Below are 1116659 nucleotides of genomic sequence, written 5' to 3'. Positions count from 1 at the left end.
AAGACTTTTAGGGCATCTAATAAAAGGCTGTTATGAGTTATTATGACTAGAATTATTGCATCCGAGTTGTGTTTAAGATTTTTTCTACTTTGCGTTAACAATACTTTCATTGTGAAACGCAAACGCGCACGCAAAACAGTATTTTTTTTTTGGTTATGTTATTATGCCGACACTTGAATGTTGAATCAAAATCTCAATGATGATCATCACCATGATCACGAAAATGTGAAATTAGGAATAATGAACCAGAAGAAAAGCAAACGTTGTAATACCTAATTTTGCAAAATTAAACAGAAAACGTCGGTAATTATTTGAATTGAAATTTTGTTAGACAAATGACATTACCTCTTTTGTCACCAACCTAACTTGTCAAAAATCCCTAATCGAAAATAATTTCTTTCAAATGCAATTTTTAAATTTATTTACAATGCAAAGTAGAAAAAATAGTATATTACACCCATTTCATAAGACGACTTGTAGCACTCATTCTATTTGACCACTCCTCGCTGTGCTCGTCGTGGTCAAAACTCATTCGTGCTACAATACTCGCCTTATGAAATACGTGTAATAATGTACTATTTTCTATTTCACGTTCATAATGAAGATATTTCGATACGCGTTTGAGCGAATATATTTCGGTATCGTAATGGACCAATCCCGTGCCAATATTTCCAGGAGCATTTATTTTTCTTAGGTTTGCAGCAGACAAACCGTCAACCTACCGTCAACCTGCCGTCAACGTTGACAATTTAGATTTTGGTTTTGATAAACCATGATAAATCGATCAATACACTATTATTTCTTTTTGTACTTGGCTTAATAATTCATCGGAGAAAAACTCTTTGGATGTAAGAGAAGCATCATGATCATAATCATGATCAAAATCTTCGCTCTCTTGGCTCCCTTGCGCTCCGGTAACCTCAAAACGTCACACTTGTCAAACTGACTGAAATTGGATTTGGCTACTTCGAATTTTTTTCCCGAACATTTTGCAAATGCCAACTACCCCAAAATTCCCTAGATTTCGAAATCAAGTTTTTTCGTTTAAAATAACGCGAAATAGAAAAATAGCGTATGATACTTGTTCATAATGCATTTTGCCGCACTTACTACTTTATAAAAACGTGCGTGCGGCAAAATGTTCATTATGAAACGCGTTTCATAATATACTATTTTATTTGTACATGAAGAGGTGCCCCAGAACCATCTAGCGTTTCATTAACTGGCTAAATTAAAATGTTGTGCGATACAAGAATCATCTGTGGTTTTGACGGAAATTTTCCAAGAAAGTGCGAGTGTTCTGAGACACCTGTATAGCGTAACAGCTTTTGGGCTTTGAAATTTGAGTTATGTTGCCAACACTCCCTTCTAGTCTGTCCTTTTGAGTTCTATATGGCAATTACAAAATACGAAACAAATGTCATGCTTGTTTAGAAGGAAATGTCGTCAATTTCCTTTCCACAAACCTCAAATACTGGAAATAATGACGTCAAGTTGTCTTATGTGGGTGCTCTACTCCTTTTGTGTGTAAATAAATTTCACTTATGGGGCGGTGATTGTTGCATAATGCAAGAATGTAAATGCAGATTTAACCTTTAGCGCCGGTTACAAGATCTGTTATTTTATTACAGTTGCTAGTCATGGCCACCCATACCAAATTGATTACTTGGTAACGCTACTCCACATGCATGACGTCACGCTATTTCTTCCTTTTTTTGCAAAATTATAGGATTTAAAGCAGCCGACCTCCACTGGAACAAATAGAAGCAAAAGTGTGACAGAAATCAAAACATTGAAAAAACCAAAGAAGTGAGTCAACGCAAGTTGTTCAGAAATTATCTACCATTAGTGTGATGGCTAAATTTAAAGTATAATCATAAGTACAAATAAATCAATAACTTCGATTCCTTACTTAAATATTTACAGTGGATTTACTGACACAATAATACAGTAAGAACTCGTTTTCAAGGTTGCATACTCCCTAGTATTAAATGAATCAGGAGGTAGTTTCTGGAATACAAATCAATATGTGCCAACACGATTAGTTTTTAGAATGATCCATTTGAGTTTTAATGGAATAACGAAGTTTCAAAGTGTAAACACATTAATATTATACCTTACTTACTTACCTGCATTGCAACACTCGTCAGTTTGAAGTATTTGAAGTATCGATTTCGGAACCAAATGGAACGTACGCGTAGTCCCTAAATTTCGTATCATTACATATCAATTTTTACAAACTTAATTGTTTTTTTAAATAGGTTATTTAATAAAAATACATATCTTTTATGACCAACTTTTTTGTGCTTCTATACACAAAAAAATAATACATTTGGCGACTGTATAGTCGGTAAAACAATCAGAAGCAGCTTATTGCGAAAGAAGGACTACATTTTTGTTATTTTACGTTATATTTTTTTTAAATGAGCACACGACGAAGCAAGTAGATTCATTTTTCTTATGATCTTAAGAATACTAAGAATACACCATTTTTAATAAAGAAACGAGTCTGAATAAGCAAGGAATGCAGTTATACTCTGAGTAAAGAATGTACTGATACCAACCGGCAGTAAAATATCAAGACAAAATTGCAGTTAACGGACGTTGCGGTGTTGAACTTTTACCGCAATCAAGATGCTGGTTTTTATGAATGCCATGAAGATGGCTATCTGTAAGAATACAGTTATGTTATAATAATGCTTTGGCATCACTTCAAAATGAAGCCTGTAATGAAAGGATCTAATTCGCACGAAATTTCCCACATTAAAATTCTATGAAAAAAAAAGGGAAATGAGCGCTTGGTAAACCCCTGCAATGTCAATGACGTCATTGCATATTAATTAACCTCGAACTGTCAAAGCGACAATTCAAGAACGCGCTACCAACACACTTGGAAACTTCAAAGTCGGCTGACCGCCGTTTTTAATGTTTAAGCGCGCCATTACTTCAATCTGGTGAAAGGATGTGGGATTAGAAATAAATCTCAACGATTGTGGATCAGTCACAAATCAAACAGCGCCGATAAAAAGTGTGCGTATCGAGATGACATAATACATTTTTAACCGCCAAAAATGTCGTCTAACGGTTTTCACGTTCTTATCTGACTAAAGCAGGAAGTAAAATTCGCAGCAAGCCATGGTGCGTAACAAGTCTGTTGCCATGGAAAAGTTGGCCCGAGTTTGGGAGTGCCAAGCGCCGAATACTTGTCCCTCATTGGTCCGACCGGGCCACGAACATTATAGGGAGCCTAAAATGAGCACGAACTAACTACGTGGCATGCTAGATAGAATATGCTATTCTAGCAGAAATTCAACCTTGGGATGTATAATCCACCGTGAAAACATCAGTTCAGACGGAACTAGCGAATATTTTTTTCGGTTAGCACCAAAATCACGTTCATTCTTATGCAAATTACGCAAAATTTTAACAAACCCGAAATTGCAAGTTTGTCTGGGGTCGCGATGTAACAAAAGAGCCCTTTGTTGGGGCGTCTTGGTCAAGGTCGACGAGGGGCTGAACCAAACAAGAGGGGAACGTGACTTGTCCAACCCCCAGACACGCCAGTTCCGCCATTCCATAAAAACGAGGGAATATGGATCATATCGGAACGTTACGTTACGTAACATTTCAGCGAATGTTACACTTACAGCACCCGGCAGAACTAAAAATAAATCTGCCGTAAACAGGATGAAATTCTAATGGATTAATAGGAGAGAGAAAAAGACTGACTGTTTGTAAAAAAGTAAGTCCAATCCGCTCCCCTGTTCGCCCATTGGAGTCTTCTTCGATTTGAACTAGTAACACAAAGTCAATGACGTCATTAATTAATCACATCACGAGTACCACGGCTTCGTCCCATTGAACGGCCGTCACTAGTCTTACAACACAAAGAAATACATTTTTAGCAGAAACTTGGTTATGTCAACCTCAGAACACAAAGAAAAAAGATTCGAGAAACTTGGTTATGTCAGCAGTCGTAGAAACTAAACAAAATGGCGGCGCGGTTCGCAATGCGGAAGTCGCAAAGTAGGTCGCGGAAATTTCCATTATCCAAATCATCCAAAGCCAACTCGGATCTACACTACTGATGCTTTCTTCCACTGAAGAAAAATGAGACAGTAGCACAATTTCGCGACGGATTGGAAAAGCGAAGCACACACAACAACAGTTTCTGCAAGATTAAGAAGCGCGGGGTTTTTACACATCACACTAGGGCTCCGGGAGGAGTGGGGTAGCGGCTTTCGCTATCGTATTGGTCTGATGCGACCCCCACCCCGCCCGCGCGTACTATTAGACTGTGACGCAATGCGCACCATGCTACCACTTCCTAGGACATGAGAAAGTTTCCCCCCCGTTTTTCAACAGCGGGGAAAGAGCGGGTTACTGAACTGCTGCTATCTCTCTCCCACCGACACACGTGGCAGTTCGATGACCTCGACACACGTGTACTTTGTGCTGCAGTATTGCGCAATGCAATTTGTGCCGGAATGCGGACGACGTAGATTATAATTTTCTCACTACTATCTTTCTAGACTTCTCCACAGTTCGCGAAAAAAAAAACGCGAAACGGGCAAACATTTTCCCAGTGCCAAAAACGCGCGATTATTTACTACTTGAATAGAACTTTCACTGAACACTTGAAATTTCATTACGCTTTTAAATAAATAAAAAACTTTCACGAGTTACATCAACTAGCGTCGAACAAAAGACGGAGAAGAGTACGCTCGCTTTCAAGTATTGATCAGCCCAGTTCGGTGCAAGTCGGATAACGTCGGCGCTTCAAACTAGGTCACCAGGCGCATACACGTGCCAAGCTTTCGGCCTTGGCTTACATGATAGGCGATAATCCAGAGTTTGAGCTATGCGTAAAGCCGCATTTAGACTAGCACTGAACGTTCGTGAGATAATTTCACTTCGAAACAAAAAACGCTCAGGTTTTTAAAATACAGTCGAACTTCCGTGACTCGGGTCCAAGGTCTCGACAAAGAGAAACTTTCGATCGGTGGAGAGGCCTCGAGTTACGGAAGTTCCACTGCAGAAAACAAAGTGATTTGCTATTTAACAATGTCAACATAAACATTTATACATACAGGTGGATACAAATACAGAGTGTTCTTAAATACCACACACCAAAGTTATAACATTCTGAAGAAGTTCAAAGCACTGTTGCATCCGGGCTACAAAGCGAGGTACAAAAAAGGTCACTTTAAGCCCAGTTACACAGATTTTTTTAGGAATCTACAGAAACTGAAAGGGAAAGAAAGTCCGTGGAGGGAGCGGAAGCGGTCGTGGCAACGAAAAACAGTTGATTTGTTGTTATTGTACAATAAAATTAAATATGTAACAGATAAGACATGAATAAACAATCTCAACGTTGTTATAACGTCATCAACATGATGTGCTAGCATCGACAAAAAAACTTTCATAAAAACAGAGGCGTGGAAATGTTTGAAATTAGTTATTTCTGCTATAGCAGGAAATGAGTTTGTTGAATTAACGTCAGAGCTGATTAAATGATACAAAAAGATGTTTTGAAATTTTTACTCAGAAGGCCATTTTGGATAAAATTTAGTGGTACTGAAATAATTCCTGAAATAATCACATTAATTTAGACGCATTGTAATGAATAATAAAGTACTGTCCCATTTTGTTTTGAGTACCAATAGACCTAGTTTTTTTAAACAAAAGGTACACATTATCTTGAGTTTGATTTGGGAACCAGCAATTCAAAAAGTTTATGTTTATTCACTTACCTGAAAAAGTCCTCTTCAAAATCTTTTTAAAAAAACCTCAAAATAAAATACATGTACATACAACAAAAAATTTTGAAAAACCGCTTAAAATAATTCGTAATTTTATAATTAAAAAAAACTAAAACAAAAGTTCTTTCATGGTCTGGAATAAGTATAAAAGAATTGTCATTTGTCTAACAAACGCTAACCAAGTTCACTTCAAACGACGCTAATCATCAAAAACATAAGCCTTAGGCTGAACACACACTGACAATCTAATTCGCGTCCTGAAATAACTTAACCCAATCAACGTTTGTTGGCGCAGTGTGCTCCAGCCCTAATGAAAGTGAAACAATGATAGCTCAACACTGAAAGCAACAAACTTTCATTACATGCAATTATTTTATTTTGTAGCGGTGCAGGGTACACGCAGCCTTAGCTAAATTAAATTGAAGGTTGAGAAATTGATAATTCAGCAGAAAGCAATGTAAGGTCGTCCTAGTACCATATAATTAAAAAAAAGCGTTTTCCCTGAAACGTTCAATTGCGAATTAATTAAGGAAGCGTTAGTTACGCAACACCACTTTTTTTTGCTGCAAATCAGAACAAATATTACCTGTAGTCCAAACACTTTCTAAAAATGTTGCAATAAGCCCACGCAAAAACCGGAAACCTTAAAAACCCACTGTTAATCCACAATGGACTTGGAGTCACAACGCTACCAACGCTGGCACTTTTACAACTGTAAAACGCGGCCAACACGAACACGTAAAATTCGTGGATTATCATCGATCCTTGTGACTCCAGCAGCGCCTATTGGCACGCAACTTGCAGCGCAGAGGTCCGCGCAGTAATTTACCATGGCACATAATTCGCGCGTAGTGTCACAGTCTCATTTGAAAAACCTTATAACGTTCTAGGATAGTGAGATGTTAGACTGTTCGTTATTTGCGTTAAATCAATAGAAAGGAACGTTCACATTCTAATACGAATCTAGTTCAAGGGATAGAGAGAAATATGTCAGTTGAATTTTGTTTTTATTGTAGACTGTGAGAGGTTTACGATGGTTTGATTAATGCTGATAATTATTTTGGATGGACTTTCTTTTACTGCATTTTTCACTTTTTTACTTTCGTTGTTTACATTTGTGCCATGTCACAGTAGGCTGTATCGCATCAAGCATTAAGTGAAAACTTGTATAATTATCGTTGTCCTTGGTAAATAAAATATCGTGTATTGGGTTTTGTCGTTTATAAAACAATAAAGCAAGGATAGTGTTATTAACATTACATAAGGCAGGAACTCGAAAGGTCGGGGGAAAGTTGTGTTTAACCGCGGCATTTTTACTTTTTTTTTCTTAAATTAATAGTTCTAATAATATGTTTTATAAAATGATTACCTTACAACTGAGCATGATCAATATAACCAATACTAATGACTAATGATCTATAGTGTGGCAATGTAAATTACATAATCTGACTACATATTAAGCTTATTGTTTATTTGAGAAATGTTTTAAAGGAAGCAAAAATTTTTGTTTGGCAACCATAAATAAATCTAACCTACTTCAGTTCTTATAAGTCATTGTATACAGGGTCCGGCAACACTTGTGTCTACCCTCAAAATCGTCTTTTAAAGATAAAATTTTGAAAATTTGCATACGCTTACAGTTGACAAAGCTCTAGAAGCTAATGGAAAAATTTGTTTTCTATCACTGATAGTTTTGTTTGTAATATCAACCCTTAATTTAAATTTTTTTCAATATAAATGTGTTAAACATATCTCAGTTGTTATTTTAGATTCAATGCAAATTGTCTTCAAAATTTGAGAAAAAATGCTGTTTTATCAAGTTAGTTTCCAATTTCATTACGTCAAAATTGGGAACTACGTTTACACCCATCTGTCAACATCTTGTGTCACAAATGACATATATCCTTTGGTTCGCTTTAGATTGTAACATAAGTCTTACTTGGTGAAATTGTCACTTTGTCGATGTTAATTAACGATTTCTGGTGTCCATAAAGTGCAACATGCCCGTGTTAATCAAAATTAACCTTTATAAGAGTGAATGAAGTGACTTGTGAAATTTTGGTGTAAACGTAGTTTGCCGCTGCACTGTCATAATTTTGAAAACTAACTTGATAAAACAACGTTTTTTTCGCAAATTTTAAACACAACTTGCATTAGGTTTAAAATAAAAACTCACATATTTGTATCACAGTTATGTTGAAAAAAAATTGAATTCGTGAATATTTCCGCAAAAACTCAAAAATCGCTAAAAATTATACTTCTTAGGCGTCGCGACGCCAACCAAACCGTGATAAAAAACAAATTTTTGCGTCAGCTTCTAGAGCTTTATCAACTATGAGCGTATGCAACTTTTCAAAATTGTAACTTTAATATTAAAGACGATTTTGGGGGTGGACACAAGTGTTGCCGGACCCTGTACAGTCTAATGCATCTTAAAAAATGGCATTTAGTTGCTTTTGCAATATGTATTACATTTTGTCATTTCAATATCAATAAAGTCAACGGACAGTACTACTATATCTACCAACTTATGTAGGTAAATCTAAAATTTTAATTTTTTAACACTCGTTGATTTAAAGACAATAGCGTTTTTAATAAGACAGCAATGACAGCAAATGTTGGCTCATAATCGTGATATTTCTCTGAATAGACAACGTCATGCTTCCAAACATTAAGTTCCACCTCCGCGACAAATTGTTGAACGGATCATTAATTTTTTTATTCACTCATGCCGAAGTTATTTAAGACTACAAAACTCCACTTTATCGTTATTTAGTATAACCAAATTTGTTTTGTTCTAAAGACAAAGTAGAAAACTCTAAAATTTAAACTTTGCGGCAGCGGCTTATGACATCATCATTAGTAGATGACAGTCAAGACATGTGAATCTGACCTATCAAAGTGACTTATAATTTACCTCAAACTGTCATATATGTTAGTGACAGTTTTATTGAAACTTTTCTAAAAATTAAAGGCGCAAAATTTAATAATTCAGCATTTAGGGCGGTATGGTAAAACAATAGGTACCGCCCGTGGTTTTTACTACGTTTTTTGCAAATATTTAAAATTTAAAATGATATAAAATACTGCTGCGGACACAAAACCTTAGACGTCATTTTTCTGACGTTTCAAAAATTTGAGTGTAGTCTGTGCGTTACTGTCATTGTCATTACATAATATAGTATGTTGTCAATTAAGAATTATCATGTCTAAAGGAATTAAAACCGATAAAATTAGAATAATTTCTTTAATACAGAGCGATATGATCTACAGTCAAGTTCTGCAATATTAGAAATACCGAAAATTTTATCTACATATTTTGAAATTAAAAAATTGAAACTGTCAAAATTGACAATTCAAAAAAGTAAGGTACTACAAATTCTAAGTGGGGTTTTCTACCATGCGAAAATTAGATGACATTGACGTCTAAAATGTTTTGTCTCTGACTATAGTTGTCCTTGATTTAGTTGATATGCATATTTGTTCCTGTCAACCTCTGTCAACGTATTGCCAGCATATCTAGTCATGTTGGGTGTAATAAAGCAGTTAATCTTGAGTTTATAAGCAAAAATTCAGATGGCGAAAGATATGATACCGTAATTTGTACAATCTTTTGTTACCAAAGTCAAGAAAACGTTGCATGTTGCATGAATTTGTGATCCCCAAAGAGATCAGAGTCTTGACAACCAAGTGTCCTGGCTGTAAATTTGACAAATCGCCCGAAAAATATTCTTGGTAAATTGACGCAAATGACTGATCGTGTAAAAATATTATTTTGTTTATAAAAATCTGAATTATACCGTATGAGCAACAAAATTTTAGATAATAGGATGCCATGAAAAACAAATAAATTTGTCGTTGATTGTCTAAACTAAGGCGTCAAAATTGGTGATTATTTTATTATGGTATGGATTGGTGTGCAGTTATTTGAAGAAATCGGAAGCGTGCATCGTAGCAATGGTTCTGGCAGAACAAGAAGGTCAAAGAGCCGAAGACATCAAAGATTCAAGCACATATGATTGGGTATGACAACAAAAGCCGACATACGTTTCCAAAACAAAAGTTTGTAGACAGCCACCCTTTATCTAAAGTTTTTTTGCTCATATAGTATTTAAAATGAAATACGTTATAATGCTTCCTCACAATTATAAAATTGGAGGAGATTTGTCTAGTCATACTGCGGAATAATAGTGACTAACTAATGAATCATAATTTGCACAGGATAATGATTCTGACATTTGGTCGTACATTTATGATTTCTTGGTAATTTTGAGCTATTAACATACCCAAGGATGTATGAACTATACACTTACCGACAAAAGTAAGTGGTACACTTTTGGTTATTGAAATTTAGACAATATCAACCGCTAAATGTGAAATGACTTTTATGTTCATCATAAAAGATCAACTTTGTAGTTTTGAAACATTAATCACGATGCTATTAAAGTATGATTTACATTACCTAGTTATTTTTGGCAATTATTAATACTAAACACGGTGTGACAAAATCTGGACATCTGTCATTAAATGTCTCTATGTAAATTTAATTTTACTGTCATAAAGGCTGACAATTTCCAAAAAATGAAACTGATTTTTTTGACATTTTGTTTAACTTGTCAATGTGATAATTTCTTTTCTCCGAAGAGAAATGTCTCAGTTTATAACTTTGATTTTAACACTGTCAAAATGATAAATATGGCAACAATCAAAAGCTGGTTCAAGAGTATGTAAGGTTTGGTTTAGAAATTATGACAACTGAAAGATAGTTTTGTCTAGGATTCTGTATGTCATAACCGCCGCCGCTATCAGTTTGAAATCTGAGCAAAGAGATGATTATAAGGCATCCGAGATATGCGCAACATTTTACCGATTTCTGTTGGTTTTCGACAAATGGATACGTAAAGTTGACATTTCGGTATTACCTATATAAAATTTTTACTGCTACAGGTCTGCCATTGTAAAGCTAGAGTTTAATTTTTAACAAAAACATCAAATTATTATTATCAGTTATTATTAAATGAAGAGAGAGGCTTGCTTTCAATGAGAATTTAATTAGTCAATTAATTTTAATCTCCCGGTAGATACTGTACTGTAGTTATATTTTGGAATCTAATTAATTCGTAATTTTATTGACTATCGTGCAGATAATAATTAGTTTGCAATTAGTATCTATTGAGTCGACACTACATTCATAAATATTTATTAAAAGTGTAGAATTTTAAACGTATCTACAACCATAAAAGTGTAACTTCAGCCAATGCGGGTTCCACTTTCACTGCTCCACAAATTCCTTTTATAGCTTTTTCTTAATAACCCTTCACAGATTTCTTAAATTTTCCACTACTAATAAAATTAAATAAATTCCAAGGACCCGAACTAAAGTGAAATTGGTAAGGAATAGACTTTTCAAGGGTTCTCTGTTGAGTTATACTTACAGGGCACTGAACTTTTTATGGAGGTTCGTTCCCAACGATTGCTCGTCACACTTTCACTCATCTCGACTTTTTCCAAGCCTCTTTTCTAATTTATTATTTTATACATGAGCATAATTATATTGTGTAAAGTAGGTAAGTGGCTCTATGACGATCAACTCATAAATTTTGTCATCCTGTTTTTAAACCTATCATCGGTTAATTGGTCGTAAATTATAACCGAAGATGAAATTAATTACGTAAATGAGATAATATAAAGTCCATCTGTGTTAGAGCCAGTATAAAATGTGGATTTAAATCAGCCTGAGTTGGGTGTATAGGAGACTTGTTCTTTCATAATCATCTTTTTTGTTGTAATTAATTCTGATCTAAATCTTCATTAATGTTTTTGGTTTAATGAAAGAGTAAACATATTGTCTTCACTTCTAATTTATTTTATTTTCGTTAAATTTACTTTGAATTTCCATAATTTATAATTGTAAAACCCAAATTAATTTGCGTTAAAAATGCACAATTATCAAAATAGTATTGAAAGTTAATTTGTTTTATGGACACTTTACTTGTGTCAATGTGAAGTTATTCCATGGGAAAATAGTATTATGTATTTAATTAAATAAAAAAAAATATGAAATACCTCTAGTTTCAAGGAGAAAAATGTAGTTCATCAATAAATATTTATTTAAATATTAAAAATTATTCTAAATATTGTAACGCCACGGGTGAACCTTAATCCTGACGACTTTCCTTCAAAATCATAATAATTATTCCTTGCCGACTTTCATTCGATCAATATCGTCCCAAACTTTTACCAATCTGTTGCCAACTTGTTTCCTGGGGATTTAAGACTTGCAAGCGTTTTTCTGGAATGTCCGGTAGGTGTTTAATAACATGTAAGTCTGCATTTCCAGGTAGAAGGTGAACGAAGGAAAAAAACAAATTTTTGTGAAATATCATTGCTGACAAAGACGTCATGTCACTACTATACCTACTTATTATTGTTATTATGTTCACATGCAATGATTTTTTACGAGGAGGAGGAAATCTTCATGGACTCCCGACTCGATATCTTTCGTGCCAGGTAATGCTGGAATTTTACCAGTTTTTCCAGAATTGTCCTGCTAATATAATTATTAGATCAACTTCTTTTTTATCAAGAAGTTCCAGTATGTTAGATCATTATACAGATCTTCTACCAAAAAGTGCTGAAGTAGTTGAGAGTAAACAAAATAGAGCTCCAAGAGGCGATCGATATTCTCCCTACTCCCTAGAATCTGCAGGAAATTTTCTTATAGCGACCCGGAGTCACAAGAGATCTGGTTTCCCGATTCATTCGCGCGTTATATGTTTCTAAAAAGCAAGTTTGTTGAATGGCACTGGTGACAACTTTTATTTTAAAAGATTGCAGCAAAATATCTAGTAATTGTTTAACGCTATGGGCGCTCTTCTATAACGCAATGACTTATTATCTATTCACTCTTATTAGTTCTATAACAACTTAGGGACCAGCGCTTCCGTTTTAAATCTTCCACCTTTCTCTTTTTTTAGTCTGATAGATGAAACCATCCGAAATCAATCAATTACCAGATATATTTTATGTTTTAGTTTATGGTTACTGACATGCGTATTCATATTTATATGTATTATGCTTGTGGGAAGCTTAAGCGATAATAATCCATAAAAATTTTGTGCTTCTAATTAAAAATCCCGACGTCAACTAAGTAAGTAAATGCCAAAGCAACTGATGCCTATCTTCTTTGCTTTGTTACGAAACCGTCTAAATCAAATTCCCTTTCCTTGTCTCTAAAAGAATTAGTTCTCTTTGTTGAGCAAACAAATCTATTATTTATAACAAAACAATATAGAACCAACAGAGATCTGACATATATTGAATACTGATGATAAAATGATGTAAAGCGATCTATTGTCCATGTCACTACCACCAGATATAGTTTATATGTTATTGTTTGTACAACCCACTCTCGTAAGAGAAAAGCTATTAATAGTTTGGTAAATGAGGTCACTGGGTCAATCAATGCTCTCGGCGTCCCGGCGCCTGCAATGGGCGCGTCCGACGCCAATTGGGCCACCTATTGATCCTCAACAGCCCCACGTGCCGCCAAGTTCTTAGTAGAACACCGCACCAACAACACTGCGCTCCTGAACTCTGCAGGTCTAATGCGATAATCCGTAGAGATACTGCAGGATGTCAGGATCAATTCGTTTTGCTTGTTTTTTTGGAAACTTTGAAAATAAGGAAGAAATATGAAAGTATTGCGGTGGAAAACAAATCTAACGAAGATGAAAAAAATGTGTTCAGTTCCATAAACATGACAAAAATAATTAATTGAAAATAAACAAGAAAACTTTTAATGGACTGGTTTAGTTGAAGTAGTGGTTTTGTTAAATAGAAAAAGCAATGCAAAAAATTAACAGAACACTTCGAAAATAGTCTTTTAAGACTTTTAAGAAGACGGGCCAATTTCCCTTTAAAAGTAATAAGATAATAACCATTACATTTAATTTGTTGCTAATATCTAAAGTCTAAACAACTACGAAGGAAAATCAGTTTAAACATGTATGTTATGACCTTTAATCTCTGTGTACATTTTTGTGGAAAATACGTATATCTTCCATCTCTATACCTTTGCAGCAACATTTTTTTACCTTATGCGCAATATCAACTTGGAAGGGATTCCAAGGAAAAAGGGGTAGGATTTGGCACTATTCTATGCTGCCGATGATGCAACGTAACTATGGTTTGACCTACTTTCTTGACACGTGTAGCTCTTCTACACTCCAGCAACTCCAGCTAGTGTTTTTGTCCGGTTTTCCCGTCCCACGAGTTTCCAACAAAGAGCTGCGATCGACCTCGCGGTCTTACTTGTTCCGGTTGCATCTAAATGGCCTATAACCGCTCATAGGCAATGAAGAATTATGCGTTGTAGCAAAAAAGCAAAGCAAAATAATAAATCAATTTTATAGTTATTTTTTGTATTTTGTTTTATACTGTATTATTCTTTTTACAATACATACTTCTAATATCAGGGGATTTTAAAATTAAAAAAGCAACTTTTATTAGAAGTGGTTTATCACCCATAAAAATTTCTAAAAATATATACCGATTTTATGGTTTTCAGTTTTTCAGAGAGTCAATGGTTCTAATGGTTGCTTGTAAACCCAAAACCGCTATATCCTTAAATGAGATAAAATCCAGTAAAAAGATGGGGACCTCCAGTGCGGCCTTGTAATAAACAAACCTCTACTTCTTGTGAGGTTGATGTTTTTGCAATGTTGCCTGACTCCCGAAACCAAAAAAATAAAAAATATTTTTGAAGCTAATTACTCTACTACCAAAAATCGGAATATCTTTTTAGAAACTTCACCCATATACGTAGGTGTAATTCACTTATTAGAATTTGTATAGTTAAAAATTTGTTGAATGCAAAAGGAGTTTAATCAAAAAAATCAAATTAAATAAGGTTGAGGGTTGCAAATGTCTTAAAATTGTCATTATAGTCATTTTAGAGCAGTTTTTATGAGTAACAGCAGTAAAAAAGCATTGGAATTAAAAGAAATAGATTTAATACATATTTTAAAACTAAACGTTAAGATAGGTGACCAGTAATACACACAGTTTATTCCTAACTTCATTTCATATTTTCTCTGCAATTGTATTTAACGGAAAATTTGGTTCTTATACAGAACCATACCGTTTTTCATAGGGTAGAAAAAAGTAAAAAACTTTCAGCCAAATCGAAATGGGCCAGGTTTGGTATGGAAATACCTCATATGTAGTACAGATTTCATTCTAAATTGTTATTACAAAAGTATAAAAATGTGAAAATTTTATGTTTCGAGATGTTTTTTAAGTCTCTAATGCGAACTAGTCAGTTAGTTATTTTGTAGCTGTGCAAATTAGATTAATTCTATTTTCTCTTGTAAAAATTTGAATTATGAAAATTATTTGGTTTGATTGGTCTCCTTCGACACTAAATGTGAAGTTGGCAACGCATCATATGTAGAGTAAAAAAAAACTGTTTGAAGTATTAATTGCCTATAAATATTGAATTTATGAATCGTTTTTAAATTTATTATCAAACTATTTTTGAATGGACTTTGCGTAATATTTTAATACTGTCTTCGGAATTTTAACTGCCAAGTTACGTATTGTATTGTTGGTTGCCTAGCAAGAACAAATTGCATTGGAGTTTTCATAATAATATTAATAAATTAATACATACTTCATACTTTACATAATAACATATTTACTGCACTAATTTAAATTTACTAATGCATTTTTTATTTTAACTAAAATACTTAAATGTTTGCTAATTCCCAAAGAAAAATGTTTTTTTTTTGTTGAGTCTGTATAAAATGCAATAAACTTTAAACCTGTCAGTCTTATTAATTCACCACAACGAGAGCATTACATAAATCGATCTAGTCAAAATATTCCTGCAGAGGAAGCAAAAGGCTTTGATAATGCTGCAATAGAAGCAAGCGGAGCATCCGGAGTACTTAAGAAAAATAAGCAACTAATTTTAATTACATTGTTTATTTACAGTTACTCTACAGTCTCAAGCAGGCACAATTCATTTTAAATTAATAAGCAATTCTATATCCATGCTGTTCCACTGGTTCTGCATGTACGGTAATTTCAGCACCATGGTACGCAACAGGGGCTGGGATGGCTACTGGAGCAGCAACTCTAGCAATTGGGGCTGAAACAGCAAGAGGGGCAGCAGCAATCCTAGCTACTGGAGCAGCAACAGGGGCTACAACTCCATGTGATAAAATAGGGGCAGAATAGGCTAGAGGGGAAGCAAGGTAGCCTGGTTCGGCGACAGCGATGGCCAAAACGGCAGCAAGAACGATCTGTAACCATTAAACAAATTAATAATAATTCAGATTTTTACTTTTGTTTCAGCTCACCAGTTTGAACATTTTAGATTAATTGAGCAAAATATGCAACTATGCCGTTGTGGGAAGTGCGTAATATTTATATGTGTTCTCCCTCCTTTGGATTAAATTTTAAGTAACAAAGCGTGGTAAAGTTTATATTTAAATGTATCATTTAAAATGTTGGGGCCGGTTATGGCGGCCCGCCCATTTCAATGTCAACAGGAAACCTTCTTGCTTTTTTGCTGTTCTTAAAACTGTGCATTGTAAAAAGTTTATATATTTTTTTGTGTCAACACAAGGCGATATCCTGTTTTAATTAAAGATGGGTTTTACTACTTCGATTCTATAGTCTTACTTGTTAATTAGGAAAATTAAAATTTACTAATGTTTATCTAAGTTTTGCATGGAATGATTTGATAAAAAATCAGCCGTTATATGGCGTCTATTTTAATTGGGATATCGAAAAAATGTTATTACCGGGTTCAGAGCAACCAAAATGTCAAACCATTCACGACCTTGCCGGATTTGGCGTCTGACTCCACCCAGACGGATGAATTATTTTGATTACGCACAAGTATTTCACCTCCAGATTTCCATAAAATTATAATGTTTCTAATATTTTAGAGCAAATCAACTTTAAATACGTTCTTATAATTTTTTTTGTATTTTTTGGTTTGTTTTTGTTGTTTTCTGCTTATGAACAAATTTGTAATTTAATAAATAAAAATATTATTAATAATGTAAGCAGAGGCGTAACAAACTATGCCCCAATCCGGCTTCCACAGGTTTGTCGGGGGTCTAAAGTGAGCATTGAATTGTGCAAACATTTAAAACCAAGTTTTTACTAAAACTTTGAACTCTTTAATTCAAAATTTTGTATTTAAAAAATTATTTAGAAAAGTTTCATAAGCATTTTAACAATAGAATTTTAAATGTTGAAAGCAGTTTAAATTATAAATTCTATCAGACTTATTGCATACACGTAATAATTTATTATTTAGTAAAAAAGTATGTCGTCGACTTAAGTCGTTAAGTTGATAAGTCCATTTTAAATTTTTTAACTAGGGTCAAGAAATTTTAATTTTTCACATATTGTCAAATCTGGAATTTGAAAATTTTGGGAATAAAAATAATGCTGAAGTAACAACACATAAAAGGATCCAACGTTGTACCTTTCTGTTATGCTTTTTATAAAATTGAAAACACATTTTGTTCAAAAATGGACTTAGTAACTTAACAACTTAAGCCGACGATGTTACTTTTATTTATTCCTTTAATTGTTTTAAAATTTATTCTTAGTTGATTTTTCAGTTTTCTTACTTATAATTGTTTTTATTGCAAAAAAATTTATTTCTAGAATTCTTTCTTATTACTGTCTGTGAAACTACTATTCTTTAAAATTAAAAATTTTAACCTACACTTTTGTTTCTTCTTTTTGCATTGACTTAAATGTCACTAAATTAAGCAACCGTTACAAAGAAAATATAAAATTTCAAGTTTTCATAAATACGGAAGCAAAAATTCTAAATAGTAGGTTCTCGAGTTGTGTGCAGGCACGGTTAATCGATCAAACATTTTAGCATGGATAATCCGTACTCGGGTAATCGAAATTCTACTTTATTTATTGCAAAGTTGCTGACGTAATGTTGTAAGGTTTTTACATTGTTTAATACATTACAGAAAACGACGTTTTGCAATTGAGAAGAAATAATAATAGTTTATTGTATCTTTTGTATTTACAAAATACAGTAGTTCTTAAATAAATTTACAAGTTACATTTCTCTCGAATTTACCATTGATTTACAGTCGATTGTTGTACGTGAGAAGTCGAATAAGCTGCTGGTACGGCAACAGTTCTGGAAGCTACAAGAGGTACACCAGCAGAATAAGCGTATCTAGCTGGGGCGACAGCAGCGATTCTTGAGCTGACAACAGGAGCAACAGCTGCGACTTGTTCAGCAGCAGAATAAGAATAGCCGGATACAGCAGGAGCGGCAGCAGCAACGGTGGCAACAGGGGCGGCAGCAACAGCTGGAGCAGCTACAGAATAGGAGTAGCTGTTAACAGCGGGAGCGGCAGCAGCAACGGTAGCAACGGGAGCGGCAGCAACAGCTGGAGCAGCTACAGAATATGAGTAGCTGGAGACGGCAGGAGCGGCAGCAGCGACAGTAGCAACTGGAGCAGCAGCTACGGCAGCTGGTGCAGCTACAGAATATGAGTAGCTGGATACAGCGGGGGCGGCAGCAGCGACTCTAGCGACAGGAGCGGCTGCTACGGCAGCTGGTGCAGCTACAGAATATGAGTAGCTGGATACAGCAGGGGCGGCAGCAGCGACTCTGGCGACAGGAGCGGCAGCTACAACAGGAGTGTGTACTTCGACTTCGCTGACGACTGGAGTTCTGACTGGGACATCGACTTCAACTCTTCTGACTGAAACTTCAGGTTGTACGTGAGTTACAGTAGGAGTGATGGTTTGGACAGCACGAGCTGGAGCAAGAACTTGTTGATGGGACACAGTTTCAATTGGGGTGGCCAAAGCTCCCAAGTTAGGTTTGTAGATGTGAGAGTTGTAGCCAGTTACTACATCTCGTTCGGCGTAATGAACATTTTGCGAGTAAGCAGTACCGGTGACTGGTACAGAAGCGTAGTGGGTGACTGGAGCTCCGGCAGTGAGGGTGGTCTTGACGACGGGGGCGGTTCCGACGACTTCGGATGTTTGAACAGCAGCTACAGCGGGAGCAGCAGCAACTACAGGGGCGGCATGGGCTACGACTGGGGCAGCGTATGATGTTACAACGGGGCTGTTTACAATATCGGTTCTGCTTTGGTGGCTTACAGCTGCTGATACGGCCGGTACCGCCGCCGTGTAATGATGGCCAAAGCCACTAGGTTTGCCGTAGGCAACTGCAAGAGCAGCGAACAACACCACCAGCTTGAACATGATGAAGGAGGTCTGTGCTGTTTAAAGACTGATTATCAATTCTGGTATATCTGCGTTTTTATAGAAGCTTGGGTGTGGTGTGAAGGACGGTGAAGCTGTCTTGATGAGAAAAGTCCAACGTGCAAAGCGTGGTGACATTAACCATTTAATTGGTAGATACATATATCCAGGTTTAAGAACTAGTTTTTGGTAATCTTTGCCTACGTTGTCATTGTGAACAATTATTTTTTTGGGGAAGTAGACGTTATTTTGGAATTTATTCTGATGCATACCTAATCTAATTCTGAATTTAAATTAGTCAGGTAGTCGCACCTATAAATTATTATTGATATTTAATTAGACAGAAATAAATATGAAAAGTGCAAAAGGTAAATATTTGAGAGATATCTGAAAAAATTACATTTTTACGGAACTAGTTTTTATACGTCAGGCAAATTAATCACTATTTCAAACAGAAGCTAAATAAACAATGGCTCGTATGAATAAAGTCGAAGTAAATGCTAATGCTTCAAGTATGTAGTATATACTTGGCGAATTGAAGTATAAACTTAGTTCCGGTAGAATCTACTACAAGCCCATACTTCGACTGAAGCAAGATGCTAAACGGACCAAGCATCTGTTTCTCCATGAAATATATACTTTTTAAAATTACCAATAAAAAATGTATTAGAATAGAATATCGTTAATTCAGTTTCACTAGATTGAGCATTAAATACGAATTAACGGAATATTGGAATGTGTTAGGGGGCTACCTACATTATCGAAAATAAAGGGTAAAAAAATACTAAATAGCAAAATTTTGTGAATACTACACTTATACATTGGATTCTGCTTTAATGATCTGCTTTAATCTTTAATCTGCTTTAATGCTTTAATCATTTTAAGTTATTAGACAATTAAATCTCACTTCTTTTTCTCTTATTTTTCTTAACCTTCTTTCGTTTCACATTTAAAAAGTAAAAAAGGAACTATAGATTCTTTTTTAACAAGAAATACTAACAAATTTGCTTATTCAGAGTGCGTAAAGTAGTATATGTATATGCAGCTTCTGCCCCATAAATGAAATAAAAAATCCTAATAATATTTTTAACAAAACCGAAAAATATAATTGGAATTTGAATTAAAAACTTGTTACAGATATCTGGCAAAGCCGAAAATTTAAAAAACCAAAGATGATCACTAATTTTGGATTTTTTAAGCTCTCTGTTAATTATCAAGACGCAAAGAATGTCAAATGCAATGAATGCTGTACTAAAACTATTTTCAAAACGCTTTTTTGTAAAAACTAAACAGTTGAGAAAAAAATGGCATTTGAAATTTCGATTCCATTTGTTAAGACCAATACATTCTGATGGTCATATATTCTTTTTAGCATATTATATACATAGAAAATGTTGTAGCATTTGCCTCGAAGTTGCTTGCTTACCAACTTCAGAGAATGCTTCATTTATCGGCCGTAAGTGTAGTAGATACTCCTACTTCGTCAAAAAGTAAGTACTAAAGGAAAGCGTAGTAGATGTTAGACGAAAAGTAAGTTCCGGTAGTACATACTTCATCGTCAAGCATATTCTTCGCGGGTGTAGTATTACCTACACTTTCAGCGAATGCTTGAAGCATTAGCATTTACTTCGACTTTATTCATACCAGCCAATATGCTTCAAAATAAAATTTAAAGCATTAAATTGAACTTAACTGTTGTTATTAAATTAACTTAAAGTTAAATGTACTTAATAAACTATGCATATGAAAATTAGTTTTAATAAATGATTAAAATACATATTTCTAAATCTAATTGTCGCATGCATCAAAAATGTTTTACTAGAGAAAACTAATTTGTTGCCAAGAAAATTCATTTTTGTCTCATATTTTACTAAAATGTAGGAATACATATTTTTCAAAGTTGACTACACAATCATGGATTAAAACTTATAACTGAAAAAATGTATAGGCCATATGAGAGTAATCTATTTTTGATATTCCCTCTATATCGTGCCCTACTTAAAACAACCAATTGCTTCTTAGAAATAAAAATTTCTTATTACTTTAAAATACCGATTTATCTTAATTAATTGCGGTTTAATTTTTTTAATTAATAAGTCCAGTGTTATATTATATATATTTTAAATTTAGAATTATCAATTCAGTTTGTCATCTTTTTTAGCAAAAAGAAGAAAAAAAGTAATATTATTTATTAATTCATTAATCAATCATAATAAAATAAATAAAATATATTTTTTAACCATCGAGTACATTCACCTTCAGTAGATTTGAATCTTATTTTATTAATAAAACATAGTATTGGTGATATGTATGTTAATTTAGATAACAAATTTTTAAATAAAACCAGTTATCTGTATCGATGTGGCTTTTATATTTAAATTTTCGTAATTTTCTCAGAAGATCGTTGGTTGATACATTTTTTATTAAACAGGTGATCTATCTAAAAAGGCTAGGAAATTTTCTAGAATCCTGTTTTGTTGCTAACCGCCCTAAACTATTAGAAGATTTACTTAAAGTTTGCTTTAAATCAAAAATTGTTTAAAAAAAATAATAAATTTAGAATTTAATGAAAAACTAGAATTTCGGAATGCATAATCTTCTCACGGGCATTTAAAACTCTCACTGCATATGCTCTTTTGATTTTTGATCATTGATACATTTTACATAAAACTGAATACCAATCATACTTACCTTATTTTTAATGCTCATCTTAAAAAAGGGAAAAATACTGGATGTTAGGAATGGATTCCGACAAACTTTTAGCAGAGCATATTATTCAACGCAAAAGAAATTAAACTTTTATGAAAAATATGTATTAGAACTTAGAAAATTAGAAACCATTATTGTATGTATTATTGGTTGCATATCATGTTAATGTTTCTGCTGAATATTTTGTAAAATTTGAAATATCTGCTTGTTGCAAAACCGGTTGAATTTTAAATATAAATAACTTGTGCATTAAAAGTTGTGTGTAATTTTTAATTTATATTTTTTGTTTCATACAGTATGCAACAACTCATTATTACTTTTTAAATTGTTAAGTAGTTTAATACACTCTTTTCTACTCTAATTGCCAAAAAATGAGTAGCTAGCAATAGCAAAAGAGTAATAGAATGTTAGGGAAATAACGTTTTTTAATTGTTAGTATTAACAGAATAAAAAGTTTTTGAAAATTAAAAAAAAATACATTTTTTTATTCTACATGGTGTTTTTGAAATATACTATCAAAAATTAAACACGGTCTTTGGCAGCCTTAAGGAATCAAATTGATTATTTTTTATTTTTTCTAACGATGCACCTTTTACCACTAACTTATTTGGAACAGAACTGATGAAAATGTTTACCTAAAACAACAAACTTTGGATTGTTCCTAAGCAATCAAGATTATAATCTTTAAGCTAGTGGCGAACTGGAAATTTTGACCAAATATTCGATTAATTTTATATCGAAAACGAAAAGATTTGATTCTACTGTTTTCACCAATTATCGTGTTTTGTTTGGTAGTGTATTTTAAAAACACTAATATGTATGTAAATTTTTAGTTTTTTTAGTGGTGCTAAGATCGAATTTGCAATTTCTTTTCACTTTCGCGTCAACTAACTATAAAGTAAGCAACTCAACATACAACTAATTTAATTGTATGGCCTATGTGATAGCCCATTCGTATATTAATGTAAACCATTCGGTTTTATTCATTTAATGTGCGAAATACATGAAGAATACACAGGGTTATTTACATAAAATGACAATTCTGACAAGATCAAAATGCAACCTAAAACACATTTTAAGCAGCTGTCTGGATACATGAATTGATTAACGATCAAAGTTAATTGAAATTGTTTTGACAATCAGTATAAACTGAAGGATTTTATAGTACGCGTTTTCTTTAAGGACGCTTAAAACAAAAGTTAAAGATCAAAGTCAGGGTAGAATCTTTGTTAATCTAATGTCCTGGGCGTTGGTATCCGTTGTCAACGTGATAAATTAATTTTTGTCGTTAAACTTTTCAATGCACACAAATGGATTTCTTTTTATTGAAAACAAAAGATGTTGTAAAATTATCCGTGGAATATGTATTTTGTGTTGTCTTTGATTGTTGTTAGACTAGTCATCTTATATGAATAACCATGTATAACAAATAAAATTGAACTGTGGAATAGATTACGCTAGTGTTTTGAAAACTATAAAAAGAAAAAATACAACTCGAGTGATTGTAATACCATTTTAGGGATTTTGTTTTACCAATACAATTTTATTTGTAAGTATTGTTTTTATAATCTGTATGGGTTTGAATAAACAAAAATTTGACGAGGAAAAAATACTTTATTTATTTCTTTGAGAAAAAGTCATAAATATGGCAGAACTTTTCAGATCAGTTCGACTATTGCTTCTTAGGCTTCTTGACTATTGCTGCACTATTGTTAACCATCCTTTTTACCAAAGATGAGCAGAGTAGGCGGAGATAACTGGAGCGGCGTGAGCAGCAACAAAAGGCGCGGCATGAGCGGTAACAATAGGAGCAGCATGAACAACAGGGGCGGCATGGACTACAGGGGTAGCAATAGCAGCACTGTGTACGATGGAGCTGCTATGATGACTGATGGAAGTTGGTACATGGCCAACGACGGCACTGCTGTAAACAGTTGGGGCCAAATAGCCAGGGCGAGCGGCGGCAAGAGCCAAAAGAGCAGACAACACCACCAATTTGAACATTTTTGCAAGAGGTCTGTGTTGTACTGTAGACAAACTGAACTGAAGAAGACGATGGATATCAAAGCTTTTATACATGGACAAGGTGAATGTGCTACGCCCAATGTGAACCTTGTGTGGTTTACGATATCACGGATATGATACCTTAACATGGGTAGGAAAAAATCGACCTTCAGGGGTTTGGCAGGAAGAGGGGATCCCGATTGCTAAGTATTTACGCAATTGATGAAATTATGGTATGAAGAGTGATACGCAACTGTGTGTCAACATAAGAGAATGAAACGAATTAAGAATAATAATAGGGTTTTAATTTATTTATGGGATTGCAGTGGATTCTAAAATTAGTTCCTTGATTGAAGAAATTTTACCGAAGGACTGGCCTTGCTATGAAATGATAATTGGGAAATATCCGCTTGTTAGTAAAAATGTATATTTTATTGTTTTTTATAAGTAGTGGTCATTATGAATTCCTTTTCTTCCTTTTAAATGCAGCTATTTCACATTGGACTGATTTATGATATAAGTATACATATTAATAAATTGTTAAACATTGAGCATTTAGTTTATTGCAATAAATTTCAACAAAACATGAACGATTGTCAATCTAAATTAATGAAAATTAATTCCACATAAAAGTGGTAACTTCTTTTAAGAGAATTATTTAAACTTAACACTTTATAAATTTCAAATTAAAAAGTCAGTTGATACAGAGAAAAATGTTAATTTTAATTCTATTCAAAGTTGTTTAACTATTATTTAAATTTCTCGTTCCGTTCAAATTTTTACAATACGAGTATATTTCATAATGACAAACGATTTCATGGAACTCGTTCATCAAATGTTAATATAATTTTGTTTTTTGAACAAACCCTTTGGAAATCATTACTTTCCGCTTAAAAATTTTAGAAACCCAAGCTAAGGTCAATTACTGCTTTAGGCGTCATGAACAACACGCTACTCTACAAATAAAGCTGCTAGTTTTACTATGCCTGTCCTTCCAAGGCCGACAGTTCAATGAAAAGGCGATTTAGGTGAACATAGGTGGGACAGACAACTGTTTAATTACTAAAAAAATAATTATATAATTTGTACTTAAGAATTTTTGTTGCTAATTGAGCAAATGAGTAGGTACAGTGTACCACAGAATTATTATTTCAATTATAATAATCTAAGACAGAAAGAATGATACCATAAAACATATCTAATAGAAATAATTAATTAATTTAACAATTTTTTTGTAAGACTAGACAGCAGACAAGATCAATGTTACTTTTTGTACTAACTGAAGCATCAAATATTTCTACTCTTGGTTTAGTAACACTTTGTAACGCATGACTGGTAGTGTGTATCATTTTGGTTTAATTTAAATTTACTTCTCTAAACACAATTTCATGCAATAACGATTATTATTTGAAAAAATACATTTTCAAGCTCATCAAAGGAAATCCCACTGATTCAAGTTGAAGGTGAAGGTTGCCTCCGAGAATACTGTGATAGTGAAAGGTTATTGACTTGGTCGTTGCAATTTTATATTTCTATTATAAATAGCAAAGCAAAGCAAAATTTATAATGAGCTCCAAAAGGCAAAACAGCTTTTTATCTCAAACTAGCACTTACTTCAAAAATTTAAATTTAAGATTTTGTCAATTTCAGGTATATTTGTGACATCTAGCAACATTTTAGTTTTTATCTAAAATACCAAAAAAGCAAAATTTATGAATTTATGAAAATCAGTTTTAGCACAAAGGTCAAGGTTTCGATTTTCTCCCAACTTATATTTTATCATTCCAACATTTAAATATCCAAGCTGTTACATACCTCTGCGTTTAGATTTTAAATGATTGTCTTATTATCCTCAAGGTTCCACATTACTTTATCTCTTTAAACTTATGAACCCAGATTTTTAGTGGTTGAACAATGTCGAAATTCTGCAAGGTTGGTTGCTAAACGCTTAAGAATTTCATGAAGTAGAAAATTTTTACTCAGCACGCAATTGTCCTCGAATATCGTATAACTTCTTTGTATGTACGGAATGTGTCTCACTCTGTAACCAGACATGTTATGTGTTTATGCTTTCACCCATTTCTGTTCAATTGCATAACATGTCCATTGTCATATTTGTGTAGTTGCATGATTTTTATGCTAATTTATTACAGTTGAGCTCTATTTTTTTTTTTTTTTGATAAATTTTATCTTTTGCCGAAAGCACAGGTTTTATAGCAGCGATACAAATCTCTTAATTTTCGACAGAAAAATGAAGCAATGAACTTATGTATGATTTTTGCTTTAATTTTGATTTATATTTCTCATAATTTTTAAATTTAGAATGTGGTTATTGACGTAGGTGATTATGTAATATTTATTTAGTTTTATTTATATGACAAGATCTGTTATTGTCTAGGATCTAATAAGAAAAGTTCAAGTTCGTGTTGCGTTGTTTCAGTCAAGGATAAATACTTTCTGGTTATATTGTCACCGTTAGATTTTATGGGCTTTGAATTTTTGTTTATTTTACGTTATTTAATTTTTGGCAGACATAAAATTTTAAACAAATAGTAGAATATTGTCTAAAAAAATATAAATTTTGTTTGCACAAGCTGAAAAATTGAATACGCCGGAAATATTAGTAGTGATTGATTCAACAAATCAATTAATAAAAAGTCAGAAATATTTAAAAAATAATTTATTTATTTGGCCACAATAAAACAGATCTTCTTTATCTTCTCGCATCAGTCCTCTTTTTACCAAGCGTGAGCATATGGAGCAGCATGAGCAAAGTGGGCGGTGTGAGCAATAGGGGCGGCATAAGCAAGAGGAGCGGCGGCGGCGTATACAGCTGGGGCAGCAGCTACCACAGGAGCAGCAGCATAAGTAGCAACCACAGGCTTGCTGATGACGTCGGTTCTGTATTGATGACTGACGGCAGAAGGTAGAGCCACCGCTGGGGCGGCGTATACAGCTGGGGCAGCAATAGCAGAATAGCCCAACAAACCGCTAGGTTTGGCGGCCACGATGGCAACGAGAGCAGACAACACCACCAACTTGAACATTTTGTTTGAGGTCTGTGTTGACGAGTCTTAAGACTGACTGATACCGATTTGATTTTCCGCAACGTTTTTATAGCGACGAAAATGGTGTGAGACTTTTAATTCGATTTAGTGCGGCGAATTTGGTTCGGATCCTTGATAGACCCAGACCTTGAATACTTTATTAAAACTTTTACCGTGATGGGGAGGACTAAGGGGAATTTAAATCCAATGTAAGATTTGGTGAACTAGGCAATTTCCTTGTAGGCGCAATATTGCGCCATGATATAGCTATTATTACCGTCACGGTGTTATTAATGATTGGTTTGTGATTGGAAATTTGAGTGCTTACATGCTTTGGGCTCATTTCCTTATTTGTAGTTCTCAGAATCTGAAATATTTTAATGCAATGCAACACAATGATTCCATCAAATTAATCATTATTTTGATAATTTATTTTGTAAGATGGACATCTGTAAAACTCCATTGAAAAAATTAAGTATGATGTTAAAATTAGCAAGAATTTAGTTTGTTGACATTTGAGCGTTCATTAAAGTAACAACATTTCAAGATCTATCAGTCCATTAGTCGTTAAATAATTATAGAGATAAATCCTTCAAATACATATAAATCATTTTTTTTCTGCGGACCATACTTGAAGCTACAATAAAGTTATAAATTTTGAATCGTTCTTTTCCGATTTTCTCGATACCATTGTTGTCTGGTCAGTTGTTAAAACAAGCGACCTTGCTAGGTTATTAAATATAACCCTTTAGCCGCGCCCATTCTTTCAAAACATTACGTTGGTAACCTCACTACAAAAAAATTCAATTGTAGTTATAAAAAATCTTAGCCAAAATAAACATTTTGTTACGTAAATAACAATGTTTGCTTGGTTCCTATTGAAACCTATCAATTATATAATGTAACGATTTCACTGTGTAGTCTGCAATGCCTCATTTTATTATCGAAGCCGTTCGATACTTAAATATAAATTAGGTGTTGAAATGTGTTTTAACAGTGACACATTGTAAAATCAGTGATTTGATCAAATGAGTATTAAATATTTTGAAGCAAAAACGAAAATGACGTGTTTTTCTCGGATATCAAATTACGTCATTAAAAAAATCGGAACCCTTTAATTATAATTTTTAGATACGCCTACTGGCCAAAGATAACTGACTAAAAATGTGTATTAGTAATCACAGATTAAAATTAGAAAATCTACATAAATGCCTAAACTATTTGAATAATTTATGAATACGTGTAAAAAATCCGAATATACAAGTTTAATAATGGAATATGATTAGGAAGGAATTTACTACTACTACTACTACTACAAACACTGGTGCGTTTGAGATAATGGCACCGTTACTTTATTTACCATACAGGATGTGCCATAAAAACATCGGCGACGTAAGCATTATTGTTATAGACAGTTAAGGTTATATTTAATGTAATAATTGTAAACATTTTAACACCTGATCTAATCTCTATAATTGGGCAGATAGTTAGATTTCTTTGTTGCTTCAGAACTTAATAATTGTAGACATTTCTTATTAAATCTATTGCAGTTTAGTAAGCCGACAGTTTTACTTATAAGCACTTGTCAATGTTACATTGTGAGACATGGCATTAAAATGACCATTACATTTAAAAATCAGATCATTATAACAAGATTACCATGAAATTTGAATCATATGATTATACCGAACGAGCGCATTTGGGATTAATATCTGATTTTATCGTTCATCTCCCATCCAATTTCACAATCTCGACATTAAAAAATGCGAAGAATTCTTTTAATTAATCGTTGTTGCTGATTAGATATTGGTAGGTGTATCCGAGCTCATAATCAAGGTTTCCGGAGTTAATATTGAAAGTATAACCAAATAAAACAACACGTACTTTCATTGGTAGCCCCTAGAATTAACTTCCTCAAGTTAGCGTACGTCATCTCAATGTCAACCCTATAAAAACTCCATCAGACACTCCACCCAGCATCATTTGTTTTCAGTCACAAGACAAGACAACACAGACCTAAATCAACATGTTCAAATTGGTGGTGTTGTCCGCTCTCGTTGCCATCGTGGCCGCCAAGCCTAGTGGTTTGTTGGGTTACTCAGCTGTTGTTGCCGCTCCTGCTATTGCTGTACCAGCTGCTGTTAGCCACCAATACAGATCTGATGTCATCAGCAAGCCCGTTGTTGCCACCTATGCTGCTCCTATTGTGCAAAAAGCTGTAGTTGCCGCTCCTGTTGTTGCTGCTGCTCCTGCTATTGTTGCTGCTCCCGTCGCTTATTCTGCTGCTGTTTCTCATCAGTCTCGTGTGGATTACCATCATCAACCAGCTCTTCTTGCTGCTGCTCCTGTAGCTTATGCTGCTCATCATGTTCCAGCCGTCCATGCTTGGTGAAGAGAGGACTGAAAATTGTTGTAACTTATGATCAATTAAATTATTTAAAAAATTAATTTGATTTTTTTACCATAAAGAAGTATTATTTGTTGGACTTACTGATTCAAAACATGAGATATTTGAGAAACAAACAGATTATGCGAAGATCACTTCAGTATTAAAAAGGAAGATAACGGTTTTAATTATCACAAAAAAATAAAATATAATTGTTAATTCATTAACAACGGAAGTGCCTATTTAGAAACTCATTAGCACTTTCAGGGCTAGCCCTAGGACTTAATTTCATCAAGCCAACAACATTTTCCGCCTTATAAAAACTCGAATTCACACTTCACTTGCCATCATTTGTTTCCCTCATTTTCAAAACACCACAACAAAGACCTACAACACCAAAATGTTCAAGTTTGTAGTATTGTGTGCTCTCTTTGCCATTGTAGCCGCCAAGCCTAGCGGATATGAATACGAATATTCCGCTCCCGCTGCTGTAAGCCACCAATACAGAACCGACGTCATCAGCGAACCAGTTGTCGCCACCTACGCTGCCCCCATTGTGGAAAAAACCGTAGTTGCTGCTCCAATTGTTAAAGAAGTGGTCGCCGCTCCCGTCGTTGAACAAGTAGTTGCAGCTCCAATCACCTACTCAGCTGGTGTTACTCACCAATCTAGAGTTGATTACCATCATCCTACTGTTGCTGTAGCTCCTGTAACGTATGCTGCCCATCCTGCTCCTCTAACTTATGCCGCTCATCCTGCTCCTTTAACTTATGCTGCTCATGCCGCTCCTTTAACTTATGCTGCTCATGCCGCTCCTTTATCTTATACTGCTCATTCTGCTCCTTTGGCTTATGCTGCCCATGCCACTCCTTTAACTTATGCTGCCCATGCTGCTCCTTTCACTTATGCTGCTCATCCTGCGCCTTTAACTTATGCTGCTCCGTTCGAAGCAGCTGAACAAAGTTGGTAAATAAAATTGTAAAAATGTATTGACAAAAAAATAAAATTATTTAAGAGTTAGTTGTGGTTTCCTTTTTTTACACGTTGTTAATAACACTAATTAAATAATTAAGTAGGTAACGATGAACAATATTGCAACCTGTTGTCAACTTCAATTATTGTTTCTCATGTAGCTTATGCTGCTCAGGCTGTTATAGTTTTGCGTATGACTAATCAATTTATAGTAAACAGAACTAACGATTAGTAGTTTTATTAAAAAGATGGGTCCTAATATAGAATACTTTTATTTTGTCGTGGGTTCTTGTAGGGACCAAGCAGAATTAGTAAGAGGAATAGCTGGTCATGGTATTTTTACATTTTTCATCGTTCATCAAGCATAAAATGTTGTTTCAGGACAGTGAAATTAATGGTTTTATTTCAAGTTCAGTCTACAAGAAAATGGATACATTTTATAGAATTCAAGCTTTTAGTATAAATCAATTTTTTTGCGTCGTTCATTTAGCGCATTCACCAGATCTGCAGTTATTTGGGAAATGTATTGCATTCGCCATTCTCGTAAAACCCTGTTTTTTTTAATTAGATTTTTTGGTAAGTTTTATTTTTCTTGATTTACTTCAAATACGAGTATGTCCACATACTTTTTACAATATTGAAAATTTTGCAGTTTTGCAGGATGTAGATATTCGAGAAACTGCTTGTATAAAATTCGTAATTTTAAATCAATTTATGACATTTCGTCGTAACTCATCAATGATTAAAAGATTGATATTTCCTTTTGGTTGTTTAAGAAAACATTCTGAATGCTAATCTGACAGTTATTATTACACTATATTGCTCCAAAATTATTGCAAAATTTAAAAATTTTATATTTTGAAATACATATTTTTTTAATAAAACTGTTGGTTCTAAAAGGATTGCAGAATCCTGCTGCATTTCCTTATTTTGCATTTTCGTATTGTCTTATAGTATACATAAACACCCCCAAATTAAATTTTTATTAAGTTTTTATTAACCGTCAATAAATTTTTAATCCATTTTTAAAATAAGTAAATCGATTTTGCGTTAATTTTGTGGGGGAGTGATTATCATTCTTTTAATACAGCCGGGGACACAAAATCTTAGATGTCATTTTTCTGACGTTTCAAAAATTTGATTGTAGTCTGGGCATTACTGTGCTCGTTATTACTGACGTTTAAAACATCAAAGTACTGACAAGTTGTCAGTAATGAATTATGATAACTGATGCATTTAAAGCCGATAAAATTAGAAATGTCTGTTTTTTATACAGAACGGTACGATTCACAGCCCTAAGGTTCTTGCAATACTGCAATTACCGAAAATTCTATCTATATTATTTTAACATTGACACAAATAATGCGGACTATTAATGTCAGTGAGTAATGAATGACAAGAAGTATCAATTAATGCTGTCTGTCAAATCTGTCTGTACAAAGTTAAAGTAATGACAAAAGAAGAGAATGAGGCTTACAGAGATTACCTATCTGTGGGAAAATTAATGCATAACTCAAAATGTTTTACCTCGTTGTTTAAAATCTGTAACAACCGTTAAAAAACATTAAACAAGTGACATAATTATAATTATAATTAATTTACTTTCAGTATAAATTCGTTTGATGACTTTAATAAATAAAAATCATTTTTTGATGGCTAAAGTTTGTTAGAATAAAAATGTACGCTGCAATCGCTGCATTCTTCTAGATTGATACTTCGTTCAAGACATTCAAATTTTGATCCACGTGCACCGGCCAAAATTGTCCAAACCAGTCTTCATGCATGTACATCCACATCTAATGTGCAGCGTAATAATTACTTTTAAATGTATCGTCTAAGTGAGAATTTCATAAACCACAATAAAAGTCATTAAGTAAACCTGATAAGACCACACTTTCATTTCCAGTCCCAAAACTGCAATCAGTCAATCAGCCCTATAAAAACTCAAAAACACTCTCCACCCAATATCATTTGTTTCAGACATTTACCAAAACAAACATCAAAATGTTCAAATTAGTAGTGTTATCTGCTCTCTTCGCCATCGCTGCCGCCAAACCCAGCGGATTTGAATATTCCGCTCCTGCTTTGAGCCATCAATACAGAACCGGCGTCATCAGCGAACCAGTTGTGTCCACCTACACTGCCCCCATTGTCCAAAAAGCTGTGGTTGCTGCTCCAATTGTCAAGAAAGTGGTTGCTACCCCAATTTATAGAAAAGTTGTGGCTACTCCAATCGTCAAAGAGGTTGTTGCTCCTGCTCCTGCTGTGATCAGCGCTCCTGCTTCTTACTCGGCTTATGAAATTAATCAGTCTCAAGTTGAAGTGCGCCAACCTATTGTTAGTCTTGCTTACTCTGCTCCTGTAAGCTACGAGTATGCTGCTCATGCTCCGGTGTCTTGGGCTCCTTATGAAGCTGTGGAGCACAGCTGGTAATTTTTTTATTGAAAATGTATTGTAGATAGACTATAAAAATAAAATTATCAAAAAAAATATTATTTTATTTTAATTTCAACTACAGAGGAAACTAACAACGTTGAAAACAACTTTTTTGTTTATTAAAATTATAACTGAAACCATGCAAGATTATAGTCTTTAAACCAAGTTTTATAAAATATCGTAAAATATAAAATGTGGCTTCTGAAAAATAAAAATGTGTCGTTTAAAGTTAATTAAAAGACGAAAATTGGCATGCTGAAACCAGTATGAAAATTTGCTTATACCTAAGTAATGATCAACTTTAATTTACATCTAGGTAAAGAATAAATTAAGGCGCCGACTTACGGTGCGAATTTTTCAAGAAATTTTTGTGTTACAAGAAAAAAAAAATACTACAATAGCCATGTAAAGTTGACATTTCTATTGTCATTTTAATTTTAAAATTCTTTTATATCTAGTTCATAACAGTGACATAAGATTTTCGTGATGGAACCGCATCCAAAACAAGTCAAAAATTTAGTCAAAAGTGTTTTTAAAATTATTATTATTAGAACTGTCACTTAAAATATTTATCGTTAAATTTTGCTTATCTTGTTTTCTACTCGGCTTACGACTCGTTCATTTTGCAACATGTTGCAAAAATAGATACTTCTAGGTATTATTTATTTTACTTTGTATTCAATATGAAATAATAAAATTTGCTTATTACTGAGATTTATTTATAGCAAGATAAAAGTCTCATTAAAACATTTCATCGAAAATCTACATTGTACTAAACAAATTTGATTGTGGAAATTAATGTTTCCACAAGCCACAATGAAATTTGTTTAAATATTGAAAATTTTCTCTCGCAACACAGAATTTTGATAAACATGCAGATCTACTTTATTGTGTACATAAACGTTTACTTTGAAACTTAGTTTTCAGAATTTTTTTTTGTTATTATGTATTAGTTAATTAAATAAACAAAATTAAATTTATTTTGTCTCATATTTGATGATGAAGCTCAAAACTTACTTAAAGTTAAGATTAAAAATAAATATAAACTATGTTATCAAATATAAACGCAAATTTAGTAAGAATCTAATAAACTAATACAGTAGAATCTCGATTATCTGAGAGCGGATTACCCGTGTTGTGGATTAACCGTGTTCGATCGATTTATCCGTGCCTCGATTACCCGTGAGTACAAAAAACACGCAAATTAAAGATCAATTACAACTACTAATTCTCTAAAGAGAATTTAAAATCAAATTATGGTTTCTAACCTACTTGCACTTCTCTTTTCGCAAATGTTGTTCAATGCTAAAAAACAAATGCTATTTACTAAAAATAATTGATAATATTACATATGCTGCAAATTAGTTCCACAACGTTATTTTCGACCTAGCTACAAATCTGTTGAAAAATAAATCATTGCAAATATGGCCATGTCAGTCAGATAGATAAAATATAGTAGATGCAACATCTTATCATTTAATAAAACCAGAAATTTTAAATTGTATTTGCAGTACGAGTATCCTTGTAATTACATTTGATTTTTTTGCTAGTCTAATTTGTAAGATATCGATCAGTACTCAAATAAACTTGAAAGTAAACAGTGAATGTTCCGTTCAAAAATATCATTAAAAAAAACTTATGGCGATAATTGAATAATAATCACATTGATTAAACTTATTGAAGGACTTCTATCTGATTTTCTCTTCTAAATCTTTTCTTCGTACATTTTATTTATGTATGTATTTCCCATGTGATATTATAAAGTGGACGCGTAAGAATTTACTAGAAAATTTTATTAGTATCTATATCGAGGATTTATTAAAACTGGAAACACAACACTCACTTCGAAATTTTTTTAGGTAATGATAAAACAATTAAAGAAACCCAACTTCGTTTTTAGCCCTAAGACACAATTTCCCCCAGTCACTTTAACATTTGTCCTATAAAAACTCAAATTTACACCTCAACCAGCATTCTTTTGTCATTTTGAAGACAGAACAACACAAGTCTAAATCACCATGTTCAAGTTCGTAGTTTTGTCTGCCGTTTTCGCCATCGCTGCTGCTAAACCCAGTGGTTTTGAATACACCGCTCCTGCTGCTGTAAGCCACCAATTCAGAACCGACGTTATCAGCAAACCTCTTATTGCCACCTACACTGCCCCAATCGTCAAGAAAGTGATTGCCACCCCAATTGTTAAGAAAGTTGTAGCCGCTCCCATTGTACACAAAGTAGTAGCCGCTCCTCTTACTTATTCTGCTGCTGTTACTCACCAATCTCGTGTTGATTTCCATCATCCTACTGTTGCTGTTGCTCCAGTAGCTTATGCTCATCATGCTCCTTTGACTTATGCTGCACATCATGTTCCTTTGACTTACTCTGCTCCTTACGCAGCAGCTGAACATAGTTGGTAAATAAATTACAAATTGTATTAACTTGATGACAAATAAAATTATTTAATAATTAATTTTGATTTTGTACTTTTTTACAAGCACTTAGCCACAATAATTACTTGTTAATATAACATATAAACTTGTGAATCTTATCGCTCATCGTAACCGGAAATTTAGCAGTAACGATGGACATTAACACAACCTGTTGCCTACTCTAATTATTTCCGTTCTCAACTTGCCTTGATAAGGTTACAAAATTAACAATGTCGTAATTCAATAATGGTTCATTAAGTGTAAGTTATACAAAGACTAAATGAAATTAAATTCTTCCAAGTTACAACATAACAAGACGTTTTTCTGGTCGCAGTATTGTTGAATTAACCTTGAATGAATCAAAGAAAAGACGCTTTGCCACAGAAGTCTTAACAGGGTCAACACTGTTTTTCTTTCTCTCAGTTGAGAATGAAGCAAATATTTCTTTACTATTTTTTCAATAAGGCAAAATGTAAGGTACGTGAACTGTCACTGCAACAAAAAAGTAGAGTAAAACTATAAAGTTTTCTGAAAAATACACATTTGTACCTACACCAATAATTTCCATAACTTTACACCATTTGTGCATATTTCAAACTTGCTAATTAATTTTTATAACGTGTGATTTTCAAGTCGAATCATGTAACAGTTACACAGTGTATTTATGTTTATAATATTTAAACAAAGCAGTTACAAAACGTTAATAATCTCATAATTAGAAATTTCGTTCCATATACTTATATTTTGGCGGTCACCAGCGACGCGTGACCATATTTTACTTATTTTCTCACAATAAAGGTCTTTGTATTGCAATAGCACAATCCAAGAGGGGATGGATTTCGTACTTTTTCTTCTATATAAACGTGGATTTTTCGTGGATTTGTTATTCTGTCATCCAAGTTGACTTCACAGACCTAAAAATGTTCAAGTTGGTGGTGTTGTCTGCAGTGTTAGCGGTTGCTGTTTCTGCCCCCGCTCCTGGATACCTTGGAGGATATGCTCTGCCTGCAGCCACCAGTTACTCATCCAGGATTGACGTGCATAGCAAACCACTTCTTACCGCATATCATGCTCCTATTGTCGCGAAAACTGTCGTAGCCAGTCCTCTTTCTTACGCTTATCCTGCTCATGTCGAATATGGTGGATTACACTCACCTCTTGTGTCGGGATATTCGGTGGGACATGAGCATGATTATGGACTGGGATATGGATATGGGCTTGGACATTATGGATATGGACATGGATGGTAAACTATGGTAAAGAAGCAGAATGTGTAAATAGATATTTATAATGATACAAAATGTATTTTCACTGTTGTAATCATACTAAGCATCCGACTCATGTGTTTCATTTTTGCATAAGCCAATAAAGGTACAAACTATGCAAGAGTTTTTTTTATACATACTTTCCTTTCTCTTTTAGATCTTGATGAAGGGGTTATTCACGGTAAGTTAATGTGGGTATAAACACTAATTAAGACTCCAGTGCAGATAAAAACATCTCATTCTATTTGGTAACAATTTTTAGTTTACCTTGATGTGATATTTTAGTAAATTATTATTAACATACCAGAATATTTGACTGTAATAAAAATAGTATCCACCTATGTACATATCTAAAATATCTTCATTTTTGAATATACGCACTAATTTAAATCTGAATAATATGTCAGGACAAGAAGTTCACCTTCGAATTTAATGTAAGTACATTTTTTTTTAATTCGCAAGAATAATAATTTCAATTTTGTGGAAAAGAAGACAAAAAAAAAAGTTTTTTCCATATTTTTTTTACAATTAGTGACATTCTGTTAACAATTTTAAAGCAGTGCTAAAGAAAGAGAAATACAAAAAAAATATTGTGGAAAATTTAATCGTTGTAAGAAAAATAGGTACTTCAAAATCTCTTTACAAATTCATCAATTCATTATTTTCCGTATCCATGACCTCCAAGTCCCACTAATCCAACTCCTCCGAGTTCTGCACCTCCGTATCCTACTCCTCCCAATCCTGCACCTCCATATCCTACTCCTCCCAATCCTGCACCTCCATATCCTACTCCTCCTCCAAGTCCTATTCCTCCCAATCCTGCCCCGCCGAGACCCAATCCTAATCCAACTCCTCCACCCAAACCGTGACCTACGAGTCCTGTAGCCACTACTGGTTGACGTACATCAAGTCTGGAAGTTGCAGCACTTGCGATTCTTACAGCTGGCGCAGCAGCTACAACAGGAGCAGCAGCAACTACAGGAGCTGCATGAACTGTACTGACTGTGATAGCTCCAGGGTGAATAATGTCGTGTCTTGTTTGGTGACTGACGGCCGTTGGGGCGATGACAGCGGGAGCTGCGACAGCGACAGGGGCTGCAACGGCGCCGTGGAGAAGACCTGGCTTGGCTACGGCACAGGCGATTGAAGAAAACAATACTACGATTTTCAACATATTAGAAGCTGTGGTGGTTGTTGACTGATAATGGTAGGTGCGAATTGGGCGGTTTTATATACTGAATGATATGAGAAATGGTGTGGATTAGATGAAAGATGATATTGGGATTAATTTTCATGTGTGTATCGAAATAGGTCAATGATTACATTTCAGTCCTTTCACATATTTTAATTTTAAGAATAAGTTTAGTTTGTGAAACTCTTGTAATTTTTTGAAACCAGTGAACCAAAATTTATTAAAGTCACTGTCAAGGAATACATTTATAAATATGTAGTTATACCTACAGGTGTCTCAGAACGCTTGCACTTGTATTAAAGAAAAAGATCTGGCTATAATTGTATTGTAATCATTTTTTTTTAAATTGAGTCATTGATAACATTTTTGTTTTTATCTTTTATTGTTAATTTTAGAAATGTATATTTATTTTTATCTGTACAATTAGTAATTATATTCCAAGACGTATATCATAGTTATTTGAAATGTACTTAAAGATAAATGCTAGAATATGAATAATTTTGCATCAATAGTTATTTACTTAAAAGTTAGGAAAATGCAACAATTCTGGATAGGAGATTGTTTAAAATACTCGGCACAGTAAGACATTTAACCTACGAGTTTTATATGGAATTTTTGTGAAATTTTTTACACTTAAAGTTGAGAGTTAGGACGGTCTTTACAGTAAATTCAATTTTACTGCGGATAACTTGATGAAGACGATTTTTGAAAAAATATTGTAGTTAACTTTCATTAACATATTATTTCAGTTTTTGACAATAATTCTCTAATAAAAAATCTATCTTATAAGGTCTTTAAAATATTCAATTTTTGAACATCTTCAAAATGGTATAAATAAAAATAGGAACTTACACACAATTTTGATTCGCAATTCGCTAAGATTGAACTGAAATATTTTTGTCGTAGACCAGTAAAAAATGCAAAAGGCTTGCACCTATTAATTGCAATTAAATTAATAAAACTCTTTTTTATTTCTGTGATTTATTTCGAGGTATCAAAATAAATATGTACAAAGTTTCATTGGAAAGAAGGAAGGAATAAATTAATTTAAATTACATTTAGGGAACTTCTTAGAAATGGGCAAGACCGCCATAACCCAAAGCAGGGCCGGCATGAGCATAACCCAAAGCTGGAGCGGCATGAGCGTAACCCAAAGCTGGGGCGGCATGAGCGTAACCCAAAGCTGGGGCAGCGGCGTAACCCAAAGCGGGAGCGGCGTGAGCGTATCCCAAAGCGGGAGCGGCGTGAGCGTAGCCGAAAGCTGGAGCGGCGGCGTAGGACAAAGCTGGGGCGGCAGCTACGGTTTTAACGACGGGGGCAGCAGCAACAACGGGTACGGCAGTTCTAGAGATCTGTAACAATAATTGAGAGCATTGGTTTAGTTGACAACTTTCGCTCATAGATGGAAGCAATTTAAAATTCAGTTTAAAAAACTCACTTTGAGGGTGTTTTGGTAGGAGGTGGCGACTGGGACGGCGGTTTTGACGGCGACGGGGGCGGCGACGTGGGCAACGTGGGCAATGGGGGCGGCGGCTACAATTGGGGAAGAATAGGCCAAACCGAGGTTACCGGCTTTAGCGACGGCCAAGAGGGAAAGAGCGACGACCTGTAGGAAAAGAATTGAAATCACTGTTACACTTTTTTTTTCACTTTACACTTACGAATTTGAACATTTTGATTGTTTTTGTGTTCGGTGTATGAAATCGAATGATGATTGGGGCTGCTGGAACTGCTTTTATAGTGAATCTTGGGAGGACTAGACCCTAAGTTGCAGAATGTTCTGGGTCAGGGTTATGATGTAACAAGGACCCCGTTTCACTTTCATTCGATTGTTGCTAGGTTAGCGATGATTTAGTGGACTTTATGGTCACTTTAGTATCGAAAATTTAATTAGGGGCGTTCCTCTAGTAATTTATTAAAATTTAATCAAAAATACCAAGTTCGTTCGAATATTTTGATTGAGAATTGATTCTACGCTAAGAGAAGAACAAATATAACATAAAATCGGAATTTTTACATTTAGTTTATTACTAATTAAATAAGTTTTTTATTCAAATATTTTCATTTAATTGAATTTAAAGCTAATTTATTATATAATAAAACACTTTGGCTGTAAATTTAACATTACTTCATTTTAATTAATGGATTTCAATGGTCAGAAGACAAATATCTTGTTCTAGTTTAGTTACGCCTACGACAGTTTCAAGTTGTTTTGCACAGAATTAATCTCCTTATTGACAACTAGGCATGTAAAAAAATATTATATTATAAAAAATCGTACTAAATTTCTCAATTGAACAAATGTTTTACTTAAAAATAAACTCAGATTGATTATAAAATACTTGCATAATAACTCTCACTAAAGAACACCTAAATAATTCCTATGTTTTTAAGTAATTATAATTACTAGTTACAATTACCATAATTTTGTTATTATTAGTTATACATTAGAAAGTTCAAATGAATTTTCCGTCATAATATAATATTTCAATGTAAAGTGATCATGGTCAAGATTATGAATATGAGATAAGAGAGATATTTACCGTTCGGAAAGACTCATTTATAACGTTTTTTCTTAATAGTTTAGCGACAAGGTAAGTGTTGTTAGATGCATATCTTCAATTGTTCTTTTAATAAAATGCGGTAATTTCTGTTGCGGTAAATTGCGAAAAATTCTCACCTGTCTAGCAAATGTGTTATTTAAAATATTTTTTTACATAAATGGGAAATCCATTGTAGGTGTAATTTTATGAAAATTGTTGCAAATTACAATATGATGGTACGTGATAATATTTTAATAAAAAACTAAAATTGACAATCAGTTTGTTTATACATATGTATGTATTTTCAAAGCAATAAATCATCTGATACCATCTGTTCTACTAATTATAAATGTTAAATAATAAACATATCAGAATGTTTAGAATGTGGCGTATGTTAGGAATTGCGTGCAGTCTTATTATTTCACAAAGATCATAAAGATCACCTTCAAATTACACAAACAATTACTTACCTCAAAAACAATAGATATTTTTTTCATATTTAAGTGGGTACCTAAATGAAAAAAACAGATATTTTTGCATATTTATTTTGATAAAACCAACAGAATAAATAATTTTATCGCTTAAAACTACGTTGTTCGTTCATTCTTCAGTCAAGTGATGACTTTAGATGCCTTTATAACCAAGGCCTAAGCCTCCAATTCTTCCGTATCCTCCATATCCTCCAATTCCTCCGTATCCTCCAAGACCTCCAAGTCCCCCAAGACCTCCAAGACCTCCAAGACCTCCAAGACTTCCAACACCAACACCGACCGCAACAGGAGCATGGGCTACAGCAATTGGAGCATGAGCTACAGCAATGGGAGCATGGGCTACAGCAACAGGGGCGTGAGCAACAACAGCAGTTGGATGCAAACTAATTTGGTTGTTGTTTTGATAAGAAGTAGCAAGAGGAGCATGAGCCACGGCGACACCTCCAACTCCAAGACCTGTAGAGATGATTCCGGCGTTGGCCACGCAGACCACAGCGGCGAGAAGGGCCTAAAATTGATAACAGTGGTAAATGTTTTGGGAAAATAGGAGATTTTCTACTTACAAGTTTAAACATTTTGATTTTAGTTTGTTTGAACAAGGCAAACTGAATAATTTCCAAGAATCATGAAGCGGTTATATACTAGTCAAATCCCACTATTCACCCTAATCCAGTTTAATTATTTTCTTGTAATTACCATATGAGCATGACTTTGTTTCAATAAACACCAAGCGCTAGTAAACCTGATGAAAATTTTAATTAATAATGAATTATAAACTCTATGGTAGATACCAATAGATACTACCATGTAAGAAAATAAAGAGTCATTATTTAAAATTTGCAATGGTAACAAGATATTTACTTGACCGAGATTATTAATTTTTGTTGTTATTCAAGTTAACAGTGTTTCATATTTGAAATAGTTGCTATGTAAAAGGACAGTGGTGGATTGATCCTTGTTATAAATTGTATCTAATTTCATTGGCTCGTATTTTTTTATAGATCACAACAGTTTTCTTGTTTTGTTTTAAGAAAACAGTGACAATGAATAAACTGTAATTTTATATACATGAAAATTCATTAAACACTTATTTTATCTCAGTATGGATAGTAAAGTAAAAAAATTAAAACTTATACGATCACCTGTTGAAGTCAATACGTTCAAATATCGATAAAGTTGTAATATTACATTTAGTTAAAAATGTTCATTTTGGTTTTGCCTTTTTGTAACTTCGAAACACTGCGTCTGCAGAAAAAGAAGTTAATGAAGAAATTATTGTGAAATCAAAGAACAATAAGGTATAAGTTAATAAAACTGGAGCACAGACTTCATTGAAGCCCTTTAGAACATTTTATTACTAAGCGGCAAAAAGATTTCCATAGCTCAACTTTGTATCTTACAAACATACAGAGTTATACCTACTTAAAAAAAAAAGTTTGTTACTTAGTTGGAAAAATCAATTCTAGGTTTATTTAAAACGTGCTGCCTGTAAAAAAACAGGTTCTGATTCAGAGCGCAAAATAAGACAAAGAACAGAAACTGGCCGTGGTAAATCAGAAATTTTCGGACGAGTTTCGCTTTATGATTGATAACTGGTTTCCGTTACATTACCTTCAAACTTGCAGAAGCGGACAACAAAGTTTAACAGCTGATTTACTTTGAATTTAGCAGTTTCAATTAGAGACTAAAACGTAATCTAATTTAAAAGTACTGAAATATTTTGCGAAACAAGGAACCTCTTCGAGTGGCAATTCTGAAGATACTTCTAATGTCTTGCGAACAATTTTTTTGGCACCGGAAGAAGAACCACATTTTTGGGTATGTTTTTTATGCTACTAGACCAAGTGTATGAAATATGTATTTTGCTTCGTTTTACTGCTGCTTTCAACACTATGTTAAACAAGTCTCAGCCTTTTTTAATTGTAGATAAGTACCTGAATTTTTCCGATAAGCATCCATCACGTCGAAATTTTTAAAATTTTGTTTATTTCTTTAGGTACACGTTTGTCTGTTGTTATGTTGGGGTATTTGTCTTCGTTTATGTTAGAACTTTATATCACAATTTTCATTTTTTGTTTCTACTAGATATACAGGGTCCGGCAACACTTGTGTCCACCCCTAAAATCGTCTTTAATTATAAAGATAAAGTTTTGAAAATTTGTATACGCTCATAGTTGTCAAAGCTCTAGAAGCTGACGCAAAAATTTGTTTTTTATCACTAATAGTTGTGGCGTTGCGACGCCTCAAAAATGTAATTTTTAATTAATTGTGAGGGTTTGTGATATCAATCCCTAATTTAATTTTTTTTCAATATAAATGTGTTAAAAATATCTCAGTTGTTATTTTAGATTCAATGCAAATTGTCTTCAAAATTTGAGAAAAAAATGCTGTTTTATCAAGTTAGTTTCCAATTTCATTACGTCAAAGTTGGGAACTACGTTCACATCCATCTGTCAGCATCTTGTGTCACAAATGACATCTATCCTTTGGCTCGCTTTAGATTGTAACAAAAGTCTTGCATGGTGAAATTGTCGCTTTGTCGATGTTAATTAACGATTTCTGGTGTCCATAAAGTGCAACATGCCCGTGTTAATCAAAATTAACCTTTATAAGATAGAATGAAGTGACTTGTGAAATTTTGGTGTGAACGTAGTTTGCCACTGCGCTGTCAGAATTTTGAAAACTAACTTGATGAAACAACGTTTTTTTCGCAAATTTTAAACACAATTTGCATTTGATTTAAAATAAAAACTGAGATATTTCTTTCACAGTTATATTGAAAAAAAATTGAATTCGCGAATATTTCCGCAAAAACTCAAAAATCGCTAAAAATTATACTTCTTAGGCGTCGCGACGCCAACAAATCCGTGATAAAAAAACAAATTTTTGCGTCAGCTTCTAGAGCTCTGTCAACTATGAACGTATGCACATTTTCAAAATTGTAACTTTAAAATTAAAGACGATTTTGGGGGTGGACACAAGTGTTGCAGGACCCTGTATATTATATCGTTGTCTCCAGTCATTTGATTTTTCTATTCGATTTTCTATCTAATCTTTTAAAATATGTAGCTGCTTATTTTATTATAACACATAATATGATGATGACTGGAAAAATGTTTGCTGGTTACATCTACAAGGAAATACCAGAACATTTCCGATTTAAATATTATGCAGTTATGGAAAATTATGCAATGAGGAGGTGTTGCATTCGTATCTAACAGTGGTTAATATTCTAGTTGCATCGTTGATGTGAAGAAAGTATTTTCTACATGTGCAATAAAACTGCAAAATGTTTTTACTAATGGAGTCATTCGTCTACATAAAGATCAAGTTTTGCATTGTTCTAATATAATGTTATAGTATCGATAGAGTTATAACACACTATTTCTTCACTTTTGTTTTAAATTAAATTAAAGAGCAAATAGACTAATAAATAAATTTATTCAGATGCTGACTCAAAATAATAAATAAATTTGCATAACGCTGCTCATCTCTTCACTATGTAGGGCCTAATGAAGGTATCCATGTCCAAGACCAAGTCCAAGAACTGGACCATGAGCAACAGCAACAGGAGCATGAGCAACGGCTACTGGAGCAGCAACAGCATGAGTAGCTACAACAGCAGTAGGGTGAAGACTGATTTGGTTAGAATTTTGGTAAGAAGTAGCAAGAGGAGCATGAGCCACGGCGACGGGGGCAGCTACGACGGCACCATGGCCGTATCCACCAATAATTCCAGCGCTGGCAGCGCAGACGAGCATAGCAAGAACGACCTGAAAAAAAAAAGTTAGTTGTTGTTAACTTCAATAGTCATCACTCACTAATTTGAACATTTTGATATTGGTTTATTCGTTGTGATTGTGAACTTCGAATGGTTAGCTAGTTGCTTTGTGCAGATTTTATAGTCTGTATCTGCCCCACTGTACCCCTAAACTAGAGCAAGGGCTCCTTTCAATTATTTGAAAACCAAAAATATATGATTATATCTCTACTCCAATAGCAGTTACGTATTTATATCATTGTTGGTTGACTATGGATTTGTTACACAAGAGTGAACAAACGATATTGAACGGGTCGATAAAGTGGACATATAAAATTACAGAAAAGTACCACTATAACCCCATTCCAACTACTCGGTATTGTTTGAATTTATTATGTGGGAAGAAATTGTGCCAGGAATGTGTAGACGTAGTCTTTTAATGGCAATTATGCGTGTCTTTTCCAAATTCTGGTAATCGCATGCAATTGGAACATTTTCTTACATGAAGGTCCTTTTTTAGGCGCAATTTTATTTCAACACAAAATGTAAAAAAAGAGTCTAACGCAATTCCCTACATAATTTCAACATGATATATTTTGATCTGAATTGAGTAATTGTACTCTGTTACCCATGTAATAGTGTGATTATCAGGGTTGAGGAAAAAATATGACAGAGCGCTTTCTATGCATATCTTTTACGAACTAGTTTGGGAATTTTTCAGCGAGTACGGTATTACAGCGGTGTAACGCTTCAGTGAGTTTTAGAAGCGACATTTCGTTAGTGGGTATCTAACTTATGTACTCATTATCGACGATTTATTCAAAATACCATTCAACAACATCATTTTTTTATGTTGTACACGTGTATATATTCACACTTTTTAAATGTAAGAGCTTTCAAATATCCACATTCGTATGAAGCCTTCGAGTTTATGTAACTATTGTCTATTAATTTAATGTCGATACGCCACCAAGAAGTGATTCAGAGGCACGTGCACATGGTTTTAATTATCGTTTTGTCTCTAGGTATGTTATTAAAGTACAAATTTCTATGCTAATTTTAGGGTTACGCTGAAATTTCACTTTGAGTATTTGGTATCTCATTACGGACTAATTATGCGTATCTACATGCAATATTTTGTTTTGTTAAGATTTTGCTTGAATGAAATGCAACGTTATTAACGAGCTCTCATTTTGTGTTTCTGAGTCATGGCAATAGTAATGAGCAACCTCCGGTAATAAGTGCATTTTTTTATTTGATTGGAACTTTACTCATAAATAATTGTAGCAAGGACAACGTCTCTTACAATTAGAATAGTATTTAGTCTTTTGCTGTAAAAATCATTGTAGTAGTATTAGTTATAGTATTCGCAGTTCTTAAGAAATCTCTAGTGTAAAATTTTTAAAATCTACTAAAATAATAATTAATCTAATTATACGTACACATCTTCTAGCAATTGATAATCTTTTAGAATAGTCTAGAATTTTGGAGTTGTTTTAAGAAGTACATCAACACTTTCATCTGTCTTATAGCGTTTATGTTTTTTGGCTTTTTTTTTACTAATATTCTTCGGTAAGGTTTTTCTTTCACTGTTTGCTCATTACATTTCTTATTAAATTGATGATTTCTTGTTTTTTCTTTTCTGACTGATATGTTTGAAAGTTAAATACCCTCAGTGGATTCCCTTGCAAGGTTTTCTTCTGTCAGAAAAGGGATGAAGCGCTCTTTTTTTAATAACAATTTTTTTTATTTTTCTTAAATATTTTCCCTCTATTTCTCAATTCTTAATTTAAAGTTCTTATATCAAACGACTGAACGTTGTTTTTTTTGTCCGAAGGAATTTCTGTTTTTTTTTCATTAAAAAAAATTATTTTTAATAAAACTGAAGTCATGAAACAAATTAATTTTTTTCTTAAAATTTGTCTGTATCCATTGAGGCGACATAATTTCTAAAATAAAATATTCAAGCCTATGTGGTAGGCCTTTATATAACAACTTTGTAATCAATTGTATTACAAACGTGCTGTTAAATCATATGGTAGAATTAATTTAAAAGAACGTTGGGGAAATAGTTACAAAATGTCCTAAATCCAAGTAAACATTTAAGAAATCGTATTCAGTATCAAGTTAATTCGGAATGAAATATTTGAATATGTGCTTCTTCAAAATAATAAAAAAAAACTAAAACATTGTCTGGGATCCTCCTAAGAATGAACATACATTTTTCAACCGATTCGAATCTTCTGTGGTACAGCTGCTTTGAATTTTTTATTTCTTTAGGTGTTCCACTGCAAGCGACATGCATTATAAATTGTTATCCATGTACCGGTAATACCTAATGTTACGTCACTTCAGATATATCACCTACAAATACAGATTTGGTATATTTAATTCTAAGTGCACTTGTTCTACTTTCACGAAGTGCACCAGCTGACCGTGACGGACACACCTATCGGTACTGAAAAGTAAGCTCTTATAAGAATCGCTAAATATACGTGAAAAGAATAGTGTCCAAAATATTGCATAATTCTATTACAGTTATGTTCAATTGTGTGAAAAGAATAGTAACTAACTTCACACTTCCATACTTATGTACAGATCTTAAAGCATTCTTATTTTTCGCAACAACTTTATCTGGACAAATTTAGTCAGTCACATTAATTTTTTATCAATTCATAAATTTAAAAGGCCGTGTTACCTGCTAATTAAAAATAATTTAATAACGAGCTAACTGAAGTGAAACGATTTTCATTGTTAAAAATAAGTGGTCCCATTATAAAAAAATCGCTGCATCATATCCGAATTGTTATTTCAGCTAAAGCAGCTATGACCATCTGGTTGTAATATTGCAATATCGAATTTATTGTATGGTCAGGTTTTTTACATATTTAGCAAAAATAACACTTAACTTGATGTCTTTAACTTTTACTCCAAACTATTTTATTTTGTTCTAAAAACAAGCATGTAAACTTGAAATTCCGGTTTTGTAGGTGTACTATTTGTGCTTGCACTACTTTGGATTGTAAAATACTCTAAATTAACATAAAAAACTATTTAGTGAACGTAAGTAAAAATGTGCAGCTATTTTTACTTTTTTTTCTTTTTTCTTCAATTGGCAATGATAGCACTTCTAAAGAATTTTGTCAAATCTTTAGCTCACTCACTCACCAATTCAAATCCAAATGATCTTATTTTGCCTATAAATTAAGGTGGAATAAATTTAATCAAGGTTCAGGTTTTGTACCAATTAATAAAAATGTGAACTAGTGAGTTGGTTTTTAAAGTGGTTTGTAATGAAGAGAAGGTCAGTTTACGGTCAGTTATAAAATCGAAACTTGTGGTTTTGGTTTTCGCAAATGTGTCTCCTTTAGATATCACGTTCAAAATTGTTTATAATTAAAAATTGCATATGGGAGAGCGATAGATAATTTCTTTAAATAATTATAATCAACAAGTACTTCGTTTTGAAGATGATACTCAGTGCTGGTTTTAATCTTCACTGCCATGGCTAACTTCGGTAGAATCAAGGTTTCAGTGTTAATGTCACAAGTTGCTCAATTTCTTCAATGAAAAGTTCATTGTAATTTGAGAAGATCCCACATATCTTCTTTTATAAGAAAATTGCATTCTCAAAATACGAAAATAATAATATTTTTGTTTATTAATAAAATTAGAAGTATGTCACACTTTCACTTGTATAAAAAAATAATGTGGATATTTTATCACTACAACCTAACATCGATACTTTTAGAATTTAACATCATCTTGCCACGGCTATTGGTACTGGCGGTACAGCAGCGACCGCATGGATTGAGCGAGCTTGAAGTCCAAACGGAGCTGGAAGCAGTGGCGAAGGAGCTGCGTAACCTGTTGGTACAAAAGGTCCTGCAAATGGTTGAATTGGAGCTGGTGCCACCACTGGAGCTTCAGGTAAAAATCGCGGTACCAAAGGAGCTACAGCTGGTGCATAATTTGGTACCACTGCAGGCGAGTATAGAGATCTTGGTAAGAATCCAAATCCTGCGTAACTTGTTACAGGAACTGATGGAGGTAACGCTGGTGCTATGAAATTTGATCCTGAAGTAACGGCGAGTTTGGCTGTCAGCAATAGTAAAGATATCTAGAAACAAATTTTAATTAAACGTTAGGCGAGTTGGAAAATATGATAACGTACTTGGAGGCACTTCATTTTGTTGTTGTTTATTTCGTATAGATTATCTAGATACTGATCGATTTGTTATGGCCGCTGGCTATTTATACACATAAGAATATCCTTAAATATTTCGTAAGTATAGGAAGTCAAGTGAAATCAAATCGATCCATTGGCTGGACGTGACATGATGATACAATTAAATATTTGTCCAAATCGATTGTAATCGTGATCGAAAAAAAAGTGTTGCTGTAGTAATCACTCTGACTTTGTTCGTTTAATTTATTTTATAAAACTTTGTATTTTTAATAATGCCTTAAATTAACTAACAAAACACTCGGTTAACATCGGTGACTATAAAAATGAGTTGACACCAAAAATGTAAAAAAAATCGTTTCTTGACTTATCCCGTTTGAAAAAAATATTCGCAAATTAGATTAGCTCAGAAAACGTTGGTTGTATGTTTGGACAGTGAAAATTTATACAATTTTCATCCACTTTTTGCAGCACAATTTACAACGGCAAATTTTAGTTTATCGTATTATTTTTTTGACCACGTTCGTACCCTCGGACAGTGAATTTTGTCTATCATTTTAGATTTTACCGACAATTCACAAATATTCAATGTGTGCTCATATGTAATTTGAATTATTTTTTAATTATTTTATCAATGCATTAATTATGTTGGATCTAAAAATAATTAAAATGTTTATAAAATTTGTTTTTGTTCAACAAGATATGTAATAAAAATAACGTTGTAGAATTGTTTAATTGTATACTTTTTAAAAATTACAACAATTAATAATATGTAATTGAAGAGTATAACTTCTAAAGATGTCAAATTTAACAAAAAAAAATCAAATAAAACAATATGTGTGCGATATTAACAACTATGAACGAAAATTGCATATTTATTACATGAATACAGTAACATTTAAATATGAATTTAGCAAAAGCATTCTATAAAACTTGAATTCCTACTTTCCAAAAAAAAGAATTTATTTCTGTGAAACGATACTCATAATTTTTGGCTTTAGACTCTTTAAAAGTTATATTCTTCAATTGTATTATGCTCTCAATTTTTAAATTTTGCTTGATTAAAAACAAAAACTTCTTTATTATCGCATTTTCATATTTCTGCATTTTTTAAATTATTATTAAAAAATAGAATATTGATTTAATTTTGTTCGTTTGTGGCGACCTCTACGGAAGCAAGCAGTTAATATTTAGTTCAATGCTTTTACTTTAGTAGAATCCTGCAGCTTAATTCAATGTATTATTGGTTGCATATCTTAAACTCTTGCTGATTAATAAAATTCTTACCTATTACATATTTCAAATTTTATCATTTATCTGATATAGGTATTTTGCTTAATTAAGAAGTTGGACAATTTTTTAAATCTTTTGAGTTGGTAACAAATCATTTTTTAATTTTTGTAATTCGACAAATAGTAAGACTACACAGATAGTGGCGACTTCAAATTTCATGCCAGCATTAAAACTACTTGAGTTGGAAATTTGTCTAATACAATATGATGTGTTTTAAAATTCCTCTTATTCTAAAATGTTGTATAATTTAGTACAATCAATAAGAGCATTGCAAACAGTAACGCGTTTGACCGGGCATCAAGTTTTAATTACGCAGTACATAGTTTGATTTTGCGAAAATTATTAGTTTTCCTTTGAAATAATTTTTAAAAAAGGTCGGATTAAAAAAAAATCAAATATAAGCACAGTTAAATAATAAGTTAAAACGATTCGTCGACTAGTCATGGCAAAATACAACAAGAATTTTTTACTGCTTGGAATTATAGAGCCGTGAAAAGTTTCTGTTCGAATTATCGTCACTCTCTTTGTTCTCGTCTCAAAAAAATATCGTTTTAACGAGTATACCTAATATAGTAATGTGTCAAAGTTACAGCATTTAAAACAAAGGGTGGAATTTCCCAGATAGTGCTAAAGATAAAAATTTGTAATATATGTATATTTTTTTAAATTTAGCATTTTAATGTAGTAATATCAACAGATTCCAGTCTCATAACATTTTGTCTTCGAATTTAAATTTGTATTCTCCGAATGTATTAGGTAATTTTTTTATTTTGTTCAGTTGTTGAACACAGGAGCCTATTTTAAAATTTAGCAAATCGGCATCAATCTTTTAATAGTAGATAATTACTTTATTGTTAACATCCTACAGCTAAAAGTAAAGGGTGTGGTAGTTCAAGATCCTACAAGGACTCCAAAACACGTTTTGACGAGGAAGTACGAAAATCAAGTGCAAGGTTAAACTCTCGATTAATATGCGTGAAAAATGTTATTGTATTTCAGCATAAATAAAACAATAAAATAAAACCTGTTTCTAGGTCGATTTTATTGATAATAGTTTTTCCATAAAATAAGAAGTATATACAAGTTTTTATCGTATTTATAATTACTCAAAATAAACAATAACTCTCCATTTTCATGTTGTAGAAATCTCTTTTGTTAATATTATGAGATTCATACACAATCGTTATGTAATTAGTGCGTCATTGACATTCTTAACAATGCTTGAATATTGACAACAAGGTAACAATGCTTATGGCATTTTAATTTTCCGTACCATCCAAGAATATTTTTAAATCTTTAGTCGGAAGCATGCACAATATGTGTATTATTCTTGCAGAACACGATGATATAAAATCAATTCTAAAGACTGAATCATTTTCTCCTATTTTCCTTTTGTGTTCTTTTGTTGTGAATTTGAGATTACGCTAGATTCATTATTTCAGTTCAGAATAGACTTACGCAATGAGTGTGATAATCGATTGAAAAGGGAGCTATTAAATTAAACATTGCTTTAACTTTTAACTTTTTTTTTGTATTTCAATGTTAACAGCAGGATCTTGTAATAGGACAACTCAAAAGTAAGTTACAGCACCATAAGCGGGATATCCAACCCAACTAGCAGCAGGATAAGATACTACAGGAGAGTAAATTTGAGGCTCTGGAGCAGGAGCCGCAATGGCAAGGGCCAAGAGAGCAGCCAAGACAAGAAGTACCTGAAAACAATTTTATTTAAAATTCGGCCGATAGTTTTAGTACAACTTTTTATAATAACAAAATGCACTTACCACCTTGAACATTTTGATATCAGTTTGACTATTTCTAATCAAATAATGAGGACAAGACAACGTCTTGCATCTTTTATACAAAAATTGTTTTATAAAAAATTTAGGTGTAACCCAATTGTAATGCAAATGGTATTGTTACAATTAATTATGTATGCAATGCAAAAATATAAAAAGTTGAAGTTGTAATGATTTAGTTATGACGTTATGACAAATAAAAGCATTGTTTACTTACTTAAGAATCTAATCTAAAAAAATTAAATCTAAAAATTAAAAATCTTATCTTAACACTAAATTTTTTATTATAAATTACTTCTAATAAGTAAGTTAAGACCAACTTTAAAAATTTTGTTTCTCAGTAATATAAGTAACTAACACGACCAGGCTGGTCATAACAAACACATTTTGTATAATAAGGTGTATAATGAGCAAAACACTTGAGCCCACGAATAATCGATTTTGCACAATTTAAATCAGTTCAAGTATCGTACTTAAAATTCAACCCACCTCCAATTGTCGACCACACCATAATGGCGAAATTCTTAGGTATAAATACACTCAAATACTTTTTCAAATCAGTTACTTGAAAACTTTTAGCTCAAGAAACAATTACCAAGATGTTCAAACTTGTAAGTTCGTATTATTAATTTCCTAGTTACAAGACGAATAATGAAATTTTTTGTTTAGATTGTTTGCTTTGCTTTAATCGCCGCCGCTTTGGCCGCCCCGGAAGCTAATCCTAAAGCCAAAGCTGAACCCGGAGTTGTTGCTGCAGCTTACACCGCTCCGGTTGTGGCCGCACCTGCCGTCACCTACTCTGCAGCTTACGCCGCACCTTTGGCCTATTCTGCCGGATATGTTGCTCCATCAGTCTATTCTGCATACCCCGCTTATTCTGCTTATTCCGCTCCTCTTGTCGTTGTCTAGAAATCATATTGTAGAACAATAGAAAAAATAAAGAAATAATTGTTATTAGACTATTTTATTACATTCAAACAAGCACAAATGTTAAAGGTAAACAAATATCGATTTTTCCTAAACGCAGCTTTATAATTGGTGTTCAGCTGAAGTAAGAAACTCTAAGAGGATCATTAGTGATTTTTATATTGGTTAGTAAAATATCAAATTCAAATTGAATTTAATGAGTGTTGCGTAAATCTGCTTGATATTATACAAAATGTCTTCAAGTTATTTAAGAAGATCATATTTAGATATCTATTTTTAAACAGATTGTGAAACTGAAAATCTATTTATAATTTTTTTTTTTTGTAAAATTTATGTCAGATCCGTCTTAAACTTAATTAATTAACTTGCCATAGCAATTGAAAAAAAAATTATTTGAGCAGATAAATATTTCTTTTGATTTGAAATTTGTAAATCAAAAACGATATCTGTATTTTACATATTTAATAACTTTGATACAGCATAACATTAATAGATTTTATTAATTTTAACATGTTCATTTTTGCTACCAATAAACAAGAGGTGCCGAGTAAGCGCTGTACACAACTTCCGGTTCATAATATTCATCAGCATAAACAACAGGAGCGTCTACATCACTGTAAGTTACAACTGGGGCTGAAACAACTGGAACTGTGTAAGCTGTAGTCAAAAATGTAGGTTTTGCTTTGGGCTTAGGAGCAGGTGCAGCAAAGGCAACAGCAACAAGCAAAAATGCAGCAAAGAACTGAAATATCACTCTTAATTACACAGAACTAATCAAATTAATAAACTTACAACTTTGAACATTGTGTTGGTGTTCACTGGAGACGTTTTGAAAACAACTGTCGATAGTTAAAATCATTTTTCTTTTATACTATACCCTGTTGTGTTGGGGAAGCAAAATTGATATTACAATCATTACTGCTTAATTTGGCTTTGAGCACTATAATTACTGATTAATATTCTTATACTGTTTGTAATAAACCTTCTAATAAGAACATATTTGTGCGTTTAACATTGACCTAGTCATTACAGCCAATTTGGGGGACTAATGTCTAAGAATTTTTGCGTCTTTTCTTGGGTAAGGAAACTAAAAGAATACGTTGACTTTGTAATTACGCTACACGATAAATGCGAACAATCAAAATAATTATTGCCGCAGCTGAGGTTATTGTTCGTTGGTACGATTTTATATGTGCAATTTTGGGGTAAACAATTTTGCGTAAACAATTATAATTTGTACTCATTGTTTGGTTTTGGAACAACGGCGGCGTTGATGGTAAATTCTGCTCTAATAACAGCAAATTTTGTTATCTTTAGCTCAAATTGAGTTGACCCCAAATTATCAAAACCTTGTAGAGTATTCTGAAGGCAATGTTTTTGTGATTTTGAAGTTGCCATATATTCTTAATTGTGTACAAACGACAGACGAATTCTTTTTAGTAGTTTGGCATCAAACCATATCCATCGTACGTGCTAGGACAAACATGATGCGACTTTTAATTACCTCACTAATGAAATTGAAAACAAACTTGCACTCACCCCACTATATAATTTTGTATAAAAACCAAACCAACTGGACACACAACATCAGTTTGTAAAAGAACAATCAAATCAAAATGTTCAAGACTGTAAGTATATTAATCTTAAAGATGTTTTTTTATTTCATTATTTTTTTGCATTTTCAGCTTGTATTCGTTGCTATCCTCAGCGTAGCTTTTGCTGCACCTGAGCCTAAAGCTGATCCTGAAGCCAAGCCTGGACTTGTTGCCGCCGCATACACAGCACCAGTGGTTGCTGCCCCGGCCGCTGTAGCCTACACATCTGCCTATTCTGCTCCTCTTGCCTACTCTGCTGGATACGTTTCTCCTTATGCTGCGTACCCTGCATACTCTGCATACTCTGCCTACTCTCCATATTCAGCACCTTTAGTGGTTGTTTAAATAATTGTATAGAAAACTGAAAGGATAATAAACGTGTATATTGATCAAACAAAGTTTATGATTTTTTTTCTCAATATTTAATAATGAGAAGCAGAGGATAAGTTAATTTCACGATATTACACAACAATATAAAGTACTTGCCAAAAATTACAGTTTCATTGAGCACCAATATATTTTTAAAATTTATGCTTGTAAAAAATCTTGCACTCTTTTTACAATAATTTTATTGTTGTTCCACTTTTTTAGTACCTGCAATTAGTCAAAATATTTTATTGATGTTCACTACTCCATATACAGGGTGTTTTTTAATAATAAAAGTACACTCCCAAACAAAACACGATAATTGGTCAAGATAAGTAGAATCAATTGAAAAAAAATGCTTTACTATTAGTCGAGAGCAGTGCCGACTATTGCCAAAAAAGGTGCTCATAATTAGTTGTGTCTTGTGAATTTTGACGATTTACGAGTTTTTAACATTATGTGGAGGTTTACAACTATTTTTACAACAAATTAAAGTTTTTTTGAAAAAATCATACAGGAGTAGAACAAAAATTCAATGTTATACAGCGTTTTGAAGTTGAGAAATCTGTTTTACCCTAAAAGTATGTAGAGATTTTTCCAACCCCCCCTCTTCCTCGGGACCCTTACGCAATTAATGAATGTCCCCAATCCTAATTAGCACATAAAAATCATAAAAATCGTTAAAAAAACAAAAATTTAGAATTATAAAAAATATAAAAAAAAATTTTGACAAAAAATTCAAAATTTGTCTACATACAAATGTAAAGTCTACAATTTTTTAGCCTTTATTTTGTTGAAATTAAAAAATATTGTAAAAAACCTAATTAATTTTTAAATATGTTTTCACCATAAGAAGGTAGCCGCCCGATAAAATGTCATTATTGTTTCTTTATTGGTCCAGTTATTAATTTACCTAATTTATTTTAAACAATTTTCTTACGTTTATGAGACAAATTAAGATAATTGAGTCATTACTTTATCTAGGTTGATACGAAAGTCTATTTTTTATTTTTATAATTTTGATTTTGCCAAAAAAAAACAATTTAAAATCAATTATATTTTTATTTCATTTTCCAGATTAGTAGGTGCTTTGAAAAAATTCTCAGTATTCGAAATGTAACCACAAATTTGAATATCAATAAATCAAAAAATTTCACAACCCATTGCAATCAGTTGCACAAAATTGAAATTAGTTTTTGCTCACATAAGCACCTCCAATACGGTACAATTGAATCATTGCATGCAATTGGAAATTTCGTCAATACGTATACGTAAGTAAATAACAAACTGAATATAAATGCATCCACTTTCTTGACTAACTTTTTTTTAATTAACCATCTCAGTGCGAATTAGATGAATTAGTTTGCAATTTCTTCTTTGCACAAGCCTGGACACTACCCAGATTTGTCACGTATTGCTTACCTTTCCTGAATGAAAATTAGAACTAATCGATAATGATTTCAACATTGTGCTATTTTTCCACTTAAGCACAGCGACCTTAACTTCTTATCGAACCAAAAATAAAAGTATAAAAGACAATCCAACTCTTCAGCAGTCATCAGTTCATCGTTCAACTGCACTCAACAACCATGTTCAAAGCTGTAATAGTGTGTTTTTCAAAAAACGACATGTTATTATAATTGTTTTTTTAGGTCATTCTTTTCGCTATTGTTGCTGTGGCTATTGCTGCTCCAGCTCCTGAACCAGAAGCAAAAGCCGATCCTGGACTAGTTGCCGCCGCTTATACCGCTCCAATCGTTTCTGCTCCTTTCGCTGCCGCCCCAATTGCCTACTCTGCTGCTTATACTGCTCCCCTTGGTTATGTAGCACCCCGTGTATTTAATGCAGGATATACTGCTTACTCGCCTTACACAGGATCGCTTGTTGTAGTGTAAATTATGTCTGAAAATGTAGGTTTTAGCTAATAAAAAAGAGCAATGTCGAATTTGAGTTTTATTAGGATCGTTTTTTATGAGCACGAATCTTATAGACTTGTATTATCTAACCTACAAAGTTCTTCAAACATATTGAAAAAAAATTTACGAGTCTGAAGGAACATTTGATTGGTTTCACGTTGACGTTTAAAAAAATAAATTGGTGGAAATTTACGGGAACTTTTAATGAGAAGCGTTAGTAAGTCATCCCCTCCATCAACTGCAACGAGAGCAACGTACTGCTTGCATTCTGAATGCAGTTTTGTCAACAATGGAGTATTGATCATTCAGAATGAGAATTTAAGGGAATAATGGAGCAAATTATTTGTAAACAGCGAATAAATCGGGAATATGTGAGTAGTAAGTTAATTGTGTGGAGAAAAATATTGTTAAATTTCGCAGTTTTGTTTGCACAATTTTATTAAATTTTATTTGAAAATTGGAAAAAAGATGCGGCGCATTCACCAATTTTACAACAAATTTAAATCGTTGACTAAATTGAAAACTTTTCTTAAGCCAATACTGTTTTTTATACAGATGTGTTTTAGTTGAGGAAAACAAACTTTTCATTACAATTACAAAACCTTAATTTTTTCAGATGCTAAGTACAGACAAGTCTTACTGGTCACCTTCATCAACATAATATTTTTTTAATCATTAGGAGAATAATTGTTTTATTTTTATTTGCATCCATTTCCCTACTCAAAAACTTTCCATTATCAACAAGCAGTTTTAGCTAATTTCATGGGTGTTCTATGATTGTCTGTCTTATTGTCATTAAATTTCCTTTTATTCAAATTTTCTAATTTATTTTGTGAGTTTTAATGAGATCTTGAAAACTGGGAGGTTGCAAATAATCTCACGCTCTAGAGAACTTTAAAAACACACCAAGAAATGTCCAAAAAAAGTAATTTTAACATCGTTTTGTACACACCGAAGTCAAAGATCTCCAGGGTTTCAGTAACAACAACCAAAATATAAAAGATCCAGTTTATTTTACTATTGCAGAATTTATCAAAACATGCCCAATGTGATTATTTATAGAAGAATTTCCCAGCTCTAATAGTAAGCGACGGGAACTCCTCCATATCCACCATATCCATAGGAAGAATAGCCCACAGGATGAACTCCATAGCTGGCAACAACAGGGGAAGCGGCAGCATAGGTGGACACGGCGGGGTAGGCATAAGAAGCAACGCTAGGAACACCAGCGACTACTCCGGTGTAGACACCTGGAGCAGGGGCAGGGGCTGGGGCGGCAACAGCCAAGGCCAAGACGGCAGCAATGATGATCTGCAAGTAGAAAAAAAATAACAACTGTTGTACAAAAACGAGTTATTTTACTTACGGCTTTGAACATTTTGATATTTGTAGATATTTGATTGACTTTGAATCAAATGATGCAGATCTGAAGATTTACTGGGCTTTTATAGTAAAAATTAGTGGTTTTAGGGTGGGGGATCAAAATTAGACTTTAGACAACAAAAAGGCAAATGGTGATGTCCGGGAACTCGACCATGAACCTATCTTTGATACACAAGCCTACCCACTGATACATTTACATTTTAATCTTTATTTTATGTGCTGTTGACAAAAGGCCGTTACATAATGCTAACAGACCTGTTAAAACGGTTTCTAATTATGAACGAATTAGATTTTACGTTTGTAAGAGTAATTTTTTCATGGAAATTAGACCAGAATTTTTGTAAATATTCAAATTGATTAAATAAACGCATCGCTGTCAAGATATTTGATTGCATAACACATGCCTTTCGGATGTTACCGTTTCGAGTAATGTTATTGACTTTGATCTACGAGAAGGTATTTCAGATAATTATATGAAATAAAGTAACCGTGGTGTAGGCCATTGGCAGGTTCACGGTCGGTTTTTGACGCGGACTTTCTCCCTCTAAAGTTCTTTTTTGTTGGCCTAGGTTCCATCTGGTTCATAAATTGTAGCGATTTAATTAGTTTAACCATTTTAACCATATTAAAAAGTTTGGTAATTGGAATCAATAGTGCCTAAAACTTAAAAATATCTCCGTTTTATATCAAATTGTGCGACTTAAAATGTAGGTATTACGATGGTTCAAAAAGAGGCGTTTTTTTTTAACAGATTTTGGTTCAAAAAGTTGCTGACTGGTAAACTCTGTTTAGTGCTTTTTGCTTAGATACGACATATCAGCTGTCAAAATGTGATTTATTATACTTTGATATTTTATAACAGTTAATTTTAAATTAACTTTTTGAATAAATTAAAAATTAAGAACAATTGTAGATGAAACGTTGTAAGTTACACGTTTAAGAAGTCTTTTCATGGCATTCGTGGCTTTTAAAACATTCGTAACTGGTAAACTTTCCAATCTTATATTTCCAAATTAAATCAGCTATATTAAAATTCCAGGTATCATTTTCATGAAGTGATAGATCGTATTGACACCACTAATAATATTTACGCAAAATGCACTAATAAAGTGATCATTATTCACTCATTTGAGATAGATAAAGTACTCTATTACTTTCTTGAGGCCATAAAGAAAATTATGCTACAGTTCCTTGACAATAACGCAGGCATAGCTTTCTCAATCCTAAAAATTTGTCACTACTTCACATCTGTCAATTCTTTTAATATTTATTTTAATTGCAACCAACTTGGGATAAAAACCAGTAATACGTTCAAGTGTAAAGGTAAATTAATCACTCCAAAAATCCTATTCTTTCGATCTACAGTTTGGGACAGAATTTCAAACATCAATTTTCTGACAATTAAAAAAATTAATTGTAGTTTATACCCCTTTGTCATTATGATTGACACTTTTAAAACTTCCAAAGCTGTCACCGTGAAATTTCAAGCAATTCTTAAAGTTATTAAAATGCCGGCAGTCTGTAATCAACAAATCAAGGTTTAAATCGCAATTTCATCAATCTGCAATGAGAAAAATTTAAAAGTTCGGAATGAGTGAGTAAAGACTGTTTTAGAGTAACGAAATTTGATTGACAGTTCGTTTGAAATTCTGTGTTCCAGACTATACGATCTCAAAAATAACTGTTAATTGTTGTGAATATTTTGCTTCCTTACACTCTTAGGTACATAATAAATATCTATTATAAACTTTATTTCTTCATATTCTTTATATTCGTTCGAATTCGTTATTATTTTTTATTATCTTTTTCAAATAAACTTATAATATTCATTCACAAAACATAAAAGTTACTGGTGAGGTTGGCCAAAACAACATTTTAAACGTAAGGGTTGGCAAGAGTAGTAATAGGCAATTGACGTTTCAAACGTCAAAAGTTCAATTTGAAAGTTTTAAATTATAATTAAATTTTACTTTGTGCTGAAAAAAAAAATCTATAAGAGGTATCAATTGGTTTTATTTATTAAGTACTTTATAAGGTTTTTGAAACTTTATTACCTAATTTGTGTTTGCTTTATTTCATCAAATTTTCAAAAATTTAAGAACGGACAGTTTAAAATGCTGTTTCCAAAATATTAACAGTAGATTAATAAATTTATTAACCATTGGCTGGAGCAATATTTTGTCAGTTACAAAAAGACATAAGTAAGCAATTTAAACATTTCTGTTGTCAAAACATTATTTGTTTTTTTTTTGTAATTTAACAGTACGTTTACACTGAAGACGAAGAGTTCGATGCATTTTTGCGTATCTACATTTTGAATCCAGCCAACCACAACTGTAAATAAACCATTGAATAAAAACTTCATTTACTTATTATATTATTTAATGAGCAATTTCGTGTTGTCAGAACAATTCAAATCATTTTAAATCCAAATCCATATCCTTGAAACCTGTTCCATCCTAGATGTAAAGATTTCTGTAAGCAAGAGGAAGTCCATATCCATAGTTGCCATAGTAGCCTGAAGCATAAGGAGACAATCCATAGCCATAATCAGTAATCAAAGGGCTAGAATAGCTGTACGTCAAAGGAGTTCCAGCTGTGTAAGTCAATGGAATGATGGGGTCAGCTTTTGGCGCGGCCAAAGCGACGGCGAAGAGAGCAAGGAAGCAGATCTATCAATAAAACATTTTTTTTATAAATTAACAAACACAGTAATAAATTCTTACCAATTTGAACATGTTGCTGATGTACTTGTCTGTAGCAAAGTCACAAAGGAACGTGGTGAAGCGCAGGTTTATATATCCAAGATGTTCCCTTTGTGAGAAGACATGGGAGTGGTCAATCGTTTTCTTGGCTTATAAGCAAAAATGTAACTTGTTTTTAAACAAGTTATCCAGGTTCTTCAACATTTCCACGATGGGATTTTAGTGTTAACACGAGAATCAAAAAGCGATTTGTTTTAGATTGTGGTTAGAACATAATAATGAAGGCGAATAAACTAGTTTTTGAAAGATTTCACTTAGAACGTGTATTTTTACGTTGAGGGAATGAAAAACAAATAAACTTTATGAAGATGATTATTAGTGGCGTCATTATCATGTCGACTACAATTTACTGATTCAATTATCTTTCATAAATTGCCATAACATAAAAGTAAATTATTTCCATTTAATTCTAGCAAATATTTATTATATTATTATAATATTTCCAGTTTCAATCTAGAGAGACGGAAAGAACTATCAATAAATGAGATTCCTAATGTGCTGATTATTTTATGGCAACTTCATTATAGTCAATTTAGTATTTTTATTCTTAATTGAACATTTAAAAGAAGATATCTATTATATTATCAGTGCAATTACTATAAGACTTCGTACATAACGTTCAGATTATTTTTATTACAAACCAAAAAGGATAGAAGTGGTAGAATACAAATTACTCAATTTTTTGAAGTCCAGTTAGAATCTTAATTTGCAATTCTATAACGAATGTTATAATCAGGCCCAGGAGGGGAGACATTCGACTAGAATGTTCTTCAGTTCCCTTCAAACTCGAGATTGCTCCTGCTGCTAGTAACTCTTCAATCAAAAGTCTAAAAATAGAGCCATGATCATGTTCATATTAATTTTGTAATAATAAATCTTTTATTTTAAAATAGTGTAGTTCTACGAAATTACAAGACTATTTTTATTTATTTTTATGGTCGTAATGCTTTATCACAATTCAACATTTGTAGCGTTGTAAAACTAGTTGTACGTAATGGACCAAATTAAAAATTTTAATTTTTGTTTTAGCAGCATTCCAGGACACAAAAAACTGAACTTGTTTAAAATGCGAAGGTTCTTTATTAACGAACGTCTTGTAGGCTGGTAATGTAAATTACACCACACTAATGGTAGGCTCGTCACAGCACACCCAAATCAGTCAAACAATGAGTGATACACATTTTGTTAATTTGTTAGAGTAATTAATGAATGTTGAACTAAAGGGATTAGAGGTGTCGCTTCTTTACAGAGTGAACAAAGAAATTATACTAATCCAAATTCGCCCACATTTTTTAACAATTTCTTGTATGCCAGCAGTGCTCATATAATGTGGTGATAATTTTAGAAACAACATAAAAGAATTGAATGAGTGGTAATTCCAATAATGTATTTTTAACCCAATTACCTTTCCTTTTAATAGATCAAGCTGGCTTTTAACGATTTGCAGAAAATAACTTTAAATAAAACAATTAGGTAATAATTTTTTTTCTGTAAAAAAGTAGGTATATGAGGAGTTGTCAAAACATTAAAAATCGCTTTACCTATATTTTGGTTATTTTTTGTAACATCGTTTTTTAAGTACCCATTAGTGATACTTATAATTATTATTAATAGTGATATGTTCTCACTTTTGGAGCTTTACAAGGCCAAGGTCATCGGGTTGATAAATACGTGAATAATCTCAGACCTCATGTCATCTTAATTAATTTTGTAACAAAATTTACGCATCTTAATAAATACTGGGGCAGTAAATATGCACCAAAATTCCAAATGTTTTCGGGAATTATTATTTTCTTTAAATTCTTGAAATGTTTGAATATTTTTGAGGATACAAACATTTGAACATTTTGAAAATAAAAGCAAAGTTGTAGATTTTCTGATTTTCAAATCTTAATACAAAAATAAATAAATTAATTATGTATTATACAGTCACAATCTTTATTATTTTTATATTACAAAGTAGATATTGCTCTTAAAACTAACGCACTAGGTATTCAAATAACACGGCCGTCTTCAAGTACCATTTTAGTAAACCACTGAGCCCCATCCGTAGGTGTAGGGATAAGCGTAAGAATAAACTGGCGCTCCAATAGTGTAGAACTGAGGGTTTGGCCCAGGATTTGGCCCAGGTCTAGGAAGAGCCAAAGCAATGGCCAACAAGGCAAAGAAGAACAACTGCACAAAATCAAACTTACAAATTTACCAAAAAATCAAAGTGTGTACTTACCAATTTGAACATGTTGAGAGTGAACTGTAGCACTGGTTTTGCAAACCTATGATGTCCTATTGTGGCGATCTTCTTTATATATTGTAAAGAATCCGCTGTTTGGTCATATGACTAATCGTTGCGATTACCTACTAGTTTACATTGGCTTTTTGCAAGAAGACAAGGATGTCTATATTAAACCACAACTAGCTCATGTAAATAAAAACAAAAACTTGAATACCTACTAAAGGAACGTCGTTAGAATAATTACTGTTCTAGACGAAGGAACTAATAATAGTAATTACTATGCGGGGACAAAAAGGGCTGTTTATGTATATGTATGACTGTTTACTTTCGAGGGTAACTTACGCAGGAAACTTGCGAAGCTCACGAGACCACTGAGTGATTTCTCAATGTTTTATTCATCGAGTTATAAAGATCAGTTACACAGTTGTAATTACATAATTGTTGTTTACATACACTACATTTTTGAATTATTTTGTAAAAAAAGAGAATTGTATGTAAATTAATGATCATGTAATTACGCAGTAGAGAAGGGCGTAAATTGAGATAATAAAAATTGAAAATATTACAGGACGAAAAACTTAGTCTCTAAAAATTCTACTTGAAAATTGGGCACTTTTTTTTATTTCTGTTACAACAATTACTTGAAAATTTGAAATTTGGGTCTCATAAGATTTAAACTATTAACAGGAGTGATGCGCCATCTTCATCAACAAAGGTAAACTGTCACTGAGTTAAAGAAAACTTTTTATGGCAACAGACTGAATAGATACTTACCATTTTTTATTTCAAAAAATCTGAAAATTGGTTGAAATATTATAGAATCCTAAGAACTGGTAGTTAATTAAAGTTAATCTAAAACTACCACAACAGATAAGAAAAGGGAACATTTTTGGACGAGTATAGAAATGTTATTGTCATTTTTATAGACCCCGGAAAATCCGTAACAATAATTAAAACCACATTTCAGATGAACACATTTTAATTGCACTACAACCTCACATCCTGTCTCTACTAACACGTTAAATAAATAGATTCACATAAATAATCCATAGTTCTGTCAAAAATGTTCTCCAAACGAATTCGGCGACCCAAACGTCCCCCAAGATTTCACATCATAACTCGCAACTCCCGCATCTCCAAAATATGGGCGATGGTTATAAATGGCAAAGAACGTTTTGACTTGAGGAAAAGCCGCAACGATCCCCATACAAACAACAACGAAAATCTGAATGAAAAATCAATTAATAACGTAAAAATAATCCACCGTTATACTCACCACTGCTTTTTTCAACATGCTGAACTGCACAACTTAGCAAACAAGAATGGTCAGGGCTGCGACCAAAGCAGGAAATTTAAACTGATTTGAATTTTGTTGTCCTGTTTGGAATGTTAAATGCAAAATACATGTTCCAGGATATAGCTATATTCATAAAGAGCAAGATATCTCGTTCATTGCCTGTTATTGTTATTGCAAGTGACTCAGGGGTCAATTTCAAATTATTTAGCGACGTCGCTAAACGTGTTTGCGACGTAGCAACGTCAATCACATCACAGCTACCTTAGCAACGTCGCTAAATAGCGACGTCGCAAACGACTTGAAATTGACCCCTCAGTGGGATTACAAAAAAATAATTTAATTCCAATTAAAAATTTAATTCAAATGACACGTTATGATCTGTATTTATGACTTCAACGTTCGTGTATTTTTCTATTTTAATGATTTAATAGGTTTTGCGACCAGGAAGATACGACACTGAAGGATAAGATTGCGTCAATATCATGATCAAGGTGAATTGTGCGTACGTTTAAGCGGTTATTAAAGATAATGATCTAATAACTTTTCAAGTTTTCGCCTGATGCGTAATGCTAAAAATGGACAAAGAAAACTAGGCGACTGACGTCAGAGCAATAATTTGTGATGTTCTTTCATCAACACCGATGCTAATAATTAAAAGTATTTATTGATTTTAATTGATATCATGAATTTTTATCGTCGTTTTATCACTCATCAAGAAATGAAAAATTCATGAACCGGTTTTATAGTAAGAAATAGTTCACTTCCTAGTGTTAATTTTGCAAAATTATGTGATATTTAACTACTGTAAAGTGACTTCTTTAATAATCATTAGAGACAAAATCAGACTTTTTTTTATATTATTTTATTTAACCAAAACAATCACAAAAGCCATAAGATGGAATTTTGACTCCCATTTGCTATTTTTCTAGAAGTAATATCCAGCACCATATCCCAAACCATATCCACCATAGGCAACAGGGGCAGCATATCCATATCCCAAACCTCCATACAAGACTTGTGGGGCTGGTTTAGGGGCAGCCAAAGCCAAGGCAAAGAGGGCGGCGAGAAGAACGAACTGAAAAATAAAGTTAGTAAACAAACTCTTTTTTTTTAAACTATGTACTTACAAGTTTGAACATTTTGATTGTTGTGATGTCTGGAGCAAACACTGACAATCTCTGGTTTGTCGATAATATTTATACTACCATATGGGGGTGTGTCGCAAACATAGAACTCTATGAACAGGAAATTAGCGCACCAGTCCTCCAAAATATGAAGTGGGTCAGCATTGCCAATTAACAGGTTAGTTGATTATTTATTAGAAGAAATTTAAATATCAAGTTCTAAGAAAAAACGATAATAACTTACTTTTTTGCAAAAGTATCTACCTCCTTCCGACCTTCTAGAAGTAACATACGTCTATTGTCATATGGGTAATCTTTCACAATAAAATTTGAAGGTCTTCATCTCCACACACCTACAAAATTTTGTATAAAAAGGCTAGCACAGAGAGATATGATTAATTTGTTTTAGACAAGTTAACTACACAACAAGCAACATGTTCAAACTCGTGAGTTCATCGCTAATTTATTATGTTTATTGATTTTTAACACTTCTTTTGTCATTTTAGTTCGTCTTCTTGGCTGCCCTTTTGGCTGTAGCTTTGGCTGCTCCTCAACCTGTGCCACAATTTTTGTACAGTGGAGTCTATGGAACTGGCTTGGGATACGGATATGGAGCTGTTGCTGCCCCCGTCGCCTATGGTGGACTGTATTATTAATGACAATTGATAAAATAAATTTTTGAGTAGCCTACATATGCATTTTTAATTATTATTCTTACAATTAAAACTTCAAGGGTAAAAACTAAAGAAAAAAAAAACACGAATATTTATTTAACAGGAATTCCATCAATTTGAATCATTTTTGTCCTTAGTTTTTATTTCTTTGATTTTAAAAATTACTTATTTAATTCTATTCCAGTCATTGGATGATTATTTGCCTGAAGCGTATTTTTGTTCATTTTTCCTGCAAATAAAATTAGTCAAATTTACAAAAACAACTAGCAGAGCAAAATCATTGTGACAAAAATTTTAAATTTTAAATACTAAAAAGTTGACACAGGACAAACAAATGAATGATGTATTTGTTACGTTTATTTATTGTTAAATTGAAGAAAAAGTAATAAATTTAAAATGTTTTACATAGAATTGAAAATTAAAATATGCAATAAATTTGATATCTCTACTGTGTGTGCATAAAGTTCGTTGTACTTAATTTTAAGTAAACCAAATATTTTTTATAGTAAACATTTTTATCAATTTCTATAAATTTCTATCAGTTTTCCTCTTTTTCATGAAAAAATAATTACAAAAATTGTTTTTTAGTTTTCAAATATTTGCAAAGAAGAAAATTCATTGTGGACTTAAAACCTCTAGGGTGTTTGAAGCTTAATTTTTCAAAAAATATGAAATGGAACAATAATAGTTCTAAAAAAATTCAAATAAATTCTTCATTTAAATATAAATTGGCACTACCACTGATTATGAAAATCTCTAATTGAGGAATCAAAATCAAATAGATAAATAAATATGTATCCACTTCATTTATAAAACTATTGTGGTGACGCATTTTGGAGTATCATAAAAATATACAAAAAAATTGGTTTTATGAAACTATTTTATTTAATCAAAACAAAAACATCGAGTCATAAGATGGCATTTTGACTTTCAATTTTTCTTTATCTAGATGTAATATCCACCATAGCCCAAGCCATATCCTCCATATCCTCCATAAGCAACAGGGGCAGCATATCCACCATATCCCAATCCTCCATACAAGAGTTGGGGAGCGGCTTTAGGGGCAGCAAAAGCGAAAGCCAAAAGGGCAGCCAAGAAAACGAACTGAAAACAAAAACAATAAAATATAATAAAATTGATTATTTTGTACAATGTGTACTTACAAGTTTGAACATTTTGATGATTGTTGTGTGACTTGTTTGTAGCAAATACTGAAGAGCTTAGATTTTGCGTGTGCTATTTATACTAACTCTTGGGGGTGTGTCATAAATTTTCAGAGCAGGAAATTCGCAATTAGACCTCCAAATCACGAACTGAGTCCGCATTGCTATTTAATAGGTAAGCTGATTATTTATTAAAGAAATTTAAATATCGATTTGGATCTTATCATGTAAAAATCGTGTGATGATTAAAGAAGGTGACAGGAACCTTATTTAGTCAAGGAAGCAAACCAATAATGTCACATGAAACTAAAACGCATTAAAAAGTATGCTAATCTATGCGATCTTTCACAATTAAAATTTGAAGGCCTTCACCTCACACTCCTACGAAAATTTGTATAAAATGGCTAGCAAATCCTGGTGTGACTATAATTTGTTTTTGACAAGTTAACTAATCAACCATCAACATGTTCAAACTTGTAAGTAAAGTAATGCAATCAATTTAGTAAAGTTTTGTTATAACAAATTTAATTATTTCAGTTGGTTCTTTTCGTTGCCCTTTTCGCTCTTGCTTTGGCCGATCCTAAACCAGTACCACAGGTTCTGTACGGTGGTGCTTATGGAGTCGGTTTGGGTTACGGATATGGAGGAATTGCTGCCCCCATTGGATACGGTGGATTTTATTATTGAAGAAAGACTTTAATTTAGATGTTTTGATTATAGAATAAATTTTGAAACACAATACCTGTTTACTGCTTTGATTTAAACCTAAAAGTACATTTTGGGTGTATGTAGTATATTCGTTTAATATCCAGCGCATCCACCAATTTGCTTCAACGCTGAGTTATTTAAGATACAAGTTTAAAAAGTCATTGTATGAGTGGCTGGTTTAAAACACGAGTTTACAAGAGTTTTAAAAGATGTAAATTCCATAAAATAATATTTAAACGTGTGTCTTACAAAGTTTTATCTACGATTGGATTCGATCTCTAAATAATTAAAAAGTTAATCATCTGTCATCAAATGTTAAAATAAATAAAATTTGATCTGTGGTCATATAAAGGATGGCCTTCGGGCCTAATATGTTTGTTATTTGTGAACGGATTTTAATCAAATTTAAAACCTAGATAACTGAAAAGGTCAAATTGATTTCGCGACACCCTTTTCTTTAAAAGGAAAATTTTCTCTGTCTTAATTTAAACTGAAATTGATTAAAAGTAATAACCGTCTAGCAGGTCCAGCTTCGAAAAAAAAAGCTAAAACGATGCCAACTTTTACCAAAACTACAAAAACTTCTTCGACAATAAATTTAAGGTCAATTTTAGACTTTTCTGACATTTCCAAACTGTCGTTTATGACGTTTTTAGTTTAAGTTTAATATCGACTAATAATTCTCTTAAATGGAAAAGATCCAGCCAATTTTTGGTAAATAAATTTAATTTTTTATACTCGACGTGATGAGATGGTAAACATTCTGATTAAATTTACCCTTCAAAAAGGTAGCTTAAATTGCATTTTTACGGTGAAGTAGTTTAATTACGGTTGAATTAAGCTTACGAATTCAGTAATCTTTGTTTTAATTTTTATTAAATCTTGGGCTTAAATGTCTCAGGTGGGCCATCGTGTATAAGCGAAAAATGTGCAATATGCATTAAACGTTTTCTTTTTAAACCAAAATCTACTTTTTTCACAATCGTATTTTGTATTTCGATTTTTTTTGTATCCTTCTGTCTTCACCATTTTCTACCTCTAAAGCTTTCTCTTTCTTGCTTATTGCCACTATTTTTTTCACACTTTTCTAAACCGCTACTAATTGCAATGCAGATTAACTATAAATTTAATATAAAACTAATGTTTTGAAAAAAGCAGAAAATTAGAAGTCTAAAAGAATCTAAGACAAAACATTTTTTTAAATTTTATAACAGTTGTTTGACTTTTTTACTAAAAGAAGCAATTGTGCATTTCTTTGTTTGTATTGCATTGTTTATAGCCGGAGTCATTGCATCATTATTCATTAGCCGTTTCATCTTTGTTTTGTATTATTTATAAGCGAAGAAGTTTATTTAACTACTTTTTTTTTCGTACTTCTTTTTGCTTTTTCTGGCGATCTGCAACTGTGTGTCCTTGCAGACGATTTACTTTTACTTGCGTTGTTATACCGGTTGATTTAAATCGTTTATTTCTTTTACTTGTTCAATGTAGATTCACGTTTGCCCATTAAGTGTAAGCATATTTGTATGTAACTATATCTTCGTTTCTCATTGTCTTGAAACTTTTATCACTTCACTTTATTAGGTACTACTTATAACCACTTTATAGATTTTTTTTTCTTTCCATTTCTTACTTTTAACTTGACTGTCTTCTACCGCTGATTAATTCTTGCATCTTTGATCTCTTATTAAAGTGTTAATGATTCTATTGTTTTGATTTATAATTATTAATATTTCAGTTTCTTCTTTTTTTCAAATTTACTTTTTTCTTAATATCCTAAATTCGATTCCTTAAGACTGTGTTTAGTGTATTTCAAAAACACGCTGTATGTGTATGAAGTAAAAATATATGCACTTAGTCCGGTTCAACTTATGTTTTTTAATCTTTCGATTCTAATGCGGATACGCATGTGAGAATAAAAACAAAAAAATATTTTTATATTGTATATTTAAAAAAAAAGTCAGAAGATGGTATTTTGACTAATAAACTGTCTACTTATTTAATAAACCAATCCACCGTATCCCAATCCATATCCTCCATAAGCATAAGGGGCGGCATATCCACCATATCCATAGCCCAAACCTCCATATCCTCCATACAAGAGTTGAGGCACTGGTTTAGGATCAGCTAAGGCGAGGGCGAAAAGAGCGGCGATGAAAACGAACTGAAAGTAACAAAAATGATAAATAAAAACAAAATTATTTTGTACAATTACACTTACAAGTTTGAACATTTTGATTGTTGTATTAGCTTGTCTGGAACGAATACTGACTAACATTCATTTTCGTCATGTATTTATACTAAAATTTTGGGGGTGTGTCTTATCAACATAGAGAGCAGGAAATTCGCAATCAGACCTCTAAAATTTGAAGTAGGTCAACATTAACATTTAGCAAATTAGTTGGTTGGTTATTTATTAAAGGAAATTGAAAAATCCAGTTGTGTATAGATAAAGTTTAAGCACTGTAGCTTCGATTTAAAATTTGTTAGAAAATAGAGGGTGAATAAACAATGAAACGTTAATTACAATGTCGGTAAAATAACAGATTTAAAGAACTAACTATGGAAATTTTAATGTTTGTTTACATGTTTTTCTTTCTTAATTTTAGTTCGTATTTTTAACCTTCATCTTTACTAATTATCTCGATAGTGTGGGTCTGATTTTGTAATAAATTTTACGCTCTGATGTTAATATTCATTATTTTAATTCAATGTTAAGGATTACGTGCTTTTAATATTCTATCTATATGTAAATATCACATATAACAAGTTCCACTTATGATAATTTCGTTTGTACCTACAAATTAAGTTTTTGTAATTTGGCTTTGTACAAATGTTATTTCTGAAAGACGAGATTTTATAGATTATTAATGAGAGCAGCTGATCGAAAACATAACCCAAAAAGGTTAAAGAAACATTATCATTTTTCAGACCATAGAAACAGCGGTACTTATTTAAGTGGACAACTCCATTTTTGGATGAAATACGTTTTCAATTTTATAAAAAGAAAAACTGAGCAAAAAAAAAGGCATATGTTATGCTCATGTTATTATTTCAGAATTAAGAAACATTCAATTTTTTTCTAAATGTTCAAATTCAAATTAGACGACCAATAAGTAAAAATAGATACTTGGCAACGACAAAATGAGCAATTCCAACTATTAAAAGGAAGTTCGCAGTTGTAATTCATCCCCCGCTTAACTCCTCTTAGTGTTAATTATTGTAACAATAATTTTAAATATTGATATTTTTTAATTAAAATTAATTAATATACTTAAGACGAAACTGTCGAGGACGAACGGTCCGCAAATCTTCCCAGCTGGTTATGTAATTTAAAAACAGTAAAAGCTTTCACAGAGAAATATTTCCGTTATTTTAGTAAAGTCTCACATTTTTAAACTTGGTAGTGATATAATTAATTTTTTCCGCTTCATCAGTAAGATCATTGAGTATCTTTTTGAAAAACAGTTTTAAAAATAATCGAACTTTTTTCAGTTAATTTGAAGCAGCGTAATAACAAAGGATAAAAAAAAAATTGAGCAAAAATAATATTTTACATTTTTTATTAAGCTAGACCAAAGACAAATAGTCATAAGATTCAATTTTGACTAAAACATGATTGCCTAGTTTTAGTAGTAGTATCCTCCATATCCTCCATATCCCAAACCGTATCCTCCTCCATAAGCGTAGGGAGCAGCATATCCACCATATCCATAACCCAAACCTCCGTACAAGTATTGAGGAGCTGGCTTAGGATCAGCCAAAGCAAGGGCGAAAAGGGCAGCAATGAAAACGAGCTGAAAAAAAAACAAAAAAACTATGCACTTTTTTTTCTTTTGATCGATGGTACTTACAAGTTTGAACATTTTGATTGTTGTTGTTGTGACTTGTCTGTGCAACACTGGCGAAATTATATTTGTACATCCTATTTATACTGATGTTTGGGGGTGTGTCCTTCCTTCAGAGCAGGAAATTCGCAAAAACAATTAAAACAAGTGGGCTAGAATTAACATGTAACCGGTTATTTGTTTGCAAGAAAATTACAATATAAACTTGTTTATGGGGGATTGTAACAGGAATAAATGGACACTAGGCAGAAAATAATTACAATTTTAACAAAAAATTTAATGGCGAGATACTTTGACATTTACTTCTGTTTTGTACAAATTACATTAAATATAAAAAAACTGAAATAAGAAAAAGTCAACCTAAAAATGAAGCTACTTGTTCTTATTTTCTCGAAGATTGATGACTGCAACTTTATTTAATCAAGCGTTAATTCAAGATTACAATTTTTTCGGAGTGCATCTCAAAGTGAAAAAAATAAAGTTGCTGGCCCTGCATTTACTTTCCAATATCACCAATTTTTGCTTGTTTATTACGTTGTCTGATCCATTTTAATTGGATGTTTAAGTTTACCGTCGTTTATAAACTAAAACCTGTTAAAACACAATTTCCTGATCAGTGCATTTACTGTGACGCATTTCCATATAATAAATAAGTATAAATAAGACATATAAATGTGAATTCGTCAGTGTTTGCTATAGATAAGTCACCACAACAATCAAAATGTTTAAACTTGTAAGTAGAGATGAAAATATAAACCAATTTTTATTTCATTTTTAATTTTGCTTTTACAGTTGTTCGTTTTCTTCGCCGCCCTTTTGGCCTTTGCCTTGGCTGCTCCAAAAGCTGCTCCACAATATTTCTACAATGGACTAGGATATGGATATGGTGGATATGCTGCCCCTTACTCTTATGGAAGTTATGGTTTAGGATATGGCGGATACTATTTCTAAGTGATTTCGAAAAAAAATAGTCAAAACATCATCTAATGACTACTTGGTTGAGTTTATTTTAATAAATGATAAAAACGTATACTTTGACTAATTTATTTGTTTTTCTGACAAATTATATTTTATACCTACCTACCTAATCAATAGATAGAATTAAATTTGATCAACAAAATTTATTACGTAATACTCGAGGGATAACACTGCTCATTAGTACGAAGCCTCTGTTTAACAAGTCAAAAGAAATAGTGAAATAGGGAGTCATTTTTTGTTTTAGACACCGGACGACAAAATGTCTAGCGCCGGTCTTGAATTAAACTATTGGTAACATAGGTGACATGGGAGATTTTCTAATTTGACAGACAGCAAAGTTACCAATATCGTTGGCTTAAGTTGTTAAGTTGCTAAGTCCATTTTTAAACATAATGTGTTTTCAATTTTGTAAAAAGGATAACAGAATAGTACAGCATTGAATCCTTTGATGTGTTATTAATTTAGAATTAAGAAACAATCTATTTTCATTCCTCAAATTTTCAATTCCCAGATTTGACGACATATATGTAAAAAAATAAGATGTCTCGACCTGGATTACAAAAATTCGAAATATACTTAGCAACTCAACGAACTAAGCCTAGGCTACTGCGATTTGGAAATATTTTTGAAATACTTTATCTTTTTCCTGCTATAAGATTGTATTAAATTATACAGAATGTCCCAAAACTCGCAAATGACCCGTTGGTCACAAATTCTGTCTTGCATTCAAATAGTAAATTTACAAAAAAGAAATTTAAAGTGATTGGATTTTAAACGTTTTATTATTGTCGACATTTTGTAATTTGTATACACAGACCCCATTTACTCAACTCATCACAAATTTGACAGTTCTACAACCACACATGTTAGAAAGGTTTGCAATTTTTAAAAGCCCAATTAACCGTGAGATTTTTGTCTATTTTTATAATGTTTCGTCTTCTAGTGTGTAGACTTTTCTAGCCTGAGTTCTGACAAATAACAAACAGAATAGAAAAATTGCAAAGTGAATCAGACTTTCAACTAAAACTCTATTGGCCCAAAAGATGGGTGGAGTTAAACCAAGATACGAAATTTCGATAATAATCAATATTTGAAGATACATTATTAGTTACTAACATCATAACTAGTTTTGTCCAAATAAGAAACGTTTGTAATTAGTAAATTTTAAATTTTGACATTTGTAATTGGTAAAGTTTGAATTGCTCAAATTCAATTAGTGGTTAACAAGTCCTTCTCAAATTCTAAAATACTCGTTTATCTTCTTTACCATTGGCTTTTATTTCAAAATTGAGGACTGATGTTTGAAGTTTGGTTTATTATAATACATAATAATTGTGAAGAACAATTTCTTTTGATAAAAATAATCATCGATGGAGACAATAAAATTCGAAAAAATGGTTTTCAAATATTTTATTAAGTTAAACTAACGCCAGTAGTCATAAGATGATGTTTTGACTATTTTTCCAAACTGATTTAATAGTATCCGCCATATCCCAATCCATATCCTCCATAGGAGTAAGGAGAAGCATATCCACCATATCCAGCATATCCACCATATCCTCCGTAGAAGTATTGTGGGACGGCTTTAGGGGCAGCCAAGGCAAAAGCCAAGAGAGCGGCGAAAAGAACGATCTGTAAAAATAATCACAATTAATAAAAAAATCAATAATGTTTTTTAATATTATGTTTAGCAAATTTTAATTTTACTTACAAGCTTGAACATGTTGTTTGTTGTGGTGACTTGTTGTGACACTGACAAATTCGAGGTGGTGTGCATTATTTATACCACATTTTGGGGGTGTGTCTAATTACTTATACAGAATAGAAAATTTATAACCAGATCTTAAAAACGCTGAGTGGGTCAAGATATTAATTTAACAGGTTTGTGTTAATTTATTTTTATTATAAAAAATTAAATATACATACAATTGAACAAGATATGTAGTAGTTAAATAGAGATTATTAGAATTAAAATATTTAATGATTTAATGCTAAAAAAACAGAAAGATCCTCCTGTTAGTTTAGCAATTATTTATTAGACAATTACTTTTGATTACTTCTCAACAGACAAGAAATATAAATTATACAAATTTAAATTATAAGTGTAGCTGCTAATAATTTGACCTTATTTTAATTAAGATTACAACTTGTTCAGAAAGTGCATTTCCGTTTAAAAAAAATCAAGGTAGTGACCCTTCTTTTATTAAAGTTTACTTATTTTATTACGTTGTTTCGCTAATTTAACAGGATATTTAAATTTCGGTAATTTAAAAACCAAAACTTGTTAAAGGTAAACACTGACCCATTTGGAAATCTGGTTGTAAATTTTCTGCTGTATATTTAATATGACACACCCCCCAAAAATCAGTATAAATAAGACACATAAATGTGAATTCGTCAGTGTTTGCTACAGACAAGTCACCACAACAATCAAAATGTTCAAACTGGTAAGTAAAAATGAAAATTAAAATTGTATTTAGAAAGCGTAATTTTTATTATTGCTTTTACAGATCGTTCTTTTCGCCGCTCTTTTGGCCTTTGCCTTGGCTGCCCCCAAAGCCGCCCCACAGTACTTCTACGGTGGATTGGGATACGGCTATGGTGGATATGGTGGATATGCTGCTCCTTACTCCTATGGAGGTTATGGTTTGGGATATGGCGGATACTATTAAATCGGTTGGGGAAAAACTAGTCAAAACACCATCTTCTGACTACCTGGTTTAGTTTAGTTTAATAAATATTATAAAAGCATTTTGTCTTATCTGTTTGTCTCTTTCAAAATTTACCTAATATAAAAAAATTGATATTATATTTTCAAAAGAAAAAGTTAACAAACTTCAGGCTGTGACATTAAAAATTAGTAGAAAGACTTCACTGGAGCTTGGAAAAGTTTTTGCGCAACATGTTTTCTTAAGATCACTGGAGTAAAAGCAATGACGCAGAAAGCTTGGTTATACAAAGTTGTATATTATCTAACATTACATTTAATTTTTTGTAGAAATGTTTTAGACAGTTTGCTAGTTTTGAAACGTCAACGTTGAGAGATAGCGAAGCTCCCAACATATACAAAATTCTAAGGCCTTTTGGACGATTGTTGCTTCAGTTTGCCATGAGCGATACTTTTATAATAGAATAAGAAGATAAACAAACTTTAAACATTTTATAAATTAAAACAAATCTTCCTAAATTATGATCTTAATTTCCTGAAGAAGAATAATTGTAGTCTTAAATTACTTGTCAACAAAAACTTGACAGAGGCATATCAATCTAGCATGATCTTCACTAGACTAAAATTTTTATGTCAAGTTTTTATCTGCTTTTCTTGTTTTGAAATTAAGCACCGAGGCATTCTTCGTCGATGTAATTTTTTTCATGTACAGTAGAACTTCGGTAATTCGAATTAATTAGGAGCAAAGTGTGTTTGAATTATTGTGATTTGTTTGGATTATTGAGAATTTGTTCTAAAGGGTAGATAACTTAACTTTTGTTTTAGTTTATTAACATCCTTTATCCAAAATGCACTAATAAAGTAGTACTTTATTTACTCATTTTAGACAAATAAAGTACTCTTTTACTCTCTAAGAATGGCTTTCTAAACGCTAAAAATTTGTAACTGCTGTCACTTCTGTCAATTTTTTAAATGCCTTAATTGCAATCAACAGAGGGTTTAGATAAAATCTAGTATTATATTTGAGTGTAAGAACAAATTATTCACTCCAAAAAGCTTATTCTCAAGATCTTCACGATGTCGAGAATAACTGATATTTTTGTCGTGAATAATTTGCATCCTTACACTCTTATATTATAAATATCTATTATTCATTAAGGAAATAAACTTATTAACCCCAAAATTGTAAGTGATCCTACATCTTACATCTTCAATCAAGAAATTTGGAATATTTATTTCAGAAATGAATACAAAATTTTCTCCCAAATTTATTTTTTTGTGAAAGGGCAACGTCAACAACAAGTTCAAATGTAAATTAATCAAGTAATTTGAACATATTATGTTGTTCTAGCAACAATGAGGGCATAAAGTCCGTATGGGGATTAAAGAAATACTTATTCCTTAAGGCATTACAGAACTATACACATTATATTTTGAAAAATGAGTAAATAAATCGATTTATATTCCCGGTCGGAAGAAATTAACTACTTACAAGTATGCCTATACTCGTACATACACAACGAATAAAAATTATTAACAATTTTTGCTGTTTTTAAAAATAAACATTAAACAAATAAAATTTGTTTGAATTAATGAAAAATACATTCCTTGTTTATATTAAAAAGGTAAAAACAAATTATACTCTGTTCGGTTTACTGAAATTTCGGATAAACTGGGAGTTGGAATAAAAAGGAGCTACTGTACTTTTAATCGTTTATCCTTTTTGTCTATTTTTTATTTTTGGTTAATATTCCCAAATCGTGCAGTTTTTGATGTAACTTTAGACTTAAAAACCACACATTTTAACAAAAAATCTTTTTCTGAGAAAGTCAAAAAAATACAAATAAATGCTTTTCTAAAATTTTTATTGAACTAAACTAGGTACATGGTCATTTAGAAGTAGTATCCGCCATATCCCAAGCCATATCCTCCATAGGCGTAAGGAGCAGCATATCCACCATATCCGTATCCCAAACCACTGTAGAAGTATTGTGGGGCGGCTTTAGGGGCAGCAAAGGCGACGGCCAAGAGGGCGGCGAGAAATACGAACTGTAAAAATTAATACAATTAAACTTTTTGTTACTTGTTTTATGGTTTTTTATTTTAATTACTATTAATTTTACTTTTACTTACAAGCTTGAACATGTTGATTGTGTGGTGACTTGTCTGTAGCAAATACTGATGAATCCCTGTTTATGTGTATTATTTATACCAATTTTTGGGGGGTGTGTCTCATTAATTAATACAGAAATTTATAACCAGATTTTAAAAACACTGAGTGGGTCAGGATTGTAATTTAACAGGTTTGTGTTTATTTAATTTACATATTACAGAAATACATATGAAAATTAAGTATTTGGCTATGAAATACTAAGTGTAAGTATATAATCATAAACAATTTTTTGGATTCTTCTTAAAACATTAAAATGTTCTTTCCTAAATAAATAAAAAAGCAGAAACTGGCTTGATGAGAAGTTCGAAATGTTGAAAATTTCCTGCTCTGTGCAGTTTATTGAAAACTTATTGAAAACGATAAATTCATCAGTGTTTACTACAAACAATTCACCAATCAACAATCAAGATGTTCAAACTTGTAAGTATAATTATTATAAAAAACTACTCCAACTGTTTGGAATTGATTGCAAGTTCTAAACGTATGTGTTTTCACAGTTTGTTTTCTTCACTGCTCTTTTGGCTTTCGCCTTGGCTGCCCCTAAAGCCGCCCCACAATACTTCTACAGTGGTTTGGAATATGGTTATGGCAGATATGCTTCTCCTTATTCCTATGAATCTTATTGACTGGATATGGCGGATACTATTTCTAAATGAATTAAATAAAAATGTAATCGAACCACCATCATATGACTGATTGCTTTTTCAGTTTATTAAATATGTAGTACAATTAAAACCATGTATTTCGTTATTTTCTAAACGCTTTTATGAAAGATAAAATGGGGGTAAAGAGGGGTTGACATTATTTAGTTTTTACAGAATTTTGAAGATACAGATCATCAAATTTATTAGATGTATTTAAATTTCCTAGTTGGTTTTGTTTATCAAAACCTCATAATAATTCAAAAAACATCTCAAGAAACTAAAAAAAAGGTGGATATGTAAGTGGAAGAGTTTGTTTTAATATTTTCATGGACAACGACAATTTGACCCTGCGAAAATAATTTAACTTGAATAACTAGTTCGTTGAACTAATAAAACTTTAAATAAAAAAAATCACAAAAGCATAGATAAAATTAAGAAGTACTGAGCTTCAGAAAAAATTGGATAGACATAATACAGAGTGACTGATCAAAAGTGCCTTTGCATTTTTACACGTAGGTCCAGCGAAAAATAATTTAATTATTATTTGTGTGTCGTTAAAAGAAAACATAGAATAAGTGCTATTTTCATTTGCATCATTAATAAAGACTTGAAATGGACAAGCAACATAAATTAAAGCCAGATTTTACACAATTAAAACGAATTGTTACGACGTGGTACGTCAATGCCTCTAAAAAAAAATCACCCTGTAGTTATTTATATTATAAGTAAAAGAAATGCTAAATTAAAAGCGAGTGAGATTATTTTGAATCAAGATACAAATTTTACGAGCTAAAAATTGCAAAACTTTGACAGATGCGCAAAAATTTTTGATGTCACCAATATGAGTTGTGTAATAAAAATTGTACAATAGCTTCATTATATGACTTGTTGTAAGATGAGTATATTATAGGTATAGCGCATTTTGTCATTACAGAACAAGAATACAATAGAAGTCATTAGACAACTTAAATGAGTGACAGAAATAATCCATTACAACACGTAGGGTCTTTGATAAAATGTCTTCAAATAGTTTGATAATCAGGATCACTAATGTTTCTTATATCGAGTGATCAATATAATTTGTTATCAATTTTGCACGGTATATAAATGGTTGCCAAAGTGACAGTTCTAAAACAAAAAATGGCAAAGTTGTCGTAAAATATTAAATAATGCAATAAAGTAGTAATTATAGTTAAACGGCTGTTGCATTTTTTTTTAAACGAAGGTTTTACTTTTGAGATGTCGCTTTGACATTCAATAGGTACGGTTTAATAACACAACGTACGTACTAGAAGCAGGTAGTTTTGCAAATTACAAATTTTTTAAGAAAACAGAATAAACTATAATGCGTTTTTAAAAATATTTATTTAAAATAGGAAAAGGAGACAGTCAGTCATAAAGTGGAGTTTTGACTAAAATATTATTCGTTTAGAAATAGTATCCTCCATATCCCAAGCCGTAAGTTCCATAAGAGTAAGGAGCAGCGTATCCTCCATAACCATATCCTAGACCACTGTAAAAGAATTGAGGAGCTGGTTTAGGAGCAGCTAAGGCGAAGGCCAAAAGGGCGGCGAAAAAAACGAACTGTAAAAATACACAAAGTTAATAATATTAATAATAGATAAATAGATATCCAATCTATTGCTATTTTTTTATGTGTTCTATTTAGATACTTACAAGCTTAAACATTTTGGTTGTTGTGTGGTGAATTGTCTGTAGCAAACACTGATGAGTTGAGAATTCCGTGTATTATTTATACTCGTTTTCAAGTGTGTCATACAGTAATTTCAAGACTTGTACCGAGCAGGAAATTTACAACCCGATCTTGAAATTGTTATCTAGCAGGTTTTAGTTTATTTCGTTTATTTATTGAAAAAAAGTTAACCGTGTAATAAAATGTAGTAGGAAGTTTTATAAATAAGCATACAAGGTAAAAAATTCTAATTTTTACTCATATTTGAAACATCAGAAGCATAATTAATCAAAAAACATTCTTTAAAATCAGATAGTCACATTTAAAAAAATATGAATATTTTAATATTCAAAATCTTCTTTAAACTGAAATCTGCATGTTTTATTAAAACCTTCAGGAATTAAAATTAAACAAAAAATTAAAATGCAAATACATATGTAAAACGTAGGCGTATATAATTTTAAAGTGGTATACCTAATTGCTTTTATTTATTGCATCCAATTGAGAAGTCCCGCAAATATTTTACCGTAATAAGTAAAATACTTGTTACTCTGTTCTAAAAAACTCAAGTCTAAAATAATTTTACCATTTCAATAGTCAAGAGTGGAAATAAAACCTACTCGGTGCAGAATTACAACGGAAACTTAAGAGTTGCGATAATGAACACTGAATTTTTACCACACTGTCATCACAACTAATTTAGAATGCAAGATTAGCCACAAGATTCTCAGCATCATCTTAACTGGATATTTAAATTTTCTTTAATAATGAACACAAAACCTGTTAAATTACAATACTGAATCGTTCCGTATTTTTAAGATCTGGTTGTAAACTTCCTGCTTTGTTTACGTTACACTGACACACCCCCAAAAGTATAAAATAATACGTTAAACCAAATATTCGTCAGTGTTTGCTACAGACAATTCATAAAATCAACCAAAATGTTTAAGCTTGTAAGTGTTTATAGAAAAAGTTTCAATTTTTTGTCATATTTGCTTGTAATAACGATTTTATTGCAAATAATTATTTATTGTTGATAGTTTGTTTTCTTCGCCGCCCTTGTGGCTGTCGCCTTTGCTGCCCCTAAAGCCGCCCCACAATACTTCTACGGTGGATTGGGATACGGATATGGTGGATATGGCGGATATGCTGCTCCTTATTCTTACGGAACTTATGGATTGGGATATGGCGGATATTACTTCTAAACGGATTAAAGAATAACAGTGATCGAAATTCCATCTGAAGACTGCTTTTTTGGTTGTAGTTTAATAAATAATTTTATAAAAATATTCTGTCTAATTTATACCTGCCTCCCCAATATTAAAGAAAAGAAATTTTATTTAAAATAGTTTTTGAAGATGTAAAATTAGAGAAAAGTAAAAAATTCTTTTGAAGCCGATTTGAAAAATTTAAACTGTTTGGAAAATAAGTCTACAAACGAACGTTACACCTATTTCAAATTTTAATTCTTACTTCTCTTTATTTTATTAATCTACATAATTTATAAATGTTAAAAAGGTACATATGTTTTGTTTTTTAGTTTTTTCAATTTTTTCTAATAATCTTTGGAACAATCTTGTATCGACGCTTACAAGCTAGATAATTGAATAAACTTACGATACAACTCATTGGGGGTTTAAATACAACCACATTTTCTTACTTTTTTACTTTACTTCTTGAAGTTAAAGATTTCGATGTTTTCGTTGGTCGTACATAAAGGTGAATGTGAATAAAGGTAAATAAGTAGAAGCAGAGAATTTTTATTGTATATTTGGCATCCTAAACCTAACTGACGTATTCACAAGATCCAGCATCAATGTTATCAATAATATCCAACACCATAAGCATAGGGGACAGCAGCATAGCCTCCGTAGTAGGAGCCATATCCTCCTACTCCACCATAATACAATTGGGGTTGAGGTCCAGGAGCGGCCTTAGGGAGGGCGAAAGCGAAAGCCACAAGAGCCAAGAACAACAACTGAAAAATAACAACAATTAGACTACAGACAAGTAATAAAAATGTTAACTTACGATTTTGAACATGATGAAAGTATGTTTTCGACTTGTAAATCAAATCTGATTGTTCATCCGATTCTGAGAAGATTTTATAGTTGTTAGATTAGAGGGGGTGTGTCGGTTTGGAGGTAAAACAAAACGTATGACACACACCCATTATTCAAAGATGTTAATTGGGTTAGTTTTTTGTTGTATTAAGATATGTTAAAATAGTTTTTGCTACCATGTACCGCGAACTTGCTTTTTAATTTTAATTATGATATGGTGTCTTTTGTCAGATGTTGTAAACAATTTTCGTAAAAAGACAACACCAACTGCTCTTTAATGTTGTTAAATGTTAAAGGTTAGGAGCGCAGAGTTAAAAGATTTTCAAAGGATAAGATAACAATAGAATCCGCAATGTGAGCTTTTTACACAGCTCGTTAGGAAGTCGTAATATAGAAATATGACTACAAATCGATGTGAAAATTGTAAAGAATCTTAAAATAATGATAATGGAGCAAAGGAGGCAAACGTTTATTTGGATTCAACTCAAAAGTGCCTATTCAGACTTTCTGTATTTTTGGAAAACAAAAATAAAGTCACGTTGTCCAGGTAGATTAATTAGATGAGAACGTACCTACCCAATTCTGCTTAATCCTGAGAATATGAACAGAATTTCAGATGCCAGATTTGATACAATAAACGTTATATGTAGTAGTAAACTTTTACTTACCGCCCAAGGGCAGTAAAGAGATTTTCCGTTTTGACAATAAGTCCGGGCAGTAAATTTCACATAATCCCGGAAAATACCATCGGTAAGTTGATGAAAATGTGAATGTCAAAAGCATTTTTTCACATTATAATTTTAAATTTTCGAAATTTTGATTATTTAGTAAAATTAAACTCACTTAATCGAGTCATGTGTAATTGGGTTAGTTATTATTTTATGCTAATTTATGGATCGTGTTTCGACATGTTGACAAACAAAACTTAATATACAAAATTTGCGTACTTGTTAATAAATTAACTGTGTTAATACAGAGAAAGATACATTAAAAAAATGGAATTTAAAGACCTATTGCTATTTCTAAAAGTTCGTTGTTACGTTTGCTGTAATGTTTTGTTATAAAACCCGTTATACAGATGTCCAAAAATTGCCGCAGCCAAAACATACCGTACAATAGAATTCAATAGTATGAACAATAATTTTCCCAAAAAAAAATGCGAATACAACTGGGCCCAATAGTTATTTAAGCGTCCAGGGTGGTATGGTCGTTTTACAAGTTGAGGCCAAAATTTGGAGCCTAAAACTCGTTAAACGATACCGCCCGTGATGGTTATTACTTAACCGCCCATGGTTCTCAAAGAGATTTACCGATTTGACAACCAAATGTCCTGCAGTAAGTCTGACATACTGCCCGAAAAACACTCTTGGTAAATTGATGAAAATGACTGATTGTGCAAAAAGTACGTTTAATTACACATAGATAACACAACAAGCAAATTTCATTAATAAAAATCTTCCGTTTCCTTTTTAAATAATATTATTGGGGATTTTTGATTGAATTAGATCTGGCAACGTATTGCCATCTGTATCAGTGGTTACACTTTACACTTATAGAGTGATTTCCATGATTGGGATTCTGTCCATTTTTTTTTGTCTTTTGATTTCATGTGCGTAATGTTGCCAAATTAACACTGATAAATGCTCTTATATCCAAAAATATCAAAAATGGTTGATTAAAATTTACTAAAATCTACTGCCAAGTAGCTAGCTAAAATAATAAATTAATTGAGCTCTTGCTATAACAATTATTCGGAACAATTTATAATAATTTATTATCCCTAGGATCCCCATCCTATTCATGAACAGAAACATTTTTTAAATTTTTAGAACATTTTTTTTTGCATATTGCGTAGTTAAAAACCAACCAGGATGTTTGGACACTTTTTATTTAATAAGAAACTTCTGTGAAATTTGAGATTACATCATTACAGATATATAGATCAAGAAACGTTTGATGTCATGGTGTAATTATTTTATTTTTTTCGGCATGATTATTAGTGGTCCAGATTTACATAGATCGGTTATAAGAAAACAGGATGCGTTTTTTAAGAAAGTTACATAACTTGGAAAATTATAGTAGCTCCACCCGCAAGAAGTGACACATGGTAACATAAATCAAAACAACAATAGATGTGGATGTTGAATATTTATGACAATATACCACATTTTAACTAATTTAACGTAGGTAAACCACATTCTACATACAAAATAGGATCTTATTAAATTGTAAAGAGAATAATATTCCGGGTTTATTTATAGCAATTTGTTTTGAATTTTACACATTTTACGTTCTGTTTATATAAGTCCACAAAATTAATAATTAAGTATGCAAGAAGCAACTCGTGACACAATTTGTCAACACAGCCTTGTATTATGCACGAAGTCCGTTTAAGCATACAAAATCCCAGTTTATACATTTCAAAATTGACCATCTCAACAATCTAAAGAATGTTCCGGAATAATTTGATTGCCATTACAAAAAATAATATTTAAAACTGGCCATCATACATTTTTAACAACCAGAAACATGAAATTGACATTTAAAGCGTCAGGTTTATAAAGTATCACCTTTTTTTACACATTTTTGTAAACAACTTCGTCACAATATTGTGACATTTTTTAAACAAACTATAAATTTTACAATCCTTTGTTTCTATGTTAAAATTCATCAAAAGTTGAAATAGATTCGACGATAGTTGGTCTCAATTCGCCGCGGGTTACTATTGAACTTCAAAAAATGTTTGAATGCCAAGGCCTCTAATTATACGAAATATTTAGAATTTATGTAACAATTAGTGTGGCCATTTGTTAGAATTTTTATGACGGTAGTGCACTCAGCTCATCACTATTTAAATACACCAAAAAAGTTATATTAATATTAAATACTACAACTTGTCACATTTACGGTTTTGGGACCGTTTCAAAATAGGATAGCTCACAATACCAGAACAAAACTAGTTCAGTAGCGAAGGTCGGTTTTTAAAAAAAACCGTTCGCGGTGACAATGTGGTCGCTTAATCACCTACACGTTTCGCAGGCGTCATCAGTAGATATATCCTGATTAAAGATACAAAGGATGTTAATGCCCTACCAGATGGGAACCACGCCCGTCGTTTTTACAGACTCCATGGTCGACCGCTTTTTTCAGATAATTCACGGTTCAGTTGAAAAATATTCCATAAAGAATTTTAAGTAGTTTTATAAAAATATGAAAACGAGTTACCCCTTATTATCATACATATCCTATAATCTAGAAGGATCCGCTGTTTTAAATCCTCAAAGAGTTGATTGTTGTCCAAGGCAAACAGGGACACTTTTTCATTTTTATTTGTTTATTCTCTTCTTTTTTAATTTTGAACTTCCTGTATTTAAGTGACGAGGACTGTGTGTAATGCTAATGTTTCTAATTCCTAAACACTTTCAAATCAAAATTATTGGCGGTTGGTAAAATTTTTCAATAAATATTTTTTAAATTTAGCTTTAACAAATCGTTACGTTGATTTATTCAAAAAGTTTTTAAAATTTGTAATAAACTTGCTTTGGAGATTTATAAAATTTGTTAAATTGATTTTCAGATGACTCAAATACTAGAACTTGTATTTGAATTAATATTTCTTCTTGTAGATGATCAAACAGTTATATCACAATGAATGTTAATTTTAATGCAAACATGTATAAGGTGTTGCCTATACACAAAAAACTAAATATGATCGGTGGTCGATACGAGTTTCCTTTTCATCTTCAAAAAGTATGTGTAGTAAGTACATACATCATACACTTCGTTATTATAAATAAAGTAAGAAAATAAGTTAAACTCGTAATTTAATTGTCATATGATTGGCGGAAAAACTATCACATGTCACTTTAACTTGATGTTAAATCTTTTATTTAACTAGATTTAAATTACTTTCTGTAAACCAGCCCTTATTGTATCGTAAAAAACAAATTGTAGAAAAACGTTTACTGGAAAAGTGGAAAATCACTTCTAAAGCGGAATGATCTCCTGAGTCCGAATCTGAATATTCTGCAGTTTTTCTTAAAAACTTGCAAAGTTATGGAATTGCTCGACAGTGTTTTGGAAAGCCGATTTAATAAGTTTTCCAACGACCTACTAAGGTTGGTTATTCCTATTGAGATTTTTGCAAAACTGAGTCTATGTACAAAAAAAAATTCTTTTATTTTCATATGCAACTTGAATATAACTCAAAAATTATTTATTACATGGATTTTTCATTGTTATATGCATCATTGAAATCTTGCCTTTTTGACGCACTGACTTATCGTTTAGGAGTTACAGAACAAAAAAAAAAGTTTTCAAAAAAATTAAAACTTTTGTCTGTTTTTGGCGATTTTATTATGAAACCAATGTAATCGCTTACAAAATCGTAATTTCTAGACACATTAAAGTTTAAAGAGTCTTTAATGCTAACGCAGACTAAAATGATGCATGTTAAGAAAAGTCTTAATAAAATGTTAAAAAAAAATTGTTCAAAATTTTCTGAGAAACACAATCGGTCGCTGTTAAACATAAACACTCGCCAATCTGTTGAAAATGTCGCACAAAATGAAAAGGTGGATGTCACTAAAAATGTATTTTTTCCAATTTTACTTTTTTCGGGCAAATATATTATTAATTTCACGAAAATTTTAGCTGAGGTAAAAAAAATTATTAATAAGAATTAATACGAAAACCTTTTCAAACTTAATTCATTAAAAAATTCCAGCAGTAAAACTACAATTTTGTAAACATTCAAAGTCAAATTTTTTGCAAAACCTTTGAATGTTAACAAAACGTAATTTTTTAATATTACATTTAAAATCGAAGTACGAGTATGTACATACCAAATTAGGAGTTTTATACAAAAGTGGATCAAACAATTTTTTATTTTAAATTTATTACATTTATTAATTTATTAATATTTAAGTTTTCTAAACTTTTATTAATTTCTCGTAAATATCGCAAAAACAAACTCCTCCGGCAACTTGTATAGGTAAACTTAGTTCGTTGGAAAGCTTTTTTAATTACTTTTCATTGCTTGAGTAAAAATATCGTTAAAAATTTGAAGACAAGTGTAAATAAAACTACATATTAAATTATTTGGTGTCCATCTTCAACAAACAAATTATCCACTTCTTTATTAAAGAAAAAAATACCTGATATTCTATCATTTATTTTTTGTGACGCTTGTAATGAAGAACGCAATACCTTCAAGCGACAGTAACTTATACAGATGGTCTTTGACCTCTTATTTTTATGACAAAATACAAGTCGTAAAAAAAATAGGTTGATTTTTGTATTCCACAAAAAAGGACAATAGCGAGGAGCATATTATCGCGTCGAGACTCAAACATATAAGGTTTCTGTCGATGTCCTCATACATTGATTTAAATTTTAATTCAAAACGAATAAAGAGAGAATCCTTAATTTCACCTTCATGTACATGTTTTATTACAATTCTTTTTGTGTTATTTTTAGAGGTCGATGCATATCATGATATCAAATAAATAGGAACTAATAAAATATAAAGATAAACGTAGGTGTTCATTAGATATAAAGTTCCTTATTTTGAAGATTAATAATACACTACTAATAATTTTTATAAATATTTTTCTTAATTTAGTAGCTATTTCTGAAACATTTTTCTTGTTTATCCATAACCTGCGACAACCATTTGGTAAATCACCCGTAGTGAACTAAACGAGTTCATTACAATTACGTTTTCTCTGAACAGCAAATCAACCTTTATTCAGTTTATATTGCGACTCTTGCCTCGTTATTCAATATTTGTTTCGTTGACCAAGGACAAGATCATTACAATTATTACAATCTATTTTTTACTAAATTTCTCTAATTGAACATTGAATATCCCTGTACTTTAGAGTCGGCCATTAACTTCCCTTCAAGACTATTTCCAAAATATCAAGTTTTTATCCGTTTTCTTTACGATATAAATTGGTTAAACATCCACCAGATTATTAAACTTAGTTTTTTATCACTGTGGGTTGATTAGCTTCTCTAAAAACAGCAAAACTTTGAAAAATCGTTTTCTTTGTAAATTGAATAAACGAGGTCGACGAAAGTTATATCCGTTTCGTGGAATTGAACCTTTACTACTTTAAGGTAAACATTAAAAATGTTTGAAATTCGAATTGTTTTTTCATAGACATATTTTCATTTTAATTCAAAGCCAAATAATAAAAAAACACTGGGAAATTTCTGGGAATAAAATTGAAATAATTAGTAGTAATTTTATTAATTAATTAAATAAAACTAGATCATAATTTAATCTGCTTTAAATGTAACTTTAAAATATCTATAAATGTTAAAAAAATTATTTTTGTGTACCTTTTTAAACGTTTTCTATCTGTTTCACCTCGCGGTGAGATGTTGGAGTTCCAATAATTCAGTTTTTATCTTTATCAAAATAAAACTGAAAAGTTGATGATTACGAGAGCCTCTTTGGCATCTCATCGGTATAATAATTTTACAAGAAATGATATGAATACAACACGTTTTGCTTTGACTGTTTAAAATGATTGAGTTACTCAGAAACATTCTCTCCCTACCAAACAATCCTCGGTATGTAAACTGGGGTGAAAAAAGGTGGTGGCTTGAACACTATCAACAAAGTAATTATTCAATATTTAATCAAGAAGGAAATATAGCTTGTCCAAAAATGTATATCAACTTTCCCATTTCAGATATTAATTACAACGTAAAGCTGGTAATTAAAGACAAACTATTAATTTTAAAGTCAGGAAGAATTTGTTTATGACATTCAATCAGCACGTGCTGCGGTTAACTCTATTTCAGTGAAGCAAAATACTGTAAAATAAATTATATATTTACTATTTCCAATACTGTAATTTGTTTAGAATTATAATAATTATTATTTAACAAAGAATTCAACTTAAAACAAAAAGGGCCGGTTTACATAATAATTTAATTAAAATTGAGTTAATTTCCAAGTAATTTAACAATAGCTGGCATTTGATTGACAGAAAAACCTTCACATGCAAGTTTAAAACGATGTTGAGTATTAATTTAATCGAAATTAAAAGATTTAACTTCGTTTTTGTAAACCAGCCCTTAATCAATGTGAATATAATTGGAGAAATTCACCATTTGTTAAAAACATTTAAAAATTGTAAAAGATTAAAAAACCCGGAAACAGCTCACTTGTAGAGATTCGACAATTTTTATTTAACCCGGCGCCTCCGCCAGAGTTTAACCCAACACCTAAAAATATCGATTCCATAAACGTGACGTTCCTAAAATGAAATGAAGCCGCATGTTTCGGGATTAGTAAACACAAAAAATATAAAGAAAAGAAATATAAATTAGGTATAGAAAAATATCGAAAGCACTGTTTACTATTGAACCTAGAAGTACGTCCACGTGAAGTGGCAATATTACGTAGGCATAAAATTAATTAATAATTTGGTTGAGTAACGTGATCATAGAAAGGAAATACAACGTGAAATATCACGTTATTCGCAGGAAAATGTTACAGGTGCGTAAGGAACTTCACGTGAACAATAATACTCAGTACACAATAATTGCATCATACAGTGTGGTTTTTTAAATGGCCACAGAAATTATCATGTTAAATTATCAACCTAATGTTAACTTTTGTTCGGATGAAGAATTAGATTTAAAAATTTTACATAATATAATTTAAAATCTCTTTTTTCAATTGCACTAAGAAAACGTTTGTAATAAAAATTAGTATTTCAAAAATTTTAATTGTTTACAGATTTTGTTGCCATTGTTTGAGTGGCAATTAAAAGATTATAAAAATGTTTCTTATTTTAAAAATGTCTTGTAAACTCGTATTCTAAACTGGTCATCATGCAGTAAAGAATACCAAACTTTTTAAACTTGTTTCTTAAATAACAAATTTTTTTAGAGATAACTTTTAAAATCATGATTTTTGATAATGAAGAAGGAAATGTGATTTTGTGTAAATATTTCTAGCCCCGTTCTTCCTCTTAACAAAAGTTAACATGCGATGGAAAATTTAACACGCAAATTCCTATAGATAGTGCTAGTAGAACGTATATGCGTTTATAAACAAATTTCAAAACTTGTGTAAACTGCAACACCACCGGCGATAGATATTTACGTTAAAACAACAGTAAAGTCATAAACTGCGTAATACAGCACCTGTCAGACAAATATTCCGTGTTATCGCATTGAACATCTCGTCTCATCATCATTTATTAGCTGCACGTCGATATTCCTTCGTCTAGTCCACGTGCTTTTTCCCCCCCCACCACTCCAAGGCGTGCGCCCAGATTCAACCCCACATGTCGGAGTTATAAAACTCGACGTAAACACCACAGCCACAGTTTCATCTACCCTTCGCTAGTGTAAAGTACGATGAATTCCGTGATTACCTCTGAAGACAACGCTATGATCATGATGATTAATTCAACAGACACTAGAAGTGTTTCTTCGATGACTCCGTCGCCTTCGAGAGAAATTAAAGGCATAAGATTATTCCGAGCCATCAGCAAAAGACTTGCTCGTCGTTCCCATGAAGATTTGAATTCTAATGCGGACAGTGAAAGCAGATCTTCTAGCTCAGATTCTTGCTCATCAACGAAAAAGGAGGGACATCTATCTGTAGATTCGGGGTTTCGATCATTTTCTCCAAATCACCTGTCCAGCAGCTCCAGTGATGCAGGAAGCGATATCCAGGTGAGACCTAGACACCATCATTCCACTTCGGCCGACAGCATTAGAAAAGTTTTCCAAAATTTGAATCTGAATACGCGCTCGCAGAGTTGTACCAATACCAAAGAAGCCAAGAGAAAAAACAGCAAGAAATCTACTCCGAAGAGGATATTAAGATCTCCAGTGACTTACACTTATGTGAAAGGATTATCTGGGCTTCCAACGCAAAGGATCCCCAAACATCAAGCTAGAATGTACATGAATAATTCTTGCGGTTGCACCATACAATACATGGCTGGGTTAAACCGGTAATTGAAAAAAAGATAGACAGTTTTGAGTGACTGCAGCAATATGTGCTTCTTTTATCCTAATAAGTAAGACTGTAAATGGAACTTGTTCCAATCTCTTATTTTATAAGAGTTGTAAATAAATCAACCGTTTTATAATGTTAAGGTTTTGTTGTAGTTCACTATACCTACTTAAACTCATGTATACTATAATAAGGGACTCAAATTAACAATTGTCATAGCATTCAACTAAATTATATTATTGCACCAATGTCGTTTTATAATGGTACAAAATTATGTATGCCTACTATTATAAGGATATAAGGTTCAGTATATTTAAACCATAATTTTATAGTTTCCTATTGAAGCACTGACTATTGAAATTATGCATCTCCCCCCACTTAGTGCCTTGTAGCTGTCAATCCTAATAAACAATTAAGATTAACTGACTTTTATTCCCTTCTCTGCAGATTAAGTTTCATCAAAACCTGATTTTTAATCTTAAAGTTCAATGAAATGAAAATAAAGGTCGTTTAAAATATTGTTACAACAATCTGTTTCTGTGGTAAAAATTCGTTTAAAATTTTAAAGGAACTTTAGAAACTAGTCCTAAAAAAGCAAAAAAATCTTAATATTATTTTAGTTTAATTTTAATACATAAAAAACAACAACTTTATTAAAAGCAACTGATTTATTCGTTGACCCGGCGCATCCACCATTTTTTAAATTGTTTGATATTTTTAGAAACTTTACATTATTTGCAGTAAATACATTAGAAATTTATTTGTAATTAACGACTCTGCCACTTTAAATTTATTAGAGACCAAAAAGTAAATAATTCCACAATTACTATTTTAATAAAAAAGAATTATCTACGTATTTTATAGAATCGGTTTCATGGTTTTCGAAAATTTTAATATTTACACAATATCAATTATATTAATACTTAGTACTAAAAACTTGCTAAATGAACTGTATTTATAATTAATTTATTACATTTGAAGACTTGACATAAATAACGGGCTAAGCGCCATTTGAAAAATCACACTCACGCATGACTTTTTTAATCATTTTCTTTTATACTAAACATTGCCATATTAACCTGAGGGCAAAAATTGTATTATTAGACTTTGGGTAATAGGCTTGCAATACAATTTTTGCCGTCAGGTTAATAGGACAATGCCTAGTTTAAACGAAAATGTTTAATAATTTCAAAATTTGAAATGGCGCTTTATGTCAAGTTTTTATTTATTATATTTATGCAGCTATTAACAGTACGAAATAATCCTATTTATTTAAACAAACAGTGTTATAATGTCAACTAATTTCAATAGATAGGTCTTTTGACAAAACGTAACAAAACTAAATATAAATTCATTCGTGTTTATTCGCTCAGATCTCAAATAGACATCCCAATTACTTTATGACGACGAAATTATTTCTTTGAATGTAAATTCCTGTAAGTGTTCATCCAGGAATAAAATTTCTTCTTTATGTCGTACCGAGTTTAACGACCTCTAGCCTAATTCAATTGGGGGTTTTCATATTACAATTTTATTTGTGGAACCTAAAAATAATTCAATTCTTTTTTACGACGAAATAATTGAATTCTTTGTTGCAGATTCACGTGTAGAAAAATGTGAAAAAACTCGATTAAAGTATAAATGAAGAATCTTTATTAGTTTCATTATAAAGAATATTTATAGAATTAATACATAGGTATCAAAGACAAATCTGAATCAAAATTTATAACCATTAATTAATGCGATAAAAAATCAATTTCTTTGTTCTTTGATTTTTTTTTAACATTTTTTTGGTACTATGAGGGACAGCTGTAGATTAGTTCCAGACAGCTGTAGATAGGAAGGCCGTAATTTCTCTAAACACCAAATCGATCTTTCGGTTTTTAAAATTTTGACATAAAAATTAAAATTTTCGCAAAAAGCAATTGTAATTTAATAGTTTTTATACAGCGTTTTTTTTTTGTTCTACTGCCAACCTTTAGTAGTTCTCCGGCCCGCTGAGCTATTTTTTCTTAAGAGTCCGTAGGTGTAAAGTCTAATGTTCAACAACTGTATAAAGTGTCAATTTCGATGTCGTCGTGCATAAGCGTTTTGTACATTTAGCGCCACGCTATTTTACTACCAAACCATTCTGCTTTATGGGATAAATTTATAACAATGATTTCTGCTTATTGTCTCATCTAAATGTAGGTGTTTTATTCGCCAATGCATTGAACATATCTTATCTTAGACTATTGTTTTATGCTCCATTATGTTCATTGAATATTGAGATCGTTATGAATGAAGTCGATACATGTCATTTCATGCAGAACACAGCAAAAACGATTTACTGAAAGCAACTTTGTTTGATAAACATAAAAGTATATATAGGTAGACAGTTATAAATTTTTCACCTAAACAATTTTTTACCACAAAATCCAGAGGTCTATAATAATACTTTCAATCAGTTTATTAAACTCTTACAAAGACTGATTAATAACGTTGAGAAAAACATATTTCTTCAAGTTTCATTAATCATTTACATCTTCTAAAATACATTCTACAAACAAAATATCATCGACCTCGCCCCGGTCACCGACCTACTTTCTACAAGGGATGACCTACTTTGACTTGCAGCTTACACCTCCCATGACGTCATTACTTCCCCTTCTGACGTCATTTAACTCATCCAGGTCACCCAGACAACCAATCAAATTCAAATTTTTTAAATCAATTGACTAATTTATGGTTGCAAGTAGGGTGACATCTGGAAAAGAAAATCAAATTAGAATACCATTATTGCTTAAAGGATTTTAAATTTAATTGTAAGTGTAGTTTCTGTATAAGGTTGTAACTAACCTTGTTACACATGCTTTGTAGCAAAATTTAGCGTACATCTTGCAAAAGTTTCTCAGTCAATTTTCATTTTAAACAATCTACTCAATTTGCGTTTATAAATCTGTTCCGTTATAATTTTTCTTAATTAACTAATTCCTTTATTCTATTTTTGCACCCTTTAAATAACGCGTTAATAAAACGCGTTAAATTTTGCATACATTCTCCACGGTAATTAAGTTACTAGGCCAAATTGCAAATAAACCCTCCCTCTGCTCCTTAAAACAGGTGCGTTTATTCTTAGCCCCAAGCAGAATTTCGCGTTTTAACGATCTGTGCAGCTATGACGTAAAAGATCATTCAGTATCCCAACGCTGGAATGACCCAGTGACCCCAAATTTCATCCCCACCAAATTCATTCAGGTCCCGTAGTTTACCGCTCCCGACTTTTCCCGGCCTAAATATAGCTCAAGAGTCAACGAACTTCCAATCTAGGTTGTCGATTCTGCTGGCTCCTGCTTTCCTCCCCGCTTAGCTCTATTCGGGTTAGAGAATTGTCTACTGCATCACAATCAGCTCATTACTTCCAGGGAGTAACTCCTTTACGTTAGTGGATAATGAAAAAGGGTCAGGAAGTTATTTATAGAAAGTAACAATTTCATGTTGGAAATTAGGGCGAAGCTAGAGATTGTACAGGTGAAATTTTCGGTTGTTATTATTGTTTAAAACTGAAAGAAATATTAGGCTTAATTGAACGAGCTCAGTATTTTATTTGAAATTATTTATATAGATCCTCACTTAAAAAATATTTTTTATTTCCAGTTTAACTTTATTTTTGCCGATTTATATTTAAAATTTAAAAGTGCTGGAGGCGCTGGGTGCTCAGATCAACTTTTGGCTTAAATTTTAAAATACTTGTTTGTATTTTGCCAACCAGTTTTCGACGAATAAATTAACAAAAGTTCAGCAACTATCCCAATTTTTAAAACTGTTTTTTAATAAATTTAGCATATTTATGTGTGCTTTTTGACTGATTCCAATTAAACTTTTTCGAACGTGATTTTCAACGAAATGACGAAATAGTTACAATGTGAATTTCAGGAGCTTTGAACCGAAAGGTGTAATAGACCGTGCGCGTTGTGCTCATAACGCTTGTGGTGTTTTTAACATTTTTGACATTTTCTGTGACACGCGAGCATAAGGGTATCCAACACGACCTCGACGGTAAAAGGGAAAATTAAGATGTATTCATGTGATTCTCGTTAGTTGACGTTTGTTGAATTGTTATCATAGTAATTTTATAACTTCTTTAAGATACAATTATTACTCTATTTCATAATACAGGGTGTCTCAAAATTAGCGAATTCCGAATTCAGTGGTGCCCATAAATACTTAAAAAAAAATTAATGCGACAACATTGCAAAACTCACATCCTGAGCTACCTTATGATTTCTATTTGTATTGCTATAGTGGCACGGGTCCACCTTTTTCTACCTACTTGAAGATGTCGTAATTTTTAATTTTCGGATACAATAGCCTGTTTACACCCTCCACATTATGAGTGCAATAAGATAATATTCGACTCTAAAAGTCAGGTACGCCATGGTAAAAGCTGTCTACTATACCACAGGTCTGTTATCTGATGCCTCCAAAACCCAATACATGCCTGTGTATTCATTATTTGAATACAAATCCATCATTTGAATTAAATTTTTAGCGGGGTCACAGATTTTGACAAAATTTATAATTGCCTGCATCCATAGTAACAGACTAATTTCTAGCAAATTCTTTAAGAAATAGTTTTGCATTATTATTATCCACAATCATCTATATCATAAATAACAATAAATACTGAAATTTTTACCCTGCATTTGAAGAAAATGCAGTTCAAGAGTGCACATTCAAATCTATTAACTTTTAACATTTAACTGAAGATAAATTTTTATTTAATCTCTTGACAATATGATATGAACTGATTAACGATCTAACAATAAGTATCTATTTTTTATTAAATACATGTGCTGACAGTGTCAACTGAACGATTTTGGTTTAAGAGCACTTCACAAAAGTGATCTAATGAATGTAGTGAAACCTTAGCCAATGCAATCATTGTAAAAAACCGTATCCAATTGTGATCTGTTCTTTCGTCGTTGGTATCCGTTGTCAAAACTTAACTTAATTTTTGACGTTAAACTTTACAGGGCACACACAAAATTAAAATTAACTTACATTTTACGTCTTTGATGTTGAAAATTGGACTTTACATCTACCCGGGTTTGCTAAGATAGAAAAAACAGCTCAGCGAGTCCTAAAAACCTACGAATGCCAATTATGTTTCAGGTTGTTTTTTAATGAATTGCGCTGCCTATAAAATGTTTAAGTACGCATCTCTGGCCAAAAAATCAATTAGGCTTTTAGAAGAATTAAGACTGTCTTTCGTTGGGTCTCAACTTTCGCTTACAAGTCTTTCGGCTTTTTGCACTTACGTAAACAACTAATGTAGATACATGTATTAAATGTATTATGTATTATCTAATAAAACCGAGACAGAACAAACAACCGTCTCATCTTTACATATCAAAAATCAATCTTCAATTTAATTAACAATAATAAGAAAATTGATCTAATAAAAAAGCGAGTTTAAAGAGCTTTCTGTATTGCTTCCGCTGATAAAAGCGCAAATGTGGACGAGCACGTGACAAAGACAATTCACGTTGATTCAACACCTTTATACAACAATTCATTAAAAAGAAAAATAAATACCCTTGGCTCTACTTCTAAGGATGAAATAACGAGAATTCGTCCAGAAATTTACAAATGCTTTTATATTAAAAAACGTGGTTGTCAATCTAAATCGCATCCTTAAAATTGCCACAAATAAATTTCATTAATTATTATTATTCTTATTTTTTGCGTATAATACAACTTTCAATATTTGTAACTTAAAAAGCAATGACATGAAATTGGTAATGACATCTCGGCACAAGTGTTTGCGTGTTGTCATGTGCAAATCAACATCTAGCGTCATAAACACCACTGTCGGGAATACACGAAATTCATTAAACTTGTGATAATCAAAAAATATGGATTAGTTAAATATTTATATATATATATTTTATTTATTTATTTTATATTTTATTGTCCAGAGAGCCGTGCATCGCCGTGATACTGTATTATCAAACAATGCCACAGATCACCGGAAAAATGTTAAAAAAATCCATGTCTTCAATTTTTCGAGATATGATGGATTAAAGAGTAAAAGTTTAATGCCAAAATTAAGGATTTCTGGAAAATAATTTCACGTTCAAATGAATTTGTTACCTAAAGTACATTTTGCGCAAAAGCAAGCTGCAAAAAAAAACGGCAAATCTTGTGAAAAATGGCTGAAAACTGTTTTTTGAAGCAACAATGTCGATCAGTGTGGCTTTCTTCACATGAAACCATTACTCGTTTATAAGTCGACCTGACTAACGTCAACAATACAACAGCAATGTTACTATGGCTTTGAATACTGGAAATTAAAATTATTGGGGAAACAATTTCGCAATGTTGCCATTTTCCTAATTTTAAGTTGGTCCAACTGCCAAAACAAAGACTATGGATTTTTTTAACATTATTTTGGTACTCTGGGGGACCCAATTACCCCCTTTCAAGGTGGTGCACCACTTTCCGGGCACCTGTATAATAATTTTATTCTTATTCTGCCGATTCCCAGGAGATTAAACAATTTATATTTTCATCAGAAAAAAAATCGTATTCATAATAAATACACGGAAGTTACATTTTGATGAACTTTATATTTTATTTTTATCGGCGTAAGAGTTCAACGACCCAAATGGCACCCTCAAACCTCAAAGTTTTAATGTTTAAATTAACCGATCTACACATCAAAAGATCCTCATTATATTCATAAAAAGCTCTGCTCTTTCAAAGCGTATTCTGTAGCCATAACTTTCCCTTTTAATTTTATTGTTTTAATATTCTCTTAATTACTCAAATGTCGCATATTTTGAAAACTGAATAGTTACCTCGTTAACTCCTTTCAGACCTCCATTTTCCTTCAAGAAATTATAGTAAAGACCGTCTCGCTAATTCGTATGCCATCACTGTTGATTAATTAATCCTTCAATAACGTGATCAAAGATCACGTGTACGATACCATATACTGCAAAGCACCGACTTTCGGACACTTTTTAATCCTAACAAACGTGACGCGTTTTCCTCTTTCGTTGTGGTTAAATGTTGCTTCTTTGTTCGCAGGTCGTCATCTAAGTAGTGTTCTATTAATATCTAATGGTTTTTCCTAACGGTAATTTTCACGTGTTCTCGTAACGTGCGGAAATATCCGTTCAATTAAAATATCGGGGTAATTTCCAAAACTGTTGAACTGCAATATACATCTTTAAGTTATTAATAATAATCAAGAAGTAATCAGTACTGAAATTTAAGCACATGTAATTATACCATGCCACGTGTCCTCCGTATCGTCACGAGAACCGGTGGGTGCTTGGGGAATCTGTATGAGACATATTCGAGATCTGCTTGTTTTTGATATTTTTAAAGTGCAGAAATTATGTAATAAACGCAAAAACGATCTGCTACCTAGAGTTAAAAGTGCACAATTTTATGATTAGTTGATTATGACAAATGAGGATCGGCAGGATATAAAGATCGATTATTTCAACAGACTCGAGATCAGATTCGAGATCTGCTTGTTTTTGATATTTTTAAAGTGCAGAAATTATGTAATAAACGCAAAAACGATCTGCTACCTAGAGCTAAAAGTGCACAATTTTATGATTAGTTGATTATGACAAATGAGGATCGGCAGGATATAAAGATCGATTATTTCAACAGACGCACATAATAACCCCCGACCAGGGTCAACTAAATGTATAATGTCTACTATAATGTCTACGTAAACAACTTCTTATAAACACCAAAGCAATCGTTGAGGCTATTTTAGCTTGCTAAATTAACCACTAATTAGCAATGATCATGTTGAAGTAAACAATTTTAATGTATTCGTAATTCCATCACAACTTAAGAAAAAAAATAAATGTCCAGTTTTAAAATGATGTTTTATTAATAAAAGCTTTTCTTCCAGATTCCACATTTAAAAAGAATTTCAACAGTTCATTTATAATCTATATTTTGCACTCCAATTTTAGTAATAGAAAGAATCGTACCCTCCAAGACCATAGCCATATCCCAAACGTCCAGAATAACCTCCATACAAACCGTAGTCATAAAATTGTGGTATTGGAACCGGTGATGGTCTAGGAGCCGCTATGGTCATAGCTACAAGAGCTAATAGAATCAACTGAAACAAAGAGATTAGACATAAGGAAACACTAGACTTGAATAAATCACAATCTTGAACATTGTTAGAATGATAGTAAAATACGCACTGATACAATTCACACTTGTGCATCATTTATATGCAGTTATTGCGCAGAATTCAAGATCAAAAACTAGGCAGTAGTCAAGCTTTTTGCACAGGCAAATTATGTGCACTTCCTTTTCGCTGCATTATTGAGCAATATCACGGTCAACAAGAAAAATAAAATGTCTGTACAATGATTTGACGTTGAGTTTTATACGTGATCAAACAACAAGAATAATATTGATAATAATATTCCAATTAAAGTAGCGGTTTTGAATAGATCATCGTTTACTCATCTTGGAAACAAAATTTCACTTTTAGCCCACAATTTACACCAGTCAATAAATTTTTGAAGAAGTGGAAAGTCATTTCTAAAGCGGAAGAGCCTCCTGATTCCGAATCTAAAATTCATTTTACTCCGAATTTAGGATATATCATTGACTGAGATTTTTTTGACGCGCTGACAAATGCATTGGATCTTCTATCGTTTATAAAAACCACAGAACAAAAACATTAAAAAGCTTTTCAAAAAATTAAATTGTTTTGTTATTTTTTTGTCATTTTATTAAAAAAATCGTAATTTTTAAACACATAATAATATGGATGTAGAATCCAAAAATGTAATATTTAAAGGGTACAATTTAAAGTAGCCAAGTTGACAATTACTTCCAGTAAAACCGGTAGTATCACAAAATCAGAATTTCCGCTTACTTTTGTTCCCAAGATTTCGAATTTCCAACATTTGCAATTTTTTAAAATAATGTGTAATAAGCTCACCGTGAACCATTCTGTAGAAAAAACAAATTTTATACAGGTGTCCCAGAACGCAAGACCCATAGAGCAAGGGAGGGTGTCGACTGCAATACAGATGGTAAATTTCAAAACAAAAATTGATTTAATCAATAGTATTTGAAAAAAGATAAAAAATTAATAACAATTCCGAAAGCTTATCCTAGAAATAGAGTAAAGCGCCATCCCAATTTCTTAGGCAACGAGAGTATAACGCTCATCTGAGATAGTTTGTGTCCATAACTACCCATTTTCAAATTCTGAATTCTGTTGTGCTTTAGCTAAAAATTTTTGTTTCAAAATTTTGATTCAGAATTGTTACCTCCATAAGCCATTTTTTAAATTAAATCACGAGTGATGGCACACCTGTATTCTCGAAACAGGAATGAAGATTATTTTTGCAATTATATTAACAATAAGAGGAAAATATTTAAAACATATTTGCATTTTAGACTATTTATTTTGACAAGCATTACTGACATCAATTAATAGTATCCATATCCATAAGCATAGGGAGAAGCATAACCGTAGCCCAAAGAAGAGTATCCTAATCCTGAGTATCCATATCCAAGACCGTATCCTCCATATCCAAAGATCTGTGGGGCTGGTTTAGGAGCAGCAAGAGCCAAAGCTACGAGAGCCAAGAAAACAAACTATAAAAAAAACAATTAAAAATAATAACTGAACACTCTAACCACATACAATCTTGAACATTGTTGATAAGTTTGCTGTAACTGATTACTGACAATTCCACAAAGTGGTGGTGTTTTATATTTGAAACCGAAAACAGGAAATTTAAAATAAATATTGTTGTTCGCCGTGGTCAAATTTTAAAAACTCTCGTTGATCTTGGGTTGTTAACCACACAACTTTCATTTTTTATTCAAAACATTGCAGTCATTGCACTGCATATATAGAAACTTAATTTTTATATTACCAGTTACCTACCACCCAACGCGTCTTTCGGTAAACAAGTTTATTCTTCCAATAGTTGGTGCCCTGTTGAATTGAATTGCCTTGTGAATTTCATGACGTTCGTGGGAATCTTCTACGTTGTTTTGCAAATGTCGATTTCGACGAAGACGTCACAATCAACGTGATAAACCAAACTCAGGTTTCTTCCAAGTTTCCTGTTCATCTTATAACTTGTGATATGTTTAGATTCTTCTAACTTAAATCTTAAACTTAACTAATCTAATTGAATGGTGTCATTGCTCCGATTGTTAGAAAATTTAAAGTTCCATTTAAATTTAAATTACGTAAATGGAACGAACTCGTTAAAGTCGTCTAAATAAACAGAATGCTAACTGATTGCTAATGGTTTAAAGTCAAACTTTTGAGATTGAATTAGTATTAAAATGACTAAAATTTCAAAATTTCAGCGTTTTGAGAATATTTCACCGCCTGTAGCTAATCTTGAAAAGTTCTTTTTTTTGCGTATACTGGTTTAGTGTTAATTACTACATAAATCGCTACACGTTCGCGGTTTTCCTGCAAATGTTTACGCAATTCGTACCCGAAAATTTTCTAGAAAATAAGAAAGGTCCAGACTATTGAACTCATAGCTTGGATTATGTTACATTTATTTATTTAGGAAGGTAGATTAATTATTTATTATTCAGGCTAGAAAACCTAATAAAATTATTTTCATAACTTTACTTATTGTTTATGTCAAATAATTGCCATTTTTAGATTCGTCTTTATAAGTTTTACTAAAATCCACCAAAAAAAACACTTAAACAAAAAAAAACGTGAAATTTTGTCGCTAATAAGTCAGTTTAATCTCTAGCGACGTAGAAGAAGCAAGTTCTTAAGCGACTTCTAGCCATAACCCATGAGTTTCATATAAAATTTTATCCAACACATCTGCAAATATCTTCTAGAAGTGAGAATAATTTGAATTTCTAAATCAACTCCAAAAACGCATTCTATTTAAAAAAGCTTTAGCGTGGTTGACAAAAAACGTAATCATTATCGCTTATAAAAATGTTCACATTCATAAACCATTTCAAATTTTATTTTGATAAAATGTTAATTGTTAATTGTATTACTGTATCAAAATGCAATAAAAGTTAGTTCTTCTTAATTAATTATTACGCCAAAAGCTTCAATTAATTTGAAAGGGAGTTATTCTTATAACTTACTAGTGAGTTACAAATAAAACTTCAGGTAAAGTTTGGTTTATTGGTTAACATTATTGCACATTAGTAAATATTTTTTCATATTTTTTTTATATAGTCTTCACTATTAAACAAATAAAGCTGTTCGTAGGACGTGTTGCTAGCACTGTAGACCGGATTAAAATTATAAATCAGTGTATCATCTTCCAGGAGCGTAGAAGGAAAAGTGTGGTTGTTTCTTCTACATTCGTTGACGAAGAAATTCCCTAAATATTGAGCAAACTCCACTGCTTCCGATCCATGAGGAATCTCAGACTTCTTCTTGAATTCAAAAGGATTCTTTTCAGGGTGGTACTGAGTCCCATAAAAAGGGTATTTTAGATGTTCCATGGTGGAGACAAATTCAACACCATTCACATCCTTGTTTTTAGAAATTATTCTCCAGTTATCTAATATGTCATTGTCTTTCAAGTCTTTCTCAAACAAGCAGTATCGGTGGTAATTATAAGTCAGATTTTTCGATTTTAGGTTTTCAAGAAGCTGAGAGGGGGCTTGAGAGAAGAGTTTGCTCTGCTGATAATCTATAAAAAAAGTTTATAATTTATTATTTATTTAGCTATACTGCGTAAACAACGATGCAATTAGCCGCAAATCTCGGTGTTTTTAACGTTTTTTTTTTTACTAATTACACAGTAGGAATGGAACCTCCGTTCAACGCGCAATATCAACCAATTTGGTAAATAAGCAAACACACGTGTTATCGAGTGTCTTTCCTTCAGCAAACTTGCATTAACTGAATTGAAAACAACAACACCAACACAAAAAGTTATAAGATGTCAGTTACTAGAAGTATTTTGCTTTAAAAGACGACATCTAATATTTCCAGCACTTTCCGGATTATGAAATGTTCTTGGATTCAATATTTTTCATAAAAATCACTAATCTGCGTCAAAAATGAAAAGGACGTCACACGTATCGATTTTTTTTGTGCTCATGTCGTACAAATTTGTATTACGCCCACAGTGAAATTATTGTTCTACGTGATGAACCAAATGCCACTGTAGGAAGAAGACGCGAAAAAATTATGAGTTTTTGTTTCTTGGTTTCCAAATCTCCAAGTTACTGCTAATTACTAATTAAAGATTATAAGGTCATGTCTCAATTTCACGGGTTGATAAATTATTACTCCTATATTACAAGAAATTACAAAATTCAAGGACACGCTTTAAAATGAATCGACAGTTATCGTTATCACGCAAATCATAAAAATCGTATAAGTTAATTGACTTGTTTTTAATTATTACAACATACCGGCGACAAACTCCAAAGGTAAAGCAACATCTTTAGATTGACAATTCCCTCTAATATCCTTGCCTAAAGCACCAAACATCAACACTTGCATTCCCAGACAAATCCCCCAAAGAGGATAATGAACTCCATTTTCATTAGCCTTTACAGCAAATTCATACAGTTGTTTAGCTGCTTCTCCATAACCACCAGTTTCGTTAAAGTAAGTTCCTCCTCCGGGAAATAGAATACTGTTTAATTATGCAGTTAGAATAATTGATCAAAATTATCCACTCACCCATTTGTAAAATTGACAACCCTTTCATAATAAGCCTCATCTTGGCCAATCCTGCAAATAATTTGAATAAAATTACGTACAAATTACACTGATTTGTTACCATATTGGTAAGACTCTGGCACCACTACTTTCGAGGAGTTTCACGTACGAAGCTGCGATGAAACTATGAGCATCAGGATATGCATTTTTTATTAAGTATGCTTCTTGGGATAGAACTCCTATGATGGGAGTTTCTGCAGCATTTAGACAGGTTATAAATGAGAGAACAAGAAAGAATCTAAACATCATCGATATTTATGGAAACTGAATAGATTTATCAAGGAAGTCCTATCGCGGTGTTATCTCTCATGGACAAGTGGTACTCGCATTCAAATTTTCCAGACATTTTTTGATAACAATGCAAAAGTGTGTACTGAGACGATACAAAAAAGGTAGAAACTGACTAATCAAGTTATGTCGTTTTGGACACATAAATTAAAATAAAATTATAATAATAGTTTGATTTATTATTTAATGTGTAATTTAACGTTTATGTTCAGTTTCAAGGTAATAAACATCACTACACTCAATGTGATCAAGTATTTTTGGACAATAATTACAATCTAAACAGGTTTTGAGTAACACACGCAATGCCTTGTTTACATTTCCAAGATGCTTGAAAAAGTGTTATTTGTTCTATTTATTACATCCACGTTCAAGAATGCTAAATCATACTCATAATGAAAATCATTATAATTAATTGTTTTGTTGACAGAGAAAGTATAAAACTTGAAAAATCGCATTCTGTATGTTATAATTAGACCATTATGGTTAAAAAATTTAAACAAATACATATACATAGATTTTACTCCAAATTTCTGTCCTATTTATTTCAAGCAACTTTACTGAAAAAAGCAAAAAGTAAAATGTAACAAAATATGGAATAGAAGAAATAATAAACTTTTGTTCAGTTTCAGGACAATGGTCCTTCTAGAAATATTTAAAAACAGAGTTAACAACTTTATTGGTGCTATTAGTCCTTAGTCTACCCCAACTGGAGTTTAACCACCATAAAAATACCTTAAACAATCGTTTAAGTTTATCCTACATATACTGAAGTACAGAATTTCTACTAATTTATGTCCAACTGCAAGAAAAAAAGATCAATTCTGTTTACAAATATTTCTAAAAGACCTCTATAAAGGTAAAGACAGTCAATGAAATTTGGTATTAAACACTTCCAAATTTTTATTTTTCCTTTATTATGTTTTTGTTTCTAAAAAGTTTTCAGATGAGCACAATGCTATTATTTCTGACGACAATTTTCGATGGCACATATTTTCTTATGGCTTGCCCTTCTAAAAATGATAAACATGACTATTATTAGACAAAATTGTCATGGAAAAATGAAATAACTGAGATCAAAAGATAATGCGAAATTACACACAACACAAGACGTTATGTCACTTTTCCCCATCATAAATATTAACTTCACAATTACCATGCATAGTCTATCGTTACTTAATGCCTTTGGAATTCTATCAAAAGGATCAAGCGGCAATAATAGCATAATTTAGCATGCTAATCCTCGATTTATCATCTATAATTAAAATTAACAAATTTCGCACGTACTCTTGAACAAAAATAATTCTGTTTCATAACACCAATTAACTACTAAAAACCATAACAAACCACAGACATCTACTAGAAAAATCGACGCCCCACGACGTCCAGCGCCGCAGGTCCGCCAACCCAAACAAAATACAGTTGGTACTAAGGTAAGTTACCATTACGTTGTCAATTTTGGTCAATTTGACGTTTTAGTTTGAGGTTAGTAACTTTCAAAACAAAGTTTAAAATGTTTCGATCAAAATTGATAGCCCATTTAACGAAGACAGCATCACAGGTTCATTTATTACCAATATGTGCAAGGTGTAATCATCAACGTTACGTACAATTTAAATCAACACGAATTTCTTATCGGAACCTAACCTATAACGCGAAGTTACTTTCACATGCTGCCCCACAAACGGAACAAGAATTTTTAATTCGTTTGAAGAACGACCCAGATACGTTTGGTGATGCAGGAACTGAAGAAACGTTCGATGAATCGGATCTACGAGAAGAAAAACATTTTGAGGAACAGGCGTTGCCATCGCAAAAATTATCCACCAAGCGGTATGCAGACATTATTAAGGAGTTTATTCGCAAAAGGAAGATAAAGGAAGCCATTGATGTGGTGGAAGTGAAAATGCTAAAAGAGGACCAAGTAAAACCTGAGGCTTATATTTATAATTTATTACTTGGAGCTTGTGGGCGCGTTGGTTATACAAAGAAAGCGTTTTCATTATATAATCAAATGAAAAAAAGGGGTTTAACAGCAACCGGTGGTACTTATACTGCTTTGTTTAATGCCTGCGCGAATAGTCCTTGGCCTGAAGATGGTTTATCAAGAGCTAAGCACCTTCATAACATTATGATTGAAAAAATGTATGAACCAAATGAAACCAATTATAACGCGATGATAAAAGCGTTTGGTCGCTGCGGGGATCTTTCAACTGCCTTTAGTTTAGTAGATGAAATGATGACGAAGAAAATTTCAATTAAAGAAAGCATAAATTTCCTTTTACAAGCATGCATTCAGGATAAAAACGCAGGTTTCAGACATGCGTTGTTAGTTTGGAGAAAAATTGTTCACATGAATATAACTCCAAGTTTTTATACCTACAATCTCATGCTAAGATGCATAAGAGACTGTGGAATTGGTGATATACAAGTCATGAATGACACCCTCTCAAAGATATTGTCAACTAATAAAGCACAGATAGAAGCGGGTGGGCAACTGCTTCTTGAGGGTAGATATGACAGCAGCCATGAAGATAATAAAAGACTTGCAACTGTGGATAAATCAGGTAACTCTTTAATTACCGATGTTAGTGTGGATCTTTGCCGACCCAATCTTATGGCAAAAGTGCCTCACTTGGGAGGTATTATTTCAATGTCTGAAGTGACAAAATCTGAAGACCGATTATTGCTAGTTGGGGGTTATAAAGAGTTCCTTAATAACATGGCCGAGCACAATTGTGCACCGGATATTAAAACATTTACGCAACTTTTGGATTGTTTACCTGGAAGCATAGCAGTGGAGCAAGAACTACAAAAAGCTATGAAAAATTTCAACGTAAAACCTGATATAGATTTCTTTAACATGTTAATCAAAAAGAGAAGCATGCGATTTGATTACAGTGGCGGAAAGGTAACACGCGAAATCTTACCCTAACTTTATAATAATCATTTTCTCATTCTAGGATGTCTTACATGAAATGAAGAAATTTAATTATTTACCCAACTTGATTACTTTTGGTGTTCTAGCTCTAGGATGTAAAACCAAAGAAGAAGCGCTGGAGTTACTAGGAGAAATGAAAGCGCACTCTTATAGGTTGTTTACCGAGTCAATGATGGCCATAAATAATTCTTTATTTTCAGATTAAATACAGAGATCCTGGGAGCGATGCTGCATCAGGCTTGTTGCCATAACAATTTCCCATACGTCCTAGAAATGATGGATCTATGTAAAAGAGAAAACGTGAAACCTAACAAAAAGTTCATGGAGCATTTACAAGAGTTTAAAAAGAAGTCTAAGAAAATCTCAAATGATAAGGTGATTGTTTACAGATGCGTTAGACGAGTGCTTAAAGTTGATCTTTTAGGAACATAAATTATACCATAACACTTCATTTCAAAAAGGATATAAAGTGTTTCAAATGAAGTACAAAACATGGGTGGAGGAAATAGAAGTTGACGACACTGAAGACACTCATCCTTGGGCTCAATATAGACAAACAACCAATACCGACGTGAGGCATTACAAAGATAAAGAAGACAGATTTAAAGCAAAGCATACATCATTATTCAAAGTCAAAACCTCTACAAAACGTAAATATGTAAAATAAAGACTATTAGGATTAATACCTTGTTTCTTTGCACACATTGGAGATTCTTCTCGAATTTTTAAAAATGTCTGAATTCACATTCAAGTGCGGTCAACACCCGTCACACTAAGCACTGATTTGCAGATAAGTTTTACCATGATTCTAAAATAAATATTTAATATACTTGAGTTTAACGTCAAATTTATTGCACAGGGTAACTTAATACATTGTTTGAAAATTCAGAGTGCAAAGGAAATTGTGATATTTTATTGCTTAATTTTATAATATAAACACTTTAGTTAATGTTCTGAATCAATAAACAGATTAACTCATAGTGAAGTAGACGATAAGTGCAATGAAAAAATGAACTGGAAATTAGCCTCTGAACCATTCACGTTTGTAATTACTTGAAAACAGTTTATTTCGAACTGGAGCTTTTGTCAAATTTGCGCAAATAAACATGTTGGGCACATTCACAAACACTTACAGCTTTACCGCAAAGTGGGAGAAACTGTACCTTCTAAACGTCTGATAAAAGTTAGAAAATGCTTCATTTAAGAGGATCCGAATAATTACTATTGTAGGCGATTAATTTCACTGTCGGTACATTACTTTTATCAAGCTTATCATATTTCTCCAATCGTTATCATTTTTAGTTCAAAGCAAAATCGATCTCAATTTTCTCGGACGCCTTGGAATCTTTTCCAAAGTACTATTTCTTGTTATTTTCACCTATAAAATTATTTTCATACTGTATATTTTCCTTTATTAAACAAGTAAATTATTCAGACTGTTGTTGAGTGAGGTGCATTTTATCAAAAATCGAATTTATACTAATGGTAAGACCAAAGACCTATCAGTTTTGAATGTTTAATGTGGACATAAAACTCGTACAAATATTGAAATATGCATTATAATTTGAGATTATGAAGTTTACGATTCAAATCTTCAAACTTCAAAATTTTCCTTATGAAGAAATCTCCATATCTGTGGGCAACCTTCGTATCAGCGATGTGGATCATGTCATTATCAATATAGAAATCCAGCTGAAAACACAAATTACCGTTTTTGTTCCAATTAAATAAAAATTTACCTCTGAGCCACTCTCTAGTTTTCCTTCCAATCCTGATAGCCCCTTGGTCCACACAACATTCTTCATTTTATGTTTGAAGCAAAGCAAATGTATCAAAAGACTTTGCGTTTCTTTCCCTACATCAATGGGAGCAGGTTTATTATTAGTAGTATTAGCATTGCTGCCCCGTTCAACAGGTCGCTCAGAAATCTTATTCTGTGCCATAAACGTGGCTAATTTCGCAATGGGCAAAGTGGTATACAGTTTCAAATAGCTTCTGATAGTTGGAAGCATCTTCTGTTGCTTCACTTCATCCATGAATACTTGAGTTTGATGGCGTATCGCTTCTTTCGAGTAATCGTCGGGTTGTGAATCCACAGGTTGAGGACACGGAAACAAGAATTTCGGACAAGCGAAAATGAAGCAGTTTTCGAATTCTTGAAGATCCCCATACTGCATCTTGTACATTTTCTCGTGGTAGCTTTTCTCCCTCAAAGTCTGTTGAATTGATTCGTCGATACATTGCGGGTGTAAAACCAAACAGATTGCCAACAAGTGGTACATTTGATCGGTTTGTTTGTTGATTTGGTCGTGTTGATAACTCTTGGAAGCAAACAGTTGTTTGGTCCTCTGGATGTACAAAAGAATCGAGGAGAAAGTACGAATGGCGTCAGAATATCTTCTCATCATCATATAACCGAATCCCACATAGTACGATGTTGAAATCAAACATGCTGGAATATGAGCGTATTGAGACTTCTTATGGAGCTCAATATTTTCCAAGACTTTGATTGATTGATAGTAGTCACCAAGTAGAGAGTGCAGTCTCAACAATCCAATCAAAGAAAAGTATCCCAACATTTTATAAAGAGAGTGACTACCAAACTCTCCAGCAACAGAATCAGGATCGCCACCGCTGGCAGAAACCTCCAATTGCTGCTTAATGTTGCTTTTATCCACCAATGAATGCAGCACATTCAAAACGCAAAGTACGTTCCATACTTTATTACTACCGTTTATTGTTTCTAGTTCTTCTTTAGTTTTCTTTTGAAGACGAGCTCTATATTGGGCGAAAGATTGGAATTGATAGACAAACTCGTCAATCAGTTCCCACAACCACAAATCGGGGAGTTCCAATGGGACTGGAACATCTGCGCTCAAGATGTAGTTGAAAAGGTCGCAATAATTATAAAATGAGTTGAAACGTTGCTCCAGGGTCGGGCCGCCTTGAATGCGAGCGTAGATATGACGGAAATACAGTTCTTTGTACAGGATCATGAAAACCTGAAAGGAAATTCAACATTAATGCCTTCTTAAGAATCGGCTGTTGCTGTAAAATTTGAGCCTCAAAGTGTCCGCTGACGTCTTGAAGATGCATAATAGATGAAAATGTGAAATCAATACAACATAATACATAATGATAATCGACTAGGTCAAACTGACGTGTCCCATTCTAAATAAAACTAGAACGGACGACAGAGTTAATCATTTAGCAACATCGTGCGGCCACAGAATGGACCAGTACAAGAAGCAAATAAGCAGCTTGCTTGCCTCCAAAAGTGAAGAACTGAAAGAAAAAATCTCTGAAGAACTCAAAGATAAAGGGGACCAGGTCAAAGACAAAATTAAGGACGTCCAGGAAATTGGCACTGAAGGTAAAATCTTACTTTCCGAACTAAAACAAAAAGGTGATGACCTAAAAGAAAAAATTAAGGATGTAGAGGACATTGGGAGTGAAGGTAAAGCTTTACTCACTGATCTAAAAGATAAAGGGGATCAAATTAAGGAAGACATTGTGAATGAAGGTAAAAATTTACTCACCGGATCGCTGTCGACCAAAGCGGCAACTTCTGATTCTTCTGGCCATGGCCTTTTCTCAAAATAATCTTCAGTTAGTTTAGGCCAAGAAGTTTCATACAAAGTTTGAAGTTCAAAAACTAGTCCTTCATTAACACAATTGCGGAAATAAATCAGAAAATTCTTCACGATTTCTGGTATTTTCAAGTGTTGCTTGTTGTATTCATTATCTAAATTTGGGTCTCCAGTATGAGCCCCATATTCATCAAAGCCGTTGTAATCATAACCCTTAAAATAAATGAAAGTCAGTGTATTTCAATTTGTCAGTTTTTTTCCGAAAATTATTATGGGAATGGTGCATGCCAAACATGTAGGTCGGTAAATATTAATTTTTATGGTTAACCTCCCACAAACACATGGCAGACATTTTCATTACGTTTCACCGATCGGAACACAAAGTTACATACCGAATTTTACTGATTTCTTAAGGTACGACATAGACGCAAACAAATATTGGTACTTTAGAGTCTTTACCTGATCGAATTCTTCTGAAAACATCTTGGAGCTAGATTTTTCGTCAGCGTTCCGGGCAACCATAATAACCTCTATAACGCGTTTGACATTTGCGAAACGTCAAAATTACAGGTCCCTGTTGTGGTTGATCCGAAATGAGATAAAATGTGATCGAATTATTCCCAGAATTGCTTCGAAATAAAAGAAACCAGGAGCACGGGCAGAATCTTTCGGGTGTTTAAAAGTGCTGCATAATAGTGTGACTCAATAACCATATTTAACCAAGTAATTACACCGGTGCTTTGTAGTTTGAATGATCAAACCTTGAACTATGGAATTCAAATTTTCTCAATGATTTAAGAACTGTACCTCTTCAAATCCTCGCGTGAATGTCGTACTTTAAGTTTTCAAAATACGTTTAATAATTGTAACACCGACATGATGTTTACTCAAGGGTTCAATGGTAATTATTCTTCTAATAAGCTAATTTGTCAATACAGAGACTCAACAATCTTTTTTTTTAGTATTACGTAGCTTCCTTAGTTCAGAACCTCCCCCAAACAAAGTTACTGAGACAAGATCCGATGCCTTTAGTGACCGCGCCATTCATTTGCGTGAAGATGCGATGGTTCTGTATCAACCCCCAACTAGTGCCAGCAAAAAGGGCGCATCATTTGAAATAGTGCTCCATCGTCCGTATACGGAAACTTTACACCAAACATTCAGGTTTGAAAATAAGTGTTTGGTAACAGCAGTCTTATAATAGAAACTTCCAGTTTGTTCAGGACCTCCAGTATGGATGAAGCTGAAATAAAATTCTGTGTCCTAAAGGATAAGTTACCAGCTTTTATTGACGTTACTAAAGAAGTAATATTGTTACACGTCTAGTCCGTCTTTTTAATTTTTTTATTATAGATGTGTAATGTTCATGGTTTACAGAAAATCTGTGATGTCTTGGCTGATCATCCTGCATGGAATTTAGCTCATTTAGCAGCGTATTTCAATCTGTATGACTCTTTCAAGGACCCTAAAATTAACAGTTATTTGAACAGTACTGATGATGAAACTGGGATATCTCCACTTCAAGTGGCCATCACTACCAAACATTTAAAAACAATTCAAGTACTGGTGGCTGCAAATGGCTCTCTAGAACATTTGGATTATAATTCAGACTCTGTTTTTCATTATGCAGCCAGCACCACCAAAGAAATAATCTCTGTAAGTATCTACAGTACAATGGACATTTGTGTGCTTTTAAAAGTGATTCATTTTGCCAAATGAATTTAGTTGGATGTAATGAAAGCAATCTACGGACGTTTTATTATCAGCGTCTGATAAGAAGGTCAACATCCTTTTCATTCAATTTCATGCACAAAATTACACAATACACATGATTCATTTTGTTGATTATGGTTTTTATACCAAGAAAGTAAATAGTTTTAAATTAAAAAAAAAAAATTACTGGTAAACTATTAGATTTCATTTCGTGGTTATATTTCTTGATATCATTGTTTTATCGTACCACATTTCTTTTTTTCAAATACAAACATGTAATAAGATACAAATTTTGTTTTCTGAAGGCAAAATTGCTGGTTTTTAAGTAAGCTCATTACCAAATAAAAGAAAGAAGCCGAACAACAACTTATAAACAAATCCTCGGATAAACATAAATACAGCAAAATGTACCCGGCGCATCCACCATATTTATTATTTCCCTATATTTATAACTTTCATTAGAAATCACTGGCAATATCGGTTTTTATAAAATTCGTTGTTGTTTCCTGCAGGCGTTGACCCAAGGCACCCCCCCAAATTGTCTAAACGCACGCAACAAAAATGGCTATACCCCTCTGCACATCGCTTGTCAAGCCGACAAACCCGATTGTGTCAGAGCTCTTCTTCTCGCTGGTGCTGACGTCAACAAAACTTCAGGTCTTGCAGACGATAACATGCAGCCTGGTTACGTTGGCGATTACCTGCAAAGTCACCCCAATAGTCTACACAAAGAAGACATGAAAATGGGTGGTACCCCTCTACATTGGGCATGTTCCCGACAAGTCATAGAAGCGCTAGTCGACATGAACTGCCACATAGATGCTCTCAATTTTGATAAGAAAACGGCTCTCCACATTATGGTGACACGAAATCGTTTAGAATGTGTTGTTGCTCTCTTAAGCAGACAAGCTGATGCTAATATAGGAGATGCAGAAGGCAATCGCCCTATTCATCTAGCGGTGAAGCAAGGCAACGTGTCTATTATACAATGCCTTATTATTTTTGGGGTTGATTTGAACGTTTTGAACCATGCGGGGCATTCGCCGCGACATTTGGTTACGAAAGATCAAGCACCGAAGATTTTATACTATCTGCATGCTGTTGATGCGGAGAGGTGCCCTCCTGGAACTCCTCATTGTACCGATGGATGTATGCATGGGGGTAACTATGATGGTATCCCTCCACCTCCGGTTATTGGACCAACTAACCGCTCTGTTTTAAACGAAATGTTGGATGTAGCCGCCATGGAAATTGCTTCTCAAAAGTACGAAGACGGAATTATACCTCAGAAAGGTCGACTTTTGTGTATGGATGGAGGTGGAATTCGAGGCTTGGTTCTTGTGGAAATGCTTCTAGAGCTAGAAAGAATCATTCAGAAACCCATCAACCACTGTTTTGATTGGTTGGCTGGAACCAGTACTGGTGGTATTTTGGCCCTGGGAATTGCAAGTGGCAAAACTATGAAAGAATGCCTCTGTCTGTATTTCCGTATAAAAGAGCACACTTTCGTTGGAATGAGACCATATCCTAGTGAACCTTTAGAAAACGTTTTGAAGGAAACTTTTGGGGCCGGCACTGTGATGGCTGATATAACTCACCCAAAAGTAATGGTGACTGGTGTTCTTGCCGATAGAAAACCAGTCGAATTGCATTTATTTAGAAATTACCAAAGTCCCAGTGATATTTTGAAGGTGGACCATAATTCACCTTATGAGTTACCGTTGCCTCCTGAGGAGCAGTATGTGTGGCAGGTTGGGCGTGCCACAGGGGCAGCCCCCACATATTTTCGGTAAGTTTAAGTGAATAAAGATCCAGATTACGATACATGACCCATCTTGTAGAGCTTTCGAGAATTTCCTAGACGGTGGGCTAATTGCAAACAACCCCACTTTAGATGCTTTATCGGAAATCCACGAACACCACTTGGCACTCAAAGCTGTTGGAAAAGAAGATGAAGCAGCTCCAGTTTCAGTCGTAGTGAGTCTAGGAACGGGACTAATTCCCGTCAGTCCCGTAAAAGAAATAGATGTCTTCCTTCCTGGAAGCATTTTAGATGGAATGAAACTTTACAGTGGAATCTCAACTTTGGGAACACTGCTAGTAGATCAGGTAAGTGACTTAAGTGAATTTAAACCTTGATTTTGTGCGCTAAACTTCAGGCTACTGCGAGTGATGGAAGAGTTGTGGACAGAGCTCGTGCGTGGTGCTCCACAATTGGTGTGCCATATTTCAGATTTTCACCTCAAATGTCTGAAGAAATAGCCATGAATGAGACCTCTGACGAAAAGTTATGTAAGATGCTTTGGGAGACCAAAGCTTTTATGCATGCAAATGTCCGCACAGTTAGACAAGTCGCCGATATTCTAAATAGAGGTTCAGATTGAGGTTTTTATCTTCACTTTGAAACTATTAAGGATTCAGTCACCACTCTAGCAAATTGTCGTATTGTGCAACTATAATTAGATAAATTAATTAATTATTCAATAATAAATGTTTTAGAAAAAAGTTTCCAGTGTTTATAATTATAAATTTTATTCTTTTAAGGAAGTACGTTTAACATTAACTACTTTTATCTACAAAAAAATACAAATTCTAAGAATTTTCATAGCCGTAATAAAATCCCTCATTGTAGGCTTTGAACATGTCATCAGAATTCCGTCTAATTCTCCTTCCAACAGGCTCCAGATCATTATAGCACTTTGGAAAGACTCTTTCTATTGCTTCTATTGCCTCAGAAGTGGTGACATTCCGCGTAGCCAAAATGGAACTCAACGCTTTACTTTTGACACAGTCCCCATGAGACTTCTTAATATGAAAAGCTGACACGTCTCCTTGAGTCCAAGCAGATAGAAAACTACAATGCGCCAGATTGGCAGCTCTAATTTCAGTACAAGCTAGATGGTCCAAATTTTTAAAATCCAAATTATGGCGACAATAATCAAACATGTGGATCATTTCATGTAAAAGAACGCCCTGTACATGTCCCACCTTCTTTACAGCATTCTGGCATATTACCACTTGATTGAGAATAGGATCGTAACCGCCACAAACTGTAGGTGCACACTCCTCACAGGAAAAGTGTCTTCTAATATCAATCGGACAACCAGAACTTCTTAGCGCCCCCATCATTAATTTAATGATTGGGCTCTGTTGGATGCACTTGTATATAGTACGTTCGCATTTAATTTTTTCAATGTTTTGAATTCCTTTAGAGTCGAGAAGGTTCATTAAGTTGGGAGATTCTTGAGTCGATTTTCGGCGTTCAGGGTAGAGATCATAACCCCATTGTTGACCTCCATTTGATGGTTTAGGCTCTTCTGAGGGGACAGCTGGGTCTATGAAAGTCATGGTTTATGGTTTATTTCAGCGATGTTATACGTTCTGAGGTAAAAATTGTAAAAGTCGACGAAATTTTAGGTTAGAAACTCACTCATGACACTTGACACATGACAGATAGAGGTTAGGAGTAATCAGTTTTGAGTTGTGAATATAGAGTGCTCTGCATTCAACGATTCATAGAAATGGCGCTAAATTTGAATTTAAAAATAATATTTACTTCGTAATAGTTTAATTGAATGTACAAAAAACACGTTAAATAAAAATACAATAAAATATGCTATAAAGTGTTTAAATTTTATAATACAAATATTTATTATCAATACTCATTTTTTACAGTTTTAAAAATTGATTCATCATGATCTAAAAAATTCTTCCGTTTCTTAAAAAAATTTCCGGATAAAAGGCGTGAAACGAGCGACCCTAATATCTCCTTAAAACTGCGTTTTCTCACGGCTTGTTGAGAAATCCATTGTAAACATGAAAAGCTTTTTCTCAATTGTTGATTTTAAGGCATGTATAAACGCAATTTTCGAACAGACACGTAGAGCTAAAAACTTGGAATCTAATCGATGAAGTGTACACAATGTACAGGGGTCCCTAGAAATGAATAAAGTTTGAACATTCCTGTTGATTTTTTAATCCTTCAAATAGTTTTGCTGAATAAACTGTGTTGAAATTAAAAGCAACGCGGAAGAGGAGAAAATGTTTTTAACAGGCAACCTGAGCTATCGATTTTATGATATTTCATTTTGAGCAGTTTGAATCACATGTTTACCTCGTCCCAAAAAATGATGCTTTAATGAAAAAAAACTCGAAGCACATAACACACTATTTTTAAGCGAAATGCCGAATAGGTAATTTTTCAATTATTTTTTATTGAGGGTAGTAAATCTAAATGAACATAATACGTCTCTCTATTGAACTATTTTATTACTCAATAAAGTTGTGATAAGCAATATCCCGATTTTTATAAACTTTATATAATTTAAACTCCTTTGAAGTTAAATGTGTATTTATTTTAATAATATTTTAAATAGACTCATAGTCTTTTATTACGATTTAGGATAGGAACAAACTACTATGATCGAAGTAAAAACCAGTAAAAGCAGGAACGAAAAAGAAAAACCAAACGAGACACGTTAAACTCAGAAGGTGTGGATGTGAGCTCACATTGGCAATCGCTGTAATTGCTCTTCGATCGCTGTCCTCCAGTCAAGGAACTATTAGTTCGGTCTTTAAAACGTTTTCATGGAACTTAAAGTGTACTACAATTTCCCTTTTTTTAAATCATTCTTTGATAACATAATTGCTATTTTGATGGTAATGCAAATCTAATCTAACTCACAGCCTCAGCTATTGTCTCTTGTTCGACATTGTCGTATGGACGTATAGTTTAAAAGTTGTTACAATTAATTTGATTGTCGTTTGCATAATCAGTTTTAGTCGACATTAGCTAATACATGCCAACAAAGTTTGTTTGAGGACAGCTTATAAACGTCTTCTTGTTTATCAGAAACCGCCGAAAGCGTGTGCAACAGACTCCCAATTACTGTACAGAGATTTGTTATGCAACATACGTTTAATTAAAAGCGGATCTCTGCTTTTGCAAGCTCAAAAAAGTGTCTCCCAGGATTTGAACAAATGTATCTCCAATTTTTTTCTTGAATCCACTTCAGATTGGAGGACTTTTTATTGACCATGTTTTGTATTAATTACCCTGAATTCCTCTGGCAAGTCTAATTAAGCAATGACTGCTTATAAATTGGTTGTCAGACATTAAATATGCAATAAAACTGAAAGAACTTTATCCGGTATCTTTCATGCACATGTATGACGCATAAACCACCAACGCAACCAAAATGTAACTGAATACGACAACCTTTTCTAATTAATGTCCATTTAGAGAGAAACCACAAAATGGTGTCGTATTTCAGTGCTAACGGCTTTTTAAACAATGCAATGCACCTACTATAAAATACCCTCCACATCGATCACAAAAAGGTTCCCTGCACATACAATACACCTCTTTTATAAATACTTTCCGGACTGTATATGAGAAGACACCTGGGCAAAAATAAAAAATTAACGAAGAAAATTACGAAAACGACACGAAATAGGTGAGCTTTTAGGAGAAGTTGGGATGTAGTGAAGTTTTAAAATCCAATCAAACTTGCGGTTTTATCTCATAAAACCTTCACGGTAATAAAAGTGCACGATAAAGTAATCTTTATTAGCATGTAACTCTGGGTCAAAGGGTTACTAAAAGTGGAATACTCGCTCTCATTTTTCATGTTATTGAAATCATTCACATTTATATAAATCAGAAAACATCTCTTATTGTGTACCTGTGGGAACATTAACATATTTCTCCACTGTCTCAACTTCTCAAGACACAAAGCATCTTTAGTTTGAGTTCTATTTATGCCTTCAACTTGAAAAATGATGACTTACCTCTATTTTTATAGTGCACATGTTTGTGAAGTTTTTCTTCTGAACACCTGGCACCAGAAGTGTTTCATACTGCACTGGTGTTTTCTTTCAAACCGAAGAGAAACAACGATCGTACGGTAGACAAAAGGAATTTTTGTTTTTATTGTTTAAATGAATTTTACTTCAATACTCAACTTCCACAGCTTAGAATCTATTATTTTCGCGAATTAAAAAAAGTATACTATAGTCGTTGCAGTTATTTATACAGTGCCGGCCAAAAGTGACCAGACGCTATTTTCTCAAAAATTAAGTTGTGTAAATCCGGATGGAAGCTGAAATTAGATGTTTTAGGAGTTCAGGCGAGTTTGTCTATTGATTTTCTTTTACTTTTGAATGTACCGGCACCTTTCATTATTGCCTTCTACTAGTATTAGTAGTTCCGATGACGTCCTATTGGTAGTTCAATAGATTAGTTTTTAACTCGTTCTACAATGACAAAAAAAGTGTACCAGTGGCCGCCGTGGATTTAAAAAGAGCAAATTTTGAAATCATATACTTTTCGACAGGTGTCGGGTACAAAATCGACTGTACTTTGTCAGCCCGATTTTTATTTAATTAAACGCCTGTTATGTTATGACTGCATTGCATGCTACAAAGAGTAAATCCACATTTTGAAAACAATTTACTTAATTAAGTTGTTTAAAAACATTAAATGATAGTCATTTAGCTGTATTTAAAATTTCAGGTATTAAACAGTAATTTACATAGACCAAATAAAATAAAGAGCAACCTAAATTTAAGTAAAAAAATTAAAATGCATCGGAAAATTTAAAATTGGCCCACAAATTCAGAAGTGCAAAAAATTTGTTTTGTTACTTTTTACACCTTATCTGGAGCGGTTTAGCTAAAACAAACAAACTGACTTTCAACAATGTTTTATAAGAGAAATAGCCAAGAGGTGATGGGTTATATAGCTAAAAAATAAGCACAAAAAGAAGTGGTCAGATTTACCGGATTCTTTCTGAAATTGTTGCGTGCAAGGGATGTGGAACTTTTATTTCTCAATTATCGTATCTTAATGGTGTTTGCACAAAAAAAAATGATAAAACAATGTATACTCAATATTAATGACCTAAATATAGACCGTCAAAAAAACAGGAAAATGTATAATTTGCCCTAATGGGAATCATAATCATCAATCAATCCGCAAATGCAGTTTTATCCGTGAGCACGACATTTCTACAACACAAGTTACAAATAGATCTGCTGTCTTTCACACCATCAATTATCTCTTTAAGATAGTTGCTGTTTCTGATATTATCTATTTGCCGCCTGCCAAGACTTCTTTAGAATCGTGAAATTCTAAATTGTAGCAGCAGAGTCCGCTATTAAAATTAACGAGATGCTCTTTAGACTTCTGTTTGTTTCTTGATGCAAGTTGTTTCACTTCTTTAACTCCAATTTAATGATAGTCTCATTACGTGTTAGTTTTAGTTGCCGCTGTAAGTGTGCTTACATAATTCATAATCGTTAATTTTGTTCATAACTCTTGGTAAAAAGGGTGTTAAATTCAAACAATAGTGTCAGTACAATAGGAAGTTATAGCGGGGCAAATGGGATATATTATAACATTCGTAATCGTTGGTGCTTATTGTTTAGGACAGATAATTCGCGATTATCTGCGGGCGAGGGCTTTTGGTAATGACCGTTTATATTCCGCGGACTTCTATCCTTCTATCCTATTACAGCCTGGATACTTTGAAGGATATCCACTCATCTATAGACGACAGGTGTAGAGATAAGCCCGCTTATTAAAGTTTATCTCGAGTAAATTAACAATTTTTTTCTTGTTAACTGAGCTTAATTAATTTACCAATAAGTAAATTTCAATTAACCGAGTGTTAACGTTGAAGATTAAGAGGGTGGTTACATGTAGCGTGTCGAAGTGCTCATCCGAAAAGCGTTAAAAGAAAATGTAGCAGACGGTTTTAAAAGGGTCTGGCAGGTGAAATATGAACCGGGCTAAACCCAACTAAAGCACAATGTAGAGGATTTTACTATTTTACCATGGTTCGACAACAAGCTAATGTATGGACGACGGGTCACTTAGAACAAGAATTCTCGATTCTTTGACTTCGGTTATAAATAACAAAATCAAGCTGTACATTTTAGTATGCAGTAGCAAGAAGTTTTTATACCAAAATTAATTAACTCCTGACTCCGTGCGTGTTAATGAAACTGTGGTTGTATTGAAACGCTCCTTAATGTTAATTATTATTGGAAATTACACATGCAAACTACCTAATTTCGATCCGTCCACAATTTAATTTAGGTCGCTACTTACCAAGGCACTTTATAGTAGAAGTCTTGCGGCAATAAAGGTGTCTAGGTAGGATTTAAGGGGATGAGATAGTTGTTTCTAACAAAATAAAGTAAAACCCGCAGGTATATCTCGAAGTCGTTGAAACTGTACTCCGACTCTCAATAAACGTTTATTAATCAATATCGAGAAATCCACAACTTTTTGCATCGGAATATACCGGTTGTAGCGTCTTGCTTCTTAAGGTGAAGACCCGCTGCACCTCACTCTCCACTCTGCTATAAATCTACGTGATCACAATTTGTTATGATAAGAGATCATCAAATTGATCACGGAATTTGGTCTTGTTTAAGCGGTTGGCCTCACAAGACGTGTCTTGAAAGTGTTTGACAAAATGAAGTCAATTCGATCCATATGTGCCAGACTACCCGCTTTGTCTCACAGATGCAGATGTTAACTATAGCTTTCAACCATTCATCTGGTGACAAAATGTGGGGACAGCTCCAATCCTCTTAAGTGGTTAAAGGACGTTGTTTTGTCATGTAAGCCAGCAGTTGCATTAACGTGGTTCAATTGTGACACCAGTTCATATTTTAGAGGGGTTTAGTATGCGAGGGTTGAGCAAAAATCGAGGATTAATTTTTTTTACTTGGGAAAACCAGAAATCTCGATGTATTACTCCACTTCACTCAAATTTTGGCTTAAAAAAATATAGAAAATTCATGTATATTCGTATTGCAGATGACAACTGGGTTACTGCAATTTTCAGTACATGCAGTTGTGTAGGTACTTAACATTATTTTCCTATCTGAACTCCACTTGAGCACCTCTTGAATTTTTATCATGTGGGGTAACATCCACTGTGAGAATTAAAATAAAACGAACATTGCTGAAGACTTGTTTTATGCTCTAGTGTAAATTTCATTTCAAAAACGCCAAAAAGGTATAACCCATCAATTAATTTAATGATTATTGTCACCCTCAGAGGGTGATATTTCTCGCCTCCTTCTTCCAACTCCACACCATAAAATCTCCGAAAAACCGAAATACCGAAAAAACTTTTATTGAAACCATAAATCTTCCGAAATGCGTGCATATGTGGGAATAATAATACTGATAAGCCGTTCCAGGCAGCAAAAATGAACACCAAGACTGCTTACAGCTGAAAGCTCGCATTAGCAATCAGGGTCCGCGAACATAAAGCTCGGATAGCCTCAAAACAATAGTGAATGTCGACAAGATCTTCGGTTTGATCGGAGCTGTTAAAAACATTTTGATGGTGCACGGAAAGGAAGCTGCTTCAGTCGGTCCTGGGGCCCTGTCGCGCGCAGAGGGACGGGCGGCGGTGGCGGCGGTATATCCTGGATCCCCGCCCGCTGTTCTCGCCTGTACAGTGATCAATAGACGTCTCTTCTGTGCTCTGCTCTCTCAACAAGATCGCGGAACGCCACAGTACTCTACTACACTATCATCTCATCTTGGTTTGCTTCGGTCGTCGCTGCTGTGGAGTTGCGGTGTTTCTTCCACATTTGTCTGATTTAACGTTGTCTTCCAGTTAACGAGGTAAGTGCTCTCCGAGTTTAATTCATTGTAAAATTTATTATTGTCTAGCCAGTAATTAATTGCTGGAATTACACTCTAATTACAAAATTAAAACCAACACTAAAAAAAATAAATAAAAACAAGCATGCCTACATGTTTATATTTTAATAGGGTACGCCATTTTATGAGATTTCGCATTTTATGGAGCTTCAATCTTCAAAAAGATCATTTATTTTTAAACAGATGTGAAAATGCTTTGTTTTGATAAATTTCTTATTGTCCGAATGAAACAATCATATCATTGGGGGGTGAATAACCGATAACCACATCCTTTATATTTGTTTATATCTACACAAAAATATCGCACGCTCGATTAATTATTCATCTTCCCGAGGTTGTGTGGTTACAACAATTCAAAAAATCAAATAAAGGTGGCGATTTCATTGAAGCTCTGCAGCATGTCTAGAAGCTATAAAAATTGGTTGAACAGAAGCAACAAATGAATGAGATGATTGGAACGTTTTAATGTTTCCAGAGCAATAATTGTTAACTTAAATTAACTAGAAATATGTTATTAATATAACCATCCTGTTCAAACTTCGATTAAGTAATTGATTTTTAATTTGACGTAGGAAATTTGAAATTTATCAAATTAAGAAGTTGATTACACAAGCTAAAAGGGAATTGAAGTTAAATGTTTGAAGGAAGAATCTCGCTAATCAATATTGAAGCATCAAATTATGTATATGTTGTAATTACGCAATTTACATTAATTGTTAACTTAAAGTATCTAATTTTGAACAACAAAATTTTGTTTTTTCTAACAAACTTCAACTCTACAATTTATAATTTATAACGAGTTGAAGTTATCTAGAACTATAGGCCGGATTATTATAATTACCGACTTTTATATAGCTGTTATTATTTGTAATTGAATTATCTGTTTTTCGGGATTATAAACAAACCGGTTTTTATGATTTAAAAATGACGGAAGTTATTTAAATTGTTTTGGTCATGAAGTGTTGATAAGTTCTTATAAAAAGAGATAATCATATATGACGTAAAGACTAGTGTTCAAACTGACAAGGTTACATTGGAGCAAATTTAAAAATTTACGACAAACACTAAACTGGAAAAGTGTGTTTCTTCTATATAAACTTTTCCAGTTAGCAATATGTACTCATCAGTCATACTTAATATAGTCACTGCAGATAAATTAAAATAAAAAATGTAATGCAAATTTCTCCTTTACAGTTTTGAAAACTAAGCACACGGAAAATAGCAAGCTCGACCTTCTTTACTTGCTGAACTATCCACTACCAGTTTAATCCGTCTACTTTAATTAGAGAATAAACTGTTCAAGTATGTACTAACCCCAAAGCTTACATTTAAAATTCGGTGGTCTACATCTGATTTAATTTAGTTACTTTCCGCACCTCATATCTTATCGATTTGTACCAACCATTTTACAGTTTCTTTCACATTTAAATTTGATACTTTTTCAGATGAGGCTCCTACAGTTAATTTCATTTAATTTCCAATTAGTGAAATCTGTACTAAACTTTATATCCTCTTAGTTTTGTTGCAAGACGAAGAAATAAATATATAAACACGCAATAAAAAGCACTGTGAAATCTTCCAAACAAAAATTAAAAAAACGGTACATCTGTTTTTTATACCATCGTAAAGTTCTGTCTATATTAGCAGATCATAGCTTATTACAAGTTTTCATCTTAATACTTTTTATGTCCGGGCAGTTTAACGAAAAATAGTTCCAGGTGCATTTATATGTATTTAGTTTTTGCCTCAAACTTTATCCATTATTTTCCACGCAACCAAATGTATTCAACTTTCGGAAAAACAGAACTTTTAGAGCTAGGATAAGCGCCATATATTTAGATCTGTTTGCTTGTTAAATCCTCCATTTAACCTTGTTGCAACCAAATTTAATAAGAGGATTTTATCACCCTGTTACGAGCGCAGTGTTATTGATGATCGATAAGAAAAGCAAGTCAAGCTTCATTGTCAAATCTCATACATGCAGCATGTAGGGTTTCCATATTAATTTTCATAGTTGCAGACTTATGCTTAATACGTTTATGAACAATAGACCAAGTGATGCATTATGCATTCATAGTGCAGTTTAATTTTCTATATCTATGATGAAGGAATACGATATTGATATCAAAAATTCAATATTTTGTTACATTACGTCGGTAATAACACCGATAGTTTGTGATTTACGATGCTGTATAAATTTTGTTTTACAAAATTAGGACAGTTTCTGTTCACGATTTAATATTATGCAAACTCATATCAACCCGGCGCAGTATATAGTTGATTACCTTTTATGTTACCATGTATGACTTCAAATGAAAATATAATATGGACGTGAATATGTGAAATGTTTTGCTCAAGGCGTACCAACATCCCGAGTACAAAATATTGCATATCAAATATAAAGTAATCGTATTACAAGTAACTGATTTTTACTAGAGCTGAAACTGAAAAGTTTTATGAATTTTCAGGTAATGAGGCTACAGCTACTTCTAATGATTTCAGCATTGTTCATTTTAGTTAAATAAGTTCAACATCTGAGAACTCGTGAAATTAAATCTGTAGAGTTGATTAATAACTTGTGAGATAGGTACACCTAAAAATTTGCATTGAAATTGAAATTGAATTGAAAGTAGTTCGTCCGAAAAATTGTCTGGTTTACAAAAATTGATTTTTTGATTTTGGTCTAGGGAAAGAAAACTGAAAGCACATTAATTTTTGTGTTCTCTGAATTAGAATGAATCCCAGAAATTTGGAAACTTTCACGGTAATGTCGCCAAACTTCTCATAAAATTATGCGCAAAATTCGTGCCATTTGTGCTTACATTATGGTGACCCTGTTTTGGACACGTATTCAAAGACACTTTTGATATGAAATCGATTGGGTTGCGATCAACCGAAATAGCACGTCAAAACCTATATCTCGGTTGTTGCAGCAATATTTTAGAAGACAAACGATAATTAAACATGAAAGTTTTTTGTTCACTGATTTCAGCCGAAAGAATGGTTCGAAATCTACATAAATAAACCTAACTTATAGATGAAAAGCAGCAAACTCAAAATTAAGAAAAAATTAAAAGACGGAGGCATCACATTATATTTTCTAGTTCAATATAGTTCAATATAAACACCTAAAAATTGCCATATATTTTTAAACCTGTTAAATAATCTAATACAAATATTTCTGCTCGCACAGTACATAGTCTGCCTGATATTTTATAATTGTGAAACAACGAACTAAAAGAAGGCTTTTAGCACATCAAAACTTTATCGCGTTTTATCAATCTCATTTAAAATATCAAACAGTTGAAAAATTCTATTTATCTAGACGGATCACTTATAAAGGATTACAGAGAAACTTTGTCGACCTTTAATGTTCTACTCAAATTTCCAAACAAAGCTAACAACTTTAATATTTGTCTCAAAATTGCAAATAAAAATATTTTTGTTGAAAACATGTCATTATATTGTCTGCTTTCGAACTGTGCAATTAAATTTCTTTCTAACAAGTAGATAAAAAGCGTATTTTGGGTTGTCTATATTAAGCTAAATATCTAGATGTTAGAAATTTTTATTCAACCATGTATAGCAAAAACGATACTTTCTCTATTCATTAAAAAGTTTTATATGCAGATTCATAATAAAAATAAACAAAATTTACAATATTACTACGTTACAATATTTGCTCTGATGAAAACTCATTTAAATATGTACACTTCAAGAAAACTTTATCCAAAAGCGAAATGCTAATATAAACTTCGACACCATAATACCCACATTTTGCTGCTCTTTAAAATTAATTTTCGCAATAAAATTGTTGCCTGGAAGCATTCTTTTAATTTTAAAAAGCAATTTAGGGAAATTCGGATGAAGTGACAAATACAAGAGTCATAAATTTATATTGCTTTTCATTTCGTTCCAAATACGATATTGCAATAATTTATGCCAAATTTTTCTTAAACACAACTTCTGCTATTAAATTTCGTCTCTAATAACCTTTTTATCAGTCAAATGAAAACCACATTGTTTTAGTCTTCTTTAGACTTTTATTTATAGCTTCGCTAGATACTTTAATTATGCACCAAAAAGATCCAACTCTATTGTTCCAGGTCTCAGTATTAAGGTGACTGAACTTTCCAACAAAAATAAACTTTCATATTTTAAGCAAGCAACTGCAAAAATCTTTCAGCAACTACCTATAATTACCGTAGTTACAAACTCGTGAAGTTACGAACGTTGCTACTTTTATAATAGTATGTTAGGAGTTGAGATACTCATTAGTACTTGAGCGAAACTTGAGCGCAATACTTAACAAGATTTTCTTCCAAAATTATAAAGAAGAATACAGCGAAATTATGTAAAGAATTTGTCTTAATTCCAGAGGCACATCTAGTAAAATTGAAATATGAGAAAAAACAACGTTGAACTTTCCCCACTCCATAAATGCGACGGTGTTATCCCAAACCTTTTTTCCCGTTAAGTTTGATAAAATATACCTTGAAACATGTACCCTCATAAATCCATCGAAACTTTTAATAAATAGCTCGATTTTGAGCGCTCATAATTCTCTGTTCCGTAATTGGCAATCATCTAACATTTGTGCTGGGAATATAAAAAACACACGTAAAGTGATAAAAATTTCAACCATTTGTTATCAGCCTCATCCGTGCTATTTTTTATGGAACACGTTGATTTACGAAAGGTCATAGGTCTTAACTAAAATCCCCCAGTCAGTTAACAAGAGCCGGTAGTTATAATCAGTTCCTGAAATTTACCCAACAGTGTTAATATTATTACTGGCGTTAGATACCCGGCTATAACGTAATATGTTGAATTTCCAAGCTATTACAGAGCAAGAATTGTAACTATGAAATGTCACACCAATGTATTTATTACCAACTCCAATATGATTTTATTAATTCTGATTATTATAGTAAATGGTACTGAAATTTATTACAGTCGATTTCCACATCGTACTCTAATTTAACATCGTAAATTTCCGGCCATTGGACCTGTTCTATAGATCTTAAGCTATTTTAGTGCCTTCCAATCTTGTGTGGAAAATTTTGTCTCTACATACACATTAACGATATTTCCTGATGAAATTTTACTTCGTAATGAGAAATTATGAGGCAAGCTTAATTTAAAATGGAAATGGATTCTGCTTGAGCGCCGTTGAAGGCATAAAACAGCGTCAGCGTAATGTTCACAATAATTAAAATTGATTTACTAGTATACCGATATTTTTTCGCGAAAACTCATATTAAGTTAAATATTTGCCGATATTAAGACTCGTATGTGTAAAGCAATAAGTTCATAATATTTACCGATAATATTTATAAAATATTCTATTTTTGTACGATTGTTGTTGTAGTGCTGAAGAAATTGATTAAATTTTACTGTCTCGTTGTTTACACCAAGTTTGAGATAACGTTTTTGCCACATGAGATGAGCATTTCCATCACCACAAAAGTAGTTTGCATTCTTTGTTATGAATACAATGCACCCGCTTCGTACCTACTTTTGCAGCATTTAGAAACGTATTTAACTAGCTACTTATTATCCCTGTTGTTATATTTACATTGTAGACTAGTAAACATAAAGGAAATCCAAATCCAAATCCAAATTAATAACGCTGTTTTAAATTAAAATACAGTGGGTAGAATCGTCTTCGGGTGCTTACTAATTCAAATAATTCCAACGCAGTTATGTAATGTGAGCAAATTGCTTGGAAGTAAAATATACTAAAACAAGGCATATTTATTACCTTACATGGCTGAACTCTTCTAAGTACTTGTGAGATATACCGCATTCGCAAATGAACTGTTTTACATGCTGTTCCAGTCGTATTCCGGTGAAATAAATTAGGGCGTTCGTAGATATGGCCGTAATTGGGTAGCAGCTGAGTTATTGATGAAACAAAAAACGCGAACACTAATTTATACGAAATATACTGGGCGTTCAGGTGGAGATATTTCACTTACACAATGATTAATGGGTGAAAAAAACTGCAGCATTTGGATTTAATGACAGGTTTAAATTTATTGCGAGTAACTGAAATAGACGAGATTTTAATCTCGTTAATGAAGTAAAACACTTATGATTCATTCCCCATGCATTAATTTCATTTTGAAACGAATCGATTAGTCTGAAGATTAATTAAACCCTGCTGCAACGACGAGAAAAACCGCTTTCAAATGCACAACCTCAGAATGTTAATTAACGTGTATCTTTTGATTTTCCAGATGAAGTGGTTAGCATTATGCGTGCTAGCTGTTGTACTGATAACTCTAGCCGTAGCAGACGGAGAGATATGGGAGGAAGACGACCATGAAGTGCTTATCAGAAGTGAACGAGGAGCCAAGAATCGTGGTAAGATAACATTTTTACCCCCAATTTTACTAATCTTATCAAAAATTGTTAACACAAACATATTATGAAATTAACACAGAAATAAGTAAAGCTGCATCTATTTATTAGTGCGTCGTAGTCGATAAACTGCTGGGAAGCTATTTTTGAAACCGTTATCGCTAAATACTGTGACTTCAGCGCGGTAATTAACGCGCGGAAATATTAACCAAAGGTGCGATTACATAAATTAAACCCGGCGCATCCACCATTTGTCGCGATGGCAATTTTGATTAAAAAAGCTGCAGATTTTAGAAGAATGTGCCTACCGTTATTAAAAATTATCCAAATATGTAATATAAAAACTAATTACATATTCAAAACAGGTCTACATCATCTACAATTTTATTTTAATGTAATTTAAATAACAATAATTATTATGTTCATAGTGTGTAATATTAATGATTAGTAAACATTAGCTGCAATAAAATATAAACTCAACTATTAAATGTAAATACCATTAAGCGATGCTGGCAGTGTAATCCTCACAAATGCGTTTAATACAATCCATAAAACTCCGCAATAAAATTTTCATGCTAAATGGTATTACAACCAGACATTCTTCAAAATTATAATTTAATTAGGAATTATAAAAAGTTAAAAATATTCTTTAATACTTGCTTCATAAACCTGAAGAGATTGGCACTACCGGGACTAGCTTTTAACGTGAAAACATTAAAAAGCTCGCTCGTTGCATCACTATTTTCCAGTTACACTAATTCGCAAAGTAACTCTCATAGACAGAAAATTTACGAGTAAAAGATTTGAGAAGAGCGTTGACAGCATGTTTTTCACGTTGATTCAATTTTTTATTTCCTTCAAGTTTGTGTAGTCTTTTTCTCGTTTTAAAACGGTCACAGATGCCAAAAGTTTTTTGATTGATCGCGAGTTTTGTTAAAAAATGTCAGGTCACGCCGTTTCATCATGAGGAAGTAACGTTTAGTTTTTATTATTAATGAGATAATAAATACACGCGTGGAGTGCTCTCTGAAAAATGTATTAAAATGTAATGCAGAAGCTATAATTCAAAATTTATTTTTATTATAGGATACAGAAGCAGTGAAACGAAAGAATGATAACTGTTGTGAATAAAAGCGTTGTTATTCTCAATTTATGGTATTGATTAAAGCGACTTCTTTGCTCTTGTTGCTTCTGGAAGAACTCACTGGTTAGAGTTCGTATTTATAGACCACAGAAGTAATTACAAACGATCAAAATAATTTCTATTTCTGGAATGAAAATTGCGCAACACAGCGCTTTTTTCAATCTCATGGACTTTACTATTTGCGTACAAGATAATAAAAAATGGAAATTTCCTAAAATTTAAATAAAAACAAGTTTTAACGGTTTGTGCGACTAATTAAATTAAATAATAAAATTTGTAATGTTCACGTTGAAACCACTCGCGCAAAAATTGCAAAACTGCCACATACCTCATAATTTAATTACCTAAACAAATTAATTTATTAAAAGGGCGAAGTTAAAGGCTTTTGTAAAATTTAAGTGCCTCGCCACTGCCCCATAGTTCATTTTTTCGTAAAGGTGTCCGTAACTTTATAAGCCAGCAAACTTCTGCACTATTGCATTTTACATTTAAAAAGTGTGTCCTTCTGAATTATAAATGGCTCATTACCGGCCTGAAATTGGCCACTTTCAAAGTTTTCTCGGGATAAAATATTGTTAAAATATACATGGTCGTAATGGTGTAGGACTCTGTAGAATTTATGTGCGCCTAACGATTTGTATTCAAAAAGTTTGTTATCTTTTTCGTTGATAAATGATAATAGGATATGAAAGATGGAATTGAAAGAGTGAGAATCCGATAAAGAATTACGAACAGAAACGCTGAATACAAATGAAACAAATATATTCTCCCTGGCTATTTATCAGTAGCGAATTTGTTTCCACCTTTTTATCAATTCTGATTGCGCACTTGCATTAATCTGAAATTTTTCGTTTTGGCGCAAGAAAGGGAAATACTAATGGTAGCAAACCATTGCTCGTAGATATAAAAGTTGTTACTATGCAAATTGGGATGAGACGCTTTGTGTTTCCTTCGCTTCCCATGTGGTTTGTCACAGTCACAGAGAATAATTTCACTGTAATTAAAATGTGCTTTGTTGTTTTCTCATCCTGGTTTCAAATGTCACTGAATAGCTTAAGTTTACAACAAATTGTTCAACTGCTGAAAATTTCACTTGTGCAAATAAAATACCTAAATTCAATATTCCACAACACGTTCGGCTAAATTAAGTTTGTAATTAAAACGGGAATTTTATACCTTTTCTCTAAACATTCCTGTCGATTGGATTTAATTAAATGTGACAATTAAATTCCCAGAAGACCCAGTGCTGGGATTATGAAATGAATTTCACGCTTGCTGTTTCGAGATATTAGTTCTTAATCTGAAGATTTACGTTGCACTATATTTTGATAATAAAGAACCTCCTACTGGCTACACTTTGACACGTATTTAATTTATATTTTTTATTACAGTTTTTTGCTGCGGTGCACAAAATTGCTACAGTGTGTTCAAATAATAAATCAAACAACTAAAGCAAATTTACACGGAAAAACAAAGTGAATTTTAATGAACGTACACACAATTTCAGTTCCATGTAATTAATTATTTTGTACTAGGGCACATCCTGAAAGTTGCTCTGTAATAATTCGTCTTTCGTGCACGCTGCAGATTGTAATCTATTTTGCTAAACGTGGGATCATACTATAAATCTTTACCCAACTTGGCCAACCTACGAGATCTATTTGCAAATGTCTTAATAAAACTTGCCCGAGGAATAATTGAAATGTATAGTTTTACACAAAAAAGAGTTTGCAGACAAGATTTGTCTTTAAATTTAACCGCTCAACAGTATGGAATGTGATTAAACCTTTGTTAAATAAATTAATTTGCGTTTTAATAAGGTTGACTTCATTTCAACCCACCATTACATTAAAAATTCTATTTTTGTTGAAGCTGAAGTATGTTGTGAACATGTACGGCGAAACATAGTAGTACAGATTAGAATTTTCGTCGGCAGAAATGAAATGAACTTGTACTTACTTTTATAGTTATTTGCACAATGCACAATTATGAAATCATTTTGTGTGAATCTCTTGTGTAATTTCACGAATTTAGCGATATTATTGCGTGTAATACAATCTACTGCAAATATTAACCGTTTTTTAAATAACATGTTGACACACAGAATAATTTATATTCAAACAATTCGAATTTATGGCATTAAAAACTGCATATTATCAAATAAACATTTCTGTGTAAATTAAATCGATTGATCTGGTAACGCCAACGTTTCTAATTTTATTCTTTCACTTATATGAAATGTGTGATGTTCTTATTGATCTCATCTCACTCAAGAAAGAAACAAAGAATTCTCGAAGGATCTCCAGAATTGAAAGGAATACAAATTTTCAAGACTGTTGCAAAAATGGTGGATGCGCCAAGCATATAAAATTATCACAATCAGTACACAATTTAACAACTTTTCTTTTATTTTTTTGGTATGTAGAAACGAAAACAAACACACATCACCGATTGTGTACATATTTGATTAGATTATTTCCAAACATGGCTTTACTGGAAACTAGTACTACCAAGGGAATATGGTAAAAAAATGACAATAAAACGTGTATTGCCGCATGAATAACGTTATCAGTTCACCCAAATCCAAATTTTATTGTAAAACTAGCACTTTGATGCATTAAAAGATCACCGCTAACACTGCGAATTGCAATTAAAACTTTATTTCGTTAAAAAACAAGTTAGTTGATTTTGCAGGGAGTTTATTCCAATTGGCTTCATGGATTTTCACACGCTGCCTCTCCGTGTATTTATGTACAACCAAACTGAATGATTGGAAATTCTTCTTATGCACTTGCAGTTTTTACTTGGAAACTTTTACATCGCATAGAAGAATTTAGTTCTTTGACTCTAATATTAAATTTATCCAGTGTTCCGAAAATATTGCAATAATTTGAATGGATACTAAGAACTTCATTTAGTTACTTTCCACTTTAATTCCTCTTTGAAAAGATGACTTACTTTTCTTTGAATTCTCTTTTCTCTTCAACCGCCAGCTGAGATGTTTCCAGGCCTAAAATATATTTAGATATTTAGAAACGTATTAATAAAAGTAATTACTTGTGCAGCTGTGCCTGAAGTGAATCCATTTTTGCTCATCACTCTGATCCATTATTTTATGTCTGTTCCAGAAGAATGCAGATACGGAAAAGGAGCTTGGTCGGAATGTGACTCCAAGACCAACATGCGCTCAAGAACGTTGACTCTGAAGAAAGGCAACCAGACAACGTGTGAATCCACGAAAACCATTCAGAAAAAATGCAAGAAAGGTAACTCCCATTTTTGGTATGTCGCCCAAGTCGTGTCAGAATGTGACTTGGGTAAAATCCATTTGCAATAATTGAGGTAGAGTTTTACGGGGATTACGGTTTAGCTTTAAGCAGAATTTCGTTTACAAGGAAAGAAACCAATTAAAAAAAGGTTGAAGTACTTAAATCGGATTTTCATCGACATCCATTTTCCGTTATTGAAAATCTTGGATATTATCTTATTATAGGTAACAAGTTTTCTTGGGTAGACATCTATTTCCTTATAAAGCCGTCTAATGTACAATCTTATTGCTTATATTACAGGAAATTGCTTTTATATTAAATATGCATGTAATATATTACACATACGAGGGTAACAACCTTCAGATGTGGTCTAGAAGAGTGTCAGAGTGATTATTTATAAATCGATTTTATTTTCTAAGATGTTCAAATTCACGTTAGTTGTAAGTCACGTTTAAAAATCCGAGCAAATCTCATCTTGACGTTCCCTAGAGTTGGAATCACTCTTTAAAACCTTTTTATAAAGTCCCCTTAAGTTTTTTAGGGCGAAAATTGCCATCGATCCCGTAATACTTTCGTAACTCCTATAAATCTTATTTTCTACCTTAGGTCTCATCGATAATAATATTTAAGTGTTGAATCTTTTTTAGCGTGTCGATATGAAAAAGGGACTTGGGGTGACTGTAATGCTCAAAGTTTGATGACGCGAAACGACAAGTTGAAGCCTAATAGCGACGCGAGCTGCGAACAGAACAGGCAAATCACAAAAAAATGTAAACCTAAGAGCGCCAAACCAACGAAAGGTAAAGGTAACAGTATCGACCATCATTTTATTTAGTTTGAGATTTGCGTTAAGTTGTGCCTCTCATACATTATTCACGTTATTTTTAAAAGTTTTTCATGTAGTTTTCATGTCGTTCACAAGCACATGATCGATCACGAATGCTGTTTTACTTAACAGTAAAGTTTCCACCGTCTTGAATTTATTGCGAAAGTTTGTTTATCTTTGCGCCCGGAACACTCTTTAATTACTTAATTTTGCTTTTGCAGCTACTCGTCGCAACAGGCAGTAGAAGATACGAGGAATTTAGGATAAATCATTTTCGATATTATATACCATCTAAGTAATTCATTCATCTCAATTATAGTTCTTCGTTTCTCTCTAGTTATGGGTGTAGATTATATATGAAGTAGTTTGTAATTCAGATCTACCCTTGTATAGGGACTTAATTATTAAATTAAGTTAAAGTAAATGGGTTGGTCTGGAATAGCTTTCTCGTTATTTCCTGTGACTGAAGCTAATATCACCTAATAGTCTACACCTATAAAGACCACTCTTCGCCATTATCCCTGTACGGCCCACTGCCAACAAAATCGTAAAACGGATCCTTCTCATCCCTTCAACTGACCACCCTCATTAAGTAAACAATGCAAATGCCACCGCTAAATGAACTGCGATGGAATTTACGTTCATTTGAAATGTATAGATGTTTGTTGTAGGGTTGTACAATAGTATAATCATCGAAATATGTGTGTAATAATAAATATTGTTTAATATTATATTTTCATTTATTGTTTTTGGTATGTAATATTTTTTACTTAACTATAAATGTGGATGTGGACTTAATCTAACATAATATTATATCATTGTATTTGACACATTCAGACAAGAAAATAAAATGTTTAACATTTGGGTTTTTTTTACTTAACTTTCGTCCAATACAACACAGTTTTATAATCCAACAATGTTTAATAAAAGATTTTCTACTTTTATTAAAGACGTAACTTTGAATTACATAATATAAAGATGTTCTGTCTTCTTATGCGCAATTTACTTGGGTGAGAGTTTTATTACTATGTACTTGGGAATGTTGTTAAAACTTGAAAGTTTGGCAGTTTATAAAGCACAGAGAACTGGCTTTAAGTTTTATTGATTTTTTAGTACGAAATTACACGAAATTTTGCATGTTATGTTTCGTAATAAATGAATTTAGAGCTTATAGTTACACTCTGGTTTTTAAATATAAATGTGTTTTGAACAAAATTATAAAAAGTTTTTTAAGTTTTCTTATCAATGCAACAAATTTTGGTTTAAACAAACTGTATCAAAGACAGTATTGGCACAAATTATTACTTCTGTCGGATTTGAGACTGGCTTCGACAATAGTAATTTGTGTACCAAGGCCAAAAAGTTTTTTTTTTTGGCCGAGCCTTTTTTTAATGGCCGAGGCCAGAAAGAAGGCAAGGGCAAAATGGCACTTTTTGGCCATGATATACACAAGATTTTTTAGGCAACATCATTAAATTTACAAGTTAATTAATTTTTATTTAGGATTTATTAATCTAATCATTTATAACAACTGCATAATTGTATATATTTATGAATCCTTTAGAAAAGTTTATATTTTCTTTATTTACATTTGCAATTTCAGCATGTGTAGCTTCACAATTTGTATGAATTAGGTTTGATGAGCTTTTTGAAGTTGTTGCAGCAGAACTGCTAGACATGTTAATTTGCAATAATTCAACACGTCTTTGTTGCACTATACAGCAGTTTATCGATTTGACTTTACCCAAATAATTACTATAAAATTGGGGGTAATGTCAGAAAACGGTAATTTTTCGTCTGCATTTAAGAACTGAATTCAGTTTTTAGTTAAGGTCGCTTAAAAAATTTTATTTTGTTGCAGTATTATATAATTTTTACTTTGTTTTATGTTTAACACATTTCTGTATACAGTTTGTTAGAAATTGCGTCTCCACCATTATTATAACACCATTAATTTTCTGAGTGTATCTTATTCAGAGTATACATACAATAAACACCAACTGATGTAGTTATGTAACGTTACGCTACAAACATATAACACACAAAATGAGGGATTTTTAAAAATAAATAGGCACGATGACAATCCTTAAAAAATGCTCAATAATTTCCAAACAAAAATTTTATTTTCCATGAAATGCGGCAGACTTGGTATTTCTCCGATATATTTTAATGTTCCAAATTTTGTTTGCGCAGGAACAGAAAGTCAATCAGTATCAGCTGTAGCTCTGTAATTAAGAAATAAATAGGGCATCATTTCCAAATGCAAAACAGAAACCGATTAATTAAACACTCTCGGCGAGAAGCAAGAAGTCCAAGGGACTGCACGCCAGACAGAATATCCACGATTGAAAGCCATCTAAAATTTCCATTGTAATTTGAAACTACACAAATAATTCAGATTTCAGGTTGAGGGAACAATAAATTGAATTGAATAGTTATTTAAAAAAAATATTTTACTATTTAGTTCGTTTCAAAAACGCTTCTTTTTATTTGACCACTTTGCTCTGGAACCATCTTCTTATACCTGGCCTTCCGCTACAGCATCAAATAGATTAAAAACTTCCAAGCAAATTCATGAAACAAAGAGAAACAAAGCATTCCACAAGTCGTCAAAAAGTCCCTGAAACAAAGAGAAATTAATAAATAGAAACACGAAATAATTGTGGACGATGGCGTTGAATTGTAGTACCCACTGCTTAAAGTCACAATCGTGTGATACCCACTTCAAAATCTGTTATAATAATCTGCAACATGAAAAAAATTACAAACTTTCAAACCAATTCCTGAAATGAACATAAATTGATTAAAAAAACAACATAAAATTGTTGTGGTTGCTTCAAGTATTGTACCTCTAAATTGAACTCAGCTGAACAATCGTTAGAAACCACCGCTCCGCACGCCACGAAACCCGACACATAACTGGCTGGAGGGTGCATAATATGTAGATACTAGTAAATTGCCAATTTTTTTTAATTTAGCAAAAAATTAATCGTTTGTCGGTAACAGAAGAACAATGCCGAAAACTAATAAACTAATTAAGTAATTCCAACACTTTTTAGCAATAAAAAATTTGACGAACCACATGTTGATTTCGATTGTTATAAACTAAAAGTACCTAAATGTTGTTATTGTAATAGAATAGCGTAATAAAATACAAGTTTTATAAGGTATGGATTTTGGAGCATCCGTGACGATATTAGAAAACGAACCACTAAGAACAAGTGTCTTATAAAACTGTGCTTCAGTTGGTGGTCATCAAAATGAATTATGTCCATTATTGGATTATACTTATAGTTTTAACAAGCAATTGACAAGAATAGTAGCACTGCAGCTCACAAAACTATACTTTAAGAAGTTTCTGAAGATATCGGTAACAACTGAAAAACAATGCAATAATGTAACCTTTAAAGTATCGAATTATAAAATTTTAATTTTGTTTATTTGACGTTGCTGAAATTCATATACCACAAGTCAAGGTTGTCAAAAATATGCAAGCGCCAAAACAAAATGTCGCAAAATCAAAAAAAAAAGCTAGTAATAAACAGATCTCAATTCTTGTATTTACACTCATGATACTCCTGTTTCTGTTGCTGAATGTTTAAGACCGAAAAACTTAGATAAAGATAGTCTTTTCTTAAATTTTCTTATGTCAATTGTCAAATCTGGCCACAAACAGTCACCGGTTATATTTTGGATAAAAATACGACTTTGGTGGTTTTTAATTTTGCCAACTTGTAAAATGTGAGACACGAATCGAGATTCGACTGTAACTCGTATGATACACAAGTGAAATGTTGGTTGCCTACCTCACACATGTGACATGCGCACAATTTCAAAGCTGACATATGACAGATCAGTTTAAAACAAGGTTATGTTTGTTTGTGATTGTGTTTTCATCCAAGAAAGAAAATTAAGCAAAAATGCTCTTTTTATTTAGTTGAAGCTGTGAAGTTGCGTTATTTACTTACCATTTTGCTTCGACTTAATTTATTTTACGAAACAGGTTATGCAAAACAGTACTCACACGCAATCTTCAGCCATGAATATGCGTGAAAAAGAAAAATACATCGAAACCTTTAATTTCCCATTCTGTGATGAGTCTGATAAATATGAAAAAATTGCAAAAATTGGCCAGGGAACTTTCGGGTAAGTAAACCGCTTTGTAAGATGAATTTAATAATTTCAACATCTTACACAATATACAGGGAAGTTTTTAAAGCCAGAGACAAAAGCAACCCCAAGAAGTTCGTAGCAATGAAAAAAGTTCTGATGGACAATGAAAAAGAAGGGGTGAGTAAGCCTCACTCCTCCACATGTGTAGTATAAGAATCTGTTGCAGTTTCCCATCACAGCTCTCCGAGAAATCAGAATCCTTCAGTTACTAAAACATGAAAACGTCGTTAATCTTATTGAGATCTGCCAGACGAAAGCGTCTCAACGTAATAGATACCGCTCAACATTCTACTTGGTTTTTGATTTTTGTGAACATGACTTGGCAGGTCTTTTATCAAATGTGCATGTAAAATTTAGTTTAGGAGAAATAAAAAAAGTTGTCCAACAGTTGTTCAATGGATTATATTACATTCACAGTAATAAGATTTTACATCGTGATATGAAAGCTGCCAATGTTCTAATAACTAAGAACGGCGTGTTAAAACTGGCCGATTTTGGATTAGCTCGGGCATTTAGTACTACAAAAAATGGATTACCTAATAGGTATGATTTGCTAGTGTTTTGAATGTTTGTAATGAATTTATTGAAGGTTTACTAATCGCGTCGTGACATTGTGGTACCGTCCACCTGAACTATTACTTGGTGAAAGAAATTATGGACCACCAGTTGACCTTTGGGGCGCTGGCTGCATTATGGCGGAAATGTGGACTCGTTCGCCAATAATGCAGGGGAACAGTGAACAACAACAATTGACATTAATATCACAACTGTGTGGAACCATCTCTCCACAAGTTTGGCCAGGGGTTGAAAGTCTAGAACTGTATAAAAAAATGGAATTGCCAGTTCAGAAAAGAAAAGTGAGTGGCTTTCTATTAGAACTGTCACTAAATTTATGCATTCTGTTTCTAGGTAAAAGAGCGTCTAAAGCACTACATGAAAGACCCCTACGCCTGTGATCTCCTAGACAAACTTCTAGTTCTCGACCCTGCCAAACGAGCGGACGCCGACACTGCTCTAAATCACGACTTCTTTTGGACAGATCCCATGCCGTGTGATTTAGGGAAAATGTTGGCAAACCACACTCAAAGTATGTTTGAGTTTTTGGCTCCGCCGAGAAGACCCACACAAATGAGACATCATTCTTTACCAAGACCAACAACATCAGCGGTGCAAGACAGCGGATATCAGGATAGAGTTTTTTAGTTTTAAATAAAATCCCGCAAAGACATTCCTAGTTATGACTATAAATCTAACAGAACAATGTTTACAGGACCATAACTGAAAAGTTACACCAATGTTTGAGGTCGGTAGTGGATAACTGCGCCAGAAATCAAGGAATTAGGGACATGCTAATTTTTATTTTATAATTGTTTATGTATGGGATAGCTGATTACATAATAATTTTGGTAATTTATTTATTTGTAAAAATGTGATATTAAAAGTGTCTCACATACAACTAGTTTTATTTCATTCTACAACAAAAATATGTACTTTCAGTTACCTAAAAACACCAATAGACTTATTCTGTTTTTTTTAATACACACATGCAAGACTCAATATGTAGTTTGAACGAGCTGATTGGTCTGAACTTATCACGTCATAGCAATTTTACCCGGTTTTGTGTGAATTCAGTAATGAAAAAGTACGACTTTATTTTTTTTTTATTTGTGAACAATAACGAAAGTTATTGTCGTCAAAAATGTAAGTTTTATCGATAACATACATTAAATTCAAATTTCCTTTTAGATGAAAGAACCTTATTGTAGTGAGTTTTTTCTCGTTTCTCTAAAAAATCGATGAACTAACAAAAAGTCATCATCATTTTCATGTAATTATTTACTAATTATCTAAAATGGATATTTACGTAAGAAATATGTAAAAAAGTGAAACTTCTCTATACGCTTAGATATTGAAAGAATAGAACTTCTTATTATCCGATAGTATGGCAAATGAAAATTTCCTGTAATAAAAAAATAAACATTGTTTAGTACATATCATATTTTATTGGTTTGACTGCACTGCCATCCGGCCTTACAATTCAACAACATGGCACACTGTACATGTATCTGTAAAATAATATATATGTATCTGTACATTTCTGTTAGCTTGTTTCATAGATCCTCTACATAGGTAAATAACATTCTTGAAGGACAAACCTTCATTCAAGGCACTTCATTTATCATTGTCTTCTCTTTTCACATTATATGCGCGCTTTCTAACCACTGAATTTCTTCCAAGTTAATACATTAACAATAAAACTCTGTTGCTGATTTTCTTGAGCTTACCAAATTTTACAAATGATTCTATTTTGGCAAAAAGAATTGGTACTGAACAAAATGGATCCAACAATTATTGTAGAATACTGATTATATGAAATCGTAGTAAAAATTTTGAAGGCAAATATCACAGAATGCCCAACGAATTACACATTACATCACATTTACTTAATTATTACATATATTGCGTAAGGACGCCGAACATAATAAACTAAATGATTTTATTTAGAGCATTAAATTCAACGTCCTGTTTTAAAATAACTTAAGTTAAAATCAATCTAAGACATTCTGTTTACGACAATAAATAACATAACAATTCTTGTTACCAAATACAACGTAATTCCTTGAATGTGACATTCAAGAAATTGAATGGAAAAGCACAGAGTGAGGTATATGTTACAATAATCTAATAATAAACGTACAATTCACAATTGTAATAATAATTACGCTCTTTAAGATAAAGACATGGAGGGAAGTGTCGTTCATTCCACATACTTTACTGTATCACAGCCAAGAATTCACATGGAAATCAATATAAACAACATTAAAAAGCAATAAGGTTTGATTCCTCTCACTCAAGATAATCAATAATTGTTATTTCAATACTCTAGAATAAAAATTTACATAAGTAACGAACGCTAGGTATACAATAATATAAGCAAGAGCGGCGATTTTTCATCTGGCGCTTTTGCTTGGCATCAGTTCGTGCATGACGATGAAATTTATAGTAAATAAAATACAGATCTTTGTGAACAACATTAAAAGCATTTCTATCACACAACTCTTTTGAGATCGACAGTAGCAGTTTCCATACTACCATAGTCCTCTACGTATTCAAAACTTCCTTTAAATCGACTGTTCTTGTCAGTATATATATCACTCTTTATAATACTCCAGTTCATAATCAGCACAGTGACGTATGTTACATCCTGCCCTGTCTTATATTGTCATGAGAAATCTAAATTATATTTCTGATAATTCCATTGCACTAGCACAAAGGACTTATGTTGTTTACATACTTTGCGTCTGAAAGATTAAGTGCAAAACAACAATAACCCCTAACTTGCTAATTTTGAAAGAACCCTTTTACCCACTGTTATTTACAAATGTACATTGCTTTATAAGTGCTTACTTAATATCAGGCCCTTTAGGCGACAACAAATGCTTTGGCAAGTTCGACATTTGTTGCCGATCTAATTAGAGAGCTGAGTTTTGGAAAACAACTTCTTAACCCAATTACACAATGCAAGGAACAAATTAACCGATTTCTCACTACTAAACTGAAAACGAATTGTGAACAATTTTACATTTAACACCGTGTTAAATTTGCACATGGTAATTGGGGCTGTGTCGGGTTATTTCAACATGAGCTAACAAGGCGGGATAATATCATTTCAGAAGCTAGAAATAGATCAGTATGACCTACAATAAAAAACAGTCTATTCCGCGATTAATTAATTTATCAGTTCTTTTTCACAATCACCTTGCAATACCTAAGAATTATTATATTTCATTCTATTCTATGCCTTCTCATCGAATGCTGTTCTTCTTCATCACAGATTTGATCAGGGGCGGACCTTTTTCTTACTGATACACCGTTATCAGGCGACATCGTGTGAGGTGGATGGCTTGTGTGTAAATTTATTGGCTGCATTTGACTAACAGATTGGTCGGTTTCAAGATGGATTTTGGGCACTGCATCCAGAGGCAACTGTCGAACTGTCATTGCTGTGCTTGTTGCTGTCGTCATAATCGTCGTACTGCGAGTTGTCTGAAGGAGCACCGGTTCCCTTGGCGTCAAGGAAATTAGAACGTCACCCACTTGCAGACGATGGACTTTCAACCGATAACACTGTTGTGTCCTTTCAGGGTTACACGAAGCCCATCCCTGGCCGTAGACGAAAAAGGGGTGTTCTATCGTCGATTCGAATTCAACCTACAAAAGAACGAAATATTAATCAACAAATCGAACACTAACAATACTAAAACAACTACAATAGGAAGTAGAAAAATCCAATTAACACATTCCTGCATTAGATTTGATTTATATCGTTTCAATTGTAGTATAATATTTATCGCCAAAGCAACCACTGCTATTATTAATTAATATTTTACATATTACGGAAATGGAAAACCATGATGCGTCAACTTATTGCATAAGAATATGGAATTTACCTTCGTAACAAATGAAAAAACTGAACTTTAGAAATAGATAATTCAAGTAATTAGGCACCCACTTTCTAGATCATTTATTTATTAAAATCCTTTCTGTCTTTAATAATCGTGCTAATGAGTTGTAATCAGCTCGTGATCTCCCCATAATAAAATCATTAAAAAATAATGAATTTGCATCTATCACTGAGCATTCCATTGAGTCGAATAACATGCTGAGGCAGCCCCCGGCAAGGTCGGTGATCCTTCTGAACGCATCTGAACTCCGACAACTTTCCGTTTATGAACTCGACAGTACCAGTATAAAAGTAGTAATAGTCCAAAAATTCAAAGAATTACATGGTGTAGCAACCGCCTAACAAACAACTATCACAAATTCCAAATTTCCAAGCGCATTGCTGCAGGAAATGTGAAACAAAGATGAGAAAAGAGAGAACGATGACGCTGTATTGTGTTCCAATAGTAGGCCTGGGTCGTTCAAGGACATCAAGCCCCGGAACACAACCACTTCTTTTCTGCTTAGACTGGGCGTGGAGTACTACGAGATTTGTACTCGAAACATTCCACTTGCACGATCAAAGAACTTGTCTGGTGACAAGCTGAGTCAATGTACCAAACGCAGTCCATATGATCAGGTTTTGATCGGAATTTTGAAATGGTACCATGAAAATGATTTGCCAGCGCACAGGACAGGCCTCAATTGTTGTGCCCACTTTCATACAAATGATTTCAAGGTGTGACAGTGCGACCTTTTTTTGTTAGTTTTCATTTATAAAAAAAGCAAATATCTAGTAAACTTTTCCATGCGTGCGTGTGTAGAACTGCAAATCTGACCGTCACGATTTGCGTCAGACCATAAAGTGAACAGACAAAAATTGTGGAAAATAATTATTACTGAGTCTTCCTTCTCATGCAGAGTGGATAAGCAACACTCATTCAATTCCGGTGAAAATTTAAAGAGTATTTGAAATTTAGCAGTTTTCCTACGAGGGCAATAATCCCGGAATGAAAACACCAAAGACATTCAAGGAAATATCAGTGGTAAAAATAACACCAGGTTTCAGCCGATGAAACTAGTATTTACTTTTTTTTCTCCGGTTGAGCTTCCACTCTGCTACACTGGTACTATTTTTGATTCACAAGTCTAGTCTCAAACTATTTTAATCCGTATTTACAAATTTTAGATATCAGAGTTCTGCCAAAAATGTTACGACATTACTACAGTTCCTACTACTGGCAAGGATTAATGTTCTAAAATTAGAAGTCATTCTGGATTATGTTTTTCCACTAACTGAACAAACCTTTGTAGTTAAAAAAAATTAAAGTTAAATATGATGATTAGATCATACCATCAGTTGAGTAAACAGTAGTACGTGACTCATCTCACTCGTTCTTTTAATACAGTTGATATTGTCGTAAACACATTTTACGGTTCATGACATTGTCTGGTTGGACTTTTTTAAGCACATGCTTTTTCTTTGTGTGCTGTGCAATATGTAATTCTCCTTTCTTTAACACTAGTTATTAAAGTGGTCACATAGTCATTTGGTTGATGACATCAGCAAACCATAAAAATATATACCTACTCCTCTATTTATATTTGCACGCGTCTAATGAACACCTGTGGTTAGACACGAAACTTTTTCTTGGTAAAGTTTAAGGTCACGTAATTGCAACAATTGAAGATGTGCTGTACGTATGTTTCATACAAGTTGACTGAACTAGGTCTATCTAAAGTACCTTGAATTTTAATTTACCTGTGTGCGTCTCTGGTTGTAACTAAGCGTAATGGTGGCAGTTCCGTTTACTGGATTTTCCTCTATTCTAACAACAGTACTTTCCGCCAGCCGTAATTCAGGACTGTGCTCTGCCGACGAAACGAAATCTTCAGTACGCATATCCTCAATTTTCCTCAACTCGCCACTAGCGAGCTGTATAAGAGATCCTTTCGTGAAATTACTGGGCACCGTATTATTATTATTGATGGGTTTCTTGGGAGACCTAGGAGGCGACATCGTCGCATTGAGCCTCCTTCTAGTCAACTCCGCCGGTTTTTGTAAATCCAAAGGTGCAAGAATCCTGCCACCATCTTCAGGTCTGGTTAGTATCCGGTGCTTCAAAGATCCTTCTTTACCAGTAGGTACTTTGAAAGCGACAGATTGATGGTTTGCCTGAACTTGAAGCGGTTGTGTAGTTTGTGTGGTAACCCTCTTATCTCGTAAAATGCTTTGGCCTGATTTGACGGGCGACGGAGGACTGAAAGTGGACGGGGGTGACAGGAACGTTGCAGAAGTGATAGCAGTGGGAGTCGTCGGAGAAAAAGGTTCCATACTTTGCAAAGAGGTAGTAGGAAAAGTTGATCGGATCATTGGGGGGTAATGATTTTGGTACATCGTGAATTGGGGAAAATGCGAGAGATGGTGTGGTGCTGTGTACAGCCGGTAATATGGAAGCTCCTCAACGATTTCATCCTTGTGTTGGGTGAGATTTACTGGGGCTGATATTGACGGAGGCGACGGGTATTTGCTGATTGTGTGTTGGGATGGTGGTAGGCGCATCCCGTTCGGCGATGTGTTCACCCCATTGTAGCGACTAGAAAATACAAAAAGATAATTACTAATTGTGACAACTCATGCAGATAATCAAACAATTAGATACATATCAAAGATCATGGGTTCAAATAGTCAAGGAAATGTTTCTCATTCTTTAATTAAAGAAATCAATTTAAATTAGTCACAGTTGAACTTCCGTAAATGGTTCATCAATTGAATTTCAGCCTGCCTTTGAGGAGCCGAGATGTGGAAGTTCAACTGCATTTGAAATGAGCTGAATGCAAAATAACCAGAATAGTAGAGGGGTCATAATATCTAGTTTTATCTGGCGTTTATTTTACATAAAAATATTACATAAACCGTCAAACAAAACGAAAATTATTATTAGATAACGTTAATTTATTTCAAGGATTTCTTAAAATACTGAATAAGATTATAAATTGAACCAACCTTGAAGGAGGTACAGGCTTTGGGGCAGGTCTAAGAAATTCAGGCGGCTGCTTCGGCGGCCCACGCCAAGGTTCAGGGTAGGTCATGTAGGGCACTCTTCCCTCCAAACCTGCGGAAATCATCGGCACCGAGTCTCCTCGCCGCCCTTCTGAAACAAAAATATCGAGGAATTAAAATAGGGCCTCCACACTATCCTGCTTGAGAATTATGCGAGAATACTTGAACATCTCATCTAAAAGCACCCTACTTGTGAGTGAACGTGAATCATGACCTAGTAACCTAATCCACGAAAGCTTACATACGATCAATTTCTAGCAGGGGCTTGAGACGGTTTTCATGAATTAAGTGTAACAGACGCCTACGCCACAGGGTAATGGTGTAGGAATGTTACTAGACGGTTATGCATTTCTTATTGTTTGGACATAATAGAATTATACCAAAAACTAGAAAAACAGTTTTGATTTATTCAATTCATTAGAACAGGGTCCTCAAACGTTTAATTTCACCAGTACAGGTGTTTAAACAGGATGCAATTTGAATATGCATTATGCTTGTAACGTGGCGTTCAACTATTATTATTCATTAGTACCTAAATTATCAATTTTATACACATCTAACGATTGCTCATTTGTTACCTAAGTTTCCAGTTGCATCTTTTTAGTAGTTATTTGCTACCACAGCTCCTCATAACTCTATTTATTAAAATATCTACATACCCGGCATTATAACAACTCTGCTGGTTTCACTCAAAGAATTCGTGTTGTAAATTTCGTAATCGCGTCAATCGAAACTTGAAAAACACGCAGTTTACAAAATATTCTCATGGAAATAGGTGCAACCTCAACATAAAAAGTAATGGTATAACATTCGATTAAAACCGATTATTTTCTATTGTTAATGAATAAATAATCTGTGATTAAAAGTGCCGATGGTGACGCTGGCAAGGTCGGCTAGTCATCATTAACAGTGGACCGACGAGTGCAAGGCGAAGGTTGGCGTACACCTAACCTTCCTCAACCGAAATGAATCGTGAACCGCGACTCAACATTTGATTCCCAAACAACAAATCTAAATCCTAACATAAATTCCAATATTAATTACTAGAAACGTAAAACAGATCTTCTTGTTATGCTAGCTTGACCAATGATCCTCCTGAAGATAAAACGTGCAGACAGACCCACAGTTGTCCACGTGCTTCTGTAGGTCAATTATTTATTGACTTCAATATGCTGGCAGCAACAGTTAATTACTTTAAAACCGCTCTTTTCATTTGTCTTAAATTACCAAGTTCAATCTTAACGCAGAGTCTCATTTACAACAGCAGTGATGGGACGACCATGATATTGCTTTAATTAATATTCCATTACTAGAGTTAATTTTCTCTTTCATTCTATAAAAATTAAGAGTTGTCACGCTCTAGTACGCGCAATGAAATTACGTAATCACTAAGATAATTGTTTATAGTGAATGAGTAATCGTTTAAATAGATCGTCTAACTGAAAACAAATTTTATTCCGCGCATGAGTTACACTTACTACGCTTGTTACTTATAAGACCTAAATTACTATAAGCTGTTGTTGTATTTACTCAAAATGCTCTGATTTTTGAAATTATGACCAAGCTTAATCTAACCCCTCACTAAAACTAAGAGAAGTTTCAGCTTAAATTCAACCCTTCCCCCGCTTAAGCATTCAGTGAGCACGGGATCTTAGTTTAGATAGTTTCGAATATACACTATCTAGACTGTTCTGGGACTCCCAATTCTGCTAGAATATTTTATTTTTAGTCAACTTTGTAGTATTGATCTACCAAGCATTCTCAGGTCATACCAAGAATGCATCTCACATGTTTAACACTGAAAATGTCAAATACACCAACCACTGCAGGTGCAATAATATTATGTGGTTTTATCATAGAAAACAGCCACGAAATATTAAAGTTGCTGGTTGTACTGTCATGCAGTTCATTCCAGAGAAGAAGTCTTTTTACAAATTCATGAATTCTATTTTAGAGTTAGTAGGTATAAAATATAATTATTACAACTTTTATACGCGACGTATAACTAACTATACATATTTATAGCGGCCAGTGTGGGAAGCCTCCTTACCTATATGCGCCCGTTGACATGTGCCACCACTCTGTTGAATTTATCGACGTGGTTTTGTGTCTATATTAAGTTTTGCAATCAATACAAAATTACAACGAAGACTAAGTGAGATGTTTATTTATGACAAAGTAATGACTTCAAATAATGGTGGTTTTGAGTTGCACGCCAGTGAATTAATCATTTTCAAGATGATTTTGCCGGTTCTAGACAGAAATTAAATGCTTTAAATCATAATTAAATAATGCCACATGATATCTAGATAGGAGTTTGTAGTGACAAATGGGCAGTAGAGTAGTGCGACTGGAAATTCTACATAGTCATCGCCTCAAAGCACAATGACATTTTGCTGGAAATGTGTTAGCTAAAATTAAACAATCGACTTCATGGGTTTTCCTGGTTTAATGTGTTAAAAGCAGACTCTTGAAGGTGCTTAAGTAAGCCACACTTCAAGCAATGAAAGTTATAGTTGACGCCACTGTAGTTTAAAAGCTCATCATTCATCCTCCACGTTCCCCTTCTTCCTTCACCTCACTGTGAATGAAACTAAAAAGCTCCCCCTTGTTGGGTCAGGTCATATAATAAGGTCACATTTCTTAGCCACCCTTCCGTTGTCATTCCTTGATCACGACCCTTCAAACAGACAAAATCCACCGAGAACTATCACCTCCCTAAATCTTTGATTAAACAAATCACCCACCTCCTTCGTTTATGAAACTCCCCCACGCCTACCACCCTCGCAATACTCCAGCAATCAAGCCCCCATACAACAAATTACGAGCACTTACATCCTAATAATTGATGAACTGATGAATGATCCTTTCTGTATGTTCGGCAGTTTTACCCCGACCTGAATTCAACCTTGTAGTAAAAATCAATGCAGCCTTGGCGTGTTGTGGTTACCGTGGAGACGGCGCCCATTCATCCCGCTCGCGCCGCCCCCAAAGCTGTGATTGCAAAGCTCAAGCTCGTCGCTACCAAATTCGCACACGCCCCCGACGTACTACCGCCACGGGACAAAGTCTTTCCTTTGTCTACACAACCATGTCGAACTATATGTCAACGTTGCGAGGTAGTGAAGTCGGTCCTTCATGGCGGCGTTGGCGGCGACGGCTCATTCATAATTTAGGACCAGACTCGAATAAATCGAGCAATCATAAAGCCTTTAATAAATTATAGAGGGCATTTTATTGCGAGGTTCATGAATGGATTTTCGAGCTCTGGGCTGCAATAACAATACGGAACTGTTTGCTCGGTGGATTTTTTTTAGAACAAATAATAAAAAGAGTTCCCGTTTTATACGTTTCGTCGGGTTTGTTCTTACTTCCTGTTTTTCGTGTTGAAGAAATTGTTTTGGTAAATGTGTGCGCCAGAAGGATCTCCGTGGGCCATTTTTACACAACTGAGCGTTTAATTTATAAAGACATTGTCCATTTAGAGGGGCACAAATAGTCGCCGCCCACAGGTTCTCTAAAATATATCCGGATAATGACGTCAATGCAGAATTCGAGTGCAAATTACCCTTTATTATCAATATAAAATTGATGTTTCGATGTGGCTAAATATGGGAATGCATCGATTTGTTTTAATAAATTATCTGAACGACAAAGTCAATAACAATTAATTCTTTAGCTGATTTAAAATAAAGTTAGACGACAATATTATCGAAGTGTAGATGTGGCTCACACCAGTAATGTTATCTCGAAAGATTATACATTATCTCAACTTCGCGCGCTTCTCTGCTTTCAGTTATCACAAGTTATTGATTTAGCAGAGCGTTGATATTTATTTATAGAAGCAAAGCTTTCGCCAGTATATACTCCCACTCAACAGAAGACAATTTGCAGGTAGACATTTTAAAAATTAGAAAATTATGACTCAACTAAAACAACAAACTGATGAACTGCTCTCGTAGAATCATTGGAGAAAACACCTCCAGTAGTTGGTTTATTTGCAGAATGATATTGAAAGCTGATATTGCCGGATAAAAATTACCACTTGACACCTCTGATAACACCGAATTTATTTACCTATCTCGCATTTAAACGAGCATGCTCACGTTCTGTACCTAGTTCTAGAAATTGATTTACAACTACGAGTAATGTATTCAGAATGCTGCAAAAATTTACCAGACTACTACGAATAATTTCCCTAGCATAGCGTTAAAATACGAAGCATTGTACCGTATAGCGTGACTTAGCGTACTCGATCAAGTCGCTATCTGACATGGTCGAACTTGAAATCACCATTTAGCACACGCCGGATCAATAAGACTGGAAAAGTTCATTCAGCCAGTAAGAAATCGAAACCAGCAATAACCACCAACTTCAAGATTGTGTCTACGATATTCATCGTTTTCTAATTGGAAGTAATATATCATCAGTGTGAAATCTAACATATTCTTAGTCAAGAGCTGTAGCATGTTTAAACTGTTTCTAATGGCCTGTAATTATGTTTCACGAATCACGTTACAAAATATTTCTGGACGTTGTTTTGAAGAGTCAGTCATTAATAAGATGAATTTGTTTTTATACAAGCTTGTACCTGCAAGTTTTATCAACAGAAAGTAGACTAAACACGCCATAATTACAGTGTTTTGTTTAAACTTCTTTACAAGCCCAACGGGTCAATAGTGCATAGACTGCATGACACCGCGCTGTACTTAGACCAGTGTTGGAATGATGTAATATAACAGCAACAGCACACTTCCAACAAGAAAAGTGCAACCTTCTTCGTATCACATTTTAACCTTAACCTCGCTATTGAATTTCATTCCACAATGTCGTGATGGAGATTTTATGATAGAATCCATATGGAACTAAACAGAGGTTCTCCCATGTTTGCAGATTTGCTATTATAAAATTTAAACTAAACACGTTACAACGTCCAACATTAACAATTCATTACTACTACGTATTTTTCGCCGTATTATATAACAATGAATAATTCACGACATGAGTCATCCACCACAGTCTAGTGAAAAAAATCACAATTTGTAAACTGTTGTGCAACTACCGTTTGAGTCTGATATATGGTCAAGTCACTAAAAAATTAAAATTTATATAAAAGCAGTCGCGAGATTGATGTAGATGTGAATGTATAAATAACAAGCAAAAACCGTCATTTTCAGTTCTTGTAACAATGCTTTACCTACTCCATCATTTTCTTTTTATCAAGAAGATGTGATGGAATCTCTTGACTAAGTCAAGTAAATTTATTTGTCTGATCCCTGTCCGCCCATCGATTACGAATTCCACTCGCTTCTCAACAAGCACGGCCTTTTTCAGTAATGACTGTAAAGTAGACATTGCCATATAGCAATTCTAATAGGTGTGTATGCCATGAATATCAATCGTCTGCAATTTTGACATCCCTGACATTCCCAGAATGCACGCGCATCACTACAACTACCATTGTTCCTTCTGTGGCAAGGACGAGATAGCTCTTGAGATTTTTAAGCTTCGAGTCAAAGAGAATGGGTAGTAAAGGTGAGTTATGAAAAGTTTCTGTCAGAAATTATATCTATCATAAAAGGTACTTGAATAATTTCTAACAACTGTGTTATCACCAGCAGTTTTCAATTTTTTTAAATTCCATAAGTCCTAATCAATAGTAAAATACTAAAAGTAATTTTTATTTTTGCAACTTGATAATTGTGATTAGAAAGCAATTCCGTCATTTTACGCGGTATAAACCCAATGGGATTTTTATTTGGACTAGCCCAAAATGATATTTGTCACATTTTTATTGAGTATTTAAAAATTGATTTTTCATACTGCATCAACAAAAGCTAGAATTTTTTTACCCGCTAAGCAAGGTAAAAATGGTACTTTCCACACTTAGGGCCGAAAATGTTTTTTTCACTTCACCCCCAGGTGGAGCACAATCCGCAAAAGTCCTTTAAACGTAAAAATTACATTTAAACTTAAGAATTATCAACAATTTCAAGTGTTCTAACATCACTACATAATTTCATTCGGAATATGAAATGAATTATTTTTTTCTAAAAACGTGACAAAAAATCATTATTTTTAGTCGTTTTTCGACAATAAAGTAGGCACATATTTGTTTGTATTTCTCGGTCGATCCATATCTTTTTTTCAGCCCTGAAAACAAAGATTTTTGCATCTCGGTGTACAAACTATTATTTTTTAAACTGATAAATAATGATGATAATAATGAAGGGACTGAACAAAATTGTATTCGTATTCATTTGATTGATTGTAACTGACTTCTTAAAAATGCAAAATTAACAGCTCTGAATCATTGCAATAAATAATGCTATAATTGCATGCAATTATTAAAACGTTGTAAAATACCAACCACTCAGTAACTAACAATTAATTTTAAGTTGCAATCAATATTTCATTTTACTTCTTTCAAAAATAGAAATGGAAAACAGGTTCATTTAAGAACGAAAATATTGTTTACAAGAGATCAACTCTAATAAAAATGTATACATTCTAAACCAAAGAATTTCAATTTTAAATGGGGACCCACTCCAAATTTACACATATGTACTACATTTCCGTTTCCGTCAACTTTCCCAAAGTTGTAAATCGTGCGTAGAAGAGTGATCGATCAAGAATTGAACTATTTTATTTGTATTCAATCAAATGGAAGCCAACAGAACAATGGAGTATGGTTTCTGCAGTAAATTAGCCCTTAATTTTAAATCCGACGCCCATTCGGGATACATTTAAACAAGATTTTCCTTGGAATTATTGATTTCATTGAAAAGATAATTAATTAATTAATTCCCTAACCAGAAAACGAAAAACTTTTTTCGCTTTTTTAATGGTTGAAAGTATGGATAAATTAATTTTCTAAAATTTAAAGCAACACGCCTAGATATCTCTCAATTTCCAACATTAAAAGGCAAGTCGGGGAGGAAAAAAGGTTTCAAAATTTGCACTCATAGAAAAAGTATTTTCTCTTTTATATACAGGGCGTTATGTAAGTAAAACATCTACAATAAGTAAAAACTTTTTCTTTTTCTTGTAAAAGATATACCTGAGGTTGTAAATTAACCAATCAGTCCTGAAAAAATGATTAAAAATCTGACCGGTAGTAAGGTACCTAATGACAAAAACAACAGTGACAAACATCTGTCACATTTGACATGTTTAGTCAATGGCGGCACACATATATTTAATACTTAAAACTGAATATTTCATTCAAACAATAAATGATATCGGGAATTATAAAAACAATCAAATTGTCCATTGTTCCGATCTGGGCAAAGATATCAACGCCACAACAAAGAATGATTTACTGTTATCTCAGAACCATTGCTGTTCAGCACTGTTCAGCACATCTAACACATACAGATACTGTCAGGTGAGACATATGTGACATTTTGTTCCACAAAATTTCTTGTTTTCTTAAATGTTACAAATATCCTCATTTTGACATGATGCGTTACTTTTATGTTCTTCCATTGCTTACAAAAAGTGCTGGATAATTTCAATTACTATTGTAGCACCTTCCCATTACTGCTGCTACAGTATGGTGCTTTACTTTCATAAATCCTGTATACAGGGTGATAAATAAAAGGCGCCCATGTTTGGAAGTACCATGTCCTTTTCTATTTAAACCATCTCAGAAATCAAAGCAAAATTAATCTAAACCTATTTATTTTTACAAAACGGATTTTTTTCAAAAGAAAAAATTGGCAATGCTATTTAACACTTTCTAATAAAATTTTACAATCGTCTCCGAAACTAAGCAACTTAAATTTTTAATACAGAATATCATCAACTGTAAAAATCTAATCTATAAACAATAAAACTGATAAAAAAAAATAACCAAATAGAGTTTGATCGTTTAAAAAATAAAGCTTCTATCTTATTTAAAAAAGCACAAATTTCGTTTTGGTTTTCAATTTTCGACTCGGGAAAGAACTAGCTGCAACATAGATGGCTTTTTTTAACACCCTTAATGTTTTGATTAGTTTCACTGAGGACACTAACGACTATTGTAAAAATTATATCGAGGAATTATTATTCTGTTTTTTATGAATCTGGGCAAAATTGGATGTTTCTGAAAAAACACTCAATGTTCTTTGTGATACAGCTTTTAAAACTAGAAGAGCAAGACTCAGAAGATAAAATCTCAACCTTATTAATGATAGATTACAATGAAAAACCGCTTTCAATGTTACGTTTTGGAAAGATGCAATGAGCATTATATTTCTTTAGAAGGAAAATTTAATTCTCTTTTCAGTAAAAGACCAATTTACGTGGTCATCCCACAGAAAATGTTTTGAAACTGTCTGAAACCTTTTCGAGCAAAAGGAGCTTCGGATGTGGGATCAGGGATTAATTTTTTTGTTGACCAGTTTTATTTTCGTCAAAGTTCTAAATTGTGAGTCAGAAACTAACAGTAGAAATTGAATGTGCCGACCACTTTTTCTGCCAAATGTACTTTTGTACTACCAAATCTGCGTGCAAGCAATCATATTAAAAAAATCTTATGTATTTAAATGCAAAGGTCCCCCATTTTGTAAAAGTTGATTGTGAAGTGTCCAAACAAGAAAACTGGAATTTAGTTTTATCTACATACTTTATTTTTCATAGTGATATCAAATTCTCCAATGAAGCAACAAAAAATTTACATGAACTAGAAACTAACAAGATGTTCGGTTAAAACTAGTCAAAACTTGTCTCCACAATTGTATGCCAACGTATCAGTGGAACGTAACCGTTGATATGGAGGCGCTACTGAATTGAAAAGTAAAATAATACTCAAAGTTCAAAAAATATAAAGATAAAATATTCAATTGATTGGTTTCGGAGAACCACTCGTTTGTTAAAACGTTATCAGCGTTAAATAATTTCGGTTACCTGTTTGTGTGTTGATTAGCTTTAGTAATGACGATAACTCGTGAGTATGTGCTCATTGTACAAAAACTTGAATGAAAATTTTATTGTCACTGCGTAGATAAATTCAGTGCAATATTGATAATTTAATACCTTAATAATCACATGGTTAAAACAATATTGTGGTTTAATTATTTAACGGTGTACATACACGTATATCACGAATCAAGGACGATGGTTAGCAAAAAAGTGTGGTTGAAATTACAAGTCAAAAGTAAATATGCCTGGCAACGTTGAAACAGTCGAAACAATGGCGTATAGTAACAGCGGTAGTAAAGACTGAAATTTACTACAAGAGCATTCCTGCAGCTCAATCGTTACACGGACCCAGCTACTGTGCAACAATCCAACCACGCAGTCGCTAGAAACAACAACGTGTTCTGTTATGTAAGTCTCAACCTTCAACTGGTCGATTGTAGAGTTTAACTCGAAATAGAACTGCGAGGAAGGAATATGCAAATTGGTTTAATTTTTTAGACACGTTTCGGCAACACTTTGCTGCTTCAATATTGTCAAAGGAAAAAGCTCGGAAAGCTGGATTATCTAAAAGGTCCGAACTGATAGAAAAAACCTTTTTCTGTCGTGTGGTATTTCTTTCCAATGATCTAAAGCTCGAGTGGGAGTTAGCATGTTTATAAACAAGTTGTATAAATTGTGAATCCTGCGAGAGCGAAAGAGATCGTGCGACAAACGACAAGAACAACCAATAAGAGAGCGCTTGGCAACAAGGCTTTTAGACTGCACTTTTCGATACTTTTGGTCCGCGGTCCATACAAACCGGCTCCACTAGGCCTACATTCTTTAGGTGCGTTCCTGCACACATTCGTGACCGATGACGCCACGACTTTTTTCCGATGACTCCCCTATTTTCCTGCTGAAGAAGCAAACAGGTGGATCTAATGCTAACCTTATGGTTTGCTGAACTTATTTGAAAAAAGATGAGAAGATGCTCCATGTGCGACCAAATTCTCAAGAATGCCACTTAATCAGAACTGTCGATCATTGCAGGAGGGCACTGATCACAACCAACACTGCAAATGTAACCAGCTGATTGCGTAGCTCAGCAGGAACGAGCTAGGTCTAACCTTCTCACGCGATACCGAGAAACTGAACCGAACCAAAGTGAAATGAAACGTTGAGGCTGGCGGCCGACGGTGACGGTGGTGGTGGCAGAGAATGAAACGTTCCAGTTCCAGCGTCCTTTTCCTGCTCAAACGGACACTGATGGCGTCCACTCTCTCAATAATTAGATGATCAAAGCGCCAAATTTTCTTTTTTATAAAAACACCGAGATTATCGATAAGTAGACTCGTCTAACCTAAAATATGCAAATTTGCAATAACAATTGTAATAACTAATGTTCCAAGGTTGTGCGTGGTTAAAACTGTGAGCAATATTTAATGCAGGATAGCATCAGTGCTATTGAACGTACACGCTTTTTACATGGTCATAAAACCTCGGTAACACGTAGCAAAATGACCTTTAGCAGAGGAAAATTAGGGAAAATAGAAGAAGTAAATTAATAAAGTTTCGTCCTTTCGGGATTTGATGGGCGGAAATAAAAGTTCTAACTTTTTAATGCCACCCCGAACTTCAAAAAATCACCGCACGGAAAAGGTGATGCGACAGCTTGTATAAGATCCTTAATTTACAATTTGACATTCTGTTCCTGTTGATTCTTTTTTTAATTTTAAGCTGTCTCATTGTATATTTTTTAGATTAAACAGTATTTCACCACAATAGTTCTAATAAAACTTTTTCTGATTCGAAGCTTTTAGAGTTACGTTAAGAGTAGCATTGTTGTTCAATTGTTTGTTGTTTTGTATGTTGGTACTCCTGTCAATTGTTTGTCGCAACTTTAGATTCATCCAATAAAAAAACGTCAGTAACTTAACCGTTTTAGGATAAAAGGAAATAAAAATTTCAAATTGCTTTTCGAAAAAAACATTAAACTACCGTCCCAACAGAAAACTGTTTTTAAGCTTTTAGAAAATAAGCGTTGGGCGAACTTCGGAAAGCGTCCGCCAAAACCCTTGTCTTCTAAAAATTGTATTTTAATAATGCAATATATTGTACTTATGAAAATAAACTATAAACTAGAATTAAACTTAAGGTTTAACAAATCTTAAGAGTGTGCACATAAATCCTAAATATTTTGCAAAAATAAATTTTCGAAACTATGAAAACCTGAATTCACCTTGAACTTTTTCGTGTATACTCCTACAAAATACATATGTAAAATAAAAATAAAATGTAAAAATAGTTGCTGTAATTCCATCATCAGCCAAAAGCCCGTTTTATCGAAAATTTCACTAAAAATTGACAGTGGTATTAACACAAATTAAACAAGAATCACTCAATCAGAATTTCAATTAATTTACTGGAAAATGGGCCACATATCAATAAAATCCACGATTTTAAACTTGCTAAAAATAGCTTCTGATGATGTCGCTTTAAAATCATCATCCAATTTCCGATTTTTGTTATGCTAAAATTATAAAACCACGACATTTTAATCATTTAAAAAAATCTCTGGTCTTTGGAGGCAGCTCATCCAATCTGCTTCCGAGTAAAGTAAAAACACAATAATCCCACCGTTTAATTATTAATTTTTACATGAAATTTTCATCGTGTGACCTTTTGTAGACACAAGCCAACAACCAAACCGATTGAAACACAAAAATCAATATAAAAAATGGTAATAAACTTGTTTTCATACTCTTGATTTCTGCGCTGCTTTGGCAGAATTTCAAAACAATAGCATTTTGGTTGTCACAATATTTGAATTATAAGCTGAAAAGAGGAATTAAATTTATCGAACAAAGAAGGTTCGTACTCTCTTCAATATAATAACCTCGTTATAAAATGTTTAACTCGATTCAAACAAATAATAAGGGGATGGAAAGCACCTGTTAGGATTCCAACTGGAATAATTGTGAAGGAAAGTTGTTAACAACGTAGTTATACAGAACTATTCACTGTTACATCTAAAGCTTACTGAGAACCCCTCTCATTTTTACTTAAACAGGTTTAATTGATGTTGTTAAAGTAACGAGATACTAAAAACAATAAACAGCAAGGTCGAATAATTTACGAGGACAAGTTGTTATCTGAAAAAGAAGAAATTGATGAAAAATTGATAACAGTCTCCATTAACGTTTCAGATTATATCTGTGAATATTTCCACTCACTATCTTAAAAACAACAATTGTTGAAAACAAACTATACATAATTACCACAGAACTTCTTGAAATGATTATAATTTTATCTATTTAATTAATGAGAGTTCATGACATCGTGAACTGCTTGCATGTAACTAAGGGAATGCGTTAGTTTAAACGTTGCTAGTACTAGTTCAAAAAATTGTGAAAATTTACCTTGAATACGAAGAAAAATTGATTTTCCTTGGTTGAAGTGGCACCTGTAACAACAACGATAATGGTAACTACGACTTTCATTTAACTTTGGCAATTTATTTATAAAATACAGATAATACCTTGCGAGTATGTTATGGTTATTGTTAATAGTACTACTATTGTTGAGAATATTTATTTGGCACATTTATCACTGATTTGAAATGCAATAACGCCGTCGATTCTGTTATCCAAATTCAACGCAAATGACGGTCATTACTCATTCATGTTGTTTAATAATGGATGGGGAGTAAATATTGTCTTTCACAGAACAGACTTTATAAAAACTTTACGAATGTCATTTACTATGAGTTATCTTATCACCGTGTTCAAACGAGTTTTGTAAGGTTCTAATTTTAGCTGCTTCCGCACAGATGCATTATGCTTTATCTCATGATAAAAGTCAAAGATTTCGATGTTATTTGCGAAATCGCAGGATGTAGAACAAAAGAGAATTTTGTCTCTCATGAGTCTCCACGTGAACATGTGTAATGATTTCCATGTTAAGGGTCTAAATCACAGTGCAAATAGAAGATAACAACTTCGTGACACTCGATAGCTCCTTTGCGCTTAATGAGAGTCTATTCCTGGGCAAGGAATAGATAGACCGGTAGCGCGTCCCTGCGGTCGTCCTGGCAACTCACTACGAGCTCGTTGACGTCCGCAGGATCTACGACCTTCACCTCGCTTGTCTCGGTTCTACCATTTCACCTTACATACCTGCTCTGGGAGGCGGCTCCATTTTACACTGGTAGGTGCTCGTGGATTGCATTATTATTGATTCATTTTCGCAACCTTGGCGAAAAACTAACATCTAATTAGGCTGCAAAGGACGGCGGTTAATGCGTTCCAGGTAGACTTTTAATTTATTCAGATGCACCACTAAATATTTCTAATTTAATAAGAAACGAAATGGCAAAAGAGATCAAATCTAAACGATGAGGTTATTCGACATTTTTCTCAAAAATTACAAACGATGATAATTTGGGGACAAAAATAAGCAGATAAGACGAGTTAAATGAAAATATTCACATTTTCGTGACACTTCTAGTTATATCGAAAGTAGTAGTCAACTTGCTTATTTAAAAATATAATTAGGTATTATTAAATTTTTGGATTTTACATAAGGGTGACTTCGTAAATAATTTGCTTGTATCTAATAACTTTACCAGTTCAGACATAGAAAGATATTTCAGGGTGTGATTTGTAGACAGTTAATTTGCGGTAGAATAACTTTTTATATTTTGCCCTAGTCTCACCTACTAATTTATTATTTGGAAATCTCTTCAAATTAGAAAATTACTAAGCATAAAAATGTATTGTAGAAATCAACATTATTGTTCCTGACACGATAACAATAATAACAATAATAATAATAATAATAATAATAATAATAATAATAATAATAATAGTCAGACAATTCCAACATTTGTATTAAAACCTGTAAAACAGGTGGTTTTGATGATATATTATTAAAACTTGAAAAGATTACTGTTTTTAACTTTCTTAAAAGCTGTACATAATTACAAAATTACCTATACCTACGAATGTGTGTCAATTATTATATGAAAATGTTCATTTTAGGACAATCTAAAAGTTTTATGAAAACTTGACCGTTTTAATGTCTTTGTAATGAAATTGAAGGCAAACTATCCTAAAACTGTTTATCTTTAACAGAAATGTTTAAATTACGAACAAAAGCCATAACATTTTAACCAACACTTTTATTAAGTACAAGTATTTAGATTTTTCTAATGTTCTTACCATAATCTTTGTTGTCCTTGGAGTATTTATCTTCAAATTTTAAATTTCAGAATTCTTTGAATTATTCTAAATCTCAATGATTTTTATAAACAATTAGAATTATGTTCTTAAAATTCTTATTCTTAATAAAAAGCGAATTCTGAAAAACGATTGATGATGGCAAATATTATTATTAGGTTTCCATATATCGACAAATTCCAAAAATAACAAAACGTCAAATTAATTTTTAAATTAATTTATTGGCTTGATAGAATAAACTCTCTTTGATCAGATTATCAAGTTATTCATGAAAATTGTATTTTTGGTTGCATTCGAGAGTGGGCAGGGTCGTCAAGTTAGGTGAATCAGTCTGTATTTTCCGAACCCCATGACCATTATAATTGGAAGGTCTTCAAAATTTGATAAAAATGGCATCTAGAGAATTTTGTTCTCTATCAAATACCCCAAAAACGAATTAAATCGATTAAAAAATAAAAAAAAAACAGAGGAATGGTTCAAAAATTAAATTTTTAAACCGCCCCCAAATACGTAATTTTGAAAATACGACGTCGACGTCAGCATATTTGGAATCAGGAGTTTATACATAGGTAACTATATTATTGCAAATTTTCAAGAAATTCGAACATATAAGTTTAGACTTTCGTGATTTGCTCACCAGGAGGTAAAGAGAAAATTTTTGGCGTAAATTTTTAAATTCAATTTCTTTACGTTGTTTATTTAATCAAACCATAATTAAATCTTCCACCATTACGTAAACTACCAGATAATATGATCTGCCAAAGAACAGAAACTTTTATGGGCTCAAATGTGTCGCGTCAACACTAAATGCTCTAAATAACTGCTGGAAAATGTAATAGAGTTTATGTATTGTTTATTTATAATTTTAAGTGATCCCAGTAACTATAGGTACGCACATTGCATGTGAAAATATGTCACGGGAGAGAAAAAAATATAAAACAAATGTGAGGGACAAAAATGAATTCAAAAATATTTATTAATAAACTATTTTCTGGGTGGTAAGACTTATATACAGGGTCTATCAGAACTAGCGGACCAAAATGAAACGATGTATTCACAATCTTCTGGGAATAATTGGAAAAATGTTTAAAAAAATCCATCTTTAATAGTGATCAGAAAATGAACAATTTAAACTAACCAATCGTGTTGCTGATGTTAAGTTACCTGAAAATTAGCTTTTCCTGCTTTATTTGTAACTATGGATGCATCTTAAATATTTTTGCATTGTTGTTACACTGACGTAATTTTTTAGGTGACGTCTTCTCATAAAAATTGACAAGTTTATTTTAAGACCAACAAAATGAAATAATAAACTCAAACTTTAAAATTAACAGAATCCGAAAAACAGATTAGTAAATGAATACAGAAATAACAAAAATGAATGAATTAGCGGTATAAATTTGAAAAAATAGGTAAATAGTTTTTAAAGTAAATGTTCAAAATTTCTTCCTTCCACTTGAATGCACAGAGCAGCTCTTCTCAGTAGACTTGCCCTAGCATTACTGACCATTTCAGCTGTTATTGAAGCAAATGCTTCTTGAATGCGGTTTCTTAACACGTTAATATTTTCAGGCATATTTCGGTACACCAAATTCTTGACGTGTCCCCAAAGGAAAAAATCTAAGGGCGTAAGGTCTGGCGACCTGGGGGGCCAACGTCTTGGGCCTCCGCGGCCTATCCATGCATTAGGAAATCTAACATCTAAATGGTTCCTAGTTACATTTGCAAAATGTGCTGGGCATCCATCATGTTGGAACCAAATATTGTTAATGTCAACATTTCTTAATCTTTGTAGAGGAATATTGTCTAGCAGCATGTCCAAATCATCAACTAAAAAATTTGTATAAATTTGGCCGTTGAGTCTGGCGGGAAATTCGTACGGGCCAACCTGAAAGAATGTGATGTTTTATAATTGCGTATAACTTGTTCTCAAAACAATTTACTATGGCGTTCCCAAAAATTCCAGCCCAAAGATTGACAGAAAATCTTTGCTGGGGATTACTCTGCCTGAAGACGTGCGGATTATCTCGCCCCCAAACATGAAAATTTCTTTGATTGAAAAATCCATCTTTTTGAAAGCAAGATTCGTCTGTAAACAATATGCTTTTGACGAAGTTCTCATTTGCTTCATGTTCCCGCAGAAGCCAAGTACAAAACTCCACTCTTAGAGGATAATCTTCCGGCGTAAGACATTGCACTTTAGTATAATGAAATGGGTGCATTCGTTCGTCTTTAAGAATACGTTGAACAGTAGAGGTGGACATTTCAAGATTTCTGGCCACAATACTAATGCTCGTTTCAGGTTCCTCTTCAAAAATCTCAATAACCGCTTCCTCGTTGTCCACGGTTCTCGCAGTTCTTGGGGCACCCCCAACCTCCCTTCTGCATACTTTTAAATTACCAGATTCTCTTCCTCTCTGTACTAATCTTAAAATAACATTTCGGCTAGGCTGTTCCCTATTTGGAAAACGAAGTGCGTATTGCTGGATAGTAGCTGTTGCACTGCGATTACACTCTCCATACAACAAGACCATATCAAAATATTCTTCCGGGGTAAACATAATTAATTATTAAATACAATGAAACCACAAATCAACGTTTGGAATGACTGTCTAATTGTCAGAAATACTTTGTTATGACATAACAGTCAATTATTTTTTGCAACAATTAAATAGGTTTCTATGGTAAAAAATATATGTTTTAAGGTAATTTTACATCTACAACACGATTGGTCAATTAAAACCGTTCTTATTTTAAAAGCCAACAAGAATGGATTTTTTTAAACAATTTTCTCTTTATCTGCAGAAGATCATTTATCCATGGGATGATTTTGGTCCGCCAGTTCTGATAGACCCTGTATAATAGCTTATTTATTTAATAAAGTATAAGTAAAGAATATTGCAATACGTATTATGTGTTTGGATGTAATTTGGCTAATTGTCAATTCCAGAACACGTGTGGGGGCAGGGAAGAGAAAATTTGTACACTCAAACTTCATTTTAAAAAGTGTTATTTAAGTGATTTGCATACATTATAGTGGTCCTTGCAGGATTTAAAATCTACTTAATACTTATGTGTGTGCAAATCAATAACATTTTTTACTTATTTATTATAAAAAATTCGAATGCTCAAGTTTTAGTAATTGACTTATGTCAATATTGTTGTCACAAAGTTATAACTTATTACCTGTAAAACAATAAAATTATAACTTCGATAATATACTAGAGTTCATTACACTTTCGCACTTTTTAAACAGCACTAACATCGGAAATTCCAAATAAACAAAATTTATTTTTGATACTCACTCTAATTCTATTTCGTGAATTCTTAAGGATCGCTTGTAAAACATTCTCCATGTAACAAGTTGTTCCAATAAATTACTTCTTGCGCTTTCATTACCTTCAAATTTGAACATAACTTTTTCAAACGTTAATTACGTGCCCACATAAGCTCGTGCTCTTTAGCTGCTGCAATTCCGGTGCTCAAGTCTAGACTTCGTTGTAAACTTAAATGAAAATAGAATTCGCTAACCCGTAGGTCAAACAATTTTTTCGTTTATAGATAAAACCAAGAACTTACAATATTAAATAAACGAGCGTCGTAAATAAGTACCATTTTTCTTTAATAAGATTTCTTAAATTTTCTTGCATTTCTTTAATTATAAAACACTAAATTCTCAACATCCTCGTATCGTAATCATATAAATTCCGTTTCATTTAGCACTCTTCCTTTGATTATGAAATATGTTGAAGGAAATTACAAACGTTTCAAGTATTTGCTTTACTATAAAGCAATATAAACAATTCTTAAATACCTAGAACTTTACCGAAATAACTCCATCAACTTTGCCGAACGTAAATAAACTTTTCAGATAGCACAAACTTTACTTACAAGAAGAGTTGTTATTCATTACAAAAATAAATGTTTAACAACAGTGTTAAATGTTACGCAGATGTTTATTGTCGTACGGAGACACTTTGATAAAAAATTTGATAAATCAGCGAATTGTGCAAATTGATTTCACTTAAATAAAGTAATTTTTTAATTTGCTAATTCCACTTCAAATTTATTTCCCTCAGTGTCGGGTTCATGTAATTTTTCTAATTTTATGATATGCACATCAATTATAGTAATAACTTTCTGGCAATTGTATTAAAAAAAATGTCCCAGATACATTAAATTGCCACCTTTTAATTATACAAGAGGGTCCAGCCGTGGGTCGTTTCATTTTTAATTAATTAAATTTATCCAAAGTAATTAAATATTACTAAAATATAAGACAAACGTTCTTGGTAAAAATGACTGCTTCCATTTCAGAGAGGAATTTATTCATGTTCGTTATTAGAAAAAAATATCCGGTTTGTACATTAGGTAAATAATTTCTCGTTGTTTTGAAATCGGAATTATGTACCTATTTATAAAATACAAAATACTACATTACTCCTAATGGATTTTATATAACCAAGGCTCAGTTCAACGAAGGCGCTTTGCATTTATTTGTAAACGTTGTGATGTAAGCTAAACCTGGATTTAATAAGGTAATTGTTTTGTTTACCTAATTCATTCATAAATCTTTGATTATGTTATACCGTTAAAATTAGACTCGCTACTAAAGTTACATGAATTTTAATAAAGCTTTCGTTCTTTCCACAGCCGGAACAAAGAAACAGCTCCTTTAAAATATTTTGTCCCGATAACAATGCCAATTTATTTTACAAACCTCCACATTTTTACCTCTAAAGTAAAGTTCATAGTACGAATTAAAATTAATTCCTCATTAAAAATGTACATAACAGGCAATTAAATTAAACTTACAACAGGCAGTGTCTGCATAAATTAAGCATTTCAGCAGACGGCTGTATTAATTAATATGTTGACTGCGTTCCGCCACCAAATTTTTGCACATCCGTTGAATGAAGGTCATTTCAAATAATTTATTGTCTTTATTTTCACTAACAATAAAATTTAATAGGCACAAACATGGTAAATTCCGGTTCAACATACTATATGCAGATACAGAGTGTTACGGCTAGTAGTTTAGATAATAACTTTGTAACTCTGACAATATTTCTCTGGAAAGATTCACAGCCGGATGTGTTAATCTAAAAAGGCTTGGCTCTAATTTAAATGTTTTTGAGTGGTGGAAACAATAGTGGTCTTAAGTGACAATGCACTAGTTTCTGATCGCTTGTGAAGATATAAATACGACGAATTTAAAGAGATCACACGTCAAGCTTCTTCGCGTTGGTCAGTTTAATTCTGATCGATCAAAATAGGCGACCTCGTTTGTAAACTAAAATGGTTTAAATTCTTTCTTAATCTGAATTTAATAGCTTGGACCTAAGAACGAATATTGCTGTCTTAACATTTGTATTTTTTTTTGAACAATCAAGCGATAAATTTCTAGTCCAGCTGGTGATACATTCTTAAACGATGGTGTAATATTTATTGTTCAACGTCTCCATATCGATGTTCTGACGTGTTTGGTAAAACATCGTAACATTCAATTTTATACCACATGAATGTCAACAAAAGGTCAACGACCGTTCTGTAAATCGTAATTCCAGCGAATTATAATTTCCGAATTGTTGACTGATTTCTACAAAGTGGGACGGTTTTATAAAGCAGATCTACTGTTCAATGCATGAATGCAAATGGCTGATCGGCAATTTTAATTTATAATTAAGAGGTCTTCATTTTATTTAGGTGATAAAACTGAAACCTGAGCGTAGCTATACATATAACAATTTTTCAGATATTTTTTTGTTTACAGGCGGACCAGAACTTGCATATCCTGTTTAATGAGAAAAAGTTGATTTAATGAAAAAATCAGTAGGTAGTTGCTTTCGTTTTTTGTGACAGAACAAGATCGCAAATAATTCAAATATTTGCAACAATGTAATCAGCGATAAACTTAATTTTTTTACAAACTCCAAATACAGCGTTGTACCAATAAGACGAATATAGCAAACATTTTATTTAACTTAAATCTAACATTAGTGCAATATTTCTGGTTTCAAAAGCTCATTTTACAAGAGATAAAAAGATAAAAAAATTGGACAAAAATGATGCAAAATCAAAAAATTCGATTTTTAATTTAAAATTCTGCGATCTTATAATAAATATGTTCCCAGAATTTTAATTCAAAACTCCTATATCTAAGACTGAAATAATCGCTCTGTTCTTTGATTAAATATTTTTGGTCCCCAAAGTTAAAAAAAATTGCAGTGCAAATGTCAAGAACCACTCAGTCTCTGTACCGTATAAAATTAATTTAAAAAAATATTTTATATTCAAAACATCGCCCGTATGTCATGTAATTCGTCACTAATAAGGCAAGTTAAAGAATGAAAAGGGTTCATTAATTCATTACGATTTAATTGATTCATTTTATAACAGAAGTAACTTCAGTTAAAACTGAAGAGTTATTATCATTCAAACAGTAGCCGTCTATTTAATTTATTTATTTTATGTTTATTCATCACTTGAAAAAACAACTTAATCCAACTTTTCTACAACTATCAGCACAAATCGGTTGAATAACATTAATCATTGAACGCACTAGTGATTTTCTGGTTGCAGATGCTTACCAGTGTTAATTTTCATGCTTTTTATTACAGTAACACAATTTCATTGTTACTGATTGCGGCAGGAGAAGTTGTATGCGATAAAACGAATATTAAAATTTATAATCTAAATTAGCATTTACTTACTAAATAATTAATCCTTACTTAATTTTTTTTGTACTCATTACATTAATGGAAATTTTACATTTTTTTAACCTTATCGATCTACTTATCCCCATGTTACAACATTAATTACTCTCTTATTCAATTATTGAAATTATAATTACCTGTCTTTAAATAGATTTAAAGTTGTCGGAATTATTTTAAAATCAACGTAATTATTATTAATGAAATCTACAAATATTACGAATTCACAATGAAGTCACTTATGTATTCTACGAATTATTGTTTATGCATTAACGTATCGTTTCTTAGATATATTATTTTATATTTTAATTTAGTATTACAGTGAAGTAATCATTATTTGATAAAAAGTTTAAATAAGAAAAGAGTTGGATATATTTAGAAAATACAAGCAGAATAAGTGAAGTCTAAACAGATGAATATTTTAAAGTAACCTATATTTTCAATATTTTTACTATTTATGTCTCAGTTCTAAGTTTATTAAGGACACTCTTTGTTCTATTATGGTATCACAGTTATCGATCTTGAACGTAAAAATGGTGGCAGAAGATTTAATTATTTACGCAATTAAGTAAAAGTTTTGTATAAAGGTTAAAAAATATTGATTAAAAACAGAGGCATATAATGTATCAAAATAATTGAAATTTTCTATATCTGGATTTAGTTACATACTTATTTACATTATGGAGTAACTTTCATTCTTTTAACGCGGTTGCTTAATTTTCCTATTAGCATGTAATTATGTATTTTAAACATTTTCCGGTGAATTATTTCATCATTCGGAGCTCAGATATGAAAATTAATCGAATAACTTTTCGATGTTTCAGAAATATTTTATTCTGTCTTAGTAATGGAAGTGCTGAGGCTGGAGCACTCTGCTTTCAATCAAATTCAATTCAATTTCGACAAAAAATATTGTGATTAGCTGTTCGAGTTGAAAAGAAATAAATTATTGTACTCGTACGTAATTTAGTTCGCAGTGAATAAAAGCCGACTTCAACATAAATGGAAATGACAGATCCATGCTGGGGATCATTAGCGTTAGCCCTTTTAATATCCAAACTAATTGTAATGTAATAAGCGTCCAACATAACGCAAACAACGTCTCTGAATCTTAACAAAAACGTAACAACATGTGTAATTGCTTTGATCTCTTTACGATCATTAAATTGCTTTTTCTTAAAGCTCGACATACTGGTAAGAATTTTTCCTCATTAAAGGTACATAAATACATAAAATGAGGCAAAAGTGGCTACTTTTAATGGGCGATACGCGCAAGTAAATTGGTTGTCCATTCCATAAATTTCTTTGCGGACAAGTGACCAATTGATTCAAATCACGGACGACAAACAAAACATTATAAAATATACGGACTAATACGGGCACCATTGTCCAGTGCTTATAATATGAAGACTGAATACAAATAGAGTTCTTGACGCAGAATCATAACATTGCCGTGGATTATTAACTTAGTCATCAAAACATTAATAATTATTATGATGAAAGATACAGAACAAAAAAAACTGTCGAGGTAATTGTTTCAGATTTTCAGATGACTGCGTCGCACATTTGTAAACACGATCTGAGTCATGGTTCGTGGTTGTGCTGGTGCTCGGAGTGCACTGAGTAATAATACATCAGCATCAGGACAGGAAACCTCAAAGCCACCAACGTTTGAATTCTACAGGGTGTTCGTTTTATTAAAATACAAAAAAGAAACAGTTTGAATCTTACGAAAGTGTGAACGGAAAGAACTGAGACGAAATCTCACAAAATTTTGTGCCTTTCGGTCGATTCCAGGGTCTCTCATATCCGGAACTGGGGCAGAAAAAAAGGTAAACGTGACAGGATTCCTCAAGTCTTATATATGTACTAAGAATACGGTCTTTCATCTTGAGAATTCCACCGAAAGAAACAACGAATCATCATTCTAGCGTCGTCTTTTGCATATCTCTGTGGATTTTTGGAAACTTCCTAGTTTCTGTGTTTAAAAAAGAAGTCATCTAGAAGAGATAGTTTTACTTGAAAATGTTACCGTTCAGTCGAAACTAGAAATTTTGTATCGGCGCATCCACCATTTTTAAAGTAGCCTTTTATTCTATTTTACGATGTTCTAGAATATTCTAGGATATTTTAAATTCTTGTCTACGTGCCGGATGAAATCTAACAGAAATCTAATCTTCACATATTTTATGAAATCGTAGAAATTATATGTATTGCTTAAGCCTAAGCTTCAAAATGATTAGCAAAACCTTTAGTGGTATATGTGGCGACAAACTCCATTTAAGTTCAGTTGCTAGAAACTTAAATAGAATTTACCTAAAAAATCTATTGTGCACTCAAATTTATCCTACTTCTACAAAAATTCGTGAAAAAACTAACTAAATGTGAAGATGTTCTTGATAAACTTAGGGGTAAAAGATTTGAGTTTTGTAAGATATATTACATGTAAAATTTCTAGATTATGAAACCAAGGAAGTCGTTTGGAATGTTTTAAGTTCATTGTAAATGTCTCAAATTAAAACTTTTCAGCTTGAATAAACACATTTGCATTAGCTGAAGGTAAAAGAGTTATTTTGTAAAACAATTGTGTAGACAAGGAAATTAGCTTTTTAAAATCCTAAAGAAGATCCTAAATTAAAATACGAGAAAATAAAATCCTTTTTATTTATTATGCCATCCAATCAAAAAAAAACTTTTCATGATTTAATGATCTTGAAGTGTTTGAATCTGATGGTGACCACATGAAAGGAAGTTGTTGTTTTCGATGAAACAACATTTTGTGTTTTGTTTATTATTTAGCAAAGTGTGCAGCATCTGGGTCCATATCAACCGCTAAAGTAGTTTGTCATCAACTAGAAGCTCGTGTTGGCTAATTACATTGTTTATACGAGTTTTACGAGAAACACTAATGGGTCAATTTCTGGCTTGTATCCTACAACGTGGGTTTAATTATCTAGTATCGAGGGGGCAAGTCTATTTCCACATACTCAGCCGAATAGTGAACAAGCATGCAAATGAAAAACACAGGCGCTTGCATAAATACAGGAGAGGTCATTGGCGCCACCGTAAATACCTTCACCAAGCTCTGCCACTTCTTCTTGCCAACACGGTCGTAATTTATTTGCGTGATTTTTATTAAACAGCGCATTTGCATAGTTTACTTGTCTCATTCAGTTTTATTTTTGTGCTTAACTTGTCGTCCAACAGCCGTTATGTCAGAAACAGGTTACTTCCCGGGTTAAAAATACCTGCAATATGTAATGAAACCCACGCTGTAGGCTAACCCGACGATGTATATTTTAACCCGAGGTTCGAATCTTGATCTCAAACCACAACGGATAATTACGACTGAAACAGGCAAAGGGACCTTATACCTCCACTTCTCAGAAACGCGGCGGTACCACTAAGGTGCTCTCAGAAGTGCTTCAAATTGTTATTTACCTGAGTATTGGTTCGATACAGGTACAGCCAGGTGCACTGTTTGGCGCTAGAAACCAATAAAACGTGGATTTTTCTGAATGAAAATGCGCTTCGATTGCTGCCTAACAAGGTGGAACTATATTTACATCGAAATTTAATAATTTAAAGATAGAACGAGCCGTAATAAGAGTTCTGTTGGAATATAACCCAGAACGCAGAATTGTGAATTTGTACTGAAAAAAAAAATACAAAGTTACTATAAAATTAGCAATCGATTTGGTTCGATTGACTGAAAGAAAAAACTAACTACTTATAGATTGAATTACTTATATCTAGCTTTTTTAGAGTGTAAAATACAGTCGTTTTTGCGCCAGAACTGAAAGCTTTGTCTTTAGATCTTTTTCCTGGTCTTTATTTTCACACTTTCATACTAATTTTAATGAATTTTGTAACAAAAACCCTTGACCGTGAAATTATGTTTTTTTATGTAGTACAGGATTTGAGTTTTTGGAGTAAAACCAGAAGGACAGACTTAATTAAATTAATAAGCCACGTTTAGATCTGTTTAGATTTGGGTTTTTCAAGCTTTTTGGTAAATCCCGAAACCTCGAGCGCAAACGTAACGTGGCAATTAATGTTTAGATTCCTACTCTTAAATTGATTTATTTTTGCTATATTATCCTCATTACTTAAGCCAACCCTGGCACACACTTGTACTAGGTACGAGAAAACCTATTGTGGTCATCTAAACTTGTTAGAAAATTACTTTACAAGAATGTGGAGAAATATTTAATAATAAATAGTACATACCACTTTTATAATCACCACTTTGAACTTACAGACTTTAGAGTTTTTATCTTTTGGATAATATCAGAGGAATCTACGTTTTTGAACAAGAGGTGATAATATAACAATCTAAACAATTTGTATTCTTTTGTGGACCAACAATCGACACTTTTAGAACACATAGATCTTCTCAAACTTTTTATCTTATCGTTGACGCATCTGTCTAAACCACATGTTCAACTTTTGCAGTTTTCAAAGTTTTCAAGCGAATTGTGGTATTTGGCCATGCTAAAACGTTGCGTTGGTTCGTTTCACACTGTGGCAAAAATAGAAGGCATAAATTTGGCTTTTAAAGCAACATGAAAATTGTACTTTGCATCAGTATCTAATGCCAGAATAGATAATGAGCCAAAATCGTAAAGATTATGCCAAAAAGGAGAACTTTAGTACTGGTAGTGATCCGTAAAGTACGACTTTCTATTATGTAGAAAAATATCCTTTGTTGAGAGTACTCCTTTAGTTTCTGTACTAGATCTAGATCTAAAGAAATATAACCGATGAGTAATTATTACATTAATCAGCAGCGCTTATAAATCATAAAATGTGCCCATATTGTAAAACACGAGTATCATTGTAAATTGCAATACAAACAGATAAGTGTATCCGATACACTGCTGACGTATTTTTGAATGGTTATTATTAAACAAAATTATCTCAAACCGTGGTAAATTTCAGTTTCTGCCTCTTCCAAATTCGAGCCAGAATTCCGATCGGTGCAAAACAAAGAATCACTTACTTGGAATCGTCTGCTGAGTCTCCTTGGACGATTTCCCAAGCTGAAGACAGCGTTTGTCTTGTGACCACACAGTTCACTCAACCACCATCACCGATTCTGGTCAAATGTAATTAGTTTGCATTTTTTCCAACGCCGGCACTTGTAATGGTCTTGTGTATGGAACGAATTACGTATCAACTGTTGCTAGTGCTCGATTTTACTGAGTGCGTACGCAAACACTTTACTACTACGCTACTACAGGAATGTAGCGGGGATACTACGAGAAGTGGACCTGCGAGAAGCTTCTGCATGAAAACCACTCTCTGAAGAGAAAACTTGGACGAGCAACTACGGTAAGAAAGTTCAGGGCGTGTGGATGTTTTGAAGATGAGTGGATGAGATACGCGGACGCTAACGCAAGACGAGACCGAGCTTGAGCTGGACAAGAGAACGTGGAACTATTTTGGGTACGGCTATGGACACGTCTGAGGTCGGTAGACCATTACTATGCCAGAGAATCGTTTATCTTGCGCTGCCTAGGCAACAACAGAATTTCAGACAAAATATCGATCCAAATCGATGCAGTATCAATGTGAAGCTGTGTCTTACTGATTTTCTCTAGTTAGAGGGACAATGGGAGCATAACTCATTTCCTTTTACATGAAAAGTCTGATAAATTTTCTCACAACTATCGTAATAAAAAAAACAACTTTGCTATTGAAAGTGAAGAATGCAAGAGGTGTTTTTGTTCTCTCTAATACTTTATTTCTAAAATTCTTGAATAAACGTCCAATGTTGTGCCTCAAAATTTGCTTCTATTTATTTCACATTTGTCCTAAAAACTTGTAATCAGACCCCAAATTAGGTACTGGAGGAAATACCCAAAATATTTATTTTAACACTTCCACAAAAACAAATAAAAATATACAAAACTGAACATAAACTAGAACAGTTATAAAACATGCATTTTTTATTTATATAAATCAAAAAATATAGTACTTATATCCATCATGACCCACTTCTAATATCTATTGATTACTATGCAATAATTAATTGCAGTTTCTTTAACTTTTGTATTTGCCCCAACTACAGCAACTCTAAACCAAAGCGTCTAAATTCTATCTAAAATAACTGTCCTGTACTGGTTTTAAAAATTAGTTTAATGTAAAAAAGTTTCAGAATATCGTTATAAATAAGCGGAATCAAAATAACTGTAGAATCAATAGGTACGTTCTAAAGATATCATCGATGAATTATTAACAATATTGATTGCCGATTATAATAATGGCGTAATTGAACTTTTTCATTTATTTATAGTGCCTCTTCATAAAAAAAAATCGATAGGCTATCAATGCAGTTTGATAACCATATCATAATTATTCCTGACCATGACCATGACGAACTTAATTTACATGATGGAATTCACAATTTATATAACATTGAAATTCATTTTTAATATTCATTTAGACTACTGTAAACAAAATAATGAATCCATTTCTCACTTGGAACGATTTTCACTTTATTTAGTGACGCCACACGCCGCGTTGGCCCTTCGTAATGAAAGAGAAGAGACCAAACCTATTCGTTAAAAATCCATCTACCTGTGTTGCTTTGTAGATCGTTTTGTCCTACACACCTACGTCGAGTGGCTTCCCATCGTGCTATTGTGATTTTTGCTGAGCTCTATTATTTAACAATGTCTTTTTACAGTCGACTTGGTTATATCCTTCATTGTTTATTTCGTTTCAGTGTTGCTTTGTTCGAAGAAGGCGCCGTGGTCGAACCGATAGAAAATAGGTATTTTTCGAAGGTCGAGTGGATTCTTGTCTCATGACTTTTGAGCCAATTTTCTCAGAATTTGGTGTGGTTAGGAGAGACAGGAGCGCAAACAGATTGTGAGCATTCTTTAGGAAGTCTGACTTGTTTTTACATACCTAAATATAAATAACAGAATTAAAATTATCACTGTGTGCTTCAAGCAATAAGGTTTGTTGCAAAAAGTAAAGTTCATGGCTCTGAAACAACTGATCGTTCCATTTTAACATGATAATAACTTGTAGTCACAACAAAATTATGAAATATTAATTGGAGTGTTATCAGAACGTTTTCGAACATATGTAGGAAAACACGTTGTCAACTGCTTATTTTATCTAATGTATTGTAATGTATAGACTGCCTAACTTATTTATTACGTGTCTTTTGGGATCAATATCATTTTATTCCCGTAGAAATTCCTAAATTTTATAAACACTTATCAGCCAGTCACCCCATTCGGTCTTATCTCCTTGTGGATATTTTCCATCAAGTTCTACGTGGAATTCAATGAATTTTATATTAGAACTATCAACTTTTTAATTGATTTCTGTTTTTTAATTTCCAGTTTTTGCATCATAAAACTACCTGTCTCTTTCAGAGTTTAAAAATGTATAGGTAGTTTATTATTCTACCTGTTTCAAAACGTATCACCATAAACTCCCCAAAATTTAATGTCGCTTTTATGAAGTGTCACCTCTCGAACAATGCAACAAAGTGTATCCCGAATTTTTGACTACAAATGCAGTAACTAAACCGTAATATAAAAAATGTTTGACAACGTTTGGACATTGTTTGTAAGTTGCACAATTTAAGCGTCAAGATAATCAATCGAATTTGTTGGGTTGATACAATTTCCGAGAAAAGGAGCGTCCTGACGTGCTCATATTTGCTGTTACTCTATTAAATTCCTGAACAAATACGTGCAAAAAAGATTTGTTGTGACATCCGCCAAAACTTGCAAAAATAAATTCATTAAAAACGTATTAGTTGTGCGCGGCTGATTTTATGCAGACTGGAATGATAGGTCTGGTTACGTATTGGTTTATTAAAAATGTCTGTTTATTTTTATAAAGTTAACGACATCGACAAATCTTATGCAATTACGGGTCGTTGATGATTCTACGCCAAGTACAGACAATTACTGATAATCCTTGAGTTAAAATCATTTTGAGTGGAAATTAGTTTCCCCACTTTCACTAAAAGTCATTTTGCGCTTGGATATATCGTGTTTCAGGGCTGATGATAAATCAATATTTCTTTATAGGTAAGTAAATGGGAAACTTGCGAGTTTTAACTTTTTTTATTAGACAGACTGTTTAGTCGAAATCCTTTATTTATCAGTGGAATTTTTGATTTTCAAGTCGCAGCTTCAAAGCTTCTAGATTTTTACTCATTACATTTTAGGTCTGGAGATTCTTAATACATATCTATTTTAATTCTATATTCTATTTACCATCTAAAATGTTTGAAAGTCTAATTAATGAAGTATTTTATATTTCCAATTTCCAAGCCGATAAATGTTGGTACATTTTTCAAAAATAGAGCAATGGTTTATAAAACTTTTGTTCTGCCGTTTGGTTGATTGTTGGTAAAATGTCACCATCCATTTATTTGATTTTTTAAAAATTTGTAGGAACTAAACTTAATTTTTCCTGCAAAGAATTTTTGTAGGCGCCAAATTTAAAATGCGGCTTTGCAATTGGTCGTTTAGTCAAGCAAATTACACAATGTGCATAATTATCTAAACTCCTGCCGTTTCTGCAGGATGTCAAACACCAATTATCACAAATTGTCACTAAATTATACGAAAATTAACAATAAACTTGTTTTTGTTGTTTTATGTGCAAATTAGCTAGTATTTTGTTACAACTTTATGTTTCTCATCATATTTTACGATTATTGTAGAAATTTTGTAACTTTGATTTGACTCCGCTCTCATTTACTCAATACATCATAAATTTGAAGGTTCTATTGTAACACTTATTTAGAAAATTTGCAATGTGCGAGAGTTTAATTAATCGTGAGATTTTAGTCAAGTTTTGTCTTCTAATATGTGGACATTTCTAGCCTGACTTCCAAAAATTTTTAACAAAATATCTATTACAGATAACCAACTTATCCTTTTTAAATCCTGCTGTTTTTTAAAACTACTCCTTTCGGTAAATTCTCTGCAGGAAAAATGATATATAATGTAGGTATGTAGTTACAAAATGCATGTTTTTTGTGTCTTTTGGTTATTATTGGTAAAACTGTGTCCACTGAATTTAAAGATGGTGCTGGTTTTGTTACATATTCACTTTCTTCTAGGAAAAAACTTTCAACACATGCAACTTGCTATATTAAGTGAAGTGATATAAAGCGCTTCAATAATACCAACAATGTGTCATCGCATCACGAAGAGGATTAAATTATCGTAAACACTTTTGGATTGTTGTAACTCATTAAAAATAGTGCAAATGCAAATTGGACAAGTGGATAAATGGCTTGGAAAGTAAAATAAAACGGAAGGGGTCATACAAAATCTTCGTGGTAACAGTAGCATGTGGAAATGAGTCACGATGAATCATAAAATAGATTGGACACCACCAAACATTGAGATACTAACATAAGATTGAAATAATCAGTTGCTATTGAACAGTATCAATTTTTATTAATTTTTGTATTGTGGAAGATGGTCGATACTTATCTTAACATAAAATATACTAAAACAAAAAACATCGTCTGTTAGTCTGTTTATTTATAACCTAGTGAAGTGTATGATTTTCTATAAATACGTAGGTACTTATAGTTTATCAATTCTATATTTTTTACAGACATAATATTAATCGCACGTTATTACGTATTTTTAACAGCAGACAGTTGACTGACGTATTATCAATTATTTGCTAAAAATACAAAATATTTGTGGAGGAGTTCCAAAAAACATTATTTATATCGAATACGATTTAAGAACCGATTGTTTAACAGCCACTATACATGAACTGTTTGTTATCTACTTCAATAAATTTACACGTTTGCAGAGAACTGTGTTTAATTTCAACTTGTGGGTTCCACATACATTACTATTTTAATAGTTAATTATTTAGTGACAATCATAATAATTCTCTTCTCACATGTTGGATTGACAGTTTGATAGCATGTGTACTTAATTAGCATATAAAAGCCTGCCCGGCTTAAATTTTACCATGAGTTGTAACAGAATAATGAGGTTAATTAAACCCAGTTTGCTGCTAGTATCTCTGTAATTTTTTTCACTGCAGACATTATGCGTATTTTCAAACGGATGTGACTCACAACATAGTGTCAAGTTTTAGATCATTTTCAAGTACAGCTCAAATTGTGCTTTTTTCAATTTTATTTCGTTCAAAACATTCTTATTTATTACGACTATTTAATTCCTAACTATTATAGGTAATACAGTAAAATCCATAAGGGTCACAAATTATAACGTATGTAAACTGAGTATAATTAACATTAATAAAAGACAATAACAGACTACATCGTGTAATTTTATTACTACAGCTACAACACAACTGAGCAATTTAAAATGTTGTTTTTTTGCTGCTTTCTTAGATAAAATATCCATATCTCCTTCATGAACTTAATTACAAAACTTCTTGCTTAATTACTATGCACTAGTACAAAAAATGAATTTAAAATACGCGAAATGAACTCTGATAACACCAATAAAGTGTTGCAGGTAACTACTACATTACTTAAAATTCTGTTAAACAAAGGATTGTTTTTGTGTTGCAAAAAATAAGATCTTGATAAAGTTCGTGAGCCTTCTCAGCTTGGCATGCACTTTTCAGTGTAAAGATTATCGTTAAAAGAACTTCGTAAAAATACTGTAAGTAATTACAACACGAACAAAAAATTAACTGCATTATGTAAATGCGAGTCCTTTTGTTCTTGAATTTGCTTTGTGAGGACTGCATCAAGATAATATAAGTATAGATTTTTCTTTGTCATGTTATAGCTTTTAATTTTAATTTGTGGGTTAATACTTTAATAAAAGTGTTTAAAATTGATTTATTATGTTGTACCCATGTTCGCATATTTTAAATGGACAATGTTCTACATGCATATTCTGCATACTTCTAAGAAACAATTTAATTTGTAATTGATACTTAATATAATAAATAATGTATGTGTGAAACATATTTCCGTAAATTTTGTTGCATACTTTTCGTTCTTTACGCATTACTGTTAGTTTAGTCTATTTTGTAGTTATAAGTGTATGATATTATTTATACCTCATTAACACCGACTTAAGTGCACTTTTATAAACAAACTTTTATTTCCTCTACATAAAATTCATTCCATTCTTTGTAAAGACCGAATAGTTTACAGTCATAAAATCATAACTCATAAATCATAAAAATGTAATTTTTATGTTGTAACGCTAAAGCTAATATACAGGCGTCCCAGAACTCGCGAAGAATTCGTAAATTCTATCTAGCATTTTAAGAGTAAAATTGCAAAAATATTTATGCACTCATTAGATTTTAAATTAGAGCAATTTTATGTTATCCAATAACAATTGTCACAATTTAAAGTTGAATTATGAGTTTTTTGCAAATTTAGTTTCAGCGCGAGTTCTGGGACACGTTGTATTATTTGTATTATCAGTAAGAATCTAGGTCTTATTAAATCGGATTTCATAGCATAATATTCGAGGACTTTAACTTTTTTATTCTGTAGCCTAAATGAGCAATTATTACTATAAAAATGATTCTTTACGTAGAGTTAAGTACAATTACCTACAAAATTTTTCTTTTTTAATACTGAGCAAATAATACATACAGGGTCCGGCAACACTTGTGTCCACCCCTAAAATCGTCTTTAATTTTAAAGTTAAAATTTTGAAAATTTGCATACGCTCATAGTTGACAAAGCTCTAGAAGCTGACGCAAAAATTTGTTTTTTATCACGATTTGGTTGGCGTCGCGACGTCTAAGAAATATAATTTTTAGCGATTTTCGATTTTTTGCGGAAATATTCGCGAATTCAATTTTTTTCCAACATAACTGTGATACAAATATCGGAGTTTTTATTTTAAATCTACTGCAAATTGTGTTTAAAATTTGCGAAAAAAACGCTGTTTTATCAAGTTAGGGCCCGATTTCATGTTGACTTGCGGAATTGCAAATCAGAGTTGCGCCTTAGCAACCCCAATCAAACTGATGCTACCTTAGCAACTGCGTCAACGCAATTTTGCGCCACTGACTTGAAATCGGGCCCTTAGTTTTCAAAATTCTGTCAGCGCAGCGGCAAACTACGTTTACACCAAAATTTCACAAGTCACATTATTCTCTCTTATAAAGGTTAATTTTGATTATCACGGGTATGTTGCACTTTATGGACACCAGAAATCGTTAATTAACATCGACAAATCGACAATTTCACCAATTAAGACTTTTGTTACAATCTAAAGCGAACCAAGAGATAGATGTCATTTGGACACAAGATGTTGACAGATGGTTGTAAACGTAGTTCCCAATTTTGACGTAATAAAATTGGAAACTAACTTGATAAAACAGCATTTTTTTTTCAAATTTTGAAGACAATTTGCATTGAATCTAAAACGACAACTGAGATATTTTTAACACATTTATATTGAAAAAAAATTAAATTAGACGTTGATATCACAAATCCTCACAATTAACTAAAAATTACATTTTTAAGGCGTCGCGACGCCAAAATTATTAGTGATAAAAAACAAATCTTTGCGTCAGCTTCTAGAGCTTTGTCAACTATGAGCGTATGCAAATTTTCAAAATTTTATTTTTAAAATTAAAGACGATTTTGGGGGTGGACACAAGTGTTGCCGGACCCTGTATACATATTCAGGAACTATATAAAAATGTTAATTTAAAATTAGGAAAATATATGTAGTTATCATACATAATACAGTAGAACCTCGATTACCCGGGTGCGGATTATCCATGCAAGGGTGTTCGTTCGATTATCCGTTCCTCGATTATCCGTGCATTACAAAATACACACAAATCTAATACTAACTACTTTGAACTTATTTGCGTAACCCAAAAATTAGAATTTGGAAAAACAAAATTATCAGTGAATATTTTTGTTTTTGAATACTAGAGTTTGCAAACATTAACAAAAATGCTTGAAATACATTCTTTTGCAATGAAAATCTTCATAATTAAAGAAGCTGAAAACTCAAGTGGCAGAGAAAATTTGAGACCAAGAAAGAAATAAATGAAAGAATAAAAAACATATTTTAAAACCTTGCAAAATGCCAATTGCATACATACATATTATGATAATGCCTCTAAAGAAACATCAGTCAGAGTTTGATTTGTTGAAATTTTCTGAAAGGAATTAAAAAAACGAGTTTAGATACATCAATTATTCTTTGCAGATAATATTTTTTTAATTTTCAACTTGATCTTAGTTAAATAAAAAATTTCAAAAATTCCAATAATTATTCTACATAGTACATAATTCTAAAAAATGAATATGTTAGTGCTTCATGACTTCTTTTTGTAAATTTCTTAAATATTTTGTATATGTATAATGCCGAGTTAGCACAAAACTTCTATTGTTCATTTCTAAATTATTATTATTAATTTTAGTTTTAGGAGCGCCATCTATATTTACATTGTCCAAAGCTTACAGTATTCGGCGTCAGATGGCGCCCCCAACAAAAATTAAATAAGGTCACTAGATCAAAGTGTCTGTTTTATAAGGTACCGCTGTTAGTTTTCAGTGCGCAATTCAAGAGAGACAGACATAGTCCATAAATCAATGGGTTAGAACGAGACGCAAGATTCTAGGGAATTGTCATAAAATTGTTGACGTAAAATTTGTCATTGACAAAATTTAAGGTTATCTTAAAATTATTTGTTTAAAATACACTTAAATAAACCGTGGGTACAAAAAGAAAATAGGTTCCAACATTATAACAAACTATGTGAATACGTAAGAGGTGAGCGAACCGACATTAGAACCGATTCCATTTTAGCACGTTAAGGAGGTGCAACACTCAGAAACGGTCTCGGACTTCAAGCACTGTCTTTTCTAATCTCCAACGATTCGACTTGTATGCAGTAACGCCCTAATTAGAATATGCTATTAGCACTTATTATATTGTAGCTTCTCCCGACGATGTAGTAACAATGATGAGATGTTAAAGTAACTGAGAGAAAGCATTGCACAAATGGAAGTAGCAAATACATGAGCAGAAAATGAAGTACATGAGATATTTTAAAGAAAGAATTTACAAGTTTGAAGAAGTAGACATGTTTAAGATCTTGAATGAGTTTATGCAAAACAACTGCAACAAAATGAATATCAAGAACAAATATTAAGGTTATGGTAAAATCATTTACTTAAATCACCCTGAAATACAAAATTACATCTATTTTTAACACTACAGGAGACCATTTGAATACGTAAGGAGTAAACTAACATTTCGATCAATTCCATTGAAGTGCGAATAATGTATTTTAGTGCTTTGTTCGAGTTCTTGAGCCTCCAGCGTTGTATTTGGCAGTGTTTCAACGATTCGACGTGTATTCAGTAAGAGCATAAATGTAATTTGTTATAAATACTTTATATATTGTGTACTTTAGCGAAAATGTAGAATTATCATATCTAAAAAAAAACTGAGAGCAATGGAACATGGAAAATAGAAGGGGCACATATAGTGAGGAAATAAATGAGCAGTATATGAAAAGAAGAATTCTGAAACAACAACCACAAATGCAATCAAGAAGAAGTAAAGAATGTGGAAAGAAATTTGAGAACTTAAGATGAACAACACTGTATGCAGATTGTTGCAATGAAACCTTGAAATTTTCATATAAAGTAACAAGAACCAAGTGCAAGTTTATAAATGAATAATGAGACTGATATTAGTCATAATTGTGAGTAAAACAATAAGATGGTGTAGAGGAACTGCTAAGTAGGTGAGAAATATATGTATTCACTAAGAACTGGGGTAGCAGTAGTTAAGAGACATCAAAGTTTAAGGACCTTCGTACGTCACATTAAACTATAGAACCAGTTTTGCATATCTTATGTATATTTCATGTCCCATTGCATTTTCAGTTTTCACATTCATTATGAGGAAGTAGCAGCGGCTTCAAACCAACCATCTTCTGCCGCTGATGTTGAAAGCGATGGTGTGTCTTCCTCATGAGACTGTGTATCTGCACTGTTCAAGTGATGAGTGCAATGACTGTGTCTTGTCCACCTGCTAGTTTATGAGGCCCCGCTGTTACATTAAGGATAGCAGTCAGTTGGTCCTACAACACATTTTGAGAACGTTTACCGTTGAGGCCGATATACTTACACTTTACAATATCATTGCTTGTGTTTTAGGCATTTGAAATAATATTTCTGTCCATAACGCAGGTTTTGTGATGTACCACATGTGAGTGGTCTTCCTTCTTCCATTTTCTTGCCCATAGATTTGATTTTCAACTCATATTAACAATAAGATGAACGAGTTATTCGCCTGAATGCAAGAAGTTCATGTTGGTATTGGGGCTATTGAAACACAAAAGCGATTGAAGACAAATTGGGGGAACATTATTTAAATTTAGTTCACGGAATTCGTAAACTAACAGGTACAAAATTCCATAACCTTATAAGAAGTACTCAAGGGTTCATATACAAAAACCAACTTTAGTATTCCCCCAATACGTACTGCTTAACCAATGTCACAATGATTGTCGGCTTTGATAGGGCTTCCATCTACCTTCTATTTGGAGTTTTCTGAAATTAGTGGAAAGTCGTCGTACATAAAACGTCAAATAGTATTTACTTACGGCGGAGGAAACAAATACACCATAACGATTCGTGTTGAGAAATCGCACATTCAAACATTTTATTACAAACGATATTTGACAAGAATTGACAGTTCATAAAGCAATGTGTCCACACAAACAACACAAAATTTAGTGCGCATGTAGAGATAGACAGAAGATATCGTTGTCTTTCTTTTTGTCACTAATAGCCATACCTTATAAAACAGACACTTTGATCTAGTGACCTTAAAATTAAAGCTTTTTCATAACAAAAATATTTCTACATCCATAGCTACAATGTATGCTCTATTTATAAAATTGTTTATAAGGAGATTTTTTTTTAATATTAGAATACAATGAAACAGATATAGCCATAGATTTTGTTTTTTTTTAAATGAGCGATTGTAAAAATGATACTCCTATTAAATAAAAGATTATACATTATATATGTTTTTAAAACTCTATCTAGAATAAAAGAAAGAAGCTGCTTTATCACATGATTTATTTGTTTTGACAGTCAGTATACAGAAATACGTGTATTATGCAAGAAAAATATGGCAATCAAATTGACTTAAATTTACCATTACAACTAATAAAACTGGCCTACCAATCAACATCATCCATCTATCGCGATGGTAACAACACTTCTATTTTCTAAAGCATCTCATCCTTAGCCTACCGTTTGACTTTTTTTTATCATAAAATACATTTATTATAGTAATTGATTTAAATTCCAACAGTGATAGAACCTTTATATAAAACAAGCCTAGGCCCAGCCTAAAATCTTCATAAACAGGGATTTTTTAAAAATATATAAAAAGAACGTAACTTGAATATCTACAACTAGAACACATCACAGACTTAAAACAACGAACTAAAAACTGAACACAACAAATGTCTCTAAGTACTATATCGAGCGTCAACTAAACCTAATGAAGAAATCACATAAATATCTTAGTACAGTATTCGATAGTTATCCGTCGTTTAAATAATGATTATTATTTAAATTTAATATAATACATGGTAATCACAAAACATGGCTAGTGGTTTTCGAAATAGTTACGAATAAGTGCTCGATAGTACTTAGTCGAAAATGGCAGACCAACAGGTTAAAAAGTTCAAAAGAAACCGGTCACAAGTCGTGCTGCTGCTGCAGCGAGTATTTTTCTTTTTTACTGGACAATCCATGGCTCTGATACTACTTTGTGAGCTGAGAAGTTTAGGTTTTTCGGTTCCTGGAACTCTTGGTTGTGACATTTTATGAGGCAGTTCTTCCACTGGTCGGTTCTTGCTCTTTTCTTTAATGTAGAACTGAATCTTTCTCCATTCTTTTTCTTCAAGTATGTCGCTTCTAGTAGGCCCTTTTTCACCATAAATAGTTCGACTACAGAACTCTTTCTTTGACATCAACCCATATCTTGGAGCATACCTCAAGTCTCGAACCACCGCCTTGAGATTTAGCAAGTGTGGTTGAAGTGTTCTTCTATGACACTCCTTGGTCGACCATTTCAAGACAGTAGCATAAACTAAACATTCGCTCTTTACTTCTAACGTGTCTCTTATAATTATAGCAAGAAGATCATTGTACGACAGATCAAGAATTTCGTTCTGTTTCAAGACATAATCCGCATTCTTATCAATTTCCAGAAGACAGTTGTGTCGCAAATTGTCTGTGAGTTCCTGAACCCAGTCTTTGTCTCTTAGATTTTCATTCTCCACGATAGGAGGAGCTGAAGGCTCGAAGTCATTGGGATTTGAACATGGCATCTTACATTGTGAAAGATGCGCGAATATCGACAAGACGTTGCTTTTGTCCAACTTCCTGTCGAGAATCTCAATGCACTGTTTCACTAGTGGCATATTCTTCAGATTCACGGCCGTGGAGAGCAATTGGCATGCGAGATTTGGGTCCTCTATCTGCAGTTGGTCCGCTTTCATCGAGCTAAAAACAGACAAAATCACTAAAATTTATCATTACATTAATTCAAGTTCAAACAAAAAAGGTTCCACCAACCTGGTTATGTTTTTATAAGCTTCCGCGTATGAGTTGCTTCTGGATTTTCTTTCCGCGGCGGTTTCGTCCGAAGTCGTAACGCTCAGCATTGGTTCTGTTTCTGCGTATGGTTCGTTCGCTACTATCACCATCTTTGGTAAAATCTGTAATAGAGTGAAGTGTCATAAATTGAGCATTAAAGGAAAAAAGTACGAACTTTTCCAAAGTACGAGAGTTCTGTTAATATGGTTAAAAGTTAAAGCGCCAATATTTATAGTTCATACAGCGGAGAGGGAGTGCTAATAGACGATAACAATTGATAAAAAGATAAGAGTGTAGCCCCAACATCATTTAAATTAATATCTTTTATTTATGGTTCATAATCGTTTCGGTATCAGACCCGTTTCCAATTTGATGAAATTATTACAATTCAATGTAAACATAATCACGTAATCGCATTCAACTTGATTAAGTTCCGCTTCGACTGCAAAAGCTGATCAATTGAAGAATTCGGCAATGACCACAAGACAAGTATTATTAATATAAATGAAATTTAAATATGTACATTTTACTCAAACTTTAACGGATGCTCTTTTTCGTAACATATGTATTTAGATATTGTTTTTACTCTTCAAGAGTTGCAAGATTGCATTTTCTTCAGATTTGTTTGTAATTTTTAAGAAACTTAATGTTTAATACGCAATCTAATTCTTTGGGATCTGTTCTCAAGTAGGATATCTGATTTTTCCGAACAGTAGGTATTATCGTTATTACATTAGTCAACAAGTTTTAAACAAAATTTGTACTGCTGAAGTAGTGAAAAGTAATTTTTTCCTGTCTGTACCTATGTATAGTAACCTTAGCAACCTTAGATTGGCGTAGCATGAACGCTGGAATCAATTTCTTTTACCTTTTCTTAAAACTGAGACAGCCATTTAAAAAACGAAACCTGCCAACTTTCCTTATTTACAATAAACTGTAATGGATTTTTTTCCGCCACTATTTCAAAATCACCCTGTATAGCCTCATTTCCATTTCGAAGACCGTTTTTCTCCATTAGTTTAGAAATCAGAGATTTTTTTTAGTACACTTTCGTTTCTTTTCATTTTTGTTTATCAACTTGCAAAATCATGAAACTCTCTAATACATCATTGAAAAGGTACGGTAAAAAGTTTATAAAATAATAGTGTTAGTATTTGGTGTGGCCAGTATTAGATAAAATCTAACTCATTTTTCTATAGTCGGCATAGGAGTGCCCACCATTGGATAACGATATTTTTCGATTTGTTTTGAAGTTTTTAGTTTTCTTTTAGATAACTTTTCTTTACTTAATCACTTGCAAAATCTATTTTGTTTTCCCGTGTTCTTCCACATTTCGGCACACCACATCTAAGTGTATCTAATTTTAAAATGGTGAAATGTACTTCTCAAAAAAAAGAATGATAAAAAGATAAGTAACATCCTGTCAAAGTCCATTTCCCCTCAGTAATGTGTTCATATTTCATACCAAAAGTAAGGTTACTATCACAGAATATAAAAAAATCCATTTGGAAAAAAAAGCGAAAAAGAAAATTGTCTAAGAGTTAAAAAAGACAAAGGAAATTGAGAGAGAAAAAAAGCAGAAAGCAAATGTGCTATTCAAGCCAAAAAGAAAAAACTAAGACAAAAGACTTTTACAATAAATAATTTTTGTTAGCATAATAACTATTATTATACCAATTTACAATTTTGCAACTTGGGTAATCCCCTAATGTGTTTCGAAATGGTGCCCACTATTAGTCGAGAGCGGTGTCGACTATTGGCAAAAAAGGTGGCCATAATTAGCTTAATGCTGTGTCTTGTGAATTTTGAAGATTGACGAGTTTTTAACATTATCTGAAGGTTTACAACTATTTTTACAACAAATTAATGTCATCATACAGGCGTAGAACAAAAATTCAATTTTATACAGCGTTTTGAAGTTGAGAAATCTGCTAATGGTGCCGATTATTGGTAGTTTTAACTTAATTAAACAAGCTTTCCAACGAACTATAGAGTAAGTTTTTGCCAAGATATTTGAAAAAACAAAAATTTCGAAAAACGAACGGTTTTTAAAAACTTTTTGATAGATTTTTGCATAGAACTCCTAAATTAGTACTTTGATTTTTTAAAGTAATACATCATTATAAAGTTGAGATCTCTAGTTTCCAACGCGGTGTAAAACACGTTATTATCTCCTCGTCATTTAGAAGTTACATAACAACGGATATAGAGTACTTGAAAAAATCATGTTTTGTTAACTTTCAAAGATTTTGTTAACATTTTAACTTGAATGTTCGCAAAGTTAAAGTTTTTGATAAACCTCGCGTTACTAAATGACCGTTTCGTATCAATCCAAATATTTTTTCGCCTCAGATGAAATTTTCGTAAAATTGACATCCTCCTTTAAGTAAAGATGCAAAAAAGAAATTTCCAATGAAATCTACCTTCCCATTTTGTGCTAATTATCCAACAGAATGCCAAGTACATAGGTATAGTTTACCCATTGTAATAAATTTTATTTTAACTTATATGAAAATTTTGTGGGACATGAGACCAATTTTGTAAAAATATCATGGGAAATACTAGCCTTAGCGATGAGCTTTATAGGCCGTTAAAAAGCTTGTACCTACATTTGTACCTAAAATAACCATATTCCAAGAATATCTTTGAATCCGGACCTGAAGGTGCAAAACGAACTTCAGATTCAGAATAAGGAGCCTATTCCACTTTAGAAACAATTTTCCACTTCAGAAGTCAAAATTTTTTCAAAATTTGTTGACTAGTGTTATTGTACTGACGAACTTTATTTAATTCCAATTTTTTTCCAAATTAATTTTTTACAATCATTAAGTCAGCAAAGAATATTTCTAGTACAAAAAAAAACAATTTAGGCAAAACGAAATTATTTATGTTGTATTTACCCTTTTTAATTATTACTAGTAAACAGCACGTTATCTATTACTTGTAATGTACCTATTTCCTGTAGAATAAAGTACCAGACACACTTCACTAGATTAAAAAGCTGATGAAAACTGTAAAGGATTGAATTGAGAGCTTACGTTTTAGCGCTAGCGAAACCGTGGCGAAAATTACCGAGCTAAATTGATAATTGCGAAAGATACCGTGTAGCTGCAATTCTAGCTGTCAAATCCTCAAAGAATTTCTAAGTTGAAAAATCAAATTCTTTGTAGAGACCAATTTTTTTTTTCAATAGTCGCTGATTTTCTCGTGTCATATTTTAAACTTTCAACTTCAACTTTTGAATAAACCCTTTATACAAAGACAAGCAAACAATAAACTTTTCTGTATTTTGTATAAATTAAAATCATCTTGGTGATCTCATCAATCAATTCTTGTTGGCGTTTGATAAGTATGCAAACGTTGTCAGGTTGAGATATCTGCTTGAATGAAGACACCCTTCTCTTTCTTTAGATACAATAGACAGACATTAAATCATATGAAATGAAGAAGATATTAATAAAATTGATTATAATTAGATCCATTTTTGCTGCTCTTAAAAACATATTCAAAAGGCACAAGACGTTTGAAAACGTAGATATTGGTAAAAACATAAATATAAACATTTTTGCATTATGATTAATCAAACGTAGATAAACTGAATGTTTTGTTGGAAATGAATCAGAGCAAATGATGGGTTGGGTAGCACAATGAAAACAGATAAGACAACTCAACAAATTTTTATATAATAACATTGCACAATATCTTTTAATCGATCAATGGCATCAATGATACATAATTTTTAAAAATGTGTACTTTTTTAAAAACTGTCATATTCGGTAAATTCGTAAAATGATCAATGAATGACATTGACCGGAAAGATGAAACAAAATCATACGACGTAAAATGAGGATATTCCTGTATAAATCAGAATGTATCTATGAAAAATGATTTTATTTCAATAAGAAAAGAAGGTAAGTGCAAGCAATTCTTATTCTTATTTGGTGTAATTTTACGCACGGCAAAATAAATTCAATTAACAGGATGTCAAAAGTGTTAATGTCTTCACTGCATGATCAACAGGAAAAACGTGTTAATTCAGTTAAACTATAACTTATATCAAATCAAATAACATATATTAGGCTTATTTAGTTTATCGAATATAATATTTACAGATTTGTAAATTTTCCCACTGCAAAGAAACTTTATTATCTCATATTTATTATCTTCTCCATTCAAACAAACACAATAATTGTAAAAACGTACAAACGAAACATTTGTGTGCGAAAAGAAGTAAAATTGTGTTAATTAAGGAAGTATACAACATGTTTATTTACGTATTTTAAACGTCGTGACCACGCGCCACATTCAATAGCCAGTTAACACTACAACTTTGAAAAACTGTCTCACGTGATCATTTGCAAATAATTTTCCAGTCTACCATTGTCCCAATATTACTGTTGGTATTATCTTTGTCGGCTTGCCAAAACTAAATATTTACGAAGGAATGGTTTTTAGAATTAATTTGTTTAATCTCTATAAAAAGACAATTGTGTCAACGTCGTCATAAAACGATAAGATAATTAATTGTATCGCAATGTTTTAATTCGATTAAAGAACTACTGTTAACACAGCGGAAATGATGTAAAATATTTCAAATTATGCGAAGCGCATTACAAAATTTAAGTATTGCGGAGGTCAAAAACCGATTTTTAACGGAATAAAAAATCGTTATATTCGGTAATGTTTATGTAAAGAAGTTGTTATAAACATAACTTTAGTGTTGTCTGTATTTGGGATGACAAATAAAATGTTTCCGTTCACAAATGTAGCAACATATTATGCGGGTCTGGTTCAAAAGCTCTTGGAATGTACCTACAACCAAATGATCCCTTTCCTGACCTTAATGACTCATTTATAAATAAACCACTTTGCGGTTTGTGTTTGAGTGCTTAATGATGAAAGAGGAATATAATAATTAAGATCTTCTGTATTTTTGTTATTCGGATATTGTTGTTATTAATTACCCATTTAGGGTGTCACTCATCTCGTAAAATAAATAAATAAATAAATAAATAAATAAGAAGTGTCTAAATATTTAGATTTGGTTATCCATAGACTTTATATCTTTAGATATGCATTAATGAATAATATTATTTATTATTTGAGGTCTTAAAAAAGTGGGCATAATAATAAATCGTTGCATTTGTATAAATATAAAGTTTATGAATTATTATCATTTAATCTTGAACACTAACAAATAAAATACCACTTTTCGCCTCATCAGCGAACCACTTTGTCTTTCCCACACAGCAAGTGCATTTTTCTTCGTAAGGATATACTCGCACAGAATCTTTAATGAGAAATATCTACATTACGGAAAATGCCAAAGTGATTAACGAAATGAGCGCACTCTGAATATAAGTAAGCCTGTTAATCAAGTATTTCTGTACTTAAATTTATAATTAGTTTTGAACAGTGTTGTGTTCGCAACCTTGCATTGGACTCATCAAAAAGGGTCTTCTCTCTTTCTCAAGGACTTAATCTCGTAATACTCAACTGAGGTGTGCCTATTCAAATGGTAAACGTCTTTTATTGCAGACCAGACCCTAACTTGCGCACCAAACATTTTCAGGTCAATAATCATACCCAACCTACTTTAATAATAAAGGTGTCTTGGAATTGCATTCAGTCGGATCACAGCTACTGGTTTATTTAGACAGCAAAGCTCTAAAATTTTTGGTTTTACTACTCACGTTTATTGATAAAGAAAAAAGGTTTCGTCTTTTTTGGTCTTTTTGGAAATAGTTTTGCCTATTCAGTTCCTTCGATTCGGTTTGTAATTTTATTGTCACTAAACATTCAACAGAAGTTATACAATTATAACTCGAGATAAATTATTATATGACTAATAAAACAACTAACACTGTACTTGTACTAATCCCGAACTTGTTTGTGCTTCGGCAATCTCCTTTGAAAAGTAAATATTCGTGGTATTCAAGTTTAATATAGGTTTTATAGTGCACATCGTTTACAGAACAAAAAACTCAATTATGGTTTATAAATAGATGTATCAATGTTATGCATGCAATTACTAAAGCAGTTTAGTCTTATGACTTAGAATGAAAATTGTCTTACATAAGTGTATTATTAGAAATGAAGAAATAAAACGGGAGCTAAGGATATATATTTAGATAAAAAAAAGTGGAAACAGAGTGTAAATAAAAATTTACCGAAAACAAAGGCGGCGAAGGAATATTTAGATGACAAGAAAGAAAGCTCATCTGAAGAACCAAATTTAAATATTTTTATAAACATTCATAATGACAAATCTGCTTGAGATATTGTCAGAATTTCGACGCCAATAGAAGAAAAAACTTATTACTTAAAATCCCATTTATATACCACATATTTTAAATGGAAGGCGAAACGCAACGCAACGCCAATATCAGTTATTTATCGAACTCTGCTATCAATTCTTCAGGATATCAAGATGGGCATTTACTGTCATTATTTAACCAAAAACTACTTTTACGAGTGCTAATTTAACTACTAGAAAATTAAAATTCAAATCTGTCTCGTCAAATCCGCGACTTTGAGTGGTCATTGAAACATCAAAGCAAAGAATAGCATCTCTGCACTTCTAGAATAATTTAACTCTTTGACTACCAAATTAAATGGAACGGACTCTCCATGTTTTCGTCAACTCTGACCATAAATCATCAATTTCACATACGCAAATTATCACACCAACCGAAGTGCTAATTGCTCAGTAATCATGATAACTCACCTCTTTCACTTTTTAATTATTGTAACTTTTTACCCACAATAAGTGCAACTGTTCTGCAAACAACCCTTTCGACTAAAGTGAATTCTTAATTTCTTAATTTTAAAATAGTAGAGGTCACTTTCACACCCTCTCAAGTGTTTTGTCCCAGACACATAACTTAAATTAGTCACGGTAATGATTAGATTTAAGGGAAACTCACCGTAAACTCGTGAGAAACTACAAACAATAATTATCACTATTGAGTAAAATGTCTTTGTTTTAATTATTTGCCAAAATCTCACAAGCAAATCAAATGTTATTCAATGAAAAATCTTCTTCACTTTTTTGAAGCTATTGATTTCATTAAAAAAGTGCAGTAAAAATAAAATTAAGACTAAAGATAACAAAATAAAACTATGATAGATACCAATATTAATATAAAGTCCTTTCAGAATTATTTTAAAACAGAATTAATCACTTAATTATAGCCATTAGTCTTTGGTCAACCCCAAGTGCCCTGCCACCAATTTTAATAAAAGTACCCTATACATGTCGAATTTCAACATGTACCTACTTGTGTTGAATTTTGAAATTATGCATTTGTTACAAGAATAATAAAAGTGACCATAATCTAATCTGCTATAAATGTAACTTTAAAATATCTATAAATGTTTAAAAAATGTATTTGTACGTTATTTTATTACTATATTAACATCTTATAGTCAATTGATTTTGAAAACATCTTTGCACCGTCAAATAATAAATAAGTATAGCCAAGTGATATTTTAAAGCAAAAGTCTGCATACGTTTAAAGTAAAATAAAAGCAAAATTGTAACCAAATAGAATTAAATTAAATTAGAAGAGGTTCAAAAAGTTGTTACTTGACGTGAAATGCCCCAGTAATGTTTTTTTTAATTGCATATTTATCGAATTTCTTTGTTTATTACTCCAATATCATAAACGTAAATTGAGTATTTTTTTAAATTGCGGTTTCTATCATACAGATATTATCATTATTATTGTCACATTCTCACAATAAAAACAGTAAATAAATAAATGGATACAGATAGGTACATTTAATGTCAATGTCTGCATTGTTTTTTGTAATTAGGTTCCTGATTTACGTTGCAAAATTTTCCATAGAAAAACAAAAATTGTTTTCCTCGTTTTATCCCTTTCTGTTGAAAGCGCACACATATCTACCTAACTGGAACATTGGCCTCGAATCCAATTTAACGATATTTAGCTTTTCGTCTGCAAATAATTTTAGTTTATTTGAACTGGACTGCAAAACCTTGCAACACTTTTCAGATTTTGTTCTGTAAACAAGCAAACCTTACTCAGAAGTTACAAAAAACCAATCAAGAAGTTTGCTAAAATTAGATGGACATTCAACAACTCTGCAATCTGCCAACGCAAATAAAAATAGATCTGAACCATTTTCCTGCGTTCCGTTGCGCATAGTATAAATTCCGGTTAGGTTTATTCAATAATAAACCCATCTTACAAGAGAATCATATCAATATCGTCATATCAATATTTTGTTTTATAAAAGATAAAATACGCGATGAGTAATTCACTGTACGGTTTAAAAAAGAATCTACAATGTTGTGAAATGACCAAAGTTGATCATTGATCACCGAAACATTTTTTTCGTTTATTCTTGGCAACAATGACCGGTCCGAGCTAAAATCGAGGAAAATAAAAAAAATCACACTATTTTTAGTTCTTTGGTATCAACAAGCTGCGAATAGCATTCCGGCGGTTATCATCTCAACCGTCTTTTCCGTTTTATCCCAGATTTTTCCTCGTTAATAAAATACTACAAGGTGAGCTCGACCTACCCCGCTAAGTTATCGCGTAGTACGCAGGGGTGCACAAAAACACAGGTGGAAATCGATACTGACTCGAGTTCAAACCTTTCAAACAATTCTAATTCCAAATTCTCAAACGTTGCATTGTTCAGCAGTTTATTTTTCAGATTAAGCCATTTCAAGAGCATGCGGGTTCTTTCAATTTTCAAGAGCAAAAAATTTTGCATGGGGTTACCAGACGGTGAAGAGTAATAATAATAACATAATTTGTAGAAGGACGTTTTAGTTGAAATTTGGCGGGTTTGCTAATTAAAATTATTAATGTGTAAGTTTCGTAGTTCTATATGCACGCACTTGCAATTTAATGAAAATTAAAAGTTTTATCAGTTCTTTTCAAGGATATTGATAGTTATTGTCATTTATATATTTACGTATCTATATTTCTATGTCTACGTACTTTGTTAAATTGCTGTAGTAGTAGTTATTTTAGTAATAATAAGCGAGGACTCCACTACTTGACACCCCTTATAAAATATGCACAGGAATGAAATTTTAATGCTTTTTTTCTATTTAAAACTTCGGTTTGCCTTAGTAAGATTACAAAAATAAACAATCAAGGGAACATTAAAAATGTTGGAACAGTCAATGACACCTTAAGAAACATCCGAAATTTCCTTATCGCTTGAGTAAGATCAATTAGTAATTGTGAATCTTTTTATTTTAAGGTCAGCTACCCAATACTCCTCGAGATTGCTGAACGATATGCCGACATGACCTAGATACTATTAACATAAAAAATTTATGTTCGAGCCACTAAAATTATTAATTATTGGAAATTTTTACCAGCAGTTCGAAGTTCTTAAAATTAGAAAATTAAAAGATCAATAAAACAGAAACGATCAATTTTCACGTAGATGTGACCATAAACACTTGGGATAAACCATGAGCAATTTTTAATGGCAACCACTTTTAATAAACAAAGTTGATAATAAACTCTTTGTATAATAAACTAGTCTTAGTAAATTCGCAACCACTGTCAAATTAGCGTTGATGTTTTTATGCCTTCCTGTGTCATGTTAAAGGTATGAATGCGTCAGTTTGTGATTTTTACAACTAAAATCAGGCTAATATTAGAAAGATGTTGGAACACCCTTGACAACTGATTTGTTTACTTTGTCATAGGCAAATATGGATTCATGAAGATAATTTTACAGGATTTTAATGAAGAAACTTAATGTCAAGATGAAACTCACCTATGAACATCTAATTAGTGAGTCACCAATTAAAAGGCACTGAAAACTGATTATATCAATAGTTATGTTTAGGTCGCCCAAGCGACACACTTCGTCTATGTAGCAGGATTGGACTGAGCTTGCGGAGTCCACGCGAAGCTTTGCCAGGACAATAACTCGCGCAGGCTCGGTTTCAGACGGAAGCTCATAAACAGTTGATTTGGTTCGAACCGTGAAAATATCATGATATAAAACCAAATTTTTCGATCTATGAAAAGCAAAATTGTTTTCTTGACAAAATTCATAAATGTAGAATCGACAATATTCCATAAAATTCACGAAGAAAACATTATCAATGGTCTAAATAAAACCATGAAAAGGGTTGTCGATTTGGATAGTTTGACCCTTCATACAAGGACATACTGAATTAATTGAGCAAACAGGTATGGAGGTAAGGGAACGTAGCCTAAAGGAAAGACAGATTATTTTTATTCATAGCAAAATTCGTAGCAGGTTTTATTTGTTTTTTTTCTTTTTCCCTCACTTTTTCTCCAAATGATTTTGTCCAAAACACAATAGTTTTTAATATACTAAGTGCTAAAATTTCTGATTTTTTAGCTACGCGAGCCATAAAAAAAATAAAATTATAGAAATTCATTAATAAACCAAATGAAGGGATTTGAACTGATATTAGTTTCTCCAATATTTTAGACTGTCTTACACGAAAAGATATGCTATAATCTCACCTGAAACAATATAAAAATGTTTTAAGAGCGTATTAAACTGTAAGAATGTAGTACATATTTATATCACTTTTTTTAGAAGGTCCAACTAACTGGAGTTTATAATTTTCTTATGTTATCCTTGTGAAAAGTCTCTATTATTGACATCTCTTATAGGTCACTTTCTTATGGCGTCACGTTGCTTTGTATCAAAAATCCATCCAAAGCCAGAATTAGCTTCTGAATCGCTAATTGTCATGCAGGCTTTTACGAATTTGAAAATCTAATATTTACCAATACCTCACACAATTTGGTCACAATGAAAATGAGTTTATTTCTTCCTACAACCACCCTCCAGTTCTCGCTCTAGTTCTTTTCAACGCTCCAGCTTCATCTCTGACGTCGTAAAATTTTAAGTACCGTGACATTCCTGGAACCCTTGAAGTGTCAACGTGCCACTACCCCGAGTTCGTGTCTTTGAGGACTCGGTATTTTATTTTTAATTCAATTCTTTTTTGTTATGCAATTTTTTTTGTTTGATTCAATTCTTCAAGTTTTCCAAATTTTTCGTAATTTTTAAAATTACAAGGTTAGGTATATAAAGTGTATTAAAAATAACGTCGCTAACTGTATACGGTTTAACAACTTTTAACATTTTAGATTAATAAGGAGTTAAATGTAAGGAAATGCGGCATCTCTGTTTGTAACAAATAGAAAAAATAGTGGAAACTAATAATAAGAAGATTAATTAATATCACGATATTGCCGTTATAAATTTCCATGTAATTTGAAAAACTTAATAATAATATATATATATATATATATTATATATTATATATAATAAGCCAGTAAGTTTGTTAATTTTTAAAAACCAGACTTTTTATTATGGGATTTTGTTTTCAGCAACATTATGCATAATTTTAAGTTATTTTAAAATAAATTAAATGGCCAGATATATATTCAATTGACTTCTTACGTAACATTTTCACACTCATAACTTAAATAATATTTGAAATACATTTTTTTAAACATTTTTCTGGGATTTAGGGTGGCTTACCTCTATTGTGTACAGAGTGCGCCGGTTTTGATACTCCTGTAGGTATATTTTTTTACACCTACGTTGTACTCATTTTTGATATGATTCTGTTGGTTTGTAGCACCTACATTAATTTTTATTTATCCCAAAAAAACTACAAGAATCAAAACTGAATTTCTGCACCTACATAACATACAGGCTGTCCAGAAAGTGACGCACCACCTTGAAAGAGGGTAATTGGGTACCAGAGTACCAAAAAATGTTAAAAAAAACTCCAGACTCTATGTTTTCGCAGGAAGACCAAAAAAAAATTAGGAAAATGGCAACATTGCAGAACTCTACCCCCCATAATTTAAATTTCTCGTATTCAAAGCCATAGTAACGTTGCTGTTGTACTGTTGGCGTTAGTCAGGTCGGCTCATGAACGAGTAATGTAACTATGGTTTCACGAGAATGATGCCACACTGATCGAGATTGTTGACTCAAAAATCTTGTTAACAGTTTTCAGCCATTTTTTACAAGATTTTTCCGATTTTCTTTGCACCATGCCTTTGCGCAAAATGTCCTTTAGGTAACAAATTCATTTGAACGTAAAATTATTGCACAGAAATCGCTAATTTTTGCATCAAACTTTGTCTATTCAATCTATCATATCTCGAAAGATTGAAGACATGGATTTTTTTTACATTTTTCCGGTGATTTATGGCATTGACCGATGATACAGTTTTACGGTGGTGCGCGACTTTCCGGACACTCTGTTTGAAACATACATGTATATCGTCGTCTAAGCGGCAACAACCGCAATCTCAACTTTTACAAAGTCATACGGGAGCCCAAATAAACTGATTTTTGGCAGTGTAAGCAATTTTTTTCCATGATTAATTGGTATCAATAGCCTAAAGTTAAATCTATTAAAAAATACAAAAAAATAATTTCTACCAGTACGTTTCCTGTAAAAAAATCATCTGAAAAAAAAAGTAGTAACAACATATTTTCACGAGTTTACGGATGTTGCTGCTTAGACGACGATATGAAAAATTCCCGCGGTTTATTTCCAGTTTTTATTTTATTAATACCATGGCTTGGGTTATCCACGACGCACAGTGGACCCAATGGCAAATCTAGCTGGCTGTACTTATAATTTACACTGTTACAAGTGTTATTAACAAATTCGCCTTAAAAAGTTTGATGAATGTGGTAAATTTCAAAATTCATCTTTGAAAATTGACCAAATTTTGTTGAGTAATGAGCTAGATTTGCGATCGGAACCACTATGCGACGGACACGTTTATTAATATTTATTATATTATGCTATTTTTTGCAATTTGTTATGTTTTTAAATACATATTTAAATTTTTCAAGAATCCGGTCAATTTAATTAAGATTCTTGTAAAACTAGCTCGTGACTCAGTTAATGTTTTGTCTTGTAGAAGAACAGATCTTGACATGTCATGCAGTATTAATTAATTTTCTTTAATTAGCTAAGTAGACACTTCTTTGGTGCCTTAAGTGAATTTAATTATTATTTGAGATTGCTTTGTTATCGGTGAACTATTTTTAACTGATAATAATAAATCAAAAATTAATTGAAGTTGGTATAACATTTACCATTTAAAGATTAAAATAGCATTGGTTCGACATTATTTCATTACATAATTTGATGAAGCACGCTATTTTTCACTTTAATCTGAATCGTGAATTTTTTTAAGTCTTGACATATCGGAAGAATTGATTTATTTTTTTTAATAAAAAACCAAATAAATGAGATAAATGAGTGTAAAAAATTAAAATACTAAATCAACGTAATTTATAAAATTGAAGTTTACTGTTAATAATAATTAACAGTAAATAATAAATAAATTCAGCAAATTCGCCAAAAAACTTAAGTGTTGGATGAATAATAATAAAAAAAGTTCGAACTAGATTTAATTTACAGCTTAAATAAGTCGATCCGTTTGTTAGTTCAGCTTTTGTTGATCGTTTTGGATACTGTGGGTAACTGTTTATTTTACGATAATCGAATTCTTTGTACCTAAGAGTGTATTATGAAATACGGAAGTACTACATTCATCAATAGAGGTTTTCCTTAGCAACCAATTAATTTTTCTTTTCCAATTTGTATTTTAAACATTCCTACATTGCTATAGAAATAAAGCTATCGTAGTATTCTGTGTCGAAATGAGATATTAAAGCATTCAAAACGAATGCTGAACTAGCGGAAATAGCTCTGTTACAACAGCAAATTGGAAAAAACAGTATACAAATCTCGCTCATAAGTCTATTAGAGCACTCATCGCAGCCTTGTCGCTCGTTTTAACAAACTTGGATTCGTGTCTTAAAATTTGCCTTATGAAACTCGATGTTTTATATACTATTTCCTAATTTGTATTTTAAAGATTCCCATGTTGCTATGGAAACAAAGCTATTATAGCAACGCGTATCGAAATGGGACATTATAGCACTGCAAACGAATGAGGAAATAGCGAAAATAGCTCTGTTGCAAGAACAAATTAGGAAAAATATTGTAAAAACCTCGTTCATAAGGCCATTAAAGCACTCATCCATAATAAAACTCGGGGCTTTGCCGCTCGTTTTATAAACTTGGATTCGTGCCTTAAAATTTGCCTTATGAAACTCGATGTTTTAATATACTAAATTTCATGGTTCTAAAATCATTATTTTGAAATGGTCTAAAATGTGTTTGATCTAAATTCGAATAAAACCGGTCCATTCCTACAAGTGTTGCATTTTATTCTAGATAAAATGCTAAATGTAACCGCAAAGCGTTGTTTTTATACATATAAGAATATCTTCTCATGTTATATTTTCCATATGTTAATTTTTGTACGGATGAAAATTGAGTTTTTACACAATATAATTGAAAACTAATTTTTTCACTACACCAAAAATTGGGTCATTTTGGTCATTATAATAAAAAACTAATTGTTTCCCGATTTTTTTTGAGAATTATTCACACGGCATTGAAAGTTGAATTTTATCATAACAGATTAACAGATAATACATGGAATACATGCATACATATTAGGTACTCGTATACATTCATTTAATTGATATTTTTAAATTTTAGGAAGAAATTCTCAAAATAGGAACCATTTTAATAAAATTTTCAATGTCCACGTAAATTGTGACAACAAAAATCTGTAAATAATTAATTTTTTTGAAGCATTATTTTTTATTTTGTAAATTTTGTGTATTTTGCAAATTTCAATAAACGATCACAATTGATACACTTATTTAATCGCTTTTGAAAACGTGACCTAAAAATCACAAATAGAAAAACAAACATTTATTTAATGACAAACATATGCATTTACATCACAAAATCTTGCTTAAGTTGAATAAAACAACTCCCATTACTTCCTTCGCTCCCAGCAAAGAGAACCACGACAAGTCCACTTGTAGGTACTTTCTCATAAATTTCTTTCACCCACTTATCTACATTCTTAAAAACCTTTGTTCCATCTAACTGATCATTTTGTACTTTAATATGCCCGATAGACAACGAAGCATCGTTTAAACACTCACTTAATTTTTTTACAACATCTTTACAACTTCTCTCTGCAAAGAATTTTACTTTTTCATTGTTCGTCTGTTGTTTTACACCTTTATCCACATAGAATTTATATCTGGTTGTTACATCATTCAAAGCAATAACTTGCGCTGTTTTCTCAACCTTAGTTATCTGTTTTAACATGCTTGTTGCGTAGTTGTATGTACCTAAATCGGGACATACTCTAAAGTCGTTATGGATGTTGCCCATTACAGCATCACCAAAGTGGAGACTTTTGGTGAGTTTAAGTTGGGCGAGTTTTAGAGACGCAGTACTGTCTTCAGTAGAACAATGGCCTGCTCTGCCTTCTTGGATTTTTTCGGAGAGGAATTCTTGAACGAGGGTCTTTAGCTTCGTTTTTCGCAGACGGTCGCCAGTTATATTAAAAATTACACTGAAAGAAAAAGAAGAGTAAAAAACCAAGGATGTTATATTATCTTAGTATGTACCTAGTATCTATCACATATGGATGCATCATCTTCAAAGCATGAAGATCATTTCCCAGGGATTGGCCAACCAAAATAGCGTCTTCAGGCAGCAGCCTTCTGATATCATCTTGAACATCTTGCAATGTAGTCTGTATGTTCTTCATCATTTTGTGCGTAATACCAGAAAATCTCGTTAAATAGTCAGTAATTTTGTTGTGTGGTTTAACCAAAGTATCATAGAAAGTATTCAAGTCTTCATCTACTATTGATATCCTTGTCAACTCTAGATCTCCTATTGTGGTTTTGCACATTTCACAATCAATGCCAAACATCTTACTAAAAGGAGTAACTTCTTTATATCTGTCTTTTGTTAGAACATAGCCTGCATATTTATTTTCCATTAAACCCTTGACTGGCAGGGGAAAATTTTCTTCAACCATTTGCCAGCCTGATAGCAACAACTGAGTTCTTGGGAACTTGTCAGTAGATGGTAAGTCTCCATAGTATATCCCTACTGTGTCCACATTTCTGTTTATGGGGAAAAGATTGCGTACAGTATCAAAAACTTCTGTGCTTTTTAACACAGCCTTCTGGAGACAACCAAATTTGTCAGTAAACTTCCTCACTTGTGTTCCTGTTAGTGGAACCATAGAAAGTTCTTTAACCACATCAGTATTTTCTGAATTTAAGGCAAAGATTTCTAATTTGTGCTCGAATGTAGAGCTAATAAATGGAAACATGCTCTCATGAGCAGAGAAGTGGTACAAAGTTGCGTTTTCAATTATTAAAACACATGTGCTCACCAATCTGTTAAATTTTTCTAAAGAGCACCATCTAGCTGGGGAATATGGGGAGTGGTGGCCAAGTTGTGAATACATAATCAAATGTTGCATGTCTGACAAGAATAAAGGAACCCGATTTTCTAAGTCTGTTGTCAAAGAAGCACTGATTCCCATGTCTCTCAGCTTAAAGACGGGTTGTTGTCGTGATTTTAAAGTCTTTTCCCTCAACATTTTTTTCAGCTCTTGAAATTCTAAACCTGATAATTTTGGTTTTCCTGTGGGCCCCAATTCTATTGATTGACATTCAGCGTCATCACTAAAAGAAATAATGAGAAAAAAACTCAAATTTGTTAAACCTATACTTCTGAGATTCAGTCCTTGGTTTTTTTACACTTGGCTCCAAGTCAGAAGTTTTAGAACTATCTTCATTTAGTTGCTGCTTCTTAATGTTTCGGTCATATTCATTCAACTGAGAAATTTCCAACAACGCAGCCATTTTCTTCTTCTTACTCTCAATTCGTTTAAGAGACTTGTTCTTCATCATGGTCAGATTTCCAATGAGTTGCTTGGGTAAACTGAAAAATAACGAGAATTAAAAGGCGGCGTAAACTGCCGTATTACCAAAATTTTGTAAGGTCAAAATAAATCTTTTGAACAGTGTCTGAGAATCTAAGCCATAGAAATTTTAAAGTTGATGGCAACATTTGAGGTTACCAAACAAAATAAAACAAACGAGAAAACTGTTCTCACCTGACACATTGATGTTACACAGTTTTGCACGCAATTTTAAAGTTAATCAGCCGAAAATTACGCAATTCACGGACGCGAAACTGACCTTAGAAAGCCTTTTCAAATTCGAAATTAAATTTGGACTGGAAAATGTTTCCGCAGTAAAACCACATGGTGTCAATGTCAACTGTCATTTTCACGTCACGGTAGATAATCAGTAGATAATGTTGTGACTTTTGTTTACTTAATGTTGGCACCAATCATCTCACATTTTCGGTTTTATTCAATATGTTTAATTATCATTTTTATTAAGTAGGGTTTTTTAATAACAATTAATAGTAGCCAAGTACGTTAAAATATGGATTATGTTGTTAAAGTCTTTCTTGGGTGCTGGACGTCTTGCCGGATGGGAATTTTAGTTTCTACTGTTGGTGACATTGAAACAATATCATAAATGACATGAAGTGTCAAAATAATCAACATTAGATATTTTCTCAAAATGGTCTTAAATCACAGTAAATCCGAGGGGTGCGAGCCCAGCAAACCATTCACGCTACGAAACTCGAACAAAGAGTTCACCCAACGTCAGAAAAATGTCTTTGATCAACTCAACACCCTTCAATGTAATCTTCACACTGAAACAGAAATGGAAGTAGAACCTGGTGAACCAGGCCCCAGTAGAGCTGCGAAGTCTACTAGAACTATAACTAAACACTTCAGAGGTAAAGAAAGCATTTTCAAGGTACCTCAAGATCCATCTACATATCTGAAAAAAATTCCTGACTTTAAAAAGAACCCTCATAAATGGAAGAAGTACTCTCTTGCTGACGTGAAAGATGACGATATGTCGGAGTCAAGTAATACAAAAGCAGCTCTTTCGTTTTTGAATGATTTGAAAAAGAGGAACAGTACAGAGGCAAATCTTGATGACGAGCCTCCAAAGAAAATTATGTTTAAAAAGATTGAGAAAACCAACAAGGAGGTGAATGAAGAGGAGAAACCAAGTTTTAGAAGTTCTAAAGTTGTAATGCCAGAGTATGTTGTGGGACAGAAAATGAAAAAAGAGAAGAAAAGTCGAGCTCCTAAAGATAAAAGTAGTGCACAGTTGAAACTTGATCATTTATATGAAGATGAATAAATTTTGGAAAGAGAACATAATATAATTTAAGAAAACCCTCTTATATTTGTTTTTGTAGTTATTATAATAGATATTAATATAAGTTGAGAGTTGCTTGTTGTTTAGAATTCAAAAAAAATCTAATTTTCAGAAGAAAATTACCAATTTGATAACCAAAACAAAAAGTTCCATGACAAAATGTTATAAGTTGAATATACAATATTGTATCTATACATATGATATTTCCTTGATATATTCTTCCTTGTGGAATTCCAGAGAAGAACTACTAAGGTCGTTGGTTGTCACAACTAATCAGCGTTAGAAACATAAAGACAATTAATATGTCTGCCTAGATCTGAAAAAACAATTCTTCTTCGTACTTTCTTCTTTCACTGTAATTTCTATTGCTTACTTCATTTCATATTACTTGCATGTATGTACACGACATGTCCATCAGAAGCATTTTCTGTAAATATGCATAAATTATATCTACAAATAGTTTTATTACGGAACAATAAATCGATTTATACTCCTACGCTAAACACTATTAGTGATTTGTGTTCAATAATGAAAAAATGTTACACTTCGCCTGAGCCAACGGATTTGTATTTTGCTCTGGTGGGTATGTGACATAAACCTGTTTTTTATTGGACCTTTATTCTTTTGGCGTGGATTTTATAATGAATTTGTGTGTTAGCACCTACGATAATGTCTAGGCTTATGCAACTTTTTCGAGATGTGCGAAATATAACAGTTGGTAATTGATTTTTTTTTCCATTTTAGAATTGAATTTTTATGTAAATATGTTTATCACAGCAGTTTTGTTATTCATCGTTAAAAAACCTTCTTTACAGACTGATCTGATCTTTTTATCATATTTGACATTTAATTTGTTCTAAGAAATTGAGTTTATTCAAAATTTGTTTGTAAAAATTTGTGCATTCAGTAGAATCTCGCTAATTCGTACAAATTGGTTGGTCCCTAGGAAAAAATTTGTTAATTAGCAAAGAAACGCTTTTTTCGGTAATACGTATTAATTTTTTTTCGTCTTTTTGTCAACTAAAAGGTGTTATTATATAATTCACATCTCTTGTAAAAAATTCGTATTAAATGCTCTGGCTCTTGAAATACAAATTAATGAAATTCTACAGTAATTAATTTTTGATTGATTTTGTTAAAAATGGTGGATGCGCCGGGTGTTATTTAATTTTAGTTACTGAAACTTATGAATTTTAAAATAGGTTAAACCGCTTGAGATTTTATCTTTAGCATTAGAATTTTATGATTGATGAAAAACATTCTTGTTCGAACTACAAGTTTGTAAAGTTGCGATTTTCAAGGCAAAATTGTTAGGTTTAAGTCAACAAAGAATCAATTTTTATTTTGATTTATTTTTTTGAACCTAAATAATTTTCGCGTCTCGAACATCGTATGAATTAAATATTATAAAGATTCTCAAACATTTAGTATGAATAAAAGTTAGAATACGTAATGACAAAAAAGAGCGACTTCAGTTGAACTCACTTAAGATGATGTAAACTTAAATGCCACCAAACGTTCATTGGAGGTGAAAAATTTGTTTGTGTAAGAAATTCTCTTAATTTGCTTCATTTACACTTATATTAACTCCCCCCGCCGAAGCGTGTCATCTTTTAAATTTTATCGTCATCACTCATCATCCAAAAGATGTAAATATTTGCAGTTCTAAATAAAATTTTAAAAACGGCATTTTGTTATATCTAGTTTGAAAATGACAAACGTATACAAACGTGTACTTACATACCTATTATATTAGACAGAATAATAGAATCATTAAAATCATTTCAACAGTAATAAGAAATTTTCCTTTATTTAAAGTTAGATAACGATTTTTTTCTAATTCGAAGTTGCATTTACTCTCTGATAACAATGTTCTTTGTTTTGTACTCAGGTGAAATCTCAATGGTCAATGAATCTTTTTATAATTTCAATGTTTATTTCTACAATAAACGCCAGTGAGCATTTCGAAATAAGCTAACGGTGTCATGTAAAACAAATTTTCGTGGAGCTTCGTCAGTCTGTCGGTGTTTTGTTCGCTAGTAAGTTGGTTTCGATTCCTGTCGTTGCCTTCGCGTCGTGCGCGCCATTCTCCTCAACTTTAAAATTAGTCGTAATCGTGTATTATCACACTGTTGTGTCAACAAAATCCATCTTTATATTATTCTCAACGTTACTGTTATTTTTTTCTACATGTCTAGAGTCAAGTGAGAATTCCAAACATCTTCCGAACCGGAATATGAAGAACACCAATATACTTTTAGTTTGTGGTATTTTAATTAGTGCAAAACACGAAAATGGTAGGCATTCTAATTCAGTTTAGTAGATAACTGCTATATGAATCAAGCCACAGACAAACTAGTGATTATTTTATAAGTGGCTAATTCGCCACAAGAGGAGAACGCCTTCAAATTGTTTCTTTACGTCATCGTACTTCCGGTGGAGGGTAAGCCTTCTTAAGTATTAAATTGAACTTATTATTTATAATAGATACAATTTTGTCTGGGACCAATTGCTTTTAAATATCTCCGCTCACGTATGCTTAAATCTTGTTGCGTCTGCTTTTATAGCAGGTCAAATCAAAGATTATGATAAGGAATAGTAAAAATCAGAACGGAGCCAATTTGTTTATCTGCTTACATAAGAGGGGGCATCAATGAAGAAACAGTATCAATGATGATCGATGTGTTTTATCTCAATAGCTTTTTCATCAAACTTCTGTTTTTTAAATTCATATGTTATGCTTGTTCCAAATTCAGAATGTGTATTTTCTTTTTTGTAAGAAGGGTAAATAATACGGTCTTGTAAATTCTACCGGTAAACATGCTGTCTTCTCTTATCTGTCGGTAATTTATTAACAAAATTATTCGGAGTTTTTCTAACGTGAATACGAGTTCACTTGGTTGAAATTTGATTTAAAAGAGGTATGAAATGTTTCTTATTGTGTTCTCTAAGTTTTTTTAATTTTCCATTTGCTTATCTTAGTTTTGATGGAAAATTACACATCATTTATATCAAAATTGAATCGCAACCTATCTGAGAATATTTTTGCGACATCCAGGGTCGAATTAATTTGATTCTAAGCAGTGATCTTTATGTAATCATAACGTTCATAATCATAAAGCTGCAACTAATTTTGTTAATTTGAATTTTATACATTAGTTGCAACAACTTTGTGTTGATAGTGATTAATAGGTGAGAGTGATATTATTGTTTAGCAAATTATGACGTAAGCAAGTATGCAAATGCATCTTCTTTTGAAAGTTACCTTGTCGGATTATTCTAATTAAGATATCATACTTAAATTTCATTTCAAACAGAGAAAACCGACCAGTTTTTCCACAATGTCATATCAGATGCATGACCACTTAATCCAAATAGTAAAAATCATGCAATTTAATCTTTGGCGTGGAGGTGTGTGAATGCTAATATGCTTTTAATTAATGTAGTCACAAGGAACACTTTTAAGCGTATAATTTTTTTGTTGACTAACAACCTTGAATTACTTCTATTACATCTCATAACAGAAAAATATCTGGAAATAAGGAAATGAGTAACACTATAAATAGCCTCTAAATTCTGCAAAGTATAAATGAACAAAGTAATTGTGAATCAGTGTGGTCCAAATTTAATACCCCATTAAAAATTAACGCAGAATTCTCCGTTTCCTTTCACAGCTACGAATTTTTTGAAATGCAATTATCAAAGTTAGGCGTGTGAATACTTTCCCAAACAGCAGCACTTCTTTTTAGATTCCGCGCTTAAATTATTTACATTCACCCGACATTATGCACAAAGGTGGTTCGAATTTAACCCGAACTTTTGGTCTGCAACAAGTGGAAATTGAACAATGAACAAATAGCTTTTCTTCATATTATGCCGGAATATCCTGAAGCCGTACACTTCCAGAGATGGTGCGATAGTTGTCTTTCAGTTATTGTTACCATTAAAGAACAATCAGTTCGGACAAATTTCTTTGGACCGAAAATGGTAAACCGGCAGAAAAGACTTTGTCAACAGTTCGGTGAAGAAGCTCTATACATGTTCTATTACCATAATCATAAAAAAATTCTTGTCACACGGTGTCCACATTGTGATTTCAATTTATGTGCTTTTTACCTGTCTTTAATCACCCAAAGACACGTTGAAAAATTTCTACTTAACAACGCGATGGCAAATTTTGCGCAGAACGGAGAAGAATATTTTAATTTAGGCAGTATTTTGTAAAATTGTCAAATAGATACATTTTTACAACAATTTGAGCTAAATTTAAACCACCCTTGTAGTTTAAAAACCGTACACCAGTCTATTCTGTTTTTCAGAAAAATGTGGCTGTTTATATTCAACCTAAGTATTACCTTAACAGTAGTCCTAAGTAGTTCAGACCGTGATGTCGGACATCCATGCCCAGGTCCTCCCGATAAAGGGCCCTGCAATAGAGTTTTATACAAATGGGCTTTTGATCACGATAAAAACAAGTGTGTAATATTCGCTTGGGGAGGCTGTGCAGGCAACGACAAAAACAGATTTAACACCGAAATTCAATGCATAAGAACATGCATGTCTTTAAAGTGTAAGTTGACTAGCTTACTTTCCACGATTCTATGGTTCAATTTTAAGATCGTTCCTTCAAATCCGGAAACTTAACGGTGCCACGAGAAAAGCGTGGGCCACAATTAACATTCCAGGAGACAGGAAATCAAAATACGTTTATGTTTGCTCAGTCGAATACTTTTATTCAAATTGATGGTGATATCATCCAGACGTTTCAATTGAGGTAATGTTGAAATAGAGTCAAAATAATATAAGAAATTCATGTTTCTGCAGACTATGTCGGCAAATTTCCTTCCAGTTCAGAACACGACTTCCTCACGGTCTTTTAGTTTATCATAACGTGAAAGTTCCCACAGGAGTCTCTTTGCAGCCCTATGCTTTGTATATTATCGTTGAACAAGGACAGTTAAAGGTGGTCCATGTTTACGGCAAACACTCAACAGCGCTCACAGTTGGACGTGGTCTTAACCGAGACGAATGGCACTCAGTCACTGTAATAGCTTCTTCTTCTCTCGACTTGGACTAGCTCTGTTATTGTAGGTCCGAATTGACGTCCACGGAGGTCGACTGATGGCAACAGTTGATGACCAAAAGGAAGAGAAAGGACTTGATGGTTTAGATAAAGAGAACAACTACGGAGTTTCAGCCAACGTCACCTCAGTTATTCTAATAGGTGGTCTGAGCTCTGAAGAACGTCTCCATGGTGTTAAATACATCATAGAGTCCTTTGTTGGTTGTATACGAGACGTGATTCTCAGCACTGGTAAATCAGCGTCTGATCTTTTACCCATTAGTCCTTTGATAGCAACCAAGCACGAGAATGTGCAAGAAGGCTGTATTGATAAGTGTGAAACCTCCGAAAATCTTTGCTTTCGGGGGTCTAGGTGTATCAACCATTACAACTCGCTAACCTGTGATTGTTTCGGTACTTTTTATGAAGGGGAGTTTTGCGATATATACAGTAAGTCCAAAAAAATCCAATCAAACTCTTCCATTGTCGTTCTAGCTGCCACTATGTTAACTCTGCGTGGTTCTTCGTACGTTTCGTACCGCGTGTACGATTGGAAAGATCGAGTACATTCTTCAATAAACCGGTTTTCTATGTTGTTCAAGACGAGATTCGACGATTCTGCCTTGTTTTACGCAGCAGGAGGAGAACACGGTATTGACCATTACATCGCAGCTTCGATTTACAATAACTCGGTCTACATAGAAGTAGACTTTGATAATAACCCCATGAACACAACTCTCGGGCAAACGAAAGACTTCAGTTTAAACCAATGGAACAATTTAACAATTTTCCACAACCAAGATAAAATCCTCCTGATTTTAAATGACGATATTGTCGAGTTAAATCTTAACACTTCAAGAATGTTGTGTATTGATCCTGAGATCTATATTGGAGGAGGACCTGAACTGCAGAAAAAGCGAGGACTGAAATCTAGAAATAATTTCGCGGGATCACTTAAATACGTGTTTTTTAACGATATCAGTATTATCTACGAACTCAATAAAAATAATCCCAAAGTTCATTACATTGGGATCTTAAGACCTGAATTCTACGAAGCTGATGTTAACGAAATACCAATTACTTTTCCATTTGCTTCTTCACACATCTGGTGGCTCAACAACCACGTTAATACTCTGTCAATCACTTTTAACTTCAAGAGTAGTAGTAATTTGAGCGTTTTGGCTTCGTGCGAATCAAAGACAAAAGTTTACTGGGAGGTGCGTGTTGTCAACGATGAAGTCCGATTCGAACTATTGGATATGGTAAAAAATGTCACTCATCTCATAAGTGTGAAGAAGACACCACGAATTTGGCATTTTTTGAATTTAACATATTCCGATCATGAGGTTATTTTAAGAGTTGATAATAGAGAGAAACAAGAAAGAATTGACGACTTGAAGTTTGCCGTGGGTGACAAGATAAAAGCAGGAAGTGGATCTAGATCTAATTCTGGATTAGTTGGATGCATGAGGGACATCACAGTCAATGGAGAGAGTTTAGAGCCCAGATCTGTGCTTCAAAGCGAAAGAGTTGTCGGTGAAGTTACTTTAGATGACTGTAAATTTGTCGATCCTTGTTTAAGACCAAACACTTGCGAACATGGAGGCAAGTGCTCTGTAAAAGAAGACAAACTTATCTGTGATTGTACCGACAGTGGTTACACTGGGAAAAACTGTCATTTTACCAAGTACAGAAAGACTTGCGAAGAACTCGCTTTACTAGGTATGCTAATTTTTCTTTCGTTTTTTCTTAAATTGAAACATTGTAGGTTACACCAAACCCGACGTCTATTTAATTGATATCGATGGAAACGGGAGATTCCCTCCTGCTCACGTCCGATGCGAATTTCAAAGCATTGAAGATTCAACTAAAACGATCGTCGAACACAACTTACCTAGTCAAATCGACGTTAGATCTCCTTCTGAGAAAGATTTCAGCTTCACTATAAAGTACAGAGAGTTCACTGCAGATATGCTGCAAGAATTAGTCTCACATTCCTTGAACTGCAGTCAGTACATCAAGTACGACTGCTATAAAGCCCCATTAGGACTACACTCAGCGACTTGGTTCATTAGTTCTGCTAACGAAACAGTAGACTTTATCGGAGATGTGAAAAGGTGTGTTCAGTAGAAAGAGTTCTTTAATTCGCAACTGTGACTTTAGGGGTACGTGTCCTTGTTCCGTCGGAAAAAAATGTGAAAATCCTTCTCAATGGTGCAATTGCGACGACTCGGCTGATGATAAGTGGAACGCAGATGATGGTTACTACACCACTGGGATTAGTTTAGGCATCACCAAAATGATTTTTTTACAAAAAATTGATCTGCCTGAAGATGCGTTAGGAAGAATAACGTTGGGCCCGTTGGAGTGTGTTGAAACTAGTTCGTTGATAACCAAAGTAGATTCGACGAAACTTTACAATTACAGCTTGTTCTAGATACTCAAAGATACGTGGTCACTTTTACCACCAGTCAGTCGTACATTGAAGTTCCTGGATGGAGGAAAGGAGATTTGGCGTTTTCTTTTAGAACCACTGGAAAACAGGCGATTTTGTTGTACCAACCACCGATTAGGCCGTATTATCCCAGTTTTATGATCGCTTTGACTAGCGGTAAAAATCCGTTTCTACTTTTCGATTTATCTTACAAATATTTTTAGATAATCATCTGACTTTCAACTTTACATTAAACACTGGAGTTTCTAAGGAATTGGTGATAAAATCTGGCCGCAAGCTGAACGGTGGCGAGTGGCATAAACTTTGGATCGATTACAATAAGTATCACGTACGACTTATGATAAACGAAGAACAAAAAATGGATGATCTAAAGCCGGACGAGGAGTTTGGACCGTTTGAGGGGTCTATGTTCATTGGTGGAGCCCCAAGGTAAGAATTGGAGCAAATTTCAAACTTTAAATAACAAAATTCGTTACAGTGATCTGCTCGATCCTAAGGCTTCAGTTCATCAAGGACTGATTGGTTGTTTTCGAGGTTTAGTCGTAAACGAAGAGATTTTGGATATTTATAGTTATATGAGTGTCCATTTAAGTGAAATCATCAAAGATTGCAAACCTTCCTGTGTCCCAAACCCGTGTCAAAACGGGGCTCAGTGTAAAGAGCTGTGGAGTACCTTTGAGTGTATTTGTCCGAACCCATGGGCTTATACAGGAGAGCATTGCGAAACAAGTAAGTGTTTTTTTTTCTCTGCATAGTTGTCACTTTTATGTATCTCTTAGATATTAATATAAATGCGCTAACATTTACAACGCCCGAATCTTTCCTGCATCGGAACTACTTAAGTACCGATGATGAAAAAGATAAAAACGCCTTAAAGAAGATATTCGAAGAACAGATTTTGATAAATCTACGCACTTACGATGAGCTGGCTCTAATTTTTTATGCAAATGACAATTTAAACAATTTTGTGCACTTGTACATCTGCAACGGTACTCAAGTTGTCTTCTTATTTAATTATGGTAATGAGATCTTCGATGTGACGGTTGACTATCCCGAACTAAATTCTAGTCAGTCAGTTCAAATAGCTATAGAACGTGATGAAAATAAAACAACAATGCACGTTAATGATAAAAATAACAGTATTCCAATTGGTGTTCTTCTTCTGGATGTTTACATGAGTAAACCTTGGAGTAACGTGGAAAAGGGTGAGAATCAGTTCGAACCACTCTTTACTTTAGTAATAGTGATTTTTCAGAGGTTTTAGCTCCTCAAAGACCGCCAGCGCCTCCCACTGAATATTTTCAATTAAATTTAGGCGGGTATGACCCTGAAACTTTGTTAAAAGTGGCGGAGGATCCTCCTGTTTTGCCCGGATACGTGGGATGCATGAGAGGATTCCAAATTGGAAAAACACTTATAGATCTTCCGCCTAAAGTTAAGGATGTTGATGAAGGTCAGTTTTATTGCAAATCGGGTCCAGTCATTTCCAGTTTTATTAACAGGAGTTAAAGCCAATTGTAATATGAAATGTGATGCCTTTCCTTGCAAGCATGGAGGTATTTGTATTGAAAACTTCCGGAATCAAGATCATTCATGTGATTGCGAACATACGAGCTATTATGGAGAGTCGTGCTCGGATGAAAAAGGAGCTGACTTCAGCGGCGAATCGATCTTATGGAGAGAATACTTCTTGAACGGCTCAGTGGACCACGTAAAAGTACAACTTGCGTTCTCTAGTATCGATGAAAGACAGAAAAAAACTGCGTTGCTGCTTTTACAAACGGAAAACAAGTATGTTTACATATTTATCAATGCGTGAAATAATTTAAATTGATTGTTATTTCTAGCCGCAGCTATTACTTGCTCGTCGGTCTGAGTCTTGAAGGCCACTTAATTATCCAAGAAGACAGAGAAGGGGCAGTTTTCTCCGCAACTGTGAATACTAAAAGCTTCATTAATAGCGCGCGCCACTCTGTATATTACAGAAGAGATCATAACGACTCTGAATTACTAGTGGATCGAGAAATCATCGAAATGAAGCAAATCCCAGCCGAAACATTTACTAATATTCCGGAACTGGGGGCGAATGAAGTGCAGATTGGAGGCCACAACACCAACGATCCAAGATTTGCTTTGTACAAAGGTTATAGCGGTTGTCTGTCTAGTAAGAGATCATTAAATTATAACGTCCAATATTTTATTAAATCATTTCAGACATACTAATTGAAGTGAATGAGCATATTATGAAGCCGCTGGAAGAATACATGTTGTTTACCAAAAGCGGAGCTGAAAAAGTAAACGTTTCAAATCCTCAAGGCGTTCGTAGCGCTCAGTGCAGCTCTCATTTTGATGATCTTCACGAGAAAGCTCTAGGAACTCCAAACCTCAATATCAGTCAAGTATTTTCTCTCAACATTTCTGTTAATTTTACTAAAACGTGCTTCTTAGGGGAAGGACAAAACGTGGGTAGAAGATGCTCCTCAAAGAATTTTGTACATATCGGATTATCTTACTACGACTGAACAAGAAGAAGGAGTCGATCAAATTGTAGTTATTGCTCTTTCTGTATTTTTCGTTTTAATTATAATTTGTTGTGTATATGAGTTATATCGTACCGACAAGCAGTATAAAAGACGAAAAGAAATGGAAACGGATGCTAATATACTGTGGTCTAAAGAGCAAGCAGCTAAGATGCAAGAAACGCCGTTTATCCAAGTGAGAATTTTAAATTAGTAAATAGTGGAAAAAATGTTAAAAATTCTTCATTTAGGGGGCACCAGAACCTATAAAACCGTCCACACAGAACGGCAAGCTGCCAAATCAAAGTGTGAATGGGAAGAGCGTTAAAGAAGATCCAGTCACAACAGTAGAGGTTGCTCCCGTTTTGGAAGAGGTTCCACCGAAGAGTTTGAAGAGAACCGACAGTAAAAGAGAGAAAAGGATTAGTTTTAGAGGTAAAATTACTTTACTTGTCACTAGTCCTTGCAACTTTTTTTGTAGACAGCGCTAGTGAGCTGGCTTGGGATACTCCTGAAGAAAACTCAGAGCTTTTAAGCACAATGCCAGAAGAAGACGAAGAAAATGAAAAATCCGACGAAGAGTTGTCATACAATCCTGTAAGTAATCTCGAAGGAATGGCTCCTTTCAGCTCCATCAGCGAAGTTACTTTAAATCTGGAGTAAAGCCTGATTTTTACGTTTCACGAATGGATCATAAACATTGGCATCTTTGTAAATAAAATACTACAACTTATTCAGCTTCTTCATTCGACACGCTCTTTACTGTTTGCATTGTCTATGCTTTGCGACGCATGACTTTCTTCATAGATTGCATGGAATGTTAAATGTGATGTGCTATCCGTTAAAATGTGCAATAATCATTGTCAGGTTCCTCTGACTCCAACAGTCAGGGCGCGTATAAGAAGTCCACCACCACACAACAATCCATTAGCTACTCAATTACCTTACATGATCGATGAAGTGGCAAGTTTGGATTCCGTTGGCACATCTTCACCGGTATTGGGCTAACTCTCACCTAAATAATCACGTTGTTCACCAATAATAGTTTCGTCTAATTTTGTGTTATTCACTTTTGACTTAATCATCAAAAATATACATTTTATTTTATGTGTCGTGTTTTTTTGACGACAGATTTGTATCGAAAATAATTCCTCAAGTGAGAATAACAAAGAAGACAATCATATACAAGGTATGCTTTATAGTGTTTTAGTTCTTATTTACTTTTGCAAAATTTGTTTTAGATAAGGCTGAACTTGAAAGACTTTTTAAGTTTGGGAATGTCCCTAAACCAGTGTTTTTGAATGATCATCAGCGGAAGTTTGGAAATCCTGTAAGTTATTTAGGGGGACCCCGACTGCCTGCAAGAAATCGATGGAGTGTGGAAAGTGTGTTGTCTTTAGACTGATTCGTTGCTAATAAATGGTTTTAAAAAACAACTCTTTATTTAATTATTTTGATTGAATAGTTTAAAAAAAAGGCTAAAAACCTTCATAAAAGTAAAGATGGTGCTACATCTAAAAATTTTAACATTCAATGATTGTTTTATTAATGCAATATTGGGATTTACGTAATGTTCAGGTGACCCAGAAAAATTAGCCTAGGAAATTGGGAAGGCCTTTTACTCCACCTCTCGGAATTGGTTTTATCATTTCTCGAATACTATTAAACTTAGTCAATTTTTGTTTTGACATTTACCATCTGTATTGCTGTCGGCACCCTCCATTGGTTTATGAGTAGGACCGTTTACGTCTTTAGCATAGATACCGGCAACTGTTAACTTATTATTTAACTTACCGGTACTTAGACTATAGCCACAGGAATTTTCAGCTAATAAACGTCAAAGATGTCAAATTTTGACGTTTTGAGGTTATATTGTCATTTAACTTCACGTGTGTTAACAATACCATTTAAAGTAATTTAATCTAACATAATAAACGTGCAATATGGCTCAAGGAAAATTAAAAGCGAAAGCTAAACTCCCTAAAAACGTGAATGTCAAAAAGACGGCGAAGAAAGGAAGTGCTATCACAAAGAGAGCAAGTAAGTACCACATAATATGACTTTATAGAAGTTTAAAATAACTTATTATGTGTATAAATAGATCGACCTGTGCAGCCAAAGAAGAAAGATATTACAGAAGTGAAGAAGCTAAAACAAGCAGTTCATAAAACTGTGAATAAAGCTGTGGAAGATGAAATACGATCAAGAGCTGCTGAGAGCAGTAAAAAAAATTTGTCTAAGGCTCAACAAGCTGTAGCTGACTTTCACAAAAAGGCTGTCAGTTCATCATCAAGTTAAGCTATTGTTATATTTATTTCTGGTGAATTATTAAACACACAAGTCCTCATTATGGAATTTATTAAAATGTACATAGTAGTTTATACACTTAAAAGGCAAATCAAAATAAATAAATCAAGGTGGTCAAATAGGGTATTCCTTTTTTGTACAAGATTTGGCAATAGGACATAACAACTTTATGCATGTTTCTGTACCCAAAAGAGTATTTCCAGGGGAAAGTTCAAAATAATTTGTTAATATCTAATTACAATTAAATGTTCAGACGTCACAACATGTGGAATACGTCCTTCATGACCACTTCATATGTTAAAAACGAAATTTTAATGGCACTTATCTTATACGATGTAAATTAAGGCTTTTAAAACAACAAATAAGGCACTAAGATTAAAAAATACGGGTTGATTTCACTCAATTAGCAGCCACCTGAAACATAACGTTCAATAAAAAATCTCGAGAATAAAAAAGCATATTACAATCAACAAATGGCCGCTTTTATCTTTATGAATACTTTCAGGATTTCCCACAACGACATCGATGGTTCCTCGTTTACCTTTCATGGAGTGTTCAATTCTAGGAGTAAAAATTAGTCTTATCTTCATAATAAATACGACCAAACTTACGGTGTTTTATCCACTATTGTTAGTACTTCTCGCTTATTCAGAGCGCCAATAATTTGGGTCACCGCCTCTATAATGTTAGGCACTTCCAAAATTAAGTCTCCTTTGTCCTTTTTCATAAACTCCTCAGGAATTCTCACCAACAACATTTTATCATTATTGGGTGTAACCAAAAAAGATAGTTTGGATAAAGGCAAACAGTGCTTTACTTTCCCTTTTTTCTCTTCAAGGAGGTAAAAGTCCTTTTTGGTTATTAGGACTATTCGTTCGCGAGGCTTGTATCCATGTCTATCGTATTTCATTACACTCGTAGCGTACTAAAAACGTTTAGTAAAATGACTGATTCGATTTTTGTATAATGTTACTTACCACTTCTTTTTCTCCGTTCAAACACGCTGTATATGCCTCTTTTGGTAGTCCGTTAACTCTGTCAGTTTGGAACAAGTGTGGAACACTAGCTTTGTAGCTGTACTTCTTGTCTTTAAACAAATCCTCCGCCAAAACCTTCAATTTCATATGAGCTTCACGTTCTGGTGTCAATTTAAGACGGTAAACTCGAGACAGGTGTGCCCCATGAAGACGTTCCACGTGTTTCATCGCTTCATTACAAACGTATGGACATGGAGGGTACGTTCGTTTCAGTAGCTCAGTTGGTAAGTTCTTAGACAAGCGAATTAGCCATTGTCCTTTGGCTAGTTCTAAGAACGCTTTATTTTCAGCCGTCTCAGGACCATTTCGTGTTATGAATCCTTTAATGAAGTTTCGTATTACATCAGCGGCGTTTCGTCGCTTTTTAGTTTCACATTTGGCCAAAAATCTGCGAATGTATTTTTGCAAGACCACGGAAGCCTCTTTCATTTTTTTGTAGCGCCGCCTTTGTAGGATACCTTTCCATTTGGCTTGGATTATAGCCGCAATGTCATGTTTTTTGGCCTGAAAAGCATCTTCGGTATGGAAGAGAGTTTTCGGGTACCTTATAAAAATTTTGGTTTTTCCCATTTTGTACTCATCGGCTTCATAGCCAAGAGCACAGGCTAGGATCTGAACACCGTCTTTAGCACTGCCGTGATAGTTAGGCCATGTTTGATGAGACAAACTCTTGTATCTTTGCAAGAAGAGATTGTATTCGCGGCGGTAGGCAAATCCAGCGCGACGCACTCTCAAGTTCTCCATAAGACCCAGATATGTTACTTGGTGAGCAACAAGTTCATCATCGAACACACCTAAAATTGTGTTACCACAAGTCTGAATTTATGGGAAATGGTTTACCTGATTGCTTCTCATTGTTCGGTTTAATGCATCGAATATACGACGGCTCTTTGTCCATCAAGATGTGCATCAATCCATTGAGTGAGTTCTTGAACTGTGTAATGGCAGTGTCTGGACGTTTCTTGTTTTCTTGTTCTTCTTTCAAGAATACAGATTGGACTATTTTTTTTGATGATTTTGACATTGTGTCTCTTAGATCGCGGAAAAGCAAATCGTTGTTCTTTTCCAGAAAGCCTTTTACGTTGTACGTTACCGCCCCTGCGTAGTGGATCAGGCGAAATTCCTGAAAGAATCGTTGAATCAAACGTTATAACTTTCTAAACTGTTTACATCTCGGCCCATGATTTTCTGCAACTTTATATCAGCTTTTTTGTGGCTAATGAAGTGATCATGGTGACTCAAGTTACTGTCAAGCTTTGTTAACATCGTCAAGTCTGTTGAGTCTCCAGGTCGCAGACACTCCTCATCCATAAAAGCAATAAGTCCTAAAACGGCAGTCATAATTTTATGTACTGAAAAAAGTAGCCTCTTACCTTTATGTTTCTCTTCAATGAGGTCGCAGATAATTTTGTTATCAAAGTACTCAATATTTTGCCACTCGATTCCTTCCTTCAGGTATTCTTCTTGCTCTGATTTAAGAGTGAGTTCAATAAAGAGCTGCTGCAGCTTCTCGTTACAAAAATTGATGCACAGCTGCTCAAAACTACAGAGAAATTAACTCATCTTTGTGATTAACTCTTCTTACCTGTTCTTCTCGAAAATCTCGAAACCATAGATATCCAAAATTCCCATGACATTGTATGACCTCATATCTTTGATTTTAAGGGAGGTATTAAGCCTGTAAACCAACCAAGAGAAAAGACGATCATACACCGCTTTTGCCAAAGCGTCTCGCGCATAAATCGCCAATTCACGGCTCAAGGGAGTAGTCACCACATCTTTGATTGTCTCAATTGTACGATTGGTCAAAGCGTCTTTGAGTTTGTCGGCGTCGCAACCCAGAAGCTACAACAAACGATGAATTTGGTGAACGTAAAGTGGCGTTTTCTACCTTGCTGATAGTTTCCACTAGTTCGGGCTTGACGATGTGTGAAATTCCTTCTTCTTCCGAAAATCCAATGTTACCCAGAAGCAAAACAGCCGCCGTGATTTCAAACATCTCATTCTGCTCTTCTTTATCAAATTCAATGACGTTAAGAGCGTTAACAACATCTTGGAATCCCCGTTTATCGTCTATAATATTTCCACCTTCTTTGCTCTAAAAATTGAAAATCAGGTGGTTTAAAAATTTATGAAATTCTGTAGTACCCCGTTGGAAATATAGTAGTAAGTATTGAGATCTCTCTTCAAGCCGAGACGATCCAACTCTTGGTCGCTGGCGCCTTCAAGGAGTTGATAGAAAATGTGGAAGTTTCGTTCTCCCGGAACCTGACTAATAACGCGCGACTTTTCTAGGAGATAATTTAGTATGTTTCCTCCAGAAGGATTTCCTTCGAAGTTGAACTGGATGTCCATGTACTTTCCAAAACGACTAGAGTTGTCGTTACGGTTTGTTTTGGCATTTCCGAAAGCTTCCAGGACTGGGTTCGATTGAAGAAGTTTATCTTTAACCTTTTCAACGTCTCCTCTACGGTCGGTGACTTCGGCGATATAATGGAGGACTTTTTTGGAAGCTTCGGTTTTCCCAGACCCGGACTCGCCTGAAATATGGGGAAATTAATTTTCAGGCCTGAGTAAGGTTTCCTTTGCTCACCGGAAATCAAGATACATTGCTCTCTGTTTTCATTTTTAAGTGATCGAAAGGCAGTATCAGTAACAGCGTATCTGAAATCAATATTATAAAAATGCCAATCTAGTCGAGACATTTTAACTTACACGTGTGGTGGAATTTCAAAGAAATGTTTGTTATGATAAGCTTGGACATCCTTGGGCCCGTAAATGTCTAATTGTTTGTAAGGATTGACGGAAATTAACACCTGGCCAATGTACGTCTACAAACCGAGAAATGTTACTTTCATTATGTAAGAAATGAATAAATAGTAATTAAAGATTTGTGGATTATAGAAAGTCGACACTTTTAATTATCACCTACTTACATAAATTATATTTTCTTTAAATCGCTTTTTTAAATTGTCGATGAAAGCTGCTTCGCTGGTGTAGTCTTCTAAAAGAACTGCGTCTTCAACCCCAACTCTATCTCGGTCTTGGAGACTGATCTCCATGTTTCTAAAACAAAAATATGTTGTTTAAACTATTATATTATATTTATGTGCACTTGTTAGTGTTATCGCCAATATTTGAAGTCATTAGTTAACATTTCCGAGTCATAAAAAAACGATTGTACAACAATATTTCTTTTCTTTACGATTAATTTATTAGTCTTAACTATTAGTCAAACTTGTGTACAAAAGATGTGCTAATCATGTACAATTTCACGCAAACTTTCGAAATTGTTCTTCATGAGAGCCCCTTTTACTATTAAGCTGGAAAGTATTGTATCTAGTTAAACATTTATTGACGATATTTCAGTGTTCTCAAGAAACCAATAGGCAATAAAGCGAAAGTATACAAGACTGCAAAGTGCAGTTATAAAAAGTAGGACGTGTAAAAATACGTGCATATGGGAACAAAATCAATTCTTCTTAATAAATCCATGGCAAAGGTCAATGCAGCCACGATGTATCTGTTTTAAGCCATTTACATTAGTGCCATTGTCATTATTTATCTTTAAAAATAAAAACTGAATAGCTGATCTGAATATTAAATAATATCGATTGGTTTCTCATTTGAATAATCCATTGAATAATACTTATAATGTTCCATAAACTGTAAAAATTCGATTTACCCATGACCTTATTGAACTGATGGAATCGCGGTCATTGCTTTAAAGCAGAGCAGAAAAAACAAGAAGTTGTGTTTTATGATCAATTTTAACCCAGTTATTGTGGATATAATAAATCTGCAGACGAAGAGAAACGAAAGCTTTCTTTATTGGTCTGATCGCACCAGATCATAAGATTTTATCTCAAAATTTTCAAGGAATTCTCTTCTGACACAGGTTATAAAACCCTACAATAAGATAATAATGATAAGAGACATTTTATCGGAGTGGAAATGCAAACCAAATCTTGTGTCATAACAATTGTTGAATTGTCTCTAATCCTTTTATGGTGCTTGTATTATAGAATTTTGAAGTCATCGATTATTTTATGTTTGTTAAAATTTTGTACCACATAGGTACTCAGTTATAAATTACTTGACCTTGCGGCTTTACTAATTATTTCATCAGTCACGGTTTCATATTTAGAAACATGCAAATCAATGTTTAATTAAAATCAATAAAGTTCTTTAGTCATGTGAAGCACAGCTTAAAAAACAATACCCTCCCATATCGAACTCTTACATAAAATCACTGATATCGGCGTGAATTACGAAACAATGTTATCAAATTATTGTGTTAACATGATTCAATATTGCAAAAAATTCCACCAACGAACTGCACTATAAGTTAGACAACGGATATTTATTACATATTGCACACTGTGTGTTCAAAGCCTTTGGCAATTTTTTGACAAGGTTACCACGAGAAGATAGAACTCACATTTATGTTTAAACATAATTTTGGCAAAACTTACCTGTCTTAAGCTAAATTTTATAACATGAATTAGACCGCACTGGTGGTATTTCGCCCAGAGACAATTTTACCGACTGTTTAACGGGCACCAGTATTATTTGTGATAAGCTGTTATCAAAGTTTATCAAGATAAGCGATGACACAATATGGATATGTTGATTGGTTTAACATCATTTCTTTACATGATGCAGTTAATCAATAATAAGAAATTCCTCTAGTTTTCCTACGCTTTCAGCGAACATAAATATCGTATTATTTATCTAATTAGTTTGTGAGTGGATGAATTAAGTGCATTATAGTCGCAAAATGTTACTTAAGTAATTGTCACTTATCAAAGAGAGGTGATGGCTTAATCCAAGATTATGTAACCTTCTTAAAATAATGAATCTTTTTTACATCGTTTCTCGCGGAAAGTGTTCTGAAAATTTGAACTCAATTAAATGTACACAAATTTTTGGATTGATCCGATATTTAATCACTTCCGAAACATTGCCGGATATATCAACCCATCAAAATTGCCATTTATAATATATTAACCCACGATTAACAGTAATATGGTAATGAGCCCAATTGAGTACATTCAATTCAGTTCAAACAAATGTTTCTTGAACTTTTCGTTTGTCCTTTCGATTAACGCCAAAGTACAAATCAAATGAAAAGTGGATAGAAAACAATGATTTCGCGACAAAAAAAGTATTTGATTTACTTCCAGGAATCATCGGTCTTTAATCTACTCGTTTAGGTTTGATAACAAAGATAACTTTACCATATAAAGTTTTACTTACTCATCGAACATTCTTAAGACACTTTAAACGAATTTAATCTACTAAATGGAATCTGCAGCTTTAGACTGCATGATCTTCTCGTCATTACGAGTATTAACTATCAATTAAAACGTCAGTTGTTCTTAAGACTTATACAAATAAAATAAAGATGTTTGTTATGCTGCTAAATGAGATTTGTAATGACTTCATTCTGTTTAAAGATGAAGATAATTTAAGATTGTGTTTCAAATGAATCAGCAGAAGCCTGTTTACTTTTCAAAATTTTTGTTCTGGTGCTAGCATAAATTTTATTTCCAGCCACTCTTATCTCGAACCAAATTAAGCGTGAAGATGTAATCAATGATTTTTTATCAATATTTTGAGGAACAAACGTAATTCACATTTTACCTACCATTTTTTATTATTATACAGATCAGGACTAAGAGATATTTGAAAAATAAGGTTTTTTTACCGCGTTTACTTGTTTTTTCAATTTAGCTTAGCAAGTTGCAAAATCATGAAGCTTTATAGTAGATCATTGAAAAGGTACCTAATTAAATAAATAAAATTAAATTTTTAATGAAACAAAAAATAACAAACAGTTTTATTGTTTTTTTAAATTTTTCAATGTTTTTTGTTCGTACCTTCTAAACAATAAGAGATCGCAATGCATTTGTCAGCGCATTAAAAAGGCAAGATCTCGATCTTTTCAATGATGCATTACAATGAAAAATCGAGTTTTTAAATTATATACAAAATTGCATATAAAAACCACTAAAAACAGCGGAGGAAATACTGGAAAATACTGATTATAGATAGGAATTTTATAGGAAAATACTGATTATAGATAGGAATTTTATAGGTCGTTAGAAAACTCATTAAAATAATTTTTTAAGAATGTTCGGACTTGTTGGAGGAAAACGGACTTTTCATTTATCCTCAAAAATGAAAAAAAATTGTGACACACACTTTATAATGTTTCATCACAAATCTTGGAAAACCCTAAAGGTTTGATATGATGAAATTGCTTCTATGATTTACGAACTTTTCAAGTACTTCAACGGAATATAAAATTTCTACAGTCAAATGATGAAACACCAAAGAAATAGCTCAAGCATTGTGCATTAATTTGCGGTTAATAAATTAGCTACTCCTATGACTTGAATATTTTTGGCAATTAAAATGGTGTAGTGTCAAAACTTTGATTGCATCTGTCGGTCCCATTTATGTTGCTTTTGAAAAATGAATTAAGATAATGCTGTAATCATGTAATGTGCAGATTAGATTTTCGGATAAAAATAAAATACTGTCTTTATTATTATCAACTGAGTATTGTATAAAATGTAATAATGAAAGAATTTAAAAAAAACGACTTAACATTTTCTCAGTGTTTTCTAAGAGAAATTTGAAAGGAAGCATAATAAGGAAGCAATTATTCTTCCGCGTTTATCCTGAATTAAAGTTAGTTGGAAGTAATGAATTAATAACTGATTAAGTTTTTTATATTAATGACGGGAAAACTTTATACCAACGTGTCTAAACCAACATAGTGGGACTTTTGCTCCATTGTGATTCCCCATTAAGGCGTATCTAGATTGAATTATCAGTTTTCTAGAAAAAATCAGTTTGAGAGTATCCACACTACATCTTCACATTTGAACAAATTTATTTGAAATTTTGCGATAACCACATGTTAATACAAGAAAACACATGTACAACAGTTTACATAAACTCAATTGCGGAATTATTATTTGCGTAATAGACCTGTTACTGCATTATGTTTGTCATCTAAGATTTAAATTTCGTAATTATAAAACAGTTATTAATCAGACTTACCGTAAACTTAGCCACATTTGCCGCGTTGTTATTTTTAATTAAGTAAGGAACGAACAATGTGCTGTTTACAGAAAAAAGACCTTTTAAACAATAAAATGAAAGATAAGTGTATCGATGTAATATTTTAATGCACTTTATGATGGGCAAGAATTAATGTTTTTTAAGATAATAATCTGCAATTAATATTTTTAGATATGACGGAATGTTTATAGTTTACGCGGTATTATTTTAAACTTTTAATTCGATGAACTTCAAGAAGAATTTATGCTCGATGGAGAAATTAATCTGATATGATCAGGTTAATAAAGCGAAATTGTTAATTTCTATAATTGTAGTATACTATCTTTCGCTATTACGCGATAATACGAGTAAATGTTACATCATTCAACGTCGGCGAAACATTTTTTTTAAGAATACAATTTTCGAGTTAACAAAGGCTGCAGTGTGCAGTAATTTTCCAGTGAACAATAGAGAATTTTAAGTACAACAAAGCCATTATGAAAGTAAAAATCGTTGCACCTTGTCATACGTTGACCTAATAAAATGTTTCACCGGGTAACAATTTGAATGTGTCATCGTGACCAGTATTGTTTGTTCCTGATAAAATCTGACACCCACATGGTTTTATATCGTACCTAAATACTGTACCTAACTGTTATTTCTGAACCATTTCATTGTCAAAACGATGTAACATTACAACAAAAGTACATGTGCTCTTACCAGTTTGCATTGAAATCCAGATCAAGTGTATCCGATAACACAAAAATACACAGCAAGGAAACGATTCATAATACAAATAAATGAAGTTCAGTAAGAAATGAATAAGAAGAAACACATTTATGAAACGAGCGTCGATGCCGGCGCGTGTCACGCTATTTTACGCACGTGTAGTTGAAAATGTCGCGAGCCTATGTTTAAAACTCGGGCATTGACAGGCAGACTGCATGCATGTTCTTTCGTATATGGAGATCCGACCACGACCAGCTTGTGGCCCCCGTAATGAACTCTCCTGTCTGCGATGAACGGTGAAAGGTTGCCAGTGGCGTTACCGGATAAAAGTTAACAATGACATTTCTGATGAACAAAACGGGAATATAGAAGGCGAAGAAGAAATTCCAAGATGAACTCTATATATATCTATATGCACGTTGGATGTTAAATATTTATGTTACTGGACTGGTTGTGGATGTGAAGCTGCAGGTTTTGCTGCAGGATTCCACGTTCAAGTAGTTTCGAAGCACCATAAATTGGTATTTTTTAAGAGCTCAAAAATAGAACAAAAAGCGTGCATACCTAATTGTGGGTAATTTAGTATCTGTTTCTGTAACGTTTCCTTATCTGTGACATTTTCCATTTTTGTAGTTCGACTTTTTACATTATACATAGTATAGCCAATTCATCAATCGTGTCTTTTTAAATATTTACGAATACAATTTGTAGTAAACGAATCGTTATTCAGATAGACCCCAGACAATCTATTCAAATAAAATATTAATAACGAACGAAATTGAGTTGATTAGACATTTATTTGCATTATTACAAGCTTTCTACAGGAAAAAACACTATTTGTCTTCTATTTGGTATCATAAGTTAAGTAAACACTTACGGTGTAGGTAGTAAAGAATATGATGCCAGGTCAATTATTAGCAATCAACATAAATATGCATATGAGCATGTAGACAGGTGTAAATAAAAGTTTGTTATACACAACATATTAATTAAATCGCGTGCAGAATTCCATTTCACTTAACCAATATAAAAATCTAAAGAAAGTGACAGGTACTGTAGAAAATCAAGAAAGAAGATATTAATTGATCAAATTGTAATGACAAAATTTTAATGTATTATTATTATATTTTTTCACGTGTCTAGTTGCTTAAAGTTTCTACCACATTTACATTTTTGACGTTAAAATACAAGGTTGATTATTATTTCTTTCAACATTATTGAATACTTTACATAATAACCTCTTTGTTTATTTTGAAAAATGATTGAAGGGCTTACAAGTTAATTATTTTTAGAATTAATAAAATACTTAAAACGTATCGATCCCGATGTGCTACGCTCTTAACAAAATTAATGATCTAATTCTAAGCAGTTTTAATTAAAAAGCTCAATCTTAATGATTGCATGTCAGCGATAAAAGTGTTAAGACTAAGACAACAATCGTAGAGTTTGAAATGTTATTATAAGTAAACGTAAACGAGGGAAATGTGGCCTATAACATCTCATAAAAGTAGATACAATTTTATCTACAAATGAGACTTGTAAAAGGATTTATAAAAAATGTGATGTAGATCTAAAAAGTGCCAATCAAAATCCACTTGTGTTCGTAATAACAGGTTCATAATTTGATCATCAACCTTGATTTGGTATTGAATTGCTATCAGAAATAAATTTTTATATCGTTTTGTTTAAAAAAACACGCGGTTTTATTAGTCACTTATTTTTTGTTACCTTATTTTTCTCTTCATTTAGTTTTTATTGATTTTATGTAAATGTATTGTTACCGAGAAAATGTGTGTGTAGAAATTACTCACAATTCTCTTTAGAAGATGAAAATCGATTAATCATAAGAAAAACTTTGCAAAAATGAATAAAATGACATTATATCAATATAAAACTGTATTGTTATTTACGACTTTTTACGATAACAGTAATTTAAGCCATCATTTCGATGATCAATAGTAACTGCAACCAGGTAAACGTTTCAGTACACCAACTATAGTTGTAATGAAGAAGCAAACAAAACATTTTTTTCATACTTTTATTAGAAAATTATAAAATAATAACTTTAATAAAAAATAGATTTCTGGAAAAATTCTAATTAAGCGTACCACAAAAAATGTTTGACGTCATTACCACACTCAATAACAATAAAAACTTGATTCCTACAGTAATGAAACCGAACGAAATCAAAAGTTTTTTACATTGATTGAAAAGGTACTTACAACAAAATGTTGAGTTAATTGGACCAGTGGAATAAAATCGATTTTGAGGAAAATTGAATGCTTAGTGTATGAAAGACAAAAATTGTGCAAAATCTTTACAAGCATGTTATCTATAGGCTTTATTTTGCAAATACTTTCAAATAAATTAATGATTTCTCTTTAATTAACATTTTGGGAAATAAAAATGGTGGCGCATCCACCATTTTTGAAAAAAAAAATAGATAAACTGGCATTCGGATTAAATAGCTTCATCAATTGTGAACAGATTTTAACAAAATATAAATCGCAGATTATTGAATACGTGAGGCTTAATTTGACAATAATGAAATTATTTTAACGTTACCTAATGACTACTTTTTAATGGAGAAATTGACTCAGAATGTTTACTATCATGTTAAGTACCAAAAATTGGCTGGATCCTTCATTCCGTTTAAGAGAGTCGATTTTGCCGTTCAAAATAGTTATTTTCTTGGCACCTAATGGTGTCAATTAATTAATATTTAGTAATGATATCTTCAAAATAACAAATAAAAGCGCTTTCATTTTGTGCACCCCTGCTGAGCCTGCGTTTTGACAAGTTTGAAGTTCTACACGTTCTAACGGTTTCTGTATCAATGCATTGCAATAATGGGATCAGAACAAGCCTCTGTGCATAAAATTTAATCATAATCAGACTTTAATCTTAATTAAAAAATGTCAAAAACGACAGATTGAAGCAAATGTCAGGGTTGTTCAAAACTGTTCTCTATTTCAAGCCGTAGATGATTTTGTAGCTTTTGGAAACGCTTAGTTTTTGCTCTTTATCTTGGAAACTAGACCTTCTAGACAGTTGATTTTCAGCGATTGCAGCTCTATAAGATAAATTGGTTTTCAAAGATTTAAATTTAAATTAAGACAAATATGTAATATAAACTTTTTTAAAAACAAGGTGTCGGCTGCAATGCCGAATCAATCTTACGTCTTTGGTTATCTTGGCTTTAAATTTTAATATAATTTCTTTATAACTAACCAAGACAGGTGAACCACTCTCTATATTTAAATTTAAATTTGTCTTAAGTTTGTAGATCATTAAATATTTTTTTGATTTAACTATATGTTCTAAGTCAATTCATTGAAAATTATTCAATCTAGTATAGATTAGAATTTAAAATTATGTATTAGAAGTACTACATGACTGGGCTAGCTTCGTTATTTTTGTAAATTTTATTGTTTCATTTTATCATTATTACGCTTCATATTTCTCGTGAAAAAAATTAATTGCTGATAAAAGAACCATTGATTTTAACTAACTAGTTACGTTGCGTGTGGATTTAGTTGTAAAATTACAAAAAAGCCATTAGATTTTTTCTAAAATAAATATGACATTTGGTATTAAAGCAAGGTTATTCTAAAAAATATAGTTTGACCCTGAAACTACGAAGTTGGTACTTTATGGATATTTAAATATATTTTTTATAGTTTGTAAAATCAATATTAATATGGCATTACATATCCAATAGGTTATCAAACTTGATGTGACAGTCTCGCTGTCTCGTTAACATATTTATTAATCTTGCATATTTAATAAACTACATATCTATTATTGTGGGGGATAAGTCTAAAATATTGAAAAATTAAAAGAAAAATAATAGAAAGGGTACCTACTCTTTTAAACATATTTAAACGGGTAATATAAAGTAATTTAATTAATTTTGATTAGATAATAATTTATTGCTACAGTTTCTTTACAGGTAAGTATTAATTTACATTGCAGGAGAAAAATTGGTCAAATATAATATCTAAACTACTTGAAAACAACCTCACCCTTTGAACACTGAATATTTATGAAGTTTCTGTGAAACTCCAGTGATTCATTTTTCGCAAAACTGATTTTTTATCCCTACCGACACCCCTTAAATCTTACATAACATTTCAGTCGATACGGCAAAATAATTCCCACTTACCCTTGGCTTAGATATACCTACGTTCGATTTCTACTGGCGATTACCAATAATGTAAACTATAGTGCATTGATATAATATCTAACAATTTCAAGAGCCAATGGTATGACGTTGTTTGTATTAATTGGACGACGCGTAGCGACGGAAGCGTCCAATGTCAATTTGTTCGCGTGCTTTCAGGCGTCTCGTAGCGTCAGTAGTCACGCGTTGCACGTGTTAGAAACACTTAGCACTATACTTGTGGCATTATCTTTAAAAGTCGTGTATATTCAGTATCTGTGGTGTATAATGATAAAAGTTGTTTTTAAAATTTATGTTTTTCGTTTTGGAAAAGAAAATTAAACAACAAATGAATTTTATGGTAAGGAACGTGTGTTGTATGATAATAACAAATTGATAAGATAACTTTTTTTGCACTTGTGGTTGTATGGAAATTGAGTTTCTAAATGAAAGGTTGTTTAATTTCAAAGTTGCAATAGTTGCATTTAGGGATAAAGCTTTTATTGTAGGTATTCAAAAGTTTTGTGCCTCACAACAATGAATTATTATCGATTTGCCAAACCATTATATTTATTATACATACCATAATAATTGTTCAAATTTAACACGTTGCTGTGCCAAACCGCGTTATAAAAAATATAAAAAAATTCGATTTGTATTTATTTGAATTTCTCTTGTTTCACGGTATTTGATTACAAGACACGTATCTTTACCTAGAGATAACAGGAATAGCCCTCACTGACATTGGTGGTTATAATTTAATATTTATCTCCAAATCGCTTTATAATCAAGAAAGTAGATCTGTCCCTCTAAATTTCTAAATCATTGTGCCAGTATCCTACTTTTTTTTTGTCAACACTGTTCAATTCAATAATAATTTCTAAATCATTGCTCATGTTTCATTCAGATCAATTGATCACAATGGTGACACGACCAGCAAACTTATACAAAACTCCTCCAAGATCTCGTGGCTCAAGTCCAGCAAGAAACTTAAACAAGAGCACAAGATCTACACCTTCACAGTCTCCTAATAGAAAAGGTCGAAGTCCGGCCAGAACTCCTAAAAAAGTTTTGGATAGTCCAGATCTACCAAGGACTCAAACTCCTGAGAAGATTTTGGTGAGATCAAGGGGGAGTAGTCCTGCGAAAAGTCGAGAGGACTTACCACGGTCGAGAGGAAGCGAGTAAGTTTATTATGAGTCTAAATCTCCTGCGTGGGGCCACTTATGCTCATTGTGAAAGTTTTTAAAAAAAAGGCCGTCGAGAAAGAAAAAGAAGTTCACCACATTAAGTGCGTTTATGACTTTGACTTTTTAAATGATTTACAGCAACTTTTACCTTCAAATGGTTGCAATAAAATTTCTTGGACTGACCAAAAAAGTAGAAATATCTTGAGAGTGATTACGTTTATGGGACATAAAATTTTAGGAAGTATAACGTAAATGAAAACAGTATGAACCATCTAAAGAGTCAAAATCATAAATGCACTAAAAATTTGAGTCGGCTTCACCTCTGAATGATTTTAGACCATTCTTGGTCTAGGCGAGGTTGCGGTAGATTGTGTGCTTTTCATGTTCATGCTACAATGATCCAAGCTATTTTATAATTTATAGTAAGAAAATTGGAAGCGGTGAATCTGTTTTTGCGCTCTTCCTACCATTCTGGGCTCAATTTTTTTTTTGACTTTTTGGATGTCAGTGGGGTTTTTTTATTGCATAATTGCAGCTAGGATTTTTGAAACTTAATTATTATTCACTTTAAATGAAATCTATAAAGTTATTTTCTGGCAATATCTTTTACAATAATCTCCAACTAATAGCATATTATTATACGAGCAGGTTATGAGATCTCATATTTACGAGGTTGAGTTTGCAACACGAGCGAGTGGAGTAAATCAACCGAGTGAATAAGGGCCATGACATGCGAGTGTATTACGATGCTTTATTTAGGCCACAAAAAGAAGACACAAACCTACCATTTCTTTGCTTTATGGAAAAATTTTTAATGTTGCAACAAAGCTCTTAATCTAGATTAGATATGGAGACTGACAAATGTAAAATTTTATTAGAAAGTGCATGTTGAGCAGCATTTCCAATTTTTTCATTTAAAAAAAAATTGGATTGTAAAAAAGAATAGGTTTAGATTAATTTTGCTTTGATTTCTGAGATGGAACTTCTACTCATGGGTGCTTTTTATTCATCACCCTATATATTTACTTTTTACACGATATCGGGTTTTTATCGTTGGTTAATTTTTAATTACAGATAGGAAAAACACTTTTTTTATCTGTAATTAGCACTAACCAAGTATGAAAAAACACGCTGTATGTAATTAGAGGTGTAATTATTATTGGAACTAATGTTAAAAATCTCCTGGGATCATAATCGCCAAATGAGTCGCTTGAATGCAATGCAAACTCCGACATCGGCATCGAACCGATGTCGGTTTTTTCATTTGATCGACTGAAATATTATCCACATTTAAGTTGTATAAATTTGTGACAGTGACATATCCAGAGACATATCCATATTATAATAAGGTACCATTAAAATAAATAGAATTCCAAGTAGCCAAATAAGCCCTCTACTACAGTTACACCCTTAAAAATATTACAAATAACTTACAAACAATTTTTCTCGGTGTGGAAACATCTATTATTTTTATACTTCAACTGTTTAATAAATGACCTCATTTCCGCGATTATTGTCGCGACATAAACTAATGGATAATTCACATGACAGATTCAACGTCAATGCAACTCGACATAAATCCATTTTTACCAACCCCTGTTATAATGATATGTAATTGTACGTTTACATACATATATCGTACTATTTTTATGAAAATAAATGTGTTTACCTATGCATAACTTACACAATTTAAGTTTTAATACTTTGTTTGTTTAATACGTACATACAGGTGTCCTGAAAGTCGCGTATAGTAACCTCAGTGGACATATACCTAGTAAACATTTTATGGCTTAAGTCAAACCACCCATAGAAATAAAACTGGGTGTTGTAAACTGCAGCCGACAAAGTTCTAGGTAGAGAGTTGACCGATGGTTGAATAGGCCCGCACTCATTTCGTGCTCATTTATGGTCTCCAATCGCAAAGATTAGTACTGCCCGGCCCTCTCATAATGTGGCCATAAAATTTACTAGGTATATGTCAACTGAGTTTACTATACCATTGTGATACTGTATCATCGGGCAATGCCATAGATCACCGAAAAAATATTAAAAAAAAATCTATCCACTTCAATTTTTCGAGATATGAAATGAATTTGTTATATACCTAAAAAACATTTTGCGCAAAGGCATGGTGCAAAAAAATCGGAAAAATGATTTTTGAATCAACAATGTTGATAAGTATGGCAAAACCATAGTTACATTACTCGTTTATGAGCCGACCTGACTATTTTGCTATTTTTTTAATTTTATTTTGGTTCTACTGCAAAAATAAAAAGTGTGGAATTTTTTTAACATTTTTTTGGTACTCTGGGGGTTCACTGAATTACCCCCTTTCAAGGTGCGCCACTTTCAGAACTCTCTGTATATGAACATAACCGGAATTTTACTTTATTGTTGCAGTTGGAAAATGTATTAATAGATTCAGATATTATTTTACTAGCCGGAAAGAGAATTAGATGTTGCAATTAATTTATTATTTATTAAACGCCAAGTCGTAAGTAGTAAAAACTTTCCTGACTGAATTTGTTGATTATTTACTCTGAACTTCAATAAAATAGAAAGCAATAAACACTAATAAAAATTATCGATGACATTTTCATTGTACAATTCTTTTATAAAAATTGTTCATTTCCGTAAGCAATTTCAAAAACAAAAAAATGTTGATGTTCTTTTAATTTTATTAATTCCTTGTTTCCATAGAGTCATTTTTACATTTATTTTAATCAACCGAAGTGTTATTATTTTCTATTATTCTTTTTTCAAAAATACTGCCATTTTAACTTGTTTTCTCATCAGTACGATGTTTGTACACATTGCCTATACCATTAATCATAATAATGAATGTTCCAAACTTCTGCGGGTAATTTTTTACAATGTTTGTATTTTTTTGTACCGGCGCATTCATAAACTTACTCGTACTTATCACAATAATGTAGGTAATTTTGATATAGAGCATTAATGAAAGTTATTTTTGTTTTACTTTGTAGGTCAACGAGTTGATATTTATAATGAGTCGGACAAAAAAAAATAAAGTGCAATGTAAATGTTATTAAATGGAGACATCTCACTTTTTGTTTTGTGATGAATGACAACATTAACACATTAAAAATATTACACTTATTAGAATGGCGTAATGTGATTGGTATCGAATTACTGGATCATAATTTAACCATTAACTTAATTAACCAATCATTTTTATGTTGTCTAGCACATATACGAAGAGAATTTTTTGTACAAGAATAAGGAAATACAAAATTACAACAAAAATTGGGGTAACCCGGCGCATCCACCATTCTTTTCGTAGATTTACCCACAGACCAAAATATAATAAATTCAACAACTTGGTCATTTTGCTAAAATAACTTGTACACAACCTGAGCACCGTTTACACGTGCGAATGTATTGACGCGATGAGCAAAGTTTTAAATATTTATTATTCACCCATTCATAAAATTCTATTTATCGATGGAGTTCACACCACAACTGTGAAACTTGACACGTGTTTAGCACTCCACGTGCTTTTATTCCACTTTCAGATCAAAGATCATATTATGTTTTATTCATTAATAATGTATTTTGTCGAAGTGTCAATCGAGTATATTGCATTTTTTATGCGAAAGCTGCAATTATGTTTAATTATTCTTTTTGTTTGGTCGCCATTCGCGCACCTTATAATTCAGAAACTTTTGCATTTTTTATACATTAATTTTTATAATTTAGATCTATATACTTAAACAAAATATTTTGTACTGTACAAATTCAGGACTTGTTTTTCAGTTGTAGGTTCAACTATATATTAGTAATTAACTTTAACGACGATTGCAACAATAATAAAATAACACTTCAGGCGGATTTTTCAATTTTTTGTTAGCACTAACAATGATAATTGAGGTCATAATAATTAAAATTACTAATCGTTAATCTGAACAATAATTTGAGGGTCTTTAAAATTAGAAATTCTCTTTTCTTTTTTTAATTTTTTTCACACGATGCAATTTACCTCTTGGTTAAAATTTCAGATTTTGGATATCACTCGTTTTAACTCTATGTAGAAATGAAACAAATCGCTTCTAATTAGGTCTAATTAGCGCCAAACATTAAAAACCAGCATTCATTATTATATATTTATCGAAAAATCGAAATATTCTGGTACCTCAGAAGCAAAAGTGTGTGTCCTCAATCAAAAATTTTGAAAATATGTATTAACAAAATAAGAGCTCTAAAAAAACAATATTTTTTTTATTTATTTATTTTAATATGCAATATAAAAGTACATTGAGAGTTAATAGTAACGTAACGCAAAACATGCGTTTATAGATAGTTAATCAACTTTCTCAATTTGACGCATTATTAGTATAGCGTGCGTCGCAACGCCTAAGAAGCGTAATTTTTAGCAATTTTTGGGGGTAGACACAAGTGTCGCATAAATTATAAAAGTAAATAGTAGGATTATTCTAGCGAATAAATTTAAATAATAATAAGTATAAAAAGTAACAATTTTTTACTAATTTGCTGATGAGATACCAATTTTTAAATTATTAGAAAAATAAAAAATACTTATTTTGTTTTAGACAATCATATTACTATTCAAAGGACAATTTATATGTATTCTTAAAAAATGCAATTACGAATTATTAAGTACCACCTTAAAAATCCAATGAAATAAACTACACTGATCTTCAAATCTAATTAACGTTCGAAATTTCAATCTTGATAAAAGCTAACAACTATGCAGAATTGTAGCTTTATCTGTCTGGCGTTTTGTAAAGTTATGTGTTTAAACGAACTTATCAATAAAGAATGAATCAAATTATACTCCACAATCGATAAAGAACGTCCTAGTTCGGATAAATCATTCGTAGTATGAATATTAGCATTACATGACGTCTTTAAAACGCTTAGAGATATGTTTATTTATTTTTTTATATTTTTTTTAAAAATAGTGGAAGTGTCGGATTATTTCGTAAACTACATAAATATTGTTAATAAAACGTTATTATTTTTTATGTTGTTATCAATTTTAGATGGGGAAACAGTAAGTCAAAACTAGACCAATGAACTACACTTCCAGTCAATTGTTTTTGGCTAAAAATAAAAACACAGCGATATTAATTTATCGTTTAGATCTAATACCAGTATTTTACTTTTATCGATAAAGATTAAGCAATTTATCAGAAATGGCTACATGAACAAATTCACGAATTCTCGTTTTTTTGATATAAATGCTCAACCTAGTACATGCATAACTTCTGTGAACTCTAACAACCCCTGAACTACGACCTTCAACTTTAAATAATAATTATACCTTGAATCCAATCAGACGAGTTTGTTATAACAACCAATAATGGGCTCTATTATAATATAGATTCCAACAACACGTTTGATGTTCGCGATCCAAACGCGAATTGAATTTTAAAAAAATATGATTAATTAGATTTTCGGGTGAAGTATTGTGAGACCAAATCGAATCGTTGTTTTATTGGAAGTGGATCTATTGTTAACAAGAATTCGATTACTGCAAATATTGGTAAAGAAAGGAGGAAAATCAACACAAAATGGTGCGTCTAAGTTTGCAAAAAATTTTAAGTAATCACTAATGATAGTCTACACTATCATGAATTTAAGTAGAAAATTGGTTACTTTAATTATACCACAGTGACGAAAATTCACATCGTTTATCAATGTACTCTATTCTGTAGACTATGACGTGATTGATTTGTTTTCAGTTGTGGCAGTATAGAACGACTCGATGACGATAACCATCTCCAAAGAATAATTACAAGCTACAACCAAACAGAAGATAATATTAATGTAGTCGTCAGGTAAGCCCCATTCTAAATACAGGTTCTATCATTTGTTTAGTCAGAAACATTAAAAGTGTTTTTCTACCATTTACGTTAAGTCCACCTGTCAGTTCAGGTCATTCATATTTAATAAATTACAAAAATAACACTTTCCATGATATTTTAACTTGATTCATTGTTTTCAGGGTCCGACCTTTAAATAATCGAGAAAAAAAACATGGAGATACATCTGTGATACAGTTCCCGGGAAATGGGCAAATTTTGGTAAAAATACAAAACTGCACGATACTAATCTGTAAATTGTAAACCTTATAGGTTGATGGAATTCCTGGCGGACCCAGCGGCGGTCAGAAACCAAAACTATTTTCATATAACGTGGCCTTCGAGCCTGCTGCCACTCAGGATGATGTCTTAGAATTTTCTGGTATGAAAAGATTAATAGAAATGGCGTTGGAAGGGTTCCGGTGTACATGTTTCTGTTATGGGCAAACCGGAAGCGGGAAAACGCACACTTTAACAGGACCGCCGGGTTTAGTAAGTTTGTAGAAATTTGTCGGATTTATCATAATTAGATTTTTTAGTTTGGTGTTAAACCGGCTCCTTTTAGTGATAAGCATGGATTAATTTTACGTTCGTTTTTGTATCTTTTTCAACTTATTCAAGAGAAGACAGATGTGCACTTTATTCTAAAAGCAAGTTATTTAGAAATATACAACGAAAAGGTAAGTTCTATTGATTTATTATTGGTTTTAAAAGAAAATTACATAAAAAATGCTCTTAAATATTGGATTAAAAACTTTCTAACAAACAAAACGTAAATGAGTTTAGATTTTTTTCGCAAATTTACTCTGCGAGTTCTGAGACAGCCTGTATCATGTATAAAAAAATCTCATTTTTGTGCCACTTTCGGATTAATCGGAAGCACATGTCTTTTACATTGAGTAGTGTTACTTCAAGGTCATAATTTATCAAAATTTTGTGACCTGTTGGTGATACAATTCAACACATAAATTATCGCAAAAATTCATCGCAAATCTCTACAGTTTTGACGAAATATGACCTAGAAGTGAGGAATGGCAACTTGTTTATTTTAAATGTGACACTTTTTACATACAATACATAGATATTATTTATTTTTGCATTTCTGGCTTCTACATTTAAATTGAAGGTATTTTTGTGAATAATAATGTGATTAAATTGCACCACATTTCCCCAAATATTTCTTAAAATTAAATTTGTACCACAAATACATGAAAATTATTTCTAGTTTTCGTAAGCAAATAAGGTGAATTTTTGTTTTGCAAGATAAGAATTATGAATTATTTAAACCCACTATTTTATTTAAAAAACATTGTAGGTAATGGGTGTGATTTGTAGGCAGTTAGTTTTCGGTTATTTCAAAGTAAAATAACATTTTTATTTCAAATAGAACAAATATTTTTTTATCGGAGATTTACGTATAATTAAATTTTGAAATGACTTCATGTATTGACACTTTTCCTCCGCTTAGAAAATTTGTAAGTAAAGATTAAATTAATTATAACATCAACGCAAAAATAGAAAAATAAAAAAAATCTCTGAAATGGTACAATTTAGGTATAGCACATTAGACAAAAAGTGATTGTTAATCTCAATTTAGATGTAGAATCAAAATAATGGAAGTTGACTACTTTTTTCGGTATAACCGGAAGTTTTATAAAAACTTGCAAATGTCTTTTTTTTAAGTTATTGTAAAATAAAAAAATCTTTCAAAATGTAGATACATGTTTTTCATGAATGTTAAAATTTTTATTCAACAAATTAATTTAATTTTGTAAAAAAAATTGTTCAAAATGTGACCTTTTTGTGGCACGATACTACTACAAATCACCGTGTTGTGCAAGCATCGGTGGTTCAGTGGTAGAATGCTCGCCTGCCACGCGGGCGGCCCGGGTTCGATTCCCGGCCGATGCATACTTTTTATTTTTTTTCCAGGTAATCGATCTTTTAAATCCTGGAAGTGCCCGGAAACCCCTAGCAGTACGATGGAGTAAAAAAGCCCGTGGATTTTTTGTCGAAAATCTCTTTACTGTAGACTGCGAAGAACTGGATGACTTAATTGCAGTTCTTGAAGAAGGACTAAGAAACAGAGCTGTTGGAAAACACAACATGAATGATTTCTCAAGGTTCAATTCCTTATTAACATGAACCAAAACTTTGCAATGTTTTGTAGTCGAAGTCACACGATACTTACAGTTTATATCACATCAGAAGAACCAGCTGAAAATGGGGTTTTCCTGTCTAGATCTGGAAAAATAAATTTTGTGGATTTGGCAGGGAGCGAGATGACAAAGAAGACGCAGAGTGAAGGGAAAACGTTAGAAGAGGCGAATAATATCAATAAAAGTTTAATGGTTCTTGGTAGGTTGACTTGACTAAAATCAGGTGTTAATAATTTATTCATGGACCATGAAAAGAATCCAATTACTGGTTCTCGTGAAACAAATATCAGTTTCAATAGGAGATGCATTATAAATGCACGACCTTTTCACTTATAAAAGTCAATATCGGGACGAAGTCAATAATAGTTTAATAACTAATTTTCTCAACAGTTTGATGATATACTGTGCGCCTATTAGTTCGAAAGATTTGTTTACCAACTTGTATATTTGTGTTAATAATTCAATGAGTAAAACTAATGAAATAACTAATTAAAGTTAAATAATCAATAAGTTTAAAGCAAAGTTATGAAAGATTTATTAAAAATTGAAAACTAATAAAAATAAGTGTCCTTCATCGTTGTGACTAAACGCAAAAATATTGGTCAACATTATTAATTCAGTGATAATTTTTTAAATCAGTGTATAAATGAATGACAGTTATTTATAGAACGAGTGCCAAAATTAGTTTTAACTATGTGTTTTTACATTTAATAGGCTACTGCATTTCTTCGCTTAGTGACTCAAAACGAAAGAGCTCCCACATTCCATACAGAGACTCAAAACTAACAAAACTACTCGCAGACTCTTTGGCCGGAAATGGAGTAACATTAATGGTAAAATAAGTAAAAATAAATTCTTCAATTAACAAAATATCTTCATCTAGATCGCGTGCATATCTCCAGCTAGGTCCAACATTAGTGAAACTCTCAACACGCTTCGCTATGCGGCTCGGGCGAAGAAAATTAGAACCAAGCCCATCGTTTTAATGGTAAAAACTTATTTTCTTGAAATTAACACCTATTTAACTTTTTAAAAAATTCTAGGACCCTAGGGAGGCTCTAATCCTAAGTTTGAAACGAGAAGTCACAGTTCTACAAAGTGAAAACGAACATTTACGCTCTGCTTTGAATGTTTATTCTGGGTCAACAGCGGATTTACCAACAGGTTGGTTCTTAATTTAAAATTAAAACTATTGTGGGTTTTTCTAATGTATTTAATTTAAACTGCGAGCCTCTGTGGCCCAATGGATAAGGCATCGGCCTCCTAAGCCGAGGATTGTGGGTTCGAGTCCCACCAGAGGTATCGGCGTTTTTTGGTTGTGATATTCTTATCTTTGACGTCATTTGCAATAATTTGCGTTATAAAGAGACGAAAAGTGTTATTATCTCCACACCAAGTTTTGCTTAAAGTACCAGTTTGTCAATAATGAATTCTTTATACTTATTGGAAATAAGTAGACTAAAATCTGATCAATCGATAAGTCAAATGTGGTTAATTCACCATTTACGTTAAGCATCAATTTGTTAATATCTGGTCGGTAAAATTCCAAAGAGCAAAACAGGAAACATGAGCAGAATGTATACAACCCCTTGTTTTGCAAGCAATTACCTTGAAAGCTTTAGATATCGATTGAAAAGAGTTTCCTTAGAAAATGAGATCTATTCAGAACATTACTTGTCAATCAGTAGCGGTTTTGTTTTCTAATTTTTGTCAGAGTACAACTTTTCTTGTTATCCTCTTCCAGAGAGACGCCTTGTATTATCTCCACCTAAAGTCGACTTAGAAAAACTAGCTGAACTTGAAGGTCCCCAATTAGCAGAACTCGTCCGTTTATATATGACGGAAAACGAAACTCTTCGTCGTGAAAACTCCGAGCTTTTCTCTTCTCGAGAAATGCTTCAAAGAGACCACGAGCTTGTGTGTCGCGAAAACGAGCGTCTACTTAAAAAACTAGAAGAAGTTAATTCGTAAGTGTTAACAAAAGCACCTCTTTAAAAGATATTTTAATTTGAACTTGTAGGGTGTGTTGCAGTTCACCACTCATCCCAGCGCGACCTGCATTTTCCGCAGAAATTCTCAACACTAGTGATTTAGATTCTAGTTCGATTTGGTCACCCTCAGATGATAAGAGTTCAAAGTCGCCATTACCGATACCTCAATCGATTCAGAAAGAATTAGACAAGAGACAAATTAGAACAGAGTGAGTAGTGGTGGATAACATGAGGAATATACTAATGAAGTTTCAGTATTCAAACTCCTAGACGAACGCACCGAAGAAATAAGTCCATGGAAGAAGAAAATGGCCGAATTAAAAGTTCTGATTCTGATGGACCGATAAAAGCAAATCATTCGGGGTAATTTTCATAGCTAATTTTTATAGTGTCACTAGTTTGCATGTTTGCATTGTCATTTTTGTTTACATCTTTTAACGTGCAATAATCTACAGTTCCCCTACGGAACAGCGACAAGAAATGTCAAATAGGCGCTTTTCTATAGCAAAAGTACCCTCTGAAGACAACACAGAACCCGACAATGCCACTAATCGTAAAAAAAAGTTAGAGAGAAACTCAAATATTTTTGGAAGTATTATTTCCTTAACAGACGAGGAGGATATTTAAAGAAAATTTTATTTAGAAATAGGTATTATCTATATTTAGATTAAGTGAGATTTTGGTAGCAATATTTAGCGTGTAGATAGAGTTGTACGAATTAATCCTTAGGCTTTAGAGAATTAACTTTGAAGAGTTTAAGCTATATTTTCCTAGAAAATAGACTTTATTTATAAATTAAATATATTTTGTTACAAACAAGTGTTTTGTGTTGAATTTAACAACTACCATGCGATAATTTTAAATCGTTCTGAGAGGTAAGTTCAAAATTTTTAAACTCTACACTGCAGGCACACTTTAAATTGCACTTTTTATGTACTATTTCCGAATGAATAAACAGGAAATTTTATTCAAGATTTCGCGTGTCACATGATTTGCCGATATCGATCGAAATAATGACAAAATCAATACACATTTTTCTAGACTTTGCTACTTGCGCCACGATGCGTCATACTTTATTATCTGATATCTGATAATAAGTTTAATTTTCACAAGTGTTCATTGTGTACCTAAAAATGGAGGTAAAAAATCAGTTTTATAATTTTCGTGTTTTTTGTGAGTAAATATTTTTTAACTAGTTGTTGGTAAGTTATTGTGGAGTGTTAACAAGTAATTAGTTAAATAACATTTCAACAAGTACCGACCATAACTAATTGTTTTTGTTTGTTGTGGTTTTGTTGCTTTTAGTCTTTATTTTAAAACATTTGTTATGTCTAAAGTTTGTATAATACTTCTGTAAGATAAAACTGAGAAGAATTAGGAACTAAAAATTCCTAAGATAACAGCGACTTTAATTCAATCATATACTAACTCAATTTTCACTAAAAACGTTTCACAATAATTCAAAATCACGGATAAACTCAGGGAAGGAAGAAACTTTGACTTAGCAGTACATATATAAAAATGCAGAGTTTTAGTTTTTTAGGTAGTAATGAACACTCAAAGGGCCATTGGAGCAATTAACAATTTATTTTGTAATTTTTTATATTCTATTCGACTTTGACTTGAGTGGGTGCATAAGATTTCTTTCAACTAACTTAAACTTATTTTATATCACACAACACACGAGGTGTGTACTGTGGGTTTAGACTTACTGCATTCGGGAAAAACCCAGGTGAACTTTGGTCATATAATTTTCTTGTCTTTGTCTTACATCCTAAAAAAAGTGACAGCAAATTAGAATTAGATTGAGCTAAAAATAAACTTTACAATATTCCAAAAAGGAGAGATAACATTTGCAGGTATGTTAAAAATAAATTTTATTTAGTTTCCCTAATTTCGCGATTAGAAAGAAATAGAAAGAAAAGAAACAACCAAAAACGATCGCTAAAAATTTACTCTCATCTAACAAAGTAATTTCACGTACTGAGAAATAAATAATTGGGCGCCTTCGCCATTTTGCTTCATGTTTCACAATTTAAATTATCGAAAAATTTAGTCTAATACATTCCATTGGCGTTGCTTGACCACTATGAAATAGCTTTTACTTTCATCAGTTTAACAACGTCTAGGAGAAATAATAGCTTTTTATTTGAAATTTGGCTCATTCTCCGAATTCCACAGCATCTTCAGAAATCGAATTATAGGACACATTTTCAACATATTGTTCCTGAGCTCTGCTAGTTTTATTAATGCCACGTTTTCTTAAATATTAAAATGTAAACATTCTATTCTATTTAATGCCAATTTATTAAAATAAATATTTTCTTTTGCAAACAAAAATGTCTCAAATTTTTTAAATGCCACGAATTGCTCTTTTATATTCTCGTCAATGAAAATAACAGAATAGCATAAAAAGCACAAAAAGAAGAAATGAGTTTTGTTAAAAAATATATGACGTGGTGCTGACAATGCGTTTACCCACGTTGTGCAATCAAAATGAGTTTGTATTTTTGATTTAAAAATATAGTGGGGAATATCATTTTTAGATCTGACTGTATTGAAGGTGACAAGCCGATTTTCTATCATAGTTACCCATTTTGATTTGAAACCTTTCAAAATTACTGTAAGCGTTGTCACAATAAGCATTTTTCAGCATGCAGGATCAGTGATATTTTGAAAACCTCAATAATTTTTTGCTTGCAATGGAAAGATTCGCATTTTCGCGCTGAAATTTTGACAAATCGGAGCAACGCGCAGTGATGCAGCGCGCAATGTGTCATGCGCATTAGAGCCCGGTTCTCTTTGTCCGTTCTGTGTGATTTTTGTCAGCGTTGTGTACGTCTGATTTGTGAAAAACCGGGCAAATTGACTTTAATATATGAATATATGCGCGTAATTTCTCTGATTGAAACGCAACTAATCAAACTGTGTTCTTGTGTGTCCGATGTCTAGTGCTGAAATCGCAGAAAGCTCCGTCGATCCCCCAGCTAAGAAACGGAAGCTTGATTCGTTGCCGATTTCATCAGACATGGCGAACAATGGAGCTTCTGGATCGTCTCAACCGGCTCAAGACATTGATGAAGGTCTTTATTCGCGCCAACTTTATGTCTTGGGACACGACGCCATGCGCCGCATGGCCACCAGTGATGTCCTTATATCTGGCCTTGGAGGCTTAGGAGTTGAAATCGCCAAGAATGTCATCCTCGGAGGGGTCAAATCCGTCACATTGCATGACGAAGCCGTTTGCACCATCACTGATTTGTCATCGCAGTTCTACTGTAGTGAAACCGATGTGGGGAAAAATCGTGCGGAAGTTAGCTGCAAACAGCTCTCCGAACTCAATACTTATGTACCCACTAAGGCATATACTGGACCTCTTACTCCAGACTTTATTCTCAAATTTAGAGTGGTCGTCTTGACCAATAGTTCTTTAACGGAACAACTACAGATTAGCGAAATCACGCATGAAAATAATATTGCTTTAATTATCGCAGATACTAAAGGAGTTTTTGCTCAAGTTTTTTGCGATTTTGGAGAGTCTTTTACTGTCGTGGACACCAATGGGGAGCCCAACGTATCTGCGATGATTGCTGATATTTCAACTGATAAAGAAGGTAAGTTTCTCGACCTACCAACATTTTAGTTCATAGATATACGTCTTGATAGTAGAGTTCCTTGAACTTTGTAATTATATTGTCAGAATAAAACAATCATTAAATAATATATTCATTAGGTTGTGGACATCAAACAATGAACCTCTGTTTTACATTTTATGCAAATACAGTAACGGCCAAAAGTAACTGGTGCCATTTTCTCAAAAATTTAGTTGGGTAAATCTGGTTTTCACATAAACGAAGTAGGCATAGTGATTTTTACAGTACATATTAATAAAACAAATGAAACAATTAACAATACTTTGGCCATTTATTTTCTTTTACTTTTGAAGGTATCGGCACCTTTACTAAATTGGCTTCTTAATAACAGTACTAGTTCGGATGACGTCCTATTAGTGGTTCAATAGATTAGGTTTTAACCCGTTTTACAATAACAAAAGAATGTACTACTTTGTTACTTTTGGCCGCTAGTGTACATATATCCAAAATTTGTCAGATTTGCCATGAAACCCAATCAACTTTGTCAAAAGTGAATCTGAAATTCTGAATTAGATAAAGTAATCTGTAAAAAGAAATCATCAACTTGGAATACGAACAGTTTTATTAACAACAATTAATTAACAGAATTTCTAAAGTTGCCTGTATTTTCCATTTAAGTTCATAAATATCAGTGAAAATAATAATAGTTTTCATTTTTTTTTTTGTTTGGCAGTGTACTAGTAATGGAGCTGCCATTTAGTATTGTCATTGTCATTATGAGTTACGAGTAGTGTTAATGACAGCAGATCTAAGCTAAAACTTGATGTCAAACAATTAAGTTTTTTCAAAGCTTTTTAGATATGTTTATTGTAAGAAGACAAAACATGTTTTCTTCAAATGGGACTCTTGCTGTTGCTGTACAATTATTTAAAACTTTGTTTGCCAAAAACATTAGTTATTCTATTATGTTCCCACAACAATAATAAATTACTTCTATTTATCATTGATTGACATAGTGATTTAAATTGTCACTTTTTTGCTTCCAAAATAATAAAAATGACAGATATACTATGGTCAGAATTTTCTTAAAGTTTATAGTTTTTATCGGTAAAAAGAGAGTGGAGTCAGTTCAATGGTAGCAGCTGTATTATTTTCAATTATTGAATCCAGGCCCACACTTGGAATTTTCCTTCGCCATCCATTTTCCTAATATTTACTCAAAATAACACTTTGATATAAAATGACATTAACCTTCAAGTTTAAATTATATGATTGGTGCTTTCGCCCAACCCTAATGAACTACTGACGTTTTTAGCTGAGACGTGACTTCACGTTTCCAAGGTCAATTGTAATAATTTCTCATGATTGTAACTACATACCTTGCAATATTATATTTTGATTACATTATAATTAATACTGCAATTACTACTAACTTACGCAGTATGTATTAATAATTAATAAACAATTTATTGCAGGTATTGTAACCTGCATCGATGACACGCGCCACGGCATGGAAGACGGTGACCACGTCACTTTCTCCGAAGTTCTCGGAATGACTGAATTAAACAATTGCAAACCTGTTAAAATTAAAGTCTTGGGTCCATACACATTTAGCATCGGCGACACAACTAGCTATACGAAATATGAAAGAGGTGGTATCGCCACTCAAGTGAAAATGCCCAAAATCGTCAACTTCAAGTCGTTGAAAGAATCTATAAAGAATCCCGAGTTTATTATGACTGATTTTGCTAAATTCGACCACCCACAACAATTGCATCTTGCATTTACTGCCCTACACAAATATATCGAGAAACACGGTAAAACTCCCAAACCATGGTGCAACGAAGACGCTTCAGAATTCCTTTCTTTGGCCAAATCATTGGCTGTCGATGGTGCAAATGATACTGAAGTTAACATTAATTTGTTGGAAACGTTCGCTAAAGTTTGCGCAGGTGATCTGAATCCTATTAACGCAACAATTGGTGGAATCGTAGCGCAAGAAGTGATGAAAGCTTGCTCCGGGAAATTTCATCCCATTTATCAGTGGTTGTACTTTGACGCGATTGAATGTTTGCCTACGGAAACTGGGGAGATTACTGAAGAATCTGCGGCACCAAAAGGGAATCGATATGATGGACAAACTGCCGTTTTTGGAAGCGAGTTTCAGAAGAAAATTGGTAGTCTGAAATACTTCGTTGTTGGTGCTGGCGCCATTGGATGTGAACTACTTAAAAACTTTGCTATGATGGGAGTGGGGGCACAAGGTGGTCAGATTTTTGTGACTGACATGGATTTAATCGAAAAGTCTAACTTGAACCGACAGTTTTTGTTTAGACCTTATGATGTTCAGAGGGCCAAGTCGGCAACTGCGGCAAAGGTAAAGTGAAAATAATGGTAACAGTAAGTTAGAATGCATTTTATTTTTACTAGGTAATCAAGAAAATGAACCCGAATATAAATGTCATCGCACACGAAAACCGGGTTGGTCCCGAAACCGAAAATGTCTATGATGATGTATTCTTTGAAGCCTTAGACGGTGTAGCCAATGCTTTAGACAACGTGGATGCCCGCATATACATGGACAGACGTTGTGTATATTATAGAAAACCTCTTCTAGAATCTGGAACCTTGGGTACAAAAGGCAACACCCAAGTTGTAGTGCCTTTCCTAACTGAATCGTACAGTTCATCACAGGACCCTCCTGAAAAGAGTATTCCCATTTGTACCCTCAAGAATTTTCCCAACGCTATCGAACATACCCTACAATGGGCTCGGGATAGCTTTGAAGGTCTCTTTAAACAGAGCGCTGAAAATGCATGCCAATATTTAACAGACCCCGACTTCTTGGATCGTACTATAAAACTACCAGGAGTCCAACCCATAGAAGTATTGGAATCTGTAAAAGTAGCTTTGGTTGATGAAAGACCAAAGCACTTTGAGGACTGTGTAACGTGGGCACGTGTCCACTGGGAAGAACAATACGCGAATCAGATCAAACAGTTGCTTTTTAATTTCCCTCCGGATCAGTTGACTAGTACAGGACAACTGTTTTGGTCAGGGCCCAAGAGATGTCCAGAACCGCTGAAGTTCGATGTAAATGAACCGCTACATTTGGACTACGTCTTCGCCGCTGCTAACCTAAAGGCGGAGGTTTACGGAGTGCCACAGAACAGGGATCGGGCGTATGTTGCCGAAGTGGTACAGAAAGTGCAGGTTAGTCTATAAAAACATCGAAATCAATTAAACATACTGCTTCTTTTTTCTAAAATAACAATTTTTCTAGGTGCCTGAGTTTGTGCCCAAATCCGGCGTGAAGATCGCCGTCACCGACTCCCAAATGGCGATGACCAACGGTGCAAACGTGGACTTGGACCGCGTTAGTCAACTTCGCGACGAATTGCCCACTGTGACTGATTTAGAAAGTCTTGTTCTCACACCTCTTGAATTCGAGAAGGATGATGATACAAATTTGCACATGGACTTCATAGTAGCAGCTTCAAACTTACGTGCTGCCAACTACAAGATTCCTGCTGCTGATAGACACAAATCCAAGTTGATTGCCGGTAAAATTATTCCAGCAATAGCCACCACCACGTCTGTCGTCGCAGGACTTGTTTGTTTAGAATTATATAAGTTAGCTAGAAGCTTGAAATCGTTGACTCCGTTCAAAAACGGCTTCGTCAATTTGGCTTTGCCGTTCTTTGGGTTCTCAGAACCAATAGCCGCTCCAAAGTTGGAATACTGTGGAAAGGAATGGACTTTATGGGACAGATTTGAAGTAGATGGAGAAATGACTCTTAATGAATTTTTGGAATATTTTAAAGAGAAACATGGTTTGGAGATTACGATGTTATCGCAAGGAGTTTGCATGCTGTACTCTTTCTTCATGGCCAAAGCAAAAGCACAAGAACGATTGGGATTGCCCATGTCGGAGATCGTGAAGAGAGTTTCAAAGAAGAAATTGGAACCCCACGTCAAAGCTTTAGTGTTTGAATTGTGTTGTAATGATGCCGATGGTAACGATGTGGAAGTTCCATATGTTAAGTATAATTTACCTTGAAGGGTTGCGTGTTAAGGCTGCATTCTTATTAGGGCATTTAATGACAGTTATTAGGTGTGCACTAAATTGAACTATTCTGGGTATTTATCAAATTGTGATCTTGTAATAAATTATTTATATTTTTTGCAAGCATAATACTAGAACATGTGTTCTATAGTAATTTGTTATTACTTGCCCAGTGATTCTCTCACATAAATATTATTTGTGTTACGGCGAGTGAACTTTAATGAGCTAATGCAATATAACCGTATGTATGCTGATAATGAATACTATGTAGGTTCAGGATAGTGTTTATTTTCTTAAATATTTTGATGTGTGAAATTTAATAAACATGTTTTTAACATGATGTTTTATGTTATTTGTTATCTAACTGTTACAACTTATTTAATCTCACCTTATTTTTTCTATGGAGTTCTCGTGCTCAAAGTTCGTTTTTTCGCAGAAATACACATTAAATAGATTAAATACCAATTGTTATATTACTTGTACAAATAAATTAAAGCAAATCTGTTGTATACACTAAAATCCTTCCATTTCCAAAATGTCGGCATTTTCTAAATGGTTAGAACGTGAATTTTAGTTTTATTAAGAATTATTTGTGATCAACTAACAAATAACTTTAATTCGGTACAATACGGATATAAAAAAGTATAAACACAGCACAAAAATCTGATACAAATGAATAAAAGTTGATTTTTTGATCTCCAAATTATTAGAAGTGCAATCTTGGAATTATCCAGACACAGAGGCAATGAAAGTTATGGTAATGAGCAGTAGAGTTTGTTTTAATTGGCCACGATTTAAGTACTGTTAGAATCAAAAACAAAATTTTTGTCCCAGATTTTTTTAAAATTGGTCACGTTACATAGGGACATTCAATGCTGTCAACAGTAATGTTGGCACTTCTAGAACAAGAAAATGGTGGTATATTTACTTTTTCTGAATCTGGAAAAATTGAACGTTAACGTTAATGGCATGAAATATCCATAAGTGAGACATCCACGAAGCATCCCCTATAGTTTTCCTTACAAAATTATCAACGGAAAATGAGTGGTACGCCCTTCATCTTGTACATTCCAGATATTGCTCTGGAAAAGATCTTTTCGTTCTTGACATACGACGAAATTGCCAAAAATCGTCTGGTAAGTCGCCATCATCACTTTTTATTCAATTTTCTTAATAAAATACAATGTTAAGCGTAAAAATTACAGTCATTTCTTTGTTATGTTGTCCTTATTCTGTCCTTTTAATGAATAGTTCTTTTCTCGTTGTTGCGTTGGTAGTTATACGTCACCGTACGTCAAAAGAGGCGCGATTCTTGTTCCACAGATGACTGCGACTTGTAGAAACATGTTTCAATAACACTCTAAAGTGAAATTTAGATTATGTGAAATGTAGAAAGTGAAATTAACAATGTCAGAAAACTTGCTGGACGAATTTCTAGCGCTGGCTTCCAAAGCAACTACTTCAACACGACAACTAAAAGAAACGGATATCTTTAGCAAAGACAATGATCAACCAAAGACTTCAACTTCAAATCTGATTCACACTGGCGATACCGACTCTTCAGATGACGAAGATAACAAATATTATGAAGAACGAAACTACAATGAATGTGGTAGAGAAATAAAACACCTACTAAAATCTGTGGAAACATCAGAGCCAGAGCCAGACAGGACTAAAAGCTCTGAAGACACATGGAAAAGTAAGCCAAAAGTCCAACAACTCGCTGTTAAATCTCCTCCACCGGCCCCTAAAAAACTTGATGTTTACACGGATCCTATTTTTGGTTTACGCATTGTTAATCCTTTGGTTTCTTTTACAACGCTCCAGGAAAAGATGCAGGGGCGTGAGGCAGTTAATTTTCTAACCATTAAGAAGTTTGTTACTGGAAATATTGCTGAGAAAAATTGGGTCCTTGCTGGAGTTGTCGTCGGTAAGAGCCCAGTAAGGACGTCGCAGAAGGGTAGCCAGTTTTTGATTTGGACCCTCAGTGATTTGAAAGCTGATATAAAAACAGTTTCTGTGTTCTTATTTGGCAATTCCTACAAGCAACTGTGGAAAACGCCAATAGGCACAGTTGTAGGTATCCTGAATCCAAATGTGATGCCCAAGTCTAGTAGTATAAAAGATGAAGTAAGATTTGATGCGATAACATGATCAATATGTTTGATTGATTGATTGATTTTAGGCAACATTAAGTGTTGATAATCCCCAGAAAGTCCTGACTTTGGGTCAGTCAAGAGATTTAGGAAAATGCAAAAGCACGAGGAAGGATGGACAACCGTGTACTGCAATTGTCAATATAAACAATTGCGAATACTGTATTTACCATATTAAACAAGAATACCAGAAATGTAGTAAAAGATCCGAGCTCCAAGCGAATTTTGCAGGCCGTGGTCTGACCGCACTAAGAAACAAAGTTTTGGGAAAAAATGAAGTTTTTTACGCTGGAAAGAGTTTCACGGCTATTCCTGCAAAACGGAGCAAGAAATTGGAGGAAAGAGATGGTAATCTTCTCCAGGCTCTATCAGGAAGAAATCCTTGCGGAAACGGAAAATTGGCAAAGAAACGCCAACCTAAGGGAGTGAAAAGTGCCGCAAACATGGAGGTTACCCACCGGCAAAGACTAAAGGACCTAACTCTTTTAGAAAAATTGGGAAGTGTTAAAACCCCCTTCACTGCTTTACACTCATCTGAAACCACATTAGAATCCTCAAAGAAACTTGTCACTGATGTTCTGACAAAACTGAGGGAAAGTAAATCGGATTTATCCAAGGCAGAGAACAAGAATCCAGTTGCTACTAGTGGAAACGAGACCTCTGAGAATGTATCCAAGACTGATAAAACAAATCCAGTTGCGTCTGGTGGAAACAAGACCTCTGAGAATTTGTCCAAGACTGAATGTATGAATATTGGAAGTAAGACGAATGGGAATTTATCTCAAGTTGATAGAAAAATAGTGGAAACTGGCTCAAAAGTTGTACCATCAGGAAGCTCAGGAGGTACTAAAGTGACGCTGACGAAAAGTCAGGACTCTCGTCTAGATACTTTGTTAGCCATGGACTTTCCCCTTCTCTCAGGTGGCGAAAAAGAAGTAATCGACTTAGATTCTAAAGTAACCACAAAACAAGTTGATAGAGCAAAACTAAACGCCCTTAAATACATACAGAGAAACGGTCCATTAAAGAAGGCGGATCCCAACGCTGTTAAAAAACCAGAAAACAAAAAACGCGCTCTTGAAGCTATAGAAAACCAAGAGCAACCATCAAAGAAGACAAAAGTAGAAAATGGGTTTCTTTCTGATCGCTTCAAGAAAATAATGGAAGCTACTTCCAAACACACGGATTTGCTCGATGTTAAAGACAATGAAGAACAAGAGAAATACTTCCACAAACTTGAACTAAAAGAGCAGATGGAAGAAAAAATGATACATACTTACAAAGTACCGTGTAAAGCCGTTCGATGTCTACAATGTAAATACACTAATTTCTCGGCTTCGCAGTTTTGCAAAGACAACAAACACCCGTTAAAAGTGTTTGATGCCGTGAAGAGATTCTTCAAATGTGGAGATTGTGGAAACAGAACACAAGCATTAGAAGTGGTGCCCACAGTAGCTTGCACGAATTGTGGATCTGGAAAATGGGAGAGAACTGGAATGATGAAAGAGAAGACAGTGGGAGTTGGGGTGCCATTATCCATTCGTGGAGGGGAACAGAAGTTTACTAATTCTGTGGTAACGGACGCTAACTTGGATTTATTGGTACCTGATGCCTAAAGAGTATTATTTAATCTGTTATTATCATGATGTGTACTTTCGAAAAAAATTTAAGTGGGAATACTTACGTTAATTTGTGTTGAAATAAATAGTTTACAAGAATTACCTGTTTTTTAAATAACCTCCATCTGAAATTCTAACAAATTCACGATTGTTTCAAAAATCTTTGTCATTTTTTTATACAGGTGTGCAGAAAGTTCAACGAATTCGGAAGTCGTCTGTTATCTAGAGGATTTGTCCAACTCGAAAAAAAACATGCATCCATTTATAAGCGCGTCAAGTCTTTACTGCCTCGAAGAGAATCTGAACGAAGAGTGCATCCTCTCTCTCGACACTGCGACATTCTCCAAGCTGTGGAGACAAGAATAAGCATGTTGAACATGACGTACATGAAATATATTGAAAGTAATTTACTTTGTTTTATACCAGGAAAAGTAAGTAGATGTTGCTTTAACAATGTTAAATTATCACCATTACTTGCAGGTTTTGGACGAAATGAAAAACGTTTTAAGCTTCGTCGAAAGCGACTGCACACCTCCACGAACCCATCAACTTCTGCAAGAATTACGTGATCTCAGTAGTATGGCGATGGAGCATTTCGACGAGCATATTTTACCTCGGGTTAAAGAGCACAAGGAGCAAATGGATGAAAAACGCCATACTTTGATTGCTTCATTTTCGGGAAGTCCCATCAATATAAAACAGACCAAACCTTTCATTGTTCAGCAAGTTAACGATTTACAGAAAATCAGAAAGCAATACAAAACGTACAAACACCACATTGCGTACCTAAATCAGAATACTCAAAAACTTATCCAAAAGGTGAGATTAATCTTTTTAACGAAACAGTCTAACTTTGTTTTCCAGATGAAGAAACAGAATAAGCGATTAAAAGCACAGTCTGTGAAAATTAGAGAACAAGAACGTAAGATTCAAGAGCAGTCCGTAAAAATTCAGGAACAAGAATCTGCCTTGGCTGAAATCAAAAAGCACATGGACGAATGGGATCAGAAAAATAAAGACTTGACCACGGAGTTGGTGCGCGCCCGAGATTATATTCTTCTGAAGACTACCTCTTTGCCAAAATCAAGTTCTTCGAGCTTGTCACATTCATCTTCCCCGAAAATATTCAAATCTAGTGTTAAACCACCAGTACCGCGATTCTTACTGAAAAGTTACGCTCCGCTGCATTTGGACGTGGAACGGAAAAGGAAATCAAACTTGCTGCCGGATATTCCTGTTAAGATGTCCAGGAATCACGACGAAAAAGAAGATAAAGGGTTGGATCAGCGTTTACCGATAAAGGAGCCAGATAAGGGAAATGACGACGGAAAGGGAGGCAACTTCAGTTTTCTTTTTGAAACTCTTATAAAGACACCTCTCACGGGCATTAAATCAAGAAAAAGAAAGATTGCTGAAGAAATTGATTTAAAATAATTAATATTCATAACATGTCACGTTTTTTCACGTATTTTTGGCGTTCGCGAATGGATTTTAATTTTTAAAAGGTGTTTTAAGTTCAATTTATTTAGAACTATTGTAATTAGTTAGCTTTCACACAATATATTGTTGTTATAATTTTGTTAATTTACTGACAATGAATACACCTAACATGACTTCACTTTTAAGCATTTTGTATTTGAGTAATAAAATTTAAAATTCAGACTGAATTGTTCTTCAGCAGGACCCACCAAAACAACAATTATATTAAAACTTTTTATTACAGCAAGAAATAAATACAATAGAAAGGTAATTCGAGTTAGAAATGGAAGTTAAAAGAAATACATGTTTAAACAAAATATTGGCGTAATAAAATAGATAAAACAAGTTCTCAACACAGTTTCTGTTAATGTGTTTAGTAATATAATACTATACGCTTCTTATTATTGTTACTGTTAATATAAATTACTCTATTAATAAAATAAATATGTCATCTAATATGTTACATAACGCCCTTCTCGTATTGTTATGGAAACAAGTTAATTATAGTATTGAATATTGATTCCATCACAAATTAAAGGCAAATTTTAGTGCACCAATATAAATGTCTGTCCTATCATGTAACACAAATATAAAAACAACTATTATGACTATATGAAACGCAAATTTTTAATTCACAGTACAAAATCTAGAAATATAAATATGAATATTGGCTTGCCACCTGTTTTAAAAAACCCATATTGTCTTGCCGTGTGTTGAAAACTAATATAAAATTGTACTAAACGTCGGATATACAGCAATAAATATATCTATATGAATATTGAAATACCTTTGACTTATTTTACTATTAAATATCACTAGTACAAGATAATTGTTATTGATATAAAAAATAAAACAAAGCAATAAATAAGTATAAATATAGAACATATATCGATTAAAATTTCGGCAGTATTACACAATTCTGCAGTAATAAAGCCAAATTTATAAATAATAACATCAAATTTGCATATAAAATTAATCTTACAACAGTTAATTAATTGACTCGAATTATTTTACAGAGTGTAATATAATACACTGTTTAAAATAGGAAAACAATACGAAAAAAATACACAAAATTTACAAAATAAAGATTAAGTACAGTGCCACCCTAAATAAATAAATACAATAAAATGTCATTACCAGTTTTAAAATGTTAATTTATTTTTGTCACTATGATAAAATGAACTGAGGTAACTAAAAGTCAAATACATGAACATACAAAGTGTTCAAATAAAAAATAGATTCACAAACTCTCAATTCCCTAACGATTTGGTAATTTTGATACAAATACGTTCATTGGACACTTTGTATGTGAGGTATTTTCGCATATCGTCAACTGTTGATCGGTTAAATTGCTCTAGCAATTTCTACTGAACTAATCAATTGATAATTAGTCTTCAAATCGATGCTTAGCTATCGTAACTTGAACTATTATGATGATCTGCTTGTGGAGACGGTGGGGTGGAAAGATTTGAGCTGTTGTTGCTTGCAATAGAATGTCGCGGACTTCCCTTTTCAGTACTTGCCTGTAAAATACGAAACTTATTCAATATTTTCCAAAATTAATAGCACGGATGATTATTTAAAACCACTGGAGGTTTCTTAAACAAATCATGCAATTTCTTTTTATGGGATTTTAATTGCAATTAGTTTATGTAATCAAAAAAAAAATGGTGTTACAAAAATCACGCTGTGCTCTCTATGTTACATTTTTATGAGTTTTAGAAAGACTACAGCAAAGTTAGTTCAAATCTGACACTTCCTTACATATGGACACAGTAGCCATGAAATTCATTTTCACGTTTATTTCTTATGAAGAATTCCAGACCATGTACATTTCACGCCTGCATATTTCAATTTACATTAACATCTTCTTCGTTCATAATAAAAAACAAAAAGTTTTAAATTTCGACGTAGATTTTAAAGTCTATTGTAAAGCAATGAAAATTGCCGAATTACCTACCTTTATCATATCATGCAATGACGACATACTTCCAATACTTGCGGGATCTGGGGAAGGTGACGTGTCAGAGGGTCTTGGTAAAGCAGGTGGAAGATCTCGTGGTCTCGGAGGTGCCGCTCTTTTCGCACCATTATACGCCGGAAATTGGGGGCGAATTGGAGTCGGGTTTGATATCTCCAAACGTTTGCGTTCGCCGTGTTTAGGTGGCAAAGGAGCCATCTTGGTGGGCTGCTAACATAACACCAATAAATGCACATTCATTACAATTTGTTAACTTACTCGTGGTTGCGCTTGAGAAACGTACGACTGATCCGGACTATCTACTAAATTGGTGGAAAGATCGATAAGTCTTTGCCTTTGAATACCTTCACCTGGACCCATGTGACTTATATGATTGAAATTTGTTGGTGCTGATATAAGTTTTGATCGCCGATCTGTATTCCTGTAATTAAAAGGTTAAAGAAATTGAAATCGAGTCTTTCATACGCACATTCGTTGTGATTTGTTTCCTTCTCGGAGTGAAAACCGCCTTCGAGGTCTCTGAAGGGTTCGTCCTTCTCTATCTAAAGTGACTACGTTATCTAAATTGATTAGTTCACCTAAAAATCACTACATATAGTAAAATAGACACTAAAACTACACAAACTCACGTTGATGAATATTGGACAAGTATAATAAATGTGTCAAATCATTTAAAATACATAAAGAGAGAGCCCCGCTGTCGTTGAGAGGTTTAGCTTTTTTGATATTAACAGTTTGGACCCACTCTCCTGTAGCGCAGTTGAAAATATCAATGTGTGTCTCACTGTAAACTACAAGATGACCATCCCTGTAACCTACACAACAACGTTAAATAAAAACCTAAAACTAGTCAAACATCTTACAAATGGCAGTAGGAACTGCAGGATACATAATCTCTCGGTCTCTTGACTTGCGACCATGGCGATCAACATAAGCCGCTAATGTTCCGAAAACTAATAAATATTCGTGTCGCGGTAACTCAATGACCCTTAATGCTTCAACAGCGTTGCAAGCCAATGTTGAATGTAACGGATTCTCAGAACTGAGCAAAGCTACAAAATATCGTGTCAATTTCAACTCTATGAAGTTTACAACTTACAAAATAAGGGTTGCTCTACTTGAAGATTGTAGATTGTGAAATTTGAGGGAGAACCGATACACAATCTTCCGTCTGACATCAACTGCAGCGATTGCACGTGAACTGGTAAATTAATTTCACGAATCCTGTGATGTCTAGTTCGCGTCCTCGTTATCTCATAAATAATAACAGTGGAAGAGTTCTATAAAACGAAGCGTCATTAATGAATTCTCGGGTAGTTAAAAACGTACCTGTTTTTTGATTGATATACACAGACAAAACGTTAGAGGTGCCCTTACTAGAGGTCCCACAGACAGGACACAACATCCTTTACTTTCAGCGACTTTAATCCATTCTGTTTCATCACCATCCAGGGCACGAATTGGCACTAATCTTACATACTTTTGTTTACCACTAACAACAACTAGGAGATGTTCTTCGCTTATGTATTCTAACTGAAAGATTTTTTTGCCTTCGCCGATTCTAGCGATTTCGGTTCTATCTAAGTCGACGCAATAGAGTCCATCTTCAGCACCCAGAACAATGCGATCTGGATCTATTATAGTGGCGCTCAGCGCATTTCGCAACAATGTCAAAGAATTGTCGATCAATTCGCGCGCTAGTAGAACTGTCGTGTTTGGTAAATTGTTCCGTTTCATGATCCGGTGGAGTTCTGATAACGCCACTACCCATTTGTTCTTTTCGGCCTCGCTATCTGCTAGCATAAGAGTTGAATTGCGTGGCCCGGGGGGCTCCATAAATGACGTGGTTATCTAAAAAAGACAAATGAAGACACCCGAATAGACTTATGAGAAAACTTACCCTAAAAATGCAAGGAATGTCCTTTTTATTCGCGTGTATTACGTCAGAATCTTTTACGCTAGAAACACTAAACTGCGGATCTCTCATATCTAAAACTTGAGCTACATGAACACTTGGTAAGGCATTTCGATCTGCTGATATGTCGTATAAAAACAGCTTGAAGTCACAAACAACAACAAATTGTCGGACCCAACCTAAAAAAGACCTTAAATTTTCAACCCTATTTCATTTTAAACTTTACCTTTTTTAACACCCCCTTGCTTGGGTACTTTCACATAGCCTTCATAAGCAGTCCCTATGCCTCTCGTAGGATCGATTCCCAACGGTCGTTTCGCTAAAGCAACCATTTAATAACCGGAACTAACAACCAAATAACTTACTTTGATCTGAAGGCAACGGACATATCGCAGGAACGTGTGGACAACACGCTGTATGACAAGTAAAACCACAGATTTCACAAACCATCCCTTGACGCATTAAACCAACCATTAGTGATGTACAATGGTTACATTTTGTAGGACTAGAAAACGTGCGCACCAAGAATTGATGGTTCTTGTGTTTCATGGGAGACTGGGAATCATGCTGAGAAGATACAAATTACTTATTATAAAAGCCAAAAAAAAAGTCTTACCATGCTTAGTTCTGATAAGTTACTCTTTGAGCTTGTAATGCTCAAAGCTCTATTGTCTTCGATGTCACCTTCCTCAGACTCGATGGATCCTCCTTGATACAACAAAGTCTGAACTGGAACATTGTCGTAGGTCTGACTTTGAGCTTGTTGCAAGGAGTTGTTTTCTTTGAGGAATTGCTCGAGGTAAGACATCTGGGATGACGGCCTCTCCAAAACTACACAAACAAATGTGATGTTAAAATGTGAAGAAAATTGTTTGTAAAAGGTCACAACACATCAAACTATTAGGGCTCACAAAACATGAAAATTCATTCTGAAACTAAGGTTCGAAAACGGCAACCAACAAACAAAAAATAAACACAAATAGTGCAAGTTTTACATTGTTAAACGAATTAGAGGCAAGACAAAAATAATTATTGGAAACATGATATTAGCACTCCAAGCAGTAATCAACAAGGATAATAATAAAGCAACGCACTGGGTAGAGCGGATAAGCACCATAAACTTTCTAGAAAATGATAAGAAAACCATGACCAAATCGGAGGAATAAGTAAAATGTTATGGAAAGATAATTTTTACTTAAATTTCATTTAGAGGGGCATATTCAGCTCTACTATACGAAGCGATGACGACCGCTTACTTTCTCCTTATTCCTCGGAATTTTTTCAAATACCTGATACATTGCGCTTCTTATCATAAACCGAAAAAATTAAGAATATCGACCGAGAAATGAGAAGTCTTAATTATCTTCAGTACGAAATTCATCGGAATATTACAGAATCACTATGCATCAGATGCAGTAGGAAATTTCATATTTCAAAACTGAAATCCTGCCAAATCAAGTCCATCATAAAAAATCTATTCAATATACTTTAAATCTTCAATTTTAAGTAATATGACTAGTTTTTGTATGCGTATTTTAACGAAATTAATAAATAATAATAGTCAAGTGCGAATATCCGCTCTCCTAAAAGTTATAAAACAGGCTTTTAGCAAAAACTTTTCAGAAAACTAACCCTTCGTCTGACGCTTGAGGAAAGATGAAATTCCAACACTCGCTGCTTGTAATAATTGGATATCACTTTTAGTGTATATTTTAAACTTTAAAACCGAAAAATCAATGACAAGAATACAAAAAAAACAACACTACAGGAGAACACGTTACTAATAACTCACTTTTTTCTTCTACTGCATAAAAAATATTTAATAATACACCATCTGAAAGGTCGTTTATTAAATAATGGCATACAAATTGTAAAAAAAAGAGTATTAAACTGTATTATTAAATATTTTCATACAAAAAATTCTCCGCATTTCTACTGGCGCTGTAAAATTCGTATTAAAAAAACTCCCTTTATTTCACACGTTATATACAATTATTTATCACCTCATTCCATCACACTACTTTTTTGTATTAATTTTGGCAATACGTAAAAAATGTTCTTGTCGTATTTAAATATTCGAGTAAAGTTCGTTTCAACTGTAGAGACGCATGAAGAATAACAATATGCCCCAGAAGCATGACGTAATCCCAATGACCAGGGGGAGATGTTTCAACCACGAACTGACTGTACATACATAGACAATTACCACCCGCCTAGGAGTGCTAATATACACTGCAGCCAATATTATCAACACAAACTTTGGCTACAGTGTGTATGTTCAAAACTGTTTGACTAAATAAATCAAACAGTTTAAACAAAAATGCATTAAGCAAGCATTACGTGAATAATTGAAGAGAAAAAAACTAACGCTTCTAGCAAAATAATTTATATTGTGAAAAAACTTACATCCGTCAGAATCCAAGCGGTTTTGAAGATCTTTGATTTGTTTTTCTTTTCTTTTGACGTCTACAGCAAGAACGTCGTTTCGTTGTCTGGAATCTCTCAACTCTCTGCAAGTAAACATATAATTGAATAATATCAAAAGAAGAAGAGACACTCACTTTTGAGCTTCAAGTAAGGCCTCTCTTGTTTTACTCAATTCTTCATTCACAGCTTGTTTCGCTTGTATTTCAGACTGTAGAGAACTCTGAAGATTCAACAATTCCATTTTATCCAATTTCTGTGATCTTCTGTTTCTCCAGTTTTTATCAGTGGCGCCCATGACATTTGATACACCTAGCATCAAAATTAACACAACCCTAATAACTTGAACACAAAACTAACCTGCATGCTTGAGATAGTCTAATTCTTCAGTCATTTTCGTAGCAAGTGCTTGCAAGTACGCCCGCGCATCTTTCTCATCGCTAACCCACTGAATTATTTCAGCCAATTGTGATTCCCACTGACCCAAAGCTTCTTGTTTGTTTCGCAGTTGTTCATACTCTGCCTCCAAGTTAGCCCTTTCTGTTTGTAAACGATCCACAGATTCGGTTAGCTAAACACAAGAAAGATATTAAAATAAAAGCCAAAGAAAGTCGTGTTAAAAATAAATCAAACAAAATAAAAACAAAACAAAGACTCACACACTCAACATTTGACGTTAGTTTTTGATTGTCTTCCGACCAAATCTGTTTATCACGTTCATATCTACGATTTAATTCTGCAATCATTTGCTCAGAATCGGAAATAGCTTCAACCCTATGCTTTTCTTGTTTTTCTTTAAGGTTTTGAACCTAGGCGTACAAAAAAATCATAAAAAACGAAACATAAAAGGTAAAATAAAAAATCAAAAGCGCACGTTCGTACTTCTCTTTCCAAGAGTTCTCGATGGGATTCGGCCTCATGGAGTTGTTCTCTTAAAGAGGAGATCTCCAGGTTGTACCTGGCCTGTTGCTGCGTTAGGCTTTCGTTGTACTGGACCTAGAAAATAAGTTGTAACATAGTTTTGTCGCTAGATATCCGTACCTCTAGTTTTTCCAGCTCCGCCTTAAGCCTCAAAGAGTCTTGTTGTTCGCGTGGACCCAACTCACTCCTCACTCTCAGCCTATCGGACTCAGCCTGCATCTGACGGCAGTACTCTTCAGAGCGTTCACGAAGTTTTCTTTCTTTAGACGCTTCAGCTAAGGCTTCTTCAACACGTGATTCCAACTCCCTTCTCAACTTTTCGGCCCTTCTGATATCATTTCTTAAAGAATCGACTTTTTGCATCACCGTTTCTAACTCTTCTTCTTTGTCTCGGACTTGGCGACTGAATTTCTGCTTCTGCTGTCTTAACTCTGAGAGTTTATCAGACACTTCCGTATACTCAGCCATCGCAAGTTTCTTCTGCGCTAACGCATCTTTTAGTTCTTTGTCTTGGAACTTAAGTTTTTCATACAGATCCATTTTTTCTTTCTGTGCTTCTTCTTTTTCTTGTTTTAATACTCGGGTTAATTTTTCCAGTTCCTTGAGTCGTGCTGTGAATGTATAATGAGAATGAAGATGGAGAAGGATGACAATATTTACCACTATCAGCACCATCTAAGGTGTCTATGAACATGTCTTTCGAGTGTCCCGCCTCAAAACTCTTTAACTGTGATTCTAGTTCACAGTTTCGCTTCGTTAACACGTTGATTTCGTCTTGTAGTTTCCTCGTGCCGTCTGGAGACATCCTCTTCTCGATGTCTTTTTCTTGGTTCAAGTTTAGGCTCAAAATTTCGCCATTATTGCGTTTGTTCTGTTTATCAGTTAAATTATTCGTCACGTTTGAATAAAGATTACTTAAATCTGATATACAACTGGAAAGTACGACTGTTAATACAGACACAATTTTTAGAAGAGTCAGTACCTTCCTTGCGTGAACGTAAACCCAACAAATGGCAAATGAAGTCCCGTGAAGGCATTATTGGCAGTTGGAGGCATCGCATCCGACAAACGAATGTCGGCGTCGTCAACATCGAAATTTGAGGTATCCGTGGGACTGGAAACTTCGGGAATATAAGGCGCATTACTGTCTCTGATACCTTCCCAATCCACGCCTTCGAACCAAGCATGATTCTGCAAAACTTATCTTAATAAAAACAATCTTTCACAGATTTAATCTGAAAATGCGTCGATATTTTGCCTCAGATTACTAAAGAAATATCATTGCGAGATACATCATTGTCCTTAATTTGTGTCTGTGCCATCATAGTGATGATAAATGTGTAGAACCTTCTCCACATCAACCCGTCTATTGATGGCTTTATGAAATCGCAAAATCAACCAAGATAGGGACTCATGCTAATTTCGTATAATTTACCTTTGGCTTTACAGTTTCAAATTATGAAACACTTGAAACCAAGATTACAAAGGCGGAATGATGTAACTTGACATCTCATGTCGCGATTATCATCACAGGCAAAATTAAAAGTAAGAAAAGAAGAAAAGTTGCCTTGAAGAAATGAATCCTTCCAGTTTTGCATAATATTATAGCACAAAGTGATTGTAAAAACAGGAAAAGCTTTATTTTACGTAACTTTGTTTATTTTTAGGTACAAATGACGTGGTATTACGTAATATGGCAGCTTTGTGACCTCAAAAAATGCAAAGTAAAAAATTCCTTATCAAATGGTTTGAATGTGATAATTAATTTATCTTTTTTTTGGAATCATTTTACTGGCCCTAAAAAAATGTGACGGTTCCCACAATTTTTGTAGATAACCGTGATGCAAGAAACTCAAGTAAATCAGGTATAAATTACACAAAATATATTCTTGTTCTAAAGCACAAAGCTTGAAATTAATTTGATAAAAAATTAATGGAGCATTTATATCAATAATTCCATAAAAATTATGACGTCACTTAATTTTGTTGAGGAACGAATTACGAATATGATCTGTAACGACTTGAAAAGCGTTGCTAAATTTTAGTGGGAAGTTAATTTTACGGCAATAAATTGAAAAACACGCCTTGAAGCGTAAAATTTTGTGGGATTGGCAACAAAAGGACCATTACCGGTTAATAAAGCTATGAATAGTGAAAGTAATCAATAAATAGAACGTGCAAAAGTTTAAGCGACATCTGTTGCAACCAGAAGAAAATCATGAAAGGGGTACATTTAAAGCGCCCTCTGAAGCACGATGTTAACTGACCTTAAAATCCTGTATGCCATTTTGTCCTAATCGAAATTCTTGACTACAAATCAGTTGCTTAATTAAATCTTTGGCGGCGTCAGAAATATCAACGTCGGTGGCAAAATCAAAACAATTTTTGTGATTCATTATTTTCCCGTAAGTCTCCACTAAACTCTCCGCGTAGAAAGGTGTCTCTCCAAATAACATTTCGTACATGCAGACCCCTAAAAATCATCTTAGATTCGGTTTATAATTTGTCATTAGTTACCTAAAGACCACCAGTCGCATTCAGGTCCATATCTGCCTTGTCCATCCTCCATTGCCTGTGACAAATAATTAAGAATCGTACTACAATGTAAACATACGTACTCTAAGAATTTCTGGGGATATATAGTCAGGTGTTCCAACAGCTACGTTGGATTGGACAGTACCATCGTCATTTAATTTTAAACAACTACCAAAATCTGCTAGTCTAATATGTCCATTCGCGTCGAGTAAAACATTGTCAGGCTTAATGTCTCTATGTACATACTGAAGTTTATGTATTGAATCTATTGCCAGGACCATTTCTGCTATGTAGAAACGTGCCATATCTTCAGGAAGACGGTCTTCAAACTTGCTCAACAAAGTTAATAAATCTCCACCACAATAGTAGTCCATTACTAAGTATAAATTGGATTCGTCCTAGAACAGACACTTTAGACTAAGATTGAGGGGATAATTTTCAAGTTACTTGAAATGCATAATGTAGATGGGTGATCCACCTTCTGTCCCCAAAAACCAAAACATCTCTTTCTTCCTTAAAACACGCCGTTTCCGCCCTTTTCAACATTTCCCATTTATTCAATATTTTCATAGCAAACACTTTTTCGGATCCTTTAAACTTCACGACACAAACTTCTCCAAAAGCACCCCTACCAATCACCTTAATTATTTCAAAGTCTTCTCTAGTTAGTCGCAGAGTCTTCACAGAGCTAGCCACAGGTTTCACTACAAATAATCAATAAAAATCACTGCATCAAAGTAAAGAAGTCTCACCATATTCAATGAAATCTGAGACTGTTTTCTCTTTACGTAAACTAGAGTTGCTGCATTCATCATAGAGGACTATAAGGATGTCAATCAGAGTTTCTATGCTAAAGCTGTGTCCTTTTGCTACTATAGGACCCCCAAGGAAAAGGGCTTCTAATTGGCGAAGACGCCTTTCCCCGGCCGCGGCCACGCCCGGCATGGCCCCCACGGTGCTTTCACTCATTTGTCTTGTGCATTAGTACCATCTGAAAAGATACAATTTCAAGGTAGAATTGATCACCAATCATAAAACACAATTAGCACCTCTTGTTTAACAAGTTAGAAAAATAAGTGGCCGTTTGACGAAAGTCAGACTCAAACTTTTGTTCAAATTTGACACGGAAGAATGACTGATGTCAACTCTGACATTGTACGTATTTTTAACGTGAATGAACACGCTGAAAAACGACGAAAAGGAAACAATAATAAGTATGTCATAAACAACAATCACTTGGTAAAAATAAATCACTGCTGGATTTTAATGAGAACGTCAATTTAACAAAAACCAATGCCCAAATTTTCTCCAAAAAATAAAGCAGTGTTTACTTAATCACCGTTAAAAATAGAATAGTTGTAGCAGATTCTATTAAACTATCCCAACTATCCCAAACTCCCATTCTGCTCATGCTTATTATTTTGGACGTGAAGCTACAATGAAAACATGTCAATAATTCCACGAAAACTTAAATGATCGAGTTGAAAAACAGGAAAATCTAATTGCAAACTGAAGTTTATAAGAACGAAGTTTAACCTATATAAAAACACTTATGTCTTATCACTAGAATTTCACTACAATCGGGTTGTAAAAAACGTAAACAACACTATCAAAACAATATTGAGATGAATCACCTTTTGTCAAACAGATCAACAGTAAATTATCATCGTTATTTGGCATTTAAAATTCACTTCATTGATAACTTTAGGTAGCCATTTTTACAACTCCCCCACTGAGGCCAATCAGTTGCAGTTGCACCTTACATCCTCCGATTTATGTAAACAGGAAGTAAATTGTTTTGGAAGCGTTAACACATTCGATTTTATCTAATTAAAATTGATATAAAATTTATCAATTTGATTACTTTATTTACTTTTCTGATACAAAATATTTGATATTTTTTGACGCCATCTATTGGTAGGGTTTGATTCTTGTTTAGAAAATTGTCGAATTGAAAGAAAATCTGTTCATTTCTACTGTAAAAAGACAGCACTGTATTAGTACCTATTCTATTAGGTCATCGTAGTGCCGACTTAGATATGTTTCTGTTTTCGGTGCGTGTTTTTTTAAATTTTTATAACCGGTGCCCAAGAGTGTTCTGTATTACCAACACTTGCGCGCCAAATATGAAACATCAACATATATTTTTTTAAAGATGAGTCAAATGTTATGTTATAACATTTACATTGAATCGCTTGCTTCAAAATCATTGTAAGATTTTGAGACAAATTTCCAAGTATTTAAGCATTACAAAGACGTTCGTGGTTACTATTCAATACATAAATCCTCTTAAATTTGTTGCAAAGCCCCAAAATTTTGAAAATTAATAACTTGAAAAAGAAAACGATTCAAATTAAATACGTATTTTAAGAATGTATTCTTTATTTGCGTGTTAGATGAAATTGTATAATAAAAACTGATAATTTAAATCTGTGTCACTTACAAAAAGTGTTTTCTTTACGCCCTGTGTACATATTTTAAGCTTAAGCCATTTGCTCAAATCAGTTTGCAAACCTTTTACACGCTCATATCAATTGCACAAATTTTATTTGAAAAAAAATAAAAAGATTTTGTCGAAAGCATTATAATATTTTGTGTATTCGCATCTGCTGGAACCACCAACATTATCAATAATAAAGTGTACGAGTGAGTCTAATAAAAGTGAATGTAGGAATAAGTGGTTATGAATATTGGAATCTAAAAAATGCTTGACGCTGGAGAAACACAAAAAATAGAAAAAAAAAACATTGAAATTACTGAAAAATCTGATAACAATAATTGAATTTTATAAACAAATCTTGTTAATTAAATCAAATTTTACCTGCAAGATTCAATTTTCAACAATCAGACTTGCAAATTGCACTTGACAAATTAAAAGAAATAACACAACGCTTTTTTTTTCCATTCGTAATTCCAATCCAATTAACATTTTTTATGCATACTTTAAATGCCGCAGACCATTCTCTAATTACCTCCACTTCCTCCCTATTAGCCTAATAAATTTAACAAATGCCCCATTCAAATTCCCAACTGAGTAATTATAACACCACAAATATTTTTTTTAACAAGCCCAATAATTATTTATTGAATATTTTTGATCATAAGTTTTTGATCCCTTTAAAAAAATGTAAAGGTAAAAGGTGTTCCCAAAACCCAATTAATGAGATACGATCAGAACAAGAATGAATAAAATTAATAAAGTTGTCTATCCATCTTCCGTGTTACGCACTGCATGAATGGATTCCGTAATTTTAGGCCGCTTTGTTGTCTTTTTATCCCCAAAAACCTCGAAAAATGTTAAAATTATATCACCACAACTAAAATTGATGTAAAATCACCCCAATTAGAGTAGCTCCCCTTAAATTAAAGATCTAATTTGATTAAAAATTATTATTATTATGAATGGTAGTCAACGAGTTGGCAACGTCGCACATTCTTCACCTAAGCAAACCAAAAGTAAGACTAAGGTGAAATTACAAAATTGAGCTAAAAATTAATAAAAATAACCATGCAATTTGGGATAACAAAATTATGAGGTCATCTATTCCACTTTTTGCCTATTCGTTGTGAATTGAACTCCGCGTCTTTTTTTCTGTCGTCATGAACACGGGAGGTTGCATGACTACCGCAGCATATTGTACGCAATGGAGTTGTGTGTGTATAAATTTAGTGTTTTTTAAAAACATTTATTTATTTTAGTAAATTTAGTCGAGAATTTGGGGTGTAATTATGTTATTTGGATTCGACTATAAACGAATTTCCCAATGAAGTCGTCGGAAGAGTCTCTCAGAGTGTACAAATCCCACACTCAAAGTAACTACTGGATAAAATTGTTACACACAAAAATCATCCAAGTGAGTTTTCTTGTTAATAACACAACGAACTCGAAATTCCGCCTAGAAATATTCCAAAACGAAGTTCTAAACTGTAATTCTGCACGTCCGCGAACGTTTTCTTTCCAATTTTGCCCTATTTTAAAAAAAAGCTTTTTGCAGGTACTTGGTTAGAACGCACAGTAAAACTTAGCATTTCTCGCCCTATTGTCTCTACTGACTTGCTCTAATGGTTCAGAGACAGCAGAAGAATAAAATGGCCTCAGAACAGCCTTTAAAAAAGAAGTTGCGACGAGGTAACAACTCTGACTCTTCAGATGAACCAGATTTTATCCACCTGACGGAAAACGGAGTTTCTGAGTTCCACTATCACGCCAACGTGAATGAGGACGATTTAAATTCCGTCAACTCACAATTCCATACCAAATCTGTGTTTCGGACTAGTGAAAGTGATCAAAAGTGCATTGAAGAGGAGAAACAAGATGACAAGGAGGACTATCCTACCACGCAAATTACGTCTTGTGACTCACTTCAGCCCGCTCCTGACATGGTCATCTGCCCAGATTTTACCAGTGAGCGACTTGAAGAGACTCCCAGACAAATGGTGGTGGATGAAGAAAATGAAACTTTTCATAGTTACTTGGTAAAACAGTGCCTTTGTGGTATTCCTGATCATGTGCTGAGGAAACCATTTGAAGTCCATCAAATTATTGATGAAAACGGCAGTCGGTTAGCTATGTTAAGTGAATGGTCCACGCCTCAGGTATTACAGTTTTTATCAAATGTACAACTTCTCTTTGACGTTTATTTGAAGCAGAACAATAACGGGCATATTTGCTCACAGATTGTAAATATTTGCAATATTTTTGTACATAATGAGCATAATTTAGTTGAGCAGATTCTATCTCTCTGTGAGACCAGAGATAAATATGTAAATTACTTGGCAGCTAAGGTTTTTAGCAGTTTCCTGATAATTGCAAAAACGTACATAAATAATGAGTGGCTGGAAACGATAGTTAGTTTTTTAACAGTTGAGGCTGCAGATTATGTAAAAATGAATTTTGCTCTAGAAATTATAAAGCGAGTGGTTGAATGGAAAAATGTAGACGCTCACGTTTTAGAAGAACCACAGAGTCAAGATGTAGCAGGCAGCAGTAGTCAAAATGTAGATATCAACGTAAATTGCGTGACTGTTCCTTACAGTGATGCTGAAAGCTATGACACTTCAGGGATCAAAGGTTTAATCATCAAAAGTTTAGAATCAAAATGGCCAGAATTAATTAGTAAGATCCAGTTCTTAATAACGCAAAATACTTCAATTGAAGCTCAAACTTGTGTTCTAACATTCTTAGCTTTATGGGAAAGTACCATTTCTGTTAAAGCAAATTTGAGTGTGATAGACACGAAACCTTTCTATGCTCATTTAGAAAATTTCGTTGGCATGTTGAATAGCAATCTACCCCCAATCATATGGAAACAACTGCTATCTCTGTTCAATGAAGTTCTTTGCTATGGGAGTACTTTAGCTCTACAAGACATGCTTCCTGAAGACACGTGTCAGTTAGCCCATCTCATAGTCCGCTACGTTAAAGACTTTAGATTGTTAGATAGTCTTCCCTACAGAAGATCAGAAGGCTACACCGTTAATAGTTTCGTTGGAACTATTCCAAGTACCCAACCTACACAATCAAACATAGACAAGACTCTTCTCCAGAAGATGATCCTTCTGGTGTTAAAAAGTGTAGCAATAACTATCAAAGAAACACGATCAGACAGTTCAGATTCAAGTGTGGGATCAGAAGACTACGATTTTTCCCATGACATGCAATTGATTGCTCGTTCTATACGAGATGTTCTTAAAAAAGTCGACGCTTTCATCAAGTCAAGTCTAGAATTCCACCCAGAAACTCCCTTCTCTAAAATACTCATCCACTTGTTTAGTGACCAAGATGACTATATGATTGAAGCTATGGTTTGTACTTTGGATATAAAAACAGGAATCTCGTATCAGAACGCATTGGCTCCGGATTTTATCGCCATGCTAAATCCAGTCCACTCGTTTATAGAGTTTTTGAAAATTGTGAGCCACGATGCTGAAGTACTTTTAGATTATTTAGTAAGCAATGAAACTTGCTTCTTATTATATTTGTTACGGTTTTTGAAGTATACGAGACGGAATTGGGATGTTTTTGTTAGTAGTTGTTACGAGGGTGGAGCTTCTAGGACTAATGAGCTTGACAATACCATGACAGTTTTAATAAGACTAAAGATACAAATTGATCGTCTTGTCTCCAAGAATCTGTTTCCGTATAATATTAATCCCGTTTTAAGACTGCTTGAAATTTGTGAGAATCTTTATGAAGGCAATGAATTTAGCTGATAGCTTTAATTTTCGAACGAATTTTGTATATAATGATAAGATATAGTACAAAATCTTCCCGTTCTTCTAATTTATTCGTGTTTATTTAAAACTTACTTCGACTATACTCACCCATGGTAGATATGTGATAGATTTTTCACTATTTTTCTAGTGTAAGAAAAGAGAACTTGTCACTAAGAGGACAATAAAAAGATTTTAATTTTCATTGTTATTCAATAAGGTTTCAAGCATTTCCTTTATCTTGTTCACATTTAGAAACTGAAGGACAAGAACTCGCAGTACTACTAATTTTGATGTCTTCTTTAGTTACCTCCTTTGTATGGCTAATTATGACGTGGACGTTTGTAAGAATTCGCAAAAAAAAATTGTTAGGACCGTCTTCATGACGCAAAATTTTATTATTTCGATTTTAAAGCTTTATATTTAGATAATAATATAAACGATTTCGTCGGCTTAAGTCGTTAAGTTGCTAAGTCCACTTTGAATTTTTTCTACAGAGGTCAAATCTGAGATTTGAAAACTTAGAAATTGAAAAAAGAATAGTTCTTAATGCTAAAATAACAACACATAAAAGAGTCCAGCTTTTAGTTTTCATTTTTACAAAATTGAAAACGCATCTCATTCATAAATGGATTCAGAAACTTAACAACTTACGTCGATGGTACATTATATTTTGATTCGACTTTGATTTAGATTTTAATCAACGCTTAATTTAAATGGCACAATTCATTTAATGTGTTCATAATGCGATTTATTTGTTTACATTTTTACAAATCGTTACGTCCTACGTCAATAACGAGTAAATGCGAGCGAGAAAAAATATAAAATATCTAAATGTAAAGTGTAATATCTTTTACGATTATTAACTTTAAATGTTATCTTAAGATTACGAACTTGAACTATTGTATTTTACCTCATTAGAAACAGTGATAAAATCTTTGTGTCTACTAAAGTGGGGAATGTATAGCAAACATATTATTTCAGACGTACTTTCTGGTGTAAAAATTGTATTTATTTCATTTCAACGATGTTCTTGAAGTGTCGAATATTTAAATTAGGGAAACAGTTATTGTCGGTTTCTTAACAGAGATTGTGAAATTGAACTGCCTTTTATGACTTAGCTAATGATAGTAATTAAATTACGACTTAAAAGCTTATATTAATCACTTTCTCTTGTACTCATTGTTGATCTATTAGAAAATTAAATAGACCGTCCTGCATCGACAATGATTTGTCTTACAAGAAAAAAAATTGTAATTAAATTTAAATAAGTCTGTATTAACTTATTTTTATTATTTATTCTCTATTATAGTTTTTGTAACAAATTGTAAATTAATTATTGTAGTTACCTTAACGAAGATTAATTATGTAAGTATTTAATTTGACTCATTGTGTAATATTAAGGTACGTTTTCTGTTGTAAACAACAGCAGGTTGTAAAAAGGAGCCATGATGCAAAGCTGTGTCCATGTTCTGAGTAGTTTTTAATGAATTCGACTTGATTAGTTAGTTAATTCATTAAAGACTATTCGCAGTGAAGTTCAAAAGGAATTATTTTTTAAATTACTTACGATAATTTAATATTTAAAATTGTACATACTGTACTAATGTATTTTTTTATCCAATATAAAACATTTTAGTAACTATAATAATTTTTCGTAAACATTTTATTGTAATCACTAGTAAGAACAGCAATGGAACAAGGGGGCAGGTAGGTACAAATTACGTTTCAGTGACACAGAAAATCAATTTTTAAAAATACTTAATTATCGTAATCTTCATCAATACATAAATTGTCTTCAGTGTTCTGGTTATAGAAGTGATGTGAGATGGGTATCAAAGGAGGGATGTTGTCACATGTAACAGGGCTCGTACTTTCATTCACACTATTAGACGACGAGCCTCTAGTCGGTACTAAAGGAGGTACAGGTACGGTTACAGGTTCAGCTACAGTTATTTGCAGTTTTGACTCTTCTTTCTGGTCCATCAAACTGTTGACTGAAAAATTCACCTTTTTTGATTCAATTTGCGCCACTTTAGGTCCATATTGTATAACAGGTGTTCTACCTGTGGATGTGCTTTGCTCTGTAGACACATCAGGTTTGGGTAAATCTTCTGGTTTTGGCTCATCCAGTTTGTGTAAATTTGCTTCAAAGAGCGCATTGTTTTCGTTATCTTCTTGTGCACTTGCGTCTGGTATGTTTTTCACTAAGTCTTTTAAAAAGTCAAAACGACTTTCTGATAATATGCATTGCTTCATATGGGACGGAGTTAACGTTTTTGCGTTTCTTGACTGTGTTATTTGCATTGATTTGGTCAGCAGGGACTCCACAAACAGCTCTAATGTTCGAGGTAATTAGCGTTAAGGAAATTACACAATATTTTATTTTGAGACTTGGACATAATTACCAACACGTTGCAAATCATACGCGCGTTGTGTTAAAATGTTTGAAACAACAAAGCAAAAGGAGCCTTGCACATGATTTACAAATGTTCTGTTATTATTCTAGTCCAAGAAAAATAACAATAGAGACAAATCAACAGAGTTATGTGCGACTAAATTTACGTTTTTAAAAGGATATAAATTATAACTGGTACAGCTTGTGCCACTTTTCCTACTTCTTCATCTGTTTGCATAATTTTTTTTATGCGTCCCTAAAAGTAAACAAAAAAAATTGGGGATTATCATTACGTAATTCCACTCACTGCGGGAAACCTGGCATTGTATTTTTTCTTTTTTGATGGCATATTGGTAAATCACTAATTTCGTTTCAATTTGTCTGTCAACAATCACTTTCTGTAAATGACAGTTTAACTTCTGAGGTTATGTTGTCTCCATCTAGGGGATTCAGTTTTTAATTGCACTGTTTACAAACATAAAAAAGAAAAAGTCTCTAATGTCACGGCGCTAAACTGTCAAAGTCAAACCCAAATAACCTAACAAAACAAGTTTTTTTCTTGACTTTTTCACATTGTAAATTATTTTATTGTATTTTAATTGCTAACTATAAGTCTCTTAAGGTAAAATTATTATATAAACGAAAACACTATTACCCTTTTTTGTTCCAGATTTAAGACTTTACTTTGCTATCAATAAATAACACAATGGATCCAACTTATAGAGTCGTAGTTTTAATTGATATGGACTGTTTTTATTGTCAAGTGGAGGAAAAGCTAAATCCACATTTAAAAGATAAACCAATTGCTGTTGTACAATATAATGCTTGGCGTGGTGGAGGGTAAGAGGAGCAATACTGTAATCTTTAAGCTTTTTCTTATTTCATTTTAAGAATAATAGCTGTAAATTATCCAGCGCGAGACGAAGGAGTTACAAGACACATGAGAGGAAATGAGGCTAAGAAGAAATGTCCTAGCATTAGGTTAGTGCAAGTACCAGAAGTTCGTGGGAAAGCTGACCTAACAAAGTAAATAATTTAAACCAAAAAGATCATTTATTACTTATATGTGGTTTAGGTACAGAGATGCAGGCAAAGAAGTCGCAGATGTTTTGGCAACATTTACACCACTACTCCAAAGAGCCTCTGTGGATGAAGCATATCTTGATATCACAGAATCAGTAGAAAAAAGAATGTCAACAATTTTTGATGACCTTGGTGTTGAAAAGCTCGCCAATACGTTTGTTGTTGGATCTGAATTAACAGACTTCCTTCACAATGTTAAAGCTAATAAAGAATTTTCGCGCAGTGATTTAAAATTAGCAGTTGGGGGTTTGATAACTGAAGAAATTCGTCAAGAAGTTTTTCTAAAAACAGGTTGGTTTCAAATTGTGCATTTATGTGTAATTTACGTTGAAACATTTAGGATACAAATGCTCTGCTGGTATAGCCCACAACAAGATTTTAGCCAAGTTAGTGTGTAGTTTTCACAAGCCAAACAAACAAACAATTCTCCCACAATCTGCAGTTGCAAAATTGTTTGAAACGTTTCCAATTAAAAAGATTACAGGATTAGGTGGAAAGTTTGGCGAAACGCTAACGGAAGATTTTAACATTAAATTTATGAGCGAGTTAGGTAAAATCCCAGAGAAGCTCCTAGCGCAGAAGTTTGACGAAAAATCAGCGTAAGGGAATTTTCACTCATATGATAGGTGTTACCAGTGTTTTTCTAGGTCTTGGTTGTGCAACTTGGCAAAAGGCATTGATACAGAACCAGTTACAACAAAAATATTGTCAAAATCTATCGCTTGTTGCAAAAATTTTTCAGGTGTAACGTCGTTGAAAACCGCAGAGGACATAGAACACTGGTTGTACAAATTATCAGAAGAAATATGGGAGAGACTGGAGAAAGATTTGAAAGAAAACAATAGGAAAGCTAAACAAATTATTGTAAGCTATACTCAAGAAATAAATAAGAAAGATGTAAGCAGTACAAGAACAATCCCGCTGGTGTCTTATGATCCTAAAAAAATTTGTCAGTCTGCTTTTGACATCATAAAGAAAAACTGTTTAAGAAATGACGGGACCTACCATGTGAAATTTATGGGTGTAAATGCAAGCCAGTTTCAAGATGTGAAAAAAGTGAGAGAAATTACTAGTTTTTTTCAACGTGGACAAGGCAAAAGCAATCAGAAAAATACAGAAGAAGCCTCTAAAGTTGAGGTTTTTAGAATCTCTGAAGATGAACCTGTTATTGATGATGATGATGAGGTTGTAGACAAAAATATTTTTCGCCAGCTCACTCAAGAACTGGATGAAAAAACTGATGAGTTAATGTTCTATGACGATGCATTTAGAGTTCAAAATAATAACAATAGCCCCTCAGAGCTTAATAATCCACCAGGCACATCTAGTACTGAAGTTGGCCTTGATCACAGCTCCAAATCGGAAGAAGATAAGTTTAATCAGTCATCATTTTTCGCAAAATATTTCGTTAAAGATGTACCCACTGAAGAAACAACACGAGAAAATGATAATTTTGAACCACCCGAAGAAAACAGTGCTACAGAGCCTCAAGAAGTGACTACTGAAGCTTGTAGCAAATGCCAAAAGATGATACCAGTCGCTGAAATGATGTCTCATCAAGATTATCACTTTGCACTGGATTTGTCGCGAAGCGAACGAATCCCCAGGAAATGCACTGAAGGAACTAGTTCACAAAAACCCGCTGATAAAAGTGGTTCCAGCCAGAAACGCGGAAGACCAAAAGGGTTAAAAAGAAAAGTCGACAACAATAGTTCGTTAATTACATTTTTAAAGAAAGAAGAAGAAACCAGTGATTTTACAGAAACTTGCTCTGAATGCAATAAAAAAATTAAAGTTGAAGAAATGAGTAGCCACATGGACTATCATACAGCCAAGAAGATTCACATGGAGATTAACGCAACTGTGAGACCTGCCCCGTCAACTACGGTCAAGAGCAGTAAAAATCAGAAATCAAGAAGTGTCGTTTCGTTTTTTAGGCCGGGATAACTTTCTGAAAATCGAATTTTGTATTGAAAATATCTCATAATTTTTACAATATATTTATTTTATAGGAGTAAGTTTCATTGCTTCAAATTACAAGCTCACGAAGTCGCTTCATGTGATAAACCTGATAAATTAAGCGTTAAACAGTACACTTTTAATTACAAGGAAATTAGCACACGTTCAGTAGTTGTTTCTGCCCCCTCTGTTATAGTTTGAGCGGCCTCTGCCTCGACCTCGACCTCTACCTCCGCCTTGGTACTGCCTGTTATGCTGTTCCTCTTGAACATACTGATCGGCGTAAGTCGTTCGATTTGACTGGTACGAGTCGTAAGTTTTGGGTCTCTTTGAATTATGTTCATAGTCCTTTCCATAACTACCTGCGCTATCAAAATTTCTATTATCATAACTACTTTTGTTATCATAGTTGCTTCTACCGCCACTATTATAGCTAGGAGTACTATAATTAGAACCGTAACTTCCAGCGCTATCGAAATTACGCCCCTGGTTGTAGTTAGTACTCGAACCGTAATTACTCCCGCTATAGTCAGACGTATTGCTATAATTGTCATATCCATCCTGATTACTTGAGTAATTCCCTTGATTACCGGAATAATTTCCTTGATTACTGGAATAATTCCCTTGATTACTGGAATAATTCCCTTGATTACTGGAGTAACTTCCTTGATTGCTTGAATAGTTTCCACTATAACTCGCTGAGCCGCTATCTCTTGAATAGTTAGTTTTGTTAAAGTCATTGCGAGAAAAGTTTCCACCGCCTCGGCCTCTTCCACCACGTCCGCCTCCAGGTGGTCCAGCAGTGCGTTGTTGCCACGAGGGCATTTCAGGAGGTGGTGGAGCCTGCTCTGAAGTTCTACCACCTCTATCAGGAACCTGAAACCACTTCATAACTTAATGTAACGTTATAAATCAATTAGTAACCTGTCCAATTATGAATTTATTGAGAGATGATTGAGTATTCTTCCTGACCGAGGAACTGCTGGTTTTTTCAATAATTGCAATGTCGTCTCTTGCCGCTAATAAATCGGAAAGTTCTACATCGGGCTCGGTTTTTAAGCGTTTCCGCTTTTCTGAGTAGATTTTTTCGACTATTTCGTCCTTGCCTTTAGTTTTATCTGACCACTAAAAGCAAAAATTACAATATAATAGGCAGAATTTTATTATTTATTGATCAAATTTACCTGAAAAGATTGAATGGTAACATCCAATCTTGTAAGAAGCATCTCTCTCCTGATTTTATATTCATTTTTCAAGTCGTTCTGGACCCCCTTCAGAGTGTCCCATTGTTTATCACTCAAAGATCCATTGAAAGCAGGTTTACCAACTAACTCCTTTTCCACTTTGTCAATGGTTGTCTGAAGAGTAGGTCCAACTTTTTGAAATAATTGTGGAATTGTGATGTTTGCCGGCGGTTTAGGGAACCTAAGTGTCATTAATATCTTTCTCAAATTAGCAGCCTCATCTGTCTCTTGCTACAAAGTAAATTTTAGTACATAATCACTGTTAATTAGAGACATACTAATTTTAGTTCAATTTGTTTGGTTGGCTTTTTCTCTTGTAAAATTCTTGCAGCCATTAACTCAGTACTTAAATAGTCTAAAAGCAGGAGTCTGTCTTCTACATTTTGTAAACGGTCAGATATATGGCCTTGAATTAATACAGAGTAGGTACAATCTAAAATTCAAGCATTAATATACTTGAACCAAAAACAAATAGACGTACTTAGTTCCTTTAAGAAAGAACTGACTTCCATGATAAACGCCACAGCATCTTCAGAAGTGGAAATGGGGTTCACTTGTTCATCAATATTAAGAAGAGTTCTTAATTCATTTGTCAAGAAATTAACTAAATTCGTGTATTCTACGCTTTTAGGACCCTCCTGGAGAGCTGCTTCCAAACTATTTTTATCTAATAAGGGTCCTGAATACCTACAAGTCATAGATGTTTAGCTAGGAAGCAAAACTTTGTTATATTTGCATACCCTAAGATATTTAAACCATCCAACAACTTCTGAGACATGTTGAACACCACAAATAAACGTTATAAATACACCGTAAAGGTAAGAAATGCTTTAAAATCAGATACCGGCTAATAAATTGTTGCAAAATTCACTTGTGGTTTCCGGGAATGACAGCTTGAGTGACAGCTCAGAAAATGACACATGACAGGTCAGAGAGGTTATGTTGTAAAAAGACCAACATTAATGTCATAGAAAGTTATTATTACTTTAAATTACTGAAAACTAAACAATTAAACTAAAAGTGCATATTTGCGCTGGTTTGAATAATAATTGCAGTACTAGATTTCGTGATATCAGTGATCATAATGACTATATGAGGAAATTTTTGTTGGATTTTCCCGGTGCGATTATAATCAAATAAAGATACCGAAATTGAGACAATAAACTGTAACATTTGTGTTTGTACTCATCGCTGGCCTTAAATCCCTAGCTGACGACAACAAAATGGTGTTCAAGTGCCAAGAAAACAGTTTCTTGAAAGAGGTAAAATGTGCATAATTCTGCTCCTGTCTTACATTAATTTTATAACATTACAGTTCAGTTCAACAGTGGTGTCATGCGAGAAAAGCCAGTTTGCCATCGCATCTAACGGTAAAAATGACACCATAGATGGATATGAGGTGATTCTAAAAGATACAATTCTGTTTCCTGAAGGAGGTGGACAGGTGACTATTCCATTTTTTTGCTATAACAGTATAACCATTTTTGTAGCCTTGTGATTATGGGTTTCTTAATGATAAAGCGGTATATCAAGTAACTCGACGTGGAGATCAAGCTGTTCATTTTCTCAAAGAACCTGTAACTGTTGGTGAAGATGTCCAACAAAAAATTGACTGGAATCGCAGATTAGACCACATGCAACAACATTCTGGACAGCATTTGATAACAGCAGTGATTGATAGAGATTTTAAGTTTACTACAATTTCATGGTATTTAGGAGAAGAGGTGGCTTATATTGAATTAGGTCTATTATACATCGTCAATAGGAATATTTTCATTTTTCTACTTTACAGAAACTCCTTCAGTCACTCAAGAACAAATGAATCAAGTGGAGGACTCCTGCAATGAACTCATTAGAGAAAACAGACGCGTGGTTGTGAACTTATATGATGAAAACACTCCTGAAGATGAGCTAGACAATGTAAAAATAGAACTTTTATCCCCTTGAAATCTCAAGTCATTTGTATTTCAGTTTAGGAGTGCCAGAGGGTTACCAGCAGACCACAAAGGTGCCATAAGAGTGGTAACAATTGAAGGCATTGAAAGCAACATGTGTTGTGGTACACATGTAACAAATCTAAGTCAGCTACAAGTTGTAAAACTTCTATACACTGAAAAGAGTAAAAGAAAAGATAAAACATTACTGTATTTTCTCATTGGGAATAGAGTGATCAATCGTTTAGATGCCTGCTTAAAACGTGAACAGAAATTAACAGGATGCTTAAAGTGAGTTCATTTTCGTCAGAAGTTTATCTGTAACAAATATTGTAGAACTAATCCAGTTCAACATCCTGAGTTTGTGGAGAAGTTGATTCAGAACACTAAAACTTTAAACAAGAATTTACAAACTGTACTTAAAGATTTAGCAGTTTATGAAGGCAGAAGATTGAAAGAATGTAAAGAAAAGTATTTTATTCTTCACAGAAAAGAGGCTGATCCTACATTTATTAACATTCTTCTAAAAGAAGGTGGTCGGGTTGATATCTTTCAATTTTTATCAGTAGGTGATGAAAAAGGCGCCGGCAATATCGTTCTTTACGGCGATGAAAAAGCAATTGCTGATTTATCAGATAAGTAAGTATCTTATCATAAAGTATCACAGTTATTTGAGTTGTATGTTTTTTAGAATTTGTGAGTTCCTTGGTGGGAAAGGTGCAGGCAAGGGCAACAAGTTCCAGGCAAAAGTTACTAATCTGGCTAATCACAAATTGGCTGAAAAGCTTATAAAGGAGTACTTTAAGTAAAAGACTTGTAAAGTTTTGTTGTTTATTAAAAGCAAATAAAGAATTTCAACAAATATAACATTTCTCACATTGGAATACAAAATAACAGGGTAATATTCATGGAAGAAATTTATTTTAAACCACACTGTACAAGTAGCATGTTAATGCTCATTGGTGTTCTTAACGATTTTAAAAAATCACAAAGTATATAGACCAGTTTGGTATTTATGTACAATATAAAAATTGGCGTCTTTGGTTGAGATGCCGTTGCTAATAAATAAAATATAGGCAAATATACACAGAAAACAACTGTATTGAGGAAATAAATTAACATAACACGGATTCATAAAATTGTAAAAGAGCTGATTCACTGTCAGTTTGGATCAAAGCCTAATAAATTAATAAAGTTCTTGTAGTACTAACCGTTTTCGTTTTCGCAAAATGAAGCCCAAAATAAACAGTCTCCCATTCCGCTGTAGCAAATTAGGAATACTGTGGCTAGGAACACTAAACTGCATATTGTGCAAGGTTTCCTTTCCAGAAAAAATCCAATTAAATACAGGACCATAAACATAACATGAGTTTGAACCAGGGCTGGGTTTGATGGTTTTGGCATCAGTAACACAGGAATAAGCCACTGGAGGCAGTACATAATTTAGATGTTCGTCACAGCTGAATCACATGTTTTTAACGAATTTGTGCACTGTTAAAAACACATCTTCGTTACTTTTTGTGTGGTTAACAGGTTAGCAACTAATAAAAACGCCATTTATTCTTATCGCTAACCACGATTGCAGGGCTCGGCCGGTAACACAACTGTCAAACGAGAAATCTCGTATTTTTCCTAACTGAAATGACTAATTTTACCAGTTAATAAGTCTAATTCTTGAATATGTAACACTTAATTGTTGGACTCTAAAGAAATATATTTTAGGTGAGCAACAGTTAAAAAATTGACATTTGAAAATATTATTTGAATTTCCCTCCAGCAATTACAGGCATTGATCATACCGATATCTGTCAAACTGGAGTTTGCGCAAAAGACCAAATTGCGTTCTTTCTGCCGACAACTGTCAAGACGTGAAGTGCACGTGTTTAAAATCTACCAAAAATCCGTAAAAAATGGATAAACCCGTAGTTTTGGCTCGCGTTATGAAAATCTTGGGTCGTACTGGTTCCCAGGGACAATGTACACAGGTCAAAGTGGAGTTTATTGGCGAGCAAAATCGTCAAATCATCAGGAACGTCAAGGGACCTGTCCGAGAGGGAGATATTCTAACGCTTCTGGAGTCTGAACGTGAAGCCAGGAGATTGAGATAAATATTTAAGGTATGTAGACAGAAGATAGGATGGTAATAGTACAAATACAGTGCACAAAACGTCTTTATTTTCCGCAAGTAAGTCGAGGAATGTTTCATTTCTGTACTAGAAATAGGGTATAATAGGGACTAGTCCAGTTAAATAAAATTATTGCTGTCCATTTTTAACATTTCTTTAAATTTTGACGGGTTTTAAACCCTTTCGTAAGAAATCTGTTACAGTAGGACCTCAATTATCCGACTATTTTGGATTCGATCTTGATACGAATTATCTCCAGCCAGATAATCAGGGCCCTACTGTATGTGTGTAATTCTTTCCACATGTTATTTTTATTTCATACTCACAATTTTAGTCTTTTTAACCGCAAAGTACATTACAAGATTTGTTATAGGTATGTGTTTTTATATCATAATGAACTTACTGAATTTGTGACATCGCAAAATTCTTCAGAGAAAATATCTTAAACATTTTTGTGACATTTGTTTTTGTTTCAGGATCCTAAGAGGACGAATTATGGGAAACGTTTGAATTTCTCTTTTACTTTAAAATATGTAACTTACATTTTGTAATAAATCATTTCAGACTCCAAAGTGTGGTACAAATGAAACCTTTCCAGTTCAAATGAGATAAAAAGGCATTGGATTTCTAGATTATTTTTTTCCAATTTTGTGGAATTTCTAGATGAAGGCTCAAAAATTGAGAAAATTATTTACTCCTGTTTCCAACTAAGAACCAAGACTTGCTAGCTATTTCACTATGATCTGTTCATAAGGGTGGTTTTACTGTTTCCCTGATAAGCTTCCAGCTTATACCATTATTATAAATAAGATTCCTATTATTCTAACATCTTTATTTCATTCAACATAATTCATTTTTCAAAAAATAATAAATCATGCAATTTCACATTAGGCACATAAGATTTTCAGGTGACATCCCTGAAAACTGTAATATCCTTTTTCAGATTTACAACTATGTATATCTGCGCTACAACTGAATTAAGCACAGTTCCTATTTTAGATAATCTAGTGATTTATTATTTAGTGAACCAATCATTTCCCAGGTTTTCAATAGGCCTTTGTTTACCAGAGGTGAGAGGATCATTCCAAATGGAAGGTAGTTCAACTTTACCTGCAATTTATCTTTATATAGAACGATAGTAAATTTTAAAAACTCACCTTGTCTAGTACTAAATAGTCCACTATCTTTTCTTTTTGTTGAAAGAGCGGAAATAATATTCGAATCTCTTCTCACACCAGAAGGTTGGCCTGCTACGTATCTCGACACACTTAAATATTGGGTCCTTGCCGTTCCAGCGCTCGCTTTAGCTAAAGGCTCAAGAATATCTTGGAGATTATACTGGCTCAGCGTAATTTTACTTTCATTATCAGTAGCGTTGGTTTTAATTTTACTTCTTACGGAAATGGAAAATATTTTAGCAGTCTCACTAATTAAATATTTAACATACCCTAAAATGTCTGCGAAATCGTCTTCTTTATAGTCTATTGTATCGTCCAGACCCCAGGTGATTTTCTTCTTAGGAACAGACTTATTGGACTGATTGTTTCCAGTGAAGAAATTGTTAGTAAAGTCGGGTTGCCCGAAGCTGTAAACAATTGGAGGATTTGGTTGCTTCTCTGGTTGTTGCATGGGTTTTATAAGAGACTGTATGTTAATTTGAACAGAAGGTTGCAACGATGGCGGTATTAACTGTTGGTTGTACTGATTTCGGGTGCTTCTAGCACTTGGCTTGGGTGGATATATCTGATCGGTTTTCGTTTGGGTCGATTGTTGGTATTGAAGATTAGATTGATTTTGGTTTTGGCGTACCCCAGAATGGACGTATTGTTGTTGACCCACCTAAAAATCCATTAGTGTCTTAAAAACACTATTAAAATTCACCTGAAAATAATGATGTTTCAGAGCTGATTGAGCAGTCGGTCGTAAGCTAGGATTCCAACTTAAAAGAACGTCTATTAAATCTATCGCCACAGCATTAGCTTGAGGCACAACATCTCCAAGAGGTGTCTTCTTAAAGTACGGAAATTTAAATCCAACAGCCCCTGCTAATTGATAACACTCTGGCCATTGTTTCTAAAAATTTATAACATTAAACGTTTCTTTTCTATCTAGTCTACCTTATCAGGTGTTCCAAGAATGGCACATATTTTATAAAGCTGATCAGTTTCTGTGGTCCCAGGAAACAGTGGTCGATAAGTATAGATTTCAGCGGCTATGCAGCCAACAGCCCAAAGATCTATAGGGCTGCTATAAGTGGTTGAATGAAGCAAAACTTCAGGCGCTCGATACCACCTCGTGGAAACGTAGTCCGTGTATGGAGGACGTGAGCGAATTTCTCTAACTAGTCCAAAATCAGCGATTTTTATGAGGTCAGGGCCGGAGCAGAGGATATTTTCGGGTTTAAGATCACGATGGAAAAAGCCATGTCTATGGATAAATGCCAGTCCTTGTAAAATCTGTAAAAGACAAAAAATTTGAAACCGGCGCATCCACCAAAATTTTAAAATTCTTAATTTAATACGGCTTATTTTTTTTATTATATCAATATTGCTATGTGTATTTTCCAATTTGCATTTTACTTCATGCATCACGAAAGGTTGAATGAATGAATATTAATACGCATTTTTAAGTCTGACTCATACTTATTTGCATTTTCGTTTTTTGTAAAAAAGATTTTAATATTGTTACTACGTCAAGTATTTTTTTATTAATGCATCATAACTAGGTTGTATTTATAATCAATCGTGTAATAAGAACACGGATCGATTTGTATCTGGATCGAGGATGCATTATAAATTAAAAGAAAAAATATATCCGACATGTGTCGTAACCTTCTCAATATTTCTGTGTCAAAGCATCTTCAAAAAAACATTTTTAACTTACTTGGTATAGCATGTTTCGTATAGTTGCTTCAGGTAATGGCACCCGTCGATCTTTTATCAACTGATACAAATTTTCCTGCATGTATTCAAAAACAAAATACAGAACATCATTCTCTCTTATCACTTCTTTGAGTTTCACAACATTTGAGTGGTGTAATTTCTTCAACGACTGAAAGCGTCCATTGTAAAAGTTGAGAAAGCATAAAGAAATAAAATCTACCTTGACTTCCCTTAAGTTCATTGCTTCATCCCACGAGTAGTACTTTCGCTTCATTCTTTTGATAGCCACTTTCTCTCCTGTGTCCTTTCGTTGTCCCAGAACGACCGAGCCGTATGTTCCATCTCCAAGTTGATGAAGAGTTATGTATCGATTCATTCTAATGAAAAGTGATCAAAATTGCCAGAGGACCATAATTATGAGATAAAGTAAGAGTTCGCATTATTTTGAACTGTTGTTTTAACCTTACACGCCACCATTTAGCACACAGGGAGGTGTTTATACGACTAACAACTGTACTGTTTTGTCCTTCTAAATATTGATTATTTCACAACTTTATAGTTTTACCTGCCCCTATCACAGACCACCGTCATGAAACGCAAGTGTCTGTTGTTTAGTTATTCATGAGTTTCTTTTTATACGTGTGTTTTGTATGGACTATTTTATTGTACCTGACCATTTGACTGTAATTATAGATTATGGTTTGATTTGAAGATATCTGGTTTTACCATTAATCACTTATTGATTTTAACTGTTATATGGGTCTGTTTAGTACACAACACACTTTTCAAGGTATTTTAACTTCTTTTTGAAACTATAGTTTTAAAAAAAGCAAATTGTTTCAAGGTTTTATACCTGTTTTCCTTCTTAACATCAAAATCATCAGGTTAAATAGTTATTTATTGTATAAGTGTCTTATTAGGCTTATCAAACACGAAAGAAAAGGGTAGACACGAGAGCTTCAGCTCGAGTTGTTTACACTTTTCTTGAATGTGTTTAGATAATAAGACACGAATGCAATACAAAGTTTTATCAACAACCGCGACAGTAAACTTAACTATTACTTTTTTTATGAGTTACTTGTATTTATCAAATGTGACAAGAAGATATCACTTGCTGGGATAAATAGTCAATTAGTAGGTCATGGACGGTTACTAGGGATGCTCTATGGGTTGCTATTTTAGAATCTGAGAAAGCAACTTAAGATAATATTGCCGAAGAAGTCTAAGGACGCTCACCAGAAGGAGTATCCCGAGTTCAATAATAACACTGCGTGACAAGGTTTTGGTACCCTCAAAACTGTTAGGTGCAATAAGACAAATGCCGTTTACCGCAAATCTCTATCACGTCGCGTTTAGAAGTTATGGGGATGTCTTTTTAAGAATATCAATTTTTAAATTTAATTTTTAAATCAAGTCGGTTACGAGAATATTGTAAGTATTAAACCTTTTTGTTTTCAAAATAAAAGTCATTACACAGCTCAAGTACAATTCATTTAAAATTAGTGTAAAAAGCACTAATTTTTGTGAGTGTAAAAATTCGCGTCAAAGTAGGCGATCCAAACCAATTATGATTTGCATAAATTTTCATCATTTTTTTTTTAATTTATATTGTTTCTGATATATTTTGGATCTTTATAACCATAACTACGTTAATTACATACTACATTAGCGTATATCCATCTATGTAGATGTCATGTTACCAAGTTTATAGAGGCTAAAGTACGAAGTTTCAGTTTTTTACAGTTTAACACTATTTTTCGTACGTCAGTTCTAATTTTTCTTAATCTGAGGATGTTATAAAAATCAAAATTTTTCTGTTTATTGAAGTTCAGAAAATCATCGACTGCTTCTATTGCTTGACATGTCATTTTTTTTTTTTAGCGTCAAACATTTTATCGCAACAGTCATTGTCCAGGTTGGATTTATGGGTTTGTTGAGTACAAAGTGATTTTTAGTGTAAAATCTGTCAATTTCGTAATTGTTTAAATTGTAAAGACTTTGCCCTGCTTCAAAGTGTGTATTAAGAGTTTAAATTTTCTTTCAGCTTATGAGGCTGCTGAATTTTAAGAGATTTCGGCCTGTTTGTGTTAAAAATTATCTAACTAAATAACGAACATTTATTGTGCTTATAATTCATTAACAAATTAAGGAATCAATAAGTAAGTAATAGATTAAATCTGAAAAGTGAAGAAGTTGAGGTGAAATTCAACCGGTCAAAACTTCGGCAACCGTTATCGACACTTTTGACACTACTGCATATGCGCATGCGGAAATGACTTGTCACTACCGAAAAACGGATGATTGCGTGCCGCACCGCCATTCTTTCTTTTCGATCATGATGCCAAGAAGACATGTTGTCGTTTTTGCTCTTCATTCACGTGGTTTTTCATAATGTAAGTTTTATTTATTATCGTCGTTTGGAAGCGTTTTTAAATTAAGCTTAGATAATAATCGAAATTCAGTATAAGAAACTGGTTTTTATTATAGATAACACGGTTCAGACGTTATAATGATGATACTCTGTCTCGTTCGTATGAAATATTTTATGATTTTAAATTCATGAAGAACTGAATAATGAATTTTACAATTATTATGTGCTTTGTTTTAGCACGGTTTGTAATGTTTTGTAATTGTTATAGAGTTCGTTAAAATGCAATCAGAGCAGAGCATTTTTTCTAGTCTACAGCCACATAAATTTGGGAGGTGTGTATTAATGTTTTAATATTTGTTTGAGTCAACTTCCACTGTGATGATTTTTTTAATAGACAAGCATATGACAGAATTATTTTGTTGATACTTTTCTCTGAAAGACCATAACACAAAACCATGAAAGTGATTTTTAAGCAACATTCTAAGGCTTGTTTAATATTTGCAGATCGGTGAAACGTTGTCCAGTCCAACCAAGGCTTTGAAAGGAGTAAGTATCTAAACATCGTAGAAAATATTGAAAAATTTGTTGCGGCACTTTCAAATGATGAATCCATACGTTACGCCCTAGTCAAAATGAATGAATGTGATTAGATAACGTCCTGAAAGTCCCTAAGTTCCTCTTTGTCCAATGTAAATATTACACCCAAATCCTAAACTTAGTTTTCATGTTCTAGATTTCATGCCTCTAAAACATGGAAAATAATAGGAATTTCCTCTGGAATAGACTCCAATCCAAGGTATTTTTCTATGTTCCTGTAGAAAAATTAGTGTGCTTAATATGATGATAAAAATTACCGTCTGATCTCCATGATTAGACTTTTGGCTGCATTTTTTTGCCTGACTTGAACGGAACCGTCTATTATGTTTCATTTTAGTTTGATCACTACCTAATTCCTAATTATTCTTACAGATACTCAGAGATGAAGAATAATATGAGATCGATGGGAGGATAAAAGGTAAGTTTTGATTAATTACATTATTTTGTGCTATTTGTTTTAATGATGATCAATAGTTATCCCTGTCATACATATTCTGGTGAAACTGTAACCGCTGATTTATTAAATTTATGCGTTCATGTTTGTTGAAAGAGTTTGTTCTGATTATTTGAATTTTCAGACTTCAAATGGCATGAGCGCAGAGATGGGAGTGCCCACGCTCTTTCCAGGTGAGAAAACTTTGATTAATTCATCCTAACTTTGTGATTTATGATGAGCACAATATATACGCTATAATGAATAAACTTTTGATTAGTTCTTGCCCTCACTGATCAATTTTTAACTTTTTAAAACAGTTCTTCAAAAGTTCGTTCTCTTAAATATGAATTTTTGTTTCAGATCGCCCACCGCAAACGGAATGTGAGTTTTAGTTGCTTAACGTAATAAATGCAAATTTCGTCAATTGTTTAGTTTTATGTAATTAAAACAAGCTTTTGGCACGTTTGTTTTTCTTCTCATTTTATAATGATGGCTTTAATATACGCTATGAATGTTTTGATTATTACATAGTTTGTCTGAAACTTTGTGTAAAATTGATATTTTTTTGTGTTTATTTCTCATGTAACCATAATAATTTTTTATAGGTACCTGGATGAGTACAATCAAGAATTATGAAATAAAATTTTGAATCAAACAATTCTTTTGCTCTTACCTAACCTTAATAATTAATAATTGAAAGTGTCTCTCTAACAGACTTGTATAATAAAGTAAAACAGGTCTTGGCAGGAATTATATGAATATAAAAACTAATATCTTTGAAAAACGTATATTTAGTTGCTGTATAACTTTAATTCCTCAAAAATAGTGTAAAATAAAAAATTAACATTACTTAACTTCAATTTTAAATGCAGCATGGCCTTTTTGCATCTTTTCTATAATAAGTTCAAGTTGCGTGGAGACTTCTAAGATTTGTGCTGATGTCTCTTCCCAATTGTGTTTCTTTACCGCTGCTAAGGCTGCTGACAGATTCAATTTAACAGAACTTATGATGGTATTAGTCGGATCGATTTCATCATCCAGTACAATCTCCCCTAATTTACTACAAACATTCAAGACACGTACACAAGTTTTTGGTTCTCTGTCCCACGTCCCTTGGGTGTATCCCCTGTAAGCTCTTTGCAAACGCTGCGCTTTAAGTAACACAACTGGGGCTAAACTCGCATATAACTCCCACACAGCCCCGCTGTTGGGATAGAGCGCTGTAACTCGTCCAACCAACTCCCTCGTTTTCTGCAACAAAGTTCTCTCGCAGTTTCCTCTAAAATCCGAGTTGTTTGTAACATGGTAAACAAGAACATTCAAGATATCAATATTCAGATATTTGTCTCTCAGTTCTATCAGGCGATGATAAGCACGGATCACATCAGAGAATTTAGAAATGTCGGTGCTAATTACAAGGAGATTCTCCCAGACTTTCCAGTTGTCATAATTGCATCTTAGGGCTTCTAAAATGGCTTGATGGGCGCCTCGTTTGTTTCCGATTTTTATATAGGCTTGAGCCAAGTTATTCCATGCAACAAAACTATCAGGTTCTAAACTTGTGTGGCGTCGGTAAGCCGTTGCTGCTGTTTGCCAATTTTCAACTTCAAGGGCTGCGAAACCGAGATTTAGCCAAATTGGGGGTTGGAGAGGGTTGATACTGAGGGATTTTTCAAAATGTGGAATGCACTCTTCGTATTTTTTGCGAGCGAATAGAAATTGACCCCAGTGTCTTTGGACGCGGTGGCTGCGGCGGCGGGACATTTCCCACGCTTTTTCATAACAGGTTATATCGTCCGTCGCATCACCTAGGGGGCGAAAAATTACATTCAAATTAAAATATGTAATTTCTGGTCCATGAACTTACCCAGTAAGCACAACATTTTCACAGTGGGCTTCTGTTCTAACTGCTGTTTAATAACTTCCGTCGCCTTTTCTCTCATTCTCAAAATAGTGTAGCAAACAATCACTTCCTCCCATCTCTGAATTTGTATATTAACTTCCAAACTATTCTTCACCAGTCCATAATTCAGCAAGACATCAGCATAATAAGCTTTGATCTTCCATAACGGTAAAGAAACTGCTCCAAACATATCAGTAATTCTGTTAAAAGCCAGAGGACTCTCTTTATGAAAATACGCAATTGTGTCTTCACACTGCTTCAAACATCTTTCAATAGCCCTCCTGTCTTTACTTTCATATTTGCACCTCAATAATAAAGCCGCAACGCGGACAGCGTACGTATTCTGTTGACTGAGAACCAATTCAAGAAATGGGAAAATTTCTTCAGCTTGAAGCTCATCAGGGGGACTAGAGAAAATTTTTTGTTGAAGAATTGTCAGTATCAGTTTTTGCTCAGCATTTGGTAACTTTATGGATTCAGATCCATCAGAATATGCGACGTGTTCTAGACGTACTTCATCATTAATGTTGAAGTTTTGGGGGACAACGCTATTTTCAACTTGAGGTCTTGAAATACCTTCTCTCTCCGCTAGAGTGACTTGGAGCGATAATTGCGCGATTTCTTCATTTTGAAATTTAGTGCGCTTCCCCAATTTCCCTATTAAACTATATTCAAGTCCTAGAATCTCACTGGCGGATGTTATGTAGCTCTTGGACTTGTTAACGCTGCGAAATCGGTGATAAAGTTGCGCCAACTCAATCTCAAGTTCAGCTTTCACAAAACCTGAAAAATTAAACAGTGAGTTGGAAAAATTTAAGTTGGAGATACTGACCTTCTAAAGGGAGCCCTTGAACGGCTTTACTGAGACGATCTGCATTGATAAGTAAAGTAGGACTTGGCTCATCCATAATATCTTGATGAACCATCACAGCACGACAACACCACCACGTATTAACAACACTGTTAATTTCACAGCAATCAAATATGATTTCTGATACAACTAATAGCATTGCATGTTTTGTGTTAATATTGATTTCTTCATTACTCATGGATAAACGATTAGCAAAATTAACATTCTTGAATCTATCTTCTGTAAGGAAGCTTTCTACATGTTTAGGAAGTGGAGGCCCAGTAAAATTACATTGAATAAAAGACGTAAAACATACAATTCCGAATATGAAATATTCTTCCCTTTCTTCGGTAGTTTGGCCACTAAAGAACTCTTTCAAGAGTAGATTATTAAATGATGCATCCAAGATACTATCCCAGAATCTTCCTTGCAAAATTAACTCATACCAGTCTTCGTTTATAATTGTCTGTTGCGGTTTCACTCGGAGTAAGTATTTTTTAACGAGTTGTTCAATTTCTGCCATCGCGGTGGAGTATTTCAAGAAAAACACCGAAAAAACGCGTGTACATTTACCACATTTTTCGAGATAGTTAACCTCAAAAACAATTAAAACACAGAGGAACTGGGGAATTTCAATTTCCACTAATTTTATTCAAATTCAAGCCTGCTATTGGTTGTTTCTTAGTGGCTTTTAGGCGCTAAGTTTGAAGCACTAAACTCACTTTATTAAAAATATAAAGAAATAAAGAAATCTTTATTTAGTAAGTAAGGCTCAATTGTGGCAGTATGTATTCTAATTTTATGTCAGTTATTTTTGTCACACATTATTATTATTCTAATAAATTATTTAGACTTTCCACAAATGACGTGGGATTTGAACGAATTAGTTACTTTCCTACCTCAATGTTGTTCCCCCTGTCTGTCAATTTCATTTCCATCTACCGGTTGTCAAATCAAGGGACGGTGTATAAAAATAGTATTAATATTCTGGCTTTAACGTAATTATTCTACATCCGAATGAGATGGCATCCGTTTTAGAACAATTTGTGACAAACGTTAGAACACTCTCTTCTCACGGTTCGTTATAATCATACAAGTTTCCTTGGTTGCACTAACGAGTGAGGTTATGTTTTTAGGCAACTACAAAGTTCTTTGTGAATATTTAAGTAAATCATCGGATATCCTCTTGAAAAATACTCAACATTTGGATAACGTACTGGAAACATTGGATTTGCAGCAACATTCTCTCGGTTATTTGGTAGTTTTACTGACTAAATTCAACCCCTCAGTTCCTGTCAGCAATCCAGACAATCGGTTTAGTCAAGTGCAGGAATTTATTCAGGGCTGTAATGGAGAACAAATTCGGTTGGCACCGGACACATGTAACATAGTCGTGAGGAAATGTAAACCCAAACTTAATCATATCTATTGCAGTTGCTGAATTGTGTCACTCCTTAACAAATTATTTAGTTGAGCAAAAAACGCCTCTAAAAGGGATTATATTATTACGAAAAGCCATCTCAAAGCTAAGGTTTTTTGACTCTCAATTGACATCGATCCATGCAGACTTATGCCAGCTTTGTTTGTTAGCTAAATGCTTTAAGCCTGCTTTAGAAGTTTTAGATATGGATATTACTGGAATTTGCCAAGAGGTAAAGCGGTGTTGTTACTTAACTGGCATTATTTTAAATTGTTCCAGATTGTGCATAATCCAAGCGGGGCCCAATTTGACGCGAAATATTTCTTATTGTATTATTATTATGGAGGAATGATTTATTTAGCTGTAAGGAATTTAGATCGAGCTCTTTACTTCTTTGAGGTTGCTATCACAACTCCAGCACATGCTGTATCTCACATTATGCTTGAAGCTTATAAAAAGTACATTTTAGTATCACTATTATTACATGGAAAAGTAAGTTTTTGAATTGTGGGAGCTCCTCTCATGACTTTCTTACAGATTCAACCAGTGCCTAAATATGCTTCTCAAGTGGTAACTCGTTTTATTAAACCTTTGTCTCAGCCTTACAATGATTTAGCAAATTCTTTTACCTCAAATAACACAGCAGATTTAAATTCTGTACTTAATAAACATAGAGAGGTAAGTAAACTTATTGTGTTGACCCTTTTTACCGTTGTTTTTCTAGGCATTCACCAGGGATCACAATTTAGGTCTTGTGAAACAAGTATCCTCAGTGCTTTATAAAAAGAATATTCAAAGGCTGACAAAAACATTTTTAACTTTGAGTCTGTCTGATGTGGCGAGTAGAGTAGGGCTGCCAGGACCGTCAGATGCCGAGCGCTACATACTGCACATGGTAATTTTTCTCTCTTATATTGTTGGTATTAATGAAATTTTAGATTGAAGATCAACAAATTTATGCTACCATCAACCAAAAGGATGGAATGGTTGTGTTTAGAGATGAGCCTGATAAATATGGGGGTCCAGACGTTCTGAAAAGCTTAGAAGCTCAATTAGCTCTATGTATGGAACTTGATAAGCAGATTCTCGCAATGGATGAGGATATACAAGTCAATCCCGTTTATGTTAAAAAATCTAGTGGTGTACAGGATGAAGAACAACCCAGTAAGAGCACATATGCTATGTAAATTTTTGTTGGTTTGTTGCTCAGTGTTTTCTTCTTTTGTATACTTATTAAGCTTTGATGATAAGGAAAGCTCATGAACTTGTTAACCTAAATTGTCATCTTATGAACACTGTGTGTTTTTTGTAGTTTAATATTTTGTCAGAACATTGTACATTATTTATTTTTGTGTTTCAATTAAGGAATTCAAATTATATTGTACTGAGGTTATTTACAATAAAATACTGATATACTTGCTACTTTTTTATTTAAACACTATCCAAAATGTCTAAAAGAACTTCATGCAAAGAGTTATTTAGCATTCCATCAAAAAAAGTCACGCCTTTCACATCGCTACGTACCTCTTCTAGTTGCTTCACATGCTCAGGCCAAGCGCACAATTCAAAATATCCAGGGCAATCTGGAGGCTCATACACGCGTTGTTCGCGTCTTTCAAAACACACATCTTTTGGTAAAGTAAAAAAGTACTTTAAATGAAACTTGTCTTGTAAAGGTTTATAGTTAAAAATGGAAAATCCTTCAATTATCAAAACTTGTAAACCCGACCATTTCAGTTTTTCATACAGTACAACCTTCAAGTCCTCGAGATTCTGAAAGCAAGTCTGCTTTTTCTTCTTGGCGGAAATATCGACTAACTTTTTAGTCCCAATAAAGTCTTCTATATCATTGTTCATTTTTTCCATATCTAAACTGGACAGAATATCAAAATTGATATGATTCAACTCAGGGATCCAAACGTGTCGCGGGTCATCAACTTCGAGGAAATAATCGTCTTGTGAGATTAGTTTGCTTTTGGGAAGAATTTCTTTGAGATGACAAGCCAAAGTGGTTTTTCCTCCACATGTTACTCCGCTGATTCCAATTATCAAAAGATTATCAACCGACATTTTGATAAGATTTTGATAAGATGACGCGTGGTGCGCGTTTGATACTGTCAAACCTGTTCATGCATGGTATTACACAATTAGAAAAAAAAACAGTCATAAAATATACTTACTTGAAGGAACTACTAAATGCACAAAAGGTCAATGTGACCCAATATATCAAAAGTAAGGTTATATTATCGATTCTCTAGATTGTAAAATCTCCGAATACTCTGGAAAGTAATTATTTTTCAATTTGTTTTAAACGCGCAATAACAGTTTTAGATCGTTATGTAATTGCATCATTACGAAAGTCGTCAATCTTGTTTTTTTATTACTGATTGTTAGTTTTGGGTTTCATATCTTGGGGCTTCATCTTTTTATTTATCTTATCAGTATTTTAGATATTTTGGGAGTGCATGAATTACGTAGGTGCTAATTAAAACTAGATGAAATAAGTTTCAAGTTAAATAACAAACAAATGATGTCATGGTAAACATTTGGTGTTCAATCCAAATCAAAATTAGAACACAAATTTGGTCGAAGTTCGCGTGATTTTCCGCGTACAGAAATGTTTTTGCGGTACACTGGAGAATTATTAGATAAATGCTTTTTGTGGCTTTAACTTATTGGTACATTGGTATAATATTAAAAAACGAGTTTTATAAAACGCATATTAAAACACGAGTTCAGGCTTCATGTATACGAGTGTTTTTAAGTTTAATAAAACGAGTTGTTTATGCTATTTTTTCCTAATTTGCTAATTAAATTCAATTTTTTTTACAAAATTTTTCGACGTTGCTGTGGTAACGAAACATTAACACCTATGCGGAAACAGTCAAAACGAATGCGGAAATAACTCTGTTACCACAGCAAATTAGAAAATAGCTATTTTTGCAATAAGTTTGCGAAATGGTAACACCCGTTGTGTGTGCAACATCCATTTCGCACAAGTAGGAAACAAAATTTTTTCTACAATCGCCGCAAAATGCTAAATTTAACGAAAAATATGTACTTCAAGTAATAGTTTCAAATATTTTAAAATTTCCGCATTGTTTTGGGGTGGGGATTCAATCACAAAAATATATACATATAGTTCTCACGCAGATTCAACGGTTGGAATTTAAGAAATCGGCGCGAATATGCGTGAAATCTAACAAAAGTCGATACATCTTCTATAAATGGGAGAGTACAAAACCATTGGTTACTCCCAATTTCAATTTCTGTTAAAGTCACATTTTTACGCACTTTATGCACTCTGACACTTTTACGCATTGGGTCTAAATTAATGTCCTAGAAGACAATAAAATGAAGAATGACAATAAAAATGTCGACTTAATAGTGATAATCGAAAATAGCTATTTTCATTACCTAAAATACTGTTTTTGCATACTAACGTAGCGGCAAAGCGCAGCCAAGTTTGAAGTAGCAGATGAGATTAATTATTTCTCTAAAATAGTGCACTTTGAATTTTGGTTACCTTTGACCAATCAGATTGTTCAAGATCAACACAAAAAAATTACTTTTTTTGCGTTAAATGCAGAATCCTGAATAAATTACCGAAAACGCGAAGAAAATTTACTTACAAACCAATTTTGTGCTTTGTCATACCAACTTTTGGGATTATGTCCGAAAAACTCATTTCAGGGACTTATGAGTCCGTAAAATAGCAACTTTGGGGAACGTATTCTAAAAACTTTCACGCCGCTTTAGTAATAATAAAATAAATAATAATAAAATAATAACCGGATAAGCCAGAGATTTTAGACATAATTTCGAAAAGCCAAACAATTAGAAATATTCAAAGTATTTAAAGAGTTTAAAGGTACTAATGAGTGTTTGACATTTTAGAGTGTATCCAAAAGATTCAACAAATTAGAAGATTTATAAAAATATGAGTGCAAGAGAATGTGAAAAAAAAACGAATTTTGTAATTTCAAAAAAACCCAGAGAATTTTATAGAAGACCCAAAGGGCTGGAGAATCCGGGATTTGGAAAAAAGAAAGAATCCAAATTCTAAATTATAAAATAATAAAAAGTAGAAATGGCAAAGATCACGAATTCGTGCAAAGCAAAGAGCCCAAATTAGAAACAACTTTTGATCTTTTAACCATTACTCGGAATGAACGCATTAAAATTCTTGCGAGTAAATACGATGTGCATAATGAATGTTAGAATATTTACCATATTAGAGCATGGTATACATAAAAACCTTTTTCTGTTTGAAAGAACTGAAGTCGGAAAACCATTTTTATGCAGCAAAGGCAAATTTTCTCAAATTTAAAGTTTTTAAATTGGAAGAGGAAATAATGGGAATAATGTGAAAATGGCATTTATTATTTATCGCTACAAGGCTACATCTTATTATATTAATTATTACAATATTCTAAATAAATGTTTAATAAACCTAACAAAACGGATTACAAAAGAGAATCATCAGTTTAACCAAATAATCAGTCACTCATCTGCTGCTATTCAAATCGGTCTGGTAGAACACAAAACGTCCTCAATGACACTTATTAACTTAAGAACATGGCACTTCTCTTTCGGAAATGACCAGATATTTTTATTTGTTATTATAAAATTGATCCCAGACCATCGCCGTTGTATTCACACTCACACAGGTAACAATTAAAATGTATTTTGCTTAATTATAGCACCTTATATTAAATCACTTTAACAAAAAGTCTTTGGTTGATTTCACATTCATATTGGCTAGAATAAAAAATAGGTTGTTTATATCACTACCAGCCTGTTTTGGTACTGAACTAACATGACCAAGGCTTTAATCTTAATTAAAAAAATACTTATATACAATGATAGCTTTACGTGTTAACACTTTATAGGAGAAAAACGATTTTCAAATTTCTGCTTAAAAAGTGTTTTCAGAACAAGTGGTTTTATTCGTTTGTGTCATTTGAAAAGTGTTTATTGTTAAGGTGATAAAACACGTCTAGTAACCAAAACTTGGAAGAATGATGAATACTTTGTCTGTTTAAATTAATGTGATGATCGTCTTAAGCTTAGCAAATAGTTTATTAAAGCGTTTTTATTGGTACACAAAGTAATCTGATATTTGGGTAAATCTAATTAATAAGCATTAAATTTAGCCCTTTACATAACCAATCGGAAAAATTAGAATTTCGCAGTCATATCAAAGTATCAAAAATATTTCTTTTCACAAAATAAAATTTTATATGGTCGACATCTTCAGCTGCCATATCAAATCAATTCATTTCGCAGAGGGTTTACAAAAACTATTTTTTCTATTAAAAGAAATTGATATGTAAACACTGTAACTGTTGTCGAATGCCTTGGTACTGATCATAACATTAAAAACTACTGTATAGAAAGTCGTAAAAAATGACAAAACAATAACAATGTGGTACTTAACTAATTAGAATAGGTAACTATATTTTTTCCTTCACTTGAAGACTTCTATTATATCGTAACTACTGCATTATTTAAGATTGTTTCTCACAATTCACTTTAGCATGTTATTTACATATATACAGACCCTAATATACTTCAATGTTTTGCTAGTCGCCAGGATGTTCGGGACAAGATCGGTTTACTTCAAACCACTGATCTATGCACCTGAAAGAAATTGCTTTACTAAATCGATAATTATCAACAAATGAACGTACATTTTATGATATATACAAAGACAAGGAAGACGAGCTATAACATCTCCTTGACTTAATTCTTCTAGGCATATCACACACTCTCCTTTATCGTCAGTCAAAATGTCTTCTGCAAAACAAAGACAGTTAGATTCATATCATTGAAATCTTAAAAGTTACCGTTGTAGGAAAGCCGTGGTTTAGTGAGGCACATGACTAGGTGACATTCAATGTCATCAGGAATAACAAATTTGCTGCATACTGGGCATTTAATACCTGGAACAAAAAAGACCCCAAATTAAAAATTACAACAATCGTAAGTTGACTTTTCAAATAAATATCAATCATGTACTTATTTTATGTACATATACAGGTGTCCCAGAACTCGCGAGGAACCCGTTTATGTCAGATTCTATCTTGCATTCTGAGAGTAAATTTGCAAAAAAAATTCTAAACTCGTTACATTGTAAAGTAGAGCAATTTAAAGTTAACTAATCACAAACGTTTTATTAATTTATATTCGCAAATGCATTATTAGTGACTTAGGAACATACGTTTGTGATTGGTGAACTTATATGTAGTTGGTTAATTTAAAATCTAATTAATTTAGAAATAGATTATATGAGAATATGAGAAATATGAGAAATGTGGGAGAATCTGTATTATACAGGTGCTCCACGATGCGCTTATTCGACATTTTTTTCAAAAACCACAAGGGAGGAATTTTGGGAACACAGCAAGCGCCTAAGACGAATCAAATGAAAGTGTTTTTTATATTTTTTTTTCGTGACACCACCGTGATGCATACCGGAAGTCGTCGTCAACTTATCGTTATCTTTAAATCAAAATTTCATTATTTTGCTGACATGTTTCCGAAAATTATAAACAATATTTCTTTTTGAACAAATTTAATTTGTTTCAGAAATAAAGTTAGTTTCGATGTAAAATCCACTTAGTAGTAAATCGACTATTACTTAGAGAAATACGTTTTGTCAGGGTTCCTAATATGTGTTAGTAATCAATCATCACAATATAAAACTCTTTTTACTTTATTACCCCGTTTTTTTAATGCAGTATTATATAACTGGGAGGGATCACAATGAGCCTTCAATTTTGAGCCACTGCAATTTTTTATTATTCATAATCGTGAGAATCAGAATCGCGTGCTTACATTATTCTTTAAAAATCAATGCCTGTTATCCATTGTTGTTTAGTACTTGATCTGTCAGGAATTCTGTGACGAAAGTTAGCCTTACCTCATTACGTTTCCGTGGCGATTTGGTAGTTGCAACAATGATTAGATTATACATACAAATTTGAATATAAAAGTAATAGGATTTAGACAAAATAAAGTAAATTGATAAATTCTGTTCTTGAACCTTTCATGAAGTTTCAGAGCATGATTGCTTACAAACAATTAAATTGTAAGATTTTGATTGAAAAAAGTAGAAATAATTGTAGATTTTTGTCTCTGGTAAATGACATTGAAAAAATCTACGAACATTCCGTGCCAACACGAAATGGTTTCGAGGAAATCAGAACCACTCGTTACCATGCTGAAAATAATTTACACAGTTATCAGAAGTAATCTTGGATTTTTTTTCTGTTTAAAACCGCGTCAAAATTTAATTAAAAATTATTGTTTGAATAAATTGGCAGTAGCAGCAACTTTTTTTTATTTAGTCGTTTAATATTCGCCGCAAGTATGGGGTTAAATAAGCTTTTTAATGAAATCTGCTACGCGGATTACCGTTAATTTTGTTTCAAGCAAAATTTACATCCGAAATTTCATAAGTCGAGTTGAATTTATTATAAAACAGTATGTACATTAAAATACAAGTTTAATAAAACATGGGTTTGGCACACGCGTCTCGAAATTAGAAAACGAGTGTCTTGACGAATGTTTTGTACACTAGCAGCCCAAAGTAACTGGCACACTTTTTTTTGATATTGTAAAACGGACTAAAAACTAATCTATTGAACTTCTTTTCTCATACCAAGTATGCAATAATAAATTAATTGAAGGTGCCGGTGCATTGCAAAGTTAACTAAAATTAATAGCCAAAATATGTTTTCTGAGACATGTTATTTCACCTTCCAGAAAAAAGCATTGTCAATAAATATCAAGCACCGTAAAAATACATTGCGTCCAAAACTTGTACCAGTTGTTTTGGCCGCCATTGTATAATTTTTTAAAGTTTCTTGTATAAAAAAAATCAAGTTTCGGTTAAGTTAAGATTAAGCGTCAACTGTCAACAAATGAAGTTTATTATTAGATCAATCTTAGGACAGGAGTACCAACTGACTAAACTGTACTTTAAGTAGTCTCTTAAAGCATCGGAAATAATTGAAAAACAATGCTTTAATGAGGTTCTTAAAGCACTGAAATAGAAAAAATAATAAACTGCAGTCATGAATTTTGAGAGGTACTTGGCCAAGCGATAATGATAATAATTTTAGAAACCGTCGGCTGAAGTTAAGCCTACCAAATTTATTTTGATAACATTAAATCTTTTACCCAATTATACTGGTTATATTTAAATAAATTCGTTTCTTGTTCCAAATATGGACCCACAAACATTCAAATTTAAGAATATAAAACTAACAGTTCACATGTTCATAAAAACGCATTAAAAATTTTCAGGGGGAACGACAGTAAATAATTCGAGAAAAATACTTCGAAGAAACTTTGAGTGGCACAATATTTACAAAACATTAAGACGCGATTAGATTTTAATCACTTGCATTTGGTGTTGTGACACATGAAAAAAAACGACCATTACTGTGCAATTAAATATTAACAACGCATTATAAAAACCAAATTAAAAATTACTTGATTACGAAGATATAGCAATTTTGGACTGTTATACATATTTAATTAAAATACACCCGGTCGACACGTGCTCAAATTGATGGACAAGTAATGTAATGAGATAAAGATAACATTTTCAGGGTTTTTGTAACTAAAAATATATCATCGACGGCACGTTGAAATATCAAAAAATTTATCGAAATTGTAGGTACGAAAGATTGCAGTTGAATTTGTAACTAAGCTCTGCCAGTCAAAAATTGATATAACTTTAATCTTAATTACTTACATCTAACCTACATTATTGATAGCCCAAAATAATGACAACTTATCTGAAATTCCTGATTATACATATTCCGATAAAACGAATGAAATTTTGATGTAAGTATAGAATAACATACATTACGAACTGAATTTTAGTCATTTACTCAACAATATGAATAGACAACATCTCTAAAGCAATAAAGTCAATATTAATACCATTAGTGGTCTGAACATCAATACATAATTAATTACTCTACCTTGACACTGTACCCACGAATACGACGTCATTTTGATGTGTTAGTTTAATTTAATGCACGTCATGATGTTTGCATTTTTATCATTTTCTAATGGGTTTTCCGCGACGAAAAAAAGATTCTGGTTAAAAATGGAAGACAACCTCCAACTAAAAATAAAATAAAGCAAATAAAGAAAAAACGAAACATAATTTATTTAATACGTTTTACCGATAAGCTTAAAAATTTATCAATTTTATAAATAAGTAATGAAGATAGATTTTTCTCTTCTTGTTGTTATACAAACACTATATTTTTAGTTATTATAAAAGTTGCCTTCACACAAAATTTGTCATTTCAATGGTTTTGGTAACATTCATTGCTTACTACCAATTTGTACAAAACAAAATACAGTACAATAAATTTTCCTAATTCAATCCGAAGCAATTTTTGGAAGTTCGACTGTATTGAAAAGAACGAAAACTATGAAATACTACCTAATGCTTATTCCATCGATACACCAACACGTTTGCACTCTCAACTTTTGAAACTTTTTCAATTTTTCACGCCCCCACAAAAACTTAACAGCTGTTGCCACCCCGAAAACTGCACATTGAAAACATCTATGTGATATCTATAATTACCGTAAACAACTCGATGAAATCGATTGTTGGTGTCTGGTTCTTCGTCAGGAACACAGGATCCTATCACAATACCCATAGCAAGCAAAGGATGAAATGTCAAAGGTCGTTCCCGGATCGCAGCATCACGAAAAAATCAAAAGCTTCTGCGTGTTCACGAAATTCATTATTGTGTCGATGTACTTATTTCATTTGGTAAACACGTGTTTTGAGCGGGTGGTATTTTATCAGATGTCGTCTGATGTGGTTAGAAATGTTTTTAGTTGATTTTGACGTCGGCGTCAGGCGCATACACGACGCCCGACTCCGTAATTGCACGCGGGAGCCGAAGACGCTGCGAATTTGTTCCGAGTTCGTCACATTTACAAAATACAAATGATTATTTTCGATTATCATACGTATTGTCAAAATAACATGCGCAAATGGATCGACTGTTCTTTTGTTGCGTATATTAAGGATTGTCATAGCGACACCGTTCCATTCCGGTATTATAAGTTAGAAAATGATGATCACGATTTTATTGATTTGCAGGATCGATTTCGATTTAATATTTATGACTTTTTGTTGATTGACATTGACATTACGTACATTAGAAATTCAAAAAAACATGCAATGAGTGGGAAAGTGAATAAATTGAATTGTATTAGTAGTACACCTTCGTATGCACGATATTTACAAGAGCACTTAATTCTTACACGTCAATTTTCATATTTTGGTACCATAGATGTAAGGGCACCACATTTGATCGTTATTTTTACAATGTTGTAGTGCTATTTAAGTAGGAAAAAAAGTGGAATGAAAATTAATTTGTTTTAATTTAAGAAATGCCGTTGTCAAAAGCTATAATAAATGTGACCTTCTTACACACCAAAGCCTTAAAATAATTGTTGCACATATCACCCTGAGATTGTTTTTAATCGATATAACAAATATGTAGATAAAAATTGAATCATATTTATCGAAACTGAAAAAAGGTCTAAAAAATTCACATTACTCAACAACAAAAGCAAACATTTTTTCCATAACTCACTGATCAATCAATGGAAAAAAACTATCAAATTAAGCTCCTATAACAGAAGGTAAAATAAAAGTAAATACGCAATTTACCTATAATCTAAATGTGGCTATAATAATCAAATCAATGCGGATTTTGTGAAAACTGCATATGTGGTACGGTTGGATATTAATTTGTCTTTATTTTTGGTTTGTAGGTCAATTACTTTTACTAAAAATGTTTCAGACTAATTTATTTTGAGCGAAAAGAAAAGCGCATAGGTATCTATACAATTAAATTGAATTAAAGTCGACCCAAAATTTAATTCTGAACAACTTGTCTTGTAGATTTTGACATATTTAACCATAACACTGGCCAACAATTCAAAAACAATTTTTTGTGGCATTAATAATTTGTATCATTTCTGAGTTTCCTTAATGCAGTTATGATAACAAAAATGCCAAATTGGTAACGGTCTTCGAAAAAATAAAAAAATATATATATTTATCAGTGGTAAATGTATGCCACCAAAAAAGTTTTTATAGGCAATTGGTCTTTTTTTTGACTTTGTTGCTTATGATTATGATGAATGTAATCTGCTAGTAATCTGCTCAATCTCAATGGGTCAATCTTAACATTTTTATTTTCGGGGTTTATTTCCTTTCGCCTAAGCTAAAATTTTGTATTGTAACACTCTTAATTCATAGAATTAAAATTGAAAATCAATTGATAGTTTAATGTAAAATATTAGTTTTCTATGGTTTTAAGATTTAGAAAAAACAACTTCGCTAACTTGAAGTGCAGTTTTATTTTTCTCAAAAACTGTAACCAATAAAAACTGACAAATTAAAATGTACTTTATGTACTGACGTTGCACCTGAAGACTTTAGTTAGACCCTAAACTATTTTATATTGCGCATTTATTAATTTGGAACACATATTTCTTACTGTTTGACCTTATTTGAGACAAATTTTTACCACATACATAGTAAGTGAAATAACGGTCTCTGCGATGTCGCCTTGTAGACGTTCGATACAGTATAACTTTTGTCTACATGCTTCAATGTGACGTGTCCAACCCTTAAATTAAAGGTAGAAGGTTTGGTTACATATGCAAAAGGGCATTGCGTATTCAGTGGAAAGATGTTTCTGTTAACTTATGGACTACACTGCTCATTATTATGGCCCATTAAAATTATTTTCTATTTGCTTCAGTTCGTATAGTTTTATTGCACCTAAGAATTTTTAATGCTTTGACCTTTATTTGAGAGCAATTACCCACAAATTGCTTGTCCTCGAAGCCGTTTATTTTTAGCATAATATTTCCTGTCGTAAGTTTTCTTTCGTAAATTTTGAGCAAGCACGAAATACACTTCATTGATTTTAAAAGTTGGGCGTAATGAGATCACAATTTTTTCACTTGAAATGAACAAAATGTTTATCTTTAATATAGGCGAATATTTTATTATTATTTTATCTAATTTTGTGTGCCATTTTCACCCATCATTTTTTTATTTATGTTAATTTACAACAATTGATGCTAATTTTTCTTAATTAATCAAAATCCCAGTTGTATCCAAAAGAGTTTATGATAAAATTGATAAAGCAACTGAATTTGGTTTCTAATATTAAAAATATTTGTTTTAATAAACTGGAATATATCTAATTGTAAACAACCGATAACCGATAAGCCAATCGTAAAGCACGAGGTCGTATTGATAGGTCCTTGTTTAGAGGTGCATTCACACAAATTTTTGTTCATGGAGATCGAACTTGCATTTACGCCGCATTTTGAGCGCACTCAACGATTTGGTTATTATCCTCCTATTTATTAAAGAAACCAATATTTGCCAGTAATTTATTCCAATAAGATGCAGGATTCGAATTTCCACAAAAAGGTATTTGTATGTTCTGATTAAATTTTTAGCTCCCTTGGTGCTACTGTTTGTTTTTTCATCTTAAATCGTATGACGAATAAAGTTAACACATAATTTTCGTCAAACATGTGTCATAGTATGACCACAATTTCTTCAAACTCCACACAAATTAACTTCAAATTTCACTCAATTATAATAAAATCCTGAGTCAGAACGTACCTTACAAAATACTTTAATTTATATTATTTCATAAACCTAGAAACAGTTTCCTCAACGCGGACATCCTATTTCAACAATAAAAGCAAACAAATAATTTAGCAAAGAACTACATCACGATAAGTTATCTCTATTATGCATCACTCACATTCAACACGAATAAATTTTAAAATGGAAAGTTTCCTCTTGTGGAAAAATATTGAATCTCAATCGCTAATTACCATAATTACTGTTTACCAAATACACAATTGTGAATTGAAGTCACTATCTCCTAATCTGCTAAAAATACCTTTGTCCTTGTATGTTACTGAAGATATATTTGGCTGTGGCGAAGACAAACTTTGACCCATTGTTACGTCTTGTAAATCACTCACTTAATAACAATCTTGAATTTAATTTACATCTTCCAACAAAGAGTGGATTCAAAACCGCAATGAGAGACAACGACGTTGTTATCGTTAGTACTAAACCTGACATACAAAAAAAACAAAACATTGTTAGGAGCTCTAAAGATAGAGACTTGGAGTAGGTCCGAAATAACTGGGAGGGGGTAATAGTGTAAATCATTTTATTTACTGTGGGATAATTCAGTTGATAGAACAAACTTCTAATCATTACAAACAAGACAAAAGATATAGATTTGAGATAAGAAGCTATCATAAATAACGAATTTTCAATGAAAAGATATTTTTACAATTTTTTTTTAAATGTTTTGTAAGCTTGAGAAATATCGAAATAATCAATTGATTAGTCAACCGTTGTGACCTGTTATATCTTCTAATCTTACACTTGCTGACTATTTCCTCTCCAGTTACCTCAAAATACGTAACATAAAACAAAAGAGGTGGAAATTAATTGAAGAGGTTACTCTCAGAATCTAGAACTTGTTCTTGTTAGTTTGTCAAAATTTTACAGTCTCGTTTATTGGCAAAACGATCTTCAATATGGTTCACCACAAATTTACACAAAAGACGTAAAAAAGCAGTAAAGTCATTAACATCTGCACACTTTCTGTGGTCTATAAATATAAATATTTTATTAACATTTTTGGATTCTTCACATGTTTCAACCTAAAATTAATAAACATTTACTTTTGATAGGAAAAACACCAAACAATTTAACCACTATTTATAAACTGAACGAACATTTCAAACTACAAAGGATATTGTTGGGAACGGAATAAAATCGCTGTTGTATGACTAGTCCCGTTGAGTTAGAAATTTTTGTTTGTAATTTCCATCCAAAAGCAGTGGAAAGTTTTTGTTTTTTTCCAGGTTTTTTTTTTAAATAATAATAATCAATAGTATGTACGAACCATAAGTTACAAGTTAAAAGATATGAATAACAGACACTTTGACGCCCACCATTAAATTTAATGCCTCTTTATAACTAAATGCCACCTCTACTAGGTCTGTTCGAAAATTTTTCTTACGATTTTATTATTTTCAATGCATACGACAATTACAAAAACTCATCCTGAGTCACCATTGCATTCCGAAACGTCTCTTTAATTAAAAAGTCTTTTGTTTCAGTAATAAGTTTCTAAATTTATTAAATATCGAAGATGACTGGTGTCCGCAGCTCATAATTTTCACAAAATTAAATTAAATTTATTAATTTATTTATTAATTAAGTTAAATAAAAGTTCTTTTCTTTACTGAAAGATGAGTTTTCATTGACATCTTGTTTTGATTTCCACCGTCAACTGAACTAAATTGTAGGTTTCAACTTCAACCGTTAAATGATTAACTATCCAGTTCAATTACTATTGCCACAGAAGATAAATATTAGAAAAAACGCTTTAAAAATGAAACAACCTGTGGTTTTACCAATTACGTTTAGAGTTGATCGAAGTGAATAAAAGTTCTTTGTTAGAATACAATTGCGTTCTCCAATCAATTAATTATAAAACTTTCAATTGAAAACAAGCCAAAATTGTTAGCTTTGTTTTCTTGAGATTACAAAGTGATGTCACAAGGACTGTAGCCAAGCTACGACGTGTGTTTTGTGACCTAGAGCCTCCTTGACAATAAATTCTTTAAAACAAAACGACTTCCTGGTTATCTATAGGCGCTTTGACGATATTCATAAAATTATGTAAACAGTACGAAGAATTTCAAAACATTTACAGAATCTTGATGAAGTATCTATGAGTTCATTCTTATAATTATATTTCCGGAAAAGTAGTAATCATCTGTAATTTAAGGTTTACAATCAAAGTTTTACTTCACTAGCTTTTGATTGAATTCATGTGGAACTGAACTGTTAGCCAAGGTTACTGCCTTGGTACAACACATAAACCTTGACAAGTTGTTGAGACTGAACAAAGTCATCTTGCCAGAATAAGAAAATTGAACGACGGCTGAAAAAGAGAGATACACACCATTTAGCGACCATATATGCGAGGGTAGTGAGTGAGCAGCATACACCCGTCCCAGGGCAATGCTGGAGGCAGCAGAACCCAGGGCACCCGCTGTCTCCTCCGCTGAACTGCTGTCTGTTTCTGGACTGGCACCGGTAGACACGTCAAAACTGGCGCCTGTCGCCGGTATGGCAATAGTTTCATGACTAGTATGTAAATCGGGAACACTAGATAACGACCGTGCTCTTTGCCGATCGTTGGACATGTCCATCCCCAAGGATCTCATGAACCGAAATCCAGGAGCTGTAACAACTTCCGAACTGCTGCTGGTTGAAAATGCCCTGGTACGGGGGCTTTGGGTCCCATTAGCTGTGCTCGGCTTAGCACCCATTTTTCTTTTTGCTCTACGCGAACACTACACTATTTACATGTTTACGGCGTGGAACACTCTGCACTTGTCATAAATTTCTTGCAGAAAAATCACCTGATTTGACGAATGACATGGCCTTTGTTTATGAATTTATTCGTGCAAAAAAACAACGACAACTACTGCAAAATTGCACGCACGACAATTTACACTTTTCTAACTAATTTAAACACCGATCATCGAGTAGAAATGACGCATTGGCGATGGCCAACACGAGATTTTACGTCCAAAAAACATGTTATTTTGCACCATTTTCTTACAGTTTGACAACGACAAATACGTGAAGTTATCAACAGATGTCAGATGCTACTTAGCGCGGATTGGTCAACGACCCGAAACGAAGATTTACGAGCTGCCGCCACAATGAATTAAATTCAATTTGAAAAAAAAAACAATTAATTAGCATTTTTATATCAAATTTTTATCAAAATCCAAAAAGAACATTACAAAATAAATAAATAAATAAATAAGAATATTGATTAATGTAACAATAAAAAAAATCGTAACCAGATGAATTACTGGTTGCCCACACAAATTTAACAATAGGCGCGTTCATAAAATTTGAATTGTTTAATTCCAGTTTTTACAACTAATCATGTAAATTAAGTCGCCGGTAGTATTTAAACAAAATCTTGTCCCATGGGTTGCTCGCAAGCGCAATTTTCGAATCAATATATTCAGAATCATGCGCAAGATGTCCCTCGTGAAAAAATGTAACGTGAAATAATTTAAAATATTTATTTTCTCTCGGCTAAACCACTTAACAATAAATAAAAAGACGTGTTAGTGAACCCTTTCGCCATGCATAAATAATCTCGTTAATTTCGAAGTTTTAAAATGGAAGAAACTAACGATGCACACGGCTATGCCAAGCTTGGAAAATCACGGCGAAGAAATGATTTTCACAACAGTAACGGATTCACCAATATTTCACCTCCTATAGATGCTTATAATGCTGTCTACTTATCATTTGTACTCGGTGGTGCTGGTTTTCTTCTGCCTTATAACAGGTAACATGCTGAACCATGACCTTTTCCTATGATTTTAACATTCGCCTTGCAGTTTTATAATGGCTATGGATTACTTTAAAGTCAGATATCCAGATACTGCGGTCGTTTTTGATATGTCTTTGGTGTACATTGCTGTTGCTTTCTTCACTGTACTTGGGAATAACTTGTTAGTGGAAACATTTACTCTTAATTCGAGAATTAATTTTGGTATAATTGTGTTTTTATCTAGCAAAAGTTATTGGTTTTGTTTTAGGATATTTTATGTCTTTTATCACACTTATATTTGTTGTTGTTTGTGAAGTTTGGTGGGAGGCTTTTGGAACTGCTACCTCTTATGGTGTAAACTTAGCAGCTGTAGCTGTCGTAGCTGTTGGTTGCACAGGTAAACATGAAATTAATTCTTAAACAATATTTTTGAATATTGTTTTACTTTTAGTACAACAATCGAGTTTTTATGGATACACCAGTATGCTCCCTGCTCGTTATACCCAAGCGGTAATGGTAGGGGAAAGTAAGTTTCACTATTTACAACTTCAACTTCTTTAATTTTCACTTATTTCAGGTGCATCTGGAGTTTTCACATCATCAGTCAGAGTTCTTACCAGATTTCTTATTCCAGAAATACGGGGAAGTACAATCTACTTCTTTACTGTATCAGTTTCAGCAGTAGCAACATGTTTTGCTATGTATCATCTCATCAGAAGAACTGATTTTATACAATTTTACATAGCTTTATGTGAGAGGGCAAAGACTAGGATCACGCTTGAACCAACTGAAGATGCAGGATTGGTACTTTGTTTAATTGAACTTACATAAATCTTACATAGTGTAACTTCCAGATAGAAACTAATGAAGCACAGTACGGAGTGTTAAAAATCCAAAATAGTCCACCAGCTGGGAATACTCTAAGTTTTGCAAATCCAGCATATGAGCCTACGGCTCCAGTTCCCGCCCCCACTTACAAAGTGGAGGACGTGGTGATTAGAGGAAGACAAAGTTTGAGTACCGCTGGGGGACTTGGAGGGATTAAAAGTTTGTACCTTTCTAAAAACAGTGTGGAAATTATTCTTTCTTTTCTTTAGGAGGGTTGCTAGCTCGCTGGGAAATCACTAAAGCAATTCATCCCTACATGATATCTATATGTTTAGTGTACTTTGCAACGTTGTGTTTGTACCCCGGAATAGCTTCAGAAATAATCAGTTGTCGCTTGGGCTCCTGGATGCCCATTTTAATGATGGCACTCTTCAACGGCGCCGACTTGTTTGGGAAAATGTTAGCATCTTCCTCCAAATACTGGACCGGTGGTCGCTTAGTTCGCTGTTCTGTAGCACGACTTATCATGATTCCATTGATGATTATGTGTGTAGCACCAAGATCAAGTCCGATTTTCTCAGCTGAAGTAACCGCATTCACTTTTGCTCTAATCTTGGGTTGCAGTAATGGGATTCTTGGAAGTGTTCCGATGATTCAAGCGCCAAGTAAAGTGGATGACCGTTATAGAGAACTCACTGGTAGAAATCTTCACACTTTCTTTACTTAATTTAATTTGTATTTGCTGCAGGTAATATCATGACGTTGCTGTATAATTTCGGGTTAACAGCTGGATCGTTAATGGCGTACTTTTTGGAATCCATTGTAAATCCTATTGATAATCATCCGTGTGGTGCTAACAATGCACATGTGAAAATATCAGATACACCGGCCATTAATATCAGTTTTACGACTGGGACTGTTCGTAGTACTTCTGTTACAATCATTACTTTAGCATCTACTTTATCAACTGGTGCTGAGAATTCTACAGATTTGAGTCAATAGAACTGAAGTCTATATATTCATTTATCCAAGCTTTGTTAGTGTTTATTGGTTAAAAGATTAATAAAAAACAAAAAGTCAATTCTTTCTGCTATAAAAATGACTCTTGAGCTCTAACTGATAGTGAAAAGAAAACTTACATCATCAATTTGATGATTGCTGTTGATCTGACGCAATTGCAATATCGTGAATCGTAAGTAAAACAGAACTAAATGTAAATGGTTAGCAAACATTCTAGCAAGAAAAATTAAGAACAACGAAATGTATTTTTCTTATGTCCTTGGCTAAAAATATTCCTTTGTTAAATACATGGGTAGGTATAATAGTAAGTTTCAAAATACATTCGCGGATTTCGACTTTCGTCCTCAATGTTCCACATTGATATGTTATGTAATTTAGTAAAAAATTTCTAAGTAAAATTAAACATAAATTAAAAATTTTTGCGATTTCACCAATTTCGCGGCGTTATAATTCTGTGGACTTTTTGAAAACTGCTTTTGTCGCTGTGATCAGAAATTAAACTCTATAACAAAGCCAGAGGTTGAAATTTTATTATGAAACTGGAAAAACAAGCATTTGTGTTTATTTTCATGTGAAAGTTTTTACCGAGGATTTTACGATGAAATAGGCGCATCCACCATTTTTGTAACATCTTTAAAAATTCGGTTTCTTTCACAATTCTACTATAATTAGAAATCTACAAGAAAATACCATCAATTCTATAAGCTCTTTAATGTGTAGATCTAATAAAATTATAAGAAGCAACCGCATATTATAAAATTGAAGCAGCAATTAAAAACAGAAAATAAAAATTAAACCGCATTCACCATTTTTGGAAGGTTTTAATATTCGGTTTTATATTTACTACTGTCTATAATAGTATACATGTTGATGGTAACCTTCACACAAGATAAGAGTGTGCAAACAGTCTAAAGTTCCATCAGTTTACTTACAATAATTTGTGCAACATAAGAAACATTTTAACAAAAGATTATATTTGTTGCACATTTTGTACTTAATAATTATTATGATTACTTAAGTATAGCTGCAGATATCATATTTCTAATTGCAAACTACACCATTATTTAACGTAAAATAAAACTTTTTAAGATCAATAGCGTTTTAAAAGATATGTTTTAAAATAACATTTCTATTATTTTCATTAAATAAGTCCTTTGAAATTTACACCCGTTACTAAGTTACCATCAGTTTCTATGATGCTCAGGTATAAACGTATTGATCTAACATAATAAAATTAGTGAAACAAGCGAACCAAAAAAGTGAAACCCGCAAAAGTAATAATATAAAGTAATTTGTAATTTTAATAAAACCAAAGTATGTCCCACAAAACTTACGACTCCGAATGGAAAAAAGTCCAGCAACTCTTAGCTGAAACATTGCAAACTGAAGCTGTACAAGTTGACCGAAGAGAACAACGCCACTTATTAGCAACTTTGTACGTAAAATACACAATAATAGCAAATCAGCTTTCAGAATGTGTCGATCAAATGGTCCAGCCACAAAAACGACTCTTAATTCGAAAAGTCTTGGAAGCAACTCTCGGAAGAATTTTAGAACTAAAATTCGACTTGGTAGAGTCGGATTTAAGCGAATGGACTCACTGTGGCGACGTTCTGGAAAACTTGAAAATAACACCAAATCATAGCGAATTAATAGTACCGTCCTGTTATCGAAACGAACGTAAAAAGGAGTTGGAATATCAACGAAGATTAATCGATAGTGTGTTAGGAAAATTGGGGTTTTTAGATAAACCGGAAGCGAAGCCACCGTTAACAGAACAACAGGCTATTTTGATTATTCAGGTTCATGAAAGAGCAAGACAGGGGCGGTTAAGAGCGCAGTTTATGCGGGAGATTAGAAATATGAAAGACAAGACTAAACCATTAGCTACTGAAGGTGATGAGGACGAACAAAGAGGAGGAATTAGTTTGCCGGCGGCTTTGAGAATACAGAAAATTTGGAGAGGGTACGTTGCGCGGAGAGCAACGAGAAGAAGGAAATTGCAAGAGATGCTTCTCATTGGGATGATACCACCCCCGAAAACTCAGAACGCGGATTTAATCACAGATGAAGAAACGAAGAAATACCGGCGACGTCTACAAGAAGAGCGTCAAGAAGTTTACGAAGACGAAGTAAAGAAATGTCGAGAGAATCTAGAGAAGAATCAACGCGGTGTTGTCCTAGAACAACTAAGCGATCAAGTTAGAGGGTGGCTGCATGAATATAGAGCACAGACTGGTAAAATTCCGGAGTATACCGGGTCTGAAAGAGCCGCTTCTAGATTGATGTTTAGTCGCCAAGGTACGTAACTTTAACTCAAATCGCTTCTCAATCCATCTTTTCAGGAACTGACAGTGAAATGAGCAAGTCAACTCAAATTTCTTCAAAAGACTCCAAAGTAAAGAAAGATAAAACCGCGAAACAAAAAGAATCTAAACCCGGAGGCGAAGAAGATGAAGAAGCGTCAACAAAAGCGATGGTGTCTTCATTTCTCCCTGAGTTGAATGCGCGCAAGGAAGAGTATGATGAAATTTGGAAAAACAAAATTGAGAGTGAAAATCCCAGGCAGTTTCATTACACTGAGATTATAGAGCACGAACAAATGACGGATATGGAAAATGGGTTAAGGAAAATTGTCGATGAAATGATGAAAGGAGAGCTTCTGTTACTGCAGGTAAAAAGCAAGAAATCACTTTTTACAATTCACAAAATTATTGTAATTTTAGGAAGCAATGGATAAGGATCGGGGTCACAAAGGTAAGAAGAAAGCAAGTAAGAAAACAAGAAAGGGCGGTAAAAAAGGTAAGAAGAAAAAAGAAAAAGATCTGACTCCTGACAGAACCACAGAATCTCTCTTTGAAGAATTGGTTGCCAATGGTATAATAAAAAAGTGAGTGTTATTCTTCAAACAGCAAGCAATTCTTAAATTTGTTAAAGATGTCCAGAAGTTTACCTCACCGACTTCAAAGGAGAACGTTCTTACAGTTACCCGGTTCCACACAACAAAGGAAATGAAAGACCACCAGTTTTAGGTGACATTCGGCAAGTTTTAACAGAATACTGCATTCTTCCTTTACTTTCGTCTCAACTTCATGAATCCACTTCCCATATTAAATCCCTCATGATTGCCGGACCAAAAGGAAGTGGAAAAGACATGTTAGTCCATGCAATCTGTAATGAAGCAGGTGCCGTACTTTTTGATTTGACACCATCCAATATTGTGGGAAAATATCCAGGAAAGTCTGGTTTGACCATGTTAATTCATTTGGTGGTAAAAGTTTCGAGACTGTTGCAACCAGCTATAGTTTATATGGATTGTGCAGAAAGACCATTTGTTAAAAAAATTCCAAAAACGGACAAATCTGACCCTAAACGACTCAAAAAAGATTTGCCAAAAATTGTAAAAAGTCTGTTTTTTGTATTATTAATAGTTAGTACGTTTTTTAAAGAAATGAGTTTTAGATTTCTGTCCAGAAGATCGAGTTATGTTGATTGGAGTTTCAAACTGCCCTTGGGAAAGCGACCAAAAGTTGTTACAGCAAGTTTATCAAAAATTTATTCTCATACCGAAACCGGACTATAGTTCAAGATACTGCATTTGGAGTTACCTCCTTGGGAAATACAGCGCAATAAGTTGGCAATTTGATACCAGTGTAGTCAGCAAGATTTCCGATGGTTTCACCATAGGTAATAGTTTAAATTTTAGTACAATTTTTGTAGTAAAAAAAATACAGGTTCCATTGTGAGTAGTTTTGACGAAGTAATGACTATTAAAAGAATGTTGCAACTTAGAGTTCATCCCTTAAGTCCTCTGGAGCTTGTAAATGTGTTGTGCACGAAAACACCAATTTATAAAGAAGAAGAAGAAGCTGTCGAAACATGGTGGCTGAAAACGCCAATGTGCAGAAGACGCTTGAGAGCTGTCGAAATGTTGTTAGAAGAAGAAGCGGAATTACAAGCAAAACAAGCCAGTTCAAATTAAGATTATAAACTTATTTTAAAACTATAAAATAAAAATACTTCCCATATAAAGATTGTTTTCTTTTTTTACCTTCATTTCAATCCACTTACAATGATTTTCATAAAGAATTCGAAATTAAATGAATTTTAAAACCGCTTCTGGATTTTTTTAGATACAGCGCATCCACCATATTTAAAACATTTTCAAAATTGAAATTTTTTTAATTTTAATTTTAACTGAACAATCGTTCTTGCATTAAATTAGAAAATACCTATTTGGCAAATAGTCAAGAGTGCTTACAATAGTAAACAACTTATTGATAGAGTAAACAACCTACCTAGAGTATCACAAAAAGTAAAAGAGTAAGTGTGTACCATTACTTGTGGGATTTCCCTAATAAATTTTTATTGACATCGAATGGAAGAGTACCAACATTTAGGAACTTACCACCCATAAAATTGTCTTTAATTCATATCATGGTAAAATAAGATGTTTAACTAAATTATCAGAAATTTAGAGAAAACAAATTTAGAGTCAATAACAATAACGGAAAATTTTAATCTCACAACTAAAGAAAACAATGTTTTGAAATAATAGAAAAGAGTTAAATTGTTTTTTCATGTAGAATAATCACTTTGTATTACGTTCGTTACATCCTTGTCTTTCTTGTTGTAAATTGTACAAAATACAGAGTGTTTTATAAATCGACGGTAATCCGTATGCTAGGTGGGGAGTTTGGAGACTTGAGTAGTTTTTTGTTATAACGTTTAAGAACTAGACCAAAAAGCGAGCAATAGCGCATGATTTTAAAAATATTTAAACATATTATTTGCAGTTATTCTAAAACGTATTGTGAAAACAGTGCAGTTTCTTGTAATTTTTGTCTAAGTCTAATTAAACCATTTATCATAAAAAATGGAGAATTAAATTTCCGACTTGCATTTAGTAGCTAGATAGTGAAGGAATGAAAATTGTTTTTAGTAATAGTTCGACGATTAGAAATACTTTAGGACAAAATCTCGCTCAAGTCCAAAGACTTACCAGTTCATGAATTGCCGTAGATTTGTGAAACACCTGTGTACTAATATTTCAATTTATTTTAATAGACCACGTGTAATAAACTGATTTTACATGCACCATGGACATTGCTCTAATACGAAACCTTAAAATAAAGATAAAATTAACTCGTGTCGTGACTATAAACTGAGAACAGTCTACACGTCTCGTGTGAATGCCTCATCTAGATTGTGTAAAAATGATTTGATCTGTTATGGAAATCCAGATTAAAGTTCATCACAGCATCACCAACCAACATTAATGACATTGCGGAATGACCTTACTAGTATTTGACCGGGCATTTAGGTACATGTAATACTGTTGTAAGACAAATATAGATTACGTGATAAATTTGTAAAAAGCAGAAAACAAATTACTTCATGTAGCAATGGCAATGTTTGTAAAAATAATTGATAAATTGATGGGTTTCGAAAAAATTAATCTCCAAAACAAAGAATCGCGCATAGCAATAAAGATGGTCAGCTTACTTGTACGTAACCTCGAACTTGCCAATCTTTAGGTGAGTAGGTGTTACAAATAACTTGACCGGAAGCTTTGTAATTATGTCATGATCCTGAGTGGCTTCTCCAACCTTGAGGGAATGAATAAAATAGTTCAGCTTACAAACAGACATACAGGAGAAAAAATGAAAAACTACTCAAGTGGGTGCAATTTTCATGTAGCAGTTTTTATTTAGTACAATACCTACAGTAAAAAGGTAGGTTGTTAACACAAATTTAATCAGAAGTTTATATTGCAGTTCGTTGTAAACTTGAATAAATGCAAGGTAGAAACAATTAAAATACAAATGTTAGTAAACTGCCTTTAACTTTAATTGAAAGATTCATTGTTCAGTCCAAGTCATGCGGAATAAATTTAATAATTTCACTTTCTGACGTATTTCTTGAATTTATATTTTGATGACATCTCTACCAAGTTTGTAAGCATAAGAAAAGTATCTATAAAATCTATAAAATTTAGGGCTGTTTTTTATAGTTTAACCTGTAAGTAATGTTCCATTTATACCAATAGATAGTAAAACATTTACATAAAAAATTAAATACCTGTAAATGTAAACTAAAGTTTAAATACATTTACATTTAAAAAACAGCTATATTTTCTCATTTTATTTTAAGTATGTTCAAATCTATAAAATTTAGGGCTGCTTTTTTAATGTTTAACCTGTTCGTAAGGTCACATTTATATTAATAGATAGTAAAACATTTACATAAAAAATGAAATACCTGTAAATAAATGTACACTAAAGTTTGAATACATTTACATTCAAAAAACAGCAATATTTTCTTATTTTATTTTAAGTATATTCAAATCTATAAAACTTAGGGTTGTTTTTTATAGTTGAACCTGTACGTAATGTAATAGATAGTAAAATAAAAAATGAAATACCTGTAAATGTAAACTAAAGTTTAAATACATTTACATTTAAAAAAACAGCAATATTTTCTCATTTACTTATCCTTGGTAAAATGTTCGTGCGTAATGGAATAATGATTCTAAAAACTGCGTTTCTACAAAAATTTTGTGAACATTTCCTGTTTCACAAATGATTTTCAGAATGGAAACATAAAACTCCAGATTACATCGAGTTGCTACGACAGATTAATTATATCTCTACGATTGTGGTCAAGTACCTGCAATGAATTATCGTCAATATTAATTTTACATTCATTATGTAATTTAACAAATAATAGACAAATAATAGAAGCAATTTCGTTTTAGGCAACGTTTTCCAACTATCCTTGACAAGTTCAAACAATAAGAAACTTAAAAAAAATATATTCAAATCACAACACGTACGTTAAAACCCACTTTTTTCTTGAGAATCCTCTTCCCAATAACAACAACGTACTCAAAACATAATAATAATTTAAGATATCGCGCATGTTTACGTCATAACTTTCTGTTCTAGTTTTACCAGGTGCGAACAGGTGCTTCTCTCATCAAAGGATCACGCCACTGTATTCATCTACATTTGTGGTCTATGCTATTATCATGAATTTGTAATGAAATGATTTACCATTATCAAAATCACGTTGTTATCGTTGGTGGCGTGATAAGGAATGTAATAATAATTCCACGTTGTTCTGCAAACTGATGCTGATGCAAATGTTACCTTGTGCATGAAAATAAACATTTTCATATTTCCATTGTACTAAAATTTATTTAAGATTTACGCAGATTAAGCCAAATGTAAAAATTTACTGTGAAATTGCAATAAAACTGTTTCAAAGAGTGTGTAAATTTATTAATATAAGTAATAACAAATTCCCAGAGAAAAATCTGATGAGAAAGTATGTTAAAATGGTGGTTTGATTCCTATTACTTAGTGAAGTGTCCCAATTTTTTTAACAATTGCTCATAAAATGTAATTCATTTTTTGATGCAAATGCATGTTTGACCATCATCAAAAACCATTTATTTCTTCCTCCTGCATAACTACAAATTTTTGCAGGGTGTGTATAGCCTATCCTAAATCAAAATTTCCATTTTTTGAGTATTTATAGTTAGTTGTTCAAGTGACGTCCATTTACTCTAATAAAATAAAAAGATCGTAAAATACAAAAAAAGGAAATGATTTATTTATTACGTGACGACACTTAAAATGAATGACGTAAAATGAATGAATTATAAGTACATTTAAAGATTAAGAAAATAGTAAAACTAATATTTAGTGATAAATATATGAAAGTTTTTAATTATTAGTAATAAGTAGATATTCAAGATATCCAAAACTGTTTTATTTTTGATAAAAAATGTATTGACGTCATTCGGTTTTCAAACATGCATTTTCTATAAAAAGCTTTTGTATGTATGGCAGGGAAAGAATTTTATAAATGTTAAAAGTTAAACACATACATATTCGAAACGAAAATGTTTTTACGTGCAAATGCAACGATAAGTCTTACAACTATTACATACATTCATGAGAGAGTAGCTTCCTAAAGCAGTCAAATGTAATGAGTTTAAGCAAAACCTTCAACCATTTTTGCAAATTTTAATATCCGCTCGTTTAAAAAATAAATAGCACCAGCGATTTATTGAAATCAATTCCTAAAAATATCTGATACATAATGAGAATTCACATTACATAATAATAAAAACCTACGGTAATCAATTTTAATCAGCTGTAATCATGTTAATAACGTCATAAAACAATAAATTTTGATAATTTTCCTGTAGAATTCGTTGTCGTGTAAAGAAACAAATTTTAACGTTCCTCATTTGCTTTTCTACCATAAATAAATAGACGTGATGTAAATGACCTGTCATAACAATTTGTCACAATGGTACATTCTGCAAGTGCAATAAAACTGCTAAACTAGCATATACTCTAGCACACACAAAGAAAATGTTACATTTATAGGTGCAAACATTTAAAGAAAGTCGATAAAATCAAAGCAAAGACATTCATTTCCAAAGGTACTTACAATCTTCCTATTCAAAAATTATAATTTGTGACTAATGGGCTGATTTGCGTCAAGGCAACTTCACTACCAACTTAAAATCGACCTGTAAGCGGAAAAAGTTAATTAATTTCCAACAAAAGGAATATAGTGTACTAGGTCAGCTAGCCACATTTAAATTACAGTTGAACTTCAGTGGCTCGAACATGAAGATTATTGTTGTTCTTTTCTCTTCCTATTTTATTAAACAAATTGTCGTTTAATTTTCTAATCCGAAATCTTTTTCATAAATGTTCCAAATTTCTGACTTACATAATTACTTAATCATAATTATGTATTAAATATGAAAGATACTTATAGTAATTCTATGACCCATAAAAATAGCAGATATTTGCCACAATGATCCAGCACATATTTCTGTATTAATACCCTTGGCTTTATTTTATTGTGTCCCTAATTTTATTATCGTAATAAAACTAATTTTACTTTTGATACAGAAGGTAGAAAGTCAGCTTTTAACGCAAACGTTTTTCTTAACCAGAAGTGAATCATCTAAATTTTCAATCTCCAAATAAAAAGTTTGGTAAAAGTTTGTGACCCATGGAAAGTAATGATTCAGGTCTTCGTCGGTTGCTTCAAAGAATACGTGTATCGACCAGACTTCGTTTTTCAACGGCACTCACGGGGCACGAGCAAACCACGCAAACACACCATTGGCTGTGGCGCATGGTCTGACATAGGACCACATCCCGCGGCAGATAAATGGCAAGCGCAGACTTGGAAAATTCATTTTGCGGTGTGTTTCGTCGCACGCGAATTTGTTATTAAATAAATAACAGGTAGTGCTGTGGAAAAGTGATTGTGATATTTCTGGATTATTTAGACTTACTTAGGTATGGAAATTTTTAATTATTAAATTAACACCAAAAACCAGTAAATAGTTATATTATGTTATATTTAAAGCATGGGTCAGTAGTTCTTTTGTATTTGCATTTTCTATTAGTGATTAGTAATTTAGTACAGGTAAAAATTAAATTACCTCCATTCATAATTGCGGATTTTTCATTGGTTGGTGGTACTGTTTTCCCACTGACTACGCCACTGTGGGAAATAAACAAAAGTGCACCGACAAACATTTACAACAGTTTTAGAAATTCCAGTCGAAATGTTACTTTTATTAATATAAATATTAGGTGCTCGAGTCTGTTACAATTTTATTGTTTGTGTACTTTTTTTATTTACACATAAAATACTTAAAATTAGTTTGGTATAAACATTTTTTTTTCAAAGAAAACTTCAAAATATTAGACTGTTTGTCTCTATTTTTAAAATACTTCTACAATTATTATAATTATTAGTGTGTGAACGTGAACATACTAATTTTCTCTTTTTCATTCATAGTTTTCTTGTTTGTACGTGTTAGTAATGAATTTATTGATTTGCGGAGACCGAACACAATAAGATCGCGCATTTTTCTTTTACGTCTTATCCATCGTCTTTAAATGAAAATGCGTCTATGCTAAGTAAATTTGTTAAAATGACACCCAACTTTCATGTTTGAAATGGAAGAATTACAAACAATACCTGGAAGAAACTTTATTTATGTTTTACCAATATTGTTAAGTGTTGGCTCTATATTGACTCATCGGTTATTATCAATATCAATATATCAATCAAATGATATATTTTTAACAGGTACTTAAATAAAGTGGCAGCATTTCGTCAAAAACTGTAAACGGAGATGCAACGGTTTATCAGAAAAAAATCGTCATGCACCAGTTATTAGATTAATAGCACCGAAACAGTACCGACATGCACGAATCTGGGGATTTATTACCGATTGGTTTAGTTCTCATGGAAATTTAGACAGGGTGTTTAAATTTGAAATTGTTTAATAAGTCAATAAAATCAGCATTCGGCGAAATGGCTGGATTTATGATGATTTTTATAGTTCCTTATCTATACGGTATTAAGTAAATAAACGTGTGTAATGTTTTACCATAATGACACATTTTCAGGTAAACTAGGACCGGAAACTCGGTACTTTATACAACAAAAACAAACATTTTTCAAATAAAAAATGTGTTTTTAAAATGTGGCACCATAAAGCGACTAATTAATTCTTGAATTTTTATGTGAAGTTACGCTTTTATTTGTAATGGCCCTAATAAGTCATACTTAAACAACAAAATGGAAATGCTACGAGTCAACAGTAGAGGTGCGATTCCTCTTCGATTTTCATATTTTTCCTTCAAAATGTAACCTTACGCAATGTCGGTATAATGTCATTGATGAATAATCAATGTCAAAAAAGCCTCATTATCTAATCACTAATGTTATTGTTGTTACGATTATTGCATAAAGTATAGAAGAAATTACATAACGCAATTTGCCTAAATTGATAATGATACTTTTGTTTTCGTCAATTTTTGATGAAATGTCCTGGTGCGTGTTCAACCCAAAAATAGCTCTTCCATTGGTGAACTATACAAGTCCTTTGTAAACCAATTGTGTTAAAACGATCCATTATTTAATGTCTATTTTAACACGTCTATTTTTTTCAGAATTTAATTTATTTATCAAAATGCCTGCGCGAGTACCCGATACACAAAACGGCCAATTGAATGGAGTATCCGAAGATATCGTCATTACTGGTATTTCCGGACGTTTACCAGAAAGCGAAAACATCGAAGAATTCAAGCAACAGTTGTTCGATGGTGTCGATTTGGTAACTGACGATGCACGAAGATGGCCCTCTGGTCTTTACACATTACCTACGCGAACTGGAAAAATCAAAGATTTGTCCAGATTTGATGCCACCTTTTTTGGTGTTCATGCCAAGCAGGCTCATGTTATGGATCCTCAGTTGAGATTGCTTCTGGAATTGACATACGAAGCGATAATTGATGCTGGCATCAACCCAAATGACATTAGAGGATCTAGGACGGGAGTATACATTGGAGTTTCAGAGAGTGAATCTTCAGAATTTTGGACCAAAGACCCAGATCAAGTCAATGGTTATGGATTGACGGGTTGCTGCAGAGCTATGTTTGCCAACAGACTGTCGTACACTTTTGACTTCAATGGACCTAGCTATGCTTTAGACACTGCTTGTTCTAGTAGTTTAGTGGCTTTTCAACAGGCTATTCTCGCAATGAAAACTGGACAATGCGATGCTGCTATTGTTGGCGGAGTTAATTTACTTTTAAAACCTACATCCTCGTTGCAGTTCCATCGATTGAGTATGTTAAGTCCGCAAGGAATGTGCAAAGCGTTTGACTCGTCAGGAAACGGATATGTGAGATCAGAGGCCGCTGTAGTACTATTATTACAAAAAGCAAGTGTAGCTAATCGCGTTTACGCCACAGTTCTCGGAGCTAAAGTAAATACAGATGGATACAAAGAACAAGGTATCACTTTCCCAGCAGGAGGAATGCAGAATAGACTTATCCGCGAAACCTACGCTGAATCTGGTGTTGATCCTTTGGATGTTTCGTACGTGGAAGCTCACGGTACTGGTACCAAAGTCGGGGATCCACAAGAAGTTAACTCTATCGCTGACTTCTTCTGCAAGAATCGCAAAGAACCTCTACTTATCGGTTCAGTGAAGAGTAACATGGGTCACTCCGAACCGGCGTCTGGTATGTGCTCTCTGGCTAAAATTTTGATCGCAATGGAATCGGGGAAAATCCCGGCGAATTTACACTTCCAAAATCCTAATCAAGACATTCCCGCTTTGAACGATGGAAGACTGAAAGTAGTCGCGAAAAACGAACCATGGAAAGGTGGAATCATTGCTGTCAACTCGTTTGGATTCGGAGGAGCCAATGCGCATATCATTCTGAAATCCAATCCAAAACCGAAAACATCTTGGCCGGTGGATCCTCTGCCTCGAGTCATTGGAGTTTCTGGTCGCACTGAGGAAGCTGTGAATACTTTCCTTGACCATATCGAAACCCACAAAGAAGATGAAGAATTCTTAGCTCTAGTGGATCAGATTCACAGAAGCAACGTCACCGGTCATGCATACCGTGGATATTCTGTTCTGAGCGACAAACCAATTCGTGAAGTCTCAGAAGTACCCGGAGCAAAAAGACCTATATGGTACATTTTCAGCGGCATGGGCTCACAATGGGCAGGTATGGCTAAAGAACTGATGCAGATTGAAGTCTTTAGAAACTCGATCAGGAAGAGCGCCGAAGTCTTGAAACCACACGGAATCAATTTGGAAGACATTCTAGTCAACAGCACAGAGACTGCTTTCGACAATGTTTTAAACTCGTTTATTTCAATCGCCAGTATGCAAGTAGCTTTAACAGACATTCTTAAAACTTTGAACATTGAACCTGATGGTATCGTCGGACACTCTGTTGGAGAAGTGGGTTGCGCCTATGCTGACGGAACCTTTACCGCCGAACAGGCAGTTCTTGCCGCCTACAGTAGAGGAAAAGCGATCCTTGAAAGTAATCTCATTGAAGGAGCTATGGCAGCTGTTGGTTTAACCTGGGATGAAGCGAAACAGAGATGTCCCTCTGACGTATTTCCAGCTTGCCACAACAGCGAAGACAATGTAACTATATCTGGTCCTTCTGCCGCCGTTGATAAGTTCGTCGGACAACTAACAGCTGAAGATGTCTTCGCCAGAAAAGTAAAGAGTTCCAACATTGCCTTCCACAGCAAATATATAGCGGAAGCTGGACCCAAGCTACGTAAAGCTTTAGAGGCTATAATTCCCAACCCAAAACCTCGCACGTCCAGATGGATTTCTTCGTCTATTCCAGAATCGGCGTGGGGAACTCCACTAGCCCAACAAAGCTCTGCAGCTTATCACGTTAACAATCTTCTGTCACCCGTGTTGTTCCACGAAGCCCTCAAACACGTTCCAGAAGATGCTATTGCTATTGAAATCGCTCCTACTGGACTTCTGCAAGCTATCTTGAAACGAGCTCTGGGACCCAAAGCCACCAACATTAGCCTCGTCAAACGAGGACACAGCAACAATATCGAGTTCTTGACATCCGCGTTGGGAAAGTAAGTTAATTCATGTTCAAAAAAAGACATGTTAACATCGGTCTCTTACAGAATATACAGCGCCGGCGCCCAACCCAGACTTGGAAATCTTTATCACTCAGTTAGTTTCCCAGTGGGTAAAGGTACTCCGATGATCGCATCCATGGTTAAATGGGATCACTCCATTGAATGGGCGGTTCCTAATTTTGGTGACAAAAGTAGCAGATCCGGTGAATTAGTTGTAGAAGTCGACTTAAGCAAAGAAAGTGACCAGTACTTGGGCGGACACGCTATTGATGGTCGAGTATTATTCCCAGCAACTGGATATTTGGTAAGAAAACACAAATGACGATACAATTCAATACTAATTATTCTTTTGCAGACATTAGTGTGGAAGACATTCGCAAAATTACGTAACGCCGATTACGAGCAACTCCCTGTGGTAATTGAGAACGTACAGTTCCACAGAGCCACCATCTTGCCAAAAGAAGGATCCGTCCGATTTTTGATTAACATCTTCGAAGGAACTGGTGATTTTGAGCTCTGTGAAAGTGGCTCAGTCGCTGTTTCGGGAAGAATTTACGTTCCAGAGGACGCTTCTAAAGAAGTTTTGAGCTTAAACAAGCCCACTGCTCCCGTGGCCAAAGAACTGCTACCCTTAAACAATCAAGATATTTACAAGGAACTACGACTAAGAGGCTATGACTACGAGGGTATTTTCCGAGGTATCATGGAATCTGACAATAGAGGTGTAACCGGCTCACTGAAATGGAACAACGACTGGATCAGCTACATCGACACCATGTTACAATTTTCGATTCTTGGACAAACTACTCGTGAATTGTACCTTCCTACAAGACTGCAAAGAGCAGTGATAAATCCTAAGGAGCATCTTGAGTACCTTAAGCAGCTCTCAGATCAAGAAAATCTGCCAGTTTACATGTATCGCAATATTGGTGTCATCAAATCTGGAGGAATCGAACTTAGAGGGATGAAAGCAAGTTTGGCGCCTCGTCGTCAACAGACACAGTCTGCACCGAAACTTGAAAAGTACCAGTTTGTGCCTTTCGAGAACACAGTATCTCTCAGTGAGAATGACGACAGAGCTAGAACCCAAGCATTGACGGTTCTCTTACAAACCGTACTGGAAAACAGCTCCGGCGCTCTTAAACTCAAAGTAACAGAAGTTGGAAGCGGTCGTTCAGTCGAATCCTTCTTGGCACCTAACATTAAAAACATTCTTGAAAAAGAACCCATGCTTTCTACCGACACAACTGTGATAACCTCTGAATCAATCGATGGTACCATTCTTGAAAGCAGTGGAGTTAAACACGTTCAGAAAGACGTGAATTCTAGCACAATCGACCAAAATGTACACTTAGTTGTATTAGTGGATGCTTTAGCTCAAAGAAGAAACAATTTATTGGAAAACGCCGCAGGTTCCTTAAAAGAAGGCGGCTTTGTTTTGTTGGAAGAACCGAAAGGTGCCATAGACACCAGTAAGTTGTCCTCGTCAGGACTTATCATTATAAGCACCCAAGTCACCGCCACAAAAATTTACGCGTTACTTAGAAAGCCAGTGGAAGTTCCTGTTAATGCAGAGGTTTTGAAAATCACTGAAGATAACTTCGCCTGGCTTGAGCCGTTAAAAGATGCCATGAAGAAGAGTGAAGTCGAAGGTAATAAAATTTATTTGTACGTCCAAGGAGAGGAGTTGGCTGGATTGGTTGGAATGGTAAACTGTCTGAAACAAGAACCAGGTGGTGCGGGTATCAGAGCTGTGTTTATTCAAGACAAGAATGCTCCTGCGTTTTCTTTGGCTGGTTACAATAAGCAACTGAGAAAAGATCTTGTGCAAAACGTTTTAAAGAAGAAAGTATGGGGAAGTTTCAAACATATTCTTCTCGATCATGACAGCGATAGTGGAAAATTGCAAGTTGAGCATGCTTACATTAACACGCTAACACGAGGCGATTTGTCAAGTCTCCGATGGATCGAAGGCCCATTAACTTATTACAAGTGAGTTTTCAACTTTCCTTGGGCAAAACACCAATTATATTCTATTGTTTAGGGGCAGTGACGCTTCTACTGAATTGTGCAACGTTTACTACGCTCCACTCAACTTCCGTGATATTATGCTGGCTACTGGAAAACTTCCTCCAGACGCGCTCCCAGGAGACTTAGCTGGACAAGACTGTATCCTCGGGTTGGAGTTTTCTGGACGTGACAACAAGGGTAAACGCGTGATGGGAATGGTTGCTGCAAGAAGTCTCGCAACTACTGTCTTAGCTGATGGTGGTTTCTTATGGGAAGTCCCCGAAAAGTGGAGTTTAGAAGAAGCCGCAACAGTTCCTGTAGTCTATGGAACCGTAAGTGGTGTTATTTGGTATCTTTGCGTTTTACTAAATTTATTTAATTCAGAGTTATTACGCTTTGGTGGTCCGAGGACGCATGAAGCCCGGCGAGTCTATTCTCGTCCACGCTGGTACTGGAGGTGTAGGTCAAGCTTCCATCGCTATCGCCCTTCACATGGGTTGTAAAGTCTTCACGACTGTTGGTAGTCAAGCCAAACGTGACTTCTTGAAGAAAACTTTCCCTCAACTTACCGACGATTGTATTGGAAACTCGCGTGATACTAGTTTTGAACAGTTGATCCTCAACCAGACAAATGGACGAGGTGTTGATTTGGTTCTTAACTCCCTGGCTAATGAGCAACTCCAAGCTTCAGTTCGTTGTCTTGCAAATGGAGGTCGTTTCTTGGAGATTGGAAAAGTCGATCTCTCTAACAATTCACCACTTGGAATGAGTGTATTCTTGAAAAACACGACGTTCCACGGAATTCTGCTGGATGCTTTGTTCGATAGTGAAAGTCCTGATAAGAAAGAAGTGTGGCGTTTGGTCAGTGAAGGTATCACAAACGGAGCAGTTAAACCTCTTCCAAATACTGTCTTCAACGAGAATCAGATCGAACAAGCCTTCAGATTTATGGCTTCTGGTAAACATATCGGCAAAGTAGTCCTCAAAGTTCGAGATGAAGAAAGCCGCAAAGCACAACGTCCTAAGCTAAAAACCGTAAGTGCCATTCCACGTACTTACATGGATCCCGATAAGAGTTATATTCTTGTTGGCGGTTTGGGCGGTTTTGGTCTAGAGTTGGCAAACTGGCTCATTTTAAGAGGAGCAACAAAAATCATTTTAACTTCAAGAAGCGGAGTTAAAACCGGATACCAATCTCTGTGTGTTCGTCGGTGGAGAGAATCTGGAGTTAACGTATTAATCTCAACAGCTGATGCCACCACAGATAAAGGTGCCAGGAGACTCCTAGAAGAAGCCAACAGTCTTGGACCTATCGGTGGAATCTTCAATTTGGCTGTCGTCCTCCGTGACGCCATGATGGAAAATCAAAGCGAAGCCGACTTCAAAACTGTCTGCAGACCCAAAGTAGATGGCAGTAAACAACTGGATGCAGCTTCAAGAACTCTAGCCCCTCATTTAGACTACTTCGTCAACTTCTCTTCAGTATCATGCGGTCGTGGTAACGCAGGTCAATCCAACTATGGTTTGGCCAATTCAACAATGGAACGCATCTGCGAAGCTCGCCAAGAAGCCGGCTTGCCAGGAGTTGCCATCCAGTGGGGAGCTATCGGCGATGTTGGTTTAATTTTGGAAACAATGGGCGGTAACGACACTGAAGTTGGTGGTACTTTACCACAAAGAATGGCTTCGTGTCTTTCCACAATGGACATCTTCCTCCAACAACCAAACGCAGTTGTCGCCAGCATGGTTTTAGCAGAAAAACAAAAAGGAAGTGGAGACGCTAATCAAGTCAGTTTGATTGACGCGGTGGCTAACATCTTAGGTATTAAAGATCCTGCAACAGTCGCGGGTTCTTCATCTCTGGCTGACCTCGGAATGGACTCTTTAATGGGTGCTGAAATTAAACAAACCTTGGAACGGAATTACGATGTGGTCCTCAGTGCTCAGGATATCCGTGCGCTAACTTTTGCACAATTGAATGAGCTTGGAAGTGGTGGTTCTCCTGCAGTTGAGGCACCTACTGCACCTTCCAAAGATGTTCAAGTACAATTTGACAAAAGTGTTGAAATTATGCCGTCCAAATGCTTGATTCCAATGCAAAGTAAGAACGCTGAGGCTAAGAAACCTCCAGTTTTCGTATTACATCCGATCGAAGGAGTGGTAAACGCTCTGCAAACCTTGGCTAAGAACATCGATGCACCTGTTTATGGACTACAATGTACGAAAAACACTCCGTTGACCAGCATTGGCGATTTGGCTCAATACTACAACACTCAGATTAAAACAGTGCAGCCTAAAGGCCCATACACATTAATTGGATATTCCTTCGGTGCTTGCGTAGCATTTGAAATGGGCGTTCAATTGGAGAATCGCGGAGAACAAGTTAATCTTTTATTGATTGACGGATCTCCATCGTACGTCGCTACACATACTGGTAAAGCAAGAAACACAAAGAGTCTTCAAGGAAACGTAGCCGCTGAGCAAAGCGAAGCTTTGGTTTATTTCATAATGCAATTCAAAGATGTGGATCAACAGAAGGTAAGACTCTAAACTTGAAATTTAAAAATAGAAACTAATCATTGTTCATAGGCGGTTGCTGAATTAATGGCATTGAAGACATGGGAAGAAAGAGTTGCTAGAGCGACTCAAATAGTTTCCGGTTCAGCGCCATATCCAAATGATCAACTTGCAGCGGCTGCTGCAAGTTTCTATTACAAGTTAGTGGCAGCTGACAAGTACAAACCAAACTCTTATTTCAAAGGTCCTGTTACTCTCGTAAGAGCAATAGATAATTATGTACAAATGGGTGACGATTATGGACTCTCAGAGGTAAGATTCTTTACTTGCATTGAGAGTGAAAATCATAATGTACTTTACAGGTCTGCAAAGGCAACGTCAAGGTGCAACCACTAGAGGGTAACCACAGGTCTATTTTGGCAGGAACCAGTGTACAGAAAATCGCAAATATTTTACACAGTGACGTTGTAAAAGCGTAATTTTCATCCATGACGTACGTTAAGTGTAGTTTTCTAAGTTTTGAGCACAGATTGTAGATATGATTTGTAATTTAATGTTTGTAAATATTGATTTTAGTCGCGTTTAGGTTTTTATAGATATACTGTTAAATTAGTAATTTATTTTTGATTAATGATAATGGTTTTGTAATTTATTTTATACAAAAAAGCATTTATTTTTGTATTGTCGGGGAAACCAAAGACTAAATGTCAGACTTTGAAATTTGAAGGTCCTGCTAATGGTACAGAGTTTGTTGCTTAACTTTTGTACCATTGACACAACCTTATAGGTCATACTATATCAAAATAAAAAAAATATGAAAATCCTGTTTTTTTTACTACGTTTAATATTCACATTTAAGTACAGATAATCACTCGTTTCACAAGTAAAATTGCGGTAATTTAAATACCTTTTATAATTATTGGAATGGTTCAAACATCAAAACTACCAAAACGCAATTATTGCGCAGTTGGATCACTAATCGCTTTTAAAGGATCACATGTAAATGACACAGTTATTGCAAACCTTACTCCACTAGTCACCCTTTCTACTAAATGGGGATTCTCAGCACCTGAAGTAAACATTGAGACCCTTCCTTTTCTTGGTTCTAATGTGACATTCTTATATGGATTATCTACGTCATCGACGAACACAAATCGTCCTCCTTTGAAATCTACATTGAAGTCTGTAAGGTACAACAGTGAAGTATAATGGAAGGATTCATAAGTCTCCTAAAATTGAACATTTTAGATTTATTTTATATTGATTTGACTTGAATTTACTTTGTCAACATGAATGTGCCAATACTCATCATGTGGCGTCTTTGGTTCTAGATTAGTTAACTTTGAAAAAAATGTAGGATGAGTTAAGTACAAGCTATCACTGTCAATTCCAAAGTTCTCAGCAATTGCATGGTGAATTTTATTTTTCACCATTTTGTAAATAGTGAGATCAGCTGGAGTGATGAAATTTTTAGCACCTTCAAGGGTGTAGATGTTTACAAATTTTTCTCCAAGAGAAACAGCTCCTGAATGTAAGTCTAGAATTGAGGCACCTCCAGAAGAACCTCCAAGACTGATCCCTGCAAGATCTCATTATTAAATTGACTTTCAAAAAGAACAAACACCTTTTTTGGCCACATTTAACAAAGCTTCAACTTCATTTATTGTCACCAGCTTGTCTGAGACAAATCTGCCACATTTAGTGGGAACACATCCTGGGAACTGTTTGATTTCATTTAAGTAATTAGGATCACATTCTACTGTTTGCCCTCTCGTGGGTATAACATCCTTTTGTTTAGCTAAAGCAATTTCTTTACCGTCTTTTGAAGTGTACCAGACATAAATCAAAATTCCTAAAATTATAATACCGCGACTCCAAATTCTTTGGTTTGTGAGTCTCGGCAGAGGACCATATCTCCTTAAATGGCCAAACAAATTTAGGACTTCAATATAAACAAAATGAAATATACGTACAAAGCAGGGACCTCCTTGTCTTCGCTCTTTTTCTCGATGGGAGTTTTACGTTTTTGAGCTTTTGTTAAACCTGTCATTTCTATTGCTTACCATGAAATCAGAACAACATTTTCACTAGGAAGTTACTGGATTCGTTTTGTAATGCTCTAATGTCTTATAATCGTATCAGGAGCACTCAGTTTTTGAAAATTCGATTTTTTCCAAACGTCAAAAACCTGTCACTGGCTATCACATCTGTCACTGTCATTTTTAGAAAAGAGGTTATTAAAATCTAACCTAAAACGGTGGAGTCTCGTGGCTTGTATTTATTAATTCTCGTGAAAAGGAACAATTCTAGCCAACAAAATCCAGTAAATTTAGGGAAGCTTTAAGGTCGGTGGAAAATCTGATACATTTTTTTTGGGATCTGTTACAAGAGACATGTGGCAAAATCTTTGATGGTCTCTTTAGAAGATCAAGATGAATGTGACAAACAGGTAACTTCAAGACAAATTAGTATGAACAGAATCATTTGTTGTCTTTATTTCAGAGTTTCTGACACCACTACTCCCTGCTATGAAATCATTGATGACATAGAAGACCTAATTTCCGCTCAGGATATAACACCAAAAGAAAGATACAGTTCTCGGAAAAGTGTAAAAGTCAAAGCCAAGAAAAGGGTAACACAAATCCCAGTAATAGTACGAAAATTTGATTTGTGCTTTCAGGAACAGAATGTTAATGCTGAACCTATTTCTGGGGATAACATTCCTGGAACTCAGACCATCTACATAAAGACATGGGGTTGCGCGCATAACAGCTCTGATACAGAATACATGGCAGGTCAACTCGCTGCTTATGGCTACAAATTAACAGATAACAAATCAGAAGCTAATCTTTGGCTGTTGAACAGTTGTACTGTTAAAAATCCCGCTGAAGATCATTTTAGGTAATCTCCCAATTGTGATTCACTAATCTTCATTTGGAATTTCAGAAATCAAATTGAAGAAGCTAAAAAGCAAGGGAAACACATTGTTGTAGCAGGTTGTGTCCCTCAAGGTGCTCCTAAAGCTCCTTTTATACAAGGTCTCAGTATCATTGGGGTCCAGCAAATTGACCGTGTGGTTGAAGTTGTCGAGGAAACCTTGAAAGGGAACACTGTTAAGTTGCTTGGGACTAAAAAAGAACAAGGGAAGAAAATTGGGGGTGCTTCCTTACTTTTGCCCAAAGTTAGAAGAAATCCACTCATTGAAATTATAGCAATAAATACAGGCTGTTTAAATCAGTGTACTTATTGTAAAACTAAACACGCCAGAGGGGAGTTGGGAAGTTACCCACCTGAAGAAATTGTAGAAAGAGCAAAACAAGCTTTTGAGGAAGGAGTGGTGGAGATCTGGTTAACATCTGAAGACACTGGTAAGACTTGATAACCACTAAACCTATAACTCACCAATTTTTGTCTAGGAACGTATGGCCGAGACATCGGAACTTCATTACCTGAATTATTATGGCAGCTTGTGGAAGTGATTCCAGAAGGTTGCCGGTTACGACTGGGCATGACCAACCCTCCATACATTCTGGAGCATTTGTCGGAAGTAGCAAAAATTATGAGCCATCCTAGAGTCTACAGTTTTCTTCACGTCCCTGTGCAGTCAGGGAGTGACCAAGTTCTCTCTGACATGAAACGAGAATACTTTAGAAAAGACTTTGAACACGTAGTAGATTTCCTTCAATCTAAAATTCCCGGTATGACGATCGCTACAGATATAATTTGCGGATTCCCCACAGAAACTGAAAAGGACTTTGACGAAACAATGACGCTCTGTGAAAAATACAAGTTTCCTAGTTTATTTATAAATCAGTTTTTCCCAAGACCTGGAACTCCTGCTGCATTAATGCCGAGGATACCAGCACAAGAAGTTAAACAGAGAACAAAAAAACTGACTGATCTGTTCTATACTTATCAACCATATAAAGAAAAAATTGGAGAAGTGCAAGAAGTGTTAGTAACGGAAGTATCACACGATAAGAATTACTTTGTCGGTCATAATAAATTTTATGAGCAAGTATTAGTTCCAAAGGAACAGAAATTCATGGGGCAACTTGTTACAGTGAGAATCGTGAGCGCTACAAAATTTTCCATGGTCGGCGAACCGATAAATAAAATTATGCCTGGGTTAACTAAACCTTTGGAAAAAGGACAAGTTTCTGGGATCAAGGCGGAAAAATCTGTAGATCTAAAAGTTCTGATACCTTTGATGATTTTAGGAATTTCTGTTTTAATCAGATTCTTATGGATTATCTTGTAAGAAAAGTAAATTTTAATTTATTATAAATAAACTTTTATTTGACTGGCGAGTTTTTTGTCCAAAATAGATTACAGATATGGAACTTGAGTGTTATTCGAATTTGATAACGTAACATGAGCGGGCAAATAAATAAATTGACCCTGAATTTATCCTTTTTTTATATCAGCAACTGATGAAATGTGATTGATTTATAGATACTTAATTGCATAAAAACAACTTCTTAAAAAATTCCCGGTTGGTGCTGGTAGTCTGGTTAGTCTAGTGGTGACGTCACAATCGTTAATAATCGGCCTAATAAATTGTCAAAGAAGTGACATTTGACAGTTTAAAAGAAAAGTTGACGTTTATTTATTTTGAGCGTAGATGATAATGGCTGATGCAAATGAAATACCGGATAATACTCGAGAAAGGTCTCAAGCTGGTGTAAGTAATGACGAATCAGATTCCGAAGATTCCGTTCAACCTGTCCTTTTGGATTTGGGTGACGAATTAAGTCATTTAAAAGACTCGAATAGGTTAGGATTTCAAAGTGCAGGATCTTCAGGTATTTTTAATTTTTTCTTTAGCCACAAAGACACAGAGGATTGTAATTTGTAGGTGTTAATGACGCCCCAAAACGTGAAGACAACCCATTTTCTTTTAAACATTTTATAAGAAGCGACGTACATTGTTATCAAAACAAAGGTGCTCGCCCGAAAGTATACTGCGAAGGACGCCCGGTCACCTCAGTTTCCGATTTGGATTTTCCGTCTATGCAAGAATCTAAACAAACACGAGTCGTTCCTGAATATTCATCTGCCTTACCTGATTTCGTTCAAGACCACTTAGTAGTAGAACAGTGTTATTTAGGCAATTCTACTAATAGTAATTTTAATTTGGATATAAATTTGCCGGATTTTACACCCAGTAGAGATACAGTCAATATCAATAGAATAAATATTGAGTCTAGTCATAGTGTTAACCGAAGATGTGATAGTAATAGTGATTTGTCAATACCACTCGATTTGCCTGTAAGACCACCTGCTGGGTTTCCACTTGACTTGCCTATAGCCAACCCTCAGAGTAACGCTCGCAGTTGTATAAACAGTGAAGTAAGTTTTCAGTCATGTAAATCAACAAAAATTAATTACAACTTTTCAGGTTGGAGTCTCTAAAAGTCTACCAGACTTTTTAACTGATGGCGCAGTGCGCACTCAGGACCCAGACGGGCTCCCTGCAGAAAGCCCAGAAAGAGAATGCGAGAGGTTACAGAGAGACTTAGATATTGTTAGAGGGCAGTTAGCTGAACAGACCTCGCGAGTTGACACACTCACAAGAGAACTAGAAATCGCCAGAAATAAAGAACATGATTATACCCAAAACTTGGCAAAAGCTCTAGAACAGGTTGAAAGGAATTTGGAACAGAGCAATGTATGTTTCCAGGTGCCTTTATTTTGTGTAATGACTTTATTTTATAGATGAGAACTGCTAGTGCAGAAAATACAGTAATCAAGCTCAAGCAGGAAATTAAATCTCTTGTGGTAATTAGACGTTTAACTTTCTTTGGCCTTTACTTTTACATTAATTTTTAGAGTCAGCTCAACAGTTTGAAGTCAGAAAATTTGGTGCTCAGAGGAGAGGAAGGTGCCACTGGTGGGCATGACTATTTTACTCCCAATGAATTACATTCACACAGGTTAGCTCAAGAACTGAAAGCTGCAGCGAGTACTGCAGAACACTCACTAAGGTATGGTTTAATTTTGTTGAGTACTTTAATCAGAGATTTGTTGGATTTATTCCTTTTTAAATTACATACTTTTAGGCAATTACTGACAGGCGTCGACAATCTGAGAATAATGGCAGCAACTCTAGAAAATATGCATCGCATTGAAGAGAAACAAGAATCTTTTTTGGATTTAGATGAAGACACTGGCCCAGCGTTGTAATATTTTTAAATGTATAAACTGAATTTTTGATATTGTAAATATTTAGATCGATGTAGTTTAATTTATTATATACAGGTAGGTTTTAGTTTTTTCATCCATGTGATTTGTTTATTGGTAGTTATTTTGATATTAACACCAAACTGATTAAATAATATGTCATTTATCATCAATGTGGTGTCTTTTTACATCACACATAACAACGATGTATACTGGAAATTGTAATCTGCGTCCAACTACAATCCAAATAAATTTTTTATGCTATAGTCAAAACTTTTAGTTTGGTATCGTAGAAATTAAGCTACAATTTAAACGCAATGTTGAGTAGAAAGTTTTAATTTTTTACATAGACACTGAATTTTAGCAACCAACTTACAAAACGTACAATTTCAAACATTACACCTTGAAAACAATGAAACTTGTAGCTTAACTTCTATAGTCAGGCATTTATTTCTTCAAGCATGTGTTTGAAGAGAGCATCAGTCTGAGTTTCCATATGAGTCATGTCTTTGCAATTTAAACCAACCATTCTGGACTGTGACATGACTGTCTGGCTTTCAACAGACTTGAGAACGTCGTCAAAGACAGTCTGAGTATGAATATCATTGAGTCCTATTTCTCCCAACAGCAAATCCTCGCATGTTTGGGTACACATATTTGTATGTATGTATGTATAATCATCGCAGTATTTAAAGAGTTCGTCGTTGGAAATTAAGTCTGTTTGAGTCTCTATGTTACAGTTGAAAAAGTTTGTATCCAAAGTTTCTTTCAAAAGGTCTGAAGTATCAGTGTGAATGGTAGCGTACATCTGCTCCGTGTCTTTGGCGAAAGTTGTCTGAGTACTGGAAGAGCTTCTTTCAACTTCAATCAAATTCAAGTCAAAGTCGTCTAGAGTCATTGAAGTGTTGCAAGCCGCAGTTTTCTTTGGATCTGCAACTACAGTTTGAGTCTTCACAGTCTTTAAATTGACACTTTCAGGTTTTCTTGTGCAGAAATCACCAATCGTTTGTGTCTCCACAGTGAAATGCGGCATTTTGTACCCTAGAAGAGTTTGAGTTTCTCGACTGTTTTGATTGGATTTTTCAGTTTGACAACTTTGGTCTGAGGTGTCTGTGATTATGATCATTCCAGTGCTGTTTGAAGGTTTTGGAAGGAGAAACCGAAATTTGGATGATACGAGATATTCTTCACTCTGACTTTTCACAACAGGACTTGAACCCGACGTTTTATAAGCAATTTTGTCCAAAATCTTGTGTTTCTTGCGACGACTGTGTGTTTTCAGGGTCTCATAATGCTCATAAAATACATCACAATCACAGCATTTGAATACCACGTTGCAGAACTCTGAGTGACGGTTACAAGACGCTACTGTAGGGAAGCCCTTTTTGCACAAAGTGCACAGATGTTTTTTTTCAGAGTGCACTTTTAAATAGTGCTGTTTCAAGAGCTTCATTTGTTTAAAATAAGACGCACTGTTGTAGGTGCATGTCTCTATAGGACAATGGAAAATCTTATTAGTGCTAGATGACTGTAGAAGATGAGTTTTCTTATGAGTTTTGGCCAAGTGTAGGTTCAGATTTGATTCTGAGAGGAAAGTGGCTGAGCATTCAGGGCATGTCAGATTTTTGTTTACATCACATAACTCTTCAATTGTGGGATACACTTTTTCAAGTTCCATTTTTCTAAAAATTCAGAAAAAATTTATCATAACCCCACTTTTGATAGTATACTTGCCTGTTTTCAAAGGCAAATAATTTTGTAAACTTCGTGGAAAGATAACGAAAGATTTTCACTCTCAATGACAGAAGACAGTTATCATATCATTTACGCAGCCCACTTCGACAATTTTAGTAAAATTTTAGAAAAACGTCATTACTGCAACGTCAGTCATTGTATTCATGATTTGTTCAACTTTACAAAATTGGATCAGTATGAAGAAAAACTTGATCTCTGTGGTTTCGGCATAGTGGGGCTATCAATTAAAAAACAACAAAATTCCTGAGCAAATAAATGTCAATCAAATTTGAATAAAGCTACTGAAACTACAAAACTACTGAAACTAGATTGCACGGTAAGCCTCCAAACTTCCAACTCCAACTTTATTCATTATTTTTCTTCCTTCCAACTAAATTTTTTTATTAATTTTTAGCAAATTTAAATCGTTGACAGATAATTTCCGCTAGATGGCATGCTACAAACTTGCTGTCAACTTGACAGATCACGTCCTTGCATTAGCGTATTGCAGGTGACAGTTGTCGTTTTTGACAGATGATGTCGATTATTGTTCGATTATGATTGTGCGGCCGAAGTTATTACATTCGTGTCGTTATCTCGATTTTGAATAAAAATGAAGCGAGTTTTAATAAATACCTGCAAAAGTTTAAGTTTAAATTATAAGTGAAACACTTTGCCGAAGCATGAAAAAGTCTCTGTCGAATACGAAATATGAAAAGCTCTCACAGAATCTCAGTAAAGATTTAGATGAAAAATTTGTGCACCTATCGAACAGGGTAAGGATTCAAAATTAATTTATTCATGAAATTAGAGGTTGAATAAGTGGATTAGTAATTGGCCTACATTGTCTGAGTGTATGACAAAATTTGGAAGTATTGGTCGATCGATACCATACCGCATTATGTAGCTATTTACTCTGTTTTAATATTATACATTAATAGTTTAATTTGTTACGGAAACATTACACCAGTAGGTGCGAATTTTATCAATTATGATGGAAGTCATGCGAATTTGATTAAAACCAAACTGTTTTACATAAATTCTTATTTTTACGGCGCGTCTCGCTCTATTTTTATTTACGGGAAATTGGTTAAAACAAACATCTAACTGTTTTTTAAATTGATTCGAAAGGTCATTTTTAATAGTTTATGTATTGAAGAGATCCTTTGATGAGAGGATCAATAAATCTATTACAATTCCTGTTAAAGTTGTGTTGCTTTTTTTTTGTATTTGTTGGTATGTGTCTAGCCAGTAAACAAAATACCAATCCATTTCTGTTTATTGTGCAATTTTTGATGCAAGATTAGCAGAAAAATGATGTTTCACGGTAATATGAATAACATAATAAATAAGACGGATAACATGACGTCAACGCAGGTATTTTTTATGACATAAATGAAGAAAAAACTGTACAAGGAATTATATTTTGTCGTAGAGTTTATTAGAATGACGTAAATCCCTTCACTATAACTCCCGTTAAACTTATCGATCTACATTCATAAAGATAAAAGAAATTTTACATAAGTATGTAATACACTTTTATATCAGAGAATTATTTGCGAGTTATCTTATCAATTTATTTCCACTTCAAACATTTTGAAAATCTGCGATTTCCAACAGTTTCTTTTTATGTGTAAAAGATAGAACATGCTCAGGTAGTTTGTGGCAAAAACGTCGTAGGTATAAAAGACTTTTTGAATTTAAGAGTTTAAAGAAATATTCAATTTTGTGCTAATTTGAGTAATTTTTTTGAATATTCTTATAGAGTACTAAGTAAGTACATTATTTAAACTGTAACTGTTAACTACTCATAAATGGTTATAAATAAATGAATAAAAATGTAATTCATACTGCATTACATATTCATTATTACTCAGGTCTGTGATAGTATACTATTCTATCAATGTGCTTGTTTTGTCTTACGTCATACGTGTAGCTAGAACTTAAATAAGTGTTAGATAAAGGCTTTTGTGTTTAAAGTTTAGATAAAAGTGGATATACATATCTTTAAAAGTTGACATTTTCATGGTAGTACTTACATTATATGCAAATAAAATTGATATAAACACATTTCTAGAGTTAAAAATAATAATTATGTTCCATTTGTTTTTCATTACACAAACATAAATCTGTTATAAATATCTCTCTTTTTATTTTGATTTTATGCAAATTATTGTGTTTAAGATTTGGAAGAAAATGCTATTTTATCAAGTTAGATTCCAAATTCATGACGTCAAAGTTGGAAACCTCGTTTACCCCAAACTGTCAACAACTTGTGTCACAAATTTCGTTTAGTTCCCTTTAAATTGCAACAAAAGTGAAACTGCGTTGTAAATTAACGATTTTTAGAGTTTAAAAAATAAAACACGACCACGTAAATCAAAATTGACCTTCATAAGAATGAGTCTAAATGAGTGAAGTGACTTGTGACAATTTAGTGTAAATGTAGTTTACTGTTATGTTAAAAAAATGGTAATTTTTTCACAAAAACAAAAAAAAAACACTGAAAATGACCTTTCTTAGGCGTCGCGATGCTAAACAATCGGTGGTAAAACACAAAATATTTGCGTCAAATTCTATAGTTTGATCAGTCATAAGCAAATTAGTAAATTTCGATGATCTTTAGAAAATTAAAGACGATGTGGAGGTGGCCACAAAATAATTTCCGGTTTTACAGATTATATTTTTATTGTTTTAACCTTGTTTATATTTTACCTAATACATACCTACTCAAATTTATCGTTTACAGATAATAACTTCCTGGAGATTATGCGTGTTACCGTGTTGTGGTGCTTGCTGATTGTTAGAATTGCTAGATAGAGTTTAAGTATGATTTTATACGTGTCAATATTTTTTGAAAACATTTAGGTACCGAATAAAATATCAAAAGATGCAACTGGTTTTACATAAACCGAATAGAATAATAGAAAAATGGTAGAAAAAAGACCCTATTTCTATGAAAATTATAATGTAAGTTCTTAACACTGCATAAGATTCTTATTGTTAAACATACCGTAAATTTGCAAATTATACTCTATAAGATATGGCATAATATTAACTACCGGAACCAATTGCCATTTTCCTAAGCTAGTTATTCGAGATTGAGGTTATTAGGTTATCAGTTAGGTTTTTTCCTGTAAAATTTTGCGTATTTAACTGAACTCGCCTTATACCTAGAATATTGTCAATATTAATACTATTATATTTAACAAAATCTAGTTTTTAAACAACTAGTTGCATAATGGCGTGCTATAGAGGATTATTTGCACCTTACAATTTTTTCATAATCGATTTTTTTTCCTATGCAGTTCACTTGTGCCGTTGTCGCTTACGTTTGATAGTTATTTGTATACTATTTTCGTGAACATTTTTTTAATTATACTATTAAATTATTATAATATATTAATATCATAAATGAGTTATTTATTACAATAAATCAAAGTTTAATGGTGTGTGAAGTTAATTAAGTTGTTGGGTGTTATTGTTAATAATATTGTACCTATTTATCGTGAGTGTCATTTACAACATTTTTAATAATAGTAAAATTGAATACCATAAAATTCAAATGGAAAGACATAAAAATTGTATGTATTGATTCATCATCGGAAATGAACACACTTTCAATTTAATTAAAAATAAGTAGGTGTTATTTGTGGCGATAGCGGTTTACAGTGTTTCGAGTGTGTATTTTGATAAAACTAGACACATTTGCTCGTAATATAATTTTCACTATTTATAATAAATCATAAATTTGCATGCAATCTTCAAAAAAACGTGTGAAATGACTTTCAACTGAACTGATGAGGGCACAGACGCTCCGGAAGGACTGCAGGTCTAACTGACAGTTACCACACGCCCCGGAATTCGTAAAAGCCAGGTCTCTGCACAGTTTTTCCTCGGATTTCCTGAACGTGTTCCCTGTTTTTTTTTACAAATACAAATACAAAGTTTGATTAGTAAACAGTTATTGTACGAGAATAATGTTTTTCCATTTCAAACTTCCAAAAAAAAAACTTGTACCTTGTCGTAACCTTTGTTCTTGCTTATTGAATTACTTTTTTGTACCAACAGAATAAGGTCAATGGCACATAAATAACAACGAAAACGTTATTTCTATAATTGTTTATTACTATACCAATTCATTTGCTTATTGATTGAGTAGCGGAACCTATTTTTGTATACCTTTTGGTAAAACATAGTTCGAGTAGTTAAGTTTAAGTAGTTTCATAATGGTTCAGACCACAACTTGTTGATTAACACGTGTACTATTCATTGTACCTACGGTTGGTATAGCAGAATTACAAGTCCGTTATGACTTTATAACAGACTCTATCCTTATACATGGAATAGGAAAATCCACTGTCACCGCTTTGCTTTCTTATAAATAAATCAGATTCATTTGTTTGACTATTGTATTGTGTATTGATTGTTGTTATACGATTGGAAAACCGAAGAGAACAAAGTAAATTTACATTATGAACATTTTTTTACTTTCTAGTACATAATATTAATTATGAAATAAATTATCCAATCACCTTAAACCAACCATAATGGGTTGAGTTCACATTGCGAATTAATAAGGTTTTCAATTCAAAACATTGATTACCATTACTATAAATCAATTAATTTTTTCTAAAATACTTAATTGCGATTTGAAAAATTGTACCTTCCCCACCTACCAGTTGCCGGTTAATAAGTAGAGATGTGGGCGCTTCGCCATTATACTATTGATAAAATTTTAATTGTAAGACGAAATGTTAGACTGTTTCAAGAAGTGTAAATGTGAGTCTAATGAAGAAGGACCTAAAGATGTGAGTTCGATTTACGTTTGCATTTGTATCATACGTTTTTAGCTCGAATGAAAAACCAAACTTTTTTTGCAAAGATGTAGGAAATGAGCTGTTCAATCTGGTTATTATCATTTGACTACTTTTTTATACATTGTTAACGATTTCATTGTTATGTCTTAATGGTGTATTGTTAAGAGCTATTTAACTCATCATTAACTGACTTCAAGTTAAATTCTGAGTCTTCGTTTTTTCAGGAACAGGGCGAGACTCCTCCAATGTGGATATCAGTAGGAGAAGCCAGTAGCCTACGCCACGAAGATGTGGCAGAACGGTTACGCGTGGATGTTAGGCAAGGTCTAAGTTGGCAAGAAGCTACCCACAGAAGACAGATAGCTGGGTTTGTATTTTACCCTACAAGTATAAAAACTACTGAAAAATTTGCAGGTACAATGAATTCTCCGTTAAAGACGAGGATCCTCCTTGGAAAAAATACCTAGAACAATTCAAAAACCCTCTAATTTTACTACTCTTAGCTTCAGCTCTTGTGTCAGTGTGTATGAAACAGTTTGATGATGCAATCAGTATTACTGTAGCCATAGTTATCGTTGTGACGGTGGCTTTTGTACAAGAATATCGGTCAGAAAAGTCCTTGCAAGAACTGACGAAACTTGTGCCTCCCTCGTGTCATTGGTAAGTTGGAAAATGTTCATTTCGACTTTTGGTATCTACAAATGTAGTTCTATGAATATATTATGATGATATTGATCTAAAAATGTAACAAAATCCAAGTTCAAATCAGAATTTAAGTTGATTTGGAACCAGTTATTTTTGCAACATTTGCAAATTTTATTTATCATTTACCCAATGTAGTACGACAGTTTTTTATCTCCATTAATTTATAACAATAAATTTGTTTAAACAAAAAAATCAATCTCGAAACGGAATTGTATTTTTGTATTCGCCGACAAAATGCTATTGAATTCTCTCTTATTTTAGCTTGAGAGAAGGCTCGCCGGATTCTTTCCTAGCTCGCGAATTGGTCCCCGGAGACATCGTCTTTTTAAACGTCGGCGATCGAGTTCCTGCCGATTTACGCCTCTTTGAAGCGACAGATTTATCCATAGACGAAAGTAGTTTCACTGGTGAAACCGAACCGGCAAGAAAAATTGTTGCATCAGTTTTGCGTCCAAACGCAGCTCATTCCTCGAATACTAATATTGCATTTATGGGAACTCTGGTTCGTTGTGGGAATGGAAAGGTACTTTTTTTATTCTTAAACGACAATATTTTTTACTTTTCTTGTCGACAGGGTATTGTTGTCAGTACAGGAGCAAATAGCGAATTTGGATCTGTTTTTAAAATGATGTTAGAAGAAGAAGCTCCCAAGACACCTCTTCAGAAATCTATGGACAGTTTAGGAACTCAGTTATCGATGTATTCTTTTGGAATTATAGGATTGATCATGTTAGTTGGGTGGTTGCAAGGGAAAGCAATAATGGAGATGTTTACTATAGGAGTGAGTTTAGCTGTTGCTGCAATTCCTGAAGGTGAGTAAATTGCAAAAATATTTGCGAGTCCCCCTGTATAATAAAGAGGTAATCTAACGTTTAACTAAATTGACGCAAAGCAAATGCGTTTGTTATCAGAAACGTGAGATACCGCATATAAAAGTCGCTGGTACAGATTGGGAATCACGTACTTCATAAATAGAAGCTCGTAAAATATCTATAAAAAACTCCAACAGACAATTGATAATGATCGTTTATTTGCTGTTATCAGTGTAATTTTAAAACGATTTATGACAACCGTTCAAGCGTTGGAAAATTTCAGATAAAATTTGGAAATGTAAAAAAAATAAAAATATTATGTAAAAGGGGTAGTTTATGAGTTTAACTTAAATTTGTTTTTGATCCACTGCCAATACCAAACTTTTTGCAGGTTTGCCCATCGTGGTGACAGTAACATTAGCACTAGGAGTAATGCGAATGGCCAAACGAAACGCAATTGTGAAGAAATTGCCAACGGTGGAAACCTTAGGTTGTGTGAATGTGATATGTTCCGACAAAACTGGCACCATTACTCGAAATGAGATGACCGTAACAGTGTTGGTAACAGCTGACGGATACATTGCAGAATTAACAGGCGCTGGCTATAACGACCACGGTCAAGTGTTACTACATAAATGTGATTCTTCTGACAGAGCTAGGGAGAGTGTATATAAATTATTAGAGGTTTGTTAAGGTAACTTGTGATTTTTCTTTGACTCTTTGATTAGGTAGGGGCTGTATGCAATAACGCCGTGATAAATAATGAAATTTTGTTGGGCCAACCGACTGAAGGTGCTCTAATAGCTGCCGCGATGAAGCACGGGATGTATAATGTTCAAGATCGCTACGTGCGTCTGCAAGAATATCCTTTCAGTTCTGAACAAAAAATGATGGCAGTTAAATGTATATCAAAGTATGATAATTCTAAAAGTGAGATTTTCTTCGTGAAAGGGGCTCTCGATAAGGTTTTGCCGAAGTGCACGAAGTTTAGTTGGAATGGTGCAACTCAGAATATGACGAGTAAAAAGGAACAAGATTTTCTTGCTGAAGCTCACGAAATTGGAAGAAAAGGGCTAAGAGTTGTAGCGATGGCTAGAGGGCCAGCGTTACATGAATTGACGTACATGGGGATAGTGGGAATTTGTGATCCTCCGAGACCTTTGGTACGAGAAGCAATCACTACACTTACTCAGTCAGGTGTACAAGTGAAGATGGTCACTGGAGATGCTGAAGATACAGCGGTTGCTATTGGTTTGTCTCACACTTTCGCATGTAATTTAGTATTTATTTTGAAAATTTTTAGCACAAACTATAGGTTTAGAGACGTTACCGTCACAAGTGTTATCAGGCGAGCAGCTAGATAATTTTACTGAAACAGAACTCGATGCTGCTATACCTCATGCTACAGTTTTCTGTAGAGTGTCACCGAAAAACAAACTATCTATTGTAAAATCTCTTCAAAGAACGGGACACATTGTAGGAATGACAGGTGATGGTGTTAATGACGGAGTAGCTCTCAAGAAGGCCGATATTGGCATAGCCATGGGCAAAAATGGAACAGACGTCTGTAAAGAAGCAGCAGATATGATTCTAGTTGACGATGATTTCTACACTATTATGTAAGTTTCGGTTTTTACAGCAGTAATCCACTGAAACCTTTCTTACAGCGCTGCTATTGAAGAAGGAAAAAGCATATTTTATAACATCAGGAACTTTGTCAGATTCCAGTTGTCCACGTCAATTGCAGCTTTGTCTTTAATAGCGTTGGCAACCTTGATGGGGATTCCTAATCCTTTAAATGCCATGCAGGTAATAGATTGCTATTCAAATTACACGCCCAAGTATTGATCGTTTTTTTTAGATTCTATGGATAAATATTATAATGGACGGACCACCGGCGCAAAGTTTAGGTGTGGAACCTGTAGAAAAAGATGTCGTAAAACAGAAACCAAGAAATACGAAAGAGCCGATGATAACCAAAAAATTGATTGGCAATGTTCTCTTATCGGCGCTGTTTATTATCGCTGGTACTTTGTGGGTTTTCAAGAAAGAGGTAATTGTTTAGAACAGTAGTATATCGTGATTAAAAATGAAAAAATATTTGTGCTTAGAATAACTTTAACGATTTAAAACTGCTCTCTTGTTGCAGATGGTTTCTGAAGGAATAACTGCCAGAGACACAACAATGACATTCACTTGCTTCGTATTCTTCGACATGTGGAACGCTTTATCTTGCCGCTCTCAAACCAAGAGCGTTTTCCAAATTGGATTTTTCGCAAACAAAATGTTCCTGGTGGCAGTCACCTTGTCAGTAGTCGGACAACTCTTGGTGGTGTATTTCCCACCTTTACAGCGCATTTTTCAGACAGAAGCTCTCACGCTATGGGGTATTAAAGCGATTTTGTATATAAATGGTTTTAAATTGTCACATTTTCAGATATGATTTTCCTAACAACGTTGACATCATCGGTATGGATAATGTCTGAGATTAAAAAGTTGGTGGAGCGATGTCTTGAACAACGCGGCAAAGGTAAAAGATCTCCGTTGGAATATGTATGACATAAGGGGGGGCCTGGGGCGAAGTCCCGCTGCTATTAGCTGCTTCTTCAACTTTTCCCCCTTTAGGTCGGCCCCCTTAGAATGTGCAAAAGGTTTTTTCAGACATAAGTAACATAATACTTGAAATACACATCATTCGTTTATTAAAAGAAAAATCTGACGATTTTATCAAAATTTGTAACTCAAAAATACTTTATGTAATGGTATTGCAGGGTTTCTTACTAATTAAACTAATTAAATTAGTTCACTACGTTAGTTAGAAATTCAAAAAAAAAAAATTTGGAAAGAGCAACGCCCAGCGCGCATTACTATAAAATGCAATCGTTAAAACTCAGAAAGGAGTATCATATTAAGGTAGAGTAGTCTGTGTGTTAGCTTTTGTGAACTGTGTATGTGTATTAATGTAAGTTACTTCAATGATTAGCACGAAATTTTTTCAAGTAATGATTTGCACATTTTAATGGACCAATTTTTGATTTACTGCAGCTAATTCGGTCAGTCATTAAAAATTTTATTTATTTGCCTCACCACCATGAAATTTAAGCACCATACTTAATATAGTTATAAACCCCAACCAGTGGAGGGAACAAGTAGCGTTATTGTTCTTGTTTTTATACTTTACATGTGTTATAATTTTACATTAGCGATGTGACTTTTAAATTGTTTGTAACAGCAGGTTGTGCTACATGTACTAAGAAACTAGTTTTGTTTCATTTATAAAAATAATATAATAATGTTACATTAGACTCAGAGTTACGTGTTAGTGTGTGAATTTATATCTACACTTTTATACTCTCAAACTTTGCGCCATTCCTCTGTATTTTGTGGCTTTAGAAATCACAATTTATTGGAGTAGTTATTGTAACTATACACATTTGTAGAAAAATTGTTATGATTGAGTTTTTTATTTATGTTGTGCTATATGTAACAGTAGAATGTGTGTAATTAATTAGCACTTGCAAGTGCCCATGTACTTTCACATTTTAAGTGTTATAACATCTGCAAGTACTTTTTGATAGTTCTGTGATACACTATAAATACAGTTAGGTAATTTTTTAACGTATTGCTGCTTTCATATTTTATTTCTGAAATGTAAAAACCAATTGTAGGAATTGTACATTTTTTATAATGATGTAATTTACTGTTATCATCAAAATTACCATTTTTATTATTTATTCTATTTCACGCTCACAAATTGGTAAGTCATTGTATTTTATTTTATTTGGTTGTATATAAATTTGATTTGTCTACACTGTTTGATATTAAATTTCTATAAAAAAGGTTCCTTAAACTTTGTAAAAAATATCATTGGGAAATTAGCTGGTTTTTTTTCTAGACCCCACTCGCCGGGCGATATACAGAGCTGTTCTGCAATTGATGTTAATTTTAAAGGTAAAAGTACGCAACCGACAGCTTAAACAACAAATATAATACGTATACAATATGTACCCCCAAATGCAAATATTTTAACCCCAATATCAGACAACGCAGTTTGACATAATGGCCAAATTTCGCGTTCCGAAACGTTACCGTTTCCGAGAAAAAAATGTTTAAAGTTTTCTGCAGAAACTGTTGCGCGCCACTGAAGTCTTATTAGTATTATAAGGGTAGGCCAGTTCAAAGTCAAGTTCAGTCCAGGCCATGAAAAAGTTGGGAATAAAAACGGTAATAAACAAGTGGCAAAATGTCTTTATCGAAGTTCCAGTCAGTTTAAGATTAATCGTAGTAGAGAAATGTGGGTTCTACAGTGCTAAATTGTTCAAATTTGGATTATTTTGATTAAATTTTTTTTTCTTTGTCAGTGGTTTCTTCAAAAGTGTTGTGATGGACCTAAAGTTTTAAAACAGAATTGGATCGTCCAATGGAGGACATTTGATCAATGTTCATCTTTAGTTCATGTAACTTTTTCATTGTTTCGTTTCTAATTAAAATCTCAGTTTGATCGACAAAGCGAATCGGAAAAAGTTAAACAAGTATGATAAGAGCGAGCGTAAACGTTTTTTGTTCGAACGGTTTTACAGCCTTTGGGAACAGTTGCTGAATTCGGTGCCATAAACGTCGAATAACGAATAATCCTAGGGTATTTTGCCCCATTTGAATTTCGATTTTTTGGCAGAATCATTATCTACATCGGTGTCTGATATTGGGTTTAAAATCTTTGCACTTTATTCAGGTACACCTGTATAATATTAACAATTCAGTTCTAGTTTATAAAAAAATATCTGTTGCATTTTTTGATTTTATATTCGGAAGTGTCACGAATATCTTTACACATTTTCTCACAATTCCATCATTTATAGTTTTTGAGAAAATAATTTGTGCATGTCCTGATCATTCAAAATTTCTACACATTTATCAAATTCAGAATAAGTGTTTTGTCAGAAGAAGTGGTAACATTACTATTTTAGGAGCAGCTGAGAATCCATGGGTTAATATTTATAATGGCATTACATGATATCCTGCTAGCATGGTGATCAAAAAGTTCTAAGTAGTTTACGTATGTAATATACATATGCCAAATACATAAAGATATAAGAATATTTGTAATTTATTTCTGTATTCGTTTTTCACAAACCTATGAAATGAGTAAAGAGGAGTTAAAATCCGTGTAGTTTCACCTTTATTTGATCTCACGTGATAAATCTTTTTTACCCCATTGATAAACTAGATGAAGACCGCAGACATAAGATTGGTAAGGTCACTAGACCTATAGACAAAAGCAAAATTGTTTAAACTAATAAACAAAATGTCCGGAGAAACTAATGCGAAATGTTTAATTTAAAACAACTCTAAGAAAACAGACTACTAGTACCCAGCCCGTAACTATTTAATTCTAAAAGCGCGATCCGATTGACACCCCGACCGCCTAATTAAATACGATCGTAAAAGAATACTGTACATTACTAAATATTTTTAAATTTTTAAGCCAAGGAATTAAAAAAAAACAACCTATATTTCATATAAATTACTGTATCTATTCCAATAGAAAAGTTAACATGTGAATGTTCCCAAATGAACTCATTTAGCACATACCTTTTAATTCAAATCCAAAAACGGCACTATTTTACTTCACATTCAAAAACACATCTGCCTCCTTCAAGTCGCAGTGCTCAACTGATGAAATAAAACGATAAAGTAATTATGAAACCTCGTTACAAACTGTCCTTTGCCTTTATTCGTCCGTGGATTAAGACCGCGATATTATCGTTATTATTTGCGCACAAAAAAAACAACAAATGTGCGAAACCATTGCTCTCGGAGAAATTTTAACTCGTAAAAGTTCTAATGTGAGACGACGAATCGAAATTTGACTGTAATTTGTATGATAAACAACTGTATTGTTGGTTGCCTATTTTATACGTCACTTTTGTGGAGATAAATATTTGAATTAACACTAAAAGCCTCAACTTTTTATTGTACTGTTAAATATCTTATTCTCTTCATAATTTACAGCTAGCAAAAGAATGCATTCAGCGATATTACTTGCTGTTACTAGCTTTTTTTTCATATGCAACCAGTAATTCATTCTAGACTTGATAGCTGACATTGACAGTTCACACCGTGGTGTTTAGGTTATGTTCCAATTTGCGGTGCAAATTCTCAAAAATAACAAGTTAGTACCATGTCTGAGGGTGAGCGAATGCCAAAAATTGATCTAAGTAAACTCAAACAAACAGATATTGATTTTATTAAACTGGTTGAACGTCAAAACTTGGAAAGAGTTAGAAAATTACAAATCCTTCGAAGAAGAAATTTAATCACTGTTAGTCTTTTGGGAACGGCGGTGTTGGGAATTTATGGTTATTCCATTTATTCTGTAAAACAGGAGAATTTCTTGGATGATTTCGACGTTCCTGCTACAACAACAGAATAGTTAAAATGGCAGCAGCAGCTCTTAGGTTACCTCCTTTGCCTACTGTTAGAGATTTAATTAAATTATATAAGTTAAGAGCGTTACGGCAGTTGTCCCAAAACTTTTTACTGGATGAACGCATCACTGATAAGATTGTTAAAGCCGCCGGAAAATTACAGAATCATTATGTTTGTGAGGTGGGCCCAGGACCTGGAAGTATAACAAGATCCATTCTTAAAAAACAACCAAAAAAGTTAATTGTTGTCGAAAAAGACCCAAGATTCCTCCCAACTTTAGAACTACTGAAAGAAGCTAGTGAGAGTCATGTAGATATGATTGTGGAAATTAACGATATTCGTGCTTATAACTTTGAAGATGGTTTTGCCGGAGCCCCCTGTAGAGACTGGAATGACGCTCCGCCTCCTATCCATTTAATAGGAAACCTTCCATTTTCTGTTTCCACCAACCTTATAATTCGTTGGCTCCACGCCATTTCCGAGAAATCTTCTGCCTGGAGTTTTGGAAGAACCTCTATGACTTTAACTTTCCAAAAAGAAGTAGCTGAGAGAATAGTTGCGCCCGTCACGGATGAGCAACGTTGTCGTTTATCGGTGATGTGCCAACTTTGGTGCGACGTCGAACACAAATTCACAATACCTGGAAAAGCGTTTCTCCCAAAACCAGACGTTGACGTTGGAGTCGTCACTCTAACCCCGAAGAAGTTCCCGTTAGTAAAATTAGACTTTAAAATGGTAGAGAAAGTTCTTAGAACGTTTTTTAATATGAGGCAAAAGTATGGCATCAAAGGCGGGGGGCGACTGTTTCCGGAAGACATGCGAGAGGAACTAGGTAATGTTGGTTTTGACTGGAATTAAACTAATTATTTTTTAAAGGTTTGAAGTTATTTTCTTTGGCTGACATCGACCACAGAACGCGTCCGTTTCAAATAAGTAATGAAGAATTTGCGCGCATTTGTTACGCCTACAAACTCATTTGTGACGAACATCCTGAGGTGGAAAAGTTTGATTTTAGGGCTCCTAAAGTTGCTGCAATGTAATCTTATTTTAGTAGTTATTGTTTTAAAATCGTTAAGAAACACTGGTTTATTTTAATTGATTTCTTTAGTTCTAAAAACTTAGAATACATTTTTGGTTCCTTATATAACTGGCCTCAGTTTAAAACCTTACAAACTATAAAGGTGTCCCCATTGGTAACTATAAAAAAAAAAATCGTCTTGTACAATTATTTTAACACAGCCTTGTAAGCATTAAGTACTTTGAATGGCAATCAATACTGAAACGTGTAAGTAGCAGAGAAATACGTGGTTCTTTACAAGTCAATATTGTAATGAAAGGTTTTGTTTTGTTATAACAAATGAAGTGAACAACGTATTGGTTTGTTTTTTTTATTTCAAGGAACTCATTGTCCACACAAAAGAATAAATAGAACCACATATTTTAATGCTACTTACAACAGCAATTAAGGTACAAGGTACATAACATCATGTACCTGACTCATAACAATATTAAGAATTAAAGAAGAATGGACATATTCGAGACGCTTTTTCTATTATAACTCTTCTGATGGCTCCGTGCCAAAATAGCGATCGCCAAAGTTTCCCATGCCTGGTAAGACATAAAACTTGTCGTTTATTTCAGGATCAATGGCAGTTGTAACTATCTGAACTTTCGGGAAAGCGTATGCTATTGAATGGACTCCAGATTCCGCCATTAGCAACGACACAATAAGTATGTTACTCTCGGGTACATCATGATCTAAGAGTACTCGAATTGCCATCATTGCAGCCGCTCCTGTGGCCACAGTAGCGTCCATTAAAATGACTTTGTAGTCTTTTATGTCTTTTGGCAGCCTTAGATAATAGAGCTGAAATTAAATGATAAGTGGCGCGTGATTGCTTAGGAGATTTACCTCAGGTTCTCCTGTTTGCAGATTAGTTTGGATTAAGATTTTGCCGATGCGAATATCTTTGCAGACGTCACAGACTGCTTGCTCCATGGTCTCACCAGCTCGGAGTATCGACACGCCGCAGATTTTGTCGGTTGCCATTCGCTTTCCTGTAATCAAAATGAACGTAAAGAGCAATTTTATTAATATTGCTACAATTTGTGGTCACATGAATTTGTAGGAACTAACGTTTCATTAATTTTAGAAAATTAAAAAAGTACGTTTCCTAGATCCAAGAATCATCAGTAAAACAGTTACAGTGCAAAACAAACTTCTTCAAACTATTTTTCGTCGTTTTGAATGCGTTAACAGACTGTTTCCTCATCGGATGCGTTAATAGCTTTGTTACCAAAGCAACGTCGGAGAATTTTGTACAAAAATTTGATTTAATAGGCATATTACGAAATATATTGTAAAACTTGCTTGCTTGCTGAAAACTTAGACTCGGGTCGCAAAAAAAATAGTATTGTACTGTTACTAGTTTTCCTTGTCGATGTCGAAAATTGTATTTAAATTTATTGCAACCTTCAACATGGTTTCATTATCATTTTAATTATTGCAAATATTACGCACACACAAACCATCAAGATAAGAATAAGATTATAGAAACAATATTTTTTCTTTGTCTTTTTATAGTCGTAGAAAAAATCACGCGTCATTTATAAGAAATTTCAATTCCAGTATTTACTTTGAACCGGGACTTTAGAACAAATTTAAGAAGATTGATGGATTGGATTGTATAGGCAAAGGTATTTTAACATACAAAGCCCCTTTTGTCGTACAATTCAATAGATAAATTCTTTCAAATTTGTCGCAAAGTCCCAAAATTTTGTTGAATTACGACTTGTGCCCATTCAAAATAAATAGCAATTAAAGACTTAGCGAATTTTCCGTTTTTATGATCTGAATAACAATTTGACCTAGTTATAGGAAAAGTCAAATAAAATTAAATACTTTATCGTTAAATTGTTATTCTCCACCCAAAATAATTATTTAATTATATGGGAAAAATCATAGTTTAAAAGAACTACTTGTGGCAATGTTAAAATATTTTCGTAAACAAAATTGTCGTCCAAATCAAAAAGCAAAATTAAAAATTTACGAGTATTGTTCATTTGTTACTATGAAATCACTTTTATGAACGGAAAAATTCCAAACTCATTACAGCATGATTAATGGTTTGAACACTAAACAATTCCTTCTACAATTCATTGTAAAATTTTACCACTTCCAGGAAATCTATTTTAAACTTTATGAGAAGCGTAAATTCTCACAAAACCATGGTTGCCAACTCTATATATAAACAGATTTTCTCATGAATTCAAAGAACTCATACAGACAAAGTATTTATATTTGGACACATACCTTTGTACTGAACTCCCTGAGGTGTCTCCACATTTTTTTCGTTGAATCTCATAAGCGACAATGTATATTCAATAACAAGCCGAATGAGGCGTTTACTGTAGAAGATGAATTCATCTCTAGGAGTATCTTTATTTCTAATGAAAGTATGAAGTCCTCTGATTTGTGGAGTTGTAGGAAGGAGCTTCACAGTATCTGGCCTAGGTTGACCAGAATGAGCGTGTTGTTGCGCTAGCTCTTCTCTTAGTTTAAATCCCCGCAGTAGTAATTGAGTGTGAACATGTTGGACAATTAGTTGAATGGCAACTTCATTTTCTCCTCCTCTGGGGACTATAATATCTGCATGTACTTTCAGAGGTGCAATGTAGTGGTTGAATGAAGGTTGGACCATCCCACAGTATTGTTTCAAGACACCATCTAACTCCCGACCTCTTTGACTGATATCTCTTCTCAATCTGCGCACAAGGCGCACATCTGCGTCGGTGTCCACGAATAACTTCATATCAAGCATGTCAAGAACAGTGGGATCATAAAAGGCAAAGATTCCTTCAAATATTATAACATTGGCTCCATACATGGTTTTCTAAAAATCTACAGTTGTTGCGAATTTAAATTACAAGTGAAACTTACAGTTCTGCTTTCTCTGGCATGTGTTACAAAATTGTAGATTGGAACTTCAACTTTTCTCCCTTCCTTAAGTCTCTGTAGAGTTGTTTTAAGAAGTTCAAAATCAAAAGCGTCAGGATGGTCAAAATTGTATTCATTTTTATTAGCTATCTGTTTCTGTTTCTCATTCAAAACCTTATAGAAAGAGTCCATACTAAGGAGAGTCACCCATGGGACACCCAGAGATTCAATGATTTTCTCTGCGACTGTTGTCTTCCCTGAAGCGCTACCACCGCAGATTCCTAACAAAACAGTTTAACTTTGCTTTGAATACTTTGAACTCCATAGCTATACCTATAACTAAGGGCTCGACTTTCTGCCCTTCACTATTATACCACGGTGGACGTCCGGCTGTATAAATAGTGCGATGTTGAGTCCGAATCATAGACTCAGCGGCTGATTTCTTTGACGACTGATTCAGAGAAGTTGTTCTTTGGCGTCGAGATCTCGGGGATTTCTGCGAGCCTGGAGAGCAAAACTTAGCCGAAATTTTTATTGTAAAAGACTTCTTACCAGTTGAAGGTGGTCTTGGGCAGTAAGGTACAGTGATTGGAGAAGCAGGAGTGTTGTAAAAGTCTCCACTTCTTTCTTCATCACCTTCACCTTCTGGGAAGACTTCAGAAAAGTCTCCTTGGGTTTCAGCGACATCGCTTTTTATCAAAAAAATACATTTATTAATGTATTAAATCTGTTTATTGTGCAAAAATGCTATTTCATGTTTGATGGAGAGGTTATTCCGCCACGTGAACAACCTAATACAATGTATTGGGATTTTTACACTAAAAGGAAATATGAGAGATGTGTGTCTGGTTTAATTTTTTAAACAAATATTATTGACAAACATTAAATTAATTAGCACCTCTTGATGTCTTAACTTACCTCTCAGAACTCGCCGATGACGGTGGATCGTAGATGCTAATTATTTTTCCAGCCATTGTCACACACAAATAACACAGGAGTTTGGTCGAAAAATTGATTAATTTAATTATTCAGTAGAAAACACTCTAATGTACAAAACCACATTGAATCTAGTTCAAATGTAGTTCCGTTTCCTCTTCAAGCACATTCACAACTGTCAAGTGTCAGCTGTCAAAATGACAAGCCGAAAAATCGCAATTTTACTAAGAATAGTTATGCAACCAGTAAAACACTAAAATTCAAATATCTATTTCCGAATTTTCAGAGTTTTTAAAATCAAATCTGAGAATTCTGTGTATTTGAAAATGATTGGTTATTACATTATTGCAAACATTTTATAAAAAATTGTATTAGCTTTAAAATTGTCAAAATAAGCGCATCCACCATTTTTGCATATTCTAAAGCACCTACTTCCTCTAAACGGGTTAAAAAATTATTAATTTTTTATTAATAACGTGATTTACTTCGTTTTATTTAAATTGTTTGTCAGTCAATTTACATTTTCTTTGAATAGTTCCACATGCATATGATAATACGGAGTTGTATGGTAATAAAGAATTTAAACTAGCGTAGTTAACATACACCTTCATCATTCTGTTTTGTACTCGCACGGTGAATTAATTTTTATAAAAATGTTTCAAATATCACAAAAAAATCTAATCAAATTGCTAAACAAAGTAAATAGAGGGTATACTTCCAAGGCTCCGCAGTTACCCCCATGTAGTTTTGTTGCAGAAAAATATTCAGTAAGTTTATGTAAAAAAAAGTACCTAACGATCAATAATTCTTATTTTTTAGGGTATATCATTAGAAAAAATGTCCAAAATTAGAAAGGCAAGGTTAAATCCCGCTCTAACTACTTATTATGGATCTCCACTTGCATTTAACCAAGGCTATAAGCAATGGTTGTTCGATTTAAACGGAAGAAGATATCTTGATATGTTTGGAGGGATTTGTACAGTTTCCGTTGGACATAGTCACCCGTTAGTATTTTTCTAACAAAAAAATTGTAAAAGAAACTGAAATTTATTTTAGAAAAATTACCGAAGCTATTAGTCAACAAATAAAAAAATTAGGGCACGTGTCCAACGTGTTCTTTCATCCAAAGATTCATGAATACGCACTCCGTTTAACAGAAAAATTCCCCGGTGACTTGAAGGTCCTTACAATATTTATATTTATAGTAATCGAAATTACGATTCCTTGTTCTAGGTGGTTTACTTTGTAAATAGTGGATCCGAAGCAAACGATTTAGCGGTGCTTATGGCTAGAGCATACACTCAAAATTTTGATATAATAACACTAAAGAATTCTTACCATGGAATGACGTACCAAACGATGGCTCTAACTTCCAACGTTTCTTACAAATATGGAGTTCCTCAAGCACCTGGCGTCCACCATGTAAATTCTGTACAATGATGCAGAATCCTTACATTTGTTAAACTTCCAGATAATGAATCCAGATGTTTATAAAGGGCACTGGGGAGGCAAACAGTGCCGCGACAGTCCCGTGCAGACATCTAGAAATTGTTCTTGTTTACCAAATAACTGCGACGCAAAAAATCACTACCTCACGCAATTGCAGGAAATTTTTAAGTACAGTTTAAGGCCTGGAAAACTAGCTGCCTTTTTTGCTGAGTCCATCCAAGGCGTTGGTGGTACAGTGCAGTTTCCAAAAGGCTACATTAAGGAAGCTTATGAAATTGTTAAACAAAATGGAGGAGTTTTCGTCTCTGATGAGGTACTTCCACATTTTCTTATTTTCTTCTTATTACTTCTTTAAGGTTCAAACTGGATTCGGTCGTACCGGAGAGCATTTCTGGGGCTTCGAAATGCATGATTTCCAGCCTGATATCGTAACAATGGCTAAAGGAATAGGAAACGGTTTTCCATTAGCTGCAGTTGTAACGCGTCCGGAAATAGCACAAGCTTTAACGAAATCAGCTCATTTTAACACTTATGGAGGAAATCCTTTGGCGTGTACTGCTGGAATTGCTGTCTTAGACGTATGGTAACTCTTTAAGAGGAAAAGTTAGATTTAGCGTTGTAGATTATTGAGGAGGAGAAATTGCAAGAGAATTGTGTACAAACTGGAACTTATTTAATGAAAGAGTTGGAGAAATTAAAAAAGAAACATTCTATCATAGGAGATGTACGCGGAAAGGGTTTGCTAATCGGCGTGGAATTAGTGAACGATGAAAGTACGTCACCATTGAAAGCTGATACGTTTTTAAAACTTTGGGACCGTTCTAGAGATTTGGGTTTAATTGTAGGAAGAGGAGGAGTTTCTGGAAATGTAAGTACTTGTTTTTAACGTGGATATGAATAAATGGATGATTATTGAAGGTATTGAGAATAAAACCACCGATGTGTATTACAAAGGAAGACGCAGATTTTACTGTTCAAGTGTTAGACACAGTGTTTGGAGAAATAAATTGATCAAACATGGCGAAGATATTTTAACGCATGAAATAAGGTAAAGTTCTTTTATGAGTAAACATTTGGTAATGATTAATTAATGAATCTATTAATAGACATGATAATAATGAGTCTCTCTTTGTATGAAAATAAACTTGTCATGTATAAACTGGAACTGTTTTCGTTACGTAACATTGTGAATGTTTAAAAAACCAGTTTCAGCAAAAGAAATATGTTTACAGCTCTGGTTTAACTTTTTTTGCTTTAACATTCACCTTCATTTTGATAACACCACCTAGGAATGACAGCCTCAGCGTGAATCCCTCTCGAAATCAAACGTTCACGATGTCTATAAAACCTTCGTTCAACTTGGCTAGCGTACATTCTTGGATTAGACCACAGTCTTTCAGCTGCTGCTGCTGCTCTAGGCCAAACTCTTGACTGCACGGAACTGTCGTCAACGTATTCACCCCACATGCACACCTAAAATTCGCACTGTTAACTGAAAACTACCTACATCTCCAGTTTACCTCTCCTCCTAGAGTTTTATCATGTAAAGGCAACTGATTGTTGTAAACAACCCTCCAGTTATGATAAACTGTAGTTGACCAGAATCCATGGTCCAAGTACCACGCATCTTTAGTCGATACAATTATTTGGTACCCTAAATTTAATAAGTCTCGAGGTAGAGAGTCGAATGCAGGAACCCAAGTTTGGATAACATATCTAAAACAGTTCGTTTACAAGCGTTACAGTAGTTTTGCACTTCACCTGTCTTTAGAAAGATATTTTTGAATAACATCAGCGTCTGTGAGGTGACTCGTCCAAAGTATAATTGGTGTGTTACTGTTGCCTACTACAGTATCAAAAACAGATCGAGCTCGATCTTGATACTCTGCCCACAAATCCAAGAATGTTTCAGTAGTTCTTGTTTTTTTTCCCAAAGCTCTTATTATCTCTGGTGTTGAGTTCCAACAAGGAATGAAGACTTCATCACCACCCATATGAAAAACTTCACCTTCAGGTAGCATTCTCATGATGTCAGTGTACAAATCTTTCAATACTGTGTATAGAGCAGGATTGATGGGGTTTAGTTGACCGCATGGAGGTTGAATACAATAAGACCTCCACGGCTCTTGATTAATACAAACAGAGAGGTTACCAAGGCCAGCCTCAGGGCCCCATTGCCAACCATTTCCAGAATGCGAAGGAGCGTCTAATTCTATCAACACTCTAATTCCTCTCTGTTTAGCATAAGATATTATCTCCGCGACATGTTCAGGATGGTAAATTTTATCATCCGAGTAGGCTCCAAACCTAAAATATCTTGTTACTTCAGTGTTAACGCAACTAAAGGTATTACTTAGTCATATTTGGACGAGTTGGAAGCTCTAAAGGAAAACTCTGAGAATCGGTGACATGCCAGTGAAGAATGTTAAGTTTAGAATAACTCATTCCATCAATGTGTCTTTTTATAGTATCAATTGTTTGGAAATTTCTTGCGGTGTCGATCAATAAACCTCTGTGGCGAAACACAGGACCATCTCTTATTCTTACTTGGTCTAAAATAACGTAGCATTTTCCATCATTTTCAATCAATTGAGACAAAGTTTCTAGAGCGTGTCTAGCTCCGAAGATCGTTCCGGCTGAAATTTTGACGGTATTTTCATTCCCATTAGTCACAATTTCTAAGTTGTAACGTTCATCTGTGTCCCAGTTTAGTACTGCATCAGTTGACAAAATGGCGAAAGAAACACTGACTGTATTTTGAGAGTTGGAGCAGTTTAAACTTCCGCCGGAAATTGAGTTTGTAAATATGTCGACCGCGTTTTGGAGAAAATTTTGTGTTGAATCGGATGGAATGTAAAACTTAAGAGAACTAAAAATTAGGAAACAGACTGATTAGATCAAATGCGATTAAGTTAGTTAAGTAAATAAGTAATTTTTCAGATCATTTGTATAAAAAATTTAATTGTAAGATATGAAAGTACCTCAGAGAAAACTGAAACAGTGTCTCACTTATTTCAGTACTAACCGTTGGTCGTGGCCATAACGCTCCATATTGACCACACACTAGCCTACAGATTTCTAACGAATCATACATTTTTTCATCTGGTGCTAAACCTTCGGCGGAAACTCGAGTACAAGCTTCTTTTGCAGCATTACATTTCCACTTCCATCTACAAGGCATAAAAATAATTATTTATTACTTAAAAATAAGTATAAAAAGGATAAGTCGAAATCCCTATAATGCATTTTACGTATAAAACATTTTTTTTAAACGCAAGCTTTAAAATCCAATAGCCAAAAGGAGAAAGAAAGCATAAGGTCAAATTACTTTTTGTTTTAGGTTGATTATTTTTTAATGAACGCAAAAAAAACTTGTTTAAATTACAGATGTTCGTCTTCGCGATAGAAAATTTGGGTCAATAAATTTGAAATTTTAATTCTACCAAAACACTGCGATAATTCAAACTTCAACTTGCATTACTTACGTGGAATAATTGTCACGTTTTGTAGAACTACAAGATATTAAACACATAATTGCTCCGAGAAAGATTATTCCATTTCTTGTAGCTAAAACTGAAATACAATTTTAAAATAATATTTGAAGGCACTTAACAAAATCATAAAAATTGCTTTTACCAACACCAGTAATCAATTATTTTTGTGTTTAATCTAATCAAATTTAATGAAGCATTTATCAAAACATTCAAGTTATTTTTAAAAGAAAAATTAATTGCGTTTGGTCGCCGGAAGTAGGTACAATTAACTTAATTTGTATTAACGTTAACATTTTGATTATTTTTTATGTGTTTGGATGATTTAATAGATAAGCTTCTAATAAGTTATAAAATCAATAGCAGTACCCCCTTTATGCACTACTTTTATTAAAAAATAACATTTTGTTTTTTAAAAAACTTACCTGCCATGACAAATCTTCTTTAATTGAAAATATCTCTGAGCGTGTTGTTTGCCTAAAAACGGGCAACTAAATGGTCAACGTTGTCTGACATTAACAACGCTGATTATGAGGAACAGCGAGGAATATAATCAAACATTTGTGATAGCTCTTTGCGCGCGCAGTTTTATAGCTAACGGAAGGCAAGTAGCAATTAATTGCAGTCATTAGTATTCAGATAACATTATCTTTGATTTAAATATCAATTTGTTTCCATTTATTATAAATGTATTTATTCAGAGACAAAAATGGTGACCGGATCTTCAAGGGAACAAACTGGAAATTTATTATTTCTACAAGGAAAATCACTTCCCGTCTAGGTAATACAGCTTGATCACAAACATTCACCCTCATTTTGATAACACCACCCTGGAAGCACAGCTTCAGCAGCGATACCTCTGGACACCAGTCGTTCTCTGTGTCGGTAAAATCTTGGTCCAACTTCAGTGGCAGAAGTTTTAGGATTTGACCAGAGTCGTTCCGCTGCTGCTGCAGCTCTGGGCCAAACTCTTGACTCCACAGAAATACCGTCAACGTATTCACCCCACATGCACACCTTAAATTTTTGTTTTTAATACGCTAGTACAGAATACTGAATATTTTACTTCTCCTCCTAGAACTTTTGTATCTGTCGGAATGATATTGTTGTAAACAACTTTCCAGTCGTGGTACGCAGTTGTTCCCCAAAAGCCGTGGTCTAAGTACCACGCATCTTTCGTTGAGACTATTATTTGGTACCCTAGCTTCAGTAAGTCGGTAGGTAATGTATCCTTTGCCGGAACCCATGTTTGGATTACGTATCTAAAAAAACGGTTTACCAGAGGCATTGCAGTCATCGTAACTTACCTTTCTTTAGAAAGATATTTTTCGATAATTTTGGAACCCGTTAGACTACTAGTCCATAAAATAATGGGGGTGTTGTTATTACCTACTACAGAATCAAAAACCGCTCGAGCGTGGTCTTGATAATCCGCCCACAGATCTAGAAATGTCTCTTCGTTTCTAGGACTATTCCCCAAAGCCGTAATGATCTCAGGAGTTGAATTCCAACAAGCAATGAAGACTTCATCACCGCCCATGTGGAAAACTTCCCCTTCTGGTAAAAAGTTCATAATGTCACTGTACAAATCTCTCAAAACTGTGTAAAGTAGAGAATTGACAGGATTCAGTTGACCACAAGGTGGTTCAATGCAATTAGACCTCCATGGTTGCTTTTCAATACAAACAGCGAGGTTGCCAAGACCAGCGTCTGGACCCCATTGCCAACCATTCCCAGCATGTGAAGGAGCATCAATTTCAATAATAATTCTAACTCCTCGTAATTTCGCGTATGCTACTAACTCCACAATCTGTTCAGACGAGTAGATTTTCTCATCCGAATACGCCCCAAACCTGAAATATCTTTATTTTTTTTGTCAACATAAACAACGAATTTACTTGGTCATATTTGGAAGAGAAGGGAGTTCTAAAGGGAAACTCTGGGAATCTGTCGCGTGCCAGTGAAGAACGTTGAGCTTAGAATAACTCATAGCATCAATGTTCTTTTTAATTGTAGAAATCGAATGGAAATTTCTACCAGTGTCAAGAAGCAAACCTCTATGTGGATATACAGGAGCATCACTTAATTTAGCGTTGTCAACAATCATATGGCAGCTTCCATCGTTATCAATCAACTGAGATAATGTTTCCAAACCGTGTCTCACTCCAAAAACTGTTTCAGCAGTAATTTTAACCGAGTTTTTTGTCTCTTCTGTCGTAATTTCTAAGTTGTAACTTTCATCAGTGTCCCAGTTCAATGTTGTATCATCTGAAACACAGCTGAGGGAAACAGTGACTGTATTTTCTGAGTTTAGACAGTCTGGTGCTCCTTCATAAGAAATGGAGTTTTTAAATATGTCAGCAATATCTTGGAGGAATGTTTTGATTTCATCCACATCTGATTGGATGTCGAAGACAAGAGAACTAAAACAGTTTGTAATGAAAATTGGTTGCAAAAAAAATCATTCTATACCTTATGGAAAAATCAAACAGGATCTCACTTAATTCTGTAGTAACAGTGGGTTGTGGCCATAACGCCCCATATTTGCCACACACCAGTCTACAGATTTCTACAGAGGGGTATAAAGTATCATCTGCTTCAACAGATTCGCTAGAAACGCGTGTACAAGTTTCCTTCGAGTTGTCACATTTCCATTTCCATCTTAAAGCAATTTGTTAAAGAAGTTTTAATGTTAGATTGACAGTAAAAGTAAATATAGTCACTTACACTGAGTGATTTTCATCTGTAATAGAATCACAGGATGCTAAACTTAGAATAGCACCCAAAAAGACAAACAATAAACGCTGCATCCTAGGAGTCGACAGGCGAAATGTGTTTGTTGATAACAATTTCAAGTGAGTATAAAAACAATTTAATCTGTGTTACAAATACTTATATTTGTCTTATCAATATACAAGGTCCAGCAACACTTGGCCACCCCTAAAATCGCTTTTATATTATCTATTAATTTTTTAGATTTTAATTAATTTCAAATTTGATTGTCCTAAATTCGCTTCCATTAATTTCATATTAGCCATCAAATTTAGTGTTGAAAATATAGAAAAAAGTGTTTAATCGCATTAAACAGATTAATTGTTGGCCAAAATCCAATAAGTGCATTTTTTTTGTACTCAGCAAATTCATTACATGGTCAGTTCGATCCAAGATTTGTGTCTACTTTTTTTGTAGTTGCAGATAAAACATTGTGTTACATTTGCATGACCCTATTCATTCGGTTGATTTACTCCATTCACTCGCAAACTCGCTCGTTTTGCAAACTCAAGTTCGTAAATAAGAGACCTATATTATATTAACTATATTAATCATTCGGAGTACAATTTTTTATGAAAAAAAGTCAGGATTGAACCAACAGTCGTTCTAATTCAAAGTCCCCATTCTAACAACAAGAAATACCGATAATTTATAAATAATCTTGCAATATTTATTCCCTTAAACTATACAATACTGTTGAAGTTGAATAAATACTATGACAAAACTAAAATTTTTGTAATAAAAATTTTCACTGATTTATCTCATATTTACCTTAAGAAAACCTGGATAACTCAAAACTCCAAAATATGGAACAGTCATACAAATCGGTTTAATAGCGTGCATTCTGAAGAAGAGTAACATTTTTTGGTTCTTCAGATTCCAATTGTACCATGGTAATCCGATGGTGGTATCAAAAATCTGACTTGTCTAAAATTTTCTTTTAATACCATGACTGCTTTTACTAGTGAATTACCATGTCAGGGATCAGCTGCAAAATAGATACCAATAAAATTGTGGTCATGAAACAAGTTAAAGTCACGTGGAATGAACGTAAATTGGTTTGCCAGTGATTTTCCGTAAACATCTAAAATGGAGTACAAAGTTAATCGTTTCAATTTGTGTAAAAAAAACTCACGTTAATTAGAAAAAATATCATACAAATATTAAGAATAAAGAAAATAAATATGTTAATACGAATTATGATTATAAATGTTTTGATAAGTTCTCTGAGAAAGCTGAAACAGAATTTCAAAACCAACATTGCAACTTGTACTTACTCCATTAAACTAACGTGACGTTGGATTACAAACTGAAGTTTTTTAAAAATAGAATTTTGATAATCTTCGGACTGATGGAAATTAGTAAGTTCACAGATATGTCTGTTAAGAACAAACAGTTGAACTTTTAAGCTGACAATAGCATAATAAAGAATTCCAATGTTTGTCACTGCGGCCGTGGCAAAAATAGGTACTGCAGTCCAAAAAACAAAAGTTGTAACTTTTCCCAAGATCTCACAATATCCTTGGAAAAGCTTGTTTATTAAAAAAATCTCTTCTTCGTATTGAAACAGTGGTGATACAAATAATACTGAAAAGAAATATTGTGTTAAAACCACAGCTGTGAAAACAAATACTGGTTTTAATTCTCGAAGAACAAGTTGTCGATCCACTTGCTTAAAAGGCCACACCAGCTCTTGTAGTTTTTTATCAAAACGTTTAAATTGTTTTTCGTAAATAATTGTGGTCCACAATTCAAAAAGCATCTGAAAGAATTATAATGTTACCGTGAAGGTTTTTTCCTTTATGAGTTACGAAAAAAGTTATGCCCATCGTGGGTGCATAATTGGATAGAAGAGTTCGCTTGTCATCACTCTTAACAATGTAGGAAATTTGTATTGAAAAAAGAATTGTGTTGAAAATGAGTACAAAAAAATTAATTTTCTTTATAAAAGTCCTAAAAGCGAAGTCAACGAAGATTTTTTCTAACAACCAGAAAACATCTAGAGATAAGATGTGTAGTTTTAAATAACTGTTGCAAGTTTGTATTTACCAATTTTAGGGAGACTTCTCCATTTTGTTGCTTCTGAAAAAACACATTTGATATATGAAACGAACAGCACCATTTTAGTGTGACAAATTCTGGAAGCAACCAGCATTTTGAGGTAAAACTTGAAGCAGAATTCAACATCGATCGCATCAATTATTCGTGATATATCTACCTACTCGTTTGATTAATTGGGAAAATTGCTAAAATTAGATACATTTTCTTGTTTTAAGAATAAAGTAGACACGCAGCTTTGGGCCTTTCTTTTCTAAACCTTTTAATCATAATTAGATTCTTTACATTGTTTTTATAACAATAAGTAGACAAAACTGATTCGCACATAATAAGTAACGTAGGACTCTACAACATAAAACTGGTTACATTTTCTTTCTTATTGTTGACTACCACAGTTGTACAACCCTATAAATAACAAAAAAACTACTTAATTAGTATTTAGAAGTTGACCACTATCTGACTGTTCTATACGAGAATTTTTACACATTGAAAGATCATCTGGACCACCTGGAGAAAGAGGCCCTGGACTATTCGAACTTCGAAGACTTGTAGGACTTGTACTTGCTGTTTCAGGAGAACATGGACACGGAGGATGAAGAGCGGGTGTTATAATAGGATATGTTTCTTGTAATTTTTCTTGGAGTGCAGAGTCGCTGGGCAAAGGTGGAGCATTTGGTCGACCTTGTTTAAAAACATTAAAATAATGGTTTGTTCGTTATTTTAATTGACCATTTTACCTGGCAATATTAGAGGTGAAGGTGTTATACCTAGACATCTCATTCTCCAAGCATCTTGCAATAATTGCAAACGAGCTTGTTTTCTCCATTTTGCTCTTCTGTTTTGAAACCATACCTTAGAAAAAAACAAAGTACTTAAGATAGCATTATAATTTAAGTTATGGCGGGATAAAGTGGGGTTTATCAAAAAATAATCTTGATTGATTTTGGTTATATGTACTATTATTGTGTTTAATTTGCTGTTATTATTAAGAGATGTAATAGTTATTAATTTAAAAGTCATTTTATATTACACGAGTTTAATTTTGACATCATATCTTGAAAAGTAAAACACACATGTTTTTACATTTTTCCTGTGTGTAGTCTATGACATCGCTGAATAATACGTCACGCTGGTGGTTTAGAAAATAGAATTGAAATGGAATTCAATTCCAAAAAATAACACAGTGCAACAAAAATTTGTTCCTCTTTATTTGAACTTATTTTCCGATTAAATACATTAGTTTAAACATGTTTTAAGAGTTCATTCATCAAAACTATCAATTTTGGAAAAAATATTTAAGAAAATGTATGCAAAATTTGTTGTTTTTATCATTTTTGGCAGCTTTTTTTGTGTTATTAAGACTGATAATTAAAACAATATGTTTTACGGATAGCAACAAGCTTCTATAGGTGCATCCAGCAAATGGGACATCAACATGATGGGAGACCTAGGTATGGAATCTAACGGCGCAACACTTCTTCTACACATCGGCGAAAATTTAGAAAAATCCTCCAGTTTTTAAGAAATTGAGTTTATTTCTATTTTATTTTCTATTTTCTTTAAAATAAATCATAATTTGACAATACAGTATGATTCAAATTATAACAAAGCTCTTTTATATAAATATTATCTTCTACACCAGAATAGGTAAAACAGGAAAAAAGAAGTTGAACTCTGAACTTTGTAAATTTTTGTTACATTGTGTAATTAATCAATCAACTAGATTGTCATTGTTGTTCATTGGATAAATTCAGTTTTGGATTTGTTGCTTAACTTTTTTATTGCCTATTTAATTTAAGTGAATATAAAAAAATTTCTAGTTTTTATCGTCAATTTATTCATAAAATTATGATTTTTTTTGTGACATAACACTCAACAAACTTACGTATACAGTGGTCTGTACTTTCAGTAGAGTGATAAAACCCAATTTTGCAATAATTTTCCAACGTTAAAAACTCATAAACTTGACGTGCTACACTTTTATAGAAGATCTAAATTCAGGAGTAAGGAGATATGCACATACATCAAAAGTTAGTATTTTGGAATCTAGTCCTAGTGCGATTACAAAAGTCAAAATTAGCAAGTTCTAAAGATTTCAATTCTATAAGTAAATATAAATATGATTAAAAAAATTGGTGGTAACTGAATTAATATTTGTATTTGTTATAAATAAAGTAAAATTATTTTTTTATTTCAAATGAAACATCCTGTATTTTTTATCATAAAACCCCGTAAAATTAAATTTTTTTGTAATTTTATAAAGCATTTTTCCAAAGCATGCTGAAAAATTTGCAAAAATAAAAATGTTTCTGGTTTGGTCGCAGCCGAAAATTAAATGCTAATAAATCATTGTTACCCAGTATATTATGATTTTCCAATTAAAAAGGCTGGTTTAAAAAGACCACAATTTACTTATATTACTCACATTTTATATTACACTCATTTTTATTATTGTGCAATTTTTTTTACAAAAATCATAATACAATTTGTCTATGAAATAATAAAATTTGGTTTATACACAGAATGATCTTAAATTTGGGTGTAGCAACAAAAAATGAAATTGAGTGTTCCACTTATAAGCAAGTTGGCTTATGTCGCAAAAATGTTCATATTATTACCCTATTCAAGTTATCCACTTATTTTAATTCTCAAAATTTTAAACCCCCAAAACTTGTAGTTTTTGAAAAAATATCAAATAAGCTCATGGACTACCCTGCATAAATTATTCAATTTAATACTTATATGTCTAATAAGGTCAAAATTAAAACGCGCTTACTCAAACAACCGTACTTCGATTGTTAGGTATGTAAGTTGTAACAATAAATTATTCATAAGAACACTATAAAAACAATAATTGTATTAACATTATAACCGTTCATTTCAACGATTGATTAATTTACCAGTTCAATAAAGAAGCAAAAAAACTGGAGGTCTTTTGTTTAAGCGGAACGTCTCAATGTCATTTAATTGAACCAAAATTGCATGCATTCTTAGGAAACACTTGCATGCGATTATTTCGCAAAAGGAAAAGTATTATAGTATAGAATCTAATATTTTCTCATAAATTTACAAAATATTGATATCCAGAAACCACAATTTTTAAGTTTTATTGAGAGATCAATTGTTGTGAAAAAAAACTAACCTGTACTCGTGCTTCCGACAAACTGATTCTCAGCGCCACTTCCTCCCTAAGGAAAACATCAGGATAATGTGTTTTCTGGAAAAGAGCTTCAAGTTCTTGTAATTGTTGCGGACTGAACGTAGTGCGATTTCGTCTCTGTCGTCTTCTACCAAACATATATTCCGTGAGTAAATCACCAGGTAAAGGAGATAAATATGGTCCTGCCATTTGAACTTTTTGTACCTTTATGAGTTTACTTTAACGCCGTTAAGTTCATACTGTGAATCTGAATTGCATGTTGTTATAGAAATTAAATGATGCTCCACCCCGATTTATTTTCATTGGTCCTATAGGGACGCCTAAAAGGCGTTGGGACGCTCGCGCAGACGTATCTGTTTAATGAAATAATGCTTTTATTGGCTGCTACCTGGAATGTGTCTGTGCAAAAAAATGATTGTTGGGGGCTAGATGATTCAAGCAAAAAAATGATTGAATTTTGTGTTTTGATTTTCATTTGAGTTTTAATTAAATTAAATTATTTTAAACAAATACAAGTTTTTGATGGAAACATTATATTCATATTTAGTTGAAATTAGAACGAGGTGCAACTTTATTAATATTTTTGCACCAAATGTTTTTTAACAAAAAATTATTTTATATTTGATTGTGAAATTTAAATAAAAATCTCCATATTCAACTATAACTGCGCGCTTTTCCTTAATTTGTGTATTGTATTCATCATCAAAAGTTGGCACAGATGTGCAATGTCAACGAGCTTGCTGATGTGATATGACAATCAGATTCCCGACAATGGTCTGCGTCACAACATCAAGTTCAGTAATTAATAAAGTCGGGGTAGAAGCTCACAATACAAAATTGAATGCTCGTCATGTCGAAATAGAAAAGGGGGCAGGTTAGTTCTACCAACAGTTTAATTAAGCTATGGTCGGTGGTGTTGTATTCAAATAATTGTATGTCTTGTGCTAAGTTTTGAATATGCGCTGGCATAATTATTATTCTTTCGGCTACTGCAATCTGTGATTTTAATTAATCAAGGCTGTCCGAGAAATTTGAAAATATGAACATACAGGATGTTTTAAAATTCGCTAATTCCGAGTTCAGAGCGTTGTAGAGAATCACTTCAGTAATGCAAATACGAAAAAAAAATAAAGATACATTGATCTGAATGTGCACTCTTTGAACTGCATTTTCTTCAAATGCAGGCTAAAAATTTCAGTGTTTAATTTTATTTATGGTGTAGATGATTGTGGTTAATAATAATGTAAAACAATTTCTTGAAGAATTTGATTTATTTTGTAGTAAAAAATTTTTAAATTTTTGTAATTTTTTTTCGACTACACTTAAATGTCTAGGCATGTGTAATTAACTACTGTCATTAATTGTCATAACTGACAAATAGAAGTACGCCTATGATTAAAAGTGAAAATTACGCAAGAGAATTTTGCCGTACACATTTCGTTTAAAATTTAATATTAGAAATAAACATTAAACGGGCTGTTTTACCCTTTCCAGTAATAATAATAATCAACGGTCGACACGATTTTTGTCTTTGGCTTCTGAATGTCAAATTTTGGTTGCTTCTACGTTACTAATAAAGAGGAAATAATTTTTTTCATCAAAGTTTGCTTTTGTAGAAACTAGAGCAATTTTTCAAAATTTAAAAGAAAAATATTGATTTTTCAAAATTTTATTAAAATACAATCAAAATTTTTTTTGCTGAACATCGGAGTCTTTTTAATTCAAGAATAATGATTAGTTGATTAGTAATAGCATACAAATGTGAAATAATAAAAAATAAAGTTCAAAAACGAATATTTTTAGTGATTTCCTTATGCTTGTATGGATTTTTCGTATTAACCACAAATGTATTCTCCCATCATATGTATATTGTTAATTTTAAAAAATATGAGAATTAAGATCAATTGGGGTTAATTCTGATAATTTTTCCGTATAATAATACAGTAATCCCTCGATAATCCAAACCAATTAAAACCGACCCTATTCAGATTATCGAAAAGTTCGGACAATTGGAACCATTGAATTACATAAAATATACAATAGATATGAACGTATAAATCAATTTATTAACAAAAAAACAAGCTTATTTAACTGGTATTAAAAAAACGATAAAACACATAGACACACTAGGTATTTGAAAAAATTGTAATTTTTGTTTGGACAAGTTTTTCATTTTTTATTTTTTTTTTTGGGCACTACATCATCTTCGTGATTATTACACTGACTTTCGGTATCATCTAATGGTAAAAGTTTGTCGTCAACCAATCCAGTTGTTTACCTCTGCTTCCGTCAATCTTTCATTGCCAATTTCATTATGAATTCTATGAAAATTCGGACTACAAGATACCTAATGTAACTGAAGAGGTGGTTTGATGTACTGGACAATTTGGATTATAGGGTGTTCGGATTAGCGAGGGATTACTGTAACAGTTGTAGAGCATTCAAGTATTAATAGGTATGTTCTAAAGTAGGTATTTTTGCAATTAACACATGCAAAATGAGGTACCAATTTTTTATCTTGATTTCGGATTCACAAATTTAAATAGACTTCACAAGCTCCACAAAGCTTTAAAGTTGTTTCCAAAAAAATTGTTTGCTTCTTACTTTAAGAAAATCACTGCAAAAAAAAACAACAGAATGACTCAATATCTTGTTTACACTGTTTTGGCGTCATTTTTTAACTCAGTAATACACAAGAACGGTTGTTACAGCTGTGCCAGACAAGTAAACACTCACTTCAGTAATGCAAATATGAAGAAACGTCGATTTTTTATTTCCGATATTATAGGTTTTTCAGAAGATTTTTGCTTAGGTACCTAAGGGCGTGGTATTACTGCCTACTAGAGGCAATAAACCGAAACAATATCTATCTACTCCTCATTTGTTTTGATTAGCTAACTTTAAGGTCATAACATTTTTGAGCTTTACGGCAAATTTAAAAGAATTTATGTATTAAATTGTACCAGAAATGGGTTCTGGGGTGTTACAATACCCTTTTTTGTACAATCCAATGCTTAAAAATTCTTCTCAGATCTGTCCTAAAGTTTTAAAATTTTAACGAATTATGACTTTGAAGTGAGCGGTTCAAAGTAAATGACATGTACCTCTTTTAGATAAATCTATAAAATAACACACTTATACCATAAATAGCTATTATTCGTAAAAAAATCGAATTATATGCTATGTCATTGTATTTACTTTGAACTTCAAAATGATGAGACTTGGGACAAATTTGAGAGAATTGATGCATTGGGTTGTACACATGAAATAGCCGGTTATGTTACAATTCAATAATTATCTTCTCAAATTTGTCGGAACGTCAAAACATTCTGACCCGTCTCAAAATAAATAGCATTGTAAAAAAGTAAAGAAAAAAAGGTTTTGCATTAATACCGAGGTCCAAATCATCAAAAATCGATGACTTTAAAAATAAGAGTACACTTTACAAATTGCAGAAGTTTAGAGTATGAAACGTTTCGTAATTTCTATATATCGCCTAATATCTCTCAATTATCTAGTTAATTCACCCAATAACAAACATGATTCGGCATTATCTCCCACTTACAACTACTAATGCTCGGCAACTATTTATTGCACCTTCGTTAAAATTTTCTGCTAGTCATCAGTTTTAGATTCGACAATGGTTATATCAATGGACCGCTGGAAAGGCAAAGTAGCCATCGTCACGGGTGCAAGTGCTGGAATTGGTGCAGCTATCGTTGAACAATTTGCAGAGGCCGGATTACAGGTAACTAAGTTTAATTATGGTTATGTATTAACACTGTTTTACAGGTGGTTGGTTTTGCTCGCCGCGTTGAAAAAATTCAAGAACTAGCTAAAAAATGTGAGGGAAAAAAAGGAAAAGTTCACGCTGTAAAAGTCGACATCTCTAAAGAAGACGAGATTCAGAAAGGTTTCAAATGGGTAACAGACAACGTGGGACCAGTTAGCATTTTAATTAACAACGCTGGTGTAGCTCAAATAACAGGACTCACTGACGGAACAACCGAGAAATGGAAAAAAGTTCTCGACACCAACGTTCTAGGGCTCTGTATTGCAACGCGAGAGGCGGTAAAAATTATGAAAGCAAATAAAATCGACGGGCATATTATTCACATTAATAGTATTGCCGGTCACATCGTTCCAAATTTTCCTAATCTCAACGTTTATCCAGCGTCTAAGCATGCAGTTACAGCTTTGACGGAAACTCTTCGTCAAGAATTCAATCATCTTGGACTTAAAATTAAAATCACGGTAAATATTATATTTTGTTTAAGTTTTTTTATTTAACAAGTTTTTCATTTTAGAGTGTTAGTCCTGGGACAGTTGCCACAGAAATTTTTGAAGCTAGTGGTTTGACAAGTGATCCGGCATTATCTGAAGCAATAAAGACGATGCCATTTTTGAATTCAGAAGACATTGCCGATTCTGTGATGTACGTTTTAGCGACGCCTTCTCATGTTCAAGTGCACGAGTTAACTATTAAACCCGTGAGCGAGCCTTTATAAAAGTAAAAAAATACTGTGTTTTTTGTTTGTTTTAACGAGTTGTTAGAGAATTTGAGGCAACTTTAATTTTATTTTTTAAGTTCCACGTGATAATAAAATAAAAGTAACAGTTTACAACGAGTTTGAAGCGGTTGTTTTATTAATGTCATTGCGATCATAATAATAATCGAAATTTTTGACGTGTCTATTTAAAAACTACATATAAATTACTCTTAAAATTTAGATAGGCCTATTCTGGAAGTCGTGACAGCGACACCAAAAACAGCGAGGAGACTAAACCATGTGTGTTTTTTACTGCAACGCCCTGTCTAATACGGGTCTATCTAATTCGTAATAGATATGTTTGGATTAAAGAAGTTGTACTGTAATTAAAATTAACATTTCAATGTTGTTTTATTTTTTTTATCTTCTTAGACATAATTCCTTTCTTCTTCAAAATTCATTAGTTTTGGAAGCATGTAGACGCTCTAAAATTCTATTTGTCTTTGTTACCACATCCTTGTCGTCATACAAGTATATCATATCTGTTGCCAATATCTTAAGAGCTTTACCGATAATCTTTCTACTACACATGTGAAAGTCAGGAGGGTAGATAACAGCACAAAATGCAAATGCTATTAACTAAACGGATTTCAATTGACTTCTAAAGATTCTCGACCCTAATTTGTTCCATATACGGAAGGGGAACACAAGAGGATGTTGTAAAGAGGGTCGCTGCTAAATCATTTGATCAGAGTATAATTAGACTACTTTACAAGGTTGTTCTTTGTAAACGAACAGTCAAAAAAGCGTCATGCAGTTTCAGACAATTTTCACCTCTTTTTGATACAAACTTCGTCCAGAATATATCATTTCCGTACAAATTTCTTAAAGTGCGCGAAATGTGTTTTAAAAATTCTTATATTTAAAACGAACAAAGCCGTAAAAATATACTTCAGCAAACAATGTCTGTATTTGTAATGTAAACTTGGTTGAATAGTGGCAAGACAAAAGCAGGAATATGTAGATCATCACCTTGGTCTTGTTTGCTGCCTAAAGCGCACAGAGCGCTGTTGCGGATCTGATTCCGGATTCCGGGTATCATTATCCACGCCGCACTGGTTTGCTATACGAGACAACACGTTCATGAAAATGAATGCATTTTCATTATTTTTGTCTACGTTTCACGTTAATAATAAACACGTCACATTGTTACGACTTTCCACTCTATCATAACTTTACGTTGCTGCGGATAATAATCAAAAACGTCATCTGCGTTTTAAGCTGAAAGATTACGTAATATTTAGTAAATTCTTGATTATCAACGCATAATAACTCGGATTTGTTTCCAATGCAGCATACTGCAAGTCCATTTATATATTAATCCGGTAGAGCTTTAACAAAGCATTGTATTTTTTTAATTTGCACAGTGATTTTCTAGAACATGGTTGGATCATATCGGGGAGAGGGAACAACGCGCAATGAATAAAATCATATATTCTTCTGTTGGCTGCACGCTTCCATCGAACAAAGAGTCCGAAACTCGAAATTAAAAATCATTCACTTCATGCTTAAAATAAATCATTGCATTCTGCTATTGTTGGAGGATTGTAAGAGAATTTTTGTAAACAAAAACTGATTTAAAATTTGGTTTAAAATGTATAAACTGACTCTTTTGCCAATCAAATGTAAAATGTAATCGTAAAAATAGTTACAAAATTAACTAAATTTTAATCAAAGAATTGTTTAAACCTCAATACTCAATATTTACGTATTACATAAGTAGAATCTTATATTTGATATTTTTACATCGGTAATTATTTTAATTGCACTGAATTTTCTAGCTTTGAGGTTTCCAGTCACATTTTGAATAAATTCTCTGATCCTAAATGAACTTTTTAAGATTGTTTTTCTTACAGAACAATTTTAAAATAACCATAACTTTGCTTATGATAACAGAATTGGGGGGAGGAGAAAGCGCACAAATATGGTGGATGCGCCGGGACAATATTGCTAAATCATAAAATTAATAAATTATAGAACAACATGATTTTTATAACTCTTAACCTAACACAGTAGTCTAATTTGTGTAACTTTTTATCTCAGATGCCTAGTTTTCTTAGTCATTTTCCTATTTTCTATGCATTTTTTTAACAAAAACTCGTGTTTCTACTAAAACATCAAAAAACACAGTTGAATTACTTTTTACCTAGATTCTTAACCCCTTTTTTAACTCATATTTTCCAAAAACATACATTTTTTAGAAAAATGAATCGTTTTTCAATTTTATTCGTTGAAGTTTGTTGACTTTGAAACACCCCCCACTAAGGTCTTTTCAAAAACACAAAAAATTGAGAAAATGACCTGTTTTGCTCACGTAAATTTCATTTTTGATTGGTGCTTTTGCTTTGTTGTAATATTTGATGGTAAACGGTTGATATCTTACGGAAAAATATGTTTAAAGTTCTGAGCTCAGTGCGTTTTAGTAATTCCTTAGTTTTTAAATTTCGTATGATGGAAACTTTTGGCGGATAAATACAAATATAAAAATGCTTTCTACATTTTTGTCGCAGGATTTATTATATGTTTTACTTGTTTAATTTTAACACCTCTAGACGTAGCAAAATAAGTAATCAAACAACTTACACTGTCGCCTTGTGCTCACTTTTAAATCCGCAGTAAGAAAATAGCGAAAACAGCAAATTTTTGAAAATTCCTCTTAAAATAACAGTTTGTCTTAACTAACAATGACTTCGCCAGGTAATTGCCACTAACAAATACATAAAATGTAATTACAAGTTTGTTTTTTGCCTTGAAACTGGCTCATTTTACCCCAATAATAATCGTGCAGTACACAGTCTGCAAAACCGAGAGCAACATAATAATACCCCTTGAAACTTGTGGGGTTGATGAAATTAGAATAGACGCGCAATCGGTTAGAGAAAGGATGCAGGTTTTGATCTCGTCTGCGGTTGGCTGTGTGAATACACCAATGATCAATGCTGTTAATAAACCAAGCAAGCAGCTCCGAGTTGATTAATTAAACATCGGTGTGTGGCGAGGCTTTCTCCTGTCAGCTTTGGATTAGATTCATCTGTGCTTTCGTAACAGAGGAACTTTTAAATGAAACTTTAACGTTAATTAATTCCACAAAAAAGAATATTTCTGAAGCAGAAATGTTAAATAAGAATTTATTAATTAATCAGATGATGTATAAACGAGGTTTCAGGTACTTTAATAAGTAGTGTTTTTTGCACTACTTCGTTTTTTGCTAATTTTACAAATTAAGTAGGTTGGATGAAAAGGCTTTTAGACTGATTAGAGAATTAGGTGTTCAAATTCTTTCAAGCGTCTTAAAGCTTTGGCTCATCGGGCTTTTCTGTACCTTAATTCAGCACTATTCGTCTTGGGTAACCACTCAATTAGTTTGAATTGATGAACCAACAGAAAAGTTCTCTTTTATTTAATTTAGTTTAAATCTACGGAACGTTCAGGGCATTTTAATTGTGAATATGAAAAATATCTGTGCTCGTAATCCGCCATGGATAGAAATAAAAATAATTTCATCCTGCAGTATTCGCAGATAGAGAGGGGTTGTATTCTCATTCAATCATATCCTCTCTTTTAGAAGCGTTTTGTGTTTTGTGAAATTTTTCAATCAGTGTTGTCGTCCATTAGTTATATTATACACTCGCTGTTTGGCTAATGCATTCTGCCTGAATGAGACAACAAGGAATTTTACATAATGCTATTTGGGTCCTGTTTAAATAAGGGCGCGTTTTGCTTGTCTTAATCAGACTAGTTTATAATATAGCCTCGTGAAAAAAGCCTTTGTTATTTTTTGACGACTTTAAACAAAGGAAATGCGTACCTACCTAATTTCACAATGCGAGTTGCATTTTCATTAATTGGTTCAATTAGGACAGATCTGTATTGATTCATTTCTTTTCATTCTTCAAAATAATATTTCCTCAAACATCAAACCGGTCTTTCAAAGAATTTAATTTTCTCAAACGTTACACGGAACAAAGGATTGTAAAAAATTCCATTCTCGAAATTAGAATAAGAGAAAAACTTCAACACATAAAGGATCTGAATAATAAGACTTCAATTTTAGAATAAATTTAATTTTTCTCAGCGTTTTACTGGATATGTATGTTTTCAGTTCAGTTTTTCAAATACACGTTTATTATATTTTCCTCGAACCACGACCATTCAAATTTCAGATGATTTCCTGGAACTTCTAGAAACTGAAGCTTGGAATTGTCGTCAAGTTGTCGGAGACCCAGACGATCCTGCGAAAAAAATCCAGTTAAATTGTACAAAATTCAATCAGAAACCTACTTCGGTGAAAAGAGGTGACTCCTTCAAAGGTTGTATTTCCTCACTTTGCCCTGGTTTATAAAAACCAAACCACTCGGTCTCGACAGGATCCACTATGGTATCATTTTCAAACTTTACCAACACGAAATTGTCCAAACTTTGTAATCGATCGACGTAATCTTGATTAATCGCCAATTCGTTATTAATATCGGACAAAAACGAGCTGTAATTTTGGTACTCTTGTTCGTGGAGGGGATCGTGCCAATAAGTAGCTTGCACTAGACTCTTCTGAACCCAACTAAAACGCGAAATTAGTTTTAGACTCCCTATAAAACTAATCTAACCCTAAATAAGCAGCGTGGTTTAACAACCGTCGAATATAATCGCACACGGTATTTGATAGAGACCCACAATTTGGTAAACCATAAACGCCTTGGTGTTGACCTCCTAGGGAAATTAAATTTCTTATTTTAGCTGAAGGGCAACGCTGAACTAAAGCTCGTCTAAAATAATAATAAATAAGAATTTGTCTGGAATTATAATTTCATTCTTACAGGAATTGTGCCCCTTGAGAGAAACCGACTGCGTTAAATCCGTCTGCTAAGAGTGGATCGAGTTTTATTAAATCACAAGCCATTTGGATTTGTTTGTCTGGATGAAGAAAATATCCGTTCTCGACATCAGTGACTTCGGAGTCTCCAATTTTTAAAGAAAGGACATGAACGCCGGGGAGAGTTTGTTGCAATTTTTCTACAATAGCTCCTAAGCTGAACGAAAAGCAGCAACTGTCGCCTAGAAAAAAATACGAAAAATGAATGTATTGACACGTGTTCATATTAGTTTACAAATTATTAAATTGAGTATGCTGCAATATACATATAATTTTGTAATTTTATTTTTTGTGAATGTCCGGTCTCAATACATGTCAGTAAGAGGAGATACGTCATGATTTACTTAAAATGAATCAGAGCAAATATGAAAAGTATTTGTAAAAACGAAATATTATTTTTATTAGGGCTTTGTTATGTAATTGATGAGTGTCAAGTTCTTTAAATTTTTGCCTATTTTGAATTGGTTTGAGTAGATTTGTTACGAATTCAGTTTTATAAATAAATTATATTGTCTTTCTAAGTTTCTTAATTTCTTCATATTCATAAATTGTTATGAGTTTATCAGATTATATTTTTATATTTTTTGATTAAACCTTATTTGTTCACTGTAAATTTAAATTTAGTGTGATCGCGACCGTAAAAAATATTTTATTAATATTGCGACCAAACCTGAAGAAGAAGAAGAAGAAGAATAAAAGTGTTCAATTTGCTACAGAAATGAAGCAAAATCCCACAGAAAATTAAAAAAGGCAGCTAAAAATAACATACGTACCTACAGTAATATAAATAAAAAGAAAATAGAATTATATTCTGGTAGAAAGTTTATGATAGTGTGTTTTGGATCCGTTTCGTCAAGAACTTTGAACACTTTTTTTAACAACTTCTAAATATACAGTATATGTTTCAAAATTTCCACAAAAACATACATCCAGATAGAACTCATTAATATGAACAATAATTTCCTCTTAAAAAAGTTTTTCTTTGTCTACTTTAAAAAATTATAACACCCTAAAATTAGTACCATTCAGCCAATTTATTTAAGAAATTGTTAGATAAAACTATAGGAACAAATTATGGTAAATTACACATTAAGCTTCATACACATTTTCCTTCTTCTCTTGGTTTTTAGACTTAATTATTTTTATTAAATTTCAATTTTGGAACAATTTCTACAGGAATTGAAAAGTTCAGATGAGTTGAAAATCAATGATGACCCCCTAGATGAATGCAAGGCACACGGCTCTTTTTGTTTATAATAAATTACACACTTATACTTGGAAGACTTAACCAAAAAATAAATAAGAAAACTGTAAAAGTAGGTAAATTAAGGTCAGCCGCCCTGCCCGAGCATGTCTTATGGGCTATCTAATGAACCTTTTTAATCCGAACATTCAGTAATTAAACTAATTTGATTTTTACCTTCTTTATTTAAATAAAATAATGTAATTTTCATTAAACCGGACGTATTTAAGTTCGGATCACGGATTTGAGAGCGGATTAAAAAACGAAAATTTGATATCATTTCCTGCTCGTAACTGTGTTATTTCCTAACCGATTTAATTAATATTTTTAAATTTTTGTTAGAGAAAAAAATGTTTGAAGCACATTCTGATTTAATTTTGGTGTATTTTACAGGACGTTACAGTAAAGAGCCTATACAGTAAACCCTCATCAACATTCGCGAGGGTTCCGTCTTCCGCGAAAAATTTCTAGCCAACAATTTGAAGCTTTGAAATTTTGATGTTCAAAACGTTCAGCGATAAATTTAGCTTGCGATTGAAAAAGTAAACCTGATGCTTATGCACTAGTTTCTTTACTTCTTGGTTCTTGGTACCGCGAATTGTCCGTTTACAACTTAGATTTTCTATCCATTAACCAATTTTTCGTTAATCCGATTCTTATTTTTTAATAGATCATAAACTTGGGTTGCTCCATGATTAAATTGAGCTATTAATTTTTTCACACTTAAATTATGACATTCTTGTACTCGGTTTAACTCCTTTTATTCTTTTAAAGTCAATGTGATTTTCCTTCAATAAAACCATAAATAAATCTATAAATCATTTAATGGCAAACTTGTTTGTTGTGTGTTTTATAAATGGGTTATGATTGCTTATTTATCTATAAGAAAGTGTAACTAACAATATTGCAAGATTTCATGTGTTTGAATGTAGCAGTCTTGTTAGTTATTGTGGAATTTTAAACTTAATTTTTCAAAAATGTTGTCAAAGTGATTTGTATAAATAATAATTATAAAGATCATGGTAGTGTCCAAAATCTACTTAAAAGTCCTTAACTAAAATGAAGTCAAAAAAAATTATCTACTTTTATGTAATGTGGACCCTTAACATTCGCGAGGGTTTCGTTCCAATTTTAAGACACGAATGTTGAGTCTATTATCTGTGGAACTTCATACATGTTAAGTCAACAAAAAATACTAGAGAAATGACAGAAAACAGAAACGCATTTTGGCCAATATTTCATATAATTGTTCTGAAAACACTTAAAAGCGGCTGTCATTTCCGATTCAGAATTTTATTTATCATTTCAAAGGGGCCGCGAATGTTGAATTTGCGAATGTCAAACCCGCGAATGTTGAGGGTCTACTGTACAATAATAAGTACATCGTACATTGAGAATAGAAAATTGAACTCTATAGTGGTGAGGAATTTAAATAGAATGAATGAAGCAAGACTTATAAAGCTTTTGGGATACGAACAATAAATTTAAAGAGTGCCATACAAAATCAAAAAAGTGACAACCAAAAATTTTGAACACTGGTAGGAAAGTACATAAATAAGATTTACTGTAAATAAAAAATAAAATCTTAGGTCTCATTTGTAATAAAAAATTAGGACATTTTGAGACTTGTGAAATTTTCGGAATCAATACAATTTTTAAAAAACTTTGCAAGCTAATCCAATAACCATGCGAACATTTCAATATTAGAAATTATTATTTTAATTGTTTTGTAATTGAATTCTTATCGGCTGGTAGGCTTTAAAATAGCCCATTTTTTGTATATTTTACTATTTATGAATAAAAATTATACTTATATTTCTAATTTTCTATAATGACATATTTACAAACAGGACAAGAGTACCGATGTAATTAATAAATGATTTTAATTAGATAATTATAGTAGGTATTTACAAGCGAAATTAGAAATTTCCTTCCATTTTTTAATTTTGTAATATCAATGCTATACAGGGTGTTATTTAAGTAATCTGCCAGCACAATGTCTAACAGCAAATAGAGTGTATTATTATAACAAACAAATTTGTTATTGATTCTCACTTTTTGTAATGAATAAAACAGTGGGTACTTCATTTTCTTGGCTCTAAATGATTTGGCAATTACATATTTGTGCTTAGATTACAATAAAACTGATATACCTATATAACTTTGTCGAAATTTAAAAAAATCTGTCTTAGATGAAGGAAATGGATAAAAATTCTCTTATCAGTGAGCCAAAAAGAGTAGATGCCTATCAGTTAAAATTGTCTGGTCAATTATTTATTGTTAAATACTTGAGATAATTGATTAAGTGTTTTACATGAGTATTTGTTTGAAAAGCAATACATGTTATTTAAGAAAAGCATATCATATTTTACTATGAATTCTTCGTTTAGCCATAAATAGCTTATTGTTACTAACAAAGAGAATTTAAATTTTCAAACTACATGTTTATATTTATATACATGTTCATGACTAATTAGCACAACATTGCATATTCCTAACTTTTTTTAAATTTTTTATGTAACTCTTGATACATTTGAATACATATCCATAAATTGAGTTCAGAAAAAAAGAAAAGAAAGTAAGATTGATTTCACGCCGCCACTGGCGAGACTAATAAACAACATTATCAACATAACCTACACCTCTGTTTTAAACATCTTACCCATTCCATGCCACAAAACGATGGGTGTAAAATTTCCCTCATTTTTCTCTGCACTTAGAATATTAACCAAAATGGTCAAAACTAAAAACTTAAAATTTTTCCCGTTCATTTTCTTAATAAAAGCACTGCAAGATGACTATAAATAAATTAAAAGATTACTCTGATCTACATAGCTTTTATATAAAGTGCTTAGTTTTGCTTGACGCTTGCGCATTCTTCTAACTGGAAATGAAATTCAGTACATAGTCGCGACGAATAATTTAAGAATTTAACGGTGAATAAAAATTTATTATTTGTTATAACGTCACATTCTTTATAGTTAGTTAAATTAAATAACTAAAGAAAACGATTCCATCCACGCATTTGTAAATGCTGCTCTTGATATTCTTCCATCAGGTAAAACGTTTTTTTTATTATCGTAGTTCATGTGTGTTTTCATGGCTGAAGCACCTTTCGCACAGACACATCGAAGCATTTCTTCTTCGTGTGGTGTGAGAATTTCACAGACGTGCATATAACAAACTGGTCTTCCATTGTGGTCGTCTGGCTTCGTACATAGATGAATTAGATGCCGCCTTTCATTTTCTAATTGGTGATTCGACGGTGTGGTATTCAGGTTTTCAGCGGTGACATTCTTTCTGAAAAAGAGGGACACTAAATATTTGTCTTCAATTCCTACTAATAAAATGCTCATTTGATATGTATATTAAATCATCCTATTAATATAATACTTTAATTAAATGGAGGAATAAAATGTTTACAGCAACACATTATTCACACTGCTATTGACAACGCGAATACAGGAAAAAAAATTCAAGTGCGCAAAAGTAAAATACGAGTGCGTAAAGTAAACGTAAGAGTGCGTACAAGTATTTGTCACTTTGGACAGTCATTGAATTTATTGTACCTCCATTTATAGACGATTTAAAATAACTATCAGAACTGTTACTGTTACAAGTATATTTCTTTATATTTTGGTCGATTTTACTGAAATTGTAGAAAAAAAACTTACTTGTGCGACGTGTCTAATGTGTAAAACGTTACCACTTGTCAGTTTGTTGCAAAAATAACTATTAACTTATACCTTTTGATTTAAATTAGTAATCATAAAACTTTATTTTTTTATTATAATTAATTAGTCATCGTAATTAATACGCGGCTAGTTCCTACTACTAATTTTAGATCAGCAATTAAACATTCAATTTAGAATTATCTGAGATATTTTGAATAACTTACATTAATTTTTATGTGTTATCAAAAGAATAGTGCATATGAACTTGGTGGAAATACTTTTGGACTTAAATTTCATTCATTTTAATATTTGATTATCAAAATTGAGATTTTTTTATTTAAATTGTTTTTTAATTTGCTTCAATGAGGAATGTTGTTCGAACGGAACTAACCGGCGCATCCACCAATTTTATATTTTTAACCATTTTGTTCCCAATGGTTTTACGCAACTGCTATAGCGTTCCAAGCAAAATCCATGTCTTTAGTTTATTCTTGGAATGAGATTTTACGTCTTCTGACAGGTGTACTCAAACATTTTTATGACCACCCGAATGTCCTCGGGATATCTCCTTATTGATAATTCAGTCAATACATTCAAGATTGAATTAATCATTAAATTTTGATTGATACTTATCAGAATTCTTTAATTAATTTAAGTGTGGCAATAATAAATCAGACATTAAATAATACGCAAATATGATAAATCTTTTTTCTTTTATTATTTGCTTATTACTTCTTACACCTGCCACAAAATTGAGATAGAAATCTGTTGTTAATGTAGAAAGTGCAAGAAAATTCAGACAGATGACGCCGAGATAAATAAAGTTTTCGTTTGTAGCCACCTTGTAATTTAAAGTGTCTCATATAACTCAAGACGTTAATGGAAAACAAATTTATTTTATAAATTATCGATGACGTCCTTATTTATTTATCTAGCTTTCCATCACTAAAGATAGTAGAAACCATTTTTTATGTAAATAATGTTATAACTGTATGTTATGAAATTTATAGTTTCCACGTGATACAAATTTTTATTTTTATCTTTCTCGCCAGTTTTTTCTAATTATTTTCATTATCTTTTTTTGAGTGAAACAATTTTTTAGATTCAGGTTCACGAGCGCAATAAAATAAGAATAAATTAACCTTGGATTAAACCTTTGTTAATGCGTACATCATGAGATCAAGTAAAAATTATTTTTAGAAAAAAGAAACATTGGAAAAAAACAAATTTAAATGATTATACGATTAAATGCCAATTTGTGAAAAATGTGTTTTTCAGCATTAATTAAACGATCTCAATGAAGTTCATAACTTATTTTTTTTAGTTTCCGAGTAATTTAAAGTTTAGCAGAAAGCGCCTATCAACAAATTTTGATAATGTTATCGCCAAATAAATATTCTCATCAATATGCATGTATTATGTATTTACAATATGTATCTATATAATCGCTATTGTTAATTTAATGACGTTATTTCAAAGTAAATAATTTGAATTAGAACATGAGGGTCTATGATAAACTCTGAAACGTCTTTCTTGTGTACTTACCTAGAGTTATTGTCTATCAGTCACAGAGAGATATCACGTGTGATTACCTTATAAACTTGGTTCTTTCTTAGCTATTTGCTGTTTCCATGTAAGAGTTTATGAAGTGTGTACATTGTTAATGAAACAAAAGACGTAAAATAGTAAAACTATAGATAAATAAAAGAATTGTTTGATAAAATCAATGAAGAAATGTTGTCGTTTGCAACATGAACAATGGTTACTTACGTTTTCTTCTCAGGTATCACCGTTTCATACAACAACCGAAAAATCCACAGAATTTGTAAAATAATTAGATACAAGACACTAACAGCAGACCTCATCGCCACTGACCAGCATGACTGTCCACACACCAATATCAATGAGAGCTCTAAATAATCTGAACCATTTAAAATTTTAAGCCAATTTAAGCATACTATAAAGAACGCTGGTGTATATATTATCATAAACAATTATTTACTTTAGTGTGTTAGTTAAACAAGTTTATTAAAGAGAGTTTTGTTGGGAAATTCTGCTCATTGACAACTACAAAACAAAATGACTAATAGCATTGGACATATTTTTCAGCATTCAGCTAATAAGATTAGAACAAGCGTCATCGGTATAATTTTTTTCAGTGCATGTGCACTCATTCGGTAATTGTTCTGACCTTGGCAATATATTTAAATCTCTGAATTTGCAAATCATTCTGATCTCGGTTTATTGGTTTTATGAAATTACATTGGTTTAATTTACATTATGTAACAATAAACAGGAGGCCATTCACTCATTTAAGTCGGGAAGAAGTGGACCATTTTCATTATATTTCGGAGTTCCATTGATGTTCAACGAAACTAGTAAAGTGACATTGTCCATCTCGTCGTAATTTGGCTCGGGTTGTTCTCTATCGAGACCTGCAATGAGAGGATCGTCTTCCGCGATGTTATTAAACGTTGATTCTATATTTGCTAATAGATTCTCTTCGTGAACTTCCTCGCCGTTTTCTATTTCCAGATCGTCTTCTTCTTGCTGCAAAATTTCTATTAATTTTCGCAATATTAGAATGGTAATATAATACTTGAACTACAGGAGTCGTTGATTTGTACTGAAAGGCACTGTTTGAGAGGTCGACTTCCACCGGAAATAGAGGAGGCCCAGACAGGAGTTCTAACGTGTTTGTGTGCACTTCTGATAGGCCCTTAATCAGTTTGGTCAAATGACCACCTAGAGATTGAACGTGCTTGTTGTCCAGGAGTTCCATTTTCACAAGAACGTCCGACCGGAGTTTTGCAAATCTTGCTCGGGCCAATTGCCGACAACGCAGAATTAATCTAAAAAAATATAAATATTTTAAATAAATTTGTGTAGTTTTTATTATCTATATTTCTTCCGCTCGGATTGAAAAAAAATCATTTGTGTAATCGTCTGATTGTTATTAAAAAGGTGCAAAATCATTTGGTAAAACAAGATTAGACAAAACTAAACTTAAATAAACAAAAAAGTCACTAAAACTAAGATAATAATACAACAGTGAAATTGTCATAATTTCATTTGTTCGATCTTACAATGAGTTCGCACATTTTGAAGAAAAATGATTAGGGATCCCAAGTAAACATGCATTTTTTTTAATTTGTTTGGTAGCAAAAATTTTAACGAATCATTTTATGAAAAAAAAAAATTATACCGCTGAAAATATTATGTTTAGTAAACCATTAAAATATAATTATGCATACACAAACATGAAATACTAAATGCGTATTTTTTTTTCCTAGGCTCATTTAAATTTCAATTATCGTAAGTTATAGTATTGATCATCATAAAGTTATAGAAACTGAAACTAAAGTGAGCTCAATTTAAATCGTAATATAAAAATAAATTAATTACTTAAAAATAAAAATACCTGTATTCGTAATTTCCTGTTTCAACCCTGTACAAAGGCTCCTGCAAAGCCGCATAACTGCACTCTTCATCATCCATTTCCTTAACTTTCAAACAATAAGCCAAATATTCAAATTTGGCATCAGCGTATTTTTTTACAGTCAAGCGTGTATCTGGAATGGCTTTATACAAATAAGTTCCCATATCTGCCATAACCTGTAAAATACCCATCAAATAAAAATTGCCTTTGCAAAAAGAGACATTTACCGGTTTCACTTTTTTAACCATGTCTTGTCCAAATTTCTCCATATTTCTGTGTTGTTCGCCAAACAACCTAAAGGCTTCACTGGCTCTAGGTTGAGGTTCTCTGACTGCTAAACCTGCAAAGACATCGCCCATGGCTTTAACAGCTTGTTGAAGTTCGACATGGGCCTGAAAATTAAAAAATTCCGGTACTTTTTTGATTTTGTCCCATTGGTACGTACTTGTAGAACTCGTTTGCAATGATCCACTAAACCCCTGTACATCACTTCCGTGTGCTGCAATTCTTGTAACTTCTTCACTAATGTGTCGTTGCACAAAATAGCCCTTGAGAGGCCCAACGCATCAGCAGTGGAAGAACTCATATTTTCGACCAAACGATGCTTCATTTTCTTCAAAACTATATCCAGACTTTTCCCTTGTCGAGGATCTGCATGCAGCTTGTTATAATTGATCACTACTTCGTCCTGTAGATAAAAGTAACAACAATGTTGTTTTTGAAAGAAATTTCGTTACTTTAGCAGCTTGGATCATCTTAGCAACTTCAACTTTAGTTTTTCCTTTCACCGATTGTCCGTTAACTGAAACTAATTCGTCTCCAGATTGTAAGGTTCCATCTCGACTAGCAGCGGTGTTGTCGAAAATTTGTACAATATACAAACAGGGACAAAGAGGTGCTCCACCTCCAATACTAATACCAATTAGATTATTAGTATCTTTTTTTATAGCAACGCTTCCAGAGGTGACAGTCATTCCCCTAAAAAAACTTGGTAAAATAAAAATGTCAATTTTAATATCAGCTAAACATTAATAGCTTCTAAATAACGATCTATATTGCTCTACATGTTTTATTGGCGCTTTTATTAAGTACATTTTAGGTGCTCAAATTATAATATCTTAAGATCGTGTAAGGTGAATCGTCTAATCTACATCTACCGGTGTGAGATTTTCTAGTGTGCGACACACGGTGTTCCTGAAAAAAGGAAAAATTAGCATTTGGAAAAAGCGATTGATGGTTTGCATGAAAAAAGTTACATAAGCACATTTTATGCATCAAGATGCACTCTAATGGAAGAGAAAAATGGAACGGACTGCATTGCAAAATATGTAACTATAAGATAAGAAACCAACGAGTTGTTAGTACCAAAAATGCGTAAACTAGGAAAAACTGTTAGTAGAAAACATTCCGTTTAAAAATTACAAATGTTTACGTTTGTCGACTTTAAAAGTGTCAGTCTTGTTTCAATAAAACGTTTCTAATATAAGCAAACAAACGTGTTTACGTGATTATTTTCCTACTGTTTGTACGAGTTTTCCAGAAGTTGCGACGACAATTCCTTGGTAATTTTTTAATAATTTCGTACCGATTTACCAATAAACTACCGTTCTGGAACACTAGGTATAGTTTGGGGACTGAAATACCGTGTTTATGACTTAACTGGGGTACTCACTGCATAAAGAGACGAAACCACCACCGTTGTTGATTCCTTTATCTTGTGGTTTTGCCTTTTTGTGCAGTGAGTACCCCAATTAAGTCATAAACACGGTATTTCAGTCCCCAAACTATACGTAGTTGATCCTACATCTAACTCTACAGTCCTGTCATTCTGGCTATATATTTTGCCATACAGTTCCTGTGAAAACTTTTAATCCACACTAAATACTTACAAAGTATTTTCTCTTTGATTTTTTTCCTTCGGAGTCATGTCAAAAAGCAACACTTCCAAATCAGTCTTACGACTATCTTTCACGTCATTTTTATCAGACATTTCTTCTTCCATCTTCTTCGCTTCTTTATTTTGTCTAATTTCAAAATGATATCGGAATACACGGCAGAACCGAAAAGATGATTAAACATGAGTGAAACTCAGTTTTTGGTCAGTAAAAAAATTAGGGTTCCTACTGATTAAAGTTTTAGGAGCAAATGTCAACAAAACTCCGCGATTTTATACATGTCACGTCTTAAGAATACTCACTTTTTATCTTCTTTAAAATCATATTTTTGGTAAATTTCGGAACGACTCATCACGCTCATGGTTAAAGGTACAAGCGAACAAAACGTTCAACAATGCAATAAAACCGGAAGTGTTATCATTATCAGCTTTAGATTACTAGTCCAGTGTTAAAAGTAAGGTACTAATAAAGTGAAAACGTTGGCCGAAAATCCATGCAAAAATCATGCAAAATTTCTATAAATTGATTATGGCTATCAGTTATCATGTTTTATGACATTTGACTTGAGTCGTTATCATTCGTAGGTTAAATAATTCATTTAAAACGCGACTTACAATCTCAGGCGTACGCTACACTTCAAATCAATAAAGTAGTGGAACATTGGGTAACTCACATTTTGTCTTCTTCCAGAAAATAGTCATATTCTAAGTCGAGCATTTTGGTGGCACAAACTGGCAACTTTTTGGTTTTTTATTTATAAATATGTTAATAAAGAGTTGTTATTGTGTTGGGTTTACAACATGGTCTAGCGTCGTGACGCCTGATAACGACGGCGCCGAATCCGACTGATAGGGAGAACGGAGGGAAAATTGAATCAATAATAGCATGTCAAAAAAAACACATTTTTACCTTAATATTCGAAACATTTGCGATTTTTGATACCTTCACCATTTTCACAGTTTAAAAAGTTTAAAAAAATATATTTTACTCCTATTTAATTTTGTGACTGTCGGAAAATGTAGAAGAAAAGACTGTCAAAAAATGATATATTAAACCCAATGAAAATGATAATTTTATTTTAATTTAAATATTAAATCTGAATTAAAGTAGCAAAAATATCATCCAAAGGTCATTTCTTGGAAACAATTTTTTTAATCTATGGAAATTTTACAGAACACTTTATTTCTGTTGACCTCCACTGTTGCTACAAAGCAAAACTAATTTCCATGATTTCCTTACGCAGCAAATTGTTTCTACAGTGCATTTAATAATTTTCATTTAATGTTATTGAACTTCAGTGGCGTAGATGTGGTAACGGAACCAGTTTGATTACAAGGTCAAAATATGGAGAATCCCAGATTGTAACAGTTATCTCAATATGTCTTCACTATAAATAATGTATTATTAAACAATCTGAAGATGGTGGTGAAAGAAGTGATTGTGGTGCTTCTAGTGATTACAAAATGTTCCATACAATTTACAATGCCAGATGTGACGCTGGAAGCTTATGAACCAAAAGGATTTAGAGCATCTATTCCAGGTGAGTTACTAAGAAAAAAATTATATGGCTGTTTTATACCGTGCGACAGTTTAGCTAGTCAGTTTAATATGTTAAGTATTTTGTAACAATGTGATTTGGAGTACATTTTTTAAAAGGAGGGCTTTCGGTAATCAGTAATCGCTGCAGACCTTTGAAATGCAAAATAAACATGATATTGATAAGGTTTTAATGGAGAAAATGTGGTTCAATTCTTGTAAAACTACCATTAAAAGAATCGGAATTGAACATTTAGTAAGTAGATACACAACTACATCGTACACCTTAAAAAAAGTATGAAATTATGACTTATGAGGAACTTCACAACGCCGACGCTGACGTCAGAGAAGCGACTCCTAAATCTTCTTTATATCAATACTATCGTCATGTTTACAACGGCTCTATAATTTTGGTGAAAACATTTAAAATATATTCAAGCGTTGTTAAATATGTAATTATTGTATTCTTTATTTACACTTTATAGCAATAAATGGAATCCAATTGTTTGCTTTCCATGCCAATATAAACAAAGAGATTAATCAAGTAGAACCAGGAGATTATTACCAAGACTTCACATCACCAACTGACAAACACGTTTGGTCTTACTATAATTCAGATTTGAGCCTAAAAGTTGGAGACGTGGTCAATTATTGGATTTTTATCCAACACGAAAAACTTGGATACAGGAAAGATGGCCAAACATGGACAGTCTCAGGTAAAAAAATTTTTGCGAAGATACAACTCTAAACTGTTTTTTAGAACTAGTAAAAGTAGGAAATACACCTTGCGAAGAGAGCATAACTTCAGTAATAGGAAAAACGTTGATCTGCAAAAACAATTTAGTATTTGAGGAAAAGTTTAACAAAGCTCAGATAGACTCTAAGAAGTGGACCATCGAACAGTACATTCCTACTTATAAGAGTCAGGTAGGTAAATAAGAATTGAGCTTTTGTACAAGTTTATAGAAACCTTATTGTAGGATTATGAATTTAACTCTTATCAAAACAGACCTGAAGTATGCTATATCAATGATGATAAACTTTACATAAAACCTAAAATTGGTGATGACAATGAAGTTACCGGTGAGCTAGATCTAAGAGGAAGGTGATATCTTCAATTCGTAACTTCTAAATTCTAATAAGCGGTTTTAGTTGTACACGACCTTCCGAAGACGAGTGTTTTTTCAAACGAGAAATTTATTTAATTGTTCCTCCTGTCACTTCCGGTAGGATTGTGTCAACATTCAAGTTTCGGTACGGTAAAATAGAGATCAGAGCGAAGCTACCGGCAGGAGACTGGATATATCCACGTAAATTTTAAGAACTTTTAATCAGTCAAATGACAGAATCACATTTTTTTAGAAATATATCTCGAACAAATTAGTGACCCTAGAAAAAAGTTGTGGATTGCTTACTCCAGAGGAAACGAGAAACTCCTGGGAGCCAACAAGGAGGACATCGGGGCAAGTATGCTTTTCGGTGGGCCAGTAGTTAACCCCGAGGAACCTGATAGAAGCCAGTATTTAAAAACGACCGTTAATAAAAGACTCTTTACTAGTAAAGTTCACACGTACACAGCTGTATGGACTAAAGGTAAAAAATTAGCACTTCATCATCTTAATTTAAGGTGAATATTGCAGATAATATCACTCTAGAACTAGATGGACAAGAGTATGGTAGTCTGGATAAGAAGACCGTTGACGAAATCGGCTTTGCAGAAAATGACATGGTGCGGATAGTTTTGGGAGTTGGTGTAGGTGGAGTTAATGACTTCCCAGATGATTTCCGCTCAGGAAACTACGTGAAACCTTGGCTTAACAGGGATAATAAACAAGTTAAAAATTTCTATTCTGCCAGGAATGTTTGGGACAGCACCTGGAGATTGTCTACAGATAGTAGAGCGTTACAAGTTGAATCTGTAAAAGTGTGGGCTGTATAACCGATCTTAATATGTATGATGTAGTGGTGCCATAACTGTGCTATGCATGTGATTTGAAGAAATAAAAATGTTGAACTTTATACGCTTTAATTGAAAACATTGGATACAATACAAGATAATCAGAAGCAACAAATCAAGACAAAAACAATTTTAATTGCTTAGAGCTAATAGGACAAAAATCTGCTGAAATCAGGATATTATAAACAGGTCCTCGTCAACTAAAAAATTAAGTGTTTTAGGGTATTCTTTTAGCGTAGATGCAACAAGCAAGCTTTGGAATTTATGTTGGGTTGGTGGCCTTTTTGTGTGTTGATTTTGACACAACTGGCAGAACTGCGGATTTCAAATCCCAAAGCTCACTCGTATTGCGATCAAGTGCGTAGAATTAATTTTTAGTATTCTGCCTACTCAATTAAGACAAAGGAAACAAATATACTTACGAGAAGTACCCTGCTCATTTACAGTTGCATCTATGTCCACAATAGTTGTTGAATATTGTTCAGTTTGAAAACATAAAGCATCATTCTGAATACTTTTGTCTTCATTTGTAGAAGTTAAAATATAACTATCAAGCGACTGGCCATTCGGCTGTTTAATTGCTTCATCATTCGGTCCAGGACTAACCACCGACATAGATAAATGTCCTCCTTCGCCACTTTGCTGAATAACTGTTGCAACAACTGGAATTTTAATCTGGACAGTACTCCCTACCAAATTTTCTTTCTCATCTGATCAGTTACAGTAAATAAAAGAACCAATTGAACCGATCTCACCTTCAGATATAGTTTCCGAAGTCTGTTTCGGAGTAACCGAAATCTGTCCATGCTTTTTTAGATCTTCAGCACTTGCTGGTACCAACATTTGCTTGTCGTCTCCTGCTGGTAAAACACGCACCAAAACAGGAATACCAGTCAAAGGTCTGAGCAAGGCAAAAGGTATTTGTTTTGATTCAATAGCCAGTTGCATGGCTTTGGTTTTGATAGATTCCACGAAAATTGCATTAGCTATTCTGTGCCTAAAATTAGTCTTTATTTAATAATCCGAGATACTTACTTTTGTTCATCGAGTAAAAATGATGAGTCTGCTGGTGGAGCGGTGCCTTTATGTTCGTATTGCTCATGGTTTCTCAATGCTATACGCTTCGTGAAAGTCTTTCCACAAATCTGACAAGAGTGTTTAGGTTTGTCTAGGCACTGATGAGACTAAAATTTTTGTAATTTTAAGAAACAACACAATACTTTTACCTTTAGTTTGTGACACATCAAATTAGACATTTGGTTGAAACCTTTACCGCAATCATCACATTTGTATGGTCTTTCATTGGTGTGCGTAAAAATATGGTTCCGAAGATTTCCTACAAAAGAAGAACTAAAATAAGGAAATGGTAAGACAATGAACAAACCCTTTTGATGGAATGCTTTATTGCATAAATGACACTGATGCGGTTTAACCCCAGTGTGGGTTTTCCGATGAGAAATCAATGTGGATACTCTATTAAAATTTTTCTTGCATATTTCACAGATATAGGGTCTTTCATGCGAATGTATAGCTCGATGTTGAGATAGAGTAGACATCTGTCTAAAAGCTATTAAAGAAAAAAGTTTTTTCCTGTATCAGCGGTACCACTTAACTTACCTTTACCACAAGTATTACACTGAAATTTTCTTTCATCGGTGTGAGTTGGTAAGTGTCTTTGCAGTGTATATTGATGACCAAATTCTTTTAAACCTAAAAACTGAAATGTTGAAGATATTTAATACCAACTAAAGGACTTGTTACATGTTTTGCATTGCCATATTTTCACATGTTTTCCTTCTTGAAGCTTGTATTTCACCAAGTATGGTATTTCATTTTTCATCACTTCCACTTTACACAAATTATCAAAATCCTTTAAACTAGTCAAATCTAATGGCAATCGGTGAGTCAGAGTTTCATTAACTCCAACGGAATTTTGAAAGGTAAAAGAGGAACTGGATGGCTCATTCGTGTTGAAACGATTAAATTGAAACAAATTAGACTCATTTTTAATGGGCCTGCAAATATAAAATAATATTTTTACTTGAAATGTATGTTGGTAGGTAGTTCTGGACATCTGTTAATTCAATAATACATAGTACCTAATTCTTCAAGTACGATAAGAACTGGTTATGCGTTTTTTAATAGCTGGAGATGATTTACTTTGCTTCATTTTTGGTCATAACATAACAATGGAAAGAACAAAAATTGCGAATGTTTAACAAAATAATACTAATAAATTTACTCAAATTTATACCGTGATGGCCAAAATTAACTGGTACAATATATGAAATGATATTTTCTCACAAATTTAGTTGTGTAAATCTAGAAATAATAATTATAATTAAGCTGAAATTACTCTTTATTTATTTTAAATCGCTAATTTTAAGTCACTTTTTGTCAAAATTTTGGAGATTTACGGCAAATTTGATAGGTTTTATGTTTCGAGTTGTACCATGAACGTGTTAAAATATTCTTTCATGTAGAATCTAATGCATATATCCCTCTCAGATTGTTACAAAAATCCAAAATTTTGACGAATTATGACCTTGAAGTTAGCGGTAGAAAGTATATGCCATGTTGTAGGCAGGGCCAGTTTACACAATAATTAGTTGCAATTAATTTAATCTCGTAATTAAATTTGACAATTGCTGACATTCTATTGACATGTCTATTCACATGTCACTTTAATATGATAGTAAGTATTGGATCAAAGTTAAAGATTTAATTTAGCTTCTCTAAAGCGGGCTCTACAGTGGCGATGGCGTAGTTTGTATACTGATTTTTTGTGGAACCTTTAATTGGTGCCTACTTATTATAAGTGTATTATTATTGTTCTATTACTACCTAAGTAGTGCAATTGATTAGTGTACCAGTTATTTATGGCCGCCTTAATAATTTCCAAAAACCAAATTAACTGTAAGTGTAAAATTTTACCTATAGTAAATAAACATAAATATTTATAAGACTGAAAAATGGCTAGAGCAACATTAAAGTGAAATAGAATTATTACATTATCATATATCCAAAAGCAAGCAAACTATAAAATTTGTAAAACGTGCACTTACCCTCTATTTTCTTTATCGTAATGCAAAAACTCCGAATTCAAATGCATTTGTTCCATTTTGTTAAAGAAGTTTTGGAAATTTGTCTCCACCGTGAGAAACCACGATAAAATTTTTCGTTGTAAATACTTCCCTAGTCAAAAACTGTTCATCAAGTAATTTTTGAAAAACAAACCACTGCAATATGAACAAAAACAGTTTAAAGTGAAGTTTGAGAAATTTTGAAATCTTTTCTCAAAACAGCATTGGCCTTTTGTATTTTGTTTTAACTCAAATTGCAAAAAGTTGAAAGTGACAATTAGATTTTCATTTGACTAATTTTTTTACAACTATCATAGCCTCCTATTTTAAAAATTATACACATTTATTAAGAAATGCAACTATAAAAAATACTCTAACACATTATCAGAATCGAAACTGGTTTTCAAAAACTGCGTTTAATTTCAAATAGCTTCAGATATGCGCAATAGTTCGAAATGCTGCTGCGCCGGTCTAGCACGTTCAGTGCACTGACAGTCCGAGAGAGATATTGATTGAGGTTATGTTTGAAAATTTCATGATCTCACATGATAACAAAATAAGTTAAGTTTGTGTTAAAATGTCGTTTCAAGAAACGGAAAATGACACCCTTCCGGGTGGCAGAGAACTGCCTTCTACCCTAAGCATGGCAAAATTTGCAGCGTTCCGAAGTCAAGAAATCCAAATCATGAAAAACTCTTTGCTGACTCAATCAGGCAATAAACTTGCCTTTCAAACTTTACCTAAACACATGAGAAGGCGAGCAATGTCTCATAACGTGAAACGGTTACCTCGTCGTTTACGACAAATCCATTTGAACCAAATGAAGAAGTCTGGAATGCCTACAAAATCAAAACGGCCATCAAGGAAGTATCGGCGGCGACCGAGGAATTTACTTGAAGAGTACACTAAGAGAAGTACCAAGAAGTTCAGGTGGCTACAGACCCATATCTGGCATGCGAAAAGATTTCATATGATTGAGAAATGGGGGTACAAATTGCCGAACAGACCATGCGATAAGGCTTTTAGGGCTTGTTACAGAGCCATGTCACAACATTGTCTTTTGCAAGATTTGTCTTATATGAATTGTATAGAATTAGAAGGGGTGAAAGATGTGATTATTAAGAAGTTAAAAGATTTGTCAAGACCAAATGGAGGGTTGAGCATTGGAGCTAAGGCGTTTATCAATGGTAATCGTGAAGGAGAATTTGCACTATATGAATCACAAGAGGCACAAATACCAATTGGTGATGTTAGTTTTCACTGGCAGCCCCATCAGGATGAAGTATCCAAATTGTGGTTGTGGGTACATCCAGCGTTTTATAATACCGTAAAGAATATTTTAACATCCTTTTTTGACTCTTCTCCAAACATTAAACTGAGAGAACTTAGTAATGACCTCAGTAGATTCAGATTGACTGGACCATTATCAAACTCAGTTCTTCAAGATGCTTTTGTTACAATCGATATTAACGGGACTGACTCGTACCTAAACAAATATGTCAACTCCAAAAAAAATCAAATAAAGGATCAGATCGACTACTGGAATCAAATCAAGAATAGTTCAACTTCAAACATTTCCCCTCATTCTATTCTTGCGTTGATAGTTGATGATCCTAGATTTAGTCTCCCTAAAAAAAGGACAAAAAGCGTGCCAGATTGTCTCAGTACCACTTTCTATGACATGCCCGCCACATGCGCCGACAGTCCTCTTTGGGACGAGAAACTTCGATCCCAAGTCGGTTCCAATAAAATTTCTGATGCAGAAATTGCGAAATTACGTGGGCAGTTACTAGTACCTGGATCTGATCTAACTGAAAATAGACCTCACGTTCCCATTATTTTGATACAGAGACCTGGAAACAAGTCGGAGAATATAGGTATGTCTTGAGTTGGTACCATTTATGTGTAACTCATTTTTTCCAGGCTTAGGTGGTGGTTGGGACGTTGTTCTTCCAAGTACATGGGCTAAAACGTTTTGGATTGCGATGGTCATGAGAGGAGCTAGAGCTGGAGGGCTCAGAGAGACAAGCTCAATCCTATTTGAAATGGGACAGTCGCAATTCTTGTCGCCAGACACCCAAGCAGGCTTGGATGAAGATCTGCAAGTTTCAAAGGAACAAGTCCAACAGTATTTCAGGAAACCACCTAATAAAAGGACAAACTATAACAAGTTTAAGATAGTCAGCCCATTTTCGTGTAACTGGAAATTGTTAATGGAAGAGTGGAATAACGGGGGCGGCTTTGGTGAATTTTACGTTCTGAAAGACAAGAAAATGTTACAAGTCATCGAGGTGATGTTCGGACAATGTTATAATCACGACTTATTGTATGTTATAGACTTTTATTAACTCTAAAAGGGCACTTTTACCTGAATATCCACGGAACTGTCTTATCCCAGTCAGACTTGAATGTGTAAAAAGAGGTTGTCCTTCACAGTATGCTATTATTTGTTTACCAAAGTCAAGCGTCGATCTTAAAGAGCCTGGTGTTGAACAGATCTGTGAAGATAAACTTCAAATTGCGCGCAAAGAATTGAGGAAGGCCCACCATACCTTGTTAAAAAAACTAAGAAAAGAACGCAAAACGAAATCAAATGATGTAAGTTAACACAATATTGCTTATCTCTGTATCGACATTTTCTTTTAGGACCCTGAAAAACACCAAGAGATTCTAGCCGATTTCACGCAAAAAATAAGAGCATTGTGGTTACCCCAACCAACAACCATAAGAAATTCTTGCTCTAGACAAGTCATCGGTTTTGTAACAAAAGGAGGCTTCAGTTTTTCACTGGCGAAAAGTTGTGCAACTGGATACATAACCAGTGATTGCCTACCATTTTTGAGAGAATTTAAAAACAAAATTCTAGTTAGGAACACAAATTCGAGGCAGTACAAAGTAGCGAAAATATCTGTGATTTTTTAATAAATAGACAAGTTTGTGGCTATATGTTTATTTACTTACACATGAACCTGAATTCTTTCTATAGTAAAATAGAAACGAGTTGAACTGAATTTCCGATATCTGATAAGGCGGAATCAATTCAACAAAATGGGTTGATCATTGCAAGGACTGCTGTATACTTTTTGTACTCCACGTTAGTTACCACGTACGCACAAACGACAGTTATAACTACAAGACACGTTTAATTTCGATATTTTGTGACCACTAAAGACTGCAGTGAAGTGTGTATTAATTTTGATTTTACCAAAAACTGCATCTTTAGTCAGTACCAAAATATAGAACCTGCAAAAATTGGAGTACAAAATCTACAAAACTTAGTGCAGTAACCTATTTTGCCCTAACTTTCAAGACAGACTTATCTAAAACAACAAACAATTTAACTAAGTACACTAAAATGACATTTTATTTACAACGAATTATTCAATTTTTGATCATCGTAAACGGAATGTTCACTATAGCGTTCAGGAAAATTATATACAATTTTATAGTCCAATTATTGTGATGGAAGAATCTTTTCAATAAAGTGTTTGACGTCTCGCAATTCTTCATCTGAAGAGGTATGCATTAGTCCTTTGTATGATTTGAATTCAGGCTCTTTGAGAAACGTTTTGAGGACAGAAGCCGTCATTTGACCCCATTTGAAAGGAACTACAGGATCACAGTCTCCATGGCATTGTAAAATCTTTAATTAATTCAATTAAAAATATATTTTTTTTGATACCATATACTTACTGGTAATTCTTTTGTAGATTTCATTGCACCAGGGAAACTTTTATGCAAAGGTAACCAACCAGATAAGGAGACGACTCCAGCTAGTTGCTGGGGGAAGACAAGCGCTGAATACAGCGCTAGGGCACCCCCTTGCGAAAAACCCCCCAAAACGATCCTATTGGCGGGGATGCCTTCCTTTATTTCGTTATCTATCATTGAATGAATAGTTTTTGTCGCTTGTTTAATACCTGGAAATGCGACAATTCAGTAAAGAACTAGATTGGAAGTTTAATAATATATTCAATATTCATTAGCAAAGTTAATCGTCGTAATTAAACATTTATTTGCTGTACTTTGAGCGAATTTACCAAGCTAATATTCCAACAAACTAACGTTACATGCACATGTTTCCTTTTCTATGAATAAAAACTTGATCCAAACTAAACAGATGGTGTCATAAAATCAATAATCTACTGGCACAACGTGACTAAACCTGTGCTAATTTTAAGCTGCATTGTTGCGGTCACAATTTAATGATATGCTCCATTCATTATAAAATTTACCTTCTTCATCTTCAGGCCCTGAGGCATCAAGTGTCCTCAAATCAAACCAACTGGGCATTCGGAAACCTGCATTTAAAGTCACAGGCATCGTGGGGGCTGTCGGACATATGACTTTAACATAAGGGGACCTCAGTGCACCCATAGCACTAGCCCATCCTTGACTATAGAAAATTTTAATTTGCAATCTAAAAAAGAACATACTGACTTACCCCGTGTCGCCTAATCCGTGCAAAAATATGAGCTAAAATTACTTTTGGTTTAGATTTTGAATATTATTTGCAAATTTACTAACCGTAGCTGTGTGTTTGGCCGTTGCGGCAATAACAATCGGAGCTGCCATTATTTTCTAATTTACTAACAACAATGTAAGATTGTCTTTTGATCACCTCAATCCTTGGAATTTCTTGAAATTTAGTACTCAATGGTTTTAGTGAAAATCTGTAACAGTGCGAAGCCAGAGAACTTTCAATCCGGCGGATAACACTTATTGCTTGACTTGACAGTTGAGGTTGACGTTTGATAGAAAGAGATAACTTTACTGGAGTTGTAAGGCGCAAACTCGGGAATGCTGCAAAGATCGTGTGCAAAGACAGTGGCGGCGATATCAAATGGTAAAAACATTTATTTTTTTTGTAGTGGTAAAATAAACCTGTAATACAACCAACTCTTCTTATTATATTGTAGTCCAATTTTTGAAGACTTTTTATTAAAAATCCACCAACACTGTACTCTTCATCTACTGCACAAACTCCAAGACGCGTCTTGGTAATTTTCTAGTGATTAAACAAATGTCAAATCAGTAACATTTTCGATATACCTACATACATAGGTACATAGGTATACCCAGTTTTCGTATTTTACTTTGTTGGATTGTAAATCAATAGTTTGATAATGAGAAGGCTTAGCCTGGCTGACTAGGAAGGTCGTTATGTGTAATGTAATGCAATTGTCAATTAGACAACTTATTTCTGTTTATCACCAGGAAATCACTCTAGAGTTGTAAGTTGTAATCTGAAGGTAGGTGTTGTATCTTATGTGCAACACACTGAATAATAATTTGGAACATGCAAAACAAAAATCATCGTAGTTTTTGACAAAGAATTTATTTTTAAAATTGAATGCGAAAATTGTGAAACACCTTAGTATTTAGACGATGAATTGCAAAAGTCTAAATAAAAGTTAATTTCTTACAAAAAAATATAGTATAGAAGAAGTAAGACAAAGAAAGGAGAGAGTTTTTTTGAAAAACGCAACCAATGAAAAAGCAGACTATTGTTCTCGATACTTACCTACGATTTTCTTTTTTGAAGACTATACTTTTCTAATTCCAAAGATTAGAAAATCACAAAAAAATTGCAAAAACTTTATTTTGTGGCTCAATTGTGAAGAAATCACACATAACATTGTAACCATTAAAACTTATTACATGTCTGAAAACGCTCGCACTTCTTTTTAATGGGAAATTCTCCGTCAAAATTTGAGATAATTTTTGTATGGCACATTTAGGCATCTCTTCAATCCCTTGAAAAATGTTTTCTTCTATTGCACATAGATTTGTGGCCAACATAAAGTACCTGGAATTTAAAACTTAAAACATTGTGCGATTCAAAAATATTCTCAGATTTATATGGAAAAATTCTCATTACCAAAGAAAGCGAACGTATATGTAGTAAGAAGCAAAAATAAATAAAAGTAATTCATACAAATAATTTATTTTTAGTGGCGCACAAACGGTATTATTAAGTACAGACAGATTATTTGTAGTATAGATACAACATTTACGTATTAAACACATCTATCTTGACTATTTTTAAAAAACAAACAACAAATAAATATTTACATGTTAAGTTTATCTTTTTTTATAGATTAAATAGAGTAATTGTTGTAATTATTAATAAGTTTAAATTAAAAAATGGAACGCGCTCTGAGGCTTTGAGGTATACATTTTTCTCTCTTAAGATGTCTCACTTTTGTCTTATTCTTTTGATAAGTGTATTGCATATGATTTTTGATTGTTGGGAATTATTTAAAATAAATTGTCATTGTTACCTTTCAGGCTAAATACCATTAGGAGGAACTTGAAAAGGCCAATATCATTGATGTGTGAAGTTTTATTGATTTTTTTGATAGATATTACCACACGACATAAACAATTTAAAAAGAGTATATAATTTAAAATTAAAATTAAAAAAAAAGCGGCAAATTTTATACACTTAACCCTGTACATGCTTTTATGAGGTAAAATTTTATTTTATTGTATTCGCTTTACAATTTAAATTTTTATGGTGTTCTTTGTTATTAGCTTTGTTTTATTTATTAGGTGCAATAGAATTTAATTTACTGATATTGAGCTTATTTCCACAAGTAAGCAAGTCACGATATCTTTTATGGATTTACTAACATTATTTATGTTGGCAAACAAATAGCTAATACACTTTATTTTTACTATTAAATTTGTTATTATCTTACAATTATTATAACTAATTGTAAGTAAATAATTTGTACATAACAAGTTTTAAGGTTTTATAGCACCTTATGAAAAGAGGCACTTCAATATTATTCTAGTACTCCTAATTAAGGAAAATATATAATATGGTGTATTTAATAACGTTTTTTTGATAACAAGTTTTTGATATAAAAATATAATATTTTTGTACGTCAAAGTAAACTTGAAGTACAGTGAACCGAATAAATAAAATTTCTTCAAAATTAGCAACTTTTTGTATTAATTTTAGTAAGCGATTCGTTTTGCAAAAATTCATTTTGCACTTTTTCACTAACTTCTTTACCTACATCACGCATATCTTCATTGATAGATTCTAATATATTATCTGTAGATACATTTTCTTTATCGTCGTTTAGATCCATTGATGAGCTAAAGGATTTCTGTTCTACGATGGCATCAGCAGCAGCTTCCCAACATGTTGGTGGAGGCCTAAAATTAAAATGAGATAATTTTGTGGCACCAATTATTATTAACAGAATTTACAAAGTGATGTTGTTGAAAGAAGAATGTCGGCGACAATGGATGATGACGAATGGCATGTGAAAAATATTACCATGTAAACAACCATCACTCTAATAAATTACAAAATGAAATATTAATTAGTAGGTACATATTGGAATTTATATTAAACTCATTTTTATTTATACCTACCTCACTTTTATAAATACTGATGGACCTATATGAAGTATGGAAATGGTGTATGAATTTTATGTTTGAAGATGTATTTGATAATTGCACACTGCAATTATTATTTCAAGGCATTGGATAAACCAACCAAAACTACCTAAAATGTCTAAAATCTAAATTTTAAGTTTGTGGTACTACGTTTTGGCAAAAATGGTTTGTACTTATCATAAATTGTAACTAGGTCTATTTTAATCTATTAGTGCAACTAGTAAAAGTATTTTTATTTTATTGCCAAAAGAATGACTTAAATTGAGTAATTATTGTTATTTTCTAGACAATAAAATTACAACGTGATAAAATTTATAGCTGTTGTGTTCTAAAGTGAACTAAACATATTTGACCCTTTGAAAGTGGTGTTTGAACTTTCCCAACAGAATCGTAAAGCAGTTCTTGAAATCTGATTAAATCTCAAGCAAGGCAATGACCAGGGTCAGTAAAAGAATGCCCAAATTTATGTGGCGCCAATTTCCATGCAAATGTAAAATTTTAGTTTAAATATCTGTAGAAAATCATTATCAGTCACGAAATCTACAGAAGCGGTAATAATGCGAAGCAAGGAAAATTTCTACGAATATGCAAATTCTGTTCTACTTTCTTAACAAATTGCTACTTACGTAGTTTTTTATGTATCGAATTTTCATAATAAAAACTCAATTTCTACCACCTGTCTCTTTGGTATTTATGCTTAATGAAACAATTCGAGTCTATTTTTAAACCACTACAATGAAGCTTAGAAATAACCTAACCGGAAACTGGAATAATAAAAAATAATCTTTAAGTATATAATGTTTATTCCTTAAATTGTATGTAGTTTAAAATAGAAAACTTTTAATGTTAACTCTTCCTATTTACAATCTCGTGCAAACATTCTTTTAGAATTTTTACACGTTTCTCTTAACACTCACATCAGACCACTTACTCCTCCTTCTGCGGCTCCTTGACTGGTGATGCTGCAGGGGTTGATAATTTTGCTACAATTTCTTCAGTTTTTTTCTCAACGTTATTCACACTGTCTCCTAACACATCTTGATGTTCCATGTCTTCTATATGTAAAGCGTCTTCAATTTTTTCTTGCATTTCATGCGCTTTGTCTTCCATGGCCTCTTTGGTTTCTTCTGCTTTGTCAAATGCTTCCGATGCTTTCGTTGATATCATTTCTTTCGCATTTTCTGCTTCGGACGCTAAGACGGTTTCTGCTTCTGAAACGGCCTCGTTGGCTGAATCTGATACTGCATTTAGGGCGTCTTCTGCTTCCTCTTCCATGTTATTTACAGTTTCTTTAACGTCAGAAGCTGTGGAATTGACATTGTTGGTAACTTGACCCATCACTGAACCTATGCTGTTTTCGGCGGTAGTGAAGGCTGATTTCATGGCGCCTTTCACATTGTCCATTTCTGTTGTGATTTTATCCCCGACATCTGAAAAAATATTGTAGTAAAGTAATAAGAATAACATATTTTTTTAGGGCCCACGCATAACGACTGGCGTCAAAACAGTGTACTTTTCCTTATTTGATTTTTTATGTTCGATCAGATACAGTATGGCGTGCTCACGCAAATTTAACAGTCTCCAATACTGCTACACGCGATTGCCTTCAAGCCGTCAAGGGGAAACAATAAAGAAAAACTCGACATTTTAAGTCAACGACACTCGACCTTTACTATTTTCTGGAATCTAAAAAAACATAAAAACCCATGCTTAAAATAAATCTTATCAAGCACAGAAATGCATAGATTTTTTTAGTATCTGCAAAGGTAAACTTTTTTACACCGTGTCCACTTACGAACTGATTTTATCAAATTTTGTGGAATTTAATTTTCGTGAAATTAATCACTGTCAAGAATTCGGAGTGAGGTCACTTTTCGGCTAAAATTACTTTGATACCATTAAAATTTGATGGAATGCATGAAACAGGAAGTGGTTTTTTTTTTGAAAAATAATGTTGGATTTTGTCTGTTATTGTTAAATTCCAATATTGTTCTACGGGTTTTGTTATCTAGCTCGTCTAGAGTCACGCTCTATTCATTATAATTATTATTATCGTTATTGCGTTCGCATGGATCGAACTGAAAAAATCAAAATCATTTGTTGACCTTCTACTTATATTAGATAAGAAAATTGGACTTTATTCCAAATTTTAGAAGTTAGATGATAAAGAATATGGAGTGATTTTTAGAAAAAAAACACGTTTTGTTAACACTGCAAGGATTCCTAAAATTTTTATTTTAATGCCCACAAAATCTCGCATTTCTAAATGATTTCACTAATCAGAATAGAAGATCATAGATGAAAATAGTGCAGCAACTATTAAAAAGTTGTTGGTTGTTTTTTTATGTTTTAAATAAATTTGAAGACATTTTCGTATCAATCTAAATAATTTTTGCTTCAGATAAAATGTTCATTAAATTAGTGATACTTTTATCCGTTAGTGCTACCAGATTGTCCAGAAAAACAGTTCAAGTGAATATGCAAAAAAAAGTCTACTTTTTAGTGACATTCACTTTCCCTTTTGGGCTAACTTTCGAACTGATTGGCAAGTATGTATTTGTGTTTAGTAGTCACTAGAACCCACTGTGTTTACCAAATATTCTGAATTTCATTCAATGGTTTCCACTATCTAATTTTGTTGGTCTATATGTCAGACTAAGTGTAATTTTCTGGGTTAGGTTAGCATTAACGTAAAATTTTAAAACTTATTTTGTGCCTAGAAATAACTATTTTGTAAAATAAGTGGCCTGGTGCATTCGCTATTTTTTTATTTTTCTTTTGTTTGCCATGTTTTTGTAGTTTGTATTATTTTTTTCTGACATAATTAAAGATAAATTTGAATTGGTATCTCTAAATTCCCGGAACAACACAAAGGTGCACTGTTAAACAATCCTACAACGATGCTAAAAAAATGGATTTTAACTTTAATAGCCATGGAGAGCCACTTTTGAAAATCCAGTAAAATGAAATCATAAGATGATGCGATCTACATACAGAAAGTGTTTTTGGTCAAAGGTCAATTTTTGTGACGCTTATTTTGCCTATAATCTGATAATAAAGGCAATGTTTATTTATTATTCTCTGTCTTTTATCTAATCTAATGCGAATTTGCACATTCTCGATTTTCTTAGACTTAAGAGACTGGCAGAATTCTACTTCAAAATTAAATTATGTATTTACAAGTAATTTTGTGTAAATGAAATACTATTTGCTACAATTGCTTGCGATGAGGACACTATCTTTTCAGACCGTTACTAAAAATTCTATACTATCGTGACCACCAAGAGAGTAGCAATCAATAAACACCATATCAGTACATAATTCAGTAAAGCCATTTCATCCAGGTCCCATTAAATAAACATTTCTTTTTACATACAACTTGTAGATTCGTGTATCTAGTTTTTTGAACTGCAACTTTTGGAGTAATCGAAGAGTCAAATCTTGGTCTAGTATTGTTTTTCTGTGGTTTGTCTTAATCAGTTATCTTTTCGGTTCTGTAATTTACCAGAAGCTTAACTAACACATCAATAATAAATTCTACTAAATTTTAAGCAAAACTGTACATACACACGGAAAAATACGATTACGATATCGTCGGCTAATAATGAAAATGCTTAACAATAAACTTCCACTTATTTGTTGACCATATCATTGACATTATCACCTGTGCGTATCAGATGTATGTGTTCATTTATCAAATTAATTGTAAAGATTTCTTTAACCAAAATACACGTAATCAAATATCTATTACTTTGTTGATTGCCGGACTTTTTAAATTTATAACATCTTGTAAGAGGTTAGAAATCAGTTTTTAATTAACAACAAATGTTTTATTACCAGATTGTAATTTAGTAATCAAAGATTTTATTTCATCAAATTTATATGCGAATACATAATCAGTTTCAGGATCGATTTTCATTAACCTCGGCAGCCCACCAATTGACCAACACATTCAAGGAGAATAAAAAAACGAGAATGAGTAGTTTTAACAATTTTAACAAATAAATATTGCAAACAACAGAAGGATCAATTTGACGAACAAATACCTATCTCTATGCAATAAATAAATCGTCAAATCGCCATTAGCTTATAATAAGCTTTCTTTTTTTATTGTTAAATAATTCCTAAAAAAAGTTGATGGATTGGGAAACCTTTAAACATTACCTTATGTTAAATAAACCGCATCGTCCTGTAAAACAGAATTTAGAAAATTAACCCGGCGCATCCACCAATTCTGACTACTTAAAATGTTCTTTAAAAGAACTTTTTATTTGTATAATTATAAGATCTTTTTATAACATGTTATAAGCCACAATTTGTTTTAAGAGTAGACCCCGAGGCCATGAACGAGAGAGACAGAAGCAACAGTCATGTCTAAGTGCAGTTCATTCTAACTAGTCAACAGTGTCATTTTTAATTTTTGACAGGTAGTAAAGCGTTAAGTAAAATAGCTTGTTTTAAAGATGGTTACACTTTTTTCATTAATAAAAATGATTCCACAATGGCTACTTAACATGAAAACTGTAGTCATTTAAATTGTTTTCACTATAATATTTATATGAACCTAACGACGATAGAATTGTCACCGCCTATTCAAAAAAATATATTTCTCACACTATGTAAAAAATAAAGTATACATTTGTTTAAATAGTAAATCAATATAAAATTGCCTTATGTGTTTATCGTTCTTGGTAGTTTAAATGTCACATTAATATAAAAAACAAAAATTTATTGTAATAGCTGTTTCATGTGTTAGAACATTTTGCCTGTCCAGTGACCATTCAAACAATTCTGAGAACATACCATGTTCCATATAGTTTTGTTAGAAGTTTTAGGTACACAATTGGGTCAGAAATAGTTCAGTTTGTCACAAAGAATACAAGTCTTATAAATATTCGATTTAAGTAAGTACTTCTAACTATTTTTCATTTATTTAAGATTCTCTACTTAAATATGTTTTTACAACTGACGACATGTGTTGACAACTCAAGAAATTATTGTCTACTGAAGGGACTAAAAAATGAGCTTTTAGTAGTTGGATTCGTTAAAATAAATTATGTGCCTACATATTTAATAACGAAAGTACGTGTTTGTTAAGTGGATATTGATTTTAATAATGTGCCATATACTTGTACCTACTTCTATAATAAAATTTATCTAACTGCAGGTGATTTATTTTCTCCTTTAGAATGCATAAACATGAAATCTGAAAATTCTTTACTTGTTTCGCCATTTATTACATTAGTTCAAGGCTAAAGACAAGGTTACACAATTCAAGTTTTTTAAACTTTTGAGCAATCAAGGATAATTATTATTTGTTTGTATACACGACTGATTAATGACTGAAGTAAGGTATTTTTAGACCGTTAAGGTTTTGAAAATAGCATCTACAATTTGTAATTTAAATGAACAACACCATGTACTTGAATAGAGTCATAATTATAGATTTAAATGAATTCTCAAACTGTACAACAACATGCAAAAAGGCTATTCAAGTATCGGAAGGCTGAGAAAATAAATCAATTATTCCAGGTTTTAGCTGTTCTAGCCAAACTTGTTGATGCTTACACGTATACATTAGAGAAGGTTGTTGATTTAAATCAGCTATTTTGGCGCCTCTGCGTCGACAAAATGATTTCACTTATTTCTTTGTGTTTCCCACAATGAAATCACATATTGCTGTCTTTTTCATTCTTATAATAAAATCATTCACAAACAATCCACCTCAACACAAACTAGGCACATTTATAATTAATAATTTTTCATTGATTGAACAGTCTACGTCTACGTGTATATTTATAGAGAGAAAATAATAAAACGATTCTCATTTAAATCTTAAAATAATCGCTTTTTACTCACCATGTAAAGTTTTTTCTCCTTTATTCACCACATCACCAGCTTGATCTTTAGCAGTATCCACAAGATTTTTACCACTTTCCATAAGTGGACTGCTACTAGCACACCCCATTTTACTACTGTCTGTAACGAACGTGCCGGTAAAACTGACCATCGGTCATTGCGTCCAGAACCTTTACCATGGACTTCAGTGGAAACACCCACGCACACAAGCATTTAAACTGTATCGAACGGAATAGTTACTCGATGGTAGACTGTAGAAAGTGAAGAGTTTAGACGTAATGTCTTTATTTTATTTATTAGTTATTATTACAGATACTAAATCGATAAACGTATAAAATGGGCTCGATTACTATAAGATGTAGGTCAGAAATCTTAGTTTAAGTCTCGGTACAACAATACTCTTTTTGCTCGTAAAAAATGCATGAATTTTCATGGAAGCAAATTTATTAATCCATCGATAGAGTAAACCATGACCTGATATTACTTTTAAGAATTCAGGTAGGTTTTTACAATTTCATTACTTATAAATCTGGTGGCGGCGCCGGGTCAGACTGAAAACATTTTTAGTAAAAAACGATTAATTGTTATAGAAACAACATTTATTACATACTAACATACAAAATATACAAGACATTAATATACACATATAAAAATACAATACTTCGGGGCACTTTAGACTTCAATATAGAGTGCAGTTGATTTTTTTCATTTGTGTCGCTAAGTCATCATATCAAAGAATACACGAGATAATTAGTCACAACATGCATAAATTACTAACAAAATCGTTTTGGAAAAATGATATGGTCAAAAATATGGTCGATTTAAAATCTAGAGCTGATTTGACTAAACCATCGTCGTCGGCAAAAAAACTAGTCTAGTCTAAATTTCTAAATTACTTAATATTAAATTAGTGTTACCATATAAAATTTGCTTAATGAAATAACATGAAATAATTTGAATTTAAATTTCCATTCCACATTTATGTTTTTTCTTGATCCAGATTGTATCCTAATGATGCTAGTCAACAAATTTTGGACGAAATTTGACTGGAGCAGTAAAAAGTTATTTTTAAAATAGAATTGGCTTCTAAATCTGAATCCGAAACCCGTTTTGCTCCAGAAAGTCAGATTTGGAATCAAGAGACCATTCCACTTTAGAAATGTCTTTCTATTTCTTCAATACAATTTTTATCCAAAATTTATTGACTAGTGTAAATAGAAACTACTTTATAAAAGATTCATATACTGATAAAATATTGTTTACAATGATATTTTGAAAGCGAAAAATAATTCATTTTAACATCTGATTGAAGTTGAGTTTATTAAGTAGTTTTTGTGTTCATGTAATCGTTATACATTTGTTTTCATTCTTTGGTTATTTTTGGCAGTTACCAACAAACCTTTTTGATCAAATACCTATTTTTTTTGTTTACCTGCCTCGCTCATTGTTAATAATTACGTATAGGTATAAGAGAATACACGTAAAGTTGCAAAAATTAATAAAGAAATAGTATAGGTCGATACAAAATAAATATGTATATAGAAATAGTGCTAATAAAATAACTCTCTACAATACATACACAATTCAGAGAAATATTTAGACAGCCTCGTTTAAAAATTACTCAAAAAATCGTTAATTTCTTCGAAGTAAGAAGTCAACTCGATGTCAAATTTGGTGTTTAAAATAAACGTTTAATTCAACAATTAATTTTTATAAATTTTAATTCGAGCTGAGAAATATGTTTTTAAAAACTTTTAAAAACAGTATTGCCTTACTTTCAGTAAATCAAGAGTAAGAAATTCAGTACAGCCCTGCAAGAATAAGACAATACGCATTAGTTTCCTACAGGTTATTATTATTATTAATTATTTCTAAAGCAAAAGTGAACAAACCGAGCTTTAGGAGTCAATTTGGCTTTAGAAATGACTACCCATCGAATTCTCCATTATAAAACTTTCTTGATTGGTAAAATTACCCGACAATTTTGCTTTAGTTTATTGAAAATGAGACACACCGTCTACGTAAAAATCTGAACACATCCAATAACAATATTTAATTTGTTTTCTTATTATTTTAACATTCAGTCGCGATATTTATATTTGCTAACATTTTATTATAACAATATTTAACGCAATTTGCGAATTTGAGCGATAACAAGATGATTATTTTTGTACCTGTTTTTATGTTTTTTTTTTAATTGTAACAGTTTTAAACACGCTATTATAATATAATTTGTGATTTCTATGATTGAATATTTTAGGTATTTTTAATTGTCAATATTTTTTAAATTAGCAATGTTTGTTTTTGTTTTTTTTCATTTTCCAATCTTCTGACCTCTACGGCCGTGCAGGGACGGCATCAAAATTACGCCCAACAAAATAATTTTAATTTCATACCAATCACTGTACAATATAGTACAAAATTTTGTAATAAATTGCAATTAGTATGTTAGGCGTCTGTCTGTAAATCCCATTGATGTTCTATAAACTTTAAAACAAAGTGAATACCTACAGTTCCGCGTCAAGTTTCGTTTTTACGTTTTTGTTCAGTCATTACTATATACTTTTTATGAATACATATATAAAATAGCTCTTCAAAAATATTAACGACAGAAGTGTGTAAAACATCGGTATTTAAGTATGTTTATAAAAATGAACAACACCGTGCGCCTTACGAATATCAGTATCAGAACTGGAGCCTCCAGGTTCCTGTTCCATAGAACCTTGAGTAGGTGAATAATGACGATGAGTCCTTGGTACAGCACCCATCAATCTTGAATCTGAACTTATTGCTCTTTCAAGTTTTCCGCGATGATGAGGATGATCTCTTCTTTTAGCCCTAGATCTATGAGTAGAATCAGAGGCGTTAGAACTTCGTCTACGTGATACAGGGTAAGGTACGTGAAGAGGTAACTGATGAGCGGATCCTCCGCTACCTATTAATAAGCTCATGATTTATTGTAAATTACTATCTTCACTCACCACATTTAAAATCTTTGAAATGACCAGGTATTCTGGGTGAACACGAATGCGAACTTCTTCTAGAGCTGTCATCGTAAGCGTGACGTTCATCTTCATCGACACGTTTTTGTCTCATTAATGGGTTTCTGCGCCGATCATGGATCCTTAGGGTTACTGGACATTCTAAGTGAAGATCTAATGCTAGAGAACCTTGACTTCCACTTCCTTGGAGGGACTCACGACTTAATCTGATTAGAAAAATATTCGGAATGGATAATTTTCTTAAGTAATTTACCTATAATTCGCAGCAGCTGACTCATCAACTGATAACGCGTGTCTATGTAAAAGCCTCGGATTCAACAAAGCACAATTAGCAAAGGTTCTCCTCGAAGATTTAGAACTTGTTTTATCTGTCCCATATCTGTGTAATACCGGCGAAGCCCGCTCTTGACTATCGACCCGGTGTTCTAAAACTAAGTTTGGCGCTGACGGACTTTTGTTAATAGAACCCTGAAATGAGAAAAGTAACAGACTGTTTCTTATGGTTTTTACAATCAACCTGTGGCACTTTGAGCGTATTTCTGTCTTGAGTTTTTAAAGAAAGGCCTCGAGAAAAATTTAAAAAGGATTCTGTCAGTGCTCTTCTGTCTGTGGTTGTTCTGCCACGAGTCAGAGAAGACGATTGATGAACACTACCAGTTTGAGATCCTGAAGTTCGTAAAGAACCATGGGTACTGTAACCACCATGGGCGTGGGTACTAAAACCTCCATAAGACCCTCCACTTGGAGGACCATTTGTACTCAATTTTAGTCGCGCAGGGACCACTTTTGCAGCCGAATCTCGGGCTTCAAAAGTCATCACACATGCAGCAACGACTATAAAGCCTGAAATCGAGTATCGAAATTATTTGTTAACTAGATGAACCATCATTTCCAATTCTTATATGTTTACAAAAACGTCGGTACATAGTATACATATTTGGAAAATTGCTTTTTGTGTGCTAGATTATGCTCTTTACACATTAGCGTTTACTTTGAAATGTTATATAAAAATTAATATTAAAAACATAATTGTTTTTTATTTACAGACTTATTAGGTATGTGTATATAATACAGTGACTTTTTAACTTTTATTAAACTCGTATTCGTTCAAGCAAAGTTGCGCTTTTACACACTGGTAGGTAATGTGTCAACACAACTAAAAATCAGTTGTTTTGACATGAAAACTTATGCGGGAATCTTATACATTTTTTAATCAATAAAAACGCTAGCCGGCAACACGGATTGCAGTTTTTAGTTGCCGCTTTCGAATACTTAGACACTTTCGGCACTTCTACTGCGATTTAACCTAGTGTCCTTGAAAAACGTGCATGAAAAACGAATTGAACGGTAAGCCTCCATAGCTCAGGGGTTAGAGCACTGGTCTTGTAAACCAGGGGTCGAGAGTTCAAATCTCTCTGGGGGCATTTTTTTTGTCAATCCGCATCATCAATTCGAAGCAAAACACGTGAAAACCGTATTTTATCTTCCATTAAAACCACAATATTGATTAGGTGCCTTAAAATACTTTGCATGTCGTGCTTTTGCTTACCTCCCACTCCCATCACAATAGGCCCAGCGTATGAAAGATTATTTAAATGGAAACCTCTTGATTCATTTTTAATGCGTACTGTGTGGTTTCCTCTTACTTCTTGAGCAATTGAAAGATGATCTGCGTAATACCCTAGAAGAATTAGTGTTAAATATCAATATTTGATGGTCCTGTAAATCGCAATTGTTAAACACATTGCTGCTAACTAATGTAAGACGATAAAAATGTGGTATTTGTAATAATGGTGATGACGTAACTGGGAGTCATTAATGTTGTAATTAAGAGCCCTTGGACTGGCTCAGTAACTTGTGCGCACCCCGGGTTGGGGTGAACGACGCCAGAATGTGTGGCTTAAGTCAGTAAGGATTGGGCGGTGAAAGTGAAGAGTAGAATGAGTGTCGTGCGTGAAGGTGTTCTGGATGGGAACAATTTCCAGAACACCGGTGTGTTTACCTGGATGGGCGTGATTTCCAGGTAGCGTTCTGGATGGGCATAATTTCCAGAACGCTGGTGTGATAACTTGGATGGGCACAATTTCCAAGTGGCGCTCTGGATGGGCATAATTTCCAGAGCGTCGGTGTATTGACTTGGATGGGCATAATTTCCAAGTAGCGTTCTAGATGGGCATAATTTCTAGGACGCTGGTATAATGACTTGGATGGGGATAATTTCCAAGTTGCGTTCTGGATGGGGATAATTTCCAGAGCGCGGGTTTGATTGCTTGGATGGGAATAATTTCCAAGTGGCGTCTGGATGGGAATAATTTCCAGTACGCGGGTGGGTACGGTGATGGTAGATTTCACCGTACTCGAAGAAAGAAAAAGATGCCGAGATGCTGCCAAGACGTGGGTGTCGACCAGCCGTTCGAGTAACTCTCCAGGGTCGGAGTAAGGACATGGGTGTCCTGCCGTTGCAGAAATGGGGTCAGTGCCAGCAGTCCGAGCCGCTATCCAGCGATGGGGCAGGGGGCGGAGCTCCCCCGGTAAGTTAATCCATTATAAATGATTAAGGCCGATAAGGCAGGTGGCAATATGTTTTGTTGAGAGAATTCCGTGACTTCCCAGTTGAGCTAAGCCCGGACCTGACTAAACAAGGGTGTTCCGGAAGGGGTGAGTCAAGTAGCATTGTGTTGGTAGTTAGAAGTACCCTTTCAAGGAAGGAAAATGAGTACAACCCTGTAATGAGGGTTGGTTTCGTAAATTCAGCATTTAAGCGTAAAAAATCGATTTACACTAATAGAAAAAAATTAAGGCCTTCTAGACCCCAGCCAGCGATTTCGATACACCCTTTTCCGACGGTTAAATAAAACAACATGTGATTCAATTAGGTTTTCCCTGGAATTAACAAATATTTTTTGTATGTTTACCTATAGTAGCCATCGCCGCTCCTAAAACCATTAAAAGTAATCCGAGACTGAGAGCTTTGCAAGCGTTCCACAAACATTTCCCGTTCACTTTTCCTCTAACTACTTGAACGTTCCATTGTGCTCCGGATGCAGGATGTGCTCTACGGACTACTTCAGATGCACCACCTCGAGTCCAACCTGCTCCTAAAAAGGCTCTTTGATGCATCTCCGGCTCTTTGACACTTGACCTGATTTGGCTCTGTAATAATGTTACTCGTAAGATCTCGATTAGGAAAGATCGGAAATTGAAGTTTGTTTCCTGATTCTTATTAGATTATTGAATTAATTACCTTCTGCCTTTTGTATGTCACTTTATGTTAGTTTATACTGTTATATCAAATATTATTTGTCTCTTTATTACTTTTATCTACGATTGTACAAAAAGTAAACGTTTAATAATTTTGCCCAATTGCATGCTTTTTGCGACAAATCAACTGTCAAATTTTATTTAATTTGTCATTCTTTATAAATTATATATGAAGAACAATCGTAGATAAAACATTGTAAGATACTCGTTTAAAAACTCTATTCTTTGCATTCGAATGGCTTTTTAAACGCGTATTGTAAAGAACAACATATCTTGAAAATCCAGAAAAAGCTTTTCTTTCTTTTCTTTCTCTTTACAGATTTTTATGTTAATCTAAAAGTTTTTGATTAATTTTTTATAAACTAAGAGGTTTATTAGAGCCTCTTGTCTTATTAAATGTATAAATGTTTACCACAGGATAATAAACAAACTTCATCAATAGAGTAGAATTATTCCTGAGATTAGTGCTTTTCAATTTAACAATGTCGTCATTTAAAATATCAGCTGCGCACGGTTTTATAAGAGGAGTTATTGAATAGGCAATTATTTTTAATAAACCAGAAGAGTCGACTTCCCACGGTTTCATTGTGAAATATTCTAGATTTTAGATTGAATAACTTGAGGATGATGTTAATGGTAATAAGACGAAAAATATGTTATGATTTGTGTGTCATAAATGTGTATCCATCATGAAATGGCCACATTTTTAACCTACGTCGAACCGGATCTCATAAACATTAAAAATGCCATTTACCTTGAGTGGCGAACCGGACAAAGTTTATACCAGTCCACAATCTCCCACCCTTCTCTCGCACCACATCACTACACTAATTACCCCCTAATCGCTACGTATGTATACGATAATGAGGTCGGTATCCGTTCAGCATCCCCGTGGACCACGGGCAACAGGTACAATCATGCGCGAGTCCAACATGCGACCTTATCGACCGCACCTTTAGGCCAAACAATCCAAGCCTTCAAAGGCTTAAGACAGCATTCATCCAACAGCCAATTTTCCAACACAATCACGGCATCTAAAGTATTTATGAGCGTAATTTCGCCTTTTGATGACGCGCACCACCGGAAAGATCCCCTCAGTCACATCACCGGATCTACCGGAGTTTCCGGTCAACGGTGATCGAGAAGCGTCTGTTGTGTGGCAACGGCGTTATTTGAGCACCTGGACCACAATGCACGACGCGCAAACGACGCCAATCTGGTACATCGCTTGCGCCGCGATGCTACCATGGTAACAGGAACAGCATCTCCAGGCACTCCACAGTCGGTGCAGGTAGCACGAGGTGATCAATGCAGCCGTGATGCGACGGCCCCATGGTCAACACAGGCCACGGGACCCAGCCGGACCCGTGGATGCTGGACCCCGAGTTGCGATACCACATCCAGCACTGCCCCTGTCCATGTAACCACATGGGATACGGAAATTTCTTAGATTACCAGGTAAATTACTGTAAACATCGTCCATCTCAAAGTTATTATGCATCACTTTTTTTTATTCAAATGAAATATTTTATCAGAAAAACTTTTACAAAAAGTTGGAACTTTATGAAACGGTTATGGGTAATGAAATTCTAACAGCTGTCGCATGAGTAAAGATAAATCCGTTTTCAGCCTTGTAGTGTTATATTTCACAATTAAATTTAATTCAAGATTTGTATATTAAAAATTCTTTACTATAGGCTTAATTTAATTTTTATTATTTTTTTTTATCTTTATAAATAAATGGTCTCCATCAAATCAAATAAATGATCTTCTATTATCTTATTTCCTGCATAAATTTTAAACAATAATTGTAAATCTTTTCAAATTTCTAGATTTGTCGAGATTTTCTTACTTACACGCAATTTGTTTTTATGTAATACAGTGCAATCTCCATAATTTAAATCAAGTAGTTCTCCGGGTTACCGATTCAGTGTAATTGTCATAAGTAATATAAGAAGAGATCTTGAAATTGTCGGATTTTTTTCCGACAGACGAGTAGTTTGTTTCGACGATCAATTGCCACAAGTGGGCAAAGTAAAAAAATTGAAAAAAGAAATGTTTCTAGATTGGTCGAATCTATGGTGACTTGAATTCTCAGTACAATGTAATTACTTACCAAGAAATATAAAAACGGATCGAATTTTTGGAGATGTAAACAAATTTAAATAACTAAAAATATGTTAAAAATTGCAACATTATTCCAAACACACTTTTCTGATTATTTCAGGACTTTGATCTTTGAATTTATAAACACGCATTCACTTCTAAAACAGATACATATTTTATACCTAATTAAGCTTGCCTGCGACTAGAAATCTCAAAACTTTCCGATGGATTTAATTTCAAATTTTTTCTAATATTTTTGCCAGTTCTTACATTGCTTCAATATAATAATTAAATTATTACAAAATTTAATAGGTGCTCTCAAACAGTTATTTATTGTATTAGTGCTTAAGACAACGTTTTATACACACACGAATGTTTAAACCCGAGAACGTCGTTAAAGAAATAAGTAACATTCAAATGCCAAACAAACTGTGTCTTCCTTAATGTCGATCAAATGTTTTTTTTTGTAACAGTAGAATATACTAATTTTTTTTTTAAACTTTTAACCTGGCGCATCCACCATTTTTTTAAATCTAAAATATTTACGTTTTTAAAAACAAGTAATGAATCTAAGTAAAAATAATAGTAAATTGAATTTTGTCACGATTTTATCTTCGTTTTAAATAAATGATCCAATCCATTTAAAACTTCCAAATTCATATCCAAACTCTTAACTTTTGAAACATATTACCTACTAAATTAAAAAACTTGGCCATACTAACTGGCTGCGATGATCAAACGAATAATATAACTTGACACAGACCCATATCAGTAGATCGTATTGATATAGATTTACAGATCCCAACAGCGGTATCTTTAATCTCCGTTGGTGCCGTTAGGGTGAACTACTGAGCTTTTAAATCTTTTGGGAGAACTTCAATACTACCCACACTATAATAAATTGTGTGGCCAATTGAGAACGACTCTTGTTATTGGCAAAATTGAATTAAATTGTTGTTTATGAAACGTTAATATTTAATATATTGCATAAATAACCGCAGCGTCCAATAAATGATGTATAGAAATAATGGAATGAAAATGTTCGTGTTCAAATATACTCAATAGTACTTGTAATTTGATGAAGTCTATTCAGAGGGCTGATGATAACACATAGCTGCTTTACATCGTGACAGTGTTAAAAATCAAAGTAAATGAGTATGTTGGAGGCTTTTACACATAATACGTGAATATGACTAGATAAATGTACTCACAGTTATCATTTTGTTCCTCGTCACAAAGGTGATTTTGTAAAGTCTAAAACTGAAACTGTCTAAACCTATTTTCATAGGAAAATTTAAAGGGAGTTTGTCTAATTAAACCCAAACGTTTTTCAATGTTTTTGCTCAAAAAATAGCCTCATTCAAACACAAACTAGATCCTTTTGACATTTTATTTTAGATTTATAAGTTTGGCTATAACTTTTATGCGACAACTCTCTAGAGCGTTTCCTACGCTCTAACATATGTGTACATAAACCTTGTTTTCCTGCTCGTTATTCTAAGTTTATTAAGGAATATCTTTACCATAAAGTAGCTACATAATATTTACGTAATAATTATTTACGTAGGACCGCAAAACTGACGGTTTTATGACGGGGTACCTGGATCAGTGACAAATTCATGTTATAAAAACTGGAAATGAAACCTAACATAATCCAGCATATACAAAAAAATAAAAATTGTATCTACAAAAACTTTATTTATCCAAATTGAGAGCAAGATGCAGCCAATTAAAAGTTTAAACTTTGCGTTTAGAAACATTGTTTTATTAGACTGCGGAAAATTAAAGAAAAATATTAAAGGAAAACATTGAGTTACTCCGTCACAAGTTATCTGTGTATTTGGGTTGGAAAGTCGTAGACGAAGCGATACTTGCTAACTTTTTAAACTCTGTCAAGTTTTTGCTAACTAGAGCAAAAAGACTTACAATATTTTGATTTCAGGTTAGTTATGCAACGTTTCTAGATTAGCATCAATTTTATTAGTACTGGTATGCGAGATTTTTATTTTAATGGTATTACCAACTAAAAACAAGTAAAAACTTAGCCCGGCGCATTCACCAAAGTCAAATAAGAACAATCATAGAGTTAAACAAAAAAACTAACTTTTATTTAAATAAATCACAAGAAATATATGTTAAATTAGATCTCAAATGTTACAGTAGATACTGAAAATTTGTTGAACCTAAAAGTGTTTAATATTTCAGATTCCTCCATGTCCGCGTCAACTGGCAGTTCATCAAGAAACTTCTTTTAGTGGAGTGCCTAATTACGTTCAAAATAATTTGTACTACGACTATGATTACGGAGCATCCTTAGATTCCTGTTCGTGCAGTACCGACAGTGATTCGTCCAGAAGTTCAGTTTGTGGTCCCTGGTGCATTTGCCTCGTCGTATGTGTTATAGTCGCAACCGTTGCGGTTGGTTTAAGCCTTCCTTTTGCCTTAAATCCTGAAATGAAACCCCAAACGTTAGAAGAACGTCTAGAGATAGTCCATCGTTTATTGAAAAATGTTCCCTTAATCGACGGACACAATGATCTGCCCTGGAACTTGCGCAAGTTTGTTCACAACAAACTGTCCAAACTAAATCTTAGTGCCATTGAAGAGCAAGAACCGTGGTCCAAAAGCCATTGGTCTCATACGGACATCCCGCGTCTAAAGCGGGGGCTTCTTGGGGCCCAGTTCTGGTCAGCCTACGTGCCTTGCAAAGCCCAGTATCTCGATGCGGTGCAAATTACATTAGAACAAATAGACGTCGTCAAACGTCTTGTCGATATCAATTCGCAACATTTTGCGCTGGTGCGCAGCTCCAACGAGCTGTTAAAGGTACATAAAGGAGGTCGTATAGCCTCTTTAATTGGGGTAGAAGGAGGTCACGCCCTTGGCAACTCCTTGGCAGTGTTAAGAACCTTTTATAACCTGGGGGCTCGATACCTCACCATCACCCATTCATGCGACACTCCATGGGCGTGGGGCGCTAATTCTTTACAATCAGCTGGCTTGACGGATTTCGGGAGGAGCGTGATCAAAGAAATGAACCGTCTCGGAATGATCGTAGACTTATCCCATACTTCCATCAACACCGCCAAAGCTGCTATTAATGCCTCGCACGCCCCAGTTATCTTCTCCCATTCCGGCGCCTATTCCTTGTGCAACTCCTCGCGTAATGTCCCAGACGATGTTCTCAAGTTGGTGGCACACAATGGGGGCATCGTCATGGTTAATTTTTACACGTACTTAGTCACCTGCAACGAGAATGCTTCGATTCACGACGTTATTAAACACATTAACCACATCAGGAATGTGGCGGGAATTAATCATGTCGGAATCGGGGCTGGTTATGATGGCATTAATATGACTCCAGCAGGACTGGAAGACGTATCAAGATATCCTCATCTGCTGGCAGAACTTCTTGCAGATCCAGTTTGGAGCGAAGAGGACATATCGCTGCTAGCTGGACTTAATTTCCTAAGGGTTTTCGAAAAAGTGGAACAAATAAGAAATAAATGGAAGTTGGCACAAGTACAACCCATCGAAGATTCTCCACCCTTCTTGCCATCGCAATGTACCTCCATTTATTCCTGACCTTTGTACCAAACGATAGTATCATTTAACTCATAATACTTTATTACAAAAATTGAAGATCCCAATCTGGTTACATAGTTGCAATTAACACAATTTTCTCATGCCATCCAGAAGCGCGTATATAGTGATTTGCTTGCATAAGCTCCTAAAAGATTTTGTACCAAATGTTACATAAAAGAAACGCACATATTTTTAATAGTTTCTTCTTTTTCAATCATTTTCTGAAGCTCCAAGCAAAATCTGTGTTGACAATAAAATATCCGTGTTTCATTTTTTGCTACAAGTATATTATATTTTTAACGCCAATACTACGCAACTTCGTTTTGTACAAATTATCGTAATTTTATGAAGCAGAATAAAAATCGAATTGGGCGAACAAATTCTTGTAACCTAGTATTAAGTTAACCAAATAATATATTGCGAAATGAAATTTATATTATACCTACGTGCGTCGCGCAGAACAAGGAGATCTCCCATAATTTCCAGAGTGTCAAATTTTAATAAACTCAAAATTATGATAAATCACCGAATTCTGCGCGTTATTTTGTTACATCCGTTATTTACCAAAAATTGATACTGCGTATTTTAATATGAATGTACACTGTATGACAAAATTAATGACACGGTGCAGTTTGAAAAGAATTGTTTCCAGACAGTTCGTCCTATTTTGAAAGGGACTATAAATAGTTAATCAATATGGAAACGGTTGCGAAACACGCTTGATAAACCACAAGGATTGTGTTCAAGTGCCCTGGTCTAAATCAAAATACTATTTCACACACCTGTCGTTAGTATTATTGTACACAAAGTACAGATTTTGATCTATATTTTGTAAGAAATTATTATTACAACTCGCAACACTGCCATTAAATTATCATTGCATATAATTATTATATAAAATTTACAATGTTTTTTAAAACTTGTTTAACAAATATGGCAGAAAAATAACAATAGTGAGTAAAAATAGACATTCATTGTACCTATCAAAATTAATAAGTACTTAAAGCACAAACTTTAAAATAAAATATTTCATAAACTAGAAGTTTACGTACGTTAGAATTGCCATGCATGCCATAAATAATAGAGTTTCTAGATATATCAAATTATTACATAATAGACAAGTTTAATATATTTTAACTAAATGACTTTATAAATGGGGGCAGTCAGATTACACCACTGTGGTCAAATTCACCATTAACCGCTGTAACCCCATGAAAAAATTAGCAAATTGTTAAAATATTTAAAAACCTCCAAGAAAAGAGCAAAATATTTACATTTGATGTCACTCGTTCATAATTTTCTAGTTAGAGTTTTATAGTTGTACTTAAGAAAGTAGTCTTTATTTTGCAAATAGAGATTTACATTTAAACTAAGATTATCTTTTTGATATTTTACATTGTAATCTTACTATTTACAAAAGCACTATTTTGTTGTATGTACTTTAAATTTTCATAGTTTAGTTATTAAATAAATTTACCGCTAGGTTACTTGTTGGTATTATTTTCGCATTTATTTCATCCATTACACAACACCTGCTTAAGATAAATTAATAGCTCCCGGGAAAATTAATAGAGTTTACAGACACCACCTGTTAGTTACATTATAATGGCTACTTAGTGCGATCCTTTGTGAATATTTTAAGACTCCACGGTTCGTTTTATAGCTACAAAGCTGCAGAAATTTTATTACATAATGTACCCATTATAGAAGACCCAAGAAATAAAAAAACGATGTATCTTTATGTACTTGTATAGTATAAAAATTTTTAGTGGCAAATTTCGTTCCAATTATTTTTGGGATGTTTTTAGAGAAAACTGTTAGATGCGCCCGCACAAACGCAGAATTTAAAATTTAGTGCCACCAACAACAAGGCATTCAATTTAAAAAAGAAAGCAGAAATGGCGCAATTTTATGATCATAACATTTCTTTGGGGTGTCTCGTATATTTTAAATTTCCCACCAAAACATCTGAACTACTCACAACAGGTAATGGCGCTGTTGTCAAACATCGAAAACTGAAGACGGACATTCGAACTACGGAGCGCTCATCTTTGTTTTCACAAGCCGTAAAGCCGGATAAACTGATTAAAACTGGTAGAAGTACATCTCTCTAAACCCAGACTGCAGAAATAAGCACAAAGTGGTAATAATTTTTACTACGATATTTTAATAATTTTGTCCTAACTATACTTTAAACAACTTTTTCATTGAACAATGTTTAGATCTTCAAGAGGTGATGGTTTGGTTATGTTTAGAAAATTGTAGTTTTGACTCATGTTTAATGAATTTACAGTTGATTTTATTGTTTTCAGCTAAAAAATGGCTCCGCAAACGTTGTTAACTGGAGGACCAAATGAAAATCTCAATTCTTTGATTTTGAAATCAAAAATTCTAGTGGTTGGTGCAGGAGGGATTGGGTGTGAAATACTCAAAAATTTGTGCCTTTCTGGATTCCAAGACATTGAAATCGTATGTTTTTATTCATGTTTAATATTAGTTGATTAACACTTTCATTTTAGATCGATTTAGACACAATTGATGTTAGTAACTTGAACCGACAATTTTTGTTCAGAAAGGAGCATGTTGGAAAATCTAAAGCAGTGGTTGCAAAGGAGAGCATAACATCATTTATTTCAAATGTGAAAATTGAGGCATATCATGACAGCATTTTCAAGTAAAAAGTTAGATTTTTATAATATTATTAACTATTTGATTTTATTTACAGCCAAGATTATGGAGTTAACTTTTTTAAAAGATTTAATTTAGTGTTGAATGCATTAGATAATCGTGCAGCTAGAAATCACGTTAACAGAATGTGTTTGGCAGCAGACATTCCTCTTCTAGAGTCAGGAACTGCTGGATATTCTGGTCAAGTTGAGTTAATCAAGAAGGGAATCACACAATGTTATGAATGCCAGCCAAAACCACAGCAGAGAAGCTTTCCTGGATGCACCATCAGAAATACTCCTTCAGAGCCAGTTCATTGCATTGTTTGGGCTAAGCATTTATTTAAGTAAGTTCCTTTCCATTTTAAACAGGAATTTCAAAAGATGTTTGTATTTTCTAGTCAACTATTTGGCGAAGAAGATCCAGATCAAGACGTTTCTCCCGATACAGAAGATCCAGAATTGCGTCAAGACGGTAAATTTTCCGAAACAAAATCGGGTGATGTTCAAAGAAAATCCACAAGACAATGGGCACAAGAAATAAACTATGACCCCCAAAAACTTTTTGATAAATTCTTTAGAGATGATATTAACTATTTGCTATCAATGGGTTTGTACATTTCTGAATGTTTATTCTGTTTCTAATTTTCTACCTCAGAAAACTTGTGGAAAAATCGCAAGCGCCCAACACCACTGTCGTGGGAAAAAGCACAGACTTGTGTTTCCAACATTGTTTTGGAAGAAGAAGCATCCAAATCTTCTGAAATGCAACTTTTGTCAATAAGCAAGTGTACTGAACTCTTTGCCGACACAATAGCAGTTTTAAAGCAGCAGATTGAAAGCCGATCTTTTCTCATATGGGATAAAGACGATAAGCCTGCAATGGATTTTGTCACTGCGTGTGCCAACATTCGCGCAAATATATTTTCAATACCGCAGAAATCAAGATTCGCTGTAAAATGTGAGTTTGATTTGTCGTTTTTTCTTTGATTAATTATTTATTTATTTTAGCGATTGCGGGTAACATCATTCCAGCAATTGCGACCGCAAACGCTCTGATTGCTGGTCTCGTCGTTCTTTACGCATTTAGAGTATTAAAAAGCGAGTTTGAAAAATGCACAACCATTTATTTGAGACAGAAGTCAGTCCACTCGAAAATTCTTCTAGCCGCTGATAATGCTTTACAAATGGCAAATCCTAACTGTTACGTCTGCTCGCCAAAACCAGTGGTCAATGTGTTTGTAAATGTGAATAAAATGACCCTCAAAGAATTTGAAACTGAAGTTCTGAAAAATACACTCAACATGATAGCTCCAGATGCAATCCTAGATGGGAAAGGCGTGGTAGTCATTTCTTCAGAAGAAGGAGAAACACAGGTTTGAATCGCACATCATAATTCACAAAATCCTATTTTATTTTTTTTTAGATGAATCACGATAAAACATTGACCGAATTAGGAGTTGTGGACGGAAGCATTCTAAAAGTCGATGATTTTCTGCAAAATTACGAGTTGACGGTCAATATAAATCAGTATGAAGCCAAGGAAAAGGACGATCCACTTTTCAAATTTGTTGCCAACCCATCAGACCTGAAAGAGAAACAAGATGGTGTGGCTGCAGTCAAAAATGGAACAACGGTGACGAATGATGTAGCCGGACCTCCAGAAGACAGTGACGATGATGTAACTTGTACTGATGATGGTAATGATGTAGAAGCGTCTTCTAGTAAGCGTCGTAAATTAAATCCTCCTGAGGATGACGATGATCTTATCGTACTTGACGATGTCCTTTAATTGTATCAATGTTTCTGCATATGTTTTTGTCGTTCAGTTTCTTTAAATATGTACCTTCTTTTAATTTCGTTCAATTTGTAATAGTATGCAAGGAATATATCAAATGTAAATTAAGAAATGTTTGTATAACCCACTTCTTTTTTTCCCAAATACAAATAAAAAATGAAATATGCAGTTGTTTTACTTTTCATTCAAAATTTTCATTTATTTGTTCTTGATTTTAAAAAAATAGACTACGGATACCATGATACATAAAACAGCGAAAGTTCAAATTAAGTCTCATCCCGACGCATCCGCCAAGCTTTGAAGTCATTATCAAAAAGCTTAAGTTTTAACATGACAGACTAAATCTAAAGTGGAAAATATGAGCCCGGTATATGGATATTTTTTTTTCAAATTTTATTTATTTTCAATATAAAAAGTAAGACACTATTTGGTAAATCAATTTTCTTAAATTCTTAATGTCTATAAAATTAATTCCTGAAAGGAAAACAAATTAAGATTCACGTTTCTCTATGGCCAACTTTTCAAGTTTAGATATAATTAAACTCAAATCAGCGTTCTTAACCAATTTGACAAACACCGAATTTCTGAGTTTGTGAAAAACGAGCCACTTTGGCACTTCTTTCGATATTGTTCTCAAGTGCTCTTCCAATTCAACCTTGCTCAGAGAAGTACGATAACTGTTGCTTAGTTTTTCCATGACAACATCTAATTCCAACACACTTTTCTTTTCAGTTACAAACAAATTTCTCGTTAGTCGAGCTAATTCAGGTAATCTAGCATACAACTTCATCTCTTTTTCTTTGTCTGCTGTTCTGGTCATTGAAATTAAAGCTTTGGCGGCCTGCTTCTGGCGCACTTTTTCGAGTAAAGCTTTCGGGATGCCTTTCAATTGCGGAGCTGCTTCTACAACAGGCTGAGGTGGTCCTTCCGATGGAGTTTTTTCTTGGTGTTCTTTCAACCGTTGCAACGCCTGGTTCATTCGTGTGTTACAGTTGAATAGTTTTCGGGCTGTCTCCAAAACTTCCTTCGCTGAGGTAGCTTGTTGTGTAATTGGGGCTTGTGGTAACGCAGCAAATTCTATTTCAGGAACTTTCTCTATATCGAATTCAGGATGCCAACGCGTAATTTGGCTCTTTGGAATGACCATGGGTGGTGTCAACGACAACAAGAACTCATTATGATAGTCTTTAGTCTTATCTATCAACATCTGATGAAACTCTCTCCTTCTATTAAGCAAAATCTCCGTTGTCATAACTTCCGAGTTCATTACAGGTGTTAAAACAAGATCCCATTGTCCCTGTCGCACTCCTCCAAAACCCTTCTCTTTTACCTGAGTGTAGTTATACGCATTTGGATAAAGAAATTTAATTTGCGACAAATGCTTCTCGAGAAAAGTACGTTTCACCATTTCTTCCACGGCAGGCTTTAATTTTCTAAATGTTATCTGCTCCTTGCGATTAAACATTATTTGCATCACCGTGTCGATGGATCTAAAGATTTCGCTTAAAGTTCTGTATTTAAACGGAAGCTGTAAACTTGGTTTAGCTGAATCTCCAGAATTAGTAGCGTCGCTAATCAAATCGATGCTAGTTTTTGTAGGACTTGAAGTACTAAATAAGTTCCTTTGAACGCTGGCGGTTTTCTTAGGACTTAGAACGTTGAACAAATTTGTTTTAGCACTGGAAAGTGGCTTTTTGGGACTGAGATATGGTTTCTCTGGAGATGATACCTTCTGTGGGCTGGAAAGAAACGGTATGTTAAAATTACATTGCAACAAATCGTCAAAAATGGTGATTTTAATAAACAATAATCTGTTCAGTTCCATTCTTAAAATAGTTTCCTCTATGAACGATTTCAAGTGAGCATTACAAAAGTGATTTAATTATCAAAATGAAATGTACGTTTTCAGTAAACTTACCTAACAACTTCAAATTCAATGGAATTAAATGCCTTAAGTTTGGGTGACTCTGGAATCTGTTTAGTTTTCTGTTCAATATTTTTGAGTTGTTGTTCAGATTTCTTGAATCTCGCCAGTGACTCCTTCAACTTGCTAAGCTTATCACTCTTTGTTATAACACTTTTAATCCTATCCAATTCATTGCTACCACTAGTTTGTGGTGTAGGTGTGAGACATCTTTCTTCATTCTTTGTGTTTTTCAAACAAGTTGTAATTTTAGGAGTAGACTCACTTGCTTTAGCCTCCTCTGTTGGTTTCTTGGTTGCATTTATTCTGGTAGCAACAGTCTTTTTAGTAACCTCTTTCTTAAGCTGGACTGCTTCTTTCAATGGTGGCAACACACTGGAGACATTCTTTAAATGTGTAACTTCCTGGTCTAGTTTTAGAAGTTTATTGTTATTCTCAAGTTTGTAGTCATCCACTGCTGGTCGTTTTCTGCTGTTGAAATAGTGGATGATTGAAGGTTGAGCCATTTTTTCATAACACAATCTAAAGAGTACACCATGAAACACTTATACGTAAAATGTTTAGAAGTATGCTTACGATTACAAGTTGATGTGGCAATTATAACAAAAACAAACTGCACTGGTGGTGTTTTGTTGCAATTAGAATCTTCCCTCTTTTCGTTGGAAATTAAATGAACTGCACACATGCGTGGAAGCGAGAAGGAAAGTTGACAGGTACAACGGAACTACTCTTCCAAACATAAAAGCCCAACCGTTAAAATTTTGGCGCGATATTCGAAACAGAAACACACCATCGTTCCACTGTTTGGTTTATCTCAAGAAATTCAAAGGGGTAATGAACATATTGTCTGTTAGCAGTGATTTAATTAACTGAATTGTTTTACACAGTTAGAAAACATATTTTTGATTTGGAAATAATCAAGTAAAATTTGGTTTATAATTATGTAACTAGTTTACAAGATTTTTTCCATCAGTACTTGCATACAATTTAATTATATTTATCGAAACATGAACATTAAGATGTATCTAATACCTTTGTATGCTTACGTGTAAAGTACATCATAATAGTGATGATACAAATAATTCATAATAACATAGTTACTGTTTCATAATAGCATAGTTACCGTCTCATAATAGCACAGTTGCCATTCATCCATAATATTCAACGTTTTTATGCAAACGAAAGTAACTCCAAAGACCAAAATTAAAAACATTCTGAAGATCTGCATTTATTTATATTAATTCTAACATAAAATATCTCGGAAAATGCTTTTCTCGCTGTTTCATCGCGTTCAAAACTTCCGTCAAAAATTGGAAATTTGCAGAACTGTTGAGTGGTAACATTGCCAACTTCGTCCATGTTTCGATAAAGCTTTGTATTTACTACGGATATTAAGTAATTCATAAAAAACTCGGACGTTAACAAGTAACGTCCTCGTTCATTATGAATTACTTAATATCCTTCTCAAATAAATAGCTATTATGCAAACATAAAAACCGTCGACTGTATTCGAACTTTGCGTAACAAATGCGTTTTTGTAGTTGGCAAAAGATTCTTGTTTATTTTCCTGATTGTCTCCGTTCCAAAATGATTAATAAACGTAATGATTGTTAAAATGAGTATGTAAGTACTTAGAAAGAACTTAAACGGCACTAAACACATTTTAAGTTGTTTTGGGGTGCTTAGCACAAACTGATGATACAAATATGCAAATATGGAAACTATTTTATTATAAGAATGTGTAGTAGAATATGACTTTAGTACGACAAATTTGCTGTTGGTAAGAAAAACTAGGTAACGTAAATATTTATTTAGATTTGCGGTAAATCGGCAATCTTCGTTTTAAAATTTCCCGCTGTATCAATAAACCTACCAAGTAGTTCTAAAGTTAGTAACCAAAAAAAAGACACAAAACACGCCTCTTGTCCTTTTTGTTCCATCTTGCTGCCCCACCGGTGTCCTTCGTGTGTCGCAGTCTTTTTCATCGATCGTGTTAACTTACTGAATTATCTTAATTACTTTTCTTTTACCGTTGAACGTTAAACATTGGTAACAACTTCAGCATTGTATGATTTGCACAATTCTCTCGATATTTTCATTATTTTCAACAGCAATGGCGGCAACACGTGAAAGAACTTTCATCATGGTTAAACCCGATGGAGTACAAAGAGGCCTTGTTGGAAAAATCATTAAAAAATTTGAACAAAAAGGTTTCAAGTTAGTAGCTCTAAAGTTTACATGGGTAAGTTTGAATGGATTAAACTGATTGGCTGTTTTTTAAACTACAATTTTTTTACAGCCGACTGAGGATCTTCTTAAAAAACATTACGCCGATTTGTCCACAAAACCGTTCTTCCCTGGTCTAGTAAAATACATGAGCAGTGGCCCTGTTGTACCAATGGTATGGGAAGGTTTGAATGTTGTGAAGACTGGACGTGTTTTATTGGGGGCTACCAATCCCGCTGACAGTGCTCCAGGAACCATTCGTGGCGATTTGTGTATACAAGTTGGACGCAATATTATTCATGGTTCTGATGCTGTTGAGTCTGCTAACAAAGAAATCAGCTTGTGGTTTAGTGAGAAAGAGTTGGTCAACTGGCAACCAGCCACTCAAGCGTGGGTTTATGAAGATTAAGCTTTATTAAAGTGTAATTATAATCAATAAAACCATTTCCAAGTTCGTTGTTATATTTAATTGAAGTGTCTTCTTTTGGAGACTTGCAAATTTGTTACTCCTATTTATTAATAGTTAAACAAATAAAAACCTTGGCAACAAATTGGCGATTTTTTGTGCTTGTTCGCTTTTATGTTTTTGAAATATTTGACTACTAGCTATGCTACTAGTAAGGCCCCTTCATAACACAACACGTTTTTAATGATTTTAGCCTGGTTTTCAAGGCAACTTTTATAAAGTTCATTTTTTTTTAAGAATTTGACCGGTTTTTCGAAGTCCCCCTTTTTAAAAAAGCTAAAATTTTAAGAAATATATCCTGCTTTATCAAACGTTAATATGGTTTTGGCCAAGAAAAGTTACCATTTAAAAACACTTAAAATTTGTCTTTTTACCCTGTTTTCTCTGTTGGGCCATTTCAGAATACTTTGTTTTTTAAGCACTTTTTAAGGACATTAAAGATTACAGAAATCTACACCTCGCGACATGCGCGTCATCTACTGGATTTTCCCTGTTTGGCGAAACTTCAAATTTGATCCACAATTTCCAAAGTTAATTCAACAGATTTCAACCTTAATTCAAGAAATAACAGTCAATGTGGACACTTGCTACTTAAACCGACTTTACTCTCTACTGTTTTGTAGGTTAGAATTTTCATCATCTTGTTGCCTGTTAAGGCGCTTTAGCCACTTCCACTTCTGTCAAAAAAACGAACTACCAACATGGTAAAATTGAATTGATATCACTAAAAAATTAAAACTAAATAAGCAGAAAATCCTCAATGGTGGTGTTTTGGTTTATCACCAAAATAATCTGTGTATTTGGTTGTATTTGATTTGGTTTTATTTCGTATGATCCAGTTTTTAAGTGTGAGTGAAAAATCCGTTAAATGTTATTGGTTCTCAAAGTAAATAACTCCAAGCAGTATTGTTATGATAATGGACTCCAGAAACTCCAGTAAGAACGGCAATGTAGACACCGAAAATCTCAACTTGGACTTGGACATGGGAGATGATATGAAATTAGATGAAGTAAACTACGAAAGTGATGTGTCTTCCAGTAGTTCAGATAGCTCTAGCGCCCCTAGTATTAGCTCTGTTAGTACGAAATCATCAGCACAAGGGCACATAGCAAGACACAAAAGAGGTCGTAGTAGAGACAAAAGCTCTTCACCAGTTATAAAACGAGCACGACCCAAAGAAGTCAAAGGTAAATCATATGATTACATGACCAAATTGAATTATTTATTTCGTGACGCCCGCTTCTTTGTCATCAAATCAAACAACGCAGAAAATATCACATTATCAAAAGCCAAAGGTGTATGGTCAACGCTTCCTCAAAATGAAGCAAATCTTAACAAGGCCTACAGAGAGTCTCGCAATGTTTTGCTGATATTTTCCGTGAAGGAAAGTGGAAAATTCGCAGGGTTTGCAAGGTTACACAGTGAATCTCGCCACGATGTACCTGCTATCTCGTGGGTTTTACCCCCTGGACTATCAGCTAAAGCTTTAGGCGGAGTTTTTAAAGTGGACTGGATTTGTCGTAAGGAACTGCCATTTTCAAGTACCATGCATTTGTATAATCCATGGAATGATGGTAAACCTGTGAAAATAGGCCGCGATGGCCAAGAAATTGAACCCAGAGTGGCTCAGGAACTGTGCCGTTTATTTCCTGAAGACGATGGTATTGAAGTCACACCGATTCTACGCTTATCTAAAGAAGCTGCACGAAAAAATAATTTAAGAGGTCACCGTCATCCCAAAACCAGAATGCCAATCGCTGCAAGAAATAACTTTAATTATCGCAGTCGAGGATCGTCGTATTCTAGGAGGAAGTATTTTCTATCAACTCGTGTATTGACGTCAGCTTCATATAGACGTTCTTCATCGCCATCAAGAGCCAGAGATCGCTTTTCGTTGTTCTACGATCGTGATTCTTCACGTCCTTACACAGCGGCAGCTGCAGAGGCTTATGTTGCAGACTACATGCGGACAATGCAACATCAACTACCTCCATTACCGTATGCTCCACCACCAGGACTTTATTCCAATTCTTCATATGATACTTTACCTCCACCCAGGTACTACGATGGAATACCATTACCAGATTATTCCTCAACACGAGTAAATTCATATTCAGACAAAAGATCGTATGATCGTTCAGTAGATGAATTTCTGTGGAGGACTAGTGAACGTTCAAGAGATAGAGAACGAGAGAATCGTCATCGTTATAGAGATAGACGGTGAATATTGTATTTGACTGCTGCAAATATTAAATAAATGTTATTTTCGAGTATTCAGTTTTTAGTTTAGGTCTTTTATGTTTAATTTGCGTACTTTTTTTATAAATTGTTGTGAATACTTTTGTTGTATTGTAATTTAAGTTGTAGGGTTATTTGAAAAAAAAATCAGTTTGTATATTATTCTATAAATATAAAGATACGGATGAAATTCCGTTTTTGTTGTTTCAGTGTTGCTCCTGTTTCTTTAAATTGTATGTTCTTTGTAGTTTTTAATTAAATGTATCTAACAAGATTTTACTGCGAATCGCAAATTACTATTCTTGAACACGTGATTCCTTAATCAATAGAACATATTTACTATGAGTTTAAAACGTTTAGTCCTATTAAATTTATTCTCAAAAGAAAAAGAAAATTATTTTTGGTGACCTACTTTCTTACGCGAAATGATTTGAACTTTTTACATTTTCACGTTTTTTTCATTTCTTAATATTTTTAAAACGATTTCTTTTATTATTTTATTCGGGATTTTTAAAATTGGGTAGCTACCTCGTTGCAATGACCCTTTATAACCTTCACAAACGAAGAATTTAAATTTTCCGCTAAAAAGTAACTTTTGGTGACAAGACAGAGGTCGCTTTCTGCGCTTGCGCTTTACAAATATCGATAAAGTTGGAAATCGACTTATCATCCATTCTTGAATACGAGAATTCAGAAATAACGACCTATTGCATAGTTGTTTTAAAGCTTAAAGTTCCGGGTCAGTGAAAAATTACTTGTTCGTAAAGTGTAGAGGCAGAAGTTCTGCCATTTATGCTTTTTTCTCGTAAATCTAAGAAGTTTAATAAACTATAGTGTCTAATGTTTCCTGAAGCAACCGTGTCTGGTGTAAGTTTCCAATATTAGTTGTAAATGTAAATATTCTTTGCTTGACAAGCGTAATTTTCCATCCTTTCTAACGTAAGCAGCTTGTCATGGGACAAACAAGCAAGATGCGTCTCATTTTTGTTGATGAGCACGTAAAATTGGGGACATCGCGTTAGAATGGCCAATTATGCAGAATAAGTTATTTATAGATTAAAAATGGTTTCCTAGGTCCACCAAAAATCGAGAGAAATGTTTGTTTGGAAATCTCATTTTGATTGAATTGATTTTACAGAAACGGAAATTAGCACTGTCCTTAAACTATGTAGATATCAATCTAAAATTAGCAATTCCTGTTGGAAACATAAGCCATCGTGAAGGACACTGTCAAAATCAATGAACATTATTAGATGGTTATTTACGCATAAAGGGCTAAAGATATAGATTACACGCGTAGACAAAAGTTGAAATCCGACGAAGGAGGGTCTTACAATATATACATTGTAATTCATTAAAAAACCCTGACAAATAATTATCTACTCGCAGAGGGTTTTGATTTAATCGTTATCAAGCGCTTTTTATTATTATTTTTCTGCCAAACGGGCTTTCGGTAGTTTTTACGGGTCAGCTATTTTTTTCTTTGTTTACAACCTGTAGGGTTTTAACAACGGTAACAAATGCGTAAAGTATAAATTGTGATAGCGTTGTGTATAAATAGTATTTATCCTAAATTCACTAATAAAGTGGTTTTTTCACACTCATTTGATGCGGATAAAGTACCATGCTCTTGAAATATACAGTAAACCCCCGTTAACACGAACTCGGATAACACGAACACAGTCCGGACAAGAACTGTTTTTTCGGTCGTACCTCATATACTTTCCATATAAAATTGCTCGAACAGAAATTTGGAACTGTAATAGCAATTTTTAATTAAATCTACTAGGTTAACACGAACGACATCTGGCATCCGACGATGGTTTTTTTGAATGGAGAATAAAAAAGTTCTTAGATGCGAGCCCTCTATACTTGCGATTGAAAAGACTGAACGAAATTACAAAAATATTTTTAAATACAAGATTCACACTTTGATTTCTCAGACGATGCTAGTTACTTAGGGGTCAATTTCAAGTCTGTTGCGACGTCGCTATTTAGCGACGTTGCTAAGGTAGTCGTGATGTGATTGGCGTTGCTACGTCGCAAACACCTTTAGCGACGTCGCTAAATAAGTTGAAATTGACCCCATAGCCTCGGTAATAAAAAGTCGAACAGTAAAGTTTTATTTTTTTATTTTTGTTTTTGTGTTCATAATGACAACAAAAATGTAGTTTTCAAATTTAACTTTTTCATACATACAATGTGGAACTGACGAATACCGATCCTTTGGAGTTCGTGTTAACGAGGGTTTACTGTAAAGGAATGTCATGTCATATTTTTATGTCAACAACGCAGGCATGGTTTTTTAAATGTTAATAAATATCTCTTCTGTAAATTCGTTTAATGCTAAACGATAAAATTTTGTGTTATACATATTCGAGTATGACATTTTATTTATTTAACAAAATTATCTAACAAGGGCGATAAGTAAGTGATGACTAAATAGTGTTATTATTTCAAAGGTTACTCGCATAGGTCAGTTTTAATAAGCATAATCCAACAGTATAAATTACTTTTGTATAATTAATAAATTTTCACATTTGTTTTTTCACGCGGAATTATTTTAGCGCTAAAAATGTAATTTGACTATCATAAGTGTAGAGTAAGTACCCTTTACAAATACAGAAGATATAAAATAAGTAGGCTCAATTGCAGTCATGGGGGTTGTCCACAAATTATTATTATCTGACCAAAAGCGCATATTTTTCACATTTAATCTGACAATCTGAGCAATTGAATTTGATCCAACTTTGTGTGAAGTGAAATTTTAAAAACAATCATAATATTTAATTGCAACGTATGACAATGGCAGAACTTACACGATCGTCTTTTGTACCCCAAAACAACACTGCCATTGCAACATTTGCAATAAGAACGAATTACACGATGAAAATTTTAAAATTGGTGTCCTTTAGTGGACATTGCAACCTAAACTAACGGTAGCGGAAAATTTCCAATCTCCATTTTTTTACTAGTATGAATTTCGCCTTCGCCTCGTACACATATAATCATACTCGTGGGAAATGAGTAAAATTTTAAGCTATTTGTATAATGCATTTACTATTTTCTATTTTGAGTTTAGAATACTGGGATTGTGACGTAAAAACCAGTTTCACAATGTATGCTGTGTTCTATTGTGAATATGTTGGTTGTGATTTTTTAAATTTATTGTTATGTAATCAACGATTTTATGCAACCAACATTACATTGCTGTGCTGACCTTCTGAGATCGCTGATCCTAACCATAGAATGAATTTCCACGTGATTAAATTGTCGATTTTCTCAAATTCAACTAATGAAAAATTGGTACAAAATTGGACTAACTGGTTAATGATTAATTTTTCCACTATAAAAAAACAGTTAACATAAAAAAATATCAATAAATATTTACGATGTGATTGATGATAACCCGCTCAAGCACTTCAATATGGTGTTGTCATCTTACATGACTTTCACACTCTTAAGTTCACTTCTTACGCATAAATTGCTCATAATTTAGATTTATTATAGAAACTATACTTAACTATAAATAATATTCTTCTTGAAACATAAATCCGATAAATCTGAAGTAATGAGATTGCAGTCTTAACACTTACTTGGGCACCTTATCACTAGAAGGGTTTCATTGCATTTTTAAAGCAACTTGATCTAATTAGGCAAAGTACAATTCGATATGGATTTACGTACTTACTGTTATCTCGTTTGAGATAAATGAAGTGTTTGATAAAATTTATCTTCTAAGAGTCTGGTTCCGTTTGATTTATAATTTTTCTTTTCTTGCAGGAGGAAAGGAGTACAACGGATTCAGATCATATACTTTCTGAATCGTTTCCTAGTAATAATTCGATAATCTTAAAAATGAATGATATCCCGCAGTTGTCGTCAGTAGGTAGGAAAACATCTTTTATCACCTTTTTATGTGTACTAATCGATTGATTGAAGGTTTGCTTGAGCTTGCTCATCGGGAATATCAAGCTGGTGATTATGAAAATGCAGAAAGGCATTGTATGCAGTTGTGGAGACAAGATCAGACGAATACCGGTGTATTGTTACTTCTCTCAAGCATACATTTTCAATGCAGACGTCTTGATAAATCAGCTCATTTCAGTACTTTGGCAATCAAACAAAATCCGCTTCTGGCGGAAGCTTACAGGTAACTTTTACTTTATTCTGGAAGAATGTCTTCTAAAGTCTTTGGTATTGCAGTAACCTGGGGAATGTCTATAAAGAAAGAGGTCAGTTACAAGAAGCTCTCGATAATTATCGACATGCAGTGCGACTAAAGCCTGATTTTATTGATGGATACATAAACTTAGCCGCAGCGCTGGTAGCTGCCGGAGATATGGAACAGGCAGTTCAAGCGTATATCACAGCTTTACAATACAACCCAGTAAGTTTCAAGTTCGTTGTCTGAAACACTTGTTACACACAAAACAATGACAAGAATACTAAATCAGATTTGTGTTATTTTTTTCAGGATCTCTACTGTGTACGTAGTGATTTGGGAAATCTCCTAAAAGCGTTAGGTCGGTTAGATGAGGCTAAGGTATGTTAACAATTATTCTCTCTTTTTTAGTAGTAATTTGCAACTGTGTTTTACAAGTGCTCGTATAATACGGTTTTATGACATAAATGGTTTAATATACATGTTTGTTCAGCTAAAATTTACGAACTGATGTCCTTATGTTATTTAACTATGTGTAAAGTGCGACTTTGATAAGCGTATTTGTAAAAATGTTCTTGATTAGTTACTTGAACGGAGCTAATTTTAAAGTTTTGATGTACACGTTTTCCGACAATTTTTGTTGTCAAGTAGTTTGGTTTGCATAAGTAAATAACAGGGGTATGAAAAAGGATCAGCTTTAGCTGAAACAAGTTGTATATAAAAGTATGGCGCGTAGATTCTGACTAACTTTTTCTCTTATTCTGTATTTATTGAATTCCGACATTATTTTTCTCACCAATAATTTGTTCCATGAATCAGAAATAAAGTCGCCTTTAAATTCTAGCTTAATGAAGTCGACTTTTTCGATTATGGAATTTGAACTCTCTTCGGTTTCAATAAATGCATTTGTTGCTATATGTTAAGTTACATCATATAAATATGTTTCTTACCGTATTGATCTTTCATGGTTATTCAGTGGCTGATGTTTCTGTATGAGAGCGCATTGCGTAGAATCCTTCATTTTTATGCGTATTTTCATGTGTTAAATTTTTATCGTAGCATAAAAAATTAACACATACGACATTTGCGTAAGTTTCATCAATAGTAACTCATATTAACAAATTTCGTGCCGACATGTAATTGTCTGTAAAACTAACTTTTCTAGCTCGGTGCGAAATAGGTTAAGCAACTTCCATTCTTTGTATTAATTTTTCCAGCAAAAAGAAACCGAATTTAGGACGAATATATATTTAGAATTTGTTGCTATACTTTTCTTGCGAAACAATTTTTGCTTATTCTCATTTCAAATGAAAAAAGGACAGATAACTGAAACGAAGCACATGTTGGGTGTCATGGGGTAAGTTTGTTGTTAAAATTGTAAAATAATGTGCCATGCGTCGTAGCAGAATTTTCTTTTTTCATTATACGAAATATCAGCCATAAATGAATTTAAAATGTGACATTGAAATATTCTCAGTAGTTGGTACTTTTGACTTTAACACCATTAGCTGTCCATCCTGGCAGTAAAAGAGTTAAAAATATGTTTATAGTCTTTCTCGTTAAACAGCAGTAGCAGTGGAGTAAATTTCATGTACTCAAATTCTCTAGAAATATCGACATTTAGTAATTCCATAGCGATTGTAATGAAAGTTGACTAACGAGGAACACTGTATTTTATATTTGAAAAGAAAAACGTTCAGAAATATAATTAATTTCGTAATTTAACGAAACTCTTATTGTCTAAGGGGCCACAATTATTACATAAAAATTTCCAGTTTCTTTAGAATTTCTTGTTCCGTCACGTTGAAAACAATGTAATGTCGATTTTTTACGCGATTTAAAACAGGAAAAAGTTCATTAAACATAGCAAATGAAATATATTTACGTAAGTCATTTTACCATGATGATTGTATATTTTCTTTTTCATACTTTGGTTTCTTCAGTTTATTTTTCTACATGGGGAGATCAAGGTTGGATCAAACCGTTAGTTAAAAAAAATTTGATATGAGACATAATGCCGTCTTGTTTTACATTATTTGTCCAATTATTTACATTTACCTTTTTCCTTTTTAATGAGTCATAAAATTTTTGGCTTGATTCATGGGGCTAAAATCCTTGAAAAGTTTCCTGTAACGTTTAAATTTTATTGGAGTAGTTTGATGAAATCCATTTAAATGTTTACTTGCAAATACAAGTTTCTAATGTGAGGAGTAGGTTTTGTTGATAATTTCCTGCAAGGATCAAAAGTTATCGTATTTAAAGTTTGTTGTTACACTAATGTAAATTACGTAATTTAATTTGTATGCATTTAAACTAAGTGAAGGATTACCTAACTCTCGACATTGAGAATTTTTAGAATGATTAGTTCCCTCGGCATTTCGACAATGTGACATTAACGATCTTAATTTTTGCTTTTAATAGAATATACGTATATTTTTTAAGTCTGGCGCTGCGAAATAAAGATTAATCTTAGATTTTATGCAGGGCCAGCCAAATACACAAACTATGTGATAGATCATTTTGTAGTGCTGTGGACAATATTCCAAATATTTTGGTGATTTTCTATGTGTGGTCGTCTCATTTCAAACTGAGAATGTTGACTAATGGTATTACTGTTGCTGTACAAAAATACAGGTATATGGATGATCTCCCAAGCTTCTACGTGGAATCGCATTGGTAAACTTTGGGCCTTTAGACAGGTAAAGTCCGCAAGCGAACCAGAGATTTCTTTGTTTTTAGGTATTGGAGTGAGGCCTCTCTGCATAAGCGCACGCGTAAATTCTTTCATACTGTTTTGCGTAGATATTGCAGCTTGGCGTCAGCTTATTATACAGCGTAAAAATGCACTTTTCTTGCGTGTTTAGGGCGTTTTGCGATTTTATTTGTTTATCCGTATCTTTTTGAGAGGCCTCGACAGTTCGGATGCTAGCGTTGCAAAACATTTGTACTGAATATAATGATTTTTTCTACTTTAGGCGTGTTATTTGAAAGCTATTGAAACAAGGCCTGATTTTGCTGTGGCATGGAGTAATCTGGGATGTGTTTTCAATGCCCAAGGCGAAATCTGGCTTGCTATTCATCATTTTGAAAAGGCAGTTGGATTGGATCCTAATTTCTTGGATGCCTACATCAATCTTGGAAATGTTTTGAAGGAAGCGAGGATTTTTGATAGGCAAGTGTTTTTATAAATGCATGCATTATATTTTAACTAAAGGTACACTTGCGGTCACGGAATTTTAGGCAATGTCAAATGTGAACTTTCTTTTATGTCCCACCTGGAAAATCAATTTCTCCTTGTCCAAAATTTTATGACCGCAAGTATGACTTAAAACAACGTTTTTAGAAAAACGATTAGAAAACAAAACTTTTAGTATAGTACTTATGCATTAAATTTTAAATTATCCCTATAAAAGTTAATCTCTTTAATATACATAGTTTTACTATTATTATGCATCATAAAAGAAATAGGTTCTAATATCCGGACTGGATTTTAGTTGAGGTTTTTATGTTGGTCCAAGGGCATAGTGTATTGCAATTTTCTAAGGTAATCAAAAATTCAGTATAGTGTGTATTTGAAAATCTAACGATTGAATATTCATGTAAGTATACATAATTCCAAGAAACTATCTAAACGTAAATTAGCAACAGATTTCACCGTATTGGAAATATCAAGTTATTAATATCTGAATATAAAGGAAGACATAGCAGAAACAAATAACTCACAGTGTAATGACTCGAAGTTTTATAGCTCATAAGTTCTGAATTTCATTGCAATATGTAATTTCATTGATTATTATTAAAGCTGCGTTTTCCAATATCTTTTTTGGTTTCACTAAACGCTAACCACAAAAAATAACATTTGCAATTCAATTTAAGGGAGCATATTGTTCCGTTTTAACTATCTTCGTGTATTTCTGGAAGTCCGTGTTTAACTGAGCTTTTGAATTCATATTGATGCAATCTGCAACTTTTTGCTATGACGCACTTCCGTGTTTACCATATTCAAATATCAAGTTTTGTGAGTTTAATCGATAGCTAAGAACAATGTTTATTAGCTGAAATACTTTTGCTTTTTGATGTCACAGCATTGACCTGAAAAGAAGTTTATTTGTATCAACATTTATCTTTGTTTATAATTTATTGTATTTAAACTGGAAACTGCACCGTAATTTAATGTGCTACTTATTTTTATGGAAAAGGTTCGTACTTCTCGCCCAGAAAATTATGAGCCATTATCAAACCTACTCTTGGAAGTATCGTAATAACCGCTTTGTTAAAAATAGGTCGTAAAACGCGAATTGCGTAAATAATTGATCGTTACTTTGTAGTTTATTTTAAATTAAGGATGTCTGTTCGTGCCTAAAATGTTTAAAAATAATATCCAAAGTGACAAAAATATATTCACAGTCAAGGGTAGTGACGCGTCATTCACAGCGCAGCCTCCGAGTTGCATAGCAACGACGGATTTTGTCCGGTCCTCGAGTTTTCCGGGCTGAAAATCGGTAGTCTCAGTTGCTTACTTTTTACTGCTTTGGTGCCTATATTATTGCCGAGTGCCTCGTTTTCCTGCCTGCTTTTGTAAAAATTTCGTAAAGTCCATACCAGAGGATTTAAGCATTCGCCGTCGTGAGCTAAAGCAATTTGGAGGATTTTTTTTCAAGAGACCAGAGTAATGGTTTCGACCGCGTGTATACGAATCGACAATAAAAGCTATCAAAGCTTAAAATTACCAGTACCGTCATGACAATTCGTCCGAACTTTGGGTGATGGCAGTATTGTGTAATGATTTTTTATTTGCGCAAATTTATCGAATTATCCGGATCGCTTATTTTCCCAGCAGATCCTGCCGTCCGTTACCACTTGGAAAACTTACTGGAAATAAACTACAAAGCGGTAAAATCTAGTAAATGCGACGTATTTATCGTGGTCGTGTCGCGAATGAAATAGTTGTAGAACTCGCGGCGATGTGTGTGCTATGGAGCTTCAGTGCGTGGTTGTGTATACCGTCATCGATATTCCGGAGTATAAGCCGTCACCGGAGCCCTGTTCAGAGACATCTAATGGCTGCCTTTCCTGGATTACAGGACAAATTAAAAGGTGCCAACATCGATGCATTTTATTATCCCCTAGCGTAAACACTTGTGTTTTGACTGGGTCAATACCTGTTGCTTTACCCTAAATAGTTAGGGTAGAATCTTTGCTTTGTACTTAATACAACAGTTTATCCTAAAACTGACGTCGTCCAAGGTGATTAAAATACATTATAAATATTATTTTTACATTATTTTTAATTTTTAATAGAACATCTGATGTTAATCAAAATTCTGCCACTTGGTCGACTTGGATGCATTCCAAAGACTAAAGGTCAAAATGATTTGATGAAGGCATTTTTTTTAAATAGTTACAATGCCTCTGCTGTCATAAATTAACCATATCGCGGCGATAATAATAAACCTACAGTGAAAATAAATTCAGGATATTATGATAATTAGTTAAGAAACTTATACAATGTTTAATTACTTCAATATAAATAGAACTAGCGAAAATTACAGAAGAAACGTACAGAGTTAGGAGGTACTTAAATCGCTTGTATTTGTTTATTGGGGATGTTTATTACTCTATTGAAGATTTATAGGAACTACTAACAAGCTACGGAACATTTTTAATGGGCTTTCTAAAATAACAACAGTCTTTATAGATAGTGTAAAGATCCCTCCTTTTGATTGGCGAAAAGAAAACCCTTCAGGCTGAAGGTTGCAGATAACTGTCCCTCCATTTTGTGATAAGATTGCTCTTCTCAATTTAACATAAGCGACAATTTTCCAGCAGCGATGGTTTTCATTCCCAAGTGTTTTATATTAAACCTTTTTTACAGCACGCGTGTCGGGATGTTAAATGGAATTCACATGCTTCGCCAGATTTTTAAATTAGAAAATATCAAAGGCCTTGTGCAAGCAAATCATTGTATATTTTATTATACCCACGCAAAACGGATGAATAAATCATTTTTCCTTTTAAACTCTCAGTAAATGTTAAAATCTTGTTTGTATGCACCCTCATTTGGCACAACCAACGCAGAAAGTATTGATCCTGTAGTATGATATGCGAATGGCAGGATCAATTAATTTGATCTGTCATGGCGTTTTTGTAGAACGTTAAAAAATCGAATTTAGGTCGCTATAAAAGTTTAGATGTCGTAGAAAATTAATGAGGCGCTGATTAACCTTAAACGTTGCTTGCTATTATTATTTTTCTATGGGAAAAGTGCCATGTATCTTTCAGATTTTAAATACGCACAATTTAAAAATATACCGCAGAGGAGGATTGCTCTGAATCCTGAGTAACAAGCTCATATTTTTACATTTGTAAATCCATTTGGTGATTTGGCTTGTTAAAGCTGTTGCTCGCTCACAGTAGGGGCATTCCTCGCTCGACTGTATTTAATTCAAATTAATAATGTCAAATCCTTGTTCCAGGGCGGTAGCGGCGTATTTGCGAGCTTTGAATCTATCTCCTAACAATGCCGTTGTTCATGGTAATTTGGCTTGTGTGTACTATGAACAAGGGCTTATCGATCTGGCCATCGACACGTATAGACGAGCAATTGAGTTGCAACCCAACTTTCCAGATGCCTATTGTAACCTGGCAAATGCTCTCAAAGAGAAAGGTCAGGTGGCGGAAGCCGAAGAATGCTACAATACAGCTTTACGTTTGTGTCCATCCCATGCAGATTCACTTAATAACTTAGCAAATATTAAAAGAGAGCAAGGTTACATTGAAGAAGCAACACGGCTTTACCTCAAAGCTCTGGAAGTCTTTCCGGAATTTGCTGCAGCACACAGCAATCTTGCGTCAGTATTACAACAGCAGGGAAAATTGAACGAAGCTCTAATGCATTACAAAGAAGCCATACGCATTCAGCCAACCTTCGCTGATGCTTATTCCAACATGGGAAACACTTTGAAGGAGATGCAGGATGTTTCAGGAGCCTTACAATGTTACACAAGAGCCATCCAAATAAACCCAGCTTTTGCTGACGCCCATAGCAATTTAGCTAGTATTCACAAAGATTCTGGCAACATTCCGGAAGCTATTCAATCGTACAGAACCGCTTTGAAGTTGAAGCCTGATTTTCCTGATGCTTACTGTAATTTAGCTCATTGTTTACAAATTGTCTGCGATTGGACAGATTATGAGACACGGATGAAGAAGTTGGTTAACATTGTTGCAGATCAATTAGAAAAGAATCGTCTGCCATCAGTTCATCCTCATCATTCTATGCTCTACCCTCTTTCACATGAATTCCGCAAAGCTATCGCTGCTAGACACGCGAATTTATGTTTGGAGAAAATTCACGTCTTACACAAGCACCCCTACAAATTTTCAACTGAAATAAAGGGACGTTTGAGAGTCGGCTACGTTAGTAGCGATTTCGGAAATCACCCCACTTCGCACTTAATGCAGTCTGTCCCAGGTCTTCACGATCGCAATCATGTCGAAATCTTCTGTTATGCGTTGAGTCAAGATGATGGCACAACATTTAGAAGTAAAATTTCGCGTGAAACTGAACACTTTATTGATCTCTCACAGATTCCTTGCAATGGTAAAGCAGCCGACAGAATCCACGCTGACGGTATACACATTTTGGTAAACATGAACGGATACACAAAAGGTGCTAGAAACGAAATTTTTGCACTTAAACCAGCACCTATCCAAGTTATGTGGTTGGGTTATCCAGGCACAAGCGGTGCAAGTTTTATGGATTATTTGGTAACAGATGTTGTTACATCGCCTGTAGAGTTGGCCAGCCAATACAGCGAAAAATTGGCGTACATGCCTTACACATACTTCGTCGGTGATCACAAACAAATGTTCCCACATTTAAAAGAAAGATTGATTGTGAGCGATAGGAGCAATAGCATCAACTCAAACTTAGCAGATAATGTGGCTATCATTAACGCAACAGATTTGTCGCCGCTAGTAGAAAACACTGACGTAAAAGAAATCAAAGAAGTAGTGAAAGCAGCTAAACTGGTAGAAATAAGTTTGAAAGTTGCCGAATTACCCACGACAACTCCAATTGAGAATATGATTGCGTCTGGACAAGTCCAAACCTCGCTGAATGGTGTAGTAGTTCAGAATGGCCTTGCTACGACACAAACAAATAACAAAGCAGCCACCGGTGAAGAAGTACCTCAAAATATTGTAATAACCACCAGACAACAATACGGTCTTCCAGATGATGCGGTTGTTTACTGTAACTTTAATCAATTGTACAAAATCGATCCTTTGACCCTCCACATGTGGGTGAATATCCTCAAGGCGGTGCCTAATTCCGTTCTTTGGTTATTGAGGTTCCCAGCTGTGGGAGAACCTAACTTACAAGCAACAGCTCAACAACTTGGACTTCCGCCAGGTAAAATATTATTTAGTAATGTTGCTGCAAAAGAAGAACACGTAAGGAGAGGACAATTGGCCGATGTTTGTCTGGACACGCCATTGTGTAACGGACACACGACTAGCATGGATGTCTTGTGGACAGGAACTCCAGTTGTGACTTTACCTGGAGAAACTTTAGCCTCTCGTGTAGCTGCAAGCCAGTTGGCCACTCTTGGATGCCCTGATCTTATCGCCCGGTCCAGGCAAGAGTATCAAGAAATAGCTATTAAGTTAGGAACAGATAAAGAATAGTAAGTCGAAAAAAAGTGTTTTTATTAAGTTAACTTCTTTTTTTTGCAGTTTGAAAGCGATGCGGCATAAGGTTTGGGCGGCTCGCTCCAACTCCCCGTTATTTGATTGCAAGCAGTATGCACAAGGCTTGGAGTTGTTATATACTAAAATGTGGGAACGATTTGCAGCAGGTCTAAAACCAGACCATATAACTGAAACAACAGCAAAAAAGTAAACTGCAGTATATCTTTTTGTGACTGATCTTACATGTTGTTAATATTGTTTTTAAGTTATATTATTTGTAAAAAACTTTTTTGACTAGAGAAGTAGCTGTTGAAAGCTCTTGATGGTGTATTTTAGTTATATGTTCCATTCGTGACAATGAAGTGTTTGTGTCGGATTTATTGGCAACAAATTAGAATTATGTTTACCTACTTACTAAGTGGAGACGAAATACATTTTCTGTATTTTTAACTTGATTTTATTTTCCCTGAAAGTCCCTAGTTTTTATTTTGAATTATATATAATACTAATATAATACAAATATTGTATACTAAAAACATTAAAGAATACGAAAAAAGAAAACATGAAAACTCACATTTTTATGGTTAAGAACAAAAAAATTAACATTCTGAGACAACACTACTTCACATGAGATCTGGCGTGCAAATCTTTTTCTATCATTTTCAATGTGAATTTTTGAGGTAAATTATTTAACATTGCCATTCTCTTATAAAAAAATTAGAGACAAACTTTTTCGATGAGTATAAGCGAAATTGTAAAAAGCATTTCATAAGTCTTGCATAATGATTTTTTTTTAGTTACTTTTTTTAAGTATCGTGAAGATTAGGCTTAATTCGCCCTACTACATTATATCTGTTGTGGCAATCTGACCATTTTTAGCAAATCTGTCGCCTCAATGCAAAACCCGACATCTGCATCTCATCGAAATTTGACAAGGCAATATAAATTTCGTAATTGTGACTAGTTCTTTCTATACAGATTTTGAAAAAGTTCACCTTCGTAATTTATAAGCTTTTTACTTTTTACTACAAACTGACAAAATTTTATCTTCCTACATTTAAAAGTAAAAGCGCTAGTAGAAATTTTTGTATTGCTCGAAAAAGTAGTGTTAATTGCCGATGTCGGGTTTTGCATTTAAGCGACTCAAATATTTTTTAAACAAAAAGAGCCAATGTAATTATTTTTTTTAAATTTTTTGGAGTTCATTTGTTCAATATGTAGTATAAATAAATGTGAATAAAAAAAGTAGAAAAAAAAAGGATTTCACAGATATTATGGTTTACCTAGAGTTAGGTTTAGTGCAAAATAAGCCTAGAAATGGTTGTTCAAGTATCACAATCGGCTAAAAGAAACTTTCAACGAACGAAGGATTTTGATTTCTACCGTCCGAAAAAGACTTCTTTCGGCCGATTTAAAGTGAAGAATTTTTTAAAGACTCTTAGACCGCCTTGCGTCAGAAGAATGCGTCTCTAGTGGGCACAGGAATATTCCCTGGTCTTGACATGAATCCATATATGAGGAGAGCATCTGTAGGATCACCTAGGAAGATCAAATCAACCTATCGAAATGAGAGAAGTTTGAGAAAATAAACCGTAAGATGTAATTATTCCTTACATTTTAGAGTTGCCCAGAGTAGTCAGTTCTTATTTAAAAACCAAAAAGTTATTAGTTCTGATCTACGTATTTGTATTGTTAGAGAACATAATCATTTTTGCCGTGTTAGCAATTTGTTTTTTTTTAATGCTTTCTTTGGAACTTTTGTTTTTAATGAATCCTGTTTCAAATTTTAATATTTATCATGGCTTTGGATATGAGTGTATTATTAAGCCTATGTGTATTGTGTGCTCGAACGCTCTTAAGCAAGCAAGGCTCTTACAACAAACACCGAAGAAAAACGAGTAGAATGACCCGTTTGAAGTCTAATGTCGCCAGGAAGCCAGGGAAATCCCCCAATAAAAATGCGCAGTATTCTAGCACATTTATTTTGATCATATCTTTTATTGAAATTTATATGTATATGTAGGTATTTCAAAATTGCTGAAATCATAAAGTAAATGTTCAGTAAAAAGTTTAACAACTTTTGAAACAAAGTACACTTTGCTGTAATAAGTTACATCCTCGGTTTTTGCGTGATTTTAGTAGAAGTTTAAAAAAATAAATTTTCTCATCATTTAGGCCATCAGTAATATAAATAGAAATAATCAAAGTTCAAACCAACCATGGGCAAAGTCACGATTTGACGACATGGACTTAAAAGTTTTCGGATCGGATTCGATAGTACGGGATTTCCCCCAAAGTACTAATATTAACAAAAGTTTTATTTTATCAGAATATAAGATGGATAAATGTTATCACCTGGATATTTGAATGCTTTGAAAGCACAAACGAATCTAATTAATTATATGAATAATTAAATACACCAAATGAAAAGCAAAAATTAATTACTCAATCCAGTAATAACCAACATTTGACCTCGCTGTGTCCGCAACCCAGGTTTATAAATAGCCGCAACAAATATTTTAATCATTTAAACTCTTAACAGACGCGGCGATGTTCAGTTCGGTTCTAGAATAAATTACAGATAAAGTGATAAAGCTTAGTTGTAAATCCCATAAATGAGATCAAAATGTTCTCCTTCAATTCAGTTGTTGAAATATTGTGCAACATGGTTCGAAGCTTAGGTGATGATAAAGACAACCGAGAATATGTCGGTATAGAAAAGGGCTTACAAAAAGCAAATCGGCTTTACATCTCCATTAACCAACATGAAATGGACAAGAAAAAAAGCATTGTGGAGGCGGTATGAAACTCACTCGCACGGAACAATCAATAACTTCATTCATTCGTTCATTCGTAGATTGTGACATATTTGGTTGACCTCATGCGGCAGGAATCCGACACTTTCGATTACTTGTACGATCATGTTTTTAAGGGAGGAAGCGGCTATGAAGGGCTGAAAATTACCAAACCTGACGAATATGACCTGGATATTCTCATGCGAATGCCAGACTTTCTACGGCCAGTTTTGTTGACTAATAATATTCCTGGCTACGTCAATCTCAGGTTGGATAATTTGGCGAAACTACAAAGACGGAAGCCCGAGATTTATTCGTGAGTATTTGCGATTCCAAGGTTTCTTTCAGTGAGTCATTACTTACAGAGAGATGAAAACTTTCGTCGATGAAAAAAATTACCTCTTGACGGACGAACTGAAAGGCAGTTTCATGCAAAGCATCTTCGACCGTGTTATGCAATGTGTTCCTCATAGCACGTTCTATGTGAACGATCGTCCTTTCGTTGTTAGTTTGGTTTTTGGTATCTTATTTTCCTAAATGATTCCTTTGATTTAGATCACTCGTGTTCGAAGTTCGGGGCCAGCTTTTACTTTAACGATTCAAGGGTCGGTGAAATTTAATGTTTCCGTTGATATAGTACCATGCATCTTATTGAGTAAACGACATTGGCCAGGGGAAGGGTTCGAAAGTAATCCCTATTCGACACCCAACGTTAGTTCTATGACTTTTGGATTAAAATCGAATCTTATTTTTTATTTTAGGACTTCTTTATTGTTCCGAAAAGTCCTAACAGAGATACTCCGCACGTTCACCGCTATTGGAGGTTGTCCTTCCAACAACAGGAACGCGAAATCATTTTTGATGCGCAGTGGCTGAAACCAACTATCAGGGTGTTGAAGGTAGCACAGCTTCACCTTCAATTTAGTTCTCATGTTTGTGTTTATTTAGCGAGTTCGGGATAAGTTTGGGCACAAAGTATCAAGCTATGCCATCAAAACATTGTTTTTGGGAGAGCTTAGAAAAGATAATCCTGATTTTCCAAAGGAACTCCCGGAGATGTGGTGTTTATCATTTAGTTATTGTGTCGTTTATGTAAGTTGCTTCATTGTTTTGTCGCTTTTACCGAGTACTTTCTCAAGATGCTGGAGATATATTCCCAATGTCTGGGCGAGGGAAAAATTCCCTACTTCTGGAACAGGAAAATGAACCTGATTGAAGACCTAACCGCCCAACAAACAGGAGCATACAAAATCGACATCGATCGAATGCTTCAGGACATAAAAATGAACACTGATCCTGAAACAATCCTTCGATATTTAAGGTTGGTTGCAGATTTTCAGCATTTCTCCTTCATTGCTTTGAATTTTTTCAGATAATTCCACTTTTGAAAGTACAACTGGGTGGAAAAACTCTAGCGCCCAAACCTTTTTCTTTTGATTGTTGTAACTGGTGCGACTTAGGAGTTGAAAAAAGGTCTCAACCGCATTCTTCTTTTGGTTTCTTTAGGAGAACAATTTCAGCACTTTCACCTGAGTTTGATAATAGTCAAACTCAGTTCAAAGTGCAGAAATCGTCCTCCTAACTCGTGCAAAAGAAGAATGCGTTTCCTGAGACCCATTTTCAACTCATAATTCACAAGAATTAGAAAAATCGAAAAAAGGGGGTTTCGGCGCGGGAATTTTTTGATCTACATCGATATAAGCTGCGATAGAAGAGAATAATTTCGTACGGAAACCGCTCAGATTTAATATTTTGAGCCATGACTGAATTTTGCCGGGTGTAAGACTCATGTAACACTGACGAACTTTGATCAGAAGAGCTTAAAACTTAATCAAGTCGAGGCGTGTCAGAGTTCTTCAGTTTGGTGTTAGTCCTTAATATTAAATCTGGACGGTTTCAGTGCAAGACTGTTTTAAACTAGTCATGTTTATATTTTTTAATAAAACAATTACAGACCTCAAAACACCAAAAATGCACTTACTTGAGGGGTGTTTCGGTCACGGTAGCTTTGTCACCCAAACACCCCTCAAAAGTCCATTTTTGGTTTTGAGGTGTGTCATTGTGTTGTTAGTGTAGTGAATACCTCTGGACCAATTGTGTTCATTTATGCTTGTACATATTTAAAATAAAATGGAATGACAGTTTTTGAAACAACTTATTTTTCCTTACACTTTTTATCCAAAATCGGGATCTTACGCAATGTTAATACAACATCAACGAAATTTGTACTAGACCAGTGCAAAGACATTTTTAAACCTGATTCTGAATCCGAATCCCGTTTTGTTCCATTAGGTTAGGACTCGGAGATAATTGAAAAATAAATTTACTTTTGTTTTTTTTTTCGTTTTGCTTAACTTTACAAAATTATGAAATTCGATAATATCTCATTGAAATGTACTAATTAAACTTGCCAATGAACCATAGAAGTCGCCAGGAGAGTTGGTTTTCGCCAAGATATTTGAAAAAAACTTTCTTAATTGGCACTTTGATTTTTTAATGTAATAAGAATAAGTAATAACTCATAACAAAGGTTGAGATCTCTAGAAATTACGATTTTGTGAGCAATGACATTGATTTTTTTCTGAAATCGCTAAAAAATGACAAACATTTTAAATTTTTGAAAAACTTAATGTTTTTTATCCTGTAATTTCTAAACGATAAGATATAGCAATGCATTTGTCAGAGCGTCAAAAAGGCAAAATCTCAGTGTTTATGCATTACAATGAAAAATCAATGTAATAATACTAATAATTCTTTAGTTACATGGAAAAGAAATTGTAATTCCAAAACTTTTGAAATTTTTCTGCCGATTAATAAGAATGCATTGTTTTCTGATGTCAAGGCCACAAAGAAAAGCTTTGTTGTTGTGACCAATTACAAACTTCTGCAGCAAAAGAGAACATTTTAGAAGTTTTTATATAAAGACTCGAGCTTTCTTCATTACAAAATGGAAAATGCGATTGAAAACGAATAAAAACGCAAAAAGGAATCCAGTCATTGGTTAGCATCCTCTTTATCTGAACAGTTTTTACAACAAAAAATAGGCACTCAAACAACCAAACGCGATCGCAACTTCTCATTTATTGGCAGATATTTTAAACTATTGTTTATTGGATACATTTCTTAGCCAATTAATTCATGTACAAAAAAGAGTCAATTCACTGGATGTTCATAATAAAAAACACGCAAATGAAAAAAACACCAGGATCTGTAGTCCAACAACAACAACAATCACCTAATACGGTTCCGATCCGTCACCCTTGGTAATTTTTTTGCATTGTGGCCATATTTTGGTGAATTTTCCATAGTACACAACTTTTTGCATTAAAATTTTAATAAATGAAAATGGAAAAAAGCGCAATTAGAATCTAGACTTAGTTATACCAATCAAATTATAATTCTCTATCCCATATCTCAAATACTTTACGTGCCACAATTTTGTGAATTGCAGATCTTGGTTTTCAACTTGTAAACTATTGTAATAATAAAATTTAAGACAGAAACTTGAACCTCGATACACTTCGCAATCCCCACGATTTATCATTGAGTGATTCCCTCAGAGCAACAATGGTTTGGATTAACAGGTTCATTTACCGATTTCTACAAAACTGGGTAATTTATTCTCTGTAATATCCACGGCTCAAAAATTGGTGTATTTACGTAAAATTCTAGGGCTTCCCCGGCACAATTGATATTATTATGAAACTATCGATGGTATCCAAACATATTTCAGCAGAACTTTCTGTACTTCCTTGGCTTATAAAAAAGTTATCGATTTAAATATAAATGAATGTTGACATGTGCACAGTTTAGTCGAAGTTGTACATACAAGATGAAAATAAAATCAGTAGTACAGACAAGAAAAAATTATAACGAATTAAATAAAGTTCTTGAATCGGTGAATAAAGCTCATCTGACTTCTTGTGACAAAAAGTTATTGCATGATGTTCGGGTCCAAGTCGAACAGGTACTTTATTTTTCAATTTTCGTTTATTTTTTAAGAGTAGTTTTAGATTGTAAGAAAAATCGCGTCAGCTATGTTAAAAGAATCTTTAACTTTCTCTAAACTGTACTATAAAATCTTCGGTGTGGGAAGTGCATATGAACAGACCAAAATCGGAAAACCAAACGAGTTCGATATCGACATCGTACTGCAGCTCCCAAAGAGCCTCAATCCAGTTATGCAAGAAGTGGAAGAATTTCCGGGATTTACACAAATAAAATTCAAAGATTTTCACGAATTGGCAAGGATCGATCCCGAAACTCACAGAATATTTAGTGACTTTATCGACAATGAGGATTATCTTTCATCCACTAAAATACAACTTTTTGCTCAGGAACTTTTCTACGTCACCAAATCAAAGCATTTTCCTGAAGACACAATTATTGTTGGAACGAAAGAATATAAAGTGAGTTTAAAATTTTGATTCCAACGAATCTAATTTTTATATAGATTTCTAAAATTGAATGCATCGAACCTGCGTTGACTCTGACTCTACAAGGTCTTGAATTTAATGTTAGTGTTGACTTGGTCACATCTTTTTGCCTCAGTGAAGAGTTTTGGCCCCGCAATAGTCGCAAAAATCCATGTTCTTTTCAAAGGGTAAGTTGAAACATCAAACTACTATCAATAATGAAAATTAGAGGTTTTTTCTGGCGCCCGCAACACCGCAAGATCATACTCACAGAGAAAGATTTTGGAGGCCGTCCTTTCATGATCAAGAAAAGAAAATCCTTTTTAACCGCCATCAGCTAAAGCCTGCGTTGCGTGTTCTTAAAGTAATTTCTAACTTCTAATAAGTTGTCCTTCTATAACCGTCATTTTACAGAGAATTCGTGATCACTTCAATCAAGCAGTTCACAGTTACGCCATCAAGACTCTCTTTCTCTGGGAACTTGACAAAGACAACTCAATTCTTTGGAAATCGTCGTTGAGTTTTGTTGTGATCTATGTAAGTGACGAAAGAAATTCAACTTGTGACTGATCCAGACTTTCAGATGTTGGAAAAGTATATGAATTGTTTGATGCAAAGAAATATTCCGTGCTTCTGGAACAGTGATCTAAATCTCTTATCTTATTTGTCTTGCCATGAACTTGAACGATGTAAGAAGGAAATAACTGGAGCTCTTGACGAGATACAGAAGAATCCCCAGCCTGCCGTGCTTTTGAAATATCTTGATTGATGTTGTAATTTATTATCTAAAGTAACAAAATAATTTTAATCGAGTCACGCATGTTACAAATAAAGTAGAATAGTTTTAGTATTTGGCTCGGCTTTGATATGTAGAAGCATATTTCGTATGTCCTTTCTGTAACTTTCGATCTGCTCCTTAGACAAATTGTCTAAAAGGTTTCGTTCTTCTCCTTTGTACCAAAAATACTGGATTGAATAGTTTTCTAAACATTCCAAGTACTTTTCTAGCATCTGTTAAAAATATTAAATAATATTAAAAGTCCCTCTAAGATGAGTCTCTTACAGAAATTAAACAGTAGCTAAATGGTCCTTTTAAAAATGAAGAAAACTTCAACACACGATTGTTTCTTTCATCGATTAGTTCTTCCATGAAAAGGGTTTTAAAAGCATAGCTGGAAACGTGGTGACCAAAACGACGAGTTATCAGCTGTGCATACACATTTATACATAAATTAATTGAAATAACGGACTGCAGTTACCTTCATTATTCTTATTGTAGGTTTCATCCAAAATCGATGCCTTAAAATTTGTCTTTCTTGCATTTGAAATGATAGTTCAAAGCATGTGCTCAAGTTAGGATGACCAGCGGGTGGAGTTGGAACAATAAAAAAATCCTAAAATAGGAAAAAAGGATATGTATAATAAATTTTACCACAGGGTAAATCATTGCTTATTAATTTGTTTCTTACACTTGTATTTTTGTAAGGATTTTTCCTAAAAGGAAATTCCGGCCAATATTTCTTCGTCAGAAGAATACAAGGAACCAAATCGATTTCAACCGAAAAATCCAATTCTTGACATGCTATAGTTAAGGTAAAAGCAGGAGTTAAATCGCCATGTTGCACTTTACAGATCTAAATTAAAATCGCATTAAAAAAATTAAAATTAAATAGTCGCTAGCTTACTTTGAATTTGTAACCGTCTAAACGGATATTTTTAGGAAAATATTCTGTGCGAGCTTTGTCAAAAATACTTTGTAAAACAGTGGACTTGAAACGATTAATCGAAATATAGTTATTATGCTCTAAAAACTTGCTAACAGTACTGCAAAATTTATAATCATTTTAATAAACCAGTTTAATCAAACCTCACCTGTGTAATTCCGGTTCTGAGATTATCGCATCCAACTTTCGTAGTCGCATTTGGACGTAACCAGGAATATGAGCCTCATTTAATTCGGGCTTTGTTTCTTCGGGTATTTGAAGCAGAATGTCGATGTCAAAATCACTTTGTGCATCAGCTCGTAAGCCTTCGTAACTACTGCCGGCCCCAAAGGGCTTGACGTAGAGTCTTCTAAAGACGTTCGATATTTGTTTCATATCGTTCATTATTTTTTTAACTATCTATAATTTTAGTTCTTGTTTCGGACAGTTAACATAATGGTTTACATACCCTTTCAACTGTTGTTTTCTTCCAGTGGTTATCCTCTCGGTTCCACTTAATTTTTTCTCTATTTGTTAAGGATAGTCCAGGCTCTATCCCGGCATAAGGGCACTTACTTTTGCCCATTATCTTAATTCTCAAAGAAAATTCACTGTTCACAACAATTGTTATTATTGAGTGACTCACTAATCATAAACTTTATCAAGCATTTGTTATTGATATGATGCAATTTATCCACTTATTACAAGTAAACAAACACCATCACACCATCAATACACTCATCGTGAATTTAAAGAAATTACCTATGCAATGCTAATCTTTGAGATGCTAACAGGTCGGCTTATTGCGTCGCAGATTATTTTCACACTTGAACTTTGTTAAATTGCAGACCTGCAAGATTGTTGTAGGAGTAGCCATAATGTTGGTTGCATTTTTGAACGAAAGGCGCGACCAGATCGAGAGAATGAGTCATAATATATTTCTCCTATTAATTATCAGTCTTATTTTGATTTAAATTCGATTACGTAATCCAGATTTACCTGTTATTTAATAAATTTACTACACACTACAAAAAATTGAGAGTATTATTTACAATCAAACAAATCTTTTATCTCTATGATCTTTTCACCACATAATAAAAATTTATCTTTTCATTGTTTCGACAATCTACTAAGTAATCAGGGGAAGTACACATACAGCTGCTTGTAGAAAAACAATTAACCAATTCCCTAATTAAACAAAAAATCGAGACGGAAAATTTTTGAATTACTTTACATTACATTACATCAAACCAGTGGCGGCTCCTGGAGTTCAGAAATAAGGCGGCGAGAGTTTTTAAAAAAAATTAAATAAAATAAAATAATACACTACTTTGCGACTGTAATATTAATATTGATTTTAGAGATATGCGGACCTCTAAAAACCAAATTTAATTTTAATGAGTGTTATCGATGAAGTAACCATTTTGAGGGTAATAACTTTTGTTATTATTCGCAAATGATAATTAAAAAAAATCTAAAGTCGTACTTTAATGAATTCAATGAAAACCCGATGATGAAATGGCTATGACGTGATAAGTCCAGAACAATCAGCTCCTTCAAACAACTGAGAAGGATGTGGTCTACGCAAGTCAGGAATTATGACATTGTTAGTTTAAAATCATAAACTTTAAACACATTTTTGGCATAAATTTGATTTTTTTAAGCTAAGCAAATAATTATGAATATAATAGAGCTCATTGCTATCAGCCCACTATCCCTTCTAAATTTTCGAAAATTTTTAGGTGTAAATCAGGAAAATTGAATGTTGCGATTTTAAATGTTCACACTTTTTCAAAGTTGGGTGTATCAACGTTTCAAATTAATTAAGAATTAATTGAAAATTGGTTCTAAAAGAGGTTTAACAAGTTTTGGCAAATTTGCGCGGGTCGATTACCTTTTACGCATGCTATAGTGGCGTCAAGGTAAAACGCATTGGCTGCCAACTCGTACCGATAAGATTAAGCAAATCACCTCGTATATGTATTTTGTTTACTAAAAATGCTCTACAAGTCAATTCTTGAAATTGACCTCTCTGCCGTAACTTTCACCCAGATTATGGTTCTACGTTTCGTGCTTTTGTTACCAAATCTTCGATTTCGTAGTTCCGCTTCTTTTTTGATCTATACCATATGTACCTACAGGAAATTTTGTCCACTTCGAAAAAACATAAGTCTAGAATTTTATCACAAATATCTACTTTGATAGTATGATACTAATACCTAGGCCTCATTAAATGAGTTCAGTATCAAATACCACCGATAAAAATAAGATAGTATCTTTATACGCACTTCTATAAATTGAAAATCATCCGTTAAAATTCCACAATTATCGTGTGAACCACCGATAATTAAAATGGCAGAAACAAAGAAGTATAACTATATGGAACCCGTTCTGCAAGAAATCAACAAAAAATTTATATACCTTCCAGATGAAGCAGTGAAACGAAACAACAAGATTTTGGAATCAGTGAGTATTTTTTAATATGAGTTACGGCTACAGTTTAATACTTCAGATATTGACAACGATCGTTAATAAAATGAAGGAAAAGGATCCTCTTTTTAAAGTCATGTTCCAACGAGTGTTCTATGGAGGTAGCTTCTATGATGGCTTGCGTGTGGGCAAACCTGAGGAATTTGATTTAGATTTGTTACTAACCCTGCCTAAATACGCTGAACCCGTGTTGACCACCAGCAACTTACCAGGTTTTGTTAACTTGGAAATAAAAAAATTTGAAGCATTTATGAAGCAACCAGAAGCTATACCTTCATATAGAACGTTTCGTAATTTGTTTGATGATAAGTTCTTTTTGGATACAAGCAAGGTGTTGTCTTGGATGGAAGGAGTTGTTCAAAAAACCCTCAATGAATTCCCACAAAGAGGTAGTAAAAGAATTGTGGCCAACGCTAATGGTACCTTTGAGGTAAGCTTAAATTACAAACTAGAGTAATATTGTAGGTATAATGAATATCCTGAAATGTAGATCATTGTGCAAAAAGGAGGACCTGCACTGACGCTAAAAATTCAGGGTTCTGGTGTAAAAATGGACGTTGATTTAGTCACCTGCTTTCTTTTTAATGCTAAAGACTGGCCCGCATCAGGTTTTAGATCAAACCCAGTATCATCAAAGGTAAAAAGGAAGGAATAATTATGAAAGTTTGACTATTTTCTGTAGCCCCAATTCTTCATTGTTCCCAAAAAGCCTAAAACTGCTAGTGGGTGCGTTCCAAGATACTGGCGTCTCTCTTTTCAAGAACAAGAAAGGGTCTTAATGGATAACAAAAGAACCCTTAAACCTACGATTAAACTTCTTAAAGTAAATAAAAGGAGGCGTGAGTAACACATATTTAATTATGGTTTTTAGAAATTGAGAGATAATTTGAACCACGTTTGCATTGCTAGCTATTATATTAAAACGGCGGTTTTGCACATAGCTGACACCAAACCCGATGAGTTTTGGAGGAACTCTTTGAGTTATGTGTTCATGACAGTGTTAAAGGAGTACTTTCAATTACTTGAAAGAGGAAAAATTCCGTATTATTGGAATAAAAATCATAATCTGATAGGCGGAATCAATTCTGCTACTCAAAGCAACATGACGTCGAGGCTAAGGTCCATTATTAACGATATTGAGAAGAAAACCACTGAACCGCTAACTGTGGCCAAGTATTTATGTAAGTATTCAAATACATACTTATTTTATGAATTAAAAACCGAAAATAATAGAATAAATTTAGGACTAACCGTTTTTTTTTTTAGTGGATAACCAAGATTTTGTTTCGATTTCGATGGCCCGAATGGTTATAAGCTAAATTCTGTTTATTGACAAATGTAGTGAATTCAATCAATATTCTGTAGTAAAAAATAAAATAAATCAACTTTTGGAGTCATTAACAGTGTTACTTTCAATAGTAATACCATGAGTAGGTGAATATTCGTGATAATTTAGACGATTTATTAGCTAAACGAAATTTATGTTGCTATGAAAATACCACGAGTTGCGTAGCAACGAGTGGTATTTTCTAAGAGCAACATAAATTGAGTTTGCTAATAAAAGTCTAAATTATCACAGAATATTCATCCTACGAATTGTATTTTGCACGACTATTCCATGCATACAGTAGTAATAATAATAATAATTTCGTCAGCGGAATTATTAGCAAAACGACTCATTTTTAAACGTCAAAAAATTAATTTGCTTATGTAACCATGGTTGACAACACCAGCACCGTGCTAAGGCTTGCCGCGATAATACCATGGTAGATCTCAAATCTGATTGGATGTTAACTTATAAGCATGGAATAGTCATGCAAATTTACGTCAATATCCAAAGCCACTTTAAGCACAATTTAACAAATTTGCAAAACTTTTGCAATTTTTTTCTCTGAGTTATTAATAGAAACATTAATTTTTACTAAATCATCAAGTTTCGGATGTCAAAAATAGCTGCAAATTTAATACAAGATACAAACAATACTGTTTTTCATTGTATTAAGTTTGCAAGACTTTTGTAATTTTGTTCGCATAGTTAAAGAAAATAACGCGTTTCAATTTTTTTAAGTAACTTCCGGACCTCCTACGATGCTGCAAATTGAGATTTATCATTCTTCTTACTTAATACACATTTGACGAAAATTTCAAAACTTTTGGAATTTTGTTTATTTTTCACGTATACCCGATGTTCTTGTTGACTGGCCTACATAGGAGTAAAAATTGATTATGAAAATTTTCGGATTTTATGGTATTTATTGAAATATTACACATGCATAAGCACCTCCATATTAGAACAATGAACTATTGATTTTTCAGATTACAAATGTTACCGAATTTAAAGAATATGTTTAATTTAATGAATCAGTTAAGTTACAGAGTGCAAAACTGCGTACCACATTTAAATTACCCATTACCAACACGTATGTACTACTCCTCCTTAAACTAACGGACTTATTTAGTACTGACTCTAACTTGATTACAAATTGGAACGCGATAAAATCGGCCAAATGGTAACAAGGCCACACACACACATTAAAAATAAAATAACATAAATAGGAAAACCAAAAATGAATTACACTGACCTTTCCTACGATCCCTACTAACCTAACACCCAAAACTTTTAATTGGCAGAAACTCCAACCGTTATCTTCTAAAAACAATAACACTGAACAATAAAAACTCAAATGTAATGTCCAGTTAAAATCTGTTTATTTTGCGTCAGTGTTCTCGCTATTTATAACGTATGATTTGGGCACCCTTGAATCGTCAAAAGTTTTCATCAGTGCCAAATCAGCACGACTTGGTGTAGTCCCACTTGTTCTTTCTTGTAACATGTGCGTTTATTGTTTTCCTTATCAGTGTGTTACGAATTCGGAAATAGTGTGGAGTGATTTGCCATGATCTTTTACTGGTGGAGTGTTTAATCATGTTTTGTGGACAATGCTCGGAAGAAACTGCGGATGTCTTCAATGTGCTCTCGAAGATTAGAGGGATTTATAAATATTCCTATGAGGTAAGGAGATATATTTAAATGAATGGAACAACGTGGGAATATTTTAAACACTATTAAGATAATTTTCAAGGGGTAAACTTAATTATGGGGTATTTTAAATGGTCGAATTTTATAACTGGGTAATCTTATGTGGGTTTGTTTTTCCTCGCTACACCTACATCTCTATTGCACTTTTATTTGGTTTTGAATTGTATTTTTTAATTGTAGCGTGATAGCAGCGCAACCAAGGTAGATTTTTTGCCAAGATTAGTTTAAAGAGCTGTATAAGTTATTATTCAGGGTTGCTATTAATAACAATTTCCGTATAATTTTTCACCAAAGAAATGTTTAGTGCTTATTTTATTAGGTACTTATTATAAATATTTTTTGATAAACTGCATTACTTGTAGGTGCATACAATTATGTTCTTATTGACGTAATCACTACAAACACAACACACACGTTTTAGCAATGACTGAATAGTTAAAATGTTTCTCCGACAGGCTTAATGATCAGCTCATGAACCTATAAATAATCATAACATCACTCTAGAAATATAAGTTTATTTTATGTTTTACCTGAACATGCGGAGGAGTAGACAGAATGTAAAATACAGCATCAGCAACGTCTTTCGCTTCTAACATGGCCATGGTTCTTAGAATTTCCGTGAATTTCGAATTTAAGCAGTTAGTCATGGATGCTTTGACAATTTCTGTAAAAACAGCCCCTGGACTAACACTCTAAAAATAATAAACAATACACTCTGCACCGAAAAATACAAACTTACCGAAATTTTAATCTTGAAATTAAGTCGATTTAGTTCTTGCCGCAACGTTTCCGCTAGAGCTCTCACAGCAAATTTCGAAGCTGGAAACAGATTAACGTTTGGAACATTTGGTACTTTATGGCCACAAACACTATTTATATGAACAATATGCCCATCAATGTTGTTGGATTTCATAATGTTTACTGCCTCTCGTGTTGCGATGCAGACCCCAAGGACATTAGTATCAAGCACTTGTTTCCATTTCAATGTATCACCTTCAATTAGACTGGTGTCTTGGATTATTCCGGCGTTGTTAATCAGAATGTGGACTGGTCCTAGATTTTCTGTAACCCAGTTAAAACCGCGAATAATGTCTTCTTCTTTCGTCATATCAACTTTGACACAGTGGAGCTTCCCTTTTTGGTCTTCAAGCTTACTTGAAAGTTCGTCGAGGCGTTCGGAGCGTCTGGCGAAGCCTACCACCTATTTACACCTATTATTTGGTTTAGAAGTTGGATGGGATTAAATTACCTGCAAGCCTTCTTCAACAAGGCGTTCTGTAATAGCTGCTCCTATTCCGGCACTTGCTCCGGTTATTATGGCAACTTTGCCGACCCAGCGGTCCATTGCTGACGAGGAAATTATTGTTGTAAATGAAAGTAATGATTTTATTATAAAGATTGTATTCGTATTGCATGTTATATATGCAAGTAATTATCATACATTTACAAATTGATAAGAGTTATCGGATACTTCATAAAAATCAATGGAAAAATAACAAAATTTTGAACGTAGTGTGGGAACGGCGAATCTGTTAATTACAAACACATTTCATTGTACATGCTTAATTCATTATAGTTCTTTGTAAATGCTTATTTAGAAACCGGTAATCTGCTAAAGAACATTTTTTTATAGTTTATCGATATAAAGAATGTGCAGATACTCCGGACATTTAGTTTAAAAAATATTCCAAATTAATTGACTTTGAATGTGACTCAAGACACTTGTAAAATGTCTTGTACATAAGTACAGAAGAAAGCCCTTTTGGTCGCAAATACGTAGGTTTTACAGCAAAAAGTTTAGAATGAGCCTTGCAAGAAATAACTAATAAAAAAATTACTTTGACTGGTTTTGACCGTACCATGTTTTGAAGTGGTGTATTAAAAAATAAGTTTTATAAAACGCTTATTAAAACACGAGTTCTTGCTATGGTGACGAAGGTATTAACACATCCGATGCGGATACTTTTTTCGTTTTTTATGAGTTGTTTTTTAAACTGTGTGTCTGTCCCAAATCATCTACTATTTAGATTATCTTCATATATTATTAAAAAAAAATAATTGGTGAATGTTAATTACACTAAACAATAACGGTTTCTTGTCGCTCTTTCTTTTGCTGTCATTACAACAATATGATTTAAAATATTAGAAACATAATATTATCGTTCATTGGCTCTCCGGTAAAGTATTTATATTTTTTAGATAATCCTTAAACGACGATTGACAGATTGTCGGTATCGTTGGTACTTAAAAAAAATAGAGTTCCTGGAATGGTCTAACAATTTATTAAAACAAACAACAAATACATTATCTTTTACTTTTAGGCAGTCTCGCCAATAGGTTTAATAGTTAACTCATGCACTTGAACCTGAGGAGGCGTCGCCAAAACGTACATCACAGAATCGGCAATATCTTCGGATTTCAAAAATGGTATCATCTTCATTGCTTCAACTAAAGTTGGATTACTTGTCATACCACCAGCTTCAAAAATTTCTGTAGTAACAGCACCAGGACTAATACTCTAAAAGAAAACTTTCTTAATAAAAAGAGATTAAATAAAATCAACGAAATATATTTACCGTAATTTTAATTTTAAGTCCAAGATGATTGAATTCCTGACGAAGAGTTTCTGTCAAAGCTGTAACTGCATGCTTAGACGCTGGATAAACATTGAGATTAGGAAAATTTGGAACGCTGTGACCAGCAATACTGTTGATATGTATAATATGTCCGTCGATTTTATTTTCTTTCATAATTTTCACCGCCTCTCTTGTTGCAATACAAAGACCCAGAACGTTGGTGTCGAGAATTTTTTTCCATTGCTCGGTTGCTCCATCTGTGAGTCCTGTGTTTTGAATAACTCCAGCGTTGTTAATTAAAATGCTAACTGGTCCCACATTGTCTGTTACCCATTTAAAGCCTTTCTGGATCTCGTCTTCTTTAGAGATGTCGACTTTCACTGCGTGGACTTTTCCTTTTTTTCCTCCACATTTTTTACCTAGTTCTTGAATTCTTTCAACGCGGCGAGCAAAACCAACTACCTGGAAAACAGTGTGAGCGCAGAATCAAAATTTGACTTAGTTACCTGTAATCCGGCCTCTGCAAGCTGTTCAACTATAGCTGCACCAATTCCAGCACTTGCCCCTGTGACGATGGCTACTTTGCCCTTCCAGCGGTCCATTGATACAACCATTGTCGAATCTAAAACTGATGACTAGCAGAAAATTTTAACGAAGGTGCAATAAATAGTAGCCAACCATCAGTGCTTAGAAGTGGGAGATTATGCCGAATCATGTAGTGTCCTTGAGTGAATCAATTAGATAATTGAGAGTTATTAGGTGATATTACGAAATGTTTTATAAACTATAAACTTCTAAAATACGTAAAACGTATTTTTTAATTATTAAAATGGACTTGCGATAGTTTGAATCTCAGTAACCTTGATTGCTGTTAGGTTTAATTTCTTTATCAAATTATACTTAATTAAATTATATACTGAAAAACATTATTATAGTGCAGGCAAAATAAAAATCGAAAATTGGTATGATTTCTACGTGGCTCATTTCATTTGTGTGAACCTTAATTTTATTCTAAATAAAATGTCAAATATTTTATCAGCGGTGATTGTTACGACTAAAATACTTATTAGTATGGTATTAATGCTTGCCATTAAAAATGTTTCAGAATTTTTCTTTATAGGGGGAACCGTTTTTGCAATACAATAATGTTTAACAAATTTTCAAAGCTTTTCGGACAGTTCGCCCCTGACAGTTTGCCCCCGATAGTTCGTCCCCGTTAATTGGCCCTCAAACCTTTTAGTCCCCGGTTAATTCGGCTCCTTGAAAATTCATCCCCTGCAAATTTGTTCCGGCAAGTTTTGTTTACATGCGCTGTAATAATAAGAGCATCAACTGCACGTTACGAAGAATATGTACGTAGAAAATTGAACTACCCTCGTATATCATTAAATAAAAAATTAAATTGTGAACTACATGTGTCTCAGAACTCGTGACCCAGAGAAAAAAGACTTATGGAAGCAACAATTTTGAATCAAAATGTTGAAACAAATATTTTTAAGCTTAAAAAATAATAGAGTTAAAACGAAAAAACGGTAGTCAATTCCAAAACAGAACAGTATTTGAAAACCGGTAACTATTGGTCAGATGAACATTCCACTCTCGTTATTACATAGAATATTTTACTCCATCTCTAGAATAAGCTTCCGGGATTGGTTGTTATTTTTTTATTCTTTCTCGGATTCTGTTGAACTTAATCAATTTTAGTTTTGAAATTTACCACCTCTATTGCTGTCGGCACTCTCCCTTGCTCTATGGGTCATGAGTTCTGGAACACCTGTATATCGAATAATATTAACATTTTTTGACGATTTTTCTTTTGCATTGTCTTGTGATAACCTCATAATAACGAAGTGATTTAACATATTAAAAATGTAGACAAGGTCATTGGCTCTCCAGTGCAGAATTTATATTTTTCAGATGGACACTTGAAGAATTTGGAGTGTTTATTATGATTGCTTGTAGCCAAGGGCCTACATAGTCTGTAGAGTTGCCATATTATACAGTGTGGCTCAGAACTCGTGACCCACAGAAAACAGCCACATGCAAACTGTCATACGAATCCAAAATTTCAAAAGGAAAATTGTTTAATGCAAAAGATAATAGCCAATCACGATCGCTGAACCGACGATGGCCAGAGATATTGCGAAGGGTTTTTATAATTGCTAGGATACACAAAATAGGAGTACTGTTGTCCATTTGTCAGGCTGACATAACGCTTCTGTAATATTGTAATCTATTACATTTTCTTTAATTGTACATTTTTCAGATTAACAATATAGACAATGATCAATAGTCGGTATCAGTTGGTAATAAAAATAATAAGTTCAAGTTGCCTGTAATTCTCCAACAATTTATTAAAACAAACAGCAAATACATTTTTTTTTCTTTTATGCAGGCTCGCCAACGGGTTTAATAGTCAACTCATGCACTTGAACATGAGGAGGCGTAGCCAAAACGTACATCACAGAATTGGCAACATCTTCTGCTTGCAAAAATGGTATTGCCTTTATTGCGTCCATTAAAGTTGCATCCCCTGTCAAACCACTAGCTTCAAAAATTTCCGTGGCAACTGCTCCAGGACTAACACTCTAAAATGAAATTTTTTTCTTAAAAAACAATACTAAAACAAAATATATTTACCGTGACTTTAATTTTAAGTCCAAGATGATTGAATTCCAGACGAAGAGTTTCCGTTAAAGCCGTAACTGCATGCTTAGACGCTGGATAAATATTGAGATTAGGAAAGTTTGGAACGATGTGGCCGGAAATGCTGTTAATATGAACAATATGTCCGTCGATTTTATTTTCTTTCATAATTTTCACCGCCTCTCTTGTTGCAATACAAAGACCCAGAACGTTGATATCGAGAATTTTTTTCCATTGCTCGGTTGTACCACTTGTAAGATTTGTGTTTTGGTTAACACCAGCGTTATTGATTAAAATGCTTACTGGTCCAACGTTGTCTGTTACCCATTTGAAGCCTTTCAGGATGTCGTCTTCCTTAGAGATATCTACTTTCACAGCATGGATTTTTCCTTTTTTTCCTGCACATTTTTTAGCTAGTTCTTGAATTCTTTCAGCGCGGCGGGCAAAACCAACCACCTGAAAAAAAGTGTTAATACAGAACCAAAATTTAACTTAGTTACCTGTAATCCGGCTTCAGCAAGCTGTTCAGCTATAGCTGCACCAATTCCAGCACTTGCACCCGTGACGATGGCCACTTTGCCCTTCCAGCGGTCCATTGAGATAACCATTGTAGAATCTAAAGCTGATCAATTGATGACTAACAGAAAATTTGAACGAAGGTGCAATAAATAGTAGCCGACTATCAGTGCTTAGAGGTGGGAGATAATGCATAATCATGGTTTATCATTGCGTCAATCAACTAGATGATTGAGAGATATAGGTGATTTGGTAGAATTTGCCTAAAGATTCCTACTAGAAACTTCTGCAATATGAAAGGGTATTGCAATTTTTAGAGTCATCCACTTGCGATAATAATAATTGTTATAATGCTTTTTATTTTGAACATCAAGGTCATAATTCGTAAAAGTGCGACTAATTTGAAAGAATTTATATCCTATTGAATTATTATTTACAAAAGGAGTTTTATGTGTGAAAATACTCTTTCGTGAATACACAATTAAATGTATCAATTCTCTCAAGTTTATCGCAATATCCCAAAACGATGAACAGGTATCCGAAAACTCGCGCACTACCGTGACACTGTATTAGCGGGAGATACCAGAAACAATAATAGGTAAAATGGTAAAAAATCCATGTTTTTTTATTTCGCAAGATATTATAAATTTTAGAGTAAAAATGTAGTGGCAAAGAATCTCTGAAAATTGTTAACAATTTTTTTACCAACAAAGTCGATCAGTGTGGTATTGTTCACATGAAACTACAGTATGTTAACGCTATTACCTTTAAAAATATACAAGGTTTTTAAATCGTCCAATTAAATTTATTCTAATCAATTTTGCGAAAATTCAAGTAGTCTTTCGACCAAATGAATAATAGTTATTTGTCGTTGAAATCAGTGGCGTGAATAAGAAGAAGAAAAAGTACCTACTGTCATTTTGTTTAACGAACAAAGTGAAACCAATTTTTTTAAATTTTTTTAACTATAATGAAAGAGCAAAAATTGACACCTTTAAACCAAAAAACTAAAATAAATAAATGTTTAAAACGAATGTAATTTTAATCAATACAAACGTGTAATTGTCGCAATAACAATAGTCTAAATTTGTAAATTTTATAATAAAGTCACTTAAAAAATCGGCTCGGCCAGAAAAGAACACGTTTTGGCCTTGGTACACAAATAAATATTCTTAACTATAGGTTATTTTTCCTGCAGAGAATTTACCAAATTACAAAGGAACAATTTTGGAAATTAGCAGGATTTGAAATGGATAAGTTAAAACTTGTAGTTGATACATGTCAAATTTGATTAATAGATAGCTCCACAACTAAACGTCAATTTTATTAGTAATCGCAAAATAATGATGAAAGACGTAATATTATAATGAAATTGCAATAAAAAATCTAAGACAACGTATTGTTCTAAACACTTCCAAAACTTAAATGTTCAAGTAGACACTATTATTGCAGGTTGAACCTGACTTTCCGGTATGTCACTGTGACACATGTGTTAGATATGAATTTAATACAATAATTCTTTCTCGAGACAAGAATACTGCCTTTTGGTCAACATTTGTTTCTTTATCACCTAACCATAGCCTTGTTAGAAATAGGTTGCTGCAACTGATTTTTGTATTCCATTATGGGGAGATTTTACACCTGCCATTTTGACAAATAATTTGCATAGTTTACTTAAAAAGTTATCACACGACTTGAAACCAAGATTAATCAACTAAAATTTTAATGTCTTACGGGTCGATTCCAAGTCACTGCGTTAACGCAAATTTGCAACCCTTGCCAAGGTATGAGCAATGTGATTGGCGTTGCTATGTTGCAAATGGGATTTGCAGTAACGCAAGTCACACTTGAAATCGACCCCCTAGATTTTGTCTTAGTTTGATAATACTTGCTAATCTATAGAGAAAATGACAAAAACAAGTTTATTGCTGATGCTCCCACAAATTGGTGACAATTTGACAAATGTGACAGTTTTTGTTTGACATTCCACAGGAATTGCAAGAGTTTAGAAACTCAGCTTGGTGTAACTCGGTCTGCTGAACGACCAATCACAGAGTCGTATTTTAAATTTCGCGCCTACAAAAAATTTTCTTCTGTTTTAATATCGCTTTTTCTATTGTCTTTTGTTGTCAAAGTAACGAAATGACTTAAGTTATTAAAAACGTAATTTTGTTATCGCAAGGTCTTCGGCTCTCGAGTACAGAGTTTATATTTTTCAGATCAACACTTGAAGAATTTTGAATAATTAGGTAGCTATTACAATCGTAGTGACATATTAATAAAGCAATCGCTTAAAATTTTGTTGTTTGTTTTTTTTTATTTTTTTTTATTGTAGGTACATTTTTCATCTTTACAATATAGGCCAAGGTTTATCGATTTACTGATAGTCGGTATCAGTTAGTATTTAAAAACAAAAATTAAGTTGCTTGTAATTTCCTAAACAATTTATTAAAACAAACGGCAAATACAGATTTTTTTACTTTTATGCAGGCTCGCCAACGGGTTTAATAGTCAACTCATGCACTTGAACATGAGGAGGCGTCGCCAAAACGTACATCACAGAATTAGCAACATCTTCTGCTTGCAAAAATGGTATTGCTTTTATTGCGTCCATTAAAGTTGCATCACCTGTCAAACCACTAGCTTCAAAAATTTCTGTGGCAACTGCTCCAGGACTAACACTCTAGAATGAAATTTTTTCTTAAAAAACAATACTAAAACGAAATATATTTACCGTGATTTTAATTTTAAGTCCAAGATGATTGAATTCTAGACGAAGAGTTTCTGTTAAAGCCGTAACTGCATGCTTAGACGCTGGATAAATATTAAGATTAGGAAAGTTGGGAACGATGTGGCCGGAAATGCTGTTAATATGAACAATATGTCCGTCGATTTTATTTTCTTTCATAATTTTCACCGCCTCTCTTGTTGCAATACAAAGACCCAGAACGTTGATATCGAGAATTTTTTTCCATTGCTCGGTTGTTCCACTTGTAAGATTTGTGTTTTGGTTAACACCAGCGTTATTGATTAAAATGCTTACTGGTCCAACGTTGTCTGTTACCCATTTGAAGCCTTTCAGGATGTCGTCTTCCTTAGAGATATCTACTTTCACAGCATGGATTTTTCCTTTTTTCCCTGCACATTTTTTAGCTAGTTCTTGAATTCTTTCAGCGCGGCGGGCAAAACCAACCACCTGAAAAATAGTGTTAATACAAAACTGAAATTTAACTTAGTTACCTGTAATCCGGCTTCTGCAAGCTGTTCAGCGATAGCTGCACCAATTCCAGCACTTGCACCCGTGACGATGGCTACTTTGCCCTTCCAGCGGTCCATTGAGATAACCATTGTCGAATCTAAAGCTGATCAACTGATGACTAACAGAAAATTTTAACGAAGGTGCAATAAATAGTAGCCGACCATCAGTGCTTAGAGGTGGGAGATAATGCCCAATCATGGTTTGTCATTGCGTGAATCAACTAGATAATAAGATTAATATTAGGTGATATGGTAGAAATTGCAAATCGATTCGTACTAGAAATTTCTGTAATATGTGTGTTTTGCATCATCAACTTGCTATACTTTAGGACTTGATAATAAAGCGAATTTTTGAGTGTTCGCAGATTTTTTGAATGAATCTAAAAAAACTTGCAAGCACTTTAAGTTGAGCAATTACAGATCACTAGATAGCATTCTGTTTTTACGTTACCTGCGAAAAGTTTTCCTTAAATTGCACGAAGATGTGCTGTGAATAGTCAACTTTAAATGCTTGTAACTTGAATACTATAAATGCCCGAACATTGTGCGATACGGCAATCAATTCAAGGTTCTGATGGAAAATTTCCCATTAAGAGGAAGTGCGAGCGTTTTGGGACACCTGTATATTGAATTATACCACAAAAAGAGCTTTGTGTGTTAAAAGACTCGACAATAAGCAAAGCACTGTATAAGTAGTCTACAACTGTAAACATGCATGTCTTTTTTTTCTTTTGTTTTATTAATGGCATTGTATCTTGTGTCTACTTTAAAAGCTTGTTTTACATAGCTCAATTAAAAAAAATGTTTCAGGACTTGTACTACTTTATTTTGATCACCTCTGTATAAAACTATGGTGATTTGAACAAGTAAAGTTAAAAACTTGCTAGTGAGTGAGTTAGAATTCTAATTCGTTAGTAATTTATAACTTTCGTTACCCTAAGTAACGAGGGTTATGACATGACCGAAATGACACACATAATCCACTGCTGTGCCTTTTGAACAACAACCATCTCAATGACATTGTCAAATTTCTTTTCGCATCTGTCATCAGTGTTATTAGGTGAAAATTGCGACGTAGTGAATAAAATGTTGTATGGCATATGTGGGTTAATACCTACAAGAGGTAGATATAGTTAACCTACAAAACTTGCAGAATAGGTTTAATACCTTGAAAAGGTAATATGTAATCTAATAATAACACACATAATGCACAGTTAATCTAATATGTCGCTTATAACATAAATAACTATAAATAGGTACCTCGAGTAGGTAATATCTAATAACCCAATATTCCGCAATCTTCACCTAAATAACAACACAGATTACATTAGTGATAACATATCCAAAAAGAAATTTGACAACGTCATTGGCGAGGTTGTCATTCAATGACATAACGTTAATTTATAAGTGCCATTTCTGTTATAATCCTCAATACTAAGGGTAACGTAAGTTATACTTACTAATTACTAACGAATTAGAATTCTAACTCACTAGAAAGATATTAACAATTTTACTTTCTCAAATCACCATAGGTATATTGCATTTATAAACTTTTATTATACTTTTTACTTGACAGTTTTAAGCGAGATAAGTAGTCCGTTATAGCGTTGGTTAAAACGACAAATAACCCACGTAACTTTTAACATTTTATATCGTCAAATTTCTTTTCGCATCTGTTATCAGGTGAAATTTGTGAGATATTGGATAAACCTTACATACATGGGTTGCTACATTATAAGGTGTCCCAGAACTCTAAACAAAAATTGTTTAACTCAAAAAATAATCGAGTTAAGACGAAAAAACGGTTGTCAATCCTGAAGCTGAATGAGTTCGGGGACACATTTTCATTAACTACTCGGCAAGTTTGGTATGTGAACTACATCGTTCGTAAGTAATATTTAATTAACCAAGTTGTACTATAAATAACTATTCTCTTGTAATTTGACGTAAATATTACGAAAATCGTTTTACAATAAAACTCACAACATACCTAATTTGAAGTTTATTTTGTTGATAGTTCGAATTTTTAATAAATCAAACTACTCGTTAATTCGAACTTGTTTACCTTTTATTTTTTAACAAACTAATTACCTAATGTCGTTTACATATTTCTTTCTCACAGCTCATTCAACGAAAATGTAAAAAGTGAATTTTAATGTGGTTATTAAACTGGTATCTTTGGATTGACTGGTCAATGAAAAGATATATTTGAACAAGAACCGTCAAGTTCATTCACGCTCGCCAATGGGTTTAATAGTTAATTCATGGACTTGAACATGCGGGGGTGTCGCCAGCACGTACATCACAGAGTCAGCAACATCTTCAGCATTCAAAAATGGAATTGCCTTCAATAACTCCGTATCCATATTAATACCGGCTACTTCAATAAATTCTGTAGTAACTGCTCCAGGACTAACACTCTACAATTGAAAATTTTACTTGCACATAATTTTAAGGAAACACTTTACTAGAAACTTTACCGTAATTTTAATTTTAAGCCCAAGATGATTGAACTCTTGGCGAAGAGTCTCCGTCAGAGCGTAACGGCGTACTTGGACGCTGGATAAAGGTTTGTATTCGGAAAACTCGGAACTCTATGTCCAAGAACACTGTTAATGTGTACAATATGACCATCGATTTTGTTTGCTTTCATAATTTTTACCGCTTCTCTTGTCGCGATGCAAAGACCGAGAACGTTCGTGTCAAGAACTTTTTTCCACTTCTCGGTTTCACCATCTACCAGACTTGCAGTTTGCATAAGACCAGCATTGTTGATTAATACACTGACTGGACCTACGTTATCTGACACCCATTTGAAACCTTTTAGTATATCGTCTTCATTCGTCATGTCGACTTTCACGGCATGAAGCTTTCCTTTCTTGTTTTGGAGCTTTTTGGCGAGTTCTTCGATTCTCTCGACGCGTCGGGCAAATCCTACAACCTAAATTAATTGAATTCAAAAGTTGAACAGTCAAAAAAGAAGTGTAAGTACCTGAAGTCCAGCTTCTACGAGTTGCTGGACGATGGCTGCGCCAATTCCTGCACTTGCGCCAGTAACGATGGCCACTTTGCCGCTCCAGCGTTCCATTGTGATAACCATTGTGGAAACTAAAGTTAATTACTAGAAGAAACTTTTAACGAAGTTGTAATAAATAGTAGCAGAGCATTACTGTTATAAGTGGGAGATAATGCCGAATTATGTCCTTCGGAATCAACTGATTAGTTGTAAGATAGTAGGCGATATTATACGTATCGTACTCTGTCTAGTGTACTGATCCGGTCAAGGTTGATATTTGAACAATACATAAATGGAAGTTGCAGTTATCTAAAAAATATGTTTTTAATGGTATAACTATTTCGCAAATTTTTGGTTTTTATGGGAGGTTTAAATTTAGTACAACTAAATAAATTGAAGCAACATGACACAATGAGTAATGATAATGTAAAGAGGAGAATATTGTTGAATCATCTCCTTAAACAAGTACTATTTACGATATAAATGACATGCTACTTTAATTCAAACAAATATAGTTTATAGTGTGTACGTACCGGTAGATACATTTTTGTTCTTCTCTCCTTTAAAAAAATATGCGAAGAGACGACTTCATTTACATACAAACTTATTGTGTTTTCTATTTTTAAGATTATTAGATCATACTCTTATCTTTGTTGTTATCACGACACTAATGGGAGTAATTACATTTACTTGTTACTAGAAAAATTGACTTAGAAACTGATAAAAATGACACAGCAATTATGTAGTTATATGTATATCATTAATATCATGACAGTAAAAGGAATTCCAAAAAATCCCCATTTTTTTTGTAATTTACATCTTACAGTCTTTGAAAAGTTTTAGCTAGCATACATATGATAATGTAATTTTGGTATACATGTAGATATTAAAAATCTGTCTACTTCAAAAACAAAAACTTTTTATTTATTGAGTACATGTTTTGTATGAAAACAATGGGAAAAAAAGAAGTTCCAATGTAGGTTCTATATTTACCTATATATTTTCTCCAAGTGCTCTGATAGTCAATTCATGGACCTAGAACCAATCAGGAATGTAATTAATATACAAGAAGTTTTAAAATTGGCTCTGTGTACTTATGTTGTGTACGGTTTTTACAAGGTGGTAGTGATCTATCATTTTTGAGACATTCGTTATAATAATAAATGATTATAATATATTACCTGAACATGAGGGGGTGTTGACAACGCATAAAGTACGGAATGAGCGACGTCGTCAGCTTGTATAGTCGGCAAAGTCTTTATTTGCTCTAGAATTTTTGGATCAGTAACAATTTTATTACCTTCTACAATGTCAGTCGCAACTCTTTCTGGACTAACGCTCTAAAACATACAATAAATTAATAAAGTTTCAATGATAACATTAAAGAAAACTCACCGTTATTTTCGTTTTTAGCCCAAGATGATTAAACTCTTGTCGTAACGTCTCAGTCAACGCTGTTACTGCATACTTTGATGCTGCATAGACGTTAATATCAGGGAAGTTTGGCACATAATGTCCAGCAATGCTATTAATATGTACAATATGACCATCGATTTTATTAGCTTTCATTATTTTAACAGCTTCTCGTGTTGCCACGCACAAACCAAGAACATTTGTATCAAGTATTTTTTTCCATTTTTCTGTTTCACCTTCAGTTAAGTTTGTTGGTTGAACAATTCCGGCATTGTTTACAAGAATGCTGACAGGTCCTACATTTTCGGATGTCCATTTAAAAGCTTTTACGATGTCTTCTTCTTTGGAGATGTCAGCTCTGACTGCGTACAATCTTCCTCTTTTTCCTGCAACTTTTTTAGCCAGAGCTTGTACTCGTTCAGAGCGACGGGCAAGACCGACAACCTGAGAAAAACGTGAAGATCGATTTTGATGGTTCTGGTACTAACCTTTAAACCTTCTTCAACAAGTTTCTCAGCGACTGCTGCACCAATTCCTGCACTGGCTCCTGTGACAATGCTACTTTGCCTTTCCAACGTTCCATTGATAGTACCATGATTACGAACAATAAATGCACTTTTTTAACGAATCGCTGTAGTAGAATTGTGCAGATTTTTGTTTTTATATGTAATTTCTAGCAATATCTGTTATCTTCTCTAGACAGTTGGGAAGAGTAGGTTTTATGAGAATTGTTTATTATGACTAAATAAGGTAAAGCATTGTAGCTAGGCTTAATAAATGCCACGCGATAGGTACGTAAATCTATGTTTTTGAAGTGGGAGATATTGGCAAATCATGTTCTCAAATGGATGAGCAAATGAGCAAACTCAAAGATAATATTTTGCCATATACAGGTTGTTCCAGAACTCGCCCCTCAGAGAGCCAGGAAGGTGCTGAAAGTAATACAGACGGTAAATTTCAAAACAAAAATTAAGTAACTTTAATAGTAAATGAGAAATGATAAAAAAATAACAACCAACCCCGGAAGCTTATTCTAGAAGTGGAGTAAAAGGCCATCAAAATTTCCTAGGCAACGAGAGTGTAAAGTTCATATGACTCATGGGTGTCCATAGTTACCAATTTTCAAATTCTGTTCAGCTTCGGGATTGACCAATTGACCAATGAAAAATTGTTTTACTTTATAATTAAGTATATTGAAATACATATGTGGAAACTCGGTGGATTGTCAGAATGGTTGCAATCGTTTTCCTTTAGTATTTACTACGATAAGAAACAACCAATTTACATTATTTTATGTTGCGCAACTCGACCTTGTCAAATTTCTTTGGAAACAAAATGGTAAACTGACTGACATTTTCACAGAATTTTGCCAACAGTTTATTGAAGAAACTCTATTTAAACGTATAAACGATCTATTGATGCAATGATTCAAAAAATAAATAAAACTTGTGGCGCGCAAGGTGTCGGCAAACTGCAGTTGCTTAAACCAATTTTCAAAAACTTGAACGGCTATTATTAGATGGTATTTTGTAATAATGTCAACTAGGAAACTTTTTATAGCAAACGTTTGGGTTAAATTTGAGCTACTTTTGAAATACATAATATACATTTACGGCCACATTTGAGAGGTCTTTTTTTGACATTTTTTAAATTTGCGAGGTTTATCGATTAGTGTCACTATAAGAAAAACAATAATTTGACAACAACAGACTATAAATGAACATAAAAAAGAACTTAATTGACAAGTCTTATCTTATTTATCATTACATTTGAAACTCTTGTAGTTTTGGTTCTAAACGAACTGTGACATAATTTTTATTGAAGTACTTATGTAGATAAATCGGTATAAAAAGCGCAGTTAAGTTATCAGTTGTTATCAGGCAACAATTAACAAGAAAGTTTGATTCTCCCCGATGTGTTACGTGGCAAAACAGTAATAAGTAGTTTTCATATCTTTTGTACGATCTGTCAGAGACGTTTAATAAATCTCATCTTCGAAATAATGTCTATTTTAAGAAAACACTTTTTTTCTTTATTTCAAAATTAAAAGTGTATGTATAAGAAAACTGTTACATTATGAATTTTTGTATCGATCCCTCCATGTTCGTTGATCACATATTATTGGCAATGAACATGACAGAAGTATCAGAAATAGATTTACATTTTTTCACCGAAGTGGCTTAATAGTCAACTCATGAATCTGGAAAAAAAACATTTTCAAAAAACTATTCTTTCAAGTTCATAAGTATATTAATTACCTGAACATGAGGAGGTGTTGATAATACGTACAAAACGGAATCAGCTATATCTTCGGATTGTAAAAACGGAATACTTTTCATTGCTTCCATGAAAGCAGCATCAAGTTTAAAATTATTGGTTTGTGCAATTTCAGTTTCAACTCCTCCAGGACTAACACTCTAAAACCCAACGATAATAAAACTCTATTTAACAGAATTAAATATGTACATACCGTAATCTTTATTTTCAAGTTTAGATGGTTAAACTCTTGTCGGAGAGTTTCAGTTAAAGCTGTTACTGCATGTTTTGATGCTGGATAGACATTCTGTCCTGGATAGTTGGGCACTTCGTGTCCAACAATACTGTTAATGTGAATAATGTGACCATCGATTTTATTAGCTTTCATTACTTTAACAGCTTCACGTGTTGCGATACACAGACCAAGAACATTTGTATCAAGAACTTTTTTTCATATTTCTGTGTCGCCTTCGCCTAAGGTAGTTTGCTGCATAATGCCGGCATTGTTTACAAGAATACTGACAGGTCCTACATTGTCGGATGTCCATTTAAAAGCTTTCAAGATGTCTTCTTCTTTGGAGACGTCAGCTTTGACTGCGTACAATTTTCCTTTCTTTCCTGCAAGTTTTTTAGCGAGTTCTTCTACTCGTTCAGAACGACGAGCAAGACCGACAACCTGAGAAAAAGTCTTCGTGAACATTATTTTTGATAGTTTTGGCACCAACCTTTAAGCCTTCTTCAACAAGTTTTTCAGCGATTGCCGCACCAATTCCTGCACTCGCTCCTGTGACAATGGCCACTTTGCCGGTCCAGCGTTCCATAGATAATACCATGATTAATTATATTAATACACAAAGTTGTTGTTTTAACAAGTCACTCTTTACTGTGTTATAATTGAGCACTTTTTTGTTTTTATATGTAGTTTCCAGCAATATTTGTTATCGTTGGGAAGAGTACGTATTTATGATAAGAACTATTGACTATTGATCATAATGACTAGGCACAATAAACTTCACGTGATGATTATTACCTATGTTTTTGAAGTGGGAGATACTGGTGAATCATGTTCTCGAATATTCTTCATTGAATGTAAAATTTTGATCATGTAAAGGTATGTATAGTTAGCCAAGTTGGTCTGAGCCACCATAAAATCATAAAAATTAGACGGCAACCGCAACCGGACAGTTTGGGGTATTTTGTCATTTATGACTAGACATCTGACCTGTTTAGGGATACTGTTCTTATCGCAGGGTGCAAACTTTAGCAAATAAACCCTCAATTATGTGCACTTGAGAATCTTTTGAACCTGTCCCGTTGTGGTAGCCCGCAAATTTTTATGCTTTTATGGTAGCTCAGACCAACTTGGCTGAACTATACCTACCACATACACATATAGAAATGTAAGTCGCAGATAAACTTTGCACGACGAAAGGCAGCTAAATAAAACCATTTTTGGAGATTTACATTTTTACCACATATTTTTTTATTTTGAGGAGTTATTTTAAGCGAATAAGTTTCCCTGTTTCTTTATTTTTAATGTGTACGCGATTTTTTTTTGAAGCCATTGTGCGGATCATTTTAAAACATGATTTATTTATATTTTTTTATCATTAAATTTAATATAATCGCAATAATAAAAGTTCAGACTTCAAACTAATTGAATTACCCTTTAGCGTAAAGCACTCTTTTCGCATTTTTCATGTTATTTTTTCTACGACTGTTTTGCAAGTGTTCAACGCCATGCTAACATGACAAATACACACAAACAGTTGAGATTAGTTCAGTGTTTTTTTTATACGCATAAATGAAGATGTACAGTCGTAGAAAAAGCATAGTGTAAACTCGTATGAGATGTTCATTTCCCAGTCGTATGAATTGAATGTTTATTCTTTTTATATTAGGAAATGAGTACTATGTGATGCTAGTTGAAAAATATACTATTTTAGGACTGTCAATTTGACCAGTCACTTGAGATTTATCGTAGCATGCCGATGTTTTATCTTGCCATCAAATTAAAAACTCTTGTAGTTTTGGTTCCACACTAAATAATAGCTCTGTAAAATGCGCAATTAAGTACTAATCATTATGCAATATGGAACAATGAAGTTTAACTCTATTATTTATGTTCAGTACCTGTTAGGTACTGTCATATTTTTTTTGGTTTAACTCTCTGAAATTTTTAGGTACACTTTTGGTCATAGAATTTCCATGAAAGTCAACTTTGAAGTTTTAAAACAGCAATCATAATGACATGAAAGTATGGTTCATATTAATATTCCTTGACTTCACGTCAACATCCTGTCCAAAATTTTGTGACCAAAAGTGATATAATTATCGTCGGCTTAGGTTGTTAAGTTGCTAAGTCCAGTTTTGAAGCTGGATATACATTAAAACGAGAAACGTTTGACACAGTATGCCTACCAAACGCTATTAATATGAATAATATGATCATCGACTTTATTAACTTTCATGATTTTAAGAGCTTTTTTCCAAATGTTGGTGTCTCCCTCAACCAAGTTTGTTGGTTGAATAATTTCTGCATTGTTCACAAGAATGTGGACAGGTCCTACATTGTCAGAAATTCATTTAAAAGCTGCCAAAATGTCTTCTTCTTTGGAAATATCAGCGTACAATTTTCTTTTTTGTCCCTTTTTTACCCAGTTCTTCTACTCGTTCAGAGCGACGGGCAAGACCGACAACCTGAGAAAAAGTTCGTGAAGATCGTTTTTGATAGTTTTGGTACTAACCTTTAAACCGTTTTTAACAAATTGTTTAGCTATAGCTGCACCAATACCAACACTAGCGCCAGTAGTAATGGCTACTTTTCTAACCCAACGTTCCATGGTTAGTATGATTTTTTTTGAGGATGAAGTCTTTTTTTAGTACATGACTGTCCAATTATGTGCTTATCATGCATATATGGTTTTGTTCAGACAACTCTTATCTAATCTATGATGTTTATAAACGTTACTCTTAGCAACGAGGGTTATGACATGACCAAAATGACACACATAATTCACTGTTGTGCCTTTTGAACAACAAGCATGTCAATGACATTGTCAAATTTTTTTTCGCATCTGTCATCAGTGTTATTAGGTGAAAATTGCGACGTATTGAATAAAATGTTGTATGGCATATGTGGGTTAATACCTACAAGAGGTGGATATAGTTAACCTACAAGGCTTGCAGACTAGGTTTAATACCTTGAGAAGGTAATATGTAATCTAATAATAACACACGGTTAATCCAATATGTCGCAACCCACTTATAACATAAATAACTATAAATAGGTATCTCGAGTAGGTAATATCTAATAACCCAAAAGTGCCTTATAACGTTTTATCCAATATTCCGCAATTTTCACATAATTAATAACATAGATAACATTAGTGATAACATATCCAAAAAGAAATTTGACAAAGTCATTGGCGAGGTTGTCATGCAAATGGCATAACGTTGATTTATAAATGCCACTTCTGTTATAATCCTCGTTACTAAGGGTAATGTAAGTTATACTTACTAATTACTAACGAATTAGAATTCTAACTCACTAGTAAGATATTAACAATTTTACTTCTTCAAATTACCATAGGTATATTGCAATTATAAACTTTTATTATACTTTTTACTTGACAGTTTTAAGCGAGATAATTGGTCCGTCATAGCATTCTTAAAACGACAAATAAACCACGTAACTTTTAACATTTTATATCGTCAAATTTCTTTTCGCATCTGTTATCGGGTGAAATTTGCGAGATATTGGATAAACCTTGCATACGTGGGTTGCTACATTATACAGGTGTCCCAGAACTCTAAACAAAAATTGTTTAGCTTAAAAAATAATCGAGTTAAGACGAAAAAACGGTCCTCAATCCTGAAGCTGGACATAATTTGAAAATCAGTAACTATGAACACATACTATCATCCATTGGTCAAATGAACATTACACTCTCGTTGCCTAGGAAATTGGGATGGGCTTTTACTGGGATACGACTAGTTTGTACCCGACAGTTTGCACCCGTCAATTGGCACCCGACAATTCGTCCCTCTCTGGTTCATCCCCTGGACAATTCGTCCCCGGCTTTTTCGTGCGCTGGTCAATTTGTCCCCAATGCAGTTTGTCTCCAGTTCAATTTGTCAAAGTGTGACATTTGATAATAATTGAAGAATGTGAATTAATTAATTTTACTTAAAATTGATATCTGCAACGCTAAGAAAATTCGTTTTATTTCAATTTAAAAAATCAAATACAATAAAATTGTCACTAGTAGATAAATAGTATATTATAATACAAGTTTATAAGCAAGCCTTTAAAACACGCACGAAGAGTTTAAGAGCACGACGCGTCAGCGCTTATAAACAAGTGTTGTACGCTATTTTTTATTATACCTATCCATTTACAATCCTTTAAGAGCATTAAAAAAATGGGAATTTACACAATAAAATTATCAAAGGTTGATTGTGAATCCGTTCAGAAAATGAGTGAAGATATTAAAAGGCTAGCAGAACATGCAGAACTGCGATTAATTCTGAATCTACCCAACGCTGAGAAATATACTGGTCATGCTTTCCGACGAACTTCATACGATTATGGCAAACAGTGGTATGAGCATCGATGAGTTGAAACGTCAGGTGGGATGGAAATCTTCGAGTGTGGCTAGTGGCGATATTGAAAAATCCACTTCAAACAAATAGATATTTACATAACAAATACGGAAAGTGACCAATTTCGTACGAGTGTAAAAGTAAATGCACGAGGCGCCAGCCGAGTGCAGATATTACACGAGTGCAAGAAAGACACTTTCCGACGAGTTATGTACACTATTTTTCCTACGACCTTTCATCATCAGGAAGAAACCATAAGTTTCGACAATAGTTCATTTCTTATCTATTCTAAATGTCTACATTTTTCTACAACCTTATAAAAAAGTGACGTATGCCACATATTTAGATGGTTCATGTTTTGGTATATCCATTTCCAAAAGTAAAAGTCACTAGTGTGAGTGATATGAATATATCCGCACAGACCTGTCAAAACTGATTTGTCAAAAACGACCTAACCAATTAATTTTTATCATTATGCATGTTGTTTTACAGTGAATCGTCTAGATATTTGAGACAAAAATTCAGGAGTTACATTTGTATTTGAAAATAACTATCAATTTTGACAGGTCTGTGCGGATATATTCATATCACACTAGTGACTTTTACTTTCGGAAATGGATGTACAAAAACATCAACTTTCGGAGTCATTTAACCGTGTGGAAAATGTCACTTTCATATGGGGTCGTAGGAAAAAGTTGTTTCCAAACGCATTGCTGGTGTTCTGAACACATCGGTTGCTAAATCAACTTCCTTAAGAGCTATGGACTTCCAACAGAAGAATGAAAATGAAAAAGCTTCTGCTAGTTATAAATTAGAAGCAACAAACAACAGTAACCAGCTTAAAGCGGCAGGCTTTGAAAGTTCAAACAATAGTAATGATGCAGGTATAATAAAAAACATTTTTTTGATAGTTCGAATTTTTAATAAATCAAACTACTCGTTAACTCAAACTTGTTAACCTTTTCTTTTTTAACAAACTAATTACCTAATGTCGTTTACTTATTTCTCTGTCGCAACTCATTCAACGAAAATGTAAAAAGTGAATTTTATGTGGTGAACAAACTGGTATCTTTTGATTGACTGGTCAGGGAAAAGATATATTTGAACAAGAACAGTAATGAAAAATTATTGGAATAAATAGGAGTGATTTATTAACGACACATTTTAACTTTCACTTTTATTTTATTCACGCTCGCCAATGGGTTTAACAGTTAATTCATGGACTTGAACATGCGGGGGTGTCGCCAGCACGTACATCACAGAATCAGCAACATATTCAGCATTCAAAAATGGAATTGGCTTCAAAAATTCCGTATCCATATTAATACCGGCAACTTCAATAAATTCTGTAGTAACTGCTCCAGGACTAACACTCTACAATTGAAAATTTTACTTTACATAATTTTAAGGAAACTTTACCGTAATTTTAATTTTAAGCCCAAGATGATTGAACTCTTGGCGAAGAGTTTCCGTCAGAGCCGTAACGGCGTACTTGGACGCTGGATAAAGGTTTGTATTAGGAAAACTCGGAATTTTATGCCCAAGAACACTGTTAATGTGTACAATATGCCCATCGATTTTGTTTGCTTTCATGATTTTTACCGCTTCTCTTGTCGCGATGCAAAGACCGAGAACGTTCGTGTCAAGAACTTTTTTCCACTTCTCGGTTTCACCATCTACCAGACTAGCAGTTTGCATAAGACCAGCATTGTTGATTAATACACTGACTGGACCTACGTTATCTGACACCCATTTGAAACCTTTTAGTATATCGTTTTCTTTCGTCATGTCGACTTTCACGGCATGAAGCTTTCCTTTCTTGTTTTGGAGCTTTTTATTTTAGCAAGTTCTTCGATTTTCTAGACCCGTCGGGCAAATCCTACAACCTAAATTAAATAGAATTAAAATGTTGAACAGTCAAAAAAGAAGTATAAGTTCTTGAAGTCCAGCTTCTTCGAGTTGCTAGACGATGGCTGCGCAAATTCCTGCACTTGCACCAGTAACGATGGCCACTTTGCTGCTCCAGCGTTCCATTGAGATAACCATTGTGGAAACTAAAGGGAATTTCTAGAAGAAACTTTCAACGAAGTTGTAATAAATAGTAGCAGAGCATTACTGTTATAAGTGGGAGATATTGCCGAATCATGTCCTTCGAGAATCAACTGATTAATTGTAAGATAGTAGGCGACATTATACAACGTTTCGTACTCTGCATGTTTACAATAATGTTACGTGCACTGGTCCGCTCAATGTTGATATTTGAACAATACAAGTTAAATGGAAGTTGCAGTTATCGAAAAATTTTTGGTTTAAATTTAGTACAACTAAATAAATTGAAGCAACATGACACAATGAGTAATGATAATGTAAAGAGGAAAATATTGTTAAATCATCTTCTTGAACAAGTACTATTTACGATATACATGACATGCTACTTTAATTCAAACAAATACAGTTTATATATACGCACCGGTAGATACATTTGTGTTCTTCTCTCCTTTAAAAAAATATGCGAAGAGAGGACTTCATTTACAAACAAGCTTATTGTGTTTTCTATTTTTAAAATTATTAGATCATACTCTTATCTTTAACTGATAAAAATGACACAGCAATTATGTATTTATATATCGTTAATATCATGACACTGAAAGGAATTCCAAAAAATTTCCATTTTTTTTGTAATTTACATCTTACAGCCTTTGCAAAGTTTTAGCTAGCATAACATAATGATAATGTAATTTTGGTATACATGTTGATAACAATAGTTATTTGTTTCACTAGGCCAAAAAAAGGTCTTTCGGAAATGCAAGGAAAGTATTGAAATTTCAATTTCCGAGCATTTTTAAAACATTTTCTAACCGTGTCAAACACGAAATTTTGTGCCTGAAAATTATTAATAGTTATTTATTTTGACTTTTGGTTTCAATATGAAACGTCATTCCCTCATTTAGGGGAATTTCATCAGCTGGGAAATAGGTTGGTAGTACCCCATTCAAATCAAACGATTGCAGATTAATTTAAATTCAAATGTGTTTCAGCAAATTTTTGTGGTATCTTTGCTTAATTAATCTACCTTTACTATTTTCGAAAGTCATTGGCCTTCAAATTGACACAATTGACATTTATGCAGCGATGCCAACTTGCAAAATAAAACCAACTAACTATGTCATGTTTGACTGCCTAGACATGCAAAAAGTGATTTTCTTGCCGCCAATGAGTATCGCGGAAGCGCATAAAAGTCTGTTTACTTCAAAATCAAAAATTTTTTATTTATTGGGTTATTTATTATACAAGGTGTTTATAAATGTTTCTAGCATCAAGCGTGGCTTTGAAATTCATGTCGTACATTATTTTGCCGCTTTGTTTTCATAGTGACTATAACTATCAGGAAAATTATTTATAATGTTACTTACTTCAATGACGTTTTAGTTACGGTTTTATGCCCAACTTTTCGATTTTCAGGTTTTAAACTACAACTGGAACAGTTTATTTCTCAAAACTTACTTTGCTTCATGTTTGAGGTTAAGTGCAAATGTCAGTTGACAAATCGAAATCCACATTTGTAATGAGCGGCCAATTTCTTTGACATTTCATAGCCACCCTTGATGCTAGAAACATTTATAAACACGTTGTACATGTTTTGTATGAAAACAATGGGAAAAAAAAGAAGTTCCAATGTAGGTCCTGTATTTACCTATATATTTTCTCCAAGTGCTCTGATAGTCAATTCATGAACCTAAAACCAAAGCATCACGAATGTAATTAATGTAATTAATATACAAGTAATTTTAAAATTGCCTCTGTGTACTTATATTGTGTACGGAGGAGTCCAAACTTTTAATTTCAATTGGGCTACACGCATAATTACGTCACCCGATGAGAAAATTTTTACAAGGTGGTAGTGATCCATCATTTTTGAGACATTCGTTATAATAATAAAAAATTATAATATATTACCTGAACATGAGGGGGTGTTGACAACGCATACAGCACGGAATAAGCGACGTCGTCAGCTTGTATCGTCGGCAAAGTCTTTATTTGTTCAAGAATTTTTGGATCAGTAACAATTTTGTTAGCTTCTACAATGTCAGTCGCAACTCTTCCTGGACTAACGCTCTAAAACATACAATAAATTAATAAAGTTTCAATGACAACATTAAAGAAAACTCACCGTTATTTTCGTTTTTAGTCCAAGATGATTAAACTCTTGTCGTAACGTCTCAGTCAACGCTGTTACTGCATACTTTGATGCTGCATAGACGTTAATATCAGGGAAGTTTGGCACATAATGTCCAGCAATGCTATTAATATGTACAATATGACCATCGATTTTATTAGCTTTCATTATTTTAACAGCTTCTCGTGTTGCCACGCACAAACCAAGAACATTTGTATCAAGTATTTTTTTCCATTTTTCTGTTTCACCTTCAGTTAAGTTTGTTGGTTGAACAATTCCGGCATTGTTTACAAGAATGCTGACAGGTCCTACATTTTCGGATGTCCATTTAAAAGCTTTTACGATGTCTTCTTCTTTGGAGATGTCAGCTCTGACTGCGTACAATCTTCCTCTTTTTCCTGCAACTTTTTTAGCCAGAGCTTGTACTCGTTCAGAGCGACGGGCAAGACCGACAACCTGAGAAAAACGTGAAGATCGATTTTGATGGTTCTGGTACTAACCTTTAAACCTTCTTCAACAAGTTTCTCAGCGACTGCTGCACCAATTCCTGCACTGGCTCCTGTGACAATGGCTACTTTGCCTTTCCAACGTTCCATTGATAGTACCATGATTATGAACAATAAATGCACTTTTTTTAACGAATTGCTGTAGTAGAATTGGGGAGATTTTTGTTTTTATATGTAATTTCTAGCAATATCTGTTATCTTCTCTTGATAGTTGGGAAGAGTGGGTTTTATGAGAAATGTTTATTATGACTAAACAAGGTAAAGCATTGTAGCTAGGCGTAATAAATGCCAAGCGATAGGTACGTAAATCTATGTTTTTGAAGTGGGAAATATTGGCAAATCATGATCTTAAATGGAATGAGCAAACTCAAAGATAATATTTTTCCATATATAGGTTGTTCCAGAACTCGCGCCCCAGAGAGCAAGGAAGGTGCTGAGAGTAATTTAGACGGTAAATTTAAAAACAAAAATTCATTAACTTTAATAGTATTTGAGAAATGATAAAAAATTAACAACCAACTCCGGAAGCTTATTCTAGAAGTGGAGTAAAAGGCCATTAAAATTTCCTAGACAACGAGAGTGTAATGTTCATATGGTCCATGGGTGATAGTATGTGTCCATAGTTACCAATTTTCAAATTCTGTTCAGCTTCGGGATTGACCAATTGACCAATGAAAATTTGTTTTACTTCATAATTAAGTATATTGAAATATGTGGAAACTCAGTGCATCATCAGAATGGTTGCAATCGTTTCCCTTTAGTAATTACTACGATAAGAAACAACCAATTTACATTATTTTATGTTGCGCAACTCGACCTTGCCAAATTTCTTTGAAACAAAATGGTAAACTGATTGAAATTTTCACAGAATTTTGCCAACAGTTTATTAAAGAAACTGTACTAAAAGTATAAACGATCTATTGATGCAATGATTCAAAAATAAAAAAAAACTTGTGACGCGCAAGGTGTCGGCAAACTGCAGTTGCTCAAATCACTTTTCAAAATCTTGAACGGCTATTATTAGATGGTATTTTGTAAAAATGTCAACTAGGAAACTTTTTATAGGTTAAATTTGAGCTACTCTCGAAATACAGTTACGGCCACTAATTTGAGAGGTCTTTTTTTGACTTTTTTTAAATTTGCGAGGTTTATCGATTAGTGTCATTATAAGAAAAATAATAATTTGACAACAACAGACTATAAATGAACATGAAAAAGAACTTATTTTTACAAGTCTTATCTTATTTATCACCATTACATTAGAAACTCTCGTAGTTTTGGTTCTAAACGTACTGTGACATAATTTTTATTGAAGTATGTAGATAAATCGGTATAAAATGCGCAGTGAAGTTATCAGTTGTTATCAGGCAACATGTAACAAGAAAGTTTGATTATCCGCGATTTGTTACGTGGTAAAACAGATTAAGTAGTTTTCATATATTTAGTACGATCCATCATCTCTAATTCAAAATAATGCCTATTTTAAGAAAACACTTTTTCGTTTATTTTAAAATAAAAGTGTATGTATTAGAAAACTGTTACATTATGAATTTTTGTAATGATCCCTCATTGTTTGTTATCTACATATTATTGGCAATGAACATGACAGAAGTATCAGAAATAGATTTACATTTTTTCACCGACTGGCTTAATAATCAACTCATGAACCTGCAAAGAAACATTTTCAAGAAACTATTCTTTTAAGATGATAAGTATATTAATTACCTGAACATGAGGAGGTGTTGATAATACATACAAAACGGAATCAGCTATATCTTCGGATTGCAAAAAAGGAATAGTTTTCAGTGCTTCCACGAAAGCAGAATCAAGTTTAAAATTATTGGTTTGTGCAATTTCAGTTTCAACTCCTCCAGGACTAACACTCTAAAACTCAACGATAATAAAACTCTATTTAACAGAATTAAATATGTACATACCGTAATCTTTATTTTCAAGTTTAGATGGTTAAACTCTTGTCGGAGAGTTTCAGTTAAAGCTGTTACTGCATGTTTTGATGCTGGGTAGATATTCAATCCTGGATAATTGGGCACTCCGTGTCCAGCAATACTGTTAATGTGAATAATGTGGCCATCGATTTGATTAGCTTTCATTACTTTAACAGCTTCACGTGTTGCGATACACAGACCAAGGACATTTGTATCAAGTACTTTTTTCCATTTTTCTGTGTCGCCTTCGACTAACGTAGTTTGCTGAATAATTCCGGCATTGTTTACAAGAATACTGACAGGTCCTACATTGTCGGATGTCCATTTAAAAGCTTTCAAGATGTCTTCTTCTTTGGAGACGTCAGCTTTGACTGCGTACAATTTTCCTTTCTTTCCTGCAAGTTTTTTAGCGAGTTCTTCTACTCGTTCAGAACGACGAGCAAGACCGACAACCTGTGAAAAAGTCTTCGTGAACATTGTTTTTGATAGTTTTGGTACCAACCTTTAAGCCTTCTTCAACGAGTTTCTCAACGATTGCCGCACCAATTCCTGCACTCGCTCCTGTGACAATGGCCACTTTGCCGGTCCAGCGTTCCATAGATAATACCATGATTAATTATATTAATACACAAAGTTGTTGTTTTAACAAATCACTATTTACTGTGTTATAATGGAGCACCTTTTTGTTTTTATATGTAGTTTCCAGCAATACTTGTTATCGGTGGGAAGAGCAGGTAGTTATGATGAGAACTGTTGCGTGTTGATTTGTTATAAAAACCATAATGACTAAGCAAAATAAACTCCACGTGATAATTATTATCTATGTTTTTGAGGTAGGAGATACTGTGAATCATGTTCGCGAACATTCCTTCATTGAATATAAAATTTTGACCACATAAAGGTGTGTATGTACATATACTATAGATGGTTTTGGAAGATTGGCTCTGATTTTTTTTCAATCTTGATTTTCATATTTTTTACTAAAAATCGGTAAAATTGAGACAGAAATAACAAGTATATTCTTAAATATCTTTCTTTTTTTTGGAAATTATTATAAATTGTTTCGTTTGAGTGGTTAATTAATGTACATAGAAGTTGAAATAGAAAAAAAAATTATATAACTTATGTTAAACTTTAATAAAAGGGATTTTATAAGCGCGTTTTATATATTTTTTTAATCTGCCATTAAGTGACGATTCCATCTACCCTGATACCATTCTTTCATCAGTTTTAGAATGGTGGAAGCTCTTTCCCTGTTCATCACTATAGTTTCCTAGATTCTCAGTAAATCTATCTAGATGATGAGACTTTATGCCCATATTTACTGAAAATTTTGAATCATTACAACTTTTGTTGGTCACGTGTCGTGCTCAAAGCGAATTTAAACATGATAATAAACACTATTATAATTCGTGTTCGGAAGAGCCAACTCAAAGTCTAAATTATTAAAAATATTAAATACGCCAAAATCATAAAAACCAGAGCCAATTCAATACTTTCAAGAATATATTCAAAAACTGGTCTTGAATACATAGAAATCCACAGAGATATTCAGGGCAACAAAAAAAAAAAATTTTTTGTTGAGCTGTGTTACCTATGTTTTTAAAGTGGCCGATACTGGTGAATCATGTTCTCGAATATTCATTCATTGAATATAAAATTTCGACCATTATAAAGGTTAGTACCACATACATATCGAAGTAGAAGTCGCAAATAAACTTTGCACTACAAACCGCTAAATAATACCATTTTTAGAAAATTACATTTTTATTTTTTGATCATTAAATTTAATATAATAGCAGTCATAAAAGTTCAGACTTCAAACCAATTTAATTACCCTTTAGTGTAAAGCACCCTTTACGCATTTTTAATGTTATTTTTTCTACGACTGTTTTGAAAAGTGTTCAACGTCATACCAACATGACAAATACACACAAACAGTTGACATTAGTTCAGTGTTTTTTTTTATACGCATAAATGAAGATGTACAGTCGTAGAAAAAGCACAGGGTAAGACTCGTATGAGATGTTCATTTCCCACTCGTATGAATTGCCGCACTCGCTTTCAGCTCGTGCATAAATGTTTAGACTCTTATTAGGAAATGAATGCTATTCGATGCTCGTTGAAAAATATACTATTTTAGGACTGTCAATTTGACCAGTCGCTTGAGTTTTATCGTAGCATGCCGATGTTCTAAAATTTATGACATAAGATAATAACTGTAATTAAGTAGGTATAGACTAGAACTCATCGAATAATATTAATAATACGGTCACGGACACAAATTGGAACATTTTTTGACATTTTTAAAATTCGAGTGGTATATGTATCAACGCCATTATGATAAATATAAGATAAATTTGACAACATATGATAAGAAAAACTTGAAATTGACATGAAAAACATTTTATTTGACACGTTTTATCTTGCCATCAAATTAAAAACTCTTGTAGTTTTGGTTCTACACTCAATAACCGCTCTGTAAAAAGCGCAATTCCTAAGTACTAATCATTACGCAATATGGAACAATGAAGTTTAACTCTATTATTTATGTTTAGTTGTAAAGTAGACTAGCAGTAGGTACTTTCATATTTACCAATGGCAGCACTAGCTAAGTTGAGACTTTTGTCAATAAGATTTAGGAATTTAAGACTCATTTAAGGCAAAAATAAAAGACTGTTTATTTTAAACTAAAAACATGAATAAGTTTTTATTACACTCAGATATTTATGTAGGTTCATTCAGAAATTATGAAACACTTTTATATCGTTTCTCCAATTGCTTTAAGGGTCAATTCGTGAACCTATAAGCAAAAATAATAAAAAAACTATGTAAACCAACAAAAACATGTCACCTGAACGTGAGGAGGTGTGGATAAAGCGAACACTATACCATCAGCTATATCTTCAGGTTTCAATAACGGTGTAGTTTTAAGGCCTTCAAGCAGTTCGGAATCTTCCATAAAATTGTTATTTTGAAAAATTTTAGTGTCCACTAAACCTGGACTAACGCTCTAAAATACGACACTTCTACAAATCTAAACTAAACAAATATTTTGTCGCCTAAGCGGCAACCTCTGCTATCTCGGTTTGGTACATTTTATTTATTTTTCAAATTAAATTCTTTACTGGTGGGCTTTATTTCCTATATTTTTGAATAAAATAACCCTAAATTTAAATTAAAATATCGAGTTCGCGGCTTAGGGGACGAAATCAGACTTACTGTAATCTTGATTTTTAACTGAAGACTGTTTAACTCTTGTCTCAAAGTCTCAGTGAGTGCTGTTATTGCATGTTTTGAAGCAGGATAGACATTAATTTCTGGTATGTTTGGTATAGTATGTCCAACAATGCTATTAATGTGAACAATATGACCATCAATTTTATGTGTTTTCATGATTTTCACGGCTTCTCGTGTTGTAACACACGACGCAAGAACATTTGTGTACAGAGTCTTTTTCCATTTGCTAGTATCTCCATCAGTAAGATTGGTCGGTTGGATGACTCCCGCTGCATTTACAAGAATGTGAACAGGACCTAAATGGTCTGAAACCCATTTGAAAACTTTTAAAACATCTTCTTCGTTGGTTATATCAGCTTTCAATGCACACAATTGGCCGTCATGTTCTTGCAGTTTTGCAGCAAGGTCTTCCACGAGTTTAACATGGATATCTACTCCGACAACCTAAACAGTTTAAACATTTTAATTTTAAAGGGGTTGTATGTACTGACCTGTAAACCATGTTTCACTAGTTCTTCAGCTGTCGTTGCTCCAATCCCTGAACCTGCACCGGTTACGACGGCCACTTTGCCTTTCCAGCGTTTCATTGACAGTACCATGACTGTTAATTCAAACAAATCAAATAATTGAAGTAATTTCATCCCAATGAAATATAATCTTTTATCTTATCTTTTAATTGGAAACTTTGTATTGAATTTTTTTGTTAGTACATCTAGTAAATGTATCTAAATTTTGGACTACAAGCTTTACGATAATGAAGTATGGCAATTTGATATTACTTTGATAAATTTTATAATTATTTGGGTAAAATCAAATCGATAATGTGCTGTAAAGTGCAACAAAGACGTGTTGAATTATTACAAATGAACATGTCTAACAGTGCTGCTGCAACATCAGAAAGCACATCAAACCTAATTCATACAAATTGTGAAGCTACAGGCCGAAATTGCAAATGCAAATAAAAAAAATATGAACTTTTTTGAAGGATTCATAAAATATTTACAATTATTCAGTTGTTATAACTGATTAGATCAATAAATCATAAACAAAAATTAATTAGCTTGTAAATTTAATGATGCCTAAAAAATCTCGTGTGTGTCACGGCCAAAAAGTGCCACTTTGCCGTCGTTTTTTGGCTTTGATACACAAATAACTATTGTAGTGGAATAAAAAAAATGTTATATTATTACAAAGTTATTAGTGTGTGCTCTTTGTTAATTTCTTGTCAGACTTGTCGCCGACGAAAGAAAAACGAGTTGAAAATAACACCAAATTTTTTACTGGAAAGTCATTTCTAAAGCGGAATGGTCTCCTGATTCCAAATCTGAAATCTGTTTTGGTCTATCATATTCTTGAAAAATTTGCTTAGGTTCTATCGTGCAAACATTTATTTTCACTAGTTTTTCTTGAAAAGATATGGAATTGCTTGATAGTGGGTTAGAAAGCCAATTTAATCAGCTTCTCACTGACCTCTAAAACTTATCGCTATTGTTAATAGTTCCCAGGATATTTACTGCTGCAAAATCAGTACATACAAAGTGGGGAAGGTGGATGTTACTGAAAATTTATATATTTTGCATCTTCACTTGAAATTTTTCTCTGTAAAAATTTTATTTATAATCTTCTATTCTGACTTATCAAAAAATTACATTTTTGAGAACATTTCATTTTAATTTTTACAATTTTTTTTAATTAACAATTTTTTTTATTCTTTTTTATGTAGGTAACTTCTAAACGACAAGAGATAATAACGGGTTTAATATTGGGTTAAAAAGCAGAGATCTCAACTTTTGTTATGACATATTACATTAAAAAACAGTACCAAAAGCTCTATGCAAAAAATGTATGAAAAAGTTTTTAAAAACCGTTCGTTTTTTGAAATTTTTATTAGCTTTTCTGGAATATGCTGGTAAAAATTAACTTTTTCAAACTAAAAAAACTTGGTGACTAAAAAAAATTTACAAATATGTATTTTGGAATTCTGACCTGATACTTTTTTAGAAATTACTTTTTACTGTTCCAGTACAGTTGAATTGTGATTTTTTATTTTTCACTTTCTTCACCTCTTTCCAGAAATTGCATCAATACAATAATTATTACGAATAAACAATAATAATTACCGGAAATATTATTAATTACCTGGTAACCTCAGTAATTAACGAGTTATCACAACAAAAATAACACTCAAAACACGTAATTGTAAAGACAATTTGGAAAAGGGTGATTGAGAACTGCGTAAGAATAACAACTATGAATGTGCAAAGTAAAATAAAACTGATAACAAAGTTGATGGGTTTACCCGATATCGTTTAGTTATATTTTCAATTATTTTAAATTGAAATAATAATAAATTATCTTAGATCATGGTAGACAACTTTACTTACACACGAGCAGTGCATTTCACCGAGCATTCAACACTGTAAAGTTCAAGTTAAAACTCTGCAATATTTGATTATTTTGACACCCGCTTATATTCGCATTTTTATACGATTACCCTACCTAACAATAAAAATGAAAATCCAGTTTTTTATTATAATTAAAATTGTTTCCCAAATCGGAACAAAAACAATAAAAGCACAGACGTACTTTGTGACGTTTTTGGTACATCAAAACAAAGAGCAGACAGTGTATGAATTCTTGTTTACGTTTAGTTGTAAACATTATCTAAAAATATAATTTGTGTTAGTTCTGAACTTGATTTTCAGACATTTCAATCTGCATAGCGCCACCGCAGATTTGGTAAACAATCTGCACCAATTCACCTAAATATGAATCCAACATAATGGATATCAATTTAGAGACGCATCTAAATTTGTATTAAAACGTGAAGCAAAACAAACAAAGAGTTTTAATAACAAAACAAACACTTCAGAGATACCTAATTTAATTAATATCGGTCCGATAGAAGTAGGTTGATATAAAAAGAGACCAAATATTGTCTCAGTATCATTGTTGCAGTAAACAAACAGGTAAACCCACTCTTTTTATTACCCCTTAATTGACTTTTATCTTTCAGTAAAATGAAAGTCTTCGCTCTTCTTCTACTTTTCGCCGCTATCTTCGCCACTGTTTTTGGCAAATATTACCAGCCAAACATCTTTGTCGAACATCACCAACGTAGTTTGGATGAACAAATGTCCACCACTGAGCTTTTTAAAGCCTTGGGCGACTACTTTGACAAATTGAGCGCTGCAAATTTGGGTTAAACAACTTTATTAATAAATTTCAGAAGAAAAGGTCATGTCAGGTGTCCACCTACTATCCCGGAAGTAATAACATATTATATTCATATTCAAAAGAAATAAATTTCATCCCTGTCAGTGTGATTAACCGTGGTATGATTTATTACATTTTCCCCAACATTTGTAATCTGTGGTGTCCGGTAATGGACAATCCCATTCACGATACCTTTAACCTCTAGCGGTGTAAATGTCAGTTACGAATTTAAAAGAATAAGAGACCATGTAAGGTTGGTAACGGCTGTTTGCCACACCCACGAGGATTTTTGTTTAAATCATTCCGGTAGTTTAATTGTTTAAAAGACAAGAAATGGTGGAAAAGGATCGTAACCGATTGAATTGCTTCACTCCAAGAGACTCGCTCTTCTTCAGGTACTTACCTATTCTATACTTTACTTTCTTTTCAATTACGACCTCTTCGCCTCCTCCACTCTTCTATGAATCGCCTTCATCTTAATTGATAGTCTGATATAACAAACGAGGACATCTTCCTGGGAATCATGTCAATCTGATTTTTATTGAAATGACAAAAGATATTTAAAAGACCACCCTCTGCGGTATAACAAGTGTTCAAACCAACAATGATAAAGATCTTAAATTAACCCAAAGCCCCAGTTCAGCACAAAATGATATAATCGTTGACTTCGTGTCTGGATTTCTAAAGCGGATGGAAGTTTGCGCACGAACGACTGATTTTGACATTTAGGAACAAAAGATCGGTACCGTTAATGACTAAGCTCTGGGTTCACCGCTTTTCTTTAGCAAAAATTCAGAGATGCATTCCTGCGAGGGTGACGAATTTGAGGCAAAATCGTGGACCAAGTGACACATATTGTTTCAATGACCCAGTTGGTAACAATGAGTTGAGAGCAATTAAGACAGGTCACGAAATATGGAGTCTGATTTTGACGGGTTTTTGAAATGGAAGTGATACTTGTAGCAATTTGTTCAGTTGTCCAATTTTCAGACTTAATAATCACTCATTTAGATACGGTAAATGATGAAGGTCTAAACGATACATTAAATTATTTTGACAAGTTGTGCAGAAGAGAGATTAAATGTGGACGACGCCCCAAATCAAAAGAACAAAAATTGATGAATTTCTTCTGTTCGCTGTCTTTTAATCTACTTTCACTGTACTAATAGCTTTACACGCAGTTATGGTAATCTGTTTTCCTTGTAAATCGATAAGCAAACAGTTACAGTTAAACTAAAAAAACTTTGAGAAAGTTCAAATAATATCCATTTTTTCATCTTGATACAATCCGATACGCAACACTATACACTTTTATAATGATCAAGTTGCAGACTAAAGAAATTACACAATTCATTACAAACTAATTCAATATGTAGCCCAGACGGCGCTCCTCTAATCCATCGATTCTTTTTTCCTCCCGGTAGTGCGTGTTACCTGGAGTACATGAACTCTGTTCAAGAAATAATTAAACAGAGTTTAAACCTCACGTGTTCTCGCCACCGCCGCCATAAAAGTGACCTATTGTCATCTATTGTTATTTCGAGATACCAATTTGTCTTTGTTGATATTCGCGTAGGTTATTATCCTACTTTTTTCTCCTACGACTTAATACCAAGATTAACGGTCTTAAATACCGCTTAATTAGGACGTGTGGTTCTAATATGCACACTAATTTATTTATTTTGACCGAATACAATGGATAAATAAATAAATGCGCCTCAAAGTCGTGTATTCTGGTTCCCGCTTTATCTTTTTGTCAGATTTTTTGTGCTTTGTGAAAAGACTTTTACTTTCCCCTTTGTTTGAGGTTGGAGTAAATTTTTTAAATTGATGAAGCCGAAGAAAGTGTCGACGCTTTGTTTTACCCATTGGAAAAATTGTAAATCTTAGTCAAATTCACGTTTGCCGAATCTCGTTGCTATTGGTCGACTTGCTATAAAAAATTTCTCCGTGATAAAATTTGACATGTTGATGGATGTGTGAAACCCTGGATTTCGACTTTTCTGAAAAATGCGCCAAATAAGTTTCTTGTTTCACAAGCGCCGCCTCGTGAGAGAAGCCCATAATGTAATGTAAACTATCGTCGTTTCGACATGTGTAGTCGAGCGCAAATCTTGACAAAACAATCGTCTAACATTTCAATACACAAATCAGCTGTCCAAGCTTTCACAGATAACGAAGTCGATGACAAGAATTGCCCATGATGGAGATGGAATCATTGATCAGTCGGAAACCTAGGCACACCCACTCACTGACAAACATTGTGTGCATTTTGTTGGACAACTAGCAAACATTGTAAATTTGCATATTTTTTTGTGGAAAAGGACAAGACGGTGTCAATTCTATTTTTAGTTCCACAAAAATAAACATTGCATGATAGTGTTTGTGTTTCACAGAATACCGTTGCTGGTGAAGTGTCGATTAGAATTGTATTATCATTTTAATGAATTTTCGAGAATCTGTGAGAAGAACGATTCTTTGTTTCATGATCCTCATTGTTTTGATCACAGATCTTCAACACCACGGGACGAAAAATAGTGAGAAACAAATTTAATTTAAAAAAAACACCAACTTTTTCTGAGATTACCATAATTTTTCAATTCAAAGAAAATTAGCTAGAAAATTAAAATTTAACGTATCCGCCCACTTCCCAGACGAACAGTAAAGATAAGCAAAGGAGCTAAATGAGCATACATGAAATTTTTAAATAAGCATGAGCGGTATTATCAGGTTAATTTTCAATGATTTGGTCTTGGTTATGAGTCAATGTAAACAATTTCTAAAAATTAAATCGTTACACACACGTACCAAAAATATTAAATTGTTTAAATTTCAGATAATGAGATTCGTGCTGCATACAGTACATTATACACCTTACGTAATTTAATCAAATACTGAATTTATTTACATTTAATTTTAAATTGTAATTAAAGTTTTTATGATGTTTATGTCACGAAAATGTTACTGCAGTAAAAATAAATAAATGTTTAATCAGCACATGTTTATTAATAAAGACACTAACGAAGTCTTTGTTGAAAACGTAACGGTGTTGTCAAAATCAGTTTTACATTAACCAACATAACTGTAAGCATGTGTTAATAAAGTAACATCAAATTTACAAATTTCGGAAAACAATATGTAATCATTTGGGGGTCATGAGACCAAAGGAAGATGAAATAAGCCCAGATTGTGTGTTCGCATATAAATTTTTCAATACCATGTTAATTAAATAATTTTTAATGAAGATGTAAAATATAACAGCTCATTGTGTTGTAGCGATTCTAGTGTCATTAATGAGACTTAAAACATGCAAAATGGTGGGTATTATAACAGTATGTTTATAATTAAACGTGGATTAATATGATTTTGTCACGATTATTCCACCCACTTGTTCTTAACTGTTTTGTTAGAATATGTAGATATGTCATGCATTAATTGACTTTTTATTATAGCTATCAGTAGTGCTCATCCTGTTTTTGTTATTTGTTTAACGTGATTAATCATTAATGTCGTCAGAGGAAGAAGGATATTTAAGAAGTTTTTTAATGGAATTAGATAACAATAAAAAATCTTGACGCGCTGGCTGTGTTGATCAATTTAGTATTTAGAATTTAGCTCTCAATTTTTTTTCTGTTTTGGTGCTTTAAAAATTACATTATCGCATTGTTTTTTTATTGTTACCAATGGTTTAAGAAACTCCAACTTTCGTGAGTTGGTTTTTCTGTCAATTGCTTGTCAAAACTACGATCATAGATATACGCAATTTTATGACAAATGACACTTAAAAGACGCTTCCTCGTTTTTGAATTTAAGGACGCGTGCGCTAAAATTCATGTCTTATGCAACTTGTATTTTAATGTACAGGAAGGTACTATTCTTTCATAGGTCGCATTGCAAAATGTTTTGAATATGAATCACCAAAATCCTCTAATAAAACACTAATTTATAATGCATGGACACGTTGAAAAATTAGTTTTGTGCTTGTTACATTTGAAAACATCTAGTAGATACGATCTAACAACATTGCGAGCATGCGTTAGAAAGTTAACACAAGAAGAGAACCAAGAAAATATGCCAATAATGGCCAAGATTACATTAATCGCATTGTTGTTGAAACGACTCGAAACCAAATGCTCTCAAAAATTTATTTTTGTTTTTTTTTTATTGTTGGTTTTTATTTTATTTCTCTAGATTTTCTAAATTCTTTCAAGGTACAAATACTTTTCATTGTCTTTTTAATCCGTAGAATAAGCAGTCCTTTGATTCCGTCTCAACTGATCCCATGACATGCATTTTGTCAAAAACCACTTTAGCTAAATTTGTACTTTAATGCCCATTTATTATGCATTAAACTTTGCTTATCTCTTCCACTTATCGATAGTTGCAACAATTTTTCTCTCTGTTGCATAACCCGTTTCCCATATTTGCCGTCTTCAGTATGAATGAAACAAAATTCTGAATTTGGATGCACCGTTGTTGAATATTTAATGCTACCAATCAATGGGTATTGTGTTCTGTCGCCAAAGCATTAAATTACATAATCCAATGTAAAAATGCAAATGTTGTAACAGAGGTAACATCACATCGCATTTTAATTGAATGAAATGAAAATGACGAAGCATATGCTTCTAGAAATGTCACCAATGTTCGGATTTTTAAAAGCGAGAACTGGTAATGAAGCTCGTTTAAACCTGAAAAGATTTGTTTCGTAATTCATTAATGAATGATAATTGCAATGTAATTTTATAGGTGACGACATTGTATGAATTTTAACATTGAAGGAAACAGTTGGGGACGGGAAACTGGCAATAAATGAAAGGAAATGCGGGCCATTGACGCCGTTTGGTTCAACCAAATTACGTTGATAATTAATTTTAACAAATTTGAAATTGAAAGATTAATCGACTCCAATAAAATAGTCGAAACGAATACTGTCCCATTTCCAGATATTTGTAAATATTTACCCACAGTTTCTCAATTTTCTTCCTTTGGGCTCTGTTCTAGTAACGATTCAACAATTAGCACTTACAAAATGAAGAATTCAATTAACATAACATCAAGCCCACGATGATCATTTCTAATGTGCAAGATAAAACGACAAGACATTGTTGTAGCAATAGCAATATTGCCATATTTGTGAAAATGTGGGCGTTTTTTCCACTCCGCTCTTTAAATATTTATTTTATTTTCTCCGCACGTACTTGTCTCAGATTACTCTTTGAAAGTTTTGTGAAACATTAAAAATAAACTTCTTCCTCTTTACATAGTTTTCCAGGATATCATTTCCTGTACACGCGGTTACAATTTTAAACTTTCAGCTGATTGCACATCGCTGGGTTTCTTTAGCTCGCAACTGCGCGGATCTGTTTCATTTTTTTCATGGTAATGTATGCAGCTTCCAAAAATGGATTTGCTGTGTTGTTTCACTGTCTTCAACTTGTACACATTTGTTATAAAATTTTACAACAACCGGAGAATTATCTTGATACGGTTTATTCCATGGACAAAACTTACCTCACCTTTGACTTTCCATATGCTGCTATGGAACGTTTGGGGAGAGTAATGAAAATTACGACGAACGGAATGTTTTGACTGGTTTTTCAAGAGGGAAAACAAAAGCACCGTAGTTAACAATATGCTTGTGTAATGTACAATGTTTGTTTAAAATTTTACTGACCTTATTATGAGTTCAGTGGTCGATTGTATGCATGTTTTTACAACATGTTATTGCAACTTGATCCGTCTTCTTCGGTTGGTTAGCTTGGCTGCAGCGACTACAGTGGACCGACATGAGATTTGCTGTTCTTGAGAGAACCTATTCCTTTTTTTCGCAGTCCTGACTGTTCCCATGATAAAAAATGTTACAATTTTTTACGTACTTTTCAAAGAAATATTTGGACAACACCAGATGAGGTCAATAATGTCACATGAGACTGCGTTCATAAAGTTTCATTAGCGTTCACTTAGCGCATATTTATGCAAAATGTTATTTAAAGCGTCAACATTTAAATTGACGTTGTTGGACATTGTAACAATCTTTCTTACCTATGATGTAAAATATGAAGGTTATTTTTAAACAATTTCAAGAATTTTGTAACAAAGATTCTTTGTCTTACTTATTTGTTTGTGGAAATTTTATTTAATTGTGAAAATTAATTTGATTTGGTTTATTATACAAACAATAAGGTTTCCGTTGTTTCGTTTTGTCAATTTTTGATAATAAACGTGAAAATTAGTAAATAAAATGGTCGAATTTACTTTTACATTACATACATTCTTAATTGGTTCTAAATCGAAAAGCTTAAAAAAATGTGCACTAAAATTTCATCACACATAAAGTGAAAAACTTAATAGGAGTTTGAAATTTATGTTTAAAACGAAGACCGTTATAGAGGTAAAACGTGGAAACTAATTTGTTCAAATCGGGAAATATTCTCGTAATAGCTAATGTAGTGTTCTAAAAACATCACAACTAAATTGTAATTAACTTTTTCATTATGCTTACATTAATAAAAAATTAATGTCTACAATCGTAATAAACAACTGTAAAAGCTACTGTTCAGAAAATCAACCAACTTTCAGTTACAGTTAGTGTGATTTCATTTTATTATTGTAATTTTTATTACAATTTCTACCAAAAAACAAGAAATCCACACTTTTACATTCCAACTGTTGTTTTTATGTTTGACGGTCCAAGTTCTTTAACCTTACACTTCTCTATGAATTATTTTATACGAATTTTTATTTGATTTATGACCTATATCTTCGATAGTCACAAAAGGTCTGCAAAAATAAGCAATCTCAGATTACTATTGACCAAACCACCCACATATCTGACCTCCCAAAATTCACAGGTCTGTGTGAAAAAACGAAAATGTTCTTCTATTATTGTTATAAATAGCTACAGGCTGTTTTCACGTCAACAAAAAATCCACTCAAGCCAAAAATTCGCACCTACCTAGAATTTCAAGAGTTTTAGTACCACCCACGAGGTATCTGCTCGTACTCAGCGCCTGAATAAAAAATTAAGTTTATTTTAGCAAAGTTAAACTAAAAACAATGTTTTATTTATGTACCCTTGTTGATTAATTTGTGTAAAACAGTTTCCGGAATTTAAATCCAAGGGCGCGTTCGCTTATTCGTTCAGTGCGCACGTTAGAGCAGTGACTTCACGTGTTCGCTCCACTCTGGAGCTCACCCCAAATGAAGACAAAACAAACTCCGGAAAATTCTTGTTCCTTTCGATATCGAAAATCGATGCCCGGTATAATCGTGGAAATTATACACAACATGTCGACACACCTCCAGACAGCGATCCTCAAATAATTAATGACAAAATTGTTTCGTCTCTCCCTCTCCTTCTTCTGTCTCTTTCCAACTCTTCGATTTTCGCATATTTGCTGTCTCACATTCTTCGCCGAAATCGGCCGGAACACAACGAAGAAGCACGTGTGTCGGTCGCAGTCGTTTGTTTCGCGCACGGTTAACTGGATGCAACTTTACCTTTGCTACTGCTGGCATAGTCCGGGCAAAATGTGTCCGTTTTCGCGCTTTTCGCGGGAAAACAAAAGACAGATGCGTCAGTTCCGGAAATTCCGGGAGTCGCGATGCATTTAGTGCCGCTGTAAATTTCGAACTAGATTAAAATTTTTATGATGAACAAACAAGAATTTGTGTTAGGCAAATATAATTATCATCGTAATCATTTTTAATGCTTTGGTGTTCAGTGCATGATATTAAAACAGTGAAGTTCTTGTTGTGAATGCAAATAGGTGGTCACGTGCGAGTAAAACGTCATTTACCTGTGCTATCACGATTGAAAAAATAAATATGTTGGTTAAAAACGAATAGACTGTGGAAATCGCGAGTCGTCGGGAAAATCTGGAAAAGTGTTGAGTTTCTAGTGATTTGGTTCAAATGTGTGCTTGTAACAATGGCTTACGTGATTTGGAGAGTAGTCATGAAGAAATATTCCAGGATCAGATTAGGATTAAATGGATCAGTGGTACGTGTAAAATTCAACTTTTCAGGGCTAATACTGAAGCCGCAGTATAAATTAAAATAGTTAATTAGGAGCGTTTTCGATTTTTAGTTTCTTTGTCGTTATGTTTCGTTGTTGCGCATCATCAGATATCGAGAACACTTGCATCATTCAAGGCCGTTACGACAACTGTCACTTCTTGTCAGTTCGTGTCAAATGTAACGAAAATTTTACATAACTCCCCACAATAGTGCAATAATGGTACCGTTCTTGTTTTCTAATCGGAAACAAATCAAAAATCCGACACGTTTGAGAAATTGCATTGTCAAATTAATGTTTTGATTTCAATACGAATGACGAGGCAGTTTTTCAATCGAATATGCATATTTACGCAACTTTTCGATTTGCTTGTAGCGGGACATTTGCCATCTTCCTTTTCCTGCCGAACTAATTGGGTTTTTGCCAGATACAATCAGTGAGACGTACGCCATATGTGGTCTTCACAGCTTTATTATTAATAATTATTATTAAATGTTTTTAGTTTCGTATACATCAATTTGAATTTTTCCTGTGCTCTACTGATTTGCTCCAGATAAGGTAAAGTGAAGAAAGCGATATATTTAGCACGGTTAATGAATAAAACACCATTAAATAGGTAGTTATCTAAAAATCTCATTAGTTCGCTTGTTTTCTAAAATTAATTCGATTTTTCTTGATTTCCTGTTTTTAATTATTCTTGCACAAAGTATAAGAATGCGAGTTTTTAATTTTAATCATAAAAAGGAGGAAATTGAAGCGATGTGCCAGCTCTTCTCGCCACTTTGTTGGTTCTCATCATTTACCCAACACTTTCTATCTCCGTTCCTCTTTTTGTCCGTTATCAATTAATTATTCCGGCTTACACAATTTTTACATCGTTTCTAAATAATCAACGTTCACTGCTTTCTTATCGATTTTATTCCATTTAGACCCACAATTATGAGTTTACTGCTACACAAACCGAGCAACGAGTACATCTCTAATTAACATTTGAACGGGTTTTGTATTACATTTTATGATCATTATTCAATTACGGATCGGTTTTCATTCAATAAAACCGCAAACGAGGGAAAGTTTGAAGCTGCAGTTTCTGCAAAGCGAGGAAAATTAATTCATTAACGTGAGGTATACCAAAGTCATTGTACAAATAATTACCACAAATGTTACGAGATTTTATTTCATCCAACCTTTTCTTTCTTAATGGAAATAATCGAGGTAGGGTGATGACCGTGACACTGTAGGTGAACACGATACCGAAAAGGAAAAGGAAGAACCACCCTGTGAAATGGTATTTGCGTGATCTGAGACGTCCGCTACGATGTAGGGGGATACTTATTTTAATTAAGGGTTTTACTGGGGGGATATATTTTAATATTTTCTTAGTGCTGTGCCAAAATCAAAAGGTTTTTTCGGGCGTGGTGCATAAATCTTTACCTACTAATTAGTAATTCAGTGATTTTCTCTTTCTGTTGTCTTTGTTGAGAGTCTCTACTTCCAGGTACATACATACTTTGGGACACCTAGAATTTAGTTGTTGCGAAATGTTTAGTTGCCAGTTAATTTTGATGTCAAGTAAAAAACAAGATTTGAAATTTGTTGTTAAAAATTGGGCAATTATCTACCTGACTAAATTATAGTTCAGGATTTTGCAGCGTCTGCAAAATATTTTTATTGCATAAACAAGAAATCAATTTGTTTCACAGATGGGGACTAAGTAACATTAAATTTTTTGTTGTCTAAAAATACACTTTATGTTAACAGATGCATATTACTTCTTCCGTTTATTGCACCTGTTTATTGTACACTTTACGTCGCAGTTAATTTATTATTTATTTTTATGACATCTTGAACCACTTTGTAAAGTTTTCTAAAGTAATTTTACCATGTCAATTCGCTGTTATTGAAAGTACAACAGTGTTATGGTTAATAACAACAGAAATGTATAGCGCCATCGAGTTGCTATCAGTTAATTTCCCAAGGTTATCATTGCCGTACAAAGGACATGAACCTCTTTTATTAAATAATTTACCATTACGTCTGGTGAATGAATTTAGCGTCAAAATGTCAACCAGACCACCGGATTAGGTAAGGTCAACATACAAAAATAAACCCGAATAATGAAGTGTCGCGGCCCTGAACTGCGTGCACCTTTATTGGAGTTTAACAGCTCGAAAATGCAGTAAAACTGCACATAAAACGAAGAGAATAGAGTCTAGGACAGTTGTGTTGTGAACAGTTAATCAGTGTCTTTAGGCAACGAAAAATGGATTAAGTAACATAATAGCGGTTAATGTTACGTTATCATCACGATATTAGAACCGGGAAAAATTACTTTGTGAGCGGTGTTGCACGTTTAACCTATTTATTTATCGTAACGCAATAAATCAAAAGACAATTAAACACCAATTGGTTCCCATAGCTTTTTCTTTGAGTGTAAAGATAGTCCAGTGTCAAAAATACTCACCTTTTTCGTTTCTTTGATTCGTGCTTTGAAACCAAATGATAGAACTACGCTTTCGATTTCTTTCTTTGATTCTGTTCCCATGATTTCCTGGCTGTTTCGTAGACAAAGTATTCCAAGCCTGTGGCTAAATTGGTATCTTTTCTTCCGTCCTTCGTTACCCAGTAATTTGCAGTTTGATTGATACCATACCTTTAAATCAATTGTATTCACGGTGTTGTTATAATGTCACTAAAAATCAAACACATGTAGAACGGATGCAATCCGAAATGTCGTGAGAAGCATATGGGAGGTGTAAATGTGAAGGGAAAAATTCAAGAAAGCCAAGTTCCTGCTTCCTTCTAGTACTAGTAACGTTTTCTATACAAGTCATTTTAAGGCTATCAATAATGATCGAAAGTGTTTTTATTTTATGTGAATATCGGTTTTTCACTTTCTCTGGAAGCCGGCAATTTACACGAATTAAGCATTATTTCCACAGTTATTGAAAGATGTGGATAAGTGTGTTGATTTTTTGAAAGTTTCTTTAAGCAACATGTAATTTGGCGTTAATATTTATAATCTTGGTTTTTGTGTAGGATTCTTCCGCACGTAGGCTTTCTTTAAAATCCTACAAAAGTTTATTAAGCAATTATTAAAATGTTTTAAAGAATAAATGAACTACCTACAATAGAAACCTGTAGGTGCTATTTTATTCAAAAATAAATTGGCACAGTTTAAAAAAGTGGCGCAAATGTCACTAGTTTTAAGGAAATGTGAGTCATTGTGCAATATATCGTTGATAAATTGTAATAAATCACAATTATAATGTTTACTGTGTATTTATTGCTTCGCAGGTATGTGTATAAATTACGAGTATTTTCTGCAAGTCTTGCCTTAAACACGGGCTCGCAATAAGTATTGGTTATTAAGCTCTCTACTTGTATTTATTTTAATGAATAATTGAAGCATAAATTACATTCTTGTTTTATTCCATATTAATTAAATCCATGAAAATGACTAATGTGAATATAATTCACATTATACTCGGAATCGAGATGTTGACAGATTATAGACTATTGTATGTAAGTGTGATATTCATAGTGCAATATTTTCTCTTGTGTTTTACACAAATGTATGTCATTTTTTACGGAGGCGTGTGTCTTTACAGTTAATTGTTGTACTTCAAGGCATGAGTTTAAATTTGACTTTATTAAAATCTTGTTTTTTTGGACTGTCTCGTTTATATCATGATATTTCTATGTATTTTAATGATTGAGTTTGTCTGTCACAAGTCATTGAAGTCAATTAAGTATTGATTGTTATGCAAGGTGCACGAGCAATCATTCTGCAAGGTAAATTTCATTCATTCACAATGATGAGAGTAATTTTCTTTCGTACCTGTACTTTGCAATTTTTTTTGGATAAAGATGGTGATTTTGAAATATGATAGTTAATAGTTGGAAGGGTAAAAATCTCAAACTTTAGACTTCATTCAGGGCCTATTTTTAGTGCCGATTGCGTGCAATTGATGTAAAAAAATTTCACATAGAGAGAAAAATCGGCACAGACGGAGCACTGAAATTAGCTGCCAAATCTTCTGAATAGGCTACCGGACTGTTTTTTTTTTATTTCAAAAAATAAATCTGTCCAGTCTGAAAACATTAAAAATCAGTGTCCTTTTTTTTTGCGCACTTTATTTATACCAAAAAAAAATATTTAAAAAATGGATAGTTTCAAACACGCGCCTTGGTGACGTAACAACTTCTTAGTCGACGCCTATTGGCTGTACAGGTAATGCCGAGGTCATTGGTGAAAACGATGAAGTTGAGTTTGAATTGAGGTTATGAATGCATAAAATGTGTGTGCAGAACGCGAATTGCTGTAGTTTTTGTATCTTTCTTACTTTAGTGCTGCAATAATCGAAAAGCGAAAATAGACAGATGACGTTCGGTGCAGATGATTCCTGAGCTGACTTATGAAAACAAAACTTCTGATTGGTTGACGCAAGTGTGCTATAAATCGGAAACCAGTTAGGAATTATAACGATTACTCTATCTCACTCTCACCAATGCAACATTCCGTTGACGTATGCGTTTTCTCAATTCATATGCATAGAAAGGAGTTATGACGTAGTCATTGAAGACTTATTTAAACTAACAGCGCGAAGCTGGATTTCAAACGAATATTTAGCTAATAATTCCGACCTTTGGAGAACAAAAAATCTGTTTGGTAATTGATTCATGCGTATACGTAACTCATAAACATAATAAAATGCATGGATTTTTCTGGTGTCCGGTAGCCTATTGATGACATTTTTATTAATTTGTTTTAAACCAAACGAAGTTAAAATTTGATGCTGCGTAAATTTGAGTAGCACTGAAAGGCAAAGAAAGACCTCTAGTGATAAGAAAATTACAAAACCCTCATTGTTTCAGATTTCAGATTTGTTTGATTTTCCCATTGATGGTGACTGTGTAAAGAAGAAAGTATGTAATGTAACACTCAAGCGTTTGCACTTCTGTTAAATAAAACACCATCATACCTAGTCCATGCAGTAAAATAAACTCGAAGTTTTAAATAATTTCAATAATGTGACTAATTTTTTGTGGGGAATTTCATTTTATTGTTCTAAACAAAATGTGAAAAGCTTTTGTCGACAGTTACGTAGTGGTAAAATTAACAAAATTTTGCTTGTCTCAGTTTTTTATGATCAGCAAGAATACATTACAGAAGTCAATAATCTGCGTGATTTTCTACGACGTATGAAATTAATCTTCTGCAGACTGAATTTTTTATGTATATTTTCCTCAAAGAAACTCAATGTAGAAATGTATATCTTTATTGAAGTGTCACACTTAAGCGTCATATTCATCAGATTTGTACAAGGTAAACTTAGCAGTTATCACATGTTGTTGATTAAAAAAGTTAACTATCCAACGACCATTTCAAAATAAAATTTCCAGTTTTAAAATTATTGAAGGGACAATTTTGATTGTCTCCAAAATGTTATACAGATGTAGTATTTTAGTCTCCATCACCTTTTGAGACAACAATATTAAAGATCTACAGTCCATAGTCTAACATACTGATTTAATTATTTCGAAGGTTAATTTGCAAAATTTAGGTAATTCTTTGTGCATATAATGACAGTGTGCTTCAAGTGTAGGAAGTCGTAGGAAGTGTAATTGACTAAAGGTATAATTAATGTAAAAGAAATTTTCGTGGATTCGATGCTCCCTTGATATAAAAAAATATTACGAGATCTTTTTTGTGGCAAATTAGATAAGCAAGGTATATTTGTAATTTTCCATTTTCAGACAGAAATTTTTGCCACTCCAATCACGACTTATATTCGATAATTGCAAAGAATGTTTTTTTGACGTTTATCATCGCGTTACTTTTTTAACAGCACACTTATCGATGGGACATTTTATGTAGAGCAACTATAGAAGGTGTACAGAAAAAATCAGCCACATCGAAATTATTCCGAATTTTTGGTATTTTTGTGTCTATTTTGTCTAGACTATCGACTAATTGATGTCCATTTGAGGAATCTACCTAAATGTTGCAACATAAAAATTGACCTAGACGTTTAACAGTGAACCAATAAACGTTGCTAGTGTGGTCAAAATAAAAAGATAAATAGAAGTGATCTCCAGTACTCGTGAATAATAATACTCTTATAATAATTATTATTAGGGTATTAATAGTCTACTCAAATAGGTATTTAGGTTGATACAAACTTATAAGTGAGTATATTGACAATCGGCATTTTACTTCAAAGTTAATGGAGTTCATTTTTACCGGTAGTTTTGTCAGTGGGTTTATTTATAAGTTTTAGCGATAACGTGTAATAGGTAGTTTGGTAGGCTTAATTCGATGAAAAATCTACAACATACAAGTGTACACAACGGTTTCGTAGATAATTTATTCCTAACAAATATTTAACTAATGTATAAATATTTACTTTGTTTTTGTAAGCTATGCAGAATTTTACAAATCGAATCCTTTATAATTTGATACTCCAACTACGCACCCGCTGTTGGCAAATAACAGACTACAGGTAGATGTTAAAGAAATAATTACAGGTAAAAGTCACTAGTTAACTAATTGAGTGTCTGAAAACATTTACAACTGGTAATCATTATAATTCTTCGCGTGGCCAATTTTTACCAGTAAATCATTTAAAAAATATAAAGCAATAATTTTCTTTTAGTCAAATGGGAAGAAGTAAGTTGCCATAAACATGTTTGCATTAATTGCACAATTTGCAAAAAATTCATTTTCTTTAATTAATTGTTGGCCAGTCTAGGTAAACTGACTAATTCAGATACTGGTCAATGTTGAAATGTAGGTCACCGTTGACCAACTTTTTCTGTTTACTATTTTTCCATTTTGTCAATTTTATTTCTTATTTTTCTCACTGAAATGCTTGGACTTCAGTATCAGACAATGATTGCTTTAGTGATTTTGTCATGATAAGCAAGTAAAATAATTGCCGACTCAAGCACAGCTTACGGTTTAATTGCATTAACACTAACAGCTCCAACGGTGTATGCATTTATTTAATCGGTAATTATATTTTTTCTCTTCCACCATAAGCTGCGTATTTCCTTATCTTGATTTCAAGTTCCACGTCGTGGTCGTTTGTTCAACCCGAAAATTGTTAAGACCTTGTAATCCCGCCTTAACCCAATAAATCGCGGTTGCATCCATTCATGACGAAGACCCTCGAGGTCAGTGGCTCAGTGCGATTGCACTCTTGTGTCAATTTCATCCGCAAGACATATGTCACCAAGTCATTCGTTCATATAAAAGTTTTCTCTAGATATCATTCGCACGTCTCTATTAATTACATCGTCCCATCTGACCCCTAGCGGTGCAGACTTGAACCCTATTGTTGTAGAAACTTTATTATTATATGGACGATCATAATTAGCGGGTCATTCTACATTAACATATCCATCTCTCACGCTCGCTTCCTGCCGGATTGACTTTTCGCACGTGACCTAAATTCGTGTGAGGGGTGGGCGCTTTGAAAAAGCGGTGGAGTCTCCCCATAATTTGTTAAATAAATTGGTTTCCAGTAACAGAAGGCAAATTGATTGCGAATGACTTTGAAACCGCTCCTTTATTTAGTTGATAAAAGCACCGCCGCAAGCGTAGGCGCTTTGGTTGTTCTTCGAAACAAGCTCCACTCCTTTTTTTGGGATTATGATGTCTGAATTTTTTAGACACGTGATTTGTGAAAATTGTTTTTCAAGCACGTTTTATATGTCACGTGGGTGTGGAAATAGCGTTGGAAGTTATAAAATCGGAGGATTATTTGCACACGATTATTGTTTTGGGTAGGCTTTATATGGAGTTTGTGGGGATTTCCGGCACGCACCTTTCAAAGTGGTGGCTAATGCAGAAGAATTGAGTTGGGGGCGATAAACTCTGCTTTCATTTTTTAAGAACACCAATTTTGTACAAAACTAAAATTGTTATGACTGCATTACATGACAAAACCGATCAACCCAGTTTCAGTGGACAAAAACCAATTAAAATCTTAATTGCAAACGGCCCTGTACAACATTGAGCAGGAAAACTGTTATAGGGGTAGTCCATATTGATTGCGTTTATGTTCGTTTTAATGACGTAATAACACCTTGACCTAATTTGGCTGAAGAACTCTACTTTTCACCTGAGTATAATTCATTTTCATCATGGAGGTACAGGATTTTGACCTTTGGTACTATGAAATAGGTGTGCACTTCCCCAGGGAGGAGTAAAATGAAGACTCTGAGGAATCTCATGCAGACAATATTTAAATCACCTGTGTGAAAATATTTAACGACTTTACTTTATCTTTCCAAAAATGTGCAAAATACATTTTAAAAATTTCCTGTTTCCAAATTTTGCAGTTTGTTCGGAATTCCCATCGATTATGTGGGTTTAATGGGGCCATTGCCACATGGTTGGCGTTGACAAAATATTAAATATTATACCCATGTTAGGTGAATCCTGCTGTTCTTCAGTGATTCATTTTGCTTTTTATCATGTCGCTACCTTCGTATTCCAAGTATAGAACGATTGTCATTTCGCGCGATGGAATTGTCTATTGACACATTATTGGGGGCATTGTTCGAATAAGCGGAGCCTTTGAACTACCGAGTTATTAATAATTGCTGCGTGTTGGGGTTGAGGATTATCGAAATCCGTCTATGAAGTCCTATAGGAAAGTTAATGGATTTTTTTTATTACTTCGTGGCGAGCGAGTTTCGGTGTTTGGGAACGTTTTTAAAAATATTGGTAATCATGTTTTGAATTAAGTACAATAAAGCAATTAAAAAAGCTTTGTGGAAGTTGTGAAGGTACTAAATTTAAGACTTGACATTGGACTGTGCCACTAAATTTAGATAGAAAAGTAACCAAGCAGTAAACATGTAGAATGCCTTAGTGAATTTGTATCGATGATATGCTCGAGGACAGGAAAACATTTTTCCAAAAATCTTTATGTAAACAACGTTTCCATGCCAATTTATGCGCAAAAAAATTGAATTTTTTTGCCATTAAACTGTCCGCCAACACTAGTGTTCCGGCCCAAAATCGCTATTAATTATGATGCCATACAAATTATTTTTTTTTTGTACATGTAGAGGAAACGGATTGCTTCAAATTAAGGTAATCAGTTTTAATCTAGTGCTAACCATACGTGATTTAAACGCGAAAAACTACGTTTTTTAAAAATCAAAATCGAGAAATCGGTGGCAAACTATGTTTCTTTTATTGCCAAAAGTATGAAAATGATATAAAAATGTGAATTAAAAAATGTGGTAACGAGATATTTAATAATTCTTAAAAATAATTTTTATTTACAATTGCTTCCGAACTGCAATAATTATAATTATTGTGTTTTTAGAAAGCAAATGTTCTAGTAATGTCATCAAAAAGCATGTTGGTATTACCTTTGTCACTAAGCGCTAAATGTCAAAACTATTTCAAAAACCAAAAAGAATCAATTGAACCGCCCCAGATGAAATATCTACTTTATTGTGGGGAAAGAATTTACTACATTTGCATCGATTTGCGATAAATTTTAAAAGTGAAAACTTTACGAAAGGCACAAGGACGCATCAAAGCCCGAAAACTTAAAAAATCAAACTAAATTTTACTTCATGTACTTTTGATAGAAAACAAACCCTCTCAGTTTCATGCAAAAACCAATTATTCCACACCAAATACTCACAAAGATTTCTTTATTTGTACTTCCCGGTATCATTTGTCAGCATTTCTAATTGCTTTCAATTTAGAAGGCTTTCTCAATGTTTACAGTACATTCAGACGTTGGATTAAACAAACGAAAAATAGACATTTGCAAACCAACAAATAAATTACGTAAGTGCCTTTTGCTCAAGCCGATTTCGATTAAATCATTGGTGCACTGAAATAGTGTTCAATAGTGTAAACCTACACAAACCGATTGTCTCTCTTCCAATTAATTTCTATTCAAGTTCAAGAACAGTGTTACCGCACCATGGAACCATTCAAACAATCAACCCACCGACCCATTGGTGACAACTGTATATTTACTAATCAAATTTGCAAACCAACATGAATCATGGGCTTATTACACAAGTAAATAAATTGAATTTCGACATGGGAGAGCAACATCCATCCCACTTTTATTCCTAAATGACTCAGTTGGGCATTATATAATCAGATTTGAATTATTAAACGGAAACATCGTACGTTGAAGGTTTTTTACGATGAAATTACCGTAATAGTAGCGAAGAACATGTTATTATCTCAACGTGAACATCTCCACTGTTTTCAGATCAGAGATGGTTTAATTACTCGGCGAATTTCACTTTAATGGTTCGAATTAACCGGCACGAAATTCGGAGGTTTGATAATTAGGGAATTTCTCCGGATTGTGTTTGAATTAATTCGATTTAACACGACAATTAAAGTACGCAACTGAAGAAAGTCATGTGAGAGAATTTGGAGGTATGCAATTGTTTGGTTGTTTTGCTTCCGTAAAGGTAGCATTGACCATGAAATAGTCTTTCCGTTCGTAGGCTGGCGGTGGAGGCTGAGTGATAGGCGGATTCTTAATTAAAATGAAAGAGAAATTATCCCATAAGTGTTTACGGAACAATAGTGACGTGATTTACCTATATCATATGTCTTTTCCCACGGTTGTTGATCTCTCTGATATTTAGAGAAAATCTGCAGTTTTGAAAAATTTTTAACGATGTGGTGATAACTCGGCCTAGTTCTGGAAGCGACAATATTGAAACCTGATCTCTTGGTGGGATTTCTGCGCAATCAGTTGCATCCTCACGTTATGACGCTATGAGAACTATAATTTGCATCTAAATTACCAAGTTATTCCTATGCAATATCAAAGTAATCATCAGAAATCCCGATCTGGATTATCTTAATCAACTTTCACGAATTCCTCATTTTTATGTTTTTTTTTTCTCAGTAGCCAATGGAGCGAAACAAGGGAAACGCACTTATTTTTTAATTAGTGACAGGTGGGTCTGTTTAAAAAGTAAAGAATCAAATACTTTGTTTGGGAATTTTATAGCGATATTGTAATGGAGAATCTGAGAACGCCTTGGGCGACGCAGTTCTTATGCATAACATTAAAAGATGTATTTCAGAAGAGACATAGTAACCTACTAAAGGAAAACCCACGAAAAAATACGAATTTCTTTTGTGTTTATGAGATAATATAGCGATGTTCTGGTTTGGGAACTAATTGCCTAAAATTAAATTTTTTAGGACTTTAAGAAAGGTTTCGATATTTGTTGCCAGATAATTAAACTTGAATTACTTGTTTAATAGCTATTTATTTGAGAAGGATATTCATAATGAACGAGGACGTTACTTGTTAACGTCCGAGTTTTTTATGAATTAGTTAATATCCGTAGTAAATACAAAGCTTTATCGAAACATGTACGAATGAGGCAATGCTACCACCCAACAGTTCTGCAAATTTCCAATTTTTGACTTAATTTTTGAACGCGTTGAACAGCGAGAAAAGCATTTCCCAAGATATTTTATGTTACAGTTAATATAATTAAATGGAAATCTTCGGATTTTGGTCTTCGATGTTGCTTTAATTTTCGAAAATACATTGAATATTATGAATTAAGGGCCACTATGCTATTATGAAACGGTAACTATGCTATTATGAAGCAGTAACTATGTTATTATGAATTATTTCTATCATCTCTATTATGAAGTTCTTTACATGTAAGCATAGAAACGTATTAGATACATCTTAATGTTCATGTTTCGATAAATAAATTTTAAACAATAATTTGTGGGAATTAATTTAGAAACCTTTACTCAAAAATTTTTATAAAGCAAAAATTTTGACATTGTATTAGATATAAATGCATACCGATACCTTTATTATTAATACTGTATAATTTATCAAAATATTTAGATTTTTAGGTGCTTCATGCTCCCAGTATTTAATTGAACGTAATTTAATTACTAATTAATAAGTAATTACGTAATTACATAGAACTAAGATAGGTACCCTTGCTGATTATAAAAAACTGAGACAATTTCTTAATGTAAATCAGACTACAGAACTGTCATTTAAAATGACAATGTCAAACTTTGAACCAAATGCCAATTTACGCAGCATAAATTACTAGTTCAGATTTATACGCTATTTAAATTTGTCTCAGCTTTTTTGAGCAGCAATGGTAATTAACAATAAATTGACTCGAGCTGGTGCAATTTGGCATTTTAGATTTTGCCGAAGAATATATCATAAAGTGCGGTAATTCTGGGACAGGCTGTATATAGGGTCATGACACATCAATACCTATATCTCACTACAGGTTGGTGGGGTGAGTTCCGCATATATACAGCTCGCGTCACCCTTGCAAATGTACTCGCTTCGGCGGTACATATACTAAAATTGGAACGATACAGAGAAGATTAGCATGGCCCCTGCGCAAGGATGACACGCAAAATCGTGAAGCGTTCCACATTTTTTGGAAAATTAAAAATCAAAATTTGTCTCTGAAATGGAAGAAACAACGTTGTTAATGTTCTAATTAGATAACCATTATTTATTATTTTGTAAAACAAAACACGCGTTAATTAGAGAGTTTATTAACCACCGTAGAGTATTAAAATAAGAAAACCTTTAGAAAAATCGATTTTGGGCCCTCATTGTTAGTTTTGCTTCAAACCTAAACACTGCAGCGCTCTAACTTTCACTTGACCGCTTTACGCTCTGAATACTAGATGTTAGCAGCACACTCTTTTCTATCCGGCTCCAACTTCTAAGCATTTCTTTCAGATGGCGCCGCCTCTTGTGAAATCAATTTGCCGGCCCCAGTTTAAATTGTCCGTAATTGTGAACAAATTTTTTATGAGTCATCACAATTCCGAACAATAGCGTATATGATATCAATAAAGCAAATGCCAAAATGGTTACTTCTTGGAGGTCTGTCTGCCGCCAGTCATGTCGCAATTTAATGCCGCACTATGTCAAAGGGTATCTATTTATTTGTGTGATGTAAAGGTGTGGTTGGACACCACTACACCCAGCATATTATTGCAAAACCGACGTTCTCTATCTAGTTATTACAATAGTGTTCTCATGGATTGTCACTAACGAACATGGCGCTTTTGGTTTATGGGTGTTGCGATAGTTTGCAACAATTAATTGTCTTGTATGCAATTATGCAGATGAATGTTATAATGGAGAGTTGTATACATCCGGTACTAATAAGGTTACAGAGAATACAGGACTAAATTTTCTGTGGAAATTGATGCTTGATGGAATCTAGAGGCTCTCGAGGGAGGCGAAATAGTTAATTGGGGATTTTATGGGGGTGGGACCTATCTAATAGATATGGTGTTTAGAGGGTTGTGCATAAATGAACTAATTAACGTTCATATTATCCATCTTTAGAAATCTCTAAGTGACTTGTTGATGAAGTTTTGTTCTGTGTAAATTAGAAATATAATTTTATGGGTTGCTTCTGTTATAGTCCCTCATTTTATAACAAAAGGAAAAAGGGAGCTTCAATAATAATTTATAGGCATATTAGAAGGTAATATTATAATACAGTGTTTTGAAAATAGACGGCACTCCGGAACTGCTAGCTTTGGGGACTAGTGCACGAGTTGAAAAATAATCAATAATCTATAAGCCGTATTAATAGTTTAATAATTAAAATGGTAAATTGGACAATACACAATCTGAAAACTTTTCGATCACTCGTTATAAGTTTTTGATTTCTTACACATTTTTAAATTCTCATTGTTTTCTTTTTTTTGCACTTACCTATGACATTAAACCAATTTCTTCAATTTTGTAAATGCTTTTACAAATGTGTGATTTTGTAATGGCTATTAGTGCCGACAATGAATTATTATTATTATTATTATTATTATTAGACAAATAAAATCTTTCTTTAGGAAGTCGACAGACTGGCCAGTTTACGCATTACCGTCTATTTGTGAAACATTCTGTTATGTAGGCTCATATTTTTCACTAATTTAATTGAATCTACACTTAATAATTTTGTCCTTTCTGCTGCCACAAAGACTTTTTAGTTATGTGTTTGTAACGACAGGCAGTTATAATTTTCAAGGTATAAGCAATTAACACTACATCAAATGTATAGCCGTATGAAAAAGAACGACCTGTTTGTTTTGTAGTTAATATTAGCACTAACAAACAAATCAACAGAAATTTCCAAATTTGCTAAAACACTGTATTTTTCATGTTTAATGGCTTGTTATTGTGATGTTTTACATGACAAGTAAGTCCTCGTTTTTTGTTTTGTTTAATAATAATGTCAAGATGTTTTCCTTGTTGGTAGAATAAAAATAACACTTGTAGTAGGTATATTTTTATTTTGTCTCTTTGGGTATTTGTATTTAGGTCAGCAGATTACAATATTATTTTTGATCCTACTTGCTACTCAGAATAAGAATGTAAAATAAATACATTTAGTCAAAACGCCGTGTATGGGTTTGAAATTAAAAATATGTGGGTGGCCCAAACTGCTTGTCAGACAAATTTTGATTGATTGATTGGCACAGCTACCAACTGCAAAAAAATTACCGAAAGGCATTTTAGTACTTTTGAAGTAGGTACCGTTTCACCGATTTGAAACTCTATTATCACTATTTTGTTTAGTTTGTAATTTCGCCTTAGGGTATATTTTTAAGTGAAATCAATATTACGCTATTCCATTCATGTATGTGAGTAAATTTTATAAATCTTATGCTACAAGAACAATGACCTACCTAACAAATTTCTCCTTAATTTTAGTGCTACATTGTAATGAATAATTGTCCACTTAATGGATATTAGGTAATTAAAAAGAAGAGTTACAACATGCATTATGTGCCCATCTATAAGAAGCACACACATGACGGTGTTTTATGACATCGGATTACAGTTTGTGGGTAATATTTGAGAGTTTAATAATAATGACACCATAATTGATTCTATACGCGCTTCTACACCATAAAATTATGTAGATGTGTCTAACGGGAGTATTGAAAATCGACTCTTGGTAGCTGAAGTTCATCAACTTTTAATTAATTCTGTCCCCATCTGTGCAAACTCGGCTCTTGGTGGTCTGTTTTCCATACACAAACAAGGGTGGCGGGAAATGAAAATACGTAAGGTCGGGGGAGAAGTTTATTCAATTTTAGGAAAGCCCACTTGTGAAAATGCAGAATTAGGGTGCAGTGGACTCGATTTAGATCGAGGTGATATGCAGCGAGCTGTGGAATCGTTAGTGGAATTTGAATTAATATTCACTCTTTACTTCTTGGTTTTCGGATCAGTGAGAAAGTTTACGAGAATTCACTGAGAATATTATAAATTTTAAAATACTGGAAAAATGAACTTTTTTTCGATTATTACTAAATAAGATTTAATACATAAAATATTTTTTTCGTGTTTCAATTTATTCTAATACAGAACCATCACTAAAAACTAACATTTTCGGTGACTGTTTTATTTTTAGATGCCATTCGTGTGATAAACACTCGTTTTTTGAACGTAGTAAAAGGGTTGCTATAAAACAATAGACAGTAACATCCAGTTAGAAAACAAAATACTCGAACCTTAGACAGGAGTGACAACTTACGTCATATAGTGAACAATAATTCTACAGTGTCAAATTTTGTGTTTAAGTATGATATTTTGCACGTATTTAAAGCCAGTAAAGTGAGAATTTCTGAGTTCAAATTAACAGGATTTAATCTGCTTAGAAGTTATAATCATGCCACGAGAATGAAAATAAGATAACTGTCAACAGTGTCAAATTTTTAAAGTTGACGTTTTTTAACATTAGTAGGGTTTACGTTCACCAAAAGGCGGCACATTTTCATTCGTTTTCATCGACCAGCTTCGATTTATATTCAGAAACACGGTATATCAGATTCTAGTGTTATAAAACTGTGTCGTAAAGAAAAAGCTTTCAGAAAGGTTTTAGTAGAAATAGAGCTTCTTTAGTGAATAACCCTTAATCATAAAGGTCTAAAAAGACTGTAAAATGACCGAAAGCCGGTTTAATTTTCGTTTAATGCCAAAGTCTGCAACATAAACCAGCTTTTTCTTTTTAGCAAGTCTGATGACGTTGAACACCTTAAAACTTTTAACATCTTCTTTTGCCAGCGGGCAGCGCAAGTAATCAAAGTCAAACTCCTTTTCTGCTTTTGAAACGAAGCCGTTTCCCATCAATAATCCTCCTGTTAGACCGGAACTTCCTTTTTTGCCCCAAACAGCCGCGTCCCCCAAGGCCGCGATTTTTCGTCTGTTTACACCAGTTCATTCATAGAAGTTCCTTGAGGGAGCGCAGGCTCTCTCCATAAACGTTTCCGACGCTTGCTCATAACGTCGCGGCGCCCGCCGTCGTCGAGTCTACTATCTTTCGTTCCTGTTCTAGTGCTTGAAAAATTCCGGGCAAAATTCGTACCCTCCGGAGAATGGCATGACCGAGACGTATTTAGGACGTTCAGGGTAGTTCACCCCTGTAGATAGCCTAGGGTATCTTCGCGTGTTGGGTAATGGGCGTGTTTCATTTGTGCAAAGTTGAATTGTGGTGTATGTGTCATGATGTGTTGCGTTTATTTGTGGATTCGAATTAGTGGACACATGGAATAGAAGAATCATTGATTTTACATTTTACATGATTATTTAAACTATGGTTGCATAGCAGTGGCCTAGATTTGTTTAACGAACAGGGGTCAATCAATTTCGTCTGGCCTATATCAAAGGGTCATCTGACTTTTGGATTAAGGGCGGAATTTTCGGGAGGGGAATAAAATTTATGTTAATTGTTCTTGGCGTCTTATTGTTGCGCAGTTTGCGTGAATGTTGGGACGGGAAGAAGTAAGGTTAGAATCCGGGATGTTTTACAAATGATTTATGGACCGCTTTACTCGTACGTACAAAGTTTGGTGCTGCAGCAGTTGTAATATATTGATAAAAAAAATGGAAAAAATCTAGCACTAAAAAGTGGCGGCATTTTGTGAAACTATGACCCCATATAGGGCAAATTCTTTACTATCTAACTGCCGTGTATAATACATGTTTGGTAAACTAAATTTTTTCAAATCGTTCCAGTTTCTGGCACAAAAGCAACTGAAATCATTGCATCCTTTGTGGAGGGCCGATTTCGTAGTCACAGCACATACCCAGTATTGTGAAAATTCGTATCTTTACCTACCCATAATTATGAATAAATTATTGAACTTTTTCGAATCGTGCACTTCTTATGCAAGTCTGTCAACATTTGGTGCTCCATACACTAACGCGTGTAATTAAAGCTTTCCCACATCGTCGGTAAAAACCATAATTAAAGTTATTGATTATCTCTAAACTTTATGATAGATATATGGGTCAATGAAAATTTTATGAACGCGTCAAAAGCACGTAAACATCTTGAATATTTCATAAAGAACGTACGCTAGCAAGATGCCATAAATAACGAAAAAGTATTTAAGTCGGTAAAATTAATCGAGGATTTCCTAATGACGCCTTGCTTACGAGACTTACTCATGTGGTAATAATTCACCAGCTATTGATATCCCTTAATTGCTCCGCCCCTTTGTAATCGACCCTAAACCGGCGTCCCAGCTGCGTTATTTTCCATTTAATGCACGATAGTCGATCCGTGTAATTGAGGAAAGACATTGAGGTCAAAGATGAGGACTTCTTTTGATATATTTGTTGTCGAACTTGGTGCGAAATTTATGTAATTTTTCCCCAGACAAAGCAATCCCCGTCACGCCATTAAGTCAGGTTACTCAACCACGTGTCCGGATTAGGTCACGTGAAGTATGCGAACCCGGGGGTTGTATAATTTATTCGGAATTGTTGAAACATTGTATCGAGCGACCTACCTTTGTACAAGTGTGAGTAATGCGGTCAAAAGTGCGCGTGTTAGATCAATATAGTCGGTAAAGGCGATCGCGGCCACTGATGATGCAATTAATTGCACGTTTTTTTCGGTAGAATGTTATTCATTGGAGCGGAAATAAAAAGGAGAGTGTGCCATTTGGCGTCGGGACGCTGCAGACACGTGGGATTTGTTTACGCTGATGCGTCCCTATCATGATCAGGAGGAACAGAAAGGTAAATGCATGACATCTGGTTTTTAATGTTGTTTTCTTTTTCATAACGGAATGACGCTAGGCCGGACGCTGAATAAATAATATTTTTGATGGGATTATTTTGGGAACGCGGAGGAAGGGGTACCTATTAACCCATTCTTCCTCTTCCGAACGTTTCGTCAAAAGAGAGAGGAATCGGATTATTTCTAATAATTTTTTAAGTTTATCGCACTGCTTTTACCTACTCAGAGAAACACCTGTCCAATCTTAAATTATTCTTGTGGATATGACTATCACTGCATTATTGTGATTTCACACTTTTTCCTTACATGTATGAAACTATTATTATGAATATGAAATTGCCAATGAAAAACTGCAGTCCAATTTGCTAGTCCTCAGTAAATGAAATCGTAAAGAAAATTGTCATATGATCACCACCAGTTTAGCGGTGTGTATTTTCCTATTAATAAATTAATGAATAAATTAAGTGGTGTAAAATAACTAATTATTACAATTTCCAATAATGGTAAAAGTTAGAAATTCTAAGAAAATTTAACATGTGTTTAGTTGATTAGTTATTTACCTACCAATTTGAGTAAAAGTCGTTTAAACAACTATCAGAAATGTAAGGTTGGTTCATTTAATTCCCAACAGACTGCTTGAAAAATAGGCTCGTTGTACGCCACTGCGTCCCCATCAAAAGCTCAGACGGTTCCCATCCGTCATATTTCCATGTGTGCTTTTAGCTCGATTACATTTACCAACTTGCGAAAATCAGATAAATGGAGTCGCACGCTTTCAGTACTGAAAAGCACACACCACAACTTTGCAGGTTGTAAAAGAACGATCGTTTCTACCTCTAATAATACACATGAAGCCTTGCATGGAATACATAATCAAAGTCCAAGGTTAACACTAGCTCAAGGGTTGATGGGAAGTTTAGATACTATTCCATCGACCGCTCTTGCTGGTGAAAACTGGAGATGTCACCGAATCTTTAAAACATTATGAACCATGACAAAGACTGCAATATTCATTTAAAGTCTTAGGTGATTGGTAATGGGTTTGACACCGTAAACACTACGTAAACACTTCCATTAGCATATCGCAAGACTCTTGGAGGGAATTTATGGAAAGTCATCACACGATCGATGCCCAACCCTTATCAGGTTATGAAGGGCCGGAATTTACTCGTTGTTGCGAGATTCCTCCCTTAATTTCTGTTAAGCGAAGCTTTCATCGATTTTAGATTATAACCGTGTATTGTAATTTGCATAATACGGATGCAAAGAAAATTGAAGAGAATGCACCGCAATTGCTGCAGGCGGAACATTTCTGCGGAGGGAATGACAAAAGCCTTTGTCACTGAGGTTATTTCTAGAGATACTGTTATTTTTTGCTGCAAGCCAAATGTATTCTAAACAAAGAAATTTAATACAAGCAGCAGAAGTCTGAATGTCTATTTTTCTTTTTATCTGTTTTGTTTAGATTTTTCTTTCTTCTCTGGATCATCAAAAATATTGATGATTTTTTTTGCAAAAATGTAGATGGAATACAATCAAAAAGAAGAAAAAAGAAGTCTTGAAAATTTAGTAGTAGAGTATCGAAACTCCAAACCAATTTGCCATGTGGTAGAAATGCCTCCTTAATTCTAAAATTTCTCTTTTAAAGATGAGCCAATATTAAAAAAACATGATAAAATCTTTATCTCTTCACATAAATCATATTTATTATTGTTTTCTCTAACAATAGAGAAATCATTCATAACTACAGCCAAAATAATATACGTATACAGTATTATGTAGGTCTTATTTTCCTTGTTTAATAACACGTCTGTTGTTGTAGACGTGTGTTTTATGCTCTTTTTCTCTTCGCGTAATCCGGACAGCTTTACAATGAAATTCACGATGAGACTACTTTTGATGAAGCAACTCACAATGAAGCTGTTGTAAGTTGTACTTACATAATGAATTTTTAAATATTTGTTAAATAACAATAATTATAGGTTTTAAAAACTAATTCATTGTGCGGAGCTGCCGGCTATATTACAATTTTTAAGTCCATGATATATCATGTTCTTTCCATTTGGTGGGATGTCAGTCAAAACGACGAACTCTCATCAGCCAACGATCACTCCTCTCTGAGAAAATCCACGTGTGGAATCGATATCTATTTTATATAATTTTCTGTTGTTTTGAAAGAATTGCGCTAGCCCAATCATCTCGATTTCCAAAGCCCATCCCAGCTGGAGGTGTTTTTGGAAAGTGTACCAAATCCGAAATTAACGATTGTGCAATTGTAATCGTCTGAAAAATGACCAGAATGCACAATAAACAATCAAAAGTCCACGTGTTGGTCGAAAGACCGAATCAAGACTTTCTTTTTATCTTCAATCGGCTTGTCGTTAATTTGTTGCCTGCCAAGGTTACAATTAGTGGAACCATTATAATTCCAGAGACCAGTGCTTTTACTCAACTCCGTGTCATGTAATTTTCATAATCATTTCGATGGGTTATTACCTGATTAGATTCATGGGCACTGGTTAGAATATGAAATTATCATCTCTGATGGTAATCGGAGATGGGTGCTGCGCTGGGATCAACACAGATTGGAGATGAGATTTTTTCGTCGGATTTCCGGAGATTTTGCTACCCCTAGATCGTTGGTAATTGTTATTTATGACATGCATCCCCTTTAGAATTGTGAATGTGATGCATGGATGCATTCGTGTTTGTGGGGTTTGAGCCTAATTCGATTCTGGGGAAACCAATATGCAACATATTGGGGATCCCAACGATATGCTTGGAGTTTTAAGCGAAGTTATTTGGAACCACAGTGGCGTGGCATTTGCGGAAATGGGTTCCGTCCTGAGTTTAATATAAACAAATGACAGTCGCTGGTTTTAGAAGAAGGGGCCCAAGACAAATAAATAATTATAGACATTCACGATTTATGATCTGCTGAAATGTCGCTAATCTCTGTAATAACATTAATATTTTCTTTAATAACTAGCGATGTCTTGTAATTTGCAATTCGATAAACAGTGTTGCGGCGAATACAAAACGATCTTGAAGAAAAATGCTAATTGCATAAACACAGAAAGCCGAGTTACGTTTTCTAATGTTTCTCACTTCCAATCATAATTGTATAATTTGTTACCTCGAGGGGAGTACACCTCGCCATCATGCAACATTATAATAAGAAAGTTAGCGTAATGATATGTACAAGTTTTAAGTGACTTCAAGACCATTACTATTGAGAGCTCACGCACGATTCTGTTCCGGAAGTTTACAATTCCGTTACGGAATGTTTGCACATTACCATAAAACACCTCTTCTGGCAATGATAAATTCACAAATTTGGCAAACTAAATAATTGGGTTTTTTTTATTTTGGTCTCTGGAGAAAAACGGCCACCGCAAACTCATTTGGAAGTCGTCAAAACTTCACAAAAATTATTCATTACCGTGTCTGGGAAGTGCCAATATTTTTCAATTTATGGTTGGTTCTCAAACATGACTTAATACTTCTCGAAACTATCGCGCGCCATTTAACGATTTTCGTTAATTGCGAAAGCAGATGAAGTTCCTTTCAAACGGTTAGATTTATGACAGTGGTGGAGTGCTGTAAAACATGCTGACATTTCGCGATTTTTCCAAGACAAATTCTGAAAGTCATCGATTGAAATAATGACAATTTAACCTTCGCATCGTAAATTTGTGGGATTTATGATGTATTTTATGACGATTTATTGTGGCGATTCATAGTAAATTATCAAATAGAAAAATATGAATGTGATGTGATGTGCATGTAGATACCTGACCTTCCATGCTCATAAATTGTTAGGAGTTCTAATGAACACATTGTAATTAAAAATATTCCCTAATATGACCTCTCGCCTTCGGACCGAATCTATCAGTTCATCTGATGCAATTCTTTTTAAATCTTTCCCGGAATTAAAATAAAACTTGCTACTGAGCTTGTCATTCTCACGTCTGTCTCAACATTGTCTTTTTTACAAATTCGTTCGATACTTCTTCAGTGCTTTCACTTGTAATCATATTAGTACATGGTCCCATCAATCAACGATTTTTTTTTCAACAACTAACACCATCAATTACTTGTGTTCAAAGAGACCATTATACTTCTATCGTTTGGACAATCTTAATAGACCTTTTGTGAAGTTATTAAAGATCATTTATTTACATGTTATTGTTCACGTCGACGAAGAAAAAAAAAGAAATTTGTTTTCACAGTGTTTGCTAATGATGAATTTGATAGAATAATAAAACTGTCAGTAACAGAAATTAAATTGATTTGTTGGTAAAACTTTCAAATTTAATTATCGTTGAGTTGCTGATGTGACATCCATCGTACAATTATTTCCGCGAAAGCTTTCAAAAATTTGTGTTTTCAATTTGACGCCGGTCACTGTAAACTAACCTTCATTCTGTTTTAATTTGTATATTTTTCCCTTCATTTGATTTATGCTTGATGTGAGCTATCAAATAAACTACCAGCTCGTTCTCCATTATTTGCAAAGATTCTTTAGATATTTATGGTGTATTTAGTTCAACAGAGCGTAACAATTTTTATCTTTTGGTAAAAGCAAGCACCTATCCTTTGACAGTCTATTGAATCGTGTGAACAAATTATATCAACAAATCACTTTGTATTGTTTTCTGTGGTGGATTTATCTAGATAATTGGTCATGGTAGATAAATTTTCCGTCAACTCTTTATGTTTAGTAGATGGCTCTTGATTAGGCAATCATATTTTCTAGTGTCGTGCTTCTGTTTTCGATGACTGGACCACACTGTTGTGTTGCCTGAGGCTGTTGCTTAAAAATATGATTAAATAATTAATTTATAAAATTAAACCAGCGGCTTCTATTTACATAATTGCCAAATTCAATTTATTATCTTTCGTGAAATATTTTAATGTGCGCATATTTTAAATTTATAGTCGGTTAATTACCATCATGATTTATTAAATAGGCTCATGATACGTATAGATAAAAGAGTTTGTTTTGATCGACATAAAAAATTCAATAAAAAACAGAAGGAGAAAGAGTGTTAGTAAATCAAGTAGAACAAGAAGAAATAGAAGATGAATAAAATAAAATTTTACTGTCATCAAAAAATAACATGTGATTATTTTATTTTGCGATCTAGGCATCGATGAGATTTTGCTTCAAGTCATGTCTGAGAATTACTTTAACAAATTGGACATAATCTCAAATTTACGCTTTATGGAAAAAACTTTCTGCTGTTCTAAACTGCTGCTCAAAGTGTTTTAATGACTGACTGGATGTAACAATGGCTATTTCATGACGATTTATTAGAGTATCACCACTTTCAAAGTTTGTCGCCTTTTCCAAGTTCTAACCCGAAACTGTCAAAACTGTAAGCAGGAGACCTACGTTAATTTGGGTAAAAGCCGCCTGAATAACTAAATAAAATGATCACTCCATATTTACTTACTAAAATGTTGGAAAAATCAAGTTTATCATTATTTCTTAAAAAAAGTCGTGCTTCGTACTCTGATGCAGATCATTAACATCCGAAAATTCTGGTCTGGAATTATAGAAATGTCAAAAAAAGTTATGTGAAGACTACGAAATTTAATTGTTGTGAGAAAGGAGATGAAAAAGAAATTATTGTTCTTAAAAAATCTCTAAAATTTGCCGGGAACTTGCTCGCGATAGGACCAAGGAAATTGGCAAGAAATACATAGAGGAAAAGGTCCAAATATCAATTATGGTCTAAAATCCGACTAGCAAAGTTGGAGGTACAAAAAAAAGCTGTCACGGTAGGCCGACAAATTATTAAATATATATATATATATATATATTTATAGTATAAACTTTCGTTAAAGCTTATAATCTTGTTGGAAACTAGAGAGCAGAAACAAGTAATTTGTCGACTATCCTAAATTTTCCAAAAGTAAATTAACAATTCATAACAGATGAACATACTTAATTCATTCTGTTACGGGAAGCGGTTTGATAAATTGATTATTATTTGTTCATGTCTACCGACATGTAACTTGCAATCTAGTTTCTCTAAATGTTTGTTACAATAAAAGATTAAATAGACTACATTAAACTTCCAGAACTTTTCTCTTTGATTCTTATTATTTACACGATCGCAATCAAATTTCCTTGCAGTTGCTGAAACAAAACGAAACAAAACGTAAGAGGACATGAATAGTTGCGCATAATAAACACGCAACCAGTTCCTGCATTTTCCAGAACGAAATGCGAATCAACACTCGTAATATTCATGTAAACGACGTAAGATATCTTGCTAGGCTATTAATTCCACGTAGGTGTTGTGTACAGGTACTCAAAATATTCGAAATCAATCTGGAACTTTTGAATTTTTTCGACCAACTGCCATTACTGTGTTCATTGTCACGTTTTACGACGTCTAACCAGTAGGTGTGTGTTATTTCCAAGAAATATCGCAAGCATTGTTATAACCCAAGCATTTTGCTTCATTAATTTCAAAACTACCTGGTTTTAAGACCGAAGCGAATCGAGCAAGGCTTTTTGGAAAAAGTTCTTGAGAAATAATGCGCCTTGCAAACATTTGATCTGGACTAGAGATAGCGGTATTTCTTTCATTCTAGGAGCAAATGAAAGCGAAGTCGAGGAAGTTTTTCTACTCGCACTTACTGACAGTAATAGGATAAATGTCAGTCACTGCTGTTTCGTTTCGTTTGGCAAACAGATAAAACGCGTTTAACACAATTTCCGTGGAATTGTTTATTTTTCGATTGTTACGCATTATAATGTGTGTGCAGATTTCTAAGTGAGAGTTGGAGTAAGTTAGCTTCGAAAGAACTTAATTGTGAAAAAAAAAGACTGCGGGAGGCGGTATTATGAGAATTATGAAATGATTAGGTTGTAAATATCAATGTTTATATTAACGCGAACGCTAATTAGCGATTAAGACGTTTTTGTCGGCACACCAAAGAGAACTTCATTATTTATTGCAATTTCAAGCTTTTCAAGAAAGACATGTCACATAAGCTTTAAAACCACAAAAAAACCTCTTCGGCTTCCGGTGAAAATATAATTTATTCACAATATGTTGATAGCAGATTAATGGATTTTCAGCACTAAATAGCTAGATCTACAGCATTTTGCTTTATTTAAGGAATGAATTATTTAGTTCTTTGTATGTTTTGTACTTTTCTTGTCAGAACTAATAAAAATGTAAGCAGTTAATTACTCTCCAAGCTCTACCTAACAGCAACTGAAGCTTAATAGATTGGATTTAACCTTGCTGCCTAACGATATCCACTTCTTCCTTTTGGTTGCTGGAAAATCGGTACACCGATGATTTATTACATTGCAAAGAAATTTATTACTTATACTACACTCATAAGAACTAAAATAAACCGTGTTTATCATCATCACGTGATAAAAACACTATAAAATATTACAGGATCTCGTCTATAGCGAGATTAGGTACGTGGGTGGTACTGTTTACGTTGCAAACGATCAAACGACATTCCAATCGACATAAATCGACAACGATGCCTCACAAACATATATTGACAATCTGAAATATGATGCGCCATTGTTTCTCTCCACTTTAATACAAGAAGTCGATTTCTATTTATAACGTTTCTATTAGTAGGACGTGGGATTCACTTCTTCTGTTCCGGATCAGCACCCGGTATTGACTTGCACCACAACCGGACATTATTATAGGAACATAAACAATAAGGTTTTGTACACACAGCTGAACGGAAAATTATCGGTTTGGATTCAGTGAAACTGATAATTTTCATGGCTTTGCTTGGCACGATTGTTTTGTTATTTACATGTGGAAGTTATCGCGGAATTATTAATGGTCAGGAACTTTACAAAAGAACGATGTGGAGGCTATGGCGTGGCTAAAAGGCGAGAGTTGCCTAATGCAAACGACCTAGCTAAACTAGTTGTAAAAATATTTTTTTCAGTACCACCACGTCGTTTTTTAGGTCTTGGTCGGAAGCATAGCTACAATCTGCTGATTAGCAGTTGTTCCAGTTGTTGTGGTCAGAACTGTGATCTCCCCAATATTACTACATAATTGAATCAATTCTGAGCCATGAACTTAATGTAACGTTAATCTGAGGTTCCAACGGTAAATTCGCAAGTTCAAGAAAAAATATCAAAACCATCTTATATAAGATCCAATTTGAGTTTGCGGTTACAAAATTACACACTCATATAGTGACTTAGTGTGAGTGGAGGAGCTAAAATGTTAATTGTTTCAGTTATTATCTTAAAAACCATAATTGGTTAATAACCATAAACGTATATCTTCAAAGGTTATCATATACATACTTTGAAAGTAAAACCTAAGTCCTTAACGAGTCTTTGTTTTTTTTTAGGTGACCCCCACCGGTCGCCACGTCCGTACCTACGACGAGGAGTCGTGGAAGCCAACCCCTGACGACTCCAAATCCGAAGACCTTTCCCGAGCCAGCGAAACGCGCCAAAGCACAACCAAACGTGTCAAAAAGTACCTAAAAAAGTGCAAAAATGCCCTCAGAAGTACCACCACCGGTGATAGTCACACCGAAGAAGCGTCTTCCACTTCTTCGTGGTACTTGGACGAGTTCGTCAATGAAAGTGAGATCCATGAACTTGATGATATCTACGAAGACGCACAAGTTGGAATTATTAACAATGGTGAAGTCTATCAAGTGGCCAACCTTGTGGACGTTAAAAAAAATGAGAAAGAAGTGGTGGTTGACATCGCCGATTCCTCTCCTCCTTTGACACCAGAGCAAGAGAAGGTTGACGGAAATGAGGGCGATGTTAATAACGCGGAGGGGGAGAAGCCACAGGCGATGGTGAGTGATTTAATTGGTTTAGGGTTGAGCTTTGTTCTCGTCGTTTCCTCTTAATATTAAAGGGTAAAGGTGACCTAAATACCTTTTCGGAATTCAAATTCGTTGCTACGGAACTAACTGAGTGATAAAGTTTGGAGACAGATGGAGAGTTAATAGAATTTGATCCAAGTTTCGAGTTAGAAGTGTTTGTATTTGTTTATATTCATAGCTTCATTAGACTAAGGATAAATATTACGTGATGGGAGCCACAGGCGATAATCTGACACCTCATTTTATAGTTTAACCACAGAAAAGTATGGATCAAGATAATAAAGAAATGAAGCTATAAATTAATTGAATGTGATGTTATCGTGTTCTTCACATTTCTAAACTAAACGTACACAGCTTATAAGTGACTAATAGCTATTTATTTTATTGTCGTTGCTATCTCTACGAGAAACAAACATAATTAAAAAGATCTTTTTCTTACACGCTATAAAGAAATATGAGCGGTTATTACCCGTATACAGAAAGTTTTTGATCGTATTTAAACATAATAATGTTATAATAATATATTCAGTTTCACTCTTGCACTGCCTTATTATTTTATTACTCTGCTTTAGCGTTGGTTACACATATTTTATTACCGACTCATGAACATCTCTTACACATATTTTATTGCTCTTTTACGTATGCAAGCTTGCAAATATTTGCAAATTCTAATTTTATTTTCTTTATTTTGGTTGGAAACTGTATACTTTATATTGTACATACAATTTATAGTGCTTTTTAATAATGGGTTAAATCTTTATACAGATTTGCAATAAATATGAACGGAAAATTTTACAAATTTCCGTAATTAAATCAAAATTTGCTAAAATGTTCTGAAGGAAAAGCGTTTTATCTTATGCTTGTTGTCCTTGATCTAATGATTTTCTTCCTCTTCTATGTTTTAGATTCTCTTCCAAAAGAAAAGTCATAATAATAACTTAAAGTTTATTATTTTCTTTCTTTCTGACTGGTAATAAAAACACTAATAAACAATAGGCTGCTTTTCAATGTAATTTTATCACGTCTGACATTTTTGCAAAAAGTATTAAAAAAAAAGAAAAACAAAATGACGTTATTTTACTATACTCGTGAAAAAAGACTTATGGAGGCAACAATTCTAAACCAAAATTTTGAAACAAAAATTTTCTAGCTCAAAAAATTATCGGATTACGACAAAAAAACGGTAGCCAATTCGGAACCTAAACAGAATTTGAAAATCGGTAACTATGGTAACTATTGTTCATTGGTCAGGAGAACATTACACTCTCGTTGCCTAGGAAATTGGGATGCCGTTTATTTCATCTCGAGAATAAGCTTTCAGGATTGCTTATTAATTTTTTATCCATTTTATCTGAAATATTATTAAACTTAATCAATTTTTACTTTCAAATTAACCATCTGTATTGCTGTCGGCACCCTCCCTTGCTTTTTGGGTCATGAGTTCTGAGACACCCTGTATATTCAGAATTAAAAAATATGTTTTTTAAATACAGAAATATTTTTTTTTTTTAAATTATATTGTTTCTGGCGCCATCTATGGCATTTTAATTTTAATATTTATATCAAAATGGAGTTCAAATAAAAGAGTCTTACCAAAGAAAGAACTTAAAATAATGAACACTGTGTAATTATTGGCACTGAGATAATACTATCGCGGAATCAAAATTTCGAACATCACTTTTTGACATGACAATGTGAAGCAAGCTTAATTGTCATTGTGACTGACATAAAAAGTAAATTTCTGACAATTGCTGTGCCGTTTATAAATTTTAAGGTTATAAAGACAAAGGACAGTTTACAATTTTTAAACATCAATCAATTTGATGTTCGAAATTTTGATTCCGCGATAGTAAACTTTTTTTTTCAAACGTTATAAAAGTGACACATTATCTAGTTTGATTGTCAGGGTAAAAGTTTCACTTATGTGCTTAAGCAGAACACATGCTTGGGCTCTGATTCTGCATGAATTTAATGTTTTTAAAGTAAAATAGACTAATTTTCTACCGTTTTGCAAAAAAATTGTATATGCCATTCAGAGCAAAAAAGGGTTTTGTGTGCTTCGCCTGTTAATGTCTGCCTCACTACGTTTGTACACAAAGTTTCATTTTTGCTCTTAAAGATATAATGTACTATTGCTGTTTTCTGATTTGAATTTCTTGAAAAAAAAGTTTTTCGGATTTAAGTAGTTTCATGATGGAACATGAAACCTTGTAAACTAGTGAAATTGATTGATTTGCTTAATAAGCTCTGGCCCTTTGGGCATCAGGTTTCTGACGTAATTCGGCTGGTTAGATCCAAAAATGTAACCGTCGCGAGGCCGCCCGGATCGTTCGTGTCGCCGTTTCTTTCCGGGAGCGTGACAGAGGTAACAACAAGTAAGCGAGGACAAAGAGAAATTCTTGAAATATACGATACATCGTCGGTAATAAAGTGAAGTTGCAAAACGAAATTTGAAATTCGCAACGTTAGCAGGAAGAGTATTCGCCATTATGCGGGCATTTAGGAAGCGGTCGTGCAGTGGCGTTGTAATAATATTTACATATACGCGTTAATTCCTATCGCTTCCAACGAACCATCCAACATGTGTTTGCTGAAAAGGTTTTCAGTTTGTTTTCAGGTCGTTGTCGTCCGGTTGAACGGCTTCATGAAAGGTCTTTACGAAATCAATTACGTTCAACGACGCCTTTCGGCGCGTTTATCTTCTTGTTGGATTGGTGATTGAGGCAACTTGTGAAATGTGACAGCGCTGACAACGTTCCAACACTCGGATGAAATAACGAGGTTACCTCTTCCCGATGACAAAAATTATGTGTACCTTACAGGTTCGTTAGTACAGCTGTTGCTGACGGGTTCAGCTTGTATGAATCGGTTTATCTTATCAGCGTGCGAACTTTTCAATGGAGACGTGCTGTGGTCATTTTGCGAAACGTTCAATGTGAAAGGATGTCGATGTTGTGGAGGTAAAATTTTAATCTGACACTGAGCAAACAGGGAACGATCGATCGATTTCATTAAGGTTGGTCTGTATTAAAGAGCACAAAAGCCGACACTTTGATGATATCTACTAGGAAGTTTTGACATGTGTTTCCATTTACCTGGTTTTTATACGTCAAGACACGCTTTTTCCAGACTAAAGAACTTGTCAGCTGTAACTTCTTTACTACGCTTTTATCTTTCCTCGGCAACGGGATAGCTTTCATGAAAATTTTGTTAATGGTCAAGATGGAATAAGCACTAACTTGTAGAATAAAGTATCTTCAAAGCCATAACACCAGTCTGGTAAAACAGTATTGGTAATTGGCCCTTTTCATTCAAAGGAACAGAGTTATTAGTCAGTTTCATCTTTGTGTTCATTTTTATGTGGTAAGATCACCATAACCAAAGGTCGTAATTTTTTGCAAACTCACATATCATGTTTTTATGTTCTCGGTGTGTAATAGAAGTCTTACTTTTTTTATTTAGCACTGCAACTTGCAGATGCCGATACCAGTTATAGTTCAGCCACGTTCGTCTGAGCCACCATAAAATCATAAACATTTGCGGGCGACCGCAACGGGACAGCTCGTGGTATTTTCAGATTTACGATGACGACCAGACAGCTGGCCTGTTTGGGGATGATTCTTATACTGCAGGGTGCTTTGTTAAATAAAGATCAGGTAGATATTTTAAATATTTGCAGATTGGGTTGTAATAAAAATTCTGTATTACTCAAATGAAAATTTAATCCTCCACCTCGCTTTCGCTATCATCACTTTCATCGTTTACATGTACAATAATTTCAGGAAATTGTGCTTCTGACAGATAACTATTTTCTATATTAACAACATGGTTGCATTACCTTGAATAAATTTGGAGCAGTTGAGTAAAAAAACTCCAAAGAGTTGGCTTTAAGCTTCTAACATGATGCGGTAGCTTAGTTCCTTTATTATAGAAACCTAAAATCGTTTGTTTTTTATCTAATGGGGATTATTTTTCTCTGTCTTAAAGAAAAAGTAAAGAGTAATAAATAACGTTATTTAACTCATTTTTGACAAAAATTTGAGATTGACTCTTATGCTCATAAGGTACCGAGATGTTCAGGTACATTCATAAACCCAAAGAAGATAATTAGGGATCGTTAAATGTCATTTAAAAAAATATTAGGGAGTGAAAGTTAAATCAGTGGTGGAAATGCTCGTTACATTCAAATTACTTCGGGGTGCTACCCCCCACTAAACTTTTACATTTTCGTATCTTTGCGTTACAACTTTACTTAGTTCGTTGATTTGTTCTTGAACCGATCAGAGTTTAGTTTTTCTTGAACACAGCTATCTTGACTAACTTTAAATACAAAATGTGGCGTCCATGGGGTGAAGTCAGTGTTTCTGCAAATATGCAGAATAATGAAATTGACGAAAATTTACCAGGTTAGTACTGTTAAAAATGTTAAATTCAAGTTATACTAATTTTACTTTTTGTTTCACTACAGAACGTGCGTCCACTAATAAGCGTTATTGCCTAAATTGCAAAGTAATGCTTCGCAATTTCCACCAAAAGTTAATAGAAAAGGAATGTCCCACTCCCTTAAAGGTTGTAGCCGAAATGACGGGTACTCCATATTCGACTCTTAAAAGGATTATTGGAACTCCAGAAGAAGAGCTGTCCAGGAGGCTGGCTCAGAAGAGAAACTCCGTTGTCGCTTCGTTAGACGAACCAACGAAAGACCAACTGAGAGCAATTGTTTACAGTTTCTACAAAAAAAAACAAGTGCCTACGTTAGATGAAATCTTGCGAAAGGTCCAACAAGAAGACTGTTATCCTGCTATGAAGAAGGAGACACTTAGGAAGTGTTTAAAACTCATTGGTTTTAAACATAAAATCATCAACAAAAGGACAGCAATTATGGAGTCTCCAAGGCTTGTACCATGGCGAACGGAATTTATTTCAAAAATCCGGAAATATCGTGAGGAAGGTCGGAATATCGTTTATTTAGACGAAACGTGGTTCGACACTCACGATGTTTTAAAAAAAGGATGGGTTGACGATTCCAGAAGTTGTTGTCTGGATACACCGGTTGCGAGGGGAAAGCGAATAATAATCTTACACGCAGGAGGAAGTGACGGATGGGTACCTAACTGCTTACTACTTTCGGCAAAAAATATTCAAAACTGTTCTGCCGATTATCATCAAGATATGGAGCATGGGATGTTCGAAGAGTGGTTTGAAAACAAACTTTTAGCCAACATTCCGCTCAATTCCGTCATTGTGATGGATAATGCGTCCTACCACTCGAAGCAGGACAAGAAAATTCCCACAAAAAGTTCCAGAAAAGCCGAGATTTTGGATTTTTTGCGGGAAAATAATCTGGAAATACCTGTAAAGAACACAAAGAAAATCCTGCTGCAAATAATCGCAGATAGCTCAAGCATCGACAAGAGTAAGCAGTATAATGTAGATCTTATTGCCAAGGATCGTGGTCATGACGTTTTGCGATTACCGCCTTATTATTGCGTTCTAAATCCCATAGAGCTAATATGGAGTCAGCTTAAACATGGTGTACGTAAAGGGAATGCAACACCCAGTTTAGGTGCAAGTGTTGTGGACCTCATTAGGGCCAAATGTAAAACAATAGATAGTTTACTTTGGAAAAGTTGCGTCAACCATGTTGTTAATATAGAAAATAGTTATCTGTCAGAAGCACAATTTCCTGAAATTATTGTACATGTAAACGATGAAAGTGATGATAGCGAAAGCGAGGTGGAGGATTAAATTTTCATTTGAGTAATACAGAATTTTTATTACAACCCAATCTGCAAATATTTAAAATATCTACCTGATCTTTATTTAACAAAGCACCCTGCAATATAAGAATCATCCCCAAACAGGCCAGCTGTCTGGTCGTCATCGTAAATCTGAAAATACCACGAGCTGTCCCGTTGCGGTCGCCCGCAAATGTTTATGATTTTATGGTGGCTCAGACGAACGTGGCTGAACTATACAAGTCCCTACTTTGTTGCACAAAGATATAAAACGTCAATAATGCATTTTACGACCGGAAATCACCCCGTAATTCAAATCTTGTACAAGTTAACCAATCGTTGATCGCCTACATGCACCTACAGTGCCCCAAAACAAAAAACTTTGAAGATCTTCAAACTAAGTTATAATTACTAACATCTCTACACTTCAGTCTGTAGGAGGCGTGGTCCAAATTGACATTTTGAGGCTTGTATTGGAATGCACCCAATTTGCGTAATAACTCGAATTATTAATGTTTTATTCATGAGGTAATAAATTTCGTGCGGATGGCATAAATAAAACCGAAACGGGACCCCTTATTTCGGGTCAGAGCATTCTCAATTATTGGCGATAGAGATCGTCATTTGCACCTTATTATGGCGGCTTGAGGGCTTCCATGCCTTGTCGAGATGCGTGTTTGCATGTAGGTGGACCAATAATCAGCTGTCAGATATGAACATGTATTTCGGTTGTATTTTACATACCCTGCCAGGTGGTAATTTTCGTAACTTTTGACTTGGACAAGCAAAAAAAGAGGGTTTTACATAATTTATGGGCGACGATGTCGTAGGGGTTAAACACGCCCAGGTGATGAGGTACAGCTGTGACTCAAGGCTAGGTGGTGCGAGTCTGGGAATAATGAAATAAGTGAAAAATTGAATCTAGTTGCACTCCGGGCGACTGCTTATACATAGTTGTAGAACAAAGGAACTGTAAAACTTCATTTTTAGCTCAATGCACAGTAAATGTGTCAATAGAGAGAATTTTTATGATTAATTCCCCTCGTTAGCGGATTTCTAATCTCGCATTTTATTTATATTCGTTATAGTTGCACCGCTGAAGGGCGAAAGGAATTCGATCGTATTTTATAATCAAAGATTTGCAAACTGTGATTATCAAAAGTTCCTTTAATGGTAAAACATAATTAAGAGGCAGTTCAGTTTGATCAAGTCGACGATCAGGTGCGACCACCCGTAGAATAACGGTTTTAATTATATATTTTATTGAATCTCTAAAGACTCCAACTCCGCCTTAACACCTCGATTTTGAATATTTCGGTCTTTGCGGTTCACACCTTGTCCCAAATTTCAGGAACGATACGCTATTAATTTCGTTATTATTGAAGATCAAACAAGTCGTTTGTTTTGTGATGGGAAATTTTCAATTACGTACCCCGTACAGAGGCTTTCATGACTTTTCAATCATTCTGTTGCAGTTAAAAGACACTAAAATGGCGAGGTGCGGTCTCTTCTATAAATATAAATAAATGAATTACAATTTAATTGACTTTGACCATTGATTTACAACACTTATTGCATTATGCAAAGTGAACGCTTTGAAAACCATTGAAGGGAAATTGAGTGTTTATGTATCGGTTTTATTGTCCAGACAGATTCTTATCGACAGAGAAAGCCTCACATATTGGGGATTTATAGACTATTATTGGTGCGAAACGTTGATTGGACGTGCGATTGTCGTGATGAGTGGTGTCAGGTGAAAAGAATGCTATTTAAGGACATACATTTACTCCATTCATGAAAGAGAGACATGGAGACAATGACGAGTGTTTTGTTGCGGAAATTCGGAGCTAAAAGTCGTGAAGAGGAATAATAGCTCTATCCTTAATTTGGATGTTTCTTCTCGTCTAAAAAGTACAGCAACTTCAGTATCATGTTTCCACCATTAGGAGTTGAGTAATTGGAGGATGAATTCAGCAATTTTACCTCCGGCAATTTGCCTTCTTGGCCTCCGGTGCAATTTTTAGTTCCGGCAAAGTGATTAATGTTTTCATTCAATCGTTACATAGTGAACAGACTCTGATTTTATCAGCCATGAATAGCGAATGTCATACATCTCATACGCCACACTAATTTCACCGATCCCACGGGACAAATGATATGTGCAAAAATGACCGGAAATATCTCTCGTCACGTTCCGGTAGAAAACAAGGAAAAGACCGATTTGCTTGTAAGTTTCCTTATTGGACGTCCTAATAGGGTAGCGACATGATTAAACTTTGAAAAAACATTGGCGGCGTGATTGGTGCGAGTAACCCAGTGAGCGAGGTCGGAGGTCGGACGCGGTGAGCCCGGAAGCCACACCGGAGTTGTGTGAGCACGAGTATTGTGCACTTTCACCTCCCGGAGCCATCAACCACCAGTGTCTTGCTTGTTATGCCATATGTGCCTCACCCCGTGATGGCGCAACGGAGACGCCCGAGCACAAATCAAAAAGGAAAATAATCGACTACATTCACAGGCAGAATTGTCCTTTCGGAAAGTGAAATACTTGAAAACTAGAACTGCGGGGAAAAGTACGCTGAAAACGGCAATTGTAATAAATTCCAAGACGGAAGACAACTTCAGTGGTACTTAATGACATCATAAAATCAGACGAAAATGCGCAGACCTGCTGAACAGTGACTTGGAGTAATAACACAAATGTGTGCACAATAAATGTCTGTGTATTATGTATATTGCTTATTTATGGTATCCACACCTTTGAGAGAAACTGTCCCGTTCCAATCATCAGTTATCTTTGTGGAGACAAAAGAAAACGAAGTTTTGGCGACCCGCCCCTGTTTTCCCATCGAAAGATAACAAATAGAAAACACCGCCACAAACAGGCCGTAAAAAACGTGCGTACATAAAATTTGAGCACCCCCATAATTACCACGACAATGGTCCCTCATGGCCTTCTCAATTTCCCCCATCCCTTATTACTCCCTCTAATAAGCGTAACCGATCTTGATGGGTTACGTAACAGTGCAACAACATTGCATTTCTAACAATGTAAATACATAAATCAGAATAGAACCGTCCCTGGAGTACCGCGAACAATGAATAAAATTAAATATGTCTCTCTGAAACGATTATGGGAAGCCGTTCTTGTTTGATCTTTAACCATAAATTCACTGAATGTCTTAGGGAAAGAAAGGGTTGTTTCATTTTCTATGCGTGCACGCTTACTATTTATGTATTATGGGGATTTTCATTTCATAATTTAATATAGTGGACTATTAAAGTGATATAGAAGGGGGGAACCGCCTTGTGAGTGTAATATTAAAATAAATATGTAAAGTAAGGTGAGTCTTGCATTTTTTGACTGTTGTTACGATTGTAACACGCAATATTCGCTACAATTTCTCTCTAAATCAATCAGATGTCTGAGCTGATTTGTCAATACTCGTTGCAGTCATATCATGTTGCGGAATCATTTTATTACCAACTTTACCAATTCATTGCACCAAAATGTCGTCATATCAACAACAGTCAAGTCGTGTATTCTGATTGATTGATAGAACCGGGATTATAACGAGTTGGGGGAATTTTAAAAATGGGGTAAACTCAACAATGACAATTTATGATTGGACTGGCGTTATTACGGCGATCCACGACTGGTTATACCTTCAAAGTGAAGATTGATAACCGATAAGTGATGAGTTGTTCAGAAATGATGCGAAGATACTTTGTAATTAATTCAACGTGGATGATGACGAGAAGAATAATATCATCTGTAAGTTTTGAAACTGAGATTGATAAATTGATAAGCGAGGTTAAATTTATTAGTGTTATTACTATCTATCAAGTGATGGAAAAATTACAACCTTACCAAATAGAGGCAGTTATTATATCCATTTACGGTAACACTTCTTGTGTGTAATTAACCTTAGCCGGAGCACTAATATTTATAATTAAAATTTCTGGACTATTACGGACTAAGCGCTAACGAAACTCCAGAATTATTTTTTTAACTTTATGTCATTGATTATGTAGCAACCACAACACGAAGAGCTTAGTAATTTTCAGAGCGGTTGTAATTTGTTGTAGTGAGATGTATTCATTCTTATTAACTATTGTTTGTGGCATCTTAGAACCAATTTTTATTCCAGTAGCAAAACAATGGATCTATTCTTCATCTTAAGATATTGTTAAGACATGTTGCAACAGGAGCTTAATAACAGCTTTCTTTAAACATCCAACGCCTTGCTTTTCTCTACCTTGGAATGTGTACATAATGCATAATAGATGATCTTTGGTTTGCTATTAGGGCTGAAAAATGTATGCAGACGTTATTATATCACAATTGTCTAATTTTGCCTTTTTTTTTCTTTTAAATCGACTCTGGACACCAGTATTTTTTTTTAATTGTTGCCGATTGTCCTCGTTCTATTTGTAACATTTGACATTTTCCACAAACGACAATAAAATTATATCCAGATATGTAATAGTTTTCTTTTATGTTACCACGATCTTGACGACTGAAGTAATGTTTGTCTCGTGAATTTCAGACAATACAATATAAAACTAATAAAATTCCCACAACTGAGTTTATTTATGTGTATTAGCACTGAAATTAATGTAGCGTTTCACTTAAAACTATTCATGAATTAACCATGGAGCAAATGCTACAGATTAAACATTTCATTACTTTTGTGGATTTATAGCATCTGGAGATTACCATAATAAATTTCGCGTTTTCTACACCACAAACTTCCCTGGAGCAAATCCACCCCGTCTATTTTGGATGGCCCACCTAAATAAACGCACAGATGGGCCTGTATTAAAGTATGTGGGGACACAATAATATAAATGGTATATTGTACAATGTGCATGGAATGGACATACCATGCGAGTTTTACACTATACTTTTTCTACGACTGGGCGTTTTCGGCTATTCGGGCAAAAGAAACACCGGACGATGTTTGATGTCAACGGTTTGTTTGTTTTTGCACGTTGCGTTGCTAGAGATTGCCGCACAGTCAACTTGCATTTTATTGGTACAGCAGCGAGTGTGGAATGAAAAAGTTCTGTACAGTGTATACAGGGTTTTTATAAAAGACAATAACAATTCAATAGACTTTTATACCATATTGAACTTTCTGAATTTATCACATAGCAAATTTTTTTTCAAAAAATTTCGCACTGAGAAGTACTTGAGCGTACAATATTTTAATAGATTATCTAGAAAGCCACATAATAAGTACAGTAGACTTGCGATAGTGTGAACTAATTAAGGCAAACCTTCACATTTACGAATTGTTCATAGTAGTGAGGGTATGTGAAAATATGTGTTACTAAGAAATTTTATTAAACAAAGTACGTAAACCAAGATATGAATTTATTTTGAAAAATAACTCGTAAATATTGTCTGTTTTAGCTTTTTTTGAGACTTTTTAAATGCGAGTAATGAGTAATTTTCTCCATTTTTGTCGAAATAATTTACAGTTCCTTTTTTTAAACCACAATCTTTCCAACCGGCAATGTCGCCTAGAGAAGTTCTCTGGTGAAAAAACAAGTGCCAAATTAGTGAGTTTTCTGAAAATTACGCGTTTTTCCGTTAGAAACGTCTCTTTTACAGTCTGTTGAATTGTAAATTAAAGGATTAATAGTGAAAAGACTTGACACAGCCTGAAAGGCCGTTATGTGTTGTAATCAAATGTCATTTAGATAACTAGCCTATATTTTATAACCAGAAAATCACCATCGACAACGTTGCTGGTTGAAAAATGGGAGGAGAGTGAGGCTTGGTAGTTTAAAAAAAACGGACTTTAGGTTTACTAGCCTTAAGTGTTTTTTATTTTGCAGGACCACCGATTGTATAAACAACGTTTTTGAGAATTTCAGCTCTCAGCTGTTTAATCTTACAAACTGTAGCAACATTATACTTGCGCATTTACACTAAAACTTGAAAATTTTGCTTTTGTGAATAACATAATAAATTGTACACGCATCTTTGACTAAATCTTTGCTGTTTACGTTATGAGGTAAAGTTGTTCAAGTTGCCGAGGTTTTGCACTAAAATTATGGTGTTCACGTTAGCCGGTATTCACGGTATGGCGAGTCTACTGTACTTCACTGTACGAAATTGAGATTATTTAGTAAACAAAAAACAATGCAAGTTGCTAGAATTTTTTGAAAACCGGCATTTAATTCATCTGGGCGACGCCACGCTCGGTCCGGGCCTGTCTGGATAATCAAGGTCGTAATGTAGTGATATTTCAATACTAGCCTAGAAAAGCGCAAATTTGTGATAAATTTAAGAAAAAAACTCACAATTCCATGTTTTAACAGATAGAAATTAATTTTATGTAAGAAATATACTTCAAACATATATAGGGTGTCCCAGAGCTTATATATGACCTATAGAGCAAGGGAGATGGTAAATTTCAAAACAAAAATTGATTAAACTTAATAGTAGGTATTCGAGAAAATATAAAAAATTAACAACCAATCCCGAAAGCTTATTCTAGAGGTGGAGTAAAAGTCAATCAGAATTTCCTAGGCAACGAGAGTGTAATGTTCACCTGACCATGGATGATAGTATGTGTCCATAGTTACCAATTTTAAAATTCTATTCAGCTTCTGGATTGGCTACCGTGTTTTCGTCGGGTAGGTAGGGTAGGTATAACAAAAACAACTAATATAAAGATTTCTACCTTAATTTTCATTTCAAATTCAACTTGTTTCTAATAACAACCCATGGGGTGATATCAGTTATCAAGTTTCAATCGTGCCAAAGACAATAATTCTCTTTGTTCGAAACCCCGAGATGTCAAAAGTAAAAGGTCCAATTCACCGCTCTCGTTCTCTTTATCTCAGCCGTGCACCTTAACCACCTTAACAGGTTGATATGGAATTATGAAATGCACCAATATTTATTACTAGTAATTTAGATAAAGCATACAGTCATTAGACGGCTATTGTTCTCATTTCATCTGAAAAAATATCCATCGTGCTCAAGTTACACAATCGCCGCCACTTATCGTCCGTCCATTAATAGCAATAATTTGTTTCATAATTAACAGGAAAAAGGACCAAAGTTCCGAAGAGAGGAATGACTCCCTCGTCTTCGTACATGACCCTTTTAGCCTACCGGAAATAGATTGTCATCTGGACCGTGGATGATCATTAATATGATACAATCTGGCTGCTGAAGGGCGAAAAACGATTAGTTGTAATGTTAGTGAGCAAAGAAGCTTGTAATTTCATTTTACAGGCAAATTGCGTAATTAAACGCTACAACTCGCGATAAATGCTATGAACGAGTGTGGATTTATTGTCTAGCAAGAACAAAAATTATATGGTGTGTAATCAAGACCAGAATTGGTATGTGCTCTTGATACTGTCCTTTAACATTTGTCGTTTCTGTTGAAATAGTGCGCAATAATACAATGAAAAAAGTAACGCTGATAGTAGACAAGCAATGCAAAGAGTGAACAGAAGGTTGAGATAGGATCAAGAAGTATGTATTCAGTTTTTATCTTTCATGCTTTTTCTAATGTCAATAAAGATTATGCGTGAGTGTTGCCTTTGATGGTAATCGTTAGTTAACTGCGATCATTTAATTATCTTTTTCCTGCACCTACGTACTGTCACTGGTGATGAAATTTAATCATAAATTAGCTCCGATCAGATACTCTTCTACCAATTTATTTTTGAGTAAATTAAACCTTCGGTTTAACATACCGAGTTTAACATGTGTAATCGTTACGACATTCTCCGACTAGTTCCATTATAGCTTTATAATAATAATTAGTCCGTCTCTGAGGCTGCGACTATCCTCAGAAGCTCATGATAGAAATAATGGGCAACATTTGTTAAAGTTATGCCCGTGTTTTTCTTGGTAGGAATTCAACTTGACACAATTTCACATAATGCGCCCATTACCTGTCTAACTAATCCGCGTAATGGGAAATGACATTGTTTCAAAACGGTTTTTACAACCATCACACAATTTCAACGCTTGATTTGTGCAATTCTTCAAATTGAATGGTGATTTTATGACCCATTTTGTTAGAGACGGTACTCACAAGCTTAAACAATAAAATAGAGTTAACCTCATTCAAGCGATTCAAATTGGACGGAAATTGTAAACGGGTCGCCAAAATTATTGGTTCCTTCCTTCCAAGAACGATACAGTTCTTGTCGTATCTATCGTTAACTCAAAAAAACTCATTCGTAGTTGGTTTTCAAGTCATGTCTTTGATTAAAAAAAGCAATTCTTTGTGTCAAATAATTTAATATTGTCAAACTGAGATCTATGGAATTCCAAAGGTAATTGAGGATGCGTTTTTATTTGTTCGTTCGATATTTTAATTCAATTCTTGCTGCTTGTTTACAGAGTGATCTGTCATTCCACCTGAACATGAACTTTCAAAACCCATAACTCTTGAAATTTAAGCAGCATCGGCATCCCTAATTACAGCTCTCAATTTTACTCGTTGGGCAGGTTCTGCGTGCTCCCACCGCACCGGTTCTTGATGAAATCTTCACTTTGATACAATGCACCACACCATAGACCGTAATCACAACGTTAAATTAAAAACGTCAGTCATTTCAGAAACAATTAAGTCCTCTAAATTTTTCTCTTGTTATGCATTTTTATTTCTGTTTTTCTTAAAGCCGTCAGTTCAAAGATCACGGCCTTTTGACGCTCAAAGAACAAAGACTCTTTAACTACTTTTTCTGTGCAGTCATCGTCCAGGTTAATCAACAATTTCTAATTTTGATTCACCTGCTCATACTCTCACTCTCTGGCTACTATGTTTATGACAATTTTGCCGAGTTGGCATCCGCTTCTTAATTTGTTGAGTCGCAAATTGATAATACATAATAACGGAGGCAGTGTTATTACATCACTTGTGGAAGTAGGATTAGGACGATTATGGTAACGTGTTATTATTTGGGTTAACATATTGGTAGTCTGAACTTGTTCGCGGTAATTTTGTCCATTTCTGACCGTAATGTTATTCATCTGACAGAGTGAACGATGCTGGGTAAATAAATTAAGGTTAATGTAAAGTTGACGGTATTGGTCAATTGAGAGCGACAAAGTGACACAATTAAGGGATGAGCTGGACGTTCTAGTCTAAAAGTAAATACAGGTTTATACAGGTGTTTCACAAATAGACGGGAATCCTTGAACTGATTAGTCTTTGGACTTCCTAAAGAGAGATTCTGAAGCTTTTTTGTTCTAAAACATGCTGTTTAGAAACTAAAGCCCTTTAAGATGACCAATGAAATCCGTTAGAAAAAAAAAACTATAAAACACAAGTATCTTGTTATGCTGCCGATTAATTTGACGATTGCTGACATTTGATTGGCGGAAAAACGATCACATGTCACTTTAACATGATGTTAATTAAGGTAAGGTTAAGATAAATAATCGAAATGAAAGATTTAATAACTTAGCTTCTGTAAACATGCTTTTATAGTTCTTAAATGAAATACGTGAGGATAAAAACTACTGCACATTCTCAATCCCTAAAGTCTTATCAGTTCACGGATTGCTGTCTATATACGAAACACTCTGTATAGAACGACGTTACATAAAAGTTGGGATCTCTCTTGAAGATTTCACTCTTATCTGATTTCAATAAGTACACAATTTTAATTGAATTTCGACGATTAAATATTTGATTTTCAATCTCATCTTTAAATTAGATTTAAACAAACTTAAAGGCGCAAATCTCATCACTAACAGGTTCGTGATGTGTGATTTGATGAATTTCACTTTGTGTTAAAAGCATATTGACTATTATTAAATTTCCTACTTGTGTTGAATATTATGTCTTAATTTGTAAACCTTAGCGTTATCTACATTTTTAATCTAAGCTAGTTCCACCTTCGTTGCATTTCCCAGCGACCAACTCACGGACTACCATGTGAATTAGCATTTGTAAACAAATCGTGTGACAATGTGAATTGGTAAGCGGCCAACACAGTTGGAGATAAGCGTTATTATAAATAAAAGTGACCTAGATCCATTCAGTCAAACAAAAATCGCCGCGACTTCGGTAATTTAGCGTTGAATACTTCCTGCTCATTTCAATTGATCATCGTTTTTGATTCTTTTCTCTTTAAAGACGCTACAATTGATGTTGTAATAGCTTTATTGTTTTAATTTATTAGCTTAGTGAACGTTACGTGAGCGGAATAGTTGTTGTCTTGAGGGAATAGTTGTCTTGAGATAATGGAGTAGTTTGTTTAAGATATTATATAAGAAATTTTTTTGAAAGAAAAACCTAAATGACTGCTCATTAGTATCGTTAAAGGAGCGCTGCCTACCACACCTGCGCATGTTGAGCTCCTTACTGTGTTTATCCGGCATGAATGCCATACAGTTCCCATATTAATAAATAATCGAATGCAGGCAGAGACAAATCGGCTTTCCACAACGTATTAAAGCAACCATTTTATAAGACTTTTTCGTATTAAGGGGACACGAGAGCAAAATTTACAGTATTTTTTATTACTTCTAATCTCCCATCAATTCTCCTGCGGTGGCTTTGAAGTTTCCCTTTTCAGATTTATAGCCAGATTTTTTCGCAATGCATTTGTTGCCATGAGCCTATTGCAAAAACTCATTTCCCCAATAAAAATAAATCAAAGGCCACGAAAATCTCACTTTTCTTTGATTACATTAGTCATCGACGATCAATGAGTTCGCGCCCGTCAAAAACTTTCAATCTCTTTCTTTTGATAAACCGCCTCACGTTCTTTCAACCATACCGCGATCTCTATCATGAATAAAATGATAATGAAACCAACAATAACCCTAATTGTATACAGTCCATGGTTGTCTTGGTACTTTACGACCATCAGACCAAACAACAATGAATTTTGTCTAGCCGGAAACGGTTCATCACGTTTAGGATATCCGGCGCGACGAAATACTATCCATATGGATTATGGTCGCGTGGCCTACTCACAAATCTGGGAACATAAGGGTTGACGCGTCCATCAGAGTGTTTAGGCGAGCGGAAGAAACTAAAATGAGGTAATTGTGCGTGCGAGAGGACCCCTGTGCGTAAATTGGAGGAAGGAAGTTAGTTTAGTTACCTAGGGTAGTTTAGTTGCGTTCGCAGTGTCGCTTTTTAGGGGTCGCGTTTAATTTTATCTTGTACTTGGAAAATTAACAGCGCATCCACCATTTTTCACTTTCAAACTTCATCGACTAAGAATCTGTTTTTTGTTTCAGATTAAAAGCGATGTCGCCACTTTGGTCGACAAGTATTTTGGGACGTTATATGAAAACTACCAGCAGTCCAAGAAGTGTTTGGTCAGACAAGCCAGGGATTTGCTCGTCTGTGAATATCACGGGTGTTTACACAGATTTGAGAATGAATTCTGCCTACAGGCCGCAAAGCTTCTGCAACGTGTTAAGGTGAGTGGATTCGGGGTTAACGCCCGTGATAAATGTGGGGTGGTCTCGACTTAAAGGAGGGTTTCCGCCCTTGATTACTTTATACTTTATTAATTTACCCACAAAGATGGATTCAAATAGCTACTTAAAGGGTGCAAATAGAACTCGAGGGTTAGCAGGATGAATGAAGAGAATTTCAAACACTCTAAGAGCTCATTACCAAAAGTAACCCAGAAGCCGCCTATTAATAAGTGAAAATCTTATTTTTGACTATAAATCGTGATGAAAGTCCGAATCATCAATCTCTTCCTTAATTATGTTGAATTTACATCATTTAACGCGGCACGTTTTCGTCTAATAAAATTGTGACGAATTATGGGAGACCTAGTTGTACTCTTGCCCAATTACAGAATTCAAATTGTCTGTTTTATGTCAATTATAAAGTTATGGCGAAGGAAAAAGTCGAAAAATTTCAGCCGCGGAAGCATTTCTTTATAAATAACTGGGGCCGGACCCATTCCTTCGAATTTATCACCGGTCTAAATGCATTCGTTATAAAATTGGTTAATGGGTCTGACACACGCCATAATGCAAACACACTTCATCATGGGAAAAAACCACCAAAAGCTTGTAGGTTATTTAACACGTAGGAAATGGACGTTTGTAATTAATTCTTCTACTTTCATATCTCCCATTTTTAAAATGCCGCGTTTTATACGCTACTTAGCTCGTTTGTCTTAAGCGTATATTTACTAAAATTCCATGGGAATTTTCTTTTGATTAATCGCTACATGGATTGGTTCCGATTAGGGACGTTTCCTCCAGTGATAAATGGAGAGAATAAATACAGAATGTATAAATAATAATAAGGTACATACAGAGTGGTCAGTACCGTAATTGTTTCTAATGTTTCCGTAAAGTACTCGAGCTTAATTGTGGAACTTGTTTCATTTATACCATTTGAGGTTTATTACACGAGTGTTTCCAGGTTAGATGATACTGTACCGCATACATTTTCAACGATCTGTTATGATTTGACTTGGAACGAGCACAAAGCAAACCCGCAGAAAAAAGACATTTGAAAATGTTATTGGCGTCTGTTGTTCTATTCTTGCGCCCAGAAATAATGGATAATTAAGCTAATTAAATATACAAAAATCTTAACTAATTGGGCTATAAAACTCTTGGAGGTAATTATAGTTTTTTGAAAAATTAGCTTTTCAAAGACAGTAACGGTCAACTGTGTGGTTTTAACTAATGTCACTGAAAATTATAGTAGAGAAAGCAGAAACTTATTTAAATATTCATACCACTAATGATAATAATTATGGTATTCTGGAATGAGTTATAAATTTTGAAATTAACAAAAAGTTGACGAGTTATTAGATTTACTACCTTTGCTGAAACTTTCTTTCGGTCAGTAATCCCAATTATGGTTCTACAGTGGCGTAAAATATTTTCATCAAAGTCATCAAAGCTATTTAGAACTTTCCGCGTTAGAGAAGACACCCAGTTGAAGTAATTTTATTGTTATGAAAACGAAAACAGGAACGAAATTAAAAGTTTCTTCTCATGAAACTAGTTAAAACTTAGAAACAAAACAATGGACCTAAAGCAGTAAAAAGGAGCATTGAAATAATGACTAACAATTACATTTATCGCAAAATTATAACAGTACTACTAATAATCGAGCATTGTTGTTTTTAGCCTTGATCTTTAGCAGTTTCGGCGTTGAATTACAAACAGTTCCGCGTTAAAATTTAAAATTTTGATTATTTTTCGACCTTCTTTATATGCTGCTGTTTTCCTGCATGTAAGGCCATTCGGACTTTTTTTTAACTAAAAAGTCTAAATGACGCAAACTTTCAAGATCTCCGACAAGACAACTTTGACACTGAAAAAAGTGATAAACTAGAATGATAATGAAACGACCATCGGGACACAATCTGCAACCCATTGTTAAAAGCCCATCTCCACACCCACCATCACCTCTTATTACACATTTAAACGTTTTTTACCTTCTGCATCCGCGCCTTCCTTTGTGGTACCTGTGCCTATCTCAGTATCCCTTTACGGCTCATAAATAAAACTGAATATTTTGACAGGACCTAATGTAAATGCCGCGATATAACTCAGCATCTCATATCTAGTAACAGGTTGAAAAAAAATCTTTTTTTTGTGTTTGTTTTATTTATGTCTTTTCACGTGTGTATACGCACCAGGGTTGTTAGTATAGTACGTATCTTGTGTTTGCCGCTTGTCTACTAAAATTAAACAATAAACTCTTTAGAAGACTTTACGTGTCGTAAAAAGAGCTCAAAGTGCCATTATTACCGGTTTTTGTTATCTTTCCCACTGCAATCACCGGATTAAGTTCGGTTTTCGAGGACACGATTTTGGAAATTGGAACGGTGGAGATATGTGAGAATGTTAATAACGAGCGGAAACGACTCAATTAAAAATTTGCAAAAAATCCATCGATTTTGAAGTGGGAAAGATTCCGATACTTTGTTAGATCAATTAGCGTGCTTGTTCGGAAAATCAATCCCGCCTTGGAACTTTTACCAAAATATGTCCTTTACTCCCAGTAGAAAAATTCCATCTCTCGTCAGTTTTCTCTTGCAGTGAAGGGTCTTTACAAGCTGTCAATCAAGAACAGAGTTGAGTTTAATTAAATTTATATTAAATCTGGCTCTAAATACCTCAAGCAAGCGTGCGTTACATAAATAATATTGTTATAACCAGAGTATTTAATATCAATCAAATTGATCCTAATTAAAATAATGGTTATGTCTGTATGTATATTTGTGGAATAATTGACACAGTTCCCATTGCTCCGAAAGGTCATTTCCTCGGGTTAACGATAATTCGAACTAATGGCGGGATTTTTTCGAATTCGAAAATGCCCACTTTTGTTCCACTTTTATGGCGAAATGTCAAGAACGTAACAATTGCGGCATTTAAACAATACGATCGTTTGTTTTAGGTTTTTTGTTTTTGCAGTAATAACTCAACTTCTCATTAGGGTATTACTCCCATAACCTCGATATGGCGGCGACCAAAAAGGGAAAATTGTAAATGTGCTGGAAAAATTATACGAAGGAAGGCGAGCTGAGGTCATAGTGTTGCGGTGGGATTTATTGAGTTGATATTGTTCTAATTTTCAGCGGTACCAATATTGTTATAAATTTTTTTTCACCTTGTACAATAGTTGAAATGACCAACTCACAGGCACGTTTGAGAATTGAGACTAAATTCTTTGAATTTTGACATAACTCCATCCAGTATTTTTACTTTTGATTATATGATCCTCAGACTAACGGAATTGTTCTCTTTAGAAAACACTAGAGAGGTTTATCTTGCACATTTTTCAATCACTTCTTCAAAAGTAGTGGCATTTTTTATCCCGTTCCACTCAAGAGAAGAGAAGAAAGCTTGTCGGATTTATTTGACGAAAACAAAATAAATATCAATAACGATAACATTAGGAGCATTCGAACAATGCACTCGTTTATATAATTTTTTTTGTTCTCCCATTTGCGTCATTGCCCTATTTTACTATCCCATTTAGGGTATTACTCTCTTAACCTCAATCCTGCGATCCGAAGATAACACAAGAGCCTAAGGCTTACCAATGTTATAATTGCCTAGCATGTGCCTGGAATGAAACGACGTTTCCGTGTATATTCAAATGCGTCGACACGTGACCTGAGTGTTCACAGGGGTTGTTTTTTTTCTTCGATTGACATGATGAGATAACGGATTGTGGGTGGTCCTGTGTTTAAGATAGTCGTTTCCAGGTATCGGCCGATACAGAAAAATCGGCTTCTTTGGGTGAAAGGATATCTATGACAGCATCTCTGGGGGTGAAGTAGTTCTTTGTTTTTCTTATCTGGGTTATCTAGTGTGGGTTTTTTATTAGCGAGACTTTGAATTTAATTCAGGTCAGAGTGCTGGTTTATGGAAGGATGTTACAAAACACTGTTTTATTGTCTACTCTAAATTTCAAGGGACATCTTATGTAAAGAATGTTTTTCCTAATTGTTGAGTAAACGCAAATGTCAATTAGTATTACGTAAAAGATGTTAATTATTACATAAAAGTCGATAATTTGTTTAATTATTGTTGTTGTTCGGTAGACACGTGAAGTGCGCAACTAGGAGTTCACCTTTGGATGTCAACATTGTCTTCAATGTCAATGATTTCACGAGTAGCAGTGCGAAAATTTACGTCTCAAATTTCAGAATTTTCATTCCAAATATTTTTGTGATATTTCACGCATATTCGTGCCGATATTTTAAATTTTGCTTTTAATGTGATCCTAGAAAAAACCTTGTTGGCTACTTGTGCAAAATAAATGATACACACATGACTTGTTGTCCACGTCTAGTGTATAAAACAGTACTATTAAGCAGCTTGTTGCAAAAGTAGCCATTGTATTGTCAATGCAAATTTGATTTATCTATTTCCTTGTAGCCCTTTAGGTAGAAATGAACAATTTGGAACATTTTAAAAATCGAAACGCTGTTTTTTAGCTACCTCGCTCATTAAATCAGAAATACCACAGACAAATTAATTGAGAAATAAACTGGAGGAAATTGAGATCTAATGATGGACAATTACTTACAAAGCATGATTGGCTTCTGTAAACAGTTATAACTTTTTCAATTCTCTGTACATTATGCTGGCAAAAAACAATTACATCTTGTGTAAATGCTCAATCAAATTATTACGTTACGAAAGTTCCGGTAATCACTCGAACGAGCCAAGATTTACGAGACCAAAATCACGAATTACAAAATTAAACGTAATAACAACCCAAGACTCTGAACATAGCAATACCAGCAATGGAAAAAGGATTTATATCTACATATTCATCTGATTTATAGTCCCCATTATCTCCACAGATAATATTTCATATAACTTCATTCTGTTTTGACCACATATCACATCGAAACGCTTTCACTTCAAAATCCAATTAAAAAAAAGGACTAGACGCTTTATCATGGAACATAAATTTTGGACGAAAAGGGCGATAATTTGTCCTGCTTGAGTTTGAATGGAACCTGAATGTAGTATGATATTCGATTTGGTCGACTTTAGGACACTGGTCCTGACACTAATGATACCATAAAGAAGTAGCCTTTTGATAGCTTGGCGTGCGTAAAGGACATTCTATAAGAGCCTTATTTCGTATTCAAAAGAATCCTTATCTTACCGTATGTTAATCAGTTGATTTTTTGCTCCACTCTGTATAGTCGCGTGTTACATACACTTTCGCTACTGATTTTTTGCGAATTCCACAACAATTCCCACAATTACGATGAAACTATTTCTTTGCTCCTATAAATCATGTTTAGCCTTGACTCTTAATAATCAATTTAGAAAAACGAATAATCGGTCACGCATTATTCTTGTAGTTGTAATTATTATTTATACGTTAATAAGGCGCTTAATATATCAAAAGTTTAATGGCACTCCGTTGGTGCAATCATGTAAGGGCGTTGGCTGCAAACGTAAAGGAAACGATAGAAATTTGACCACATAATTGAAGGTATTGCTTTGAAATTCATTAACTTTCGTTTATTTTTACATTGTATGGTTAAAAAATAGCACGTCCGTTAACTAGATCGGTCTAATTTGTGGCTTCTCCTGTTTTCTTGCCGCCGTGGAAATTTTTTATATAATCTGAAGCTTTCCATAATATTTTGATACGTCTTTCAAATCCACCCTCCTTTTGTTGATTTTAGCCTTGACTGCTAAATGACAGGTTCTCTTCTCTACCTGAGAGTTAATGTGATCCATGACGTCTCCGAATCCCTTCATCCATCCATAATTAACCATCAGAACCCTTCAAGAGACATAACTAACATCTTAAGTGGCTACTTCGTAAGCTAGATGTGATCTTTCAAATTGTGTTGTCCAAAGAGTCGGACGCAACAAACATAAAATTAATTAAATCAGTCGGTTTAGACTCAAACGAAGAGCAGCTCATCAACTACACATTGTATCTCTACGATTCAGCCACCCCTCACCATTATTGTGGATGCTCCATTGTCTGTTTAGTGTCTTGTGATGAACCCCTGCGTTCTCACAATAACAAAGCACAGGCGATGTGGACACCAAACGGCGACAGCTTCTTCCAGAGGGATTTCGGAAATTGCTTCTGTCAGGTGGAAGGCAGATTTTTATAAATTAAGCTTGTCATTCTATCAAATATGGTCGAGAAGTGACATTGCATCTCGCCACTTTCAGCCAAGTAATTTTCAATTAAAACGGTTCTAGCAACTCGCTCGTTTTTCCCATTTTCTCTTTTCCGTTGTTTGTGAAACTAACGAGAATTATCGCCGTTTTACGTCATCAATTCTGGAAAAGCGCTCTCGTTACGTGGGAATAAATTGTCGTCTCGGATGCACGAGGTGTCAGTTTCAAATTATCTGATTGTGATGTTTTATTATTTTTTCATCAAAAATATTTATCCGTTGACGCAAGCTCCTGCTGACTCAGTTACGTAATTAAAAATAGCATCGTTGTTTGAGGAATTTCCTTAGTGGAAATGCCACTTAAAGTTGGTGCAAAAATATCTCTAAAACCGTGAGAGTTATTGAGGAATTTCCTATAGATACTTAATTATAGACTTTAGGAAATCCTCGGCTTTTGTGCATAATTGTGTTATAGGTGGCAAAAGATCAATGGAGTTCATTGACGTTTTCCCAAAGAAAATTCTAATCGCTTTGTAAATAAACCTTCGATTTTTGCCTTTGGTCATAAATTTGGTTAATGCGAAACGTTCAGCGTTGGGCTAGGTTAGGTCAGATTACTGTTATTGATCTGGGTATGGGTCGAAACCTCGAATTGATTAATATTTTAGTGATATGTTAAACCTGAAGTGTGCTTTGTCTGCTTCATTATCCGAAACACGTAATTTTTCATTCGAAAATTGATGGTGATGGTTTAAACTGTATACATTAAGATATAAAACGGTCTACGTTTGTTGTTTGTTCGGTAATAAATTTCTATTGATTGTGATCAAAATTAAACAATTAAATCGTGATCAAACTTAACCTTGTCTCAACGAATTAGCTGTATCGTTTTTTCTATTTAAATTTGCACATTAAGTGTGTGTGGATAAACTGATTTGATACCTGTTGTAATTCAATACTAGGTGGAGTTTTGATGGAGTGTTATTCCGCAACATTGGGTGACATTTACAAGGTTGCACGTGTTAACAAAAAGTAAAGAATTATAATAAAAATATGAAAGAAGAATTTGGGGCGACAAACGAAAATAAAAAGGGCTTTAATTAAAAATCGTTATACTTCAAGGACTTTTTCTGGGAACTTGTTTCATGTTTATTAAAATGGTGATGAATATTCACAGGAAGTTACTAAATTTTCTTCAAAACAGTGCTTTGTCTGCTCTCTGACTTGGTCCTTCCATTATTCCACCCATCATTCCTAGACGTGACGCTCACCACCGCTATATGGGCCATCGGCGATGCCTTTTTTTCATCTCTCGTCTACCACATCTTCTCAGCGAACATTGTCCGATGTGGGGGAGACAAGAGAACCGGAGGAGAACCTGGTCGTTGCGCCCAGTGCATTCACAGCAATCTCTGATCAGCCGCGGTCCGACTAAACAGACTCGACTATTATTGGTTAGCACTCCGTGTGGTTCGCATCGGCTCTTGCAGACAAACGATGCCGTGCGCCGGTACATAACGTTTCGTCCTTTTGGAGGTTCTTGTTTGCATTATATGCGAATTGTTTTCGAGTGTTTGGTGTTGTAGACTAAGCTTTACGTTTTTAAATAGAAACGAACGAACTTTGCAGAAAATCTATAGGTACGAAATCACGAACTTTTGTTGTATTCTTAAAATATCGTGTTGTAAATAAATGTACTGTATTGTTGATGTGAGTTTTTATGTGTTCTGCAGTGTGTTGAACGATTTATTGCTGTGTAATTTGAACTCACCGGATTATCGGATTACCTTGCAAAGGTAGGAAGGAGTTAATAAAACTGGAAAAATTAAACGAATGAATGAAATTTGACTGTGCACTTTAGATGTAATGAAACCGGGAAATGGGGGTGCAATTTCGAGCTTTGAAGGGACATTGTCTTGATTCTTTCTTGGTAATTGCCAGTTAGTGTCGGAAAATGAGAATGAAGGAAAGGGTCTTGATTAGGAAATTTTTACTTCTTGCTAACGTTCACAAAAGGCAAAATTTAATTTGGGGGAGATAATAAAGGCAGTTATATGATATAAACCTGTGTAATTTGGTTTGAAGAAAATATTCCAAATATCGAACAAATTTTTTTAAATTTCAACGCAAATTTTCAACGTTGATCTTGAATTTTTTACGATCAATCAGAGCACTGTATTGGTGTAAAAATTCCTTTTCAAATTACCTCTTTTTACATTTTCTACGGTTGGATATTACATATTATAATGATTTAATGAACCGTTATCTAAATGTTGGAAATATTGAATTATGGGATACAAATATGTGTGAAAATGTAGATTTGCATTAGAGTGCTGTTATTTTATTTATACTGTTATAAGCTTTTATGTAAAATAATCTGAAATATTCCAAGATTTGTATTAAATGATTCACGATCGTCAGTAAAAGAAATGTAATTAAATTATAGTGTTATAATATGTAGTTGCTTTGTTTAAACTTTAATTGCAACAGGTTCATTCGTTGGCGGGTAATACAGGTGCTCCAAAATTGACGCAAAAAATGAGAAATTGTATAAATATTTCCCGAAATAGTAATTAGAATTAGAATATTATAATTAGAATTTTATTTTGTTGTCTCAATTCAAATAAATTGGAACATTTATCAGATATAATTTGGCAACATTGTGACAAATCTTACGTTTATGAAATCAAAAGCTAAAATTCATAAAAATAATTTAATTTAAAAACCAGAAAAAGAAAGAGAATGTAGATTTTTTATTCATTAAATTTGTTAACGGGTTATTAATGTGCAATTTAGCATATGTAATTAGTTACTAGTTTTATCGACAAATTTCTTAAATTAATGAATTAAATGTTGGTTTAAAGCGCTATAACTGTTCAAACTTATTAGAAATTAACTTTTTTAGGGGAAGCTATTGTTCATATTAATGAGTTTTACCTTGCTGTACGTTTTTTGTGGCAATCTTGGAACAACTGTATTAGGCATACTTAACATACAATTAGTCAAGGGTTATAATTTATCTATTCAATTGTTCAGAACCGTAAATGATGAAAATAGCATATGTGTATTTCACTGGATTTTAGCTTACGTAAAATAGAGTAGAAGTATGATTTTTGTCAAATTTAATGTGACAAATTCCTTCCACCTCTTTATTTTTTAAATTAGGATGGACGAGTAAACTTCTAAACTTTATATTCTTATTTTCAAAAAAGTTTGAACGTAAATTCTTGATGCATGAATTTCAACAAAATCTTCTACTAGGGGTATTTAAGCACTTTGAGCTTATACTGGTATTCCAAAACCGAAAGTTCTATAACAACGTATTTTGTCTTGCATTCTGAGAGCAAATTTGCGAAAAAATTTTAATTATTCACAAACAGTTTAAAGTTCACCAATCACAATCACAATTTTTGCGACAAAAACTCTGTTGCTAAGTAACTAACAATTATATTTGAAAAATTAATGATAGAATGAATAATACATTTGTGATTGGAAAACTTTAAACTGTTTTAATTTAAAATCTAATGTTTTTTGCAAATTGATTATTATTATTATCATCAGAATGTAAAGCAAATCATGTGGTTAACGACTCCATCGCGAGTTCTCGGACAGTCTGTACATATGTATAGGTATTTATACAAAAAGTTTATCAATTAATAATTTTTCAAACGAAATAGGTACATACATAATATCTAACATTACTGAATTTAAAAATAGAAGAAAAAATACCGTTGTAGGCGTTTTTTGCCTACATCTAAATTATCATATACACACAAAGAAATCTTCATTATCAAGATAACGGTATCAATAATTTAAGAATAAATTTTATTATTGGAATCAATGTTCGCATCAACTGATTAACAAATAATAGAAGCAGTTGAATTATATCTAATTTTATATTACACAATAAAATTAGCTTAAGTTGTTATGGATGTACCCACTTTATATTTAAAGTTTTGTAACGAAAGTTCACCCCTTTCCGTAAACACGTCATTTTTACCTGCCCTTATCACAATGCATACAGACATATTTGTTGAAAAACTGTGCTTCCTCAAATAATTGTAAACCATTTCTGACACTCCACTAGATTACAACCATCACCTTATACCAACAACTTCCAACTTGTCCTTGGCCCATTATACATATACATTGTTTCAAATTACACCCACTTCCCCTAACTAACTCAATAAGATGATATCAGTGTGATTGAACACCTTCATTTCGATATCACGTAAATTAAAATAACGATATTTATCGGAAAGAACAGTTATTAGGGTGAGGTAGAGTCGTCCCATTAAGATTCAGCTCGTTTCTCCTTTCATAATTTATTAATTTTCTTCGTTTTTTGTCTCAAGGTCTGACACCAGTATCTTGAATTTTTACGACTTCGCGAATTGTAAAAATAACGAAAAATTATTATGGGTAACCTTGAGTGCAGTGTCTTCTGTAAATGTTGTGCAAATTGCTAAGTGGTGGAGGTACTAACTGTGATAATTTCATGGGAGTTTTTTCTCAAGGGTAGAATATTTTTGAAATGTTCCTTCTTTGATTAGTTCTGCTAAAATACCAAATTCTAAGGTGATAATCAGATGACTCAGGCAGTAATTGACTGATGATTATAAACTTTGAGTAGTGTTGCTTATTGTTGAAATTAATGGTGCTTGCTATTGTGATTATTGTTGTTTAGATTGTGTTGTTACATCACTTTTTACAACTCTTTTGCATTGTCCGAACCTTCATACGTGAGTGATATTTTGAAGTGCGAATTAGTGTTTTTTTAAATAGAAAAAACCAATAAGATTGATGACGTGTGGACTCGTCGTGAGTTGGCGAATTCTTGAAAAATTTTTGAAATAATGAGCGTAAAACCGGTCGATAAATAGGTGCTCTGATTCTTCCGGTTATCATAATTATTTAAACATGTAAATATTTTTATGGCTCCCACTTTCCAACTTGCCTGGAAAAATTAGAAATTGTTGCTATAATTGTAGTTTCATCTTCAGTGTAAAAAATTTGGGTCGTTGAAGTGCAGTAGTGTTCAAAACAGTTTGTTGACATAATATTATAATGAATCCGGGGACTTGAACTCGAAGCACCTATTCCTAGCCAGCTAAAAATATTGCATTTGAGGTCATTACACGAATATCGTAAAAGGAATGTCAACTTCGAACCGCTCAAAAAAGAAGCACACGAAAACTGCGAAATTTACGTAACACTCACTTTCCATTCCTCAATGACCACGGCTTAGTGGGCCACATGTGTCCAATTTAGGCACACGCAAACAAACGCAATTTTCGTCATTAAATTAATTAAAACAAAGAAACCCAGTCTATTAGCCTGGATTTTCCTTTAAAAACTGTCGCAAATCTCCGGAAGAAAACAGATTCCCATGTGACGTCATTGTCGCAACTGTAACAGTACCGCAAGGTAAAACCGTATCGGATGCGTAACAATAAGTTCCGAATTTTATTAAAATCGACACATCCGGGAGTAACAGCCGACCTTGGGTTTTGATCAAGGTAATGGGGGTGTTTTACGGGTAGGTGTTTGGTAAATTTTGGCCACCAACTGGCAGATGGTTGCGAGGGCGACAACAGCTGGAGATTTTGGTGCGATGTTTTCACAACAGATTTTGGCCGTGAATGTCGACATATGGGTAATTTATTTTATTACTTACGCAATTGGTATTTACATGTCTCGAAAACTGTGGAAAAAAGCACGTTTATATGTCAAAATGTTTGATCAATCGGTTGTGGCGCGGTGTAGTTGTGAAACAGGATTCAAGGCCAGATTAAGAAATTATACGAATTAGTTTGCTTTTATGTTTCCGTTGTTTGAAACTCATCATTACATTCGTTTTATTGCGTATCATTAAGTTCGATAGATAGTGAGTGCAAAATTGACCAGAAATGCGCAAATAGGCTAAATGGTGTCAGGAAAAGTGAACACATTTTTGGCTTTCTTTTTATGGATAAAATTCATCACGCTTGAATTATCAAACAATTTAAGAGATTTGAATTGAGTAATCAACGAAAGTGAACATTGCACGTCTTCTCATATCCAAACAGGAGAACTTTTTGAGAATCTTCTCAGACACTTTGCCCAACTAAAATTTCAATTTTAAATAACTACCGCTCTTTGGTGGTTATTAAAGTAAATTAAAGTTAAATCACACGACTCGTTGAAGTTTAATTCTCTCGAAACGAGATATGAACTTGAGGGCTTTGTTGCCTAGACTTTTTATTGTGCTCGCTATATCATCAGAATTAGCTGCTCATGCAATTAAAATGTTATTTTAGAAGGATTGTAATGGGCTTTTAAGTAGTAGGTATATCAAATTTTATTAGGTGTTAGAGAAAGTTTTTTGTTGTGTTTGTTTAAAGGTTTAAAATATTTCTGTAGGCCTTTTATAGTAGCTTTGATATATTTGATATTACAGCTTTCTTCCAAATATATTTAACCACAGCTCATTGAGCAAGCATCGTAAAACCAAAGATACTAATCATTTTCTCTGCGGTGTAGACTTTTCAGTTCTTTTTTGATGTATGAACTTGGTAAAACCAGCTAAGTGAAATCAGATGTCGATATGTCGATCTGTGTTGGCAAATTTTTTCACGTATAAAATTAGCCGTCAATTTTTTCCCCATCTTTGGCGACATTTTTAATTGGATCAAGATGACAACTTGTCAATCATGTCATAAACTTTCCAATAAAAAACCAAAACAATGCAGAATTTCCAGCAGAGGGTACTTAACTCAATAAGCTTCGCATCAAAATAACCTAAGGTTGAATGAAGCCGACGCTCCATAGTACTCTCATTCCATCAATCAAAATTAAGGTCAGTGACAGTGAGGTTGAGATGGCCAAAAAAAAGTAAAATTTCGCATCTACTCCTTCCTTCGACCACATAATCACAACCATCTAGAAATTAATTTAATTACGAGGCGATGTTTTTCCCCTTGAGCGTTCCTCCTCCACCGATTACCCTCAATTAAACTTTACTATCAGCGACCTACAATTCCATTTCGATTGTGTCAAAATCACGTTCGCTGGTGTTTTATGTTTCACTTTTTTCGATTGTTAATTCGAACTGAGCCGACGAAGACCACACGCATTTTATTACCGATGGAAGTCGTCTGGTTGAACAAGGTATTTTTATATGTTCGATATCTAGCGATAAATTAAGAAAAATGGTGGCGGCGATGGCGGTATTTTTGATACAAGCTCGTTTCTTCCGTTTTATTTGACTCGAATTAAACTTTTGTAATATAACTTATACAGGATGTTTCGTAAACAGACGGCAATCCGTGAAATAGTAAGTCTGGGGACCTAATAGAATGAGAATGTCCAGAATTTTTGTTTCTAACGTTTTTCGTTTAGGAAGTAGATGGCCCTTTGAAGTTAATCAAAATTGTACTTTGAATTACTAGTTTTTTCAAGACGTCAAAAATGACAATGAAACCAGTGCTGTTCGTAGAATTTTTATCACCAAATATTCAGTATCAAAGTCGAATCAAACGTTTTATCATTAAAATGGTAAAGTACACATTTTAATGATAAAAAGAGTTTGTCGACATGCTTGTTATTTATGGAGAAGTGCTGGAACATTGTTTAACAGTTTAATTTCCCAATGAACAAACAGATACATTTAGCAAAGACTTCAAGATTTTGGGACAATTTGAATAGACAGAAGAATAGAAGCTTTTATGTTCTCTTTGTTTCCTTTTTCCTATCCCTACTGGCGACACTGATCCAATTCTTTAAATTTGGCAAGTTTTACTTCAGATTTATAAGATGCTCTCATTTGTTTAGCAACATAACTTTGTTTTTAAGTTTGTAATTTTTTTTTAACAATTTTATTGGTCATCTTGAGGAAGCTTTAATTTCCTATTGAAATACTTTAAGTAAAAAAAACGGAATCAATCTCAATGAGCATTTCCGCAAAAGTTTAATTCATCAACCACATCCATCGAAATTCGCTGAATTTAGGTTTTTCATATCGACACTATTTGAGCATCGGAGCGGCTTTGTATGGCGGTTCTTTATACTTTAAGCGTATAAAAAGACGATAATTACGTGCGACTGCCTCTTGGTGGCATAACAATTCTGTTCCTCGCGGAACAGATTTCAAAGTACATAAAGTTGGCTTTATACTGTCGCTAGGCCATTTTATCTACGCAGTGTAAACGTTATAGTTACGCTAACGATTCTCAGAAACATACGATTATTGTTTTCAATTGTGAACAGAATAGCGTGATTTATGATTAGCGACTTATTGAACAAAGCGGCTTTTAATAGTTTTAACCCTCTGCGTTGTTTTAATGCACTTATGTGTAACCTTTGAACTTCGCAAACCGACGACTGTTGCACAACCATTGCCATTAAATTCGAATTAAATTGTGTTTTTTCCAGCCACCTTCATCTTCGCCCAATCGAAGTAGAGTGAGCATTTCTTCGCTAATGGCTAGTTTAGAGCCAATTAATTTTTTTTCGTATCGTGTGCGACAGAAAAAGTGGCCAAGTTTGAATATTTATGAGGAGAGAGATACATAATCGTAAAAAGTAAACTTATGCACTACAATTATTACAGCGACGAGAACGTTACATACATAAATTACTAAGTAGATTTAATAGAGATTGTGAAAGGGGACAAAAATCAACAAGTGTTTGTTTACCGAAGGCGGTGTAAAATTAAGTAATAAAATTTAATTTCTGATGACAATAACATAAATTTGCTGTTCAGATATTAATTATAATGGTTGGTTAATTGGGATCAGTATAACAAGACAGGCGCTGCAATAAATAATTTCGTTGCCATTGGCCGCAGGAAATCGTGTGGAAAATGAGAGAATTTCATTACTCAGTGAATGCAGACAACATGCAAAAATCTGTTCTTTCTGTCCAAACCTGAAAAAATGTTACTACCGGTTTTTACTTTACGTTACCACATGTTTGAGTCATAAAATTGTATTAATAGCAGATAATCCGGATCTACTCTGAATGCGTTTTCCGAAAAATCTTTGTGTGGTCCACCCATGTGGAAAACATTGCCAATACTTTTACGCAACTATACTATTTACTTACTTAATGTCACATGGTATTTTCGATGGTAATTATATAAGAACATGATGAGTGTAATGAATGATTGTATTTGTGGTCGTAAAAATAGAAACGAGTTGCTATTTATGCAAATGCAGATTGCAGTTTGCTCAGAAATGTGATGTCATCCCTTTTATGGACTATAATTTTTTGACGTTTAATGGTAGTAAAAGAATCAATTTTATTGATTTTGATTGTTAGATTTTTTCTCTATTTGAGGTCGAGCTTTTATTTATTATCAATTGCAGTGTCGTGTAATAATCGCGACCTTCAAAGAATCTGAATAAAAAAAGGATCAAACTACAAAAGATAATAAAATAAAATTTGTATATTATTTCGCAAGCCCCCACTGGCTGACATTACAAAAATCATTAAAATTCGCGACTTGTAGGCAGATTTAACAATCTTCCATCTTTTCAGTATTATGCAAACTACCTACAATTTTGCACATATTTTTTAGTTGTAACTAATTGACCGATCAAAACGCACAAGGTCCTCACTTTTCATGTACGTTCACAAACAAAGGAATAAACTGTCAGAATGTAACGGACTTTTGATTTTTTTTGTCGTTACATTCTGGCGGATGACTTCATGGAACCTTGGGTTGCAGATAACTCGAAGATAATATTCAGCCATTCTCGTGATATTTTTAACGATATTATGCAAAACCGTCGTCATTTTTCACGAGACATAACTACCCACTGGTATTTCATCCGATACTGTTGAGCAAGATCAAATTCCTCCAGCTCGTAGGCAGTGTCATTGTGAAAATCGCGAATTGTAGATCACAGGTTCGGCAAACTGCATATTTCAGTGACAGCATAGTAATTAATAGTTCCCCAAGTCATGTTTTGTAGGAAACAAAGGCAGAGAAACTAACCTTAAGGTGCCTCTTGAAACATGAGATGGTATTTAGGCGGTGACAACGATTTTTTTACTGGCACACTTTGTAATGTGGACCTCCGAACTGCCAGAAGACAGTTGTATAACAAACCGCCGAAATTCAGTTCAGCTACCTCTAACCTTGACTGTGTTTGTAAAAGCAAAAGTCAACCATATGAATAATTCATAGGCTCACATAACTCGATAGTAATCACAAGCAGGAAAAAATCGTTTTATTTTTAGGAGGATAATGGGAAGAGTTGGCGAGATTGGCAAACCCAGTGTAATAACGGTATCTCTTTTGATCTAAACAATGAGTAAATTCCAGAATATGCATAATTAAAATTTTGAGCTTGTGTTAAAGCCGCACGACTCGCAGAAAATTGTAATTGGATGCGTAATGGTGTGGAAAAAATCGCCAATAATGCTAATGGGGCTTTACCATCATCAATATTATTCTTTTTTTTTATTATTCTCTGTAGCAGAATACACAGATTTACAGTTAGATCCGCAATTTTGGTTATTGGTAATATTACGCTTATTATTTTTAAGTAGCCAGGCTTTTATTCAAGATTTTACATAGTCATGTAGGGCCAAGACCGCTGTTTCTATAATTAGTACATTTTGTTCTGTAGCTATCTTTTATTCATGTTAAGGCAGTTGCATTGTTTACAAAACGAACCATTATTGACTACTCACGTAACAAAACAGTTTTTCTAATAATAAACAATAGAACCAACAAAAACAAACCAGTGCCTGACCGTTTTAATGAGTCTGGTCGTCGCGACAATTCTTTTCTCGAAAAGAGTTCATGGGCACTTATTATTTATTGTCATTATCAATAACCTTGTCACTTCTAAGAATGTAGTTTCGTCACAAAATCGACAAAGTGAATAATGTGACATTGTTTCTTCCGCACGTGCTGTTATGAAGCTTCAAAGTTCAATACATTTTTCATAAAATAAAATGACATCAATATTTTTTTCTCCGGATTTCAAAGCCAGTTTGGGCTATAGTCTGTCAATCATGTCTATAACGTCGCCTCCGCATAGTTGGCTTATCTCTTCATTCTTAAAGGCCTATTAATAATTTAATAGCTCATTTGTCGTAATATTATGTCCCAAGGCTCTTGTATCTCGGCACCCGGTATGAATACCATTCTCCCATGTCATGCACTTCTTGTAACTTCAAAGAAAGAACCACGAATTGTGCAATGTGATAATTGGGCACTTTCCCTTACATTGATGTTACCTATGAGTTTTTCTTCAGGAGAAAGTAATTTTTGCTTTTAATTTGTCGCATCCGGGGCCAGGATAATAGAATTTTGCTCAAAAACACCTTTCCTAGACTGTCTAGAACATTCAACCTGTTATCGATCTCCAAAATCCTGAGGAGCTTCACTTTTAATCACTCTCTCTCTATTAAACCCAATTACAACGTACACTTGAAAATTTAATTTGGAAGCTATAAATTTATTTCTATAATTGGGGTTTCGGAATGATTTATACACAAATCGAGGATCGCCTAGTGAAAGTAATTTTTTTTTATAATGTGTCTAGTCAAAAACGCTCAGAATTAGTGTTAATAACAATAATTTAATCGGAATCGTGGCCAAAGATAACGATCTGTGAAGATTTATAGAAGCAGTGGCGGCTCGTGTGATCAATCCATATTTCGCATAAAAGTCTGAACCCTTTGGCCACCATTTACATGAATTAACCGAAACGTGCTGCTCATTAGCAATTACGTCACGTTCAAAGGGGTCTTCACTTTTCGTCTGTGACCTCTGATGACCCTCTTTCAAGAAGATAGGGCTATTTTGAGAACGAATTCTTAATAAGGCTTGAATTCTCCTTCCCGAAATCAACCACTGGACCACCGACTTGGTTCTTTTAATATTGAACTCCTCTGTTGAGGATTTGATTGGCTAATTGCAAGCAAGTTTTTCGTTGCGTTCTAACCACTTTCATTGATTTATTCATTAGTTCGTGTAAACACAAAACCCTCTTGACCATGGCTGAAGAAGTGGACATGCGGCAGTGTCGGTATTCGCGAAATATGTGCATTGCAGTTCTGTCACCTGTCGGACTCACCAGCAGGTCGTATATTTTCAGCCATCGAATGGACCAGTTCGGGCACATTCTTCGCGTCTGCAGTACTTTACATTCCTCTTCAAGTACTGATTCATTCAATAAGCAGTTGCATTATTCATCGCGGGTTAAGAATGTTATGGTATTAAACGTTTTGGATTTTGCTCGTTTTTTTCGTAATTAGGACGAAGAAGTCATGCAGTTCATGTCGGTGTGTTATGGGCGATTACCACTACAAATTGTGCTTGGAGAATGTAAAACGAAGACAGTTTTAATTGTCTTTTGTCTGAAAATGATTCAATTATTGAGGGTTATTGTTTTCACTACGTTATATATGTTTCTAACAAGCTTCGTGGTGTTTTTCTATTTGTTACACGCTATAAACGCACCAGGAATGATACCTTTTCCATTTTCTTAATTTCAAAATTCTTCGCAAGCGAATAAGGATAGCTTTATTTATTGCTTTAACTTCCATATTTACGGCACACTTAATTTTAATTTAATCTTCATTTTATACACCAAGTGCAATGCCGTCCCTGGCCAGCAACCACTTTGCGGTGTTCATAATGATTTTGCAGGTGGGCGATTTATTTGATAAGCTGCAATGAACATTATGTTATCGACATAAAGATTCTGTCTTCATTAAGCTAAAATATTTTGTTTTTCCCACTCTCCAAATCCCTTTTAAAAAATCGAACATTCGTGAACGTGCCAGGTTTAATCAGCGGCCAAACTCTCTTGAAATTTATTACCATGATCTCGTACAACTTTGTTCAAATTAGATCGATCGTATAATTATAGGAAAGTAGAACCTGTTCATCCGAGAAAATTTCCGATTTCGTAACGTAGGAAAAAGCGACATTCCATATACGAAAATACTCAGTCGGCACGTACTGTTCAAGTTCAAGTTTCCGGTGTCTGAATGACGGATGAATCATCAAGACTCAAGAAAAAGAGTAGAAAATACTTGTCACCTTGTATCCGGAACAGCTTTTGCTCGATGGAACTTTATGGATGAAGAACGATTTATTTCGCGGTACGACCTCTATCCAAGGCCGCGGTTTTTCGCTTTTTCAATTTTGCAGAACTACCATTTTGTCTGCAATATGGTTTATTAAAGACCAATTTGGGTCCATTTTCTGAGTCGTTGACATGAAATGGCGTGTTCGTGACTCCATCCGTTGCAAAATTTCGGAATAATTTACAGGAAGCGACCACTAAAAAGCATTGTGAAAGTTTAATTTTTCCAACTTCGGATTGGTTAATGAAGCTCATGCTGTGAAGAAGACGCGGATGTTTTGAGGATAATGATTGAAGTAAAATGGGTAATTCGAATCCTGCTATTAATCGCAATTAAAACGCTGCAATCGGCATCATTAATATTTCTCTTTGTATGTTTGGATGATTGTGTAATTATCAATGCGATTAAAATAAGTACACAGTGTAATTAAGTGTCGGTATTAATTTATTACTACCGGATTATTATATCCTCTTAAGGAATTAAACAGCGGTTTGACAAGGTGAGTAGATTAGACGCTTGTTAATAAATCGAAGAAGAAATAATAATGGGCACGATTTATGTGATGGGAAAATGAGTGGGACTTTATCATTAGCTTTGGTTCTAAGGCGACGTTATCAACCTTATCAAAAAAAGACGAGGAAAACTGTTTATTGTTGCTTCCGGGAAAGCTTCAACAGAAAAAATTACATCTGTATTTCTAACAATAATTCTCAGCAAATTCTTTTTCTTGACTTAGTTTCTTGCAGAGTCCAGTTTCTTTCTGAAACCAATAAATAGCCATTTGCAGAGGTTAATCGACGCATTGAACACATGAATAGGAAAAAACAGCGCGTAAATCCTGTTCCTGGCTAAGTAAAAGTAGTTATTTGACTTTACGCGTCCGCTTGTTTGAGCTCGAAAGAATAAGAATTGCGAGCATACAAAAACTCCCGATGAAAATGCAACAAAACTAGTTCACCACAAGTAAAAGTTGATTCACTGCCGCATACTGACTTTTTTGTCTTTAAAAATCGGAAAAGGCGACGCTCAAGGTTGAGGAAAGTTCGCTTTCGATAGAATTCGGGGTGGATTCGCATACTTCTTCAGATCCGCATTGTTGAATAATCGAGACCGTAGGTGGTTCAGCAGCAAGGACGCTCCTTTGTGTATAACACATGCTCACAATTAGACTCAAAGAGTTATTTATTGCAAGTCTGTTTCTCTTGTAATTGCTTAATTGTCGTTCATTGGTTCTAACATATCTGATGGTCTTGATAAAATGGTTCGCCCAGTGAAAGGTATTTCTTTTTCTACCTCCAATGGCTGTGCATTTCGTGGAGTACAATGGGTGTTAGATTACGACAAGAATGCATATTCATGACGCATATACCTGCCAATTTCTTAATCACATCAAGTGGCAATTAATGCCTCATTAATTAAGGCATGGCTTGTCGGACACTTTTATGTCTTGCCGACTTCTGAAGATAATTGTGCGGTTTGTAAATGCTGGAACAATGGGGATTTAAGTGGAAGAAGAGTGCCTCACCCACATACTAATTACGGTTTTCAACACTGTGACCGGGTTTGCTAGAAGGGCATATTTATTGCGTCATTGTGTTCGGCCACGTTGGTAGCGTTTTGATGCAACTACCAGCTACAAGCGGAATGTAAATGTGGATCTTCGTTTCTTGGTAATAAGTAGGGAATCATATCACGAAACCGGATAACTGCAGAGAAAATGGTAATACAGGCCGACAAAGAAAAAATTTTCAGAAATTTTGTTCTTTTCAGCACACATCAATTTATTGTTCCCTGCGGAGATGTTTAGTCCTAATTTGTAGACACTTCTTACAAAATTACGTGTTAAGTGTTTATTTGCTTAATCTGAAGTATTGAAATGTGTGCTCACCGGCTGTCAATAGTACTTAATAATGTAATTTGCATAATGATAAGATATTGCGTAATGACACCAAGCCGACTTTTCTTGAAAAAATCTTGACATTATTGGGTTCAATGATTGCCGTAGAATCTTCACCTCTGCGCTTCACTAGTTTAAAAATAATCGTACAAATATTTACGTTGACCCATTGACGGAACGCTGACCTATATGGTCGTTGGTGTTTCCTAATCCACGTGAGCATGGTCAGTACCTTCGTGCCCAGATCTATCACTGCATAGATCGCATTAGTCGCACGACCACCTCCAATCTCCATTCTAATCAGAACCACTCATTAATATTAATCGAAGGGTGCACTCGCAATTACACAACAAATCTGATCAAATGTTCGAATTCTTTTGAATCGAATCATTTTCATTCATGCGATCGGATCAAGGCCAGATTATTTTTAGGATAGCCTCGAGAGAAAGAGTTTAACGAAATGGAAATGTTAATTAGGCGTTTCGCACCGCCATGCCTAAGAATTATGTTAAATCTGACAGTGCTTACACTTCTGCTTGAGCATGACGAAATTTTGACTTGAGTGAAAAAAGGCGGATAATGAAATAGTGACATTGAAGTCCCACACAATTCTTTAGCTAAATGTGCACTCTGACATAATACGCCTGTTTAGGTGGACGTTTCGGTTTCCTTTGTTGTGATTTGTCTAATTGTGTTCTCTTTTTCAGGTGAGTCAGTCAGATGGTGGCCTGGGGTCAGGTAATAAATTAGATCAATTAGCATCGCGCTTACTTTCAACTCGTGCCTCCAAAAGCATCAATAAATACTAACGAGCAGAAAAGGCAGTAAATGATTAATCTGTCGGATTTACACTCATCTTCAAAATCCAGTAGAAAGTCGCCGTTAATTCACGCAAAAAGACAACATTCATAAACTTCCACCTGTTCGCTCCCTCGCAATTTTCAAGTAACGATCGCCTCGTGACTTTCCAGTGTTGCAACCTCTACAAGAACAACCATATCAAAATGCTCTTTTAATGAAATGTTATTAGTTCCCATTTCTGGGTGTGTTGGGCGTAATTATTCTCATGGCGATGGGTATTCGCGCGATAAGTCGCATGCATGCAAAAGTGAGACGTTATGGAAAGCGGCGATTAACTCCTATAATCCATAATTCAGCGGCGATTTACAATAGTGGCTAAGACACGATTTGACCACGTGACACACTTTAATTCAAAATTGTATCATGTTTCGGGGGCGTTCCGATTTTCTTTGATGCTAGAATATGAGACGGTCGAAATTTTCAAAGGATGGCTCCCTAGAGACGGAGGAATATTTTATGGAAATGATGCAACGAAACGGAATATCAAATAGAGACGCGCAACGTATCGTGAAGAGGATCCAGCTGTTGTCGCCACAACGATCGACTTGTTTTCTGTAAGGTCAGTTTTACAGTCTGGCGGAAAATAATTTCGGAGAATTTAAAACGCTGGCTGACTGTTGTCCAGTTAAATTAAACAGAAATTTTATTTTCTAGGAATTTCCAGTTTATTGTTCTAGACGTAAAGATTAGATTTGCATCTATAACTTCCATGTGCGAAGAATGCACTTTAACAATGTTAATAAAAGCGAATTTTTGCAGATATTTTATTGCAGTTTAATAGCCTGCACCACTGGAAAGTATGATTTACACGGCATTCCTCGCATTTTATTTCTTTGTGTAATATAAGGAGCAGCCGTTAATTGAATCTTGCCCATTATTTCGCATAATACCCTTCTCTTGGACTTTTTGAATCGTCAGGATGCCTTTCGATTTATATAATACGTCGGCAAGGCTTCCTTAAAACAGTACTTACCAGCTCTCACTTTTTCGAAATTAACAGCTTAAATTAACGAAAGTGTAAATTAATTAAACCATATCGAAGAATAGCAAAAAAAGTCAATTAGTACTGTTGCTGTTCGTTGCTACAAACATTTTACAAATCAAGTCGATGATAAATAGTCTGGAAAGTGTTGCAAAATTGGTATTAATTAAACGCATTGTGCACAGAAGCTTTGCACCTCCGGCGAAACAACCTCAAACGCATTTGTTTCAATAATTGATAATAATCGATCGCATAATAATCCAACTTTCACTGCCGAAAAAAGTAAATTAGTGGAGCACAGCATTCACAAAACTCCGATACCGGGCGATTCACAATCGATATTATCGCAGGTCTGGACGAAGAAAAAATCGCCGACATCATGAAAATAGGTCTGAGTACCTATTGTGTATTTTATGGCACATGAGTAGATAAGCAGAGGTCGTAAAATGCCGATTGGTTTTAACAATTATCGCACTATTCACCAGCTGTTAGTACAATCGTAAAGCTGAGGTTGGTAAAGTCAGAATCTGCACTTGAAACGGAGGTTTGGTGGATTGGTACAGAACACCCACGTTGTCGATTACGATTCATTGAATGAACTGCGGTTGTTCAAAAATGAGGTCTTTAATTGAATTTATAAACATGTAAGAATCCAGTCTCTTCTCAAAAAACGTTGAAGTAATTCGTTACAGGGAAATAATAAATTTGGCGCATCCACCATTTTTCGAAAATTAGAAATTTACGTTTTTCTTAATAAATCGGTGGATATTTGAAAAATGTGCCGTTCCAGTTTAAAAGTTCCAAAAATGATCCCCACATTCCATGAAAATTGAGTAGAAAAATTAGAAAGTGTCTCAGTAAAAAGAGATCGGTATTCTTTCGTCCACGACGGCGCACTGACATGCAAATCCGATTTATACCTCTTGTTTCTTTTTCAGTTTTTGTAGATTTTAAGCTTAAATTAATTATCTTATTTAATTAAATCTTTCTTCAACTGACCCAATAATTCACATTTGTATCGTGCCACTTCCAATCATGAGGTCCGGAGTTCTCGATTTCCGGTTAATCGGATTACCACCTTGATGATTTATTTTGTCGGTTTATTAATTATCCGTTAATGGTGTCGGATTGATTTTATCTGCGTTAGAGCGGCATCCACAACATTATGTTTACAGTTACCTATTTGAAATTTTAATTTGCTAACACTGGAATATGGAGATTTTACATGATTTATCGCCTGAAGATTCAGCAAAAGCATCTAGCGGTTGTTGTGGAAGACAACCACTTGCTCGCTTTATTTCCACGAACACTCAACTAGTTTTACTGTTCTTTAGAAATTGCCGCTGATATTCACAGAGTAAGAATTTTTTTTTGTCGAAATTATGCAAGAACGTACCTGGAAAAGGAATTTTACGGAGAAATCTCTTCAATGTTTTAATACTCAGGCGAGAAATTTTAATATAGTTGTAAAAATTAATGATGTTGAACATTTTCTATGAATAGGGAATTTTAATACAAAATTAAATTATAAACGGCCTGTTGAATATGCAACGAATTAGATGTCATGAATAAACCTAGAGTTTCCTTTGCGATGAAAATAGAAAAGCGCAGGCGGAGTTGGTATTATAATATTAAATTGTAATAGCTCGACTTTCTTGCGGAACTGCTCAGATCTACATGTCCATTTTTCAATTAATAAATGCGGAAAATTACACCGGCACCGACAATAAGATAACAACTCCCAAGGCGTGTACTATTTCATTCATTAAAATCTCATAAATTTCCTATACCTTGGCAATAGCAATGCAATATTTACCTTTAATAATATATCGCCGTTTGATGGTGTAATTTATTAGAAAATGATGGTTTCGTTGAGCAATAAAACGTCTTTTACCTGAAAAATGCAGGGGCGTCTTTATTGCGTTACTTAAGATATTAAGTGTCAAAGCGTTATTACGATATTTCTCTTGCTTGACTAGATAATGAATTGCGACTTGTCGCAATTGAAAGACTCTGATGGATGATGCGAAAAATTAGGTCGCGTCAAAGCATCAAAAAATGTGTTTGTTGTAATAGCGGCGGATATGAATTAAGAGCAAATCGAAATCAATCAAAACATTCAACTTCACCTTCTCTAATTTCTTTTGACCTTGTCTGATGGTCGTGAAAAGTGAACAATAGAAAGTTGTTACGTAAAAAATGGTGATAAATTTTGGCAAAAGTAAGATTCACCAGCTCAATGAGAATGTCACATCAGATTGGTTTCATCTGAAGATGTCTCTAGTTTCACACGGCCCATCCGCCATTCCCATGGAAGTTTTGACAGATCCACTTCCGCCACTTAACGATGCAAAAAATTAATTTAAACTCTGATTTCGGCCAATTAAAGCGGTTATTAAAAAGGGATAGCTTGAGAGCTACAGTTCGTACCCTTCGGGTTGATCGCTATCGCATGCGACTTTAACGACAGTTTTAATAATGGGATCGTTGTGGGAGCAATTTTAATCGGGATGGTATGCAGAACAAGTCGCACCTGTTTGCCATTTTTCGCCGCAGAAATAAATTCTAGACGCTTATAACAATAAACTGTGTTTCGAAGAAATGGCAGCTGTAATTCATTCAGTGCAATAAAGCATAAGCCCATTACCATGATAATCAACATATGTGATTAGTTCAGAGCGAAAAACGACGATTTTTAAGCGGGTGCACGACGTAAATCATCCAATTTTAATTTGCATAGAATTATAATATTCATTACTGATCTCCGATTAGGTGCTGATAGGAAAGTTAAGTTGACGTTTCGGTTTTACTGATTTATAGACCTACATTGTCGGAACGGAGAAATGATCAATCATTTGGCCAATTAATCGCGAATGCATTCGCAATCGTCCTCCCACACTTCCCTAGATCCTGGATCTTGTTTTTGTGAAATTTTTATTTTTCTTCTAATCTGTCGACGTGGTTAATTTTATCCGTATCTGTGTCAGATGGCGCCGATCCAACGGGACTTTCATCCATATCTTCCCTTTAAGGAATGGTCGCAAACCGTGTCGCGTTTTCCCTCTTCAAGGTTGATAGGTACACACTAAAAAAATCATTCCGATTCGGAATACGACGCGACATAGTTTTCACTCAGTAATTGTCCCAGATAATGGCCCAAACATGGGCTATGTCGTGACTTGCGGGACTCTTTATCGGCAATTAATTTTATAAACGGCGATTCCTAACAGATCCGAAATTGATGAGGAGGATGGAAAAAAATCTAGTGCCGATTAGTTTCGACAAATTAATCAGGTCCGAAGCGGGAAGATCGGCCGGAGGCCATCATGGCGTGGTAAAAATGATTTCGGAGATTTTAATAAGCGATGATGAAATTGCTTTCCCCTGGTTCTTTTTCTAAGCGGAAAAATCGATCTTATTGTATGCAAATTGTTGGCAGTAGTGACTGTCATTGTGATTGACAGTCGATCACTTCACTCACGTCCGAGGTCAGGTCAGTAGAAATTCCGTTTAATTGTTGTCATTAAAAGAAAGAAAGGGAAACATTTTTTCGAAGGAAGATTGCTATTGGTAATATTTTGATGGCCATTGTGACCCACATTGTGCGAGTTCCTGCCCAGATATGGTCAAAAGGAAAATTCTAGACGATAAATTGGCTTATTAGGAGAATAGATTTCTTGCGATGATTTCACGTCGTACGCTTCCTAGCTGTGCGATAATCAAAGTGCCCATCGACCTTAAACGACTGTGAATGCTATCAACCAAAATCTTGGAAATGATTGGAAAGCAGCAGGTTCTTCGTTTCTATTTTATAATCACCCCAAAGTCTCATGAGACTAGAAGATTCTCGTTACCGACATCTCTATAAGCTACCGAATTGAAATTAACAGCCACTTCCTCTTCGTGCGTCTGCCTTGTATAAAGTATGCTTTACACATTTTTCTTCGCCTGTTAACGTGGGAAAACGCTGCGGTTTAGCGCATTTGCATAAATATGATACATACGGCAGGCTTCACGGCTCTAACACATCGAGATTTTTGCGAAACCCAACCTATTAGAGTGAAAATGAATAACTTCCTCTAAGCTCGTGGAAGCGTTATAAAATTCTCTTTTCTCATACTATACTGCCATAAAAAACGAACCTAACAGTATCCAATACCGTACGATGTCTTTATAATTAATTTTATTCCGTCCAATTATTTCGAAAAATCAACAAAAAAGACAGCTTTCAGTGAAATTCAAGAATTCGATCAATCATTTTCTACCTTCGTTATCTTTTGCGTAATGGTAGCCAATAGGGAATAAATCATGAAACTAGAAAGGAGGAAAATTGTGTTGGCACACTTGCCAGATTTTTTTCATTTTGACATTTCTAAGGTGGTCTGAAGATTATCGGTGTGGAAGAAAGTAGTAGAAAGACTAATTATTGTTGAAAGGGGGCTCAAAAATCTCTTTGTTTCTGTCGATGACATGAGATTTAACAATCACATGAGTGCCAAGATTGAATTTCTTGGCTTATCTATATGTATCTATACATGTTTCTTCAAGCAGAAAAAGTAGAATTGTGTTTGTAACAGTGTGTTTCATATTTCATTTATTCTTCTGTTTCCGTTAGAGGTGTTGAGGATCAAGTTTCGAAAAACATAACTGTAGTGTGACTTTTTTCTCATGGTATACAGGGAGTTTCACAATTAGACGTGAGCAGAGAAGTCTTTGAACTTCCTAAAGAGAGATTCTGAAGTTTTTTTGGCTTAAAACATTTCGTTTGGCAATTAATGCTTCCTCAAGATGACCAAAGAGTACAGTTTGTCAAATTTGAAGAACGGGAATATAAGAAAGTGAAATAACCAAAAAGTTCTCAGACTTGCTCACCCTGTACAAGAACAAATTTAAAAACTTGATGTTGTACAGCCAAGACTTTCTGTTGCTCTTCTGAAAATATCCCACTCGGAAATTTGCCAAGAGTGATGCATGAAAATACCCGGATGTGTTTCCAGTTGTTGGTTATTATTCCAGAACTCCAATCCCAGAAATAAACTTGAAAGCATTGTTGTTACTTCTTGTGGATTACTTTTATGGCGGCCGTTAACTGCGAACTTCGATAAAATTAGATCAGTTGTTTCAGTATCTGAGGCTTCGGGGATCTGAGTAAATTCGCTGCCATTTCTCGTTTTACTACATGTTTGTCTGTCAAGAAACGGCCTCCTTTTAGGGATCGTCAGGAAACTCAATACCCGACACCCTCTGAATAAGTTCCTCTTTATGGGATTGCTGTTGATTGTAAACCGTCATGTTCGTGTTCCATCTGCATGATAGCCAATAAATTTCCGAGAATTCCTCCAACCGGCGTCTTAACAAAGATGTCAACTTCGGTTTAGGTCAATCAATGCAAAGGAGAATATAGCAAATTGCAACAAAAGACAAAGCAATGAACCGTATCATTCACAATAGAAGCACGCGATTGTTTCTTTTGCGTCCCCTCCACAGCTTTTCATCTTGTTTCACTCCTGATGGAAACCAGACAGGTCCGTGGTGGCGAGAAAAAGATTCGATTAGCGTGTAGCCTTTGGTGTTGAGCGATTTTCGCGATAATCGCACACCTGCATCTGACTTAATAAGCGAAGTCGTATCCACAGCACGGACAGAATTATTATCCTTTTATCTGTTTTTAACGGACACGAGTTAGATTAATAGAGGAGGACTGGAGAGAGGAAAATAATTATTGGCGGATTTTTCAAGCTTGCGGGTGCTGCACACACGAACCTGCCGCAATCTCGGCAGAAGCAGTCGCATTCTTATTTCTTCAGATAACATCTTCAAACAGGTGTTAAATTCCATTCGGATTGTTTTAAATAATGGGATCTGTCAACGGTACGACGATCATTTTTACCGATCCTCGGGTTTATCCTGTCGTAATTCACGGGGTAATTATGGTGGATGAAGAAAACGACGGACTTTACACGCTCATTGGTGAGTTATAGGTTTAGATTTTTACTGAGATTAATAACTGGATGGGTAAGACCAGGTGTTTGCAACGTGATAGGATGGATTGGTTACATTGCAAGGAACATGTTGGAACGACATACCTGTAAAGTGGGAAGAAGATGGATGTAAACATGTGTTTTTTGCCGGCTGTAAAAAAAGAAGCGACCATTAGATCATTAGTTTGATGTTGGCGGTAAATCAAGATTTCTTTACGGTGAAAAATTTCTCTTTGAGAACGAATTCTCATTTTCTTTAACTTTTGAAGGGCAGTGCATCTTTTTTCCGGCTCCACTTCTTTCGCCGCGTACTCAGAAATCCAAATTACCATCTTTTGAACGCTTCAACATGAATAATTCAATTTTATTAATAACTTAACTCATTAACGTCATGAATAACAGCTCCTAAAACCAACGGTCTCGCCGTAACAACAAAGAAGAAGACTTGGACCTTGACTGGGCAAAGCTCTAAATTTTATGGTCCATGACACCATGACTCATACAGGTTTCGGTGAAGTAACTCTTTCTCTTTGCGAAAACAATAATTAAGATGCTGATCGACTTTTGTTGTTAGGAAATCAATTAAAACTGTTAGAAAGCAAAATTTATGGATCCAGTGCAGATTTCCTCAATTTTCGACAATTGGCACGTGAAGGCCTAAGTTTTGCTTAATTATTGCCTGTCTAGATAATGGAGAAAAATCAATTACTGAGTCATTAAAATGGTACTTTTCACTCTAATTGGATCGGTTCGTTTAGGGTTTTTTTAATTGACGTTGGACGCACCAATTCTTGTTCTTTGAGTTACACGTTGGTTATGTAACATGTGTTATGCAAAGGAGATGAAGAGATTTACATATCCACATATGGAAGATGTTGGAAAGTGTATCATAGTAATTAAAAGGATAAATATGGAGATGATCGAGCCTGATCAGTTTTCATATTAGGACAATGGGGAATCAAGAGCTGATTGCTGTGGTGCATGAACTTGTCGAGTTTTTGATGGAATACTCGACAAACACGCTCATGGACTTACGCCTATGCACTCAACGAACATGGTCAAGGTCGAAATTCGTTTTTTGAAAAGATTACATTTACTGGGGAGCAACAAAGTGGTTAAATTCTTTCAGAAGCACAAATGCGAAATTAAAAAAAATTGCAATTTTGTCGGCGTTAATGCGGTTCTAAATAGTTTCACGATTGCGCTAGCTTTAATGAAAAACTGTATATATGCAGCTGTTTATCGACTGTTAATTGACCTAAAAGAGCATATTGACCTGGGCGGGAATCGCGATGCACCTGAAGAAAATTCCATCTTTTTCAAAGCGCCCGTGCTTTTCCCATAAAATCCCGGTATGTTATGTTATGAAGCTATAAAAGATGACTCTCCCACTAACCCGCGGTCATCCGAAATAAATTCTTGACGACTCACTTCGTACGGTTTATATGCAAATCGATCGCTTATCACCTCGCAATTTATTTATTCATCACCACTCTACCGGGTCAATGAGAGAAAACCAATTAACCAGTCCCGGAAACAGCCTAATTAACGCTAACGTTGCATTAGCCCAAAGCCGATTTTTTTCCGTTTCGGTGCAGTAAAAGCACTTAGGATTTTTATACTCTAAGCTTCGTAATTAAATCAGCCGCTCCAAATAGGGAAAGCTCGGGCACTTTCTTCGTTTCAATACGTTTAACACGGTTTTGTACCGTTTTTCTCCAGTATTTAGTGTAAATTGACAATGCCCATTTTCCCACGAACCGTATTTGCGCCAAGTAAGGTGTGAATCGTTGTGTGGGTTCCGGGGGTCCGGAGCGGTGGTACTTCTTTTGTTGCCTCGTTTTTGGACCACAAATGGAGAGTATACACGTTAAACAAAGTCACGTTCAAGGTGCTCTGTCAATTTTCGAGTTCACTTTCTATTACGAAATGTTAACGTCGAGTTGACGGTTCAATTAGTTGGGTTTGTAGTCTTAAAAACGCCTTTCCAGCACGAATTAACACGTCGTTAATTTTGGATTATGTAATATCAGAACAGGAGGGATGCTTAAAAGACGGCCATCAACTCCTACGACGACTTGACGGCTATTGGGATCATTATAAAGTTATGACGCTTCATGGCGGCATTATGTTGAAATTTTCAACGAGTGAGTGGTATGAATGGCAGGGCTTTGATAAATATAGTTGTTAAAAGGAAACAAGGCGACTTCGACAACTGTTTATCTATGTACCAAATGAGCGATATAATTAATGTTGGAAATTACAAATGAATCTATTAAGTGCACCTACCCTTGTCCTACTGGTTGAGTTATTATTTCTTGTCAACTTTTTTCAGGATATTTTTAAGAAGCTGACTTAATTGCTTTGCTCTGATTCCGCTCTTTCTCATTCGCATGAATAAATTGCAGTTTAACATTACCGAACAATCTCTTAAATTTGAGATTTTCTAACGAAACTTGAAGATGATGAACGTGGATGAGCATTTAGGTTATAATAAAGTTAATTTTTTTGTTTTTTATTTAATACTTCAAAGTTTGGAGTAAATCAGATCACTTTTGAGTAATCGGTTCTTTGTAAAGGTTAAGCCAATGATAAAGTTCTCTATTAAGTTCACATATTATTTCTTTATTCAAGTAACTGACATTACTGCAGGCACCAATTAGGAAAAGCAATGAAACTGCCGTAAATAAGTTCATATTTCAAAGACTTTATTTGTTTTAGTAGTGTGTAAGAAACCTAATGCCTACTAATGGAGACTGGTGTAAGCAGCAAATTTATTGTAATGAAAAACCGTTCATTGCAAAAGTCGAGATCCCATTTATCTAAAAGGAACATATTTAATAAAATTGTGGCAATAAAACGTTTTTAATCCAAACCTCTGTATTCCGAACTTCATGACTTCTATAATAGGAAGGCCTATCAATATTTCATCACCTACTATGTGAAAGAAATTTTGTGCATTCAAACTTTATTTTCACAAATGTTACCAAAGTGATCACTATAAATTTTAGTGCTCCCTGTGAGTCTAAAATGTACAGAAATGCTCTTTGGCTGCAATTATTGTATCTTCAATATTTTTCATTTTTTTGGCTTTTACACCAAATTTACCTCTTAACCAAGAATCACTCATTTAAAAAATTCTCTTGGTGCTTATATATTATATATTATTGAAAGAACAAAAAATGCATTCATTGCCACGTTCTAAATACAAAACATCACGCAACATCATCAATATCACACCGCAAAAACTCCCCGAAACAATAGGACACCCAAATTATTATCAAAGTAACTATCAATAATTTTGAAGAACTCGTTTGTCATCGTCCCGTCATTGTCTCCATTAAAATCATTGGATTTAATATATCTACTGTCATCTGACAATATATTTGAATAATGATGAATCGCCAAAGTTATTAATCAATTTTTTTGCCTCTTTTCTGCCTCTAATTGTTGTGAACCAGGTAACCCTCTGAGAGTAACCATCTGGTAAAGTTTCCCCTCTGAAAATCACATGCGGACGATGGGGTTTATATTGTATTGTCATGTAATCGGCTCATCTAGAGATAATTGTATCTTATAATAGCAACCTTTAGGAGAGGAGCCTGTCGTAATAAACTGAACATTATGGTTGTGAAGTGGATTAAATTTAATGGTACACAGTGAAGGGTTTGTTCAATTACTTTTTTGTATTTATTTGTGGTCTGATGTTGCTACTACGTGATGGAAAGTCAGGCGAATTTTCATACTATCACAAATTAAACATTTAAAAAAACCAGAAAAATGGTTTAATTTTGGTGAAACCAAAAATCCCACGAAACACTCCAGGCGCTATCGACATGTGGCCACACTTTCTTCCAAATGTGTCTATTGCCATATCATGACTAAAAACAATAACTGTGCACATTATCGATTCACGATCGAAAAATTTCACCTTGTGATTGTAAAAACTCATTCGATGCCCGATTTTCTATCTGGGACGGGATATCCTCCAGGCAAAGTTCTTCGTTTTCACTTCAATGATTAATATTTACTCACATTATTGATTCAGTATTGATCACAAAACGATTAAAAGCCAATTTATTGAAGGCCGATATCCATCCTTCAAACAATGTGTTCAATCATACCCGGAGGATTATAATTAAGTCATATTAAATTATGAATGGGAGTTGAGTCATTACGGAAGTGCACATTTATTGGTAATTTCCTGCTGTTGAACTGCCGTAAAGCTTCTTCAGTTTCACTGTTTTGCTTCTGTGACAGTTTAATGGTTTTAATCATATAATTTCGAAGAATAACCTTGCGAGAAGACAAAGGATAATTAAGAACTTAAAGGGGACGAGGTGGAATGAGATGCTGTCATTAGATCTAAATAACTACGTGTAATACTTGGGTGGGCGGAAAAAACAACCATTTAATGGAGAAATTTATTAATATTCGTAAAATTTTGTGCAGCTTTAAAATATTCGGTATTTGGTAATTTTAAGAGATTTCCTGAGATTATGGCTCTCTCAGATATGCAAGTCGTCCAGAAATGATGGTGTCGGTACGTTATTTTAACACCATAAAAGGATTTGCAGTTTTTAGAAATATTTTTACGATATTGAAGAAACCGGCTTCTATACACCTGGCTCATATAACTCATAAAGTGGAACGCCAAGAAGTTAATTCTGATAAGGAACAATGCACTTCACACACCTTTCAAGAGTGTTTAAAAGGTGAAAGAAAATTTACAAAATAATATTAAGTTGCATACTTAAAAGGAAAGTGATAACAGAACCAAAAGGAAAAATGGATCTCCATCGCCTGGTCATGAATAATGGTTAATATCTACAAGATATCCAAGATGTAATTTCACTCCATTGCAATAAGCCGACAGAACATAATTTAGCCTTTTCTTGTGTTAACAACAGCAACGTTGCGGAAATTTATTAAGTGGTCTGTTAAGAAGCAACCGAGAGTTATGCACGGAATCGCCGAGTTAATTTATGTCCCAGTTTAAAAGTGACTCCTTTCGTAATTAGCGCACTTTAGTCGGAAACAATGTCGCACAATTAGCCCCTCACGCAACGAAATCTTCCAACGCCCCACATCACACTCGATAAACTCAATTAATCGCTTTCGTCTCAATTCAGCACGTTGATTGTCGATTCTTGCAAGCAATTAGCTGCTGGAGCGATTCTTAATGAGACTTAATAATCACCGGATAAACATCTGCAAATACCGAATGATTTAATGAAATCTGATCAAGGTACAAAAACAACTTGTAGGAGTAGCGAAAGACCTAGAAAGTGGGATTTTTTGCTTGTACGTCCCATATCTAAGTCAAAATCTATTGACCACAAGCAACGGCAGCATCTGCATGGGAACTTATAAGGCACTGCGCTTTTTTCAGTTTTAGAAAGTATCAGGATAATTAAATGGGCTTTGTGTAGAGGACAATGTTGGATTGTTGCTGTTTGCTATATTTGGGATTGATTGTAAATTTTACGTACGTGAATGAAATTGTTGCTTTTTAAAATATGACGCTATTAAAGCCTAGCGAGCTGTTCGCAGATAATTGCAAGTGAAATTATTCAATTTTAAACGCAGGAAATTATCCAATTGTTGCTCACCACAGGTATAAATGCTAATTCAATTTGCTGACCTTGAAGATGACAGGTTTCTATAATTTTTTTGGTAATTTTTTCAACTAAAAATTATGAGCGCGAAAGTGGGACGATAATAAGGGTCAAATTAATATGAACTGTACAAGGGATTTTAGTTTAAAATTAAACATCAAAATAAACTAAATAACAATTTTAATAAGCTGCGAAATGGTAGGTACTATTTTACGCACCAGATATAAACAGCAAATTCTATCAAAATTTAAATATATGTTAATACTTCAAGTGACTGTTTTGACAATTATTTTAAAATTTACACTTTACTGGATAAAATTTCGGTTTTGGGGCGCAGAATCAATTAAGAATATTTAGTTTTTACGCAGATTTTGCGGTTAAAATTCGAGCGGTCGGCACGTGAAATCTGATAAAAATCGATAAATCATCTATAAATGGTGGTACAAAACCACTGTTTACTTTTCCTTATTTGCTGTTGTAACAAAGCTCCTTCCTCATTCGTTTTGAATGCATGCGTTAAGAGACCATTTTCACATGACATGCGTTAATAGTTTTGTTACCATAGTAACGTATGATTTTTTAAATTAGACCAAATGGCGTAAATAAAACTTAAAAACCTTCGTGTTTTAAACTCGTTTTTTAATACATATACGATTACGCTTTTTAGGCTGTGTTATTTAGAAATTAAAATGACAATCAAAATGATGTTTAAGCTTTGTTTCAAGTGTTCAAGAGCTCGATAAGAAATATTGGGAATTTGTTAATTAAAGCTGAAAACCTATCTTATACTCAGCTTGATATCAATATCAATTCTTTATTATTTATTAATGATTAGGTAGCAATAGCGGGATCTGCTGCTGCGTTTGACACTAATCAGTATCGAAGTGGACTCGTTTGGATTGCATATTTTGTCCTTCTTAAAGAAAATCCGCATCAAACAACTTTTTGTGCTCATAAGGAAATGTTTATGCATGCACCTGGGTACCATCAGAGGGATAATTTTGAAAGCATAATATCGTTATTAACAACTTTTATATTTTGTGAGTGTAATGTTTCCTTATTGTGAAGTTAAAAATAATATTTAATAATATCAAAAATATACAATTTTTCGACAAATTCTGTTTCTTTCAATCAACCAACCCAAGTGGGTAGATTGTAGAAGTCTGCAGTCCTTGCAGTCATGAAGTTTTCTTTGTTTTTGCACAATTTGTGTGTGAAATGACATTGGGTATTATACCTCCTACTCTCGATCCTCCTTTTCGCTCGCATTCTTCAGCTGTCATAACATTTCCCCGGACAAGTTGAGAATTCCAGATCGCCGATTAGATACCTTGTTCGCCGAGTCGCGGTTGTATGTACACGTCTGAGAATTTGCATTATTCAATACAGATGTCGATGACAGATAGACCGGACTGTGGCAACGTAAACTTCGTCTCCAGCACACAAAGAGCTGACCCATCAAGAGACTGACCCATCTCTGGGAACCAAACCCTCCATAAATCTCTGGGACAAAACCACCATGGTCCATGTCAACGTTACTGTGGTAGTAAACGCATTCTTGCGTGATATACTCGTAGAGTAAAGTAGATTGCCGACCACCCCATGCAGGGTTTCTGTCTTGTCCTCGAGTCGAGTTCTCCGTTTTCAATAGGTTACCGAGAAGGTGGGCTTTATCGCGATTTTTCCCGCGTATGAACGTTTAATTCGTGTTTGCTGTTTGATGTATTGCATGGGTGTTTGTTGTGTAATTTATTACGACATTATCTCACCTTTATTCCACACTCGGACCCACCACGTCGATCCCTCGTCTCATGGTACCACCGTGAGGAAGGTCAGGGCCGGTATTGTTCCAGTCTGGACGGGAAACAAAGGACCGAATGCTTATAATCAACCCTGACATTGGTTGTCGTTATTAATCTCAACCATGAAAGGCTCAATTCGAAATGTAGTCATCAGTCAATGCTGAGGCGGACGGTTTTGGCGTGTCTTGGGCGATCCATCAAGACGACTGATGCCACTCGGGAGGATAGCTTCTGTACTTTTTTTCGCTGCGGGATTTAGTAAATGATTATAAAGAAACATGTAATATGCAAATACATCGTTTAAAAATTGAAAGGTTTTCCCTTGCGGGTTAGAAAGCAAAAATTTCTTATTTTCTGATCAAGAATAAGGGCTATCGAAGGAGAATTAACATTGCCAGAACGAATTATTGACCTGTTCATCAACTATTCACCTGGAACGTCCACCATACTCTCTCTTCGGTTCATTTTAATCAGCGTATGCCACTTTCAACCATGAATTTTTATTTTTATTTGGTTCTTTATTAAGTCGTTCCCAGAAGTGACCTTTCTGTTATACACTAATAATAAACCTGTTGCTCATTTGTGTCTTCACCTCATTAATATCAAGTTGATAATGTGATTAAGCTACCAGTAAACAGGAAATTTGTATTTCATTCGAATTCCTGCGTTTTCTCAATTTCTTGTGCCGACAGTAAAACTATCAATAAAACCTACGAGGATTAAACTTTACACGCTTCACTGTGTAAAATAGCATTTGATGTAAATCTGGTGAGTAATTGTTTAGCACTGACAGCCCGTCAAAACAGCTCCATTTAATTAGACCATAATTGAATTAATTTAACACGATTGATTGTGCAACTGGCACGAGTACATGAAATCCCACACTGGCAACATGTGTTCAATTAGGGTCTTAGAAAAAACAAATAGCACGCGTGTTTTCTAGCCGCAGAAGCGCTTTAAAATTGCAGGTTAAGGTTCAAATATTCAAGGCACATGACCTCTGCTTGGACACAATCAATTTAACCACTTTAAGCCCATAGCGAACGACACTTATTAATTTACGCTCCTATATTTATCATTTAAATTAATTTATGGACCGAGGTTTTACACGCTTCTTTTATGACGGTTATGGTGTTGAGATAAGTACCGTAATAGATGTATGTACTTGTACTTTCAAATAGTTGTAATAGTCATAAAAATAAATTGTTGTGCACTGTGTTCGGCGGATAACTGTACTCTTCCACCTTTCTCTCTGGGTATATCCGATTAAAATATGGAAATGTGCGTGCGAACATGATAAAGTGTTATGGTTTCAATTTTTTCGGAAGACAGGTGCTAGACACTTCAAATCGGGTTCTTACTTTCCACTCTTCTTATATTGACTCGTGCACGATTGATTTGTGGTATTAAAATGTTTTTGTAAAATTATAACACCTTGGTAATTACGCTGAAGTATTTGTAAAATTTTCATTTAGATATGTTTACCAAGACTGTCATTACGATAGTAAACCAGTTGCAATGATTTGTAATGTTATAATTACTTTAATGTGGTTGTAAAATTTAATTAAAGCGAATTAGTTAATTATGTAGTGCAACTTATAATTGTGATAATAATTATTATAATAATTTGTTACAATAATATTGTCATTTTGATATTAACTTTAATGACACAATTTATTTTGATAAAATAAAGTGAGAGTTGACTTTATTAAAACTTTTCTTATTCTTTTTTTTTTATTTAGTTTTACGACAAGTCTCGGTTATTTTAAATACATAACATACTCGTATGTATATATAGTCATCTTTGGAGGATATTCTGCAACATTGTAACCATATGTTTATGTTGGATTAAAATTTTTGGTCCAAGAACTCGGTACTGTGCGAATTTTTTAAACTTATTAGACTTTAGATCAATTTAAAGTTATCCAAACACAATTCTTTTGTTAATTAACACATATTCCCTCATACAGAGTGTCCGGAAAGTCGCGTTTTCAGACCGCTAAATTTTTAAACTATACATAATATATTTGGACCAGTCAAGCAACTGCATTGGGGTCTAAAAACATTCCAGAGAACCCTCCACTTATAGAACAGGTAGTTATATCTCACGACTACCTACAGAGAGCTGTTAACAATATATACCAGGTGTAGCAGTAACACAAGAGTACTCGCTTCGGCGGTACATATACTAAAATTGGAACGATACAGAGAAGATTAGCATGGCCCCTGCGCAAGGATGACACGCAAAATCGTGAAGCGTTCCACATTTTTTGCATTCAATTGTGATAAAAGTTTTTGACAAAAATAAAACTGTTAAATCAACATATCCAGACTCGATTGCTGAGAAATCCTTTGTGGCGCAAATCAGATTTTTACATCATTCGCAATGCACCATTTAATGATCACATATTCTGCTTGGTAATGGCAATTTTATGTTAACTGAATATACACTCCTTAGTAAGAACAAGCCTCTTTGATAGTCTTTGAATAGGCTCTGTGAAGTTCCTTTAAATCAAAATGAATATTTCCCCACAATAAGATTTGACTATAAAATGCGCTTTTATTGCTATTTCATCAAGTCAGGCTACCCTCTTTGACTTCAGACACCGCTTTCGTAAAATTGGTCCGCCATGAATAAATTTGTGGCGGGCAAAGAACCATAGAATGGACAATAAAAATATTTAAAAGCTAATTGCCGGATTAGAGGGATACATTTTTCTTTGAGCTGAGTATGATTATACCCATTTTTTCAAGGATTTTGTCACCTTAACTATTCTCTAAATATAAATTTTATCTCTCCTCCAACGCTTTCACTGGGTCAGCTTGACCAACAAGCTTCCAAAATTCTACAAGTTAATCTCATCACGTCATTGTCATTCAAGAATCCAAACAAGCGACACAAGTCAACTCCCGCCTGACATTCTTGATCGATCCGTTTCCGCATTGTGCACAGAACCGGTAAAAAGACATCTGTTGCTTCTGTTGATTCGGAGATTTCGATGCCGGGTCATGAAAGTGATTTTTTCCGCGGTTAGTGTTGGAGCACTTTCATGTCTGTCAACAATATATTTCTACGATGCAACAAAAGTGGAGCAAGGTTATTATTAACCTGGAAACGCTAATTCGAATGAAATTTGTTGTTTCGCTATTAAACGAGGCTAATTATTTAATAACGATATGTCTTATTGAACCGCCTTCCGAGGCTATTAGCGGCTAAAGGAGCGATTTAGTTGTGGGCTTTGTCGGGTGAGTTGTGTTTACGAGGTAATGATACGCAATTTTCGCATAATAATTGGCCATTTTACTAGCTTAGACTAGGAACTTCATGTTTCAAATGACCGGAATAGAATGGAGAGTGATGCGATGCCGATGGGGAAATCGCCCAAACGCAGGAAAAATCCTTATTAGCGATTTTACGGATTAGAGGCGGAAATGGGGCGCGATAATAACGCGAAATTATTGCGGAAAAGTGCAAGTTTTCATTTTGGTTATCTGTAGCAATGAATATCAACAGTTTCACGAAACTGTTACAGTGATTTACCTTGACCCGCATATTTGAAGGTGTTATCACATATAAGCACTTAAAATTAAAACGAGATTATGATCCTTCTAGAGATCAATTTAATCTCATCAAACCCGAACTAATATGATACTTTGACATACAGCCAAGAAAACGGTTGAGGTTTCTGTGTTAAAACCTTTCAAGAGAAATACGTGAAGACAAACCTTTTTGCAAAATGATTCAGAGTAATAAATTCCATGATTATCCTGTCAGCACTATATCACAACAGGTAGGTACATCTTACGCAATCTCGTCAAGTAACTCGTAAAGAAAATGCGACCAGTTGTCATTAACGACATTTTTCAGCTTTTTATTTATACACCATGCTTAATAAAATTCAAGATTTTGATCTCAAATTCCATCAGTAATTTGGGCGAACAGAACTTTTGCCCAGAATTACAACTTTAAGGAATTTGGCTCATGGCATACTTTATCTTTATAAATAAGCATATGCGAGGGCAATGATAATAAATTTCTTGTTAGTTTATGCACGCTTCGCACGAAATAATTTTAGCTTTGTTACAATGAAATTGAAGGAAGAATGCGGTTGAGTCTAATATTACCAAATGAATACGTTTATGGAAATAAAGTCGATAAGTATATCATTGCTAATTACCTTTACTGACGACGACAAGTTGTCCCCTCTAATTCCATTCACAAACAGTCATAAATCTTTCTCCCCATCAAGCGCATTTACGTAATTTACGCGAGAATGTAATACGGATTATGTTGGATAAATTAGACGATTAGACCTGTTCAAGGGCTTACCAGCGATGTGATGAGGGCACTGATGGAGATTGTCGTCTACACAAAATGAATTTGTTGCGATATGTCGGGGAAAATTCTCCAACAATCAATCTCAGAAAGTTTAATTTGTGAAAACACACAAACCTTGAAGTGATAAACACTATAAATCATTATAAAATGAAATTCTTTTTGTTGCAGTGCAAGACCCCGTCGGACGGTTCCGCCCCCCTAGGATGGCCGCTGTGCCTCGGTCCCTCCGGTGTAGCGATCCACCTGGGCCCTCTCGACCCTTCCGTGGTACGAAACAGCGACTGCTACCTGTGCATTAGAAGTCGCAGTGCCCCCGGCCTCGAACTGGCCTTAATCTGGCGCCAACATTCCAGTATCCACTGCCACACCATAGCTGAATTCAAAAATCCTCTCGAAAATTTGGACGACATAATGTGTTCAAACTTGCGCTCAATAGCCGATTTGGAGCTGACTTCTTACGACGACTACGACGGCGCCGAACTGCCTGAACTCCTACAGAACTTGTTGGTTTCAGTGGAGCACGCCATCGAGAGGGTACCTCTTGACGATTTAACGTTTCCGTGTCCTCAGTGTCTTCAGTATTTGCCTTTGGATAGACGGGAAGAAGATGTGATGTCTTGTGCCTGTCAATGTTCGTGTAGGTTGCCTGAGAGCCCAGTGCTCAAAAAGGATTCGTCCATACAAACTAGTCCAATGTTTGAGTTTGCTGGGTCCATACCCCACATTGATAGCGATGAGGAGGAAGACAAGGAATCTATCAAGAGTGGTACGTATTAACTCTTTTTTTACAAACTGCGAAACTGCTTCACTAGTTGCTTAACGCGATAATCATTTTTGCATCTAATTTTATCCTATTTTTAGTTCTTGATCGGCTCGGAATTAGTAATTATCTTCTTATATAACCTGAAGCTGTACTACCTGTCAATTAATTATTTTAATTACTCCTCCGTGTTGTTCACGCGAACTTCTAATTATTATTTAATAATCAAGCATAACGATTATTTAAGTATATACATAGATTAGTTTTAAATATATGGAAATCGTTCTGTATAAAGACATGCAAATCTTTCTCTATACAAGTAAACACCCCAAAGCCACAATAACGGATAACGTCATAAATATGCATCTGGTTCTAATTGACATCTAATTATAATACTAAAACAAAGTCGGTGTAAAATTCAATTTGTTTTGTAAAAAGCTGTTATACAACCGGTTGATTTGACAGGGAAAAATGTGGACAGAACTTAGAGAAGTTGCAAAATGTTAAACAGAGTAAAAAGGAGGCTCAGTTATATAACTTGACTTGGAAAAAATGAAATATTGTAAACAGGTAGAAAATTTTATAATAAGATTCTAAATTTATTCAGGGGATTAAGTATACCATTCATTTAGATATTTTTGTTGTTCAGCATTTATTCAATTTAGGGTTTCTGTTGCATTTCATGGTATTATCTGCCTAAGCTCCGGGTACTCTTTCTGTTCTTTTTCTGTAAGCGTTTACAAAAGAACCTCCTGCGTCGTCGCTAAAAATGTCCTTCAGTAACCCCACAGCACGTGTGGTCGCGAGTTCATCAGCATTCAAGTACTTCCCATTTAATCCCATATTAAAACCAGAATCTTATACCTGTCAAAATCGAGCTTATTTAGGTCGCCGCTGCATCATGCATGTATTCATTATGAATAATCACACAGGAAGCTGTGAGGATGGTATGCGAACAATGATTAATGCTACCCTGAGGTAATCGTTGCCGCCTACACCGAAACATTGTTGTAAACACTCGTTATAACCGAGTGACACCTATTTGTCCACTAGTTAATTACCGTCGATGAAAGACGTTCTTCTTATTAATGATCAATGAAAGTTTGGTCTACTGTGCTTACTGAGGCTCTTTGTCCTACTTACAAGAAAGTGAATTTTTTTGCATGGTATTCGTGTTCTGGGTCGCTGCTGTCCTCACCTTGTGTAGTTTGAGAAGAAAAAGATGTAGGAATTTAGCTAATGGCTGTTGGCGATTTGATAATTGTGATAATTGCGGGTTTTAGCAGAAATGGAATACTGGAGAATTCGGTATTGTCTGCTGCGAGGCATGTTTTTGTCGCACTCGAAAACCATTCATCAGTGATGACGATGACAATTAAGAAAATTTCTAGCGAAACTTTGTTCCTAAGGCAGTTCTCGTCACCGAACTCTCGAAGCCACGCCGATTTTGGCATGGGAGACGAAACGTATCTTCCGTCCAAAGAATGTTGTGTATTTGATCTATTGTTCTGTTTATAATATACCTTTTGTCTTTCCAAATCGTCATCATTTTGATTCGGATTTTTTGCGAGCGTGGCTTAGAATTTATTCAAGTTTCCGTTCGCTGTCACCTCTGGATATGCTAGATTTGCTCCATTATCGAGAATTGGGAGTGTATATCTGTCCGATTATCCATAAGACCTCCATTTGTGTCAATAAATAACCACTCATGTCAATATGAGGCAATTTGCGTCTGTAAGCACGGCCCAAACTCTCCTAATTGCGATTTATTAGCCACACGTCAAGAGAATGCGTGTCCCAAATACATGGTAGACCGAGAAAAATGGACAAATTGTATAATGGTAATGAATATGCAAGGCGAAGAAGACGCCAACGCGCAAACCCAGAATATCGTGGACAACATATGCATATGCATGCACGATCCTGCCCACTATTCTAACTGTTTATTACAGATACAATGCAGCTCGACGAGTGGGCTCTCTTGTATGAATTACTTTCGCTACTGCGGCCGATGTTATGAATGAAAAATGTGCCAGCGACCAACGCTGGTACTTGCTGGTAACGCGAGATACCAACAGGTTGTAACAGAAGTTATGTGATTAGGAAATGTAAACACTTGAATGAACATAGGAGACGTCTTTATTTTTGTATCTCCAGCGGAGGAGGAGCAACTTATAAAAACTGAAATTTTTAGGTTTGTCAAGTATCTTAAATTCTTTGATCCACATGTTGGATTTATGAGTTTTTCTTCACATTGACAAGAATATTTTTTACATGAAACTTGTAGGTACACGTACATGGTCTCACAATTTCATAACTGGTCGTAAAACGAAATTGATGATCGCCCATTACCATGTTTGTCGTGTGTTATTTCCAAGTCCCATAACTTATTTTGGTACCTCGAAACACGGTCGGGAATCTGGAGCAGTGTGCAACACCCAAGGTCCCCAAAGTGTGAAAGACCTATTGCAACAATTCGGAGCAAAGTTCCGTTCCCTTGTGGGCGTCCCTGTTGGGCAATACGTCCCCGTTACGACCAACGTTTCGGCCGATTCTTCCCACGGTCTGCACTTTTCCGCACTCGTTTTCCGGACTTTTTCGTTGGAAGAAGTAAAAGGCGCTCGCGGACACAGATGCAAAAGCGCAAATGAAACGGACCCACGTTCGCCCTTCGGCTAAACAAATAATCGCGTTGTTGCTATTTTTGCTAGGTTTATAACCGAACGCCCATATTTGGTAATACACGCGCTTTTATGGAAGATTACATATTTGTACCCCGTCTTTTGCGATAGTAAATAATAGGAAAAGAGCCTCGGATACTGGTAATATCTCAGCGATAGCGGCTCCAACACGGAAATGATATTATTCTTCTGATTTTAATGCGATTGCACGATGCCGGATTTAATTTTAACAATGAACTTTCATACAAGCACCGTACATGTACTGTTTCTTCGGAAATTTACGAAAGACACATCCAAGAACGAGAATTGGACGGTTCCGCGATGTAATTGAAAGTTAAATTATAGTTATCGTGACGTTGTGCATCACACTTGTCGAGGAAAACAATTACGAACTCTTATCAAGTTACAAGCAATCTTCTTCCGATCGTTTCATTAAAAATATCCATTTAGGGATATTGAACGGCGTGAAACCGGAAAATAAATTATTTTTTCGGGCTTGAAAATCATAGGCTTGGTGCAGTTAAGAGATCTTAACTATCTTTTCTAAAATAAGAACTTTGTCGGAACGATGAATTATCTAACTTCTGTCGAGCTATCAACGGGTGATGGATGGTGCTGTCATGCACTTCTTTATTTGTCTATCTTGCTGCTTTACTTTGATCTGTCAGGTTACTGTGGGATGTGTTTTCAAGCAACGTTAAAACCAGCATCGATTGATTTGACTTTTGGTTTTTATAGATAATTTTCTTCTTCCGCAGTCCGACAGTTCAATAAATATTACAAGGTAACACAGATTCCCTTCATTAGTGGAAAAAGAATAAATGGAGAGGCCTCCAGTTGAAAGTTCATGCAACTAAATGATAATTGTTTATTAACAGCACATAATCAATCAATGCATATGTTAGAAAGCGTGAATTTCTGTAGTTTTTTCGAACGCCCAAGAAGATTTAACCGTGAACTCAGTTTGATGATTGTAAACAAATCGTTCCAATTTCAAAACTCATTATAATTCTGATTATTCCATGAGGAGTGTATCTCAATCTGCATAGTTCCATTGATCTCCACTTGCCATCTGAAGGCACCACATACCGTTCCGAGTGCTCCCACTGCTGTTTTTGATCAATGATCAACCATCCACAACAGATCCCGTTATCCATCTGACATGTTTATGCATCCAATATTCAATAAACAGCGATTTTATGAACCTGATCGCGTCGAAAGGCGCTCACGTAGGTTTGATTTGTTAATTTAATTGCATCAAAAGACCAACTGCACCACTCACATGCAACAACAATCATACATAAACATTACGGCACAAGTGAAACCGTAAATTCCGTACTCCGGGACATCCCACACGCTGCGAGAAAATCTTTAATTATATCGTCGAACGTAATTGCACTTCATGACAGGAAAATTATTCTAAACGGCCGTTCTCTCTCCTTCTACAAAACCGCCGAGATTAATCTGAATACGTCAAAGTAGACTCCGTTAAGCGAGAAGAATTATGGCGCGAGAAAGCACAAATTATTCCTTGTAGCTGCTAGTAGAAGAGCCAAAGCTTTCGATGTTTGTTCACGTTTAACGCAGAGTTGAGTTTTTTCAACGACGAGTGAAATCGAAAGTTCCGTGAGATCAAGTGTTTTGCAGGATCGTCCGTTTCCTGAGAGTCGCCTGAAGGCTGTCGGACGATGCGTTAATGTGGAAACTCGACCGCAAATATTTTCTTTGCTCTTAGAGGTCTGTCGAGAATGAAGAGGTGATGCGCGGATATTTATGATAGATGATCATTAAAACAGAAGTGTTTTGGCATGATGACGATGAGGTTGCAAAGCTCGCGGGAAATGGAAGAATATCTACTTGACGATCCAATCTTCTTACCGAATTTACATTACAGTTTTTGGTTTTATTTGTTCTAGAGAAAGTCAACCGGAAAAAGCTCAATTTTAAAATAAACGATTCCTATAAACACCTCTGGTAGAGTATGTTCTTAATGATAATGATACAAGTTCGACCTCGAGGATGAACCTGCAATTACTGTGTATTTTCAGCATTCTCTTATGCACCTTCACTGTAAATATTTTTCTACAAGTGGATGTAAATTATTGGTGAGTGTGTAAAATTTAAGAATCGAGATGAGTAAATTACACTTAACACCTTCACTTATACTGTCGTATTTAATATTTGACAGGTGCATTTGCACGCGAGCGTCTAGATAAGCGTTGATTAATCCTGTAAATATAATAACATGGAAGGAAAAGAATATACAAATGTGAAAACATGCAATTGTGCAATTAGCAGGTTGTTTATCTATTTATTAGTACAGGTACCGGTGGAGGAAGTTTATTACGAGAGATAGCAGTGCGTGAAATATTGTCTAGTTGCAAAATTTTAGATGGTAACTTTACGGCTTTCACGACAAAAGACGCTTTTATGACGACTGCGGCTGTTCAATTTTTGATCAATTTTACTGCTTGCCACTTTATAACCTTTTTCACATCCTTGTAGTGTTGTTTTTCTCGATCCGTGTCACCGAACGATGTTTTATCCGCGTCGCGTTCAGATTTGGTATCCGCAATAAATCATCGTATCATAGATCTCTTGTGAATCTCGGCCATAACTGTATCCATCCAAATACGGAATTATCGGTTCCATCTGTTAATCTTAAGTCGCAGGTCCGAATACGACTTAATTTAATTAAAAACCTCCGTAAAAGTTCAATTAAAATGATTTATGTGCAGTGTGCAGGCTTTAACAATATTCACCAGGAACGATAATTCCATGGGAGTTACAGTGTCAAGATTTATGTCGACGTGATCTTTGCGCAACAGAAATGAATTATTCATGCGATAGAAACACCCGATATATTATATCTATTATCGATTTGGTATTTTGCTATTAAGTCCCCGATCGAGATGACATTAAATGAATAGGCAAACGTTTGCGAGCAAATCAAACATTTATTCAATCGAAATCCTAAGAAAACAAAATGTAATGGTGATGGCTGCACCCACGTGGGAAATGCTCAACGACTTCCGTCCACTGGGTTTGGCGACGATTGTTTGGAAGTTGTGACTTTGTGAGGACACGTTAGGAGATTTAGGGTGGGCCTAATTGAATTTATCCCTCGTTTGATAAATATAAATATTGCAGATGCGGGTAGTGTTAAATTTCCGTATTTCCAATAGGGGGATGACGACGATCGGCTTTTCGTGCATACGGAAATTCTCATTTCTTCCACAAGCAGCTGGGAACTGTAACCGTCGAGTTGAGTTATCATATTTTTAGATGTTTCCAAAATTTGAAACTCTTAGACGTGGGCACTGCAAACTGCTGGATTATATTACCTATTTATATATCTTTGTAGGTTTGAACATTTCTCTGAATGGGAAACAACACTTTCGCACAGTTAATAGTGTTAATAAAATTAAATAACGCAAAAGTAACGAGGGACGTAAATAAGTGAGTGGGATGGATCGACCAAATACAGATGAATACATAATTTGAAGGGTTTTATCGATCGCAATATAGCATAAATCACTATCGGTTACGATAAGGAAAGTTTTGTTCTTCTGAACGTAAAAAACACTATTTAAACGCTGATGTTTTGAGTGCTTAACTTTGTAATAATGCACTAACGTTCTAAAAACCCTTCAGTTTATAAATCTGGTTCAAACCTCTTCACTTCGTCCACTTCGTTGCTCTTAAATTAAATCTCGCAATGATCTTTAATCGAATTACAAAAGCAATTAATGTCACAATGAATCACACAAGCCATTATTGTGATGTAGGCTTTATTAAATAATAATTTCTCTGCGTAACCCTCTAACGTCAATCATAACTAAAATACAGCTGTTTAATTAACGGTACATTGAGTCACCCTGTGTAAACAAGCCAGCTCTTATTTTACGTAACAGAACAATACCTCCAGGACCTTGATGAATTATTGCTGGTAAAAGTTTTATTCAATAACCATTATTATAATGCGATAAATCATGAACGGTTTAAAGAAAGTGTTAGGAACTAGTCGTTTCCAACTAAAAAATCTACGAGGAAGTGAACTATTACTATAAATGTCGTGTTTGTTGCAGGATCTTCAAATCGAAAGGTGGAAATAGCCAGGCCGAAAAGGATAACAGATCTGCCTGACAAGCTTCTCATGTCCGGAATCAATCTGCCAGGTAATTTAGACATTAATTCTGACTGGAAGTGGTCGTGTTTCTCATGGGTTGATATGTTGAGACATAATTCACAAAAAGTGGCAATTATCGTGCAATTACTTGACCATTAACTTGAAAAAGAGTGAACTGCACCTGTGGAATTTCTCCTTTGGAGTTTGTAAGCGTGGAGGACCACACACCTGATGTTGAATGATGTGAATAAACAACGAGTTTTTCAGTCGTAAAAACTTATTACACTTTTTTACTTTAATTTACGTGATATAAATCGTACCTACTATTAAAGTACGATTGATCCGGAAACGTTTATAAGAACATGCAGCAGAGATGATGCATCATCAAATATCGAGCAAACATCGTCCAAAATCTCATCTTGGCTATATTTGAGTTTGCTCTTATGGATCAGAAAATGTTTGAACTAAAATATCTTCTACACCTTATAAATCCTTCATGTTGATCATTATCGTAAGTGTTTTCTCGTCTAGTCTTCGTATTTGGTTATCTGTTGGATATGGATCACAAGTGCATGTAAGAATATATTTCGCGCTCACGCTACCACCTCCTAGGTGCACTCTATTCAGATTTTTCGAACATAATCTTCTCCCTAGTGTTTTAAACATGTCGGCAGGTGGTAAACCTCTCTATTTCCGCGTGGGAATCCCAAACAACCTGCTAGAGCCATCCTATCTCATTCTCGTAGGAAGCCTTCATTACCTCCAACAAACTCACAAGACTTCCGAAGTCATCTTTCGATCAAACCATCGCTTCAGTTTCCCAAACCCATTATCGATAATCTAGTATGATGAAACGGCCCCCTGTCGCGCAATCAGATGGATCGTGAAACCCGTGCCCATGCCCGTGGTGCAATAATATGTAGGCCGATCGATTCACAGTTATATACACCCATCACTGTGAAAAATCATTCGCGGCACATGCATGAAATGAACGCGCCGATGATCAAAGCTCTAGCATCCGGTCAATTGGTTATGGGTGTGGGTGAACTTTGACATGGCGCCGCTTCCGCATAGCGGTCAGGTACTGCCGTACCATCCCCAGCGAAGTGGGTCGAATTCGTCATGTTCGACACGGTTTGCGGACGTCTCAATCAAGGTACTTACACCTGACCCGTGTCCATCATATGGGACACGGGAGGATATGATTGAAAGTAAGTTTGCGAAAGTAAACAATTTAACAATACCATCACGATCTGAAGGGCGTGACGCACGAGCATATCCATTTCTTATAATTGATTTCAAAATGGCACTACCTTTATGGCGGTACGGCCAACCACCGTAGACCGCATATTCATTACGTTAAGTAAGAATATTTGACATTTCGTTCATAATTAGATCGTTCATAGCTGCATCGTGATCGGAGATGACGGAAACGTGATTGAGAGATCTTTTCGGAACTCCACAGGGATGCCGCTCAAGTCTGTCACTTTTCTGAATATTATAATTACAGGAAAATTATACCTACTTTACATAATAAATACGAATTTCAAGAATCGCAGTTCAAAAAAAGCAATTTCGTTGTTGCATTGTCTGGAACCATCGTGGACGGAATAAAAATGAAGGAACAAAGCCGTCATTGCTTCAATGATTATGATTAATGAGTTAGTGTGTCATCAATAATTATACGACGTGCTGTATTATGCAATAAATGCGCATACGTTAATGCAAAAAATTAAGAAATGCGTGCGAAGACAATGTCTTTTTATAAAATTTGGCACACCTTTGATCGCAAGAAAATTGATTAATCATTCCATAGGAATTTTTAGTGCATTTATTTCGACATTGAGTGGTGCAATTTTCCTGCTGTTCCAGCGTGGGTCGCTATCTTGATCTGTCGCTATTTGAGATGCTCTATTTATTTTACATACCACGAAAATACGTTTTAAAAGATTGTTTCCACATATCGGAAGAGATAAAATCTCACAAATGAATGCCAAATAAACATCAGCAACCTTGACATTGTCGCCACTCAGTGCACTTACGAAATATGCACTAGCACAGGTCTTATTCAAATAGATAAGTTTGTTGTGAGAGGCACTCGGTGGGATTAACTTTTAGTTTATTAGGTCCAAATGGAACATAAAAACTCCAATAACTGATCAAAAGTTTCAGGCTTGTTCATTTGTATAGAAACTTAAAATTACGTACAATAGTTTGTCAAGATCATATACACTAATTTAAATCGATTAATAAATGAAACAACTAAGTGTGCACGTTTTGGGTCTTCTAATTTTCTGATGCTTGTGTTTGATGACCGCAGCTGCGAGAGTCTTTAGATTTTTTTCAAAATGCTCTGCGCCTTTCTCTCTTTTCCGATCCATCTTAAGTTTTCCGTTTCACCACGTCTGTATTTTTTCTAACGTTATGCAGATGAAGTAAAAGCTCTTTCATTGTTGTTGTTCGGCCAGATCGTCGATCGCCTTTTATTAACTCATTGAACCAGTTTAAGGCCGTGCACGGAGTACGTGCTTTTCCCATTTCCTAATCGCAAAGTCTTTGTACTTTGTATAAATGTAGATACAAGTGCCGCCCCCGCTCGACGTGCATTCGTTTCTAATTGAGAGTAACAGGAATTAGCGGTGCTAATTGCCGACTTTATCTGAAATGTATTGTGTTGGTTGCACGCTGTTTTGCGGTCGAACACGATATTGTTTCTCTAAACGGTGGTTGTTGCGATTTTTTCGACAAGCAACATCACCCATATAAGTACGAATTTGTAACACTCAAAGATTGCGATAATCCTATCGGGTGTGTGCCAGTTCTGGGAAAGGATTTCTTTTGCAGGATTTCTTTTTGCTTTTATCACGTTTCCCACATTTCATAAGTGAGGATAGTTATATTGTTCTCGGTTTCAATTACTAGCCCATCAACTACAAAAACAATACACCGATAGCGAACAAGTGAAAACGGAGCCATTACGATGTAGCTGCAGGTAATAAATCACTAGAATCTTGAAAATCTATAATCTTCTTCTTGACAAAAATTCGCCACTTATTGCCGGCAGCGTCTTGACATGCGACAATCTCTCGGTATCGGTGTGTGTATGTGCACTGGCGGTTTGACTTTTCTCACGGCCTGTATATACAATGGTTGACCTTATGGGACGGATTACCATAGATCAATCTGTGACTCCTGGTGCTCCCCATCAGGATCCATACTCGACAAAAATCGATCTTAATATAATTATTGATTGTTTTCATCAATTTTATAGTTGCTCGACTGATGAACCTATTGTGTTCAAAGAACAGAAATCTTAGTGTGACGACCATTAGCGGTGGACTCGTAACCTAGCTATGAATATGGAATGGCCGGTGAAGAAAATATGTGGGAAAATACAAAATAGCTTAAAAACAGTTTATGCGCGCTGCTGAAGAAGTTACAGCTAATGTGAGAATTTATTAGTGCCTTGGAGAAGCATTTAATAATAATCAGCAGAAAAGGGGTAATAACTTTTCAGAAGTTTTATGATTTGTTTATGGTAGTTATTTAATGAACAAGTCATCAGTCAAGAGAGTGAGATATTGGAAAGTCAGTTCGTCAGTGTCAAGATTGTATATTGCATACCGTGCAAGCAAAATAAGATATTTAAATAGGTATGCCTACCTTTGCAAAGCAAAGTAAATGTAATAACTCACAACAATTATAGTCGACGCCGACCGACGTGTCAAATAACTATTTGCTGTAAATTTATTCTTTACTCTTGAATAATTTCGTTTTTTGAAACCAATTCATTAACTGGTATTTTCAGTTGTAAATTTAAAAAACAATCTGAACTCTAATATAAACGTCGTTTTGTTTCTTTTTAATGGTACATTACTTCTATTTGTATTCGCGCGTATAAACCAAATTAGGAACTGTGAGTCACCAATGTTGTCAACACCAGTCTGATAAAATATATCTGCAATCTACTAAATTTGATCAATGTCTCCACGCTTGTGCATTCAGACAAGATAAATGCGATTTTTTCATTAGATAAAACTATTTTCTGAAGATAAAGAATTTATGAGCTCCGGACGTTGTGTACCAGATTATGAAATCAATGAGACAAAATGGCTTAGTTTTGGTCCTGTTTACTACCGTGTCGAGTTCATTGTGCTCATCTTCGATAGAGAACGATAGAAAAGTTTTCTGTCACCACAGGATGGGAGTATGTTTTCAGTCCTGCATGGACGTGAAAGCGTTTTGAATGCAAAAGACTGTTACTATTAAATTGACTGAAGAATAGGTACTTCGAAGTAATTATCGTAATTTTGTATTGGTTCAAATATCTTTGTTATACAGGTGTTGCAAAATTGGCGTAAACCCAAACATACTGTAACATAAAACCTATTACTATCGTGGAATCAAAATTTCGAACATCAAATTGACTGATAAAAATTGTAAACTGTCCTTTGTTTTTATAACCTTAAAATTTATAAACGGCACAGTTTGTGTCAGAAATTTACTTTGTATGTCAGTCACAATGACAATAAAGCTTGCTTTACATTGCCATGTCAAAAAGTGATGTTCGAAATTTTGATTCCGCGATAGTACCTATTAATATGAACAACAATCTCCCTTCGTTAATAAGGTATGAACCTCCAAAATTTGTAACATTTAATTGAATAAGCTTAAAATTTTGTGAATAAAACTGCAAAAAGAATATCAAATTACACATTGGAAATCCGTTAAAAAATGTCATTAATAAAGATTAATGCGCGTAATATTGCCAAATGTCAGAAATTTACTTTGAATGTCAGTCACAAGTGATGTTTGAAATTTTGATTCCGCGATAGTAAAACGCTTATTTGATTCGACTTTTGGTCGAATTTGAGAATAGCATAGCAATTGATATAGCAATGAAAGGGGTTTTACCCAGTCTTTTGAACTAAATTTAAAAAAAAAACGAATTTTTTTTTAGCCTCTTTTAGACCCCACGAATATTAGAAATGATTTTTAAAACTTTCAAGACAGTGTCAGGTGGTGCCTATTGCCTGCCATTCTCTTTGAATTTTTTTTAAACGGAATACACTTTCCTAGTGGTGCTTGTTCTCTTAAATTGTAATGAAACGTAGTTTTGACGATTTTTGTACACCACAATCATTTTTAAAACAACATAGGGTTTATCCATGGTAATGATTGAAAGCTAATAAAACGACTAGTAAATGTTAAAATTGTACGCTTTTCTGTATTGTATCTTAAGCCATCGTTATTTCTTTTAGTTACTCATAATATTATTCCTGTAGTCTAGTTGTTTATCATTTTCTCTGTTTCCTAAGTTTGCCTTACTTTTTTTAATATGCTTTGTTGGAACTTTTGTTTCTGAGACGCATTTTCTGGCGAAATTCTCTCTCTTTTCCTGTAGGTCTTGTAGCTTGTCATAATAATGACTTTTCTTTTGGATACCACTATGATTTACCCTTAAGCTATCGGAATTTTGATAAAAAAGAGAAGAACAACTCTTCAAACATGTAGGCGTGCAATTTGCATTTTCTAAAAAATAAACCGCTAATTTCCCACTTCCTGATGTCAGCCATGTTCACTAAATCATTCCGTCCGATATGTCAAAATTGCATTTTTATGTCGTTAAATTGCAAGAATGCGCACAGCCTTTGACATTTAATCAAAACAAATGATTGTGGAAGCAATATATTACGCACTATACGAGGCAGAAACAAATTAACAACAGGGAAACAATGGCCAACGGCCATGAATCTTAACCTGTGGTTGTAAAGATAACTTTTCTCGGTCATCGAATGTGGGTTTCCGTTGTCGTTCATACCTCAGGGTTAAAGGGGACAAATGACCATTGTTTATTCAAATGTCATTATAGCGTTAGTGTATGGAAGTAGGGCGAAGAAGTCCGGAATTCCCCTCGTATATGTATTAATTGTAAAGTAAAGAATGTGATCAAATGTACCGTTTGAAAGGGACAAATGTGATTGTTTTATCGTATTTGATGGCTTGGAACAAATTAAAGTTTTTTTATTTAATGGGTTTAACGCAGTAGGGGCGATTAAGACACACACAGGAGGCGTCGTTGGAGATAGGAAAGTGGGATGGGAGAATTTATTGGGCGATTTCTTGACTTTATGGAAAGAGATTTTTACATGTATCGAATTACTTTATAATTATATTATTTCAACACATGCCATACATGGCGTGGAGAATAATGTATCGGCCCCAGATGTGCAAGAATGTTTGTCAAATGTAATAAAACCAGAAATATGAGAGAAAAACGAAAGAATTTTTATAGACCATCTCTAATCTCGGAAAGATTCTTTAATAAAATACTTGTGCTTGCTTTATTATATGACAGATGTTTGGTTTCGTGTGAATATTTTCACAGCATATCTTTATCAATGTTTGTGTAAATGTTTTTCTAACAACGAAGCGCTCTGGAAAAAAGTTTGACCTAAACATACTAAATTAGAAACTTGGTTTTGGTTTCTTCTCTACAATTGGTTTTTCGTGACATAAGGTTCATTATAAAACCAACAAAGGTCTGTTTGACACATGCCCTGTTTCCCCACAAACTCCACTTTACACGAGATGCTCCTGAGGACACTTAAATTACGCGGTAAAATCAACAATTTACAATCAACTTTAGAAAGTTAATTGTAAATAACAAGACATCTTCATAAGTTGGATGTTGAAGCAGCAACCAGTGATTTACCAATCTTCTAATACATATATCTAATGAAGTCGTTGGGATAATAACGTAAACGCTCACCAGGCTTATTACACACTCAATTAGATTCACACTGAGCGAACAGTTGTCATATTACCATAATATTTAAATTTGTGTCGTGGTGCGACTTTACTCAACTCTTTATCAGTTTGGTCACGGTTTTGTCTTGTAGAAAACCAAAAAAATGAAACAATAATGACTTTGTAATGAAGAGGTGTAGTTTGTAGTAATGTTTTATTTTTGTTACAGGCACTGTGGATAATGATGGAAGACCAATTGTCTTGTGTTATGCTGAGTGTGTTGCAAGAGCCGCACTTAACAAATACGAGATTGCAAAGCTGCTGTTGTACTACTCTTCGATACCAACGTAAGTATGAAAAAATTCAATGCTGCATTGCCGCTGTAGAAACTCTAGTGAAAACCGCTACAATAAAATAACTTTAATAAGCTAACCTTGTTGACATTGTGCACGACAAAAATGTGTAAATTCCAATACCAAAGCGTCGATATCGCCTCGTTAGCGGCTAGTTAAATCCCCATTACAAGAATCTTCTATAATCGTCAATAAATAAAGGCAATGCGAATGCATTAAGTGATGCATAGGATTGGCGTAATTGCCGACTGGAAGTCGTCTTCGACTTCTTCACCTCTATATGCCGTTTACACGCAACTGATAAGAATAACAAAATTGCAATTACATACTTGTAAAGTCAAACGTTGCGCCGTGTTTCTTCGTTATCTCTTGTTCCATATCTTCTTAAATAGGATTGGTGTTCATCGGTGAATTTTATCCGTTATGTTGCCGCGTGCTTGACTTGTTTATAGATACAGAAATGCAAAAATCTTAATCGAAAGGGGTCAGCGGAGCCGACTAAAGGACATTACTGACCTGTTGAACCAATGATGGTACGGTACACGTGCAGGAATTAATAGAAGAAATAATATTGAAACGAATCGATAATTAAAATCATCGGGAATTCATAATGGAATAAAAGTCCATCGACATAAAACGGTAGTCATTAACTTTTTGTGTTTATTCTTCTGGGTCTATACAGATTTTCAGTTTCTATTCAGTCTGTAGGATTACCGGAAGTGACGTTTCATTTTTTTGACCTTCCCCTTCGATTGGTGTGACCTGATTTGGATATGTGTGAAAAATTGGGTGTCATGAACCACTCAAAATCCCACTCATCGCCATTAAAAGACAAGCAAAATGGCAAAAAATTAATTTTCAATTTCTCCGATTCCTGCTGAGCTCTATTGACATGCCTATAAAACTTCTATAAAAACCGTGGCAGTAGTTTAAAATTATTATCATCAGCTTGTAAAGATAAAAACATACGTTTCAACTTTGACCTAGCCTTTATAATTTGATTAACCATGCCCGATTCCTAGAACTTGTGTGACAATTCCTTGCCTTTGTGTTCTACAAACCACTATTTTTTTGCACTTACGGTAGTAAAAGCTGTGCTGGAGGCACCACACCAAACGGCGTTTAAACCGAAAGTGGTTACGAAACATTCCTCACGTCAAAATTTTCATTAATACGCAAATTTGACGTTCTTTGAATTATCGATCTGTTAAGTAAACAGTGCGTGGGTATTTACCTCGTTCAATGAAAGTAACAGCGAAGTTTAGGTGTCATTTTCTTTTCGTTGGTTAAAACTAATTATTTATTTGACACCGTTTTATTTCCATTATTATAATTTCTGACAGAGAAACCAGTCGTTTCAAGTAGCCGATTTCATTTCTCTTTTGATTAATTATAGCAATAACCCTGCAAGGTTCATGGCACTGTTCATAAATCAATCTAATTGTGAAGTTTGACGTGTCGCTGATTCCTCTTTTTTTACAGTTTGGAATGTACAAAAAAAGGATTCACCATCTTACTCCTAGCCGAGAACGAAGTCAACTTCAAAGTTTTGGAGCTTCTGGACAAGTCAGTCGCTTTGATAACCAATACCATGAAGGTAACAAGGTTCCTGGTGTGGAAACCAGGAACGGATAAGAAGAGTCATGTGGTAACTAGTCGTATCCAGGTGAGTACATGACCAGACAACAGGATGTTTGCAGAGTTTGCACAAAGATCAGACATGTCGTTATCGGGGTTTATTAGACATTTTTCAAAACTTTGTTTATGTGGATGTCTTGATGACGACCACACCTTTCTTAACATGTGTTGATATTGACTACGATATCTTGCACCGTTATTCTTCTGTCGGTCAGCACCATCAACTCTTGAATAACATTAAGTGCGTATGTGGACAGTGACTGTCGGTTAATTTCAAAGTCCTCATTATACGGGTAATGTGGCGACTTTTTGGGTCGCCGCGGCGGGCAATGAGACACGACATGGCGATTACAAGATAATGTTCGAATTGGCATGAAGGAAAGGGGAGAAACGAGCGGGGAGCGTTAAATCAACTTCCATTTCCTCACACAATAATGTTGATAAAATCTTTTGATAAAATAAAATGATCTAATCGGAGACAATCAATGACAAAAACTCTGGTTCAGTTATTTATTTTTAGAAACTTCTAGAGAAATTCCTAAGGGGTTATGGAAATTTTGACTTTTATTTTAAAAATTGTGATACATTTTCCTTAATAACAAATAGTTATTAGCTTGAGTTGTTTAGTCTTTTGAGTGTTTTCAGACAATAATACAAAATATTTTTCGCGACCGCGACAGCATACATAACAATGACTCTTTTTTTTGCGTTACTTGTGTTTATTTTGTCAATAAAGACACTAGTGTTTTATTAACCACATAAGACGTTTCCAAACAGTAGTGTTATGGTCTCATAAGGTTTCGATTGTGGATAAAAGAGGTTTCCTATTTTTTATTCTTCTTATTTTTATAATTAATAATATAATTTTGACGATTTACTAATATCTATACTTACTTGCTTCTGTCAATGTCAATGTTATTTTAGTGACAATCAGTAAATACATCGTAAAACATAGATAGCCAAATACCATTGTCTAAATCTGAAACACGTGCTTTTCATAATTTTATTGTTACAGATAACTCTGATTAGATGATGTATTTGAAATCGCGATTGTCAAGGTCTTAATTTTAGATAACTGTGACAGATTGACCTGCTTTCTGCATTTTTAATCCATCTTCCGGACTTTTGCCGTATCCTCTTGATGTTGCAACGATTCTTCGTGCTCATCATTAGACGACAGCATAATTGCATCTTCTCAATAATTGGTACCCATACCCATTACCACAATCCAAACCGACCCACCTAAGTTTGTATTAATTGGCTCGTGCATCATCGTTAACTACTTCAGAAAGCAAACGGCGTTAGACATAATATTCCAATTATCGCGACAAATTGCCCGTTAACGTCGAAGAATATGTACGACCTTTCGGATTTTATGCGTGGGAAATGCCATCAAAATATTTACCTTTAGAAATTTACATTTTAACAGTTGCAGTTTTTTCATTTTCGTTGATTTATTTGTAGGTCATCGTCATTGCCGATGAGCCAACCCTCCTGCAGTACCTATCTAAAGAAGAGACTCCTGCGAGTTGTGGAGGCTCCTGTAGCCACGACCAACTCGAGTGGGTGGAGTTCTTCAAGCAAGTAGAACCGTTCCTCAATTCCTGCAAAACTGCAGGACGCAGTCTCCTGTCTGCTTTGTCGCAATTACGAAACGAAGATATTCCTCTCCAAATAACTCGCCGTTTTTTGAATCATCAGTGCAGGTGAATATCTTATCTAATCAGATTTGAACGCACACAAATTTTAATCTAGTCCCAGCGTCATGGCTGAAAAGTAATGAATGAATTTTTTGCTAACATCTTTAACCATTTTTTACAGACAAATTACCAAGGCTTTAGATCTGGAACATGTTCAAAAACTCCGTCGAGACGGCCCAAAGACGCTCTCCAGTTTAAAAGAGCGATCACAATGGCTAAGTGGCAGCAGAGACGTAAAACGCAACGTGAGTTTCTCAGAAGCCTCGTTCAACTCCGTGGAAAGAGTGAGCAGAAAGTTGGAACTCCTCAAGCAGGAGCGCCAAGAAAGGCTAAAAGAGCTCGCCAGGTTCAACACACTTCGCGAGGAGACTGAGGAAGTGAGTGTTTTAGCGTTCTTTTCCGCATTGTTTTTTGACGACGAACGGTTTGTGGGAAACACCAAAAATGCACAACAATACTTATTATGTTACACGATTTTTTGATCTAATCTGCTAGTTTTACAATGGACACGGCGTTGTGCAAGTTGAAGGCTCACTTTTACACGAAATGATATCTCATTTAATTAGGTTAGCGTGAGCAGGTGCATTGTTTACGTTTTGTCATGGTTACATGTGCGTGTGCGTCGTAAAGATGCAGAAAACGAGGTAAACGCAGCCAATTACCGGAAAAAATTTCTACAAATTAGTTGAATGGGAGCAACTACGTATTTTGTCTGTAAAAGGGAAAAACTTGATGTCTGTATGTTTATTGCGACATCCTGAGTTGGATGCTGATGGGAAAATTTTAAGAGGATAAGCCTCGTCGTGAAATCACAGAATTCGGATTTGTTCGACTTTTGTCACTTTTTCTTTATGTAGCGGGTTTATGTTAGTAAACATTGCATTGTACGCCAAACTTACATAAGTAACAAGATAACTACAAATGTGGTAATGAGTAACACTTAAACGATAAAAAAGTAACTGTAATTTTCAAATTGACTCTAAATAACGAATTCTTAGAAACCGATTTTGAAATAGCTTACATAATTGATTATTTGACTCTCAAGTGTACACACAGAAGTATTGTAATAATTAGTTATTTGTTGTAGAAGTTAGAGTTTGTTGTAGAACAACGTAATTGCTGCAAATACTTTGTCTGCATGGTGACAACATAAAATTAACAGTCATTTTTGGTGGAGACTAAAAACCGTTACGTTGATAAATGAAAAGTAAAGAGCTCGTAATTAACAAGTTGTTTATAAAAATAAATTGTTGTTTCTTCTACATTGACAAATTACTGTCATGGGGTTATCAACTGGTTATTTCGCCATGTGGAGACTAATGAGAGTATTCATATCGTATGAAATAAACTATTTATCCGCTGGTGTTTTTGCAGGAAGTTTGCAATTCTAATCAATTGATTGAAATATAAAGTTAATTTATATGTAATCGAAAACGGTTTTATATGTAATTTTCTAAAGAAGCAATCATTTTTCAATTGCTAAAGATGTTTCTGAGACTGTCATCCATCTTCAGGTACAATAATGTTGAATTTTCCATCACTGCAATAAATTCACTTGGAGTCGTCTCCAAACGATCCTTGATAGCCATCAGAACATTGACAACTTAACGCAACATCCATTCATAAGTTATCTAGACCGTATCATTCCATAATTGCACAACTTCACTCCCAACCGCCATGTTTACATTTAATTGCAATCAAGAGACGACAGTAAAATTTCTAAAGACAAGTCTACTTCTCCGCTTGGCCGGCATGATCGCGGATGTCTCATTGTGGCCGCTTCCAATTCTCATAAATATCGAGTTTCTCATTTAAACGTCCAGGAAATACAAAAGTTATCGGCCGTTTAACATTGACAGCAGCCCATATCAGAATAAAAACGGGACGTTACACCTTTATGGTGGAGTTCCAAGTGCAAGTGATGGGTGATCGCCTGTGACCACCCACTTTGCACCGTGTCCTGATAGTGGCTTCACTTACAAAATGACCAAAAGGAATATTGATGAAGTTCTGATGATGATGGTCAGGTAGACAGACGTGCCGAGACTGAGGGTTTAATGAATGCGTGGGCGATGCAGACCGGCCATGGTAAAACATGCTAATCGAAATTATATGCAAAGGCGCGAAATATGGGAACACGGGACTGATTACCATTTTTCTATTGCATGTAAATGACGGGCATTCATAATCGTCGCGTTCGATTGACGAGGTCGCAGACATGCCTAAAGTGACAAATGGAGTTTTGGATTGCTCTTGTCAAATGGGGTTGCTGCACTTTATCCTGCTGTTCTGTTACACTTTTAGACGTACCGAGTTGCCATAATAGTAAATTGCACTTTGCTCCAGTCGCTTTTACTGACTTATAATGTAACACGTGGTGACAGGTATCGTGGAAAAAGTTTTATTTAGGCGGACTGAATTATTTTACTGTAAATTTGATAAACAGTTACGGAATGTTTAAAATATTTTGACAGGCGTGTGAAGAGACAATTATATGTAAAAGCAAAAGAACTGTATTATTTATGTGCAAACAGTTATTATAGTAATTAGCGTTAAACAAATCAGTTGTGATAAATAGGTACTCGCGTTAACTCTCAATAATACAAACGCAATTATTCATCCGGAAACTCATTACCAACATGAACAATCTTATAATTGTCAGGTTGCGTTAATAATTTTATATACATTATCAACAATAACCGCGTTTAGCTTTAATTATCGCAATTATCCGTCTATCATTAAACAACTTATCAGATTTAATAATCTCATCGCCACTCGCCTGTTTTTTCGAATGCTATTGAATAGGTCTTGTATTGGAAAATAATTACAAAATACCACCTGTGCGTCGCTTTTGCTTAGCAAAAATTGAAAAAAGTACACAAGCAACGTGCAGGTCAAAACGTGGCCATTACGAACCGACGTGTAATTACACTAAAATGAAAACTCAATACCTAAGACGTTCACGACTGATTGGCGTGAAAATGACGCATTAAATTTAATTAAGTCTTTGCAATGGTGGTGTCAGTCTGGACGATTTTACAATATTCTATCGACAGGACTGTGATTTAATTAATTTCAGTTTTTTTTAAAGTGGGACTCTTTTATTTTTAGGAAATTGTATGCACCCTTTCTTCGTAACTGATTGGATGCTCCTCGTCCCGTAACCGATTATTTCCTTATTAGCACACTGACTTTCCTCTCATTACAAATGTAGGGAACTGGGTTCCTGTTTTTTTTTCTCGATATAAATTAAGTAGCTTCGTTTAACTCAGTGACTTATTGTTGACGAAAAAGAAGCAAAACCTGGTTCTTATTACAGGTGGAATGAGTTCACGCAAAAAGATGGTTTCTGAATGGATGGGAATTTAATTGTTCCTATTAATTTTTTCAGCTTCTGTCATGGTTTCGGAAAGCCGGTGAAGACAACCTCAATAGTCTCCTCTTGAAGCTGAGGGCGGCGGCCGATGTCTTTGGTGTCAAAGAAGTCGCCAACGATTTTGAAAAATTGGACTTTATTGCGTGGGTAAGTCTTTAAAAGACGTAACTACGGTAGAAAGTTAATTTATTTTAATTAGAAGACAACAGCGCTTCTCCATTTGTGTGAGAGTAGCGCACTGTGTCGTTTAGTGTCAATTATTTTTTGTGGTGGCTGATTAATTTTAACTTATTGACCAGTGTGTATTGTTTGGACTTAAAAATTATAATTAAAACCGGGAACGTCTTACGCTCGAAACTTGTTCATGTGGTTTAATAGTTCCTTATTTTAGTTTACAATAGATAGAAAGCTTCTAGAATGCGGGATGCTGTTAAAATTGTACTTTTATTTAACTTTACTTAATTAAATTAAATGTGGAGTTTAAGTAATAGGAAATCGGGGATCACGACAAAGCTGTGCTGTAAACCCAGAAAATGAAGCAATAAGGAACTGGTGAACGAATAATGAATTGCAAAAGATTGAAAAAGTGGTCAATGAGATAGAAACTTGGAGTTGTAGCGACAGTTAACTTATTTATATTTGGAATAAATTGAATCTGCTGGATATCCTTTCCTTTAGTCTTAATGGTTTTATTTCTAACACTTATATAAAAATAGACCTTCTAGAAAGTTTTTGTTAAAGAAAGAACAGTTTATTCTCTTTTTGAAAATTCTCCAGCACATTAAAACTTTCACGTCACCATTTTAATGAACCCTTTGATTGTTTCTAAATGTCATTGTTAGACCAACAAATTTGACAAAATGACAAGAATGTAACAATAAAAGTCTATCACGTGATCATTTTCATTCCTGGAAATAGACCTAATTTCCTTGCATTTCTCTTTTTAGCAGTCACGAAATTTCTAAATCAAAATCGTTTACCGACATAATTCATTTTTCCTGCTTCAACCACTAAAAGCAATATAAAATTCTTTAAGTTTATCAAAGTTTCCGCCACCAGCTTTCAAATTGAATTCTTATTTCCCGTTATGTCGTGACTACGACTCCACAATCTACCCAATACTCGAATCTCCATAATCACCCATTAGGAAGCGATTTCGTCGTCAAGTCACCGGAAGGAAATATCAACGCATGCCATCATTATAAATATTATTATTTATAAGGAGAGAAACCGTTTTTAGATCGTGGATAATTGTCGCGTGATTATTGGTTTTCTCAATTTTATCACAAACAACCAATCATTACAATCACCTCTCTCATTGTAGAGGCAATTCGAGAAATCAACGGATTTGTTGGAAGAATGCAAGAACCTCAGCGACCCCAAAGAGCAGAATCTGAAAGAGACCAACAGCAGTCGCCATCTCCAGGATAGGTACCAGAGCCTGAAGGACTCGGCTGGGAATCTCCAAGTGCAGATGAAATCTTTCAGAGAGAAGTTGGAGGATACGAAGGAAAGATTAGAAGAGTGCACGAGGTGTTTTCTTCTCTTGGACTCCTGCGGTGATGAGTTAGAAGATGATAGTAATACTTTGCAGGAGTTTGTTCGATGGGCTGAACGATCCTGCAACGATAAACTTCTTAAAAAATGCATGGTGAGTACTTAGCAATCATAAACTTTTTCACTGAACTTCTTTTGAAGGCTCTCAAGAGGAAGGATGTTCAACCACCGGACAAATTTTCCGGTGACCCTCCAACTGCCACCAGCACCCCCCTTAAAACTTACAATACTCAAATCCGACGCAGATCTGTTAGTTCTTTGGCTTTTATTTATCACTGCAACCACCATGCGGCCGGTGAATTGTGCAACTGTTACGAGTCAGACACGGAAAATACTGTGTCGTACAAACTTAAGAAAAAGTATATTCAAACCCTCCAGTCGTGCGTTTGTAAAGATACCCTTGAACGTAAGAACAGTGCCACTTTAGATGGCATCAAAGAAGAACGCGAAAGTATGGAAGATCTTTTAGAAAAAATGGACGATCATCGATGTGACAGTGGTTTGTCAACAGCAGACAATTCGGTAGGAGAGGAAAGTGTTTGTAATAAGAAAAAACTCCAAAGGACATGTTCGTGCCAGTATTATCGCGAAAGTTGTGCTGTGTGCAGTGCGGGAAGTTCCAGTGCGGGTTCTAATCAAGATCATACGGATAACCAGCAGGATAGTATCATTGAAGAAGGAAGTGATGGTTTCATTAAGAGTAACAGCAGTGATGACATTGAAGAAGAACATTACACCGAAGAAAGAAGAAAAGTGCCTCCGATTGCAGCTAACAATCATTTGTATTGTCATGCGTCGAGTCTTGACTTGCCTTCAGATGCTTTGTACAGTAATATGGACCCCAAAACACAAAAGTAAGTCTCTGGTAATTCTTGCAACACAAACTAACCTTTGTTCTTTAGGACTCTGACGTTTATCATCAAAGAGATGATTGAGACTGAACGCGACTACGTCAAGTCTTTAGACTACATCATTGTTAATTACATACCCGAGCTAATGAGAGAAGACATTCCGCAAGCTTTGAGAGGACAAAGAAACATCATCTTTGGGAACGTCGAAAAGATCTATGAATTCCACAGTCAACACTTCTTGCACGAACTGGAAAGTTGTGAAAGCAACCCTTTGCAAGTTGGTCAGATTTTCCTCAAATACGACAAGAAATTCTATCTGTATGCTTTATACAACAAGAATAAACCAAAATCAGATTCTCTTATGTCAGAGTACGGTTCGCTGTTCTTCAAGGTGAGTTTCACGTTTTTCCAAGGCTTTTGCTAATTATCTAAATTGCAGAGTAAACAATTGGAACTGAAAGACCGAATGGATTTAGCAAGTTACTTATTGAAACCAGTCCAAAGAATGGGGAAATATGCTCTTCTCTTACAACAAATGATGAAAGCTTTTGTGGGGGCTTCAATGGAGCGAATTCAAGAACTGGAAGACTTGAAACAGGCTGAAGAAATGGTCAGGTTTAAGTTGAGACATGGTAACGACTTACTTGCCATGGATTCGATAAGAGAATGTGACGTAAGTTTTAATTCAGTTAACAAGATTTCGAATTAAGTCATTAAGTGTTATCTGTAGCCATTTCCTCATTCATTTGATTGCAACAATTATAATTGAGTGCATTTTTAATAGCTTCTTTTAATTGATCTCTTGATGCAGGTGAATCTCAAAGAACAAGGAAGTTTGTTGCGCCAGAACGAGTTCTTGGTGTGGGAAGGCCGCAACGGAAAGAAATCGTTAAGACAAGTGTTTCTCTTTGAAGAGTTGATACTGTTCAGTAAGGCCAGAAGGTTCCCAGATCGAAAGGTAATGTAAAAGCGCACCATCATGTTGAAAGTGCATATTGTTATCCATTGTTTCAGAATCTAGATTTGTATATTTATAAGAACAGTATCAAAATGACCGACATCGGTCTAACCGCAAAAATCGGTGACAGTTCCACCAAATTCGAAATTTGGTTCCGAAAAAGAAAGCCAAATGATACTTTCACGTTACAAGCCATGTCCGAGGATGTCAAGAAAGCTTGGATTGAAGAACTATCCCAATTGTTGTGGAGACAGGCCATCAAAAACAGAGGTAGGTCTCAGAGTTTGCTAAATTTTTTTTGTTGCAACGCTTATTTTGCAGCTGTCAGGATGGCCGAAATGTCTTCAATGGGCATTGGTAACAAACCTTGCTTGGACATCCGTCCCAGTGCCGACCAAATAAGCGACCGTTCGATTAGCGTGGACCAACTCAGTAGAAGTGAGTGTTCATTGCTTGTTTATCCTAAGAGCACGCCTTTACTAACGCACTTTTAGCTATAACCACCCCATTACATTCTGCAAAAATTGTAGAATGCGCCTGCTTGCGATGTTGCAGCGACCTTAACGCTTATCTTACCAATAGCACTAACGTTTTTGAACTGCATGACGGTAGCACTTCTTGTATTCATTGCATTTCGTCTGACCATTTGTCGGTTTTAGCCGCTCCGAGGTTCCGGAATTCCATCGTGGGTCCAGTCGTCGAGTCGTGTAGGAATGCGAAGAGACCACATTCGGTGATTTCCATGTCTTCGAGTGTTTCTTCAGGAAGCACAAGTTCTGCCAATAGTGGAGGACAGAATAACTCAATGAATCTCAGCTTCGAATCGGCTTGTGATAGTCCCAAGCCGTACCACAGATCTGCCACTTTAAATAGCCAATGTTCCACGGGTTCGTACAGTTTTAACGATTTAGGTATCTATTTCTGGGGATAGGGAAACGAATGAGTTACTTTTTATTAATTTGAAGATGCTGGATTTTAATATTTAATCTTTCTATTTCAGAGAGTGGGATAATAGCGGATATGTCCATGGGTTCCGACGAGTGTTCCGAGCAAACCCATACTGGCCTTTAAAGAATCAAATTTGCTGATTGCAGTTAGGGAATTTTGGCTGTTTTAAGTCAACACACACCATGTGCCAGAGTATCTACCAGTTAGCTTTAAGTTATTCTATATTTTTATTAAATAATTCATATGAATCATAGCGATTATTTAAGCACTGTTTTATGTCATAGAATGTATTATTGTTATGGCATTAAACACTAAATAGGTATTGTAAATATTTTAAGATTTATGTTTATTTATATCAAGTGATTAACAAGAATTTCTTCTCATTCAAACAAGATTTAGTAAAATTATACTCTCGTTGTGTACGTACTTTGTACTTAAATTGTTTTATCAAAAGCTAACATTGTGCACATGTTTTTCCAATAATTACAACCACTACACTCGCCATAGATCAGGGATTTTCATCAGCTTCTAACAGAATTTTGGACAGTTTCCTACAGTTGTAATGCGAATTCAATTACAGCAACCACTAATTTAACGATAGAGATGTATAGCGAAGTACATATGCATGTATGATTTTTATATTAAAATTGTAGTCATAAATATATAATAAATATGTATAAAAGCTAACTGTGGATTTTTATTGCTTATGATTATAATACATATATATTAGTTTATAAGTTACGATTAACTTGGTTTTGAGCTTAACCAAATTACAAATTAATGATGAATTTAAAAATAAATAGGTAATGTTTTGATTAACACTACTATATTTAAATTTATTATTTAGTATTGAACGATTTTATTGATACGAAAAGGAATCAATCGACATTATGCACTCACATAGCTGTAATAAATTGCATCAACCTTCACCATGTATATTTGTACTATTTTTCGACGAAATAATTATTCAGATACGAAAAAACAATCTTGAAATTAATAACTTTTTAAAATTAAAAAAAATCGTAAATTTTCAGCAAATATTCAAGACATAGGAATTTGTACCGGATTTAGAAGTTTATTATGAAACTTTAAAAATACTTTTGCCAGTTTAGTTAGACATAAACTTGAAATATCTCAGAATCTAATGATCAATAAGATTATTTTTAACGTGGCAAACACCACAGTACGTTAACTGTGTTTTTACTGCAACTGCGTTAAGAGTAATCAAAATCTAGTGCATAAATATTTGGCAGAATTGGCTCCATTCACAAACTTTTTTAGAAGTGGTGTTTATTCAGTGGAGTTGCTTAAATAAACTGAAAAGTGATTGCGTTAATGGAAGGGAAATTCCATAATGGCCTTAGTAGCACTAAAGTCGGAAATGTATAGCAACCATATTGTTTCAATATGGGATTGTCGACGTAAATACTATATTGGCAAACAATATTGGAGCTATATTGGGTTTTTATCGGCCAGTCAATATTAGTTAGTCGATATTTTTCCAATATAAGTTTGAATATTGTAATTTGTTTTTACCACGGTTCGATTGGCGTCGCGATGCCTATGAAGTGTAATTTTTAGCGATTTTTGAGTTTTTGCGGATTTCAATTTTTTTTTCAAAATAAATGTGATAAAAATATCTGTTTTTATTTAAAATTTAATGCAAATTGTGTTTAAAATCAGAGAAAAATACGCTGGTTTATCAAGTTACTTTTTAAAATTATGACGGGCAGTAAGTGGGAAACTACGTTTACACCAAATTTTCATAAGTCACTTGATTCATTTGTATGAAGGTCAATTTTGACGCAAACGTATTGCTAGACGAAGTGATAAGTGACAAGAAAAAAAATACAAATTTCAAATGTAAAAGACATATTTTATCACTGCCAATATATTTATCGTTTTGAGAAACAAAATCGCACCCATAGTTTCAAATTTTAACGTTGTGAATTTGAAAATTAACTTAATAAAATAACATTTTTTATAAATTTTAATTTCAAATTTTTTTCTTTTAAATTAAAGACGATTTTGGGGGTGACCACAAGATGACTGCAATCCCTAAACCTTAAATCATACATAAGATTCACAAAGTTATTAATTAGGTAGTAATTAATATAATTTTTCGAATTAAATATTCAGTATCAAGTACATTTGTGCCGCCACTGACTAAACATATCAAATGTGACAGTTGCTTGGCACTCTCGTTTTTTGTCAAAACCAAACTACTATGTTTGCAGTCAGATCTTTAATTATTTTTCGAGTTTTCGAAAACCTTATAACTTTTACAAGAAAAGCAATAAAAAGGAAATTTTTACTCAGACCTTTTTCTTATCAGCGGTCAGGCTTGGATCCGAACTCCCGCGGATACCGGAAGACTACTGTAATTTTAATCGTCCAAAAATATCCTGAAGTATTATCGAGTCATAATATCGATTTAATCAATACAGTTTCAAATTTGGTTTCCAGGTTAAATTTACAACTTTCTTCTTAAGAAAATTCATGTGCTGTTTAGCAATTTTGTGGGGTTTGAAAAAACATTATAGTATTTTTATTGCTGCTGAAAAGTTAGGAGTGGACATTGCAAACAGTGTCTAATACCACACTATCGGATCACAAAAGATATGTGCTTCGGAATTACCCCGTTGTAAATTTTTACGCCCAAAACCGTTCTATCCCTCAACTATTGTGTTTACCCAAACAGATAACGAGACTGTTATAAAAAGTCCGAGTCCCGCACTTCTTGACAGGTATATGACAAAATCCGAAAACTGAGTTGTGCGAAACGTTTAACATGGCCTTAAGACAAGTGTTTCTCTTTGAAGAAAAGAAATTTTGAAAAACCATGAAACCACTAGATCATAGAAAGAAGAATAATTTTGATAGTTATGTTAGTACATATTATGCATTAATCTCTGGCATTATATCTCAGAGATCGTAGAAATCATAGAGACACAGTTTATAATATAAACTTCAAAAAAAAAAGTGGTTCCGCCCAGGATCGAACTGAGGACCTTCTGCGTGTATAGTTCAGCCAAGTTGGTCTGAGCTACCATAAAAGCATAAAAATTTGCGGGCTACCGCAACGGGACAGCTTCAAAAGATTCTCAAGTGCACATAATGAGGGTTTATTTGCTCAAGTTTGCACCCTGCGATAAGAACAGCATCCCTAAACAGGCCAGATGTCTCGTCATAAATGACAAAATACCGCAAACTGTCCGGTTGCGGTTGCCGTGTAATTTTTATGATTTTATGGTGGCTCAGACTAACTTGGCTGAACTATAAAGCAGACGTGATAACCGCTACACTACGGAACCGTTGTATATTTTCACCGATCATCTATATTTTAAGAGCACGGATCTGCACTGTTCCAGTTTCATGGTTCAAATATTTCCTTTCACTCTTGATATACGTTAATATTTTTTATAAAAAAAAAATTATAACAGAGCTAATGCTTAAATATAATAGTTATTTATGTACCAAGTTAGTAAAATGATTCATGCAATGCGAACCGAGTGAGCGCTTATCCAAGTTTGAGTGCATAAAGGAAGAAATATTAAATGAACTCAGTGCATACCTACAGGGTGTTAAAATCATTAGAACGAAAAATAAAGGGAATATTAAAAGATTTGTTTTAAGAATTTTTTGGATCGATACTTGGTGTTCACAACACTAAAAATGTACTGGTTTCCCACACATTCAGTAGCAAGGTACTATTATCTGAGATTTGACGACAAAAATGTAAAAAATAAAGATTTGTCGATTTTCGTTAAAAACTTAAGCAGATAATACAATCAAACATAAATCATTACAGTAGTAAATATGACAATAAATCTTTTAGATGTTTTATAAAATCTGAGTTGGCGTAAAATTGATATTAAAACCAGCACAAATGTTTAAAAAATTGTTCTATTTTCAAACCTAGCTTTAAATTTTGTGCAACAAATCATAGTCAATCAACGTAATTCTTCTGCCTTCAAAAAACATTGTATTGCGCGACTTTTACTTACAGCCCTAGAGAGATTAAAGAGATTTACTGTCTTGACAACCAAGTATACCGACTGTAAATTTAACGTGCGAAAAATACCCTCAGTACCAAAACCAATCGTACAAAACGTATAAAACTTATACTTTGGGGGTTTTTCCTTTAAACCGACATTATTAGTTACACATGCACAAAACAGAGTTGTAGCGTGGTGTCCCAGTTTAAAATTGTCTTTGGCAGTTTTGTTATTCTGTTGAGAAAATTAATTCGAACTTGCCCTAGGTAGCAGTGTTAAGTCTAATGTGGGCTAAGTTCGAATTTGCACCGCTTTTGCAATAATAAAAATTTTCAATTTATTTTATAAACTTTAATTTGAAAGTATGTAGAGATAGGTAAATTCGGAATTAAATGAAGCCTTATATTAATTTATGTAAGAACATTGTACAAGTTGTTTTGTTAATTCTATCTTGCCCCGCCTCGTAACGTTTTTTGATTAATTCCCTTCGAATTGGATTCATATAAAAGGGCGCATTATATTAGTAGCTTAAATAACCTTTGTTCATATCAAAATAATCATTGCTTAAATTTGGATAAAACTGATTTATAATGCTTTTCAATAGAGACTCAACTAGTCTAAATTATGTTCAAACTTGCCCCAATTCACCTTATTACTTTATCCTTAATCTAACAAAAATTAATGGGCTTTGTTGAAGCCGAGAAAACAGACAATAAACTTAAGCCATTGGTTTTACTGTCCAAATCAGTCGTGCATTTATTTGTAGAATCAAAATAAAAAATTCTTAGTCCCTTTTTACGATTTTCTTGTAAAAGTGTATGTAGCTAAAAAGTAAGTTTAGTTTCTTTATTTCTTACAATGTACTATCCTTAGCTACAACAATTTTATCAACAAGTCTAGCTTTTCTTCAATCTAAAACTAATTTCTTAATATAACACTTTGTAGAAGGACCTTTTATATTCTGTCCTATTCAATTTGTCGCGGATGCTAAATATACGAATGCGCATTTCAGAACCAATTTATTAGCAGTTGCCTTCATCCAAATGTAATATTTGTAAAAGTACCCCATAAAAACCTAGATGGTTGTAATAATAAAAATACGTCTGGTATGCAGTTTATTCGTGCTCTAGATAGAGACAGTGGCGCATATTGCGTTTGAATATATGAGCGAGGTAAAATTTAAAGTAGGATGTATATATTTCCTTCCTCATATTGGTCTTTTGAGGAAACACTCGGCATTCGTTTCTACTTAACTATGCATTAAAACATCCACTCTACCATGGTGTTTACAAGACGTTCAGCAAATTGTGAATAAATGATTTTTTGTCCGCCATTCGTCGGATTTAATTAAGCCGCCACACCACTCGCACCAACTGCTACCTGCATTACTACGAATTAAGGAAATTTTCATAAATCTACCGTAAAAAAATTCTAGACGGCGTTCATTAATCTCGAGGAAATTTTATGGCGTGTAATAAAACTTGGACAAGTTTTATCCGAAAGCTAGTATTAATGTTAAATTCCAACTATTATATACTTGGCACGTTTTGTTAGTGTACACAATATAGCGTACTCCGCTTTCTGAAGTTAATACTCACTTTGATTAATTTCTGTGTTTAATCTCGGAGGTAACGAAAACAGAGCAAACATTCTCTAAATGAACAATCATATACACGCAACGCGCTACTGCTGCTTACAAAAATACAAATTTATTATATTTTGTACAATTACAATAAATATTACTTTAGGTGATTAATGCACGTACGTGTTTTGAATTTATTACTGCGGAAGCAATTATGTAGGAATAAGTTTTAATTGGTAAGACATGTTATGACAAATGGTGGAGGCGCCGGGTTAATATTTTTTCAAAGTTGTTGGACATTGACTTTGCTATCGAACAACAAAGGAAGTTTATTATTTTCCGTTTTTTAATCAAGGAACAGCATAAAACAACCCGCTTCGATGTATTACTGGCTGCCTACATCACGTGCTTGATGAAGGATTTACTAAAACTTTTAATTAACGCCCAGCCCATTCCTGCACTCATTGAAAATTAAAAACTATAAATCCGAAAGCAATCCCAGATGTTCTAGTGTGAATTGTACAGAGCTTACATAACTTCCGCCTGAGATTGTCACGTAACACAATGTTACATAATGAATAAGTGCATAATTTTGGTATAATTGCAATCATAACTTAGTACGGTAGTGGATGTAGCGACTGTTACAGAAACTGGCAATTAATTTTCTATGCAAACAATGCCTAGCTTGCTTTTGATATCTATGGCTGGTGTTATGACGTCTTTTAACTGTTGACACTTGGATCAAAGGATGGGTTGCGACGCTTCAGTTTCGTTGGAATTATATAAGGATGTTTAGTTTGAAGTTTAAAATGGATTTGATGGCTTTGTTTGTTTTAACTAAAGACTAGAAATTAACGTGGAAAATGCCGGTTTGAGTTCGTTCAAAATTGAATTTGTAGGCAACGAGAAATGTTTTGTTAGTGTAAACAGGTTTACATAGTGCAACAATCAGTTAAAAATACAAGGGATGGAAATTATACTTAAAAACGTTTGAATTCAATTCAACTGGAAGCATGTAAATAGCATATAGGCACAATTTCTACGTTTAGTGCACAGTTCAACAGCGAATTTCTAACGTTTATAAAGTTAGTTAATCGAATTTTGTTTGTGATTTTAAATACCAATACGAACAAGTAAAAACTGTAAACTGTATTTTGTATCTACTTTTAATAGTTATTATCTATTAACTTGTCATTAAAGTGGTTAATTAATTATATATTTGAGACATATAAAGTATTTCATTACTCTCTAGTGGGTTAAACAAAAATCTTTTCCTATTTTAATATATTTAGGTAGATACCTAATTCTCTTTATGCAATTAACCGAGTTTAACACATAATTTGGTAACCGAGTAACTATTCAAACGATTTTGAAATCAATGGACAACAATTGAACCGAACCTTGATCAGTTTTAATTGAGAAATCCAAAAAATAACACTAGTCAGGTCCGCATTCAGAGATATTCTTAATTTTTTTTTTAACTTTATAGTTATGAAATTGCTCGATAGTGTTTTAAAAAGTAAATTTAGTAAATAATTTAGTTTCGCTAAGGTTTGAAATCGGCACAAAAATAAAGATGTTTAAGGTTGAACTATCCATATTTGAAGATAGGACGTTTCAATGTAAAAGTTCGTACAAAATTGTACGAAAACGAAAAGAGCTATTTAGATGCGGTTTTTTGTGTTTGAAAGAGCACAAAAAATTGTAGTGACGTTACCCTATGAGATTTAGATCTTGGTTTTATAAACATTTTTTTTCGATTTTAGAAAATTATGTTTTTCTTTATTAAAAATTGACTTAGTAACAACGCTACACATTTTCAAAACAAACCGATTGGCGCAAGAAAAAAGTCAATTTATTAATTAGGACGGCTGTAGTTTTGGTTAAACTTTTGAAATTTTAGCGATTTCAGAATGGTATCTGTCTTTTTCTTTCGCCTCAGGCAAAGACGACCCTCAGTGCAAAACCCTCAATAAAGGTTATTGCTACGTAATTATTTTCTTTTGTGTGGCGATTTGTTGATTTACAACATAGTTATGGTCAACTAACTTTTAACTAACTTTATTAATGAATGCAGTTTGATTTCCGGGCGAAGGCGAGTGCATTATCAAATTAAAAATCAAGAAAATCATTGCCACTCTTGATCTATTCTTGATTCCGAATTTGATAACAAAAGTGGTCAGTTTTTGACCCGTCGGCGTGGAGAGGAAACTTTAATTCTACCTTTTTGGGTATTAAAAGGATTTAATTTTGAGAAAAAGAAGATGAAATTTTTAAATGACTTGCGGAAAACACCGGAAAAAGTTTTAAATATTTTATTGGCCACAACGGATCAAAGAAGCAGTGTTTTGTGGCACTGTGAACGAGAAAAAAGACTGACGGCCAGTAATTTTGGTAGAATTTGTAAACTACCACCAAGTACAAGTAGAGCGAAGGTGGCAGCATGAATAATAGTAATCAAATTTTCGGGTAACAAATACAAATTTTATGGCATTGAAAACAAACCCAAAGCGCGTATAAGTTATTAGAAGAAAATGAGAAAGAATGTTGTCCAGAACAACTAAAAAATATGAACCTGGACATTCACTGTGGAGATTCACCCCCATATGAACCAAAATTACTCCCGGGTAGACTCTTCATATGTCAGAACAATCCATTTTTGGCAGCCTCACGAGATGGGCTGATAGGCGACAATAGGCTCGAAAATTTGACACCGCAGGAAAGAATTGTTGCAAAAAAATAAAATTTTGTTTTATCACTGAAACAAACACGATTTCACTAAACAAAAACCAACAGTATTTTTATCAAGTCCAAAGACAATTGCTAGTTACGAGAAGAAGATACTGTTTTTTCATAGTTTGGACTCCAAAGGGGTGTTCAAATGATATTATGTTCAAGGATGAAGAATTTTGTGATGTAATGTTAATCAAAGACTTTTATATGTCATGTATGTTACCCAAAATGGTAAAGAAATGCCTTTAGTGGGCTTTTCACATATTTTTTGTATTTTCTTTTTGTTTTAGTAGATTTTTTTTTGGTTTTGTAGTTTTTTTTGTTTTTTTTTTTATTATATTATTTGTTTTTATAAGTTTTATTACTATTTCAAATTCCTTTTGATCGTACACCTGAAACTAATTTTGCTTATTATGTAAGCAAAACTTATTTATAAAAAAACAACATTTGTTTTAAAAAATGTGTCCCTTTTTTGTTTGTGAATATTTGTGCAAAGAACTTTCAAACTAGTGCTGCATTTCTTCTCCGTTAGATTTATGGTTTATTTACTATTTTATGATCTGACCCTCGATTGGACCCCAAACTTTACCTCCTCAGAAGTGAGACGAGTGAGACCGATGCATAGTTGCTTCGAAACTGAAATTTACCGTTAGGATTTTAGCAGTTCAACCTTAAGAATAATTATATTTACGAGTTATGTATCAATGTATGATTTCAAATACTTTCAACTTTCTTATTGTCAGTAGTTTGATATCACTCGAGTGCAAGGTTGTCATTTTGTATCTATCAGTTTTTTAAATAACATGCAAGGTAGAAAACCAAAGCGCGCTCAATTGATTTTACGACTAATTTGTGATAGAAATTTGTCATAATATTTTATTTTAAAATATTGCTACATTAATTTATTATTTTCCCTCTGAAAATGGCACATCTGGCTACATTAAATAGCTTAACCTACAGAAGTAAAAGCTTTGGAAAGACAAAAATTGCATTTTTATGTTCCGCTAAGTGCAAAATTTTAGGACTCAGTGAGTTTTTCCACGACTTCCGACACACCCTGCATTAAGTATTGACAAAGTCCTTTTTAATCCATAAATGTATAAACTGTATCATTAGAAAGTAGGTAGTTGATAAATACACCAATATTAAAAATTCATAATATGTACTTTAGCTAAAAACTTTTCTTCCTTTGTTATCGGACCGGTTTTTGCTTTAAACGAGAATTTCTATTTGAATAAACGTTCATTAACTCGCGAATTTAATTATACCTTTTTTAAACAAGTTTTATATTTGCCTAATCTTAAAGTGAAATAAAAATGATTCCACCCAGGATCGAACTGGGGACCTTCTGCGTGTTAGGCAGACGTGATAACCGCTACACCATGGAATCTATACACTTTTTTATTCTACTTTTAAAAACGGTGATATGAATTTAGACGTGTGACCTAGAAAAGTTCTTGCAAACAAAAAGTAAAAGTGGTTCCGCCCAGGATCGAACTGAGGACCTTCTGCGTGTAAAGCAGACGTGATAACCGCTACACTACGGAACCAATACTAATTGAAAAATGAGAAAATATTTCGTTCCGGTTTTTGTTTAATTTTATCTAGAAGCCATAAAAATCGATAAGTGGAGGTAATAAACATTAAGCAATAAGCAATAAAGAAGGAAATGACAGGAAATATATTATTACCATAATTGTCTAAATTCCTTATGGCCCTGTAATGATCCCCCATAAATTATCTTTGAGGTAGTGCAACCAGTGGCGTCATCTTGCGCAATATCTGCAGGTGGAGTCCGGTTCTGTTAAAACTATAATTTATGATCTGTTTTGTTGGACAAAAAACATCAGAGTCATAATCATACGTGATGTCATTTTATAAATTATAGCATTTTTATGACATGGTATCAATGTCTAGTTAAAATTCGTGCAAGTACGAGTTTAGGGTAGTTGTTTAAAGAATACGTGACTTTACAAACATGACATAATATTTATTTTATGACACTTTATGGCAGTCTATAAATGTGAAAATGCTGAAAGAGCAAGAAGGATTTGTCTATGCTTTAAAGTACAAATATGCTTCTGTTCTAATAAAATTGATTGTCAATGTTTTTGTATGAGATTTCAATTCTTAATTAAATGGTTTCCTTCTGTTTAACCCGATTCGTAAGACCTTATTTTTGGAAAGTTTTTATTTGTTTGGCTTTCATCGCTATTATGGAAGTTAGTATTCTGAATTGTTTTAAATTAATTGATATTGAATTTCAGAATGAAAATAATAAGTAGTGAAACATAAGTAATGTGTAAATGAAAATTGTGGAATTAATTAAACGAATATAATATCACGGGAACAATTTGCACGGTTTGCTACAAAGTCATAAACATTCACCTAAAGGGTCAGTTTCGATTTTTATTTACAGAAGCAAAATAATTGTGTATAATAACAAGGAAGACACAAAATCTGCCCTTAGCTGTCTTACATATATCATCGCTTTCCGCCCATAAAAAAACAAGTGTAGTAAATAAAAAAACAAACAACCCTTGCAAGATTTTCTACACAGCTGAAAATATGATTAAGTTGATTTATCGCTTGTTACAATGTGCACCTATTTTTAATATTCATGGCTTTTGCAGTCCTGTGTGAGTTATGTTCCTTTGCGAATATTCGTTGAGAGGTCCGTACTACAAATATACGGCAAGAAATGAGTTGGAGATTTTATTTATGGCAGTTAAACGAAGAAATCAATGACGTTTTAGTGCTTCTGATCAATAATGCAGACGCAGTTCTGTACATAATCATTTCTGCTAAACAAAAATGTTACAAAAACGTGCCACTTTCCCAGACATGCAACGCCCGAAAAAAGTGATTCCACCCAGGATCGAACTGGGGACCTTCTGCGTGTTAGGCAGACGTGATAACCGCTACACCATGGAATCTATTTATTGATTTAATCTACTTTTAAAATTGGAGAAATTATTTCGAGTATGTGACTTACAAAACTACTTTCGAGCAAAAGGGAAAGTGGTTCCGCCCAGGATCGAACTGAGGACCTTCTGCGTGTAAAGCAGACGTGATAACCGCTACACTACGGAACCGATGTTGATCCAAAAGTTGCTGCAATTTTCGTTTTTATCACACTTAAGTCATAAAATAATAAAGATATCATTCGATTCAATAGAACTAATCTCACAGAGCTGCGAAGACAGAGCGTTTTGTGAAAAGGTTAGAAAAGATCCTCAAAATAAAAAACTGTTTTGAAAAGTTTGCTGCATTAAGGATGATTTTTAAAACTTTTTTGCTTGGAATTTCGTGGATTTTTAAAATTTTTTAATCAAATAGATTTCATCAATTTTTAATAACAGGTTTTTAGGATATTTTAGATACATATCTAGTAACTTTTAAATTTATTATACTAATGTATTGATTTTATTTGATTTGATTTGATGAAGTTGGTGTTTTGTGTGATTTGAATAATCCCCATAAAAGTCGTATTTTAAAGAAAGCAGGAGAGGCATACATTCTACATATTTTTTTAAGCGCTGAGTTGGAACCGGCGCGAATTTTTCTTTTGTCACGCGATTTAATGTCGCACATACTTAATGGGCCAACTCATTTTTCACAAGACTTGAAGACTGAGATCGAAGACAACGTAGTCCTCCAACTGTCCAAATCGAAATAATTTATGAAATCCGTCCTTTGTCGTCACAAAAAGCCCTGTTGTTCATTGTTGCAGGATTAATATTGGCCCTTTTTCCCTGAATTCCGTAAAAAGAGGGCGCTCCAGTTCTGAACAAGTTTCCTCATCTCGCTAGCACCTTTTTATCGTCCTAACGAATGGCGACAGTTGTTTGGCAAAACCTGCAAAATGCGGATGATTGACTTCTCTTCATTAGGGCAATTTGTCCGAAAGTTCGGGTGGTATTTTTCCCAGCTGCGACCGTAATTGTTTAAATTCATGAACCGGGAGCGACTCGGTTCAAAACTTTGTTAATTTATAGTGTCTGGAAAACATGTGGAAAATTTAATTTCGTGTTGATCCAGTTCAAGATTAGGCAGTCCGCGGAGCGGTGATAACAAAAGGCAAGCAAAAAATTGATTGTGCGTTAAATGAGGAAAAGGAGGAAATAAACGGATGTTGGAGGAGATGGATTTTTATTTCTTCCTCCATGCATTTGTTGCTGAGTGTTCTTTTGGACGAGTGTGCTTTTTGAATTTAATTAATTCTGTTTGTTTCATCAATTTTTATTGGAGAGCTGAAAAGAGCCGGAATGCGAAGATTGTTAATTCCGATTGTGATAATGCCTTTCTATTTAGTTCTATTCTGGTGCTGTAGGCGGCCGTTTACTGATGACCCATACACAGTAATTGAAAACAGAAACATTTTTCGACAAATTAAAAATCTATTTCGAAACCTCATGCAAATTAACAAGAACTGTAATTAAAATAAGTGCACGAACGCTTTCATATTTTATTTAAAAATTACCCAGAGCAATATCGGTAATGGAGGATCCTGTTGACATGTGTAAAATATTTACGAGTCAATGAAACGTGGGTAACACTGTATCCGCGCTTTTTACTTCGAATTCATAAAGTTTTTTATTTTATTTACGTGGGATTCAAAATTTCAATCTTCAGATTTTGTGAACACGAGCACTCTGCTGAATTAGTATAACGGACTTATCGTCGTTGAAAAGCTCGAAAAATTGAAAACCTGAAAAAAACTATAACTTAATCCTATCATGTTCAGTCTCAGACTTTATCCAATATTCTTAAACGAATTAATTGTTCCGCTGTTTTCAACGACTTTAACGTAATTATTTCAATTGTTGCATTAAGTTCTTCCCTAGATTGGTTCCTTTTCGCTACACTTTTGTACTATTTTTGTCTGCTTTTATAGCAGTTTTGTCTAGGAAAAGCGACGCTTAAAAATGAGGATTTAAGAAAATCGAGCTTCAAAGGATTTTCATTACGTTTTGCACTGTGATTGTTCGGATGCTGGTGGGTAATAGTTCACAAAACATGAAACAAAACGAAATGAAGAATTTTATCTCCAAAAAAAATCTGTTTTTTTTTTCTTCGGCAACTTCTATCTAGAACCTCCCATCAATCCTTCGCGTGTGTTTTCCTGGACGCATCCTTGCATAAATACGTCAAGTCCTCGCACTTATCCAGTTCCTGCCAGTTCCGCAGAAATTTATTGATATCAATGGAAATTCGATTTGTAGGACAACAGATTTTTCACCTACGATTTATACGAAAGGGCACCGAATTCAACAGAATTCCCAAGCCGTTTTCACGTAACTTGATGAAGTACACGCCGAAAAACACCGAACGTTGTCGTATAAAATCGCCGGCGCGATGCGCTAATGTTTACTACCGGCGTCGCGACGCCGCTTTCTTCAGTTTGCCGCAAAGCGTCGCTCCTAATCGACGTCGCGACAACGGAACTCAAATTCGTGCGCGAAGTGGTTCAAGTGTGACTTTTCCGATCTTGAAGTGGAATTTTCTGTGATTGTGGCTTGTTCCGGCCAATTTTCAGTCAAAGGGTGAGACACAATTTTATTTTCTTGACAAAGTATGACACGTTGTTTTGGTTGTTTTGTCTGAAGTCACGGTGAAAAATAAGAAATGGAAATCCGGGAAACGTGATAAACAATGATATACCTCTAAAAACTTGGAGAAACTTAAATAATTATGTTAACTTTTCAGGATAAAAGGTGGTTCTTGGAAGATGAAAATTTAAAAGCTCGCTTCCTGAAAACATTTTGTTTGTTGAGTTGGGATTCCTGAAACTACCGCTAAGAGTCTGAAACTTTTTCAGCGAAACATTAGTGTTGTTTGATCAATCATAAATTAGTCTACGGACTATTTTAGAGCGCCACAAGTCAACAAAACAACAAAAACAGATTGTTATGCTCGAAAACAACACAAAAGATTGTAGTCGTTACATGCATCAAGTGTTTAATTTCAAAAACATTTTGCATTCATTTTCTAAAAACACGAACGCGTAAACAGTACCTGTCAAACAAACTCAAGAACGGATATTTTAATACTGCTAGCAAAATATCGGAAAAATAATAAACATTTCAATTTTGTTGTAAAATAGGAGTCAATTTCGGTGGATCAGTAAAACATCGAAATTGTTGAAAACCGCGAGTGGTATTTTATTTGTGAAATTAGTGATACAATACGGGTGATTTTTTTTAAACAGAGAAATTTAATTAAATTAAAGGATTTACGGAAAAATAAACTGCGTTGCATTTATGTTATAAACTTTATATGCAAAAATAGTTGATGTAACAGGTGCTTCAGTCAGGTTTTATAATTAGTAATTACATTTCCGCAATGCAAATGAACTGGTTTGTAGAAAGAAGGTTTTCGTGTGGTGTATTTTACGGTATGTTTTATCAATTCATTTTTGACTCATCTAAGAAATATGTAACAGCCGCAATAAAATCGAACAATATACACTTTTAAATTGTTATTTGCAGTACAATAGGAAAATATCGATCAGTGTGTTTTTGAAATTACGGTAGGTAATAAAACTGTGTTGGCTGCAGTGCAACATAAGATTTATTACGCCCCGTATATTTCCTTCAAACTATATGGCATTCCAGTATAAAATAAACCACGTAAACTCTGTTAAAAGTGGCCATTTTCTGAAACGCTTATCACATTTTGTAATTTATATAATAAATTATAATCTTCGATAACAGTAATTGTTATGATAGTGATAAACGATGTTAAAAGTTGCTAGTGTGAATGCGGGTTGCTTTCCACAAAACTGTTGCACGTCGACGCCCTTAATCCGGCCCTTATCACGCGACTTCGAAAGAATGGTTGCCTGAACAACATATTTTTAAATAGCTGCTTGGTTACCTAACTTGATCCTTACAATCCGAAAAAGGAAATAAAATATTTTAATGGAAACGGAAAATTGGAAATCATTTGACACCAACAAGTTCGTAACCGAAAAAGAGGATATGTTTGTTGGTCCAAATTGATGGATGTTTCCTGTCGGTCCGAAAAGAAATAAATGATGTCTATCTCTTAACTCTGATAGATCCGAAGTAACATAATCTATATTCAGAAAATAAATAATCAATCATACCGAACTCGGCGCAACAATTTTCCGCAGAGTTGGCCGCCGGCTGAAACCGCTCAAACACAAATATTTAAGCTTTCTCCTCAAACAGTCTCGTTTTAAAAGCACAAATGATTTTCACATGGAGAATAAAAAAAGTTGGCTTTTTAATCGCGTTACGAATCGGATATTTTCGAACGGAAATTGCGAGTTCGTCGGTCGATCGCCAAATTACGTTATGGTAAATTCGCGGACAATTACGATTCCTATATAGAAAAAAGGTGCCTGGGGTTGCTACCAAATCTCATTCAATAACATGGAAATGTGAATTGTTTGGAGGACCGGAAATGCTCAACGCGTCTTTGATGGATAATCGAAGGTGGAAGTGCCTCCGGACAGTGAAAGTGGAGAGATATGGGAGGATAAAAATAGGCTGGGGAAAAAGGAAGAACAGATAATAGTAAATAATAATAATATACAAAAAAAACTGTTTCCTATGTTACATCCATTATATTCTCCCTAATACATAAATTGTACTTTAGATAATCAACTGGCCAGTATTTCGGGAAAACTGCTTTTTGAGTAGTTTTAAATCACGCCGCGTACGTCTAGGTTTGTTTGACATAAATGTTTGTTTTTCCAGCTTTTCAGGTCAAAAGATCAAATCAGATTTCGTTTCAAATACTGGCCCGAAACTGACTGACAGTTGACGCTGGCTTTTCCACTTTTTACCCGAAAAACTGGGTTGTTCTCTTGAAATTAAACATTACGAAAATAATTAATTTGATGTAGACTTTGAAACTCATTTATATTGACAAAAACACGTCAAATATAGTTTCATCTAATTGCTTTTATGCACGTAAATGATTACGAGTAATAAACTGTCAATTGTGTGATCCCTCTGGTAATAAATATTACATGGTATAATTGTCCAGCCAGTGCGTATCAAATCCAGAAATTAGTGACTTGCGGTCGTCTGCGTAGGCACAAACACAAACAAATGGAATTGGCAATTTATTTCAAATGCCTGAATTTACTATACGGTTTTGTTTTCGGTACTGCACCGTTTATTTAAAGTAACCTACAGAAAAAAGTAAGCTTAAATTCCGACCAAATTTCTGTGGTCAAACAAAAAAAGACCTTCATTTCCATCTACGAAACGGAATGGTGTTTTTTTCTCTCCTCCTCAAATGAAGGCATTTTCATAAACATATAATTCTGAACATTCCGTGAAACAAAGCATACACAAAAATATCTGACCCGCCCACGAACTGGTTCTCCCGCCACCATAAACAATAATAAAGCTCTTTCTAAATAAACCTGCTTCAGCCTTGTTCATTTTTCAATGATGCGAGGGGGTAAACGTGCGTGTTGTAATGTCGCACACCCTCTTTCACGTCGAATGTATTATTAACCGCTCCCCGAATTTTGATATTGCACGACACTTTTATATTTTCCGCTTTGATAACGACAGATTATTCAATTATTCGGCCGTTAGCGGTTTTTGATTTACGTGCACTGATTGCGTTCGGCTTTTAACATGGACGAAAAAATGTGTCGACAAGTTGGGAAAGTTGGTTATCGACGGAGGTTACAAACAGCGATTTGTCGAAACGAATTCGCGTTATCGCGTTCACAATCGCCGGAGCTTTCCAGGTCGGACTTGTTTTACTTATAGTGGGATGAAAACGTTTTTCTTGGTTTTCCATATTATAATGTTAGGTTTCTGTTTTGATTTTTTTATTAGTAGGTAATGGTTATTTGAATGACAGGAAAATGCAACGGTTAGAGCTTTTTAAGTGGCATTTAAAAGCAGCCTTCGTCCAAGATCAGATTGCTTTGGGCTACCTGTTGTAATAAAAACAGTCGTAAAGCTATTTTAGAACAATAAAATTTTAAATAAATGTTCTCTACACTGATTAGATCTTTAATGGTTGATTTTATATTATATGAGGTTATAACGGTTACTCCAGTAAAATCTTTTATGAAAAATAAACAAAACTCGCACGGGATTTACATTCTCGGGAAACACGTTATTTTGATGGATCACTTCCTAATTATATTATTAATACTCTTAATAACATTTAGCAGTGGGCGCTACTTTAATGCATATTAACAGGTTAGTTTAAATAAACAAACTTGAATTCTTCTTCAGAAAAAACATTTTTTAGATCATAAAATGTTAAAGATCAATTTTTAATCACCTAAGTAGTCTTTGCTTGAAAAATATTAACCAATTAAGAAGATGCCATCACTACTGAAAATGTTTAAATTCGTAATAATGTAATAAAAAATATATGTATGTTTACAATCCAAACTAAGCAAGGATTTTATTTTTCAATCACAAATGCTAACTTCACAGAAAAAAGTGCTCAAAAAGCGATGCAGCAAAATCTGGAAAATGTTAAAGTTCTTCGAATGTGTGATCTCGAGGGCGCAACCTTTTACTACAACAGTTAAGAATCTGAGACTGGATGAAATAAGCTGGTTAGACTTCCGACACTTTCCACATAAGCCAAAATTAACATGGGTTTATGAAGTTCAGACAAGAAGTGGGCACAGTTGAGATTACATGAACCAAAAAATACACAAAAAATGTTTAAATGTTTGAATTTTCAATCTTCATTTTCTTTCCACAATGACGTCAATGTAGAAAGGTGTGCAGAGAACAATGAAATCAGTTGTTGCTGCTATATTTCTAATTATGGCATTTGGTAGATGTGGGTGACGTGCAACAGACAGGAATAAGTTTGAGATAATACAGGGGGCTCCATAGTTTAGATAGACATGTAAACTTACTACTCGAAAAAAAAATTACAAAATATGCACGTTTTGAATGTAATGTTGTTGACTGCAAAAATTTTACTTTTTTGAGCGATAACGTCTATCCAGGCCATATGCAAATGTGGTTTCAGTCTTTCATAAGAATCAAATGAATCATTTGCCACGTTCGTATGAATCAACCCCGTTGAAAATCTTAGAATTTTTGCAAAGTGCGTTTTAAGCTCAGTTCCTTAAGACAAAACTGTTGGGAACTAAGAAATATTTTTCTGGTTCTTTGTGAAGAAATTCTACGAGAAAATTTGATTTAATGCGTCAATACATTAATACACTGTACAAAGTTCAATATGTGCACGAATATGATTTAAAACGGTTCATTAAAATTGCTATTGAAGAAAATGTGCGACTTTCCTTTATTTTTGAACAGTTTAGTTTAAAAAAATGGATTACTTTACTATTTCAGGAATTGATTTATTTCTACTCATCAATTTAATCGATTCTAATCTACAATGTGTTCCTAATAACCTCTATCTAGGCCATTGTTATTAACCGAATATTATCGTACCGTTCATTTATTGCTATTTAATGAACTTTGCTAAACAAAATGCTAATTGAGCGGCTTTGGCACGTTAATTATCGGCGTATTGGTGTTTAATAATCGAATGGTATGAGGTGTATGTACTATTTCCATGACCACAAACTCAAACCATTACATAAAGTCACTCATATAAAATTAACAGACTAGAGGGCTAATAAATAAAAAGTCACCACTTTCGTATGCTTTTTTTACCCATATCCACTGCAATTTTCGAGAGTGTTTTTTGGCTTTTATCCACGTAATTCGATTATGTGTGGTTATCTTTGTATTTAATTAGAATTTGGGAGAGCTTTAATTGAGTTGGGGCGGGAACAAAGGACTCGAGACAACTCATCACATTATTGTTAAAATGGAAATGTTTTTATTCAAGAAATGTTAATATTCTCTCGTTCTCTCGCATATTTAAAGGTAAAACTAACACGCTGGAATGTAAAATTTAATTATGACAGCAAATAGTTCTCTTCGCTGTTGCGTTGAACAATAGTGGACAACACGTTAGCCGACGAGAGTTCCAAACATTAAGGCAAATATGTGTTGCCAGTAGAAGCAATCAATATTTTCCTAGCTCGTCCACTTTTGATGAACGCTCCCTCCTATGAAGAAGCGCTAGTTGTTGACAGTTTCGATGTTAAAGTTGGCAGTTCCATAAATTTTCTCCCAAGTACATATATAACTTTTCAGAGATGAAAATGTGTCCGTGGACTGGTAGGAACAACTGCAGTGTAGCCAAAACACATTAGCCAGTTTTCTGCAAGATTTTTAATGTAAGTAGAGGAATGCAGTTAGTTTCCTGCCACCATTTGATGTCTAATCGATGCGGAACTAATTAATTGTAATGTCAACGGACACAACAAAGTGAAGTAATTTGTTAAAAAGTAAATGTTTCATAATGACGTTGTTTTAATGCAGCAATAATGGCGGCGTGACAACATGCAAATTTGTCGTAGGGACTTTTCGCGCTCCATTAACATCGGAAACCGCCCCCTGGCCACCTGTTCATTATTTAAAATTCATCCAAAATAAGTGATTTGTTTTTTGCGTGCTCAAAGTAAAAATCGAGTAAGTATACATTTTATATGTAAATATATCGCAGGCCGTTTCGGAGTACACGTTTGGAGTTTTATTTTAAGAATAATTGAAAGGCTTGTGTTTCCGCTCCGAAAGAAAAATAAATATTAAACTGGTGCGTTTTAATTATCTACAGGGTGTACAGTACTCCATTTAGCAAGGATATTAACCGATGTTAACCCTCATAATGACAAAACAAATAAGACGAAAGCGGGTTCTTCGGACTTTTCCTGTTTACTTTTTATTTGGGAAGAGGTGTATATGGATAATCGTTTCTTCTTTGTTGCCAAGCGCGAGGAAAATTTTAAATATTAATACAAGTCGGAGTTTACAACTTTTTAACTTTTTTGATGATAACATGTCGACCGGATAAAAAAGGAAAAAATCATCTAAATTTAAAGGGAACAAGCTAAAAGTTTCGAGCGAGTCTTGATTGGAAAATGGCAAAAAAGACAACAAAGTTACGCGTGTAATTCATAAAAAATGCGAAACAGCACCAGATTTGTAACCTTTCCCGTTTAATTTCCTCGGTAATAAATTTTCTAGCCATTAATTTCGTAGTGTAGTAACCATTTTATATTCGACCATATTGAATTGCAGTTCTCTAAAGTAAGGTCGCAACGATGAACGGGATAAAAATATTTACGAAAAATTCCGCATCAATTGTAAAAACAATAAATCTTCCTTGGAAAACAGATCAGTTGGATTTTAAAATAGACACAGGTTAATATGACACATATTTTGTGGTAGCCATTTTTATAACAGAATTCGTGACGCAAATATGAATACCTGCACATAATTAATAGTTTTCCAACAGAAATAAATTGGGCCGTAGTCCATAAATAACTGGCGCTTGTCCCTGTACCTGCGTGACTGTCCCATATTTTTTTCCGCATTGTCAATGTGATTTAGGTTGTTTTCATTATTGTGTAAATAATGTAACGACATTAAACGTAATCTTGGAGTTTGGTATCTTTGTTTATTTTCCGCCATGACGTTGATAACTTATTAATGGTGGAATTATCAATTCATCTCGTATTTTTCTTTGATGGCTTATTTACTTGGCTTTGCGTCCAATTATTTATTATTGGAAGCGAGACATCAGAGCAAATCACTATTGGCATGAAATTTTTGTTTATATCGTATCCACTCTGTTAGATATTTAATTTTTGAAAAGTCGTGTCGTTAACACTTTCAACTTCTTGTTGACACTTCTAATAAAATTATTATTAGCTTACATGTAGAGAGAGTTTGGCAGTGACCAAGTTAGACGCAAAAAATTAAGAAATTTGGAATTTTTTTGCATTAAAATAAGATTCCTTTAATTGCTTTTTATTTTGTCTTTTAGTCGTTTTACATTACTTGTGATTCCGCTCTCTTTTAGCCACAATTGGATCGTAAAATCCATTAGACCCAAATTTAGCTCATCTTCGGTAATTACAATTTAAGAAGACGCTTCGCCTCGCACCACCACGAGGCCTATAAATTTTTCTTACGGTTGGTTAGTGGAATCTCGAATTTTTAATCCCTCGTGTTTAAATTACATCCGTTGACGTATTTATTGTGGCGTTAAAGTAAAAAATAGCAATCTTACATCTTCCACACTGCGACGTTATTTCAACTTTTCCAGAAACGCGCAGTGATATTTACTGGTTTTTAAATGACACTTTATTGTAAACACATAATGCTCAATTTTGTCAAAATCGTGGTTTAAATTTTGAGAATAACAACCCTCCTCGGTGTCGCTTACTTTAATTGATAATCGCCAGTTTTCGCTCTCAATTAAAGATGATTAAGAATTCTGCCTGGGATCCATAATGGAAGTCGTTGGAATCACAATGATTGCCGAGAAGCGAATCAATACTTTATTATATCCCTCGTCAATAGTAATTTAAGATGTCAAGCGTTCTGTCAATATTCAATTAGAAAATTTTTTGTCGACCGCCTCTGGCGTAAAGTGACTCTTTTTCTTTATTGATTGAACCACAATAAGCACCCCACAATTGCATTCACGGGGTGCAGATGTCGACAAATAAATTAATGATTGAAGAGTGAATCGGCGATTTATTAGGAGGTGACGCAATTTGGACTATTTATACGATTGGCAGTTTATTAGTGGAGATAATACAAATGAGAACACTAAAAATTAGGTCTGATAAATTATCAATTTGTTTAACTGTCTGAAAAATATCGAAATTTGTGTTTTTTTTTTGGTGATCTGTTTTTCACGAAGATTGTCTAGACTTTTAACAGATAATAATTAATTGCCGCCATTGTTAAACATTTGCGTTATTATAAAATCAACGATATCTAATGAAATGTATTGTTCTGTTTTTTTCCTCATATCGTGGTAAAAAAATGTGTATTCCCTTTTATTCTGTACCTTCAAGCTAACCTTGTTTTGAATATTAATCAGAATAATATCAGAAAAATTCTTGTCACAATTTAAATTTCAAATTTCTTTGCAGGGTACATGTACAATGTAAGCTGCTAAAACACGCTAATTAGAATTGATCCTTTCAGTACCATGGTACAGAATTATAAAATACTAGATTAAACGGGTAATCCGAAAGATGGAAGAGTTGCTTCGACTGCTTTTGCAGAATCATTATTTACAGCGGTCTGATATTGTGGTTAGAATCTTTGCATTTTATTCGAGTTTATCCTGTACACATACTTTTTTAGTATTAGCACATTTATGTCCACAATTTTTAATTTAAAACCAATAAACCATCTTATTTTTGACGTATACATGATGTTTGGTTCCATCTCCAGTAAATAATTAGCTTAATATACAGGGTGATTTTGAAATAGAGGCGGAAAAAACATCCATTACAGCTTATTGTAAATGAAGGAAGTTCGCAGGTTTCGTTTTTTAAATTGCTGTCTCAGTTTTATGAAAAAAAATAAATGAAATTGATTACAATTTTTATGCTACGCCAATGATTACTAAGGTTACTATGCATAGGTTTATTATTAACGAATAAAACGCTCTGCGTTGTTGTTAAGATTATTTTGTGCTTATCAGTGCCGCCGACTAAGGTACGGATTTTAGAATTTTTACCTTCACCTTAAAATTAATAAAAATCACCGAAAACGTCTTCTACGAATTACCGTAAAACCGTGATTTTTTTCCGCTACTATTTAAAAACAGCCTGTACATATATAGCCAATCCAAAATGCGCCTTTCTTTATCTACTTGTTGGAGAGAAATTTAATTTCACAGTTTAGACGCCGACAACAAATTGACATGTTCTCAAGCTAGCAGTGAACAAAAAAATACAGGTTTTGTGCCTTTAAGGAGGAGGTAGCACAGAATTATTTGATTTTTTGAGTGGAGACATCGAATTTGTTGTGTTTTGGTTATAAAATGAAAATATTTTCGCTATGGCGTCTAGTAATAATTGAAGCTCTAATCTAGATCATGCCTGCAGCAAACCTAAAAGTTTAACGCCCCACTTGAAGCTCCGATTACGATCCTGGTATCGATTTTTGCTTCGCTTCCAGACGATAAATAAAGAATTGCATTTCATCCTTTTGCAGCCTCCTGTAGAAACAGCAACGTCATCAGCTGCCGTGAATGTGTACATTGTTAAACTTAGGCCATTACCAACTCTGAAATTACAGACACTCAACAGTCAAGATAAGACCTCCAAGTACTTTGTTTCACGGTGTAAGGGGGCCCTAGATCTGTCATCAAACATATGTGAAGTTGTGCATAAAACTCTACCTTCGTCTACTTCACGTCTTGAACGCAAAAACTGAAGCGAGCTCTTCTTATTAAAGTACCTGAGCTCTCGGGAAATTCTCTAAAAATAGAGTGTGACTTTCCACGTTCGATGAAACGGTCATAAATTATGATTTGTCGTCACGTTTTCGTTAATAGTCGCCCTTTGGAGCGCTGGCACCTTCCCGAATTGCTCAATAAACAAAATAAATGCGGCAATCATTTATAAAAAGTGATTTTTTCACGTTTATTTATTCTGTTTAATTTGGTGTGAGGGTGATAACGGCTAATCAAAACAATCCGTTGGCATTGTTCCCTCTTCATCTTGAGTAGTCTAACAAAGTAATAACGTGGTGTTTAAAGTTAGGACTTTACACGGTCAACGGAGCTTACTGATGTGAAAGCTTTCAGCTTACACAGAGCTTTCGCGTTGATGCGGTCTTCCTGCTGACATTGCTTTCGATATTCTCGAGAGACTTTCAGTCATTTAAATTAATAGACGAGTTCACTTGCCAACAAGAGGTGGGCGCTTTTTTCCACAACGAAATATGAGTCATTATTTACAATCCTCTGCAACGCAGATCGATAACTTTAATAACATTTTATGGATTGTTTCGCATCCAACTGTCATTGCTTGGCAACCTCAACCATTTATTTTAAGGTCACTAGATCAAAGTGTCTGTTTGTATAAGGTACCGCCATTAGTTTTCAGTGCGCAATTCAAGAGAGACATACATAGTCCATAAAGCAATGGGTTAGAACGAGACGCAAGATTCTAGGGAATTGTCATAAAATTGTTGACGTAAAATTTGTCATTAACAAAATTTAAGGTTATCTTCAAATTATTTGTTCAAAATACACTTTAATAAATCGTGGGTACAAAAAGAAAATTGGTTCCAACATTATAACAGACTATGTGAATACGTAAGAGGTGAGCGAACCGACATTAGAACCGATTCCATTTTAGCACGTTAAGGAGGTGCAACACTCAGAAACGGTCTCGGACTTCAAGCACTGTCTTTTCTAATCTCCAACGATTCGACTTGTATGCAGTAACGCCCTAATTAGAATATGCTATTAGCACTTATTATATTGTAGCTTCTCCCGACGATGTAGTAACAATGATGAGATGTTAAAGTAACTGAGAGAAAGCATTGCACAAATGGAAGTAGCAAATACATGAGCAGAAAATTGTTGTGTGCCGTTGTGTTTCTCTGTACGGGGATTAACTAGTGAAAAAGCGAGATTCCTTAAATTGTGGTTTATTGCTAATATTTACATTCCGGGTTGGAGTCCGGATCAGTACCTCTTAAGAACTAAATCTAAAATCTAAGAAAAATGCGTGGTCGGAATAGTCGCACCCCCACTCCGTCTTAAAGGAGAGTTATGAGATGTGACTAATTGAACATATGTGAATGAGGGTGGCTGGAATTAATTACAACAAAATGAAGTACATGAGATATTTTAAAGGGGCTATTAAGAAGAAAGAATTTACAAGTTTGAAGAAGTAGACATGTTTAAGATCTTGAATGAGGTTATGCAAAACAACTGCAACAAAATGAATATCAAGAACAAATATTAAGGTTATGTTAAAATTATTTACTTAAATCACCCTGAAATACAAAATTACATCTATTTTTAACACTACAGGAGACCATTTGAATGCGTTTAAGGACCTTCGTACGCCACATTAAACTATAGAACCAGTTTTGCATATCTTATGTATATTTCATGTCCCATTGCATTTTCAGTTTTCACATTCATTATGAGGAAGTAGCAGCGGCTTCAAACCAACCATCTTCTGCCGCTGATGTTGAAAGCGATGGTGTGTCTTCCTCATGAGACTGTGTATCTGCACTGTTCAAGTGATGAGTGCAATGACTGTGTCTTGTCCACCTGCCAGTTTATGAGGCCCCGCTGTTACATTAAGGATAGCAGTCAGTTGGTCCTACAACACATTTTGAGAACGTTTACCGTTGAGGCCGATATACTTACACTTTACAATATCATTGCTTGTGTTTTAGGCATTTGAAATAATATTTCTGTCCATAACGCAGGTTTTGTGATGTACCACATGTGAGTGGCCTTCCTTCTTCCATTTTCTTGTCCATAGATTTGATTTTCAACTCATATTAACAATAAGATGAACGAGTTATTCGCCTGAATGCAAGAAGTTCATGTTGGTATTGGGGCTATTGAAACACAAAAGCGATTGAAGACAAATTGGGGGAACATTATTTAAATTTAGTTCACGGAATTCGTAAACTAACAGGTACAAAATTCCATAACCTTATAAGAAGTACTCAAGGGTTCATATACAAAAACCAACTTTAGTATTCCCCCAATACGTACTGCTTAACCAATGTCACAATGATTGTCGGCTTCGATAGGGCTTCCATCTACCTTCTATTTGGAGTTTTCTGAAATTAGTGGAAAGTCGTCATACATAAAACGTCAAATAGTATTTACTTACGGCGGAGGAAACAAATACAGCATAACGATTCGTGTTGAGAAATCGCACATTCAAACCATTTTATTACAAACGATATTTGACAAGAATTGACAGTTCATAAAGCAATGTGTCCACACAAACAACACAAAATTTAGTGCGCATGTAGAGATAGACAGAAGATATCGTTGTCTTTCTTTTTGTCACTAACAGCGGTACCTTATAAAACAGACAATTTGATCTAGTGACCTTAATTTATTTGCTGCAGCAGCGCCACTTTATTGCCAATCCAAGAGTATGATTAACATGAGTTTGATCCTGGCAAACTTAATTATATTCGCTGTATGTGGCGAAAGAAATGGCCAATTCTGCTTGTTTACAAAGTCGGAACATGAGGGTAACACAGTAAACGTCACCCTTGTGCTTGTTTTGCCGCAGTAGGGTAACCACATATATCTCACAGTGAGGTTAATTTGTAACGGCCTCGGTTTGTGTTAACACTTGTTATTTGTTAGGAAAAAACTATAGCCAATATGTTCTCTTAAGTATGTGGTTACAATTTATTCACAAAGACAAATTGGAAAAAGGGTTCGCTTTCGCACAACTTTTTAAATACCAATTCGTATAAATTAATGATGTTCGCTCGATAACACGTTTGCGGAACATGTTGTTTGTGTAATTTCAATAGTTATTTGGATTTTATCAGTTTCTACTCATCAGCTTTAATTAAAATGATTGCTATGTTAGTAGACCTGAAGAATATATAAATGCATATATTAATGATGGAACAACAACAGTTGGATTATTTTCATGATTGATGATAGGTTATTTATTATATTATCTACCAGAGTTTCCAAATAATTGAGGAAAACTGACATTAAATAACAAAAAAATGTGGTAGCAGTTCAGTAAACGTTCAGTTATCATACATTTAATGATTGCTTGGAAATTTATTTGAATACCTACGTTTGTATTTTACGAAACCATTTTCTATACGTAATTTGTTTTGTCTTTTTTAATCATCTAGAAGTTTTAAGCTATAAAAATATTACGACAGTAATTTTTAGAAACATTATATCAAATTGCAATTCGGTACAGTTCATCAAAGTGAGTGAAGCTCCAGTTGTTCATCGAATTATTAAGTCCACTGCTTAATTTAAACGATATATATTGGTATTTTGTAAGTTATCCACAAATCTAAAAGCAATTTTGTGGTATCATCCATCAATTTAAAGAATTTTTTTTCTTTGAAAATGAACACAAATATTTTATCAACTATGTATAATTAGAAATTTTATGAATTACAAAAGTAATAAGACAAACAGACAAATTGCAGTATCGAAAACATAATTTGGTATGTTTTTTTATGGGGAGAATTATAATAAAAAAAATTGTGAATTAAATCTTTGGTAGAAAAAAGATTTGCATTAAATAAAATATATCCATGGATCTATTTGTCAGTGACAGCAAAGATTACTTTTAAAATTAAGTTTTTTCAGCATGGGATTTTTTTAATTGACACGATGCTTGGGCTTGGAACATTTATGTGCGATTTTTTTACAAAATAAAATAAAAACATGTTATTTGAATTCAACGAGTTTAGTGTTATCATTACGACCAAAAATATAATCAATTTTGTTAATTAGTTGGTTTTCAATAAAAAAGAAGTAGTTTAGCAAAAACAGTGGCACATTTAAATTTGGCGGAGTTTGCGTTACCATTATTACCACATTTTATCCAAATGGCCACAAAAACGACAAATAAAAGTTTTTTTGCTAAAACAAAAATTAAAAGAGGAGAAACCACAACTACATATATTTGAATTTAGTGAACATAGTGTTTCTGACAATAGCCCCTTTAAACAACCTAAAAGTTTGAAACAACATCAAAAGCTATTTCTCCTGCAGGGAATTTTTGTAGGTGTCAAATTTAAAGTGCGGCCCTGTGATTGGTTGTTCAGTCAAACTCCTACATTTCGTGCGGAATGTCAAACAGAAACAAGAAGGAAAAAATTAAGGAATGACAGAAAAAGAAATGTTTAATTTTATTGTGTATTGTCTAGAGTCGTAATTTATTAATTTTATTAGTAAATATTACGATACTATTATGTGGTGACCGGGTTCATAAATCATCAAATTTTAATTTTTCATTTATTATGCGCTTTTCTAGTTTATGACAAATTTTATGATCCACCAAATATGAGAGTGCTCGTAATAAAGTCCATTTATATAATGATTACTAATATGAGATTTCCATCTATTCCTGTGTCTATTTTGCTGTAAGTTGTTCTCTACAACCCACATAATGCATTTTAAATAAACAATTCCATCGAAACGAGGTTCAATACACCCTCTACATTATTTATGTTAATACCATTTCGAAAATCATCGTCGTCACGTGACGTCATAAAATCCTTATGAATCCTAGAATAGAGGGTGTCTTTGTTTACGAGTTTGGGCAACCATGGCGCGTCCATCGATTCGCCCTTTCAAGAGATTCAATTATTGATAGGTGGTTACAAATCACGTGAGCAGAATGTTTCGGGGAATTACTGCATTTTAAACTCAAGTATTGATGCTAAGAGATCACATGACAGGTTTCTTAACTTCAGCAGTTTATATCAAACTTTGAGTAAACAGAATGGTAGTGTTAAATATGGTGGAAATTTCAGGCGAACGATAATTGAGGAGTAATTTCCCGTTTTTTAAGAAGTTTAAGTAAACATGTTGGGTGCACTTTCAATATTTACATTAAATCATCTTTGTAGAGTAATGAATTGATTCATGAATATGTATTTTCAGAATGGGTAAAAGAGCAAAGTTTGCAATAATTTTATTGACCTAATAAAGTAAATTATGCTGGACTGCTTCAATTTTCTCGCTGGGAAAATACGAACGTAAGAAAGTTTGCAAGTTGTTTTTACCTCGAAATTGTTAATAAAAATTTCAATGTTTCAGTTGGTTTCCGTTTTAACTGTTCTAGAACAAATTAATGTTTTAGATAGGTACTTTTGCACCGGGACAAGATGTTGATGATTAGCCGATCGTTATTAGCGTCAATTCCGATTGCTAATTACCTGATAAGTGAGGTAGCACGTAGTGAAGTGTGCCATAATGGCTCTAAAATCCAGCATTTCACGTAAGTAGTATGCAAAACACAGAACCAACAGCTCTAAACGTCGCAGAATGCTAATTTATTATGCATTTATGGAAGCCCCGCTGACCCGTGCGCTGAAGACCATTGCCACCTTCGACACTGTCAGCAGCAGGAAATTTGTGATTTGTGCGTGTTCGTGTCTTCACCATCACTCGTACGTACGTGTCCTGAAGACAGAAATCAATACGATAAATAGATTCATTTCAAACATGGTTTTTAGCCATTCTTTTTGCTTCCACTTATATTTGTCTAAGGGAAAGTAGGACGGAATCCATAAGCATGTCATGATACGTTTCGGATTTTCGAAGGTGGCTTATGGTTTCCAAGTAGAGAAGATTCAACACACGCAAGGATAAGATAAGCTGATAACACAACCATGATTCACCCTTAAACATACAAGGGAGATCGCTTAGACACGATATACCTCTTCACAACTTTTGCCAGGGCCGGCTTCGTTTGCCTTTTGATAATTATGATGATAGAGGGAAATTTACCGATGCGCAGCGAAATTGTGGTGCGGTAGTTTCTGAAGAACACTGTACACCAAAGTAAAAAAAGAAAAGATTTTTATGCCGCTATTGTCACTTCGACTATTCTATTGTGAGAAAAGCGGTTAATTGGCCCCAGTTTGTTGCAGTTTAACGCGACATTTGGACCGTATTTCACGCGGAACTATTTGGTTTGTGCCGTATTGCTTTCCTAATGCAATAGTGTGGCACCAGACTTGATTTATTGAATTTTTCAGTGGTGACTGTCAGCAACAGTAGCAGACTTTACGGATAAAGATATGGCGGGATTTAGATTATAATTTCACATGCGATTGTCATAAAAAACAATATATGGGTGAAGGGTGGTGTATTTATACTGTCAAAACGGAAGTTTCGTTCAAACTATGCAAGGAAAAGGAGTTATTTCAATGGTTCTGCTCTTCAAAACAACACTCAATTTTCAAATTCTGCTTAACCAACGAAACCCTGTCTCAAAATTTAAACTCTGTTTACATAATAATTTCAAACTTTCCCCATCTCTGTGCTTATCTCCTTCATGATTATAAACTCACGTATGCACAAGTTAGCTGCTATGTGTAAAGGATGCTGTTTTTACACAGTGGCACAAATAATTCCCTTAAGCACGTTTTTCCTTTTCTGGAAAAAAGGTAGCGCTTTAATTAAAATTTTAATCTTTGGAATATGCTTTGTTTTCGTACACGTTTAATCACCTGTTACATTTACCACGTTTTTTCTAACATAATAAATTGGGATTTGAGCGGAAATTACATGGGTAAATTCCGAGCTTGACCCGTAGGATAACGTGTTTTGGATTTTATTATTTTTGTTTAAAATTTTAGCACGGCCATTAAACAGTTAAATCTAAAATGTATTTTTTCGTCTTTGATTTATTCTAAAAACAGTTAAGCTCTCGATCTCCCCTCGTCTATCTTTAATATAACTGCAGTTTGTCGAGATAAAGTCAGTTAATCTCTCTTTTTCAAGCAATCGATGGTGTCTAGACGGTGTTTATCATAACAAAAACACGTTTGGTTCCCATTATTTTAGAACGATTTCTAAAATCGCGTGACAAACCCACCGATTTATCCGTAAGTTCAGAATAAATTTGTGTGATTGTGTTTTAGGTTCTTGAATATTTTAAAATGTTGAAAATTTAACTTACAGTTACATGACTCTTTAGCTACAAATTAATTAAAGATTGTAACTAACAGAAAAAGAATCAGAAAGCTCCAGTTTGTGTTAATTATTGGCAATTAGAGTAACGATCACAAGTTAATTATTTACGTTTCCCTTCCCTACGTTAATCACAAAGACATCGATTTTATTCTGTTAATAAATAATAAACTCACATTTCAAGGGACAACCAACAAAAAGAGCATCACAATGATTGGGGTGCGTCAAATCAAACGAGCTCATCTTGATTTGCTAATAATTTAAAAACATGTAAAATCAATTAGGGGGAAAATGAATAATGTGTCCGGTTCAAAAGCACTCTGCAGCTGCTTTATTCATTTTTAATAGGTCACCGGTGAGGGTATTTTTGACAAAGGTCACAGCTTAAATCTTGCAATAAATAAATAAACATGTTCAATTTAGATTCACCGATATCTAGTCTACTGTTGGAATAGTTTTATTCATGCTAAAATTAATACCAATTTGCATAAATTTAACGCTGAATATGAGAAGTTGGAACTCTAAGTTAAAAGACAAGCAACTTTTCATGATTTAGCATAGTCGACGGAACTAATGGTAAGCTTTAGCAATTCAAATCAAATTTGTATTAATTTAGCATTAATTCCGATTACAAATCAAAGTTGTAGCTTGGAGCTAGAAAAGTGTTTCAGTATGAATCTCGCACTGATGAAAAGAACAAATTGTTGCAGTTCTGAATGCTTCACAGAGAGGTTTATGTCTTGTTTCTTGTTCGTCAAACATTGATCGCTTTGGTAAACCCACACATGTTAAGTGGGTGTCTCTACTAATTAGTGTGTAAACGATGAAAGTGAGGGTGCTGATGTAAGATCCGAAGTCAAAAATGGCTCGCATAAAGCAGAAGAGCTCTTACTACTAGATTACAGTCTAATTGCTCCGGTTAATTTAATTTTGCTCTACCAACATTATAAATTGTTTTACTGGTTGCTGGTAAAAAATTGGTTGAGTGAAGCACTTCTTGTAAAGTAAAATAAACTTTCGTAACCAATTTCGAGAAAGTGTGGAACACGATCACCTCATTTCTCATTATCTGAATCTTGAACGAAAGAGTGGTGCAAAGTTCTTGACATTCTTGCGATTTTTCGAGAATTGATTGGAGTTTTAGTTCGACGATATGTCACCTGTCGAATGTTGTGAAAGAGATGCTGTTTTCGCTTGCAAATTACGTCAAAAAAGTCGAACGAAGTACTCTTGAAACACGAGCACTTCTCTATAAAATTCCGTAATGTACAAAACCATTATTAAATACATTTTTGAGACATTTTCCACCCTTCGATTGATATAGTCGTGTCGCACCAGTTCATCTTCCCTTATAATTCACTTTCAATTTCACCCTTCTCGCTGACACTTTAGCCCCTTTTGACGAAGTAGGGTCCTGTCACAACACGTATCCATTTTTTTCTAATTGAATGCTCCAACAGTCGTTAATAAAATATAAGAAATGAATTTAACAGACGGTCCAAAGATTCCTGCTCATATTTCATGTGGACCGCACAAAATGTACACGTGTTTACCAACAGTGTGTCGGCTATCAACATAAATAATGTAAGTGAGCCCCTTCAAAGTTGTGTACAAAGGTACTGGGATATTTACGTACGTTCAGAGTCATTCTGGGGTCTGCCTGGGTCAGAACTCCATACACCGAGATCGTCCTGGGGGACACGATCCGCTTTAACCATGCTTTGATGCATTACTACACGAATAATAGCGAAAGAGGGAGATTTGCACCGGAGGCCACGAATAAAAGCAACCTGATGCTGCGCCGCCACTGGCGATTGATCGCAGTGTAACAATATAAAGCAGAAATTTAAAAAAAATAATAATGAAATTTTGGTGGAGGCGCCGGGCAAATAGATTTGACTGGATTAAAACTTGAGGTAAATTTTATTTTGTCAGTAGACCTCAAAATGTTATTATCATTTACACCCTTTTGTATGCATGGAAATGCCGCTGCGGCCACATCGGTCTAATTTTGGTGCTAGTAAGAGCGTCTGCGGCCGAGAACAAGGCAATAAAAGTGTAATTAAGTCTAGGGCCAATAAGCGGGTTTGCGTTATCGGGGGTGTTGGTCGGGGGCGGCTAACAAATCTTGGCTGTGTAGTTGTCGGACGCATCCTGTGTTTGGACAAGGGCCTTGTTTGTCGATGTTATATTTGAACAGCTCACGGAACAGCCGACATTTACATGTCTACTGTATATATAACGAATAAATTAATTCCACTTAATCTATACAGTCATAAGTCTTTTTACAGGACGCCGCCGGAATAAAATAACTATTAATTTATGCGATTCACATTTTATGTGTTGCATAATTACACGAACGATAGAGTGAGGGGTTGTTACAGCCACTAAATGGGAGCATAAAAATGATGAAATGGTGCTTTATTCATTACGGTTTTTTGTATTTGCAAGGGTGTTTGCTCTTGCCGGAATTTACAAGGATTAAATTATTTATAGTTATTGCTTTGTTTTACTTTCATTATTTACTAACACCTTTGCTAATATTAATGTAAATAGTACGTTACACAGAATGTTGACAACAATTTGAAGTGGAGATCGTTGTGCTGTTAAGCTATTGATTTTTGTTTTGATAAAATTTTGTACTAGAAACATGCAAATAAGTACTATCTCATTAAATCAAAACGTGCAGAGAGTATAACAGCCGTAAAACAGCTAAATTATGCACAATAGATATACGATCTAAGTTGAGAAATTGTACAAAGTGTTACCACTAGCGTATTTAGAAAGTATAAAAAATTGCCTTTTCAACTGCAGTAACGATCTATTTCTATACTTATTTTCACTTAGAAATAAATTATATTTTTATCAACGCTTCATTTAATATTTCCTGCATTATTTGCACTGTTTAAATCGAATTTTATCTTTTAAGGTGAGTCCGGATTAGTGCACTTCTAATTTTCCACGCCACTGACCCATGCTCTTGCAAAGGTAATACATTATTATTAGATCGTATAAGGCAGTCTAGGTCCGTAAAAATTTACGACGGCTTTAATGTGTAAGAATGTTTAATCTTGGAAGAATTGCAAAAAAGCTAATAAAGCAGACAATAAATCATAAAAAAAAACCTAACGGAATACAAGAATAAGTAGGATAAATTCTAATTTCCGTATCCGAATGAATTACGACGCCGAATATTTTCTTTAAGGCAGTTAAGTTTGTACGTTTCCGCAAATTGCCTCGGGGAATTATCGACATGATTATCCATTCTTTCTCTCATTCATTATCATAATTTATTAAAAGGCGAATTTTTACCGCTATCTCAAAGAAAGAAAGTCCTTTTTTATTTATTGGAGACAAAACAAGAGTGGGAAAGACAAGCTATTTTGATTAAAAGTAAAATTCAGGATAATGCTGAAGTCTAAGCGAAAGTTAAAAAGTAATTTTGTTTGCATTTTGAACTCGACATAATTTCCTGCGTTTCCGTTTACCTTCCTTAGGGGATTGTGAGTCTAACCATGATGTGATTTTTTAATTATTGCAATTATTCTACCCTAATGAAATAGCGGGTGTAACAGAGCTAAAATATCAACCGAGAGAGCGGTACAATAAATTGTTATTGTTCCTTGAAGTTGCTGGGTGGACAACCTTTGAAAGACACGCTTCTTGTTCTAAGACGTCGGCAAAAGGCTATGGAATATATTCTATTCTATTCTAAGTATAGAGAAAGCTTTTCAAAGGAACATAAATAAATTTCTAAACAAATACGTAGTGGATAAATAACCAACAATACGTGAGTTTCCAGTCCAATATCTTTTATGAACGTACATTAATGAAATTTAAAACCAAGATAACTGAAGAGGTAAAGATTTATTTGATATTGCAGACGACGCTCTTTTCTTAAAAAGGTTAAATTTATTTGTCTTCTTATAAATTTAAATCGTTTAAAATTAATCTTATCTAAAAGAAAGTTTCAAAAATTACAGCCGTTCGCTGAAAATTAACCGTACCTATAGCAGGTTTAGTTTCCAAGACAAAGAGCAAAACGATAATTTAACATTTCTAGAAGCGACAAAATTAATGTACGACGATTTAGTTACTTGTAAATAAGAGGCCTCATAACATGCTCAATCCTATTCCGGCTTTGAAGTCTACATAAATTTCGGATATTCTTGACATTTTGTGTCAATTTGTTGTTTTTAAATTTTTTTATTTAAGGTTATAGCCAGATTGTAAGTCATTTTTACTTATAGGGATTTATTGCGCCTTGGTTCGTTATTTAGATCATTAGCAAATTATTGCAATGCAAGCAGGGTCAACTAATTCTTTAATTAAATTTTTAATTTTATTAAAACCTTTTCACAAATTACAAAGATAAAAGTCTTAAGTGGCTATATTTAAGTTGACATATACATATAGTAGTATAGATATGTAACTCCACGAGGGCTGGCAACTTTTTAGTCGGATTATACATACTTTTGTATTGTACTTAGTTTTCGTCGATCGCGTCATTGACATTTTTTCGTAAATAGTTCTAAAAGGTATTCAATAAAGCGGTTTACGCCGTCTGTTACATAAAAGAACATCTTGAAATACAAAACATATTCCATAGACCATTTAACTTTACGCTTATCTGCAGAGAATGATGCGAGAGGTCGACGATCTTTGCATGAAGTTTCTTCCACTTCGATACTTTTATGCTTTTACAACACCATTTTTTGCACCATCGGAAATAGCTAGCGACTTCTCTTATCTCCCAGAAAAATCCTTTTCTTTCACCCACAATTATTTGTCATTTCCAGCAATTCCGTGCTTCTGACTGACCACAATTTCTTAATTTTTCATCGAAATGAAATGCGAGACGGTATTCGTGCGAGAAAAGAATAACAGAAAGTGGATTCGCCGCTTTAATAGTCTTTATTGGACTTCTATTGTGTTCTCACCCTTACACTTCTACACTGTGTAATAGTTTATTATCCGATTCTGGCTCGAAGAGCGGTTGTCGGGTCTTTCTTTCAAGTTTTTACGGAGAGTTGTCGATTAGGCGCGGTTAAAGTGTAATTAGCAGAGTTGAATGGCGGTGTCAACGACAGTCTTAACATCGAGCCTCTCAGTGCGTTTTTTCAACTCCTAATTTTGTCGTGTTGTGTCGTTAAATTCGATCATATTAAGACCCTTCACAAATTGAAACTTTTCCCATTATTCTTTCCCACAAAAATTGATCGGAAAGGGGGGCGCTTATCGGAAACGCTATTTGTGGTTAATTTGGGTGTAGCAACGTAGACATGCTTCCATTAACTGACGCATTTTTTGTCCAGAAAACACCCCAAGATTACCCAAACTGCGCCAAACTAGTTTCCCTCAATCAAATTATTCATACGTATAGTTCCTATTACGAAAGTTTGTTTCCACTCGCCTTATTCTTGTTATATGCAAATACTCTGCATTCAATTTAGTATGGATCAGATGCAAATTGTTTTATTACCATAATAACCCATAATATTATAATTTTTAGTACAGTGGACCTTCGCCGGACGTCGAGTGACTTTCCCACTTGATAACGGAATTAATGAACTAACTTGGATACTTTGGTCTAATCACTAAATTAGTTTACACTTTTGGTCGGGAGAAAATGGAATGCGACCTGTGTGCCACCTTTAGAACAATTTGGGCAGTCTGCCATGAAATTACCAAGGAATGCAAGATTTGACAGTTTTAGTCTGCGGTAATTTCGGCCATTTTCGATCGATCTACTTTAATTTTTAATAGCGTTGTTGTAAGCAACAAGTTTAGTAAAAGTTGTCGCTTTTATGACAACCACCGCAATTAGAAGGCGATTACGGAACGGAAGTATTATCATTATCAAATTCAAACAAACCCCAAACACACGGTATGCTATTGACATTTTGAGACTTGTTGGTTCAATTCTCAATCTATTTTACCTTCAAGGTAAATTATCCAACACGGTATTTTTACGTTTATCCAACTCAACTATGTATATTAAACGCTAACCCTCGTCTTTCCTTTATATCCCTAGAGTCTAAAATCCCTCTTCGAGCATATTTTAAACCAAGCAGGTGTACTGCGGCAACCCTTTCCTAAATACGTACTTGCTCTCGATATTTATTGAGCTCAGCCTGTCTGTATGAAGCATTACAATGTTGCTACGGCTCAATTTCTTCTTCCGTTCAGGTCGCTTTCTGTAATACCAATATAATTGCTTATAGTCTGTGAGACCTCTTTGGAAGCACCTGTTACTGTAATCTGAAGAGGCTCATATCCACGTGCTCGACGTGTCCAGGTGTGATTACAGTGATGGTTTTAAGTATGGTAAAAATACTTTATTTGGCTTAATTAAATTAATCGATTTACTTTGTGTTGTAAGCATAATGGGTTTGGAGCATAAAAAATTCCTTACAAATGGAAAGCTCATCAATAATGTAATGATAATTATAGGGTTTTATAAAAACGCAGTTTTTATAGCTGGTTATTAAATATCTTTTCAATTGACATTACACAAAATTGTAAATAATTCATTCGTAGAGGCAAACCAGTGATAAATCATTCAAATCTTGCCACTTCTAGTATTTATATCGATTATCAATAATTATAACTTTAAACTTAAATAGAGTATTATCTCATTTAAGTACAATCGGTGGGTATAATGAAATTTCATGTACATACGTAATTATAATTCTACCAAATTATTGATTTTCGATAGGAGTGTCGTTTATTTTTATTTCATACATCACACCATGCGCAAAAATTTTGAATTCATTTTTGTTCTAAAAATAAATTTTGAAATGTTTTGTGTTATTTAAATTAATTATTCATATATGTGTTTTGTTATAATAACAGTCCTGAAAAACGTGTCTAAAATCGATACATCATTAGATAAACAGAAATTCTGTTTGTTTGAGATATTTTTGCAATGGAGGTTTTATTTTAATAATTTTAGTTGTAATTAATAGTTATCTAAAATTAACAGAAATACGAATCTTTAAGGATATACAATTTACATTTTATTTTATTGTAAATTTTATCATAAATCTATTTTATTTAATGCACGCATTATAAAAGTTGGCAGCAAAGCTCTCTAGTAATCAGAATTGACATGCATCTCTAACTTATCTCTATCAAATTACGCTGATCTCTAAAATTGCTTCTTTGTAAGTACATAGATAACTTTTTTGCAGGAATAGTTACGTATAGTTAGAATTTTAATTTGTGAGTAATTTAAAAATGTAACTTTTCGGATCTGTTATCAAGTTATCACAATTATTAGGTGAAGGGTGCGGAATATTGGATTAACGGTTATATCGCACTTTTGAGTTATTACTGTTATTAGATATTACCTACGCGACGTAAATACCTCTAAAATTACCCACTTGTATCATAAATAACAATTATCCTGGCCACGTTAAAATTAAGTGAAAACAACAGAATAGAAACGTTTTATTGTCTTGAGAAACTAAAAACAATGCAACTTTAGCAATGAATGCAACTGAAGAAAATGATAAAAAACTCCTTCGGGTTCAAATCCCTTCAATTCACCTTCCGTATAAACGCTGAAGATAAACAGCTGTTTTGTATTTTTAAATATTCAACTCTTTGTAGCAAACTTCGTTCAGCATTGTTGTTGACAAACCCTTTATAACAGTAAAATTACCCTAATTTTCATTTTTATATTTAATTTCTTCAATTTAGGACGTTTGATGTTGGCCACATAAATTTAAGCTTTTGAATGCACAGTACCGACAAAGAAAAAAACAAAATATTTTGAATTCTGGCGGTCTGGTCTCTTCCCCCATCACAATAACACCGACAGCTGGCGTCATAGCTGGTCCAAGTTCATTTTTAATTATACATGCGGTATAAAGCATTATCTTGTTTTCAGGACGCGCCAGGACTTACGAGCCGTATAAATAGTTAATATAGCAAGTCCTGCTGCAGCAGGAACATTTGGCCAGTCGCAACGTCAGATTAGCCATGCAAGCACTGACCATTAACTGCGCTCATTTTGTGGTTTTTACCCCAATAAAGTACAACTAGATTCAAGTACATTATCCTGCAACCCTCATTCAGTGCGACCTTGTGACTGTTGAAAAGGTTCTTCAAATATGTATGTACGAATATTGATTCACTTGCGTCAAGCTTAGTGTAAGGGTGGAAAAATTTATTGCTAGATGTTGATGATTACACGGATAATAATTAATGGTGGAGGATTAATATCTGGAATTTGTCAAGAAGGAACGTTAACCTCAATATATTATGTTAGAAATGAAATGATGAATAATTTAGCTATTTAAATTAATGAGCCATTAACTCGAATTGTCGTTACCACAACCCCCGTCCCCGTCAGTACCAGCCACATTTATATTTCCTTGCTTCTCAAATAACGACCGGGTTGTAGACGGAAGAAACTTCACTGCCAAATGAAAAAAATCGTTGAGAAAAGCGTTTCTTTCACTATAATGTTTTACTTGTAGTTATAGTTTTTTCATTAAAGTCAAAATAACCATTTTACTTATTTAAAATTGCAGTTTTTAGTTAGGTAAAATTCAAGAAAGGTGAGTTTTTTTGTAATTTTTTCTTTTAAACACATATTCTTTACATTGTAGTTCTATTTTCATATACAGGTTCTGAAACAGCTCCTGAATGAAGCATTCCGCAGTAAAATTACGAACAAAAAATATTTAAACTCAATAGTTTAAAAATTAAAGCTATTTAAAGTAAATAAATCCCAAGTGTTACAATCATTTTAAGTTACCAATTATATTTCTTGTTACAAAAAAAATATATATTTGAAAATTGGTTTGTGTATCTAAATTTTGGTGCCTACAAAAATTCTCTGCAGAAAAAATGAGCTTTAGATTGATCTGACTCTGCTGTTATTGGTTTAATTCACAAAATATTTCATTTGATTTTTATAAATTTTATCTTAAGCCTGTCGCGTTTTATGTTGAACCAAGGTAATGTCTTCAATTGTACTTTTTCGTTCAAGTTTTCTGCTCAATTTCGAACCGGGAAATTGAATTCCCTGCTGTGGACTGTAAAGACTTTAGCAGACAGTTTTACGTGCCGTGGACGGTAACTGTATTTTGTTATCTTAGAAACAACAAATTGACAAATGTCATGCATGACACATTAAAATTAAGAAAGTGTTTATTTGACTTATTAGAGGTTTAAAGTACTTTGTCCAGAGAGATTCGTACTACAGCTAGCTCTAATTACTGAAATCTTCAAGAAAAAAAGGGTTTTGTCCGGACGAGAATCATTTTTCCTGCAGCGGATTGATGGAGGAAGCAAAATTACAAAAAAAGCAAGAAATAAAATATATAAAATAAAATACCTGTCATCGAAAACGACCAAATCAAATTCGATAACCTGCAGGAGTTTTAAAAAAGTTGATCATTGTTGTTTAGTCCGTTGCAGGAAAAATGAACATGTTTTTTGAGTTGAAAAATTATGATCATGGGATTAATAAAAAATGTAGATAAATAAGAAATGAATGCTAATAAAAACTTCAAACGAGACACTTGTACCTTAAAAAGTAGACTCAAATAAAGTTGCCAGAGCCACGTTTTTCTCACAACGTCCATTATTATATCAATTTTTCATTTCTTAGAAATTGAACCCTTAATAAAAAAATTTCTCCACCTGAATGAGGCAAACGAGCGATAAAAAACTTCCCTTTTGCTGATAAATTTCAAGGCTATAAATAAGAAATAAACATCGGTCATATCTCGAGTTTATTCAGACGTCCGTGGGAATTGGCGGTAATGACAGCAAACTTAGTGACCTAATAAACTTTAGTTCGCACTCTGTATGGCGTTCGCCCATAAACATTTCAGTGGAGCGAAATATGTGATGATGATACACAACAACACGGACATTTAGAAATACAGAAACGCGAGAGAAAAAGACACCTTGATACTCAACAAATAGGTGAAGACAAAGATGGTCAAAGTGCACATTTATTAACATTACATTGTGTCACGTACGGCTGTTACTCCCGTACTCCCTTTTCAACGTGACTCCGTGATTTTTCTCCCGTTATTCGTTCTTCTACAACGTTTAACCTTCGTTGATTTGTCTGGTAATTAACAGAAAAAACAGTAAATGCTTGATTTGATGTTTCTGCGCCAAATCCGTCGTTTATGATGTATCGTACCTATAAATTCGGGCGTCGTTTATTTGTCGAAACAATTAATTATTCGATTTATGGGTTGGACTCATTAAAATGTCATAATAAATGCGTTTCGATCGTAAAGAAGCCGGGACTTCGTAAAAATAAAACTGCCGTCGGATGGACTCAGCCAACCCGAACGTGTAATTAATCAACTGTCTTCTTCTACTTTACGACGCAAGCAGTTTATTTGGTTTATTTGTTAGGTATTAAATCGATGTGTTAGCTTTGATGGGGATCTAGCAAATGGATTTGAGACAATGGGGATGTTTACTCTCGTCGTTAAACATCTAATTGCTGAGACGAGGTGCTGTGTTTTTCACCTCAAACTTTCAATTAAAAAAATGTGTAATTAGATTCCTGTTTGTATTGGTGAACTGAATGGATCTCTAACCAATCTGATGTGCAATTCAAGTAGTAATTAATTGGATATTGGTAATGTAATCATATCGTACATGTTTAGAAATCGGCACATCTTGGTTACAAATTTCCAGTTCACACCAATGATCGTAGTTACCCGATAACGCTAACTACAAGAACGAATCAATCGAATTGAATTTTTGGTCATTATAGGTATAAAGGTTTCAGAATATCGGCAAATTTCAAAAATAAAGAAACGTCAAATTGTTTTTTTGGTTTGTTGCTTTGTTGGAATAAATTAAAAATTAAAATTCGAATATTTATTACAATAAAATGTCTTTAATCCGTCCTTCATGCCCTCCAAAACAGGAAGCCCTATTAAAATGTGATCAAACTGGAATAAAAAAATCATTGATCAAACGCCCCGAAAACTAATAAAATCGGTTAAAAAATGAAAAAGGTTCGAGTAGGGAAATAGTTTAAAATTTCAATTTTAATTTTGAAAATACCACGTCGACGTTGACATGTTCCTGATCAAGAGGTTACACTCTATATTAGTGCAAATTTTCAGAACAAGTTAAAAATATACCTACATATATCCACAATTCTGTGATTTGCTCGTCAAGGGAGATTTTTCCAATTCATTGTTTTCACAAATTGTTTATTTTATAAGTTTATAAAAATTGGAATGAATTTATATGACTTGCCACAGAGAGAAATTTTGATCGACCCAAAAGTGTCGCGCTGACAGTTAAAATGTTCTAACTAACTGCTGGAAAAAGTAAAACGGTCCGTGTTTGTTTATCTCTAATTTTAAGTGATTTCCAATCACCTCAACACTATACGTGCCATGCACATAGAATGTTTCAATTTTTATAACGTTTGAAATTAAGTCAAGAAAGAGAAAAAATGACAACCAAATGAGAGGAACAAAATTAAATTTAAAAATACTCATTTATTGATAAATTAAATTCCTGGATTTTAGAACTGTTATATGATTGCGTACATCTTTATTTATCTAAAAAGTAGTATTAACAATATTGTCAGCTTTTATGCGTTTGGGTGTAGTTTAGCTTCCATTTATTAATTCTAGCATACATGTGACATGCCAGGCGAGAGAAATTTTGTGCCTTCAAACTTTAATTTCAAAAATGTTATCAAAGTGATCTGTGTAAATCATAGTGGTTCTTGTGGAGTCCTTAATATTTTTGCATTTTTTGGCGCTGCCACCAAATTTACTCATTTATATGAGCAGATCCGGGTATAAAAACATATAAACAAAACTGAAAAGTTAAATTATTAAAATTATCGGACTAGGAAAAAAATGGACTGTTTTAATTCATGTAATTTAGTTCTGACAGGGCATAACTAGATGCAACAAAATTTGTAATTAAAATGTCCGTTAAGAAGTTAAGAAGTAGTTAACTACTAAATAAACAAACAACGCTTTTTTACTTCAGCTCTTAGTAGATCATGTTACTAAGTTCTATTGTAAAAAATGTAAAATGTATCGACAGGTTGCAGCAGCTCAGCTATTGTTGTTTCAATAACGTGTTAGAAGTTTCAAAGGAAGGAACAATACGTGCATAAAAACGTACATAATTGAACGGACTGTAGCATGTTATGAAAATAAATGCATTATATCAAAACAGGAAAGATAAGTCTTTCTAATAATTAATGTACATTAATCCAAAGTTGTGCTGTAGTAAGCTGGATGTTACAGACACAAAAATAAATTCAGCAAATTAAAATATAGTCCTCATTTTCGTAATAACTTCTAAATGCAAAAATATTGTGAATTAACTACTAGCTCTTCTAATTAACTAAACTGGTGATATTAATTTTCCGGCAAAAGTCAACAGCATCTGAAGGTATAATTTTTCAATAGCAAGTGAACTTTAATTTTTTAAAGTACTTTTGTTTCAAAAACCTTTTAGCTGATATGCGTCATAATTCATGTGACCCCATTTTGTCATTGACAAATAGTGACCACAGTAACTAATCTTGGACACATAATTTGGTTTCAGCCATAATTAACGATACGTACTAGTTAACGGCACAAAATCAATTGTACAGTATTGATTTTTTGTTGCACAAAGTAGTCTATTTGTAGAAAAGTAGGTTTTATTGTCCTGCATGTTGCCGCTCTACAACCTCTGATAATGAATTGCTGGGAACAAAATACCTTTCATGACTCGGTCTGGTACGCTACCTACAAATTACACCCTACACTAACTCATAAGCATCACCACGCGACACCCTCCCTTTAAAAAACTTTCCTCTTCAAACAGAGTCATAAAAGAATCGACAGAGTGAAGGAGTCGAGCGTACTGTCATGCAAGCAAGCACCCCCAACTTCGACTTATAATCTAACTTCAAAATTACTCAATCAAAATCCACCGAAGCATTGTTCCGATCTTCTCCCCTTGATCCTATGTACAAAACTTAGGCATCAAAACGTCCCGTTATCCACCGCAGGATTAATAAGGGTGTTGCGAGGCACTACAGCCCCTTCGTAAGAGATAAAACAAATCTGAGAACTTGACGTTATGAAGGGGGTCTTCTCTTCGTTTTTGTGTGGCGATGTTTACAATTACCTTTGCGTGCTATAATTTAACGTGTAATTAATTGTAGGACAATCACTGCTTCGACGTTTATTGTGCCGCAATTTTACCTTAAATTCGAGTGGTTGTGATGATAGTTTTTGATGATGAGGAGATGAAATTCGTGAAGATAAATTGCAGTGATATTAATATTCTGAGGAGAAAGGTTGTCTCGAAAACAAGGTATTAGATAAAAGCTCATTTAAACTGTCAAGTAATTTTGAATATTTTATCAATTTACGGAGCTTGAGGAAAATGCGGCAAATTTTATTTACTTACTTCTTTGAATTCTATTCACGCTTCTATGTATACAGGGTGGTTTTAAACAAAATTTCTAACACATAAAAGGCTTGAAATAATACTGCAGAACTTGGTATGTGTTTGTATTTTAAGATATGCTTCGTTTTATACTACAAGAGTAAAATGAAGTTAAATAAAAAAAGAAAGGAACGGCAGATGCCACTTAAATGAATGGAGCAAACCTGTTAAATTTTAGCACATTTTTATTACTAATAAAGCAGGTTATTTTGTTTATTTCTACTGTAAATCATCCGCAGATTTTTCTCGATTTGATTATACATACTTTTCCACGTTGCAAGCATTGCAGCAATCGTTTATTTTATGAGAACGTTATTCACAACATTCGTGTAACTGGAATTAGAGCATCACTCTAGCCCTGTTTCTATCAGATTAGCACACCATTACCGTATTTCCATCTGAAACATTTATCACCCGTTAAACTCTCGTTTTCCAGATTCTCCAGAAACAAATCAAAGCATTGACCTAAAATAGAAAACTTGGGAACGTTTCCACAAGAGTACAATGATTTGTTGTTATTTTCAATTTTATTCATACTTATTTTAGTACGAAGTAAATTACATTGTAAGACTCGCAAGATCTCTAGAATAGGAATTCTGTTGCGAAGTTTTCAAACATCGTTGTAAAATTAATTATCCGGTTAATTGCACATCCAATGTTTATCCAATGAATTTTCCGATGGTTTTACGTTTTGCGAGTTAAAAGAGCACGCTGGATAAATAAATTATTAATGATAAATAAATTCGTAAAATTTGCTCAACACTACTTTATTTTGTTAAGGATTAAATGACCACATGCGCAGGATCTGCCAAAATAAAGTTAGAAACGGAATCGTTTGTTGTAATTGTTGCCAAATTCTAATTATTTTAAGTTGGTATGCTGCTTAAAAAAGAACACGCTGAATCACTTATTGTTTTATTTTGGGTGTAAAACTTCGCATGTTGCTTTAAAAAATTACAGCGGTGTAAGGAAGTCATTCGATTTGTTTGTACAACAGCGCTTTGCAGCATAAGAAATTGAAAATAAATCCTTGGAAGCATCTTGCAAGCTCTTTGCTTTGTTCTGCTAACATTAGTATAAAACAAATCAGGAGAAATTGCGTTAGGGGTGAGGTATATTAAGACAGATTTCGAGTATAAAGGGTGCAAAACCACGAGCATTTACAGAAACTGAGACAATGTGCACACTATTATGCTAACAACGGGGCAAATTCCTCGGATTTTATCTCTGAAAGCAGCAAGAGTAATCAAGGAAGAAATTGTAAAAAATGTCTAACAATGACACAAGGAATTTTGGTAGAAACGCGCTTTGATAAGTTGTTCACATTATTAATGAACTCTCTTAGAGCGGAATGGTTTCAATTCGTATAAATCTTTGTAGCAACAATTCTCTAGAGATTGGTTATCTAACTTTAAGTAGTAAACTAATTTCCAGGGGATTATAACAGATTGGTTACTTCGATAATAGCCGTTTAGTTATAGTTTATTGCTTCCACAAACAACGATTACAGAGTTGCTGGAAAACTCAAAATACCAGAACCAGCCTAACCATATTTTTTCATTTCTGTTGTTAATCAGAAACAGGTTCTAATTACCGCAGCTTTACTGCCAAATTCGCAACATTTAATATCGTCCTTGAATTTGACAAATTTTGTCAAAATGTCAAGTTGTAAATCAATTACTCTGCTGTTGCTGATTTAGAAATCCTCCGACACCAAGGTGGGAGTAATGGCGAATCAATATGTAGATAGCAAATGTAGGCCAATTTAATCGTATATGGATTCATCAGCAGCGATTTTATGGACTTTCCAACGTATTTTGAGAGATCCCTTGCAAGCACAATTTCTGTAAAACAAGTAAAATTATTCTGATGATTATGTGTTTAATAATGTGGTTGGCATTGGATAATATGATAGTGAATAAATCCGCGCAGGCAAATTTATTGGTTTTTAACTGAATTATTTTAATGAATTTTTGAGTGAACTGGTTTGATTTATCTATGGATAAAAATTTACCTTTTGACAATTTGGCTTTCATTTATAGTTGTTTATGGAATAAATGGGTTATTTTAGATATTATTTATAGAAAGTATAGCTGGTACCTTAATTAAGAACTTTCTAATAATTCACGTATGTCGTACACGGAATTTTCTCTTAATAACAGTGATAACAAATTTGAAATAGTTATTTACATTTATGTATCTGTTACTGTTACTACAGCTATGTTTAAGCCGAAAGTGAAGGCGACACTTGCTAAAGAGCCGAAAAATTCTTACAATCCGAGATCTGTAAAAAACCGATAAACCATATAAACCTAAATTTACAATGTTGAGCTGGCAATTCTTTGACAATGTTATTTCCAATTTTCGAATCTACCAATAGATGTTGAGAGCATCGTTAAGTTTAGTGATTTTGAATTGACTTTGACACAAACTGAAATGTCTACTACTGCCAAATTTTCACTAAAACCTGTATTTCTATCACAGATGCTCAGATAACAATAAAAATGGACCAAAAATGTGATGCACCATAAACATCAATCTAATGATTTTTAAAATTATTTTAGTAACGTTAATAGACTAAAATTTTCATTGACATTAATTGTCAGATTTGTAACTAAAATCGCTAAAGGTTGTTTTTCCTTGTAGGACTATTTTACACAGGCATGGCCTACCAAGATGTCAAATATTTTGAAATGGAGTACACAACAAACTGAAGAGAATTATTTATGTATTTGAAATTTATGTTTTATTGATTTGATGTGTAAATTTTATATCTTGGCGCCGGTTGTTTGTTTAGCTGAAGATTGGCATTGTAACGGACACGAAAGATCATAAATGTAACAGCATGACGTAAAGGAAACTCTACAATTTAAAAATATGACAACATGACAGGTCAAAACGTCCGAGTATCAACCAATTAATTTATAAGTAGTTGCCAATAGATCGTTCAATGCATTTGTTTAATTAATTAATTTCTGCTTTCAAGGATTGGAATTTAAGGTGTAATAAATGCGTTAAAATGTGAACATCCTCGTGTTTTCGTCTGTCTCTTCTATCGATCAAAGGCCTCGAAGGTCTAGAAATAAATCAGTATGCGGGTGTTCAATTTTTAATAAGAATCCGGCGGCGCCGTTCCCCAGAATTGAATATAATCTTTGGCATACCCATCGGCTTCCGTCCCTTTACATTATAAAACACAGTTATTTTGGTTTTAGAGCAGAAACCTGTTTTCCATAATTAGGTTTCGGTCTATCATAAATCCCTATAGCTGCACATTGCGCGGTGTAAACGAGCGGGTCGGGCGTAGACTTGACATTATGCGACCGAAGGATAAAACCAGGAGTTATGCGTCCTCCGAGATTCCCGAGTTAATTTGCTTTCCGTTGATGATGTCCCATCGGACTTGCCGCATTCCTGCGTCCCGCGCACCCATCGCACGACTTCGTTCGCTCTGATGCAATGTTGCTCACTTATTGATAGACTGGTTATTCCCTTCTTGGGATTCCCACAGGAACATGGAACAAACGCTTCAAATTAAACGGGTTCATTTGCATTCATGTTGTACAATGATAAATACGGGAGTGATGTTTCCGCCATGAGAATCAAATATTTCATGAGGTTAACATAGAGTTATCAATTTTTTATAAAAATGCAAGATACGATAGCTAGTAATGCAGCTGATACTGCAGAACTCTGCAATGAAAAATTTATTTCGCTTCGAATAAACTAGTTCCTCTTGGAAACTGGGGTTTAATATCACGGATATTTAATTGATACATTATGCTCTTTGTTACAATATACTCTTAATATCACTGCACTACACTAAGTTCATTGTGACCGCGCTGTAACTATTTAATATTACTTAAAGCTTTTTTGCAGTTTCCTCGAAAATCAAACCCAAGCGATTTTAAACTTATTTATACACATGATGCGACTTTATATCACATGTCGGAAATAAATTACTTACTAAATCAAAGAGTTTCCTCCATAAAATTATATTTTTCGCCAAGATCAAAAATGAGCTATGCCAATAAAACTGATTTAAACCAGACGAACTGCAATATTGATCGGTTAAGTTTAGATGCAATACTAGCGCGAGGATTTAGTGAAAGTGAACACCTGAACAGTTTTCACGATCTTTGATGTTATATGACTCCTATAATTTTAGAATTATAGCTTGGGAAACTTTTGTGTTATTTATCTAGATTAGATTTCCTGTATAAAGCAGATAAAAGCAACATTTTGAAATTTGCTAGCTTGCAATTGTAGCTTTTAGGACACTGACAATACAAAGAGAGACGGAAATTGTTATCTTTAGCTATAGTTTTCTCAGGTTGGCGATTGAACGAGTCCTTGACCTCTCTATGTTGTGGAATTAATAGCAAAAAGTTGCAAAAGTGGTGAATGTGCCGGGCGACTTTTTTAGTTTTGAAAATTCTGGGTATTTTAAGAACGAATTAATTTTTTGTAAAGCTTTTTCACTTAATAGGTGCCTATGAGAAAATTACAGACTTGACCGTGTCTAAATTTGGTATTTCTCTCGACTTGTGGCGGAACAATATCTTCCATAATGTCCCGTTCACGATTACGGTTCTCAGACGGACTCAAGAGAGCGGAAATTTAGCCAACTAAATGCAAGCACTTTCTTGAATTGGTCGTCTAAACTCTGTTCCATTATTGATTTGTTGACTTGTTTTTCCATAATTGTCTATAGCAAATGCAGAGCAGTCCCTTTAACCCTTTTCCATCTCAGAGCTCCAGCAGTAGTTGAGCATCTGATGTAATGAAATATGGTCAAAGTAAATCACTTCGGTCGTTGATCATTCTGCATATCGGTTTGCAATTTCCAGTGACCGCAATTGAACATGAATTGCAATGGAACATGTTTGGCTAATGTAGCGGACGTATGGACACATGGCCGCTTGTCTAATAATGATGGAAGAGTCAACATATCGGGAGTGAAACGTCGGTTATTTATAGATTACAAACTGGAAAATTGGTAGCTCATGAAGGATGGCGACATTGAAAACGTCTGAGTTGTGGCGGCAGCGTGCTACCGACGTTGTAAATATTTATTAAGGTGGCTGCACTGAAACGATCTGTTAAAAAATACACGAGGTTACTATTTATTTTGTTTTTTCTAGGTTTAAAGGAGACTTTTATAGGCTTAATAAAAAGCACACTTTCAATTCAATGAATAATTTTTTATCTATCGGAAAAGGCTTGGTACCTCTGGGGTCACTTCAGCTAATTTCTTTACTGGCCTTAAATAATTTACGACGTTGACATTTTGACCCAACCTTCTATGTTCAGAAAATCATTTTTTAATTGCTTTCATGACCTTTGACTATGCCCTCAAATGTCGAACCAACATTTGCATTTGCATTGTACGTGTGAATCTATACCAATCATTACTCCGCTATGTTATGAAACAAACCCATGTAATCAAACATCCATTTCTGCCATGATGAAAAACGTGCAAAAATGCTGAAACCCAAGTGAAAATTCAATAGTAGAAAAACCAATATCACGCTTTAGCAAACATAAATATAAAGGTTCATTAAACAATAATTTAACGTAAAATTAGTGAAACCAAATAGAGGAAATTTTCATATTTTTCATCCCAGAATCCAATCAGTGTGGCGCTTCAGTGCGTCATTCAAAATTTTCAAATAACTTTCAATTTCCCAGCGGAGTTACGTTTCGTAATATTCTTTGCGAATACAGCGAATTTCACAAAATCAAACACAATGGTCGTTACTTTACTGTTCAACTCTAACCCATTTTCTAAATATCATTTAGTTTTGACTGTTGGTAAAATTATTGAATTAAACGAGAAACATGATGTTGTCGTGAAGTGAGATAATGAAGACAGACTAAGAAGATTTGATTATCGCATTTGACGACAAAACCCAATGTGAACAGAGTGACAAAAGCCGTCTTCTGGGGGAAGGGTACTGTAATTATATAGCATAGAGTTCACACGTCTGTAACTAACTGTTGAGTTTACAGCTACAGCACTTAAAAGACGGATTCGGATTCAGTTTTAGTGCTTTCATTCATCGGAGAGTTTCTGCGACGATAGGCACTGCTTTTTAGCAAAAAGAAATAGTTACAAGAACTGGAGTTGCGAGAAGTTTATTAGTAACCTAATTTCTTAATTTATTAGATGTAGATAGAATAAAGGAAACAGTAGAAGGAATGATTTGATTAAAGGCAGAAAAGAGGTTTTATTGTCATCTTGAAAAGCCGTTCAGGAAAAACAAAACTGTTCGTGAAAGTAACCGAAGTTGTGAGATAAAAGTTACAAATTATCCACGCAAGAATATTTGCGCCAAAAGTGATTATTTTAACACCTGCTATCAGTCATAATTATAGTACCTTGAATTAAAGTAATAACACTGCAGCGCTGCTTTAACTGTTATAAAATATTATATTATATTGCCTGGAAAATGACGAAAAAGATTTAATTTAGAATTAATATAACGAAAACAAACGTCAACAATAATTATGTAAAAAGATTAAGTTATGTAAATTAGTCCCACTATGCGTTTTACTATTTGATTAAATTCAAATTATGTTAATAATTAAACATTTACCTTTTCACGCTGTAATTTAATTAGTCTCAATGTAGTTGATCTAAATCAAGTGTATGACAGAGTAGGGAGAGATAGATTCAATTAAACGTTGAAAAGTAGATTTCGTGGATTGTATGTAAATGACATTTCTGCTTAGGGGATATAGAAATGTCACCCTTAGAGTCTGCGATATTGTATTACATTTCACTCATGTACCTTTAATCTTTAGGTTGAATCAAAAAGCAATACTGGAAATTAAAGTTATTAATTTGAAGTTTAGTTATTTAGAGTGCAGTTGAAAATCAAAATAAAAAATATTTAAGGCTTAGTTTTTCTTAAGATATTAAGGTAAAGTAGCTGTAAATCCGATGTATATTTATAATTCAAAAACTTTGGCTTTTTTCTAACAAAAACTCTGAGTTGTTGACATGATGCAAAATTAGATTTTTTTAACATTGCCATTTTCTACCTCATGTTTAGATTTGGTCTTTAGTTTAATACTTACTTTAATAATGTGATCGTTTTTCCGCCAATCAAATGTCAGCAATCTTCAAATAGTTTCGAGCGTAACTTGATTTCAATTACATTATTGTGTAAACCAGCCCTAAAAGTTAAAAAAAATGAATCTTAGACAGCTACTTTTTGAACCACAATATATGCCAAAAACGCGCACGATCATACAGGGTGTCCCAGAACTCGCGCCCCAGAGAGAAAGGGCTTATGGAGGCAACAATTCTGAACCAAATATTTGAAACCATAATTTTTTAACTCAAAAAATAACCGAGATAAGACAAAAAACCTGTAGCCAATCCCGAAGCTGAACAGAATTTGAAAATTGGTAACTATGGACACACACTATCATCCATTGGTCAGTTAAACATTAGACTCTTGTTGCCTAGGAAATTGGGATGGCCTTTTACTCCATTTCTCGAATAAGCTTTCGGGATTGGTTGTTAACTTTTTATCAGTTCTTGAATACTATTAAACTTAGTCAATTTTTGTTTTGAAATTTAGCATCTGCATTGTTGTCGGCACCCTCCCTTGCTCTCTGGGGCGCGAGTTCTGGGACACCTGTGATGAACTAGAATAGGAGTATAATATGATTGTCAAATCTCTTAAGCTTTAAGAATCCTTTCTTAAATTTTTATTTTTAGACTCCACAAATGAACCTTGCTGTTCTAAAATTTAATGCGTTTCCCCATTCTGGAGGACATTGTCTCGATAACGTATTTTGAATTATGATAAATTCAACCAAAATCCAGTTATTACACTCCCGAGTTGGGAATCTATATATCTCGTAAGTTCAACATGGTTTAGAAACCCAATATGCGGTATCAACATACAAGCCACAAACTAACGTATACACAAGTGGGTCTTCCCGTTTAGAAATTACGTTACCTTTAGGCCCAAATGTGACAATCAGCTTGATGTAATCGATTGAAATGAAATTATACCTACTTGTCATCATAAATAATTAATTACTCTACAAAGCATTCCATTTTGATATTGGCTGGTGGTTTGGACCCACTTTATTTCCCATCTCTCTATGCTGATATTGATACTTATCTAAATGTTTTTCCTTGACTTTAATATATTCATACTTAGATTTGCATTTTCAAAGTATCATGTTCCGCTTTGTAATTTCCAGTGGTGTCTTAAGCATGTTGCAAGTTCGTTAAAAACGTACATTTTAATGGAGTATTTTTATGGTACCAACTAACAGTTATTTAAACCGTAGCCGTCGCATGTCTGCGGATATTACAACACCACACGTTACGGATGTCTTTGGTCGATAAACACAGCACCCTAAACAAGAAAACCCTCTAGCCATCCAGTTTAGGAAGCCGGCAGTTCCTCAATAGTTACATGTACGTGTGTTATTGCGAAATTAGTACCTGTTATTATTAATTATTAGTATCTAAATTGCAGACCTCTTCAACAAACCTGTTGTCGTAATGCGGTAAATAAAAATTTTTATCAGAAGTTTTACTGCGATAGATGCTGCGAATTCCTCTTACCTTAAGTTTAGAAGACGTTTACGACGGGAATTGCTGGCAAAGTCGATAAAAACTTTGGGGACATCGAAAAGAATTTTTCGTTGTAATTAGTTTCTGTAAACTGCAGCGCTCAAACACCAAAATAACTAATAAAATCAGAAATTGCTAAGAACCCAGAAAGGGTAGTAAAGGTTTCACGACCAAACAACGAACTGAAAATTGGAACGTGGAGCGCGCAATCTACACCTGCACTAAAATTTTATTAATTAAAAAAACTTCGATTTATGTGCGTGTTATGTCCCATCGGTAAATTTTCAGAGTAACTGTAGATTTATCGAGACATGCTCGACAATATCCAATACAATTCCCAGTGTATGGCATTTTCCACTACGAGTTCTAATCCGTTGTTTCAGTTGGAATGGGACCTCACTTTGTTTCACACATCCCCAGGTATTGTCCTCATCCTCCGAATTTAGCTACCCGTCAATGGTATCCCATAATTATTGTTGACGTTTAATTATCTGTCTCTGCGTATTTGCTAATTGTTTTCTGAAACAAAGAGTTGAAATCAACACAGGTTGACATAATGGTCGAGCAATGTGCAAATATAGTGAATTTCGCAACGGAGGACTTTAATTACTCCAGAGTGGACGCATTCAGTTGTACGTGCCAAATAGCTCGCAAATAAAGTGTGCAATTATGTAATAAATATTCAGAAAATGGGGGAATCAACTATTTATAATTACAAGGTGTTAATTTTTAGAATTGCGATACACAGATGTTTTAAGTGGAGGGTTAAAAGCTGCACATTGGACAAACGATTGGGTTTAATTTTGCAAAGTTTAAAGTGGATGTGAAATGGCTATTTTGTTTTATTCCTATTGTATGTGGATCTGCATGTTGAGGGCTTATATCCATAGTGTAATTGCATTAACTGGAGAGTAGATCATATTTCTAGGAGAAATATACACTCAGCAAAATACCACATTCTCATTCAGAGTTTTGGTTGTTGTAAACTGTATAACGTGCTATGATTAATGTAGCCCGTAAAATTTGAATTAACAAAAATTTTCACTTGAACATGCTGAAAACTCAATCAAAGTCAGCTGAATCTGAACAACAAGATTGTGTTATTGAGTTGTTTGCAAAAATACAATTTTTGTCTCTTGAATTGTAAGCACATATGGCAACGATAACTTCATTTTTGAGCTGTTAGTGTGGAAAAGCTTAAACAGTGCGGTAAAAAAGTGAGATTACACGCTCAGCAACTTTTACCATAACAAAGTATATTATCTACATCAATGTATTATTTATACAAGTTGTGCTTTTTACAAATCTCGGACTGTAAGCAGTTTACGTCTCTCCAGCAAATGCCGCCTGAGCCACAAACATTGCTGTCGAGCAGTAAAATCCAATTTACAGTTGCTCGAACTTAAGTAACTACTCTCACTTTTGTAAAAAGCTTAAGTTTGATAAATTATTTTTTTTGTTGGTTTAATTTGAAATTATCACCAGAGAAACGAGAACTAGTCAAATACCTACAGAAATAATTAAAATATGAATTTTTGAAGACGCTGCAATAATGATGGATGCTCCAAATCTGATATTTACCCCAAATTTTGAACTAGAAAGTTGCAGTTAATAACAGGAAACTTATGCTATATAATTAGCAGAGGTGCAAGTGGTTGTAAAAACGTGACTTCGAGTAGAATGTCCAAGTTTCTAATTGAGCATTTTGTCGTGTACTGCAAAACAAAGAAAAACACGACTAATGAGTAACTGTCAGAAGCTTAATTAAAATCTAACGTGTTTCGTTATCTAAAACTTATGCAATTCTTTCTAATTAGCTTTTTTCAGTTCATTCTTCTATCCTCTCACGAATGTTGAATGTGCTGACAATTGTTTGAGTTTGCTTTGATCTTTATTTACCGACTGGCTATTGTGTAGGTTGTTCTACTCCCAGCCTTTATTTTTCAAGAGAGCAGAACAAACGTCTTTTATACAACTAGTGACCGTTTCTGAACCAGAAAAATCATATTTTCCACTTGTTGTTTTCTAGGAGAGGGAAATTGGACGAGAATTAAGCGCGAAAATGGTACCCTCAGGCAGATGTGTGTGCTCTTCCAACCCTTAACGCTTCATTTATGAATTTTTCACCTCCTGTTTTCCTTCATCGATTATTCTTTTGTAAGCACTGCCGTGAAATTTCTACGCTGTTTGTCGAAGCTTCTCTTTCATTTGTAAACCGCTCGGGTCGACCCCAAAGTAATCGCTCCCCGATTGTCAAGTTGTCTTGAGCGAGCTGAACGATATTTAAATTTTTTAATCTCAAAGCATAGCGCCTTTCAATTGAATTTTTTCTTTCAAAGGTGATTCAATTTCTTCAGGGAAGGGCCCATTTAAACGGACTCTCTGATCGGTTTCAAGGTTGCAATACAAAATGAATTAAGAATTTATACGTCGTCTAAGATTTCGTACCGCGTCTTAAGGCTCTTATCAAATTTTCATGCATTTATTATTAGGATTTAATAATTTAAGGGATGATGTGCTTGGTACGTGTTGTGTAGATTTCTTTACAGGGTACGTTGTATCGCGATTAAAATTTAATGAATTTCAGAGTCGCCATTATTGCATCTAAATTGTAAATTTTTGATATGGCACCGTCATGATTATTAACATGTTATTTACATAGCGTTGCGTGTCGGCTAGCCATCGGATTTTTTTCGACTTGTTAGCACATTAATCCGAATTTATTAACACCCGAACAATGTTGTTCCACTAAATCATTAGAAAACCGCTCCGCATGAATGTCTCTTTAAGAATTCAAGCCGTGCGATAAGTACAATATGTTCGGACGTTCAGACACGATAAGCTATCTCTATAGCCTCTGCACGTATCGGTGTACAACTTCCTTAGGGGTTGGTCAGACGGCACGCAAAGATGTGCATAATAATTACAGAGGGGCGGGTCGCACCCTTCCCGGTGAGTGACGGTTCGCGTGTGAGAACTCGCTAACCGACCGACAGAGAAAATTGCACCCGAAGAATGCAGCCAGGATCCTAATAGATTTCCCTCCGGTTCTAGAATGTCTCATGCAAAAAGTTATCTGATGAGACTTCGACTTTGGCGTGCTTCTCCTTCGTTGATAGCTTCTTTCAAACATTATTAATTGCCTGCAGTTTTTTAACAGTTGGAGGAGATATTTTCCGACAGACAAGTTCACCACACTTTCCAGACACTTTAAAGATGGAATCGATCAGTGCCGTTAAGCGGTTTGACCAAATTTTGCGGTACTTGAAAGACTGTTTTTCAGCGTTTACAGTTGGTTTCATTTTTAATTGCAAATCTAAAAACCTAAAATTTTTAGTTTATGTTGAACAGTAGTTCAATATAAAATTTACTTTCGGGGAATTTTCACTGAACATTGATTTTCACTTAAATTTTCTTGGTGTAGAGGTTGCTATTTTGGAGATATTGATTTTGAATTAAATGCTTAGTACATACGTGCTCTAGGTCAAGTTGCTACAATATATTTAGTTGTGTTCTATTTTAATTAAATGACATGACCAGAACAAACACATTTTTTTCGGTAAGTGAATAAAAGGGGCTGTAAAAAGTGAAATGGGTTGGTAGCCTTATTGTCTACTTCAGAACTACCAAAATGATACATTTGCATGTTTAAGCTGTCACATGTCTACCAAATGATTTCAAATTCCAAAGTCTACTGAGACGCCGTTGTTATTCGATTCGATTACAATTTTAGCTTCAATTCGTGAGGAAAAAAGAACTTTAAAAAGGAGTTTCTGAAATTTGGAATTGTATATTGAAAGCTAAAGTTACGGCTATTACAACTTCATTTTAATAAAAAAGCCCATTCATTCTCAGGCGTCAAAACACAGAAATGAAACTTTAAACACAAAAATAAAATTAACGATGATTTATTACCGCAGAACTTACTTTTTCTTTTGACGTTGATCTATCTAAACTTTCCAACAGATTCATTTCTCCCCAGAATTATTTAGCATTGTGGATATGACTGTTTTCATGCATATTTCAGTCGCATCGATTGCTTGTTTCAGTTGAAAATTTCGGTTTTTCGCCGAATACATTTCGCTCGACCGAAATCGTCATTTTGAATTAATAATTAGATATATCGGATGCGACAGCTCTCGATTATTCAGTTTTGCCATCAGCGCAGATGTAAAAAATTAACGTTATTTTTTCGTTTTGCTCTGTTAAAAATATATTTAGCACGTGTCAGATTCGACATGCTACAACGTAAATATTTTTTGTCGAGTGGATTAATTTAGGTTTATGTTATAAAAATTTGAGATGAGACCTGAATTTTATTTTCTTTGTAAATTTACTTTGACATTTATCGCGTATGCACGCTGCAAGTTTCATCTACATGTTTCAAAGCAATTTATGTCTTATTATTTCAGGTTCTATTTGTTTTCATGAGAACATCAAACGTAAACGTTGGAAATAATCTCTGTCGGCATACAACGTAAAATGCAACGTCAAAGCTCTTATAGATAAAAGGAATTCTCTCATTATTTTATTAAAAGTAATAAAAAGATTAGATGGAGTTGTCTATATCGAAAATCAGATTAATAATGCACTTGACTACATTTTAGCACAATTAAACAGACTTCGGAAAAACTTTGAAATTTTAAACGAGGATAAAACTTCTTGGACACTGATAAAAGAATAACAAAACTCATCTCAATGTTGTGAGAAGAACAGACGTGACGACTGAGAAGCTTTTTGTATGATGCAAATGTACCGGAAAATTCCCGATGAAATTGTTGGTTAATTGGCTAGACACAAATGCCTCCAAAATATTTAGTTGAGCAAACAAAATATTTATTCAGTGTTCTATAACAGTTGCAAATATAATTAGTTTATGCGCCTTCGCAATAAAGTTCCCACCTGAACGACCAAACTCCAGCAGTGTCAAATTTGACATAAAACAGTCCGTCTGCTTAATGTCTTTAACGATTTACACCAACCAAATGATCAAAAGAAATTAATTAGTCGGTACAGCTAGCTTGTTACATGTAATTTCGCTGAAAGCATTTTATTTCAATGCAAATGGATTAGTTTGAGGCGGCGAGCCTGTGGAGCGATTTAACTTTCTGTCGTCAGATGGCAGACCGGAAATCAATTATTCTCGAGTATTGCAAGGGCCCCGAATGATCCCTGTTTTGACCCTGTATCAGGTGTCGCTTACCGATATTGCAAAAAGTTGTTTGCTTTTACGTGTCCGAAATAACTAAATTGAACATGAAAAAAACCTCCCTGTGCTTGAAATTTTCCCGATTTATAACAGTACTCCGTCTTATCCACTTATTCGAATAATTTCTCCCCTTTGAATATGCAAAATGCCGCATGAAGAATGATCTAATTATAATTCTTGAATATTTTAACGTGTACTTTTTTTCACATTCTATTAATATTGCATGAAATTTTCTGGAGCATAAATTATTTTTGACGGGCACTTTGCATTCCTACTTGCTAGACAGATTGGCTGTGATGCCGGAGTTTGTCCGGATCGCCGACGACAAAATTTGAATTATTGCTTCCAAATAGCGGAAAACAGCTGAATATAAATATTGCGATGGACCGAACGGCTGTTACGCAGCATAAATTAAAAAGATGAAAATAAACTGCAAAACTAAATATGCACACGTTATTTTTAAAGCTGCTTATATTTTCGAATAAATGATAAAAAAGCAACCACAAAAATAACCATTTTCCTCTGAAAATGTGTTTCAGTTTATAATAATTTCACCACCACACTCGTAATGGTTTTTCTCATGTTAAATGTCCCTTCTTCAATCTCTTTCGTTCTAAACAAAAAGATAAGTCAGCTCTACAAATCGTAACAACTTTCCCGTGCATTTTTCACGTGATTGTAGTTCCACTCCTACAAAAATTCCATCGTTCACCGGAAACCCCGTTCAACTGATAAGGAAAGTAGCAACTTTCAGCGCTCTGTAAAAACGAAATTGTTTATTATATACGACAAAACAATGTTTCTCCAGCCATAAACCTGTCGTGAACAATACGTCTTTACTATCCGGAAGCGTCCTGATGTAGGAAATGAAAATTCGGGTTTAATGTCGACTTTTAACTCCGCCTGTTTATTCCGACATTTATTATATTTTTGTCGTAAATACCGATGTTTCACTACAGGATAATAGAATTTATGAGTCGTCGCAAACGAAATAAGAATAAAAATATCCCTAATTTAATTTTGATTATGCCAGGAAGACAGGAAGAAAGCGAGCAAAAAAGATTTAAATAAATTAGTGGAGACTTTGGATGGTTGTGCGAAAAGTCCCCGACAAAAATATCTCTGGCTTAGGTTAAATTAATTTAGTGCGAACGTTCGTAATAATTAGTTTTACACACCTTAATCAATCTAATGTTCTGTGTGCGCGCCACTTAACGACTAAATATAAATCAGACTTCGTTACGCTTGGATGAAAAAATTGATCATTTTTCAGCAGTCTTCATATTTCAGAGAAAAGCGTGGGCACACCTGAAAAAGACTTTGTGACATATGTAAAAATAGCGCGTTAGATTAGCAGATGTTGTGTCAACTGGTCAGATGTAAAGCCTGGTATTTTTAGAAGCACAAGCTAAACTTAAACGAAGATATTACAACACGTGTATTTGAAGTCTTATAATTAGGGCATGAAACCTTCAGAATGTCAACTTTATTTCTTCCACGACAGCAATTGACCAGAAAATTGTTCGCCTCTGAAAACAATCTGTCATTCTTAGCCAAATTGCTTATTGTATAATTAACTTTGTATAACCACTGATACCCGAAAGCTTTGTCTTTGATACATTTTCAGACAGTTTAATTTTACCTTTAACGTGGGAATTGAAATCTTCCCACAAGCAATAGTTATAAACAGAAATCCAGCCGTCAAAAGCACCAATCAGCATATCTCCAAGCTCTTATTTAATTTCACCAAAGGCACAGTTTCCTCAATGCAACCGTCTGCAATAAAACGAAGAACGAAAGACATCGTTAATTAACAAGTTTTCTACCACATTCTCATTGTTTAGACCCACGTAAAGTCTTCATTACGAATGTGAGAAAGTGCCAGCACCTTGGGCTCTTATCTTCAAAGATTTAATAGCTCTTGAAAGAGCACGTCTGACTTAAAATGCAAATCTTGGCATCACGTTCTTTTTATACAACAAATAGCACAAAAAATCGTCAGTCATGAAACCTCTATTTCATTTCAAGGTAGATGCGGCAGAAAAGCATTCTACCAACTTTGGGGATAAATCCCAGATTAAGAACTCCATAAGTCCAATTAAAACTCTAGGTAAGTGGAAGTGAATCAGCGTTTAGTCGTATCCATAAATTTTTCGTGGAAAAATAAACCAATGCTTATATTTGAATTGCGCTTTTTTGTAGTGGCAGAATTTAATTGAATTGTGCTGATCTGCAAGTAATTATATTGAATTAGAGATGATAAAAATTGAAATATTTAAATTAATAAAAGTAATTTTGTAAAATTAAATTATAAATCAAATTATTTTCAATTGGATATGATGTGAAACCGTTCTGCGAATTCTCGTAGTAAAATATAAAATGTTTTAAAAATCAATTGCAAGGTAAATAATGAATAATTCTCAGAATTCATTGCGCTGAAATGAACAAACTGGTGGAAAATGAAATAATACTCCTATATTTTTTTTAATTTAGTATCCAGCTTTATTACAGTGGCAATGTTATAGTTCAGCGTCAATTTTTCACGTAATTACTGACATTTCCCTATAAAGTTTTGCAGTAAATTTCAAATAAAACATATAACGGAAAATTGGACCGTCTTTTATTAATCAATAAAATATTTGCTCACCTAATAGTGCATGGGCTTTAAAATTATTGTCATAAAAGTTATGTTACGAATAAAGTTTTGAGTTAATAGAGTGAGAAGCTTTAATTTTTAAATACCAAAAATAATTGTACAATGAATAAAATAAAATTGTATTTTAAACCTTCCTAAAGACCACATTTTGGTGGAACATGCATGGGAAAGTTAATTCAATCTGTAAAGAACATCTAAAACTCATGTTGAATTCAAATTTCTACAAGAATATGTTTTACGTGCTTGTTTTGTAGAAATTGAAAATCTGTATAAAATTCTAGACTTTGAGACCTATCTTTGTAGATTAAAAAATATCGCTGACCTAGTGACCTCAAATATTTTTTTAATTAGACCGAACGGTAAGACGATGTGATGTACAAAAATATCAACAATTTTTGTCACAATGACAAGTAAAAGACAGCAGTTGTATAAATGATTATAAAAACTAGAAAGACTAGAAATTAATCATGAACGAATCACTGAAATTTCCCTAGAAGTGGATGCTGAAAACGCAGAAAGACATATCTGCGCATTTAACAGTTTGATATTTTAAAGTATGTACTTTGTTTTAAAAGCTAAAACTAAAATTCAGTTCATATATTAGAGCAAAAAAATTAGCTTATCTCTTACGAGCTTATTAACGTGAATTTTTAATATAATGCAAACTGCAATACGAAATAAAGTGGCGACTAATGGAACAGCCATTTTACCTGATAAAATATGCAGGTAAATATTTAAAATATTTAGGTTATTTTGAGATGAAGGTGTTTATGTGAAATCAACAGAGTGGGAAATAAATTATAAATTTTATGACTACAAAGGTTTAATTTAGAATAACTACATATAAAAAAAGTTTAGATTGACAGGAAACGTTAAGAAACAGTTACATTCAGAGATAAGATTTTATAGTTTACATCTTTAAAGAATTTAAACTCACCATAAACATTAGGAAGTAGTGCACATAATCCATTTAATTGCAAACTGAATATTTAATTCTAGTGTATAAATGGTCTAGCAATGCGGTAAAAGTTAAGTTTACCTGTTCTTTACAACGCCAGCGGTCAGACCATTTTTAGGAATGAAATTTTCTGTATGCTTAAGGTTAAAAATAAAAATAATAATTTTTTTACTACTAGGTTGAGAACATGTTATTATGTCGTTCGAACTGCAAAACTAAATTTCTCCCCTACAAGTAGGTATTTAGATAAAAAAGCGTATTTTGAGTAGCTTTTTTTAAGCTAAATATTTAGTAGGTATGAAAACAAACGCCACGTATACGTCAAAAATAAAAGCTCATCTACCACACTCAACTTTTTCTTCAAAATACCCAAACAGAAGGTATATTTTCACTTACATGAAATGTGCATTAAATAGTAAAAAAGTGAGGCTAACTCATTTTTTCCTCCAACACAAACTTACATATAAGCCTATTTTTGTGGACCTAAACAGGACGTCCCAGAACGCTCGCACTTTTTTTTTAATGGGAAATTCTCCTTGAAAATCCTAGTTGATTGCCGTATTACACAATGTTCAGGCATTTATAGTTTTCAAGTTGCAAGCATTTAAATTTGATCATTCACAGCGCATCTTCGTGCAATTTAAGGAAATTTGTTTGCAGGTAACGTAGCAACAGAATGTTATCTAGCGATTTTTGGGCTGTGATTGGCCAATTTAAAGTAGTTGTAACTCAAAAACTGTAAGGGACTAAACATTGATAAAGAATTCCTTATTAAAAGGAAGTGCGAGGGTTCTGGGATACCCGTATGTCCCCGTAGTGAAAAAAGTAAGAGAAGACTTTTTGGCCCTCGTTTTTTAATTTCTCTCAATTCTTTGGTTCTCAAGAAATAATAACGATCGGGCCAAAAGTCATCTCTCCTTTGGTGTATAAATACTATTTAGTATCATTTTGAAAAAATTTGATCGCTAAGTTGATATTGATTCGTTATGTTATGTCCAAATTTACATATTCGGTTGTCAAAAAAATGACACTAAAATCCTGACTTCTCGTGTCGGTAGACGACGCTTTCTACAACTGACGTTTTATATTACGCTCTACTATTCCTGTCAGTTTACCCAGTTTTTATGTTACTCCAGAAAAGGGTTTACGTGATCAAAGCAACGCTTATCCTACCGCTTTGTAAGAGATAGTCGGTATTAAACCCAAAGTAAAAATAAGTATACATAGGTAAATAAATTATTAATCCGATTTTTATTAAAACTTTCCGTAGCAAAGGCACTGCTTTAACCATAATAATTGCCTTGGTGCACTTGTTAACAACTGCAAATGAATAGTGCATTTTTTAATTTTTCTAATTAACACCAGCTCCTCTGCTATGGTAATTAGCATAATGTGAAGGTTTTGCAACTCATTTTTATGTAAACTCCAAGTTAATTATAAACCACCTAAAATTGTGGTTGCAAGTATTATTAAATTCTCACACGTCTGTTTGTATAATTTTCCAAATTCGCGACAAGCTTCTCTGTAAAGTTTTATTGAGACACCTTAAAGCCCTCAAAACAGATGTAGGAGTCAAAACGGAATGTCAGATTTTATTGACAGCGTCAGTGTGTGTAAATGTGTTTTTTTAGAATCTCATTTTATTGCTCCGTTTATGATCGATAAAAAGCTTGTATATTTTATTCGAGGTTTTTGCATACCTGGTTGTCGATTTTTGGGGTTAATTGTTTCTGCTAGAGGGTGTTTGTGATATAGTTACAATTTAACACGCTCCAAGCGTGTTATTGTTTGGATAACGATCTTGTTTTAAGAGATATTTCGTGATTATGTTATCGCTACAATGCGTGATTACGGTTATTTTTCCAAATAGTTTAGTTTAGGCCGCTACCACCTGTTTTCCTTAAACTGGTAACTCCCACCTGTAAAGAAAAACGCTTCTTAATTCAATTTGCTTCTATTTAACAGTCGTAATTAAATACATTCCACCATGTGTACCAATCCCAAATAAATCGTCTTTGTTCTTGCAATCCGATAAATCTGTCGAAATTCGGTTCTCTTTGAGCGTCAACAGCAATTTGACATTTTCCTATGCCACCATCAGCATTAAAGCAGGCAATGTCTTTCACGAACGTCCTCGACAATATTGACACAGTGTTGAGATAAACAGTGTCGATGCCTTTGTTACGGCCTACGGATAAGAGGCGGGTGTCGACGATAAACAAATGCTTGGAATGGAGGCGGCACAACCCGCTTTTCTCACGCCAGGGAAAAGTTCGCAAAGGATTGAAATGTGCCCCTCTGGTCTTAAAATCCTTTAATTTGCAATTTGGTTTGTACACAACTTTAAGCTTAGTTGGACGAGATTATTCACTACAATCTATGCCGTAATGTAAAATCCTTGTCGCAATAATATTTTTATTTTAATAATCTTGGAATGCAAGCCACAGGAAAAAGCTGTTGCATTTTTTTGAATTTTAAGAATTTTTTGTTTCTCAAAAATGGTGGATGCGCCGGGCGAAAAACTATTTTCATACGCAATTACAGTAGCACCTCGATTATCCGGAGTATTAAAACAACTTTTTTAGCGAATTACATATTACATTAGCGTATATCTATTTATGTAGATGTCATGTTATCAAGTTTTTAGAGGCTAAAATACGAATTTTTTGTTTTTTACAGTTTAATACTATTTTTCGTACGTCAGTTTTATTTTTACTAAACTGAGGATGTCATGAAAATCAAGACACGGTTAATCGAGGTTCCACTATATTTCAAATATTCTTTCTCTGGTACATCATTTTTTTTACTGCACAATGAAACGTGTGTCTTGGCTCCACGTCGTTGTTCCACCAAGAAAACCGCATTTTACCTATCTGATTTATATGGAAGCACTTAAAATAGCCGAGACGTCTTACAAGGTTTCGGTTTCAGTAAGAATCAACTTGGTCGAGCGTGAAACTTCTTATCGTTCTTTATCTAGAGACAAATTCATAGCGGAGATGGTAGCGACGTTGGTTTTTTGGTGGTCGAACTTTTTGTGTGATAAAGAAAAGAACGGAAACGATTGGTTAGCAAATCGTCGAGGAAAGTTAGAAAGTATTTTCGCTCCAACCAAAATTTTATCCAAACTTTGGAGGTATCAAAACGAGACAGCATTTCACTTTAGTATTTCTTTGTTTCGCGTGATTTTATGAGAATGTATAGACACTAGAATTTGCCTACAATCCTGTAGATTGCGGAGTTCAGATACCTAACCTCGGTTAACCTCATCCTGACCTCTCGGTGCATTTCCATTTTCCTTTCGGTGTAATTCAGAATCAAGCTATAATGAGTGCTCGAAGAGTGATGCGTTCATTTATTAGTCTTTATGAAATTCTTAGCAGAGCTTTTCGTCGAAGTGCAGACAACGAGAGTTGTGTAAGCTGGCCAGATCATGGCCATTCATGAGACATTACGATAATTGCTAGTGCCTTTAATTTTCATAACTTGAACATTTAAAACAAAACGGCATATCTAATCCAGGAATGCTGCCAGCTAAATTACATTTATGTAAATATACACAGCATCGAAAGCTCCCTGCTTTGGAAAACAATACGTACAAGCAGGGCACAGACAAAACAGTGAATTCGGTATCTGCTTAGTGAACTGTCATTGTCATAAGTTAAATTTGCGCTGAATTGAATGAAAGAGAAAGATGGAACACGAGGGAGGAGTGCGGTGAAGTTGTGTCATTCGCTAGGATGTCAGGGAGGAAGGCTTTGAAATGAGACTAACACAGAGAAGTGAAATAATATAGCGGTGTTATAATTCCCTAGGCGGATCAGAAACTAAGATGTTAAATACACCAGTTTTTTCATCATAGTCTGTTTGCATCCTCAAAGGAATCAAAATACTAAAGCATTCAAATCAAAGGTATTGAGAACTTCTCATACTTTTGACAAATATTTAATTTAACATGTTTTAAAATGAATAGAATATTTAATACAAACAAAGTATAGTTTGGACACGCATCAATTTTAAATATTTTGCTGTTAGGGTTTTGAGGGTATCGTAAGAAAAACTATAAACTTTACTCGTCGGAATCATCCTTCCAGAACATGTGAAATTGCTCGCTTCCATCTGTGACTTCACAACTGGCCATTCGTTTGAAATCCTATGAACAATTGATTGATGTTTTCGATTCGCTAAATATATTTACATTATTAATTTAATGGAAGTACAGTGCCCACACAACGATTCTATTGTAATTTCAAACGATATAATACTAACACTTACCTGTAGAGCGTGTATCGGTAAAATCCAAACAAAATAGAAAAATGCATAAAAGTTAATTAAAAAACATGTTAATATTGCTATTCCGGCGCATCCACCATTTTTATACTGCATCTAACGATAGTTCTTAAAAGTTCACTATTTGAAGCCAGTGACATATCAGGTTCACAGAGCTAAAAAAATTTATTTCAAAATAAATTGAATAGAAATAGAGATGATAAATGATTAAAATTGCCAATTCTTTAATAACGTCACTTCCAATTTTTAACTCTACTTATAGACAAAAACAATTTTTATTTTGATTTTTTAGCCGGAAAAATCGTCTAAAATAACGAAACAACTGGTGTAAATAATACTTTGGCGTACAATCTTTGTTGGGGTAAAGGTAGTTTTCATTTAAATTCCCCTGGGTGATCAGTAATCTGACTTCTTTGCCACACTGCTGCAGTTTTCCGCATTGACAGCGCAAAAGTATGTTTATCATTGCCAAAAATAAAAAATTAAATTAAGTTTCTAATAGATTACGACCTAGTTGTAGGTAATCTTTACTATTTTTTATTGAATCAGCAAAAAGAGTTCAACTTCACTTTATAAAACTTTATCTACAAGCGTCTAAAAAGTAGGCATTTTTGAACAGATTTTGGTTTAAAAAGTAGCCGTTTATAGTAAACCACAGAATTAACTGACAAATTTTATTAATCTTGAAACTTGTTGACAGATGATTATTTATAATAATTAATTATTAAGAGATAGAAGACAATCGTAGATAAAACAATGTGACAAACTTGTTTAAAAAATCTCTTTATGGCATTCCTGACTCGTAAACTCTAAAGAAACTCGTTAACTTTAAATAACTATTACGTAAATGAGAAAACAGGTAAAAATGCCCTTTATTAAAATTCATATATTTATTTTGTTCTTCCTTTATTTTATTTTATTTGGAAGTAAATGGTTTTCTAAGTAATAAAAATAGCAAATTAAGTAAGAAAGAAGGCAGTGATAAACAATACAATTATTTCAACTTTTCAGGTATAATACAAAATTGAATATTAGCACCAAAATTTTACTAGAATGTAAAGTACGTTGAAAAATCCCACTTTTGGAAGTACACTAATTTTTGACAAAAATGCTGCGTACTCTCTAATTTTAATTTTGAGAAACCAATGGACAATTTCTTTGAACAATTTCCAATCATTTTTTTTTAAGAAGCATCTCATTTTTTTTCAGTGATTAGTTCCAAGCTGTAATTTTTGTAACAATGTTATTATTAAAAAATTCATTTTTTTTTTCATTTCTATTTAGTGTTCTACACTCTCTATTTAAAATAATGAATCACAACGAAAAATAAAAAACCACAACAACTATAGAATAATTCAAAATACGAGTTAAACAAAATAAAATCTCGTTGAATTTGTAAGTTCATTTAAAAATTCAGTGACCTTATAACTAGGGGCGTATTCAGCACTTTAGGATAGACGCTAAAAATTACAAAGGGAACTTGGCGCGCACGAAAATTTCCAGGATTCCCAGTTAAGGTTTCCTCGAATAACCCACCCCAAAAATAAAGTATAAATATAGAGAAATTTAAAACTTTGCGTTGTGAATGAGCCCTTCCATTGTGTACACCATTTTCAGGACAATACCGCTATTAAATCCTCCGAGGAATAATGGCGGCTATTGTTATTTTTTTCGTCGACCGCTGAAACCGCGATCTTCGCCTTTGCATAAGACCTGAAACTAGTTTGAAGATGTTCAAAGTGCATCGATGAAAGTTCTAAACTAGTGTGTGTCCTATCGTCTTTTGTGTTCATCCGAAGCCCTAACCGCACTTTTATTGCCCTTTGTTGTAGCTTATAATGCCTTTATAACGGAAAATTGCCGAACAACTTTGGTTTGTAATGAAGTTGGAAGTTGGCGAAGAAATTTATGTAGTTGATATATTTCAGCTTTGTTTGAGCCAACTCAAACTCGGTATGGAGACAATGCGGAGCTTTTTAGTGGACAAAGCACTTCTATTCCATTACTATTTATTTTTCAGAAGTAGATATTTGCTCCATTTCCACTTTTCAATAAGTGGTTGTCGTTTAGTGTGCATTAAGTATATTTCCTTCGTTTTCAGTGCATTCCACTTATTGATTCCAACTAGTACTTTTCTAATAAAAACGCGTTTTACTATTCTCACTTCAAGTTGTACGTAATACCTACATTTCATACATATACTCATTCACTCTCTCGTTAAAAGCTCACAACTTTCTGACAGTTCGTTATGCGAAACTACATAATTACATTCCACCTCGTCATTGGATCATTATTTTGCATGCCGGTGTTAAAATGTTTTTTTAATAATCCTGAAAAGCGCGTCACTAAAAAAACTGTCAATTAAGAGAGATGTGACCTACACGTACGCTAAATATTTTGGTGCAATGCCAAATCGTTGACTATAAGCAAGCATCTGTAACACAGGAAAGTTAAAATTCATTCCAATATTGATCTTCAGACGAGCGGGCTTATTTCTTTTCAACGGCAACACGCTTTGATGTTGATTTCATTGTTCCTGTTTCAATAAAATTTAATTGCATTTTTTCTTTGCAGATTCGTGTAAATCTCATGGATGGATATTCTGGAACTTAACAAAACAACTGGCGCAGCGCAAAAAATTAAAACTACTCAAAAGTAAGTAGGAAGGTCTCCATAGTCACCATTTTTCTTAAACAATGAATGAAGCAAATTTTCCAAGCACTTTTATTTGAAAAAAGTTTACATATTACATTCGCTCCAGATGTTTTCTCGATACCTCTTTGAACGAGCATTAATTATATTTGCTTTAATTTTAGTTGAAATACTATAACAAATGTTTCTGCGAAATTTCAGATTAAATGTCATTCTGCTTATTGTTTTGTTATGTTATGATACAATACATTTGTTGAGTGTCATCAAATATATCACCACAGTCATAGCAACGTAATTTAATGCGTTTACAGAATAATATTTTACTACTAATAAAATAAATGGATGTAAATTAGTAGAAGCCGACTTAATACTTTATTTGTTTAAACAATTTGTATATTTTGACTTTTAAATTGTTGAAGTATTAAATTGCGTGTTAGAACACTTGGAAAAACCATTAAGTACACCACAAATTACACTGTAATACAGTTTTATTGTCTGGAACGGCCTCAGCAGTTGGAAGCGATAAAAATGCACAAATAAACGTGTATTGCAGTTTAAAGAATACTAACTGTAACTAATTAATTGATTAGATGAAATCATTTTGTTTGCTACGTAGCAAAAACCCGAAAACTCAGAATATGGCTGAATACTTCTCAACGATTCTGTCGCATGCTACTTTGGCACAGATTGTCGCCGACCTTCATTAAAAGTGATTCCAAACTTTCCCTATCATAACTCACAAACCCGGAGAACTAATGGTATTCTACATTTCTCCGGTAAAAACCCGGAAACGCACCGTTCCGCCTTTCCCATTTTATGTGCTCCAGACCCTATCATTGCAGCATTTGAATTGTAGATATTACTAATTTTTTAGTTTAAATTCGCCGATTAGTTCGACATTCATAACAACTGGGGCTTTGTTTGGGAAAAAATTTACCTCCTTCACACGTCAATAAACGCAATAATAATCCAGCACGAATGATATTTAAAATCGCGATTTCCGGTCTCGCCGTCCATATAAAATCGAATTGAATGGCTCGCCGAAAACGATTGCTCCGTCTATTTTACAATTACTGAGCTCTGGAATGGTATTAAATTCCGTTGCCGCCGAATCAATTTAAACAAAAGGCTATCGGGGATGTCAGGACTTTTTGCGTTCGCCTTTCATTCCGTCCATTGTTCCAGGATGGAGCATCCTATCCTGTTCCTGTTCGCCCATAATGAAAAAAATCAGACTCTGATATCGATTCATTTAGGCTCGCCTTCCGGTTTAATGAATTTAATTAGGGCAGGCGACAGACGTAAATTACAATTTGCAGTTCCCGTGTTCTTTTTTCAGGCTTGTGTTGTCGTCGGTGCGGCCATCAGGAGTCGTGTTAGTGACGGGCTTTCGATAAACATTTAGCTGAGAACGAAATAGGTTAGAGTTTCTAATTTCATTTATGTGTAAGCCACTTTTACAAAATAAAGAATTCAACTGGCTCTTTAAACATTTTTTGGTAAATCAATATTGGCAAATTTAAATTGCACCCTTCGTTAATTGAGTCGATCTCTTTTCGAAGTGTCCCAGTTCGGCAACAGTACGCTTTTGACTGATCAGCCCCCAAACAATAATTCAATTCAGCGAAATCCATTTCAATCATTGTCAGTAAAGAGGGCTTCAGTACTAATTAATTCTCGATTCCCGAATTAACAAACCCGACAGATTACCAACGGCCTATTTTATTCGTTTATTAATTCACTCCCATCATCAACCCTGAAGAGAAATAGTCGTCATTTCCCGTCTCGTCCGCAATTGGGTGCCCCATTATCACCACTCTGTAATTATAGAATCGTTTGTTTCTTATCTGTTAAACGACTAGGTTCCATCACGTTAACATTATCCAATTTTCTGCATTTTTCACAACGTTTTGTAATTGATACTGGCGTTATAATATGTCCACAGCGTGAGAAGCGCAGCTGCGTTTCACGCTTGATGATTGATTGCCGTCTAATTACATTATTCATTGGTGATTGACACGTTCTGGTCCTCTAACGCACGACTACATGCACACGTCACGTACTCACACCACCATGGAAATTCTTGTCCCAGTGGAAAGGGCAAAACATGTCATCAACATGGATACTCTAATGGACACGTCGGCTGGGACAAAATGGATGAGGAAAGACTGGAAATTTTAATTCGGTGCGAGTTGCGTGCTTTTCCAAGGGACAATGCGTCTCTTTCGCCAGATAAAATTGTTAAAACTCACCAGACGAAATTATAACGAAATTATGTGGGCTAATTTTGGCGCGTTTACGCATTTTCGTAATTGATGATATTGTCGCTGCTAATCTTGGGCGTCACGTGTTTACAAATATTTTTCGGCCCGACTTTTATTTTCCAATTTATTTACCATTTAGAAAATGATTAATCTTTTGTCACTGTTTTGTTTGCGGCGTAAATTAAGCAACGCAGATTTTGTTTGTTGTTTTTCATACTCCGAAAATTGTTTCCGGATTTTGTTTGGAAAAATACCAATTTTCTCAGAATGCAAAATTTTTGGCTGCAATTTGCATTGGTGACAGCAAACAATTTAGCTCCGCTTGAATTCTTTGTTCGTAAGTAACTTGTACTAAAACAAATACAGATTTTATTGCTGTCTTTTTTGCATTAAAACAACTTTATCCATTCAACTGCTATTTTCGCAAACTGCAGCGCCAGTAAAAGTCAACACAGCTTTTGAATTGCAACGTTTATTTTTAATTTAATGTCGTACTTTTATTTAACATTAATTTAATATTTTACCATGTAATGTCGAACCGTCTGTTGAAAAAAGTCTTTTGCTGTCGTCCACTCGTCCAAAATTCTGATTACCGAAGCACGCATGCAAATTTATACAATAACAAAGCAAGTCCCGGAGAGCTAACCGGATTAACCCGGAACGTTGCGATTAGCGCGGAAATTGACTGTTACGGCCCGGAAAACGCGCGCCCGGACAGATGGCGCCCTTTCATATGCCCGAAATTAATACAAACTTAAAACGAAATTAAAAATTGCGGCCCTCAGGGAAAGACCTCCTCATCCAATTAATTAATTTTATGATCTTGTATAAATTTCAGCGATGGTGGGGCAACGTATCTATTTTCGAGTGAAAGGCTATAAAGTATTTTTTCTTGACACTATCGCTGAAAAGTCACTGTTTGGCACAGAGCCGGATTAGTAAGAATGATGGATGATGGTACAGCGTCCGCTGAAAAGTAGAAAAGCATCAAGTTGAAAAGTTTACAAAACACAATCCCAAGTTTTCCACGTACAGTTTTATGAAGTTGAGATACGCGACTTTACAAATGCGATGGTCGAGTTGTTGCTTCCAAATGGGAAATAATTAAAGAAAGTTTGGAAGTTAGAAAGAAGGAAACTTTTATGGGGTGTTTTAGAGCTAAAACTACTCACATAATTCAGAATCAAGAGAGGATTAATTTTTTTAAATTAATGTTTGTTAAAAAAGCACTGAACTAAGCTTTGTAAAAAAATAAACATTTGCATTTTAACTAGATTTATGTGGGCTAGATGGAATCAAGCGATTACACTGCACTATGGAAATTCCAAATTTCTACAATAAATACCACATTTTATAAACTACGTAATTTTTAAACATTATTTTAATTTTAATTCTGCTTTGTGGTTCGCAGTTTTAACAGCCAATTCTACGAAAATTTCAATATGTATTTACCAGAAAATTGTGTGCTTGAAAAATATCAGTTAAAAAAAATTTTGCTAAAATAATCAAAAATACGAGTATAAATGAACATTTTAAATTTAGAGAAATTAGAGAATTAGAATTAGAAATTAGAGAAACTGATTGATTGAAGACTTTACGAGCGCAAATTACTGGATATCCCGTTAATTTGAAAATGTAAATTTTTTACCTCAAATTTTAATTACTGTGATGCATCAACTACATACTGATTTTCAAAGTGTGGTCTTTTAATTTATTTATCTCCACAAAAAATGGCTATTTTTGTGTGAATTTTACGGGCTAGACTTTGTGTGGTAACATTTATTTCGCACGAGTAGGAAACAAATTTTTTTCTACAATTGGAGCAAGATGCAAAATTTAATAAGAAATATTTCAAGTAACAGTTTTGACAATTATTTTAAAATTGAAATTTCGTACTGTTTTAGGGTGCGAAAATCCTGAATTTTACGCAGATTCTTCGACGCGAATGTCCGTGAAATCTAACAAAAGTCGATAAATTGGAGGTAAACATTGAATTTTGGAGAATCTCAACTGTCAAATGTGAAATGACCTTTAGATTTCCCATGAAAAATAAATTTGGATGTGGATTTGCAGTAAAGTATGCTTTACATTAATTTTTTTTACATAAAGTAAAAATCCTGACCAAAATTGCTTACACAGAATTTGAATTCCTGTCAAAGTAACATACTTTTACACATTCTTATGTCACGTGGGTCTAAATAAATGTCATTTCGAAATTAAAATAACAATCAAAAACTCAACTTTATTCAGTGATTGAAGGAAAATATTAATATCTGCCTTTGTTGTTGTTCAATATTTTTTCAACAATGTGGTCAACACATTAAAGTCCACGACATTTTTCTTTCTTTCTCCACTAACAGATTTATTCTTAGCTCGTCGGATTCATATTTCAGTCCAAACAGCAAATCTCTTGACCGACAATTTTTCCTCATGACTAACGCTAAAATGTTCCACATTTCCCCTTGGCCTTCACTTTTACCGCATCTATTTTGAGTTGATTTTTGAACTTACTAGAACAACTGGCGATGTAAAGCGAATAAAAATAGAATCAAACAAATCACAGACATAGCAAAAATTAGCACTAAGGCGTCACGCTACGATTGTCTTGTGTCATGCAAGTTTGTTAAGGCAACCGTGATGAATTCAAAAGTTTGTTTTAAATAAGAAAAATTAAGGGCTTCTTATTATGAAAACTGTCATTTTTATTTGATTGCACTCAGTACGTGTTGCATAAAGTTTCAATTTAAAGCTTTCACCGGAAAGAAACTCTACAGACTGTATATTATTAAATCGCGAGAAAAAAGAACAAATAATTTCAACTTCATTTATTTTATGCATTTTCCCAGGAAATACAAACTCAAATGATTAAATTTTATTCCGGAAGGTTTGATGGTTAAGTTCCTTGCACTGAAAAGTGATTAGTAAGCCAACCCACTCGTTTGTTAGACGACGAAAATTTGCTGAAAATACCACACGGTTTAGATTTATTGTTATTTACGAAAACCCGACATCAATTAGTTATGTAAAGATAGACTTTACAAAAATAAATCTTGTAACCATTTATTTAATTTTTTATGAGAGTTTTCTACACACTGATTGATAAATGCATGCTTTCGTTGAGATTTATTTTATAATCATGCATATTCGTGTATAAATCGCGATGATGAATATTCAGATAGTCTTTGTGTGGAAATGTTGCATGAAATTGTAGCTGAACTGAAATGTTGAAGCATTAAGGCCAGGTGTGCTGAAGTTAGTCAAATTGGATTGGCATCGATTAGGTGTGTTTTTTATTACCAATAAGAACATTTTACGGTTATTGCGTAATTACGGAAAAAAGAAAATTCTGTGGCTATACAAGTTTGTCACAAACCTTTGTTTTTCTAGAAAAATCTACTCTACACCCGATATATAAAAATAGGAAGCAACAAACGTTGAATCTATCATTCAAGTATTTGCATAATTAATAATAAATATAGTCACATTTATGATTATTTTTAAATCAATAAATTCGGATTACAATTATTTACCATAGAACAAAACAATAATGACTAGATGTTATTGTCTCGTACACCTACATTAACAATTTCATATTATGGACATGTTATTATGGGTACTATTGCGGTTCATGGAAAACTGTAACATCCACAGTACCTATTATAATTTTATTATTATGTTATGAATTTTAATTAAGTACTGCTAATCTAATATTCAGCTAATATTAAGCCAATAACCCAAAATGAATACAGAAGTGATGCAACAGCTAGTTTGTTGATATGGGAAATTAATATTAATAAAAGATAAGAACTTGGAGCCACCCAGTGTTGTTTTACAAATAATGTACAACCCGGTAATTATTAAAAAAATGTTCAGACAACATCGGTATTGGGACGATCAATTTATTGTCTTATAGTTGTTTGTATCGTGGTGACTATGGAGATTTTGTGATTGAAGGACTTGACCAGAATTAATAAAAATGTGGTTTTGAGATAGAAGGTTTATATTCGTCTTCGTGTTTGAACAGTAAATTGTTATTTTTTTTTGTAGTCGAACATTTATTTATTGTTATTATTGTGCATTTTGATCCGCTATTGATTTACTGTTTCAGATAATTTGGATTTAATTTTGATAATTAGCTATTTGCCGTCGGCACTGTAGAATTATTCATCACATGTCCAGATTTAATTGAATTTTGTGTATCTTTAGAACAGGACTGCTAATAATAATATTAATGCAATCTTTTCTACGACGGGACCATTAAATCGAATTATTAGAGTGCCTCAGGTATGAATGAATTATGAGATTTCGTAATGGTACTTTTTTATATGATAAAAGCTCAGAATTTCTTTTATTTGTTATAAAAAGCTAAGAATTTCTTTTATTTGTTATAAATATGTAATATTATATAGGTGTAAGGTAAGGTTACGGCCATTGAGAAAGGGATGAAGGCAACCAAAAAACCAAAAAAGGAACCAAAAAAATTGAATTAATTAGATTTTTCAACCTAGTTTACCTTTCTTGATTAGCTATTAGTTTATAGCCGTAATGTATTATGAAATCAATCTTTGTATTTTCCAAAATACGGAGATATCTTTTATCATATTGTGTATTATTCTACTCTACCTATTTGTCATTGACCTATTTACGTGTAGTTTTAACAAAACTTCAGCATTCTGTAATAAAGACATTTTCAATGCCCCATGAAATAAATTTTTACTGATGTTCCAATAAAACTTTAATATTTAGAATATTTAACCCCACAACAAGGACTTTAATATTTGAAGCATTTAACAAATTTAACCGTGCTTTTGACAGCAAACTAAAAAAGCGTAAAAATGGGGTATAATTTAGGAACGATTTATGCTAACATAAATTAAGACCGACATAAATTTGTAACTTCAGGGCTTCAGAACGTAGAATCATGGAATATTAAGCACTTAATGTAATGTACCTAATTAAAAGATGTGTTCGTGGGGCCATTATCTTATAAAATATAATTACTTAATTAAAATTGTGAAGATAATCAATGAATTTTAATTAATTTGTTAGAAAGGTAACATGTTGATTTTTTTTTGGATCTAAAAATTGCTAGTTAGGAATCTCATTGCTGTTTGTCTGGAAATGGGTGGTTTATTTCGAGCTCATTAGTGAAGTCTGTAAATAACAGGCGTCCTACTATTAAACCACATGGAATTTCGCGTTGATCTTCGGTAAGTTATGTGAATTAAAAGCGTTGTAAAAAATTGATGTTTTTTTTATCATGTTGATATATAAATTTTTAAAACTGTAAATAAATTGTTTTGGAGTTTTATTTACCTTTTTAAATTACTAGGTAGAATTTGTGTGTTATTTGATCCATAATTGAAGCTATGTTTATCTATCAGAACTTTGTGCAACGAGTTCAAAGGATTTACTAAATATTTAACATATAGGTTCACATAGAATGCTAATAAATATCACATTCCACGAAATAAATCGCTTTGTTCTACCTTTTCTCCGCATACCTTGGCGAAAGGTGTCTAAAGCATGAATCATCGTCGGCGAAGCCCGTGCCAAAATAGTATAGGGTAAGCCCACACACCTATGATTCAACGTAACTCAAACGAAATTATGGAGGTCGCATTTTATTTAAATTTATACATATTATAACCGGCACAATGTGGAATCGTACAAATTGGCCCAAATTTATTCTCATATTATGTTTGCGCTGGCTGTGATTTACAAAGGGAAATTTAAAATATTTAATAAAACGTTGCCGACCCTGTTTACCTCCGCTACCTAAATAAAAGCACAAAAATACGAGATCAAGGAGCTTTGGATGAATCATACGTCGGAAAGATTGGATAGAAATTCATCAGTTAAACAACAAACAAGAAACGACATTGAAAACGGTGTCGGCGACAATTTGGCACGTGGCCTATTAATAAATCAGTCGAACGGAATTTGGATGAGCGGAATACGGAAGCAATAGAGTTGAAAGTAATGCTTGACTGTACCTGAGTTGGTTTTTTGACTAAGTAGCAGATGTTTAAGGAGATCCAATTAACGTTAGCTTGAGTTATGAGGACTATTAAAAACGTGCTGAAAATAAGTTGGAAATGCTAACTTTGATCATCAGTAAACGTAACTGACCACTGAGACGCATCATCAAATCATGCATGGTTGAAAACATAAATTAAACAGTTTAATGTGGCTCTATTTTTATTTTGAGTAAATCATTGTTGTGTACGAAACGATGAGGTGAAGCTATAAAACCAAAACATTCTTCGGAATCTTAATATTGTGATGAAACTGAAAACAATTTAATTTTAGATTGAGAATAATATGTCTGCAAAATTATTACCCTCAAACGCAACATTGCCCTGGCACAAACTGCTAAAGAGAAAACTTTTACTAATATTCACTCGCGCATTGCTATAAATTCCCAACTCCCATTCTGACAAAACAACGTTTTTTAGATCACGTTCGAAATTTCACGCTACATTTCCAATATTGTGATTACTTTGGAAATATAAACACAATTAATTTCATTTAACGCAATTTTCGTCGACAGGTGGCAAAGTTATTACACGGCATGCCTAAGATTTTTCTCGTTGCGTCACCAAGACTTAAAATAACCGACGACCCATTTCCCACCACTGATCCTGTTTATAAGTAGATTCTTATGTTTGGGGACGATAGTAATGATAGTGCAAAAGCACACAGATGATAATTTCGGTTCACCCGAAGCCTGTTGACACCCTCTAAATGCGCCATCTGCCGGTTGTCATTGTGGGGGTGGATATGTCGAAGTTAAAAATTATTCCTGAAACGGAATATGCGAATTGTGCCTCTTGCATAGCTAGAAAAGAAAAACTTGGCTTATATTTTGGTCTGTTTTATTGTTTTAAATTTTACAAAACTCCGGTCAAAACTTTATGTATCCAATCAAGCAAATTTTAATCAAAGCTAACCAACCGATAATATAAATTTACGGTTCTTCCAAAACCGTACACATTCAGTTTCTGTCAATAATTTCTTATCCAGTTTATTCAACTTTTATGTTATTACTTTGTTGAAGTTTGAAACAATATTTTCATATCTGCAAAGATTTTTCGTTAAACGCATTGAAACTTCTGTTGTACTGTTGATAGTGAGCTTAAATTGAGTTGCATAAACTAACGCTGCAAGTCTACTTTATAAGTTGTGTATGCACCATTACATTCTCAGCCTGAATTCCGAGAGTTGTAAAAGTAAATAAATTTCTTTTCTGACGTTGTAAATTAATAATAACTACATATTACAGTAGATAGAATTATGAGAGTGCTAAATTAAGTTACCCATGCAATAACTGAATTAATAAAATTAATTTTCATATATCTGAATCCATTGTTTTATATCCAACATTAATAACTTGTGAATACATATTTTCACAATAACACACGATGGTGCTAATTCAAACACTTATTCAAATAACCACAACGATAAATTATTTGTGATCCATTTCTTTCATTGTGGACCCGGAATTGTTAACCCGCACAACATTGTGTTGTAATACACTTTTTATTTATGTCGTGTCCAGAATTGTGTGTTTTCATTTCACCACATGTTTATCCGTTTCTAAATTTTTAATACAATTCCGAAAGGTGAGATCCTAGGGTCTCTAATAAAAGCGAAATTTTTCCTTCGTCAACGACCACCAAAAGCCGGCAAATGATTATGAATATGAACATCCCCTGTTTGCATCTCATTTTCCTCACTTTCCTTCAGGGCTTCCTTCAATAATTCCGCAGAAGTGCAGGCAATTTGGGGCGTTAACTAAACCGAGGGTTGATTTAAACAAAAAACTTAGAAAATGGGAATCCTCCCTACCTGCCTTAATATTTTCGTAGTCGTTGCTAAGACATTTACTGTGATACAGAAACTCCATTGAGGTTAAAAGGATAAACCCCTTATATGTTTGAAAAGAGGGAAAAGCGTGGAAATATAAAGAAGATTATCTTTTAAAGGGCCCACTTACACCGCCAAATTAACGCAAGAATCAACCCGGAAAAAAAGCGTCGGTTTTTATTTTATTGCGATTGTTGGTTGCAGGAATGAATTTAAATTGACTGCTGAACAACGGGACGTATTACAGAGATAAAGAGGGAAGTATAAATAGCGATTTTATGGTTTCATCGTGTTATAAGTACTTACACTTGAAGAGCGATTGTAATTTACGACGGTGTAAATGAGAGACTTAATGGGAGAAAAATAAGGCATGAAAGAATAGAAGAATTCATGTAGGTAGTTATTTTCACCGACCGTATAGACATTGACTTTTACGTGCAGAATATAAACATTGCAATGAAACGAGTTTGTTGCAGCATTCGGATTCTTGTTTCCAAGTTCGTTCAGAGCCGCCAACATATTTTATCAAACTCGGTTCAACTTTTAATGGCTTCAAATTCATTACTTGTATTTTTAGCATCATATAACATTGTTCTAGCGCTTTCCGCCGTAATGGAAATAAATGTCTCTATGTGAGCTTCGTTTCTACAAACAGACCGTGAGAGCTTCATTTACCACGATTGACTAAAATCATAATTCGCATCCCCACTAGTTCAATAATTTTCAATCATCTAGTTTCCAACTACAAACTACTGATAATACAATCAATCGTAACTCTTGGTAACAACTGTATCAGACATTTAATATTAATTTTAAACAAACGTGGTAGTCGTTTTTGCTGAAATGTCGAGATTTCAAAGCTTTGAAGCATCCTCACACAACGTCGAATACCAAAGTATTGTTATGATCCCACCGATGATTCATGGACCCATCACTGATCATTATGGCTAATTATGTATGCTTTGCATGACGAAGGTCCATGAGTCTAAGTGATAACAGAACCTATATAATTGTACCCCCAACAGTATTCAAAATCATTCAGTATTCAGCATTCCATATTCCATATTCAGTAATCAGTAGTTAGTAGTTAGTCGATCACGAAGTTAGTCTGTAGAATTAAAGAATATATATATATACCATCTAAAGTTTGTGTCAATCCTCTTCAAAATTCGACCGGCCCAAAAAGGAGATAAAAAGAACCATCACAAACTGGCGCAGTCGTTAAGGATTTCCAACCGGGAGCAGAAAAACTTGTGAAAAAGGGAAGATACGGTCAACTTTGTTGAAAATCCGCAACCTGATTTCAAGTCTACTGGTCGAAAACGAAAAGGAAGAAACAAACTTCTAGATCCGAGTCATCTTCACGGTAAGTGGAATTATTCTTTTGACCACGAATTTCTAACTTATCTATACGATGGTCGATACACGATCCAACCAAAACCAAAACCAAAATCAAAATCAAAACCAAAATCAAAATCAAAATCAAAATCAAAATCAAAATCAAAATCCAAATGAAAGTTCTGTCCAAACTTTCAATCTATCTGATATAAGAGCAATCATTTCTGACGACTTTGATGGAAATCGAGAAAAACTCTATGATTTTGTTCAAGATTGTACACAAGCTTGGTCATTATGCAATGATCAACAGAAGCAATTACTACTTCCTTACATTGAATCGAAACTAAAAGGTTCAGCTCGTGCTCAAACAAGAAACAGACGATTCAAAGACTTGCAAGAATTAAATCTCTATTTACTTCAATTATTCGGTGATCGTCGCGATTTATCACAAATTTTAGAAGAACTAAATTTAATTAAACAAAATAAAAATGAGTCAGTTCAAAATTATTTTAATCGTATTGAAAATCTACAAACTATCGCCCTAAACACATCAGCTTTACAGGATGCAATCCAAAATCCAGGTAGAACAGCTATGATAATGGAAATTGCACTTCAACGATTTATTTTACATTCAAATGATGCTATTTCGAATTGTTTACGTAGATCAAAACCGCAAACACTAAATGATGCGTTACGCGAAGCATTATCAGAAGAAAAATATCTCTTAGCCCGAAATCCACATTGCAACGGTAACACTTCTACATTATTTTGTTCCTACTGTAAGAAAAAAGGTCATAAAACTCAAGAATGTCGAAACCCTTCTCGTGATCAATCTAAGTTCCATTATTCAAACTCACAAAGACAAACTAACTCTAATTCTAACTCTAATTCTCATAGTACGACTAACTCTAATCGCCAAAATCAAAATACAAATCAAAACTCAAAATTCTGCAACTATTGCAAACATAAAGGACATATGATTTCAGAATGTCGAAAACGACAATATAATAATAACAAAAATCAATCAAGTTCACACAATTTACCTTCCACATCATCCTCATCAAATTCGGTAAATTTAAACGCCAAAATGTCCGCAATCAGTGTCGCGTTGTTGGACATCCCACATTACTAAAAAGCGATACGCATTCAAGAAATCATAATTTCAAAAAATCAAATCAAATTCATATGCAGAATATCGACAAAGAATTTTTAAATAAACAATCCTCTTATCATATTGATTTATCCAAGTCAAATCTTACATTTGTAAATCTTCCTCATTTCAACAATCAAAAACAAATAATCAATTTCAAATTTCTTGTTGACACTGGTGCAAATGTCTCTCTGATAAAAACCGATAAGTTGAAGACAACATCATTAAATTATAATCCTAACGATACCACCATGATAACTGGTATTGACTCTAATAATGCAATTTTAACTGCAGGCAGTGTTTCCTTAGAACCTCATTTCGAGAATCACGATTTAAAGATCAAATTCCAAATTGTCCAAGGTGATAACGCTATTCCTTACGATGGTATTATCGGTAACGATTTCCTAACCGAACAAGAAGCAGTAATTGATTTGAGTAATTCTGAATTAAAATTAAAATCTTTGCCATTCCCACTAAAACTGTATCCGCATTGTTCCTATTCGATCAACTCTTCCGTACCAACAATTTTAAAACCGCGTTCTGAAACTGTTATTGAAGTCAATATAGTTAACGAAGGAAATTTAAATGTTGGACTCTCACCGGAAATTAAAGTTCACGATGGTGTTTTTTTGGCAAAAGCTATCCTATTTGTAAACAAAGACAAGAAAGCTTTAACAACAATAGTTAACACTACAGACAAATTTGTAAAAATAAATCATATAAATTTACTTCTGGAAGAATTCAGTGAGGACCGCAGTAACATTTTTCTTAACACATCCGAGTCAAATATCACGAATCAAAAACAATACATTAAAACAAGATTGGAAACTCTTGATGCCAATCTTCGACTTGACCACTTAAACGGCGATGAAAAACAATCTGTAATTAGAATTTGTCGCAACTATAACGATATTTTTCAACTACCAGGAGATCATTTAACGCACACAGATGCAATTCGTCATAAAATCATTACAACAAATTCAGAACCAATCAGTTCAAAAATCTATCGCTTTCCAAAAGTACATCAAGTAGAATTATCTAACCAAATTGATAAAATGCTCGATCAAAAGATTATAGAACCCTCAACTTCACCATTCAACGCACCACTATGGATCGTCCCCAAAAAAGTTGATAGCTCTGGTAAACCAAAGTGGCGCATTGTTGTGGATTATCGCAAATTAAATTCAGTTACAGTCGGTGATTCATTTCCAATTCCTAACATCGAAGAAATTTTGGATCAATTAGGTCATTCATGTTATTTTTCAACTCTTGATTTAGCTAATGGGTTTCATCAGATCAAAATGGATGAAAACGATGCCTATAAGACAGCATTCTCGACACACACTGGACATTATCAATTCACTCGTATGCCATTCGGTTTGAAAAATGCTCCATCAACATTCCAAAGAATGATGAATACAGTTTTAACCGGATTACAAGGCTCACAGTGTTTTGTGTACCTTGATGATATTGTCATTTATGCTTCATCAATTGAACAGCACGAACAAAAACTAAAGGCTATATTCAAGAGACTTCGCGAAAATAATTTAAAGCTTCAACCCGACAAATGCGAGTTCATGAAAAAAGAAATAACATATCTAGGACATATTATATCTGCAGAAGGTGTGAAACCTGACCCTATGAAAATTCAAGCTGTTACTAAATTTCCCATTCCGACCAAAGTTCAAAATGTTAAACAATTTCTGGGCCTAGCAGGTTATTATCGGAAATTTATTAAAAATTTCGCAAAAATTGCTAAACCACTCACAAACCTTTTAAAGAAAAATCATCCATTTGAATGGAAAGAAGAACAACAAAAATCATTCGATCAATTGAAACAAATACTAACAACAGAACCCATACTTCAGTATCCAGACTTTGAGAAAACTTTCATCGTAACAACCGATAGTTCAAATTTTGCAATTGGTGCTATTTTATCTCAAGGCGAAATAGGCAAAGACTTAGCTATCTCTTATGCTTCACGCACATTGAATCAATCAGAAATCAACTATTCAACAACTGAAAAAGAACTTCTCGCTATTTTATTTGCTGTCAAGCGATATCGTCCGTACTTATATGGTCAAAAATTCAGAATAATCACAGACCACCGTCCTCTCCAATGGTTATTCAATTGTTCAGATCAATCATCTAGACTTTTAAGATGGAAATTAAAACTCAGTGAATTTGATTATGAAATTGTGTACAAGCCTGGTCGTCTAAACGCAAATGCTGACGCACTGTCACGAAATCCAGTTTTACCCATAACCACTGACGACAGACAGTATTCGAAATTTCTCGAATATCACTACAAAAACGACAAAACAATTGAATTTTCCTCAATAAAAGAAAATATCTTTAACGTAAGTCCTAATGTCTTATTTATAGCCAAAGATCTACATCCAGACAACAAAAATTACGAAACTCTAAATGAAAAATACGATCTAAATGTATTGAATGCAGATAATATTAATCTTCACGATGTTATTGTTTTACAAAACAACAGTTCTAAAACTTACATATTAATCACACATTTAAATCATTTTGATCAACCCACCTACCAAGACATTTACTATTCTCTTATCAACCTCTACGATAAAGCTAATTTAGAAAAGGAAAGGCAACTCTTCATCAAAGATCCTTCCTACTACAATACAAAAATTAAAATGACAAACTTTAACAGCATGCTCTCGTTCATCTTTAGCGATGTAGTCAAAATTACGATAATTCAATCCGAAAAACTAACGCCAACATCTGAAAACGAGAAAATCAAAATTTTAACCGAAAACCACTCAACTTCAATTTCAGGACATACCGGGTTTAGCAAAACTTACAAACGAATAAAAGAACACTACAAGTGGAACGGTATGAAACACGACATCAAAAAATTCATAAAAAATTGCAGAAATTGCCAGATAAACAAAATTAATAGACATCCCACTAAAGCCCCAATGCAAATTACTACGACTTCATCCAGACCATTCGAAAAGCTATTTCTGGATATAGTAGGACCTTTACCAATAACGGAAAACGGAAATAAATTTATTCTCACCTTACAAGATGATTTAACAAAATTTTCTTATGCATACCCATTACCGAACCATGAATCTAAAACAATCGCGGATAAATTTTGTGAATTTATACTAATATTTGGAACACCCGAGAGTATAGTAACCGACAATGGAACCGAATTCACATCAAATTTAATTAAAGAGATCAATAAACTTTTCAAAATAAAACATATTACGACAAGTCCTTACCATCCTCAAAGTAACGGTGCCTTAGAAAGATCACACGCTACTCTTAAAGACTACCTCAAACATTTCGTCAACAAAGAACAGAATAACTGGGATCAATTCATACAAACAGCTATGTTTTCATACAATTGTCAAATTCATTCAACTACACATTTTTCTCCTTACGAATTGTTATTCGGACACAAACCACTACTACCAAATTCAATCACCCGTACACCAGAATTTCGTTACACATATGAAGACTACCATAAACAATTACAACTGAGACTCAACAAATCATTCGAGACCGCTAAATTAAATGCAAATCACTCTAAAGAAACATCTAAAATCCGTTATGACAAAAGAACAAACGACTATAAATTCAAAATCGGTGACTATGCTTACTTAAAAAGCAAATCAACAACTCCAGGAACTTCTCAAAAACTCTCACCACATTATAAAGGACCATTTAAAATAATCAGAGTAAACGCTAACGAAACCGTAGTCCTAAAAATCAAAAATAGAGAACAAACGTACCACAAAAATTTATTAAAACCAACCATTGTTTCAGATGATACGAATCCAAATAATACTACTCCTTGCACTCGCAAAGACATCACCGTCTCTTCCGACGAATAACTTCGAAATAACGCCGATAGAACAAAAGTCAGGACTTTTTTATCAAGATTTAGGCCAAATTCGCATAAGCAACGACCATTTCACTCTTCTCACTTTCAAAAACATTTCGTTTCTCTCTAACAAACTCGCTTATATCCATTTAATTTTTAACAACTCTCAAAATCTATGCGAAACAATCACATCGATCAAATTCCCTTCAGCTTACTGTGTTAACTCAATTCGAATTATGAAAAATCAAATCAAACATTTGCTAGAAAAATCAGATACAATCAGACATCTAGTCGGACACACTCTAACGAATAAATTTAATAGACAACGCCGTGGATTAATTAACGGAGCATCAACAGTTTTAAAATTTCTTTTTGGTACCCCCGATGCAACGGATGCTCAAAGATATGATAATGCTATAAAGTCACTAGCAAACAACGAAAAACAAACAGCGATTCTCATGCAACAACAAATTCGAATCATGTCTTCCACAATCGACAATTATAATAAATCAGTTACTACCCTCAAAGCAAACGAAGAAAACATTAATAATAATTTTAGAAAATTTCAACAATTTTCAAATAATGTCTTAGATCGAGTTACTCAGATAGAACAACTAGACTCTATCACAAAACATTTCGATCTCTTAAACGAAATCATAGTAGAACTTAGTAATGAGTACGATTCCCTCATAACGTCAATAATGTTTGCTAAACTAAACATCATATACCCAAAGGTAATCAATCCTCAAGACCTATGGTCAGAACTTTCAACTATAAAAATTAGTACAGATTTTATTTTTCCAGTCACTTTGAATGACTATAGTGATATCTACAAACTATATTCACTGTGTAAACTTAATGCAATTTATAACAACGAATTATTAATCTTTTCTCTCAAAATTCCATTAGTTGATCATAAAAATTATAATCTTTTTAAAGTCATCCCTCTACCTATTCAACATTACAACTGTAACATATATTCCTTTATAACGCCTTCCTATCCTTACTTGACTATCAGCATAGATAAAGACGAATTCGCTGGATTGAAAGATCTTTCCAACTGCCAACCACTGGAAGAAAGGATAACACTATGTTCTGATGTTATGACATACGCCACTACCTCAAATCCAAGTTGTGAAGTTACACCTAAAGTAGAACATTCGAATGAAGTACCAACAAATTGTCATCTCAACGTAATTAAAGCACAGTTCGAAGTTTATCACAAAATTGGACCCAACGAATGGTTGTACATTGTTTCGAAGCCAACGAGCCTCACCATCAATTGCAAATTCGATAAACAGGACTCTACGGACAAAACCATAGAAAACGTCGGAATCATTCGATTAAGCACAGGTTGTGTGGGTCGCACTATGTCTTCATCCCTTAAACCAAGTTATAACCAAACCGTCATCGTTCATCACTACATCCCTAATTTCGACATAACGAGAAATGTCAAATACCCAGGGAAAATCAAGGAGTTAAGCAGGATGGAAACCAAACCCGTGATGTTCCGAACCGTCGATTTAGACCAACTCCATGATGCCAAACATCAACTCCAGATGTTTTCAGATGTACTACAGGACCAAATCAACAAACCTATCCTAGGAACTTACGTCGACCACTCCGTGATAATATTTTCGTCGCTCATTTTCGTAATCTTTGGTGCCATGATCACTTTCATCTACAGAAACAAATTGGTGCCGAAGTGTTCAAAACGCAAAAGTGAAGTGTCAAGTTTGCAGAATACCCAAACTGTGCAGCAGACTGTTCCACAAAGTGAATTTTCGATTGAAATACCTCAACAAACTAGTAACGAAACTCATAATGTAAATTTCAGAAGCATTTATTAAGTAGTTCTCCCTTTTTTATATCTCCATGTTATCTTTATTGTTTTTTTACTTTTTATATATTTGTATTCACACATATATCAAAAAACTTAGGAGGGAGGAGTGTTATGATCCCACCGATGATTCATGGACCCATCACTGATCATTATGGCTAATTATGTATGCTTTGCATGACGAAGGTCCATGAGTCTAAGTGATAACAGAACCTATATAATTGTACCCCCAACAGTATTCAAAATCATTCAGTATTCAGCATTCCATATTCCATATTCAGTAATCAGTAGTTAGTAGTTAGTCGATCACGAAGTTAGTCTGTAGAATTAAAGAATATATATATATACCATCTAAAGTTTGTGTCAATCCTCTTCAAAATTCGACCGGCCCAAAAAGGAGATAAAAAGAACCATCACAGTATATTGTTTATCGAAATTCCGACATAGATAATGATGAAAGAAATGCGTGCTGTTTGAAAACTATCTAGGTTCACATCAGTGAAGTTTAATATTCGCATAATAATTAGTTGGTTTATTGGGATTTTAATCTTGTAAAAAACGAGAACAGCTGTGACGTGACATGTGCTTCTTCCGATCGTTATTACAAACCAGAAAATCTGCATAAGCAATATCTGTCGACGTTTTATTGCTAGTATACGCTGCAAATTTGTGAGTGTTAACAGTGGGATATCTGTTCAGATGGGGTGATAAAGTGAGACTTGAAATGTAGATATTGGTGGGATTTACGAGGGATTGACATAGGTGGATTTGGCTGAAATTAAACAATAACCACACGTCAAATTTAACGGAGTTTTTACGATTCATAACGAGAGGAAATCTGTCAATACGCCAAGTTTTATCCCAATCGATGAAACAGGTTACAATATTTTTATTGATCATACTCAGGTGTTCGGGAATGCCTTGCTACATTTATACAGCTTTTGAGTCATAAGTGGAAGAAAAAAGCTTATCAGAATGTATATTGAAATAGTATATTCTGTAACAAGTTTGGAGTTGCATTTATTCTGCACGCGTGGATAGTATGCCGCACAAGTGCTGAATAACCATTCCAAACGAGTTAGCATACTATACTTTTTCTATGACCAATGATAGAATTCCATGAGTACAGTTAACAATTTTGCTGACATTTAGAAGATAAGCAAAATTTTGACGGTAACTATGCAAATAGTAAATAATAAGTAATAAATGTAGTTAATCACGGGATTCTCCACCACTTGTAGCTATTCTGCAACAAGTGATGGACAATATTCTATTAAAGTTTGGTATAATCATTATGGTTCCGTAATCGAAAACCGTCACACAAAGTGAAAATTCTGTAATGGACATTAAAAAAATAGTTTCGCAGTTTTTTAGTTTTTACAGCCGTACAGATACGGTTTTCAAAGTAAAAATTTGTAACAGATATGTGTCAAAACTGATCGTTTGGACAAACATGGCAATAAATAAGCGTCTTCTTCTGCTAACGTGCAATTAAAAATTAATTAGCTCGCAGCAAATTATCACATGTCTTTGCTAAATTGATACGACCGTATACCTACTATTATAATTGACATTATAATTTAATTATAAGAGTTGATTCTATTGCTAATTGCTAAGATTTCTAAAAACCAATAAAACTTGGGAGTACTGCATGGCTTGTTTTCAATTTTATCTGTATGAATCTATAGTAGAGCTACTGCGAGATAATAATTTTTGATCGCACTGTTAGTTAGTCTGTTATTTTCCAAGATGCTAAGAAATGATAATATACAGGGTGATTTTGAAATAAAAGAGAAAAAAAATCATGGTTTTTATTAATTTTAAGGTAAAGGTAAAAATTCCGAAATCCTGATCGCACAGCCTTTTGTTCGTTAATAAATGTACCTATGCATAGTAACCTTATCATTGGCGTAGCATGAAAATTCGAATCAATTTCTTTAATTTTTTTTTTAAACTTCCTACAGCTATTTTGAAAAAGATACCTGCCAACTTTCTTCATTTACAATAAGCTGTTAGGATTTTTTTTCCGCCTCTGTTTTAAAATCACCCTGTATGCAGGCTGATTCACCTAGCATGATGACAATGACGACTACCAAATGCAACCAAAAATAATTTTGATGAATAACTTAATACCTTTTGTTAACTTTATGTAGCATGAAATTTGTACACTTCTGACAGCAAAGTCATTATTTGACAAGTTATTTTCGAAAATTTTAAAACCTTTTAAATGTTCTCTAATGATGAAAGAGTCGATATGTTTTTGATTTATGGTAAGTGCATGAAGAATGCAGCAGCGGCGGAAGTGTTGTACCGATGCTGTTACTCAAACCGTAGGCATCCTACAGACAAAATTTGTAAACGGTTTTAGAGTAGGAACTCCGCCAAAACTGGCCAAAACATATAGGAAATTGAAAACGGATGACCACGAATTCCAAAAACGACATTATGGTTATTGAAGCTCTCGATATTAATAATCATATTAGCTGACTTTTTCAAGGGATGTCCAAGATGTAAAAAAGATTAGTTTATGGATCAAGTGACATATGAAAAACGTATTACTGGTTGCATCTTCCGTTCGTCAGGGTCGTAAAGTTACGTGAATCAGTCTGTATAATATATTATGCAGTGTACCAACACGGTGAGATTTGACCTGAAATTTTATCGGAAACACCCTGTACATATATCTATCAAACAATACTGATCAACATCATACAGATCTGCTTTCCTTTATTTAAATAAGAGTTTCTGTTTTAATATTAATACCTAATTAAAATTGCCAAGGTAATGAAAAATTGTGCTTCTGTAAAATAACGTATTCTTATAGTAACAATTCGTAATTGCTATATTATGTAACATGAACTTTTTTATACAATAAGGAATTCTTTAAATATAAATTGTTAAATTTTAAAAAACCTAAAATATAAAAAATTCAAAATCTGGAGAAAACTGAATTCAATGACAAATACAATATGATTTTAATAAATAATACCAATCTATGTCAATTTCATGGCAATAATAATAAATATAATCATACAAATTGTAAGAAAGCCGAACAAATGTTAGAATATTTTAGAGCTGCACTTATTACAGGTAATAAAAAGATATTAATGTTATGGTTAATTCAAAACTTTTTAAACTTTACGTTTACTACCCCTCAGAATCATCCTAACAATGCAAATAAAATTTAATGTGTTTTGTTCGTAAAATAAAACCATAAAATACATAACTGTATAAATTCTTTACTTTCTGCTGGCCCAATATATTTCCAATTTAGAGCATTCTTGACATTATTGTTGTAGAGGTAGAATGTGAAATACTAGGTTTATATTTTTGTTTACTCTGAATTTGCAACACTTTGAGGTGAAGTTTAAAGCAATATATAAAATATAGTTTAGTGATATTATAAAAAAGTTTTAAAATTTTTAAACGGTATTTATTTTTCCAATCAGTCCCAGCCTTCGATAAAGTCAAAAACTCCATTCAACACTTCCTCTTTTATCTCTTCCGTATCCAACCCGTGCGAAAATATTTACACTCCACCGGATGCGTTTTAATCCGGCGAACCGATGCAAACCCACATGCCAATTTTCACCATTGGATTGAATTTATTCACATTAAAAACCATCCGTTTGAAAAGCGCCCCTTCGCACTTAATGAAACCCGATACGGTAAAGGTGCGTTAAGATAGCACAAGAATCGGGAGATATTTTAAAGTCAAATGGCGCGCGTCTCTCAAGGTTTCATTATACGCGTGGCTTTGAGAAATATCGTACTTTAGCCAATTCCGTTCTCCGCTGTGAAACCTAATTTTGCAAGACTGAGACAAACCCCATATTTCCTGCTACATTTCTTGATTGAATGATATGAAAGCGGGGCTGCCTAGGTACGAACATCAGAGGAAGGCGCCTCTTCCTGATTGGGATGCGAGGATTTTCAACGGATTTGTCTTATTACCAACCATTGAAAAAATTTAGAAGCCTTCGTGTAGAATCAAAACCACGGTGACACTCGTAAAAATAAAGGAGCCGTTCTAGGCGATAAATCATGATCGAATATTTCAAAATTCACTTTATCGGATCCAAAAATGCAACGCAGTTTTCTAATAAAATACCCGAGACGGATATTGTACAAGACATCTTTGTTACGAAGATGATATGGAGATACACGTATGGTATGTTGTGCGAAGTTACGACTGCAATAAAGATAAATTTCCACCAGGAAGTGAATTCCTTGTTTAAGGTTTGAGCTTCATAGAGTTGTGAAATAGAGATTCCGGCCAATTCAGGGTTGCATAAGGACTTTACAACCTTCTGAAAAACAGCGAATACTACTTGAAACGAGGCTAAATAATTCGAATAACTATACAAAAATGAGCGAAGAACAGATTTCACAAAATGTCAAAGGAAATTTATCTTTGGAGTTTACCCGTCCACACTACAAGCATTGACCGAGTTCCGTGAGATTGCTGCCTTCTCGCCACTTAAGCATATTTTACGCGGCCACCGGAATCGGCTGTAATTTCGTCTCAGTTATTCGCCGCCTCCAACTTCGGCTGTAAATAAAATAGAAGAAATAAACGACGGAAGGAAGAAACCAAGTCTGCGAATTTGTCTCCAACGTATGACACCGTAACCGCTTATTGGACTATTCCATCTTGCGTTAAGCGCCCCAATTTTCCCATTCAATCGACTTTAAGCCTTCCGACAATTCAGGTTTAGGTGTTAAGAAGATAAAGCCGTCGTTTAAGCCTCGACTGCGTACTATGCATAAGATTCGTTTTACCGAGAACTTAATTTGAAATATGTATGGGTGAATATCAAGAAGGGAGCTCTTGATTGCCTGTAATTTGCTTAGAATAAGGAGTAAAGTGGTTTTAAAAGGAGGAAGTTATGTTACTGGGAAATCGAAGCATTCGCTTTACATATCCGTGTCACCGTTTTCCCCAGGGGCCACCCTTTACAATTACTCTATGCATTCCACCCCGTGCGCCCCTTTTTGTCCGTATCATGTTATTTCCGTTCGGCTTTCAGGAAAGAAGCATGTGCACGATGCACCTCAGTTGCAGGCAATAAATCGGTCGTTTTCAGTACATCTGCAATGGCGGAACGCGTATTGCAGTAACATACAAACAGAGAAAGCTTGAAATACCGGAAGTAACGTCAGACACGCTATCGTTCTATTCTCTAACCGGTGTAAATGTTACTAGTATGGTGGTAACGGATGTATGACCGAACACTATCTACCTAGATGTCGTGAATACAAGAATACGGATATTGTGTTTCCACATTTAAACTGGGCCGCAAGGAACACTCGACACGAGCTAAGCATCAGATAAGATGTTGGCTCAGCTTTCTAAAAATTTGCCTGAAACGGACGATATCTCACCAAAGGGACGCATAACGCACACGACGCCGACGCTAATTTTCAGGATTTATCTCGACAACAGATTGCACGACGACGGTGGCATTAAGGCGAATGATGGCGTATTAAGATTATTACGGGGTGGTATTGGGATGGAGATGGAAATACGGGAAAACGGTTCTAAGCACCTGTTGGAAATTGTAAATTTATAAACGATGCTTTGCTTTTCATTACCTAAAAACTACCCTAAGGTGGACTGAAGAGTAGCTAGTTCTTAGTATCATTATCAAGATCTTGTTCCTCTATCTGAACTACTTAAAAATAAATAAGGCTTGGCTTTCTACGGCAATTTTTAATTAAAGTTTTGGTGACACCTATTCATAAATTTAATAGAAAAATTTGTAAAGTTGAATCGTCAGAGTAAGCATCGTTTTTGAAAATGTGGATTTAAACATAGACTGTAATTAATGTCTCAAATTTTTGTATAAAACACTTTTTCTTTGAAGAACATATCTTCAAGTAGACTTTGCAAAAAATGTTAAGATTGAGGTCATAGGATAGTCGTATGCGCAAATTTCGTGGTTATTAAGGGCTAAAAACTCGTTTGCGGCATGGCCTGGAACGACGTTATCACTCAAAAAGTTAGATTTTTGACTTACCAGACTTACATATTCTGTAATTATTGTTTCTTTATCGAGTAACAAGTTTTATTTTTATCGAAAATATGGAACTCCCTGCATTATCTCAAACTTATTCCTGCATATACATAACTCGTCACCTACCTTTATTACAAATATTGCACCAAAAAGAGAGTCCCTTGTTCTCTGTATACCTTTCAGAATTGCCTATCGTCTTGAATAGATATGATCGAGATTTGAAACAGAAAAATATCACTTCTTGTCTAAACCCCATAAACCCATTTTAAATTTGGACATAGGTAGGTGAAAAGTGTCTGAAATCAAGCAACCGTTATTTAACAGTCTATTTATTCCATCCAGTCTGATTCGATATCAGTGCAACAGACGCGATTTCAAGGCTTTAAAAGTGCTTAACGGCCGCAGTAAAAGGTTGTTTCTATGCTTGTTTTACTAAAATTCTGTCTTTCTAATAAATCGTTACGACTCTGCCTTTATTTCGTTTTTTAAAGGCGATGCCACGTCGTATCAAAGGCCTAAGCGTTCTCAAAATCACCTATTGAAGAAATTTTAACAATTTCCAATTTCTGTCTGACATAATTTTTTTGCCATTCTTACAGTAACCTAAAAATAAACAAACTCGTCATGTATAATAAATAAATATTAATTTGATACCATCGATACAATTTCTATTATTATATATTTGCACTATAAAATTAGCACAAATATTAAAGTGCAACAAACAACAAATTGCGCTTTTTTCGATTTTCGAGGAATTCGTATTAATTATAGCTATTATTGTTCAAATTAATTTAAAATAAAACTTTAAAAATATTCACTCAAAGCACTTGTGCAAATACCCAAATATTGCACTAGTTCTTAAATATTTGCTGATATTTTTCGTTGCAAGGTTATTTTTGGCATATTCTGTGATGTGATTGGTTAAAATTTTATGAGGGAAATAGTCAACTTCATTGTATTTTGGCAGCAATAAAAATCTAAATGTATAAAACATATTACGAATCTAAAATTAACAGCACTCAACCTAATTAATACAAAATTATTGATCACAACTGACTGATTCATTTATTTATACCAATGCTAATATTAATTTAAACATTTACGATACTTTAAATCACCGTAACTCAAAATATTGGTTTTCGTCGGCTCATATTTTTGCATAATGATAGTATTTTAGTATGAACGGTAATGAACCAAAAGTTGGATTATTTGTTAATTTCGTTTTGATTTACTATTTCTGCCAAAATAAATTTTCAGCTACAACGGAATTAAATACTAAAGTTTCCAAGCAGAATTCGTATTAATTATAGCTATTATTGTTCAAATTAATTTAAAATGAAACTTTAAAAATATTCACTCAAAGCACTTGTGCAAATACCCAAATATTGCACTAGTTCTTAAATATTTGCTGATATTTTTCGTTGCAAGGTTAGTTTTGCCATATTCTGTGATGTAATTGGTTAAAATTTTATGAGGGAAATAGTTAACTTTATTGTATTTTGGCAGCAATAAAAATCTAAATGTATAAAACATATTACGAATATAAAATTAACAGCACTCAACCTAATTAATACAAAATTATTGATCACAACTAACTGATTTATTTATTTATACCAATGCTAATATTAATTTAAACATTTACGATACTTTAAATCACCGTAACTCAAAATATTGGTTTTCGTCGGCTCATATTTTGCATAATGATAGTACTTTAGTATGAACGGTAATGAACCAAAAGTTGGATTATTTGTTAATTTCGTTTTGATTTACTATTTCTGCCAAAATAAATTTTCAGCTACAACGGAATTAAATACTAAAGTTTCCAAACAGAACGTATGTCAACAGTTAAATGATAAAAATAAAATTTCAAATTTCATGTGATTTAGAAAGGGCAGAACAATTTTATTTTCAAGGATAGGAGTTGGGTTGTCTTTGAAACCTAAGTTATTTGTCTTGTAGTCGTATGAATGATTGATGCAGATTTGGGGAAACATTTGTGGTAGTAGCGTCCAGTACGGGTAAATCTATTCACTTCTGTAAATCGAAGTTAATTCATTAAACATAAACCTGGGATTAAACCTACATCACAAAAGAGAACAAATACTCCTAATTAGATAGAGCGGGTCTTAAAACTGAAAAATAAACATCTCATTGTATCGCAGTGATCTTTCTATTCTCATTCTTAGTTTTTGCTAAATCGCAATTGGCCAACTAGTTCAACTAACCTCACCCTACTCTACTACTCGAGTTCAGCAGCCCCGTTAAAACTTTGCGGTCCGGCTTGGCCTGAATGCTGATGTCCTTTAAGAAGGGTACAAATGGCCATTTCCAAATCCGAACTACTCAATTTACCAGCTTTGTTTGAGATTCACTCCGATTTTGATACTAGTCCTCTACTGATTGTTCGCTTTTAGCCTACGTTCCACTTAAGCTCCTAATCCCTGTACAAAGGACTCGTGCATTATTTAGAAAAACAGTGAGTAATGACCTCGACGTCCTTCAGGAGGCAGAGCTCGAGCAACAAGTTATTATTTGTAGAGAGGGTTGAATAATTCCGTGAATAAATAGACGGATCTGGGAAGTTAGTCGGTTTAGGAGGGCAGCAAATTGGAGAATAATTTGTTTTTGCAGTTATCCTGTTTTTTTCTCGATTCGAAGAAGAGAAAAACATCCAATTAGGATTCAAGCGACGTAACGTCGTATTCGAAGCGACTTTGCGCTGGATTTCACCCTTTAATTACATACATGCATTCTAATCTTACTCATTGCAACACTTACACCATCTGAATTCAGCAATTTAGTTTATTACCGAGGGGAAATCGAATCAGTTAACTCTGTGCGAACGCGCTCCTCGCCATCAACTCGAACCTTTATAATTAAAGCCGGGCCAAAGTGCACTTGGAAAAGGTAAAATGCGCTTAAATATGTAATTTGATACGTAAATGGCACTAGACCGATCGATAAAGCAAACAAAAGCTATCGTAAAATCATACAAGAGCTTTCATAAAACAGTATTAATAGCGGAACCAATTTAAATCAAACGAAGAACATTACGGGACAAGCTGAGAACCACTTTTGTTGCTATTTATACGAGCAATCGGTTTTAAGTAAATTAGTTTCGTTATTGGGGTAACCTGAAACTGGAAGCGGCGAAAATTAACGATTGATTTTCATACCGCCACTTTAGCAGCACCGCAAATTCTTTGTAAACTATTGTGAAAACATTTCATTCATAGGTACTTGCTTTCAGGTTCAATATTGAATTTCCAATAGAGCCGAACTCATTAAGTGGCAAAAGTTGTCTATAACGAGATAACGAGAAAGAAAGCGCAGAAAAAGGAGTAATTTTAAATTTAATTTTATATTATGTACAACTGGCAAAATATTTGTTGTTAAACATGAGTGGGATTGTTGTTTTCATCACTTTTAATGTCGACGAGTGCATTATTTATGTGCTTTCTGCATTTATAGGTACTATTGATTTTACCCCAAAATTTCAGTTGCAAATTTTAATTGAAATTTATTGTCTGTGTTGTAACCAATTTTATCGGTTTACGAAGTCCTAATCAATCAAATGAGATTTTTTTTGAACCCGCAGTGTTTCAAAAATGGTATTTTATCAAGTTTCCAAATTTATGACGTCACAATTTAAAATTACGTTTACACCAAATTTGTGTCAAAATGTCATCTTTTTATTGGCTTCAGATTGTAACAAAAGTCATTCTGGTATCTCTGTTACTTTCTCGGCGTTGATTAGCAGTATTTTGTATCTAAAACATGAAAAATGGCCATCTTAATCAAAATTAAATTTGAAAACAAACTTGACAATATCGCGTTTTTTTTAACTTTAAATACAGTTTGCATTAAATTTAATATGAAAACTGACAAAATCTTAATGTTCTTTGGTACATTAAAGATAATTTAAATTAGCAATTATTTTTACAAAATTGTTAAAATGCAAAAATTACAGTTTTAGGAGTCGCGACGCCAATCTAGCGGTGATAAAGACATAGTGTTTTTGCATATTTTATCATCATCTTTAAAATTAAAAACGATTTTCGGGGTGACCACAAGTGTTGCCGGACCCTGTACAGAAGCTAAATTAAATGTTTAATTTAAATTAAATATTTAACATCATGTTACAGTGACATGTGACCCTTTTCCGCCAATCAATTGTTAACAATTGTCAAATTATAATTACGGGATAAACTTTATTTCAATTACACTCGGTTTATGTCGCATTTGTCCCTTTTGATAGTTATTTTTTATTTAACGATGGAATTTTGAAGAATTAACTTTGAAAATTTTTTGATAGCAGGGTTGGCATTATAGTCCTTCTAAAAGTTAACATTTATTAATTCTAATATAAAAATTCCCGTGTATTAAGGTTACTCTAGTGATTAATTAGTGTAGAGATGTTCCAAGTAAAATAAAATTTCTCAGATACGACTGCTTTTGAAAAATGGTATCAGCTCAATTAAATTTTGACATTGGCAGAACTTTCATGATCGTTTTTTGTACTTGCTAAAACTCATTTCACATTATTTAAAGTTTTTTTATAAAAACAATTTGAAGTTTCCAATAAGGAAAATTTCCTAGAACGGTGAAATGGCATTCGAGTGTCTCATTGTCACCTATCATCAAATGGCGTTTATTTATTGGATTAACCAGTTTTCATAAGCAATTCACAGGAGTACCTACTAGTTCACAAAACAGTGCTTTAATGAGTTTTTAAAGCATTTGAAATATATAGTTTAAAAACAATAATTCCTCAAGGACCGAATTAGAAAAAAAATAAAGTTACAGGAGATTACCAGCAATTTTAAGCATGTAAACTGGATTTTATTAGACAGAAACTGGTAATAAAAATAAAATATTGGTATGATTAGAATAATAACTGCAACATATGAGTTGAGAGTGAATTTAACATTTGATTATTTGTGTTGAAACTATGGATTTTCACTAAGAACGATATCTTGTCTGTTTATGAATCCTTTAATAACATTTACGTTAAGGCCCGATGCACATTTGGAATGATTTAAGCGTTGACGTTGGATATTGCATTCGCTTAATTTATAGAGATATTGGAATTATGCAGAGACCAGACGGAATAGATAGTTGCCGCCTATTTGACATTACAATGTCTCCCTAATTACGGCTAATGTTAATTGATTCTGGAATTTACCACAACAGTTTGACGGCTTGAATCCCGAGAGTTGAGTTCTTGACATTGTTAGAACTAATCATTTCGTATTTTTGTCAGTTGAATGCAATACTCCATCTACTTTCAGATATTGTCTGGGTAAGCTCTCAAACCACAAAATTGATAAAGGAAATTATTATGACAAAGTTGGGCAAACCCCTCGGGTAAACTGCATAAGGCGCTGCATAATTTTCATCATCGACGGATTTAACGTAGACGCTCAGTATAAAGTATGACACAGGTACTTTTAAATTACATCGTCATAATAGTGTTTTATGATCTCCAGGGAATGTTTTAACTAGACATATTTTATGGTGAGAGAATGTCACATGCAGATTGTAAAAACACGCCATTTTGAATGTATTGGCGATGATATATTGCTACTTGTGTGCATTTATTCTAACGATGACTGCAGGCGTATTCACAAGTGCTTGGAAAGCGAAATCATGAATATTTTATTTCATTGAACGGCTTTGTTTCAATAATAGCAGTACTGCATACCTGTTATTAATGGCGGTAGTGACAACTGTGTTCTAATCACGAAGAATACACAAAGGAACACGTCATCACGTTTGTTGAAAAATATAGGCACAATCATTTTCAGTCTACACCACGCATTCGTGAACACCTAATAAAGTGGTCTTAACTTGATTGCCGAAAATGAAGAAATATTATTATTAGGATCATCAAAATTGTGGTAAAAACCCAACACAACTAAATCCGACGCTAACTAATGAAATTACCCTTCATATTCACGTACTCATCTAACATAATTTCCTCTCTGTCCGAGGGTCAAAATCACCACATTCATTCTCTGCATTGATAAGCGGACGTGCACAGTAATAATTTATTCGTAACGTACATTACGGCGTTTTGTGTTAAAAATTAAAGCCATTGTTACGTCTGGTGCATTTCCAGACCATGTCGCCTTGCATAACTAACGCAAAATTGAAACCTATTCTAACGGAATTTTCTCCGATGTTCCGGAAACGTCCCCCTAATATGCGGATTATTCATGATTCCGAATGAGGGGTTCGAATTTCATTCGTCGACGTCTAGAATAACAAAGTTCGGAAGCAACAGACAAGTCAGGTTAGCAAGAATTACAACGTATTGATTTTAGCATAGACGGGTGAGAAAAACGTGCTATTTCCCACAGAATCTCTTATAAGAAAGATACGTTCTTATGCATTTCAACTTGGTGTTGTGGAAATACAGATCCGAGCAGATTTCTGAGGGTTCTTGTTAACAGATTACTTTTATCTGATGCTGATAAGAAAACATGCTTATAGACTCAAATTTCCTTTCGGGATTGAACGCTTTTCTTTAGCGACGAATCGAATTAAAGAATTAAAGTAGTTTTCTTCTCTTTTAATAATGAATTTTTTAGTCTCAAAAAAAACTTTCTGTGTTGCCAATTTTAAACACTGTTCCATTCTACGGGCTTCTAAAATAAGAGATTAGTTTTTGAAGCTTATTTCGTTATTAAATTTTAATTTAGTTTTTGTTTAATCACCAAAAGTTGCGACCTAATTCTTCGATTCAACTTCGTTAAAAATTAACGTCCTTGCAGGACTCAAATAGCTTTTCCGTGTTAACCAGCCTTTAGAATTTGAACGTATTGTTAGTCAAAATGCACTTTAATGTGAATAGTGCAGTTAATATTTTAATACGTAGAGTCACTTATAAATATTTAAATATTCGAACCTAGCGTAACTATACGAATTCGATATTTAAATATTGCTAACACTGATGGTTTAGCCTACTTTGTAATGGAGTTATAAAAATACTGATTGAACTTCGAATCGAAAAAAACGCAATAATTAGGTATGTTCGGCGACAAAACACCACACAACATTCTGCAAAATCTTGATAAAGAGCTTAATGACATAATGACTCTCATAAATGACAGTTTTATTTCGGCCACAATAACATTGTAAATAGTGCAAAGCAAAATAAAGACAAGTGTTATGCACACCGTATCACTGATATTACGTTCAACTAATGAAATATCAATATCACACATCCGTTTGAAAAATCAGTCATGTTACTAAAGTTAACATAATTTTGAGCTAAATTTTCGTGCGGAAATCACTCGCTGACAGTTGCGTAACCTGAGCATCTTAAGCGCTTGACTTCATTTCCTCAGGTTTAATTAATAGCAGTAACTAGGGCACCTCCCACCTCAACCGAACTCCGCCCCCACCCACTGAAAAAATTACCTCATTTGCAGGATCCTGCACAATGCGTACTTGATCAAAGAGGATTTAGATTAGACAGTTCGATGCACAACGTTGAAACTACCTGATGGATTTCGGCATTGTAGCAAGATCGCGCCATAAATTAACGTGAATTACTGCATCTCCTGACTATGATGGCACAATTGGCCGTAGATATTTGCGATAGTTTCGGTGGTGCCACCGAAACATTTGTCAAACGCAGCTATTATTTATAGTCCAATTTTCACGGTGTCTGACTTACATCTATGGGAACAGTTCGTATAATCCCCGCATCAACTCTGTCACCAATTTTTAATTTACGCCCCGACGCTTGAAACAAAGCGAAAACGAGCGATCGATTCTGTCCACTAATAGGAAAAAGAGCGTTTGTAAAATAGGAAAAACGAGGACGGTTTTAATTTTTGTCACTATCGGTCCATTCGACCGAATCTAAATTGAGAATCGGCTGTAATTTGCACATCCACTTTATCTAAAACTGCATATTATAGTCATCATGAATCTTCGATGGCCGCTTCGCTAAAGAATATATCGCGAATGAATATCAGTGCCGCGAGGTCGTAAAGGCGCATAACTTCTTTATATATCACCTAATAAAATTTGAATTTGCTGAGTTTTCCAACTTTTATTACCTTATAAAAGGTGCGGATTGACTTTTTACGCGGCGAGGTTGTAAGGCAAACGGGGGAAAATTCTTCAGCAACATGTCGGTAGTCAATGGGAAAAAGCAAAATGAACCGGTCGTTGGGAAAAAATGACCACATTGCACATTTTTAGGGAAAATGGGGTTTACTAACGTCAGAAGGTCAGTCTCATATACATCTGTTCCGTGTTAATTAATTTTTAATGGCAAAGAGCAAAAAAATTGTTTTATTATTGGAATGCTCCACTATTTACATTGTTGTATCATCGATTTCAATTCGCAGAACAAAGAGTGCAAATATCACAATTAAATTCAAAAATAGCACCGATATTTTTAACAACTGAAACGAGAGACTTTTAAACTTTGATTAATTAAAAGGATGTTTTTGACGAACGCTCTAATTTGCATCCGCAAAGTCACGAAAAGACCTTAAGGCATTTATCCCAACATGCCACAGATTGGTTAAAAAAATCGAGACACCAACAGACAGAATCTTTAAATTTTTCCCTGCCAGTGGCGGAGCGCAATCCTTGTGTTCTTTGTGTGTAATCTCGGCTTAATTAGCGTATTTTTTCTGCTGCAGACAATCCTCCAAAATGAAGATGAGCAAGGTGGGAAACCAGACGAACTCTCAAGACCCTCAGGCGGTAAACTCGAGAGTTTTCGTCGGAAATCTGAACACATTCCAGTGCTCTAAAACGGATGTGGAAAGGATGTTTCAGCGTTATGGACGACTAGCTGGTGAGCACTTTTAAAATTAATATATTTTTTGTCGTTGCAGTTTTATATTGCTGTCATCTCTTTGGCTTGCTTTATTGCTTGAGCGCCGTTCTAGGTCGATAAAATTTTATTTAAATTACGAATTTTAGAGAAGAGTTAAATGGTGGAACGTCAATGAAAGCATTTTAATTGTATAATAAGTCATTTGCTGCTGTTTATGAAGTGTTGGAAATTTTTAAAACAACATAAAGATAACGGATGATGAGTTAAATTAAACTAATAACTTGACAAGACGTAAAACTAAATTATTCATCTCGTTGAAAATAATTACAGGAAAGACATTGTTGAAAGTCATAATTAATACTCGCCTGACCTCCATCAAAGTCCATCCAAAATGATGAACTCATAATTGTACCAACTAACCGTCTTTATCATATAGTTTATACTTTGATTGTCCAACTAAAATAATTTCAACGATTTGTTTTAACAGTTGTGTCAAAGTTCGTGGAGCTCAGGAACTGCAGTTGAACCAACAATTTCGTGATGAAATTCCAATTATAAAAGTTTCACTGGAAATATTGCCGCATCATCCACTAGTTTATTTAAATAGACAGTTTTAAAATTATCCATTCATGCCCTGTCGCACTCTTTTCCAATGTCGCAACTGTTTTAGACATCACAAATGTTTGAAATTGACATGTTTGGAATTCATACACAGATTAAAGTTATTTTATTTACGGAATAAAATTTTTGAAATAGTGGCTCATAATCAATACCAACAGAGTAAACTTCTACCTAATTAAAGGGAATAAGTTTAACGTGTCGTAAAATTTAATACATTGTAGTTGGAAGACCATATATCAGTTACTGTGGCGCTGAGGTACCTGAAATAATTAACAAGACAAAGTAGATCGGAGTTGTTGAGTAGTTGGGGGAAATTTTGGACTACAAATTATAGTTTCATATTCCTCCTATGAATTAACCGTTTTTTAATGTTCTGATACTTTTGATACCTAAAAAAATTCTACCTCGTTGCCACTAAATACCGACACGATATTACAGTCTGAGGGTGTCTCACAGGCACATATGACATTATAAACAATCATATATTCATGAGTTGGCAGGTATAAAGTATTAAAATCGTGCCGCAGCATTGCAGGTTTCCTGGTACAACACAGTTTTGGGGGGAGACTTACCCTTTTCACCCCGGGGGCGTTGCCGCCAACACCTAACACAGGGGGAGAACTGAGACTGGTGATATATAGTCGTGCAAAAAATCTGCGTGTAAACGTTAGGGAATAGTTTAATATTCTGTTGTCGCATTATACATAAAGCCCGATTTAAACTTATAGATTAACTGCGTACGTCTCTGATTAAATGTGGTTCTTCGTGAAGAGGTGGGCAACAAGAATAGGTTAGTTATTTGTCATAGGTTGCGTTTCTATAAATTACGCACCAAAGGAAGTGATCAATCAAGAGAGAAATAAAAACAAGAGTTGGAATAAATCAATGGTGAAAACAAACCTAGAATTAATTATCGTTTTAGTGGCTCCTCCTTAAGTTATCGGGGGTAGAAATCTTGTAATTTCTTGATTTGTGGAGAGGCCTGGCGACCGGGAAAATCAATTCTCTGAGAGAATATACTGCTACACGTTAAATAAAATTTATTCAGTTTCATTTTGGGTTGTTTGACCTAATTAATAAAGAAATAATAAATTAAACACGAGGGATAAAAATTAGAAGCTAGAGAAACATCTACGCTCATCCCGAACCGCTCCAAGAAACACCAGATAAGAGGATTTGCGTTCTTTTGTTTTGTTTCGTTTGGTAATACTGCAATTTAAAACAACGAAAAACTTTGACGACATTCATTACAAAATCAATTTTTCACCGTTTTTCATTCTAATTGACACATTTCCGTTTATCAGTTTAATAATTTATGGGGACGTAAAACCGCCTACCATTCTACAAAACAATTATTTCCGGAGACGTTGGAGTTCGATGCAAGAATAAGTAATCAGTATCAGGCTTTGTGCTCCTACAGTAAGCTCATTCATTATGAAATAAAAGTAGGGTGGCCGGACAACGGCTCGGGGCAACCAACAAATACTTATTAAGGTTCTGAGCGCCAGCGCAACACAAAATAAACCAAACTAAAACACGCACGTTCTATTCCTTCAAGGATAATACATCGTCGACTCCCACAATTAATATCAATAAAAGTCCTTTTTAACTATTTAGGTACTCGAACCGTACAGGAAATCGATCGTTTTGATTCTTACAAGTGACGGAAATGGCATTAGCGACGTGTCCTCGCTTATTAGCCCTATTGCTTTTCAACTTATCAGAAGGCGATACTTTAAAAGTTCGACTAACGATGCAAGTTTTCGTTAAACCGGAGTCTATTAAATGGAGGAAGAACTTGAGACCACGTGCGCGCTTACCTTGTGCTATGGAATTTTTGTTGTGTTTGTTTTGATTATGCCACTCATCTTGCACTTCGACATCATTAGAATATAGGTAGTACCCCCATTCTCTCCATAACACGCACGATATTTAAAGTAAGCAAATTCAAAACTCCCGCCACCCACCCTGTTGGTAGGCCTGCTTACTGGCGGTTCTGTCATTCTTCATTTTCGTGCCATAACACGTTCACGTTTTTTTCCCGAGTTTTGAAGAAATTAGCCAACAAACGTTAGGCAATGGGAAAATATCGTAAAAGAAGACATCGTGACCACAGTTCGAGTTGCAGTCCGTCCCCAGGAGCGAGAGAGCACAGCGAACTTGGTCAGAAATTTCATCACCTAGAAAATGAGGTTATGTTGCGGCGTCACCGCGGCGTCTTCAGGAATTTGACGACACTCTTCGGACTTTCTTGACTCCAGGCTCGTCCCAGAAAGAACAATTGCAACTGCAGTTTATCCTGTTGATTGCGGTGTACTTTAGCGTATACCTTTCCAGTAGACATCGTGGCCACAGTTCGAGTTGCAGTCCGTCCCCAAGGGCCAGAGAAAACAGCGAACTCGATCAGAAATCTCATCGCCTAGAAACTGAGAAAGAACACAATTGCGCTTTCTTCTTATGGAGATTTGCGTTGCAACTTGCAGTTTATCCTGTTGGTTGCGGTGTACTTTAGCGTATACCTTTCCAGTAGACATCGTGGCCGCAGTTCGAGTTGCAGTCCGTCCCCAAGGGCCAGAGAAAACAGCAAACTCGATCAGAAATTTCATCGCCTAGAAACTGAGAAAGAACACAATTGCGCTTTCTTCTTATGGAGAATTGCATTACAACTGCAGAATATCTTGTTGTTTGAGGTGTACTTTAGCGTATACTTTTCCAGTAGACATCGTGGCCACAGTTCGAGTTGCAGTCCGTCCCTAGGGGCCAGAGAGAACAGCGAACTCGATCAGAAATCTCATCGCCTAGAAACTGAGAAAGAACACAATTGCGCTTTCTTCTTATGGAGAATTGCGTTGCAACTGCAGGTTATCCGGTTGGTTGCGGGGTACTTTTGCGTATACCTTTCCAGTAGACATCGTGGCCACAGTTCGAGTTGCAGTCCGTTCACAGGAACGAGAGAGAACAGCGAACTCGATCAGAAATTTCATCGCCTAGAAAAAGAGGAGTTGCAGCATTTTCAGGAATATTCGGACTTCCTTGGCCTTGAATGAACGCAATTGCGCTTTCTTCTGATGGAGAATTACGTTGCAACTTGCAGGTGTTCTTATTGGTTGCAGTGTACGTTTTTTGTATGACCTAGCAGCGTTGTCTGAGGTGACCTTTCTTCTTATGGAGAAATGCGCTGCAAAATTGCTGATTTCCCTGCTGATTGCGGAGTACGTTTTACGTTACTGAGATTATCTTCTTCAGAGTTGCTTTCTTGTAGAGAATTGCGTTACAACTTGCAGGTTGTCCTGCTGGTTGCGGTACGTTACTGAGACTATCCTAACGGATGAGGTGAGCCCGAGGATGCGCCTGTTTAGAGCAAGAAGTGTTGTCACTTCTTGTGCAGATTCCAGTTGGGGCGTCAACGATAGGTGATCCTGTTCATGCAAATTTGTCGGCGCGTTGGGCCTCTATTCTAACACAAGGTTTGCCTTCTGTATCTCGCTCCACTTTGGTCCCAAATACCCATTGGATGGTAATTGTCCTTTGTTCAACGCACAAAAATTCAATCCAGAATCAGTCGTCTCTGTCCCTGAATGGGTAATCTATCGCGACACTCGTTAAGCTGGACTTCAAGTTCAGATGAGGCGGCCCTCTTCAATATCAAACGGTTTTATACCACCTTTTGCAAAAGGAGGGGAGGGGGCGACAATGATGTGCAGATTATAGGATGATTATCGGATGCAGCTTGCCTTTTGGCAAATGTATATCACACTCAAATCTGCTTTCCGTCTAGAATTAATTCTCAAACGTTAAAAAGTCGAATCTCGTTCCCTTTTTTGGCAATAATCTTGAAGAACGACTTTTAGGAAACAAAAACACTTGGAAAGACGGCCTCTCCAAGGGATCTGACTTTGTCAAGGCGTCCTTAAAACTGCCGAGGTTCATACCAGCACTGGTCATCCCGTTTGGGCGCACCAATCAGAAATGGACGAAGAATTTTTACCCAAGAAAACACAACTTAAACGATCCGAACCACAGAAGACCAGTCACGGAAGTTTGAGATTAGCAGTGGCGGCCTCCACTGTAAGATTTGCCGAACGATTGCAGTCTTTTATTGATGCTTGACAGTCCATCACCAGCAACTAGACAAATTTGTCGTTGATTTGGGGTTTTAAAATCCTTTTTTTTTGTTAATCTTCCACACCAAGGTCATCTTCTGCTGAAAGATTGATGTCTGTCTCAGAAAATCAAGCGACTTAGGTCGCAGTTAATGTTACTAAAGAAGGGTGTTATAAATTTATAACCAAGTAAACCAAACCAGTTGAAGTACAATTCGTTACTACTGTTTTACAGTCTGTAAGCCTAATGGTTCTCAGCGACGAATTTTAAATTTAAAACACTTAAGCATTAGGTCTTTGCCCTAAGTTGCTTCTTAGCTTCAATTGATCTAATGGTTGCATATTTCTTTGTTTGATTATTCACACTGATAGGCGATTTCTTCGCTTTTGTTTAAATGGAAAACTATGAATATTCGCCTTTACCCTTTAGGTTAGCGTTGGCTTCTTAGCTGTTCAACAAGTTAAAAACTTGTTGTTCTTTGTCAGTTTTATAATAAGATGACTTATTGCTCTTTAATGACACGATGAATCTTGCTCTGGTATCTCCAAGACTGCTAGAATCTTTCAGATTTCTAATTAATATTAAAAAATCAAGTCCATCTTGCAAGGTCGTGAAAATTTTAGGAATTCTTTTGAATTCGGAACGAATGACTGTAGAGTTGCAACCGGAAAAGAGGATCAAAGTTAGAGCTAGAGTTTTCAAAGAAACTTTCTTGCACAATTAGAGAATATACTAGATTTTACACCCGTCTGTACAGCTGTACAGTATGGCTGGCTTAATACAAGGTACATGGAAAGAGCGAAGGTTTAGCCCTTCAACAATTTTGAGATAAATATGACGCTCGCATGTTGTTTATCTCCCTCTTTAACAGAAGATTATCTTAAGTGGCAGCTTAAAGTTTCTCTATCAGACTGTCAAATAAAGTCGTTTGACTTTTCAACTGAGACTTACTCTGATGCCTCGTGGACCGGCTGGTGAGTTGTAAATGGAAATCAATGGGCGTTTAGACATTGGATGAAGAAAAAGAAGTGTCACTTCCATTATCTTGAATTCCTAGCACCTTTTGGTCTAAGGTGGTTAGCTTCCGAATCACGTCATGCAAAAATTTATTAAGGCTTGACAACGCCACCGCCGCTGTTAATATAAATAGGATGGGTGGTATTCAATTTCCATTACTTTCTAAATTATCCAGAAGGATTCACAATTTTGTGAGCAGCAGAACTATGGATCTTTGCTTCTATGCAAGCTCTTTAAATAAGGCCATGGCTGTTTAGGAGTCCAGAGGGATACTTGCATTAACAAAATGGTAGCTTCAATTTCCAGTTCAACATACAAACAATGGCGTGACGTGGAAGAAATGTAGTCACGGAGCCACTTTTGCGTTAAACGTTATAGTGAAATCAGTAGACAATGTTTTGTCCTTTCTGACATACGAATTTAAGACGGATTTTCGTACGGGAGTCTTAACAGTTTCAATTCGGCTTTGGCCTTTCTTTTTACACCTAAATTAGGTGAGGATCACAGGATTAAACTTTTTTTTAAGCATATCTATCACTTGAGGTCATCAAGTCCCAAGTAGGATAAAGTTTGGACCTCAGTGTTGCCTTAGCACACCTTCGCACAATTTCATTAAACGCAGACATATCTCTCTGTTTTTTAACATTGAAGCTTGCACTTCACCAAACGGAGAAGATAAGACGTTTTGTTTTCGTCTTTTTCCAACTTTCCAAAAGAATGCCTCTTTCGCTACAATTAGTCGAGCCATAAAGGATGTTTTGGAAACAGCAGGTGTTGACGCCTCTATTTTCTCGGCAAATGCCGCTAGAGCCTTTAGGAAAGGACTATTCTTAGGATGGTCCAAAAATCCGTTGTGTGCGGCATTATAACCGTTCTATTATGTAAAATAGATGTGGTCCTTTTGCTAAGGTTGTTTTAAATTATCCCTAATATACGTTTATATTAGGTTAGCCTTGTCATTGGAGACACTGACATAGTTTATTTTCTTCTTTTACGTTTACCGATATTTATTCCAGTTTTAAATTGAGAATGGAATAAATAAAAGTCGAGTCGCAACGTACTTTAAACATCTACCTATATTCTAATGATGTCGAAGTGCAAGATGAGTGGCATAATTAACAAGATCAAACGAACTTACCAAGTGAAGTTCGATCTTGATTATGCTATCATCTTGCACAACGACATCACTCCCACCCTTTGCATCTTCAAAAAGATGCAACCCTGATCTTCCCAAGTTGCGACATCGAAGACTTTAAAATAATGACAGAACCGCCAGTAAGCAGGCCTACCAACAGGGTGGGTGGCGGGAGTTTTGAATTTGCTTACTTTAAATATCGTGCGTGTTATGGAGAGAATGGGGGTACTACCTATATTCTAATGATGTCGTTGTGCAAGATGATAGCATAATCAAGATCGAACTTCACTTGGTAAGTTCGTTTGATCTTGTTAATCTTGTGACGGATGCTCGGGATAATTTGCAAAGGCAAACAGTTGTGTTGGCACAAACGACATATCTCTTTTGGGTGCAGCCGACCATTTATTCTGCTTTAAAAGAGTGGATTCTTCAATAAATAACCAGTCGTTTTAAAGTGGCGGAACGCTCAAGAAAAATTATGTTAACGTGTGAGCTCTGAAACGATTAACGGGCTTAGTTCTAGACGGAGAGACTAATTTATGTCGTCGTTTAAAATTTTTTAAGACAGCGAAACATTTTCTCCTCAAACTCGAGTGTATTTTGTCGAAAAGTTTAATCGACTCACAGAACAATAAGTTAATAAAATCGTCGAAATCGAAGCGGAATGAATCTTGAAATAAAGACCAGCCACTTTAGTATGAAATCCTATTCGAAGTCCCCGAGACGGCAATGAAGTTAGCGATGAGAAATGGATGAAGTCTCCAGTCAATTTATTGGCCACCCATCCAGAATCTAATCAAGGGAATTGGGTTAGTGATATGAAATTACTCGGCCTTTTGCGAACACTGAACAACGATGATAAGACACTTCATTGGTTCGCTAACAGAAATCGCGTTACCATCCACTGTAAAAAACACACTACCGAGCTTTATTGCTCTTTGATTCGTTTTTCAAGGATATAACGGCGATGTATCATAGATCGCAACGAATGAACACAATAAAAAAGGTAATCAACGTGCGGTATTTACTGGCTAATGCAATTTGGTCGGAGAAATGCGACAATAAGAGATGGCACAGTGTTATGACATGACGATCAGCATCTGGTGGAATAGACGGGTTCTATGTTATCTTACACCTACTGACATTTTAAAATTTACATGTAGTGCGCTAAAGCTGGGGGAAATGTGCTCTACATTTTAGAAGAACGAACTGACAGGGGATTAGTTACATGCATGGAAAATGGGAACTATTGTACGATATAAAGTTGAAGCCAAAATAGCTTTCAAAACTAAACTAAATGAACACAGGTACGGTAGATTTATAAATTTTGAAGTAGCCGGTCGCAGCAGTCCAAAATTTTGCAAAAATCTTATAAGTAATGTACCACTTTTTAAGGGATTCTAAGGAATATGTAAATAGAATCTATAATGCTCCGTTTACACACTCATTCTATTTGTGTAAACTGGTTGTTAATTTACAATATTGTGGGAAATTAAAAAGAAATAAAAAAAAGGAGCAAATGGAAACTTTTTACAATGGAGCAAAATATTACCGCAAGTGAACCTTTGTGCAGGTAACATGGCAACGAAACATTACTTTGCAGAGCTTTCAGATAATTTTTCTGTAATAGGTTAACCTAAAATGCTTGTAACTTGAATACTATATGTACCTGAACTTTAACTTAGGTACCTAAGATCGAATAAAAATGTCTCAAAATACCGATTTTGTGTTGAAATAGATTTTGCGAAAACCAAACTTAGTTTTATGCCAGCGTTTACACGTAATAAATTGCACGTGTAAACGTACCTTAATGACCAAGAAATTATAATAGAGAATCTATATGTATAAGGAAAATTTACAAAATACTGAAAAATAGTTTAACAAAAACCAGGAGATTTTAAGCAACATTTAAAAGGATATGGAAACTAAGAAAAGCTTAAAACAAATCTGAAGAATATGAAGATAATATTAACAGTTGTAGAAAAGTTAAAGACTAAACAGAAACAAAGGAAGTTTAAAGACTCTTAACAATAATTCAAAAAATATTTCGAGACAATCTAAGAAAAATCTAGTGAGAATCTAGAGAACCTGAAAATAATAATTTAAAGAAATTTAGAAAAATCAAAAGGAAATGTAGAAAAAACAAAGAAAACCTATAAAATTTTAACAGATCTAGCAAATTATTTAGAGAATCTGAGGAGAATATAAAAAGAATTTAAGGAAAATGTAAAGAAAATTCAAAGATAGACTAGAAGTTATAGAAAGAATTTTTATAGGAAACACGAAAAAAACTTACAAAACCTAAAGAAAATATAGAGTATAAGGCTTTTAAACAGAATCTGAGAAAAACACTATTTAGAGATCTAAGAAAATCCAAGAAGCATTTAAAAAGAATGTAAGAGGTTAAAAAAACTCTAAAGGGACTAAATAGGATATACGAGGAATTCAAAGCACAAGCTAAAGAAAATCAATATAAAATCCAAGGACAATCTACGTTTACAGAAAATTTACAGAATTCAAAAAAATTATTAACAATTCTCCACTGTTTAGAAAAATCTGAAAGAAAAAGACTAACAATATAAAAGTCTAAAGGCTCTAAAAATATCCAAGACGCCCAAAACTATGTATTCACTTTATCTGTCATTTTCGGAAACCAACCAATTGAAAAGCAAGAATTGTCATTTTTTAACTAATCAAAAAGAATAGAATAGTAATAATTTACACATGTGGTGCAAGGGTCAATTTTTCTATTCTCTGTATGTTTGATTCATTGAATGGTCCTTCGAATACCACTCGTAGTCCAAGTTTAGTTGACTATATTTCAAACTGAAGGCATGTCAATTTTGCTTGCAAATTTCATTCGGATTTCGCACTTGTGGATTCATGTCAAACTCAATTAGTGGCGATCGTGACAGTTTGAAAAATAGTCGACACAACTTGGACAACTCGTGGTAGGTATCATAGAGGTGTCTCAGAATTCATGACCCCAAGAGCAAGAAAAGGTGCCAGCCAACAGTAATACATAAAGATGACAAATTTTAAAACAAAAATTGTCTAAAAGTATTCGAGTTAGGACAAAAAATTAATAGCCAATTCCGAAAGCTTTTGTATAGGTAAAATGGCGGTCATATATAGGGCAATTTTAATTTGCTAGGTTAGACAAATAAATGATGACATCTTCTGTTTAGCTATCGGGATTGGCAACCGTATTTTTATTTTAACTTTTTTACTTTAAAAAATTTGTTTTATAATGGATGTCTTTGTTTTGTCTTGATCGTGAGTTCTGGGACAATCTGTATTTAATAATTTAACATAGTTAATAAACTTATTATACGTTATACGTTATACTAACATTTGCATTAAATTGATCAGTGTTCACGTTATCAGTGATATTTTCTTTAATTTATTAAGCATTTATTAAAAAATGGCAAGATCTATTAAAATCATTTCGGCTTGTTAAAATATTAACTCACTTCTTTTTTATACATGATAGAAAATGTTTAAAAAAATCGCAAAACAGACAATTTAAATTTTCACAAAAAATCACTAGAACCTTATAATTCTCACTTCGCGATTTATGTTACAAGAATTGCAAAACTGATCGTTCAGTGAGTGAGCACTATATCAACTGGTCATTTTGTCCGATATATGCACTTAGGTACCTATTTTATGCATAACAAAGTGTTCGATCCGATCAACTGAAAGAACATGAAATTTATTACCTACAATAATTTATTGCGGTATTCTATTAATAATTGATTTTTATGACGTCGCTCTGGTTATCCACATGAAAATCTCATAAGGGTTAAATTTAGTTTGTGTGGGTAGGTGCACCATTATTTTATACCAAATTGTAAATTCTGAAAGATCTTTTTATTGTCAAAAATAGCTCGTTATGCAGCATTATTTATAAAATAAAATACTTCTATGTGGTACAGTTTTTGACACCACTTTTAGCTTATGCTGCGAACAAACTAATAGCTTTTAAAATAGAATACTTAAAAGGCTTTGAAGTGCAATAATATCTTAACCACGCCGTTAAATTGTAACCCTATGCTAACACTAGTCTAAGCTTTAATCCTATCATAACACTAATCGAAGCCACTTGCTTGACAAAGATCTCTAATATCAAATATGACTCGATGAAGCGTACTTCAAGTCAGTAATATTAAATAGCGTCAACTGTATCAACATTCATCGGAATTGAGATGTAAAATATTAAAAGACCGGGAGGGTTGGAAATCGTGTACGAGTCAAAGCAGGCGTTGAAATCAGGTTATCATTTTATAAAGTCTGGCGCTATCCGTGCAAAATTTACGACCAGATCCTTTACATACTCAATCGCATTCGAATTGATTTACGAGGCGTAAAATTTCGTTGTATTGCTCGAAAAAAATGTCGTAAATATTAAAGCAGACTCGAGTGAAAAGTGGCTTTTGTCTCATTATAGAATTTCTGTGTTTTACAGGAATATCGATGCACAAAGGATACGCTTTCGTGCAGTTTACGAATCCTTTTGATGCTAGAAGTGCCTGTTTGGGAGAGGATGGCAGAACTGTTCTCAGCCAAATCTTAGGTGAGTGATTTGACGCTTGTTATACCACGCTTTGTTTTATTATGCATCGCTCAAAATGTATCAACAAAAGAAACTTGAGAAAAGTGGGTTTTGTCGTATTCTATTTTATGTTCTCGTTAAAAGCAAATTAATTTAACTTTAACCATACAGTTAAATCACCTGCATTTGCTTTAAATTAAATCTCCTAATAACCGTTGATATTTTAGGACAGCATTAACGTTTTAAGTCCGCATTGCATCGTTAATTTAATCCCATTTATAGAAAGGTCACATCTGATGCAGTCATTTATAATTTATATCATTCCACTCTGTAATAAACACCTTTAAGCTGACCCAAATAAAACTAAAACTTGCCCGTTTATTGACCTACATTTCCAAATCTGCTGCAAAACTAATTCCAATTGTCTTGTTTCTCAACAACACTGCCCAAACTAATTGGAATAAAATGTTGATTATTTTGGTTTAATTTTTTTGTTAATTATCCTGTTGTTGACGCATTTATCTCTGTTGCAGCGAAGTGTAAAATTCCAAAATAGCTCACAAAGATGTTTACACCGATATTTCTTGCGTAAAGTAGCATTATAAGGGTTATTAAAAGCTCACCTAAACTAATTTGACATAACATTTAATTGGCACGAATACATAAAGGAAAAGGAACAAGTGAAATATGAATGACATTTAGTTTCATTAGCTCCATTCGTTCCACGTATCCGTGCAAATCTGAAGTTATGTTGAATTAATTTGGATAAACGTTCAATGAACCTGAAGTTCTATTACAAGATGAAACTTATAAACCGCAGATTCACTGAAATGAAGTCATTAACTTACTCGAACTACTATTTCAGGTAAATTGAAAATTTTTCATATAAAGGAGTATGCCGGCAAAATGAAATTAATGAAATGAAACGAACATCTTTTATAGGAGTCTTTTTAATCGTGGCTTCGAAAATAGATACATCTTTGCCTTATTTGAATAATTAGCCATTAGTCTATCTTTGAAGCGTATTTACTTTACATGAATTGATATCTGAATTTTTTCTTTTCATTTTTCAGCAAGCAACGTTGCATTACGAGCTTTGAAACACAGGTCTCTTAATACAACACGTGCGTGTGTATTTAATGCTATTACACATATTTCACGTCAGAATTTTAATTAGTGTCGCAATATCGTAAACTTGTCCACTCTATTTGTTATGTCTTTAGAAAATGTGCCAACCAAATGCGAACTTTTTCTCCTTCGCAGTTTGGTATAGTTTTTATCTCGATAAATATCAGTTTGATTCGGACCTACATATTTTATAGGGATAAACAACAAGTTGGAAGTAAAACCACTACAATGTATCAAGTTTAATCCCAAGTGATCAGTGCAGCTGCAACGGATGGCGAAAGCTTGCAAGATTACGGTTTCGGGCAACTTTCCCAATGTTTATTATTATTTCGAGTATTAAAACTGACGAAATTAACTAGTAGTGGACACGCCAATGAGGATTTTTAATGTTGTGAATTAAATACTATTGTTTATAGGTAATAAAATACGTGGGCTAGCTCCCAGGTAAATTTTCTTTGTGTTAAGATTTCCGCAACGTATTCTCACGTTTATAACCGTGTTGTGTGCGGGTTCGTCCCATAATTTTCTTGCACTTTCGTCGACCATTTTATGTGCCCTTAAAACTTGGACGTGCTCCAGAGCGTCCGGAGAACGTATTTTGACACGTACATCATTAACAAAATAAACAAGAAAATTTTTACAGTCCTGTAGGTTATTATTCTTTAACATGTTTATAGTGTATATTAAAAGTGAAGGAAATTTATTTTACAGCCCGGTTATGCTCTGATTACCTCAATAAAACATTTCATGGACTACCTTGGAAAAATAATTTTTTCCTGATTTAATTAGCAATAAATCCCGAGGTGCGAAATGTAAAACTACAAGCGCAGAAAATCGTCCTTTTTACTTGTTTTTACCACGAATCTACTGCAGCGATGCAATTTAAATAAACCCGAACACGTCGGGGATAATCGTACTATGGATGGTGTTTCTACTAAAAAGTTTGCTGCAATTTTCTAGACTGCGGCTTGAGGTGGAAAGTTGGAATAACAAAAGATTGCTCCTACAAAATTCTTTTCTTCATTTTGTAGTTAAGGGATACATGGCCCACGTCAAAAATTTAAAAAATGTAGAAGCTTCTGCAACAAAGTTTATTTTGGTGTACTAATAAATTAATTATCATAATTTGTCGAAACAGATCGTTTTCACCCGGCGCATCCACCAATTTTATAAATTAAATTTTTATTATTAACAGACTATAATAAAGTTTATCATTATGTCAGCAGCATACCAATGTCCATTAAAAACTAGATGATCTAGATAAGCTATTTAGTTGTGTTATGATTAAACTACTAAATTCTATTTATTACACGTCATTTCCAACTTGTAATTGTTACATCTATCTAAATAATATGTTTCCGTCAGCAGGAGATTTTCTATTCAACTGATTTATTTGTGATGAAATAAATTTGTCAGTTTGTTTTAGTTTGAAATTAATATTATTGTAAATTGACAGTGTGTTCCAAAAAAGACGTAAATTAAAAACTTTAATAGTAAAAGTTTACAAACCGACTTTATGATAAACAGGTTTCCATCAGCTTAAGTAGCTACTTTGTCACTTGATTACATTCTTTTTTCTACTTTAGTGTCTTCCAGTTAGAAAGAAATATCTACATAACCTCCACAAACGCGGCGCTCACGATGAAATACGAGATAAACTTTACGGTAATCAGACATATAATAATGAAAATAGCTCAAGACGGTAAACTAAGTTTTCCCGTCTTAAATTTTTCCAACAATGCTGTGACACTGGGAATAAAACATCCACAACCAAATCAGAACAAACGCAGCAAATTTAATAAAACCAACTGCAATAATGGTCGCATCCATTTTATTTTGGCTTTGAATGGCTGTTGCATCAGATAGACTTGACACTTTGAAGTATTATCACAGTTCACAAAAAATCGTGCAAACATGTCACTGATGAAACCGAAATAATTAAAAGTTTCCTCTATTCGTATCCGCGAGGTTTTGACTATTTAATGGAGTTTAAGGTTCGCATGTTTGAAAACGATGATATTCTGGACGGAACGTTGAAATGCGGAACATTTTCGATTCGATTCGAAACACGATGAAATTAAAATTAATAACACGTTCGCATGTTGGGATAATTGATGTAATATTGTCAGTGACGGATTTGGTTTGTTGGGACAAAGGACAGGCCGTGTGTTGGAAATTAATGTTTTTATTCGTTTATTACGTACTTACACGAACAATGAGTCTAGAGAACTAATTTCAAAATCATTACTGTCATAGCGGCGCGGCGGTGCAATAATGCGACAATCAAGTCGATGATAAAATATGAGGTCCCTTATTATTTAAACCTGAAATAAAACCGATCGTTTAATCGAATCACCGCAGCGATAATTATAGCAGAGAGAAAATAAATTACTGCTAGGCATTACTTTTTAGATAAAAAGAAACAAATTTAAACTCTTTGAAGTTGAGGAGCACTTTTTTCCTAGACAGTGCGGCACACTGCGGTGTAAATTCAAATTTCTCCTGTTCTTTTAGTCGGTAGGCATATATTCCGGGTCGAATCTCGGCCTCCTGCAGAGCTTTTAATTGCACTGTACACCAAGGCAAGACAGTGTAGCAAATTTCCGCTCTGTAAATAGCACGCAATCCATCATCCAAGTAAAAGAGTCGTAACTTGGCGAGCGTGTTAAAAACCTCTCTTCATTTACATATTCTGTAAATAATTCACTTTATATACATTTCGGCCGAAACGCAGCGATATCCTGGTTACAATGGACTGGCCGTAAACACTCTGCTTCTGTCAGGACTTCTAACCGGAAGCCCGCAACCGGTCCTCTTGCACCTGAGCTTTTGTCCATTTGACGCACGACTGTTGAATAAATGTTTGTTGCAGTACCGGAAATAAGACCTAGCGAAGTTCTTTGAAAATGCTTAGGAGGACAAGAAATTGTGGAAATGGAGGAGGTGTTTGTTAAGTGATTTTTACAAAAGTAGGTTTGAGTGAGTGTATGTGGCGATTTTAATGAACATCTGGCACGCAAGGTGGTTAATTACAAAGCAAAAATTGTATCTTGATGGTGACTTGAGAACTAAAAATATTCCTTTCAAATACAAATTAAAAACACTCCCGCTCTAAATTAAGTAGATTTTGAATTTTATTGTAAGATTTTTTGAAATAGACACTCAAAAATGATGTTTTTGCGTTCCACACCTTTTTTATCCCATCTTGAAATATTGTGAAAAATCACGCAAAAAATAAGGACTACTTTTAATGCGGAAACAAATAGCTTATTACGCAAATTACAGTTCATGCCAAAGCATCGTTACGGTTATGACCGATTCATCATGCGCCTTATTAAATCATGTAGGTTGGCATGCCTGCTGCAGACTACTACCAGTCGACTTATCGCGCCGTTCTCTATTAACCATCGAGATCCGACGTCTAGACCAGAATTCTATCTGTTTAGCATTGCAATAGGCCCGTTCCCACGGCAGGGGTGCCAACTAGTTCCAGACACTTGCTGTGGATTTTTTATGGCCTGTGTTTATCCCGCAGACCACATCTATCTAGATAATTACGGATGATAATAACTGCCGAGCACGAAAGCTACCGAAAAAACACATTCTGAAAGCTCGACGACTTCATCGTTTATATTATCTCTTGAGAATCCTGCAAAGCTTTAATTGCGTATCCACGACACAGATAGCGCAGTCAGTTTTGTTGCGGTAAAAAGAAGGATATTCGTCATTTACATGAAAAACTTGGAACTTATCAAAACGAGTTTGAAGAAGCCTCAGCTAGTGGAGACAAAATAAAACAACGCAACGCATTACGAAAAAGAAATTACCGAAGGAATAAGTCCTACATCTCTTTTGACGAAGCTTTCGGGTTGAAATGAAGTTTTTAACCGAAAAATTGAAACTGTCACGCGACATTAGAACACTCCACCTTGTCGTTATCGAGTCCTTGGACAGGATAACTCTTGAGTTCATCGATCGCAGCCGGTAAAAAAAAGATACTCGCTTTGCGAGCTTTGGAGAACGACATGCGGTGGTATTTAATAGGTGATCTCGGCATAAAATTTAACATTCAAATATCCCGCGTTTCTTTCAGTAAACGAAGTCTTACAGTTTAAATTTAAAACAAAATTAACTCCATGGATGTCTTTTGGGGAAAGACCGGATAAAAAGATTTCAGATGCGATAAGAAATAAAAATTACGATTAGGACCCTAATTCCTGAAAATGTTTCCACGCACTTTTAAATTAAAAATGACGCCCCCTAAAGTGCAGCTCCTTGGAGAATAGAATCGTGACGTGTAAAAATCCAGAACGATTAACTTGGGACCTTACATATAAAAAAATGGAATCCTCGGGAAGAAGTCATAATAGTTCGTGCTGGTGCGCTTTCCTTCGCTCCCCATTTCAAATATTTCGTCGGGATTTGAAGAATCCTTTAATAAATTGACGCTTCCTGGCACACCCGAGATGAGTACCTGCAAATGTCTTCCCCGTCTTGCCTATATATAGTTTTAATGGATTTTGGATCCTGACGTTAACGCAATCTCCCGAACTTTGTTAGAGTAAATGAGTTTAATATTTATGTTGATAGCTGTCTCATGTTAAGCTTAGACAGTTTGGGGAATTTATGAAAATAAATATGGGGCGCCGCCGTTGCTGCGGTATGTTCGATTTGACGGGTTTAACAATTATTTTGTACTATTCCTTCTGATTAGACAATAAATCCGGTCGATTGCCGAGTATTTTTCCAGAGGACGGTAATTCCCCTGTGAATTTCTAAGACGTGTATATTTGGATCTGCGTTGCGCAGGGAAATTCTTAACATGCCTCTTCACTTATGCTTTTGTCTTCGTTCGTCGCAGGGTTCGCAACTTGAGAACGTTAAAAATCAAATTTCACTCCCAATTCAACACTTCGAAATGTTCATTAGTTTACCTCTTTTGTCGCAGTGATCCTTTGGTAAGCGAGCAAATATGGCAATCTCGTTGCGTGAATGCGGCTTTAGAAAACAATAAATTGAAGACAAAGAATAGATCTGAGCGTTATCTAACAATGAAACCATCACAAAGAACGCCTTGGCTTATCTTATTTGACGATAAATAAGCTGAAATGGCGCGATATTGAAGACTTCAGACGAGCAATTTTATATACGCAAGTTTTCTTTCAATTTAGAACAATCCGTCTAAGTGTCCGGATTTTTTCCAGGGTGTCGATAGTTTTATGGACACCATCAACGAAACCGATAAAACTCGATGCACTCTGTTAAGCTGGGATAAGACGACACGTCCGTGATAAAATTCTACCCTTTCTGCGTTGTATTCGAACGATAATGGTGCAGGATGAAATTTTGCGGTCGAATCTGTTCCTATAAATCTAAGAAAAGCGGATTTCAAAACTTAAATTAGTTTCTAGTTTGGTCTGCTGGGAACGCCAGGTAGAATTGGAGGCCCGATTGGAATGTATTGAATCTAAAAAGTGTACCGGTGGGTTGGCAGCGGGTGTTGCCGGTTTTCGGAATGCTAAACAAAACAGGAACTGCGGAACCCGCCCTAGAACGTCCCTTGACAGTGCATAAAACGAACAAAAGCTTATGTTATAGCAGTTTAGGGTTTGTCTTTGACAGCGGTGACAAAAACTCTGCACCACTTCGCGACAAAAGTTGAATTCGAATCGAATATTGGCAAAAAATTAAACCATAAATTTGAGGGGTAATGATGAAAAACTCCACCACGCCGACGCCTAGATTCATATCAAAAAGATTAATTGAGTTTACCTTCAATATACCTAATCTTTTAGCAACGTCAAATTTTATATACAATACTCACTGGATACGAGGAAAAATCCGCTTAAAAATGGACCAACATATTTTATGTCCCAATAAAAAGGCTGTCCCTTGTTTCAAAGTAAATCTCTTTTATTTAGCTCCTTCATAAATCTTCGAATATATTTGTTGGACACTCTCCTAATCGCATTGGCTGCATTTCACTGTTCCAAACTTTCCTCATCTGCATTAATTCATTACCGACAACATTCAAACTTAAATTGTCACAAAATATTTAATGAAAGCGGTGATATTCCGAGCCACCAAACAGACTCAACACAAAATAATAATTGACGTATACAATACCTGGCACAAACTCAATTTCACTCCGGCAAATGCAAGGGAATGCATTTATGTCATCTCATGTATTAAAATAGACACCTTGATGTTAAATATAAATATCACGGCCTCTATTCTAACATTAGATAAACAACTCGGCGATAATTTATTCTTGCGCTAGATCCAGTTTATTTACTATTATTAATGTGAAGAAGATTTGCGCGTTTATTTATTGGCGGACCGTAAGAGATTAGAAACTGATTGGAGCTTGATAGGTTCAAAGCTCGAAAGCTGCTATATAAATGATGAGCGACATTTTTGTGGAGATGAAAGCCGAAATAATAAGTGCGAAAATACAAGTGATTAACCGCGGAATTCCATTCTTTTTCACGTTTGTGATAGTTTCTCTTCGGGGCAAACGTGTTTGCTGGAATTAGCCAGTTAATAAATCTCCCACGGGTAATTTTAAATAATGTAGGAGACGTTCCCCACTCCTCTGTTCTTTTCCCATACATGTTGCACTGTTTTTCAGCTTTTTTTTTAATTGTTGTTTCTCGCCCTACCGCCATTCCCTCGGTATTTATTCAACAGAATATGAAGCTCCTCTTATAAAAATTTTAATAAGAATAACTAACCATCACGTCCGTACCGGGACTCGTTCTCCCTGCTGCGTCGAAATTGGATTAATTTTTAATTAGGCAAGTGTTTTAACGTCCGATGTAATCAGAGATCGGAAGGTTGTTTAAAAATAACCTCTTATCTTGTTACAAGATTGCTTTTTATTTGACTTTGAAAAGGAGGTGATAGGAAAGGATTATTTTTTACGGATTACGAGATCATTTTTCATGCAGCTAATAAGATTCAAAGTAAGGTGGAAAGCTGAGATGAAGGCTCGTTCACAATGAGCTCGAGGCGGATTAAACGCTAATCCAGTTTAAAACAACGTCGCACACAACAAGATATGGTAAACTGGCGCTACCATTTAAGGGATGAAACGAGGTCGTCTGGCTCAATTTTAAACTGACCCTCAATTCTCATCCTCCTAAATTATCAATTTTCTTGTTGAAAAGGGTTTTTTGTAAATTTTTACGATAGTGTCTTATTCTTTGATGTTTATTTTATTATACTAATCATTGAGAAACGATAACAAGTAATTAAGGCCAATTAAGCACCTATTAAACGTCGCATCAAAGCTTCTAGACGAGAGACAAAACTGCTTTTCCCAAATAAACAGAGTCGAGCCACGTCGTGATCCAATCAGGAGAGTAAGCGTTATTAATTATCCATTTCCGGGGCGCGATGACATTAAAATTCAATTCGAATCAAGCGTGCCGTGAAACTGCCACAGCCTACTCTGCTATTAGCAGTAAACTCGTGACAATTTCAATTTACGCACCGCACAGTCGCCATCCCCTTTTCTAATCCGGAAGAAATTTCGCTGTTACCAACATGGCGCGCAAATTAGTTCGTAGCGAACGGAATCAAAACTTGCGGGGATTTGGAAAAATTCTCGCATGACTTTATGACTACCTTCGGGCAGAAATGGATAAATGTCTTCAGAGGTATTCCCCTAAATTTCAGTCCTTCAAGTTGGGGGAAGAAAAATTCCTTATTATTGCTGTAATCAAGGTTGTAATTGGTTGAGCGAGCAGTCGTTTGTGCGCCGAGGCGCGAAATTACAATCTAACACATGTAACCGAGATATATGGCGGTATAAGTGCAAATATCATATTTCCCGAGCTGTATCTTTCGCGCGAACAGTTTTATTGGGCACGTTATGGATGGCGGTTATAATTGCTTCTCCGCTTTTGGGATAACATAAACTGTAGTGTAGTAGCGGCTGAAAAGTGTCAGTGCAAACAACCATCGTTTTTCTACAGCGTTAAAATAACTGAAAATCATTCATTGACAACTAAACCGCACTTACGAACACCTGCCCGCATTTAACATTTTACGATAATTAAATCGCCAGCGAGAGCACGGCGTTCATGGTCGTTATTTATTAATTATTACTATTTCCAGGCCGGGAATGGGGTTAACTGCGCTTGACAATAGACGTGCTGAAAAGTTTTCCTTTGAAAATACGTAATGCGCTAGGAAAAGATTCAAATCTTTTGCTTTATTGTACACCTGGCAATAGACATTTAGACATCTATTTATAAGTTCAAAGCATTTATTGCAGTCGCTCCGTGAAATAACTGAAACTTTTACATGGCAAGTGAATCCTGATTATAAGTGGAGCTCCAATTTTTTAAGCTTGTCATGGTTGTTGGATTGGGCGTACCGCAAATATTTTTAGATCCAAAACAAAATTGATCTATTTTTCATACAGGAAAGTTAAAAGAATTTGGAAATTTTGGATTTTAATTTGAGATTTAGTGCACTGAATAAGTGAAGAATAGTTTTTTGCACCCTCGAGCTGAAAAGCTGTCGCTTTCGTACTTTAGTTTCTCGGTTATTAATATATTATTCATCCTTCACTTTTTTGTTGTAACATTTTGTCATTTTGCGCATTTAATAAACGCTTTAAAAGTCTAGCGCTGCCAGATTTCATTATTTACACCTTCAGTGAACGCTTTTTTTTCTTATTTTTAAAATTATTAAAACTAAAGCTGACAAATTAGTTTTGCATGTTCATTTTGCTCATTTTTCCGTGAAAAATAACACATCTAAAGACTAATTTAAGTTTTGAAAAGTCACACTTTTCATCACTAGTCATAAAAAGTAAAATAAGGACTTCACAACTGGTTATGAAATGTTCATTTCAACGCCAATTAGGAAATAGCAAAAGCAACGCTTAATTAATCACTTTTCTTGTAGTCTCTTCGCTATGCCTTGTGTGGAATTTGAGTCCGCATTAAACATTTTTTGCATATTTTATCAGATTATTCAAGTAAAATCACAAAAGCGTTTAAACGAAATGTGGAATGATCTGACCGGCGAGTTAAATTAATGTGCTATTGCGGACATAATAAAGTGGACCACAGACATTTATAAAATGTCAACAAAAATTTCTTGCTCTTTTCTCGCAACTATACAAGAACCGGCTTCTCATTTAAAATCTACTGCCGTCATCTGCACAATCAAAAATCAATTTTAAAAAGACGTAGTTAAAAATATGTTGTAATTTAAAAACAATTCACATTTGGTTAGGTTTGATATGACAGGAATTACCGGTTTATTGAATTGGCCGTCAACAAGCAGTTTATACCGCCAAAATCCGCAACAGAATAAATTTCCCGATCATTTTAAATATGCAAAATTAACGGTTTAAAAAAGAGCAAATAATTCAGATTGGACTAATGTAAAAAATTAAACTCGATCGATTTTCATCGATGACGTTGACTCTATGAATCCCAAACCGCCTGTGTAAAAGTTGGTCCAATTAAACGCTTCCTCTGTCGGAATTTCATTATTCTCTACCTTTCCTCTCGCACCGTTCTGTTCCGCAATAAATTATAATATCCGACAGAAACAAATAATAATTTCCAATACGAGGTAAGTTAGTCGCGTAAAATGCTAATGTCGTTCCATCGAAACGCATCTGTTGAAGAGGGTGGAACGTGTACAGATTTCGAGACTATTACAATTACGTTTTGTTCATCTTTGGAGTTATGCTTTGTTCATGTCGGATTTAAAGGATTTCGATCCCATAGAAAGTCGATATAAATTTATGAAACATCCGGTATTTGCTGTCAGGTCACGGGAGCTTATTCACATTGTTCCATTTTAGCTCATGGACATTTATTTGGATCAGTCGTGTCAATTATCTGGTGGTTAAGCCACAAATCCCAGTCTAGAAGGAAAAATGTGTGCTGTATGCTATTAATTTTAATCTCAGAGATTATGGAAATCCTACAGGTATCTCAAAGGCGAATCAAGAAATAATTAGTATGACACGACGAGCATCTGAGGCGCACTCCCGCTCCCATTTAAGTCTTGTAATTTTTCTTTTAAGGATAGATGGGATTATAATACACTTTGAAAACTCCGGACAATCTATCATCTCACGAAACGTTAAAGTTTTGTTATTCGAGCCACGTTGAAAAGCCATTAACTCGTTCTGCTTTGGAAGTACGGGAGTTAGTTACCTTTCATTATCTTACATATTTCTCAGGATTACCTCCGAGATAGACGCCAGGATGTTAATTTCCAATATCTTTGTGTCTAACGACGAATTAACATCCCACGATGAACAATAAAAGGGATCTTTTGTCGTTAGTTCAAAGAGGGTCGTTGTTGCGCCATGCAGCTGTGTAACCGACAATCGGTTCTTCGTTGAGAATTCTAATTCAAAGGAAACGTTAAGTCTTCGATAAACTTGTGGAATTACTGACGCAACTATGCGGTTTCAACGGAATTATGCACTTGCAAAAATCCTTAAATTTTAAAATAAAACCAACGAGTTTGCCTGCATTTATTCTGTTATTATTACAGCCCATTTTCCAAATTACGGAGCCGGACGGATGACCGTACCAAATCTCGCTGGGGCACTTAAAAAGCCCACAAAGAGTATTCTCTAGATGAGTTAAGCCTGCCATGTAATCTAAAAGATAATATAAGCTCCACACTCCCTTTGTTTTGTGCCAATTTTCATTAAGATTAAAAAGAAACTGGCAACCATCAACGTTTAAACGAATAATTGGGTGTGACTAAAATACACAGACCAAAAGTAATCAACCTGCGATCTAAATGCCAAAACATTAATATCCATGCACGAATTTTTCAGTTAGCATTTCGTGAATGTTTAAATGTGTCGAAACATAAATAATTAAATACTATTACTAACTGCCTGAAAACATTGCGAACCGTCAATTGAATTTTTTATTAAGATTTATTTTTAGACACTTGGACGAAACGTTAGAGCTGGATAAATCAATTAAGAATTGGTTATATTTTTGTTCGAGTTCTATTAGGTATCGTTATAGGTAATTAACAAATCGTTACTTCACTAATTTGTAGTTTAATTATGTAAAATGTCGTAAATTTGGAGTCTGTTCCTTCAAAAATTCATGATCTCAAAAGCATCTTTTTGATTGCTTCTGTTTTATTTGCTTTCAAGCAAAAATTCTACTTGCTTCTAAGAAAAATGCAAATATTCAGGCTGAGAAATGACTTCAAAAATTTTAACTGGTAGCTTAGAACTCGCCCATTTACCACAACTGTTCTTCTTTCTAATGTTTATTATAAAACGGAAACCAACTCTTACAAGTATGATCGTGCCTAATCAAATTTCATTCCCAATTAACACTGCGACTGAATAATTTCGAAAGGGCGTCAGACTTTATATTATCACGCCATTTTGAAAATTAGTGACGCGATCCATTGTAGAAGCAGCCTTTCACTCTGGCGTCTTTTAAATATCAAGCGATTTAAAGTTCAAGAGAAGGGAGTAAATATCCAGCTTAAATTAATTAATGAAGTAATTAATGATGCGTATAATTAAACTTACAACACGACGACATTTTATAAATTGGCCAAAAATAACACGACCAGCTGCTGTCGTGATGTGGCATGATTTAGACGTGACGATAAATCGGACTTCGAGATGGCAGCAAAGTTAGATTTGGAGTTTTGCGACCGCAAAATGGCGTTTTTTAGATGAAGTCGTTTGTAACGTTGCGGTGTTCGACTGATAACATTTGTACGTGAAATTTAACAGTGCTTCATCTACGTCTAAGTTCATGTGCTTCTGCATTTCCGGATCGCTACCATCGCGTGAGCTTTTACTACCTCGCCAACCATGACATTACAAGTTTCGTTTTCCTGAAATGACAGCGACTAAAATTCCAATCCTCCACTTGGCAATCTCGATTAAATTTTTGGACCATTACACACTTCATTAACTTTTAAGACAGCTTAGCTTAGGAAATCCATTTTTTTCTGATAAGATCGAACATGAACCGGGCAAACCAGACCATCTTTCAAAGTGTTGGACGATTTCCGTTACAATAATTTAACAAAACGTTCAATACGTCAACGCTTCCGGAAAGTTACAAATCGGAAGTGGGCTGTGGGAACTTGGTAGACATGATGAGGGGTAACTGAACCGGAACCGCATCAGTATTCATGACCGTCTTGTCGCTTGCAACTCGGACCAGTCGAACTTACAGGTCAACCGCTGTCAATGCTTGTCTCCTGAAGTAAATTGCTTCAGTTTGCTACAATTTTCTACTGGCCTTGGACGATTCGGAGACATGTGTGGAAGCGAAAGAGATGATTGCGGCGGAAAATGTCTCTCTAGGAACGGAAACTTCACGAGCTGGGTTACGGCGAAGACATGTTAGGGCGGATCTGAAAGTTTGATAGTTACAGTTTCAAGATAGTTATCTGAATATAGGTGCAAGTGTCATAATCGGCTTTCGCATTCGATACCTTAACAAGTTCGCTCACTTCTAATACAGAGTTTACACTTTATCTCTTCAGATTTTGAGTTTTTTTCGATAAACGCAAACATTTTCTACAATCTTATTAACATCTCCAATAGCAAAGTAAACAAAATTAAAGAAAACCGACTTAATTCAAGACAAACTTGCAGGTTAAAGGTTGTAAAGTTTTAAAATTTAAATCGTACTTTCGCAACGACAAAACTTTAAAATCAATACATTACATATAAAAACAATAAACTTTAAATTTAAAACTCTATCATAAGTTTAAACGACTTGCTTTTACATGTTAAACAGTCGCTTACCCTATTTACCCAACAAATTAAAAATTAGAACTATACTTGAAACTGGTACCGGCGCATCCACCATTTTGGGTAAATATAAAGAATTTATTTGGCCATCCAAATTCCCTTTTTTTTTGTTTAAATGAAAAAATTTACTGAAATAAAAAAAATAAAAAAACAGAACTAGCTTTAAGCCCTCATTTCTCCTTTAAGATAACCCCATTTTAATTAAAACAGGTGATCTTAAGAGAGAGGAGCCTGGACCGAGTCTAAAATCTGAACTCTCAACCTAATAATCGCGCGAGAAAAAATAAAACCGAATCAGCAGTTTTTGCAAGCGCCTGAGACATAGAATCCCTCTTCTCTGAAATCCATTTGGTGGCTTCAAAAGTTTCTTGCACTTTTTATTTTAATGCTCTTGTTGAGTAATGTCCTGGCGCAGTTCTGCCATTTCACCATCATCCCCCACTTTGGTATACATATTGAGGGTAGAGTTGGTAAACCTGTTTGTTTATCGACAGATTTTTACTTTCATAAAGTCGGAAAAGTACGTCTGCAAGCGCTCGTAGAAGTCGCAAAAACGTCAGATGCAACTTTGTTTGGAATAATTTATCATTTTGTTTATTACTCTGTTAAAAGGCTATTTATCTACACGCGAAGTTTTCGATGATTAATGCGCTTTTCATGCGGTTTAAATTCTACGAATATTACAATAAACCTGAATGTGGAGCGATGGAAACAATCGTGGCGAAACGAAACAGATAAGAAAATATTTTCGTTTGAGACGCTGTACAAGATTGAATAATGCAGATTTTTTATAAAGCTTTAAGACGATTTCATGGAACAAACAGAAAATTTCTCTTTTTTAGAGAGAAAATAACACATCTTTAAATTTACGCCTCTCGTAAATAAAGGGACTGAAAAATCGACTAGGTAAAATATAGTTTGGCAGAAAGCCGGTCCTATGGCCTCCCAGGGATCACATGTTGAAAAATTAAACGATTTGTCATTTTTGTGTACATTGATAAACTCACGTGTACCAAAGTTTTCATTTGATGACGGTTTTTATAAACTGCAATAATTCAAAAAATTTCGTGATGTAACATTTTAACTTTTCCGCATAAATCGAGTTGGGAAATGGAATATACACATTTCCGGTTAATTAAAATTGCCAGAGCCGCATCAATTTGGTTGTTTAAATCTCTAGTAATGTCACCATATAATGGGCAAATAAAAGCCAGTGAACGTTGTCAACTGTTAGAAATCAAAGGCTTGTTCTCTGTCAGAAGTTTTACATTTTTAATTATCCCCAATCGCTTTGAACCAAATTAGTGATTAAAAAACGAATACGAGATTTGCAAAGCCTGAAAAATTCCGCGTTTCAGCTTCGTTTTTTCCATCATTCAGGAAGCGATGTTCCGTGCACTTCATCCCGAATTGATAAATCCGGCCATCGACGGAAGATTTAATGTCGACGAGATGAGGGAATTAAGGACGTTCCACACGTACTTTGTACGTATAAAACGGAGCCAGGAACCGAGTCCACTTCTATAGGCTTTCTTCCGTTAATGCAGTACTCGTGTAGGGATGTTAAAATCGCCTTTGGGCCGTCACCGGGACGACTCTGTTACACTTCACACGTACCTAAAACCTTTTTATGTATAACCGCGTCCATTTCGAAAGCTTCCCACTATTTGAGTATTTATCCTGAAGGATTTTTTCTAAGAATACTGTTTAAGAACGACTTATTTCCGCAGGGTTGAATATAAAAATAAATTGCTACAGAGGCGGCATTGTCATTTCCGGAAGGGAACGACAGACGTCCTGGACAAACATCTAGAACTTATATTTTAGGGAAAAAATTGTTACTTGCAGGATTTTTTTTAATAAATTAGAGATTTTGTGGACGTGACGTTGGTTTAAAGCTGCCTCAATTTGTTTAAAATTCTTCATCAAAAGCGCTTTTTAACTATTTTAAGCTGCTTGCTCAGGTGGGATAGTTCCCCATTACTCTCCAAATTAGAACTAAAGTCTTCAATCTCACTGAAATTACTTTCAAACCTTTTCCAGACTTCTCCTCGAGTGCTTTGAATTTTTTTAATTTTACTAGCTTCAGCAGTCTCAGTCCGTTTCACCCGATTCCACCATATTTGATTTTCAGACCATTAAATTTGATTTTCGGGATTACTAAATTTAACGGGCCCTGTCTAAGTTTTAACGCTCTTAATTATTCGACCTTGACAAGCTTGAAAATTAAACTTTTCGTAGCTTTGAGATTCGATAAACTTTATGTTTTGTAACTTTTTTGTTTCATAGTTTACGATATGACGGTTCCGTTTTAATCCCGCTTTGTTAATTGCCGGGTGCAACATAGACGCAGTAGAAATTATTAATTTTGGCAGATTTTCAGATGTAGTTAAGGAGGATTTATTATTTCAGTTTTCAACGGCTTAATTTGTTTTAATAACAGGACATCAAAATAAAACCCGAAGACTGTTTACGTCAGTGTGGTTAGTTTAGATTGGGATTTAGGTGGATCTTAAGTGTATTTACAAATACGAAATATTTAAGCGGAAAAAATAGTAACACATATTTTCAAAGGTCATTAGGATTAGTTTTCACAACTTAGATGCCGCCTTGCATTTTGAACTGAAAATATCTTCACTTCAGTAATAAATAACCTACGCTACATTAGTAGAATTGCAATCACTTGCCGGCTTACTGAGGGCGCATATTTCATCCAACATTGTAAGGATTAACTAAACCGCTACTACTGGTGTGAATTACTGCTTCATTTACTAATCTGCAACTACCTTCCTCATTCTAGTCTTTAAATATGCACATTGCGGTGTACAGTTTCTATACCTCCAGATTAATGTAAAATCTTTTCTTGTTTTGTTGTAGCAATAAACTACGTGCGATAAAATAGTTCAGTTTGAAGTAGAATTGATTAAAGAAAAAAGCACTTGCTGAAATGAAACACATTTCACGCGAACACATTTGTTGTGAGCTTAAACATACTTCCCTATTACTTTACAAATCTGTTGCATTTCAGGGCTGAAGTGGAGTGAGTTTTTTGTGGGGTACTAAGCAAAGTTTGTCTACTTATTTTCATCCGTAAAAGCTGACCCTGGGATATAATAATTATGAGGGTCTCGGGCGTACTTTGAAATGGTGTAATAATGTAAGTCGTAACGGTTTTATTTCTTCAAAATTACGTCATTATATGTTGGCACTAGCGCTGTTTGTGTCCTACAGCGGAGCTACAAAGACGGAATACTTGAATAGTTACTTAAGCTCTACCCGGCAAATTAGAAGAGTGGAAAATGCAAACTTGCAACGTTATATTGTTATGCTGATGCACATAATTCTTAATTAGTCGAGCTTTCTGTTGAGATAATACTGATTTAAATTAGCGACCCAGAAGCGGAATATACTCTACTTAAAAACAACTCCCGTGTTGTATGCACAAAAATCGATTTGGTGATACATGAACAGGATAAATACATTTGACAAATCAAACGAAGCGAAATGATTTTTAACTTTGCATCATATTTTTCCATTTAATCCCTCCATCGTTGCAAGTTTTATTTTTCATCTTTTCGGGAGTCTATTTTCAAGCTCGTTAAATTTTCTACCCAATCAAAATTGTTGCAATGTTTAAACTTTTTAAAACCATTTCAGAGCTACATTAGTTCGTAGTTTTCATCATTGATGGTGGTATAGTGCAATATCCGGATAAACTTCGCCAATAATGTACAGGTCTGCTGTTGACAAGTTCGATATTGAAACCAGACAGTGCATGCATAATTGAAATCTTTGACATTTCAAATTTATTTTCCATTATTTAGTTGAAGCAGATGAGATTATTTTGAGGAAGTTTGCTGTACCCCATTCCGGGGCATCAAGTTACATTTTCCATTATTTTCAACAAACAAAAAATTCCTTTTAACTACAAAACCGATTTTAACGTTAAATTTATTTAACCCCACAATATAATTAAATTAATTAGCAGCTCTGTTATCGTTGTTGTCATTTAATATTCCACGAGGTTTCACAACGGAAATTAATGCTGCATCATTACAACCGCCGAAAATCTATCTAAATCTATGACGTGCTTACGCAATTAATTAATAAATATTTTGTTTGATATTTCCAAAAACAAACACGTATTTATTTTCAGTTAAAATGGAAAACTACACATACGCTGCATATGTTGATTCTGCGGTTCCATGTTTGTAAATAAAAATTCATTCGTGTTTCTCTTAATAAAATCAGCCCGGACTGGAACGATTCAATTTGTGTAAAATCGAATATCAATTTGCATAGCAATGTTTCAGTAACTAGTTCAGGTTCTGGTGCACTCGGAAGATTCTGAGAGCAACAGAATTTGGAGCTAAATTCAATAAAACTGTTCGTTCCATGTAAGGCTCTTGTACCGACAAATTAATTACTAAATCGAAAAAATTTGCAACGCAAATTTAGAGAAATGTTTATTAAATACCCCAACTTGTGATAATCAAATTGAGGGTTAATATCAATGTTAGAAGTTGGCAAAAAAAGGAATTTCTATTCGAGAGTGTGCTCTCAAATTAAAGTTTCAGTAGCTCGTATTTATATCTAAGCAAAAGTAAATGTAATTATTATTGCTGAGACACACAAATTTAACTTATTCAAGAAGCCGTTAAAATTTACGCCGTTAATTTGCTAATGGACGGTGCTCCCAATATCTTCAGTTAATTAACGCTGGAAGTCAATTAGAGCTAGTCGCAGCATCATTGTCTTTTTTTTCAGTCTCCATTTTCTGTTGCAGATGTAAATATGGTCGCAGAGCCCAAACCCCACCAAACCGGGAGGAAAAGACAAAATGTTGCCAAAACCGGAAACGACTGGTGAGTAAGAAATTTTCTTTGTAAAGTGCCAAAACCCTTTGTATTAAGTTGTGAAAGGGTCAGTGAGTGCAGTGCCGTCGTAGCAGTAATAATATTATTGATTATACTGCAGGAGAACTTAATTTCATTAACTCATGGCTTGATGCACGATAGCGAAGGTTGATGGGCGTTGCGAAGTGGTGTCAAGAGAGGGTTAAATGACCCCTAAGGGATTCCATCGCCTTTAATTTGCCAAAATTTGAAATGTTTTTATTCGATCATTTAATTATTACGCTGAAAGGTTGACTGAATTAAAATTGCTTTTGATGAATTCTGGGCGAAAATGTAAATGCGAAGGTTTAAGAGTAAAAAATTAAAAACAATTAACTTTTAGCTGTAAAAAACCGAACGTGTTTTATTTGGGATTATTATTGGTTATTCGCTAGCTAAGGGAAGATTAATGTTTTTTTTTTCTAAATTCTCCATCACTCTGTCAAGACTACCGCAAATCATGATCTATTGTTTTCCCAACATCTCAATTCCAGTGTTAATTAATATTAATCGCATCTCTTCTCAGACCCTCCTGAGTTATTACCAATGCGCTTGTTCTCCCCAAACACCTTCAGACACACATAAATTACTTGTATTGGTCCAGAAATCAGGTCTGATCCCACTAGAGTGCAACAAGAATTGGTTAACGTTAGTTGTTACCTTACGTCGCTAGCATACAGCTTTGGTATAACTCCTGCGGGACGTCGCCGACACATTCCCAAAGGCAGACACGAAGAAATGAATCAAAACGCAGACAACCGGCCAGAATCTTCTTTAGTTGATTGCGACTGAGTACATTTTGATTGAGAATCCTCATTTACATGAACGACAGCCATCAATGACGTAGACTAAATGTAAATTGTTGGGTACTTAATCCCAACATGTGAAAGCGGTATAGGTTTGTGTGTTTATTGTTGGTGTCGAATCAGGGGATTGCCCGGACTAAGCCGGATGATGCCGGGATGTTATTGAAACGAGCACTTGATGGGACAGTGTCGAGAGAATTAATGGTATTCACTCACGCACATGTTTCCAAAGTAGAAAAGTGTAATGGAAATTACTAGTTGGGGAAATATGATATATACCTAATAACCTGCAGCAACTTTGTAGTAATGCACTGCAATGCATTCATTTAGCGGTTATAGGAATATAAATCCGGATCAGAAACGCCACCAGTTACGGCTTAAAAAAGAAATCTAAAAACATTTTATGTCAAAAATGGTGGATGCGCGTTCTCTTGACTCCCATAAAGTTTATTTAAAGAGGTCAGCTGTATCATCACGACAACACTTGTCCCGTTTTGGCTCGAACATGTGATTGGTCAACAATACAGGACTCCTATTGTGAACCCTTTTAGAAAAGAATTAATCAATCGTGCAGCCGATAATAATAGACGATGAATGGCATATACGACGCTCCAGTTTTAATTCAACACAACGGAAAAGCACCAGACACTAATTGGTAAAAAAGGCAAGACCACCACTTGACAAGGGTGAGGTGAAATAATGAAAGGATGAGCAAAAGTTGGCGCTGACAATCACAATGAATGTTGCAGATCGATCACCACGGCTTTCTTGATTAGGTTTCACTAAACGTGATCGTGACTGATCGGTTGTAGGCCACCTCACCCTACATATCGGTGTCAACGACAAATTAAATTTAAATGAGCAATTTTGTGGAATATGTTATCAACGAACAAATTATTTTTGATGGTTAATTTTAGTGGAAAACGGATTTTTTGTTTCGGTGCGAACATCCCATTTGGAGAGAATTAAACTGAAAATTGCTTTAAAATCTTATTTCCTGTTGAATTTTCATTTAATAAATTGTAATGTAGACTGAAAATGGTTCTTGGATAGAGTTGAGGCATGTCCCTCTTCTCGATTAAGGTCGTTAAGAAAATTCGACTCAGTTGTTCGCTCCGGAGAGTTTTTAATTGCCTTTTTATTAGAGCGATTAATTTTTAGACAATTTGAGTTTCAAGAGCTCTTTGAGACGGGGAGGTTGAAACACCTTGTTTCGAGATTTGCGCTCAATACAGGGTGGATGCAAAATACGTGCAAATATTTTAACTAATAGTAAAAGCTTTGTCGTTCTCTAATAAACGTTCATGAGGTTAAAAAAGGAAACAATTTTGTTTTGTGATTTTTAAGTTTTAATGGTACCAAGTAACTATTTGTAGTTATACAGTTATGGAGTACTTGATTTCATCTCTGTGGGGTCGTTTATGATGTTTACGAGCCACAAAACGTGATTCTTTAAGTGAAAGGTCCGCTTTTGTAAAAGTTGACTAAATTCGGCATTGTTTGAACTTTTTATTTATTCTTGACTTACAAACGATTTTCAAATGAAAAGAGCTTTTGAACGTTTTTTAGCCACTTCAAGCTTTAGGGTTTAGCATTACAGCAAATAAACTAAATTCCAGTTTGTGCGATGATTCAGCATGAAAAAGCCGGTATTGAATAACACAAGACAAAAGTCACGATCGTTTAGCATCGACATTTTATTTATAAATCGACTAGAAAAAGTAGTCGCTGTCTCGTATTGCTGAGACAAAACAAATATCCCTCCAACAGGATAAAATATCACCGTCTTCTAAGCTAAAGAGCTTGAAAAGAGCGGAATGCAGCTAACTGCAATGCTACACCCGTCGACTTTCCAATATAATGTCCAATGTGTAATGGAGAAACTCGAAGAAAAAAACCTTTTGATCCACCTGAAACAGGCAATTTTTCTTAGGGAGTAATATCACTTAAATTATACAAAAAGCAGCCACGTTGAAATGTAATATAAACACGATACACCTTCGTTTTATTAAAGATGTATTCCGCTGAAATTTCATCTGGATTGAGGCTCTTTCTATACCTAGGAGGAGCATTTCTATGTATGCAATATTCGTGATGCACCGGAGCCAGTGGAATGTAAAACTTGTATGTATTTGAATTTTGGTTCTCTAGGCGCCGTTTTGTCAGACTTTAATATGAAAGAAGGCCGCTCTTTCTAGATGGTCATTCATAACGCGAAAGAACTTACAAAGAACGAGTGAAATAGTGCACAAACGAATAGGAGGTAATCCATCAGACACGTACTGGATAAATGAAGGAGCTGCGAAGGACAACGTCTCTCAATTCCACCTCAATGTGCACCGAATCCTTTTGCAACAAAAGCAGAAACTTCCGATCAATAGCCGTATAGAACAATTTATATACAATTTTCCCTGCCTAATTATTTTGTTTACTTTTACTGATTTAAACTTTCCCGCTTGGCATCGTAAAACTTGCCAAAACTTCAACCCTTCTTGTCGAACCCACCATCAAACCCACTCCGGACGCTCGAACCAATTCCGGACCCGTTTTCGTATTGTTATTGTTCCAGGTCCGTTTAAAATCCCGACCTGCTTCTGTTTTAAACGCCGCAGCCTCCGGCAGATGGTATCGGCATCCGGTGCGTCGGGGACTTTTCATTTCCGGCTCCGGAACCGTCTCCACTTTGTCCCTCCGAACTGAAGCGACCGGTCATTGTTAGTTCGGCTCGAATTCACACGAAAGCGAAGTATTTATCGCGTATTGTTATGGCCGACGAAAAAATGACCGTTCTACGTAAATGGCGACATTTTTTATTGTAATCTCGCCACTCGGGCAATTTAGGACCATTCTTCGATGCGGACGCTCGAGGGTCACTTTATTTTTGCCGGCTCCGGTGACGAAGACCCGACACTGAATCAGTGTCAGAGGTTTTATCGAAGCGAACGGAGAAATAATCGAACGGAGTAAATAAATAACGAGGAAAATTCCATCACCGACCAAAATTGAAAGCCCGTTTTAACAAATTGTCATTTAACATTGGATTTTGAGCTTCTCAAAGGATTCATAATTTTCTATCGTGAGTAGTTTTGTGTTTGTATTAATCTGGTCGTCAAAGCGTGTATAAATTTTTCATTTTTGCTAATAAATATGAGATTATTCGTCGACAGCTCGCCGCCTGAATCCACTGGAATAATGCAAACGATTAAAAGTTGGTAATGAGCGTTAATGCATTTTGGAGCTGTGGCTTGACGGCGTAGAGAAATTTTTCGCCGGTAACAAGCTCATATATCTTGAAGGAAGCTCCTTAAATTATTCATTCCATTATAAAACTCTTAAACGCGGATTTAATATAAATCCCAACGTAAACGTGTCTTGTATCCGCCGGCTTCGTAATTGGGAGATGCGCCACTAGCAGTTCCTTATTGGAGCACTCGGAGAAAAATCAGTACAGAAGAGAATTTGCATGGGAAATCACTGGATTACACTAACAGATTACTGTTTGAATAGAAAAGAATTAAAGCAGACGGAAAAATGAAAGAAGAGCATTAATTTTTCCGAAACATGGGAAAGCAAGAGAAACACACAACTATCGTTCTTCGTCAATTAGAGCTCTCGAACTGAGATCTCGTTTAATTATTGGATTTTTTGTATATAAAATGGAGCATTTCGAGAGAAAGCAGAATGCGGGAAGACAAAAGCCAATTATCCGAGATTTTATAAACTTATAGGTTTCAAATGAGAAATAAGGCGACAGTTCGAAGAATTAATCTATCTCTTGAAATAAAATAAAAACGCGAAACCGTCTACTGACGTTCCATTATTCCTCATCCCATTACACCAGAGACGTGCTTATAATCGCGCTCAAAATGAGAAAAAGCATTTTCACAGGGTAATGGAGGGTTTAGTATTACTAGAAAATGAAAAATTCAAGAAGCACCATATTAATAGAAAACCTTATCTTTTAAAGCAGATAATATTACCTGGGAAAACAAACTAAAATAGGTATGAGATTTTTATTTATAGTCATAAATTCTATCTGAATTAGTCGCCCCAGGTTGCTCGCAATTTTTGTATCATTTTCCAGCAGCGTTCAATAATAATTAATATAAATATTTGAATTTAATGCCAACTCCCAACGTCCCGAAACTCTGAGCAAACTAAAAAACTCCATCCACCTCAAAAACACGTTTGTGTGTATATGAACACGTAATACTGTCATTTTTACGATTGGTTTTAGTATCAATTCTCCCACGGGACTATTAAGTTTTATGACAGAATAGGTCAGGTGCTTTGGTGGCTGATGTTCTGTTTTTATAACGTCGCCCATAAACATCACTCGTAAATGCAATGTTTTACTTTTTGCGTTTTGTGTGCACATTCACATTTACCGTATTGACGTCTTCTTATTTCGATGGCGAAGGCGCAACGAAACAACTTTTACATGGACGAATAAAAATGTAATGGATATTTTGTTTTCACTTAGACAACGTAAACTGTTTGATTGCTACGACCCTATTTATTTCGGTTGTCAATTTTACGTCACCTCGCATAACATTATATAGAATAGGAGTTTCGTTTCAAAATCAAGGATTAAATTCGGTTTTAATCCCTGTTTGTTCAATTTAGTTTATTGACTCAAAAACTCAATGTTGTCGCAATTCGAATTATTTGTTTTTATTTAATTAAACGCAAACAAAAAATATTAATACTCTAGGTATCAACCGGAAAATTAACACAAAAATCCACAATGGTTTGTTGCAACGAAGTTCCTAACTTCACCTAGATTGCCTATTTTACAATGCTCCTCACGTATACTTCTAAACCATAATCAGGAGCTGCAGAGGAAATACGAAGATATAAGGATACCAGGATTTATGAATATAACGCATTCTGTTGTAACTCTTATCTAAAATTTTACATAGATATCGTAGATATTTCCTGTTATTATCCTTTAAAAATGTTACTCCAAAGCTTCAAAATTCACAGGACAAAAAATGTCATTTCTTAGAGATTAATTCTTTACCGTAGAAGTGGATTCAAGTAAATCCTTCCTCACATTCAGACAGAGTTTTTTATTCTCTAGACCAGAAACGTGCCATTCTCACGGTCGGCTTGGAGTCACTTTAACAAGCGGATGTTTCGGACGACACACGACACGGTCCCAACATCATTATCGTTCACATTGAGGGGAATTCGTGGACTGTAATAATGAAAACTGTTACGACTATGGTCTATAGTGGCACAATAATGACAGCAAAAAATACTGACTGGGTGACAAATTCCACTTCAGAAAATTCTCATGGATTTAAGACAAAAAAATTGCATTAAAGAACCAACGAGTGCGTTTTAATAAAATTGGATTTATGTGATTTTTTAGCTTTGTCGGGAGGGAGCTCAGACACTTCACTCTCGAAGTGGTTTCAATTTTGGTTGTTTGTTACAAGAAAAACGTAAGTGAGAGGGATATGACAAAATATTATATACTCAGTTTTACCAACGAAAATTATGTTCATCCACCATCCTCCACAGGGGTAGCTAGGTGGGGTAGGTTATGTCAAAGGGTTTGTAGAAATTAATTGAGCAGTAGAATTGTTGTTCTTGGCAGTTTTGCAATGTTGGACTCGGTAAACAGCTAAGCCACCAATCTCATTTAAATTTCAAAGCCTGTTTCTATGCCGTTTTTATTGGAGTTCGAAGACTATTGTTAAATCAAGTGCAAAGGCACAAAATATTTGGTTAACGCAATGTCAGCATTCAAGTGTGCTAATAATGATTAGCACCGTTTGGACACAATCAGGTGTGTTTCCAGCAGAAATAATAATTTTGCCTTGCCGTATTCCAAAGGTTTTATTGCGAAAAAGGCAAAAATAAAAATGAGTTATCGTTTGAATATAAAAATCTTCTATTTCTTATTAACTACGAACATTTGATTTACTTCCTCCCAAAAACCTTCAAGGGTCCCACTTTATTAAGTACCCAAAATGGCTAACACCTCCTCTCCAACCCATTTTCCCGATCGATATCCCATCCAATTCGCAATATTTATGATAAACTCTGCCTTCGACCGGATCCGTGCAAATCCGGGCAAAAGTCGGCCGGTTTGAATGCTAATCGTCTCGTATGACTTCAAGGAAAATATTAAACTTCCGCAACTCGTTCATTATTTTCAATCAAAACGAATGTTTTTTCGGGTGGCGTATGTAAATTTTCACCGAAAATAAGAAGAGGAAGGCTTAAACGATACCTTGGCGTGTCGAGACGTGAGGCAGCACCAAATCCCCCGTTAAGACCGGAATCAGGAATGCTAAAATGGGCCTAAATGGGGGTCGAAATGGAATATTTGATTTCTAATTTGGCGGTCGCTTCTGGCTTGAAATTCCTACCTCTGAATTACACACCATGCCAACCCCAATTTGTAATTCGAAGCCCCTCATCGTCGTTTGCAAAAATCTATTAAAGGGTGTTTAAAATGATTTAATGGTGGGACATGTGCGAGGAAAGCCGAGGTGGCAGAAGCTATGCGGACTCATTAATCTTTAGAACCAAGGACCAGATATAATAAACACAAAACGTGCAAAACACCTATTTTTTGTAAGTTAAAAAAATATTCCTTTTGGCAAAATGTATTCTATTAAATGTTTTGTAAGTAATTCAATTTTATGATGAAACCCAAGTATGAATTAACCCTCATGACAGGGTCGTACTCAATTTTTTCCCAAAAGGGTACCAACACGATGCTACTTGACTTACCACCCCCGGAACGTCCATATCTAGTCAGATCCGGCGGGTTTAGCTCAACTGGGAAGTCACGGATTTCTCGTAACAAAAGATATTGCCACATGCCTGATGGCTCTCAATAATTATAATGAAGTAACTTACCGGGAAAGTTCCACCTCCTTGCTCTATCGCAAGTTAACACACCACACGCATCATGCATCTATGTATTCTGGAAATAAACCCATGTAGAACAAACTCTGCAGATCAACAAACCAGATCCTAGACACTTATCCATTCTGGAAATTATACTAATTCAAAACACATTCTGGAAATTAACCATCCAGGTCCCCACACATGTACTACAAATGCATTTTCTAATTTACTCCATCTAGAACGCAGTCTGGGAGTTAAAATTCAGGTACATACATATTGGAAATTCATTATTTCAAACGCACCCTGGAAATCAACCACAACACATAAGCAATCTGGAAATTAAATTTATTTAAGAAATTATTCCATCTAAAACGTAGGCTGAAATTATTCCATCCAAGAATCACACAAATCGCACCACTCATCCAACATTCTTGTCACCTTCTTTGCTTCCATCGGCCAATTTCTTATAGTCACTTAAGTCATACATACTTTTTTTCTCATTCGTGTCGTTCACTTATTACGGGTGCGCATGAATTACTGAGCCAACCCAAGAGCTCTTTAGTACTACATATTTATTCACTCCTAATTGGGTTATCATTATTACCACTATTTTTTTGTTTTACGTATATTTCAAATTGTTCTTTGATTATTTTTCCTTACTACTTACTCTATTACCCACTTATTCTTTCTTTTATGGTATGATACTGATAAAATGGTGATGATAATGATAATCTGGTAGATTTTATTGGTTACTTATTAGGCTTTGGGTATTCTCTTTAATCTTAGTAAATATGTATCTATGCCAACCTTCTGTCTCTTTGCTTCTTTATCTTTGGATTTTATCCGATAACAAACTTGATTTTATTGTTTTTCACAGATTGGTAGCATTCAACACTTTAAAACGTCAACATTGGTTGACATCTTGAAGAAACAGACAGTCTGCCAATACTTTCCAAACTTCAAAACCTCTTTAAATTTCAATCAAAATAAGGGCTCAAGTCGACCAGTATTGACACCTCTAATAATGACAAATTGTTTCAAACTGCAACGTCTTTTTAGACAAAAATCAAAATCCAGAGTGTTTAATGTGTCACATTTACAACTGAATACAAAATCATTTTTCGTTTTGGGCAATAATAAATCAGCTCCAATAATTTGAATTTTGGGCCTCACTTGTAAACGACTCTCTTGTTTACGTTTATTCATTCATAAATTGGTATTGATAATGAAATTTCACAGCTGTTTTCAAAAAAAGGTTTATTTCTGATAGGTTTTTTGCGCTCTGTTTCTTGAACTCATGCAAAAACAATAGATTCTTTAGTTCATTGTCGTCTTTCGTTGAGGAATGTTATTAATTTTCATTATGGATTATTTACAGCGAGTTTTTGATTGCCGAGTCGAATAATGAGCGGTTTTAATAGGAAATCTCACTACTTGCAAAAATAACAACGACCAGACGTCAAACTTCGAATAATGAGTAATGAGCCTCACAAATTCTCAATGCTCTAGTCTGAGACTAAAATCGTGTTTAGTTAATAATTTTTTCCAATTTCTACTAATAAAATGTTTATTGTAAAGCAACTCTGTCTATTTTTGCTTTAATTGCAATCACAAGACAACAGAAGTTTTAGATAAAAAGTTGTATTATGTTCGGGTATGATAGCATTTTATTCACTTATAATTAATATCTTATTAAATAAATGATTTTTTGCATGAATAAATTATGCCATTATACTCTCATAATAACTTTTTAATTAATTTAAATTTTATTTTCTGCATATTTTAATTTTATAAAATAGCAATGAAAATGTAGGGCTATTAAAAATTAGGTAAAACTAGTATTTGTAGGAAACTCCATTTAAATGCTTCTTATCTCTCAACGCTGTAAGTGACGTTACGTTTTCTTCAGCTCACACAAACTATCAAACGTCTAATTCAACCTAAGCCCTACGTTTTCACTGATATTGTTTTTCAAGTATAACTAAATCTTACTTTTTTTTAATCATATGGTACAACAAAAATATCAAAGTCTACACAAAAAATACGCTACATGAGAATTATTTTGGGATGCCATGTCTATTTTTCCTGGCCTGGACATCCGACTAAAATTTGAACCATGTATGTTATTTTTTTGAGAGGATTTTGTTTCAATATAACATTGAACAAGCACATATCATAACATAAGAATGTCGAATTTTGTTGAAAACACGCTACCCACACTCTCACGAAACGTCAATTCCATAAACACAATGAGACTAATCGGATAAAAACTTGATGTTCATGTTTTTATAACATCAGTGTCAGTCACTGCAATGTTTATATTCTCATCAAGCGGAGTTGAGGGTAGAAACTTCATTACAATATGGAAGTAATTGTGTTTACTCAAATGGTTACTGTCCGTCATACATGGGGTGCAACGTCAGTAAACAATGTTAAAAGTTGTGCATTTAACATATTAAGTTAAAAGCTGTGGACACCTAGTTTTATGTTTAAAAACTGGAAACACGAAAAATATAAAACAGTTTGTATAAATAAAAAACGCCAAGCGCGTCTTAATCCAATCCCAATCCTGTTCATGGAAACATATTGGGCCGAACAAGGACGTAATCGAGTGAGGGAGGGTTCCTCTACTATTACACTTTACAACCCTGTGCGCCATGTAATTTATTCCATCCTTTCTATCGACGAAAGCGGTGTTTTAGCATTTCCACAAGATGCCGTGATACATCATTGTCGTTGTTTACGCTTGTGCCAACAGCATTTTTCATTATCGACACCAAGCGTACTTTTTTATGCTTTGTGTATCATCCTCTTTATTAACTTGGAACTCAAGAGTTCCTTTCTTGAGGATTATCGAACTTCCCACAATCAATTATAATCTAATTGCTTTTGTTGCCAACCTAAATGAGAATAGAAAATGACAATCACACTTTTTTCCTGTTTTCCTCCACAAGAATAGATTTTGTTTTCGTCCACGTTACAAAGTACCCTCATCCATCATGATTTTACAGTTTGAAAAGGGTCTTGTTTTAACATGAAGTCAGCTACTTTCTTATGGCACCTTGCTTCTAGATATTATTTTATAATTTTGTTAGATTTTGTTGTCGTGGCATTAATCGGATTTTCGCCCAACAAGCTTAGCTTAGTATCGTCCTGTGTCATCCTGGGTCGCAGTTTTAATCAGCGAGACATAGGGCGATTAAGCGGAGGGCAAGTCGCAGGACGTGACTGCAAGATAAGATTAGAGAACAAGCCACAATTAGTGAAGCCTTGCATCGTAATTGCCGTAGAGCTGGGAATCTATAATTTTATGTTAGTTCACCAACTGGGACGAACTATTGCGAACTCGAAGGAACTAGTTCTTGTTAAAGAGACAAATTTACACATGTAGGTTATTAAATCTCTAGTTATTGCAACGAATTATCGTCTGAAGCAGAAAGAGCTTTACACGGTTTCTAATTATAACGGAATAATTGGACTGAACCACATAAACAAGAAACATAAAATAGAGTTCGAGACTCATAAAATACAAATTTAAGCCTTTTTCACTTTTATTAGAGCAGTTACCATGAAAGGGGTGTGAAGATATCAAACGACTTAATTTATAAAACACTCGTAAACGAAGATTAAAAAGATTGATGGTGAGGCTTGTCGTCATTTCTGTTAATGTTTACAGCCAAATTTTATTTCACGTCGTCTGCGCTTTTGGGTTGCCAAAATTTTTTTTCGCGGAAGACAAATGTTTCTTTTCAACCCCATTCAAAAATAATGAAATTCGTCCTAGAGAACCCTTAATTCTTCACTTGCCAAGCGAGTAAATGTTGGCACATTTAGCCACTTCGTCATAAAAAAATCACGACTCTAGTGTCATCAAATTTTCGTTCGTGATTGTGGGTCGAGATGTAGCTTCGCAGGAACACAGGGGAAATTATGTAGAGGTCCGAAAGTGGATCCGGCAATGATTTCGGACATTCCGGGCGATGTTCGGTGAACAAGTTTCATTATATAGCCGCCCGCTGGTTCTCTACACCCTCGGGTCTAAGTAATTGAACGATATACACATCAGATTCCTGTATCAAGAAGACGATTTTTTCTGATGAAAATATTTTCACGGTTTTGGAGAAAGAGGTCTTAAATTTATAGCCGGACCATCTATACCTCAATATTCTAGAATCCTAATTTAAATGCGACAATGTCGGTGTAAACAAGATACTAAACAAAACAATTTAGTCGATGTTTCAGAGATTCAAGGCACAACGTTAATCTTATCAAAAACTTGTTATAATACAGAAGTAATCTTTCACAGTATTAAGGTACATCAAAGATTGCTCTCGGCTCGGAAGATGAAAGTAATTGGATTTGTCTCAGAGTCCGTAAATAAAAATAAAACCGATTTTCCATCTAAAGCGTTTAACTTTCTTTTTAATGCCGGGAAATACCGTACGAGAAGGGTGCCACCCTAATCATCGAACCAAAAGCAAATTTATAGTTTCAAGCAAAAAGGAAATTGATTATTATTAAGGGAGTTAGTTTTAAACTTGTACGGGGCATACATTGAAAACACGCGCCGGTTCTAAAAAATTTTGCAGCACTACTGTAATAAATTTTATAATTTAGTCGGAATTTAATTAATCTCTTTGCTATACTTTTTTCTCACATACGCGCTGGATTCGACCTCTTAAATTTTTAACTAAATAAAAAACATGTTGAGCTTGAGCTTAATAACCCTGAAAATTTGCTTGTTACACAGTCACATTCATTAAGCCAACGCGCTTACATTAATTAAATGCAGAGAGCAAAAATACTAGTGAAACTATATGGCCAGGGTACCATGTAATATCCTGCCTAACTAAATTAACGCCAATTTGAAAATTTTATTATTTAACTTTTGCAGGCACAAGCATTAGAGGCGGCGAAACCTCTAATTAAAATTTTAATTTGTGTTCGATTTCAACAAGGTTTTTTCTAGTAAAATAGAAGGTTATACTCGTTAATAAATCGGACTAGTTGAAGTGGTAGATTAAAATCATTCATTAGCATGTCATTATAGGTAGGGTTAAATTATAATGGACACGTAATGTTTATTATTGGTCAAAATTGGAAATTTTGGGGTGAATGCTTAACTACAGCAATTTGGGAGACAACTGCAGATTAATGTGTTGTTTGGTGTGTAATGACGTGACAATATTACATGTTATGGAGGAACATCAAATTTACAGAGCCAGCGCTTCTCCAAAAAAACGAGTTTTTCAACATTTTGTGATTTGTGATTGTGTGTTTTCTTTGTTATTTTAACAACCTGTACAATCATGCTAATTTAGTCAAATGAAATGCTAATTTCTGGCGTTTATAAATGGTGGCTGCGCCGGGATAATTTTCATATATTTTGGGAGGTGGAACCCATTAAACTAAACAGTGCGAGTGGTTTAGTATAAATCAACACCCTACAAAATACACTAGTTTCTTGTAGCAAAAAGAGTAATCTTCTTTCAACTACTGCGTTTGTCATATAAACCTTCTAGTTCACACTTCACTTCTTCAGACACATTCATCTCTTCCATTCTGTAAGAATCAACAAGCAAAGTCAGATTTCATCTCAGCTAACATTTACCAAAGTACTTGAGTAGGTAGTTGTAATCAAGGTTCTCACACTCGATTACTTCGAAGTCAACATCTCACGTTTTGTGGTCAGCACACACAGGGGAGGCACCTTTTATCTTATTTCCTTGATCGAGCTTTTACTGGTGCCTTTCAGCCAAAAATAGTCAAGTATAAGATGCATTTTAACTCAATTTATTAACAATTGGGATGAATCAATGCAATTTGGACCACTGTGCTTCAAGCCAAACATAATAATTCACAAAGTGGCTCTCAGCTCCGTCAATAAAACAACGTTGAGATAAATGTCAACAAGATACTCAACGTGTTTGCTTAAGAAATGTCGAAGTAACGGAACTGTGATGCGTAGCGATCAATCGCATGCCATCGTGACAGATCCATAGAATTTTCCCTATTTTTCTCCATGTTTGTTTTCGACGATGTTTGGTTAAATAGTTAAATGCACACTCTGCAAATTCGGGTTTTTCATTTCACATTTTCGTGGTTTTCTGCTATAATTACCAAAATTCAATCAAGCTTTGTTTGCTTTGTATAACGAAAATCGCATCGTCCCATCATACATTCAAGGCATCAAATGACGGCCCAAATTCGGATTACTGGAAACGCCTCACTGCAAATTAGTAACATAAACTTTCCCTTCATGCAAACCACTTGCAGCTTAATTGGCTTTAATAGCCAGCAATACGTAGCTCTTGTTACACGATCTAATTACTTGTTTTGTTGCAGGGACTACTATTACGACAGGTAAGTCACAGCTGGTGTCTGCAAACAGTTCTTTTCTCCTAGAGGAGAGACGGAAATCTGGAGTGCAGGTAATTAATTGGTGCGTTCTATGAAAACACTGTTTGAAAACTATTTATATGTACAAATTTCTTGTCTTCATATTTTCTTTCCATTTCCACGAGTCCACACGGTTCTAGAAAGAGAGAACCATCCTACATCCACCAGCCTCGAATTTTCATTCGAATTCCATACATATCATTTGAAATGGAACAATACAACGTCCGATTCACTATCACCCCTTCATTGATAAAACATCACGTCTCCGTCCGCTTCATCCAGAATCTAGCAAAACGACGTGCTTTCTACCACTGTACTTTTCCTCTGGTTTATGTAAAGCCATGTTGCATACTACAGAATGCAATGGACATATCGACGACGGGCTTAGTAATGGAAGCACGTCTCCCGTGTACCGCAGATTTTTATTAAGGATTTGTTTGTTTGCATGTGTGCGCGATATTCAGTCGGTAGTCAATTTAAATCGAATTTATGAGCGAACAAGGTACGTGAAAACGCCGCTCTACCACTCGGAAATTGAATCCGCGGTCTTATGTGATGGCTAGACGAGACGAGCTCAAAAAATTCTTGTAATATAAAAGTCGAAGAATGAGAGAAATTGTTATCAGTGAAGAAATGAAATCTCTTCTCAAGTTAAACACGAATCCGTTATTGCCATGAGCTACTTTGTTAAGTAAAAAAGAATTTTCCGCAATTTTGTACCGTTCGTAAATAAAAGACCACATTATTCCGTTTGTCACGGAAACGAAGATTTTTAAAAGTTCAATCACCCAAAAACTCAACAGTTTACGGCTACATATCGCGTGTTCAATTAATAAAGTTATTAAGTTGGCGTTGTTTTTTGATAGAAGAAAACGTAGTAAGTAACGCGTTTCGTTATTAACCCAACTATCAAAGTTTATGTGTCATTTTTCCTGAAGAGAATATCGATTTACAATTAAGCAATTTTAGAACTCCAACTCACAAATAAATTAAATACATATAGTGGATTTATGCCAATTTTGTTAAACAGATGGCTCTACAAACAACTTTAAACTTTTTTACTAATATCAAAATACGTAATATGATGAAAAACATAAAGTTATAATAAAATTACTGCTAATTTTTACTACAAAAATTATAAAAACAATTTTACTACTAATGCTTCTACCAAATGGTGACAATTTGACAGATCTGACAGTTCTTGTTTGACTTCTTGTGTACATTTTTAATTTGGCGTTTATAAAAAATTCTCTGCAGGAAAAGTGAGGTTTATACAGGCTGTCCCAGAACTCGCGCCCCAGAGAGCAAGGGAGGGTGCCGACAGCAATACACATGGTAAATTTCAAAACAAAAATTGACTAAGTTTAATAGTATTCGAGAACTGATAAAAAGTTAACAACCAATCCCAAAAGCATATTCGAGAAGTGGAGTAAATGGCCATCAAAATTTCCTAGGCAACGAGAGTCTAATGCTTAACTGACCAATGGATGATAGTATGTGTCCATAGTTACCAATTTTCAAATTCTGTTCGACTTCGGGATTGGCTACAGTTTTTTTGTTTTATCTCGGTTATTTTTTGAGTTAAAAAATTATGGTTTCAAAATTTTGGTTCAGAATTGTTGCCTCCATAAGCCCTTTCTCTCTGGGGCGCGAGTTCTGGGACACCCTGTATTAGTGAATGTGTATAGGCCATTTTTCCTGCAGAGAATTTACCGATTTATAAAAGAGCAATTTTATAGAAATCAACAGGATTTGAAAGAGATAAGTTAGACACCTGTAATGGATGCATGTCAATTTTGAATAATAGATGGCTCCACAAGCAACTGTGAAGTTTTTTAGCAATTACAAAATATTATGAAGAAAAATATAAAGATAACGTAAAATACCTATGGAATTCACTGAAAATAACAAAACCAAATTTTTGCTGATGCTGGTATAATTTGACAAATGTGACAATTCTTTCTACAAGAGTAGAAAGGTCTATGGGCTGCGCGACCAAATCAAAATATGAGGTTTTGTGAGGCAGGTCTAACGTTCGTAATCACCGGCTTTAATAAGTTTGAAACTAACAAATTAAGGTAAATTTATTGACAATTTGGATGGTTTTTATAAATAGGTTCATGTTGAAATTTCTATTTTATTCTGATTCGTTTAAAGATAAAATAGTATATATCATTCAGAGTAGAAGGTCTTTTTGTGCTTCGCTTCTCTGGACTTACCACAAAAAGACTTACTTCTACTCGTATAATGATATAATCTACTATTAGTTGGATCATTTTTTGCCGTTTGTTGTAAACCATAGTCGCATACATTTGTACATACCACGGCTTCCACTTTTCATTCGTGTAACTTGAAAATCATACTAAAAAGTAATTCTTTTATGACGCAAAAAACGTGAATAAAAGATCTATAAAAAAATTTTGGCACAAATATTTTAGCAAACATCAAATATCAAAAGGAGTACGCCAATTTGAAAATGGGGCATAACAACTGTTAAACCCCACTTTTAGCTGCAGTTTTCGCGGTGAAAATATTCAATTTAAAATCTGCATACAACTTATGTATTTTGTAACGAATAGATACATTTACATCCATCAGGAAAACTCTAAAATCACGATTTTTACGCCATTTCCGAAGCATATAAAATATGTACCCTTAAACGACGTGTGGGTAGTAATACCCACGCTTTTAGAATGCATCTCTTAATTGCATTGCATTTTCACATGACTATTAATTTATCTAACATTTATTAGAATTTCGTGTTATCCTGAAATTCTCGCTACAACACGATTCGGTTCGTGACTGAAATAATCGCCATTCCAGATTTTATGAGCTCCATGTAACTTTAATAAAGTAAAAACGTAAACAGAAGAAGAAAAAATTCAAATGGTGGAGTGTTATCAACAGTTCCTTAAATAATTTATCAAAAGCTTGATAACTAAGAAAATTAATTGATCGAGTTGATATTGAATATGTATTATGTTGGGTCGCTGAGCTCCTGAATTATTAACGAGTCATTTAATAATCGTTATATGGACTGTGTTCTCATCCGTTATCAAAGTGAGAACGATATTTTTGGCTGACAAAAATTTAAATTTGTGATTTGCATGACGTAGCGATTCATCACTAAATTCGTCAACCATTATTCGTGCGTGAAGAGCTTACTCTGGCGCCATCTACTGAACGGTCGATCTTCGTGACGCTTAATTCTCTTGTTCCTACTATTTTTACGTCCTGGAGCGAGTTAATTCCAACATGAGCCCCAAAATGGTAATCGAATCTTCCCACTGCATGTTAGAATAGATAATAACGAGGAAGGCCGGATTGTTCGGCACACTAGATCACGATAACACTCGCCACTGTCAACCCATGTGATACGAAATCTTTACTCTAGAGGGTTAATTCAATCCCATTTTCTGGCGAGTCATGGCTAGCAATGTCGGGGCCCATTTGTATTCCGAGGCGAATATGTAAATTAAGACCGTTACGGCATGTTTATAACAGAAGTGTTATAGTTTTAATTAGTACATGAAAATTTGGGAGGGAAAAATGGCGGCGCGGACATCTGTTACCAATCAAGATTAGAGAGGTAGATGCGCATTAACAAGGTTTGCAATTTAACCATAGATCAATGTTGCTGGGAAAATATGTAAATGATTCGAAAACAAGGGAAATCTGAAATGTAAAGTACACAGAGTCACTGTTTTTGATAATAAATATGTAAAATATAGAGAATATAGTGGAAATATTAATTATGAAATTCAATGAGTTGCACTGGAATTTGATAAACTAGAAGAGACAAAATGTTTTTATCTAATCAACATAACACGTAAATGCAAATGTGAAAATGGGGTTGATGTTGTTATACCAAAGCCTCTAATTAATCACTCACCTAAAATTAGACATGTATACGAAAAAACAAGCCGTAGCAGAGAGGCAACAAAAATGGTGGATGCGCCGGGTGAGTTTCAACATTGCAAATTTCGCAAATATTTTCCTGGAGTATTACATGGCAATTTCAATATAATCTAACACAATTTAAAACTTAGACCAAAGTTTTTAATAAACAAGTCTAAATTGCTTTCACCGCAAACCACCTCCGTCTTCGATAAATTGTTCTGCATGTTGTAGAACATTTATGGCAGTTAATCCAACAAAGCCGCCATTTGAAGATACCTCTATAAATAATGTTGATAAGCAAACAAACCCATAAAAACCAGCCCCATAAAAGTCCACCAATTTCGTGGCCCAATACTTATCATTTCTTAACCTCCCCCGTCCCCGTCTCGCAATAAACCAGCGGATCGTCGCAAATATGCAAATAAAATACGTTGCGACATTCCCACCGAACAGATCACTTAATTCTAAATCCATTACAAGGATATTATTCGAGTGGAGGCGGCGGTGGGTTTTTTAGTACCGTGCGCAAAGTTTGAACGCTCAGTCGGCAATGGTCGGATCAACCATTAAAGTTAATTGAATTTCCTTAGCGTCTGCATGCGGGATGTTGAACCGCCAAATTGACTTGGAAATGGCCGTGAAGGAGGCGATGTATTGCGGAATATCTGAATGGTTGAGCACCTTGAGAGTCACCACGAGGGCTTCTTTTCAACCATCGGCGCCGGGCCAAGATTAAATAATTCTCTACACATTCTTCTCCGCTATAAACGGGAATGTTTGCAACTTTCATGAATAAAACGAATGAAAGTAATACCGGAAAAGGCAAATTCTGGCACGCAGAATAAAAATGTGGGAGGGGTAAAAAGGGAAAAGTCAACAAGAATTAGTTTGAATTGAAGCTGAGAACAGTCCCTCAAAATTAATAATGTATTTATTATAAAAAAACTTTTAATTCTTAATTAAATTAAATAGTTAAAAGATCGGTTTAATGATAATTCGTGTAGCTTGAATCATGCACGTCATGAGATTAAATAATGAAATTAAAGAAAGAGTATAAAAAGCACCACTTCATTATACGTTAATTACGTTAAAGTTTAAATAATTCAGTAATACCGTAGGGAGTCATGAACCTGATATTATTTTAATCAACACTGAAAGCAACGTATAGTAAAACTCAATTAAAAATTTACATTTAGTTAAATCATATAATTCCTACATTAATTGACGTTATCAATAATGATCTTTATTCTGGTTTTTCTATAGCATTCACATTTCGACTGCTATTAATTATTTACGCAGTCATCGAGCCTTCCCCTGTTCGCAACCAACATTTGATTCTTTTTTCCGTGATTATCTACAATCGCCATTTGTAATATTCCCGGCTGACACTGAACAAAAGTGTAAAAGCGGAAATTGTAAATCGATGATGTAATTAACCACTGGTTTATACAGCCCGGACATAAATAATTAACACCAATTCACGACTTAATTAAGATTTTTACTACTCGTGAAAAAGCGACGCATTTCGCATTGTGGCCGTAAATGATTCAGGACCGGCTTTGCAGGTATCGTATCATTATCGATTCCTGCAGGGCCGTCAATGTGTATCACATAAATAATTCCTAATCTATAAATGTTTTCGTTCACAGCAGTCATCAAAAGACACTCCAATTTTATTCGACCAAATTATCCATAAAACCGACAAATAATGCGATTAGATACTTAACGGTATTAAAAAGTATAAGGGAGGGTTTATCGACCCATTCCGATGGTAATATCGTTAATACACATCCATCCATCAGAAAGCAACGGTAGGGACAAATAAATAAAAGAAACTGAAATGGAGAAAGAGCCCAAATTTTTCTTGAACGAGAAAATAATTTATTCTACTCAAATCGGCACTTCATTAAAATTTGAAGTAAATTTAAATCTGCAAACTGCGCAATAAAAATGTTTAAACTGTAATTTTTCTACTTAATCAAAATTAAGTACACTCTAATTAAAACTGCAGAGACCTTTATTTGAAGAGTTGACATTAAAAGATTTCACAAAGCTTAAACAAACAAATAAGAGCTTTCAAAGGGGTCAAAAGAAGGAAGAGAAAACAAAAAAATGCATAATTATTATCCTGTAGAGATAAGGCACGACAAATTTTAAAGTAAAACATGTTTAGAATGCAATTCAGCTTCAGAGTTTTCACCCTTAATCTGAGATTTCTAAAGTAACTTTCTTCGTACTTTGTTGAAAAAATACAACTCTGTTTTTTGTAAGCCATTGGTGAGTTTACTCTTCGCTTCTGATAATTGGCTACAATGTCTCGGAAAACTCTATTAACTACCAACATCTCCTTCCAGGCAATTTTTATGCAAATGCGAAATCAAAGTAATAATAGGCAACTCCGAAAATTAAAGTAAATAGTGAATTAAGCAAGAAACTGGCGAAGTTTGAGAACATTTAAAAATGCTAATTTAAATTGACATTGTGAAATGAGCTGTGGCATAATGGACGAAGATAGATGCCTCACTTTTAAAACTCGAACTTTGCGAAAACAAGAGATCCAAGAATGGGAAAAAGTGCGATTTTTCCGGCTACCATAATTTATGCACCGTCGACCGTGATTGGTGGAAACTCATAAACTCGCGAAATTTAATTTCGATCCTGTCTAATAAAACGCGAGAAATGCGTTTAGAGATATTTGAATTTGGATAAGTGAATGTGTTCAAAGACTTCCATGGACGGACTTATAATGTCGACAAAACGACAAGAATCCTAAATAATTTTTCGCACTAGTTGTCATGAATTATTATTACAAAGTAGAACATTTTAAATCTCTTCACAAACATTAAATACAATGTATAATACGAATTACTTTAGGGAAACATAACATGAAGATTGCGATTGCACATTATCCTAGCTACATGCTCATAAGTAGACACGATTTCATGTAAAATTAAGTAGCTGATAACATTTTCTGTAGTCTTGAATGAATTTATGTGTTTATACAAAAACTTAAGTAAAATGTGTCAAAAATATTATTTGTCATTACTGTCGTACTTATCTGAATTCTGTTTCATCTACACTGTTAATTTTCCATTATTATTTTTTAATTAGGAACCACTTTTTCTTTGTGGTGATTTGATAATTGTAACCATTGTACATTGAAACTCATTGCTATCAGTCCAATATCTTGTGTGAATTTTCGAAATTTTTGGGTGTAAATTCGATTTTGCAAACTATCAAATCAATTATCAACGTTTCTTCTTGGGAGAATGTTGCTAAGTAACAATATTGTATGTATGTATCTTCGAATTTTAATTAATAAAACGTTCGTAATAATACTTTAAATTGATTACTCTAAATTGAATACTAATTAGTTTAGAAATTGTTTCTACGTAGATTCTCTCTCAGAATGCAAAACAAAATCTGTGGGTAATGGGCGAGAGTTCTGGGACATACTGTATACAGGATGAGCCTGAATAAAGTTCAACGATTTTAACTCCAATATAAGATATAATATAAATAATGATTGTGCATAAAAAAATCGAAATTTGGATAGGGCAAAACTTTCCCGTATTGCCCGTTATTCGACGCTTATGGGACTGAATTTAACTACTGTTTTCCAAAGGCTGCAAAAACCGTTTGAACAAAAAACGATTACGGTTGCTCTTATCGGATTTGTTAAACTCTCACCTAATTACTAAGTTTAGACAGCACACATTTCAAAAATCGGGTAACAAATAGAGTTCTCAAAAGGGCCAATCTTTATCCCAATTGTTTTATAAGGTGACATATTCCGACTCGCTTTGTGGACCAAACTAAAATTTTAATTAGAAACAACATAATTATGACTAAATGCCCTCCATTCGACAATCCACAATGTCATCAATCACACGTAAATTCAGTATTACCCGTAAACAAAACACTTTATATAACTTTAGGTTTATCACAACACTTTTGAAGAAACCACTAGCCATGAATACAAAAATCTAACTCAAAGTAATCAAAATTTGAACAATTTGGCACTGTAAAACCAACATTTCTCTACCAGGATTATTGCTAAACTGACGGGAACTCCGATAAAAACATTTTTTGCCATTTGTTCATTAGCGTTTTTATTCTCAGCTTTTCGATAGACTAAACCGACAGTAACATTGCATGGTCTTGCAGTTTCAGTAATTCAGTGACACACAACGATTTCTGCAGAAAATTTTAATAATTTTTTTTCGGAAACGATGACGCTTCGAAACGCGAAATATGGCTATTATGTCAAACCCTGTTGTCTGATATTGGAGCTAAAATTTTGCACTTTATTTAGTTTTACCCTGTATATTTTTAGCTTTCGATTACATGATTATTACATTCCAGCAGTTTTCGTTGTATGTATGTACTTATACCTACGTTGCTGGAAATATCGATAATCTGTCAATTTAAACAGTGCTTGGGCTGTATCTGCTTAATAGTCAGATCAATCAGCGCGTGTTACTTATTTATTATTGTGGCTATGCATGGTTGTTTGGGTACACAGATTATCTAAACATTTCGGATTTTGCACAGTAACCTGCAACAAATCGTCTTTTTTTATCATTGCAAAATAGGAATTTACATTTACGTGGTTAAAACTTTAATGGGTTTTCAGGCAATGATTCAAATTGTTTTTTAAATGCGTTTAGTTTTATTAATACTTGAAATGTTTTGGTGTAAAATCTGGGAATTACAAGTTTTGCAAATAAAATAGCCAGACATTTAATATTATGAAGAGTAGAAATTAAACTTTTTGAATGAGTCCAGGCAATCTATTGTATTAAAAAGTATAAGGGAGGGTTTATCGACCCATTCCGATGGTAATATCGTTAATACACATCCATCCATCAGAAAGCAACGGTAGGGACAAATAAATAAAAAAAACTGAAATGGAGAAAGAGCCCAAATTTTTCTTGAACGAGAAAATAATTTATTCTACTCAAATCGGCACTTCATTAAAATTTGAAGTAAATGTAAATCTGCAAACTGCGCAATAAAAATGTTTAAACTGTAATTTTTCTACTTAATCAAAATTAAGTACACTCTAATTAAAACTGCAGAGACCTTTATTTGAAGAGTTGACATTAAAAGATTTCACAAAGCTTAAACAAACAAATAAGAGCTTTCAAAGGGGTCAAAAGAAGGAAGAGAAAACAAAAAAATGCATAATTATTATCCTGTAGAGATAAGGCACGACAAATTTTAAAGTAAAACATGTTTAGAATGCAATTCAGCTTCAGAGTTTTCACCCTTAATCTGAGATTTCTAAATTTAGTTTCTAATTTAAGTAATCTAATTTAGTTTTATTAATACTTGAAATGTTTTGGTGTAAAATCTGGGAATTACAAGTTTTGCAAATAAAATAGCCAGACATTTAATATTATGAAGAGTAGAAATTAAACTTTTTGAATGAGTCCAGGCAATCTAGATAAAATTATACACAAAACGATATTATCGAGAATATTTAATGTATAATGTGCATATAGTTAGATATGGTTAGCAATCATTTAAAATTAGAATAGTATATTGTTCAACAAGCATGAAATAGTAGAGGAGACCGGTGCTCTTAGTTACATCTATCAATGAAATCATTAAATATGTTGCTGAACCTGCGGATGTTGCAGGCAAGCACCTGCATGCAGATCGGTGGATATTCATAAAAATTACAGCGATATTTGTGTTTTTCCTTGGTTCGATCTAAGGTAAGTCATTTTTTAATCAAATGTATTTTACCTTTCGGATTAAAATTTCAAATTGACACCTGTGGTGTTTTAAAGGATTAACATTAAACTTTCAATCTTTTGTAGATTCAGTTGCAACATTGCATGTTGTAAATTTATGGATTATGATCTTTGTTCTTATTGCCTTGGGGTAAAACCATTACTTAGGTACTGGGTTGTGGCAACCTCTAGGATAGGTGGTCTTGACCTGAACAATGTCAAAAATGTCAATAGTCTTTTCTCAGATTTAGATTGTACATGATTACTATTACTAATATAGTTTATCCGTGTCGCAGTTTGATTTAATCCCTACCACCAAAACTAGTGACCTCGACGTGATTAATTGTTTGGTGGAAAGGATAAAATCATAGACAATATCCGCATCGGTACAAGAAAGTGACGCGAGTGAAGAGTTCCGCCCATCATGCCCGATACACCACCACCAACAGGATCAAATCAACAAACGACGACAGTTGCAGCTATCGCACTACCTCCATTTTGGGGAAATACCCCCGAGATCTGGTTCCACTTGGCCGAGGCAAATTTCGACTTAGCCAACCCTAAAATTACGAGAGAAGACACGAAATTCCAACACCTGTTAAAAGTTCTCCCGCAGGAGATCGCGCAAGAAGTGTTTGATGTCATTAAAACCCCTGACCCGACACGACCATACACAAATTTAAAAGAAACAATAATAAACAGGACCTCATTGTCGGAAACTCAAAAACTGAAACAACTTTTGTCCGGACTGGAACTGGGCAGCAGAAAGCCATCTCAATTACTCAGGCATATGAGGAATTTAGTGGGTGATAGACAGTTCGTCAACGATGGTGTACTGCGCGAACTATTTCTGCAGCAGATGCCGTTGCAGTTACAACCAACTCTGGTATCTTTAACCCAATATGCCCTCGAACAAGTGGCAGACATCGCCGACAAGGTTTTGGAAACAACGCCGACCATCGTAACAACGGCAGCAACAGCAGCGCCATTTAACTGGCAGAAGCCAACGACAATGGCAGATGAGGGATATACAACCCACTATGACGTTCCACCCCGACCCCCAGTCATGGCACCATCTACCTTTCATGCAACCAACTGGGCAGCACCACCACATGTTTCGGGAAACGTAACTAACGAACTATTGCTCACGTTACTAAGAAAAATTGATACCTTAGAGACCCGAGTGCAGTCACTACAAGAAGACAGACGTACCCATTTTCGAAACAACTATCACAATAGACCAAGAAGCTCTAGCAGAGGACGAAAGAATACTAACATCTGTTTCTTCCATGCTAAATTTGGCGACAACGCTAGGAAATGTCAACACCCGTGTTCATATCAAAAAAAACGACCACAGAACGCAGGAGTAAACGCTACTTCTGCAACATACCCAAAGAACTTTAGGTTGTACGTGTGTGACCGTGTTTCAAAAATCAAATTCTTAGTTGACACTGGATCGGACATGAGTGTGCTTCCTGCTAAATTCAAAGACAATACAACAATTATAGGGCAACGATTCAAATTACAATCAGCCAGTGGTTCTAACATTACGGTTTATGGTGAAAAGACAATTACGCTAGATATCGGTTTGAGAAGAAAATTTCAATGGACGTTTATCATTGCCGATGTAACAGATCCTATAATTGGTGCAGATTTTCTCCAACACTTTCAGATCTTAGTCGACATCTACAACAAGAAGTTGATCGACACAAAGACATCTTTACAAGTTCAGTGCCCAATAAAGAACGCTCCGCATACGGGCATCCGCGCCGTTTTCAGCAACAATCCACAATTCCAAGATTTATTGAAGGAATTCCCAAATGTTATGAAATCCTCCAGTGTCGTACAAGAGCCTAAGCATAACATTTTGCATCATATTGAAACGAAAGGCCCACCGGTTCATTTCAAACCAAGACGTTTGCCACCAGACAAACTAAAAATCGCTAAACAAGAGTTCCAAGAAATGTTAAAAAATGGTATAATTCGACCATCGTCATCACCTTGGGCAAGTCCACTTCACTTAGTGCCGAAGAAAAGCGGCTCGTGGCGACCCTGCGGTGATTTCCGCGCTCTGAACGCACAGACAATTCCAGATAGATATCCGATCCCACATATTCAAGACTTCAGCCATACGCTCAGAGGAACAACAATATTTTCATCTTTGGACCTTGTTAAAGCATATCATCAAATTCCAGTTTATCAAGACGATATACCCAAAACTGCAATCACCACCCCATTTGGTTCATTCGAATTCCTGAGAACTCCATTTGGTCTTCGCAACGCAGCGCAATCTTTCCAAAGATTTATGGACCAAGTTTTACAAGGGCTAGATTTTGTCTATACTTACATCGACGACGTACTAATTGCCTCCAAATCAACAGAGGAACATGTCCAGCACATCAGAACGGTTTTGCAACGTTTCAATGAACACGGCATAATACTAAATCCGAATAAGTGTATTTTCGGCATGCCAGAGATTCAATTTCTTGGAGTAAAGGTTTCCGCAACGGGTATTGAACCACTTCCAGAAAAAGTAAAGATCATCAGAGAAACACCTTTTCCTCAAACCTCCAAGCAGTTACAACGTTTTTTGGGTATGGTAAATTATTATAGAAGGTGGTTACCGAAAGCTGCAGAGACACAGAAGCCCTTGAACAGTCTGTTAAATGGATGCACCAGGAAAAACGTGAAAATCACACCGCGTGAAGATGCCATAACAGCATTTCAGAAATGTAAAGAAGATCTTGCCAACGCAGCAATCCTTTCGTACCCAAAACCACACTGCAAACTAAGCATCGCAACCGACGCCTCTGATAACAGTATTGGAGGAGTTCTTCAACAAACAGAAGAAAATGCATACAAACCAATTGCTTTTTACTCGAGAAAATTGTCAGCATCAGAGAGAAAATACAGTACATATGATAGAGAACTACTAGCAATTCACCAAACGATAGTTCATTTCCGTCATTTCCTCGAAGGCAGAACATTCACAATTTTTTCAGATCATAAGCCTTTAATTTTCGCGTTTAAAAAAAATCCAGATAAATGCACACCAAGACAAAGCAGACAACTCGATTACATCTCACAATTCTCAACAGACATACAACACATTAAAGGCGAAGAAAACTGTCCCGCTGATTACTTATCCCGAATTGAGTGCATCAACACCACTGACTTCGACACGAAACATTTAGCTACAGCACAACAGAACGACATAGAACTCGAGGAACTCAAACTAAATAGCAAATTCAACTTCGAACAAACTACCACAGATCAGGAAGATATTTTAACATATGAGATAACTAACGGCAGAAGACTGTATATACCAAAGAGTTGCAGAAGAAATGTGTTCAATCTCACTCACAACAACGCGCATCCAGGTGTAAAAAACACAGTCACCTTGGTTAAGAAGAAGTTTTTCTGGCCAAATATGAAGAAAGACGCTGCAAATTGGACAAAAACTTGCCTTCAATGTCAAAAAGCGAAAATCAACAAACACACAAGAACACCAATCGGAACATTTAATACTCCTGATGCACGATTCACGCACATACATATTGATATCGTTGGACCACTATCACTATCCGACGATTTTAAGTACCTTTTGACGATAATTGATAGATTTTCAAGATGGCCTGAAGCCATTCCGATCAAGAACATTACGGCAGAAACCTGTGCCAAGACATTGGTAACAAATTGGATTTCAAGGTTTGGTGTACCAGTACAAATTACTACCGACAGAGGAACCCAATTTGAGTCCGCTCTACTTACACAGCTACGAAACCTGATGGGCATCAGCAGAATTAGAACTACAGCATTCCATCCTCAAGCAAATGGTATGGTAGAGAGATTCCACAGGAGACTTAAAACATCCCTCAGATGTCACAATTCTAACTGGACCGAAGCTTTGCCTCTCATATTGCTGGCAATCAGAAATGAAGTAAAAGTAGATATCGAAGTCACAGCTTCCGAAATGGTATACGGAACAACGCTACGACTTCCTGCAGACCTAGTTGAAATGCCAACTACAATAAACACCACCATCGATCCATTAAGTTTCGCCTCCAGAATAAAGGAACATATGAGCCGAATACAATATTACAGAGCAAAACATCACGGAGAACACAAAGTCTACGTACCACCCGATTTGTATTCCTGCAAGTATGTATTTCTACGCGTTGACTCGGTAAAAAAGCCCTTAAGCAACCCATACGAAGGTCCATACAAAGTCCTAGAAGCGTCACCGAAATACTTCAAGGTCCTAATTAAGAACAAACCATCGACGGTTTCAGCAGACCGTTTGAAACCGGCTTACATCGAGGAAGAACCTGTAAGAGCCACAACGTCAGTTGCTCCACCAACTGTTCCCACCTCGAAAAGACAAACAAGCCAAACCGCCAAACCAATGAATCACCAAACTACGAAGAAAATTACAACCAGAGTTGGTCGGCAGGTCAAATTTCCCCAAAGATATGGCGACCTAGTGCAATTTTTTTAAATTTCATTCAATTTTATTTCGTTAGACATAATTTTTGTTAACTCTTCTCGTTCGTCTCTCTCACTGGAGAGGGGGTAATGTGGCAACCTCTAGGATAGGTGGTCTTGACCTGAACAATGTCAAAAATGTCAATAGTCTTTTCTCAGATTTAGATTGTACATGATTACTATTACTAATATAGTTTATCCGTGTCGCAGTTTGATTTAATCCCTACCACCAAAGGGTAAAACGATCCTGGGATTATTTTACCTCCAATATGAATAATTGTATGATATTTGATAAAAGACAGTGATAAAAAAACAAAAGCAAGAGAAAAAATCTTTTCAGAATGGAAAAATATTTTCACTTTTCAAAAGAAGAGGATTAGATTAGATGCAGTGTGTGTCTTCAATAAGAGTCTATATTTTGTTGTTACTTCTTGTTATTTAAGTTTATTTTTTTTTATCTTAATGCTTAAATATATTCACTGTTTCCACTAACTTTTGCTTAACTTATAAAACTTTTTGAACATAACACATCCCTACGATGCTAAGGAATCATTTTACCCCAACAGAGGGATCATTTTACCTCTAGTCCATGGGTAAAATGATCCTTCTGGAGTTTTGCACTTAATTCTTATTTTAATGAAAATGAAATTTTTAGGCGTACTTGTAGTACATTAGTTGTCAAAGCTCCTGCATAAGTGGTAGATTTATCAATATAAAAGTTTTGTCTCCCCTACTTATTTCCCACGAATATGAACATTTGAGCGGCAATTCATAAGAGTTGAAAATAGACATTCCATACGAGTTTTACACTGTACTTTTTCTACGTGTGCACATCTTCATTGATTCGAACAAAAGAAACATTAGACGATGACTGAAACATTGACTGATATATTTGCGATGTTGCTATTCGTTGCTAAGCGACTGCTACACAGTGAACTTTCATTTTCTTGTATCCGTAGAGAAAACTTTCGTTTTCCACTAGTTGCTACAGCAACGTGTGAGGAATAAAAAAGTCGTATCCAGTGTACTACATTTACTATCCTTGAATTGATTCACAATGATCACTTTTCAAAACAGTCGTAGAAAATAAACATTACATGGACCGTTTTGTCTTTTTTCTACTTCTGTTAGTATTACTAGAGTTAATAAATTATTTTAATATGTTTACACATAAATAGCGTAAGCAGAATGAGGAAGGTTAGATAATAAATTATAGTAATTCTAAGAACTGTTAGTGACGACCTATTAGAGCTGCCAAGATATTTTGAAGAGTAAATTCGGAGAATAGTTTAGTTCAAAAGGTTCTTCCAAGACATAGGTACATTAGTAGTTTCTCACATTGAATTAAAAGTTTTCCATTTTCATGTTTAATTTACCAAAATAAGTAAATACATAAAACTCGTCCATCACACATCTAAAACGTTGAAAAACTTGCTTAACCATCGTTATTTGTCCCATTTTCTTTCTTTTTATCGCCATCATCCATCATCGTCCCAATCCCGTAATTTAAAAGCCGTAAAATCGCCCAACGCTGTTCATTCCTTGCGCTAGTTTTGCAACATTTTTCAAAAGGCAGCAGCATCCGCCACCAGTAAACAGATCAATCACCAGGCGCGCGAAAACGAGATGGCACCGCCGCCACCACCGCCCCCATACATCAGCCAGATCCGTGCAACAGGTACGCGTCCTCTCTGCGCCGTCCTTCGTTAGTATGCGTCCCGGCAGCGAGAACCATTGTTGCGTCCTTCTGCCCATTGACCTCGCCTAAATGGGCTGCATATGCAAATTTGAGGATGTTTTTGAAGGTGGCGGACTCTCGGGGGCGGAATGCGGCGGCATATGAATGAAGGTCGAGCTTCCGGTTCGACTTTGCATCGTTGACTTGATTCAATGTTTCCGCGTTTTTTTTGCAGACCTGACTGGGATGAAAGGCTTTATGCATTATGCAGGAGGAGGAAAGGGAGGAATAACATCAATTTGCGTTTTATATGCAACCGGCTATTTTTACAAGCATTATGCCGTTTATGGACGCCATTAAGGACCAACACACGAGATATTTGGTTCAGTTGGAAGTCAGTTTCAGTTCAAAAAAAAAAATTCTACAACTTCTACATAAAATTGACATTTTGATTGCGTAATAGTGACACTTTAACAGGAATTGAAATTGTAAATAAGCAATCGTTTTGTACACCCATTTCTAGATGATTTATCGACTTTTAGATTAGATTTCTCGCATATTCGCGCCGATTTCTTAAATTCAGATCGTTAAAGCTCAAGAAACCCTAAAACATTGCGGAAATTCTTTCAAGTAAAGTGTCAATTTTAAAATAATTGCTATCACTTGAAGTATTTATCGTTAAATTTTGCTTTTTTCTGGAATTGTAGAAAAAAACTTGTTTCCTACTGGTGCGAAATGGACATTACGCACACAACGTGTTTTTGAGCGGATTTTGATTCAAAAAGTAACTGTTTAATAAACTCCACTTTTTACTTCTTTTCGACATTTCGAATTTTATTTATTTATTTCATTTATTCACGGTGCAACAGTACTTTTTTTCCAAAGATGTAAAAAGGGTTTCTGGATATACAGGGCGTTCTGATTACGAAACAGTAATCAGTTTTTTTTAAGATCAGCTTTAGTTTTTGAAAAAATAGCTACTTTGATGTGAAATTTTAGCCTAAACAAGCTGTAATAAAATATGTACTGTATTTCAATTTTTTTTAAATGTCCTCAAAATCTTTGGAAATCGATGTTACTTGACCAACCATAGCACTAAATGTTAGAGCAACATTGTTTAGAAGACTGCAGTGGCATCCGTTATAAACGCAAGAACTAGTCTAAATAAAATGTAAAATTTCATGATCTGCTAAGGTCGCTTTTTGAAAATTTAGAAAAACAATTGAAAATCAAAAAAACTAAAGCTGATATGATAAATCTATCTACGGATTCTTACACAATAAGGTCTAAATTATAAAGAACCGTTGAGACTTCTTCGAAAAAAAAAAAAAAGGTAAAATTTGTAGGGCTGTGATTTGACAGATTATTTCAAATTAACATTTTTTATATATTAGTGGAAAACAATCGTTGATAAAGCATTGTAAGATACACGTTTAAAAAGTCTCTTTATAGCATTCGTACAATAAAGAATGCCTTTTTAAACATGTGTTTTAAATACTATTAAATCGACTTTAGAAGTTATACAGATCTTAAATCATTTTACAGTTTATAGGGTTGCAGATACTTAATATATGCTAAAATATTGCTAATCTATCAAAGTAGAGTTGAAACATGTTAATTTAGCATGGAATTATCGTCGTTAAACAGCCCTTAACTCTTAATCATTCCTTTTTAAAGTCAATTTGAAGTTTTCCTTGGAACGCAACTCTCTTCTAATTAGAAATAAATACGTAGCACAAAACTTTTAAAATTTCGCTTGCTCGTCCTCAGAGTATAATAATACTTTAATAAACTTTAAAACGAGGCAAAGTTCATCAACCAAAACAAACGTAGACAATAATCAGAATGTAAATCTCGTTGTAAGCTCGTCTAAAACAAATATAATTAAAGCTGACGTCGGTGGAAAAAAATTATCTGGTAGCGGCTGCAATCTCCGTAAGAAACCTAATTAGAATATTACACAAACTGGAATACGTTAGTATCACGTAGGAGAGACCGTATGTGTGTGAGTTGATAAAATGTGACGTGATTAGACCAACACAAACAAAACTCCATGCAAATGGCTATCGGAGCGGCCCAGATCTAATCAACCATGCAAATATAGGTGTGCTTAATTACAGACTGTAAGTAGAGTAAATATTCCTTTATCGTTTCGAGCAGGCCGCAGCTTGTCCGACAGATAACCCCTGATGAATATGTAAGAGGTCCTGCAGGATGCATTCGCCGTAAGAACATCCTTTTCCAACTATTAAGCTTTCCGGATTATTTGCCTTCGTGTTGTGAATGAGACTCACATGCATCTTAATTCGACGTCGGAATGACATTTTCTTCAACATGAATTAACAGTCAAAGTTATCAATTCTGGCGGAGAAATAACTTTCCCCAGTGTCCTCCACTTTAAACTTGGGAAAAAAGAGCAGGATATTGATGACGGCCCATTTTCTTGATGCAATACTAAAATATTCTATAAAGCTCTGAAACTTTCCCACCACGTCAACTTTCTCTTTCTATTTTTAATTTGCCTGGCTTTTACAACCCCGTCCAACCCAAAACCCGCATTAAAACTTTTATTAGGTTATTATTGTGCACATCGAGATAAAACCGACCATCCATCATCGACGCACACATCGGCGGGACAGCATAAAAGTTAGATTCTCATTTTCGGTGGACATTCTTACCTGCGCTAGGGTCGTGCCTTCTAAAGAAAAGATGCCACCCTTAGATCCGAGATATTTTTCGTTGGGGATGGAAATATCTTGCGGTCGACAAGCTAACAAAGAGAAGCTGTCGGAAAGCCGAGAAAATGACATTCCGATGTCTGAACGCGGTTTTCCGCGTCCTGACGCCGTACCTAACTCCTCTTTCCCCCTTTTACGGTATAATCGATGATTCCCTTATAAGAATTCAGAGGCATTAATCATCTGAATGCATACTTTATTTCAATGAACGGTGCTCAAATGGATTATCTTTTACCTAAACCGCGAAATTTAGTCCTCGGGGGCCGTGATGGATCGAAACCGCTGGGTAATTTGTATGGTTTTGGTTTCTGTGGCATCACAACTATAATAGTAATTATATACCATGGAAGAGAAGACACTTTTCTGGTCAGAGCTTTATTATCTCCCGAGATTCAAAGGATCGAAGAAAATTAGAAAGCGAGAGCCTTAAAAGTCTTCTCTCCCGTGGTTTATTTTATACTTCTTTCACTACTAGTACATTTGGGTTTTACAAAAATAGATCTATGGTAATTTTACTTTTCACTATTTAATGCAGATTTCATGTGAGTGAAAATATGCTGGTGGTGCATTTTGAACAAAAAGTTGAGGTAGAGAAGCTTCAAGATATACCTATAATTGTCATATGCAATTGTTGAATCAAAATTTCTAACCTAAAATTAATAAAACATCTTCATTTTTCACATTAAATATTTAACTTAATATAGACACCCCAAAATACGCTTGTATTTAGGTATTTACTTTTAATTTACGTGTAGGAGAGAAATTTAATTTCACTGTTTGGATACAGTTGACATAATAACATGTCTTTAAGTCAGTAGTGAAAAAATATATAATCTTCTACATAACTATGATTAACTAGTTATTGTATAGCTATTATTAAATATGATACCGCGGGCAGTTAACGAGCGAGACATTTTTAAGGCGGTTATAATTCATATTTTTGGTAGCGTATTCAATACATTATCGGTTATAAACAGTATCATAAAACTCTTATCAGTAATCATTGTAAAATTGTATTTTTCTGCTCTCAATGCAAGCGAAAAACAGCCAACACTCTCTCTTAGTTTTACAAGCAATACATTCATTACTACGTAAAGAAAGGATTCCTCCTTCGTATATTGCCGGTCCCATATCTTATGAATCAGTGCTGCACCACCGAGAAAATTGCATCGTCTCGCTAAACGACCCATTAAAACCTGCAGCTGAAAACAGAAATACTAGCGCATTAAATCTTCCGGACTATTTCACGCAAATAATTACAGCGTAATCTTGTACAACCGTAAAAGCGAAATCGAGCACGAAAGAATTATCTCCTGCTCATAATCCCGGATCGGATGTATCATAGCGTCGTTTGATACCACACATATCTCAAGTGGCTGCGTTTCTAACAAATTGACAGCAATTCTCCTGACTGTTACAGGACACTGAATGGCTAACAGGATAGTATTGACGGGAAAAGGATGTTGCAATGTACCTGTGAAAGCTTCCCGGGCGTTCCAGAGAAAATTGCTTGCCGGAAGAACCCGGAAGAATTTAGGGAGCTTGTAGACAGTAAAGAGGTGATAACTTGGAAATTAGGACAGAAGTGTCTAAATTAAACGAGTCTATAAAGAGAAGCTTTGGGGAACTGAATTTATGCTTATTTCATTTTAAAAAGAGACTTTCCCGTATTCTCTAAATATTATTTGCATGATCGATAACGTTATCTTTAATATTCAAGTATGTAAATAAGAGTTAGTTTTTGTATAAATCTTACACCAAAGCACCTGTAGAAATTTATTATTTATTGCCATTACATGTCTCGCAAGTAGAAGTGAAGTACGTGTCGATATGATGAACAAGTAATTTAACTTCTAAAACTCAACATCAAGCAATTTCACTGTAATCCTCTCGCTTGAGAGAAAATCGTTTTCTAAGATTTGCACTTTAGATCTTTATACTTGTTACGGAAACTCAGCGCGAAGATATTAACAAGAAGCATACGCAGCATCAGCACGCGGAATGAAACTAAAATATTCCAAACAAGAATATTTCAGTTAATTGTGATTTCTTATTTCTCAACGTTTGGCTGCTCATTCTTCTGTTTGAGTTTAGTCGGTGCTTTTCTTTGTGTTCTTTTCAAGTTCCGTTATGCAAACGACTTTAATATTTGTATTGAAAATTGATCTAGCGCTCGAACTTTCAACAGGGATGAATATGGTAAATGGTGCATTAAACTTTTACCACAGAAATAAAACTCACCTTCAAACAAAGCTTTCAGGTGTGTGAAATCTTGTAACAGCGAGAAAAACTCGCTAGAATTGAACACAATTTTGAATATTTAATTAGTTGCGCAGCCATTTCTGTCCCTCTGTGAGTTATTTTATGAATTTTTAGACGATGGAATGAAGTGTGAAAATTACACGCACCAGATTGTTACAATTCACGCACGGCCTGGGATTGCCCTTAAATTATTCTTCCGTTGTTTACTGGACTTAATTGAGTGGTAAATTAGATGCATTCTCTCGTTAAATGTACCGCTTTTGTCTTATTTACATGACTGCGCAGGCTACAGATTACAATTAAGAGAAATTATAATGATAGTGACGATGATGAGTGAAAGCCCGGAAAAATCCAAGAGATGCAATCAACAAGGATTATCGCAATAAAATCTCGTTATTAACGATAGGAAACACTGATAAGTGACGCTGTATAATTAATATTCAATCGGGCATTAAACCACTGAGGGGGTTTCAAATATTCAAAGATATTTTTTCATGAAACTTCCCGGAATTCTCTTAAAACGTCGACATCTCTATTTCATTCCACCGGTATTAATCGAGTCCCCTTGTGCAAGATTCTAGTGGTATTATTTGGTGGTTGGAAGGAATGTATGTTAGAAATAGCAGAGATGCTGAACTACCGGACTATGTAATGGTCCTCATTCGCCAGCTTCTCTCGGATTATACGTCCACGGATGCAGCAAAGGCCCAACTCACCGGAATGTAGCACATCCCGTCTTGAGAATCCGCAGCTCATAATTGTTGAAACGGATTTAATTGTTTGGATGCAAAGTAAGCATCTGTGGCATTTCAACATGAAAGTCTTTGTCTATCGGCAACGCCCGATGGATCATAAAGACATAGTACCATAGTTTGACTGCAATGAAAATTAGATTAGATTTTTTAGATGGAAAAGCATGCCGCGGGTTGTTGGACTTGGTTCTTTGTTCTACATCACATAACACGAATGCACACCTGTCGAGGGTGTGGAAAGTGAAAAATGTGTTGATCTTGAAAACGTGATCAAACTGGTTTACGTGAAAAAAGTGCCCCTGCTGTACGAAAGTACGATGTGGGAACCAGCTGACGAGACAATTTACGAATGAAGAGCAATTTACTCCAACTTTTGGCAGAAAAATTTTAAGTAATACAAGTCGGTCCTGTTGGCCTTACTTACAGTCTGAATAACTCCAAAGGACTATTCACTTTTAATGTTTTTAATTAATTTCATAATATCTCGACAATTTTTGAACGAGAGTGACAGGTTAAACGTAGGAGGATTTTCAATTCAACTTTAAAAGTCCCAAGGCAGTTCAGAAAATTCCTTCAGATTGCATTTCGCATAAACATTTTTGTCTGTTCTGCAAACAGGTCTCAATCGATTGGCCTCTTTTTGATTTACACATAAAAGCATCGGAGTACAATGAGATCGTGTTCCTTTTGTAAAAAGAGCTTTACGAGGATGCTCATTAATCCAAATTATAAACTAAAAGAGGAATTTTCTAAACGAGGTGCAAAAAGCATCTTTGTTTGGAGTTGAATCGGAGTAGTTTTTTCTTCTTTATAATAAATTTAGCCGGAGTTAATTGGAATGAAATTGGCAACTCAACCCTTGCCAATGAATAAGGCTGCTTTTATCAGTGGCGTGCATTCATTTGGTGCTAATGCCAGCGATTTTTCGCGATTTAACGTAATACAAATCCGAAATCGATATCCCGTTTAGGTTAACGGACACGCCGTTTATCTGGGGCCAACCATTAATGACGTAGCACAAATCTTCCAGGGTAGTTTTATCATCGTGTCAACACCAGTTGCCACCGACAATACAAACTGGATGCTGACACTCATCTTTCTTTTTTCCTGCGCCTTCGTCTTTAAATGAGCGGCGGGTTAGAGATCTGAAGATGTAACATCCAAGTGTTGATTTGAATAAAACGATGGTAAATAACAGATATTCTCATCCATTTTTATTACGTCTGTGCATTGGTACTAATCAAATAACTGAAATGTGTAAATTACAATTCAAATTTTCGCAGCTTTTTAAATTAGGTCGCAGACGTTCTAAAACCGCCCATTGGATATCATTATTATTTATTATTATAGTGAGATGAACTTTAATAATCCTGTTGTAATCCAGCTGCACTGCGTTTGTGTTTACTTTGGAGAAATGTAATATCTGATAATTTAACATAAATAGAAGCAATATGTGCAATAATTACTATAAATTATCCAGTTATACCTCCACAAACGTGAAATGCAGCTTCTAAAAAGATTGATTGTTCTTCCTATTTTGTAGTGTAGATCTCGACTGTTCTTTTTGGCGTTTTCCCCAAAACCTCCGAAGTGCTTGTTCAAGCGAGTTAATAATAATTAGGCAGATCTTTTCATGGAGAAAACCAAGGGAAAGGTTGCGGTTGCGTTTCTGCTTTTGTGCCAACTCTGTAAAGCACGTCTCTCCCATTTTGCTTTCAACTTTTCATTTAAAGTAAATAAAAAGTGTTTTGCGTTTCCGTGCGAAGTGAACTTCCGAGTTTTGTGTACCATTCATCCGTTCATTTTTGTCTAATGCGAAAGTCGTATCAGAGATCTCACTATTTGCAGTTCATTTCCTTGAGTCGAGCCTATTCATTTCAAATTCACATTATGGCCAAGAAGGGATCCATTACGGCCATTTACCAAAGCGTGGTCCACAAAATCACTCTAAATCGATGTTTGTTTAGTCAGATTTATCGGGTAATTCTCATAATAAACAATCACCGATTTTTCATTTAAATTTCATTAACTGCTGCGACAATATTTTTTCCCCGATCGTTCATATTTCATCGGAATAAATTTGAGTCGTTTTTCGTACACTTCCTGTCTCATTTATACTCATTTATTCTTTACAGTTACTACGCTTCAACATCATTTCCTGTGGGTCCTTCACGATTGGTTCCACCAATAAAAAGGCAAAGGTTAATGACAACTGCAAGAAATGGCAAGAACAATCAATCCCAGAAAACATCGACCGTTCCTCCACTCGATCAACTCAAAGTCTACAGTAAGTTCACCAAACTAATCATAACTCAAAACGGATTTTTTCCTCCTTATTTTCCTATCTGTGTGAGAAAGATAGACACCGTTATTAAGTTTGCAGACAAGCAATTATCCTAAATTTGCAAACAAATTCTCGAGCGTAATTTAATTTGTTGTGCTAATTTAAACTTTTACTATAGACTAGTATTTTTAATATTTTCTCCAACATTTTCGTGCGTCCCCAGAAGATGAACTTCATACGAGAACTTTAATAAATTGCGTCGGATTTCCTGCAATGTCCATCGCATTTCTGCTTTTTCTAGCACCCGAGGGCTAAATCGGCAAGTTTATTATATTTTTTTATTAATAGTTTTAATTAAGGTCAGGACAAGAGGAAATATTTCGCTCTATGTTTGCGACACTGGAGAGCCGTTCGCATTTGTCACTCTTAATGTAGCGAGCCATTCTAGCGTACAATGCAATTATAAAAGCCGTCTGTACATTGTAAAGGCCACCCATCCGCTTATGACGTCACATTAAGGTCCCGTTTTAAATATTAATGCAATTGAGATTAATATAGAGTGCTTATTACGGTTGGCTTTACCCGCACTTCACTGTTTAAAGAAAAAATACGTCGACACAAAAGACAAATATTGAAGATTACTGCATTACGGTGTCGTTATTTATTCATTATGAACGTCCAGCCAGATTAAGCCAGATTTGTAGCGTTCAGACGTGGGGGCTTTAAGAGAGGGAGTTTTTTGGGATGATGAACAATGAGGGCGCTCGACGCTGTTTTCCGCAACAAAGAGAGTAATTAATAACAGTTTTAAATGTGAAACAGAGAACTTCGTGGTTGTAATCTTAGATTATGGTAGCGCGGCAAAGGCAAGTCGTGAAAAGGGGAAAAGTCGATATAAATCGGCAACTAGGATTTCATTATAATTATTCACCGCTTTCACCGAAATGGTGGATGCGCCAAAACCAAATTTACAACGATTCATCTTGTGATTTTTGGCGCTCGCATTCAAAAGCATTTTTCTTGAGGAAACTTACTCAATTACGCTACAACTACACCACGGAAACTGGCAAACTGCCCAGACGAGTGTCCAAACTTCCAAAGTCCTCTAATAACCAAATTGCTTATCTAACAATTCAACGTAGATTCTAAATGCAATAGCGAATAACCCGAAACTACTTCCAGTGACAAATTTAGATAAATTACCAGAAATGAGTTAATTCTTCCCGGCGAGAAATAAATCACTGCAAAAACAACTTAAACTTTCTCCTGCTCGCTTAACAGTTTTAATTTAACACATCAACTCCACCTGGAAAAAGTTACGGCATGCATCTGCAGGCAAGATTCGCACGTGTTTTTTCATTAAAATTTCAAAAACAACCCTTTCAGGCATTTTCACTTTGTATGCAACCGCGTCAGCAACCAGTTTGCATTTTTTGCAACGGAATGAAGTTAGGAAAATTCTGAAGGAGGAAGAAATTAATTTCAACTAGCGACCCAACAGTTATTAATTCCATACTTCTTTCAGGCAATCAAGATATTTTGATCTGCGGCAACTGTCGAGAAATGTACACAGACTTGCACGATTTACTCGAGCACAAGAAAACTTACTGCAAACTGCGTTTCACATGCAAATGCGACTCGAACAAGTCAAGTGAGTGGTTTTATTTTAGCCTGTGAACTGGAACTTATTGCTGATTTGTCTGCAGAGAATTCAGCGGATGACCACTCGTCAGCGGCGTTATTGTGTGTCCAGTGTAAGGACGCTTTCCAGAACGCCTGGGATTTGATGGTACACGCACAAGCCGCCCACATGCTGAACATCTACGAGTTAGGAGTTCCATCTTTAGCCAACTGTTCTTCGCCGCCGATGTCACCGAGAGACAATAGCACACCCGATAAGGTAAGAATTTAGCTGACAAAATAAGATTTTCTCCAAATTACCAAAAACACTGCAGCCAGCTGTGAAAATTTTGTTCATTGCAAGTCAAACAAATCCACCCACGTCACTTTTTCACAAAATATTTTTCCATTCATTCTGTCAAAATCTTCAGTAATTGTAAATTATGACCGAAATTCGCGAAAACCTCAGCGGATCTGACGTCAGTTCAGATTCTTGGACTCTCCTGGATGAAAACTCGCTCGCTGACGACCAAAAGTTGAGTGATTCGTCTGACAACAAGGATCAGCTTGAAACCGAAATTTCCAAAGAAAACAACCCGAAGAACGACGATGGTTTCTTAACTTTTGACGAGTACCTCCAAGAACGCTTACTAGAGCACGACTACGAAATGGAGGAAAAACCCCAAAAACTGAGAAACTTGTACAAAGAGAAGCTGAAGAGAGGTTTTAAGAAATGCAAAGCGCAAAAATTGGGTATTTCTGTTTTTATAGTGATCATTCTGAGCGTCTCTGCATTTGCAACTTTATGCTCTAGTCTGTCACAGCCAGTCGCCGGGAAAAAAGTAGAAGTTCGTATTAATAAGCCTGTGGGACCTGAGAAGATCGTCGCTTATCACAAAGTTCTTGAGAAAATGAACGAAACCTTCAAAGATTTGAAATCATTAAATGTAACAAAATTGCTTGAACCTACAAAAAATCTCACGACTTGTCTAGCACCAGAAAAAACAGCAAAAACACTAGAAAAAACAGCAAAGAAACTTCACCCTGCACCAAGTATACAAAGCTTCATTCTAAAACCACAGCAAAAATCGGAAGAATACGAAATGCCTCCGAGAATTCTGACACAACATCGTTTATCGAAATCAACTACCAAAGAAGGCAGCAAAGTCAACACGAAATGGTTGGCCTTGAAAGAGTTCTTCCTGGACACCAACATCCACGCTTTAATTTCTTTGGTGGTAACTAATATCTACCTGTTTTCATTGCTGTTGGACTGCGGAAGAAAGCCTCAAAGAAATGTCAAATCGAAATCCACGTTACCACAACAGTTCTTGAAGGATCTAGAAAAAAGAAATGTCAAACCGAAATTCACCTTAGCACAACGGCTCTTGCAGGATTTAGAAAACAACAACAACGTGGAAGAATTACGCAAGTATTTATTCCAGGAATTACCATATTGGAATGCTGATTTCGTACCAAAAAATCAAAAAATGGAGAAATGGAGTGAATCCAAGTCTACAAAGGTGAAAAGCACAAGTTCTGTGACAGTTTTTGACCACACGAAAGCGATTTTCAAGACAAATCCTTTTTTCTCCGAACACTCTTCACCTCCAGTTGCACAGCCAAATCAAGTGGAAACTGGTAAAACCGAGTGTCAGCGTCGATTTGAAGATCTCGATCAACATCACAAAAAATTTGATAGTTTGAGACAAGCCCAACGGAACAAGATCAAGCTCTTGAAACAGAAATTTAAGAATGAGATATCATTTATTAAAGATACCGAAGAGGAATCTGATGCACGAGCCGAGAAAATCAACAGAACTAGTCAGATGTTTATCAGGAAGCTCAAATCCAACAGGGAGAAGTACATGCTGGAGCTGAAGAAAGTCAGGGAGTTGAGACAAAAAATAGCTGCCTCCAAAAAGAAAGAAAATAAGAAAGATGCAGCTGTTGGCAGTTACTCAATGTCTTTACCAACAATCTACGACTATGGCGAGCAGTTCAAGAAAATTAAGGAGAAATTTCAACGGGAGAATAACGACATGAAGAAAGAATTTAAATTTCATTGATCTTACAAACCAAATGTAATCAACTGATCATTAAAAATATCTCATAAATATTAGTTAATTTTGGCGTGCATTGGAGTATTGAATTCTTAACATTTCAAATTAGTTTTTTACCCCACTTCCCGGAATGCTCATAACTCACAATACCTGTCCATGGCTGCTATCGGAGTCAATTTTTCCCCGATAACAATACACCTGGGAGCGGCGAACACGCTGATAGATGGTCACCGTCGCTCCAGCCGCCCCCAGTGCGCCCGTCTCTTCCGAATCGCGTGTCTCTTTCACTTTCTATAAATAAATAACAGTCTGATCGTCTGATAGCGTTGTGGTAATAAAACGACATCGAAGAAACGGAAAATCTCCAATTAGTAACATTAGAAGGGAGTGCAAGGCGGCACTGTTTTGCATGACGTTCAGAGATAAGGGTTAGCGAGAGATGTGACAGGTTTTATTATTAGAGGGTGCGTGATTGGAACGGAGCCATTTTTCATGAGGCGCACTTAGGCGTTTACGACGCTTATCGTGGCTTACACATGTCTCTATCGGTGTGATATTCGCACGAGAATCACTGCAGAATTGTTGAGTTTGGAGGAAGTGGCTTCGATAGCATTTCGAACCCTAATCGACGCTTTAATTTACTTAATTGTGGCTGCAGTGTTCGTGACTCTGGGGTTTATGACGGATCGAAAAAGGGAATTTATCTGTTTGGAGATAATTCGGTTATGGGGGACTAATTAGGAAAAGAGGCGGCTCAATCTTTATCGGCTCGTTTACTTAGACGCAGAGGTTGATAATGGTATTTAAAAGGATTTTATTGCCAGAATGTAGGTTCAGTACAACTTCATTTTTCATAAAAAACACATATAAAACTGTTCAATTTCAACTTTTTCGTATTACATTTTTGTTGGTGATATGAATATCTCGTCTGCTCCACTCACTTTTATTTAATTAATCCTACTACAAAAACTCGTGTCCTCAGGCGCTCTTCTAACAATAGAACGTATTCTATGAAAACTCGGCATCAGCAGGGATTAATTTAGATGTTTCCAAAGAAAGCTGTACGCTCCTGCGTAAAAAACGTCACACCTCGCTGCAGGCAGACGACAAATCCGTCAAGTAGATTTATAACGGTCTATTCAACTCTACAAGTGTCAGTTGGCGGTCATCATTAACACTTGCTTTGTCATGACTCTTGCGTATCTCTAACGAGCTGTCTAACACTAGAGATGCTGACAACGTTGGATATTTAATTATGGAAACGTGGCATCAAGTATAATAAACACATTTTTTTCTGTTCAAAATGTGGCGATTCCCCACAGCTCCAACAACTTTTTACTTTTCCTTTTATTTCAAACACGGCTCTCACTACTCCCAAGACGTTCACGACTGGTACTCAGACACAAGTTCTCTCGCCGTTATCATAATTATTCCCACTTTATGCATCTTTCGCAGATGTAAGATAAGGATAATTATCCAGCTGCTTGTTTTAGTCTTGATGTTAAATGATACACTGTGCGGTCGCTAGATGACTCGCCATCATGTGAACATCCTTAGAGTAAATATAATCTTTCCTCATGGTTTGTTTACATCATTAACTGTGTAATTTAAGGCATCCACTTGCATTTTCTCAAGACTAACTTGTAAATTCAATGCTTCAAAATTTATAGATTGTGGTCAGAGTTTTGGCTCACGCTCTAAAGTGTCACGGGTAGAAAACAACAAGAAGCATTAATTTTGGCGGTGCACATTCTTAGGGAGAACGGCAAAGCGAAAAATAAAAAGGCTCTTGTGTAGAAAAAGTTGGATAATGAACAAATTAAAAAATTATATTTTTTTTACAAATTTGATACATCCACCAACTCAGGAAAGTCTTCAAAACTGTATAAAAGTTTTGACAACAATGTTAAGGTTTAATAACACTAATCAATAAATTTTGGAAGTGAAAAATTTTTTCTAAAGTGGAATTCCATATTCTGAATGCTGAAATCCGTTTTGCTCTATCAGGTCTGGATTCAGAAAAATTATTTTTAGGTTCAATTGTGCGAAAATTGATTGTCTTATTAATGTCTGTATTATAGGGTTTTGTGATTTTGCAATCACAAAAGTGAACGCAGTGCACCCAAAAAAAACTTATTTTGCAAATATCTATGAATTAATAGTAGTGGTATAGTTTATCCGGTGAGAGATTGGAATATTTCGACAGTTGACGTATAGGTTGGTAGCAAATTATGCTACAAAATACACTAAAAACACTAAATTCCTACGCGAAATGGGTTGACAGGGTTGTCAGTAACTGGGGTTATTTTGTTATTTTAAATTTCGCGCGTATAGTACACTTTTTATCGCGTAGATTTAGTGACTTTTTTGTCATTCAATCTCTCTCCGTACAAACTATAGTAGAAATTATTGTCTGTAGAGAAAACATTATAGGTCAAAGAGAGAAGCCAAAAACATAAAAATCAAACATGCGTATTAAAAACGATATAGATTAAAAGCTAAAAAGATTATAAGTAGTTTAAAAACAGTTCTGACCTGATGGAGCAAAACGAGCTTTGAATTTAGAATTAGGAGGCAATTTTACTTTAGAAATGACTCTACTACTGCTTCAGTACAAATTTCGTCCAAAATGTATTGACTACTGTAATAATTATTTAAAACTATTTCCTGATTTACAATTTTAAGTAGCGTGTTAGTTATAATTCATAAATCATATTTTGTTCCGAAACTAAACCCACTATTTGCATATTAGTAAGCATTTATTTTTCATACAGACCACACAACATGATGTTTACGCTACAAACATTTTTGATTAACAATTTTTTATAAAGTAAAAATGTGCTTGTCACAACAAAATTTAAATCAAACTATAACAAAATGTGTTTTTATTAAAAATAGGTTTTGATGGTAGCTACATTACCAATTTAATTGTCTAAATTAAAAAAATATAACTATTTAGTACGAGGCACGTTAATTAAAAATGTGTTCAATTATGTCGTGACTGATCAAAATATGGTCCCTTTTTTCATCTCATGTTTGGTTCCTCCATATTTCCTTCAGTGAACTCAAGTCAATAATTATGGTCCCGCTGTTATCTTAACGGGCTTCTGAGAACTCCTCCACCAATATAAATCAGTTATTTTCGTGGCACACTTTTCCAGCCATAGATTTTCGTAATTGCAAAACCGGGGTTGGGCTCGATATTATTGGATAAGATCAGCGGGAGAGAGACATTACACGATAGATTAGGGCTTTGTTGGATGATGGGCGAGCCCTATGATTACGAAACATCCCTTATAATTTATTGTTGGCAGTGTTTTTGTTGACGAGAGAAAATTACATGACATTTGATGATCCAACGCACATACAAATTATATTTGAACGTGAAAAAACAGATTCGCATTACCCAATTAAATGATCCAATCGCTAATTCAGCAAGTATAGGATTTCAAAGAGAGGGTTTTTATTTCATCGTATAGGAATTGTATAGAGATTGTGTCAATATGCGAACTAAAAGACCTTTGATAAAAAATGTGAAAGATTTTTTCTGTAATAAACTATTGTCGTTACGTGGCTGGACCAATGCTGGAAATTACACAAAAGCAGAAAAATTGGTAAAGCTAATCAACATTAATTGCCCCCTCTAGAATAATTCTTTACAAAGAGCATTTAAATCAAAAGTGGGCCGATCCAGATAACTCAAGCGATTCTTCCATATTTTAAATTTTTAATTGGAAGCCTAATTATTTTTCGTTAAAGCCAAGATAAGAAACCGGAAATTATGTCCTGTTTTTGTCTTTCTCTTTTACATTCCGTTTGATAGTTTGAAGAGCTCCTCTATTTGCAGATTGAGCGCTGATAGAGAAAACACAGATGGCAGCACAAACTAAAGACTTCTAAGTGGCAATTTCCTCTTTTTGTTTTTAGACAGTGCTATGTAAATACGTCTTTACTTGCTTCAAAGCCTGTTTAGATTCGGTGTTCTTTGTTTTCCGATTGTGCGAAGAAAAAGTCCACAGTAGGAGAATGAATTCCCAATTTATATTCGGTGAGGATCTGCTTAAGAGGGCGCGCCACAACGGTCTGCAGCTGACAGCTCTAAGATCGGAACAATAACATCTTGAGCTCGTCTTTATTATTCGCATTTGTAATAATATTGCTCTAAGATGTTTATTTAAATTAGCGGAATGTCTTTTGTTGCTTTTATCGGTGCCTGGGGGCAAAAAAAAGAAATCCCATCTCGGAGTTGCTACGATTTTTTGCAGTCAAAGAAATAAAAGCCACTGAGCGACTAGAGCCGAAAATAAAATTAAATTTTACCATAACATTTTTATATTTTATGACGACGACTTAAACGTTCATCTATTTAATTCCAGGAAAATAAGAACGAGACGGCTTGTGACGGGGAAGAAGAAAACGGCGATCACGAACCGGACTTTATGGAAAATGGCCGTGATGGTCTCACGGGTACCCCAGATTCGGCCAACTCTCGCAACGACAAAGAACTGGAGGACCTAATGGACGTCGAGTCCACCGCCAAGACTTGCATAATGCATGCGTTGAGCATTGTTAGCGCCCCAACGTCTCAACCCGGCTCTTCGCCACCCCCTTTAGCCGCTATAGCTCCTCATACAGAACATGGAGAGGCGTGGAAACCCCAAGGACATACGCGGCTTTCCCCAAAAATAGAACACGAACCATATTAGTGATCCAAACACTCATTTTCTTACATAGTAAATGATATTATATCGATACATTTTGCGTTTTGTTCCGTTGAGGGGTTGTTGCTTGTTTGGAAAAGACGACTCTATCTGCCATTGATAATCGAAAAGGGTGCAAGGTCGCGTGTACATATTTTTTGGATACATTCTAAGGTCATTATTGAGTAGTGAGGATTAACTTAGCGTTTAGTACGAAGGTGGTCGGAAGAAGGTCAAACTGGGCCACCACTGTCCAATATTAATTTCAATTACAATTTATTATTATTGCTTCCACGGTTTATGGTATGGATGCTAGTTGCCTAGCTTGACCTCGACTAATTTTTTGACTTGCCTAGAGCTGTTTGCCACAGAGAATTGAGAAGCAGCTACAGTTTCATTTCGTGGGCTTTTACTTTCTACTCTATTTTTCCAATCTTTTCTATTTTCTTAACTAGGTAGAACGATTTTCGTAGAAGCAGATATACCATAGACTCGTTTTCAACTCTCAGGAGACTAAAGCGCAATCATAACCCTTCATGTTGGTTCTTTTCCCAAGTTGCGGTCGTTGAATTTTTTAAGAAAGAGAAATAATACCAAAGCTACTTAGACTAGACCTTTGTACATATTTATGTAAAGGAAAACAATTTGACATATCATAAAATTACTGTATTTTAAGAACATAATTGTTGATCAGTTTGGGTTCTAAGAACGATTTTTGGAGGTCAAACTGAGATTTTTTTAAATGTATTAACGAAAAACTAGACCGTAGAATAAATTAGTGAATGCTGTGTTGAATTATATTTATAAATAATTTAGAGATAATTAGAAAACTTTGCGACCTACGACCAAAGAGAAGAAACTTTGAAAATAAATTGAGAAATAAATTTGTTGCCTAAAATTTATAACGATACAAAAGTGAAAAGTCTATATATTAATAGTAATAACAAGGTAAACACGAGGAAAGTGTGAATTGTTGTGTATTAATACTAAGAAAATAATTTTGCTTCTATTGGATTTTCTATAACTGTCTGAGCTAATTCTTGGAGTAATTTTATTTTGAAGTTGTATTAGTTGTTAGAACTAGGTTAAGAAGTGTGAATGACCAATGTTCTATGAAATTACAATCATATTACGGACAAAACGTGTGAACTTTGCCTTGTGAAATTATTAGAGCTTTTAATTTCAGAGTATCGCTGACGACCATGTTATTTATCTCTATGTATGTAAAGTTCTGTCATAATGCTAGTTATTAAAATATATGTCCTCCATTGTAACTGTAGTTTTATTCTACCCGAAAAAAATTAAACAAAAAATTTCATTTTAAATATTAAAGCCCATTAGAGCTGATGGAAAATGTCGGTTTTATCACCTCTAAGCGGTATAAAGTCCGAGCAAAACAACATTATCGATGATGGTCCGAAATTAAAATCGTCCCATTTAGAGTCAATTTATCTCCTTTCCACGTCATTAATCGCACCATTTCTGTAAAATTCGTCACGAGTCTAAATGAACAACCGGAAATGCCCGTTCTCTCAACAATTAATATCAGCACACTTTAGGATTCCAAGAGATGAAATACTGTTGGACGTATATGGTAATGACGGGCCAATCTGAATGATTGATGTATGTTGTTTCATGATAAAGCCACCGTGTTTTGTAATATCAAGTTAACAAAGATTTATTAATCCGTTCTACCACCTCCTATTAACACGAATTTGCTGTTTATACGGTATACACGCAGTTTTTGTTTATTTGCTGATTAAATTTTCGACGAAAATAATTACGTGAGATGTTTACCCAGTCACAATTGTGATAAATTAACGAAGCTTTGTTCCAAGGAGCCGCCATTTTCAGACAATTAACTTAATGTCGAGGGCGCGGAAAGGGTTTAGGCAGATTGCACGTTTCGAAGAGAAAGATTTCTCGGAAAGAAACTTTACAGACAACACAAATTTGCAACACCTTTGACATTTAACTTTACTCAACTTCTCGAAAAAAGGTAAAAATGTGGGACACTCTCAGTGAGTGCCTCTTGGATGTAAATGTTACTTCTGGACCAGAGCATTTCGCGGCTTAAAAATCAAGACAAAATCCTACAAATTTAGCTGTTTTCCTAAAAGTCAACAACCGAAAAAAGCCTAAAACCTCTCAAAAAGCATTAATTTTTATGCACCCCAAAAGTACCAAATATCTGTAGACCACCAAAAATTGGGCACACGAAAAAACTGTTGAAATATCTCAAATTAATGCAAAATTACTTCAAAAACCCCGCAACCTGGATTCGGGTGGATGAGTGTTGACCGGTTGACCAGGCTGTGCAAGCTCTTTCCTTTTTTTTGGACTCAAGAAGGCTAACTACCTAGGAGGACCTGTAAGAGAGTCGGTGGAGGAGCTATTGGAGAGCATGTAGGAGGTCAAGGTCAGATCGTTTTTTTTGTCAGTCCTTTTTAGAGTCTTCGGTAGCCAAGGTCCTTGAGTCGTCGTTAGTCAACGTCTTAGTTTTGTTATTTTCTTGTTAGGAGTTTACGGCTTCAGCGTAACCGTCCTTGTTACTTGCGATAGTGTAGTTGAGGGGAATACAGCTTCAATGTAATCAATCGTTTCACCTTTATCTTTTTTTATTTTATTGCTTGTACAGACGTCCATGTAAGTCGGGACCCAGTAATTGCGGACTTTGAGCTATTGCAGTATCGCGCGAAATTTCGGGTGTACCGGCGGCTTGCGCAACTAAAAACTACAACTGCTTAAATTTTCTAAAAAAACGCAATTTTGGCTGTGACGCATATATCAAAACATTCATGTGAGTACAAATATTTGAAATTGACAAAAATAGGAAAACATACTTTTGTTCCTCAAAAAAACAATATAGGTCCAAAACAAACTCTTGCAAAGACAAAGATGTACTCGTTCTTCCAAAAATAAAATGGAATTGAACAAATAAAAGAGTTCGATAAAATAAATGTTAATAAACCAAAAGGTCTTGACTTCAAAGCATACCGCACTCAAAGTAAGAGCGACGTTTTTTTGTTGGACACATTAATCTGTAGAAAAATTGCAGCAAAAAACAGAACGTATCTGAATGACTAAGCTAAACAGATATGTTTGAATGTGTGCACCAATTTGTTAAAACGAGACATCCCAAATCCAATAAAAGAAGAATTTTAGATTGTTTGCTAAGTCCATTAAAACATTTGCAGTGTCCATTGCAGCAGTCTTAATTTTATTGTTCACCATATTTGCAACTTCTTGTTCCAGCGTGAGCTGCATTTGTTGTGTCATTTCCCGCAAAAATTCGGTTTTGAAGGCCTTCAATTCTGTCTTCAAATTTGTCTTCAATTCTCTCTTCAATTCTGTCTTTATTTCACTCAATTTCATGATTATCGTTGTTTCCAGATGTTGAAAAGCTGTTAATAATGTTTTTCTCTGATACACCTCCATTGGATCCCACTCCTGGTCCAAATAGGAACACGATTTCTGTAAAAATTACCATATGTATGTATAACATACAGACACATAATAAACGGATTTTACCAAATCTAAACTGACATGCTGTTAACAATTTTTTTTTTCAAATTAAAATAACATGCAATTTATGTTGGAGTTAGAGATAACATGGTTCGAAGAAATTACTTATAAAAAACTTAAAGTTAAACCCCATAACCGCATGATATATTTAACAATATTTAACACTGTTTTGATACAACCGACCAGATGGACAAAACACAAAGAGAAAGACGGAGACTAACAGATGAACACCGGAAAGTAAACAACAATGATTTACAATAATTGTATTAGAGATTCTTCTAGTCTCGGTCTGCTGGTAAAGAACAGCTCATTTTTTAGGATTCTGCCTTGTTTTCTGAAGACGCCAAATGTCCTAGCCCAGAAATAAAAAGCCATTTTGGGGTGCGTAAAAACAAGGCATTTTGTAAATTTTTTAGATCTTTTTCGAATGTTTACTTTTGAGAAAACACTAAATTTGTAGGATTCTGCCTTGTTTTTTCATGTGCACAATTTTTGGTGGTTTATAGATATTTGGGTACTTTTGGGGTGTATAAAAATTAATGTGTTTCGGAGGTTTTAGTCCTTTTGCGGTTGTTAACTTTTGAGAAAGCATCTAAGTTTGTAGGATTTTACCTTGATTTTTAAAAAATGTTCTGATCCAGAAGTAACATTTTACATCCTACTTCTCTACAGCTGATGATTCCAGAAACACTTAATATTTTTTGATTTTTCATGCAAAGTTGTTGCGAGCTCTTAGCACTTTGGATTTTATAAATAACATTTGCAAATTCTTTGAGCGTAATCCACAATAATCCAGCATTTCAAGGGCTTATACTGAAGAACGGTTTTTGTTCCTTGTTCGTGTTAAACGTCGGGAATTTCTACTTAGCAGTAAGCGTCTTATGCCTCATTTTTCTTGGATAATCTTCTTAATAAAGTATACACATTTAATAGTGTTTGCTGCGAGTTTTCCACTACTTCAACCTCTAGCTTATGTTTCCAATACGTCAAGTGATACTTGGTTCCGCAAAGCGCAAACTTGCCCCCAAATTAAAATAAAACTACAAAAATACGAGATTTTCTCTCATTACGGTTCTGCCAACATTTCACATATGCAGCATAGCCGTGAAAATCTAAAACTGAAAATATTATTAGCAGTGAATTATTTGGAAGTCACATTTTCGGAAAGTTCACTGCTAAATTGGTCAAAACAGATTAATTAAAATTGCACCTCATTGAATTCCTAAGAAAATGGTTTATTTCTAAGCTGCAATGGTGAGAATAATGAAATGACGTCGTTTCATTAAATTTCAGTAAAAGAGGAGTTTATTTCAGATTCTAGAATTAGTTTTTCTTATAAAAATTAAAACTCGATCATTCAAGAGATTTTCGCCCTAATTACGTCAGTAAGTATATAATTTATCAATCAGAAAATTTCTTGCTTTGGTTCTTAATTAACAAAAAATGGAGAGTAATACAACAAATTTTGATCGAGCATATTTTCCAATAAAACCCATTTTTATCCAAATGACAGAAAAAAATTATTTTTTTATGCAATGATATTTAATATTTTCGTTTTAAAGTCCTGTGAATGTGTCATGTGCCTTTCTAATTTGTATTTTAAACATTCCCACGTTGCTATGGAAACAAAGCTATTATAGCATTTGGTGTCGAAATGGTCTATTAAGACATTAAAAACAAGTATAGAAGTATAAAAAAACTCGTTTATAAGGTCATTATGGCACTCATCCCTTATAAAACTTGGATTCGTGCCTTAAAATTTACCTTATGAAACTCGGTGCTTTATTGGTCTATAATTCAAAACTGTAACTATACTGGATGATCAAAAATTTAATGTCAAGTCCTTCGCTATTGTTTTATAATTGTACGGTTGTGACTTCCAAGTCCAATAAAAGTTTAATACCCCTTAATAAATTAACCCCAATGGAGGTAGTCTAAATTTTGAATTCAATAAAAGAAGTAATACCAACCCAACATTTTATGAGTAATTCAAGTAATGCACTGCTTCCATTATGATCCATCGCTGATTTTTCTGGTAAAACTCACGTTTCCCACTTTTAATCTTTTACGTTGGTAGAAAGGTTGGCTCCGACCGACTTGATTAGTACGGAGTGTGTTGAGGTATCCTCCAGCGATGATTGATGAGACTGCATGTCTGCTCCACGTCCATCCTGAAAATTACCCCAGTCACTCTATTTTAACTTTTAATAACTTACATCGTTATGACACTTTTAACAAGCCATCGATCCCATATTAAATTGCTTTACATCTCCACACACATAATACGATAATGAAACCTTCTTGAAAAAAGTCGAGTGGATACGTGATAATTTTTCTCGGTTGGATGATTAATCGTCAGAAATTAAAAATCACTGGCTTTATATAAATGATGAATATTCAAACGGGTAAAAATCTCGAACACGAATACGCACTCAAACGAATAATGACACTCGCGGAAAATTGGTTAATATGTTTGTATTTATTCATGGAGTTTTTCTTTTTTGTTAACGGAAAGATAAATAATGCAGTAAACACACGCGAATTACAACTAAATAAAATTGTGGCCTGATATGACAAAGATTAACTATGGGCTAACTATAACCTTAGTACAAGGGTTCCTGAAATATTTATGCTAAATTGAAAATAACATCGTGCTAATAAGACACAAATTCATGATGGGTCAATAAATCAGTTTGGAAATGTGGTGGCGAAATTTTGACTCAGGTCAGCTACTAACTCACAAATTTAAAACTATAAAAAAAACAGATTGACGTTGTAAAATTTATTAATTTTTCTGCAACACGGATAGCATCCATTTTATTTTAATTTTAATGAGGCACTACCGTTCTCAACATAATTGAGTTAAAAAGTAGTAACGAGTAACAATTTTGTATTGTGAAAGAATAGTAATTATATACCAAGGGAAAGAAGACACTTTTCTAGCTCAAGCGTTATTTTTTCACGAGATCCAAAACCATGGACTAGAAAAGTCTTCTCGCCCGTATTTATGGAAATATGAGACGATTTTTGTATTCTACAATTTCCAGGCATTTATAGTATTTAAGTTATAAGCACTTTAAATTGGCCAATCACAGCGCATCTGTGTGTAATACAAGAACAAATTTTTGTTAACTTAGCAACGGAACACTTTCTAATGTGATTGGTCGATTTAAAGTGCTCCTAACAACCCTGAACATTGTAGTATAGAAAAATGATTTCAGGTTTTGACGGAGAATTTCCCATATAAAGGGGTGCAAGTGTTCTGGGACACTGTATATTTTCTTATTCCACTAGTTGCACCTTTATCCTGAAAAACAATAAAACACCTTGTTAACGTATCCATACATGATGTTTATTTCCATCCTCACTAAATATTCACTTTAGTATAGGCAACCCAAAATGCACTCTTTTATTTACATGTAAGAGAGAAATTTAATTCCACAGTGTAAAAATAGACGACATAATGACTGTTCTCAAACTAGAAATAAAAAAAAATTCTTCCGTGGCCGTCTACTTATTTATTACAAAATTCTTCAGAGGTTACATACAAAAAGTAACAAGAATTGTTTGCAGGTTTGCTACAATAAGCTTAAATGTTTGTTTATTTATCCAAAACCAATGACAATTTAACCTAGTTTACTCGAATTATACGTGGAAACATGTTTTGAATGTTAACTACCATAGCTTAGCTAAAGAGCTTTAAATTGGGCTTATTTTGAATTTCGAACAAATAGTTTGAATACAAACAAATTAATATCCTAATTGTTTTTTTTAAACGTTTAATATGGCAAAATTAAAAAACATTTGCAATGATTTTAAACACTATTAAAAACAACGGAAGCAAGCGGGACGTGTTTTTGAACAAAAAAAGCAAAATTTTCTACTTTGTGCTCAAGATGCTAATATAATTTATTTCTTGTCAGTGTTTCGAGCTTCTGGTAATTTTTGCTAAAACAAACAGAGAATATCTGAATCCTATTAACCATGCTCGTATTTCCTTGTTTCCCATTAAAACAGTGTCACTTTCATGTCAAAGCATAGAGTTTGAATACTTTGCCTTAAAGACGTTCCATTTTCATGGAAGTTGAAAGGCCTGTTTGATACAGAGGAAGAGAGTAAACTCATTAGGAGGTAGTGAATCGTAGCAACACTAAATAAACAGTTACGCAAATCGGAGCGAAACACTTTTGAGCTATTAGAAAAACAATTATAACGTTAATCAAATCGCAAAAGCGAACGGAGCGTGCTCTAGTCGAAGACCCATAACTCGATATTAGAACAAAGGAACTAATTGAATATGGATCCAATAGCAAAGAAGCTGGAAGCTTCTGAACAAAGGAAGTTGCGACTTGTCTCCTAGTCATTAATTTACTTGGGATGCTGCCGAAGGGAGCGCTTAAAGCCGCCGAAGGCCACTTGTTAACAATATCACTAATAATTAGAATCGTCTCAAAGGTCTCAACTGTTGGAACATGATAAGGAGATATTTTAGAGGTGATGCATATTTCACTTGGTGGTCTTCCTTTCGCCACCACCTTCCGATCTAATCGAGTCCATCGTGAGAATCGAACCATCTGTCGCCTCCAATAACTACGGTTCTCCCTCAGGACATCGCTCAACATGCATGAAAGGCCCAAACAAGCTTTAAAACTAAAACGTTTAATTTCGAAGTAAATACTCACCAGCAGGTCGATCGATAGGAATGGATGACAGAGCAAATAAACGAAGTGCGTGGAGGAAAGGTCGGGTTCTTTGAATCACTTTAACACTGCCAGTTTTACAATCGGACCATTGTTTGGGTTAAATGGCCGAGGATTATGCAATCACTAGAAATTTATGAAATATTTTGAAGTAAATGCCTTTGACGTCCCGTCGCTTTGAAATAAGGAAACGCCTCTGAAGAAACAATAAGGTATAAAAGGAAACATTTATTACAAAATATAAATTGATGCTTATTACCTTTTCCTAGAGGTTTTAGGTCATGCATTATTTCACCGTTTCCAAGATGCGGGGTTTTAAAATAAACGCCAATGGAACTCTTTCAATTATAACAATATCAAGATTCATAGAAAGCATTTTATTAGTCTCATTCTATGTCAGCAAATTTGTCCTTTTCTGCACACATTTATTTTCAAGCTCTTCATGTACAAAAGTGTTTGTATTGTAACACAATACACACCAACGCAAAAGAATGAAATAAACTTTAATATTATTGAAGAGAATCATCGTTCCAGTAAAGCTCTTTACGACTTTAATGAAATTCCATTTTTAAAGTTGTGTTTGCAAACATATCGTAACCGACTCCTGAAACCGTGTATCTAAGTAGTAGCGGAAACGACATCGTAAAAATTGACGATCCTCCATCTTCGAGGCCACTGCAATGTCACCTGGAAAATGCTTGATAATATTCAAAAGCGTCGGCACTTCGTCGCGCTACATTGCCTTTCATACAACATAATTTACAAATGACATAATAAAGGTATTCAACTAGGTCTTAACTGAGTACACAGAGGTGTGACTTGGCTTTATGAAGATGACTTGGCTTTATGAAGATATATTATCAAACTGGAAGCAAAGAAAAGTTTTTGGTGTAATTAAATTACGTTAAAAATGGCGTTATTCTCATCATTTTATTTACCAAATTAGCCGAAATTAATCCCAAGTCCCGTACTTTTATCTTAACTAACTTATTGTGTCGTCCTCTTACAACAACACAACACTAATTGTGCAAAAACAAGTCTGCCGTCAACAGGCGTTCCAACTGCCAGCCCTCAGCAAGATGGACTGGAAATTGGCCGTTGATTGTAGGAAATCGCCTATTCTAACAATGTTGCCGCGCCTCCATTTTAGAATAATTGTAGGCCATTATGCAAACTTCCTTCACATCTGAGTTGACGCTGAACCGTCCACACAATGTTGACGAAAATTAAAGTTTTTAGACAAATGTCAATTTTCTCTTTTGTTTATGTAACTGAGTTGCATAATTAAAATTCAGACGTAGATTAAATTTACTGATGCATTAGACAACTTCTCTTGAAATAGTAAATGTAACTTGTTATTCAACTGTTACCAACATCTGTGTACAAAACTATTCCGAGGGTAAAAGTTGGAAAGTTGATTCTAATTAACCTGTTCGCTAAAGTTGGATTGATCCACACATCATAGAATAACAGTATTTTATTTATTTACCATTCTAGATTGCAGTACAATCAGCTATAACTCATCGGATATACTTCTAAAGCCATCCAATATTTTCGAAATTCCTGCATTTACATGTGTTCTTAGATGCGCCGCACGTTGAACAATCGTTTTCAAATTTGCCTTATCACCCTCAGAACCATCACAACCTAAATATTGATCAACATACTCCCATAACTTTTCTTGATCGATATTTGGAATATCTAATTCTTTCAGCAAACGATCGATTTCATCATGACCACGAACCGTTTTAAATAAAGAACAGAAATCATCGTATGACATTGTTTCCAACATTGTTTTAGCCAAGAACATGTAATCTTCAACTCCGCCGCCTTTTTTCTCGGTTTTCACATCCAAAGAATTAGAGCGAATCGAATCAGAAGAAGCTGATAAAATATTTACCAATGCAACCTACAATTAAAAGTTATTTTAAAAAAATGTGTTAGTTACGTACCTCAACAAGAAAATACGGTAATTTCATTGCAACTCAAATTTTTTTAACTCAAATGAAAACCACGAAGCAGTAAGAACTGCACGAACAATAACCATAAAACGTGTGCAAATAAGGTATAGTTGAAATACTCTTATCAGTTTTGTTGTTTTATTCTAAAAGTTGACGTGTCCTTTTTGGAAGGCATACTGATATTGAAACACTTTTTTAATAAATTATCATAAGGCCACCAGTGTTCAGAACACTGCAGCGAAATTGAAAAAATAATGGAATCTGTTTTTTCCTATTTAGCTTCTACGTATTTGCAACAACAAATTTTGGACGAAATTTGTACTGGAGGAGCAGTAGAAAGTCATTTCTAAGTCATTTCTGATTTTGAATCCGAAGCCCGTTTTGTTCTATAGGCTAGGATTTGGACTGCATTCTTTTTGATTTTTTAGTTTTGCTTAACAGCTTGCAAAATCATAAAACTTTATAATACATCATTGAAAAGCCAATTAAATAATAAGCTTCTTAAAGATCCATAAAAGTCGACGGTTTTTGCAAAAATATTTAAAAAAACTGACGGAAATTTAAAAAAAAACACATTTTGATACTTTTTTGGATGGAACTTTTATTGGTACTTTGATCTTTTAATATACCTAATAGGCCATTATAAAGGTTCAATTCTCTGCTTTTTATAGTGGTGTTGAACAACTTTATTATTTCTTGCTATTTAGAAGTTACATAGCAAAGAATATAGATTAATTTAAAAACAAAAATACGTTTTGTTGACTTTCGAAAATTTTGTTAACATTTTCATTAATAAATGCCCATTAAATTATAATATTTTAATAAATCTCGCGTGTCTAAATGATTTTACTGGTCAGAATATAAGATCATGAATTAAAATTATGCTAAACTGTAGTCTACTTGTTTACATTCTAAATAAATGACGATTTCGTATCATTCTAGATATTTCTTTTGGCTCAAATAAAATTGATAATAACTTCATTCGTTACTGCTAACAGAAAAAAGTTCAAGTAAAGATGCAAAAAATAAGTTTCTAGTTACATCCACCTTGTTATTTTGTGATAATTTTCCCACAAATTGACAAGTATTTGTGTTGACCAGAAAATTCTAAACAATTTCTTTCAAGAATTTGCTTTCATGATGCAAGAAGTTTGGAAATAAAAAAAAAAGATTTTTAAACCCTGAAATAACCCATGAAAAATCTAACGCTGCATCTTTTTGTTTTCATTTTTATAAAATTGAAAACGCATTTTGTTCAAAAATGAACTTAACAACTTAAACCGACAAAATGTTTTATTATGGTCTGCATTAGCACTAAAGCCATTTTAAAACTTAATATGTGTCCAGTAATGTCTAATAAATCGCATTTTCCAGGAAATCGTCCATCCATTGGTCCAACGTGTCAAAAAGGCAATCTTTTAGTCTTTTCAATGATGCATTCGTAACAATGAAAAATCGATGTAAGAATAATGTTTAAGTTATATGTAAAATTGTATGCAAAAATCATTAAAAATATTGTTTTGTTGAGACATGAGATTACTTTTTTTTAAATATCCTAATAATTAATCCTAGTGATAATTGTTATCGATATTATGTTTTAAAGGTGTATGTTTTCAAGAATATCTCTGAATCCGTACCTAATAGAGCAAAACCGACTTCCGATTCGAAATCAGTCCATTTTGTTCCATCAGGTCCAGATTGAGGAGGTCGTTCCATTTTAGAAATGACTTTCCACTTTTCCAGTTCAAATCTTTTCCAAAATTTATTGCCTAGTGTTATTATAGTAATTAAATACAAGGCTAGCATTTATTTATATTTTTTAATCATAACAAACTAATGTTGTTTCACAAAATTATTTAGTTCCTTGCCAGTAGACAACTCATAGTTATTGCAATTTAAAGTAATATTGAGTCGGTGATACCTTAGTCATGTCATAATGTTTCATCATTCGAGTTATTAAAATATGACTAATTCTGTGTCATGGTAAGCGATAAAGATAATAACCCAAATTATGCCCAAACGTACCGTCGCGAGCAAAAAGTGTTGATCGTCAATGCCATATTATTTTAACACGTTCTATAGGGTTTGTATTCCCATAATTGTAACTCATCATACAATAATGTATAATAAACAAATCAGTTGCCTAAATGCAAAACCCTACATCTGCATCAGACCGAAATTTGACACAGCAATATAATATTGGTTCTTGACAGATTTTAAACAGCTTGACCTTTGTAATTTCTAAGCTTTTTACTACAAACTGACAAAATTTTATCTTCCAACATTTAAAAGTAAAAGCGCTAGTAGAGCCTTTTCTATTTCTCGAAAAATAAGGGTTGAATGCAGATATTAGATTTTGCATTTAAGCGACTCAAATATACCTATTGAAAGACCTCAAAGGCAACTAGGAGTATTAAATTACAGTTAAAGTGTTCTTTTTCTTGTAATTTTTTAAATTGAGATTTTTGGACAAGCAAAAAGTTGTTCTAATCCGTGAACGGACTCCTCGACATACAATTTGAAAAACTCATCAACTGGTATTTTGAAATGAAAACTGAAACAAAACATATTAGGCAAATAACTAATATGTAGTAAAAAATAAAACCAAATAGAGCCGAAAACGTTTATTTACTCTCTAAATATCAATATAATCCTTTTGGTTATTTCCATTATTATTTTTTTTTCTATTTTCTGTTTCATTGCACCGATAATAACGTTCCATCAAAGGCCATATTTTCATCGGATGTATGTCCATTGGCGCCAAGGCTTTTTCAAGGGCCGTCAACAGTTTCTGCACACTTTCACACATTTCACTAGGTCCAAGTAGAATTGACAGCTGAATCAGATTATCATACAGATTTTTTTCGATCTCTTGAACTTGTTCTTCATGTGTCAAAGTGTGATTGTTATTTGCATGTACGAGGGAACTAAAAACAAGAGCAAAAAAGCTTACAACCAAAACTTTGACCAACATTTTAAACTGTGATGCAAAAGCACATAACATCGACACTTATTTTAATGGTAAAATATGTAGATAGAGCGAAACGTATCGTTTAAATACGTAAAAACGATAACATGCTTTTAGGTTTATTATATTGATAAAAAAAAATTCTCAAGGTGCACATTAATAAAAGTTCCAGAAGTTCATGGAAAAATTATCGATCAAAAACCTAGTAATCCAATATTTTAGTAGAATCAATAACTTTGTATATTCTAGCTCACCTGATGCGGATGTCTTCGTCTCCCTCGCAATATTTCAGGCAAAATAGTCCCATGTGGCCCACAATAAACTTTTCCCAATGAGAAGTGTAACTCACTTCCAAGCTCCCTCAGTATACTTTCACTATAAAGTAGATAAATCATACATGCATGCAAGTGTGCCTGACAGCGATAAAATAAACAAACCCCAAAGGATTTTGTCGGTAAATTGTCGTTTTCAATTTACATCAGTTTTAAATTTGTTTATCACAAGAATATTTAAAATAATAAAACTGTTGCTTTCGGCGGATCAGATCTAAACAAATTTCCCTGCACTATGCGTGCAAAAACAGCACACTGCATTTAAACCCACCTGAAAATTAATAAAATTTTATCACCACCATGTAATTTTTTCGTTTCCGTTTTCTTCGTTTTCCGCCCTCATTCGTGCGTGTCTTTGCCACCCCTCAATTCCACAATTTCGTAAATTTTGCAATTTGCATTCGCATGTCTGACCGGTCGCTGGTAGTTTCCATTCAGGAAATTATTCTGTCAGTTTTCATCTCACCCCTAGAACACAGATAACACAAATTTTCCCAGTCCATGCCCTTATCACAAATCCCATTTTATTGCAATTATATTATGTTTTAATTGCGCTCCGACATCCAGTCTGATTGCGGAATTATCGCGTCGACATAATGAAATAAGCGGAGTAGTTTCGGCCGAGTTTGACTTTAGAAGTCCCTTTGCATGAGTTTTATTTGTCTTAAAAGGAAAAAAACGGGTCCAAATTTAGTATTAACCATTCTGTGGTTCTCTTATGGAAGAGGGTAGTTGGGTTGTGGTTAGCATGGACAGTTCACCGCAACATTGTCTGGCGCTTTGTTTTCGAATATGGACGCGTCGCGACGCCCTGCGGATATTCGACCAACTGCGGAACGTGAGAGAATCTGGTGATTTGGAAGAGTTTTAATGAAGTTCGATACAGAGACGTGTCTCAAAATGTGCCTGAGAATTAATCAACCAAACGGTAATTGCGATTCTAAAACAATTAGACAGATTTTTTGTTTTGGATTCCAGAATAGATATTTTTTCACAATTCTGCGTACATCAGGAATTTATATTGCTCAATAATAAAGAGTCGCCCGTAGCGTCGAATTAATTAGAAAGGTTTAGAGGTACTTTGATGTCAGATTCGCGAAAGAAATACGAAACCATTCCAATAATAAAAAGAAAGAACAAAGCATAAGGATCGCCCCAAGCAACATCTATCGCTGTGATTAAAATTACTACGAATTTCAATTATCGCGCATTCAGTTTTGTTTCTAACAAGTGAATAATTGCATTAATTATAAAGTGATTGCATGTTAAGCAGTAATGAGCTAACTTTCAAAAAGAATGTAAAGAAATGTAAGCAAATGAAGCGCCTAGACGAAGGCAGATTTCGTTGATAGATTTGATATTGTTCTTTGAATACAAAGGAATCTTTTTTGTAGTGGAATTCAATCCACATTTCGAATCACGAGAGAGATAACTCTGACACGACTTCCATTACGTTTATGGATCATTTATACTAATTAGGGCCAAAAATGGCAGACAAGCGTGTACTGACACTCACGACTAATTAATCCTCCATGTAAAAATCTAAATCGTTCTCTCTGCGTAATTAAAAAATATGTATGCACAGTTCCTATTTCATTTCTGTTATCAGCATAATAATTCAATATTCTTACAGCCATATAGCGTGACTCTAGCCCTGGACACTGCATTTACTTTTTTCTCTATAAATTTTATCATCACTTATAGCCTCAGCCTTTGCATAAAAATTAGACCTTTAGCTCTTGTACTCAGATTAGATTTTTCAAATTTATAACGTAATACGAGGAAGTTTATGAGTGACGTTAAAACGTCGTTTCCTTCATGTTTATTAACGGTTATAATTAATTTACTATTCAATGGCGTGACTATCAATAATTACAAAATTATTTCTGTGTTTTACCGAGAACAATGCATAACAATTTAAAATAGACTGTAATGCTCGAGAATTTGTTCAGCTAGCTAAAACCAGATTTAGCTCAGAACTATATATTTTTTGTTCTACTCCCTAATCTAATAAAAACCTTATAATCGGACCAATTTCACGCATACTCCGGAATTTCCTTTCCCAAACCGTTTATTTAATTCTCATTTGGGTTAAGTCCGAGTAATAAAGCTCACCTAAAATTAATTAGTCGGTTACATAATTCGTAAGGTGTTTTGAGGGCGAAGCAAAAAGGATAAAGGGTCTTCTTCTGGTAAATATTTTAATATCCGGTATATGAAACCTTTTCACACTCAGATGATGATCCAAGCCAATTAATTCTCTTGCTTATAGAAGCGGAAAAATCAGTGATCCTCCAGAAAATTTGAAGTTGGAAATTATAAACGATAATCCATATTACACACCTGTGCAGACAATATGAAACTGCGAAGAGGTATCTGAAAACAATTACCTCCTTTAGTTAACAATAAATATAATTCTACTATGTCCACCACGTGAATATCTGCCATCATAATTTATTTACGAAACTTCCACAATACTCATGAGAAAAATGACGGGTCTCAGTGGAAAGCTGAAAAAAGATCTTGAAAAAAATGAAGCCATTACCAGCATTGTTAAAAGTTAAATTCAGGGATTTGTGTACACTTCCCAAATTAAATAAATTATTTCACCATTTTCGCCGTAAAGCAAATATTTTCAGGATGAGATTGTTGAATGTAGGGCCAGACAAAACGTGGCTTTAAGAATTAATGAAGTCAAAGAAAAAAATGCTGGGATTTTATTCAGTAAGATCCTTGCCATTTTTTTACTATCAAAAGAGCATTGAAATGGTTCATTCTCTCATTCTTCATTACGTGTGAATTATTTTCGCCAACTTTATAAAAATTTAATAAGAGAAAGGAGTGTGCAACAGCTAAGTGGAAATCCCGAATTTTGCTTAGCATACAAGCATACAATGAGATTATGTCAAGGTATTTATTATATAAGTAATGAGATTGTTATTAAGAGCGCAGAACCGTAAACCTGCTACAAGACACGCTCAAAAGATTTTTAATTGAATTATTTCAAGTTTTGGTCAATTTTATAAAACAAAGAACGATTTGATGAATGTGATTTTTTTTACAATCTTAATTCCATCCTATCATCGAATTACGTCTGGATTTTTATCCTAAGACTCTCCATAAGCCTAAATAAAGAGTAAACTTAAAAGTTCTCGTTAATTTTATGCTTTTGAAATGAATAGTAAAAAGTGTACTCATTAAATTTCGTAAAGTTTCCCGCGTCTCAGCCATAATTTAAGTGTTGTGCTGAGGAATCCTGTGCACATTTCACTTTTGATTACTAAGTTGAAAAATTGGTGGGTTGGTCGTCGTCATAAAACACAATTAGCGTAGCGGTGCAAGGCCGTACGGGCGCGGGAGTGGTGATGAATGCTCTGTCAGAGTAATATAACGGCAGCACGCGACAGCTTTTAAATATCTCTCCTCCAGAAAGTGAGATGGGTAGCCAAAAGTGCCATAACTTCGTATCGATTAAGGCCAAGTTATTCTTTTAATAACTTTGAAGATATGAGCAAAGAGGAAAACGATTGTGGTCAACATTATTTAGCTTCATAAAGAACTCTTCTTCCAGAAGTGGCCTCCACCCTAACAAGAAAACTCGTTTGTCGAAGTCATCGTGGTGAGCAGGCACTCGGAGCAAATGGAGACCATCCGACACAATCACAAAGGCCAAAATCCGTTCTTATCCAAACACAGTGATTGTTTTAGGAATAGTTTTGTTCCATCTGAGTGAAGCGTCCTCGACAGGGTCACATTGTTGGAATGTTGACTGTTAAAACTCTCCAGTGAAGAGGATGAACCAATTTCCTCGTCGGTACTTGATGTCGCTCACACAGCACACGCGATTTGCGAATCCTCCTTTCAATCCGTTGCGTCCACAATGGCTGTTAATTAGATTCCGCCAATTCATGACTATGATGGCTTTGTTTCGCTGTTTGACCGAAATTTGCTCGAGAAGACGTCGTTAAGTGGACGTCGAGGAGGCGTTTTTCGAAAGCTCAACAATTTATCAATGGGTATCACACGAAGCTGGTTGCCGAATATGTGCACGGTGTAATCCTTTCGCGTAAGGAAGATCCATGGGGAACCCACACACGCGTTCCACTAAGAGGATTCCCGGATCCCGGGAGAGCGCACTAGATTTATGTCGAAGGCGTGAAACGTCTCAGCACAGCTTTATCGTTATATTTTGATGGTTGCCAGACATGATTACTTTAGGCCATTAGAAGAACGTTCGTAGTGGAGATGCGAGAAAACAACGGATGGACTTGAGCATCGCAGCCAACACTTTTCACCCACAACATCCACTTTGCAAGTTTTAAAATGCAAAACGTACAAATTCCTTTTGAAATTCCGCAACAGATTTGTGCCGATTGAGTTTAGCTTGAGGTTCATATCGAAAGACATTTGTCGTAATAAAAACTAAAATCGTGACGTTCATTGCCAGATTTGAATCGGTGCAATTTGTTATTAATAGGTACACCGTAAGGTCGAAGAGGACCGATTATGAATGGAAGTATTAAAAAACGAGTTTTTCCTAATTTGTATACATATTTAACACAATTTTTTTTACAAACTTTTCCTACGTTGCTATAGTAACAAAGCTATTAACGCATCCAATATAAAAACAGTCTACTAACGCATTTAAAACAAAAAAAATTAAAGAGATATTTTCAGGTACCTCTGATTTTGTCAAAAAATTCAAAAAATGTGTGATTTTTTTTCAATTGATTGTCGAATTGAAACAAAAAAGTAGTTAATAAAGCCTAAGACTAAATAAAAGAAACCTTGAGAAATTGAAAGGATCTGCGGCGCATAATTTTCAAAAAATTAAAAATTTAGGATTCAAAATATAAATAGGAATCCAAAAAATCTAAATATGTATGGATTCAAAAATTTAAATATCTAAATAAAATTTTGTTGCGGGTTATTATTAGTTTTAAAATGACGCATTGTTGCCTACTGGGTCTTTTAAAATAAGTCTAAAATATTTTATGTCGTGGGTTAAAAATATTTGCAATAATCCTGACAAGTTACAAAAGTAACAATCTTAAAACACAATTTTAATTTAAAAATACACATAATAATATTGGCGTTGACATTTATGAACTAACGTCTTTAAATAACAACCAAACTACCTGCCAACTGTTAAAAAGCAATTTATGTAGAACTGAAAAACCTTAAATTCGTTAAAAATATTAAATAAAATAAATTTTCTTTAAAAAACAACAAATGAAGTACTCAGAAGAATTTTGTCATTTAATCAAATCGTTTAATGTTGATTTGGAACTAAAAAATCCTCCCTTATCAAATCCTCTTCTTTTCTCTGGCAATAGACTTCTCGGGATTTTCTAGCACCTCCATACGCAACAATTTGCATTCTCATTTTCCACCTCGTGCATTATTAAACTCAACCAGACCAAACCAGAATTCTCTCATTTTTTAACACTTTCCACTCAACATTTCTATTATTCACAATGATAAGGTCTCCAGACGACTCCGATAAATCCATCACGTAAATGTAATCAATCGCATCTGTTTTATTTTCATATTATCGTCTCTCGATCTTGATTTTTTCGATTCCTCTGGTGCGATCCATCAAGCTGACGTAAATTGGGAGCCCAGTCGAAGACGCGTCGACTAATACACTGCCAATATTTCAAAAAATATGACAGCTAATGATAATAAATTTTCAATGACCTTTCCCTCATTATAGTGAGCTCGGGACGTCTGCGGATCCAAATAAAGCTCTGGGGTGACATTTCGCCTCTAAATGTTAAAGCTGCCGCTTCCGACCTCGATACGTGATCTGTAACTTTATGAACATTTCCCCCGTTTGTATTTTTCATTCATTAATTCGGATTTATGACTGGGGATTGGCGCTCACTCTGTATATGAACGGAGGCGTGAGAAGGAAGAGCAAATATTTGAACCTTTCTCACTGTTGATTGATCAAGATAAGACAAAAATAGATTTTTATACTTTAGAACTACTCATCATTGTAGACAGATCAAGAATCAGATAAAATCTGAAATAAAAGAGGACCGTTTCTGGCAGCCACCGTAAAGCACGAAATGCTTTTGGTAGCCGTTCTTGTTTATTCCCTTATGGGATTTGTCACTAGTGTCACTTACGAAAAGTAAAAAGAATTTTCAATCAAAACAGATTAAACTTATTAATTTGTAATTTTAGCTACAAAGTCTACAAAGTCACTGCTAAAACAGAATGCCAAAATGCTTTTTTAATAAACTTGCAACAAAATCCTCAATTTGACTTCTGGTCCAAGATCAACAAGATGGGGATTCCTGTAACGCTCATGGTGGCTCCGGAAGCCCAAGAACAACTTGAAAAAGATCTTATTTCCCGGAACATTGACTACGTTGCCGAAATTGACGACGTCCAAAAGTAAGTTTGTCTCATCTTAAAGTAATAATTCATTTGTGTCCAGAACCATTGACGCAGAAACTAAATTCCACCAACGCAAAGTCCTCCAAGATGGCCGCATTGCTTTTGACCAATATTTACGTTACCGGGAGATCACCTCTTACTTAGTTAAACTATCAACAACTTATCCGGATCTTGTTAGAGTTAGTTCAATTGGTCACTCTTACGAAAACCGCACGATGAACATCATTCGGATTTCCAATGGTTCTGGCCCAAAGCCGGTCTTCTTCATTGAAGCTGGTAACCACGCGCGAGAGTGGATTTCACCAGCTCTGGCTCTGTACATCATCAACCAGTTGGTAGAAACTGAAGATAATCGTGATCTTCTTGAAAATCTCGATTGGATTGTGTTGCCATCTTTAAATCCAGATGGATATGAATACACGTGGACAACGGTATAACGCAGCGCAGCTAAACCAACAATCTAACATCTCGTTTCAGGATCGAATGTGGAGAAAAACTCGTTCTCCTGGAGATAGGTGCTGGGGCACGGATGGTAACCGTAACTTTGGCTTCCATTGGATGGAGAATGGAGCGAGTTCACATGAGTGTTCTGAAACATACGCTGGTGCAGCTGCGTTTTCAGAGTTTGAAGCACAAAATCTAAGAGATATTCTAAATGTCACTGAAAATATTGTTGGTTTCGTTTCTTTGCACAGTTATGGTGAATTATTGTTTTATCCATACAGTTACAACAACGGTGTTGTCCCTGATAACTGGAGAGAACTTGATGAACTTGCTCGCAAAGCTGGAGACGCAATTACTGCTATTAATGGAACTCGATATACCATTGGAAGTTCAACTGAAATTCTATACCCAGCTGCTGGATGTACAGACGACTGGGCCATGGGGGGTGCTGGTATTGACGTGGTACTGACATTCGAGCTTCCTGGGGGAGGAGCAGATGGTTTTGATTTACCTCCTGGAAGAATTCTTCCTGTTGTTACGGAAACTTGGGAAGGAATCAAAATTATCGCCAATTATGTAGCACAAAGAACATAAAACTTACAACAATAACTGTTTTTAGTTTTTTGACATTTAGGCGCTCCGCCTTTATGGTATTCCTACCATTTAATACTTTCTGTGGCTGCGCCACTTGTGTGTTTACAATCTTCACTTGATGGTTAAAGTGGTTCGTTATGGTCTTGTAAAATAAGCAACTAAAATTAACCCAATAGGCTTAGAAATTCGAGATTATGTATTTGCATCTCGCACGAGTTAATATTTTTTGTTGTCGGTGCCTTAAGTAAACAACATTTGAACAACATTTTATTTTTAGGTGAGTAAACTGACATTACCATTGCTCCTATTATTTTTACTGACATAGTTATTACGATTTAGTAATTGAAGTTAACAATGATTGACCCAATTCATATGTACTTTGATTGTTTGAAATCTTCAAATAATGCTCTATAATTTATTCACTGATAGGAGTCGGCACGTCAAAACATTAGCAAGTGATCATTCAACTTCACGTAGCTGTATAACTTGTATAAACTTATATCTATGAAAAATTATTAACTTTTAATAAATAATATCACGTTTCGTCTGGAACAACAATTAGAATTTTTTTTAGTATTTTTTTTGAAGTTGTAACTACATGGGTCATCTCGAGTGTAATAAATTTTAAAATTAATTTAGATGAGGGTAACATTCTTTCCTACAGTGTGAATTTCTGAAGTCGACCTCTGAGGTCACTTCTCTTATCGTAAGAACTTGAAACTTATTATGTACACGAACTTACCCTTTGTCTTCTAAAAAGCAGCGCTTAAACTTTGTGTTTTATGTGACAATTCGAATCCCATTAGATTTGCGATTATACAATTTGATTGAGAGCGTTTTTACTAATCCAGAGTTTAAGCCACATAACATTATTTGATTGATTGATTTAAACAGATATTTGACAAGGTTGAAGTGGTTTTTATCTGTTTTGCAATCAATTAATTAACACAGTGGATCAAAAAATGGATACATAAATTGTTATTAATTGTCTAGTAAAATTGTTTATTATTATTATTATATTTAATTTTGGTTAAAATTTTCAGTTTAGACAAAGAAAGTTAAGTAAATGATTGAAAAATTCTCACAAAAGTGCAGAAATCCCAAGTGCGTTAGGTGAATTATGTTTATGGTGTTTTCTCGACATTTTTACAGGTAAAGGTTTATTGCCAATCAATCAAACGATTCTTTAGATTGTGACATTATTTTATTACTCCAGAGAGTAAAGTAAAATAAAGAAAATTTTAATCAGTTTTTGACCAAATAATTTAATGTCTGTCATTAAAATTGTATTTTATTCAGTGTGACTGATAAAAAGTAAATAAGCCTCAGAATGAGTGTAAGAATTTATTTAATTACTATAATTGGTGACAATATGGTTTGCATAAACTCTAATTCCTTCAAAAGTTTCAGTTGAAACTCCTTTAATTCTGCTGGCAGGCAAATCAAACCCATACATTCCTCCTCCAGGGAGTTCAATAGTGTATACTATGGGAATTCCAGCTACACCCATAGCCCAATCGTCGCTAGCACCAGCAGCGGCATACAGCACATTTGTAGAGCTACCAACTGTATAATTCGTTCCACTAACTCCTTTGATAGCGGCGTTAACTTTCTGTCCTAGATCATCCAACTCCTTCCAGTTTCCAGGCAAATCACTACTGTAGCCCCAAGGATAAAGCAAATATTGCCCATAGCTATGCAGAGTCAAATACGCTTTAATATTTGCAGTTTTCAAAATATAGTCTCTCAAATTTCTTGTTTCCACCTCCGAGAAAGCCTTTTTTCCGGCGTAAGTTTCAGAGCACTCCCAACTGCTAGCTCCTGTCTCCATCCAGTGGAAGTCAAAATTGCGATTAGGATCACAACCGTTGCAAGATGTTCCTGGAGAACGTGTTTTACGCCAAAGACGCTCAGCAGTCCAGCTGTAGTCGTAACCATCAGGGTTAGCACTTGGAAGGATTATCCAGTCGAGGTTTTCGATGAGATTTCTATTGGCGCTGTTTTCTACGAGTTGGTTGATTATGTAGAGAGCAACTGCTGGGGCAATCCATTCTCTAGCGTGAATACCGGCATCGATGAAGATGACGGGTTTTGCAGGGTTGCTGGCACCTGTGGATATACGTATCAGGACCATGTCGCGACCTTCGTACGATTGACCGACGTTCTCAAGAGAAACAATACTGGAGTAGTCTCGAGCAAGTTGGGCAAGATAATCATTAATCTACAAAAAAGTTAAATAAAAAAAATTACAGTCTAGTCAAACTTACTTCGGAGTGTCGCAGATACTGATCAAAACTGATTCTGCCAGATCTTAGTGCTGGTCGAGAAGCATGGTACTGTTTCTCTACATCAATGGTACTATAAAACAAAAATAGAAGACACATCTAAAATTTTATCACAATCTTACGCTTGCACATTTTCTATTTCCACTTCATAATTAATTCCGTGAACTTTCAAGTAATCTTCAAATATTATTTTGGACCTTGGTGCAACCATGACGCTAACGTTATTTCCGACTGTGTTAAATGGTGACCAAAAGTCAAAATCTGGGTTGGCTGCTAGAGACTGAATGTAGATTCTCTCCCTCATTTGTGGCATCGCAAATTTGAAAACTTTGTACCTTCAAAGCAGTGTTAGCACTATTTTGTTTATTTGTAACATAGTTATACCCTTCATAAGAGGCACCAGCCGCAAAACCCAAAAGGGCCACTAACAGTATAGTTGCTCTCATTTTGTCGATTAACTAAGAGCGGTTAAAAGTTCGACTTTTATAGGAGTAACAATTATTAAATCAACAGATTACCGTTGACAAAAGATGATTTCGATAAAAGGGTCGTATTTTATTGTTAATCCAGAATTTAAAGTGGATTACAGTGTTTAATTGTTTACAAAAAGTTATTTGATAAGTACGGGGACAGGTGGCTTCGTGTATGTCTGTTAGTATGTCGCTTAATATCTCAGAAAAAATTGATTCTAATTCTCCTTATCTCAAAGTGAACTTTTTATTGAATTTTTAGATAAACTATACATAAGTGGTTAACATACTTTTTTATAGTAACCTCTTTAAAATGTTTATCATTTTTATATCTTGGTATGTTTCTACCTTCAAAAACAAAGTAGTAAATTGTTTTATTTTAATTAAAGGATTATAATTCTTTATTATCAATCAATCAAACTTTCAAAATATTTGAACATGAGTACTGTTAGTAATTTTAAATTACTAATTTCAAGGTATAATATTTATTACATTATAAATAGACAAACGCCGAGTGAAGAAATAAGGAAATACGTTGGTAAGATTTTAACTTACCGTCGTAGAGACTGGAGCCACAAACATAGCTCACGTAAAATGTCACTAAATTTATTTAAATGTCAAGGTTGGTACTCCAGAATAACGACAGTTGGTATTAGAATTTGGTTTACAAAAGTGACACCATCAACCATTTTAAACTTAAACATTGTTTTATTGTTTCAAATTTTTACGCAAATGATATAAAAATGTCCACACCAGAACATAAATTAAAACCCTGTAGTGTTGTTTTGGAGCCAATAACCCCAAAGGCAAACATCGAGTTTAGTTCTGAATTAAAAAGAGCCATCAACGAACGTAACTTACTAACGACCAAAACCCGAAAACGCGTGACTGAAGAACTTGAAAAAATTGAACATGAGAACGAAGAATTCACGAGAAAAATGAAAAAGAACAAGGTTTTGAGGGAAATTATAGAATCGGAAGAAAATTATATCAGACAATTGGAGGTTATCATGGAATTTTTTATTAAACCAACTCAGGAGAGAGAGTTATTGAAAAGCTCAGATTTTGATATTTTATTCAGTGACTTGACTTCCATTTATCAGATTAATAAGGAACTTCTGGAGGAGCTGCATAAGAGTCCAACTAATGTTACTAAAGCTTTCTCAAAGATAGCTCCATTCTTTAAGAGTTACTCTTTCTATGCTTCTGGTTTTAAGCGTAGTTTAGAATTCTTACAGGTGACTTTTAATCAAAGTAAGAAAACTATTAAAATATATTTTACAGAATTGCCCTAAAGACAATCCAAAGTTTGAAAAGTTCATTGAAATGCAAGAAAGTAGACCAGAAGTTCAATCGAAACTCTCAGCTTTACTTATAGTGCCTATCCAACGTGTGCCTCGGTACAAGCTTCTGTTAAGTTCACTCTTTAACTTGACGTCTTCTTCTGAAGAAGACTACCACATGTTATTAGGTAAAGTATCACCATAGCCTTCATAAAAGTTTTTATCGGGATGTTTCAGACTCTTTAAAAAAAGTTGAAGATGCAGCTGATCATATCAACAAAGTCATCAAAGAACAAGAAAACATGCAAAGACTTATTGAACTCCAACGTTGCTTGAGACATGGTGAACCCAATATTATCACTCCTGGAAGACACCTAATCAAAGAGGGCACATTATTACGAATGTCACCCAAACTACATGAAAATCACAAAGTTCATGTTGTCCTTATGAATGACATTATTATGTTTTATAAAATGAAAAAAGATGAGTGTAAACCTAAATCTTTGAAGTGTTGTGGAATTTATCCATTAAACAAATGTAAAGTTCAAACAGTGAAGGACAAAGGAGCCTTCAAAGTAATTTGTCAAGAAGAAGAAATTGCTTTATATGATGGCAGCTATGCTGAAACTGTTAAATGGGTAAATGAAATTGAGTTTGCAATTGAAACACTGGTTAATGATAGAAAGACACTGAAAAAAGAGAGCACAATTAGGAGGCCTGTTAAAAGGAAAGATGTTAACGAGTACAATGAACTTGGCATAAGTCCAGGAAAGAAGCTAAGAAAAAGAAAAACTGCATTTGTAAGTATTATTTTTTTTTAAACATTTCTAATAATTGTCAACTTTTAGGAAGAAGAAAATGTTACCAGAACTTTCACGTTGACCAGAAGGAAGCCATTGAGGAGCAATCTTAATGTGCCTAATATTTACCAGAGTACAAACACTCCTTCATTTTTTATTACTTTGAAACCTGAAGCAAAGGAATCCAGTGAGAACAACATTAATGAAAATGCCAATAACGAAGTATCAAATCAAGTATTTGTTTTTGGTCAACCACATCCTGAGACAAGTTTTTCTTTTAAGATGAATCAGTGGTTTTGTGGAATTGGATCATCAGTTAAAAAGTTTTTAGGAATTAAATAGTCGATCAACTAATGTTTTATTCATGTATTATTTTTACTTAGAGAAACTAGATTCCATTATTTTCGTTATTCATATTGTTAAATTTGATGACCCAGAGAAAGGATTTGTAAATTTTTTCGTTTTTTAAAATTGTCCTCTTATTTTTATACAATTTGATTTAAATTTCAATAAACAAATTAATTTATATTTTTATAATTAAATACAGTAAAGTAAACATGAACAACACAAATGACCAACCAGTCTAAATTCTTTTGTTTGTTCTTTTTCGTCATGTGTATAATAATTTTGAACCCTAATATTATTAATTTAAATAGATGAGCTTAAAATTGACATCTTTGTAAAAATAGTTCATTTTAAACGATGACTACACTTTACATAATACATTTCTATAATTCTAATTTACGTTGCATAAATTTTTTCACCCGTTTTTCATCCAAATCATTGTTCCACCGCCCTTCCACTTTAAAATGTGACCCTATAATAACCCCATCTGCAGTGATGTACTCTTCCAAATTGTCAGCAGTGACGCCTGAACCGATCAAAATAGGTAGAGAACTGCATTTTTGCACTTCTTGCAGTTCTGTAGCATCCGCAGGACTTCCAGTTGCAGCTCCCGTCAAAATGAGACCATCAGCTAAGAAAAACTCTGCCGCTTTAGCAGTTTCTGCCAATGAAACATCGCTTGTGATTGCATGAGAACTAAAATAGTCAAACTTAATTTACAGTTCTCGCAACGTCACCTTTACCTGTGCTTCTTCTTAATATCTGCAAAAATCAGAATATCGTCAGCTCCGATACTTTTGCGATAACGCAATGTTAGCCCCGCATTTGCATCGGTGAAGCCTTCATCAGCTACGTGACTAAATACAAAGCCTTCAGCTCTTATAAAGTGGAAGTCACTGGCTTGGGCCACAGCTAGTGCTTCTTTGTTACCACATGCCAACACTTGTACTCCACAAGGGAGATTTTTAGGAACAATTTTTTTTATTTCGGAGCAGATTCGTGTCATTGAGGCCACAACTTCGGGAGTAAAATGTTTAGATTGAACGTAGGGCACGTCGTGCATGTTTTCCACAAGTAGTCCATTCTAAAAAAGTTTAGTAGATTTTGGGTTTTATATAATTGTGAATATTACAATGTCGTGTTTTAAATAGATTTCTACTTCTTTGCACGCGGTTTGTACCAATTTTTCTATGGAATTTCGGCAACTATGCGGGGTACCTGAAATTTAAATTTGAATGTTTATTTTGACAGTGACATGCTAATTGTCATTTGTAAGCGCGCAATTTAAAATTACTAATTTTCTGATACTTTTTAAGTCAGTAACAGTTTTTTACCGAACTTATCGTTTTGTGGTACTCAATTTTGTTATCATAAATGTTCCTTTTCTGTATAGTGTGATAAACGTTAATGATTATGTGCCAACTTTCCCAAATTCCAGTTCCTAACCTCACTTATTCAGTGAGCCATGTGCCTGTCAGTTTGTTATTAAAATACGCGTTTAATTCGTGCTCATAGTGATAATTTTACCTGGGAGTGCTCCGACATGTACCATTCCAATAACAGCACATTTTGTGGCCCCAAATAAGTTACGGAATTTTAACATTTTGAAGCAAATGTAAGTCTAACTTTTTTGAGGTTATGGTTGTCTTATCAGTGGAAAAAACTGTTAACATAATTAATTTTTATTGTTTTCAACTTTTTTATAACATTTTTGTCTTTCACACATAAAAGTTTGCACTTTTTGATAAAATGAACATTTTAGCGTTTTATAATTAATTACACTCTGAACACTTATACTCGAATAAAACTCTCTAAGATGCATACAGTTTAGTAACTACCATCTAATCGTGCTCCATACAATATTTACAACATACCGCTTAAACATAATTAATTCGAACATACATACTTAAACACTAACATGCACGCATCAGAATCAGCCATATTCTATAAGAATAATCGCGGTTCAGTATTCAAAACTGAATAATTTTGTCATTATAATACTTGAAAACATTGTAAGAGGTGCACACGATCGTTTTTTTTAATATAATACATGTTTTTTTTTTAATTTTCACAAGCACAATTTGAAGCCTTTATCTAGATTAAATACAATCAACTGATAAAATATGGTGTGACTCAATAAAGGCTATCACCTAAAATAAGTGTTATTATCAGTTATTAATTTGTATTGGAAAGGCATTATGGCTTAAGGATGTTATGAGTATGCCTTTTACTCCAATTTAACAATAAGCAGACAGATTTAAACAGAACAATGAAAGCCTGCCTTGTGATTTAATGATTACATAACAAAACTATTACTGGATTTATGGATTCAGGTGTATTTTGTTTATAAAAAATATACATAATTGGTTCAGCTCCTTAACTGTATTTTTATAAATCCAGTAAAGTGTGATGGGGTTGAAGCGAAGTTATCGAAAATTGGACGAATATTGAATCTACAAGTGTTATTGTGTCTAATTGACTCGAAGTTGATTTTCGAAAACCAAGCCCAGATTGAGTTGAAAATACATAAACAACAAAAATAATTTATAGCTTTTTCCTACCGAACGTAATAAAAATATTTTATATTATGTACAATTGGCTCACATTAACGCAAGCAAAAGAACAACTGGCCAAATAATCTTTAATGCCCAGATGCGATTCTTGTTATCTTGCTTTCTATTAATGTGATATAAATAAAATTACTATAATAAAAAAACTATGAAAGACGAACATTAAATTATATAATTTTTTTGGTGTCGCAGCACTCGGTCCCAGTTCAGTAGTATTCCGGCACACATTCTAAAATTTTTTAATGAACACAACACGGTGCTTTGGTGGTTTTTCCCACGAATCTCTCGGATTTACTGTGTTCTCCCGTTATACAACAAAAACAAATAATATAAATAAAAACAAAACGAAGGGCTCTTTAATCAATATTACCCTTCTTTATCAATCAATATGAGAAAATCGGCAGAACTGTTTACGAAAGCATGTTGGGGAAAAACGAAAAACATTCGATTAATACCAAAGTGTGCCCAAATGTTGCGACTTATTTGAGATCATTTTTACTTGTGCCCGGTTTAGCACTTGCGATTATTGTTGGCGTAGGAACGAGTGGCGCCTTGTGAACGTTCCCCACGCCGTTGTCGACGATTGCGACTGTTTACTTCACGAGCCTTATTGTTACGGTTCAGGGAGCCCCGTTTGACGAATTTGCATGCCTTCTTGACTTGCACCTACAACAGAAACGGAAATTATATTCAAGTTTACAGCCAATCTTAAATTATTTCGGTTGAAGTAAGCGCGAGATTGTGGCTTTAATAACGCTGGACATGCCACATCCGTTGTTTTACATTTTCCAGAAACCGTAGATTACATCTGTGTTTGTAATGGAACCTCGATTGAAAATTTATGATTTCTTTGCATCAACACAATGCACGAGAATACCGAGCCAGGAAACACCACTGTAAGAGCGACTAATTAAATTGTTGTGAAATGAACTTTTGAAACAATTAACGATTTCAAATTACGCAGAAAATTACTATTATAAGTCATTAGCAATAAAATTGACGGTTACATCAACAATAATGTAAACTGTTTTAGATTTTGTTTTTTGAAAGCGATCATGTAATTTTACTGTTCATTAACACCAGTCTGTTGAAAATAAAAGCTCTTTGTTGAAAGTGTTAAAATTTTCGCTGTTAAATCCGTTAGCTCACCTTTTGAGCTTGTCTGCTCTTGAGGTTCTGTCGTTCTTGCTGCTGCAGCACGTGGACCCTATTAATTCGGGGCGCCCTGTGCACCAAGACGACATCGGCGCCGTCGTCATCTCTCGCCTCCTCCACGACTACCTCGACTTCCTCCTCCTCTTCAGGTTCCGGTGTCGCCACAGCGAAGTTGTGTCTCCTCCCATGATGCGTATATACGCTCATGCTAGGGTGTTCGATAAGGAGGTTCTCCAAAGGCGACGTGGCCATATGCACCGGTCCCGTCGAGATGAAGCAAGGTGGTGGAGTGAGGAACCACGACTCCTCCATGGAGAGGCGAGGCAGTGACGAGGTTGAATTGGTACGTGTGAGTAGCGCTGGTGCTGGAAGATCGTTCGTGTTGACGACGACGACTCGGTCCGGGCTCCTCTCGACCACCATGAGGCCGTCGTCCACATCGACATCGAGGTTTTCCAAAGAACTACTCTTTGAATTCCCCTCGCTGTCGACGTCGTCGTCGTCATGTCGCTGATCCACCAGCACCCAATCGTCTTCCGCGTCGGCGGAAGTCAGTCTTGTAGATGGTGTTGTGTCGGTTTCGACCCCCTCGGCCGCTGTTGATGACGTCTGTGGTAACCATTGGTCGAAAACGTAGCGGGTTAGTTGATTGAACATTTTGACTGCAATTGAAACGGTAATGTTAGTTACGTGTGGCAAGTACTGACACGGAAAAGGATTTACAGTTGCGTGTCTATTGTTTATGGACGGTTTTGATGGGTTTTATGAGTTGACGGAGCGAATATTCGAGTTATTTATTCTCTAATGGGTTTTACTGGGTATTATGAAGCTCAAGTGGAACTAAAACGAAATAAATGGGTGGGCAGGGAATGATACAACCACGATGTGACGACTTCATCCGAACCAACGGAATTATTGGCTAGTAATGATTTTTTTAAATCCTGTGAGCTATTGGAAAACCACCGCAGAACAGGCAAACCTGCGGTGTGTCTTCCCACTCATTTCCTTTGTGAAATGGCATTAACTTGATAATGTCTTAGAACAGAGATAAAAATCGTTTTCTTTGACTTTCCGGGAGATTAAAATCAGCGGCACACGCATTTTTTGTGAATACTGCTGACATTATCAGCCACTTCAGGCTTCCAGATGTTCATCTTAATTGATGAAAGCATCTAGAGATGTAATTGCAATGTTTTCCTGTTTGCAAACTGGGGCAAAAGCAGTTCTTTTATAAACCATTTGGAAATATTTACACGGTCGGGATTGGCCATTACTATTGATAAGAAAACTCCCCAAAACCACACAACAGTAATTGCGTTCCATTTTAAAGTTGCGTTGAATTTGTAATCCATTATTACAAAAATATGCCATACTATCGCATCACGTTCCTATCAACTCGTTTGCTCATGCTACGAAATGTGTCGTAGTAAGGCGATATCACGAACCGTCTAATTATGTCTCTTTTGTTTGGATAATGAGTGTCTACCTACACTTTGTTCCAGCTGAGCGGAAAGTTCGCTCGCTTAGAGGATCAGAAGAGCTTGTTGCAGGTGTTTTTGACTCTTTTCCTCTACTCTTTGATGATGGATTATAGTTAATTTATGTGAAAGATAACACTGAGCCAAGGAAGAAACAAGAACGATTCTTATCTTTGCTAGCATAAACATCATCACGGATTTTCGGCCATATCAAAACAAAGATGGGGATCCGTGTTTAGACTGGTTTTAAAATACTTATGATTCAGCATTTTGGTGCTTTGTTTTAGCCATTGATAGATAAAAAATACGATGATAATAATTAGTAGATAAATTGTAACGACAATTAATTGCGCCATGATATCACAGTGGGGGCACCTTTGTTGTTTTTTAATCTACAATCCCACAAAGTTCAACAAATATGATTTATCACTTTTAGACACTCGCTATAATAATGTTCATGGTTTTATAGAATACTTTGAGTTGACATCCAAATGACACGACAAAGGTAGGATAGTAACAAATAAAAAACGATAAGATAGAAGGAAAGCTGGAACTGTTCATTTGCTTCCACTACAACGGGAAACTTTCATTTTCTGTTTCCACGTAAACATTTTTCATGTAAAATTAAAAAAAAAACTTAAGGATTTGCAGAAGTAATTACTTTGTAGCTACTTGGTGTCATTATGCAAATATAATTAAAGTCATGTACGTGCTGGATGTATTGAAATTAGCTGCACTCACACGTAATTGCTCTTTCTCACTCTCTCCAGAAAAACACAAGGTGGTCATTAGAATAACTAGAAAATTATGCGTTTTTCGGGATTTCAAATTATTTTTTCGTGGCTTTTTTTTAATTTGATTTTAAATTTCGCGCAATTTTCTTTTTCAGACTGAAATTACCAACATTTTTACTGGTAGAAAAACGCAAACCGGGAAATCTGAATTTCGTTGATTCGGCTGTTCGGAAAATTTGTACATGCAAAAGAAAACTATTAAAATAGTTACGATGTGTTTGACCTTGACCACATCATTTGAAAAGTAGTGCTAGGCAAGATAATGTAAAAATAAAAGTGACAAAATAAACTTTCGAAGTTGAACCAAAAATACAGGTGGTCCAAAAATAAAAGTTCTTATTTATACAATGTCAAAAACTGTCAAAAAGATTTGCTAGGTAGTGGTCACGCGTATTCTGCCCAACCCACACTTGGCAACTATGTAAATACATAAAAAAAATTGAACATCTGCTGATGATTACAGATTTTTACAAGAAAATGCAAATTTAAATATGCCCAAGGTGCTTACACAAGCGCATATAAATGTTAGTTTTGCCGTATTACTACATCTCCATGTCGTAATGATTTCCAATAAAAGTATTGCCAGCCACTTTTTTTTAATTGTTGAAAAAAATTGCACAATGTACTCTCCGAAACCTGTCGCAAAATTGCATCACCATGCACAATTTTCAGGGTCAAGGTTCAAAACTAAAACAAAAGACGCCATGGTGTCTAATGTGACTAGATAAGGCTACAATCAGATGCGGACCAAACAAACTTGACCCTGCCTTCTAATAATAAAAATAACTTACGAAAAACTTTTTTTTGTCATAAAACCGTAGTCACCCTCCAAAGGGCCAATTTCTAGCGCACGTCACATTCTCACATCACTTACGTCAAAGTAAAAAAAAAGTGATTTCAGACTGAGACGCGTTCGTACTGGATAAACTTGTAGATCGTAGTGACCGCAGGAAACAAAACACAAACAGAAACAGCGAGCGCGCCGACCGCGATCTCTCAGCTGATCGTCGACAGCAACGGGAGGGGCAAGGAGGGCCGAACAAAGATACGTCAGCTGTTCGCAGTACATACAGCTGGTTGGCGAACTTGCGCACGAAAGCCCACTTTGTTTCGTAACCATGGAAGAAAATAGAGGATATTTAGCGATTTTTTTGCAAAAAGGGAAGACTGCTGAATTTTCCATATTTTTTGCAGGAATAAATAACGACGGGAGCTGCTGTATAAAGAGTTAAGAATACTTAGCTAGATACACAGTTCCAGCGCCTACGCCAATTACAAATTTTTGTGACCTAAACTATCGCGACAATTTTTACATTTATTTGAATAGTGACAGCGATCATTTAAGCCACGACTCAAACGTCCATGAAAACGACAAACATAATCCCATTCAATTTATTGTTTTGTTATGATTACATTCTAATTTATTTCGCCAAATGATCCAATTTTGAATATTCATACGGTTATATTTTATATTGTAAAATTACAACATCCGCTTATTACCAGCGGTTATCTTTAATCTATCTACTTTTTCTTGATGGCTTTGTATTGTTTAAGGAAGTTTTTATATAAATAAATATTTGGCTCTTATAAAAATATGTACAAGTTTTAGGCTGGAAAATTTACACATGACGGTGCAAAATTCTTTCGATAATTTACATCAAATGTATAGTTTTCCTGTAAAGGTCAAGTTATCTACGACCTGAAGTAATTCATTAATTTCGTAGATGACTAACTCCAAAAATTCAAGTACATATCAACAAGTTAGAAGCAAATTGTTAGTTGTTATTACTATTAGGTATTAAAATCGTTTTATCTGCACAATTATTTATCTATCCTATTCGATTTTGGCTAAACTTTATTAAGTTTTAGTGTCAAGGAAACGACAGTTCGATGTCTTGTTTATCAATTGACGAATATTAAGATAAAAAAGTACACATCAAATTTCGCGCCATTTTGTTTGTAATCCAATCAACCTTACATTTTTTGACATTTGACGTTTAGTTCAACGCGAACTGTCATAATATAATAGTAAACAAAAACATTTGCTACTCATAAATATATTTGCAAATTGCCTAAAATAGCTTTTATGACAAAAACAAAGAAAATAGATTAAAATCGAAACCTTTGTTCACGTTTCCGTCCAATTTATTAAATGTATGCCATCCGTGTTCATTATCAGTCCAAATATTTTTATACAACAAACACACGCACAATCCCAAGGTCCAATCGAAAAAATTGTGAGTTTCGAAAATTCGTCCAATAACCCAGAAATGAAAATAGCCGAAATAAAGCTTGAAGGCCGTTTTATTTCGTCCTCGCTCCTGGATACTTTAAAAATCATTAAGTTATATCAACAGCGCGGTTCATCGACCTCCTGATCAAATTAAAAATGTTTTGACACACCACCAAAGCTATGACAAGTTCGCGACTCTAATAATAAAGCACCCCGAGATCAATATTTTCAAGATAAACACGAAAGTCTCCACTCGCAGTACTAATCATCATAAAACCCATTTGCAGAGCGTCAATAAGAACGTTAAATATAATCATCAACGCGATGAAACAATGAGCCATTCGTGCAAATTACATACTGTGACAAAATTAATGCAATGCTCATTTGCATATCTGTGCAGTAACAATGGAAAAATGTGACGCAATATGGACATCGTTGTGTCAGTTCACGATTTATTCAAATGGGTTGATGAGACATACGGACAAGTTCAAGGGCCTACTTTCGATTTTTTCTTTTCGTAGCGATCATAATTATTTTACCTTTGTTTTTATTGACTCATTATTTTATGGGTTACGCTTAGTTAACTGACCCGGTTTGCATGCACAGTTAACATCGATCGGGGATCTCTAATGTGTTGTTACACGAAACGGCAGAAGCCAGATATTAAAAATACACTAAACGATTTTATTATTAATTGCACGATTATCGGTGAGACGGCTAGTCTAGATTCGAATTAATCGACTCTATTTACTGTTAAACGCAATTTCCATGGCGTAGTTAGGTGTACTTTGGCAAAAAAATCGGAGCCAGGTCTGGTGAGTATGGTGGTTCTATCATGGATAAAGTAACAGTACCGCTTTTGCAAGTATTCAAATCGCGTTACCTTGGATATTACAATGGTGTTTAGTTGTGAATTTTAATTAAAATGGGCCTATAATGGCGACATAAACGACGTCCATGCTAATTATAATTACATAATCCATGTGGAAGGGATAGTTTCCAAAAATTTGCATCCGGAGTTGTTAAAACAACGATCTATATCAACTCAAGGTGAAAAAAGCGAAAGTTCAGTTTGGTTGCATTTATATTTTTTTACGTTTTTCGATGTTTAAAAATTGTTTAAGTTCTCTTGACATCCTTGCTGGTGTAAAAATACAGAAGGAGCAAATGTCAACTTTCTCTTGTCAAAAGAGGACCATGTTGAATATTTATGTTCGATCTAGCGATAAAAAATTGAAAATACAATAAACGGACCTTTATTGATACTTTCGATAAAACAGACAGGTTGTGTCAGATATCAACTTGAGAGGAAATTGTGTCAAGATTAGCGGAATGTGCTTTGTTCTACACATTCATAACTACATATTTGCATAAACGGCTTAGAAAGCAGGTGGATAACAACAATGTCGCGACTGTTTCAACTTTTCTTCAAAAAACTCGTGTGATCATTTGTCCTCAGCGAAAATGAAAATAACTCCACGGATTGTTAACTCTTCAGCATTTCTGACGTGCTTTTTCAGATACCGAGAAAACCCCATAATAGTAATCTATAAATTGATGTCGGCAATTATTTTTATCGGATCAACCAATTCCTGGAAGTAGGTTTTTCAGGGTTTCTCAATAAAAACAAGTTGCACAATATTTCAAACAATTTCATTCATCGTTAAATTAACGTTATCGTTATCAGAACCGCCATGAGCTACCGTCAATCTAACGCAAAAATTTTAAATGAATCAATCGTGAGCGGGGCAGGAGGTAATTTAATCCCAACGATATAATAGTTCGTGTCAATGTTAAAAAAAAACTTCTAAATTTGAAAGTTTGATCCAAAGGAAAAAATAATTAATGATTAATGATGGAATGTTAATGATTAATGGACGAAAGCCAAACATAAAATATTGGAAACAAACAACGGCTAACGAAATACAGAATGAAGAAACAGAAACATATAATTTCAAAAAATTAAACAGTTTCTCATAGACAATAAAGTAAAATAAAACAAATTACAAAAATAGAGAAGATGAAAATATTTGTATAAATTTAGTTATTGTGTCAGTGTGATTGCAAAATTAAACTCAAATTATGTTATGTCAAATCAAACTTTTTGTAACGGCATTTTGAAAATACTGAAATCTTCAGCACGTTTTCCTAGAAAATACGAAAAACATTTACATGCCAACTCTAGATGAAGGAAACTGCCTTTTAAAACACTTTCCACAGCTGCTGATAGCAAAAACGTAAAATGAGTTACAAAGCTATAAAACGGTGCCAAATCATTAAAGTAGCAGATACATGAGACCACACAAATCCATCTAATCGAGGTCACATTAAGCGTCTACTTTGACTTTTGTCTAGTCTGGCGGCCACGCGACCTTAATTAAGTCAAAAACAAAAAACCAGCAACTTTTTCAAAACAAGAACAATACTTTTGAGGGAACAACGTGGGAGCTACATTAAGACTTACCTTAATGTTAGTTTGTATTGTTGTTTATTCCAGATTCTTTAAAATGTACGAACTTCTAACCTAATGACGTCTTCGTTTAAGCTTCGGATTCTGCAAAACGAACAAATACTTAATTTTACCATAGACCCACGAACTATATTTAAACGAAAAGCCGACGACCTAAAATCTTTTTATCGCAGAATTGCGCTCTTGTAGGCAAACACGGGATTCTTGAGTACTATACTATACTACGGTCGTAAAAAATGTACGCAACACATGGTAAACTGCGTTACGAATTGGTGGACACTACAATAAAAAGTACATGCGATAAACCCACGAGTTATGACTACCGTCATCTTATTTACTGCGTGTTATAGAAAGTCTGAAACGCAATTTTTTGTTATTGTTTTTGAAAATTACAATTCAGTGACGTGTTAACTTTTTATCGCTTGTTTTTGAACCGCAACGAAACTTGATGACCTCTGCTGGGCCAAAATTTTGACTTTTGAATTAATTTCACCAAGCGTCACAACAAGCCATTAGATATTTTGGGGGGATTCAAAACACTGGTGGCGCACGCCCAAACTTTTGGCTGCTCGTAATAAAAAAAAATTCCTCCATGATCTAAAGGTACAAAAGCCGAGTGGAGAGCTCGCCAAAACCCGTGGAGTCTGATTTTGTAATTGGAAATTTTTCAGAATTTATTCAGCTCGTCCTTGAGCAATTCCACTGGATTTTATTGATAAACGCAGAACAGAAATGTGCAACGAGGTGAAATTTTCGTGTTAATTTTTCACGAAGATGAAGGACGTTGCCTAATCGAAGTCCGTGGTTGCGTCATGGTAAAAATTATAGTTTTTTAAATCGGTAAAGAAAAAGCTGTTTGACCCTAACAGATGAAAACTGGAACCTTGACACTATTATAAACTCATTTTCTTGATTTTCCAGGTAAAGTTAATGCATAAGCAGTGTCGGGTGTGTTGTTCGAAAACTTTGCGAATAATGGAAAAGGTGGAAAATCACTTCATTAGTGTTTTTGTTCCACTTTTCTTGAAATTTTATGCGGCAATTTCCAAGGCGAAACAACGAACACATGCACATGCAATTACTATTATTGCTCATTATAAGTCGTCTAAAATTCAGAATAATTAGAATCTTACAAAGGAAGCCCGAGGTGAAAAATGCGTTTTTCTAATTTTTCTTTATTTCATAGAAAGAAAAATGGGTGTCCGCTTAGTGTGATAATTCGAAACAACTCTTATCAGCCCTCTATGGTTGGGTAAATATAGTCTGTACTTCTTGCGTGCTTGTATAATCGTCATAAATTCCATTTAGTGATATTTGTAGTCGGTGAAAGCAATAAGGGCCTCATTTTCTATTTTATAGAGGAATAAATTTTGCACGTGGTGCCAGTGGACAGTGAAATATGACTACTTTTAAATTAGCTGTATGCAAGAAAACTAATTGTGAATTCCACAATAAAGCCAACTTTCTTTAATTGCCACGAAGATCAGACACGAGAAACAAATGTTTCATGTGTAAATATAGGCAAAGTCCTGTAAAATAAAGATGTTTGCATGAAGAATGGAAAAGGCGGTAAATACATAATGGTTCAAATTGGAAGCTAAATACGCCGAATTGTTGAAATAGCAAAGAAGAAAAAAACACCTAGACATTACTAGAACACAAAGATCTCCAATATTTTTAAATTGTAAACTTTAAATGTATCAAAAATAGATTAATTTATACAAAGAAGCTTTTGACAAAAGAGCAAAAATAGCTTCTGGCGGTTGCCGTTGGTCGTCTCCTGAATTTTTCCACCAACGTCACCAACTTTCGAAAATATCTCCCAGTCTCTATATTGATTTGTCGGCGGTAAAAGTGATCAAAACATTGAAAGAGCCAAACTGGTATAATCCGATTGTCCAATAAAAATAAAATTCATGTTTTCCACTGGCAGTGGATTTTGCCAAGTTACTTCGCCAAATCTCTTGATTTTTTCCATCAGTAAACACTTAATCCAGCAGCTTCAAGTGAATACTCCCGTTACTTTATCCTTCAAATTAAGTCGTCTAAAGGAAGCAAACAGTCAATTATTGATAAAATCAGTCTAGGTGGAAGTCCTGCAGCAATTCCCCAAGACTTCAGTTCAATTTCCTCAGAACACGTTTCGTTAGCGTGTAATCAACGGAGTTTTATTAATTTTTATTCGTCCCATATTTGCATTGTATATTGAAGACGTCACTTCCACGCACGCATTTCGTGTTAGAAAAATTCAAATTGATAATAACTGATCTAAAACATACTCAGATGTACTATTAATAGTTGCGGTCAAAAAAAAGAAGGAATTTGGCACACTTGGCTCACGTATATTTAGACCAGCTCATTTACATGACGTAAAAGATGCTAATACTTGTACCGAGTGCAGTCGTGCCTTTCTGACAGCAAAGTGTTTTTATGTAAAATGCTTAGGGAAATGTCAAGAACGTGGGGTTTGCGGGAAATGCTCTGGAAATTGAGGTCAAAGCTTTATTTGGGAACACACGTAGCAACTGAGGGGGAAAATGGGAAGTTGGGGAGACGAACAAATCAGAGTTTAATGGATAAGCAAAATTAGTTGAACGTTTCAGGAGTATCTTTGTGGGTTACAATTTTTTGCACTGATTGAGGAACTGATAACCTTTGGGTTAAGCTCTATGGGCTATGTAAATATTATTTGCAATTCTAATGCTTCAAAGCCTTTTTTAATTCGGTCTCGAAAACCAAAAGTGCTTCTCGAATCGACACGTAATCGTCATGAAATATTAATAGTTAAAAAACGATCAAAGCAATAAGGTTGTTCAGTTTTTTGAGCAAGTAAAAACCTGCCGAACAAGTTTTCTGTGCGAAATCATTTTACATCAATTATTCGCAATATCTAGTGTAATTAGCCTATAACATAAATTATTCTTTTCCTAGAAAGGTTAATTTTTCCTAGTACAAAAGTCGCATTTATTAATAGCGATTGCGTAAATCGCAACAATTTGGCAATGTATACAAAAGTGACCCTGGCTAGTAAATTTAACCTTCTATCCCACCATAGGTGAACTTTATTAATTTCAGAAGTGAACCGTTTTTTCATTTTCCTAAACCAGTTTCTTTATAAATTACGTTATTCAATGTGAAAGTTAAAACTGTGTTTACATAGTTGTTTTAGTAATTAGCAACAAAAATAAATTTTGATTCACAAAGAGACAACCTTCAAATTCCCAAAACGTGGAAAATACTGAGCTCTTAACATCAAGCACAATGTACAGTAATGAGTGTTCCAGTTTTGCCGCTAATCATAAACGAGAAAAATTAAAAACAGGAAAAGCTCGCTTCCGGCAATTAAATCCAACCGTGTTTACCCAATTTATGGAGGGGTTACAGAATCCAAAAGGGAAATTTAGGCGACTGGTCTCAACCTGTCAGATCAGAGGATGGTCTTCCTGATGCAAACTTGTTGACCTTGCTTACGAAGAATTGGCCAAGTAGCAATTTAACAAAAATGAGTCAATTTAGAAATTCTGCTATGGTAGCTAAGTTAGCTAACTAAAGAACGTAACGTTGCAAAATAGGCCCACATAAAACGGTAAAAGTATCAAATTTTTACACCAAGACTAGTCATTATAGAGAAACTGAGTTGAATCAATTTAGTGTGTGCCACATTGTGGGTACTATTATCGCGCCATGGTTCATAGCCGCCCGGTACTACGAAGGTGTAATAGGCACCAAACTACTGTAGCTATCCTGCAACATTCGTTTTTTATTCGCAATGATAATTGAGTGTTTTGAGTCCCCTGAGGGAAATTAACCGAGTATAAAAACAAGATAAAGCCCCCTTCATTATTAACCTTTTTCACCAATGATAATGACAATAAATCAATTGCAATTTTCTACCATTTCTGTCCCTATTATTTCGTGGTTATTGCCCCACGTCGTAGTAAACGAGACTCGGATGGTTGTTTTGCTCACTTCTGGATAATTCCTCGACAAACATCGAAGTTTGTTCAGCCATAATAATAAAAACAAAAACGAAGACTGTCTGACTCAAGAAATAACAGTTGATGGTCAGAGAAAAAACGGATGCAGTGAATAGTAAAATATAGTTTTAATGTTACTTTTACTGCGCTTTTGCGCTAAGTAACTGAATAAATTTACAAATCTTGATAGTAAACAGAATTCGCCAAAGCGAAACGACCAAGTAGGTCGTCGACCTAGTGACAAACATAATCATCTCAAAGTTTATGATTAAAGGTTCCAATCTCGGAAAAATACTCACAAAACGTATAAGAAAAGAGGAGGGTTTGACTTTTGCAACTTTGTTCGCTCATAGCGTCTCAGTTTTTTCACTTTATTATGTAATAAAATGAGTTGTTGGAAAGACGAAGCATGAAACTTTCTACGTCTATCAATGTTCAGAGTAATTACAGTAGCCAGAGAAACACACCGCCCTTTAATTAAACTATTAGAAAACCAATCACAATACACAATATAGAGTAAAAATGTAAACTAGGTTTAGTGCTTTTCCATTTTGTGGTTTTACAAGCCAATGCAGTGAAATTTCATTTAACAAGTAGAATGCATGTTTTGAAAGATTTCCTTAGAAAAATGGTTTATAAATCATTAGCCTATAAGTGGCAATCTGTTGAATGTTTCAGCAGCGCCGTAATAAATCATTAACCTACTTAAAGATTCTATTGATATTGTGTGGACGCAATCGGATTTTTCTACTCATGGATAATGAATGCAGAAGTCGTTTATACTGTGCAATACAAACAGGGACACAAGCCTTTGTTCATTCTCAACCCTCATAATGTAAACGTTCTAATTTTAAAGGAAGACCAAGCAAGACAGAATTAATATAAAGTTCTTTGTGCGCTCCTGACACGCAGTAATAAAAAAAAGTACTTTGGTGTTAAAACAGGATCCAGCTTTGGACCTACTCATTTTACAGCATGGAAAATCCATATCCTCGGACTCTGATCTTTGAACATTAGTAGCCTTATAAGTCGATTGATTAGTCTATATTAGGCATATAATTACACTATAGCTTGGAATTTAATTACAGTGAGGTTGGGTTTTCAATGTTACTTTGAGACAGTAGCCCACTTGAAGGCGCCAAAACTAATCATCTTGGTCTAACACAATAGCTAGACATTCGACGGATCGATTTTGGCGCCTTCAGTAAGTGCAGGTTTCAAACATTTCAGACTACTTAGCAACACCACAAGTTGCTATAAATTTACGTGACAAAGAAAACACAAAGTTGCAGGTGGTAATTGTGCATTACTTTTTATGCAATGTCTTAGTTATACTTATAATTACGATGTTATTACAGTTTCCGGGTTTAATTGGGCTACTCATTGTAAAAAAAGGCCAAATCTACCCAGTAGTTGATTCTTTTATATTTCGTCATTCGGCAAAATTGATACCACTAGACCACTGGTGGTTTTGTCTCTTTGTTCATTGAGTACTTTAATTAAAGCCACAAAATCACTATTTGGACCGGCGACTGTACGGTACAGACAAAAAGGTGACTTACATCGTTTCGGTTGGCAACAAAACCATGAGATTGACATCTTCGTGTATGGCTGAGTTCGAAATACAAACACCTTTATGATATTTAATAACACTGAAGATCCCAAATACATAGCGGTTTTGAGGCAGACAATAGAAAACGATAAATTTTAAAGGGTCTAAGTGGAAATTCAAATATTTGTTATTGCGATTAAAATAAGTTATTCACGCACGAAAGAACCTGCAGTCGGAACTCAATTTCCCTATTCAATATTAAACGAAAAGAAATAAAATTTTCGGAACTTATCACCTAGTTTACGAAAACTTTTCTTGGAGTTTTTAGCTGATGCTGCACCTGTGTCATAATTATTGTCATCCTTTGTTTCACAGATTAGACTACGTATAAAAACAGGGCAAGAAAAGGGTCTGACCTTGTGTAGAGAAGGTTATTTTTAGAATATGCACCCTTTTTAGGTAGAAGCAGTAGGGGTCGTAAACCGAGGAGTGTGTCGTAATAAATATGTTACATTCACGCGTTTGCCTGATTACATGTAATTACATGCACTTTCAAAGAACTATGACAATTTAAGACTTTGATCTCAATCGATACCCTCAGTATTAAACTCTGAAACATTGCAGTAGTAGTCGTTTCAACCTGCAGAACGTGAAAGTTATTTTTCTCCAGAAGTAATTATACTCCATTGCATCTAGATTCGAAACTGTCTGAAAAAGAATACATTGTTCGCGAGGACTGTAATCAAAGATAATTGCGCGTACTTAACCGACTTAATATAATCTGGTGATCTATCAAGGTAAACTGGTTTTTATATTGCTAATAAGTTCCAAACACCCCCATCACCCTAACGTCATTACAATAGCCATTCACCCTTTGCAACACCTGACCAATCCGATCCCGTTTTCTTTTTTTTTGTTTTGGTTTCGGTCCGTTCCGTCAAATTCGCAAATCGTCAAGGCCCAACCAATCTGTAATTACTAGAGCCTCGGGCGCATCGCAACAAGTCTGAAAGTTCCCCAAATCCTAGAAGGCACCTTACGAAACAATAGAGATGAACCGAAATGCCAGGCAGTCTAGTAGGCCGGCGCGGACAATAACAAAACACGATCAAAGCGCAAGCGCCATTTTGGTTCTATCTCGGTCTTTCCGCCATCTTGTTCAACTATCTGTCCTTTTCTAACCTGCAGTATTGCATCATCGATCCAAGCGGTCGTTTTGAATCATCTTGCAAAAGAACAAAGAAATACACAATGATGTTCACGTTAATGACTGCGTTATACATTTGGTGATTAATACTGATGATGCTCCGGTAAGTTGCATTGCGTGTTAATGCGTCGCCTTGGCAACCGAAATTGTTTTGTTCGGAAACGGATCAGCTGATTGGCGAATGGTCCCTGACAGCGTTTATTTTGTTTTTGATGGGGCATTTAGATTTGACACTCACCTTGCGTTTGTGGTTACGTCGAAAACAACGGATGATGGGGTCGAAAAACACAAAATCTAACTGGTCTCAACAAGCAGAGCAGCATTCAGCCCAGTGCAGGCGCTGAATAAACCATTATTCGGGGGTACGCATGGGCTCGATGGGGGAGGGTATCGCGGGGGCAGGCACTTGCTAACTTTGTCTCGCTTCCTCTTACAATTCTCCGATGTTTTTTCCATCTCTCTGGAGATACTGCGCATTAACAACTAGATTTTCGACTCTTTAAATTCCTCACTTTGTTTTCATGTGATTCCAGTGGCGTGTTTTTTACACAACCCTCCAAGTTTTTTCACGGTTGACATAAATATACCCCGCCTACTTTATGTAGCTTATCCAGCCATGGATAACCAATGCTAACTTGATTTTTCGTCATGAAAAAAAGAAGGTGCGTTTGTTAATTTGATGTTCCAACTTGTTATTACGTGTTTGGCTTAAAGCGACTACTGGATTTTAATAATAGGACGGGCTTCAATGCCTACGATGATAGCTTTGTTTGCTTTTTATAACTTACGACAGTACAAACGTCAAGTGTACTTTCGTAAAGTACGGTGAGTCATGGATTGGTAAATGAAAATGGCTTCGTGTCATAAAAATTAAAAGTAAATGCACTTTATTGGTTTTAACTTTTTATTATCACTGCACTAAAAATAGCAGGCGTGTGTTTGACATTCTATTTTAATAATCATTGGTTTATTTGAATTTTGATTAACATTGCGCGTTTATGTTTTCTAAGCTCACGAGGTCAGTGGCGTAACGGAAAGTCGGGAAAGTGATAATAAGTAAAATCACTTGTACATGCAAAAACTCTAATTTCCTGACAACGATTGTGTTGTACTATTCTCCAAAGTAAACAATGTCATTTTTAACGTCCGCTTTGACTGACAGACAGTGCTATCAACGCGCTCCTCAATTGCCGAGCTCACTGGTGTACACTTTTGAAATGACTACCAATCGTTTTTGTTTTTAATTTTCAAAGGTGTTTTATGGGTACAATTTTAAGAAACCATTTATAATCTGAAATAAAGATTAGTACAATGAAACCCGAGAAAAGTATAACCGCATTAATGCTAAAAAGTGGGTGCTGAATCCTTGGGCGTGACCAAAAAGATTCAAAATTTTTCACGGTCACGCTTCTACGTTTTACGAAAACGCTTGGTACAGAATGGTATTGATTATGAATTATACCATTGAATTGTTATGGTTGTGGTCTCTTACACTGCAGTTTTATCAATCGTTTTGCATTTTTCACAAAAAGTCAATCTTACTTTAAATTTCTGAAATATTCAAATAGATCTTTTCGAACGGAAAAAAAATCTAAATTATTCTTGGCTGCTTCTACGTTTAACAAATGCCGAAATACTACGCGATCACAGGTTTACCGATATTAAATACATACTAAATACATATTAAAATTCGTTTATTTATCCCTCACTATTCCATTAAACACTTAAGTATAAATGATTGATATAAATCATGTTAAGAGCACTTAAAATGATAAGTCTTATCATTCGCCGACGTATTCCAATGATAATAAACAATATTACTGATTTATATAGTTGAGTAAAATTGATTATTATTGATATTATTGCTATTAATAGATTTTTTCTTTCCTTAAGGTACATAAATAGAAGCCACAATGAACAAGCTCGGCCGATGTGTGTTCAAAACTACCCAGAAAACATTCCATAGCAGAAATTATTCTCAAACAAGAATTAAAAACAAATTCGTGAGAAATGGTTTTCTCCTATGTGGTGCTGGTATTGGGGGAGGTTTGGCTGCTTCACTTGCTACAGCGTCCCCGATTGGTATTTCATCTGATAACGACAAATTTAGTTCTTTCATTGGAGGAATACCAAGATTTTTACGGTAAGCTGCCATCACTGGTTGCCATTTTTTTCATATTTATTTACAGGTCAATAAAAATTGGCCTCCACATCTCCATCGACTACTATTTCTCCATGTTGGGCCTGTCCGAGTCCTCCCCCAACTACGAGATTATGATGAGTCGCATTCACCAAAGAGCAGCCACTCGGCTCATCGAAGGCTGTCTAAAAAACGGGGGCCCATATATCAAAATGGGCCAAGGTCTAGTCTCCATGAGCCATATTCTGCCCAAAGAATATATTCAAACCTTGAAAGCCCTTCAAGACAAATGTCTAGTCCGTAAGCCAAATGAACTTATCGAATTATTCCAAGAAGACTTCGGTAAATCCCCAAATGAGATTTTTGAACATTTTGATGAGACTCCCATCGCGGCTGCGAGTCTAGCTCAAGTGTACAGAGCTAGAACTAAAAATGGTGACGACGTAGCTGTGAAAGTTCAATATATAGATCTCCAAAAACGTTTCATCAGCGACGTCACCACGATCAAACTCCTGTTGAAAGCCATCGGAATGATGCACCCAGACTTCAACTTTGGCTGGGTCTTGGACGAAGTCACGGACACTTTAAAACAAGAGCTGGATTTCGTGAATGAGGGGAAAAATGGGGAGCAATGCGCTAGAGATTTGAAGCAGTTTGATTTTGTGCACGTTCCGAAAATCTTCTGGGATTACACTAGCACGGTATTTTAGGTACTGAAGATGGATGAGAAGGATGTTAATGTCATATCGATGGTTTGTTTTAGAGAGTTTTGGTGACGGAGTACATTGAAGGTTGCAATATCAGTAACGTGAAATACTTGAAAGAAAATAAGTATTCGTTGAAAGATATTAATAATAAGTTATTTGAAATTTTCGGACATCAGATTTTTCAAACGGGATTTGTGCATGGGGACCCCCACGCGGGAAATAGTAAGTTGTGGGCTTCGTTAAAACCCCAGGCTTATAATTTTTATAGTTTTAATCCGGCGAGAAAATGGAAAAACGCAGCTGGTTCTGCTGGACCATGGATTATACCAAAGAATCAAACCCGAGCACATGGTTGCTCTGAGTCATATGTGGAAAGCTATAGTATTACAAGATCATGCTAAAATGAAATTTTATGCCAAACAATTCGGGGTTGAAGGTACATAATTTGAGTCTTACCACTCGTGATGACAATATTGTTCTAGATTACGTGGTCTTTGCTGAAATCTTAACTCAAGCCCCTCTGAGAAAGCACCACTTCCAACTAAAGTCGAAACTAACAGAAGAGGACTTGAAACATATCACTATGGTTGCGAGAACAAGATTCGATGCCATTATGACCACGTTAAAAGTAATGCCGATTTCATTATTGCTTGTTATTAGAAACTTAAATACCATAAGAGCTATAGCTTACGGTCATGGAAATCCTATCGATAGATACGCAGTTTTGGCTCGAGCCGCCACGAAAACCGCGTTCATGGATGAGACTTCCACCAGAAAATTCTATCGCGCTCCTTTAAAAGTGTACTTTGAGCTCAAGTTATTGTAAGTATGATACACTCTGTAGAACGTGTCAATTTTTCTCTTTTTAGTGTTCACAGAGTTTCAACATTGCTGCGCAACACCATCACGAATCTTCTGATTTGGCTGGGATTTATTCCTGATATCAAGAAAATTATGGCTTCTCAAATGAGTTAAATGTTTAAATGTTGTGTAAATGAAAGAATAAAGTTTATTGTTGTTACAATCTCGTTTATTCAACAATTGGCTAATTTACGTAGGTACAAAGTGTACACAACACCTAAGAACAGCACTTTAATTAAAAATAATTATAAACATGCTATAAATATTGCGATTATGTTCTACCAACCCCTTTAGGCTGTTTTCGCTCTTATGGCTGCTCGTTTTGATGTTACAGCCTGGAAACCTGACTTGATGCTAGCCACAGAACATCTTGATCCACATGTTTCACACTGTAAAAAGAATAATCTCGTGTCTTTTTGAAGGATGGTATCGGGAGAGCGACACGTGTGGCATGTGACGTATTCTTTAATATACCTGAAATTAAAAATTGAATTATATTTTATTCTACCATTGTTTTTTTAATATTTACCTTCTTAATACATTTTCAATTTGCTTCTGCTGGAACCTGCCCTTGATAATTAATTGACTGTTACCATCAACAGAGCCACTTGTACCCAACTCAGCTAACAAGAAGTCAAGTAAATGTTTCGGTTGACGATGAAGCATTTTACAGATCTCGGTAAAGTTAGCAAAGGACGATTTCTTGGTACCGATTCGAACAACTTGAGGTGGTCTCATAACGAATTTTTGTTTTTTACCGGCAGCCATGTCTGGATTTTTGTCACGCATTATCTCAAAGGCACGTTTCAAAAGCTCATCGTAGGTGTAGTCACGGTCTGAGGTCATCCACACAGCCGAATTTTCATCCACTACAAAAACAAAAACGCAATTAAAATAAAAAAAATAAAAAATGAAAACCAATAGAAGTGTACCTGACTCAGGAACTCGCTCAACAGAATTGCCGCATGTTAAAAGAATATTAACGATAAGAGATTTCATACTTTCACAAAATTAAAATTAAAACAATGCTGCACAATTAATGAAAATATGTACCATTTTCTTTATCATCGTGTTTTTCATCAGCCTCTGCAATGAGATCGCCTAGATTCTTCTTCTTCTTTTTCTTCTTCGTTTTCGTAAAGTCCATTTCTAAGTCGAAATTGTCATCGAGAGCCCCGTCGTCCTGGTTGCCTCCTTCAGTACCCCCATCGTCTTTTGTGTCGCCTATTACAGCATCCAGATCGTCAGTAGTGAAAGGTTTCTTCTTTTTCTTTTTCTTCTTTGTGAAATCCAAGTCAATGTCTACGTTTGCATCGTCTTGGTCTTCATCCTTCGCTTCCGGCTGTTCCGTGGCATTTTCTTGCTGTTCGTTACCACCTTCTGCCAAGGCCGCTTCAATATCGAAGGCGGTCTTCTTCTTCTTCTTCTTCTTTTTCAAAGAAGGATCAAATATCTGTTTAAACACAAGAATTTAGTAAGAAAATGAATTGAAATGAAAATGTGGAATATCTATAACCTACAAAATTTTAGTGACAGATTGGTGCTCGTTTACTTACCGCGTCGTCTTCAGCCATGTTTCTATTAGTAGCTAATTTGTTGTGAGTCTGTGATAGTTTTATACTACAAAAATTTCACCACAATACGAAATTTCAGGCAAATTTGGAGAAAAACTGTGATAAACTATTGCATCAGCCAGTTTAACAACCACATGTGAAAATTGACAGCAGTGACAATGACAGCTTGTTGTTGGGAGTTAGCAGGTCTACCAATGTCTGGTTGAGAATTATAATCCCCAATATACGCGGTAAATTTAAACACACTCATATGGTTTTTATCTATTTCAGTCAATATGATGTACTTTGTTATCGTTTATAACAAAGTACCAATTCAATTAATTAATTCATTAATTAGATTAGCGATATTAAACTAAGGATTTTTTACTAATCCATGGTTTTTTGTGTTTCTTTTCAAATTAAACCATTTTCGTAGTAGATATACTTTATTTAATTTAAAAACTTTTTTGTGTTAAAATAGACCAGTCTGGTCAACATAGACACAATAGAACACATTTGCTTGTGACCACAGAAATCAGGAAAGTTAGGCTCATATGAAGTAAAATCTATCGCTACTTCGCGATTGACAAAAGTCAAAATTGTTAGTAGATCTCTGGTCTTGTAGTGTGTTTTTAACTGATTCACGAGAGACTGAATGAAGTATCCTCCGTTTTTGGGATCCCTCCATGAAAAGTAACCTTCCACTGTCGAAAACATGACTAGAATGTCGGCCATGACTGGAATAGTATAAGAAGCGTCTTCTGAAGAACTGTCTTCTTCCACATTATATTGAACAGTTGCTGCAGAATGTAAACCTGAGCCTCTGCAAGCCTGTAAAATTCAAAATTGGTGGATGCGCCGGGTTCGGTCGTCTTAAACATTGTACCTGAATAAAAAACAGTTTGGGTTTGCCCGCCAAAGTTGGGCAACTCTTTGCATTGAAATATTTCCAAAGTGTTCTTGTAGGATAATCCCGATCTCTAGCAAACAACTTTCCATTGTCTCCGTGGCTCATGACTACTATCACAAGACAATCTTCATCCTTGTGATTCATTTGAGATACTGAAATTTTCATGTTTAGTAAAAGATAAAGTACACGTGTTGTCATTTTACCGTTGTGTAGAACGTCAGAAATTTCATGAGCTGATAAATCATTATGTACCAAAACATCAAAGTCCAGTTTGTGGAAAAGCTCTTGTAAATCATCCCTGTCTTTATCGGATCCTTCTCTTTTACTGCATTGAGGCATGGAAAAGTTAACATGATTGAATATAATAGCTATGCCTCTTCGGGAGTGATCCATCTTATAGTGGTCTGCATAGGGAAGCGGTGCTAGCTCATTCGAATTTTTCTGGGATTCTTTTTGGGGGGAACGACGGTTACTAAAAATTATATTTATAATGTAAATATAAAATTACAGGGTTTAATGTGTCTGGTGTAGCCAACACTCACTTGAAAATACCAAGGAAATCCGTGTTATCACTGTCACTGTCCATCTTGAGGTAGTTAACCATACAAACTGATCATAAAAACCAATAACTTTTGACTTATAATGTCTTATCGCTGATGATTTTGCATATGGTGGCACTTTCATTTGAAGTAGGTTTGATTAGATAAATTGAAACTTTTTTCACATTGACTTTTATAAAAATCCATTATTGGTTTCGCTTTATTGGTTTATTAATTCAGAAACAAATAATAGGTAATTTTTTTCAAGGGTATATTTTTACGATAAGATTAATTCTTATCATGATTTATTAATTTTCAATGCATTTCTTTGGAGTTGTTTGTGCAAAACAAATCCTGTCGCTTATCTATCCCCTATAAGTAAATTTTTAGTTTACATAAATCTGAAAGTGTATAAATATAACAAAAAAATAAAAGACTAGATTTTTTTGTTTGGTTTTTAATTTTTGAATATGGTTAAAATGTCTTAGGGTTTTAAATTTATTTTTTTTCTAATTTAATTTACTGATGACCCAGAAAAAAAAGGCTTATGGAGGCAACAATTGACCAAAATTTTTTAGGTGAAAAAATAATGGAGATAAGACGAAAAAACGATAGCCAATCCCGAAGCAGATCAAAATTTGAAAATCGGTAACTATAGACACAAGCTATCATTCATGGGTCAGATGAACATTACACTCTCGTTGTCCAGGAAACTGAAAATGGCGTTTTACTCCAAGGTGGTTTTTGGTTGCTAGGGACGTCCGACCATAAAGCCTTATTTCCATGGTTCGTTCTAAACAGAACAGAATTTGATTTACGATGTAATTTGAGTTATTGCACCATAATTGGCGGTCAGAAAATTTGCAAATCCTATTGCACCCATGGTTTACAATCCTCTGTTCCAACTCGGGTGGACAAGCTAGTTGAAACGCCGAACCACCACACGGACTGCTACATTTGATAATAACCAACAGGTTTAATTACTCCAATTCTTTTAATTTGAACACAATTTTTTTATCATAATGTTGATATGGTTAATAACACCTATAAATGTGGATTAATTTTAATAAAATGGCGATAAATGTAGATGAACCTATTTATTTCCTGCATTGAAATTTACAGAATCAATGTACGAAAACAGGCATGAATGAATGCAGGTAGGTCCGTTTCTTATCTCTGTAAGTAAATTTACCATTTTGAAATGACAGGTCTGATTTTTGTGGAGTTGGTCAGAGTTATTACCTAAGGATTTGAATTTTTAATTTCTTTTAGAACGAAATTAAAAATTTAAATCTTCAGGTAATAAATTTGACCAAATCCACAAAAATACAGACCTGTCGGTTACTTCCAAAGGGTAAATTCACTCACAGAGATAAGAAACGTATAAGTTTCTTATTTTTGATAAAGTGTGTCTGTACTGTTGAAAAAAAAAAAGAAAAAACCGCTATAGGAATGAAATTTGTAGACATTTTTTTTCTTTCAAATTGGATATATTTACATGCCTAATTCTAGAACGATGAGGAAGTGAGATAAAAGTAAAAATTCTAAAAATAAAAAAATAAAATTGCAATGAATAAAATTGTAAAATAATTTATTATTTGAACTGTGGACTGTATTACAGGTTGGAAGCTAAGCAGATCCTTCTTTCTCACATTTTCTCCTAGAACCAATTTGAGACTTATTTAACTTCAACTACAGAACTACCTACCTGTTTTAACCGCCGGCCTATTTTATACATTACTATTCCCAACAGGATATTAATTATCCATAATGTAAATCCTCTAGCTGCTATAACAAGCGCTGGCAAGATTACATTTGCACAATTTCCTTCTACAGTTATGGGATCAATAAGACCATTTGAACTGGCAATATCTAAACATGAGTTATAATCAGCTCCAAGAACAACAACCGTTATGAAGTCCATGATCGCTACTAGTACTGTTAAGTAACTCCAGTAAAGTATATTTTTTGGTTTATCATTTCTCAACACTGCAATGAAAGTTTATATAAGAATTTATAGGTTTTTCTTACCAAAGGCAGAGAGGAGAGTCCAAAAGACGTTCAAAACGAAGTGAATGCACATAAGGGCAAAAAAACTATCACTTGTAAGGACTTGTCCCTCGTAAGTGCCTTCAGTTTCAACAATAAAATGTAAGTACATTTGTTTTTCTAATTGTTCCATGTAACTGTGAGTTTCTGACATAACCACGCTCAAATATGATGGGCTTCTTAGGTGTAGGATAATACATATTAACGATAGAATTTCCCATGTTAGACCTTGAATCTTAGAAAAAATCAACCATACCTTCTCTATTCTATTCTATTCTATTCTATCTAGCGAACTTACAATACCAAAAGCGCATGCGAATTTTTTAAATTTTACTTCCACATTTGTTAACACCATGATTTCAAAATTTGTACTATCATTGTATTAACTGGCTCTACCATGTATTTGATAGATAAGATTAATGTAGCCAATAACTGATTTCCTCGTATAGATAATTTGATGTTTGAGAACAACAATGATGTTTTAGCGAGTCTTTTCTATTTTTCGTGAAACCTCTCTAAATGTTAGATAATGCAAATGTTAGATAACAAGCCATTATCTGTTTATGGCACTTTTACAGGAAAGAAAAAAAACGTGTTATACTTAGAAATTTAGTATTTAAAAAGAATAACTACATCGAGTACACATCACATAAAAAATTTCACAATTTGTAAAGTTTGTTATGTTTAATTTATTAAGTATTCTTCTTATTTCATTCGACGTCCGATTCTCCACATTGTCACCCCCAAAGTAATGTTAATCACCCACAAAGTAAATCCTTTGGCAGCTATCACAAACACCGGCAAAATAACATTGGCACACTGTCCTTCCAGACTTATTTTCATCATATCATTTCCAGTAATACTTCCAATATCTTTAGCCCAAGCTAAACATTTGTCATAGTCGCTACCAAACATGGCAAGAGTTATGAAGTCAAGCAATGCCACTGCGAGCGTTACGTAACTCCATACAAGTACACTTTTAGCGTACGTTTTCTTTAGCACTAGAATCAAAATTATTTTGGTTTTAAGAAAAAAAATAGCATTTTACTTACGAAATGCAGATGCACCAACCCAGCACGTGTTCGCAATTAAGTGAAACAACATAAATGCGAAAAAAACATCTTTCGTGAAGACTTGTCCATCAAACTGTTGTTGTCCGGAATTTACAATAAACAGGGCGTACATAGCTTCTCCGATACTTTCCATATAAGATGATGAGATAGTAAGGTGATCTATTTGGGCCAGATACATAACGATGCAAATAAAGGAGAGAATTTCCCATGTTAAACCTTCAATCTATCAAAAGATTAGAAATGAATTGTACAAAATTTAAACTTACAATGCCGAAAATACAGCCAATTTTTTTCCATTTATTCTCAGCTTCTGTTAAAGCCATGGTTGCGAATTTTGAGTGTAATTACTTCTATAAAGTTAGGAAGTGAAGTGAAGGTGAATTTATACGTTGAATCAGACTATCTAAGTATTAAATCGTTTATCTGTTGTCGCAAACAGATCGATGAAAAGTTTACCGTGAACTGAGACGTGTAGTTCATATTATAGATTAAAATCCATAGTAGGAATCCGAGGAGCACATCCGTTATTTTTTATCACGAGCCAAAATCAGGTGTCCGGAAAGTCGCGGACCAGCATGATACTGTGTCATCGGACAATGCCATAGATCACCGGAAACATGTTAAAAAAAATCCATGTCTTCAATTTTTCGAGATATATGATGGATTGAACAATAGAAGTTTTGTGTCAAAACTAGCGATTTCTGTTCAATAATTTCACGTTCAAGTGAATTTGTTACCTAAAGGGCATTTTGGCAAAAACATGATGTAAAAAATCGGAAAAATCTTGTGGCAATACAGCAACAACGTTACTATTGCTTTGAATACTGGAAATTTAAATTATTGGGGGAACAGTTCAGTAATGTTGCCATTCTCCAAATTTTATTTTGATTCTACTGCGAAAACAGAATGGATTTTTTTTAACATTTTTTTTTGGTACTGTGTAAGTGGTGCGCCACTTTCCGGACACCTGTATATAGTTCATTTGATCCGAATGAAAAGATTGGGGATAATCTATCAGTAAAACGAAGCTATTTTTCCCCCCAGCCTTATAGAAATTACAAATTAGAAGTTACTTACATACCTAGACATTCTAAATTAGCTAAAGTATTAATTACTAATTACTCTATCTTTTATACAGGTGTCCCAGAACTCGCGCTCCAGTTAGCAAAGGAGGGTGCCGACAGCAATACAGATGGCAAATTTCAAAACAAAAATTGACTAAGTTTAATAGTATTCGAGAAAGAATAAAAAATTATCAACCAATCCCGAAAGCTTATTCCAAAAGGTTATTCCAATTTCCTGGGCAACAAGAGTGCAAAATTCATCTTGTATATTTTTTGAGCAAAAAATTTTTGTTTCAAAATTTTGGTTCAGAATTATTGCCTCCATAAGCCCTTTCTCTCTGGAGTGCGAGTTCTGGGACAGCCTCTATATTTACATACATTACAGTTGCTGACAAAAGTTTTTAGACATCAAATTACAATTTTAATAACACAAAGTAGTTCAAGCTTTATGGCATATGATTGTCATTTTGAATGACATTTTTTAAATAAATTGACTAATGGGTTCTCCAAAGCAAAACATTTTTATGACTATGTTTCAAATATGACACAATAAAACTAGGGTTCTAAGAACCTAAGGGTGAATTTAGACATTATGAAAATTGGTTAACATTGATTGTTGTCCAAGAATTTTGGGCAGTGTTAACCGTCAAATGTGAAATGATCTTTATGTTCCCTACGAAAAGTCAACCTTGGAGTTTTGAAACATTAATTATAATGACATTAAAATATGGTTCACATTAGTTTTTCTTGGCATAACGTAAAAATCTTGTCCAAAATCTCATAACCAAAAGTGTACGACACATTTTTGTTTTTACTTGTAAAAAAAAGATTTTCCTTAGACTCATTTATTTTCCATGTTTTAAATAAAAACTACAAGTATAATATATCACATAATTTTATAATAAATTAAATGTCTTGGTTATTCATCCATTTCTACCAGTTTCTGCTAGTTTGCACAATCAGTATACGTTCGAAACTTTGATTTTTATTTCATTCGACGTCCAATTCTCCACATTGTAACCCCGAGGACTATATTGATGATCCACAAAGTAAATCCTTTAGCGGCTATTACAAACACTGGCAAAATAACTTGGGCACACTGTCCTTCAAAAGCTATTACAATTTGATCAGTATCATCAATTCCAACACTCGTTACATAATCTTTAGCCCAATTTAAACATTTGTCGTAATCTCCGCCAAGAATGGTAAAAGTTATGAAGTCCAGCACAGCTATTGTGAGCGTTACGTAACTCCACAATAGTACGCCTTTTGGGGTGGTTTTCCTTAGAACTAAAAACAATATTGTTTCGACTAAACCAAGAACGAGACTGTTTCTGCTTACGATATGTAGAGGCACCAAACCACAGTAAATTCAGTGCAAAATGAAACCACATAAATGCAAAAAAAACATCTTTCGTGAAAACTTGTCCATCAAAGGCTTTTGCGGAATTTACAAGAAAAAAGTTGTACATAGCAAAGCTAAGACTTTCCATATATGACGAAGGGGCCGAAGTAAGATATGCTGCTATCAAATACAAAATGATGCAAATAAAGGCCATAATTTCCCATGTTAAACCTTGAATCTATTAGAAAGTTAATAACAAATTTTTTATGAGAAAGTTTAACTTACAATGCCCAGAATACAGACAATTTTCTTCAGTTTCATTTCAGCGTTTGTTAATACCATGGCTGCAGATATTTAGTACAAGGATAAAGATGAAAAGCCGGATTGATTACATTTATACGTAACAGAAATTGTTATCTGACTGTTAACATGTTATCTGTTATTAGCATTACTGAGAGATCCACAAAAAGTTTACTGAGAACTTAGAAGTGTATTATTTTATAGATTATTAGAAAGTAATCCTATTTCTAGAAATTGTGATGGTAGAAGTGCGGTCTAAAGTATTAAAGATTATTAGATATTACGTCCTTAAACGAGTTAGTCTTTAATAAACCTAGACTCTGATCGTTTGCTTTTATTATTCTCAAAATAAACGGAAGTAAGATAAATATGTTAATTGTTTATTAGAACAATTAAAGAGCTCAAATTACCTACGTAAGAAATACAGTAAATAAGATTGAAAACAGGAAATTGATAAAATGAACAAATTTCGTTTCAGCATTGGAAAACTCTGAAGTATTACGGAAACTTGCATTTATCAACAAAAAAATTTAAGATATTTTTGGAACACTCTGTATAGTTATAAATAATTTTGTTATCAAGACATAAACCAACTGAACCATTAGAATGACGAGAGAAAAAAAAATAATAAATAAATAAATAAATAAATAAATAGTATATTAACCGTGCTTTTTCCGTTTTCACTCATACCTAATCGTACAGATGTAAAATTTGTATGCAGGAAATGGGGATCAGGATGAAAAATTTCAACAAGGTTTGGAAGCACAACGGTTTTTGCCCACACACCTCGTGTTTACCCAAACCGATGGAACGAAGACGTTTGTGGGGCCTTTAGAGAGGGCCTAGCCAAATGAAGTTAATAAAAAAATATTTTTTCTGAAAGCAGACCGAAAGTTGATTTTCTCTGCCTAGAAGCGAAAGTGTTTCATTTCCCTGCCTAAGAGCGAAAGTGATACCAATTCTTTTTTTTCGTTCTCGACTTTTTTGCCAAAACATCCAAAACCGCCTTAGCTGCGACTCCTTGAATCGTACAGAGACCTTCTCACAGCTATTATTATTCGCCAGACATTACAACGTTCGTTTGTGATTAATTTTAATAAAATTTAATAAATTAATCTTTACCCTCGTCTCTCAATAGGCTCCTCGGCAGTAATGAAACATTTTCGTGACTCTTATGTAACTAGCTATTTTTAATTTATCTTTTAAGGTAAAAAATCGTCTCAAGTCACCTCCTTTGACGGCACTAGTTATAAAAAATCCTCACGCATTTCGGTTATACCCTGTATAACAGTTTCTTTGACAAAAAGAAAAAAAGAGAAATGAAGAAAGCACAAAACTGCTTATTATTAAAAACTAGGAGTACAAAAATGTTAATACTAGTCATAATAATATAATGTGATTACTACGAGCTAAATATTTCATTGTTAACATGTCATTCTTAAATTTCTGCACTAACTTTCAGTAAAACAACAGCCAGAGAAAAATTCAGTATCCATAGAGTAAAACCTTTAGCGGCCACCACCAAAACCGTCAAAATTCCATTGGCGCAAACGGACTCTAATTGCATTCTCTCTTCAATAATCCACGTCGCATTATGTCTTGCATGAAGAATACAACGATTGTAGTCAACTCCAAGCAGGATAAAAGTTACCATGTCCCAAGCAGAAATTATAAGAGTAACACATCCCCAAGCAGTTAATGATTTTGTGTTATTCTTGCGCAGCACTGAAAGCAACAATTGTGAGGTAATTCTTATTTTTTTAAACTTACTGTGAATTGATAGCCCGAGCCAGATGACATCAAGAACCAAATACACCCACATAAAGCCATGGAAAATCCCACTAATTAGAATTTGGCCGATAAATACTTCACCGATGACTGAAAAATGACTTGTTTATATTGTGAAAAAAATAAAACTTTGTACTTACAAGAAAAAAAAACTGTATAAATGGAATGTGCCACAGTTTCCATGTAAGTAGTCGGTTGCACAATGATGATGAAAGCGTAATAAACGACAATACAAGCCAACGACAGAATTGTTAACACCGCGCCCTGAATCTATCAAAGAATAAGCTTGATTTTAACTAAACGTAAACTTACGATTCCTAAAGCACCGGCTAGTTTCTTGATCCTGAGGGCTGTTTTCGTTAACTCCATTTTTATGATGAAAGTTGAGGAAATGGGTCTTAACTTGAAATCCTCAGAGTAACTAAAGAAAACGATAATGAAATGATGAATTTTTTTAACTTGTAAAACAACAACTTCATATCACACACTAGCTTTAATTTCTCGGATTTTATTTGGTTTCTGACACCAACTGGGCACTTTTACTGTGTCGTAATAAAATCAACACTGTGTGTTAAAGCAAGCACGTTCAAAATGTGTCATAAAATTTTACTGGCCAGTAAGTAAACTTGAACGATTAATGGGCCACATTGTACAAAAGTGACACATATGGAGGGACATACGCTGAATATTTGCTGCGGAATCGGTTGGAACTATAAAATAAGTATAAAATTTCTAATAGGAGAAATACAATGGAAATACCGGTGGTTTGGCAAAATTAAACAGTCTTGTTCATTCATTTTCATAAACTCAATTTTTTAACTCTCTTAAAAGACTAATAATAATAATAATTGTAAAGATAGTACAAGTACAATTTGTTACAACATAATATTGCCAATACGTCTATTTTTTAATGTCTTCTTGTTGGCTCATAATGGTGGTAATCTGGTTGTGGGATAGTCACTGGATACTGGAAATGATTTTTCCTCCCGTTCTGTGGTGTCACTGGCGCTTGTGGAGGAAAATTAGGCGAGGGTTGTGTAGGATAAGTTGGTGAAGGTTGTGCGGGATAAAACGGCGACTGTCGTTGAGGATAAGAAGGTGAATTTTGCGAAGGATAAGAAGGCGATAAGTGGTGACCATAAGATTGAGGTGAACTGTTATATGGATTCGTTGGAGCTGCAGGATGTTCTTCAGGAAAACGAGGTCTTAAAAAAAGAATTTTAATATTAATTAGTCCATTAATAAACTTTACTTACGGTTCGAATGCGGGAGCGTGTTGCGTTTTAGTTTCCTAAACAATCATTTTATAATCATGGGGTTACAATTTTACAATCTCACCTTCTTTAATCTTAAAGCCAAGCTGTTGAGGAAAAGGGCAAAAATGATGTTGATGAACCACAGTACAAAACCTCTAGCGGCGATTACAAGGACTGAAATTATAGTAGTTGTGCAAATCTCTTGAATACTGAGTTTATCGTAGCCATTATCCGCCAATTTCAAACACTGATTGTAATCTGTGCCAAGTATCACAATAGTGATAAAATCCCACAAAGATATTACTAATGTTAGATGACTCCAAGATGTCAAAAATAAAGGCTGCGATTTGAACAAAACTAAAAAGACATATTAAAAATTACAACAAGAAAAATGTTTTAGTGAAACCTGCAATGGAAACTCCTAGCCAAAATAAATGAAGGAAGAAGTAGATCCATGCAAAAATTGTAAAAATTTTTGGACGTAATGTTAGTTCGGAAAGACTGGGAACATCCTCAGCTAAAATTTTTAAGTAGTCGAATATCATTTTAATTTAGGAATATTTACGTGAAAGGAAAAATGAATACATAGTTGCACCAACACTTTCAATATATGACATATCTATATCAAACTCTAGTTCTTCTTGGTTGTGAAGAATAATGCATATCAAAGCTAAAATACCGTAAGTTAATCCTTGCACCTAAAACAAAAATAAATAGTGTAATCGAGATATTTTGGTGAAAAACGTACAATTCCTAGTGCCCCCGCTATTTGCCTGAAGTTGTGCTCTATTCGTGTTAATGTCATTTTTGAAGCTACACTTTACGAACTGAGAGCGCAGTTATTCACTAACACTTCTGATATGAAGTTGAATTTTGATTAAAATAACACTTATCTTTTATCTTTTTTGATAGTTACATATTATCTGCGAGGGAATTTGGGTGTCAGCTTTACAAGGCCTTTGTCTCTTTACCAGGGCCATAAAACTACCCATGCCGGATCTGAAATGCTATGAATAGCACAATAAAATTATGCTTACTAAAATGTCAAACTTTCTTCTTCAATAATATAATTTGTTAATGCTGCAGTACATGTGATCTTTGATGTGATTATATGAACAATACCTCAAATTATAAAAAATCAGAACGATAAGGAGACATTGGCAGAGGTAGATTAAATATAAATGCTTATGATATTATTCATTCGTTCCACTGTGATGTATTCATCAAAATTAATAGTAAGTATGCTTTTGAGGAGACGTTGTAAATCTGTAGTAATTCGGCTCTGCCAGGAGCATCGGAATTTGCCGATTGCTGTTAAAATTTCGGTCTGAACTGCCTCGAATGCGGTGTTCATCTCTGTGGAATTACAACTTTTAAGATGTTTAAAAAATAAAGAAAACTTACGTAAAATTCCGCTCTTCAAAGTTTGGTTCCTAAAACTATCAATTTTAACATTTCTTCTACTAGGTAAATAATGTTTTACCGTCTGAAGGTTTCTACAAAGAGTCAATAGGGCTCCCCCTAAAATAACATTAAGAAACCAAAGCACGAATCCTCGAGCTGCAATTACCAACACTGGAAGAATTACATTTGCACAGATTAATTCATTGTTCACGATGGACTGAGCATCCCAGAAGTACTCATGAACATAACTAAGACATTGATGGTAGTCCACACCAATTATGATGACCATTATAAGATCCCACAAAGAAATGAGTAGTGTCAAATATGCCCAATTTTTCAAAGATTTGTGGAGCAAAAGAGGCGTTTTTTTTGGAATCAACGCTAAAAATACCATTTTTAGAGTGTCAAGAAAGAGGATTTATATTACTATAAATTGATGAAGACATCCAAAGTAGATGTAAAAAGAAATAGACCCATGCAATTCCATTAAAACTTGGAGGAGTCAAGATCTGTCCTTTGAATGCTCGACTAGCAGCTATAATATCAGTTTTATTGAGAACTATGTATAAGTATGTAATTCGACAAGCACCTGATAAAAAAAATGTGTACATTTTCAAATTTATGAAGCTCAAAAAGGAGTCCGTTGTAAAGGTTTGAGGCTCCTGGTTATAAATTATGACGCATATTAGAGCAAGAATACCATAAGAAAGCCCCTGAATCTAAAATTGAAATGAAAAATATCTTTATTTATATTTTGTTTTGAAGGTGTACTTACAATCCCTAAAATACAAGCAATGGTTTTAATGCAGTCTTCAATACGGTTTAGTGTCATCTTGAGACATGTTTCTATTGAGGAATAGATAAAACTGTGGTGTTGATATTTTTATAAAAACTAATAAAAAGTAATTACCCACAAACTGTAAATAACAGGTAAATAGATCCACCGACAAAGACAAATAGATAAAACTAGAGGATTAATGGATTATCAAGACGGAGTGTATAAAAAATAGTAACATTTTGCCAGTCCTTCTACACGACGATAACCTGGTAGCTCCATTTAGAGCTAAATTTTCTGTGTTTAGAAACCATGATAATAAAACTAACCAAAAAAAAAAGAATGATTAGGACTCCAACAGTCACATGCATGCAAAATGAGGGCTAAGTAATAAAAATTCATAAAATATACAAAGTGGATGCCCACCTACGTAGATCCTTATTTTTTTTAGAAATATTTTGGTACCTAATGACAAATGGAAAATGTATTTTGTGTTGCGTTTCCAAGTCGTTGGGGTCCCGTTATTAAACGACTCACCTTGTAGTTATTTAAGCATCCAGGGCGGTATGGTAGTTTTACAAGTTGAGGGCAATATTTGGAGACCGAGGGCTTGTCCTGAGGTCCCCAAATTGCCCGAAACTTGTTAAACAATACATGCTATCAAAAGTGAACTTCCGTTTAAGATTGATTGAAAAAAACTAAATGTTTTCGCTCTACAACATGGTTTTCCACTCAAGTTCTAAATAGTTCGATGGTCTGATTGCTTCAAAAGATAATAAAAATACTTCAAATTGTATCATAGTTTATCATTTTAATCTCGACAGATGATATATTTCCCAAAGTCTTCATTATCTCCCGTTGATGTTTTTTCCCTAAACTATTTCATTTTCAATATTGAAGTGACATTGAACGGAAAATGTCTACAGGAGAAGCGTATTTAGAATACAAAATAAGAAAATGTGCTGCTGTTGTAGCCACAGTAAGTACATGTATTATTTACGAGTTCCTATTTATATACTAAATTAAAAAATTTATATAGATTCAGAGTTTGACATGGATGATTCTCTCCATAATCTGCATAAGTTTCTACATTCGTGGAAAATATTATGCGAATAATATTATACCTGATGAAGTCTCGTATATGGAGTTCATTAATACTTTAATGTACATTGTGTTTTTAGAACGTGATCGTAAGAGTTTTTTGTGGATAACAGACATAAATGAATCACTTTTTTTATTTAGGTCCAGGACTACCGTTCACTCAAAGTCTAACACCACCAGTGTTTTTGGCTTTCATGATAGTATATTTAGTTATTGACATCTTCTGGTTCTATGTTTCCATTAGAGGTAAGAAAAACTAAAATTCGTTCGATTCTTAACCAGTTTTTTGTAGTTCTAAAGACGCAAGCTGCAGACCGCTACTACGCAAGTAGAGTTAAAAATTGGTCGTACATAACATTCTCTATCTGCTGTATAGACTTTATTACCGTTATTATTCTTGGATCTGATTACTATCAATGCTCCTCTTCCATCGTAGAAGATGTCATTTGTGCAAATACAACACTTATAGCGCTAGTCATTGCTGCTAAAGGCTTTGTTTTATGGTTTGTCAATATAATTTTTGCAGGAGTGTTATACAACATGGCTAGAGCGTTAGAGGTAATCTAAATTCAGAAGATATCTCGTTTTTATTAATTTTATTAAGTATGTATTATTAATTTTAGAAGATTCAAACACATCCAACAATGATGTATCAACCTAATGCAGGAAGTTATCCTTCTCAAGGATATTCAAATACCGTTGGTTATCTGGCTAATCAACAACATTATCCAGATAACACAATAAGCGTATCTGGTATGTCCGCTAATTCGCTGAATGATTTAAGTACTTTCCCGAATCGGTTCCGGGGCGCCACCCCCTACCGGCCATTTCAGCAGCAGATGCCTAGAAATTAGTTAAAATATTTATTTAGGTATAAATGAATTAGCCTGGTATACAATGTATTTATGTATTTACTTAAGTAGTGATTTTTAAAATATCTTCATAAAAGTTTTTAAAACATTATAATAAAGTATTTTAGAAGATATTGTTCTCTTTTTAGCTTTTTTGTAAAAGTTATAAGGTTTTAAAGTTGACCAATCAGGGTTCAAAAAAATTATTATTAAAGACCTGACTGAAAACATAACAGTTTGATTATGACCAAAACAAAAGTGGCAAACATGTGTCACATTTGATATCATTCCTAGTTTCGGCTCAAATGTACTTCAAACCCAATATTTCATTCAAATAAAAAATTATGATCGAAATTATTAAAACATTCAGATTGTTCATTGTTCTGAGCTGGGCAAAGATAGGAACTGTGCAACAAGGAATGATACTTGACGACGTATGCCTGTCACAAAATGTCAATTATGATATATCGTGGACTTAAGTCGTTACGTTGCTAAGTGCATTTTTTTTACGGAAGTTGAAGAAATCTTTATTTTCTACATATTTGTCGTCAAATTTGAGATTCGAAAACTTGGAGACTGAAAATATAATGTTTTTAAATTGAAAAATAATTACACATAAAAGAATCCAACGCGATTTTTTTTTCTTTTTTCAAAATGGGAAACGCATTTTATTTAAACATTGACTCTCTGTATAGTTATACAACGAATCCCTCAATTTAGATTGCCAATTTAAAGTTTCCAATAAGCCTATCTTATCTCAGCAATACGATATGTCGAAGGTAAAATACATTAGTTTCAAGGGTTTTATTAAAATTTTAATGAAGGCGATATTAACAAATACATTGTGTAATACTCCAATGTCTTTACCTCGAACTTCGCTGGGGTAAACTTTTCAATTATGTATTGTAATCTTTTATCAATTGACGTAAATTATCTTTGTCTTAAAATCTGTTTTTTATCAGTTCCCGCGATAATATTTTAGAGTAGCTTAATCAAAATAGGTAAGACATACTTCTACGTCAAACATTCAAATAAAAGTGTTGATTTAAAAAGGTTTTTTTACTTGAAAAATGGCGAACTTTCAATAATATTTTGAATTCCAAACTTTCAAAAAAGCAAGTTGTAACAATTAATAAAAAATCAGATAAGTGGTAACGCGAATTTTAGATTTTTGAGAAAATATAATAATTGAAGTTTGGATTAGTAAGCTAAGTTTATATAAAATGTTCCATTATATTCATTTGAATGATACAGACGTTAAAATACCATGATTCTAGAATTTAATATTATCATTACTCTTTAATTTGTTAACCACTTAATATTATCTGCAAGTTGGGGTCCTGATATCCTGCAATCAGTTTAGAGCAATTAAACATAAACATTCCTAAAATCGAACGTTTGTAATCCATGCGTCACCATGAAACTTGTCTCAAAGTCAGATCGAAAACTCAAAACTTGGGCCGCATTGCTGGGAATTGTAAGTTGTTTTTGATATTTCTATATCTAGACTTTTTTTCAGGTACAAGGCTTAGTGTGGATTATTCTCTCAGCAGTGTCTATAGGCTTTCACTTCTCAAAAACAAGAAAGGATGTAGTCGGATTCCGTACTTTTATGGGAGCGGTAGAGTTTTTTATTTATGGGTTATTTATTACAGGCATATAATAAGTTCTAAATAACATACAAAATAACAGAATTTTTTCAGATGATTATGATTTTCACCTTATTAGAATTTATAATCAAACAATGACTGCTGAATTGTTTAATTTCGCATCCATAGCGTACCTTATTTTAAATTTGCTTTGGGTACTCGTCTCTTTTAAAGGTACGTAATTTCGTATCTAAACCATTGTTTCTTATTTTTTTCCAGTTCTATCTGGCAGTACACTTTTCAGAGGTCCGCTAAAATTATGGGGTACTGTCACGTTGCTAATTTGCGCGCTTGATTTAGTTGTGACTATCATACTAGGTTACGATTATCATAAATGTGTGAATTCGTCCAAAACCTTCTTTGGAAATCCGGTTCTCGATGGTGCTATTTGTGCAAATGGTATTCTCCCAGTTCTGTGTATAACTGCAAAAGGGTTTGTTCTATGGATGGTCAATTTTATCTTCGCCGTAATGTTGATATCAACTTCTCCGAAAAAAGTACTTTCTAGTGATTTTCAGCAAGCTCCGTAATACTTCAAAATGCGTGATTACCCAAAATTAATTACCGTTTTGTAGCTCTTATAATCCACAAGCAAACACGGTACCACAGTTTCAGATTACTCCATCTTCACCAGCTCCAGTACCACACTTTCCAAGCTCTCCGAATTATGACACTTCTTATCAATCCAGAAGTTCCAGGCAAAACCGAGAAAGTCCTTCTCCTCGAAGTTCACGACAATGGCAGGTCCATTCTTCAAATAACAGAACAAATAGCAGAACCAGGGGAAGCAGCAGTAATAATTATGCTTCGTTCATAAAGGAGCAGAATTTGGGATCCAAAGGATATATTTTGTCTAATCAGACGAAAAAACCTTTCGTGCTACATACTCCTCCTCGGAGATTTTAAATAATTCTGCATTTTAAATGATCTATTGAGATGTTAGATACGAAATAAAAATGATTGGAATAAATGATACTGACAATATGTTATGAATTGCAAGCTGCACTTTCTTTTTTGCTGTAGACCTAATTAAATTAAGATGATTTTATTACATGAAAATACAGTCAGATTATTATTTCTTGTATTTCTGATTCCTATAATGAGAAGATAATCCTATTTTATTATTTTTATTAAATGTTTTTCCGATTCTATTGACAAAAAAAAACAAAATTGATATTAATTATTAATAATTAGGTTGTCTGAGAGATAGGTAAGTGTGCCAGACCGTCTTATTATGATTATAAATTGTTTATGTATTATATTTATACAATTTTTTCTGTTGAGGCATTATTACTTAACCGCTCGAAAACATTATCACCAAATGAAAACTTTAAATAGTTTTTCTACAAACATTAAGGTCGATTTTTAAACTCAAAGCAGCAGCCTAAAACTCCGTAAAAATCCCATTAAAAGTACTTCACTTCCTGCAGGATTCTTACCAGACTGTTGCTGCTAACAAGAGTGAGTACCATCTCAAAAACAGTGTTTAAGAAGCTTCTTAAAGCATCAGAAACAATAATTGAAAGACAATGCTATAATGTAACGCACCGAATTGGAAAAAATATCCGAAAATACTATACCTAACATTTTGAAAATTTTTTCAATAGATAGATAGATTTTATATCTAAAACTTTTTTCTACAGGTATCTCAGAACTCACGCCTCAGAGAGAAAGGGTTTATGAAGGCAACAATTCTGAACTAAAATTTCGAAACAAATTTTTTTTTAAATATTTTAAATAATTTTTGTTTTGAAATTTACCATCTGTATTGCTGTCGGCACTCTCCCTTGCTCTCTAGGGCGCCAGTTCTGGAACACATATTGGAGTTAAATTTGATAGAATTATTAAATTACGTTAATTCTCGTCTTAATAAATATCTCTTGATACAAAAAAAGATTTATTAATTTAACGGTTTTATAAATTTTTATTTTGAGCAATCTAAATATAAGCATGAACTCTTACAGTAAGTTATTTAAAATGTTAGTAAAGCTTGATATAATATAAAAGATTAAAGAGTGCACTTGATGAACAAACAATTTATAATGAATTTGTTTTCTCAGAACAATCAATGTTCAAGTAATCTATAAATCGCGGAATTTTGTTCTGGAGTGCCTAGGAAAGATTTTGTCCTTTAATATCAATTTAATTATTGTAGATTTTATTCTTTATTATTGAGAGAATTGAGAAATTTTAATTTATGTCACTGTTTTGATTGAAATGTGCATTTATAATAATTATACTTTTTTTGTAAATAACTCTGATACTGTTTGGATAAATCTACTAAAAATCCATCAATGTCAAAATATTTTAAGTGTAAATTGTAAGTATTCTAGTGTTATCTTTAAGTTTTCCATGTCATATTGTCATAATAATAGCCCATTTATCATCGCAAATGATAAAATTGTACGCCTATCTAAATTTAACAAAGATTATGACATCATCTCTGTCTTGAATTTCATAGACAATTCCAATATGTCAGTTTTCTTCGTCAGAATCAGCATCCACTGCGATTTAAAATTTTATTTATAAAAATTGTGTTAATAAAATAATACAAAAGTGAGATAATAGATGATAGATAAGAGTGCATGAAATCTTAATGTAATCAGTCAAGTTGAACGTGCCATTATTATCACTGTAATAAAGGATTGTGATTTAAGACTAATTATAATTCTAATTTTTTTTATCCACAATCTTACTGGTTATCTCATAAATCTGGTGAACGAAGATTACATCAATAATGATTGAAGAATTGTTGATCTCTGTTATAGGGCGTTCTTGGAGTTGCAGGTGGAGTTCTAACATCCATCGCTGTTCTTAAATTAAGATTCCACAAGTTCTTTTCACTGTGAACATTCCGAAGTTGTTGACTGTATAAATTTTCAGACGGTGATAAAACAACCCTTGGAATATATCCAACAGGTCTCAACCTCCTAAAATAAAAAAAAATTAAATGTTTATCAACTAAAATGATATGACGTGATACATACGGAATAATCGTTCCAAATGTTCCTCCATACGATCCGCCCTAAAATCAATCCTTTAAAAAACAATCAAAAATAATATTGTATTCACCTTTCTAAGAAGACTTGCGTTTCTAATCATTAGCCACGCTACGTAAACATTAACAAACCATAAGACAAAACCTCGGGCTATTATAACAATAACTGGAATTAAAGTATTCGTGCAAATGTCTTCTGGTTTATCCTTCAAGCAGTGAGCCCCGTAGTCAGCACCGATTAAGACGACGAGGATAAAATCAAACACAGAAATAACCAAAGTAATTAAACCCCAGTCTTTGAAAAAAACTGGAAGATTGAGATTTAACGAACTGATAACTGAAAGATTTTCGCTATAATAGAGATCTAAAGTATGAAAAAACTACCGTTAAGAAGGTAAACGGAAATAACTATCCAAACTGTGGTCAAAATTATGCAACATCCCATGAAAGCTGTGAACACTATGGGGGTTACTATTGTCCCTGGTGGTATTTGATTGGAATCTTCTACAATTATAAATATTATTAAAAAAATTGTATAGTGAATAATTCGTACTGTCTAAATAAAATGCGTAGACCCAATTAGCAAAACCTCCTAAGGTATCATTTGCAACATGTGGCGTTTTATGTATGCTAAATTCTATTATACAGAGCAATGCAAGCACAAACCATACGATTCCTTGAAGCTGAAAGAGTTTTTAGTCTATTGTTACTAAGATCATAGTACTTACAATTCCAAGGAATGCCGCAGTTTTTCCTAAAGTGATTTGACCCACTGTTATCTGCGCCATACTAGTTGTGCTAATAGTAAAAAAGCATGAGCAATGAACATTTAATCTCAGCGCATAAGCATTTACTCTTCAAAAGCTGATATCTGATAAAAGGCAAAAATCTGTTATTTCTTTTCTGCGTAATAGATTATTATTATTATTGAAAATGTTACCTACTCATGACTATTATTAATTGTTATGTGCATTTTTTCATATATACAGTGTGATTCAAGTATTTTTACAATCTTGACCACATTTTAAATGCAACCAGTAATAACTTATTCATTTGCAACTTCATTCAAAAATGTAAATTATTGTGTAGTTTGGACATTTCTCATCAAATTCGAATATCTACAATGAAGAATTTTATCGATTTAAGCTTAAATTAAGACAGATAAATCATAATAGGGCGTTCATTTTATCTGTTTATCTGTTTTTGTGTAGGCAACAGATTTGACGGTCCACAAACCACTTCGTCTTATGTATTTTTTACAAATAAAAACTAACGTATAGACAGCAACAATTACACCAAAAAGTGCAATAGTTAAATAAAAACATCACTTCTAGCAATTAAATTTAAATGAGCAAAGTTTGAAATTCTCAAAAATGGATGCTCTTAATATTGGAAAATTGTGAAAGAAACTATGCTACGGTTCGTATGTATAGCAAGCAAATTCCAAACTGAAACAACAAAAAATACGCGAATTTTAAGAATCTAAGAAAAATCAACTTCACAGTTATGCCGGTAATGCCGGAAATTTAAGCAGTAACGAAACAGATTTTCGCTGACCCCTAAATTGATCATTTTCTGTGCGAATATTTAAGGCAGCTCCCCAATTTGTGTGAATTTGATTCCTGTAAAACTATGTATTTTGGGTTCTAAAAGGTTACGGGTTCCGTGTAACCCGCGGATCGACATAAGTACGCCACTGGAATGAAGTTGGTTCAACAAAAATTATAGCAGATAATCCCCAGATGAGTCAAAGGCAAGATAATTGAGATTAGTTTAAGTTTAGTTTTCAACAGACTAATAATAATAGTCGATTTTATCCATATCTTGTAATTAAACAATTAACAACACGATTTGAGTCTCTGATTTGAGTTTTTTTTTAATTTGTTAGGCTAATTATTTGGTGTTGGTTCAGTTATAAAATTAGGGTTGCCTATGCAATAATTCACTTCTGGACGTAAACACATAAAATCGTCAATTGACAATAAGTCCATGTTCAATTTTTTTAACCGAGGCGAGAAATTTATTTTTCACATATTTATCCTCAAATTTGAGATTTGGAAATTTGGGAAACAAAAACTGAATGTTTCTTAAAAATAAATCTAATAAATAATAATGTTTTATATTGTTGAATATGTATAAACTGACAGCATTAACTAACTATTAAAACCTGTCTTTCCGTTAAAGTTGCTGTATCATTCATTATTCATTATACAAAAAAAAATTCAATAGTTCTCACTAGCTTGGTTCAAAGCCTAGGAAACCACTTTTATTAGTATTACAAATAAAGTGAAAACAACGTTTAAAAACTAAAACAAACTAATAGTTAATATCTATTAAGTATACTTAATTATCACAACACATATTACATAAATAGTTTTTACTTTCATGAAAATAATAATATACAAAACTTTCAATGTAATCTCAAATAACAAATACTGGGAATTTAGGTCAAAGATAACATACTCAAAGAAAAATGAGACAATTAGCTATAACAAGCACTATCAACCCTCACAAATTCATAGTTTTAATAGGGTTCATTTTTAGATAGAGTACTACTATTAGAAGCCCAGTTATCGACTTTATTTGAATTATTTTGAGGCCTCTGGAGCGTAGCACGCGGAATTTGTGGATCCGCAAATCTAAAATGATAATTAAGTATCCAATATGAAGTAAATTCTTTTGAACTTACCTTAATTTATAGGCCAAATTCTTGCCCTACAAAAATAGTTGATTGATTACAAATTAATAAAAATAATACTTACAGTCCGCGTAGTTTTTCTAATCCTGGATACAACATAAGCCAAGATTAAATTGATTATCCACAAAATAAATCCTCTAGCTGCTATTACTAACACTGGAATATAAATTTCTGCGCATGATACCTTATTTACAAATTCGCTATATGAACACACTTCGTTGTAGGTTATTCCAATCAATATCACGAGCAGTAAATCAATCAAGGAAATTAAAACAGTTATCGCAGTCCAATTATTTATTGCAGACATAACGTTATGTCCAACTCTGTAGATATCTAAAATGATTCTTTAATTGGGTGAAGTTTTTCATTATGTATACTTACAGACCAATTGGATCAGAGACAGTACCAACCAAATAAAATTAATAACCAAAGTTAACCACATGAATATTGAAAACGACTGTGGATTTATCGTTGTCTCGGATTTAGATGTCTCTAAAAGAAAATGTTAAAAGAAAATACTTGAGTAGGTGAAGTTTTAACTGTTTAGAAAAGCTAAAAAAATGTAATACTCCACCCATGACATGTGGGATGATGAAACATTTGGAAGAGTAAAACTATTACTATTCCAATGTATTACTAAACATATTATTGACATAACGATCCATGCCGTTCCTTGAAGCTGTAAAAAAGTTGATAAAATTTAAAAAAAATAGTCAGAAATAACTACTTACAATTCCTAATACTGCTGCCAGAGTTGCTAATCTTTTTTGTGGTTTTGTTAGTTGCGCCATTGTGACACATGTACGGTTATCAAACTTTTAACGCTATAAAATTTATGTGGTAAACAATATAGGTATGTAATCCCATGACGATAAAAATGATAAGAGTCGGAAAAAATTTAATTTTAAGCCGATAATAATACATCAATTTTGTTTTATGCAATATCAATCAATAAATTACAAGATACATGCACTTTTTAATAACAACTCTTTTAGAATGTCGGACTGATAAATTTTGAAATAAACAGTTTCATGTGCAAAACGGAAGCATACATTTGTAAGCTTATTAAAAAACAAATAACTTATTGAACTAATTAACATCTCCAAGAACAGCGTCTAACGAAAATATGCAAATTTATGCTTGGGCAGCTGACATCTGCTTTCAAAACTGACGCATGTTAATAGGTTGTGCAACTTTAATTCTATTTTTATGAAGTAGTCCATGTTTTTTCGAAGGCATTCTTATTTAAGAAAAAGTTGTTTTGTCCTCTTTAATTTAACAGACACAGAAACTTTCATTGTTAAAAAATGTGTGAATATTTAATATGGATTTTATTTTTTGCAAACAATTATAACGAATACTCTGGACAAAAGAAATTGACACTGAGCCAACAAAAAATATTTGTTTTGTAAAGTAATATTCAGTGCGTCAGACAATTGAACGGTTTTAGAGGAATTACAATATTAATTAAGGATATTTTCCATTGTTTTTTTCAATGTTTTAATATTCAAATCAAATCGCTTAAAGAAATTAATTTAATTGGCTCCTCCACCATTTTCACAATGTCTTTAGGAAGGAAAGAAACGAGTTTGCTGTCTCCCACTGGTGTATTATGGGTTGCCTATACGTTCCACCAACACAATGTATTTTTTTCGATTTTTTCGAATGAGCTTTCGAGCGTTCTGAGTTATCTTATTTGGATCCCGGCGCCATAAACTGTACAGAACACCATAAAGAACACTCAACAAATGCAAGTAAAACAATCGAAGTGTAATAATAAGATAGCAAGCGCAAACGCGGTGTTCAATTCGATTTCAGAGCTTTTATATAAACTTGAATAGTCAATAACAGACACGAATGACTCAAGTTTTGTATTGAAATGCATTACGTCATCTTTGTGTACAGAAAGATAGTTTGTTGCATAAATAAAAGAATGAAAGTGAAAACTGGAAAAAACTTGCCAGTTAGGTAATTGTTCATATAGAAAGAATGAAACTGGATATAAAGTTCCTAAATTATTCTGTGTAGCAATCTTGAGGTAATATCCTAATGGAATACGCTCTGCTACAGCTGGTTATTTTAACTGAAAAAATTTTCTTTTAGTTTGAATAGATTGATATTTGCACAGCCTGGAGCTGATTTAGAATTTTTCTACATCTACTAATCCGATTTTTGTTCCGCCGACACAACTACCTACATATCACTGTTACTTCAAAGAGCTTCATGTCCTCGAAGTCTAATCATGTCTCTTACACGCCCACTATAAGCTCATCGTTTGAGCTTGGAAATTCTAGGAGTTTCAAAGAAATTTGTACCTACGATTTGTGTTGAAAATATATTTTACTAAAATGAATGTAATTTTCATACTGTGAGCGTTCTCTTTTACAAAATCAGAGACTCTTCTCACGACAAATTTAAGAGAACATAACGCCAGTCGACAAATTTTTCGAATCATGATTTTCAAAATAGCATAGGAAGTATTAACTCTAGCGACAAATTTTATAGGTCGTTAGAAAGCTTACTAAATTGGCTTTTTTAAATACTGCATAGAAATTAAAAAAAAATTATCCTCGAGGAAAATATTTTCCTGTAGAGTAGGTAGAACGTAAAAAAAGATTTTTCAAGAATATTTTTGAATTCGGACGTGATGAAGCAAAACGGATTATTATAACGTATTCTCAACTGTAACTAATTGATGAAAACTGGAAACATTTCCGAAAAAGGCTCAACAGATTTACCTGTCCAGTTAAAGCTAAATTCCGAAACATGAACTAATCAAGTTATTTGTGTGATCCACGTGTCGCAAGTGATGGCCAAGTGGATGATTTTAATACATTATTCATGAATCCAGAACGTCAATGACATTGGCACATTGGTGAATAAAGAATCTTTGTAGGGTAGCAACTGAAAGCTATTTCATGAGAAATAACGTTGCATACTTATACGTCTCTCTCTGAGTTTTTCTCCCACTGTTCAGAGAAAGGCCGAGTCATCCACTAAGGCTAATAAACTAATAAAATATTTACACGGAGAAACTAATAACGGATCAAAGGTAATAATCGACGCGGTGTCGTAATAAATAATGCAAAGAGGGTGTAAGGAATCGGATAATTTCAGTGTAGAAATAAACTTGTCTCGAAATTGTGCATTATGTTTAGGTTTGTCTTATAACATCAGTGCTATTGCACTAAATTAGACTTTAAAAGCGAACTAGAAAGGAGGACATCAAGTTAAGTTATCGTCTCAATAAAATTTGATGTCGCTTCCACTCTAAATTGCAGGATTTAAAAATTAGGAGCTGTCAAGTCAAGAAATCGAATGCAGGCCAAATTCATGTGCTAACAATCCTAACAAATATTTAATAAATATAACAACGAGGAATAAAAATGTGTTTGTCTACAAGCAATTTTCTCTAGGATTGGTGTAACCTGTTGCACTTTACATAAACTGTTAATGTCTCTAAAAAGCTTTCGTAACCTATTTAAAAGAAACCACTCGCTTTCCGCGTTTTTCTCAAAATTATACTTTTTTAGTTTTCAGGAAATATAATAATGACAGTATAAAAACCTGAGCTTTTATTAGTGCTTTGTGCTCGCGTGCAGAACACCCAAATCCGCAGTTACGGTCTTGTATCTTATTCAAAATTCAACGTTTATTGCTTGGCAGCGCGGCGGAGACATTATAAAGTATTCAAAACGTAAAAACAAGAAGAATTTTGCTGGTACTATAATTGCGACTCTCATACGACATTTATATGTGTGATAACATGTTTTAGAGACAGCGATGGTTGAAGGTTCCAATTTGTTATCGTTGTTAATAAATCAGTGAAAATTTGTCTGAATCAACGTGTAAAAATAAAAGGAAAAAAAAAACAGAAATTGTGGCATGAAAGCATTAATAACACTCAAAGTTAATCGCAGTTCTCTAGATAACGGCACGTTTGTATCTATAATCTATAAAACCTCGTCAAACAAGCTGTGAATTGCTGTTTAAAATTTCCGTAAAAAACGACATCTGCTGTTTTTCTGGAATAAAAGCGGGAGGAACAATAAGTGCGTTTAGTATGTACGTTACAGGATTTTTTTATTTATACCTACTGTTTCCAAGAGTTGTTTATTGGTAATTATGGTAGCATTAAACTGTATTTGTAAGTACAACATTATTATCGTTAATTAAACTGATCTTTCAAAGAGCCCATTAGATGGATGAGAGATCAAATCAACAATCATTCGTATTGTGGCACAAGTGTAGGCAGGTAGCATATATTGTTTAACGCAACTTTGTTTGTGAAACTATCTCACATTGATTCAAGAAAAATAAACAAAACATCCTTTTTGATAAAAATCTGTATATCTGAAATAAATTTACTTGAAGTGAAACGAAAGAAAGAACGTCTCGATGTCAAAAATGAACAAAATTTTATGGTTGAATTTATTCCTTTAGAAAATTAGATAGTTTGTAGAAATGTACATATTCCAGAGAACCATCTTTCATCATTCATTATAACATAAAATATATTTGCAGTGAAATAAATTGTGCTTTCTTATTACCATTGTTAGAAAGTTATCGTTTTGCTAGAACGTGAATTCGTGCCGGCGAAGTGGGTTCATTGAAATGTAATTTCCAACAAGTGGTCGAAGATTTAAATTACATAATTTTAGCCTGGGCAACCCGAAATGTTAAAACTACGTTTTAGAGGCACAAAACGAAATAATCACATTCTATTTTACATTTACGCCCACACAAGTGTGGGTGTATTAAAACAGGCCATGTACTTGTTTACATTTATTTTAAATAATTCTGCATTATAAATTATCATTTTGAAGTCCCCATTTTTTACATTGTATTTTCGACCAAACTAAAAATTACAAGCATTTTGAAAAACAAACATGTTTTTTAATTAAGCATAAACTTTTTACTGATGAGAGATTATAAGCAAACCTCTAAAAAGGTAGTTTTCTTCACTCTGCTGATGACCAACGGCAGCATAACTCTCGATAAACAAGAAGACAAAACCGCCAAGAAAGCACAAGATCTCAAGGAGGTATTTTGGGGGTGGAACAATGTCCAATCAAAAATTTTTTATCATCCACATGAACATGTTGTTCTAGCCGTCCGTCAAGGATTACTTTATTTTTATGAAAGACAATCTAGGATAGGATCGCACATACGGCACTTGAAGAGAGTAGTGTTTGGAAAATAAAGTGGACTTCAAACTCTCTGAACATGAATTCATGAGAGCATCTATAGGATTACCTGGGAAGAGCAATTTGACGTCACTACAATCCCCCAAATAATACAGAAGAGTTAATTGTCGCTGTGAGAGAAGAGTGGGAAAACATACGCCAAGCTGTAATTAATCTTTACATTTTAAGGATGCCCAGACGAGGCAATTCTTATTAAGAGCTATGGGTGGACCACAAAGTTCTTAATTTCTTTTTATTTTTATTGTTAAAAGACAAAATCGGTATTGTCATGTCAGAAATTTATAAAGCTTCTGACAAAACTTTATTTGTAAATTTTGGACTTAAGGGGATATCTAACAAACTATAACGGTAATTCTGCGTAAAAGAAAAATTATATGAAACATTTTAAACATCCAAACGTCAAATGTAGCATCTCCCTTCAACCCTCATTATTTGTAGACGGCACTCTTTTAGTGAGTTACCCATGGTCAGTCTGCTTACTACGATAATAAAACCATAAATAAAAATTACTTTTTCTACTTTGCGTTAACAATACTTTCATTGTGAAACGCAAACGCGTTTCACAATAAAAACAATTGTTTTTATTATAGCACGCAAAACAGTAATTTTTTTTGGTTATGTTGGCTATGTTATTATGCCGACACTTAAACGTTGAATCAAAACCGCAATGATGATCATCATCATGATCACGAAAATGTGAATTTAGGAATAATGAATCAGAAGAAAAGCAAACGTTGTAATACCTAATTTTGCAAAATTAAACAGAAAACGTCAATAATTATTTGAATTGAAATTTTGTTAGACAAATGTCATTACCTCTTTTGTCACCAACCTAATTTGTCAAAAATCCCTAATCGAAAATAATTTCTTTCAAATGCAATTTTAAAATTTATTTACAATGCAAAGTAGAAAAAATAGTATATTACACTCATTTCATAAGACGACTTGTAGCACTCATTCTATTTGACCACTCCTCGCTGCGCTCGTCGTGGTCAAAACTCATTCGTGCTACAATACTCGTTTTATGAAATACGTGTAATAATGTACTATCTTAAAACTCCAGCCCGAGTGGTTTAGATTATTATTACCATCATGTTATGGTCAGGACAATAGCTAATAGTTTTGACTGCACTGATGGCCAAATTATTATTGCCCATGGCCAGTAAATTTTAAATACTTTGATAGTTGAGTCCAATGCTTTACAAATTACACCCATGAATTGTAGATTATGCCACTCTGTACTAAAGAGACTAATTCTAATTTTATCGGCTTTAAACACTTCAGTCATGACAATTCTGAATTGACAACTTGTCAATACTTTAATGTTTTAATCGTCAGTAATGACAATGACAGTAATGCACAGATTACACTCAAATTTTTGAAGCGTCAGAAAAATGACGTCTAAGATTTTGTGTCCGCCGCTGTATGTGCAGGGTATTATAATACATAACACTGGCTTTCGATAACTCTTTCCAGCGGTCTTTTTCGTAATGCTTAAGCTTCAGCTTGTAAACATTATTTACAAAATTACATTATGTAAAATTAGTCTACGTATGAGAAATGCTAAAAATTATTTTTCTTTTAGCCAAGTTTTCGTATTTAATTAATTGAAAAGTCATTAAATATTCACTTTACAAAAATTATATATAGCATTTAACATAGTGCACGTTGAACAGATTCATATGCAAAAAACAGAAAGCAATTTACTCAAATAGTTTTCGAGTAATCGTGTTTGGAAAAATACATTGAATTTGCCCTATACTGAAATTTGTTTGATATCCCCTTAAATGCTGAAAACTGATTGTTATTATTACAGATCTTATTTTGTTGCATTCTCTACACGTTAACTTTAAAGTATTCCAACAGAATTTCCAGAGAGTCTGGAAAATACACGTTTACTTGACGTGAAATCCAGTCCTCGTAATTCGTTCCTTGATTAAAATGAAATTTCCATCCTACCTTGTTTTAGCTCAAGCTCATTTCGAACACACATGAAAATCTCATTTTCATGTCGCAACACAGACACTGTTTTCAAGGGCTTTAAAAGTATACAGTAATTAATTGTAGCACTAAACTTTTTGTGGATTCCTTTGGAAACCTTAATTTGCTAATGCACATGAAGTGCCAATGAAGAGTCGTTATAAAATAATCTGTGCATTTTGAGTTTATTTATGACGTGAAATGTTTATCCGTGCACTTGGTAAGTTCATTTTCGCATTATCTACAAACGGAAAGCTTAAAGGATTTAATATTTTATACCTAAATGGAGAAATGATTTGGCTTGTTTGTGTTTATTAGCACATAATAAAATAAAGCGATTACAAGCCATGAAAATATGTATGTGATGACATTTTTGAATGGTTTTTTATCCCGATTTCAATAGAGTGTAAAGTCAATTTAAATAATAATATAACGAACGAATTATTCTGTATTGTCCCGGCGCATCCACCATTTGTGCACGCCTAAAATTGCCAATTTAACAAATGTAAAGAACAAACAAAGAATACAAAACTCAAGATTTATTTAAGCAACATTCCATGAATACCAGCAAACGGAAGCAGAAAAATTTCATTTATTTCCTCGTAAATATTCACGTTCTTGTCTTGTCTCGTCCTAATTGTGCTGTAATCACAAGATTATTACATTTTTGCTCGTTATTTTTATGAACTTAATTCTAAACTTGTTGCAAATCCCAAGTGATGGTTAATTTAAACAGTTTTTCGAATTAAAATGTTTAAGCTCTGAGTGATTTTCGAAGAGCGTGGATGCGTTGGACAGGGAGTGGGAAGATCACCGTCAGGACGCTGCATGGAAGCAGTTGCGTCGGATCGTTTGGCGTCGACTAATCGCTTACTGAATATTACATGTGCTTAGATAACTACAAAAATTATTGTTGCTTTTCACGAAAACGTAATCAAAAGTGAAGACTTTGTTCAAATTGCGTGTGTGGTTTTAGTGTAAATCTTGTTTACTCAAGTGGTTGAAAATTTTTTAAGGTACGTGCTGAGACGACGACTTTGGCGCTTTCAACAATGTAAACACAGACTGTAGAAAGTTGAAAAAACAACGCTGGTAGCCACGAATGCCCTTAATAATTAACTAAGGTCGAACACTTTAATCTAAAATCATGCGATTTTCTTTTATTGCTTTTTTTGGGTCGTATGTGATCAAAGCCCTTATGTGAGGAATCAGTATCACCGATAAGAATAACACTGAATCCCCTCGACTCTAAATTCCGTGTCAATTGTCGTTTTGATAAGAAAATACGTGAAATGAAGTGCGAGCAAAGATACTTTGGCAAATCCCTTTTTGCTTATTTCCACAAAACCGTTGACTGCTCAAAGTAGATTTTGTTGGACACTACTTTGTTTGAATAATTTGTAGGCAAAGTTAAATGATCACGTTCTCATAGTGCAAAAAATTTCGTACCGTAACAACGAGTTAAATATTAATTATCGTGACTGACACCGGTTGTAGACAATTCGTTATCAGTGGCAGGCACATTAGTGTCCCTAATTAAACTGCTAGTTAAATGTAAATTGATACCTTTATTAAGTATAAAAACCGATCGGTAAAACGCTTGGTTTCATTAATAAATAAATACGCAGCTGTTCAAATTTTAAGCGTTAATTAAAGTAGATTACATTGGAATAAAGTTGTGTATCTTAATTAACCACGTTTAGGATTAACAATGGTGACTGGACAAGATTTAATTCGTTGGTTTGTTTCCCAACACGCTTAATTTATTTAATTGAAAGGAACTCCACAGAAATCGTTTAAATAAACCGATCGCAATTAAAAGTTTAGTGCCGTTATGACTTTAAATATAGACACAATCACATATTGTTTGATTTTTCCTTCTGGAATCAATACTTAAACTTTACCCGAACAAAACCAAGAGCTGTGCAAATAATTAAATTTTCTTACACCCTCTCCTTAATTAAAATCACTCTATTCACGGAAAGAGGTGAATGGCTCGCACTAAATGTTTCGTTTCTTTTCTTTATTAATCATTAAAAACAAGTTAATTAAACGCAAAACAACAGTGAGTTCCTTAAATTGTTTCCGTAATAACTCGGAGAAGAATTGGATATTTTGTATTTTTGTTTTTTACATCATTAATATCGGAAGAGCCGTCAGTTTTTATTGCGTCACTTTTGTGGAGCAACTTTTATGGCTATGGGTTGTGACAGATTGGATTCTGAAATAACCGGTTCTGATAAAAGTAATCAGCTAATAATGCTTAAAATTTCCCGAGATTTGATCTCGAGATCGTATAATACGCAGGATTCTTGGAATATTTTTTTCCGAGAGGCATCGCGAATAAAAACTGTTTTAATTATAAAATGTCTGCTACATTAGCCAAAAATGTTCAAATAAAACGGTATGGCTTTGTGTTTGATGTGAAAGCCGCAGCTTGGATAGAAACTTTTGCAAAGTTTTCTTTACAAAAATCTAAACTCGTTGTTCAAAGTGCTTGTAACAGAACGAAATGTATTAACAACATGAAAGTGATACTCGGAAAAAACATCACAATTGCGTATTAAGGTACATTTTCGTCTAAATAAAACGTAGTCTTGAGTTTAATTCGTAGCAAATTCAGTTAGTTAAAATCGCAACTTAACTTTATCCCTCTATCGATTGAGACAGGCTGTTCTCTGTTATTTCTTCTAAGCGTCGTTTCCACTGAATCAACAATGAGAAACTTTTTGTCGGTGTCCCCAATTCCACAAAAAGTAGTAGATTTCTTTCACGTAATTTCATGTAACGCTCTACACCTGCTAAAACAAAGTTTATCTTTTCAACAATAAGAAAATTGTCTTTTTATCTTGACACTTTAAAAAACTCCAGGGAGTTTCTCCAACGATACTACTTTTATAATCGTCAGTAACTTAATCAATAAGTTCGTAAAAAAGCATTTAGAAATATTTTATAACATTCTATAAAATCATAACGGACAGTAAGGATAGATATAAAAGTTTCTTCGTGCGTAATAAGTTATCGATCATTTTGTTTGAGATCCTGTGTGGTTTGGGTTTATCTGGTGTTGAAATTTAATTTTTTTGATCTGGCAGTGGCACACTTTTTCCCTACAGAGCAAAATTCTTAAAAATGCTGACTGCAAGGTTACTATCATCAGAGCCACGATAAAGTTTTTTAATGAGCGTCAGCACTTTTGACGAAGTTTCGTGTGGGGAAAGTGTTTGTGTTGTGTTGTTGTTGCGAACACGAAGATTTGATCACAGAATATGTGATAATAATTTAATAATTATTATCAAACTTGTTTAGATAAAGATAACGAAGTTAAAATAAACCCATTTAGTTGGTTTAATCTTCATTTTTATTGTACATTTTATTTCTTCTGTGAAATCAAAGAAGAGTGTTATGATCTGTAAATTACACGCACTTTTAAGAGCTTAAAAATAAAAAATATGTGGACATTAAACAGTTGAGTAAATTGAATTGAACTGCATCACTGAATCAAATTCACAAACAAGATAAGAAGTTGCTGGGAAATTACAGATCCGTTTACGAATAATGTAATTATTAAGAAATCAAAATTATTTTACATGTAGAATTATAAAATTTGTTTTAAGAAAACAAAAACACTGTGACACAAATTAAATGAATATTTTGACCCGGCGCCTCCACCAATTTTACAAATAAATATCTTTGTTTAAATTAATAGTTATTTTTGAGTCCACATTATATTTTTTTGTAGTTTAGATTATTCGTAATCAATTCTGAACAATTTAAGTTACAAAACCATCATTTATATCCAAGTTTTGCAGACAACTGTGCAAAATAAACCAATAATAATATCGTAGCTCGCATCTTATATCTCCTCTTTCTCTGTGATAACCTTCCACAATAGGCAGAAGGACTACATCGCATTCTTACATAATCCGTTTAAAGTACATCTTTAATTTTAGGCTTTAGACCAGTGTCGTATAAGAAAATCTTCTTGGGAGTCTTAAGATGGAACATTGTACTTTGGGTTTATAATTCAACGTACAAGTACAACGTTTTTAAAACTTTTTTCAAGTTTTATTAACTATACTAACGTAGCATTTCTTCTATAAAAAGATTACCACTAAAGTCATTATTTCAAACCCAGGAAGAGAGAGTTTAATACCATCCATTCTTATTAATAAATTGACTGACGCTGTCAGACGTTAGCCCTCCAAAATTTATGTTAACAAACCTCTTCTGAGAATTCCAAGCGCATTAAATTCAATGTGGTAAAATCTTTGAATAAAAATCAATAGCTTAAAATGAAAATGAATTGATTTGAGAGGGGTCCAATATCGTTTCATTTCATTTCCAGCATAAAACAGTTATATTTATATAAAAATGATTATTTTTCCTGTCGATAACACCAATAACAATTTGATAAGATATTGCCTGGTTCATTACAAATCAAAGTCTGCGAACTATGCAATTTGCAATAATAACAATTTTTTAATAAAACTTAAGTAATTGTGAGCTTCAAACGAGTTCTTGCACAAAAATAACAGTAAAAAGCGTCGCTTATTAAACTCAAGTCGGAGGAGTTAAAAACAATGTTTTTTATAGCCAACATTTTGTGAAATTGAAAATGTAATTAAACGTCTATTGTGAAAGACAAAGCACATCCAGTTCATGCTTTGAAGTCTTGTTTATTAAACTAATTGCAGATTAAAAAGCGGCTAATTACAACAAAAAAATCAATTGTCTGATGTGTGGTTTACACTTTTCATTTTCAAATAAGCTCACAGTTGTTAGTCACGTGTCCCTTGGCTTTATTTATCGCGCTCATCGGAGTGTGAAATGAAACACGAATACATATTGCTCGTTTTTGTCTAGTGAAAAGTTGTGCAGATTTCATTTTTACGCGTTCTTTCGATATCTATTTTAGTAGTTTTGACTACAGCTAATAAAATTAGGAGAGATCTTTTTACTAAGTTGAATATCGACAAATTTTCAATGCATGAAATCTCGTTTCCAGCATTTTTAGTTTACGTTCTCCATAAAAAGAGTGTAAAATTTCTCGTATCTCAAGGAGCACCTTTATGCTACCAGATAATAAAAAGAAAATACAAAGGTAAAGTAGAAAGCTTTTAATCTATATGTAACGTCTCGTAAAATACCCACAGTAATCGAGTTACAGAGATCGTGTTGCGAAATGTAAAGCTCATAATAGAATCAATGAGATAAGCTATAATGTGAGAGCTCCCAAAAACTTTCCTCCAAGGTTCGTTGCCCCAGGTCATAAACCCTTCTCATCCAATAACATCTCTAATTTATTGCTCAGAAATTCAAACTTCCGAAGGTTAAAGATTCTACTGATAGGCTCATAACTTTTTATAACGACAATTGCATACACTGGAAATAAATGGGAGTTTATAATTTCCAATTAGCTTCTCATTCAAGTAACGAATGTATCAAAGCAGACCTAAAACCAAAGTTTTCATGATGGTAAAAATAAATCTTCAGTAACAATGGTTTGTGTACACAAAATGTATTTTCCTATTTTAGGTTTTAGGTGTTTTGATTCTTTTCATTGGGAAAACTCTTTGATATTCTGTACAAGTTCGAAGTCAATGCCACCTGAAAAAGCGGAGGAATTAAATTTCTCAAACGTCTGGAACTAAACAAAAGTTCGTTTATTCGTTTCTCCGTTAACATTGCAGATAAAAGAAGTTTATACTGGTCGTGATTTATTCGGCAGTAACGAATGTACCCATTTTTTGTTAAGAAATGTATAACGTTTCTGCCATAATAAAACGAACTGAGCCAACCCCCTCATCTAACAAATGTTTCTAATCAATTGGTAGTCATTAATCTAGTTCTTGCAAAAACATGCAATATTGGTATATTTCCAGTGATTGCCACTATTGAATAAATAAAAATTAAAGGTCTTGCGTCTGCAATCAGATGTCTGTTACATCTTTCTGTTTATTTAGCAGCTTCTCATTTACCTCTGTTATTTAGCGAGTTTCTATAGGCAGAAAATAAACGCCGGCTTCAGTTTACTGTGTAATCTTCCTGATCAAAATAATGGTATCAGGTCAGTGACTTCGAGGGAGCATTAACGAAAACGGTCTAGGATTTACTAACTTCGTTTCCTAAATGACATAAAACCCATAATAAATGATAAACATCTCTCCTCATTTATTGGCTCACTGAGTCTGGCCGACGATTAAAAATAAAATTCGATTGAACGTCACCACCTCATTAAAAAGTGATTGTGCTGCTGTCAGCTTATCTGAATATTCGGCGCCGAGATGTATGAGTATTCCACCAGACGTCATCGTCACACATCACTCATATTTTCAACAAAAATGAAAAGTCAAGAGAGGTCACGTGTTTATACTTTGAGTTATAGAGAAGTAGAATTTAGTTTCTTTCAGCAACGAAAATTGATTGTCCTGCTGGCAATTTAAATGGTGCGGTGAATTTTATCTCTTCCTCGTGACAAGACGAAATTTTAAGTTAAATTTGTGAGTGGGAATGATGGATGAGCTTGTTAATAATTTTGGGAGCTAAGTATATAAAAATTCGGTTAATACAATGTCTAGAGATGTATACAGTTTACACAACGTTTATGTTTTAATTAAAACCGGACAACTAAAATTAAAATAATGACCCGGCGCATTCACCATTTTGAATTTGTAGTCTTCATATTTTATGAATAAATCTGCTGCGTCCAAACTAATCTAAAATCGAATCTAGGATTATCAAAAAGGCCATAACATGTATAAACTACAGGATTTGAACAATTCCTAGATTCTAGAACATTCGATTCTAAAAATGATTGGATTAATATAAAAATCCAAGCAATCTAATCAATTCAAAGAAAAAAAAAACATTGAAAAGAAAAACATCCTGTAATCCTTTGATTAAAGGATGCACTTTTTTGTTTGTTTTTGGACCTGCGTTTTATTTTCAAGGATTATGGTCTTAAGGATCATTGATTATCATTGATATTTCCCTTTTTATTGGTCGAATCAAAATTTAAAACTACTTATTGCAAATGGAATGTATATTGTTTACACTGTAGCAATAAAATTACCAAAATTACGAATTTTATAGGGAAAGGTTTGTCATATTTTGACTTCGCCTTGAAAATAAAAATTTCTAAAATGTGTGTCTTTTGATCTACATTGCTGCAATTTGGCAGAGTTAAAATACGATCGAAAGCTAGCAATTTCCCTGAATTTCATAGCTATATCAATAAAATTACCAAAATTAGAAATTTTAAGGGAGAATTTCTCATATTTCAACTTCGCCTTGAAAATAAAAATTTCTAAATTATGTCTTCTGATTTACAATGTTGCAATTTGACAGAGTTAATAAACTATCGAAAACTAGTATTGGCCGCAAATTTCATAGCTGTAGCACCAAAATTACCGAAATTACGAATTTTAAAGGAGGATTTCTCATATTTCGGGTTCACCTTGAAAATAAAAATTTCTAAAACTTGTGTCTTTCGAGCTACAATTTTGCAATTTGGCAGAGTTAATAAACGATTGAAAACTAGCAATTTCCCCCAATTTCATAGCTGTAGCACTAAAATTACTAAAATTACAAATTTTAAGAGAGAATTTCTCATATTTCGGGTTCACCTTGAAAATAAAAATTTCTAAAATTTGTGTCTTTCGATCTACAACGCTGCAATTTGCCAGAGACAATGTACAATTGAGAACTAATAATTTCCTCAAATTTCATAGCTGTAGCACCAAAATTACCAAAGTAACGAATTTTTACCACCTACCTTGCAAAAATTTTTCTCAGAACAGCACAATCACAACGACTCTCTTCTCGAAAAGTCGAAACACAACTGATTTCAATAAAGAGATTAATACGTAATTTTCAAATTGCTAATCACCACCTTTTTCTTGAGCGAACAAAAAATTATCCGGTGGCGCCCTATTGCCTTGAACGAACGTAATATTGAATAACAATGAATAAATAACAAATTCAAAGAATTTATAGTTTGCTTTAAATCTTAGTACAAAATCTCATTATTTTCCAAAGTCACTGCTAATTTTTCTGTTGAAATTTCCTTTATTCTATGACGTTCTTTATTTTGTCATATTACCTATTTCATTTTCTCCCTTTTTTCTTATTATTCTTGCTTCTTGTGATCTAGAGGGTAACTAAATGTCAGTTCTACCAACATTGACTGTCAAGTTTTTTACCAATCGCAAAACACTATAAATCGATAAATCGATGGAAACCAAAACTAACTGATCGAAATAATAAAGTGGTGGGTAGTGAATTACCAACTTAATATTTTTGATGTTCAAAATAAAGTCTAAATTTGGTGTCTCGAAACTCTTGGTTGTTATATTCGAAGGATTACAGTACCTATGTAGATATATTATTTCATTATTTTGATTTGTAAAGCTGACCAGCTGGGTAAAAAATATTTTTGTGGTTTATTTCAAGGCAGATAAATTATATGACCAAATGACTGAAAGGAATTGAAAAAGTCAAAGCTATAATCGCATTAGATCGTTGGGCGAACAGTATGTAATGTATTTATTTAAACCAACAATCATTTACCCAATTTTAAAAATATTTGACTCTAAAATTTTTAATTTGTGAATTAGAATCTGAACTTAATTAAAACTCATAAGAAACCCGAATAAAAAAACTGGTGATGCCAATTTGGGAGTTTAAGACTTTCAAACTTCCATTGTTGCCGAAATGCTAGGCGAGGAATTTCCATCCCATCGTAAAAGAGTGCATCTTCAAATGGCAAAATGTTCTTTTCAGCGTCGAATCGCGCTTCAAGCTAAGAAGTGAAAGTGATGACCGTCGCTTGCAAGTCGATAGGTATCAAGAGGGTACAGAAATGTTTTGCGGCGGGATAACGTTTAATCATAAAACCATTTTCATGCACACATTTTCTTCTAAACCAAGAACATGTAGATAACTTCATTTTTGTGGACGACAATACACGGCCGCATTGCACACATGGGAGTGCAGCCAGCACTTGATGAGGGTTGGTGTTCGGAGAAAGTTGTGACCGCTAAGCTCCCCGGACATGAACCCATTAAATCACCTGTGAGATTATTTGGGTAAAATATTTGGATGTCCAAACAATACGTGAAATAACTGCTCCAAATACCTAGTTATTAATTAGTTTATTTTATCGATAGGATTAACTTATTAGTTCGCAGATCCAAAAGAAACTTGTTGCGCACCTCCCTTGTTTATTCTACTCAAATCGATTAATTAAAATAGGGAAAGTTGGCACGTTATTTCCAGTGCTTAGCGGGATATCTACATATTAGCTCCCGGATGTGAGCTCTCCGGTTACTCCAGCTAATCTGCTTAAGACGTCAATTCGAGCTCGTGCAGTGAAAATTGCATTGACATAATTTTAGGTACACACGATTATATTAAACGAGCTCCATACATTATACAAGGCAATTATGTAACTCTGTCCAATTAAACAAATGGATTATTTTTCCTGGTATAATTATAGAAACTCAATAATAATACTATCGCATATTTATTTTGGCACTTGATATTGTTTGATAAGAGATAATACTAAACATCCCTCAAATAAAATTGCTAATAACAGTAGAACTGATAAGGTTGATGTGTTTAGCATACATCTAAGACAGTTATGACTGAGCTCAAGGGCTTGTTGGATAAAGTGAGTTAAGTGTGATGTTAGCGCTTTCAATTTATTGATTTATTTCGGTAAACAATGACGGAAGTAAGTGGGACAATTAGCTTTAATTGGAGCTTAAAATTCGGAATTTTATTTGTCAATAAGTGGAACATCAAACTGCAAGGAATAGAAAAAAACTTAAAGTCTTATTCTGGTATAAACTGTATACTCAAAGGTCCATCAATGATTTATATAACAGAACCAGTTGGAATATAATACCCGTACTTTGAAGCTGAAATTTATCTAAACTCTTGTCATTTTAGATTAAAGTAACTTTAGCAACGCGACATTAATTCTCTAGAGGTAGAGACAGCTACGTAATCTGAAGCCCTGTGAATTTAACCTCTGACCAGTCCGTTAACACAAAATTTCTTATCTGATGTTTTTACATTGTTGTAGAATCTTCCATTGAAGATATCATACTTTTATTCAATTATTCGGTAAAAACAACTAATAAAAAGATGTGGGAGTAAAAGGAGAAACTGGAATTCTCTATTGCTGTAATAACTCGTTGAGTACAACATTTCCTAAGATTAAATGCAAGATAAAGTAGTTTGCTTTCAAGTAATAATTAAATGAAATTGCTGGTCTTGTCTCCGCAGTTATGTTGCGGTTAAAGTTTACTATAATATGCTAGATGCTAGATGAGATAATCATAAAACATTTTCTTAAAGAACAATACCAGTTTTTTTTATATCTAGTCGATAGTGAAAGTGCCAACGTATAACAAAAAACTTTTTTGATCTTTTGAATTGTAAAGCACTTGTCCGTTGCACAAATGGCAATGGTAACTTTATTTTTCCACTATCAGTGCGGAAAAGTTAACGAAGTTCGGCAAAAAAGTCAAATTACACTAGCCGTTCAGACGCATTTAAAAAGAAAATAGCAAAAGATTATATAGCAAAATATTATAGTATACACAAGGTGTTTTGTTATAAGAAGATTTTTTACCTTAAAAATCAAGTTGGTGGGGCCATCTATTGAAAGATGTGAAAATTGCAAGTGTCGTTGTCAAAGAATTCTCAGATGTGTCAAATCAACATTCTTAATTCGGCTTTAGATTGTTTGGTTTATCGGTCAAAAAGATTTTTACAAATCTGGCATTGTAAGAATTTTAAGCCTCTATAGCAAATGCCACCTTCGCCTGCGGCTCATGCAGTAAACATTGCCGTTGAGACGTAAAATCCTACTTACAATTGCTCAAATGTAAATAACCATATTTTTTCTACTCAAGACATTGAAATTGAAATTTTGACAATCAAAAAATCTAAAACCTTTATGAAAGCTCTATAGCTAAATTTATAATTGAAGCTCCTTATCATGTTTAATTGTTGCCAAAAGTTGTACAAAACCAAAAACTATTGTTAATCAAGGTTTATTTTAAAAAATCGTAGAAAAAATAGTATATGCACCTCGTGGCTGATAAAATTTCAAGGTCTCGAGTTACTTTTTTCAACTTGTTTCGCTGACTATCAATGTTAAAATTTCATTTCAACCACTTGTCCCATAATATACTACCTATTAACCCTCAAAACATGCAAACCAATTACTAGCGATGAGATAAAATTAAGCAAGTTATCGCTATTTTAGATATGCCGACCTTGGAATTAATAGACCAATTCATTAATCATTAATAAAATTCCCCCACATCATGTAATCTGTATAATCTAAGCATAAAAAACGAAACAATAAAGTTCGCTTTTCTCCCAATAAAAACTCATAACAGTCTATAAATTACAAAGTTCCTTCAAAACATTCCAAATCAAATTCATCAAATGCGTACGTATCTCAACAATTTCCTCAGAAACTCTGTAAAAACAAAATTTAGGTCAGTAGTACGAACGTAACCTACGACCTAAAATATTTGCTATAAATGCTGAAAATGTATGTGCAGTGCTCATGTTCCGAAAACTTCTAAAGTTTTTTATGTTAACAAACCTTGATCTACTTATCGTAGTCTCCGTCTTCGAACCAGAATGTAAATTCCAGAAAATGTTACATAACAACCTTTCAGTTTTTTTCCACGGGCACGTAAGCGATATCTGTTGGCGCAGGATGGATTAAATTTTATCTTGAAACTCTTTGTCGGTGGTGATTCTTTCTGCATTTCTTCAAGTAAACACGTACCATATCATTTTTATAGATTTTGCAGTGAAACCCAATTACCAGTTCATGATTATGATTTCAAAAGAATTGCGTGATTCATTGTCATTTCCTGACAGATTAATTTTATACTCCAGTTCGTACTTTGTTCGAAATGCCTGAAATGAAAGATGACACCCATGTTGCCTCGTAAAAGATAAATTTGATGACTCTGATATTCTGTGAGATGAGTTATAGCACCCACTTAATTTTTCTAGTTGAAAATGAAAACGTTACAGCCCCACTTTGCTGAATAATTTATAAAAAAATGAAGAATCTCATGTCTAACAAAAAAAGAGTTTCATACATTAAATTCATGAACTTGGGTGTAATCTAAGTTAAATTTTTGAGACTTTCGAGAATTTATTCCAAACTTTTGTTGCTCTCAAAGACTTGAGCATCACAAGAAATTACAAAGTTAGTTAAACGAAATTGGGAATCTGAAATCTCATGCTAAAGAAAGCCGCGGTTGTAATTTATTCAATCACAAATTACTTCTTTATTTTTATCGCAGAGTCGGGTGTTAAATCTTTATTCGAGTATCTAACTTTTGTACAATGGAAACAAGCTAACGAGCTCGTGAAGTTGTAAGCAGCTTTATAAATTTAACAATGTAAAATGTGTAATCTAAAGTAATAATTACCAAGAAATGTGATTATTCTATATTTTAATATCCGACTTTAATTAAAATAATTTTAATCGAAGATAAAGACGAATAAAAGGACACAATACTATTCAGAACCAGTCATTGTCTGACAAAATTGCACTTTGGTGCTTTGGCTGAATCCGGTTTTGTCAGAGGCCTTTATAATTCAGTAATACTCTGCTTAGATCAGGAAGTACAGTGTATTTAGACTGATTCCCAAAATTATGTTTTACAATCACAAATTGTGAAAAAAATGCTCCAAACAATGTTGCGTTCAGAAAAAAATTCTCTCGAATAATTGAAATGTTTGAACAAATATTTACCCCAATAAAATCAGGCGTTTCAGTGTAATTCAATCAGCTAATTTGATGCGAATGAAGCAGACCATTAACAACATTCCTTATAAAGAAATATACAGCCACAGACAATCCATTTTATGCAATTTATCTACCAAAAAGGGTTTCCATATTTATAACTCATTTGGATTATTAAATTAAAACTAATATTCTAAATTACAAAAGGAGTGAAGTAAAACAAACAACCCATTTTGTGCAATTTATGTACTAAAAACGATTTACAGAATTTAATAAATATTTTAAGTGAGAGAAATGGTTTGCTCTCGTGTGATTTACCACGTTTTGTCTACGATCCCTCACGGCTAAAAAAAATGGAAACTTTTGTTACAATTTACCAAACTAAACTACACTAAATTTTTTTGACAAATTGAGTTTTTTAATGGCAAATGAGTGATGTAATGTGTCGACACATTACTATTATATCACTTGTGATATAATGAGTATGTTATACAGGGTGCGGCAACACTTGTGTCCACCCCCAAAATCGTCTTTAATTTTAAAAATAAAATTTAGAAAATTTGCATACGCTCATAGTTGACAAAGCTCTAGAAGCTAACGCAAAAATTTGTTATTTATCACCGATAGTTTTGGCATGGTCGTAGATAAAACTAATTTTTAGTGATTAATTAATTTCTACCTTTTAATTCAAATTAAGTTTAAAATGTAATAAAAGGAGAGTCTTTGTTCAAACATTCCATATAGGAATAAAATAAAACAACCAATTCGTTTTAAGTAATTTACCCACTAAAAACGATTTGCAGGATTTACAAATAAATTTTTATTATTAAATTCTAAATTATAATACAAATTAAGTTCAGAATGTAATAAAAGGTGAGCTTTTGTTCAAACATTCCAGGTTGTAGTGAATTAAATTTTTGTTTAAATATGTAAAATCCCTATAAGTTTTGGTCTTGAATATTTTTTGGACACTGAAATAATTGAAAATTGTCCTGTTCCAACATGAAAAATGGATTTCCAATGTTTATCAACATTTTTGTGGTGAATAACTCGCGCAATGTTCCCTAACTTTAAAAGCAATTCCTCCCCACAAATACCCCAAAATATTTCTTGTTGCAGGAGAGTGAGGACGTGCAATGCCCTGCAATGTGGAGCTATGTGATGGCCGCCGCCAGAGGTGACCCGCGCCGGCGACCTGGATCTGTATTTACAGTACAATCGTCCAACTGTGGCCCGGGTCCATGCAGAGACGGACTCAACTCCAGATATCCCCTAAATACTGGCTTCAAATCGGCAAGTTTTCAAAAAGGCGGGGGATTTTCGAGGGATGAACTCGACTCAAATCTGTCTCGCGATGGATCCAGAGATGTTCTGGCTGAAGTGCGAGTGCATACACCTTATTCCGAAAGATGTCAGAGCCCCACTGAAACTCCTCTTACACAACCTCTGGAGGTATTTACCATCTTTGTGGCACCCGTCCAAACTTACAGTAAATATTTGTGTATTATGACGGAAATTTAATCCGTCTTTTGGGTGAACTTGGTATTTAGAAGGGCCTTTATAAGACGATCGAGGTCTTTAGTGGATCTCTCCGGGGATCCGGAGTAAATTCAACGCTGTAATAATCATAACAGAGAAAATGATTTTGACCTTTATGCTCTTGAAAGATATTTTTAGTCTCCATGACCAAAACTGAAAATGCATCAAGCCTCAGTATGCAAAAATAAACGATCCATAAATCAGCTTACATAACTAAATGGAAGCCCTAAAAACAGACAACACTGAAAAATTATCCAGTCAGAAGCCCAACTATACCTCCGGAATTTTCAGTACGCTCGCATTTGCGCCGAATTTATTACATTAGTCAGAAAGTTATGAAGTTAAGGCAAAAATTTCGCGGTTGATTTATTCAAGCAAGTCGGTAGTTATGAAATATCAAATAGGTGACTTCTCGACACCATTAATATTCTCCGCGTTTACATTCGGCATATCCGACACTTCGAAACTATATTGGAGTATTGAAATGGAAACCAATGTAATTAAGTGAATTCTGGTACGTGAGACTATTAAAAATCGCATAAACAAAACGTGTCTGCAATTAGAATTATATTTGGTCGCACGTGTACAAATTCGTCGCCACTGCCTGCATAGGATGGTTCAGACCTGTCACATTATGTTGGTAGTAGTGCTAGTGCGCGTGTTATTAGTTTAAGCTCAGTGTGGATAAAATTCTGAAAATTTAATTGAAAATGAAATGGTGACAGTAAAATTGAATATCAACGAAAATTTTAGGGTATGCACTATGTACTTAATAGTATCAATCTTATGCGCCTTATAAGCATGGATAATATAAGTAAACCTATTATCCTTGTATTGTTCCAAGTCAGTGGCAATATATCGCTTCGGCATGCGGCTTGGAGTAACTTATTGGCAACAATAAACACCAGTTTTCAATTTTATCGATGCAGTAGTAGACATGAACAATTTTTGTTTCTTATAAAATGAAAAAAAAATGCCGCAGTGATCTTAACTGAAAATGATACTGAAACAAACTTCTAATAAAATGTTTACATTATTCTATTTCTTATTATTATTTTATTGAATAATGTTTTAAAGTATGCAATTTTTATCAGAAATGTGCTAAGGTATGCAGCTGGTTTATTTTCGTTTTTAAATGTTTATTTATATTCTTTAAATATTATTTGTTCATTTTAACTATGTAATTTATGGAATATATTCGCATACCTAAAATGCAAATTTTGTATCCTTTACTTTACTAAAAAAACTTCAGAAACTAAATATTGCATTTAGAACAAGCTCCATTACTGCTTTATATTCTTTGAATTAATTGAATTACACACATTAACTGTAATCCGTAATTCGTCTTAAAGTTCTTTTAAAAATATTTAATTTGAATCGCAATTAAGTTGTTACAGTAAATAAATAATTAAACTGAAGCTATACCTACCATTTATTTATTCAGAATACTTTACTTTGCATTAAATCCGGTCTACATGGTGTTGAAAAATAGTACCGACAAACATTCAGGACATTTAAATAAAGTTAACATTTCATATATTATTTTGCTCATAACTTACTAGTTTTTTTAAATTGCTTTGAAAATACGTACTTTTTCATTTTGGTACTGCATAGTGCATTCTGGCACTGCCAGTTCTAATAGATATCTGTGACAAAATTTTACTTGTTATTGTTGGTAGGAAACATCTTTACCGTGCAGTGGTCCATAAAAGATAAGCATCTAGTTTTTCATTTCACACTTCGATAAAACTATTCGGTTTTATTAAGATTTTTTTTTTATTTATGACCCATGAGCTGCATTTTTTTTTTGACAGCATTCCCTAACATCCTAACATTTTTTTAATATTTTGTTAATACAGGATGTCCCAGAACTCGTGAAGAATCAGTTAACTACAGATTCTATCTTGCGTTCTGAGGGTGAGTCGGCGAAAAAAAAAATTCTAAACTCATTGGACTTAGAGTCCAAATTACACAAATTAGAGCAATTTGTGATTGGTAAACTTTAAATTGTTCTAATTTCAAATCTAACGAGTTTAGACATTTTTTCTCGTAAATTCACTCTCTGCATTTGTCAGAAGTCGAACACTACCTAACCCTCATTTTTACTACAGATAATTTTTAAATTACCAAAATTACTACTAATACTAGAATTAAGTTAACAGTTGCATGTGGAGGCATATACTAATCAAAATCGACATGTATTCATTACCGGTATTTAACTTATCCTATATCTAACTTATCTTATATTCAAATCTTGCTGATTACTAAAATTGCTTTTGTAAATCGGTAAATTCTCAGCAGGAAAAATTGAAATGTCAACTCATTAAAAGACAAAATATCATTACAATTGACGAAAATCTGATGATTAATTGAATTCTTTCAAAATGCAAATCTGCTTGACATAATATGTGACAATTACAAAAATCCGTCTATAATTCTGATTTTTTTTAAATTATACGGATAAAATTATAAAAATGGTGGACGCACCAAAATTTTTTCTCCTAAATACATTTTTAAATATTGTCCGATTTTAGAAAATAAGCTTTCCTGGTCATTAAAGTTTCAAGTAATTAAGGCAACACTTGATAACACGTATAATAAATTTTAAACTATGTAATTATGTCGCCTTGCTTCTTCTTAGTAAAAACTGGAAAATTCCGTTAAATAAGGTCTTAATCCAATAAACGCATTAAAATCTATAAGCTTACAATGTTCTTAGATTATCCCAATTCAAAGCCAGTGTATAAACCTCCTCCATTTTATATGTAGTGCCAATTACACAAACTGTCCACTTCACATTTCTCGCTTCATCATTGTTATCATTCATTATTACAACTAAAATGTTGCTAAGTAATAAAAAAATGATATAAAGCTTGCCAATAACCCAAAACCTTCATACCTTCATAATTTTGCATCCTCGAAACTTTAAAGACAAACTTGACTAAAACATAGTGACACGTTGTGCTACTCTTTGTATACACTGATGTTTACGGTTTCTTATTTTTGTCCTGAGGCGAAATACAACTTTTAATTTCTCTGTGTTCCACACTCATAAAATTCTATGAAAGATAAGAAAAGATTTACAACCGTTGAGCTTGAATGAAACCATTTTTATCTTTTTTTTTTGTTACTTTGGAACTTAATAAACTCTGAACGCCTCTGAATCATATTTAGCTAATTTAACTGATGTTCGATTTCTGTAATTTTTTTTGTTACGAGAACAAAATAAATCAATCATGCAATGCTAAATTTTATTTGTTGATTGGGTGTTAATAATGAACTCTTCGATAAATATACTAATAAACACAACTGATTGAGAGTAATTGGACGAATAAACTGATTTTATTAATGTATATCAGAAATTGTTATGAGATTTTTTATTGGTAGAAACTGAACTACCAGCCTTCCATAATTTGCGAAGAATACATCAAACTAATGATTAATTATTAATTTTACTGCCAAGATTTCCAGGTCTGCTCATCTGTTATTCTATTTCGGTTTGAATAGGTAGGTATCTATTTCTTGACAAGAAAATGAACAAAAGCGGCAGAATATTCCATTTCTGTGTAAGAAAATAAAGGAATAACATCACAATTAATTGTGTAAAATTTATATTCCTACCTAACTCTAAAATGAAGATAATTGTAGAGTGTTTTTAAACGGCCTAAAAAGCAAAGCCTTTATTATCGATTCTGAAAATAAATCCGATTATCTTAACACTACTTTCCTGGGATTTATTAGACTGTTAAACTGTTCCGAACAACGAAATTCAAAATAAAATTATTCAATTTACCTCCCATCTATATTTCATTTGCATCAGTTATAACTTCATTAACATCAAATATTCTGCCTCTAGGAATATTACATTATTGTTGCCTCACCTTAGAAATTCAAGTGCCACAAAATTTTCAACGACCGCATTGGACAAATGGAGGTCAAGTGTTACCATAAAAAGACTTGTTTGTCAGAAACGTGAACAGAGAGAGCAATAAATCATACAAATATTAAAAAGATAAACTTCTCTCAGTCAATAAAAATAAAATCGCAAACCTGCGCCTCTTCGATCGACAAATTTTTGATGTTAAATAAACATTTATTAAAATGTAAAGTTAAACGTTCTGTGAATACTAAGTATCTGAAATGTTTCGAAGATGCTACGCGTCTAAAGCCGTTAACGAGCTTTCAGACATTAACTGTCACTTCCCATAAAATATTAAAATCCGCTTTTTATGAGAACTGCTACACCCCCTAAAGTAGAGCGTCGACGGTGCATTTATGTACGATTTTCTCAGGTTTCATGAGGTATATATTATACTTGCAAATTGATATATTCTTTTGGATATACTGGGTGTTAACCATAGTCATACTTTATTATTAGTTTTTTTCGGCTTTGTTCTTGAAACTAAGTCGCTTGAAATTTGGAATCAGAAATTCTAATTACCTACTTGTTACAACGCGATTACCTTGTAACTTTTCTGTAACATGGTAATCAAACCCATAAGCTTTGATCAAGTTTAACGGTATTAAATTTCTACCGAAAAGGAAGTTCTCAACTCTAGAAACGAGTTTTATCTCCCAATTTCGAAGTGTTTATACAGCAGTCTGAAATATTAAGAAACGTGGAACAAACTTTATTCTGTTACAGATTTTTCAAATAATCTAATTTCACACCTTTACCAGATCGATTAAATAATGTACATTTTTTCGTTTTTCTAATTAAACTCTGAATTTTTTCGAAAATTAGTCTCTAATTAATATTAGCAACTAAGCGTTAACTTCAGCTAACGAGTATCTACTTAAATTATAAAGAAAATTAAAAATTCTCCCTCTCCAATTTTTTTAATGGACGCATGTATTTATTTCCAGGAAAATGTCCCGGATAACAGACTGTTTTCGGTTATGCGAGGACGGTTAAGACAAGTGGCAGCATCTCTCCAGGCAGCAATTCGTTTTAGACGTTTTTCCCGAAGGGATTCGCACCCACCAGATTGGTTTGTGGACAAAAGTCACCAGGATGAAAATGCTGATGCGATGGATACTCCAGAACCCACTTGTTGGGGTCGAAGGATTGTTGTTGATCCAGCGCTTCCGTCCTACTATAAGGTCTATAAACTTTTTAGCCACTTCTTTCCTTCGTTAATCTTTTTATACACAACCTAATAGGGCTTTGGTGCGTTGGTTCTATTTACTAGGCACTTGATCGAAATTCAATTAAATTACAAAGTTTAAGCTTAAAGTGCAATTAATTTTCGTCTTAGCGAAATGGGCGACGCCGGAGTAAAAATTGCAGGCAGTCAAAAATTACTCAAGACGTAGGAAACTGAAAAAACAAATTTATCAACAAATTCAAGTATTAATTACAATTCCGATGTGTAAACTATTATTTGGACTGCGTAATTACAAAGCTGACAATTACACGGGTATTGTAATTATCGATTTACGCACTGTTCGATAGAGAGGTTTGTTTAATTTACATTGCCAGGTTTTTATCTTAGTCAATTTTAATTAGAACTGACCAAACTTTTTTTACAAAATTTTCTCTCAAGTTGGTAACCCAAGAAGATTAGTTTGTTGCGGTATTAATCGAAAACGGTTTGTACACTGTCCAGGATAAGCCACAAAATTAAAAACCACAGAAAGCAACACAAGCAATAAATAAACTGTTGTGTAATTAAGGACAAGTCAGAATGTGATGTGACCAAGACTGCAGTTGAAATTACATCTTGCGACGTAGTTCCCTTAAAATTGTATAAAAATCTTTAGACACTACACGTCATTTTACAATAGATTTCAGCCCTTATCCTAAATCATCCAGAAACTGTCACGTTTTTCTGATAAATGGATTCCACGTGCTCATCAAAACGTAAAGGATGTTTTTATAAAACTTGTCCAAAATTCGCTTACATTAAATAAAGGTTTTAATTATGTTGTTGCAAATGCTTAATGGCTCAGAAATTACTCACTAGTAACAAAATAATTTAATTTTGAAACAATTTGTGAGTAAAATCGTGTGCATTTAAATTGAACATTCCTGTTAGTATCTTCAATCAAGAAATAAATTACAGAATTCAATACAATCTCTAAAGAACATTAAATTAAGGGTACTTACTTTATCTTATTTATAAATAGGTGCAACAAATTGTTGATTACAGAACGAGGCTAATTTGAAAAATTAGCATACTATTAATTTTAGATTTCCAAATTATGTGGGTTTTTAAAAACCGTTTATCAGGAAAATGGCTAAATTGTAATTCCGTACCAGCATTATTTGAACGTTACATTCACACATAAATTATAGTATCCGAAATGAATTCATCAACTAAAAGCTGTTCTTTGCAGTGGCTGATGGTTGTATCTCTGGCTGTGCTCTACAATGTTATCTTCGTTCTGGGCAGAGCTGTGTTCTGGGAATTGAACAATTCGGTGCCATGGCTTTGGTGGACACTGGATTACCTCTGTGATACGATCTATATTGCAGATATTTTTGTTCATGCTCATGAAGGTAATTAATTGTTAGTCTTAATGTTTAATCAAACAATTTTTTATGTTGTATATGGATTTGTGCTAACTGTTTTTTTTCCTATAGCCCATGGTCAAATATAATCCCAAACAGAATAATGGTGGATGCGACAAAATCTTTACGTCAAATACAATTTTACATGTTTTTTCTATGAAAATCAGTGCTCTTTCTTTTAAATACAGAAACGGAGAAATTTTGAAATACTTTTAAAAATTATAGATCATAGAAAAAGCATCAATTACAGGCGAGTCAAAATGAATGTAAAAAAAATGAATGTACGCGCATAGTTTCACCGAGAGCACAAGGGATTTACTTTAAACTCAATTCCAAATGTCAATAAAACTATAAATTTGCTTTACCAATTTTTGTCTGTTAATACTTAATGAATATACCAATTTAAATTCTTTATAGCACAAGTGGCCAGTAACGCCATGAAGAGACGTTTTAAACATGTATCTTACAAAGTTTTATTTACGAATGTTCTCCATTTTTAATTTATCAAAAAAGTTAATTAAATTTTACCTATCATCAAATGTCCAAATATATACATCAAATTTTATTACCATAACAAAATGTGATTTGTCAAATTCATGACAGATTCACAAAGAGTTTTAAAAAAATAGCTAAAACAGGTAAAAAATCTTGAATATACCCTAGATTAATCACTTTTGCATTATTATAATCTCGAAACTAATTTGACTGAACTGCTGACGTTTGATTGGCGGAAAAACAGTCATAAAGATTTAGTTCAGCTTCCGTAAGGTCTTATTTACACGACAAACAATTGAGTTTATAGCCCCAGCTCGTTACTTAAAGAAAATTAGCGTAATAGTGTAAACTGAAAGTTAATAAAACTCCTACCTAATCCAGAATAAACCTTTGAGTACGTGAACATAAACTGTAGTGCGACTTTAATTGCATTTAATTATATTTTCTACACTTAAATTCAACAAATTGAATACATTTTTATTACGTAATTTTATTAGATAAACCGTTTCCTTCTTTAAATCACTTTGTTCAGAAATGTTCACATTTTTATTACTTTCATTGCTCTTTTAAAATTGTAAATTTGATGAAGGCTCCAGCCGTCATGAAAAATACAATTTTAATTTCAAAAATAAACTTTATTACAGTAAAAACCCGCAAGTTAATTTAAACATGACAAACGTTTGAATCACTTTATGTGTAATTTAAATCGTAAAACGCCACTCGCTCACAATTTCCACATTTTGAGCCGTTTTCAATGTTTCTTCTTTTTACGTCTGTTTACTATGGCAAATATATTGATTGTTTTTTATGTAAACTGACTCTGCTCCAAATCTGCGTCACAATCTTTTTAGTTTAGTATTTTTCTCCCTAAGTTTGTGTGCAGTACAGATTACATGATTCGCTGACACTGTTTTGCTTTCGTTTTTATAAATATTTGCTTTTTTAGTATAGATAATTTTAACAGGGGTTTAAAATAATATGACTAATTTGTTTTTGAAAATCCAATTAAATAACTAATCATTTCAAACAAATTTTAACATTAACGATCCTCACCTCTTTTAGAACCGCATAACTAACTGGATATTCGAGAGAACGAGGAAATAAAAACATCATAAAACACAACACTTCATCTTTTGAGTTTTGCAATAAATTACTTTCTTATTAAATTATGTAATTTTATTGAACAGACGTGTTTTTCTTCGAGTTTGGAGCTACCTTAATAATACTAAAAATATAATAAACTGGATACCTATATTTGCAATGTAAATGCAAACTTTATCAACAAAAGATATTTTTATTTGTGTTACATTTTAATTAAGTTTTTTACAGGCTCTTCCTAGCCTGCCTTTTACTTGACTTTTCAATTTACCTCCCCAGCTACGGTTCAATTTGTAAATATTAACAAAACATTAATATTGTTCTGACCTTTGACATTACACGCTTCATTAAAGAATGAAAACAGGATAATTAATTTAAATTCTGATAAGTTTTTTATTCGCTAAATAAATGAGTTTACAACCTCTCAGGCGACATTTTCAATAGATTTGGATCATGAGTTGAAATATTCACATATAAATTAAGGCTTTGAATAGCTCTCGAAAACTGGAGAATAAAAACACGCCAATGGTGCCCATCAAATTAAATGCGCTGTTAATCAATTCATGTCAAAGTGTATCTGTTGCTGCAAAAACTCTGTGACATCCAATGAATAGAGAACTGCTAAACAACTGGCCTGAACAGATTCAATCCATTCATTTGCATTTTTTAAACGAGTTGCTGTAATTGCTATCGACACGATGCAATGAAATCTGAAAAATGGAAAATGTGGGTGGTAAAATTCATTGACGACGTGAACTAACAAAAGTGCGAAAAATCAGCAATCCCGTTTTTTCTAGATCTATCAATTAATCGATCAATAAATCTTCCACAACGTAATAACTTTGAACTGTGACTGAGGGAAATTTAAACACCTACGTAACAAGATATCCATAGATAAAATAGATAGAATTAAATATCGATTTTTCCGGCATTAATTAATTCTAATTAATGAAGCTCGCGTTCTCAATATTAAAATAATTAGAGTGGGTTGACGATCACAGAACCTCATCACGCAATTCTGGTCTACATGCAAAGCCACAACCAAATTGACACTGGGGATTACTAAATACAGACATAATTGAAATGTTTGTAAGAAAACACTACATCTTGGAACACGACACTCATTACCAAATGCAATGAGAATTTGACAAATAAAGGTCGGACGTGTCTTTAAATTTTATGTGACAAAGCCACCGTCAATTTTCTACGAAGAAATATGACTCCAATTCACACAAACTACTTCCATTTGCTAGCAATAATAATTACAGGCCAATTTACCAATGGCGTACAACGAGGAGTGTGTTATTTGCACACAATGTTTACTAAGGTTATTGATGGGGTACCTACTTACGTTCGAAAACAATTTGCAAAATTATGATTCATAAATTCTGGCCACGGCGTACATAGTTTTGCAAATATTTGTTGATTGACTGATGCGTAGGATTTATTGCAATTTGAAATGGAAATTGGAGCAAATTAGAACAAAAAGAATATTTTACATAGAGTTTTTGAGAAAATTAAATCATTTGTTGTTAAAATAGTAGATTTGAATGGCGCATCCACCATTTTAGAAAACTTATAATTCTTTTAAATTACTATATGTATTATGATGAAAATAATCTATGCAATGTAAAATGCGTCTCTGAAAACAAAAATGAAACTAACAATAAAACTTAAAACGTCACCAATGAGTAAATATTTCGGATTTTTATTTTTAAATGCCTTTTGAAGTTCTTATTGAAGTTTCAATGTACAAGAATTTAAGATTTGAAGGTTTTTAGTTACTGATAGTTTACTAAAGTCTTAGATCCTCAGTATTTCAGATTTCAATCCCTTTGCTCCTCAGATTCACGGACTAAAAAATCGTCAGAATCCTCAAAATTTAGAAGTTCCAAGATAAAAAAATATTTTTTTTTAAATAATTATAAATTTTAATTGTTAATTTGTTATCTATTTTATTAAAACATAATGACATTACTTACAATTAGGTACATATTCAGTTTTAAAATGACTTTAATGCTGCCCAGAATATATGTTGTATATTCTAGAAAACTTCTTGAAAACGAAGAGCTCGTAATTTGCTTGTGGGTCAAAAAATTAAAGGGTGGAAATATTTGAAAAAACATGTTCAAAATTTTCTTAAAAACAATAGATATTTATTTATTAAACACAATATTCACCAATCTGTTGGAAAGTTAGCACAAAATGGGAATGTCAACTTTTTTGTTTCATACTAATTTGAACTTTTTTCTGGACAATTTGGGAGCAGTATCTAATAAAAATATTATCAATTTCTACGAAACTTTCATTTAGGGCAAAAAACTTATCTGTAGATTGGTGTGAAAACATCTTCAAATTCATTTAAAAATAAAATGCAACCAACAACTTTTTAACAGTTATTGCAGCATAATTTTTATCTATGATCTTCCATTCTGAAATCATTTAAAATCGCATGATTTATCGAAAACCTACAATTTTGCGGACATCCAAGCTAAAATTTTTAGAAAACCTTGGAAAGTTAACATAACGAGATTTTTTTCCTAAAAATCACTCACTATTCTTTGTCACGTAACTTCTAAATGACATGAGATAATAACGTGTTTAACACCACTACAGAAAGCCGAGTTTTCAACCTTTATTAGGACGTATTGTTTCAAAAATCAACGTCCCAATTTAGGAGTTCTATGCAAAAAATTAGCATTTTTTTAACACGTTCGTTTTTCGGAATTTTCATGAGTTTTCTCATTAGCATAGACTAACTTTCCCGGCGATTTCTATAGTTTGTTGAAAAGCTTATTTAATTACCTTTACAGTGAGGTATCATAGAGTCTTATAATTTTACAAGTTGTTAAGCAAAACTGCGAAAAAAAAAACAGATGTCACAATAAACGTTTTTTTACAAATATCTTAAAGTCCTGACCTGATGGAGCAAAACGGATTTTAGAAATGATTTGGACTGAAGCAGTCCAAAATTTGTTCACTAGTGTTTCCCTATAGATGCCTAATCTAATCTGAGTAAAACTGAAAGAAAGTGGAAACTTCGGAACCTAAAATTTCTGTGTACAAACTGGGAAGTTGATGACCCGAGAATCTATCGACCTTGGCGCCTTAAGTTCTGAAAAACTAAGAACTTTCAAAACCTGAAATATTGAGAAACTTGGAACTTTTCAACACATGAAATTTGATAATTTGTTTCGTGTTTGAAATTCAAAATATTCATCCCTTTTTTTAACTAAACAGACATCATAAAAAAGTCATGAAAATTATAACAAACTTTTTCTCTTTAATTTAAACATAAGTTATTTTTTTACATTGTTCAGTTGTCTCTTCTAACAAAACTATATAAAAACAAAACCGTTTCGTTCGTATTTCCTTTATCGCAAATGAAACTACAGCCCATAATCTATAAAATATAAGAGTCGTTGGACTCTGCCAAAAAACGAAACAATATCAAAGCCTTAATGAAACCATGAAACGGGCAAAGCGCCAACCCGATCCGCAGCTTCTATATTGCTTCTTGTCCCTTCGGTTTCATTCAACTCATATATTTATAAGGACTTTGGCCCATATGAAGTGAACATCCTTGATCCATAATAAATTTTACCATGTCTTCAACAAATACTAGAAGTTTGGAGTGTTCTTGATAATTCCCGGAACGGAGAAAAACCCTGACCTGGAATAATTTTGCACAGAATCAAAAACAACTTATTTAGGACACTGCTATAACTCCTGTTTCTGACAAGCGAGGTGAAAGATCGTAATAATTATCATTTGCAGAGAGAAATTGATGTGTGTGTAGCTATAAATTTAATTATAACCCGCACTTGATAACTATACGAACTCGGTTAGAGTAGACCGGTAGGAATACATCACTTAAATGTAAATTGAGTGAGTTATCGGAGTGTGAATGATTCAGCAACAGGAAAGTCGCCATCCCAGGATCAGATCTGATTTTATTTCGCTGCAAACCGGGCCACTTTAAACGAGTTACTGAAGTAGATTATAACGTTGTTTCCTGAAAAAGCTACGCACAGGACGGATGGGTTTCAGAGCTGGAATGTGGTTAATATCCCATTTTCCGTAACATAACAATTTTTACGTGAATTGTAATGTTAACAATGCAAAAAGTAAATCCACAAAGCTGTAAATAAAACATGCACGCAGATTTGAATCGACAATGTGCTAAATAGACCGGAAAGTTTTTTGTCCGTTCAAATAAATTAGCCTTTTACATTTGGCAAGTGGTTTTTTTCATGCGCCCACTTTGCATGAATACATTTTAAATGGTTTCCATAATGAGGGTGAGACGTGAAGCGCAGGATATTACAGCCGAAAATTAATGCAAGCCATTTTCATTTTCAGGTTATCTGGAGCAAGGTCTGTTGGTAACGAATCCACGAAAACTCCGCGTCCATTACTTCCAAACGAAGCAGTGGAGAAGCGACTTCCTGGCATTGATACCGACAGATGTAGCGTACATTTGGTGGCCCCCTTATGAGTGTAATGTCAAAGTGCCGTGTCCAATTATCGTAAGACTGAATCGACTCTTTAAATTACCGCGCCTTTGGGAATGGTTTGAACGGACAGAAACCGATACAAACTATCCGAACGTTTTTCGAATATGTAAAGTAGTTTTAGCCATTCTTGTGCTTATACATTGGAACGCGTGCCTCTACTTCGCCATCAGCTACGCGATTGGTTTCGGCATCGACAACTGGGTCTACAATCTGGAGGGACCCAAGAACTCCACGCTGGCTAGGCAATACATTTATAGTTTTTATTGGTCCACTCTCACTCTTACAACCATCGGGGAAACTCCAGTGCCTGAGAACGATGCCGAATATTTATTCGTCGTCGCTGACTTTTTAGCTGGTGTTCTGATTTTTGCTACAATCGTAGGTAAGTTAGTTTATTTTCAACTCAGCTCATTTCTTAGATTTACTACAAGTTTTTTCACTACAGATAAAGAGAGCTCATTGTTATTTTTACGAGAGGAGTGTGAGGGACCAGACGGTTCCGCTTTAGTTGTTATTCTAGACACTCCAACAGCTAAGTTATCCTCGTATGTTAAAAGGGTTTATGGTAGCTCTAATCCGTCAGTTTTTTATTAAAATCTTTGCAAAATTCCCAGATTGTTATTTGGATCAAAACAAATTAATTCTTCATGAAACCGAGCTCAGATTAAATCCTTTTGCTTATACAAGTCATATCTTTCGTTCCACAGGATTTTAATCTATTGCTATTCCGTGATAGTTCACAAAGCTCCCAAGCGGCAAATTCTCAGCTATTTAATCCGGATTGTAGAAACTATTCCAATCGCTAAAGACTACTAAATTCTAGGTGATGAGCATTATTATCTGGCAAGATGCTCCGCGTAACATACCTGTTGACAATGTGAAATGTCAAGATTACGAAGCAAAACGGAATAAAGAAAAAACGTTTTATATTTTTATTATTATTATTTCATAGAACATTTTCGTTTTAGACAATGCGCGTCTACTTACGAAACTAATAATAATTAATTTGTGTTAGTCAAGAAATTTGTATGTACTGGAGCCGTAAAAAATTATTTGTAAAGTGAAATTGCTCCCTGATTCTGAACCCAAAGGTCGATTTTCTCACAAAACAACCTGGACATAATTGTAAAAAAAAATTTGAGCCTTCACCTTTGTTTTTTTCAGTGTTGCTTAACACTTACAAAATCATGAAACTTTAACATCGTTTCATGATTTGAAAAAAAAAAAGCTTTTCAAAGAACTATGGAAATCACCAGTAGAGTGCGGTTTTGTCAACATATATTTTTTTTTAAATGATGTCATTATACAGGTTGACATCTCTGCTTTCTTACGCGATATCTAACATGCTACTCGCTCTTTTTCGCCATTTAGAAGTTATATGAAAAAGAATATGGACCCATTTTTAGAAAACATATCCATGTTTTGTTAACTTTTGTAGATCTTGTATTTTGTGCAGTTTTTCGTTAAATCTCGCGTTTCTAATAATGATTTCAACAGTCAAGATGAAAAATTCTAAATAACAAATATCCAGCAACTGTTAGAAAAATGTTGATCGGGAAGTAAATGGAGTGAAAATAAATTGGTGTTTTCATATTTCTCTAAATTGTTTTCTCGGTCTCTTTTGTAAAATTGATATCTGTTCGATATAAGTTTTTTAATGGATTATTGAAATAATGAAATTACCTAAGTATATCAGATGTTATTTATGTAAAATGAATCTAACAGTCGCTGAAAGTCTGAAATTTGGCAAAATAGTTCTTGAGATGAATAGCTAAAATTTTGTAATTAATAGTTTACTTTTTTTATCAACTGGTAATTTGTTTAAAGTTAATTGCTGCTATCGTCGGTGTTGTCATGGCCAAAACTACTCAAAAAATGAAATAAACAAATTTGAATAGTGTTCAAGAGTTTCACAGTTTTTGCTCAAATTTTTTCACAATGGTAAGCTCGCATCTGTGCGAACTTTACGTATTCTCAAAAACTGTAAATCAAATTTAGAACAGAGTAAACTCTTTTTATTTTTTTGATTTTATGATATATTATGTGACAATTTAGTTCTGAAAATACACATTATATTTACAGATCTTCTAGAACGCTTGTACTTCCTTTTAATGGGAAATTCAAATCAAAATCAGAGATGATTTTTGTATCATACAAAGTCAAGGGACTTATAGTTTTTATGTTGCATTTTAAATTGACCAATCACAGTCCATAAATTGCTAGATAGTGCCCTGTTGCTAAGTTACCAACAATCAACGACGTTTCAGGTACAGATTTGTGCCCAAATTTATGATTTTCAGGTTTCAAATCACAACTAGAACAGTTTTTTTTCAAAACTTATTTTGCTCTATGATTGAGGTTTACTACAATTTATTGGTTGAAAAATTTAAACTCACATTTGTAATGAGCGGCAAATTTCATAGCCACCCTTAATGCTAAAAACATTTATAAACACCTTGTATAAATGCCTGGGCATTTTAATGGAGAATTTTCGATTAAAAGAATATCTGTTTGTATATCCGTTTGCAATTTTTTTATGAAATTGGACACTTATTCTGCAAGAGAGCAGAGAGTACCTTTTTGTAAGCAATCGCGCTAATTTTTTAAATGCAATCGGATAATAATAACAAAAAGTTGATATTTTTTTCAAAATTTCTCAATTATTTTTGTCCTGTAACTTTGTCAGCGCGTCATAAAGAAAAAAACTCCAGTCTTTGCAATGCGGCATTGCAATCAAAAACGGATATACTTCCGAGTTATACGTAAAATTGCATTCGATGAAAGCGAACAGAGGTCAGTTTTCAATAACATCGTAGAAACTACTGACCATAGCAAGAAGTTTTATAAGACGTTGGAAAACTTATTTAGGTGGCTTTCCAAAACGCCCACGAACAATTCCATCCTTTTGCAAGTTAAAAAAAACTAAAGCAAACAAAAATTTGTGAAACCTAAATAAACGATGGGGCAAAACGGACTTTTAAAATTTGGTAATAAGTTTAATTAAATTCATTTATTGAATTTTAATTAATTATAAACATTGTCTTTCTATTTCCACTTGAGGAGCATCAAAGTTCAAATTTCAAATTCCAGGGTTTTCATTTCTACGGCGATGAAATAGAAATCACAAGCTAAAACCTCACATTTCAGCGAATATGAAATTTAGTTCCAAACAAATTGGAATGTAGAGTGGATAATTTGGATTCTACTTTACGATTTTAGCTCGAAATTTTCCTGCAATAGTCACACTTTTATTAAAATGAATTATTTATCCGGCGCATCCACCAAAATTGTTTAAACTGCAACCATTTTCTCATTGCAGGTAACATCGGTTCCATGATATCCAATATGAACGTAGCCCGCGTCGACTTCCAAAACAGAATGGATGGAGTTAAACAGTATATGGCCTTCAGAAAAGTGGGTCGCGAGTTAGAAGCTCGCGTAATTCGCTGGTTCGCATACACATGGGCAGAAAGTGGAGCTTTGGACGAAGAACGCGTTCTATCGGCTCTACCAGATAAATTGAAAGCGGAAATTGCTATTAGAGTGCACTTAGAAACACTTCGAAAAGTAAGGATATTTCAGGATTGCGAACCGGGATTGCTGGAGGCTCTCGTGCTCAAATTACGCCTGCAGGTGAGGCCTATGATTGATTTTATGTAATATTTCGGTTGGCGGAATTTTATTTATTATCCGCCGCCAAGACTAGACATGGTTTTTCTTCAACTGTACTTCAGAGAGTTTGGGGACATAAATACAGAATGGGATTTTTATAAACCACATCAAATTAAATTTATACAATCCGCCAAGGAAAACAAGAATTCAGTGAAACTATTTATACGGTCATTCACTGCATCGCATGAATGGAAAGAAACAAACTGCGGGCAATCAATTTACGAGCAGGTGCAGTTTGAAGTCAAAATATTTGCCCACATTTTTTATCAGTAATTAAAGTGGTCAATTTTAGAATGAAACTTTACCGTAATTGGCACGTACATAAATGATCCGGGTAAAACTGTCCCTAGACACTCTGAAATTGCCTTTTTTTTACTAAAATTTTGGCTTCCAGGTGTTTTCCCCCGGCGATTACATCTGCCGTAAAGGTGACGTGGGTAAAGAGATGTACATCGTCAAAAGGGGTCGATTGCAAGTAGTAGCAGACGACGGTGTTTCGGTTTTAGCGACATTAGGCGCAGGTTCAGTATTTGGCGAAGTGAGCGTATTGGATATTGCAGGAAATCGCACCGGAAATAGAAGAACAGCTAATGTCCGCTCGTTAGGATATTCAGACTTATTCTGTTTAGCTAAAGACGACCTCCTTGTCGCACTCGCTGATTACCCCGAGGTTAGTTAATTAACGACTTTGAAACGGAGTAAAGTAAAAACTGTTGTTTTTTCCCGACAGGCACGAGCAACATTAACTGAACGCGGATGTCAACTGTTGCGAAAAGATGGCTTACTCGACGAAGAAGTGTTCAAGAAAGCTCGTGAAACGCAGGATTCCGTGTTGGATAGCATAAAAAAGCTAGAAAATACCGTTGAGATATTGCAAACACGCCTCGCTAGACTTCTTGCCGAATTTAGCGCCAGTCAGGCGAAGTTGAAACAGCGTCTAACCCGGTTGGAACTCAGGTAATTTATCAGAGAGTGGGACAAGTACTCAATTAAATAAAACAATGGGCTTGCGTCCAAGTGGCCGCGTTGGAAGAAAATACATCAATCAACGGTTCAATATATTTTTTTGTAAAAGAATAACTCTCGGGCGCATTTATGACTTTGTCTTTTTAGCCTCCATAAATAAAAGGACCCTCAAATGATTGGGCATTATCTGTGAACCGTAATAACTATTTCAGGGTTATTGGAGTTATAGGGGTTTGCGGTAAGGTAGCTGTAAATAATTCAAAGTCACAGCCATAAACGGACAAAAGCGATTGCTAAACAGTACATGGTCGCAAAAAGATTGCAATAGTACAACAAAATTTGATTATTTTGCCTCGTTTTCAAAAGTATTTTTCATTCGGAATCGGGTTATTACTCTAATTGCGCTCTTTCATTCGAAATTTTATACCAAGCGGAGCAGTCGCGCGAACAAAAGAACAATACATACCATTTTAAAATGGTGTTTTTTGCTAAAATCGGTAAAAACGGTAAATTTGTTCAATTCCGTACTTAAAAAATAGTGCTCCTATGATTTTTAGATTTGTCTCAAATTCATCCTCCAGGGTAACATATTCATCTACTTCCAGCAGGAAAACACCCATAGTGGGAAATCAATAGTCAATAACAAAATTTGAAAAAAAAATAAATAAAACGAAGCACAAAAAAACACAAACGAACGTTCTTTTTATCTTTTCCTTGTTATCGAGCAGAGTTTTTCTCCACACTCTCCAATCTACGTAAACCGCCATTATTTTTTGCGGTTATCTAAACCTGCTGCAGGCAGTTTGTTTTACTGCGTGTAATAAGTTTTAAAGTTTGCGCATTTCGCAACTTCTAAATTAGCCAAGTGTATTATCACCTCATGAAGTCAGCAAGACGAACGTCCAAGCCAAGCGCTTTCCTTGATGATAAATAACCATACAAAAGAAACCTTCACGTAATTTCGAAATATATTTATAGGAAAACTGATTTATTTCCCTCTTAGCTTTCGCTTATTACAAACAGCTCTACGGAGATTTTTTATTGTTCTCGATATGACCATAATAATATATCTCTCGCATTCTAAATCCACGTATGGCTCCCTTGTTACTCCAAATCTGTTTTATAGCAAGTCGGAAAGTGAGCAAGACAGCACACCTGAGACTTTATCGGTTCCTACAGGACGACGGAGGGTTCATTCATTTGAGGAAAGAAGGATATTTCCTGTCGACGATAAAACAGAAAATGTTCCGTTCAACTCTAGGCATAAGACGATGTAACTTCTGTTTGACCAAAGTACTTTTAATGTAAATAAAATCTGCTTTTTGACGAACAGTTAACGTTTATCGAAGAAGCGGTTTCCAGTGTTTTTGAAATTCCATTAAGTATATTTTTACAGAACTAGTCCTTAATAAGTAATATTTTCAATTAGATTTAATCGACTTTGTGTGCGAGTTTTTCTACGCCAAATTTTTTAAACAGTGGCATTGAAAAACTTGACGTTTTGTTGTAAATTGAAATAAGTTACGTGAGCATAAAATATAAATAGGTATCACACGATCATTACACACCTAGAGAGTGCGTAAGGATATAAATTCGGTAATAAATGCCAACCGAGAGTAGTATTTATGTGTTGATCTTGTGACATTTATTGCTAATATACCTCAAATTAAAGAAGCTAAAATGTTTTATTTTGCTTCAGCTAAAACGTAGTTATTAGAGACTAAAATTAAAAACTAGCAACTACCTCTTTAAATTTTACCGAGAAAGCGAAAAGTATAAATGAACACCAATTGTAAAATTGAAAAGAAAGAAGTGAGAACGTATTTATAAAACATTTTGTTGCACGAGTTGAATCATTTAATTTTAGGGCATTTTAAATTATACTATAGTTTAGTACAGCACAATCTAGTAGTGTTTAATTTCTCACAGAACAAAAACTTTGATAATCAGATTTTCAAAAGTAGGAACTCTGTGTTTTTGTAAAGTAAACATATCTAAAAATACAATAATGTTATTTAGATAAATAATTTCGATCGCCTGCTCTCTTAAAGCCGTTCAAAGTGAAACTGTACTGCTTGGCTTAAAGTTGACATTTTTTAAGATTGTTGGATGAAATGTTCTAGTCTCAAATAAAAATCAGTTTTTAATTTAATCCCATTTCTTTCGTCGTAGCTTCCAAAATAAAAATCTTAGACGTCAACGTGTTTGTATAACCCATTTACTTTAATATTTCGTAGCTTCTATCAATACTCTCAATGAAAATAGCTCAATTTTATTGCTTTCGCCTAATTGTATTTAAAATGCACCATAATGTATAAAAATAGGAGCACAGACATTGAACCCGCTGTTTATAGACATATCTATTTTCATAAATGTTCAGAAGTATTTTATATACATTTTGCTTGATTTTTATGGTAAAACGGATAAAAACTAATTTATCAGAGCCTTATTATGATTGTGATAATCTCAGATTTGTACTGTATGTATATAATGTTACAATACTTATAGCTTTAAATAGGTAACTCTTGCTGACGATTGTTCTCCAGTAACTAGTTGATTTCTTACCATTAAAAGAAACGATAGCTAAAATGTAAAACTAGAATGTGTAACAATTTACAAATGTAAAAATATCACAATAAAAGCGATTTAAATTACTGATTTGTTGTCAACTGTATAAATGTCAGATCTGTAATCTCGTCAACTTGTCACTCCATGATGCGGCTACCGTGAACTCCTCCAAATTTTCCGTTCCCCTAACATGCCTCCATCACTCCTCCAAAAAAATTAATTAATGGATTGTACAGCGATATGTCGAATTTGTGGCAGCAAAATAAATTGTAACGATGACATTACCACCCTTGGAGAACATCTCTTAAAGAAGCACCCTGAAATAGACATGAATTACTACGTCATGGAAAACTGTGGGGATGGACTGCGAGACGTAGGCACAAAACTGTCTAGATCCCAAAGTAGGTAAGACAAATTATTTGGCCAACTCAAACTACTGGAATCAACAGAAAAACTTTCCGACAAGCTTTCTATGTTTTTGAAACGATCATCCACTGGACTTAAAGGAAAACAAGCAGGTGGTAAAAGAAGTGTCTATAAAACAACAGGTAATAAAGACTTTTGTGGTGACACCTCTTTAAAATGGGGTTTTAGTGGAGTCTTGGCGCCCCGGAGCCAGTCCACTGAAGTGTCCGAAATGTGATGCCACGGAACATCCGTATATAAGGAAACAGAGGAATAAGGTGGCTTACAACTCAATGGGAGCTTTTTTTCTGCTTGGATGTTGGCCTTTGTGTTTCTTACCAATGCTAGTGTCCGGAGGGGCAAGTACTATTGTTTGTTGTAGAAAATGTGGCTACTGTTTTGGAACGTACGATAAAAAGAAAGGACAGTTAATTCCCGCGACGAAAGACGTTAAAATTGAGACACCAGATCTTTGTTGATTGTAAACAGCTTGAGTGAACAAGACAACATATTTACCTGTTACAATAAAAGCGATTAAACATGTAACAACTTATTTTTTGGTGTCGTCCAGGCATTATTTGACACTGACTGACAATGTCAAATCCATGCAATGATTTTATTAAGTGATGAATGATAACCAAAATGAAAATTCACAAGATATTGAGCAAATAGTGTCCAATGTGATTAATAAAATTATTTCCAACACAGTCCCAGAATGTTCAACAGCACCTTCCCGTTGCATTCCCAATCAAAAGCCCCAAGACCCACCAACTTACGAAATTTATAGAGCTGCAGGACAATTCAATGAATCCCAAAGTGACATCGAAATTGGAAATTACAACATGAATAAACCGTTACCACCTTCCGTCCCACCAAGTTATTCTACAGTTATCAAACAAGGTCAACCATCCTTAGATATACGAAGAGATGCCAGGTCTATGGAAACTCAACATCTTAGTCCTTTTAGTAGAATTCCTCCGCCACCGTACTCTGATATTCATGGGAGTTGGTCGAGAGAATTCAGCAATGCTTCTTGTAAGAAAATATAAATATATATTATAATATTATTATACCTACTGATTTTTTTAGCTGAACAGGCTTTGTTAGGACCGGAACCCATGTATATTTGGTGCTCGCATTGTGGGACTGTAGTAATTACAGTAACAGAGTCTCAACGTTCAAAATTTACACATCTTACAGCAGCTGCATTGTGTCTTTTTGGCTGTTGGCCATGTGCGCTATTACCTTACTGTATGAACTCTTGCAAAAATATCTACCATTATTGTCCAGACTGTAATTACCCGTTTGGGGCGTACAGACCTTGGTAGGTTTGATTGAGTTAAGACGCGTAACGAGCATTAAATAAGCTGAAACAAACTAAAATGTGCCTAACTTTAGTTTTTAATGATTTAATGATTTTTTATTCATCAACAACTTCTAGTGAATCTTACATAATTCATTCTCTGTGCTAAATGTACCAACGATTTTCCATTAACTACCATTAAATAAATAAATATGAAGAAGCAATATTCTTAATTTATTCAAATACTGCCATCAAACAAAAAAACTTTGTCAAATTTCCCACGTATTTTACTTTAATCGGTCACAACTTAATTACCGACTCTTTGTTTGGTACGAACAAAAAGAAAAACCCAAGAAAGTATCGAATTTAACTGTTACCTAGCAACTTAAAGCAATAACAACATCAACAAAAGTTCAGAAAAAGTAGAAAGAGCAGAATGAAAGGAATAAGAAATAAGGAGATATGTGTTTCATTTCGAGTTTTTAAACTGTTCAGACGGTATCGATCTTTTGAATTGTGTTTGAGTGTTGCAGGTGAGTAAAATTTGTCATTCCTCGTACCAATTGTAAGAAAATATAAAAAAATATGCACGATTCCGAAAAACGCGTTCTATTGTAGAATGGGTAAAACAATAAACATGACCTGTTAATGTTCCTTGAACTTCATTTTTAGCATTTTTTGCTCTAAAATCTATATCAATTAGGTCACAACAATTTGGAAATAAGAATTTTTTTTTAGAAATTGACCTAAAATAGATCAAAATGTAATAAACAATGCTAGTTATAAAATCATAACCCGGCGCATCCACCATTTTATCTGAGACAAGTGATACCCCCAGAAAAATTAATTAATTTCTTTATGAATTTTCTTTACTTAAAAAAGGGTGCAATGAAACTATTTAAAAATATACTTTGTATTAAACATTTTATTTTATTTAGATAGAAGAAACCTTTACACAAAAAATCAAATTTTATAGCCATTATAATGATCGACTCTAAAATCTAAAAAGTACATCTCGTTCCACTCCTCTTGTTGGACCACACTTAAGTTTATAAGAATTTGTGGCGACTCCCAATTCTTCTTTGGCTGCTTGTGCAGCACCCAAGACTTCGGTGAAATTGTGCGTAAACAGCAAGCACCTATAAAATTTCTTCTTCTTATCACAATAAAACTCACCGTCCATCCTTTCCCTCATCTTTACTAGAATGAGTGTAATTTTTCCCAGCTTCTCCACACGCATAAGTCACATACACATAAACATACAGGGTTACAACCCTCGAATTTATAGAATTGTTTTAAGCATTTCCAATACTTTTTTACAAAAGAGATTGTGAAGTCAAGCACATTTTATTATTGGTTTTACCTTAAAAGAGCTTTAGACGTTTTACTTTTAATAAAAGTCCGCATTTTAACATCTTCATCATATTCATTTTTATTATGCAAATTTCTGCTATACATTCGAGATCTTGGCATTTAAATATTTTGTCTCCTGCCTTTGGGACCATGCATAAGTCACAAAAGAGGCACGTTTGATTTGCTTCCGGTGACAAATTTTTTTAAATGTTTTGGGATCCATAATCATCTAATAAGAACTGAAAATAAAATGTTTCTTAATTCTTAAATAATAACACATTAAAGAATTCAACGCAAATGTTTTTCTTTTCAAAATTGAAAACAATCTCTTTAATTCTGGTAAAAAAGGCGCATTGTGTTCTTGCACGTGTTATAAATACGAACATATAAAAGATGCAAATCAAAAGTCGTATAAAAATGTAAATTCTGTATTAAACTTGAGCAAGTGAAATCACAAAACATCTTACAAAACTAGTCAAATAGGATAAAGTTATGTAATATGAAAATATCAAAAGATTATTTAAAAGATAAACTAAATATAAATTTTAATGTTAATACACATTCAAATAACGATTTCTTTATCACAGCTGACGAAATCAGCATTTTAAGGCTATGGAAGCCACTTCGTACTTTATAAACTTGGCAATTATTGACTTATTAATATCGCAACTTAAACTACATCCCGCTCCACTCCTCGCGTGGGATCAAATTTGAGTTTATTAGGATCTTCAGCAATTCCCAATTCATTTTTGGCTGCTTGTGCACCTGCCATGACTCTATTAAGATGAAATTGTTGCAAGTTGTCCGTGTACAATTGACATCTGTAAAGTTAAATCAATTTTTTTCTTGTCAGATCAACACCACGTACCGTCCATCCTGTCCATCCTGGGAAAAATGACGGTAATCAGTCACGGCTTGTCCACAAACGTAGCACATTTTAGCACCACAAACGCACGTCATTTTGTTGCAACCAGAATCTTTGTAGAATTGTTTTGAGCATTTCCAGCATTTTCTATAAAATATGGTCAGATCAAGGATTTGGTAATGTTGGTATTACCTCAAAAGGGCTTCCGTCATTTTATTTTCAATAAAAGTTCTCATCTTGACGTCTTCGTCGTACTCGATTTCATTACATCTTAGAGGAATATGAGATTTGTGTTGACACAGTCTGCAAATTTCTGCCATACATTCAGGGTTTTGGCATTTGAATATTTTGTCTCCTTCGTTAGGAATCATGGAGAAGTCACAGTAGAGGCAGGTTTCTAGGCCATCGATGTTTGCATTGCGGATTTCTTCGATTTGTTTTCGGTGCCAGACTTTTTGGAACGTTTTGAGATCCAAAACCATCTAATAAACAAACAGGCAAAGATTTTAATTTTATAAGTAAATTTTACCATATAATTATTAAGAGTAATAAATTTCCTGTTAGGAAAAACCCGTTAAATATAAAAGTGGTTATAAAAATTATATAAAAACTGGGGAGGAGTACGCAAAGTTTCACTGTGAAGGACGAGATTCTAAATTAAGAACATACTTGACGATTTGCGTTTACGATAAACTAAATATAAAACATTGCAATTTTGCGATGAATCCAATTATGTGGCAATAATACGTTTTAAATAAAACAAGACAATTTTCCTGAGATTACAAAAAAACGGAAATTTTAACTCAATAAAAATAATTTTTTGATCTTTAAACTCACTTTTAAAGTCTGATAGTCAAATTCAGAATCACAAACCGCAAGACATGGAAAAGTGGTCGCTTCTTCTCCAATAACATTTCCTGCCCCTCTCTTTACGCAATCCTTGCAAAATGGAGTACAACCCTTCTTACAAAAGTAACACTCTTCTGGTATGAGTTCCTCATCATAACAACAGCCACAAGTCTGTAAAAGTCCATAGTCTCTTGCCTCTTCCAGAGCCAGCCTATACTTTTCATTCTTTTGTTTAATGAACTGGCGGATTTGTTTTTCATGTTTCAAGAATGATATCTATAAAATTATAATTACAAGGAAGTCGGCAAGTTGTGCAGATTACCTCTTTTAACAAATCAACATTTTTACACTCGCCTAAAGTGACTTGATCTCTAGGATGCCTAAATGCTTTGGGTAAATATTTCAATTTCCCACAAACCTTGACCAAATCTCCCTTAAAATGTGTGAAGATCTTCAAAATCTCTACTTTGCGATGATAAGGAAATTGATTGTACAGAAAGTCCAAAGCAAACTGTGAATCAGCCTCATTTAAATCACCAGAGAGAGTTGGCGTTCTGTCAGGGTTAAGATAAGTTTCCAAAGGAGTAGGCACTCTAGATAGATAAGCACTGACAGAGAATCTTGAAAGGTACAGCTCCAAATCAGCTGCCAGTTTTTTATTACTGGAAAATAAACTAAATATTTAAAGATACTCTCATTATATCCATACACCAAATAATCTCTCATTGAAGGGTAGTCATTATTATCAATAGCATCTGCAATAAAGTCTTCTAACTCTTGCTGTGGTCTGCCAGCCAAAACTCTTGCTTGATTTTTTAAGTAGCTGGGATCAGCATCTGGCAACATCTGTTTCATATGTTCCCAAACATCAATTGGGTCTCTCTCAGCTCTTCTATAATCCGCTGAAAAACCAAGTTTAAGAAACAGCAAAAAAATCAAACAAAAACTCACTGTTAGTTAAATCTTCCACTACTTGGTTAAAATCAAAGGGTTCATACATCCTACAGAACTGGGCTAAATAGTTTTGATCAATCTCAGGAAAAAGACGTCGAAAATCATTAATGTGTTGGGTAAATGCTTCATTAGAGTTATTAACTGTTACACCTACAGCACCTTCAAGTTCTTCATAATCATCTTCTTCACCACTTTGATCTGATTTAGTACTTTGAGTTGCTGCAAGTGTTGAGTCTCCAGATTCAACAAGAAGATTGATCATTTCCTCCAAACATTCCTCAGGTGTTAAAGAAGTTTGTTGTTCTAAAACTATGTTGATTACTTCATTGATTTGTTGATCTCCCAGGTTGCTGAACACTTCATTTAATTTTTCCAAATAATTAAGCGCCATGATCTAAAATAAAATCACGTTAGAGCCTACATTTTCATTCAAAACAACTCACCTATTACGATGGTTGTAAAAGCACGGAAGTCTTAACCTCTCTTTCTGCGTGTCACAAGTCCATGATTAATTCTTTACAGCTGTATCTGATAGGGTGTTAAAGTGATCTATTTTTAACACTGGGTAATTCCCACAATTGTAAAGTTCGCAATATCGGCGAAATCCAATTATTTTATTAAAGAATGAAGACAATAACATATACTCACGTTTCTGTTGGAATGGTTTGCGCGACAACTGATGAAATAATAACAAAATAACAGGAAATAACGTTAAACTAAAAATCTAAAACTACATGCAAAGTGAGGTTATGTATGGAGAATATTTCGCAATCAAAATTAAAACTTTGTCGCGCTTATCATTGCGTATCTCACGTTCTTAGCCTATCACATTTCATTGCGGTGTTGCCGTATTTACAACAAGACCAGCAGGAGTATATTTTGTAAGGAGGACAATAAAGTAGCGTTTTTGTGAGCAGAGCACTGCGAGATCCCATGAGGTGCAGCCGACAAACAAGTGCTTTTATTTCAAATTTACATTTGGAAGTTACATGTCAAAAGTAATTCTTGCTTTTTTACCGTTTCACACCTTCCATTTTGTTAACGGCCTTTAAATGAAAGATGGAATCTTCTATTATTAATTCAGAATTGCGGCTAATACAAGAAATGGTATTTTTATATTATTTTAATTTAAAATGTCGACGCAATAAGTGTTAAAAGTTGAGTACTATCGTCCATTGGTCAGACTCTCGTTGCCTAAGAAATTAGGATGGCCTTTTACTCCAACTCTAGAATAAGCTTTCGGGATTCCTTGTTAATTTTTTATTTTTTCTCGAATACCATTAAACTTAATCAATTTTTGATAACAAATTTGCCATCTGGATTGCTGTCGGCACTCTTCCTTGCTCTCTGGGTCATGAGTTCTGAGACACATCTGTATAGCAACATTTTAGTTTGTGACAATTTCCATAAATTCTTTTTAAGAAAAGTTACTCCTAATTATTAGGAAATAGCTATTAAAAAATTGGGACCAAAATGCGTTTTCTGTATCTCCTAAAAATTTTGAAAAACTAGACTTGACGCCTTTTCAATATAACCAATTTACTTTGAATTGCAAAGTCCTTATAGATTATGATCCGTCTTTACTTTTTAAAATTCTGGATCTGAATACAAAAAAAACGAGACGAAAAAGTTATGTAGTTTCTCTTTTGGCAAAAGCCAAAAGCAATCTACAAAATTTTTATTGATAATATGAAACCGACCCTGAAGCTACACATCAGAGAATGAACAAAGGTTTAGGCTACCACAAATACTCAGCAACTTTCGAATTTCACTGTAGTATACCTACAGTACATTAAATTTCGAAACTAATCATTTTATGGCAACGATAAGCACTTGTGATTGTTATCAAAATTCAGTTCTACGAAATAATGTTTTCAATGAGCTCAGGTCACGTAAACAAATTCAATAATCGACACAAGTGTACTAAAAGATAAAATAATGAGTCTATCTAGCTTTTTGAATCCAATTGGTTAAAGTCAAAGACTAAAATAAAAACAATGTCATGATTCATAAATCATAATGTCTCTACTTTTGGATAGTAAAAAATCCAAATCTTCATCCTTATACAAACGTTTAAATGGAGTATAAATATTAACATGGAAATCCCTATGGGTATTGTTAAGATAAACTGTAGTACAGGAGTATTATTGTATGTCAGTAAATATGGAATTCTGTGAAAAATATGTTATGCAACCAAATCCTAATATTTAGTTAATATTTTGTTACAAAGCCAAATTCAAATAAATTTTAGAATTTTACCCATCTTCAAACCTTATCGCAGCAACACATTTTTTGTGCAAATAGTAAAAATTAAGTTTGTTTAATTTTGCAATTCAAAAAAATGTAGCGCGGCAAGTTTTTTAGAAACGGCAACAAGTCATAGAAAATCAAATTTGCAATTCCAGAGTTTGACTACTTTTGTTTCATACGTTTTTGTAATTGAAGAGTATAACTTCTAATGCTTTAATTTAATTATAAATTATCCAATAAACAACAGTTTTGGACATCTATCCAATGAGTGAAGAGTAACGATGAAAGTGGTTGTTTGAACGCGTTGTTTGTTATAAAAACTACTTTGACAATGAATAAACACTCTTTTTAAATTTTAATTCAGTCTCAATCTTCTAAAATGTCTCTCTTTGTTTGTAATTAGACACAATTAAACATGCCAAATTAGGTACGTTTCCAAATTTCGTTACGGCCGCATCAAATCTACAAATATTTGGTTATACCAAAAAAATTTCTAAAATTCGTCTTTTTTGTTCTACAATTTTATTTATTTTAACAATACTTTTTTATTTTTCTCCGTAAACATCTAAAAATGTTATCGCATTGTAATAAAACCGAGTGCAAAGTTAGAGTTAGCACTAAAACTCTATTAGACACGATACGCGCACCAATTACACAAAAATCTGGTTGTGCTATTCACTTGTTATAAATAAGTACATATTAATATTAAAAAAAACCTGAATTGAAAATATCAACATAAACAAACGTGCCGAAGCAAATTTTAGCCGTTAGACACTGTATTGTTGGTTGTGGTTCAAAGTCATCCTGGGTGCCCTATTGCCCTACACTATGCCATAAAAAATAAAAATAGCGCATCACCTAGAGAATTGATCACACATAGGGATACTCGTTTATAAACACTTGTTAGTCGATCGTGAGTTAATAATGCCATAACTTCACTTTCACTTTAATAGATCACAACCGATTTATACTAAATATTATTTTTCATAAGACTGACGTCAATATGAATCACTATCTTCATCTTCTTGGAAATAGTTTGCCTATAAGAAACCTCATCACAAGTAAGTGTGCATTCCGTTTATTTGTAGATTGTAGACAAAGTCGATTTTAGCCGACCAAACTTATCTACCTTCGTCACTGTAGATTATTGTCATTATATGGTGCAATAGGAAACAACCGAGTTAGTTTCAACGTTATTAACGATACAGTGAGTAAGCACGTAGTTGCGGCGTCGCGTCGGCCACCAGGTGAGTTTCCATTTACACATTTTTGTAATAATGTTACGAAATGCGATTGTTTATGATGTTTTTTGGTCAATTAGGAAAAGTCAATGTATACATTAGATTATAATAATGTTTAAGTCATTACTTTTTAAATAATGTTAAAGAAAAAAGAGCATTTATGGCTTCAAAATATTCGTAGTTTAAAAAACGTAAGGAAATTCTGTTACGTAGTTACTTAATTGTGAGAATTGCCATTTAAAGGATTCTAGATTTTTTTTATGAATGCAATTTATAGCTCAACTTATGTATTTAAGTTTTGTCTTATCTTATCAGCTACGGTTCACATATTTTATGGTATCAAATAGTTATGGGGTCCAATATGTACGATAAAACATAATTTTGTATTCTCCCTTTTATGTTTATGGTATATTTAGCAAGAAACTGTACCAGATTGGTAAAAACAGAGTCAACCGACTAAATGAACGACACAATAGACAGAAACAGCCACTTCGGAAATTAAATATTTGAGCACCAGATAATACAGTTTGTTTAATAATAAGTTTCGTAATCAGGTAATCACCTTTGATGTGAAACCAATTTTTCATCAAAAAAAGAAGAAGAGAAAAACATCGACGAAACTGATTTACAAAAAAAGAAAGACGTAAAGACGAAATGGAAGTACAGTGAGCCATAGATAATACGAACATCGATAATTCGAATTTTTCAATCATTCAAACTAAACGCTCAGTCCCATTTAAATAAAACCTCTGAATTGTTTAAACGAATTTTTCTTGTAACTGATGGAGACGAAAACAAAGAGATTATTGACCCTATAATTTGATAACTCGAAGAAGTAGCACAAAATTCTTGTTTTTTTGCCATGAATATGTCGACTATTTCCTATGTTTAGATTTAAATCTTTTTTTTTCTGAATCAAAACTTCTTTGAAAAAATTATTTCAAAAGAAAACTCAACTTTTACAAAATCAATCTAAGACGAAGTTATCAAAATTTCAGTTTTAGCCAAAGATTAATAAATAAATAAGACATATCAAGCATGCGATAATTTTGGTATAACTTTCAGCGCTGCTCGAGCAGCTACAGGAATTTAATTTATGACAATCTTGATAAATTATTTTATGCAATTAATCTTGGGATTTCTAAAAAAAAATATTTTCTCAATAAAATCAACCCGTGGTGTAAAGCACGTATAATAAAATAGTTTAACCAAACATTACACATCATATAGAACACGCAGCTTTCTAAAATTTAACCCAAAATTGAAGAAAAATGTTAAATTTAGATGAGCACCATCAACATAAGGTTCATTTAATAAATCAATAGAATAAATTCATTCAGGACACCTAGTATAATAACTACCTATACAAAGGCCCCAAGTGAATCTATTCAATAAAGCGATTAGATAACGTTGACACTTCTTAGAAACCATCGATTTTAAGTGTAGATTTGATTGTATATCCGTTCCTGTAATTTCGTCGGTTGAGGATTTTTACCAGAAAATTCTACAGGTAAACGGCAATAGTTTAAAATACATAAGTACTTCTAATTTAAAGATTATGGAATGTCAGTTATAGTGTTTTGAATCAACTTAAATCTTATAAGATTTTATTGAAAAATTAAGTTTGTATATTTATGTTCTATCTATTATTTATCTATTGCACAATAACAAATACGTGTTGCAAGGTAGATGTGTCTGCATGAAAACTGAACTCAATATTCAACTCGTTTTTGCAATGAGTTCAACAAGCAATTTAGCTATTTACGCTAACTGATTACATATTACTTTTGTGGTGTCCACTACAAAAACACTTCCTCAAAAATCCGTGCTTGATACAAGTTTAAAAAAAACAGGTTTATAGATGCATATTGCTTGTTCTTGAAACATGATAATTCAAGGATCCCATAAATTTTGGATAAAACAAAATACAAAAATTAGATTTTAAACAAACTTTATAGGTGCTTAAAACCGTACCAAATCGTTCACTATTTTAAAGTTCAATTACTTCCGATTTAATTCATGCCCGTTTCCAATCGCTGCACACCAACATTAACCTTCATACATTTTTATTCACGCTACGAAATTCCTAAATCTGTGCGCCGCCGACGTGTTGATTAATTATTATTTGTTACACTTTTTTTCAGTTTCAAAATGTATCAGGACAATCCACCACCATACAGTTCAGCCGCCGCATCATCTGGGCCGCCTCCAGGTATGGCACCACCACCACCAGGTGTAAAACCACAATATAGCTCTCCACCTTATCTAGACCAAGAGCCTCCTCATAATCAAACTCACACTGGTAATTATTCTAACATAACTAATAAACTAGAGAAATCACGTAGTTGTAGCTGATTTAGTTTCAGTTGGTAACCATTTTCCGTTGTAATTTTATGTAGAAAAATCCCAATCTAACTATGTGGTTTATAATTTGTTTTGCTTTCCCGCAATTGCTAAACGTTTTTACTTATAAGATAAAGTTATAATTCTGACGCTTAACTTATACATATTTGGAAAAAACAAAATTATTATGAATTATTTTGCCATTTTCCATTACGTTTTTGTCTTGATAATACTTATAATGACTACTACGTGAATGGTTAAACAAAGGCTTCGTTCTTTCCACAAAATATTCATAGAAAAACAATAGCCAATGTAATACGTGTAGATACATATGATTATTTGAACAATAAACCAATAATAAATTGTGGCTTTATAATGATTTAACATTTTCATAACGCTAACATTTTTTAGTATGTGTCAATTTTTGCAAACGATGCCCTGGAATAGACAAGCCTTTTTTATCTTTATCCGTGGATTACCGTATCAAAGTGAGACTTTCTGTATAAATTTTATTAAACCTTAAGGGCACGCTTTTTAACTCTTCCCACTAACATAAACTTTTTTTTTTCAGTTATTATAACTTCAGGACCTACTGTATGTTTAGGGCCGAATCCTCAGCCCATGATATGTCCCTCATGTCATGCCCAAATCTGCTCGTCAGTAAGAACAGAACCAAACTCGAAAACACACATGTTTGCTTTGCTCTTATGCCTATTTCAGTAAGTATAGATCAGAAAAAATAGGGGTTGATTGATAATGGTATATTTTTCCAGATGCTGGTTGTGTTGCTGCATTCCATATTGCATAGATTCATGTCAGAGTCAAAATCACTACTGTCCAAACTGTGCAGCGTTTTTAGGGTCCTACCAGAATTAAAATGTACTGACTTATTTAGCACATCAACAAATCTGTAGTTTATATCTATACATAATATTATGGATGAAGATTGGTACTGATTTATTATTATTGTTATTATTATTAAACAAGTCGGCAATAGGTTGTGACTTATTCAGGAAAAAACATTTTTCTATTGTCAATCATTGTCAATTCACTTGCCTCATCAGTGAAAATATGAAAGCATTAAAATCACTAAAACCATGTTCACATTAAAAATTGTATTAGTTAGGTAAACTTAGTAGATACCAAAAAGATCCCGAGGATCAACACTCATTTTTTCTATTTCCCAAAGAAAGTACTACAACCTGATTAGTTACAATCAATATATGTTCCTTTCGTAGAACGGAAACCAAAACAAAATGAAAAAAGTCTTGAACGATGTTTAGGTAAATTTAGTAACTGTTGGAGTTGATGCAAATCATTTTTATTTTGTTTTGCTCTCCACTAAGATCAGTCAATGTTTAACGGTTATACTTATATTATACATACATTTATTAGTCATTAGTTTAATACCTAAAACCTATGTTTTCCATTTCGGAATTTTAAGAATGTTATTTGAAGCATCGTTTTCAACATTTTGATGCTAGATTGTACAATATTATTATCAAAGTTCGTAATGTAATTTTTTTAGGTAGCTTTTAATAAATTTATTCAAAGAAAATTTTGTTCCGACATTCTATTCATTCCTATATACAGGAATATAGGATGTTTTTGAAATATACTATTAAACTAAAAATGGTAATTGGTGAAGACAAGTAGAATCAATTGACAAAAAATGCTGTATGTAAACGTCTTTTCGTTTTCGAGATAAAATTAATCGAATATTTGGTTAAATTTCCAGTTCGTCACTGGATTGAAGAATATAATCTTGATTGTTTACCAACAATGAAACAATCAAAGTAACTTGATTCATTATATTTTTCAACCCGGACGTCTTCTAGTTCTTAAACGAAAGATGTTAGGACAAAAATTACTGCACATTTTTGTTCCGTAAAGTTCCCAAACTTAGTAGTTCATGGGTTGCTGTCTATTTACGAAACACCCTGTATTTGAAAGAAATTAGTATGTCATCTCAAACCAATTCTCATATAAAACCTTTGAAAATATGTTTTGTTGTTTTTTTGTATTCAAATTTGTCTTTCGCAAACTTTTTTAGGTTTTTAAGAACCATGCAATCTTTAAATGGGGTACAAACCCCGTTGACCGCAACTATGTGATGCCTATGCAATCAGTTTTGCAAGAATACTTCATGTAATAATAATTTGAAGTGTGCTCTGACCGGTTTCAGAAGCTTCAAATTCAACTGTTGGTTAACCTCAAAAATTAAATAAATGCGCAGAAACTAAACTTACACAAACAAAAACAAATAAAATAGTTGTAAAAAAGTGAATACAATATTAGAATTTAGTGATAAAGTTGGATTTTTTAATTATATAAAAGGTATGTTGCTAAATTTTGTTAATTGTGTATTTGTAACTTACCATTAACAGGTTTGTTCTTGTTCTTGAAGACACTTAATTATGGCTTCACAGCAATTAATTGAGTGCTGTAGAATATCAATACAATAGTGTAATGGTCATTGTAACTTGAATTTCTTCTTATTAATTCGTATTAACTCGCCGGGTAATTCACCGGTAATTATAAGACGCAACCCAAAATTCATCTTTTTACGATCGCAGATTAGCTTGATGTAATACTGCAACCGAGTATACACTTTGTAGCTTGGAAAAATAATAAATAGATCTCATTTTATAGCCATGGAAATGCAAATTGAAGAAAATTTATCGTACAACAGCGAAGATCCCCAATTATACGAGGACATCAATACAGAAAATGTAGCCTTGCAAGAAGAAAATGAAAAAATGCTTTCCTATTCTCAAACAGCCCAAGAACCCCAATTAACACCTCAAGAAAACGTGACTGAACAAATCAAAAATCAAGAGCAACCGCTCTATGTTCTAAATAATATAGACACTGAAGCTTCCATTAAAACCGAAATAAAAGAACTTATTGTGGCAAGAGTTTCAGAAGAGATAAACACGGTAATACTTCAACACATGAATGATGAAATGGAACAACAAACCACATCTTTAAGGACTCTAATCAGCAATCAGCAGGACAAAAACGGACAACTTAAAAAAGAACTAGAATCAGATGAAAAAAGATTAGCTCAATCCGAACAAGTGCTGCTTAGAGCAAACGAGATTATTGAACTATTGAAAGGAAGTGTGGAAAAAATAATGATCCGCCAGGTCCAGTCTGGAATAAGCAAAGTTTTGGAAAGAAGTGAACAACAACGTAAAACCTGGGAAACTTTGAAAAACTCGTATTTAACAAAATTGAAGACTGCGAAGGAGTATCTTGCAGATGAGGAAAACAAACGTCTTGTGGAATTAACAGTTCTTAAAAGAGAACTCGCCGAAAAGAAAGAAATGCTAGAACAGACAAAAATAAGAGTAGATGAATTAAAAAAAAACACAGCCGTTCATGAAGATGACATCGAAAAGTACTTGACAAAAAAAAACATACTAGAAAATAAATTGATAGCTGCTTCTAAAAAAAGAACAGCAATTGAGGAGGGCCAGGCGGAGCAAAAAAGCTTATTTGAAAAATTATGCAAAATCGAAGACGAACAAAACATAAAGTAAGTTTCTGTGTTTTACTGCTTTATTTAATAACATTTTCATTCAGGCTAAGTAAGGTGGACGCTCAAAAAATTCAAATAGAACAGGATATTGAAAAAGTATCAAAAGAAATGGAAAACGCCAAACTAAGTCTCTTAATCACTCAAGAGCAAATTTCTGAAAAACAAGAAACCCTGGACAAACTTAAAGCCACTTTAGAGAACGCCAAAGAAAAATCTGAAGAATCTTTGAAAGAACTCCAGGGAAAGTTTGATGACATGACTGCTCAGCTGAATGAATCAGAACAACAGAATGTTTCTTCAGGTTTCAATCTTGACCAACTTTTAATGGTAAATTTTATTCAATTTTTTCTTCAATTCCATTGATTTTTTTAGGAATTGGATTCTCTTAAAACTGAGTACGTCAAGAAATGCGCAACTGAATCAGAATTAATAAACCGAAACTTGGAGCAAAAAAACAAAATTCACGACTTTAATTTGACTTTATACAAAAAGCAAACAGCGAACGAAATCGAAAAGGGAAAGTTAGAAGGACTGCAGAAGATTTTCGAAACAACCACTAAAACCCTGAATTCTCTAAATGTAGAAGTTCCCAAAGAACGAGATCAGGTTTCCAAAGAACTCATGCAAATTAGATTGAAGTTCAATGTTACACAAGCGGATTATGTTAAATATTCCTCAGAAATTGCCAAGAAAAAGGATTATCTTATCGAAAACTCAAAATTTTTAGAACAAAAATGTGAAAACATGCTACGCGAAGTTGGTGAGTTTGAACAGAAAATTGAAAAGCGTCGTGAAGAGAACTCAACAATGGACGGATTAATCAACGAGAAATTGAAACAATTTGAGGAGTACAAAAATAAAGTGGAGACGCTCAAAACTGGTACTAAAGTACCGCTTAAATCTGGTTTCAAATCGCCTAAAAAAGACAATCTAGCCAAGAAAGTAAAATTTAACGATGTGCTGTCTTTTAAATCTCCCAGTAGCAGCGATATATCAAATTTGCCTGGGGAAAATTCGTCGCAGTTGGTAAATATTTATAGATAAAATGAAGTCTTGAGATATTTTCTTAATTTTTCAGGAAACTTCGTTCCATGCGTGGTTGACCAGTGCTTCCAACAGTGCGGAAAAGATAGAAGCAGAATTTTGAATAAAAAGAAGAGTATTTAGTGTTGTAACTAGTTTCAGTTTTTCTTACATTTGAAAATAAATGTTAAATTTTGATTTTTCTAAAAGCAGACGACTCTTGGATTTAAACATTTTCCCATCAGTTCGAATGTTATTGTCAATAACAGTACTCACTTTCGTTGATGCGGTAATATGCCTTAAACTGACTCACGAACTTGATAATAAATAATATATTACGTGGACATAGAGTGGTGGTTCCTTCCGTTGCTTTTTGTTGGCGTAACTGATGAACTTTCTCCCGGAGCCGGATCTGTTTTTGAAGTCTTATGCACCTTTGATGACCCCTACCACCATCAAAATGTGTGCAAAAAAAGAAAAATGGTTTTTGACGTTCAAATTGCTTATGAATTTGTTTCAATTTGGGAAGTTTAGACTACACCCTTCTATTCCTTTTTCTAACAATTAGGTCTTATACATGGTCAGCTTTTATTTGTTTAGGATCAATGAACCTTATACTTATACTATTATAAACGCGAAGGAGACGGAGTCATGATTGCAGCAGGCATTAGTAATCAGGGATTCCCGAAGTGATGTACTGACACTTTCATTTTCAGTTCGACGATTTTGTGTGTTGCAACATTTCTGTTTACGTAGTTCATTTAGACTTACCATTAAGGAAAACCGGTACAACAAAGAGTTAAAATAAATTTCTATTTCGCCCAAAACAACAGAATTCATCCATTAAAAACGAATTTTTGGATCTGATTTCAGTAAAATTCAATGAACTTGTTACGAAACTTTCAGTTGGAATTTCCACTTGAACCTAAGAGCACGGAATTACCTGGAAGTCTCTCGATTAAATGCAAAGCAGTTCCACTTTCATAATCAAGATTATCGAGAGAATTATTTTTAACGCCTCCAGAAACGGAAAATTTACAGGTCAAAGTCTTTGACCCCTCAATTTTTCGCAAAGCTGCAAAATAAGCAAAAGTAGAACACGTTCTCTAAATTGTGATCATATGTGTAACTTACAGATGGCTACATCAACACAAAGAAAAGTAAAGTGAAATTAACGTAACGATACTGTCCATTTTCAATCTACACTTTCTGAACCAAAACAAAAAGAAAATATCTCACTAAAATTTAGTTGGTAATTAGTGAAATTCTCCCAGGCCATATCTTCAAGATTTATGAGTTTTCTCATTTTTTCTTAATACGTGTGGGATACTGGATTAAGTATAAAGAACACTTTCTTTGACACATATTGCTGCAAATACTTTTCATTCATTTGCTATTGTTATCTGGCGTTTGTAATAACAAATTTCGTAGGCTTGTTACCTGAAGAGATTTTTTATTAGCAGGGATTCCCTGTCCTTAAAATAACGTCATCACATGATCTTGTCCGAAATATATTATTATGCAATATGAAATTCCGCTAACAATCATGCAACTCGGGTCCTAACATCTTGACCTACATACATTAAATAGGCAACAAAAAGTTTCGTTATATTTTTGGAGCCCTTAAAAAAAGTTCTAATTGGCGGTATGTATGTATGAAAACTCTTAAAAAGTGTACTAAGATTTAATTTAAAACTTTGAGAATACAGTAGAGCGTCGACTACCCGGCCGGAAAATCGAACAAGCAGGATAATCGATTCCTATATGGGTATTATTGTGTAAGACCCTTAAAATACACAAAACAAATTTTTTACAACCCGTCAAAAAATTTCTTGTTCCCTCCTATAATCCATGCAGGATTTTATTTCATTCATTATTACGTAACAAACAAATTTTATTTTTTTTTGACAAACTTGGCTCGTTTTTTAACAGCTGGGCGGGAGTTTTGCATAAAAAAAACTCTGAAAAACCGAACCAGTTAATCGCCATACATTTTGTAGACATGTTTTCGCAATTTTTAAAATTGAAGAGTAAAAATATTCAAATAAAACTACATATACGGTACTATATATACTATAGTACTATATATACTATAGTACTATATATACTATAGTACTATATAAAACTACGTATACGGTACTAACAACTAATAACTGAAATTGCATATTTATTATATGAGTACAGTAACATTTAGCTATGGATATAACAAAAGCATTCTATAAAATTTAAATCGCTACTTTATAAAAAAAAATTATTTGAAATTTTGCAACCGAAAATAATTTTTGGCGCTTAGTATGGACCCTTTAAAACTTGTACTCTTCAATTACTTACAAAATTCTTAAACATTTTTTTCTCTTGAATTTATTTCAATTTTTTTAGGTTTATTACAATCAGACCTATCGATTTCAGCACATTCTCTCTAATATTTTCATATCCTTTAAAACATTCTCGTCGGAAAATAAAGCTTGACATTCTACTAATCCTGATTATCCTATCCAATCTGATTTTTTTAAATTCTTCCATTTTTCTAATTCCATGGAATTTCTTCAATTTTTCAGATTTCCAAGCTTCTTCTGACTTCGAATTTCTCGTATCATTTTCCTTTTTTAGATTTATATTCCTGGAATTTCTAAGTTGATTGCTTTTACTTCAAAATACCTCGTCAATTTAGGTTTGAAAAATTGAATTACAGTTTTAAATTAGCCAACATTTTTGAGAAACCGTTACCAATCTTGATATCTTTAAGAAATTGCCATATCCGGCAAGCATTAAGATCCGTGTTGCCCTACCAATTCCTAAAAACTTTGTTGCAATCATCCCCTTCTTAAAGACATTTTTCGTCTTTGCTAACGAATATAAAAGGCGAATGCAGCTTTCGATTACTCACTATATCTTGTAAAAGCGACTTAAGGTGTATTTTCTGTGGTGAGATAGAAAGTGGTGCCCACGTTAAGGAGGGACATATAAAAAGCTTAATCGGCGAGAAGAACCTCTTCATTTGAAGTGCAGTGTTATCAAAAGGAAAAGTGATTTGTGCTCAGGTGAGTTCCTTTCTTTGTTAATTTAGTTCAATCGTTATCATTAAATAAAACTAATAATACAATTTTAACGATGCCAATGTCGGTGTTTTTAATTTCATTTTTTTACGTTACTTCCTTAAATAATTCTATACCATTACATTGTAAGTATAAAATGCAACAATAATGCTAAGGCCAATGTAATAATTTTCTTGTCATTGCACAATTTGTACTTTCCAAAATGATAGCTGGACGCACAGTAAAAAATTATTGTGCCACACGTGTAATTGTAATTCTTTGAAAATAAACATTTTGTTACGGTAATGAACTCGTGGCCGTGACCGTAAGACTGGGAAAGTAGTGTAAGGAGTGCATCTTTCACAGCCGTAAATTGTCTCACTCACTTTCACTCGGGTTTCAAAGGAAGTTGGGTAGTACCATTGTTTTATTTCCGAGGAAAAAGACTAGATAATTGTTTTCTCCAGAAACTGTGTCACCGATTAACTTAATTTATTAAACACTTGCTAATGAGATTCTTGAATCGTTTTTAGTTCCACTACTAGAACTAGAGTTGATGTTACGATTGTTTACAACCAAACATGACATCATCTACTTTTATTTCGTGAATATTTGATAGAAAGGAAAGTAAAAGCGATAACCTACTTCTTCCAAAAGAAGCACCACCCACAGTAACGTGCAAATTCATAAAATACAGAGGCGTCAAGCAAATTTCACTTTTCTCCGCAGAACTTTCTTGCAGTAATTAAATTAATTACCGTTTTCTAGATATGCGACTCAGACTTGCCATTGCCTGCATGGCAATGTTTGGCCTTTGTGCCGCTGAAGAAAATGGATGGTCTTGGGGTGATCAAAATGACAAACAAGTTGAGCAAAAACCTGTAGATTTAGCAGGAGTAGCCAGTGAACTCATTGAATCTCTCACTCAATCAAATTCAACAGAAACAGAAAAAATTGTAGACCAAATACTTACATCAACTCGACAAGGAAGAAATGTCGACGGTTTTGATGAAGTTTATAGCGATCCTAACGTACAAGAAGCTATACAAAAAGGGGACGACGCTGAAGCCAGAAATATAATAAAAGACCGTCTGTGTTACTTAGGTCTTGTCCAGGTAAATTTATGTCAATTTTTTTGGTGCAAAATTTTTACTGCGATCATTCTAGTGCGAGGAGGATATCCAAGGCAAGCGTCCTTACATTGCTCCAGAAGAACTAATTTATGCCCAACCTGTTGCAATTAACCCAGTGGGTCGACCCATCCCAACAATCCCCATCAAGGGGGGTCCTTCTCGTGGCATTTATGGACCACCTAAACCAGTACCATTTCCTCCAGGTCCTGGAGGTCCTCCAAACAAATTCGGGCCTCCCGGAAAACTGGGATATGCTCCATATAAACCCCCAAGACGCGGTTATGGACCACCACTACCACCACCGACCAAACCATTCTATGGTCCTCCAGGAAAACCATTTTTAAACGAACACGAAATTTACGAAAGCCATGATTTTATTGGCAAACCTCCATCGATCATTCAACCGATTGAACCAGAAAATCCTTACGCTTTTGAAAGCATTTCGCACGGCCACAAAGATAAAAAAGTTGAAGTGGTGGTGACAGCCCAAGGAGCTGGTCAATCAGGAGGACTTCAACAACACGTCCATCATCATTTTCACCACAACGCGGATAAAATTGGGAAACCTTCACTAGTTGTAAATCCCGTTCCTGCGGCCAGCGCTGCTGCGATTTCTTCCAGTTTCGGAAGCACCTTGATCGAAACTGAAGGCTCTAGCTTCATCAAACCAAGTGGAATTTCTACTTCTGGATTTAGCCCTCTCACGTCGACTTACAATCCAAGCGTTACGCACTTTGGAGGTAGCGGATTAACAATTGGAGGATCAAACTTCGGTGGATCATATGGTGGACAAACTATTGCCAGTTACGGGGGTGGTAGTGCCAGCAATGGCTTCTTCGACAGTATTAAGCCTGTTACTGAAAACTTTGGAAGCTTTGGTGCTTCAGTTGGCTCATACGGATCTTCCGGACTTTATAAGAAAGAATTGAATTTGGGAGGAGGAAATTCCATTCATTCGAACTACCTTCAAAGTAGTTATGCTGATAAGTACCAGGGTTTGGAGTCTAGCAAAGCTGAGAATTATGACTGCGTTTGTGTCCCGTATGATCAATGTCCATCACATGATATCATTGGCAGGAAAGATGATCTGTATCTACCTTTAGATCCCAGGAATTTGAAAACTGATATTGAAGCTGAGGAAGAGAGGGTCATAACTGACGGAAATGGAACAATGACAGTTGTTAGAGTACCCAAAGCAGTTAACTTAACTGAAACAGAACTGAATAAGGATGAAAACGCAACTAAGAGTATTAAGAAGCGTGACACATCTGAGGAGGAGAAATCAGACGACAAAGCCAAGATCGAACCAGTAAGTAAATTACATTTAATTATATATGTCTAAAAACGAATTTAACACCTTCTAAGTGGTGAGAGTTTATATGAGAAATAAGTAAATGGTGCAGTGTGAGACTAAAAAATCTACTTGTGCCAATACTAAATTCCTTCGTGCTTAATGCACTAAACGTGCAAAATAATTGGAAGACAACGACTTACACATCCTTTGCCTCTATCCGCCGCGCCGTCCCACCACTAAATAACTAAATTCTTGTAAAGTGACCATAACAGACGTAACAATCAGAATAACCCGTTTTAAAGAGCCTCCAATTTTCCAGCGACAATCATACGGGACATATACCAACAACAACAACAATAAGAAAGTGAAACCAACTTTTGGCGTTTCATTTGGTTTACCTAATCAAGGAGGCGGTGGATATCCCATCAACCCTTATGGTCCTAATCCTTACCCAAATCCTTACGGTGGAACAATCGGTGGTCAGGGAATTAATCTCGGCTTAGTATCAGTAAATCCGTTGATTTCTTTACAAGTCACAAAAGATGACTACGGTGAAAAAGTTCTAAAACCTTTCGTGAACCTCCACGTAACACCCAACAACTACTTGGTTCATAAATTCCACGATTTGTTTTCGTACAAGAAAAATCTGGTCTTCAATAAACATAAACATTTCCATTATCACAAACCGCATCACCATAATTTGCATTATTATCACACGCGTCCATCTCATGGTCCAATTGATATACATCATGGGGCTCCAGTGGTTCATGGTCCTCCACATCACGATTATCATTACGATCCTCAAGTTGAGTATAGCGGACCTCCTGCTGAATACAGCGGACCTCCTGTTGAGTACGGCGGACCCTCTGCTGATTATAGTGGTCCTCCTAGTTCCCACGATTACCCCCATGGTCATGAGTACTATTCCTCGCCACCCCACCATGACCATGGTCCTCCATTGTCGTACTATGACGACCCACAAAATTACGGTGGCAGTCACGGTAGTTATTTCCGTGGGAGGGCTTACGAAAACCACACAGACATTGTTGATGGTAACAGTTTGTTAGATCAGTACCAACAACAATACGATGATGGTCAAAATTTGTATGGAGGCAACTCTAATAAAAATATTGACGACTCGTACTCAGATACCACCGAAAACCTCAATTCCAGACGCGGTAAAAGCGTATCCGTTTCCACTCCCATTAAATTCCCATCCAGTAGAAAAAAACGTGACGTGACTATGACAGAAACGAGCAAACAGAACCCGACGAAGGTAAAGTGGGGTTTTTAAAAATTCACCACCGAAGGGCGATGTTATAAAATGTGTTTAATTGCAGCGTCAAGCTTACTATGGTCGTCCTTCCACTTGTGGCCCTCGACATGTTTGCTGTAAGCGTCCTTTACGTCCACATGTACCACAACTATCCGTTCCTGGGCATAGACAGTGCGGTACGCGACATTCCCAAGGTATTAATGGTCGCATCAAGAATCCTGTTTATGTCGATGGAGATAGTGAATTTGGTGAATACCCATGGCAGGTGGCGATCCTGAAAAAGGATCCTAAGGAGAGTGTTTATGTCTGTGGAGGCACCCTCATCGATTCCTTGCATATAATAACAGCAGCCCATTGTGTGAAAACGTAAGATTTAAAACCGCTTCTAAAAACAAGTCTTTATACTTCTTTAACAGGTACACTGGATTCGACCTGCGTGTGCGATTGGGAGAATGGGACGTCAACCACGACGTGGAATTCTACCCCTACATCGAACGCGACATTGCTTCAGTCCACGTTCATCCTGAATTTTACGCAGGCACTCTTTACAATGACTTGGCCATTTTGAAAATGGATAAACCAGTCGATTGGACTAAACACCCCCATATCAGTCCCGCCTGTCTTCCCAGTCTGCACGACGACTACACTGGCAGTAGATGTTGGACTACTGGTTGGGGTAAAGACGCTTTTGGCGATTTCGGCAAATACCAAAACATACTCAAAGAAGTTGATGTCCCTATTGTAAACCATGGCCAATGCCAAAGGCAATTACAACAGACTAGATTGGGATATGACTTTAAACTCCATCCTGGATTTGTCTGTGCCGGTGGTGAAGAAGGCAAAGATGCTTGTAAAGGTGATGGCGGTGGACCAATGGTTTGTGAACGAGGAGGTACTTGGCAGGTTGTTGGAGTTGTCAGTTGGGGTATAGGATGTGGACAAGTAGGAGTTCCGGGAGTTTACGTAAAAGTTGCACACTACTTAGACTGGATCCGGCAAGTTACACAAAGGTATTAAAGGTGTAACTGCAGAAATGCCGTTTATTCGTAGTACTAATAATAGTTAACTTATTCCGTTTAATTTAAAATTTTGTAGATTACCTAGTGGAAGGTAATTATCCATGTGATATTTTTCCTTAAAATGTAATTTATAACAATAAATTATTATCTAATTAATCACTGTTTTTATTACGAGTTCACAAACTTCTCAATTATTATAACGTGTAAAAAATCAAAGAAAATAATTGATAAGGTTTTATACATTGCGTAACTCTACAACATTTTACAGTTTTCCGTTAAGTGGAAACTTTTATATTTTTATACATACTTAAATCTGGTATTTTGTTTATATTCACCTCAATTACTTTGGTCGGCGTCTCCCCATCTTCTGCTATCCTATATTTACCTGTTTTTGGCTTATTATACACAATCTCCAGTTTTAAGTCCTGTTTTAAATCCTCGCCTTTTAATTTTTTCTCTCTTAACAAAAATTCCTTCATCAATGGAGGAAAATCCATATACTTTGGTAAAATGGGTTTTTCTTTTTTTTCAAAGGTCCTTTTACAATAGCTTTCTTCTTCATCCTTGGGTAACAATCTGTAATCTGTTTTATAGCTGGTTGATTCTACAGTTACGGGTTCTGGAAAAGTTTTCCCTCTGAATGTTCGTTCAACGAGAACACGTACTTTTCTTTGGTTCTAAAATGTAATGAGTTATTCTAAATTCAGTTAAAAAAAAGTGATAAGTACATCCATGGTTAGGTTTTCTGGGCATGCCAATGGTTCAACCTTCAGGATCCTGGAATAAGATGGTTCTGGATATCTTTCCTGCATGCTCCTGACTACTATACGTCCAACGCCGAAATTTTTCAGGTTCCCTACGATTTCCCAGAGAGATTTTCCTTTGAAGTCGGTTGTTTTTCCGATGTATTTGTATGGCATTTTTAATGTGTACTTAGACAGAACAGCACTTTAAAACTATTTTGCGATTGTTACTAATAAATAAGCGTAGTTTTTGTGCTTGTGCACCCAAAGGAAAGCATAGGTTATAACCAGAAAAGAATTGTTAGGTTATGTTGAACAAAACGTCAATCAGTTTTTTCGTTTTAGGCAACCAAACATAGGTACAAGTTTTATTAGTATGATGCAGATTTGCGTTTGATCAGAGAAGTAATTTCTGATTTAATGTAATTTTTTTAAGTACATTAAGTACATTCATAAATAATTTTAGATACTAAAAAATTTATTAAATAACGTGCAAAAAATAAAACTAAGACTTCTTAAAAAAACTCATAAGAGTGGGCTGCTTTCCGCTTACAGGGGCCTTCTTATTTCCTTTTCCTTTTCCTTTCACAGGTTTTGCTTCAGCTGGTGGTGACTTTACTTTTTCATTTCTCTTTTCTGATAAAACTTCTACTTTTTTTTGTTTAACGGGCTCTTTATCTTCATCTGACGCAGTTTCATAAATGTACTCTGTGGTCGTTACTAAAATAAAAATAAATATTTCCAAGAACTTTTCTTCATGGAAATTACCAATGAATCCTTCTTCATCTTCATAAGTTTTATCAACAGCTTTTCTTTTTTTGTTTTTGGGGACTGGAACAGACTTTGTAACAGGTGCAGAAGATGGTGTTTCTTCTTCTGATAAATCAATGATATCCTCATGTTCATTATCATCAAATATATCTGAAATAACATGTTAAAACATAAGATAACTCATTGAATCCTGTTTACCATCACTATCAGAGTCGCAAATTTGCTGAATTCTCTTGCGTTTCTTATTAGGTCCCTTGCTCTTGTTCTCCTTCTTTCTTTTCTTGGGATTTACTTGGTCGTCTTTAACTGATTTCTCCATTTGAGTATTTTGGCTTTGTTTATCTTCATTTTTTTCCTTGATAGTTACTTTGTTTTCAATATCTGCATCTTTCTTTTTGTTAGGGGATTCCTCTTTTTCAAGACTTTTTTCTGTACCATCATTTATGTTTCCAGTTTTTTCTTCAACTTTGTTATTGGACTTGGGTTTGGTTGTTGCTTGTGCAAAAAAGTTGGCAAGACCACCCTGCTTTGACTAAAAAAAATGTTATACATATCATAAATATACATCAAAGAATAGGTAATATTCTATATACCTTATTTTGTTGTGAAGACTGAGGTTTTGCATTTGTAGCCCCATTTGTTTTAGAACTCTCTTTGCTGCCTGAACTTGAGCTTATAGTAGACGCTACATTCTGTTTGTTCTTAGAGTCTGTCTGTACCACTGGTAATCTTTTAGTTTTGATATTTCTTTTGACTGAATTTTTGCTTACAAGGTTATAGCTAAAGAAAAACACATTTTAACGATTAAAAGCAAGAGAAAGTGATTTTACCGCTTTCCACAAGCAGAGTTTGTTAATGCAATCATTTTAACTTCAAGGTTTTTCCCTTTTTGGACGCTATAAATAGTCTCAGAAGAAATGTCATCAAACAGGCATTTTCTGGAATCCAAGTCTTCCTCTTTAACTAGGGAAAGACTAATACCTTTTCCATTTTTCAGAGAACCGTATAATAAATATGTAACATACAAAGAGCCCAACTTTCCATCCTTATACCTACAGACAACCCCTTGCAAAAGCTGTAAAGCTTTATTTTTGGAAATTTTAAATTCATTCATAAGAGATTCAATGGTAACCTACAAAATGCAGTGGTGCATTATCAGCCGAGGAAAGTATTCAACTTACAATATTTTCTTCATCATTAACAAGTTCCGTAACGCGTTCATGAAGCTCTAATTCATTAGCTGACTCCATTTTACTGTACCCAAATAAATTAGAAGTCACAAGAGCTGTTTTATTATCATTTTCAACTTACATTCTTTATTAGTCGCTGCACAATTTTACCGAGTGCCTGAAGTGCCCGCCAAATCACAAAACAATCAATCAAACATAACCTCACAAGATTTCTTGTTTTGACGTTCCCGTTACGGGATTTCCACTTGGCTTGTGAAGCAGCATTAAAAATATAATCAAATATCTATTTGATAATTAGCATCTGCTAATTTACAAAATGACAATATCATAAAATTTTATTGTCTTTATTGATTTACTTTTTAGAGTAACAACATTATTTTACTTCTCTTACCTCTAATTTCAATAGAATTACATATTATCGCGCCAGCTTTTTTAAATTTATGAGTACCTAATTGACCAATAGCATCAAGCCTCTCTGCTAAAGCTCTTCACAACATCGGTGGAATTTGTAATAAATAATGAGTTTGACGTTTGGCAACGTGATTAAAAATAAATTCCAGAAAATTTTGGCGGTGTAGTTTCAAAAATCTTAAATTAAAGCCTCATCACTTAAATTCTACGCGAAAGTGCACCCACAAGTGTACCATTATATTTGTACATTTCGAATTAAAAGCCGCCCATTTGTTTTGCTAGGTTAACTTCACGTGTTTTTTGTATTTTTGAATGTCATGATTATTTTATTTGTCACGAACTAATAACTGGAAGTAATTTTAGTTTATTGAACTGCATTTACCAATTTTCTCGACACGGATTTAAAATAAACTTATCATGAAATTTTACGTTGAAACTTTTACCAAATGCTCCCAGCGTGTGGGGTCTCTTTCAGAGATTGAAGCAAAGCCTTCAGTTGTTATAAAGACTCCCGCTGTTATGCTCCACACACAAGTAAGTACCTATGGTTTGAGATGATTTTTTAAGGAATTTTATGCAGGGTGGTCAAATTCCACACATCACACATGAAGTTTTCAAGTTGGTTAGCAGCAAGCCTCAGATTCTTCAAATTCCGTTAGCTGGTATGCACACTTTTAAAGAAGCCATGCAGTATTATGAGGGGTCAATATCTAGTTTTATTGGTAATAATTTGAATCAATGGTCAATAGTTCATTTAGATTTTTTCTAGGTGGTAAAGACAGCCTGTCTTGTTTAACTCTACAGGACCCTTGTAACATTACAAAACAGGGCCACCATTCCTCGTTGAAAGTCCCAATATGGACAAAAAATGGAAAAGTGTATTATGACGCGAAAAGTTACATGGACGTGGTGGAGTCTTTTGAACCTGACATTTACGTTCTTCTCTCTGATGGCGACACAAACGTCAGTAGTTCAGAAAAACGCATTTCAAAATCAGTCAATAATACGAAAATCTTTTATAAAGAATGTTTAGAGAGACACAGAAATTCAGAAAAGTTGAAACATTCATTTGTTATTGCACCTATAGTTGGGGGGTATAAAACCTTATCTAGAGAAAATTTCATTAGTTTCATGCTGGAGGACATGAAAGATGTAGATGGTTTTTTAATAGATGGCCTTCATAATAATGGACCAGAAGCTGAATTTCTAGAATTCACTGAAATAGAGCCTGTAGTTAGATGCATTTTGGTAAATTTCTTCTTTAAATTTTTTTTACGATAATAAAACTTTTAGAACAAAATTCCGCAAGAGAAACTCCGCTTAGTGCAAGGTTGCTGGAACCCTGTGAATATAATCAATTTGGTGGAGTTGGGGATTGATCTGTTTGACACTTCTTATTGCCATATTCTTACTGAGAGATCAGCTGCGATGACGTTTTCTATTGAAATTACAGATCAAACAAACACTTATGAGATCAATCTCAGGGATATAAAGTAGAACTCGTTGATCTAATCGATCGGAAATTTAATTGAATTTGTTTTTAGGTATGTGGATGATTTTCAGCCGATACTCGTCGGGTGTGAATGTTTGTCATGTACCAAGTATTCCAGAGCGTATATTCATCATTTGTTGTCAGTACATGAGCTTTTAGGACCCATACTAGTGATGATGTAAGTAAAAATTAACTGGTTCTTAAAATTTGTCGTTTTTTTTTTGGTTTAATAACTACAGTCGACTCTCGATAATTCAAATTTTCCGATTATTCGAACTAAATGCTCGGTCCTTTAAATAATTCGAACAAAACCTGCGAATTTACTACTCATTAAAACAAATTTTTCTTGTAACTTATTGTCCTATACTTATATTTGACTTTTATTTTTTCCGTAGTCCGAACTTCTTTGAAAAAATAAGATTTAAAAACTCCTAACCTTCCCTAAATCAACTACTCGGTCCTTTGGAATTCGAATTATCGAGATTCAACTGTATAAGGTGTTTTATAGTAGCCTTGAAAAGTTGTCCTACTTGACAGATGCAAAAATTAAGCAAATTAATTATTTCAAGGTGACATAATGAGTTTCCAGACGAATTAGACCGTTGTTTTTTAATTAAGTACTTTTGTTTTAGCCACAACGTCTATCATTATTTACGCTTTTTCGAGAAAATACGCAGCTGCATCCAATCAAACACGCTGCAAACCCTTCAGCTCAGTATTACAGAACAGTTTAGGAATCATGAAAAAGAAAAATGAGCCCCAAAGCCGTTTTTAGTCCAAAAATCAGAAGTTTACTGTTCATACTTTTGTACCTAATAAATTATTTGTTTAATTGCTGTTTTAAATTAGTTATAATGGTTCTGTGCTACTAAACACGAAATTTACGATTTGACACAGCTAAGCTCTAATGAAATAATTCCTTTACAGTTTATTACAAAAACTAGTTTAGACTCAAGTCACACCGACTTAAATCACTTACTTGTCACTTTGACAAAAATCAGCTGTTTGTTTTAAGGTTAAGTGACTTTGTGTTGTCTTTTGTTGTTTGTGCTCTACATACTTAATATGTTCCATTTGAATTCCCTTGCAACGAGTGACTTCGTTCACAGTTAACTTCTACATTTGTAATAATTGCTCACCAAAGTGGTATCATTCTTGAATTTTAAACATACATTTTAAGGTTATGATTAGTGTTGTTTCCTATTTTTAAACAATGGGTGACCAGCAAAATACTGATATTAGTGAACAACTCGATAAACTTGAAGTGCAGGAAATTACACACCCTTTAAAAAGTAACAGTAGTGAAATCAGCTGTGAAGCAGCAGAAGAAGCTGTCACCACAGACTCAGAAGAGTACCTTTCAGAGCCACTAAGGTAAATTTATTGAAAAAGTCTTCAAGGAGTCATGAGAACGTTTCAGATATCGCAACTTCCAGTATTCCACGTCTACCAATGCTTCTAACTCGACTTTGGTACAAGACAGTTCCATTCCAGAAGAAAATGCCAATTTTTTATCTTGTAATGGTGATCTCAATTTTGAAAATGTGCAAATTCCGATTGTGGGCTATGAAATAATGGAAGAGAGAGCGCGATTTACGGTATAACTTCCATATTAACTGTGCTAAATGAAGAATCCCCATTTTAGGTGTATAAACTAAGAATTGAGAATAAAATCACAGGAGATTGTTGGTACGTCTTCCGTCGTTACACAGATTTTGTTAGACTGTGTAATAGAATTAGGAGCTCTCATTCACAAATTGTGCAGCTGTTGCCCAGAAAACGGTGGCTAAAGAATAATTTTGACCCTCTATTTTTAGAAGAGAGAGTGAGTGGATTGCAGACTTTGGTGAACGCGATTATTACAACTCCGGCGTTGATGGAGTTGCAAGAAATCCAAGATTTTTTTTGTCTGAATGAACCTCCCATTTATTCAGAGACAAATGAAGAATCAAGAGTAGGTAACACTTGTGGTTCTGCAAAAAAATAAGATTGGGATTTCAGGCAATGTTTGAGGCGTTGGAAGAAACTATCAATGAACTGAAAATGCAGCTAAGAGAAAAAGATTCCATTATAGATTCCTTACAAGATTCCCTGCACTCAAAGACATTAGAAAGTGAAAATCTATTAAAAATTATCAAGTATGAAAGTCGCTTTTTGAATACAAAAATAACTGTTTTGGTTGCAGGAAATCCACGATGAATTGTCAGAAGTGTCAGAAGGAGTGTGAGAATTTCACCAAGATCATCAAATGACATGAGCGTGACTTTATTTCTATGTTTTTAGTTAGCTGACTTTTCTTTGAGTTTTTTCAGTGAACTTTGTTTTCATTTAGTTTAATGAATGACTTATAATTTCGTAACTGGTTGTCAATTTTATGTTTATCAGAAGATAACAGTATTTCAAATAGTATAATAAATTAACGAAATAACACTTTTGCTGTGAAAAGCAATCAATCAAAATAGCCAGTGGAAAAAAGTATTTTTATATGTCGTCTATGTACATATTATTGCTTTACAAAAATAAATTTTTATTGCTTGTTTCTTAACGTTTCATTATTTCCAGACATCTAAACCCGTTCAGAGAGTTCAGAAAAATGTAATTTAAAAAAAAAACTGCGCCAAAATTGCGTTTTTCCTCATTCAAATTTTCCAACTCGTGCTAAAAGCGAGACGGTGAAAAATGGTGGATGCGCCAGGTCTTTGTCGGTGCGTTCAACATCAATAAGCAAACAATTGAAAGAAATATCCACAGATTTGTTTGCCTCGATCTAATTTTAATCTTCTATCGGCGATTTAATTACAAAACTGTTATCACAGAGATTGTAAACACTGCATTGCGAGAACTGCCCCGCTTGACCTTATTTAAACAACATCAAATAAATAATTATTTAATTTATTAACTACGCAGAGCACTAGTTACATGAAAGTCAATGCAAAAGGAAGACACAAATTTAACAATCTTTTATGTACTAATTGACTGCAATTACTAATAGAGACGAGAAATCGTGGTTTAAATTGTAATGTGACCAAGTTTACTCATTTAAGAATATTTTCACGCAAAGCGTAGAAATTAATGCATCTATCTGTATTTATAAAAACGAAATGAACCGTAAATGTATGTAAAATTTATTAATGTAAGATCCATTACTTGCAAAAATAAAAAAGTTTAATAACTGCAAGGTTGCAGTACCAAACAATAAGGTCATCAATATTTTTCCCATACGGTTGCTTGAAATTCATCTACATAAAACAGACTACAGTTTTATCAGTTAATTTAATAGAGCTGTTACACGTGATGAACATATTGGGAGTACTCATGGAGAAAAATCTTTCCATTTTCTTTTAGTGACAATTTTGGACTAGCAGTGTGTGCAGTGTGAACTAATCTATTTCGTTTACAAAAAGAATAATGTTAAGGCATCCAGACGTGAACAAACATAGTCCCGCGTCGAGCTTCAATGTTATCTCTTGAAAATTAAACAAGATATTACAGATACTAGTTTTCACCTAATTGAAAATTGATGTCGGGGTGTCGTTAATTCGATGATTGGTGTGAAAGAGTGTGTTACTTGTGATATTAGTTAAATACTTTAATCGTAATAATGTCTGGTAAGTTAAGTAATTTTAGCTTGGTTGCTGAAAGTTGAAATTAAAAAAATCTGTTTGTTGCCGTTTAAAAATTAGTTTAGTATAAAACATAAATACATATGTGGAGTTTTCATTTTAATTTAGGATAACATTTAGATTTTGGAAATAAACGAGCAGTTAAATATAATTTTGAACATTTCAAGTTAAGGTTTTTTAGGTCAAAGTGTTTTTTTTAGTTGTGAGAATTTGACTAAAAAACGTCTTAGAAAATTAAAATAAAAACTAAGATTGTTGATGAACTAGGAATTGGATAACTAAGAAGTTTATATTCCTACCAATGCCATATAAAAAGATAATTTTTTCATAAACTCCTATTTCCAAATTAGTTTTATGATAAAGATAAAGGAAAGTAAAACGATTTAATAATGACTGATGAGAATGTTGGATCATACAAAGTAAAAATTCAAGTACAGATATATAGATATACAAGTATAGATAAAATATTTCTATAAATCGTCACTTATCATTGACTATTTCCCTCAAAAAATTTCAACCAATCACATTACAGAATTTGGCACAAATGACCTAGCAACGAAGAATATCAGCGAATATTTAAGCACTAGTGCAATATTTGGGTATTTGCACAAGTGCTTTGCGTGAATATTTTTGACGTTTCATTTTAAATTAGCATTTGAACAATAATACTTATAATTAATTAACTTTAAATACTTAGGTCGAATCTTATTCTAAATTCCTTGTGCAACTTTTCTTACAGCAGTTTGGCGATTATGTTGGCAATTCATTCAAAATAAAATTCTCTTCGGGAAATAGTCCTCGATTTATCCCTCTTGCATGCCATCCTTGAATATTTGCGTATTTGGCATGCACTCGGGATATAAAAACTGATTAAACTAATCTTTTTTAAAAACGAAGATTACATACAGAGTGTTCAATATTTTTGCTGTCGAATTTAAAATAATAACACTTTTGGCGACGATAGAGTATTTTACAATGGAATCATTCCTAGATTGTCAAAGATAAGGAAATTCGTAGTTATTATCGTTACACTACTTATTGCAAATTCAATTTTTCTTTGTTCAAGTTCAGATAGGTTTTTTTCGCTTCGTTTATTTAAAAGTTAACACTATGTAACTAATAGGCACCAATAGATTTTTTGGTTGATTATTGTCGCTTTTCGGTAGGGAATAATCATCATTAATTGTTTGTTATTTGGGGAGGATAATTACTGCAATTTTCCTGTGGGCAAAAAGACACGTAATATGCGTGTTAATTATGAAGCGGTCTTGCTGTTCGCTAAAACAGTTTCAAAATCGGCGGGTTCTTTCTTGAGGACTTTGGGTAACAAGATCTCTAGCGCTCGACAATGATAATTAAAATGTCTATTAACTAATAACTAGTAATACTCAAACAACCTGTATGTACAAATGTCCTCATTGTCAGGACATTTATTATTGCGGCAAAGTAGGAGTTTATCATGAAAATCAATTTGAACCAAATAACATTAAACAATTTAAGTATAAATATTATCAACTTTTATATTATTAGAAGTTAATATTCCTTCCTTATTGTTATTCTTCAATTTTTTTATATCGCATGCGTGGAGTCATGGAAACGGAGGTGTGCACTGCTCTCATCTGGAAGCGCGGCACAATGTGTACACCCACAAATTTTCTTTTAATTGAGCGTCGAATTTAACAAGATCCGAAGTGAAAACATTTTTCAACGTTAATTATTTCTTTTGGGGATTTTAAAGCCATGCAGCCTTTAAAAAGAAATTTCTATAAACTGTACGGTGAGAAAAATATCGATTTTTAACATTGCCACAAATTATTGATTTATTTATTTTTATCCTTCGAAAAATAACTCATATTCTCACACTAGCGATGTACATACACAGTCTTAAAATAAATTAGAGTTTAGTTAAATTATATTTACTATGATTGTGAGAAAACAAGTCGCTTAAAAGCATCAAACTCCGACATCTGTCCTAATTTTCGCAGCAATAAAAAAGCGTTGAAACCATTCATCATTTTATAGCAAAAAAATTTATACGTTACGAGCGCGTATCTGTTTTTAAAATACAACGAATTAATAACAATAATTTTTAAAATACTAATAAAATTTTCGGGTTCGTTGGAAAACGTCAGAGTTTGCATGTGAGCGACTCAATTAAACTTCCAATTAGATTTGAATACAATTTTACACTGTTAAGAAATAATAATTAAGTTATCTATTTTTTTATATGCAAATGTCCACTTTACATTTTTTATTTTTATTCTCATAGTTTTAGGTTATAATTTGTTTATAATAATTTAATAGTTGTTTAATAAATCAATAGTTGGTATAATTCATTAAGTTTTTTTTCAAGCAATTTTTGTTGGAACTTCTCCAACAATACAAAAAAATACTCCTAATAATTTTTTTACGTTGAAATTTGGTAATAAATCAAAATCTGACTACTTTAAATTCAGGAGCAATAAAATCTTCGAATGGCGATGGCAACTCCAAAGGCGTCCAACTTAAACGAGAATTGGGGCTCTTTTCCGCCATAAATCTAATCCTAGCAGTGATGATAGGTTCAGGAATTTTCGTATCTCCAGCTTCTGCCCTGGAACACTCCGGTTCTGTAGGAATGTGCCTAGTTGTCTGGACAGTATGTGGCATCATCTCTCTTCTAGGTAGCCACAAATATTAGCACAATTTTCTTTACATACATCATTTTTTCAGGAGCCTTATGTTTCGCGGAATTAGGAACAGTAATACCTCGATCAGGAGCTGAATACGCTTATTATATGGACTCATTCGGCCCGTTACATAAATTCTGGGGAAAACTGCCATCATTCATTTATTCATGGGTCATGATTTTTATAATCAGACCTGCAGAAGTTGCTGTTATCATTTTAACTTTTTCCGAGTACCTGTGCCAACCAATTTTAGACGTATTATGTGTGCGAGCATGGGCAGATACTGAACAAGTTATTAAACTTGTTGCAATCATGGCTCTAGGTAATGTCATTCTTCATATATTTCTATTAATGTCTTTAGATTTCAGGTGTTATTACTTACATTAACGTTACTAGCGTGAAGTGTTACGTCAAGGTTCAGAACATTTTTGGCGGTTTTAAAATTTTTGCTTGTCTTGTTGTTATTTTTGGGGGTGTCTACGAGATATACAAAGGTTGCTACCAATTTTTTTTCACATAATATTATAGTTTTTGATTCTAGGGAACACTGCCAATTTAAGCAAAGGTTTTGAAGGCACGAAGTACTCACCGAAAAGCATAGCACTTGCGTTTTATAGCGGGTTATGGGCGTATGATGGATGGTAATAAAAACAAAATAATCTTCAGAGAGAAATCGAAATCTTTAGTACTTTTTTACAGGTCTGTTGTAACCATCGTCACGGAAGAGATAAAACGCCCGGAAGTGTAAGTTAACAGCCTTTACTACTACTAAGCTTACTCAAGTTTTTTGTAGAAATATCCCAAGAAGTATCGCAATTAGTGTTCCGATCGTTACAGCTTTGTACGTTTTTATGAACATGGCTTACATGACTGTATTATCTGTACCTGAAATGATGAATGCAAAAGCGGTTGCTGTAACATTTGGAGAACGCGCTCTGGGGCCTCTATCATTCCTTATACCTATAGGAGTCGCTTTGGCCACTTTCGGATGCGCTTTAAGCATCCAGTTTGGAGTAACAAGGTATTTCTCAACTCTTGTTTGCCTCATTTTTATCTCCATTGTAGAGTATGCTACGTTGCTGGTCAGGATGGTTTAATGGTTCAAAGTTTGTCGTTTGTTCACTTCAAGCGACTAACACCATCCCCAGCAGTGGTTCTTCAGGGAGTCGTAACGTTCCTTTTTATAGTTGTAGGCGATATAGTTGAACTGATCGAATTTGCCAGCTTCCTCATTTGGCTTTTTTATGGTTTAGCATTCGTATCGCTTTTGGTTCTAAGGAAGACGATGAAAAATGCGCACAGACCATACAGAGTACGACATTTCTTAAAACACTACTTTTAATTTACGTGCTGTTTCAGGTACCAACATGGATTGTTGTCTTCGTGTTGTTAATAGCAATTTATCTGAGCGTCACGCCCATCGTAACTGATCCCTCCCCTAAATATTTGTTCGCGCTAGCGTTTATTTTAGTGGGTGTTGCTATATATTACTGGTTCATCTACAAGAAAAACTGCCCAGATGCTCTGATGGGTAAGCTTTCCTCGATGATTTTTCTTTTACTGAAGATTTTGTTCCAGACCGATTTACAAAATTCATACAGATATTGTTCCAAGTAGTGCCTCCAGCCACTCACCAAGACTAAAGTTTAACGAATCTACAATACCTATACATATTTTTGTTGAAAACAGAGAGTATTTATTTATTTTCGTATGAATCCAAGTCAAATGTCTTCAATAAATATAAACATGTTAGTTGTACTTATTATTTTATCTTTAAAAATGTGAAATGAGACTAGTTCAAAATCAAAGTATATTTAGAAATTCACTCACTTTTTCACAAGACTTTTTTACTCTTTGTCAAACAGCAAGTTTGAATGCAAGTAATTGTAGGAGATATTATCGATTTCAGTAAACAAATCTGATCCTAGACTAGTGTTGTATAATTCCTCGCTTTCGTTATAACTCTCAAATTCTAATTTTGGTATTAAACTACCATCATTCATTCTATCGTCTTCCTGACTCTCTGAAATCCCGTTTGCCATCACTTGATCTTTAGTTCTTTCATAACTTTCATCGTTCCCTTCTTCAGTCTCAAATTCACTATCACTAGAGTCACTACTGTCGTTTTTCGCGATGCCACTCCCAGCATTAGACTCAGAATCACTGAAATAACTCATTTCCTTATCACTGAATGTAACTATAGTATGAGTTAGTGGATGACAGTTATCTGAATACATTTGGTTCAAAACACAGTCTGTACAAAAATCAATAGATTCAGTTGTACACGTGTTACAGTGCCACCTTGTACCAACGATTGGTTCTTCAGAGCAATAATCGCACTAAAACAAAACTTTTAAACATTTTTTAACAAAACAAGGACACACCTTAAATCCAATGTGGTGGTATAAATCTGAACCTTGTTCCTCTTCTTTGATTTTGGCTTTTTTGATTCTTTTTAAGAAGTCCAATTGTAGCTCTGTTTGGGTCTTTTGTGGTAAACCGTCGCTTTCTTCGTGATATCCCGACTGTATTAAATAGTTTGAACTAAAAGAAGGTTGTGCTTCTTCAGGCGGTTTTGAACTTGGTCCAGGGGCGTTGTCCAAATCGTTCATCACAACAGGCACACATAAATCTGGGAAAAAAGTCGTGGGTTTGAAAAGATAATGGTTGTGTCGCTGGTGTTTATGAAGGGACGTTTTCTAAAATAAAATTCATAGTGACAAAGGTACAAAAGACTTCATTTAACACCTTGTGCTTTAGTGCATATTTTGGAATTCGGCCTGGAATAGGTAGTCCAGCTTTGTACAATTTCATGAAATATTTTTGTACTCTACTGGAAACTTGTTGAATGGTTCTATTTCCTGAAAACATTAATTGAAACTTTGAAATTAATGTGTGGTGTTACCTAGGGCATCTGCTATCTTCTTGTACCTCCTTAGTTCAATAGGTTCAGGGGGGTAAACTTGTAGAAGCTCTTCTAAGCGCTTCTGTTCTTCAGGGGTCCATTTCTAGAACAATTAGTGAGTACTTAGACAATAATAAATAGTGGACTTACTCCATGGGAAATTTGGACCTGCTTCTTAGGACTAGCATGTTTCTTCTTAGGTTCACTACCTGTTGAATAAATAAGTTTCAAATCTTCTTCTGGTATTTTAACATCGTACTTCGTCCAGTCAATAGCTGGCAGCTAAAATTTAAATATTTAAATGTGTACTTTTATAAAGAGATTGTACTTCTGGTATGTGGTGCATGTCTGGCATTCCCAATGATTCTCCTTTAATAATTTTTTCTAATACTTTAGCAGGATCTTCAAGAGCCTCCCTTTTCAGTTCAACGGCCTTGTTATAATCCTGGAAAATTTTAGCAATAAAAAAGTAAGTTTAAACAAAAGTTGAAACAATTCTTTACCTTGATTGCTTGTTTCCTCTGAGCACATAAAACGAGTAAGTTTTTAAGTACTTCACTGTAATCTTTGTTTCCTCTTAATGCCAAATGATCAGTTTCAAAATAATAAAGATCCTCATCAGGATTTATTGAGGGGTCTTGAGCATTAGTCATTTCTTAGTTTTATTATTCCACCGTCTTGAACCTAATAGCACCACGAAAAAATTATAGAGACAACCCTGGAATATTTTTTGTAACGACACTCGCAATTTATTTTAGCCAAGACTGCACTAAACCTGAATAAAAAATTGTTATTTTTCCAACACGTGAAGTTGACAGATGACTTTCATAACCTAGCTTTTTGATGTCTGTCACAGTTTAGGTTAAGTTTAAAAGTGCCGAGTTTTTAAAATCATGAATTTCTACAAATTGGTGTCTAAACGTCTTAGAAAGAGCTTCTCAAGTGATTTGGAATTTGTTACTTTTGCAGCTGTAAGACGGTTTCATACATCTCTAAAGGTTACCGATGATAACAAACCCAAAGAATCTCCGTTAAAAAAATTGTTGGACGACGCTGCGTCTTTTGAAGATGCTTCTGTGAAAAATACACAACAACAGTGGGCTACTCTACCGTATCGTGAGGGAACCAAAATCAGAAAGCAAGGAGAATATTTTGCCCAAAAATCCAAAGCAGACCCTAGAGACACTTCTATTATATTATTTCCTGGCCAAGGGAGTCAGTTTGTGGGAATGACGAAAGAATTAATGAAGTTTCCTATGGTCCAAGATTTATTTGAATTGGCTAATTATATCCTGCAGTATGACTTATTGAAAATATGCCAAGAAGGTCCAAAGGAGATGTTAGATCAAACACAATATTCGCAGCCAGCTATCATGGTCACTTCCTTGGCGGCGATAGAACGTTTAAAAGAGGAGAGACCTAACGCTGTTATCAACTGTGTGGGGACTGCTGGGTTTAGTATAGGGGAAATCACGGCGCTAGTGTTTGCAGGGGCGATTGGATTTGAAAGAGGTAGGAATTAGTTTCAAAGGTATTAAAATTCAACACCTTGTTTCCAGCTCTACAACTTGTAAAAATCAGAGGAGAGGCAATGCAATTAGCTAGTGAAGCAAACCCTGGAGGAATGGTAACTGTAATGTATGGTCCTGACTCCAAACTGAACCAAGCATGTCTTAAAGCAAAAGCATGGGCTGTTGAAAAAGGCGACTTATTTCCAGAATGTAGGATAGCTAATTATTTGTATCCCCATTGTAAAGTAGTAGCTGGAAGTACATCAGTAATTATCTCTATTCTTCTGCGAATAATTTTATTACCGTGGTTGTTCCAGGCGTTAGACTATCTCGAAAAGAACGCAAAACAATTTAATCTTAGAAGAGTTAAAAAATTACCCGTTAGTGGAGGATTCCATTCTGATTTAATGTTACCTGCTGTGGAACCTTTTAAGAAAGCTCTGCAGAAAACTGAAATACATGAACCTGCAATTAGTGTGTACTCTAATATTGATGGTAAAAGGTACCAAAATGCGGAACAAATTAGAAGGATGCTGCCCAAACAGGTAAAACAGTTGTAGTCTTAAAACAATACTAATTGAATTGCAGATTGTTAAGCCGGTGAAGTGGGAACAGTTGCTGCATGTTGTTTATGAAAGAGATCAAAACGAATATTTTCCAAGGACTTTTGAATGTGGTCCGGGGTCATCTTTGAAAACAATTCTCAAACAAGTCAATACCAAAGCCTGGAGTTCGTGTATTAATATCGAAGTTTAGCATTGCTATTGGAAGAAGTTGTAATAAATATTTCTATCGTTTTTAACTTTGTGCAATAATTTACAGTTTTATTAATTTAATTTCCGTGAATGGGAATGGTGGATGCGCCGGGTTGATTGTTTGCGCCTTTTATTTTTTCCATTCGTGTCAGTAGAGTCATCTTAAGATTCTAATATAAAGGTAAAAGAAACAATTGTTGGTACTTTTATATTAAAAATCATATTTAAAAAATAAATAACATTAACTGAGTAAACAACTTAGGTACGTATTTTACTTAACTAGAAATATGTACACAAATACAAGGAAAAAGAGAATTACAGTTCTGTGGCATCTTCACTTTGGCTAAATCGTCTGTGACAGACGTGCGTTATGTTATCCGTTTCGGGAATCACATAAGGTCCTTTTCTGAAGGTACCATACCCGTCCGGATTTTCTTGAATCTCCTGTGTCCTCTGTGACAAAGGATTGATATTAGTCTTAAACCCATCATTGTAATAAGTATTTCGCATGCTAACAGTAATGGTATTTGGTGGATCCAAAGAATCTACCAGCGACGTCACTTTCAAAGGTTTCTTTTGCAAATTTCTCTTCATACTTTCATTTTGAATGCAGTAAGGTTCAACATATTCTGCGCTTCCATTACTATGTCGGAAATTCTGATTCTGATCGTTGACTGTGTAATTCATGCTTCTACTCAAAGTAGCTTTTTTCGCGCTCTTTTTTACGGAGCGAGTGTAATCGCGTGTTCCTCTACGTTTCAGAGTGAAATCTTTTTCGCCTTGTTTGGCTTTACTGTTCCACTGGACCCATCTGTGGCGTTGCATGGGATCTTTAGGGCCCCAGTTGTGTGATGGTTTAAGTGATGCTTTGAATTTCTGTAAAAACTGTTTTATAGAGATTCGACGAAAATTCTGTAAACTTACATCAATGATTGTGTAGCCGTCTTGTTGTGTAACAGTATAAAAACCGACGACAAAAATAAATATGGCAGCGATGAGGACTGTTGACCATCCCGTTCCGTACAACCATTCTGGATCATTGCAGAAGATCTCTTTTGGGAAAGTGATCAAAGCCCAGGCGAAGATTCCGGTCAATAGCAGAGGTAGGAACCACCATAGGATCAACCAAACGTTGCTGAGTATGTGACCTAACATGAACTCAAAGTCCGATTTTATCCGTTCGGTTCCTGGAATTTCACGTTTAGCTGAAGAAACAATGATAAATAAGAGACTACCGTAGAATGCAATAAGTGCCAAGACTTCAATGATGACCGAGACAATGATTAAGTTGCCTACTATGTAATGATCCAGTAGACGCACAATCAGGAAGTCAGACTCCAATAAAATGGCACAACCAAGCACAAAGCCAGTGAAGCTCAAAATAATGCTAGTCTGCCACCATTTCAGGCGTTTCTTGTTTTGTACTGTTATTGCTTTCAGCAGTGTGTAGGTGATAGTTACCTGAAAAAATTAGTTACAAATGTTTAAAAGTTTCATTAACTTACCATGCTGATGAAACCACTGAGCAGAATGGCAGCGAAAGCAACAATAGCCCAAATTTTTGCTTCATCTTTATCTTCACTCTTAACCATGATGGTGTAAATAAGAGCCAGAAGATGAAGCTCGGACATATCTTCCGATCCAGAACCTACAATGTCGACCTCGCAGGAGAAAATGTAAACAATGATGACAGTCCCGATGCCAAACAGGAGATTGAGACCAATGAAGCCCAATGCGGTCCATAAAGGATTGACTTTGTTATAAATAATTCCCGCACTCGTAATGAAAGTTCCAAACCCGACATTCGTGGAGAAGAAGACTTGGATGGCGGCATAGTACCAGATCTAGAATTTGCCCGTTATTATATGATTGGTTTGTGGCACCAACTTACGTATGAATTCTTGAGAAGGGACCAGTCGGTGTCTTTTAACTTTTCCAGACTTTCGAACTCTCCTTCTACATCTATTGCTTTTACTGTGAGTGCGATTAAACATCCCAACACCGGAAATAAGAGAAATGATAGGGATTTAAGGAAGCTTTTTGTTCTTCGTATTGACCTGAAAACGTCGCTGTTACTCTGTTTTCGCATGCCGCGTCTTTTACTTACAGAACTATTATTACAACCCAAATGGTGAACAAAATACCCGCGAATATCCCATACCAATATAGATCCTTAAACGGAGATTCGAGGAAAGTTTTCCTGAAAAACGTACTTAGAAGAATAGTTTACGTAAATTCCTAGTCCTTACTTTAGACATTGTTGCCCATCTTGTCCATCAGCAGAGTATCCACTCTGTAAAGAAATACAGTTAATTTTGGTGGACGTTACTTAAATTCCTTGAACTTGTCTTTGTAAACAGACCGCGTCCTTTTACATCTAATTGATTACATTAGCCACAAAAATGTGTATTTGGTAATTCGTCCACGCCGCGCTGCTTTAACCATAACAAATTACCTGCTTTTTTCTAATCATCCTAATTTACGTAACACTCTGTGATCATTTAAAATTTGGAAGCAGGTATCACTGTAATGACTCAGACAAATTAAGGCTTAACGATCTAATCAGTGCCCGGACTGTTAATTAATTTCAAGCCACTACTGACCAACTTCTCTCAGGAAGTCGTGTTTAATGGCCATAACGTCATTCCACAATTAAAATTTTTTGTACGTAGCGAGATTGGCCGGAAACTGTTTCAATTTGAGCGAATGAAAGAAATTGTTTTGTGGAAAAGTGAGAGGTGTCAGTGAAATCAATATCTTCGCTTGAGGATCGGAAAAAAATCTTGTATAATTATAGCCATTTGTAGCTTATATTTATGCAAATGGTTTTTTGTTAAATCAGGTGGACACGACTGTAAAGAAATGTAAACATGTGCTTCTGGATATTCGATAATTAATGGAAAAATTTCAGACTGTTTTTCAACTCTAATCGCCTAGCTTTGTAAAAAATCGAGAAAGAAATTTAAAGAAAACCCAAACTTCATACTCTATTTAATCGAGCCTATGTAATCAGCTTTTAATATTATTTGATAAATATATTTTTTTATGCTTTCTTTTTTTGTAATAATGGTAACTGATACTGATGAGTGATCATATAACAATTATTATAATTTGTAACCCTGCCCTAAAATCTAAACCAATATCTACAAGAATATTTGCATTTATCATGAATAATTTAACAATGATATTTTCGATTTGGCCAAATTTATTGTTACAAATATAAAAAATAACCTTGTAATCTTCCGCAAGTCAGTTGTTTCAAACTTGTTTCTGCGTTTTATGAAACCTAATCTTGATACTTTAATAAATACATAATAAAACTCTTCCAGATAATTATAGGTATGCATATGTCGTCTTTAATTCAATTAAAATCGTTTTGAAAAACATACGACAGGTTAGTGAACTAGCCCCTCTTACAATGTTACATTATTTAATCGTTCAATTAAAGAAGACCTTTGTATAGTGTTTATAATAATTATAACTTAATCACACGCAATTTAAAATAATACAGCAATTTATGTGAAGTATTTATAGTCTTATTACGCAAAAAACTTTAAATACAATAGTTCATTGTCACAGTCAAAAAGGCAAGGAATAAATATCTTATCCGTTATTCATGTCATCTCCAGATGTGCTGCATAAAATTATCTCTATAATTACCATTACCTCGGCGTAAGCCAAACTAAAATGGTGTTCGACAAATATTTTTTTATCGTTTCCTTGACACAGACCCTTCCATTTCATTGATAAGACCTAATTAGTGTTTGTGAACAATAATTTTAAAGTTGATAGCATGTTGAGAATATATTATTTAACAATGAAGCATTGAACAATGCCAAGATAATCACGCAATTATTTTTCATGGTGGTTTTAGCTTAAAGTTGTTTTATTGGCAACATTCATATTTATATGGAATTGCAATAGTAATTGTTACATGCTAGCCCGTCATCATCAAGGACAATTTATTTCCGGTTAAAACGGTTTTTTGTCATAGACTAGGTATGACAGTGGTTTGTTACACTCACCTCTTTCATTTTTATTGATGTGCATTGGGAAAAAGGAACTGTATGAGTTGGCGTCCAGATTATGTAGTAAAGGGAGAGCCCCATATACAGGGGGTAGTATAGCCCTAGAAGACATCCCGCTATGAGTTTAACGAAGCCTATACCTGTAAAACATAAATTTCCGTTAACTGCGTGAAACTCAGACAAAATTAATTACTCCTACATAATAATTAATTGTTAACTGACCTTTGAAGAAGGGTATCGCCCTCCACGATTTGATGAACCCTTCAGGCGCCAACTGACCTATTCCTAACTCGAGGAACAGCAAAGGAAAACCAACAAGTACGGAAAGAATGATATACGCCACCAAAAACGGAAGTCCACCTTGTAATAATGTGGTCTGCGGAAGCCGATACAGGTTACCAAAACCAGCTGCTAGGGATATGGTGCACAAGATCGTCTCCAAATGAGTAAACCACGTCTGGCAGGACTGAAACAATACCAATAATGTCATTATTTTGTGGGTACTTCCATAAGGACGCTTTCTCTTCCCACAGGCAAAGTATCTGTCGATACTGTTAAACGGCACATTTCCGCTTACATTTTGCCCAATTTCCTGTTATTGTAACGACACGGCAGGCTTACAAGTCCCTTAAAAATTTTAATAGAATCATTGGCAAAATTAATTATGATACATCATTACCAAGAATTTGTTCAGACAGGTTAGTAAAATCGACTGTGCTTTTATTTTCTTGTAATTATCTTAAATGCATTACGTATTGATTTAAAAAATGAATTTATCAAGCTTGAACGTTCGTGCAGGTAATTAGTTAAATGTCACGAAAAGCTACAACTGATTATTTTGCACTGATTCATTCAAGTGGAAGTTTCGTTCTAACTATAATTAGAAATGAATTTATTAAGCTATAACATGAAAGTGGTGGATAAAAGCAATTGCATTGCACTGAGCGCTACACTGGCAGCTACAGCATTTTTTACATTGTAGCTGGTTTGTAAAGCCTTGTGCTGATGAATTTTTCATTACTGTGTCAACATGAATAAGTGAAGTAAATGATAAATATAATTTTTACATGCAGTTTACGTCTTCGGGATTTTTACCACTTGTGGCAGTATTTGTTTTAGCTTCAATAAATTAATAATTTGATGTCGTTTTTATTTCCAGTTTCAGTGGCTAGGAAAATTATAAAACCGCACATTTAATTTGCATTCAAAATTTCGCCTCTGGTAATGCACGAGAAGCGCAGGAAACGACAGCGAAATTCTAAATTCTCCATACTTCCGTTCGACTTATTTTCATTACCAAGACACCGAATTTTGCAAGTTCTCGAATTTTCATGACTAAAAGTGCCGAAATAATGATTGAAATTGGGCAAGACGCAAAGATAGTTACGTCACGACATATTTCATAAACTCGCATTGCAAAAATAATTGCCAATTATAATGTCTCTGTTAAAATTATTTTCAGCGATTAAGTGACAGGTTAGTGGCAATTATTAAGTTTTTAAGGGAGAATAAGCACTTGATGAACTTTAATATTACACAAAATTAAAAATAATTAATACACGTGCAGAAACAATAGGTTTATGTAACCTACACCTTGGAATTCAATGTCATACCTTCTATAATAGCCAACAAGTTTTAAAGAGGAAGAAGATAGAACGTTAAAATATTGATTATTCTATTCACTCAAGTATCATAAATATATGATAGTCCTGTTTTCGGTTCACGGCGTCGTTAATTTATTAATATTACCATTACCGTTCAATAAAAGTGGTGTTTTAATATAATATACATCAATCTTCTTTCTTAAGCGGAAGTGTTAAAACTGATGAATATTAATAGCACGATATCTTAATGTATTCTTCGTACCAATACAATTATGAAAGTGTTAGCTACATTTAACTACACTATTAACTAATTAAAAGAGTAAAGAGTGATATTAGTACACAAATAAAAGAGAAGTGGGTTAAAGTTCCACTGTGCATAACAAAATGTAGCAAATCAAACTGAGCAAGGATAGATAAAAAGGAAAATTGTATTGTGCTTACGACTTGTCGCTGTCATTAATTTAACGCAGGTTTACCGCTTCATTGAACAAAACCAGCGCTACAATACTATTGTTAATAGCTGGAATTTTCTTGAAATAATAATCCGCCATCAAATGCGAATTTATCGGAACTTGTGGCATTTTTTACAACAATTCCTTGCAAGGTAACGGCAACTTTATGAAAGATAACATCAGTAATGAATTATCGTATTCAATACCACGTGGTTACGAGCAGTGAGGCTTGGAAATTTTAATTTAAAATTAAAAAAAAACCGTATCATATATGGAGCTAAGATCCGCAGTTCTTCTACATTAAATATGAGCCTCTTTGGAATGCGATTCTGGAAAAAGCGGTCAAACATAAAATTATATCTAATGGCGCTACACGGACCCTTCGGAAAAACTAACTTGCTAATTAAAACTCACTTTAACTTTTTCCAAATTTTTGTAGCAAGGGGAGCGTTTGACCAAACACTTCAACTTGAAGTTCCAGGTGTTTAAATGTTCGCACCTCCTCAAGTAGAACTGTGGTGGGTACGTATTGTATTGATGATATTGAAACAGTTTGTTGTTGTAGTCCAACAACATCACGACTTTTTACAAAAGCACTTACGCATTTTCGAACTGGTCTTAACGAAGCGTACTCGAAGACTAACCCGTAAGCTTTATTAATAAAGAAGCGCAGTATCTGAGCCCAACAGACTGTGAAAAACAGCTGCTAATTTGCTCTTCCACAATCTAAAGATCTTCGAAGGGCAGATGGATGTAATTATTGGGCAACCAGTGGAGCAATAATTTGTGAAAAAGGTCTTTTCCTTTATCGATTGGATATGTAAAAGTTGGACTAACGACCAAACAAAGAAACAATAGAGTTACGAAAGACAATTGCAAGTGGCGTAGAAAAGTATCTTATCAAAATGATATTAAAAATAACGCTTACGTGAATTTGTTGTATTTATGTACTTTTTTTTACATTTTCTAGAGCGTGATGAGGATCGATTTAATTTCGGTTAAAGTAATAACTGTTGGAACATCCATTAACTGTGGAATTATTACTTCCTGGAGTTTGATTATCGTCAATCATGAAATTTCCGTTAAGATTATTATTTTCCAACAATAAAGTGATAGTAACATAGATATGGTCGGTTTTCGTCTTTGAATAACTACATTGGAGATCTGAGAAATGTATCGATTTTTACACCGACGAATAACAAAGAAACGAGAGAAATCTTAGCTAACAAAGAGTTAGATAAAATTTTCTTTGTTGAAACTTCAAAAAATTTCAACCGTTTCTATTGAAAAGGGTGAGAGAGTTTGTCATGGTAACTACATGTAATACCAGTTATGCAAGAGTCGAGTACAAGATGTTTCACTTATGGGTCTGTTGTCCAACAATGCTAAAGAATAAATAAATGCGTAACTTTAACCGACGACAATATTAATAACAAAGGATGTTTGTGAGTGGAATTAGGTAAAGATGACCCCTTTTAGTGTTGGTACTTGAATGATCGTCTTAGTTGACAAGTCCAAATGATTGATAACGTATCAGAAAAAATTCCTTGTATCATTTTATACTATAAATAGTCAAGGTACTGAACGGTAGATCAGATAAAATTAATCAGGTCTAATTTTCTAGAAATTGTGGAAACAATTAAACAACGTATTCTATATTTTTTATTAGGTATTTAGTCATTTTCACTACAGTTTTTGAAATTGAGATGACTAACATTTGTGCATAAATACAGTTAAAATTTTTAATGACTTTGTCGACTGTTTGTTTGTTGCATTCTCTTTTACGGATTTTAAGAAAATTGAGCAAACGAAATGCATACTATTTTAGGTAAATTGAGATTCATTATTTGAAAAATGTTTCAACTCAAAAAGCTTTGTTGAGCAGCACTGAAATAAAGTCCTTTTGTTTCTATTACGCGAAAGATTCCTGAGGTTAAGGGTTAAAATTTACGAAAAAGGGAATTCGCATCAATCAAAAATACATTTTGAAATTTTCAGAATTCCACTTTAATTTTTAAAATGGACAATTATTCTCTTATTTCTTAATACAGAATGGGAGGTTCCACCCTTATTTCTTTAAAAATTAGTGATAAATAGTTAATTAAGTTATTTTTTAATTGAATTTAATATATTAAATTGCGGGATTGCCCTCGTTAGATTTAAACTACTTTAATTTTAAATTTTCTACATTAAACAATCTAACTGAGACATGCAATTTTAAACTTTATTTCATATGCTTGTTGAAGATATTAAATTTATTGGTAATTTTTGGACAACTTTTTTTTGGAAATGTCACAATAAAACAGTGTTTGAATTCAAAAAATATCTGACCTTACAAAATCATTTATGAAAATTATTTTTCTTTAAATTTGTAAAACAAATGTTCAATGTTAATATCCCAAAACTTAAAAAATATACATAGAGCAAATATGCACTAAGCCGACGACTTGTCCGAAAACTGCATTTTTTCCAGATTCTTATTAACAGTGATCTTGTTCCTCATTCTTGTTTTTACTCACATTTTAGTCGTTTGAATCACGCTATCGCACCTTTTTGCTATTGTTTGAGGACTTACAAAAAAATTACAGTTAGCGAATTGTAATAAAATGAAATTACGTTCATAACAGATTAGAACTCCGCAAGACTGGTCCTCATAATTTAATGGTTTTTATACTTTTCCTTTCAAATCTTTCTGGATAACGGAGCAAATATTTACGTCGATCAAAATAACTGCAGTTTTCATTCAAAAAGTTGTGTCGCGATATTACGAAAAGGTGTCCAGTTCCTTTGCAATTTGCCAAATATTGGTAGATGCATGCTATAAAACACTTGTGTGGAAAACACCACTTTCGGTTTCTTCAATGATTCATGTTTACCTGCTCCCTGCGGTGATGATACCATAACATGTAAATTAATTTACGAATTCCATTTGTATCAAGAATTGTTCTAACATGACATCATAAGAATACACAGAGATAAAGGTAGATAAAAACGGATTACTTTAAAGTGGGGTTTAATTTTTATACTTTTAATTCTAACTGACCCACAGTTAGAATTAAAAGTATAAAAATTAAACCCCACTTTAAAGTAATCCGTTTTTATCTACCTTTATCTCTGTGTATTCTTATGATGTCATGTTAGAACAATTCTTGATACAAATGGAATTCGTAAATTAATTTACATGTTATGGTATCATCACCGCAGGGAGCAGGTAAACATGAATCATTGAAGAAACCGAAAGTGGTGTTTTCCACACAAGTGTTTAACCTCTATAAATATGCAAGAAAATTCCTTTATAATGACGAGAGTGGTGACGAGGTCAATCAACCACTCGTTTTTTGATAGTTTTTATCCCCCCAAAATACACCAATTATCGGCCAACTTCGAGCAGAAAAATAGAGACGAGCAATTAACACTATCTTGTTCGTCTTGTCGTTGTCTCGGAACCACATACACAATTTAAATATTTTCGCAATTGGTACCAAGTCACCTACTTAAGCACTAAAGCGATGACATAACACTGATAAGACGTTAAAATTTTACACTTTTTGGTTGCATACGGTTAATTGTAGTTGCATTCAACATACCATTCCCATTTTTGGTGAAACCAACTTTGTCGTTGAACCCATTTCGTTTCGTTCGGAGCCCATTTCGGAACCATTATTGGAGGCTGCCGTTCGGAGGGAGGCAGATCCGAGAGTCGTGTAGTCATAAAGGTCATAATTGTTCGGAAAATCGCTTGATTTCGAATCGTTCGATCTTATAGTTGAAGCGTACGCTGCTTCGTAGGTATTTAAGTCCACATTTCCAGTTTCTGGAATGAAGCTCAAGTTTTCGTAGGTATTTTGGGAATTTTCGATCGATAGGTTATTGTAATTTCTTATCGCACGCAACGAGGGGGACTTCAGCAAAAGCTTGGGTTTGTAGGTAGGTTCGTATATGAAGCTGATCTTCTGGGGCACCTAAAAACGATAATTATTAGAAGCCATGAAAACTATTTAATCTTATTTTGTGCTAATTAGGTAAACTATGTCTCTGCACTTTATGGAAAGCTCATTGACCTAATTGAAACGTGAATAAATTTTCAGTCACCGTTAGCTGGAATCGAAAGTTTTAATAACTCGTAATTTGCTTACGATCCTCAACTAGTTCAGCATTTTTGCTTACATAATTATGGCAATCAGTACCACTGGATGACTATCATGTCCTTTAATTGAAAATCTGTGTAACCATGGAAATATGTAAATAAAATCGAAAACAATCGCCTTTAACTAATCCATGGGAAACTCTGATAAGAATTGTCCACAACGAACATTATTTACCTTGAATGTGTTATTGAATGTGTCTCCAACAAACACATCATTCTGGTAAAGTGACTTTCCTCGTCAACACTAAATTTGGAAAAACAAAACAACCGCAAATTTAAAGGTGACAAACAAAAATTTCCTGCAATTTTAAAGCTTATAAATTATAAGTATAAGCTTCAGTTCACGCCCGCTTAGTTTTCGACAGAAGTTTCAATAAAATAAATTAATATGCATCATCTCACCGGAATAATTAAAAATTGAGTTATTTCCGGTGAAACCGAAAATTCACAATGCATGGCGAATGAGCGGAAACCGCAAGTCAATTTTCAACTCCAAATTTTATCAATTTTAGTTTTAATAAATGTCCCCACACAGGAGAGGAGTGAATTTTCCGCTTATCACGATTCATTGTAACGAATTTTCCATGAAATGCGACATTGTCAACATGGACATAATTAACTTTGTGTGTTGTACTTTGACGAGGAAACTAATGTTGACCAGTTGATTTCCTGTTTTATTTATATTAACTTCAAGTGCTTGAAAAAACCGCAAGAAACGGGAGTTTTAATGCACTTCAAAAGTCAAAACAATGCGAGTTATTATTGTTTGTGAATCAGTGTTACTTACTAAATAAACAATGCTAAAATGAAAAACATACAAAAATGTGTTGTCGATCTGCAAATTGGATAGAATTGTTTCATCACAGAGAAAATTGAAAAATTGTTATTAATTTAGGTCTTTTGAAACTGATCAAATTACGCAGATATTTTACTTTCTATAAATTATAGTTGTATAACATAATAATAAAGAAACATTTAAATAGTTAGTGTTCATGCCTGCAAAAAACTTTTATATGTGGGTTTCTAAAAAAAGAGAAGAAAAAGTTAAGGTTCAAATATTTCTGTAGTTTTATTTGAATCTGAATAAAAGTCCGCTCTTAAGATCTGACCACGTTTTCAACGGGCGCAAAATTAACGAAGCAGAAGATCCAAAAATTCATTGTTAGCTGTCCACTTAGTTGCCATTAATTATTCCAATCGCCATAAATTAGCCTTATCTTTCAGACTTCGAAGAGGAATTCAATGGTGTGCGCTAAAATCCACTTGCACCTATTGGTTACTAAGATTTTTGTATTTGAAATTACGGAAAGTTGCCTCGGAGAGATAAAAGTTTCTCAATCTTCAGCATTTCCGGAGTTTTTTTTAAATGTGGTGTTATCTATCTCAATTTCGAAATTTTTTAATTTCAGTTAATTTCTTAGAAAACGAATAAAACAATGAGAAATTGTCCACCTATGTGGAATGAAATCAACCAATCTGATCTTGAACAAATGTAAAAAGTCTAAAAATTTCGAAACCAAAGTAAAATAATTCGACGAACGTGGTTGCAGTCGTTACAAAATTGGATGTATTCGCTCATATTTATCTTCCTGAGTACTAAAAGTTGCTAATAGGTAAATGTATAAAAGTGTAAATGTTGTGCAATGTTGCTAATCCGGAAAGGAAGTTCTTGCACTTAGTGACAGTCATTAGGTTAACGAGAATAAGATTGGATGCACTGTGAGTTTTCAAGAATGGATATTCAGAATCGTTCTAGATTTATAGATAAGGTAAGTAGATCATTATAAACCAAAAATGACGCAAAACAACTAATTTTGAATTCTGTGAATGTACGAATTATGTAAGTCCACTTTTAAAAAAAAATACCTTTAATTAGTCATTTTCCTCGCTCTGAGAAACAGCGTTTCGTTTATTAGCTCAAATAAAGTGTGATTGTCTTTAGTTTTTATTTTCATATGCATTTGTCTCTAAGAGTAATGTTATCAGAGGTGAAAATTTGTAATTTATAGGGCGTAAAAACCGGATGCTTATCGCGGAAATTTCATTTTTCTTTAGCCATTAAACATGTTTTATTTAGATTCATTCTAGAATCAAATTGTAACTAATAAAATAACTGTACATTTGTAAGAAAATGTGTCTTTTTATATGATAACAACTCTGACTACATACACATCACTTTTTATTGTACCATTCATTCATCACCATTATGAAAGCATTGTTTTAATTAGATGACTAATGCAGATAAAGAGATAAACATAGCGCTTAATTTCATATCATAAACTGTATTAAAATCATTTTAGCGTAAACCGACTTTGTTATGTTTGCTAAAGTCTCTACAAATTTTCCTAAATATTGTCTTTATAACAAGAATTTGTATTCACAAGATAAAGATCATAAAAGTAACTCATCACGATACATATTTGTTTTACATGATTTGATTTGCAAATTCGAGCAATTATAAAATCAATTAGGTAGTCAAGTAATTATTTTAATTACCACAACACTATATTTTATGAAATTTGAAAAATCCAAGTGCGATTACGACTTTCTCTGCATTACCTAGTTCGCATTGTAAAGTTATAAAATCCAAGTTGCACTCCTTCGGACAGACTGTTAGTACACATATTTAGGAAAATTATAGTGAAACCAACAACCAAACCTAGTATCAGTTGTATAACAACACCCTTTCGCTTCCAGCTTGTTATATCTTGTCATGCTATCAGTAAAAGTAGATTATTTATGCGTTGTATTTACATATCAATATTAAAAATTCTCCTCAATCACTGAGAATTATGAATTTTTCCTTTAAGAAAGTCCGAAGTTCACGGACGCTCTAATGGCTAATTAAATTCATTTTTTGAATTCCCATTAAAATAACTTGTAAATGACGCACTTAGAGCCATTCCAACAAAAACAGTTCAAAAATCCAATAAGTCGCTCTAGTTCATATCACTTATCTTTTATATGTACTTTCATGGTTATTTTGACGATTTTCATGCTTTCCGCACGGAATAATTTCAGTTAATAAGGACATTCGTGTTGACTAGTAAGAATTATAACTAACCGTAACAAACATTTACCACAAACTTTAAAATCAGAGTACAAATATTTGGTGATTTTAAAAAAATTACAAGGTGAGTGAGGATTATCGGAATTTATTGTTTTGTTATCATAATCACAAAAATAGTTTAAAATTGTATTTTAAGCTTATATTCAGAGACCACACAACGTGTTATATTATGTATTAGCTTATGGAGAATATTCTTTGTTGCGGTGGCTATTAATTTAATTTATTATTGTGCGTACCGCGGTAGATAAGTCTTAATTGTGGTATGTAATTAAATGGGATGAAAAGAGAAACTTTATAATAACAATGCATATTTAACATTTTAATCCTAGACTTTACTGAATTTACGTTGTTTTAATTTTTAGATTAGGTAAATATTATGTATGCAACAACAAATTTAGCATAAAATGTATAAATTTATTTTCAATCCTTTCTGGTATTTTTGAAAAAAAATTGTGCCTTAGTATAGCGTTGGATCGAAAACTACTCATTGTGAGTGGCATTTAAAAATTAAAATTTTATCGTGATACCAATTAAATTTGTAAAACAACAAATGGTAATGAACTTAATTCAAGTTTTTTGTAGACCTATTCACGTCATAATGTGCTCAAAATTATAATAAATTACCCGTAAAATGTTTTGCCAGGTTTTCATGTGTTGGAAGGAAATCTAATACTTCTACAATTTGCATACATAACAACAAAGTTGGGGTAATAAAAAACTAATGGGCACTTTAAATGGAAGTTTGACCATCACAAAATCATATAATTTTTTTCCGATTTAATTGTGCGGTCAAAATTCAAGTATGTATTATTTTCAGATTAATTTAAAATTATAGTGTAGAAAGAAAAAAAAGCTTACTGGTTGTCCATCGGCCAGTTCCTGGGGGGCACTTTTGGCATCCCACTTTTCACGCATTTCTACGATGACGCATAAACCTTTTTGTTTTATATTATCAGAAAAGATCTTGTTATCTTATCGATAACTAATCAAAATATTCGACTTATCCACATTTTATTCGCATTTTTTTCTGAAATACAACTACGCGTGTGTACTGTTTTTCCAGTTAATTCACTGTTTATACATATTAGACCGTTGATAAACACAAGTTTGTTATTTTCTAAACACACGACCGCGACGGTTTCAAATCGACCGTAAACTGTTATTACGAGGCACCTGCTTTACCAGGTCCGCACTCTCGCACGTTGCGCTAACGACTCGTTGAGTGTGAGGTGTAGCCTCAGGAACCCCCATCACCGACAGCCTTCCAAGGATGATGATAACATAACACCGGTGACGACGACGCCGGAGGCTATGACTCTTGCAGCATGCGGATTTGGGATTATGACTAATATTTATTAAATTATTGTTGGATGAGCCGTACAAAAAGTTCCGTTATGCATTATCATGCTTGTTTATTTAAAGTATGATCAGAAACTTGAGTAAATTGTTGTTGCTAGTATTAAAGTTCTAGAATTTACGCGGTGGAGGTAAACAACTATAGCCACAGAAATTTAATCTGACTGAATGACCACAAACATTATGCGTTCTGTGATTACAGGTAATCTTTATGTTGCCTATGTCAGTCGGGTTGGAGGGCTAAATGGGTAATAAATTTGAGTTTTAAACCGCTTAAAAGTGAGCTTAAACAAAAAAATTCTAAATATTCCAAACATTCCGATAAAAATTGTAATTAATACGTTAAATTTATAAATTAAGTTAATATCAATGGAGTGCTAAAATTTTCATGGAAAACCAGTTTACAAAGTAGGATTTGGTAAAAACAACTTTATTATGAATAAAGTATGCAGGAATAATTGTTAAATATATCGTAACCTAATCAGTCTGACTAAGTAAATACATACATACAATATAGACCGTAGACTCTACAACTGCATGTAAATTTTGAAAAAAAAAGCGAAATTTTCAGAACATTTACAATCTAGAAAACCAAAACCTTCCAAAAATAATATAATATAGGTGTTCTATTTAAAATGAACAACTTGACTACTACGTCCGGAACTTTGTCACAAAATTGTGAATATTTTTATTTGATTTTCGTCTTATTGACTTACTCTATAGTTCCCAAATTTTCAAATTTCCATCGTTTGTAATTTTTGAAAACAATGTCGAATAAGTTTGTCGTGGACCACTCTGTATGATAATGATAATAATTATTTTATTTTGTAATAATTATGTAGGTAATATGCGATTATTTTGTTTTAAATACATTTTTATAAACCTTCCTCGTTTTTTTCATAAACTTGTAAAAAAATAAACCAAATACATTCAATGTAAAGCAACGAAGATGTTTGTAATCATAATTAAATTATAATTATTATCAATCGCGACAGAAACTGTTTGAGAACCCAGACACAAATAAAGCAATATGGAAAAGTGGTTATTAAAAGCCAGGTTTTATATTCATATACAAAAAAGAAAAATAAATTGTAACCTGTAGAAAATCTTTTTTTTTCATTTTCATCTGCCTCTATAACCCACGTGTAAATTACATTTTTTATAGTCCCCGTTCAAAGATTTAATACAGAATAGCCCATAATTTTTAACAGATTAGTTGAATAAAAATATTTGAAGAAATCCGATAATTTTCCTATTATTCAGTCTACATATTTTTTTACGGCTCGTGTTCGAGTTTATTCAAGCCATTTGTTTGACGTGCACAGTTTTAATATACAATCATTTATTATCGACAATTAGTTCACTTAATGTAACTGTACAACTTAATTGTTGACTTATTACTACGTGATCATGTTTTTAATGTTCTTCATTTTGTTGTCGTATTTTTTAGAGACGCCAAATGCATTATGAAAATTGCATTTGATTATTGCATAAATATATACGATGCGACCTGCCTACATCTAATAAATAGAATCAATTATAATCCAAATTAATGTTTTCAATTTATGCTAGGTTTTACCTTATTATTATTAAATAAAAATAAACAAACAAACTTAAATGTGCACTTAAAAACAACAAAAATATTTGAAACTTTCCCTATACCTAATATGCAAGTACTCATTAAAAGTGAATGCTCAGTTGCGCTAATTTTAATAAAATTTGGAGGTTTGTTTCGAAAACGAATGCATGTGCGGAATGTATATCGGACAAACGTTGAATGGAATTTCAACATTGCGCTTTCGGGTAAAGATAACAATGTCAACAAGTTTCTTAAAACTTACTTTCGCGCACCGTCATTAAACGAGTGTTTATTTTTATTTTGTTTACGTGTTAGACCTTGCGTAAGTGGATAAAATGCAAACACCAAAAAATTCGTTAGAGGGAAAGCCCAATATTTAGAAATGGGGATAAGCTTTGTAATAGCTCTTTAAAACCCGCAGGTAATCTGGAATTTCCAAAGAACTTTAGTGAGAAACAACTTTTATGGAACACCGAAAGTTCAGGAAATGTAGGTAAAATCTATCTTAATTGGGTAGAATTAGAAAATTAATTCGCACGTCTCTCCCCGAAATAAAGTCATCATTAACTTTCGGGATTTGGAAAATGTGTCGTGACGAAAGTCTACCCTTTGAGCTAGTAAACACTTTTCTCTTATCACTTAGATTATAAACATTGTTTCCTATATATAGGTCCTCTTAAAGCTTAAAATTGACGTGACCATTTTTCGAACATTTTTTTGACAGAAAAAGAATCAAGTGCGCAAGACTCAATTTTTTATTTTGTTCTATTCAACAAATTACATACCGTCGGCTTAGGTCGTTAAGTTGCCAAGTCCATTTTCAATTTTTTTAACCAAGACAAGGTCGAGATATTTTAATTTTTTACATATTTGTCGTCAAATCTGGGATTTGAAAATTTGGGGAATGAAAATAGAATGTTTCTTAATTCTGAAATAATAACACATAAAAGGATCCAACGCTGTACCTTTTCTGTTATCTTTTTATAAAATTGAAAACGAATTTTGTTCATATTGTTTTAGCAACTTAACAACCTAGCAACTCAACAACCTAAGCCGACGATAGGCTGTTGAGCGAAATAAATTTGCAAAGTCATCAATTTTTAAAAATAAACACCTACCTCTTATCAATCAGATTATAACGATGTTTTTTCCTATATATAAGTTCTCTTAAAGCTGAGAAACAATACCTACATTCATCATCACTATGAAGACTCTTCTTCTGTTGTCCCTATTTTCTTTGTCAACCTACGGCGCGGACGTCTACGTCCACATGATGCCTTGGTTTGAAACTAAAGACAGCAATGGTGGAACGTGGGGCATCCATTGGACTATGGCTAACCGAAACCCAGACAACGTAGTTGATGGTAAACCAGACATCGCGTCGTTCTATCATCCACAAATTGGACCTTACGCCTCCGGTGATCCCGATGTCATAGACTGGCAAACTGGCCAAATGAAAACTGCTGGTATTCGTGGCATCTTTTTAGACTGGCCTGGTACGACCCAATATGCCGATTATCCAAAAAATATGCAAAACGCGGAAGCCATTATCGCTGGTCTTGAAAGAGCTGGACTTAACTTTGCGGTAGTGTATGAAGACAATAATTTAAACTTAGCCGGAGTTGGAGACAAAATTGCTCAAGGTAAAAATTTAATCGTTAAATTCAGATAATACGTTTTTCGATAGGCACTGCTGACATGGAGTATCTTCAAAACAACTACTTTAATAAAGGCAACTACGTTCAAGTAAACGGTGCTCCTCTACTTCTCACTTTCGGTCCTCAAGCTTTGTTCGATGACAACTGGGATAACATTTTCGCACCTTTAAATCCCAAACCGACTTTCTTGACTTTATGGAACCAGCACCAACAAGGTGGGAGCATGGTATCTGGCGAATTTGCATGGGTTTACTCAAATTTCTTGGATGGTCTTAACAACTGGTCAGTTTTCTTTATCTCTGTTCTTGCTTTAACATTTATTGAATAGGTACAATTTCCAAGACGTTCCAGTTAAAGTAGGTGTTGCTTACCCAGGTTTCAATACCTTTTATGAACAAGGAGGTTGGCCAGGACCTGGTTTTACGATCGATTATAGTCTCGATACGTTTCATCAGACTTTTAATTTGGCTGTTCAAAATACCAACATAATCCAGATTTGTACCTGGAATGATTATGGAGAAGGAACTGTGGTGGAACCTACTTTGGAATTTGGTACTCAATTTTTAGAGATTATACAACAAGGGACTGGAACCAAATACACTCCTGATGATTTTAAAGAAGTTAGTGAGATCTTCTTTTTGAGAAAGCAACATGCAGGAAATGGCACCATGCTTGGCCTTCTTGCCGAACGTCATCACAACCTTATGCACAAATATGATTAGGTCTTCTTTAATAATGTATAAGAATGTTGAAATAGAATCATAAAAATATGACAGTATGTCTTTTTATGGTAAAATTGGTAAACGCGCACAGGTTTCTTTCAACATTGACCTCGAGTAACAACAATAAAAGACATTCAATAAAATGGAATAAATATTTATTCTGATTTGTAATCAAATTAACAATAATTTTTCAAAACAAACAAATCTTAAATAAACTCATTTAAAAAATAAAATACAATTAAATATTTCGATAAAATAATCACACATTCGATTTTGGCTTAACCAAATTAAACGATTTAGTGGTAAGCAAGGCGTCTGTTCTTGCCATTAACGGACTATCAAGGTTTTGAACTGCGTTGACGGAAATTTCAGCAAATTTTTCGCAAGTCTGCTGTAAACTACCGTCGTTGCTGCAACATTCTGAAGAATTACCATTGTCCATCCATTCCAAAAGATCCGTGTGTTTAGTTTCTAACCTCTGAACTTCATGACTTTGTTTGTCGCCATTTAAACACTCTTCAGAACCAGAGTCAAGTTTCGGACTTTCACCTCCTCCATCCAAATGGGCTAAATCTACAGAAGGGTCAAGTAAATCTGTTCCTTGCTCGATTACTTCCTCAGTATTATCACAGTTGTTGGTGGTTTCGTCCACTACGCCTTCTTTAATGACAATTGAAGCCGTACTTTGATCAGCTACGAAATCAAGAAATAGATTTTTTTTAATTCAAATTTCCCCCACCTGTTTTCCTTGAAGCGACGTAATTTTTGAACGAATCGGCGGTAATTTGTTTGTTCATAAAGGCTTCTGGAATGGCGAGAATCTCGCTTAGACCAGGTCCACACTCGCTGCTTTTGTACATTTTGTATTTTTTTGGTAGTTCATGGAATTTCTCTTCTATTTTCACGCTTTCTTCGACTCTGACATGTTCCATTTCAGTTTTTACGCCTAAGGAACACATGACTAAAGGGAGAATTTCTTTACAGTCTCTGCCTTCAAGTAAAGTTAACAGATTTGGTAATGTCGCTTTCAGTTCAGGGGTGTGCATAAAAAAGAGCCACCTCAGTTGGGCAATGTTTTTGTTCAATAAATAAACTGCGTAAGTAAACTGGATCTTTTCTTTGCCTTTCGTGAAGAGTGGGAAACTAAAACGATTTTAGTAACAAGTAACAGGAAGAAGCGTCTTCTGCTTACTCTCGTTCTCTATCAGGAAGAATCGGTGACACATGGTCAGTTATATACGATCTTGATCCATAATGCATCATTGGGTATCTTAAGGGCACTTGCAGGAACGTAGAACACATCAACAGAACATGAGTTATATACCCCAAAGCTACGGAAATTCCCGTATCGGAACAATCCGACAAAATGTCCGAATTTGGAACGAAAATACCATGGATGGTGTATCTTTTATCTGCAATTTGCTGGATTGGGTAGATAAATAAAAGTTGCTGCAATAACTGCCTCCGACGATGGTACAACCGCGAGTACAAAGTCATCAACATTTCTTGAGACGGAGCTAGGTGCTCTTTGAGGTCCCTTAATTTTTCTGCTTCATGTTTGAGTTTATAGTAGTCGTCCATTAGCCCCAAATCTAGGATTGAAAAATGTACCAATAAAACCACAAAGTGGAGACTTACTTATCTTGTCGTTTTCCTCAAGTAAATCTTTTAGTTTGTTCTTGAAACGGCGGATCAACGCGGATTTTTTATCTCGTTCTTGTGATAATAGTCTACTTTTGAAGTGACCCACCTCGATCTCGTTTCGGAGTTTTTCCATCTCCCTTTTTTGCATTTTTGTTGGTTTTTGCTGTAAAAAAAATAAAATTGAGCAACCAAATTTCCCAATTCTCTTAAAAAAATTGATTTTAAATAAAAACTGTGGGTCTTCTTACCTCCAGCATTTTGTTGACCGATTTCATGGTAAGTAGCTGTGGAGCATATCTAACATTTGAAGGACTAGAACTGCATTGAATTTCTGGAGACGTTTCTTTAGCGGGAGCGTCTGTACCACATCTTACTTGAATTTTTTCCCTAATCACTTGTACATCCAAACTCTTATTTCTAATAGTAACTTGTAAAGAGTGTAGCCTCCTTAACTTATTAATATTATAACTACTTCTAATTTCACTTTTAGTGACTTGAACAGAGGTTTTTCTAAAGATTTGCTTGCATCCTCCTGCTTCCATTAAATTTAAATTGTCAAGAAAAGGAGGTGGTTTACTACTCTCTTCATTGAGCACTTGTCTACTTGTGAAAAATCCACCCCTTATATTAAATATCACAGTATTAGGGTTAAAAAACACTGGCTGGATGTCAGCAATTTTATTTCCTAAGTAGACAAGTCCTGATAAGTTAACACCCCATGTGCAGACAACTGCATCAGGGATATCAGTACAGTGTCGCCAAACTCGCAGCACCAAGGCTAAAAACTACCATTATTCATGTTTAATACACCATTTCCAATCACCTGAAGTTGTCAAATTTATTAAATTGCGAAGATCTAATTCTGGCCACTTTGGATTGACATTATCGATTTTCTCGCTCGTGTAAAAGGGGGCACTCATTGTGGTTAAATGCAGAGTAAAGTAATAAGTACCCTTTTTTGGTAAATGAGGAAAATTCAGGCCAAAGATCTGATGGACGTGTCGCAGACGGTACTAGAAATCAATGTCAGGATTACAGCAAATAGCATTAACAAACCTCTTACCTGTTGGGTTACTAAGGGGGTCCATTGTCGGCTTCTCTGTCGACCTAATAAACTGTCCGACAGGGTGAGATTCATGACGAATTATCCGACGCTTGACATATCATATTTCTTTGAGGTTATGTTTGACAGACGTCAAACTTGACAAATGATTGCTTAATTCAACGTTTTATATGATTAATAATTACACCAAATCGATTGAATATTCTTCACCGAATTTCACGCATAATATGGCTACGATTTATCACTAATTAAATATGAAAACACAAAGTGACAATAACATCAATTTGGATATGGAAAATTGACGATATGGATTTTAATACATCGCATTTGCACGACAGGACCGGCTTTTAGAACTTTTAGCCCGACAGACATTTAGGGACACACGTGCAATGTTTAATTATTGTATAATTTTTTTTACGAAATTAGGCAAAGCTACTTGGTATATAACAGGATTCAGTGGGTCATATTAATTGCCTGCAAAATATAGAGTAAATATTTTTAAATCCGCTTCTGCTTTTGTTAAAGAGAATCTTCTTCATGCGTATCGTATCTTAATGAGAATTATGGAAATTCCAGAAGCCTTGGAGCTGAAACAAAAAATAAAAAAATTCCGATAGATGCTTTTAATTATATTAACACTGCCATTGAAACAACAGTGTTTCTGAAATAATCCATTTTTAGTTAAAGTTATAAAGTTCAATATGAGATTGTGGCACCCGCGTCTGTTTCTAGTGTTTATTACTTTTTGTGACATAACTTTTGCTAAATATGAAGTGCCAGATGCTTTGATAGAAGTTTTTCGACCTCGGGGGTTGCGCGTTTCAATCCCAGGTGAGATAAAAAGCTGAGGTATTCCACAAAGATTTTTTTATTCTATTTTTGTTGTTTCTTCTTTCTAGACCAAGAAGGCATCAAATTATTTGCTTTCCATGGCAAAGTCAATGAAGAACTAAATGGCCGAGAAGGAGGAACGTTTTCTAGAGACATCACCAAACCAAAAGGTGGCCGATGGACGTTCTACGATCCATACGCCCAATTAAAAGAAGGAGACATTTTATATTACTGGACTTACGTTATTTTCTTTGACGGTGTAAATGAACTAGGGTACAATAACGATGATAACTCATTTTCCGTGAAAGAATTATTAAACAAAGATGTAACAACCAGCACTCCATCTGTCCCTAATAAGATCTCTGAAGAAGTAACACTTCCAAGTGGTTGCAAGTCTGGAGGAACAACTTCGAAAAACGAAAAAGTCTGCGCGGAGCAACTTATTTTCCATGAGAATTTTACCACACTCCACAAAAATCTGTGGAATCCTGAAGTTAGGTTTGCGGGAGGCCCGGTATGACTAATCACTACTTTTCCAACTAGGAAAATATCATATTTTTCTAGGACTACGAGTTTGTGGTTTACACCAAAAATCGTAAAAATCTAAAAGTTGAGAAAGGACATCTAAAAATTAAACCTGTCTTATCTGAAGAGCTCTTTGGTGCTGGTTTTGTGACGAACGACCATGAAGTAGATCTGGGCAGCAAGTAAGACACTTTTCAGACGGTTTTTAGACTAACATAAATATTAACAGCTGCACTGGTGTTCCTGGAACTCTTGAGTGTGTTCAAAAACCGGATGCTTTTCTTATTTTGCCCCCAGTGGCGTCGGCACAGATCACCACTAAAAATAAGTGGTCCTTTAAATTTGGTAAAATAGAGATTCGAGCAAAACTACCGAAAGGTGATTGGATCTACCCAGAACTGTACTTAAATCCTGTTACTGAAGACTACGGCCCTGGATACACTTCTGGTCAAATACGAATCGCGTTCCTTCCCGGAAATGCAAATTATAATAAAAATCTTCTAGGTGGGTGTGTTTTAGGGAGTACTCGTGGCGGGAGAAATTATTTGATGAAGAACATACAGAAAAATAAAGGAAGTTGGAGCGATGGTTTCCATAAATTCACAGTACTCTGGAAACCAGGTAACACTCATCATTTCAATATTTGTTTACATAAACGAGAATCTTAGATGAAATTACCGTGAGTGTTGATGATGTGGTGTATGGGAATATTTATGCACCTAAAGACGGCTTTATCAGTGAATCCCAGAATTTGAATTTGGACAATGTTGAGAGGTGGCGCTCAGGGACTTCTTTTGCGCCATTTGATAAAGAGGTGAGATCGTCAAGAAATAGTCTTCAAAAGTTTCTGTTTAGATGTATTTAGTTGTTGGTGTGGGCGTTGGCGGCCACAACTTTGAAGACAGAAGCGATGGCACCAAACCGTGGCAGAACAGCGAACCCAAAGCTCAAAAGAAATTCTACACGGATTCTTCGCAGTGGCACCAAACTTGGACAAATGCCAGCGTTTTAGATGTAGATTATATTAAAGTTTGGTCTCTCTAATAAAAAGCTCGATTGTTTTTATTGGGTATTTATAGGTCGTCTAGTATAATAGAAATTCTTTCTAGTTTCAACAAACAAAGCAATATTATTCGTGAAATAACGATTAATTTACGTCTCTTGAAAATACAAAGTTTTTCTTAGCGGTATTATAAGTAGCCATTAAAGAAAGCAAAACATTTCGTAAAATGTTTCGGTTTGTTAACCCTATTTACTCTGCCAACAAGTAATTAAAAGTTATTTTAAGAAGTTAACAAATAAAATTGTTTAGTCTTGACCACTTCAAAGTTGGCCGATTTTGTTTCTTCAGTTTGAGCTAAAAGTGCAATTCATTCATTCAATTCAAGAGAATAGCACGCAAATGTGATGCTTGATTTGTTGGCGATCAATATAGGAAGTATGAAAATATGATCTTGAGTTCAAGTAGAAGCAGAAGGACACGTGTCGCACTTCCGTTATCTGCAGTTTCTTTAACCTACTAGAATTATATTTAGATGAACAACCTTCTCAACGTCCGACGTGTAAACCTTCAAACTGTTGCCCTCATAAATTTGCTGCAAAGTAAACACTTTGTGATTTTAAAATCATTTTATTTTCATACATACACAAAATATTGATTTGCCATATAAAAACAATATGCAAAAATATTACAGTCACAATAATACTTAAATAAGTTTGTACAAGTTATAATAATTTTGTACTATTCCTCTGGAGGTCGTCCATTGTCAGACGATTCTCCTATTCCCGACGTTTCCCCGTCTTCGCGCCTTCCATACGTTTCATGCAATGCGTCTAATTTATTTACAATGGCAACACTTCTACTCGAAGTGTTCGCCACTTGCTTTACTAAACTGCTACACTGACTTTCTAATCTATTCAGCCTTTCTTCCCTCGCTGATAACACATCGTCGACCGTTTTCTCTTCATTTTTATCGGAAACGTCGGTTTCATAACCGGGTTCGTCTTCGCTCGAGCATTCTTTGTCGTCACTGTAACCACTTTCAACACTGTTGTGAGAATCATCTCCTCCTGTTATTTTGCGTGAAGCAAACTCTATTCGTAACTGCTCCCATTGTTTCTCAGTGTTGGAGTTTTTTTCTCGAGCTTCTTGCCATTTTTCGCGACTGTATTCTAACTCTGCTTTGAGGTCTGTGAGAAGTTTGCGTTTTTGGGCTAATTCGTAACGAAGGATTTTTTCTTGAGTGTGTAGTAGCTGATGCTTCTTTTGGAGTTTGCCAACTACGTGCCAAGTCTCCGATAGCTCGCCAGAGACGAGCTCGAGGCGCTTTTCTTGTTCTTGCATACGGCACTCTAGGTGGGTGTTGAGCTGTTTCAAACGACCGGTTTCACGTTCTAAGCTTTTCTTCTCAAGAATGAGATCCTGTGAGTAATGAATTAGTCAAAATACAACAAAAACTGAACGTTACCTTCAATCGGATGAAAGTTTGACTAACGCTAAGAACTAAGTGAGGTCCTTTGGAAGTTTCCACGAGTTTGTAGCAAGGATTTTCGTTCTTCTGTTCCTCAGCAGCCACTGGAGCACACTGATGACTCAAAAGTTCGATTAAAACTTTCCACACTTTTGGCAAAATTTCTACAATTTCAGAAGCACTGTTCAGTTGGTTGGAAATCTGAGTTTCAGGATTAGCTTTTGGTGGTTCGTCTTCAGAGTCTTTGGAATCGCTGACTTCGTTCACTAGGTCCAGGAGTACTTTAGGGAGAGCTGAAACTTGGTTGGATTCTTCATTGACGGCAATGTCTTGGAGGAGATGATGGTTTTCTTCCAACAGTTTGATCAGTTTTTCAATATCAATCTCTTGGTTGTTGTTGAAACCAAGAAGAATTTGAGAGAAAAGCTGAAATAATAATGATTTGGCTTTGTTTATTATACTTATTATGGTCTTACCTGATTGATGGCAGAGAGTTCCGCTTCGTACTGACGACACTCTGCTTTGGTCAACCCTAAGTTCGATTCGAGATTCTTAATTTCGTCATACTTCTTAGAATTCTCTTCTTCTAGCCTTTCCAAGTTTTCTTCGAGTTCTCTGTAATCTCACGTTAAAACAAATCACTTTAACACTTGAACACTGTAAAACTCACGTGTTCTTATTCCTTTCGTCTTGCAATTCCTTTTTAACTTCATCTAAAACCGTCCGCATTTCGTCTTTTTCCCTTTTATCCGCTCGTTGTCGCTCCTCATAAAACGCTCTCAAATTTTTGATATTTTGCAACTGCTTTTCATATTCTGCCCTCAGATCTTGAGACAACATTTTTAACTCTCTGCCAGCTAAAGAAACCTCAATCTCTGTGACTTTTTCTCTGAGCTCCTTTAGCTGCGCTTCTCGAATCATCAACATCTGCTTTGAAACACTTACAACGTCTTTGAGAGCGACCACATGAGTCTTGTAATCTTGTCGTTCCTTCTCAAAACTGATCATCTCACTGTTCAATTCTTGTAAATCACTTTGCAACTTTGCAATCGTCACCTTCAATTCGAGATTCTTCTGTCTAATATCTTCCAAGTCGTTCGTTCCTTGTGTAAGTCCCCCACAACTTCTCAGTTCTTCATTCTCTTGCTTTAAACGTTTCACTTCGTCACGAAGATCCTCCATTTCTTTCCGCTTTTCCGCAATCAATTGTCTACGTCGTTCGTGTTTTCGAGCCAAGTCCAGCTTGAATTCATCTAGTTCTTCTTTGATGCGACTTTGACGCTCGTCTCTTGTTTCTTCTTCTTCAACACCGACGTTTCTTGTGGGTATTTGTGGTGTGACGTCCCACCAGACATCGGCTTCGTGGTGTGCAGCACTACGCGTGTTACCCATTGTGACTGAGACGTTTTCTGTCGAGAAGAAAGATTTGTAGAGAAGGCGAATGAGTTGGATTTATTTTTAAACGACAACTCACGACTTCATAACAGAAAAAATAAACGAAATACGCGATACTTAACGATATCAAACTGTATTCCAACGGTGTTATTATCAAAGCTATTTTTGAAATTCACAGAAAAATCGACCATCGAGATGCCAAAAGATTCACGTGGTAGCGCGAACAATTACAACGCGTTTTTAAATATAATCCAAAGTGCGCGGACAAAGAATTGCGTCGGTTTAAAGGTGGTTTATGGAAAATAACACTTTTGGTAAAAATTAGAACAGCGGCCAACGTAAATACGAGGCTTGCCAAAGGAAGAAAATTGTGTTTTTCATTGAAAAGGTGCCACAGATGTATTTCTGGTCCTCTAACGTGAAAAACACTTAATTTGAGTCAATAGGAAATTTAAATCACTCATCTTAACATTTATAATCTAATCAACAAGTGATAATTCCATATATGTTGTCATAAAATTAAAATAAGTTCACAGGTATTTCTTGAGGCCAAATTTTCCTATTGCCAATTTCTAAACAATGCACGGATGACGTGTTCTGAGATTTATTAATAAAAGTTACAGAATTTCAGGGTAGTTAAAAAGTATTTGTAAAGTTATCATAACTCAGGTAATCACTACTTTTATATCATGTAAACAACGGTAAACAATTTCTAGAATACACAAGATTTCATTATCAGTTAGGGTTTGAGTAATTAGTAAATAAAAAAATCTTAAGAAATTTTCTGTTTTCATGTGTCACGTTTAATTCCTCTGCAAGAACAGTTTTTTAAACAAATAAGGTTGTTTCACAATTTGAACTTTTACAGCTTCTGAAAAAATATTCAGATAAAGATAATCTTTTTCCTTCGTTGCGGAGATCATACAATCAAAATTTGAGAATTTATAGACTTCATGGTATGACGCAAATTCTTATTAAAAAAGTGACAGGACTATAAAAGATAAAAGAACTTAAAAAAAGTGTTTTTAACTTAAAAACAAAACATCTCTTCTTTTTAGAGACTGGATATTTTCACAGAAATTATTATTATTGTAAACTTTCATAGGAATTGCTGCTTCTTTATAATTTTACAACAAATAAATAATCTTAATTCAAGTAAAGTTTTAAAACGCGGTTTTCAACAAACATTATTCGTTTTTTCAAAATCGTCAATCAATTTATTATAAATAACAATTCGAGTAAATATTTGAAATCCTGACCTGCTCAACAGTGGAGTGCACGAAGAAAATCGCAAAAGTAAATATTAGCTGGCGGGACTTTTAATAAAATTAGCATTTGTATTGTTTTTTTGTATCATAAACTATCTGCGATTACAAGTTTCCATTGTGTGAAAATAGAAAGGATCTATTTATTTATTAAACAATCATTTATAGGCCCCAACTCTATAACAGCGTTTTAGAATAAATTATAAATTATGTAAACACTCTTATAAAAAAATTGTTTTACCAGATGCGCTGATGAAAATGCAAGACTAATAAACATTTCGTTTCATATTTTCCAGGAAAAACAAATCTCGTCTTTGTAAATTTAGACAAGGATTTTTTTCCTAATGACCTGGAAGAAGACATTGAACCCAATTAGTGAAGTTTTCGTCAATTTAAGTAAAAATACTCCATTCGGACTAAAAATACGAATTTGAAATGTCTATTCGAACATAAATAGCACCAAAATTTTGAAAACAATGACACAAAATGCGTCTAGACTTCAAATGAAGTAATTCGCATATAACCCACCTTTCGATTCTGACTAAAAATATTTCTTTTCTTACACCTCAAGATGAAATTAGAATGAATTTTGGGATTGCCAAGGCCCTTTTTGACGTCATTTTAAATAATAGTTTTGTTTTTGACGCTTTTTTGGCGCGATTTTCGAAAATTGAGTTTCAATTACAAAAAAAGTTATGCAACGATCTGTTTGATTTCTGGTGTAATTTTTACGAAACAAAGAAAGTAAAGCTCGTGGTTGGACCGTGTACCTCGAAAACACGTAAATCTCTCCTCAAACATCCTATTTACTTACTTCAAGATGGAAACTTACACGCACTAAACTATATAATAATGAAAATCGCACTGGCTCGAGTCTACCTCTTCATACGAGGCGTCTTTATTTATAGAAATTTATTTATCGGATACGTAAGCAGTTTGCAGGTTTCAGTGCCAGGTTTTAAAAATACTGCTAGTACGTTTTTCAAGCCGTCTCGTTCCAACCTCAAACTAGATGAGGATGAAAGACCGGCAATACGAAAATTATCTAATAATTTTCAGTTTATTTTACGTTGTGATTTGAGACGTTACCTATCAATGAGGCTAACATTCGATTTTGTGGGTGGGTTTATTGAGCAAGCGATCGTTCGCCTCAACACGCATATTTATTTTCTTTGTTGAAAGTTGAAAGAAGGATTAAAAGATTTAGCTGGAATAGTCCTCCCACAGCAAACAACGAAGATCTTCCTATTTAAGAGCAACAATAGACATCTACAACTCAGTTTATGGTTTGAAAATGAGGTAAGTAGAGATTTTAAATTTCCCGCGACTTTAAAAAACTCGCGCTTTTGCAGGATTATACTTTGCGGAGCTGTGCTTTTTGTATGTTTGGCAGTCATCCCTTCTGTACAATGCGACAGAAAGTACAAACTGTCGGAGTACGACGAACGTGATAAACGTGATACTAGAGAACGTTACGCCAAACGTGATGATAACCAGAGATACAAAAAAAATAAGTTTAGAGATAGCAACAGTGATGAAGATTGGAGTGATAGCAGGTCTAAAGTGAAGAAAACCAGACGACAAGTAGAAGAGGAGGAAGCCCCTCAAAGGATCAAGTTTAAAAAAAATAATGATGACGATCGCGGTAAAAAACTTCGGACGAGACGATTTCAAGAAAGCGTGAGCGATGAAGACGATACTGATGAAACGGAAGAAGTCAGCGTTTGCGTCGATAAAAGAGGACGCAGATGCGAGTCTGAAGATGACACGGACGAAACGAATGAAGATTACACAGATGAAGATGAGAGTGACAATGGGCAGAAAAAAAGGGTTATATACATCAAGAAGTTTGCTCACGAAAAGAAAAAAGCCAAACCAGACAAGGAAACTGGAAACATTTTAAAAATACACAGACGAAGATTGGGCAGGAGGTAAGATCAACCTATGCGATCATCTCAAGTAAAAGTTTTCTTTCAGAAGCGACGATGATGACGACTCCAGTGAAGAAGTCGCGGTTCCCAAACGTCGCCGCTTCGCTTTAGACGACGACGAAGAATGAATGTGTTTGATACCCTCTTCGAAGCTGTGCCCGAAATTCCGATTTCCCCGAAGATGGCGTCTAGGAAAATTGATCTGTTTTTTGCTCAACTTAGGACTAAGACACCTCTTTGCCTATTTTAGGAACTTAGCTGCGTAATTCCATTAAAACCACCATGTATTACATTTTTTGTTACATTAAAGTATTCATTTTTTCGGTTTATGCTTCGCGCTTCCTTTTCTCTTGGCTACACTCTCTAATTTTCCTTCATCCGAGATTAACTCGAGGTCGTTGGTGAGGTTAAAAATGTCGCAATCTATTTTATTCAGTTCGCTCCCGTTTTCAAACAATTGCCGATTGTTCATTATCCCAGGTGCCAAGATTTGGATCATGTCGGCACTCCACTCGGGCAAAGTCGCGTTGAGGACCAATAATTGCCATCCGGGAACACCCACGTGGGCTATTGCCATCCGGAAATATGTACCAATGTTTTCACATAGAAAATAGAAAACCTTCCGTTTAAAATACAACCAAATTGTTAGAGGTAAAGTCGGGTTAAACTGAGCCAGAACGACGCAGTTATTATCTTCTAGATTTGCTAAAACGTGGATTTTACTATTTGGAGATAAAATTTGCGTGCCACCGTCTGTGGCGTACATAGATTCCTCTATCGATAACTTCTCCATTTTACACAGAGGATTTATTTCGATACTTGCTGTTACGGTGTTTGAATCATTTACTGATTTGTCGTAATGGAACGTGTAAGAGAACAAAAATCCGTTGTTAGAAAGAAAGAAACTACGCAGATCAGTGGGCAAAGCGACATCGTTGGTAGATTCCCATTCACTTAATTCCTTGATAGTTGCGGGAAAGTAACGTTTTAGGGTAATATGCGACACGAGAGGGCATTTTTTAAGAAGACAGGGTAGTCCTAGGAGAAAATTTTCGTAGAAAGAGTCTTCAGAAATTTTGTCAATCACAAACCCTTTCTTCCTAGAAGTGAAGTAGTGTATTAAGAATTATAAAAAGGGGTTTTTACTTGAAAAGCTTCGCCATGTTCAAAACTAGAGTGACGTACAATTTTGAAATTAATCAAATTTGACTGTTCGTCAACTGAGTTTTTAACCACAATTTTGGATAAATCTTACCTCTGAATCTTTCGTTGGTCATCTAGCAAAATGCAGCATGAACAAGACGTTTAGTTTTTCTCGGAAACTCCATTTGTCCCATGGATCGTCGGAGCTAAGATTCTTTTCCTTATTAGATTTCTTCTTTTTTGTAATATTCTTTGATGGTCTCGTCTGATGTCCTAGAAATCACTTTTTTCAGGTTTGTGTTCAGCTTTCCTGGTCCTGGTGAAAAATAAAACTTTGAGCAAAAAATTAAAAGAATACTTCATCTTACCGTATTAAAAGGTTTCAATCCAATTCAGGAACAATAATTGGGGTTGTGACCTGGTAAGTATGTATAAACCAATTTTGTGTAAAAAATAACATCACAAGTTTATTGAAAAAATCTACAATAATATTAATAATAGAAAAATTTAAATATCTCATGGAATAGTGTTTTCGCTTCCATTTATTGTTAGTTCACACTCGAAACTGCCACTGGAATAAGTCTCAAATTTTAAGCGCCCTCATCTGTTAGTCCGCTCTCCTCGTCTTGCGTTTCCTCGCGTTGGGACTACTTGGGTTACTTTTAGGTGTATCTTGATCAGATGCTGCAGCATCATCCAACAAATCGTCTTTGATGTCCTCATCGCCCTAAAATTGGAACAGTTATGGGGGGCTCTAATAACACCACTGAAAAATTACCAATTCGTCATCAGAATTCTTGGCCTTTTTCTGCTCTTTCTTTGGTTCGACCGATTGTTTCGGAGGATAGATCAGATCAATTATACAGACAAGAAGCTAGAAATTTTAATGAACCTTACAAAATTTCATTTTTACTAACTTACTAGACCCAGTAAAGCTCCTAGGATGATAGTAGCTATGGCAAAAATCAGGTAAGACCCCCATGTTGGAAGACCAAACTCCTCCATTAATTTATTATGAATAAGCTAAAATTTGATTTAGTTTACAAGAAAATTTGAAATTCGACCAACTAACCCGTAACGATTGAGACAGTTTAAAAAATGTGGAAACGATAGACATTTGAACAGAATCGGGCGATTTCCAATAAGGCACCGGCTCGACATGTAGCCATTTTTTTTCAACTACAAACGCCATGAAGGATTCTTTATCTCTGGAACCTTTGTATTGTCGAAACTTGCCATCGCTTACACTGAAATGCGCCATTAGTGGATTTCAAGAAAGCAGATGTGGAAACTTACTGGAAGATTGTTGGCAAAGCGGTTACCATAAATCTACCGCTGAGGCCAGGGGAAGCTGTTACATCCACTTGTCCAACTTTGATGCCCATGTTGCTACCCCATGCAGCGACCAGTTGCCAGGTGTCTTGGAGCCCTTTGCATGCCGGGCACCAAGGCGCATAGCTGCAATAGGAAAGAACATTGTATTTATCGTCAAGTCTCACAGAATATTTAACTTATAGCGTATGTAACTTATTCAGTTTAGATGCATTTTTCTGAAGAAAAAGAAAAACTAGTACACTATGTTTTAGAAATGTTAGACAAAACTTCTGTTTGAAGAACTCCCCACTTAGTTTCTTCGTTTTTTATTATGATTTAATTTTTTATTTCGTACTGACAAAAATTGGTCATTGTGGAGTATGGAATGTGGTTTTGCTGCAACTTCATGGAACAAAAATGCAGCAGATAAGAAAACACAACACAGATAAGAAAGTGCTGATAAAAGAGAATGCAATATTACACCGGTGCTTTTTGCAATACAAACTACCCTGAAATCATACAAAAATTGAACCGAATCAAAAATTATGTTCTTCTGTTACGCCACTGCACTTCTGTCAACACCGTGATGTCACCGGCACGCGATTTTAGGTAGGCTTCGTTTAGCCCCCACATTTCAATTTAATGCAAAAACTTTCATTTCAATCGAAGTGTGACATGTGAAAATGGGAATTTCATTAAAACTTCGTCACGGGTCACCGCAAATTTCCGATAATGAGCCAATAACATGTGAACCGGCGTCCTCGTCAACGCCCTTTAATACATTTAAAATAGAAAATTAGCGGAATTCCGGTCTAATGGGTTCTTTTATATTAGACAACGTAATAAACCATGCGTTTAACGCATTTTACGCGATTTTTAAATGGGTTTCGCTTGAAATCATTTGACATGACAGCGGCTCTTTGTTTTTTTAAAATTTTGTGATTCTTACAATTCCACCATCCAGTCACCCTTCAGCATGTCCCTCCAGTTGTCTTCATTTAACAAAATAATGTCATTTTGTCCTTTTACATTCAAAAAACCACATATTACAACAAAAATAATCAAACACGTCACTCCACCGCGCGCCATATTGGAAAAAGACGACAGTGACGCCACTAGTGGAAAAATGCAGAAAAACCTCCATAGAGTGACAAAAATTTTTTATTATTCCAACGACAAATTTATTATTTAAAATCGTAAAAAAAATAGATTTACAACAGCTACGTTCCTACAACAGACCATCAAAAATGTGTACTTTTATATTAAAGCAGAATTTTTTTTATTGGCTGTAAATACCGCCACTCCGGACATCTACTTAACTAAAGTCAATGATCATACGTCATTTGAATTTGACATCCGTCAAAATGAAATCAGCTGTTTCTTAATTAAATCGTTACATTGAACATTTTCATTGATTTGTGGTGGTTTCGTGCGTCCTCTAAATTCCAATTTGTAATGGACGGCAATAAAGATGAAGCAGACAAGTGCATCAAACTCGCTGAAACCTATATCAAAGAACGCAATCGCGAGAAAGCCGAGAAATTTCTTCATAAGGCTGAACGTCTCTATCCTTCACAAAAAGCCCAAGGTACGTCAAACTACAGTCAGGATAACTGACGTGTCCTTATTCCTGCAGATCTTCTCGTCCAAATAAAGTTAATGGCTGAGAGTAAAGTAGAAACTGAACAACCGCGGAAACGTAATGTGGCCCCCAAAGTTGAAGAACCAGCAAAAGCACCAGAGTACACTCCCGAGCAGTTGGAAGCAGTGAAAAAAATCAACAAATGCAAGGATTATTATGAGATCCTTGGGGTTAGTAAGGACGCTACCGATTCTGAGATCAAAAAGGCGTACAAGAAGTTGGCGCTGCAGTTTCATCCTGATAAGAATAAGTGCCCTGGGGCAGCTGAGGCCTTCAAGAAAATTGGTAACGTTTGTTTGAATAACTGCGCTCTATTTTTGTTACAAATTCTAGTATGGATTAATCAATGCTCTTTAAAACTTAACATGTTTAGAAAGACCTCAATTCTGAGTTCAAGGCTATTTCAGGTAATTCCGTCGCTATCCTAACCGATGTGGAAAAACGCAAACAATACGACCAATTTGGACCTGAAGACGAACGATTATCCTCCAGATCCCACCACAACAACACTTTCGATGCTGACGGTGCCGACGAAATTTTCAACATGTTCTTTGGTTCAGGATTTAACGGCGCTAATGTGTACGTTCGACGTGGGGGACGATGGCAGAGACAAGGCACTGGTACGCAAGAAACTCACCACAATCATCATCACAGAGAGGTAGGACTGAGTTTCAACGAGAACGTGGTCTAAGGAAATTTCTCTTTTCCAGCAAAGTAATTACTCAGCTTTCGTCCAACTTTTACCGATTATCCTCGCGATCGTTTTATCCATGGCGTCAAGTTTCTTCGTATCGGATCCTCCTTATAGTCTACAAGTGAATTCGTGAGTTGTTGGAAAAATCCTATCGAAAACTTATTGTGATTTATAGGAAATACCCAATCGCAAGGAGTACTGCAAACCTGAAGATACCTTACTATGTGAAAGAGAACTTCGCCGCTGAGTTTCAGGGTTCGGTACGAAGGCTTGAAATGTCAGTGGAGGAAGAGTACATCTCGAATTTACGACATGCATGCTACAGAGAGAAAAACTATCGTATGTTTTTTAATATCCACTGCTTTTTTTACTTAGTTTTATTTTCAGGGGATTCAATGATTTGGAAAGCCCGGAATTTTGGTGATAGGGAACTGTTTCAAGCTGCTCAGAACATAAAAACGCCCGCATGTGATAAATTGCAAAGTTTGAAGAATTATTGATTGTTGTTTTAGAAGTTGTTGTTTTATTATAGCGTTGTAATTATTATGTAGTATTTATATTTATGAATGTGTTTTTATCAGGACAAGCACGTGATTTGTTGTAAAGTGAATTATTCGTGGCCGGTAAGAAGAATAAAGACGATATAATGCTTGAAAAAGTTTATTTAGGTGAGAAGAAAAATGGAAATCTTAACAAATCGTGAACCAATTTTATACATATTGTTTTATCAGATTATTATAACGGCAATTATGTCGTTAATCCGAGCTTTTGTTAATGCGATTGTAATAAACTGAAGGCTTTCACGGTCGATAAACTGATTATTTCGAATATTTTTTCAGTGCAACGTTTTGCAAAAAAAATTTTAAAATACCTCTGTACATGTTTATCTATTTCATAACTAGAAGTACTGTTAACTCGTATTTTTGTGGCCTCGTTTGTCTATTAAATTTGGGTGGAGTGAGAATATGTATTGCTTTTTTGACATCAATAATGACTGACTGATAAGATAACTTTATTATGGAACAAACGCAATTAACGAAAACGAAACAAAACATATTAAAAGAATAAAAACAACAAATTGGGGCAAATGTTGATATGATAAAAAGGGAATCGTATAACAAGCGCAAATTATAATAAATTATAATATCCGCCCTTATCTGGATATCGAAATTGTTTTCGTTTTTAGTGTTTTTTTTAGACTTTCTTTTTTAATTGAACAACTAATTAACTATTTAATATTGTCTGCCATGCCATATGAAAACCAGCAGCTGAAGTGAATTTTATTAGAGATACATATTTTTGATAAGCGCCTATAAGTACATACCTATATCAATTTCCTGTTTACAATGAGATAAACAGACTAACCTGCACGAATGAGAATAAATGTGTCACATTTGGACGCATTTGTCTATAAGGATTGTGTTTTTAAGTTATCTGTTAGCATAACTGCCATGTTGAAGTAATTCTAAAAAGTTTTTTCAATTGCGGACTCATAAAGTTTAATCGATGTCAATTATTATAACACAGTTCATCTACAATAGATTCTACAATATAAATCAGGCCATACACAATATTTTTTTGGCTTGAGTTTTCACAAAAAATAATTTGTTTCTATTTTTCTGTTAATGTAACTGCTGAGTAATAAATCTTTTAATACATGATTAACAGGTCAAAAAAATTTAATTAAGTCAAATAGAAGAAAATCAACTGCAATTTATGAACAATTATTCCTTTAATTACAATTAATTGTACTAAAAAGTGAGTTTTTAACAACTATATGTTTTGCTAACGTGTAATGTTATAATAAGTTATAAAGTGCTATATCATCAATCCAATTGGTCTGGTTTATTACTATTAGACATACTTTTTTCAAATGTACTTTTCCAGTTCACGTCAAAGCAATAAATTAAATAAAGGTCTATTACATTCATTACAAAAAAATGTGATTGTCTTTTGAAATAAAAAAACGCTGAAATCCGAAACGAAATCAGGATAAGATGTTGAAACGGAGATAATACATCTCAATTAATTTGTCCGACTTTCTTAAAACTACGTGCTGTCGTGCAGACATCTCCAGTAGGCGACGTGACCACCCTCAAGGAGGTTCGCTCGCCTCTAGGCACATGTCCCATATTTGTATTTTTGACTCATTCAAAATTTGACACAAATCCCAAACAATAAAATCCCCAGTAGCCCTAGGGTCAAAGTCAAATTCCCAAACCAGACGAGTTACCCAATTTTTTAATTTTATCTATTTGTGAAGACATTTAAAAATTGCATAATTCAAAATCGAAACTTTTTTTGTTCTAAAATTGTGCAATTATGTACTTTGCAATGAGACATAACACCACGAGACTAAGGAGATATGACGTCATGGCTCATTCATTTCGTTAAAACACATTGCGCGCCCTTGGAATCACCAGTCAAAGTGCAGTCGTAGCAAAGCGATTACATATTGGTAAATTTTGGATTATTTTCCGTTCTTTTGAGTTTTTTTCCGTTAACATGTCGTTAAGTGAGTGTCTATTAGTTCTTTTAATTTTAGTTTTTCGTCTTAACCTCAATCACTTGCGTGATGTAATAATTCCCGTTTTACATTTGTCCACGATCGTGGAATTTCCCATTGCAAATTGTTCTTCCAATTACCAATTTTCGCATAGATTTTAATGAAAATAGTCATGTGTTGTTTTATTTGTAGCTACGATGAGCGATTCCAAATACCATTATGAAGAAGAATCTCAATCTGACAGATTAGCGCGAAAATCTAAGGAAGCCCCCTTTTTCCCTATTGGTGAGTTACGCAAACAAATCTAATTTTGCAAACATAATTGTTATCATCCACAATGATACTAAGGTTGAGTTTGATTACAGCAATTGGCGTGTGTACCTGTGCTGTAGGTTATGGGGCTTACATGTTTAAAAATAGAGGAAAAATGAGCCCTAGTGTTTACTTAATGCACTTGCGTGTTGGAGCCCAAGGCGCAGCTGTTGCATCGTTAACAATAGGTTTAATCTATACCATGATTAATGAACACATTTTAAAAAAGAAATAAGTTAGTATCTAATTAGTAAATGGTTAGATTTTTCCTTAAGTAATCTAATTTATTTATTGCTATTATGTATGTTGATACCACTTGTTTTGTTAGATATTTATTTTTATAACAAAAGACTTAAAAAAATAGTTAATTGTACATTACTCTGTGTTAAGTTATTAAAACAATGTCAATACAAGTGATACTTTCTTACAAAGATCTTGTGATGGTATTGTGTATATGTTTGTAAATTAATCCAAAAGAAAACTCTTAATTAAAATTTATTCAGCTACTTACAAGTAGTAAAAAAATGTTTCAATAAAGACTATGAAATTTTCTATCACATTGTTTCTCTCTTTTTTTCTTACACTCACAGAATTGATGCACACTCATATACCTTACCAGCAACTTCCTTATATCTTCCACTAGTTCTTCTGTGTATCCTAAATTAAATAAATTCCTAAACATTTCGACTCTGACCGAGTCTATAATATTTCCAACTAACGCATACGCTATACACTCCACTCTCAATAAATTTGTCCTTGATTCTAAAGACCAATTATAAATAGTCGGAATGGTCTCTGAACTTAGTCTAAACTTCTCCACACAATCCGTTAAATACACTCTATACTCTTCCATTAAAAACCTATCACACAGTCCAATCACATCAAGATGCGTATTCAAATCCAAATCAATATCCACAAGATCAGTCTTATCTATATCACATTTCATGAACTGCAACAAGTACGACAGTGCTTTATTCGGCACGTTGGGCAGCGTAATCATGTCTTGGTTAGACTCTTTGAAGTGTCCACTCAAAAGTCCAGCGAAAAAGTCTGAATTTTTACAGAGTAACTCGCGGTCTGCACTCAGTAAACTCCCATCGTCAAGTTTGAACGTGACAATGGTGGAAGAATCGATAGATTCACATTCGACCACGTTCGATTTGTATGTGCTGGAGATTTGTTGAGGGTCCGGAATGCAGAGTTTCTTTGATGCCAAGACGCATAGGACTTTGATGCTTTTGTTTTGGAGGTGAGATTCGTCTTTGAGGAGCTTCATGAGGATTTCTAGACCGCCGCAGTTGAGCATGAGTTTGACTAGGATGGCTTTGTTTCTGTAGTAGGATTTCGGTTACAGTTTTGTCTTTCTGATTTTGTTTAGCTTACCTTATAATATACGGTATGACTAGTACCAACTGCTGTTTGGTGGCGTTATCTCCTCGAAGTAACTTATGGGCGATGTCACCTTTTCCTCCTCCAGATTCCGCGAGTCTGCATAACTTCTTAATGATAGACAAACTGATCCACTGGAACTGCCGACATTTTGAACACCAGCCGCCATGTTGTGCTTTGGAAAGGTCATAAATTGCAGGAATAAACTCACTTTTCATCAGAGGTAGTAGGTAAGCGTGGGACCTGCAACATCACTATTTAACATCCACCCACTCACTGTGTTAATCGTACTCTAAAATCCGACAAATGACGTCAATGATATCAAGAACTGCCGAAGAATGTGGCCAGTCGAAATAACCAGAGCTTTTCACAAGGCCTAGTAGAAGTTCATGGCCGCCTAGTTGTATAATTGGAGGTTTTATTTTAGTGTAAGTTTTAAGCAGAGCGATAATTTCGACAACCAGTTTGGCTTTAATTTCCTTGACTGAACTAGAATCGAGATCGAAACCTAAAAAAACGCGTTAATTTTTGTATGGGGGATAAGAAAAGCAGTACTTGGAAGCTCTTCCGTTTCCTGTGGAATGTCATCTGAGCTTTTAGAATCTATCTCCGGATTGGTGTAGTCTTCATCTTCTACCGGTGGCAAGGAAAATTCAGTCGGGTCGACTTCGCTGCAGACGGGGGAGTAGTCGTCTGAATCAGACTCTGATATTTCTAAGAGAAAATGTCACCAATAATGTATTTAAGGGTTGCAATAGTTACCGAACATGTGAGACCGTGGACTTGACTGGGGCGATAATCCGGAAGTCCAAGACATAGCGAGTTCCGATTCGTTACTAGAAGCTGGACTGTAATCGTATCTTCCACTACTTGAATACAGTTGATCAATTTCTTCATCGCTGCTTGATGTTGAACACAAATCATCACAATCATTCTGGAAATATAATGTAGTCACCGAAATTAGAAATTCGTTTTAACTTACATCCAACTCGTCCGCAATCCGACATCTTTTGCTCCCTCGGAAGTTGACAAGAATATTAGTCTTTCTCTTCTTGTCGCTTTTGTGAGTTACATTTAATGGCTCTACGTTTCCAACAATTAATTTTAGTTTTTCTTTGAGTACTGCTAAAACATCGCATTTTATTTGTTCAGCGATGAGACAAGTGTTATATTTGCATTTATTGAGGGTTGAGATGATCAAGAGACAACATTCAATCTAAAAGTATAGAAAATTAGAGTCTGTATAATGAGTGGGTGAGTTTTACTTTTCGGTTATTCTCAAATGTTAACTCTTTCAAGAGGTTTACTAAAAGAGGAATACTTTCGCCGCATCTTTCATTTTCGCGGTTTCCTGGATGGTCAAGCAAGTGACAAAGACATCTAAGACATTCTTCACACGTTAGGTTAAATTCTAGAAAACAAACAATTAAAGAAAAACTGTAATTAGGCATAATTGGCTTACCTTTTATGATCGTTTCATTTCGTAATACTTCCACAAAGCTATCAAATATTTCAGGTATCGGTAAATCAGACTTTAAATGACTGATTCTGAGGAAGTTCATGACTATTTTGATCACTTGCCTAGGAGCCACTAGTAGAATTTTGCTGAGGTAGACTATAGAATCGCCTTTGCTCGTCGTTCTCATCTATGGAATACACATTTGGTTGTAGATTTTGTATTATATTTGTGTTTATGTTTTATACTAACCTCTAGAATCGACGGGTAAAATTTATACCGTGAATACTCGTGCAATAATTTGATTATATTCATAACCACCGCCTCTCCATTTTTTGTTTTTTGCCATATTTGCCCAAATTTTATAAGCAGCATGCCTACAGTTTTTAGTACACCGTGTGTCTTCACCAGCACTTCAAGGGTTTCTCTGTTTAATAACTCTCTTAAAGCCCTAATTCCCATCGTCACAGTGGCTTCCGAGACTTTTCCATCTTCCTTTTCTTCAGCCGACTCGTTCAAAAATTTGACGATATGGATAACAATTTGTGGTTTCTTTTCAATAATAACATTAGACCACTGGTCTTTGTGTTGGCACATATTGCCCACAATTCGGAAAACGCGACCGTTGATGCTGTCATCTTTAGGAAAGCGCTTCAGAAGAAGGTTGAGATTTGATAATACGTTATATTGAGTAACCTGAAATATGACATGACTTAAGTCAGTTCGAGTAATGACGTCAGGGACTTACCACGTCCCTCGCGGATTTCGGGTCCAAACAACAGTTTCCTAATATACTTAATGATACGTTAATTATTCCTTTTTTGGACGTTTGAAGGGATGAAATAATTGGTTTAAATGAGCCCTTTTCGCGAATTTTGCCAATGTTGTCTTTGTTTTTGGGACAATCGGCATCTACCTTTTTTCTTACATCAATGAGCAGCTTGAGTAATTTTGCACTCTCCTGTACGCCTTGAAGAGAAGTTAAAACATCGTCAAAATTAGTGGCAGACATGCTTAAGGTTATTGCGATGTTTTGTGCACATTACAGTGGTTTTTTTCGTAATTTTTTGTGACGAAACTTCACACAAAACACAACGTATGTCACTAAAATGACAGTTGATAACATTGAAGTATAAAAAGGTGGAGATCGCGAAATGTGGATTTTAATTTGAGTTAAAAGTATTGATAGCGGAACTAATTTTGGGGATAATTACCATAAACAGGTAAGAAATAACATTACGTGATCATAATAAAAAACAACCGTTAGTCGTTACACAAATTGATTTAAAATTTTGAGGTTAGGATGGCGGAGATCGACTACCAAATGGCTCTTTTACTGCAACATCAGTTTGAGCAAGAGCATAAAACGACGAAAAGTACTGAAAAGACTGATCAGGAATTGGCTCGGGAACTTCAAGAACAATTTGCGTTTGAGGAATCCAGTGAGAGACCCTCAAATGGTCTGGTTTATAAACCTCCAAAAGACAGCCTCAACTCGTCCAAATGTCTAGTGGATCCTTCGTGGGAACTTGTAGATCCGACTCCTGATATTCACAATCTTTTTATGGCTTTCAATGAACGTTATTTTTGGAATAAATTGTTGGCAGTTTGTGTGTCTTGGAGCAAAAGAATGACCACTTGTGCTGGTGTTTGTTCTTACAATGGCAGAGGAGGCATGTGCTCGATAACGTTGAGCGAACCTTTATTAAAATTGAGACCTAGGAAAGATTTGATTGAGACTTTACTTCATGAAATGATTCACGCTTATTTATTTGTTACTCATAATAATAGAGATAGGGACGGACATGGACCAGAATTTCATAAGCACATGTATAGGATCAATAAAGAGTCAGGTTAGAACTATTAATAGCTCCATTTCAGTTTTCCTGAATTTTATTCAAATTTTGCGCTTCGTTGTCAGTTGTAAAAAAATGAGCGAAATTTGAAATTTAGATACGGTTTTTCCCAACAGAAAGTTCAATGTAATTTTCTTGTAGGAACTAATATTACTGTTTACCACGACTTCCATGACGAAGTTCGATTATACCAACAGCATTGGTGGCGGTGTGATGGGCCCTGTCAACTTCGGAAACCTTTTTTTGGTATGGTACGAAGATCCATGAACAGACCCCCTGGTCCCAACGATCGTTGGTGGGCTGAACATTCTCGAACTTGCAATGGAACATTTATTAAAGTAAGTTCATAGTCAGATCTATTTTGTACTGATTGTTTTCTTCACAGGTCAAGGAACCAGAAAACAACAAAAAAGAAAAAAAAACAAACAACTCAAAAACCGCTGTAACCGCGAAGAACAAGGATATTAGGGACTTTGTAACTGCTACTAGCACTAGTGGTAGTTCCAGTAATATTAAAGGTTTTAAGGTTCTGAATAAGGTGAAGGGGGGTAAAATGAACTCATCTAGTACCATAGTGGTGACAAAAACTTCCAACACTGCTAGCGAAAGTTCCTTTACACCAACAGTTTTCAATGCAGATGCTGGTGTTGTTAAAAAGCCAAGCACCAGTATCAATACTAGTAATGATTTTCTCTCTGTCCGAAATCACTGGGCTAACAAGTTCAGTGATACCAACAAACGACCTGCAGAAGAAGCAGCACCATCTACTTCAAAAGTACCAAAAATTCCCTCCCAAGAACTCTGTGATTGTCCAGTTTGTAATAAAAAAGTGCCATTGAAAGATTTGAATAGTCATCTAGATGTATGCTTGAACGAAGTCAAAGACGAGAAGAAAGAATGTCCGGTTTGTACCAAAAAAGTTGAATCTTCTATTTTTGAAGTGCACATTGAGAAATGTTTGTCGACATCTACTCCGGATACTCAAGAAACAGTGCCGTGTTTAGCATGTGGAAAGAAGATACTAAGAAAAAATCTAAACTCACATCTGGATGACTGTATGAGTGGTATTTTTGACGCAGACTTTGAAACCAAAGCTGAAGACCGACCAGCAACGCCTATTGGAGAGTCCATCTCACAATTTAACTGTCCTTTTTGTTTGAAATTAGTGAAAGAAGAAGAGATGAAAGACCATATCGATGTTTGCTTGCTGGCCGAACGTGATATCGTTGAAACTTTCATGGATGAATTTTGACTCTAATTTTTGTATTACGTGTTTTTTTAATAAACATTTTTTATTCTTCTAATTTAATGTTTTAGTGAATACAATAAATTAAATAACAAACGATGAAGTAAATGATAAAATGATAAATAAATAAATAAATAAATAAATAAAAGTTACAGTTGAATTGAAAAAAAATGTGGATTTTGGAGGCCAAGATCGATGAACGTTTTTCAGAATTTTTTTTAATTTTTTAGAATCTGGATGCATGTGTTTGTAAGTTTTTAATATTATGTATATTTCTATTTTCTTTTGTATACTTGTACATACAGGTGTCCCAGAACGCTCGTACTTCTTTTTAATTCTTCATCAAAATCTGAGTTGATTGTCGTATTGCACAATTGCTCAACGTTAAATGCGTGTAACTTGAATACAATAAATGCCTGAATATTGTGAGATGCGGCATTCAACTCAGATTTTAATGAAGAATTTTTCACTAAATCCGGAATATCTGATGCGACCGCTAAAAATATAAAGATTTTTTACTCAGTTTATCAACATCTACGTTTTAAATATGGCAGCGATAACCCCAATATCAGACGTTATTTATTTAAAACTGAGCATGAAAAACTGAACCTAACAATCGGTAAAAAAAGTTCTTGAAATTAATAGGTAAAATTTTGTAACAATTGTTAGTTACTGTATTCAGTGTTGAAATGTCCAAAAACCTTAATTTGAATAGCGGTCAGGAGTTCTACAATCTTTGCTCAAATTTTTCTACAATAGAAAACTCGCATTAGTGCGGATTTTCACGTCATTTGGAACACAGGAAAAAATTGTCAAATGTTTTTTATTTTAAAATTTAGTTTAATAATAATTGTGAAAATACACTTTACAATAATTATATCCGTTTGCAATACATTTTTTATGAAATTTTGCCACTTATTTTGAAAGAAATAAAATTTCTAAATTGGATACTACGAGCCGAATTGAAATTTACATACATGCAACATTGGCCCTTCGGGCCGGATCGAAATTTCTATACATACAACTTCCGTAAACTTTGAGTTTTTTTCCTTACAGTAAATCTATTATGGTACTAGTTTAAAGTGTGACTTTGCGGATTAAACTTAAGTCCGCCAAAGTATCAGTTTGCGGATCGAGTATCAAAACAGTTATTTATTAAACATTTCAAAGTTCATTTATTTGAAAAAAGTAAAATTCTTACATGCAACAAATGAGGCGTCTTTGCAACATCACATTTAACATTTCATCAATAAAACAGTCTTATAAACAAAAATACTTTGAAAACAGTCACTAAAGAGGTCTAGAGCACTCTTGTGAGAGTGTTCCAAATAGGACATCGATGACGGACATCAAACATTTTGATTGACATCGACGAATATCACAAAAAATCTACTTTGTGCTTAAAAGTTGTTTTGTACCATCATCTTAACACTTTCTTCACTAACTTCTACTTCCGAATGTCGCTTTATAGAGGGATGTTCAATACAAAGTGTCGTCTCTGCGGTCTATAAATGAATAAACAATTTTATGACGAAGGGGAGAACTTCACAATAACTTACAGGTAGTGTTCCGGAAAAATTGAAAGCTTGGGAGTGGCGCTGCGTTTTTGAGTTTCTTCGTGACGGATTATGGCATATGTGGTCTTTGGTTTTATCACCTTGAAATGGAGTCAGCGTGTTAGTAGGATTTTTGACTAAATCTTCTGAAAATATTAAATTTAGCTTTACATGTTGAGCTAAACTGCAAGTAAAGCTCTCTAAAACTTGACTTTGTCGTAAATATCTAAAATCAATTTATGGCCTTACTGACCTGTTTTGAGTTTTGGAATGGAGTCCAGCCGGCACTTGCTGTTGCGGTGCAGAACCCCATTTGTGTAAAGAGAGCTACAAGACATAGTCGTGCATACTGATGACCTGCCCACAACTGATCTAAAACAACTCGTTTAATTTTTATTTCTCAAGTCCACATATCGAACAACCTCGAGAATCTCTTGCGGCAGGGAAAAAAATACTTCGAGTATTTGTTGTTGGCCAGGTAGAAAAGAAAGTGCTGAAAATGCGGCTGGATTTCCGATTTAACTTCGCCGTTGAGAAAGCAGTAGAGAATTGCCACGAAGAAGCCCTGAAAAACTATTTTAGCAAAAATACAAAAAGAATGTCAGTCGTACTTGAAAACTGCCAAAGAGTAAGTCGCAGAACAACCACACGATTTCTACAATTTTGTTTGTTTTAATCAGGTAGTACATAGATAGAAAGACAGCGTAGTGGACGCCGAAGAGTGGTACCAATACAAGAGTTGATTTTACCCATTTTTGGTACCTCCGTGAGTCTTCGTTGATGGGTGATCTTAGTTTGCTGTATAGGACGACGGAGATTCGCATGAAGAGACATAGATTGAGCTGAAATATCATGTTTATTGTTGTTAGTTGTTTTTGAGTCGTACCAGAATTGATATCATTGTTGGTATTCCGATAATCAAAAACACTTGGTAGTTTTCGTGGGTGGTCCAGCACAAATTGTCTTCTATAAGAAGGCGAGCGGTAACCCAAGAGCCAATGATCAGGAAAGGCAGACCTGGATTATCTGACTTAAGTTGTTACTTTTGTGACATTGTTACTTACCCCATCCCATGACGACATACCACTTGATGCTGTTACTGGAATCGGCAAACAAGGCACGGAAAATTAAATTATGTAAGTATAAGCCTTCCATCAATATCCAAGAGTAGTTGGCAGTAATGAAATACTGCCTCAAACTGGTAATAAATTTGCAAGTCCAGTTGTTAGTCTACGACAAATTTTCCAGAAGGTTGAAACACATCTCGATTACTTACTTCAGAGTTAACACTAAAATATAGAGAGCCATTTCGGTAGTTGAGATCTGATGGTAGACCTAATCCATCAATGAAGGTAGTTTGGATTACAATGAAGGTGAAAGCGCGGAAGATGAAGGACGCAAAAAGGTGCATGTGAAGAATGTTTCTGGCACAGTGGAGTTTCTTAATAAATAACATAATAGCAAAAGCTATAATCAGAGAAGCAAAAGATACAATATATCCAGTTTCTGATATCACCTGGACGACTGGTGCGTACTTCTACGACACAAAAAAATTATCTGGTTTTTGAGCACTAACAAATTTTACCTGCAGCACATCCGGAATGTTTGTTTTATTTAAATTCAAGAATATGGTAATTGTTTTATCGGGGTAGCACGCGGTGTAGTTGGTCCAAGAGATGTTGTTGTGAGTGTACCAAACACCATTTTCCATGCACAGTCGGGACGCGTTGTTTGACTGGAATTCAAATGTTAACTTTGTTTTTTATTAATGGATGGATTACCGGAAGGAAGCCAGTGACGTACGATGGACAGGTTTGAGAAGTTAAAACTCCAGCTGGTGTCGGGGGCCAACAGAGGATCGTGTCCCAGTAGGGAGGACACATGTAAGCTACAAAAAAAATTATTCGTCTTCAGGGTTCGAATATTTTTAACATGCTTATATCAAAGAAAATTTAAGATAATGAGTTTCCACAAAAATCCGCTAAAAATTGGGATACCATTTTTAGGCGTCTCAACGCCAAACTATTGGTGATAAACGAGTAGGTTCTAAAACAAGTCGAAAAATGTCCTATATTCTAGTATGAGTTTACAGTCAAATGTCAATTTATTTTGATGAGTTTTATTATTGATCCTAGAAAAAGTATAGTCTCCTAACTCGTTTGAAATGACTATTCTGCACTCGTGGGTTCGTAATCATCCACTTATGTAGAATATGGGCTATTCTGAATAATATATACTGTCCTATATTATAGCATCCAAGTTGTCACATAATAATAACCATCATTTTTAAACGATTTTTAGAGACTTCGTATTCCTTTGTGTCAGAATGAAAATTACTACAAAGAAGAATCAAATTTGTTCTACAATGATTCTTGAACATAAAATAACGTCATTCTAATGCAGCAGTTATTGTATAAACAAATTTTTGGGGTTGATTACAGAACTTTTTAATTTTTTAAGTATTTTTTTTAATATGTATAAAACGACGACATGAAAAAGTGCTAGAGAAAAACGTCCATAAAAGATTTAATTCGCTGCATTGAAGAACTCCAAGAAATTTACAAGTTTATTGTCATTAAAAAATCTAATTAGCAAATTCCTAGTTGATACTTACAAATGCTCACTAATTAGTAATTACGTCTTCAGAATTTTCCTCCATTGAGGAGATATAATGGTCTGCCCGAAATTATGATCAATCTTTGCAAACATCAAAAAGCTTGTAAATTAAATGCTAAAATCAATAATTCTGGTCAGAAGTGTTTTATGATTAGGAAGCGCAAATTGACGGTACGCCAATCGGAGCGTCCGAACCATGAGCCGCATTTTACACAATGTGTAAATATTTCCAAGTAAATTTCACTTCGATGTGAAACACTGTTATTGTCGGTAGTAATTTTAAAATGGTTTCACAACAATTTTACTTAAATGGTTACTCTCCTAAAATAAATGCTAAAGTGAGTTTTCGCACTATTGTCTTTTTATGTTGCACCATATTTGGTGTAGTCCAGCTATTTGAAATTCTGGAGATACGACTCTGGAATCTAATAAAAAGTAGACGATAAGTAAACAATTTTAATGTCCAAGGCGTTTATTTTAAAGTACGAGCATTCTGGATGAAAGGTACACATTCTGCATTATTCAAATTGGTCTTGGAGATTTAGTGGTGGAGTAATATCCATTTCCATTATGTCCTCTATGCAAGAGTAAACAACTCAGAGGCATATCATATTTCAGAATTTGGGGTACTATGTAAGGGGTTGGGATACAAATTTAAACTTGTTATTGCTAGATTGAATAATTAATTTTGTTTTTTGTTTTGTAAGGAATAAAATCATTGTTGACAATTGTTGTAAGAAAGGTAAGATTTATATTTCATTTCTTAATCCAATTATGATTTATATTTTTTAGGAGGAAAACTTTAAAATGGGTTCACAATCACACAAGCCAATAAAGTAAACAAGATAAAAAAGTAAAACTCTAAACATACATTCAAGCGATGGAGTCAAAAAACTATAATCTGCTCATTTTGAGAACTGGAACATTCATTTGTCACTTTTACAAGTGAGTTTGGTTTGTTTTAAAGTAAAAAAAAGGAAAACCACCACTACAATGTTCTATCCCTAGAGTTTTATTCTACCGTTAAATGTATTGAACTGATTTTGGATTCACTTACTTTTAGTGGATTCGTTGTAAATGGTCTGCGACGTCTGCAACACCTCTTGTCCATAAATATCGATGCAATTGTTATGAGCCAAATCGTTGGCTTTGTCTTGATCACTGAGTACCTTCTTGTAGTAGATATTCGTCATTTTTCCTTACTTTCAAAGTAGCTACGTCGAAAATTCCCTTAGTCCTTGACAACGATTCGAGACTCTTCAAATTCCATAATTAAAACTGAGGTGAACCGTAATCTTCAAACCACCTCGTTGTCAGCTCACCAACACTTCGAATTGACACTTTATTGACGATTAGTGTGTGTGATCGATATGGTGCGACTGCAAATAAAATCAAATTATGTAATTTGTGAGAACGATCTTGTGTTTATTATTTTAAGTTTTTCCTTTTCGAAGCAATGATTGTGGGAATGCTGGAAACTGTTTTATGTGTTTGGGTTTGTCCCGTCTAAAACCTAATATAAATTCAAATGTGTTGTACACACTTCTGGTTTATTATTCATACATAAATCGTTGAAGTCAGCGGGATCTGACGTCTTGAAAAAGACACTTCCACCACATTCACATTAAATATATTTTTTGAGTTGCGGTGAGATGTTTTCAAGGTGCGTTTGATGCGATTTATCTCTCGTAATGGACTTTTCAAATAGCTGTTCAAAGATTGATGACTGTAATCAAGGATCTGGTTTTTGCATTTTTAGTAATCAACTTGCGGTTGATTTACGGAAAAACCGCAGGTTGTTTGTGACAGTGTTATCTGTTTTTATTTGGTTGTTTTAAAATGTGTCGCAGTTGGTAAAATACCTACAAAAATGTTTTTATTGCGACTTTGAATTTTTCCGTCGTAATTTTTTTATTTACTTTAATTTTAAAACTGTAATAAATTATTATAGTGCGGAATGTTTTGGGTGTCACTCCGTACAGTGGAATGTGATGTGATTTTGAAAAAATAAGATTAAAATATACATTTTAATACATATACCTATACATATGTAATACATATACAAAATTGCCTATAGTATAAATAATAATTTGGTTATACTTCTCATAGTTTAATATGTGAGGTATTTCAAAATTTTTGTTATGAACTTAAAAATTAAGTTCATTAAATCATTAATTTATTTTTTAAAACGTACATAAATAACTATACAGGGTGTGTCACCACAATGACACCGCGTTTCTTTTTGTTTTTTTCAGTTTTCCTTAACAACATCCCAATTATTGGAACTTTAAAATACATCGTTAAGAAAATTATTAAATGAACTTTTCTATAGACTTTAGGAGTCGGCGAGAGAGTTACTTTTTTTCAAGGTATTTGAGAAAACTTATGAAAATTTCGAAAAACGAACGGCGAGTGGCTGCTCTGACAAATTTTGGCGTTTGTTCAATTTTTTTAAATAGTGTAAAAAATTTTTCTTGTTAAAAGCTGAAATGTAAATAAATTGTTTATTGTTTTTATGGCTCAAATGAATTTGATTTAGATTTTTAAAATTTAAAGGTACTGTTTTCGAGCTTTAAAAGTTTCAGCAGATTATCACATTACAGCGCGATAATACCAAGCGTTAAGCAAAAAATAACTGGTTTTGGAGGCCTAAGTCGCTAAATGAGGTTTTCCGGTCTATTTACATGCCTCTAAAAACGTTAAAAAAGCCCGGCCGATTAAAAAAGCGTTTTTTTTGGAACATGAATCTAAAAAAATTTTTTTCAAGCATTTCTCTGAATCCGGTTCTGATGAAGCAAAACTGACTTTAGATTCGGAACTAGAAAATCATTTCAGTTTAAAAATGACTTTTTATTTCTCCAGTACATGTTTCTTCCAAAATTTGTTGGCTCTTGTAACTTCAACTTTATATCAATTTTAGCTTTGTTAGTTTGAATGGAACATATTTATGTACATACCATACATTTTTCGATTCTGTGCTTCCGTTTTTTCATTGTAAATATTGTTTACAGAAACTGAAAGCCATAATAAGCTCTTTCACAACGATGTTTCTGTTTCTGATTTCATTTTCGTTCTCTTAGCTTATTCACAAGCCGGTTTTTCACAAACGTCCTAAAACGTTGTTTTGACAATTCCCTTCGTAAATATGAAACAAATGTTTAACTAGTTTGACTTCTTTTGTACCTCCAACTTACGTTACCTTCTTAAGTCCATTATATTCTCGATTCGCAATCGGATTTTCTGTTTCTGCGTAGTTTCTACCTTTCCATTTTCTGCTACTCTTTCAGCATTTAGCAAGTCTGAAACTAATTTAGTCTTTATCGACAATAAAATCATCAGGAAAAATAGAGAAGTGGTAATTTTGATGGGAGTTGTAACGACAAAATATTCCGGTTGGATAGCACTTAAGCGATAAATTTATCATCAAACGTTAAATATAAAACACTGGTGGGTCGTTAATTTCATTCGTTTACATTGCAAATCGAGATAAGTTCGTCAAAGTTGGAAAGGTTTTGCTGGGAAGTGTCAGTTTGTTGGAGGACTTGATGAAATTATTGGTTTTAATTTCTTCCTGTGTACTGCAATAGGATCAAGCTCATGTACATTAAGAGTTGCGGATATAAAAGACATGCAACTCTTGATTCTTTTCCTTTCAGAAGAGCAATTTTCAGAGTGCGAAATATATTTCAAACCAAATTTAGAATATTCCAGCTTCGAAGCGATGACCTAGATCGGTGCAATTTTCTAAATGATTAGGTTCAAAATGATTGCTCTAAACTGTGAATTATTTGCTTTGGTATGTTTCTGATCTGGTAATTTAGAAAGTAAAAACTCAGCCCGTTTCTGGGTTGTAATAATTTCATATTAACGGCGTTTGTAAGACGCCTACAAATAATTAAGATGATGGAGTTTTGTTCTGGAGTCGATACACTTTGAAGGAAATTAACTTAAAGTTCTGTCTGTAGAAGCACCCCATTAAAAATAATTACAGGGCAAACACGACCTTGATTATTAGGATTACTAGATCAACAAGTAGCTTATTATATAGAAAACAAGCAATTAACTAATTGCCATTTATGTCACAGCTAAGACGAGAAATTAATATAATAAAAAGCCACCACCTACGAAGGGTTTTTGACGGGGGTGTTTATTACAAACGTACCTTTCTAATGTACACCCTGCACGACAACACACACACCACTGATCAGTTTTATGGGTTATGGTCGATCAATTAATACCAATAGCTCTCGAGATAATCTTTGAGTTTATCTTTGATAAGAAGAATTTTTAAGTGCTAAGTCAAGTCAGTTTAAACGGGAAATGTAAAATCTATACAATTTTGTTTGTTTTTTCCAGTCTCTGTAATCTCAGGATTACTGTAACAGACGTATCACAGTACATTAATCTGGTTGTTTTTCAATTATAGGGTGCTGTAGATTTTTCTATTTATTCCAACTGATATCCAGTGTTTAATAGTTCAAAGATAAATCATACGTTATCGCGAACAGGCCGGCGTCGATATATCACTAGCAGGCACACACCCTCTGGACCGATATCTGTATAATAATTTTGTGTTGGTGGAAGACCCTATGTGACCATTCTAGTCTCGACGAAAATTGGCTTTAAAATAACTTTTTAAAATCGCTGTCAACTTTAGACAGTGGTGAGATTTCTTGCTGTTTTTTATTTTTGCGATTGATGAAATTTTGAAAGGTTATTTTCCGGTTGATAAAACAATAAGGTGATGTCATCGTCTTGTTTTTCAATTGTACGATAAAATGTAAGTTATTGAACGTGGAAATAATAATTACTAGATACTTGATCTAAATGAGAACTTCTGTATTTTACAGTGAAATTGCAGTGGAAGCACCGAAGAGAAGAACAATGATTCTAACAATGGTTTGGCTTATTCTGAATATACTTTTTATTACACAATAATTTAGTAGATTTTCTAGAATCTTAGAATTGGAAATATTATTTATTATTTTTTATTTTATGTCAATGACAATATTTACATTGGATAAATATCAAGTGATCAAACCGATTGAAACCGAGTCATTTATGAAAGTAGTCGATCAGCTAATGGCACCCTCAAATGTGGTATCTAACTTGGTTCTAACTTTGAGCTTTGCATTCGTCTTGCTCCCAGAGTTTGGTTTGTGGCTGTACATTAAGGATTTCTTCAGATTTTGCCGCAGTTGGTAATTTTATATTTTGTAGTTTTTTTACCTCAACTTAAAGGTATTACAAAAAAACTACAAATGGATTTAGTAAGAGTTTTTAGTATTCGTTCTCAAAAAATCCAATAAAATGTGCATATGCAGGCTGCAGGTGAGGCATGTTTTTGAAATATTAGAACATATTTTATTAAAATCTGATGTAAGTAAATCATTTCTTATAACAAATATGGAAAGGACAGTTTCAGCTTATTTTCTTTAATTTTACTGTACATACGACCCTATAAATATTTGAAAATAGAGTTTATCAATTTATTAGTGCTGTTAGTCTTTTGTCAATCTCAAGTGGTCTTGTACCGATTTTAATACTCCTTAAAAATATTCTAAAAAACGTTTAATTCCATTCTGTATGCAGAACTGTAGAATTTCTACTTGCTTGTGCTGAGTTTTGAAATATTTATAATAAAGGTGTTTATGTTGCATTGTGATTAATTAACTTTATTTTAAAATATTTCTAAAAAGCTTTTAAAAGCAAATTAAACTTTGTGGTAGCACATCTGGTTTTAAAGTGTAATTAATGCAAGACAATATAATTCTACAAAAATTGAAAAAGGAGATTGATATATTTATTCGTTAGCGAATAAAATTGAAGAATTTTTTTCCGGATTTTTGATCAAATTAGTTTCTAACATAATTTTGTTATTTATTAAAATTTGTCGCTGTTAAATCGAATCGAGGGATCTCATTTTTTCTATTTTCAAAAAAAAACGTGCTAAAAAAATAAGTTTTCAAAATACCGTTACAAAAAGCTACGTAATCAATGATCAATTTCATGGTCTAATAGTGTGGATTAAAGTAAAACATAGGATTAAGAAGGCACAGTTGAAATAATTTAAATAAAAATATAGTCTTATCATACATATTATACATTAGTAGTAAAAGTGATCGGCTTTCATTGTCTTGTTACTTTCTCTACATTCATTTTCTACAAATGATGCAATCTTGCAACAAAAAACAAACCGTTTTTATAGCTTTTTAGCTTAGTTTTTATAGCAAACTAGTTTTTATATCACAAAATGTGGTCGCAGTCCAAAACTAAGTTTGCGGTCTACCAACTACATATTCGTGTGTTGTATTTCTGCAATTGGTCTTAAGTTTAGAATAACAGTTTAGACAGAATAAACCACTGTCTAGTGCACGAACGCAATGTCTTTGTCCATTAATTTAAGATACGCCCGTTTGTGCTAGTTCTGTAGAGCAATTTTTGAGATAATAAGTCTGGATAAGAAAATGATTTTCATTTGGGAAATTTCATTTTAGATAAGAGTTCTTCAAAAATGCAATCACACTACTTACAACCCAATTTCGACGGCTTAAGTCGTTAAGTTGCCAAGTCCATTTTGATTTTTTAACGGAGATCGAGAAATATTTACTTTTTGACATATTTGTTATCAAATCTAAATTTCGAAAATTAGGGGACTGAAAATAGAATGTTTTATAATTCTGAAACGATAATACCATAAAGGAATCCAACGTTAAACCTTTTTGATTTCCTTTTTGTAAAACTGCAAACGGATTTTATTCAAAAATGGACTTAACTTAAGCCGACGATTTATGAAAATATGACCTCTTTTTTTAACAGTGATAATATGTTTACGTATCTTTTTTCATAGTTCCTAAGTAAACGGAAACAATGTCCTTTTGCACACATGTAGCTAAAGTTTATACCTTTAGTTTGAAGGCTGCACACATCAAATCGGATCATGTAAACACAATTTATGTGGTGCTGAAGACATATGGCGGCATAAGGGACGTAATTTCACTCATAATGTGATAAATAAGCTCTAAACAATAAGCAATATGTGTTCTAAATTAATAAATGTGCAGTATAAAATTGTTAGGGGTCTAAATGGTCTTTGAAGAGTCAAAATAAAACTATTTTTGCTTAGTCGTTAGGTGCAACCCAAGTAAAATTAATCAAATAGGAGCAATGAAAAGTAAGTTTTTACTAATTCCTGAGCTCCTGAAATTTGATCTAAAATTTAAATAAATGTAGCATGCCAAATTTTAAAACTTTTGAGTTTATTTTTTCGACATTTTATTTTACGGAGAATTTAACTCAACATGGATTCGACCAACCAGAGACATTTTTTTTTTAAATAAACCAATCACAACATTTTTTTTTCACGAGTGAAATTTTCAGTGACAATTTTTACAACGGTTGTACTGGGGCTGAGTTCTAGTTACATTTTTTTTTATCTTCACTTTTAGTTAGTTTTGACAGTTCAGATCGTTCAGATCTAAAGATTTATGATTGACTCCATGAAAAAACCCATAAGATTTTGCCATTAGGAGTGAGTCAACATCATCTTAAAGGGTTGTTGTTGGACTAGAAACAAAAATGTGTAGCTAAATTTTTTAGTTCTGTAAGTTAAATTTTTTGATTTTTTTTGCAGATATTTTGAAGTTTTGACATTTAAAAAAAATAGTTTTTATTTGGAATTAGCACAAAAAGATTAATTAGAAACGCTACCTCATTTTGTGTAATTATATCGAGTATTAAACCGCAATGGAAAAGTTAGGCTTTAGCATCGCGTAACTTTTGTCGGCATTGTCCGATCTGATGTGTTCAGCCCTCAAATTAAAGGTAGAGACTTTGCCTACGTATGTGCAAAAGGGCATTTGCGTATTTAAAAAGTGCAAGGTTGTAGCTAATTTTATCCTTTACCGCTGAGACTATCAGAAGTAGCTTCTGGAAGCGTATTCGAAACTAGGTAGGTAACATTCTTTTTTCATAAAAGCATTAAAATGCTACACATATTACGACTATGTTACTGTTCTTTTAAATAAAATTACGGTCTCTATTATTATGCAAAATTAATGGATTGTAGTTTACTGATGTTCCCACAATACAATGAACGTGTCATCATTAATTTGCGTTTTACTCAACTTTTTATTTTTTCTTTCGGTTATTTTTACATTGTACGCTGTCCACATTGAAGTAAGATAGATAATCGGTGATATGGCAATCTTGTCAGTTTTTGAAGAGAAATTTTAATTATTGGAACACTTGTTCTGAGTTTATTTAGAAAATGTGATTAGATTGAAATGACACTTGTAAAACAGATTTGTGGAGTCTGAATATTAAAAAAAAATGATAATTGAACGCTACTAGGAGAACTTTATTGAACCAAGACTTCAATGGTGTCAATTAATTGATGCCCACACATAGTTTAGCAATTAAGTCACGAGCTGAAATTAACAACAATTATCCAACGACGCCATGTTTATAGAGTAATGGAGAGTTGAGAGACAAAGCCATCTAATTTGGCCGATTTGTCGTGTTTGAATTGCACTAGTTCATTACAGACGAGATTACACTAAATCTCGAGGGATATATGTATTGCTGTGTACTCGCACGGTCATAGATGTTGACAATCACGTGAATTCAAATGTACTCAAACCGAGAGTCTTTTTGTGTTGCGAAATTATCTAAAAATACAACACTTAGGAGATTTTATCGAAAGAATAGACTGGTTATTTTTATTAGTTTGGGGAAATCAAGAGGATTTCGGGTTTATCTAGATCGTTATCGGTGAAGCCGATCGGGGGAGATCCCACTTGGTGGCTTGGTAGTGGAGGAATAAAGGAGCAATTTGTGCAACAAGTGGAGGAGAATAGAGATTTTCTTTAAGGAAACAACGCAGTTGAACTGAGCAATATCACCTGTTTGTTGTTGCTACCTACATTATTGGCGCAGATATTAATAGGAAAAATAAAGAAAAAAACTCTTTTTGGCAAATGCGCATGTGAAGGGATGAAAGATGCTACAGATTCTAATAAAACCCGCGAAATGTACACCTAATAAATACAGAGTTAAGTTTTAATCATTAAAAAGCAATAAGTTCATGTAGTTTATGGTTCTTCGAGTTAAAGTATGAGTGAGGGAGCACGAGCAGTGGAAATCTTCCAGAGCGAATAGGAGGGAGAATAAAGTACAACTCGAGAACGCAATAACAAAATTAGCGGAGATTGAAGTCAAAAGAGTACAATTGAAAGTAACCACACGAGAAAGAAATCAGTTGTATCAAATTATGAATCAAAATTCCAAATAAAAACATTCAGAAAATGAACAGTTCTTTTAATTTTTCGCAAAAGTTGAAAAAAAAAATACTGGAAGAAGGGAAAAATATGGAAGAAATTATACATTAATTCTGAGAAAGGTTAAATAAATCACCATTTTATTTTTTCTCTATTTTTTGAATTGCTGCTTTGACTGCACAACAGCTAGACAGACAGAAACTTATGCTAAGAAAATTGCCCAATTAAGCTGAATATTTTCCTCAAAGATGTGCAGTTAATTAGACTGGAAAACATTCCTGTTTTGTGTTGCTGTTTAATGTTTTCTTCAGCTCTTTCAGTGATCAAATAAATTAAATGTAATAAAATAGTTTTGCTTCTGCCATGTTTCCTCCAAAACAGTTTTATCGCTACCGGATTTGAGTATTTCTAAAATTTCATGCACTAACCAACTCCAGACTGAACTTTGTTTTTGCGAACAACTTGAACAAAACAAACCTTAATAGCTCTAGGTGATAATAGCAACTCTCCTTGTGTGAAATTTCAACTTTTTACTGTGTCATCGACATTGTTAACACACACTTGTTCTAATTACGTTTATCAAAATTTTTAAGATTGGAAATAAATTGATGACTTTTATCTCTGTGAAAAAAGTTTTTTCTTTGCGTTCTTAATAATTGTCATTAGTAAATTTCTATAACAATCGAACGGCTTTCCTAGTTTTGTTCTCGATTGTGTTATTCTTGAAATGAGGTTATTTGTGTTCGCTGATGTAGCTTGCACCAAAATGTTCATTACATTAACACCACAATTACAGAGTATTGATCCTATTCTCTTGCTTGTTTTACAAATTCTATGTATTTTGATCAAGTTTTAACCAGATTAATAAGTAATCTCTTTTCTCGTAATTAACGAAATGCGGTAAAAACATTAAAATGGAAGAAGATAAAGCGCCATAAACAAGAGATCCTTCACAAAAAACGATCACTGAAGAAACATTTTAAAAAGTATCAGAAACAAACCGCGCAACATTAACCATAACAAATAAAGATAGCAAAAGTAGACTATTCAACTTTATGTTTTCTTAAAAATGACAGTTTTGATAGATATCTGTGACAAATTTTTACTTGCTATTGTTGTTAGGAAACATTTTTAGAATTTCCAGCAGTCTTTAAAGGTGGGGATCCAGTGTTTCTATTTACTTTTCGATAAGACTGTGGTCTTCGTAAACATTTTTAGATTTTTTGCTTTACTGACGGCTTAGAAGCTGCATATAAATTTTATCGGTAGAATTCTCTAACCACCTTACTTAATTCAAGGTGTTAATTCCATTGACTTTATAATCAAAAAGGAGGCGGAAATTATGAAAGTAAAAATCTTACTGATAATCTTACTGATAACTTTTATTCTTGTCGGTACTATAATTTTTATTTTTTATAAAAGACAGCATCAGCCTGAGTTTCACTATTAGGTACTTAATATTTGATAACATTTAGATAAGAAAATAGTCTATGAATTCTGTTTGTGAAGTTATTGCTACACTTTAGTGCATTTCTGACAGCTTTCTGAATTTTTAGGATTGAGTTATGTTTCTTGGAGTTTGTTAAATGACTTCGAACTTCATAATAAATCTTTTATTGAGCGTGCAAAATGTCGACGAAGAAAAGGTTTTATGTCAGTACAGAATCCGAACGTAGTTTTACACATAAATTGGTAAATTTACGACAAGTACGTAACGTTTTATAACATTTGTAATAGAGAGATTCAGCAAAATTTAATTTAACTTTAACTTAATTTCACAGTTGCAACAGTTGCGAACAAAGTCATGAAAATTTCTGGTGCATTCGTCAAATTATATTAAAGTTAAATTAAACTAAAATTCAATATACCAGATACTAATATAAATCAAAATAAATTTGAATAGCAAAGTCTGTATTATTTTGACTTAATTGATACTTACTTTATTATTTTGTAGAGAAAGAACAAGTGGACTTAAAAATCTCATACATAATTAAATATATCTATTTGCTCAGATGTTCATAAACGGTAATGCAATCGGGTAGATGAGTAAATATTTGGTGCATTCGATCGACAAATACCAACTCTGAACAGGTACAATGCGGTGTTTAAACATCCTTTTGTTTGTTTAATAAAAGTAGTCAGCAGGAGATAAAATAATGTTTGTGTTGGTTTGACTGTTAATTGAATCAGAATATTTCCCCCAACAGGTGTTGCCTAAGAGTCCACTTATCTGTTTCCCTTGCTACAAAGTGTCTATTTTCAGCACTGAATTAAAATGATCAAAGCTTCAACTCTGAGCATTCAGAAAATTAATTTGTCGTGACAATATTTCGGAGCTTTTGCTTGACAAGTTGACGTTTGAAATCCTCTCCAAGAAATAATCTCTTTTGGCTGTAAAGTCTGTTTTGTGAAATGTTTTTGTAGTAAACATCGCATTCATACCTACGTTCTTTCTCGTATGTTTGTCAAGAAAGAAAGTATAAAAATAGTAGAACCCGCAGTTCTTTAATTCATCCTTCACGTTGGAAATTAGCTTGACGTTGCTCGTTCAGATCGCTCCAGGTGAACTATATATTGACACTCAATATATTTTTTATTGCTTTCCCGTTCCGTATTAGTAAAGTTTCTTCTAATTCAAAAAATTAATTAGACGTCAAGTTATCGGTTTAAATAAACTACTCTTATTTTATTTCGATGTTTGTTTACTTGAAATAGGTTAGTAATCAGCGCGTTCAATTAGGGGTTGATGACATTATCTCGGACCAATAAACAAGGTGTAAAAAACCTAATCGATACATTTGTTCATCGTTTTAATTAAAACATTCGACCAATGAAAAAAATAGAGATTTTAATATGGATGTAATAGAAGGACAAGCAACAAAAAACTGTATATTACTCTGTTCAGACTCGTTCTTAAAGTTTTGGTCGAAATTCCTAGTAATCGGTTTTTAGCAAGTTGCTTAACATCCTCAATTACAAAGCTTAGTGTGGTCCTCTTTTTGTTAACTACCCTCGGAGGCATCATTTCACGATTTTCCTTCGATTGCTGAAAGACCACAAAGGGAGAGATGCCGACGTATGTTAAGTCAGGGTTTATATTTCCGGCAAATAATTTTTACGAGTTCTGTTTGAAAATGGGTACTGGAAATAATACTGAATTAAGTAGATCGGATTGAGAGACAGAAGCAACACTTAAACTGCTTCTTTTCGTTGTTATTGTTATGTCTGTCTTCAGTCTCGACTCGCAATATTGTCCCAAATTTAAAAAAAAATGTTGTACTCTGTTTTTTTCTTTAGCAGCTAACCACATTTCCCGAAAAAAATTATCCTTAATCTCCCTATTATCTTCACTTTCTCCAGTCCATAATAGCCCCCATAAAACAATATTGGCATTTCAATTATATTCGGATTCCGCAGTAAATAAGGCGATAAACCCGCCCCCGTTTGAGCAAAACAAGACGGTTTTCTCGAGGAAGTCCAAATTGGTCCCACTTTTGGTTTAATTCCTACATTACAGGAGCATTTATGCAGATGAACGTCCCAATTTCCTCAACCGCAACACAACAACTTAATAAACCCTTGCGACCTTATTGTCCCAAAGCAAACAATTAGAAGAGACGAATGTCCCGTAAAAGCATTTATGATCTTACAAATAACCGCGGTTGATGTCCAAAATTTACGACGACGAGAACGGGTGCCTAAAACGACATAAAACGAATCGATCTACTCTGGAATGGAGTTCAACAGTTGAAATCTTGTGGAAGGGGTGCTCCAATATCAAGGAAATTAATAATTTTGAGTGGCAGACATGGTAGTATTAAACAAAAGTAATAAAGTCGAGTAACATAAAACTTGTTTTGGAAAGCACGTCTATCACGTATTTGCAAAATGTTGATTTAGGGAAAAGGAAAACATAGTTATTGTTGGAAACTGTCCGAAACTGGGAACGTGATTTAAGCTCGGCTTTTTGTAATTTACATCATGGCGAGTTTCTGTTGATTAGTAGTTGTAATTAGTTCCGTCTAAAATTTATTGTGTAATCCAGAAAAAGCTTGATTAGTGACACAAGTGCCCGTTAATAAAGTGTCAAACCGGTGACAAATCGCATATCACGAATCAATCGATTTTGTTAGCTCGTAAATGTACTACTCGATGTCAGACCATTACGTTTTTTACCTGTATCCTCTTATATTCAGTACTAAAACAAACTCTGGTTAATTATATTCGCCGCCGATATTTATGATAATGCGGCCTTTACATAAAACTGTACCGTTAATAGAATTTACCACGAAATAAATTCTTGGCGAATTTCGACACAGACCATAAAACGCCCCACTAAAGCTTCCAGCTTCTGTCACATTTAGATTAAAGCTCGAATAAATTCGATAATTACATTTAATATAGTTACGCATCGATTTTCCAAGAAGAATTCGTGCTTGAGAATCCATCCACACAATCAAATCTGTCTTATGAAATGCGTGAAACCAATCACGTACTTCATTAAGGTTTCGCTACTGATTTTGACAAAACCGACGTGAAATTATGTTTTAATTTTGTAATGCAAACCGTAATCTATTCACATTGATGGAAACTGAGTAATTAATGAAGTTTTAGATGGAACTTTGTGAATAGCAAACGGGATTCCGATTGGTAATTTTAAAGTTACCGGAATTTGAAATTCAGATTTTTAGGAGCTGGTGAAATTAATTTTGCTCATACATGGACGTCGGGACGCCTTGTAAACAGAGAGGTTCTTGACTTTGGAGTCATTGAGCATGAGCATGGTGCATTAACTTTATAACTTTCATTTTTATTCGATACTATTAAGAAGACAGAGGTAAGGCGAGACTAAAAGATTTTTAATTAGAATTTACCTCATTTCAGCACGTTTCTGAATTAAGTTGGTGAAGAGTTGAGATAAAGATATGTTTATCTATTTCAGTTTCATGATTTGTGAGCTTTTTCTTGAGGTTTTAAGTGTGCTCTCACATAAAGGTCACTTTTCTAAAGGAAATCAGAGTGACAAAAATAAAAACGGACATTTACAAAGGCTGTTAAAAATGGTGGAGGCGCCGGTATAAATATCCACTTTTTATGGGTGACTTAAAGATTGTTATTATTTTGCTGTTGATTTGTCAGTTAAGTTGTCAGAACTAGCATTAACTTTGAATTTTTATTCTCAAAAAGAATCTAAATGAGCACGCTGCAATTTCCAGGTCGTCATCCATTAACACACTTTTCTATTGAAATCCGAATTTACGACGTTGAATTCATCAGGAAATTTGAATGTCGTTACTCTCTCCTTTACACATTACCAAATCTTCTTAGTTCTAAATGTATTGATTCGCAGCGTCGCTTTCACAAAATTTCTATGTTCGCACAAACAAGAAAGAAAGAACCCGAAACACCTTTTTCTTATTTTGAAGGACTTTATTTCGTAACAAAACATGTTTTGAAGTTTCAAGGGCGACACTAGCAAATTAAAAAGGAAGCTTCCCTGTGATCGTGTCTTCCACCAAACATGTAATAAAAATTTCACCTTTGGTTGTTAGCTCCAAATGACTTTAATTAAAGATGGATGAAACCTAAGACGTGACTGATTTGAGATACGAGCAGAGAATGTGTGTAATGCATAATAAAATTTTGTGAGAAGAATATACAAAACTCTTCTTGTAAAATTGCCGGGGTGATTTGACTTCCCGGAACTTGCGGTGATTAATTACTGTTGGTGTGCGATTAATTTAGAGCGTCACATGTCTGAAGGAAAGAATTTTATTGTGCTGCTTGTAATTAGTTGCGGCCATGTGTACAAACTAAAAGAATGTAATAAGAGTATCAAGTTTTGTGATAATTAATTAATTTCTTGTAGAGATGTGTCTTTTTTCACTTTGTTCTTATTTCTATTGTTGTGTTGTTTCGGAGTAGATTTCGATTGTAATACTTAAAGTTAGCGTTACCTAATCTTCGCCATCAAACAACACTTAACCGTCTTTTCGCATGGCTAAAATTAACGTGTCTTAACCAGATCTTCTCTTGATTACGGTACATGCAAATTGATGCGGATTTACTTAAGCAATGGCTCGAAGCCAGAAGCCGCAACCCAATTTGTGAAATATCCGTTCATCGATTAAAAAATGCGCTCTTCTGAAATAATTAGCTTTAGGTATGGTGCGGCATATGCAATTAAGATCTAAACTTAATTAGTCAGCGTCTAATTAAATTTAACAGGTAGAAGGTAGCGGTGTACCTACTTAGTTTCTAACTAGGCATTAGAAGTGCGTAATTAGTAGAAAACCCAAATGTTTTCTTCAATTTAAAGGGTCGATGTATTATTCAAAAGGTTTGCCCTACGTGTTTTAGTGTATCTTTATAATTAAGGATTGTGTTGATTTTGGGTTTCATTAAAATTACCTACTGCGAGTAGTTTTATGGAGATTTTTATTTTACGTGTTTGTAAATGGTGGAGGCGCCGGGTTTATGCAGAGAATTTATATTACGGAAATTGAAAAAGTAAAGTTTGCTTGAAACTTAGTTTTAAGTTTTTTTTAATTTAACACGTTGAAGACATCAGCCAAAGTTGAATTTTACTTTTTGTGTAAATCAAATGAAGAATTGACCCAGAAAAGTTTAAATAAAACTTAATAAAGTGTCTAAGCTTGTTATGTTATATTTGCATGTAAACTTTCCATGTTTATTTTTTATTTAACTTGCAATGAAAAATGCAATGAAGTGGGAAAAGAAGCATACTATGGAAACGGGGACAATTATTGTCCAAAAAAAAACGTTCTGAATGGCCAAAAGATGAAGATGCAAACAACTGTTAACTCTACATTTTAAATAATTCATTGCATAATCGTTGTTAGAAAATTAATAATTTACTGAAAGTCGGTATGATTGTTGCTCGAAGGATTTTTAAAATTCAGATCAATCACAACGACCTGAATGTTAATGCAATTGCTCAAACTTATCTTGCTGATAACATTTATTTTGATCCTGGTTTTGCTAATCAAGCAATTAGAAAAAAATCGGAATGTGACTATGGTGTTTTTGGTTTAATTAGGGCCATTGAAAATATAATGACGAATAAAATATAATTATTAGCATTATGATACAATTACAATTTTTTTAAATTCTATACATAAAAAACCTTATTCATGCGTAGGACATAACCGTGTAATCTGAAGTTGAAAATTTTACAGAGTTCGAGAAATTAAAAAGATACAAATGTTTAAACTTGTAAAAAGGTAAAAGCGCAGCTTTTAATTAATAGCAAATAGATTAAAAGAAAATGCTCACCTAATTTAAGGCAGTTTTAGAATTACCGATCAAACAGTGAAATTATTTTAAAATTTTAAATTATGTTCCACGAATCGCATAATAAAATCGCAAAACTATGAAATCAACCAAGTTTAAAACTAGATATTTCATTAATAGTGTAATTAAAGTTGGTCTTAGTAAAATTTTAGCCAATGTGAAAATACAGAAGTTTTCTTTATGAAGTCGGAAACTTTATGTCTTTACAAATTGATTATGAATTAAATATTAGGAAAAGCTCTTTCATTTAACACTCTCCCGGAAGTCTGCTTCTAGTTGCAACTAGCCTTGCAATTACAAGAGTAATAAGCATATCATGCAAATGTCTCATCATTAAAAATGCTTGTTGTAAAGTTTCGTGTTCAAAGTCCTTTTATTTTAGCTTTTACGGTATAAAACGTCAAATGCGAAATCTGTGCAAAATAGTTATTTACTACGGACGAGCGGCTATATCCGGGTCTCCGGAAAGTGGCACATCACCTTGAAAGGGGGTAATTGGGTAATTCTCCAAAGTACAAAAAAAATGTTAAAAAAAATTTTACACTTTTTGTTTTTGTAGTAGGACCGAAATTAAATTAGGAAAATGGCAACATTGCTGAACGGATCCCTCAATAATTTAAATTTTCAGTATTCAAAGCCATAGTAACCTTGCTGTTGTAGTGTTGGCGGTAGTCAGGTCGGCTAATGAACGAGTAATGTAACTATGTTTTTTTGCGTACGATGCCACACTGATCGACATTGATAATTCAAAAGTCGTGTTAACAGTTTTCAGCCATTTTTCACAAGATTTCTCCGATTTATTTGCACCATGCCTTTGCGTAAAAGGTTTTTTAGGTAACAAATTTATTAGAAGGTGAAATGATTGCACAGAAATCGCTAATTTTGACATTAAACTTTTACTTTTTAATCCATCATATCTCGAAAAATTGAAGACATGATTTTTTTTAACATTTTTCCGGTGATCTATGGCATTGTTCGATGATACAGTATTACGGTGGTGCGCGGTTTTCCGGACAGCCTGTATGTGAGCAAGCTTTCGCTACCTTTCGTTATGAGCAATTCGAGACAGTTCTGTACACTGCTATTTCTATGTTTTAATTTTTTTACTACTAGTTTGAGAACATGTTATTATGTCGCCTGCTTTCTTACTGTGAAATTAAATTTTTTCCTTACAAATAGATAATGAAAAGCGTAGTTTGGAATGTCTATATTAAGCTAAATGTTTAGTCATGTATTTCTCAAAATGTTGTTTTATTGGTTTTCGGTTAGAAATTTTAATTCAACAATTGCAAATAGCGATCACTTACATGAAATCTACATTAAACACTGAAAATGTAAACTTAAATCATCTGTAGCATAAGTTAAAAAGTATAGTCAAAAATGTAAATATGTACCTATATTGATAAACCGTTTTTTAATTTCTCTCGATCTTTTGGATCTCGGGAAATAATAACGCTACTATTTACACTTTGCCGTTCTAGAAAGAATATAATGCTTCTCATTGGTAAAACGCTAAATGACATTTTTGATGACAGCAATATAAAAACTAATTTAACATAAGTACATGAATTTCATTTCAGTAGTCCGGGATTTACGTGTAACGATTAAATTAGAAAATATAAAGCTTTGAATTATTCTGTTGCAATAATTGCAGAATTGTTATAACGCCGGCACTATCATAAATATTATATCCATTGTGAGCAATGTAAATTTACAGTGCTGGAATATTAGCAATGTTTTTGGTTGGATTGCTGTTGTTTCCACATGTCAACAAACCCACTCCCTTTATTAAAAGGATTTAACGAAAAGCGAGCGCAGGACGAATTTTCACATTCACTGTGTACTTTATAGCAAAAATTGCAGGCGAGTCATGGTTATGATTCTAAAGTGCACGAAATCCTTTCATTGTAAATTTGATACACGATCGAGGTTTATTAAGGAGAGTGGCGGCGAGCAAAAAGTGGCGAATAATGGCGTGCTGATGCCCTCAAATGACTTTGAAATTTCACCGACACGTTTTCGGACAATTAAAAATAGTTACAGGGGAGTTGCATGTCGAGAATGGTGATTAATGAAAAGATAAGATAAGAAGTTTTTTATATCATTTAGACCAAAAGCCAACGAAATGTGTATTTTTACCAAAAGATTAGATTTATTTTTGTCTCGATAAAACGTGATATTTGTACCTAGCAGTAGGAAGTAAATTACAGTTAATTTCTCGAAAACATTATTGTTCAAAAAGTAAATAATTATTTATGTTTGAAATTTAATATTGAAGTAATTACATCTCCCATGCAACTGTGCTAATTTTATGCAAATTTCCTAGTCCTGTTAAAGTAATTTGACTAAATGCATCTATCTCGGACGCTTGTAATTTACTTACAACTATTTTTCTTCAAATGCAATAAATGTTGATCAAGCGCTTTACAGGATGATGAAAGCGCAAATTAAAGTTTACGAGATATACATGTTTGCAGTACATTTTTTGTTATTTTTCTAGATAAATTATCCTGAAATGCATGAGAGCTGCTACATTTGTTCAGCAGTTTACAACAGGAAAAGAGAATAGCGTACAAAATATAATCAAGAGGAGGATTTAAAACAGAATTATAATAGGGCTCATCATTGAACAAAAAATGAGAGAATGAGAAAAAATACACCAATTCTATGTTTAAAGGCGCAAAATTTGTAAAAAACTCTTTCATGTTTGTGTAACGGGAGCTGGGAAAATTTAATTTGAAACGAAAAAGTATTTGACAAGGTTACTGGTGTTGCGGCACTGAGATGCAACTAGTAATGAATTTATTTCCTTTGAAAACTTTTCTCCAAGCTGATATTTTCCGATAATGTTATAACGATATAAAAATATATGCATTTCCAATAATGGGATTTTAAATACGTTTCATGTAATTTTAGAATGAACCCTGCAAACTTAATATCTTCGCCATTATCGCAATTAATTAATAAACTAGATTCCACCAAAGTTTAGCTCTTAGAAATAAACTTGATAATATTCGGGGCTTGTTTTCCATTACTGGAGCTCCTTCAAAATTGTTAAGTAAAAATAACAATTTACAGAGTGTAAACGGATCATTTCTAATTATCGTAAAAATAGTAATAAATGTTTTACTCTTGTTTATTGTTGTTAATTGTAATAATTTCAGAGGAAAAATAGTTACGTTTTGTTGCTAGGAAAGGTCATCAGCTTTTTGTAAAGTACACAAGATTAACTGCAGTTTTTGGATAATTTTTCACACATCATATTTTAGTTCTCTCTATAACAGACTGTCCAAATATTTTGAAGTGATTATGCGATTATTAAATTACTTAATGAGCCAGGTGCAAAGTCTGAAAGTGAGTTCTCTTTCATACTTTAAAATTAGCTTGGATCATCGCTGAATTAGAGCGCGAATTACAATGAAATTTAAAATGGTGATAACAACGCTGTCAGGAAAAAAACGATCTATTAACTGTCTGAACTTGAGTCAATTACCCTCCGACTGCTCTTTTTCGTTTCACAACTAGAAGCTATTACGGCACAATTACAACCAAATAATCTTTTAGCGCATCGCTCGTGTACTCTTCCGTAAACTTGAAAAACAGATTCTAGTTTTGAAAACAATTTATTTCAAGAGCAATTTCAGCCGTCACTTCTACCATTTGTTTGTGAGGTATTGGACAAGAAAAACACAATTTGTTCAAAGTCAACGATTCCAGTAAATTTGGACGACACTGAAACAGCAACACCTACCTGTTTCTTCTGAAAAAAATTTCGAGCAGACTTTGAAACTTTGTCGGTGGTGGTTAGGAGGCGGCGAGAGCGGCCGGCGTTGGGACGCTTACGCGACGTACTGTGATGATAAAATTGGCGTTGCGACGAAGATGTGCGCTCGTGCGCCACACGACAGCGGTCTTACCGAATTTTTTTCGATAAAGATGGTGGTGTGGGTGCTATCTAATTAAAATGCATACACGTGAGGTGTGAGCATGCTGGAATTTTTACCTCTTTCCAGATTTCATTGGGCATTTGAATGAAAATTGAACTTGGATTCTTGGACCGTTTCAAACAATGGAAATTCTCTAAAGTGGAGTTGAATAGATAGAATGTCAGCGAAAATTTAATAATACATAACACGACAGCAGACGACGCTGCTGGGGGTGAAATATGTTTTTCAATTTATAACAAGGTCTTTTTTTGGGAAATCGACGTGGTCTTCTCTGTGACAGGTGATTTTTTTCGGAAGAAATTGAGCGGGATTACACATGTGAAGAGAATTGGGTCAGCGTGAGTGATTTCATAATAATTATTTTCCAGCCATCAAACGGACGTTCTTTTATGAACTCAGAAATGTCAATGTGAGTGTTGCGCGAATTCACTCGATTATTGGTTTTGCTTTTTAGCTATTTATAGATCGTGCAGAGAATTTCGGATAGTAGAAGAACTATTAAAAAGTAGTAAGCACAGCCACTAAAATCGGATCTTAAGTCGTTTAAAAACAAACATTCTTTAGAGAAAACTTGGTGCTGCTTTAAATGTTACACCTCTTTAATAAATTTTCAGACTTTACCCCTAAAAAGTAATCATTCATAAATTGTTTCTGCTTATTGAACATTTTCTCCACACCTTGCGCTAATATCTTTAATGGCCCAAAAGTGCAAAGACTTGTAAACAAAATTTCCCATTAACCCGCCCTAAATCATGAAAAACTCGAGCACCGAAGGAAACGACTAATTATTGCCCTAAGTAATAATTAATTTTTCCGACTTCCCTTCCACAATTTTCCATAATGTGGTCAAAAAGAATCACGGTCTAATTGCCCTCATTTCTGTGTTTAAAAGCGCGAAATTCTTAATAGCGTTTTCCGTTCTGCCATAAACGCACTGTGGTCGTTTTCTGTCCCAACTTGTTCTATTTACGTTTTCCGCCTGTGTAAAAATGAAACATTATTTAATTTGCTTCAGAACGCTATTTACATTGGGAACCTCACGAGACTGGAATTCTGAACGAAAAGTGTTGTGGAAAAATTACGAATGGTACATAAATTTTTAGTAGGAATTAAGTATAGAAGAAGACTTGGTATGGAACCCAAGGATTCAATGGATTAAAATATGCAGAGTTCGAAGACGTTTTTTAATTGAATTGTCTTACTGGTTCGAATGACGTCTTTAAAAAGTGTCAGCGTCTATAGAATTGCCTTGTAAAGAAGGATTAGTCAGGAAATCCTTTTATTTTTCGTGATAATTTGACGGGAACTTATGATGACAGAGCTGCAGGGAAAGGTTTCTGTTTTAAATAGACCGTCACGCAAACCTATTTTTATTTTCAGACTTGAAGATTTGATATTGATTTTTGAGCGTTAATAAAATTTCCCTCAATTTAGTTTAATTTTATTTATGAATGTAATCATATCTTCAGAAATAAATGATTAGCTTTCATAGTCTCTTTATAAATTTCCTTAGATCTATGAAAACCATTTTATAACTATTTCAAACTCTTCGCAGACACACGATTTCCGCAAATCGCGCCCTGCAGCGACAGTTCTTTCAGCTCCCAATCTCTGCAGTCAACGGCCCCAGCAACCGTTTCACAAAAGTTGCATTTAGGACATCAGACTTGACCTTTTGAAATTTGTTTACATTTACTTTGGACAACATCCTTGTGTTGTTCGCATCCGAGTCAAAGATTAACGTTCTAATTTAATTAATTCGAATCAACAACGTGTTAATAATAAATATAACAAGACTAAGGAGGGTAGTTGATGGATTAAGCTTCCAACACCTATAAATCCCGCGACCTGGAATTAATCCGAACAAAGAAGCAATGAAAAAAGCGGGAAATAAAGAAGTGGTTGATATCTTCTCGTTTTTATCACAGGACCGTAAAAAGGTCAAAGATAAAGCGAATTGGCGGAATGTGTATATCGATGGGGCTGTTGGTGCTCGAGGTGAGACGAGTCTCATATTGTCTGGACCAGAAAGAGTTTTAGATAAGGAAATAGTTCTACCGTATCGAGACTGGTACGAAGGATATTGCTAAAATTCAGTTTGCCACGTCACAATTCGAGTTTTTTGGTTAACACCACACTAATTAAATTATTCTATTTTGAGGTATCGTTGTGGTAACAATAATGTCAGAACATGTGCACGTTCTATTATTAATGCTGGAGTGAAATACATACTACAATCGTACAATGTTTGGCGTTTATAACTATTCAATTATTCAAGCTTTTAGCATTAGCAAGTCTTACGTGAAATATATTAAATGATTTTCATTAATAATAATTGTTGGAATACATTTATTTAATTAATTACCCGTGTACACACATCAAAGTGTTGAATGTGGTGTAAACTGTAGCAAGGGCAGTGTTACTAATGGTGGAGTAAATTAAAATTTTTAATAGCAATTACTAATTAATTCATGTTGGAAAACAGCGAAACGATGTTCTTTGTTGTAATAACTGTACGAAATAATTGGGATCAATGTATTTATTTTTAATTAGTAATTTACTGCTTGATAGTAATAGACGGATCCTTTTCTTCTTGTTCTTCTTTTCTGTTGATTACCATGAGCTCTGATTCCTTCTCCGTATTGTGCTTCTCTGGAGAATTCCACGGTTGCAGCTCCGACTTGGAGAAAATCACAAAAAGAACTCCAGTGCTCATCAACATGCCCGTTGAAATGAGAAATACTTTCTGCCATTGTTGTACAGTTTGCTGAAATTAATCTAATTATAAAATTTGTAATTACAGTTTTGTCTAATTACGTTTTGATAAGTAAGTTGTCCAACGACCACTGGGGTTAGGAATCCGACGAGAGCCACAACAGAGTTAACGATACCAAGAATAATACCTAAAAGTACAATAAGTGAAGTTATGAATATTAAATCGAATAATATCGTTGAAGCCCCTAAGCAATCCCACGTCAACAACTTGCCGTGGGATCACAAAAGAACTCTCAATGTCGTTACGATTTCCGATTTCCTGTAATCTGGTTTAGCGCAACAAACCGATTAAGTTTCAATATTTCCCTCGACATTTCGTTAACAAGCTGTAACTTGGGTGGAACGTTTTGCTAACTTCACAATAAACACGTTGACGCTGGAGTTTGCTTACTGGCATAGTTGGGACTAATGTCCACGATAGAAGCTAAAGGACCCGTTGAAACTGAGCCATTCATCGCGACAGCGGCACTTAACCATACCACCGCCCAGATGTAGTTACAACCGGAAAAGGCTAGACCCAACATGAAAACTCCTTGTCCAATGGTACCTGAAGAAAAAAAAATTAGTACCATAGCGTCTTTGGACGTTTATTATATTTCTGTGAGAACATGTGTTGCAGAAACTTGAATGTTTCTCTGAGAATGATATCTTGTATACTTCTATTTAAGACACACTAAGACGCTGATTTTCCATTTTCCAAACGGATGATTCCGCTCGCATCATTTTCCAGATTGTTAAATGTACCCAAGTTTTTCCCTACTTTAATCAAATCATAACAAACTTTATGTCACACGGAACCGCAGACATCAAGTAACGGCTTCAGGCGTCCCCGACTTTGTCAGTTTAGAACATAAGACGACACAGTCAGAGTTTGTTTCCTAGTTTTGAAATGTTAAGAGTTAAACAAAGGAATTTCACACAATCAATAATACCGCTTTGAAAGATTTACTTTCGTCATCTTCGCGGAGAAAGAGCTTGTTCAACATTATTTGTGCCTGTAATTTGCGAGGAAATAAAGATGAATAAGGGGCAGTAGGATACCTGGGAAAAATATCTGCTAGCATTGGAAGTGTTGAGTGATTGCATTGTTGGTGGTGAGTTTGTTGTTCTTACTATAAAAGTGCGTTTCCTGGGTATTATTTGTTGTCGAGATCGTTTTGACGTAAAGTGTAAAATAAATAAAAATAATGTTCGCCGTTTTGGGCTACGGGTTTTGTTGATATCGCCGACGAATGCGTTTATGAATATACCGAAAGACTTTGTTTGAATCAAACGACGCAGAAATTTTCTAATTAATATCATTAGATCCTTCACCATTTATTCCCACTCACATGCCATATGCAACCAACCATGCGCCCCTATTTACCACTTTATATTCACCTCACTTCATCTGCAACCATTAAAGCGAATAGCAGATAACACCGGAAGCGAGTGAATTCGAGTGTGAATGATTATTAACTAAAAAAGTCGAGATGTGTAAAATCTGCAGCTGCATTTTATTACCTGCTGAAAAAGAACACTTTGTACGACAACCTCAATATAAATTCTGTGATATCATTTTTACTACTGACATAAAGAGAACGACTCACACGAAATCTGACACGACTTAAAATGTGGACGACATCGGACTTACATGCTGCTGTGGCTAACTTCCTCACGTTCGTCCTGCTCATTTTATTCGTCTTTAGCAAGTAGTCGCCTAAAAGGCCAGACATGTACGAGAATGTTGTTCGGAAAATATGGCCTAGACCGGACAATAATCCTGTCTAAAAGGAAAACGTGCGTTAGTTGAAATGTTATATGCGGTAATTGAATGTAAATATTTTATTAATAGCATACCAGTTTTCTTACAACACTTATCTTAAATTTGCATGGAACACGGTTTTACTTTTATAGATTCTAAATAGAATCTTTTATACACTACAAATTTAATATTCAAAGCTGAGCTTTTAAGGTTCGTGTTAAAATACATAACAATTACCTGGTTTAAAAAGGACATTGAAGGCACGGATTTTTTATTTCACATTGCTAGGGTGACAAATTAATTTTTTTCATAGCCCCGACTTTAATAAAACTGGCAACAAATTCTGGAATTCAACGCAATAATTCGAACATTTTCCAGAAATTTTTACTTTAAGGTAAAAAATTAATTACGCAGGATTGCGATTTTGTAATTACCATTTTAATTGTACGGATCTTGATTAAAATGTTATTGATCACGACGAACCTTGAACTGGAAAATAATGAAGCATTTTATTGGCAAGAAGCATGCACAATTGCCACCGTTGCAAATGCCAAGAAAATCAATAGAATAATTTCTAATTAATTTTAAACATGAAACTTACGTTATTAAAATGTTTTACTTACCGTTTGAATGTTCCAACCATGAATAAATTTGAAATAAGTGGGAGCGTGGGTCATTAAAGTGAAAAACCCCCAAATTCCACCCCATTGCGCTAGGACGTTCATCCAAACAGGGACGGAAAGGATAATGCTTTTCCATGGTATTGGAGTCTAGAAAACCAGTTGTGATGATTGAATTATTTTACCCTTCTGTTGTACTTTTTGTTTGCTGTAAGATTGTCCTAAGTTTTTTATAATGTACTCTTTCTCTTCTGGTGTTATTCGTGGATGTTTCGCTGGGCTATCATAAACTAGAAACCACCAGCCGATAAACCATGTAGTTCCTACTACTCCTGACGTGTAAAACGCCCATTCCCATCCCCACTTTTGGATGATAAAACCGCATATGGGATATGTTAAAGCTGAACCAACTGAGCTTCCTAATGAGGATCATTAAGTTGTTAATTACGCGCTAATCCTTCTTGATTAATTAACTAATTAGTTTACACCTCACCTAGATAAGCCGTAACGAATTTACTTCTTTCATTTGGAGGGATCCAACGAGCGGTCATGTTGTGCATTGCAGGCCACGCAAAGCCCTGAAAAGTTTGTTTGAACAGTAAAATGACTTTGATGTGAAATATACGTATAATTACTACTGCGTTTAAAAAAATTGGAATTTTTGGGAGTTTGTTCAAAGAATATGTGTGTATCCACTTACAGCGAGAAGTCCTTGGACAATTCGCAGTCCGATGAGATACTTGTGACCCATGTACGCAAACGTTGGTAAAATGAAGCAACATAAAACTGCAGTGAAATTCGCAAGACCAAAGACTAGTTTGGCTCCATATTTGGAACCCAGAATACCGCCAGGTATTTGGGTGAGCCAGTGCAGCCAAAAAAAAGCGCCCAAAACGTTGGACTGCTGTTTTTCGTTCCATGCGAAAGTGGTAGAAGGTGGTTCGATGAGAGTTACATTGATTGAACTTACTTCTTTCTGGAATAAAGTTTGCTATAAATTAATACAAATTCTTTTTGTTGCACAATTTTTAAAGTTAGTACTTAATAGTGCCGCATCCACTAGCAAAAAAGTTATAATTATAAGTACCTAGGGACACTTTGAATCAGTAGAGAAGGCAGGTACGTCATTAAATTAAAAAAAACATTCGTTATTGCTTTAACGTTGCCATGACGTTGTGAATAATTAGAAAAGAATATTTGAAAAAAAAAATGTCTATACGTCATGAACCAGATCATTTTGATTGATGACGTAGCTGTCTTCTTTCGTGATTTGAAGTTTGAGTAAGTACCTACATAAGAGGGTTATTATATTGTATAACTACATAATATTATCTTCTACATAATTTATGTAAGAACATCAGTCTTCTTAGTTTGAATATCTGAAATGATAAATGCTAAACAATACGAGTATTAATTACTAGAAATGAAAAACCTACAAATACCGCAGTTATGCCATTATAAAAACGAATAGATTGATAGAGATGTTTCGTTTTTTAAGTTAAGAAATACAGAGATAGGTAAGAAGAGTGGTGGAGGCCTTGAAAGATATGCTTTTACGAATTTAGTTGTGTAAATAGGTAGTGACGAAGATAAATTGGCTATTATTTAGTTTTTGTTTCCATGTAAATGCAGTTGAGAGAACGAAATTCAGTTGCAGTTTAAATAGGTACAGAATTTCAAAGAATTTCTATGTTATTTTTCTTTGTTGACTAAAAAGTCTAAAAAGTATTACTTATTATTTACGGTAACGTATAAATTTTAGAATTCTACAAAGAATTTTTTGCCCGTCGTAGTACCGCGTCATTTTAATTTATTATAAATGAAAAATTTGTTTTTTAGATACATATATTATTTAACTAGTATCATTTTGACGTAAAAACTGTTAAATTCAGAAGTCGTTTACAGAAGGTAATATAATTTAATACTAACTAAACATATACATTAAGTAGCTGCAAATAAGGTTTGCATACGTTTAGATTATTTGAGAATAAATTTTAGATTGAAGTGTTCAAATTTTTTTGTTTGTTACTCCCTTTTAATTTTATGTTTAAAAATTGTTAGCACCAAGAATTAATTTTGACATAGAAATGTAGATATCTTTTATACACATTCCTTCAAGTTTTGAATTTTTCTTTCTACATTTTTTATGCAACAATTAACAGAACAAATAATAAAATACGTCAAACAACTTATCAGAAGCAAATATTTTCTACAGTTTAAACTGTTTTGTTTCGTTTTTAGTCGTTACTGCAAGTACTTACTGTAAAATTTGAATCCAATATTCGTTCTTCTCCATTTACGTTTGTGAAATTATAATGATCCAAATCAATAACTAAACATTCGCTGCTTAATGTAAGATTATTATGACTTCTCGGTTTCACCATTGATACAATGGCTATATTTAAGTTAGTTCGCAACATGTAATTTACTGCAAACCCAATAAAAGTCAAGTACCAAAGTACATCTCTGGCCGAGCAACATTGCTTGGAACCTACAAAATGAAAATATAGCAATGAATTATGTTTGTATTGACCTACCATTAAAAACTTTCCCCATTTTAATTAGTCTTAATTTAATAAAAAATCACAGCCACTTCACAAAGAAGAAAGAGAAATTTATTGCTGACCAGCAGCAACATGCGTAAGAACAATTAAATCAAACTTAACAGAAACAAAATATCTCTGTCTTATCACCTTCACATTGTTTGTGAATGTTCTTATTGTTATAATTGTTATAAATAATAAGACATCACACTATGTGCACAAATCCAGCGACTTAAAGTTTGAAATATAGAAATAGTCACCTGCTCAAATATTTGTTGATGTGATGTAATGGTACCTTTTTAAGAAGATGAATTTGAAATTTTACTCAAAGGTGGCGTAAGGGATGAAAGGGTAGGACACCACTTCGATCTTAAACTCCCTCCGTTAGATGGCGATATTGAAGCTATTTTTAGAGACATCACAATCGAAACTGAACAATAACATTATTGTCCAATTAATTTATTGGTAGTATAAATTAATTTGTCTTTATTGTTGGAGTAGTATGCGATAATGTCGGTTGCTTTTGTGGAATATTATGCTTTGTGTAGTATGAGGAATGAAGTGAATCTGTTGTATGCTTTGGGAATTTAGAGAACATTGCTTGTTTAAATTGGCAAACTCTAAAGCAATAATCAAGAGCTGTAAAAATGGCATTTTTCATCTCACCACGTGTTATTTTTCTCTATTTCTATTCTCTGGAAGTGCACGTTCTTCGTCCGTCGTGATTTTAATCCTCTGCTTCCCTGAGGTATCTTTTCATTGACCCACCGCCCCCATAATCGGCTTACATCATGAGCCAAATACCCTCACATGACTAGCATCTGTAACACCCTCAAGAATATGCGTTGTGGTTGGAACGACCTTTCTTAGTTTGTTTATTTTTTAACGACAATAAATATGATGTTTATCATGGTTTCGTTTCGAAAACACATATTTATCAGCAAAGTTTCGTGCTTAAGAGGCAGGAACGAGCGCGAAGAGTGGATGCGAAAAGTTGGCCATTCTTGGAGGGTTAGTAATACGTATTAATATCATGAACGTCTTGCTTCTACAAATCGAGGGAGAATTAATTGATGAATGTGTGTACAATTTGCTAAATATGGTTTTGCGTGTGTTTTGATTAGGATAATTTGAAGGTGAAGTGGGACAGCTTGAGGTTATTTATTTGGAGAAAAGGTGTTAAATATACAGTTCTCTTTGTGTTTATTTGGAGGCAAGTTATCTTATACGTGGGTAGGTACAGAGTTATACAAAAGTCAAGAAAAATAATAACAAAGATAAGGATGCAATAAAAATAGATTGTATCGAAAGTGGGTTATCATTAGAAAAATAACAACAAAAGAAGCAGTTGAACTCGAATCTGGCTGCCAACGAATAATAATGTTTATGCCCTTTCGACTATACAATTAAATAAATATTTAAATTTGATACTCTATTTTCCAATTTTTTGCATATTTGATGTACAAATATTTTTTCATATTTAAATGAAATGTGACATTATTTAGATGAAAATGTAGCATTATAAACCTTTTCGTATGTATTCAAAATATGTAAATAATGAAATAAAACCCATTAAAGTTTAAGTTAAAAATTAAAATTATAAAACATTTTTAAAAGTGTGCCTTATTTGTATTCGTTACGTTATCAAAATGGATTAATTTGTAATTTTAAAACATGGTTAAAAACAAAACATGAATTACCAGTTTTTTTTATCAAACATCATAAAGTAGACACTTTGTTTATCTTTATTGTGAAGGAAAAAAGTTTTATTTTTATGCTTAAGCTATGATTTAAAGTGAAAATTACGCTAGCCAATTTTGCCGTACGCATTTCGTTATCGTCAATAGTATGTACCGGGTGTTCAAATGAAAAATTCATCAAGTTGGCGTTGCATTTTTTATACAAGAAGATGCTGTTAAAAACCCATGCTTTGACATTTGCCAGAAAGAGTTTTTTGATTTGTGTGGCGTCGGATCGTCGATTTTCGTGTGTTTGAATTTGTTTTGCCAAAATCTTTTATTAACAGCTGACTAGCAATAGATTCGCTCTTTATTCCATGACCTACATAGTAAAAAACAAAAAGTAAGGTTAGGTTGATGGGATTTAATGTAGACATACTTCAAACTGTTTACCAAAAAGCAACGCCAACTTGATGAATTTTTCAATTGAACATCCGTTACCTACCGCCATTTATTTAAAATCAAAAATTTGAATAAAATTTCAATACCGTAAATGCGATTTAGGTAATTTTTGTGTTTTTTTTAAAGCGGAATAATGATAAAAAAATTTAATTTAAATTCTGGGTATAAAATAAATTTGTATTATATTAAATACGTCAGTTGTTAGGGACAGGAACGTATTTGCAAATTTTTATTATAAAATGAATCTGTTACTGACTATAAAATTAAAAACGTGTTGATGTTCAGATCAAAGTAGAAATCCTGAAGCTTCAATAAGCGCTACTACATTCGGGTCATGAAAGATTTTATCTGTATAGGAGAATTTTTGAATTGACTCAATGCTTGCTCTTGAAACATTTAAGGTGTGTATTTTTAAAAATGAAGAATGTTACAACAAAAACAGTACGCTATATGAATTGAGCGAGCTTAATTTTACCATTGCGACATCGTTTTCTACAAAGGAGCAAAAATAAGAATTTAATTTAAAAAAAATTGTATTTAAATGAATAAAAACAAAAAATAAGGGATAGTACAGCAAAACAGTGGCATATTTGAATTTAGAATTTGAGTCATTACCATATTTTATCCAAATGGCCACAAAAGCATCAATTTTGCAACTACATTAATTCGTGGCAACAAATTTTTAAATGAAAACAGTTTTTTACAAAACAAAAAAATTAAAGGTGTTAGAACAAAACCTGTAAGTACCATTATTCGATTTCGGTGAACATAATTTTACAACTAATAGTCCATTTTAACCAAAAGACATTTCATTAGTTCCTATTCAACAATCTTCTGAAACAAATTTGTTGTTTTGAAAATAAACAAAGGCGGGTTACCCATGATCCCACATTTGAATTCAGCAGGCAAGAATCTAATTTTATCCAACAGCAGAAAAAAGTTTTATTTTGTAATGCCTATTAACAATATACATGTAACATAAGTACACTACCCCTAAAATTAACACAAAATCCACTTACTCATTTTTAAAATAATAATGGCATAAAAAATTATTGTCAATTTACACAAACAACAAAGACTTTAATTTGATCAAGCATTTATAGGAAAATGGGAATATTTATAGAGAAATGCAAATTAACATGATGCAGCAGGATTCTGCAATTCTTCCAGAGCTAGCAGTTGCATTAAATGGCTTAACGCAAATGTAGCAAAAAGTCGCTAAATAAAAAAAAAACAGAAATTTCATTGGTTGTATGTCTTGAAGACGACTAGCTGGTACATATCAGTATTGAGACAGTTAGGGCTAGATCGTAAAATCCACAGAAATTCAGTTTCTAATTATTTGCCACTATAGTTAGCTTTTTTAAAAAGTTCGTTTTTTAAACTGTCATAATTGATCAGAAAATAAAACTAAAATTTATTTGAGAAAATAAAGTGTTTCAATTTTGCGTAAATAATGCGGAACACTGTATTTAAAAAAATGGTGAATAATAGGGATAAGGAGTTAAGCATAAACTTTTATTTTAAGTCTAGAAAGCAATTGAGAAGAGAATTTAAAAGAAAGTTCTCAAAAAAGGAAAAATAAGCGTTTTAGTATTGTTGGTTTTATTTTAATCACCAACAGAAATGGTTTAAAATAATTGATGGTTCTGGGTTCAATTTTTTTGTAAATTGAAAACAAAGTGATGTGTGCAAACAATACAATTACTGCGGTTACTGCATTTACTTTGCTGGATGTAAAAATTGTTTTTCAAATGGAATTTTGATTAATTGTGTCTGAATTACAAATTTTTGTTTGATTGTTCCATGATTAAAAAATAAATCTACTCGTACTTCCTAGCAAAATGAATTGAAGCAGAAAAATAGTCAATTGTATATAAATTTTTCTGCTTCCTTTTTTTTATAAATTCTAAAGCATAATGCATTTTTTTCTTTTTACCACAAGGCAAATGAGAATAATCTCAATACGATAAATAAATTCGCGCGTTGGTCGTCGACACCCAGATATCATTACTTTAAAATAAAAAAATAGTCACCTTACGATATGAATCAAATCTTTTGTTTAATTGAAAAAATTCTTGAACTGTCCAAAATTACAAAAATTTAAAGTGGTATGGCGGCTCGTTCAGTTTTCAAATTATTAACAAAAACAGTAAGTACCCATCGTACGACAATAAGACAACACATTCCGTTAATTCACGCGAGCATTTTCCAGATAAAAATTTGACGTATCTTGTCAAATTAATTTATTTTCATTTCAGTGTTCTTACAAGGTGAAATCAGCATGTCCCGCTTCTGCTGCTGCGTGTACACCAGTCAAACATCACGAAAAGTCTCTGCGTTCTTTTTCTCATTCTCCTCATCAGCGTAGACGATCTATTTTTCAAAGACACCTGTCAAGATCGTTACAAAATCTTGGAGGTACGATTTAATTTGTGAGGCTAAATTTCATCAATTTTTCTAGAACTTCGATATACAGAAAATGAGGATGAACCTTACAACTCCGAGAGGTCTCGTCAAAGTTTTTCTGCAGCGCCAGAAAGAGATCCGGCGAAGGAGTTTAAACAAGTTGTTAAACCTGATGAGCTCGATGAAACTAACGTTGTTTACGAATTAACTGAGGGCTCAAAAAGTCAGCAAAATTTTTTCGATGTTGTTGGTTACATGAAGAAATTAGAATCCACTAAACTAAATCACATGTTTATGCACTTGCAACCGAGTAACTTAAGACCGTTCGGTTCGAGCGAAAATCTTCATGAACCAGAGAATCTTAGAAGAAAACGGTTGAGGATTACATATCCAAGTGTGAAAGAAGATACGGCGACCAAAGCAGTGAAGACATCAGAAGAACTAGTCTACAAGGAATACCCAGGCTACGATGACTCGAAGAGAGCAGCAATATCAGAAGTGAAACTCGACGTTAGCAGTAAAATGAATTACAGCACTTCCTGTTTGGAAAAAACACGCAAGTCGGAAGAGAAATTAAAGAAGAAGTTAACTTTTTGTACGACCAAGGCGAAGCATTCTAGTTTCTCCAGTTTAAACAAAAAGAAAGAACCAAAACGAAGAGTTAGCGATAGCAAAATTTTTGATGTCGACATGGACAACAAACGACTTCTTAGAAGAATGAGCGACCTGCAAGTAAAAGGCAGGAATTCAACAAGAAACATAAAGAAACTAACAGTTGGAGGGTCTAGAAGTGACGTTCTTTGCAACAGTACCCGTAAATGTAATACCCAAACCAAACCGCCAAGTAATCCTTCTTCTGAAGCCTACATTACTGTTAAATTAAAAGATCTCCAAGAAGAATGTGGTAATACTAAGAAGAAAACAGCGAAAAAAATCTCTTTTGGTCGTTTACCAAAATTGGTGGTACCCAACTGTCCTTGCATTGAAGATCTTCCTCTCAAACAAGGAAAGCCTTTTGGTCGCTTAAAAAAACGCTTCGACGTCCCAGATCGAGACAATGCTTGTGAACATATTAAAACATGTGACCAACCACGTGCCGACGATAATTACGTAGTGAAACCAAAAACTCTTCGTGCAATTAAGATGGTCGACTGTCCTTGCGAAGAACGAGAAATGACCGACTTTGTTATCAGGAGGTTACCGAAAGTAAAAGTACCTGAACCTAAAAGAGATTACGACATATGCACTAGAAAGTTTTCTTGCCCTCCACGATCAGATGACGGACTGGTCAAGGAAAAAAAAGTTTTACCCAAACTAAAAATTAACCTCTGTCCTTGTGTAGAAGAACTTCCTTTAAAAGAAATGGCACCGTTGAAGAAACTAAAGCCGGTTAAAATTAAAGAACCTCCAAAGACGTGTAGAGAAGACGAGAAATGTGATCCGAAAGAAAGGGCTGATTACGACTTGGTTATAAAACCAAAGATTTTACCGCAAATTAACTCAGAGTGTGTTTGTGTTGAACCACCGACGATGACAGAAGGAAAACCACTTCGACGGTTACTGAAAGTTAAAGTAAAGGAGCCATCAAGAGTGTGTCCTCTTTCTAATGTTTGCACTGAACCGCGTGCTGACGAACACATAAAAGTTGGAAAGAAAAAACTTCCAAAGTTTGTTCCACAAAACTGTCCTTGTATTGAACCTGAAGTGCCAAGTGCAGAGGTTGAACTAAAAAGGTTAATATCCTAAAATTTTAACTGGCTTAAAAACCATTTCGTTTTTTTTTTCAGGTTGGTACCTAAATACACACCCGAAGAACCGCCAAAAATTTGCAAAAAAAAACTTCTTTGTCCACCTAGAGCTGACGACGGCATGAAAATTGAACCAAAACAACTCCCAGTTATAGAACCTAAAGAATGTCCTTGCGAAGAAGTAGAAATTTTCGACGCTCCTCCGTTGAGAAGATTGCAAGCAAAACCAGTTAAAGAACCTGAAAGGATATGCAAACTCGCCCGCGAGTGTACAACACCTCGATCAGATGAAAATTTGGAAGCGACGAAAAAAAAGTTGCCAAAACTCCCTCCTGGGAACTGTCCTTGCATAGAAGCGCCAACACCTTTAGATGTGAAACCTTTGAATAGACTGAAAAAAGTTCATGTTGAAAGTCCGAAAATCGTATGTCATGAAGAAAAACAGTGCGATACTCCACGAGCCGACGAATCTCTTAAAGTCGACAAAAAGACGCTACCAAAACTAGAAGCTCCTGATTGTCCTTGTATAGAGCTTCCACCACCTGAAGACGTTAAGCCATTGAGACGCTTAAGAAAGGTTCACATCCCAGAGCCGCAGAAAGTGTGTCCACGAGATGAACTCTGTGACGACGTACATAGAGCTGATGCAGATGATTGGTTGTATTGGAAACGTGTTGAAGTGAAGCCTGCTGACTGCACACCGAATGAAGATTCCAATAAAAGATCCTACAGCACGTTTACAAGACGATATTATAGCACTGGATTGGTACTGAAAGATGAAACCTTTGGCTTTAAATACAATTTGCCCCGATTACCTTCCACCAGCTTAAAAGACGAAGGTTATAACATTATTATCGATATACAACCCTCAGCACCTATAATTTTAACCCAAGAACCGATTTCTATAGATTTAGAACCCTGTCCCAGCCACAATGTTTTAAAGCGTTCGCATTCAGATCCAAACAACTCTGTCACTTTTGTTATTTACAAGAATAATAATTTTGGCCAAAGTAAATCGTTGAAAGAAGCTTCAAGTGACGTTGCTTTGGCTTTCAATACTTCGAATCGATTTATTTCTACTTGTAGCACTTTATGTGAAAGTTCAGAACGTGTAAATCCAAGTCAAAATCAAGGTCGAATAAGAGATAAACATCTTCAACCTAAATATCCTGTTCTTCCAGAAAAAGAACATTTTATTCATATTTATCCTACCGACGAGAGTATCCAGACTTCGGCGCAGCGAGGGAGAGTGGTCTGCAGAACACGTGAAGACGAAGAATGTGTGGAAAAAAAAGGTGAAGAGACAGCGGAGGAAGAAGCTGAGCAAGGAAGAATATGTGAGGAAGAGAAAAAAATTAAGTATGAAGAGGAGAAGAGTCCGAGTTTATGGGAAAGAATTGTTAATTATTTCAAGGCGAGACCGAACTGTCCATCGCCTGAAGAGTTTAGAAAAATGAGGCTGAAGGATAAAGCAGAGAAAGCAGCTGCGAAAGCTGGATTGTCTCTGTACGATCCTAAAGAAATGCTAAGAAAAAGTGAAAAGGACCTACCAAAAGTAATCACAGCCCAATCTAAAAGAGAAGAGTGCGAAAAGTAAAATTCGTTTTTGGCCTGAATTTTTGTAATTTTCATATAGGCACTTATAGTGAAACCTAGTTCTGTTTTGAATACATATGATTTGAAAGAGATTGCGTCTTATTTGATGCACGACTGAAATAGCTCTCGGTTTGCAATTTTCCTTTACGTTCGTTTCAAACAAGAATTTTTCCGATAAAATAAAACATTTTAATCTGTTTGTATACAAGACGCGCCAACTTTTCCGTAAAGTAATTCACTTGCTGGTGCAGCCCTTGAAAACTTCCGGGATTGATAAATTGAATTTTAAATCCTTTGAGGTTATGCTCTTGTAAATAAAATAACAACAAATAAGTCCGATATTGGTTCGGAATCTGATTGTGTTTTGAATTAGTTGGAGAGGGAACGATCCCCGAGATAAATATTGTTTGAATTGTTTTCTTGGTTCGTACACTAACTTGCATTAAAAAGTAAAAAGGGACAGGTTTTGTGCAAAGGGAAAACTCCAATAGATATTTTACAGCGGAAAAACTGTCACATAAAAGATTCATTACTTTGGTAACTTCTCTACAAATGCACCGGAATCCAAAATGCTGCAAAAAAGGAAAAGTTAGACATAAGTCCGTGGATAAATAACACAATAGATAGACCAGGAAAGTTCGCCTTGCATCGATTTCTCATTTCGATAATTTGTCGACCAAAAGTGCTAAAACGCTACCAGATGAACCAGTTTTAATTTCGCTTAAATATTGAAATGTTTATCGCTAATTACTGCAGTTAATAAAGCAAGGCGCATTTTTTGGGTTATTGTATTGAGAATAAATAACGCCGAATGTAAAACGGTTTAATTAAAAAAGAAACCGCGTCGTAAGAATAATTTTTTCTCATCGCCTTGCTCCTTTCAAGGAGAAAGCAGAAAGCGTAAATTTTTCCCTTAATTCGTTCTGAGTTGGCATGTGACGTGTTGTTGTGTTAGGAGCACCCCGAGCACCCTATTCACGCCTACAACTCCGAATTAACTTCAGCTGTCTACCAGCTCATGTTTACTTGAAGCCAATAAGTCTGCGGTTTCCTTTTTCACCTAATCACCGAATTATTTTACGTGTGGGCGAATCTTTCGATTGTTTCCGCTCGGAAATGCACTTATTGCTCTAGACGTAGTACGTGACTTTACAGGAAAAAGTTCTAGCCAAAGGCTACCTGTGTCCTGTTCCACCCATCAAACTCAGTGACAACGTTTCAGGTGGCTTCCACTTTGTTCGGAAGTTGTAGTCGTTGTCAATTTTCGAATATTGCCAAAGTAAGACAGCTTTTATGATGTGAAAAATTGTCTTCAAAGATGACTTTATTATAAAACTTGTACTGTATGGTAGTTATGCAAGCAACAAAACAGCGGTTGGGGTTTATGTATCTGTTCAAGACGTCTCTGCTCTCCTGAGCCTAATCGCTCCAGATTTTTCCTTAATTCCATTTGGAGGCTCCGAATTACTCGCAATTACCCGATCCCTCCGCGGATGCGGCGCATAATCGCAAAGTTAGATGATGTAATGCAGTATATTGTGCCCCAATGACTGCCCATTAGGGAATAACAACTTAACAAAAGTTCGCATTAACCCTGTGCCCTCGACGTCGAGCGTCTTGCCCTTTCACTGTTTAGTGTATTACGGTCCCGTTGTTTTCTTAAGGGTTGCGCACCGATGTTTGCCATCTCCATCACTTAACACATTATCGTTATTACTCTGATGAGATTGCAGTTTATAGTTAGGTGATGAATGCTTAAACTTTCGGGGTTTCATTACCATTATTAAAATTTAGCAGCGTCCAATTTAGTCGAGCAGCAACCAACGTGTAATCATAACAGTATTTCTGAATTTAGACACCGAACAAAGCTGAAATTTTCGAGAAGAGGGGGCTTGGGGACCAATTTTCAAGCTGGATGTGCAAAATTACAAGTTTATAATAGAAATCACACAATAAGAGCTGATTTCGTTTTTTTTTTAACTGATAAAATTAGTTAGTAATGGTTTTTCAACTTGTAAGTTTCTTTTTATTGGAATAAATCATTCCAAAAGAGAGCAAAATCAATTCTCGTCGGGAAATAGTTTTCCAATACATTCTTGTATTTGACGTGCGCTCGGTTAATGGTATTGCATATTTAAAAGGGGTCTACATTTTTAAAACTGACAGATTTTCAAGTTTTTTTACTATTTTAAAGTTTGTTTGCCCGTATTTTTTTAAATAGAAATAGTATCGTTTCATTCATACGTTCTACTAATTTTATCGTTTGAAAAAAAGTTAAAAAAAAATTAAGCTTGTACTGCAAATCTTTCCCTCATTTTGTTTTGTATAAAATTAGATAAACCCCACTAATCGTTTGATACGAAGTGTGCTTAAGCACATCTGGTTATTATATTGAATCCACGTCCACACAAAACTTAGCGTTCATTCCCAACTTCATCTGTTTGTCTTTGAAACTTTGCTCCGGAGTTTTCTCTTTCTGGTGTTCCTCATCCAAATTTAAATAGCTGCCTCTGACACCCCTTTTTCGGAGAAACCCATACTTCAATCGTGGCCTCTATTTCGGAGTTGTTAAACTCACACAGGATAATACGTGCACGTGTAATCTTGTTTGGCAAAACTCAACTTTGTTCAGCACACGTGAAGTATTCGAGCGGAACTTGAGGCATACTGAAACAAATTCGCCCACAAAGTTTGTATTAAAAAGCCTCTCGTTACACTCATATATAAGTCTTCGCGAATCGGTGCGAAATTAGCATATTTCCGTTGATGGAAAAGTACTCTTGTAGGGTGCTAGTTCTGAATTATTTATGATTAGAGTTTGTTCCGTTGAAGGAGTAAGCATACACTTGCCAACGCGAGTATAAACGCTGTGGTCGATTATTTCGTCACAGTCCGGTTATAGAATTGCATTGATTACACCGACGGCACGAAGACTGATGTTGCTGCTACATTTAGATTAATTAATAACTTGGTCATTACCAGACCCAATCATTCCTTATTCTCTTTTGCGGTAGCCACGTGACGCATTTAATATTGCAATAACGTTTCAGATTTGTTGTGACAGTTGTGAGATTTCAACCCTCCCAACATCTCTCATTATCCTTCGTCTTGCTGGATAGGCATTAGCTAAATTTTGCATTGAAGGATCTCGAATGAGTAGTAAAATCGTGCACTAAGACATTTACTTGACACCCCCTTTTATGTAAGATCTTTGACTAATATATGCCGAAATTAACTACAAATGAGACGGGATTACCTTCATGTCTTGCAATTAGTTGTGTGTGTTGAATTGGAATGACGACCAAAACTTGAGTAGAAAGAATTTGCACCTTCTTAGCGGAGGAAAGTGCGCGGGGTTTGTTTTTAAAATAAACTCGACGAAATTTAGTTTGTACAAGACTTGGACTAGATTCCAGACGAGAATAACAAAGTTTGAGGAGGTAAAAGGTTTGTTATGCTTGATTAAGAAATTATGCAAGTGTGAGATAAACTAAAAATAAAAGTAAGAAGTTTTGGCTTAAGTATAGACGCCACTTTAATCACTCATGAGCTTGGTCAATTTAGAGGACCTCAGATTACGTTAAGTAAGTTAATAACCTTCTGGCAGTAGCAGTCTTCATCTAAATTTGGGGTCAAAAATGTTAATTCGCATACAGTATTAGCTTATAGTGTAAACTTTCCTGCATGTCCTCCCTAAAATTCCTGTTAAACTATCATAATTTCCCGCTCTCACCGTTAACGAGGGTGCCCAAATTGTTTCGACATTTCTCCCCCAACTCCAATTTTTCACATTCCGATTAACATCCACTCTCCCGTAACACTCCTGCCTCTCCCGTTATTATTTAAAAATAAACGAAATCTCTAAAACGCAGAATTCATTACATTTAGCATTTAATAACTGTAACCCGGAACGACGACGAGGGTTTCTCCGACGTCGAAGAGATGAAGAGCTTCCCGGATAATTTTGCCCTTCAGCCGACCCTTCCGGTCTCATCGTCTACCTTGAAACATAATAAGGGAATATGCGACTTGGAGCGAGTTTTTCGTGAAATAAAGTCGGATAATTGCACAAGTGGCACGGTAAACGGGTACAAATAAAAATAAAACCACTTACCGGTGTACAATACGTAACCCCCTTGCTTCTACCGTTAGTAGAGTTTCCGCAGAGGGTGGGTACGTCAAGTTGAAATAAAAATGAGACTTTGTTTTATTAATATTGTACGAGTTGCTGCTGTTTGACTCCTTCGGATGTTAATAATTTAGAACGCTTTATCTTTGTGTTGGAAGAACGGAGGCGGTGCAGGGCGATAGGTTAATTATTCAGGAATTTTTAATTAATACAGATACGAAAAACGCCACTTTTCACTATCATAAGAGAGGAATGCGGAATTAAACACGTTTCAAGTTATTAAACAGTTAGGATGGAGATGATTAAAATGGCGTTTAGATAAACGAGAGATATTATAAGACAACTTTATAAAATGAAACATGAAGAATAAAAATTCATAAAAAATACAAGCAAGAATGTTTTTTAAAAAAAGTTTAATTAAAATGGACACATTTTCCACACGCGTCCATTAAAAGTGTCCACTTTGAAATTCAAGTCAACTTTAAATCCGCTTTGTTCTATGACCCAAACTCTCTATTTCCACATTCTCCTATTAAGTTGTGTTGTTTTAGGGCAAAACGCGGCATTTCCGTCGCCTCTTATTAATTGTCTCCGGATTTACGAGGAGCCGTTTGCCGGGAAAATTCGATATGGAGGCGAGATATTTGATAAAGAAAACCGATGTAATATATCTTCCGTGAGCGCGGAATGTGGAACCATTTAAAAACTTTTATGATTGTTAGAGTTTCAAGTGTTTGAGACGTGCTTTTTCAAGTTTAGTTGAGGAAACTTTTATAAGTTGTTAGTATAACTTTTATACGAAATGCTAGATTATGTTTATATTCCTTCGGTTAAAAATTGTTTCTCTTTTACAACACGCCGAATATGTACTTGCTTGTAGTCCCAAGGGTTTTTAAAAGTTCTTCAACTTTTGCGCACACGTGAAAAAACAGGAAACCCTTCGATTTTGTATAATTGCGGGAGAAGGGGAAACTGTTGAAGGAGTTTCTAAACTGTTCGGGCAATTATCTCAATTTCTTTGATGGTAAACAGCGAGCTTCGATTTTGCGTGTGCTTATCAGGGAAGCTGCAGAGATTATTAACATTCTATTAATAAGCTATAATCAGTAATTTAACTTTTCCTCCGATTTAAGTTTTAGCGTTCTTTTCCAGAGTACAAAACGTTTTCGAGTAATTTAACCGCGATTTGAGATAAAGGAGTTGCTTGAACCTCCGGCAATTCCAATAATTTCACTTCAAGTTTACATCGATGCTCTCCAGATAATACTTCACTAAGTACCGAAGAGAAGTTCTCAAAAGACTGCAGCTTCTACGTAATCACAAGCTCCATAACTTTGAAAAAAATGTAACAAAGTGTTTTTTTAATGACTATCTGGGAGGTGTTTTACGACTACTTCATATAAAATCTATCGTTAAAAAAACATCTTCAGCATCTAACTTTGAACTAGTTAATAGTAAATACAACAGGTCAAACATGTAGACATCTACATAAAATCTCGAAAGTGCGAATTTCTAACAACTGTGTCAATAGTAGTAAAATTTTATCGGCTTATAAAGAGGAAAAAATGTACAATGGCACAGATCAGTATGGATAAAACAACAACCGAAACTATAAAAGCTATTGATTAGTCTATTTTATGTTCGATTGCAATGCACTTTCTCAAAAGTTCAATCAGTGGCTAATATGCATACCTATAGATTCAAAATATATGTATTAACGACGTAATATAGTAGTAGTAGTATATGTATGTATAATAATAGCCCAGTTATTTATGTCAAGTTTTCAATTATGTATGATGCAGAAGATTGGAGATGCATAAATTTGCAATTTTTAATAAAATTGAAAAGAACTTGGTATTAATCAGACGAAGTGTAAAATAATTGAAATCAAAAAGTTCTAATTAATGGGTCTTATTAATGTTCAGTTTTTTAAATATTCAAATTTTAATTAATCTTAATTAATTTAAAAACAATTTAATATTAATAATGAAACCAAAACTTTAATTTTGAATCACAAAATATGAATAAAAGTAATTGTTTGTTAAAATGCCAACTTTTGTTTGAATTTAATGTTTTTTCAGTTTTTACAGATCCAAGATGCGATGACTTTTTATTTTTACCTGATTTTTGTTTGTTGGAGGTGTTTTTAATTAATTTATCTAATCAATATCCATTATAAAAAATTCACGCTTACACAAGTGAAAGTGTAAAATTAAGGTTATACAAAATACAAATTTTGCCATAAAATATACAGGCTGGTCCACCTAAAACTTTCGAGCCCGATATCTGTTATTTGTGAACAAATTTTAATGAACTTTAAGCAAGATAACTGAAGAGGTAAAGATTGATTTGGCGACACCCTTTTATATAAAGTATAATTTTATTCGTCTTAACTTAAATTTAAATCAATTAAAATTTCTCCTATATCGTATAAAACGGTAATATAACAAACGTTCTTTGAAAATCAACCGTCCAGCAAGTCGTTTTCAAGAAAAAAAAGCAAAAAGAAAGCCACCATATCTGAATATAAATATGAAATCAAGGGCAATTATCACTGACATGTGTTTCAATCTGTCATTTTTGACATTTCTCATTTGAAGTTATCGTCTGATTATGATTAATTTTAACCTACAGAAGCTTATTTTGGCTTTTTCATGGTCTGTTATTTCGATCTTTATGGCAATGCATTGACACAGAAACTGTTAGAATGTGTAGAAATTTAAACACGTCAAAAATCAAGATCAGTCTTAGTGGTCAGTTTTTTTTTGTATATTAATACACGATTTTTGACTTAAATTACACAAGTTTTAAATCGTACATGGACCAACTGTAACCCGATTTTTGCGTCGGCAGTCAGATTACATAGGGCGCTTAGAGGCATTTAAAGGAAAAACAATCTTTACCATAATAAAGATTATACAGCAAGATATTATTTACACAAATTAGTTTATTTCTCTACTTTTAAATCTTAAATAAAATTAATTTAATAATTTTGTTGTGGCGCAATCTATAGACGGTTTGAAAATTGCAAATGATATTATTAAAAAATGAACAATATTGTTAATTCTCGTTTGGTTGGTTTATCGACTAAAAAACATTTTACAAATTTCGCACTGTAAGGATTTTATAGTTCTCTAGTAAATGCCGCTTTTGCTGTTATTTAACTATTACGATTAACTGAACAATAGTTTAAATCAATCTGTATGTACACTATTACAAAATGTTATATTTAAAAGAAATAATACATAAATAATTCTATATTATGCGACAAATGCGCAATTGTAGATTATTCAATGTGTTAGGTAAGTTGCTTTTTAATCATGCATGTTGGTTACAGATAGTATTATCTAGAATCCACGAGTTTTACAGATTTGTTAAAACTTATCTCTCATTGTTTTGTAATTGTCATTTGTGATAATTTAAGATAATCAATAGTGAGTGAAAATTGAGTTCTTTGTTACCAAACAATGACAAGTCTATTTTACATATAAAAATTGGAAAAGCTCATTTGTGTGTTTTATTAATTGTAGTCTTTGTTGCCATAGAATGGCTAAATAGTTATGGCTGAAAATGTCATAAAAGTTAGACTTCAGGGACTGCTAAAAATGTAGCATCGTCCGAGCTTTTTGCAGTGCATCCAACTTTTGGCTTTTAACCAAAGCTCTCGGTTTTTACCCTATATTAATTGATATTCAATGCGGAGTTAGAGGATCGAAGCGGAGTGTATTTTCCTGCTGAATCCTCTCCATTGTATAAAATGAAGCCAGTTAAAGTCTTCTTTCTCAATGGAAGTCGGAATTGAAAAATTTATAAGTTTTATCGTTGCAAGCTCGCGACTTCTCCATTCTTACGCCCTATCGGCAACGTCACGTCGTATTGACATTCTAATTTCTATAGCTGATTTAATTAAGTCCCCATTCAATTTACAAATTACCGGGTTAGGCAATAAATCCCATATCAGGACGGTAATTAATTAACGAACTCGACAAATCAATGTTGTTAGGAGATTGACAGTGATTGCAAAAGCAGCCATCAACTGCATATTGTGCTTTTTATTATAAATGGAAGCGCAGATTACAAAAAGATGAGAGAATGCACATTGAAGGCTTGTTGTGTATTATCGAGGATGATTGAAGCGTTTGGATTTGAGATTTTAGTCATTCAAGCTCATTCTGTAATTATCTCGTTTGTTAATGACAGCGGTAACCTTATCATCTCGAACACCTTGCAGTTGTAATTTCACTCACTAAAATCTCTTTTACCCTTTTGTTGGTGATGGTTTTTTAAAACGTCTGGTTTTAATTCTCCGCCACGTGTTGCACTAATGAGCTAATATTTGACATACTAATTACACATTGTAGGCAACAGTCCGAGCTACACAACCATTATGAATGTAATTTTAACGACTGTGATTTATTTCTGGATGCGGTCGCTAGTGACATGTGTGTGTGCTGTGTTTTCAGACCGGAACAAACAAGTTGGAGTTTTGTTTGTACAAAGGCAGCGTTCAGCGCCAAAGGAATACCTTCAGCCGACGTCCGCAACAAACCGGAGCAATTCATCAAAAATATACGGTTGTCTGTTTATACTGGACAAGTATATCATTATGAAGACGATGCACATGAAAAATTATTCATTATAAGTAGCTAAAACAAGAATTTGGAGTCACAATAAATGGATTTATGTACCACAATGTGGTGACCGGTAGCAGGCCGTAGTTTATAATTATTTCGGTCTGTTGTAATTTACCTAACTAGGAAAACCGGTAGCGACATGATCTTTGCGCTTTACGTACGTACAAACATTTGTGGTAAAATAAACAAGCTTTCAGTTACATTTTTGGACGGACAAAACAACGCCACGACTTTATTTAGTCACGTAATGCAAATTTTGTAAAGTAATTAAAATTTTTAAATTTAATTCTTTTCTTTCAGTCTAATTAATTTAGCTAGATTCTTGAATATATTTATTGAGTGTTGTAAATGTTTTTTTTGTATACTTTAGCGAGAAGGTCCTCAAGTATCCACAAATTGTAGAACCCTCTATTCAAACAAGTGGAACCCCAATAAAAAGCTCTCTGTTCCACCTCGAGTATTTAAAGAATGTTCTGAATGCACCTATTGAAACTCTCTAAATCATGCATCATTTGCGAAGTTTCCTTTTTATGAATAGGACGCATCTTTTCACCGTTTGGGCCCTTTTCACCCTAATATTTTGCGAGAATTAGTAAAATGTAATGAAATGTCACTTGAAAAGGTCTCGCTATTAATTAATATCGTTTCAGTTCGTGAGAAAGTCTTTTACTTCAGTCCAGATGTTGTTTTTACGTCAGTGTAATTTTCTATGAAAGATTTTCGCTGTGCCATCATGTTAATGCTGTTTAGAGGGACATCTTTTGATAAATAATGAAGCAGGTTTCCTAATGGAGAGCCCACAATGAGCGAGAATAAACACGAATTAATTTTTGAACGGCGAGGACCCGTCCTTTTCAGACCAAGGTTGAACACAATGAAGAGAAAACATCTAATTGCGGTTTATTCTAACAATTTCTTATAAATAGTTTCTTATTATTCTTACTAAGCTGTGCAGAGGATCTTCCAAGTAACAAGAGTGTTTGGAATTCCGAAAAAACAACCACAAGTTCTCCATTGGATTGTTTTAACTTTAAACAAACTCCTTCCTGAGCTGCAAAGTAGTGGTTAGTTGTGCCCTATCTTCCTCCAGTTCGTCCACTCTGGGATTACTCAGTTTGATTGGTGTTGTAGTGTAGCGTGTCTACCACCCTACTTCTCGCTGGCTAATTTGTAAAGTTGCAGACAAAGACACGACAGGGGGCAACGTGATTACATCTCACCTGGCTTATCTTGAAGCTGTCGCTCATTCAGTTTGTTTATGCTTAATAGAATAGTTTTGCTGATAACAATCGAATTATTAGACAGCTTTAGATGCACTCCATTGTTCAGACATCAAGGTTTCCTTTAGTTTAGTTTCTATACAAAAGGGCTTTTGCATCCGGATAAACCGAAGAACGAACGAGCTAATAATTTTTTAGGAGGATCATGCATTGTGAAGCCGCATTAATGCTCAATTTTTGCATGACGTAAAATGAACTCCCGGCGCATCCACCATATTTACAATGACTAATAACACTTGAAAATTTGTACTGGAGAAGTCTGTTGTAGAAATAATGTTTCTTGATGCCAAATCTGAAGTAATTTGAAGTTTGTTTCGCGTCGTTAAGCAAAACTTAAAAAACAAATAAATGTGACCGCGGTAATGTAAAAAACCCATTTTACAATTTTTTCTTAATCTTGACCTGATCAAGCAAAGCGGGTTTTGGATTAACATAACGTTAAATTTATTTATTTATTAATTTAACATTAAAAATAACTTCACTGCTTCAGTATAAATTTCGTCCAAAATTTGTTGACTAGTGTAATTTAAAATTCATTTTTAATTTCAAACAAAATTACACCGCCTGCAGTGGAGCGCGAAAAATTCAATAAAAATCACTGTGGCTAGATGTTTCGTAGCTTATTACATTTTTTCCTAGTCCACGAGCTGAAATAATGCAATTGTAATTACATTAGTTCTTTTTGGTACGCTTATTAATTTAAAAATGAAGATTGGCGTGTGGCATCTTGGAAGTCTAGCACGGAAGACACTTCAGAGCGATTAAATTATGCAGGTACATGCTTACTGCTTTCAGAAACGAGGCTACATTTTTCATCAGTATTGTAGTATTCTGTGGATGTGTTTTATCGCTGCTATTACAGGTAAATACGTATTTTTATTGCTTCGGTGTATGTAAAAAATCTATATTCAGATTAGCCATAAACATCGTTGATCGCCCAGCAAGCGCCAGAGTTGCAGGAGACTCTTTTTGCGAAACGTTTCCGTAATGCACAGCTTCCCTTAAACTTGCCTTTACAACCCTATGCAGCTTTCCTGCACACTTACCCTCTCAACTCGGAAATGTGTCATATAGTAGAGAGACTATTATGCTATACTCCTCAGCCATACTCAGTAAAATGTGAAATTTTTCCTTGAAATAAAAACACAAAGACCTGATTTATCGCATCTCGGAATTTTCGAGTGGAAGTTATTAGTGCAAGAACTTTTCCTCTCGGAATCAACGACTTTATCTGCATAATGAATTCAAAAAAAATAGTTGTATTAACAGTAGTTTTGTCTTTACGTCTTTCCAGAAGGAGTCTGTTGGCAATAAAAGCGCTGGAAATATTTTTACATGCGATGTTGAAATATTGGAGTGGAAGTTATTAGTGAAGGAAATTGTGTTCGCAAATCAATGATTTTATAAAGATGTTACGTTTGGAGAACGAGTTGGTAACGATCATCTCCACTATATTGATAGGTATCTTTCAGTATGCGTTCTGTATCGCTGCTTCAATATGTATGCAGATATATGCGTGTGACTGGATTGCTAAACAGAGCGACTCGTTTCAAATCAGGCTACGTTTTCATTCCGTTGTCTGTCGTTTCGTTCCAAACAATTTTAAAATTGCCGAATTAGAGACCGTATTGGGGTTGTACAGAATTCTTCCCGATTTTCCAGGTGGAAACAAGATATTTGGTCTGAAACGGGAGCAGTGCAAGAGAACTCGTTCTATAAATTGCAGGTCAGTCCAAATGATCTTAACTGCGACTGTTTAGATGCAAAAGCAGCAAAGCGTATAAAAAATAAACTTAAACGTGTATATAGAAATATTACTCCTCTCAGTCTTGCGTATGTTGCCGCACTTATCCAAAATTTAATAACTCTTTTTCCCAGAACTCGCTTTTTTAATAAACAAACGCCGTTAATATTTAAGGCGCTTGAGCGCACGTATCTCTTGTGTCACTAGAGCGAATTTTTATTCTCTCCCATTTCCATAATTCCGAATTAAGATAGTTTTTCCCCGAATAAGAGTGTCGGTTTTCGGGAGCATCTTGTCGCCAATTTGCACAATTCCATTATGCAAATATCGCAACAAAACAAATTAAATAACAATCAGCAGCTCAAAGAAGTACGATCGATAAAGAAACGCGCTTCAATTACCGACCGATTCAATCCGCAGTTCAGGTACTACGTGTTCTGTATTTACACTTGCTTCGAGGAGAAAAAGTAAGGAAAATAAAAAAATTCCAACCGCACGCCCATGTCGATCTGCCAAACGCAGATTGACAAGTCCTGAGGGAAGTGCGGCCAATCATGGTGATGTATGGCAGAGGTGATCTCGAGGGAGCGTGGATAATACACGTAACCGACTCTAGAAAAATTATAAGACTCAACACTGTAAATATATTGGAAATGAATTACGTCGCAGTAAATTTCTAACCGGAAAGTCTCTTGTGTTTCCGGTTGCGAGCGCAAAACCGCAAGCTGGGGACTGCAACTTTCCGATCTTTTGGTGGCTGACGATTTATGGCCGAGGGGGTGGCAGGTGCATAAAATAACAATACAAGAGTTTTTATAGATAAAGTAATTAAATCAAGAAAAACTTTGAGAGTTTTCCATAATTATTTTCTAATACTCGGTGGGGGGATTATAAAGTTTACTGGATTATATTGGAAAGCAGTTTTAACAAGTTATACTTAATGGAAAAATTAAATATGAAATAGACAACTTTGGTGTCTTGTGGGGTTTATCAAGAGATTTTATAAAAAAATAAATATTTGGTCCTATAAGGTGAAAAACGCAATTATAAACTTTTTAATCAGATTTTTAAACTCGTGACAAAAGTGTCATCATTTGGTGAAAATTAATGAATTAAACTGATAAATAATTAAACTGTCCACTATAAATTTATAATGACAGCTTTGTCGAAAAGTAGGACATGTGACTTAGCAGCAAACCAAACTTTCAATTAAATTAATTACTTTCTATTACTAGAAAAGCTCTAAATTTGACTGTTAGTTATTAAATTTGTTTAGTTTATGCAGAGTAAACATGTTAAAAACAAAAGTTATACAGGTAATGTAATCACAACCTTGTTTGGTGTGAGTTGAAAATTTAAATGTATATTTAAATTAATGCTATAATGCTGTAGATGAGCTTTTTGTCTAGATTAAAATTGACGTAATTTTTGCAGGAATTATTTAGTAAATAGTTGGTTCCAAGTACTAATAAATGTTGTAATATATGTAGGTAATAAGAAATTATGATTGGCGGTTTAAATTGGGCAAATTCAGTTAGACCCTCTGCCCCAGATTCTAATTTATTAATATGCAGCGTGGCCACCTTATAAGCCATTGATTCGTAGGACGGAATCTACTCTAGCCCTTAACCCTCCAAATAATTCCCGTTCTGCAGTAATTACTCTCAGCGAAATAATTCAGCACCGGCCGAGTGAAACTTTTATCACATTGTCTGAATTTGCGCCACTTTTCACGCGAGATAATTCAAAGTTGAGAGTGCATCCGTTCGTGTTCAAGATATTTTCATTGTTGTTTGTAGTTTTTCATTTTATTTTTCTTCTTAGTTTGAAATCCGTCGTCGCATTGCACCTGAAATCACAGCGGCAGACGGTGCTCGTTATGCGCAATCCCCCGCGGTGATGACGTCATCGGTCTGCAGGTCAACGCGGCCACAGGCCATAAATCCTTCGGGACCCAGGAGACCCGATCTCGGCTTTCCATTTACAAGTGGACGCGATCCCAGGTACACATACAGAAGATAATACCGCATAATTGGGCCAGAACGCCTCGACGCCAGTGGTGATAATTTAATCTTCTAACTTAGCGATTGAGGTGATAATCAAAAACGGACGGAACGGAGAAAAATTGAAATTTTGTAGTACAGAATTTTGTACAAGTTAAATTATTTTTAAAACTATAAAGGAGGAAACAAAAAAAAAGACAAAAAAGTAGACGAAGGGAACAAGTTCAGTTGGATTTCAAATAGCAGCATTTGTCACATTGAAACCACTACTTTTACAATTGTCGTTTTGGTCGGCATTTTTACCTTTGGCACAAGTTGTAATAACTTTTTAGAGTTGTAACGCTTCTAAATCCTAGACGAGAAAAAAGTATAACAAATGGTTTCAATGTGATCAATGTACAAATTTTGTCAAACGAATGCTTGCATACCGCTTTTTTAAAATCTACTTGCTTATACATTTTTATTATATTTCGTAGCTGAATTTAAATTAGTAGATTCTGTACGTTTTGTAATTTTTTATATCATGTTGCCTTAATTAAACATATCTTTTTTTTGTGACTTTGAGGAAAAAGTTTTTCGTGGTCCATAGTTTTGAGTATTCCGATTTCTAGTTTCATATTCATGAAAGTCTCCTTATGGTGTTTTTATTAATGCCGCTTTGTGCACAAAATTGTTTTACACATCAGAATTTTATGTTAAGCAAACAGAGTAAGCTGCAAAGTTAACGACATTGCTTCCACCGAGCTAAGATCGCTTCAACAAAAATAAATTGTATATTTCATTACAAAAATTTTGAAATATCCGGCGAATTTGATTAAATCTTTGAAGTTGAGTTAACCTGTTGAATAAAAATGTTTTTGCTGCCACCATAATTCTTATTTATAGGTAAAATGTTTTCTTGAATGGAGAATCGAAAACGTAAAAACGCTCTTAAATTTCCACCTCTGGCCTTGTATTTTTTCCGTCTTCATCGATTTTGTTGACACCGCTGCACTCTGGTAGTAAACCACCTCGATGAAACAATCCCTGCTCTAAGCACCCCTTATAAAGTGTGGAATTTCCTCGGCCAATTTCCCCCTTTTCAAAACCAGATTCCACTCATCGATCCCGCAAGTTTGCTAAAGAAATTCCAAATTGAAAAACGCAAACGAGATTTATGTGACGGCATTAAAGATAACGAGATTATTTCCAATCTTTACAGATGCGCCAGCGTCTCATGAAACAATAATCCGGCCAATTTTCAGCTTTAATCGTTTGCTGTTCTTCAATCTCGTGAGCCCCAAATAAAATAAATAAATGCGTCGCTTGGGCGCATTACAAAGTATAACAAATTTAGCGGAACTCACATTCGAGAGGACTTTTCATAAACGCAAATTTTATGACATGGCGATAAATTGAGGCCCGACTCAGAAAAAGCGACTTTGAAAGTTAGCTTGTTCTACCGCTCGCACCGTTTAACGATGTCGACTTTTTGCTGAGCCACATGCGGAGGGTTACGGAAAACGATCAAATCGACAAGAAGAGCTGCAGAGATACCCCGCGGCTCGCACACACTAATTAAAAGTTAACTTAACATTACCTTAAAATCCGATTTTGCAGAAATTTCCACTCATTACGTGGAACCACCAATGTTAAATTGAGTTAGTTTTAACGATAGCGTCGATTATTATTGCTTTTATTTTGCCGCTTATCGGCAAACCGTATTTTCACGATTAAAATTTAATAACGTTTTTACCCCGGAACGCCTCTAGGGAAAATTCCATTTTACTAGATTCACCTGGAAAAAAGCAAAAAATCTTTCAATAAATTGCAGTAATAAAATGTTTTAATAAAACTGCACATTTTACTGGATTTTAGTAGCAGAAAAGAGACGCAACAAGATTCCGAAAAGATTTGATTTTCCGCAAGGCCTCCTCAGTTAAAGTTCCGATATCTATCTTTTGCAGATCTAAAAATGTGAAGGGAGATTCTCTGAATAGAGAAAAAGATAAGTTTGAATAAGAGAGGAGAGAGGAAACTGCCGGTTAGGCAAAAGCCAGTCATCTTCGTTGGTCACATTTCCCTTATCCTTCCGACTGCAAAAATGCTGTACTCTGCAGGGGTTTAAATAATACGCTGAAAGCTCTTTGTTTTGTTCTTATTTAATTTGAAGAATAACAACAATAACAATGGGGACTATCGAATTGCTTTGAGCGGGGTTCACTGTATCAAAGGATAATAAAAAAATTTCGCTTTGTTTTAGAAAATTTAGTTAATTTAATGAGAGTAAAGGACGAAATTCTCTTGGGATTATTAGTAAAGACTACGATTTTTTTAAAGTTTAAATATTTGAAAAAGGTAGATGCAACTGGATTGCAATATTTTAATCAGTTTTGAACACTTCGGATTGTTTATGTTTCTTATTTTTAATTTTCTTTACTCTGCAGGGGTTTGAATCACGCGATTGCAGGTTCTTTGTTTCGTTCTTATTTAGTTTGAAAAATAACTACAATGGAGACTATCGGATTCTCTTAGAGTTGAGTCGGCAACATAATAAAAATTTTCTGCTTTGTTTTAGCAAATTTACTTAATTTATTAAAGGTGGTGTTGGTCTGTTCTTCTACGAGATTTTAATGAGAAAATATGAATATTGTTATGTATTTATTAACAGATGTTGCTGGATTCTACAGCAACAAGCGATGAAAACGTCCAGTATATTAAAACGTAAATTAGTTCATTTTTCTAATAATGTAAAAAAGGCGACTCTTTATTTAAAGTAAGCACGTGTTACTTTCAAGTAAAATCTTGTTTACGTGAAAAAGAGAATGAAAAAATTCATTTTAATTTCCTTGTTTTTTTATTATTATCTCTATTACTCAAATTCCGCCTCGGTGAAAAAATTCAATTTGAAAAATTCCCCATCATAGCTCCTTGTCCGGCCATTTCTCCAATCCTCTATTATTTTTTATATCGCTAATCCGACAGCCGGTCCACCTGCAACCCCTCGAAAATAAGTCTTCCCTTTCCCAATATACGCCATCGACATTTTTACAGATTTCCCCACTTCATAAATGTCACTTGTCATTCGGTCCGGGCCTGTACGTGCTTTAGCGATGGCCCTTTTCACACATCTGTCCTAACACGCATCTGAATCGTACGTCAAAGCTCCTTTTTGTTCGCTGATATTGAAATCATCGAGTATTGTTCTCTGCCACGAATTCGCTCTTGAGAACACCTGTTCTGCACACAATTTCTGGACACAGAAAACATTAGGGAGGTTATAATGGAAGGTAATTCGTTGGGCTTTTGTTGAGTATAATTACTAGAGAAATATTTACTACAATGAACGGGAATCAAGACACTGGACCGGCGCGGCGCGGCGCATCCGCCAATTTTGATCTAAAGAATGATGAAAACAGCTTTTGTCTGAAGTTGCGGGCTGGGAACTAATTTTTAGTTTAGGCAAAAGCTCGTTAAAAGTTTGTGTCATCTTATATATTTTCTTCAGCCAATTTTCTATAATATTAGAATATCAATAAGAGGCGATACTGTTAATGTTTAACTTTTGCCCTGCCCATTTATTTGTGCAAAAACTAAAAGGCAATATTTTTCCAATTAGTTCCGACCAGGAATTCGCCCGGAACAAATGGTTTCCTTAGTCTTTTCGTGTATTTTCATTATTGTTTAATTGCAAACAACGTGATTCCGCCTTCTAATTTAATTACTGTGCCAGCCGTTCGGCGAGCACCTCACTAAAATTGATGATGGTTGAAGGAAATTCGTTTTCTTTCTTTTAATAACATACTTTTTTCCTACTTCGTCTTTATGTTGTTAATAAAGGCGAACAAAAGCGTCACGACTTCCGTTACGACATTTCTCTCTCAAACGGTGATAATTATTTTTTTAACAGAAATCCCGCTTCTGTTTCCTCGTCATGCAAAAATTGCCTTAATAACGTGATTTTAATTGAATTCCAATTAGATCAGATGCCTGCATGTGACTCAGCTAATGATAGAACGAAGCGTTTAAAAATCGATTGGAATTAAAACGTAAAACTCTAATTGAGGGGGTAAATAGAAGAGGAAATGGCCGAGGGAAGCTTCCGTCCTGAAGACCGATACCACCAGGGTTGAAGAGCTGTGCAAACAGTCTGTGACAACATATCACTTCTCTGTTTATACTACCATTACTATTAATTAATCGAGCTTCATTTGTTGATGGAGTTTGCTTTAGATCCTGCGGCAGGACGCCCAAAAAGAGATGAGTTTCTAACAAAAGTGTTTCCTCACCTGAAAAACCCTAAGAAAACGTCTCTCGGAAAGGACATTATTATCCAAAACATGAAATATTATTTTCAGGCGGTTGTAACCACCTACGTATTTCGCCGTAATTTAAACCCTTGCTCATCTCCTTTATTATTCCGTTGGTGAATTCCGACTGTATCTCAAGATGAAAGGATTAGTTCGCATCTTCATCAAGACGCTAATGTTGCCTTCTGTCACCATTAAAGTTTTATTACGCATCAGCTTAAAGCCGTTTTTAATTAATCGAATTCGTACCAAAAGGAAACGCTCTGGAAAAATTTTGCTTGGCAGAACGTGAAAATAGAATCGCGCAGATACTCGTCGTGTTTGTTGACATTTAATAACTCGGAAAAATAAAAGCAGGAGACTATTGGAGAAGAAAGCACGCCCAAATGGATTTTATGTGTGATTACGACTCTGGAAATCAAACGTTGGAACGCTAGTTTAGACGTAATAATTTTTGGTAAATGGAATGTTACAGTAAATAGAGGTACGTCGCCTTATATGGTGTGTATTGTCTGTTTTCTTTGTGTTGCGTATAAATAATTGTTAAGTCGAACGATTTTTCTTTATTCGTCGGCACACCAAGCGGAAGAATTCGTCCGTATTTTTGCCGACTCAACGGAAAAAATGGACGAATGAAAAATAAAATAAATCAGTGATTTGGTCAAGTGGAAAAACTAGTGTTGAAGCGGAACGGCATTGAGTACAATTTTATTTCGGTTCCTGCATGTTAAATACAGCAATTAGAGCTTTATAAAATATAAAACATTTTTAGGTTTTTACTTCTTTATGCGATATCTATCTAAATTTATATGTCCATTTACGAGAGGTAAAGTTGAATATCAATAATTAATTCATTTTGTCTAAAAATAATTTGTATTGTTATTTGCTCTAGTTCATATTACATATTAGAAATTTTTTATGCATGTATTACTAATCGACTGTTAATCTTTTTAATGAAATTTTGTTAAAACTCCAAGAGCGTTTATAAACATTTGATTCAATACCCTCTTTTTTAATTTTTAATATACAAACTGTTCACTTTATCTGTTCCTACCCTCGATAATTGGTGAAGACAAGTAAAATCATTTGACAAAAAATGTTGTAGGTAAAAGTCTATTCGTTTTAGAGATGAAATTAATCGAATATTTGGACAAAATTTCTAGTTCGCTACTGGTTTAAAGAATATAATCTTGATTGCTCAGCACCAATCCAAAATTTGTTGTTTTAGGTGGACATTTCCGTCAGTGGTGTTTCAAGTAAGTGGTAAAAGGTGTTTTCTTTTTATCGTTAGAAAAAAATAAAAAATAGTCAATTCGAATCCTTAAAACTGTATTTAAAAAACCCTGTTTGTACATAACAGGCAATTTCACTCAAAATAATATTTTTTTCTACAAACGATATAAAAAGTAGACATTTGCGCTCGCTTTTGACAACGCAAGATTGACGTTTTCCGAGTACTGTCAGTACTGAAACTTTGTCGCTTTAGCGCGACAAAATTGAAAATACGAAATACACTCGCTTACCAATTTTTTTTCGATAAAGCGCTCACGCCATGGGTAGATTTTTCCATGACAACTAGTCGATAGATTAAAGGTATAGTGCGGTTGGATCTTGCTAACCTAAAAATTGGAACTAGAAGTTATTTTTAATTGCGTAAAATGCAGAAAAAAAATTGTAGAAAAAATATTGAAATAGCTATTTTTAAATGAGATTTCTTTAATGACAAAAATAATGAACCTTACAAATTCACAAAACCCTTGTCAGAGAATAAAGTCGTGTTCTATAAAATGCTTTTATCACAAGATATAAGAACCTGAAATTTTATTCTGAACGACTTTTCAACGCGAAACAAAATATAGGGAAATAGCTGTATTAAAAAATCCTAGTGGAGTCCGTTTATAATCTACAATTATTATCCAAGTGACATTAATAAATTAGTTGTATAATGTTCTATGAGTGAACTAAGTTTCAAGATTCTATTTCGAGAATGTTTTTAAAAAATACTATAATATTCAGTAAGCTCCGAAAAATAAAAGACTTTAACCCAACGCCACCATTTGCACTTATCTTAAATAGTGAACAATTGTACAGTGTCAAATTTTGAGATTAAATTCTTTAAATTGGAGATTAGGCACGAATTTAAAACCGGTAGAACAAGAAGAATGATTTTTTAAGCTCACATTGACATTGAAAGAGATACAGGGTTCGATTTATTATATTAAAAGTATGTAACGAGTGTAGATACAACTAATAGATAAAAGTAGATAAAAACGGTATGTGTGTCAGGTAGATAAAAAAAAATTCCTGTAAAAAGCCAAAGAAATTCTTAGATTTGTTAATAAATAATTAGTGAATTAAAAGAATTAAAAAAAAATATTCTAGAACACTTCTCAGAGAGACACAACTAAGATGTGTGAATACGAAACAAAAACTATAATGAAATCTTGTTTAAAGACAAAAAAGAAACAACTAAGAGTGCAAGACAATGTTGTTTAAGTGAAAACTGTATGAATAAGTAAAAATGAACAAGTGAATAAAAAATTTTAATTTTTTTGCCATCACTAAAATGCGTAAAGTTAAAAATTAACTGAACATCGTTTAATTATTGTCTTGGTGAGAATTTTCAAATCCAACAGTTTCAAGCTTTATCTGATAGGAGTAATATTTAGGAAACTGATTGAACTGTCAGATTCAATGATTTGTTTCAATTTTCCGAAACAATGGTTCCATATATGGTAAAAACAAATTTCATTCAGGGAGCATTACTCAGTTGCTGTATATTTCCGTTTTTTATTGTTTTGTTCTAACCCCAAGTAAAATTTTCGTTATGCTCTGCACCCGTTTTGTTGGTTTTCGCTTCACTGATTTCGCATTTTTGCATTTCTTGTTCTTGAGATGTGGGTACGGTTTTAAAAGTAGTTTTCTGCTGATAGTTTTCAGTTTATATTTGAAACTTTACTAATAGGAGTCATTATAGAGTAAGTATTCGCTAATTTAAAACCCGAGTTTAGTTTATAAGGTTTTGGTTAATTGAGGCAAAGATAGTAAACCTTAATTCTTGACCAACGAAATGGACTTTGGAATTGCAGCTTCGCCAGTTACTACCATCCACTTTTCCTGACTTTCAAGTCCCTATGCATTGACCTTTTCGCAGTATCACGTTGTTAGCTCACAAGGGGTCAATACAAGCGATTATGTTCATCGTGACACAAAACGATGTGTAAACCTTGAACATATACAGATACAACCAAACTAACAATAACGGGAAACATACAAGTTTAATCGTCCGTCTAATGGGGCGTTCGCCGGGAAAATCAAACAGGTAATGTTAGCTTTGAGGGTCGTTCGATGGCTCTATTTCAAGCTGTAAAATGCGCTACGTGTCAGAGTGCCAATTAATTTTACTGATTTATTTTAATCCTCTTCGAATCAATAATAGTAGATTTTTTTCTAGTTTGCCAAATTTAATTCAAGCCACTTTAATTTATGGCACGAGCTGCAAACGCTGTTGTTGAGTTGTAAGGGTTGTTTGTTTTATTTTAGTCGTGTGAAGTACGCTTTACAAATGTAATGTGATTTTACGCTGCAATGCAGTTGGTTGTTAAGTAAAATAGCGTCGTTTGGTCTAATATGTTTACGTTAGTAAAGAAACGACAATAAAGTTAAAGAAATCAACTTTTTGATACATTCTTTCAATAAAGTGCTAATGTGTATACATAAAATTTAACAGTAATTGACTACTTGAGGCAATTTTATTGTTGTCGAGTTTAATGCTAATGATTATGTGCTAGTTAAAAAGATTTTGTTGTTGAAAAATGGTGGATGCGCCGGGCTATTTTTTGAAAGCTGCTTCCAGCCACAGTTCTATTATATTTTGTGGCAAATTTTCGTTTAAATCTCCATAAAAACCGTGTGGTATACACTATTCATAGCCTTGCATGCTTCCAGGATGTAAAGTCAACCCCGTTTCTCTGTACCTTAAAGACATACTTTTCCTGTCAAATTCACTAGAAAATTGCAAGTGTCGGCTTCACCCTCCTTTTACGATGCAACAAGAAACATTACCAAGATGCACGTGTACTTATTTCCCACATACTCCTGAAAACCGTTTCTTGCTGATTAGCCGAGATCGAATTTCTTCCATTCGTTTCAAAGCGACAGCTTCGTCCATAAAGCATCGCATTACGCCACTTATCGACTCGAATATATTTTTGCAAAATTTCATTTCGGTGATTAAAAGTGAAAAAGAGCCGTTAGTGTCGTCGTAAATTTGAAAAATCACACTGAAACTTGTAAAATTGTTGTACTTATTAGGGAGGTGATTCATGACGAGGACTGTTATCGTGATAGGGCTGACACGTTCGGTTTGTGTGTTCGGCAATGAATGAAAATGTGATTAGTCAATAAAATTTGATTTATGTGATTGCGGCAGATCGGATCATAAAACTTGATTCGGGTCGCTGTCGATTCAAGCGAATTAGATATGTTCATTGATAACCGACGGTCTAATGAAATATCTATTAATTGTAGAACGCACAACCACATTCAAATACTGCAATGAGCAGTTCACATGTGTTCCAACGAGAGTGTTTGCAAATTGAAAATACTTACGGCACCATTTGCATTTTATATTTACATAATTAAAGTTTATCATTATCTAATAACTGAGATTAATAAAACAATCTTTAATGGTTTGTAGTAATAATTAATTACAGATTATAAATAACCAGGTCTGGTAAACTGTTTATGGAAACCTTTACAAGTAACATGAACGATATAAATGCTTAAATGCATATTAAAACTGTTTATAAATTAATACAAAGCGCAGTGCTGATTTGCATGATTATCCACAATTTAATGCCTTTGAGCAAAACTAAAAACAAGAGATTACAAGTGTTTTTCATCGTTAACATGTTTAAAATAAAATTGAAAGCCCTTGCCTGTCTGGTTTTACATTAGCATTGGCGCTTCTAAAGCAGACTTAATTTCCCTCGATTATTCCTCAATCGGCGCAACGATTTCTCAACGTCTTTCATTACGGCACTTTCGCCGTAACAAATTGTTAATCTCATTCTAGGTTTCATCTGCAATTAAAACAAACGGAAAATAACGCAATTTGGCCGTGTAATCTTTAATTTAGTGATGTTCCGTGCACGCATTCGCTAATTCCGGTTTGCTTTGTTGGAGTTTCGTTTGCTTTTGCACTCGAGTCGATCCCGTTGATTTTCGACCACACCTCCTACCATCTTTAACATTGCACAAGGTAGATTTCAAACTAATGCCCGCTAACTATATAAACAATTCGTGTAATTAACTATGTATTTGCTCGGGGATAAACTTTGTAAGCGCGGAGCGGGTTTATAAATAAATAAATAAAAAAACCATGAGAGACAGAGAATGTAATAAAGCGGTTTGTAGTAATAAAAAGAAGTAGATCGCCGAGGTGAGGACATATTTAAATTTTTTCGTGTGGTCGTATTTTTCTCGGCACTTTAAATCTGACAATGCTTCGGATGTTCTCTTCATTCCGGAAGTTTTTATTTTTTAGAGCGCCAATAACTCTCCCCTAAACCCACTCCGACTGTTCTGCCGAGACAATCATCTTCCTATACGTTATAGACCCGGATGCACCGACAAATCTCTCGAATTTATTGAGCTCGGATTCACATCAACCGGAAAATTTTAAGATAAAACTTGTCCAACTGAAATGCTCCTATCAAACTTTAAAACGTCTCCGAAAATTTTATTCTCTTACACTTCCTCCTTTGTTTTTCTTGACGATTTTCGCGTTTTTATCGTGCTCTCTGGAAATTAAATAAAAGGTGAGTCGATTCGGTTTATCGCACACACCGGACTTTTGTCCGACAACGACGTCATAATCGTCAAAGATAACATTTTAGCCGGTTTGCTTTAGACCATTAGTCGGACGATTAAGTTGGTGGTCTCCTCCGTTGGCAATTTAGGTGACACGAAACCTTTTGCTGGACGGTTTCCGATCAGTGATCCGAGAGAAATTACGAAAAAAGGGGAAATGAAGCGATCGTTGCTCTTTAATAGATTAGATTAATCACTCTATGGTATTGAAGCACGTTTGAGGCTTTTAACAAGGATAAAGATGATAGGAGACAAATGGGGTTGATAGAAACAGATTTTCTGGGATCAACGTCAATTGCTACAAACTACAGCATTTTTAATCTTATTTCAATCAAACAGGTTTTAGATGGAAGATTAGAAAAAAATTTAACGGAATTTATTTAGTGGTCACAGATTTCCCCTATTATGTTTGCGCTTTATGAACACCCTGTCTCTTTACTTTCAGCCGCACTGTCACATCTCCAAATAAGATTTTCTTTAATGTGGTATTTTTTCAGCTTCCGAGTACATTTCAGTTTGTGGGCGCCTGCCTCCGGCTGTAATCTCTTTGAGGCCCTTCCGAAATTGAAATGACGTTTTCTATCAGCAAAGGGTGAATTAGGAAGCACTGACGTCGAGGGATGTTCTTATGATTTGTCCACGTTTTACGAAATCTTTTGTCGGATCCTTGATCCTGAAGAGCGTGACTTGGAAATCTGGCGAGTTATTATTCTAGTGCAAGATAAACAGGATATCTATAGAATAGAAGGAATTAAATTACTGGACGAAGATGCGGTTGTCTGCATTGCTTGATTGGTTTAGATTTGCGGTAATGGATTCGTTGTGTTGGAGGATTGAATAGCCCAGAGAGAGTGTGAAGTGTACGAGTTTAAAATAAGACTGTGTTTTCTTTTAAAAAATTCTTTGCTGCTCCATGACATGTCTTTTTACTTTCTTTATTTTTTAATTAAGGTTTCATTACCACAACAAATAATTCGTTTTTCGACTGAACTTTGTAACCATGATCACTTGTGTTTGAGAGTCCTCCGAGATTAAAGTCTACCTGCGAGTGGCTCTTGTAAGAGGGATTCTTGTGAACTACATCCTTCTAATTTAGCTTCAAAATCTTAGTCTCTTTGTTCACACTTAATTAAAATTTATTCTTGGACAAAAGACGACGTTTGCTTTCGTCAAATCTGTTTCCAGAACTTGTTGACAAAAAATTGAAATCTTATAAAGTCTACCTTTGATATAAAGATAAAAAAATCGCGTCTGGATTAAATTCTTCACCGGCGTAAACATTGCGAGTTCAATAAAGGTCCACAACATAAACTTAAAAGGAAAGTGAGTTGTAAATTATTCGGCGTTGTCGCTCCCTTTTTCGTATTTATTTACTCAACATTAGAGTATATCACGTAAACGTTTAATATACGTTTTGAATAAAATTTTATTTAGAAGTTGGAAAAGAAACGTAAATATTTTACGGTTTTACGATCGAATAAAAAATTTATTTGGCTAGGGATGAAGAGCTGGCTTGCGTGGAACACCTTTATTCTGTGGGTTATGGGTGTTGTGTGGCTTGTCTACTTTTATTTCTTCTGTCTGGGAAAAATGGCGAAATTATAGGCATCATCAATTTGTTAGGAACGTGAGAATAACACTAATTCGCCTAGGGAAGAAAAAGAACAATTGTTTATACCTATTGTAGAATGGCGCCTCCGTCTAATTAGTGTCGATGTAAATAACATTATTGAAAGTGGTTCGAAATCCCATTAGTACAAATTTTTTCCATTTCGAACGTTATTTACATAGATGAATAATTTAAAAGCGTTTGAATTCGTTCGGATGAGGTGCACAAAGACAAAAAGAAACAAAGTACATCCGTCTCGCTTCTCGCCTTGTACACAGTAAGATAAAACAGAGTACTTAAAACTGAATTTACTATCGGAGTTCATTAAATCGGAAGACAAGAGAAAAGATGAGAAGTGAACTATAAGATATTTCCATTTGCTCCGACGATATGAAGGGTGTATAAATATTCAACGGGGGTGCTCGTTAGATATCAAGTGGCCTATGGAAATGACAGAAGGTCTTCTATCGGATCCGTTTTTCTTTCACCGTTTTGATCGTATTGTCTGCGACTTTTGAGGGTTTCAGGTCGAGGAAAAGTTTTTTTCCCTTAGGTTTTTTAAACTTATAAATGCGGCGTTCCTCTTGTGACAAATTCGTAGTTTTTACAGCTAAAATTGTGAAGTCTGAAAGTTAGTTTTGCATGTATAGACAGAATTATTACACAATTGTTTGAATTTGAAACAGAATTCTGTACGAACCAGCCAAGTCTGAAAATTCGCTTGTAAATAATAAAATGCTTTCGCAGACGTACCACCTGTCTGGAAAACAGTTCTAGTCAATTCACCCTATTGTCTAACCGAAAATAAATCAACCTAAACCTCCATGTAAACATTCCTGCCGTATGGCAGCCCGAATAATTCATAGTGGTGGTATTAAAGTCGCGCCCAGTCACCCCTCAGGTTCATCCCTTCAACACAGCGCCGTCACATTGTAGCGTTGGTTGAACGTGTAGAGAAGACATTCCGCCAACGTCAGCGATGTGCCAACTGAGTGCGGTCTTGTGGTTTCACATGTTGACTTAGGCGAGAGGTTGATATATGATGGACGTTTTGCGGGGTTGCCGCAGTGTTCCGATCCGACCTCAAGCTCACTAGCACGCCAAACCGCGTACGTTTATTTACGAAATTTGTACGTGTCTCGACACTCTTTAAGCTAATAATGATGGGTGGAACGTCGCTTTGCTCAAGGACAAGGGTGACAGCAGGGTAAATGATATACAGGGTGGACGTGTGTGGAGTATAATGGGGACTACTGTGATTCACACATAATAGACTTTAAGTTGTCAAGAGCATTCTGTTCGATCGTGTTCACGAGTAATTTATTAGTTCATTGAAGTTATGGAATGTAATAAAGAATTATGAATAATTTTTTAGTTTTAAACAAAATTAAAAATTGTGTTTGGGTTTTCTTTAACCCTTTAAGAGCTGAAGGATTTATTTGTAACAAATCACCGAACAATTTGCAAAGGACCACCAAACTTTGAGTCACAGGTGTCTAAGGAAATGTTGTGTCTAATGTCAAGTTATTATTTAATACCATTAGAGTAGTTGGTACGTACCTAATTGTGAAAATAAACTTATTTGACGCTCAAGCTGAAGCTACCGTTATTCAAGTGTCCGGAAAGTCGCGCACCACCGTGATACTGTATCATCGGACAATGCCATAGATCACCGAAGAAATGTAAAAAAAATCCATGCTCTCAATTTTTCGAGATATAAAGGACTGAAGAGTAAAAATTGAATGCCAAACTTAGCAATAATTTCACGTTCAAATGAATTAGTTACCAAAAAGACATTATACGCAAAAGCATGATGAAAAAAAGTCGGAAAAACCTTGTGAAAAATGACTGAAAACTGTTGACAAGATTTTTGAATCAACAATCTCGATCAGTTAACAGCAACGTTACTATGGCTTTGAATATTGTAGGTTTCAATTATTGGGGGAACAGTTCAGCAATGTTACAATTTTTCTAGTCTTATTTTGGTCCTACTATGAAAACAGAGAGTCTAGAATTTTTTTCGACACTTACCCTCAAGGTAGTGCGCCACTTTCTGGACACGCTGTATGGCGGTTACATGTTAGTATTGATTAAAATACTTATGCTCTTTTTGAACATTTACAGAAATTAGTTTTTTTTTTGAACAAAATTGTACCACTGTTTATTTCTCTTACAATTAGTGACGCGGAATTTAAAACTGGACTGAATAAAACAAATTAGACTATTTTAAAGTCTTGTACTTTCTTGAATTAAATAATTAAAATTAAAATAATTACAGATTCCAACATAGTTTACTTTCCTTGATTAACCATTAACCTATAGCCGTAACGTCATCTAACATCCTGTATACAGGTGTCTCAGAAGGCTTGCACTTACTTTTAATGGAAAATTCTCTATCTAAATCTGAGTTGATTGTCGTATCGCACGATGTTCAGGCATTTATGGTATTCAAGTTACGAGCATTTAAAGTTGACCATTTAAGGCGCGTCTTCGTGCAATTTAAGGAAAAATATTCACATGTAGCGTAGCAACAAAACTAACAATTTACGGGCTGTGATTGGCTAGCTTAATGTGCTTGTAACTCAAAAATTGTAAGGGCCTGAACATTGTGCAATACAAAAATCAATTCAGATTTTGATGGAGGGTTTTCCGTTAAAAGGAAATGCGAGCGACACCTGTATATTCACACACACATACATGATACTTTGAAAATTTCTAAATAACACCTAATATCCGTTCACAAAACATAAAAATCAAGTTACCTTTGATTTCTGTAAAATCAGAATGTCCATTTCAATCATCATTTCATGGGACTGTAGTTTGAAGTTTGTTGTCAATGTCAGTTCAGTTTGTTTAATTTTAGTTTACCTTAGAGAACTTCTTAGTGTCTTGTTGAAACTTCCCAATGCAGAAATTATCTATTTCTTACGCTTTCTTGCAGAGTGAGTTAAAATTAAAGATTTCATTTTGAAATTTTGGCATTATAATTGTCAAATATCCATTTGGTTACCAATTTCACCAACTGTTCCGTTTAGGGTTATTTTTTATCACCAACCATAGTAACTTTTATGTTTTGTGAATGGATATTAGTCAAAATTAAAACGGCATTTTTATATTTGTGATTTAAATCACTTTTCCAAAAATCGTTATGTACACACTATTTCGCAAACTAGTCCGGCAAAGACATGACCGAAATGTCAACTAAGATGTCGATTTGGGAAATCTACATAACAGACTTACAAAATATCATTTTGACACTTGAGCATTTTTGTTGTTCAACCTGGACCGTCGTCAGTAATGTGGAATTTTTCGGAATTTTATGTAAATAATTATTCTGTTCATTCAACAGTTTCGTAGGTTATTTTTTTACTACTTCTGTATACGAAAGTTTTTTAGAATATGCAAAAAAATTTATAAAAACTTGTGCAACGTGCCACATTCAATGCAACCAATAATAGATTTTTTATTCGTAACTTGGCACAAAAAGAAAAAAACTAAATTTAAATAAATTTAAATAAATATTTTGGCTAAAAATTTGGTAACGATACAATAAACTACTTGGAAACAATAAAAAACAATTGATGCAACTACAAATTTCAATTTAATCTTAAAAATTGTATTTTGAGCTGCATTTCAAGATCGTCAGGGTCATAAATTGAATTTTTGACAAAATATGCAGGAAATTGTTGAAATATGCAAAAAATCGGCATTAATTTTTTACTATACATAGTACATAGTTAGTTTGTTTCTATTTTTTGCCTATTCTTGCTTTTTACTGTCGTTGATAATGATGACAATACACTCCGTCAGAAATGTCTTACTCAGCAAGCAATCTATTCGTTTAGTCAAACTGTAAAACAAAGAAAGTATTTTCTGTGCCTTAAAAACAAGAAATTCAAGAAGTTTCTAAAGTGTTTTTAATGAGTCTTAATAATAAAAAAGAAGGATGTAAAATTTTACAAATATTTGAGAGCAAAATATGCAAAAAATTTAAAAATATGCTTATAATTGAATATATCTATTATTATATGTATATTTAGTTATTACAACCATTAAACTTGTAATTATTGTATTACTGAAAACAAGAATGTTTTAGTAATATCATATTTCTCTTTCAATTAACTATACATATTTTAAACTTGTATAATCTGATATCTGTCTAAAAAATACCCGGCGCATCCACCATTTGTATTATCGTCAGGATTTGTTTTATACATATTCATGTTGCTTTGTTTTAAAAGATTTGCATTTTATAAATGCTGTGAAGCTTGTGCATGTTTTTTCTTGATTGAGGCGTGACAGTTCCAAAATCGTATCAATCATCACAACATTTTAAAATTAAAATTTTGGTTTCTTTTTGAATTGTTGCTTTAGGATAAACAAGAAAATCATTGCAAATTAGAACAAGTAAGGAATATATTTAATGTCTGTTCTATTAATATCTGACATAGAGTTATAAACACAGTTTTGTGTTCATTATTCTATTACTATGGTCAACAAAATTTAGGAAATATGATAATTTAAATATCAATAGATATTATGTCATGTTTTATATCTGACCTCAAGCTGCATTAATGCTTAACAGTATTTGCTATGATATTATTTTATCTATTTCCTGATTATTTTTAAAAGAGCTTTTTAAAAACTGTGTTTAGTCTCTATATTATCCGATTTTGAACATGTAATTTGTTACAATGATAATAACGTTTATTTGCTCAATTTAACAGAATGTATTGCTGATTGCATTCCGAAGTGAGCATTGATGTTCTGCCAATTTAAACGTAGTAGTCCTCGATGCTCTTTAATTGCATAGCTGAAAAGTATTAGCTCAATAATTGTCCTCATAAAATCCATTTTTTGTTTGAGGTATAAATTAGTAAACTCGATATCTATCTCTTGTTATGATAATTTTATTAAACTGGAGCGTAATAATTATTGATAGGAATAGCAAACACATTGTACACCTACATATTACTCCACATGCCTGCGCCAATCTCGCTGTCGCCATTAGTACTAATTGCACTGATTTTCCGTACCAAAACAGCCAATTGAGTTGATTATTCGAAAATCTTCAAAGGACATTTTCCATAATGCTTACCATCCATACGTGCTCATACCAAAATTAATTAAACGTATTTATATGATAATTTCAAACGCAAATTGGCTTCACTAGTTTCCGACATTTGCACGAACGACTTAGTCAAATTAATTGTGAGCTTTATTAATTCCCTAAACGGGAAAGATTTGGAAGACACCACGCTAATATTGATTTGTTCATAGCGTGCGGTGGCTTTCATTATAAAAATTGAATTAAATTTCATGGTAAACACGAGTTGTTAATCAGTGATCAATAATCAATTATTCACATGGTTGTAGTTTTGAGGTTGTGCCTTTAAGCAATATCAAAAGTGCATTAACAGCACATGTAGCAGCAACATCAACATTCAAGAAGTGTGGTCAGCCAAGCTCTACGGCCATATCGGCCACTTGTTTGATCTCGACTTGAACGACCATCAACTCCCTTTTTCCCACTACTCTTTGATCCCGCAACGTAATTTTTTCTTTACCTCCGGGAATTCGGTCTCATTTCCGTTATTAATTTCGAAACTGATTGCGTCGAACATGAAAGATTATCGATTCGTTAAAAAATGATTACACAGAAAAAAGAATCATCGGGGCAATCTTGAGCACGCGAAATTTTATTTAGTTCGTAAGAAAATAAAATTGTATTGTTATTCTAATCTGTTCTTTCGATGGCGAGCAGGTGGTGCATTAGTGTGGTGGCCAAAAAAACCCTCCAAAAGTTTTAACTATAAATCTTGGAGAATAAAGAATGTATCACCCTTTTGGGAAGAGCTACTTTTCACTCTATGGAAAAGTGTTTATATTTCAGGAAAGTAAAGTGAACAAGAGATGATTTATTCCTTTTGTTTTAAATAAAGTATAATCCATCTCTGATTTTGTCGTGCTTGGATAGCGCTATATTTGGGGGCGTCTGCAAAACTGACGTCATCAATTATGGATGCTGTTGTAGAAAGTCATTAATTATACTTGTGATAATGCTGAAATTTGTCAGATATTTACCACTAGTGTGTTACTTTCGATGATAGATGCGAGGGACAATAAAACGGCCGCTTCTGCTGAAATAGTTGTAATTTGATAGAACTGAAAATACAATTTCAGTTTTTTGTTCCTCTCTCCCCTTAACGAGCGTCTATTTTCACATCTTATAATAATGTCTTTGATGGAGAAAACAGCGTAAATGATGCATTTAATAAGAGTGCTTACTTTTACAAAACTTCCACAATTTAAAGGTTTCTCATTTCGTCGTAACTTTCAAATAAGAATTTCACCCTCAACAACTTCAGCGAAGCTCTCGGTAGACAAAAACTAGCGCCTTAGGCGAAGCCTAGCAGCATACATAAAAAACGAAAACGTCAGCATTAGATTTGATTTATCGAAGAAGTTTGCGTATAAGTGGAATTATTGACACTTTACAAGGGTAACTGTCAATTAAGCTATAATTGAGATTGAAAGATATTTGTGCTCTGAACGCAGTTTTTCGGACTTCCTTTAATTTTCTTCTCGCCTATAAAAGCGACCGTTTGGCATTTTAAAGTGAAATTATCGTTTAAAAATTGCGGACATTTCCGATCGTAATGATACTGAACGTCTCAAAGGAAAATCCGCGGAATCGGATATGTTGCGCGCTTCTTTGATGTTTAAATATTGATGATCCAGCTCTTTGAAATCCTTTGTTGGAATGAATGGGACCGTGCATATTATCTGGTTAAATCTATAGCTCGATTTTTGATGCAGCAATTTTATATGGATGTCGCAATGGATTCATGTATTCAAGAATAATGTTACGTTTGAAAAAATATTTCGGGCAAATTGGAAAGATCTAAAATATGCAGACAATGCTTGAATCACAAATAATTCGGTATGGAAAGTACAGAGTAGGCACGGATTTTTGATATTTTTTAAGATATGATTACACGCAATTAGTAAAAATAATTTACATTGTTAACGAAATTAATTAAAAATCTTCTATAAAAAAATTATGGCTCATTTTCTGTAAGGTAAAACTTTATTAATTATTTTTTTACACAGTTCAGCTCGAGGCCAATTAAATATCTTTTCATTTCTCATTTTTTGCATTTCAGAAACAAAGCGACCAAGGATATTGTGTAGAAAAATTTTGTATGGACTCGTTTATATGAAAAAAATTAATTAACTGGAACAAATCATAAATTAGAATTAGCTGAAAAGTATTAAAATGCCCGTATTTTGAGTTCAACACAGTTTTTTTTTGGTCGATAAGTTTAAGTAGAAGTTCATAAAAATGTCCTCTTTTTATGTAAAGCCGGTTTTATTATTTAGCCTAATACGATTTCGTTCAAGATTGAAGAGACATCTATTCGTTGTCAAATGAACAAAAATGTAATTTTTGCCAGTAAATTATTTGGGTTTTTCATCTTCCTCTTTTTCTCTTCTTATAATAATAAGAGAATAAATGAATCCTAAGCCACAATAATTCACTGTGATAAATCTCGTAGAAAATCTACGATGAAGCTGACAAATACCGTCGTCCTCATTCTTTATTTACAGACGGTGTTAATTCAGTAAACCTGTCTGGAGTTATCCATAACCATGACCCATCTGCCAGTGACATTCTGACAACTACAAGCAGTCCTCTCCGCATTTGCGACACCATCTGCAAGCCAATGATTTACTGCCGCATCGGTTACCTTCATCAGGCAATTATTGAAATTTCCTGTTTATTTTTCTTTAAAATTTGTGATTTATGGCCTCGGATGCAACCCATTCGCGCTAATTGGATTAAAATTTAAGCCCTAAACCGTTCACGATACATTTTTCTCCTTTTTCCTTCTACAAAGATTAAAAGAATCAAAGATTCAATCCGATCTATTTCAAACCCATTATGACGACAAGCAGGAACGCTTTCAGGTTTTTGTGCAGATGGAATATTGAAACGTGTAGTTTTCATGTAATTTATTTTATCGTTTTTGTCGTTTAATTCTTATGAGATAACGAATGCTGGCGATAAGATTTCATCGAATACTTTTAGAGAATTTAAATAGAGGCTTCCGCTGTTACGTTAACAAATGGACCGTTAAGGACGTGGAGCGAAGACATACAAGAATTACACTTTATTTCCGGACACGCTCCACTATCTTTAGCACCTTCTACAAACTATTATCTGCCTTTATAAAACGAAAAGTTTTTAACTGCAACGATTTGGAACGATTTGCCGAGATGGCTTCACAAAAAATTAAATTGGTCACAACTAAAAGTATTTAGAGCGTTTAAAAATAGGCGCATCCACCACTTTTGATTCGACAAAATTTACATACATTTTAATTAAATTTAAATATTTTGGCATATCACATATAATCAGATTTATTTAAGCTTCCATTATGAAAAAGTAATAATAAAATGGAGAAGAAATTTAAAATTTAAATTTTAAACGATTTTAGAAAATTTTAATTAGAGCATAGGTAAATCTAAATTGTGATGACCTGTATTAAAGCTGTGATGATTAATAGGCGACAATACGAGTAGGTATGCGACTGTGAATTTGTACAGTATTAGCAGAAATCCGTGATATGAAATATACAAGTAGATAAATTCTTGTAATCCTTGTATAATTATTCATTTAGGCTATTTGGGTTTATAAATAAGCTTGTACTAAACACAATATGTAGCAAACGTATTTAATTACACAAAATAGCAATACGTTTATATTTACAATATAACTCTGCTTAGTTACATTTAATTTAAATATTTATCTGAATACAATAGTGCAATATCAATTTAAATCACCGATACATTTACGTCCATTTTTATTTTGACATAATCGCCTCAAACTTTTCCACTTCCATGTCCGGTTCTGTCGCTTTCTTATGGATGGAGGAATATTATTTGTCGTGTGTGAAAAGGCTGCACCAGCAAGTTTCACCCCCTCCCTTTACCACCTATCGCTGACTCTACACTACGTGTAGAGTTTCCGAGATTTGTCCTCGTTATTGTTCGCTCTTCGTATTTTACTGGTCTCTTCACCACCTCCTCATTTTTCTCTTATATTTTTCCATTAGAGACATAGCGTGCAACAGGGTAAGTTGTTGCTAAATTAATTCCGGACTATTTCGAGGCTATTACATCGGCGACCGTTCCCATGTCCAGATAACTTGTTTATCTTCGTGTAAAGTCCACCATCTTGTAACTTGTTAAGGCAGAGGCTTTTGCTCTCTAATCTTCTAACTCGATTGGTTCGGGTTGGATTACCTCAGTCTTGTTAAACCGACGGGAAAAATGAGCACTTGATGGAAGAATGTACATCACTGGACACAGATTTTAAGAGAGAAGCGGCGTTTCTGAAAATAGCTAAACATTTGTTAGAAGGTATCCGAGGGTTGATTTTCAGTTCTTTACATTACGCAAATTAGAGAGTTTTAGTACAATCTACACTGCTAGGATCAAATATCAATTAACAATTATTTAATTTGAAACTTGCGCTTAGCAACCAGTTCCTGCGCTGTAATAATAAAGGAGAGATGTAATGTGAGTAATAATAATTCTGTGCATAGTCCACTCTCTCGACACGTGCGCTAGATAGGTTGCCAATCGATCAGCGGCTGAAGAGTGGGGTCAAGTGCCCACATTCCTACTCGAGCATCCCATTGAAAAAGAATCTTGAAATCCGGACTCAATTTAGTCAAGAAACAGTGTATAAAGACGCTCCTTAAGCGAGTTAGACGTTAATCGCCCATAACGTATCCCCTTTTAGCAAAACGTGTCTAGGCCTAATTTTAGAGAATTAAATTTCAACTCGGTCTTGGAAACATTATGCAATCTTAGCCGGATATAAACTTATACACTTACTTATATCAATTTTACTGATAATCTATCAAAATCACGCTGATCTTTCAACTGCTCAATTGAGCTGAACAATGTAGTGTTAATGATGTAACAATGTTATCGTTTGAACGGGGGAAGCACCGAATTAGCGACCCTCTATAGACGCGGATTAGACGATGTCTGGTTGGATCCACGCATGATTAGCGAAATTAATTACACGTAATGTAATATTATCTGATTTAATATTCCATATTCGGAAAGCAGCACAATGTGTTTTGTTATCGACGATGTAATAAGTTGAATGCATTATTGACTCGGTGCATCATGCAATATTCTGAAGGGTATTTCGGCCCTTCACAATGTGTTTATACCCTGTGATATGTCGTGCATCTCTTATGAGCAACGGTATATGTTACCTTATAATAACTTAATGAAACTAGTTTCTCAGTTTCTAGCTTTTTGCCTACTGATAATTTCTACTTTGTTTTAGCAATTCGAGTATTTTCCTATGAAAGAATCTGGAGCAAAGTCGAGATAAACGTGACCACAGAATTTTATGTTTTTCACGTGATCATAAAGAATGGTTTTCGTTGGTGGTCTCAATGTGGCAAAGTGGTCGATGTTGCAGTTTCAAAGCAATAATTAGATATGCTGTTACGTGTTTAAAGCGATTTACGTATTACAATCAGCACCATTTCCGTTTACATTTTAATTACATGAATATATCAGCCAGAATACGTCTTAATTGTCACCAAATTGCTGCTAATTTAACAAATGGCACGATATTGAGATCTGATTACATGGCTGTGTTTGGCATTGTGCTGCTAAATAAATGTCGAATGGAACTCGTTTAAATCATGCAACTTTTTATTGTTTACAATATTTTTTGGTGGCTAATCTTGTCGTAAAAGCATTTATTAATGTTCGGTTTCCCTCGTTAATCCACGATTTTGTAACAAATTTAATTCTCAATCTACTTTTTTTATGAAACATGAGCTGCCGCGTTCCCGATAATAAAACAAGATTTAGCCCTCTTTAAAATTCTTTCCCGTCTTTAAAAATAACTCCGCCGGCAATTATTAGACATTTTAATCATCCCGGCGCCTCCGCCAAATTTACTACCTCATTTAAAAAATACCACCTGTCGTAATAATTACCCCGACTCTTGTTTTTGTTATCTTATTTATTGCACGTATAGTGCACACTATCGCATTCTTAATTAATTTATATAGTCTCTAACCGACCTCATGTGCTTTTTAAATAAAAGATACCACACTGCCCTTCACTCTCGATATCTATAAACTGAAGACAAATATTGACTTGCCACATTTTACCACTTTCCTTGTTTACCTTTGTCTCTTCCGTAACAAACCCACTTTGTAAACGATAGTCCCAGTCATCCGGAGAGATTACCGGAGGATACATTGACAGTGGCGTTCGTCTCACCGTGCGGCTACCATTGGGTTCGGTATTTCATATTTCGTAATCATATATAAAAGGGAAAAGTGTATAGAAATTTATTGTTTACCCTCCAACCCAAGCGCAGATCAATTTCGCACGACCACCTCTTATCAGTTTATTGTTATTTTTACGTAGGTTTACTCAATTTTCTCTGTTTGTGCAAGTGGCAATGTAATTTAGAAAATGCCGTATTTTCTGACTTTGGCTATACTTTGTGAGTGAAGGAAAATAATAAATTTGCCAAACAAAAAAAATACAGGAAATACAGTGTGGTCAGATTGTGGAAAATAACTGTACCTTTTTACACATTTTACAATCACGTCACATTTGAATATTTGGAAAATTTAAGAAATCGAGTCATTCATTTTGGCAAACAAAATCTCACACATTTTGTGACATAGACGCTATTAGGTATCTGTCAAGATGTGCTAAATAGTTTCGCAAAGGTCCTGAGATTACAGTAAATCATTTCTTGTTACGGCGTTTATATCTTGGTCTAGATCAGAACAAAGGACAATTTAAATGGTTTTATTTTTCGTACACAATATAATTATTTGAATTAAATATATCAGGTATATTTGTGCCGCTACTGACTAATTATATCAAATGTGGCAGTTGTTTGGCTTTCTCGTTTTTGTCAAAATCAAACTACTATATTGTCGATTCTTGTTGATCAACTTTAGAACCTTATAACTTTTACAAGACAAGCAATAGAAAGAAAATTTTCACTCAGACCTCTTTCTGTAAGCTATCTGATTCTCCAGGTAAGAGTTATTGCTTTACTTATACTAAACACCCTGTATAATAAACGATGCGTAATAAAATAAATAGCACTAGTTATATAATAAACGCATATTATAACACAAGTTATATAATGAACGTTATTTTATAATTGGAAACCAATGATATAATAAAAATTTTATTAATAAGTCGTAGATAATCGTATTTATTTCAATTTTGTCAAAACTGATCGCACTCAATTCAAATTCATTATAATACCAGCGTGTGTATTTGTTATCCAAACCATAGGCCCGGTAGCCAAAACATAACGGCGACTCAGCTAATTTTTGCAGCTGTTTTTATTTTATAAAATTAAAATTGTTTGAAATGTGAGTTTTGGATTTGTTTGAGTAAATGTATTAAAGAAAAATGTCTTTTATTATTTGAATTATTTTTTTTAACCATAAATTGTACTTGACGTGCAATAAATTTTACAAAGAAATGAAGTAATGAATGATTAAGAATACACCTGTTAATAAATAAAATAGTTAACACGTTATTTTTTTTAAATTGTATATTAGCAACATATTACATTTGTTGAAAGCATGTTAACGTGTAAAAGTAACGAGTATGTATTATCTACACATTATGTTTATAAGGTGTGAGTTTATGTTCCAATTATGTGTTATTTTCTTCATGGTTACAGCACCATACAATCACTTTTAACAAGGTAGGAAATGCGATGTTTTACAGGTAACAATTAAAGGTCTTTAAAATTGAACAATAAGTTTTAAACAAATAATTTTATAACAGTAATTAATAAATTACATATATACCAAGGGAGGAAAGACACTTTTTTGGTCCAAGCGTTATTATTTCCATAATCCGAAAGATCGAGGGAAATTAGAAAGCATGGATCAGAAAATTTTTCTCTCCTATGGTTTATACAGGTGATCCACAACCTTTGCATTTCCTTTTAATGGGAAATTTGCTATCAAAATCAGAGCGCATCTGCGTGTGATGCAAGAAAAAATTTTGTTAATTTTTGTTGAAAAATTTTGATTGTGATTGGCCAATTTATGGTCCTTCTAATTCAAAACTGTAAATCCCTAAACATTGTACGATACAAAAATCGTCTTAGATTTTGATGAAGAATCTCACTTTTTTACTATTGAACGCAAATTTCATGTAAGAGAAAAATATGTTGCTGGTGTAGGTTAAAGAAAAAGTTTAGATGAGATACAGCAACCTTAAGGTATAAATATGGTCATTGGCAATAATTGTTGAATACAAATTTTTATATACTGGTTGCTTTTCAAATTCAAAAACAAGACGGTAATTGGTGAAAACGAGTAGAATCAATTGACAAAAAATGCTTTATGTAAAAGTCTTATCGTTTTCGAGCGAATATTTGGTCAAAATTTCCAGTTCGCCACTGAATTAAAGGTAATTATAGTTAGAATTTTATAACTTTGGTTTAACTCCGACTACCTTTTGAGCCAATTGAATTTTAGCTGGAAGTCTGATTTACTCTGCAACATTTTGATAGTTCGTTGATATTTGCTAGAAGCCGGGATAGAAATGTCCACACATTAGAAGACGAAACACGATCAAAATCAACAAAGGTTTTACGATTAATTGAATTCCCGCAAAACTGCGAATCTTTTTGACAAGTGTGACACTAGAGTTGTCAAATTTTTGATTATGTTGTGTAAAGGAGGCTAGCTATTCCTCGATTCGACAAATTCAAATCGTCATTTGTTCATGTGGGCGGAGTTAAACCAAAGTTTCAAAATTCCGACTATAAGAATGTAATTTTGATTGCTTAGCAACAACAATTTGTTTGTCTTAGGTGAATATTTACATCAGTGGTATTGCAAGTAAGTGATAAAAAATATTTTTTCTACCGTTAATAAAAATAGTAAAAAAAGTAAATTCAATTCCTTAAGGTTGCCAAAAACTTTGTTTAATTTTTGGTACTTACCGTGTTTCAAAAACACCCTGTACACATCTTTATTTTTTACATATACATGATGTTCGTTTTCATTCCTGCTAAATATTTAGCTTAAAATAGGCAACCCAAAATACGATTTTCTGTATTTACTTGTAGAAGAGAAATTTAATTTCACAGTTTGAAACAGACGACACAATGGCATGTTCTCAGGCTAGTAGTAAACTAAATATTTACAGTATTTTATAAACTGGTATCGTTATGGTAAATGTATGATTGACAGAAAATGTTTCCATTGAAATCAACTAGCCAATTATTTTAACGAAAAATAGTAAACACATAAATTTGTATGCGTTTATTTTTCAATGCATTCATCTATGCAGTGAAACATTTTATTTTTTGATATTTCAATTAAACACCAGTTCAACTTATTTTACATGTATTTACAGTTTGCTAATTAAAATATTTATTCGAATTTGCAGAATGCAACATTTGTTGCAAAACGGGGATACAAAAATGCATATAGTTTACATAGTACAATTTATTTTTTTAATATTTAATTCTGCTACTAGTCGTTTGTTATCCAAAGTGCATTATACATTATGTTTGTTCGGATTTGCATGATTGTTGAAATAGTTTCAAATTATTTTAACCTGAAATGAAATATAAATTTGATTACAAGCTAGTGCTTTTAAGTAATAATGATCTCTTTTAACAGTTTCTCCTCCGATATTTTGCTCGCACGATCACTTTTCATGTTTCCACTCTGTATCAATTTCCCCGTTCTTTCTTAACCGTATCCTTTTAAAATGAAATGGAGCGAAATTTTAACAAGATCGCGGTAATATTTAAGTAGTCCTGGATGCACCCTCTTTGCATATTTGAAACGACACCGTTAAAGAGGGTCTCCTGTCTGAACATCTCGAGTTTTAAAACGATGAAATATGACGCCGCGACGTCGCTCACGGACACCTTTAAGTACATTCTACCATGTAAAAATAATGTAAAATGTATACTTTATAAATGGCGAAACATTTTAACGGATCAGACAATATTCTCTTACACACCCTGTGAGAGATATTCCTGAAATGAATGGCATCATAGCGGGTGATGCATGACTAGAGATCTAAAAACTCCACAGCGCACACTTCCCAAGTTTGTGTTTCTTATCGAGCGAGTTTACATTTGGACTTACCTCTCTCCGGTATTTGTTTTGTTTGTGTGTGTTTCACTGTTTACTCGCCCAACAGTTGGTTGCGTCCTCCCAACCCCGAAAGTTTTTTGCGCGGCCTCCAACATTTGCTTTTACTGTTTAAAGCGAAGTCTATGTCAAATCAAAAACGGTTGATCGATTACTCAATGAATACAATACAATTCAATTGTATTTTATTATTCGATACAGGCATTTTTGCCTCTGATTGTCGTCTATTTTTTTACAACAAAAAATGAACAAATTCTGAATTCTTTCAAATTTATTATTGACGATTTGAAAGCATCATCAATTTTTAACTACGAAAATGGTGGATGCGCCGGATTAAACTCCTTACATGAAATTGAAGAAAAATTAGTGTTAGGATTTGTGTTCAATGGTAAACTTTGGCGATTTTTTCGGAACTTCAGTAATAAAATATTTAAGTTTTTTAAACTTGTCTCCTAAAAATTTAACATCCTTAGTCCAAGCTCGGCCCTCGTAACTTAATTCTTAAAGTTCTCGTCTTCCCACATATAAACTTGGTCCTGTCCGCATCGTGGTTGCTCCTTTTTGTGGCTATCCGCTAGATCTGATTCGAGTTGAAACCTAATTTCCGACGAGTTCACACTGAAGCCACGTTCTGGAACTTGCGAGATCTGCCTGCACTGACTAACAATAAAGCGAATTTAACAGTGGCGGCAGTGTGCAAATGCAACGAGCAAAAACGGTTATTGGGGTTGTTTCGCTAGGGAAGATGTACACAAGTTGCATTCGGCGGTGATAATGGAACTAGAGATAAGATGTAGACCACGCTTCGATACGCTCGGATTGCTCTTCTTCCAAGTGATAAAAAGATAATTAGTAGAAACGGTCACGTGGGGAGGATTAGCACGGTGGAATACGGTTCTGTGATTGGGTCAAAAGAGAGGATAAAAAGTACACTGGTGATATTAACAGTGTGATAAAATGTGCAGCATTTAACACGTACTGCTACTTCAATAAAATTTGGCTTAAACTAATTAACACTTGCTTCTGGATATGGAGTCGTTTCTTCAAACGACATTAAAGTACATAGTTACGCATACTTGCATTTGACGAGCATCAAAAAACTTAATTAATAATGAGATGTTTTAATTAACAAAATGGTGCATAAATTTCAACTCCTAAGTGCATTTATTTCCACTCTGAGTTACACTTGATTATTTATGATTACATTTATTAGAAAAACTACATTAAATCCTTGCTTGATTTACATTTCACTTAAAAATTAGTTTAATCATGAAAAAGCAGGAATTGCAGTAACGACTTTGATCTCGACAAGGATGTCGACCTAAGTTTATGTTCCGTTTCACAAAATGCTGAATAGCTAATTTGTGTTTGCAAACGGTGGAACCTCCACGAAGAAGGACGTTTAACATTCGCAAAGAAAATAAACAAGTGGGTGGATGCCTGTATTTAAAATTTAAATAGTCTGGTTTGCATCTGAAATAACTTGAAATGCGACAAGCATGGGCAAATAAACAATAACGGAATTAGTTGCTGGATTGGTTTCTTTGGCCAAGGAGCAAATAAAGATCCTCTAGATTTTGTTGACAGTTCTGGTAAAATAAAGCGTTTGTTTGTTTCTTGTTTCGATTTTGGTGCACTGGGAAAGGTGAAATGTTTGGTCTAATGTTTTTGTAAAATTTAAGGATAATGAAAACTTGGCATACCTACTATAGTAATTTTTTATTCAGGATCTAAGATGTTAATAGAATATGTTGCCACTTTGGAACTGATTTAAACAATACTAAACCAAATTATTGTTAACATGAGTTATTTTATTGTTAAAGAGGGTTTTTTCACTTTTAAAATCAAAATAAAAATTATAAAGATAAACGGAAGAGTATTTACAAAAAAATTCTTCTACTTCTAAAATTCTTAAAAAATTGCAAATGACATTTTGTCAAAGAATTGTTAGTTTAAGATTGTTAATTATGCTTGGGATGTTTTGTCGGCCAAAAGCTCTATACAAATGTTGCACTGTAGGGATTTAACGGCTTTCAAGCAAATGCCAAATCAAAACGACGATATGCAATTTTTTCCTATTGAAGGACATGCTTTGGAATTAAAACCAACTGAGTGTAAATTTTTTCTTCCTTATACAAAATGTTATCTAAGTAGGTATAAAACATCAACACAAGTTTATCCAGAGAAGGAAAAGGAAAAATTTTAGTAACCGAGCTATCAAGCGAATCAAACTCAAAAGTTATGGGCTGATTTACAGAAGCTATGTTAAATCTTTAATTTTGATTAAATACTTAACATCATGTTAAAGTGACATGTAATTATTTTTTCGCCAATCATATGTCACCAACCGTCAAAATAGTAAGAGTATCTAAATTAAATTAAAAGGAAATTCAAACAACTTCTTCAAAATTTCAATTATTTACTACATCTACCTCTTCAAACTACTGTTATAGTTTGGTGCTTTATTTACACAACACTCTGTATACTGATGAAAAATTGTAGACGAAACGCGTTTCTTCTTACTAAAATTTGTCTCTTTATTTACGATTGACAAAAATTCTCGAAGTACTTTAATTGCAAAGTTTTTTAATTAATTTTAGAATGTTTAACTTTATTAGCATTCTTGACGGAAGTGTTTCGTTGTGGAGATAAAATTACTTTTATTAGTTTCTTACATTACCTACATTTTGAATAGAAACTTTTAAATTTCTTTTTAAATTTATACGTTAGTTAAATATCAATTTTTTAATGTGTTTTTTCTTCGAATTAGAGCAAGCAAATGTAGTGTGTATAAATATGTTGGTATTGAGACATGTAAAAGTTCTAAAATACCCTCAATTTTGTATTCAATGAAAAATTTTGTGGCTGAATCTTTTATTCATATATAGAATTAAATTAATGTAATTTAATTTAGAAATAGAAGCATTAACTCTAATAGCTCCCTCGAGAACGATTTGCCAACATATGTTTTTTTTTTGCTTATTTGTGGTCATGGAATATTCTGGTAAATTATTACACGCTAATTTCGAAACATTCCATTTAATGAGATAATATAAATTGTTCGCCATTACCCTCCTCGACCTTCTGAATAAAAAAGTACTCTCCAAAATGATCCTCATTCTTCTTTTAACCTGAAGTTTTGCATGTTGCACACGTATGGCGAAAATTGCTCGCTATTCGCTAAATTAGCAACAGGTTTTATTACGTTTTACAATTTATTTGTCCCATTTCCTCTGCTAAGCATAACATTTCAATCCTCTTCATTATTCCGTCTCTCACCGCAATTCTTAAAATTCCGATCGTGATTTAATTTGTCTCAAGGTGGAGTATTTTCAATACAATGAGGATTTGAGGAAGTTTTAGGCAGATGTTTGTTTTTTAAATGTGACCCAGAATCGCATGCCACTGCATGGTATTAGCTGTGGAAATCCCTTGTTGGACAAGTTTGTAAGTGCAATTTATCGCATAGTTAATTGCTATGTTAATTTATAAGTCCTTTGGTAAACATACTCTGATGCAAAGAGCGAAACGCCTCTTAAAACTTAGTAACAAATTAGTCAAATTATTATCCACATTTGTACAGTTTACATAAACGTATTAATCCGTGACATATTATGCGATAAATTCATTTTAGCCCGCCACAATCACCCATAAAGTAGCAAGTATTAATTAAGTCCCGGAGGACACACAAGTAATGAAATTTATACGGGATTTTTCGGATTCGCGTGTGTTTGGGCCACCTCTAATTGAAATAGGAGTTGGGGAGACGCTGTGGCCGCCCCCAGAGCGGAAACCTACCACTGTGTAGTCAATTTAGCCAGGAATTAGGATGTATGTAGCAAAGGGGACGACAATCGGTCTCGGGCTGAACAGTTCCGTCCATAGAATCATGTCCTTGTTTACGGGTAATGTCAATATTACATGATATACACGGAAATGTGGCACACAATGGTTCCCTTTCTGCCTCATATGCATTCTCTCTTTGTCTATGTGGTCGATTGCAATTATTCCATAATTTCCAGTCACAAGTTAGAACGGTCGAGATGGATTAGAATGCGTTCGTGTGAGTGCTGGACTGTTAGCGATTAATTGACTCGCTGAGAGCTGTCGCATGGGATTTTTTTAACGTGCCATTCTATTGCACGCTTTTCAAAGACAAACGTTCAAAGCGAAAAACGAGATTTTCCTGACTTGAATGAGGGGGATGATGAAAAGCGTTTTTATGGCTTTTCATGATTAAAACATTACGATTTACAAAAAGCAACATTATTACACATTACCAGTAGTAAGTAGATCTACAGACCAAAATGCTTGTTGACCGACCCTTTATTACCAGCAGGGGTTTCGTTTGTCTAATTTTTCCTAAAATAAACACTTTTTCTCCGGTCCATCCAATGCTAAAATTAAGTGATAGGATAGGAAGGTCACAAGAGGCCAATGTGGGAGATAAAAAACTAATTCATTGTTATCAATAAAAGCCAATGAAATGTTCTTTTTTATGTGCATGTCTTAATTGGCTCAGACATTTAACTAGTAGAGGAAGAGTTTAGTACTTCTAACCAATGAAAACTTACTCTAGAGATTAGCACTTAAGAAAGAGTAGATTTAAAAGTATATACATACAGGGTGATTTTGAAATAGTAGCGGAAAAAAAATCACGGTGTTACGGCAATACGTAGAAGACGTTTTCGGTGATTTTTATTAATTTTAAGGTAAAGGTAAAAATTTCAAAATCCGGACCTTACTCGGCGCCACTGATATGCACAAAATAACCTTAACAACAACGCAGAGCATTTTGTTCGTTAACAATGTACCTATGCATACTAATCTTAGTAACCTTAATAATCATTGGCGTAACATAAAATTTGGAATCAATTTCTTTTATTTTTTTCTTAAAACTGAGACAGCAATTTAAAAAATAAAACGTGCCAACTTCCTTCATTTACAATAAGCCGTAATGAATTTTTTTTCCGCGTCTGTTTCAATATCACTCTGTTAATATCTTTGTTATTTGTAACTGGATTTTAATAGAAGTAACATTTAAAATGAAGATTACTCAATACGCGAAGCTTGATAAATGTGACATTAATTAAATTATTTCAACGTTAAAAATGCAATTTTAACGATCTTTTTAATGGGTAAATTTATTTAAAATCGTTACTACCACTTTAAGAATAAAACATTACATCCATCTACCAAAAATTGGCTGGAGCTTTTTCTAGTTTAAGAGAATTTGTCAATTTTGCCGTCAAAATAGTTTATTTTTAGTAATGACATTTTTGAAAGGACAAATAAAAGCGCTAATTTTGTGCACCTCTGCTGCCCTAATTTTTTGATAAGTGTGAATTTCTACACATTCTAACGGATTCTGTGTTAATGCGTAGCAAAAATTTCCAAAATATTAAAATAACAAAATATAATAGAGCCTCTGTAGGTTAAAATTAGTCATAATCAGACTATAAACTTAAAAACGACAAATTGAAACAAAATCCAAAATTCAAAATTGTCCTTGACTTTGAAACCGGTTATGATTTTATAAATTTTATAAATGTAGCTTAGTTCTTGCAATTTTTCTTATAAACTGGACCTGCTAGATAGTTGCTTTTCAGCAAACACCAGTTAATTGTGCCGCCTTTATAAGATAAGATTAATTTTAATTGATTTAAATTTAAATTAAAGTTCTTGCAATTTTTCTTATAAACCGGACCTGCTAGATAGTTGCTTTTCAGCAAACACCAGTTAATTGTGCCGCCTTTATAAGATAAGATTAATTTTAATTGATTTAAATTTAAATTAATACAAATAAAATAAACTTTTTTAAGAAACGCCTGTCATCTGTAATTCCATATCAATCTTTACCTATTCAGTTATGTTGGTTTTAAATTTCATTAAAATCATATATAACAAAAATATTGGACTTAAAAATCTTAGGCGGGCCACTTTGTATGTTTTTATACAGTTTACCAAACGATTTACTGCGGTTATGGCTTTAACTTTTTAAGTCGTTTACCGCAAACGTTGCTGCAAACACCAAGACTGACCAGCTGGGTAACAATATTTATTGCAGATTATTTCAAAGCAGATAAAACGCAACGACTTGAGGGTAATTGTGTTTATGGGGATTTGTGATAAGATGGCTGTAAACAATTTTAAAAGTCAAAGCTATAATTGCAGTAAATCGTTGGGCAAACTGTATGTATAAAATTTCTTATAAATGCGTCCATTAGATTGCTTTTAGATTTCTGTCGATTTAGTTGGTCAAGTTTTTATATTTTCAATTTCTCTAAAAGACTTAATAGACTGGAATTGATTTTTCACCAACAGTCTGATCTCTAAAAAGTATTTGTTTATTGTTTCATTTAATGCCACCTCATCGGCAAGAACCGCATCTTTTTTCATTACAACGAGCGCATTTTCTTAGAGAAATTTAACTTCAAAATTGCGTTTAGTTTCGCTGCATACATCCAAAGACTTCCATTCCTTAGATCTAACAGGTTTTAATCTGTGTTTCGCTCCGAATATTTAAATTTCTTTGATGGAATTAGCGTCGAAGTTATTAGTAGCGTGCTCGTCTGCATAACATATAAAAACTAAGTCAGGAGATCTTATGAAGTAATCTTTTCTTTGATACGTCTTCGTGTGGATGGTGTATACAATATCAACAATTCCGGTAATCGAATTTGTTTGTAAAATGAAATTGGCAATTTTCCTTTGAATAGATAGACATACCAGGCGCGAAAGTATGCAAAGCGTTCGTGCTATAAGTGAGAGAAAATTGTAAAATTGGATTAAATCAAACCTAATTACAAACACCGTTGGTATAGTAAGAAAATGATCACGCACACACGGTTTAGACGAAAATTTGATTTGTTTGGGGTCATTTCTAAATTGTTTGTCCACGGGCTACGTGTTGTGTAAATAATAACGTTGCTCACATTCAACACGTGCTGTAAAATGCTTGTACAACATGGTGTGCTGCATTAGAGGGTAGCTAGGCAAATCCCACAGGATGTAGTGGATACTTCAATTAAATTGTCTTTGTTGACATAAATTGCGGTGTGGCATGCTACCTTCATTAAATTAAGCATCCACGTTTGAATCAAATATAGTCAAAAACACACCGTGAATCCTTTTCGCTTTCGTGAAACCATACTTTACCATTTTCCGAGCTCCCCTCTTCGATAAGTAAACAAAGTAAGTGATATAAGGAGACCCATAGGTGTACATTAAGTCGTCGGAAGTGTCATAAATCCCACTTCCGTTCTGTTCATTTATATCAATATCTCGTGCCTCCGCAGCTCGCTTATTTATACATAGTGCATTCCTCTCGAGGCTAACCGTGTTAGTGACGTTGCGGCCCCGGGCTGTTCCCCTATCACAACGAAGACTTTATAACTTGTCTCTTGTATGTCACATGAGGAAATGAGTATAAATTTGTGTTTGGATGCTCTGGGCGTAAATATATTCTGTCAAGGAACGCATATTTTAACAGATACGAGACAGTTTAAAACCGGGATATGGAATTTGGGGCCCCGACACTGTGATTTCTTCACTGGAATCGGGAGATAAAGAGCCCCGGAGGGCATCGCACCTTGCACTAAATGGGGATGGATTTCTGCACAGGTTTTGGAGAAAGATTAGTTTGAGGAATATTTGTAGCTTTACATTTACGATGAAACAGTGTGCGAATCTCTCGGGAGGAAGGCAGGATTCGATTTTTAATTATGACACGTTTTCATACCCGTGAAAGGTTGTCCGCAATTTTTAATAATCTCCCATGTTAATTTTGTCATATTTTATCACTGTTGACTCAAACCCGTCAACATCCGGCCCACCAAAAACGTCGCAGAAACCTCTCTAGCAGCAAGTTGCCGCCACGTTGCTTCTAATTAAACTTGTATCATAGCGTGAACAGACCTTCCACTCTCCGCTCCCATAAATAACATTCAAATACAATAACTGAAATATTCGTTAACACCAGGTGATATACGATGCTTATTATATTACAACATTACCACCTTAATGAAATCATAAGCGTTAGCTGTCTCGTCCTGAGCTTTCTTATATCGGAGCTTAATACCACCTTATTTACATTCCGCTGCTGTTATTAAATTAGGAAAATAAAGCAAGTTGTAATAAGTGTTCCAGCGGTGCGTGCACACTTTTTCATTACGCACGCATTTAACATTCAGACCACAAGCTGAGGATGTGCTAGCAATCGGAAAAAACCGCACGACCTACCTGGGACAATTAAGGCTTGAGAGGACAAAGGAGCTTTTGCTGATGTTAAATTGAATTTGGTTTTTGTGGTGAAAGCAACGTTTATGCACAGAAAGGAAAAACGAGCCTGCTAACATAATAAATCACGAATTGCCAGCTATTCTCGCAGAATTGCCTCAAAGGGTGAGAAAAAATCTGATAATTTTAATTACGACACGCTCTATCCGAAATTATGGAGGTTATTTCTCTCCCAAAATTGCAGCCATTCAAGGCATTGGAATTCTGAATTGTGAATTGTATAAGTCGTTTGTAACCCCTGTGAGTTCGTTCTTGTAGTGAATAAACAACTACATATTTCACTTGTTGTTTAAATATCTGTGAAGAGAGTTTGTTTAGTTTCTACAACTTATTTCTTTACGCAAATAAAAATAAATTGGAATAACATTTTCTAGTTATTAATGATCACAGCGTGGTTTTATTAGGCTTGTTAAGTTCCCCAAGAAATGGAAAAGTTTCGCGTTTGAAACATTTTTTGCAAATTCGTCTTTTTATTGAGACGCTGAACTCCATCTTCGGCTAAATCTCAGATTAGGGAGGTTGGAATATCCGGGGAATTTATCGTGTTTTAATGAGACGGAGAAGATTAAAGCTTTAGATTCATAATTGTGGCTGAACAAGAATCTGGCAGATTTGAATATCGTCTGAATTAAATTATTGCGTAAAGAACGCGTTGAAGTCATCTAGTCTGAAAAGGGGGACTATCGACTTTAATAATTGTTACGAGGAGGTTTTGAGAAATCCGGAAGACATAATGAACGCTGTTGCTAATCAATAATGCGGTAATGTGGTAACAGGGAGAACAGGTTCTGGAGAAGTATAACAACCCCATTATGATAACATTCCTTGGATAAGAAAATAAATTTAAATCTGAGTTATGGCCGGATCTTGAGAAATTTTCTCTCTAACTCAATATCGACAGGCTAAAATGCACACGAGGGTCAAATTCTCAAAGCTGCAAGACCATTCGAGCGCAATTCTATCTTCCACCATTACAAGGCCTGTGGTTGATGAATATTTAATTTTTACTTTCTTCTACGGTGGTCTATCGGTTTTATTGGTTCAACTCGTGATTCACACTCTGCTTCGCAACCCTAATAGCTCACTTTTCTACCACACAAAACCCTTCAATTATGTAATGGATCCAAAGTTTGCAGTTATGAAATATGTAGCCCAGTGAGATCTTGCAACCGAGATCTGAAGGGTCCCGACGGTCGTAAAACGTTTTATGGGGACAAGGCAATCTCGCACCACATTTCAATTAATTTTATGAGAAATAGATATCACAAAGTGTAAGCAACACACAACAGTAGTCACTTGAAAGGTAAAAAAAGTCACTACTAACTGTAAAATTAAATTTCTCGTCTATATACAAGTAGGTAAAGTATATGTAGGTAAAAAGGGCATTTTACGTTGCCTATATTATGCTAAATTCTTAGTGGGGTTAGAAACTAACGTCATATATGTCAAAAGGAAAGATGTTTTATTGGTTTTAATTTGATATAAGATTTTTCCGACGGGTATTTTTCAGTATATTTCAGTCTTTTAATTTGAAACTTTTAATGTTTTCAAAATCAGAATTGTTATTTTTTTAATAATACAATAAGCCGTCTTTTGAGCAGTTTACAAAACATAATTAAGAGAATACAAACATAAACTGGGATTATTGCGAAAACGACTGCTCTCAAAGAAGAGATAACAAAGACAAATCGTCTTTAATGTTACTTAAAATTTTTAATGGCTTCACCGAATTATTACTCAAAACATTAACTCTTAAATCTCCCCACTTCAACTTTTAACTTAATAAACTTCACTCTGGATATCTCCATAGAAATAAAGTTAAAACAATCAGCGATCGCTTAAGCATAGACACGGCTTGAGCCCAAAATGAAACGCTCCGTTATCTGTGGTAATTAACGTTTTTATTGCGTTATCTTCGGTTTTCATTAGCTTCACCAGCAATGTTTTAAAATTTGGCGCGTGATTTAGTTGGTTCTGTTCTTTTAAAATAAATTTTTTCACCCTCTCTGAAGTTGGGGTGATGTTTAAAGGCCGCTTTTGTTAATTGAGCACGGCCTCGAGCGCTCAACGTACCGAAACAGTGATATCCATTAATGTGGCTCTTGTTCGGCGAATCTTTCATTTTTGTTCGAAATTGTGTCTATAAAGAAGAAACGGAGGGTGATTGCGTTTTGGCGTGTTCGATGATCGCTGAAGAAAGATTTGGTTTCAATGAATACAAAAAGAAAGATGCGGGCTGATTATGTTGCTCAGGTTTTTTAAGTTATTGCTATTGACGAGTCGAAGTATCTCTTTGAAATGTGGAGTTTTTAAACTTCTGACGTTCGTTTTATTCAAAGTTGAATTCACAATGCTTTTACGATGTAAAGTGTCTCTTGTAGCTAAATCAATTACATACATTTTCCTTAATGTGGCGCTTGAAAATGATGCGTTATTATGTTACAATATCGATGTTGATTTATGGAGGGTGTCTTGCCTACTCACGTCTCCGTAAAATTTACATGTCTAACTACTAATAATAGTGTTATAAAATCAGGACTAGGGATGAATCCCCATTACACATCCATTACGCTTTCCCAGTAGAGACGCTAATGAATGCTAATAACAGCGTATCAAGACGCCGCGACGACATTATCACATGTTGGAATGGAGCAAAGAACAAGAGGAAAGCAAACGCACCATGAAGTGGAACGCTGTGGCCCATGGAAACGGACCTGTTTATGGCCGACCAAATGGCCACATTAAAAATAATACTCTTTTGAATGCTGACGATTGTTTTAATTTTGTAAAAGCGACGGACACCGAGTGTGAGACAATTTTTGCGTATGATGGTAATGAAAAGAATAAGTGGGTGAGCTGCAGTGTAATTAGGTAAAATTGTAATAAACGTACAATGGAAAAATGGCAACAATTTTTTTAAACTTATTTTGATAATTAGAGGGTACTTACCAGCCTTGTGACTTGAGCTGCGACTCAAAAAAAAATAAGTTGTACATTATGTTTTTGTTGCAAAAACAACGTGTCAACGTAACAAGGAATAGTTTGCTATCATCGATAATGCAGTGTTTAAAAGCAGACACAACAATCTATCTGGTTAAGGTTTCAAAAATTCGGTGATGAAAGGGGATTTAATCTGGAGCGACTAAAGTGAACGGATAAACGGAATTTTAAGGGATTATGGTTTCAACATGAAAAAGTGGACTTTACGGATTATTGTTGAAATGTTAGTTGAAATATTAGGTAGATAAAAAAACATCCATACTCTTTTACTTTTGCTTTTAGAGTTAAAATACAAATGTTACTAAAACTAAAAGACCAAAAACATCTATTTGATCTAGCGTGAAAATTTTCTATAGTGCACAACGTTATGAAAATGAAACTTTAGATTAGAAAATAGTTCAGCGGGCCGTAAAAGCTACCAAAATCCGCTGAGACCGTAAAACAATAAGAAAAAGCGCTTGATAATTAATTGGACTTATCTGTCAAAAGTGTGATAGACTTAGAAATATCATTACAGTGTGTTTTAAAAAAATGCGTTGTGCATAAAACGTTGTACGCCATTCTGGGCGAAAAAATGATTACACTTTTAGGCGAATTAATACTGTTACCTACTTATCTGTCGTTTCTTTTGGTACGTATGTAACTATTTCGGAATCTTACTTGTAATGGAAATAACTTCTTAAATAATAAATGGATGGAAAGCGATTATGATGTAATTTTACTAATTTCACATGCACTCAATTAAACAGTTATTCTAGTCAGTGAGTAGTAAAATGTACCTAACTTCTAGACTAGAGTTTCTGGCGTATGCAAACAACGGAAAATGGTAAAAAACATGATGCCGGTTTACAGAAGCTAAGTTAAATCTTTAATTTTAATTAAATATTTAACGTTTTGTTAAAGTGACATGTGATCGTTTTTCCGCCAATCAAATGCCCGCCATCGTCAAATTAGTTATATTATTGTGTAAACCGACCCCAAACTTTTTGAAGAAAAGCCAAAATTTATTAAGAAATAATATATTATGTAACAAGTTTTATAAACGTCTCTATAGTCTCGAGTACATTTAGGCACAAGCGGAGTGACGAAGTTTAAAGTACGAGTGTCTAAAGTAGTTTATAACCGTGTGCTAAATACTATATTTTTTCTACGAACTTAAATTGCTATCATAATAAATATTAAAATTAAAATATGCAATACAAACTTCATTGAAATTACAACATTTTTATACTAAAAGATTTATTATCTTGCATTTTGAATACAAGAACCAAAGAAACCACAATTGAATTTACAAAAGACTGCTAGTTTTATCCGTGGCTATAACTTCAACTCGTGACTAAAATAACGGCGCCAACTTCAGCCCGTGACTAAAGCGCCACTTTAGTCACGGTGACGCGTTGTGTCTAAAATGTCACTTAAATACGGTTGTAAAAAAAAAGAAGTTTTAAATTATGTGGACACCCCAATAACCATTGATAAAAAAAAACGCAGTGTATGTTGTAGTCGCGTACCACCTAAAATCAGTTGTAGAATGAACTTATGCACAGTAGGTGTAAAAAGACCCTGGTGAAAGTGACGTAAGAAATACCTGTGCGTGTAGCAAATATCCACTCTACTTCAGTCACGATAGAGAAAGGAGATCTAATCACTATTTGTGTCCTAATCACTAAAATAAGCGACGCCCAGCAATTTCCAGCTGGAAATGGACACAAGTCATCTTTTTAAAGCTTCATATAGCACAGACGTTTATCAATCAATAGAAATAAGGATGTGCATGTTTGTCACTAAAAATGAGCTGTTGGAGAGAATAAACTTTGTATAATACAGACAAGCGCCAAGATGATTTCCGTAGACGAAACAAGAACAATGCAAGAGAAAGGCTTCATCGAAGAATCTAACAGTTTTTTCTGATCTTCAACGGTTGTGCTGGTTATCAAGAAAGACGGAAGTGGAAGATTCTTTGTAGACTACAGAAGGCTTTATCACGTCATCAAAAAATACAATTTACCATTATCCCGGACGACTCTCACAACCCTGTCAGGTTTTTCACTTTCGAGATAAAAAGTGGGTACCGGCAAGTGCAACTGCACCCGGAAAAGAAGGAGATGAGAAGTGAAGTGAGTTGTATCTCTAGAGGTTATGCATTTTGGAGCTACGAACGCTACGAACGTTGGTGGAGTGTGTTAAGATTGGCATCGAAAATTTGCTTGGATAATTTAGAGGATTTTATGGTCATGGGCAAAAATTTTGATAAACACCAACTGTGATGACAAGATCCAGGTGATCAAGAAGTGGTCCAGATCCAAAGACAAACATGACGTGCAATGTTTGTTAGACCACTGTTGGCATAAGAGGAAGCGTTGTGGAAGCATTGATACTCTCTGAGAGTGGAAAGCATGGGAATGTGCAGATGGGAAAAAAGTTACTTTGCAGTTACTCCGAAGTACTCAAGAAGGTCGTCCATGACGGGACATCAGGCGCTCACTTTGGATTGATCAAGACTTTGAACATGATCAGGCACCATTATTACCCGGGTTGACTGCCTGGAAGATGTACAGCGATGGTGCACAATTTGTGCAGCTAGCAAAGAATCGCGATCGCGAACAAAAGGGAGAGGAATAAAGCAATACAACGTCGCATCTCCGTTCGAGAGATTCAATCGAACCATTTCCATATTCTGGTGTCGGCAACAAATACATCTTGGTTGTGCAGGATTATTTTAGTAAATGGTCAGAACCGTATGCTTTACACACATTTAAGACCAATCCTGTTAATTCAGGATTGATGGTCGTGCCGATTATTTTCCTCGATAAACACATACCTATAAACAGTATAAGCTGATGTGAAAGAGGGGATGCTTTAAGAATAAATCGGATTGTAGTGTGAATGAGAACGGGGAATGTTTTGCACTTTTTTTATTAACTTAACATAAAAGGACCTTTATAGAATTCTATCATTCAATTGCTTTGGTTCAATAATTAAATTGGTGTTTGGAACATCAAAGAAAGGAGAATTTTTTAGGAATGTCGTCATTTTTTAATTACTGAACTATACATATTGTGGTGAAAAAAAATTTTAGTCCTCTAGACGAATAACTGCTATTAATGATTTATTGAAGTTTATTGTTATAAAAATCCAAATGTCGGCGTGCCTGTTTATGAACTGCATAATTTTAATAAAACCAGTCTCTTATTTCAACTATTCCGCAGCGGTTCTATTTAAAACTGGTAAATATTCATACAATAAGACTATTTTTTTTTATTTTATCATTTTATTATTGTGTTAGTCTATTAGTGAAGACATTTAAGGGAATCAAAATATTATGAACTTTGACCTTCTTTTCAATCATTTTGTTCTGGTGCAGACGTAAATATCCATTTTGAAGTGTCAAAAGCAAAAGATTTTTGTTTTTATTTTTGACGTTCTTCAATGATTTTTATGCCTAGGCTAAATACTTTGGTTCAAAAGTAAAAGAACATTTTGAAGAGTCTAAAAACAAGAAATTTTACAAGTTTTTTGAAGGACCTTTAAAATAATTGTTGATGGTCTGTATAATAGATCTTTGGGTACTAAAATTATATTTTTGTGCTCTTCGATGGTTTCATGTGCTTGTTTACCATTTTTCAATAATGTTTAATTTAAAAATAACATTTTATCTACTATTCTGAGCATGAGTACATGCTTTTAGACATTGTCGATCAAAGAGGAATGGAAAAAACGCAAAAGAGTATGTGAAAAATAGATTAGAGGTTTTCGAACTAGCTCGTGGTATAAAATTACAAGTTTTATGATGTGTGTTTTATGATTTTGCTCATACACAAAGCATTCAATTGTAGAGAATTTTAAAATTTTAATAAAAGATCGTATTAAATAAATAATAAGCATTTCACATCAATAAAACCGAAAAACTACAATACTGTCACGAAATACCGTACAAATCCATTGATTTACGCTTAACAGCTTGAATCTCTTTGATTTGTAGACATGTCGCAATAAAATGTAGCAATCTTTTGAACATTTTGCACAAAGATGATATTCGAACAAAGGGATGAATTGCGTCAAAGACATTAACTTTTCCATTAATTTACCTGAAGTTTAAAATAGGGAAATATAATGCACGCGAATGTTGTGACACCTTTTCAATAAAGCTCTGACACCGTGTCAGTTTAAGAGAATGCCACCGTTCTGGTGTGCCCGACTGAAGATCATTAACAGAAATCAATCACTGTCGAGACTTGCGGTCACAAGGGTTACAACTTGCAATCACGACCTTCCTTGTACACGTTCACCTTTTACCAGTGAATCGAAGAAAATTGCTCCATAATTGAGTAAGAAAATTGGATGCGATTGATAAAATAAATACAATAAAAGTACGAAGTAATCTAAACGAAAAAGCATTGTTAGAAACCAATTTATACGTTCCTGTGATTTTAAATCTTCTATTAGTGCGGTGAAAACGTAATTACCTTATAAATGATTTGTTTAATGAGTGTCAGTTTTCTTGGTACCTTATCAGGCCCATGTCTCCATTTCTTCTCTCTCGACGCAAGATAATTAAACTTTTTCGGATAATTTAATCGAAGTTGTGCTGGAGTGGATGAGATAAGAGTAGCGTGAATTCCCTTGGATGCAAATAGGTGTGAAACAGGAAGCGACAAAGTTACATATTCGCATCCCCAACTGTCGACATTTTTCATTCGGATCATAAGCATCTGATGTCACACAACAAGAGGGAATGTTCTTTGGAGCCACAAGTGTTTACATTGCATATCTCTGAATCATTCCATTCAGCGTGAGTGGTGCTATGATTAACTATTTTCCACCCCTTTTTATCCTGCTTTTTACAAGAATACCACCCCAACAAAAGAGAGTACGCATACGTGGAGCAGTCTACTAACACACTTTTAATGGGGTGTTTTTCTTCGGTTTTCTCGCTTCCAGACGTTCAATAGTGCTTTTTTTGCTCCGCATTACCCTCTGGCGTTATTATTATTATTATTAGTATTACGCAGAATGAAAAAGGAAGAGAGTGGAGGCGTTCACTGTTTGATTTCGAGTAGAATTTCGAGGGTGCTCCACCACAAGGAGGGTGCACTAGTAATCGCTTTGATGAAGAGATTATTTATTCTTCCTTGCAGGGAATAACGGACAACAAACTTATCTGATCTTTGAAAGTTCTGAGACGAAGAGGGCTAGAGTGTCTCAAGAAGGTCTCAACAATTTTATTGTATATTTTCGTTGGTAAATATGACAAAGAGTCCTCAATTTGTTACGAGGACTTGTGAAATTGAAAACGCAAAAACGTTTTGCCTAGGAAAAAAAAGTCTTAGACAGTATATTTATGAAGCCGATTTAAAGACTTTTAATACCAAGAATTAACTTTAGTAAAAGCGCCGTTCTCTTTGAAATTTAAAAGTTTTGGAATCCCCCCCATCCCAATCCGATCGGTTTCAAAGCGCCGTCTCTCGGCACGTGAAAGAACTTATTTGCATCGATTGTTCCTGCGGTTGTTTGATTAAGTGACAATGCGGCTGTAGTTATCTGGGTCGTTATTGGATTTTCAAAGTTTGCGAAACTGTGTGGAGTTTTCTCGGAGGAAATCGTTGTTTTAATCATCATTTAGCCAGTTGTTGCTCGCCGCACTAATCACAGTCATGGTGCACTAACTTTGTTTACTAATTAGCCCACCAACTCATTCGCCTCCCTCTCCAAACCCCCGTTTAGTTTAATTTGTCTTGTGGAAGAAAGCGATTTTTACCTTCTTCGGAAAAGTTTTAATTAGCAACTTTGCGACACCGCCGGATGGAGTTCTCTGTTTCGTTAACTTCGCTTTTGACGTGTCACGTCCGGTCGAACGGACACGGTAGGCCTGGAAAAGACCTTGGACGACGACTGAAGACTAAACACGAAAAGTCAACAGCAACTTGATCTCACCCTAATTGGCTAATAAATTTTAAAGGGAAAATTCGATGTAATCGGTTAAACCGAGAGATGGCGCGGGTATAAAATTTGAGGATGAGGTTTAGCAAAACGTTAACAAATTTGCGAACGCTATTTTGACCTACTCAACAAGAATTTCTAGACAATTAAAATATGATTGCAGCAAGCAATCGTAATTAAATGAAGGAAGAACGCTAACGAGCCGTCTGCGAGATTGAGCGATGTCGGAATAATATCTCTTGCTTTTTCCCTTGAAACGGAATTAGTGTAATGCAGTAAAAGCTAACGTTGTAAAATAAGAAAAGCAAAGTGGCTGGATAACGGGATTCCATTCCGAAGTTTTAACTTTAGAAAACTACTTACATCGAACGAGACACTCCACGATGAAACAGGACGTAATTAACTATGGAAATAATGCAGTGAAAATATATGAAAACTTGGAAAAAGAACTGTATTCTAAATAGCAGTTGTCGGTTCATCAAGCCGCAAAAGTTGCCCATTAGCCAGCGCGAACTGCTTTTATACTCAAGTATTTGCATATTATTGTACGGATAAGCGAAACGAAATAGTTGGGATGAAAAATCTGATTAATTATCTCGTTTGTGGCTGAATGTCTGGTTTCGTTCGTAAATTCCCAACTTCGAAAGATAGACGATTTGAGAAAACTTGGTTTAACCAGTTGGTGGCACTCGTGCCAGTTTTCCATTCAAGATTTCAGGGATATTTAATTTTATGGACTTAGAAGTTTATGGGGGAAGATTAATGTTTTCTCGGTCAAATCGAACTGTCGACTACTTCTTCAAACTTGGTTTAACAATTTTCTTACAAACTTTGAGAAACAGGAAAAAATATAATTTCCTTGTTTTCGTTCGAATAACTGGAAGTGGGCCGTTCACGTGTCTAGAATATTTGGCGGCTAATATTAAATAAAACCCAAATTAGCTTCGAAGCAAATTTTTTTTAGTTTCAATAAACTCGCCGCAAATGACAGCGTTGAAACATAATCAATTTATAAGTATTTAAAAGCGTAATTTGTTTCTCAAAACCTAAAAGAGGTCAACACTATTTTTCATTTGATGTTGAAGATAGATATAGCAGTTGTGTTAAAAATTACATTATTTCTTTATCACTTGTACATTAGTGTGGTTTCTACAAATAGAAGGGTCAAGCTCAGCGTAATGAAATAAACTAATAATTCTTCTACTATAAATACTTTCGCATTTGTTACATTAATACTATACAATTCAACTTCCAAATTTTTTTGCAGATCAATATATAATATGGGTTAAATTTAGTGTCTCCACAATATAACACTAAAAACTTTATATACCTATCGTGCTTAATTAGCCTAGTTTCTGGTGACACCTCCACTTTTATAAAAAAAAGGCCAGAACGTTTCCAGAGCATGAAAAACTTTCCGTGAATTTTCCACAGGATTCACTAAGGACCGACTTTTATGAAACAGACAATAATAAATATCCATTAAAGCATCCCAGAAGAATAAATGATTTATATGCAAGCGGCTGTAGAAGATGTACTGAGGTATGCACATGAGCAAAGCAAAAAGCGTAGAACACACGCCAGACAAACTGTTAAACACTTTTCATCTGTCCGAAAACCTGCACAGGGTCGTCCTTAGGGAAATTTAAATTCGCACCAGTAGGTGTTGGCAAATGTGCTCTCGGTACAGTTCCACAAACCGAATAAATGACCGCTGTCAATGTACCTTAACCTGGAGATAACGTTACGTTTTTCGACTCGGCGAAATGACGTGAGGGAAAATTCGGTAAAATGGTTATTTTTCCGTGGCATTTGTTTTATTGCGCTGTTTGTAATAATAATCGTATTTATACCAAGCGGAAATGGCACGCGAGTGCTGTAAAAATTTTAGAATGATATGGATCGCTTACTGGACGCGTGATATACAGAATTAATGTTGAAAAACGCGAGTTTTAACGTTGGTTATCGGTTATTGATTGGCAAAAGAACCCTCGTGTTGAGCTAATTAAAAACAAGAATGTTGTGAAATAAATATTAATTCATGATTTAACCGTTACCGCTTGAAATTTTTCGTATTTGTTGCTAGCCTACTGGCAATCCAATATTGGTGGTCTTTATTTATTGCCGATTTTTATGCCGGCTCACTGTCAAACGTTTAAAAACCAAATAATTACAACAACGATACATCAGCAGCATTAATTGGTTTATTACTTTTTCAAAAATGGTGGATGCGCCGGGAATATTTTTAATGACCGAAATAATTAATTGTTGATCTCTTTATCATACTACAGTCGCCGTCACAAAGAAATGGTCCGTCTTTGTTTCAGCTATACGTTCAGTGAAAAATTGTTCTACAGGTGTTCCACAATGAGCTTATTCGAAATTTTTCTCAAAAACTACAAATGATGGAAATGTAAAATTTTGAAAACAAAACTATGCGAACAAAATAAATCAAATGAAAATATTCACAGTTATGATTATGAGACTTCCAGTTATACCGAAAATTGGAATAATACACTTCTTTATTTTAAATGAAAGATCCCATATTTGATTTCTGGAATCTACACACATTAAAATGAAGTAAATTGTACATTTTCTGACAAGTTATTTTGCGTTAATCAAAACTTCAAAGAAATCACATCTTGTATATTATTTTTCAATTAAAATGGCGGTTTTAAATAGATTCTCAAAAAAAAATTCACTTTTGTGCTCACATGTTTATAAACATTATAAATATTTTGTCTTTGTTGTGCAAATTTATTTTTTTAGAGAAATTATGAACTTTAACATACATAGTATAGTACAGTGGAACTTTCCTTAATCGAACACCAGTGGGGGGTCAAAATTTTACCCGCTTAAGGGAAGTGTCCGCTTAATAGAGAGGATACAAATTTTGAAAAACGTTTTTATATTAAAAATCTGTACTTAATAAATAAAGTGAATTATTAAAATTACAATTTTTTCCCAAACACCAAATTTTTACAAAAAATGCGGACGCGCGTTTCGATAGCAATGCTATTATCATCAGCATTGCTATCGAAACGCGCGTCAGCATTTTTTGTAAAAATTTGGTGTTTGGGAAAAAATTGTAATTTTAATAATTTGTCAACACCAGGAATTGATACAATATTTTTTTTTTAAATAAAGTGAAGTTTTTTCAAACCAATAATTTATTAACAATAAAAGATTAAAGGAAAATAAGTACATAAACGACTTTTGTGTAAATCATTGAACATTACACATTAATTAAATATCAAACATAAACAATAAGACATTTAAAAAAACAGAAATGTATTTTAATTTTTTAAAAAATCTGTTATTTTTGTTATTTTTTCTAACTGAATTTGGAGGTTGAACATCTAGTTTATTATTTAAAACAGGAAACATTGTTATTATTATGCGAATCGGGAGTTTCCCAGAAAATTATTTGTCTTGTATGTTATGAGAAATTGAAAATAGACTAAAGCTTATGGAATTATGTCGGGGAGTTCAAAACTGTCCGCTTAAGAGAGGTACTGTACATTATACACAGAGTGATTCTCAATGTGGATGTAGAAATATAAAAATGCAATAATATGTTGGGTGTTTCATTTGATATAAGCAAGTAGACCCGCATGTACTCGTATAATAAACATATTAATGTTTTCATTACTTAATTTGATTCGTCTGTTCATTTTGTTCTTGAAATTAAAATGTCTATTAAAGGCAGTTTAAAATAAAATGTCGAATAAGTTCATAGTGGGCCATCCTGTATGTTTGAAATAAAAATGTCAATATCATTTTTGATTTTGTGATTAGTAAAACGACATAGATATTGGTTACGAGTTTTTTTAATAAATAATGTTATCTATTTTACCGACAGTTATATAAACCTCATCAAATAGTGACAGCAAACAATTTCACCTGTCGATGTATCAAATTACTATTTCTACTGAAAGCTTTGATTTGTTGGAAAAAATGGCAACTTCTCTGTACTTTAAATATTTCCAATACTTTAATTTTTTCCACTAAAAAAGAATTTTTTTTTAAATTAAAATTCAGTCACTTTTACCTCACGTTAGCTTTTATTTCTGTCAGGACGAGAAAAGTTTACACGTCTCCCTCTGGATCGATCTGACGAATTTTATTCGCATTTCCTGTTTAAAATTTCAGTAATGACGGACCAAGTCTGCCATGGAACAAATTCCAGTTTCCTGCTTTATTCAAGCCAGACAGACACACATTGTGTACTGAAAACATCAAATGGCCATCCATTATGGATTGGTATCGATTAAAACCGTCACTTGTTATTAATGATTCGAAAATTCCTCGCGAACAAAGCACACCTCCCTCCTACTAACAAATGCCGGTCCGGTGTTTCCCCAGTCACTTTGATGCCGATTCTTTGATGTGCCGTGCGTGGCACCTTTTGTACAGGATTAGGTACAGCTTGCTTCAGAAGAAATGCCTCTTTTTGCAGTTACAAGAAGAGAATCAAGTAGCCCGTGTAATTTCCATGGAGACCTTAAGAGGGACGCTTGTTTGTTTAGGAATGTTGTATTAAACTGTAGCTTGTGTACCATACAAAATTTTATTAGTTTTATTCTTAGCCGCAAAGTAGAATTCAAATTAAATTATAGAGTTAGGCCAAACTTTTGGCAAAAAGAAACAAAATATCGAATTTCGTTCAGAGATATTAAATTTGGCTCAGAAATGCAAATAAAACCGAGATTCGATGCGTCTATAAGTGAGAAGGATATGGAGAAGACGCGTGTCGTTGGTGCAACCGGTAAACACGAACTTTTTCATATTGAGAATTGTAAATCAGTTGGAGGAGGGAAAAATCGTAGTAGGCGTGATCCGGAAAAGATGGGAGACGTTAGAAAATCGAAAAATCTGAGAGCTATAAAAAACCCAAATGGATAAATCACAAAGACAGAAAACACTAGCAAAATGGATAGATATTTTTTCTTACTTTTCACATTTATTTTCTACTAAAGTTAAGTGGTTTTATACTCATAAATAATAAGAGAACTAGTATCTGCAATATTTATTGTAACGAGGTGTACGCACATCTAGAACAACACCATAACCATTTTTCTTTTAAACAAAAGACATAAAATATTCCCGGCATTGAGTGCAAATCGTTTAACAACTTATTTTTCGATTACCCCCGAATACAATATGATTTATTCAAATCCGACTAAAAACTCTTTAGCAATTATAAGGTGCTTATAAAACTCTCATCGCCACGTTAAACTCCACTATATTTCCCTGTCCTCTTTCCCATTGAAAAATCAATCGTAACATGACCGATTGTTGTTGGAAATGAAAAAATTCCGATCTGGTGTGTTCACGTCAAATTAATTTTTCGCTTAGCGATTGTTATGGCGCCCTTAAATCACACTGACAATGTGTTCAATGACACAATGAAATTGTCGTTTCTCAAGTAGACGGTACAATTATCCCGATCGGATTTTGTTTGCGACACCTGATATTCCATGAATGAGGTAATTACGGCAGTGCTGATCAAATATTGTCATTGACTTTGATTTTATCAATCCGAACAATGTCTGAATAATCGAGCTATCAATCACTCCGAAGTAATTTACTCCCACTCAAATAAACCTGTTATGAAAGATAACAACAGGTTATCCATTGCTGAGCTCCCAATTCGTAATGGAAGCGGGAGAATGGGCAATTTTCTAGAATGTTTGTGTACTAGCGCAGCGAATACTGAGAGGAAATCAGTTAAAATGAGTGAAAGGGTTTTGTTGCAAATAAATACCTACATGCTACACGATGCTAAAAGATAACAACACATCCACTTTTGATTAATCGTGTGTTTAGTTTAACTACTTGTATCAGATGTTCTGCTGAACTAAACTTAACGCTAAACTCCCAGAGAAACAAATTCGGTGATTCACTTCGTTAAACGTTCCTATTGTGCTGTTACTACTTTTGTTAACTTCCAACCTCAAAGCATCAAATAAATTCCATCCGACTCAACGTGAATTTAATTGAACTTTGAGAATTTTCCGATAATTACAATTTAGATCTAGAAAATAGCCTCAAATATTTACATACAACGTGTCAAACAATCAGTGCTTGTCATGACAACATCACTACATACACTGATGTAACGGTAATTGGTAATTCGATTCACTTGATTACCATTGATTCGGATTTACTAGCCACCAATTTACTTTTCTGTGTTCTGTAGCTGTTACGTTATTTTAACGACGTTTCGAATTAACTACAAATTACACGTCCTTATCGAAAACAATTCATTAAATTCGATTTCAGAGAATCCCACTCTTTAACCAATCACATAAAATATGCAGCAGTAGGATGAGGTCGCCTAATGTGGGGCGGCGCGGCGCGACTCATTAATAATGCATGTCGGTAATTTTAGTATAAATAAATTAACATGAGAATATATTTACTTATATAATTTAGTATAACTCTCTTCGGCAAACTTATTAGAATAAAGTGTTAAATATTTAGAAACGAGAAGATTTGTGGGGTAGAATCGTAAAACAAATTGGTATCGTGGCTCGCCTTAATCAATGCAGAGTCTCCGTAAGAGGTTATATATTTTAAATACAATTAGGCTTAAGCACTGATAGCTATCGTTTTTAATTTGATACTACAATATCGCCTTAAAGTCTATTCCCACTAATACCCTCACTTTTCATAATAAAACTGAAGCGGAATTTCGCCGTGTCATCGCTTTTGGCGCGAAAATTGCATAAAACGGAAAAAAATCACCCCTGCACAATTCGTGTTCGTGGTTAATTACAAACGGGCGGTTCCTCCCATTATTATTTCGGAAAAAGTATTTTCGTGTCGGATGCGTTTATCAGATTGACTGGCTGTATGACGGTTATTGTTTATGCGCCTATAAAGGTCGTGATATTAATTAAAGGGGGGTTGGAGATACTCTTATTCGGGGAAGTGAAATGTTGTGTTGGACGTAATATTCGGAAGCTTTACGTTCGAGTTTGTTAATCAAACGGAAAGCTTTTTTGGTTTCGACACGTACACACAAACGGCCTAAATTTATCATTGCTTTAATGTTACTGACAACGCTGTGCGGTTTGCCCTCGGTGGCTACACGTGCTGTTGCGGGAGGAAGTTTCGGATGTACGAAATTGTAAAGCGAGAGTCAAAAAGCGGAAATTATTGCGTTTTATGTCACACCAAATTAACGTGATAATTAAATAGCAACTAGTACATACTGACCTAGACGTTATCTAAAATGGTTATTTGTCGTCATTTATATTGATACCTACTTTAAAGCAAATAACAAGGTCCCTCAAGAAACTTTTAATTTCTAAACGCTTCATCGTATCTTCAGTTTGCTTTAGTAAAAATACACAAAACTTAAAAGCTTTGCCCTCTTCGCCCCGTCGGCCACTTTCTACCCCTCAAAAGCATCGCATCTTCTGCACTCGCCATCATCCCTTCAAACGATCCCATCAATACGATCCGTCGACGTTTAGGAAACTTTTACAACTGTCTCCACTTTACGACTCCATCAACCCTTAAAAAAGAATCGAAAAGAAAATAATTACTTAACCCCAGCACATAAACAACGTTGTCGTGTCTTAGTTCTGGAAACAGAGTTGATTTACCACTTCTATACCCAACAGCAGGCTCTGTTATGAATAATAGATCCGAACAACCTGTTAGAATAAATCTAGAGGGGTGGCTATCTACGCAGAGGATGCTGGCCATTTTTCTTGTCGATTTAGATTTTCGTCTTACTTTAATACTACCTTTACAACTTAATACTATGCAAATTGCGTTTTTGACAGCCGGACTTCGTGCCACCCCCTTGACCTATTAGAGTGTTATATTATTAAATCGCGTGATCAACGGGTATTTATACGTTGCCAAGACACATACGACGCGTTCCCAATTTAATATCCGCGGGGGTAGAAGTTTCAGAAATTTCGTCCAAGAAACTATAATCTGAACATGATGTTAATTAGCTTATCTTAACTTTAATCCCAAGCCCTAATTTCGTATTTATAAAACTCCACTGCGTTTTCCAGTTGGTAATACTGATTGTTATTGGGAGTGTGATTAAATTAATCGATTTCCGGAATTGATGTATTATTGGGTGAACTGAATAAAACACACTTAAAACCGTTTATTTATTCATGGATTCCCTAAAATACAGAAAAAGTTAATTGTTTTTGTAGAACGGGGGAGACAATTTGCGCAAATTGTGATTTTTCCGGGTGGAATATTGATATTTGTGGGCGATTTCACCAGATTTGCATATCTCAAATCTGTAAGACTCTTTCAACTTGCAGTAAATTGTGAATTTACATTTAAAACATTTTTAAGTGATCGTGATTTTCGGTGTTAAATTTTATCTCAACCCCATTTTTAATACCCGTCCATTACGTAGGCCGCAGGTGGCCTTGTCGTTAATTTTTACGCTTGCATAATTTTTAAAATCTAGAGAATACAGAACTTTGCTTGGCAATAATTTTTGGAAAATTTTCAATCATTTATTTATAGATAACTTTAAAATAAACAATGTTGTAAAGATATCAAACTAATATAAACTTTAAGAACTGCTTGAAGTGCATTTATTTTTCCGCTTTGATCTTATTATTTATTTAAATAGAACTACGTAAAGTTTTATAAACTACACAATACTGTATAATATAATCGCTTTTTGTACACTTTTATAATAATTTTAACTGTAAATCTATTATGGCTATGTTCAATATACTAAATTTACTGTACTTTTTAAACACAAATATGAATAAGCTGTCAAATAGTAAGTAATATTACAAAGGATAAATCATTAAATTTTGATCGTCCATTATACTCGAATATAAATTTCACTATACTATTGTGAGTTATAAACCCGTCGTGTGAGTTATTAATAATTTGAATTTAATCATAAAAAATTCTTTTTTTAACGTTGCACTCAGCTTTTTAATTAGTTTAATCTCCGTTCAATTCTACGTTGCATCCAGAAACAGTTTTTTCTGCGACGACTGCTCGAGTTTTTGCCGATTACCTACCACTGATCGGCTTGCGGTTTCATCCCCTATGCTAATTACCACCCTCTCCCTTTCTTACGTGTTTCGTCTATTTAAGTCCCACGATATTACAGTAAAACCCTTTTTGCTTGTTCTTAGAAGATGAACCAACCATCACTGTGCAGTCGGTTTTTTTTGGCCCGACTTATTGAAAGCAGAAGAGGGATTTCAGTACGACGTGATGTGAACAAGACTTCGGTCTGAAATGTTGTCTACATTTTAAATGGACGCTTAAGCCCCTTCGATTGGAAAATAGGGAACTTCTTTCCTGCGTTACGAATATGTAACGACCGAGTAACGTTAGATTTAGGGAATTACAAGTTTGTGTGAGTTTTCGAAACATCCAACGTCAATATTTACACAGATAGCAGGTGCTTAAACCCCTAAGAAAATAATCTAGACGATTACGTTCGTTTCGCTTCCATTTTGGGAAATTACTAAAGTAAACACAAAAGAAAACTGTGGTGTTGTGGAAGTTCCAGATATTTAAATACGTGTTACCGAAAATTGAATTCTGGATTTCACGAGAAGGATGATAGAATGACGAAAAAAAACAAACAAGAAATGTCTGTACTTGAAAATAATGATAAAAGTTTTCTATTCTGTGTGTTAGTACCCAGTCCATGCAGGACAAGTGCAATTAGTTTCCCATACAGCAGTCGTAGCATTTTTAAACAAGTTGTTACTCAGTTGGTCCGGCTCTAGCGAAATTACGATTAAATATTTTACCGAATTTTACATTTCAGAGTGCCACAGGCGTCATCCGCTCCCTGTCAATGTTGTTTTACGCGCGCATAATTACCCCATTTACTCCGAACAAATAAATCGTATTTTGCCGAAATGAAATATGTATTTTTGCGGTTACGGTCCTGCGTGTTCATTATGCACACATTGCTCATTGTCACACGCGCCCTGATTTATTTTTACAAACCCCATTGATTCTTGACAAAAACAAATTAATCTTTTTGACAGGGGCGATGGGGAAAAAGGCACAATACCTCGATGATCAATGAAGGAAAAGTGATTGTAAAGAGATTCGCACTCTGTAATAAACTTGGATGATTCGAATCAATTGACGAGGGTTAATTTTTCAAGAGGTGAAAGTCGACAATTTTTCCAAAGCCTGACGGGGTAATTAATTGCGGATTTAGGTAAAGAAAAAGCATAAATGCGGTTTTAACGTGGGAGGACGACTGCCTTTAAAAAGTTGGGAAGCATTTATTTTACGATTTGACTGATCTGGAAAAATGCTGCGGTGTTGAAGACTCGGAAATGAACGGAACAGTGGAGAGAATTAAACTTTCTTGCTTGCATAACACTCCTAAATTTTTATCATGAAACTTATATCTCTTTTGCATGTAAAAAAATATTAGTTTTGAAAAAAATACTCTCATTTTATAATTACCACTCAATTTACCTCACAGGGTTTGTTACTTCAGAATTTTAACTTTTTTACATCTGGAGCCACTTATTGCATTATACAAAGCTTCAAAAGACGAGAGAAAACATTACTCTTTGAAACGCTGAGGATAAAAGTTGTGCACGCTAAAATTGCACTTACATTACTTATCTACACTCATAGAGCACCTAAAAATGTTGCAAGAATGAATTCTGTTATTTACTAGCTCTAAATTATATGAAATTTGAAAGAGAGTGCAGATTTCTTTGCTTTCGAATGTTTGATCATTATGGTGCTTTTACCTACTCGTGAAACATTTCAGCTTGCAGATACAGTTTTTGCAAAATCCAAAGTGGACCTAATTTTTAAACAAATTTTTAAAGAACATTTCTGTTCTTTTTGATTGCGTATGTTTGTAAATCTTCTTAGAACTACGCCATTAGTTGGATTACAATAATTAACATGCTCTCTATATGTAAGTTATCAATTCATTCGTTAAATTAGATCGCAACTCAGTTTATCACTTTAATTTTTATATTTCTAGAAATAAAATCGGATTGATGTAATTAGTGTACCTAAATGTGTTTTATAAAAAATTTGGTTTTATACAAAATTTGAACTTCAAAAAAATGTGTAATTGTTGTTTGAACATTCCAGTAAAGTAAAATTTGTTTGGTACAAAACAACATACTCCTGCTCTTCCATGTTTTAAACCACTTTGAAGTACATATAAGATCTCTGAATAATGTAGATACATTATACTAGATCCATTCATTTATGTAGATACTCTGCGTATGCTACCTTCCTTCATTTTATTTCTGCAAGCTAGTAATTCCCGTCATCTCAATCCTCTTCCAAACTCCCGTCCCTCATAAATCGCCAAATCTTTACAGCACGTAAATCCAGATGCAAGAACTCACTTTTTTCGTTGCGTGTCCAATAAAAAATGAGCCCTCGCTGAAATTTACTGTCCTTCAAGGAACGAGATAAAGCCATGAACTTCCAAGGTTTGTATCAACATTATCCAAATCGTAAATTGCCAAACCTTCAATGATTTTGCCTTCTTAAGTAGACGAAAAAACATTAACCCTTGAGTTCCGGCCCGGAATGGAAAGATGGTATCTGGAGCCAGACCGTCAGAAAATATATCTGGAATCTGGCGGAACCATCTTGAGGTGTTGTATTTTGCGGCCAGGGTGTTAAAACAGAATCAATCCTCTACTTGGACGGTTATTACCTCCGTATTTCACACCGTCGAGAGTTTATGACCTTCAAACACGCGGATCTGCGAGATATGGCCGCGGATCACGTTCAGGCGGTTGGTGGTTGATTGCGAGAGGTAATTAATAGGGGATTTAAATATTAAGACGTTCAGAAGTAATTGGGACGGGTAACGCACAGAAGATAGAATTTCCTGAGAAATTATCATAATTGGAGGAGGAGAGGGGGAACTGTATCGGAGTGTATTAGAATTCCGTACATCTCAGTAGTCGTATTTTCTCAGCAGAGACCAGACTTAATATGGCTAAGATAAATATATAATGCACTCAAACTGTTTTCACAACACAGAGAAAGGTTTTATAATGTTGGATGTTGTTACCTTGTTGTACGAGAAGCACCTACATAAAACTTTTATATTCCACTTAAATATTTTTGTTTTATTAAAGGCACATTTGTTAATTAGAAAATTATTTTTAACATGATCGGTCATCTTCATCAATTTACCGCCGATATTTTCTGGACGGTATGTCAAACACTTTTTTGGGCTCTAGGGCGGTAAGTATAAATTTCTTTGATTTTGGAGGCAGAAGAATTGCTCTGATTACAGAATCAAATTTTTCCACATTTTATTTTCGATATTATTTTCAGAATCAGATATACAGGTTGTCCCAGAACTCGCGCCCCAGAGAGCAAGGGAGGGTGCCGACAGCAATACAGATGGTAAATTTCAAAACAAAAATTGACTAAGTTTAATAGTATTTGAGAACTGATAAAAAGTTAATAACCAATCCCAAAAGCTTATTCGAGAAGTGTAGTAAATGGCCATCCCAATTTCCTAGGCAACGAGAGTCTAATGTTTAACTGACCAATGGATGATAGTATGTGTCCATAGTTACCAATTTTTAAATTCTGTTCAGTTTCGGGATTGGCTACAGTTTTTTTGTCTTATCTCGGTTATTTTTTGAATAAAAAAATTATAGTTTAAAAATTTTGGTTCAGAATTGTTGCCTCCATACGCCGTTTTTCTCTGGGGCGCGAGTTCTGAGATACCCTGTATTGACCGCACGTTGACAATGGTTGAGAGTAGCTTATGTGTATAACATCAAATCAAAGACAACAATTTTTAAATAATATTATTTTATTGTAAATGCAGTAATAAAGTAGCTTTTATACTCACTCATTTGAGATAGATAAAATACTTTGTTACTCTCTAGAGTTATAAAGTAATGTCACATTTCCATGACTGCATGTAGACATGGCTTAGTAATTGCAAAAAAATAGTCACTGCTGTCACTTTTATAAATTATTTAAATGTTTTAATTACAACCAACAAAGGCATTGGATAAATTCCTGTATTATACCTACTCGAGTATAATGGTATTTTTTTCACCTAAAAATTTAATTTTTTAGTCTCGACTGATTCTTTCCGTTTACAAAATGTGTTATTATCCCTTTGTATAAAAAATATTTATTATTTTAATTTTTAATATTAATCACAATTAGGTATATAACATCAACAAATTGATAAACTTTATTTTTTTTCAAAAGTCATAAAAGTGACACATTATCTAGCTCGATTGTCAGGGTATAAGTTTCACTTATATGGTTAAGCAGAACACAGCACTTTATATTCTTGGGCTTCACCGTAACCATAGAAATGTTTCCATTTCACTATGATTCTGCATGAATTTTATGTGTTTTAAAGTAAAATAGACTAATTTTCTATCGTTTGCAAAAAAAATCGTATATGCTATTCTGAGCAAAAATGGCTTTGTGTGCTTCGCCTGTTAATGTCTGCCTACTACGTTTGGCAGACACACCAACAGGCTCAGTACACAAAGCTTCATTTTTACACTTAATGACATAATATACTATTATGAAATTTTTGTTCAAATAAAACATTGATTTAAATTTTTACGATTTCCGCAAAAATCTAATACAAAACACGTCAGTTAAATGGCTTACTTGACTCGGAGTCTTAAAATACTCGACGCAAAGTGCTTTGTATTTTAATAGACTCTTTATGAGTAATGTGTAATTTTCTTGACTTTTATGTAAATATCGATTATCGTGCAAAAAACGTAATAAACCCGACGGGCGTTATCGTTTTACAAGTTTTGGACCTTCAACTTGTGTCGTACTCTGCTAACATAACTCTGTTGGTGCACACTTAAATGATAGTCTACCGTAACGTGAGTAATTTATTGTAAAATTTAGTTAAGTTGAAAATTGATAAACCTGTCGTATTTCCTCGTCCAGTTTTTACGCCCATTCTGTAAAGATATATCGCAGTCATTTCTTACACCCCTTGTGGAACACCGTTGAAAGTTAATAAAGAAGACAGCTTGTTCGATTTGAGATTGGCATCAGGAACACGGTCTCGCAATCGCGCGATCCGCCTTACATAACAATTTGTAACAATAGCATTGAATAGAGAAAAGTTTGAATAGAACCCCCCAATTAATTTATGAAATCGACGTTGCAGAACCTCGGTCCAATTTTAATTAATTCACGCCAATTCAACAATTCCCTTGATAAAAAATGGTAACAATGCGGTGCCTCCTTTCTCTATTGTTCAACGTTTCTCCAAGAAATGAAAAGAAAACGAATTTTAATTGAGCAAAGTCAACCTACGTACGGTAAATTGATTCCGTTTTTAATAATTCTCTTTGTGGAAGGTTTGGAGTAACTTTATTCGATCCTTCAGTATTCAAATCCTTAGGAGGATTTCCCGTCGTCTAAATTCCTGGCAACAGGATTAGGCACCGATAAAATCCATATAAAAGCTTACCTTAAAGAGACGAACCGGATTTTATTGAACCGCCTAAAAGTAATTTACCGAATCAATTATTCTCGGGGTTTGTTGTGGGATTTTCTGGGCCTCTAATAAGTCCAGTTTTTACGGGGTGACTTTTATCGTCCAGCGTTTTAATTTGTTTTTCGTGTTTGAACTGGTCAAAATGGTATTAATCATGCGTTGTACATATTGCTTAAAATTCATGGGTTCATTAAATTATATCGTGTAATTTATGTAGTGTTGTTACATTTACGGGTTCTCCTTCACGGTTTCCAATGATTTACACACGGATGCAGCGAGAATTGATAGTTTTATGACCACCGCAAACATGATACACTGCAACGTACAGAATTAAGGCCAATTGGGTTTCTGATCTTGTTCTAAATTGAAGTAATTGTAAGTTATTGTTACTTTATCTTCAATGATATAAAGAAACAATTTTTCATCTAAATAAAATATTACTTGAACGTTATCGCCAACGTGCAATCAGTGCTTAAGTGGCTTAATCGATCTAGATACTGCTTTTCAGAATTCTTTTGCGAGGATCCAAGTTTTCATTCTCCTTTTAACTAAGAGAATCGTACAAATCATAATTTAGTTAAACATAAAAGGGATTAAGAAAAAAATTGTGCGATATAAATATTTTATGCTTTTGTCTAATAGGTAACAATATTACGCCCAACTTTAACTATTAAATTAGTTTAATTACTCCGTCAGCGGCAAACTAACCATTAAATTTTTATTATGCATATTAATGTAATCGCACTGTACTTGTCATAATATATTATCCGGCGTACAATTATTATTAATGGATAGTCACTATCACTATAATTTCTAGTTTATTTATCTTATTTATTTTTACTACAAATAATTTTTTATGTATACTTTTTATATTTGTTTTTCTACAGTTTATGAATGAGTTATTTTCGTACAAATGCAGTAATAAAAATGGGAATAAATATGTTAGTTGTTGCGCCCATTAAATCGCTTTGTTCCAGACAGATACTGCCGACTAACTGTAATAATTTAAAGCAGAAAATTTAAAACGTTCACTTGAAACGGAGCCAAAGCAAATTACTCTTTTATGTGCAATAATTGAAGATTCTTTCACGAATTTTCTTTTCTTGTATATAAAAATCTTATTGTATAATTTAAATGTTACCCCACGTAAAAAATACCGACCGAATTTTCCCCTTTTGCCCCACATCAATATTCCTAGAGCCTCCTGAAACAAAAACTGGACCTGAGTTTACATTTTTATTTGCTCAATGTGTGCACCCGACCCAGAAACAAGAATTTTAAATAAAGCCGATATAGAAAAATGCTCCTCTTCAATAAACTAGCCACTTTATTCAATAATAAAGTCGCGCTATGGTGGTAGCATTACATCGACTAAGCATAACACTACTCGAGTCTCGCTGTTTTATTTTCTGTTCCGATACTTCCTAACAAGTATTATATATCACCTTTCATACATCCAGCCAATTCCTGCCTTCTCCTTTTCTTAAGAACGGTAAAGGGACTTGGGTGGGAACCCTTGGAGGGATGAGTGGTCGATCTAGTGGTGCGTGGCAATCGAATTACGTGTTTTTGTGATCGGTAAGGGATGGCTCTTTGGTTAGACGAGCTTACGGATGCTTCGGACTTCTTATAGCCTCGAGGATTCTAATTATATTACGTCAGATTGATGGTCAGATAAGAGCTTGTAATTTGTTTAATGCTTCCATTGGAAAGGGGAGTTCGATGGGTTCTGTCATTCGAAAAGATTTATCTCGATTTCGAGACAAAATTGCGCTGAATATTGATAACATGTTTATAATACGCTAAGTGACATAGAGTGGATCACTACAGAAACAAAAGAAATATCAAAATTTGAGTAAATTGAAACGTAGGTACAACTACTGAATTAAACAAACTTTTGATTTAACAATCAATATCTAAATTTAGCACTAGAAATTAGACACTAGAGAGATCGTTAATTATTTAACAATTAAGAGTGAGTAGTTTAATGAAGAGTTCGTTAACCTTTTCATAATTAAGAGCACCAAATTTGCAATTCGCGTTTTCGTGCAGTACATACATTTAAAGCAAAGGAAAAAACCGGTAATTTTTGTTATCAGCGAATCTGTTGATGATGCAACGGGTGCACTCGTAGCCAGCGCTAAACAAAGAAAATCAGTTTATTTTAACTGAACACAGCAGAATTTGCATAGCTAAATATTAAAAATTAGTAGTGGAAATTTCAGAAAAATTGATTAATTATGACGTATTATAATTTTGTTATACGTCCTGTGCTTTATTTCTCAAATTGCTTGTCAACAAAAGCTGCAAGACGTTAAAGTTATTACTACACTTTGTCTTATTACTCCCAAGCTACCTACTTTTGTCATAAGCTCCAGAGACATAACCTCTTAAAATTCTCAACTGAAGTAACACAAAACGTGACACATTTTTGCTCAATTAAAACGACTTTCTTGCATTCAAGATTGCATTTAAAAACTAAGTAAATTATATCTGTAAAGAAAAAATTTCCCGGCGCCTCCACCATTTTTGCAACGCTAACATCCAAGTTTCCTTTTCATCTCAAAAATTAGATTAAAAATGTGTTCAAACTTCCCTCATTAGCTTTCCCATCGTTCCCGTGTTCACCTCTATTCCTCTCCATAAATCTCCTTACAATGGTTTATTTCTCGATATTATTTCCGCAGACTGATCTAAGCATTCTCGAGTCGCACCTCTGGCGCCTCAACAAAGGCGTCAAAACGGTAATAAATGGCTTAATTTCGCGTGTCTGAACTGCAATCGAAAGAATAAATTACAAGTCTGAGCCCAAATGAACCCGTGTTCGGCTAATGAGTGTTAGAAAATCACGCGAACCATCTCATTATCTTGCACAGGGACGGACTTCTCATCAAAAGCCCATTATGCAAAAACGGGATTCTTCCAAAGATGATTAAGTCGTTATTAACACTTATGGGGCGACCCGTTGGAGAAGATGAACGCGTATTTGAAGATTTAGGTTTAGTGTGTGTTGAGTTTAAATTTGCAGTACTCCAACCGTGAATAATATTATTAGACTGAAAGTAGTTTTTCTTCAAGCGTAGCGGAGATTTATTTCGATGGAAACAGCTTGGTGATGGGTAAAACTGTGTTAACTATTGTCACGGCGCAACTGTCAAACAACAACTTAATAAATAATAATCGTATCATAAAACTTTTATTAACGATAAATTTATCATCAGCCGTCCGTGTAATTATTTATGGTAATTCTGTTTGGAATAATGATAAATCAATGATAATTATTGTCCATTATTGTTCGTTTTTATTTTGGTTCATTTCGTATTTATGGAAATGATTAATGTTTGTTGTAACCAGCAGCTTACTTATTAATTTATTTAAATAACATTCTACGAAAAGAAAACAGTTTTTGTTGCAGTAATCACTCGTACGGAAAGTGGATTTTTCATGGTTGGTTTTAATTATGTCATAAAATCAGTTTAACTTGCAAGTAATAAAATATTCTATTATAAGGCTCTTGTCGTTGTTAACTTAGAATTGATTAACAATAACTAGGGGCTATAACCAAACAATTGGCGGTTTTTAACATTCAAATCAGTTACGGATTTATGAAAGCTGTAAAATACTTTAACAAAAATGTTTGAGTAAAGCACGGAACGTTAATCATTTTCAATAAACACGAACTCTCCATTTTTACGCCAAGTCCGACAAAATGTAAAATTCTAGTCATATCTACACTTTGTGAAACGAGAATAAATATTGCACTGTGTGAATTGACACGCCAGTAAATCCCTCAGCTTTCCAGCATTAAATTTTCCAACGAAAAAATTGAAATCGTAATATTCATTTCCGGAGAAGACGTAACGGTATTAAATCGGACTATAAGTCAAGATCAGTCTCAGAGATTGCAAATAATTCAATTTCGAGGCGGCGGCTTTGCGACCAGCCTTAATGGAGGTTCAGGGGCGAAGAGGGATGCTTTCACATACCCCAAAAATTGTTTATTTTACGAAAGATTTACCGTTTGAAATAAAGTAATCGTTTACCAGCGTCGAATTTTTACTGTAAGATTTTATTTTATGGGGTTTGGATCAAAAGTTGCGATTTTCACTGGTGGCTAAAAAGCGGAAAATTCGCCGTTGCGCTGTATTTATCATTTCTGACGCTGGCTATTATCATTCAGTTGGAAATAATTGATGGATCAGGCTAATAGCGGCGGGACAGGACATCGCCGAACGGGTTTTACTTTGTTTTAATTTTATATGTATTTTTAATTAATATAATCAACTCGGCGCAACACCATTTTAAATTTTAAAATATCTTAAATTCGTTTAAGTGAAACTTTTTAAATTTTTCATGCAGTTTTATATAGGTGTCCGAGAATTGAGTTATATCTAGTTAATATTCTATGATTTTGGAAAGAAATTTTCAAAATAGGAAACATTTTAATAAAATTTTCATTGCTCACTTAAGTTCTGTCAACAAAAATCTAATTTTTTTAGTTGTCATAATTTTATATTTTAAGTGTGTTTGTGGTACAATTGAAAGAACACTTCAAAAATTTTAAGTACAAACCTTCACCCTAAAAAAACTAACATGGGGTTGAAAATTTTAACCCATGGAAATTTCTATGGCCATTGTTAAAAAAACGCACTGTATAGAAGAAACGTAAAATGAAGGAAAAAACTTATTTTTTGGGTTCCTTTTGTGTTAGTCTATTATTGTTTAATCTACGCCCCCGGGTCGAACATCGAATTGTCTAAAATGATGGATCCGGCTCCAAGGGGCAAAGTGTTCGATTTGTAGCTAAGGTTTGAGTATACAAATGTTGATCCTTTGAACCAAAACCATTACTCTACGACATGAGCAATCAATAATCTCCTTTTTGTAAAGTTCGATAATAAAAGAGTTGAATGCATCCGTTTTGGGCCTCGCAGGATAATTAAAACTCAAAGGTATTTGATTCTCACTAGTTTTAATTCTGTAAAAGAACAAAGGTAAAATAAATGCCGCATTATGTTCCAGTGTTCAAATTCTCCAGTGGATTCCACAAAGACGCAAAAACTGCATTTTTCTGCAGCGCAACAATAAACGCGAATTCCCAACATTCCACTCATCACAAACATGTTCTAATTATTAATTACTGGATTCCATTAATAGAATTTGACAATTTCGCAATATTGTCACCATTGTTAGCGTAACAAGCTGATAATTGGTCCTTGAAAGGAAAACAATTATCGCCCCACAGATTGATTTTAAATCAACGTCTCCCTAATAATAGCGGCTATTTTTTTTAGACAAGAATCCTGTTTACATGGAGTGTTACGTCAACTCATTTGTCATTTCCATTGAGGGCTCAGCTTGTAAAAGCACATGTGCTTATGACAGGAGATTTTGTATACTATGTCGATGTCGTGCTGCTCAAGTTTTAAAAAATGTAAACGCATACATTATGGTTATTCTAGCTTTTGTAAATGGCGTCGTCGCTTTTTCCTTCGTCCCAATAAATCAGTTGGTATTAGAAAAAATCTAAAGAGCGAGATCAACGTCAGACATTAATAATGACGGAAATATCGAGTGAGTAAATAAAAACGTTATTAAAAGCTAATATCGTCGGAAATTGTATTTTTCTTTGATTGTGCTTTATACATCAATATTTTGAAATAAATGTCATAAGAATTTTACGGTAAACAATGAGAAATATTGCACCACTGCCTCCACGTTTTCAGTGAAAATGAGAATTTGTTTTTTAACGAGAAAAATATTTTTCATTGAAACTAAGCTTTGAATAATAAAAGATACTAACTGTACACGTACACTTGGAACAAAATAATCATACTTACAGCGCGCAGTTTCAAACAAAGCAATTTTCTTCAAGTCGTATTTTGTGATATTATTACATAAGAATGCACGTTTGTGATCTATGTTATCGCCAACATTGTTACAGCAAATATGGCAAAAGACAGTGAGTCAGAAAATTCCTTGTGTCGATTTTAAAATATTTGTTCGCATTTACAAAAAAGATTTCCACATATTTCTTCACACAAATTCGTCTGGAGATGATTGTGTAGTATCACATTCAACACGAACCAAGCAGTGAGTTAACAAGCATATCGCAACATCGATCGATGAATTTTATTGAGTATGAAGCAGACAAATGTTTAAATAAACCACATCTGTGGTTGTTCTATTATAAAACAACAATTTTAATAAAAGGTAACTTGTGCATAATGAATACATTAATCCTGTTTTGTTATTATTTTAATAATAATAGTTTACAGTTGGATATATTTTATAATATTTATTGTGGTCGACGAAACATTCGGAATTCTATATGGATAATTCATTAAATATTTTGGGTCAGATTTTAATTTTAAATTCAGTCCAAATATATCGAACAAACATTGGTATGCAGTTTTTTTTATCAGAAAGTTTGTCATTTAAAAATAAAAGCAGTTCATAATTAAATTGTCCTCATTTATATTCAAGATACTATAAAATTTTCAAATAGTTTAGATCGAATTCTTTTTGCTTGAAATGCTTTGATTCTCTTAATCGATTAGATCAATCAAGCCTTTCCTCAGATTGTTTAGAATTTGCAGAACGATGCTTCTTCAATTTCGGATAATTCTGAGAAACACTAGTCAACAAATTTTGGACGAAATTTGTACTGGAGCATTAGAAAGTAATTTCTAAAGTAGAGTTGGCCGTTTAGTGCGTCATCAGGTCAGGACTCAGAGATATAACATAACATATTTGTAAAATAAGTTTTTGTTTGAGTAGCTACAAGGCATTTACTTTAGTTTTTTGTCAGTTTTGCTTAACAAGTTGCAAAATCTCTATAGTTATCCAAAGCGTCGAAAGATTCAGAGTTTTTATGATTCTGTAAATATTTGAAAAACTCCTAGGTTCTATGTTTAGTCTAAATAAAATTTGTCTGACCGCTTTAATTACATACCAATCTGAAAACGATGCAAAAAGACAAAAATAACTAAATTCCACGTAGGCAGCAGATTTATAAGGTAGCTAAATATTGGTTTAGTAATAAAAAATCGTCTTATAATTTAATTACTGGTTTTAGCAATGTTTATTCAAAGCGAACGAACCAGATATCTAAAAACGAGTGACCTACTTTTTGCATAACATGCAATAATTGGAGGTTATTCTAAATTCTATTTTCTAGACATTAAAACCACCGTAAAATAGCTTCGAGTCTCGTTACCCTCACTTTCTAAAACTAGATCTATTTTTTGTACTTCGCAGCCGCTTCCTGTAACTTTGCCCATCTTTCTTTCACTACTAATTCCTTCCGTCGTTGAAAATCCAACTCCTTAATTGCCACCAACGTATAAAAATGAACAGTGTGTCTTCAAACAATGTAATTAAGTGTATTGCGTGTTATGGCAGACGCACCCATCGTAAATTCTCTTTGCTATTATAAGAAATTGTTAGTCTTTACCTTCATTAGATCCAACAACGTTCAATTATCGAGCGAGTAGTGAACTGCAAACAAGAATTTGTTTTTCTTCATTCTTACATTTAATTGTTATAAATAGTGCGTCACGACGCCGAGAGTCGCTGTCGTTATGTGGCGTTTTCATTATTCGATTTAAACGATAAAAGCCTAAACAAAGTCACGCGATCAAGCGATTCGCACAATCGAACGATCGTTTTAAAATCGAGTGTGTTTGAGGGTTAATATGCGGCTTACGGGGTCAGAAGTAAAGTGGTATGTAGGTTAATTTGAAATTAAGTGAGGAAAAAACAAAGCACAGGTAGAAACTGACGTGAGAAATATTAGACAATGTGCATACAAAGTGGCAATCTTTAAAAGAATACATTTGTCACGAACGAGGAATGTTTTTTCTTTATTGTCGTAGGGCTCGTCAAGTTTCTGATCCTTGGTCATATAATAAACGTTTCCTTAAAGTGTCACTTTATCAACATTCGCTCTGTATATTGAAGTGTAAATACGGTTCTGGAACGCTGACCAACTTCTCATCAATCATCGGTGCTGAGACCTCGTTAAAGAATCTTTATCGATGGCTCTTCCGGACGCTATCTTAGATGCTGGTAGCTGATAGCGAGCCACTAGGTCTTGATAGATGCACTTTAATGGACAATCATGACTAGTTTGGATGTCGGCACATTTTCTGGTAATGCCCACTCATCTATTGAAGATGATGGGGCATTTTGTTTGAGAGGCGGAAAATGTCCACTCCGGGACTAGCAGAAGCCCCCAAGATATTTTTTCATTCTAAAGAATATCATAAATGACCTCATCTGTCCGGGAGTTAATTATTTAGATTGCTGGAGACATCACACCTGTGGAAAAAAGGAAGTCGCTAGAGTTTAATGGTGTCGTAAACTGTGTTCTTTTAATTATACCTGGAACACTTTGCGGGAGTTTAAAGTTTTGCAGAAAAAGGTGGCCATTAATACCTGCTGACTTGAGTTTCAACTCATTTGTTAAGTCGGGGACGTTTGATATTTCTCGAAGACTTTATTTCCGGAGGCGAAGATTTCATATTTTTCACCATTCGTTCGCTGCGAAACAAAATAAAACCGGCTGCATTAAGCTGACATGTTTTCTACTAGATTAATTTACCTGAAACTGATCTCGGCTAAAATGACTGATGACTCCATTTACTTCGGAATTCTTACATGTCGCGCAACTTATAAATGACTTCTGAACAATGTCAGTTTTATTAACAAATAGCATCCATAACTGCCCAGAAATCTATCACGGTTTCCTGCTACAATTCAAAATTAATTTTCTTAATGGACTTGCTGTGGTGACACCCTGGCAAGGAATTGTCATATTCGGTTACTATATTTTTCACGTCGAGACCCTAAATATTTTATTGCGGTAAGCGTCGGCTGTTTAATTAGTGAATTATTAGCAAGGTCGTCAAATTTCGACAGGGTTTGGGACCGGAACTAAGGACTGTGGTTTACGACCGGACACAACATGGTACGTGACCCGTATTGTGGAAAAATTAGACTTTTTGGGAGTGATAGTGATTTTGGAGCGACCATAAAATATTTACGGTGGTGTCAAATTTGCTGCAATGGTGGAAACTTTTTTAATAGAAATATACAGAGGTTTTGTGTGGGAGTTAATTGTTGCGGTTTCTTTACGGAGAAAATATTGATGAAGGAAAATGCGGCACGACCGCGGGTATTCTATTTGATTTTATCTAAGTTAGAAAAATTTGAACAAACTGTATAAAGTATAATTCTGTTGTTTACGGACCTGATATGTTTGCTCGCTGTGGAAAAATCCTGCACATGTCGCGGCACTTTCCCTCTCACTTATAATGTAGCCCCTTACAAAACAAGCAAATCGGCTTTCCCAACAGCCTCCCCATCGGTTGTAAGTCCTCGTCGTTTCCCAGTTCAATATATCCCAATATGTTCTCTAACATGAATAGATGGTAATACGTACCCGTTACATCAGTTTCAATAATAACTGATCATAATCCACGCCACATTAGTCAATTGAGAGACTCATCCCGGACGTCCATCACCATGAAGCGGATATCAGTCCGGTTTCATTATTAATCCATTACGTACCGCCCGGTTATACCTAACCGATCTAATCGACGTACGTCCGGTCAGATTTGAATTTTTTCTGTGTTCTCTGTAGAGTCTCGTTTGGGAGCGGCATTAATCACTTCCCACCGGAAATCCTCTGTCGTGGTACATGGCGGGATAAGTTGGCGGCGACCCCAGGCGTTAATTACGACACCGGGATTTTACCATACGCTGTTAGTCATGGGGGCTCTAATTATTACGTCGCGGGGATTTAAGAAGAGATGATAGGGGCAAAACGAAAAGAATTAAGTCGCGGGCTCAAACTGGGACAGTTTTTGAATTACGATCTAATTAAACTGAATCTCAAATACCGAGGGTTTATTTTAAATAATGTTATCGCAACAGTAACAGAGCAAGAAATAAGGTAAGCGATCAAAGAGCTGAAAACACATAAAAGTGTGCTACAAAAATTCAGCAGCTCATATTTAGAATATGGAAGGAGGAAGAAATTCAATGCAATTCAATGAACAATGCTATTATATGTCCAATACTAAAAAAAGGAGACAAAACCCAGTGCGAAAATTGCAGAGGTATTGCGCTTGTAGACGTAACATACAAAATAGTGACAAAAATCATCAGAAGCAGACTGAGAAGATATGAAGCACAAATAATGGGAGAATACCAGGGAGGCTTCAGAGCAGGAAGATCAACAACAGACCAAATATTTACACTGAAGACCATCTAGAATAATAGCTATGAACAAAACCTGAGTTTGCACATGCTCTTCATCGACTTCAAGCAAGCATATGATTCGATCATCCGCGAAAAATTGTATAAATAAGCGCTAGAAAAACTAGAAATCCCAAAAAAAATTAATCCGATTCGTGAAAATGACACTAAAGAACACAGAAAGCAAAGTAATGATAATAGAAGGAAGATTTTCAGAAGAAGGAGTTACACAAGGTGACCCACTGTCAACAGACCTCTTTAACTTCGTGTTCGCTTCAACTTGTTCGCTTCAAGAAATTCGAACAAGAAGCAGTAAAGTTTGTAGTAAGAATGAATGAACAGAAAACGAATACATGGATATGGAGAAGTACATTGAACTGAAAACGAAGAAGAAAGAATATAATATTAGAAACATATCGCAAGCAACAAAGATTACAATATACGAAAAAATGAATGATAAGGATGTCTAGAAGAAGGAACTGGCGGGAAAAGAAGAAGAGGTTGCCTGAAAACAAGATGGCTGGACGAGGCAAAGAGAGACTTGGCATGTGCAGGAGTCATGAGGAATTGGAAAGAAGTGGCGATGGATCGAAATAAATAAAAACAGATCATCAAGAAGATTGAAGCCAACGGTCTACAAAGCCTGTAGAGCTGTCATAAATAATAGTAATAAGCACAAGTTTCATCACACTGTTCACAAAGTTCTTACTTTTAAAACCAATCTTGCAGAAGTTCCAAAAAAGCTGCTGAATGACCATCGCCGAGCTGCGTTTTTAAATTCGCTGCAGGAAAAATACAGTATAGATAAAATCCGAGTAAAACCTGTTTCCGGAACACACATTAGACAAGAAAAATACAAGCGACGTTTCAACCAAAAGCATAAAAACCCGACATTGTACGTGCAAGAAGATTTTGTGCTAGTGAAATGCGAAGCCACGGCGACAGGAGAATCGCAAAAATTAATGTCGCATTATAAAGGGACCGCATCTTGTCGTGAGGGTTCTAGGCACCGATCGTTATTTGTTGAGTGACACAGAGGCGGAAGGAGCAGACGTGCTCTTAGCTCCGTCTTTTTCGTAGATGCAATGAAGCGGTGGTGTATCCTCCAAGACGTCTTGGAATCCTCGAAAGGAGACTCTGAGGAAAGAAGGGACAAAATTGCACTAGCGATGGTCTAAGATTATATTTCAATTAACACATGTTCAGTATTACAGAGAGGTGCACCTACGTGTTATTGTTCAATTATGTTAAACATCAAATTGGCGCAACATTAATTAAATAGCAAGGCTAAAATTAATTAACTTAAATTAACATTAGCAATCTTGAGGAAATAAAACTTCCACGCTGCAGGTATTCTCCGCCCGTGTTCTCTTCGTTTTTGTTCCCTGAAAATTTCCATGCGTTAAGCTTCTTTTATGGTCGGAAAGGGAATTATAAAATAAAGAATTAATCTTTCATGATTCGGTGTAGTTTGTGATAAATGTAGGGTCACACTTTTACAGTCTCCTATTTTTTCGGTAATTCACGCACGTTTAAAAATGGCGTTCATTTGTAAATAGGGCGTTACATTTAAATCCAGATAAATATCGCTCAGAGCGTGATGGCTATAACAATAAAACGCGACGAATATCTTGCAATTTATTTAATTCAATGGTTGTTATCTGGGATATCTTCGTTGACGAGCGCAATGGGCACTATATCCTTGTAGGAACACGGTCTTATCAACATGCTTCTGTCCACCTGTCATCGTGAAAAATCGTCTTAGGGGTTGTGTCGCACTAAACTACGCTACGAAAAATCTTATTCTGAAAGAACAGGAATACACAAAATGAAAAATAGCGACAGTGGGTATCTGACAAGAGTTATTTTTTATGTAGGGATAGGACATCAATCGGTTGGGAGGAAACGGACCATCTCCGTCTGGACGTGGATCGATGCAGAAAATTTTAATATTAGATGAAGGGAGCAAAGTCCAGACTATGTGGCTAAATTGAGAGACTACTTGAAATTTCCAACTACTTTTTTATCTTGTACTATCTGCAAACATGTTGATATCCTCTATAAATCAAATGACCGAGAGCTGAAGCAAATTACGGTACTGACTAACAGAAACGCTTGATTATGTACTTTCCGATCTATAATAGAGTTCAAAGCCGGTCCCAATTAACCACGTAAAATCGATACAGTTCTGAAACTTTTTGATTTATATTCATCGAGAATCGGCATTTTTACTCTCAGTGATGCAAATTCGCTCTATAACTTTTTATCGGTGTTTTCTTAGTGGTTCGTGGTAAAATAACAAAAATTGCATTTGAAAATGCGCTCGCAGTAAATATTTTTAGAATTTAGAAAAAAAAAAAGTTGGGCATTTAAATAGGTAGACACATTTTAACTTAACTAACAGAATTGATCTAATTAAATAAGCTTAATTCTCATCATTAAAAGTTTTAAAAACGTCTACTTTCATCTCATTACAAACCAAACCCTTTTGTTTTATTTCTACATCATCATAACTTCCAGGTTTTAGACTCATTAGTTGCAAATTTAATTATAAGGAGTATAAAACAGTAATGCATTATTCATATAATTTCCTGTGGTTTAATTACAATTTTTAAATGCAAAAATAGCATAAATACGACTGTTTTCTGTTATTACTTGTTCGTCCTTTGTTTATTGTATCATAAAAATGAACAGAACTTATGTAAGTTATTGCAATTTTATGTTTTCTTGTTATAGAACAGAATGGCTTCCAGTCTGTTAACTCACGCTTTATCGAAATTTCTACAATACAATATCAACTTTCCAGCTATAAAAGTACAAATTATAAGTTAATGAAACTATCATAATATAGCTGTTGTTGTTTTTAGTACCTAAAGTAGAGTTTTTACAGACTAATCGTTTCTGTTACGGACGAGCCCAATCCGGAATAGCAGATGAGTCCGCAAAAACTTTTTAGGTTATACAGGGAGAACCAGAATAAAAGTGCAAAGATTTTAACTTCAATATAAGACCACGCAGTTTGACATGATGGCCAAATTTTTCGTTCAGAAAAGTCACCGTTTCCGAGAAAATAATGATTACAGTTTTCTGCAGAAAACACGGCGCTCTACTGAATTTGAATGCCAATGTCAAGTTCAGTTCAGCCTATCGAAAAGTTGGGAAGAAAAACGCTAATAAATAAGTTGCAAAAAATGTCTTTATCGGAGATCCCATCAGTTTAGCAATAGTCGTGGTACAGAAATGTGGGTTTTATTACAGTGCCAAATGGTTTAAATTTAGATTATTTTGAGTTAAATTTTTTATTCTTTGCTAGTAGTTTCTTCAGAACTGTTATGATAAACCTAAAGTGTTTTGTTTACTGGTGAAACTGAATATATACGCTTGATGACATTGTAGATTGTTCAAGGGAGGACATTTAGTCATTTTTCAGGGATTTTTTTCATTATTTCGTTTCTAATTAAAGTTTCAGCTTGATTCACAAAGCGAATCGAGAAAAGACACTTTACCAAAAATCGAGATAAAAATTGGCTTTTTTGAGGGTCCAATTTATTTCAAAAAAAATAATTTTTTGCAATAGGCACTTTTGAGAAAGTTGTTTTTAAAACTAGTAATTAAGTAAAAAATTAAACGTCGAATAAAGGGTAATCCAGGGGGTTTTACCTAAGGTCAGTACATGAAAATTTCTCTTTTATAAGGTACAGACAACTGACATTGAAGAAAAAAATGGAGAGAGTGTTGAACTAACAGATTTTAAAGCAACCATTCTAGTGACTTTAGTTTTGTCCCATTCAAATTTCGATTTTTTCTTGCAGATTTATTATCTGCAGCGGTGTCTGATATTGTGGTTAAAATCTTTGCACTTTATTTGGGTTTATCCTGAATGCAAGGTGAGTTGTCTAATTAGAAGCAAATAATCATATTAATGTGCTATTAGATTAAATATAGCTATTTAACAAACAAGGTTGGTAATGAAAGCGATTAATAATTGAGCTATTTTAACCAGCACGAACGTAGTGAGTTAATAAGCGAGATTATTAATCGCCCATTAACCATAGAGTTAGTTACAAACATTTGCCGGTAATCGAATATTGAAAAATTGACCAAAAAAAAGGTACAGAGGTGGTTATGCAACTAAATATACAAAACCAAAGTGAGGTTATGTGTATATTGGATGTGGCCGATGTGTCCGCATTTGTCAAATTTGAGTGTATAGTTCAGCCACGTTCGTCTGAGCCACCATAAAATCATAAACATTTGCGGGCGACCGCAACGGGACAGCTCGTGGTATTTTCAGATTTACGATGACGACCAGACAGCTGGCCTGTTTGGGGATGATTCTTATGTTGCAGGGTGCTTTGGTAAATAAAGATCAGGTAGATATTTTAAATATTTGCAGATTGGGTTGTAATAAAAATTCTGTATTATACAAATGAAAATTTAATCCTCCACCTCGCTTTCGCTATCGTCACTTTCATCGTTTACATGTACAATAATTTCAGGAAATTGTGCTTCTGACAGATAACTATTTTTTATATTAACAACATGGTTGCATTACCTTGAATAAATTTGGAGCAGTTGAGTAAAAAAAACTCCAAAGAGTTGGCTTTAAGCTTCTAACATGATGCGGTAGCTTAGTTCCTTTATTATAGAAACCTAAAATCGTTTGTTTTTTATCTAATGGGGATTATTTTTCTCTGTCTTAAAGAAAACGTAAAGAGTAATAAATAACGTTATTTAACTCATTTTTGACAAAAATTTGAGATTGACTCTTATGCTTATAAGGTACCGAGATGTTCAGGTACATACATAAACCCAAAGTAGATAATTAAGGACCGTTAAATGTCATTTAAAAAAATACTAGGGAATGAAAGTTAAATCAGTGGTGGAAATGCTCGTTACATTCAAATTAATTCGGGGTGCTATCCCCCACTAAACTTTTACATTTTCGTATCTTTGCGTTACAACTTTACTTAGTTCGTTGACCTAATTAGGGCCAAATGTAAAAAATTAGATAGTTTACTTTGGAAAAGTTGCGTCAACCATATTGTTAATATAGAAAATAGTTATCTGTCAGAAGCACAATTTCCTGAAATTATTGTACATGTAAACGATGAAAGTGACGATAGCGAAAACGAGGTGGAGGATTAAATTTTCATTTGTATAATACAGAATTTTTATTACAACCCAATCTGCAAATATTTAAAATATCTACCTGATCTTTATTTACCAAAGCACCCTGCAATATAAGAATCATCCCCAAACAGGCCAGCTGTCTGGTCGTCATCGTAAATCTAAAAATACCACGAGCTGTCCCGTTGCGGTCGCCCGCAAATGTTTATGATTTTATGGTGGCTCAGACGAACGTGGCTGAACTATAATTCCAAACGATGTCTATCGAACTAGGAGTCTCTATGTGAACTCTAAAAATCGTAGTTTTGATTTGTTATTAGTAAACAAACAGATCTAGGGTCTTCAGAACCGCGTTTTCAGATCATTATTGAATTTAGTAAATTGCGTGTGTATTGGTTGCCTATAATGAACAAATTAAATCATTCATTAATAGCCCACTTTAATGCATAATTTTAGCCGACAAATCATGCATTAACAGTACCTAAAAACAAACGTTTAATTGTTGTAGTGAACCACCATGCTTCATTAGTTGTCATAGCAACTTTTTGGGATTAAGTAATAAAAATACTAATTCTTAAAGGTAAAGCCACATCTTTTGTTGGCTTTGAAATTTCAAGTCTTGTTTTTGATTGAAAAAACAGCCTTGTTTCTGTCAATTAATTTGACGTTGCCAAATTTTGTGAACATTTTACTGACAGATTTGTAGACGCTTTTATTATCATGTTTCAATCGTATTGCAAATACTTTCTTTAAAAAAATTAATCAGAACATGTACTCTTGCGTACCATTTTTTGCATTTCAAGACAGTTCTCAGTTATTAACCTTAAAATTGGGCACCGGTTAAAGTGCCAATAATTAAGGTTGATTTATAAACTTGAAGCTGCGGCAACCGCAAGAGCAGCAGTCTAAAGTCTTGTAAAAATTTCGTAAAAATGCAGTACTTTCTACGGCATTTTTAAAGGATTTTAGATCGTTGCGGCTGCGTCAACCAGTGCTCCAAGTTTATAAATCGACCTTTAAGGACCCGTTATGGAAATCCAAAAGGGTAACTAAGAATGAGTTTTTACTTGATCGCTCGATATCTGTGTAATGTACTATTGCTGTAGTGGTAAATATGGTAAATAAATATAATTTTTTTGTACATGAATCAATTAAAAATATCTAATTATGCTTCGCAAACAAAATCAATGAATATGGAAAAATCTTTAGAGCTTGGTTTGAAATAGACGTTTGACAGTTAAACTATCAGTTGGAGGTAACATAACGTGGAGGGTGGTTTTATGTTGTTAGAAGCGTTTAACTAGAGTTTCCTACAAATAGTACTTTCGAGTATTTCAGGTAATTGGTAAATACATTAATGATAGTATCTAGTGACACTTGGCCATTAGCTTTGACCGTCTAGTTTAATCCAACGTTTACATTGTTTTTGTTTTTCATAAATAACTAAATCGTATGGGTTCATATTTTTAAAAAATTTCAATCCTGAACTTAGAATTTTTAAAATGGTGGATGCGCCGGGCTACATATTGAAAAACGCCAACTACAAAAACACATTTTAGTCTAAACGCATTTATAGTTCATACATTATTTGTCTAAGCAAATATTAAAAAACGTTCAAATAGATCAAATTTTGTTTACTGAATGTGATTAATGAATTTTTTGTTTTTATTGCCAAAGTCGTCAACACATTCCAACTCCGTTCCATTGTTGTACTTTATTTCAGATTTTTTGGAAGTCGCCCTTTGATAAAAAACGTGTAAAAATTTTATACATTATTTTCTTATCGCAGTTCATGTTTCAAATCTAAGTATGGCGTCGGCATCACGCACACTCGATATATAAATGTCAAAAGCAACAAACAACTCACACAAGTTGAACATTCGACTTCAGAAAAAGATAGAAAAAAAATTAAAGCGACGAGATGTCGTCACAGCATTCCTACATTTTCTGAAGTGATAATCTGTCTCTTTCTTGTTTAATTTATCATCATAGGTAAAAGAAAGATCAATGGTTTCTTAAAATTTTAGATGTGACATTTAATATATACTTGGATGTTTCGTTTGGTTTTGGAAGTAAATTCTTTATGAGTTAATATGAAAGTGGTATTTAACGACAACGGATTTCTATCTTTTAAGTGAGTACGAGAGATGAGGTTTTAATCAACAACAACAGAGTTTAATCATTGTTTAATTTCCACCTGACGCAGCTCTAGATGTTAATAAAATAGTGCTTTACCTGACATGCAAATACTGTTTAAGACACTTTGCATTTGAGTTAACTAAGCGTAGACGACGATTACAAGAGAATGAGACTGTTAAATCTCCTAGAATCCGCTCACTTCTGACTTACCGTACGCATAATTTCTATTAAAGAAATTTCGAGCAACGCACTTTTCTGAAATTCGAACTCGAGTCATGTTTCTTAGTGAGGGGGTTGATTGGCGCGCGAACACGTGGGGGTTGAAGGGTGGCTAATACGTGCAGGGCGACGGTGTGAGCGCACGCAATAAGATATAAGTGACAGGTGACTGGTCGCGTGCGATGTAGTCGGGGGTGGCTCAGGGCTGGGGGTGGTCGTTTCAATCATCGCACCTCCAACATACAGACTTATTAAATTTTAATGGTCAATTTCGATCAGAAAAATTACAATCAGTAATATTGTTGTCATGGTCGTCAGGAGAGCGATCCGTCAGGTTCCCTCAGGAGCCAATGAGAGGGTTTAGGCAATTTATGCTGTGGGGGAGCAAGTGTCATTAAGGGGAATAGAAATGAATATTGGGGCGGGGCGGAATATCTAGATTTAGTTACCACAGGGAAGAAAATAATCATACATGTTCAGTGCTCTGTGGATATTGTATTATTGCGTGTTTTCGAAAATATACAATTGTCTTTACAACAGTTTAGTAGCGTAAAAATTTAAAAGGGATCGTTATTCTTATTTGCATACGTTGGAATTCGAGAATAGTATCGATTTGACCCTTTAAAATATTAACACTAAAGTTATTTATTAAAGAGTAAGTATTATATTCTTTGAATCTTTTGCCACCGAGCGAAAACCGTTCCCTCACAATTACAAACATTAAAAAGAATCGCATGCCTACACCCCAAACCGCCTAGCTAATAAAATTTTTACCCCCGAAAATCGAATAATTAATATTCTTTTAATCAGTGCTGGCGAATCAAAAATCACTTGATCCAATTCGCTCGCCGAACTTTAATCAAGCGACTCTCACAGTTGGGCGCACTTAATAATCATAAAACCGAAATGAAAACATTAAGAAGTCGGTTGCGGAACCATCACCGGCAACTTATCAGATAATATGCATTCATATTTCAACCCGGAATAATAGATTTTCAAACCTCGCATACAGTGCCATGTTAATTAGAGTTTATTACGGTCGATACTGAATTTCACAAGAATTATTTATTCTTTTACCGACACCGAACAACCTCATCAACATCCTGTTACCGCATTTACACAATAATTAAAGTCGACCCACAGCGCTGCAAAGTGTAAGAGGGTTTAGAGGTGTGAATTAAGCGGATTTTTAAAAGTCAAACGACACTTTAAATATAAATTATATTCCTGACTATGAAGCAGAAGGGCTGGAAAGGACTTATTTGCAAGATCTTATTATTTAAATTTGAAAATGCAGTGTGAAAATCTTGTGTTGAATTTCTTGATGCATTTTGTTTGCAAATTTTATAAACGAAAATAAGAAACTGCAGTCTGAAAATGGTGGATGCGCTGATTTTCTTTGATAAATTGTAATAATTAGAAGCCACCGATTTTTTTATTTTAGCGTTCTAAAATTGTATATCTCGCTGTTAGCGTCAAAACTACTCGTTGTCTCCGGTTGCTCCGGTATACACATGACACACACAAGAAAAAAAAGCCCGGATCTTTACGCCAAACTGCATATATCTTTTTGATAAAATATTCAGCAAGGAGTGCTTTATTTTACTACTTTATGACCTCCCAGGGTCGTATTCTGTGCTTCCGGTAAATACTTAAGTAAGGGGGGGAATAAACATTATTATATCATGATATGAAGAGCGCGACAGCCGGAGCAGCTCACTTCACCTTTAAAGATTTAAAAATATATACAGCGAGCTTTTCCCACCAGTGCCATACTTTTTTTACACCGCCACACATTCGACCCGGAGGAAGTTTTGGCAGCATGTGGAAATTTATTATGAGGCTATGAATTGCCAGTGACTATTTAAAGAGTGTTAAATATATCATTGAAATGATAGTATGACAAGAAGCTTTGTTGCTTTAAGAGACAATTTTAGTTTTAAAATTTTGTCATAGTAATATAACGTTTTTTTATCTGTTATTACTGTTTAGATGAGCATATTAAATAAACCGTTGAATAGCATACGTGGGTTATTAGTCATTACCTACCTACTCGAGGTGTTCAACCTATTTCGCAAGCCTTGGATGTTAATTATACCTCATGTAGACAATATTTCAAATAATTCACTTATACCTTAAATAACTATGTATGCAATCCTTTCAAATATTTATATATTTATTTATATTTAGTTTATTACAGTGGTGGCCAAAATAAAATGGTACAAGTCTTGAACCACATTTTTTCAAAAATTGAGTTGTGTAAAACAGGTTTTCAAAGTAGGCATAATGATAATTTTTGTAGGCTTAACAATGATATTAATAAAACACAAAAAATGAGATTGATGCATGTTTACAGTTGTTGTAAACTACATACATATACAGTGGTTTGCTTATTTTCTTTTTCTTTTAAATTTATCTGGAATTTCTACATAGTAGGCACAGTTGACTCATTCTAAGTTAACAAATTATTTAAATAGTTATGATAACGTTCTATGAGTAGTTCAACAGTTTAATTTTTGAATTACAATGTCGTTCAAAATCAATACTTCATTATTTTGGTCGTCACTGTAATAAAATAAATATAAATACATACACATATTTTACGTCTTTAAAATACAATTTGCCTACAAATTTTCACTATTAGCATAGTCAAAGCGGGTGCTTATCACCACAGTTAAAATTTATATAAAATCAAGTAACTGAATACGTAAACATGACTCATTCTGTTAGTATAATCCAAACACTAGTTATTTGACAATTTAAAAAATGTTACGTTTTACTTCAATTATTATCTCTATCTTGCTTATTTCATTTCTTGCCGTAGCTGGTAAGTCAACCCCATCAATTTATTTTTGATTTGAATTTTTTATTTCAGAAATCAGCAAAAAAGGTTTGTACAAAATGTAAACAAATCTGTTATTATAGAATAATTTTAGATGCTAATAAGGCAATCACGATTTTGTCTACCCAAAGTAAGTTTTTTTTAATGTTTATAATGTATACCACATTATATAAGTTATATTTATGTTACCATGAATCGAACAAAAACTCTAGTTTAACGGTCTAGACAGACTATGTAGAATTCAATGAAAAAGAGAGCCCGCTTTATTAATTTATTTTGTAAAAAATTAATTTTGCTTTTAGTATAAGAGTATAAAATATGGTGTGGCAATAAACTACTCCTAAAACTTGCTGTATGAAAAAGAGATTATATATTAATAATGATATTTTTTTTTCTGGGCTGAAAAATACCACTTTAACTTAAAATTCTGACAGTGTGTAAGTGTACGGAATTGTAATTCATTTTCAGAAACACCTCTAATTTTAAAACTTGTTCCAAATCCTTATCGAGATCTCCTGATGTTTTTCTACAAACTGTATAAGATAGTCATCAGAAGACATTAAACATACCATCCCAAAAGTAACAGAAGCAGTACAAAGTTATTTAAATTTATTGTAGCTTAGTTTGTTATTAATAAAATTGATCTAAATTAAAAAATAAAATACAGTTGCAACTTAATTGCTTATAATTCTTATTATATCGTTTTTATTTTTATACTTCATCAATGTTTAAACTAGTCTAAATTCTTCGCTGTTATTATTAACATACATTATTAAAATCTATTATTTTTAAATTGACCCCTGTGCAAAGTTGCATATTAGAAATTCCACCCACTGGCCACTCTGAACCGAAAATGTCGCAAATCCACCTAGGACCGTTACAATTTTTTGAGTGACGTTTTTGCGAAAAAGTTGACCATGATTTTTAGTCAGAGTAAAGAGTTTTGTAATTTTAAAATATTGATGCGCCACTGCTAAAGCCCATGAGTAACGAAGAGTAAACTAAGTCATACTGAATCTTGCACTTGACGTAGCGTCTTTCTGTGTAAACTTGTACTTCTCAATTGGATGACCAGGCTTTAATAGTCCGAACCACTTTCTAGTCAGAACGGACAGTGCAAAAATCGACGAAAATGCCTCTTTTTCTGTGTGCCGCTCGATAGATAGATTGGCAGGTCATTTTCTACGTGAAAACGTTTCTAAGATCTTCATTTGTCTTCATATTAGTTTATTCTTAAATTTTCTCAAATCTGCCATAATCTTCCTCAGTCTACCTCTAAATTGGCTTTAATCCGTCTTAGTTTACCTTGTTCTGCATAAATTCCGATTTAGAGAAATAAAAGAAACAGTTTTTTGAAGTTGCTTTTACTAAAAACTAATAAATGATTATGATGCCTCTCAAAACTTCACATTTCACGACAGTTAGCAAAATAAAAAATAAGAGTTTCTGGGGTTATCATGATTAATTTATATATTAAACAAGACAACTTGTAGTTTTCAGACCCTAATCTTGAAATATATTCCTAGCGATTACCGAAAAATTGTCAACATCTTGTACTTCCATCAGATAATTACTTGATTTAATGCACTTAGAAATTTTATTTCCCCAGGGAGTTCTAAATCAGATTGTATTTGTGAGTTCTAGAAAAAAAAACTAAAAACGCATAAGTCACAATGAAAAATATAATGAAAAGATTTATTTAAGAAATGTTTACTTTTTAGTCGCGCCGTCGTTTATTAACAGAGTTATCACCGCCTTTGAATGCAACCCTTGTCTCGAGGCCATTATCAGAACTAGAGCATAACTGCGTAGAACATCTCTAGACTGGAGATTACGTATTTTATAAGAAGAACGTTAAGCTTTTAGCATTTTAAAAGATCAAGAAAAAGAAATAAACGGCTGACTTAGTCCTGGTAATCTCATAATTGCTTGTTTCGTTCAGACAAGTTATCGACAGATTTTTTTATCATAGTTTAAAGCTCTTATTGCTTTCCGAGCTAAACTGCACTTAATCTTTTTTCCGTGTCCAATTACTATTACTAATTTCTAGAATTAAAAGTATTTTAGAATTTATTTTCCGGAATTTTAGACATCCATTATCGTGTCACAGTTGAGTCAGTTTTTTCATTAATTTATGTAGATTTGCCCGAGTTAAATATTCCGTGGTTTATTTACAATTTCTGAAACAGTGATTTTTGATCCCCTTGTTCGTTGAATAAAATTTATCAGAACAATGAATTTATCAGAGACAATATTAAATGGGCGTTGAAACTGCGAACTGAGTACTCGAGCCGATAGCGTGGTCGGTGAAACTTAATTCACAATTACATGTTAATCGAGGTATAAATTGAAGCGATAAGTGATAACTGATAACTGGGGTCTTTACGCTGGGGGCGTTTTTCCATTTAAAAGGGTGGTAACAACCCCAATGAAAATGACCCACGGAATTCGAGGCAAAAGTGAATTATTCATGCATACTGTAAAAATAGAATAAATCTGAAATAATTTAGAATTAGTTTGGACGGTGTTAACAAAGCGGCTATTTTCACCCCCATCAGCATAATAGAACAGAAAATCAGTTAACCGGTAATGAAATAAATGAGATTCAAATTTAGTTTATTACTCAAGCGTATCTATAGGGTGTTATATCGAATTTTCATGTGATGATGGCGACTAACGAAATTGTTATGCTGCTTTACACCCTGTATAATTTTAGCATAATGATCAGGAAATGAATTCACACAATATCCTTTGTCGCAAGGACTACAATAAATCCAGGAACGAGTGCCTGAAAACAGCGCGGATTAACTGCACTAATCCGCATCCAGATGGAGCCATTGTCAATATTGGGCTTAATTCAGGAAGCACAAAGCGGCTAGTAACTAATATCAAATTGCGATCACGTACTCGAATAAATTTCTTATCAATAGATAAGCACAGAAGTTCGCTCACTGCGTCCTCCGTCACGATATCGTCCTGCCAATTTCGGCTGCAGGTCTCCCAATTTGTGATAAAGAAGAAACTCGAATGAGACCATTTAAAGCATATCATCCACACAAAATCAATCAGTTTCAGTAGCTTATTTTAGAGCTACAACAGGTGAGGACTTTTTGCAAGAACTCTCAGGGTAAAATAATAATCTTAACCTGCAACAAAAGAATTCCACTATATCATTGATCGATTCTTTGACCACCCCACACCATTCGACAATAAAAGAATTACATGTTTAGAGGATCGCTCCCAAAAATGGATCGGCCCGGATGAAATTTAATGGAAAAGGATGATCCTTTATGTGTGTAACAATGATAGGACCTTAGAACACGTCTCACCTATTCTTTGGCAACGATTTCCACCGGCGTTCTTATTGAATGAGACCCGCTTTATTTATTTTATTCCCCTACTCCGGTTTTCCAACCCTCTGCGTCACGACACACGATATTCGATCGGGCTTTTCGAATTTCCACAAATTTCCTCCTTATCGCGAAGGAATGGGGTGACGCCAATATTTGAAACAGATAGAAATGTCGAAAGAGTTAAGTGCATGTGTAGCATAAACAGCGACAGGGGAGTGGACAAGAAAAAGACAAAACAAGCAAGTGGTAATAAACATCTTCGCCGTAAAAAGAGCTGTCATTTGCATATGTGCAGCTCACCACAAAGCGGGCTCATTATCATTTAAGTTACAAGTGACAAATCACAGGAATCGTAAAGTTGAAATGTGTTTTCAGGCAAAGTTAGAGTACCTACCACCTAATTAAAAAAAATAATTGGGAAAGTATGAAATTGGTTCGTTTTTAAACCTTCACATTTTTTTAATATTCTGAGTAGAAAAACTGGTAAACAAATTCATGAAAACAGTAATAAAATTTAATGGTCTATAAAAATATCATGCAACAGACTATTGAGCAACTTACCGGGCATTACGGAGGTACTTGCCTATTTAATGAGAATACATAATTTAAGTTAATAATTTGTTTTGCTATTTTTGAAGATCAATGTAGAACTTCAATAGATTCACTGACTGTTTTAAAGATCTTTTCCAAATCACCTTATATAAAATAGAAATAAACGACAATGATAAGTTATGGTGTCATGTTTGCGTAGGCTGTTTTATGCTACCCATACCAAAAAGTAACTTTACCTAAAAGATTAACAAATTTATATTATTATCTATTGTTACAAAAAAGACTGAGTAATATTTGCTCTAAAAAAAGTTATAACACATTAAAGTTGATAACATTCAACTGATTTATTAAAAAAAAATTCATGGATTTGGCATAATACGGATATAACTGCATTTTTTGAGAAAATTGGTGTTTTGTTAAAATTTTATTGTTTAACATTGCCTTTTTGTTTTTATAATGAAAAAGAATGTTGTTTTATGCCTTTTCAAAATTTTAGGAGAACAAAGTTCTGTTTGATATTTAGAATATAATATAAATCTGCACTTTGTAATATTAGAAACAAAATATTTGAACGGGAAAATAACTAATTTGTATTTCTTAGAAATACAGAGTGTCCGGAAAGTCGCGCACTACCGTGACACTA

General features: G+C 34.0%; 145 protein-coding genes, 13 long non-coding RNA genes, 10 other non-coding genes and 4 pseudogenes across 247 annotated transcripts; 79 read left to right on the top strand and 93 right to left on the bottom strand.

Moving 5' to 3' along the window:
• Positions 1–15787: 15787 nt before the first annotated feature.
• LOC148178467 (uncharacterized) lies at positions 15788–16159 on the bottom strand. The gene is made up of 2 exons (XM_088031175.1): positions 16127–16159; positions 15788–16069 (listed from the first exon to the last, which is right to left on the bottom strand). Exons 1-2 carry the CDS (start codon positions 16136–16138, stop codon positions 15797–15799), a joined length of 285 nt encoding a protein of 94 aa, XP_087887301.1. The 5' UTR covers positions 16139–16159; the 3' UTR covers positions 15788–15796.
• A 1626-nt stretch (positions 16160–17785) lies between these two features.
• On the bottom strand, positions 17786–19065 carry LOC148178466 (uncharacterized). The gene has a single exon (XM_088050924.1). It carries the CDS (start codon positions 19035–19037, stop codon positions 17886–17888), a length of 1152 nt encoding a protein of 383 aa, XP_087907050.1. The 5' UTR covers positions 19038–19065; the 3' UTR covers positions 17786–17885.
• Positions 19066–23340: 4275 nt separating this feature from the next.
• Positions 23341–23788, bottom strand: LOC148178465 (uncharacterized). Its single transcript, XM_088050926.1, has one exon. It carries the CDS (start codon positions 23748–23750, stop codon positions 23472–23474), a length of 279 nt encoding a protein of 92 aa, XP_087907052.1. The 5' UTR covers positions 23751–23788; the 3' UTR covers positions 23341–23471.
• A 2298-nt stretch (positions 23789–26086) lies between these two features.
• Positions 26087–27097, bottom strand: LOC148178464 (uncharacterized). Its single transcript, XM_088050925.1, has one exon. It carries the CDS (start codon positions 26795–26797, stop codon positions 26489–26491), a length of 309 nt encoding a protein of 102 aa, XP_087907051.1. The 5' UTR covers positions 26798–27097; the 3' UTR covers positions 26087–26488.
• Positions 27098–28779: 1682 nt separating this feature from the next.
• LOC148178463 (uncharacterized) lies at positions 28780–29189 on the top strand. Its single transcript, XM_088030090.1, has one exon. It carries the CDS (start codon positions 28824–28826, stop codon positions 29187–29189), a length of 366 nt encoding a protein of 121 aa, XP_087886216.1. The 5' UTR covers positions 28780–28823.
• Positions 29190–29583: 394 nt separating this feature from the next.
• Positions 29584–30153, top strand: LOC148178462 (uncharacterized). The gene has a single exon (XM_088029420.1). The coding sequence runs from the start codon at positions 29584–29586 to the stop codon at positions 30151–30153; it is 570 nt and encodes a 189-aa protein (XP_087885546.1).
• Positions 30154–30664: 511 nt separating this feature from the next.
• Positions 30665–32588, top strand: LOC148178461 (uncharacterized). Its single transcript, XM_088030930.1, has 3 exons — positions 30665–30731; positions 32136–32318; positions 32400–32588. Exons 2-3 carry the CDS (start codon positions 32160–32162, stop codon positions 32586–32588), a joined length of 348 nt encoding a protein of 115 aa, XP_087887056.1. The 5' UTR covers positions 30665–30731; positions 32136–32159.
• A 2021-nt stretch (positions 32589–34609) lies between these two features.
• On the top strand, positions 34610–35005 carry LOC148178460 (uncharacterized). The gene has a single exon (XM_088031167.1). The coding sequence runs from the start codon at positions 34610–34612 to the stop codon at positions 35003–35005; it is 396 nt and encodes a 131-aa protein (XP_087887293.1).
• Positions 35006–35922: 917 nt separating this feature from the next.
• LOC148178459 (uncharacterized) lies at positions 35923–36267 on the top strand. Its single transcript, XM_088029419.1, has one exon. It carries the CDS (start codon positions 35938–35940, stop codon positions 36265–36267), a length of 330 nt encoding a protein of 109 aa, XP_087885545.1. The 5' UTR covers positions 35923–35937.
• Positions 36268–36826: 559 nt separating this feature from the next.
• Positions 36827–37471, bottom strand: LOC148178458 (uncharacterized). The gene has a single exon (XM_088030902.1). It carries the CDS (start codon positions 37454–37456, stop codon positions 36941–36943), a length of 516 nt encoding a protein of 171 aa, XP_087887028.1. The 5' UTR covers positions 37457–37471; the 3' UTR covers positions 36827–36940.
• A 973-nt stretch (positions 37472–38444) lies between these two features.
• LOC148178457 (uncharacterized) lies at positions 38445–39219 on the bottom strand. The gene is made up of 3 exons (XM_088030691.1): positions 39136–39219; positions 38913–39080; positions 38445–38826 (listed from the first exon to the last, which is right to left on the bottom strand). Exons 1-3 carry the CDS (start codon positions 39145–39147, stop codon positions 38545–38547), a joined length of 462 nt encoding a protein of 153 aa, XP_087886817.1. The 5' UTR covers positions 39148–39219; the 3' UTR covers positions 38445–38544.
• Positions 39220–40621: 1402 nt separating this feature from the next.
• On the bottom strand, positions 40622–41102 carry LOC148178456 (uncharacterized). The gene is made up of 2 exons (XM_088030914.1): positions 41072–41102; positions 40622–41016 (listed from the first exon to the last, which is right to left on the bottom strand). The coding sequence occupies exons 1-2, from the start codon at positions 41081–41083 to the stop codon at positions 40642–40644; spliced, it is 387 nt and encodes a 128-aa protein (XP_087887040.1). The 5' UTR covers positions 41084–41102; the 3' UTR covers positions 40622–40641.
• A 2898-nt stretch (positions 41103–44000) lies between these two features.
• On the bottom strand, positions 44001–46060 carry LOC148178455 (uncharacterized). Its single transcript, XM_088030258.1, has 2 exons — positions 44330–46060; positions 44001–44281 (listed from the first exon to the last, which is right to left on the bottom strand). The coding sequence occupies exons 1-2, from the start codon at positions 44339–44341 to the stop codon at positions 44018–44020; spliced, it is 276 nt and encodes a 91-aa protein (XP_087886384.1). The 5' UTR covers positions 44342–46060; the 3' UTR covers positions 44001–44017.
• Positions 46061–47946: 1886 nt separating this feature from the next.
• Positions 47947–48478, bottom strand: LOC148178454 (uncharacterized). Its single transcript, XM_088030369.1, has 2 exons — positions 48443–48478; positions 47947–48388 (listed from the first exon to the last, which is right to left on the bottom strand). Exons 1-2 carry the CDS (start codon positions 48455–48457, stop codon positions 48029–48031), a joined length of 375 nt encoding a protein of 124 aa, XP_087886495.1. The 5' UTR covers positions 48458–48478; the 3' UTR covers positions 47947–48028.
• Positions 48479–51256: 2778 nt separating this feature from the next.
• LOC148178453 (uncharacterized) lies at positions 51257–51572 on the bottom strand. Its single transcript, XM_088030967.1, has 2 exons — positions 51532–51572; positions 51257–51459 (listed from the first exon to the last, which is right to left on the bottom strand). The coding sequence occupies exons 1-2, from the start codon at positions 51541–51543 to the stop codon at positions 51319–51321; spliced, it is 153 nt and encodes a 50-aa protein (XP_087887093.1). The 5' UTR covers positions 51544–51572; the 3' UTR covers positions 51257–51318.
• A 507-nt stretch (positions 51573–52079) lies between these two features.
• LOC148178452 (uncharacterized) lies at positions 52080–52500 on the top strand. The gene is made up of 2 exons (XM_088030809.1): positions 52080–52157; positions 52216–52500. The coding sequence occupies exons 1-2, from the start codon at positions 52146–52148 to the stop codon at positions 52453–52455; spliced, it is 252 nt and encodes an 83-aa protein (XP_087886935.1). The 5' UTR covers positions 52080–52145; the 3' UTR covers positions 52456–52500.
• A 496-nt stretch (positions 52501–52996) lies between these two features.
• On the bottom strand, positions 52997–53291 carry LOC148178451 (uncharacterized). Its single transcript, XR_015769577.1, has 2 exons — positions 53266–53291; positions 52997–53215 (listed from the first exon to the last, which is right to left on the bottom strand). It is a non-coding gene; the product is annotated as an uncharacterized LOC148178451 (long non-coding RNA).
• A 686-nt stretch (positions 53292–53977) lies between these two features.
• LOC148178450 (uncharacterized) lies at positions 53978–54444 on the top strand. Its single transcript, XM_088030631.1, has 2 exons — positions 53978–54101; positions 54159–54444. Exons 1-2 carry the CDS (start codon positions 54090–54092, stop codon positions 54411–54413), a joined length of 267 nt encoding a protein of 88 aa, XP_087886757.1. The 5' UTR covers positions 53978–54089; the 3' UTR covers positions 54414–54444.
• Positions 54445–55988: 1544 nt separating this feature from the next.
• On the top strand, positions 55989–56335 carry LOC148178449 (uncharacterized). The gene is made up of 2 exons (XM_088030632.1): positions 55989–56035; positions 56087–56335. Exons 1-2 carry the CDS (start codon positions 56024–56026, stop codon positions 56327–56329), a joined length of 255 nt encoding a protein of 84 aa, XP_087886758.1. The 5' UTR covers positions 55989–56023; the 3' UTR covers positions 56330–56335.
• Positions 56336–57344: 1009 nt separating this feature from the next.
• LOC148178448 (uncharacterized) lies at positions 57345–57901 on the bottom strand. The gene is made up of 2 exons (XM_088030912.1): positions 57717–57901; positions 57345–57661 (listed from the first exon to the last, which is right to left on the bottom strand). The coding sequence occupies exons 1-2, from the start codon at positions 57726–57728 to the stop codon at positions 57428–57430; spliced, it is 246 nt and encodes an 81-aa protein (XP_087887038.1). The 5' UTR covers positions 57729–57901; the 3' UTR covers positions 57345–57427.
• Positions 57902–60097: 2196 nt separating this feature from the next.
• LOC148178447 (uncharacterized) lies at positions 60098–60761 on the bottom strand. The gene is made up of 2 exons (XM_088030827.1): positions 60460–60761; positions 60098–60405 (listed from the first exon to the last, which is right to left on the bottom strand). The coding sequence occupies exons 1-2, from the start codon at positions 60469–60471 to the stop codon at positions 60193–60195; spliced, it is 225 nt and encodes a 74-aa protein (XP_087886953.1). The 5' UTR covers positions 60472–60761; the 3' UTR covers positions 60098–60192.
• A 2931-nt stretch (positions 60762–63692) lies between these two features.
• LOC148178446 (uncharacterized) lies at positions 63693–64211 on the bottom strand. Of its 2 annotated transcripts, none has more exons than XM_088031058.1 (2): positions 64008–64211; positions 63693–63956 (listed from the first exon to the last, which is right to left on the bottom strand). In XM_088031058.1, the coding sequence occupies exons 1-2, from the start codon at positions 64023–64025 to the stop codon at positions 63789–63791; spliced, it is 186 nt and encodes a 61-aa protein (XP_087887184.1). In that variant the 5' UTR covers positions 64026–64211; the 3' UTR covers positions 63693–63788. The 2 variants fall into 2 exon arrangements, with proteins under 2 accessions (XP_087887184.1, XP_087887185.1); XM_088031059.1 differs by having other exon boundaries at positions 64011–64211.
• A 670-nt stretch (positions 64212–64881) lies between these two features.
• Positions 64882–65488, bottom strand: LOC148178445 (uncharacterized). Its single transcript, XR_015769657.1, has 3 exons — positions 65397–65488; positions 65156–65263; positions 64882–65103 (listed from the first exon to the last, which is right to left on the bottom strand). It is a non-coding gene; the product is annotated as an uncharacterized LOC148178445 (long non-coding RNA).
• Positions 65336–65842, top strand: LOC148178444 (uncharacterized). Its single transcript, XR_015769656.1, has 2 exons — positions 65336–65598; positions 65659–65842. It is a non-coding gene; the product is annotated as an uncharacterized LOC148178444 (long non-coding RNA).
• Positions 65843–66688: 846 nt separating this feature from the next.
• LOC148178443 (uncharacterized) lies at positions 66689–67113 on the bottom strand. Its single transcript, XR_015769697.1, has 2 exons — positions 66990–67113; positions 66689–66930 (listed from the first exon to the last, which is right to left on the bottom strand). It is a non-coding gene; the product is annotated as an uncharacterized LOC148178443 (long non-coding RNA).
• Positions 67114–67391: 278 nt separating this feature from the next.
• Positions 67392–67728, top strand: LOC148178442 (uncharacterized). Of its 2 annotated transcripts, none has more exons than XR_015769700.1 (2): positions 67392–67465; positions 67527–67728. It is a non-coding gene; the product is annotated as an uncharacterized LOC148178442 (long non-coding RNA). The 2 variants fall into 2 exon arrangements; XR_015769699.1 differs by having other exon boundaries at positions 67430–67474.
• A 3515-nt stretch (positions 67729–71243) lies between these two features.
• LOC148178441 (uncharacterized) lies at positions 71244–71594 on the bottom strand. The gene is made up of 2 exons (XR_015769677.1): positions 71552–71594; positions 71244–71494 (listed from the first exon to the last, which is right to left on the bottom strand). It is a non-coding gene; the product is annotated as an uncharacterized LOC148178441 (long non-coding RNA).
• Positions 71595–72187: 593 nt separating this feature from the next.
• On the top strand, positions 72188–72575 carry Nplp4 (Neuropeptide-like precursor 4). Its single transcript, XM_088031224.1, has 2 exons — positions 72188–72278; positions 72338–72575. The coding sequence occupies exons 1-2, from the start codon at positions 72267–72269 to the stop codon at positions 72494–72496; spliced, it is 171 nt and encodes a 56-aa protein (XP_087887350.1). The 5' UTR covers positions 72188–72266; the 3' UTR covers positions 72497–72575.
• Positions 72576–73960: 1385 nt separating this feature from the next.
• Positions 73961–74255, bottom strand: LOC148178439 (uncharacterized). The gene is made up of 2 exons (XR_015771762.1): positions 74235–74255; positions 73961–74155 (listed from the first exon to the last, which is right to left on the bottom strand). It is a non-coding gene; the product is annotated as an uncharacterized LOC148178439 (long non-coding RNA).
• Positions 74256–79354: 5099 nt separating this feature from the next.
• On the bottom strand, positions 79355–79814 carry LOC148178438 (uncharacterized). Its single transcript, XR_015769694.1, has 2 exons — positions 79686–79814; positions 79355–79592 (listed from the first exon to the last, which is right to left on the bottom strand). It is a non-coding gene; the product is annotated as an uncharacterized LOC148178438 (long non-coding RNA).
• A 1641-nt stretch (positions 79815–81455) lies between these two features.
• On the bottom strand, positions 81456–81808 carry LOC148178437 (uncharacterized). The gene is made up of 2 exons (XR_015769685.1): positions 81733–81808; positions 81456–81679 (listed from the first exon to the last, which is right to left on the bottom strand). It is a non-coding gene; the product is annotated as an uncharacterized LOC148178437 (long non-coding RNA).
• An 8291-nt stretch (positions 81809–90099) lies between these two features.
• Positions 90100–91147, top strand: LOC148178436 (uncharacterized). Its single transcript, XM_088030259.1, has one exon. The coding sequence runs from the start codon at positions 90150–90152 to the stop codon at positions 90756–90758; it is 609 nt and encodes a 202-aa protein (XP_087886385.1). The 5' UTR covers positions 90100–90149; the 3' UTR covers positions 90759–91147.
• Positions 91148–98632: 7485 nt separating this feature from the next.
• Positions 98633–99050, bottom strand: LOC148178435 (uncharacterized). Its single transcript, XR_015769684.1, has 2 exons — positions 98944–99050; positions 98633–98893 (listed from the first exon to the last, which is right to left on the bottom strand). It is a non-coding gene; the product is annotated as an uncharacterized LOC148178435 (long non-coding RNA).
• Positions 99051–101909: 2859 nt separating this feature from the next.
• LOC148178433 (gamma-glutamyl hydrolase-like) lies at positions 101910–107930 on the bottom strand. 3 transcript variants are annotated; one of them, XM_088031250.1, is made up of 5 exons: positions 107879–107930; positions 103551–103683; positions 103451–103501; positions 103177–103403; positions 101910–102446 (listed from the first exon to the last, which is right to left on the bottom strand). In XM_088031250.1, the coding sequence occupies exons 1-5, from the start codon at positions 107913–107915 to the stop codon at positions 101965–101967; spliced, it is 930 nt and encodes a 309-aa protein (XP_087887376.1). In that variant the 5' UTR covers positions 107916–107930; the 3' UTR covers positions 101910–101964. The 3 variants fall into 3 exon arrangements, with proteins under 3 accessions (XP_087887376.1, XP_087887378.1, XP_087887375.1); XM_088031252.1 differs by lacking the exon at positions 107879–107930 and adding an exon at positions 104931–105028; XM_088031249.1 differs by lacking the exon at positions 107879–107930 and having other exon boundaries at positions 103551–103971.
• Positions 105254–107398, top strand: LOC148178434 (pentatricopeptide repeat-containing protein 1, mitochondrial). The gene is made up of 4 exons (XM_088031247.1): positions 105254–106685; positions 106738–106868; positions 106916–107090; positions 107140–107398. The coding sequence occupies exons 1-4, from the start codon at positions 105288–105290 to the stop codon at positions 107380–107382; spliced, it is 1947 nt and encodes a 648-aa protein (XP_087887373.1). The 5' UTR covers positions 105254–105287; the 3' UTR covers positions 107383–107398.
• Positions 107931–108217: 287 nt separating the features above from the next.
• Positions 108218–110924, bottom strand: eIF3l (eukaryotic translation initiation factor 3 subunit l). The gene is made up of 4 exons (XM_088031248.1): positions 110765–110924; positions 110255–110518; positions 108455–109717; positions 108218–108407 (listed from the first exon to the last, which is right to left on the bottom strand). Exons 1-4 carry the CDS (start codon positions 110825–110827, stop codon positions 108273–108275), a joined length of 1725 nt encoding a protein of 574 aa, XP_087887374.1. The 5' UTR covers positions 110828–110924; the 3' UTR covers positions 108218–108272.
• Positions 110909–114508, top strand: iPLA2-VIA (calcium-independent phospholipase A2 VIA). The gene is made up of 8 exons (XM_088031246.1): positions 110909–111000; positions 111052–111206; positions 111268–111469; positions 111520–111610; positions 111659–111961; positions 112531–113807; positions 113860–114127; positions 114178–114508. Exons 2-8 carry the CDS (start codon positions 111182–111184, stop codon positions 114400–114402), a joined length of 2391 nt encoding a protein of 796 aa, XP_087887372.1. The 5' UTR covers positions 110909–111000; positions 111052–111181; the 3' UTR covers positions 114403–114508.
• Positions 114509–114533: 25 nt separating this feature from the next.
• On the bottom strand, positions 114534–115498 carry LOC148178430 (mitochondrial inner membrane protease ATP23 homolog). The gene is made up of 2 exons (XM_088031245.1): positions 115449–115498; positions 114534–115399 (listed from the first exon to the last, which is right to left on the bottom strand). Exon 2 carries the CDS (start codon positions 115364–115366, stop codon positions 114611–114613), a length of 756 nt encoding a protein of 251 aa, XP_087887371.1. The 5' UTR covers positions 115367–115399; positions 115449–115498; the 3' UTR covers positions 114534–114610.
• A 5893-nt stretch (positions 115499–121391) lies between these two features.
• Positions 121392–134176, top strand: miple1 (midkine and pleiotrophin 1). Of its 3 annotated transcripts, none has more exons than XM_088030362.1 (5): positions 121392–121670; positions 127952–128078; positions 132351–132485; positions 133136–133294; positions 133536–134176. In XM_088030362.1, exons 2-5 carry the CDS (start codon positions 127952–127954, stop codon positions 133556–133558), a joined length of 444 nt encoding a protein of 147 aa, XP_087886488.1. In that variant the 5' UTR covers positions 121392–121670; the 3' UTR covers positions 133559–134176. The 3 variants fall into 3 exon arrangements, with proteins under 3 accessions (XP_087886488.1, XP_087886489.1, XP_087886486.1); XM_088030363.1 differs by having other exon boundaries at positions 121394–121670; positions 132348–132485; positions 133136–133288; XM_088030360.1 differs by having other exon boundaries at positions 121395–121670; positions 132348–132485.
• Positions 134177–137144: 2968 nt separating this feature from the next.
• Positions 137145–138940, top strand: Cdk9 (Cyclin-dependent kinase 9). Of its 2 annotated transcripts, XM_088029346.1 has the most exons (6): positions 137145–137264; positions 137318–137460; positions 137520–137604; positions 137654–138030; positions 138077–138344; positions 138397–138940. In XM_088029346.1, exons 2-6 carry the CDS (start codon positions 137321–137323, stop codon positions 138688–138690), a joined length of 1164 nt encoding a protein of 387 aa, XP_087885472.1. In that variant the 5' UTR covers positions 137145–137264; positions 137318–137320; the 3' UTR covers positions 138691–138940. The 2 variants fall into 2 exon arrangements, with proteins under 2 accessions (XP_087885472.1, XP_087885470.1); XM_088029344.1 differs by having other exon boundaries at positions 137145–137460.
• A 527-nt stretch (positions 138941–139467) lies between these two features.
• Atx-1 (Ataxin 1) lies at positions 139468–171078 on the bottom strand. 3 transcript variants are annotated; one of them, XM_088029169.1, is made up of 5 exons: positions 170833–171078; positions 157300–157343; positions 144938–145085; positions 143693–144527; positions 139468–141699 (listed from the first exon to the last, which is right to left on the bottom strand). In XM_088029169.1, exons 3-5 carry the CDS (start codon positions 145057–145059, stop codon positions 141274–141276), a joined length of 1383 nt encoding a protein of 460 aa, XP_087885295.1. In that variant the 5' UTR covers positions 145060–145085; positions 157300–157343; positions 170833–171078; the 3' UTR covers positions 139468–141273. The 3 variants fall into 3 exon arrangements, with proteins under 3 accessions (XP_087885295.1, XP_087885298.1, XP_087885296.1); XM_088029172.1 differs by lacking the exon at positions 157300–157343; XM_088029170.1 differs by lacking the exons at positions 157300–157343; positions 170833–171078 and adding an exon at positions 154830–155067.
• Positions 171079–179335: 8257 nt separating this feature from the next.
• On the top strand, positions 179336–180508 carry LOC148178426 (uncharacterized). Of its 2 annotated transcripts, XR_015769654.1 has the most exons (4): positions 179336–179695; positions 179749–180047; positions 180106–180174; positions 180228–180508. It is a non-coding gene; the product is annotated as an uncharacterized LOC148178426 (long non-coding RNA). The 2 variants fall into 2 exon arrangements; XR_015769653.1 differs by having other exon boundaries at positions 179749–180174.
• A 1384-nt stretch (positions 180509–181892) lies between these two features.
• Positions 181893–193342, bottom strand: axed (BTB/POZ domain-containing protein axundead). 3 transcript variants are annotated; one of them, XM_088029663.1, is made up of 3 exons: positions 193216–193342; positions 183421–183563; positions 181893–183348 (listed from the first exon to the last, which is right to left on the bottom strand). In XM_088029663.1, the coding sequence occupies exons 2-3, from the start codon at positions 183549–183551 to the stop codon at positions 182490–182492; spliced, it is 990 nt and encodes a 329-aa protein (XP_087885789.1). In that variant the 5' UTR covers positions 183552–183563; positions 193216–193342; the 3' UTR covers positions 181893–182489. The 3 variants fall into 3 exon arrangements, with proteins under 3 accessions (XP_087885789.1, XP_087885790.1, XP_087885791.1); XM_088029664.1 differs by lacking the exon at positions 193216–193342 and adding an exon at positions 186394–186435; XM_088029665.1 differs by lacking the exon at positions 193216–193342 and having other exon boundaries at positions 181893–183367; positions 183421–183510.
• A 4902-nt stretch (positions 193343–198244) lies between these two features.
• On the bottom strand, positions 198245–200689 carry Rexo5 (RNA exonuclease 5). Its single transcript, XM_088030448.1, has 4 exons — positions 200484–200689; positions 200096–200308; positions 198973–200049; positions 198245–198917 (listed from the first exon to the last, which is right to left on the bottom strand). The coding sequence occupies exons 2-4, from the start codon at positions 200275–200277 to the stop codon at positions 198284–198286; spliced, it is 1893 nt and encodes a 630-aa protein (XP_087886574.1). The 5' UTR covers positions 200278–200308; positions 200484–200689; the 3' UTR covers positions 198245–198283.
• A 68-nt stretch (positions 200690–200757) lies between these two features.
• On the top strand, positions 200758–201693 carry LOC148178423 (uncharacterized). The gene has a single exon (XM_088030450.1). The coding sequence runs from the start codon at positions 200962–200964 to the stop codon at positions 201598–201600; it is 639 nt and encodes a 212-aa protein (XP_087886576.1). The 5' UTR covers positions 200758–200961; the 3' UTR covers positions 201601–201693.
• A 1946-nt stretch (positions 201694–203639) lies between these two features.
• axo (axotactin) lies at positions 203640–213090 on the top strand. Of its 4 annotated transcripts, none has more exons than XM_088029147.1 (21): positions 203640–204061; positions 205938–206188; positions 206236–206392; positions 206443–206662; positions 206710–207130; positions 207176–208402; positions 208449–208797; positions 208844–209061; positions 209118–209291; positions 209339–209564; positions 209614–209864; positions 209915–210340; positions 210391–210588; positions 210638–210926; positions 210983–211299; positions 211350–211534; positions 211584–211850; positions 211906–212089; positions 212136–212251; positions 212786–212843; positions 212896–213090. In XM_088029147.1, the coding sequence occupies exons 2-21, from the start codon at positions 205942–205944 to the stop codon at positions 213057–213059; spliced, it is 5694 nt and encodes a 1897-aa protein (XP_087885273.1). In that variant the 5' UTR covers positions 203640–204061; positions 205938–205941; the 3' UTR covers positions 213060–213090. The 4 variants fall into 4 exon arrangements, with proteins under 4 accessions (XP_087885273.1, XP_087885275.1, XP_087885276.1 ...); XM_088029148.1 differs by lacking the exon at positions 203640–204061 and adding an exon at positions 204702–204810; XM_088029149.1 differs by lacking the exons at positions 212786–212843; positions 212896–213090 and adding an exon at positions 212522–212761.
• Positions 213091–213492: 402 nt separating this feature from the next.
• On the top strand, positions 213493–214001 carry LOC148178421 (uncharacterized). Its single transcript, XM_088050760.1, has 2 exons — positions 213493–213694; positions 213756–214001. Exons 1-2 carry the CDS (start codon positions 213598–213600, stop codon positions 213950–213952), a joined length of 294 nt encoding a protein of 97 aa, XP_087906886.1. The 5' UTR covers positions 213493–213597; the 3' UTR covers positions 213953–214001.
• Positions 213996–227069, bottom strand: Myo61F (unconventional myosin 61F). 5 transcript variants are annotated; one of them, XM_088050756.1, is made up of 14 exons: positions 226967–227069; positions 217935–218064; positions 217714–217829; positions 217592–217662; positions 217147–217538; positions 216890–217096; positions 216584–216843; positions 216372–216541; positions 216169–216323; positions 215839–216121; positions 214939–215792; positions 214573–214886; positions 214426–214522; positions 213996–214375 (listed from the first exon to the last, which is right to left on the bottom strand). In XM_088050756.1, exons 2-14 carry the CDS (start codon positions 218058–218060, stop codon positions 214361–214363), a joined length of 3060 nt encoding a protein of 1019 aa, XP_087906882.1. In that variant the 5' UTR covers positions 218061–218064; positions 226967–227069; the 3' UTR covers positions 213996–214360. The 5 variants fall into 5 exon arrangements, with proteins under 5 accessions (XP_087906882.1, XP_087906881.1, XP_087906878.1 ...); XM_088050755.1 differs by lacking the exon at positions 226967–227069 and adding an exon at positions 222793–223002; XM_088050752.1 differs by lacking the exon at positions 226967–227069 and adding an exon at positions 222073–222162.
• Positions 227070–227132: 63 nt separating this feature from the next.
• Klp54D (Kinesin-like protein at 54D) lies at positions 227133–238893 on the top strand. 2 transcript variants are annotated; one of them, XM_088050758.1, is made up of 15 exons: positions 227133–227324; positions 227871–228147; positions 233880–233975; positions 234143–234221; positions 234273–234491; positions 234539–234679; positions 235932–236122; positions 236170–236357; positions 236873–236991; positions 237042–237146; positions 237202–237322; positions 237903–238125; positions 238191–238358; positions 238405–238512; positions 238605–238893. In XM_088050758.1, the coding sequence occupies exons 2-15, from the start codon at positions 227885–227887 to the stop codon at positions 238774–238776; spliced, it is 2193 nt and encodes a 730-aa protein (XP_087906884.1). In that variant the 5' UTR covers positions 227133–227324; positions 227871–227884; the 3' UTR covers positions 238777–238893. The 2 variants fall into 2 exon arrangements, with proteins under 2 accessions (XP_087906884.1, XP_087906883.1); XM_088050757.1 differs by having other exon boundaries at positions 238179–238358.
• TRNAG-GCC (transfer RNA glycine (anticodon GCC)) lies at positions 235840–235910 on the top strand. The gene has a single exon. It is a non-coding gene; the product is annotated as a tRNA-Gly (tRNA).
• On the top strand, positions 237388–237460 carry TRNAR-CCU (transfer RNA arginine (anticodon CCU)). Its single transcript has one exon. It is a non-coding gene; the product is annotated as a tRNA-Arg (tRNA).
• A 2022-nt stretch (positions 238894–240915) lies between the features above and the next one.
• Positions 240916–246148, top strand: Uba1 (ubiquitin-like activating enzyme 1). Its single transcript, XM_088029399.1, has 4 exons — positions 240916–241763; positions 243218–244119; positions 244173–244955; positions 245026–246148. Exons 1-4 carry the CDS (start codon positions 241094–241096, stop codon positions 245800–245802), a joined length of 3132 nt encoding a protein of 1043 aa, XP_087885525.1. The 5' UTR covers positions 240916–241093; the 3' UTR covers positions 245803–246148.
• A 533-nt stretch (positions 246149–246681) lies between these two features.
• pall (F-box protein pallbearer) lies at positions 246682–251243 on the top strand. The gene is made up of 4 exons (XM_088031358.1): positions 246682–246944; positions 249766–250014; positions 250064–250402; positions 250448–251243. The coding sequence occupies exons 1-4, from the start codon at positions 246849–246851 to the stop codon at positions 251015–251017; spliced, it is 1254 nt and encodes a 417-aa protein (XP_087887484.1). The 5' UTR covers positions 246682–246848; the 3' UTR covers positions 251018–251243.
• Mcm10 (minichromosome maintenance 10 homolog) lies at positions 246954–249756 on the top strand. The gene is made up of 2 exons (XM_088031357.1): positions 246954–247938; positions 247994–249756. The coding sequence occupies exons 1-2, from the start codon at positions 247216–247218 to the stop codon at positions 249578–249580; spliced, it is 2310 nt and encodes a 769-aa protein (XP_087887483.1). The 5' UTR covers positions 246954–247215; the 3' UTR covers positions 249581–249756.
• A 39-nt stretch (positions 251244–251282) lies between the features above and the next one.
• Positions 251283–262746, bottom strand: gek (serine/threonine-protein kinase gek). 5 transcript variants are annotated; one of them, XR_015769696.1, is made up of 28 exons: positions 262473–262746; positions 261591–261829; positions 261286–261542; positions 260922–261236; positions 260821–260875; positions 260571–260776; positions 259286–259494; positions 258964–259235; positions 258424–258914; positions 258265–258378; positions 258042–258191; positions 257743–257953; positions 257520–257694; positions 257365–257468; positions 256591–256632; positions 255575–255789; positions 255324–255525; positions 255185–255277; positions 254944–255137; positions 254373–254894; positions 254143–254323; positions 253907–254095; positions 253673–253858; positions 253513–253621; positions 253302–253464; positions 253023–253253; positions 252827–252903; positions 252495–252585 (listed from the first exon to the last, which is right to left on the bottom strand). XR_015769696.1 is itself a non-coding variant. In XM_088031352.1 (27 exons), the coding sequence occupies exons 2-27, from the start codon at positions 261805–261807 to the stop codon at positions 252469–252471; spliced, it is 5220 nt and encodes a 1739-aa protein (XP_087887478.1). In that variant the 5' UTR covers positions 261808–261829; positions 262473–262746; the 3' UTR covers positions 251283–252468. The 5 variants fall into 5 exon arrangements, 4 of the variants coding, with proteins under 4 accessions (XP_087887478.1, XP_087887479.1, XP_087887480.1 ...); XM_088031352.1 differs by lacking the exon at positions 252827–252903 and having other exon boundaries at positions 251283–252585; XM_088031353.1 differs by lacking the exon at positions 252827–252903 and having other exon boundaries at positions 251283–252585; positions 253023–253250.
• Positions 262747–264460: 1714 nt separating this feature from the next.
• On the top strand, positions 264461–267878 carry lin (protein lines homolog). The gene is made up of 2 exons (XM_088030647.1): positions 264461–264692; positions 264834–267878. The coding sequence occupies exon 2, from the start codon at positions 264901–264903 to the stop codon at positions 267049–267051; it is 2151 nt and encodes a 716-aa protein (XP_087886773.1). The 5' UTR covers positions 264461–264692; positions 264834–264900; the 3' UTR covers positions 267052–267878.
• An 824-nt stretch (positions 267879–268702) lies between these two features.
• NC2alpha (negative cofactor 2 alpha) lies at positions 268703–269901 on the bottom strand. Its single transcript, XM_088030653.1, has 3 exons — positions 269757–269901; positions 269633–269705; positions 268703–269402 (listed from the first exon to the last, which is right to left on the bottom strand). Exons 1-3 carry the CDS (start codon positions 269796–269798, stop codon positions 268813–268815), a joined length of 705 nt encoding a protein of 234 aa, XP_087886779.1. The 5' UTR covers positions 269799–269901; the 3' UTR covers positions 268703–268812.
• A 32-nt stretch (positions 269902–269933) lies between these two features.
• PolH (DNA polymerase eta) lies at positions 269934–272546 on the top strand. Its single transcript, XM_088030648.1, has 6 exons — positions 269934–270071; positions 270120–270289; positions 270341–270475; positions 270525–270823; positions 270873–271131; positions 271180–272546. The coding sequence occupies exons 2-6, from the start codon at positions 270156–270158 to the stop codon at positions 272477–272479; spliced, it is 2127 nt and encodes a 708-aa protein (XP_087886774.1). The 5' UTR covers positions 269934–270071; positions 270120–270155; the 3' UTR covers positions 272480–272546.
• On the bottom strand, positions 272517–274564 carry LOC148178409 (protein FAM98A). Its single transcript, XM_088030649.1, has 6 exons — positions 274476–274564; positions 274217–274422; positions 274014–274168; positions 273676–273966; positions 273416–273616; positions 272517–273367 (listed from the first exon to the last, which is right to left on the bottom strand). The coding sequence occupies exons 1-6, from the start codon at positions 274511–274513 to the stop codon at positions 272657–272659; spliced, it is 1602 nt and encodes a 533-aa protein (XP_087886775.1). The 5' UTR covers positions 274514–274564; the 3' UTR covers positions 272517–272656.
• A 184-nt stretch (positions 274565–274748) lies between these two features.
• LOC148178408 (alanyl-tRNA editing protein Aarsd1) lies at positions 274749–276536 on the top strand. The gene is made up of 7 exons (XM_088030652.1): positions 274749–274997; positions 275051–275179; positions 275226–275478; positions 275528–275655; positions 275707–275960; positions 276006–276308; positions 276361–276536. The coding sequence occupies exons 1-7, from the start codon at positions 274959–274961 to the stop codon at positions 276476–276478; spliced, it is 1224 nt and encodes a 407-aa protein (XP_087886778.1). The 5' UTR covers positions 274749–274958; the 3' UTR covers positions 276479–276536.
• bc10 (BLCAP apoptosis inducing factor bc10) lies at positions 276484–277287 on the bottom strand. The gene has a single exon (XM_088030654.1). The coding sequence runs from the start codon at positions 277107–277109 to the stop codon at positions 276876–276878; it is 234 nt and encodes a 77-aa protein (XP_087886780.1). The 5' UTR covers positions 277110–277287; the 3' UTR covers positions 276484–276875.
• A 193-nt stretch (positions 277288–277480) lies between these two features.
• Positions 277481–278367, top strand: LOC148178406 (small ribosomal subunit protein eS28). The gene is made up of 2 exons (XM_088030655.1): positions 277481–277786; positions 278272–278367. The coding sequence occupies exon 1, from the start codon at positions 277580–277582 to the stop codon at positions 277775–277777; it is 198 nt and encodes a 65-aa protein (XP_087886781.1). The 5' UTR covers positions 277481–277579; the 3' UTR covers positions 277778–277786; positions 278272–278367.
• Positions 278368–278612: 245 nt separating this feature from the next.
• LOC148178405 (serine/threonine-protein kinase ICK) lies at positions 278613–281437 on the bottom strand. 2 transcript variants are annotated; one of them, XM_088030651.1, is made up of 7 exons: positions 280898–281437; positions 280679–280846; positions 279913–280251; positions 279677–279868; positions 279243–279634; positions 278953–279185; positions 278613–278905 (listed from the first exon to the last, which is right to left on the bottom strand). In XM_088030651.1, the coding sequence occupies exons 1-7, from the start codon at positions 281051–281053 to the stop codon at positions 278811–278813; spliced, it is 1575 nt and encodes a 524-aa protein (XP_087886777.1). In that variant the 5' UTR covers positions 281054–281437; the 3' UTR covers positions 278613–278810. The 2 variants fall into 2 exon arrangements, with proteins under 2 accessions (XP_087886777.1, XP_087886776.1); XM_088030650.1 differs by having other exon boundaries at positions 278953–279188; positions 280898–281436.
• A 1402-nt stretch (positions 281438–282839) lies between these two features.
• On the top strand, positions 282840–284739 carry LOC148178404 (uncharacterized). Of its 3 annotated transcripts, none has more exons than XR_015769643.1 (6): positions 282840–283070; positions 283317–283380; positions 283553–283594; positions 284018–284063; positions 284224–284272; positions 284442–284739. It is a non-coding gene; the product is annotated as an uncharacterized LOC148178404 (long non-coding RNA). The 3 variants fall into 3 exon arrangements; XR_015769642.1 differs by lacking the exon at positions 283317–283380 and having other exon boundaries at positions 282869–283070; positions 284442–284462; positions 284687–284739; XR_015769641.1 differs by lacking the exon at positions 283317–283380 and having other exon boundaries at positions 282876–283070.
• A 117-nt stretch (positions 284740–284856) lies between these two features.
• Positions 284857–287472, bottom strand: LOC148178403 (tetratricopeptide repeat protein 27). The gene is made up of 3 exons (XM_088030858.1): positions 286817–287472; positions 285949–286767; positions 284857–285889 (listed from the first exon to the last, which is right to left on the bottom strand). Exons 1-3 carry the CDS (start codon positions 287355–287357, stop codon positions 284928–284930), a joined length of 2322 nt encoding a protein of 773 aa, XP_087886984.1. The 5' UTR covers positions 287358–287472; the 3' UTR covers positions 284857–284927.
• A 280-nt stretch (positions 287473–287752) lies between these two features.
• Positions 287753–289672, top strand: CSN3 (COP9 signalosome subunit 3). Its single transcript, XM_088030393.1, has 7 exons — positions 287753–287911; positions 287971–288216; positions 288269–288486; positions 288534–288746; positions 288792–288932; positions 288979–289149; positions 289193–289672. Exons 1-7 carry the CDS (start codon positions 287857–287859, stop codon positions 289439–289441), a joined length of 1293 nt encoding a protein of 430 aa, XP_087886519.1. The 5' UTR covers positions 287753–287856; the 3' UTR covers positions 289442–289672.
• LOC148178401 (nicotinamide riboside kinase 1) lies at positions 289668–290637 on the bottom strand. The gene is made up of 2 exons (XM_088030394.1): positions 290435–290637; positions 289668–290377 (listed from the first exon to the last, which is right to left on the bottom strand). The coding sequence occupies exon 2, from the start codon at positions 290322–290324 to the stop codon at positions 289686–289688; it is 639 nt and encodes a 212-aa protein (XP_087886520.1). The 5' UTR covers positions 290325–290377; positions 290435–290637; the 3' UTR covers positions 289668–289685.
• Positions 290638–292616: 1979 nt separating this feature from the next.
• LOC148178400 (uncharacterized) lies at positions 292617–304066 on the bottom strand. The gene is made up of 4 exons (XM_088030073.1): positions 303341–304066; positions 294104–294199; positions 293948–294053; positions 292617–293897 (listed from the first exon to the last, which is right to left on the bottom strand). The coding sequence occupies exons 1-4, from the start codon at positions 303708–303710 to the stop codon at positions 293840–293842; spliced, it is 630 nt and encodes a 209-aa protein (XP_087886199.1). The 5' UTR covers positions 303711–304066; the 3' UTR covers positions 292617–293839.
• A 373-nt stretch (positions 304067–304439) lies between these two features.
• On the top strand, positions 304440–306650 carry Ent3 (equilibrative nucleoside transporter 3). 2 transcript variants are annotated; one of them, XM_088030886.1, is made up of 8 exons: positions 304440–304756; positions 304809–304963; positions 305010–305138; positions 305193–305267; positions 305319–305545; positions 305596–305788; positions 305839–306267; positions 306318–306650. In XM_088030886.1, the coding sequence occupies exons 1-8, from the start codon at positions 304584–304586 to the stop codon at positions 306569–306571; spliced, it is 1635 nt and encodes a 544-aa protein (XP_087887012.1). In that variant the 5' UTR covers positions 304440–304583; the 3' UTR covers positions 306572–306650. The 2 variants fall into 2 exon arrangements, with proteins under 2 accessions (XP_087887012.1, XP_087887011.1); XM_088030885.1 differs by having other exon boundaries at positions 305584–305788.
• A 1002-nt stretch (positions 306651–307652) lies between these two features.
• Positions 307653–310571, top strand: LOC148178398 (dynein regulatory complex subunit 11). The gene is made up of 6 exons (XM_088029418.1): positions 307653–308890; positions 308935–309263; positions 309316–309479; positions 309527–309996; positions 310052–310276; positions 310324–310571. The coding sequence occupies exons 1-6, from the start codon at positions 307906–307908 to the stop codon at positions 310569–310571; spliced, it is 2421 nt and encodes an 806-aa protein (XP_087885544.1). The 5' UTR covers positions 307653–307905.
• Positions 310572–315803: 5232 nt separating this feature from the next.
• Positions 315804–325416, top strand: FASN1 (Fatty acid synthase 1). Its single transcript, XM_088031328.1, has 8 exons — positions 315804–315924; positions 317596–320062; positions 320114–320372; positions 320424–322060; positions 322113–322410; positions 322463–324616; positions 324668–324907; positions 324958–325416. The coding sequence occupies exons 2-8, from the start codon at positions 317616–317618 to the stop codon at positions 325072–325074; spliced, it is 7152 nt and encodes a 2383-aa protein (XP_087887454.1). The 5' UTR covers positions 315804–315924; positions 317596–317615; the 3' UTR covers positions 325075–325416.
• Positions 325410–326723, bottom strand: LOC148178396 (2-oxoglutarate and iron-dependent oxygenase domain-containing protein 3-like). The gene is made up of 4 exons (XM_088031330.1): positions 326569–326723; positions 326220–326512; positions 325876–326174; positions 325410–325824 (listed from the first exon to the last, which is right to left on the bottom strand). The coding sequence occupies exons 1-4, from the start codon at positions 326643–326645 to the stop codon at positions 325552–325554; spliced, it is 942 nt and encodes a 313-aa protein (XP_087887456.1). The 5' UTR covers positions 326646–326723; the 3' UTR covers positions 325410–325551.
• Positions 326724–326787: 64 nt separating this feature from the next.
• On the top strand, positions 326788–328899 carry LOC148178395 (threonylcarbamoyladenosine tRNA methylthiotransferase). Its single transcript, XM_088031329.1, has 5 exons — positions 326788–327044; positions 327098–327227; positions 327276–327496; positions 327542–327963; positions 328012–328899. The coding sequence occupies exons 1-5, from the start codon at positions 327028–327030 to the stop codon at positions 328854–328856; spliced, it is 1635 nt and encodes a 544-aa protein (XP_087887455.1). The 5' UTR covers positions 326788–327027; the 3' UTR covers positions 328857–328899.
• Positions 328900–329044: 145 nt separating this feature from the next.
• On the top strand, positions 329045–330997 carry l(3)04053 (lethal (3) 04053). The gene is made up of 6 exons (XM_088050310.1): positions 329045–329400; positions 329454–329947; positions 329997–330266; positions 330314–330376; positions 330428–330582; positions 330658–330997. Exons 1-6 carry the CDS (start codon positions 329220–329222, stop codon positions 330779–330781), a joined length of 1287 nt encoding a protein of 428 aa, XP_087906436.1. The 5' UTR covers positions 329045–329219; the 3' UTR covers positions 330782–330997.
• Positions 330998–331098: 101 nt separating this feature from the next.
• Positions 331099–332770, bottom strand: LOC148178393 (uncharacterized). Its single transcript, XM_088050311.1, has 2 exons — positions 332513–332770; positions 331099–332460 (listed from the first exon to the last, which is right to left on the bottom strand). The coding sequence occupies exon 2, from the start codon at positions 332454–332456 to the stop codon at positions 331218–331220; it is 1239 nt and encodes a 412-aa protein (XP_087906437.1). The 5' UTR covers positions 332457–332460; positions 332513–332770; the 3' UTR covers positions 331099–331217.
• A 142-nt stretch (positions 332771–332912) lies between these two features.
• On the top strand, positions 332913–343522 carry SPoCk (secretory pathway calcium atpase). The gene is made up of 12 exons (XM_088050309.1): positions 332913–333288; positions 337557–337699; positions 337747–337992; positions 338299–338560; positions 338612–338849; positions 339241–339533; positions 339578–340100; positions 340153–340468; positions 340517–340658; positions 340711–340902; positions 340999–341236; positions 341287–343522. The coding sequence occupies exons 1-12, from the start codon at positions 333196–333198 to the stop codon at positions 341406–341408; spliced, it is 2808 nt and encodes a 935-aa protein (XP_087906435.1). The 5' UTR covers positions 332913–333195; the 3' UTR covers positions 341409–343522.
• Positions 343523–344953: 1431 nt separating this feature from the next.
• Ccdc56 (Coiled-coil domain containing 56) lies at positions 344954–345282 on the top strand. The gene has a single exon (XM_088029748.1). The coding sequence runs from the start codon at positions 345031–345033 to the stop codon at positions 345280–345282; it is 252 nt and encodes an 83-aa protein (XP_087885874.1). The 5' UTR covers positions 344954–345030.
• A 5-nt stretch (positions 345283–345287) lies between these two features.
• mtTFB1 (mitochondrial transcription factor B1) lies at positions 345288–346377 on the top strand. Its single transcript, XM_088029747.1, has 2 exons — positions 345288–346110; positions 346155–346377. The coding sequence occupies exons 1-2, from the start codon at positions 345288–345290 to the stop codon at positions 346316–346318; spliced, it is 987 nt and encodes a 328-aa protein (XP_087885873.1). The 3' UTR covers positions 346319–346377.
• Positions 346378–346652: 275 nt separating this feature from the next.
• Positions 346653–350370, bottom strand: l(2)k01209 (uridine-cytidine kinase-like lethal (2) k01209). The gene is made up of 7 exons (XM_088029746.1): positions 350134–350370; positions 349768–349904; positions 349549–349719; positions 349219–349496; positions 348592–349171; positions 347191–347336; positions 346653–347145 (listed from the first exon to the last, which is right to left on the bottom strand). The coding sequence occupies exons 1-7, from the start codon at positions 350187–350189 to the stop codon at positions 346831–346833; spliced, it is 1683 nt and encodes a 560-aa protein (XP_087885872.1). The 5' UTR covers positions 350190–350370; the 3' UTR covers positions 346653–346830.
• A 434-nt stretch (positions 350371–350804) lies between these two features.
• Positions 350805–352611, top strand: LOC148178388 (alanine--glyoxylate aminotransferase 2, mitochondrial). The gene is made up of 8 exons (XM_088029417.1): positions 350805–350918; positions 350971–351155; positions 351208–351331; positions 351385–351573; positions 351623–351913; positions 351957–352178; positions 352223–352468; positions 352519–352611. The coding sequence occupies exons 1-8, from the start codon at positions 350805–350807 to the stop codon at positions 352609–352611; spliced, it is 1464 nt and encodes a 487-aa protein (XP_087885543.1).
• Positions 352543–355651, bottom strand: LOC148178387 (chitooligosaccharidolytic beta-N-acetylglucosaminidase-like). Its single transcript, XM_088030739.1, has 7 exons — positions 355517–355651; positions 355086–355173; positions 354582–354770; positions 353954–354469; positions 353362–353907; positions 353121–353316; positions 352543–353073 (listed from the first exon to the last, which is right to left on the bottom strand). Exons 1-7 carry the CDS (start codon positions 355521–355523, stop codon positions 352855–352857), a joined length of 1761 nt encoding a protein of 586 aa, XP_087886865.1. The 5' UTR covers positions 355524–355651; the 3' UTR covers positions 352543–352854.
• Positions 355652–355814: 163 nt separating this feature from the next.
• Positions 355815–357930, bottom strand: LOC148178386 (chitooligosaccharidolytic beta-N-acetylglucosaminidase-like). The gene is made up of 6 exons (XM_088030003.1): positions 357819–357930; positions 357564–357752; positions 356990–357514; positions 356399–356944; positions 356158–356353; positions 355815–356108 (listed from the first exon to the last, which is right to left on the bottom strand). Exons 1-6 carry the CDS (start codon positions 357899–357901, stop codon positions 355887–355889), a joined length of 1761 nt encoding a protein of 586 aa, XP_087886129.1. The 5' UTR covers positions 357902–357930; the 3' UTR covers positions 355815–355886.
• Positions 357931–360175: 2245 nt separating this feature from the next.
• On the bottom strand, positions 360176–363322 carry LOC148178385 (dorsal root ganglia homeobox protein). The gene is made up of 3 exons (XM_088030275.1): positions 363064–363322; positions 360659–360773; positions 360176–360602 (listed from the first exon to the last, which is right to left on the bottom strand). Exons 1-3 carry the CDS (start codon positions 363268–363270, stop codon positions 360349–360351), a joined length of 576 nt encoding a protein of 191 aa, XP_087886401.1. The 5' UTR covers positions 363271–363322; the 3' UTR covers positions 360176–360348.
• A 3201-nt stretch (positions 363323–366523) lies between these two features.
• Positions 366524–367979, top strand: LOC148178384 (farnesol dehydrogenase-like). Its single transcript, XM_088029161.1, has 3 exons — positions 366524–366829; positions 366874–367335; positions 367389–367979. The coding sequence occupies exons 1-3, from the start codon at positions 366722–366724 to the stop codon at positions 367587–367589; spliced, it is 771 nt and encodes a 256-aa protein (XP_087885287.1). The 5' UTR covers positions 366524–366721; the 3' UTR covers positions 367590–367979.
• Positions 367980–371678: 3699 nt separating this feature from the next.
• On the bottom strand, positions 371679–379468 carry Ppt1 (Palmitoyl-protein thioesterase 1). 3 transcript variants are annotated; one of them, XM_088031569.1, is made up of 6 exons: positions 379189–379468; positions 376407–377044; positions 372446–372683; positions 372236–372394; positions 371913–372189; positions 371679–371863 (listed from the first exon to the last, which is right to left on the bottom strand). In XM_088031569.1, the coding sequence occupies exons 2-6, from the start codon at positions 376513–376515 to the stop codon at positions 371735–371737; spliced, it is 912 nt and encodes a 303-aa protein (XP_087887695.1). In that variant the 5' UTR covers positions 376516–377044; positions 379189–379468; the 3' UTR covers positions 371679–371734. The 3 variants fall into 3 exon arrangements, with proteins under 3 accessions (XP_087887695.1, XP_087887697.1, XP_087887698.1); XM_088031571.1 differs by lacking the exon at positions 379189–379468 and adding an exon at positions 378964–379083; XM_088031572.1 differs by lacking the exon at positions 379189–379468 and adding an exon at positions 377419–377464.
• A 167-nt stretch (positions 379469–379635) lies between these two features.
• PICK1 (protein interacting with PRKCA 1) lies at positions 379636–383615 on the bottom strand. 4 transcript variants are annotated; one of them, XM_088031564.1, is made up of 8 exons: positions 383426–383615; positions 382747–382881; positions 381595–381835; positions 381303–381545; positions 381085–381249; positions 380840–381033; positions 380018–380270; positions 379636–379968 (listed from the first exon to the last, which is right to left on the bottom strand). In XM_088031564.1, the coding sequence occupies exons 1-8, from the start codon at positions 383467–383469 to the stop codon at positions 379723–379725; spliced, it is 1521 nt and encodes a 506-aa protein (XP_087887690.1). In that variant the 5' UTR covers positions 383470–383615; the 3' UTR covers positions 379636–379722. The 4 variants fall into 4 exon arrangements, with proteins under 4 accessions (XP_087887690.1, XP_087887689.1, XP_087887692.1 ...); XM_088031563.1 differs by lacking the exon at positions 383426–383615 and adding an exon at positions 383055–383418; XM_088031566.1 differs by lacking the exon at positions 382747–382881.
• Positions 383616–384050: 435 nt separating this feature from the next.
• On the top strand, positions 384051–386307 carry LOC148178381 (beta-1,3-glucan-binding protein 1-like). Its single transcript, XM_088031567.1, has 7 exons — positions 384051–384292; positions 384774–385004; positions 385049–385215; positions 385269–385393; positions 385441–385598; positions 385651–385881; positions 385929–386307. The coding sequence occupies exons 1-7, from the start codon at positions 384172–384174 to the stop codon at positions 386225–386227; spliced, it is 1332 nt and encodes a 443-aa protein (XP_087887693.1). The 5' UTR covers positions 384051–384171; the 3' UTR covers positions 386228–386307.
• A 247-nt stretch (positions 386308–386554) lies between these two features.
• Positions 386555–389366, bottom strand: LOC148178380 (uncharacterized). Its single transcript, XM_088031568.1, has 8 exons — positions 389311–389366; positions 388007–388260; positions 387863–387955; positions 387630–387812; positions 387472–387581; positions 387281–387429; positions 387001–387242; positions 386555–386955 (listed from the first exon to the last, which is right to left on the bottom strand). The coding sequence occupies exons 1-8, from the start codon at positions 389364–389366 to the stop codon at positions 386636–386638; spliced, it is 1407 nt and encodes a 468-aa protein (XP_087887694.1). The 3' UTR covers positions 386555–386635.
• A 398-nt stretch (positions 389367–389764) lies between these two features.
• On the top strand, positions 389765–392270 carry Pop1 (POP1 ribonuclease P/MRP subunit). Its single transcript, XM_088030029.1, has 4 exons — positions 389765–391205; positions 391252–391619; positions 391666–391926; positions 391975–392270. The coding sequence occupies exons 1-4, from the start codon at positions 389906–389908 to the stop codon at positions 392248–392250; spliced, it is 2205 nt and encodes a 734-aa protein (XP_087886155.1). The 5' UTR covers positions 389765–389905; the 3' UTR covers positions 392251–392270.
• On the bottom strand, positions 392263–394103 carry Apt1 (Acyl-protein thioesterase 1). Its single transcript, XM_088030030.1, has 5 exons — positions 393856–394103; positions 393773–393804; positions 393564–393724; positions 393022–393248; positions 392263–392971 (listed from the first exon to the last, which is right to left on the bottom strand). Exons 1-5 carry the CDS (start codon positions 393901–393903, stop codon positions 392783–392785), a joined length of 657 nt encoding a protein of 218 aa, XP_087886156.1. The 5' UTR covers positions 393904–394103; the 3' UTR covers positions 392263–392782.
• Positions 394104–396266: 2163 nt separating this feature from the next.
• Positions 396267–402819, bottom strand: LOC148178377 (uncharacterized). Of its 2 annotated transcripts, none has more exons than XM_088050803.1 (3): positions 402604–402819; positions 397676–398174; positions 396267–396498 (listed from the first exon to the last, which is right to left on the bottom strand). In XM_088050803.1, exons 1-3 carry the CDS (start codon positions 402752–402754, stop codon positions 396273–396275), a joined length of 876 nt encoding a protein of 291 aa, XP_087906929.1. In that variant the 5' UTR covers positions 402755–402819; the 3' UTR covers positions 396267–396272. The 2 variants fall into 2 exon arrangements, with proteins under 2 accessions (XP_087906929.1, XP_087906931.1); XM_088050805.1 differs by having other exon boundaries at positions 396412–396498; positions 397662–398174.
• Positions 402820–403212: 393 nt separating this feature from the next.
• Positions 403213–410068, bottom strand: LOC148178375 (uncharacterized). 2 transcript variants are annotated; one of them, XM_088050801.1, is made up of 7 exons: positions 409621–410068; positions 408521–408758; positions 407155–407286; positions 406123–406448; positions 405859–406073; positions 405585–405811; positions 403213–405538 (listed from the first exon to the last, which is right to left on the bottom strand). In XM_088050801.1, the coding sequence occupies exons 2-7, from the start codon at positions 408723–408725 to the stop codon at positions 405237–405239; spliced, it is 1407 nt and encodes a 468-aa protein (XP_087906927.1). In that variant the 5' UTR covers positions 408726–408758; positions 409621–410068; the 3' UTR covers positions 403213–405236. The 2 variants fall into 2 exon arrangements, with proteins under 2 accessions (XP_087906927.1, XP_087906928.1); XM_088050802.1 differs by having other exon boundaries at positions 405588–405811.
• Positions 406957–407029, top strand: TRNAT-UGU (transfer RNA threonine (anticodon UGU)). Its single transcript has one exon. It is a non-coding gene; the product is annotated as a tRNA-Thr (tRNA).
• LOC148178374 (dipeptidase 1-like) lies at positions 410052–416057 on the top strand. Its single transcript, XM_088050800.1, has 2 exons — positions 410052–410324; positions 413178–416057. The coding sequence occupies exons 1-2, from the start codon at positions 410199–410201 to the stop codon at positions 414555–414557; spliced, it is 1506 nt and encodes a 501-aa protein (XP_087906926.1). The 5' UTR covers positions 410052–410198; the 3' UTR covers positions 414558–416057.
• A 500-nt stretch (positions 416058–416557) lies between these two features.
• On the top strand, positions 416558–419183 carry Uba2 (Ubiquitin-like activating enzyme 2). Its single transcript, XM_088029944.1, has 8 exons — positions 416558–416700; positions 416870–417026; positions 417077–417231; positions 417283–417570; positions 417625–417833; positions 417882–418184; positions 418235–418599; positions 418650–419183. Exons 2-8 carry the CDS (start codon positions 416877–416879, stop codon positions 419013–419015), a joined length of 1836 nt encoding a protein of 611 aa, XP_087886070.1. The 5' UTR covers positions 416558–416700; positions 416870–416876; the 3' UTR covers positions 419016–419183.
• Positions 419184–419447: 264 nt separating this feature from the next.
• Positions 419448–421656, bottom strand: dup (chromatin licensing and DNA replication factor double parked). The gene is made up of 3 exons (XM_088029947.1): positions 421522–421656; positions 420940–421467; positions 419448–420760 (listed from the first exon to the last, which is right to left on the bottom strand). Exons 2-3 carry the CDS (start codon positions 421449–421451, stop codon positions 419512–419514), a joined length of 1761 nt encoding a protein of 586 aa, XP_087886073.1. The 5' UTR covers positions 421452–421467; positions 421522–421656; the 3' UTR covers positions 419448–419511.
• Positions 421657–422831: 1175 nt separating this feature from the next.
• On the top strand, positions 422832–423625 carry LOC148178371 (nucleoside diphosphate kinase-like). 2 transcript variants are annotated; one of them, XM_088029217.1, is made up of 3 exons: positions 422833–422994; positions 423057–423187; positions 423245–423625. In XM_088029217.1, the coding sequence occupies exons 2-3, from the start codon at positions 423059–423061 to the stop codon at positions 423578–423580; spliced, it is 465 nt and encodes a 154-aa protein (XP_087885343.1). In that variant the 5' UTR covers positions 422833–422994; positions 423057–423058; the 3' UTR covers positions 423581–423625. The 2 variants fall into 2 exon arrangements, with proteins under 2 accessions (XP_087885342.1, XP_087885343.1); XM_088029216.1 differs by having other exon boundaries at positions 422832–423187.
• A 699-nt stretch (positions 423626–424324) lies between these two features.
• On the top strand, positions 424325–426150 carry Ythdc1 (YTH domain containing 1). The gene has a single exon (XM_088029356.1). It carries the CDS (start codon positions 424549–424551, stop codon positions 425860–425862), a length of 1314 nt encoding a protein of 437 aa, XP_087885482.1. The 5' UTR covers positions 424325–424548; the 3' UTR covers positions 425863–426150.
• A 387-nt stretch (positions 426151–426537) lies between these two features.
• LOC148178369 (UDP-N-acetylglucosamine--peptide N-acetylglucosaminyltransferase 110 kDa subunit-like) lies at positions 426538–439185 on the top strand. 3 transcript variants are annotated; one of them, XM_088050496.1, is made up of 8 exons: positions 426538–426743; positions 429660–429765; positions 429819–430029; positions 430083–430266; positions 430354–430422; positions 433017–433213; positions 436518–438731; positions 438781–439185. In XM_088050496.1, the coding sequence occupies exons 1-8, from the start codon at positions 426717–426719 to the stop codon at positions 438944–438946; spliced, it is 3174 nt and encodes a 1057-aa protein (XP_087906622.1). In that variant the 5' UTR covers positions 426538–426716; the 3' UTR covers positions 438947–439185. The 3 variants fall into 3 exon arrangements, with proteins under 3 accessions (XP_087906622.1, XP_087906623.1, XP_087906624.1); XM_088050497.1 differs by lacking the exons at positions 426538–426743; positions 429660–429765; positions 429819–430029; positions 430083–430266 and adding an exon at positions 432676–432740 and having other exon boundaries at positions 430384–430422; XM_088050498.1 differs by lacking the exons at positions 426538–426743; positions 429660–429765; positions 429819–430029; positions 430083–430266; positions 430354–430422 and adding an exon at positions 432647–432740.
• Positions 439186–441171: 1986 nt separating this feature from the next.
• On the top strand, positions 441172–443674 carry LOC148178368 (cyclic GMP-AMP synthase-like receptor). Of its 2 annotated transcripts, XM_088030708.1 has the most exons (9): positions 441172–441316; positions 441381–441535; positions 441593–441846; positions 441896–442034; positions 442086–442241; positions 442292–442429; positions 442479–442622; positions 442670–442851; positions 442903–443674. In XM_088030708.1, exons 2-9 carry the CDS (start codon positions 441401–441403, stop codon positions 442904–442906), a joined length of 1152 nt encoding a protein of 383 aa, XP_087886834.1. In that variant the 5' UTR covers positions 441172–441316; positions 441381–441400; the 3' UTR covers positions 442907–443674. The 2 variants fall into 2 exon arrangements, with proteins under 2 accessions (XP_087886834.1, XP_087886833.1); XM_088030707.1 differs by having other exon boundaries at positions 441172–441535.
• Positions 443675–444668: 994 nt separating this feature from the next.
• Positions 444669–446714, top strand: LOC148178367 (cyclic GMP-AMP synthase-like receptor). The gene is made up of 10 exons (XM_088029416.1): positions 444669–444793; positions 444909–444970; positions 445027–445142; positions 445203–445274; positions 445339–445497; positions 445544–445939; positions 445984–446133; positions 446175–446309; positions 446360–446482; positions 446529–446714. Exons 1-10 carry the CDS (start codon positions 444669–444671, stop codon positions 446712–446714), a joined length of 1524 nt encoding a protein of 507 aa, XP_087885542.1.
• Positions 446705–448531, bottom strand: LOC148178366 (cyclic GMP-AMP synthase-like receptor). The gene is made up of 7 exons (XM_088030975.1): positions 448118–448531; positions 447818–448068; positions 447631–447769; positions 447415–447579; positions 447205–447339; positions 447009–447152; positions 446705–446956 (listed from the first exon to the last, which is right to left on the bottom strand). The coding sequence occupies exons 1-7, from the start codon at positions 448232–448234 to the stop codon at positions 446768–446770; spliced, it is 1140 nt and encodes a 379-aa protein (XP_087887101.1). The 5' UTR covers positions 448235–448531; the 3' UTR covers positions 446705–446767.
• Positions 448532–449926: 1395 nt separating this feature from the next.
• LOC148178365 (cyclic GMP-AMP synthase-like receptor) lies at positions 449927–451539 on the top strand. The gene is made up of 6 exons (XM_088029762.1): positions 449927–450114; positions 450161–450568; positions 450629–450775; positions 450821–450961; positions 451010–451319; positions 451405–451539. Exons 1-6 carry the CDS (start codon positions 450001–450003, stop codon positions 451455–451457), a joined length of 1173 nt encoding a protein of 390 aa, XP_087885888.1. The 5' UTR covers positions 449927–450000; the 3' UTR covers positions 451458–451539.
• Positions 451540–452939: 1400 nt separating this feature from the next.
• LOC148178350 (uncharacterized) lies at positions 452940–605811 on the top strand. Of its 6 annotated transcripts, XM_088031362.1 has the most exons (21): positions 510907–511400; positions 512521–512640; positions 521009–521473; positions 538484–538669; positions 579592–580189; positions 586953–587042; positions 593973–594090; positions 595579–595762; positions 597199–597440; positions 597556–597811; positions 600826–600957; positions 602135–602461; positions 602509–603221; positions 603270–603609; positions 603658–603891; positions 604030–604176; positions 604233–604446; positions 604498–604614; positions 604671–604784; positions 604836–605087; positions 605177–605811. In XM_088031362.1, the coding sequence occupies exons 2-21, from the start codon at positions 512620–512622 to the stop codon at positions 605245–605247; spliced, it is 4821 nt and encodes a 1606-aa protein (XP_087887488.1). In that variant the 5' UTR covers positions 510907–511400; positions 512521–512619; the 3' UTR covers positions 605248–605811. The 6 variants fall into 6 exon arrangements, with proteins under 6 accessions (XP_087887485.1, XP_087887487.1, XP_087887490.1 ...); XM_088031359.1 differs by lacking the exons at positions 510907–511400; positions 512521–512640 and adding an exon at positions 452940–453151; XM_088031361.1 differs by lacking the exons at positions 510907–511400; positions 512521–512640 and adding an exon at positions 452941–453151 and having other exon boundaries at positions 604836–605063.
• On the bottom strand, positions 453457–454563 carry LOC148178364 (farnesol dehydrogenase-like). The gene is made up of 4 exons (XM_088031365.1): positions 454428–454563; positions 453918–454379; positions 453709–453870; positions 453457–453655 (listed from the first exon to the last, which is right to left on the bottom strand). Exons 1-4 carry the CDS (start codon positions 454521–454523, stop codon positions 453614–453616), a joined length of 762 nt encoding a protein of 253 aa, XP_087887491.1. The 5' UTR covers positions 454524–454563; the 3' UTR covers positions 453457–453613.
• Positions 455445–456435, bottom strand: LOC148178363 (farnesol dehydrogenase-like). Its single transcript, XM_088031307.1, has 3 exons — positions 456261–456435; positions 455755–456216; positions 455445–455696 (listed from the first exon to the last, which is right to left on the bottom strand). The coding sequence occupies exons 1-3, from the start codon at positions 456366–456368 to the stop codon at positions 455496–455498; spliced, it is 771 nt and encodes a 256-aa protein (XP_087887433.1). The 5' UTR covers positions 456369–456435; the 3' UTR covers positions 455445–455495.
• On the bottom strand, positions 458091–459036 carry LOC148178362 (farnesol dehydrogenase-like). The gene is made up of 3 exons (XM_088031419.1): positions 458901–459036; positions 458395–458856; positions 458091–458342 (listed from the first exon to the last, which is right to left on the bottom strand). The coding sequence occupies exons 1-3, from the start codon at positions 459006–459008 to the stop codon at positions 458142–458144; spliced, it is 771 nt and encodes a 256-aa protein (XP_087887545.1). The 5' UTR covers positions 459009–459036; the 3' UTR covers positions 458091–458141.
• On the bottom strand, positions 461334–462703 carry LOC148178361 (farnesol dehydrogenase-like). The gene is made up of 3 exons (XM_088031035.1): positions 462157–462703; positions 461651–462112; positions 461334–461599 (listed from the first exon to the last, which is right to left on the bottom strand). The coding sequence occupies exons 1-3, from the start codon at positions 462262–462264 to the stop codon at positions 461399–461401; spliced, it is 771 nt and encodes a 256-aa protein (XP_087887161.1). The 5' UTR covers positions 462265–462703; the 3' UTR covers positions 461334–461398.
• LOC148178360 (farnesol dehydrogenase-like) lies at positions 463459–465478 on the bottom strand (annotated as a pseudogene). Its single transcript, XR_015769679.1, has 3 exons — positions 465167–465478; positions 464655–465115; positions 463459–464594 (listed from the first exon to the last, which is right to left on the bottom strand). The product of XR_015769679.1 is annotated as a farnesol dehydrogenase-like (transcript).
• LOC148178359 (farnesol dehydrogenase-like) lies at positions 466184–467321 on the bottom strand (annotated as a pseudogene). The gene is made up of 4 exons (XR_015769678.1): positions 467092–467321; positions 466586–467047; positions 466372–466530; positions 466184–466225 (listed from the first exon to the last, which is right to left on the bottom strand). The product of XR_015769678.1 is annotated as a farnesol dehydrogenase-like (transcript).
• On the bottom strand, positions 468814–469756 carry LOC148178358 (farnesol dehydrogenase-like; annotated as a pseudogene). Its single transcript, XR_015769689.1, has 3 exons — positions 469585–469756; positions 469074–469535; positions 468814–469020 (listed from the first exon to the last, which is right to left on the bottom strand). The product of XR_015769689.1 is annotated as a farnesol dehydrogenase-like (transcript).
• Positions 474627–475905, bottom strand: LOC148178357 (farnesol dehydrogenase-like; annotated as a pseudogene). The gene is made up of 4 exons (XR_015771775.1): positions 475581–475905; positions 475405–475531; positions 474884–475352; positions 474627–474838 (listed from the first exon to the last, which is right to left on the bottom strand). The product of XR_015771775.1 is annotated as a farnesol dehydrogenase-like (transcript).
• Positions 476152–479047, bottom strand: LOC148178356 (farnesol dehydrogenase-like). The gene is made up of 4 exons (XM_088031534.1): positions 478142–479047; positions 477636–478097; positions 477422–477580; positions 476152–477200 (listed from the first exon to the last, which is right to left on the bottom strand). The coding sequence occupies exons 1-4, from the start codon at positions 478247–478249 to the stop codon at positions 477159–477161; spliced, it is 771 nt and encodes a 256-aa protein (XP_087887660.1). The 5' UTR covers positions 478250–479047; the 3' UTR covers positions 476152–477158.
• On the bottom strand, positions 479628–480855 carry LOC148178355 (farnesol dehydrogenase-like). Its single transcript, XM_088050652.1, has 4 exons — positions 480596–480855; positions 480085–480546; positions 479873–480031; positions 479628–479815 (listed from the first exon to the last, which is right to left on the bottom strand). Exons 1-4 carry the CDS (start codon positions 480701–480703, stop codon positions 479774–479776), a joined length of 771 nt encoding a protein of 256 aa, XP_087906778.1. The 5' UTR covers positions 480704–480855; the 3' UTR covers positions 479628–479773.
• Positions 482750–485565, bottom strand: LOC148178354 (farnesol dehydrogenase-like). Of its 5 annotated transcripts, none has more exons than XM_088029191.1 (5): positions 485473–485565; positions 483825–483934; positions 483316–483777; positions 482948–483106; positions 482750–482896 (listed from the first exon to the last, which is right to left on the bottom strand). In XM_088029191.1, the coding sequence occupies exons 2-5, from the start codon at positions 483930–483932 to the stop codon at positions 482855–482857; spliced, it is 771 nt and encodes a 256-aa protein (XP_087885317.1). In that variant the 5' UTR covers positions 483933–483934; positions 485473–485565; the 3' UTR covers positions 482750–482854. The 5 variants fall into 5 exon arrangements, with proteins under 5 accessions (XP_087885317.1, XP_087885318.1, XP_087885319.1 ...); XM_088029192.1 differs by having other exon boundaries at positions 485454–485474; XM_088029193.1 differs by lacking the exon at positions 485473–485565 and adding an exon at positions 485342–485415.
• Positions 486240–486663, top strand: LOC148178353 (uncharacterized). The gene is made up of 2 exons (XR_015769688.1): positions 486240–486302; positions 486350–486663. It is a non-coding gene; the product is annotated as an uncharacterized LOC148178353 (long non-coding RNA).
• On the top strand, positions 506914–507020 carry LOC148178352 (U6 spliceosomal RNA). The gene has a single exon (XR_015769725.1). It is a non-coding gene; the product is annotated as a U6 spliceosomal RNA (small nuclear RNA).
• On the top strand, positions 577249–577355 carry LOC148178351 (U6 spliceosomal RNA). The gene has a single exon (XR_015769724.1). It is a non-coding gene; the product is annotated as a U6 spliceosomal RNA (small nuclear RNA).
• Positions 605812–608107: 2296 nt separating the features above from the next.
• Positions 608108–608438, bottom strand: TRNAI-UAU (transfer RNA isoleucine (anticodon UAU)). Its single transcript has 2 exons — positions 608402–608438; positions 608108–608143 (listed from the first exon to the last, which is right to left on the bottom strand). It is a non-coding gene; the product is annotated as a tRNA-Ile (tRNA).
• A 6316-nt stretch (positions 608439–614754) lies between these two features.
• On the bottom strand, positions 614755–614827 carry TRNAV-AAC (transfer RNA valine (anticodon AAC)). Its single transcript has one exon. It is a non-coding gene; the product is annotated as a tRNA-Val (tRNA).
• Positions 614828–614914: 87 nt separating this feature from the next.
• On the bottom strand, positions 614915–614987 carry TRNAV-UAC (transfer RNA valine (anticodon UAC)). The gene has a single exon. It is a non-coding gene; the product is annotated as a tRNA-Val (tRNA).
• A 1313-nt stretch (positions 614988–616300) lies between these two features.
• Positions 616301–616373, bottom strand: TRNAV-AAC (transfer RNA valine (anticodon AAC)). The gene has a single exon. It is a non-coding gene; the product is annotated as a tRNA-Val (tRNA).
• Positions 616374–616459: 86 nt separating this feature from the next.
• On the bottom strand, positions 616460–616532 carry TRNAV-UAC (transfer RNA valine (anticodon UAC)). Its single transcript has one exon. It is a non-coding gene; the product is annotated as a tRNA-Val (tRNA).
• A 2288-nt stretch (positions 616533–618820) lies between these two features.
• On the top strand, positions 618821–784788 carry LOC148178344 (uncharacterized). 4 transcript variants are annotated; one of them, XM_088030840.1, is made up of 12 exons: positions 618821–618983; positions 624582–624664; positions 638912–638970; positions 673742–673822; positions 706826–706983; positions 718311–718418; positions 737108–737186; positions 751238–751255; positions 774983–775134; positions 776657–776782; positions 776838–777031; positions 783191–784788. In XM_088030840.1, the coding sequence occupies exons 4-12, from the start codon at positions 673761–673763 to the stop codon at positions 783518–783520; spliced, it is 1227 nt and encodes a 408-aa protein (XP_087886966.1). In that variant the 5' UTR covers positions 618821–618983; positions 624582–624664; positions 638912–638970; positions 673742–673760; the 3' UTR covers positions 783521–784788. The 4 variants fall into 4 exon arrangements, with proteins under 4 accessions (XP_087886966.1, XP_087886965.1, XP_087886964.1 ...); XM_088030839.1 differs by lacking the exon at positions 638912–638970; XM_088030838.1 differs by lacking the exons at positions 624582–624664; positions 638912–638970.
• Positions 784789–790891: 6103 nt separating this feature from the next.
• On the bottom strand, positions 790892–792415 carry LOC148178343 (uncharacterized). Its single transcript, XM_088030221.1, has 2 exons — positions 791999–792415; positions 790892–791935 (listed from the first exon to the last, which is right to left on the bottom strand). The coding sequence occupies exon 2, from the start codon at positions 791659–791661 to the stop codon at positions 791164–791166; it is 498 nt and encodes a 165-aa protein (XP_087886347.1). The 5' UTR covers positions 791662–791935; positions 791999–792415; the 3' UTR covers positions 790892–791163.
• Positions 792416–793201: 786 nt separating this feature from the next.
• On the bottom strand, positions 793202–793817 carry LOC148178342 (uncharacterized). The gene is made up of 2 exons (XM_088030222.1): positions 793692–793817; positions 793202–793648 (listed from the first exon to the last, which is right to left on the bottom strand). Exons 1-2 carry the CDS (start codon positions 793716–793718, stop codon positions 793253–793255), a joined length of 423 nt encoding a protein of 140 aa, XP_087886348.1. The 5' UTR covers positions 793719–793817; the 3' UTR covers positions 793202–793252.
• Positions 793818–803027: 9210 nt separating this feature from the next.
• LOC148178341 (carboxypeptidase B-like) lies at positions 803028–804461 on the top strand. Its single transcript, XM_088030283.1, has 4 exons — positions 803028–803139; positions 803193–803405; positions 803449–803839; positions 803886–804461. The coding sequence occupies exons 1-4, from the start codon at positions 803075–803077 to the stop codon at positions 804444–804446; spliced, it is 1230 nt and encodes a 409-aa protein (XP_087886409.1). The 5' UTR covers positions 803028–803074; the 3' UTR covers positions 804447–804461.
• Positions 804462–805794: 1333 nt separating this feature from the next.
• On the bottom strand, positions 805795–807177 carry LOC148178340 (carboxypeptidase B-like). The gene is made up of 4 exons (XM_088050453.1): positions 807116–807177; positions 806854–807066; positions 806714–806804; positions 805795–806667 (listed from the first exon to the last, which is right to left on the bottom strand). The coding sequence occupies exons 1-4, from the start codon at positions 807175–807177 to the stop codon at positions 805795–805797; spliced, it is 1239 nt and encodes a 412-aa protein (XP_087906579.1).
• A 633-nt stretch (positions 807178–807810) lies between these two features.
• RhoGEF4 (Rho guanine nucleotide exchange factor 4) lies at positions 807811–809729 on the top strand. The gene is made up of 4 exons (XM_088031122.1): positions 807811–808439; positions 808486–808672; positions 808722–809284; positions 809333–809729. The coding sequence occupies exons 1-4, from the start codon at positions 807945–807947 to the stop codon at positions 809624–809626; spliced, it is 1539 nt and encodes a 512-aa protein (XP_087887248.1). The 5' UTR covers positions 807811–807944; the 3' UTR covers positions 809627–809729.
• LOC148178338 (uncharacterized protein F13E9.13, mitochondrial) lies at positions 809729–811240 on the bottom strand. The gene is made up of 4 exons (XM_088031129.1): positions 811157–811240; positions 810762–810847; positions 810373–810713; positions 809729–810325 (listed from the first exon to the last, which is right to left on the bottom strand). The coding sequence occupies exons 1-4, from the start codon at positions 811230–811232 to the stop codon at positions 810013–810015; spliced, it is 816 nt and encodes a 271-aa protein (XP_087887255.1). The 5' UTR covers positions 811233–811240; the 3' UTR covers positions 809729–810012.
• On the top strand, positions 811156–830936 carry Adck5 (aarF domain containing kinase 5). 6 transcript variants are annotated; one of them, XM_088031116.1, is made up of 7 exons: positions 811156–811244; positions 828959–829208; positions 829255–829906; positions 829969–830134; positions 830181–830348; positions 830395–830734; positions 830782–830936. In XM_088031116.1, the coding sequence occupies exons 2-7, from the start codon at positions 828979–828981 to the stop codon at positions 830885–830887; spliced, it is 1662 nt and encodes a 553-aa protein (XP_087887242.1). In that variant the 5' UTR covers positions 811156–811244; positions 828959–828978; the 3' UTR covers positions 830888–830936. The 6 variants fall into 6 exon arrangements, with proteins under 6 accessions (XP_087887242.1, XP_087887244.1, XP_087887245.1 ...); XM_088031118.1 differs by lacking the exon at positions 811156–811244 and adding an exon at positions 826469–826655; XM_088031119.1 differs by lacking the exon at positions 811156–811244 and adding an exon at positions 826815–827168.
• Positions 811296–827430, bottom strand: TP53INP (Tumor protein p53 inducible nuclear protein). Of its 4 annotated transcripts, XM_088031127.1 has the most exons (4): positions 827304–827430; positions 820324–820413; positions 813349–814016; positions 811296–812865 (listed from the first exon to the last, which is right to left on the bottom strand). In XM_088031127.1, exons 3-4 carry the CDS (start codon positions 814009–814011, stop codon positions 812710–812712), a joined length of 819 nt encoding a protein of 272 aa, XP_087887253.1. In that variant the 5' UTR covers positions 814012–814016; positions 820324–820413; positions 827304–827430; the 3' UTR covers positions 811296–812709. The 4 variants fall into 4 exon arrangements, with proteins under 4 accessions (XP_087887253.1, XP_087887254.1, XP_087887251.1 ...); XM_088031128.1 differs by lacking the exon at positions 820324–820413; XM_088031125.1 differs by lacking the exons at positions 820324–820413; positions 827304–827430 and adding an exon at positions 816501–816634.
• Positions 830921–832538, bottom strand: eIF2beta (eukaryotic translation initiation factor 2 subunit beta). Its single transcript, XM_088031123.1, has 4 exons — positions 832330–832538; positions 831827–832226; positions 831303–831642; positions 830921–831247 (listed from the first exon to the last, which is right to left on the bottom strand). The coding sequence occupies exons 1-4, from the start codon at positions 832345–832347 to the stop codon at positions 831064–831066; spliced, it is 942 nt and encodes a 313-aa protein (XP_087887249.1). The 5' UTR covers positions 832348–832538; the 3' UTR covers positions 830921–831063.
• A 215-nt stretch (positions 832539–832753) lies between these two features.
• On the bottom strand, positions 832754–833981 carry LOC148178334 (caspase-1-like). Its single transcript, XM_088029436.1, has 4 exons — positions 833779–833981; positions 833440–833708; positions 833213–833388; positions 832754–833157 (listed from the first exon to the last, which is right to left on the bottom strand). The coding sequence occupies exons 1-4, from the start codon at positions 833838–833840 to the stop codon at positions 832777–832779; spliced, it is 888 nt and encodes a 295-aa protein (XP_087885562.1). The 5' UTR covers positions 833841–833981; the 3' UTR covers positions 832754–832776.
• Positions 833982–835349: 1368 nt separating this feature from the next.
• On the bottom strand, positions 835350–836206 carry LOC148178333 (uncharacterized). The gene is made up of 4 exons (XM_088029437.1): positions 836123–836206; positions 835807–836059; positions 835484–835764; positions 835350–835435 (listed from the first exon to the last, which is right to left on the bottom strand). Exons 1-4 carry the CDS (start codon positions 836177–836179, stop codon positions 835424–835426), a joined length of 603 nt encoding a protein of 200 aa, XP_087885563.1. The 5' UTR covers positions 836180–836206; the 3' UTR covers positions 835350–835423.
• A 213-nt stretch (positions 836207–836419) lies between these two features.
• Positions 836420–837354, bottom strand: LOC148178332 (uncharacterized). Its single transcript, XM_088030733.1, has 3 exons — positions 837164–837354; positions 836877–837120; positions 836420–836825 (listed from the first exon to the last, which is right to left on the bottom strand). Exons 1-3 carry the CDS (start codon positions 837218–837220, stop codon positions 836530–836532), a joined length of 597 nt encoding a protein of 198 aa, XP_087886859.1. The 5' UTR covers positions 837221–837354; the 3' UTR covers positions 836420–836529.
• A 1529-nt stretch (positions 837355–838883) lies between these two features.
• On the bottom strand, positions 838884–839695 carry LOC148178331 (uncharacterized). The gene is made up of 3 exons (XM_088029439.1): positions 839592–839695; positions 839304–839544; positions 838884–839251 (listed from the first exon to the last, which is right to left on the bottom strand). Exons 1-3 carry the CDS (start codon positions 839646–839648, stop codon positions 838947–838949), a joined length of 603 nt encoding a protein of 200 aa, XP_087885565.1. The 5' UTR covers positions 839649–839695; the 3' UTR covers positions 838884–838946.
• A 1347-nt stretch (positions 839696–841042) lies between these two features.
• LOC148178330 (uncharacterized) lies at positions 841043–842103 on the bottom strand. Of its 2 annotated transcripts, XM_088029795.1 has the most exons (4): positions 841707–842103; positions 841535–841664; positions 841377–841484; positions 841043–841331 (listed from the first exon to the last, which is right to left on the bottom strand). In XM_088029795.1, exons 1-4 carry the CDS (start codon positions 841761–841763, stop codon positions 841045–841047), a joined length of 582 nt encoding a protein of 193 aa, XP_087885921.1. In that variant the 5' UTR covers positions 841764–842103; the 3' UTR covers positions 841043–841044. The 2 variants fall into 2 exon arrangements, with proteins under 2 accessions (XP_087885921.1, XP_087885920.1); XM_088029794.1 differs by having other exon boundaries at positions 841043–841484.
• An 83-nt stretch (positions 842104–842186) lies between these two features.
• Positions 842187–843537, bottom strand: LOC148178329 (uncharacterized). The gene is made up of 6 exons (XM_088029793.1): positions 843399–843537; positions 843216–843348; positions 843057–843167; positions 842733–843007; positions 842651–842685; positions 842187–842599 (listed from the first exon to the last, which is right to left on the bottom strand). Exons 1-6 carry the CDS (start codon positions 843453–843455, stop codon positions 842302–842304), a joined length of 909 nt encoding a protein of 302 aa, XP_087885919.1. The 5' UTR covers positions 843456–843537; the 3' UTR covers positions 842187–842301.
• A 342-nt stretch (positions 843538–843879) lies between these two features.
• LOC148178328 (uncharacterized) lies at positions 843880–844886 on the bottom strand. The gene is made up of 5 exons (XM_088050452.1): positions 844830–844886; positions 844482–844773; positions 844134–844435; positions 844055–844083; positions 843880–844006 (listed from the first exon to the last, which is right to left on the bottom strand). The coding sequence occupies exons 1-5, from the start codon at positions 844884–844886 to the stop codon at positions 843880–843882; spliced, it is 807 nt and encodes a 268-aa protein (XP_087906578.1).
• Positions 844887–845672: 786 nt separating this feature from the next.
• LOC148178327 (uncharacterized) lies at positions 845673–846913 on the top strand. The gene is made up of 5 exons (XM_088030808.1): positions 845673–845808; positions 845869–846019; positions 846072–846176; positions 846223–846488; positions 846554–846913. Exons 1-5 carry the CDS (start codon positions 845746–845748, stop codon positions 846782–846784), a joined length of 816 nt encoding a protein of 271 aa, XP_087886934.1. The 5' UTR covers positions 845673–845745; the 3' UTR covers positions 846785–846913.
• A 1215-nt stretch (positions 846914–848128) lies between these two features.
• LOC148178326 (uncharacterized) lies at positions 848129–849406 on the top strand. Its single transcript, XM_088030564.1, has 5 exons — positions 848129–848258; positions 848301–848436; positions 848485–848604; positions 848650–848956; positions 849006–849406. The coding sequence occupies exons 1-5, from the start codon at positions 848199–848201 to the stop codon at positions 849334–849336; spliced, it is 954 nt and encodes a 317-aa protein (XP_087886690.1). The 5' UTR covers positions 848129–848198; the 3' UTR covers positions 849337–849406.
• Positions 849407–850935: 1529 nt separating this feature from the next.
• On the bottom strand, positions 850936–852256 carry LOC148178325 (uncharacterized). Of its 2 annotated transcripts, XM_088030241.1 has the most exons (7): positions 852157–852256; positions 851982–852111; positions 851813–851932; positions 851503–851765; positions 851418–851455; positions 851127–851360; positions 850936–851062 (listed from the first exon to the last, which is right to left on the bottom strand). In XM_088030241.1, exons 1-6 carry the CDS (start codon positions 852214–852216, stop codon positions 851162–851164), a joined length of 810 nt encoding a protein of 269 aa, XP_087886367.1. In that variant the 5' UTR covers positions 852217–852256; the 3' UTR covers positions 850936–851062; positions 851127–851161. The 2 variants fall into 2 exon arrangements, with proteins under 2 accessions (XP_087886367.1, XP_087886366.1); XM_088030240.1 differs by having other exon boundaries at positions 850936–851360.
• Positions 852257–853868: 1612 nt separating this feature from the next.
• On the bottom strand, positions 853869–854943 carry LOC148178324 (uncharacterized). The gene is made up of 6 exons (XM_088030590.1): positions 854858–854943; positions 854667–854805; positions 854508–854618; positions 854191–854459; positions 854118–854143; positions 853869–854067 (listed from the first exon to the last, which is right to left on the bottom strand). The coding sequence occupies exons 1-6, from the start codon at positions 854915–854917 to the stop codon at positions 853953–853955; spliced, it is 720 nt and encodes a 239-aa protein (XP_087886716.1). The 5' UTR covers positions 854918–854943; the 3' UTR covers positions 853869–853952.
• Positions 854944–862169: 7226 nt separating this feature from the next.
• On the top strand, positions 862170–895059 carry CngA (Cyclic nucleotide-gated ion channel subunit A). Of its 2 annotated transcripts, XM_088030604.1 has the most exons (9): positions 862170–862329; positions 875226–875558; positions 880512–880748; positions 881985–882147; positions 888115–888651; positions 891589–891902; positions 892336–892611; positions 892672–892898; positions 894034–895059. In XM_088030604.1, exons 2-9 carry the CDS (start codon positions 875253–875255, stop codon positions 894182–894184), a joined length of 2211 nt encoding a protein of 736 aa, XP_087886730.1. In that variant the 5' UTR covers positions 862170–862329; positions 875226–875252; the 3' UTR covers positions 894185–895059. The 2 variants fall into 2 exon arrangements, with proteins under 2 accessions (XP_087886730.1, XP_087886731.1); XM_088030605.1 differs by lacking the exons at positions 862170–862329; positions 875226–875558 and adding an exon at positions 876272–876399.
• A 639-nt stretch (positions 895060–895698) lies between these two features.
• LOC148178322 (uncharacterized) lies at positions 895699–896359 on the top strand. The gene is made up of 3 exons (XM_088030897.1): positions 895699–895876; positions 895925–896023; positions 896070–896359. The coding sequence occupies exons 1-3, from the start codon at positions 895699–895701 to the stop codon at positions 896357–896359; spliced, it is 567 nt and encodes a 188-aa protein (XP_087887023.1).
• Positions 896360–897697: 1338 nt separating this feature from the next.
• Positions 897698–909041, top strand: LOC148178320 (lipopolysaccharide-induced tumor necrosis factor-alpha factor homolog). The gene is made up of 6 exons (XM_088029166.1): positions 897698–897716; positions 904446–904515; positions 904566–904701; positions 906840–906997; positions 907610–907757; positions 907812–909041. The coding sequence occupies exons 4-6, from the start codon at positions 906847–906849 to the stop codon at positions 907912–907914; spliced, it is 402 nt and encodes a 133-aa protein (XP_087885292.1). The 5' UTR covers positions 897698–897716; positions 904446–904515; positions 904566–904701; positions 906840–906846; the 3' UTR covers positions 907915–909041.
• On the bottom strand, positions 898951–902987 carry LOC148178321 (E3 ubiquitin-protein ligase RNF216-like). Of its 2 annotated transcripts, none has more exons than XM_088029164.1 (9): positions 901853–902987; positions 901648–901765; positions 901202–901598; positions 900960–901152; positions 900573–900912; positions 900239–900526; positions 899594–899883; positions 899405–899548; positions 898951–899357 (listed from the first exon to the last, which is right to left on the bottom strand). In XM_088029164.1, exons 3-9 carry the CDS (start codon positions 901593–901595, stop codon positions 899207–899209), a joined length of 1800 nt encoding a protein of 599 aa, XP_087885290.1. In that variant the 5' UTR covers positions 901596–901598; positions 901648–901765; positions 901853–902987; the 3' UTR covers positions 898951–899206. The 2 variants fall into 2 exon arrangements, with proteins under 2 accessions (XP_087885290.1, XP_087885291.1); XM_088029165.1 differs by having other exon boundaries at positions 901648–901732.
• Positions 909042–909185: 144 nt separating the features above from the next.
• Positions 909186–911764, top strand: LOC148178319 (uncharacterized). Of its 2 annotated transcripts, XM_088029969.1 has the most exons (5): positions 909186–909375; positions 909691–910579; positions 910627–910909; positions 910955–911608; positions 911661–911764. In XM_088029969.1, exons 2-5 carry the CDS (start codon positions 909693–909695, stop codon positions 911727–911729), a joined length of 1893 nt encoding a protein of 630 aa, XP_087886095.1. In that variant the 5' UTR covers positions 909186–909375; positions 909691–909692; the 3' UTR covers positions 911730–911764. The 2 variants fall into 2 exon arrangements, with proteins under 2 accessions (XP_087886095.1, XP_087886096.1); XM_088029970.1 differs by lacking the exon at positions 909186–909375 and having other exon boundaries at positions 909599–910579.
• Positions 911765–914484: 2720 nt separating this feature from the next.
• LOC148178318 (uncharacterized) lies at positions 914485–919518 on the top strand. Its single transcript, XM_088050465.1, has 6 exons — positions 914485–914646; positions 915409–915755; positions 915808–917082; positions 917387–918343; positions 918408–918709; positions 918760–919518. The coding sequence occupies exons 2-6, from the start codon at positions 915411–915413 to the stop codon at positions 919358–919360; spliced, it is 3480 nt and encodes a 1159-aa protein (XP_087906591.1). The 5' UTR covers positions 914485–914646; positions 915409–915410; the 3' UTR covers positions 919361–919518.
• Positions 919519–919583: 65 nt separating this feature from the next.
• Positions 919584–920455, bottom strand: mRpS34 (mitochondrial ribosomal protein S34). The gene is made up of 2 exons (XM_088050464.1): positions 920091–920455; positions 919584–920039 (listed from the first exon to the last, which is right to left on the bottom strand). Exons 1-2 carry the CDS (start codon positions 920280–920282, stop codon positions 919638–919640), a joined length of 594 nt encoding a protein of 197 aa, XP_087906590.1. The 5' UTR covers positions 920283–920455; the 3' UTR covers positions 919584–919637.
• Positions 920456–920600: 145 nt separating this feature from the next.
• On the bottom strand, positions 920601–922336 carry LOC148178316 (uncharacterized). 2 transcript variants are annotated; one of them, XM_088050459.1, is made up of 7 exons: positions 922188–922335; positions 922058–922130; positions 921707–922008; positions 921470–921656; positions 921075–921408; positions 920874–921026; positions 920601–920825 (listed from the first exon to the last, which is right to left on the bottom strand). In XM_088050459.1, the coding sequence occupies exons 2-7, from the start codon at positions 922124–922126 to the stop codon at positions 920611–920613; spliced, it is 1260 nt and encodes a 419-aa protein (XP_087906585.1). In that variant the 5' UTR covers positions 922127–922130; positions 922188–922335; the 3' UTR covers positions 920601–920610. The 2 variants fall into 2 exon arrangements, with proteins under 2 accessions (XP_087906585.1, XP_087906586.1); XM_088050460.1 differs by having other exon boundaries at positions 922058–922336.
• A 192-nt stretch (positions 922337–922528) lies between these two features.
• On the top strand, positions 922529–924801 carry LOC148178315 (queuine tRNA-ribosyltransferase accessory subunit 2). Its single transcript, XM_088050462.1, has 6 exons — positions 922529–923011; positions 923058–923199; positions 923247–923725; positions 923771–923970; positions 924022–924147; positions 924602–924801. Exons 1-6 carry the CDS (start codon positions 922895–922897, stop codon positions 924723–924725), a joined length of 1188 nt encoding a protein of 395 aa, XP_087906588.1. The 5' UTR covers positions 922529–922894; the 3' UTR covers positions 924726–924801.
• A 93-nt stretch (positions 924802–924894) lies between these two features.
• On the top strand, positions 924895–926508 carry Snx16 (sorting nexin 16). The gene is made up of 6 exons (XM_088050463.1): positions 924895–925093; positions 925150–925343; positions 925390–925567; positions 925615–925923; positions 925971–926107; positions 926155–926508. The coding sequence occupies exons 2-6, from the start codon at positions 925183–925185 to the stop codon at positions 926219–926221; spliced, it is 852 nt and encodes a 283-aa protein (XP_087906589.1). The 5' UTR covers positions 924895–925093; positions 925150–925182; the 3' UTR covers positions 926222–926508.
• Positions 926509–927231: 723 nt separating this feature from the next.
• On the top strand, positions 927232–932019 carry LOC148178313 (b(0,+)-type amino acid transporter 1-like). Its single transcript, XM_088050486.1, has 10 exons — positions 927232–927577; positions 930049–930255; positions 930305–930583; positions 930630–930755; positions 930803–930902; positions 930961–931005; positions 931055–931282; positions 931327–931573; positions 931621–931792; positions 931840–932019. Exons 1-10 carry the CDS (start codon positions 927571–927573, stop codon positions 931902–931904), a joined length of 1476 nt encoding a protein of 491 aa, XP_087906612.1. The 5' UTR covers positions 927232–927570; the 3' UTR covers positions 931905–932019.
• Positions 932020–932053: 34 nt separating this feature from the next.
• Positions 932054–933989, bottom strand: Atac1 (Ada2a-containing complex component 1). The gene is made up of 8 exons (XM_088050487.1): positions 933942–933989; positions 933670–933884; positions 933495–933611; positions 933317–933448; positions 933167–933269; positions 933010–933122; positions 932646–932960; positions 932054–932600 (listed from the first exon to the last, which is right to left on the bottom strand). Exons 2-8 carry the CDS (start codon positions 933817–933819, stop codon positions 932109–932111), a joined length of 1422 nt encoding a protein of 473 aa, XP_087906613.1. The 5' UTR covers positions 933820–933884; positions 933942–933989; the 3' UTR covers positions 932054–932108.
• On the top strand, positions 933949–935479 carry beg (malonyl-CoA-acyl carrier protein transacylase beg). The gene is made up of 4 exons (XM_088050488.1): positions 933949–934678; positions 934726–934943; positions 934995–935222; positions 935266–935479. Exons 1-4 carry the CDS (start codon positions 934060–934062, stop codon positions 935431–935433), a joined length of 1233 nt encoding a protein of 410 aa, XP_087906614.1. The 5' UTR covers positions 933949–934059; the 3' UTR covers positions 935434–935479.
• Positions 935480–935632: 153 nt separating this feature from the next.
• On the bottom strand, positions 935633–949975 carry blot (solute carrier family member bloated tubules). 2 transcript variants are annotated; one of them, XM_088050483.1, is made up of 11 exons: positions 949592–949975; positions 945104–945478; positions 939683–939926; positions 939458–939600; positions 937682–937725; positions 937540–937632; positions 937324–937489; positions 936938–937276; positions 936668–936893; positions 936357–936619; positions 935633–936308 (listed from the first exon to the last, which is right to left on the bottom strand). In XM_088050483.1, exons 1-11 carry the CDS (start codon positions 949646–949648, stop codon positions 935748–935750), a joined length of 2511 nt encoding a protein of 836 aa, XP_087906609.1. In that variant the 5' UTR covers positions 949649–949975; the 3' UTR covers positions 935633–935747. The 2 variants fall into 2 exon arrangements, with proteins under 2 accessions (XP_087906609.1, XP_087906610.1); XM_088050484.1 differs by lacking the exons at positions 945104–945478; positions 949592–949975 and adding an exon at positions 941931–942165.
• Positions 949976–952828: 2853 nt separating this feature from the next.
• LOC148178309 (glycoprotein endo-alpha-1,2-mannosidase-like) lies at positions 952829–954099 on the top strand. The gene is made up of 3 exons (XM_088029227.1): positions 952829–953311; positions 953356–953608; positions 953655–954099. The coding sequence occupies exons 1-3, from the start codon at positions 952873–952875 to the stop codon at positions 954046–954048; spliced, it is 1086 nt and encodes a 361-aa protein (XP_087885353.1). The 5' UTR covers positions 952829–952872; the 3' UTR covers positions 954049–954099.
• Positions 954100–954186: 87 nt separating this feature from the next.
• On the bottom strand, positions 954187–957151 carry Uvrag (UV-resistance associated gene). The gene is made up of 7 exons (XM_088029225.1): positions 956756–957151; positions 956516–956705; positions 955941–956470; positions 955687–955855; positions 955241–955640; positions 954788–955191; positions 954187–954741 (listed from the first exon to the last, which is right to left on the bottom strand). The coding sequence occupies exons 1-7, from the start codon at positions 956828–956830 to the stop codon at positions 954308–954310; spliced, it is 2202 nt and encodes a 733-aa protein (XP_087885351.1). The 5' UTR covers positions 956831–957151; the 3' UTR covers positions 954187–954307.
• Positions 957152–957312: 161 nt separating this feature from the next.
• LOC148178307 (beta-1,3-glucan-binding protein-like) lies at positions 957313–959172 on the top strand. Its single transcript, XM_088029226.1, has 6 exons — positions 957313–957586; positions 957655–958100; positions 958151–958293; positions 958341–958732; positions 958780–958925; positions 958967–959172. The coding sequence occupies exons 1-6, from the start codon at positions 957457–957459 to the stop codon at positions 959153–959155; spliced, it is 1446 nt and encodes a 481-aa protein (XP_087885352.1). The 5' UTR covers positions 957313–957456; the 3' UTR covers positions 959156–959172.
• Positions 959173–959721: 549 nt separating this feature from the next.
• LOC148178306 (uncharacterized) lies at positions 959722–964154 on the bottom strand. Its single transcript, XM_088030635.1, has 5 exons — positions 964057–964154; positions 961253–961991; positions 961059–961197; positions 960580–961008; positions 959722–960533 (listed from the first exon to the last, which is right to left on the bottom strand). The coding sequence occupies exons 2-5, from the start codon at positions 961972–961974 to the stop codon at positions 959853–959855; spliced, it is 1971 nt and encodes a 656-aa protein (XP_087886761.1). The 5' UTR covers positions 961975–961991; positions 964057–964154; the 3' UTR covers positions 959722–959852.
• Positions 964155–964208: 54 nt separating this feature from the next.
• On the top strand, positions 964209–965502 carry LOC148178305 (uncharacterized). Its single transcript, XM_088030640.1, has 3 exons — positions 964209–964541; positions 964595–965173; positions 965220–965502. Exons 1-3 carry the CDS (start codon positions 964537–964539, stop codon positions 965299–965301), a joined length of 666 nt encoding a protein of 221 aa, XP_087886766.1. The 5' UTR covers positions 964209–964536; the 3' UTR covers positions 965302–965502.
• On the bottom strand, positions 965487–966296 carry LOC148178304 (tubulin polyglutamylase complex subunit 2-like; the record flags this gene model as incomplete). Its single annotated transcript, XM_088050451.1, has 1 exon — positions 965487–966296. A coding segment is annotated over one exon (810 nt), but the record flags the coding sequence as incomplete, so codon positions are not given.
• A 460-nt stretch (positions 966297–966756) lies between these two features.
• LOC148178303 (thioredoxin-related transmembrane protein 1-like) lies at positions 966757–968736 on the bottom strand. Its single transcript, XM_088030639.1, has 6 exons — positions 968580–968736; positions 967613–967774; positions 967389–967563; positions 967238–967339; positions 967095–967190; positions 966757–967043 (listed from the first exon to the last, which is right to left on the bottom strand). Exons 1-6 carry the CDS (start codon positions 968717–968719, stop codon positions 966924–966926), a joined length of 795 nt encoding a protein of 264 aa, XP_087886765.1. The 5' UTR covers positions 968720–968736; the 3' UTR covers positions 966757–966923.
• A 214-nt stretch (positions 968737–968950) lies between these two features.
• On the top strand, positions 968951–970787 carry LOC148178302 (dnaJ homolog subfamily B member 14). The gene is made up of 6 exons (XM_088030638.1): positions 968951–969218; positions 969267–969557; positions 969680–969930; positions 969983–970095; positions 970142–970305; positions 970354–970787. Exons 1-6 carry the CDS (start codon positions 969086–969088, stop codon positions 970464–970466), a joined length of 1065 nt encoding a protein of 354 aa, XP_087886764.1. The 5' UTR covers positions 968951–969085; the 3' UTR covers positions 970467–970787.
• A 1365-nt stretch (positions 970788–972152) lies between these two features.
• On the top strand, positions 972153–973338 carry LOC148178301 (HIG1 domain family member 1A, mitochondrial-like). Of its 2 annotated transcripts, none has more exons than XM_088030642.1 (3): positions 972153–972424; positions 972665–972757; positions 972838–973338. In XM_088030642.1, exons 2-3 carry the CDS (start codon positions 972670–972672, stop codon positions 973017–973019), a joined length of 270 nt encoding a protein of 89 aa, XP_087886768.1. In that variant the 5' UTR covers positions 972153–972424; positions 972665–972669; the 3' UTR covers positions 973020–973338. The 2 variants fall into 2 exon arrangements, with proteins under 2 accessions (XP_087886768.1, XP_087886767.1); XM_088030641.1 differs by having other exon boundaries at positions 972160–972481.
• Rnb (BTB/POZ domain-containing protein Rnb) lies at positions 973264–976641 on the bottom strand. Its single transcript, XM_088030634.1, has 10 exons — positions 976378–976641; positions 975882–976325; positions 975636–975819; positions 975439–975584; positions 975156–975389; positions 974936–975107; positions 974729–974887; positions 974465–974681; positions 974168–974416; positions 973264–974115 (listed from the first exon to the last, which is right to left on the bottom strand). The coding sequence occupies exons 1-10, from the start codon at positions 976639–976641 to the stop codon at positions 973314–973316; spliced, it is 2871 nt and encodes a 956-aa protein (XP_087886760.1). The 3' UTR covers positions 973264–973313.
• A 120-nt stretch (positions 976642–976761) lies between these two features.
• On the top strand, positions 976762–978789 carry mh (DNA-dependent metalloprotease SPRTN). Of its 2 annotated transcripts, none has more exons than XM_088030636.1 (4): positions 976762–976852; positions 976932–977482; positions 977627–977823; positions 977871–978789. In XM_088030636.1, exons 2-4 carry the CDS (start codon positions 976933–976935, stop codon positions 978735–978737), a joined length of 1614 nt encoding a protein of 537 aa, XP_087886762.1. In that variant the 5' UTR covers positions 976762–976852; position 976932; the 3' UTR covers positions 978738–978789. The 2 variants fall into 2 exon arrangements, with proteins under 2 accessions (XP_087886762.1, XP_087886763.1); XM_088030637.1 differs by having other exon boundaries at positions 976763–976852; positions 976927–977482.
• Positions 978790–979879: 1090 nt separating this feature from the next.
• Positions 979880–1003344, bottom strand: LOC148178298 (parathyroid hormone/parathyroid hormone-related peptide receptor-like). Of its 8 annotated transcripts, XM_088030905.1 has the most exons (14): positions 987066–987125; positions 986103–986208; positions 985861–986038; positions 983961–984282; positions 982069–982175; positions 981873–982022; positions 981564–981824; positions 981352–981517; positions 981174–981304; positions 980899–981129; positions 980710–980852; positions 980541–980659; positions 980291–980433; positions 979880–980236 (listed from the first exon to the last, which is right to left on the bottom strand). In XM_088030905.1, exons 4-14 carry the CDS (start codon positions 984094–984096, stop codon positions 980132–980134), a joined length of 1692 nt encoding a protein of 563 aa, XP_087887031.1. In that variant the 5' UTR covers positions 984097–984282; positions 985861–986038; positions 986103–986208; positions 987066–987125; the 3' UTR covers positions 979880–980131. The 8 variants fall into 8 exon arrangements, with proteins under 8 accessions (XP_087887031.1, XP_087887032.1, XP_087887033.1 ...); XM_088030906.1 differs by lacking the exon at positions 985861–986038; XM_088030907.1 differs by lacking the exons at positions 985861–986038; positions 986103–986208; positions 987066–987125 and adding an exon at positions 1003247–1003344.
• Positions 1003345–1005999: 2655 nt separating this feature from the next.
• On the bottom strand, positions 1006000–1011137 carry NaPi-T (Na[+]-dependent inorganic phosphate cotransporter). Its single transcript, XM_088030022.1, has 10 exons — positions 1011119–1011137; positions 1010843–1011072; positions 1009282–1009572; positions 1009075–1009159; positions 1008780–1009000; positions 1008585–1008731; positions 1007851–1007983; positions 1006609–1006764; positions 1006260–1006345; positions 1006000–1006209 (listed from the first exon to the last, which is right to left on the bottom strand). The coding sequence occupies exons 1-10, from the start codon at positions 1011135–1011137 to the stop codon at positions 1006000–1006002; spliced, it is 1578 nt and encodes a 525-aa protein (XP_087886148.1).
• Positions 1011138–1015378: 4241 nt separating this feature from the next.
• On the top strand, positions 1015379–1019019 carry LOC148178296 (uncharacterized). The gene is made up of 4 exons (XM_088050444.1): positions 1015379–1015417; positions 1015527–1015686; positions 1015730–1017407; positions 1017462–1019019. Exons 1-4 carry the CDS (start codon positions 1015379–1015381, stop codon positions 1019017–1019019), a joined length of 3435 nt encoding a protein of 1144 aa, XP_087906570.1.
• Positions 1019020–1116659: the final 97640 nt, after the last annotated feature.

The sequence above is a fragment of the Gnatocerus cornutus genome, chromosome 2 (genome assembly GCF_029298725.1).
Source record: "Gnatocerus cornutus isolate USDA-ARS CGAHR chromosome 2, icGnaCorn1.1, whole genome shotgun sequence".
Lineage (NCBI taxonomy): Eukaryota > Metazoa > Arthropoda > Insecta > Coleoptera > Tenebrionidae > Gnatocerus > Gnatocerus cornutus.
This window is presented reverse-complemented; position numbering and strand designations above follow the sequence as displayed.

What these genes read in the sequence shown, in the direction of transcription:
- LOC148178466 (XM_088050924.1), bottom strand. Translation starts at nt 19,037, where the DNA reads ATGTTCAAGCTGGTGGTGTTGTTCGCTGCTCTTGCAGTTGCCTACGGC.
- LOC148178465 (XM_088050926.1), bottom strand. Translation starts at nt 23,750, where the DNA reads ATGTTCAAATTGGTGGTGTTGTCTGCTCTTTTGGCTCTTGCCGCCGCT.
- LOC148178464 (XM_088050925.1), bottom strand. Translation starts at nt 26,797, where the DNA reads ATGTTCAAGTTGGTGGTGTTGTCTGCTCTCGTTGCCATCGTGGCCGCC.
- LOC148178463 (XM_088030090.1), top strand. Translation starts at nt 28,824, where the DNA reads ATGTTCAAATTGGTGGTGTTGTCCGCTCTCGTTGCCATCGTGGCCGCC.
- LOC148178462 (XM_088029420.1), top strand. Translation starts at nt 29,584, where the DNA reads ATGTTCAAGTTTGTAGTATTGTGTGCTCTCTTTGCCATTGTAGCCGCC.
- LOC148178461 (XM_088030930.1), top strand. Translation starts at nt 32,160, where the DNA reads ATGTTCAAATTAGTAGTGTTATCTGCTCTCTTCGCCATCGCTGCCGCC. An exon ending in CCCCCATTGTCCAAAAAGCT is followed by an intron (nt 32,319 to 32,399) that starts GTGGTTGCTGCT and finishes ATCGTCAAAGAG; the next exon opens with GTTGTTGCTCCTGCTCCTGC.
- LOC148178460 (XM_088031167.1), top strand. Translation starts at nt 34,610, where the DNA reads ATGTTCAAGTTCGTAGTTTTGTCTGCCGTTTTCGCCATCGCTGCTGCT.
- LOC148178459 (XM_088029419.1), top strand. Translation starts at nt 35,938, where the DNA reads ATGTTCAAGTTGGTGGTGTTGTCTGCAGTGTTAGCGGTTGCTGTTTCT.
- LOC148178458 (XM_088030902.1), bottom strand. Translation starts at nt 37,456, where the DNA reads ATGTTGAAAATCGTAGTATTGTTTTCTTCAATCGCCTGTGCCGTAGCC.
- LOC148178457 (XM_088030691.1), bottom strand. An exon ending in CCTACCAAAACACCCTCAAA is followed by an intron (nt 38,827 to 38,912) that starts GTGAGTTTTTTA and finishes TTATTGTTACAG; the next exon opens with ATCTCTAGAACTGCCGTACC.
- LOC148178436 (XM_088030259.1), top strand. Translation starts at nt 90,150, where the DNA reads ATGAATTCCGTGATTACCTCTGAAGACAACGCTATGATCATGATGATT.
- LOC148178433 (XM_088031249.1), bottom strand. Translation starts at nt 103,738, where the DNA reads ATGATGTTTAGATTCTTTCTTGTTCTCTCATTTATAACCTGTCTAAAT. An exon ending in GTTGTCAATTTTACAAATGG is followed by an intron (nt 103,404 to 103,450) that starts GTGAGTGGATAA and finishes ATAATTAAACAG; the next exon opens with TATTCTATTTCCCGGAGGAG. An exon ending in ACCTTTGGAGTTTGTCGCCG is followed by an intron (nt 102,447 to 103,176) that starts GTATGTTGTAAT and finishes CTTTTTTTATAG; the next exon opens with ATTATCAGCAGAGCAAACTC.
- LOC148178434 (XM_088031247.1), top strand. Translation starts at nt 105,288, where the DNA reads ATGTTTCGATCAAAATTGATAGCCCATTTAACGAAGACAGCATCACAG. An exon ending in TTGATTACAGTGGCGGAAAG is followed by an intron (nt 106,686 to 106,737) that starts GTAACACGCGAA and finishes TTCTCATTCTAG; the next exon opens with GATGTCTTACATGAAATGAA. An exon ending in AGAAAATCTCAAATGATAAG is followed by an intron (nt 107,091 to 107,139) that starts GTGATTGTTTAC and finishes TTGATCTTTTAG; the next exon opens with GAACATAAATTATACCATAA.
- eIF3l (XM_088031248.1), bottom strand. Translation starts at nt 110,827, where the DNA reads ATGGTTGCCCGGAACGCTGACGAAAAATCTAGCTCCAAGATGTTTTCA. An exon ending in CTTTGGTCGACAGCGATCCG is followed by an intron (nt 109,718 to 110,254) that starts GTGAGTAAATTT and finishes ATTTCCTTTCAG; the next exon opens with GTTTTCATGATCCTGTACAA. An exon ending in AACTAGAGAGTGGCTCAGAG is followed by an intron (nt 108,408 to 108,454) that starts GTAAATTTTTAT and finishes TTGTGTTTTCAG; the next exon opens with CTGGATTTCTATATTGATAA.
- iPLA2-VIA (XM_088031246.1), top strand. Translation starts at nt 111,182, where the DNA reads ATGATGTTTACTCAAGGGTTCAATG. An exon ending in GCAGCCCCCACATATTTTCG is followed by an intron (nt 113,808 to 113,859) that starts GTAAGTTTAAGT and finishes CCCATCTTGTAG; the next exon opens with AGCTTTCGAGAATTTCCTAG. An exon ending in GAACACTGCTAGTAGATCAG is followed by an intron (nt 114,128 to 114,177) that starts GTAAGTGACTTA and finishes GCTAAACTTCAG; the next exon opens with GCTACTGCGAGTGATGGAAG.
- LOC148178430 (XM_088031245.1), bottom strand. Translation starts at nt 115,366, where the DNA reads ATGACTTTCATAGACCCAGCTGTCCCCTCAGAAGAGCCTAAACCATCA.
- miple1 (XM_088030360.1), top strand. Translation starts at nt 127,952, where the DNA reads ATGAAGTGGTTAGCATTATGCGTGCTAGCTGTTGTACTGATAACTCTA. An exon ending in ACGAGGAGCCAAGAATCGTG is followed by an intron (nt 128,079 to 132,347) that starts GTAAGATAACAT and finishes TGTCTGTTCCAG; the next exon opens with AAGAATGCAGATACGGAAAA. An exon ending in TCAGAAAAAATGCAAGAAAG is followed by an intron (nt 132,486 to 133,135) that starts GTAACTCCCATT and finishes AATCTTTTTTAG; the next exon opens with CGTGTCGATATGAAAAAGGG.
- Cdk9 (XM_088029346.1), top strand. Translation starts at nt 137,321, where the DNA reads ATGCAAAACAGTACTCACACGCAATCTTCAGCCATGAATATGCGTGAA. An exon ending in TGGACAATGAAAAAGAAGGG is followed by an intron (nt 137,605 to 137,653) that starts GTGAGTAAGCCT and finishes AATCTGTTGCAG; the next exon opens with TTTCCCATCACAGCTCTCCG. An exon ending in TGCCAGTTCAGAAAAGAAAA is followed by an intron (nt 138,345 to 138,396) that starts GTGAGTGGCTTT and finishes TTCTGTTTCTAG; the next exon opens with GTAAAAGAGCGTCTAAAGCA.
- Atx-1 (XM_088029169.1), bottom strand. Translation starts at nt 145,059, where the DNA reads ATGATTTCCGCAGGTTTGGAGGGAAGAGTGCCCTACATGACCTACCCT. An exon ending in AAGCCTGTACCTCCTTCAAG is followed by an intron (nt 144,528 to 144,937) that starts GTTGGTTCAATT and finishes TGTATTTTCTAG; the next exon opens with TCGCTACAATGGGGTGAACA. An exon ending in ACAACCAGAGACGCACACAG is followed by an intron (nt 141,700 to 143,692) that starts GTAAATTAAAAT and finishes GTTCTTTTGTAG; the next exon opens with GTTGAATTCGAATCGACGAT.
- axed (XM_088029663.1), bottom strand. Translation starts at nt 183,551, where the DNA reads ATGGTGATAGTAGCGAACGAACCATACGCAGAAACAGAACCAATGCTG. An exon ending in GCTTATAAAAACATAACCAG is followed by an intron (nt 183,349 to 183,420) that starts GTTGGTGGAACC and finishes GTCTGTTTTTAG; the next exon opens with CTCGATGAAAGCGGACCAAC.
- Rexo5 (XM_088030448.1), bottom strand. Translation starts at nt 200,277, where the DNA reads ATGATGAAGAACAAGTCTCTTAAACGAATTGAGAGTAAGAAGAAGAAA. An exon ending in CCAAGGACTGAATCTCAGAA is followed by an intron (nt 200,050 to 200,095) that starts GTATAGGTTTAA and finishes TATTTCTTTTAG; the next exon opens with TGATGACGCTGAATGTCAAT. An exon ending in CCATATGTGATAGATACTAG is followed by an intron (nt 198,918 to 198,972) that starts GTACATACTAAG and finishes TTTTTCTTTCAG; the next exon opens with TGTAATTTTTAATATAACTG.
- LOC148178423 (XM_088030450.1), top strand. Translation starts at nt 200,962, where the DNA reads ATGGTCTTAAATCACAGTAAATCCGAGGGGTGCGAGCCCAGCAAACCA.
- axo (XM_088029147.1), top strand. Translation starts at nt 205,942, where the DNA reads ATGTGGCTGTTTATATTCAACCTAAGTATTACCTTAACAGTAGTCCTA. An exon ending in TTATAGCGGTTGTCTGTCTA is followed by an intron (nt 211,300 to 211,349) that starts GTAAGAGATCAT and finishes AAATCATTTCAG; the next exon opens with ACATACTAATTGAAGTGAAT. An exon ending in AAGAGTTGTCATACAATCCT is followed by an intron (nt 212,252 to 212,785) that starts GTAAGTAATCTC and finishes TTTTGACGACAG; the next exon opens with ATTTGTATCGAAAATAATTC.
- LOC148178421 (XM_088050760.1), top strand. Translation starts at nt 213,598, where the DNA reads ATGGCTCAAGGAAAATTAAAAGCGAAAGCTAAACTCCCTAAAAACGTG. An exon ending in TGCTATCACAAAGAGAGCAA is followed by an intron (nt 213,695 to 213,755) that starts GTAAGTACCACA and finishes GTGTATAAATAG; the next exon opens with ATCGACCTGTGCAGCCAAAG.
- Myo61F (XM_088050752.1), bottom strand. An exon ending in TAGTGGAAACTATCAGCAAG is followed by an intron (nt 216,844 to 216,889) that starts GTAGAAAACGCC and finishes CGTTTGTTGTAG; the next exon opens with CTTCTGGGTTGCGACGCCGA. An exon ending in CATTGAAGAGAAACATAAAG is followed by an intron (nt 216,324 to 216,371) that starts GTAAGAGGCTAC and finishes CTGCCGTTTTAG; the next exon opens with GACTTATTGCTTTTATGGAT.
- Klp54D (XM_088050757.1), top strand. Translation starts at nt 227,885, where the DNA reads ATGGTGACACGACCAGCAAACTTATACAAAACTCCTCCAAGATCTCGT. An exon ending in GAAATGGAGTAACATTAATG is followed by an intron (nt 236,992 to 237,041) that starts GTAAAATAAGTA and finishes ATCTTCATCTAG; the next exon opens with ATCGCGTGCATATCTCCAGC. An exon ending in AACAGCGGATTTACCAACAG is followed by an intron (nt 237,323 to 237,902) that starts GTTGGTTCTTAA and finishes ATCCTCTTCCAG; the next exon opens with AGAGACGCCTTGTATTATCT.
- Uba1 (XM_088029399.1), top strand. Translation starts at nt 241,094, where the DNA reads ATGTCTAGTGCTGAAATCGCAGAAAGCTCCGTCGATCCCCCAGCTAAG. An exon ending in TATTTCAACTGATAAAGAAG is followed by an intron (nt 241,764 to 243,217) that starts GTAAGTTTCTCG and finishes AATTTATTGCAG; the next exon opens with GTATTGTAACCTGCATCGAT. An exon ending in AGTCGGCAACTGCGGCAAAG is followed by an intron (nt 244,120 to 244,172) that starts GTAAAGTGAAAA and finishes TATTTTTACTAG; the next exon opens with GTAATCAAGAAAATGAACCC.
- pall (XM_088031358.1), top strand. Translation starts at nt 246,849, where the DNA reads ATGAGTGGTACGCCCTTCATCTTGTACATTCCAGATATTGCTCTGGAA. An exon ending in TTTGTTTTATACCAGGAAAA is followed by an intron (nt 250,015 to 250,063) that starts GTAAGTAGATGT and finishes CATTACTTGCAG; the next exon opens with GTTTTGGACGAAATGAAAAA. An exon ending in CTCAAAAACTTATCCAAAAG is followed by an intron (nt 250,403 to 250,447) that starts GTGAGATTAATC and finishes TTTGTTTTCCAG; the next exon opens with ATGAAGAAACAGAATAAGCG.
- Mcm10 (XM_088031357.1), top strand. Translation starts at nt 247,216, where the DNA reads ATGTCAGAAAACTTGCTGGACGAATTTCTAGCGCTGGCTTCCAAAGCA. An exon ending in CTAGTAGTATAAAAGATGAA is followed by an intron (nt 247,939 to 247,993) that starts GTAAGATTTGAT and finishes GATTGATTTTAG; the next exon opens with GCAACATTAAGTGTTGATAA.
- gek (XM_088031352.1), bottom strand. Translation starts at nt 261,807, where the DNA reads ATGAGTGAAAGCACCGTGGGGGCCATGCCGGGCGTGGCCGCGGCCGGG. An exon ending in CGGAGCTGGAAAAACTAGAG is followed by an intron (nt 258,379 to 258,423) that starts GTACGGATATCT and finishes CTTATTTTCTAG; the next exon opens with GTCCAGTACAACGAAAGCCT. An exon ending in GTATATCAATCAAAAAACAG is followed by an intron (nt 254,324 to 254,372) that starts GTACGTTTTTAA and finishes TTCGTTTTATAG; the next exon opens with AACTCTTCCACTGTTATTAT.
- lin (XM_088030647.1), top strand. Translation starts at nt 264,901, where the DNA reads ATGGTTCAGAGACAGCAGAAGAATAAAATGGCCTCAGAACAGCCTTTA.
- NC2alpha (XM_088030653.1), bottom strand. Translation starts at nt 269,798, where the DNA reads ATGCCATCAAAAAAGAAAAAATACAATGCCAGGTTTCCCGCA. An exon ending in ACAATGCCAGGTTTCCCGCA is followed by an intron (nt 269,706 to 269,756) that starts GTGAGTGGAATT and finishes GTTTACTTTTAG; the next exon opens with GGACGCATAAAAAAAATTAT. An exon ending in AGCTGTACCAGTTATAATTT is followed by an intron (nt 269,403 to 269,632) that starts ATATCCTTTTAA and finishes AACGCTAATTAC; the next exon opens with CTCGAACATTAGAGCTGTTT.
- PolH (XM_088030648.1), top strand. Translation starts at nt 270,156, where the DNA reads ATGGATCCAACTTATAGAGTCGTAGTTTTAATTGATATGGACTGTTTT. An exon ending in AATGCTTGGCGTGGTGGAGG is followed by an intron (nt 270,290 to 270,340) that starts GTAAGAGGAGCA and finishes TTTCATTTTAAG; the next exon opens with AATAATAGCTGTAAATTATC. An exon ending in GGGAAAGCTGACCTAACAAA is followed by an intron (nt 270,476 to 270,524) that starts GTAAATAATTTA and finishes TATGTGGTTTAG; the next exon opens with GTACAGAGATGCAGGCAAAG.
- LOC148178409 (XM_088030649.1), bottom strand. Translation starts at nt 274,513, where the DNA reads ATGTCTCAGAAGTTGTTGGATGGTTTAAATATCTTAGG. An exon ending in AACAAATTGAACTAAAATTA is followed by an intron (nt 273,967 to 274,013) that starts GTATGTCTCTAA and finishes TTTACTTTGTAG; the next exon opens with CAAGAGACAGATGAGGCTGC. An exon ending in ATAAATTCATAATTGGACAG is followed by an intron (nt 273,368 to 273,415) that starts GTTACTAATTGA and finishes AAGTGGTTTCAG; the next exon opens with GTTCCTGATAGAGGTGGTAG.
- LOC148178408 (XM_088030652.1), top strand. Translation starts at nt 274,959, where the DNA reads ATGGTGTTCAAGTGCCAAGAAAACAGTTTCTTGAAAGAG. An exon ending in TTCCTGAAGGAGGTGGACAG is followed by an intron (nt 275,180 to 275,225) that starts GTGACTATTCCA and finishes CCATTTTTGTAG; the next exon opens with CCTTGTGATTATGGGTTTCT. An exon ending in GGTGGCTTATATTGAATTAG is followed by an intron (nt 275,479 to 275,527) that starts GTCTATTATACA and finishes TCTACTTTACAG; the next exon opens with AAACTCCTTCAGTCACTCAA.
- bc10 (XM_088030654.1), bottom strand. Translation starts at nt 277,109, where the DNA reads ATGTACTGCCTCCAGTGGCTTATTCCTGTGTTACTGATGCCAAAACCA.
- LOC148178406 (XM_088030655.1), top strand. Translation starts at nt 277,580, where the DNA reads ATGGATAAACCCGTAGTTTTGGCTCGCGTTATGAAAATCTTGGGTCGT.
- LOC148178405 (XM_088030650.1), bottom strand. Translation starts at nt 281,053, where the DNA reads ATGAATCGATACATAACTCTTCATCAACTTGGAGATGGAACATACGGC. An exon ending in TACGAAACATGCTATACCAA is followed by an intron (nt 280,252 to 280,678) that starts GTAAGTTAAAAA and finishes TGTCTTTTACAG; the next exon opens with ATTTTACAAGGACTGGCATT. An exon ending in TGAAACATCATTATTTTCAG is followed by an intron (nt 279,635 to 279,676) that starts GTGAATTTTAAT and finishes ATGGATTTTTAG; the next exon opens with GTGGGTCAACAACAATACGT.
- LOC148178403 (XM_088030858.1), bottom strand. Translation starts at nt 287,357, where the DNA reads ATGGCAGAAATTGAACAACTCGTTAAAAAATACTTACTCCGAGTGAAA. An exon ending in TCAAGGGCTCCCTTTAGAAG is followed by an intron (nt 286,768 to 286,816) that starts GTCAGTATCTCC and finishes TTAATTTTTCAG; the next exon opens with GTTTTGTGAAAGCTGAACTT. An exon ending in GAAAATGTTGTGCTTACTGG is followed by an intron (nt 285,890 to 285,948) that starts GTAAGTTCATGG and finishes TTCGCCCCCTAG; the next exon opens with GTGATGCGACGGACGATATA.
- CSN3 (XM_088030393.1), top strand. Translation starts at nt 287,857, where the DNA reads ATGGCATCCGTTTTAGAACAATTTGTGACAAACGTTAGAACACTCTCT. An exon ending in TAGAACACTCTCTTCTCACG is followed by an intron (nt 287,912 to 287,970) that starts GTTCGTTATAAT and finishes TTATGTTTTTAG; the next exon opens with GCAACTACAAAGTTCTTTGT. An exon ending in TTACTGGAATTTGCCAAGAG is followed by an intron (nt 288,487 to 288,533) that starts GTAAAGCGGTGT and finishes AAATTGTTCCAG; the next exon opens with ATTGTGCATAATCCAAGCGG.
- LOC148178401 (XM_088030394.1), bottom strand. Translation starts at nt 290,324, where the DNA reads ATGTCGGTTGATAATCTTTTGATAATTGGAATCAGCGGAGTAACATGT.
- LOC148178400 (XM_088030073.1), bottom strand. Translation starts at nt 303,710, where the DNA reads ATGGGTGCTAAGCCGAGCACAGCTAATGGGACCCAAAGCCCCCGTACC. An exon ending in GCATATATGGTCGCTAAATG is followed by an intron (nt 294,200 to 303,340) that starts GTGTGTATCTCT and finishes TTTTTGTTCCAG; the next exon opens with GTATTAAATGCCCAGTATGC. An exon ending in ACCACGGCTTTCCTACAACG is followed by an intron (nt 294,054 to 294,103) that starts GTAACTTTTAAG and finishes TTTGTTTTGCAG; the next exon opens with AAGACATTTTGACTGACGAT.
- Ent3 (XM_088030885.1), top strand. Translation starts at nt 304,584, where the DNA reads ATGGAAGAAACTAACGATGCACACGGCTATGCCAAGCTTGGAAAATCA. An exon ending in CGTAGCTGTTGGTTGCACAG is followed by an intron (nt 305,139 to 305,192) that starts GTAAACATGAAA and finishes TTTTACTTTTAG; the next exon opens with TACAACAATCGAGTTTTTAT. An exon ending in AGCGGTAATGGTAGGGGAAA is followed by an intron (nt 305,268 to 305,318) that starts GTAAGTTTCACT and finishes CACTTATTTCAG; the next exon opens with GTGCATCTGGAGTTTTCACA.
- LOC148178398 (XM_088029418.1), top strand. Translation starts at nt 307,906, where the DNA reads ATGTCCCACAAAACTTACGACTCCGAATGGAAAAAAGTCCAGCAACTC. An exon ending in GCCAATGGTATAATAAAAAA is followed by an intron (nt 309,480 to 309,526) that starts GTGAGTGTTATT and finishes AATTTGTTAAAG; the next exon opens with ATGTCCAGAAGTTTACCTCA. An exon ending in TTCCGATGGTTTCACCATAG is followed by an intron (nt 310,277 to 310,323) that starts GTAATAGTTTAA and finishes AAAAAAATACAG; the next exon opens with GTTCCATTGTGAGTAGTTTT.
- FASN1 (XM_088031328.1), top strand. Translation starts at nt 317,616, where the DNA reads ATGCCTGCGCGAGTACCCGATACACAAAACGGCCAATTGAATGGAGTA. An exon ending in TTGACATCCGCGTTGGGAAA is followed by an intron (nt 320,063 to 320,113) that starts GTAAGTTAATTC and finishes GGTCTCTTACAG; the next exon opens with AATATACAGCGCCGGCGCCC. An exon ending in AAGATGTGGATCAACAGAAG is followed by an intron (nt 324,617 to 324,667) that starts GTAAGACTCTAA and finishes CATTGTTCATAG; the next exon opens with GCGGTTGCTGAATTAATGGC.
- LOC148178396 (XM_088031330.1), bottom strand. Translation starts at nt 326,645, where the DNA reads ATGACAGGTTTAACAAAAGCTCAAAAACGTAAAACTCCCATCGAGAAA. An exon ending in GTTAAATGTGGCCAAAAAAG is followed by an intron (nt 326,175 to 326,219) that starts GTGTTTGTTCTT and finishes GAGATCTTGCAG; the next exon opens with GGATCAGTCTTGGAGGTTCT. An exon ending in GGCACATTCATGTTGACAAA is followed by an intron (nt 325,825 to 325,875) that starts GTAAATTCAAGT and finishes GTTCAATTTTAG; the next exon opens with GAGACTTATGAATCCTTCCA.
- LOC148178395 (XM_088031329.1), top strand. An exon ending in AAGTCAAAGCCAAGAAAAGG is followed by an intron (nt 327,228 to 327,275) that starts GTAACACAAATC and finishes TTGTGCTTTCAG; the next exon opens with GAACAGAATGTTAATGCTGA. An exon ending in GTTAACATCTGAAGACACTG is followed by an intron (nt 327,964 to 328,011) that starts GTAAGACTTGAT and finishes ATTTTTGTCTAG; the next exon opens with GAACGTATGGCCGAGACATC.
- LOC148178393 (XM_088050311.1), bottom strand. Translation starts at nt 332,456, where the DNA reads ATGGAACTTGAAAAAGTGTATCCCACAATTGAAGAGTTATGTGATGTA.
- SPoCk (XM_088050309.1), top strand. Translation starts at nt 333,196, where the DNA reads ATGAAAAAGTCTCTGTCGAATACGAAATATGAAAAGCTCTCACAGAAT. An exon ending in GTGTATATAAATTATTAGAG is followed by an intron (nt 339,534 to 339,577) that starts GTTTGTTAAGGT and finishes CTCTTTGATTAG; the next exon opens with GTAGGGGCTGTATGCAATAA. An exon ending in ATCCTTTAAATGCCATGCAG is followed by an intron (nt 340,659 to 340,710) that starts GTAATAGATTGC and finishes CGTTTTTTTTAG; the next exon opens with ATTCTATGGATAAATATTAT.
- Ccdc56 (XM_088029748.1), top strand. Translation starts at nt 345,031, where the DNA reads ATGTCTGAGGGTGAGCGAATGCCAAAAATTGATCTAAGTAAACTCAAA.
- mtTFB1 (XM_088029747.1), top strand. Translation starts at nt 345,288, where the DNA reads ATGGCAGCAGCAGCTCTTAGGTTACCTCCTTTGCCTACTGTTAGAGAT. An exon ending in AGACATGCGAGAGGAACTAG is followed by an intron (nt 346,111 to 346,154) that starts GTAATGTTGGTT and finishes TATTTTTTAAAG; the next exon opens with GTTTGAAGTTATTTTCTTTG.
- LOC148178388 (XM_088029417.1), top strand. Translation starts at nt 350,805, where the DNA reads ATGTTTCAAATATCACAAAAAAATCTAATCAAATTGCTAAACAAAGTA. An exon ending in TCCGTTGGACATAGTCACCC is followed by an intron (nt 351,156 to 351,207) that starts GTTAGTATTTTT and finishes AATTTATTTTAG; the next exon opens with AAAAATTACCGAAGCTATTA. An exon ending in AATTCCCCGGTGACTTGAAG is followed by an intron (nt 351,332 to 351,384) that starts GTCCTTACAATA and finishes TCCTTGTTCTAG; the next exon opens with GTGGTTTACTTTGTAAATAG.
- LOC148178387 (XM_088030739.1), bottom strand. An exon ending in CTGTTTCAGTTTTCTCTGAG is followed by an intron (nt 354,470 to 354,581) that starts GTACTTTCATAT and finishes CCTAATTTTTAG; the next exon opens with TTCTCTTAAGTTTTACATTC. An exon ending in ATAAAACTCTAGGAGGAGAG is followed by an intron (nt 353,074 to 353,120) that starts GTAAACTGGAGA and finishes TGCGAATTTTAG; the next exon opens with GTGTGCATGTGGGGTGAATA.
- LOC148178386 (XM_088030003.1), bottom strand. Translation starts at nt 357,901, where the DNA reads ATGCAGCGTTTATTGTTTGTCTTTTTGGGTGCTATTCTAAGTTTAGCA. An exon ending in CTGTTTGATTTTTCCATAAG is followed by an intron (nt 357,515 to 357,563) that starts GTATAGAATGAT and finishes AAACTGTTTTAG; the next exon opens with TTCTCTTGTCTTCGACATCC. An exon ending in CAAAAGTTCTAGGAGGAGAA is followed by an intron (nt 356,109 to 356,157) that starts GTAAAATATTCA and finishes CAAAAATTTAAG; the next exon opens with GTGTGCATGTGGGGTGAATA.
- LOC148178385 (XM_088030275.1), bottom strand. Translation starts at nt 363,270, where the DNA reads ATGGCAGGACCATATTTATCTCCTTTACCTGGTGATTTACTCACGGAA. An exon ending in TGTCGGAAGCACGAGTACAG is followed by an intron (nt 360,774 to 363,063) that starts GTTAGTTTTTTT and finishes TTTTTTTCTAAG; the next exon opens with GTATGGTTTCAAAACAGAAG. An exon ending in TTCACCTCTAATATTGCCAG is followed by an intron (nt 360,603 to 360,658) that starts GTAAAATGGTCA and finishes TTTTTAAACAAG; the next exon opens with GTCGACCAAATGCTCCACCT.
- LOC148178384 (XM_088029161.1), top strand. Translation starts at nt 366,722, where the DNA reads ATGGTTATATCAATGGACCGCTGGAAAGGCAAAGTAGCCATCGTCACG. An exon ending in TTGCAGAGGCCGGATTACAG is followed by an intron (nt 366,830 to 366,873) that starts GTAACTAAGTTT and finishes ACTGTTTTACAG; the next exon opens with GTGGTTGGTTTTGCTCGCCG. An exon ending in GACTTAAAATTAAAATCACG is followed by an intron (nt 367,336 to 367,388) that starts GTAAATATTATA and finishes TTTTCATTTTAG; the next exon opens with AGTGTTAGTCCTGGGACAGT.
- Ppt1 (XM_088031569.1), bottom strand. Translation starts at nt 376,515, where the DNA reads ATGAACGGGAAAAATTTTAAGTTTTTAGTTTTGACCATTTTGGTTAAT. An exon ending in TCTCAAGGGGCACAATTCCT is followed by an intron (nt 372,395 to 372,445) that starts GTAAGAATGAAA and finishes TTATTATTTTAG; the next exon opens with ACGAGCTTTAGTTCAGCGTT. An exon ending in AACCACGCTGCTTATTTAGG is followed by an intron (nt 372,190 to 372,235) that starts GTTAGATTAGTT and finishes TTCGCGTTTTAG; the next exon opens with TTGGGTTCAGAAGAGTCTAG.
- PICK1 (XM_088031563.1), bottom strand. Translation starts at nt 383,113, where the DNA reads ATGAGCGTGATGAGTCGTTCCGAAATTTACCAAAAATATGATTTTAAA. An exon ending in TGGTTAAAAAAGTGAAACCG is followed by an intron (nt 381,034 to 381,084) that starts GTAAATGTCTCT and finishes GGTATTTTACAG; the next exon opens with GTTATGGCAGATATGGGAAC. An exon ending in ACAGGAAATTACGAATACAG is followed by an intron (nt 380,271 to 380,839) that starts GTATTTTTATTT and finishes ATATTTTTTTAG; the next exon opens with ATTAATTCTGCGTTGTCGGC.
- LOC148178381 (XM_088031567.1), top strand. Translation starts at nt 384,172, where the DNA reads ATGGTGGTGAAAGAAGTGATTGTGGTGCTTCTAGTGATTACAAAATGT. An exon ending in TTCCTACTTATAAGAGTCAG is followed by an intron (nt 385,216 to 385,268) that starts GTAGGTAAATAA and finishes ACCTTATTGTAG; the next exon opens with GATTATGAATTTAACTCTTA. An exon ending in CACAGCTGTATGGACTAAAG is followed by an intron (nt 385,882 to 385,928) that starts GTAAAAAATTAG and finishes TGAATATTGCAG; the next exon opens with ATAATATCACTCTAGAACTA.
- LOC148178380 (XM_088031568.1), bottom strand. Translation starts at nt 389,366, where the DNA reads ATGGAACAAATGCATTTGAATTCGGAGTTTTTGCATTACGATAAAGAA. An exon ending in GTGTAATACTTGTGGTAAAG is followed by an intron (nt 387,813 to 387,862) that starts GTAAGTTAAGTG and finishes TTTCTTTAATAG; the next exon opens with CTTTTAGACAGATGTCTACT. An exon ending in TTCGGAAACTATATCTGAAG is followed by an intron (nt 386,956 to 387,000) that starts GTGAGATCGGTT and finishes GTAACTGATCAG; the next exon opens with ATGAGAAAGAAAATTTGGTA.
- Pop1 (XM_088030029.1), top strand. Translation starts at nt 389,906, where the DNA reads ATGTCGTTTCAAGAAACGGAAAATGACACCCTTCCGGGTGGCAGAGAA. An exon ending in AAATGTTACAAGTCATCGAG is followed by an intron (nt 391,620 to 391,665) that starts GTGATGTTCGGA and finishes TGTATGTTATAG; the next exon opens with ACTTTTATTAACTCTAAAAG. An exon ending in GCAAAACGAAATCAAATGAT is followed by an intron (nt 391,927 to 391,974) that starts GTAAGTTAACAC and finishes ATTTTCTTTTAG; the next exon opens with GACCCTGAAAAACACCAAGA.
- Apt1 (XM_088030030.1), bottom strand. Translation starts at nt 393,903, where the DNA reads ATGGCAGCTCCGATTGTTATTGCCGCAACGGCCAAACACACAGCTACG. An exon ending in CGGCCAAACACACAGCTACG is followed by an intron (nt 393,805 to 393,855) that starts GTTAGTAAATTT and finishes AAGTAATTTTAG; the next exon opens with CTCATATTTTTGCACGGATT. An exon ending in AATCTACAAAAGAATTACCA is followed by an intron (nt 392,972 to 393,021) that starts GTAAGTATATGG and finishes AATTAATTAAAG; the next exon opens with ATTTTACAATGCCATGGAGA.
- LOC148178377 (XM_088050803.1), bottom strand. Translation starts at nt 402,754, where the DNA reads ATGGTCAGTTTTACCGGCACGTTCGTTACAGACAGTAGTAAAATGGGG. An exon ending in AGGAGAAAAAACTTTACATG is followed by an intron (nt 398,175 to 402,603) that starts GTGAGTAAAAAG and finishes ATATTTTTTCAG; the next exon opens with ATGTCGGGGATAAAATCACA. An exon ending in AAGGAGCCGCAGAAGGAGGA is followed by an intron (nt 396,499 to 397,675) that starts GTAAGTGGTCTG and finishes TTTTAATTTTAG; the next exon opens with GCCTCCACCAACATGTTGGG.
- LOC148178375 (XM_088050801.1), bottom strand. Translation starts at nt 408,725, where the DNA reads ATGCATCAAAGAGCCTTTTTAGGAGCAGGTTGGACTCGAGGTGGTGCA. An exon ending in TATTGTGATGGGAGTGGGAG is followed by an intron (nt 406,449 to 407,154) that starts GTAAGCAAAAGC and finishes ACTCGATTTCAG; the next exon opens with GCTTTATAGTCGTTGCTGCA. An exon ending in TCAGCTGCTGCGAATTATAG is followed by an intron (nt 405,812 to 405,858) that starts GTAAATTACTTA and finishes TTTTCTAATCAG; the next exon opens with ATTAAGTCGTGAGTCCCTCC.
- LOC148178374 (XM_088050800.1), top strand. Translation starts at nt 410,199, where the DNA reads ATGGTCAACACAGGCCACGGGACCCAGCCGGACCCGTGGATGCTGGAC. An exon ending in GAAATTTCTTAGATTACCAG is followed by an intron (nt 410,325 to 413,177) that starts GTAAATTACTGT and finishes TTAATATTTCAG; the next exon opens with ATTCCTCCATGTCCGCGTCA.
- Uba2 (XM_088029944.1), top strand. Translation starts at nt 416,877, where the DNA reads ATGGCTCCGCAAACGTTGTTAACTGGAGGACCAAATGAAAATCTCAAT. An exon ending in GATTCCAAGACATTGAAATC is followed by an intron (nt 417,027 to 417,076) that starts GTATGTTTTTAT and finishes CTTTCATTTTAG; the next exon opens with ATCGATTTAGACACAATTGA. An exon ending in TGGGCTAAGCATTTATTTAA is followed by an intron (nt 417,571 to 417,624) that starts GTAAGTTCCTTT and finishes TGTATTTTCTAG; the next exon opens with TCAACTATTTGGCGAAGAAG.
- dup (XM_088029947.1), bottom strand. Translation starts at nt 421,451, where the DNA reads ATGGCTCAACCTTCAATCATCCACTATTTCAACAGCAGAAAACGACCA. An exon ending in ATTGAATTTGAAGTTGTTAG is followed by an intron (nt 420,761 to 420,939) that starts GTAAGTTTACTG and finishes GTTTCTTTCCAG; the next exon opens with CCCACAGAAGGTATCATCTC.
- LOC148178371 (XM_088029216.1), top strand. Translation starts at nt 423,014, where the DNA reads ATGATTTGCACAATTCTCTCGATATTTTCATTATTTTCAACAGCAATG. An exon ending in TAGCTCTAAAGTTTACATGG is followed by an intron (nt 423,188 to 423,244) that starts GTAAGTTTGAAT and finishes ATTTTTTTACAG; the next exon opens with CCGACTGAGGATCTTCTTAA.
- Ythdc1 (XM_088029356.1), top strand. Translation starts at nt 424,549, where the DNA reads ATGATAATGGACTCCAGAAACTCCAGTAAGAACGGCAATGTAGACACC.
- LOC148178369 (XM_088050496.1), top strand. Translation starts at nt 426,717, where the DNA reads ATGTTTCCTGAAGCAACCGTGTCTGGT. An exon ending in CAGCTTTACAATACAACCCA is followed by an intron (nt 430,267 to 430,353) that starts GTAAGTTTCAAG and finishes TATTTTTTTCAG; the next exon opens with GATCTCTACTGTGTACGTAG. An exon ending in GAAGCGAGGATTTTTGATAG is followed by an intron (nt 433,214 to 436,517) that starts GCAAGTGTTTTT and finishes TCCTTGTTCCAG; the next exon opens with GGCGGTAGCGGCGTATTTGC.
- LOC148178368 (XM_088030707.1), top strand. Translation starts at nt 441,362, where the DNA reads ATGTTCTCCTTCAATTCAGTTGTTGAAATATTGTGCAACATGGTTCGA. An exon ending in CAACTATCAGGGTGTTGAAG is followed by an intron (nt 442,430 to 442,478) that starts GTAGCACAGCTT and finishes GTGTTTATTTAG; the next exon opens with CGAGTTCGGGATAAGTTTGG. An exon ending in TTAGTTATTGTGTCGTTTAT is followed by an intron (nt 442,623 to 442,669) that starts GTAAGTTGCTTC and finishes TACTTTCTCAAG; the next exon opens with ATGCTGGAGATATATTCCCA.
- LOC148178367 (XM_088029416.1), top strand. Translation starts at nt 444,669, where the DNA reads ATGTACAAAAAAGAGTCAATTCACTGGATGTTCATAATAAAAAACACG. An exon ending in ACTTTACGTGCCACAATTTT is followed by an intron (nt 444,971 to 445,026) that starts GTGAATTGCAGA and finishes ATAAAATTTAAG; the next exon opens with ACAGAAACTTGAACCTCGAT. An exon ending in ACCGATTTCTACAAAACTGG is followed by an intron (nt 445,143 to 445,202) that starts GTAATTTATTCT and finishes GTAAAATTCTAG; the next exon opens with GGCTTCCCCGGCACAATTGA.
- LOC148178366 (XM_088030975.1), bottom strand. Translation starts at nt 448,234, where the DNA reads ATGGGCAAAAGTAAGTGCCCTTATGCCGGGATAGAGCCTGGACTATCC. An exon ending in AGAAAACAACAGTTGAAAGG is followed by an intron (nt 448,069 to 448,117) that starts GTATGTAAACCA and finishes CTAAAATTATAG; the next exon opens with ATAGTTAAAAAAATAATGAA. An exon ending in TAGACGGTTACAAATTCAAA is followed by an intron (nt 447,580 to 447,630) that starts GTAAGCTAGCGA and finishes ATTTTAATTTAG; the next exon opens with ATCTGTAAAGTGCAACATGG.
- LOC148178365 (XM_088029762.1), top strand. Translation starts at nt 450,001, where the DNA reads ATGGCAGAAACAAAGAAGTATAACTATATGGAACCCGTTCTGCAAGAA. An exon ending in ACAACAAGATTTTGGAATCA is followed by an intron (nt 450,115 to 450,160) that starts GTGAGTATTTTT and finishes TTAATACTTCAG; the next exon opens with ATATTGACAACGATCGTTAA. An exon ending in ACGCTAATGGTACCTTTGAG is followed by an intron (nt 450,569 to 450,628) that starts GTAAGCTTAAAT and finishes CCTGAAATGTAG; the next exon opens with ATCATTGTGCAAAAAGGAGG.
- LOC148178350 (XM_088031359.1), top strand. Translation starts at nt 453,065, where the DNA reads ATGTTTTGTGGACAATGCTCGGAAGAAACTGCGGATGTCTTCAATGTG. An exon ending in TGGTAACTAGTCGTATCCAG is followed by an intron (nt 595,763 to 597,198) that starts GTGAGTACATGA and finishes ATTTATTTGTAG; the next exon opens with GTCATCGTCATTGCCGATGA. An exon ending in ACAGGCCATCAAAAACAGAG is followed by an intron (nt 604,447 to 604,497) that starts GTAGGTCTCAGA and finishes CTTATTTTGCAG; the next exon opens with CTGTCAGGATGGCCGAAATG.
- LOC148178364 (XM_088031365.1), bottom strand. Translation starts at nt 454,523, where the DNA reads ATGGACCGCTGGGTCGGCAAAGTTGCCATAATAACCGGAGCAAGTGCC. An exon ending in TTGTTGAAGAAGGCTTGCAG is followed by an intron (nt 454,380 to 454,427) that starts GTAATTTAATCC and finishes AGGTGTAAATAG; the next exon opens with GTGGTAGGCTTCGCCAGACG. An exon ending in ATTTCAAGATTAAAATTTCG is followed by an intron (nt 453,871 to 453,917) that starts GTAAGTTTGTAT and finishes TATTATTTTTAG; the next exon opens with AGTGTTAGTCCAGGGGCTGT.
- LOC148178363 (XM_088031307.1), bottom strand. Translation starts at nt 456,368, where the DNA reads ATGGTTGTATCAATGGACCGCTGGAAGGGCAAAGTAGCCATCGTCACA. An exon ending in TTGCAGAGGCCGGATTACAG is followed by an intron (nt 456,217 to 456,260) that starts GTAACTAAGTCA and finishes ACTGTTTTCCAG; the next exon opens with GTAGTTGGTTTTGCTCGCCG. An exon ending in GACTTAAAATTAAAATTACG is followed by an intron (nt 455,697 to 455,754) that starts GTAAATATATTT and finishes GTTTTCTTTTAG; the next exon opens with AGTATTAGTCCTGGTGCTGT.
- LOC148178362 (XM_088031419.1), bottom strand. Translation starts at nt 459,008, where the DNA reads ATGGTTATCTCAATGGACCGCTGGAAGGGCAAAGTGGCCATCGTCACG. An exon ending in TTGCTGAAGCCGGATTACAG is followed by an intron (nt 458,857 to 458,900) that starts GTAACTAAGTTA and finishes ACTTTTTTTCAG; the next exon opens with GTGGTTGGTTTTGCCCGCCG. An exon ending in GACTTAAAATTAAAGTCACG is followed by an intron (nt 458,343 to 458,394) that starts GTAAATATATTT and finishes ATTTCATTTTAG; the next exon opens with AGTGTTAGTCCTGGAGCAGT.
- LOC148178361 (XM_088031035.1), bottom strand. Translation starts at nt 462,264, where the DNA reads ATGGTTATCTCAATGGACCGCTGGAAGGGCAAAGTAGCCATCGTCACG. An exon ending in TTGCAGAAGCCGGATTACAG is followed by an intron (nt 462,113 to 462,156) that starts GTAACTAAGTTA and finishes ACTATTTTTCAG; the next exon opens with GTGGTTGGTTTTGCCCGCCG. An exon ending in GACTTAAAATTAAAATCACG is followed by an intron (nt 461,600 to 461,650) that starts GTAAATATATTT and finishes ATTTCATTCTAG; the next exon opens with AGTGTTAGTCCTGGAGCAGT.
- LOC148178356 (XM_088031534.1), bottom strand. Translation starts at nt 478,249, where the DNA reads ATGGTACTATCAATGGAACGTTGGAAAGGCAAAGTAGCCATTGTCACA. An exon ending in GACTAAAAACGAAAATAACG is followed by an intron (nt 477,581 to 477,635) that starts GTGAGTTTTCTT and finishes TGTATGTTTTAG; the next exon opens with AGCGTTAGTCCAGGAAGAGT. An exon ending in CAACACCCCCTCATGTTCAG is followed by an intron (nt 477,201 to 477,421) that starts GTAATATATTAT and finishes CTTTGGTTTTAG; the next exon opens with GTTCATGAATTGACTATCAG.
- LOC148178355 (XM_088050652.1), bottom strand. Translation starts at nt 480,703, where the DNA reads ATGGTATTATCTATGGAACGCTGGACCGGCAAAGTGGCCATTGTCACA. An exon ending in TCGTTGAAGAAGGCTTAAAG is followed by an intron (nt 480,547 to 480,595) that starts GTTGGTACCAAA and finishes ACTTTTTCACAG; the next exon opens with GTTGTCGGTCTTGCTCGTCG. An exon ending in ACTTGAAAATAAAGATTACG is followed by an intron (nt 480,032 to 480,084) that starts GTATGTACATAT and finishes GTTGAGTTTTAG; the next exon opens with AGTGTTAGTCCTGGAGGAGT.
- LOC148178354 (XM_088029191.1), bottom strand. Translation starts at nt 483,932, where the DNA reads ATGGTACTGTCAATGAAACGCTGGAAAGGCAAAGTGGCCGTCGTAACC. An exon ending in AGTTAAAAATCAAGATTACA is followed by an intron (nt 483,107 to 483,315) that starts GTAAGTCTGATT and finishes GTCGTATTTTAG; the next exon opens with AGCGTTAGTCCAGGTTTAGT. An exon ending in CCACACCTCCTCACGTTCAG is followed by an intron (nt 482,897 to 482,947) that starts GTGACATGTTTT and finishes TTTTGCTTATAG; the next exon opens with GTTCACGAATTGACCCTTAA.
- LOC148178344 (XM_088030838.1), top strand. Translation starts at nt 673,761, where the DNA reads ATGGATATTCTGGAACTTAACAAAACAACTGGCGCAGCGCAAAAAATT. An exon ending in GCGTTATGGACGACTAGCTG is followed by an intron (nt 706,984 to 718,310) that starts GTGAGCACTTTT and finishes TGTGTTTTACAG; the next exon opens with GAATATCGATGCACAAAGGA. An exon ending in ACAATAGCACACCCGATAAG is followed by an intron (nt 777,032 to 783,190) that starts GTAAGAATTTAG and finishes ATTTAATTCCAG; the next exon opens with GAAAATAAGAACGAGACGGC.
- LOC148178343 (XM_088030221.1), bottom strand. Translation starts at nt 791,661, where the DNA reads ATGTTGAGCGATGTCCTGAGGGAGAACCGTAGTTATTGGAGGCGACAG.
- LOC148178342 (XM_088030222.1), bottom strand. Translation starts at nt 793,718, where the DNA reads ATGAAATTACCGTATTTTCTTGTTGAG. An exon ending in TACCGTATTTTCTTGTTGAG is followed by an intron (nt 793,649 to 793,691) that starts GTACGTAACTAA and finishes TTTTAATTGTAG; the next exon opens with GTTGCATTGGTAAATATTTT.
- LOC148178341 (XM_088030283.1), top strand. Translation starts at nt 803,075, where the DNA reads ATGCTTTTGGTAGCCGTTCTTGTTTATTCCCTTATGGGATTTGTCACT. An exon ending in ACTAGTGTCACTTACGAAAA is followed by an intron (nt 803,140 to 803,192) that starts GTAAAAAGAATT and finishes TTGTAATTTTAG; the next exon opens with CTACAAAGTCTACAAAGTCA. An exon ending in GAAATTGACGACGTCCAAAA is followed by an intron (nt 803,406 to 803,448) that starts GTAAGTTTGTCT and finishes ATTTGTGTCCAG; the next exon opens with AACCATTGACGCAGAAACTA.
- LOC148178340 (XM_088050453.1), bottom strand. Translation starts at nt 807,177, where the DNA reads ATGAGAGCAACTATACTGTTAGTGGCCCTTTTGGGTTTTGCGGCTGGT. An exon ending in GCTGGTGCCTCTTATGAAGG is followed by an intron (nt 807,067 to 807,115) that starts GTATAACTATGT and finishes ACTGCTTTGAAG; the next exon opens with GTACAAAGTTTTCAAATTTG. An exon ending in AGTATCTGCGACACTCCGAA is followed by an intron (nt 806,668 to 806,713) that starts GTAAGTTTGACT and finishes ACTTTTTTGTAG; the next exon opens with ATTAATGATTATCTTGCCCA.
- RhoGEF4 (XM_088031122.1), top strand. Translation starts at nt 807,945, where the DNA reads ATGTCCACACCAGAACATAAATTAAAACCCTGTAGTGTTGTTTTGGAG. An exon ending in GTAGTTTAGAATTCTTACAG is followed by an intron (nt 808,440 to 808,485) that starts GTGACTTTTAAT and finishes TATATTTTACAG; the next exon opens with AATTGCCCTAAAGACAATCC. An exon ending in GAAAAAGAAAAACTGCATTT is followed by an intron (nt 809,285 to 809,332) that starts GTAAGTATTATT and finishes GTCAACTTTTAG; the next exon opens with GAAGAAGAAAATGTTACCAG.
- LOC148178338 (XM_088031129.1), bottom strand. Translation starts at nt 811,232, where the DNA reads ATGTTAAAATTCCGTAACTTATTTGGGGCCACAAAATGTGCTGTTATT. An exon ending in TCTATTTAAAACACGACATT is followed by an intron (nt 810,714 to 810,761) that starts GTAATATTCACA and finishes AAACTTTTTTAG; the next exon opens with AATGGACTACTTGTGGAAAA. An exon ending in GATATTAAGAAGAAGCACAG is followed by an intron (nt 810,326 to 810,372) that starts GTAAAGGTGACG and finishes TGACTATTTTAG; the next exon opens with TTCTCATGCAATCACAAGCG.
- TP53INP (XM_088031127.1), bottom strand. Translation starts at nt 814,011, where the DNA reads ATGTTCAATCAACTAACCCGCTACGTTTTCGACCAATGGTTACCACAG. An exon ending in AGAGCAGACAAGCTCAAAAG is followed by an intron (nt 812,866 to 813,348) that starts GTGAGCTAACGG and finishes TTTCTGTTGTAG; the next exon opens with GTGCAAGTCAAGAAGGCATG.
- Adck5 (XM_088031116.1), top strand. Translation starts at nt 828,979, where the DNA reads ATGAACAAGCTCGGCCGATGTGTGTTCAAAACTACCCAGAAAACATTC. An exon ending in GGACCCCCACGCGGGAAATA is followed by an intron (nt 830,135 to 830,180) that starts GTAAGTTGTGGG and finishes TAATTTTTATAG; the next exon opens with TTTTAATCCGGCGAGAAAAT. An exon ending in TACTTTGAGCTCAAGTTATT is followed by an intron (nt 830,735 to 830,781) that starts GTAAGTATGATA and finishes TTCTCTTTTTAG; the next exon opens with TGTTCACAGAGTTTCAACAT.
- eIF2beta (XM_088031123.1), bottom strand. An exon ending in ACACGATGATAAAGAAAATG is followed by an intron (nt 831,643 to 831,826) that starts GTACATATTTTC and finishes TTGTTTTTGTAG; the next exon opens with TGGATGAAAATTCGGCTGTG. An exon ending in ATTGAAAATGTATTAAGAAG is followed by an intron (nt 831,248 to 831,302) that starts GTAAATATTAAA and finishes TTTTAATTTCAG; the next exon opens with GTATATTAAAGAATACGTCA.
- LOC148178334 (XM_088029436.1), bottom strand. Translation starts at nt 833,840, where the DNA reads ATGGTTAACTACCTCAAGATGGACAGTGACAGTGATAACACGGATTTC. An exon ending in TTCTGACGTTCTACACAACG is followed by an intron (nt 833,389 to 833,439) that starts GTAAAATGACAA and finishes TGAAAATTTCAG; the next exon opens with TATCTCAAATGAATCACAAG. An exon ending in CCAAACTGTTTTTTATTCAG is followed by an intron (nt 833,158 to 833,212) that starts GTACAATGTTTA and finishes TGAATTTTACAG; the next exon opens with GCTTGCAGAGGCTCAGGTTT.
- LOC148178333 (XM_088029437.1), bottom strand. Translation starts at nt 836,179, where the DNA reads ATGGTGTTAACAAATGTGGAAGTAAAATTTAAAAAATTCGCATGCGCT. An exon ending in TCGCATGCGCTTTTGGTATT is followed by an intron (nt 836,060 to 836,122) that starts GTAAGTTCGCTA and finishes ATTTTTTCTAAG; the next exon opens with ATTCAAGGTCTAACATGGGA. An exon ending in GACTCTCCTCTCTGCCTTTG is followed by an intron (nt 835,765 to 835,806) that starts GTAAGAAAAACC and finishes CTTTCATTGCAG; the next exon opens with TGTTGAGAAATGATAAACCA.
- LOC148178332 (XM_088030733.1), bottom strand. Translation starts at nt 837,220, where the DNA reads ATGGCTTTAACAGAAGCTGAGAATAAATGGAAAAAAATTGGCTGTATT. An exon ending in TTGGCTGTATTTTCGGCATT is followed by an intron (nt 837,121 to 837,163) that starts GTAAGTTTAAAT and finishes ATCTTTTGATAG; the next exon opens with ATTGAAGGTTTAACATGGGA. An exon ending in GGTTGGTGCATCTGCATTTC is followed by an intron (nt 836,826 to 836,876) that starts GTAAGTAAAATG and finishes TTTTGATTCTAG; the next exon opens with TGCTAAAGAAAACGTACGCT.
- LOC148178331 (XM_088029439.1), bottom strand. Translation starts at nt 839,648, where the DNA reads ATGGTATTAACAAACGCTGAAATGAAACTGAAGAAAATTGTCTGTATT. An exon ending in TTGTCTGTATTCTGGGCATT is followed by an intron (nt 839,545 to 839,591) that starts GTAAGTTAAACT and finishes ACTTTCTAATAG; the next exon opens with ATTCAAGGTTTAACATGGGA. An exon ending in GTTTGGTGCCTCTACATATC is followed by an intron (nt 839,252 to 839,303) that starts GTAAGCAGAAAC and finishes TATTGTTTTTAG; the next exon opens with TTCTAAGGAAAACCACCCCA.
- LOC148178330 (XM_088029794.1), bottom strand. Translation starts at nt 841,763, where the DNA reads ATGGAGTTAACGAAAACAGCCCTCAGGATCAAGAAACTAGCCGGTGCT. An exon ending in TAGCCGGTGCTTTAGGAATC is followed by an intron (nt 841,665 to 841,706) that starts GTAAGTTTACGT and finishes ATTCTTTGATAG; the next exon opens with ATTCAGGGCGCGGTGTTAAC. An exon ending in TTATACAGTTTTTTTTTCTT is followed by an intron (nt 841,485 to 841,534) that starts GTAAGTACAAAG and finishes GTCATTTTTCAG; the next exon opens with TCATCGGTGAAGTATTTATC.
- LOC148178329 (XM_088029793.1), bottom strand. Translation starts at nt 843,455, where the DNA reads ATGACATTAACACGAATAGAGCACAACTTCAGGCAAATAGCGGGGGCA. An exon ending in TAGCGGGGGCACTAGGAATT is followed by an intron (nt 843,349 to 843,398) that starts GTACGTTTTTCA and finishes TTTTTGTTTTAG; the next exon opens with GTGCAAGGATTAACTTACGG. An exon ending in TGGCTTTAAGATTAAAGAAG is followed by an intron (nt 842,686 to 842,732) that starts GTGAGATTGTAA and finishes ATGATTGTTTAG; the next exon opens with GAAACTAAAACGCAACACGC.
- LOC148178328 (XM_088050452.1), bottom strand. Translation starts at nt 844,886, where the DNA reads ATGACACTAAACCGTATTGAAGACTGCATTAAAACCATTGCTTGTATT. An exon ending in TTTGTAGAAACCTTCAGACG is followed by an intron (nt 844,084 to 844,133) that starts GTAAAACATTAT and finishes TGATAGTTTTAG; the next exon opens with GAACCAAACTTTGAAGAGCG. An exon ending in TTTGAAGAGCGGAATTTTAC is followed by an intron (nt 844,007 to 844,054) that starts GTAAGTTTTCTT and finishes GTAATTCCACAG; the next exon opens with AGATGAACACCGCATTCGAG.
- LOC148178327 (XM_088030808.1), top strand. Translation starts at nt 845,746, where the DNA reads ATGTCTACAGGAGAAGCGTATTTAGAATACAAAATAAGAAAATGTGCT. An exon ending in GTTCTATGTTTCCATTAGAG is followed by an intron (nt 846,177 to 846,222) that starts GTAAGAAAAACT and finishes AGTTTTTTGTAG; the next exon opens with TTCTAAAGACGCAAGCTGCA. An exon ending in ACATGGCTAGAGCGTTAGAG is followed by an intron (nt 846,489 to 846,553) that starts GTAATCTAAATT and finishes TATTAATTTTAG; the next exon opens with AAGATTCAAACACATCCAAC.
- LOC148178326 (XM_088030564.1), top strand. Translation starts at nt 848,199, where the DNA reads ATGAAACTTGTCTCAAAGTCAGATCGAAAACTCAAAACTTGGGCCGCA. An exon ending in GGGCCGCATTGCTGGGAATT is followed by an intron (nt 848,259 to 848,300) that starts GTAAGTTGTTTT and finishes ACTTTTTTTCAG; the next exon opens with GTACAAGGCTTAGTGTGGAT. An exon ending in TTATGGGTTATTTATTACAG is followed by an intron (nt 848,437 to 848,484) that starts GCATATAATAAG and finishes GAATTTTTTCAG; the next exon opens with ATGATTATGATTTTCACCTT.
- LOC148178325 (XM_088030240.1), bottom strand. Translation starts at nt 852,216, where the DNA reads ATGGCGCAGATAACAGTGGGTCAAATCACTTTAGGAAAAACTGCGGCA. An exon ending in TTCCGTTTACCTTCTTAACG is followed by an intron (nt 851,766 to 851,812) that starts GTAGTTTTTTCA and finishes AAAATCTTTCAG; the next exon opens with TTATCAGTTCGTTAAATCTC. An exon ending in ACATTTGGAACGATTATTCC is followed by an intron (nt 851,361 to 851,417) that starts GTATGTATCACG and finishes TTTTTATTTTAG; the next exon opens with GAGGTTGAGACCTGTTGGAT.
- LOC148178324 (XM_088030590.1), bottom strand. Translation starts at nt 854,917, where the DNA reads ATGGCGCAACTAACAAAACCACAAAAAAGATTAGCAACTCTGGCAGCA. An exon ending in TGGCAGCAGTATTAGGAATT is followed by an intron (nt 854,806 to 854,857) that starts GTAAGTAGTTAT and finishes ACTTTTTTACAG; the next exon opens with CTTCAAGGAACGGCATGGAT. An exon ending in AATTTGGCCTATAAATTAAG is followed by an intron (nt 854,068 to 854,117) that starts GTAAGTTCAAAA and finishes TTATCATTTTAG; the next exon opens with ATTTGCGGATCCACAAATTC.
- CngA (XM_088030604.1), top strand. Translation starts at nt 875,253, where the DNA reads ATGTGGAGCTATGTGATGGCCGCCGCCAGAGGTGACCCGCGCCGGCGA. An exon ending in CGCTTCCGTCCTACTATAAG is followed by an intron (nt 880,749 to 881,984) that starts GTCTATAAACTT and finishes TGTTCTTTGCAG; the next exon opens with TGGCTGATGGTTGTATCTCT. An exon ending in GATTTTTGCTACAATCGTAG is followed by an intron (nt 888,652 to 891,588) that starts GTAAGTTAGTTT and finishes TTCTCATTGCAG; the next exon opens with GTAACATCGGTTCCATGATA.
- LOC148178322 (XM_088030897.1), top strand. Translation starts at nt 895,699, where the DNA reads ATGGATTGTACAGCGATATGTCGAATTTGTGGCAGCAAAATAAATTGT. An exon ending in AAAACTGTCTAGATCCCAAA is followed by an intron (nt 895,877 to 895,924) that starts GTAGGTAAGACA and finishes TGGAATCAACAG; the next exon opens with AAAAACTTTCCGACAAGCTT. An exon ending in AAGTGTCTATAAAACAACAG is followed by an intron (nt 896,024 to 896,069) that starts GTAATAAAGACT and finishes ATGGGGTTTTAG; the next exon opens with TGGAGTCTTGGCGCCCCGGA.
- LOC148178321 (XM_088029164.1), bottom strand. Translation starts at nt 901,595, where the DNA reads ATGGCGCTTAATTATTTGGAAAAATTAAATGAAGTGTTCAGCAACCTG. An exon ending in TCAATGAGAGATTATTTGGT is followed by an intron (nt 900,913 to 900,959) that starts GTATGGATATAA and finishes TTTATTTTCCAG; the next exon opens with TAATAAAAAACTGGCAGCTG. An exon ending in ATGTTGATTTGTTAAAAGAG is followed by an intron (nt 900,527 to 900,572) that starts GTAATCTGCACA and finishes ATAATTTTATAG; the next exon opens with ATATCATTCTTGAAACATGA.
- LOC148178320 (XM_088029166.1), top strand. Translation starts at nt 906,847, where the DNA reads ATGTATCAGGACAATCCACCACCATACAGTTCAGCCGCCGCATCATCT. An exon ending in TCATAATCAAACTCACACTG is followed by an intron (nt 906,998 to 907,609) that starts GTAATTATTCTA and finishes TTTTTTTTTCAG; the next exon opens with TTATTATAACTTCAGGACCT. An exon ending in TTGCTCTTATGCCTATTTCA is followed by an intron (nt 907,758 to 907,811) that starts GTAAGTATAGAT and finishes ATATTTTTCCAG; the next exon opens with ATGCTGGTTGTGTTGCTGCA.
- LOC148178319 (XM_088029969.1), top strand. Translation starts at nt 909,693, where the DNA reads ATGGAAATGCAAATTGAAGAAAATTTATCGTACAACAGCGAAGATCCC. An exon ending in ATCTTGACCAACTTTTAATG is followed by an intron (nt 910,910 to 910,954) that starts GTAAATTTTATT and finishes TGATTTTTTTAG; the next exon opens with GAATTGGATTCTCTTAAAAC. An exon ending in GGGAAAATTCGTCGCAGTTG is followed by an intron (nt 911,609 to 911,660) that starts GTAAATATTTAT and finishes TTAATTTTTCAG; the next exon opens with GAAACTTCGTTCCATGCGTG.
- LOC148178318 (XM_088050465.1), top strand. Translation starts at nt 915,411, where the DNA reads ATGCGACTCAGACTTGCCATTGCCTGCATGGCAATGTTTGGCCTTTGT. An exon ending in ACAAAGCCAAGATCGAACCA is followed by an intron (nt 917,083 to 917,386) that starts GTAAGTAAATTA and finishes CCAATTTTCCAG; the next exon opens with CGACAATCATACGGGACATA. An exon ending in GCAAACAGAACCCGACGAAG is followed by an intron (nt 918,344 to 918,407) that starts GTAAAGTGGGGT and finishes GTTTAATTGCAG; the next exon opens with CGTCAAGCTTACTATGGTCG.
- mRpS34 (XM_088050464.1), bottom strand. Translation starts at nt 920,282, where the DNA reads ATGCCATACAAATACATCGGAAAAACAACCGACTTCAAAGGAAAATCT. An exon ending in CAGAAAACCTAACCATGGAT is followed by an intron (nt 920,040 to 920,090) that starts GTACTTATCACT and finishes ATTACATTTTAG; the next exon opens with AACCAAAGAAAAGTACGTGT.
- LOC148178316 (XM_088050460.1), bottom strand. Translation starts at nt 922,126, where the DNA reads ATGGAGTCAGCTAATGAATTAGAGCTTCATGAACGCGTTACGGAACTT. An exon ending in AACTCTGCTTGTGGAAAGCG is followed by an intron (nt 921,657 to 921,706) that starts GTAAAATCACTT and finishes GTTTTTCTTTAG; the next exon opens with CTATAACCTTGTAAGCAAAA. An exon ending in TTGCGACTCTGATAGTGATG is followed by an intron (nt 921,027 to 921,074) that starts GTAAACAGGATT and finishes ATGTTATTTCAG; the next exon opens with ATATATTTGATGATAATGAA.
- LOC148178315 (XM_088050462.1), top strand. Translation starts at nt 922,895, where the DNA reads ATGAAATTTTACGTTGAAACTTTTACCAAATGCTCCCAGCGTGTGGGG. An exon ending in CTGTTATGCTCCACACACAA is followed by an intron (nt 923,012 to 923,057) that starts GTAAGTACCTAT and finishes AATTTTATGCAG; the next exon opens with GGTGGTCAAATTCCACACAT. An exon ending in GTCAATATCTAGTTTTATTG is followed by an intron (nt 923,200 to 923,246) that starts GTAATAATTTGA and finishes GATTTTTTCTAG; the next exon opens with GTGGTAAAGACAGCCTGTCT.
- Snx16 (XM_088050463.1), top strand. Translation starts at nt 925,183, where the DNA reads ATGGGTGACCAGCAAAATACTGATATTAGTGAACAACTCGATAAACTT. An exon ending in TACCTTTCAGAGCCACTAAG is followed by an intron (nt 925,344 to 925,389) that starts GTAAATTTATTG and finishes AGAACGTTTCAG; the next exon opens with ATATCGCAACTTCCAGTATT. An exon ending in AGACAAATGAAGAATCAAGA is followed by an intron (nt 925,924 to 925,970) that starts GTAGGTAACACT and finishes TTGGGATTTCAG; the next exon opens with GCAATGTTTGAGGCGTTGGA.
- LOC148178313 (XM_088050486.1), top strand. An exon ending in TTATGGGCGTATGATGGATG is followed by an intron (nt 930,903 to 930,960) that starts GTAATAAAAACA and finishes ACTTTTTTACAG; the next exon opens with GTCTGTTGTAACCATCGTCA. An exon ending in ATGCGCACAGACCATACAGA is followed by an intron (nt 931,574 to 931,620) that starts GTACGACATTTC and finishes GTGCTGTTTCAG; the next exon opens with GTACCAACATGGATTGTTGT.
- Atac1 (XM_088050487.1), bottom strand. Translation starts at nt 933,819, where the DNA reads ATGACTAATGCTCAAGACCCCTCAATAAATCCTGATGAGGATCTTTAT. An exon ending in GAAGATAGCAGATGCCCTAG is followed by an intron (nt 933,123 to 933,166) that starts GTAACACCACAC and finishes TAATGTTTTCAG; the next exon opens with GAAATAGAACCATTCAACAA. An exon ending in ACCACCACATTGGATTTAAG is followed by an intron (nt 932,601 to 932,645) that starts GTGTGTCCTTGT and finishes GTTTTGTTTTAG; the next exon opens with TGCGATTATTGCTCTGAAGA.
- beg (XM_088050488.1), top strand. Translation starts at nt 934,060, where the DNA reads ATGAATTTCTACAAATTGGTGTCTAAACGTCTTAGAAAGAGCTTCTCA. An exon ending in GGCGATTGGATTTGAAAGAG is followed by an intron (nt 934,679 to 934,725) that starts GTAGGAATTAGT and finishes CCTTGTTTCCAG; the next exon opens with CTCTACAACTTGTAAAAATC. An exon ending in TAGTAGCTGGAAGTACATCA is followed by an intron (nt 934,944 to 934,994) that starts GTAATTATCTCT and finishes TGGTTGTTCCAG; the next exon opens with GCGTTAGACTATCTCGAAAA.
- blot (XM_088050483.1), bottom strand. Translation starts at nt 949,648, where the DNA reads ATGCGTGAAAAGTGGGATGCCAAAAGTGCCCCCCAGGAACTGGCCGAT. An exon ending in TTTCACCAAAAATGGGAATG is followed by an intron (nt 939,927 to 945,103) that starts GTATGTTGAATG and finishes GTATTGTTTCAG; the next exon opens with TCCTGCCAGACGTGGTTTAC. An exon ending in ACGGCTACACAATCATTGAT is followed by an intron (nt 936,309 to 936,356) that starts GTAAGTTTACAG and finishes CAGTTTTTACAG; the next exon opens with AAATTCAAAGCATCACTTAA.
- LOC148178309 (XM_088029227.1), top strand. Translation starts at nt 952,873, where the DNA reads ATGAAGACTCTTCTTCTGTTGTCCCTATTTTCTTTGTCAACCTACGGC. An exon ending in TGGAGACAAAATTGCTCAAG is followed by an intron (nt 953,312 to 953,355) that starts GTAAAAATTTAA and finishes GTTTTTCGATAG; the next exon opens with GCACTGCTGACATGGAGTAT. An exon ending in TTGGATGGTCTTAACAACTG is followed by an intron (nt 953,609 to 953,654) that starts GTCAGTTTTCTT and finishes TTTATTGAATAG; the next exon opens with GTACAATTTCCAAGACGTTC.
- Uvrag (XM_088029225.1), bottom strand. Translation starts at nt 956,830, where the DNA reads ATGAATCTCACCCTGTCGGACAGTTTATTAGGTCGACAGAGAAGCCGA. An exon ending in TGAGGAAAACGACAAGATAA is followed by an intron (nt 955,641 to 955,686) that starts GTAAGTCTCCAC and finishes TTTCAATCCTAG; the next exon opens with ATTTGGGGCTAATGGACGAC. An exon ending in CGTCGCTTCAAGGAAAACAG is followed by an intron (nt 954,742 to 954,787) that starts GTGGGGGAAATT and finishes TTGATTTCGTAG; the next exon opens with CTGATCAAAGTACGGCTTCA.
- LOC148178307 (XM_088029226.1), top strand. Translation starts at nt 957,457, where the DNA reads ATGAGATTGTGGCACCCGCGTCTGTTTCTAGTGTTTATTACTTTTTGT. An exon ending in CACAGTACTCTGGAAACCAG is followed by an intron (nt 958,733 to 958,779) that starts GTAACACTCATC and finishes CGAGAATCTTAG; the next exon opens with ATGAAATTACCGTGAGTGTT. An exon ending in TTGCGCCATTTGATAAAGAG is followed by an intron (nt 958,926 to 958,966) that starts GTGAGATCGTCA and finishes GTTTCTGTTTAG; the next exon opens with ATGTATTTAGTTGTTGGTGT.
- LOC148178306 (XM_088030635.1), bottom strand. Translation starts at nt 961,974, where the DNA reads ATGGGTAACACGCGTAGTGCTGCACACCACGAAGCCGATGTCTGGTGG. An exon ending in GACGAAAGGAATAAGAACAC is followed by an intron (nt 961,198 to 961,252) that starts GTGAGTTTTACA and finishes GTGAGATTACAG; the next exon opens with AGAACTCGAAGAAAACTTGG. An exon ending in AAACTTTCATCCGATTGAAG is followed by an intron (nt 960,534 to 960,579) that starts GTAACGTTCAGT and finishes CATTACTCACAG; the next exon opens with GATCTCATTCTTGAGAAGAA.
- LOC148178305 (XM_088030640.1), top strand. An exon ending in AGACGAAGATTGGGCAGGAG is followed by an intron (nt 965,174 to 965,219) that starts GTAAGATCAACC and finishes GTTTTCTTTCAG; the next exon opens with AAGCGACGATGATGACGACT.
- LOC148178303 (XM_088030639.1), bottom strand. Translation starts at nt 968,719, where the DNA reads ATGGCGCGCGGTGGAGTGACGTGTTTGATTATTTTTGTTGTAATATGT. An exon ending in GGTGACTGGATGGTGGAATT is followed by an intron (nt 967,775 to 968,579) that starts GTAAGAATCACA and finishes TTCCTATTGCAG; the next exon opens with CTATGCGCCTTGGTGCCCGG. An exon ending in GCTTTGCCAACAATCTTCCA is followed by an intron (nt 967,564 to 967,612) that starts GTAAGTTTCCAC and finishes GGCGCATTTCAG; the next exon opens with TGTAAGCGATGGCAAGTTTC.
- LOC148178302 (XM_088030638.1), top strand. Translation starts at nt 969,086, where the DNA reads ATGGACGGCAATAAAGATGAAGCAGACAAGTGCATCAAACTCGCTGAA. An exon ending in ACAATCATCATCACAGAGAG is followed by an intron (nt 969,931 to 969,982) that starts GTAGGACTGAGT and finishes TCTCTTTTCCAG; the next exon opens with CAAAGTAATTACTCAGCTTT. An exon ending in TATAGTCTACAAGTGAATTC is followed by an intron (nt 970,096 to 970,141) that starts GTGAGTTGTTGG and finishes TGTGATTTATAG; the next exon opens with GAAATACCCAATCGCAAGGA.
- LOC148178301 (XM_088030641.1), top strand. An exon ending in AGCCCCCTTTTTCCCTATTG is followed by an intron (nt 972,758 to 972,837) that starts GTGAGTTACGCA and finishes GTTTGATTACAG; the next exon opens with CAATTGGCGTGTGTACCTGT.
- Rnb (XM_088030634.1), bottom strand. Translation starts at nt 976,641, where the DNA reads ATGTCTGCCACTAATTTTGACGATGTTTTAACTTCTCTTCAAGGCGTA. An exon ending in AAATGAAACGATCATAAAAG is followed by an intron (nt 975,585 to 975,635) that starts GTAAGCCAATTA and finishes TTTGTTTTCTAG; the next exon opens with AATTTAACCTAACGTGTGAA. An exon ending in TCCACGGTCTCACATGTTCG is followed by an intron (nt 974,888 to 974,935) that starts GTAACTATTGCA and finishes ATTTTCTCTTAG; the next exon opens with AAATATCAGAGTCTGATTCA.
- mh (XM_088030636.1), top strand. Translation starts at nt 976,933, where the DNA reads ATGGCGGAGATCGACTACCAAATGGCTCTTTTACTGCAACATCAGTTT. An exon ending in TAGGATCAATAAAGAGTCAG is followed by an intron (nt 977,483 to 977,626) that starts GTTAGAACTATT and finishes ATTTTCTTGTAG; the next exon opens with GAACTAATATTACTGTTTAC. An exon ending in GCAATGGAACATTTATTAAA is followed by an intron (nt 977,824 to 977,870) that starts GTAAGTTCATAG and finishes TTTTCTTCACAG; the next exon opens with GTCAAGGAACCAGAAAACAA.
- LOC148178298 (XM_088030907.1), bottom strand. Translation starts at nt 984,096, where the DNA reads ATGACGAATATCTACTACAAGAAGGTACTCAGTGATCAAGACAAAGCC. An exon ending in ATTTTAGTGTTAACTCTGAA is followed by an intron (nt 981,518 to 981,563) that starts GTAAGTAATCGA and finishes AATTTGTCGTAG; the next exon opens with ACTAACAACTGGACTTGCAA. An exon ending in GTATGTCGTCATGGGATGGG is followed by an intron (nt 981,305 to 981,351) that starts GTAAGTAACAAT and finishes CAGATAATCCAG; the next exon opens with GTCTGCCTTTCCTGATCATT.
- NaPi-T (XM_088030022.1), bottom strand. An exon ending in TTGTCCAAGGACTTCTCGCT is followed by an intron (nt 1,009,160 to 1,009,281) that starts GTAAGTGGATAC and finishes CAAACTTTTCAG; the next exon opens with GGCTTTGCGTGGCCTGCAAT. An exon ending in ATTCGTTACGGCTTATCTAG is followed by an intron (nt 1,009,001 to 1,009,074) that starts GTGAGGTGTAAA and finishes GATCCTCATTAG; the next exon opens with GAAGCTCAGTTGGTTCAGCT.
- LOC148178296 (XM_088050444.1), top strand. Translation starts at nt 1,015,379, where the DNA reads ATGGCGGCTCGTTCAGTTTTCAAATTATTAACAAAAACA. An exon ending in TCAAATTATTAACAAAAACA is followed by an intron (nt 1,015,418 to 1,015,526) that starts GTAAGTACCCAT and finishes TTTTCATTTCAG; the next exon opens with TGTTCTTACAAGGTGAAATC. An exon ending in ATCGTTACAAAATCTTGGAG is followed by an intron (nt 1,015,687 to 1,015,729) that starts GTACGATTTAAT and finishes CAATTTTTCTAG; the next exon opens with AACTTCGATATACAGAAAAT.